At 40.5% G+C, this 1,123,200-nt stretch overlaps 8 protein-coding genes, 3 non-coding genes and 1 pseudogene across 13 annotated transcripts; 8 read left to right on the forward strand and 4 right to left on the reverse strand.

Moving 5' to 3' along the window:
• The first annotated feature begins 43,808 nt into the window (after window positions 1-43,808).
• Window positions 43,809-69,432, forward strand: TSPAN3 (tetraspanin 3). Of its 2 annotated transcripts, XM_065871385.1 has the most exons (7): window positions 43,809-44,158; window positions 57,647-57,838; window positions 58,088-58,162; window positions 59,698-59,799; window positions 61,182-61,334; window positions 61,599-61,682; window positions 68,529-69,432. In XM_065871385.1, exons 1-7 carry the CDS (start codon window positions 44,096-44,098, stop codon window positions 68,619-68,621), a joined length of 762 nt encoding a protein of 253 aa, XP_065727457.1. In that variant the 5' UTR covers window positions 43,809-44,095; the 3' UTR covers window positions 68,622-69,432. The 2 variants fall into 2 exon arrangements, with proteins under 2 accessions (XP_065727457.1, XP_065727458.1); XM_065871386.1 differs by lacking the exon at window positions 58,088-58,162 and having other exon boundaries at window positions 44,096-44,158; window positions 68,529-68,621.
• Window positions 69,433-84,115: 14,683 nt separating this feature from the next.
• Window positions 84,116-125,188, reverse strand: PSTPIP1 (proline-serine-threonine phosphatase interacting protein 1). Its single transcript, XM_065871140.1, has 15 exons — window positions 124,758-125,188; window positions 104,338-104,438; window positions 103,914-103,988; window positions 96,339-96,373; window positions 95,992-96,098; window positions 93,601-93,663; window positions 92,865-92,963; window positions 91,870-91,915; window positions 90,769-90,848; window positions 90,044-90,142; window positions 88,866-88,962; window positions 88,235-88,325; window positions 85,722-85,777; window positions 85,393-85,526; window positions 84,116-84,419 (listed from the first exon to the last, which is right to left on the reverse strand). Exons 1-15 carry the CDS (start codon window positions 124,788-124,790, stop codon window positions 84,288-84,290), a joined length of 1,248 nt encoding a protein of 415 aa, XP_065727212.1. The 5' UTR covers window positions 124,791-125,188; the 3' UTR covers window positions 84,116-84,287.
• A 41,345-nt stretch (window positions 125,189-166,533) lies between these two features.
• On the reverse strand, window positions 166,534-183,008 carry RCN2 (reticulocalbin 2). The gene is made up of 7 exons (XM_065871642.1): window positions 182,642-183,008; window positions 182,156-182,261; window positions 179,401-179,597; window positions 172,249-172,362; window positions 168,854-168,950; window positions 167,887-168,029; window positions 166,534-167,366 (listed from the first exon to the last, which is right to left on the reverse strand). Exons 1-7 carry the CDS (start codon window positions 182,807-182,809, stop codon window positions 167,214-167,216), a joined length of 978 nt encoding a protein of 325 aa, XP_065727714.1. The 5' UTR covers window positions 182,810-183,008; the 3' UTR covers window positions 166,534-167,213.
• A 60,717-nt stretch (window positions 183,009-243,725) lies between these two features.
• Window positions 243,726-710,962, forward strand: SCAPER (S-phase cyclin A associated protein in the ER). 2 transcript variants are annotated; one of them, XM_065871326.1, is made up of 31 exons: window positions 243,726-243,793; window positions 265,640-265,757; window positions 268,287-268,357; window positions 278,961-279,158; window positions 327,440-327,540; window positions 331,772-331,888; window positions 342,224-342,384; window positions 359,284-359,546; window positions 362,347-362,580; window positions 373,600-373,770; window positions 374,482-374,557; window positions 374,752-374,869; window positions 375,144-375,255; window positions 378,546-378,686; window positions 393,882-394,037; window positions 399,221-399,363; window positions 405,283-405,364; window positions 407,397-407,549; window positions 408,331-408,438; window positions 438,575-438,711; window positions 480,654-480,719; window positions 489,893-490,019; window positions 557,080-557,195; window positions 581,086-581,209; window positions 628,693-628,925; window positions 641,184-641,339; window positions 667,646-667,883; window positions 672,996-673,145; window positions 706,230-706,421; window positions 708,520-708,571; window positions 710,859-710,962. In XM_065871326.1, exons 1-31 carry the CDS (start codon window positions 243,788-243,790, stop codon window positions 710,960-710,962), a joined length of 4,224 nt encoding a protein of 1,407 aa, XP_065727398.1. In that variant the 5' UTR covers window positions 243,726-243,787. The 2 variants fall into 2 exon arrangements, with proteins under 2 accessions (XP_065727398.1, XP_065727400.1); XM_065871328.1 differs by lacking the exon at window positions 243,726-243,793 and having other exon boundaries at window positions 265,646-265,757; window positions 362,347-362,562.
• Window positions 249,357-249,429, forward strand: TRNAG-UCC (transfer RNA glycine (anticodon UCC)). The gene has a single exon. It is a non-coding gene; the product is annotated as a tRNA-Gly (tRNA).
• On the forward strand, window positions 635,698-635,770 carry TRNAG-GCC (transfer RNA glycine (anticodon GCC)). Its single transcript has one exon. It is a non-coding gene; the product is annotated as a tRNA-Gly (tRNA).
• LOC136119507 (U6 spliceosomal RNA) lies at window positions 659,501-659,602 on the forward strand. The gene has a single exon (XR_010655501.1). It is a non-coding gene; the product is annotated as a U6 spliceosomal RNA (small nuclear RNA).
• A 6,294-nt stretch (window positions 710,963-717,256) lies between the features above and the next one.
• Window positions 717,257-723,060, reverse strand: ISL2 (ISL LIM homeobox 2). The gene is made up of 6 exons (XM_065872383.1): window positions 722,927-723,060; window positions 721,891-722,080; window positions 721,343-721,605; window positions 719,241-719,524; window positions 718,462-718,629; window positions 717,257-718,064 (listed from the first exon to the last, which is right to left on the reverse strand). Exons 1-6 carry the CDS (start codon window positions 722,982-722,984, stop codon window positions 717,948-717,950), a joined length of 1,080 nt encoding a protein of 359 aa, XP_065728455.1. The 5' UTR covers window positions 722,985-723,060; the 3' UTR covers window positions 717,257-717,947.
• Window positions 723,061-748,605: 25,545 nt separating this feature from the next.
• On the forward strand, window positions 748,606-833,705 carry ETFA (electron transfer flavoprotein subunit alpha). Its single transcript, XM_065871291.1, has 12 exons — window positions 748,606-748,768; window positions 762,316-762,462; window positions 764,703-764,784; window positions 764,878-764,960; window positions 769,755-769,854; window positions 770,948-771,058; window positions 771,702-771,803; window positions 772,976-773,044; window positions 778,610-778,692; window positions 815,874-815,939; window positions 822,678-822,758; window positions 833,405-833,705. The coding sequence occupies exons 1-12, from the start codon at window positions 748,730-748,732 to the stop codon at window positions 833,441-833,443; spliced, it is 1,002 nt and encodes a 333-aa protein (XP_065727363.1). The 5' UTR covers window positions 748,606-748,729; the 3' UTR covers window positions 833,444-833,705.
• A 9,852-nt stretch (window positions 833,706-843,557) lies between these two features.
• TMEM266 (transmembrane protein 266) lies at window positions 843,558-935,970 on the reverse strand. The gene is made up of 10 exons (XM_065872155.1): window positions 935,957-935,970; window positions 933,298-933,486; window positions 917,072-917,226; window positions 914,070-914,143; window positions 896,396-896,452; window positions 894,837-894,975; window positions 892,854-892,969; window positions 879,084-879,273; window positions 846,170-846,232; window positions 843,558-844,801 (listed from the first exon to the last, which is right to left on the reverse strand). The coding sequence occupies exons 1-10, from the start codon at window positions 935,968-935,970 to the stop codon at window positions 844,200-844,202; spliced, it is 1,599 nt and encodes a 532-aa protein (XP_065728227.1). The 3' UTR covers window positions 843,558-844,199.
• A 91,726-nt stretch (window positions 935,971-1,027,696) lies between these two features.
• On the forward strand, window positions 1,027,697-1,028,248 carry LOC136119385 (surfeit locus protein 1 pseudogene; annotated as a pseudogene).
• An 11,882-nt stretch (window positions 1,028,249-1,040,130) lies between these two features.
• On the forward strand, window positions 1,040,131-1,104,984 carry NRG4 (neuregulin 4). Its single transcript, XM_065871748.1, has 4 exons — window positions 1,040,131-1,040,140; window positions 1,042,053-1,042,146; window positions 1,096,566-1,096,715; window positions 1,104,897-1,104,984. Exons 1-4 carry the CDS (start codon window positions 1,040,131-1,040,133, stop codon window positions 1,104,982-1,104,984), a joined length of 342 nt encoding a protein of 113 aa, XP_065727820.1.
• Window positions 1,104,985-1,123,200: the final 18,216 nt, after the last annotated feature.

Below are 1,123,200 nucleotides of genomic sequence, written 5' to 3' on the forward strand. Positions count from 1 at the left end.
CCAGTGCCTCAGCAGGGTGGAGTGCAGTTCAGATCTTATAAATAGCTGGCAGGACACAAGGAGATGATTTTCCTGCATGTGCAATTCTCTAGGGGACATCAGGGGAACAGAGTTTAAAGTACTGTTCTTTGATTACTGTCAGAGCTGTCAACGTTGGCAGCCAGGGCTGCCAGTGCCCAGATCACAGTTTTCCCTCGAGCAGTAATTGGCCAGCTTCCTTCTGTCAGTAGCCCGCGTTAACTAGTCTACCAAATGCTGTAGACAACAGCCCTGCGCGAAACGGCTGTCAGTGGAGCTGTGACGTCTCCTTAGAGGGCATGGCGTGGCTGGCTGTTAGGATGGCCAGAAGGCAGGGGAAGGGGAGAAGGCCGCTGATGGGACTGCTGACCTCCTCCCCAGAATGCCGGCCTTTTCTAGAGAGACCGCCTCCCAGTGCCCAGGCACATTGCTCCTTGTGACCCTCTGAAATGGCTCTGGAGGACAGCTCCCAGGGAACTTGGATTGCTGAGGTGGGTGGCTGAGAGCTGTTCACCGCACGTGGGGTCTGTGCTCCTCCTCTATGGATATATGTGCAATTTGGGTATGTATTTTTTTTTCGCTGTATATACAATGTTTATGTTGCAACTTCACCTGAAGCAATATCTCCAGAAACCCTCCCCTTCTTCCCTTGGCACATATTTGAGCTGAGTGACGAGTGTTCCTTCCACCGAGGTGTGTGCGTGTATGTGTGTGTGTGTGTGTGTGTGTGTGTGTTTTATTCCAAACTGTGAGTATCTGTTCTGTTTACTTCAACCGTGAAATCCCAAGAGTCACTCAGACAGTGTGAGAGTGTGTACACGTATGTACCCGTGTGTGTGCACATGCATGCTGGAAGTAGAGGCCAGGCCTCTGGGGGAGCAACCTGTGGCAGGGTTGATAGACGCGTTCTCTGCACTGGTTGGTGAGACAGCCCTGGGCCCCTCATCTACCGGTGCAGAGTTTGTTAAAGCCAAGCCTGATTGTGCAGTATTACTTAGATAGCACGTTAGTGGCCTTTTGGTAATTTCTAAACTTTTAACATTATTAACAACCTTTCATGTGATTCACCTATATCAAAGAGGATCAAGAAAGGAGAAGAATGTATTTTATTGTGCTCTTCTTTGTTTCTTTTTCTTTTTTTTTTTTTTTTTTAGAGAATGGGACATGTGAGGCTCCCTATGGAACATGTGCCTGTCCTCCTGGCCAGCAGTACAGGACTTCCAGGGAAGAGAGCTGGTTGGCCCACAAAGAGTCTTGTCTCTGCCCCTAGGAATGGCCACAAGGTGGGCATGCCGCTGCAGGCCAGCAGTCCACTCTCTCTCTCGGTGTCCTGTGACATGGCCACACCTTGCCTAGCAGGCTGGTGTTCGGTTCACCTTAGCATAGCCCATGTGCACATAACTCCCTGCCCAATTATACACTGAAGTGGCAGTGCACAGACCACTGACCCTGTCAGCCAGCACGTTCCCTTAGCAGCCCCCCTCCGTGGTTTTCATACTGAGACACTTTCTCAATGTCACTCTCGTGGTGCCTTGCCCATGCAAATTTGAATGTTGACTATTTAATGAGGTTTCATATTTAATGAAGAATCTTTCCTGGTCCCTCTATTTGTTCTCTAGGTATCCTCCCTCCCCCACCACACACACTTTTTTTCTCTGTTTCTGTTTTGCCTTGGACCCAGTCTTCTTCATTTTAACTCTATAGTGTTATAATCATGGACACCCTCCACTACCGTTATCTCATAGCACTGGCAAACCGAGCACCTCTTCACATCAGATGTGTTTAGTACTGTTTTCATATTCAGATTTGTTAAGGGCAAAAGAGTAACGCCAACTAGTCAGAGAAGGGACTCAGGCTTCCCTGAGACAGGTGGCTAGATTAACAGCTCTCTGAGTGAGGGCCAGGGAATGTAAGGTGGGGAGGGAAGAAGGTGTTACAGGTTAGAGCAGAATAGGCAAAATAACCCTATTTCTAGGCAAGAAGTATTTACATCAGGTGGTCCTCCGAATAGTTTTCCAAATATTGTGAAATTCAGTCAATCTCATATTATCACAAATATTTTACATTTCCATTTTAATTGTAGTGGGAACTTCGAATACATTCATCAACTGGAAAGAAATCCTGCCCTCAGACACAGACAGACATACATACCTATTTTTATATATATATATATGAGTTTTGGATTGTGACTAGTATAGCACTTTGTTTTCTCAAGTAATGTCAAGTTATTGTCTTCAATACGGATTGGATTTTTTCTCTTCTATTGAAGTTTATACTATAGATTCTTCCATTTATATTGAGAATTTGAACAATTAAGCCGCTATTGGAACTTTTCCTTAAGCCACATGAGCAAGAATAATCTCTCGTACACATTTGGGTACTAGAGAAACAGGACAATGGCTGGAGTAGCCAAGACCAAGACTGAATGTACAGCAGAGTGCCTTGTTAGCATGATAACCTCGTCTGGGAAGGAAGGGAATTAGATGTTCCACAGGAAGGACGGGGGCTGTGAGAGGGCTCTTTTGCTAGCCTGAGGAGAGCCCCTTTGGTGTACTAGTGTGATGTCCAGAAGCTAATTCGTCAAGAATAACAGCAGGATGGGGAAAAGAGCAGTCGCAACATGTGGAATCAACAACAAAAGAATCGGGAAGGACGTCCGCCAACCCCTAGGCTAAGTCTGAATTGGAAGCCAGGAATATGGCAGTGGGTTTCAAGTTTTGCCCTCGGAAGATAAACCGGGTGAGATATATGGGGGGGCACAAGCACCCACACTCCCTAGCCTACTGATGTTGAGGGGCTAAAAGTAAAACCTATTTGTTAGGATTTCAAGACTCTGAGTAACCTTTCATTGTCCGTGGGCGACAGTTGTGCTTCCAAACTCAGAATAAGTTTGTGAACTTAGAAAACTCTAAGCCAAGAGATCTGAACCTCTAGAAATATTAATGATATTTCTGGGAGTTAAACTACCTAAAATTGTATTTTAAAGTTTCCAGCATTGTAAAATTTTCCATGAAAGACCTTTGGGGCCTACTAAATGGTAGGACGTAGAAGGATTGCACTCAGCTTCCCAAATTTGAATTAAGAATACTTTGGTGCTGGGAAGTAACCTGACTTGGTTTTGCTGATAACCTGAAACTAGGATTTTTCCCTAGATGTTACCAGCAGTGATCTGAAAAAATACAGGCTAGTTCCAGAAATTGGGATGGACTTATTATTCTGCACTATATTCCAAATGATTCTAGATGTATAAATGAAGTATGCATACTTTGGGGTGGGGGGGAGGAACTTGACTCCCTGGGTTAACTCTGACATGTTTTTTATTCCCCTCACTAGTTGATAAGGATTAAAGATTCTGGTTCAGCCTAATGTGTAAACAGGATGGCTGCCCACGAAACCGGGTTATTAGTTTTACCTCATTGAAGCTCATATTCTCAAAGGCCCTAAGTGCTGTGCTGAGACGAATCCAAGTGCCGCCCTTGCTGAAGTGGGCACTGCAGCCCAGCTGTCCACGCTGATGGCAGCGCTGAAAGTGGGGATTCCGTTGGACCAAAAATGATGCCATAAGGGAAGCCACAAGAGGTGCAGTGCAAGATCCTAGGTAGAGATTATGCCAAAGAAATCAAGCCTTTTTGTCCCGATGCTTCTTAGATGATGAGGTTGAGTTATGACAGATGCCATGGGAGGAGAATTCACATACATTCCACATCCAGGTATTCAGCTGATAAAATAATGCATCCTCAAATAAGCACCTATTTTTTTAAAACAAGTCCATTTTGTGTATTAGGGAAAAAAAGGTGATGATGATGATGATGACGACGAAGAAGAAAACCTTGCGCAGATTATAAAGTTCCCCAGTATTTAAGGAGAAGGAACTGTTTCCTCTCTCGTTGACATGGTTGTGACTACTGCCCAAACTTCAGTTTGGGAACATCATATCCACGTAATACTGAGAGCTGAGGAATTTTTTAAAAGAGATATGGTAGTTTCCATAGGTTTGTTTAAAGAACTCTTGGGAAATTTCTTAACAAATTATAATATTTTTTTATAAACCTTCCTACTGAGGTGTTTATCACTCACCATCACCACCATTTAATATTTATAAGTGCCCATAATGTACAAGGTGCTATACAGCTGTTAAACACCCCCCTCTCTGCAGCTGTTTGAAATTAGAGTAGGTTTTTGCGTCAGCCACTGCTAGAAGCTTTCCCCACCTGGGCTGGCGGCAGGGGCTTGCATCCAGACATCCCATCGCATGTTTCCCACTCCAGAGAGCCTCCGCGTTTATTCCAGCTTCTCACCTTTACCCATCCATTTGCTTCCATGTTTGTTGTTGTTTTTTTTTTTAATCCAGAAAGTTTCAGGGAATCCAAAGAGGTCGGACGTTTTCTAACCTAGCAGAAGTACAGAGTCATATATTTTGCTACAAATATATTATGGAAAATCCACTTTGCCCGTGTAGTGTGTGGAAAGTATGTGTGTGTCCGCACTCATGATAACTTGAATGTTGAACCAGTCCTATGGCTTCAGGGTAGCGTTTTTGAAAGATAAACCACACTGCTTCAGGAAACTTGCTCCAAATACTACTTGGTTATCCCTTCCCTTAGCAGATGTGTGAACACACTGGGATGGGATTTTTCTGTTGATGATATGCCGGGCATTTTGGCGTGAGATGAGGGCAGAAGCCAGATGTTGTCCTTCTCAGTGATTTGAATCATGGCAGCCCTCATTCCACTCTCTCTTTCATTCCCCGTGGCTCTGCCCATGCTCTCTTTTTGAAAATCTTTTTTCTTTTGCTCTTTCCTGGAGCTTCACCTCTACTTAACATGTTTTGGAGTTGTATAAACCTACCAATGAAAGGTCCCCTCTGTCACCAGGTGGCGCCGCCCTTTGGTTTGCTGTGGTACTTTGCTGTGTTCTCTGTGGCATCATGTTACTGTGTAAATAAATTCATTTTCATATACACTAAAAACCAGACGAGCGCTTGTCCTTTCAGCAGCTCTCCCACACTGACGTGCTGCGGGGGAGGGGGAGTTTGGTTGCAGACATGGTTACATCTTAAATCCCAGGATGCATGCCCTCTTGAATGGTCCTCCCTGCTGACCTGGACTATGTTTCGATTCGTTCCCTCCCTAAACTGAGAAAACTAGGCATGGAAGGGAACGAGAAGGCCTTCAGCTTTCCCCCAGAGCTCAGAGGGCTGCGGGTTTGCTGTGTGAGATCGCCCCCTGGTGACCAGTCACCATATAGACTTCCCGGGTTTGTACTATTACACGTTTGAGAGGTTTGGTTAGCAGGCTGTGGCTGAGCCTCTGAGTGGCCATCTGAGAGCTCTGCAGACAATATGAGCAAGGCAGGGCCTTGTACAATATCATCTGCTACAGAATCCACATCGTTTGCCTGTTCCTAAAGGTACACGGTCACACACAGTGTCCTCACAAAGGCAGACAAGCCAATGTGCAGAGACAGTTCAGGAGCCGAGAGTGGAGGCCACCGGGCTCAGGCAGGACGAGTCGGCAGTGGGCGGTGGCAGTGACAGCTGGCACGTTATTGGAGTAGAATGAGTGAAAGTGCAAACATGAGCTCTAAACCCCAGACAGTGGGCACTGTCTCCAGCCCAGTGTTTCTGCTTCTCTCCACTAGCAAGCACTCTGGACTTTTCAGACATGGTATTTAAGGGATATTCCAGAAAACTGATGGCCATACTCAAGTTTTATGTTGCTGAGGAGGCAACACCCATATTCATGTGGGCCTCAGAGCTCTCTCTGTTGCCTGGGCCTAGGAGGAAGGGTCAGCAACAAAACTGAGAGACGACCCCCAGGGACACGGGCTCTGCTTGCTGCAGAGGAGCCGGGGAGCTAGCCTTCCTCGTTGTGAGCACAGCACGCTGGCTTCTGGAGGAAGAGAACCAAAGACAAAGACAGACAGCTGGAGCTGTTCCAGGGATGGAGCACACTAGGCTTGGGTTACTGTCTACTGCTCTGCTGGTGAGTGGCCAACCGGGGCCCCTGAAAAGATACAAGCTTGGACGGTGGGACCAGTTCAGGGCTGCCCAAGCCTGACTCCAAGTGAGGTGGAACACAGTCATCAATGGGATCACTTTGTCCTTGGGTATAGCTGGAGACAGATCCTATTTCCCCTCCATCACCTTGCACAGCATGGGATCCATTCCTAGGAATTCCGTTAGTGGGCCCTCAGGAAGACCACTCTTCCCTTTTGATTCTGGGTTGTCCAGAGGTGATGGGCCACTGACATTTGAGTAGGGCCTTTGGCTTCCTACATGCCTGAGAACTGGCTTCTTTCAACGCAGGCCACAAAGAATCTTGAGTTCTTTCCTACCTGGAATTAACTGGTACGAGAAGCTCTCCGGGTGCCTGGCACTGAGTGTACACCCTCTGCTCCGGGAGCTCTTGCTGCTTTCCAAGGCCTAGCAAATTATGCTTCCTTTTACGTGAGCCTGTGCTCTACAAGGGGAAGAACTTCATTAGTGCCTCAGGAGCCAAGAACTGCAGTTGGCGGATCACAGGTTGCCAGTAAGAGCAGGTCGAGGTAATTAACAGCTGAAACTTAAAAATTGGATTGCATACGGGGGTGGGGGTGGGGGTGGTGAGTAGGGAGTTGGCTGCCAAGGTCTGGTTCTCTCAAACTTGCAGACCTCTGAGTGGAAACAGGCTGCCTGGGTAGAACCCCCGATCTCCTGGAGATAACATAACTGTCTGTACACACATATCCCAACCAACTATTCCCTTACCCTCTGGAAGGTACATGGAAGCAACCAAAAGGCTGAGCCTTCCTTACTGGTCACCAGTCCCAGTTTGAGAATCCAAGCAGAGCTACTGGGTGCTGGGGAATGTGCTCGGTGAGGGGGACCCGGGGGCCCCAGGAGTAGAGGGGCTCCGAATCTCTTTCGGGGAGCAGAGCTGTCAGCTCTCTGAGTCCATCACCTCCACCACCCATCACTCAGCAGCCTACACCTGGGCTGGAGTCTTGGAACCAGGGGTCGGAGGTCAGGCAGAGTGAAAACCTGCAAGGCCGTGGCTCCTTATCAGCTCTTCCTCTCCCCACAAGCGCCTTTCCTCCCTGTGCCTCCCTCCACCACACACCCAGGGCACATCCGAAAACACCCTAACCCTGCTGCCACGGCCATCCCAGGCCAGGCCACTCAGACCCCTCCCCGATGCTGAGGACAGAGCCCCACTGTGGGTGTCAGGCTCTGCAGGCCTCTTTCCCTCAGGCTCTGAGTGGCTCAGCATCCCCCACTGACTTACCTCTGCCTCCTGACCCTGGGCCTCCTGCAGGTCAGGGCAGCCAGCCTTTCCCCCACGCTCTGTGGCCTGGGCACTGCTCAGAGAGGCCCTGGGCTGCCGCCGGTGGGAGCGTCAACACTACCAAAGGTGAGAGTGTGCTTCATCCCCACAACCTTCCAAGGAGATGGCTCCATTCTGCCCATTTTCACTCAACTAATCAGACTCAGGGTATGAACCCAGATCTGTGTGCCTTCTTGTCAGTGCTGTTTCCTAGGAGCGCAAAGGAGAGCAAGGGAGAGCTTCTTAGGGTTGAACTAGCTTCATTTTATCTTCACAACAACCCTATGAGGTAGGTTCTAGAATTATCCGCATTTTACCCATGAGAAGACAAGCCAGAGAGGTTTTGTTTGCCCCAATCCCTAGTGAGGGAACTAGCATTTGTCCTCAAGACGGTCCGGCTCCTCCTCCCAGCTTCCCAGAGCTCATGGCCTTCCTCCCTCACCCCTTGCTGTTGCCCCAGAATCATCAGTGGCTTCCTGGTGCCCAGAGAAGACAACCCAATTGCAGAGCCCGAGTCCCGCCACCCGGTCATGCTTACTGCTGACCAGACCCCCAGGCCCTGCTTCGGCTGGCCTCCTTGCTGCTCGTCAAACACACCTGGAGATTCCCCTGCCCGCAGGGTTCTTGTCCTTTTTCCTCCCCATTCTTCAGGGCCCCATTCAGCCAAGAAGCTGTTGGGGTGACTCCAACTGGAAGTGTTCCCTCAGCTATCTGCAATCGCCAACTTGCGCCTCAGACTCAGCTCTCGGCCTGGTGTGTGTCCTGCCTCCTGCCTCCGCTCTCTCCTCCCATCTGTCTCCTCAAGAGGCTGAGCGAGACTCGCAGGAGGGGCAGGGGCAGAACTGCGGCCCACGGGTCCTGGGCCGGGCTTCCCCACTGCCCATCCTCACTCCAGCCCTCTGACCCCCATTCTACACATGAGGAGATTGAAACTCAGAGTGAGTGAGAAACTTGTCCAAATAAAGACGCAGACGTAGAGAATGGACTTAAGGACACAGGGAGGGGGAAGGGGAAGCTGGGACGAAGTGAGAGAGTGGCATGGACATATATACACTATCAAGTGTAAAATAGATAGCTAGTGGGAAGCAGCTACATAGCACAGGGAGATCAGCTCGGTGCTCTGTGACCACCTAGAGGGGTGGGATAGGGAGGGTGGGAGGGAGATGCAAGAGGGAGGAGATATAGGGATGTATGTATATGTATGGCTGATTCACTTTGTTATACAGCAGAAACTAACACATCATTGTAAAGCAATTATACTCCAATAAAGATGTTAAAAAAAAAAAAAAAAAGAAAAACTTGTCCAAGGCTCCACAGCTGGTAAGTAGTAGGGCTGAGATTCAAGCCCAGTCTGGCTCACTCAGAAGCCAGTTCTCTTCCCCACCACGTCACAAGTCTGCTAGCCTGTTTCTATGCCAATGTATAATTCTGGGTCCTAGGGTCATTCACTCCAACCGTGACAGACTGGGGCAGCCTAGGAAGGCTTCCTGAAGCAAGCAGAGTGGGGATGGGGAAGGGGGCAAATCCAGAAAGGGCCTGCCAGGCTGAGCAGTCAGATCCTGGCTCCTGTAAGGAGCTGGCCAGGAACGGGGTGTCTGCTGAGGAGAGGGAGGTACTGGCCGCCTGTGGAAACTTCCCACTCAAGATGCCCCAGAGCAGACTTGCCTCCCCCACCCCCAACTCTGCAGGTGGAGAGGGGCAAAGTTTGCCAAGCAAGTAAACCCCAGTTTCACCCACCCAGCAGGTGCCTACCATGGGGGCCTCCTAGGACTGCTTCTGGGACAAAAGAAGGCAACTGAGTGACCATCAGCCACCATAGAGGTAACTGGCCACTTTGGCAACTTTCTTTTCCTGTGTGTAGGGGGTGGGGGTGGGAAGCAAAGGGGTGGACGGGAATCTACCTTCCATTCCTCCACCCACTCCATTCCCCCCATGCCGTGGTGATCTAGATGGTAAAATGCTCAACCCCTTGCCCCTTTTTTGTGCAAATATACACAAAACATACACATACACCTGTACAACGTGTACAATATTCTTCAAATTGCTTTCCTCACTTAACTCACTTAAGGGCTGACCCAGTGGACATCACGATCATGGCACTTTTCAAAAGACAGCTTCTCTCACTAAAAATGACAGTACTATATAACATACATATATGTAAATTTCTTCTTCTTCTTATCATTTCTGCTTCTCTGGGCATCTAGTCACATTCTTGTAGGGATGGGTAAACAAAGAAATACGAGAAACTACAAAACTCTCCCAAGAATTATAATGGAAGATGCGCAGATAGAGAGATGAGCCCCCAGGTTGGGTAGAAAGACCATGTATCTCCTCAAATATTTCAATGAAATTTGAATCTTAAACCTCAGTGGGTTGTTGTTGCTGTTTTGACCTTTACGGAATGGCTCTCAGAGGCACTTGGAAGAATGAATAGGTGAAAGAAACCCAGGAATTATTGAAATTGAGAGGCTATTTAAGTATATGAAAAAGCTATGATCAATAAAACAGTGTGATACAGATACAAGAAAAAAAAGGTCAGTGTAATGGAATAGGTAACTTAAAAACAAAGCTTATTATCTACAAAAATGCAATATAAGATCAGTAAGATATTACCATATGGAAGGGAAAGAAAGTCTTATCCAATAAGATGTGCTGGTACAATCAGTTAGCTATTTGGAAAATAATCTGCACTCTGTAAACTCAAATAAATCCAAGCAGATCAAACAAGGAGCTACATGGCACAAAGGAAAGAAAAGAGAAAAGAAACCCTAAGAACTAGGAAGAAAGCTAAGTCAATACCTGTTTTATCTGCTGTTGATAAAGGATTTTCTAACTTATAAAGCAACAGAAGGCACCTGAAAGGAAAAGATCAATAGGTTTGACTACATAAAGATGATAAACCTTCGTCCACTGAAAACATTAGAAACAAAATTGAAAAGTAAATAACCAGCCAGGAAAACCATTTCAACAAATATAATGGACATAGGGTTAAAATCCTGTTATAAAAAGCTTATACACATCATTAAGAACATAAAATGCCAATAGAGAGATGAGAACAGACAAGTCATAAAAGAATCCAAACACTTAAACTTTCTAGAAATAAGAGAAATGAAAAACTAAGAGGGCATACCTAAAAACCATTTTAATAGCTTTTTCTGATTATAAAAGTGATGTCTGTTTACAGTAGAAAATCGAAAATAAAGTTGACCCACCAGAAGCTGGTCACCGTCCAGAAGTGACCATCACTAACATTTGCTATATATCCCGCAAGTGTTGTTTCCTCCGCCTTTTTCTTTTTTAGTTAGGATCCTGTTGTTGGCCTCCCATTTTCTGCCTATCAAGTTAACAGAGCTCTTTTTAAAGCTTATACTCAATGCTGGTGACTGTATAAAGTTCAGACAATTTAGGTGCAATTGAATTGGATGAGAAGGGGCTTAATTCATACTGTCCTTTTTCTGAGGCCACAGCTGAGCAGGGGTGTCGGGCAAGGTGTGACGCCAGGAGACAGGGTGGATGTAGAGATTTCAGTCTCCAAGATCAGAGCACCAGAGTCTCCAGGGGGCTTTTCAAAAGGACAGACTCTGGGACCTCACCCAAGTCCAATGACAGAGGCCTCCCTCCGCCCCCACCCCCACCCCCACCGAGTCCCACAGTTATTCTGAGCTTGCCGGGGGCCTCTCTGACCTGAGTCTGGCTGCCCAGGTTTGGATCCAGGGTTCACCTCTAACTAACCGTGGTCCTCAGGCACACTTTGAGCCTTGGTTTCAATGGAGAGTTCTAACTTGCAGGGTTGTTGTGAGGATTAAAGGACGTAGTCCAACAAATGTGTTTAGCCCTCTGCCTGGCGATAGTATGTGCTCAGATATTGTTAGCTCCAAAGGATGAGCTCCAAGTATTTGCTTTCTGTTTTTATAACTAAGGACCCATCAAGGGATTTTTGCTGAACAAAGGCACTATGAATTCAAATCTCTGCCTCATGAGAGTCAGAAAACTGCTTGCAGCTTTCAAATGGCAGTTTCTCCAGCTTTGCAAATATCTCCTGGCTAAGTTTCAGAAAGCCCTGCTAACAGTCCTTTCTCTAAACACCTCCTACCTGCCCAAGGTGACACAGGCAGAAAGGGGCTCAGGCTCCTGAATCCAAGCCTGCCCCTTAATTCCTTACCTTACCCAAGCTTGATCCTATAAGGGGAAGGGGGTACCAGGCACAGTGATGAGCTGGCAGGAGGGAAGGGGGCTGAAGCAGGAAGTGGGGGTGAGGGTGAAGGCAGCTGTGGGCAGCTCCTCTGGCTCTGGGCCTGACTCTTCACTAGAGGGTTGCTGTCCAGAAGCATCCCCTCTCTCTTGACGAGGGGCTCAGCCAAGCCCTCCCCGGCCCCGTCTGCCCTGTCCTCCCCTTTCCACAGAGCCACGTCAGGGCTGTCATTTCAGCTCCCTCATGAATGACACTGGTCCCTGGCATAATAAATGCTCCAGTCGAATGTACTTTATTTTGGGGAAAGTCATTAAACCGCTTTTGTGGAGACATTTTAATTGAACTAGATTATTTTCTGATTGTAATAAATGTTAATTAATTGAGTGGGCCTGGTGTCCTTGCATCTAGCTGGCTTCCCTTGGTTTAATCAGGGGGATAGTGCAGACTTACTTCCTTTTGTCATAAGTCAGAGGTTTAAATTTATCTTTTGTGCTAATAAAGTGATCAGGCGGGTGCAAGGAGCAGATTATTTCTTATGTCTGAAGTTCAGCAGCCTGCTTCATTCACAAGCCCCTGCTTGGCATCAGCAGGGCATGACCCAGTTCTCTTGTCTTGGCTTAATGAGGTTTATCCATTGCTTGGGGGAAAAGAAAGAAATATTAAGTTCTGAAAACATCCTTGCGTTTCCCAAGAATGCTAGTCACCAGATTCCAGGGGGATGAAGTTGCTGGTTCCCGTGGGCACAGCTGACCAGAGAAGTAGGTGGTCTGCGAGGCATGGAGACCCCCCAAACTTTTTGTCCACCCCTAGAGTAGGCAGGCAGACCTGGGAAGTTCCAGAAACTCAGAACAACCCAGAGACCCTGGCAGCTTCCTCATTATAGAGATGCTGAAACGGCAGCCCAGAGAGGGAAAGGGCATGACCAAGGCCACACAGTGTGGCCCTGATCTAGTGACGTCTATAGCTCATGGAGTCTTTGACTAATAACAAATTCATTTTGGGTCAGCTAAAACTGACACGAGCCAGACCCTGGATTAGGGGTGAGGGTGGAGATAGGTCCAAAGGAGCTTGCACAATGGTAACGATTATGTAAACTGGGTGACAACAGAGGGGTCCACACAACATAAAAGGCAGCATAAAAGACCAGGCATATTCCCTCAGACTTGTTGGGGAGGAAGGGTGGTCTGGAAGCCTTCAGGATGAGGCGTGTCAGCACTAGATTTTGAAGGATAAAAGGGAGTTCAGCAGGTGGACAAAATGGGGAGAAGGGCATTCCAGACAGAGGAATGTCTGCAAGTGCAAAGCCAAGTTTATTCTGGCATGTTCTGGCAAACACGTGAGAGTCACAGGAGGCTCTCAGAAGCTCAGATTTGCACTGGAGGAAAATCCCTCTAGCTGCTGCAGTAGAGGAGGGTCCAGAGGGGGAACCTATGGGCAGGGAGAACCTGCCTGTAAGGTGAGGGAAGCTGGGAGCCCCTCAGCTCAGCTCATTGCCATAGAGATGGAAGAGCAGGGCCAGGTCCTGAAATATTTAGGAAGTAGGGTCAACGTTTCCTGGCTTGGTCAGGTGTCCCGAGGAAACCCTGGGAGGGAGCAGGTGACACCTTCCCTTTTGGACAAGCTCCTTGGCAACTTGGAGCCAAGTTGTTGTTGAATGGTGGTTGTTCTTCCTCTGAATGGTTCTGCGAGGTGCTAAGACTTGCAATAGCAGCAATAGCTCACCTCTAGCAGCTTTCTTCAGCCAGATACCATTACATGTGCTTTGCCTGCATGATGCATTCCATCTTCAGTATAACCCTGTGAGGTGGATCCTGTTCTTACCCTATTTCACCAGTGAGAAAGCCTGGGCACGGAGAGGGGCGATGACTTGCCCAAGGTCACTAAGCTTCGCAAGTGGGAGAGCAAGCAGCAGCTCCCCAGGCTGAGCCAGACCCACCCCAAATAAATGTGCTCCACGTTCAAATGGGGCCTTATTGACTCTTTATCCCAAATTATCCCTAATAGATGACAAGTGTCTAGGTTTTCCTTTGAGGAATCGAAAGACCTTCCCAGCGCCAAACAAGCACCAGGGCCGACCTGGGCATCTTGTTTCCTCCCCCATCCATGCCCAGGCCCTTCTTGCTGGTGGGGGGAGTTGAGCCAGGCTGCACTTCCCTCTTGAAGGCCCCACAGTATAGCAAGAAGGGCCTGGGTTCAAACACGCTTCGCCCTGTGTGACCCTGGACAAGTCCCGTCCTCTCCAAGCCTCATCGACTCACCACGCCAGCATCAGCCCCAGCCCCCAGGGCTGGCGTGGGGTCCCCAGGGTCCTGGCACATGGTAGTTGGTGACTGGTGTGATTATGGCTGCCTCAGCCTTGCTCTTGGCCCCCTTCAGGCTGAGGGGGTCTGAGGACCATCTTCCGAAAGGTGTCCTCACAGAGGCAGCCTCTAACACCAGAAATTGGACCCCAGGCCTGCCACCTAGGAATCAAGCTCACTGTTAGTGGACCCTCTTTTCAGTAGGTCCCCACCCTTCAGCAAACCCTTTGGTCGGTGCTTTGCCAGGAGACCCAGCAGTACACCCCTTCCCCATGCACTCACCACGCTGTCTCTGCCTGTCAGGATTCCATTCAACCTTCAAGGTCTCTATCTGCCTACATCCTCCCCAATCCCATGGGACCTCTCCCCACCTGCTCTCTGCCCCATTCTGGCCCATCTGCCACTGGGTACTTGTCCGATGCTGGCAAGCTCCCAGGGCGGACCCATGCCTCTAAATCGCCCCCAGGGCCTGTCAGAGCTGTTCCTGTGGAGTGCCAGCTCAGGGTTGTGGATGGATGGAGACAGGATAGAATTTGCCAGGGTGAAATTCTCCTGTCCACCCTCCCCATCACACGCACACGTGTGCACACACATACGCTGTCTGGCCCACCTTCCCATTTTGTGGCTATGCTGGCCTTCTCTCTAGCTCTGTCCCATCTGGCTCTGGGCCTCTCCCTACTGTGTCGTGCGCCTCATTGGGCTGCTCCAGATGCTTACCTGGTAAGCCCTGGTAAGGAGTCCCACTCCACCCTTCTCACTGGGACATAACCTGACTTTGGGACAGGGCCTGGCCTGAGGCAAGGTGCCACCATACACCACTGTGGCCCTGGGAAAATAAGAGGAACATGACTTGGGAGCTAGTCATCTACAGGCTCCAGGAAACTCCCACAAAATCCGGGGAGAAAGCAAACCTAGATCCTTCCCAGTGAGGCCAGGAAAGGGGGCCCTGAAAGCAAGATTAGGAAGCTTTTCCCTCTCTCTCCCCACTTCCTAGAGAGCAAAGCAGCAGAGTCCGCGGGCTCCCAGTTGATGGCTTTCCTGTCACCACCCCCCCCTTCACCTGCAGGATAGACCAGCTGTTGGTGTCAGATTAATGACCACAATTAAAAGCAAAATGCCCTTGCTGTGGCCCACTGTCCTCCCACACCTGTGAGTCTGGAGGCTGAGCTCTAAGCCCTGGGAATGGAAGATTTGTAATGAAATCAGACAGGCCTCTTAACCGCTGATGGTATCAGGGCCCAGGGGAGATGCAGACTTATTTCCTAATCTCCCGTGGAGCATCTGTCAGCCCCACCACACAGCAATGTCATTCCCGTGAGTAGCAAGGACCTTTCATGGGGCTGGCTGTCCACTGCCTGCCAGGCCGCCTCCCCGGTCTCTCCTCCAGCCCCTTCTTTTCGCCTGGGCTCAGGCTGAATGGACATTCACACACACACACCCTGGTTCATTCATAAATTACCTGTTCTGCCCCATTTGCATTGACAGAAGAGAAAAATAAGAACATCTCTATAGCAGTGTTCGAAAACGGCAAAGGTACCATTGACAAATTAGTCATTCTGCAGGATTTCTAGAAGCTGAGAAGCAGATGAGAACAAGCAAAATGAGAAGCCCACTGGAGCAGCATAGCCCATGACCCACTAAGAGAAGTCTGGGGACCAGTTTTTCCACCAGAGCCCTGAGAGCCTCCTGAGTCTGGGCGGAAGGGCTGAGCAAAGGGGTGGGAGGGGGCCTCTGGAGCTGGACCCAGCCCAGCCTTTGTCTCCAGGCTTTGCCGGATTAGGACTGTGTGCTGAGTCAGTGAGGGCTCTGGAAGGCCTGCACAGGACAGAGGGGATAGGACCCCACAACCACCACAGAGGGAAGCATAAGTGGGTCTTGGTAGCAGTGGTAGCTCCTGCCATGCCAGAAATTTCTCTACTGCTATTGACTATTACAGCCTAATCCCCTTGTGGACACCCTGAGGCCCCACTAGCAGAAGCTGTAGGACTGGGTGGGTGGGGAGCAGGTGGCATGGCCTGGACTCCCCAGAGCAGGGCACAGAGACCTGCCCCTCCCCAGCCCCAGCCTCTTGGTGCAGGCAGCACTCTAAGAGACCTGGGACACTAGGCACAAGGAATCCTGTGGCTCGTGCCCGACACAGCCATTTGCTCCCAGTTCCTACACTTAGGAGGGAACACTTTCTGCCCACACCCCTCCAGCAAGGCTCAGATTAGGCCGGGAAACACTGTGTGCCACACCCCGCTCTTGACATTCGTAATATGTCTTAGCTTATCAAAGGTTCCGAGAGATCTTGCAGTCACTTGCATTGTCTAATTGACATTCAGTGCAGTTACCACGTTCAGTGAATTTTGACAAAAGATTACACCCGTATAACCCACATTTGTATCAAGATTTTGAACATTTTCATCACCCCAGAAAGTCCCCTCACATCCCTTGCCCATCACCCCTACCCCCACCCCCAAGTCAACTGCTTTATAACGATAGATTCGTTTTGCCTATTCTAAAGCTTCACGTATATGGATTCTTATACAGCGTGTGCTCTTCTGTGTCTGGCTTCTTTCACTCAATATAGTATCTGTACAGTCCACCCATGTTGCTGCATGTGTCTGTGGTTCATTACTTTTAACGGTTGAGGAGTATTCCACTGTAAGATACATATTTATTACAATGTGTTTATCTCTTTTCCTGTTGGTAAATAGAGTTTTCCAGTTTTTGCTTGAACAAAGTTGCTATAAATACTTCTCCGTACTACACTTTTTGTGAACAAGTTTCACCTTTTTCCTGGATCGTTACACCCAGAAATGGAATTTACAGGTGTATGCAAACTGCCAAACTAGTTTCCAGAGTACCAGTTTACACTCTCCCCCCAGAAACGTGTGAGAGTTTCTGAGGCTCCATAGCCTCACCATTATTTAGTGTTATTTCTTCAGTAACTTTAAAAAATATTTTGTTTAACTCATCATTTCTCACACTTGCAGAACTTTTTTCTTATGATCTCTTTTAATATCCCACGGAACCGGTGTGCAGCAGATTTGAGTAAGGCTCTAGACCTGCATTTATAAATAGGAGAAATCGAAACATTAGCTAGAGAGATTGGTTCAAGATGGCAGAGTCGTAGGACGTGCTCTCACTCCCTCTTGCGAGAGCACCGGAATCACAGCTAACTGCTGAACAACCATCAACAGGAAGACACTGGAACTCACCAAAAAAGATACCCCATATCCAAAGACAAAGGAGAAGCCACAATGAGACGGTAGGAGGGGCGCAATCACAACAAAAGCAAATCCCATAACTGCTGCGTGGGTGACTCACAAACTGCAGAACACATACCACAGAAGTCCACCCACTGAACTGAAGGTTCTGAGCCCCACGTCAGGCTTCCCAACCTGGAGGTCCGGCAACGGGAGGAGGAATTTCGAGAGAATCAGACTTTGAAGGCTAGTGGGACTGGATTGCAGGACTTTGACAGAACTGGGGGAAACAGAGACTCCACTCCTGGAGGGCACACACAAAGTAGTGTGCGCGTCGGGACCCAGGGTAAGAAGCAGTGACCCCATAGGACACTGAACCAGACCTACCTGCTGGTGTTGGAGGGTCTCCCGCAGAGGCAGGGGGTGGCTGTGGCTCACTGTGAGGACAAGGACACTGGCAGCAGAAGTTCTGGGAAGTACTCCTTGGCGTGAGCCCTCCCAGAGTCTGCCATTAGCCCCACCAAAATGCCTGGGTAGGCTCCAGTGTTGGGTCGTCTCAGGCCAAACAACCAACAGGGAGGGAACCCAGCCCCACCCATCAGCAGACAATCGAATTAAAGTTTTACTGAGCTCTGCCCAACAGAGCAACACCCAGCTCTACCCACCACCAGTCCCTCCCATCAGGAAACTTGCACAAACCTCTTAGACAGCCTCATCCACCAGAGGGCAGACAGCAGAAACAAGAAGAACAACAATCCCGTAGCCTGTGGAACAAAAACCACATTCACAGAAAGACAGACAAGATGAAAAGGCAGAGAGCTATGTACCAGATGAAGGAACAAGATAAAACCCCAGAAAAACAACTAAATGAAGTGGAGATAGGCAACCTTCCAGAAAAAGAATTCAGAATAATGGTAGTGAATATGATCCAGGACCTCGGAAAAAGAATAGAGGCAAAGATCAAGAGATGCAAGAAATGTTTAGCAAAGACCTAGAAGAATTAAAGAACATACACCTAGAAGAATTAAAGAACAAACAAACAGAGATGAACAATGCAATAACTGAAATGAAAAAATACACTAGAAGGAATCAGTAGCAGAATAACTGAGGCAGAAGAACGGATAAGTGACCTGGAAGACAGAATGGTGGAATTCACTGGTGCAAAACAGAATAAAGAAAAAAGAATGAAAAGAAATGAAGACAGCCTAAGACACCTCTGGGACAACATTAAACTCAACAACATTCTCATCATAGGGGTCCCAGAAGGAGAAGAGAGAGAGAAAGGACCCAAGAAAATATTTGAAGAGATTATAGTCAAAAATTTCCCTAACATGGGAAAGGAAATAGCCACCCAAGTCCAGGAAGCACAGAGAGTCCCAGGCAGAATAAACCTAAGGAGAAACACACCGAGACACATAGTAATCAAATTGGCAAAAATTAAAGACAAAGAAAAATCATTGAAAGCAACAAGGGAAAAATGACAAATAACATACAAGGAAACTCCTATAAGGTTAAGAGTTGATTTCTCAGCAGAAACTCTACCAGAAGGGAGTGGCATGATATATTTAAAGTGATGAAAGGGAAGAACCTACAACCAAGATTACTCTACCCGGCAAGGATCTCATTCAGATTCCATGGAGAAATCAAAAGTTTTACAGACAAGCAAAAGCTAAGAGAATTCAGCACCACCAAACCAGCTGTACAACAAATGCTGAAGGAACTTCTCTAAGTGGAAAACACAAGAGAAGAAAAGGACCTACAAAAACAAACCCATAACAATTAAGAAAATGGTAATAGGAACATACATATCAATAATTACCTTAAACATGAATGGATTAAATGCTCCAACCAAAAGACACAGGCTCACTGAATGGATACAAAAACAAGACCCATATATATGCTGTCTACAAGAGACCCACTTCAGACCTAGGGACACATACAGACTGAACGTGAGGGAATGGAAAAGATATTCCATGCAAATGGAAATCACAAGAAAGCTGGAGTAGCAATACTCATATCAGATAAAACAGACTTTAAAATAAAGACTGTTACAAGAGACAAAGAAAGTCTCTGCATAATGATCAAGGGATCAATCCAAGAAGAAGATATAACAATTATAAATATATATGCACCCAACATAGGAGCACCTCAATACATAAGGCAACTGCTAACAGCTATAAAAGAGGAAATCGACAGTAACACAATAATAGTGATGGACTTTAACACGTCACTTACACCAGTGGACAAATCATCCAGACAGAAAATAAGGAAACAGAAGCTTTAAGTGACACAATAGACGAGACAGATTTAATTGATATTTATAGGACATTCCACCCAAAAACAGCAGATTACACTTTCTACTCAAGTGTGCACAGAACATTCTCCAGGATAGATCACATCTTGGGTCACAAATCAAGCCTCAGTAAATTTAAGGAAATTGAAATCGTATCAAGCATCTTTTCTGACCACAACGCTATGAGATTAGAAATCAGTTACAGGGAAAAAAAATGTAAAAAACACAAACACATGGAAGCTAAACAATACATTACTAAATAACCAAGAGATCACTGAAGAAATCAAAGAGGAAACCAAAAAATACCTAGAGACAAATGACAATGAAAACACGACGATCCAAAACCTATGGGATGCAGCAAAAGCAGTTCTAAGAGGGAAGTTTATAGCAATACAAGCACCCCTCAAGAAACAACAAAAATCTCAAATAAACAATCTAAACTTACACCTAAAAGAACTAAAGAAAAAAGAACAAACAAAACTCAAAGTTAGTAGAAGGAAAGAAATCATAAAGATCAGAGCAGAAATAAATGAAATAGAAACAATAGCACAGATCAATAAAATTAAAAGCTGGTTCTTTGAGAAGATAAACAAAATTGATAAAACATTAGCCAGACTCATCAAGAAAAAGAGGGAAAGGACTCAAATCAATAAAATTAGAAATGGAAAGGGAGAAGTTACAACAGACATCGCAGAAATACAAAGCATCCTAAGAAACTACTACAAGCAACTCTATGCCAATAAAATGGACAACCTGGAAGAAGTAGACAAATTCGTAGAAAGGTATTACCTTCCAAGACTGAACCAGGAAGAAACAGAAAATATGAACAGACCAATCACAAGTAATGAAATTGAAACGGATTAAAAATCTTCCAGTAAAAAAAAGTGCAAGACCAGATGGCTTCATAGGTGAATTCTATCAAACATTTAGAGAAGAGCTAACACTCATCCTTCTGAAACTCTTCCAAAAAATTGCAGAGGAAGGAACACTCCTAAACTCATCCTATGAGACCACCATCACCCTGATACCAAAACCAGACAAAGATACTACAAAAAAATGAAAATTACAGACCGATATCACTGATGAATATAGATGCAGAAATCCTCAACAAAATACTAGCAAACAGAATCCAACAACACATTAAAAGGATCATACACCATGATCAAGTGGGATTTATCCCAGGGATGCAAGGATTCTTCAATATATGCAAATCAATCAGTGTGATACACCATATTAACAAATTGAAGAATAAAAATCATATGATCATCTCAATAAATGCAGAAAAAGGTTTTGACAAAATTCAACACCCATTTATGATAAGAACTCTCCAGAAAGTGGGCATAGAGGGAAACTACCTCAACACAATAAAGGCCATATACAACAAACCCACAGCAAACATCATTCTCAATTGTGAAAAACTGAAAGCATTTCCTCTAAGATCAGGAACGAGACAAGGATGTCCACTCTCACCACTATTATTCAACATGGTTTCGGAAGTCCTAGCCATGGCAATCAGAGAAGAAAAAGAAGTAAAAGGCATCCTAATTGGAAAAGAAGAAGTAAAACTGTCACTGTTTGCAGATGGCATGATACTATACATAGAAAATCCTAAAGATGCCAACAGAAATCTACTTGAGCTAATCAATGAATTTGGTAAAGTTGCAGGATACAAAATTAATGCACAGAAATCTCTTGCATTCCTATACACTAATGATGAAAAATCTGAAAGAGATATTAAGGAAACACTCCCATTTACCACTGCAACAAAAAGAATAAAATACCTAGGAATAAACCTACCAAGGGAGACAAAAGACCTGTATGCAGAAATCTATAAGACACTGATGAAAGAAATTAAATATGATATAAACAGATCAAAAGATATACCATGTTCTTGGATTGGAAGTATCAATATCGTGAAAATGACTATACTATCCAAAGCAATCTACAGATTCAGTGCAATCCCTATCAAATTACCACTGGCATTTTTTACAGAACTAGAACAAAAAGTCTTAAAATTAGTATGGAAACACAAAAGACCCCAAATAGCCAAAGCAGTCTTGAGGGAAAAAAACGGAGCTGGAGGAATCTGACTCCCTGACTTCAAACTATACTACAAAGCTATAGTAATCAAGACAATATGGTACTGGCACAAAAACAAATATAGATCAATGGAACAGGATAGAAAGCCCAGAGATAAACCCACGCACCTATGGTCAACTAATCTATGACAAAGGAGGCAAGGATATACAATGGAGAAAAGACAGCCTCTTCAAAAAGTGGTGCTGGAAAAACTGGGCAGCTACATGTAAAAGAATGAAATTAGAACACTCCCTAACACCATACACAAAAATTAACTCAAAATGGATTAAAGACCTAAATGTAAGGCCCGACACTATAAAACTCTTAGAGGAAAACATAGGAATAGCACCCTTTGACATAAATCACAGCAAGATCTTTTGTGATCCACCTCCTAAAGTAATGGAAATTAAAACGAAAATAAACTAATGGGACCTAATGAAACTTACTTTTGCAAAGCAATGGAAACTACAAACGAGACGAAAAGACAACACTCAGAATGGGAGAAAATATTTGCAAATGAAGCAACTGACAAAGGAATAATCTCCAAAATATATAAACAGCTCATGCAGCTCAATATGAAAAAAAAACAACCCAATCCAAAAATGGGCAGAAGACCTAAATAGGCATTTCTCCAAAGAAGACATACAGATGGCCAAGAAGCACATGGAAAGCTGCTCAACATCACTAATTATTAGAGAAATGCAAATCAAAAGTACAATGAGGTATCACCTCATACTAGTTAGAATGGGCATCATCAGAAAATCTACAAACAACAAATGCTGGAGAGTGTGTGGAGAAAAGCAAACCCTCTTACACTGTTGGTGGGAATGTAAATTGATACAGGCACTATGGAGGTTCCTTAAAAAACTGAAAATAGAATTATCATATGACCCAGCAATCCCACTACTGGGCATATACCCTGAGAAAACCATAATTCAAAAAGAGTTATGTACCCCAATGTTCATTGCAACACTATTTACAATAGCCAGGTCATGGAAGCAACCTAAATACCCATCGACAGATGAATGGATAAAGAAGATGTGGTACATATATACAATGGAATATTACTCAGACATAAAAAGGAACGAAATTGGGTCATTTGTAGAGACGTGGATGGATCTAGAGACTGTCATACAGAGTGAAGTTAGTCAGAAAGTGAAAAACGAATATCGTATATTAACGCATATATGTGGAACCTAGAAAAATTGTACAGATGAACTGGTTTGCAGGACACAGATGTAGAGAACAAACATATGGACCCCAAGGGGGGAAAGTGGCAGGGAGGGTGGTGGTGTGATGAATTGGGAGATTGAGTTTGACATATATACACTAAGATGTATAAAATGGATAACTAATAAGAACCTGCTATACAAAAAATAAATAAAATTCAAAAAAAAATTAGCTACAATAAATCAGAATGAGAGGAGAGAGAAGAGAAGCTCAAAAGAGGGGACAAAGGCAAGAACTGAGAACAGGCCTCCAGTGGAAATGTTTGAGTTCAGTAAATAAGAGGTAACTTTGGAAAAATTCTGAGCTGCATTGTTTGAGAGATTTGAAGGATGTCACATAGATAAAACTGGAGCAGGCTGCTATGAAGGAGAAAGAGAATTTGGAAATTACTAGCATGACTGCCAAAATGAAGGTCAGTTAAGAAGCATCCAAAAGGATAATGCTGAAAATGCAAAAGGTGACGTGGAGAGAGAACAAAGAGCTCAAGAAAGTTAGAGGAAAATCTCCTAAAGTAAGGGAAGACTTGAATTAACATTTTGAAAAAGTACAGTACATCTCAGAGAAAACTTGATAAAGAACAAACAAGACCAACAGCATTTGGTCTTGGCATGTCAGCAGATTAAAGAAAAAATTAAGACCTCAAAAAAAGGACAGAAATAATAGGAGAATTTAGTTTAAGGTAAAGATGGTACTTTAAGTCAGCAGGGGGAAATACCATTCAATAAAGGGTTTTGTTATAACTCACCATGTATCTAGAAGAAAAAAAAAAGATGGCTTTCCATGTTACTTCTTATTCTAAAACAAATTCCAGATGGATCTTAATTGTAAAAATGAAATTATAAAAATAATAGAAGAAAACGTGGATATTAGATAAGGTGCTGTAATGGGTAAATTCCAAAAATATCAGTGGCTTAGCACAATAGTTTAGTTTTTGCTCATGTGGAGTCCAACTGAAGGGAGTAGAGTGAGGTGGGGATTTTGCTGCCCACAGTTTTCTCAAGACCCAGGCTGAAAGAAGCACTGTCACCTTCAACAAGTGAGCTCCAACGTTGCTCTGAGCATTGACATCCATCCGTCAAAGAATGAGAGGATTATGCATGAGAAAGCACACACATCCAAAACAAGAAAGACAGTGGGAATAACCTTTGAAACGGAGGGAATTTCAAAATTATAAAAGGTTTCTCTGCATAACTGTGCAAATAAGTTTGAAAACTCTAGTTGAAATATTGATTTTCCAGGATTTTCCATTATTTATCAAAACTGACCCCAGAAGAGATAGAAAGTCTAAATAGATAAATCTGAATAAAAGAAATAGAGAAAGTTGTTAAAGAGCTAATCCCTAAAAAAGATTTCAGAGGGGAGTTCTACAAAGTTGAAGGAACAGACATTCTCAAAGCTCATTAAATTATTCCAGGGAACAGAAAAAATAAGGACATGAAGAGATAGAGAGGGATTACCCAGCAAATGACTGTGGAAGCTCATGTTGCCTGGTAACAAGCTGAATGTCCACTGAAGGCTACCCTTAGCTCAGCAGCCACAGTTCAGTTTTTCACCATGCCACCAGATGCCAGCAGTTAGTATTCCTGGACAGCTCTCTGAGAAGCTGACATCTAAACTTTGTCTGGACATCTGGGCTCCTCGGTTATGAAAATCTTTCTTAAGCCAGTTTAAGCTGGGTATCTATCTCTTATAAAAGACTTGTCTTATTCAGTGGATAAATAAAGATAAGCACTAATAATATGGGTATGATATGGAAGTTAAAAACCACAAGAGGAAAAACAAGGAACAGACAATGCTTTGTCAACCCAACAAAATTCAGAAAAGGGAAATATTGAGAAAGAATAATAAACAGAAAACATGAAATTAAATGTCAGGAAGACCAAACATTTCATTGTTACAGTATACCTGTGACTTATAGTTAAATCTCTTTATTGGGCACGCACACACATATTCTTATACACACTCACACACACAAATCTAGTTACACACCAATCAGTCACAAAATACTCACTTAAAACAAAATGACGAAGATTAACATTAAAGGTCTGGCAAAGATATCCCCGGAAAAAGCTGACAAAAAGAAAGCAATGTAGGGTATGCTCATATCAGACAAAAGAGAATTCAAGACAAGATGCATTAAGCAAGATAAAGAACATAATTTTTTTCAAATAAAAGATATAGTCTGCCAAGAAGATATGAAATACACAGTGACTTCAACCAAACCATAGGCATAGTGGAAGGATTTATCATAACCCAGAATCAAATTTAGTAAAGAGAAGATTTTGAATATCAAATTTTACAAGCTTCATGTGTAGCCCAAAAGCAAACTATCTGTTTTATTTTTAGATCCTCATGGAACAGTAACAAAAATTGACTGCATACCAGGCCACAAAGATCTCAGAAACCAAAAAGTAAAAATCAGATGGGCCACATTCCCTGCTCATAACATAATAAATCTAGAAGTTCACAACAAAAAGAGAAGGTTTTCATCTCAAGTGTAACTACTTGGAAATTTTCAAACGTTCCTCTAAATAGCTCAAGTTAAATTGAAAAATAAAAATTCTGATTGCAAAATGCATGAAATTGTTAACAATGAGAGTATTTTATACCAAAACCTAGATAATCTGACTGAAAGTTTCCTCAGAGCAGTGTCATAGTCTTAAGCTCTTTTGTGTAAAGTCAATAACTCATTCATGCATTCCACAAAGATATTTCGAGTGTCTCTTATAGGCCAGCACTGCTCTGGTGCTGAGGATAGAGCAATGACCAAAAGAGAGAAAGTTTCTCTTTGTGGAGCTTACATCCAAGTGGATAATTGTAAGAATTATTTTTTAAAATATCCTGAGTATTCAATTCGAGAAGCTGGAAAGGAACAATAAAATATTCTCAGGAAAGTAAGAGAGAGGAGTAAAGAAAATGTAAAAAATTTATGACAGAAAAGTAAAACAGAATTGATAAAGTTAAGATCTGATCAGACTGCCAAGTCGACTAAGAAAAAGGAGAGAAATCATAGATACATATCGTTAGAAATGGCAAAGGGAATGATACAGCTGCGGGTACAGAAGAGATTATACAGATTTTAGGCAAATGATATGTGTAACACAATGTCAAACATTTTTTGAAAACTTAGGTAAAATAGAAAGCTATTATGGATAAAATGGAAAAATTACTAGAAATATGTAAATTACCTAAGTTGACTCAGTAAGTGGTGGAAAACTGAAGTGGTCCAATAACTACAGAAAAAATTGTAAAGATTGTTCAATTTCTACCCACCAAAACACAAAACTACATAAATGATTTCAAAGTAAAATCTGACAAAGTTTCGAGGCACTGATATTCTTATTTAACCTATGTAGGACATAAAGATGGAAAGAGACTCTTTTGCAAAGCTGGCGTACTGAAATCTGATACACAAAATAAACCATGGAATTATACTTACATGGAAAGAAGTCTGAATTTCTAGTGGGACTTGGTTGGTTATTTTGACTTCCCAGAGTTTGGCTCTTCCAATAGCCTTCCAATGTTAAAGTAGAGTTGGTTTCTGTTGTTCGCAAACAAAACCTCTGCCTGGTACAGAAATATAAATATCGGCAAAGAATAGTCCACACGGCTATTTGCAGATGACGTGCTTGCCTTCCTAGAAATACCTAGAGAATCAACAGGGAAAAAATAGACAAAAAAGAAAAAACAATACATGAAATAATTTACTGTGGTGACCAGATACAAAACTGCTTTCCTATTTATTAACTTTATTCTCCAAGGAAATGTAATTTTTAAAATCCCATTTTCAATGTAAAATAAAACCAGACCCAGAAGACCCAGAAGACCCAGACTTCAGACAATCTTGTCCTGAAGGTGTTGAAGAGCCAGAGAAGATGTGAGAGCAGTGAGGCCCGGGTTAGGAAGCGGAATACAGAGTGTGCGAGAGGGTGGGCGCTCCCAGGGCCAGGTCCTGTTCCTCCTGGGAGGTGCCTGTTACTGCTGCCTGCTGTGCCCGGGGCTGGGGCTGGGGCTGGCTCAGATGCAGGGCACCAGCTGCAGGGTGCAGCGTGCAAGGTCCAAGGTGGCTGGAGAGAACGGTGGGGGGGGCCGTTCTGGAGGGGTCTGTTGGGGGTGGGAGTCAGTGCAGCCCTTCAGGCAGCAGCAGATCCAAGTTCTGTGGGGCCCTGAGTTTATACAACTGGAGGCCTTCCAAAAGGAAAAATAATAAAAAATTATAAATACAAAATCAGGTACAAGCGTGACTAGCACTTAGAATGAGAAAAGAAAGCAAAACAAAAGATCATTCAGTGTTTCCTCTTGTGTGTTAGCCAATCTGTTATTTTATTGTTAATCGTTTAGGAAAGTTTCTTTCAGCTTCACAGCTTGTTGGTAAAGTTGTAAATTTTTAGGATTGTTTTCAAATTGGGGGAAACTTCTATCCCACTTTTATAAGTGAACTGTAAGATTTCAGGGTAAGGACCAGTCTTAAAAACTCTGAACTGACGGCTCGTTAACCAGAGCAATTCAGATGCATTCTTAAATTGCTACTACATTGCTTTGAGCTACATGATTGTGTAATAAAATGACTCTTACGCTACATACACTGTACTTATTGATGAGTATGTGCAGGCGTTTTGTCACTGCAGTCCTTGTTTCTCCAGGCCGTCTTGCTGTGTTGGGCAATTTTGTGTGCCATTTCATCTGGAACTGCCAGACCTCATCAGGACATGATGCGTTAGTTACACCAAAATGTGATTCCACATATTGGGATGCATAAAACATGCAGCTTCACACACAGAAATACCTCCTGTTAGTAGGACTGCTATAGTGCTGAAGCCCTACAAACAATGGACTTCTGATATATTTTATTTTGCATGAATCCCATTAAAGAGAAGCAAAATGTGTGGTGCATTTATAATTGTATACGTGGCATTACTGAGTATATTTTTTGAGAGGAGGGAATTTCCATTTTGACTGGGCATCCATGAGAAATAAATCGACGTTCTGATGATGGAAGAATTTTCCACAGACTAGCTTCTGGCTCTATACACTTCACACTTTGTTTCTCCTCCACAGCCTGCCAGTGCTGGGCATTGACACGTTCATATTTCAACATGGCCTCTGGCCTGCACCTTCATGTCATGATAATGGGTGAGTCTGCGTGGTGGGTATTGGTGGGTAGAAGTATTATTGCCAGAATGGCTAGCAATACACAGAAGTGAGTATACCCAGAAGTGACTATAAACTACATAAATATATCCACTAAGTCAAATAAATGTACCTTCAACTCAACCTCCCCTTAGTCAGATCCCAAAAATGCCCACAACCATCCAACATGAGTGGAAATCTGACAGAAACCTCAGAGTGGAAGAGACAGTGGTCTTAACTGAAACATTTTACTTCTATAAGTTTTACAGAAACATTATGACCGTGTAAATACATTGCTGGCCCCCTCCCAGGGCCTTGGAGGAGGCCTGTGTAAGTGAGCTTAATTAACATCACAGAATAGTTTCCATCGGGAACTGGGGAGCCAGGGAACAGTCCCATTAATCATTCCTCTCACCAAAAATCACACCACAGTCCACACAACACCCTCAGGCTCACCATTGCATCCATCCTCACTATAACCTGTCAGGCAGGCACTATCATTCCCAGGCCACAGATGGAAAACGGAAGCCCAGAGAGAAAGGACCCTTGGTCACGGTCACACAGGTGGCAAGTGTTAGAGCCCAGCTCTTGTGTCCCAGTCCAGGGCTCAGTCACTGCACCCATCCTATACTGTCTCACGTGCCCCCCACAGTCATCCTGACAGAGGGACAAGGAAGGGGTTATACCTCAGTTTTATAGAGGTGGTAGCCTTTATAATCACCCCTCATACCTACACTCACAGGACAGTTGACAAGGCACTTTCATGCACATGAGTTTATTTAACTCACAGCAATCTGCAGAGTGTTATCCCCATTTTCTGGTAGAGGAAACTGAGGTTCATGGAGGTCACATGGCCTGATGAAGGCCCAATAGCAAGGCTATGGGAGTAGAGGCCCTGGAAACCAGGTCTCCCCACCCCTAGTTCAATGTTCTTTTCACTGCACTTTGCTGCTTTCCCCTTTTGAGACCGAAGGGATCTAGTCCAATCCCCTTGTCCCACAAATGAGAAACTGAAGCTCAGAGAGAAGAAGGGATTTGCCCAGGTCACACAGGAAGTGGGGACAGACTCCTAACCTGTCAGGTTTGTCTCTCTGCCTCTCTTCTCCAGGCACCCTAGAGCCATCATCTGCTCATCCATGTCTAGGGGAGCCCAGTTCCGGTTGGCTCTTTGCCCTAACATCTGAGTAACTTGTCCAGCAATAGCCTGTACCACGCAAGCCTATCATTGTGCTCCTGCCCAAACCCCTGTTCTTTGAAACTGTCTCTAACCACAGCTTCAAATGAACAGGGAGAAGAGGCTTCGCTCTGGTGCTGAGGCATGAGTAGGTGGGGAGTCTAAGTGGTGGAGAAGAAGCCCAGACAGATGCAACTGCAGAGCCCCTTGGTAGAAAGGCAGAAGCATGAGTAAGAGACGAGCCACTGTCCTGTAAGTTCCCCAATCCCACGATTCCTAAGCACTACGTGGGTCCAGGTTATTTTTCCGTGTGATACGTTAGCACACTTCCCCCATTGAGTCTCATGAGTAGGTTTTTGTACCATGCAATTTAGACGTTATAGAATGAATTAATTTTTTTTAAACAGGTTTAATGGGTAATACATTCATATGGTTCACAAATCAAAACAAAGCAGAAAGGGATACATTGGGAAGTTGTGCTTCCACCCCTGTCCCCATATACCCTATTCCTTAGTCCCTAGAGGTAACCACTTTTATAATTTCTGGTATACCTTTTCCAGTTTTCTTTATGCAGATATAAGCAATTGTGAATATATATTTCTTATTCCACAACCCTCTTCCTTACACAAAGGTAACATACTATATATATTGTTCTGTATCTTGCTTTTTTCACTTAACAGTCCTGGCAATCATTGCATATCATAAAGTGATACAATTTCTTTTTACAACCAAAGTCCGTAGTTTAGATTAGGGTTCATTTTTTGTGCCGTACATTCTGTGGGTTTTGACAAATATATAATGGCATGTATCCACCATTGTAGTATCGTATAGAGTAGCTTCACTGCCCTGAAAACCCTCTGTGCTCAAGGTGTCATAGTAGATGCAGAGCCAGGATTTCAATCCAAGATATTTGACCCCAAGGCCGTGCTCCTTCCACTGGTTGAAGCAGCCTTCTCTCCGCTCTGGTGGTAGAAAGGAGCAGCTTTCACACTTGTTCCTGTCTCTCTTCTACCCTCAGTGAAACAGACTGGAGGTGTTAACAGAGAGGGACCCTGATGGATGGAAGAGGGCAATTAGCCTGCACAGTGTGAGGCATGGGAGGCAATACTTGTCATTTGTCTGCGCGCACACCGGGGCACAGCTAGCAGGGGCAGTAGGTCTTATGGAAGTAAATGGGGCTGTCCTTGCCTTTTCAGTGCACCAGCATCTTCATATGTGTGGCAGCCTTAATACCACCAGAATCACATCTGATAGGAGCTCCTAGCCCAGCAGGAGCCACACTGTTCAACCTACAGACCATTACTGAATTCCTCCCAGGGGCATGGGATAAAGAAATGCATAAGAAACAGTCCTTTTTCAAAAGGAGCTCATAGCACAGTCTATCACAAGCCAATGTGGCAAGTGGTTTGATAGCAGAATGCATGGGGGGAGGGGGGTTGTCAGAATTCAGGGAAGAGGATTTAACCCAGCTTCAGGGGGTAGATCAGGAAGCCTTTCTGGAAGTGAAGTCTGAGCTGAATCTTGAAGGATGAGCAGTCCTTCAAGGTAAAAGGGGATGAGAGTGGGCATTCCAGGCCACATGCGTAACATATTCAAAGGCCAGGAGGGGAGCGAGGGCAAGGCAGTTTTTGAAAACTGAAAGTAGCTCAGTGTGTCCTGAGTCTCAGCCAGGGGCTCTGTTACAAAGGATCATTTAGCCAAGCTGGGAGTTTGGTCTCTATTCAGTAGACAGTGAGAATTATTAAAATCCTTTAAGTGAGGGTAAGGCATGGTCAGAGTTGCATTTTAGAAAGATTCTCCTGTGAGATGTCTTGTTCTAAACGGTGTCTGGAGAGCAGCCCCCATTACAGCCTTCTGCACTTCTTACCTGAAAAACACAAAAATGAAAAACAATTTTGAAAATCAAAACTGACAGACAATCAATTACTAGAATCTGAAAGGCAAAACAATTTTGCTTGTCCGTGCTTCAACTAGGAAACAGAACAATCCATTCACGTAAATAAAGCTAGAAATACACTTAATTTTCCTGTCGTCCAGAGACCCAAACTATCTAACAACTAGAAAATTGTGCAACTGCCCCTGTGCTGTAAATGGGCTGCTTTTTGAGATAGCCAGCCCAGTGTTCTGAAATTCCTGTCCTTCTTGCATCTACCTTTCTGCAACTAAATGAGGTCTCAATCCCAAAATAACAAAAGGAGAGAAAGTAGGAAAGCCTGGGGCTGGCACTTAGCATACTGAAGGTGAAGAATCTCAAGGTAAAGCACTGAGGTGGGAGCAGGTACGGAAGGGGAAGAACTGGTAATGATCCATGAGGTAGGGCACAGTTTTTCACAGGCTCCAATTGATCCAGAATGGCAGAGACCAGACAATGGGAACAGAAGAGGACCCCCACCCCCATCTCTCTACGGAGCAAGAAGCTAGGAAGAAAAAAAAACAAAACACAGAAAACTAAGCCCAAACAAAGTAGAAGGAAGGAAATAATAATAACAAAAATGAATGAAATAGGAAAATAAACAATAGAGAAAAACAATTAATTTATTAGTTAAATTTAGCAGTGTTGCTGGAAACACTGTCTATATACAAAAGTCAGCAGTACTTCTATTAACCTGCCACAATTTCTGAAATTCAAAAATGAGACCATTTATAATGACATCAAAAAAGCAATATATATTGCTATATATAAATATATAAATATATTTATTCCTATATATAAATATATAGGAAAAAGTCTAATGAAAAGTGTACAAGATGATACACAACATTACTGAGAGAAATGAATGAAGACCTAAATAAAGGAAGGGAGGGAGATACCATGTTCATGGATTGGAAGGCCCAAGAATATTCACAGAAGCACCACTCTAAATAACCTAAAGACTGGAAACAACCCAAATGTTCTTCAACAATAGAATGTGTCAGTTCATCATAATATAATAATACAATTGAATGTATTCAGCAATGAGAATGAAGACACTACTACTACATACAGCAACATGGATGAATTCCATAAACATAACATGGAGTGAAGGAAGCTAAACTCAGAAGAGTACATACCATATGATTTCATTTATAAAAAGCTTAAAAACAGACAAAACTTATCTATGGTGTAGAAGTCAGGATAGTAGAGGATAATGACCAAGAGGGGCTGTGAGAGAAGATTTCTGATGCTGGTCATCCTGTTTCTTGACCTGGGTGGTGGTTTCACAAATGTGTTCACTCTGTTGCAATCAAGCTGTGCACTTACGGTTTGTGCATTTTTCTGAATGTAATGTTTTCATTCAGTAAAAGTTTTAATAAAAAATGGATAATTTAAGAAATGGAAACTTGTGATATAAAGAACTTATAAGGCTTCTCAAATGCCGTGAGCCAGTTGAATTCTGTCATATATGGACCCTGCCACTCAGTAGTAGAGCTGAGTACTATTTTTTCACTTACTCAATTCTCTCCAAATAATCAGTGGTCTATGAAATTTGTATTATTCTTATCACCCACCTCACCCTCATTTTGAAGAGAGTTGCAAAATCTGAAAGTATTAGCAAGCATCATTCCTTATTTTGCAGATGAGGAAACAGGCCAGAGAGTTTAAAGTAACTTCTCCAAGGTCACCAAACAACCGAGGGGTAAGAACCAAGAGTCAGCCTGAGCAGTTCGGTCCCAGGATGCATGTTCCTTGTCACTTCACTGAATCAGCCTGTCAGCTGTTTCTCTTCTGTCCCACTCCTCTCCCAGTTCCTGGAGAAGTGTTTCTCAAGCTCCATAATTCATTCCACAATTCATGTGGTATCTTTGCCATGTTTGATGACACTGAAAACAATAATGATTCCTATTGTGTTTCAGCACTTGCCCATAATGGACAAGTTTTTAAGAGCTTGGAACACTGTGCCAGGAAAATAGCTGAACAAAAAGGCTTCTGTATTTTTGTCAGTAGAAGCAGAGTTGTGAAGGGAAGCATAATATGCGTGTTCACTGCCAAGAAACTTGCATAATGATCTTCTGCATCTTTAAAGCCCTGAATCCATTAAGGCTTTTTAATTCGTATTGAGTAATACACCACGTGAATGGCAGATATTATCCACATCTATCTCCTGGCTCCTCTTCATATCATCTTTTATGTAGGAACTGTTAAAGTTTCTCAGTTAGCTATGCATAAACAGTTGGAATCATCAGTGTATTCTTGGTTAGGTAAAGTGTAAAAATATAGAGAAAATTTTTTAGGAAATACACAAAATTATTAACAGCAATTATCTCTGGTTGTAGCTTTTTTTTTCTTGTATTCTCAAAATTTCTACAATGAATATATATCATCTTTGAAATAATACAACAATTTAAAATTAGCTTAGAATATATAAATTTTTATTTAATTAAATAATTGCAATTATGTCAAAATATGTATGTGGTAAAAGACTGGAAGAAAGTGTTAATAGTTTTTGTTCTGGATGTAGAGCAATGAGTTTCTGTCTTCCTCCTACTTTATGGAATTTTCCACTTTTTTCTGTAATGATCGTCGTATCAGTCAAGATTCTTGATGATAAACAATAGAAATTGACTCCAACTAGCCTGAGTAGAAAAGGATTTATTGTAAAAATATTAGGTAGTTCCCAGCATCTTTAGGAATGCTGGAAGCCAAGGAAAGCTTAGCAGGAGACAGCCCAGCCAAGGTCAAACCAAGGTTAATGGTTTGGTTAGAAGACTGCCACTGGCACTGCCACCAAAGCACTCATAGCCACCCCTACTGCTGGACTCCCAATGCCCCCTCTAACTGTCCTTGTGTCTTTGTGTCACTCTCTCAAGGTTCAGATTTCTAAGCAGGATCATCTGATTCGGCATCAATCATGTGCCCATGTTCTAGCTGCCTGAGTGCAGGCAGAAGAGGTTTCTAGCTCTTAGCTGGGCTTCCCACGAGATTCATACAATGGGGATCCTTCCAAATAGGTAGGATGTTCAAATGTGGGATAGCTATAAAAGACAAATATCTACTACAAGCAGGTATTATTACTCTCTATCATTTGTATCTATGGTTTTATTCCCCAGTGTCCCAAATCGGGCTGCAGAGCTGGTCTAATAAAGACACTCACTAATCGCTCTAAGCAGACATTGCTTTTATTTTATTTTATTATTTTTTAAACATCTTTATTGGAGTATAATTGCTTTACAATGGTGTGTTAGTTTCTGCTTTATAACAAAGTGAATCAGCTATACATATACATATATCCCCATATACCCTCCCTATCCCACCCCTCTAGGTGGTCACAAAGCACTGAGCTGATCTCCCTGTGAGACATTACTTTTATAATGGAAAAAATAAATAAGTCTTTTTCTTTTTTGGTAAAACATAGCCCCTTTGTGTCAGACAATGTGGATCAGAGTGCATTTTACTTCACACAATATAGATTAAGAAACATGGTTTATTGGGGAAAGTTATAAGCCAGGGGTCAGTAAGAGAAGGCATGCATGTTTCATCCTCCCCTCGCCCCCCAAATAGACGTGCCAGTCAGGTACAGCAGGACACACAGTAGGTCTGCATTTCTGGGGATGAACCTCACCCCCTCATTTTCTCTTTTTCTAGGTGCAGCTTTGCCAGGGGATAACACCAGCCTGCTTGAGCATTAGGCAGTTGGAATTTAGGGTGCCAGGAGTTAGAAGGCTGATTTTCCAAAAGGAAGGATTCTCTTATTGGGTGGAAGCAGTCAGTGAGGGAAAGTGGGACTCATGAGGTCCAGGACTTGACCTGGGTTAAGTTGTTAGGTGTGTTGTTCATTGATCTAAGGAACACAGGCAGAGGAGGGGCAGGGAAACAATGAGTTCAGTTAGGGACATGCCATGTCCAGAGTACACATGAGTCACCACCAGACAAAGTCAGGGGCCCCATCATTCACTCTCATAGCAGCCTGCGCCTTTGTTTATATTGCTTATCCCCATTGCAATAAGTCAATAATGGCATGATTAGTGTTGAATCTCTCTTCTGGATTGCGAGCTCCCTGATGCCTTGGCCCGGATCTAACCATTTCACTGCTGTATCCCCAGCACCTGGCATAGGATCAGGCACAGAGCGGGAAACCAATAAATATGTGCTGAATGAATTAATGAATCTACCTGGAGCCATGCAGCAGGCAGTTGGATACGTGTATAGGAAACTGACAGAAAGAGCTGGGATGGAGCTCTAGATTCAGCAGAGTTATGCACTTAGGTGGTAACTGAATCCAAGGCACTGGGTGAGATGGCCCAGGTGGAGTGAGAAAATCCAAGAGCCTAAGCCACAGTCCTGGGAAACACCATCATCCAAGGGGGCCAAGGAAGAAGAGCAGCCAGAGAGGAAGGTGGAGAACTAAGAGAGGGGGGTGTTCTGGAAGCTACAGGAAGAGAGAGGATTAAGCAGAGAGAAGTCAGCAGAGTCAAACACCGATGAGAGGCCTTGTGAGATGAAAAACACCAATGCTTACCAAGCACTTGGGTGCCAGACGCTGTTCTGACAGCTCTATGTGTAATAACTCACTTAATTCTCTCAACGGCCAGGTGAGGTAGGGGCTATCATCATGATCCCTTCCCGAAGACGAGGGTATTGAGGCACAGAGAGGTCACCCAGTTCGTAAGTAGTTTGAACCCAGGCTCTCTGTTCTCTGAGTCTGTGCTCTTCACTGTTATACGTGCTGCCTCAGAGCAGGGGTAACAGATGGGTCATTGGTAACATTGGCAGGAGCAATTTCAGTAGCACTACGGGGTGAAACCACAAGGCAGTAAGTAAAAACAAAATTAAAAAAGTGAGTTGGAAGCAAGAGAGTCAGGATCAGAAGGCCAGCTCTTAACTACAAAGAGTGGTCCAGCTGCATCACCTGGGAGCCCATTAGACATGCAGCACCTTGGTCCCACCCCCATCTTCTGAAACAGCCCCTACATTTAACAAGCTCCTCAGGTGATCCACATGCACGGTGAAGTCTGAAAAGAGCTGATCTTTCAGAGCTAGATGAGCTATCAGGAACTTTGGATGAGAGAAGAAAGAGAGAAAGAAAACTGCAGTATTAACTAAAAGCTTTTTCTTTTTAGGATGGAGAGACTGGAGCATGTTTGTAAACTTAGAACAGTGGTTTGCAACCCTGGCAGCACATTAGAAGCACGTGGGGTGCTGAAACCCATGCCCAGAAGAATGTCTTGTGACCCAGCTGATTCTAATATTGAGGGGGGATATGGTAGGAAGACCCACCCAAGGGGTCATAGTAAGGAAGGACAGGATGGAGGTGCAGGTGCCAGGGAATTCAGGCCTCCTCAGATAAATGGGAAGGGATGAGGCTGAAGAAATGCAAAGGAGATGCTTTGGGGAAGGAGGAACAGCGTCACAGTAAAGCAGAGAGAGAGAAATTTGTAGAGGTGGGGACCAGCAAGGAGACAGACACTCACAAGGAATCACATCTGAGAGCTGTGATTAATTGGTTGATTGATTTCTTAAATTTTAACTGGGATATGGTGTGGCAAGAAAGGTACTTTAAAAACGTAAATCAGGGGATTTTCCTGGTGGCGCAGTGCTTAAGAATCCACTTGCCGGACTCCGGAAGAGCTCACGCCAAGGAGTACTTTCTAGAACTTCTGCTGCCAGTGTCCTTGTCCCTGTGGTGAGCCACAGCCACCCCCCACCTCTGCAGGAGACCCTCCAACACTAGCAGCTGTGTGGTTGACAGGGTCTTGGTGCTCCAGCTGGGTGTCAGCCCTGAGCCTCTGAGGTGGGAGAGCCGAGTTCAGGACATGGTCCACCAGAGACCTCCCAGCTCCATGTGATATCAAATGGCGAAAGCTCTCCCAGAGATCTCCATCTCAACACTAAGATCCAGCTCCACTCAATGACCAGCAAGCTCCAGTACTAGATACCCCAGGCCAAACAACTACCAAGACAGGAACACAACCCCACCCACTAGAAGAGAGGCTGCCTAAAATCATAATAAGTTCACAGACACCCCAAAACACACCACCAGATGCGGTACTGCCCACCAGAAAGACAAGATCCAACCTCATCCACCAGAACACAGTCACCAGTCTCCTCCACAGGAAGCCTACACAAACCATTGAACCAACCTTACCAACTGGGGGCAGACACCAAAAACAACAGGAACTACGGACTTGCAGCCTGCAAAAAGGAGACCCCAAACAGTAAGTTAAGCAAAATGAGAAGACAGAGAAATACACAGCAGATGAAGGAGGAAGGTAAAAACTCACCAGACCAAACAGATGAAGAGGAAATAGGCAGTCTACCTGAAAAAGAATTCAGAATAATGATAGTAAAGATGATCCAAAATCTTGGAAATAGAATGGAGAATACAAGAAACGTTTAACAAGGACCTGGAAAAACTAAAGCGCAAACAAACAATGATGAACAACACAATAAATGAAATTGAAAATTCTCTAAAAGGGATCAATAGCCAAATAACTGAAGCAGGAGAACGGATAGGTGACCTGGAAGATAAAATAGTGGAAATAACGAGTGCAGAGCAGATTAAAGAAAAAACAAAGAAAAGAATTGAGCATAGTCTCAGAGACCTCTGGGACAACATTAAACACACCAACATTTGAATTACAGGGGTCCCAGAAGAAGAAGAGAAAAAGAAACGGACTGAGAAAATATTTGAAGAGATTAGAGTTGAAAACTTCCCTGATATGGGAAGGGAAATAGTCAATCAAGTCCAGGAAGTACAGACAGTCCCATACAGGATAAATCCAAGGAGAAACACACCAAGACACATACTAATCAAAACTATCAAAAATTAAACACAAAGAAAGAATATGAAAAGCAGTAAGAGAAAAACAACAAATAACATACAAGGGAATCAACATACGATTAAGAGCTGTTCTTTCAGCAGAAACTCTGCAAGCCAGAAGGGAGTGGCAGGACATATTTAAAGTGATGAAAGGGAAAAACCTACAACGAAGATTACTCAACCCAGCAAGGATCTCATTCAGATTCGACTGAGAAATTCAAACCTTTACAGACAGGCAAAAGCTAAGAGAATTCAGCACCACCAAACCAGCTTTATAACAAATGCTAAAGGAACTTTTCTAGGCAGGAAACACCAGAGAAGAAAAAGATCTACAGCAACAAACCCAAAACAATTAAGAAAATGGTAATAGGAACATACATATCAATAACTACCTTAAATGTAAATGGATTAAATGCTCCAAACAAAAGACATAGACTGGCTGAATGGATACAAAAACAAGACCCGTTATTATGCTGTCTACAAGAGACCCACTTCAGACCTAGGGACACATACAGACTGAAAGTGAGGCGATGGAAAAAGATATTCCATGCAAATGGAAATCAAAAGAAAACTGGAGCAGCAATTCTCATATCAGACAAAATAGATTTTAAAATAAAGACTATTACAAGAGACAAAGAAGGACACTCCATAATGATCAAGGGATCAATCCAAGAAGAAAATGTAACGATTGAAATATTTATGCACCCCAAATAGGAGCACCTCAACACATAAGGCAAATGCTAACAGCCATAAAAGGGGAAATCGACAGTAACACAATCATAGTAGGGGACTTTAACACCCCACTTTCACTGATGGACAGATCATCCAAAATGAAAATAAATAAGGAAACACTAGCTTTAAATGATACATTAAACACGATGGACTTAATTGATATTTATAGGACATTCCATCCCAAAACAACAGAATACACTTTCTTCTCACGTGCTCATGGAACATTCTCCAGGATAGATCATATCTTGGGTCACAAATCAAGCCCTGGTAAATTTAAGAAAATTGAAAGAGTATCAAGTATCTTTTCTGACCACAACACTATGAGACTAGATAACAATTACAGAAAAAAAATCTGTAAAAACTACAAATACATGGAGGCTAAACAATACACTACTAAATAACCAAGGGATCACTGAATAAATCAAAGAGGAAACCAAAAAATACCTAGAAACAAATGATAATGAAAACACGATGACCCAAAACCTTAGGATGCAGCAAAAGCAGTTCTAAGAGGGAAGTTTATAGCAATACAATCCTACCTCAAGACACAAGAAAAATCTCAAATAAACAACCTAACCTTACACCTAAAGCAATTAGAGAAAGAAGAACAAAAAAACCCCAAAGTTAGCAGAAGGAAAGAAATCATAAAGATCAGATCAGAAATAAATGAAAAAGAAATGAAGGCAATGATAGCAAAGATCAATAAAACTAAAAGCTGGTTCTTTGAGAAGATAAACAAAATTGATAAATCATTAGCCAGACTCATCAAGAAAAAAAGGGAGAAGACTGAAATCCGTAGACTTAGAAATGAAAAAGGAGAAGTAACAATTGACACTGCAGAAATACAAAGGATCATGAGAGATTCCTACAAGCAACTCTATGGCAATAAAATGGACAACCTGGAAGAAATGGACAAATTCTTAGAAAAGTACAACCTTCCAAGACTGAACCAGGAAGAAACAGAAAGTATAAACAGACGATCACAAGCACTGAAATTGAAACGGTGATTGATTAAAAGTCTTCCATCAAACAAAAGCCCAGGACCAGATGGCTTCATAGGTGAATTCTATCAAACATTTAGAGAAGAGCTAACACCTATCCTTCTCAAACTCTTCCAAAATACAGCAGAGGGACGAACACTCCCCAACTCATTCTACAAGGCCACCATCACCCTAATACCAAAACCAGACAAAGATGTCACAAAGAAAGAAAACTACAGCCCAATATCACTGATGAACATAGATGCAAAAATCCTCAACAAAATACTAGCAAACAGAATCCAACAGCAGATCAAAAGGATCATACACCATGATCAAGTGGGTTTTACCCCAGGAATGCAAGGATTCTTCAATATACTCAAATCAATCAATGTGATAAACCATATTAACAAATTGAAGGAGAAAAACCATATGATCAACTCAATAGATGTAGGAAAAGCTTTCGACAAAATTCAACACCCATTTATGATAAAAACCTTCCTGAAAGTATGCAAAGAGGCAACGTACCTCCATATAATAAAGGCCATATATGAGAAACCCACAGCCAACATCTATCTCAATGGGGATAAACTGAAACCGTTTCCACTAAGATAAGGAACAAGACAAAGGTGCCCACTCTCACCACTATTATTCAACATAGTTTTGGAAGTTTTAGCCACAGCAATCAGAGATGAAAAAGTAAAAGGAATCCAAATTGGAAAAGAAGAAGTAAAACTGTCACTGTTTGCAGATGATATGATACTATACATAGAGAATCCTAAAGATGCCAACAGAAAACTACTAGAGCTAATCAATGAATCTGGTAAAATAGCAGGACACAAAATTAATGCACAGAAATCTCTTGCATTCCTACACACTAATAATGAAAAATCTGAAAGAGAAATTAAGGAAACACTCCCATTTACCATTGCAACAAAAAGAATAAAATACCTAGGAATAAACTTACCTAAGGAGCCAAAAACCTGTATGCAGAAAACTATAAGACACTGATGAAAAAATTAAAGATGATAAAAACAGATGGAGAGGTATAGCATGTTCTTGGATTGGAAGAATCAATATTGTGAAAATGACTATACTATCCAAAGCAATCTATAGATTCAATGCAATCCCTATCAAACTACCAATGGCATTTTTCATAGAACTAGAACAAAAAATTTCACAATTTGTATGGAAACACAAAAGACCCCAAATAACCAAAGCAATCTTGAGAAAGAAAAACGGAGCTGGAGGAGTCAGGCTCCTAGACTTCAGACTATACTATAAATCTACAGTAATCAAGACAGTATGGTACTGGCACAAAAACAGAAACATAGATCAATAGAACAGGATAGAAAGCCCGGAGATAAACCCACACACATCTGGTCACCTTATCTTTGATAAAGGAGGCAAGAATATACAGTGGAGAAAACACAGCCTCTTCAATAAGTGATGCTCGGAAAACTGGAAAACTACATGTAAAAGAATGAAATTAGAACACTCCCTAACACCATACACAAAAATAAACTCAAAATGGATTAAAGACCTAAATGTAAGGCCTAACACTCTAAAACTCTTAGAGAAAAACATAGGCAGAACACTCTATGACATAAATCACAGCAAGATCATTTTTGACCCACCTCCTAGAGAAATGGAAATAAAACAAAAATAAACAAATGGGACCTAATGAAACTTAAAAGCTTTTGCACAGCAAAAGAAACCAAAAAGAAGACCAAAAGACAACCCTCAGAATGGGAGAAAATATTTGCAAATGAAGCAACTGACAAAGGATTAATCTCCAAAATTTACAAGCAGCTCATGCAGCTCAATATCAAAAAAACAAACAACACAATCCAAAAATGGGCAAAGACCTAAACAGACATTTCTCCAAAGAAGATATACAGGTTGCCAACAAACACATGAAAAGATGCTCAACATCACTAATCATTAGAGAAATTCAAAGCAAAATGAGGTATCACCTCATTTGAGGTGATACAATGAGGTATCACCTCACACTGGTCAAATGGCCATCACCAAAAAATCTACAAACAATAAATGCTGGAGAGGATGTGGAGAACAGGGAACCCTCTTGCACTGTTGGTGGGAATGTAAATGGATACAGCCACTATGGAGAACAGTATGGAGGTTCCTTTAAAAATAGAACTACCATATGATCCAGCAATCCCACTACCAGGCATATACCCTGAGAAAACCATAATTCAAAAAGAGTCATGTACCACAATGTTCACTGCAGCTCTATTTACAAGAGCCAGGACATGGAAGCAACCTAAGCATCTGTCAACAGATGACTGGATCAAGAACATGTGGCACATATATACAATGGAACATTACTCAGCCATAAAAAGAAAGAAAATTGAGTTATTTGAGAAAAACAAATACTGTATGCTAACACATATATATGGAATCCAAAAAAAAAAAAAAAAAGGTTTTGAAGAACCTAGGGACAGGACAGGAATAAAGATGCAGACGTAGAGAATGGACTTGAGGACATGGGGAGGGGAAGGGTAAACTGAGACAAAGTGGCATGGACATATATACGCTATGAAGTGTAAAATAGATAGCTAGTGGGAAGCAGCCGCATAGCACAGGGAGATCAGCTCGGAGCTTTGTGTCCACCTAGAGGGGTGGGAGGGAGACGCAAGAGGGAGGAGATATGGGGATATATGTATACGTATAGTTGATTCACTTTGTTATAAAGCAGAAACTAAAACTAAAAATTAAAAAAAGAATCCACCTGCCAATGCAGGGGACACAGGTTCGAGCCCTGGTCCAGGAAGATCCCACATGCCGCAGAGCAACTAAGCCCTTGTGCCACAACTACTGAGCCTGCACGCTACAGCCTGCAAGCCACAACTACTGAAGCCCGTGTGCCACAACTACTGAAGCCCATGCTCCTAAAGCCCATGATCCACAAGAGAAGCCAGCATAATGAGAAGCCCACACACCGCAATGAAGAGTAGCCCCTGCTCGCCACAACTGGAGAAAGCCCGCGTGCCGCAACAAAGACCCAATGCAACCAAAAAAAAAAAACTTAGATGTTGTTACTGGCCTGCTCAAAGCCTTGCAGTATCTTTCCGCTGCATATGGCTTAGTAGGCCCTTGGTGATCTGCCCTTGCTCACTTCATTCTCTGCTCTCCACTGACCTCCTGCACATCAGGCTCTTTAATGTTCTTTTTCCTACGGGTCATGTTCCTGCTCGGGGCCCTTGTACTTGCTATTCCCACCTTTGGGCTATTCTTCCTCTAAATATTCACATGGCCTGCTCACTCACTTTAGTTGGTTCTCCTCCAACATCTTCTGTTCGGATAACTTCCCTCATCACTCTCTATCCCCTTCCTCTGAATTATTTTCTATCACTACTCAATATCATGTCATAAACCTAACCTGCCTATTTGTTTGAGGTCTACCTCCTTTAACAGAATGTGAGCTCCATGGGGGCAAGGATTGTCTTGCTCACTGTGAAATGCCCACTACCTAGAACAGTGAGGCACAGAGGTGGTGCTTATTAATGAGTGAATAACTGGCTGCTGCTGCTGGTTGGTACAAATCAATAGGAGGCTGAGATGAAAAGGTATTGGTGAGAGTACCTGGGAAAGGTGCTAGCCAGGGAGATTTCAGGAGAATGAGATGATTAAGGACGAGCAAATGGGCATCTTTAAGGGCCAACTGAGGAGGGAGTGCAGGGTTGTAATGGCAGGTAAGACAGTAAACAGGCAGTTTCGTGTGTGGCTGAGAATGTGGTTTTCTGCCCTAGACCACCTAGTCTCTGTGTGGCTCTGGGTAAGTTTGTTAATCTTTCTAAGCCTCAATTCCTCCACCAGTAAAATGAAGCTGATAACCATAATACCTTCACCTAAGGTTGTGATGGAGGTTAATTGAGCAAATGGCCATAAAAAGTCTGGCATGGGGTAAGCTCTCAGTAACTGTTCATTACTATGATCGATGCAAGATTGGGGGAAGAGTGTGAAATGCTGCAATGTGAAAAGATGTTTCTGTAATCTTTCTAAGTCTTGTTCCAAAATGCCCTACCCAGGAATAGACTTCATGTGTTACCTTGCTCCCAACGCACATCTACACGAAAATGTCTCCTCATTGCCAACCCCTCACCAGCCTTTTCTCCTTTCCAATGACTCTTCTGAGAGCTAGTCTAGCGCTTGGCACAATAAGTTCTCCATAAATATTTGTTGATGTTTACTGCACTTCTCCCAGACAATGCTTAGGTGTTACTTTGTCAGGACCGGCCTCCTTAGGGGAGAACGGGCTAGGTAGAAAGACAGCGTTCTTCGGACTCTGAATCACCTGTAAGCCTGGCATAGTAAACGCAGCTCAATAGGAGGGGACTGGGTTTGGTCCTCTGAAACTTCCCTGAGGAGCCGTCTGCATCCAAGGGCGGCCAGAGGCCAAGAAGGACCCTGAGCTTTCGTCTCCTTTAAGAGGCGTGGCTTCGCTGTAGAACCACGGGAGTGATTGGCTGAAGCTGCCTGTCCGGGGGCGGGACTCGGTTGCCGGGGTGTGGCGCGGTGGCCTGGCGGAGACTGCGGCGGCTGCGCGGAGGAGCGAGGTGCTTGCTGGGCTAGGGGTGGGCGACGGCTCCGGGGGCTGCGGTGAACGCTTCGCAGGCCGTGCAGTTCCCACAGGGAAGGCGCCGTCGCCATTGACGCCTCGCTCGGTGAGCGCGTCCCGCTCGCCGAGCAGGGCCTCAGCCGACCGCCGGCACCATGGGCCAGTGCGGCATCACCTCCTCCAAGACCGTGCTGGTGTTTCTCAACCTCATCTTCTGGGTGAGCGTGGCCGGCGGGCGGGAGAGGGCGGGGGGCCGGCGGTGCGGCCCGAAGGAGGCCTCGGCTGAAGCGCCTGTGGGGCCCAGCGGGGACCCAGGCTGGGCCGGGGCTGGCGCTGAGGGAGCCAGGGGCCCTGTGGCGGAGGCGCGAGGGGAGGGGGCCCGGGCCGGCCCCGGGGGCTTCTTCGTTAGGTCCCTCACTGGCCGGGACGAAGGCTCCGGGCGTAGATGGCGGTGAGAGGAGGCCATCGGGGGCTTCTTGCGGCCTCCGCGCTCGGGCCCGGTGCCCCCGCCGACGAGCTCTGTGCCAGGGGCCGGCGCTGAGAGGCCCCCCGGCCTCCCCCCTCCCCGGAGCAGTCTGCTGGACGGAGAGCTCTCATTGCAGATTCTTTCAGGACACCAGGCTCGAAATAGGATATTCCCCAAAGGGTCGGGCTCTGCTTTCTTTGTCGGGGCCCGGAGCCCTGGCAGCTCCAGTGGCAGCCCCGAGGCGTGCGAGCAAACGGTGCAGAAGTGCGGGGACACTACCGACTCAGGGGTGAGGGATTTTGCCTTAGAGCTTTTTGTGTATGGAGAACTGGTTGACTGGTTACCAGCCCAGAAAATGGAACGGTTTCAATTTGAGAAGCCAAATAATCCTGTAACCAGAAAATTAGTCTGTTTGTTTGGTCCTGGGGATGGGTAGCCTGAGATTATAAACCTTGGTTAAATATGACTCGGATGTCACAAGATCTTGAAAGCGATGAGTTAGTTCACTTTCAATAAAGGGTGGCTTACACATTTTTTGGACACGCCCTCAAAGAAAGGGCTGTTTATAGCCCCTTCATCTTACTTCAGGTCCTTATCTCGCCAAGGACTTTTGTAATAACCTGTGTTACTCCTGTCAGTCTCTCCACCCTCTAGTTCATCTGGACCTTGCACCCGGATAAATCTTATTAAGCATTTCTTCCCTCACATCACTTTATTTCATTTAAAAAATAAACACCCGCCCACACCCCAAAAGCTTCAGCAGTAGATTAAGGTTCAACCTCCTCTTGGTATTGCAATTAAAGTCCTCAGTCACCTTTCCTTCCTCACCATTGACCATGTTCTTAAACACTTGCTGTCCTGGACACACTTCCCTGTCCCCAGTCCCCAGGACACTTCTTGAACATTCCCACTTCCCATACTTTTGTATGTCCCCATTCAACTCTTTCCTACAAACATACCTAAATTAGGAGGAATCCTTTCCTTCTTACAACACATTCCCCCCTCCCCCAACAAAGGAGGAAACTTTTCATATCCTGACTGCTCTAGCATAAAAGGATAATTACATATAATAAGGCACTTACTACACACATGTATTGCCGTAGAGTCTTTCAGGATATTTATGGTGTGATGGAAAGAATCCTGACTGGTAGGGCCGATAGTACTGTTCAGAATCACCCACATGTCATTGATGTTTCCATGATTTCTTCTTTTCCAATTAGAGCAGTGTTTCTTATACTTTAGTTTGACTTACAAGCCTTTTTAAAAGCTAAAAGAGTTTCCAGGGCTCTCCAGATGAGAAACACTATTAGATAAGAAGATTCTTAGGTATAGACTTAGCTTTGTAGCCTTTACAGTTCCTTGTGATTTTTATGGGCATAACAGTTTGATTTTGGAGAAGAGTCTGTGTACTGTCAGGTGAGTTCTAGGCTATTCAAGCGCAGGGACTGGAATTGCTAATGAAACAAAATATTCGAAATGCAGGAGCCATTTTCTTTAAATAATTAAATTTTCATTTAAAATAGCAGTTAATTCAAAGGTTCATTAATCTTTGGAAACTATGTAAGTATAGGTACTATTGGCACTTAGTGAAGAAGGTTATGATGAACTTCAGTTGTGCTTTTCATAGTGGCTTCCTGCCAAGACTGAAGTTAAACTGTGTGGTAAAAACACTCTTTATCTAGGTTAGTAGGATAATAAAACATTTGTGAGCTGTGATGAGGAAGTTAAGCAGACATGCAGGGAAAAAAACTGTGGCGTACAGCAGGATTAGTGCAACATAACTAAGGAGGAAACAATATTAGATATGTCTCATGCCGGAGTATTAGTTTAAGGACCAGCTGTTGGAGTCTGACGCTGTTGGTAATCATAGCTAATATTTGAGTGCTTTTCAAACCCAGGCACTGTGCTAAGCACTTTACATGGAGTATCCTCATAACAACTCCTTCTGGCAGGGAATATCGTGCTGCTTTTACAGATGAGGACATTAAAGTTTACTTAAAGGGGCACACGCAAGCTGGGGCAGAGCCAGCCTTCACACCCGGGTTGTCCTGTGCTCTAGAGCCGGTGGTGGTAGAGCAAAGTGGAATTTCAAAAGATTTGGAAAGGGGAAGGAACTCTTTAGGCTGTGTTAGACTCACTTGCTCTAAAACACTGATTTTAACCTTGTTTAGAACCTGCCCCAGCATTTAAACTACACTATTTAACTTGTCAGTTTAAAAAATTAGGTCATTATGAGGAAGTACATAAAACAGATGTTAACCTGTTCTTCCTGGGAATTTCTAATGCATTCTTCAGTTCTAATAAGTATATTCTTATATAGTGGCCCCTTCCTCCTTTTAATGCCTTAATCTATAAGTGGAAGAATAAGCATTCCCTACACAGAGCATCTGTAAAGTTTATCTAGGTTCCCTTGGGCAACTTCAGCAAAGTTGCCCAGGCTCTGTTGCACTGGCTCTTCACTATCGGATGGTAATGACTGATTGTTGATAAGTGTTAAAGTTTAATTGCTTTGTCAACATCTTTAAACTACACCTCTCTATATCATGATATCCTGGTTCCATTGGCAGCTTGTTCAAAGAGCTGTGATGTGCAAATAGATATGTACTTGAAATACTTAGGATCGGTATTAAATGATCTGACAGCCAAAGCTGTTAATGTCGACTTGGTGTAGATTATTTTGAACAGTGCAGTCTAAGGAAGTTACTATGGAAAGGCTCAGACAAAGGGGAAACAGTGGGTTCTAAAGTCCTGAAGGTTGTCTTAGTGGAAATTGAGAGTGCCTCACCAGATTCCAAAATATTAGGGCCTATAGCATGAAAGGTAATTTTGGACTAGTGAAGGGATGTACAACTTGGATCTCTTTGTCTTTTATGGAGTGGCATAGCTTTAAATGTAAGCGTATTAGTTCTAGACCCATGATAATTTTTGGGAGACAGGAGTGTTTGAGTTACATGACTAAATTTTGAAGGCTCTTGGAACAGTCATTAACCTCTTCTCTAAACTGCACTTTTGCACCAAGGTCAGACAAGGGTCTTAATTCAGTGGGTCATTTGATCTGACCCAGGGGGCCTCATCTAAAACAAGTTTAAATCAGTACTTTATAATTTCAGGTTTTTATTCTGGCAAGTTAATTGAGTACTTAATGAAGACCCATGTTATAGAAATTACTTTTACTTTTTCTACCCTGTGAGAAAAACCAATTGGCTAGTATTTATTTTGCTCATATGTGTCTTAGGCATTATAGGGAGTACAAGAGAAAGCTTTGTCCATGCTTGCAGAATTTATAGTCTGGCACATCTGCTTAGGGTGTTGTTTTTCATCAGTATGAAAGGCCATAGTAACACTAACACAGCTGTGGAGTGGGAAATACCACAAGGTTAAACACCTTTTAAACGCTTTTGGAAACAACTTTGGAATGTGGCACCTTCACTAATCATCATTCACTCATATGAAATACCCTTTACATACAAATCATATTTAAAAGCCTTATATAAGCATTAAAATTTACCTTATCTTAAAAAAGTTTCATATTACCCTTCCCTCTGTGAATACATATAATTAAGGAAAATTGCTTTGTTAAACAAATACAAATGTTTAAATACCTACTTTGTGCTTATATTACTGATAGAATGGTGGAAAAATGAATATCTCTGTTCTTACAGAACTTTTTTTTTTGGTGGAGCAAGGCAATTAAAAATAAGCAAGGAGGGCTTCCCTGGTGGCGCAGTGGTTGAGAGTCTGCCTGCCAATGCAGGGGACACCGGTTCATGCCCCGGTCCGGGAAGATCCCACATGCCGCAGAGCGGCTAGGCCCGTGAGCCATGGCCACTGAGCCTGCGCATCCGGAACCTGTGCTCCGCAGCGGGAGAGGCCACAACAGTGAGAGGCCTGCGTACCGCAAAAAAAAAAAAAAAAGCAAGGGAAATATATCAGATAGTGATGTGTTATGCAGAGACTTAGAACAGGGTGATGTGATAAGAGTGATTGGATGGCTGCTTTAGGTTGGCAAAGAAGTCTTCTCCAAGGAGGTGAAATTTAATCTGGAATATGTGAAGGAACAGATTTTGGGGTTATTTGGAGGAGATGGGGGACATGTAAGACAAGGAACAGCCTACAGGCTCTAAGGCAAGAATATACTTGGTGTGTTCAAATTACCAAAAGAAAGCTTAACTATACTTTCATGCTTTTGTTTAAAAGATAAAAATTTATAATGAAATATTTCAAGGAAGACTTCTTCTTCACAAATCTCCATATACATATTTTGTCTTTTCTAGCACATCTTGCACATTTGAGTTGATAATATGATACTTTTAAACCGGAACCTTCATCAAACATCCTGGAATTTGTTTCTCCACCTCCTGTATTCCTATCATCATGAATGACTGCTCTGACAAAGAATATGTCATTGGAACACACCTTCAGCTAACATTTCTTTTTTCATAGTTATTTTTCAATTCACTAGAAGAAAAGCAAGTTATGGTGTATATTAGGAGACCGGTTTCTTAACTTTGACAGTTAAGAAAATGAATGCTTCCAGTCTTCCTACATTCTCAGTCAGCTGTCCACCATACCGAGAGCCTTGTGGCTCTGAGTAATCATTAACTGGAAGAGCGCATCGCATTGGGAACTTAGGAAAGCTCTCTTTAGTTGGCAGTTTAAGGAAGAGGTTGTTTAGTAGCTCTTTAGGATATTTATCATGCTTTGAAATATTTTAATGAATTTTATTCCATAAGATCCAACTTAGCTTAGGATTTTTGCAGAAATTTTATTCCATAAAATTTATACTTGCATCAAACAAGTATATTCTAAGAATCATTCACTCAGTAAATACTTGTTGAATATCTGTGCTTTACATGTTTCTGAGAAATGCAAAAAGGTACAGTTCCTGCTCTCTGACAGCTTATAGGAAGAGGGGTCAGACAGGCAAAATCATTTAATATTCTATTGAATTTAATTTCTAGCTGCTCCTCCCCCTCCTCCTTCCCCTTATACTCACGGAGAGTCTCAAGTCTTCCTTTAAAAATATCGTCTCTTTCCACCTTGCCCCTCCTTAATAGTTTTGTAGAGTCAGTAGATGAGAACAATTATTTGCATTGATGTATTTGTTCTTGATTTACTAAAAGGGAATCTGTAGTAAATGCTGACATACTGTATTTTACATTGTTGCTGCTACTGATTAAACACATAACCCAAGCAAGGACAAACTCTACTATTATAAAGCTTAAGGACCTCAGGCTGCAGTAGTAATAACTGACTCTTTTTACAGTTAGAGTAGGGTGTGAAGACAGAGGGTCTCAAAGAAAAATGCATGTTTAAATTACGTGCTTCTCAGATGACCCCTGGAGCCCTGCAATCTGAAAATATTTAATTTCCATGCTGTTAAAATAATTTGGCTGTGGCAGTTGCGGATCTCCAATTTCATTGCAACCTAAACATTTGGGGTCTTTCAACTCGTGGATATAAATTGGATTAAATAGAACAACTTTGTTAAGCTAGATGAACAGTGATTATAAAAAGCAAATACAGAAACAGTGAAAATAGGACAAAATTGAGGAACATGACCTTTGGAATATCATCTGAGTAATATTGGTTTAAAGGATTAAAATACTTTTTCTTTAAGAATAATGGCAATAATGATGGTGATATTGATAATGATGGCAGAAGTGGCTTACTGTCAAAATTTTACCCCTCCAAGTAGGGTTTGTTTGTTTGTTTTTCACTTGTCTCCTTAATAGGTAACATTTATGGGGGGGAAAAAAGGATGTGTACTGAAAGGATCAGAATTGTGTTAGATAGTCAGAAAACATCTAAAGATGAGTCAAAGCCAGGCAGACCCAAGAAAAGTGATAAACAGGGAAGATTTGCAGAAGTGCCTAAAATATTTGGGATTGAAGAGATACCTGTTTTATGTTGCTGGTTAAGGACAGATCTAAGAATTCGTTTGTGAAAGAACAACAAAGTCTCAATTTCAGATATAATTTTAAATATTTACTTTTATGATTATGCAAATAATATATTTGCCTTTTAAAGAAGACACTAAAAAGTATTTTAAGCTAACGTTACCATAATTCCACCACTCAGAGACAACCAGTATTAACATTTTGGTGGGTTTTTTTCCTTTTTTTTTTAATGTCTGCATGTAAGTGTGTTTTTCCCCTAACACACCACAAACATATTAGTAAATTATGCTTTAACATATTTAAGGGCTATAATGCAAATATACCTCTGGATGCTAGGGTTTTTTCTTTTGTTTTCGCTATTATAATTTTGTTATAATATTATAACATTTTGATGAACATACCTTATACAAATCTTTGTTTTCATCTGACTTATTTTCTTAAGAATAGACTCCTAGAAGTGCAGTTAGTAGGTACAAAAGTATAAATGCTGAGGCTAATAATGTGTTGCCAGATAGCTCTCCAGAAAGATTATTCTATATTATTCTATACTTCTGTGGGCTCTTCTCTCTGTACCCTTACATATCTTTGAATACTGCTTGCCTTTATTATTGACCAATTTGTTAGGTTGAAAATGATATATTTTAATAGCTTCAGAAATTCTTGGTTAGAGTAGCTTTAATCTCTGAAAGAGGATTTGAAATCTTTTTTTTTTTTTTTTTGCGGTACGCGGGCCTCTCACTGTTGTGGCCTCTCCCGCTGCGGAGCACAGGCTCTGGATGCGCAGGCTCAGCGGCCATGGCTTACGGGCCTAGCCGCTCTGCGGCATGTGGGATCTTCCCGGACCGGGGCACGAACCCGTGTGCCCTGCATCGGCAGGTGGACTCTCAACCACTGCGCCACCAGGGAAGCCCGGATTTGAAATCTTTGGGATAGTTTTTTTTCTTGAGTGATAAGAGAGTAAATGAAATATGTAGGTATTGGACTTGGTAAGAGTAATTATATTTAATGATATGAAGTATTTCGTCAGAGTAAGTCAGAATTGAAACAAATAGGTTTGACTAGAGAATATTATGGTAAGTAGAATGCTGAAAGATTTGAGGTGATTTTAAGACACTTGTAATGGCACAAGGAGGGATGGAGTTTGGAAAAGCTTTCAGAAATGCACTGCATAGAATTACCAATGGGTTCTTTGTAGGAGAGAAGCGAGGTACATGAAAAACTAATATGACCGTACAGGAGACTCTGAATTAAATGTTAAAAGATAGGTACATAAGATGGATTTCTGCTGCTGTTTTTCCCCTCTTTACTTTTTGAAATCTGCATTCTTACGAAGTCTAGAATACATGGTGGTTTTTGCCAGGTCTTTCTTCCAACATTCCAGTCGCTTCTGCTTTACCAGTTGATTGTTGGAGGCAAAAATCACACTGAAGGAGTAGTTCTTGCAGGCAACAAGAACTTGTGAGACACTGTGCTTTTTAGCTGAATGACTTCAGACGGTCCCCTCATCTTTACACTGTCCTGATTCTTTCCCTTCTACAAATGAATCCATGACTACTGTATACCACTGCAAGAAAATCACTCCTGTTCTTCTTTGCTTTATCTTCACCCATATGCTCTGTGGGATGTGGGATGCACCTTCCCATTTCTAAATTTCCATATAGATGCACTTTTCACAACAGGGGTGTTTTACCTCCTGGCTTGTAACAAGGCTGTTTTGTTTTTAATGTTCCCTGATTCCAGTGGCAAGTTTCACTGTGGTTGATGTGCTCCCTTTCATTTCATATTCCTTCTTCCTTAGAAAAGTAAAGAATTTAGGAGTTTTGTGGATTTTAGCATTTCATCATCTTTCACAGAGGATTTCAAAAGTACAAAAACAAAACAATTAGTTTGTAAAACCAAAACACTGGTTTCTAAACTGTAGAAAAATCAATCTTACATAACATTGAAATTTCTAATTTTAAAGGGGCTTCACATTTGTATGTATTGAATATATAGTGGAAGGGTAAAAGGATAAAGTGAAGTGTCATACTTCTGGAACTCATACTTCTAAAGTTTTCTGACAGGTAGCTTTATTTCTGGAGGAACAGCTTAGGGTTGTGCAAAAGCACTGGCTTTCCTAAAGTTTTAAAATTTTGTGACTTAATTTAGAACATGAGTTTATTAAAAGGTAAAGAAGAATGGTTTTCAAAAAATTCTTTTTTCCATAGTTTCAGCTCTCAGCCTTTCCGTTAAATTTCCCTTCACTCATTTGTAAAAAGGATGAGTATTTTTAGTATACTGTCCTGGCACAAATCCTCCTTATAGGCTCAGATTTTCTCAGCGATGACTAATGCAGTTCAGCTGCTTCCAAGTTCTACATTTCATTCTCTCTTCTGCTGCACCTCCTCTTCCCCCCCTGCAGCTGGTTTGTTGGCAAAGCCCAGATCCTCTGATACATCTCAATCCCAGCATTACCCTTCAGAAGGATTTAACCCTGCTTACCTTTTAGGCTTTCTAATAGCCACAACTCCTATATCAAAAATCTGCATGACTATAAAGTCCCTAGTTAGGAATTACTTATAACCTTCTTCCATTTACCGTATAAACTCTACCTATGTTTTTCATACTGATGGTTGGATGTCATTAAAGCAGTTGTTTATTGCTGTTTTTAGGTCTTCAGCTGTTGTAGGGACACCTTCTCTATATTTTCAGAGTAACTGATGTCATTTCATAGATTGTTTACTATACAACTTACATTAAGCACTATATATACATGTTGTTAAAAGAAGAAATTTTTGAAGTTACCTTCAATTTAGGAGACAGTCTCTGTCAGTAATTTGATTGATATAGTTTCATATCAGCAATCAGTGCAGTTTCTGCTTTGGTGTGTGCAACTGCTAAGTTGCTTCCCACTGTATGTTGTCAAAACAGAAGCGTTATGTTTTCAACTCTGCTGTGTGATTTGGATGTTGACTAGTTTGCAGCCTGGGAAAAGAAACTGCTTTCAAGTCTATTAGAAAAGAACAGGCGGCTTTACAAATGGCATTTCCTCCTAGCCTTCCATTGCATTCCTTATCTGTATGGGTGGAGGATGTCTGCACTGGAAGCATTTCACTTGGCCCACTCCCAGGCAGCACCAAGTGTGAGCCTTCTAGGGATCTCTTTAGGTTGAGAACTCATCATTTCATGTTTAAAATGCAGATGGTGCTTCACTTTCCCATGCTTCAGATTAATTGTTGAGCACATATATCTTCCAGTTTTATCCTGTTTTTATTCTTTTTTTTTTTTTTTTTTGTGGTACGCGGGCCTCTCACTTTCGTGGCCTCTCCCGTTGCGGAGCACAGGCTCTGGATGCGCAGGCTCAGCGGCCATGGCTCACGGGCCCAGCCGCTCCACGGCATGTGGGATCTTCCCAGACCAGGGCACGAACCCGTGTCCCCTGCATCGGCAGGCGGACTCTCAACCACTGTGCCATCAGGGAAGCCCTATTCAAATTTATGTAGTCTTAAATTTCATTTACTAGCAGCTCAAAGATGGAATTCATTTTAATTTAAGCCATTTAAGAAATGAAGATTGCCTATTAGAGTAAGAAAAGCTAAGAGTCCAAAGGATAGAGAGATGACTAGTGAAGACAAACTGGACAGTATTTGATTGCTTCATATTTAGTATTCTTCTAATTCTGTTTGGGGACTAAAAGTATTTACTGTAACAAAATGTGTGTGTGTATACACGTGTGTGTTTGTATATCACACATATGTAGTCAAGAAAAAGTAATGTTTGGTAAGAGTGTTAAGTATTCCATGTACTTCGGTAGTTAATGCACCCAGACTATTAAGCTGTTTCTCCTCTCTCCCCTCTCCTATGCCTTCCATCATCCCATAATAATATGTCACCAAAGTAAGTATGTCAGTGAACTGAGGGCCTTTGAACAGGTACAGCTGCTGTAGGTGAAGCATTTATAAACTAATGTATTCCAGGTGTCATGGCCATCAGGAATTAATAGTAAGCTGGATTAAGTTGCCAAATCTTGTTTGAATGGTGGACTAAAAACTATAAGCATTAGACTGAAGAGAAACAAAGCAAATTCAAACCAAAGCTTTATGATTGAGATAGGAGGGCAATTTCAAGGGACTGGATGAAATGAAGTGTACTCAATGAATTTTGACGAATACCTTCTATGTGCCAGGCACCGTTCTAGGTGCTGGATGGTGGTACAGGGCTGAAAGACTGACAGGCAAAGTTTGTGCCCCAATGGCATGCTGAGACATATATAGTTATAATTACAACAGTTGTAATAAATGCTCTGTTAGAGCTGTGTAGGGGGTGGTATGTGACCAAGTGCACCTAATCCAACCTGAAATGGTCGAGAATGGCTTCCAAAAGGAAGAGGTGATATTTAAACTGCGTTTTAATGGGTGACAGGGAGTTCCCAGGCAGATGAAGAGAGGGCATTCCAAAGAGAACAGCAGAAGTAAAGAAGCAAGAAGATATGTGGTACATTTGGAAATAACAGCTTTCTGTTGTTCAGGGTACATGAGAGGTAATGGAGTCTGAGCCTGAAAAGCAGGGAGGAACAGCTTAGTTTATCAGGGGCCTTATTTGCCTCATCTTGATTTTAAACATGCTAATGCCTTGATCTGTTTTGTATGTTTACAAAAATAACTGATCATATGAAGAACATATTATTAAGGGACAGGGAGGGTCAGCAAGTAAGGTTTAGGGTGAACAATGGTAAGGCCCACATTAAGACAGAAGCACTGCAGAGGGTTGAAGAGAAGTTACGGTATTCAGGTAGTGTTTGGAAAGTAAATCTGAAGGAGTTTGGTGATTGATGGGATGTAGAGGTAGGACAAAGAAAGAAAATAGAGTAACTCTCAGGCATTTGACTAGAAAAAAATAACTGTCTGGTGCCATTTGCTCTGAAATACAGAATATGAGGGAAGGTTTAATGGAGTGGGCAGGAAGGCAGAGAGGGTTTGAGGTAAGTTGAGGGCAAGGTGTCTGTGGGGCTTCCAGATGGGGATGTGTAGTCCTGAGATGATGGCTTAGGTAGAGAGCTGCAGTGGCTGGTGAAGCCATGGCTAATATAGCCCAAGGAGAGCCTACAAAATGAGAACTATTTAAATAGGGCCAAAGGTAGAACCCTGGAGATCACTAACATTTGTCTGGTAAAGAAGAGTCCATGAAGAGAATGAGAGAGCAAGCAGTGAGAGAAATAGGAAGAAAGCCAGCAGTGGGGCCTCTTGAAAGCCAGAGGAGAGTTTTAAAAGAATATGGTTTTTTGGACTTCCCTGGTGGCGCAGTGGTTAAGAATCCACCTGCCAATGCAGGGGACATGGGTTCGAGCCCTGGTCTGGGAAGATCCCACGTGCCGTGGAGCAGCTAAGCCCATGCGCCACAACTACTGAGCCTGCGCTCTAGAGCCTGCAAGCCACAACCACTGAGCCCGCGAGCCGCAACTACTGAAGCCCACGCACCTAGAGCCCGTGCTCCGCGACAAGAGAAGCCACCGCAATGAGAAGCCTGTGCACCGCAATGAAGAGTAGCCCCCGCTCGCTGCAACTAGAGAAAGCCCGCGTGCAGCAACAAAGACCCAATGCAGCCAAAAATAAATAAAATAAATAAAAAATTTTAAAAAGCTTTAAAAAAAAGATTATGGTTTTTTAAATTGCCTCCATTACTCTAGTCTTGTCTTCTCTTTTTAAAAGTTCATTATTATTTTTTTTAAAAATCAACTTACTTTCTCAACTTTCCATAAATGGGGTCTTTTTCTTCCAGATATGAATGATTCTGTTGGCCTGGTATATGAAAATATACTGATGACGCCCAAGCTTACAGGGTCCCACAGACTTAAGAAATAAACTGAGGGCTTCCCCCGTGGCACAGTGGTTGAGAGTCCGCCTGCCGATGCGGGGGTCACGGGTTCGAGCCCTGGTCCGGGGGGATCCCACATGCCACGGAGCATCTAAGCCTGAGCGCCACAGCTGCTGAGCCTGCACTCTGGAGCCCGCACCCTGGAGCCCGCACCACAACTACTGAGCCCGCGTGCCTGGGACTGGTGCTCCGCAACAAGAGAAGCCACCGCGATGAGACTGTGCGCCGCAACGAAGAGTGGCCCTCTGCTCGCTGCAGCTAGAGGAAAGCCCGTGCACAGCAACGAAGACCCAATGCAGCCAAAAATAAATGAATAAACTTATTTTAAAAAAAACAACTGAGTTTCCAGGTTGAGAGGAGTTAACAATATTTCCAGTATCATTGTGGAGGCTCTTTTCTAGTTTGAAGATTAATGATTTATGTGTTAAAATTTTGAAGAATGGTGAAATAATTCTTTTCACGTGAATGTCTCAGAGTGCTCTGTAAATGATAATTCATTAAACCAAATGTTTTAACACTTAAACTCACACTGTATTTGCTCATTCACATAAAAACAAGCAGCATTGGGCTGTCAGTATTGTGCTGGTACACAATGATAGCAAAATTGACAACGATAAGAGGAAAATGTATGTAAAACTCTGTAACTGGAGCATTGTGTCGAGCAGCAGCTGTTCCATGACTTTCTGCATTGTTTGCCTTTAGGTGCTCTAAAACCTTGTTACTCAAAAGTGTAGTTCAAGAATCAGCAGCATCAGCATCACCTGGGAGCTTGTTGGAAATGCAGAATCTCAGGCCCCACCCCCAGACCTACTGAATCAGTCTGCAGTTTAATAAGATCTTCAGGTGATTCCTATTCATGTAGTTTGAGAAACACGATTCTAAAGAATAAATAGACCTAAAGGGTTTGTACAGTTCTTTAGTAACGTAGCCCTCTAGCTATGAAAATGGTAAATTTCATAGCCTCAACTAGGACAGCAAATGTTTTAGATATGGGTATCATGGTTATTAGTTGCTATTGTATTTTCTTTCCCCAAATCATTAGATGGAGATTATAAATGCAGATTCTGGAGTCAGATCGCCTGGGTTCAAATCCTGCCTTTGCCACTTGTACCCGATTTCCCCATTTGCTGGGGGCAGTCCCCACCTTCACACTGACCCTTATTGGACATGTAATTGAGCTACAGAAGCGCTTTGGGACGTGTGTGTGTTTTCATTCTTGTCATCAGTCTTACTTACTGGATTCATGGTTTCTTGGTCCTAGATGAACCAGCAGTTATTGAAAAGTAGATGGAGCTTGGAAAACTTTACAACTTTAGTAACGAAATGCTCTTACTAATGAATAATTTTCAGCTTCACAGAAAAAACGTCTACAAAGATTTAAAAGTGGTGGAAAATCTCATTGAGTTATAACATGCTAAGAAATAGTGGGGATTTTTACCAGCAGGGGTTGGAGAATTTTACCAGCGCTCTGACCTTGTTTTCTACAGGGAGCAGCTGGCATTTTATGCTATGTGGGAGCCTATGTCTTCATCACTTATGACGACTATGACCACTTCTTTGAAGATGTGTACACTCTCATCCCTGCTGTGGTGATCATAGCTGTAGGAGCCCTGCTCTTCATTATTGGGCTAATTGGCTGCTGTGCCACAATCCGGGAAAGCCGCTGTGGACTTGCCACGGTAAGTTAGCTCTTCACTAATCGCATGTGTCGTCATAGTATGTGGGAATATTCATTTGTGTTACTTGCTTGAATTGAGCATGAAACTCCATTTTCTATTTGACTCTCTTTATAATTGGAACAGAATTAGCACTTGTCTTAAACTTCCAGCAGTTATCTCAGATAATTGCTTTTTATCAAGAGAGTATTTAGAGTTATTTTTTCATTTGTATTTAATTTTTAACAATGTTTCCTTACATTTTCCTTACAGTTTGTCATCATCCTACTCTTGGTTTTTGTCACAGAAGTTGTTGTAGTGGTTTTGGGATATGTTTACAGAGCAAAGGTATGTTGTCTACTGGAATGTATATGTTTTAAAAGGTGGCTTAAGTGTTTCAAGTGAAATAGAACAAACTCATTTTGAGAGTAAACATTTTCTTTTGCCTGACTTCACTTTAGCCACTGCTTTGAAAATGTAAGGATAATTAGAAATTATATGTCAGGACTTCTAGTCTCATTTAATATAGCAAAGTGTTAATTCTACTACTGTCCTAGTTTGTAGGTAGTTTTCTTTAAATGACCATAGGATGATCTGCAAATGAATAGTTGGTCAGCTGAGAACTTGATTCAAATTTCCTCAGCCTATAGATTCCCTATATAGATTCCCAGATTTCTGTTTAGAAGAACTAAACTGAGGATTTCATTTTCCATTGCCTCTTTTTTAAAAAAATGCGTTGGTTCTGGACATAGAAAAAGGTGATTGGGAGTTGTAATCCTGCAATTTGTTCCTGAGGAAAAAGGGGTCCTACCAACTCAAACACTAAGGCAACTGTTGCCAGCCACTCCCTTCTTGCCCCTCTTTCCTCTTTTCTGGTCATTCTTCTTTTCTTTCCCCTTTCCTTTCTATTTTTCCTGCTTTTGCTTTCCATCTACAGTACCATTTAAGGCTAAACAGGCTGCTTTAAATTAATTTGGGGATAACTGTAGAGCTGTTATAAAGGCGTAGTAGGGTTATTCTCATAGTAGGGTTATTCTCTTATGATTTTGAGTCAATGGCATGATATGCCAATTTAATATTCAACCATTGCTACATAAGGTACCAGAGAGCTATGCCAAAAAAAGAATGCAGTGGATTATGCCCCTACCTATGATCTGGTTATCAATTTTATAGTCTTACCACATCACTGATAAAATTACCAAATAGGTCTAATCATCTTAGAAGGGTAAGGAGAATCTGGTACAAGCAAACTTTATTAAATGACACTTTAGTTGCCACTTGGCAATACATCATGGAGAGTTTATTTCCTGTCTTCTCATTCACATACATTGAACTGCAGCTCTTCATAAGGTGCCGCTTTTAAGGACTGATTTTTTTTTTTAACCTGCTGATTACTTTTACATATTTGCCCAAGTCTAATTAAACGTTAAATAAGTAAAATGGAAATAATGTTGGTATTTGTCCCAAAAGTATCTTGTGGGGGCTTTTTAAGTTGTTTAATTTTTACCTCCTTTAGGAAAGGAAAATGAGTAGGTCTTCTGAGAACCCACTGAAAACTTATTTGAAAAAGAAGGTGGTCTGTTTATAAGTTAGGACACCTATCTCAAGGCTCAACTGCTTTCTCCCTCTTGAATAAATTGGTAGCCTGCCATCTTGCACACAATCTTCTCTGTGATTGCTTTTAATCTGTGTGATATAATATGTCTGAAGGTTTACCTGAATCTACATGAAGGCAGGAAGGGAGAAAACTTTTTTCTTACAAGAAATTCATGGAAATATCTTGCCACTTTGCACACATGCCATTAGGGCATTTTAGCTGGAGCCTTGACTAATGTTACTTTTATCAGTATTTTTGAGGGACTGAATTCTTTGTTTTAATTCAGGTGGAAAATGAGGTTGATCGCAGCATTCAGAAAGTATATAAGACCTACAATGGAACCAACCCTGATGCTGCTAGCCGGGCTATTGATTATGTACAGAGACAGGTGAGTTCTTCTGAGGCTAATTTGTTTTTGAGGACCAATCACCGTTGAGCAAACATTAAACTTAACTCTGTTACTGTGTAAATTAGCAGTATACATGTACAGCTATGGTTAGCTTTGTGATGAGTCCAATAACCTTTTCTTTTTCAAATGCAGCTACACATGAGTTGTTAAACTAAATGATCAATGCTATTTTTTTAAAATATAAATTTATTTTTTGGCTGCCTTGGGTCTTTGTTTCTGTGCATGGGCTTTCTCTAGTTGCAGCGAGCAGGGGCTACTCTTCCTTGAGGAGCACGGCTTCTCATTGAGGTGGCTTCTCTTATTGCAGAGCACGGGCTCTAGGCACTTGGGCTTCAGTAGTTGTGGCACGTGGGCTCAGTAGTTGTGGCTCACAGGCTCAGTAGTTGTGGCTCGCAGGCTTTAGAGCGCAGGCTCAGTAGTTGTGGCGCACAGGCTTAGTTGCTCCACGGCATGTGGGATCTTCCTGGACCAGGGCTCAAACCCATGTCCCCTGCATTGGCAAGCGGATTCTTAACCTCTGCGCCACCAGTGAAGTCCAAGTCCGATAATCTTACCTTCACCCTTGGAAAGTTTTTTTCCCCACCATTACCTAGTCACAGCCAGATAAGAAGCATCTGATTTTCCCGTAAAAATAATTAGCTAAAGAGGTGATAATGGAAGAGCGGTACGTGTCACAGGAAAGTTCAGCATCCAGATGGACTTTAGAGGAGGTGAGAAGTCTTTATATACCTTGAGAAAGCAAGACCAGAAAGGATAACAGACAAAACCATTAAAAAAAAATTATTGTAGACAATTTGAAACATACCTGAAGGTAGAGAGAATCGTATAGTAGATCTTTGTATCCATAAACCCACCTCAAAATTGTCAGCTTTTTGTCAATCTTGTTTCATCTATTACTCCCACATATCGTTTGCCAGATTAACTTAAAGTAAGTCCCAGACATTTCAGACAAAATATTTTAAATACTTTGTCATTGGAAATAATATTTAACTCAGGATTAGATGTTTAACAGGCAAAGTGTAAAGATTTTTCTTAGCTGTAAACTACCCCTTGTGGGCAATATGATTTCTCAAATGGAGGTTCTAGAGCCACTATTTAATTACATGTGGCTATTTAAATTAAAATTAAAAATTCAGTTCCTTAGTCACACTAGCCACATTTTAATTGCTCAATAGCCCCATGTGGCTGGGTGCTACCATACTGAGCATACAGACACAGAACATTTCTATCATTGCAGAAAGTTCTGTTGGACATCACTGGTCTAAAAGTAGCTTAAAGCTCTTCAGTGCATGGAACTCTAAAGTTCAGCACAGGGGTATGTGTTCTGTGACAAGTAATATCTCTGTTCTCTTCTCTGTTAGCTGCATTGTTGTGGAATTCACAACTATTCAGACTGGGAAAATACAGACTGGTTCAAAGAAACCAAAAACCAGAGTGTCCCTCTTAGCTGTTGCAGAGAGACCGCCAGCAGCTGTAATGGCAGTCTGGCCCACCCCTCTGACCTCTATGCCGAGGTAAGTTCAGTTTCTTGGCCAACACTTGAATCTAGCCTGGTAGCTTTTTTTCTTGGTGAATTATCTCTACCTGGAACTTCTTTTCTACCTTCTTTTACTTGTCTTTAATGCCATTTAATTTTAATATAAATTATTTTCAAATGCATTATCTTTTTTCCCTCTTTTAGTTTCTGTCATTTCCATTTCTGCCAGTGAGTAGTAATATGTGACCTTGCAGCTTTCGCTTTTTAAAAAGACTAATGAGGATGACTTTGGGTGTTTTAGGGGTGTGAGGCTCTAGTTGTGAAGAAGCTACAAGAAATCATGATGCACGTTATCTGGGCAGCACTGGCATTTGCAGCTATTCAGGTAAGCACAGCTAGCCAAGGAGTTTTCAGAGTGCACCGATTCTCTGGTGGCAGCCCTGAATGGTTTTAATCACTAAGTACAGTTAAGCTTTGTGCATATAGATAACTTGGAAGTGATTGAGGTACCAGACACCAGTTTCCAGCATCTTCCATTTCCTGTCTCTAGACATAGACCCAGAATGGTCCCAGAAACCAGAGATCTGGATGGGGGAACCATGTGCGAGGGGACTCCTTATCTTATTTTCTTGACTTGATTAGTGAGTGACCTGTTCAAAATACAAACTGTTGTCATAATGTATTCTTGGGAGGTACTTCAGTAGAACTTCACAGAATTAAAAAAAATCAAACTGCTGTATTTCAGCTTGGAAGTGGAAAGTTCTATTTTAATCTTTTTAAAATTTCTCCTTCCATTTCTTGCTTTTCTGTCGTCAAGGGTTTTATATGTTCATATACATAAATCAAGACTAGTGGCACTACACTAGTCTCTTACAGTAACGGGAGCAATTTTATCACTTTACAGCAAAGACCTTTAATTAAAAACTGAGATTCTAACCTCCCTTGTATTTGTGGACTTAGTTTTTTTAGAAGGACTGTCATCAAGAAGTCTGTTATACCACTTGGCATATTTGGAAATGTACCATGTCTTTCTGGTAGCTGAGGGGACTTGTCCCAGCTCCTACCAGTGAAAACAGTCTTTTTCCCCCTTAATAAGAGCTTGTACAAAGTAGCTGGTAATTGTTTTAATTACCTGTCACTTTATCAAAGAAAAAAACCCATACACATCCTTTATCCCTCATACCCACATAAAAAACAAGTAAGAAAGATGGCTATTTTTCTGCCCAGTATAATCTACATTCCTAGTTTCTTGGGTATATACATTATATCTTAGAGATTCTGTTAGAGGATATTACAACTATTTGAAAATCCTTTGCATCAGATCTAGTTCTCAGAGTGTTCTTTAGTGTTCTTTTAGTATGTTCTTGAAACATGCTTCAGGTCTAGAGAATCTACTTGAAGAAAGTTTTGATATCATTTAATTGTTAGAAAAACCAACATAATTGCTAGTTTATATGTAAGTTGCTTGGCTTGTCTGCTCTCTGTATATTTGAACAGAAACTAGTGTATTGAACAGGAAGTGCCTTATAAAATGGCAAAAGGGTGAATGTTTACTTTGCTGATAACTCAGAGCTCTGAAATGATTCATTGAAAAGCCGAGCTCTATTTGCTATGGTCTCTGCCCTTCTAAGCATTTACTTTTTGGCTCAGCATAGCAGTAATCTGTTGATCAGCAAGGGTGTACTTCATATTTTCTTTGTGTAAACACATTCATTTAGCTAAAAATAATGAAACGTGAGGGAGGTCTCTTTTCCCAAGTGAAATCCTGATCTGTGCATTTTTAATGATTTTATGTGTGGTAATAAAGCTGCATGTATTAGCATGCAGCAAAAAAACTTTAGAACTGTATGGTGCTTTTGATCATGAAATGTGCAACATGTATATAGAAGACTGATGAAATCAACACTTTAGATATGTCCCTCGTCTAGTTAAGCTTATTAACCAGTCAGATATTTCTTCATTAAATATTTTTTAATGGGGGCTAATAAATATTCTAACTGGTCTTTTAAGTATGCCTTCTCATATGCATTTTATACTTAAATCACCCTGACTTAAATAATGGCTGATGAAGCTTTGATGTTTTCAGTTCAGCAAAACTAAGTCAGGGATTCAGAGCTTTTACAGCCTCAAAACCGAGTGGTTTTGAAAATTTAAAAACTGGTTTTAAAGGGAAAAACATCCATTTGAAATAAAAGAATTTTCTACTTTTTTTTTTAAGAGTACCTATAAATGTTTAAACTTTTGATATTCAAAATCTGATGTAGATTGGTGCCATGTGTGTGGAAAACCTGAATGAAGGCAGAAACAACTCAAAGAGCAGGGAGACTTTATGCTTGTATACTTATCCTGATAGAGAAAGAGCTAGAAGGATGCTTGGAGATTCTGCAGTCCCTGGTTTTAAAGGCCATGAAAATGAGGGAGAGCAAGGATAGCATGACTTACGACCATCACTAAAGCTTGAACCCCGTCTCCATGTGTACTCTGCCTCCAATTACAAATTGAAGAATTAAGATTCTCAGAAGATTAAATTCCTAAATTCTGTTAATGAAATCTGACAGCAAATTGACACTTAAACTGGTTAGAATACACAATGTAATAGCATTGAAAAATGATTAGCACTTTTCTTCAGGTTCTAAAGTGGGGAAGCTCTAAGAGCTATCACAGAAAATTCAATTTTAAATAATGGGAAAAATTGATTGATTTTTGGTAGTGTTGTGAGTATCAAAAATATTTAAGCGTTGTCTCCTTTGATTTTGAGTGTGATTTGTGGTACTATTAAACTACATTTCATTGATGTTCTAAGGCATAAAGGTGAATTTAAGAAGAAATTTTCCCATAAACTTAATTTACCAGTAAAAGCCTCTTGTTTGAGTGTTGGTCATCTGTGGGCCAGTCTAGCCCACCACCTCTTTTTGTGTGAGCCCCACACATTTTATGTATTGTCCATGACTGCTTTTGTGTTATGGTGACAGAGTTGAATAGTTGCAGCAGAGACCAGTTTTGTCTCTTGGTTCACAAAGCCTAAGATATTTACTGTATTGCCCTTTATGAAACATCTGCCCACCCTTGTTCTAGTCTTGTTAAGTGGTCTAGGTTTGGGTAGGACCAAAATTACCAAGAAAGAAAAACCTGAAAACTATAAGAGAATGAGATTTTTAAAATTTTGCTATACCCATTATACTGTTAGTTTCTTAATGAGCAAGGTATTTCACTTCTTTGAGAGTAGCCAGCCTCTTAAATGAACAAATGATCAGCTATAAATTTTATATTTCAACAGTCTGGTGATAATAATAAAATCTAGATTTTGATTTGGCAAACTCTTAAGTTTCAGCTGTGTATAAGGCTCACTGCAAAGGCAGTATGGGGAAAATGGGAATTGTCAGTCTTTGGAGTCTCACAATGTTGGCATGTCCTTAAGATGGAATGATGGAAAGCAAAATTTCACAGAGAACTGGTTCCCAAGGCCTTTTTTCTGGTCTGTATGCCAAGTGTGAAGGAGGTTGAGACTGTCATTTCCTTCCTGCCTCTTCTGACTTCTATTTTAATTCATTAAAATGAGTTAAAATACATAAATGAGTAGCACTTCAGATTGGGCCCCCAGATAGTTAAAATTGAGTGGCTTGATTCTGACAGTCATTTTAAAAAAGTATTTCAAGTAATTCTTCCTTAAAAACTTAAAACCAAAGCTTGGGAAGCTAATTCTTGAGTGGCTAAGATTTTTTTTTTTAATTTTGGGGAAATTAATCTTAATCGTTAACTTCTTGAAAATTTCTTAATTGAAAAACCCATTTGATAAAATTTTCTTCAAAGATACAAATTTAGTAAGAGGTAAGCCTCCCTCTCAAGTCTTGACCCCAGCTCTCGAGTCCCCCCTTGCAGAGGCAACCACTGTTCCCAGTTTCCTGTATATCCTTCCAGAAGTAGTTTGTGGTTAGACAAGCACATAAATATTTTTTATGCAAATAGAAGCTTATAGGATGCCATCTTCTACCTTTCTTTCTTAAGATAATTGTATGCAACCTCCAGTTTTGAGAAACAATGCAGACAGAATCCTGTATGCCTTGCTCAGTTTCCTTTAGTGGTTAACATTTTGCAAAACTATTACGTATCACAACCAGGATATTGGCCTTGATACAATCCACTGATTTTTTTTAGATTTCTCATTTCTATGTGTGTATTCAATTCTGTACAACTTTATGACCTGTTTGGTTCTTGTATCCATCACCATAGTCAAAATACTGAACAGTTGCAACACTACAAATGTCTGCCTGATAACTCTTATAATTGCACCCACCTCTGTCCTATGCCCCCTCCCCCATACCCTGGTAACCACTAATCTGTCCTCCATATCTAAAATTTTATTTTATCATTTCAAAAGTATCATAAAAGGTACAAAAGGTTACATATAATATATGATATGTAACCTTTTGTACCTTCTTAAAAACAAATTAATATGCTACTGTGGCAATATAGTATTCCATTTTTTGGACATACTTCATAATTTAATCTGCATTAATGGGCACTTATGGAAGTGTTGCTATTACAGAAATGCAAGTAGTGAATTTCCTCTGTATATATGGGCAAAGTCTGTAGCAAAAAATTTGTAGTCATGAAATTGAGGGGTCAGAGAATATGGATGACTTTTTGATAGGTATTTCTAAATTTTCCTCAGAAAAGAGTGTTTTCAGTGTGCAGTTCTAATTACCTTATATAAAATACCTACTTCCCCATAATGCCACCTACCTAGTGTATCATAGAGCATTTTAGTCCTTGGCAGTTTTTTTAATCACCACTTGCCTATGTATTTACTAATCATTTTTTGCAGTTACTGGGTGTTATATTTGGACTAAGTGTAGATTAGTTCTCATGATGTGACTACTACAGGGGAAAGTTTCGTTGCAAGAAATCACACTGGAGCTAAAATATTTGTGTGATATTTTAAAGTCTGTTTTTGGAAAATTTCAATAATTGATGAGATTTTAGTATAACAAAGCTTTGGAAATGGACCTGTAATACCTAGTGATGAGGTTTGCACTATAAGAAGTTATTGTGTAGTGCTTAATGTTTTTTTTTTAAATTGTAGTATTTAATGTTCCTAAACAGACTCATTTCCAAGCATGAGTAGGGTTTTATCAAATTTATTTAATTGTTTTTAAATCAGTGCAAGTTGATTTAATTGAAATTAAAGTCAGGAAAAAAAGGATACTTATTTCAGACCCCATTTTGAGAATGCTGACTGCTTCGGTAGAAGTTAACCAACTGAAAGGAATGTGAGGAAGTGGGGATGGGAAGAGATCTTTTCCCCAAGCTAATCAGTAACTTCAGAGCTTAGCATTTTTATTGCTCAATTTAACATTGCCTGGGAACATAATTGTGTTTGATCTTATAGCTGTTCTAAGAATGTTTTGCTGTACAGTGAATGGAAATGTATTTCTTTAGGAATTAGATACTAAACATGTCTAGAATTGGCTTAAGATATTTAGTAAACTTTCAACAATATCCACTTTTAAAATGTCTTTAAGGTGCTTTGCGCTAGTAAGCACTCAGCAAATATTGATATAATGAAACTGATGAATTCAAGCAGCAAGTATATATCCTGAATGGGTAGAATAGAGGCTAATAAATAAGGGCAGAAATTGGAGAGTATGACTTTATCATGGAGAAGTCAGTTTGAGGACATCCTTTTTCTCTGTACATGTGTCTCATTAGTAATCTTCCACTTCAGACTTTGAGAGTCTTGTTTATGGATCAGGTACACTTTGTTGAAATTAGATTGACCCCATATGTACAGAGGGCCCTGCCTTTTAAAAATCAAATAACTGAGACCTTTCACTGTCTATGAAAAGTTAGAGCAGCAAATTAATTTATTTAGCTCTTTAGTACCTGTTTATATTTTGTAAGAAGCCAGGTCAAAAATTCTAGAATCGTTTCTTTTTTTTTTTTTCCTTTTTGCGGTACGCGGGCCTCTCACTGTTGTGGCCTCTCCCGTTGCGGAGCACAGGCTCCGGACACGCAGGCTCAGCGGCCATGGCTCATGGGCCTAGCCACTCCGCGGCATGTGGGATCTTCCCGGACCGGGGCACGAACCCGCGTCCCCTGCATCGGCAGGCGGACTCTCAACCACTGCGCCACCAGGGAAGCCCTAGGATCGTTTCTTTTTAATCCAGCTTAATCCTCTCGCTTATCCAAAATAACATGGTACTACTATTCCAGTTTGCTACCACAGAAGGATTAGGCCTTATTAAAATAAAATGATGAAGGAAAAGTGACCTTTAAAAAGTAATATGTATATAATACCACAGAGCCAAATGTAGATTTCAAAAATAGTAAATAATTGTGGAACAAAAACCTTTGAACTATACTTTTTAGTATCAGGATTGGTTTTCCCCCATAGGGCTTTTGGGCTACTCATTTATTGGGCTTTTCACTTTGTGGTTTGTTATAAAGTTTATTTCCCTCAAATCCAGATGCTTAAAAACACCACCATGAGGGCTTCCCTGGTGGCGCAGTAGTTGAGAGTCCGCCTGCCGATGCAGGGGACACGGGTTTGTGCCCCGGTCCGGGAAGATCCCACATGCCGCGGAGCCGCTGGGCCCATAAGCCATGGCCGCTGAGCCTGTGCGTCCAGAGCCTGTGCTCTGCAACGGGAGAGGCCACAGCAGTGAGAGGCCCGTGTACCGCAAAAAAAAAACCCAAAAAAACCCACCACCATTAAATTTGCTCACCATACATAGTCTTGATCATTCCGCTCCCTAGACCTTTGCTGTTCAGTATTGTAGCCACTAGCCACATATGTCTAAATTTAAATTAATTTTAATAAAATAAAAATTGCAACGCCTTAGTTGCGCTAGTTACATTTCAAGTGCTCAGTAGCCACACGTGGCTAGTGGCTGCCATATTTGACAGCTCAGTATAGACTGTTTGCATCACTGCAGAAAGTTCTTTCATACAGCACTGCTCTAGATTGAGATGGGAATGGCACTAGGAGAGACTTGATTCTCTGCTGGCTTCACAAATTGTTCTTAGGTGTGAAGCAGGGAAACTAAAACTTGGTACTTAGATCCTAAAAAGATAATGTATTCATTTGAAATTGCTTCCGTTACTGTTAGTGCTTTTTTGATGATTTGAGATCTTTGAACTTAGAAACAGTTCCATTGCCAACAAAGAAATACGCACTTGCTGTAAGAGGGTTTTCAGCCTTTTTTTTTCCATTGTTGTTTTCTTCCCACAGCTGCTGGGCATGCTGTGTGCCTGCATCGTATTGTGCAGAAGGAGTAGAGATCCTGCTTATGAGCTGCTCATCACCGGTGGAACCTATGCATAGTAGAAAACTCAAACCTGAGCTTTTTCAGTCTTGTTCTGATTTGGAAGGTGAATTGAGCAGGTCCACTGCTATTGGCCTCCTGAGTTCATTTAGTTAAAGCACACGTACACAGGTGTCGGACAGAGCAGTTTGGCTCTTCACGTGTCCACCTTCTTACCTACCCACCTGTGAGTTTCTTTTCCCCTGTTCTAGCTGACTCTCCATGTCCGTAAGTGTTTAAGTACGGTGGTAAATGTTCTAATCTCAGAACCATTTGCGAGTTGCGTAGTGTGGTAGAATTAAAGGCAGACATGAGCCTGCTTCTGTTACCTCCAAGCAGTAATGGGACTGCTGCTGAAGTATCACCGGGTCCTTTCAGTCTTCACAATGGAGAACTCTTGGCCAAAGGTTTTTGCGGGGAGGGGGAGACAGTCAGCTGTCTGGTTAAAGTTAATACCAGATGGTGCCCCTCATCAGTGTCCTTTTAAAAAATATATACTATAGTTCAGTAAGATAGCAACTGTACAAAATGGCTAAAATAGATTTTAGAATCATACAGCGTGTATCTTGGTTCATCTTCAAAATCAGACTGATCTTTGAAACTAGCGGTTTTTAATCAAAGCTGGCTTTATAGGAGGAGTGTAATGTATGCACTACTGTTTTAAAACAATGAGTGTGTGCGTGTGTTTTTTTGTATGATTGAGCCCATTCATTGTAAGTCTAAACTCGTTAGAAATAATGTACCCATGTAGACTAGCAAAATAGTATGTAGATGTGATCTCAGTTGTAAATAGAAAAATCTAATTCAATAAACTCTGTATCACCCCCTCAACATGTAGGTTTTAATTATTTGGAGATACTTCAATTGCAGAGCAGCAGTGTGTTTTAAATGTTGGTGCTATCTGCAGTTCATTATGCTTTGCATGTGTTTTAATTATATCTGTTGCTAAATTCTAAAGGCCTTGATATTCAAAAAACTACAGATGCTTTTCAGTCCAGTATATCCCACAAATATGGAGCACCTACTGTGTGCATGGCATTGGGGATACAGTGATGGTGCTGTCCTCTTCAAGGAGTGTGGAATGCTAGTATCAGAGACACACACAGAAGCAGATAATTTCCATACAGTGCAGTGATTGTAGTGGTAAAAGAATGGGAGCCCAGAGGAGGTGCCTGGAGAGGTCAGAGGCAACTTCCTGGAGGAGAGGCCCAAGCCCAGAGGCTGAATAGGCTTTGTAGGAGAGGGTATACAGGAATGTGAAATGGGATGGAAAGTGCAGGGAGCTACAAGTAACTCATTGTGCCTGGGGCTTAAAATAAAACGAAAAGAAGTTAAATTGGCAAAGCCCAGGTCCTCTAGGGTCTTATATGACATCCTGTGGAAGTCAGATTTTACTTGAAGGTAGAAGCAGCCATGTGTGAACGTGGTAGTGGTGCAGGCGGACCTGTCATAGGCGTCCCTGTAGCTGTGGAGATGGGCTAAAGGGGCCATGCGAGGCCTCAGTGAGGTGGATGTAGTAGTTTAGGAGAGAGCTCGAAGGCTCTTTGGAGTGGCGCCCTGTTGGTGGAGATGGTGTGGGGCGTGGACTCAGGAGGAATTAGGAGTCACGCAGAATGGCAGGATTTGATCATTGATTGGCCATGGGGCAGAGAGAAAGGGGAGGAAGGAAGGAATCTAGGATGAGTCCCACGTTTCTGGCTCAGTCAACTGGGGAAGCAGAATTGTTGCAGAGATATGGAGCCAGTAAGGACCACATCTAGGGACATGAGTTCATGTTCAGTTTTGGATCCATCAGTTTTGAGATGCCTAAATATTGTACAAATCTGTCCTGCCTGAAAATGGAGATGATGTGAGAAAGGAGAGGAGTAAAAACTAACTTCTGTTCACAAAGTGGAAGTTAACCAAAACATGCCTGATTTTAGAGAACTGTAGGAGATTTGCTGTGTTCTCTTGACCCGTCGCATCTCTTGTTCCTACCCATTGCACGTTGGGCAAGAATGTTTTGCTTGTCTTTGTGGCCTTTGACTACCACCTTCCCCATTCCCCAGTCCTGTCTCTCCCCAGCCTTGCTTCCAGTTTTCCATATGTAGCATTCTATGGCTACCCTATCACAGGTTGGAGCTGAGGCGAGCAATAGCTGGACTGTGATCGTTGGTTGCCCTCAGCTCTTTCTGCGTTGACCTACCTAGCTGAGCCTCCACGGTAGGAAAATGCTTTGGGAAAATATGCCAATTGGTAACCCACTCCTTGAACTTCCCAAGAGGCTAATTCCACACCGCTGTCCTTCACTCATTCCCTGGCTTGCCTGATGAGAGAGAGCAGCATCCTCTCCTGTGCTCTGTCAGCGGGACCCAGATCGACCATGCTAACAGTGCAACCAGAAAGACAAGGGGAGATGGTAGCTCTGGGGCCATTTAAACCATTCTAATTCCTGCCAGCTTTAAATTGTGCTTAATACCTGTCATAGTCATGGAAATGCCTTTTTCCTTTGGAACCTCTGGATGGGTGATCTCTCCATGTTGACCAGGGCCATACAAATTCACCTTCTACCTGCTTCAGGGTCTTCAGGGTCTCTGCCATACCACATGGTGCTGAGACTAGGAGTTTGTGTTACCCTGAGACCCTAATCCCCAGGGCTATTCTCTAGAGCAGGGGTCCCCAACCCCTGGGCCACGGACCAGTAGCGGTCCATGGCCTGTTAGGAACCAGGCCGCACAGCAGGAGGTGTGCCGCAGGCAAGTGAACGAAGCTTCATCTGTATTTACAGACGCTCCCCATCGCTCGCATTACCGCCTGAGCTCCACCTCTTGTCCGATCAGCGCGGCGTTAGATTCTCATAGGAGCGCGAACCCTCCTGTGAGCTGTACATGCGAGGGATCTAGGCTGCGTGCTCCTTATGAGCATCTAATGCCTGATGATCTGAGATGGAGCTGAGACGGTGATGCTAGCGGCTGCAAGTACAGGTTATCATTAGCGGAGAGGTTTGACTGCACAGAGACCATCATAAATTAATTGCCTGCAGACTTATGTCAAAACCCTATCAGTGAGTGGCAAGTGAAAACAAGCTCAGGGCTCCCGCTGATTCTGCATTTTGGTGAGCTGTATAATTATTTCATTATATATTACAATGCAATAATAATAGAAATAAAGTGTACAGTAAATGGAATGCGCTTGAATCATCCTGAAACCATTCCCCTCCGCCCCCGGTCCATGGAAAAATTATCTTCCACAAAAGTGGTCCCTGGTGCCACAAAGGTTGGGGACTGCTGCTCTGGAGGGCAAAAGAGCCACTTTTTATGTCTGAATTTAATGAGTGAGCTCCCCCACTGCACCAGTATTTCCCACCCTTGTCTGCACATTGGAATCACCCAGGGAACTTGGAGAATACAGATGCCTGGGTCCCAGAGCTTCGGAAGTGGCTTGGGGTGTCCAGAGTGCAGTGAAGGCTGAGAACTACTGCTGTAACCTGTTGCCTTTTTTTTAAAGTTAATTTTATTTGGAAATGCGGAGTTACAAAAGAGTTGCAGGAATAAGAATTGTACATACGAGGCCCAAATATCCTTTACTTAGATCCACTGAGTGACATTTACCCCATTTGATTTGTCATTTGTATTCTTGCATATGCTCTCTCTCTGCGCATGCATCATGGCCCTTTAACTCTAATACTTCAGCGGGTATTCCCTAAGAATAAAGATACTCTGTAACAACCCCAATACAGTTATCAAATTCAGTACATTTAACACTGATAAAATAGTTTAAAATACGATTCATATTCTAATTGATCTCATAATGTCCTTTGTAGAAGCTCACCCCCACCCAGTTCTAGATCTGGTCTAAGATCAAGTATTATAGGTAGTTGTCATGTCTCTTTGGTCTCCTTTAATCTGGAGCATTTCCATAGTTTTGTCACTTATGATATTGACATTTTGGAAGAATACAGTTTCTCCTTTTAAATGATGCCGCTCATTTTGGGTTTATCCGATGTTTCCTCTTGATTAGATTAGATTGAGTTTTGCATTCCAGGTGGCTGGAACACTATGTCATATGTCCTCTCAGGAAGCACAATGTCATCTGCCCCTCAGTGGTGATCTTAATTTTGATCACCTGGTGTATCATTCAGAGTCCAGTGAGGGGGAAAAAGTAAATAGGAAAACTTTAACATAAATAATTGTTAACTGAGTAAGAGGTAGTTAATGACTAAAAGGGAAAGAAGAGAGCTCTAGAGCGTCTGAATAGAAAACAGCTACCACACCGAAGATCAAGGGACGAGAAGACAAGGAAGGAACTTAGAACCTCAGAGGAGGGCCCTGTAAGCCTGACCAACAGGAACATGCTGCCTGCCCTGTGCTGCAGAATCAACTCCCTGGAGGTGCCTGTCGAGACATGAGAGCAAAGAACAATCGCTGTGGAGGATGCTGCTGGGATCGAGGCCAGACTGAAACACTAATGGTCTCTTCCAGCCCTGCTTTCCCCTTCAGAGGCCCCTGTTGGCCAGCTGGTGAAGAGAAATGTAGTTTGCAGAGTCCCAGCTTCAGTGTGGCAAGGAAGGGAAAGGAAGGCAAGTTTGGAGCTAAGAGGCAACAAATTCATACCTAGCACACCTGGACAGGATGTTTTCCACTTTCTCCATGGTATAGTTATTGTTTTTCCCCTTCCAACTCAAGCAACCTCTGGAGGTATAAGACCATGTAAATATTCCACTCCTCACCAAACTTCTGCCTAGATTTAGCAAATATTGCTGACTCTGGCCTGATTCAATCTTTCCTATGATGATTGTTGTTTTAGATTCCATCTTAAAATGATGATTGTGAAATACTTTTTTCCAATTCAGCACTCCTTCCTCATTTACCAGTCTGCCCTCCCTCTCTCTTCCCCAATTATTTATTTTTATATATCTTATTTATATTCATTGTGAACTGATGGATTCTCCTTTTTTCAATGGTCTGTAATTCATTATTGTCCTTTTGTTTTTTTGTTTTGTTTTTGGTTCTTAAATAGTTCCAGATGTAACCAGTGGGAGCCCCTTTAAGTTGTCTCCTACATCCCAACATTTTTTTTAACACTTCTATTACTTCTGACATAATGAGATGTTCCAGATTCATCTTGTACCCACCTCCCCTCAGCCCTGGAATCGTTGTTTCTCCAAGGAGCCCTGGTCCCTGGCTCTAGCTGTACTCATCACTACAGGGGTGTCTTTGCTTCTCATTCTATCAGAGTTATCTTACTGCCTTTTAAAAGTTGTTCCTAATTTTTTAAACAAAAGTAATAGTGCTTTAAAAAATGTAAACCATACAGACACCTATAAGGAAAATGTGCCCACAGGTAAGCAAGTTTAGCAGTGATATGTACCCTTCTAAACTGTTTCTCTACATATACAAAAATAGACTTGGGGGGCTTCCCTGGTGGTGCAGTGGTTGAGAGTCCGCCTACCGATGCAGGGGACACGGGTTCGTGCCCCGGTCCAGGAAGATCCCACATGCCGTGGAGCAGCTGGGCCCGTGAGCCATGGCCGCTGGGCCTACGCGTCCGGAGCCTGTGCTCTGCAACGGGAGAGGCCACAACAGTGAGAGGCCCGCGTACCACAAAAAAAAAAGCAAAAAAACCAGACTTGGTCATGGTTTGTGGTTTTGCTTTTTGCTATTATATGAATTCTATTCTATAGGTGCTCTTTTTTTCTTCTCAGCAAAATGTGTACTCTTACCTGTATCAGTCTGTAGAATTTGTTCTTGCGTTTTGTTAGCTGCATAGATATAGTAATAGTATGATTAACCAATGTACAGTGGACAGGCACTCGTTGATTCCAGCCTCACTGCAGTGAACACCTTCGTACACATGCTGTCAGGCATTTAGAATGTTTTTTTGATTTTAAAAAACTTTATTGAGGTGAAATTCACACAGCATAAAGTTAACATTTTAAAGTGAACAACTAAGTGGCGTTTAGTACGTTCACAGTATTGTGTGGCCACCCCCTCTATCTAGTTCCGAAGCATTTTCATTACCCTGTGTTCTACATCTTTGTGTGGACTCAAGGATAGATTCTTAGTAGTGGTTTACTTTGTACTTTTAGATACATCCAGTTACCCTCAGAAAAGTTATACCAGTTTATATTCCCACTAGCAGTATATGAAATTCTGCATTTTCCTACAGCCTTGTTGATACTTTGGGTATTGGAAGATTGTATGTTTCTAGAAATTTGTCTATTTCTTCTAGGTTGTCCAGTTTGTTGTCATATAACTATTCATAGTAGTCTCTTACGATTTTTTGTATCTCTGTGATTTTGGGGGTTATTTATCCTTTTTCATTTCTTACTTTGTTTGAGTCCTCTCTCTTATTTTCTTGATGAGCCTGACTAAAGGTTTTTCAATTATGTTTATCTTTTCAAAAAAAACGGCTCTTGGTTTCGTTGATCATTTCTGATGTTCGTTTGTTACGTTTTGGTCTCTATTTTATTTATTTCCTCTCTGATCTTTTTTTTTTTTTTTTTTTTTTTTTTTACAGTTTGCTTTATTTATTTATTTATGGCAGTGTTGGGTCTACGTTTCTGTGTGAGGGCTTTCTCTAGTTGTGGCAAGCGGGGGCCACTCTTCATCGCGGTGCGCGGGCTTCTCACTATCGCGGCCTCTCTTGTTGCAGAGCACAGGCTCCAGACGCGCAGGCTCAGTAATTGTGGCTCACGGGCCCAGTTGCTCCGCGGCATGTGGGATCTTCCCAGACCAGGGCTCGAACCCGTGTCCCCTGCATTGGCAGGCAGATTCTCAACCACTGCGCCACCAGGGAAGCCCCCTCTCTGATCTTTATTAGGCCCTTCCTGCTGCCGACTTTGGGCTTTCTTTATTCTTTTTCTAATTTATTTGGATGGTTGGTTAGGTTAGAAACAAGGTTTTTCTTGTTTCTTGAGGAAGGCCTGTATCATTATTAACTTCCCTCTTAGAACTGCTTTTGCTGCATCCCATGGATTTTGGAAAGTGGTGTTTCCATTTTCATTTGTCTCAAAGCATTTTCTGATTGTCTCTTTGATTTCTTCTTTGACCCATTGTATTTTTAATAGTGTGTTGCTTAGTCTCCATGTGTTTGTGCTTTTCCTGTTTTTCTTCCCGTAATTGATTTCTAGTTTCAGGCTGTTATGGTTGGAAAAAAATGCTTGATGTAATTTCTATCCTCTTAAATTTGTTGAGACTTGTTTTGTGATCTATCCTGGAAAACATTCCATGTGTACTTGAAAAGAATGTGTATTCTGCTTTTTTTGGATGTAGGGTCCTGTAGCTATCTATTAAGTCCAACTGGTCTAGTGTGTTACAACCACTCTTTCCTTACTGATTTTCTGTGTGGATGATCTCTCCGTTGATGTAAGTGGGGTCTTAAAGTCCCCTACTATTATTGTATTATTGTCAATTTCTCCTTTTATGTCTGTTAATATTTGCTTTATGTATTTAGGTGCTCCTGTAATAGGTGCATATATGTTAATGAGTGTTATATCCTCTTGTATTGATCCCTTTATCATTATATAGAGTCCTTCTTTGTCTTTTGTTACAGACTTTGTTTTAAAGTCTGTTTTGTCTGATATGAGTATTGCTACCTCTGCTTTCTTGTCATTTCCATTTGCATGAAATATCTTTTTCCATTTCCTCACTTACAGTCTTTGTGTGTCTTTAGCTCTGAAGGGAGTCTCTTATAAGCAGGATATAGTTGAGTTTTGTATTTTCGTCCAGTCAGCCACTCTGTATTTTGATTGGAGCATTTAGTCCATTGACATTTAAAGTGATTATTGGTAGGTATGTACTTACTGCCATTTTATTACTTGTTTTTGTAGCTCTTCTGTGTTCTTTTAGTCTCTTCCCTTGTGATTTGATGACTTTCTTTACTGGTATGCTTGTGTGCCTTTCTCTCTAGTTTTTGTGTGTCTATTTTAGGGTTTTGATTTGTGGTTACCATGGGGTTTATATATGCTGATCTGTAACTATATCTGCCTATTTCAAACAGGTAGTCATTTACATTCAAACACATTCCAAAAGGTGTATATTTTCTACTCCCCTTCTCCATATTTTGTTTTTGATGTCCTATTTTGCACCTTCATGTTTATCCCTTTACTGATTGTTGTAGTTATAGTTGTTTTTACAGTTTTTTTGTTTGTTTTTTAATCTTCCTACTAGCTTATTTAAGTGGTTGATCCTCAGCCTTTACTATATATTTGCTTTTACTAGTGGGATTTCTCCTTTCCTGTAGATACTTCTTGTTGTAGCCTCTTCCTTTACACTTAGGGAAGACCATTTAACATTTCTTTTAGGGTTGGTTTAGTATTGATGAATTCTTAGTTTCTGCTTGTCTGACGAGTTCTTTCTCTCTCCTTCAATTCTAAATGATTATTTTGCTGGGTATGTGAGGTTGCAGATTTTTCCCTTTTTCGGCGCCTTTTTTTTTGCGGTACACGGGCGTCTCACTGCTGTGGCCTCTCCCGTTGCAGAGCACAGGCTCTGGACGCACAGGCTCAGCGGCCATGGCTCACGGGCCTAGCTGCTCCACGGCATGTGGGATCTTCCCGGACCGGGGCACGAACCCGTGTCCCCTGCATCGGCAGGCGGACTCTCAACCACTGCGCCACCAGGGAAGCCCTTTTTCGGCGCTTTGAATATTTAATCCCGTCTGGTCTGCAAGCTTTCTATAGAAAAATCAGCTGATAGCCTTATGGGGGTTCCCTTGTATATGACTCTTTATTTTTCTCTTGTTGCCTTTAGAATTTTCTCTTTAACTTTTGCCATTTTAATCATGATATGTTTTGGTGTGGGTTTGTTTGGGTTCATCTTGTTTGGGACCCTATGGGCTTCCTATATCTGGTTATCTGTTTCCTTCTTCAGGTTTGGAAAGTTTTCATACATAATTTCATCAAATACCTTTTTGACCTTTATCTTTCTCTCTTCTTCAGCGACCCCTGTAACATGAATGTCGGTATGATTGATATTGTCTCAGAGATGCCTTAAACTGTTCTCATTTTTTACTGTTTTTTGGTTTTTTTTGCTGTTCTGATTGGGTGATTTCCATTATTCTCTCTTGCAGATCACTTTCACATTCTTCTGTATCACCTAACCTGCTGCTAATTCCTTCTAGTGTGTTATTCATTTCTGTTATTGCATTCTTCAGTACTGACTGGTTCTTTTTTATATTTTCTAGTTCCTTGTTAAAATTCCCACTGTGTGTATGTATTCTTTTTGCTAATTCAGTTAGCATTCTTATTACTAATGCTTTGAACTCTTTATCTGGTAAATTGTTTATTTCTGTTTCATTAGTTATTTTTTGCAGAGGTTTTCGCTTGCTCTTCCAGTTGAAACAAACTCCTCTGTCTTCTCATTTTAACTTTCTCTGTCTCTGTGAAATTAGGTGAAACAGTTACCTACTGCAGTCTTGAAAAGGGGTATCCTTGTGTGGGAGCAACCCTATACAGTCTGCACATGCCCAGTGGCTTTGGTGGGGAAGCTAGATCTGACGTGAACACAAGTCACATCTTTCTCCAGGGCATGCTGGCAGCTGTCACCTTGGTAGAAGGTGGGACTGCAGAGAGAGGGGCTAGGGCCAGAGCCAGGTGTGAGAGGTGATGTGCCTTATTCTCAATGGCTGTCACCATGCTATTAGGGGCAGGTTGGGTCTCAAGTTGCTGGAGCAGAAGTTCTGAGGGTCAGGTCCGAGCTAGCTCTGTTCCCTTTAAAGTGTGTGCCCTCTGATGCCATCGCTGGCACACTCACCCCAGAGCGGAGCAGTGCTGGCGCAGGCTGTGGCAGTTTGGCCACAGTCAGGGATCTAGACTGCTTCTGACGTGCTGCCTGTGTAAGCAACAGTAATGGCTGCCTCTCCCCTGTTCAGATGCTGCTCCACATCTGAGCCTCCTCTGTCTCTTCACTCAGCCGCTGCCATGCTCACCCTGGTGTGCAGCTGCACCTTAGAGCAAGTGGGGCGTGTGTGGGCACTCGGTGTGGGTCGGGCCTGGGCTGTGGAGGTCTGGCCATAGTCAGCAGACAGCTTCTGAATGGGCTGCCTGTGTAAGCGCCAGTCATGGCTGCCCCTGCCCTACTTAGACACTGCTCTGGGTCTGGGCTACCTTTGTGCCTCACAGACGAGCTTTCCTCTTGGCCAAGACAGCCCTTGCCCCAGTGTGGAGCTGCTTTTTGGAACAAGTGAGGCCAGAGCTGTTGCTCGGCTCAGGCTGGGTGCATGCCAGCGCAGTGGTGGGAAACTGGTCAGAGACCTATGTAGTTTCAATCTGCCCTGTTTCAAGAGTAAGCAAGTCTGTGCTTGTTCCTCATGAGTCGAGTCCAGGCTTCCCCCAGCCCTTCTGTTAGTGCCATCGGCCCTCCAGCCAACCAAGGGATCTCATCTTCCTGGGGCACCCAATATGTGGCTGGAACCGCTCACTCCACAGGAAGGATCTCTGCCCGTGTAATCTCCGTGCTTGTTTGAGTCCCCTCCCGAGGGCACAGGTCCCAACCTGATCACTTCTCTTACCTTCCTGCCTGATTCTTTGTGCATCTTTCTTACAGCCTTGGTTGCACAGGAGTCTTTCTGCCAGTCTCCAGTTAATTTTCAGTGAGCATTGTTCCACATGTAGATGTATTTGTGATGTGTTCACTGGGGGAGGTGAGTCCCCCATCCTACTCCACCATCTTGATCTGTTTTTGACACTTTGGATATTATCAGCCTTTACCTTTTCTTCCCATCCAGTAGATGAAAATATGTATGTCTTTGACTCTTAGCTAGGACTCTTAAAGCTGTTTCAGCCATTTGTATCTCCTGGATTTCCAGTTTGTATCATCTGCCCAGTTTGATAGGTTTTTTTTGGGGTTTTTTTTTGCAGTACGTGGGCCTCTCACTGTTGTGGCCTCTCCCGTTGCGGAGCACAGGCTCCGGACGCACAGGCTCAGCGGCCATGGCTCACGGGCCCAGCCGCTCCGCGGCATGTGGGATCTTCCCGGACCGGGGCATGAACCCGTGTCCCCTGCATCGGCAGGCGGACTCTCAACCACTGCGCCACCAGGGAAGTCCTGATAGGTTGTTTTTGTTTTTCTTATAGATTTGAACAGAGTTAAGTTTACTTGGGAAACTTTTCTGTGAAACTCAATGTCTGTTGCTACTGTGAATGGGGTAATGTTGCTGATACATTTGCTAATTGGTTACTGTTGGTGCGAAGGAGCCCCTACTTTTTGGATACTTGATCTTATATGCAGCATCCTTGCAGTTCTTGAAAATAATTTGCATGTTCTGTGTGGTTCTTTATTGCAGTGTCCCTGAGATTTCCTGAGGGTACTGTGCAGTACCTTGCAGAAATTTTCTGTGTTTACCTACTGAATACCTTTTTGGGCAGGGCTGAGTACATGGCTAGTCGTGGGGGAAATTAACTCATACACAGGTCCTGGTCTCTTGAGTTTATCCACTGAAAGTAAAATAGATACAGAATTTATAATAGGATAGAAAAGAGACTTGTTTATGTTTGTATCCCCAGCACCATAGTGGGACACTCAGTGTCTGAAATGTCACTATGGTGCCATAAGAAGATGGTTTTCAAACTTTCTTTTTTCAGCTGAAGAGCCCATTAGCTAGAAAAGTTCTCAATGTTCGAAATATTTATGCTCAAGCTCAGCTGGCAGAGAATTGGATTCAGTTCGTCTAAGGTGAGACCAAAGCATCAACATTTAAAAAAAACTTGTTAGGTGATTCCATTGAGCAGCCAGGGATGAGAACCACTGCTGGTCCAATAGGTAAACTCTACAAGTAGAGCTTGAAATGGAGTGGGAGCGCTGCTTCTCCTCCCTTTGGCCCCTGCTAGGGCTTTGTAGAGCACAGTTTGAAAGCCACATCCCTGTGGTCTTGAGAATCGTGTGAGGGTGCTGAGGATGGGGTGCCCACCTGCTGGTGGTGACCTTGTTCTGGGCCTGTGCTGCTGCTTCACGTGCCAGGATGGGAAATAGGCAGATATTCTGGTTCAGCCAGACGGAGCCTAACAGCTACCCCTGTGCTGAGGTTGCCAGGCCTGAGAATAGCTGTGGGAAGGTGGTTGGAGTTAAGTGTTAGACCCCAGTGGTGCATGTGTCCAGTTCGGTCAAATAGTGCATTGCTTCTCCTTTCCTCCTTGTCACCTTTGGGAAGGAATTACCGACATAACCAACACTCTCCAGAGGGCACGTTAAGTGAGGATGCTATACCAAGCGCAAAGCTACTGTTGATTATAGCCAAGATTTGGAGGTGGTGGACTTTTTTATTAAAAATGATCATCTCATGCTTTTAATTAGCGCTTATATCTAATTTTGAACTTTACAAGGATAGCAACTTACACAGGGGCTTATTGCACCCATCTTACTGATGATGATACTGAGGTCCAGAGAAGTTGTACCTTGCCTAAGACCACACAAGGAAGCATGAGCGTGGATTCAGACCCTGATAGTCTGACTTCAGAGGCCATGCTTTTCCTCCTGCTCCATTCTGGCTTTGAGCAGCCCTCTGTCAAGAAGTGGGCCGCAGTTATTTATACACCCAATTACACACACACCAGCAACCTCTTTATCTGTCACCATCTCCTCTGCTGGGAAGGCTGTCTGTCCAGCTGAGGTTGTGACCTGGTGCACAGAGATTGGAGAAGGCTGCAGAGGCAATGAATCTGACTTAGATTCATTCGTGGGTTTCTTTTTTCCTGGTATAAATTGTGACCCCAGAGTTGCCTTTGTCAATTTTATTCTCTGGCTGCCTAAATGACCGGAGTGCAGGCTCTGTTATCTAACACTCATTACCCATCACCCTCCAGGACTGTAGACACTGCGGCACCTATCAGAGATGATGATAAATATCTAGGCCAAAGGTTTTTTAAAAAATCTTTGCAGTTGAATGGAATGCTCAATCAAGATGACAAGGTATTTTCAAGGAATAAATAAAGCACTGATAACCTAACTTTCTCCTCTTTTCTTTCCTCTTGGCTGCCCATATATGATCTGATGCCAGTGGTCAGTCTACTTGGCTGTCCTGCCTCTTCTGGGCCTTTGCGCAGACTTTGTCCCTGCTGCTACTCCTCCTCCACCTTCTAGTCCACCTGGGAAGGGGAATCGCTTCTCATCTCCTTCCTTTCCACTCTTTCCATTCCTGGCTCACATCCTGTAAGTTACCAAGTCCTGTTGATCTATTTCCCTCATTCTTCCAGAATTGCTCTCCAGCCCAGTTGCCACTTCCTGGAGAAGCCACCATCATCTCTGTGTTGGACGGCCTGCACCTGGTCTCCCGGTCCTACTCGTGCCCTACTCACTGTCTGCCTTGTATCAGAGGGGCAATAGTGTCTCTGTACTACTTCTGGGGTGAGTGAGCTCTTTGACAGCACCCCCTTATCTTAGTACCCACCCCCCCATTTTCAAATACAGTGTCAGTCACACAGAAGTCATCAAAATACCTTGCTTGATTGAATTACTTCTGACAGCTCTCATATCTGGCTGTCCTGGGCAACGTTTCTGGCCCAGGCAAGCATTTGTGTAAGCAGGGCTTTAGTCACTGACTTCTCTCTCTCTCCTTCAGGGAGCATAAAAGCAAGCGCAAGTTTACATTTTTCTTTCCAAACATCCCTATTTATAAACCTCAGCTGTGTCAGGGACAGGTATGGTCATTTGGTCAGTTCACTTGTACAATATGCTTTATAAAAGACAATTTATTTACATTTCAGGAAGGATTTAAGCCTCAGTCTGATTTTTTTCAGAGGCCCAAAGCCCTTTCCCACCCTCTGGCGGAAGCAGTGGTGGGGTGGCATCTAGCGGAGGGTAGTTGGAGCTGTGCTTCCAGGACCCTACCCTGCACCCAGGGGCTGCCCTGTGCCTTTTCACCTCTGCCTGGTCCCAGCATGAATAACACTGGGTGGAAACAACCCTTTCATGCTTTGTAGACTTTCGAGGTGTTCTCACACCTGAGTCTGAGGTCAGAGGCCACAGTCTGGCCATTCCCTCTCCTTGACCAGGTGTCATGTTTGCTTAATCAAACCCACTTTTTTGCTTAAGTGATGAAGATAAGGGCATAAAGATGGACGTCTGCAATAAACAGAGGAACAGCCCTCTTTACCAGCCCCTCCTGGTCATCTTCCTAGGGCAGAGCTTGGTCAAAGGCCTCATTTTTGCTACTGTGGCATCTGATGTTTGCCTGAGCACGTGGAATGTTCCTCCGTATGGCTGCCAGGTGGATGGCTGGCCAGGCAGAGCCAGGACCCGTGGGAAGCCACAGGTCCACGGCAGGCTTCCGTGGGTGCCATGAGCTCCCAGTCACAGAGATGTTGAAGCTGACAGGAGTGCCTGGTGCCCAGTCGTGCAGGACGTCAGATTAGATTCCCCCAGAGTCTCTTCTAGTTCTAAATCCTGGAGAATTTAGTGATGCCCCTCGCTCCCTTCTCTGTCCCTGCCATCACAGGCAGGCAGGAGCAGAAAGGAACCCCCCTCTTTCCTTTCCTGGAACAACTTCCCCTTTTCCTTGGCTTATCTTGGTCACTTGTTCCCAGAAGCCTCAGGACTGCTCGGCACATCAGGACGTTTCCTGTACTGCCACCAGCTTTCTGGTCTATCTGTTCCCCTCCACCAGGTCAAGGGCCCCTTGAGTAAAGCCAGTGTCTGAGGCATTCCTCCTCTTGAGCTCACAGGGGGTGGGCCACAAAGGTTAACGAACGAGCAAGCGAAGTGATGAAGTCCCAGGGAAGGTGGTCTACGGGGACAGTAACAGGCTCACTCAAGGTGTGCCCAGTGGAGGAGGCCCCCCCGCATGTCTGGCCCTGAGTCGGCTGGCCTGCTGTGCTGGCAGAGTGTTGGGGCTCCCACAGGCAAGCGCTGGGGAGGCCTAGGACTGCGGTGCGGCCGGTTCCCACTGGCTCTCCCCCCCCGCAGTCACTCCCCAGGCCCTTGGCATGGCTGGAGCAGGGCCGTGGCAGGCCTTGGGCAGCAGTAGAAGTTACGTTTCTGGGGCCAAAAAGACAAAGGCTGGAGAGCACCAAGAGCGGAAGAAAAGCTTGGCCACCTCTGTGCCCAGGTCAGCCCGCATAGACTCCAGGCCTGCCTAAGCAACAATGCCACAGCCCCTCCGCCTCGGCAGACCTGTCACCTGTTTCCTGCCTGGAACTAAGCTTGGCTCATCCCCAGAACGTTCCAGGTGTCCCTCCTCCCTGTGCTCACACACCTGCCCTGTCCTGCTGCTCTTGCCTTCCCTGTGTTCTGTCTGCTGCTGCCCTGGTCTAGTGCCTCTGCCCCAGGAAGCCTGGTCTCCCCATCCCAGCTGTCCCGAGCGTCTCCTTGCCCCTACCCCATCCTCCCTGACCGCTGTGGCCTTCTCCCATTGCCCGCTGTGAACGTGTCTCCCTGGCAGTTCCCCGGGACCCAGGGCTGGGGTACCTCCCCATCCCCAGCAGACCAGGGACAGACCTGAGCTGGGGCCTCAGTGACAACACTGCAGGTGGGGAGCTCTGCTCTCCTGGGCTTCTCCCCTCCTTTGCCTCCTCCGAATTGAGCACTTGGACACGGGTGCAAGGAGGAAAAAGAGCGCTCCTTTATTCCCTGTGGGAAGGACTGCTCGGGAGCAGCCGGTACCTTTCCTGAGGGTAGGTTCTGTCTTGAGGCCCCTGCGAGGCCAGGGCAGCGGTGGGGGCACTGCTGGCCCCATGGACAGGACAGGTCCAGGCGGGGGCTACTGCCCCTTCCTTAAAGCTTCTCCAGGTAGGAGCCAGGAACAAAGCCACGCTGCCCATTCCGTTGCACTGTCCACCAGCCATCCTCCCCTTCCTGGATGACCTCCAGGATGTCCCCTGCAGAGATGTTCAGCTCATCGGAATTCTGGGCAAGAGAATGAAAACGCATCAGGCTGAAGGGGGCCTGCTGGGAGGGCCTCTGGTCAGGCGTTCCCCCAACCCCAGGCGGTAAATGCCAGCCTGTTTCCCAGATGGGCTGTCAGCTGAGACATGCTGGCCTCCTGGGGCTGCAAGACAAGGCCACTCTGGGCTAAGGCAGCCCTGGAGACATAGGGTGTGGGGTGCCTCGTGGGGCTCAGCCTCTTGTTCCCTCTGGTTTGTCATTGTGGGCCTCCCACACAACCTGGGGCTTCTTCCCCCGCTTTACCTCCCTGCCAATCCCTTCTTCCCCTCCCTGCTTCAGACGCTGCAACCCAGCAAGTCAGGTGTGTTTGCCACACCCGCACCTCTGCTAGCCCTTGTCATACAGGCACACCATCATTCTCCTGGGCTGTCTCCCTGTCCAGGGAACCAGGCTTCGGGAGTCAGTGCAGCCCGCCGAGCCCCAAGGAGATGCTTGGCCTCAGTCCCAGTGGATCTGGAGTCCAGCTCTGTACTCCCTCACCTCAAACTGGGAGCAGATTAGACTCTTTGGGGATCTGGGCACAGCTGCCCTGTGGCTCCTTTACTCATCCTCCACTTGTGGGCTTCAGAAAATCAACCCTGGCACAGCTGAGGGCCTCGTTCCGACCATGGCTTGTTCTGGGCGCCCGTGGTCACGGAGAACAAGGCCCTCACCCGTGGGTGCAGAGCCTGATCCTCAGACCGCTTCCTCAGATAGCTGCAGCTCTGCCAGCTGCTGCACACGCGCACACCTGCCTGTACACCGCGTGTGCTTGTGACCAAGGCCCTCGTGCCGTTCATCATCTTTCACTCAGCACGTCCGCACTGGGCCCCGCCCAAGGGCCAGGTGCTGTTCTAAGGGCACCCACCCCAGCCCACTCAGTGCATGTGCCTATGTGCGAGCACACCCTTGGGCATGCTGGTGCCCTCCCAAGGAGGGGAGGGCGGGGCCTCACCTGGGCTGTGTAGTCATAGAGCGCCCTGTAATCCTGGGCTGGCAGGGTGTGGGGTCCTGGCACCTCCTGCACAGCGATGGCGGCATAGACACCCTCATTCCGATCAGAGGTGGGAGTCAGGGTCTCTGTGGAGGCTGAGAGCAGGGTGAGGCCTGGCACCCGCCCCTTACAAAGAACAGTGGTCCCTGGAGGCCCCCCTGACGTGCAGCTTCCCCAGACTTGGCCCAGCCTCTTCCCAACCCCCAACCTCCCAGCTGTTGGAAGGCCCATCTGTGCTAAGTAGGCATCCTCCCCTTCACCCCAGGTTGACAGTTGTCACCCCCAATTACCCGCAGAAGTTGCTGACGATGTTGTTTTGGGACTTCCATGCAGCAGCCCAGAGAACCTGGGGACAGGGAGGAAAGCAGGTGAGTCGGGGTGGGATGGGGGGAGTAGACGAGGCAGGGAGCCCACAGGGCTCCAGGGCTGGGGTTGCCCCTAGCCTCCAGGCACAGATGTGATTTATGGGGTGCCTCTCACCATGAGGGCTCCCTAAAGAGTGGTCCAGTGGCTCTTGCCCAGCCGCACTCTCCCAGTCCCTCACCCTGTAGACATCTTCTCAGTACCTGCTCCCTGCAGGGCCTAACTGGGGGCTCTAAGACCTCTGTGCTCCAGGGCCCAGGCCCTACACCCACCAGGCCCCTGCTCCAGCCTCCCCTATGGGCAAAGGAGCTGCCCCCTAGAGCTTGGCCCACTCACACCTCGCTAGGACCTTCACCAGCCTGGGCAGCCCAGCCGCTCCCTGACCACACAAAGTGAGGTCCAGGAGGCAGTGCTGGGCTAATTCACCCCTTACCTTGTGCCTGGCTCAGACCTGGACTGAGCTGGAGTCATGGAAGTTTGTTGAATAAAAGAGAGAAAAAAAAGGCAAGAATCAAGAGGCAGAGGCAGACACTGGGGTACCTAGTAAGGAACCAGATGTGGGTGCCCCGAAGCAGACAGTGCTAAGGGCTAAATGAGTAGAGGCTGATGCTACTTCCCCCGCTCAGGAAAGGCTTCCTGGCCTGGTGGGGTCAAGCCAAGTCTGCAAAGACTCAACTTTATCAGGTAGAGACTGGAGTGCAAGGCATTGCTGGTGAATGGGAGAGGAGTGCAAAGGTGCAGATTGTACCGACAGAGGAATTTGGGAAGTGGAGTGGACCAGTTTGGGGTGTACAGGAGATAAGACTGAAATAGGGACCAGGCCAGACCCGCCAGGGGTCTTGAGTGCCCAGTAAGGGGCTGGGCCCGTAGGAGGCTGTTCTGTAGTGCCAGGTGGGACACAGAGACCTTTCCCAGGGTGGGAGAATCCGGGACCCCCCGCCCCCTTGCAGGGTTTGTGGAGCTGAGGGCCCAGGATGGAAACACATGGACAGGCATGCGTGGACTTGGCATACGTGGGAAGGCCTGATGCTAACTTGGGCCCTGCAGACTTAGTGCCTGTGGCACTCCTGCCCCTGCCAGGTAGGGTTAACCCAGCAGGGCTGGGGCTGGAGGAGCAGCTCGTCGAGGCTGTGTGTGCCAGGGCTGTCTGCGCTTTTGACTCCGTTCCTCTGTCCACTCACTTCCTAGCCAGTGGCCCCTGCCCCTCCCCAGCCCTGCCTGGCTTCTGGTCCCCACACGGTGGTCCCTGCCTGTCCCCTGCAACAGCCAGGCATCTGCCTGTGCGACCTCTTTCCCTCTTTATCTTTCATCCTCATCAGACCCCTTTCTGTCCTTTCTTGATACTGCCCCAGCTGAGCTCTTCTGTCCCGTTGTTTAAGTGACCACGTGTGTTGGGATCTGGGTCCTCACTGGGAGTGCAGGGAGGTCTGAGTCCCCTAAGATTTTGGAATGATAGCGAGGGTAGGAATGCCCTCCTCCTGGGGTTCTTACTTTCTCAGGGTTCCCAGAGGAGCATGCCATGGTGCCCACAAGCCTCTGCCTCCCAGGACCCTTCCTGCAGGGCGGCTCCAGAGGCCTCAGAAATGAGCTGTCCTCAGAGGACTGGGAGCCTGTCACCTCCACCCCACCCGCCTCTCAAAGGCAGGGCCTTCTCTGCAGTGGGTTGGAGGGAGGGAGGAGGTCACAGAGGCCTGGGGATGGGGGTGGGGCGCAGGCACCATGTGAAGCCCATGGATGCTCCTAGATGTGTACAGATGGGGAACTCAGGGAACTGGCTCCTGGGCAGGGGGGCTCCCTGAGCAGGCCATGGCGCTCCCAGTGGGCTGTCACCGTCGTCACCCAAGGCCTGAACCAAGAGGGTCCTTAGGTCTGAGTCTGCCCCCAACACGCATAGGCCCCGGGCCTAGAGGAGGTGTGTGACTTGTGCAAGTGACACGCTGGGGCCTGACACCAGGACCCTGGCACCTACCACAGCCAGGCCAGGGAAGGGGCCCTGGAAAAACCTGGAGAATTCTCCAAGAGTACTGGCTGTAGGGCCTTCTCCTATGCCCTGATCCCATGCCAGTGGGAGAGGGTTGCCACTGCAGCCTGACCGTCCAAGGCTCCAACCAGGCTAGCAGCAGAGCCCAAGCGGTCAGCCAGCCTGGGGTCTCCCTGGAGCTCTGAGCATAGTCGCTAGTGAATAAGGGAGCTGTGATTCTTTAATGCCTAGGTCCCCTCGGGCTGAGGGTGTCATGAGATTAGATTGAGCCTGTCTTGTCCCCGAAGAGTGCCCAGCACCTAAACCCTGGCACCAGGCACATAATAGATGCCCAATAAATACATGTGGAAGAGTCAGTTGCAGGAGGAGAGGCTGGCCTCCCTCCCTGGCAGCCCCCGTTCCCCACCCCTGGCCCCACCCTCCGTATCCCGTCCGGCTGGCACCCAGCAGGCGGCTCACCTCTTTATCATGCCACAGGACGGCTGAACACCAGGGCTGCTGGACAACGGGGCCACCTCCCGATCATAGTAGTTCTGGTAGGGCACCGGAGCTGCAGGCAGCAAGCGCATGAGGCCGAGGGTGGCAAGGGCAGGGCAGGCAGGACCTGTGCCACTCGGCACCCCATCCTCTCCCCATCCGGAGACCCAGACTGGGGCCCCACCTTACCATCCTTGCCCTGACCACCTTGGTGCTTGAGGACAGGGCCTGCTCCCTTCCTAGAGATATCTCACTGTGGGTACCACCAAGACCAAATAGTCTAGACTCAAGATTTAGTGGTACCAAGCAGGCTGGAGCAGGTGCTCTGGAGAGGCTTCCTGCCTCTGCCCCTATCCTCATCTCCCCCTCCAGTGTCAGTGTTCTTAAGCTCTGTTCATCCTCTATCTTGGATGAGGTGGCAGGCTAAGGACCCAACCAGGGGACTGCACTGTCCCTGACCCCTTCCCCGGGCCTGGCCAAGGCTTCTCCACCCAGAAAGGAGCTGTGAGCCACCCCAGTTCTGTCCTGGCAGTTGAGGCTCAGAGAACCTGGGCCAGGCCTAGGGAAGGCGGGCCTGGACCCAGAGGCTGTGCTGCCCGTACGTGGGCCTCACCTGGGGGCTCAGTGCCCGTGCTCTTGGCCTGGATGAAGCTGTCTATGTCGGCATCCACACTGCAGCCTTCTAGCGTCACTCGCACCTCTTCGTAAAGCTGGGGGCAGGGAAAAGCAGAGGCTGAGGGGCCAGGCCTCACCTCCATGCCCACATTGTCAAGCCTGCCCCCACTTCGGGTCTGAACTCTGACCAGGGGCCTTGAGGTGTAACTGCCCCAGGCCTGCCTGAGGGGTTAGAGCCCTGGCTGACAGCTTCTCCTGTTTCCAGAACACCTACTGTGCACAAGTTGCTTTGCAAGGGATTTACCCCACTCCTGTTCTCTGAGGTAGACACTGCTTCCTCATTTTACAGATGAGGAAATTCAGAGGAGAGTGACTTGCCCAAGGTCACAAAGCAGGAATTCAGTGTGCTGGGCTTTGGATCCGGTATGAGAGGATTCAGAGCCCACACTCCTTCCTCCGCTACAAGTAGGTCACCAGGTGGGCTCAAGTCATTTGGGGAGAAAACCCCCAAAACTCCTCACCCCATAGGCAGAAGGGGTTAGGCAAGTAACAACAGCGGGCATCAGGGAGTCAGGGCTGCCATGAGAGAGGGAACTTATGGCTCTAGGACTGCAAGGCCCCTGGCAAGGGAGGTGGCGGCCCCTCTCTGCTGAGGAGGACCCACCCAGCCCACCGGGCATGTAGAGCTCAGTAAGGGGGAACCAGGACACCCTGGAGATGTCTAGAGACAGAAGAGGGACTGGACCTTGGCTCCTGCAAGCGCCAGGCCTGGAGCAGGGCAACCGAGGGTCCCCCAGCCTCTCTGCAAACCTCTGAGGTGCTGTGTCCACCTCCCTTCTGCATCCCAGCAGAGGGAGCATGTGCTCTGTGGCTCCGATAGCAGAGCCAAGGCCTTGGAGCAGGGGTGAGCAGAGAGGGCAGATGCCAGAGTAACCACAAAGCCCAGTCTGCAGGCAGAGAGGCTGTGGCCCTTTGTGGTACTGAGCTCCCTGTACTCGGGGCCTGGGGCAGCGGCTCAGCACTGAGGTCGGAGACCCCTGAGGCCAGGGCTCGGACCACAGAGGACTAGGTATTTGCTGACAGGCTCAGGTGGACCTGGGTGCGCCATTGCTAGGAGGCTGCCCTCTCCTCACGCCCCCCTCCCACTCCCTACCCCTCCCTGCCCTCAGCCCCTACCTCATCATCCTTGACGCACTGCATGGAGAGCTGGTTGCAGTGCACCCACAGAGCATTGCGGAGGATGGTCAGCCGGTCAAACTCTTGCAGCTGAAAGGCCTGGGGGAGAAGCAGGGGCGGGGGGTGGGGGCTGCTGCAGGGCTGGGCCAGGCCAGGCCCCACTCAGCTCAGCTGGGGCTGACCAGCCAGACCCCTTCTGCTGAAGCCAAGCCGAAAGGAAAGACTCTTCCTGGGCATCCCCACCCCCACCTCTGTGCCAGCTCCTGAGGCTTCTGGGGAGGGAAGTTGAACTGCCTGTGGGCTTCCTGCCCCGTCCTTCCTCCAGGCGTGGGGGAGTGTAACCCTGGGGAGTGTCTTAAGAGGAGCCCTGGACCCTGAATCCTGAGGCCTGTCTCCCAGGCCCTGCTCATCAGCAGAGCCCAGGGAAGCTATGGGTTTTGTCTGAGCCTCAGTTTCGGCTTCAGCCAAAAGGGGTGAAGGATGCCTGCCTGCAAAAGGGGACCCAGAGCACAAAGCCAGGCGGTGAGCTCCCCAGGGGCAGGGACTCAGCACAGGGCCTGTGGAGTGAGTGGATGAGTGAATGAATGAAGGAATGATGCCTTTCCCGCAGCACTGCCTCTTCCCCCCCCCCCCCCCCCCCCCCCCCCGTGAAGCGGCGGGAGCGGGGACGGGCGTCCCTCCCATTTCGTGGCTCGGGAGCAGCCTCCACGCCGGGAGTGTCTCACCTCACAGGTGGCCCGGTGCTCCTGCTCCCACTCGCCCCGCACCTTCTCCAGCTGCTCGATGTTCTGCCTATACACGCGCTCTGGAAGCACAGGCAGTCCTTGGGGAGGCCAGCGGCCTAGACACCCCCCACAGGCCACCCCTTTGCTCCTGCAGTGCCCCTGCCCAGAGTGCCCTCCCCCTCCTTAGAGAGACCTGCCCTGGCTGCTGGTGCTACATCTGAACGCTCCTAAGGGCCACTCACTGTGGTACTGCCCTTAGGGTGACTCTCAGCTCCCCCTGTGGTCCAGCTGCCTGGGGCTGGAGCAGAGCCTCATACACCCAAAGTCAGAATCTGGGCCTCTCACCATCCCCAGGTCCCACCGTCTCACTTTCCAGATGGGAAACAGGCTCAGAGAGGGCAGCCCTGGAGGAGGGGTGAAGGGGAGCATTGGGAGCTATCGGGCCGGGAAGCCAGCAAGCTTGGACCATGACCTCTGTGCCCCCAGCCAAGGGAGCAGCTGGGTCCTGGGAAAGGCAGTGCTAGCAGGAGGGAGAGCCTTCCCAGGGAAAGGGAGCAACGGTAAGCTCTCTGTCCTAGGAGTTGTGTCAGCAGAGATAGGGGTGTTGGGGTCTTCTGGCATCAGGAGAAGGATAGAGGAGACAGAAGCCCAGAGAAGGCTCTGATGGGTTTCAGTGTATGTAAGAGAGAGAGAGGTGTGTGCGATGAGTGGGCCTGTCTCCCTTGATTGTGGCTGTGAAAGTCCTGGGCCCTGGAGCCAGATGGCTTGCGTTCAAATACAGTTACTACCACTTATTGGCTGTGTGACCTTGGGCAAGTTAATTAACCTCTCTGTGCCACAGTTTCCTTGTCTGTTAAAAAAAAGGGGATAGTAATAATGACCACCTTGCAGGATTGTTGTGAGTGTTAGTTAAAACATGCAAAGCACCAAGAACAGTCTTGGCAAATGTGAGAAAACGAATGGTTTCGTTTTACTTGCGTAAGTATGGAAATGAGAGTGATGAGCGTGACTGTGTCCCCAGGGTGAAGGAAGTGTGCTGTGGGGGAAGGGATGTCCAAGCCACCCTACCCCCTAAGCTGAGGAGGTGGGCTAGCCACGTACCTGCCTCCATGGCTGAGTCCTTGCACTGCTTGGCTTTGTTCTGGCTCTGAAGAGACAGAGGGAAAGCAGCATTGAAGCCCCGCCCCCGGGAACCCCCCAGCCCAGCCCTTGGGCTCCGAGTTTCCCTGGGCAACCCTGAAGGGACTCTGTCACCCCCTCTCTGGCCACACAGGGGGACACTCAGGAGCCAACTGTGGGCAAGTTCTATCATTAACTCCAGCCTCACCCTACAAGGGCCCACAGCCTGGTTCCAGTAAAAAAGGAATAAAACAAAAACCTGCACTTCATGCAGGTTCATGTGAAAACTAGATGTTGAGACCTAGAGGGAGAAATGTAGACCAGGGGCCGGGCCCTGGGGCCCCACGCCCACTGCTGAACCCACTGGCTGAGGCTGGGGCTCTGTCCCTGACTTGCTGCCACCAACTCACCTGCAGGCCCCTGCCCTCTCTGGGCCTCAGCTTTCCTGTCTGTGCAATGCGCAAAATGTGTTCTTGAGCCCTGGCATCTCTGACACTCCCACCCTGGCCAAGAGGCCAGAGCAGTCAAGAGCTTGGGTTCTGGACGACCTGGGTTTGGGTCCTTTCTCTGTTTCTGCCTGGCCCTCAGACCTTGAACAAGTCACTTACCATCTCTGGGCCTGTTTCCTCTCTGTGACATGCGCCTACTGAGCCCTTCTCCAAAGGGTTGTGTGAGGGTTAGCATCTGCTCTCATTGCCCTGTGAGCTCTGGGCCTGGGCTGCAGTGGGCCTGCTCTGAGGAATGGGTCCTTGGGTGCAGCCTGGAGATGGCAAAGGGGATCAAGCTGACTGTCTATCTAGACCCTGAGATTCTAGGAAACCCATTTCACAGACAGAGGGATGATGGTTCAGAGCGAGGTGAGCAGCCAGGATATCCCAGATGCAGACCTTGCCTTGGAGTGTCTGTGGCACCCCTTCCCTCCCTCCCCACCCTGCCCCAGCCCTGTGACACCACATGGCCTCAGGGGCTCCACGCACCTTCTCCACCTGCTTCTGCTGACCGTTGGTGCTAATGCGCTCGAAGGCCTGCTCGGCATCGTCTGCATCTCGGCACTTCTGCTCATATGTCTTCTTGGACTGGGGGGTGTGTGTGGAGGGGCGTGACTTGGGGGCCCCAGTGAGGCTCCTGAGCCCAACCTCCCTTCTCCCTGTTGGGGGCTGCGGGTGGGTTGGGGGCCTCCTCACCAGGGACAAGGATTTGGGGATCCAGAATGGAGATGGAGAAGTGAGTCTTGTTCCCAGGCCCCTTCCCAGTGGGGACAATGTAGCCCTGCCCACAGCCCCAGCCTCTTCACAGGTGTGGTCACATCAAACCGCCAGCAGGGCCCTTAAAATGCCATGCATCATCACGATGCCAGCCTCTGCACACGTGGTGGAGCTATTTTTCTCCTTACTCAGTGAACTAGGAGACACAGCTCAGGGGTCCCTTCTCCCTCCGCCCCTGGAGTCCCCAGCTGACAGCCTGGATGACCCTGTAGACCGCTGTCCGGGACTGGCTGCTTGCCCATCAGTCAGGAGCCCCCCAAGGTCAGGCCGTGGGCCAATCTGCATGGCACCCTGGGAGCGAGTGCAACACCAAGAACCCAACAGGCCACTGTGCCTGTTGCTGGATGGAGGCCTGAGGCAAGCCCTGTCCCAGGTGCCCAGTCCAGGGCTCCTGGGATCCACACCCTGACCCCTGCCACCCCTCCAGGCCTAAGACCCTTGCACTCACCTCCATGGCCTTCTTGTGGAGCAACAGCTTGCTCTTCTGGACACGGTCCATGATGGCCTCATACTGCGGGGGACATGAGGCTCTGAGCTTGGGGCCGTGGCCTCAGGACACTCCCTTAGGCCCAGAGGACGGGGTGTCCTTGGGATGAGGCCCAGCATTTCTTCCTGGCTCTGAAGCGGGTGGTGACAAGATGCCCTCCCTCTCCCGCAGCCTGCTCTTTCACAACTACTGCTCAGAACAGAAAGCTAGAGGAGCCCGGGGCATGGACACACATGGTGTGTCCTCTCCCTGCAGACCCCAGCCAGGACTTGGTCTCTAGCCCGGGAATACCCAACCTACCTACGTGCACATACACGCATGCTGTCCTTCACTCACAAGCCTCTGTACCCACTCAAAGCCATCATACCCCGTGTACACACGCTGGCACACACACGCACACAGAGTTACACACACACACACACACACAAGTAAACGTTAATAGGCCCCCACACTCCCCCTTGCATATACACAAGGCCTTCACAGAGCAACCGCAGACACCGCTCACAAGTACACATACGTACACTCTCCCGTGTCCGCCACACACAGCCATGGGCCCTGTGTACACACCCCAGACTTGGTCATGGTCACCCGCTGGTGCACACGGGGCCCCCGCACCTCCACCTCGCCTCCCAGGCTCCTTGTACAGACGGAGAGGATGGAACTCGGCCTGGACAGAGATTGGCTCTAAGGATAATGGGAAATCAAACACCTCTCGTGTTGGGGCTGGAGCCGGTTCGTGCCTGGGGTCTCAGTGGGGCCGGTGCCAGCGGGGAGACCTCGAGAAGCCACCTGGTCACACACACACACACACACTGAAACACATGCCCATGTTCACAGGTGTGCAGAGGTGTCCTCTCGTTCTCCTGGGTGCACACCCACGTCCATACATGCACACGTGTGCACACACACCCAGGCAGCCCTCCCCGCACACTACACCACGGCTGTCCTTCGCTTGTGGGAGCCCTGATCACACCCTGGAACTGTCCCTCTGTCCAGAACAGCTTTTTCAGACATCACAGCCCCACTGGCCACAGGAAAGCTCAAAACGGCCATCCTGGGGCCTCGCTGTCACAGTAGATGCTCTGCAAGCAAGTCCCAGCTCAGAGGGGTCGCCTGCTGCAGCTCCTTAAGGCTGGGCCAACTTCTGGGACTGGCTTGGAGGACCCATCGTCTGCTCAGGAACCCAAATTTAGAATCGTGAAAGCCTGAGGCCCCAGCTGGCCAGATGGGCAGACAGGGAGTACAGCCACACTAAATTTCTGTGGCCAGAGCTACTAATCGGAGTCAGCACCCTGCATGTGAAGACTGCAAGGGGCCTAGTTCTGGGCTGGGTCCCCCAAAGCTTGGCAGGTGGATGTAAGTGTGCCATCCCACAAGAGGGAAACAGGCACAGAGAGGGTAAGTGGCTTGGCCGGGACACCCAGTCCCAGCCTGGCCCCAGCCATGAACTGTTGCCTTCTGTCCCTTCACAGCTCAGTTGTGTGGAATTTTCCATTTTCAGTTCTTTGGACAGTTTACAATAATGCTTCCTCTCCAAGCAAGAAGTGCTCCTGTGCCCTGGCCTCTCCCACCCTGTCCAAGGCGCCACGCTCATCACTAAGGCCCTGAGAGGCTGATCATGTGTCCGTACCTGCCTTCCCAGAGGGCCACGTGCTCAGCCAGTCAGAGAGTCTCAGACTTGGGAGGGGGCCCTGGGACACAGGGGTCACCAAGCCCACCTCCCATCCAACCTCTGCAGCTTCCCTGACAAGTAGCCTCCAGCCTCTGTTTGTATACCTCCCATGATGGGGACCTCACTTCCTCTCCATGCAATCCCTCCATCTAGGGACAGCCACACCCTACAGATGGGTGAACAGTACCTTTGGATGCTGAGGTAGGCTCGGCAGCCCCCACTCCCCACAAGCTCTGTCTGTTCCCCTCAGCCTCAGGCAGCCCTGCAGAGTGGCTGCAGTGACTGACTCCCAAGTCTTCCTTTCTCCCAGGTAAACAGCCCTGATCCTTGGGCTCAGGACCAGTTTCTGGTGACTCGCCAACTTAGGTTGCCTCCTTTGGATACCCCCAAGCTGTCATGGACCCTCTATAGCCTGTTGTAGTAGGATGATCAAAAAGACCAAGGTCTTTCCCTCTTCCTGGCCTGAGACAGTGCAGGGGGAAGACCCCCAGTGGGGCTTTCAGGCCCGAGAGCTGGGCCCTGGTCCCAGTACCAGGCGTCTGTCCACAGCCCCCTCTCCTCCTTCAAATCGCCATCACCCGCAAGCCTGGGGTGCTGCCCATCGGGAGAGCCCGTCCCCTACTGCCTCCACAGCGACAACAGCCACCACCCACTCGAGGCCCATCCCCGCGGCCCCTTACCTTCCTCCTCTGCTCCTTCTGCCTCTCACGAAACTCCTCCAGGCTCCGCAACTCCTCACGCAGGGCCAGGGCCAGCTGGATGTGGGCGCTGCCCACGTTCTCCATTTCTGGGGGTGGAGTAAGGACAGTGGTCCCCGGTGTCAGACCTGGTGGGCCCCAGCCACTCACATATTTGCCCCTGCCTGGGCCAGCCCACCCCCACCCCACAGCTCATCTCTGTCACCCCCAAGTCCTCCACCAGCCTCAACTCCCGGCCAGCATCCATCCATCCCCAACGGTGGGGGATCTGGTGTTCCCAGAAGGTCCTGTCACCCTGCAGCCTGGAGTGGGGAGCAGGTGGGACTTACGCTGCTTCAGAGAGTCAAAGGAGGCCCTCAGGGAGCTGCAAAACAGAAAGACCAGGGTCAGCAGGAGGACAGTGCCGGGGAACCTGAAGTCCTGGCTGGGCCCGGGGACTTTTATTTTGGTCGGAGGGCCCTGGCTTACTCACACACACTGACCTAGATCCCAGGGACCCTCTAGCCAGACTGTGACCATCGCTCAGAAATCAAACCTCCCACTGTGACAGAATGCTCTTGGCTTCTGCACATCTTCAGGGCCCTGCCTCGAAGCAGGAGAGGGTGGGGTTCAGACCTGGCAGGTGACCTGAGGACATTTTGGAGGGGGCTGTGGGGGAAGAGGGGGACAAGCAGGGCAGAGGTGATGGAGGGGAGAGATGTAGGGGCCTTCGGACAGGATGAATAGGAGGTACAGGTGAGGACAGTGAGAAACTGAGGGGCTCCCAGGTCCCTGGCTAGGTGGCTGGGTAGATGGTGGTGACACCTCTGAGAGGGGCCAAGGAGGGAAAATGGGGAGTTATTTTAGGGTGCACTAAGCTTGGGGTGCCTGAGAAAACCCAGTAGGAGGAGTTAGGAGGCACCAGGTGTCCAGTCTGAAGCAGACATGCAGACACTGCCCACTCCAGAGAGGGCACCAAGGAGAAAGGAAAGGGAAGGGGCTGGCTGAGCATAGGAGGTGTGAGGGGGTTATGCCCAAGGGTAGGGTTGCCAGATGGAGCAAATAAAAATACAGGCCACCCAGTTAAGTTCAAATTTCAGATAAACAACAAATAGTTTTTGAATGTCAACATGCCCCATGTAATATTTGGAACACACTTAAATTTTAAAAATATTTGTTGTCTATCTGAAATTTAACGGGGCATTCTATATTTTATCTGGCAGTCCTGCCAGGGGGCTGTTTCCCAGAGCTACCAACGGAGTTGAGATCTGAGCAAAGATGTCGGAGCCCACTCAGGGCCCAGCCTTGTCTGCTGCTTAGAGCAGGACTGACGGTAAAGTGCCTCGCCCCAGCCCATCAGCTCTCAGGGGCAGGGGCCTCTCAGAGGAGTGAGCTCCCCCTCCTGGCAGAGGAGGGAGGTGACTTGGAATCCCAGGCCAGGAACCTGGGTAGGGGCTTCCTGCTCTGGACTCCCAGGTGCGTTAGAAGCAGACCCTGGAGCCAGACGGCCTGAGTTCAATCCAGGCTCTGCCACTGACTCTTTGTATGACCTTGGGCAAGTTACGTAGCCTCTCTGTGCCTCACTTTCCCCTTCTGTAAAATGGGGATAATAGCACAAACAGAATGGTTATGAGGATTAAATGAATGTATATGTATAAAGCACCTCTGAGCTGGTGCAAAGAAGATGCTTTACAAGGGTTGCTGTTGTGCCACCCTCCCCTGAGCCCACTACTGCACACCCTGACCTGGGGGTCCCCCAGGCCTCTTAACCTGACCTGAGCTGTAGCTCCAAAGTGCCCCACCTAAGGGCTTACTGCATGCCCCCTCTTATCAGAAACCCCCACTGGATTTGCCTTCAGGTAGGGGGTCCCCTTGAGGCAGCCCCATAGATTGGGCACCTTTCACCCCCACTCCCTGCAGCCCTGTGGGTACTAAGACTCCAAGTGCACAGAGACGGTGTGTGGAGGTTGCAGATTGGCCCTGAAGTGAGGCTTGTCTATCTCAAGGGTAAAATTCTCTGCCTGTGTTTATGGCCCCTTAACTCCCCCCTCACCAGGACGCCTGAGGAGCCACAGTCAGTGGAGGCCGATAGGGGAACTGAGGCCCGAGTGTGGCCAGGCTTGCTGGGGTCACTCACACACAGGCAGCGGCGAGGATCCAGCCTCTCTGCGGAGCAGCGCTCCCGCCCACTGGTGGCCATATGGCCACATGACACCCAGTGAGACAGCCCTGCCCGCCCGCCTGCATTTCCCCTCAATCCTTGCAAGGCAGGCTTCACAGGGGGGGCTCCCTCCTCCCATGGGGACAGTTAGGGAAACTGAGGCCATGGAGGAGCAGCAGACCAGCAGCAGCAGCATCACCTGGGAGTTTGTTAGAAACGCAGATTTCAGGCTCCACCCCAGTCCTCCTGAAGCGGAAGCTTGGAAGAGGGGCCCAGCACACTGTGTTTTAACAAATCTCCAGGTGCTGCTGATGTACGTTCAAATGCTGGCCTAAATTATGTAATCCTCACACCTCTGCCAGGCAGGGAGGGTACCATCATTATCCGCATTTTACGGATGAGAAAAACAAGGGTCAGAGAGGTAAAGAAACCGACCATGGCCACACAAGTGGAGAGAGCTGGAGCCTTCTGCTTCTTACCAGAGGAAGGAAGGGGTGATTGCCATGGTGACCCCACCTGCCCTGGCGGGGGGTGGAGAGGTCAGGACTCTTTGACAGAACTGACACCTTGCCAGCAGTTACACCTCCTTCTCACACACTCATCTCCTGCCTCAGTCTCCCCGTCCATGGTTAGAGCCTCTCTAGGTCCAGTATGGCCACTTCTCCATGCCCCATCATGACCCACAGCATGACCACACCCTGCCCAGACCCCTCCCACAGGCTGGGGCTTGCACACCCACTGCTCGGTCCTCACCTCCTTTTAGACTTCACGTCTCACAGACACTTCAAACTCAGAGTGTCCGAAACTGGACTCATCGCCCTACAAACCTGCTCCTCCTGCAGGGCTCCCTTCTCAGCAAAGGCACCACTGTCTACCAGGTTATGCACACCAGAAACTTACGAGCCGCCCTTGACTCCACCCTCCTCCCCCTCTGTTACCTTCTTTTTCACTTCCCAAATCTCCTATGTGTCCACCTCTCACTGCCACCACCCCGAGCCCCTGCCCCATCACCTCCAACCCTCCAGCTTCACTTCTCACCTGTTATCCCTGTTCTTTGGCCACCTACCAGTTCCTTCTATATCCCATGTTCCTTCTTGCGCAGGGCCTTTGCACATGCTAATGCCCTATGTGCAGCATCTTTGCCTGGCTTCCTCTTCTGTCCCTTCGGAGCACTTGTTCCTATTGTCATCTTGGGTTGATACCTTGAGTGTCTGTCACAGCACTGAACTGTGAGGCCACTGAACAGCGGCAATGCCTGGTTCTCCTCCCCATTGTCCCTAGGATTACAGCCCAGAGCGATAACTTCCAAGGCCTTTCTCAACTCCAAACCACTCAGGGAAACCATGACCCAGATTTCCCAGAGCTCTCCTCTACCGTGTCTCCATCACATGTCAAGGATGGGGACCCCTGGCAAGCCTCTGACCTCTGTTATCAGTCACCAGTGTCCTCGTGTGTAACTCATCCCATTGCCCCTTTCAACCCTGCTCTCAGGACACTCAGCCTGGAATTCTGTTCCAAACAGTCTGAATTTCCAGTGTAAATGTCTCCTTCTGTACTTCTGTACCACCATGGGACACGCATCATCTCGTGGTCCCTGCTTTGCCATCCCACCCCCTGCGCACCAGCCAGCCAGGAGGCCCCTGCCTCCCAGCTCACAGGAGATGGGCCTCTTGCTCCCCTTGCTGGAGGCTGGGCCTGAGTGAGCTGACCCCAGAGGAGCCCTGATGGGAACAGGGCCCGCCTCTCTCCCTCCAATATCCTCAGTGATACCTTCATGCTCTGAGCTCAGAGGAAGAGAGATCATGAAAAAAATCCCTCTCTTTTGACAGGAAAACACAGCGTTTTAGGCTGTGACAAGTGGGGGTGAAGCAGGGACGAGAGGGTGTGAGGACTCAGGTGGGGGCCGTCCTTGCTCGCGGCTACTGTGAAGGGGCTCGCAGGAAGCTGCCCCCAGCCCTGCCTCAATTCCCCTTTATTTCCTGAACCCCTGCCCCATGCAGCTTCTGCAGCTTGTGACACTCGGCACCCTACGTGGCGCAGGATGAACAAGAGGTGGGGGGAGGTGACAGCTTTCTGGGGGAGGTGGTATTTCAGCTAGACCTCGCAGGGGAGAAATGAAGGCAACAGCCAGAGCAAAGGCCCCAAGGTTGGAAGGAGAGTCAAGGTGAACTTTCTGTAAGGGCTGGATGTGTGGTTTAGATGTTATGGGTAAGCCCCCTGCACCCACCTAGTGCTTCTTTAAGATGCATTTGAAAGGGCTTGTGGGGATCCCTCGAGTTGGGGACCAGGTCTTATTTGTGTGTCCTCCATTGCCACTGCCCAGCAGATGCTTGCTGAGTCAATGTGTGAAGGAGGAGAATGCTAAAAATCACTTGAAGGTGGGAGTAACCTTGTTTTAATATATGTGGCTGAGTCTCCGGCCTTCTGACCAGTCTGAGGTCAGGGGATGACACAGAAATGCTCTATTTCAGGCAGCAGGGGTGGGGAGGCTGGCCTGCTTCACCCTCTCAGCTCTCGCTGGGCTATTTCTGGGGTCACTTCACCCCTTGGCTTTTGTCCTCCTCGTTCACCGCATCCAGCCTATGCACCCCCAGCCCTCCGCCCACCCTCCCAGGGGCTGAGAATAAGCATCGCATGGGACACAGGGGCCTTGGCCATGGGGAGGCAGAGGGCTCCCCCTGACCAGGAGACAGGCCCTGCAGGATGAGCTACCAGTCCCCACATGGAGTGGCCAGGCCAGCTTTGCCAGGTGCCAACCCCATAAGTCTCCACGGCGACAAGGAAGCGACCCATGTTGTCATGGTTGCCACTCACCCTACCCAGAAAGAGCCCTCCCTCCACGTTGGTGTGGGATGGGGCAACCTGGTCTAAGTCAAGACCCTGACAGGCAGGCAAGGCCAGAGTGTCTGGGAGAGCTTCCTGGAGGAGGTGGGGCATGAGAGGGCCCTTGGAGTGATGTTCTGATGCAAAGGACTGGGGACGAGAGTGAAGTTACCCTCAATGTGCTAGACCCCGGCTTCAGAACAGTGAGGCCCTTTATTTTAAAAATTCTGAATCCCTCCCAACTCAGCCTAGGGCACGGCACATAGTAGGTGCTCCAAACATGCTTGGCTGGATGATGGATGCTTGGCCCACGGTTAAAGAAAGGAATGACTTAATGGTGTCACCAACCCTAGTACATGCCTTGTGGATCAACAGCAATAATTGTGAAGTACCTACTGTGCATAGTCTGGGAGCTGCAAGGGGCACAGCCCTACGGGAAGCAGCAGGTGAGCCGGGATGGTCTGCCTCCTGCCTCCTGACTCTCTGGTTCTGAACGTGCCCTGAGCTTTGCAACCTCCAGCCTTTGTCCGTGCCGGTCCTCTGTCAGGAAAGTGCCTTCCCTTCCTCTCCACCTCTCCCAGGAGGTGCCCTCTGCTCTGCCCTGCTCCTCTGGCCACCCCAGCTCGATGGGGAACTCGGGGCAATGCTGGTATGCATGCACTGCTCCCAGCCTGCTCTGGAACCCGTGTGGCTGTGCAGCGGTGCCCCTGTGGGTTTTGTTCCTGCCTCTCCTTCCACTGGTTAGGCTGAGCCTTAGGGCCTGGCCCTCCCAGCCCAGGCACCAGCTCCTCCTTGGTAGGCAGCAAGGTGGACCCTGACTCTCCTCCCTTCCCTGGCCTGGGGCCCCACCCTGGTGCTCCCACCTTGGATGGAAGCTGTGTCTCTAAGGATAGGGCCAGGGCCAGGGAGGGGCTGGGCCTCAGAGGAAATGGTCTGGGCTGGCCAGGCAGGCTCCTTAGCGTTAAACTAAACCGGGTGACCCCAATTTATCTTACTTATAGAGGGGCCCATGAGATCGTAAAGACCCCTGCTGTTTATTGAGCATCGCTGTGGCTTGGCGCTCTCTGCTTGACATTGTGACTGTCCAGAGCAACTCTTGGGAGTGATTGTCCCCTTTCACAGCTGAGGACCCAGGGCTCAGAGAGGGGGAGTGACCATCCCAGGGTCACACAGCATATAGGGTAGGGCAGACCTTGACCCACTCGGCCTCCTATAACCACGCAGGGAATCAGTGCTGCCCACAGCCTCGCCCTGGCCACTTCTGTGCACCTCTCCACCCTTCCCACTGCTCACCTGGCTCCATTCCCACTTTATTCTCTTCATTGGTGGCTTCTCCTTCCCTATTTTAAGTCCCCTGTGACTCACAGCCCCCTGAGTGTGCTTCACGCAGTCCATCTCCAGCCTGACCTCCCACCGTGACCCTGCCTGGAGCACTTCCCCCAGGAGGTCTCCTCTCTTGTTGGGAAAGTTCTCCTTTTCCAGCAGGCCTGGGAGGGCAGGAGGTGGGCAGGGACTCCCCCTGGGTCACGCTCCCTTGATTCCACCCCCTGCCTGGAAGACAAAGAAGGTCCCCACAGACTTCCATTCGTTCCTCACCATGTCCTGAGCCCTCCTCTGCACTGGTATTCATCCTCGGCCCTGCCATCTTTATCTGCTCGACAGCCCACTGGAGTGGACAGATGAGAACCCAATTCAGAGAGGTTAAGTGACTTGCTCCCAGTCACACAGCTCACAAAGGTCAAGTGGGGACTGGGGCTCCTGCGTTCGTACTCCTGAAGCTGCCGTTCACACTCTGTGGTCCAGCACAGGACCCTTGGGCCTTGAGCATTCAACTCCCCTGGCTCACACCACTCTTCAACCTTCCTCTAGCCCTCCCTAAGTTTTCCCCGACTCCAGGTTGGAAGCAGGGACCAGCCAGGGTTGCCTATGTCTTTAGGAGACTTAAAGCGTGTTGTTTATTCAGACACTCAAACAAGGGGACCCGGTTCTGGGCTTTGCAGCTGACGGGGTCCAGGGCCACTTTCCTTGGGCAGAGTCAGACGCTCACAGGCCTGACCCCTGTGGGAGCAGGGGCAGGGGGCAGGGGTTGCTATGGCAGCCGTAGGCTGAGTGAGGTCTTGCGGCTCTGGGGTAGGAGGAGAAGGACTCATCAGAGCCCTACCAGGACTTGGAGTCCAGGGTCCTGTCTGCTCCTCAGCCTGGCTCGGTCCTCATGCAGTAGGGAGAGTCCACACGTCCCGAGGCAGCCCCTCCACTCCACTGTTAGAAAGTTCTCCTTAGCTGCCCTCAAATCATCATTCTGTCTCCATCTGCGTCCCCGCCTGACAGTCCGCACACAGAGGCCCAGGCCCCAGGGCCAGAGAGGCCCAGCGGCTTCACAGCAGCAAGTGCCCTTACTACCTTCCCTCCCAGCCAGGCCTGAGCCAGCCCTGGACTCACATATTCCTCTGAGGAAGGTTGTACTGTCATCTGCTCACCGATGAGGAAATGGAGGCACAGAGTGTCAGTGACCCCCCCCCCACCAAGGTCCCAGGGCTAACGGGTGAGGAACTGGCACCCCCACCTGTGGCCACACAGTCCCTCCTGGAAGCCTGAGCCGATGCTGCGGGGTCTCGGGCAGCCAGTGGGGTCCTGTCACCTCCCCTCAGGGCTCTCAGGACTTAGATGGAGGCCGCCCAGAGGGTGCGGGCTGTGTGCAGGCACCTGAGGACAGATGACCTCACCCCCTGCCCAGGGCCTCCTTGGTGCTCAGACTGCTGGCTTTCTTCCCACACACAGAACCTGACCTCACTCAGAATGCCTGACTCCCAAGAGAGATGCCCTCCAGGCACCCTGCCCTGGGAGCCATCCAGACCCTCCCCGGCCCTCCCCAGTCCACCCCACACGGGGAGGCCCTAAACCCTGTGGAAAGTGCCTGGCGAAGCAGGAGGGGCCCTCTTACTTGATCTCTGTCTGGCCGCCTGCCTTCCGGGCGATCTGCACCAGGTCCTTCCCATACCGTTCCTCTGCCTGGGCCCTGCAATGACAACCCATGGGCGCTGCGTCTCCTCCACTTCCGCCGCCCGCGGCTCAGAGTCCGCCGGCGGTGGCAGGAGGACCTGACGGTCCACCCGCTCAGCCTCTGGGGGTCAGCTGGCCGGCGGGCTCCTCCTTGAGAAGGATAAGCCTCCAGCCCTTCGTCTAAATAAGTGTTGGCTAAATTCAAGGACATCTGGAGGAACATTAGATTATTTGCCCACTTGGGGGAGGCCCAGGCCGGGACAAACAGGAGAGTCGCGCTCCTGACTTCTTACAGCGGGGCGTGGGGTGGGGCGCAGCCAGGATGGGGGCTCGGCCACTTCCCAGGGGCTGGGGGAGGGGCTCACCTCTGCCTCAGCAGCTCCTCCACGTCCTTGCAGGTCCTCCTGCCGTCCAGCAGCCGCTGCAGCAGCACCTCGTAGCCCGTGTGGGCCGTGAAGTCCCTGCACTGGAGCACAGGACAGAGGGACGTGTGAGGGCCGCAGCCGGGCTGCGTGGGTCGGGGGAATGCAGACTGCAGCCTGGCGAGGACCCTGCTGACCTCCTCCAGCCTGGCCTCCCCGTCTGCCCTAGCCAAGAACGAGCTCTTGGGACTCAGGACCTGGCTTTGAGACAGGCTGGGACCTGGGCCCCTTTGCTGCAGTGCTGCAGTGCTGGCACCTGGACACACCTCTCCTCAAGCTACAAAATACAAAGAAATTATGTGGGACTAAAAATAACGGCGTGCATGTGCATTTGGGGCAAATTCTGGACCAAAAGATACAAAAGACCAAGAAAACCTCAACTGCCACTTCTGAAGAGCCGGGGGAGCAAAAGCTCCTTGCACACAATACCAGCTAAGGGGTGGGCAAACCACCTAAGCTACCCCTCCAGCCCGACCCCTGGACACACCCCTACCCTCACCCCGTATAAAGAACAAGTTCTCCCCCCTTGAGCGAGCGGGCAAACAAGGGAACGTGTTGTTTGTTCTCGCTCCCCGGTGCTGCGGCAGGGGCCCCAATAAAACCTTGCCTGAATTTCTTGTCTGGCCTCTGATCAATTTCTATTTATTAAGGAAGCCAAGAACGCTGGTTGGTAACAGCTTCACACAGGCACACAGTAGGTCCCCCATCTGTGGAGGTACCAGGTGTAGGTGAGCCCCTTGTGGATCAGAGCTCACAGTCAGGACACAGCAACTCTAATCTAAGACAGCCATGGGAAGGGTCCCAACCAAGGCTCCATGATGACAGCCTTTATGGGGTGCCCCACACTGCTCACTCCTGTCACCTTCTCAATTACCCTCTTATCTCAGGGGTCCAAGTAAGAAAACTGAGGCACAGATGGGTGAAGTGCACCCAGGGGGACACAGATTGAAAGCAGCAGGTGTGGCATTGAACCCAGGCTGTCTTATTCGGGTCCGTGCCCTTCACCCCCCTGCACTCTACAGCCTCTGCAGAGACAAGAGCAACTTCTGTTCCCTGATCATCCACTGTGTACCGGATGCCATGCCGGGCTCCTGCACCCATCTGCTGAGGTGGGCCTTGAGGGTCAGGGCTAGGGCACATCCTAGCACACACTTAGGACACACCTAGTAGCCCAGGACACCCAGCACTCCCTAGGTCCGCCTCTTAGCCGGGATGGTGGGGAGAGGGCCATCTTGGAGAATTCACAGGACACAGCTGCCTCTCTGCCAGCCGTCCTGCTGTTGATCTGACTCTCACCCCTGGAGTGGGTTCTGAGCTGCTGGTGTAGGAAGCTGGGGGCGGGAGGTAGTACTTGAGGAGAGGGTGTTTTTCTTCAAGGTCTAAGGAGAATCAGACGTGGTAGAGAAGGGCAGAGATGCCACAGATTGCTCCAGATGGCCCCGTGCCAGGCCCAGCCCACCTTCAGCAAACTCAGAATAATGGAATCTGCAGGCCTGTAGGATGGTTAGGATCCCAAGCTCACACCCTCCTCCTTAAGCAGCACTAGAAATGCCTGAGACCCAGGTTCAGCTGCCCACTGGGTGACAAGCAGCGGGCCTGGGCCTTGGCTGACTACTCAGAACCCCAGCAGGAGGGAGTCAACCCCCCAACTCCTGCAGGCCTGTCCACCACAATGTCCAGGCTAGTGTGCACCAGGCTTCCATGGGCCACTTGCCTACTAACCAGGCAGCAGACCACGGCTTCCTGCCCCTCAGCCTCTGTCCTCCCTCCGGACCCCCAGGACTAAAGCCTGTGGCAGCCAGCGAGGAAAATGGATCTGCCCTCCCCCCTAAGGGGGTCACTCTGAGCTGGACACCAGTATTCAGGGCCAAATTCCATAGACCACCAGAACTGGGAAGCATCTTGTCCAGTGCCCCTCAGTCCTTGGGGAAACTGAGGCCCAGAGAAGGGAAGGACCTGCCTGAGGTCCTACTGGCAGAGGCAGGACAAGGATTTGGACTTGCAGGGCACCTGCTGTTACTCCCCGATGCCTCTGGGAGGGGGGCCTGAGCAGGGAGACGCTGACCAAGCCCAGCCCTGCAGCGGACACTCTGCTCTTCCCTCCCAGCCCCATGCCCAGTTCCCACTCCCCAGGGAAACCCCACTGTCCTTCCTGAGACCCCCAGAGTGGAAAGAGAAGCAAAAGCAAACCTACATTGGCCATTCTGGAGGAGGTAGCAGGCAGAGGGGTCCTGCAGACTGGGTCCTCAGGAGCTCAAGTCCCCAAAGCACTCCAGGCTTGAGAGTCTGGTCCAGCCCCTGCTCAGAGTGCGCTGGTGCCGGCAGGGGCTTTGGCCAAGTGAGCCACCGTCACAAGTGACTAGATTGTTCCAAGGAAGTGCCTGAGTCCCTGGGGCCTGCTCCCTGCCAGCCTGTACCCCTCCTCCACCCCACCACTGCCTCTCCCTCCAGGGCTTCTGACTCATGGTTCAGAGCTGGGCACAGCTGGGCTCAGGAAGCCGCTGAGCAAATGAACTAACCAATCATTCAATCAGTTAATCAATCAGCCCTGCAGGCTTACTGTCTAAGGCCCAGCACCAGAGTCACCTCCTCCAGGGGGCGCATCCTGGCCTTTCCTCCCTGCACCTACCCAGCTCCATCCTCTAGGCATCCAGGGCTCCCTTTCAGGGCCCTTGCTGACAGGCTCAGGCTGCCATTTCCACAGTGCAGAAGCTACCAGAAGGCAGGGCCTCCCATCTCCTTCTGTCTACCTGCAGCCTCTGTCACCTGAGACCTGCCTGTGGCCTTGCTCTCTGTGAAATTGCTATTTATTGAGTCCACTTACCACACACCATACCAAGAATATCACAGCTGTTTTCTTATTGAAAACACCACACACCCAGGGAGGTAAGGATGGTGATAAGGAGGAAAAGAGGGGAAGTGACTGCCCAAGTCCCTCAGCTGGTAAAGATCAGAATCTGGGATGTGAACCCAGGTCAGCTTGTCCCCAAACTCACATACCGACATCAGTCATTCAGTAGACAGTCCAGCAGCTCTTTTACATTTTGAAACATCAAAAAATGATTAAAGGGGCTTCCCTGGTGGCCCAGTGGTTGAGAGTCCGCCTGCCGATGCAGGGGACACGGGTTCGTGCCCCGGTCCGGGAAGATCCCACATGCCACGGAGCGGCTGGGCCCGTGAGCCATGGCCGCTGAGCCTGCGCGTCCGGAGCCTGTGCTCCGCAACGGGAGAGGCCACAACAGTAAGAGGCCCGCGTAGCGCAAAAAAAAAAAAAAACTTTTGAAAATGATTTCCCAAATTCTCTCTGCTTCAAACCAAAGCTGTGTTTCGGTCTGTCATTCAGTTACCATGGATTCACAGAGGCCAGCTCTGTGCCAGGCTGGGTCAGAGGAACGCTGCCCTGGAGAAGGGCCGTGCCGGCTCTGCAGATAAGCTGCTGAGAGCCGGCAAGCAGCCAGAGGCCCCGCCCTCACCGTGTGGCACTAGGGCGATCCACCCCAGGGGAGGGTGCCAGGTGGCAGGCAGGTGCGGTCCCCTCTTTTGGGAGACCTCCCTCAAGCCAGATGTGGGACCCCAGGCCTTGCCACCCTCACTGTGTGGCCATTCTGGACCTCCTTTTCCCCATAGAGGGGTCAGATCGGGGCTGCAGGAGGAGGTGCTCAGGACAGCTCTGGCAGGAGGAAGCATGGTCCTACCTCAGCCTGAAGGCAGCATGTGGGAGGCCTGGGTGCTGGGTTGTGCTCAGGGACAGCCCACCTGCTCCCTTCTCTGGGTGGCTCTGGCTGTGAGCCACTGTCCAGGCCCACCAGCTGACCCCGGCCCTGCCATGCCCCCACTGGGTGGGTAGAGAGCTAGCCTTTGTACACACTGCCACTTCCTCCTTTTTATACCCGTACAATTCTTGGTGGCTGCATGGGCTAGGCCACAGAGACCAGGGTGCCAAGCAAGCCACTTCCCTTCTTGGGACCTGGTTTCCTCATGGAGGAAGTGAGGGCAGAGGCCAACCTCTCCTAGCCCTGACAGCCCACCCTCTAGGGCACAGCCCTATCAGGGCAGATTGGCCGCCCAGTCAGGGAGGGGGCCCGGGCCTGGCCTGAGAGATTGGACAGAGTTCAGCAGACCAGATACAGGTTCACACCCCACCCTGTGGTCCTGGTCATTCTCAGCCTCTACTTCCCTCCCTGTAAAGAGAAGCCTAATTGTTCCCACCACCTAGGTTTGATCTGAGAAGCCAGTGAAATAATGTACACAGGTGAGAATAGTAAAAGCAAGGTCCGTGGTTGCCCTGAGCCAGGATTACCCCCATCTTACAGATGAGAAAAATGGAACCCAGAAAGGTTACCTAATCTGCTCAGGGGCCCTGAAGGGCACAGCAGGGATTTGAACCCAGCTCCCCCAGACCAGATCTTGGTTCATTCCCTCACCCCTCTGCAAAGCCCCAGGCTCAGGGGCTGTTCAGCAAGTGGTAGCTCCCCATATGCCCTACCCTGTCCCTGCCTGCCTCTCACCACGCCTCCCCGCCCCCCCACCAGATAGAACCCAGATGTGCCAGGCTGGAAAAAACAAGTTATCTCCCTACCACACACCCTCCCCCACCAGAGGGTCCATTTAAAAGGCTGCAGAAGCCTTTTCAAATGTTCCCTTATGTGGAATTCCAGAATATAAAGTCCCTCAGAGGACAGCGAAACCTCTAACCTTAGAGGGAGAGGCCTGGGTTTTGGTACCAGGTCTGATCTGCCAGGAAGAAGCTGGGTAGTCTTAGTAAAGTCCCTTGCCTTCTCTGGGGCCTCCTGACTGTGAAACAGGTTTAGGGACAGGAAGTGGCCTTTAATTGCCCTTCCAGTAGGGAGGCTGCTGTCTGTCTGCTGGCTTTTGGAAGCCATGGCAACCATGGCTGCATCTTACCTAGAGAAGTCTGAAGTCCGGGGTGGGCTGGAGCTGCCTGAGGGGAGTGAGGCCTGGGGAGGGAGCAGTTGGGAACTGGCACCATGTGTTTCCTGGGAACCAAGTGGAGGCCGGGAAGGTGGCTGGGAAGAGCTGCCGGTAGTAAGCGAGGGAAGAGTCCCCGAAAGAAGCTGCCTGGAGTGGACGGTGGGGAGCAGCTGGGAGGGGTCAGACATGGACAGCTGCAGGGGACAGAGCCCGCCGAGGCAGCCAGGAGAGGAAGAGCTGACCTGTGTGCGTTTGCTACCCGCCGCACCAGCTACAGCAGCACCAGGGAAATAAGGGGTGAAGTACCCCTTTAGAGCTTCCAAGCCCGCGCCCCACGCCATCTGTGAAGACACAGAAGCAGCAGGCAGTGGAGGTGGCAGAACACGGCGAGTGCAGAGACGGACCCGTTCTCTGTCCCCCGGCATCGGCTTCCAATCACAGGCCAAGTGGGGAGACTGGGAAACTTTCAAGTGAACAAGAGTGAGATTTTGATATGTGGTGGAACTGGAGGGAGTTAGACCTGAAAAGGACTAGAAACGCTCTAACACGTGCCCAGGGTAGAGGAAGGGAGAGCTACCAGTGGCTTTGGAAGGTGGAAGGAAAAACATTAAGTTTCCTGCTTGCACCCTAACCAAGTTCAGAAACCTTCTGTAAAATGCTAGCCATGCTTGTCAAAAACCTTTCTAATAACTGATGTGCTCTTGGGTTGCTAGGCGCTCTCTCTCTATATATATATATGTATATATATATATTTTTTTTTTTTTTTGACTGCTCTGCACGGCATGCAGAACTTCCCCAATTGAACCCACACCCCCTGCAGTGGAAGCGTGGAATCTTAACCACTGGACCACCAGGGTAGCCCTATATATTTTTTCTAACATTTTTCTTTCTTTCTTTTTTTAAAAAAATCACCTTTTACTAGTGAAGAGGAGACAGAACAGGGAGACTGGACTTACTCCCTTCATCTCAGGAAGCCCCAGAAGCCAAGGGCTGCGATTTTGAACACAGTTACAGGCCTCATGGTGCCCAGGCTGCTTTGCCCTCTCCTTTTACCGCAGTTTAACAGTTCTCTGCGGCCAAGGTGCCTACCATGGCTGGTTTATTAACAACTAGTCCACTGTTGCTTGTCTGCTGTGGGCTGAGAGACCAAACCACTGGGATTGTCAGCACACCTGAGGTAGTAAGCACTGAACTCTGGAGAAGGCAGCCCCCTGGAGGCAGAATGTGGGTCTGTTTGCCCACTGGGTCCTGGTGCCCTGGTCTGCACGGCAACACTCAGCAAATACACTGGACAACGGCTGAGGAAGCGTCTGAGGGAGGCCCTCGAGCTGACGTGGGTTTATGACAGCTCCTGAGCTGCCCCATGGAGAACACCAGACCATTTGTTTGCAATTCAATGACTCGTTATCCAGCACCTTTAAAGAAGCCAGACAGACTTGTCCCCTCTACTTTGTACAATGTATTATTATCCCTGTTGTACAGATAAGGAAACTGAGGCTCAGAGAGGATAAGCCAATGAATAGCAACTGGGCTCTTTCCACTGCCTCACAGCTGGTACCCCGCATCTCCACCATTATTGGCTGCTAAACTGAGGAAAAGCAAAGGACCAGACACCCATGTATGGCTTGGTTGGATGGATGGATGGATGGATGGATGGATGGATGAATGGATGGGTCAGAGACTTAAGTGAGCAAGCCGGTTTCTTACCCAGAGTACCCCAGGAGGAGGGTTGGGTAAAGAGAAGTTCCCTAGTCTCAGCCCTTGAGGAGCCATTGGGGAATGTGGTCATTTGCAGAGCTTTGTGGGGCCATCAGGAGCAGAGGGCGTGTCCGTGGTTGGTGCCCCCAGAGAGGCCAACTCCAAGAGCCCAGGTGGCCCCAAATGTGCAATACAGGTGAGCCGCTCTGATGCATGGAGAATGCCCCATCGCCGGCTCTATGATCAGGTTAGGGATTCCGCAGAGAGGACTCGAGCCTCAGGTGATGTGCTGGACTAGGTGTTCTGGGTCTAGGTGTCCCCTGACTCAAAGACTGGAGGAGTCCATTCATAAGCAGACAAATAGGGGGGTGATTTACAGCTTTTCTAAGATGGCCCAGGATAGGTGGCAAAGGGAGAGAGCCAAGAAAGCTTCCTTTTAAGGAACAAAAGCACATTGAGTGTGGTTAGATGAGCTACTCTGGGTTCAGCTGGGTTGACGGGGGCTTGGGATTAGAAATGAGTTTCCAGAGGGCTCTAGCTCTCCACTGAGCCCCAGTCTGAGGCCTGCCCTGGGCCTTAGAGGGCCCCTTACTCAAGCAACCCTGCTGGATGGGCCCCTGAGACATCCAGGCCCTTGACCTGGGGCTCAGCTGGGCCCCAAGATTTGGGGAATCTGGAGGCGGGGTGCTGATGGTTACCTGCGGCCTTCAGGGGGCCCCGTTGGAGCCCTGTGAATGTTCAGGAGCTCTCAGGAATCCCACGGAGCCGGGTGTGGGGGCCAGGGGAACAACACAAGCAACAGAAGGGGACCAACTGTGCATACCTGGGGCCTCTTATCTCAGTAATACCGACCCGGGGAGAATGCAAGGATGAGAGAGGTTATGTAACTTGTCCAGGCTCAAACAGCAATTGTGTGGGTGTGTGTGGCTTCCGACTTTGTTCTTTTAAATAGGCCTCTTCCAGTGTGAAGCAGGAAGGGCCTCCTCTACTGCACTGCCCTCCCCCATTCTGTGATGTACTTCTCACTTCCCCTCTGCTCTTAAAAGCCCAGCTCGATCCCCCACTTCTCTCTCCTGCTTTATGAAACCAAAACGTGTAGTAGTTAGCACAAGAGGTGGGGCAGGGAGTGAACACGAGTTGGGGCAGAGGCCTGGAGGTGGGGATGAGCCTCTCGGGTTTAGGAGACCGGAAGCTTGATGCTCAGAGCTGTGAGTGGCTACAAGCCCAGCAGAAAGCAGCAGTGAGGGGTCTGAGGGGCTGGAGCAGGTGTCTGAAGAGGTAGCCTGAGGCCAGCTGAGGTGGAGCCCTGAGTCAGGCAGACCAAGTGGTGGGGCCCTCCCTGGAGGTAACGAGGATCCAGGGCCAGGTTCCAAATTCAGGGGAAGGGAACAGGATGGACGGGATGTGGATGGGTAGAGGCCAGTGTTCTCCATGCCTCTAATTCCCAGAGAAGCCTGCAATGTCAGGACTGTGCCCTTACTGCCCCACGTCACAGATGAGCAACGGAGGCTCAGCAAGGTGAGTGACTTGCCCAGGTCACACAGCTCCTCTGTAGTGCCCCCCACTCAAGTTGATTAGGCGGGGGGTTTGTAGGATCCAGCAGTGGCCAGGGCTGAGGGCAGGTAGGGAACATGCTGAGCCCCGGAGGAGACTCTGACCTGTCAGCAAGGGCAGGCACTGACCATCCCCTGCGCGTGGCCAGCTGCACAGGGCTCCTTGCTGCACGGCCTCCAGCTTGTGAGTAACCGGCCAGGGACTGGGGACCGGCGTCTGTAGCCCAGGCGCTGTCTCTGCACGTCTCCTTCTGCAATTATCACCCCTCCCACACCTCCTACACCTGCCAGAGGATGGCCCACAGGGAACACCTCGACAAGAGAAAGTCCAGGGAGGGGGTGTGGGAAGACCCCAGGCACTGCGTCCTCGTCCTGGCCAGTCCCATGCGCACAAGTTGAGCGAGTTACTTAAGCTCCTGTGCACAGATTCCCTCCTCTGTAAAATGAGTGTGAACACACTGTCCACTTTCCCTGGGACTCTGAGGACTAAATGATATAATATATGTAGGAGCCCAACAAAGGGCACCCTGAAACTTAAGGAGCTCCTGGAAAATGGTGGCCATGGTGATTAGTACATATCAAGTAAAAGTAAAAACCAAGAAAGGAAATAAAAAAGGAGAGCTGGGTTTGAATCCTAGCTGGTTGGAATCCAATCGACTGCTTGCTTCCGATCTCTCAGCCTTAATTTTTTCACCCGTATAGTGGAACGCACACTGGACTCCAAGCCCTCACTGGGCTGACGTGGGGTGTCTTGCTTGGTAGCTGTGAATTGCTTCAGGGTGAGGACTGACAGCCTCCTCTGGGCTTGAGACTTGCTCAAGAGACAGAGATGGGCCCCTGGGGTGCAGGAGACCCCCACTCCTCACACCTTTCCCCAAAGGCAGGAACAGACACCCACAGCCCCTGGATTAGGTCCCTCAGCCTCCTCTGCTGGCCTTGGTAGGTTCTGGGCCTCAGAGCTGACCCTGGGCTCTGGCTCCAACGCCTTCCAAGCCCAGGGGCTTCCTGGGCTCCTCTACCTGCCGAGGGTCTATATGCGGGGCTTCTTGCCCTAGGCCATTAACATTCATTTCACCACGTCTATCTTTTAACCACGGTAATGGATTTAATACAGACAAGGAGCCAGAGGCTGAGAGAGTGGAGGGACTCACCAGGGCCACACCGTGAATGCAGCGGAATCCAAGCAGTGCATCGGGTTCTAAAGGCAGTGTGAGAGACAAAGACGGCGCCTTCCAAGCAAGGGTTCTGTGTTGGAGACTGGGAAATTGCTTCACCCTGCCCAACACAGCCAGTGTGCATCCGGCATTGCGCCGCACTGTGGGAAAATACATCTCTAAGTGGAGCAAGATGCCACCTCCAGGGTTCTGGGGCCCTGGGGCTGCCTGAGGGAAGCCTGTGCTCTCTGGAACCATTCACTGCTTACCTTTCCCACTCAGCCCCTCACTTGCACCCGTACGTTGGTAGGACTCAAACCAAGACCTTTGGACCCTGGAATGCAAACTCCTCCCCTCAATGAATCTGCAGTCCCTCTAAGGTTGGGGGTGATCTGAGGACTAAAATAAAATTCCAGCAGCCTCATGGCAGCTCCCGCCCTGACCCAAGACCGAGTCTCAGCTGCTGGTCTTCCCCTGGCCCTGGAATTAGCCACACTCTTCCTTTGGTTCCAGTGTCAATTTCCATCCTCTTCTGGGTCAGACTGAGAACAACTGCAGACACCAACACAGCACCTACTACGGTGCTGCTCTACGCTGTGCAGACCCCCACAGCCCAAGCTGTTAGTGTTCACGACAGCTCCAGAGACACGGATCCAGACTTCTCTGCTGATCCCCTGCCTACCACCTCAACCCTGCTTGCATGGACTGACCCCAGCTGATCTCCTGGACCTTCCTACCACCTGCAGTCTGGGGGCCCCAGGCCTGGAAGAGTGGGCTCAGAGCTGGTCCAAATGAAGGGAAAACATTCAAGAGGTGACAAAGAAGAGGACCCCTTCTGCTTCAGTGGCTGCCATCTGGGCAGTTGGGGGTAGAAGTCCTGGTTTTCAAAGACCCCTCAGGTCTAGGCAGGCCCAGGCCAGGGTGGACATCAATTCCCTCAGGGCCGTCTCATGATCCACTGAAGAAGTCGGTGACCCCAGCCTGTGGGACAATCCTCCTTGAAGAGTGAGAGCTGGTGGGGCCTCAAGGAAGCTCAGAAGTCATGGGCCTTCTCAGGGGGCCAGAGGTAGGGCAACTGTAAGGAGGAGCCCACCATCCCCAGGGGATTCTCTCTAAGGATGGTGTCTCTCCAAGTATGTCCAGGTTTGGGAGAGTTATAGGGGGTTTGTCATAGACTGGTGGCCAGTCCAGGTTGGCAACCTCAGGAAGGCTCAAACCTCAGTTTCCTCACCTATAAAAACATCTCTAGTGTGGAGAAAAAGGAACTCTCCTACACTGCTGGTGGGAATGTAAATTGGTGCAGCCACTATGGAGAACAGTATGGAGGTTCCTTAAAAAACTAAAAACAGAACTACCATTATGACCCAGCAATCCCACTTCTGGGCATATATTCAGAGAAAACCGTAATTCATAAAGAACACGCACCCCAATGTTCATAGCAGCACTGTTTACAATAGTCAGGATGTGGAAGCAACCTAAATGTCCATCGACAGATGAATGGATAAAGAAGGTATGATACATATATATAATGGAATACTATTCAGCCATAAAAAAGAATGAAATAATGCCATTTGCAGCAACATGGATGGACCTAGAGATTATCATACTAAGTGAAGTAAGCCAGACAGAGAAAGACAAATATCATATGATACCGCTTATATGTGGAATATAAAAAAATATATACAAATGAACTTATTTACAAAACAGAAATAGATCTGCAGACATAGAAAACAAACTTATGGTTACCAAAGGGGAAAAGGGGGGAAGGGATAAATTAGGAGTTCGGGATTATCAGATAGATGTACATTACTATATATAAAATAGATAACCAACAAGGATCTACCATATAGCACAGGGAACTACACTCAATATTTTGTATAACCTATAATGGAAAAGAATCTGAAAAAGAATATATCAATATATAATATGTATAACTGAATCACTTTGCTGTATACTTGAAACTAATACAACATTGTAAATCAACTATATTTTAAAAAATTAAAAATAAATTAAAAAAATAAAAACACCTCAACTCAGGACCTCAATAGCTGATAATTTTGAAAAAAAAAGAAAAAGAACAAAGTTGGAAGACTCACAATTCCTGATTTCAAAACTTACTACAAAGCTACAGTAATTAATATAGTGTGGTACTGCCATAAGGACAGACATACAGACCAATGGAATGGAACAGAGAGCAAGAAATAAGCACTCACATATATGGTCAACTGATTTTCAACAAGGGTGGCAAGACCATTCAATGTGGAAAAGACAGTCTTTTCAACAAATAGTGCTGGAGAAACTGGATATGCACGTGCAAAAGAATGGAATTGGACTCCTAACACCATATACAAAAACTAACTCTTAAAACTGAACAACAAAAAGATAAACAACCCAATTCAAAAGTAGGCAAAGGACTTGAATAAACATTTCTCTAAAGAAGATATACAGATGGCCAATAAATATAAAAAAATATGCTCAACATCATTGGTCACTAGGGAAATACAAATCAAAACACCAATGAGGGACTTCCCTGGCAGTCCAGTGGTTAAGGCTCAGAGCTTCCACTGCAAGGGGCACGGTTCAATCCCTGGAAGGGGAACTAAGATCCCGCATGCAGCGTGGCACGGCCATATAAATAAATTTTTAAAAAATAAAATAAAAAGGCAAAGTTTAAAAAAAAACACCAAAGAGATACCACTTCATACCTACTAGGATGGCTATGATTGGGGAAAAAACACACAGAAAATAACAAGTGTTGGTGAAGATGTGGAGAAATCAGAACCCTGTGCATTGTTTTGTTTTGGGTTTTTTTTTTTTGTCTGTTTGTTTGAAACCTTCGTGCATTGCTGATGGGAATGTAAATGGAGCAGCTGCTGGGGAAAATAATTTAGCAGTTACTCAACATGTTAAACATAGGATTACCATATGATCCAGCAACTCCACTCCTAGGTATATACCCAAGAGAATTGAAAGCAGGGATTCAAACCAGTATTAGTACACCTGTGTTCACAGCGGCATTATTCACAATATTCAAAGTGAGGGAACAACCCAAGTGCCCAATAACAGATAAATGGATAAACAAAATGAGGTATATACGTAGAATGGAATATTTTTCAGCCATAAAAAGGAATGAAATTCTGACACATGCTAAAATATGGATGAACCTTAAAGACATTATGCTAAATGAAATAGGACAAATACTGTCTGATTCTACTTATATGTGGTCCCTAGCACGGCAAATTCATAGAGACAGAAAGCAGAGTAGGAGGTGAGAAGAGGGATATAGGGAGTAATTATTTAAGGGGTACAGAATTTCTGTTTGAAACTTGAAAAAGTTCTGGAAATAGATAGTGGTGATGGTGGTACAACATTGTGAATGTACTAATGCCACTCAACTGCTCACTCAAAAATGGTTAAGATGGTAAATTTTACGTTACGTATACTGACCACAAAAAAAGTAATTGTATAAGGTTAAAAGAAAAACAACCCTCTACCCTCTACTCATTCACAAGTGAGTCACGTAAATGGTAAAAGCATCACGTAAATGGTTACGTGATGCGGTCACGTAAATGGTAAAAGCCAGATATATGCTCATCGTCAGCAACAGCGATGCATCCAGAACACCAAAGTTATCTACATCAATGGTTCTCAGCCTTGGTTGCACTTTGGAAACTGGAGAACTTTGAAAAATACTGCTCCTCCACCCCGAAATTTGCATGCAATTGACCTGTGGCAGTGCCTGGGCATTGGTATTTTTGATCCCTGTCACATTTCTGATCTTATCTCCAACTTCTCTCTACCTCTGTCGCTCTGCCCCAGCCACACAGGCCTCCTTGTCCCTTGAAGAGGTCAAGCATTCTCCTGACTCAGCCCATCACCCCCTTTTCCTCTCCAGTATAGCTCAGCTTCCGCTTTTCCATTTCTGCAGTTGGGAAGCCCTGATCCCATCTGGCTGCCCCATCCCCACCCAGGCTGCTAGTCTCTGGAGCACCAGCAGACACTTCCTGTTGCCCAATAGCGGGTGGCCTGTCAACACCAGCAGAAGAGGATGTCACTCACCCGCCTCCTCTGTCACTCATTGCTCAGGGTACCAGGTCTCGGCAAACCACCACACACTCTCACTGACGCCAAGGGCTTTCTGAACTGGCCTGGGAAGGTAGCAGTCAGGCCTAGCCCAGCAGCCCCAAAGTCCAACGGGGTGGTATCCCCAGGCCCACATCCCCTCTATAAGCCTCAGTCTTCTCTATAAAGCAGGAATAAGAATACCAACCTCATGGGGCTATTGCATCTTGTCACCTGAAGCCATAGGAGTGACTCTCTAATGGTGGAATTTAATATGCAACGGTGAACGGAGTTGGGGGGGCATCCTGAGACTGGGAGGATCCACATATGAGGCTCACCCTGTAGGTGCCTATCCAATTATAAGTGGGGATCCCTTGGGATCTGTTACTGGTCTGCTAACTCCTGATGCTGAGCAGAAGAATGTGGTCCCCTGAGCCTCTCCATCTTCAAAGCCTTTATCTTAGGTGAGAATCACTCCGACATCCTACAGATGAGGTAACTGAAGTTCAGAGAGGGGAAAGGATTCTCCAGGTTCCCCTCAGCGAGTGAGGGTGGAAGCTTCACAGAGGCCTATTCCCCATTCTGAGACTGGAAGACAGGGAGTGACTGAGCCCATGAGGGAGGGACCTTCCGGAGCTAGCACAGCAGGGAGCCCTAGCATGGGCAGCCCCCAGGGCACAGGGCACAGGGCACAGGGCACACCACTCTCTCTAGCTGGACGTGAGGCAGTTTCAGTTTCCACAAGTTCCCTCCATCATGTGGTTTGCAGCGTCAGCCAGGCTCTAGGCGAGGTGGGCGGGCATCCTACCCACAGCCTGCCGCCTCCAAGCCTCTGCATGAGTGGAAACATCCATCCCTGGAGAGGGTGCAAAAAGGAAGAAAGCATCTTTGCCTTCACTCAAGGTTGGTCAAGACCTTTCACAAGCCGGCAAGGGCCTTCCCTTCCTACCAGTCACCCTGCACAGTCCTCTGGGCCAGAAAACCATCTTGCAAACCCACTGTGCCCTCTCCCCCTTCCACACCTCTGCCTGCTCCATTCCTTCCACCTGGAGCACCCTCTGCCCTCCTGCCACCTCCCAAATCCTCACCAACCCTTCCAAACCCAAGCAAGGCTCTCCCTCTCCATCCCAGGAGCTGGCAACCCCGGCTGGGGGGAGGTGCCAGGAGCAGCTAGGAAAAGTCCATGAGTTCCTGGGAATTGGATCAAAAAGAGGGTCTGGAGAAGCAGATCTTGTTTTCCACCAATAATAAAATCAAACGTGTGGGTTATGTTCTTGGCCCAGGACACCGCCTCCAGGAAATCCTACAGGAGAGCATCTGCAGGTATCGCAACGGCAGGGCAAACACAACCACAGACCTCTGCAGTTACCTATTGCCATTAGACAGCCAGCCGTGTCCTGTGGAGTGGGCGCTGAAGAACCAAGTTCTCAGGTCCCAGCGGGCACACGCGCCACGGAGTGTGCACAGAGTACGTGGAAGAGTTCATGCTATTGAGCTACAAATGTCGCCTAAAAACACCATCTTGGCCTTGAAAACAGGAATTGCTTAGCTGTGTTTTTAAATATTTTCCTTTTAATGAAATGCGTAATCCGTGATCACTTGCAGAAAATTATGGAGAGAAAAATCACATTACTTCCAAAACCATGGAAACCAGTGTTAACCTATAGGGAGCCGCCCTTATATCCAACAGGAGTTACAATTGAACCAAGAACTGGTCAATCTCCTTGGAGTCAGGGGCAGAACGGGACGGGGTCCGACAGAGCTAGGTAGGTGCCCCTGCTTTGTCCTGGACATATGACCATGAACTAGGCCCTTGACCTGCCCATGCCTCCGTTCTGCAGACAGGAGGACTTTGGCAAGTCTTTCCCTGCAGGGTGGGTTTGGGGACACACATGGAATGACTGTCGCAGTGCTTGGCACCTAATAGGCACTGTTGCCGCTCCTCTGGGGAGGATTTAAGTAGCTGGGACTCAGAGAAAAATATCTTCACAGAACAGGAAATAAGCATTCTCTTTTTCATTTTTAGTTGTGTAATTTAATTTTTCAATAGGTAATACATTTGCATGGTTCAAAAATTAAAAACTATAAAAAGATACATAGTGACAACGCTCACTGCCACCCAGCCCTGTAACCCATCAATCGCTTTTCTCTGACTCCCCGCAAGGTCATCAATTTAATTAGTTCTCTGTGTGTCTTTCCAGAGACTCTCGTTGTTAATACAAGCCTGTGCCGACATAAATGCTTATTTCCCCCATTTTTCACAACAGGTTGCATGCAAGACACACCGCTTGGCTCTATGCTTTTTACACAGAGCGCCATGCCTTGAAGAGCTTTGCAACCAGCACAGAAAGAGAGTCCATCCTCACCCCTTCTGACAGCCATGGCCAGGGAGACATTGGGAAGGCAGTAGGTGGCGGCAAAGGAAGGACAGCCAGGGGCCTCCCTCTCCCACCTCCTGCCTCTACAATCCCCTGTTTCTTGGGAAGACCCCCTCCTCAGCCACTGGCCCCCTCAGCCTTCAAGGCCACAGGGCCCTGCCCTGCTGCAAGTCCACCCACAAAGCCTGAGCGGCCTTAGGTTCCCAGCAGAGCCCCTCCAGGCCCAGTCTTCCCAGCCCCTTCCAGGTCCCTCTGGTCCCTCTTTCCTGGATGAAAAGGCTCCTGCCCAGCCAGAGGACTATGAAGGGTCCCAAAGTGACGGCTAGTGCCAAATGCTAGAGAACCGGGCCCACTCTCTCACCCAGGAATGCCTCCTCTTCTGGGAAGCTACCCAAAGACATAGTCCTCAAGTGCAAAACCTTGATACACAAAGATCTACCCAGTACATCACTGTCCAGAATAATAAATAATTGGTAGTAACCTAAATGTCCAACAATAGGGGATTGGATAAATAAATCACAGCATGTCCACCAAATCCACAAGCCGGAGGACCATGCAGTCATTAACAATGGTGTTTTGAAGATGAGGAAATCATACCCAGGCCCACACACATTCAAAACAGAATTATGCTGAAAAGAGGGTCGTCCCCACCTCAGTCTCCCCCTCTGTGGGGAACCTCAGAGTCTCAGAACTGGGAAGGAGAAGAGGCAACAGTAGCTGATCAGACACACGGGGCCTGAGTCCCCTCTCCCCACCCTCACCCGGTGCATCCTGGGTGAGTCATTCCCCCACCCAAGGATGTGGTACCTCCTTCTGTCCTCTGTTGGGGAGCTCAGCTCCTCCCAGCTTGGCACAGAGGTTTCCAGATGAAGCTGGAGCCCAGCCTCAAAGGGGAGAGATGTGATCTCAGGTCAGAGGGAAAAGTTCAGGCCTGTTCTCTCTGTCCCGAAAGCCGGGCGGCAGGGAGGGAAAGGGCAGGGAGTGAGAGGTAGTATATGCGACCCTTACTTTTCCTTTTAACAACCCCAAGTGGGACAGGATGTGGATCTTAATAAAACCTGGTCCAGACGTAGATTTTCCCTCTTGAAGCAATATCCAGTGACTTCTTTGCAAAGGCAGTTGGACATATAGGTCTGGGAGGCAATGAGGGGGTAGGAGGGGAAAGCTCAGCTCGGAGCACCCCTCTGGGTATGCCCCGTGCCCGGCCGTGTTATCAGAGAAGCTCAGTCTCCAGCACTGGATTCTGGCCTCCTTGAGGGCAAGACAGTCTCATTCATCTGATTGGACGTGGGGGTGGGAGGCCCAGCTTAGGCTACCTGGTAGTGAACCCTTCTCAACAGACATTTGTAGAACATAACTAAAGTAAAATGAAGGAGAAGATAGGTTCAGGAAGGCATTAGGACCGTGGATGCATTTACCGTTCATTCACTTATTCTATAAACATTGACTGAACACATACCCCACTCGCCAGCCCTATACTGAGGAGGCAGACAGGTGTTTCTTGCAATACAGTTTGGCAAGGAAAGCTGTGTGTACTGGGGAAGGGGGGTGGTATCCCCGCATTCTGGGGGCTTCTGTGCCGCTCGGTGCTGAGTCAGGTTATATGAGCTCGAAGTCCCCCTCAGCTCGAGCACCTGGTATTCTCATCCTCAGCCTTGTCTCACCAACAACCCCTGCTCTGAGGCTCAGCCACAAACTTCCTGCAAAGCCGTGATGTTCTTTATCACTGTGCGTGTATAACAGACATCAAATGATCCCTTCCCTCCCGCTGTGGCTAGGCCCGCCCCTGCCTCACTCCCACAGCAGCCTGCCTCTGAATGTTCTGCTGAAGATAGACGCAGGCTATAAATAAACACCGTGTGGCCACACTGGCAATAGTTGCAAATATCGGTGTACTGAGGGACGGGACTGGTCTGTTCCCATGCTGAATGTTCCCACCACTTCTGCCTTTTATAATTTTTTTGTCTCCTCTTGCTATCAGGCTACCAGCTATCTGTGAAACCATCTCTAACAGTTCAGGCGCACCAGTATTTAACCAAATGTAGATCCCTACTATTTGCTGTATCTATAGGTTAAAAGACCACACGACCAAGCTTGTTATAACTGTGGGTAAAATCAGAGTTCATGGGCCCTAACCACTATAGGGCGTCTCGTATGAGTAAAGTGTATAAGCTTCAATGCAAGCTCTTAGCTCCTCAGAAAACACTTCTGTTTCCCTCCTCACAACGGAGCTGGTGCGCCTTGGACTGGGGTGGGGGAAATCCAGGGGGAGGGGCAGGCAGGCCCCTGTCCCTAACACCCCCATGGCAGTTAGATCATTAAGTCTTTTCCATTTAACAGATTTGTCTGTAAATTGGGCTTTAAAAGACTTCTATGGACCTCATCTGATCTTACTTCTCTGGGAGGTGAGAAGGACAGTTTTTCTCCCTCTTCCACCAACGTGGCCCAAAGATCCAGTGATGGGCCCTGTTGCTAGAAGAGCAATGGAGCACCTGGGTGAGAGTCCACACACTGGGGCCAACCTGTCCGGTTTCATCCCAGCTACATGACCTTGGGCAAATGACTTAGGCTCTCTGTGCCTCAGCCTTCTCTTGTGAATAATAGGGATAACAATAGCATCTACCTCCTTGGTTTAAATGGGTGAATAGATACATAGTCCTGAGAACGGGCGGCTGGCACACCTTTAAGGCTCAGTAACTGTTAGCTGTCTTCGTGGGCTGGGTGGGGCTGAGCTCCCGTGAGAGGTGTTAGAATTCAGAGCCCTGGGGGCAGTGGTGCTGCCACCGACCTTCTGGGGCATCTGCCCAGGCTCAGTGTGAGAGGCTCCCACTGGCCACTTCTCCCGTTCTGCTCCAGCCTTCCCTAGGGAAGCTGCATCCTCACCCCAGGCCCAGGAAGCGAGCAGTGGCGGAGAGGGGGCACCTGTAGGCCGTGAAGCCCGCAGCAGCTCAGAGGTGGGGAGAGCACAGAGCGTGGGTGGGATACCGCTCAGGAAGCTGCCACAGGTGGGCTGCTGCCACCATACCCGGCTCTCCCTCATGTACCATCCCCCGCTGCCCAGATCCTGCCTTAGGGCTATTCCTTGGCCCAGCTCTGTCCTAGGGAAGGTGGACCCAGGGGCTCTGGGCTGGGACAGATGTCCTGGAGCTAAAATATAGTCAAGATGTCCTGGCCTGCCTTGGGCTACTAAGCACCTGGATTTTCAGGCCCTGTTCTTTCCCCAGACTTTGCACTCCAAGTCAGAGCAGTGATGTAGTGACCCACTGTCCGGCCTGTCACCCCACCCCTGCAGCCCCTCGCCCCTTGCCCCTTGCACGGGCCCCATTTGCCAGCCTGGTGCTTGGAATGGGCCGAGCCAGGTCTGCCTCCCTTGGTTTCTCTGGGCCGGTCCCAGCCCCTCTTTGTAGATATGGGGAAACGGAGGCCCAGAGAGGCATCCCTCTGCCCACTGTGCATTCAGTGCCGGCGGGAAGCAGGCCACTCACACGCTGGCCACGGGCCCCAAGCAGAGCGTAGTCTGGAAGGCAAGGAAGACCTGGCTCGTTAGCTTTCGTCCTCCTGGCCGGAGGCCCCAGGAAAGAGCCCAGGGAGGCCAGGCTGTTGACTGAGGCCGTGCGAAGTGAGCAAAGAGCCAGGTGTCCTCTGCAGGGCTGGAGGGGTTCCCTCAGGACAGCCACGTTCCCCAGCGCTAACCAGAGAGGTCTCAGCTTTTTCCTGTGAGCCACTGGGAACAGCCAGAGCTTGGGGAGCAGAGGGAGAGGTTGAGAGACAGCTGGAAAAAAGCTGAAGGGATCTGGGGTCCAAACTGGGCTTGCGGGCTGTGTGGCCTGGGCCAAGCATTTCACCCCCACGAGCCAGCTGGGTGCTGGAATTTCACAAGGAAAAGGCTTGATTTACATGTGCACTGGATTTAAGAAAGCCAGCAAGGAATTGCCCAGCCCTGTTGCCTCTTCAAAGGACCCCTGAGGTCTGCGAGGAAGAGGGGTTGGGTGAGGGGAAGAGAATTCCCATTTGGCGCTCCAGCAAGGCGTGGGGGAGTTTGTTACCTCACCTTGTTTTAACCCTCCCATCCAGTTGGTGCGTTTATTAATATCTCTCTCTACTATATAGATGGGGGAAAATGGAACTCAGATAGGTTAAATGACTTGTCCAGCCTCTAAATAGCAGAGCCAACATCCAAAGTCAAGTTTTTCTGGTCCCCAAACCTGACCCCCTCCCTCCTTTGCCTCACAAGACCTCCTCGAGCTCCCACCTATATATCAGACACTCCTAAAAAGTTCCTGCTGTGGGGAGAGGGTCACTCAGGGGAAAAACCAGCCCTGGGAGCACAGAGACTATCCCCCACTCACTGTGTTGAAGTTTGCAGAGAAATCAGTACCCCAGACTGAGGATCCCCTTCATCTTCTGACTCAGAAGCAGCCCAAGTCACCTCCACGATGATAAAGACCAAAAATCAACCACTATTTTTATGAGAAATCCCCCTCTTGGAGCCGCATCCCCACCCACCACCCCCGGGGAAACTTCAGCCGGACTGGCCTCCCCAGGGCCCACACCACTGGCTCAAGCCGGCAGCCGTCTTCACTCACCCAAAAGGCATCTTTGAACTGAAGCTGGGGCATCTTCCTCAGCCGACTGCCACGGCAAAGCTCCCTCTCCTGCCACAGACAGGGCTGAACGAGGGCCAGGAGGCAGGCGCACCGTCCCCGTCCTGGCAGCGCTGGCCCAGGGCCCCCCTTCCAGGCCGGCGCCGTCTGCAGTGCCTCAGAAGGCAGCTGTAAGCCAGAGACTGCTGGAGGGAGGAAAAGGGCTCAACCTGTTTTGTTTGGGGCTAGAATCAGCAGCAAAATGAGGAAGGGCTGGTGCCCAGTGATGGGAGGGCGGGTCCCAGTGTCCGGCCCGGCCCCTCACCAGCCCCGTGGAGACGGAGGACACAGCCCAGGCTTCAGGACTGAGAGCAGGGATGCCAGCCCCGGGCTGTAGGGAGGCAGGGGTCAGTGGGAGACGCAGCCCGGGGCCTGTGCAGGTAGGTTTGTGCAACCTCCCCCAGGGCAGGCTCCAGGGCTGTCGCCCCACAGGAAGTGGAGCTGCCGTGCTCCCCTGTGCAGCCCCGCCTGCCATCTGCCACCCAGCTACTTGCCTCCACTTGCCTCCTTCCGATGCCCTAGCTGGGCCATTCTCAGAGGCCATAAACTTAGGGAGCCTGAGGCCCACTGAAGCTGTGGGTAAGGAGGAGGGCAGGATCCCAGGTGCTGTCACCTACCACCGCAAGCCTCACCCCAGACTGGGTCCAGAGACACTAGACTCTCCACGCCTCACCAGCAAACCAAGAACATCATCAAACCCTGGGTGAACGTTGCCCCAATCCACATCCTGAACTCAAGGAGCTCACGGTCTGGGCGCAGACAGAGCTTTGTGCTGGGGGGAGCCGTAAAAGCACAGAAGTGGGGTGAGCAGGTAACTAGCCAAGGGGTAACAGCCTACGGATACTGCCTTCCCTCCAAGTCCCCAGGTTAGGCACTCTCTGGGGCAGGAAGCCCCCCTCTGAAGATGGAGTCTTCAGGCTGGAAGAATGTGGTTGGACCGAGAGACACAGGATTACAAAGGCATAAACGTGGGAGTTTAAAAAGCCAGGTTGAGGCCCCAGTTTCTGTTCTGTCTGAGCCTTACCCTTCAGAGGGACCTTAATCCACCCTCCAACTCTCTGAGCCTCAGTTTCCCCATCTGTCACCCCCAGTCTTTGGAAAAGACACAAAGTAATGTTGAGAACATTACTGGAGTTTCTGGTTTTGATGGGGCAGGTGCTGGGGGCTCTGTCTGGTATCAACTTGGGAAGAGCCCTGCGCTGGAGCTCCAGATACTGCCCTGGGGAGCCAGGGCCTGCCCACTCAGCAGAAGACATCAGCAGGGGGGCCGGAGCCCAGGGTGGGTTGGCAAGAAGGGATGAATCAGGCTCGTCCACAAATCACCACCCTTGGCGATGCCTCCCTTACCATTGACTGGTGGTGATTAGATGGATGAGAGCTGCCGCAGGAGAGAACTAAGAGCCCAAGTGCCAGTTAAGTAAGCCCAGGGTTAGAGGTGGGGCACACCCACACTTCTGCAATAACCACCCAAGAGAGAACACGTCAGGGAGAGCTGCAGGGCAGTGGGGCTACCGTGGTAGCCCCCTACCTCCAGAATCCTTGGGGTCAAGCTAATAAACATCTCCAGCATTGAAGGCACCCCAGTCAGGCTGTCTGCTGCTTGCAGCTGAAGACAGCTAATGTAAATATAACTCTGAACCCCGAAGGCCAAGTGCTGAGGTTGTTCCTCATCCCAATGGTATCACCACCTCTGATAGCACCGACTCAGCCTCCCTGGCCTTGGTTTTTCCATCTACCAAATGGGGTGACGCTTCTAGTTCTGGAGGCGGACTAGAAACTTTCTGTCGACAGACGGCTCTTACCCTCTTATCAGCAGGAAACTTCATAGCCAGGCTCTCTCCCCTGCCTCTCCAGGGGCTCCTCCCATCACCCCTCACAAATTTCTGCTCCAAACAGGCCTCTTCCCTCTCCCCAAAGGTACCCTCTCTACTCCTACCTCCACAGCTTTGGCCCTCTGCTCCCCAGCCTCATGCCTTCCTTCATCTTCCTTCCCTGGGCCAATCCTCCCATCCCCCAAGGTCCATCTCAAGGCTCCCACACATGAGGCCTTCCTTTCCCAGCTGCTCTGGTCCAGTCAGGGCAGCCCCAGACGGATGGCCATGCTGGTTGTGGGGTGAAGCAACTGGGGAAGGAAGTAACAGGAGACACCAATCTAAAGTACCCTGCTGCAGAGAGGTTTTCTCCCTCCCCACACCTCACCTTTTGCGGCTCCCAAGTTTGGGCCACCAGGACAGCCAGCTCGGCTTTGGAGCACTTGCTGAAGCTTTTTACATGGACAACCTCACTTAGTCCTCACCCCATCCTGTGGGGCACACATTATCATCATCCTCACTTCAGGAGCAAACTAAAGAGTTTATGCAACTTGCCCAAGGCCAGTAAGTAAAGCGCTAGGCTTCAGACCCAGGTCTGCCTGACGCCAAAGCCCATGTCTTAACCTTCACAGGTGTCTGTAATCAACAGCCCTCTCGTAACAATGGGTTTCATCCTTCCTTTCTCCAATTCTGCCTCCAGAACCTGTCACCCTGATCCGTAGCAGGAAAAGCTGAGTCCAGGGAGGCTGCTGGGGCTGGTGGTGACATTGGGTGAGAGTCCAGCCCTGGCACGTGATCTTCCAGGTTCACTTTGTCATTTGCACCCATTGAGGACGGCTTGGCCGCAAGGAACATAAAACCAGAGGGTCTGACATGGAGGACATGTGTTATCACCCACACAAGGGGTTTGGAGGCAGCATGGCCTCCAGGTGAAGTGCATTAGAGCCCCAGCTCAGTTTCTCTGTGATTCTCCTCATTGACTGTCTCCCTCCTCCATCTGCAACGGCTCTGGTCTACAACTCGACACAGCCACAGAGGAAGAAACGGGACCCCTCTCCTTGTCTCATTTTCTCCAAAGTCCTCCCCACCCAGTCTCCCGGGAGACCTCCCCATGTGTCTCACTGGCCAGAATGAGACTGAGTCACATGCCCATATACCACCATCACTGGCCTCAGGAAGGGGATGTCTTGATTGGGGTATTGGGAGCCAACCACCGTGACCACTACAGCCTTCTCCCAATCAGGTCCATGAACACTGCTAGGTACCAACTCCTGGCAGGCCCTGCTGGGACTGGGGCTCAGAGAGGACACAGACCTGGTCTCTGCCCTGGAGGACCCACAGACAAGTTCTAGAAAGATGTCTCCAGAGGGGAAGTGGTTGGGAGGGGGTGAGACAAGAAGAGGGTGTTGTTGTAACTCTGAGAGAGGGATGAGGCCTAGATGGGCAGGCAGGGAGGAGGGGATGGATTGGTGGGACATCAGGGAGGTGGAAGAGGGGGACGGAGTCATCTGAGCTCCCCTCAGAAAAGGGAGCTGCCCTCAGGACTCCCTTCATCACCAGCTCCCCCAGGGAGGGGGATCCAGTCCTGAAAATCACTATCACAATTGCCTCAAAACACAATTTGCCTTAAGGTCTGGGCAGCTGTGCTTGAGGCAAGCTTTGCTCCTTTTTTTTAAAGGGGGAGTCCCCCTGTGCAGGCAGAGCCCCATCCTGTTTTGCATGACATTTGAACACATCTACTTGAAGAATTTAAGAGGTAGTAGGTCTGAGGATTGAGAATAAAATGCAAACTCAGTTATTACAACATTGATTGCCACAGCAAGCCCTCTGGCGGGGTTCGGCTCCTGAAGCCACTTCATCCATCCTTTTGAGCCAAAGAAACAACAAAAACAATAATACTAGCCAGCACCAAGGGACTATTACTGCCTGCAGGGCCTGCATGTATTTTACATGCTTGATCTCATTGAATGCTCTCTACCAGGACCAGCCATGTAATTTGCAGCATCAATGTAAAATGAAAGTATGGGGCCTATTATTAAAAAGGTAAGGGAAAAATTGCCATTCAAGGCCCTAAAATATAAGTCTTTTCCTTTCCCATGTTCTCTCAACCTGTCCTGGTGCTTCACTTGCTATTTAATGTTACACTCCCTTGCGCATAGGAATACGTGAAGGACAAGCACCCTCCATCTCTTGACTCACTTCTGTAGGAGACCCAAGCTGCTGGGTTTTCCATCCTGCCAGTTACCAGACTGCATTCCCCAGCGGCGGTGGGGGTGGGGGGGCAGAGAAGTCAAGGCGGAGGGTGATCCCCAAGAATATTGCAAACTCATGCCAGGATGCCCTAGGTACCCGGAGCAGAAGTGAGCAGGAGAACCAATGTCCCGAGTCACCTGCTGAATGCGCCATGGTGCTGCCAGCACGGCACAGGGACGACCACTGCAGTGCCCCGTCCTGAGATGCCACCAGTCAACCCTGAGCCTCCCCACACCTGCACCAGGTTCCTGCTGGGGGCAGAGGGTGGCAGTGGTTGCTAGGCAGGAGTGGGGAGGGGAAAGCTGAGAACCCATCAGGGGTGGTAGTAGGAGACAGGACCACGCATGAGCCGAGGCTCCGAGCCCTGAATCCATGCTTCATTGTCCCATCAGACTTCACTTAAAAATACAAATCCAAAGATAATATTATTAGGAATTTCAAGATGCACATCCCTGTAGCCAACCCTGCTCACTACTGTCAGTTCTCCACACAGCAGGGTGACATTTTCAGACCCAAATCTAATCATCACCTTCCCGTTGTCACCTTGCTATGATTTCCCATTGCTCTTAGAATAATGGTCATTGTCCTTACATGGCCTGCATGATCTGGCCCCAGGCTACCCTTCAACCTCATCTCATACAGGAAGAATCTTAAAGCAATAGCTTGGAGCCTTCTGGAAAGGGGAAGGGGCTGTAGAAACAGAGCATTTCAAAGCTCCTTGGTGACATCAGGAATCCGGAAGGCCCTTAACACGAATTTCATTTGGAAACAGCATCACCACTGGTCCAAGGGACAATTTGTTTTGGCCCTTTCATTGCTAACATGCTGTCTTGATAATATCTGCCATTCTGTAGGCAGGCCAGGTGACACATGTATCTCCTTCCTTCCTGGAGGAACAGAGTGCACTGCCATGATGCTGGCATGGCTGTGGCGTACCCTCCCACCCCACCTACCCCATGGTTGAACTGGAATGTTCATGTACCCAGCTACTGTGGTCCACTGTTCCTGGGGGAAATGCCTGTAGGGTCCCTCCAGGGGGCCAGGTCCACTGGGCTGGGGCTCCCACTCTCGACTGCAGCTACCCTGGCCCAGAATAGAACAAGCTCCGCTGCAGGGCACCCACCAGCATTTACTGAGCCTTCTTGTCTGGAGACCTGGAAACAAACAAGGCAGGGCTTCTGCCTGTCTCGGCGGGGAGGCAGCCCAGGTGGGGAAATGTGCCGAACGGCAGGACAGCAGTGGGTGCAAGGAGAGAGGGGCTCTGCCTGGGAAGTTCTACCTCAGGAGGGGAGCTGGGGCCTGATTAACCAGAACAAGCTCACTGGTGAAACCAGGCAACAGGGAGTTCCAGGACGACAGCGGTAAGCCTGCTGGGGTCTCACTGCCCAGGGCCCTGTGCTAAGCACGTCACATGCCTGAGGTCTCACCTAATCCAACAGATAAGGAAACTGAGGCTCAGAGAGTTCAGTTAACTTGTCTGAGTTCCATCCTAAGCGGAGCCTTTCCTTCCTAGAGTGTGGGGCTGGGGGTGAGGGGCCAGGGCAGGGTCTGGAGCAGAAGCATGATGAGGAGGAAGGGGAGAGAAGGGAAGTCAGTAGCAGAGGAGGAAGTATGGGGACAAGGGGCCATGCAGGATGGGGGCCAGGGCTCCCAGAAAGTATGTCTGCCGCCTGGAGACATCCTGGCCCCAGATCTTCGGAGGGGACTGAGGGTGTGGCTCTTGGCCCTCAGGATGTGATACAGATTCTGTTTTTCAGTTTGCCCCAGGAAAGCAGTTGCAAAAAATAAAGCTTCTTCCCGCTCACACAGCTTTTCTGAGTTGACAAGGTGCTTTCAGATTTACTAATGTGCAGCAACCAGGGTGTGACTCTGAGTTTCCAATCATCATTGGTCTTCAGAAGCTGGGTGTTGTTGGCCAGGATCCTTAAAAGGCATCAAAGAAGTGCAAAGTGGCCAGTGGGCAGCCAGCAGAGTAATCAGGACCCCCTGCCCAGCCCGGTAGACATGGGGGAAGGGCTCCTTCAGTGAGGGCTGAGAACCACCACCGCTCACTGGTCAGAGGGTGGAGGACTGCAGTGGTGGAAGGGCCCGCAGAGACGATCTGGAGGTTCTCAAATGGAGGAAGGGTACCTATCAGAAGCCCTGTGGGACTTTGTTAGAAAACATAAGGCCAGGCTCCAACTTAGAGCGCCTGACTGGGTCGGGGACACGGACTCCACCTAGTTTCTAGTCACAGTCCGTGAGTCAGACATACACGCTCGGATGGGAACTCCTTCTATCCTCTTACTGCTTCATTTTACAGATGGGGAAACTGAGGCCCAGTGGGACAGAACAACTGACCTGATTCTAACAGGGAAGGCATGGTATAACCACCTCCCACGCCAACACCTGCCCCCGTCCTTTCCAGCCTGCTTTGTTTTGTGTTTTCCATCATAGCTCTTTTCTGTCTCAAAACAGAGCATCAAAACAGTTTTTCGGCATCCTCTCCTCTCCTCAGTTGGGCTGGTCTTAATTTAGTCAGAAAATGCCTTGTTCACAGTAAGGCAAGGCTTGATTGTGGCCCAGCTGGTGTTCAATTATCACTGAGAACCTGGGATTCAGAGGTAGGAGACCTGGACTTCAGTCTTGGCTGGGCCAGAAAATCACTAAGTTGAGAGATGGGGAAGGAAGCACGGATGCAGGCAAACGAGACAGCATGGGCCAAAGTGCGGAAACAGGAGGGTTCCAGGCATGTCCAGCCGGGGCGGGGAGGGGGGAGCAGGGAGAGCACTAGACTGGGAGTCCGAAGAGCGGGGTTTGAATCCCGGCTCCAGCCTCACCTCACCGAGACTGAGTTCCTCATCTGGAACACAGGGATGATAAGTCTATGTATTTAATAGGGTTGCTCTAAAATTTAAATAAGATGTTTCTAACGTGCCTAGCCCAGTGCTTGAGAACATGAAAAGGCATCTAGCTCAGATCCCGCGCAGAGCGGGCTTTCAGCCCACAGTGATGCTGCACCCACAGACCTGACCTGGCATTGTTGCTGCTGAGGCCCTGTCCTCTCAGGATCGACTGGAAAAGCCTCATTCCCAGGACTTCAAACAGCAGAACAAAGCCGAGGAGTGACTGGTAGCCTGAGCGTCATGGACGGCGTGACAGTAGACTCTCACCAGACGGTGAGACCCCACATTCCTGGGGTGCAGGTGCCCATCTCCCTAGTTTCCTCCTAAGCCCTGTCCTCACCAGCACTCTGCTATGGTCATCAGTAAAAGGCACATTTTCTCATGTTTTGGTTTGGCTTTTAAAATTTTTACATTTTTATTTTGATATAATTTTAAAAGTAAAGAGTACAAAGAACTCTTGTCCTCTTTCCCCAGATTCAGCAGATCATTTAAATTTTACCCAATCGCTTTATTATGATGTCTCTCTATATACTTACATATGCATATTAATTAACTATATATGCTTAATAATAGAGTATGTATTATCTGAGTAAGCTGGAGACATGGAACTCTTCACCCCTAAATTCTTTAGTGTATATTTCCCGAGAAAAAGGACATTCTCTTACATAACCACAGCACAATTTAACATTGACACAATGCTCTTGTCTAGTCTGCACTTCTCATTCAAATTTAATTCCATCAATTGTAATGTCCCTTAAGTCTATTTTTTCCCTCCTGGTCTCCTTCAATCTCTGACGGTTCCTCTATTTTCCCTTGCCATTCATGACATTGACACTTCGGAAAGCAGCAGGCTGGTCATTTTGTAGAATGTCTCAACATTTTGGGACTTCCCTGCTGGCACAGTGGTTAAGAATCTGCCTGCCACTGCAGGGGACAGGGGTTCGAGCCCTGGTCCGCGAAGTTCCCATATGCCGCAGAGCAACTAAGCCTGTGTGCCACAACTACTGAGCCTGCGCTCTAGATCCTGTGAGCCACAACTGCTGAGCCTTTGTGCTACAACTACTGAAGCCCGCGCACCTAGAGCCCATTCTCTGCAACAAGAGAAGCCACTGCAGTGAGAGGAGCCCACGCACCACAACGAAGAGTAGCCCCCACTCGCTGCAACTAGAGAAAGCCTGTGCACAGCAATGAAGACCCAACATGGTCAAAAATAAATAAGTAAATAAATTAATTTAAAAAAAAGGAATGTCTCAGCATTTGGATTTGTGTCTGGTTCTTCCCTCATGATTAGATTCAGATCATGCTCTTTTGGTAGGAACGCCACATAAGTGCTTCTGTGCTCTTCTCAGTGCATCATATCAGGAGGCACATGATGTCAGCTGGTCCCATTGTTGGTGATGTTAACTTTGGTCACTCGATTTCAGTGGTGTCTACCAGTTTTCTTCACCATAGAGTTACTGTTTTCCCCTTTGTGATTAATAAGTATCTTATAGGAAAATTCTTTGAGGCTATGTAAATACATGTATCCTGTTCCTCATCACATCTTCACCCACTAGCTTTTTTGGGGGTTTTTTTTGCGGTACGTGGGCTTCTCACTGCTGTGGCCTCTCCCGTTGCGGAGCACGGGCTCCGGACATGCAGGCTCAGCGGCCATGGCTCACGGGCCCAGCCACCCCGCGGCAATGTGGTTTCTTCCCGGACCGGGGCACGAACACGCGTCCCCTGCATCGGCAGGCGGACTCTCAACCACTGTGCCACCAGGGAAGCCCCACACCCACTGGTTTTGACATTCATTGATGTCACCCAACTCCACCCTTCCATCTATGTGTATTAGTTGACATCCTACTGAACAGAAGAATGTTCCCTTTTCCTCATTTATTTATTCATTTACTTATATTAATGAGGACTCGAGAATTTCTCTTTCGATGGGTTATAATCTGTTGTTATTGTTATTTATTTTGATGCTCAAACTGTCCCAGATTGGCCAGTGTGAGCCCCTTTAGGGTGGCTTGTGTTTCCTTTCGATGTGGCACTATTAGTTTTTGAGCACTTCCTTACTTTCTGGCATGAGATTTTTCAGACTCATCTTATATATTACCTGTCCCCAGCTCTGGAATCAAGCTTTCTCCAAGGATCCTGGTTCCTTCCAAGGGTGAGTCCAAAGTTTTTGCTCTTAACTCATTGCTCTTTACCTCTTGTCTCCCAGAAATGGTTGGAATAGATTTTAAGGAGAGAGTCAGAATTTTGTATGAGCAGGTGAGCCAAGAATTTTTAGGTCATTACTGATCTGAGCCCCGAGGAGTGCACATGGTTTGATGGAGCCTAGAGAAACATGAGTTCTTTTATCATCTTCATCTTCATCATCACTATTAATAAAAATAAAAAATTCCATTCATTCAGTGATGCTCTGTGCCAGGCTGGGAAGAGGCAGGGCCAGCTCATGCAGGCGTTACATGCCATGTTGAGGGTTTGGACTTCAAACTAAGAGCACTAGGGGGCCGCTGAAGACCTTGGAGCCAGAGGGTTCCATCTCCCTTCTTCTTGTGAAGGTCACGTCTCTTTCTAGGGCTGCCTCCTCACTCCCTGATGTCAAGAACTTGTGGACAAATCACACAGAGAGGGGAAAAGGAGAGAAATGGAAGAATGATCTGACACACTTTCCCAGCAGAAAGCGTGTTACGAGGCCCAGGAGCTAGTGCAGGGGGAGGGCAGGAAGTGGTGAGATAAGACAACCGGACATTTCAAAACTTCCAGGCCAGAAAATCAGGAACCAGCATGCTCAGAGGATGTGACTCTCCTGACAGGGACTCCCTTAGTACAAAGACAATGATGTGTTATTTGATTTTGTTTTCCTCCTTCCACACTTTTCAAAGCATCTAGACAAGGCACAGGTTTGTATCCTCTAAAATTTCTCTCCCACAGGGCTGCCATGTACAGTTGAGCAGGTGGTTCACTGCCCAAGCTGTGAAAGACATGAAGCTGTGCTGCCCAGATCCCCCTTCAAAGAGTGAAGGGAGGGAGAGTGCTCAGCACACAACCTCCTGTCGATTCCTTCCAAGCTCATCGCAGCTGCAGGGGGCCGCCTTACCTGAGATCACAGCTGTCCTGGGGCAGCTCAAATCTGGTGACTGATGGAGACAAGAGGATAGAGGCCCCTCCATTTAGGTCTGATGCTGGACAACTCAGATGACCTGGTGCTGGGTTTGCTGAGACTTGATTGAGCCTAGAACACAGGTTGACTTTTCTCTGCCCAGTCCTGCTTTCTCCCCCTTCCTTTCATAGTTGTGGGTCTCTAGTACACACCACGTGCTCCAAACTCTGCCTCAGTGTCTGCTCTTGCACAACTCAACCTGCAACACAGAGTATCAAGTCAAGGGGATGAGTGAGGGCTGAAAACCAGAGCTGGTTTCTCTAGCCAAGCAGTATGAACATGGGACTTTACCCACCAAAGCAGGCGTTTTCTAATTCTCCTCGAGCCTGACTTGGGGCTGCCCTGTCCACTCTGCTCTGGCTGTGGTCACTCTCTCTAAGCAAGCCCTTTCCCTCTGACCTCTGCCCTTCCCCTTTCCAATAATCCTTCAGAAAAGTCTTCCCACTGATCCAAGAGACCCAGGGAAGTTCTGTCTCCTGTCTGAAGCAGAAAAACTGTTTGGTAGGTATTTACACTTACTCAGAGGACCAGATGGGAAGTCATTCATCTCTTCAGGGCATTGCTAGGCCAGAGGATGTCAGAGACAGAAGGACACCAGAGACTTCTGCAGATGGGTGCGTCAGTGCCCGGCAAGGGTCAGGTTCTTGTCCAGGGGCACTCAGTGAGCTAGTCATAGAATCAGGTGCTGGGCAGCCTGTCAGAGCCCCCTGGTGCCCACCCCTGCCCTTGGGCCAGCCTCTGGGGACCTGGTTGGTACCTGGATTCACCTTACATCCTGGCATTGAACCAGCCCTTCCCTTTGGCTCTCATCACCTTGGTCCTGCCTTTTCCTGTGGCCCCTGAGACCTCTACCCCTCCCTCCTCCCTCTCCTTCCCAGCTCCCCTCCTCAATCAGCCTGGAAATCACTTCCTCCCTCTGTTTTGCCCCCAGAGCCCTTTGTTCACTTTCTCTAGACTCCGGTCTTGGCCTTTGCCTTCTGCCCTGCTGCCTGCAGTGCTCCTGGGGGCCCTGGCCTGGTCAGTGTAGGGGCACCTGGGCCTGGGCCAGCGGAGGCTGGAGCTGAGGCCTCACCCTGCAGCCTCAGCTTCCAGAGGGCATGACTTCACCCCAGGCCCGACCAGGAGGCTGTCATTCCACAGCAGTAACCAGTTACTGTGCTCCTACTGTGTGCCAGGCACTGAGCTGTGTGCTTCACATCCACCATCTCTCATCTGCAGAAAACTGGTCAAGGATAGTGTTATCACACCTGTCGTGGGAGAACCGACGTGGCCAGGGCTATGGGATGAGTAAGTGAAGGGGCTGGGACTGGAACCTCCAAGTCTGTATGATTCAAACCCCCACCCCAACCTATCTTCCTACGAGAATCCCCTACCTCCATACAGACTTAAGTCTAAACAGTGCCACAGTTGCTCTAGGGTGCACCCGAAAGACCGACTCAGAAAGACATTTTGCAGTAGGTATCAAGGAATTACTGAGGGATTTAAAAAATTTGATATACCATGTCCAGGAATTCCATGACTAGAAATCTACCCCAAGGAAATAACAAGAAACATGGGAAACAATTTATGTACAAAGATGCTTGTAACAGTACTATTTATCATAGGAAAAAAAAACAGCCCAAAACAATCTACATGCCCAAGCCTAATTAAATTAGGGCATTGATCTACTGAAAATACACCGCAGCCATTGAAAATATTTATAAAGAGTTCAATTGGGGTTTCCCTGGTGGTGCAGTGGTTAAGAATCCACCTGCCAGGGCAGGGAACATGGGTTCGAGCCCTGGTCTGGGAAGCTCCCACATGCTGCGGAGCAACTAAGCCCGTGCGCCACAACTACTGAACCCGCTCTCTGCAACAACAGAAGCCACCACAATGAGAAGCCCGTGCACCGCAAAGAAGAGTAGCCCCCACTCGATGCAACTAGAGAAAGCCCGCGCACAGCAATGAAGACCCAACGCAGCCAAAAATAAATAAATAAAATAAATAAATTAAAAAAAATAAAGAGTTCAATAATCACAGGGAGGAAATATTTATAACATAATGCCAAATGAAAATAGCAGGTTATAAAATTATACAGCTCGATCTCAACCACGAAAATGTGCTCTGCAATTAAAATGAGAAAAAAAGGAAGCGTGAGTCTTCCGCAGCTCCACTACCTCGGTATCCCCTGCCTTGTGCACATAACTCCCATAGCAATCCCACTCTCATTGTGTCTCCTTGCTTTGTCTCTCTCCCCACTGGAACGTGAGCATTTTGGGTGGGGAGCATCTGGGTCTTCGTCCTCCCTGATGGAGCAGCAGCCAGGACAGAATCTGTTCCTGAGTGCACAGTCAATCCATATCTGCGGAATGAATGAGCAAATGAAGGAAAGGAAGTGGTGGGAAAGGTGTCCCAGGCCCTAAGCCGCTCACTTCCTCAGAATCAGTCTCCTGACTTGCAGAATCTTAGACCTGCCACCGCCTGTCCTGGGTCCAAAGCCGACCTGGTTCTCTCCTAAAGCCTTTGGCAGCCTTGTCACCTGAGAAACGGGGAGATATTTGCCCAGAGCAGTGCAGGATGTCCAGGAGGGAGCATCCCCATCACCCTGGGGAATGGAGCCAGATGCCTGAGCTGCCACTGGGAATGGGCACCTTATACACATCATTCCCTCCAATCCTCATAGCTCTACAACATTAGAATTGTAAGCCCCCATTAACATTTATGGAACCTGAGACTCAGGGTTGTAATTTGCTCCAGCTCTTACAGGAGTAAGTGGCAGAGCTAAGATTCAATTGTCTCTGTCTCTAAAATCCACACCAGGACTGTAAAAGTGACCTCAGCGAGTCCTTTCTCCAGTGTGAACCTCGGCTTCCCCTCTGGACAGATAGCCCATGATGATAAAACGCCCCGACTCAAACCCCCGCTTCCTTTGCACACCCCAACCCAGGTCACTGGAGGCAGTCTGGAGCCTTGAGGACCATAGGACTGCAAGCAGGCCAAGTGAGGTCATGCCCACTGACCCTTCACAGGCAGTCTGGGGCTGGAGAAGAGCTCCTGCCTGCCCCCCTCCCAGGATACTGGCAGAGAGCCCTGGAGCATCCATGCCTCAGAAAGACACACGTGCACCAAGTCGCTGGTCATTTCCCCTGCCGTAACCCCCGGGACTGGCATCTGAGGGTCCTGGGAGGGGCCTCCTGCTGTCTTTGCTCAACTCAGCTCTTATGGCTAAAGGGCTCCAAGAAACACAATCATCTCCCTCCACCCTCAATACACACCCTGCCTACGGGAGAAACCATTGTAATAACAGCCGACACCTGCATAGTCTCCCACCCACCCCAGCCTAGTAAGGTGGTCAGGACAGGGTGGTAGTTCCATTTTACAGATGGGCATCTTGAGGCCCAGAGAAGGACAGTAGCTCTCCTCAAGCCACACTAGGAAGTGGCAGAGCTGGGACTAAGCTCTAGCCTCTCAAGCCAGTGTTTTTAGTGCTTTCCTGCCAGAGCCTGTGTTTGTCCCATTCAACCAACACACATTTATTAACCCCTGTCACAGGAGCTGCAAAATGGGTGAGACCCTTGAAGGGTCTCTGCCCTTGAAGGATTTGCAGTTGAGTGGAGCAGGGGAAGAAGGATGTCTCATGCAGGAGGTTAATACGAGAGGGTTAAAGAGATCACAACACAAGGGATGAGGTGTCAGAGCTGTGGGTCGGTGAAGCTGCCCGGAATGTCAGGAGCAGAGCGAGACTCCTGGAATACCTGTTGAAGGAAAGGTGGACAGACTGAAGGAGTGAATTGTCAATATTAACAATGGAGAGGGGAGGGCAGGGATGGCAGACATCACCTGAGCCAAGGAGTAGCAGTAGGAATAGCACACACAGTTTGACACACATGCAGGGTATGCATCTGAAAGAAAGGAGAAACAAAGTTGAAAAAGTTCAGTATGGCCACATTTTGAACCACTGTAAATGCCAGGCCAAGAAGTTTCAAAGATCTTCTGTAGATAAAGGTTGCCGTTTTAAAACATGCTTTTGGACCATTCATTTGGCAACAAGACAGTGAACAATCAGGCTAACGATGGCAGCTCTGGTGGATAAGGGTGAGGGGTAAGGCTGGAGGCAGAGAGGCAGGGGAGGAGTCTGGAGAGACCTGAGGAGGCTGGCCCAGGTCTGGGATGGGATGGATGTGGGAGAAAGGCGTGTGGGCCTGGCTCTGACACTGCCTTCCTCTGCTCCTAACAGCTGGGGTTCCCTGCTGGCCAGCCTCAGCCTCATGCCACCACAGGGGTCAGTCTTGACTCAGGAAAGGAGGATAAGAAGGTATCCAGCAGTAGGTCTCATCAGCTCTGGCTGGTAGTCAGTTTCTTATCTGGATGAAACACAGTAACACGCAGTGGGCACTCAGCCCATGGTGGTAACCCTAGACTCTGAGGTGCACTTTCCAGACCCCATAGATGTCACTTTCTCTGAATGTGGGACTGCCCTGCCCACAGCCTGCCAGAGCTGGAGTTAAATGGCCCTGAATCCCAGGTCAAGCTGCCTATAGCCACAATGCTAGGGGCCACCTGCCTGCCGGGCCATACCACGCCCTAGACTGGAGTAATAGAAAGGGGGAGGAAGATTTGAAGCCAGACAAACTGGGGCGTGAATTCAGCTCTGTCCCTGACCAGCTCTGTGTTCTTGGCAAGTTACTCAAACTCTCTGAGCCTCATTTTCTTCATTTATAGAAATGAGCCAACAATACTCACAAAACAGGATGTTAAAAATGGGGCTTTGCTGCTCTCTCAGAGTTTTGGCTGATGTCCAAAGGTGAAGATGAGAAAAGACATTAGGAAACTACCTGTGTTTGCAGGACTTGCCAAAAGGGGGCTCCAAACAGACCCTGCACTGCTGCCCACTACCTGCCTCCAGCTTCTTATAGAGTTGAGGGCAGAGAGAAGGCTGGTGAAGATGATTTTGAAGAGAGTTTTGGGGAATGCTGATGTTTCTTTTCCTCTTCCCTCCTGCAGATTCAGATAATCAAAAGTAGCATTAGGGCTTCGTCAACAGATCTCTCTCTCCCTCCCTCACCAATTCTCAGCTCTGCTTTCCTTGGGGTTGGCTCTATTCTCAGGCAGGCTCTTTCTATGTGGCCACCCATGGCTGTTCAAGGCTTATATCCTTGTTTAGCATCCTCCGACGAAAAGAGACAGCTTCTTATCCAATGGTCCAGCCAAAGTTTCCAGCCTGACTCTCCTTTGACTGATTTGGGTCATGGGTCCATCTCTGAACCAATCACTGTGGCCAGTGTGGGATGGGTTGCCCTGATTGGCCAGATCTGGGTCACATGTCCTCTCCAGGAGCCCTTGTGGATCAAGAGTAGAGAAGGGAACTGAGAGGGCTGTATAAGAAGAGGGAAAGGGATCCTGGGCAGGGGAAAACCTCCATAATCACTGCTTCAGCCTCTGTGCCTCCTTTCCTGATCAGCACATGAGGCCAGGTGAGGTCATGCCCACTGTCCTGGCCGACCTCGAAGGCCTTGAGTTCTAAAGTAGCTCCCTCCTCCCCATTATTCTCCATCTCAACACCCTCCCAACTTCCCTCTGGACAGATAGCTCATGATGATAAAACGCCCCAACTCAAACCCCCCTTTCCTTTGCACACCCCACCCCAGGCCACTGGAGGCAGTCTGGAGCCTTGAGGACCATAGGACTGCAAGCATTGTTCGCACTGCTATTTAGAATTATGTATTTGCTTACTTACTGTTTGACTTCTCTGCTCTCCAGTGTCAGATCCAGATCACTGGAACCACACAGCTCTTGTTCACAGCAGTATCCTGCAACTAGCCCAGTGCCTGACACATAAGAGATGCTTAGAGAATAGTTGTGGCACAAATGGTTGTTACCCTCATAGCGAGTGCCCTTTCTCCGGGCAGGGACCATGCTTATTCCCTATGAGTCTGCCACCCACTCCCACCCTAGGCTGCCCCAGAAGGGCTCACACCCCATGGGCTCCTACTCACTTCCCCACTCTCCCACCCCAATCTCACTGGCCTTGCCCCAGGCTGTCCTTAACTGAAAGTCATGCCCATGGGACAAGGGTCCAGAGGGCCAAGAAAAGTCCTCCCCTACACTGTCTTCCTACTATTTGCTGTGTGCCTGTTGTACACAGAATTTGTGGTTGTGTCCTCCTGGAGAAGGCCATCCTTGGGTCCTGCCGGGGAAGGTCCCTGCTCTCCTGCTAGGGAGGAGAGGAGGCAGGATATGGAACTGCAGGACAGGGCAGTGTGTAGGGAGGGCTCAGCCTCTTTCGGTCTGCATTTGGAAGCGTCTGGATGAATAGGAGGGTCTCCTGGAGCAAGGAGGAAAAGGCAGTGCTAGTTGTCAGGTTTCTGCCTGAGCCAATTTCCCTTCATTCTCCCCAAGGCTTTGTCTGAGAGGTCTTTACCATCAATGTGAGGCACCACTGAGCTGTCACCTGAGAGCTGCCCTTGGTTCTGGCTCAGAACCTCTAATGTTAGAGAAACAGCGCCCCCCGAAGGCTGGCAGGGTCGGGCAGTGCAAATCAGCAAGAGCCCATAGGCCCCATCTTAGGGCTGGAAGAGCTTCTTGCTGGAGTCAATCTGGGTGTTTCTGAATTTTGTTTAGTGCCAGAAGCCTGAGCTTCTTGGACTATGGCTTCAGTCCAATAGTTGGAGAAGCTGCTCCCCAAAGGCTCGCCCGGGGGCAGGGGCAGGTGCAGGGGTGCCTACTGATCCCAGGGTATTCCTGCTCAAGTCTTCTGCCTGCTCGGGCCTGGCCCCAGTCACTTCCCAGCCTTGGGGTGAGGGCTGGCTGTCCCCCTACCCTGAGCTGTGCAGGAGGGGCCAGCTCAGCGTTCAGGGCTTGCCAGCAAATTCTTTGGCGATGTTGGGCCTCTCACCTGGACCCCGGGATGTCTTCTCCTGGCGCAGAGGAGGGCAGTAAGGCTGCTCCTCAAATCCAGCTTTCCCACCTCAAATCCTGCAGTTTTAGGAGTTAAGCCCAGTGCTACAGGGAGGATGCGAGGCGTGGTGGCTCTTCAGACTTCCAAAACATCTCTTCCAGGCACAAGAAAGGGGTTTTGGCACTTGCTGTGCTAATAGGTTTCCAGACTAAAGCCTCCATCTCAGTCCTATGACCCAGAAATTCTGTTCCTGTGCCCATGATGGATGAGGGAGGGGCAGCCTGAGAGTCCACCGGCGGGGGAGTGGATGAGTAAAACGTGGCCCAGGAGCTGCGGGCACACTCAGCAACGTGGATGCATCTTAAAATCAGAGTGCTTAGTGAAAAAAGTGGGAAACCAGATGAGACTTTATAACAGAATGCAATTTCCATACATTAATAATACAGGCATAGGTGCGTGCTTATTTTTAGCATTGTACCCTTGCCTCTGGTGTGAGTAAAGTAAACACGACTATCTAATACCAGTGTGTAAAAGATTTCAAAGACTTTGCTTAGTTTTAGGATACTAGGGGAACATATTTTCATCCAAAATCTGGACGCTAACATTGTAAGCCAGCACAACAGTATAACATTCCTCCTATGTTAATTTTTTTTTTAATTTTGCAATTTTCCATACTTCACATAGTTGAAAGGTATTTCAGTGGTTACTCTCAATAAGTCAGTACTATTTCAAACGTACCAAAATACTATAAACTGACTTTGGCATAATATACCTAAATGGAAATGGAAATGTATGTGTTATTCACAATGTATTTTTGTGCCCCCAATTATTTTTCATTTTCACATCACCTGGGCCCTGAATTTGGAATAACATGCTTATTCTACATTTGCGTAAAGTCCTGATAAGGTATTAGTGCTTCTAATTTCCCCTTACATTTAAGAAAAATAAATTATTTTCCAAGTTAGAAAATATATACTCACACAAAATACATGCAAGGACACATGCAAATAATAAGATGTGCATTAAGCCCATTAGTGTGCTTACCTATAGAGGAGAGGGGGATGGGAGGGAACTACGGGATAAGAGGGAATTCATTAATTTAAAATCAAGGAAGGGGCCTTGCTCAAAGATGATAATGGACCATGAGGCTAAGTAACTCAACCTTCCTGTCCATACCTAAGGGCGAAACAAAGGAAAAACCCTGCAAAGTTCCTGTCTCCAGGTTCCAGGCCAAGTTCATCTGCTTCAGCTCTGGGGCCCAAGGTCTTCCAAGAGTTTGAGTCAAAAGCACAGCGGCGGGCTTTCGTGGTGGCGCAGTGGTGGAGAGTCCGCCTGCCGATGCAGGGGACACGGGTTCGTGCCCCGGTACGGGAAGATCCCACATGTCGCGGAGTGGCTGGGCCCACGAGCCATGGCCGCTGAGCCTGCGCGTCTGGAGCCTTGTGCTCCGCAACGGGAGGGGCCACAACAGTGAGAGGCCCGCGTACCGGAAAAAAAAAAAAAAAAAAAAAAGCACAGTGGCCTGTGGTTTATCACCCACCCATCCAGAAAATTCCTAGAAGCTTGTGGTCAAGGCTCAAGAAATTTCACCCTAAAAAAGACTGTGAGACTGAGAAACGTGCCCCCTAGAGGCCAGAAATGTGGTCAGAGGTCTATTTGAGTTGAACCAAAATTTCAGGAGAACGGAGCCTAGGCAGTCTGTCCTGGCCTACCTCGAAGTCCTTGACTGCCCAACAGCTCTAGCTCCCAGCAGTGGTCAGGCTGCCGTGGCTGTGAGGGCAGGAACTGGCCCGGCAGAGCACTAGTCAACCCGAAGCCTGCTGTGCTTTGGCCCTGTACATCCAGCTCCCACATCAGCCAGGATTCCAAGGACACAAGCCTCAAGAGCGCTGCCTTGCTTAAAGAGCCCTGAAGAAGTACTGACCTTTTATGTCTGTGATACATTCTGTATCACATCCTTCCATGGTATAGGAGCCCTCAGCAAAATTATAAAGACAAACTTGGGTGGAAATCTGTACCGTTTCTAAAGTCCTGTGCTCATTCTTCAGCCCTTCCATGCAGGGGTCAGGGGCTCCCTGGCTGCCCCGGCCCTCCCTGTGGGAAAAGCTGATGAACTTGTTCTCAGTAAGGTATAAGGATCCGAAAGGTTTCCCTTCCTAGAACAAGTTGCATGCTGCTTTAAGAGCCTGGCATGTACTGTGAAAGGAAAATTAAAATGGAGTCGGTATTGCTAATTCTCTAAAATGGAGCCAGGAGGCACTGAGTGAGTGTGATTTATGCACACCTCAGCCCAGACGGAATCTGGCCTTTGATCACTTATGTCTCAACTCAGGCATCCAGAACATCTGCCCAATGTTCCAGACACTCAAGATATCATATGGACCCTTACCCCAAATAACTCGTGACAGCCTATCCCTTTAGGAGAAATATTTCCTTTCCTGTATCAGAGCCAATCATAATTCCTGCCAGACAAGTTTAACAACCTTACGGTCTTCGCCTTTATAAACCCCTGACTCTTTTTCTTCCCTGGAACACTCTTTCCCTTCTACCCAAATCTGTGTATCCTAAATTACAATTCTCTTGGTGTGCAGGCTTCTCATCGCGGTGGCTTCACTTGTTGCGGAGTACGGGCTCTAGGCGCGCAGGCTTCAGTAGTTGTGGCACGTGGGCTCAGTAGTTGTGGCACAAAAGCTTTGTTGCTCCGCGGCATGTGGGATCTTCCTGGACGAGGGCTCGAACCCGTGTCCCCTGTATTAGGCAGGCGGATTCTTAACCACTGCACCACCAGGGAAGCCCCAAAATTGCAATTCTTAAGACCCACATAAAGCTCTTTGTTCTTTACAGCCTGGATGCTGATTACTGTTTGACAGTATTGCTGCTAATGCCAAGGGAACAAGTACTGAGGGTGGGACTTCAGGCAGCTGAAAAGCAAAGATTGTTCAAATGAGCCTGAGAGACAACCACCTGACCAGCCATACCAACAACTCTTAGGGGGCAACTTCCCCTGCTGTTTGGTCTTGGAAAGTATGCCAGTTTCATCTTGGAGGCATGATATGAATTCAGTTTCAATAAGCACTGTGACTTTCTCGAAGGTAAGATGTGTATAATTGATCTTGTATTTTTCCCAAACCAAAATAATTGTATTATTATAATGTTACTCCAAACTGTCAGGTTTTTAATCCTAAAGGATAAATCAGTCCCTTTAAGATGTCTTCTAGGACACCCTCTCCAACCATAGGCCTTGATTTCTCTGTGGCTTCTCATCTTGCTGTGGGGTTAGGGCTGGGGGCCAAGGAAATTATCCTCTTTCCATCATCCTTTAGGTGAAAGTCATGTATTTAAATTGGGATTTTGAAAACTCCAAGGGCCTTCGAATTTTGCTTCATCTGAGATAAAATTCCCATCCTCCCACCAGCCATTGCTGGTGTCACCCTGGGGACTCGTGGACCCTGAGCCCCACTATGGCCCTCCCTCAACCATACCCTTTTCCACAGCATAAGAAGTCAACAGAACCAAGGAGATGTAACCACACAGAGCTGTGTCTCCTTTCTAGAACAAATTTCAGATCCCTGAGACTCTGGAATAGCATGCCCACATGGCCCCAAATCTTTCAAGGGCTTCTTCCTCACAATTCTGTCCCCCTAAGTGTAAACTGAACTGTTGGTGTGTGCAGCCCTAGGCCCAAAGGATGGCCAAGGGGCAGCTTTGGCAGAGGATGTGGACAGAGCTTGGACATGTGACCCGGGATGTATACACACATGTACACAATGTTCTTTACAACGTGAGACAAAGCTGGGGGCGGGGGGTGGGAGAAAAAAGGGACTCCTTTTCCAGATTCTGTGTTCCAGCACAGAATTCAAGAATTTTTAACTCAAACCTGGTGTTCCAGATCTGTAGGCAAATATATTTTCCAGGGTAAGAGGATAAAACATATTTTACTTAGCAATTTGTTAGCTTGATTTATAACTTTTGTTATTTAGATGTCCCATGGCATGTGACTTACATTTGTACTCTTATCTTGAACCCTGCAAATATTGGGGGCAGGCCTAACCAGGCCTTCTCTTGTGAGGTTGATGTACAATCAGCCGTTCTCTTGTTCTATTGGGTTGGCCAAAAAGTTCGTTCGGGTTTTTCTGTCAGATGTTATGGAATATGAGGCGTGGGAGTAGAGAAGGAGATGCAAAAGGGTCTTGAGAAGAGGGTAGAGGAAAATCAACGCCTCTAAATATTCCCTCCAGTCCATCTTTCACAGGTTGCTGCAGGGATCATTCTTTTCGGCTTCATTGCTTTGTATTTATGTTTTTAAACATTTGATTGTGGAAAATCTCAAACGTATCCAAAAGTAGAATAGAAGAATGAACTCTCATGTCCCCATCACCCACCTGAGTCATTGTCAACTGATGGCTAAACTTGTTCCTTCTCCATCCCCACCCACATCCTGCCCCTCCTCTATTATTCCGAAGCAAATCTCAGATATCGCATTTTATATGTAACTATTTCTGTGTATATTTCTAAAAGATAAGGATTGTTGGAGAAAAACATAACCACCATAACATCACACCTAAAAACAATTAATAATGTTAATGTCATCAAATATCCAGCCAGCTTTCAAATTTCCAACTGTTTTTAAATGGCACAAAATTTTTATTTTATTTTTTTAGTTTGTTTGAATCTTGATCTAAATAAATAAGTCCTGTACACAGTAATTGGTGACATGTTTCTTAAGTTTTTTTCTTTTTATTAATTTTTATTGGAGTATGGTTGCTTTACAATGTTGTGTTAACCTCCACTGCCCAACAAAATGAATCAGCCATAGGCATACAGATATCTCCTCCCTTTTGGACTTCCCTCCCATTTAGGTTACCACAGTGTATTAGGTAGAATTCCCTGTGCTATACAGCAACGTTCCCATCAGTTGTCTATTTTATACATAGTGTCAATAATGTATATGTGTCAGTTCCAGTCTTCCAATTCCTCTCACCCCACCCCTTTCCCCCTTGTATCCATACATTTGTTGTCTACCTTAAGTTTCTTTTAAATATCAGTTTCCTCCTCTATTTTTTCCTTGCAATTTATTTGCAAGGAAACTAGATCATTTATCCTATAGAGGTTTCCACAATATAGATTTTACTGATTGCATCTCCATGGTGTCTTTTAATATTTTCTTCTGTCCCATGTATTTCCTGTAAATTGCTACTTGAATCTAGATTTAGGTTGAAAGTTTTGGCAAGAATACTTCACAGGAGCCATGTGATATCTGCTTGTCTTTGTTTGTGATATTAGCAGATATTGCTGATCCAGTGTCACTACCCATTAATTAATTAGGAGTTGCCAAATGGTGATATTCCAATTCTATAATTCCTTCTTCGTTTATGAACTGAATTACTTCTATAAAGAGAAACTTCCCCTCATCTACTATTTGGTTACCCAGTAGTACAGCCTGTATAGGAAAGACAGATAAATGCTCAAAGATAATTATATGTCTTTATTAATTTTCAAAATAATGAATTTGCTCATGACCATACTCCAAAAGTGACCAATTAAATTTGTTTTAGTATCATTATGAACTCATGGAATTAAACATATTTGATGTATTCAATCCATTGAAGTTTTGCCGTTATTGATGCTAAAAGTGTCCACCTTTGGCCAGAAGGAGCCTCTTCAAGTTGACTTCTGAGTCCTTCTGACACTATCCTAGCCGCTTTGAGGACTTCCTTCCCATCTGGTATGATAGGTTCCTCATGTTCATTTCCTATCCCAGCCCTGGAATTAACATTTCTTCATGGAGCTCTAGTCTTTTGTCGGGAAATGGAATTTCAAGACTAAGATCTGGGCACCGAGGGTGTTCACTGCTATAGGATTGATTACTATTCCTAGGTCTTTTCAGAGATCAGAGCTAGGGAATAATGTTTTCTGTTAGTCTTAAAGATAAAACATATAAGTTCGTACTGATACTTTCAACTCAAATTCCTTAAGTCATATCTCTCTATAGGTGTACAGTCAAATTACTGTGTTTGGAACAGTTCCCCTGTGTGCTTACCCCACTAACCATATGCACACTTATGCTCATTTGTTCCATTTTACTTTTAGGAATTCTTTCTTTCTTTTTATTTTATTTTTTTTGCGGTACGCAGGCCTCTCACTGTTGTGGCTTCTCCCATTGCGGAGCACAGGCTCCGGACGCGCAGGCTCAGCGGCCATGGCTCTCGGGCCTAGCCGCTCCGCAGCATGTGGGATCTTCCCGGACCGGGGCACAAACCCGCGTCCCCTGCATCGGCAGGCGGACTCTCAACCACTGTGCCACCAGGGAAGCCCTATAATTTTGTTTTTTACATGAAATTTTTACTTGGTTCCAAAGTCAAATACACAAGCCAAGCTTTATTCAAAGAAGTCCAGCTTTTCTCCCCATCTCCTCCACACTGTACTCTCCCTCCCCCTATAGGTAACCACTTTTCATTGGTTTATCCATTGCTTGTCTGTTTTAAATATAAGTAGATACATTTGTATGTTTATATATTTGTATCCCTGCCTTTCTTCTTTTTTTTTTTTTTTTTTTTTTGGCGGCTCCGGACACGCAGGCTCAGCGTCCATGGCTCACGGGCCCAGCCGCTCCGCGGCATGTGGGATCTTCCCAGACCGGGACACGAACCCGTGTCCCCTGCATCAGCAGGCGGACTCTCAACCACTGCGCCACCAGGGAAGCCCTCCCTGCCTTTCTTAGATAAATACTATACACACATTCCTTTTTGGTTTTTTTAATTTTCTCTGTTTTATTTACTTTTATTTTATTTATTTATTTTGGCCGGGCCGTGTGGCATGCAGGATCTGAGTTCCCCGACAAGGGATCGAGTCTGTGACCCCTGCATTGGGAACACAGAGTCTTAACCACTGGACCACCGGGGAAGTCCCACACATTCCTTTTTTACTCAGAAATATATCATAAGTGGAGATATCCCTCATTCCCTTCTACAGCTGCCTAGTACTTCTTTATTCGACCAGCCTTTTGATAGACAAGTGGGCTGTTTCCCATTACAAAGTCCTGCAATTAATTGATTTTTGCATTTTGGTCTGAGGTCATTTGGATGCGAATCCTAGACATTATCTTTTCACAGAGAAATCTTTCTAAAGTACAGATGTGGTCAGGACTCTCCTCTGCTTAGAATCCATCAATGGTTCCTCCTCACTCTTAAGATAAAGTCCAAATTCCCTAGCTCAGCAGACAGTGCCCTACCAGATCCTACCTTGCCCAGCTCACCAAGCCACCTGCTGCTGCTCTCTCCCTAGCACCTCTCATGCCCCTCTCCACCCAGGAGGACAGGTCCATACGTCTGTAACCAAGCAAGAAGGCCTTGTGCGTCCACAGCGCAGAAAGTCAAACTCCTGACAGTGTGTGTTAGCGGCAAAGTGAGGGTTTATTGCAGGGCGCCAAGCGAGGGAGTGGGAGACACGCCTCAGATTCACTCCCACTCGGTCTTTGAGTTAGAGGGTTTTTTAAGGGGAAGAACACAGAAGCTGGGGTTAATCACGGTCTTGTGACATTTCTTAATCGTAGTTTCAGGAGTCAGGACGTCTCTGGTTTACTATCTCTGGCCAGGTGGTCCATGGCTTGGGGGTCTGTTAGCTCATCTCGTCCTGGAGAAACAACCTGAGTTTGTAGGTTAACGATGTTATCAACAACAGCAGTTTTAGTCATCTGACTCTGGTTGATTAGTGTTCAGTTAGCACAGGATTGAGGTCAGAAGGAGCAAGAAAGGGAATAATTTTAGACAGAGAGGTTAATCAAACTCAGCAGGGGAACTCGGTTTTAGGGGTCTTGGTTTCACTACCCCTGACTTCATGCTGCTTACACATTCTCTATTGTCTGCTTAGAAGGCTTTTTGTTCTTCTTTTATTCACCTTCTTTTATTCAGCCTGTGTAAACCAGTTGCTATCAGTACATGGATGCCTGAACTGTGATTTTTCCCATGTTTATCCCCTCACCTCATGGTTCCTTCAGAGCTGGAGCTGACAATATGCCCAACGCCAAGCAGAAGCCCAGCAGCTCTATGTGTTTAGTAAATGTTTGCTGAGTGAATGAACAATTGTCTTTCCTTTCAAATAAACAGAATCAGCTTCAGGTCACAGTCATGCCTCTCGTCAACCAGAGAAGAAGCTGAACTATAATGAAATCTCCTTGGTGTTTTCTTTTTGTTATTCTTCTGAAGGAGAAAATTTCTGCCAATTAGGTGTTTATAAGAGAGGCCAAAGCTATCATCACTGTGGAAAAAAAAAAAAAAAAAAAAAAAAGGACGTTATAATCCAGAAGCTCAAGTAGTCCAAGAATTTTATGACAAAAAATCTGGTTCTGTTGGAAAAAAACAGACTCAGAGCCAACAATGTTGGGCAGAGAAGGGAAGGCCCTGGCTGACAGCCCTCCCTACCACGGGTCCGGGGTCCATCTCACATTTGGTCCCTTCAGAGTTCAGGAAGGCCCCCTCTTCACTTCTGAGACCCCCACCAGGGCAGGCCCAGACAGCATCTGGGCCACTTTCAAGGTGGGTCTCTCACAGCTTGGAAAACCCATTCCATTTAGGTCTACCTGTTGGCTCAGGCTTTAGTCTGCCTGCCTTTTTTCCTGTCTGCACTGAAGGTGGCTAAAGACAGGCGTGTCCTGCTCGGGGCCTCTGCCCTCGCATGCCACTAGGAATCAAGCCTCAGCATGCCAAGTCCTCACTGTGCACCATCCCTGGGGAGGGGCGTGTGAGGCGTGTGGCTGCATGCACTCTTAGGTTTGTCTCACCTTCTGTAACCATTGCTATTTTGGTGACACACATCCAAGGAAGCTCGTGGGCAGCTCAAGAGAAGCCTGGGGAGAAGAGAGAGAAGTTCTGGTTTGAAAAGAGGTCAAAGAACCACAGAATCAGAGGAGCTCATATTGCAAGGGATTTTGATACTCACCTAGGACGTTCCAAAGAGGATGTGTCCCAGGGATCACAAAAGAGGCCCCTGTTTAATCTGTTTTATAAATTTAAGTACCAAGGGGTACTATCTCACTTGAAGAAAGAGTTCTGATTTTTTTTAAATCTGCAAAATATTGACCCTCGTGCAGCTTCTTGCCTGATACAAGAATTTCCTTTATTATGGCGTCTCTGTTACAGGGTCACCTAGACTTACGTGCTCCCGGAGCCAGGGGGCTCCCTATCGCCCCTAAGATGCCATCCCATTGTCGGGCAGCTCTAATGATCAAAAGGATCCCCGCACACCTCTCCGTGGTTCTCTGCATTGGTCCTGTTCCTGGTCAACTTCCCCAGGTCCAAGCTGTGGCCTGTTGAAGGCGGAACTCACCTCCTCCCCGCTCTCCGCACCTCACTTCTCCCTATTAAATGTCCTAGGGTCCTTGGTCTGCTCCTTTGATATTTAACAGATCATTACCTGCCATAAAGGGATTCTCTTGTCAGAAGTAAAAATGTTTTATGGCTATCACTTCAATTTGCTGTGCTACTGATTCAAAATAGCAGCTGTGTGTCCCTTTAATGGGTTTTATTTTTTTTCCCAGTTGTTGAGTGCTCTCCCTTTTCAAAGGTGTGAAGATTCAAAGCAGACGCTGGCAGGTCTGAGATTTCCTCGCCAGGCGTTTGTTTCACAGCACTCGCCCCCCTCTCCCCCTCCTGTCATGGAGGCTGTGGCTGTCAGAGAGTAGCTGCAGCCCTTACAACGAGGCGAATTCAGATGCACAGAAATACAAAGCCGACTTTCTAAACTATTGTTAGCAAAGCAATTTGAGGACCACACCAATAGAACAGCAGGCCAGATACATGGTTCTCACACTTGACCCCTAGAATTACCTGCAAAGTAGGAGGCTGGGCTGTCATCAGGGCAAAGAGGTGTTAGAGTCTGGGGAATTTGTTTTGTTGGTTTTTAAAATATTTAACACCACCTGAGCATCAAAGACTGACAACAGACTGTGAAATCTCCTAGTCCCAAAGAGAGCGGGCAATTAAGTTTAAAGGGCAGAAGCTGTCAATTGGTGGCCAATATATATATAAAAGGAACCTTCATCTCTGGCATCTCACCTTGCAGCCTTATCAAAGGTTTGCCCTTCTGTTGCTTCGAAAGTCACTTTATTGAGATTTTGAAATGCCAGGGTTTTCAAACCTGCAGCAGCAGCTATCTGAACTTAAAGGAGTTTAATCAGGTGTGTATTTCCTGTTTTAACTTCTGAGAGAAACTGCTACAGTACTCACTGAGGTTTGACAAGAACTGTTTCACAACAGTGGGTTCCAGAGCTTTCCTTCATGTTGTATTTTGGCCACGCTTGCTTCATCTCTCTATTATTACCTAGCAAGGAAAGAATTTCCTTTTTTTTTTTTTCTAGTCTAATCATTCCCCATGAGAAAAACAGTCTGCTTCTCTGTTGAATAATAGGCCCCAAAGCCTGTTAATAAAAATCAAAGTCTGTTTAGAAATTAATGGTAGGTAAGAATCACATCATTCATGTTAATCGTATTTCTGCTACCTGATAGAGCATAAAAAGTAGATTCTCTTTCTGAGTTTGCTTTGAAGGAGTTGGTTCTGTCTCCAAAACATCTCTACCATCTGTTGCAACCACAGTTGTCTTCCCTAGGGCTCGTTATTGCTTCCTAGATGAGTCAAACCCCTCTTACATGATCTCCCCACTTCCACTCCCCTTCCCTTCTCATCTTGCTAATGATCACTCTCCACACACTCCCCCAAACACAGATCCTCTCCTAGGGCCCACAGATCAGCTCCACACACCTCTTGGGGGAGTGGAGGAAGTGCACCAGGGCAGCACCCTGAGCTACCTTCAAGGTGCGTTTCCTGTACCTGACCTGCCTTTCCAGCTCCACCTTGCCCAGTCTCACGGTTCAGCTCTTGCCTCAGACGCGTTGCTTATTAAGTCGTGCAACCAGGAGCTCATTCATTCGTTGGCACACACTACACCCTGATTTTGATCTTGGGCAACAGGTTAATAATAACAATAAGAACAGCCAATATTTACTGAGGACTCTTTGTATGCCAGGCACTGTGCTAAGTCCTTTCAGGTAAGAACTCATTTGATTCACACATGACTCTACTAGGTAAATACAGCAACTCATCAACTCCATTTAACAGTCATGAGACAGAGACTCAGAGAAGTTAAGCAACTTGCCCAAGTTCAGGTTTCATGGTTCATTCATTCATTCATTCCTTCATTCATTCAAATAGTTTTTGGAGCACCTATTATGTTCCAGGCATTGTCCTCGATGCTCAGAAAACATGAGAGAAGAAAACAAAGAACTCTGCCCTCATGGAGCTTACATTCTGGTGGAGGGAAATGGACACGAGAACAGACATTATAAGTAAATTATATAGTGTGTTCGAAGGTGATGAGTACTATGGGAACAAAAGAGGAGCAGAACTTAGGGAATGACGAGTCAGTATGTGGGCGGCAGGTTACGGTATTAAATAGGGTGGTCAGGGTGGCTGCATTAAGCAGGTGACTTTTTACCAAGACCTGAAGGAAATAAAAGGAGTTACCCTATGCTATCTGGGGGAAGAGCATCCTTGTGAGAGGGAAGAGCAAGTGCAAAAGTCCTGAGACTGGAACGTGCCAAGTGCCTGGTGTGTTTAGGAATTGTAATGGTGTCCAATGTGGAGGGAGAGGAGTGAATAAAGGAAAAAGGCAGGGGATGAGGTCAGAAAGATACGTGAGAAGCCAGATCGTGTAGAATCCTGTAGCTATTTGGTTTTTACTCTGAGTAAAATGGTAAAGTGGTGGGGTGGGCGGGACCAAGTCTATTCTCTGGTCGCCTAGTAGGAAAGAGATTATGGAGAAGGGGAGTCAAAGATGGAAGCAAGGAATAAGAGGCAATTACATGAATCCAGGCAGTAGTAGTGGAGGGGTGACAAGTGTCTGGACTCTAAAAGTTTTGGGCTTTGGAGAGTGATTTAGAGAACTAAGTGCCTAACCCCGCCTTCCTCTAATTCTACTCTGCCTCCTTGCAGGTACACAGGAGTCTCTTTAAATTATCACAGATTCATTTGAAATCACACACCCCAAATAGGAAATAGTTCATTTAACTTCATTTAATACTAGCATTACAGTTTCTAAAAATAACTTTCACCTTTTAAATTTCCTACAGACACTTTTTGAAAGTTAAATCCATCATCTCCACTTTTAAATTCCTCTCATAAAAAGGCTGTGTTTCTTCCTGTCTGTTTAAATCATATTCCACACTGAAATTGGTTATGTAACTTAGGAATGAAAACAATGTCATGCCTTACTTTTCGTATGTCTCCTGGGAGATTGCTACAGGAGGTGGAGTGGGGAATCAGTAAAGTCATAACCATAAAGCAATTTAATCTACTTTTTCTTAATTAAATGGGAAATATAAAATTCTTTTCAGTAAATGTATTAAATATAAAACACACTCCATTTCCAACTGGTTGCTAGGTAAAGCAGCAAAGACAAAGCGTCAGAGCTGGAAGGAAATATAAAGATCGACTCCTCTGATCTCTTCCATAGCCCTCTGATGAGAAACCAGACCTGGGAAGGAAGAGAGCTGCCTGGATTGCACTGAGGTTAAGTGGCTGAAGCTCAGGTCCACCTTCAGACACCAGCCTAGTGCTTTACCCATACACAGTCTTTTCTGTGTCAGAAAAGACACAGCAAACAAAATTATGGGCTTTCAAACCTAGACTCTTAAAGCAATATGCACAGCAACTAGACCAGTGTTTCTAAGTGGGGCGATTTTGCCCTTGGGGGACTTCTGGCAACGTCTGGAGACGTTTTTTTTTTTTTTTTATCTGTTACAACTGAAGTGAGGGTGCTACTGGCATCTCACAAGTAGAGGCCAAGGATGCTGCTAAATATCCTACCGTGTACAGCCCTTCCTTGTCCCCAACAAAGGATAATTCAGTCCCCAAAGTCAACAGTGCCAAGATGAAGAAACCCTGAACTAGAACCAGTTTGTCAACACTCAGCTGCATTTTAGAATCACCTGGGTGTCCGCAGACCAATGAATCAGAATCTCTAGGAGAGGGGGTCGAGCATCAGTGTTTTTGGAAAGCTCTCCAGGTGATCATAATGTACCCAAAGTTTGAAAATCACTGGTTCAACCCCTACAAATTGGAAAATGAATCACACCACCAACCGAAGAAGATATTTAGCCCTTACTATGTGTCCACCAGAAACTGGAGGAGATATAAAGCACTTCACAGCACAGTCCTTGCCTTAGGGGGCTCACAGTCTGGATGAAGAACAGACCAGGAATCACTCATTTGTTGTGGGTTATTTAGGTGACGAATGAAGATCCACTCCTTCGGGATCTTCATTCCCAAAGAATGAAGAGGAGGAAGGGCTTTAGCAAAGAGAAGGCAGCAAAGAGCCGTGAGAAATCAGAGGGCTCCTGAGTTGTCACCAAAGGTGAGTTTATTGGTGGGACTACTTCACTCATTTTGCATCTTTGTATACATTTACTTCTATGATCAGAAAAAGCCTTATTTTTTTCAGTCTGCTAGAATTGGGTTAACCTTTTAAGGTATGTTACTTTACCCTCCAAATTATAATTATACATGATTTAATAATATTAAATATAATGTATGTGCGTTACTAAGCCCCGAGAGACTGCTTTATTGCTTTTTAAAAAAAATTATACATGCAATTCGGTGTAACTGATACATTAAGAATATAATTGTCCCCTTACAGTTATTGGGTTAATTAAACCCATCTTTCCCATTGGGAATTGTGTCCCTTAAGGATATCTTGTTCAGATTCTTTAACTTGCCTGTCATTTTTGTGGTTACAACTCCTTCACTTCACAGTATAGGACACAGTATCTAAGACATAGTCTTTTTCATTTTTAAACTAGTGTCTATTCAAAACCTGTTTCCCCCCCTCCCTACAGGCACTGGTGGCTATAGGCAGTGGTTTTCAACTCTAAACAGACCCAACACTCCTTGTAATAACAATTATGTGGTTAATAGCTGCTTTACTATGTTGAAATAGAATTCATATGTAGTATAACTTATCTACATATAAAATTTTTTAAAATCAATATATATTGATCGTCCCTTCTCCCCCCATGTATTCTCCATGCTCTTATGGCCTGCTCTGGGCCCAGAGAGGCAACCTCCACAGACTGTATCCACCAGGGGCTCCTGTTGCATTAGGCCAATAGGAGGCACTGATACAAAGGCCACAGCAAAAGGAGAGAGGTGAGGGTATTTATTCCCTGCCCCACTGAGGTACCAACAGTGTTGACATATCTCTGTAGACATATAGTCACAGCTCATGTGTGTGTGGGGTGAACTAGCCTGCTAAGGCTGCCATAACCACAGGCTGTGTGGCTTCAACAACAGACATTTATTTTCTCACAGTTCTGGAGGCTGGAAGTCCAAGGTCAAGGTGCCTACAGGGTTGATTTTTGGTAAGGCCTTTCTCCTTAGCTTGAAGACAGCTACCTTCTCTGTGACTTCACATGGCCTTTCTTCTGTCCCTGGTGTCTCCCTCTCTTCTTATATGGACCCCAATCCTATTGGATTAGCGTCCCACCCTTTCATCTTTAAAGGTCCTGTCTCCAAATGCAGTCACATCCTGAGGTACTGGGGGTTTAGGACTTCAGAGTATGAATTTGGGAAGGGTATTATCTCAACATGTAAATACTTGGGAATGACTGTCCCCAGAAGACATCTTGAAGTACTGCTGTCAGCTCTTTGCACCATGAATGGGCTTGGATGGATCATGGATATGGATACCGGGGTTTTTATCAGAGACTAAAATACCGCTAGTGGCCGTGTCATTTGGGACCTGGTTTTCTGCAATGGTGAACAACTCCTGGAAAAGTTCTAAATAAAAGGAAGCCCAACTTTCCTTTGATTTACATAGTAGTTGAATTTCTGGAAATGCAGTGTACATTAAAACCATGTAAAAACTACTTTGTTTAAAATGGAGTTTGCTTCTAGGCTCAGATGATCATATGCAGGTCTTTTACCTACATGAATGTCCACTGGGACATTCTAAAACCATGTGGGACAAAGGACACTTATTTCTTGTGCAGGACTGTCCCAAAAATGGCAGGGCACCTAGGACCCCTGACCCTGCCCTTCAAATGCTCCCAAAGTGCCCCCAGGGTGTGCCCCCCAAGCACAAAATTCCAGGGGATTGCAAGTGGGGTGGGGTAGTTGTGGCCTCTGCTGCCCTCTGCTCCTTTCTGGCGTTGGAGTCTGGGAGGAGAGGTGGGATGGCAGGGGGTGGGGAGAGATCACTGTCTGTAGTGAGGATTCTCTCCTCTCTCAGGTGGTTATCATGATTCTGTGGCTCGCAGTGACCGATCAGGCAAGTCTTCTGTGGAACTCATGTGAGTTTGATGTTTTCTTTTTTAAATGATCTTTTTGAGATATAATTCACATACCAGAAAATTAAAGCGTACAACTCAACAATTTTTAGAGAGTTCTGCAACTGTCACCGCAATCTAATTTTAGAACATTTTCATCACCCCCAAATAAATCAGGGACTCAATAGCAGTCGTTATTCATACTGTACCCCCAGCCCCAGGCAACCACTAATCTACTTTCTGTCTCTGAAGATTTTGGAATCATACAATATGTGGTCTTTTGTGACTGGCTTCTTTCACTTAGCAGATTATATACAGGTTTATCCATGTTGTAGTTTGTTATCAGTACTTCATTCCCTTCTATAGCCAGATAATATTCCATTATATGAATATACCACCTTTTATTTATCCATTCATCAGTTGATGCACATTTGGATTGATTCCATGCTTTTGACTATTATGAGTAATGCTGCTGTGAACATATTATACAAGTTTTTGTGTGTATGTATGTTTTCATTTCCTCTGGGTATAGACCTAGGAGTGGAATTGCTGGGACATACATATTTCTATGTTTAACCTTTTAAGGAAATGCTAGACTGTTTTCCAAAGCAGCTCCATAATTTTACATTCCCACCAGCAGTGTATAAGGGTTTTAATTTCTCCACTTCTGCACAAATGCTTGTTATTATCTGCCTTTTTGATTATATACATACTGAGTAGGTGCGACGTGATATTTCACCGTGGCTAATGATTAGTGATGTTGAGCATCTTTTCAAGTGCTTGTTGGCCATTTGTATATATTCTCTGGATAAATGTTTATTCAGAAAATTTGTCCATGTTTTAACTGGATAATTTATTTTTATAAGTAGTTTTATAAGTAGTTTTTATAAGTAGTTTTTTATAAGTAGTTTCTCAGGTATGATTCACAAGTATTTTCTCTTATTCTGTGGGTTGTCTTTTCACTTTCTTGATGGTGCCTTTGAAGCACAAAAGTTTTAAATTTTGATGCAATTCAGTTTATCTATTTTTTCTTTTGTTACTCATGCTTTGGTGTCATATCTAAGAAGGCTTCGCCCAAACCAAGGTCACAAAGATTTACTCATACAATTTCTTCTAAGAGTTTTATAGTTTCAGCTCTTACACTTAGGCCTATGATCCATTTTGAGTTAATTTTTGTATATGGCTTGAAGAAGGGGTCCAACTTCATTCTTTTGCATGTGGCTATCCAGTTGTCCCAGCACCATTTGTTGAAGAGACTATTCTTTCCCCACTGAATTGTCTTGGCACCCTTGTCTGTCAACATGGTTTTATTTCTGGACTCTCAATTCTACTCACTGATCTATAAGCCTATACTTATGTCAGTGCCACACTACTTGATTACTATACCCATATGGGTTCTAAAATGGACCTTCCAAGGGCCTCCCCCATTTCATACTTCCCCTGATATGGGAGATCCAGCTCCTTTTCAACCTCTCTCATTCGCTCCATTGCAGACACCACAGGGATTTACCCCATATCCTCTTACTGCTGGCCCACAAAGCAAACAGTCCTCACAGATGAGATAACGAGCCCATTTTCAAGGACTTCTCAACTCATGAAAAGCTCAAGTATTCATATATGCCAAAAGATGGATGTGCAGGCTCCTTCAACACTGAGATATGGATTTGGGAGTCTCAGAAAAGTTCTCCAAGTTATGGGGGTAGTGGAAATAGTCTGGGCAAAGTGTGTAAAGAGAGAAAGCCATGGATAAAACCCCAGGTGGTGGATGAAAAGCCAATAAAAGAGTCTGAGAAGTAGTGATCAAACAGGAAGGAGAAAAATTAGAAAAGCATGGCATCATGAAAACCAAAAGAAAAAAAGCATTTTTCAGGAGGCTGCAATCAGGAGACATATGCTCAAGAAACCTTATGTAAACTCCATAGTTGAGCTTCTGTTTGGACTGTGTTGCCATAGGAATGCCAACCCAGGTGAGCAAGCAGGAAAGGGGATCCAGTTTCTCTAGTTGGAGCCAGCAATGGTTTGGATTCAAGGTTTCTGTCATCAAAACTAGATGTTTACTCTCCTGTGATCCTGTTTGCCTAGGATACTATCCTATCCCTATCATTGGTGAACTCTATTCTCTCACGCAGTTTTGAATAGAGTCACTGTACACCAAAGTGTTTCTGGTCCCTTTCTCTTCTGCCAACCTGTTCAGTTATAATGTAAACTTCATGTGATACAAATACAATTGAAAGAGAAAATATTTTTTCTGTTTTAAAAGCTCTCAAGAGGGTAGGGACAGAAACCAACAGGTAAGATAATATTGATGGGTATGGAAATTTACAAGGCAGGTTAGTAGTGGGAAGGAAGGGATTGAGAGCACAAGATGTCATCAGAATACTGAGTATCTGGAGGAGGATGGGATGGGGGTTAGGACTCAGAAAGGCAGAGACAAACTCTGGTGGCCCTACACTTTTGCTACACGTGCCTATTCTAGATCATTTTATCGCCAGAACCAAAATGATCTTCTCAAAGTCAACCTGACAATCTCATACACTTGGTGGCATTACCCACTAAACTCTGAAGTGACCCACCTGGTTTCCTGCCATTACCTCCTAATTAAATCCATCTGCAGAACCAACAGTTGCTGAATGGTGTACAATCAATCTTATTGTTAGAAGGTATTTTAGGGAGAGGGCTAATTCTTAAATTTTGATGTATTCTTGAAACTCTTCTTAAGTTTGAAATTATAACTTTGACTTAGATTCACCAACTGTTTATATTTTGCCCCATTTGCAGCCTTATTCTCTCTGTTTCCCCTCCCTCCTCCTCCCTATGCATGAACACAGACCTTTTTTCTTTTCTGAACTATTTGAAAGTAAGTTGCAGACATCATACTCCTTGCTCTTCTAAAAATACTTTGCCAAGGACAAGGACATTCTCATAAATACCCACTGTTCAACTGTCAAAATAAGGACATTTATCATTGATACAATATTAACCACAGAACATTTTCAAATGTCAGGATTGCTCCATTAACAACATTAATACCTATTTTTCCTTTCTTCAGGATCCAGTCCAGGATCACATGCTGTATCTAGCTGTCATAGTTTTTTAGTCTCTTTTAAACTAGAAGAGCTCTTTGGCCTTTTTTGTCTTTCTTGACCTTGTCATTTTTGAAGAACATAGGTCAACTATTTTGTGGAATGTCCCTCACTTTGTTTCTGTGAGTTTCCTGTGGTTAGATTCAGACTATGTAGTGTTGACCCTTGAACAACGAGGGGGGTTAGGGGTGCCAACTCTCTGCACAGTGGAAAATCTGAGTATAATTTTCACACGGCCCTGTCTGTCAGCGGTTCCTCTGCACCCCCGGATTCAACCAACAGCGGATCATGTAGTACTGTAGTGTTCACTACTGGGAAAAAAGTCCATGTGTAAGTGGACCCCCGCAGTTCAAGTCCATGTTGTTCAAGGGTCAGCTGTATTTTTTCAGGAATACCACAAAAGTGATGGTGTGTCCTTCTCAATGACCATATCAGAAACACAATGTTGGTTTGTTCCAGTATTGGTGATGTTAACTTGGACTACTTGGTTAAGGTGGTGTCCACCAGGTTTCTCAGCTATAGTTACTATCTTTTTCTTTATAATGAAAAAGTAGGGCTTCCCTGGTGGCGCGGTGGTTGAGAGTCTGCCTGCTAATGCAGGGGATGAGGGTTTGAGCCCTGCTCTGGGAGGATCCCACATGCAGCGGAGCAACTGGGCCTGTGAGCCACAACTACTGAGCCTGCGTGTCTGGAGCCTGTGCCCCACAACAGGGGGGGCCACGGCAGTAAGAGGCCCGCGCACAGCGATGAAGAGTGGCCCCCGCTTGCCAAAACTGGAGGAAGCCCTTGCACAGAAACGAACACAGCCAAAAATAAAAATAATTAAAAGAAACCTCAACATTAAAAAAAAAAAAAAGTAATTTGTGTGAAGATACTTTGAAACTGTAAATATAATGTTCCTCATCAAACTTTCACCTACTAGTTTTGGCATCCCTTGATGATTTTCTAACTCCAGCATTGTTTTACAAGTTGGCATTCTACTGTATGGAAGAGCGTTCCCTTCTCCCCCATTTATTTTTTAATTCATTACTTTATTTCACCATGGACTCATAGATTTTTATTTTATTCGAATGTTATAATCTATTATCATGATTTATTTTGATGCTTAAATTATACCATATTTGGCCAGTGGGAACCCCTATAAGCTGAGTCCAGCATCATTTTGATATGTCCCCCTCATTCTTCTTTCAAGGAATTTTAAGAATTCCAGTTTAGTCATTTAGTTGACTCAACTGGCCTCTGGTTTGCTCAGACCTCATGGCTAAGTCTAAGAAATAAAATGCAAATGAGATATAACTAGCAGTAGGACTTTTCTCACAATCTGCACATTGCATTTATTTTTAAAGCATTTAAGATTGCATTATATACTTTGCATTATTTTATGCTACTAGCTTATAGTCACATTAAAAATCCAGCTCTTTCAGTATAAATTAACAGTAAAGCTTCTTAGTCATCATGGCGACTGAAATCCTGCTCCAAACTAACTTAAATGCTAGACAAAATACAATCCAAAACATTTAAGAATATAAATCAGAGTATAAGAGCAAGAAAGAGAAATCTCCAGGTACTAGAACAAAGAAGGAATAAAAACAAAGGAATGAACAAGGGCACGATGGTTCACAGGGGAATCACATACGGCACCTGAATATGGGCCTTAACCACTGGGGCTGAGGTCTTAATGTCAAAGAAAAGGAAAGGAGATGATGCTTCTACAGTGGGGAGCTGGCCAGGACCATGAAGGAGGCTCTCTTTGAAATGAAGACTAGAAAAACTGACTCACGGGTCTAAAAAGGAACAAGGAAGTACAGTATCTGCCAATCGTGGGTAAATAAGGTCACTGATGAGAAATCAGACACCAAAACTGTGCCCATGCAGATATATGGAGTCCAAATTCACACTACTGTGAGGTTCAGAAACTTCAGGCTAAGAAATTTAACACAGAAACCTGTCTAGAACTGATAAAACCCACAGGACCTAACAAATGACATGTCTACAACCTTGGACACACGAGACTCTATGCAAACAGCTCTCACTAAATGTGAAGTCAGTCAAAACTTGCAAACCATGAGGGGGAGTCAGTGAACTGACAAGTGGGAGTACACCTGGAACTAACAGAATAATCTCAAAGATACTTAAACAAATATATTTAAACATCCAAAGAATTTTTTTTTAAAGAGAGACCACAAGGCAAGAACAGGCTGAGACATTTAAAAAATTAGTCATTGAAACAAACTGATATTATGTCAGCTTCCTCTCATCTTGTGTCACTAGTAACTTCATTCAGTAAATATCTACTATGTGCTAATCACATACTGGCACTGGAAACACAATGATAAAGATACAGCTGCAGTCCTCAAGAAACTTACATTCCATTCTTTTAACTTTAAGGGAGGATAACACATTGATTTCCAGATAAACTGTTATATTTTTTCTCTTTGTCATACAGGAAATTTTATAAATAAATGTTTATCATGTCTTTAAATTGAGTAGGAAAGTGGCATTAATACAAATCACCCTCATCTCTTTTCTAAGCTCGCAGTATTTGCTGTTTTGCTTTGGTGGGTTGTTTGGGATTTAGGAGCTTTGCTGCGGTGCTGGGGTTTAAAAAGTGGAAGGGCCGCGGGCTTCCCTGGTGGCGCAGTGGTTGAGAGTCCGCCTGCCGATGCAGGGGACGCGGGTTCGTGCCCCGGTCTGGGAAAATCCCACATGCCACGGAACGGCTGGGCCCGTGCATGAGCCATGGCCGCTGAGCCTGCACGTCCGGAGCCTGTGCTCCGCAACGGGAGAGGCCACAACAGTGAGAGGCCCGCGTACCGCAAAAAAAAAAAAAAAAAAGGAAGGGTTGAAGGAGCACAGGTGGAAGACTAATTGCTATATGCCGGTGACGTGAAATACCTGTAAACAGCTTAGTCACAGCTCAGCCTCAGCTTAGCCCAGCTTCCCTTTCCTTACCACCACGAAGGCAAGTCTACAATTAAATATAATCAAGTTTTTTTATTACAGAGTACTCTTACAAAATCAATCACTTGTATGAGGTCATTTGTTGTTAGAACAACAAAACATCAATTCAGGCAGGCCAGCAGCTGGCACAAAAAACACCTTTGTTCATGCTTTTAGTGTATCCTTGTAGTGAGATGGTCTCTTTACCTGTGTTACCAATCACTGCTAATGGTACTACACAGCAAAAGAATGATGCTTTACGTTCATTGGATCCTGGCCTCAGAAGAAAAGAAAAATAGAACAAAACAGAACTAGGATGATTTTTTTCGTCTAGGGTACATAAAACCAAGACTAAAGGCTATGTGATTTTTAAACAATCTCTTTAACCATTTTTAAAGTTTTATAAATTCAAGTGGTTTACTTTCGACAGCTCATGAACTAATTTTAGTTAATTTGAAATAGATATGGCGAACTCTAGGTATTTCACCATACTTGTTTTCCTCTGTACTTGAATTGTCTTTTTTTCCAAATCAAATTGAGACATTTTAGTAGCTGTTCTGGTGGCTCTTAAGTAGTTGAGCTACTCACTGATATCAGTTGTAAAAAATTTCATAGCAGCCAGGAAATCTGGCCAAATATTAGACAAAAACTCAATGTTGAAATGAAGCACACTAGTTGTTATACTTGTTTCAAAAATTTGACTCTTACTGGCTTTCCCAAATCATTTTCCAAAGGTGAAAAGATCTTATGGAAGTTTAGGTAGTAATTTCTCACTTAAAAGGAAATATGGTAACACAAAAACCTAGAGGAACAATGGTGTACATTCAAAACTGCAAAGTAACCTTAAAAGGCTATATATTGTATAATTCTAACTATACGATGTTCTGGAAAAGGCAAAACTAAGGAGACAGTAAGTTTAGTGTTTGCCAGGGGTTTGGTGCAGGAGGAATGAATAAAGGCAGAGCACAGAGGATTTTAGGGCAGTGAAACTACTCTGTATAAAGGTGGATTTGTCATTATACATTTGTCCAAACCCACAGAATGTACCAGGCCAAGAGTGAATCCTAATGTAAACTGTGACCTTTGGGTGATAATAATGTGTCAATGTAGGCTCATCAATTGTAACAAATATACCACTCCGGTGCAGGATTTTGATAGTGGAGGGGGTTGTACATATGCAAAGAGCAGAGTGTATGGGAAATAACTACCTTTTTGCTCAATTTTGCTGTGAATCTAAGACTGCTCGAAAAATAAATTCTGTTCAAAAAAAAACAAAACTGCAAAGGAAAGAACAAATAAGTAAGGCAAACATGACATCATGGCTTTTACTATGAATATACTGGCTTCCTTTAAGTTCATACCACAAACTAGAAAGTCATTTTCTGTCCTGTATATTTGCCCAATCAGAGCCACATATGAACTGATTTGTGCAAATACTGCCAACTTTTCCATTTTGAAGTAGTACCTGAAGTCAAACAATGGAAGTAATTAAGTCCTTCAGCCAGAATCAGCTTATTCAAAAAGCCTCATTCTATCTTTACTCTCATTCCATAAGAATAAATTCAAATTATCCTAATTCTATTAAATTATTTTTATTTTATTTTATTTTTTTGCACGGTATGCGGGCCTCTCACTGTTGTGGCCTCTCCCGTTGCGGAGCACAGGCTCAGCGGCCATGGCTCACGGGCCTAGCCGCTCCACATGTGAGATCTTCCCAGACCGGGGCACGAACCCGTGTCCCCTGCATCAGCAGGCAGACTCCCAACCACTGCGCCACCAGGGAAGCCCTAAAGTTTTATTTTTAAAGAGGCTTATTTAAAAGTTAAATCCAAATAAAGGCCTTAAAAATAAACTTTTCTATTTTGAATTAGCAGAAGATATAGAAACTCCGTTCAAGTAGATGATGATTCTTCTCCATATGCTTATAAAAGCCAATTGTTTAATACTAAATCTTCACTCAGTAAGGATAGGCTGGGCTCTGCTGTAGTTTAAAAAACAAAAAACCAAAACACACACACCAAAATCTTAGTAGCTTAACATAATAAAAGTCTATTTTTTGATCATGCAAAGTCCACTGATGGTCCAACTGACCTCCATGTGGTCACTCAGAAATCAAGACTACTTTGATCTTGTGGCTTCACCATTTCAAGTGAGGCATCCTCTACAATGCCATGGCAAAGGTTTGTCACTGGCCTGGTCTGGGAGTGACACATACTACTTCTACTCACATTTAACTAGTCAGAACTAGCCCTTGCTCACCCACATGGGGGCTGGAAAGTGTAATTTTCTTTATGCCAGGAACCGAAGGAGTACAGATATTTGTGACCGCTAATAATGTCACCAAAATTCTTATATCTGCATGAAATCAAGACAATGTAGAATGCTAACTCTTAACTCATTAAGATTAAAAATAAAAGCCATATCCAATGATCTAACAATTCTGGTATAGATTTTGGAGAATCTAGTGAGAAAAACAAATGGTTAGCATGCTAATCAAACTGGTTATTCCAAATATCCCAACTTCAATAAGTCTGACAAGTAGCAGATGAGTGATAATAGTATATCTTTAATTCTTAAAAGGCTAGACAGGTATTGTGTAAGTTAAAATGAAAACCATATACTTTAGATACCAGGGTAAGCAAGCTATCACTAAAGTGTGAGAGGTTACAACTTGCATTCGCGACTCACATCAGCAGAGGTGGGAGCAGTAGAAAGGTAAGCTGATGCAGTTAATTCTATTAGAAAAGGGCTTCAGATTTTCTCTAATAACTCATAAAGACTGGCTGATCCCTCCAGTGCTGTGTGTGCTATAAAGGAGACAACTTTAGATTGGGAAAAGATTAACAGAATGCATAGCTGACCTCTTCACCCACAAATAAAAGTAATTTAAGAAAACAGAAAAACTATCTGTGAGTCAAAGCTATGAAAAAATGAATTTCTCACCTTCTCACTTTTCTTACTCCCCACAAAGGTAACAAGTTGACTTCCTGAATAAGGTTAAAACTGACCATTTAGGTGTGGACAAATGCTTATCAAGTATGATTTTAATTTCAGTATGACTGATCTTGAGCTCTACTGCTGATAACTAACCAGCTCTCTACTGGTGATTTCAACCTGTGTAGTTCTTATGATTATTTCTAGCCCCAAAGAGCAAGACCACATTTGCCACAACAGCAACTGAAATGTGTCAGGTGCACATTCAATTATAATATGATTCTTTTATCTGGAAAAAAAAAAAAGGCAAAATAAGAATATGCAGCAAGAATATAATTTAACAGAGTTTTGAGAACATTCACTTCCCAAATAAAATACAGGAATGGATGAGGTGAAGTAATGTATAATACAACAAAACTTTTGCTAAATTCAAGGTTTACGTGAAAGGTTAAAGAAAAACAAACACACATATAAAAAGATAGGACATTTCATTTTTAATCAGTCAAAAAAAAGAAAAGAGTTCTGGACAATGTCAAATTCCACACACCATAATGCTATAGTTACACATTAAATATAATTACTATCTATACATATGCAAAAATATAAAGTTCTATTTCATACAATAAAACCTTTTATAGAAACCATTTTAAAATTAAGCAGAACTTCTCAACATTAACATGTGAGGCATAAGTCCTTCTAAGGTTCCTTTAAAGGTTTTAAAACAAAAATGCTAAAACTAAACACAATGTCCTTCTGTCAGTTCCCAAATTAAATCTACTTAAAACAAAAACTGATAGCTCAGTCATATACTACTTAAATAACATTGTTCAGCCACCTCTAGAATTCTCCATTTTTTCAAGTATGGAAACAGAACTCAAATATTCCATAATACAGTACTAAACAAATGGAATATTTAGGAAAGACTATGTTGTCATATGGCACAATATTGTTTCATTTCTTCAATATGTTTTGAAATAAATATCAGGTTTTTGTTTTACGTTTCTTCTAAAAGGCCAAAATTTTAGTGTACATTAATCTTGACTGTGGTAAGACGTAAGAATGTAAAATATAACATCAACATTTTATCACAAAAGTAAAGCTGGTAACAAACTATAAAAGGAGCCAGTACTCTACTCAGATATACCCAGGGATTAAAGCTCATCGTGATAGAAATATTCATCCTGAAGCTGTCTGCCATAATCTGTGGCTTCGCTGGTAAGAAACAAGTCCTGGTTCTCCAGAATCTCTGCTTCAGACAGCTTTCTGTCACTATTCAAATCCACTTCATCAATTAGATGAAGAGCCTTTAAAATAAAACAAAACAAAAAGGTGTCAAGTGTAATAAGCGTTTTCAGCAAGATGTTCACATTTTAATGTGATGTGATTTGTCAAAACCATTCAGGTATGCCAAGTACTCATTATTGTCTAAGTATCTAAAAATATTAACCATTGTGACCAGGTCTGTCTACGGAGTCTCTCATTACCTCCTTCCTTAATTTCTGCTGGGTTCTGCCTCCTCCCAACTCAAATCCAATTCAGGATATCTCAAAGTAAAGCAAAATTAATATAACTCATTTTGAGCCCCTATAGGTAAATACAAATTTTTATTATTCTATTGTGCTATCAGATTAATACATGATACAATCTTAACTTCTTTGTCCCCTTGAAAATCTAAAACAGATCATAGATTTAAATCAATAAATAGCAATGCATTATTCCTAAATAAATAACTCCACTACTTCTTTCTTTGGCTTAAGATTTTGAGTTTCCTTTACTACCAGTACCACCAATTTGGGGATGAGAGAGTAATTCTGTAACACTTACCTCTTCTTGTGCAATGCCTTGATTGTTGGGTACTACCCAAGACAACAGCTCCTGGGGATCAAGCCTGCCGTCAGCATCTTTGTCATAATCATTCAGGAATCTATCTTTCTCAACGAGTATCCACTCTGGATCTTCATTTGCTGCTTTAATATATTAAAAAAAACCCCAAGAACATAAACATGCATATGCAAGAATATCACATGTATCCAATAAGAAGTTTGGTATACCCCTAGAATAAAGGAAATGAATTTAAAGCTCACCAAATAAAGGAGGCCCAAAGAAACAGAGGTACTTAACTGAAAAGTCCTGAAATAAGTATAAACTCTATAGTAATTTTCAAAAGTGATACTCAGAGTTTTAAAATTGTTGCTTATTATCACAAACTAGTAATTTTGGTAACTGTTGCTACTTGTTCGGATACAGTTTTCCCAAGTTTGAGCTAGGCAATGTTTTTACGTACATCATGTGACAAAAGCTTCCTGCGTGCTCTTACAAAGCAATGCCATGTGTAATTTTAAAGTGACATTCACAATAAGTGATGCTTTAAAGCAACAATTCTGAAAAGACAGCTGCTTTCAGAAAAAGCTGCATTTAAAAACTCCTCAAATTTCAAACACACAGTAAGCCACCTTCCAGTCTTACTCCAGTATTTATAGGATTCTATATTTTCTTCTCTTTCAAGATCTACATGCAAGGGTACAGAAGTCTATTTAAAAATATCAACCTTTACTTCCTCACCCATTTGGATTAATGATTACATTGTATTTGTTTGAAAAGGAATAAAAATGCTTGGATCTAGATGTGGAACTAAAAGTGAGTAAAAATGGCATTCTCAGATAAGCTTTAAGTTCCTTTGTTTCCCTTGTATTTTACTGAACTTGGCAGAACAAGGAGGAATCAGGCCTAGTTCTTCTTCCATTTTCCTCTGTCTTCCCCACCCCCTTCCACACATCCCCAAGCTACTTACTTGGGTCCCGCCTGTAGTCACCAAGAAATTCTTCCAAACTGACAAATCCATCACCATTTTTGTCATGTTCTTCTAAAGCCTCTTGAATGACAAATTCCTATTGCATGTCCGTTCACACACACACACAAAAAAAAAAAATTAGTCACAAAAGTTTCAATCCCACCACCATCTGAATCAATGCTACTACAGAACTTATTTAGGAATAATTATTTTGGTTGTCCATACTTGCAAGACAATCTTTCTAAACACTGGAATTTAGAAGCAGGAATAAAACCCCAAATGTTAAGTGGCTTAAAATTCAACATCCTTAAGTTTCTATTATTGAGCACTCCACTTCACCCTCCTGAACAGCCTCGGCACCAAACTCACACTCCTATTTTCTGCACATTACCCTCCTTCTGAAGAATGACGTATCTTACTACCTTTGTGTTCTTTAATTCCACTTTCCCTCAAATCTATTAACAACCCCAAAAGAACCGTTGTCTCAGATGTCTTTGAATAGAGCTGCTGTTCTACCCCCAGACCTGAAATGGGGCAGTCCCCTATAAAACCTCAACTTCCCTGCTTCTTCTTCTACCAATCTACCCTATCCACACCAGATTGCCCCCAAATCTGTTCCTCACGCTTACCAAGGCTTCTTACCAACCACTCCCCTCTGACCCAGAGACCACACCCTTTCTCGTTATACTTGACCCAAGATGACCCATTTAATGGCCAGCTGCTTCAGTACTTCTCTTATTATATTCCTATATCCCCTTGTACCCTCTTCTTATTATGCCAATCCCCATCTAGTACATCAGACTCACTTCACTTTCTCCTTTATTCCAGAATCAGAGAAAGATACAAAAATAGAAACTAGTCCTTGTAAATTAATTTGCGATTTTGGTGGGGTATCACTGCAGCTTGGAAGTCTATCTCTGCCTCACTTTCCCTAACATACACTCTACAGCTGTTTTTTGAAACCTCCATTTTCCTTGGGCCTCACCCTAACTCTCTCCGATACACTCTTGACAAAGACCCTCCTGTTTTTCTAAACATGGTACAGGTCTTCTGAAATGCTTCCTTGTTTCCCAGCATTGCATCCTCACCTTTAATTACCTCTATATATGCCTTTTCCTCTCATCATTTTAGGCCTTTGATCTCAGCAGTTAAAGCTCTCTCCCCCTCTTCTCTAGGGTGAAGCCCTCAACTGTCTTCCTAGATCCCATACTACCCCATTTCCTGAGTGCTTTCTTTCACTCTTAACTCCAGCCTCTCCCAAGGCTCCAATCTCTTTTCCACTAGCTCCTTCTTCTATGCCTTTAAAAACATTCAAGTCCCCAATGACTATGCTGCATTCTTTAGCCACCATCCTGGGTTTTCTTTTCCTCTCATAGGTTATACCTTACTGTTCTTGTTTCCTCATTACCTACTGACACCCAAATACCTTTCAATCTGGATTCTAGCATCACAACTATAATGAAATGTATTCTCAAAAGTCTACCATTCTAGTCAAACCCAGGGGCTTTATCTACATCTGTATGAAATAACACTGCAATACAAGTTGTTGGCGTTTTTTAAAATCAAATATTACAGATTTTACATATAGAAACCAGGGGATCTTAACCTGGATATCCAAAGATTGGTTTTAGAGAGAGGATCTGAGAATCTCTTGAAATTATAATCCAATACTTCACGTGTATGAGCATGGACATACATAGGATTTTTCTGGGACACAGTATATAGTTTGCATCATATTTTTTAAGGAGTCTGTGACCCAGTAAAAGAATCACTGATCAAAATGATTATTCCTCCATTCAAGTAATCCTCTTGGGAAACAATAGTTTGCATCATATTTTTTAAGAAGTCTGTGACCCAGTGAAAGAATCACTGATCAAAATGATTATTCCTCCATTCAAGTAATCCTCTTGGGAAACAATAGACTTATTACAATAATGTTGCCTTGGTTAAAATAATTTTTGGAACTACGTGAATGAAAATATCTTTAAATTCCAAATTTTAATCCAAAGTAGAATCACTTAGTTGATCTTGTACTCCTGCCTTTTCCTATATCAAACATATCCTTAAAGGGAAAAAGGGATATGCAAAAACAATTAAGGTAAATAGGAATTAATGAAGCTGCTCTGAATGAGACACCAATTTATGGTCACACACCTTATATGCTGCCATCAAGGCCAACTCAGCACAAAGAACATACTTCCCCATACTGACACACCCCATTCTGCAATGGGCTTTCATTGTTACGCCAGCCCCAAACCTCACAGTCATCTCTGACTCTTGCCCCCCTCCCTTCCCGTGCTTAGTCAGTCAACATTCCTGTCTATGCTTTCTTCAAAATGTTGGTCAAGTCTAATTCATTCCATTGCCACCTTGTATTCCGGGGCCATAACATATAATGCCTAAATTATTTCATTGCTTTCATTGGTCATTTCCCTCCTCAGTCTTCAACTGTTCCTTATTCCTCAATCAAGATCCAACATCCTCTGCCTACCATGCTAGGGCTCAATTTTTGGCCCTAATTAAACAAATTGTGCCAATGTTCTTAAACTAGGTCATGAAAAACATATCTGCAGCCTGGCTAACAAGGTAGCAGCATCTGACCATGACCCATTAAACAAAAAGCTACATCTCCCCTCCCTGAAATGTCCAGGGAACTAAGCCACACGGCTGGAGGCTGATGCCAGGCAACAGACCTCAATATAAATGTTTAGCCTATTTTTTAAAAGCCATGTCTTATATTAATCTTTACCCTCCAATACGATAGTTTCTGTTCTCAAGAAGCTTATCAAGTCATAGGAGGGACTTAATCAGTGTTAAATTAAACCTGGAGTCCAACAAAATTTTGAAGAGCTGGTACTTCTTTTAAGCACTAAAGGGATGAGAGGACTCATTATGCCTGAAGTTGCAAAAACATCATTAGTCATTAGCAGCTGTACTCCCTACCCTACCCCCCCACACCCTATGAAAGGGGATCCAAATGTGATACATCTTCCCAGACCAAAAGTTTTCACAAGTGATGCTGTAAACTAAATGGGAAGTTCTAGTGTTACTAATACTGAAACACCAGAGGAAAGTCGGAAAACTACAAAAAGACAAGGAAGGCACTGAAGATAATGTGGTTATGAAACAGAAACTAGCCAGGGAAAGACTGATGCTCATATATGTTACAGAGATTACAGAAAACTCATTCCTTACCTTCTTCCTCCCAATGAGCACACCCCACCCCACCCCACCAGAAAACCTCCTTCTTCCCACTCCTTATCTTAAGCAGGGAAAACTAGATCTTCCTGTCTCTCAAAATTCTGTTGGCCATACAATTCATTTTAATTACTTTGTAAAAGCAAGTTTTAAAGTTTTGGTCATTCAATAGTCATCTTGAAATGTTTCTTCCTTACCGTCATGTAATCAACTTCTTCAGGATGCTCAAAAGCAATAAATTCTTCAAGATTCAAACCAGGACCTGAATCCTGGTTAGCTTTTTCAAATCTCTTCTTGTCCTTTAAATGAAGCTTTGAAAATTAAATATTGAACACGTTTAAAGGTCTCATCCATACCATAACATCATTAAAAATACTTCGAAAAATACAACTATGTGAAATCTAAAGTACATTTACACCCATTATCATATTTTATCTTCACGTCATTCCTCTGAAGGTAAGTTGGGCAAATAACAAACATTTGTTAGAAGCAGTACAGAGACACAGGCTCTAGAGTCAGAGAAACTCAGATCTGAATTCCAGCAATGCCACTCACTAGCTTATTACTTAGGGCAAACTGCTTAACCTCTCTGGTCTCCTCACCTATACAACTGGGATAATCTGACACCAAAAGCAAAACTAAACAAGTGGGACTACATCAAACTAAAAGGCTTCTGCACAGCAAAAGAAACCATCAATAAAATGAAAGCTACTGAATGGGAGAAAATATTTGCAAATCATATATATGATAAGAGGCTGATATCCGAAATATATAAAAAACTTGTACAACTCAATAGAAAAAAACCCAAACAGTCCAACTAAAAAAATGGGCAGATCTGAATAGACATTTTCCAAATACATACAGATGGCCAACAGGTAAATGAAAAGATGCTCAACATCATAAATCAGGGAAATGCAAATGAAAACCACAATGAGATATCACACCTGGTTGTTACAAAAAAGACAAGAAATAACAGGTGTTGGTAAGGATATGGAGAAAAGAGAACTCTGGTGCACTGTTGGTGGGAATGTAAATTGATGCAGCTACTACGGAAAACAGTTATAGAGATTCCTCAAAAAATTAAAAATGGAACTACCATCTGATCCAGGAATTCCACTTCTGGGTATTCATCCAAAGAAGATGAAAACACTAACTCAAAAAGATATATGCGCCTCTATGTTCACTGCAGCATTATTTACAATAGCCAATATATAGTATGTCCAATCACGTAAATTAGTTTACATGACGGGCATACACTGTCACGTGCGTGCATCCTCTACAAGTGGTTGTGCTTTTGTGTACTTTATTGTACAATACTGTATACAGTACAGTAGTACAGTATCTTTATTTCAAGCCCAGGATGTCCGGAAGCAAGTGTAAAAGCAGTGGTAATGTAGCTGGTACTGCTAAGAAGCACCAAGTGATAACAATAGAAACAAAAGTGAAAATAATTGAGAGAGTGGAACGAGGCGAAAAGATGGAATTGGAGGCCCAGAGAAAGGATGAAGAGAGACAAAAAGAAGAAGTAACTAAAGAACTGAAGAGATTCACGATACAGGAAATGGCAAGGGGATTTTCTTTATTTGAGGAGGCACTGTTACTTTTCGAGGCACAGGACCCAAACGTAGAATGGTACACGAAGGTTGCAGTAGCCGTTCAGAATGCAACCCAGTGCTACCGTGTCATCTGTGACAAGAAAGAAAGAGCTACTACCCAGATATCACTGGATCGTTTTTTCAAGACGGCAGATAGAATTGAATCCAGAAAGCAACCAGAACCTGTGGCATCAGCGTCAGGCGTGAGTGAAATTGCAGCTTGCCCTCCATCTCCTATTGCTGACGATCCTTCAGCTCTACCGTCTCCCACCTCCTCTCCCTCCTCCAGTCAGTAACTCTTCTTGCCTGTTCACTGGATGCCAGCCCCTGTATGCCAGCTGTTGTACTGTACCACTGTACTTTTCAAGGTACTGTGCTGTAAGATTAAAAATGTTCTCTTGTTTGTGTTTATGTATTATTTGTGTGAAAAGTATTATAAACCTATTACAGTACAGTACTATAGAGCCGATTGTGTTAGGTGGGTACCCAGGCTAACTTTGTTGGACTTAACGAACAAAACAAATCAGACTTACAAATGGAACTCATTTGAATGTAGGGGACTTATTATTCAGCCATAAAAAAGAATAAAATCTTGCCATTTGAGACAATATGGATGTACCTTGAGGGCATTATGCTAAGTGAAATAAGTCAGAGAAAGACAAATACTGTATGATCTCTTATATGTGGAATCTAAAACCAAACAAACAAAAAACTCCCCCCAAACCAAGCTCAAGATACAGAGAACAGACTGGTGGTTGCCAGAGGTGGGGAGGTGGGGAGATGACAGAAATGGGTGAACTGTTTTTTTTTTTAGTTTAAATAAATTGAACAATTTATAATAAATAAGAAAAAAAATCTCTGTTAAGCAACTGAGATGAGAATTCCTATCAAGCAATTAGAAACCTTAAGTATTAGGTATTAAACAAATGTCACATATTACTATTATTGATAGAAAAACTGAGATTAAAATAAAATGATTTATTGAAAGGGATGTCAGGAAAACAGCTAAAATATGTTGAACTTGGATCCTCCCTGTTCTTTCTACAGTACTACACACTATCTTCTTTAACAATCTCAATAATTTTTTAAATGTCCCCAAAGCAATAAATTTAGACTATGTATTAATTCTTGGTATGTCTATTTCTAACTATTTCTGGTCTTCAAAATGACTTTTCAAAAACAGGTTAACAGGTTTCAAAAAATAGTCCTTTAATGAGAATACTTTTGATAAATGTACATAATATTTGGAAGTCTACTCTTTGTAGGCTCTTTACAGTGCTAATTCTGTATGTCCAGATAAAACACATCAAAAGCTGAAAAGGGCCTATCTTGAGGTCGAGGTTAAATAATCATACCCTTTTCTACTTTCTCACACCCATCTTCCTTTTTTTCCCCCAAGTACACTCTGATAGGAAATCAAGACGTAGCAGCTATTAGGGACAAGGCTGCTTTTAATGAATTTCTCAAAGGTAATTCTGTGATTAAGAGCCTTGGAAGCCAATAGTGGCATATTGCTAATCCTGCATAAATTCTATTTTGAGAATTTCTGGGAATAACTTTCTATAAACTTAAGTGTATTAAACTGCACATTTTTGAAAAAGTACAATTTCAAATATTTTAGAAGCTCTTAACTTACGTGATTCACTGTTGAAAAGAAATACTCTTTTCGGTTTTTTGGAATACTAGAGGTTAGGTAGCAGTCATTTACTGAAACACTAGTTCTTTTACGATGATTGATTTACAGTGGAGAGGCTCATTTCTTTCCCCAAAGAATTTGTCTTTTAAACATCCCGATTCCACTAGCCAGTTATATCCACCCAGTCACGACAGGGGGAAAACACTGTTTCCAAATAGCTCTTTTAACTTAACATTTCATAATTTTAAATAATTAGACCAAATAATTTACATTATGTGCAGGTTTAACATGGGGAAAAGTAGAAAAATAAGAACTTGAGGTACTTTGTTGAGTCAATCAAGTACTTTTTGAATAAATCACTATTCAAAATACTAAGTGCTTAGACTTCCTTATGAAAGAACCCTTCAATTCAGAGCAAGAGGTCCATGTTTCAGCAGACGGAGCGGAATTTGGCCAAATTTGCCTATGGAAAGAAAGGATCTCTTTCAACAGCTAAGATTTCTTTAAAAAAAAGGTATTTTCTGGTTTACATTTCTCAGTTTTAAAAATAAAATGAAATAATGTGATTTTTAAAAGTTTTAGTCATTTGAGGAACACAATTTAAGAGACTCATATTAAAGAAGCCAATACACTGAAAGACGTTTTTCAAAGTGGCAAATTTCTAAAAGAGAACAAAAGACTATCAGTTTCATAAAAGCTCAACACTTTTCTCTTCTGTATAAAGACCTTGTGTTTTAGTCGAGAGTAGGAAGTACTATACACAGTAGTAAAAAGATAGAAACTACCATACTCGTTTATTTTATAATGTAAAAGAAACTTGTGAAGAACAAAACTGCCATCTTTTGGTAGACTAAAAATTTTACATGAGGAAGTATGTAACCTGTGATACCAGAAAAAAAGTCTAGGTCTTATTCTGATTAACCACATGCAAGATAATATCTTATATAAATAAATGTTGCTTATACATGCACATTCAGCAGCTGGCTTTAGAAGTTAGAGCAATTGAGCTTCTGCCAGGTTGGTCCTCAAACTTTAATTATCCTGCTTAAAAGTGCTGACTATACTTGTTCATCAGATCATAAAGAAATGCTTTTTCAGACATTTCACAGCCTGAGAGGGTCATTATTCCAGGCTATCTCTATTCTCTATATGAAACATCAAAAATAAGATAAAATTCAGGTATCAAGTTGATTTTTGTTTATTATTAGGCTTCCATATAGAAACATTTTATTTTATTTAGATATCCAATTACTTTTTGATTATTTTATGGTATAATGTTTAGTTTGTTACTTCGATTAAGACCGATTCATTCTTCATCCTTGATTTTTTATTTTGAATAATAATGCAGCTGTGTCTGGGCTCATCTTTACACCCCACATCCACTTTTAGTGGGTTATATCTATATATATCAAAATCTAATAAAGTATTATAAATAGAGCTTCATGCAGAGACATATTCCTGTGTTGTCAAAGAATAACCATTAGGACTCCCATTGAGAAGTGTTCATTTTAGGGATCCATAAATTCCTCTAGGCTATTAAGGTCCATCTAATTCATTCTTTAAAAGTAGAGTCTTATAATCAACATGTACTGAGTACCTGGCTGGGAAACATAGCATTAGAACTAGACATCTTTTAAAAGAAAAACTGTTCATAAATACTTTATATTAACAAGTCATGTACCTCTTCAAAGTGAAGATTTTCTCCTCAACATCATGTATTATTTCATCCCACACCCCCAACCCCCAAAAGAATACAGATTTTAAAAACCACACACGTTTCTTATTTTTGATGGGATGATAATTGAATCTTTTGAGTGAAAAAAAAAAAAAAAGGACAGAATATAATTCTAGTAAATTTTAAAATACTGTATTTAACTTCTGTATTATTCTCTGGAAGGGAAGTCATAATATCATACCATGGTCTGGTTTTAGAAAAGTCTTGGAATGCGAATGATGCTTTTAAGATGAGTTAATTCCTATAGTAAAGAAGAATAACTAGTAGACAAATCCCAGATCTCATTATTATCATTTGTTTTCTTTTTAGCACTAAGTAGTGAAAAGACTGATTTGCACTCTTTTCAGTCTGCTGTAAGATGAAGACCCAAATAAGGAGAAAAAAAGGAGCAAAGACATTTTTCCCCTATATATTAAATCCTAACTAATCTAAAGCTGATATAGTTAACAAATGCTTAAACAACTTTCAAAAGCTGATTGTATATAAATATTAAAGATAAACATGTGAATCACACCTGCTTTCTTCAACAGTATTCTTTCAAATCAACTCAGAAGAGTTTTCCAGTCCAACTGCTACTCTCAATATTTATTACCGTTTCTCCATACTATTATCATTCCCATTTTTAGATATGAGGAAACCGAGGCATAAGGAGGTCTGACTTAACCTAAAGCTGCACCACTGTTAAGTGGTCTGCCTGAATGTGAAGCCAAGCAGACTGGTTCCAAAGCTGGAGCTCTTAACCTCCACACCAGTGGTATATGCATAGCATATGCATAATCATTAGCAGAGAAACAACCAATTTTGAGTTAGTGATGGCCTACAGAGTCCAAGTGGACAATATGATTCTAAAATACATAGCATATACACTGATAAAATATGGCCATGGTAAAAACTAAAAGGTAGATACTAATAATGGGATAGGTAAGTTAAGGAATAGAGGAGCCTCAAATGTTTTCCAAGCACCCTTGATTAATATTTTGGGACACAACATTTGCAACAAGGTGTTTGGTTTTATTTTTTCCACATACAAAAAACTCTTTTAAAAAAAGTCTTTGCGGCTCCCCTGGTGGCGCAGTGGTTGAGAGTCCGCCTACCGATGCAGGGACCACGGGTTCGTGCCCCAGTCTGGGAAGATCCCACATGCCGCGGAGCGGCTTGGCCCATGAGCCATAGCCACTGAGCCTGCGCGTCCGGAGCCTGTGCTCCGCAACGGGAGAGGCCACAACAGTGAGAGGCCCACGTACCGCAAAAAAAAAGTCTTTAAAATTACCTCTGAAGTACAACAGTATCTGAAATAGTAATTTCTCAAGCTTATAGTAATTTGTCTTAAAAAGTTCCTAGTAATTACTAAGTAAAAAGTCTTTAAAAGTTCCTAGTGATTCCTAAATATTGTCTTCCTCAACTCTGCTTAAGAAATATATTTCAACAAATTAAACAATGAGACACAACAGAACTCATAGTGATACTGAATCTTCAAAAATAAGTTATTTTAAATGGTGCAGCCACTATAGAAGACAGTATTGTAGTTCCTCAGAAAATTAAAAATAGAATTACCATATGATCTAGCAATTCCACTTCCGGATATATACCCAAAAGAATTAAAGGCAGGGTCACAAAGACATATTTGTACACCCACGTTCACAGCAACATTACTCACAACAGCCAAAAAGCTGAAGCAACTCAACTGTCCATTGATTGATGAATGGATAAACAAAATGTGATATATACATATAATGGAATATTATTGTCTTTAAAAGGAAATTCCAACACATACTACAACATGGACGAACCTTGAGAACGTTAAGTTAAATAAGCTAGTCACACACACACACAAATGTTATGATTCCACTTATACGAGGTACCCTGAATAGTTGAATTCAGAGACAGAAAGTCGAGTGGTGGTTGCCTAACAATGTGAATGTACTAAACAATACTGACCTGCACACTTAAAAGTAGTTAAAATGTAAATTTTGTTATGTGTACCTTACCACAATTTAAAAAAATTTTAGTTATTTTATATAAAACTACGTGCTTAAAAATGGGAATAGGCCTCTACAGTCTTCTTAATATAATAATAAAACCAATTGTTCAATAACAAAAAAAGTAAAATATTGAGATACATATTCAAAATACACTAAAAAAAGCAACCCTGGAAATGAGGACAAATGATGCAGCTGAGAAATACAGATGCAAGGATAACTGAAGTAGTCCAGAATAAGAGTCCTAAATCTGGCTAGAAAGGAAACCATCAAAATGACCACTGAAGTGAAACAGGTGATTGCCTAGAGAACAAAGCAATCAATGACCTCAGGCCTCTTGTGCTCACTCATGCAGGAAGGTAAAGTGAACTGATAGGATCAAAAGCTTGTGCACTTGTACTCACCTGCCTAAAAGACTCCTCTTCTGTATCATCCAGAGCAGTGTTCTCATCAAAGTCGATTACGCGATCATACATCTGAATATTGTATTCATCCCACGACACAATACCATCACTGTTTTTATCATATTCAACAAACTGTTGTTTCGCTTCTTGCATAGCATAATGTTTAAAAGACATTTGAATCCATGAACTGAGTTCACCTATGAGAATTTCCCAGAACACAATGTGATAGTAATTCTGATACTTAAAACGAGTGAGAATTTCTAAACATTCTTTAAAAGAAGAAAAAAATCTTTAATGCATATAAATAGTGAGTGAGAACTGGCCTAGTTGTATTCATAGAAATAGGAGTAGGAGGTGGGGAGAGCGGTTTGGAGTCTTAAGAATGTTATAATATGTGATCTACACAGAATGTAAGCTCTTTGAGTACAGAGAGTTTTGGTATGTTTTGGTATGTTTTGGAGGTACTCCAAATGCCTAGAAAGCACCTGGCTCAACAAGTATTTATTAAATAAACTACCAATTGGCCAAAATAGCACTTGACTTTTAAAACATATTATCCAAAAAATTGTAGATAACTTTTGCTAATTATCACAGATATCTCAGGAAGCACAAATATTTGAATAACTGCCCATTTATTTTAATATGTATTGGAAAAAATAGTGTTCTTCATTTATGAAATATAAAGTGTTCCTTTAAAATACATTTTACATTAACTTGAATCAAGACTATATTAAGGAAATAATAGATAAGTAAATAGGGCCTAAATTGTGAAAAATGTACTCAAGTGACTGAAGTTTGAGAAATATTGTTACAGTACATTCCCTTTAACTATGTCATAAAGCATCTGGAGGAAATTTTAAAAAGTTATGGGTAGCAATTATGATTTATGCCCTTCTTATAATAGCTGTCTGTCTTAACTGGGTACCTGAAGACATAGGGGAAAAGTTTCTAAATCGCAAATGTCCACTTTCAGATCAACTTTTAAAAATCTATCATAGGAATATTTACTATACTGCGTTATAGAAAAAAGGGGAGGGGAAGAAAAACATGAATATTTGCAAGGAAGCAAGAGTACCCATTTGGTTTAAAGATAATACACCATTTGGTTTAAAGAGTGGTACTCCTCTATTGGTTTGGGGGAGGTCAGGTGAATAGAAAAGTAAAGACATGTTGTCTCTCCTGAAACTCTAAATCAGGGCAGAATAATTATGGCAACCATGTACTGAACAATTATTATATATCAAGTCCTCTATATACTTTGTCTCTAATCTTCAAAACAAGGCAATTATAATAATTGTTTCACAGTTCAGGAAATTGAGGTTAGGAATTGAGGACTCATGGCTAGTAAGTAGCAGAGTCTAGATTCAAACCTATGTTTGGCTTCAAAGCCCAAACTGAACTTAGCTGTCTCTCAAGAACCTGAGTCCAGTCCTGGCCCTTAAAGTGCAAATAAGCAAAATTCCCTGAACAGTCCTCAAGTGGAATGATCATCATGGCTTAACAGAATACAGAACGAAACAGGTCAGAAACAGGGGTCCATACTTCAGCTCTGCCGTAAGGAATAAGTTTACCCTCTCTAGGTTTTGTTTTCTCATCTATAAAATGAAGATTTGGACTAAATTCCTTTTAATTTTAACTTTTTTAAAAGCTTACTATTAAATATTTGAACACATGTAGGCCCTTACAGATAAATAGCACCAAGTCTTCCAAATCAACTTGTTTTATGTGCTCTCTAGTGTAACAAAAGATGGACCTATTCTTATTGGATAATTAGTCTAAAGGTTCTGTTGTTTGTTTTAAGTACAAGGAACAAAACCTTAATATTCCTGAGGGCACCAATGTGAATACTTCATTGACAACACATCTTTAATTTACTAATCAGCTTATAATTCTCTCTCCAGCAACTTCATTCTTCAGATGCTGAACAGCATTTAAATAAGAGTTATAAGAAAACAGCTCCTGAATTTTTGTTGAGGTTGGTCGAAAGTTGATCGGGTTCATCACATGAATTAAGCAATGAGGTGAGGCAGATGCAGAGCAATTTATTTGGAATATTCTTTTAAGAATCTGTGCATTTCATTTCTGACTCTAGAATCTACCTAAGAGCACTCACTTGGTTTTTGCTTCTTTGTTTTTTTAAGTGAAGGATATTAAAGACTGAATTAAGTGCAGGAGATATGGGTTCTAATCCTGGCTTTGCCACTCCTTGGAGCAAGGCACTTAATGCCTCTGGGCTTCAGCTTCTTACAAAAAGAGGTGGACATAATGATTCTAAGGCCTCTATCAGTTATAATAATTTGTGATAAACATAATTCACATGCAACAGGTCCTTTTCTACTTGCTTATAAAAAGAAGCAAGTTGTTAAGATTCTAATGAAGCATATATCAAAAGAGCTATAAACAACTTAATGCCTTAAGGTTTTTAGCATGTTTCTCGAAAGTGAATCATGTTGATATTGATAAAAAGTCATGTGAGGAGCAGGGCGTTTGCTCTAGGTATGACTTGCCCATACCATGTAGGGTCAGTGATGTTTATATATTACTGGAGAAAGCACTGAGTGTTAATTGGTATCCTATGTCTAAAGATTTCCAAGTATAAAACCTACTCACCATGTCCTTTTTTCCCTCTCACACAGTACCTGTAATTGATTGGAACACTAGCAATCTACACTCAACAGACACCCTGCTTAAATGTTTGTATTTCTGTCTCCTACAAAGGGCTGTCTCCATTGTTAGTTGTGTAGGACGTCCTTACTTTCGGTGAGAAAGCCATCTGAGTCCAAGTCAATTTTCTTTATGATTGACTGCAGTCTTTTGTGTTGCTCTTCGGGGGTGAGTTTAACATATTCATCGACTTCTTCCTTTGGGGGGTAAGCGATATACAGGGGGTGGTCAAGCATTACTATCAGGAGGGCAAAATGGTGGAGAAAAATAGAGCTACCCTTGCCGAGGGCTTTTGGGGTGACCCACACCTGCTCTCCAAGGCCCCTGCCCCCTACACAACCTCACTGATTCTGCCTCTCGTAGGGAGGGTAGAAGGGATCCGGCTCCTCGGCCGCGCTATTTTCTCAGCCTTACAGCCCCCGGGGTCCACGGGAGAGTGAGCTGCGCCCCGCCCGGGCCCCATTGTCAGGCTGCCCCGGCCAGGCCTCGCCCGGCCGCCCCCTTTGTCCCGGGACAAAGCCCGCGGCAGCCGCGCTGCGAGGCCCGGCCCTCCCAGCCCCCGGCCTGGCCGCCTCACCTTGCCGCCCAGCAGCGCCTCGCGGTCGTAGTCGGCGCGGTGTTCTCCCTGTGGGTAGTGCAACTCCTCGGCCTCCCCGGCGCCGGCTGCCGCGGCGCACAGCAGGAGCAGCCCCAGCGTGGCGGGCCTCGGGCCCAGCCGCATCGCGCTGGCCAGCCGCGGACACATAGAGAGGTGAGGAGGGAGGCGGGAGGGGGCTCAGGCCGGCTGCGGCGCTCAGCGGGCGGCCGCAGAGAGGCGGCGCGCGGTACGTGGGGAGGGTGGAACCGAACGCGAACAGGTCCGTGGCCTCCGTTCCTCGGGTGATCCCTGTCTGAAGCCGGAGCGACAACTGCGGTGATGCATCAGGCAAGGCCGAGGCCTATATAGCCCCGGCGGAGGGGCGGGGCGCCAGGCCGCGCCGATGATTGGACCGCACGGCGCTGGGGCCGGGCCGCAGCGATGTGGCGGTCTGCTGCGGGCCCAGAGGCTACAGGAGCCTGGCGGTCGGGGCCGGGAGGGGAGACCCCCGGAGAAGCCTTTCCTTGCGCCACGACGCCCTCTAAAAGACACGCCCCCACCCCAACCCCTCCCTGTCTCTTTCCGTCAGCCTCGTTCCTACCAGAAGCCCCCTGTCCACTCCGTGTGTCCGACCCGGTTTCCATCAATAAGAAAGGCTGGAGATTTGGGTGAAAATAATACAGTACCTAGGAAAATCTTTGTTTTTGCCAGTCTTTAATGTATCAGTACTTATTTATTTGACCAGAGAAGGACGAACGAACCCAAGTACTTAAGCCAGATGTTTGTATGTGATGCTCAATTTCGCGACTTACAAGTTCTGTGAACTTCGCCAAGTTACTTGGCCTTTGAAAACCTGTTTGCTCATTTATAAAATGATCATAGTAATAAGACTACCTTAAAGGGTTATTATGAAGATTAAATTAAAATAATACGCGTTTAGAACAGTACCTGGCACATATGGTAAAGTGTTCAAGAAATGTAAGCTTGCATCATGCTGCTAGAAAAGCAAAAGATGGTTGCGCAGAAGGAATAGTTTAGTGAGTACCTAGGAAATCCTTTGCAGATAGAATGCATGTGCACGTGGTTTTTATTCCATGTCTACCTACAGTTCTATGTGATTTCTGCACCTCATCCCAAACACAGTAAACTCAAAGTAATTTGTAGGCTGCAGCTTGAGCCCTTTTCTTTCATTGATTGGTCCACTTAAGATCAGGCCTTTTCACACAGAAGAAAAGGCTCTCTGGGTCCTCTCACTTCTCACAGTCTCTGTTTGGATTGGGTGCAAGAATTCTGCTCCAGACTGAAAAACTGAATGGGCACAGATTGGACAAATTTCCTGGGTCAGGCTGGAATTTTATTTTTTTAATCAGAGACCATTGAAAAGTTTAGAGAACAAAGAGTAAGTTCAGTGGGATCTTTCCAGTGTTATAAAGATCAGCACAGAATAAAGTTTTAAGTTTCAGAGTGTAAATATAGGCAACACTTTAGGGTTGATTTCTCTAAAACAAACAATTAAAAAACAAAAAAGAAAAGAAAAACTTTTATCATTTTTTTTTTTTTTTTTGCGGTATGCGGGCCTCTCACTGTTGTGGCCTCTCCCGTTGCAGAGCACAGGCTCCGGACGAGCAGGCTCAGCGGCCATGGCTCACAGGCCCAGCCGCTCCACGGCATGTGGTATCTTCCCGGACTGGGGCACGAACCCGTGTCCCCTGCATCGGCAGGCGGACTCTCAACCACTGCGCCACCAGGGAAGCCCAAGAAAAACTTTTAACACTTTTATTACATTTTAATTTTAACTTTAGTTCTGGGCTTTGAGGTAGTCTGTGAAAAAAGAAGGACTAATGTCACAACTCAGTTTTGCACGTATTGTTCTCCAATAAGCACAAGGTAAAATTTGACCAGCTCCTGATGTGATTCCAATTACAAAGGGTAGGATACAAGATATTATGGAAGTTCTTCTGAACTCAGGATCTCCCCAGATAGAGGCTTTGGGGCAAAGGAGATCTAATGATATCTAAAGAGGTGCTGTTGGAGTGAACAGTATAAATGTCTGAGCATCAGAATGTCTGGGTCCTGTCTTCCCTCAGCATCTAAACAGGCTCCTTTCCTTCCTTGGGCCTATTTTTTTTTCACCTGTTGGAAAATGATTGTGTTAGTTCAGAAAATCTTAATTTGAGATCTTTGGCTGCTAGGTGGGTCCTAAGTGGTGTGATAATCTCAAAATCCCATGCAAAATTTTGTGCATAGTACATTTTTGGGGAGGAGGTCTATAGTTTCACGTTCATCAAAGTCTCAAAAAGACCCACGTGGCAACCCTTCTAGAAGCCTCTAAGCAGCTCTTCATCTCTTAAAATCCACAATTTTATTATCTTGGCAGTTAGGATTGTTAGGAAGCAGATGATAGTAAAGACCTATGCTTAAGAAAGGCAAGACTGATCCACTGTCACTACTTGTAATTAATCCATTTTATTTAGAGAAAAATAAGTATCTACAACAAGCAGCCTGTCAATAAAAAAGGCATTATGAGAATACAGAGATCAACTTTCTTGACCTATAAAAGCCAGAGCATGTAGTAAATACGTTTTCATGTAGATTTTTGAGGTGTAATTTACATACAATAAAGTGCACAAATCTTACATGTACAGCTCAACGAATTTATACATATATAAACCTGTGAAGACTGTACACCAAAAGTCTCCCTCCTGCTCCCCAAATATTACCTCTGCCAAACATAGTTACTATTCTGACATCTTTCATCATAGCTAAGTTTTGCCTGTTCTTGAACTTTATGTAGATGGTGTCATACAGGATTTAGAACTACTAATCAGGGGACTTCCCTGGTGGTGCAGTGGTTAAGACTCCGCCTGCCAACGTGGGGGACATGGGTTCAATCCCTGGTCCAGGAAGATCCCACATGCCACGGAGCAACTAAGCCCGTGCACCACAACTACTGAGCCCGCGTGCCCTAGAACCCAGGTGCCGCAACTACTGAGCCCGAGTGCTGCAACTACTGAAGTCCGCATACCTAGAGCCCATGCTCTGCAGCGAGAAGCCACCACAATGAGAAGCCCATGCACCGCAACAAAGAGAAAGCCCGCGCACAGCAACAAAGACCCAACACAGCCAGAAAAAATAATAACGATAAAAAATAAATAAAATAAAAATTAAATAGAAACAAAACAAAACAAAAACCTACGAATCATATACCCTTCAGGCCTACGAATCATATACCCTTCTGCCCTGCTGGGAAGCAGTATGGAAAGAGCATAGACAATTTTGGAATCAGACACACAGAACTTGAATCAGTCTCCATAGCTCACCCACTTTGTAACATTGAACAGATGACTTAATCTTTTAAAAATTCTGTTAAAAATGTAATAATAAAAACCTGTCTGATAAGTCTTATGAGAGTAGTATATTAAATACTCTATGTAAGGTGTCTGGCTCATAGAAGGGGCTCAAATTTTTAAATTTTTCTTTCTTTCCCCCTAGAAAATTTCCACTCCACCTTCCAGACCCAGCACAAGTGTTTCCTAAAGGAAGCCTTTTCTAACTCCCTACCAAGCAAAATTGTTGGTCTCTCAAGTCTCTTTGTTCCATTATTGTGCTTTGTATGTTCCTCTGCTACAGCATTTAGTACAGTCTGCTGTAGCTATTTGTTGATATTACTACAAGAATTTGAGAGTCTTGAGGTCAGGAACTGTGTGTTTTCACCTGTATTTCATCAGTGCCCCTACTAATAAGAGGAACTCAATAAACTTTTGTGGAATGAATGAATTCTGCTCTGTTGGCATTCTTTTAAAAGTATGTACTACAGATAGCAGGGTTAGCTTTGAAACTATTAAAAGAGGGAATTTGTAGATTTTGAGTTTTTTAAAACGTGCGTTACAATGAATAGTGGCTTAAGAAACAAAGCAATACTTACTGAATATATTGGTATGGACACTGTGTTATAGGCCCATTTCCATGAGAATGAATGAGATTTGGCACAATACACAACTTATGTGGAAAGGCCAACAAACTGAATGAATTTGTAGCTTTTCCAAAGTCGGAAAACACAAGACAAAGGAATAGACTACAGGGCAGTGAATGAAGGAACAACTTAGACTGAATGATCACACAATTAGAGGGATTTTGTTGGTTGTTTAATCTTTTATTAGTCTTTTGAGAAGAGAAGGAGATATGAAAATTCCAGGGTTATAGTGGGGTCTTAGAAGATGACAGAAAATATGTAGGTGGGTGGGTGTGTCATAATACCTAGAAAATATACTCCAATACTAAGGAGTATCCAAAAGTGTGTAGGGGGCTTCTCTGGTGGTACAGTGTTTGAGAGTCCACCTGCTGATGCAGGGGACGCAGGTTCGTGCCCTGATCCGGGAAGATCCCACATGCCGCGGAGCGGCTGGGCCCGTGAGCCATGGCTGCTGAGCCCGCGCATCCAGAGCCTGCGCTCTGCAACGGGAGAGGCCACAACAGTGAGAGGCCCGCGTACTGCAAAAACAAACAACAAAAATGTGTGTAGGTAGTCATAAAATTGTAATAACCTATTAGAAATAATTCCAACAAATTCAGTTTGTTTCTTACTGAATGAGATTTCCCTAAATTAAACATGGATCTGTCCCAGTGATCAAATAATCAAATGTAATGATAGCTCCATCCTCAAACAGAAGCCATCCTCTACAACCGGCAATTCACATTTATGACCCTAAGGCAGTTACACCCATCTCTGGCCCTAAAGGCAGCCCAAGTGGACAGATAATAGTCAGAGTGCCTTCCCTGACTTGCTCCCTATACCCATTGGGTGACCATACATCTTGGTTGACCTGGAATAATTATTAATCATGTCCCCATCCCAGAATGGGGTGATAAATTATAACATCACCTTACCTTTGGGCCTCACATGCAAACTGTCCAGCCCCCTCCCAGCCCCCCTCCCCAAGTCCCAGGCTTTATTAAGCTTCAGAACCCTTTCCCACACTCTTTTCCCCAGGTTCTCAACAATAGGTCCTTGAAGTCTTAGTCAAACACATTAGCAGTAAAAACAAAGTATACAAAGAAGGAAGGGATGAAATTTAGTTAAAGAAGGTAGTGAAAGAAGGAGTAAAAACTGGAGTAACATTGTGTACTAATAAGGAATTTCTTACAAATTATAATGAAATTGATTTTCTTTTGGCATTACTAAACTAGCTCTGAAGAAAATTTTGTGAGAGGAAATCCAAAACTGATACGAGCAGAGTGACTTCTTTGAAAGACACCACTTCCTGAACCTATACGTTTTGGAGTGTTTGTGGGAACCAGACGCAGGATTGCTTTATAGTCACACCAGGCCTTCAAGGCTTACATGTTGTTAGATCCAACTGACAAAGAGAAAACGTTCCTACAATTCCAGCTCCATCACAAGACAGTGTTCAGGAACTTAGTGCTTCGAGTTTTTTGATTCAGGTCTGTGGGCTTTTGAGGTTGGTCGCTGTTAAAAAAAAAAAAAAAAAAAAAGATTTGTCCTACAATGTAAGTGCAGAAACAAAGGAGTTACACGAGTAATGCATGCTTACTTATTTACTTTAGCAAAATGAGTATATAAGCAAAAAGAAAAGAAATGATCATAAATCCCATTCTTATAAATGACTGCTATAAACATTGGTGTTGAACTTCACAGTTTTTCTGTATGCATTATGTACACTTTTAAAGGCAGATATGCCTTATGCAAAAAATAGGATTAAAAAGGAAGCTACTACTATCACTGAAATAGCTCAAGAAAGCAGAGGAGCATAGCCCAGAATGACCTACAAGGTCTGGGGAGCCCTTAAAACTCCTCAGCAAGTATTCACATTCCATCTCAGGGTTTCTTTGTGTCAATTCACTTTTGCCTGATTTGCTTTTCCTTGTCTTCTATCTCCCTGGTTGTGTGTCTCCATCTCCCACCACAAGTGTGCTTTACCAGATCCATCTCATCTCTGGGAACATGTAATCTATTTTGGAATTGAGAGTAACAAGCTAGACCTTTGAGTCTCCTCCAAAGTATGACTCCTGGTATCTACGCTCACTTTTTTTTTTTTTTTTTTTTTTTTAATGCGGTACGCGGGCCTCTCACTGTTGTGGCCTCTCCCATTGCGGAGCACAGGCTCCGGACACACAGGCTCAGCAGTCATGGCTCACGGGCCCAGCCACTCCGCGGCATGTGGGATCTTCCTGGACCGGGGCACGAACCCGTGTCCCCTGCATCGGCAGGCGGACTCTCAACCACTGCGCAACCAGGGAAGCCCTACGCTCACTTTTTACTCATAATACCCAAATGAGATATGTCTCACATGCCCTGGCTAAACAAACTCCCACCTGGTACTCAATAGGAGAGTAGAATTAAAACACAAATCTGCAGGGAGGAAAGACGGACATGACTGTATCTGTTATTTATTCTATTAGAGAGGCTGGATCTCAGATTCCTGTTGCTCAGGAACTTCTGAAGAGTTCCCACCCATGTGCACTGGGGGAAAAAAAATCTGTATTCTGAAGTCATTGATTGCAGTTTTCTATATATGTCAATTAGGTAACATCTGCTCATTGTGTGGTGTGAATCTTTTATATCTATACTGATATTTTGTCCACTTGTTTTATCAGTTACTGAGGGATATGTTTCATAATCTCCTACTATGGTTGTATATTTCTCTACTTTTGGTTTTCTCAATTTTTGTTATGCATATTTTGAGGCTATGTCATTAAGAACATACAAATTTATATTTTCCTGGTGGACTGATACTTTAACATTATGAAATGTTATCTTTACCTTTAATAAAGCCTTTCATCATAAGGTTGTTAGTATAACGACATCAGGGTTCTTTTGATTACTGGTTGCAAGTATACATTTTTCTATTCTATTCATTCACTTTCAGCCTCATTGTATTTTTATACTTAAGGTGTATTTCTTGAACTCAGCCTATAGTTGAAGTTTTACATTAAGTCTTAAAATCTTTGCCTTTCTAATAGGAGTATTTATTCTATTTATATTTGATAGAGTATTTGATAGACTGAGAGATTTGGGTTTAAACCAACTATCTTCCTGTTTGTTTTCTACCTGTCCAATACATTCTATGTTCCTTTTTCTCTCTTTTCTTTCCTTTTCAAAATAAAATTTAAATTAAAAATTTTTTTATTATTCTATTTTTTTCGTCTATTAACTTGCTAGTTGTACATTCTTTTACTGTCTTTTAGTGTTATAAAAGAGATTATAATATGCATCCTTGACTTAATGGAAATTTCTCTAATATAAATTAGTACTTTTCCCAATTCTTGAACAATGCAAGGATTTTAGAACCCTTTAATTACAATTTACTACCCACTGCATACCTTACTGCTATTGTTGTCAGGTATTATAATTCTTTCTACATGTTAAACTCTATAAGGTATTGTTATTATTATTATTTCATAAGTCAATATTTATTCAGAGTCATATTTATCCTAGCAATTCTAGTAGGAGAGTCATGGTGAAGACCGCTTGGGTTCTAGAGCAGAGTCATGACATCTGTAGCAGAGAATTTTATTGAAGCATAGAGTGAAACTCTATTTTAACCTTGAAAAGCATCTAAAATTATGCTATTGTGCCTTGGTAAGGAATGAACATCTGACTATGATGACATTTTGTGAGGATGGGTCTCTATCCTTCTTTACCTTAAACCAGCAATCGTTGTGTGGTACTGTGTCCCCAGTCAGTACAATACATGGGTCTGAGAATCAAAGAGTGGAAGTTGGAGTGACTCCACTCACCATCGCTCTCAGAAAACTGTTTGAAGAATTTGTTCTTCCTAGCCCCACAATTTTTAGGTCCTGTAGATCCTAGTTTCCAGAAAGAGGACTCTTCCACCAGGGAACAAAGAATCCTACTTAACTTAATACTCTGACTGCCACCTTGCCACTTTGGGGTCTTTGTGCCAGTGAAAAGGAGCTACCACCTTGTGGGGGGAAACTGACTTTGATATCATGAGGAGGTGGGGCTACTGCTACATAATGGAGCAGGCAGAAACATTTGAAACTTTGGTGATCCACTAAGGAGTCTCTTGATATTCCATGGCCAGTTTTAACTGTAAATGGAAAAATTCAGCAACCACGACCTATTAATGGCATGGTAATCAGGAGCTCAGGATCCCCAGAGATGAGGATCTAGGTCATCCACTAGGCAAACCATATAGACCAGCACAAACACTACCTGAGGATGAGGGAAATCTAGATTGGGCAGTAGAGGTGAGAGATGATAAGTATCAATGATAGCCTAGGGTCTAACTGCAGCAACAGGGGCTATAGCTCATCTCACAAACCCTCCTGCCTTATGTTTTGCCAGAAATTATAACTGACCAGAATCCTGGAGAAGCTGTGATAGAATGGAGTGAAACTAATGTGAAAAACACATGGATCTGAATGGTGCAAGAGGTGGGCCTTGGCAGACATTGTTGATGCTCTACCCAGACCTTGTGAGATTCCTTTAACTACTTTAGTTTTTGTGTTCAGTGCCCAGCTGCCATATACTTGGGGTAAAGGGTCATACCTGCAACGTTCTCTGGAAGATTTCCCTTGTATGTTTGAAGCCTCTGGGGCTGGAGATTCCTGGGAGTTATACCAACTTCCCATTTCTTGGACCATGACTAATGTCTAGATGGGGTAGGGGTACAAAAATTCCACTCCCTTGCTTCAAGGCAAAAAGGGCTTTGCAGTACACTTTATACTCCATAGCTTCTTGTAGGATGAGACTGAAGATAGATTTCACCTGAAACTTCATTCTTGCATAGTTCCTTTCCCATCCTGCTTCCTTCCCTCCCTTACCTGTCTGTTCTGAGTACATTCTCAATAAATTACATGCAAAAAAATATCCATCTCAGGTTGTTTCTAGGGAATCTTACCAAAGACTTCTCCCAAAGAAACTACCTGCACCCAATTTCTTCTCTAAAATAAGAAGGAAATCATTCATTCAATGAATTTTAATAGCTGAGAAGACCACATAACCCTAAGTTATAATAGGGGAACTTCAACTATTATAAAAATCATTAAAATGGAATCACAGATTATCTTGGTATACATAACTATACTTTGTACTTTTAATGGATTTTAATAGACTTTGACTCACTTTCTGTATGGAAGATCAGGTGTGTTTGCAGAAATGTCACTAACAATGACATGAAAAACTTCAAGATGTGAAATTAGTTTCAATGGTGTAAATTTCAGTGAGAAGAAATTTCATTTAACACAAGGGAGAACTTGTAGCTATTAGGGCAGCCTCAGGTTGGGTTGAATTTCGTGTCATCTTAGATTTCCAAACACAAGCTGAACAATCACTTGGTGAAAACAGAATAAAGTGCTCTTCAGGCATCAGAAGCATTAAACTGGTAGCTAGTTGATGCAGGTGATTATAGTTATCATCTATATTCAGGAACTTAACTATGATATTTTGAACCCTCTTTTTGTTGGAGATTCAACTGAGAAATTATTATTTCCAATAATTTACTTTTTCTATACGTTTTCTATTCTTTTTGTTTTGCTTTCTAGTAACCAGTATTAAGTTCATCATTTGTTATATATACATTTCTCTTTAACCAAATCTCATTTTTATGGTAAAAACTGTTGTTCAAATATATAACCAACACTAGCCTATGGGATCCTTCAATGAGTTGTGCTGGGCAGTGACCGTGACTGAAGGTGTGGACTGAAAACCATGGGCTTTCTATACCTGTAGATGGTTGAAAGCCAAATTTAAATTCCATTTGTTGAATTTAGGCACTTTTTGAAACAATAGCCTTTCTCTTATGTGAAAATTAGGGCATTGATTGGAAAGTAGGATGCCTAGAATTGAAGTAGGATATATGGGAGTGTTTGGATGACTGCTCTCTGATGGCATCATTCAACATCCCTGCTCACCATGCCTCAGACCATACCACCATCCATAGCCTTAAATGTCGTATACACCATCATGGTATCCCATATAACATTGCTTCTGACTAAGAAAACTTTCTTTATGGTGAAAGAGTTAAGGCGATGAACTGATGTCTATGGAATTCACTGGTCTTATCATTTATTCCATCACCTGGAAATAGAAATATAGAGAAATGTAGAGAGGTAGGATGGTCTACTGAAAACTCAGTTAAAATGCTAGTAGGGAGATTTTGCGAGGTTACGGTGCTATTCTACAAGATGTGCTATATGTTCTAAGTCAGCTACCAAGATATGGTCCTATTTTTTTTTCCACTGCAAAAGTATAGTCTCCAAGATGGAAGTGGAAAGTGTACCTTTCGCACGTAATGCAAACTGGAAAATGTTTTGTTTTCTACCCCTATGATTCTAGAGTGCTGGTGTAGAGGTGTTGGTAAGCATGAGAGGAATGCTTCTACCAGGGGACACACCATGGTTCCACTGATTGGAAATTAAGACTACCACCTGGATGCCTAAAGCTCTTCACGTCACCAGGAATACAGGCCAAAAAAGGTGCCAGCTGGGATGACTGATTCTCACTATCAAGAGGAGATAGTGTCACCGATAAACACAGAGGCTTAAAGGACTATGGCTGGGACTCACAGATCTCCTGGGGTTGACTCTTAGTACTGCCATGTCTGCTGGTAAAGTTAATGGAGGGCTCCAACAGTCTTATAAGACCATCAAGGGCTCAGATCCCTTGGGAATGAGGGTTCGGGTTCTTCAACCCAAGTAATGAAGCCTGACTAGTTGCAGCTGGTGGCTCTGGGCAGGAGAACATAAAATGTGTGGTAGGGGATGGAAGTTAGAAATATCAATTATAGCCCTGTGACTTCTTTTTTTTAATTTTTATTTTATTTTATTTTTATTGGAGTATAATTGTTTTACAATGTTGTGTTCGTTTCTGCTGTACAACAAAGTGAATCAGCTATATGTATACATATATCGCCTTCCTCTTGGACCTCCTGCCCATCACTGCCACCCCCCAGCCCACCATTCTGCTCATCTAGGTCATCACAGAGCACTGAGCTGAGCTCCCTGTGCTGTACAGCAGGTTCCCACTAGCTATCTATTTTACAGGGTAGTGTATTTACGCCAAACCTAAGCTCCCAATTCATCCCCCCACCCCCGTGTCCACACATCCATTCTCTACATCTGCGTCTCTATTCCTGCCCTTGAAATAGGTTTGTGAGTTCTTGCAGAAATAAAGATGATAGGATCTGCCTCATTTTCTCACTTGTTCTGCCATGCATATATTTAAACTAATTTTTCTTTTCTTTTCTATCCGTTTCTTCCAGGGCATGCTGACAGTGGTTAGCTTTATAATATTGTTCATGGGTTACAGAATTCTGAGACAGGATCATGATGGAACCAGAAGAGGACTGAACATCATACAGAGATTCTATATAAGCTGGATTCAGCCACCAGTAAGATTCCAAGTTATCATCCCTTTAGGGAGAAAGTGAGCACATTTTGATTTTATAAGGAACAGCTGCATTATGTTAACTGGCAGTATTTTTTCTTCTGGAGGATTAAGTATGGGAAGAAGGGTTTATGTTAATATTTGGCATGGGTAGCAAAGAAGTGCACTCTAGTGAATGTTGTCACTTTTTTTCAATCGAGTGTTTGCTTTCCTTTGGATGATTGCAGAGTTTCCCACCTTAAAGTCTGTCTCTCACTCTAGAAGCTGAAAATGGCATATACTCACTTTCTCACCTTCCTTAAAGTTAGTGTGTGGGTACATTATCTAGGATCCACCACTAACTGGAAACAATCTCCCAAAACTATATCAGAAGTAAGCCACAGGAAGACTGCGAGGGACTCTTCGACAGCTACAACATTATAGAAAGATCAAGTTCTTTGAGCAGTAGTGGTGCTCTCACTGACAAATTCTGGGGTGTGAATTTTGGGTATTGTTCCTGGCTGCGTAGCCCTGAGCCTGAGATATTTCTAGCCCTCCTGGCAATTCAACATCACTTTTTTGGTTTACAAAGTTTAATTTTTATATAAATTCATACTTAGCAACACAACATTGCAAGAATAGTTAAGGAATCATATACCCTTGAGAAAGGAAGAGAGGGATACAGAGAGGGAGAGAGGGGATGAGAGGAGCTGGGGGGGAGAATATTAAAGCAAGTGAGGCAAAGTGTAAACAACTGGTAAATTTAAATAAAGGGAATATGGGAGTTCCTTAACTATTCTTGCAACACACACACACATACACACACACACCTTTTTTCTGAGTCATTTGAGAGTAAGTTGCAAATATCATAGTTCTGTATTCGTAAATACTTCAGTGTATATTTTGTAAGAACATGGATATTCTCTTACATAGCACCATACAATTATCTAAATCAGAAAATGTAACATTGATATAAAACTATTATCTAATCCATACTTCATATTCAAATTCCTATATCACTTAAACAAATTTCTTTACTGCTTAAGTGAGTCGGTGTTAGCTTCTGTGAGCTCTAATTAATTTGCAGTCTCAGAAATCACTTCCTCCAGCATATGTTCCTGGACCCCAACTTTGGGTTAGGCAACTCTCTTATGTACCCTGATAATACAGGGTACTTTACCTACCAGTGTATTTCTAACACTCTATCCCTGATTGTGTTGGCCTCTCCAACCTGAATCAAGCCACTTAAAAGGCAGGTATGTCTCTTTTTCACTGGTCTTTCTTCACTGACTAGAACTGTTTCTGACATATAGTAGATACTCATGAATATTTGTTGAACAACTAGATCTGCACACTTTAGCGGCAATTAAGATGAAATATGTTCTAAGTTGTATTTGTCATTTTCCCTCTTTCAGTTGACAGCTGTATCTGTCAAGGTTCAATGCAAAGTAGAAACCACTCTAGGTATTTTTTACAGGAAGAGATTTATTGCAGGAAATTGATGCATATAAGGTTTAGGAGAGAAAGATCTAGGCTGGACTACTAGAAATTATTCCCAGAAAAATACAGAATGGACCGTCACCAACACTCCAAGGTCATCATTTGAATTATTCAAGACATACCCCTCCATAGTTTTGATCCAGGGGTCAGGAAACTGTAATCAAGAAGCTGCTGCTATTGGCACCGTGGATGATTGCACTGTCTCTCAGCACTCAGAAAGATGGAAAATGGCTACTAGAATCCCACTACAGAAAAAAATTCACATTTTCCCAAGTTTTCTTGACAGTGTAAGGGGTAAAAAGATGGCTTTAGACTTTATCTCACTTCTGCCTTATATTTCATGAGGTCATCCCATTATCAGAAATCAATTCACATTCAGAAACCCTGTTGCAAAGGAGTCAGGAATATGTACTTTTCAGCTACCCAGTCCCTGTAATGCATCCTATGGAGACTGAGTTAATTCCCAGTATGTACCACACTGGCATCCCCATTCATGAGGTTGCTGAAGCTAGACACAGGTATGTAATCCTCAACTCCTCCCTGACACCAAGATTCTCCCCTTGGATGGAGGTGGTAGCACCTCTTCACCATGAGATTAAATTTAGAGGGTTAAATTTAGTACTCCCGGGGAATGGAATGAAGTATGCCTTGGTTGACTGCTTCAGAATCACTTACCCTCTGAGCAGTTTTCTGCCTGAGAAAATGGCAGTCACGTGACCAACTTGGATGTTCCTCCCTCTGGAGGTGGCAGTAACATGCTAACTCATTTTCCAGGTACCCCTGTGACTTCTGGGGTCAATGTGGTGGAAGAAAAGTGGAGAAAACAAAGCCCAGAGAGATGAGGAGATGTGTGCAACATCATGGAAAGAGCATGAACTTTATTTTCACATGGCTTTAGATTTGAATCCAGATCGTGCCTCTTACTAAATGTAATACCAGGAGCAAGTTCCTTAGTCTCTCTATATCTTGGTTTCCTCATCTTTAAAATACCTATCTCATAGGATGGTCATGAGGATTAAATTAGATAACACATGTTAAGTGCAGGTACCTAAAAGTACACAAAGAAATGTTGGTTCTTGGGACTTCCCTGGTGGTCCAGTGGTAAAGAATCTGCCTTCCAATGCAGGGGACACGGGTTAGATCCCTGGTTGGGGAATTAAGATCCCACATACCACGGGGCAACTAAGCCCGCATGCCGCAACTACTGAGCTCGCGCCTCAACGAGAGAGTCCGTGAGCCACAAACTACAGAGCCCACACACTCTGGAGCCTGCACACCACAACTAGAGAAGAGAAAACCTGAACGCCACAACTAGAGAGAAGCCCACCCACTCCAACGAAGATCCCACGTGCCGCAACTAAGACCCGACACAGCCAAAAAAAAAAAAAAGAAACCTATAAAAAGAAACTCTAATAAAAAAAGCAAGACTATATGATAACATGATATAATTATCATAATGATAATGCTAATTCAAAAAAAGAATATAAAATTAAAAAAAAAAGAAAGGGCTTCCCTGGTGGCGCAGTGGCTAAGAATCTGCCTGCCAGTGTAGGGGACATGGGTTCCAGCCCTGGTCTGGGAAGATCCCACATGCTGCGGAGACTAAACCTGTGCGCCACAACTACTGAGCCCACGTGCCACAACTACTGAAGCCTGCGCACCTAGAGCCAGTGCTCCATAACAAGAGAAGCCACGGCAATGAGAAGCCCGCTTGCTGCAGGCAGAGAAAGCCTGCGCGCAGCAAGCAAGACCCAACGCAGCCAAAAATAAATAAATAAATTTATTTTTTAAAAAAAGAAATGTTGGTTCTTTTACTAGTTTCCTATGGCTGCTGTAATAAATTATGATAAACTTAGTGGTTTGAAACAACAAATTTAATTTAAAATTAATCTCTTACAGTTCTGGACATCAGAAATCCAACATCAGTTTCACTGGGCCAAAATCAAGGCATTGGCAGGGTTACACTCTTCCTGGAAGCTCTAGGGGAGAATCAGATTACTTGCCTTTTCCACCTTCTAGAGTTGCCTTCTTTGGCTGTTGGGCTCTTCCTCCACGTTTGAAGCCGGCAGTACAGTATCTTGCTCCAGTCCTCACATAGCTAGGTCAAATCACACTCTCCTCTTACTTGTGATTTACAGTTAAGGTCTACTTGCATAATCTAGGATAATCTCTAAATCTTAAAATCCTTAACTTAATCATATCTGCAAATTCTGTTATCATATAAGGTAACATTCACAGACCCAGAGACCTGGATAACTTTGGGAGCTGTTATTCACCCGACCACAGTTCCTTTTATCACCAACCCTTACTATCTTTTTAAAGAACCCATTTGGTGTCTTGAGCAGTGTGTCCAACAGAAATATAATGTGATGCATATGTGTAAAATTTTCTAATATCCACATTAAAAATGAGTAAAATGAAACAGGTGAAATTAACTTTAATGAATTTTTAAACCAACATGCCCCCAAATACTATCATTTCAACATGCAGTTAGTATAAAAATTATTAATGCAATATATTACCTCCTTTCTTAAAATACTGTAAAAATCCAGTATACAATTTACACTTACTGCAAATCTCATTCAGACTAACCACATATCAATTGCTCTATGGCCACATGTGGCTAGTGGCTACTGTATTGGATAGTGCAGATCTGGAGGGCTGTAAAATTAAAAGGGCCCAGGGTGGGTTGGACCGTATAGTCTTCACATCAAACCCATGTTTCAGCAGCTATAGCCTACACCTCATTCTGCTTATATCCACTACCAAGTTGATGACAACTGCCTCAAATCCTTGTCAGTGTGCCAAGGCTGCCACCAGTGTGTTATAAACACCCCATAAAACCAGACTGAGCATGGGATTAACCTCAGGTTATGTGTCAGTTAGGATACAGTCAAGAAAACATAATCTACCCTACGTTTTAAAAGAAGAGGGATTTTTAATTTTGGAAATTATACCAGTTGATGGAAGAGCTGAGAAATTCAACAATAGATAGTGAGACAAACCACAGATTGGCAACATTACACAGCTGCTACCACTTGTAATGACGGAAGGAGACTAGAAGGAGGTGGTGTTGTCTGAAATTGGCACCACCCAAGAGTTAGACCATGGCAAGGATTTTGGACCATGAATGAAGGGACCGTTTGGTGAGAGCTGGAGATATGGAGAAAACATAGCTACTATTGGAGATGTTGCCTGAGGAGGGAGGAGTAAGAGAGGGAAATACCCTGATTCTCCCTTCCTTCCACTCTCCAGTGTTCTGCCAGGGCCTCCCATTGGCCTAATCTATCTGGAAGCCCTTTGTCGAGGGATGCTAGGAAATGTAGTTCTCTGAGAGTTAGAGTGGAGCAGGGGAAGATCAGGGAACAGACCAAGAGCAAACAGGCAAACAAAGTGTCACAGTCCACGCCTTTTGCTATTCATAATATTTACCACCTATATTACAACTTCATCCTTCTTTCTAGCAGGATGCAACTGTGGTTCACAAAAATGAAGATGCCCTCGTCATCTCTTCAGCATGGGTGAGGCAAGTCATCATTGCTCTTTTTAAGTCCAAGATCTCTAGGGAATTCACAGTCTTCCCCAGTAAACCATGGCTTCTCATGGTCTGGTGACATATGAACCAATTGGCAAAGTTAAATATCATTGACCTTTGTACAAAATAGCCTAGGAAAGGGAAAAAAGAAATAATCGGTAAATATTAATATATACATAACAAAAATATGCATAGCTGTTAATCATCTCTATAACCGGTCATAGGGCAGAGTTGATATTTATTACTTCCTTCTGTCACTATTTATTCCATGCTTCCCTTGTCCTTAGTCAATGATTTGGCTGGTGGTGGCTCTTTGCCTGGGTAGTGAGCCAAACCTTCATTCCTGAAGGATCCAAATCCTCAGTGGTCTTGCCTTTATTGGGTTCTTCCTTTAATCGTTTCTACTAGAGATGGAAAAACAAGGGATTCCCCAATGATTCCTTCTGGGTACCAGAATCCTCTCTGCCCTCATTGTGTGGCAGCAACTTAAATCGCCCTTGTTAGTTGGGACTGACCACTCCAACCAGTATTGTAACCTCTCCTCTGGCTATTGGTTTAGTGGCATGAGGACCCCAAAACAGTCAGGTATCAGTTTCAATTTCTCACTCAATTGGACCATTATTGTGTCCCCTCATGAAAGCACGCCTCCCTTGGGGCTGTAGCAGATGAGGTGGATGCCTCTGTCCATATCCCCTTGGTCCACCTGAGTCACCTGCAGCTGCAATAGAGGCTCCCTGCACAACGACAGCTTCCCCCCTTCTCTAGTCTCTTCCTGTGAGTTTTTTCTCACACTCTGCCAAAGGAAAACAGCCCAGAAATGCAAGGGAGTTAATGTCCTTTAATTGGAGTTGGTGGGTATATGCCTTGCCTTCCTGTCCTCCAAAAGGACAATTCTGAAGCTTGTTCCATACTGTTTTTCAGAGGGATTTTGGTGAGATTGAGCTTCAGTTGCCCACAGTAATCACCTGCTCATCATCACACACCTTACTGGCTTTTTCTCCTTTCTCTGTCTCACTTTCCTCCCTTCACTACTTGTGCTTATTGGAATCATCTTCCAGGTAAACTGCCTGCACCCAAGACCCTGTCTTAGGGCAAGAACCCAAACTAAGACAGGAACCAAGACCTCTAAACCAGTGGAATCTATGGCTGGGGAGAAGGGAAACTAAATTTTGTCAGAGGGTTATTAGGTGTAATAGCTTCTAGTACCTGGGTATTTTGGCTGTAAGAGAAACAGCACCATCTGTTGGTCACTGGCTCAAAACATAAACTCCATCCTGTTAAGATAGCACTGGACCTCACAGGGTGTGTTCCACAAGTAGTGCTGTAAGTATGAGTTCAGTAGGTTATTCCATCAATCTACCAGATTAGATGTTCTCAGATGATGGGGTATGTGTAATATTAGTGAAATACAAGAGTCTGAGACAATTTCTCTTGTTTTCAAATGAGATCCTTGGTGAGAAGCAATCTTGTATAGGACATCATGATAATGAGTCATGGAATCAGGACATTCCATAAGTCCACAAATGGTGTTGCTGGCAGAACCATTTTGGATAGGGAAAGAAGTATCTATTTCAGTGAGAACAAATTTCTGCCCCATTATGATGGAAGAGGTCCAATATAATCGGCATGCCCCCAGTGCACTGAGGAATGGTGCGATAGCAAGGGTTCAATGTTGGCTTCTGCTCTTGGCAGTCTGAGCTTTCTGCCTGGGAGAGGGAAGTCCATGTTGTTGAGCCATTATGCCTGCTGCCCTGGCTACTAGTACACAAGCCCAGTGAACAAGGACTCAGTGGCTGAATAATGAAGCTGCCCAACATCCACAAGATGGGTCACCTCCCTGATTATTAAGAGCTTTCTCTCTTTTCAAAACTTAATTAATTGAAGTATAGTTGATTTACAATATTGTGTTAGTTTCAGGTGTACAACAAAGTGATTCAGTTACATATATATATATACATTTTTCAGGTTCTTTTGCATTGTATGTTATTACAAGATATTGTATATAGTTTCCTGTGCTATACAGTAAATCCTTGTTGTTTATGGTATATCTACAAAGTAGTTTGTATCTGTATATTGTAGTTTGTATCTGCTAATCTCAAGCTCCTAATGTATCCTGCACCCCTCCCTTTCCCCTTTGGTAGCCATGTTTCATTTTCTATGTCTGTATTTCTGTTTTGTAAATAAATTCATTTGTATTATTTTTTATATTCCACATATAAGTGATATCATATGATATTTGTCTTTCTCTGCGTGACTTACTTCACTTAGCATGATAATCTCTAGGTCCATCCATGTTGCTGCAAATGGCAATATTTCATTCTTTTTTTTTTTTTTTTTGCGGTATGCGGGCCTCTCACTGTTGTGGCCTCTCCCGTTGCGGAGCACAGGCTCCGGACGCGCAGGCTCAGCGGCCATGGCTCACGGGCCCAGCCGCTCCACGGCACGTGGGATCTTCCGGGACCGGTGCACGAACCCGCATCCCCTGCATCGGCAGGCGGACTCTCAACCACTGCGCCAACAGGGAAGTCCTTCATTCTTTTTTATGGCGGAATAATATTCCATTGTATATACATACACCACATCTTCTTTATCCATTCATCTGTTGATGGACACTTAGGTTGCTTCCATGTCTTGGCTACTGTAAATAGTGCTGCTATGAACATTGGGGTGCATGTATTTCGAATTATAGTTTTGTCTGGATGTATGCCCAGGAGTGGAATTGCTGGATAATACGGCAACTCTATTTTTAGCTTTTTTGAGGAGCCTCCTTACTGTTTTCCATAATGGCTACACCAACTTACGTTCCCACCAACAGTGTAGGAGGGTTCCCTTCTCTACACACCCTCTCCAGCATTTGTTATTTGTAGACTTTTTAACCTGAATTTTTAAAAGTGAATTTTAAATAGATTCTTGACCTTGATCTTGACGTTTTGGGCTTGATAATTCTTGGTTGTGGGGAGGTGTCCTGTGCATTTCAAGTTGTTTAGCAGTGGCCTCTACCCACTAGATGTCAATAGCCACTAACTCCCTTACCTCCAGCTGTGACAACCAAAAACATCTCCAGATATTGCCTGCCAAATGTTCAGTAGGGGACAAAATTGCCTCTGGTTGAGAACCACTGCTATACAGGGATATCGCAATATTCCCTTCATGGAATTTTTGTGTCTCTGGCATTCTTATGTCTTACTAAGAATATTTGCTACTTCCTCTTCACCAAGCTAATCAACATGATATTATCAATGTAGTGGATCAGAGTGATGTTTTATGGGATGTCCAGATGATCAAGGTCCTTGTGGACTATACTGTGACAGAATTTGAGAGCTGACATGGCCCTGAAGTAAAACTGTAAAGGTCAGTCACTGTTCCTGACATGAAAATTTGTTGCTTCTGATTTTCTTTGCTAATTGATTTGAGGGAAAAATGATTTGCCAGATCAACAACTGCATGCTACGTGGGCAGGATTATGTTGATTTGCCCCAGCAAAAATGCCATATCTGGATCAGAAGCTTCAAGTGAAGATACTGTCTCGTTTTTTTTTATTTTCATTTGACAAATATTTATTGAGGCACCTATCACACATTCAACACTGTTCTAGGTACTAAGAATATATTTGTGAACAATCATGTATTTATATTTATCTATTAACAAGGGTTAGAAATCTCCTGAGTAGAAGCTTGAATAATCCCAATCACTGTCTAGTTTTGCCACTGTCAAACACAGGAATTAAACAGAGGTGAGAAGAGAGTCATCACTTCTGCATCTATCAAATCTTAGATGGTGGCACCGATCCCTGCAGTTCCCACAGGTCTGTGGTATTGCTTTTGGCTTACCATTTTGTTAGGGAAGGGCAGTTCCAGGGGCTACTTGGCTCTGCCTACCAAAATAGTCCTCTCTGCAAGTTACAGGGAGCTAGTGCAGGAGATCTGCCAGTTGCCAAATATGTCTAGTCTAAATATACATTTAGGACCTGGTGAAATTACCTCAGCATGGGTCTACAGAACCCGCTGAGCCCTCTGTGTGATGGACTTGGATATAAATTTAATTTATTATCTGATTACCCAAAGCCCTCAATCTATCCGGGGGCCCCCAAGGATTAGCATAAATTCAGATCAGTGTCTAATAATCCTTCAAAGTCTGGGTATGTCCCTTCCCTCAGTGCATGCTCATTCTATTAATAGCCACAGGTCCTTTGGGGAGAGGCTTGGAGAAATATTTATGGTATACAGTTGTGACAATGTCACAGTGTCCTTCCTCAAGAGAGCCCAGTTTCTCCTTCAATCACTGGGCCCTGGGTATGTGCCGTAACTGGGAACTAAATGAGAGGCTATGACTTCCTTTTGTGGCTACTCAAGTCGGGTTTCTGTGTGCTAGAACTTTAGTTTTCCCAGTTGTGTCTATCAAGTAATACTTTAGTAGGTTACCCATCTATTTCATCCCTAGGGACCCTGTCATCAAGCTGGTACCCCCACAGACCCCTGAGGGCATTGCAGGGCTTTCAAGGATGCCCATGTTTCTCTCACTAATGTTTTCTCAGCGCGTTAGTGCCCTCTGTGCCCTTCCAGGAAGAATAGGAGGAGGGTGAGCAGGTTACACATAACACATTCACTCTAATATTCCCATCACCTTGACTCTTTCATATGTGACACTGTGGCTTGACCTTTTTGTACAAGACTCTTTACATTTCTTTCTCCCCATTATGTGAGTGAAGTTCTGGCATCTCAGCTTCATTGAATGTAGGCCACTACTGAATCTTACTTTCAGTCAACCAAATCAGGCAAGCTGTTAGAAAGGCTCAGTTTAGCACATTAAAAGAAGAAGGATACCTGTGTTTAAATTTAACCTGACTCATCATTTTATTCTATCTTTTCTCATATAATACCAGTAGAATCTACTCGGGTATAGTTTTCCAGGTTATCGGTAATGTAAATATAAAAGACACTGTAATTGTTTGGGTGTATGAGTTTATTTATTTTCTGGAATATACCTTACAATTCTCTCCTGGGTCCCTGGATTTAAGTTTATTTTTTATTTATTAATTTTTTTATTAAAGATTTTTTTAATGTGGACCATTTTTAAAGTCTTTATTGAATTTGTTACAATATTGCTTCTGTTTTGGGTTTTTGGCCGGGAGGCATGTGGGATCTTAGCTCCCTGACCAGGGATTGAACCCATGCCCCCTGCATTGGAAGGCAAAGTCTTAACCACCGGACCACCAGGGAAGTCCCCGGATTTAACTTTAGAATTGGGTTTGGAGGTAATGGGGCGGGGGGCTAGGATTTAAGGGAGACTAGATATCTCTTTGCAAGGCAACTGCTGCATGTAGAATCTTTAAAAAAGGAAAAGTCAGTTTCCTTATAAAGGAGAGGGGGCACAGGGATATTTAGGGGGCTAGTTGGAAGTCACCTCAAATGTCCCCATCCTAAGTCACAGGGCCCTGCTAATTTCCAACTGATGTCCTAACTTTAAGGCAGTGACTTAGAAAGGCTGTGAGTTCAATGTCATTATACTCTAGCAACTTGGACAAATAAATTTGTTCTGATCCTCAGCCATGGTCTGTCCTTAAGTCATAAGAAATAAGAGATTCTCTACTACACTGTACAAGCTTTCTGGTTCTCTGATCACACCCTGAGCTGAGAGTTTAACGTCCTGAATTTAACATTTTTGTTCTCTAAGCTGCCTAATGCTTGTGTCTAGTGCTTGTCAGCCTACTCTGTAGTCCTTGTAATTATCATTACAGTAGCTCCAAATTTTCTAATTTCCTTACCTTCATCTGGCACTTTATTTCAAGCAACCACAGATACTAATTCAAGCAATTACAGTACAATTGTCTGCCATGGATTACTAGAATTTTATTTTCCACTCGTTGGAGGTGATAACAGCATTCAAATCAAACAGGTGAGCAAATTAATCTGCTGGTGAACAATGGAAAGATGTGATGTTATCAGAACCTCAAAGCCAAGGCTGTCAGGCAGAATCTAGAGCCATGGCAAGAGGTTCCCAGTTGGAGCTGGAGCCATGGACAAGATGTATTAACCATTGGAGATGGTGCCTGAGGGAGAGCAAGTGAGGGGAAATCTCTTGGCTTCACCTCTCCTACTGCCAAAAACAGAAAGAAGCAGAGAAGCCAGGGAATCCACCTGAGAGAAGCAAGAGAGACTGGTTTCGAAGGCCTCCACATTTCAATTCCAGTCTTACAGTAAACTCTACTTTTTACTGGGTTCTTGTTCCTAGTTTTCAAGGGGATCTAACTATCAGACTTTGAACAAAGTGTTTTGGAAGCCCAGTGGGGAGAGCAACCAAGCTTGCTGCAGCAGTGCAGGAAAGGATATCTGAGGTCCCAGAGGTGAGTGGGAGTCTGCCAGGTGGCAAAGAAGAGCAGGCGCATTCTGGAGGGAGTAGTGTGTCAGAAGTCAAGAGGTGGGAAAGGACAGGGCAGCTGAAGGAAAGGGGACAGTTACATAATAGTACCAACCTCATATATATATGTTGCGAGGCTAGATGAGAAAATAAACACTATAGCTGATATAATTTGAGCTCTAACTATAGACTAAGCTATTCTAAGTGCTTTCTAAAAATTGATTCATTTAATACTCACAAAAACCCATTGAGGTACATCTTACTGCTATATTTTACAGATGAGGAAAATGAAGTTTAGAGAGTTTAGTAATTTTTTCAAGGTCACACAATTACATGATCTGACCCCAAAGTCAGAGTCTTAACTGCTATGGGATACCACAATTCTATAGTTTTATTGTATGTGATTTCTTTACATGGGTTAAATTTAGTCCATGCAAAGTGCTTCAGTGTAATGCCTGCCACATGGTAAACGCTCAATAAAAGATAAATAACTCTATCTATTTTTATAGCATAATGATTCAAAGAGGAGCTTTGGAGTCAAACAGACCTGGGTTCAAATCCTGTCTCTGCCCCTTTCTAGCTGTTTGCTCTAGGAAAAGTAAGCCTAGGGACTTTGTTGATTTGTAAAGTGGGATAGATTACCTAATTCTCAGGGTTGCTGTCAGACAAAATGAGACCATATATAAATATTGCCTTGCACATAGAAAATACTCAGGGAAAGATAGATATTACTGTTATTCCAGTAGTAAGGAACAAATTGGACAAAGGTCCAGGATGGGGAGAGAAAGAGAGGAAGAAGTGAATTCCAGGGTCTCAACGTATTTTATTCTGTCTGGAGTATAGGGTGGTTGAGGGAATGGCCTGGAAATGAGCCTGGAGAGGTCAACAGGCCTGATCTTCATGGCCTGGTAGGCCATGTCAAGGAGGCTGGAGGGATAGTAGAGGCACTCACACAGCACATAGGACAGGTGTATCCTTTAGCACAGGCTAGGTTATGCTGCAGTAACAAATGTCCACACACATCTGAGTGGCTTACAAAGAAAAATGCTACAAGTCCTTTGGGGATCAGCTGTGGTTCTGTTCCATGTCATCTTCACTCTGGAACCCAGGCTGATGGAACAACTTCTCTCTGAAACAGATTGCTAGTCTTGTGGCATACAAAAAGGAGACATGGTGAACCCACCAGCTGGTGCTTAAAGCTTCTGCTTGGAGTTGATCCTTCTTCTCAAATTTTATTGGCCAAAGCAAGTCACATGGTCAAACCTGCCACCAGTGGGGCTAAAGAAGGGGCATTTCATGGAGGGGCACCAGAGTATTTGTCAGAACAATAATAGGAACAGATTTTGTGCATAAAATAATGAGTGGGAACCCAATTTAAAAATAGGCAAAGGATTTGAATAGACATTTCTCTACAGACGTGCACAAATGGCCAATAAGCACATGAAAAGGTGCTGAACATCATTAGTCATTAGGGAAATACAAATCACAATCACAGTGAAATACCACTTCACACCTACTAGGTTGGCTGTAATAAAAAAGACAGGCAATTCAAGTGTTGGAGAGGATATCAAGAAATTGGAAACTTCGTATACTGCTGGTGGGAATGTAAAATGATACAGCTGGTTTTATAAATAGTCTGGCAGTTTTCCAAAAAGTTAAACATAGAGTTACCATATGACCCATCAATTCCACTCCTAGGTATTTATCCAAGAGAAATGAAAACATATGTCTACACAGAACTTGTACACAAATGTTCATAGCAGCATTATTCATAATAGCCCCCAAATGGAGGTAACCTAAATGTCCATCAACTGATGAATGGATAAATAATATGAGGTATATCCATACAATGGAATATTATTCAGCCATAAAAGGATTGACGTATTGATACATGTTATAATGTGGTTGTAGCTTGAAAAACATGCTAAGTGAAAGAAGCCAGTCACAAAATACCACATATTGCATGATTCCTTTTGCATAGAATGTCCAGAATAGGCAAATCTATATATGGAAAAAATAGATTAGTGGTTGTTTATGGCTGAGAGGAAGTGGGCAAGTGACTTTTAATGAGCATTGGGTTCGTTTTTGGGGTGATGAAAATGTCCTAAAATTGATTATAGTGACGGTTGCACAACTCTGTGAATGTACTAAACACCATTGAACACTTTGAGTGAACTGTGTAATAAATAAAATATCTCAAGCTGTTTTATATGTATATAAGAAAGATGAGTGATTTTTGTTTTTGTCTTCTTGATTTCGAGAGGTTCAAGTGGAGATGACCAGGTAGTTAACCATGTGGCTCTGGAGCTCAAAGCAGAAATCAGGGCTGGAGATATATATTGGGAAATATAGGGGACAAAGATACTAACTGAATTTGAAAAGAAGCAATCACCAGACAGAGTGTGTCCAGCTGGAAAAGAGAGGGCCTACACCTATCCCTGAGGGATACCAACATTTAAGGGGTGAGAGAAATAACAGGAGACTTCAAAAGAGGTGGAGAGGGAGTGGTTAGAGATGGAGAAGTGAGATCAAGAGAGTAAAAGTGGAAGGCAAAAAAAGAGTGTTTCCAAATGTAAGGAGTGTCAACTGATTCAGAGAAATTAAGTTAGGTCATGATGATAACGCCCATAGGATCTGCAGTAGGGAGATCCCTAGTGACTTTGAAGAGTGGTTTTCATAAGGTGGTGGGGCAGAAACCGGAGGGCAGTAACATGAGTATTTATTTATTTGGCTGTGCTGGGTCTTCATTGCTGCATGCGGGCTTTCTCTAGTTACAGAGAGTGGGACTACTCTTTGTTGTGGTGAGCAGGCTTCTCATTGCGGTGGCTTCTCTTGTTGTGGAGCACAGGCTCTTTTATTTCTTATTTCTTTTATCTCTTTTATTTCTTAAGTCCAAGCATCTAGAATAGCATCTGACATATAGTAGGTACTCAAAAAACACTTGTTAAATAAATGAACGAAAGAGCAAGTTTTCTAAGAAGGCAAGAGGGAAGAGGAGCCAGAACAGCCAACAATATGGTTCCTGCCCTCACAGTACTTACAGTCTAGTTGTGAAGTAGACTCCATTGGATTCCATAACTTCCTGCTCATTGTGGGAAGCAAAGGAGAGGTAAAGGTAAAGAGAGTTTCTCAGATGTATGAAAAGTGATGGGGGAATATTCATGTGATAATTATGGTCTGCGTTGTTCAGAGCTCTAATTTAACACCGTTAAATTGTTAGGTCTTTGTACTTTGAGCCTTTCAAGCTTGGCGCCCAAGAGAAGCTGAATAAAGCTTTGCGGCAGAGAATAAACTGTGTTCAGCTTAGGGCTGCTGCTTTTCTGAAGCGCTTTCAGTCACAGATTTTTGAGGCGTACTTCTAGGTCCTTTATCTATGGGACAGACTGTGGTGATAAGGGAGGCAGGGGGAAGGGGCTGATTCCGAAAGACAGAGAGAGAACCGTGCGGCCAAAAGCGCGTGCAATCGCATAGCCTAGGAGGTGGAATAGCCAGCCACCTACAAGCAGCCGTGACCGGGCCACGAAGGGCGCCCACGCCCTGCCTCCCGCTTCGGCGGCCCATAGGCGGGAACCGGGCTGCGCTTGCGCGCGGACTGCCGAAGAGGGGAGCGGGGAGAGGCGCGGCTGCCGCTGGAAGTCACGTGGTGCAGCGGCCAGCCGCCCCGCCCCTGTGCAGCCGCCCCGCCCCCGCCCCGCCCCTTTCCCGGCGGGACGCTCGGAGCCGCGCTGAACTGCGCAGGGCGGTCAGGGGTGAGTGTCCGCGAGGGGCGCGCGTTGCACAGAGCTGGGCGGGCCTGGGCTGGGGTGCGGGCCGGCGGAATGCTTAGCGGGGGCCAAGGGGACAAAATGGCGGCGGGGTACGCCCTTTCACCCCCTCCCCTCACCTGGGAGTGGAAGCGGAGAAGGGCAGGGAACACTGCTGGGGGAGGGGAGCCGCGGCTACTCGGGAGGGCCTTGGGGTCCTCTGAGGAGGCCTGGGGGCGGGGGTGGGCAGGCTTTGGGCCTGCCCTGTGGACTCATCTCGGGGTGTGAGCGACAGGGGACTGCGCGCACCCCGCGGGCCGAGAGGTGGACAGGGGGGCTGCGTTACTCCTCAGAGGGGCGGCCCGGTCCGAGGTTTCTGGAATATCTAAACTGCGAAGGGCTAGCGGAGGAGCCGCCCTCCCAGCCTTTCATTTGACAGGTGATCGTCATCATCTCATTCTCAGCGAGGTTTACCACGCTTTCCCTGCACAGTGACTCGGGTATTAGCTCTCCCCGGGAAGTAGGGCGGGAAAGGTCTCTCCATCTTACAAATGGGTAAACTGAGGTCTGCAGGGGTAAAGAGTTTAACCAGGGCCTGGCACCTGGGTGTAGTAGAACCCAGCCTTCTGCCTGTTTTAGCGCTCTTTTCCCAGCACTTTATTCCCGCCTACCCTCCCCTACCAGTGAGGGACGGAGTGAGGGACGGGATTGTTTGAAAGCAGGCAGAAAACTGGTCCTCCAGGCAGCACCTGCTGCTGTCAAGTGGCTCTCGCTGAGGTGGGGCCTGCCCGCCTGAGAGCAGCTTCCTGTCGTTTGTGAACTATATTCCTCATTCTGTTTGTGCTAAGTTATTCTAACATGAAAATAGCTGTTCAGTATAGTCATCTTACTGAGTAGATAGTAGTTCCTTATGTGTATTATGGTTTGTTACAGTTTACATATTGATTTCACCAACATTAATTTCATTCTCATAAACAATCCGAGGTGGAAGGATGGGTTAAGCGTTACGACCATTTTACCAGTGGGGAAACTGAGGTCATTACTTGCTCCAAATCACCCACTGGTGAATGGTTCATCTGGAATTAAGTTTTCAGACCTGAGGTTGGTATTCTGACCAGTGTCCCTGTCTGGTTTATATTGATGCTCTGGCCCTTGTTATTTTTTTTTTTTCCTCCGGGTAACTATGACTTTTCCTCAAAATGTAGTGGTGCAGATTGATTTATGCTGCATATTGAAATGATCTGAATAATATCGACTAAGGAATTAATATTTTAATTAATCAAAGAATTTTTAATATGATTTGGAAAGGTGTCTTTGTGGGAGGAAGTGTGGTATCATGGCCTTGAAGGCAAACTGATCTGAGTTTGAATCCCAGCTCTCCTACTTGTTCTTGGACAGATTAATTTTTCTGAGTCTTGGTTTCCTCATCTATAAAGTATGGATATTATTATCCACCTCATAAATTTGTTGATAGCAAGTAAATGAGGTGTCTGTAAAGCGTTTAGAACTGCTCCTGGCCCGTAGTAAGCACTCAGCAAATGCATGCTCCTTTCCTTCTTTCTCTCCACTCCACTGAGCTGCCATTCTTTGTTCTCTAAAATTCTCTAAACCCTGGTGGTTTAGGTCAGTCTACCTGGTGGATTATGCATGGAAGCATAATCAGTGTTGCTATATGAATGCAGTTATGAATAATTTGTTGATTGGTCTCCAAAGGATCTAGTGTTTTAAACATAGACTTCAAAAATATTTGTCCTTACAGCTTCATAGATATTTAAGAATCACTAAAATGTTGATTTGATATTGACTTTATTAATTCCTTCATTTAACCACTTTAATGTTTTAAGGATAAGATTAAGGGACTTGAGAGTCTGTCTTTTCTTTCACCTTCATACCCAACCACAACCCAACCTAGTTTAAAGGAGAAGCAAAAATTCTTTGGGAATCACATGGGAACATTCTTTAAACACCTAGAAAGTGATGGTGGTATTTAGTGGGAAGTTAAATAGAATTTTCTTTAATGGTGCAATCTAATATCCATTGTGAAATTGGCATTTCTGAAATTGTAGAAGTGAAAACGGCAGATGGCATGTATAACAAAATAAGTCACTAATAGAAATCTGTTTCCAGTTTTATGCTGGGATGGTAACCTTTTTCACAAGCGTGTTTGGCTTTGGCAGTAAGTCTTATGGAATATAAGCAAAAGATCTACAGTCCATTGGTGGAGACAACCTTAAAAAAATATTAGAAGGAAATGATTTATAGGCAGACTTTCCCCTCTGTGACGTGAAACACTAAAGATTTCATGAAGCTTTGCTAAAATAATTACTACTTTTTAATGATAACTTTAAAAAATATATATGTTTATTTATTTATTTGTGGCTTCATTGGGTCTTCGTTGCTGTGCATGGGCTTTCTCTAGTTGCAGTGAGCGGAGGCTACTCATCGTTGCGGTGCCTCTCATTGTGTTGGCTTCTCTTGTTGCGGAGCATGGGCTCTAGGTGCCTGGGCTTCAGTAGTTGTGGCGCGTGGGCTCAGTAGTTGTGGCTCATGGGCTCTAGAGTGCAGGCTCAGTAGTTGTGGTGTACGGGCTTAGTTGCTCCGCAGCATGTGGAATCTTCCCGGACCAGGGCTGGAACCTGTGTCCCCTGCATTGGCAGGTGGATTCTTAACCACTGTGCCACCAGGGAAGTCCCCTAACTTCTTAAAGCACTAAGTTTATTATATATTTAATATTATATATTTTGTGAAATGGAGAGAATAGAAAAATTAATTTCTATATACCAGTTTATTTCAGCAGTTACCTATGCACGGACAGTCTTGTCCCATAAAAGCTATCACTCCCCATTGTTTTGAAGCAAATCTCAGACATCATATTTCATTTGTAAAGATTTCTGTATGTGTCCAGCCAGCTTTTAATATACTATTGGAAAGAGAAGTAATTTTGATATTTTCAAAGAGGCATGCCAGGTTCATGGGAGAAAATAAATGCCTTTTACTTGATGTTTTCATGGTAGTAAATATAGGTGTGATCAGAATTGAAAACCTCATTAAACAACTTGGACTTATAAAATGTCTGTGTTGCTCTTCAAAATACTACTTATTTTACTGTAATACGCTTACTTTCCATTAGGAAACATGTGAAAAATTACTGATAGTTTTGGAGTATGTGGACATCAGCATTGTTTAAGTACCAGTCTTAGAAAGGTAAATACTAAGATTTTCTTATATTTCAGAAAAAGCAAAAACATGGGTGATAGATTTTATGAACATTGGAGAGGAACTGATTGAAATCCCGATTTTTCTAGAATTTATTGACAAGCATGATACAATTCATAGATGTACTGTCCTGACTTCAGTTAATTGGGCCTATAATTTTTAGAATAGTGCTACTAGCAGGCTTCTCACTATTTTGGGCCTGCCATTTGATTCTTGCCTTTTCAGAGCCTGGTGACCGAACTTAGAGAAGAGAGAAGCCTTTCCTGGCACTTGAGCCAGTCTTCACATTTTTATCTCTAGGACTCTCAGGTGTCTCTACATTCTGGGACTGCAGGGCAGGGTAGGACAAGTGAGACCTCAGTTCATCACAGGCAGCAGCTTGTTCAGAAACGTTGGGGCCAGTTAGTCCTAGTGTTCATTCCCTGTTTACTGACTTATTTTGTTTTTTGTGCTCTATTTTCTACGTGGCCATTGTTTTGCCATAGCCTGGGTTCTCAAATTTAATTTGAGTAGCACTGCCAATATATTGCCATATCCATTTTTTTATATTAGCTGATTTTTCATTTAGGTTAGTGTTATAAATTTTCTTTTAAAATTTAAGTAGAAATGTAGTTCTTTTTATAGAAAAATGTTTTGTAGATAATAGTATGGGTGGTAGTTATGGCAAATGTCATGAAACAAGTAACTGATTGAAATTTTGGAAATTGTAAGTTCTATTTTTAGAGAACAGCTTTATTGAGATATTTAACATACCATTAAATTCAATCATTAAAGTGTACACTTCAGTGGTTTTTAGTGTATTCATGGAATCGTGCAACCATCACCACAATCAATTTTAGAACATTTCAGTATCCCACTATGAAGCCCCATAACTATTAGCATTCATTCCCTATTCCTGACTTCCCTCCCCACTTTTCCATCCTACTCCCTACCTCTGCCCCAGGCAACTACTAATCTACTTTCTTTCTCTATGAATTTGCTTATTTTGGCAAATAGAATCATGGAGTATGCAGATTTTTATGTCTGACTTTTTCCATTTAACGTAACATTTACAAGGTTCATCTATGTTGTAGCATGTATCAGCACCTTATTCCTTTTTTTAAAATATAAGTTTTAGGTGTACAGCATTATAAGTTACCATCTGTATACACTATGAAGTGACCACCACCATAATTATAGTTACCATCTATCACCATGTAGTTGCCCCCTCCTTCGTCCACTTCCCCCCCACCCCCCACCAATCCCCTACCCCTCTGGTAACTACTAATTTGTTCTCTGTATCTGTGAGTTCGTCATTGTTTTATTTTGTTTGGGTTTTTTTTCATTCCACATATGAATGAAATCATACAGTTTTTTCTCTTTCTCCTTCTAACATATTTCACCTATCATAATACCTTCATGGTCCATCCATGTTGTTGAGAATTGTAGGATTTCATTCTTTTCTGTTACTGAATAATATTCCATTGTATATGTATATCACATCTTTATCCACTCATCCATCGATGGAGACTTAGGTGGTTTCCTTACCTTGGCTATTGTGAATAATGCTACAGTGAACGTAGAGGTGCATGTATCTTTTTAAAATAGTGTTTTCTTGTTCTCCCAATAAATACCTGGAGGTGGAATAGCTGGGTCAAATGATAGTTTTATTCTTAATTTTTTGAGGAATCTCCATAGTGTTTTCCGTAGTGGCTGCACCAATTTACAGTCCCACCAATAGTGTATAAGAGTTGTCCTTCCTCGGCATCCTCTCCAACATTTGTTATTTCTTGCTTTTTTTGATAATGGCCATTCCAACAGGCATGAGGGGATATCTCATTGTGGTTTTGATTTGCATTTCCCTGATAGTTAGTGATGTTGGACATTTTTTTTCATGTGCCTGTTGGCTATCTGTATTTCTTTTCTGGAAAAATGTCTATTCAGATCCTTTGCCCATTTTTAAATTGAGTTTTTTCTGTTGTTGTTGAGTTGTGTGAGTTCTTTATATGTTTTGGATATTAACCCCTTATCAGATGTATCATTTGCAAATATCTTCTCCCATTTGGTAGGTTGCCTTTTTGTTTTATTGATGGTTTCCTTTGCTGTGGATAAACTTTTCAGTTTGATGTAGTCCCATTTGTTTATTTTTGCTTTTGTTTTCCTTGCCTTTGGAGTCAGATCCACAAAAACATCTAAAGACTGATCAGTGAGGTTACTGCCTATGTTTTCTTCTAAGAGTTTTATGGTTTCAGATCTTACATTCAAGCCTTTAATCTGTTTTGAGTTAATTTTTGTGTATGGTGTAAGATGGTGGTCTAGTTTCATTTTCTTGTGTGTGACTGTCCAGTTTCCCAACCACCATTTATTAAAGAGACAATCATTTGCTCCTTTGGTGTAAATCAATTGTCCATATATGAGTGGGTTTATTTCTGGACTGTGAATTCTGTTCCACTGATCTATGTCTCTGTTTCTGTGGCAATACCACACTGTTTTGATTGCTGTAGCTTTGTAGTATAGTTTGAAATCAGGGAGCATGATACCTCTAGCCTTCTTCTTCTTTCTCAGGATTTTTTTGGCTATTCAGGATTGTTTGTGGTTCCATACAAATTTTGGAAGTGTTTGTTTTAGTTCTGTAAATTTTGCCATTTGAATTTTGATAGGGATTGCATTGAATCTGTAGATCACATTGGGTCATTTGGACATTTTAACAATATTAATGCTTCCAATCCAAGAGCATAGAGCATCTTTCCATTTATTTGTGTCTTTTTCATTTTCTTTCACCAGTGTCTTATATAGTTTTCAGTTTACAGGTCTTTCATCTCCTTGGTTAAATTTATTCCTAGGTATTTTATTCTTTTTGATGCAGTTATACATGGGAATGTTTTCTTAATTTCTCTTTCTGATAGTTTATTATTGTGTAGAAATACCACAGATTTCTGTGTATTGATTTTGTATCCTGCAACTTTACTGAATTCATTTATTGGTCTTAACAGTTTATGGTGACATCTTCAGGGTTTTCTATGTATAGTATCATGCCATCTACAAATAGTGACAGTTTTACTTCTTCCTTTCCATTTTGGATGCCTTTTATTTCTTTTTCTTGCCTAATTGCTGTGGCTAGGATTTCCAATACCATGTTGAATAAGAGTGGTGAAGGTGGGCATTCTTGTCTTGTTCCTGTTCTTAGATGAAAAGTTTTCAACTTTTCACTGTTCAGTATGTTAGCTGTGGGTTTGTTGTATGTAGCCTTTATTATGTTGAGGTATGTTTGCTCTGTACCCACTTTGTAGAGAGTTTTTATTATAAGGAGATGTTGACTTTTGTCAAATGCTTTTCTGCATCTATCAAAATGATCATGTGGTATTTATCCTTCCTTTTGTTATTGTGATGTATCACATTTATTGATTTGTGAATTTTGAACCATCCTTGCGACCATGGAATAAGTCCCACTTGATTGTGGTGTACTTGGTGTATGATCCTTTTACTGTATTGTTGGACACCGTTTGCTGATGTTTTGTTGAGGATTTTTTAATCTGTGTTTATCAAAGATACTGACCTGTAAATTTTTTTTGTTTTTTTGGTCACATCCTTGTCTGGTTTTAGTATCAAGGTAATGCTGGCTTCGTAAAATGTGTTTAGAAGGTTTTCCTCCTCCTCAGTTTTTTGAAAGAGTTTGAAAAGGATAGGTGTTAAATTTTCTTTGACTGTTTTGTAGAATTCACCAGTGGTGCCATTTGGTCATGGACTTTTGTTTATTGGAAGGTTTTTTATTTCTGTGTCAGACTCCTTAATAGAAATCTGTCTATTCAGATTTTCTTTTTTTCATGATTGTCTTGAAAGATTATATATTTCTGGGAATTTATCCATTTCTTCTAGGTTGTCAAATTTGTTGGTGTATAATTATTTATAATAGTCTCTTTTGATCCTTTGTATTTCTGAGGTATCAATTTTAACATCTCCTCTTTCATTTATGATTTAATTTGAGTCCTCCTCCTTTTTTTCTTGGTTAGTCCAGCTAAAAGTTTGTTGAATTTGTTTATCTTTTCAAAGAACCAGTACTTAGTTTCATTGATCTTTCCTGTTTTTTTTTTGTTTTATTTTCTATTTTATTTGTTTTCTTCCTATCTTTATTATTTCCTTCTACTAATTTGGGGCTTCATTTGTTCTTCTTTTTGTAGTTCCTTTAGGTGTTAGGTTAGATTGTTTATTTGGGATTTTTCTTGTTCCTTAAGGTAGGCCTGTATTGCTATGAACTTCCCTTAGAACTGCTTTTGCTTCATCCCACTGAATTAGGTATATCACATTTCTGTTTTCATTTGTCTCTGGGTATTAAATTCTCCTTTGATTTCTTCAGTGACCCATTGGTTGTTAAGTAACATGTTGTTTTACTGTCCATGTTTCTGTGATTTTTCCCATTTTTTTTCCTTGCTATTGATTTCTAGTTTCATACTATTTGGTTGCAGAAGATACTTGACATGATTTCAGTCTTCTTGACTTTATTGAGACTTGTTTTGTGACCTAACATGTGATCTGTCTTGGAGAATGTTCCATGTGCACTTGAGAAGAATGTGTAATCAGTTGCTTTTGATGGAATGTACTCTATTTATCTATTAAATCTACTTAGTATAATTTGTTGTTTAAACCTGATGTTTCCTTATTGATTTTCTGTCTGGATGATCTATCTATTGATGTAAGTGGGGTGTTAAATTCCCCTACTATTATTGTATTGCTTTCCATTTCTCCCTTTAAGTCTGTTAATATTTGCCTTATATATTTTGGTTCTCCCCTGTTAGGTGCATGTACATTTAGAAATGTTATACAGTCTTGCTGGATTGACCCCTTTATCCTTATATAATGTCTTTGTCTTTTAATACCATCTTTGTTTTAAAGTTTGTCTGTTATGAGTATAGCTATTCCAGCTTTCTTTTCATTTCTATTTCCATGGAATATCTTTTTCCATCCTCTTACTTTCAGTCTGTGTGTGTTCTTTCTTCTGAAGTGAGTCTCTTGTAGACAGCATATAGATTTTTTTTTTAAAATCCCTTCAGCCACTCTGTGTCTTTGGATTTGTGAATTTAGTCCATTTACATTTAAAGTAATTATTGATGGGTACTTATTGCCATTTTGTTAACTGTTTACTGGATGTTATTGTAGTTCCTCCCTGTTGCTTATTTTCTTTCTCTCTTCCCTTGTGTGTTGGTGGTTTTCTTTAGAGTTATATTTAGATTCCTTTCTCATTTTCTTTTGTGTATTTACTATAAGTTTTTTCGTTGCTGTTACTCTGAAGTTCACATACAATATCCTACTTACTTTGTAATTAGTGCTATGTATTGGCTTGGTAGCAACTTAAATTTGAACAAATTCCAAAGGTTTATCTTTTTACTACCCCCAACATTTTATACTTTGATGACACATTTTACATTTTATTTTGTGTATCTCTTAACTAATTGCAGTTATAGTTGATTTTATTACTTTTTGTCTTTTAATTTTCATGCTTGCTTTCTGAGTGATTGATCCACTACCTTTGTTACTTATTTACCTTTTCCAGTGTGATGTTTCCTTCCATAAATTTTCTTATTAATTAGTGTCATTTCTTTTCAGCTTAAAGAAGTCCCTTTAATATTTCTTTTAGAGCCAGTATAGTGATGATGAGTTCTTTTAGCTTTTGCTTCTCTGGGAATCTCTTGATGTCTTACTGAATTCTGAATGACAACCTTGCTGGGTAGAGCATTCTTGATTGGAAGTTTTTTCTCTTTACTTTGAATATGTTATGCCATTCCCTTCTGGTCTGTGAAGTTTCTGCTGAAAAATCTGCTGATAGCCTTTTGGGGTTTTCACTTCTATGTAACAAGTTGTTATTCTCTTGCTGGTTTTAGGATTTTCTCTTCACCTTTAACTTTCAGCATTTTAATCATAATGTGTCTTGTTATGTATGTCTTTTGATTCACCTTATTTGGAACTCTTGGGGCTTCCTGGTCCTGGATGTCTGTTTCCTTCCCTAGATTAGGGAATTTCTGAGCCACTATTTAAATAATTTTTTTTGGCCCTTTCTCTGTCTCTTCTTCTTCTGGGACCCCTATAATGTGAATATTATGCTGCTTAATGTTGTCCGAAAGGTCCCTTATCGTATCTTCACTTTTTAAAATTCTTTCTTCACTTTGCTGCTATGTCTGGGTGAATTCCATTCTTTAGTCTTCCAGCTTGATGATTGGTTCTACCTCATCAAGTCTGCTGTTGAACCCCTGTAGTGTATTTTTCAGTTCAGTTATAATTTCTGTTTGGTACTTTCTTATGTCTTCTATCTTTTTGTTGAAGGTCTCACTGTGTTTTTCCATTCTTCCAAGTTCGGTGAGCATTTTATTACTATTATTATTACTATTTTTTGCTGCATTGGGTCTTTGTTGCTGCACACGGGCTGTCTCTAGTGCAGTGAGCGGGGGCTACTCTTTGTTGTGGTGGCTCCTCTTGTTGCAGAGCACAGGCTCTAGGTGCATGGGCTTCATTAGTTGTGGCACGTGGGCTCAGTAGTTGTGGTGCATGGGCTTAGTTGCTCCATGGCATGTGGGATCTTCCTTGACCAGGGCTTGAACCTGTGCCACCTGCATTGGCAAGTGGATTCTTAACCACTGCGCCACCAAGGAAGTCCCTGGTGAGCATTTTTATGACATTACTTTTAACTCTTTATCAAGTAGATTGTTTATCTCTCTATGATTTAGTTCTTTTCTTGAGGTTTTTTCCCTTGGTTTTTCAGTTGGAACATATTTCTCTATTTCCTCATTTTGCCTAAGTCTCTGTGTTTGCTTCTGTGTATTAGCTGTATCAGCTGTTTCCCAATCCTGAAGGAGTGGTCTTATTTAGATGTCCTGTGGGGCTCAGAAGTGTAATTCTGCCTGGCCACCAGAGCCAGGTGTTCCTAGGTGGACTGCATGGGCCTCCTATTGTGGCAGGGCCACAGTGACTGTGGGGCACTGGTGGGCAGGGCTATCACTCAGCTGGCTATGAGGCCTGGCTTAGGCACAGGGGTAGGCAGAACTCTAAGTGGGGCATGGCCACTGGCACTAACAGGTTACATGGAGAATTTCAAATGCATGCCCGCCAGTGCTGACATTAGCAAGGTAGCCTGACATCACAAAAATGGCTCCCACTGACACTTCCTAACTCACTTTGTGAGGCCAATATCACTTTGATACCAAACACAGTAAATTACAGGCCAATATCTTTGATGAACATTTCAATACAAGCAAAAATCTGCAACAAAGTATTGTTGAGTCAGCAAAAAGTATTCAGACTGAATTCAACAGTACATTGAAAGGATCATTTACCATAATCAAGTGGGATTTATTCAACATTTATAAATCAGTAAATGTGATATACCACATTAGCAAAATGAAGGCCCCAAATCATATGATTATCTCAATAGATGCAGAAAAAACATTTGACAAGATTTAATGCTAATTTATAATAAAAACTCTCAACATAGGAGGGACATACCTCAACATAATAAAGGCCATATATAAAACAAACCTTCAGATAACATCATACTTAATGGTGAAAAATTTAAAGCTATCTCTCTAAAATTGGGGCAAGACAAGCATGCCAACTCTTGCCACTCTTATTCAGCATAGTATTGGAAGTCCTAGCCAGAGCACTTAGGCAAGAAAGAGAAGTAGAAGTCATCCAAATTGGAAAGAAGTAAATTCACCACTATTTGCAGATGACATGATTTTATAAATAGAAAACTCTTAAAGACTCCACCAAAAAGCTATTAGAAATAATAAATAACAGGGGAATTCTCTGGTGGTCCATTTGTTGGCGCTTCATGCTTCCACTGTGGGGGTCACAGGTTTGATCCCTGGTTGGGGAACTAAGATTTTGCATGCTGCATGGCCAAAAAAGAAAGAAGAAAGAAAGAAAGAAAGAATAAATACAGTAAAGTTGCAGGGTACAAAATCAAAATACAAAAATTTGTTGTGTTTCTATCTGCTAGCAATGAGCTAGCAGGAAGAGAAATTAGGAAAAGAATCCTATTTAAATTACAACAAAAAGAAAAAAATATGTAGGAATAAACTTAACTACGGATTTGAAAGACCTTTACACTCAAAAGTGGAAGACATTGTTGAAAGAAATTGAAGAAGACATAAATAAATAGATATTCCGTGCTTATGGATTGGAAGAAGTAATATTGTTAAAATGTCCATATTACCTAATGCAATCTGCAGATTCAGTGCAATACCTATCAACATTCCAAGGACAATTTTCAGAGAAATAGAGCCAAAAATTATAAAATTTACGTAATATTAAAATTTACATGGAACCACAAGATACTGAATAGCCAAGGCAATCCTGAGAAAAAAGAACAAAGCTGGAGGTATCACACTCCCTAATTTCAAACTATATTACAAAGCTATAGTAAGCAAAACAGAATGGTATTGGCAGAAAAATAGATAAACTGGTCAGTGGAAGAGATTTGCGAGGCCAGAAATAAACCCACTCATATATGGAGAATTGATTTATGACAAAGGAGCATAGAACATACAATGAAGAAAGGCTGACTTCTTCAACAAATGGTGCTAGGAAAACTTGACAGCCATGTGCAAAAAAATGAAACTCTAGCTCACATCATACGCAAAAATCATTAGCTCACACCATACACAAAAATTAACTCAAAATGGATTAATGATTTGAATGTAAGACCTGAAACCGTAAAACTCCGGAAGAAAACACAGGCAGTATGCTCTTTGACATTGGTCTTAGCAATATCTTTCTAGATTTGTCTCTTCAGGCAAGGGAAACAAAAGCAAAACTAAACAAATGGGACTACATCAAACTGAAAAGATTATGTGCAGCAAAGGAAACAGTCAGCAAAACAAAGACAGCCTACTAAGGGGGAGAAGATACTTGCAAATGATGTATCTGATAAGGGGTTAGTATCCAAAATATATAAAGAATTCATACAACTTAATAACAAAAAGCAACAACCCAATTAAAAAATGGGCAGAGGATCTGAATAGACATTTTTCCAATGAAGACATACAGATGGCAATAGGCACATGAAGAGGTGTTCAACATCATTAATAGGGAGATGCAAATCTAAACTATAACAAGATACCCCTCATGCCTGTTAGAATAACTATTCAGAAAGCCAAGAAATAACAAATGTTGGTGAGGATGTGGAAAAAAGGGAACCCTTATGCACTGTTGGTGGGACTGTAAATTGGTGCAGCCACTGTGGAAGACATTATGGATATTCTTCAAAAAATTAGGAATAGATCTACCATATGATCCAGCTATCCCACTTCCTGGTATTTATCTAAAGAATATGAAAACACTAATCTGAAAAGATAGCTGTATCCCTATGTTCATCACAGAATTATTTGTTTTAAAATAATTTTTAAACATTTTATTTATTTATTTATTTATTGGATGCATTGGGTCTTTGTTGCTGCACGCAGGCTTTCTGTAGTTGCGGTGAGCGGGGGCTCCTCTTCCGTTGCAGTGCACGGGCTTCTCATTGCGGTAGCTTCTCCTATAGTGGAGCACAGGCTCTAGGTGTGTGGGCTTCAGTAGTTGTAGCACACGGGCTCAGTAGTTGTGGCTTGTGGGCTCTAGAGTGCAGGCTCAGTAGTTGTGGTGCACAGGCTTAGTTGATCCATGGCATGTGGGATCTTCCTGGACCAGGGCTCGAACCCAAGCCCCCTGCATTGGCAGGTGGGTTCTTAACCACTGTGCCACCAGGGAAGTCCCTGCAACATTATTTATAATCACTAAGATATGGAAACAACCTAAGTGCCCATCAACAGATGAATGGTTACAGATGTGATACATATATATATGGATATGGATATGGATTTGTATACACACACACACAATGGGATACTACTCAGCCACAAAAAGATGAAATCTTGCCATTTACAACCACATGGATGGAACTTGAGTGTATTATGCTAAGTGAAATAAACCACATGGAGAAAGACAAATACTGTAAAATTTCACTTACGTGGAATATAAAAACAAACAAAAAATAAGTGAACAAACCAAATCAAAAGAAACGTGGATAAAGAGAACAGAATAGTGGTTACCAGAGGGGAAGGGACAGAAAGGAGTAGGGTAAAATGCATAAAGGAGATTAACTGTGTGTTGACACATGGAATCTAAATTTTTGGTGGTGAGCACACTGTAGGGTATACAAAAGTAGAAATATAATGTTGTATACACAAAATTATATAATGTTATGAACCAGGTTACCTCAAAAAATAAATCTTAAAAAAAAGTCTCCTGTCAGTGTCTCAGTCCCTGGGGAATGTTCTAATTGGATTCTGCCTCTCTGGCAGATGCTTCAAGATAGTAAGTGGGTCCTCATTACTTAGGGTCCACGCTTTTTAATCAGGTGTTTTTACGCTGATTCTTGGGTTAAGTCTACCTATGAGCCCTTTAAGAGTGGGTTGTCCATACTCTGAAGTTCTATAGGTTTCCTGGGCATATTTTCTATTGGTATTTGAAGACAGTTTGGGGGGCTCATCTCTCCTGTGAAGGGTCTACAGGTTGGAGTGCTTGATGTGGAGCTCACATCCCTCACTTTTCAGGCAAAGATCCATACCTTTGTGGTCCCTCCCGATTGTGAATTGACACAGCTGGTGGGTGGGTTTTCCTTGGTGAAACTATCTCTGCCTCTCTGATCCTCTGCCTCTCCTATCTGTCTTGATGTTGTCCTTTTACCTTTTGTTGTGGAGGTTCTGTTTACCCAGTTTTCATGTCCCTTTCCAAGGAAATTATTCCATATGTAGTTTTAGATTCATTGTGTCTGTAGGAGGAGGTGAGTTCAGGATCTTCCTGCAGCACCATGTGAATGCTCCCGAACCTTTTTTTTTTTTTTTAAATAAAACTTTTTTCTTAGAGCGGTGTTAGAATTGCAGCAAAATTATGAGACACATATAGAGACTTCCCATGTACTCCCTGTCTCCACTCATGCATAGCCTCCCCATTATCAACATCCCCTGCCAGAGTGGTACATTGGTTACAATTGATGAACCTACATTGACAAATGATTGTCACCGAAAGTCCATAGTTTACATTACTGTTTAGTCTTGGTGTTTTACATTTTATGGGTTAGGACGAATGTATAATGGCATGTGTCCACCATAATAGTATCATACAGAGTACTTTCACTGACATAAAAATTCTCTGTGCTCTACCTATTCATTCCTCCTTCCCCTTGAATCCCTGGCAACCATTGATGTTTTTCTTGTCTTGGTAATTTTGACTTTTCCAGGAACTTCATTTCTTTTATGGATGTACCACATTTTATTTATTCATTCATCAGTTGATAGTCATTTGGGTTGTTGCACTTTTTGAATTCTATGGACAATGCTGCTATGAATATCTGTGTATAAGCATTTTTTTGTGGGGCTATATTTTCATTTCTCTTGGGTATGTTTCTAGGAGTGGAATTGCTGGGTTATACTGTAACTCTGTATTTAACCTTTTTAGGAACTGCCAGAATGTTTACAAAACCAGCTGCACTATATTGCATTCACAATCCACAGTGTATGGTGGTTCCAGTTTTTTCACATCCTCTATAACACTGGTTTTGTCTGTCTTTTGGATTATAGTCATTCTGGTAGTTGTGAAGAGGTATCTCATTGTAGTTGTGAGGTTGTGATTTGTATTTCACTAATGACTAATGATGTTTAACATCTTTTGATGTTCTTATTAGCCATTTATTTATCTTTTTGGGAGAAATGAGAACATGGCCTTTCTAACCTGATGTAATAGTGACATTTAACCTGACGTGGCTCTTGGTGTCACTCATGTGCTTGCTCACTCTATTGGTTTTTTTTTATTCAAGTGGATTGCTCCCCAGAAATCCACTGTATTTAAATACTCTACGTGACACACACATCCCTTATTTATGTTTATTAATCTACACATTATAGTTTACCCAAGTAAGTTAAATTAGGTCGCATTTGCTTATTTTTCCTTTTGTTTCCTTTGCCTTAGGAGGCAGATCCAAAAAAATACTGCTGCAGTTTATATCAAAGAGTGTTCTGCCTGCACTTTCTTGTAGTTTTATGGTTTCCAGTCTTACACTTAGGTCTTTAATCCATTTTGAGTTTATTTTTATATTTTGAGTGAGAAAATGTTCTAATTTCATTCTTTTACATGTAGCCGTCCAGTTTTCCCAGCAGCAGTTATTGAAGAGACTGGCTTTTTTCTATTATATATTCCTGCCTCCTTTGTTGTAGATTAATTGACTGCAAGTGCACGGGTTTATTTCTGGGCTCCCTATTCTCTTCAATTGATATATGTGTCTGTTTTTGTGTCAGTGGCATATTGTTTTGATTTCTGTAGCTTTGTAGTATAGTCTGAAGTCAGGGAGTGTGAGTTCAGATTTGTTCTTTTTTCTAAACATTGCCTTGGCTATTTAGTTTCCTTTGTGATTCCAAATGATTTTTAGGATTTTTTGTTCTAGTTTTGTGCAAAAATGTCATGGGTATTTTGATAGAGATTGCATTAAATATGTAGATTGCTTTGGGTTATATGGGCATATTAACAATAAACTCTTCCAGTCCATAAACATGGGTTATCTTTCCATCTCTCTGTATCATCTTCAGTTTCCTTCATCAGTATTTTATAGTTTTCAGAGTATAGGTCTTTCATCTCCTGGATTAAGTTTATTTCTAGATATTTTATTCTTTTTGATGTGATTTTAAATGTTTTTTTTCTTTCCCTGATAGTTTATTATTAGTGTGTAGAACAACAACATATTTCTGTATATTAGCCTTGTATCCTGAATCTTTACTGAATTCACTTCTTAGTTCTAATGGTTTTTTGGTTGGGACTTTAGGGTTTTCTATATATAGCATCATGTCATTTGCAAATAGGGACAGTTTTACTTCTTTTCTTCCAATCTGGATGCGTTTCGTTTCTTTTTTTTTGTCCAATTGCTGTGGCTAGGATTTACAATACTTTGTTAAATAGAAGTGGTGGAGGTGGGAATCCTTGTTCCTGAGTTTAGAGGAAAAACTTTCAACTTTTCATCATTGAGTATGGTGTTAACTGTGAATTTGTCATAAATAGCGTTTATTATGTTCAGATATGTTCCTTCTAAACCAGCTTTGATGAAAGTTTTTGTCATAAATCGATGTTGAATTTTGTCAGATACTTTTTCTGCATCTATGATTGTGATTTTTATTGTTCCTTTTGTTAATGTTGCATATTACATTGATTTGCAGATATCGAACTGTCCTTGTATCCTTGGAATAAATCTTGCTTGATCATGTGTATGATTCTTTTTATATATTGTTGAAATCAGTTTGCTAATATTTTGTTGAGCATTTTTGCATCTATATTCATCAGAGATATTGACCCATAATTTTATTTTTTTGGAGTATCTGTGTCTCTTTTTGTTATCAGCATAATGGTGGCATTGTAGGATGAATTTGGGAGTGTTTCCTCCTCTTCAACTTTTTGGAATAGTTTGAGAAGGATAGGTATTAGCCCTTCTTCATATGTTTTGTAGAATTTCTCTATGAAGCTGTGAGTTCCTGAACTTTTGTTTGCTGTCAGTTTTTTTTATTATTAATTCAGTTTCACTGCTAGTTATCAGTCTGTTCAGATTATCTATTTCTTGTTGATTCCATCTTGGACGTTTGTATGTTTCTAGAAATTTATCCATTTCTTCTGTATTGTCCAATTTGTTACCATATAACTGCTTGTAGTATTCTGATTTTTTGTATCTCTGTGATATTAGTTGTAATTTCTCCTGTTTAATTTCTTATTTTGTTTATTTGGGTCTGCTCTCTTTTTTTCTTGATGAGCCTGGTTAATGGCTTTAAATTTTGTTTGTCATTTCAGAAAACCAGGTCTTGGTTTTATTGATCCTTTTTATTGTTTTTTTGGTCTCTGTTTTATTTGTTTCCTCTCTGATCTTTATTATTTCCTTCCTTCTGCTCACTTTTGGCTTTTTTGTTCTTCTTTTTCTAATTCCTATAGATGGTAGGTTAGGATTTTTATTTGAGATTTTTCTTGTTCCCTGACATAGGTCTGTATTGCTATAAACTTCCCTCTTAGGTCTGCTTTTGCTGCATCCCATAGACTTTGGAGAGTTGTGTTTTTATTTTCATCTATCTGAAGGTAATTTTTGATTTCCTCTTTGATTTTTTCATTGATCTATTTTTTTTAGTAGTCTGTTTGGTCCCCTTGTGGTTTTTTTTTTCTCATTTTTCTTCCTGTAATTAATTCTAGTTTCATACTATTATGGTTGGAATATTGCTTGATGTAAATTTAAAAAAATAAATTATATTTATTTTTGGCTGCATTGGGTCTTCATTGCTGCATGTGGGCTTTCTTTAGTTGTGGCAAGTGGGGGCTACTCTTCGTTGCGGTGCGTGTGACTCTCACTGCAGTAGCTTCTCTTGTCGCGGAGCACAGGCTCTAGGCATGCGGGCTTCAGTAGTTGCAGAGCTGCACTGGAGCAAGAGGGGCTGGAGCGGGCACTCAGTGTGGATTGGGGCATGCGCTGGGGCTGTCCAAGCCTTACAGTCACAGTCCAGACCACTCCCAATCTGCTGCCTCTGGGAGTGCCAGTAATGGCTGCCCTTGCCCCATTCAGATGCAGAGCTGGGTCCAAGTTGGCGCCATCCCCCACAACTGCACACTTTCCTTGGCAGCGGCAGCCTTCACCCTAGTCGGGAGCTGTGTGGCGGAGCAAGGTAGGCCAGGGCGTGCACTGGGGTGGTTGTGGAAACCAGCTAGAGTCCCAGGCAGTCTCAGCCTGCTTCCTCTGCCTTGTTTTGGGAGCAAGCAAGCATGTGCATGCTCTTAATGAGTGGAGTTCACGTTTCTCACAGTCCCCCTGCCAGTCCCACTTGTCTTCAAACCAGTGAAGGGGATTTGTCTTTCTGGTGTTGGACTCTGGGCCTGGAGTGCCCAATATGTGGTTCAAACCCCTCTATTTCCAAAGAGGATCTCCAAAACCAAGTAATTCCCCTACTTCTGTGTCCCCTCCTTCAGGTGTGGGTTCCAACCTGATCACTACTCTTCCCTTCTTTCCTGACTCTGTGTGGATCTTTCTTTACAGCCTTGGTTATGTAAGAGTCTTTATGCCAGTCTCCAGTCTGTTTTCTGTGAGAATTGGTGTGTTTCTTTCTTTTTTTTTTAATATGTTCTTGGGGGGAGGTGAGCTCAGCATCCTCCTATCCTGCTGTCTTGATCTCCTCCCCTGCATACATTTCAATTTATATCATTATAATCTTTTAAGGTTGTAATTGTACTCCAGTTGTATTTCAGAAAAATCTGGAAAATAGCAAAGAACAAACATAGGCAGACGCTTAACCACTGCGCCATGAGGGAAGTCCTGCGTTACATAGATTTTTAAGTGTCAGTTTTGGGATATGTATTTGGGTCTGACTTCAGAGACCCATTCTTTACTTCACATTGCTTCTTGTCTATTTCAAATCTGTTTTCCAGTGCATATAGATCATATAGTACATAAGTTTTGTGTCTGCCTTAAAAAAGTTATTGGTATCTAGCCTACAACTGTCTTTACTGAAAAGCTCAGTAATTGATTCTGGAATTACCAAAAGAAAAAGAGGTAATTCTGCTTAATCAACAAGCCAGCCTACTTCCTTCCTTCCTTTCCTTCAAAATCTTTGTTGAGTGACTACCATTTTTTAGATAGAATCTTAAGTAGAGGAAAGAGAAGATCACTGAGATGCTGATCATGTCCTTCAGGATCCTAAAATATAGTAGAGGAGGAAATTCTCATCCAAGGAAAATGGGGAAAAGAGTATAACACTAATTGAGCATCTACTATGTGCTGGATTTTATGTATTACTTAAAAAACTATTGGGGTACTTGTTATGTAACAGATATTTTCTTAACTGGTGGAAACTCTAGTATGCTACCATTTAACTCTAAAAAGTAGATATTATTCTCTTTACAAAAGAGAAAACTGAAGTTCTGAGGGATTAATGAGTTGTCCAAGGTTATGTAACTAGTAGCTATAGTAATCTGCTAAATTGAGATTCAGTTCCGTATCAGTGTGTAGTCTTTCCCACTGTGCCATACTGATTTCAGTAGAAGTGTTTCTCATCTAATCCTCCTAACAACCTTATAAATTAAGGATAGCCTTTATTTTTTCCCCTTAAGCTGTGTGCCCTTTTCTTTAATCAATTTTACTGGTATAATTTACAAACAAAAAGTATAACCACTTTTTAAGTGGGCAGTTAAATGAGTATTGACACATTTATATATAATTGGGAACCACTACCACAATCCATCTTCCCAGAAAGCTGCCTTGTACTTCTCCCCAGTCCTTCCCTTCCAACTGAGGCAATCCTCTTTTGATATTTTCACCTAGGATTAGTTTTGCATGTTCTAAAACTTGATATAAATGATATACAGTATTCTTTTGTGTTCAGGTTCTTTTTCTGAACATAATGTCTGTGATATCCATTTTATTGCATATATCAATAGTTCATTCCTTTGTATTGCTTTCTATTCTGTTATACATTTATGCCACAATTGGATTATCTCTTTTCTTTTTGATATTTCGGTTGTTTCCAGTTTGGAGATATTATGAATAAAGCTGCTTTCAACATTTGTATATAGGTCTTTGTGTGGAAAAAATTCTCTTGGGTAAACAACCCAGCCTTAATTTTTATAGGTGGGAATACCGATACTCAAAAGGGTTGAATGACTTCTCAAGGTCACATGACCAGTGATTTGGTTGACTCCTGTGCCTATATACTCTTTTTCCACTGTATCACACTTTCCCCCACTTTTTAGAGGTAATGATTACAGATGAAGTGACCTGGGAATTCAGATGAAGATCTCTGTCAGCTGGGGATATCAAAATGGGTTTCATGAAGATGACTTTTGAGTTGGCCTTGAAGAATTGATAGGCTTTGAATACATATAGGGTGAGAAGAAACGAATATTGTGAGCAAAGATTGTTTTTTTTTTTCACACACACACACTGTATTTTATTTTTACAAGAGATAAATAGACTGACACCAAGCATTATAAATGGATGACCACAACAGAAGCAGCAAGGATTGCAATTACCAAACACGAAACACACTCATACTATGTCATAATATTGACATTCAGTCCAGTAATCCTCCACTGTAACAGCTCCTTTACTTCGCAGTGAAAATTGATTTGTATATTTTTTGCCTCTGAGTCCTTGTGGGATTTTTTTTTTAATTCAAACAGAAAGTCACAACAATTATAATCATCCTCATCAGTTCACTCAGTCCCATGTAATTAATTTTTTTTCATCTTGATCTTTTGTTAGCACTTTTATGAGTTCATCAGTTTTCCATTAGAGTTCTGAAAATGCTTATTCATTCAGTTCAGCACTATAGTCAGTTACCAGAAACCTGTACTTGTCGAAGTCTTTTCCATGAATTCCTTGAAGATGAAACCCTTTTATAGGAGCATATTTGCAAAAGCATCAGAGTACACCCAGAACTGTCTGTAAATGACAAAAGACTTAAAAATGACCACAGTTAAAGATTTGATGAAAGTTCATAATAATGCAATTGACAAGGAAATTTAGTTATTTCTGAGATATACATTTTAAAGTAATAACTAGTATTATTACTTATAACATTATACCAGAACATATAAGAGTTTTAGAAATTTCATGTAGTATCTGAAACATTTATATTAACATATTTCCATACAAATAACCCAAAGAAAGTTCTGTATTAGTTGTTTTTTTGTTTGTTTGCTTATACTGCAGGTTCTATTAGTCATCAATTTTATACACATCAGTGTATACATGTCCATCCCAATCGCCCAATTCAGCACACCCCCACCCCCACCCCACCATGGTTTTGCGCCCCTTAGTGTCCATACGTCTGTTCTCTACATCTGTGTCTCAACTTCTGCCTTGCAAACCGGTTCATCTGTACCATTTTTCTAGGTTCCACATACATGCATTAATATACGATATTTGTTTTTCTCTTTCTGACTTACTTCACTCTGTATGACAGTCTCTAGATCCGTCCACATCTCAACAAATGACTCAGTTTCGTTCCTCTTTATGGCTGAGTAATATTCCATTGTATATATGTACCACAACTTCGTTATCCATTCGTCTGTCGATGGGCATTTAGGTTGCTTCCATGACCTGGCTATTGTAAATAGTGCTGCAATGAACATTGGGGTGCATGTGTCGTTTTGAATTATGGTTTTCTCAGGGTATATACCCAGTAGTGGGATTGCTGTGTTATATGGTAATTCTATTTTTAGTTTTTTAAGGAACCTCCATACTGTTCTCCATAGTGGCTGTATCAATTTACATTCCTACCAGCAGTGCAAGAGGGTTCCCTTTTCTCCGCACTCTCTCCAGCATTTGTTGTTTGTAGATTTACTGATGATGTCCATTCTAACTGGTGTGAGGTGATACCTCATTGTAGTTTTGATTTGCATTTCTCTAATAATTAGTGATGTGGGGCAGCTTTTCATGTGCTTCCTGGGAAACTGTATGTCTTCTTTGGAGAAGTGTCTGTTTAGGTCTTCTGCCCATTTTTGGATTCGGTTGTTTGTTTCTTTAATATTGAGCTGTATGAACTGTTTATATATTTTGGAGATTAATCCTTTGTCCGTTGATTCGTTTGCAAATATTTTCTCCCATTCTGAGGGTTGTCTTTTTGTCTTGTTTATGGCTTCCTTTGCTGTGCAAAAGCTTTGAAGTTTTATTAGGTCTGATTTGTTTATTTTTGTTTTTATTTCTATTACTCTAGGAGATAGATCAAAAAAGATCTTGCTGTGATTTATGTCAAAGAGTGTTCTTCCTATGTTTTCCTCTAAGAGTTTTATACTGTCCGGTCTTACATTTAGGTCTCGAATCCAATTTGAGTTTATTTTTGTGTATGGTGTTAGGGAGTGTTCTAATTTTATGCTTTTACAAGTACCTGTCCAGTTTTCCAAGCACCACTCATTGAAGAAACTGTCTTTTCTCCATTGTATATCTTTGCCTCCTTTGTCATAGATTAGTTGACCATAGGTGTGTGGGTTTATCTCTGGGCTTTCTATCTTGTTCCATTGATCTATGCATCTGTTTTTGTGCCAGTACCATATTGTCTTGATTACTGTAGCTTTGTAGTATAGTCTGAAGTCAGGGAGTCTGATTCCTCCAGCTCCGTTTCTTTCCCTCAAGACTCCTTTGGCTATTTGGGGTCTTCTGTGTCTCCGTACAAATTTTAAGATGATTTGTTCTAGTTCCGTAGAAAATGCCATTGGTAATTTGACAGGGATTGTATTGAATCTGTAGATTGCTTTGGGTAGTATAGTCATTTTCACAATATTGATTCTTCCAATCGAAGAACATGGTATATCTTTCCATCTGTTGGTATCATCTTTAATTTCTTTCATCAGTGTCTTATAGTTTTCTGCATACAGGTCTTTTGTCTCCCTTGGTAGGTTTATTTCTAGGTATTGTATTCTTTTGTTGCAGTGGTAAGTGGGAGTGTTTCCATAATATCTCTTTCAGATTTTTCATCATTGGTGTATAGGAAATGCAAGAGATTTCTGTGCATTAATTTTGTATCCTGCAACTTTACCAAATTCATTGATTAGCTCTAGTAGTTTTCTAGTGGCATTTTAAGGAATTTCTATGTATCGTATCATGTCATCTGCAAACCGTGACAGTTTTACTTCTTCTTTTCCAATTTGTATTCCTTTTATTTCTTTTTCTTCTCTGATTTCCATGGCTAGGACTTCCAAAAATATGTTGAATAATAGTGGTGAGAGTGGACATCCTTGTCTCCTTCCTGATCTTAGAGGAAACGCTTTCAGTTTTTCACCATTGAGAATGATGTTTGCTGTGGGTTTGTCATATATGGCCTTTATTATGTTGAGGTAGGTTCCCTCTATGCCCACTTTCTGGAGAGTTTTTATCATAAATGGGTGTTGAATTTTGTCAAAACCTTTTTCTGCATCTATTGAGATGGTCATATGGTTTTTATTCTTTGATTTGTCAATACGGTATATCACATTGATTGATTTGCGTATATTGAAGAATCCTTGCATCCCTGGGATAAATCCCACTTGGTCATGGTGTATGATCCTTTTTATGTGTTGTTGGAGTCTGTTTGCTAGTATTTTGTTGAGGATTTTTGCATCTATATTCATCAGTGATATTGGTCTGTAATTTCCTTTTTTTGTAGTATCTTTGTCTGGTTTTGGTATCAGGGTGATGGTGGCCTCATAGAATGAGTTTGGGAGTGTTCCTTCCTCTGCAATTTTTTGGAAGAGTTTGAGAAGGATGGGTGTTAGCTCTTCTCTAAATGTATGATAGAATTCACCTGTGAAGCCATCTGGTCCTGGACTTTTGTTTGTTGGAAGATTTTTAATCCCAGTTTCAATTTCATTACTTGTGATTGGTCTGTTCATATTTTCTGTTTCTTCCTGGTTTAGTCTTGGAAGTTTATACGTTTCTAAGAATTTGTCCATTTCTTCTAGGTTGTCCATTTTATTGGCATAGAGTTGCTTGTAGTAGTCTCTTAGGATGCTTTGTATTTCTGCAGTGTCTGTTGTAACTTCTCCGTTTTCATTACTAACTTTATTGATTTAAGTCTTCGTTTTTCTCTTGCTGAGTCTGGCTAATGGTTTATCAATTTTGTTTATCTTTTCAAAGAACCAGCTTTCAGTTTTATTGATCTTTGCTATTGTTTTCTTTGTTTCTATTTCATTTATTTCTGCTCTGATCTTTCTGATTTCTTTCCTTCTGCTAACTTTGGGTTTTCTTCATTCTTCTTTCTCTGGTTCCTTTGGGTGTAACGTTAGATTGTTTACTTGAGATTTTTCTTGTTTCTTGAGGTAGGCTCGTATAGCTATAAACTTCCCTCTTAGAACTGCTTTTGCTGCGTCCCGTAGGTTTTGGATCATCATGTTTTCATTGTCATTTGTCTCTAGGTATTTTTTGATTTTGTCTTTGATTTCTTCAGTGATCTCTTGGTCATTTAGTAACGTATTGTTTAACCTCCATGTGTTTGTGTTTTTTACGTTTTTTCCCCTGTAATTCATTTCTGATCTCATAGCGTTGTGGTCAGAAAAGGTGCTTGATATGATTTCAAATTTTTTAAATTTATTGAGTCTTGATTTGTGACCCAAGATGTGATCTCTCCTGGAGAGTGTTCCATGCGCACTTCAGAAGAAAGTGTAATCTGTTGTTTTTGGATGAATGTCTTTTAAATATCAATTAAATCTATCTGGTCTTTTGTGTCATTTAAAGCTTCTGTTTTCTTATTTATTTTCATTTTGGATGATTTGTCCATTGGTGTAAGTGAGGTGTTAAAGTCTCCCACTATTATTATGTTACTGTTGATTTCCTCTTTTAGAGCTGTTAACAGTTGCCTTATGTTTGAGGTGCTCCTATGTTGGGTGCATATATATTTATAATTGTTATATTTTCTTCTTGGATTGATCCCTTGATCATTATGTAGTGTCCTTCCTTGTCTGTTGTAACATTCTTTATTTTAAGGTCTATTTTTTCTGATACGAGTGTTGCTACTCCAGCTTTCTTTTGATTTCCATTTGCATGGAATATCTTCTTCCATCTCCTCACTTTCAGCCTGTATGTGTCCCTAGATCTGAAGTGGGTCTCTTGTAGACAGCGCATATATATGGGTCTTGTTTTTGTATCCATTCAGCAAACCTGTGTGTTTTGGTTGGAGCATTTAATCCATTCATGTTTAAGGTAATTATTGATATGTATGTTCCTATGACCATATTCTTAATTGTTTTGGGTTTATTTTTGTAGGTCCTTTTCTTCTCTTGTACTTCCCACTTAGAGACGTTCCTTTAGCATTTGTTGTAGAGCTGGTTTGGTGGTACTGAAATCTCTTAGCTTTTGCTTGTCTGTAAAGCTTTTGATTTCTCCATCGAATCTGAATGAGATCCTTGCTGGGTAGTGTAATCTTGGTTGTAGGTTCTTTCCTTTCATCACATTAAGTATATCATGCCATTCTCTTCTGGCTTGTAGAGTTTCTGCTGAGCAGTCAGCTGTTAACCTTATGGGAGTTTCCTTGTATGTTATTTGTTGTTTTTCCCTTGCTGCTTTCAGTAATTTTTCTTTGTCTTTAATTTTTGCCAATGTGATTACTATGTGTCTCAGTGTGTTTCTCCTTGGGTTTGTCCTGTATGAGACTCTCTGCGCTTCCTGGACTTGGGTGGCTATTTTCTTTCCCATGTTAGGGAAGTTTTCGACTATAATCTCTTCAAATATTTTCTCGGGTCCTTTTTCTCTATCTTCTCCTTCTGGGATCCCTATAATGCAAATGTTGTTGTGTTTAATGTTGTCCCAGAGGTGTCTTAGGCTGTCTTCATTTCTGTTCATTGTTTTTTCTTTATTCTGTTCCACAGCAGTGAATTCCACCATTCTGTCTTCCAGGTCACTTATCCGTTCTTCTGCCTCAGTTATTCTGCTATTGATTCCTTCTAGTGTATTTTTCATTTCCGTTATTGTATTGTTCATCTCTGTTTCTTTTTTAATTCTTCTAGGTCTTTTTTAAACATTCCTTGCATCTTCTCGATCTTTGCCTCCATTCTTTTTCCAAGGTCCTGGATCATCTTCACTATCGTTATTCTGAATTCTTTTTCTGGAAGGTTGCCTATCTCCACTTCATTTAGTTGTTTTTCTGGGGTTTTATCTTGTTCCTTCATCTGGTATATAGCCCTCTGCCTTTTCATCTTTTCTGTCTTTCTGTGAATGTGGTTTTTGTTCCACAGGCTGCAGGATTGTTCTTCTTGCTTCTGCTGTCTGCCCTCTGATCGCAAAGATTCTTTAGTACAGGCTTCATTCAATAGTAAATAAGTGTTTAATTAATGCCTATTCAATGCTAGGCTCTGTTCTGTATTCTGAGGCTATAGCAATAACAAAATCAGATGAGAAAGGGGGTGGAGTCAAGATGGCAGTGTGGGAGGACGCAGAGTTCACGTCTCCCAACAACTAGGGCACCTGTTGGATGCTGGTGGGGGACCTTGATGCCCAAGGAAATGGGAGGAGCCCCCAAGAAACTGGCTTGGATGTGGGGGGAAGTGAGAGGGGGAGGAGAAGTGGAGGCCGGACAGGACCACGGCCCCTGAGGGGTGGCTGGCAGAGGGGAGGGGTTCCCTCGCCTGGGGGACCCTTGGGGCTCATGGATCAATGGGTAGCACGCTTAGCATTTCCCCTTCCCAATCAGGCCCCAGGAAGCCTGCTGGGCTCCCAGACCAGGTTTTCTGCTCTCTGTGGTGCCGTCCGGGCTGCCTGGATCCTAGGGGCATAGGAGGTAGGTGAAGGGAGAAGAGGAGAGGTGGATGGGGAGGACCCCTCCAGGATCACAGGATCAGGGGAGGCGTGCCGGGTGTTTCCCCCACCACTTGGGCCCTTGGAAGCCTGCTGGTTTCTGGGCCTGGTGCTCTGCCTTCTGAGGACCCCTCCGGCTGTGGGGGGCCTAGGGGCATAGTAGGGAGGGAAGAGTGAGAAAGGGGAGCAGAGGCGGACCGGGGGGGACCCTCCGGGACTGGGGTATCAGGGGAAGTGCCGCGGGCATATTCCCTGCCCACTCAGCTCGGGAAACCTGTTGGGCTTCTGGGCCTGGTCCCCTGCCTTCTGGGGCCACCTCTGGCTGTGTGGGTCCTAGTGGTATAAGATGGGGTGTGGGGAGAAAAAGAGAGGCCAGTGGGGAGGGACCCTCCAGGATTGGAGGATCGGAGGGGAACGTGTGTAGCATTTCCCCTGCCCACTCGTGCCCAGGGAGCCCGCTGGGGTTCCGGACCTGGTCCTCTGCCCTCCAAGGCCCGAGGCACTCCTGGGCCCCTCCTGCTGTGATGAGCCTAAGCCCCCCTGCCCCCGGTGCCTTTTCCAGCCCTGTGAGTCTGAAGCATAGGCCCCGCCCAGTGCCTAAACCCTGCCCCTGCCTTAGCCCCGCCCCAAACAGCCAAGGCCTTTTCTGGCTTTTTTTTCCTTCCTTTTTTTTGCTGCTGTTCCAGTGTACCTTCCGGTTGTTGTTTCATCTATATTTTTGTTTTAAAATTTTTTTCTAACACATCTGTTAGTTTTCTAATCTTATTGTATTTTTTACTCTTTGTTATTGTTCTCCTTTTTTTCTTTTTGCTGCCCTGCGCAGCTTGCGGGATCTTGGTTCATGAGCTGAGGGTCGAGCCTGAGCTCCTGCAGTGGGAGCCCTGTGTCCAAACCACTGGAGTAACAGAGAACCAGAGAACCTCTGGTCCCAAGGAATATTCGTTGGAGTGAGGTTTTCGGAGGTCCTCATCTTGGCACCAAGACCCAGATCTACACAACAGCCTACAAACTCCAGTGCTGGAAGCCTCAGGCCAAACAACCAGTAAGACAGGAAGACAATCCCACGCATCAAAAAAAAAAAAAAAAAAGACAAAAAAATATGTTACAGATGAAGGAGCAAGGTAAAAGCCTACAAGACCAAATAAATGAAGAGGAAATTGGCAACCTACCTGAAAAAGAATTCAGAGTAATGATAGTAAAGATAATCCAGAATCTCAGAAATAGAATGGAGGCACAGAGCGAGAAAATAAAAGAAATGTTTAACAAAGATGTAGAAAAAATAAAGAACAAACAGAGATGGACAACACAATAACTGAAATGAAAAATTCACTAGAAGGAATCAATAATAGAATAACTGGGGCAGAAGAATGAATAAGTGAGCTGGAAGACAGAATGGTGGAAATAATTGCTGAGGAGCAGAATAAAGAAAAAAGAATGAAGCGAATTGAAGAAAATCTTAGAGACCTCTGGGACAACACTAAATGCACCAACATTCAAATTATAGGGTTCCCAGGAAAAGGAAAGAAAAATAAATGCTCTGAGAAAATATTTGGAGAGATTATTGTGGAAAAGTTACCTAAAATGGGAAAGGAAATAATCACCCAAGTCCAGAAAGCACAGAGAGTCCCATACAGGATAAACCCTAGGAGAAACCCACCGAGATGCATATTAATCAAACTAACAAAAATTGAGTTCAAAGGAAAAATATTAAAAACAGCAAGGGAAAATCAAAATATAACATACAAAGGAATCCCCATAAGGTTAACAGCTGATTTTTCAGGAGAAACTCTGCAGGCCAGAAGGGAGTGGCAGATCTACTTAAAATGATGAAAGAGAAAAACCTACAACCAAGATTACCTAGCAAGGATCTCATTCAGATTTGATGGAGAAATCAAAAACTTTATAGACAAGCAAAAGCTAAGAGAAATCAGCACCACCAAACCAGCTTTACAACAAATGCTAAAAGAACTTCTCTAGGCGGGAAACACAAGAGAAGAAAAAAGACCCACAAAAACAAACCTAAAACAATTAAGAAAATGGTAATAGGAACATACGTATAGATAATAACCTTGAATGTAAATAGATTAAATGCTCCAACCAAAAGACACAGACTGGCTGAATGGATACAAAAATAAGACCCATATATATGCTGTGTACAGGAGACCCACTTCAGACTTAGGGACACATCCAGACTGAGGTGAAGGGATGGAAAAAGATATTCCATTCAAATGGAAGTCAAAGAAAGCTGGAGTAGCAATACTCGTATCAGATAAAATAGACCTTAAAATAAAGGCTGTTACAAGAGATAAGGAAGGACACTACATAATAATCAAGGGATCAATCCAAGAAAAAGATATAACAATTATAAATATGCACCAAACATAGGAGCATATCAATACATAAGAAATGCTAACAGCCATAGAAGGGGAATTCAACAGTAACAATAATGGTAGGGGACTTTAACACCTCACTTACACCAATGGACAGATCATCCAAACAGAAAATAAATAAGGAAACACAAGCTTTAAATGACACAGTAGACCACATAGATTTAATTGATATTTATAGGACATTCTATTTGAAAGTGGCAGAATACATGTTCTTCTCAAGTGCACACAGAAGATTCTACAGGATAGATCACAACTTGGGTCACAAATCAAGCCTCAGAAAATTTAAGAAAATTGAAATTGTATCAAGCATCTCTTCTGACTACAATATGAGATTAGAAATCAATTACAGGAAAAAAAGGTGTAAAATACACAAATACATGGAGGCTAAACAGTGCACTACTAAATAACCAAGAGATCACTGAAGAAATCAAAGAGGAAATCAAAAAATACCTAGAAACAAATGACAATGAGAATATGATGACCCAAAACCTATGGGATGCAGCAAAAGCTGTTCTAAGAGGGAAGTATATAGCAATACAATCCTACCTCAAGAAACAAGAAAAATCTCAAATAAACAACCTAATATTACACCTTAAACAATTAGAGAAAGAAGAACAAAGAAAACCCAAAGTCAGTAGGAGGAAAGAAATCATAAAGATCAGAGCAGAAATAAGTAGAAAAAAAGAAAACAGTAGCAAAGATCAGTAAAACTAAAAGTTGATGGTTTCAGAAGATAAACAAAATTGATAAAACTTTAGCAAGACTCATCAAGAAAAAAAGGGAGAGGACTCAAATCAATAAAATTAGAAATGAAAAAGGAGAAATCACAACTGACACTGCAGAAATGTAAAGGGTTAGAAGAGACTACCACAAACAACTATATGCCAATAAAATGGACAACCACAAAGAAATGGACAGGGCTTCCCTGGTGGCGCAGTGGTTGAGAGTCCGCCTGCCGATGCAGGGGACACGGGTTCGTGCCCCGGTCCGGGAAGATCCCACATGCAGCGGAGCGGCTGGGCCCGTGAGCCGTGGCCGCTGAGCCTGCGCGTCCGGAGCCTGTGCTCCGCAACGGGAGAGGCCACAACGGTGAGAGGCCCGCGTACCGCAAAAAAAAAAAAAAAAGAAATGGACAAATTCTTGGAAAGGTACAATTTTCCAAGACTGAACCAGGAAGAATTAGAAGATATAGACAGATGTATTACAAGTAATGAAATAGAAACTGTAATTGAAAATCTTCCAATAAGCAAAAGCCCAGAACCAGATGGCTTCACAGGCAAATTCTATCTAACATTTAGAGAATAGCTAACACCAAGCCTCAAACTTTTCCAAAAAACAGCAGAGGGAGGAACACTCCCAAAATTTGTTCTATGAGGCCACCATCACCCTGATACCAACACCAGGCAAAGATATCACAAAAAAATAAAATTACAGACCAATATCACTGATGAACATAGATGCAGAAATCCTCAACAAAATACTAGCAAACAGAATCCAGTAGCATGTCAAAAGGATCATGCACCATGATCAAGTGGGATTTATCCCAGGGATGCAAGGATTCTTCAGTATACACAAATCAATCCATGTGATACACCATATTAACAAATGAAGGAATAAAAACCATATGATCATCTCAATAGATGCAGAAAAAGCTTTTGACAAAATTCAACACTCATTTATCATAAAAACACTCCAGAAAATGGGCATAGAGAGAACCTACCTCAACATAATAAAGGCCATGACAAAACCACAGCAAACATCATTCTCAATGGTGAAAAACTGAAAGCATTTCCACTAAGATCAGGAACAAGACATGGATGTCCACTCGCCACTCTTATTCAACATAGTTTGGAAGTCCTAGCCACAGCAATCAGAGCAGAAAAAGAAATAAAAGGAATACAAATCGGAAAAGAAGAAGTAAAGCTGTCACTGTTTGCAGATGACATGATACTATACATAGAAAATTCTAAAGTTGCCACCAGAAAACTACTAGAGCTGATCAATGAATTTGGTAAGGTTGCAGGATACAAAATTAATGCACAGGAATCTCTTGCATTCCTATACACTAATAACAAAAAATCAGAAAGATAAATTAAGGAAACAATTCCATTTACCATCGCAACAAAAAGAGTAAAATACCTAGGAATAAACCTACCTAAGGAGGCAAAAGACTTGTACTCAGAAAACTATAAAACACTGATGAAAGAAATCAAAGTTGACATAAAAAGGTGGAGAAATATACCACTTTCTTGGATTGGAAGAATCAATATTGTGAAAATGACTATACTACCCAAAGCAATCTACATATTCAGTGCAATCCCTATCAAACTACCAATGACATTCTTCACAGAATTAGAAAAATTTTTTTTTACAATTTGTATGGAAACACAAAAGACCCTGAATAGCCAAAGCAATTTTGAGAAAGAAAAATGGAGCTGGTGGAATCAGGCTCCCTGTCTTCAAATTATACTACACAGCTACAGTAATCAAGACAGTATGGTACTGGCTCAAAAACAGAAATATAGATCAATGGTACAGGATAGAAAGCCCAGGGATAAACCCACGCACATATGGTCACCTAATTTATGACAAAGGAGGCAAGAACATACAATGGAGAAAAGACAGCCTCTTCCATAACTGGTGCTGGGAAAACTGGACAGCTACATGTAGAAGAATGAAATTAGGATGCTTCCTAGCACCATACACAAAAATAAGCTCAAAATGGATTAAAGACCTAAATGTAAGATTGGACACTGTAAAACTCTTAGAGGAAAACATAGGAAGAACACTCTTTGACATAAATCGTAGCAAGATCTTTTTTGATCCACCTCCTAGAGAAATGGAAATAAAAACAAAAATAAACAAATGTGACCTAATGAAACTTCAAAGCTTTTGCACAGCAAAGGAAACCATAAACAAGACGAAAAGGCAACCCTCAGAATGGGAGAAAATATTTGCAAACGGATCAACGGACAAAGGATTAATCTCCAAAATATATAGACAGCTCATGCAGCTCAATATTAAAGAAACAAACAACCGAATCCAAAAATGGGCAGAAGACCTAAACAGACGTTTCTCCAAAGAAGACATACAGATGGCCAAGAGGCACATGAAAAGATGATCAGTATCACTAATTATTAGAGAAATGCAAATCAAAACTACAGTGAGGTATCATATCACACTGTTCAGAATGGCCATTATCAAAAAATCTACAAACAATAAATGCTGGAGAGGGTGTGGAGGAAAGGGAACCCTTTTGCTATGTTCGTGGGAATGTAAATTGATACAGCCACGATGGAGAACAGTATGGAGGTTCCTTAAAAAACTAAAAATAGAACTACCATACGACCCAGCAATCCCACTGTGGGGCATATACCCTGAGAAAACCATAATTCAGTAGGACACATGTACCCCAATATTCATTGCAGCACTGTTTACATTAGCCAGGTCATGGAAGCAACCTAAATGTCCAACAGATGAATGGATAAAGAAGATGTGGTACATATATACAGTGGAATATTACTCAGCCAGCCATAAAAAGGAACGAAATTGGGTCATTTTTGGAGATGTGGATGGACCTAGAGTCTGTCATATAGAGTGAAATAAGCCAGAAAGAGAAAAACAAATACTGTATATTAATGCATATTTGTGGAATCTAGAAAAATGGTACAGATGAACCTATTTGCAGCACAGGAGTAGAGATGTAGACATAGAGAATGGACATGTGGACACAGGGAGGGGAAGGGGAGGGTAGGACAATTTGGGAGATTAGGTTTGACATAAGTACACTACCATATGTAAAATAGAGCTAGTGCGAACCTGCTGTATAACACAGGGAGCTTAGCTTGGTGCTCTGTGATGACGTAGATGCGTTTGATGGGGGTGGGGTGGGAGGGAGATCTAATAGGAAAAAAAAAAAAAAAGAACATAATGGAGTTTACATTCTTGTGGGGAAAGAGGGACAGTCCACCAAGTAAGTAAATAATATAAAGTAATGAGTGCTCTAGAGAAGAAGTGGGATAGGGAGTGCCAGTGGCGGGAGTCAGGATAAACAGGTTGCAGTTTTTAAAAGAGCGTGTCAGAAGGCCTCACTGAGAAAGTGACATGTGGGCAAAGATGGAGTTAATCTTGAGTGTTCCAGATGGGGACTTTAAATTGTAAAGCCCTGAGGCGGTAGTGTGTCTGGCATGTTGGGGAACTTAAGGAGGCCAGTGTGGTTGAAGTGGAATGAACACCAGAGAAGAGAGGAGTAGGAGGTATGGTCAGGGACTTATGGGGAGTTAGAAGGTTTAGGGTGTGGTAGGCCACTGTGAGGACTTTGACTTTTACTCTGAGTGAGATGTAGAGGCATTGGAGAAGTTGTGAACAGAAGTAGTATATTTTTAAAAGTATAACATTTTTACTGGGATATAATCCATGTACCCTACAACTCACCCATTTAAAAAGTGGTTCTTAGTATATTCACAGAGTTGTACAACCGTCACCATATTGAATTTTAGAACATTTTCATCATCCCAAAAAGAAACCCTGTATTCATTAGCAGTAACTCATCATCCTCCAACTCTCTAGCCCTAGGCAAGCAGTAATCTGTTTTTCTGACTGTCTTGATTTGCCCATTTTGGACATTACATATAAGTGGAATTATGTAATATGTGGTCTTTTATGACTGGCTTCTTTCACTTAGCATCTTGTTTTCAAGATTCCTTTATGTTGTAGCATGTACCAGTACTTTATACTATTTTATGGCCAAATAAGATTTCATTGCAGGGATATAGTACATTTTATTTATCCAACAGTTTTTGGACATTTGGGTTTTTTCCACTTTTTGGCTATTAGGAATAATGTTGCTGTGAATACTTGTATGTAAGTTATTGTGTGAACATATGTTTTCATTTGAAGTGCTGCGTTTTAAAAGGAGCAGATTCACTTGACGAAGATAAAGGACCTAGGCTGTCATCCCAGAAGGTTGGGTTCCAACTGTTGCTTGCTTTTCTTTGTTCAGTAGCTTTTGTTATGGCGTTAAGCCATTTTTTCTCACAATTTCTCTGTCCTCTTGTTTTTTACCTAGTTTCCTAGCTTTGGATTTCTTTGAATAAAGGGTTGACCAATATTAACTAGGTTTCCTGAAAAGTAGGATCTGTTGTATGTAGAGAATTAGATGTTCTGTAATTGAGATATTATGATAAAATCTCAGTTTTTGCAAATTCCTAAGGAGAGGTTACACAGTGTTTTGTATACTGAGTTGGGGTTCATTAGTGGGTCATAAATCAATTCAGTGAAAGCAGTATTTAAAAAATGAAATAGAATAGAATAGGAAATAATCAGAGTGCCTCTCTCACAATAGGGATAAATATTACTTCATGAAACTTTGTTTCAGTTAATCATGTATGTATGAACTGAGTCATGATATAAAGTGTGTGTGTGTTTAGTAAAAAAAAAGCTTGAAGCCTTTGGATTGGAATGTCATGGGCTATTTTTGTAATTAATACTCTTTCTCTTCCATTTAATTTTTTTTGGAGATATTGAGGTATTATTCAGCATAGAGTGTTTAAAACATGCTATAGTATATCTAAACGGAATATAAAGGGGTGATGTTTTTGTTGTTTAATGTAATGAGAAACTTGCGGGGATGAGATTTTTATCTTTTATGAATAAATATGATTTTATGACAATGTTATGACTAAGAGTATGTACTATGTATTTTTTATTATAGGAGTCACACCCCATGGATTTGTGTGGTAAATGAACTTCTTGGCATAGAAGGGAATTAAAAAATGATGGTAAGTGATCAAGCTACCTTAAGCATTAACCTTAGTTTTTTTAGCCTCCTTCTACCTCCCTTCCTTCCTTCTATTTTTAATTCATTCTCTTTTTTGATGTAATATTTGTTACCTTCAAGACACTCTATGGAACACATTTGTTATAAAGCACAACAATAAAGTAACTGACTGTGAATGGACTGTTCAACTTGAGAGCCATAGACTCTCACTCCTAACATTTGTACAACCTAGGGCAAGAATAGAAATGGAAGTCAGCTTTTTTTTTTTTTTAACAATATGTCTTAATCTTAAAAAGTTATAAATCAGTTTATGTCAGCAGCCTGACTTACTTTCCTACCCAGGGCCCAGCCAGCTCTTAAAGGAGCAATATACTCCCTGGGGTTGGCAGGGTGGAAGTTGGGCCAGGGTGGTCTCCAAATCTTAGATGGGGACTGATGTGGTGAAAGTCCCTGGAGAGTCTGGGCAGATGGGTTCTCCTTCCCCATATTCTACTTTTCTAACTCAAGATTTAAGGCAGTTCTAAGTATCTTCTTAAACTATCCCACTCAAACCCAGGAGGAGGAGGGAAAGCAGTTTCTGGGGGAATCCAGGCTGCCTAGACACCTCCTTGGGAGATTGGGGGTGGCCATTCTTAAGTAAAATTAGATGTTTTTACCTTGGTTTCTCAGCACAGAGGCTGTGCTTTGCCTCCTTCCTTCTCTTCATTGTCTTCTCTTAGGATGGGGAGGTCTCAGTTCAGTTTGTGAATCTCTCTCTCTTAATTCCTGTACCCTCAATTAGTTACTTATTATCTTTGGGTTTTGATATTTTTGATGTTTTGGTATTTTGTTAGGTGTAATCTCCTAAAGTGTAGGGCTCAGGGCAGGAGCCTCCTCTTTTGGGTATAAAGGCGGGGCTGTTTCTACCTATATTCTCCTTTCCTATCTCATCCTGCCCCATTCTACACTCCAGTTTCTTTTATATCTTAAAGACATAAAAAAAGCTCTGAGTTTAAAATTTTTTAAATCTGTCATTTGGGATTGTTTTCTTGCTGCCTTTAATATTCTGAGAAATTCTTATAGTGAGGAATTTGAGCTTATAATAAGCTCTGTTTTTGTTTGTCTAAGGTATCTTTTTTTTCCTGCCCTAATTTTGAAAGATGGTCTGCTGAGTATAGAAGTCTAGATTGACTAATTTTTCTCTCAGTATGCTGAAAAAATTATTCCACTGTTTTCAACCTCTTTTTGATTTTTGATATTTCTTTTTCTTTTTGATTTTACTTTGTTTTAATATTATATGCAATGTTTACCTGGTTCACAATTCTTATTAAACAGTATTCATTTAGAGAAGTATGACTTTTCTTCTTCCTCTTCTTCCCTTCGTGGGCAATCTTTTCTTTTCTTTTCTATGTTTTAAATTGTGGTAAAATGCAGAAAATTTACCATCTCACCCATTTTTAAAAATTTATTTATTTGTTTTGGCTGCATTGGGTCTTCGTTGCTGCTCGTGGGCTTTCTCTAGTTGCGGCGAGCGGGGGCTACTCTGCGTTGTGGTGCGTAGGCATCTCTTGTTGTGGAGCACGGGCTCTAGGCACATGGGCTTCAGTAGTTGTGGCTTGTGGGCTTCAGTAGTTGTGGCTGGCAGGCTCTAGAGCACAGGCTCAGTAGTTGTGGTGCATGGGCTTAGTTGCTCTGCGGCATGTAGGATCTTCCTGGCCCAGGGCTTGAACCCGTGTCCCCTGCATTGGCAGGCAGATCCTTAACCACTGTGCCACCAGGGAAGCCCCTCGACCATTTTTAAGTGTTCAGTTCAGTGGTATTAAGTACATTCATATAGTTGTGCAACCATCACCACTGTCCATCTTCAGAACTCTTTTCATCTTGCAAAACTGAAACTCTATACCTATTAAACAATAACTCCCTATTTCTTTCCTCCCCCAGCCCCTAGCAGCCACCATTTTACTTTCTCTCTCTATGATTATGGCTACTCTAGGTACCTCATATAAGTGGAATCATACAGTATTTGTCTTTTTGTGACTAGTTTATTTCACTTAGCATACTATCCTAAGGTAGTAGCATATGTCAGAATTTACTTTTTAAGACTGAGTAATATTCCATTGTATGTATATACTACATTCTGCTTATCCATTCATTTGTCTACGGACAGGGTTGCTCCCACATTTTAACTATTGTGAAAATGCTGCTGTGAACATGGATGTATAAATATTTCTTTGAGACCCTAGTTTTAATTCTTTTTGCTATATACCCAAAGTAGAATTCCTGGATCATATCAGATTTTTTGAGGAACCTCCATACTGTTTTCCACAGCAGTTATACCATTTTACATTCCGATCAGTAGTGAGCAAGGGTTCCAGTTTCTTCACATCCTTGTTATTATTATTATTTTTTTTGGTAGTAGCTATCCTAATGGGTCTCGTGGGTAATCATTTTGACTAGTTTTTGGTTTATCCTTTATTGCTTATATTTTCAAAAAGAAGAAAAATATATAAGTATGTATATAATTTATATATATTTATCATTCTCTTTCTCAAATTCAAAGATACCGTATTCTAATACTTTTTTCCCTCACTTAACAATATATCCTAGATCATTAGAGATCTTCATTCCTTATTACAGCTGCATAGTATTTCCTTTTGATCTGTGTTGTTTTTAAACTGCTTAATGGGAAAGGTATAGTAAAGCACTGCTTATTGTGACTCTGAAGAATGTGGCCAAAACCCTGAAAGTAAATGAAATATGCCTGTGATCATCCATAACAGATAATTCACATACAGAAAATATATTCACTGTACTTGTAGAATTCTTGAGTTTCTTATTCAGAAACATAGTAGTACATTTCCCAGAATTCTAACAGATAGGAATTGACAGCTGATAGCCTGATAGGGAAGAAGACAAAATAATTAAGAATTAAGTTTTTGTTTTCTGCAAAATCAGTAGGAAGTAAAGAGCCCAAAAAGTCTAAAAACACTTTGGCCTGGGTGCATTTATTTTAAGACAGTCATCCACTGCCCTTCTATAGCTCCTGAAGGCTATATATTACAATATCATACAAAAGTTGGTGTTTATAGTGATAGCCTGAAAGTTTCAAGAAAAGAGGAAGTTGCTTCAGTAGTCTCTGTTTCAGAAGTCAGGGAACTGTGATTCAGAGATTTTCATCCGAAATGGTAAAATCGAAAAGAATTTGTGCTTAGCAGGGCAGAACTTTACTTGTGGATTTATGTTGAGCACCTTATTTCCCAATGATGTTGTTCATTTATTCATGATATATTTATTTTGTCAATTATTTATTGATGATTTCTTTTTTTTAAAACATCTTTATTGGAGTATAATTGCTTTACAGTGGTGTGTTAGTTTCTGCTTTATAACAAAGTGAATCAGTTATACATACACATGTCCCCATATTTCTTCCCTCTTGTGTCTCCCTCCCTCCCACCCTCTCTATCCCACTCCTCTAGGTGGTCACAAAGCACCGAGCTGATCTCCCTATGCTATGCGGCTGCTTCCCACTAGCTATCTATGACGATTTCTTTATCATTCCAATTATTCATCATTCATGATGTATTTATGTGCTGGGCACTGTGCTAGCACACACTAGCTAGAGTGATGAACAAAATCCAGTCCTCCAGAAGCTTACAGTCTAATGGGGAGCATAGATGGTAAACACATAATTATATAATTTAAAATTTAATTGTGAGATGTGCTACAAAGGTGTACAAGTTGATTCGAGTATATAAAAGGGGTCCTGGCCAAGTCTGGGAGTTGAAGATACCTCATTCTGAGAAAGTACCATTAAGTTGGGGCTTGAAAGATCATTAGGCCTTGGCTGGGCTAAGAGGAACACTGTCTTAGTTAGGATGCTTTCAGTAGCAAGTAGAGATAAGACTTGATCTGTTGGCTCAACAGTTTCACCAAGGATTTGATTGCTTTTCTTCCCTTGGTTCTGCCTTCTGTTTTGTTGCCATAATCTTAAGGTTTGCTCCCTTTAAGGTCTCCAGTTGGTTAGTGACAGTTTTCAGAACTTTGTATTCCCTCATGTATGGCCAGTAGGAAAATGAGTCTTTTCTCCAATATTTCAGGAGAAGATCTGAAGTCCACTGTGTATTGATCACCTTACGTTACATGCTTACACCAGAATCACTTGTTATGCCTGGAGGAGTGGAATATGCTGATTGGCTTAGGCAAGGTCATGGGTTGCCTGGAGTTAGGGATGAAGTCTACTTCTCTAGAACCACATGAGACCCCAACAAAATTGAACTATTAGGAAAGATGTAGGGAGTGAATGCTGGGGAGGAAGCCAATAAATGTACATTGTAGAATGGCAGAACATTCTAAATAGCAGAGAGAATTCTATATAAATGCCTTGAATTAGGAGGGAGCTTGGTGGCTGTAGGGAACTGAATAGAAGTCAGTGGGGTTGGAGCATGACAGACAAGAAGAGTAATGGAGGGACTTCCCTGCCGCCACAGTGGTTAAGAATCCACCACAACTACTGAGCCTGCGCTCTAGAGCCTGTGAGCCACAGCTGCTGAACCCGTGCTCCACAACTACTGAAGTCCATTTGCCCTAGGGCCCGTGTGCCACAACTGCTGAGCACCGTGTGCTGCAACTACTGAAGCCCACACACCTAGAGTCCATGCTGTGCAACAAGTCAATGAGAAGCCTGTGCACCTCAACAAAGAGCAGCCCCCACTTGCCACAACTAGAGAAAGCCCATGCGCAGCAACAAAGACCCAATGCAGCCAAAAATAAAATTAAAAAAATAAATAAATAAAATAAAATTTCTGAGACTCAATTTATCGAAAAGAAAAGAAAAGAAAAGAGTAATGGAAGATGAGGCTAGAGAGATAAACAGAGGCTGGTTTGTGCTTTGGTAGATAATGCCAGATTTCCAAAGTGGTTGTACCAGTTTAGCTTCCTGTCAGCAGTGTAAGCAGTTGCCCCAACCCCTCACCACCATACAGTATAGTCATTTATTTAAAAAAAAAAAATTTAGTATTTCCGGTGCCTGCTTTTGAGTACCTTTTTGTATGGTAATTGGTTATTTATGTATCTTTTGTGAAGTGCCTATTTTCCTGTTGGGTTGTCTTTCCTTTTCTAATTGATTTAAGGAGTTCTCTATCTATCCTGGGTACAAGACCTTTGTTTCTTTTATGCATATATCTTCTTTGTGGCTTGCTTTTTCATTCTTTTAATGATGTCTTTTTAGTAGAAGCTGTTCTTAATTTCAGTGAAGTTCAGTTTATTAGTTTTTTCCTTTATGATTAGTGCTTTTTGTGTCCCGATTAAGACTTTTTTCTTTACCTGAAGTTCATGAAAATATCATCCTTTATTATCATTATTTTTAGCACCTTTTATTTTGCTATAATTTCAAATTTAAGAAAGGTTGCAAGAGGAGTACAAGGAATTCTCATATATTCTTTAACTAACTTTACCAATTGCTAATTTTGTCTCTTTTCTCATATTCTCTTTCTCTTTTTCTATATGTATGTGTGTATATAAAACATACAGATGTGTATAAATGTATATATACACAATATGTGTATCTAAAATTACACATAGGGAGTTCCCTGGTGGTCCAGTGGTTAGGACTCTGCACTTCCACTGCAGGGGCCCTAGGTTCGATCCCTGGTTGGGGAAGTAGGATCCCATATGCTATGCAGCACAGCCAGAAAAAAAATGATCATGTAAACATACAAACACATATACATATGTACCTATAGACATGTACATGTATTTGCACACACATATATTTGCACAAACATGCATATAGTATATACATGTTATGTGCATAAATATATTACTCTTCCATGAACCATTTGAAAATATTTTGATCTCGAGGAGACAGCACTGAGTGGTCCTGAAGAGAGATCCTAGTTCCCTGCTCAGAAAGTGAACCTGGGTAGCCTGGGTGAAAACCAGGAATCCTAACCACTTGACCACCAGGGACTAGAGGCTAGAAGCAAAGTTGCCCTGGCTCTTGCCCCTCACTGAAAAATAAATTTCTCAAGGAGGCAAAAACTGTAAAAACAGGAACAAAGTTTATTACTAGAGACACAGCACAAGTGGGAGAGCACAGAGAAACAGTTTATTTAAGACAGAAGCAAGACAGAGATACACACCTGAAGAGAAAGGGTGTGGGTGTCCTTCCTATTGAGGAGGAGTGCACCAGAGAGGTGATTCAAATCACTTACATAGGGCACTTCTTCCTGGTCTTTGTTTACCTTTGGCCAATTATCTCATTTCTTTCCCACAGGGGACCTGTCCTAGGGCCCACCCTGAAATGTGTGTGCATCTTTTTGCCAAGATGGATTCCAGTGTAGAGGCCTCTGGAGAGGTTGTCACCACCTGTTATGGGGTGGCGCCCCCTCCCCTTTTGACCCCAGAGGAGCCTTTCTGCACACGTGTAGTTGGAGAGGTCTCCTAGTCCTCAAAAATGAGAAATATGTGGTCTCTTTATCTTTTATCCAAGCAAGACTCACCTCTTCCTTGCTCCTGCCATTATCTTTCTCTTGGAGTATCTGTCCACAGGGGACAGATTCCAGCTGCTCAGCCTGGGGCCCACCTATCTCCTGCCTCAATTTGAAGCTAGCATACTCCTTTATCCCTAGATATTCAGTGTATGTTTCCTAAGAACAAGGACATTCTCTTACATGACCACAATTCAATTATCAAAATCTAGAGGTTTAACATTCATATAATACTATTATATAAGCCACAATGTAGTCAAAGTTTGTCATTATGTCAATAATATCTCTTATAGCTATTTTTTTTCTTGATCCATTTAGTTATCATGTCTCTTTGGTCTCCTTTAACCTGGAATAATTCCTCAGACTTTCTTTGCCTCTTCTTTTTGACTTTGCCATTTTCGAAGAGTACAGGACAGTTATTTTGAAGAACATCACTCGATTCGGGTCATGTTTCCTTATTATTAGAGTCAGATTTTGTATTTTTGGCAGAATATCACATGAATGATGATGTATCCTTGTCAGTATATCACATCATGAAGCATATGATGTCAGTTTGTCCTGCTATTGGTCATGTTGACTCTGATCACTTGGTTAATATAGGGTATTGTCAGGTTCTTCTATTTAAAGTTTGCTTTCTCTTTAGAAATTAATTTGTCAAGAGATACTTTGATGCTATGTAAATACCCTGCAACTCATCAAACTGTCTACCCATTAGTTTTAGCATCCACTGATGATAATAAATATTAATTAAATTAGATAATAAATATTTGCTTTCTTCCCAATTATCTGTGTGCCTGTCTGTCTTTCAGGCTTTCTGGATTTTTTATTTATTTACTGTTATAATCTATTACTACCATTTATTTTGATGCTCAGATTGTCCCTGATTTAGCTGGTGGAAACTCCTTCAAACTGGCTCTTGTGTCTTTTCATATGCTCCTATTATTCTTTGAGTCCTTCTATACTTTCTAGTGTAACAAGCTGTTCCAGGTTCACCTTATATTTTCCCTCTCATTCTTTTTCTCACCTTATTACATGGGCTAGGAACTTCAGTACAGTGATTCATGGAAGTGGTGATGGTAGGCATCCTTGTCTCTTTCAAGATTTTATCATTAAATACGCTGTTTGCTATAGTTTGTGAAGAATTTTTATCATGGATGATTGTCCAGTTTTATCACATGCTTTTTTCATCTGCTGAAGTGAGCATCAAACTTTTCTCCTTTATTTTGTTAATATGGCAAATTACATTCATTGATTTTAAAATGTTAAATCAGCCTTGCTTCCTGAAATAAAATCAACTTGATTGTGATGTTTTACCTGGATTCAGTTTGCAAGTGTGAGTGTGTATGTATGTATATGTAATTTTCACATTGTTACTTTTGAAAGAATTTGAATGGGTAATTTACTTCTCTTGTCCTCTTAGGTTCTCATATCCTAAATGCGTCACGTGGGACTCTATGAGTTGAGATTTGGTCCTTCTTTTTTATTCTCTGGAAGAATTTAGTGCAATTTTTCCTTCAGTGATTAAGAGAATTCACCAGTGAAACCTATCTGAGCCTGGATTATCTTTTGTGGAACTTCTTCAGTAAATATTTCTTTAGTATTTAAAATTTAAAAATTTCTTTAATAAATACTCAGATTTTCCCGTTTCCTTTTATGCCAAGTTTGGTTGTGTTTTTCAAGGATTTTGTGCATTTCATCAACATTTTCAAATTTATTGATACTATTTATAACATCCTTTTATGTTTTTGACTTCTGGAGATTCTAGAATCTGTAGTGATGTTCCTTTTTTATTCTTGATATTGGTTATTTTTGCCTTCTTTTTTCTTTTGTTTGATGAGCCTTGCTAAGAGGTATATATGTTTCTTGGTAAACATTCTGAGCACTTTCTTAGATTATATACTGAAGAGTCAAACATAAAAACTTTAAGGCTGATGTGTATGCTTTTTATTGAAACATTTAGTTTTTTTTTTTAACATCTTCATTAGAGTATAATTGCTTTACAATGGTGTGTCAGTTTCTGTTTTATAACAAAGTGAATCAGTTATACATATACATATGTCACCATATCTCTTCCCTCTTGCATCCCCCTCCCTCCCACCCTTCCTATCCCACCCCTCTAGGTAGTCACAAAGCACTGAGCTGATCTCTCTGTGCTATGTGGCTGCTTCCCACTAGCTATCTATTTTACGTTTGGCAGTGTATATATGTCCGTGCCACTCTCTCACTTTGTCCCAGCTTACCCTTCCCCCTCCCCATATCCTCAAGTCCATTCTCTAGTAGGTCTGCATCTTTTTTCCCATCTTGCCCCTAGGTTCTTTTGACCATTTTTTGTTCCTTTTTTTTTTTTTTTTAGATTCCATATATATGTGTTAGCATACGGTATATGTTTTTCTCTTTCTGACTTACTTCACTCTGTACGACAGTCTCTAGGTCCATCCACCTCACTATGAATAACTCAGTTTCGTCCCTTTTTATGGCTGAGTAATATTCCATTGTATATATGTGCCACATCTTCTTTATCCATTCATCCGATGATGGACACTTAGGTTGCTTCCATGTCCTGGCTATTGTAAATAGAGCTGCAATGAACATTTTGGTCCATGACTCTTTTTGAATTTAGGTTTTCTCAGAGTATATGCCCAGTAGTGGGATTGCTGGGTCGTATGGTAGTTCTATTTGTAGTTTTTTAAGGAACCTCCATACTGTTCTTCATAGTGGCTGTATCAGTTTACATTCTCACCAACAGTGCAAGAGGGTTCCCTTTTCTCCACACCCTCTCTAGCATTTATCGTTTGTAGATTTTTTGATGATGGCCATTCTGACTGGTGTGAGATATCTCATTGTAGTTTTGATTTGCATTTCTCTAATGATTAATGATGTGGAGCATTCTTTCATGTGTTTGTTGGCAATCTGTATATCTTCTTTGGAGCAATGTCTGTTTAGGTCCTCTGCCCATTTTTGGATTGGGTGAAACATTTAGTTTTTGAACAAGCCTCTGTAAAATCTCCCTATGGCACTAGGTGGCACACTGTGACTTTGGATGAAAATACATATATTTTGTTTAAGTCTCTTGGAAGAAAAGAACCTGTGTGAAAATACTGTTTGAAATAGACATCTATAATGTTTTGAAGTATCTCAGACTCATTTATTGCATTTCAAACCCTGATGCTTTAATTAAAATGTTTAAAATTGCATTAAGTTACTACTGACATTTTATAAGAATAGGATTATTAAAATTGATTATAATAAATGAGTTTTTACTGAAAAGAGTCCATTCAGCATATACTGCAGAAGGCACTTGTGCTTTAAACTGAAAAATGGTTTTCAGTCATGTGTTGTAAGATGAGTGTTATAATGTTTTTCCTTATGAAGTATTGGAATTAAGAATGAAGACAGTGTTAAGCTGGTGGCTTTTTCTTTGAATATGTGTGTGTGTACTAAGTATAAAAGAACTAACTACAAAATTTGTGGTAGAACTGAAATGTTTATAGAAGAAGACAATATTAGGTTTCCAATTTTCTGGTCTAGCAGTACTACAGTGTTGCTATCTTGTGGTCATTTTAGTTCCGAGAAACTCATTACTTTATGAAGACTCTTGAGTTATAAAGTAAAGTATAGTGGATTTTATGATCTGATATATATATATATATGTATATCTATATAATTTTCTGTGATTGCATAAGAGAATTATCTGAAAAAGAGATGAAAAGTAGACCACCTATTTAAATGTATTCATCTGGCCTGAAAGGAATAGTGATACATTTTGGTTAAAACAATGCTTAGGTAACCTAAATGATAGATGCCAGTCTAAGTTATATAATCATTGGGAGATGTCTTTAAGCAAAAGGAGATTTTATGATGTTACACTGATTGGAAAGTATGGGAATAGAAAAGAGATCATTCAAGTATTTTGCACAGAATGGAGCTGGAACATTGGTCACAGACTAATGAGTCTCAGCGAAAGCTTATGAGTCAGGTGAGTAGATGCCATGTGGATATCCAGGGTAAGGTCAGAGGAATGAAGGAATGTGGAGGCAGGTATTTATTTTAAAAATATAAAAAGTCAAGTTTTGGAGAGGGAAATTTGGGTTAACTTCATAGCACAGAGTATTGGAGTGGAAGAGAGCAGTCTTTGTTTGCCTAATAGTTTGAGCTGGTTGGTTCATTCCTGTACACTGAAACTCAGTTCCTGTCACTCGCAGCTTTAGCTTCTTTGGTTATTCCATTTCCCTACATATGCAATTTCACTTCCTATGGATCATTCCCATCAGCATAAAAACATACTATCATCCATCTTAAAAACCTTCTCTGTTCATTTTTGCTTTCTTCTTTCTCTTTTCGCCTGTATTACAGAACTCAAAAAAAGTTATTTATACTTGCTGTCTCCATTTTCTCACTCAACATTCTCTTGAACTCTCTTGAGTCAAGGTTTTGACCCTACTATTCTACTGAATAGGTAGTAATAAGTTATTCATGTATTTATTATAAATTATTACTTTTATCACTTCCTGGGCAATTCAAAGCTGTCAGTCTTACTGTATCATTGCTTCTTTAAAGGTGAGCTGTTTTTCCCTCCTCTGTATGCTTTTAAGTTTTTCTCTATGTTTCAGGCTATCATCAGTTTTTCTGTGGTTGGTTGAGGCATGGTTTTCTTTGTATTTATATTTATCATGCTTGGAGTTTGTAGAGCTTCTGGAATAATTGAGCTTATATCTGTTGTCACCTTTATTTATTTATTTTTTACATCTTTATTGGAGTATAATTGCTTTAAAATGGTGTGTTAGTTTCTGCTTTATAACAAAGTGAATCAGTTATACATATACATATGTTCCCATATCTCTTCCCTCTTGCGTCTCCCTCCCTCCCACCCTGCCTATCCCACCCCTCTAGGAGGTTACAGAGCACTGAGCTGATCTCCCTGTGCTATGTGGCTGCTTCCCACTAGCTATCTATTTTACGTTTGGTAGTGTATATGTCCATGCCACTCTCTCACTTTGTCACAACTTACCCTTTGCCCTCCCCATATCCTCAAGTCCATTCTCTAGTAGGTCTGTGTCTTTATTCCTGTCTTACCCCTAGGTTCTTCATGACAATTTTTTCTTCTTAGATTCCATGTATATGTGTTAGCATACGGTATTTGTCCTTCTCTTTCTGACTTACTTCACTCTGTATGACAGACTCTAGGTGCATCCACCTCACTACAAATAACTCAATTTCATTTCTTTTTATGGCTGAGTAATATTCCATTGTATATATGTGCCACATATTCTTTTTCCATTTCATATGTCGATGGACACTTAGATTGCTTCCATGTCCTGGCTATTGTAAATAGAGCTGCAATGAACATTTTGGTACCTGACTCTTTTTGAATTATGGTTTTCTCAGGGTATATGCCCAGTAGTGGGATTGCTGGGTCATATGGTAGTTCTATTTGTAGTTTTTTAGGGAACCTCCATACTGTTCTCCATAGTGGCTGTACCAATTCACATTCCCACCAGCAGTGCAAGAGTGTTCCCTTTCCTCCACACCCTCTCTACCATTTATTGTTTCTAGATTTTTTGATGATGGCCATTCTGACCCATGTGAGATGATATCTCATTGTAGTTTTGATTTGCATTTCTCTAATGATTAATGACATGGAGCATTCTTTCATGTGTTTGTTGGCAATCTGTATATCTTCTTCGGAGAAATGTCTATTTAGGTCTGTGCCCATTTTTGGATTGGGTTGTTTGTTTTTTTGTTATTGAGCTGCATGAGCTGCTTATAAATTTTGGAGATTAATCCTTTGTCAGTTGCTTCATTTGCAAATATTTTCCATTCTGAGGGTTGTCTTTTGGTCTTGTTTATGGTTTCCTTTGCTGTGCAAAAGCTTTGAAGTTTCATTAGGTCCCATTTGTTTATTTTTGTTTTTATTTCCATTTCTCTAGGAGGTGGGTCAAAAAGGATCTTGCTGTGATTTATGTCATAGAGTGTTCTGGCTGTGTTTTCCTCTAAGAGTTTGATAGTTTCTGGCCTTACATTTAAGTCTTTAATCCATTTTTGAGCTTATTTTTGTGTATGGTGTTAGGGAGTGATCTAATCTAATACTTTTACATGTATCTGTCTAGTTTTCCCAGCACCACTTATTAAAGAGTCTGTCCTTTCTCCACTGTACGTTCCAGCCTCCTTTATCAAAGACAAGGTGACCATATGTGTGTGGGTTTATCTCTGGGCTTTGTATCCTGTTCCATTGATCTATATTTCTGTTTTTGTGCCAGTACCATACTGTCTTGATTATTGTAACTTTGTAGTATAGGCTGAAGTCTGGGAGCCTGATTCCTCCAGCTCCATTTTTCGTTCTGAAGATTGCTTTGGCTATTCGGGGTCTTTTGTGTTTCCATACAAATTGTGAGATTTTTTGTTCTATTTCTGTGAAAAATGCCAGTGGTAGTTTGATAGGGATTGCATGGAATCTGTAGATTGCTTTGGGTAATAGAGTCATTTTCACAATGTTGATTCTTCCAATCCAAGAACATGGTATATCTCTCCATCTATTTGTATCGTCTTTAATTTCTTTCATCAGTGTCTTATAATTTTCTGCATACAGCTCTTTTGTCTCCTTAGGTAGGTTTATTCCTAGATATTTTATTCTTTTTGTTGCAATGGTAAATGGTAGTGTTTTCTTAATTTCACTTTGAGATTTTTCATCATTAGTGTATAACAATGCCAGAGATTTCTGTGCATTAATTTTGTATCCTGCTACTTTACCAAATACATTGATTAGCTCCAGTAGTTTTCTGGTAGCATCTTTAGGATTCTCTATGTATAGTATCATGTCATCTGCAAATACTGACAGCTTTACTTCTTCTTTTCCGATTTGGATTCCTTTTATTTCCTTTTCTTCTCTGATTGATGTGGCTAAAACTTCCAAAACTATGTTGAATAGGAGTGGTGAGAGTGGGCAACCTTGTCTTGTTCCTGATCTTAGTGGAAGTGCTTTCAGTTTTTCACCATTGAGGACGATGTTGGCTGTGGGTTTGTCATATATGGCCTTTATTATGTTGAGGAAAGTTCCCTCTATGCCTACTTTCTGCAGGGTTTTTATCATAAATGCGTGTTGAATTTTGTCGAAAGCTTTCTCTGCATCTATTGAGATGAGCATATGGTTTTTCTTCTTCAATTTGTTAATATGGTGTATCACGTTGATTGATATGCATATATTGAAGAATCCTTGCATTCCTGGAATAAACCCCACTTGATCATGGTGTATGATCCTTTTAATGTGCTGTTGGATTCTGTTTGCTAATATTTTGTTGAGGTTTTTTGCATCTATATTCGTCAGTGATATTGGCCTGTAGTTTTTTCTTTGTGACATCCTTGTCTGGTTTTGGTATCAGGGTGGTGGTGGCCTCGTAGAATGAGTTTGGGAGTGTTCCCCCCTCTGCTATATTTTGGAAGAGTTCGAGAAGGATAGGTGTTAGCTCTTCTCTAAACGTTTGATAGAATTCACCTGTGAAGCCATCTGGTCCTGGGCTTTTGTTTGTTGGAAGATTTTTAATCACCCTTTCAATTTCAGTGCTTGTGATTGGTCTGTTCATATTTTCTATTTCCTCCTGATTCAGTCTTGGCAGGTTGTGCATTTCTGAGAATTTGTCCATTTCTTCCAGGTTGTCCATTTTATTGGCATAGAGTTGCTTGTAGTAATCTCTCATGATCTTTTGTATTTCTGCAGTGTCAGTTGTTACTGCTTCTTTTTCATTTCTAATTCTGTTGATTTGAGTCTTCTTGCTTTTTTACTTGATAGTCTGGCTAATGGTTTATCAAGTTTGTTTATCTTCTCGAAGAACCAGCTTTTAGTTTTATTGATCTTTGCTATCGTTTCCTTCATTTCTTTTTCATTTATTTCTGATCTGATCTTTATGATTTCTTTCCTTCTGCTAACTTTGGGTTTTTTTGTTCTCCTTTCTCTAATTGCTTTAGGTACAAGGTTAGGTTGTTTGTTTGGGGTGTTTCCTGTTTCTTAAGGTAGGATTGTATTGCTATAGACTTCCATCTTAGAACTTCTTTTGCTGCATCCCATAGGTTTTGGGTTGTTGTATCTCCACTGTCACTTGTTTCTAGGTATTTTTTGATTTCCTCTTTGTTTTCTTCAGTGATCACTTCGTTATTAAGTAGTGCATTGTTTAGCCTCCATGTGTTTGTATTTTTTACAGATGTTTTCCTGTAATTGATATCTAGTCTCATAGCATTGTGGTTGGAAAAGATACTTGATACAATTTCAATTTTCTTGAATTTACCAAGGCTTGATTTGTGACCCAAGATATGATCTATCCTGGAGAATGTTCCATGAGCACTTGAGAAAAATGTATATTCTGTTGTTTTTGGATGGAATGTCCTATAAATATCAGTGAAGTCCATCTTGTTTAATGTATCATTTAAAGCTTATGTTTCCTTATTTATTTTCATTTTGGATGATCTGTCTATTGGTGAAAGTGGGGTGTTAAAGTCCCATTCTATGATTGTGTTACTGTCGATTTCCCCTTTTATGGCTGTTAGTATTTGCCTTATGTATTGAGGTGCTCCTATGTTGGGTGCATAAATCTTTACAATTGTTATATCTTCTTCTTGGATCAATCCCTTGATAATTATGTAGTGTCCTTCTTTGTCTCTTGTAATAGTCTTTATTTTGAAGTCTATTTTGTCTGATATGAGAATTGCTACTCCAGCTTTCTTTTGGTTTCCATTTGCATGGAATCTTTTTCCATCCCCTCACTTTCAGTCTGTATGTGTCCCTAGGTCTGAAGTGGGTCTCTTGTAGACAGCATATATACGGGTCTTGTTTTTGTATCCATTCAGCCAGTCTGTGTCTTTTGGTGGGAGCATTTAATCCATTTACATTTAAGGTAATTATCGATATGTATGTTCCTATTCCCATTTTCTTAATTGTTTTGCGTTTGTTATTGTATCTCTTTTCCTCCTCTTGTGTTTCTTGCCTAGAGAAGTTCCTTTAGCATTTGCTGTAAAGCTGCTTTGGTGGTGCTGAACTCTCTCAGCTTTTGCTTGTCTGTAAAGCTTTTAATTTCTCCATCAAATCTGAATGAGATCCTTGCTGGGTAGAGTAATCTTGCTTGTAGGTTTTTCTCCTTCATCACTTTAAATATGTCTTGCCAGTCTCTCCTGGCTTTCAGAGTTTCTGCTGAAAGATCAGCTGTTAACCTTATGGGGATTCCCTTGTGTGTTATTTGTTGTTTTTCCCTTGCTGCTTTTAATATGTTTTCTTTGTATTTAATTTTTGACAGTTTGATTAATCTGTTTCTTGGCATGTTTCTCCTTGGATTTATCCTGTATGGGACTCTCTCTGCTTCCTGGAGTTGATTAACTATTTCCTTTCCCATATTTGGGAAGTTTTCAAGTATAATCTCTTCAAATATTTCCTCAGTCCGTTTCTTTTTCTCTTCTTCTTCTGGGACCCCTATAATTCGAATGTTGGTGTGTTTAATGTTGTCCCAGAGGTCTCTGAGACTGTCCTCAGTTCTTTTCATTCTTTTTTCTTTATTCTGCTCTGCAGTAGTTATTTCCACTATTTTGTCTTCCAGGTCACTTATCCGTTCTTCTGCCTCAGTTATTCTGCTATTGATCCCTTGTAGAGTATTTTTAATTTCATTTATTGTGTTGTTCATAGTTACTTGTTTCCTCTTTAGTTCTTCTAGGTCCTTGTTAAATGTTTCTTGCATTTTCTCTATTGTATTTTGAAGATTTTGGATCATCTTTACTATCATTACTCTGAATTCTTTTTCAGGTAGACTGCCTATTTCCTCTTCATTTGTTAGGTGTGGTGGGTTTTTATCTTGCTCCTTCATCTGCTGTGTGTTTTTCTGTCTTCTCATTTTGCTTATCTTACTGTGTTTGGTGTCTCCTTTTTGCAGGCTGCAGGTTTGTAGTTCTCGTTTTTGGTGTCTGTCCCCAGTGGCTAAGGTTGGTTCAGTGGGTTGCGTAGGCTTCCTGGTGGAGGGGATTAGTTCCTGGGTTCTGGTGGATGAGGCTTGATCTTGTCTTTCTGGTGGGCAGGTCCACGTGTGGTGGTGTGTTTTGGGGTGTCTGTGGCCTTATTATGATTTTAGGCAGCCTCTCTGCTAATGGGTGGGGTTGTGTTCCTGTCTTGCTAGTTGTTTGCCATAGGGTGTCCAGCACTGTAGCTTGCTGGTTTTTGAGTGAAGCTGGGTGCTGGTGTTGAGATGGAGATCTCTGGGAGATTTCCGCCGTTTGGTATTATGTGGAGCTGGGGGGTCTCTATGGACCAGTGTCCTGAAGTTGGCTCTCCTACCTCAGAGGCACAGCACTGACTCCTGACTGCAGCACCAGGAGCCTTTCATCCACATGGCTCAGAATAAAAGGGAGAAAAAGTACAAAGAAAGAAAGAAAGAGGATAAAATAAAATAAAATAAAGTTATTAAAAAATAGTAAGAAAAAATATTTTAAAAAAGTAAAAAAAAAAACAAAAACCGACGGATAGAATCCTAGGACAAATGGTGACAGCAAAGCTATACAGACAGAATCTCACACAGATGCATATACATACACACTCACAAAAGGAGGAAAAGGGGAAAAAATAATAAATCTTGCTCGCAAAGTCCACCTTCTCAATTTGGTACGATCCTCGTCTATTCAGGTATTCCACAGATGCAGGGTACATCAAGTTGATTGTGGAGCTTTAATCCTCTGCCTCTGAGGCTGCTGGGAGAAATTTCCTTTTCCCTTCTTTGTTCGCACAGCTCCTGGGGTTCAGCTTTGGATTTGGCCCCGCCTCTGCATGTAGGTCTCCAGAGGGCGTCTGTTCTTCACTCAGACAGGACGGGGTTAAAGGAGCAGCTGATTGAGGTGCTCTGGCTCACTCAGGCCAGGGCGAGGGAGGGGCATAGAGTGCGGGGCGAGCCTGCGGCGGCAGAGGCCTTCAGGATGTTGCACCAGCCTGAGGCGCGCCGTGCGTTCTCCCTGGGAAGTTGTCCCTGGATCCCGGGACCCTGGCAGTGGCGGACTGCACAGGCTCCCTGGAGGGGAGGTGTGGATACTGACCTGTGTTTGCACACAGGCTTCTTGGTTAAGCAGCAGCAGCCTTAGCATCTCATGCCCGTCTCTGGGGTCCGCGCTGTTAGCCGCGGCTCGTGCCCGTCTCTGGAGCTCCTTTAAGCAGTGCTCTTAATCTCTTCTCACGCACCAGGAAACAAAGAGGGAAGAAAAAGTCTCTTGCCTCTTCGGCAGGTCCAGACTTTTCCCCGGACTCCCTCCCGGCTAGCCGTGGTGCACTAACCCCTTCAGGCTGTGTTCACGCCGCCAGTCCTCTCCCTGCGATGCGAGGTAAGCCCGAGCCACAGCTCCCAGCCCCTGCCCGTCCCGGCGGGTGAGCAGACAAGCCTCTCAGGCTGGTGAGTGCTGGTCGGCAGCGATTCTTTGTGCGGAATCTCTCCGCTTTGCCCTCTGCACCCCTGTCTCTGCGCTCTTCTCTGCCACCCGGAGTCTCCGCCCGCGAAGAGGCTTCCTAGTGTGTGGAAACCTTTCCTCCTTCATGGCTCCCTCCCACTGGTGTAGGTACCGTCCCTATTTTTTTTCTTTTTTCTTTTGCCCTACCCAGGTACGTGGGGAGTTTCTTGCCTTTTGGGAGGTCTAAGGTCTTCTGCCAGTGTTCAGTAGGTGTTCTGTAGGAGTTGTTCCACATGTAGGTGTATTTCTGATGTCTGTGGGGAGGAAGGTGATCTCCAAGTCTTACTCTTCCACCATCTTCCCCCTCTCTCTGTTGTCAACTTTATATTATCAAAGACCTTAGTGGAACAGTTGGTGAAATTTAAATAATTACTCTAATTTAGATAATAATTTGGATCAATGATAATTTCTTAATTTGATAGTTGTAGTATATTTATATAGGGGAGTGTCTTTGGATATATGAAATACACATTGGAGTACTTAAGGGCAAAAGATATGATGATTGCAGTTTATTCTCAGATGTTTTAGGAAAAAAAATGTATGAGGATATTTTGAGGATTCTTTGTGCTAATTTTTAACTTTTCCAAAATTTGAATTTATTTCAAACTGAACAGTAATATGTATTTCCCACAGAGCAACACCCATTTGTTTACATGTTGTGTATGGCTGCTGTCACACAAAATGGCATGATTGAGTAGTTGTCATAAGAGACTGTATGGCCTGCAAAGCCTAAAATAATAATTGTTTATTGTCTGGCCCATTGTAGGGGAAGTTCGTGGACCCCTGCCCTAGAGTGTAGTGACTTTTTTCTTCTCTCAAAGTCATACTAATTAATACGTTCTTTTGTTTGAGAAACATGTGTTGCCTTTCTTTCACATACTCCCCAAATAAGCCAGCAATTAAAATTTACCAGTACGTGAGGGGAACCCAGAAACTAAAGAGTAACATATTACAGGTATATAATGTAACCACACTGAAGGGTTGAGGATGAGACGAACTAATTTAAGTAATTTTGGAAAACAAAATTTAGTACTTTGGACACTGTAAGGCTAAAGACGGAACTGTATAGAAATATAATCTTGTTAGTAAGTGTGTTTCTCCCAGAGATATGGGTTAGCAGTTATGAAACTACTTTATTTTATTTTATTTATTTATTTTTTATTACTTTTGGCTGCATGGCGTGGCTAGTGGGATCTTACTTCTCTGAGCAGGGATCAAACCTGGGCCCTCGTCAGTGAAAGCGCAGAGTCCTAACCACTGGACAGCCAGGGAATTCCCCCCCCCTTTTTTTTGAAACTACTTTATGTATATATTAGAATTGAACAGGTAAGTAAATATATTTTAGATGATGAGAGCTGGGTTTCTTACTGTTGGAGAAAGAAATTACAAATAAGGAAAGGGGAAGGCTAAAATGAACCTATGATGTAGGATTGAAATCAGAGGTATTGGGACTTCCCTGTTGGTCCAGTGGGTAAGAATCTGAGCTCCCAGTGCGGTGGGCCTGGGCTTGATCCCTGGTCAGGGAACTAGATCCCGCATGCATGCCACAACTAAGAGTCTGCATGCTGCAACTAAGAAGCCCGCATGCTGCAACTAAGAATTCCTTATGCCGCAGCTAAAAGTCTGCATGCCTCAACTAAGAAGCCCACTTGCTGCGACTAAAAAGCCTGCATGCCGCAACTAAGGATCCCGCATGCTGCAAGGAAGATCCCGTGTGTTGCAACTAAGACCCTGTGCAGCCAAAATAAATAAATAAATATTTAAAAAAAGAAATCAGAGGTATCATAGGTATTAATATAAACTCACAGTTTTCAATATCTCTATACAGATAGATACAGAAATACAGATGTGTTTATTGTGGATTAGTGTGCATACATATAGTTCCTGTTACCTGTCATGATACTATGGGTTGACTAGGTGGTTTTTCTGCCCTGGGGTGCCTGGGGTGCTGGGATGGCAGCATTCATCCGGGGGCTTGACTGGACTGGAATGTCCAAGATGGCTCAGTGGATGTTGTCTGTCAGCTGGGAGTTCAGCTGGGCCTGTCCATCAGTGCTGACTTTACGTGGTCTCTCTACTGGTGGCTTTGGCTTCTCATGGCATGGATGGCTGGGTTTCAAGAGTGAATATCCCAAGAAGGATCATTCCAAGAGACCCAGGTAGAGACTACAAAGCTTCTTATGACCTATTTTCAGAAATTACGCAGTGTCACTTCCACCTCATTGTATAGGTCAAAAAGCAGGTCACAGAGCCAGGTTCAAGGGGAGGGGATTACACAAGGGCATGAACACCAGCAGGAGTGGTTTATTGAGGGGAAGGGGGGCATCTGGAGATTAGATACCATACTGATTAATTCATACATTAGTTTTTGCTTTTATGTGTTTGGTTCACTCATTTGGATTGTTAATTCTTTGAGGACACGTATATTACCTTATATTTTTGTATTCTTCTTGGTGTTTTACACAGTGCTTGGCACATAGTAATTGTCCAGTAAATTTGTTGTTGACTAAGGATTCCAGGGATGCTAAGAGTTTAGACTGGCAAGAACTAGAAGAGAAGATGAACTCGCTCATTAGTTGGACTAGGATTTTGGGCTGGGCCAGGAGTGAATTCTTTTCAGAAAGAGGTATATTTCCCACATGGAGTTAAGGGTTGGGCAAGGAGGCTGTATCCTTGTGCTCATAGGGATGCTTTAGAGCCGTTTTCTTTTCATAGATTCTTGACTTATAAAAATGGGCTATTTTCTGGTTCTGAAGAACCTAGGGGCAGAACAGGAATAAAGATGCAGACGTAGAGAGTTGACTTGAGGCCACGGGGAGGGGGAAGGGTAAGCTGGGACGAAGTGAGAGAGAGGCATGGACTTATATATACTACCAAATGTAAAATAGATAGCTAGTGGGAAGCAGCCGCATAGCACAGCGAGATCAGCTCAATGCTTTGTGACCACCTAGCGGGGTGGGATAGGGAGGGTGGGAGGGAGACGCAAGAGGGAGGAGATATGGGGATATATGTATAGGTATAGCTGATTCACTTTGTTATAAAGCAGAAACTAACACACCATTGTAAAACAATTATACTCTAATAAAGATGTTACAAAAGAATAAAGTAAAAAAAAAGTAAAAAAGTAAAAATATAGAGAAGCAAAAGAAGACAGTAAAGGCATCCATGATCTTATTACAACAGAAAAAAAAAGTGGGCTATTTTCATATAGCATTCATTAGTGGGAAGGTAATTTCCTTTACATTACTGGATCTGGCTTCCATTGGCCCAGGGTTTTGTTGGGGCTGAACCTGTAGGCTAGTGTTGCTTTCAGATGTGTGGAACTAGAGAAAGCAAGAATACACACATGCACACACACACCACTTACATGTATACATACACACATTGTGTGCAGTAGGGCAGAGTTTAAAATTTTGCAACTTAAATATGTTAGTTTACAGGAATTATTATTTAGATCCCAATAACTTGGAGATAAAATTATGCAGTGGAAATTTACAGCTGAGTGAAAATTTACTTTAGCATTATCTGTAGGGAAAAAAATAGGAGTCTTGAAAACATTTTTTGTTGCCGAGAGCTTTCAGAGGGAATATGTACCCTCTTTAACCTGTGATACATATGGGGGAGTGGTGCTGAAATGGGTACACAGCAGTGTTTGTGCTCCTTAGGACAGTTTTTCAAACCTTAGGTTGAATTCATTCTTGAAATGATTTATTTATTTTTAAAGTTGTAAAATTCAGTCTTTTTAGAAGTAAAAAAGATCTGGGACTTACTCTTATTTCTGTCTAAGCACCTTTCCGATCCCAAATTAGTTTTAAGTGTTTCCTTTCTGAGAAAATAATAGAAATGATGAATTTGTCTGCCAGATGTATTTTTTATGTTGACTAATTTAATAAACTAATATATGTTCTCTTTTCTGTGCATAGGCTTCATTCCAGCGCTCCAATAGTCATGACAAAGTAAGGAGAATAGTTGCAGAGGAGGGTCGTACAGCAAGAAACCTAATAGCTTGGAGTGTTCCACTAGAAAGCAAAGATGATGATGGTATGTATTAAAAAAAAAGTTTCATTTTTGTTGTAAATTAGAAGAATGTATTTAGTCTTGAACAGTAGACAGACTGAAGACTGTTTATAATTAGAAGTCTTGGGCAAATTAGTATGTATTAAATAAATAATTTTTAATTGATTTTTTATCTTACCTAATACACAAATGAAAATGATACTGTTAGTTTCACTGTTTCACATAGGAATGAAATTGGGTGTGTTATTATGACTGGCAGATTAGTTTTTTTTTAAAGTTTAGGAGATAAAGATTTTTTTCTATCCTCAAGTCCATTCTTTACGTCTCCGTCTGTCTTTATTCCTGTCCTGCCCCTAGGTTCTTCAGAACCACTTTTCTTTCTTTTTTAGATTCTATATATATGTGTTAGCATGTGGTATTTGTTTTTCTCTTTCTGACTTATTTCACTCTGTATGACAGACTCTAGGTCCATCCACCTCACTCATTTGTCAGTCTTATTAGGTATTTTTAGAGAGCAGTTCTTTTGGATCACAAAAACTATTAAATAGAGGTGGAAATTAAATTTTTCTTTTTAAATCTAGCTCCTTACTGGCTAAAATTGTCATATGGAGCTTACTATTACTTCATTTCTTTTATAGAAAATATATATCAACATTATTTAGTACAAAAGTGGCAAGAAACCTAGAAATATCTCATGGTTGCTCTATGTTATAAATACTGTTTTATGAAATTTTCTCATTTTTCATGGGTTATTCAGAACACAATGTAGTCTGAAGGTGTTATTATTAAAATTGCTTCTACTCAAAAAACATAAAAGGAAAGAAAATATAATAATGAATCCTATATCTGTATATATCCTGATATTGCACATAAGTACATAAAAAATTGGCCAGTACTATTTTTTTTAAAAAATTCGTTTAATTAATTTGGCCGCATTGGGTCTTCGCCTCTGTGCGAGGGCCCTCTCCGGGTGCAGCGAGCAGGGGCCACTCTTCATCGCGGTGCGCGGGCCTCTCACCGCCACGGCCTCTCCGGTTGCGGAGCACAGGCTCCAGACGCGCAGGCTCAGCAGTTGTGGCTCACGGGCCCAGTTACTCCACGGCATGTGGGATCCTCCCAGACCAGGGCTCGAACCCGTGTCCCCTGCATTGGCAGGCAGACTCCCAACCACTGCGCCACCCGGGAAGCCCGGCCAGTACTGTTTTAAAGCTTCATTTATGCTTATTGCAAACTAATGGATATAAGAGCACAAAGAATTAGAACGTTCTGAATATCTATAATAATGATGACAAAGGAAAAATGTTAACTTCATAATTTTTAAGGATTATTTTATATTGTTAAAACGTTGCCACTTACAGAAAAATCTTTTATTTTGCTTTTTAAAAAATACCAACTCGTTCTTGTTTTATGGCGGTCATCTATACTCAGATGTTTCTGAGGATGATAATTCAATTTTTAAAAGTTTTCTTCTGTTCTTTGTTTTATTCCTGTCTCCTCTGGTACTTGTTCTAAGCTGATTATTCTCCTGGATATCCTAAGAAGCCTCTGATACATTGTTCTCTATGATGAAAGGATGAATAAAAGGCTGTGTAGGGGGTAGGGAGTTCTCTGCCTCCACCCCTGGTAGAACAGTGAGGGAGGCCCTCTGATGTGCAGATAAATTGATAGTAGGTGTTATGGTTCATTTCATTTGTACTGCTTCAGGGGTCTTGGCCCAAAATTATTTTGCAAAAAGGGAAACGAGTCTGTTGTACATTACAGGATTTTACTCCTGTTTTGGAATAGCTCTCAAGAATAGAGTGATTATAAAACAGTAGTTAGTGTCTTTCTTATAAAAAAGAGCAAGTGAGAAAGCTGTATCTGCTGCAGAAATACAAAGAACTGAAAATGTCCCTTTTCAAAATGAAACTATATATTCCATAAATCAGGTAAATTAAAACAGAAAATACTGAGTTTTTATATGGTAAAAAAAATGTATTCTTGGGCTTCCCTGGTGGCGCAGTGGTTGAGAGTCTGCCTGCTGATGCAGGGGACACAGGTTCGTGCCCTGATCCGGGAGGATCTCACATGCCGCAGAGCGGCTGGGCCCGTGAGCCATGGCCGCTGAGCCTGCGTGTCCGGAGCCTGTGCGCTGCAGCGGGAGAGGCCACAGCAGTGAGAGGCCCGCGTACTGCAAAAACAAACAAACAAACAAAACATGTATCCTTAATTTTATTGTCAAACTAAAATTTGAATTCAAAGAACTATTTTCAAAGGAGCTATATATAAGCTGAAGAGTGTCACTAACCTGATTTTGTTTTTAAATTATCAGACTATCTGACTTCTTGAAGAAGTTGATTTTCTTCCTATTCTGAGAAAGCCATTCAATAAAAGCAGTCTCTGGGACCTTGGAAATTTGTTTTTTATGACATCTGTAGTTCATGTTGGCCATGTATAGATTGTTCTATGGTCTCTGGAAGGAGATTATGTGTTAGTATGCCTGGGTAATTTGCATAGTTCAGTTTTATATTATCTATTTGTTGATCTATATATTTATCTATTTTTGCCTTGAAGGAAAATCTAAATGTCAAACTGGTGGAAAATCAAAGAGGACAATTCAGGGCACTCATAAAATGACAAAACAGGTACAGCATATACAACTGTTTACTTTTTTGTGATTAATTTCAATTATAAAATCTAATTTTTCAGGATTTGAATATTGCATATTTTATCTTCATATAAAAATTTAATGTAACATCCTTTAACAAATGTGTATGTAGTATTATGTGCCTAACTTGTACTAAATACTTTACAGATATTAATTTGTTTCTTATAACAACCCTTTGATGTAGGCATTATTCTTCACTTACAAATGAGAAAACTGAGGTAGAGAGAGGTTATGTAACTTACTAGTAAGTGACACAGCCAAGATTTGAACCCATGCCATCAGTTTCTACAGTTTATGCTCTTAACTCCTCTGCTGCACATTCCGTATTTGTGATTCTTCTATGATTTACTTTCTAGGTATAATGAAGTCTTTTGGATATAGGATAATAAAGATGTATTGAATCTAAAATTTTTCAGATTGTTCTACTAAAATTTTAGAGAACACAAGCCTACCTTATTTTTAAAAGTGTATTGGCGGGTTTCCCTGGTGGCACAGTGGTTGAGAGTCCGCCTGCCGATGCAGGGGACGCGGGTTCGTGCCCCGGCCTGGGAAGATCCCATATGCCGTGGAGCGGCTGGGCCCGTGAGCCATGGCCGCTGAGCCTGTGCGTCCGGAGCCTGTGCTCCGCAACAGGAGAGGCCACAGCAGTGAGAGGCCCGCGCACCGCACAAAAAAAAAAGCAAGAAAAGTGTTTTGGCATATTTATAGTTAGCTCTGTAATCTGTAGTTATTTTCTCTGAACTTTTTATATATATTATTTTAGTTTGCTGTTATTAAATATACCAATATGTATTATGTAAACCCCAAACTACACATAAGGAAAACATGGACTTCTAATCAAGGTGGCATTGTGGGTTCATAAAATATTCCCTAGTCCTCTCATACAAGAGGCATCAATGATAAAATATTTTTTAAAAATTAAAGAGACAAAGGATTTTCAAAAATAAAATAAAAATCTCTGTGGATCAGAAATAAAACAAACACATATATTCACAGATAAGTGGAGTTGGGGACACACTTACTGGACAAGTCCTATATAAGGGAGGCTGAAACACCCTGATTGTGGTGGGAAAACAGATCCAGGCTCATGGCATAAAACTTTAGGCTTGTGCAGTGTTCTGCACTAGGAGACAAAGAACACTACAATCTGCCTGGGGTTGTGGCCTGTGATAATTGACATCTGAAGCAATAAAAGAGAGTCGCCCTCTGGTTCATGACTGGGTCTGCTATATTCTTGAAGGGTGAGAGCTTTAAGTCCCCAGTAAAAGGCCTCTGGAAGGGGACCATGGTGGGCCAGATGATGGTAACCATAAAACTAGTACACATGTAGTTAGGGTGAGCGAAGTGAAAAACTAAAATAAAAGAAACTTAAATGCAAAATAAGTTTGCAAAACAAAATATCAAGGCACATGAGGAAAATAATATCGTAAGATATAAACAACACATTCCACAAATGAGAGAATTTACTCCTGAGGTAATGAAAAATGGTCATTTTTCTAAAGAGGACTTTCAAATAAACAAGTTTAAATTCCTCAAAGGAAAGATTAAATATAACACAAAAAGGAAAATTCTGAAGTAAAAGATGGATATGAATTTTGAACATTTATAGATAAAAGTGAACATCCTACAAATGAAAATGGTGTCCGTGAAATTTTAATTTTCGTACCTGCAATTAGTAAGAATAAATGATATATTGGACAGAGAGATTAGTTAAAGGGAGAATTTGTGAGTTGGAAGGCACTAACTACTTAAGAGGATTTAGAACGTAGCTCAGAGAACTAAAGAGATGGAAAATTGGAAAGAGAATTTGATTGAGAAATTCTAACATATGCCTTCTAGGACTTTTGAAATAGAGAATAAATAGTGGGCATGCAATATTTGGAAATATGATGTTTAAAATTTTCCTTACTTTGAGTTCTCAAGAGATTCAGAGCATAACTGTAGAGCTGAGCAGGATAAATAAAAATAGATTTATACCTAGATACATTCTAGAGAACCTGCAAAATGTTAAGGATAAAACTCTTAAAATACCAGGAAGTAAACAAAAGCACAGAGGAATAACAATAATCTTGTAATGAACAAAAGAACAGTGGACCGATACCTACAGAGTTATAAGGCGAAATAACTTTTAACCCAGAAGTCTGTGCCCATTCAAATGATCATTCAAGTGCAAGAGTGAAATAAAGCCATTTTTAGATGTACAAAGGCTAAGGGTTTGCCACCTACAGATGCTTAATGAAGGGACTATTAAAGACATACTTCAGCAAGAAGAAAAGGTAACCTGGAGGAGGGAGCTTGATAGCCGTAAAATATTTTAGTAAATCTCATTAACTATTGATGGTTTTCAAAAACACTCACACAATTAAATTTAGAAAGGTGGAGCTATAATCTTAAACAGTGTTAACACAGAAGACCATAGGGAGTTTGGAAGGGAGTTAACGTGATAAAATCCTTGTCTTATTTAGGAAGAAGTCTTTGTTTAAGGCTAGCTACTAAAGGACTAAAACAAGCGGGCACAATTTCCAAATAAACAGAGGAAAAGAGAAAGTGAATAAACCAAAGCTTTTCAACTAAATAGAAGGAAAGAGAAAGAAAAAAAGAAGAAAAATCATAGTAAGTGAAAAGCATGAAAGATAATGGTAGATACTAAGTATAAATATTTCAGCAAACATAATATCAATACATGTAAACTGATTAAATTCAGTTCTTAAAAGTCAGATGATTGAATTAAACCTCTCATTTTAGATTGAGCTGTATACTGCTTATAAGAGACATATTTAAAACTTCAAGGAAAGTTTAAAACAAAGAAAGAGAAAAAAATCCAGGCAAAATACTTGATATTCTAGATGTGCTCTAAAGCTAGAATAGCAATATTCATATCAAACCAGATGGACTTCAACATGAAAAGCATTGATTACAGAAAGATAGAACTTATATAATGGTGAAAAGAATAATCATCCAAAAAGTATAAAAGTACAAAGCTTTTAGGTACCTAACAGCATGGACTTGAAATATTTAAAGCCCAAACTAACAGAATTACAAGGAGAAAAGTGTATTCATGATCATAGTGGTAAATATTCATATCCCTTACTCAGAAACTGATCAAGCAGGAATAAATAGCAAGAATATAGAATTAAGATGCAATTATGATTGATCTCATAAATACATATACATATATGTATGTATATGTATGCACGTATATGTGTGTATTTATTGGCACTCAAATAGTGTACACAAAGCACATGCAAAAATTGATCACATCCTAGGTTATAAAGAAGTCCCAGTAAATACAAGTCAGACAAGAATATAGAAGTCAGACACAGCATGTTCTCTGACTGTAATGCAATTAAATTACAAATAAAATATAAGGATATTTTCATGTAATATAAAAAAAATTATTGATGGGCTAAAGACCAAATGAGAAAACAAAAAAATTAAGATTATCTGGAAGGATATTTTTATGACCTTGAATTAGAAGAGGCTTTCCTAGACAAGACAAAAAGCATAACTGATGGATATGTTATATCAAAATTAAATTTATATACTAAAAAACTCACTTAAACAAAGTTAAAGGTGAGATTGACTGGGAGAAGATACCATTCATCAAAGACTTCATAAAGAGCTAAAATTCATCAGAAAAAGGACAAATAACCCAATAAAAAATGGGGGAAACCTGAATAGCCTGTAAACCTGTGAAAAAACGCTCAGTTTCAGTAGTAATCAGGGAAATGCCTCTGGATTACTTGTGAAATCCTACAACTTTGCCCTCTAGAAGTAGGTTTACCATTAGCAAAACTTTCTTTGTTCCTCTCTTCCCTGCACATTCCCTTTACCTTCTTGTTTTAGGTAAATTCCAACTCACGTGTGGGAATACTGCTTCCTCCACAGTTGTTTTAAGTAGTAGTTGTTTTCTTCCCCCACAGCGCTCCTACCTGTGATCCTAGAGGTGGGTTAGGTTTCCTGCTTGCTCCTTACTGGCATTTCAGGCAGTTCTCCCTCCCATCTCCTAAAACTCCTCAGATTTGAAGGACATGCCATCAGACTATACCACCTGCTCCCTCTTCTTGTTGCAGCACTTACAGATTTCCAGGTCACTTCTTATTCCTTGAAGATATAATTTTCAGGCTCACTGCATGCTCTACACCATTACTGCTGTCCTCTCAATTTCTTGCATATCTTTCCTCCAGTAGTTTTGTCTTCTACTCATTCCGATGGTCAGACTCTTGCCTTGTTCTCACTAACAACTACTCTCCCTCCAGGATCTCAATCTCAACCATCCAATCTTCTACCTGCCATCTCTCCTCCTGCCTTATTCTCTGTGATCATGTGACTCTAACAATTCTTCAACCCCATGCAATCTATAATTTACTGATCCTACCACCCTTTCATTATCCCATATCCTCCATATGACCACACTTTCCTGGATATCCACCTGAGATTCTATGGTTTGTCTGTCATAATTGCCTTCTTGCCTACTCTCCCAACTGTCTGGCTACCCTGCCCCTTGATAGAACACGCTTGACAGAGTTGTCCTCATTACAGCCACTTTTCTGCCTATTCTGCTCTGTGCCCCATGCATTTGAAAGTGGCAGGAGAAAAGTATCAGTTATGTTGAAAGGCTCTTTTGACACTTATGACCGCTAACCTCATATGGATAGTACTGTCCCAAAGTCCTATTGCATGTCCCTACTTATTCATTTCAGTACAGATCCCATGGGCATTAAAAGGACAATAAAATAATACCATGAACAACTCTTTGCCACAGGTTTGATAACTAGGATGAAATGGACTGATAGCTTGAAAGACATAATCTGTTAAAACTCACTCAAGATGAAATAGACACTCCGAATAGGCCTAAATGTATTAAAGAAATTAAATCAATAATTAATAACCTTTCAAAACAGAAAGTACCAGGCCCAGGTGGATTCACTGTTGAATTCTACCAAGCATTTAAGGAAGAAATTATACCAATTCTTTACAATCCATTTTAGAGGGTAGAAGCAGAGGGAATGCTTCCTAACTCATTTTATGAGGCCAGCATTATTCTAACACCAAAACCAGACAAAGACATTACAAGAAAACTGCAGACCAGTGACTCTCACAAACATAGATACAAAAATCCTCAACAAAATATTAGCAAATCATATCCCACAATAAAAAGAATGATACACCATGAGCAAGTGGGATTTATCCCAGAGGTGCAAGGTTGGTTCATAATTTAAAATAAATCAATGGAATTCATCACAGCAACAGGATAAAAAAGACAAAACCTAGTTTTATATCAATGATGCAGAAAAAAACTTTGACCAAATTCTACACCTAGAAAAGATGATAAAAATCTTTTACTAAACTAAGAATAGAGGGGGAACTTATTCAACTTAATTAAAAAAAAATACAAAACCCTACAGCTAACATGATACTTAATGGGAGAAACTAGAAGCTTTCCCATTAAGATCAGTTAGGAGGTAAGGATGTCCCCTTTCACCATTGCTTTTCAACATCATAATGGAAGTTCTAGCTAATGCAATAAGACAAGAAAAGGAAATAAAAGGTATACAGATTGAGAAGGAAGAAATAAAACTGTCTTTGTTCATAGATGACATGATCATCTATGTAAGAAATCTGAAAGAATCAACCAAAAAAACTCCTATAACTAATAATTGATTACAGAAGGTTGCAAGATACAAGATTAACATAAAAAAGTCAGTTGCTTTCCTGTGTACCAGCAATGAATAAGTGGTATTTAAAATTAAAAACACAATACCATTGGGACTTCCTTGGTGGTCCAGTGGTAAAGAAGCTGCCTTACAATGCAGGGTTTGATCCCTGGTCAGGGAACTAAGATCCCACATGCTACAGGGCAACTAACTAAGCCTGCACGCCACAACTAGTGAGCTCATGCACCTCAACGAGAGAGCTCACATGCTGCAAACTACAGGGTCAACGTGCCCTGGAGCCCACGCACCACAACTAGAGAGAGAAAATCCGCATACCGCAACTGGAGAGAAGCCCGCATACCACAATGAAGAGCCCGCGTGCCGCAGTGAAAGATCCCACATGCCTCAACGAAGACCCGACACAGCCAAAAATAAATAAAATAAATAAATAATAAAATAAATCTTAAAAAACCCCAAACCACAATACCATTTATATCAGCACTCCCCAAAATTAAATAGGTAGGTATAAACATAACAGAATATGTATAAGATCTATATGAGGAAAACTATAAAACTCTGATGAGTGAACTCAAAGAGCTAAATAAATGGAGAGACATTCCATGTTGACGAATAGGAAGACTCAATATGGTCAAGATGTCATTTCTTCCCAGGTTGAAGAATATATTCAATAAATCCCAGCAAATTATTTTGTAGATATCAATAAACTTATTCTAAAGTTTATATGGAGGGGCAAAAGACCCAGAATAGGCAACAAAATATTGAAGGAGAAGAACAAAGTTGGAGGACTGACACTAACCAACTTCAAGACTTACTATAAAGCTACAGTAATCAAGGCAGTGTGATATTGGCAAAAGAAAAGACAAGTAGATATATGGAACAGAATAGAAAGCCCAGAAATGTACCCACGTAATTAGTCAACTGATCTTTGACAAAGGAGCAAAGGCAATACAATGGAGCAAAGGTAGTCTTTTCAACAAATGGTGCTGGAACATCCATACGACAAAAAAAAAAAAAATGAATCCAGACACAGACCTCACATTCTTCACAAAAATTAACTCAAAATAGACTATTGACCATAAATGCAGAAGTATAAAACTCCTAGACAATAACATAGGAGAAAACCTAAATGACCTTGAATATGGTGATGACTTTTTAGGTACAGTATCAAAGGCATGATCTCTGAAAGAAATCAATGATAAGCTGGATTTCATTAAAATTAGAAACTTCTGTTCTGCAAAAGACAATGTCAAGAGAATGAGAAGACAAGTCACAGACTTGGGAGAAAATATTTGGAAAAAGATATCTGGTAAAAGACTGTTATCCAAAATATACAAAGGACTTTTTTTTAAACATGTTTCAATCATTGAAACAACCTGATTGAAAAATGAGATGAAGACCTTAACAGACACCTCACCAAAGAGAATGTACAGATGGCAGATAAGCATATGAAAAGGTGTGCCACATCATATGTCATCAGGGAAATGCAAATTAAAACAATGAGCTACCACCACACACCTATTAGAATGACCAAAATTGGGAACACTGATAACTCCAAATGCTGGTGAGGATGAAGAGCCACAGAAACTCTTACTCAATGTTGGTGGGAATTCAGAGTGGAAATTCAGCCACTTTGGAAGACAGTTTGGCAGTTTCTTAACACAAGTAAACATACTCTTACCTTGTGATCAGCAGTCATGCCCTTGGTATATATGTAGATGAGTTGAAAACTTATGTCTAAACAAAAACATGCACATGGATGTTTATAGCAGCCTTTTTCATAATTGCCAAACCTGGAAGCCACCGAGATATCCAGTAGGTGAATGGATAAATAAACTGTGGTACATTCAGCTCTAAAAAGAAATGAGCTATCAGGCCATGAAAAGACATGGAGGAAATTAATTGCATATTATTAAGTAAAAGAAGCCAATCTGAAAAGGCTGCGTACTGTATGATTCCAACCTTAGGACATTCTAGAAAAGACTAAATATGGAGACAGTAAAAAGACAAGTTGTTGTCAGAGGTTTAGGTCCATAGGTTTCTTCAGATTCTCAGGGGAGTTGACGAGAGTTCTAAGAGAGGTGAGTCAGAAATCTCAATTTCCTCCTTCCCCTTTCCCTCTCCTTTCTTTCTTTTTTCCTCTTTTTCTCTCAGAAGTGATTGATTAAAATAGTATAACATTTATTATATTGAATTTTATTTAAAACATGAGATTCAGTTGTGTCTAGCTTTTTCCAGAAGTTTAGGTTGCTTTGTCTTCTGTTGAATGTCTTGGAAACAGGCACAGTAAGTCATAACAATGGGATAGTTACCTGATTTTGAATCTTGGCTTTGTCTCTTACTTAATGTGAGACCTTGGGTTTATCATTTAATTTAGCTAAATCTCAGTTTTCTCCTCTATAAAATGGAACAAGTAATAGTAACTGTGATATAAAATTGCTTCAAAGATTAAATGAAGTATAACTGTATGGAAAGCACTTAGCACAGTGTCTGGCACATAGCAAGTATGACATGAATATTAGATGCCACTGCAATTGTTATTATCACTGCTGTTATTTTTATCAGTGGTAGGTAAGAGCGCTGTATTTTGAAACTGTATACAAACTTATCAGCCTCTACAATTTGATATGCTTCTTCTACCTTTCTTCACAAATTTGGCAATTTTGCCATTAGTTTATTCACATTTTTCTGTGAGCATATTTCTTCACCTCTTTGTCTTTCCCACTATAATTATACCTAACATTATATGGGTACTACTGTGTGCTAGGTGCTATGTGAAATGCTTTATGAACATTGGAGCAGAAGTTGGAAGACTAGGTTCTGGTCCCAGTTCTGTCACTCAGCCTTTTGACTTGGTCAAGAAATTGAATCTTACTGATATTGTCATCTACAAAATAGGAATAATAATATTTCAATATTTGTCCTGTCTTTATAGTTTGCTATGATGATTAAATGATATGTTTTCAAAAGCCCTTCATAAAATGTAAATAAATGTGCAAAATATAAAGTATTACTATTTTTGTCAAGCTTAAATGTCAAATTTGTATAGTACATTGCCCTTCAGATGGAATTACCTAGCTGTAGTTTCTGCCTTTCTGGAGTCTTTCTTAGTAAAAGCCTCACATAGAGCAATCACGGAGAATAGAAACATCTTAACCTAAAAGCAGTTTTGCCTATTCTACATTTTAAGAAAGGTTGGTTAAAGTATTTGAATCATATACATATGGATGCATGATAGGGTAAATACATAAATGGGTGAAGATGAGTTAAATTATTTTTGAGAATTTTATAAGATTAGGATCTGAATTCACAGGAAACTACTAGTGTTTTGCTGATCACTCTAAGAAGTTTGTGAAGGAAGTATAATTCAGGAAAATTCAAGTTAATTTTAACTTTGGGTGGTATATAGGAAGAGAAATGAGGTGGTCTGGAATATTCGGTAAAGGGTTGTTAGCACAGGGCCTTGGGGTGCAGTGTAATGGGAAGTCAGCGGTGTAATTGCAGAGCTCTAACTGGAAGATAGTCTCCTGTGGCTATGTGATCTTGGACAAATCAGCCTCTAAATCTCAATTTTCTAAGCTGTAAAGTAGAGCTAATAATACATACTTTAAAATTTGTGTGAGGGGGTATTTGCCATCATGATTTATCATTTACTATTAGATTTGGAAAGTGCTTGGAGAGCCGTTGAAGCAAAGGTTTTGTGGGTTGTTGATGATTACTTTAAATTTTATTGCTTGAGTGTTGAGAATTTGGGCCTGGACTAAGGCTGTCAGATAAAATATTTACCAATTTTTATTGCTGAGTCTGACAGCCTTAGTCTGGATGGGGGACTGTGGAAGGAGGATGAGCAGCTCCATCTCAGCCTCTTAAGTGTGCATGTCTTTGTGCGTATATATGTTTTGTTTGCTTGACTTTTGATAGTGAAGATTCTATATAAACCGAAGATTGGCTATAAAAGATTTTTGAAGTATAGGAATCACTGTTACATTGAAGGCCAAAGCCTAAAATAAAACAGGAGAGTATTAGCTTCTATTTTGGATATTCTTCACTCTGGGGCTCTTCTATGAAAAGGAAAAACAAACAAGCTAACAGGAATGACATACACACATACAAAACAACCCAAAGAAACTTGAGATTGTTTGTTGTTGTAACTGTAGTACAAGGTTAGTATTTATTTATTTATCAGTTTAAGTAGCCACAGAGAGATAAGCAACTCCTTTGTACTTCTAGTGAGAAGTTCAGGTCTTTATGTAAACTGCACACTCCTGTTTGTGGGGGAATGATTCTTTGGTACAGTCTATAAAAGTATAGAATATAATCTTGTATTTTCAAAGTCTGCCTGTGCAGCTGAGGAAACATTGGGTCATAGAATACTATAGTTACTTTATTTGGTGAGTCTGCTCTGTAGCTGATGCTTGGTTTTATTAATCAGTGTTCTTTTCTAGTAAATTATTTTGTATTTATATATTTTTACTTTTAGTGGAAAAAGGTTTAAGGTAAAATTAAGTAACTGAATATAAGTATAGGATATGTCATTTCTAAATGAAAAGAATATATACAGGCAATTTCAAAATGTTGAAATTAGTATCTGTTATTTGTTACTGTATGTAAATGTGCCATACACATATTTTAGTAAATCAGGAGCCACTTTAATGCTCCTTTTTGGCTGAGTCTGTTCACCATTAAAATCATCCTAATCTTCAATGAAACATGTAATTGACCTTACAAACCTGCAGCTTTTATTTAAGTTGAGAAGTTTTGTTTTGATGAATTCAGTGTGATATAAGCTAAAAAGAAGAATGTCATGTTTTTAAGTATTTATGTTGAAAAATTTGATTTATACAAAAATCCAGTTCCTGGAGGCTTTTAAAAAATATTTTTTCATGTTTTGTTTTATTTCATCAGAACACTACAGTAGACTGTAAAATAACGTCATCTACAACTGGAGATAAACACTTTGATAAAAGTCCCACTAAAACAAGGCACCCTCGGAAAATTGATCTAAGAGCTCGATACTGGGCATTCCTTTTTGACAATCTTCGCCGGGCTGTAGATGAAATCTATGTAACTTGTGAATCAGATCAGAGTGTGGTGGAATGTAAGGTAAGCTTTGCTTTGAGGCTTTGTAATCCATTTGAAGTCAGATTCTCCAATTTTTACTACATCTGACTTGATAATTTGCCTCAGTATGCAGTACTTTAATAATAACTGTAGTCTCCATGCTATACGCTAGATCTGCTTAACTTATTCATCTTATAACTGAAAGTCTGTACCCTTTGACCAACATCTCCCCATTTCCCCTATCACTTGCAACCACTGTTCTACTCTGCTTCTGTGAGTGTGTCAGGTTTTTCTTTGTTTTGATTTTTCAAGAGTACCCTTGTTGTTGTTGTTTGCATTACCTACTTATGTACTTTTATATTCTGTGCAAGATTTGGTAGAAAGTTGTCTTGATACATAGTCCTAGGCAAGAAATTAAGGGATAGGTACACATATACACAATTTATTAAAAAATCTCTTATCTGTGTTCTCCATTGGTACTGTAGGTGGCATTAGTGAGATTTTCACATTCTTTGGTTTCCTGTTTAATGTCTTTAATTGGGCATTGCTTCTTTTCTGTTGAGATACTTATCACTCTTCTAATTCACTGTGATCAGGGAAAAGTGAGATTGATGGCTAACCATAAACAATCCTGGGTGGGATTAGGATGTCATTGTAAGGTGTGTTTTCTAATTTTAGATAACCTTGTATTTGTAATAGTATATTAAATAGACACATAGCATAATATGGCTCTAAAAATTCACTAGAAAGTCTGGCCTTTCAGTATATACAAACTATATACTGTATTAGTTTATACTAAATAAAATTATTTTGAGAAAAACCAGAATGATACATCATCATAGAAATATTACAGAGGTAGCTTCTGTTTCTACAGTGAACATGGTTGAAAATCCTGGAATTCATTGTTTAACCTTTGAAATGTCCGAAGGGTCAAAGCAAAGTTACATGTTGACACAACAGCTATGTTTCCTCTAAAACTGGAAACAGCCAAAATGTTTTAAACTAGCCTAAAAATATGACTCTTCAGAAACAGTTTACAGAATGAACAGTGATTGAAATCACCCAAATTTATGCTTTGGTTGTCACAATTAATATTGTTACTATCAGCATGTAAAACTTTTCATGTTTTAAGAAAAATATTTTTAAGGAAAATCATATCATTGGGGTGGAATGAATCAGCATGTTGTGGTAGAAAACACCATTGGATTTAATTTTGGGTTATAGTTTCTTATATAAAATGAGCATGTGGGCCTAGATAATCTTTAGGTCATCCCTAGAGATCAATAAGATCAGCAGATTCTTTGATTTTGTGATTAAAAATAACAAAAGGTTGACTGAAGAAATCAAATTTGTCAAATGTGTACTTCTTTATAGAAGTGAGTTGGACCAATTGCAGCCATGTCTCTGTGATGAGCAGAAACTCTTGCACCTATCTCTGATACTGTATTCAGGGAAGCTGGACTTGCCATAAGACAGTGTAGCTTTTTTTTAAAAAAAAATTATTATATATATGCAATGGAATATTACTCAGCCATCAAAAAGAATGAAATAATGACATTTGCAGCAACATTGGTGGACCTAGAGATTATCATCTCTAGTGAAAGAGAAAGACACATACCATATGATATCACTTATATGTGGAATCTAAAATATGATACAAATCAACATATCTATGAAACAAAGACAGTGTAGCTTTTATTTTCAGTCCTGTCAAAGCTTTGTGAAAGTTTAACAGTAATAGAAATTGGTTGTGCAAGTTGTAGATTACGAGAATGGAGAAGATTAAAAAAAATTTTTTTTTAATTTTTAACTTTTTATTATGAGAATTTTCAAATACAAAGTAGAATAATGCAATATAGGGACTTCCCTGCTGGCACCGTGGTTAAGAATCCGCCTGCCAATCCAGGGGACATGGGTTCGATCCCTGGTCCAGGAAGATCCCACATGCCGCAGAGCAGCTAAGCCTGTGCACCACAACTACTGAGCCTGTGCTCTAGAGCCTGTGAGCCACAACTACTGAGCCCATGTACCACAGCTACTGAAGCCCGTGTGCTTAGAGCCTGTGCTCCGCAACAAGAGAAGCCACCACAATGAGAAGCCCACGGACCAAAAGGAAGAGTAGCCCCTGCTCACCGCAACTAGAGAAAGCCCACATGCAGCAATGAAGATCCAACACAGCCAAAAATAAATTAATAAATAAATATATTTTTTTTAATTAAAAAAGAAAGAAAGAATGGAGAAGATTTTGACAGAGGAGTAGAAATGTGTTCTCTATTCTTTGTACTGTGTTAAGATGCTCAAAGGTTTATGCTGAGAAATAAAATCTGGGAGCTTAAAAGTTAATTTCATACCCAACTCTGCTCCTCTCCCCATCTAGGACTTACAGGTGGTGATGTAAAAATATACAGTTTAATATTTGCTTTATCATGTGCTGGGTATATAATAACTGGAGTTCTATTTATGTTTTGTTCTATTCTCATTTTAAAAGCACTTCTATCCATTATCTCATTTGATTAGTACCATTGTAAGATGTATAACCCTCATTTTATAGATCCTCATTGTATAGGTGCATTCAGCCTTTATTTTGTAGATTTACTGACAATATTTATCCTTCTTTGTGATTTTTGTGCAACGCCTTTGTTAAGTAACCACAGTTCAATTCTTTGTCTCATATGTAAAGTGCAGTTAATAACTCCTGTATTATGTAATTCATATGATAAGTACAGCATGAAAAAGTATCTTAACTGTATCAACCAGGATTGCTGACCAGAGCCAGTCTCTTTAATCAAGAGGCTAAAATTCTCATTTTTTTCGTTTAAAGGCATGCCTGTTATGCCATCAGCTACTTCACTGCATGACTTGCTAAGAACTGACTTTTCCAGCAAAGCTGTAATCTGACCATCACCACTGCATTTCCCCTTCTTCCATATAAAGTGGGCTAGGGGGAGATTGCCTTTTGGGGAGTGCACAGTTAATGAAGTTTGATGTGGTGCATGAATCGCTTGTGAAGTTTGTGTGTATGGCTGCAGGAAACTGGCATCTTGTTCTCTGGTTGGATCTTTGCCGTGCTGATTTTGGTGCCTGTGGAATATGTTGAGAGATTTTGGGGAAAAGCATACTGGGAACATATTGTACTTTCCATTCCCTTTTTTCCATTTCAACCTGGGGGAACTGGATGTGTGGCTCTGGAATATTGGGGGCATCCTTGAATATAGAGAGTGGTACCTACATCTCCCTTAGAAGTTTCATAGCATAATAAGCTTGCTGGAGTAGCTCATGCCAGCTGGGCTTGAAGGGACTTTAGGGTAGTATGCTTTCTTTGGAAGGAGATAGGATGGGACTTGTCATTGACCAAGTAAAGAGGAACCTCAGTGCATCTCACGATTTATGTGAGGGTAGAATTGTGTACATTAGTGAAGATGTTGGAGTAATAGGGGCTTCCTGTGGGGACACTTGGTTAGGTAAAATATACCAACCTCTGTTGGAGTTGAGGCAGATACTGCTTGGGCAGAGGGAGCCAGGGTGAACCTGACCACTGCCTAGAGAACCATGAATGTTCCCTGTGCAGAAATTACCATGTACTGCAGAGATCAGTAGAGACCACTGACTTCAAATTGATTCAGAGAAAGATGAGGGGTGCATCTCTGCCTGGCAGCACTTGATTCTTTTGGTGGTCAGTATCACCCTAGTCCCTGGAGAAGGACTGGCTGATGACTGTAGTAGATCCATCACTAATAACTGGTGAGATCTATAATAAGTAGGATATTGCCGTGTTCCCACAGCTGCCACTTATGGCAAGGACATAAGTTTGTGAAGGTAGGAGAGTTTGAAGGGGTACAGAGGAGGACGAGAGGAGAGACACAGTGAGGACAAGCTGTGTTCTTCCCCACCACAAGCATCTGCTAAAGCATGTAATTCTCACTTGTGCTAGGCAGGTTGTCTGTAGATGGGATTTAAAAACCAAGCTTTGATAATTGAATGTGACTGAAAAACTGTGGAATTTCACTGAGCATACTCAGCAGGTTTAGGATTCAACTGAATAGTTAGTTATATGGGGGAAAAAATAAAAGTATTCTATGTTTATATCTCAATAGTTGAGACTTCTCAATTCAACAAGTAAGGATCAAAATGAGATGTGAGAAAGTGCTTAGAAAGGTATGACACACAATAAAAAGAAAATAAATTTTATAATTAGATGAAAGGAGAAGTCACAGATGGAGAAAGAGGAATATATAGGTCCAGGACAGAGAAAGAATCATCATAGAAGTAGGAAGGAGATAGGAGAATAGGAATGTCCCAAAAGCCATGGAAGAAGTAGGAGAGGTGCATAGGTTAAGAATGACTGCAGTTGAGAGAAAGCTTGTTCAACTTGGCATTCAAGAGGGATAAGAACAGATGAGATCAAGGTGGAAATTTGTGATAAGAATTTGAAATTCCATTTGATGGGTTCTTTGCTCTCTTTATTTTGAAAAGTAGGAGGAGTGGGGTTGGAAGTTTGAAGAGAGTGGAAAGGTCTGAAATAACTGTGATGGAGATGAAAGGGCTGACATACAGAAACCGATTGCCCAGCAGCCTTGAAGGTCACAGTTGAGATTGGAAATTCTTCTCTTTCCTGTATCTTTAGTTTTCCTTATTAGATTATTTTCCCATCAGCATACAACATGCTTATTTCTCTTCCATTCTGAACTACAAAAATAAGAACAACAAGAAGAAACCCCCAAACCCTTTCTCTACTTTACTTATCCTTTTATCTACTCTCCCAGTCCCCATTTTCCTCCTCCCCTTCTTAGCCAAGTTTCTTAGAAGAACTTTCTACATTTGCTGCCTTCATTTCCTTTTCTCCTGGATACTCATTAGTCTACTCCAACCTGGTGTCACATCCTATCAGAGCTCCTGTTAAGTTCTTATTAAAGTCACTCAGTATTACTAAGTCCAGTGGCTGTATTTCAGTCCCTTCCATGATCTCTGAGTAGCATTTCATGCTGTTGACCACTCCCCTCTTCTTACAGCACTCCCTTCTTTGGCTTTTATGGAACAACCTCTGCTAGTTTTCTTCCTCCTTTGTTGGCTGCTGCTTCTGCCTGCTCTTGGCTTTTTCTTTTCCACCTGACCTTTAGCTTTTGAGAAGTTATTAAGGCTCCTTTTAGACCATCTTTCTCCCTCTTCAGTTTTCTCCATGCCATGGCTTAATTTACTATTCATTTTCTGATGATTCTTAAATTTATATGTCTAGCCTATATCTTTCGTCTGATTTTCAGACTTGTATATCCAACTTGCCTAGTTGGCATCTCCACTTGTATGTTTCACAAGCGTGTCAAACTGACGTATATAAAACCAAGTTCATGGTAGCTTCCTTTGCCCCAAACCTGGAGATGTATTTCTCTTCCCCCCTCCTCCCTTCACCTCACACCAGCCACTGTCCAATGAATTGGCCTCTTTCAGATTACTTACTAAATCTTTCTGATCTGTCCACTTCTCTCATTCTCCACTGCTACCATTCTAGTCCAAGCCACCAGTAAAAAATGCCTGGATTACAACTGAAACCTTGTAACAGGATTCCCTGCATCCTTCCAATCCATTCTCTACATTATAGGCAAAATGATACTTAAAAACCACAAAAATAAACTCTACTTTTATTTTTATTTTATTTTTGCGGTATGCGGGCCTCTCACTGTTGTGGCCTCTCTGGTTGCGGAGCACAGGCTCCGGACGCGCAGGCTCAGTGGCCATGGCTCACGGCCCAGCCGCTCCGCGGCATGTGGGATCTTCGCGGCCCGGGGCACGAACCCGTGTCCCCTGCATCGGCAGGCGGACTCTCAACCACTGTGCCACCAGGGAAGACCCAGCTCTAATTTTTTTGATGATAGCTCCTCAAAAGTTTCCCTTTGCTCTGAGCATTAAAATCTTCAGCATGACCTTAAAATCATGAGTGACTTGATCGGTGCTAACCTCATTTCACACCACTTTTCTCTCTTCCCTTCTGCTTCATTTAAACCAGCTTCTTTCAGTTAGTCAAACATGCCATGTGCTCACTAGTCTTCAGACATTTCCACATTCTGATTTTTCTGCCAGAACACTAATCCCTCATTCTCCTTGCCCAGCACCTCCTCACCTCCCCCATCCCTTTTACCTAATTTCTATTCTTAATTTAGGTTTCTGTTTAAGTGTCACTTCCTCAGGGGGAGCCTATCCAGGTATTTCAGACTAAACCAGGTTCCCCTATAATATACAGTCGTCCCTCAGTATCTGCTGGGGATTGGTTCCAGGACATCTTCTCCCCCAACCCCTGCCCTGTGGATACCAATATCCATGGATGCTCAAGCCCCTTATATAAAATGACATAGTACATTCAGCCCTGGGTATCCATGGGTTCTGCCTGGGCACGTATGGACCGACTGTACTCTTAATACTTTCCCTAGAAGCACTTATCACAATTGAAATTACATAATTGTTTATTTTGTTGTTTTTATATCTGTCTCCCTTATTAGACAGTAAGCTCCATGAGGACAGAAACCATACTGTTTTGTTTACCCCTCCGTCATCAGTTCTTGGAACTGGCGTTGAAACATAGTAAATGCTCTGTAAATAGATGTCAAAAGGCTGTGTGAAGCAATGAGACTACGTAGAGTTTGGGGGTGAAGACACTGGTTTACACAGTGATGTGATTCCTCTCTCTCCTGAGTTATACTTAGCATTCAGTTGCTTGCTAAAAATGCACAAAGATGGTGGGTAGATGAATTAATCATGGGTAGGTATTTTTTAGGCAGATGCAGTGTAATTTCATTGGAGTAAAGGATTGAAGAGGGTAAGAGAGTAGTTGGAGTAGTGGACCATGGAACCTAAGCTGGATGGGGAAGGAAATGACTATTGCAGAAGCCTGATAGGTGTGGAGAAAGTAAAGAAGCTAAGTGTTTGCAAATATCCTTTGGACATGGTAGGAATAGGTAAGGTGGATTCTCTCTAGATAGAAATTGATGTTTATATTTTTAAAGTTACTATTTACATACTCCAACTTATTACTTGTTTAAATCTTCTTGAACTGTCAGACATAGATATTTTAGTCTCCCACTACTATTGCAGTTTCTTCAATATTTCCTTGAATGTCTGAGATTTTTTTTTAAGTTGCAAAATTTATAGAATTTATAGATTTATAGAATCATCCCATCTAGGCACACAAGTGTAAAAGTCTAGAAGTGCAAAAGAAGTTTTTGCAGCAAAACAGTAGGCTGGAGGGCCTTGGATTGTAGGAGAGAGAAGGGTGGAGAGTGAAGTGGTTAGAGGAGTGTCCTCAGAGGCTTTGACCTGGAGACGGGGAGCCATGTTAGATCAGTTGTGGGGAGCATCAAGGATGGGCGGGCTCTGGGAGAAGACCTCCTCTCAGGCTGTGCATTGCCAATTTGGGGCATTGCCACAACGAAGTATACTCAGCAGTGAGCACCAGAGGGAGGCCTTGAGTTTGAGTCCCTAGGAAAACATCTTCATTTAATGCCATTGTTTCTATTGGAAAATCAGATTTAACTTAAGGCAAAACTTTTAGGTAATAACCTGCTGTAGGAATAAGTATTACATGCATGTTTACTTTATCATAATCTACTTTCAATTAATATCAGACTGTTTCATGAGGAGTGTAAGGACATTACAACAGCATAATTCCATTGACCTACTCCACCTTTTATGTTCTCATTGCTTATATTTTACTACTCTATACACTGAAAGCGCCTCAATTTCTTAATTTTTGCTGTAAAAATTGATGGTCTTTTACAGAAATTTGAAAAGAAAATATATAAAATAAAGGTACTAAGATTTTTTAAGCCATTTTGCTGCCTTATTAGTTGGATAAAGGATCATATGAGTTGTATTTTCATTGTGAATTTAACATTTGTGAATTCTGTTTTGTGTGATGTTAATATTATAATCTCTCTATCTATTTTTGGTTTGTTTGATTTGCCTATTGCCCTTTAGCTCGGGTATTGCAGTTTGTTACAAAGAACATGAGATTCTGCACAGGGAGAGTAGGCTAAGAGTTCACCTGTGCATTTATGGACTAGGCTTTGGTTACCTTACCATTGTTTTACATTAATAACTATCTTTCAAAAATTTACTTTTTACTTTTTATTTATTCAGTATATGTATAAATTGTGAAGTGATCACCACAATAACTCTAGCTGACATTCATCACTACACATAGTTACAATTTTTTTTCTTTCTGGTGATAAGTTTTAAGATCTACTCTCTTAGCAGCTTTTAAATATACATTATTATTAACTATAGTCACCATGCTGTACATTACATTTCCTGGACTTCATTATTTTGTAACTGAAAGTTTGTACCTTTTGACCATACTAACCCATTTCACCCACCTCCCACCCCATTAATAGCTATCTTTTCCTCTATCTGTATCTGGTCTTATTCTAGTTATGTATTCTTTGCTGTTTTTCATTCATTGTACGCTTACAGTAAAAATTTGCTATCTTTATTGATTAAAGAATAATTACTCCTATGTATATAACATTTCCTGAGACATTATTTTATGATTCAGTGTTTAAGTTGTAGAGGTAGATGAATTGTTATTTTTTAGTGTATTTAACATGACACTTCATTGATGATATCTTCGTTGATAAGTCTTTGTTCCTTGTATTTGGTTCTCATTTATTATAATCAATAGAGAATAGATTATTTTTCTTTGGGGTATTTGGGATAACTTAATAACTTGATCCCACAATCACCATGTTGTAACTATTACTGGGGTTAGTCAAACCTGACTTATCTGGGCTAAGTTCCTAGTAATGGTAACCTAGTTCTTAGGAGTAGCCATCAAACCATATTATACTTTCATTTTAAAAGATTTCTTCCTGATTTCTTTATTTCTGTTACTGACCACCACTCTCCCAGCCACGTATGCTTTCTTCTTTGTCAGCTTCAAAGTTCCTATTCATTCATTTTTTGCATTTTTTTCCCATTCACACATCCCCTCCCTGTTTCCTAGTGTCAATACATTGCCTTTTAAAGATCCTTATTACTCTCTGGTGAACATTTTTCTTGTCCTTTTGGGTATGTCCCCGTCTTGTTTTTTTTGTTGTTTTTTCTGCTTTTGTAGTGCTTTTTACCAATGACATTAATCTTTCATTTTGTCTTATTTTTATTTTAACATCTTTATTGGAGTATAATTGCTTTAAAATGGTGTGTTAGCTTCTGCTTTATAACAAAGTGAATCAGCTCTACATGTATATACATCCCCATATCTCCTCCCTCTTGCGTCTCCCTCCCACACTCCCTATCCCACCCTCCCTATCTCACCCCTCTAGGTGGTCACAAAGCACTGAACTGATCTCCCTGTGCAAAGCAGCTGCTTCCCACTAGCTATCTATTTTACATTTGGTAGTGTATATATGTTAGTGCTACTCTCTCACTTGGTCCCAGTTTACCCTTCCCCCTCCCCGTGTCCTCAAGTCCATTCTCTGTGTCTGCGTCTTTATTCCTGTCCTGCCCCTAGGTTCTTCAGAACCACTTTTTAAAAAAAATTCCATATATATGTGTTAGCATACAGTATTTGTTTTTCTCTTTCTGACTTACTTCACTTGGTATGACAGTCTCAAAGTCCATCCACCTCGCTACAGATAACTCAGTTTCATTTTATTTTATGTCTGAGTAATATTCCATTGTCTATATGTGCCACATCTTCTGTATCCATTCATCTGGTGATTGACACTTAGGTTAGGTTGCTTCCATGTCCTGGCTATTGTAAATAGAGCTGCAGTGAACACTGTGGTACATGACTATTTTAAAATTGTGGTTTGCTAAGGGTATATGCCCAGTAGTGGGATTGCTGAGTCGTATGGTAGTTCTGTTTTTAGTTTTCTGAGGAACCTCCATACTGTTCTCCATAGTGGCTGTATCAGTTTACATTCCCACCAACAGTGCAAGAGGGTTCCCTTTTCTCCACACCCTCTCTAGCATTTATTGTTTGTAGATTTTGTGATGATGGCCATTCTGACTGGTGTGAGGTGATACCTCCTTGTAGTTTTGATTTGCATTTCTCTAATGATTAGTGATGTTGAGCATCCTTTCATGTGTTTGTTGACAATCTGTATATGTTCTTTGGAGAAATGTCTATTTAGGTCTCTGCCCAATTTTGGATTGGGTTGTTTGTTTTTTTCATATTGAGCCACATGAGCTGCTTGTATATTTTGGAGATTAATCCTTTGTCAGTTGCTTCGTTTGCAAATATTTTCTCCCATTCTGAGGGTTGTCTTTTCATCTTGTTTATGGTTTCCTTTGTTTTGCAAAAGCTTTTAAGTTTCATTAGGTCCCATTTGTTTATTTTTGGTTTTATTTACATTTCTCTAAGAGGTGGGTCAAAAAGGATCTTGTTATCATTTATGTCATATAGTGTTCTGCCTATGTTTTCCTCTAAGAGTTTTATAGTGTCTGGCCATACATTTAGGTCTTTAATCCATTTTGAGTTTATTTTTGTATACGGTGTTAGGGAGTGTTCTAATTTCATGCCTGTACATGTAGCTGTCCAGTTTTCCCAGCAGCACTTACTGAAGCAGCTGTGTTTTCTCCGTTGTATATTCTTGCCTCCTTTCTCAAAGAGAAGGTGACCATATGTGCATGGGTTTATCTCTAGGCTTTCTAATCTGTTCCGTTGATCTATATTTCTATTTTTGTGCCATACCATACTGTCTTGATTACTGTAGCTTGTAGTGTAGTGTGAAGTCAGGGAGCCTGATTCCTTCAGCTCCGTTTTTCTTTGTCAAGATTGCTTTAGCTATACGGGATCTTTTGTGTTTCCATGCAAATTGTGAAACTTTTTGTTCTAGTTCTGTGAAAAATGCCAGTGGTAGTCTGATAGGGATTGCATTGAATCTGTAGATTGCTTTGGGTAGTAGAGTCATTTTCACAATGTTAATTCTTCCATTCTGAGAACGTGGTATATCTCTCCATCTGTTTGTATCGTCTTTAATTTCTTTCATCAGTGTCTTATAGTTTTCTGCATACAGGTCTTTTGTCTCCTTAGGTAGGTTTATTCCTAGGTATTTTGTTCCTTTTGTTGCAGTAGTAAATGGGAGTGTTTCCTTAATTTCCATTTCACATTTTTTATCTTAGTGTACAGGAATGCAAGAGATTTCTGTGTATTAATTTTGTATCCTGCTGTTTTACCAAATTCATTGATTAGCTCTAGTAGTTTTCTGGTAGCACCTTTAGGATTCTCTATGTATAGTATCATGTCATCTGCAAACACTGAGAGTTTTATTTCTTTTCCGATTTGGATTCCTTTTATTTCTTTTTCTTCTCTGATTGCTGTGGCTAAAACTTCCAAACTATGTTGAATGTTAGCGGTGAGAGTGGGCAGCCTTTTCTTGTTCCTGATCTTAGAGGAAATGGTTTCAGTTTTTCACTGTTGACAGCGATGTTGGCTGTGGGTTTGTCATATATGGTCTTTATTATGTTGAGGTAGGTTCCCTCTATGCCTACTTTCTGGAAAGTTTTTATCATAAGTGGGTGTTAAATTTTGTTGAAAGCTTTCTCTGCATCTATTGAAATGATCATATGGTTTTTCTCCTTCAATTTGTTAATATGGTGTATCACATTGATTGATTTGCATGTATTAAAGAATCCTTGTATTCCTGGGATAAACCTTACTTGATCATAGTGTATGAGTCTTTTAATGTGCTGTTGGATTCTGTTTGCTAGTATTTTGTTGAGGATTTTTGCATCTATGTTCATCAGTGACGGCCCTTAACCTGTAGTTTCCTTTTTTTGTGAATCGTTGTCTGGTTTTGGTATCAGTGTGTTGGTGGCCTTGTAGAATGAGTTTGGTAGTGTTCCTCCCTCTGCTATATTTTGGAAGCGTTTGAGAAGGATAGGTGTTAGCTCTTCTCTAAATGTTTGATAGAATCACCTGTGAGGCCATCTGGTCCTGGGCTTTTGCTTTTTGGAAGATTTTTAATCAGAGTTTCAATTTCATTGTTTGTGATTAGTCTGTTTATATTTTCTATTTCTTCCTGGTTCAGTCTCTGAAAGTTGTGCTTTTCTAAGAATTTGTCCATTTCTTCCAGGTTGTCCGTTTTAGTGGCAATCGGTTGTGGCAATCGGTTAGTGGCAATCTCTCATGATCCTTTGTACTTTTGCACTGTCAGTTGTTACTTCTCCTTTTTCATTTCTAATTCTGTTGATTTAGGTCTTCTCCCTTTTTTTCTTGATGAGTCTGTCTAGTGGTTTATCAATTTTGTTTATCTTCTCAAAGTACCAGCTGTTAGTTTTATTGATCTTTGCTATTGTTTCCTTCATTTCTTTTTAATTTATTTCTGATCTTTATGATTTCTTTCATTCTGCTAACTTTGGGTTTTTTTGTTCTTTCTCCAATTGCTTTAGGTGTAAGTTTAGGTTGTTTATTTGAGATTTTGTCTCTTGAGGTAGGTTTGTATCGCTATAAACTTCCCTCTTAGAACTGCTTTTGTTGCCTACCATAGGTTTTGGATTGTTGTGTTTTCATTGTTGTTTGTTTCTAGGTATTTTTTGATTTCCTCTTTGATTTCTTCAATGAGCTCTTGGTTATTTAGTAGTGTATTATTTAGCCTCCATGTGTTTGTATTTTTTTCAGTTTTCTTTCTGTAGTTGATATCTAGTCTCATAGCATTGTGGTCGGAAAAGATACTTGATACGCTTTCAATTTTCTTAAATTTACCAAGGCTTGATTTGTGACCCAAGATATCTATCCTGGAGAGTGTTCCATGAGCACTTAAGAAGAAAGTGTATTCTGTTGGCTTTGGCTGTGAATATCTGTGAATATCAATTAAGTCTGTCTTGTTTAATGTGTCATTTAAAACTTGTGTTTCCTTATTTATTTTCATTTTGGATGATCTGTCCATTGGTGAAAGTGGGATTTTAAAGTCCCCTACTATGATTGTGTTACTGTCGATTTCCCTTTTTATGGTTGTTAGCATTTGCCTTATGTATTGAGGTGCTCTTACATTGGGTGCATAAATATTTACAGTTATTATATCTTCTTGGATTCATCCCTTGATCATTATGTAGTATCCTTCTTTGTTTCTTTTAATAGTCTTTATTTTAATGTCTGTTTTGTCTGATATGAGAATTGCTACTCCAGCTTTCTTTTGGTTTCCATTTTCATGGAATATCTTTTTCCATCCCCTCACTTTCAGTCTGTATGTGTCCCTAGGTCTGAAGTGGGTCTCTTGCAGACAGCATATATACAGGTCTTGTTTTCATATCCATTCAGCTGGTCTGTGTCCTTTGCTTGGAGCATTGAATCCATTTACATTTAAGATAATTATCAATATGTATGTTCCTATTACCATTTTCTTAATTGTTTTGCGTTTGTTATTGTATCTCTTTTCCTCCTCTTGTGTTTCTCACCTAGAGAGGTCCTTTAGCATTTGTTGTAAAGCTGGTTTGGTGATGCTGAATTCTCTCAACTTTTGCTTGTCTGTAAATGTTTTAATTTCTCTGTCAAATCTGAATGAGATCTTTGCTGGGTAGAGTAATCTTGGTTGTAGGTTTTTCCCTTTCATCACTTTAAATATGTTTTGCCACTCCCTTCTGGATTGCAGAATTTCTGCTGAAAGATCAGCTGTTAACCTTATTGGGATTCCCTTGTATGTTGTTTGTTGCTTTTATCTTGCTGCTTTTAATATTATTTCTTTGTATTTAATTTTTGATAGTTTGATTAATATGTGTCCTGGCGTGTTTCTCCTTGATTTATCCTGTATGGGACTCTCTGTGCTTCCTGGACTTGATTGACTATTTATTTTCCCATATTAGGGAAATTTTCAACTATAATCTCGTCAAATATTTTCTCAGTCCCTTTCTTTTTCTCTTCTTTTTCTGGGACCTCTATAATTCAAATGTTGGTGTGTTTAATGCTGTCCCAGAGGTCTCTGAGACTGCCCTCAATTGTTTTCCTTCTTTTTTTGGCTCTGCAGTAGTTATTTCTACTATTTTATCTTCCAGGTCACTTATCCGTTCTTCTGCCTCAGTCATTAGGCTATTGCTTCCTTCTAGAGAATTTTAAATTTCATTGTTGTTCATCATCGTGTGTTTGCTCTTTAGTTCTTCTAGGTCCTTGTTAAACATTTCTTGTATTTTCTCCATATTATTTCCAAGATTTTGGATCATCTTTACTATCATTACTCTGAATTATTTTATAGGTAGACTGCCTATTTCCTCTTCATTTCTTTGGTCTGGTGGGTTTTTACCTTGCTCCTTCATCCGCTGTATATAAATATAAATATAAATAAATAAATATATATATATATATATGTAGTACACATACAGACATGGCATATCTTCTTTATCCATTCCTCTGTTGATGGGCACTTAGGTTTTTTCCATATCTTGGCAACAGTAAATAGTCCTGTGATGAATATAGGGGTGCATATTGTCTTTTCAAATTAGTGTTTTCTTGTTCTTTGGATAAATACCCGGAAGTGGGATAGCTGGATCATGTGGTAATTCTGTTCCTAATTTTTTGAGGAATTTCCATACTGTTTTCCATAGTGGCTGTACCTGTTTACATCCACTGTCAGTGCATGAGTTTCCCCTTTCTCCACATCCTCTCCAATACTTGTTATTTCTTGCCTTTTTAGTAATTGCTTTTCTAACAGACATAAGGGGATATTTCACTGTGGTTTTCATTTGCCTTTCCCTGATAATTAGTGATGTTGAACAAAACCCCAGTTTTGTTCTTCTTTCTCAAGATTATTTGGCTATTCATGGTCTTTTGTGTTCCCATAAAATTTTAGGAGTGTTTTTCCCAGTTCTGTGAAAAATGCTATTGGTGTTTTGATAGTGATCGCATTGAATGTGTATATTGCTTTGGGTAGTATAGGTATTGTAGTAATATTAATTCTTCCAGTCTATGAGGACTGTATATCTCTACATTTATTTGTGTTGTGTTTAATTTCTTTCATCAATAATAATAATTCTTAAAACTCTTATAGATTTCAGAGTACAGATCTTTCACCTTGTTGCTTAAATTTATTCCAAGGTATTTTATTCTTTTTGATGCAATTCTAAGCGGATTTTTTTCTTAATTTCTCTATGTGATAATTTATTATTAGTGTATAGATATACAACAGATTCCTGTATATTAATTTTGTATCCTACAACTTTACTAAATTCATTTATTTATTTCTAATAGTTTTTTGATGGAGTCTCCCACAGTTTCCTGTATATATTATGTCATCTGCAAATAGTGACAGTTTTTCTTCTTTCCTTTGCTATAAACTTCCTTCTTAGTACTGCTTTTGCTGCATCCTGTAGATTTTGGTATGTCATATTTTTATTTTCATTTGCCTTCAGGTAATTTTTAATTTCTCCTTTGATTTCTTTATTGACCCAATAGTTATTCCATAGCATGTTGTTCAGTCTCCACATATATGTGATTTTTCCAGATTTCTTCTTGAATTTGATTTCTAGTTTCATACCATCGTGATTGGAGAAGATGCTTGATATGATTGCAGTCTTCTTAAATTTGTTGAGACTTATTTTGTGTCCCAAAATATGGTCTACCCTTGAGAAAGTTCCATGTGGACTTGAGAAGAATGTGATTTCTCCTGCATTTGGATGGAATATTCTGTACAAATCTATAAAATCCATCTTGTCAAAATTTCATTTAAGGCTGCTGTTTCCTTGTTGACTTTCTGTGTGGATGATCTATCCATTGACGTAAGTGGGGTGTTAAAGTCCCCTACTATTACTGTTGCTGTCAATTTCTACCTTTAGGTTTGTTAATCATTGTTTTATATATTTTGGTGCACCTATGTCAGGTGCATAAATGTTAATAACTTACGTGTTCTTATGAAGTATCCTCTTTATCATTATTACTATCCATTTTTGTCTCTTACCTTTTTTACCTTGAAGTGTATTTTGTGTGATAGCAGAATGTCTACACCAGCTTTCTTTGGGATGCCATTTGCTTGGAATATCCTCTTTCATCCCTTCACTTATGTTTATCTTTAGAGTTGAGGTGTGTCTTCTGGAAGCAGCATACAGTTGGGTTTTGTTTTTTAACCTGTCTCGCCACTCTGTATCTTTTGATTTGTGGATTCAGTCCATTTGCATGTAAGGTGATTATTGATAGATGAGGACTTAGTACTGCCATTTTATCTTTTGTTTCCTGGTTCCTCTGTATCTCCACTGTTGCTTATTCCTAGTATTAGTGTCTTCTAGTTTGGTCTCTTGCCCGCTTAGGTAGGTATTTTTTTTTTTTTTTGGTGCAATTGTACATGGGTTGTTTCCTTAATTTCTCATGGGTTATTTCTCTTAATTTACACAACAGTGCATTTCTGTACACTAACAATGTTAGTGTATAGAAATGCAACTGATTTCCATATATTAATTTTGTGTCCTGCAACTTTACCAAATTTATTCATGAGCTCAAGTATGTTTTTGGTGGCATTTTTAGGATTTTCTGTGTAAAGTGTCATGTCATCTGCAAATGGTGACAGTTTTACTTTTTCCTTTCCAACTTGGATTCCTCTTATCTTATTTCTTCTCTGATTTCTGTGGCTAGGACTTCCAATACTATGTTGAATAAACGTGGCAAGAGTGGACCTCCTTGTCTTGTTTCTGATCTTAGAGGAAATGATTTCAGCTTTTCACTGTTGAGTATGGTGTTAAACTGTGGACTTGTCATATATGACCTTTATTATGTTGAGGTATGTTTCCTCTATGCCCACTTTCTGGAGAGTTTTTTTTCATAAATGGATGCTGAATTTTATCAAAAGCTTTCTCTGCAGCCTTTGAGATGATCATATGGTTTTTATTCTTCAATTAGATTTGTTAATATGGTGTATCACATTGATTTGCAGATATTGAAAAATCCTTGTATCCCTGGGATAAATCCCATTTGATCATGGTGTATGGTTCTTTTAATGTATTGTTGGATTTGGTTTGCTAATATTTTGTTGAGGATTTTTGCATACATGTTCATCAGTGATATTAGCCTGTGATTTTCATTTTTTGTCATATCTTTGTCTGGTTTTGGTATCAGGGTGATGCTGGTCTCATAGAATGAGTTGAGGAGTGTTTTTTCCTTTGTAATTTTTGGGAATAGTTTGAAAAGGGTAGGTGTTCCCTTTCCTCTAAATATTTGGTAGAATTCACCTGTGGAGCCATCTTGTCCTGGGCTTTGGTTTGTTGGGAATTTTTGTTTTAATTGATTGTTTCCTTACTGGTAATTGGTCTGTTCATATTTTCTAGTTCTTCCTCATTCAGTCTTGGGAAATTGTACATTTCTAAGAATTTGTCCATCCCTTCTAGGTTGTCCATTTTACTGATATATAGTTGTTTGTAGAGTCTCTTATGATCCTTTGTATTTCTCTGGTGTCCATGGCAACTTCTCCTTTTTCATCTCTGATTTTATTCTCCTTTGTCTTTTTTTTTTTGCATGTATGATGCAGCATGTGGGATCTTAGTTCCCTGACCAGTGATTGAACCCATGTCCCCTGCATTGGAAGGATGAAGTCTTAATCACTGGCCTGCCGGGGAAGTCCCCTCTGATTTTATTGATTTGGGCCCCCTATCTTTTTTCCTTGATAAGTCTGGCTAAAGGTTTATCAATTTTGTATATCTTTTCAAAGAACCAGCTTTTAGTTTCATTGATCTTTTCTTCTTTTTTTTTTCAGTCTCATTTATTTCTGTTCTGATCTTTATGATTTCTTATCTTCTATTAACTTTGGGTTTTGTTTGTTTTTCTTTTTCTGGCTCCTTTTGGTGTAAGTTTAGGTTGTTTGAGATTTTTCTTGTTTCCTGAGCTAAGCTTGTATAAATATAAATGTCTTTAGAACTGCTTTTGTAGTCCATAGACTTTTGATCATTTTTTTTTCATTTTAATTTGTCTCCAGGCATTTTTTGATTTCCTCTTTGATTTCTTCAGTGATCCGTTGGTTGTTTAGTTGCATATTGTTCAGCTTCCATAGATTTGTGTCTTTTACATTTTTTTTCTTGCAGTGATTTGTAGTCTCACAGTGTTGTGGTCAGAAAAGATGCTTGATATGATTTCAGTTTTCTTAAATTTATTGAGGCTTATTTTGTGGCCTAGCATGTGATCTGTCCTGGAGAATGTTCCATGTGCACTTGAAAAGAATGTTTATTCTGCTGCTTTCAGATGGAATGTGCTGTAGATATCTTTTAAGTCCATCTGGTCTATGTGTCATTTAAGTCTAGTGTTTCCTTATTGGTGTTTTGGCCTTGATGGTCTGTCCATTGAGGTAAGTGGGGATGTAAGTAGCCTTATGGGAGTTTTCTTATGTGTAAGTTTTTATTTTTCCCTTGATGCTTTTAATAGTCTCTTTATTTTTAATTTTTGCCATTTTAATTACAATTTGTCTTGGTGTGTTCCTGTTTGGGTAGTCTTGTGTGGGATTCTCTATGCTTTCTGGACTTGAATGTGTGTTTCCTTTCTCAGGTTAGGGAAGTTTTCAGCAATTATGTCTTTAATTATGCTCTCAGTGCCTTTCTCTCTCTCTCCTCCTTCTGGGATCCCAATAATGTGAATATTAATGTGCTTGATGTTGTTGCAGAGGTCTCTTAAACTTTCCACATTTCTTTTCATTCCTCTTTCTTTCTTTCTTTTTTTGTTTGGCATCAGTGATTTCCACTACTCTGTCTTCCAGCTCTCTATTCATTCCTCTGTATCATTTAATCTACTGTTGATTCCTTCTAGTGTGTTTTTCATTTCAGTCATTATATTCTTCATCTGTTTGGTTTTTCTTTATATTTTCTAGCTCTTTGTTTAAAGCTTCTAACTTCTTGCTTTTTGTGTCCATTCTTCTCCTGAGTTCTTTGGGTTTCTTTATGATCACTACCCTGAACTTCTTCTCAGGTAGATTGCCTGTCTCCACTTCAGTTAGCTCTTCTTCTGGGCTTCTGTCTTGTTCCTTCGTTTGGATCATGTTCCTTCGTTGCCTCATTTTGCCTAAGTTGCTCTTTTTATTTTTATGTATCTGGTAGGTTGGTTATGTTTTTTGACCTCAGAGAAGTGGCCTTCTGTAGGAGATGTCCTGTGCACCTCAACAGCACACTCCTCTCTCATCACCAGAGCTATATGCTCTGGGGTTCCCCTTATGAGGGCTGTGTGGGTCTTTTTATTATGGCAGGCTGACTATGTGGATGGTATGGTAGGCTTGGTTGGCCCCCAGCCCAGTTGGTTGCCAGGCTCTGCTTGTGTGAAAGCTAACAGCTGCTGGTTGGCAGGACCTGGTCACAAGGCAGCTGACTCTGGGACCCTGGGGGTCCCCAGGGACTAGTGCTGGCTTACTGGTGGTGTAGTCAGGGTCCAGGAGACCCCTGGGCTATTGTCCACCTAGTGGTGGGTGAAGGAGGTCATGGGGCTAGTGCTGGCCTACTGGTGGGCAGAGCCATGTTCCAGGGTCTCGTTGTAAGTCCCAAGGGTCTCAGAGCTGGTGTCATGTTGCTGGTGGGTGGGGCCTGTTCCTGACACAGTTGGCTGTGGGGGCTGGGGTTTCATGAAGCTTGTGTTGGCCTACTAGTTGGTGGGGCCAGGGCTCAGTCAGTCTCAGGGCAGGATCTGATATGCTAGTAGATGGGCTGTTTCACAGACTGTGCTGTTATGCTTTTCTTGTGGTTGGTGTCTGCCCCCTGTTGGGTAAGGGTGGTTTCCACAGTCTCTGTCTGGAGGGCCTTTGGGGTCCTGGGGTCCATTGCTTGTGCAGTGATGTTTGGGATTGGTCCTGGACCCTCTGGAGGGCAGTGGCTTGTCCAGGGGCAGCTGTGGGCTCAGGGGGTCTTAAGGTAACTTGTCTGTCTCTGGGTGTGGTTTTGTCCCACCCAGTTAGTGTTTAGCCTGAGGTGTCCCAGCACTAGCACCTACAGACTGTTGGGCAAGATGGGGCTGGGTCCTGGGGCTAATAAGCTAGAGGGGGGATTCCCAAATGGTACTTGTCAACACCAGTGCCAACGTAGTTAAGTGAGTTTCCAGAAATGGCTGCTGCCAGTGTTTGTGTCCCCAGGGTGAACTGCAGTTGGTGCCTCCTTCTCTGGGAGACTCTCTAAGATCAGCAGTTAGGTCTGACCCAGGCTCCTATCATACTATTTCTGCCCTGGGTCCTGGAGCAAGATTTTGTACACACCCTTTAAGAGTGAAGTCACAATTTCCCCCAGTCCATGAGGTCTCCTGAAACTGCACTCTGCTGACCTTTAAAGCCAGATTCTCTGATGGCTCATCTTTCTGGTGCAGGGCCCCTGAGCTGGGGAGCCTGTTGTGGGGCTGGACCTCTCACTGTTTTGGGAGAGCCTGTGCAATTGTAATTATTCTTACATTTGTAGGTCACCCACCCAGGGGTATGGGACTTGAGTATATCATGACTCCACCCCTCCTACCTGACTTGTGTTTTTTTCTTTATATCTTTAGTTGTAGAAGATCTTTTCTGGTAGGTTCTGGTCTTTTTCATTGATGGTTGTTCTGCAAATAGTTGTGATTTTGGTGGGCTTGTGAGAGGAGGTCATCTCAGGATCTTTCAGTGCTGCCATCCTTTCACCTGAATCTCCCCTCAGCTTTTGTTTGTCTGGGGAAGTCTTTGTTTCTCCTTCATATCTGAACGATGATTTTGCTGGATAGAGTATTTTTGGGTGACAGTTTTTATCTTTCATATTTTGAGAATGTCATTTCACACCCTCCTGGCCTGTAGAGTTTCTGCTAAGAAATCTGCTGGTGGCCTAATGGGGCTTCCTTTATAGGTTACTGTCTTTTTTTTCTCTGGGTGTCTTTAAAATTCTTTCTTTGTCATTGGCTTTTTTTTCTTATTTATTTATTGATTGATTGGTTGCTGCATTGGGTCTTCATTGCTGTGCCTGGGCTTTCTCTAGTTGCAGTTAGCAGGGGCTTCTCTTGTGGTGGAGCACGGGCACTAGTCACGCAGGCTTCAGTAGTTGTGGCACGTGGGCGCAGTATTTGTGGCTTGTGGGCTCTAGAGCACAGACTCAGTAGTTGTGGCATACAGGCTTAGTTGCTCTGCAGCATGTGGGATCTTTCTGGACCAGGCTCAAACCCCTGTCCCCTGCACTGGCAGGTGGATTCCTAAGCACTGCGCCACCAGGGCAGTCCTGTCATTGGTTTTGGCAATTTTAATACGTCTTGGAGAAGGCCTTTTTTGCATTGAGGTAATTAGGTGTCCTCTTAGCTTCATGAACTTGTATATCTAGTTCTTTCCCCAGGTTTGTTAAGTTCTTAGCTATTATTCTTTAAATAAATGCTCTGCCCTCTTCTCCCTTTTCTTCTTCTGGGGTGTGCATTACCCTAATGTTACCCTTCCTAAAAGAGTTGGATAACTCTTGTAGAATTTCCTCATTAAAAAAAAATCCTATTTCTCTTTCCTCTTCTGCTTGTATCATTTCTAGATTTTTTTCTTTGAGCTCTCTAATTTTCTCTTCCATGTGGTCTGCTCTATTTCCAGTACTTTCTAATGCATTCTTCATCTTGTATTATCGAGTTCTTCAGCTCCAGAATTTCTATTTGGTTCATTTTTAGAGTTTTAGTCTCTTTGGTAAAGTATTCCTTTTGCTCATTAATTTTATTTCTGAGCTCACTGAACTGCCTTTCTGAGTTTTCTTGTAGCTCTTTGAGTTTCTTCATGACAGCTGTTTTCTCTATCAATTAAATCACAGTATTGCTTTTTCTTTTTTTCCTTTTTTTATTGAAATATAGTTGATGTACAGTATTATATGTTACAGGCATACAATATAGTGAGTCACAATTTTTAAAGGTTATACTCCCTTTTATAGTTATTATAAAATATTTTCTATATTCCCTAGGTTGTACATTATATCCTTGTAGCTTATTTTATACATAATGGTTTGTACCTCCTAATTGCCTACCCCTATATTGCCCCTCCACCCTTCCCTCTCCCCAGTGTTAACCGCTAGTTTATTCTCTATATCTAAGTCTGTTTCTTTTTTGTTATATTCACTACTTTGTTGTAGTTTCTAGATTCCACATATAAGTGATATCATACAGTATTTGTCTTTCTCTGTCTGACTTATTTCACTTAGCATAATACCCTCCAAGTCCATCCATGTTGTTGCAAATGGCAATATTACATTCTTTTTTATGGCTGAGTAGTATTCCATTGTGTGTGTGTGTGTGTGTGTGTGGTGTATGTGTATATACAGCATCTTCTTTACCTGTTCACCTGTTGATGGACACTTAGGTTGCTTTCACATCTTGGCAATTGTAAATAATGCTGCTGTGCACACTGGAGTGCATGTATCTTTTTGAATTAGTGTTTACATTTTTTTTCGGACATCTACACGGGAGTGGAACTGCTGGGTCTTATGGTATTTCTATTTTTAGTTTTTTTGAGAAACCTCCATACCGTTTTCCACAGAGGCTGCACCAGTTTACATTCCCACCAACAGTGTACAAGGGTTCACATTTTTCCATGTGTTTGCTAACATTTGTTGTGTTCTTTTTGATGATAGTCATTCTGACATGTGTGAGGTGATATCTTGTTGTTTTGATTTGCATTTCCTTGATTATTAGTGATGTTGAGTATCTTTACATCTGTGTATTGACCACTTGTAAATCCTCTTTTGAGCAATGTCTATTCAAGTCCTTTGCCCGTTTTTGAATTGTTTTTTTTTGTTGTTGTTAAGTTTTAGGAGTTCTCTATATAGTCTGGATATATAGGCTATATAGAGGGATACATATAATCCCTTACTAGATACATGATTTATAAATATTTTCTCCTGTTCCTTGAATTTCCTTTTTACTTTGTGGGTCATGTTTTTTTTTTTTCATTTCTTTGTTAAATATATTCTTCATAGTACAATGAGAGTAATTTTGTTATCAGAAAATCATTTTTATCATTGAATTTTGAAATGTTTAGAAGAGAAATTGAGCTTAACTAAATTGTCTCCTTCAAAGTCATATTCATTTGTTCATTGTTCATTGTTCATTTCTTTGAATATCTTTTCTTAACATCTTTATTGGAGTATAATTGCTTTAAAATGATGTGTTAGTTTCTGCTTTACAATGGAGTGTTAGTTTCTGCTTTATAACAAAGTGAATCAGTTATACATATACATATGTTCCCATATCTCTTCCCTCTTGCGTCTCCCTCCATCCCACCCTCCCTATCCCACCCCTCTAGGTGGTCACAAACCACCTAGCTGATCTCCCTGTGCTATGCAGCTGCTTCCCACTAGCTATCTATTTTAAGTTTGATATATATGTCCATGCCACTCTCTCACTTTGTCACAGCTTACCCTTCTCTCTCCCCATATCCTCAAGTCCATGCTCTAGTAGGTCTGTGTCTTTATTCCCATCTTACCCGTAGGTACTTGATGACTTTTTTTTTTCTTAGATTCCATATATATGTGTTAGCATACAGTGTTTATTTTTCTCTTTCTGACTTCACTCTGTATGACAGACTCTAGGTCCATCCACCTCACTGCAAATAACTCAGTTTCGTTTCTTTTTATGACGAGTAATATTCCATTGTATATATGTGCCACATCTTCTTTATCCATTCATCTGTTGATGGACACTTAGGTTGCTTCCATCTCCTGGCTATTGTAAATAGAGCTGCAATGAACCTTTTGGTACACGACTCTTTTTGAATTATGGTTTTCTCAGGGTATATGCCCAGTAGTGGGATTGCTGGGTCGTGTGGTAGTTCTATTTCTAGTTTTTTAAGGAACCTCCATACTGTTCTCCATAGTGGCTGTATCAATTTACATTCCCACCAACAGTGCAAGAGTGCTCCCTTTTCTCCACACCCTCTCCAGCATTAAATGTTTCTAGATTTTTTGATGATGGCCACTCTGACCAGTGTGAGATGATATCTCATTGTAGTTTTGATTCGCATTTCTCTAACGATTAATGATTTGGAGCATTCTTTCATGTGTTTGTTGGCAATCTGTATATCTTCTTTGGAGAAATGGCTATTTAGGGCTTCTGTCCATTTTTGGATTGGGTTGTTTGTTTTTTGTTATTGAGCTGCATGAGCTGCTTGAAAAATTTGGAGATGAATCCTCTGTCAGTTGCTTCATTTGCAAATATTTTCTCCCATTCTGAGGATTGTCTTTTGGTCTTGTTTATGGTTTCCTTTGCTGTGCAAAAGCTTTTAAGTTTCATTAGGTCCCATTTGTTTATTTTTGTTTTTATTTCCATTTCTCTAGGAGATGGGTCAAAAAGGATCTTGCTGTGGTTTATGTCATGGAGTGTTCTGCTTGTGTTTTCCTCTAAGAGTTTTATAGTGTCTGGCCTTACATTTAGGTCTTTAATCTATTTTGAGTTTATTTTTGTATATGGTGTTAGGGAGTGTTCTAATTTCATTCTTTTACATGTAGCTGTCCAGTTTTCCCAGCACCACTTATTGAAGAGGCTGTCTTTTCTCCATTGTATATTCTTGCCTCCTTTATCAAAAATAAGGTGACCATATGTGCGTGGGTTTATCTCTGGGCTCTCTGTCCAGTTCCATTGATCTATATTTCTGTTTTTGTGCCAGTGCTATACTGTCTTGATTACTGTAGCTTTGTAGTATAGTCTGAAGTAAGGGAGCCTTTTTCCTTCAGCTCTGTTTTTCTTTCTCAAGATTGCTTTGGCTATTCAGGGTCTTTTGTGTTTCCATACAAATTGTGAATTTTTTACTCTAGTTCTGTGAAAAATGCCATTGGTAGTTTGATAGGAATTGCATTGAATCTTAGGTTACTTTGGGTAGTATAGTTATTTTCACAATATTGATTCTTCCAACCCAAGAACATGGTATATTTCTCCATCTTTTTTTTTTTTTTTGCAGTACGTGGGCCTCTCCCATTGCGGAGCACAGGCTCCGGACGCGCAAGCTCAGTGGCCATGGCTCACGGGCCTAGCCGCTTTGCAGCATGTGGGATCTTCCCGGACTGGGGCATGAACCTGTGTCCCCTGCGTCGGCAGGTGGACTCTCAACCACTGCACCACCAGGGAAGCCCTCTCCGTCTTTTTATGTCATCTTTGATTCCTTTCATTAGTGTTTTATAGTTTTATGAGTACACGTCTTCTGCCTTCTTAGGCAGGTTTATTCCTAGGAATTTTATTCTTTTTGTTGCCGTGGTGAATGGGATTGTTTCCTTAATTTCTGTTTTTAATTTTTTGCTGTTAGTGTGTAGGAATGCCAGAGATTTTTGTGCATTAATTTTGTATCCTGCAACCTTACCAAATTCACTATTTAGTTCTAGTAGTTTCCTGGTTGCATCTTTAGGATTTTCTATGTATAGTCTCATGTCATCTGCAGACAGTGACTGTTTTACTTCTTCTTTTCCAGTATGTATTCCTTTTATTTCTTTTTCTTCTCTGCTGTGGCTAGGAGTTCCAGAAATATGTTGAATAAGAGTGACTAGAGTGGACATCCTTGTTTTCTTCCTGATCTTAGTGGAATGCTTTCACTTTTCACCAGTGAGTGTGGTGCTTGCTGTGTGTTTGTCGTATGTGGCCTTTATTTTGCTGAGGTAGGTTCCCTCTTTATCCATTTTTCTGGGGAGTTTTTATCATAAATGAGCGTTGAATTTTGTCAAAAGCTTTCTCTCCATCTATTGAGATGATCATATGCTTTTTATTCCTTAATTTGTTAATCTAGTGTATCACATTTATTGATTTGTGTATACTGAAGAATCCTTGCATCCCTGGGAGAAATCCCACTTGATCATGGTGCACAATCCTTTTAATATGTTGTTTGATTCTGTTTGCTAGTATATTGTTCAGGATTTTTGAATCTATGTTCATCAGTGATATTGGTCTATAATTTTTTTTGTGTGATATCTTTTTCTGGTTTTGGTATCAGGGTGATGCTGGCTTCGTAGAATGAATTTGGGAGTGTTCCTCCCTCTGCAATTTTTTGGAAGAGTTTGAGTAGGATCGGTGTTGGCTCTTCTTTAAATATTTGGTAGAATTCACCTGTGAAGGCATCTGGTCCTGGACTTTTGTTTGTTGGAAGATTTTTAATTACAGTTTCAATTGCATTACTTGTGATAGGTCTGTTTATATTTTCTAATTCTTCTTGGTTCATTCTTCGAAAATTGTACCTTTCCGAGAATTTGTCCATTTTTTCATGGTTGTTCAGTTTATTGGCATATAGTTGTTTGTAGTAGTCTCTTATAATTCTTTCTATTTCTGTGGTGTCAGTTGTGATTTCTCCTTTTTCATTTCTAATTTTATTGATTTGGGTACTCTTCTTTTTTTCTTGATGAGTCTGGCTAAGGGTTTATCAATTTTGTTTATCTTCTCAAAGAACCAGCTTTTAGTTTTACTGATCTTTGCTATTGTTTTCTTTGTTTCTATTTTATTTATTTCTGCTCTGATGTTTATGATTTCTTTCCTGCTACTGACTTTGGGTTTTCTTTGTTTTTCTTTCTTTAGTTGATTTAGGTGTAGGGTTAGATTGTTTATTTGAGATTTTTCTTGTTTCTTGAGGTGAGATTGAATTTTTATAAACTTCCCTCTTAGAGCTGCTTTTGCTGTGTTCCATAGGTTTTCTGTTGTGTTTTCATTTTCGTTTGTTTCTATGTATTTTTTAATTTCTTCTGTGATTTCTTCAGTGATCTCTTGGTTATTTAGTAGCTCACTGTTTAGCCTCCATGTATTTGTCGTTTTTACAGTTTTTCTTTTTTACTGTTTTTTTCCTGCAGTTGAATTCTACTGTTAATTTTGCATGATGGAAATTTACCAGGTAATGACTGCAATATAGAACACATTTCTTCTTGATGTCCAGATCACAAGGTGTAGCAGCAAAGGTTATATTTCTGTCATGTTATTCCTCAGGATTTTAAAAAATATTTGAGATTTGTTTGCTGGGAGAGAGTCAGTTTATGTCTTCAGAAGAAGTTTTGCTCTTCTATGCATGGTGACTTAGTGGAGGTTAAAATTTTAGAAAAATGTTATGTTATTTTTCTCTTAGGATGTGGGTTGCAATATTACAATATATGTGGCTTGAGGGAGAAAAGTCTTTTCTCCCTTTCAGGTTCATGAGTAGCACTTATGAGTTTTGAATATGTGTTAACATTAGTTTTTACATATGCTGATATTCATAGAAGGAGAGATACAGGCTGCAGGATTCTGGTAGAGTTTTTACATTTGATATTTGTGCTGTCCCTTGAAAGGAAAGTAGTCGATTTCATGGAATAATAGTTATTTTAGTGTTTTCTCTACTCTAGTTGCATGACTTCGGAAAAATCACCAAACCTTTTCCTACCTTTGTGTTCGTAAATGAAGAGTTTGGCTAGATGACACCTGAGGACCTTCAGCCTGAATGTGAACATTTAGTTTGGTATTGGGAGAATATTCCAGGCATAAGAAATTCATTAAGTAGTTGTTTAGAGGTAACCATGAAAGTATCAGTGGGAATTTGAACTTGAGTATTGTTGATTTTGTGTATTATAACAATTTTATTTGAGTATCTTTGCTCATTTTTAGTTGCAATAGGTCTCTCAGTTTTCATAGTGGGAAATTACATAAGAGAAAAGCATCTATTCAAGCCAGCTTGCAAATGAGTTGAGATAAAAATTAGCCACTGCAGCAAAATATTTTTTTATCACTACCGAGGCAACTGCAAATTTTATTTATCCAAAAGGATCCTAGTAAGGATTAAATTATAGGAGAATGGTTTCCATCAGCAGATTTTCATTTACAGGCTTTCATTTGTTGAACATATAATGTATTCTTTTTCCAGGTTGCTTATACTGAAAATTAAGGCAAGATATTTGAAAGAAGTGAATGATAAAGGAATGAACCTGACTGTGAATGTTGAAATTAGTCAGTTTTGTTAGTGGTTTACTTGCCATTTTGCTTTCAGATGATTTCCCTTTTGAACTATTTATTTCATTAGTAGTTTTTAAAAGTTAGATTAGCTGTTTTTAAAAAATAATGCTTTTTAAAACTTGTTACACTTTTTGTAAAGCTCTTTCTTTCATAACATTCCCTTTATCACTGACTTCTCATGTGATGGTTATTTCCACTTCTTCATCATCACTGAGGTACACCACTGTGCTCATTCCTGCAGCTGAATTGGAGGGTTGTATTGATGTCCTGGGCCCAAGGGTCTGCACTAGTATTGTGTGTCAGGAGGACAAAGGGATGGCGCCAACCATCCTGCCCTGTGTGCCAGTAACTAGAATTAGTTACAAACCAATCGAATCCGTTGCAGCCAATTGGTAAACTAATTGGTAATTTTAGCTGTACATCTATATGTAGTTATCTGAATGCCTATAACATTACTTTCAGAGCCACTTTTGTTCTGTTTCATCTTGCTTGACAAAATGGCCTTCATAGCTGTAAGGAGGAAGATGTGCATCAGTGACTGTGAGGCTGCTCCAGCTGCTTGTCTTGTTTGTATTCCCTTGTTCGTAAAACATGACTCGGATTACAGCTGCACGGTACCACTCTGATCATTTCTGATAACGTTGAGCTAAACATTCCTTAAAATAGGTTGTTTAAGCCACCAAATGTACTTTCTCTGTGCCAACTTGTGTTAGAAGTATAGCTGCTTATATTCTTACCTTTTAGAGGGTTTTTTCTTTTTCTTTTTTTTTTTTTTTTTTAGCAAAAAGGGAAATCAGTAGAAAACTTCTAAAATAAATTATCCTGAATTAAAACTTTCTGTGCCCTAAATAAATAGGTCATTTAAGTTAAAGAATTTGAATCTGTTAGTAGAATTGAGAAAAGGAAGCCGACTAAATTAAAAAATTTTTCCTTTTCCTGATTGTAAGAAGACTTTTATTACCAGTGATTTGGCACTAAAGATTACCTTTGAAAGAAAATAAACAATACTTCTTTGTTCAGAAGAATCTTTTAAAGTAGAATATAACTTTTATGACTGAAGTGAGGTTGGTACTATATTTCATTTATGAATAATTAGGCGTATATAAGTGAAAAGCGTTTTTGAGGTCTTTGAGGGTCACTGACACTAAAACATCAGTCTAAGATTTTGTTATAGAAAAGTAATGTATTTATAAAACCTAAGCATTTTTATAGCTGGTTAGCATTTTCTGATAGTCATCTTCTGGGAGTATTGGAAAGTTGGCTTTTATAGTAAAGTGAGAGTGGTATGTCTTTAGTCTTTATAGTAAGATGAGAATGGTGTGATACTGGTGAAGTGAATACACTTTGAAGTTCTTTGTCTTATGCATTTAAATGACAACTTTGGCCAATTAAGCAATATCTACACATAGTTACACTTGAAATCAGTTCCTGTTTCTGAGTAACGGAGTAGATCTTAGTGGCCTGTGCTTTTAACTCTTGTGTAAAATTTTCATTGTCATTCATATGCAAAACTAGTCTGTGCTAAGAAAAAGTCTTTGCGAGATGTGTAGAATGTAGTGTCCCAGTAATGTTATTTTGGATTATCTAAAGAAGAAAATCAGAGACTTCCCTGGTGGCCACAGGGGTTAAGAATCCACCTGCCAATGCAGGGGACACGGGTTCAATCCCTGGTCCAGGAAGATCTGACATGCCACAGAGCAACTAAACCCTTGCACCACAACTACTGAGCCTGCACTCTAGCACCTGTGAGCCACAGCTACCGAGCCCACGTGCCACAACTACTGAAGCTGCACACCTACAGCCCATGCTCCACAACAAGAGAAGCCACCTCACTGAGAAACCTGCGTACCACAATGAAGAGTAGCCGCCACTCACCACAGCTAGAGAAAATCCCGTGCTCAGCAACGAAGACCCAACGCAGCCAAAAATAAATAAATAAATAAATAAATTAATAAAAAAATAAAGAAGAAAATTAGAGTGCAGCAATGGTTATTATCATGAGTATGTACAGTGGCGCACAGATGATCTGTTTATACTAGACAAGCTGATTTAGAAATGATTCCCTGTGAAATCCAGTCAATTTAAAATTTATTTTGCCATTGGAAGCTCACTGCCAGTGCAAATGCTGTATTTGATAAACAGAATGCAAGTAGTCCATCATATTATTGAAAACTGGTTTTAAATCATGCATAATTGCCTGTGATATATTTAGCTTTGAGTCAGTCGCATAAGAAATGCTGGTAAAATTCTAAACATTTACTTTTCCAAATTTATTTGTTTTTAAACTGATGATTTCACATATATGGTAGTAGAATTTAAGACTGAGTATTTAGAAGAGACTATTATTATTTTTTTGAATTTTCACATCAGAAACTTTCAGTTTAGTAGTAAATGTAAAAAATGTTAATAAAGAACACTGGAAGAAACATGCCCTTGATAATGGATTTTGCTAGTAATTTTTTTCGTTCCTATCTTTTCTTCCTTTTATTTTTCTTGCTGCTGGTGTAGGAAGTCTTGGAGATATGACTTAGCAGAAAGAGCAGTGGGCCAGGTGTCAGTAGGGTTTGGGTTCTGTGCCATCACATCCAGATCACTAAACGTCAGTGTTATCTTGAAAATGAAGTGGCTGACTACAGACAGTGTGACTTCATTACTCATCAGATAATTCTGTGGGATTTGCTCGTTATTTAATATATTTTGCAGCTAATAGTTTTACTTATTAATCCAATTTTTTAGAATAAAATTATCTTACAAAATTTTTTTTATTTAATTTATTTTTTATATCTTTATTAGAGTATAATTGCTTTACAATGTTGTGTTAGTTTCTGCTCTATAATAAAATGAATCAGCTATATGTATACATATATCCCCATATCCCCTCCCTGTTGCGCCTCCCTCCCACCATCCCCGTCCCACCTAAGTTGTCACATAGTACCAAGCTGATTTCCCTGTGCTATGCAGCTGCTTCGCACTAGCTATCTATTTTACATTTGGTAGTGTATGTATGTCATTGCTACTCTCTCACTTTGTCCCACCTTACCCTTCCCACCCTGCCCCCTTGTCCTCAGGTCCTAGAGTAAAACTTTCTAAAGATTGGAGAGGATAGAAATTTGCTTTAAGAGGGATTGTAAATTATAATTCATTCTGTCAGAAAGTACCACTGATAAATGTTACATTGGGTATCTGAGGGAATAATCTGTTTAATTCACTCAGCCTAAAGAGCAGCATTTGCAGGCATGCTATCAGTGTTTTAAAGCATAGAATACATCTCTCCTGTGGTTTGAGTTTCATAGATTCAGTATTTTGGCACATAGTGGGTTCCTAACAAATTTGCATTTGGTGAGTAAATCATAGAATCTTAGAACTGTAAGTAAAGTTGTCTAGTCCACATACCGATTACAGAGTTACCCTTGACCGTATTCCCCCGGGTAACTAATTCTCTTTTGAGACAGCTCTGCCAGGTAAAAATCTGTAATTTTCACCAAGCATTCTTTGTTCTATAAATTATATTCATACGGAAATAATATAATCCCTTTATGTCAAGCTCTCATACATGTGAAGGTATCTATCATACCATCCCTTTAGTCTTTTAAAATCTAGTCATCCAGTTCTTACTATAGTTCCTACTATGATGTGATGTTAAAGTCTTCCTTATTATCACACTTGTTTTATTGTGTTCTGCTTTATCTATCTAGCCTCCTTAAATTGTGCTTACAATGGCTTATCAGTCAGGCTCTTGGTAGCTAGCAACAAAAATAGACTCTAGCAGATTGAAGTAGAAAAAATAATTTATTGGGAGGATATTGGATAGTTCACAGATTTGTCACTAGAACTGATGAATCAGGGTTAGAAAATAGGCAGAAACCAAGGGAGGTTTTGCAGAGAAACATCTGGCTAGGTTGTATTGCTGTTTTTTAATAACACCATTGCCTCTTCATCGTTGCCTTACTAGTTTGAGATTCAAAGTCCCAGGCAAGTGAATCTGATTGGTTAAGTCCCAATCATATTTCTGAGCCTTACTGCCAAGTAGTAGGAAGGAGGAGGAGGATCTTCTCCTTTTACATCTGTGCAAGAACCCAATTCCCCAAACTGGAAAGGGAGTGAAAATTCTGGTTAGCAATAAAAAATGTTTAATACAAATGGAAATCCCACAGAGGAAATGGTCTCATTTTACCTTGTGCTGGTGAGACTCACAGCCTTTTCATAGTTGCTGTTATCCTTGTATTATTGAAGTGTGAGGCCTTATTCACTTTTTCCTCTCACTCAGCAAACTATTTACTCAACTTGAGTTTAGTGTCAAATAAAATTCCAGTCTTTTTATATGTGTCATGTGTTGTTAAGACCAACCTCCCCCCAATCTTTTACTTGTACAGTTAGTTACTGGATCAAAGGGTAGAATCAGAAATTTATCATTTAAAAATCTCATCTTTTTAGATTTGCCAAGTTATTGTAGCCTGTCAAGATCAGTGCCGCCCAATAGAAATATAATGTGAGCCACATATGTACTTTTAATCTTTCTATTTGTTACATTAAAAAGGCAAAAAGAAACATTAATATTTTAAATTTAACCCAATACATCAAAATTATTTCAACATGTAATCAGTATGACCATTATTACTATTTTTTAGTATGAACATTAAGGTATTTTACATTCCTTTTCTTTTGGTCCAAGTGTAAGTTCAGATGAGCTACTTTTCATGTACTTAATAGCCGCATGTGGCAAGTGATTACCATATTGAACAGTGCAGATTTATATATTTTTCGAATTCTGTTGTCTACCATAGATTTATTTCATCTGTAAATTAGATGAGCATACCCTGTATTGCTTTATGAAAATCACTGGTAAAAATGTTTGGGTAGAGGGGCTTTCACTTCTACTAGAGATAGAATAGAAAATTCAGGTCAACTCTCTCTGAGGATTGGAAGTGCTAGGTGATAAATAACAAATCTACAGACAGCTTAGGAGAGGGAAGAATTCTTAAGCAGGGGAGAATTATAGGGGCATGATCCAGGAAAAGATAGAAATCCTTAGTGGGAAGCCTCAGCAAAACACTTCTGAATAATCCATTGGTCAAAGAAGAAGTTACAATAGAAATTAGAAAATATTTTGAACTGAATGATAACAAAAACAATATATGTGAGATGGAGCCTAAGTCCTGCTTAAAGGAAACTTTATAGTGCTAAAATGCATATAATTGAAATGAAATAAAGGCTAAAAGCCAATGATCTTAGTATCCAGCTCAAGAAGTTAGGGGAAAAAAGTAAACTATACATATATGTGTGTGGGTTTATAAAAAATATATATATATTTCTATTGTCTACTGGGAGCACCTTGAAGCGTTGACACACCAGTACCAGTGAGCACATTAAACACCTAATCGTGGTCAAGATACCATTCTCCAATAAGAGGAACTAGAGCTTCTTAGAGGAATGGCTGGTTCCAGAGCAGGGGCAGGGAAAATACAAGATGAGCCTGAAAATTCTTTTTGTGACAGAAAGCTAGGGAATGCTCTGATATAATGGGGACATGTCAGAAATACATAGGAGCCAGCATGAAGGACTTCCGATTGTCCAAATCTGGGACAATTTGAGCATCAAAACAAATATAGTAATGGATCATTCAATAATGTAGGAATTGATGAATCCATCCTGTTATGAATAACTAAATGAATAAATAGGCAAATGAGGGAGAAGGGACAGCACCTTTCCTACAATAGGATGCTAAGTAGAGGGAATGATGGAATTAGAAAATCATCATTTAGCAACTATTATAATAATTTATTCAGGCAAGAATCACCAATGGATCTTAAATTAGTGGGTGAAATTTTGTTGAAGAACAGGATATTTATATAGTCACAAAATAGCTCTCTATAAAATATTAATTACAAAGAAAAATAGGAAGTTTAGGTGGGGGAGTTGGTAGGTACCACTTAATCAAATCATCAAGGTTATTATCACCAGTAATAGGACATATACATAGCAGGTGTCCTTTTATTTATTTATTTTTGGCTGCATTGGGCCTTCGTTGCTGTGCGTGGGTTTTCTCTAGTTGCGGCGAATGGGGGCTACTCTTTGTTGTGATGTGCAGGCTTCTCATTGTGGTGGCTTCTCTTGTTGTGGAGCACAGGCTCTAGGGACGTGGGCTTCAGTAGTTGTGGCTCGCGGGTTCTAGAGCGCAGGCTCAGTAGTTGTGGCGTATGGGCTTAGTTGCTCTGTGGCATGTGGAATCTTCCTGGACCAGGGCTTGAACCCGTGCCCCCTGCATCGGCAGTCAGATTCTTAACCACTGCGCCACCAGGGAAGCCCCAGGTACCTTTTTAAATAAGGCACTAAGACCACAACATCAGAAATGTGATATTCCTGATAATTTAATTTGACCTGAAATTGATTGACATATTATGAAATAACTGGCCTGTATCCTTTATAAATATGAGGTCATGAAAGACTGAGGAAGAACTGTAGCAGAACTAAGCGGTCAGGACAATTAAATGCAATGCCTGATCCTCGACTGGATCCTGGATTAGATTATTTTTTTCTCTAACGTACAGTAGGGGGGCAGTTGGTAAAATGTGAGTGGTTTGAAGGACCCACACTTCCTGAATTCAAAACTTACTTCAAAGTTATAATAAAGCAGTAAGTTACCAGAACAATGATAGACATATAGATCAATGCAATAACACTGAGAGCCTAGAAATAAATCCACACATCTGTGGCCACTGTTTTTTTGACAGGGGTGCCAAGACTATTTCATGGGGAAAGAATAGTGTTTTCAACACATGGTGCTGGTGTCCATGTGTTGAAAACTAGACATCCACACGCAAATAATGAATTTGGATACCTACCTCACACCATGTGCAAAAAATTAACTGAAAATGGAACAAAGACCTAACTGTAAGAGATAAAACTATAAAACTATTTGAAGAAAACATAGGTGGAAATCTTTGTAACCTTGGACTGGGCAATAGTTTCTTAGACATGATACCCAAAGCACAAATAATTAAATTAAAAATATGTAAATTGAACTTCAACAGAAGTAAAAACTTATGTGTGTTATAGGCCACTATTAAGCCAACACTATTAAGTCAAAAGACAACTCACAGAATGAGAGAAAATATTTTCAAACCATATGTCTGATAACAGTCTAATATACAGAATATATGAAGAACTCCTACAGTCCAACAATAAAAGGGACAACTGACCCAGTTAAAAAATAGGCAAAGAATTTAAATAGGAGAGACCTTCAAGATGTCGGAAGAGTGAGACGCGGAGATCACCTTCCTCCCCACAGATACATCAGAAATACATCTACATGTGGAGCAACTCCTACAGAACACCTACTGAATGCTGGCAGAAGACCTCAGACTTCCCAAAAGGCAAGAAACTCCCCACATACCTGGGTAGGGCAAAAGAAGAAAAAAACAGGCAAAAGAATAGGAATGGGACCTGCACCACTGGGAGGGAGCTGCAAAGGAGGAAAAGTTTCCACACACTAAGAAGCCCCTTGAGAGATGGGGGCTGGTGGGGGGAAGCTTTGGAGCCATGGAGGAGAGCACAGCAACAGCAGTGCAGAGGGCAAAGTGGAGAGTTTCGCGCACAGAAGATCGGTGCAGACCAGCACTCACCAGCCTGAGAGGCTTGTCTGCTCACCCTCCGGGACGGGTAGGGGCTGGGAGATGAGGCTCTGGCTTCTTCAGAGGTCAGAGGTCAGATACCAGGGAGAGGACTGGGGTTGGCTGCGTGAACACAGCCTGAAGGGGCCTAGTGCACCACAGCTAGCCAGAGGGAGTCCGGGAAAAAGTCTGGACCTGGCTAAGAGGCAAGAGACCATTGTTTCAGGGTGCGCAAGGAGAGGGGATTCAGAGCACTGCCTAAACGAGCTCCAGAGACAGGCGTGAGCCGCAGCTATTAGCAGGGACACCAGAGGTGGGCATGAAATGCTAAGGCTGCTGCTGCAGCCACCAAGAAGCCTGTGTGCAAGCACAGGTCACTGTGCATACCTCCCCTCAGGAGAGCCTGTGCAGCCCGGCACTGCCAGGGTCTCATGATCCAGGGACAGCTTCCCTGGGAGAACACATGACGTGCCTCAGGCTGGTGCAACTTTACATTGGCCTCTGCTGCTGCAGGCTCGCCCCGTATTCCATAACCCTCCCTCCACCCTGGCCTGGGTGAGCCAGAGCCCCCTAATCAGCTGCTACTTTAACCCCATTCTGTCTGAGCGAAGAACAGACGGCCTCAGGCAACCTGCACGCAGAGGCGGGGCCACATCCAAAGCTGAACCCCAGGAGCTGTGTGAACAAAGAAGAGAAAGGGAAGTCTCTCCCAGTGGTCTCAGGAGTAGATTAAATCTCCACAACCTACTTGATGTACCCTGCATCTGTGTAATGCCTGACTAGACAACGAATCATCCCAAAATTGAGGTGGTGGATTTTGGGAGCAGCGATATATATATATTTTTTCCTTTTTCTCTTTTTCTGAATGTGTATGTGTATGCTTCTTTGTGTGATTTTATCTGTATAGCTTTGCTCTTACCATTTGTCCTAGGGTTCTGTCTGTCTGTTTTTTTTTTGTTTTTTTTTTAAGTATAGTTTTTAGAACTTGTTATTATTGGTGGATTTGTTTTCCAGTTTGGTTGCTCTCTTCTACCCGTTTTTTTGTTTTCTTTTTTTTCTTCTTAATTTAAAAAATTTTTAATAATTATATTTTAATAACTATTTTATTCTATTTTATTTTTTTCTTTCTTTCTTTCTTTTGCTCTCCATGTTCTTCTGAGCTGTGTGGCTGACAGGGTCTTGGTGCTCCAGCCGGGTGTCAGGCCTGTGCCTCTGGGAGGCACAGGTGGGAGGTGGGAGAGCCAAGTTCAGGATATTGGTCCACCAGAGACCTCCTGGCTCCATGTAATATCAAATGGTGAAAGTTCTCCCAGAGATCTCCATCTCAACGCTAAGACCCAGCTCCACTCAACGACCAGCAAGCTACAGTGCTGGACACCCTATGCCAAACGAGTAGCAGGACAGGAACACACCACCACCCATTATCAGAGAGGCTGCCTAAAATCATAATAAAGTCATAGACACCCCCAACACACCACTGGATGCAGTCTTCCTCAACATAAAGACAAGATCCAGCCTCATGCACCAGAACACAGGCACTACTCCCCTCCACCAGGAAGCCTACACAACCCATTGAACCAACCTTACCCACTGGGGTTAGACACCAAAAACAACTGGAACTACAAACCTGCAGCCAGAAAAAGGGGACCCCAAACACAGTAAGTTAAGCAAGATGACAAGACAGAGAAATACACAGCAGATGAAGGAGCAAGGTAAAAACCCACCAGACCAAAGAAATGAAGAGGAAATAGGCAGTCTACTTGAAAAAGAATTCAGAGTAATGATAGTAAATATGATCCAAAATCCTGGAAATAGAGTGGAGAAAATATGAGAAACGTTTAATAAGGACCTAGAAGAACTAAAGAGCAAACAAACAATGATGAACAACACAATAAATGAAATTAAAAATTCTCTAGAAGGAATCAATAGCAGAAAAGCTGAGGCAGAAGAACAGAGAAGTGACCTGGAAGATAAAATAGTGGAAATAACTACCACAAAGCAGAATAAAGAAAAAAGAATGAAAAGAATTGAGGGCAGTCTCAGAGACCTCTGGGACAAAATTAAATGCACCAACATTCGAATTATAGGGGTCCCAGAGGAAGAAAAGAAGAAGAAAGGGACTGAGAAAATATTTGAGGAGATTATAGTTAAAAACTTCCATAACATGGGAAAGGAAATAGTTAATCAAGTCCAGGAAATGCAGAGAGTCCCATACAGGATAAATCCAAGGAGAACAGGCCAGGACACATATTAATCAAGCTATCAAAAATTAAAAACATGGAAAAATATTAAAAGCAGCAAGGGAAAAACAACAAATAACATACAAGGGAATCCCCATAAGGTTAACAGTTGATCTTTCAGCAGAAACTCTGCAAGCCAGAAGGGAGTGGCAGGACATATTTAGAGTGATGAAAGGAAAAAACCTACAAACAAGGTTACTCTAAGCAGCCAGGATCTCATTCAGATTTGATGGAGAAACTAAAACCTTTAAAGACAGCAAAAGTTAGGGGATTTCAGCACCACCTAACCAGCTTTACAGCAAATGCTAAAGGATCTTCTCTAGGCAGGAAACACAAGAGAAGGAAAAAACCTAGAATAACAAACCCAAAACAATTAAGAAAATGGTAATAGAAACATACATATTGATAATTACCTTAAATGTAAATGGAATATGTGCTTCAACCAAAAGACATAGACTAGCTGAATGGATACAAAAACAAGACCTATATATATGCTGTCTACAAGAGACCCACTTCAGACCTAGGGACACATACAAACTGAAGGTGAGGGGATGGAATAAGTTATTCCATGCAAATGGAAATCAAAAGAAAGCTGGAGCAGCAATTCTCATATCAGACAAAATAGACTTTAAGACTATTACCAGAGATGACGATGGACACTGCATAATGATCAAGGGATCGATCCAAGAAGAAGATATAACAATTGTAAATATTTATACATGCAACGAAGGAGCACCTCAATACATAAGGCAAATGCTAACAGCCATAAAAGAAGAAATTGACAGTAACACAGTTATAGTAGGGGACTTTAACACCTCACTTTCACTGATGGATAGATCATCCAAAATGAACATAAATAAGGAAACACAAGCTTTAAATGATACATTAAACAAGATGGACTTAATTGATATTTATAGGACATTCCATCCAAAAACAACAGAATACACTTTCTTGTCACGTGCTCATGGAACATTCTCCAGGATCATATCCTAGGTCACAAATCAAGCTTTGGTAAATTTAAGAAATTAGAAATCATTATCAAGTACCTTTTCTGACCACAACACTATGAGACTAGAAATCAATTACTGGAAAAATTCTGTAAAAAAATACAAACACATGGAGGCTAAACAATACTTAATAACCAAGAGATCACTGAAGAAATCAAAGAGGAAATCAAAAAATACCTAGAGACAAATGACAATGAAAACACGACAACCCAAAACCTATGGGATGCAGCAAAAGCAGTTCTAAGAGGGAAGTTTATAGCACATCAATCCTACCTCAAGAAACATCTCAAATAAACAATCTAACCTTACACCTAAAGCACTTAGAGAAAGAAGAACAAAAAAACCTCAAAGTTAGCAGAAGGAAAGAATCATAAAGATCAGATCAGAAATAAATGCAAAAGACATGAAGGAAATAGTAGCAAAGATCAGGAAAACTAAAAGCTGGTTCTTTGAGAAGATAAACAAAATTGATAAACCATTAGCCAGTCTCATCAACAAAAAGAGGAGAAGATTCAAATCAATAGAATTAGAAATGAAAAAGAAGTAACAAGTGACACTGCAGAAATACAAAGGATCATGAGAGATTACTACAAGCAACTATGTGCCAATAAAATGGACAACCTGGAAGAAATGAACCAATTGTTAGAAAAGCACAACCTTCCGAGACTGAACCAGGAAGAAAAAGAAAATATAAACAGACCAATCACAAGCACTGAAATTGAGACTGTGATTAAAAATCTTCCAACAAACAAAAGCGCAGGACCAGATGGCTTCACAGGTGAATTCTATCAGACATTTAGAGAAGAGCTAACACCTCTCCTTCTCAAACTGTTCCATAATTTACCAGAAGGGGGAACACTCCCAAACTCATTCTATGAGACCACCATCGCCCTGATACCAAAACCAGACAAAGATGTCACAAAGAAAGAAAACTACAGGCCAATATCACTGATGAACATAGATGCAAAAATCCTAAACAAAATATTAGCCAACAGGGCTTCCCTGGTGGCGCAGTGGTTGAGAGTCCGCCTGCCGGTGCAGGGGACACGGGTTCATGCCCTGTTGCGGGAAGATCCCACATGCCATGAAGTGGCTGGGCCCGTGAGCCATGGCCGCTGAGCCTGCGTGTCCGGAGCCTGTGCTCCACAACGGGAGAGGCCACAACAGTGAGAGGCCCGCGTACCACAAAAAGAAAAAAAAAGAAAATACTAGCAAACAGAATCCAATAGCACATTAAAAGGATCATACACCATGATGAAGTGGGATGTATCCTGGGAATGCAGATTTTTCAATATACGCAAATCAATCAATGTGATACACCATATTAACAAACTGAAGAATAAAAACTATATGATAAACTCAAGTCATGTAGAAAAAGCTTTCGACAAAATTCAACACCCGTTTACGAGAAAAATCCTCCAGAAAGTGGGTATAGAGGGAACTTACCTCAACATAAAAAAGGCCATATATGACCGACCCACAGCCAACATCGTTCTCAATGGTGAAAAACTGAAACGATTTCCAGTAAGATCAGGAACAAGACAGATTGCCCACTCTCACCAAGATTATTCACCATAGTTTTGGAAGTTTTAGCCACAGCAATCAAAGAAGAAAAAGAAATAAAAGGAATCCAAATAGGAAAAGAAGAAGTAAAGCTGTCAATGTTTGAAGATTACATGATACTATGCATAGAGTATCCTGAAGACTCTACCAGAAAACTATTAGAACTAATCAATGAATTTGGTAAAGTAGCAGGATACAAAATTAATAGCCAGAAATCTCTTGCATTCCTATACACTAATGATGAACAATCTGAAAGAGAAATTAAGGAAATACTCTCATTTACCACTGAAACAAAAAGAACACAATACCTAGGAATAAACCTACCTAAAGAGACAAAAGACCTTTATTGCAGAAAACTATTAAGACACTGATGAAAGAAGTTAAAGCCGGTACCAACAGATGGAGAGATATAGCATGTTCTTGGACTGGAAGAATCAACATTGTGAAAATGACTATGCTACCCAAAGCAATCTACAGATTTAATGCATTCCCTATCAAACTACCAATGGCATTTTTCACAGAAATAGAACAAAACTCACAATTCGTATGGAAACACAAAAGACCCTGAATAGCCAAAGCAATCTTGAGAAAGAAAAACGGAGCTGGAGGAATCAGGCTCCTGGACTTGAGACTATACTACAAATCTGTAGTAATCAAGATAGTATGGTACTGGCATAGAAACAGAAATATAGATCAGTAGAACAGGCTGGAAAGCCCAGAGGTAAACCCACTCACATATGGTCACTTTATTTTCAATAAAGGAGGCAAGAATATACAATGGAAAAAAGACAGCCTCCTCAATAAGTGGTGCTTGGAAAACTGGACAGCTACGTGTAAAAGAATGAAATTAGAACACTCCCTAGCACCATACACAAAAATAAACTCAAAATGGATTAACGACCTAAATGTAAGGCCAGACAGTGTAAAACTCTCAGAGGAAAACATAGGCAGAACACTCTATGACATAAATCACAGCAAGATCCTTTTTGACCCACCTTCTAGAGAAATGGAAATAAAAACAAAAATAAACAAATGAGACCTAATGAAACTTAAAAGCTTTAGCACAGCAAAGGAAAACATAAACAGGATGAAAAGGCAGTCCTCAGAATTGGAGAAAATATTTGCAAAGGAAGCAACTCTCAAAGGATTAATCTCCAGATTTTACAAGCAGCTCATGCAGCTCAATATCAAAAAAAAACAACCCAATCCAAAAATGGCTAGAAGACCTAAATAGACATTTCTCCAAAGAAGATATACAGATTGTCAACAAACAGATGAAAGGATTCTCGACATCACTAATCATTAGAGAAATGCAAATCAAAACTACAATGAGATATCACCTCATACCAGTCAGAATGGCCATCCTCAAAAGATCTAGAATCAATAAATGCTGGAGAGGGTGTGGAGAAAAGGGAACCCTCTTGCACTGGTGGTGGGAATGTAAATTGATACAGCCACTATGGAGAACAGTATGGAGGTTCCTTAAAAAACTAAAAATAGAACTACCATGTGACCCAGCAATCCCATTACTGAGCATATACCCTGAGAAAACCGTAATTCAAAAAGAGTCATGTACCACAGTGTTCACTGCAGCTCTATTTACAACAGCCAGGACATGGAAGCAACCTAAGTGTCCATTGACAGATGAATGGATAAAGAAGATGTGGCACATACATACAATGGAATATTACTCAGCCATAAAAAGAAGCCAAATTGAGTTATTTGTAGTGAGGTGGATGGACGTAGAGTCTGTCATACAGAGTGAAGTAAGTTAGAAAGAGAAAAACAAATACCATATGCTAACACATATATATGGAATCTAAAAAAAAATTGGTTATGAAGAACCTAGGGGCAGGACAGGAGTAAAGGCGCAGATGTAGAGAATGGACTTGAGGACATGGGGAAGGGGAAGTGTAAGCTGGGACGAAGTCAGAGAGTGGCATGGACATGTATACACTACCAAATGTAAAATAGATAGCTAGTGGGAAACAGCCGCATAGCACAGGGAGATTAGCTCAGTACTTTGTGGCCACCTAGGGGGTGGGATAGGGAGCGTGGGAGGGAGGCGCAAGAGGGAAGGCATATGGGGATATATGCATATGTATAGCTGATTCACTCTGTTATAAAGCAGAAGCTAACACACCATTGTAATGCAATTATATTCCCATAAATATGTAAAAAAAAAGAATTTGAATAAACATTTCTCCAAAGAAGATATACAAATGTCCAATAAGCACATGAATATATGCTCAACGTTTTTAGTCATCAGGGAATTTCAAATAACAACAATAATACCACTTTATCCTCTTTTTGTTGACTAGTATCAAGAAGTTAGAAAATAGCAAATCTCGGCAAGGATATGAAGAATATAAAACCCTCTCATATTGCTGATAACAATGTAAAATGGTACAGCTGTTGTGGAAAAAAGTTTGGTCATTAATATTAAATGTTAAACTTCGAGTTACCATATGGCCCTGTAAATCCACTTCCAGTTATACACCCAAGAGAATTTGAAGCATGTGTTCACATAAAAACTTGTACATGAATGTACATAGCAGCATTATTCATAATAGGCAAAAAGTGGAAACAACCTGAATATCCATGAGCTGACAAGTGAATAAGCAAGTGTGTTTATTCATGCAATTATTTAGTTATAAAAAGGAATGAAGTACGGATACATGCTACCCGGTGGAAAAACGTTGAAAACATTATACTAAGTAAAAGAAGCCAGCCTCAAAAGACCACATATTGTATGATGCTGTTTATATGAAATGTCCAGAACAGGCCAATCCATAGAGACAGAAAGTTGATTAGTGGTTTCCAAGCCTGGAGAGAGGGGAGCAAAGGGAGTGACTGCTTATGGTTTCTTTTGGGGGTGATGAAAATGTTCTGGAATTAGATAGTTGCACAACTCTTTGCATGTATGTTGCACAACTCTGAATTGTATAATTCAAAATGGTGAGTTTTATGGTGTATGAATTATATCTCAATTTTTTAAATTGAGGAAAAAGTGCCAGTATTATGCAAATTCTTCTAGAACCTAGAAAAATAGAGAATTCTTTCCAGCATAACTTTGATAACGAAAGCACTTATGAGAAAGGAAAATACAGGCCACTCTGGAGTACAGAGTGCACAAGTCCTAAACCATATAACGATGTATCAAATCTGGTTATTTGAAAATTAGACACTACATCACAATCAAGTCAGATTCCTTCCAGTCCTGCAGTGTTCCTTTAACATTTGAATATGAAATTAATGTTATTTACCAAATTAGATGAGTGAAGATGAAAAATCATATTGTCTCAGTAGATTTAGGAAAAATATTTGATGAAGTTCAGCACCCATTCATGATAAAACTAGCAAACTGGGAATAAAAGGGAACATCCTTACTGATATAAGGGATCTTCCAAAAATTCTAGAGTAAACATCGTACTTAATGGTGAAATGTTGAGAGCTTTCCTTCTGCAGTTGTGAATGAGACAAGAAAGGCTGCTAACCTTATTTCTGTTCAACCTTGTACTTAAGATTTTAGCCAGCAGAGGAATACAAGAATAAGACATAAAAGGTATAAGGCTTAGGGAGAAAAATAAATATGTCATTATTCACAGATTTTATATATATATATATATATGTATGTATGTATATATGTATATTTATGAAATCCAGAAGAATCTAAAGATTCGCTATTAGAAGTATTGAGTGAGTTAAAGTTGCTGGATACAAGTTCAAAATAAAAAAATCAACAGTAACTGAAAAAGAAAAACTTTAAAACAACTTCCATTTATTCTTAGGGTTAAATCTAACAGAAGATGTGTAAGACCTCTACACAGAAAAGTGTAATACGTTACTGAGACACATTGAGTAAGATAAATATATGGAGCTATAGATCTGTTCATAGACTAGAAAAACAATGTTATAAAAATGTTGGTTTTCTTCCAGGTCATCTATAAAATCAATGCAAATGCAATGAAAATTCTGATTTTTTTCCCCTGAGAAATTGACACGCTGATTCTAAAATCTATATGGAAATGCAAAAGCCTGGAATTAGCCTAGACAACTTTGAAGTCAAAGATACAGTTGGGGAATTTACTGAGTTTTGAGATTTACTTTAGAGCTGTAGCAACGTATGATAGTTTGGTACTGGTATAAGAATAGATAAACAGACCAGTGTAACAGAGGAGAGATTCTAGAAATAGACCCATGCTCTAAAAGATAATTTTGGAGAATATCTTCCTGACCTTGTGGTAGGAAAAGATTGCTGCATCAGTCTTTAGGTGAAAGGCTCATAAATGAGACTACCTTAAATTAGGAATTTCTGTTCATCAAAAATTCCATTCCATTAGGAGGGTGAAAAGGCAAGTATATATGTGCTGCACATATAATCAACAAAAGACACATATCCAAAAAATGTGAAGAACTTCTACACATCAAAAAGAGAAAGACAGTTGACACTCTAGAAAAATGGGAAGTGTCTTGAATAGGCACTTCACAAAAAGAGGATGGCCAGGAAGCATATGAAAAAGTGCTGAGAATCATTAGTAATCAGAGAAATACATACGAAAACCCAAATGAAACCATTACACCCCCATCAACCAGAATGGCTCAGGTTAAAAACAAAGAAGACCCCAAATGGACAATACCAAGTGTAGGTGAGGGTGTGCAGCAAGTAGAGTTCACATAGACTGCTGGCGGGAGTGGCAACCACTTTGGAAAACAGTTTGGTATTATATACTAAAGTGGAACATTGGGACTTCCCTGGTGGTCCAGTGGTAACGAATCCGCCTTACAATGCAGGGGACGCGGGTTTAGTCCCTGGTCAGGGAACTAAGATCCCACATGTCACGGGGCAGCTAAGCCTATGTGTCACAACTGCTTTGCTCACGTGCCTCAACTAGAAAGCCTGCGTGCCACAAACTACAGAGCCCATGCACACTGAAACCCGCGCGCCACAACTACAGAGGCTACGTGCCCTGGAGCCTGTGTGCCACAACCAGAGAAGAGGAAACCCACACACCACAGCTAGAGAGAAGCCCGTGTGCTGCAATGAAAGACCCCGCATGCCTCAATGAAGATCCCGCGTGCTGCAACTAAGACACGAAGCAGCCAAAAAAAAATAAAATAAACTTAAAACAATAAATAAAGTGGAACACATGCTTAATCTGTGACTCCACAATTACACTCTTGGTCATACACTCAACAGAAATATATACACATATGCATAGGACATGTACATGAATAACAGCATATAATTTATAATATCCCAAATTTGGAAATCACTTAAATCTTCAACATTAGATTGGGTAAATATTGGATAAATAAATATTAAAATGAATACCAACCAGTAAACTGGATAAATAAATTTGGGGTTGGCTAAAAAGTGCCTTCGGTTTTGTTTTTTTTAAAGATTTTTTTGCATGAGGACCATTTTTAAAGTCTGTATTGAATTTGTTACAATATTGCTTCTGTTTTTATGTTTTGGTTTTCTGGTTGCAAGGCATGTGGGATCTTAGCTCCCTGACCAGGGAGTGAACCTGCACCCCCTGCATTAGAAGGCGATGTCTTAACCACTGGACCACCAGGGAAGTCCCATCTTCGGTTTTTAAGTAAAAATAAAAGACAAATTTTTCATTTTCACCAAGAACTTTATTGAAAAATGTATTCACCCTTTTGTTCCACTACCTTCTGCCATTTTTCAGACAACTTCATAATTCCATCTTCCCCAAACTATTTTTATCTTTTTGAACAAAGAGCGTTTCCAGGTGCTTTTTACAGTCTTCTAGGGAATTGAAATTTTTTCCATTAAGAGAATTTTGTAAAGACGAAATAAATGGAAATCTGAAGATGCAGTGGGCAGTGTCTGGTGAATACAGTGGATGAATCAGAACTTCCCACACAAGCTGTAACAGTTTTTGCCTGGTCATCAAAGAAACATGCGGTCTTGCATTATCCTGATGGAAGATTATGTGTTTTCTGTTGACTGATTGCGGACGCTTTTCGTCGAGTGCTGCTTTCAGTTGGTCTAATTGGGAGCAGTACTTGTTGGAATTAATTGTTTGGTTTTCCGGAAGGAGGATAATAGGGGACTCCCTTCTAATTCCACCATATACACAACATCACCTTCTATGGTTGAAGACCAGCCTTTGGTGTGGTTGGTGGTGGTTCATTTCACTTGTCCCACGATCTCTTCCGTTCCACATTATTGTACAGTATCCACTTTTCATCTATTTTAAAAACGGAATGTTTTCATTACATTTAAGTAGAGAATCGCATGTGGAAATATGGTCAAGAGGGTTTTTTTTGCTTAAGTTATGTGGAACCCAAACATCAAAGCGGTTAACATAACCAAGCTGCTGCAAATGATTTTTGGCACTCGATTTGGATATTTTGAGTATGTTGGCTATCTCCCACGTGGTATAACTGATTGTTCTCAACGAATGTCTCGATTTGATTGCTATCAATTTCAACTGGTCTACCCGACCATGGGGCATCATCCAGTGAGAAATCTCCAGCACGAAACTTCACAAACCACTTTTGACACGTTTCATCAGCCACTTTTGACACGTTTCATCAGCCACTTTTGACACGTTTCATCAGCCAACTTCTCCATACACAGCAGAGATCTTTTTTTGTGTTTCAGCTGCGTTTTTACCTTTCTTAAAATAATAAAACATAAAATACCGAAAATGTTGCTTTTTTTCTTCCATCTTCAGTATTGAAATGGCTACACAAAAATTCACCAGTTTTGACGTGTTTTTTTAAATGCACACTGATATGACAGCTGTCACATACAGCCTAACAAAATTGTTTTGAATGAAGTTAAAGACAACTAAGTGCTACTAGAGCCATCTTATGGAAAAAACCAAACGAACCTTTTGGCTAACCCAATATTAATACATTAGAATACTGTTTAGTAGTGACCTTGGACAGTGTCAGTAAATGAATCGCAGGTACACTCTGCAATATGAATGAATGTGGTAAACGTACAAAAGAAGCCACAGAATCAGTCATACATACATATATCCATGCTTTTTTAGATTTCCTTCCCATTTAGGTCACCACAGAGCATTGAGTAGAGTTCCCTGTGCTATACAGTAGTTTCTCATTATTTATCTATTTTATACATAGTAGTGTATATATGTCAGTCCCAATCTCCCAATTCATTCCAACCCTCCTTCCCCCCTTGGTATCCGTAGGTTTGTTCTTTACATCTGTGACTCTATTTCTGCTTTGCAAATAAGTTCATCTCTACCATTTTTCTAGATTCCACATATATGCATTAATATACAATACTTTTCTCTTTCTGACTTACTTCACTCTGTATGACAATCTCTAGGTCCATCCACGTCTCTGCAAATGGCATTATTTTGTTCGTCTTTATGGCTGAGTAATATTCCATTGTATATATATACCACATCTTCTTTATTTATTCCTCTGTTGATGGCCATTTAGGTTGCTTCCGTGTCCTGGCTGTTGTAAATAGTGCTGCAGTGAACATCAGGGTGCGTGTATCCTTTCGAATTATGTTTTTTTCTGGATACATGCCTAGGATTGGGATTACTGGGTCATATGGTAGCTCTATTTTTAGTTTTAAGGAGCCTCCATACTGTTCTCCATAGTGGCTGTATCAATTTACATTCCCACCAACAGTGCAGGAGGCTTCCCTTTTCTCCACAACCTCTCCAGCATTTATTGTTTGTAGAATTTGTAATGATGGCCATTCTGACTGGTGTGAAGTGGTACCTCATTGTAGTTTTGATTTGCATTTCTCCAATAGTGATGTTGAGCATCTTTTCATGTGTACATTTATGTTTTGTGCACTTTTCTGTTTATTAAATTTAACAATAAAAAAAGGTTAAAAGAATGGTCAGTTGAGAAAGTCTTGAAGGAATATCAGTACCATTTCTTGGTCTTTAGACTGTCAGCTTCACCTAATTTCTTACCAAAGAGTGAGAATGAAAATAAAACAGCCCCCCCTCAAAAAAATATCCGTAGGTTTTGCTGCTTCCTCAATCAGTATATATAGTGTAAAAAATATTAATTCCTAAGTCCTTTTACTCTAAAATTTTTTCTTGAAACTCTTTAGTTTCAGAATGGAATCTAATGTTTGTTTGTTTTGAATTAGGAGGTGCTAATGATGCTGGATAATTATGTAAGAGATTTCAAAGCGTTGATTGACTGGATTCAACTTCAGGAAAAGCTAGAGAAGACAGATGCTCAAAGCAGGTAATGAATTCTGGTCTTTATATTTATAACAGACAGCAGATTCAAAAACAATTATTAAAATTGACAGCGAACTTGATCTCAGCTTAATTTGAAACTTGTAAAAATCTTAAAGTTGGGAGCTGCATTTCTTAAGTTAAGTAACAAGTATTTATCGGGTACCTACTAGTACAATGCACTTTTATCTGGTACAGAAATTTAATTGCCTAATATGATACATTTACTCCTTTCATGAATTTTCAGTCTAAAGGTTGAATAAAATAGAACTTACTACTATGAAAAACTATTATAGATGTTCAGTGAAAGACAGGGTCGTATTTCTTTTGGGGGATAGATCAGGAAAGATTTCATGGAAAATACAGAAGTGTTTAAAGAAAGTGATGGATTTTAACAAAGTGGTTGGCCTTTCAGATGAAGGAAATAAGGATAGCTATAGAAGTGCAGAGTGTGTGAAATGACAGCATGTAGGGAAAGGTATAGTATTTCTTAATGTAGTAGGCACTGAGGAAAATTGATGAGATGAGGGGAATAATGAGAGATTAGAGGTATTTTAGAAACCTTCATTTGGAATCAGCACACAACATCTGAGTGCTATGTGTCAGGCTCTGGGACTATTGTGGTGAAGAAAACAGACATAGTCCCCGCCCTCATGAAGTGCACAGTGCATTGACAGTAAACACTTACTAGTGTACAAAGTGTCATCCAAAAGAAATGTAGTATACTTTGGGAGTATAAGAAAATGCACCATCATGCAGTTTGTTAAGTCCAGGAGGGCTTCCCCAAGGAGGAGGAGGTTACATTTAAGTGGGGCAGAAATATCAAGAAGCAGTTAGCTTGACAAGGAGAGAAGAAAAGTGTAATTCCAGGTAGAGGTGATGGTGTATGATATCCTGGAGGTGGAAGAGAGCACAGTGTAGTCAAGAATTTAAAGTTTAGCAGGGCTGGAGTGAAGAGAGCAGGGGAAAAGTGGCATGAGAGGAGCCTAGAGAGGTAGGGTGAGACGAGATTATGTAGGACTCTGTAGACATGATAAAAACCTTAGACTTTATTTTGAGCCGTAAAGGTTCTTAAGTAAGGAAACCACATACCAGGCTTGTGTTTTTATAAGATCTTTCTGGCTGTAGTGTGGGAAGGTTGAGATTCATCAGTATAGTTTATAGATGATGGCTACTCAGACTAGAGTAAAGGCACTAGGGAGAGTTGAGAGATATTCCAGAGATAGGTAATCCAACTGGATTTAGTATCATTTTGGTTATGTGCAAAGGCAAAAGAACAATTTACTATTTCGTTTAGACTTAAAAGTGAAACCTGAGCCCTTGTGAAATGGGTCAGTTCACATGGAGCTACAGTGATGCCTTTTTACCCAGAGAAAACAGGCCTAGGCTGCCTCTTTCCCTTAGATTTAACCTTGGTTCAGTCTCAGTGAGTGGAACCGTCCTATAGAGAACGTATCTTTTATCCCATCCTAGTGTATCAGCCCCAGGGGGAAATCAAGAGAGTGAAGGAATCCCAAGAGACAAATCCCAGGAAGTCTTGATTCCCAGGAAACCAAATTCAAGGAAGCCATGATATGTTGAGCCTTTTAATATTTTTTTCTCACAATGAAAATTTTTTACTCTGTCCCTGGGTGGATCAAGCCTAGTTGTCTTTGTAACAAGCAGTTTCGTCTTTACGCCTTGGTAATAGGTGATTAGATTGGGCAGGGGTGGGGGGTACATTCCTTCACTGGGTTGAACCAAGTTAAGAGATCATCACGCTGATTTGTGATTGGTGACTATATTGCCCTTGTAAAGATAAGCAGAGGAAAGCAATTTCAAAGAAAATGGAATAGATGTACAGAGAGAGGCAGAAATGAGAGAAATCATGTGGTCTTTGAGAGTTTAAGAGTGTTGCTTTAAAGCCTGCCTCTTCCAGGTGGCTAATCATGAGCCACCTTGAGGATGTCCTTGACATTTTACAGTTTGTATCCTTACAATAAGTCTTTATTACTTTTTTCTTTTTTATTTAATTTGATGGAGTTCCTGTTCCTTATATCCAAAAAGGGTTTGTAATATAACCATTAGTGCATTAAAAAAGCTAACTAGATTTTTAAATTTTCTTGCTTGCAAACTCTAAGCTAACAGTGGCTATGTTGAAGATTGTATTGAGAAAGCTTGTGAGGCCATGTCCAACAGCTATTCATGTCCTACAAAAATATACTTGAGGCAACTATTTATTTATTTATTTATTTATTTATTTATTTATGGCTGCATTGCGTATTTATTTATGGCTGTGTTGGGTCTTTGTTGCTGTGTGCGGGCTTTCTCTAGTTGCGGCGAGCGTGGGCTACTCTTCATTGCGGTGCGCGGGCTTCTCACTGCGGTGGCTTCTCTTGTTGCAGAGCACAGGCTCTAGCCGCATGGGCTTCAGTAGTTGCGGCACGTGGGCTTCAGTAGTTGTGGCTTGTGGGCTCTGGAGTGCTGGCTCAGTAGTTGTGGTGCACGGGCTTCTTTGCTCCACAGCATGTGGGATCTTCCTGGACCAGGGCTCAAACACGTGTCCCCTACATTGGCAGGTGGATTCTTAACCACTGTGCCACCAGGGAAGCCCTGAGGCGACTCTTTTAACTTACGCACTTATCAGCATTTCTCCTTTTTGCCTCCTGAGGCAGCTCCCAGATATAGAAAGCAACCTTAAATTTCCTGTAGATGGCATTATCCATCTTTCATTCCTCAAATCATGCATCAAAATTTATTTCACCCAGACTTGAAATGTAAATGTAAAAACTGATGTTGTACATGCTTAGAAAAGAAAGTATAAATATTTATATATTTTTATTGTGGGTAAGGACTTTGTGAGACAAAGGCAAAAAGCACAAAGGAAAATATCGATAGGCTTGATTTAACAGGAAGAAAATATGCCTTTGTACATAAAAAAATAATTACAAGTGAAACAGTTATGTCATGTATGTGACAAGATTTGTAGCCATAATAGTAATAATAATAGTAGTAGTAGTAAATGATTGCAAATCAATTAGAAAATGATGCAAGTATCAGTGGATAAAATGGGCAGTAGATACCAATGTACAAATCCCAAAAGATGAAGTTTAAATGGCTGGTGAAAAAGTTCAGCCTCACTTGTAATGATAGTAAGTGTATTATAATTTAAAAAACAAAAGCAAATACCATTTTGCCAGTGAATGTTTTTTTTCAACTAAACATCTTTATTGACGTCCTTGTAGGAAAAAGAACTCATCAAAGACTGAAACTCTAGCACGGGAGTCAGCAGACTTTTTCTGTAAAGTGCCAGATAGTAAATACTTTAGGCTTTGCAAGCAATATTGTCTCTTTCACAAGCCAACGAAAAATTTAAGACAAGATACCAACTACTGGCAACGTTAAAGTAAAATGGGTACTTTTCATCTGGTGGAAGTGTAATTTGTTACAACCTTTCTGAAAGGCAATTTAGCAATAAGTTATCAAAAGCTTTGACTTTATTTGGATAATCATCTATCTGAATTTTCTTGTTTTCTAACAATAAATTTTACTTTTTAATGGGAAAAAAATCACAATCACTAGATTAAATGGAAAGTAAGAGGCAAGGAGATTTGGGGAGTTATGGAGGTCTGATTGAGGGCATAAGGATAAAGAAGATGTTGCTTCAGAAAAAACATTTTAGTAGAGATTGTGCATCCTATCAGCTGATTGGTTGTGGGGCCAGTGAAGAAGGAGGAATAGTTAGCTTTTATAACAAAGAGCAGTGAAATGTCTATGATGTCACTCTCACAGGTGATTAAGAGGTAGAGGACGAAGACTTCATATTTTCCTGTGTATTCTACATTTTAACCCTCACCACTGTATTTCTGTCTTGATCTCGGTTCTGCACACTTAGCTCTCCAAGGATATTAGACACAAGCAGCCAGAATTAGTACCATTGCCTTTTTAATGTGTTTTTAGCTGGGTGTATGGAAGCTTTTAAAATATAAGTAGTTTATATCCTGTCTTTGTAACCCCATAGCCCTTTTTTAGATAATTACAGTTATGCTGCTGTGCTGTAGTGGGTGGAAAATCCTGGACCATGCATCATCTGGGGTTACTTACTGGTAATGTGGTAACTTTCTGGAAAACAATGTGCTAGGGAAAAATTGTGACCTGCTTATGTTTTCATGCACTAACAACCAAGAGAAAAGATTAGATTACCCCTCCCCCTGCCACCCCTTTTCTCTGTTAATCTGCTGTATGTCTTGAATTGGCAGACCAACTTCATTGGCATGGGAAGTAAAGAAGATGTCCCCAGGACGTCATGTGATTCCAAGTCCGTCAACAGATAGAATAAGTGTAACGTCAAATGCTCGAAGAAGCTTAAATTTTGGGTGAGATGAACTCAGAAAAGCCTACTGAGGCTTGCATTACAGTAAATAATTTTTTTGTGGGTAATATAGTATTATAAAACTGGTATTTCACTATAAATATATCCATGTATATGTTTTTGTTTATGTTTGAAATTGTTTGAATAAAAAGTTAAAAAAATCCAGGAGAGTAAAGTTTAAGTTTCAGGAAATGTTATATATTCAAACATAATTAGGATCCAAAAATTAAAACTCATAAACATATTTCATGCTAAATGATTTGTAACATCAACTGGCAATTTCTTTCACAACAAATGATCTAAATATATCATAAACTGTGTTATCCATATTATCATATGGATTACATCTTTATACATTATAATCTCATCAACACAGTTTTATAATTATTGTTTTATGCAGTTGACTTTTTTTTTTTTTTTTTTTTTGCGGTATGCGGGCCTCTCACTGTTGTGGCCTCTCCCGCTGCGGAGCACAGGCTCCGGACACGCAGGCTCAGTGGCCATGGCTCACGGGCCCAGACGCTCTGCAGCATGTGGGGCCTTCCCAGACCGGGGCATGAACCCGCATCCCCTGCATCGGCAGGCGGACTCTCAACCACTGCGCCACCAGGGAAGCCCTGCAGTTGACTTTTATATCACATACGAGAAGAAAAGGGTTCCAAGAAAAAATAAGTTTGTATTGTCTTTTGAATTTACCTATGTAGTTACTTTTAGTGGTCCTCTTTATTTCTTCATGTGGATTCAAGTTACTGTCTAGTGTCCTATCATTTCAACCAGAAGAACTCCCTTTAATATATCTTATTGGGCAGGTCTGCTAGTGACATTTTTTCTCAGTTTTTGTTTATCTGAGAATATCTTATTCTTCAGGTTTTGAAGGATAGTTTTGCTGTGCATAGAATTCTTGGTTGAGAGTCTTTTTCTTTTAGCACTTTGACTATGTCCTCTCACTACCTTCTGGCTTCCGTGGCTTCTGGTGAGATATAAACTGTTATTCTTATTGGGAATCCTTTCATGAGATGCCTCAGTTTTCTCTTGCTGCTCTCAGAATTCTCTCTTTGTCTTTGGTTTTTGTTGAGCTTTTTGGATTTGTAGATGAATGTTTTTCATCAAATTTGGGAAGCTTTTGTCCATTATTTCTGCAGATATTCCTTCTGTCCCTTTCTCTCCTCTGGGAATCCCACTATACCTGTGCTGGTAATCATGATGGTGTTCCACAGGTCTTTGAGACTCTGTTCAAATGCCTGCATTCTTTTTCTTTGTGTTTCTTGGGTTAGATAGTCTCACTTTACCTGTCTTCAAATTTGCTGTTTTTTTATTTTGCAAGCTCAGTTATGCTGTTGAGCCCCTCTGGTGAACTTTTCATTTCCATTATTGTACTTTTCAACTCCAGAACATCTATGTAGTTTTTTTTATATTTAATCTCTCTTTATTGATATTCTGTATTTGATGAAATGTTATCATACTTTATTTTTAGATGTGGTTGCCTTTTGTTCTTAGATATTATTTGAACATATTTATAATAGCTCATGTAAAGTCTTTGTCTAGCAAGTCCAAAGTTCAGGCTTCCTTGAGGACCTCTTTCAGTTACTGTTCTTTTTGTGTGTCTGTGAGTAAGCCATACCTTCCTGTTTCTTTGCATATCTTATGTTTTTTTTTGTTGTTGTTAAAAACTGGACATTTTAAATCATATAATGCAACAGCTCTGGGGATCAGATTGCTACCCTTTCCAGGATTTGTTGTTGTGGCTGTTTAGTGGTGGTGGTTTTATTGCTATTTGTTTGTTTAGTGACTTCCTTGAACTAATTTTATGAAGTCTATGTTCTTTGTCATGTGTAGTCACTAAAGTCTCTGCTCAGTTATCTTAGTTGTCAGCTAATGATTTGACAGAGGTTTCCTTAAATGCCTTGAATCAGTAAATCACCTTGAACCAGTAAATCTCCTAGCCCTTGTCTGGTCTTACATGTGATCACTATGTCTTCCGGTGCTCTGGAGTTTACAATCCTGCCTTTACTGTCAGTTCCTGCTTCCTCAGAGCCAGGTCAGTCAGAGGTGAGAGATTAGGGAAGCCCTGAGGCAACTCTTTTAATTTAAGCACTTATCAGCATTTCTCCTTTTTGCCTCCTGAGGCAGCTTCTCCAACTTTTCCTTTTAAGTTAGCCCCTGTTTGCCCAAAATGCTATTCACAGCTCTGTCATCTATGATATTGTTCATCACAGTCATCACTGTTGTTTTCCTTAAATTTCCCTGGCAAAATTTGTTTTTAAAGACGAAAATTTGTTTGGACTTTAGTTCTTTAGAGTGAGTCTTAACATTTGATGTGTAGTGTGAGGATTGGTGAGTAGTTTACTTGGTCAGTTATCTTTCTTCTGTTAAAACTTACCCTTTATTCATGGCTTCTTACTGCTCCCTTCACTGCCCACCCCACCCCACCCCACCGTGTCACAGTCATTTTTATCTCTTGTTACTGCTGAACCTTGCATATACTTATATTATTAGATTTTCAATGTGTTAAAAATATTTTTTAACATCTTTATTGGAGTATAATTGCTTTACAATGGTGTGTTAGCTTCTGCTGTATAACAAGGTGAATCAACTATATGTACACATATATCCCCATATCCCCTCCCTATTGCGTCTCCCTCCCATCCTCCCTATCCCACCCCTCTAAGTGGTCACAAAGCACCAAGCTGATCTCTCTGTGCTATGCAGCTTCTTCCCACTAGCTATTTTACATTTGGTGGTGTATATATGTCAATGCTTCTCTCTCACTTCATCCCAACTTACCCTTCCCACTCCCCATGTACTCAAGTCCATTCTCTACATCTGTGTTTTTATTCCTATCCTGCCCCTAGGTTCATCAGACCTTTTTTTTTTTTTAGATTCTGTATTTATGCATTAGCATATGGTATTTGTTTTTCTCTTTCTTATTTCACTCTGTATGACAGAATCTAGGTCCATCCACCACTACAAATCAATTTCTTTTTCTTTTTATGGCTGAGTAATATTCCAGTGTATATATGTGCCACATATTCTTTTTCCATTTCATATGTCGATGGACACTTAGGTTGCTTCCATGTCCTGGCTATTGTACATAGAGCTGCAGTGAACATTGTGGTACATGACTGTTTTTGAATTATGGTTTTCTCAGCATATATGCCCAGTAGTGGAATTGCTGGGTCGTATGGTAGTTCTATTTTTAGTTTTTTAAGGAACCTCCATACTCTTCTCCATAGTGGCTGTATCAATTTACATCCCCACCAACAGTGCAGGAGGGTTCCCTTTTCTCCACACCCTCTCCAGCATTTATTGTTTGTAGATTTCTTGAAGATGGCCATTCTGACTGGTGTGAGGTGATACCTCATTGTAGTTTTGATTTGCATTTCTCGAATGATTAGTGATGTTGAGCATCCTTTCATCTGTTTGTTGACAATCTGTATATCTTCCTTGGAGAAATGTCTATTTAGGTCTTCTGACCATTTTTGGATTGTGTTGTTTGTTTTTCTGATATTAAGCTGCATGAGCTGCTTGTATATTTTGGAGATTAATCCTTTGTCAGTTGCTTCATTTGCAAATATTTTCTCCCATTCTGAGGGTTGTCTTTTCGTCTTATTTATGGTTTCCTTTGCTGTGCAAAAGCTTTTAAGTTTCATTAGGTCCCATTTGTTTATTTTTGTTTTTATTTCCATTTCTCTAGAAGGTGGGTCAAAAAGGATCTTGCTTTGATTTATGTCATAGAGTGTTCTGCCTATGTTTTCTTCTGAGAGTTTTATGGAGTCTGGCCTTATATTTAAGTCTTTAATCCATTTTGAGTTTATTTTTGTGTATGGTGTTAGGAAGTGTTCTAATTTCATTCTTTTACATGTACCTGTCCAGTTTTCCCAGCACCACTTATTGAAGAGGCTGTCTTTTCTCCATTGTATATTTTTGCCTCCGTTCTCAAAGATAAGGTGACCATATGTGCGTGGATTTATCTTTGGGGTTTCTATCCTTTTCCATTGATCTGTGTTTCTATTTTTGTGCCAGTACCATACTGTCTTGATTACTGTAGCTTTGTAGTATAGTCTGAAGTCAGGGAGCCTTATTCCTCCAGCTCTGTTTTTCCTTCTCAAGATTGCTTTGGTTATTTGGGGCCTTTTGTGCTTCCATACAAGTTGTGAAATTTTTTGTTCTAGTTCTGTGAAAAATGCCAGTGGTAGTTTGATAGGAATTGCACTGAATCTGTAGATTGCTTTGGGTAGTATAGTCATTTTCACAATGTTGATTTTTCCAGTCCAAGAACATGCTATATCTCTCTATCTGTTTGTATTGTCTTTAATTTCTTTCATCAGTGTCTTATAGTTTTCCACATACTGGTGTTTTGTGTCCTTAGGTAGGTTTATTCCTAGGTATTTTATTCTTTTCATTGAAATGGTAAATGGGAGTGTTTCCTTAATTCCTCTTTCAGATTTTTCATCTTAGTGTATAGGAATGCAAAAGATTTGTGTGCATTAATTTTTATCCTGCTACTTTACCAAATTCATTGATTAGCTCTAGTAGTTTTCTGGTGAATCTTTAGGATTCTCTATGTACAGTATCATGTCATCTGCAAACAGTGACAGTTTTACTTTTTCTTTTTGGATTTGGATTCCTTCTATTTCTTTTTTGTCTCTGATTGCTGTGGCTAAAACTTCCAAAACTGTGTTGAACAATCTTGGTGAGAGTCAGCAACCTTGTTTTGTTCCTGGTCTTAGAGGAAATGGTTTCAGAGTTTCACTATTGAGAGCCATGTTGCTGTGGGTTTGTCATATATGGCCTTTATTATGTTGAGATAGGTTCCCTCTGTGCCTATTTTCTGGAGCATATTTATCATAAGTGGGTGTTCAATTTCGTTGAAAGCTTTTTCTGCCTCTGTTGAGATGGTCATATGGTTTTTATCCTTCAATTTATTATTATGGTGTATCACATCGATTGATTTGCATATATTGAAGAATCCTTGCATTCCTGGGATAAACTCTACTTGATCATGGTATATGATCCTTTTAATGTGCTGTTGGATTCTGTTTGCTAGTATTTTGTTGAGGATTTTTGTGTCTATGTTCATCAGTGATGTTGGCCTGTAGTTTTCTTTTTTTGTGATATCTTTGTCTGGTTTTGGTATCAGTGTGTTGGTGGCCTTGTAGAATGAGTTTGGGAGTGTTCCTCCCTCTGCTATATTTTGGAAGAGTTTGAGAAGGATAGGTGTTATTAGCTCTTTTCTAAATGAATCCTCTAGAATTCGCCTATGAAGCCATCTGGTCTTGGGCTTTTGTTTATTGCAAGATTTTTAATCACAGTTTCAATTTCATTGTTTGTGATTGGTCTGTTTATATTTTCTATTTCTTCCTGGTTCAGTCTCGGACGGTTGTGCTTTTCTAAGAATTTGTCCTTTTCTTTCAGGTTGTCTGTTTTAGTGGCATATAGTTGCTTGTAGTAATCTCATGATTTTTTGTATTTCTGAAGTGTCAGTTGTTACTTCTGTTTTTTCATTTCTAATTCTGTTGATTTGAGTCTTCTTCTGTATTTTCTTGATGAGTCTGGCTAATGGTTTATCAGTTTTGTTTATCTTCTCAAAGTACCAGCTTTTAGTTTTATTGATCTTTCTGTTGTTTCCTTTATTTCTTTTTCATTTATTTCTGATCTGATCCTTATGATTTCTTTCCTTCTGCTAACTTTGCGGGTTTTTTGTTCTTCTTTCTCTAATTGCTTTAGATGTAAGGTTATGTTGTTTATTTGAGATGTTTCTTGTTTCTTGAGGTAGGATTGTATTGCTATAAAGTTCCCTCTTAGAACTGCTTTTGCTCCCTCCCCTAGGTTTAGGGTCATTGTGTTTTCATTGTCGTTTGTTTCTAGGTATTTTTTGATTTACTCTTTGATTTCTTCAGTGATCTCTTGGTTATTTAGTAGTGTACTGTTTAGCTTCCATGTGTTTGTAATTTTTACAGTTTTTTTTCCCTGTAATTGATTTCTAGTCACATAGCATTGTGGTCAGAAAAGATACTTGATACGGTTTCAATTTTCTTAAATTTACCAAGTCTTGATTTGTGACCCAAGATATGATTTATCCTAGAGAGTGTTCCTTGAGCACTTAAGAAGAAAGTGTATTCTTTTGTTTTTGGATGGAATGTCCTACAAATATAGATTAAGTCCATCTTGTTTAATATGTCATTTAAAGCTTTTGTTTCCTTAAATATTTTCATTTTGGATGATCTGTGCATTGGTGGAAGAGGGATGTTATAGTCCCCTACTATCATTGTGTTATTGTCGATTTCCCCTTTTATGGCTGTTAGCATTTGCCTTATGTATTGAGGTGCTCCTGTGTTGGGTGCACAAATACTTACAATTGTTATATCTTCTTCGATTTATCCCTTAATCATTATGTAGTGGCCTTTTTTGTCTCTTGTAATAGTCTTTATTTTAAAGTCTATTTTGTCTTATATGAGGATTGCTACTCCAACTTTCTTTTCATTTCCATTTTCATGGAATATCTCTGTCCACTCCCTCACTTTCAGTCTGTATGTATCCCTAGGTCTGAAGTGGGTCCCTTGTATATAGCATATATACGTTTCTTGTATTTGTATCCATTCAGCCAGTCTATATCTTTTGGTTGGAGCATTTAATCCATTTACATTTAAGGTAGTTATCGATATGTATGTTCCTATTACCATGTTCTTTTTATTTTAACATCTTTATTGGAGTATAGCTGCTTTACAATGGTGTGTCAGTTTCTGCTTTATAACAAAGTGAATCAGCTATACATATATATATCCCCATATCTCTTCCCTCTTGCATCTCCCTCCCTCCCACCCTCCCTATCCCACCCCTGTAGGTGGTCACAAACCACCTAGCTGATCTCCCTGTGCTATGGGGCTACTTCCCACTAGCTATCTGTTTTACGTTTGGTAGTGTATATAATGTCCATGCCACTCTCTCACTTTGTCACAGCTTACCCTTCCCCCTTCCCATATCCTCAAGTCCATGCTCTAGTAGTTCTGTGTCTTTATTCCCGTCTTACCCCTAGGTTCTTCATGACTTTTTTTTTCTTAGATTCCATATATATGTGTTAACATACAGTATTTGTTTTACTCTTTGTGACTTACTTCACTCTGTATGACAGACTCTAGGTCCATCCACCTTACTACAAATAACTCAATTTCATTTCTTTTTATGGCTGAGTAATATTCCATTGTATATATGTGCCACATCTTCTTTATCCATTCATCTGTTAATGGATACTTAGGTTGCTTCCATGTCCTGGCTATTGTAAATACAGCTGCAATGAACATTTTGGTACACGACTCTTTGAATTATGGTTTTCTCAGATTATATGCCCAGTAGTTGGATTGCTGCTTCATATGGTAGTTCTATCATGTTCTTAATTGTTGTGGGTTTGTTATTGTAGGTCTTTTCCTTCTCTTGTGTTTCCTGCCTAGAGAAGTTCCTTTAGCATTTGTTGTAAAGCTGATTTGGTGGTGCTGAATTCTCTTAACTTTTGCTTGTCTGTAAAGGTTTTAATTTCTCTGTTGAATCTGAATGAGATCCTTGCTGGGGAGAGTAATCTTGGTTGTGAGTTTTTCCTTGTCATCACTTTAAATATGTCCTGCCACTCTCTTCTTGGTTGCAGAGTTTCTGCTGAAAGATCAGGTGTTAACCTTATGGGGATTCTCTTGTATGTTATTTGTTGCTTTTCCCTTGCTGCTTTTAATATTTTTTCTTTGTATTTAATTTGTGATAGCTTGAATTATTTGTGTCTTTGCGTGTTTCTCCTTGGATTTATCCTGTATAGGAATCTCTGTGCTTCGTTTACTTTATTGACTATTTCCTTTCCCATATTAGTGAAGTTTTCAGCCATAATCTCTTCAACTATTTTCTCAGTCCCTTTCTTTTTCTCTTCTTCTTCTGGGACCCCTATAATTTGAATGTTGGTGCATTCAGTGTTGTCCCAGAGGTCTCTGAGACTGTCCTCAATTCTTTTCATTCTTTTTTCTTCTGATCTGTGGTAGTTATTTCCACTATTTTACTTTCTACGCACTTATCCATTCTTCTGCCTCAGTTGTACTGCTATTGCTTCCTTCTGGAGAATTTTAAATTTCATTTATTGTGTTGTTCATCATTGTTCATTTGCTCTTTAGTTCTTCTAGGTCCTTGTTAAACATTTCTTCTGTTTTTTCTATTCTGTTTCCAAGATTTTGGATCATCTTTACTATCATTACTCTGAATTCTTTTTCAGGTAGACTGCCTAATTCCTCTTCATTTGTTTGGTGTGGTGGGTTTTTACTTTGCTCCTTCATCTGCTGTGTATTTCTCTGTCTTCTCATTTTGCTTAACTTACTGTGTTTCGGGTCTCCTTTTTGCGGGCTGCATGTTCGTAGTTCCTGTTGTGTTCCGTTTCTGCCCTCAGTGGGTGAGGTTGGTTTAGTGACTTGTATAGGCTTCCTGGCAGAGGGGATTGGTGCCTGTGTTCTGGTGGGTGGGGCTGGATCTTGTCTTTCTGGTGGGTAGGGCCGCATGTGGTTGTGTGCTTTGGGGTGTCTGTGAACTTAGTATGATTTTAGGCAGCCTCTCTGCTAATGGATAGGGTTGTGTTCCTGTCTTGCTAGTTGTTTGGCATGGGACATCCAGCACTGGAATTTGCTGGCCGTTGGGTGCATGTGGGTCTTAGCATTGAGACGGAGATGTCTGTGAGAGCTCTCGCCAATTGATATTATGTGGGGCCGGGAGGTCTCTGATGGTCCAGTGTTCTGTATTTGGCTCTCCCACCTCAGAGGCTCAGGCAGGAGCACCAAGACCCTGTCAGCCACACAGCTGGATCCACATCACAAGAGCAAGGAATAGAAAGGGCTCCCTCAGGACTAAAAGCCTCACTGTGGACCTCCTTGCTGGGTCTCTGCAACACATAATCCCATGTGTCATAAGCTGATGGCAGGTCCAAAGCATTGCTCTCCTGTGACTGGCTACTGGAGTGGCTTGCTGATTTGCCTTATCCACCCCACGACAGCAGCTACCTCAAACCCTCAGTGTGTTAAAATTTTTAATGTTTGTTTATTCTTTGTACTTATATTATGACCTTCTTTAAGGCAAGATGTTTGTCATATCTTCTCTATCACAAGCATCTGGCATTGTATCAATACTTGGCCCTTACTAAGAGCTCATAAAGTGTTATTCAGTAGAACCAATTTTTTGCTTTCATATGAGATTATTAGATAATATTGCCTTAGGTGAAGGTTGATGGACTTTGGAACCTTATAATATTTGGACCTTAGTGGAGTGGGGGAAAGACATATAAGCAAATAAAACCAAATGTTTTTATATTCTATCACCAGTTTAAGGGAAATTTCCCTGTAATGCAGTCCATTAGTCTGTGGTTCAGAGTATTGTATAGTACATGGTTTATTTTAACCTGGAAGTCTTTAATGCATGCATAGTAAAGGTTCTCATACTGATCTCCATGTATTATGTCATTGGATTAATTGAGACTCTTTATTATCATTGTAAAACATGTTTAAGCATGCTGAAAGATTGTGGCTTATAGGCTTACTTTAGTATATATGCGCAATTCTGTTCTTCCTGGTTGAGTTAAATGCTTTAGACTATGCAGTTAGTTACCAAACTTGTTTATTCAAGTTGTCTATATATTAACTCATAACTTAAATATTAAGTAAACCACTAAAATGTGAGTGTAAAAGAGTCATTGTTTCTGTGAAAACTAAGATAAGTTTTTGGAAAGCTTTCATAAAGTGAACTGTTAACGTTTTGCTGTCAGATGAGTGGATAGGACAACTGTGAAAGATTGGGGAAATTATTATTAAAATTGAGGAGGATTGTGTACTAAGATTATTTAATAGGTGTCACTAAAGTATCACTCCATTTTAAAGAAAACAAAATTGGACATTGTCAATGAGGCATCATGTATGAAATAATATACACAAAAAAAGCCTGTTTTAATAATGCCTACATCGATAAATTGGCAAATTAATGCACATTTATATTAAAAGTTATGAGTTTTAAATGAAAATAAAATTTTAAATAAAAAATATATGAATTTTTTTAAGATTCCCCATTTAACTGAAATTTTCTTTTAAACCAATCTGGTGAGAGCTTTTTTGTTATATTTGTTCCCATATAATATGGTATATTAATGAGGTATTAGAAGAAGATAAATTTATGAGTATATTTGCCTTAAATTGCTGTGGTGGTATGTTATTCTATATATGTGGATACACGCACACACACACATAATGCATTTAAAATTTAAATATATTAACTATATATTTAAAATTTTAACTTATATTTGATTTATTAAATGCTGTCATTTTCTCCATAGGGGTTCACCTGGCACAGTGGCTGCTCCGCGTCTGGCTCCCACAGGTGTCAGTTGGGCTGACAAGGTAAAGGCTCATCATACAGGCTCTACTGCTTCTTCGGATGTAGCACCTGCCCAGTCTTGCCCACCAATGACAGTGCAGAAGCCTTCCCGCAAAAATGGCAAGTGACTTTGAATCAACCTTTGTATGTATTAGACAAGTAGATTTATGTGAAGATATTTATTTTATTCGAATTTGGTGCTAATAACATTATATATTTATCTTTGTGCATCATTTATATGATGTTAATTTGCCTCAGTTAAAATCATAAAATCATCTTAAAAACTGTATGAAAACTTTTGGAGGTCATTCTAGTCTCAGGTTTGCCCTGTGTATACTTTAAGGAGAATGATATCTTTTGTCAGTTCATTTATAAGTAGAAAAGAAATAAAGTAGTTCATCTTCTAGGTAGTATACACTTTAAAATGTCATGTCAGTACTTCATTTCATTAATATTTAAATGTTGTTTGGGTACTAAAATAATATCATGTGTTTATCTTTACTCACATATCTGTTTTCCATACCATCAGAATAATAAAGGGGCAAAAATAAATAGAAGGGCTGTAATTCTGAAGACTCATCTGAATTGATTCCATAGGAGTTTCCTTCATAAATCCAGAGTGGATTTTTATACATCTTTAGAGGCTTGGATTTTAGAGTGATAGTTAGTAAGTAATAATGAGTTTGTCTTATTAGTTAAGGAACAACTTGAGAATACTGCTTTCTTTTCTATTCAATGAAGGATCACTTTGGAGTTTTTTGGTTCATAAAGAAATGTTTTATTGGATATAACAAAGGTATTGCCACCTTTGCATTATTGATATTGTTGTTGCGCTGTTTTTCCATTTTGGTCTCAGTAAGTGCGATTGGCTTATTTCAGATATATACCTTACTTTTATGGAATATATTGCCCTTGCTTTCTCTATTGAGAAAGTAGAAAATTGAGAGTTGGTATGTTCTTAGGAAAAGGTAGGAAAATGTGGAATCATGAAGTTTAGTGTCTGTGTCTTGAAAGTCTGAGAGAAATGTGTTAAAAAATCAAAACTGCAAAAGAATTTAAAGGAATTATAGTCTTAGCATGTATCATGGTTTTGTTTAAAGCAGTACTCTCAGATTATTTATGAGTGTGACCCGTTTGGTTGAAGTGAAATGATAGATCTTCATTATGACTAGGCTTAAAAATACTCGTTAATATACCAAGGAATTTTGTTTTTGACCACTTTGGTGTTCAGTTGTGGGGTTTTGATGCACTGTTTTGCACAGTGAATTATGGTGTATATCTTAAGTAATTTATAATTACAGTAGGTATAGTACTCAAGTTTGTAATGATATGCTATAAAATTGATTTTTGTTAAAGATGATAGAGTGAGCACATGCAGTTACTTTGCTTTTTCCCCAGACTCAACTAAAATGATATGAAAGGACTTAAGGAAAAAGAGACAGGAGAAGAGATGATATGAACAAATTTTTGAAAGTTGGAAAATAGCAAGACCAGTTGTGACATTTGAGTAAGCTAGCTGAATCCTCAGCTCAGAGGGTGGGCAAAACTGTCAAGCAATCCAATTTGATCCACATAATTTCCAAAAGGATCAGTAATTGGTGGGAGCAGGTATCTCTGGAAGTGAGGGTATAGGTAGGGTTTATAAGAAGAATCTCGAATCCTCCCCACTTCCCCATAACTCTGACTAGTAGGATGAGAGTAGATGTATCTCTCTCACCCTACAGAACATTGGAGGTTTAGTTTCTAGAGAAGGTACAAAAGATGGTATTTGACCTGAGAGATACCAGACACATTGGAAGGTGGGGGTACTGTATTGCAAACAACGAGACTAAGTAGAAGACTATGGATAAAGATAATGTTGAGATGCCTCAATCTCGCTTCCACTTCAAGCCCTCTTCTACTTGAACTGCCAGGTTTCCAGATCAAGAGAACCCACACCTGAGGAACACATCCAAATCTGATACAGATCATGAGATATTGGTCTTCAAGGCTGATTCTCTAATTGATGAATGTCTGGGAGTCTTGGAAGACTTAGGCGATCTGAAGCCAGATAGTGGACTGTGGTAGATTGTCTGCAAAGATGGGTGTGAACAGTTTCTCTCATCCCTGTGCATGCATGCCACTTCCACCGTCAAGTGGTAGATTCTGTTTTCCCTCGCCTTAAATCTTTGGTTGGTCCTGTGACTTGATATAATCAATAGAATGTATCTAGAGCGAGGTTTGGTAAATTCCCAACCTAGCTGGTAAGAGGGCTTGCAGCTTCAATTTTCTCCTTGTTGGAAGCCAGCTACCATGTAAAGAAGCCCAAGATAGGCTGCTGAATAATGAGAGACCATGTGAAGAGAAAGTGGCCAGGAGAAGAACTTAGTCTCAGCCAGTAACTAGTATGAAAGATTTGGGCATGTGGTGAAGCTATCATGAATTCTCTGGTCTCAGTTGAATCACCCTTGCTGACACCATATGGAGATGAGATGAACCCCCTCCTACACCTCCCCCCACCAAACTGAGCACTCTTCAGATTCCTGAGTCAAAGAATTGCATGGAAATAACATAGTATTTTAAGATGCTAAGTTTTAGGCTTATTATATAAAAATAGATACTGGACTATCCACTATTTGAATAATATGGATTATAGAAAGATAAAGGAAAAGGAAGAAGTCATGAAATAATTAAAGGAAATTTTGTTTAACAGAAAGATAATAAGTTTTTAACCAAAAGGGCCCATTAAGTGCCCACTATAATGGATGAAACTGCAGTGACATCAGAACATGTTGGGAGGGGCTTCCCTAGTGGCTCAGTGGTTGAGAGTCTGCTTGCCAATGCAAGGGACACGGGTTCGTACCCCGGTCCAGGAAGATCCCACATGCTGCGGAGCGGCTGGGTCCATGAACCATGGCTGCTGAGCCTGTGCATCCGGAGCCTGTGCTCCTCAACGGGAGAGGCCACAACAGTGAGAGGCCCGCGTATCGCAAAAAAAAAAAAAAAAAAAAAAGTTGGGAAATTTATGAGTACTACAGATGATGAGAGGCTCTAAAAAATTAGAGAAAAGAATCAGTTTATATACAAATGACCAAGAATCAGGATGACACCTGCTTTTGCAGAATTATCACTAGAAGCCACAAGAAAATTGAGCTATGTCTTCAAAATTCTGGAGGAAAATAATTTCTAAGCTAAAATCCTATGTCCAGCCAAATTATCCATGAGATGTGAGAGTAGATTAAAGACATTTTCAGACATTCTAGGTCTCAAAAGATTTTTAACTTTATGGACACTGTCACTACCAGAGGGAGCCAGTACAGAGAAGAGGCAAAGGTAATAATTCTGTGGTGGTGATCCCAGGATGATTGCTGTGTAAATGTCTAGATAGCAGCCAGTCCAGATTTTTTTATGGTCACAGTGCCCTGGAAGGGAGGAATCCAGGAAGATAAATAAAATTCTTAAAACAACTAATGTGTTTACCCACACTGAGAAGAGATTTAAAATTTAGGAGAGTTGGGATTGAATTAATTCTAAGTCAGTAGAAAATACTGAGGCTATATCATGGAGAGAAAAGAGAGAGAGAGAGGAGAATGCAGAGAAGAGCATAAGAGGCACACCTGTAAGTGGAGTCTGAAGGGATGGAATGAATGGTACAAAAGCAACCTTTGAGGAGGTAATCACTGAAGATTTCCCCAAACTGTCAAAAGATACTGTCTTATATTCAAGAACCACTATAAACTCCAAGTAGGAAAAATATAAAACAAATCTCACCTAGATGCAATATAATAAAAATATTAAAAATCAAAGAAAGAGAAAATCTTTGCAAGTAGTCACAGCTTTAAAAAAAAAATAAAGACTTTTTTTTTTTTTTTCACCCTTTATTTTATTTTATTTTATTTTTTTTTATTTTTATTTTTTTTTTGTTTTTTGTTTTTTTTTTTTTTAAACATCTTTATTGGGGTATAATTGCTTTACAATGGTGTGTTAGTTTCTGCTTTACAACAAAGTGAATCAGCTATACATATACATATGTTCCCATATGTCTTCCCTCTTGTGTCTCCCTCCCTCCCACTCTCCCCATCCCACCCTTCCAGGCTGTCACAAAGCACCGAGCTAATATCCCTGTGCCTTGCGGCTGCTTCCCCCCAGCTATCTACCTTACTACGTTTGTTAGTGTGTATATGTCCATGACTCTCTCTCGCCCTGTCAAAACTCACCCTTCCCCCTCCCCATATCCTTAAGTCCGTTCTCCAGTAGGTCTGCGTCTTTATTCCTATCTTACCCCTAGGTTCTTCATGACATTTTTTTCCCTTAAATTCCATATATATGTGTTAGCATACGGTATTTGTCTTTTTCTTTCTGACTTACTTCACTCTGTATGACAGATTCTAGGTCTATCCATCTCATTACAAATAGCTCAATTTCATTTCTTTTTAAGGCTGAGTAATATTCCATTGTGTATATGTGCCACATCTTCTTTATCCATTCATCCGATGATGGGCGCTTAGGTTGTTTCCATGTCCTGGCTATTGTAAATAGAGCTGCAATGAACATTTTGGTACATGACTCTCTTTGAATTTTGGTTTTCTCAGGGTATATGCCAAGTAGTGGGATTGCTGGGTCATATGGTAATTCTATTTGTAGTAAAAAAAAAGACTTTTAAAATGAGCAAGAGTCAACTTATAGCTGATGAAAGCCAGATGGCAGTGGAATGACATCTTTAAGGTGCTGAAAGAAAATAACTGGAGAGAGAATTCTGCATCCAGCAAAAAATAACCTTCAAAAATGAAGGTGAAATAAAGGTAGTTCTAGATGAATAAAAATTGAGAGAATTTGTAGTCAGACCTACACTAAAAAAACCCACAGAGTTCTTCAGATGGCAGGAAAATGATTCCAGATAGCATCCCAGAAATGCATGAAGGAATGAAAAAAACTAGAAGGAATAAACATGCAGATAACCTTAAATGTGTATTGACTGTGTGAAACAATGTCTTGTGGAGCTTGACATATATGTAGAATGAAAATTTATGACAGTAACCCAAAAGATGAGAGAGGAATAAATGGAGTTTATATTTTCTAGGTTCTAACATTGTCTAAGAAGTTACAGAAGTGCTCGTTTGCATTAGACATAAGTCAACACTGTGTTATAAATTCAGGAAAACCACAAAGAAGAATAAACAAATGTTCAACTAATACTCTTTTTGATCAATCCAAAAGAAAGCAAGAGAAGAGGAAAAAAAGAAACATAAAACACATAAGACAAATCAAAAAAAGAATTATAATGTAATAGAAGTAAATGTATCAATCCCTACATTAAATGTAAATGGTCTAAATATTAAATTTTAAAAATGAAGATTATAACACTTTTAAAAATAGGGGCTTCCCTGGTGGCGCAGTGGTTGAGAGTCCGCCTGCTGATGCAGGGGACACGGGTTCGTGCCCCGGTCCGGGAAGATCCCACATGCTGCGGAGCGGCTGGGCCCGTGAGCCATGGCCACTGAGCCTGCGCATCCGGAGCCTGTGCTCCGCAATGGGAGAGGCCACAACAGTGAGAGTCCCGCGTACCACACACACACAAAAAAAAGCCCAATTGTATTCTGCTTATAAGAGATACACCTTCAATATTAAGATGTAGAAAAGTCAAAAGAAAAAGGCAGGGCAAGATATTCTATACATACCCCATTCAAATCAAAGCTAGTATTGTTACCAGATGAAATAAGAGTAGCCAAGCAACATTTTAGAGATTTTAAAAATTATTAAAGGGTCATTTCAACAGAGAGATAAAGTAACTCTAAATTTATATGCACATAACATATCTTTAAAACATATAAAGCAAACCCGGACAGGACTGAAAGGAAAAACTGAAAAAAAGTCTGTATTTACACTGGGAGATTTTACCATAACTGTCTCAAATGATAGTACCTGTAGATAAAGATCAGTAAAGATCAAAAATATCTAAACAACCTGATTAATGAACTTGACATAATTGATATGTCTAACAACTAATGCTTTTTTTTTCCATTTTTTTCCCTTTTGATACTTCAATCTGGAAACTTTTTACTGATATGTCTTCTAGTCATTCTACTCATCCTCTGTTCTCTATGTCTAATCCATATTTTCTTGAACATCTTAATAATAGCTATTTAAAAAATTTGTGTCTGAAAAGTAAAATGTTTGAACCATCTGTGAGTTTGTTAGTTTAAAAAACAGTTTTGGGGCAGTTTAGAGTTATTTTACTCTTTTTGATTAGGATGCCTCATATTTAATTGAATGTTTAACATTGTATACTAAAAGTTATAGAGACTTCTTCTAAAAATATGTAGTTTTTTATGGCAGTAAGGTAGAGAACAAGCAGAACACCTTAATCCTGTCAAGGTTTGGCTTGAGGTTTTATTAAAGTTGATGTGTTTTAGTTTTTTCTTGTTCCTTTTGGAGTCTCAATTGAAAACCTGGGGTGCTTGCCAAGACCACTTCATTCCTGAGTTCCAACTTTTGTTTCCTCAGCACCATACAGTTGCTACAATATCTGCTTAGTTCATTAGCATCCCAGCTGCTATTTTCTGCTGGGTGTCTTGGAATCTTGCCCTGTATATGCAAAGCTTAGCAGTTGTCAGACTTCTTAGGGGAAGATTGAATGCAGATTCTTTTGGCTTACTTTCCTGCAGTTTCCCCCTCTCCAAGATTTTTTCCCCTGAAGCCCCAGTTGCTTTAGACTCATCGAACTCCAATATCTGTCTTAGCTAGATAGGACTGCTGGTTTCTGCTAGAACTCACTTTCCTACACTGTGAATTCCAGCAGTCTTCAGGGAAAATTCTAGGGTGAATGTGGATCTCATGTTGTTGTCCCTATTCTCAGGAATTGTAGTTCCTCGAGTCTTGCCTATACTGGTTGCTTTCCAATGCCTTTAAACAATTCATTTATATATTTCATCTAGCTCTTGTAGTTCTCTTTGGCAGGAATAAGATTAATTTTAATACAGGCTACTTTGTCATGGCTGTAAGTCCAAATACATATTCAAGCACACATGGAATATTTACCAAAATTGACACAGTAAACAAGTTTCAACAACTTTCAGATGATTGAACTTATTCTGCCTGTCTTAACACAGTGGAATGAAGTTAGAAATTAATTACAAAAATGTAGCTGTACAATTTTCAGATTTTTGGAATTTTGGAATATATATCTGAATAATCCATGAGTCAGGGAAGAAATCACACTGAAAATTAGAAAATGTCAGTTGAATAAAAATGAACATTTGAAATCTTTGGGATTAGGGTAAAGCTATGCTTTGAGGAAATTTTCTAGCTTCAATTACACCAATTAGAAAGGAGGAAAACCTAAAATCCATACTCTGTCCATCTCAAGAAGTTAGAAAAGAACAAGCTAGACCCAGGGAATATGGAAGGAAAAATACAGGTGAGAATAGAGAAAAATTAACAAAGCCAAAATGTAGTTCTTCAAATAGACCATTAAAATTAACAGACTTCTAGTAATACCAAGAAAAAAAGGAGACAAGGCCTAGCACCAGGAATGAAACAGGGGCATTGGCACAGATCCCCAAAATATTAAAAAGAAATTATGAGCAATATTATACACTAAATTTAGAAATTTAGAAGAAATTAACAAATAACTTGAAAAACATAACAGAAGTTGCATATCAAGAATTAGAAAAACTTGAAGGAATGTAAAAAAATGTGAGTTAATAATGAAACATTTTTTCACAAAGAAAATTCCAGGTCAAAATGTCTTCACCTGTGAATTCTTCCAAACATTTTAGGTAAAGATACATTCAATCTTAAACTCTTCCTCAGAATAAAAGAGAGATCATTTTATAACCTTAATATCAAAACCTAAAAAGCATATTATAATAAAACATTTTCTCTTGAACATTGAACAACATATTAGTGAATTAAATACAGCGATAAATAAAAATGATAACAAATCACAGTCAGGTTGGGATTATTCCAGGGCTTTTTTTTTTTCTTTTTCTTTTTTCCTTTAATATCTTTACTGGAGTATAATTGCTTTACAATGTTGTGTTACTTTCTGTTGTATCACTATATGCATACGTATATCCCCATATACCCTCCCTTTTGCGTCTCATTCCCACCCTTCATATCCCACCCCTCTAGGTGGTTGCAAAACACCGAGCTGATCTCCCTGTCCTATGCAGCTGCTTCCCACTAGCTATATTACATTTGATAGTGTATTAATGTCAGTGTTACTCTCTCACTTAGTCTCAGCTTACCTTTCCCTTCCCCGTGTCCTCAAGTCCATTCTCTATGTCTGTGTTTTCATTCCTGTCCTGCCCCTAGGTTCATCAGAACCATTTTCTTTCTTTTCCTTTAAATTCCATATATATGAGTAAGCATATGGTATTTCTTTTTCCCTTCCTGACTTACTTCACTCTGTATGACCGACTCTAGGTCCATCCACCTCACTACAAATAACTCAGTTTCATTTCTTTTTATGGCTGAGTAACATTCCATTGTATATATGTGCCACATCTTCTTTATCCATTCATCTGTCGATGGACACTTAGGTTGCTTCCTTGTTCTGGCTGTTGTAAATAGTGCTGCAGTGAACATTGTGGTACATGACACTTTTTTTTTTTTTTTCGGTACGCGGGCCTCTCACTGTTGTGGCCTCTCCCGTTGCGGAGCACAGACTCCAGACGCGCAGGCTCAGTGGCCATGGCTCACGGGCCCAGCCGCTCCGCAGCATGTGGGATCTTCCCGGACCGGGGCACGAACCCATGTCCCCTGCATTGGCAGGCGGACTCTCAACCACTGCGCCACCAGGGAAGCCCATGACTCTTTTTGAATTATGGTTTTCTCAGGATATATGCCCAGTAGTGGGATTGCGGGGTCATATGGTAGTTCTATTTTTAGATTTTTAAGGAACCTCCATATTGTTCTCCATAGTGGCTGTATCAATTTACATTCCCACCAACAGTGCAAGAGGGTTCCCTTTTCTCCACACCCTCTCCAGCATTTATTGTTTGTAGATTTTTTGATGATGGCCATTCTGACTGGTGTGAGGTGATACCTCACTGGAGTTTTAATTTGCATTTTTCTAATGATTACTGATGTTGAGCATCCTTTCATCTGTTTGTTGGCAATCTGTATATCTTCTTTGGAGAAATGTCTATTTAGGTCTCCTACCCATTTTTGGATTGGGTTGTTTGTTTTTTTGATATTGAGCTGCATGAGCTGCTTGTATATTTTGGAGATTAATCCTTTGTCAGTTGCTTCATTTGTAAATATTTTCTCCCATTATGAGGGTTGGCTTTTCATCTTGTTTATGTTTTCCTTTGCTGTGCAAAAAAGCTTTTAAGTATCCTGAGGTTACATTTGTTTATTTTTGTTTTTATTTCCATTTCTCTAGAGGGTGGGTCAAAAGGGATCTACTGTGATTTATGTCATACAGTGTTCTGCCTATGTTTTCCTCTAAGAGTTTTATAGAGTCTGGCCTTACATTTAGATCTTTAATCTATTTTGAGTTTATTTTTGTGTATGGTGTTAGCGAGTATTCTAATTTCATTCTTTTACATGTACCTGTCCAGTTTTCCCATCACCACTTATTGAAGAGGCAGTCTTTCCTACATTGTATACTCTTGCCTCCTTTCTCAAAGATAAGGTGACCATATGTGCGTGGGTTTATCTCTGAGCTTTCTGTCCAGTTCCATTGATCTATATTTCTCTTTTTGTGCCAGTGCCATACTGTCTTGATTACTGTAGCTTTGTAGTATAGTCTGAAGTCAGGGAGTCTGATTCCTCCAGCTCCATTTTTCTTTCTCAAGATTGCTTTAACTGCTCAGGGTCTTTTGTGTTTCCATACAAATCGTGAAATTTTTCGTTCTAGTTCTGTGAAAAATGCCAGTGGAAGTTTGATAGGGATTGCATTGAATCTGTAGATTGATTTGGGTACTAGAATCATTTTCACAATGTTGATTCTTCCAATCCAAGAACATGGTACATCTCTCCATCTATTTGTATCATCTTCAATTTCTTTCATCAGTGTCTTATAATTTTCTGCACACAGATCTTTTGTCTCCTTAGGTAGGTTTATTCCTAGATATTTTATTCTTTTCGTTGCCATGGTAAATGGGAGTGTTCTCTTAATTTCACTTTCAGATTTTTCAGCATTAGTGTATAGAAATGCCAGAGATTTCTGTGCATTAATTTTGTATCCTGCAACTTTACCAAATTCATTGATTAGCTCTAGTAGTTTTCTGGTAGCATCATTAGGGTTCTCTATGTATAGCATCATGTCATCTGCAAACAGTGACAGCTTTACTTCTTCTTTTCTGTTTTGGATTCCTTTTATTCCTTTTGCTTCTCTGATTGCTGTGGCTAAAACTTCCAAAACTATGTTAAATTAATAGTGGTGAGAGTGGGCAACCTTGTCTTGTTCCTGATCATAGTGGAAATGCTTTCAGATTTTCCCCATTGAGGACGAAGTTGGCTGTGGGTTTGTCATATATGTCCTTTATTATGTTGAGGAAAGTTCCCTCTATGCCTACTTTCTGGAGGGTTTTTATCATAAATGGGTGTTGAATTTTGTCGAAAGCTTTTTCTGCATCTGTTGAGATGATCATATCGTTTTTCGCCTTCAGTTTGTTAATATGCTGTATCACATTCAGGGATTTGCGTATATTGAAGGATCCTTGCATTCCTGGGATAAACCCCACTTGATCATGGTGTATGATCCTTTTAATATGCTGTTGGATTCTGTTTGCTAGTATTTTGTTCAGGATTTTTGCATTTATGTTCAACAGAGATATTGACCTGTAGTTTTCTTTCCTTGTGACATCTTTGTCTGGTTTTGGTGTCAGGGTGATGGTGGCCTCATTGAATGAGTTGGGGAGTGTTCCTCCCTCTGCTATATTTTGGAAGAGTTTGAGAAGGAGATGTGTTAGCTCTTCCCTAAATGTTTGATAGAATTTGCCTGTGAATCCATCTGGTCCTGGGCTTTTGTTTGTTGGAAGATTTTTTTTTTTTTTTTTTGTGGTACGCAGAGCTCTCACCATTGCGGCCTCTCCTGTTGTGGAGCACAGGCTCCGGACGCGCAGGCTCAGCAGCCATTGTTCACGGGCCCAGCCGCTCCGCGGCATGTGGGATCTTCCCGGACGGGGGCATGAACCCGTGTCCCCTGCATCGACAGGCGGACTCTCAACCACTGTGCCATCACGGAAGCCTTCTGTTGGAAGATTTTTAATCACAGTTTCAATTTCAGTGCTTGTGATTGGACTGTTCATATTTTCTATTTCTTCCTTGTTCAGTCTTGGCAGGTTGTGCATTTCTAAGAATTTGTCCCTTTCTTCCAGTTTGTCCGTTTTATTGGCATAGAGTTGCTTGTAGTAATCTCTCATGATCCTTTTTATTTCTGCCGTGTCAATTGTTACTTCTCCTTTTTCATTTCTATTTATTTGAGTCTTTTGTTCTTTTTCTTGATGACTCTGGCTAATGGTTTATCAATTTTGTTTATCATCTCAAAGACCCAGCTTGTAGTTTCATTGATCTTTGCTATTGTTTCCTTCATTTCTTCTTCATTTATTTCTGATCTGATCTTTATGATTTCTTCCCTTCTGCTAACTTTGGGGGTTTTTTGTTTCTTCCTCTAATTGCTTTAGGTGTAAGGTTAGGTTGTTCATTTGAGATGTTTCCTGTTTCTTAAGGTAGGACTGTATTGCTGTAAACTTCCCTCTTAGAACTGCTTTTGCTGCATCCCCAAGGTTTTGGGTCCTTGTGTTTTCATTGTCATTTGTTTCTAGGTATTTTTTGATTTCCTCTTTGATTTCTTCAGTGATCTATTGGTTATTAAGTAGTGTATTGTGTAGCCTCCATGTGTTGGTATTTTTTACAGATCTTTTCCTGTAATTGACATCTAGTCTCATAGCGTTGTGGTTGGAAAAGATACTTGATACTCTTTCAATTTTCTTAAATTTACCAAGGCTTGATTTGTGACCCAAGACATGATCTATCCTGGAGAAATTCCATGAGCACTTGAGAAGAAAGTGTCTTGTGTTGGTTTTTGGATGGAGTGTCCTATAAATATCAATTAAGTCCATCTTGTTTAATGTTTCATTTAAAACTTGTGTTTCCTTATTTATTTTCATTTTGGATGATCTCTCCATTGGTGAAAGTGGTGTGTTAAAGTCCTCTAGTATAATTGTGTTGCTGTCAGTTTCCCCTTTTATGGCTGATATTATTTGCCTTATGTATTGCGGTGCTCCTATGTTGGGTGCATAAATATTTACCATTATTATATCTTCTTCTTGGATCAATCCCTTGATAATGATGTGGTGTCCTTCTTTGTCTCTTGTAATAGTCTATTTGAAAGTGTATTTTGTCTGATATGAGAATTGCTACTCCAGCTTTCTTTTGATTTCCATTTGCATGGAATATCTTTGTCTATCCCCTCACTTTCAGTCTATGTGTTCGTGGTTTTGAAGTGGGTCTCTTGTAGGCAGCATATATATGGGTCTTGCTTTTCTATGCATTCAGTCAGTCTGTGTCTTTTGGTTGGAGCATTTAATGCATTTACATTTAAGGTAGTTATTGATATGTATGTCCCTTTTACCATTTTGTTAATTGTTTTGGGTTTGTTTTTGTAGGTCTTTTCCTTCTCTTGTGTTTCCTGCCTAGAGAAGTTCCTTTAGCATTTGTTGTAAAGCTGGTTTGGTGGTGCTGAATTCTGTTAGCTTTTGCTTGTCTGTAAAGGTTTTAATTTCTCCATCGAATCTGAATGGCATCTTTGCTGGGTAGAGTAATCTTGGTTGTAGGTTTTTCCCTTTCATCACTTTAAATATGTCCTGCCACTGTCTTCTGGCTTGCAGAGTTTCTGCTGAAAGATCAGCTGTTAACCTTCTGGTTATTCCCTTGTATGTTATTTGTAGTTTTTCCCTTGCTGCTTTTAATATCTTTCTTTGTATTTAATTTTTGATAGTTTGATTAATATGTGTCTTGGCATGTTTCTTCTTGGATTTATCCTGTATGGGACTCTCTGCACTTTCTGGACTTGTTTAACTATTTCCTTTTCCATATTAGGGAAGTTTTCAACTATAGTCTCTTCAAATATTTTCTCAGTCCGTTTCTTTTTCTCTTCTTCTTCTGGGACCCATATAGTTCGAATCTTGGTGCATTTAATGTTGTCCCAGAGGTCTCTGAGACTGTCCTCAGTTGTTTTCATTCTTTTTGCCTTATTCTGCTGCTTATTATTTGCACTATTTTATCTTCCAGGTTACTTATCCATTCTTCTGCCTCAGTTTTTTGGCTATTGATTCCTTCTAGAGAATTTTTAATTTCATTTATTGTGTTGTTCATCATTTTTTATTTGGTCTTCAGTTCTTCTAGGTCCTTGTTAAAGTTTTCTTGTATTTTCTCCATTTTGTTTCCAAGATTTTGGATTGTCTTTGCTATCATTATTCTGAATTCTTTTTCAGGTAGACTGCCTATTTCCTCTTTAATTGTTTGGTCTGGTGTGTTTTTACCTTGCTCCTTCATCTGCTGTGTATTTCTCTGTCTTCTCACTTTGCTTAACTTACTGTGTTTGGGGTCTCCTTTTAACAGGGTGCAAGTGCATAGTTCCCGTTGTTTTTGTTTTCTGCCCCCAGTGGGTTGTGTAGGCTTCCTGGTGGAGGGGTCTGGTGCCTGTTTTCTGGTGGATGAGGCTGGATCTTGTCTTTCTGGTGTGCAGGACCACGTCCTGTGGTGTGTTTTGGAGCGTCTGTGACCTTATCATGATTGGAGGCAGCCTCTCTGCTAATGCATGGGGTTGTGTTCCTGTCTTGCTAGTCATTTGGCATAGGGTGTCAAGCACTGTAGCTTGCTTGTCTTTGAGTGGAGCTGGGTTTAAGAGTTGAGATGGAGATCTCTGGGATTTCTTTCGCCATTTGATATAACGTGGAGCCGGGAGGTCTCTGGTGGACCAATGTCTTAGACTCGGCTCTCCCACCTCAGAGGCACAGGCCTGACACCTGGTCAGAGTGCCAAGACCCTGTCAGCTACACGACACAGAAGAAAAGGGAGAAAAAAAGAAAGAAAGACAGAAAAAATAAAATAAAATAACGTTATTAAAATCAAAAATGAAAAATAATTATTAAAAAGTAATAAAAGAAATAAAAAGACAGAAAGAAGAGAGCAACCAAACTGAAAAACAAATCCACCAATGATAACCAGCACTAAAAAATGTACTTAAAAAAAAAAAAGACAGACCGAACCCTAGGACAAATGGTAAAAGCAAAGCTATACAGACAAAATCATACAAAGAAGCGTACACGTACACACTCACAAAAAAAGGAAAAGATTATATATATATATATATATATATATATATATATATATATATGTATGTATAAGGGAGCAACGAAATCAATAAACACTTCTACTAATGTTAATAAACTGTAAATACTAAAGTAAGATAAACATATAACCAGAAACAAATTATTTGCAGAAAGCAAATCCCAAGTCTACAGTTCTCCCAAAGTCTGCCGCCTCAATTTTGGGATGATTTGTTGTCTACTCAGGCATTCTACAAGTGCAGGGTACATCAAGTTGATTGTGGAGATTTAATGCGCAGCTCCTGAGGCTGCTGGGAGAAATTTCCCTTTTTCTTCTTGTTCGTACCGCTCCTGAGGTTCAGCTTTGGATTTGGCCCTGCCTCTGCGTGTAGGTCACCTGAGGGCATCTTCTCCATTCAGACAGGACAGGGTTAAAGTAGCAGCTGATTAGGTGACTCTGGCTCACTCAGGCTGGGGGGAGGGAGGTGTATGGTATGCGGCTTGAGCCTGCGGTGGCAGAGGCCACTGTGACGTTGCAGCAGCCTGAGGCATGCCGTGTGTTCTCCTGGGTATGCTGTTCCGGTATCATGGGACCCGGGCAGTGGTGGGCTGCGCGGGCTCTCCTGAGGGGAGGTGTGGATAGTGACCTGTGCTTGCACAGAGGCTTCTTGGTGGCTGCAGCAGCAGCCTTAGTGTTTCGTGCCCTTCTCTGGTGTCCGTGCTGATAGCCATGGCTCGTGCCCATCTCTGGAGCTCGTTTAGGCAGTGCTCTGAATCCCTTCTCCTCGTGCACTCTGAAACAATGGTCTTTTGCCTCTTAGGCAGTTCCAGACATTTTCCCGGACTCCCTCCCAGCTAGCTGACTAGGTCAGTGTCTACCAGTTCTGACTTTCACTACCTCGTTAAGTCTCACTGCTGCTTGGTGGGTGTGGAAGTTCAGCTCCCACTGACACTAGGTGTGAGGGAAAGTGGAGTGCTGAGTAAGTACGGTTCCTACTGCTTTGTTTAGTGTTATTAATGCCAATTGGAGGTAAGAGCTCAGCTCACATTTTGCTGACATTTGCTGACATTGTTTTGGTGAGGGAATTGGACCACCATCTGCTTCTGCCAGGTGGGCAACGGAAGTTCAGCTCTCTGCTTACCCCTATTGAAACTATGGGGTGGAAGTTTTCCACTGACGTTTGGCTAGAATAGAAGGAATATTGCCAAAATGGTTGTCTGTTTTCTTAGGCCATCCTTTTCTCTGTCCTTTGGCTTGGCAAAACAAGTTTTGCTGTTGCCTGTTTTGTCTATGTCAGTTGGTCCTTCTGGATTGGAGGCTTTTTATAGCATCCTGTCAGCAATAAACAAAAACAGAACTCACTGCTGTGCTGCTTTTCAATTCCCAGGGTCACTAGGCAGTCCACCTACTACTTTCTATCTTTTAAAATCGTCCTGTGCTTATTTTGTATGTTTTTTTCCAGAGTTCTTAATTGTAAGTAGGAGGACGTGGAAATGAAGGTGAGGCTACTCCATCTTGGCCAGAACTGGAAGTCTTCATACTAATTTTGATAGATTACAATTAGCCTATAAAATTTTAAAAATTGTGGCTATCACTGTATACATATATATCTCAGGTTGTGAAATTTTGAAACATTTTGGTAGAAGCTTATTTATTTTAGGCTAGTTTGCTCTGTGACTTTGGATACAGGCCTTCATTTTCTTATGTGTATGGTGAAATACTGGACTAGATCATTGAGGGTTCATTCATTTAACACTATAATCTTATGATCATTAAAATAGTTTTTTACCTTTTTTTCCTACGTCAGTGTATACTGTTAGTACTGAGACAGGGGAAAAAGAACGTGGATTTTGGACCAAGGCCTACGTTTGGATTCTAAAAGAAGGGGAGGTGGTTTTTACATATTCATTGGGTATGGACATCAGAACCAATTTGCCTAGACTTACATCTTGGCTTTACCTTTACTAAGTGTGTGACCTTGGGTAAATTTCTCAACCTCTCTTTGTCTCAGTTTCCTCACTGGTAATATGGGAATGATAGTACTGATCTTAGAGGGTTGTTGTGAACCCTCTAAGAGGGTTTATTTAAAAGAGTTACATCTAAGGCACTTAGAACGGTTCTAGCACATAGTATATACAGTATAAATGTTATTACTTTCTGACTATGGGGACTTAGGTCAGTCTTTTTTGTTTTTTAAGGATTTATTTATTTTATTTTTGGCTGCATTGGGCCTTAGTTGCAGCACACCGTATCTTCATTGAGGCATGTGGGATCTTTCGTTGTGGCACATGGGTTTCTCTCTAGTTGTGGCACACAGGCTCCAGGGTGCATGGGCTCTGTAGTTTGCGGCATGCAGGCTCTCTAGTTGAGGTGTGTGAACTCAGTAGTTGTTGTGCTCTGGCTTAGTTGCCCCTTGGCATGTGGGATCAGGGATCGAACCCATGTCCCCTGCATTATAAGGCGAATTCTTTACCACTGGACCACCAGGGAAGTCCCAGGGTCTTAGGTCAGTCTTAATCTCAGTTTTATCATTTGTAAGATAGGGATAATTATACCTACCCCACAGTGTGGTTGTAGGAACTAGAGAATACACACACACACTTGTGCACAATACACCTTGCATAGTAATTAGTGTCATGTTTATATTTTAGTTATATTTAATGGGAATTAGGTTGGAAAATGTTATTTTGTAGGTTTTTGAAAACGTTTATCATCAAAGAAATCTTGATTTATTTTCTTCCCTCAATTGCGTAGAACGGAAAGATGCTGAAGGATGGGAAACTGTTCAGAGAGGAAGGCCTGTTCGTTCACGATCAACAGCAGTGATGCCAAAAGTTTCATTACCAACAGAAGCATTAAGATCAAAGGATGACAGTGATAAAGAAAATGTACGTCTTCTACCTGACCAAAGTATTCAGAAAGGTGAATTTGTTGGAGGTGGACCTTCTAATACTGTAGAATCTCGGCTCAAAGACTCATTACACTCATGTGATCATCCTCTCGCAGAGAGAACCCAGGTAGTACATTCTGAAAATCCTTTTATTGCTTTTTTATAAAGGATATATATACGTATGTTGGAATGTCTTAATTTTTCTACTTCATTTTTTACTTTTATTGTGAAAAATTTCAGATCTACAGAAAAGTTGCAAGAACAGAATAATGAACTCTCCTGTACCCTTTTCATAGATTCACAGATTAACATTTTGCCACATTCTTTTCTCTCTCTATTTACATATCACATACTCATATTGTATGCTAAACATTTGAGAATAATGTGCAAATATCATAACCATTCACCTTTAAATGCTATAGCATATATCTCTAAAGAACAAAGAAACTCTTTTACATAACCACACTATAATTATAAAATTCGGGGAATTTGACATTTATATAATATTGTTATTGAATTTATAGTCTGTATTCAAAAATTTCCAGTTGTCCCAATAATTTCTTCATAGAATGTTTTTCCATGATGCATGATCCAATCTAGAGTCACACATTGTATTTGGCTTTGTTTCTTTAATGTCTTTCACCAGGGACAGTTACTCAGCCTGTCTTTGTCTTTCATGACATTAATATTTTTGAAGTATACATTGTGGGTTTTTTGTACAGTGTTCTTCAGTTTGTTTATTCATTATTCACTTTAGCTTATACATTTTTGAGAGAAATAAAGTGATTGTTCTTAGCCTCACATTTAAAGGCATATCATATCAATTTACCCAAGTTTGTTAACTTTGATTACTGGTTAAAATGGTGTCCTCCTGCTTCATTTGTAGTGTTATTTTAAATGGTGATGAAAGTAGAATAACTTTTCACTTGCTCTACTTTTACTTCCTACAATTCGAGTATAGAGTGATTTATATTTAAATAATTCTTTAAAGTTAATATTCCCAGTACTCTTCTGTCAGTCCATTTGAAGTTTATTTTACTTACTCGGTTAAGCAAGGCATTTTTTTTAAAAAACAGGACTTTAAAATAATTTTTATTTTATTATTATTATTATTTTTGGGCCACCCTGTATGGCATGTGGGATCTTAGTTCCGAGACCAGGGATTGAACCTGCACCCCCTGCATTGGAAGCATGAAGTCTTAACCACTGGACCGCCAGGGAAGTCCCAGCAATGCATTTTTAAAAGATATTTGTTTACAAAAAAATTTTATGTTCAGTTAGTATAATTTTATGTAAAATGTCCAATGAAATATAAGAGAGATTCTTAGATAAGGTACAGGGACTAAGTAAAAAAGTTGTAAAATAGTTGTCATATTTCTCAGTCCAGAATAGTATCTGCCTTTTAAAATTCTCTCCTTTTACTTGTAGGATATTTATTTTTATTAGAAACTGTACTCAACTTCCGTGGGTTTTTTCCTTAATGATAATAATGACTCTTAATCGTACATTGTTCCTGATGTTTTATAACTCTTTAATGTATGTATGTTTTGTGCCCACATGAGATTGAAAGCTCCTTGTGGGCATTATCTTATGTTGCCTTTTAATTTCCCACAATATGGAGCAGAGTCAAAGATACGTAGGAAGTAATCAGTACATAGTTGTTGGGTGAAACTTTAAGAAACTTTTAAATGTAGGTAAATTTGATGATGAAATCACTTTCTATATCACTTAACTAACATCTGGCATTCTTGGTACATGTATTATATTTTAACTATAAAAGTTAACAGTGTAAAAATTATGCTGATTTTGTGTAATGAATAAACTTATGTGATTTTTTGAGGTTTTAGAAATAGTCTATACATAGAACTTTTGAGTAATTATTGTTAAATTATTTCAGTATAAAAGTTCACTGCTTGTGGTGGCCAAGCTAATATTAATAATTGTTTTCTCCACTGTCATTCTGAAAATGGAATTAGCATTTTTATATATTTTTCAACATTATAGTTTAGCTTTGATTTTGTTATTTAAGTTGATATTGATTTTTTAATAAACAGGGTTGACTATATTGTGAAGATCAATAATGCTAATGTAAATATTACTGAGAAGATTATAAACCATGGTGACTGATGTATGGATAATGTTGATAGCAGTATAAACATTGTGATGCAATTTGAATAATGCTTATGCTAAAATGAACACTTTGGGACACTTTAAAGTTCTAACCAATAGTAGGATTTTTGAAGTAGTTTATATGACTTGGCCAAGTTTAATATTTATATAAATACTATATCAAACTAGGGTTTTTATGGCCACTGTACTGTTTATCTAATGTTTATTTAAGTAGTGATGTGAGTAAGTTTTAAAGTCGCAATTTTAGATTTTAGTTCTTCTCCTTGGAGTTCGTTACTCTGAGTATAGCTGGAAAACATAGCACCATTCTTTCTGTACTCTGTTAGAAAGTGAAAATAAAGGCTTGTTCCTATTAACTAAACTAGAAAGTTTTAAAAAAATGGGTATGTATTTGACTTTAGCATAAATTGTATTTGTTTAAGTGGTTTTTATGTTTCTCTTGGTTATGTGTTAAATATTTCTAAAGGGGAATGGAGAGCCTATTGAAGTCTAAAGAATATGAATTGCATAATGAAACTGCATGCTGACATATCCTCTACTTTTTATGGTGTATTTCTCTTTTATATCTGAGATTTGGTATTATGTGCTATGTGGTGTCCTAAACATAGTAGATGTGCAAATAAAATTTGTGGCTGCTTAATGGTTTCTCTTCTTATACTTGAAACATACCAAAAAATGACTGAGTCATCTGTCAGTCACCTGCTGCTTTACAGTTGATAGGTTAAGCAGAATCAGGTTTTCTAGAGTGAAATAAGTTGATTATTATCTCTGATTCAATCTGTAATATGTTTCGTTAGTTCACAGTGAGTACACTGGATGATGTCAAGAACTCTGGCAGTAGTTTCTTACAAGACAATTCTGTGCAAACTTCTGAAATACCTGCCGTTCACATTGATATAGAGTGTGTTTCAGTTACTCAGCAAGCTGACACACCTTTGCAAGCAAGTGAAGACAAATTTTCAGAAGAGAAAGAAAGAATAGAAAGTGAAATGGATCCTTCAGATATTTCAAATGTGAGTGCTGCTAACTTGGTAAGAACAACTTATCGGAATTCTGAGTAAATATATTAAAGAGACATAAAACCCAATAATAAAAATTTGTAATGTATATTTCTGTACACTTTACAAGCACTTTTTAACATAACATTTTATATATGTTATTTCACTTTAACATTTTATTCTTATAGCAATCTTTTGATATAGTTAAGTTTCTTCTTATTTTGTAGAGGAAGGAAATGAGACTGTGAGAATTAAATAACTTGTTCAAAATCATTCACGTGGTGTGTGATTTGATCACATGTTCTTTAGCATTAAGAAACTATCATAATAATGTTTTCTATGCAACATCTACCACTCTGATAGATGGGAAATTGTGCTTAATGAACTTAGCTTTTAGAATTCTCTTAACAGAGTACTTTAGACAGTTATTATCTCTTGCTTGGAGTTGGTCTTTAAGATGAAATTTATTTATCATCCCTATGGCAGAATCTTTAAAAATGCATTGACTTAAAATTACTTACATAGGTTTATGTTTTTGGATGACTATTTAATTCTGCTCATGTCTTTCTCCTTCCCATTTTAGTATTAAGATACTTGGCCTGAGTATAATTCAGATTAGGTCATGTTGGGTTTGTTTAAAAAGTAATTTTCAAAAGGAATAGGCACATATAAAAAGTTGTTGAGAAAAAATTCAAATTTAGTTCGTTTTTTTTTTGGCAATTGACAAGGAAATTTAGTTTTTCTGAGATATACATTTTAAAGTAATAACTAGAATTATGACTTATAACATTATACCAGAACATATAAGATTTTTAGAAATTTCACATAATGTCTGAAACATTTATATTAACATATTTCCATACAAATAACCCAAAGAAAGTTTAGTATTAGGTTTTGTTTGTTTCTTTCTTTATACTGCAGGTTCTTATTAGTCATCAGTTTTATACACATCAGTGTAAACATGTCGATCCCAATCGTCCATTTCAGCACACCACCATCTGTACCCCACTGCGGATTTCCCCCTTGGTGTCCATTTGTTTGTTCTCTACATCTGTGTCTCAACTTCTGCCTTGCAAACTGGTTCATCTGTACCATTTTTCTAGGTTCCACATAAATGCGTTAATATACGATATTTGTTTAGCTCTTTCTGACTTACTTCACTCTGTATGACAGTCTCTAGGTCCATCCGCGTCTCAACAAATGACCCAATTTCGTTCCTTTTTATGGCTGAGTAATATTCCATTGCATATATATACCACAACTTCTTTATCCATTCATCTGTCGATGGGCATTTAGGTTGCTTCCATGACCTGGCCATTGTAAATAGTGCTGCAATGAACATTGGGGTGCATGTGTCTTTTTGAATTATGGTTTTCTCAGGGTATATGCCCGGTAACTCTATTTTTAGTTTTTTAAGGAACCTCCATACTGTTCTCCATAGTGGCTGTATCAATTTACATTCCCACCAACAGTGCAAGAGGGTTCCCTTTCCTCCACACCCTCTCCAGCATCTGTTGTTTGTAGATTTTCTGATGATGCGCATTCTAACTGGTGTGAGGTGATACCTCATTGTAGTTTTGATTTGCATTTCTCTAATAATTAGTGATGTTGAGCAGCTTTTCATGTGCCTCTTGGCCATCTGTATGTCTTCTTTGGAGGAATGTCTATTTAGGTATTCTGCCCATTTTTGGATTGGGTTGTTTGTTTCTTTAATATTGAGCTGCATGAGCTGTCTATATATTTTGGAGATTAATCCTTTGTCCGTTGATTCATTTGCAAATATTTTCTCCCATTCTGAGGGTTGTCTTTTTGTCTTGTTTATGGCTTCCTTTGCTGTGCAAAAGCTTTGAAGTTTTATTAGGTCCGATTTGTTTATTTTTGTTTTTATTTCCATTGCTCTAGGAGGTGGATCAAAAAAGATCTTGCTGTGGTTTATGTCAAAGAGTGTTCTTCCTATGTTTTCCTCTAAGAGTTTTATAGTGTCTGGTCTTACATTTAGGTCTCGAATCCAATTTGAGTTTATTTTTCTGTATGGTGTTAGGGAGTGTTCTAATTTCATTCTTTTACAGGTACCTGTCCAGTTTTCCCAGCACCACTTATTGAAGAGACTGTCTTTACTCCATTATATATCTTTGCCTCCTTAGTCATAGATAAGTTGACCATAGGTGTGTGGGTTTGTCTCTGGGCTTTCTATCTTGTTCCATTGATCTGTGCTTCTGTTTTTGTTCCAGTACCATATTGTCTTGGTTACTGTAGCTTTGTAGTATAGTCTGAAGTCAGAGAGTCTGATTCCTCCAGCTCCGTTTTTTTCCCACAAGACTGCTTTGGCTATTCGGGGTCTTTTGTGTCGCCGTACAAATTTTAAGATGATTTGTTCTAGTTCCGTAGAAAATGCCATTGGTAACTTGATAGGTATTGCATTGAATCTGTAGATTGCTTTGGGTAGTATAGTCATTTTCACAATGTTGATTCTTCCAATCCAAGAACATTGTATATCTCTCCATCTGTTGGTATCATATTTAATTTTTTTCTTCAGTGTCTTATAGTTTTCTGCATACAGGTCTTTTGTCTCCCTAGGTAGGTTTATTCCTAGGTATTTTATTCTTTTTGTTGCAATGGTAAGTGGGAGTGTTTCTGTAATTTCTCTTACAAATTTTTCATCATTAGTGTATAGGAAATGCAAGAGATTTCTGTGCATTAATTTTGTTCTGCAACTTTACCAAATTCATTGATTAGCTCTTGTAGTTTTCTAGTGGCAGTCTTAGGATTCTCTATGTATATTATCCTGTCATCTGCAAACAGTGACAGTTTAACTTCTTTTCCAATTTGTATTCCTTTTATTTCTTTTTCTTCTCTGATTGCTGTGGCTAGGACTTCCAAAAGTATGTTGAATAATAGTGGTGAGAATGGACATCCTTGTCTCATTCCTGATCTTAGAGGAAATGCTTTCAGTTTTTCACCATTGAGAATGATGTTTGCTGTGGGTTTGCCATATATGGCCTTTATTATGTTGAGGTAGGTTCCCTCTATGCCCACTTTCTGGAGAGTTTTTATCATAAATGGTGTTGAATTTTTTCAAAAGCCTTTTCTTCATCTATTGAGATGATCATATCGTTTTTATTCTTCAATTTGTTAATATGGTGTATCACATTGATTGATTTGCATATAGTGAAGAATCCTTGCATCCCAGGGATAAATCCCACTTGGTCATGGTGTATGATCCTTTCAATGTGTTGTTGGATTCTGTTTGCTAGTATTTTGTTGAGGTTTTTTGCATCTATATTCATCAGTGATATTGGTCTGTAATTTTCTTTTTTTGTTGTATCTTTGTCTGGTTTTGGCATCAGGGTGATGGTGGCCTCATAGAATGAGTTTGGGAGTGTTCCTCCCTCTGCAGTTTTTTGGAAGAGTTTGAGAAGGGTGGGTGTTAGCTCTTCTCTAAATGTTTGATAGAATTCAGCTCTGAAGCTATGTGGTTCTGGACTTTTGTTTGTTGGGAGATTTTTTTTTTTTTTTGCGGTACATGGGCCTCTCACTGTTGCGTTCTCTCCAGTTGTTGAGCCCAGGCTCCAGATGCGCAGGCTCAGCAGCCATGGCTCACAGGCCCTGCTGCTCCGCGGCATGAGGGATCTTCCGGGCCCGGGGCACGAACCCGTGTCCCCTGCATCGGCAGGTGGACTCTCAACCACTGCACCACCAGGGAAGCTCTGTTGGAAGATTTTTAATCACAGTTTCAACTTTATTACTTGTGATTGGCCTGTTCGTATTTTCTGTTTCTTCTTGGTTCAGTCTTGGAAGGTTATACCTTTCTAGGAATTTGTCCATTTCTTCCAGGTTGTCCATTTTATTGGCATAGAGTTGCTTGTAGTAGTCTCTTAGGGTGTTTTGTATTTCTACGGTGTCTGTTGTAACTTCTTTTTCATTTCTAATTTTATTCATTTGAGTCCTCTCCCTCTTTTTCTTCATGAGTCTGGCTAATGGTTTATCAATTTTGTCTTCTCAAAGAACCAGCTTTTAGTTTTATTGATCTTTGCTATTGTTTTCTTTGTTTCTATTTCCTTTATTTCTGCTCTGATATTTATGATTTCTTTCCTTCTGCTAACTTTGGGTTTTGTTTGTTATTCTTTTTTTTTTTTTGTGGTACATGGGCCTCTCACTGTTGTGGCCTCTTCCACTGTGGAGCACAGGCTCCGGACGTGCAGGCCCAGCGGCCATGGCTCACGGGCCCAGCCACTCTGCGGCATGTGGGATCCTCCTGGACCTGGGCACGAACCCGTGTCCCCTGCATCGGCAGGCAGACTCTCAACCACTGCGCCACCAGGGAAGCCCTTGTTTGTTATTCTTTCTCTAGTTCCTTTAGGTGTAAGTTTAGATTGTTTACTTGAGATTTTTTTTTTGTTTCTTGAGGTAGGCTTGTATAGCTATGAACTTCCCTGTTAGAACTGCTTTTGCTGCATCCCATAAGTTTTGGATCGTCGTGTTTTTGTTGTCATTTGTCTCTAGGGATTTTTTGATTTCCTCTTTGATTTCTTCAGTGGTTTCTTGGTTGTTTAGTAACGTATTGTTTAGCCTCCATGTGTTTGTGTTTTTTACGTTTTTTCCCCTGTAATTCATTTCTGGTCTCATAGCGTTGTGGTCAGAAAAGATGCTTGATATGATTTCAATTTTCTTAAATTTACTGAGGCTTGATTTGTGACCCAAGATGTGATCTATCCCGGAGAATGTGCACACTTGAGAAGAAAGTGTATTGTGTTGTTTTTGGATGGAATGTCCTGTAAATATCAATTAAATCTATCTCATCTATTGTGTCATTTAAAGCTTCTGTTTCCTTATTTATTTCCTTTTGGATGATCTGTCCATTGGTGTAAGTGAGGTTTTAAAGTCCCCCACTATTATTGTGTTACTGTCGATTTCCTCTTTTATAGCTGTTAGCAGTTGCCTTATGTATTGAGGTGCTCCTATGTTGGGTGAATATATAATTATAATTGTTATATATTCTTCTTGGATTGATCCCTTGATTATTATGTAGTGTCCTTCCTTGTCTCATGTAACATTCTTTATTGTAAAGTCTATTGTATCTGATATGAGCATAGCTACTCCAGCTTTCTCTTGATTTCCATTTGCATGGAATATCTTTGTCCATCCCCTCACTTTCAGTCTGTATGTGTCCCTTCGTCTGAAGTGGGTCTCTTGTAGACAGCATATATATGGGTCTTGTTTTTGTATCCATTCAGCAAGCCTGTGTCTTTTGGTTGGAGCATTTAATCCATTCACATTTAAGGTAATTATTGATATGTATGTTCCTATGACCATTTTCTTAATTGTTTTGTGTTTGTTTTTGTAGATCCTTTTCTTCTGTTGTGTTTCCCACTTAGAAAAGTTCCTTTAGCATTTGTTGTAGAGCTGGTTTGGTGGTGCTGAATTCTCATAGATTTTGCTTGTCTGTAAAGCTTTTGATTTCTCCATTGAATCTGAATGAGGTCCTTACCTGGTAGAGTAATCTTGGTTGTAAGTTCTTCCCTTTCATCACTTTAAGTATTTCATGCCACTCCCTTCTGTCTTGTAGAGTTTCTGCTGAGAAATCAGCTGTTAGCCTTATGGGAGTTCCCTTGTATGTTTTTTTTTCATTTTTCCCTTGCTGCTTTCAATAATTTTTCTTTGTCTTTAATTTTTGCCAATTTGATTACTATGTGTCTCAGCGTGTTTCTCCTTGGGTTTACCCTGCATGGGACTCACTTCGCTTCCTGGACTTGGGTCGCTATTTCCTTTCCCACATTAGAGAAGTTTTTGACTATAATCTTTTCAAATATTTTCTCTGGTCCTTTCTCTTCTCCTTCTGGGACCCCTATAATGCAAGTGTTGTTGCGTTTAATGTTGTCTCAGAGGTCTCTTAGGCTGTCTTCATTTCTTTTCATTCTTTTTTTCTTTATTCTTTTCCACAGCAGTGAATTCCAACATTCTGTCTTCCAGGTCACTTATCCGTTCTTCTGCGTCAGTTATTCTGCTATTGATTCCTTCTAGTGTATTTTTCATTTCAGTTATTGTATTGTTCATCTCTGTTTGTTTGTTCTTTAATTCTTCTAGGTCTTTGCTAAGCATTTCTTGCATCTTCTCAATCTTTGCTTCCATTCTTTTTCCGAGGTCCTGGATCATCTTCACTATCATTATTCTGAATTCTTTTTCTGGAAGGTTGCCTATCTCCACTTAATTTAGTTGTTTTTCTGGGGTTTTATCTTGTTCCTTCATCTGGTACATAGCCCTCTGCCTTTTCATCTTGTCTATCTTTCTGTGAATGTGGTTTTTGTTCCCAGGCTGCAGATTTGTAGTTCTTCTTACTTCTGCTGTCTGCCTTCTGGTGGATGAGGCTATCTAAGAGGCTTGTGTAAGTTTCCTGATGGGAGGGACTGTTGGTGGGTAGAGCTGACTGTTGCTCTGGTGTGCAGAACTCAGTAAAACTTTAATCCACTTGACTGCTGATGGGTGGGGCTTGGTTCCCTCCCTGTGGTTGTTTTGCCTGAGGCAACCAAACACTTGAGCCTACCTGGGCTCTTTGGTGGGGCTATTAACAGACTCTGGGAGGTCTCTAGCCAAGGAGTACTTCCCAGAACTTTTGCTGCCAGTGTCCTTGTCCCCTCGGTAAGCCACGGTGTCCCCCTCCCCCCGCCTCTGCAGGAGACCCTCCAACACAAGCAGATAGGTCTGATTCAGTCTCCCCTGGGCTCATTGCTCCTTCCCCTGGGTCCCGATGCGCACACTACTTTGTGTGTGCCCTCCAATAGTGGAGTCTCTGTTTCCCCCAGTCCTGTAGAAGTCCTACAGTCAATTCCCACTAGGCTTCAAAGTTTGATTGTCTAGGAATTCCTGCTCCGGTTGCTGGACCCTCAGGTTGGGAAGCCTGATGTTGGGCTCAGGACCTTCACTCCAATGTGTGGACTTCTGTGGTATAAGTGTTCTCCAGTCTGTGAGTCACCCACCCAGCAGTTATGGGATTTGATTTTACTGTGATTGTGCCCCTCCTACCTTCTCATTGTGGCTTCTCCTTTGTCTTTGTATGTGGGGTATCTTTTTTGGTGAGTTCCAGTGTCTTCCTGTGGATGATTGTCCAGCAGCTAGTTGTTATTTTGGTGTTCTTGCAAGGGGGGGTGAGAGCATGTCCCTTTACTCCGCCATCTTGGTTCCTCCTCCTACACTCCAAATTTAGTTTTTAATTGGCCACTGTATACTATAATTTCTTTTTAAACTTAATGCCTCATCATGTTGAAAGATGATACCAGCAGATGATATTAGGCCAAATTATACATCTTAGAGAGAGAACAAGATTAGATAGAGTTGAAATTTGATATGGATTGTTTAAGGGAAAAATAAGAGTTACAGTAATAAGAAAAACAAATATTTAGATTCCATTATAAAGGAATAAAGGGCAACTTTTTTTTAACTTAGGTTTTTTAGTGCGAATGTTTTAAAGGTTAACTAATTTACAGTCATGTAAATAGTGGGTTTAATGTATCGGTAGAAATTGGTCATATTTATATTTTTGTTTTCATAGCTAGCTATCATATTAAATTATTTATTTTGCAAATGGATTCAATGAGAATCAAATTTCAAAAGAGGAAAAAGATCCTATAGTTAAATAAGCATAAAATAATTATTTAAAAATTCTTCTCTCATCATTTTTATTTTGATCACGTAGGTAAAATAAGCTTATGGTAGAGTATTAAAAACCCTTGGTTATTTTGAGAATGACATTTACATACTTGAAGGAAAATAAGTTCTGCTTTACATATGAATATTATCATATCCTTAGAGGTCTTAGAGGAATTTTAACTAAACTAATATTTTGAGAAAATTTTATGTTTTTAATTTGTCTTGGCACAGATACTTCTGTGGGTTGCTCTAGATAAGCATGTCATTGTTTAGGTTCTAAATAGAGGGTTATAGAGAATTGCTGCAGTGTTGAGAAAATTGTTTTCTTTTTTCCCCTTAATATAGTATTGTCACATACATGGTTCAACTAAAAAAATCTGTAGTTCTCTTATTAAACAGAAACCTAAGCAAAAAATGACTGTAAGAATTTATAATAATAAAATTTATTTATTAAACATAAAGGACCCTTTATGTTTAAGGTCCTCTTTTGCCACCATTGTAAAAATGTGCTGATGTAAATCCTAGCTACCATGGATTTATTATTTTAGATTTACTGAAATTACAAATTTTAATGAAAATTTAGAAATTTAAAAAATGATTATGCAGGTATGTATTTGAATTTCACAGTGTGAAAATAGTAGAAGTTGGATATGGATAATTTAATCATTATTTCATCCATAAGCTCTGTTACTCTGTTAAAATCTCTTCAGGTCTTAAGAGGTGAAATAGAAATGTTCTCTGGAGAAGATAAAATTGAGAAGGAAATAGGCTTATGTGAGAATTTACTTTCTGCAAAGTTAAATATATTTAACTTTAATAGTTTTTTTAAATCATTGTTAGGTATGATATTTGTGTGGCACCTTAACAAGTTAGTTTCTGTAATATTCTAGCGTTTACAGAGAAAAAGCTTATGATGCAAAGAAATAGTCTGTCATCTAAACTCTCTCACCCCATTCTCTTCCCCAGGGACAATCTTGTATGTTTTGAGGGGGCAGAGTATCGACAGGGGAAATGAAGTGGGGAGGGGAAGCTTTAAAAAGGATACCCATGTCTAGGCTCCACTCCAGACCAATTCAGTAATAAGCTGAAGCTCAAGCACTTGCATTTTTAATACCTTTATTGAGGTGTTATTGATTTTCAGTAAACTTCACATATTTAAGATATACACATTGATATATTTTGACATGTGTTTATACCTGTGAAATCATCACTATAATCAAGATAATGAAAGTATGGATTGCCTCCAAAAGTTTTCACTTTCTCTTTTGTAATCCCTCCTTTCTGCTCTTCCCTGTTTCCCCTTCCCAAGGTTATCACTATTCTGCTGTTACTACATATTAATTAGCATTTTAAGAAATTTCTGTATATGGAATAATGTAATCTTTGTTTAGCTTCTTTCACTCAGCATAATTATTTTGAGATTCATCCATGTAGTTGTGTATATTAATAGTTCCTTCTTCTTTTATTGTCTTTAGGAGTACTCTTTTGTATGCATGTAACTCAGTATGTTCATCCATTCAATTGTTGACAGATGTTTGAGTTGTTGCCAGTTTCTCTATTATGAATAAAGGCACCATAAACGTTTGTCTTTGTTTTGAACATATGTTTTCATTTCTCTTGGGAAAATATCTAGGTCAGTTTTGTTGATAATATTGTTCAGGTTTCCTTTGCCAATTTTCTGTACTTGTTCTGTTAGTTGAGAGAGGGGTATTGAAATCTCTGCATATATCTGTGGGGCTACTTTTTTTAAGCCAGCTTTATTGAGATATAATTTACATAACATACAGTTTATCCATTTAGAGTGTACAGTGCAGTGTTTTTTAGTATATTCACAGAGTTGTGCAGACATCACCATAATTAGTTTTAGAACACTTCCATCACTACAAAAAGAAACCCAGTGCCCAGTAGCAGTCCTCCCTTTCACCCCACCCTCCCAGCTCTATACAACCACTAATCTGTCTTTTGTCTCTATAGATTTGCCTGTTCTGGACATTTCATAGAAGTGGAATACAATATGTGGTCTTTGTGAATGGTTTCTTTCACTAGGCATATTGTTTTCAAGGTTCATTTGTGTTTTAGCCTGTATCAGTATTTCATTCCTTTTTATGCCCAAATAATATTCCACTGATTGAAAAATGTGGAATATACCACATTTTATCCATTCATCAGTTGATGGACATTTAGGTTTTCTCCACTTTTTGGAATTTATGAATAATGCTGCTTTAAATATTTGTGTACAAGTTTTTGTGTGAACATATGGTTTCGTTTCTCCTGAGTATACATCTAGGAATGGGATTGTTGGGTCGTATGGTAACTTTACATTTAACCTTTGTGAGAAACTATCAGACTGTTTTCCAAAGTAGCTGCATCATTTTACATTCCCATCAAGTTTATTTTGTTTTGTAATTCTATCAGTTTTTGCTTCTTTCATTTTGAAGATCTATTATTATGTTCATAAACCTTTAGGATTGTTTTGTCTTCTTAGTGAATTAACAGTTTATCATTATGAAATGACCTTCTTTATCCCTTGTCATATTTTTTGCTCTGAAATCTACTGTGTCTGATATTAGTACTTCAACTTTCTTTTGGTTAGTGTTAGTATGGTAGCTCTTTTATTTGTAATCTGTTTATATTCTCATATTTAAATTAGGTTTCGTATGGGCAGCATGTGGTTTGGGGTCTTGCTTTTATCCAATTTGAGTCTCTATTTCTGTGTAATGTGATTATTGATATGGTTCCTTTAAATCTATCATCTTATTGTTTTTCTCTTTGACTCATCTGTTCTTCATCCCCTTTTTCCTTTTTCTCCCATCTTTTTGATTAATTTTCTTTTATAATTTATCTTCTTTGTTGGCTTAGTAGCCATAAATATTTGTTATTTCACTGTTTGCTTTAGGGTTTATAGTATGCATATTTAGCTTTTTATAGGGATTTATTAATTAATAATTCTGATGCATATATTTGTATTACATAATTCTAATGCATAATTTTAAGTAAGGTATATATGTTCAGAAAGTGTCATCACCAGTACGGCATAATTTTTTTTTTATATTCCCTTTAAAGTATAATGTTTTTCTTTGGTTTTTCAAATATTTGACCTGTAAATGTTTTGAATTTTGGTGCTCAAATGAAATTCACAGTTTATTATTAATAACAATAACTATTATTTATACAACTTCACAGTTTGTCATACACAGCAGTTTAGTAAAAAGGTCTCATGGATTATTGTATCATTTTATGGAATATAAAATAGTCTTTTGCTTTTAAGAAATTTCCGAGTCATATAACTGGACCCCAAGTTTTATAATTCTAGATCAATGCTATTTTTATATATACTATTTATGATTAGAACATAAAGAAATACTTACTTAACTTTCCAGTCAACTGATTTTGTTTTTAACTTTATAGTCTATGGCAGAAGTTCTTGCTAAAAAGGAAGAGCTAGCAGATCGTCTAGAAAAGGCCAATGAAGAAGCCATTGCTAGTGCTATTGCTGAAGAGGAACAGTTAACTAGAGAAATTGAAGCTGAAGAAAACAATGATATCAATATTGAAACTGACAACGACAGTGATTTTTCTGTGAGCTTTTAGAATTTTTATTCTCTGGGTGATTGAGACTTATACAATAAACAGTAGCAAGTCTTTTTTTAAGCACTTTACCATTACTAAGTGTTTTTATATATAATGCAATTGACAAGTTGGAAGTTGTTTTCTCATTTTACAAATCAAGAAAATGAATCTCAGAGTAAGTAAATACGTAACATTTCTCAGATTATAATTGTACAGATTGAAGAAGAGTCGAAGATATATTTTTCCTTCTGCTAATAAAAAGCAAATGATACATTGCCTTGCTATCACTAGGCGCTCAGGATATATATGTTGATGAGAGGGATTTCTTAAAGAATAAAAGTAATCATGAATGTTTGCTATGTTATCCTATTAAATTTTAATGCCCAACAAATACTTTTTAGCTTTTCTGATGTATGGTCTAAATATGTCAGAATTTATGTAGTAATAGTTTAAACCCAATAGTTTTCTTTTAAAATTACTTGGCTTGTCTCTGCTGTTAATGGCACATAGGTTAGTCTTCCTCTTAAAATGTATAGGCTGTGGTATTTTTAACTTGGTAATTATTGTGACTGTAAGAGGTATGTAACTTTTTTCTGGTTTTGGACTGTTTGCTAAATGAAATATACGAGCAATAGGTAGAAAAATTTCATATATAATTCATTTTATAAGGTTATAATTGGTTCAAATATTTGTTACTCAATTTTTCTTATTACATTTTAGGCCAGCATGGGCAGTGGAAGTGTATCTTTCTGTGGTATGTCTATGGATTGGAACGATGTACTTGCAGATTATGAAGGTATTACATGTTTGTATGTTTGTGTGTGTGTGTTGTATGTATAGGTAGAGGGATATAAAATAGATTATCTTATTACTTGGGGTTTTTGTGTAAAATTAATAAGAGTGGGATGCCTTTTAAAAGTCTGTTCTCAAATGTTGGTTTTATAGAATTATGTGGTTAAGCAATAGCGGTTTTCTTTTTTCTGAAAACAGCTCGTGAGTCTTGGCGCCAGAATACATCCTGGGGGGATATTGTAGAGGAGGAACCTGCTAGACCTCCAGGACATGGAATTCACATGCATGAAAAACTTTCCTCACCATCTCGTAAAAGGTCTGGCCTTTGAAAATTAATTTGAAATGTTTCACAGGAAGGGAACTAGATGTTCTTGACTATTAAATGGAGTTACTACATAATATTTTAAGGTACATTATTCAAGACATTTCCAGATCCATTGAAAAGTGACAATGTTTCTGTGAACTTTTAGGCCAAAGTTAGTTTTGTATATTTTTTATATTTATTTTAAGAACTTTGAAGACTAAAGAAGATATTATTGACTTTATCATGTAAACATTTGTGTCTCTTGTCCATTTGTTTGTATTAATAGAACAATTGCAGAATCTAAGAAGAAACATGAAGAAAAACAAATGAAAGCACAGCAGCTAAGGGAAAAGTTACGTGAAGAGAAAACATTAAAGCTTCAGAAATTGTTAGAAAGGGTGAGTTTTTAATTTTTAGGGAAGTATGATTGCCTTAAATTGATGGGCTTATTTTCAACTTGACTTCTTCTGGTTCGAGAGAAGCTAAAAGAACAATAAAAATATATTTACTAGGAAACAAAAGCATTTCTATCTACTGAGTTACAGAAAGCTACCTGTTAAAGAAAGAAAATAGAATTTGTCATTCTTAAAAAAGCTGGTAAATTGATGTTTTGCTGAGTTCGCATGGATTTTAAAGCTGCGCTTTGTCTTTTGCCATTTTCAGTGGGGGTTTCCTTGGGAAGTCTTGTGCAAAGTGTTCAATGAACTGGTAGGACAGTTTTGAGCTTGAGATGGTCAGATTTGAATAAGTAGGGCACTAATTAGATTTATGGAAGAGATTCTTGGAGTATTTAGAGCAGTGTAACTTCTGATCAGTGTGGTGTAGTGGAAAGAACATGGGCTCTGGAGATGGCCAATCAGGTGAAATCCTGGTTTGAACCACATAATAGGATATGATGCCCTGGGCAAATTACATAACAATACTGCCTTTTAATTTCTTTATCCATAAAATGACAATTATCATTGTTAACCAGTTGTGATGATGAAAGTGGCAAGTAAAACAGTACCATGGTGCTCGGGTGGCTGTTGCTCAGCATATGGTCATTCTTATTGTTAGTAACACATGGCAGACATGAGTACTGTATTAGTTATGTGTGCTGTGTAACAAAGGGCCTCAAGACTTAGCAGCTTAAAACAACACACATTTTCACTTAAAACAACTGCTCAAAGTTTCTTGGGCATGGAAACCAGGAGTGGCTTGTGTTGTTATTTCTTTGTTCAGAGTCTCTCCTGAGGTTGCAGTCAAGCTGTTGTCTGGGGCAGCTGTCATTTGGAGCTGAAGGATCCACTTCCAAACTCTCATATGGTTATTGGCAGGCCTGGATTCCTCTTTAGCAGTTGGTTATGGACCTCAGTATCTTGCCATGTGGGTCTTTCCATAGCCTGATGTTCTTATAACATGGCTGCTACCTTTCCCACAGAGTAATCTGAGAGAAGACGAGAAAGATAGAGAATGAACAAGTGAGCTGCCAAAATGGAAGCTGCACTGTCTTTTATAACCTAATCTTGGAAGTGATATACCATCACTTTTGCTGAATTGTATTGGTCACGAACCTGGTACAGTGTTGGAGGGAAATACACAAGGGTCTGAATACCAGATGGCTGGGATCATTTGGAGCCATCTTGAAGTCTGTGAACTACATATACCTAGCATAGCATGACAGAAGATAGGTAACCTTTATAGTATAGGTGAACTCCTTTGTTACCTTCTGGTCCTAGAAAGGAGGACTAATATGCCTTGGTTAAAAATATTTGCATTACTTATGTTTGTTTTAAAATTGGGAAAAACAATTGGACCAAATAATTTGAATGTAAAAATGAGGTGGCATAAGATTCTCCTTAGTACAGTGGAAAAGTTGGCTGGGAAAGGAAGAAAATCTGTAATTTTTCTCTTTACCTGAATCTCAAGAATTTAATTATTTCAATCAAGATTTTAATCATTTAGATTGAATAGATCAAATATGAAAAACAGTCTCCATGTCATGGGGCTCTATAAGAGTTAATATATTACTTCATTTTAAGCTTTAGGAAAATGTTCTAACACAATTATAATTTCCCTTCTTATTGTATTTTTAATACAAATAAAATTATATACTTTATTTTCTCACTATATAATATAATCTCCAGATACTCATGCAAACAAAATAGTAAATTTTTTTTTTTTTTTGCGGTACGCGGGCCTCTCACTGTTGTGGCCTCTCTTGTTGCGGAGCACAGACTCCGGACGCGCAGACTCAACCACTGTGCCACCAGGGAAGCCCCAAAATAGTAAATTCTTGAAATTGTACAAGACGTTAGAGGTTCTCTGGTTTAATTTTCCCATCAATGTAGGTATCCCTTCAATTATTAAATGATAAATCCCACCTTCCATTTATATAATGAGTTATTGTTTCAACCCTATTCTATACATATATGGTCTCATCTGATCACCACAATACCTCTGTGAGGCACACAGAGTTGAACAGATCCTGAACCCCATTTTTTAAAAAATTTATTTTATTTTATTTATTTAGTTTTGGCTGCCTTGGGTCTTCGTTGCAGTGCACGGGCTTCTCACTGCGATGTCCTCTCTTGTTGTGGAGCACAGGCTCCAGGCACGCAGGCTTCAGTAGTTGTGGTGTGCGGGCTCAGTAGCTGTGGCTCGCGGGCTTAGTTGCTCCGTGGCATGTGGGATTTTCCCAGACCAGGGATCGAACCCATGTCTCCTGCATTGGCAGGTGGATTCTTAGCCGCTGCGCCACAAGGGAAGTCCCCCTGAACCCCATTTTATAGATGTGAAAACGGAATCTAGGAGAGCCTAAGGGCTGTTTCCAATGTCACATGACCAATAATTTGCAGAGCTAGTTACCAATATCACATGACCAATAATTTGTAGAGCTAGAGCTTTAAGGACCTGTTCCTAGCTCCTAATCCAGTACTGTTTCTGCATCATACTTTTTTAGGTGGTTAAATACATTATTATATAGATGAAATTCAACTGAAATGTTAGTTTTCTTCCCATTCATGTTGAGCCAACATTGATTTTCTATAATTTATTCTTATTGCAGGTGCAGGTTCTGATTTCTTGGAGCACAGGACAAGTCTTTTACTTCTATTTGATATTGTTTTAAGGAAGTAAAGGGAGCTAACGTAATTATTCTTCTATAGTCAAAACTCTCTGTTCCTTCAGAGAATGTTTCTTATGCAAATATTTATTTTTCAGACTTCTCACCTTTTTTTCAATTTCTAGGATAAAATTATCTGTCTTGAATTTGGGTTATAGAGCCATTAATGTTTATAAGGATAAGACATATACACTATTTTCATTTTAAGTGTGCTTATAGTGCAGTATAATAATAACAGCAAGTATTTCTCTTGAGCAACGTCTAATGTACTGTTCTAAGAGTTTATGTATATTCACTCAATCTTGAAAACCTATGAGTTAGGTACTACTACTATTATCTTTATAGATAAGGAAACTGAGACATAGGCTAAAAAAGTTGCCCAGTTTATATATCTAGCAAGTGACCATGGTAGATTATGAACTCATCAGTCTGGCTCCATGGGCTGTGTTCGTAATCATTAGTCATGATCCTTTAGGTCTTTCCGCATTCTTGACTTTATAATTCCTAAGCTGTTTATCTGTTTGCACTTCTTGTCAAGTGACTATGTATGCTGAAATTAATGATGTGATAATTCATTGCATATAGGAGAAAGATGTCCGGAAGTGGAAAGAAGAGTTACTAGACCAACGACGTAGGATGATGGAAGAGAAATTACTTCATGCTGAATTTAAACGAGAGGTGCAGTTACAAGCAATTGTTAAAAAAGCACAAGAGGAAGAAGCTAAGGTATAACTTAGGTGCTTTGAACATTGAATTAGTTACTTGAGTACTTTTTCAGTTGTTACACGAGAAGCTAATGTTTATCAAATGTTTATCCTGTGCCAGAATAACAGCATTTTTACATGCTCATTTGATACTTATTATGTGCAGTATCTTATTCTTACAATAATCATGTGAGATATGTATTACTTTTTACAGGTTTATTGAGGTATAATTCACAGACAATAAATAACACATATGTGAGGCATCAGTTTGTTGAGTTTTGACATATATATTCCTGAAACCATCAGTACAATGAAAATAATAAAAAATTCCATCACCCTCAAAAGTTTCTTATACCTCTTTGTAGTTCATTCCTTCCTCCAACTCTGTTACCACGCAATTGCTGATCTGCTTTTTGTCACTATGGATGTTAGCATTTTCCAGAATTTTATATGAATGGAATCATAGAGTATGTACTCTTTCCCCTGGCATCTTTCATTCAACATAGTTATTTTGAATTTTATCCATGCTGTTGTGTATCATTTCCTTTTCATTGCTGAGAAGTATACCATTGTGTAGAAATACCATAGTTTGTTAATCCAGTCACTTGTTGATGGACATTTGTTTTCATTCCAGTTTTTGGCTGTTATAGATATAGCTGCTGTGTAAATTCGTGTACAAATCTTTGTGCAGATGTGTGATTTCATTTTCTCTGGTAAATACCTGATATTGGCAGAGTCTTATGATAGGTTTAACTTTTAAAGAAACACTTTATATACTGTTACCAGCAGTGGATGAGAGTTCTAGTTAGCCACATTCTCACCAACACTTGACATGGTTCCATACTGTAATTCTAACCATTCCATATTAGTCTTTATGTATAGTGTCATGTGGTTTTAATTTGCTTTTTGAACATCTTTTCATGTGTGTATTTCCTATCTGTAGCTCTTACTTGGTACAGTGTTCAAATATCTTTGTTCATTTTTTAAAGTTAGATTGTTTTGTTATTAGTCAAACAGTTCTCTTTTTCAGCTTTTTTGAGATATAGTTGACAAATAAAATAGATATTTACATGGTGCTTTGATATACATATACATTGTGAAAGGATTTCCCTCATCCAGTTAATTAACATATCCATCACCTCACATATTTATCTTTTGTGTGTGTGTGTGTGTGTGTGAACATTTGAGTTCTACCCTCTTAGCGTATTTCAATTATATCAATACAATACAGTGTTATCAACTATAGCTACCATGTTATACATTAGATGCTTAGATTTCATTCATCTTATAATTAAAAGTTTGTCCCCTTTCACCAATCTCTCCCTATTTCTATCTGCCTCCCCCCGGCCTGTGGCAACTACTTTTCTGTTCGCTCTTTCTTTGAGTTTTTTGAATTGAAGTATAGTTGATTTACAATACTGTGTTAGTTTCAGGTGTACAGCATAGTGATTCAGTATTTTTACAGATTATACTCCGTTAAAATTATTACATGATAATGGCTGTAATTCCCTGTAATAGCAATATATCCTTATTGCTTATCTATTTTATACATAGTAGTTTGTATGTCTTAATTCTGTACCCCTAATTTGCCCCTCCCTTCTTCCCTCTTACCTTTGGTTACCACTGGTCTGTTTGTTTTCTATATCTGAGTCTGTTTCTCTTTTGCATATATATTCATTTGTATTATTTTTTAGATTCCAATTATAAGTGATATCATACAGTTTCTGTCTTTCTCTGACTTACTTTACTAAGCATAACGTTCTCTAGGTCCATCCATGTTGCTGCAAATGGCAGAATTTTGTTCTTTTTTATGGTTGAGTAATAGTCCATTGTATATATATATATATATATATCACATCTTTTTTATCCATTCATCTGTTGATGGGCATTTCAGTTGGTTGCATATCTGGACAGAAAATCAATAAGGCAATGATGGTCTTAAATGATGCAATAGACTAGTTGAACTTAATAGATATCTATAGGACATTATATTCAAAAACAGCAAAATAAACATTCTTTTCATGTGTACATGGAATGTTCTCCAGGATAGATCACATACTAGACCACAAAACAAGTCTCAACAGATTTAAGAGGATAGAAATTATGTCAAGCATTTTTTCCAACCACAATGATATGAACCTAGAAATCAACTACAGAAAGAAAAATCTGTTTCGATGAGTTTCACTTTTTCTTTTATATTCCAAATATAAGTGATACCATGCAGTATTTTTCTTTCTTTCTCTGCCTTATTTCACTTAGCATAATACCCTCCAGTTTCACCCATGTTGTGGCAAATAGCAGAATTTCTTAGAGGACTTTGTATATTTTAGATATTAATATCTATGTTTTGCAAATATTTTCTCTCAGTCTACGGATTGCCTTTTCATTTTCTTAAAAGTGTCTTTTGAAGTTTAAAAAATTGGAAAGGTCCAATATAGACTTTTTTTTCCCTATACTTTATGTTTTTCTGTACCCTATTTAAAAAAGTTACATAAACTTAAAGTCACTAAGATTTTTCCTTAAGTTTTATCTAGAAGTTTTAAATTTTACAGTGAGGTCTATGTTCCATTTTGAGTTAAGTTTTTTATATGGTGTGAGGTAGGGTTGAGGTTCATTTTTTTCATATGGTTATATAATGTTCCAGTGTCAGTTGTTAAAGAGACTATCTTTTGTATAATGAATTGCCTTAGACCCTTGTTGAAAAGCAATTGGCTATATATGTGTGGGTCTATTTCTGATTTTCTATTCTGTTACATTTATCTTTATAAATAAAACTTTATCTTCATTACTGTACCTTTATAATAAGTCATAACCAAGTATAAATCCTTAAGTTTTATTTTCTTCTAAAACTACTTTTGCTCTTTTAGGTTCTTTGCATTTCCATGTAATTTATAGGATCACCTTATGAATTTCTACTCCTCCCGCCCAAAAGAGGCCTGCCTGTATTTTGATTAGAATTGCATTGAATATATACATTAATCTGGGGGAGACTTGTCATCCTAATGATATTGAGTATTCTGAACCATATGTCTGATGGCATATATCTCCATTTATTTTGGTTTGTATATATTTTATGAAATTTATCTGCAGTTCATATTTTTAATGCTCTTGTCAATAGTATCTTATTTTAAATTTGTTTCTAATTGTTTGCTGCTAACTTATAGAAACACATTTGATTTTAGTGTATTACCTTATATGCTACAACCCTGCTAAACCTACTAGTTCTAGTTTTATTACTTCTTTTCCTGTATGTTTTTCATTTTTAAATCTCCCTTTATTGCATTAACCAGTACTAGCACAATGTTGATTAATGATGAGAACCAATATCATTGCCGTGCTCCTAATTTTAGGAAGAAAGCGTTCAGTCTTTCACCATTAAGTGTGATATTAGCTGTAGATCTTTCATAGATGTTCTTTATCAGATTGAGAAACTTCCTTTCTATTCCTAGTTACTAAAATTTTTTACAATGGACTTTGAATTTGGTTACCTGCTTTTTCTGCATTTATTGAGATGATATTATGTGTTTTTTTAAGATCTTAAAATGGTGAATTTCAGTATTTGATTGTCGGATACCAAAGTAACTGCAATTCTGGGATAAACCTCACATGGTCATGATATAATATCAGTTTTATATTTTGGTGTGCTTCGTTTGCTAAAATTTTAAGAATTTTTGCATCAATGTTTGTGAGGGATTTTGATCTTTTTTTTTCTTATAATGTCTTTGGCTGCTTTTGGTAACAGAATATGCTGGCCTCCTAAAGTGACTTGGGAAGGTTTCCATCCTCTTCAGTTTTCTAAAGTAGTTTATGTGGAACTGGTACAATTTCCTCCTTAAATTTTTTGTGGAATTTACCAATGAAGCCGTCTGGGCCTGGGGTTTTCTTTGTGGATGAGTTTTTAAAATAAAAATTCCATTTTTTTATATACATAGGGCTATTCATAGTATCTATTTCTCTTGTGTAATTTGTGTCTTTCTAGGAATCTGTCCATTTCCTTAATGACTAACAATATTGAGCATATATTTATGTGCTTATTGGCTATTTGTATATCTTCCTTAGAAAAAAGTCTATTCAAAGTCCATTGCTCATTTTTTTAAATTGGGCTGTTTGTCTTTTTGTTGTTCAGCTGTAAGAGTTCTTTGTATATTCTCAATACTAGTCCTTTATCAGATATATGATTTGCAGATATTTTCTCACACTGTGTAGGTTACCTTTTCACTTTGTTGATAACGTTCTTTGCACAAAAGTTTTTAATGTTGATGAAGTCCAATTTATCCATCTTTTGTTTTATTTTTTGTACTTTTTGTGCTAAGAAATTATTGCAAAATTCAAAGTCATGAAGATTTACCTCCATGTTTTCTTCTAAGAGTTTTATGGTTTTAGCTTTTATATTTAGGTCATAGATACATTTTCAATTAATTTTTATATACAGAATGAGGTAGGGGGTCTGCCTTTATTCTTTTGCAGGTGGATATCATTTGTCCAAGCACTGCTTCTTGAAGACACTATTCTTTCCCCAGTGAATGGTCTTGGCACACTTGCTGGAAATCAATTAGCCATAGGTGTACAGGTTTATTTCTCTTCTCTCAGTTCTATTCCACTGGTCTATACATCTATCCTTATGCTGGTATCACACTGTTTTGATTACCGTAGCACTTCAGTAAGCTTTGAAATCAGAAACTATAGTCCTCCAACTTAGTTCTTTTTCAATGTTATCTTAGCTATTTGGGGCAACTTGCAGTTAGGATGAGGATAAGCTTTCCATTTCCATAAAAAAGTCCATTGGAGTTTTGTTAGGATTGCATTGAATTTTTACCGTGCTTTGGAGAGTATTGCCATCTTAATAATATTAGATCTTCTAATCCATGAACACAGGATATCTTTCCATTTATTTAAATCTTCCTTAATTTCTTTATGGAGTGTTTTCTAATTTTCAGCACACAAGGCTTTCACCTTCTTGTTTAAATTAATTCCTAAGTATTGATTGTACTCTTTTGGAGGTGACTGTAAATGGAATTGTTTTCTTAATTTCATTTTCAGATTGTTTACTGCTAGTGTATAGAAATACAATTGATTTTTATATATTTATCTTATCTCCTGAAACCTTGCTTGAACTTGCTCATTAGTTGTAATAGCTTTTTAGTGGATTCCTTAAGATTTTCTATATTCAAGATCATACCATCTGCAACTAGAGATAGTTTTACTTCTTCTTTACCAATCTGGATGGCTTTGATTTTTTTGTTGTTGTTGTTGCTTATTGCCCAGGATACAACCTGCAATACAATACTGAATAGAAGTGGTAGGAGTGGACATCCTTGTCTTGTTCCTGATCTTTGGAGTGGGAGGCATTTAGTCTTTCATCATCAAGTATGATGTTAGGTATGGGGTTTTCATAGATACACTTCAAAGATTGAGGAAGTTCCTTTTTACTTCTAGTTTGTTGAGTGTTTTTATCATGAAGGGGTATTGGATTTTGTCAAATCCTTTTTCTCCATCTATTGCAAGAATAATGTGGTTTTGTCCTTTGTTCTTTTGATATTTGCTGTGTTACATTAATTGAATTTCATATATTTTATATATTTGTCTAATTTTTTAGTTGTTTAAGGTGGGAGGGTGCATCTGGACCCTCTTACTCCATCATAGCTGGAAGTGGAAATTCTGAACTATGTATTATTTTTATATTTTAGAGGAGCAGTCTGAAGGCAGATTGTTGATGGTCACACAGTCAGAATTAAAATCCTGATATTTGTGGTTCCAAAGCCTATGCTTTTACCACTGTTCTTATTATTGGTTTAGTATTTTCATTTTGTGGTCTTTTTTTTATATGACTTGTATGAATTTTGATCTGTCTAATTGCCTAATATATTTACTTTCATTATAATCTCATTAAACCAAAGTGGCTCCTATAAACATATTAACCCAAACTATAGTTTAAATAATTTCCGTCAAGATAAGTGGTTGACTGCTGGTTGTTTTTACATAAAGATATCAGCTCCATTTTCAGTTTTAAAAATTCTTAATAATCCAGGTTCACTGAGTTAACAGTCTGTACTAAGATTTTTGCTAATATGAAATTCTCCTTTAAAACCCTGCTACCAACTGCTGCCCTGTTGGTTCTCTTAATTTTCATTGCTTTCTCTTCGATAATCTCTGAAACTCTCTTTTGAAATGTATTATATCTACAAAGAAAAGAAAAATAGACAATCTAGTTTTTTCTTGTTCTCATTCATTTAAATATTTTATGAATGAATTGTTCTTAGTATAATTACATAAATATCTTAAAAGTTTGTGTGAAACATTGCTGATTACTTTCATCCCCAGACATTTTAATCTATGAGACAAAACCTCCTCCTACCTTTGGTTTTATCACATGCCAATATTTCCCAGTCTTGCCTGATTATAACAGTAATATGAGTTGTTAAAAAGACAGATTTCCAAACTTTGCAGGTTTTTTTCAGTAATGCTAGAGTGGCCCCTGAGGAGCTTTATTTTTTTATAAGCCCCCCAGGTGATTTTTATGATCAGGAAATTTGGTTCCACATATATCAAACAGTTGCTCCTTCTTCAAAAGTAATTTTTCATCATAATAGTGAGGACTGAAGTCTCTGGAGTTAGATAAATTTGGATTCAGGTCCTGACTCTACCACGTAGTAGCTGAATGGTCTTGGGTGTTATTTCAGCCTCTCAGCCTATTTGTTGATCTGTAAAATAGGAATAATCTTACCTATATCTCAAAGAATTGCTGAAAGGATTAAATTAGGTTGTGCGTATTGTGAAGCAGTTAATGCCATCCTTGGTATGCTGTAAATACTCTGTAAAATATTACAATTTCATAGAATGCCACATCCTATTTGTGTTCCACTTCCTAACTTTTCCTTAAGTCCCTAATGCATTTCTGTTGTTTTATTACTAATCCAGAAGTTCTAATAATCCAGTGATTTAAAATATACTTAAGTTCCACTAGAACTTAAGAATATGTCCTTGAGATATACCAAATATATTTATTTCAGTCCTGTGTAAGATATTTTTTCCACATATTCTTTTTTGTGAGTTCTTGGCATAAATTAACAGTCTTTTCAAATGTCTTAGTTCTTTCTTGGATACACAGATGATTGAAAATAAGTCATCTACTATTTAGTTGATAGTGATTATTATTATAGGCAGAGTTACTCAGCACCCGATTTTATCATTTATTTAATAGTATAAAAGTGGCTTTTATTTTCAGTTTCTTAATGGTCTCATTGATAGCTTTTCAGATGCAATGTGTCTACTCATAATTACAGGGTTTTGGGGGTTTTTTTTGAGGAAAAGACATCTTTTTCCTTATTTATGGCAGTAGCCTTTTCCTTGTGCTGTGTCCTCTTGCCTGCTTTTAAAATTTGCTTCATCAGTTATCTTCTTGTGCCTGCTCCTTTGCTTTCTTCCTCTAGACTGACTACTTCCACCTGTTCTATAGATTACCTACTCTTTCCTTTTGGAAATCACTAGATTCCTAGAAAGAGCTGTCTGTGCTCATTTCCACTACCTCATCACTCCTGTCTTCTTGAATTCCTTATGACACCATTTTTCCTCTATGCTATACTGTACTTTCCTTTCAGAATGTTACTCTGTTATCACTATGTTTAAAAGCCTTTTCTGGATCTGTTCATTATCAACACTGTTATGTATTTTTTTCTAGAACACTTTCTTCTGCGCTATCTTGGTTTTCCTTCTGCTTTCCTAACCAATGCTTTACTATCTTCCCTTTTTCTTTTGCTGCTTAAATGTTACTGCCTTCAGTCCACTTCACTTATTCCTTTCCTTGAATATCACAATCATTCTCATTGCTTCAGCTATCCTCTCTGTAGTGACTCCTAGATCTGCATTTAACCCCACTCTCTCAATGAAGCTCTAGACTCAGTTACCTATTGCTTGATGATTGTATCCAGTGAAACTCATCAGCTCACCACCCCTGTATCCCAAATCATTTGCCTTTCCTGAAATTCATATTTCAGATGAATGGTATCACTAGTCTCTCATTAATCTAGACTTGGAAAGCTTGTGATCATTTATCAATATTTGCAGTTGTTATTCTTGCCTTTTGTCCCTACTCCCTTCAAATTAATCTTTCTTAAGGGCATTATTGTATTACCTCTCAACTTAAAAATCTTTAGGGACTTTCTCTTGTCTTTAAGTTTTAGTGTAAATGCATTAGTCTAGCTTTCTTTAATACTGTTTTATATGTAGAATAGTGGCCATATTGTTATGAAAATGGTTTATTCTCATTTTAAAGAATTCGAGCAATATGTAGCAAAGGAAACTCAAAATCCCACCCTCAGAAATAGCTACCATTGACATTATAAATACTCTTCCAGAAATCTCTTTAGAATAATGTTCAGATTGAATGAATAGATAACTTTATAAAATAGAATTATACTATTAGGCTTCCCTGGTGGCGCAGTGGTTGAGAGTCTGCCTGCCAATGCAGGGGACACGGGTTTGAGTCCTGGTCTGGGAAGATCCCCCATGCCGCAGAGCAGCTAGGCCCGTGGGCCACAACTGCTGAGCCTGCGGGTCTGGAGCCTGTGCTCCACAACAAGAGAGGCTGCGACAGTGAAGGGCCTGCACACCACGATGAAGAATGGCCCCCGCTTGCTGCAACTAGAGAAAGCCCTCACACAGAAACGAAGACCCAACACAGCCAAAAAAATAAATAAGTTAATTAATTAATTAAAAAAAAGAATTATACTATCCATGGTACTTCTTAATAAGAAGTATTCATTTCTATTTTAGTTCCATTTTAAGAGAAGGAAGTGACGTGGAAGTAAAATGGAGGGACTTATTGAATTTGTAATAAATGTTTCTTTATCACAAGATCTCCTCCCAACAATTTTCATAGTTTCATTATTTTTACATTGTTAAGGTTTATAACATTTACATTTTGCTCTGAAACTATAAATTCCACAGTTTAGTTTTCCTTCTATGTATGAATGGATGCACAACTTGCGTAATCCTCCATTCATGAGTTCTTTGTTTTGACCTGGTTGGCTGGATTTTATTAACAAGTAATTTTTTCAGGAAGAGGTTATTGTGCTCTATTCCTTGAGTTCTTAGGTATCAAAGGCCTGTGGCATTTCTGAGTACATCTTGGCTAGAGATCAGATTCATGGTTCAGAATATCTTTCCTTCGAAGTTTTGTAGGCATTATTCCATGTTTTTCTAGCATTAACTAATTCTGTGGAGAAGCCTGAGGCCAGACAGATTTTTTCTCCCTCTTTCTCATAGATGACTTGCATTTACTGCCTGGAAGCTTAAAAAATTTGTGCTTGTTCCTTAATGTTTTGTGATTTAATAAGGATATTCTTGGTGTTGATCTTCTGAATAAATTCTTCATGAAATAAAGTGGGCTTTCTCAATTTTCAGTATTTCTTTTTTTCAGGGAAAATTTTCTGTATTATATATTGGAATATTTTGTCTTTCTTAACTTTACAGATATTATTCTTACATTAGGTCATCTTAACTTGTTCTCCATGTTTAAAAATTATTACTTACACATAAATTTTCATTTTAAAGTCCATATTAACTGTGATTATAACAAGCCTTTCCTCTGTTAGTGATTTGACTTTTTACCATCTTTGCTCTGTTTCATGCTTTTTCTAATTTAATTAATTCTGTGATTGTGTTACTTTGGCCTAAGTTTCCTTAACTCTCTAGTCTTTCTTTATTTTATCATGTCATTTTATCATCTGTTTTGCACCTTTAAATTCAGGTTCGTGTTGACTTCTTTTTACATTACAAAGTTTGCCTAGGAGATATTCTGCTGTTTCTTTGGTTATGTTTTCTTCCAGTTAATTTCCATGAAACGTCTTATTTATTTTTTTACTTACTTACAGTTTGATTGAGATATCATTGACATATAAAAATTGTATATATTAAGGTGTACAACTTGATTTTTTTTTGTTTTTTCGGTACGCGGGCCTCTCGCTGTTGTGGCCTCTCCTGTTGTGGAGCACAGGCTCCAGACGTGCAGGCTCAGCGGCCATGGCTCATAGGCCTAGCCGCTCTGTGGCGTATGGGATCTTCCCTGACCAGGGCACGAACCCGTGTCCCCTGCATCGGCAGGCGGACCCTCAACCACTGTGCCACCAGGGAAGCCCACAGCTTGATATTTTGATATACATATACATTGTGGGATGATCACTACAATCCAACTAATTAAAATATCTGTTACCTCTACTTAGTTACTGTGTGTGTGTGCGCGCACACATGCTAAGAAGATTTCAGATCTATCTTCTTAGCAAATTTCAAGTATATAGTACAGTACTATTAACTATTATCACCATGCTGTACATTACGTCTCCAAACATATTCAACTAGCATAACTAAAATTTTGTAGCACTTGACAAACATCACAGATTGTATTTTTTATGCTGCTTTTGCGCATTCTTCCCTCTGAATTTTATTTTATTTATTTTGTCTGGAGCATTAGGTCTCATTTCTTTTTCTTTCATCTTGATTATGTTTAACATGTGACCCTTGATACATTATGATTAATTTTCCTTGAGCATACCTGTTTGTCTTATACTTTCAGTATACCTTGAGAAATGATTATATTGTTAATTTACTTATGAAAGTAGTTACATGGGATGGAGATTGGGAAATCTTTGCTAGAACTGTATTCAAACTTTCTTGTTTCAGTTTGTAACATATCTAGTGATAGGTTTTATTTCATCCAACATGGATTCCTGGAGTCTATACTTCTTTCAGAGAGAGTAAGCTTCAGAGTTTGTTTACTTCCCAATTTCACTCTACCTTTTTCACTGTGGCATGTCTTCCTTCTGGCTTTCAAGAATGAGAAATTTGACCCCAACAGACATTTTCCAATTTTTTATCATTAACTGTACTTTACTCATAAAAACTTTACTCTCCTTTACCATTGATCTATATTTCTGTTTTTGTGCCAGTACCATACTGCCTTGATTACTGTAGCTTTGTGGTATAGTTTGAAGTCAGGGAGCCTGATTCCTCCAACTCCATTTTTCTTTCTCAAGATTGCTTTGGATATTTGGTGTCTTCCACGTTTCCATATGAATTGTAAAATTTTTTGTTCTAATTCTTTGAAGAATGCCAGTGGTAGTTTGATAGGGATTGCATTGAATCTGTACATTACCTTGGGTAGTATATTCATTTTCACAATATTGATTCTTCCAGTCCAAGAACATGGTATATTCCTCCATCTGTTTATGTCATCTGTGATTCCTTTCATCAGTGTTTTATAGTTTTATGAGTACAAGTCTTTCGCCTCCTCAGGCACATTTATTCCTGGGTATTTTATTCTTTTTGTTGCAGTGGTAAATGGGAGTGTTTCATAAATTGCTCTTTCTGATTTTTCGTTGTTGCTGTATAGGAATGCCAGAGATTTCTGTGCATTAATTTTGTATCCTGCAACCTCATTAAATTCATTGATTAGTTCTAGTAGTTTTCTGGTGGCATCTTTAGGATTTTCTATTTACGGTGTCATGTCATTGGCAAACAGTGACAGTTTTACTTCTTCTTTTCCAATTTGTATTCCTTTTATTTCTTTTTCTTCTCTGATTGCTGTGGCTAGGACTTCCAAAACTATGATGAATAAGAGTGGTAAGAGTGGACATCCTTGTCTTGTTCCTGATCTTAGTGGAAATGATTTCAGTTTTTCACCATTGAGTATGATGCTTGCTGTGGTTTTGTCATGAACGGCCTTTATTATGTTGAGGTAGGTTCTCTCTATGCCCATTTTCTGGAGAGTTTTTATCATAAATGGGTGTTGAATTTTGTCAAAAGCTTTTTCTGCATCTATTGAGATGATCATATGGTTTTTATTCCTTAATTTGTTAATCTGATGTATCACATTCATTGATTTGCATATATTGAAGAATCCTTGCATCCCTGGAATAAATCCCACTTGATCATGGTGTATGATTCTTTTAATGTGCTGTTGGATTCTGTTTGCTAGTATTTTGTTGGGGATTCTGCATCTATGTTCATCAGTGACATTGGTTTGTAATTTTATTTTTTTGTGATACCTTTTTCTGGTTTTGGTGATGGTGGCTTCATAGAATGAATTTGGGAGTGTTTCTCCCTCTGCAATATTTTGGAAGAGTTTGAGAAGAATGGGTGTTAGCTCTTCTCTAAATGTTTGATAGAAGTCGCCTGTGAAGCCATCTGGTCCTGGACTTTTGTTTCTTGGAAGATTTTTTCTTTTTGCGGTACACAGGCCTCTCACTGTTGTGGCCTCTCTCGTTGCGGAGCAGAGGCTCCGGATGTGCAGGCTCAGCGGCCATGGCTCACTGTCCCAGCCGCTTCGCGGCATGTGGAATCTTCCCGGACCAAGCATAAACCCGTGTCCCCTGCATCGGCAGGCGGACTTGCACCCACACCGCCACCAGGGAAGCCCTTGGAAGATTTTTAATTATGGCTTCAATTTCATTACTTGTGTTGGGTCTGTTTATATTTTCTAATTCTTCCTGGTTCAGTCTTGAAAAGTTTTACCTTTCCAACAATTTATCCATTTTCTTGTGATTGTCCATTTTATTAGCCTATAGTTGTTTGTAGTAGTATCTTATAATCCTTTGTGTTTCTGCAGTGTCAGTTGTGATTTCTCCTTTTTCATTTCTAATTTTATTGATTTGAGTCCTCTCCCTTTTTTTCTTGATGAGTCTGGCTAAGGGTTTATCAATTTTGTTTATCTTCTCAAAGAACCAGCTTTTAGTTTTATTGATCTTTGCTATTGTTTTCTTTGTTTTTATTTCATTTAATTATGTTGGTGGGAGTGTAAATTGATATAACCACTATGGAAAATGGTGTGGAGGTGTCTTAAAAAAACTAATAATAGAACTACCATATGACCCAGCAATTCCACTACTGAGCATATACCCTGAGAAAACCATAATTCAAAAAGAGTCATGTACCACAGTGTTCATTGCAGTACTATTTACTATAGCCAGGACATGGAACCAACCTAAATGTCCATCGACAGATGAATGGATAAAGAAGACGTGACACATATGATAGAGTATCACTCAGCCATAAAAAAAATGAAATCGAGTTATTTGTAGTGAGGTGGACCTAGAGTCATACAGAGTGAAGTCAGTCAGAAAGAGAAAAACAAATACTGTATGCTAACACATATATATGGAATCCAAAAAAAAAAAAATGGTACTGATGAACCTAGTTGCAGGGCAGGAATAAAGAGGTAGACATAGAGAATAGACTTGAGGACATAGGGTGGGAGGGCAAAGCTGGGGCAAAGTGAGAGTAGCATCAGCATATATACACGACTGAATGTAAAACAGTTGGCTGGTGGGAAGCAGCAGCATAGCACAGGGAGATCGGCTTGGTGTTTTGTGATGATCTAGGGGGGTGGGATAGGGAGGATGGGATGGAGGCTCAAGAGGAAGGGGATATGGGGACATGTGTATGTGTATGACTGATTCACTTCGTGGTGCAACAGAAACTAACACAGTATTGTGAAGCAATTATACTCCAATAAAGATCTATTAAAAAATGTACTCTCTAGCAAAACTTTACTGTTCAGACTCAATATATGTGAAGTTGAGGATGAGGTATATAGTTTAATATCTTGTACCTAATTGTCACTTATTTGGTGTATGTTGAAGAAAAATGATTTGTTTGTTTACTTTGTTTTGTCATCTCAAACTCATTAGAATAATGTACATACCTATTAAAACTTAATGTAACTTGTATAATGTCAAATCACAATGATATTAAGTAACTATAAAATGGTTTCTATAAAAATCTTAATTTGTCTCTTAAAAACATTTCAGTGGAGGCCTAAATAGACATTTCTCCAAGGAAGACAATATAAATGGCTAACAGGCACATGAAAAGTTGCTCACCATCACTAATTATTAGAGAAATGTAAGTCAAAACTACAATGAGGTACCATCCTACACTGGTCATAATGGCCATCATTAAAAAGTCTACAAATAACAAATGCTGGAGAGGGTGTGGAAGGAAGGGAACCCTCCTACAAAATTGGTGACCATGTAAATTGGTACAGCCACTATGGGGAACAGTATGGAGGTTCCTCAGAAAACTAAAAATAGAGTTGCCATATGATATAGCAATTCCACTCCTGGACATATATCTGGACAGAACTATAATTCAAAAAGATACATGCACCCCTATGTTCATAGCAGCACTATTTACAGTATCCAAGACATGGAAACAACCTAAATGTCTGTTGACAGATGAATGGATAAAGAAGATCTAAATATATACAATGGGATATTACTCAGCCATAAAAAGAATGAAATAATACCATTTGCATCTATGTGGATGGACCTAGAGATTATCACATTAAGTGAAGTAAGAAAGAGATGACAAATACCATATGATATCATTATTCGTAGAATCTAAGCTATGGCACAAATGAACTTATCTATGAAACAGAAACAGACTCACAGACATAGAGAACAGACTTGTGGTCGCCAAGGGGGAGGGTTGGATTGGGAATTTGGGACTAGCAGATGCAAACTATTGATATTATATATAGAATGGATAAACAACAAGGTCATATTGTATGGCACAGGGAATTATATTCAATATCCTGTAATAAACTATAATGGAAAAGAATATATGTATAACTGAATCACTTTGCTGTACACCGAAACTAACATAACATTGTAAATCAACTATGCTTCAATAAAAAAATATATTTCCATGGCAGACCTTTACTCTAAATCAGGGGTCCCCAACCCCCGGGCTGCGGACCGTTAGCAGTCCTGTGGTCTGTTAGGAACCAGACCACACAGCAGGAGGTGAGTGGCGGCCAACCAAGCGGCTTCATCTGCTGCTCCACATCACTTCCGTTACCACCTGAACAGCGCTTGCATTACCGCCTGTACCATCACTTGCATTAATGCCTGAACCATCCTCCCACCACCTCCGTCTGTGGAAAAACTGTCTTCCACGAAACCAGTCCGTGGTGCCAAAAAGGTTGGGGACCACTTCTCTAAATCACTTCTTACTGCGGCCTATGGGTTTGTTATGTACACTGGATTATTATCCATTTGGGGGATAAGTATTGAAAGAAAAGACTATAAGTCGTTCATTTTTTGGTCTATGCCTTAAAACTGGTTTGTATTATTATATAAAGACTGTTAAGTTTCTTATTTTTGTGATGTGCCTTAGAATTAACCTGATTTGAAACTCACTTTCTCCGTTTTTTTTATTGCAGGTAAACGAAATTGCCTTTATAAATACCCTCGAAGCCCAGAACAAACGCCATGATGTTTTATCAAAATTGAAGGAATATGAGCAGAGGCTTAATGAGTTACAGGAAGAGCGTCAGCGAAGACAGGAAGAAAAGCAAGCACGTGATGAAGCTGTTCAGGTAGAATTTTATTCAGCAAGCATTTATTGAGCACCAGCCATTTCCTAGGCTCTGACTCAGGTGCTGAGGATATAAAAAGGAGTAAGACCAAGTCTGTGTTCCCAAGGATGCATGGTTTAGTGTAGCACGGTTTGGAAACGGGAAGTCTGATTGCCAAGGCAGTGTGTACTCCTTCAGAAAGGGTTATCAGTGTTTTTGTCAATTTGAATCTCTAGTCTCAACCAGATGAAGGACTAAATTGCTCTGGACAGATTATTATCTATTCTTTTCTAATTGGGTTGGGCAAGAATATGTTCCTTTCGTCCCTTACAAATGGATTGTGTTTGAACCAATGTATATAGCCTTAATAACTGGGCAATCTTTATGCTTATGACAAGGAGCACCTGTCATATATTGGGCAGTGTCATCAGGTACTTTAACCTCTGTAGCATACCCTAAGTTAGCTACCATTTTCAGGATGGGAAGAAGACTTAACACATAAACTTTAGTGATGGTTTTAAACTATTTAAATCTTCCTCAAGATCAAATATGGATGCAGACATACTTAATCTATTATGACTAATATTTATTTGTTTATTCATTCAGTCATTTATTGAATTACTACTATAATCTGTGTGCTGTGCTTTGCTCAAGGACATGAAAAAGATATATCCTTGATCTCAATGGGAAGACATATATGTAAACAAATCTTAACCCGTAGGATTAGTGTAATAGTAAAGACGTTTTTGGAAGCACAAAGGAGAACCTGTTACTCAAATTGAGAGTGGCAAAGACGTGAGAACATCAGCAAAAGCTTCCTGGAGGAGGCGGTGCCTCAACTAAGTTTTGAAAACTGAGACAGTCGTAAATGGTGCAAAGTAGGCATTCTATGCAGGAGATGAGTGAGTATGGCATGTAGAGTTAGGGACCTGACCATGAAGAGCTTTGTTGTTATGTTAAAAGCTAGGGATGTTGTTGATGTTTCATGCTTCTTCATGTCACTGGTAATTTTAGGAAATTAAAATATCATTACAGTTTTCAAGTTTATTGGTTACTTTATGCTCTTTTTGTACACTAGCAAGCAGTCCCATATTCACCCCAATCTCTATTTGATTTGAGTTCAAGGTCTCATTTTAATCTGAGTGTCAAGCTAACTTATGTTTAAAAATACAGGATACTACTTTTAGAGAAACTTCACCTTTTCCTCTCAAAGGAGCAGTAAAAAATTCATTTTTATCATTTAAAAGTTAATTACTCATTAACTAACATTCTTAAATGAGTAAATGAAATAGGATATTTGAATTTTTAATTTGAGCCATCCCTTCAGCTTTATTGCTCTTTCTTTTTCTGCATCAAACCAATTTATAAAAATAATTATTTTTTTATATGCCAATAAAGATGTTAAAAAAATTATTATTATTTTGAAAATTGTGTGTTACTTTTGAGCAACCATTAGGCATTAATAATTCAGAAACAAATGAGATATGATCTTTACCTTTATGGCAAATAATACAACATAGTGTGAAAGTGTAATAGAAACCTGTACTGTATAGGTTACAGTGGTATCACAGAGTAGGGAATAATTAGCTCTCTTGGTGGGAGGGGAATGTCAGGGAAAGTTCAGTGGAAGAGGTAACTTCTTAACTGGATTTTGGGGGGAAATATATGAGTAATATTGTATATTTTTGAGTAGACATCTTTAGTTACTTTTTCTGCATTTATTTTGCAGATTTGAAATATAACAGTTATCTTCTGTTTAAAAATGACGACTCTTATTTTATAATTTGGAACATTTATTAAGGCGTAAAGGAAAGCAGTTATTTTCTGAAAGTAGTAAGGAATCTTCTGAACTCACTAACACGTAAAATTTTTTTGACTACTCAGACTAATTTTTATCTTTAAAAATGTAGAAATTTCCTATGGATTTAATTTTCAGTGAAAAATTTAAAATGTATGTACATAAGATACATAAGAGATAACTGATACTAGAAAAATTCATTGGTAATATATAACATATATATAAAATTAAAAAAATTTAAAAATATGTAGTCATTACTATATGTGCAAGGAGATAATGCCAAACATTCTGTAAATACAATAATAGTAAGATACTGACTTAATAAAGAATTCAGAGGCCCTCCATCTGCTTTACTTTTATTCTTGAAACATTCACATAAATGTTAAATTGTTAAAGGCAATTGTGATTCTTGTTTTTTGTAAGTGAAATACTAAGTTAATGCTGCCGTCATATATTCTCAATTTCCCTTTTTTGCCATATAAATTATTGATGGATTAGTTTTAAGCCCAGTTTTCTTAGATATTCTGCCTTGTCCTCTTGCCCTAATCTTCTGATTTGTAGGCGTAAAGGGTGGGGTTGCAAAATCCTTTCTTAGGCTGCCATAAACACATCGTCGACTGTGAAACAAAGTACATGGGAGTCTGAGAGGTTTCAGAAGGGTTGAGAGTTAGATATCTTTACAGTTCATTTGCTGTAGGTTTATGCTTTTTATTTGTGAGTATATAGATTTATAATGAATATTATAAAGTTATGCTTCATTTGTTTAATAGATATTTATCGAACTCCTTCCCTGTACAAGATGCTTTTGTGGGGTACAAAGTTTCCTATCTTTAGGAAACTTAAATTTTAGAAAGGAAAACACTAGGTGAATTTACTAATTTTACTCATTAGGTATACAGCTACTAATTTTCTCTTCCACTTATTAAAAACAGAAATTAGAAGATTGGATATTTTTTGAAGTCCAGTTATTTCTATTAGTACAATGTTGGAGTATTTCTTATATCCGTAAAAACAGTCAGCAAGTTGACATCATATTTTTGCGTACAACGTAGCTACATTGCACATACACATAAAGTAATCGTTTGTATATAATATTAATAAATTTCATTTATAAGACCAACTTATAATTTTTAAAAGTATATCCCTCAAGATTTTGGTTTTGTAAAATATGAAATGAAAAGTTCTGGTTTAATTCTTTATATTTAATGCTTTAACCTTTTGCATTTTAGTGTGAAAGTTGTGTTTTCAGACATAATGCAGATTTTTAAAAAATAAATTTGAGTTTAAGGGAAAACTCTTTTGTTCGTGTTTTTTGTTTTTAAATATTTATTTATTTAGGCTGCACTAGGTCTTAGTTGGGGCACATGGGATCTTTGTTGCGGCATGTGGGATCTTTAGTTTCTGCATGTGGAGTTCTTAGCTGTGGCATGTGGACTCATAGTTGCAGCATGTAAACTCTTAGTTGAGGCATGCATGAGGGAATAGTTCCCCAGCCAGGGATCGAACCCAGACCCCCTGCATTGGGAGTGTGGAGTCTTAGCCAATGGACCACCAGGGAAGTCCCTGTTCATGTTTTTTATTGGAGAAAATTTTCTGTACAAGGTTTGATTGTTTTTTACTCTTGAGTTTTTCAGAGAGTATATAACTAAAAAAGTTTCTACATATTATATTTAGTAATGAGAAATAGCTATAACCAGTTCATGAATAGTATGTTAGAAAGTAAAGACTATATTTAAAATCTAATTGTCCACCTGAAACAGTCTGCGATCTGTCAGATGTGCTCTCATGAATTCAGTGCATTCCCTCTAGTTCTCAGGCCCCCTGCCAAAAAAAATGAAAGAAAAGAAATAGGGACACTTTTGTGTTACTACTTTAAAAAGGTTTTCTTCCCCTGGGTAGATACAGCTTGTTGTAGATATAAAGTTACCATTGTGAGCTTATTAGTAACTTAGTTAACTATTAAGAATATTAGCATCTCTCCCCAGTGTTATCTAAACAGAAACTGCTTTAGCATTTCTTTTCTGCTCTCATTTACCGAACACTTTACTATGTACTAAACACTTTGCTAAGTGTTTACCTGTGTTAATAATTTCGATCTGACAGCAAACTGGGTCTCTTTAAGGTAGAATGACTTGCCCAAGGCTATGTAAGTAGTGGTTACTAGAGCCTAGATCAGTGCAGTGTGTTCCATTTATCATAAAGACTAGGGACCAGGAAGATGTTGTGTGAGCTCCCTGGGGGATGGGGATGAATTGAAAGAAATATATCAATACATCTAGTAATATGGTGAAAATTAGCTAAGTACTCCTAGTAGGCAAAAATACACAGGAAGCATATCACAGTATTTTAATGAAGTATCTTCTCCATTAATGATGATGATGATGATAATTATTGAGAATTTAGTATATGCCAACTCCTGTGTAAGTGCTTTTCATGTATTATCTCATGTGTTCTTCACAATATCCTAAGAAATAAGCACTATTGTTACTTGTCTTCCAGAAAACTAAGTCACATATATAATATAACTAGACCAGGGTCACCCAGCTGGTAAATAATGTAATCAGGAAACAAAATCAGGGAATCTAATACAGTGTCCACTCTCTTACCCACTATGCTATATTATAATGCCTCTTTCTCCCTGCCACAAGCTTTTCTTCACTTAAGTCCTATATGGAAGTTTAGTTCAGAAATAAAATCTATTAATTATGCTTTCTTCATCATGTTCTGTTATTTCTATAACCATGTCCAAACACAAGGCTTTAGAAATGATTAACCATAAAATATGTATCAGGTTCTAATAAGATAGTATCTGCTTAAAATAGCATTTATTCTTTTTTTAATAAATTTATTTTATTTTATTTATTTTTAGCTGTGTTGGGTCTTCATTGCTGCGCGCGGGCTTTCTCTAGTTGTGGCGAGTGGGGGCTACTCTTCGTTGTGGTGCGCAGGCTTCTCATTGCGGTGGCTTCTCTTGTTGTGGAGCATGGGCTCTAGGCGTGTGGGCGTCAGTAGTTGCAGCACGCTGGCTCAGTAGTTGTGGCTCCGGGCTCTAGAGTGCAGACTCAGTAGTTGTGGCGCACGGGCTTAGTTGCTCCGTGGCATGTGGGATCTTCCCGGACTAGGGCTCGAACCCATGTCCCCTGCATTGGCAGGAGGATTCTTAACCACTGCGCCACCAGGGAAGCCCAGCATTTATTCTTCTAATTATTTGTAACACTGGTAAATGACATATGAAAACCAGATAGTATTGGTATTTGATTTTATTTAAATTCTGAGAAGCATGCCTAATGACAAGCCAGGGATCTATTTGGCTTGAATATATAAGTATATGTCAAAGCTGTGTCACCTATAATCATTTTCATCTTACACATAATTCTAACATCTTTTAAAATATTTCTGACATTAGGAACGTAAGAGAGCTCTAGAAGCAGAACGGCAGGCCCGTGTAGAAGAATTGTTAATGAAGAGGAAAGAACAAGAAGCCCGAATTGAGCAACAGAGGCAAGAAAAGGAAAAAGCCCGGGAAGATGCTGCCCGGGAAAGAGCTAGGTACTTCATTTGCTATCTTGATTTTGATCCTGATGAACATTTGCAGTGAGTGCATATTCAAATCAAGTCTTGAAGCTATTTGCTGTCATGTAGAATTTTCAGAAAGTGTTACATATACAGAAATGTTATACTGAATTTTGATTTCCAGGAATTAAGACATCCTACTCAAAATGGAAAACTTTTGAAAATTTCTGTTGGATGGGAAACTTGATATTTCAAGATATTTTCAGTTGTAAGAAATAGAATTTGATTCTGGCTAACTTAAGCAAAGTACATTTTAAGTAAAATATTGGGAGTGAAAGTGATAGGTGGTTAGATGACCAGGCTGGGACATGGTGAAGTATCAGAGACTAGGTCCCAGGAGCCACGGCAGTGGTCTTTTGATGGAAACGGTCTGGTCAACATGTTGTCGCCCTGATTATGTTAAATGACACTCAGCAATCCCTACATTTTAAAATCACTTGTTTAAGATTCAAAGACCCAGGAAAAAGCATTTAATTGGCCAAATTGATTTGTGCTTTTTGATCTTGTTTGTGAAATCCTTTTATACCCTGTGTCATAAGATATTCTTCAAAATGTTATAGTTTTTCAGTTTGACACACATTTAGGTTTTAATTCCTTTTAAGATACCTTTTATGTATGGTATGAATCAAAAATATAAATTTATTTATTTGCATATAAATATCCATTTATCACAGCCCCATTTGTTGAAGAGGGTAGCTTTTAAGAGACTATCCTTGCTGCCTGTTCACGGTCAGTTAATCATAGATGTAAGGGTTTATTTCTGGACTCTGTCCTGTTCTTTTGATATCTACATGTCTGTTCTTACTCCAGCACCACACTGTTTTAACTACTGTAGCTTTATAGCAAGTTTTGAAATCAATTAATGTGGGTTCTCTAATGTTGTTGTTCTCTTTCAGAATTGCTTTCCAAATAATTTTTTAGGGTAGGCTTGCCAGTTTCTAAAAAAAGAAAGCTTGCAAGCATTTTTATAGTAATGCCTTGAATCTATAAGTCATTGTGGGAAGAATTGCCATCTTTACAATATTGTATATGATCCATGAATATGGTATGTGTCTCTATCTGCTTTAATTTCTCTCAACAATATTTTTTAGTTTTTAGAAAATAGGTCTTGCATTTCTTTTCTTAAATATTTTCCTAAGTACTCTTTTTGAAGCCATAGTGAATGGAGTTATTTTATTTCATTTTTGTTAGTATTTTTGCTAATATGTAGAAATACAATCAATTTTTTATATATTTTATTTTATAATTTTTTATGATCTTGCACAACTTTCCTATGCGTATTTTCCTATTAGTGTTTTCTTTTTTGCTGTTGTTGTTCCTTAGGATATTTTACATAAAGGCTCATGTCCTCTGCAAATTGAGATTGTTTTACTTCTTGCTTTCTAATACAGATGTCTTTAATTTCTTTTTCTTGCCTTATTACACTGACTAGATCCTACAATATAACATTAATAGAAGTTGTGACATTGTATATCCTTATTCTGTTCTTGATCTTGGGGGAAAACATTCAGTCTTTCGCTATTACGTATGATGTAGTTGTAGGTTTCTCATAAATCCTCATTATCAGGTTGAAGAAGTTCTCTTCTATTTCTAGTTTATTGAGAGTTTTTAGCATGCATGTACTTTGAATTTGGTTAAATAAATGCTTCTTAGGGGGCATTCACTGAAATGATCATGTAGCTTTCATTTTTTATTAATATGGTTTATTACATTAATTAATTTTTGGATATTAAACCAACTTTACATTCCTGGGTTAATTCGCACTTGGTCATAGTGTAAAATCATTTTTATGTGTTGTTGAATTCTTATTAAGGATGTATTCATAAGGAATATTGGTGTGTAATTTTCTTGTTATGTCTTTGGCTTTCATGTCATGGCAATCCTAGCCTCAGAGAATGTGATGGGAAGTGTTTTTTCCTCCACTATTTACAGAAACTCTTTGTGTAGGATTGTTACTTTTTCTTGCTAAATGTTCAATATGCTAGTGAAGCCATCTGGGCTTGGAGTTATCTTTTGGGGAAGACTAAATTACCAAATAAATTTTTCTTAACATGTTATCAATCTATTGAGATTTTTCTGTTTCTTATTGAGTCAGCTTCGGTAATTTGTGTTTTTCTGTGAATTTGTCCTTTTCATCTAAGTTGTGTATTTTTATAAAGTTGTTAATAGCTCCTTATAAGGATTTTAATTTTAACATGATCTATAGTGATGTTCCTCTTTCATTCCTTATTTGCTAATTTATGTCTCTCCTCTCTGTCTCTGTCTTTCTGTCTCTCTGTCTCTTGGTAGTCTAGCTAAAGGTTTGTACATTTTGTTGATCTTTCCAAAAAACCAGCTTTTGGTTTCTTTGAATATCTACATTATGTTTCTGTTTTCTGTTACATTGATTTCTACTTTGATATTTATCATTTCTTTCCTTCTGCTTATTTTGGATTTGATTAGCTTTGCTTTTCCTACTTTTATAAAGTCAAAACTTAGTTGATTAATTTTAGATATTTCTGCATTTCTAATAAAAGCATTTGAATTACCAGTTTTCTTCTTAGCACTTCTTTAATTTCATCTCATCAGTTTTGATACATTGTATTTTTATTTTCATTCAATTCAAGATTTTTTCTAATATTTCTTATGATTTCTGATTCCTGAGTTATTCAGAAGTATGTTATTTAGTTTCCAAATATTTGGAATGTCTCCCGTTTTTCTGTTTTCTAATTAAATATTTTGTGGTTGAAGAATGTTTTCTGTATGATTTCAGTCCTTTTAAATTTATTGAACTTATTACTTTATGGTCTTGAATGTAGACTATCCTAGGGAATGTTCTGTGTGCTCTTGGAAAATACGTGTATTCTGCTGTTTTGGATGAGTGTTCTCTAAATGTCAGTTAAATAAAGTTAGTTGATAGTGTTTAGTCTTCTGTATACTTACTGATTTTCTGTCTAGTTGTATTAATTCTTGAGATAGAGTTATTGAAATCTCCAAAAGTAATTGTTGAATTGTCTATTTTTCTTTTCAGTTTTGACAGTTTTTTGCTTCATGTATTTTGGTGCCTTAGTATTAAAGGCATGTAATTTATACTTATTATAACTCCTTGAAGTATTGACCCTTTTATCATTATGAAATATCCCTCGTTGGGTTTTTTAAAAAATATTTCTTGTCTTAAAGTCAATTTTTCTTCTGTTTTAAATATTGCCATGTTTATTGTTTACATGATATGTCTTTTTCTGTCTAAAGGGAAACATTTTTTTGTGTCTTTGTATCTAAAGTGTGTCACTTATATATAGTTGAGGTTTCTTTTTATATATCTGGCCTTCTATTTTCTGCCTTTTGATTGTTTAGTCCATTCTTATTTAATGTAATTTATTGATATGACTGAATTTAATGTCTGCCATTTTGATATTTGTTTTCTGTATGTCTCAAGTTTTTTTTCTCCTTTACTGTCTTCTTTTTTGTTAAACCAGTACATTTTAAAAATTATTGATTTATTTAGTTTTGGCTGTGTTGGGTCTTCATTGCTGTGCATGGGCTTTCTCTAGTTGCCGCCAGCGGAGGCCACTCTTCGTTGCGGTGCCTGGCCTTCTCATTGCAGTGGCTTCTCTTGTTGCGGAGCCCAGGCTCTAGGCACCCAGGCTTTGGTAGTTGTGGTGCACAGGCTTAGTTGCTCTGTGGCATGTGGGATCTTCCCAGACCAGGGCTCAAACGTGTGTCCCCTGCATTGGCAGGGGGATTCTTAACCACTGTGCCACCAGGGAAGTCCCTCAACCAGTACTTTTTAGGGCATCATTTACATTTTTCTCTTGATTTTAAAAACCGTATTACTTTAGTTATTTGCTTAGTGTTTCCTTTCTTTATTACAGTATTCATCTTGACTTATCACAAACTACTTCACGTTAAAATTAACTTAATTTTGGTAAAATAGAACAACTTTGTTCCAATATAGCACTATGTCTTTTTCTTCTTGTATTGTCATATATATTACATCTATATATGTCATAAACTCAACAATACAGTGTTACGATTTTTTAAATGCAGTCCCACATTTTTCAAAGGAATTAGAATAGAGAAAATGTATTTGTAGATTCCTTTATATTTATCCTCATATTTATCATTTCCTGTGTATTTCATTTCTTTCTGTGGATTCAAGTTACCCTCTGGCATATCTTTTTAGCTAGATGGACTTCCTTCAGTATTTCTTGTAAGGCAGGTTTGCTTTCATTGAATTATCTTGGTGTTTGCTTATCTGGGAATATTTTTATTTTGGCTTCCTTTTGAATGGTAGTTTTGATGGATATAGAATTCTTGGTTTTTCTTTCAGTACTTTGAATCTTCTTACTTTTGTTGTTTCTCATGAAAAGTCGGCCATTAATCATACTGTTTTTCCTCTGTATATGGTGAGTTGTTGGGGTTTTTTTCCTGTTTTCAAAATTTTCTTTTTGACTTTGTTTTTCACCAGTAGGTTGGTTCTCTTCATGATTATCCTACTCTGTACATTAATGCTTTTCATAAAATTTGGAAAGTGGCCACTATTTCTTCAGTTATTTAATTGTCATTTCTCTTCAGTTTCTTCTGAGTTGTAACAGTTTCTCAGTCTTTCCATGGTTTTGATGACCTTGACAGTTCTGAGTAGTGGTTAGGTATTTTGTAGACTTTTCCTCTCAAGATTTGTCTGATGATTTTCTCATGGTTAGACTGAGGTTATGGGTTTTGGGAGGAAGAGCACAGGGGTGAATGTGAATTACCATTTTTTAAATGTCTAAGGTTCATACTGTCACCTTGACTTATCACTGATTTTGTTAACCTTGATCACCTGGCTAAGGTAGTATTTGTCAGATTTCTCCACTGTATAGTTTAAAAATTTCCCTATGCTGTCCTCCTTGGAAGCAAGCCTATGCTGAAGAGATGGGGAGTTATTCTCTACCTCCTTGAGACACAAATTCATACATAAATTATTTGCAGTTCTTCTGTACAGGATATTTGTTCTCCCATTTATTTATTAAATTCCTTTGTTATGTCAACAGGGACTCGTTTATATTTGTATTATACTATGGGTTACAAACCAGTATTATGGTATTTATTTTGTTGCTCAAATTGTTTCACCTTTGGACATTGGAAGCTTTTTTGTTTGACCCCTGCTTGTCTTTGACATACTTCATCATTTTGTTTTTTTGAGTACTTCCTTACTTCCTGGCACTGCAAGATGCTTCAAATTCATCTTATATTTTCCCTGCTCCATCCCTAGAAAGCCATTTGTTTAAGGACTCCTAGTTCCTTTAGTTGGAAAGTTCTTAAAAAACGTTTTCTCTTTCTCTGTTGAGATTCTCTATCTGTTGAATCATTGTCACAATATTTTTGCTTAGGTTGGCATACTTTCTTTTAATTCTTATAATGTATTTATAATACCAAATAAATCTAGCATATGGCCTCATTCAGAGAGTTTCATTTGACTGCATTTTTCTTAAACATGGTCATACTTCTTTGTATGTCTTATAATTTGTTTGTGATTGGTTCCTCTCGTATTCTCTTTGTCTTTGTGAATTTTTACCTTTTCTATTCCTTTCATATTGTTTTATAGGTTTTTGGAAGGGAAAAGAGATAAATATATATTTTCAATATGCCATATTTAAATGACAGCCCAGAGCTAGTATTTAAACCCATTCTTGGGTCCAGAAACCTACTTTTATAAATAATAATTTATTATTTATAAAAGTTGCTTTTATTTGTTGCTTCCCAAATGTTTAATGAGCAATAATATATCTGAGACTTAATAGGCATTCAGAAAAAAATAATTTAAAAAACTCTCTAGAATATATACGCCTATGTGTCCTAATTGTATTTTTTTAACCTCATGAAATTTGTTACTCCAAGTAGTTGAGTTTATAATTTTTAAATATCTTCTTATAGAGACAGGGAAGAACGATTGGCAGCACTCACAGCTGCTCAACAAGAAGCTATGGAAGAGCTACAGAAAAAAATTCAGCTCAAGGTAGGAATATTATATATTTTAATTTGAAATTTTAGAGCTATTTTAATGTAGCATGAGATTAAAATTTTATCGATTTAATTACTTGTATAATAACTGAATTAGGGGCTTCCCTGGTGGCGCAGTGGTTGAGAGTCCGCCTGCCGATGCAGGGGACACGGGTTCGTGCCCCGGTCTGGGAAGATCCCACATGCCGTGGAGCGGCTGGGCCCGTGAGCCATGGCCGCTGAGCCTGCGCGTCTGGAGCCTGTGCTCCACAACGGGAGAGGCCACAACAGTGAGAGGCCCGCGTACCGCAAAAAAAACCCCAAAAAACTGAATTAGGGCTTCCCTGGTGGCGCAGTGGTTAAGAATCCACCTGCCAATGTAGGGGACATGGGTTCAAGCCCTGGTCCGGGAAGATCCCACATGCCACGGAGCAACTAAGCCCGTGCGCCACAACTACTAAGCCTGCTCTTTAGAGCCCGGAGCCACAACTACTGAAGCCCGTGCACCTGGAGCCTGTGCTCCGCAACAAGAGAAGCCACTGCAATGAGAAGCACACGCACTGCAACAAAGATTAACCCCCACTCGCCACAACTAGAGAAAGCCCACGTGCAGCAACAAAGACCCAATGCAGCCAAAAATAAATCAATAAAATAAATTTATTAAAAAAAGAAAAGAATCAGTCATATTTCTTTTTAAAAAACTGAATTAATTTGAATTCCTAATATCAGTATTTGGAGAATAAGACATATGGTTTTGGCTATGATCAATTCCAACTCAACTATCTGAAAACTGAAATTATTTTAGTAAGATAAAGCAATTGACAGAAATAATGTAAAGGAATTTTAGCATTTCTTGATTTTAGTACCTAATTTGTTAATGACTTGAAGACATTACTACTAGCTTTCTTATATTCATAGACTTTAAATTATTTAGAAATAAACTAAAAGATTATTTCAATGTTTATGAATTGCACAGTTGTTGCTTGGGAGATTATGATAAGCTGATATTTTCTAGAAAATCTTTACCATTAGTAGTTTCTAGCAGTATGAATATTTTACCTTGTGTCACAATTATTTACATGTTGGGTTTTCACAGGGGTAGTAAATTCCAGGGAGTAGAGAACCCTATTTTACTACTTGCATAGCTCTAGAACTTTATCATGTATTTAAATTTAATGCAGCAAATATTTATTGAGTCTTGTGCTAGGCATGGGGATACAGAGATGAGTAAGACATGGTTCTCAGTTTCAAGAACTCAATCTAGTGTGAGATTCAGATGCTAAGCAGATAATTTCCATATGGATAGAGTGCTATGGAGTGCTATGAAAGTACAGAGGAGGATACTAAGCTAACATGAAGAATTTCAGAAGTCAGGGAAATAATTTTAGAGAATAATTTGTGAGCTGAATCTTGAAAGAAAGACAAATTGAATAGGTAGATGGGTGGGATGGCATCCAGCCGTATGAAATGGTATGAGCACAAAGTCAGAAGTCTGAAATAGTGTTTTTTAGTTGGTTTATTTTTTGTTTTCTGGGAAGTCACTGGAGTCGATGTGGGTAAAGGTCTGTGTCATGATGGGCCTTGTCTGCTGTGAGGATGAGCTTGGTCTTTACCTGTGGGGCAACATTTCCCATAGTGTGTTCCAGGAAGTGCTTCTCAAAAGTATGTTGTCGTCAAATAAGTGTGTAAAATGTTGCTTAGTGTAAGCTAGGTTTATTGAGTCATAATGCACAATGACAAGCTGGAGTAAGTAAGTAGCTTTAACTTAATATTTTCCAAGTTTATTTGACCATAGAACCTCTTCCACAAAATATCAATACTTATTAATAACCCACAGTGTAATTCCATGAAGTACACTTTAGGAAATGTTACTGTGCATGTAGGAGATATTAAAGGGCTTTATTTAGATTCTTGTCCTCAGTGTCCAAGTTAATACTGAATTAAGACATTTTGTTATATTAGAAAGTTTAATGGAAATATTACTTTTTCAAGTTCTCAGTATAACTTGAATAAATTTCTGTATTCTCACACTTCGACTTCATTTACAGCATGATGAAAGCATTAGAAGGCACATGGAACAGATTGAGCAAAGAAAAGAAAAAGCTGCTGAGTTAAGCAGTGGACGACATGCAAATACTGATTATGCCCCCAAATTGACCCCTTATGAAAGAAAGAAGCAGTGTTCTCTCTGCAATGTCCCGGTAGGTTGTCAGTATCAGTATTGTTACGATACGTTATAATTTATTTACTAAAGTTTATTAAACTATGGAAATATATTCTCCCACTCTTTTAAAAGTCATACTAAGGCATCTGCTGACTACCATGGATTTCTTTTATGATTTTTATGCAAAGTAAGTAGTACAAAAATAGTATCAGCAGTTAGGAGTAGTAGTGCAAAGAACCAAAGCATGCAGTTGCTGCTAAAATGGATGTATACCTGCTTAATGATAGCCCAAGTCAATATTTTTGGGTATTATGACCACAGAAGAAAAGGAACATTTTCAGTGCTGAAACTTGATACTTAGAAGAAATGATACTCTGTTAAGGTTGGCTTTGATGACATGCCTTTTTGACCATGTGTCTTCTGGATCAGAGGTCCCCAACCTTTCTGGCACCAGGGACCAGATTTCGTGGAAGACAGTTTTTCCATGGATAGGGGAGGGGGGATGGTTCAGGTGGTAACGGAAGCGACGGGGATCGGCAGATGAAGCCGCTCACTCGCTGGCCGGTCACCTGCTGCCTTTCACCTCCTGCTCTGCGGCCCAGTTCCTAAGAGGTCCAGTAACGGTCCGCGAACCCGGGGTTGGGCACCCCTGTTCTAGAGGATTCTCAGAATTGTATTCTAAAGAAAATATTTTTAAGACTAATATGTAAATGCTAGAGTGATCGCAACTTGCATATAGTATACTGGATAGAATGTGTAATATTTAAAGTAAGATATAATTATATGTTCATTACATTGCTTTGATTTTATGCTTTTAGATCTCTTCAGAGGTGTATCTTTTTAGCCACATTAAAGGAAAAAAACACCAGCAAGCTGTGAGAGAAAATAGCAGCATCCAAGGGCGTGAACTTTCAGATGAGGAAGTGGTAAGCTTTAATTTTGTTCATTTATTGAGTACCTTCTATGTTCTTTTCTATTATGAAGAAATCCATGTTCATATGTATTTCTGTGATTATTTAAAACTATATTTAATATTTAATTACTACAATATAGTATACAAATGTCCTTATTTTAGTATATATATTAAAAGAAACATAGAAATAAGAATTTAATACTGTTTATATAATTTCAGTGCAAAAAAAGGTTTATGGTATTTTAATAATTTAAAAATATTAATAATTAAAATTTTTTAATAATTTTATTTAGTGATGTTCTGTGTTTCTTGGAAAACAGTTAACAATATAAAAATCATATAAATTGATAATTTTGTATCAGTACAATACTTAGAAATTTTTGGAAATGCATTATTTATCTACCTATAATTGCTATTTACATGGAATTTAGATTTGTATAAGTAGTTTTATATATGTTTTTCATTCGACTGTTATTGAGATATGTATGACATTACTAATCTCTGAATTTGTTGGTTCTATTTTTAATAGAAAATTTCTAAACATACCCAAAGATGAGAAATTCATGTTTGTCAAGCATCTTTTAAGATGTCCAGGAAAGGTTATTGTGGTTCTTTGAGAGCCGTACTTGTGTGTATGTGTACATGTGTGTTTAACTCTTTTTTGAAGTAGAGCATATATTAATAGAATACACAAATTTAAAGTATATAGCTTGATGAATTTTTACATTTGTTCCACTCATATCAGCACATAAATAATTTCTTGAACCCCAGAAGGCTCCCTCATGCCCCATCTCAGTCGTGCCCCCAAAAGGTAACTGTTCTCTGACTACTAGCACAATCAGTTAGTCTTGCCTGTTCTTGAACTTCATATAAATGATATCATACAGTATGTACTTTTTGTACCTGGCTTCTTTCACCCATCCTTAAGTCTGTGAGATTGATCCCTAATGTTTATATGAAGCTATAGTTCATTCTTTTTCTTGGGTTTTTGTCAGTGCTCTCCAGGCAAAGACCATCAAGAACACATCTACAGTTGAATAAAATTAGGTTTATTGACTTGTTAAAAGAAGGGAAAATGCACACTATGGGAAGTTGTAGTTTCTCAATAATGTGTTAGAAAGGACTTATTATAGGATTTGGATCTTTGCTAGGTGACCTGGAGGTGGGGGGGAGTGTTCAAGGACATGGGACTTTGCTCTGGAATGGATGCTGTCAGGAAGCAGGGGTAATTCTGTGGATGGTTCTTAATAAATCTTACCTAGGTAGGAGGAACAAAGCTGCTGTTTTCTCCTAAGTTTCTGGATATGACCAGTGTTTGAGGGGAAATTGCACATGGTTAATTTGGCTCACTTCTTTATGATTCCTCCTTTTAAGGATTTTTGCCCCTCAAGTTCCAACTGTTTTGACAGCTCTAAACCAAATTCTGTCTCCTCAGCTTAGTTAGACTGCCACTTTCACCTTGCACTGTTCTCTCATGCCAAAAATTGGCATAAGCCCTTAGGGAAAAATCCAGAGTGAATGTGGAGCTCGCCTCATGTGCTTCCCTCCTTTTAGGGATCATGGTCTCTCAAGTTCTGGCTGTGTTGGCTGTTCTTTAATGCCTTTAATTAGATGTTTTGTATATTTTGTGCAACTTTTGGAGTTGGAAGATTAGTCCAGTATAAGCCAGTCACTGTGGCTGAAATTGGAAGTCTTTAAATGTTTAACTTCTGTAATATCCATTGTTTGACATAATGCTTGACACATAGTATGGTATTTAATAAGAACTCATTTAGTTGAGTTGAACTGAAAGGTTATACAGAATGGCTTTAGGTACCATTAATAAAGGTGAAATAAAAAATGGAACTAATCATCTATTTAGTTTACCTGAAATAATTTTTTTGCCTTTTAATCAAATCACATGGGTATTTTAAGAGAGAGTAATATGGATTTTTTTTTTTACTTGAATCATTCATGTGATTATCCCCATTCTCTACTTAAGTTTACTGTTTAGAGCTAGAGTCAAGTTTATGTGTGTTCCACTATGAAAAAAAATTCTCAGTTGCTTCATTAATTAGAATTTAATTATTCCCATTATAAAGGAAATTCTTCCACTTACAAAAATTGTTTGTAACTAAGTTCTCTTAATAAAAAAAACTAAATATATTATTCAATTTACAAAAAAATATTTTAAATTTTTGTGGAGCACTGCTATTATGTAAACTGGAATCCAAATTTTATGTGTTTTTATCTCAATGAGAGAAGTAGAGAAGGAAAGAATATTTAATTCATGTACTTTGGAAGAAAAATGTTTAATATTATCTAACTTTTTTAGCTACTAAAGCATAGTTTGATGTTTAGCTGCTGTGGTTTGAGATTTGATCGATGTATTCATTTTGTGTACTGTTTCAGTATAAAAGTATTAAATTTTCTTTAAGTTCTCAATTCATGTAGTTATTCTTGGTTATAGCCCACTTTTCCTGAAAACAAGTGTGCAATGTAGTTGTGTAATACAGAAAGGCAATTTTATATTTACACACACACGTCATTTTAATCAGCAAAGGTATCTATAGTAAACATACTTGTTCTACTTAAAGTTATTACTTGTCATCTGTGATGTCTTTATATTATATACACTTTATCTGTGACCCTTCTTCTTTGACATATAAGATTTTATTTATACCACCTCTGACCTAATAAAATTGGACCTTTGACCTTATGCACTTGACATATCAGATAACTTACTCTTGATCTCTGACACATTTTGTTTCAAGCCTGTTAAACATAATAGGTAGCTGCCCAGCAAGAAAGGTTTAATGTTTTGTGTTTTTATTGTAATTTGACCAGGAAATTTTTATGTTTCTTGAGACTTCACAAAAAGAGCTGTTACATGTTTGATTTTTTTTCTCTTTCATCATCTTAGAATGCAAACGATAAAAGTACGTGATTTTTAAAGGTCAAAAGAAACTGGTGCTAGTTTAAATACATTCCAAAATTTAATTTTTCAGCACATTACTAGAGAAATAGTAAAGTATTAGTTATAATTAAAACTCTGATCTCTTTTGTGATCCTGTTTTCACACTCTATGAGGAAGCTGATAGTGATTTTTGTGGGACTTGCATAAAGTACATTTAAACCCATATAGAAAATGAAATTAAAAAGGTTTAAAAAATTTTTTTAAGTTATCCATTTCTGTGTTTGTGAGACTTCTTGGCTCTAAAAGCATATACATTATATCTGTTTGTCAACCATGTTATTTAAATATAGAGAAAATAATAGTTTATTTTCATTTAACTCATGGAAAGTATGAAAACAACTTTTATGAAGAATCTTAAGTTATAATTTATTGAATTATTGGTTGTGTGAATCACACACAACCAAGTGTGATTTTACAAATCCCAAATTAGTATTTCTGCTTGGAAAATTATGCTAATTAGGTGATTGAAGGAAAAAATGAAAATTTTAATTAGTAAAAATATAAAGATATCACTGTATTTAATGGGATATAAGCCAATCTCTTTGGCTAGAGTGTGCCTGGCATTGATGTGGAAGAAGTAGTAAAGGGCTTCCCTGATGGTGCAGTGGTTAAGAATCCACCTGCCAATACAGGGGACACGGGTTTGAGCTCTGGTCTGGGAAGATCCCACTTGCCGCGGAGCAGCTAAGCCCGTGTGCCACAACTACTGAGCCTGCACTCTAGAGCTCGCAAGCCACAACTACTGAAGCCCCCGCGCCTAGAGCCCGTGCTCCTCAACAAGAGAAGCCACCACAATGAGAAGCCCGCGCACCACAAGGGAGAGTAGCCCCCGCTCACCGCAACTACAGAAAGCCCGCACACAGCAGCGAAGACCCAACGCAGCCAAAAATAAATTAATTAATTAAAAAAAAAAAAAGAGGTCGTAGATGTCTCCCAGAATTGATGGCAGTCTGAGAAATAACAGATAACTCCGTAATTCCTAATAGATTCATTTTCTTTTTACTTTGGTTATTACGTTTGTAGAAGCACAAGTATTTACTCTCTTTTTATAATCATGTTATGAAAATATCTTCTTTGCCTTTCAACAGAAAATCAAGTCAAATTAGAAAACTAGAACTCATTTAGAATGGATCTTCATTTCCCCCCAATACTTCAATAAGTACATTTTATGTTAGTTTGAGAAATGATGTAAAAACATCTTACCCTTTCTTATAAGACATAGTTTCCATTGCCTTCATTTTCTGTTTAATAGGATGGGAAAATTTTTATAGTTGTGTGTGTATATAATTCACACACACATATAGCTGATTGTTAATGTGTATATTTCTTCTCACTTTTGGAATTCTTATGGTGGTAAATTCACTCACATTGTACCTGGGATTTGCAGAGAATATGTAGCTATCTATCTATAGCCGATTTAGTCTTCTTCGTTGGTTCAAGGAAGAAATTTTTTTTTTTTTTAAGGAAGAAATTTTAAGTAGGCAACCAGTTTATTTTAAACCTTAGTTTGATCCGGTAATTTACTTAGTTTCCATAGTTAGTACCCAGCCTCTTTTATAACAATCCTTGGTCCCCATCCTCTTGCTTATTTCCTTAAGGTGGCATCTTTGCGTATCGAAGTAAGAGTATGGCATATGTAACCCCATGTTAGGAGGAAAAGTTGGGATCGTACTACATCGTATCTTCTGTCTTTTCTGATTTCCAGTGTGAGTTGCTTGTTTACCTGTTCACTTAGTTTACTTAGGGCCACTGATCTGGAAGGGTGGCTAGTGAACTCTTGATCTATTCTTTCTACTTGGAGCATCAGCCATTTATTTACCTCCTCCTGATCAGGCCACCCCTCAGTTCTCTCTGTTTTCATATCTCTGAGACTTTACCATAACCTGCATTCTGGCCCCTGGCATCCTACTGGCTTCTATCACATGAGAAGTAAGGGCATTTGGGGAAAGCTAAACCACACAGCACGGCCATATTAATGGACCATACCCTATTTGGTGCCAGGGACACCTAGAGAGACAGTTTCTTTTGAGAATCAAAATAATACTTTTGTCATTACTCTGATTTAGCTAACACACCTATCTCCCTTGGGACATATTTTTTTTCCTCCTTTCATCTCCAATTTTTTTTGGCTAGAAAGAAGTAAAATTTACTTTAACCTCTCTTTCCTCCTTATTCTAACCAAGTAACTAAGCCTTAAGGTTGCAAAAGGGAACTTTCTCCATACTTTGAAGTAAATGCTATAGGAATCCTCCAGGCTTGATTATTGACATGCTAAAGGGCAAAGTAAATAAATTTATTAAACCTCAGGATATTAGCTTGGCTTATAAAACTCTTGTCTTGCTGCATATATCTGTTCTGCATATCTAAAGTTGATTATAAGGTGCTTTTTTTCTTTTATTTATTTTGGAACAAATTCTAATCACCTGTTTAGCTGGGTTGAAATGGGCAAAGGCCATGTGCTAAGAAAGGTAAAATGGATAATCACATTAATAATTTTGAAATACTACTCCAGTGATACCTGTTTCTCATGCTTCTTCTAATGTTAAGTGTTGTGCTTTCACTGCTAATAATCACTGTCTCAGTATTTCTTCCACTGATCTTTGCTTTTAAACAGTTGCTCTATTATAAAATGCATTTTTAAATAGGTAACAAATAACTGCAGTTTAGAAACTTAAACTATGTAGTTTTGGATAAAATTTCATTCTGTGACTCTTAGCTCTCAAAACACTGTTAACCTGTACAAATGTGAAAAGCCATTTCAACCATATTTTCCTGCCTGAGTCCTTGGTGCGTGTATACTGTAATACATGCTACTTTTCTTTTGCATCATGGTAGTTGCCTAAATTTCATAGTTTACTTAAACTAATTAAGATTATTTTTTCCTTTTGGCATCTGCTTAGTTGAAGTTTAGAATGGAGTTTTCTAGATGATATATTAAGTGTTAAAGGTTATACTTTTTTAAAATATAAATTATTTATTTATTTATTCATTTTTGGCTGTGTTGGGTCTTTGTTGCTGCACGTGGGCTTTCTCTAGTTGCGGTGAGCAGGCGTTATTATTCGTTGCGGTGCGTGGGCTTCTCATTGCGGTGGCTTCTCTGTGGAGCATGGGCTCTAGGCATGCGGGCTTCAGTAGTTGTGACACATGGGCGCAGTAGTTGTGGCTTGTTGGTTCTAGAGCGCAGGCTCAGTAGTTGTGGCACACAGGCTTAGTTGCTACGCGGCATGTGGGATCTTCCCGGACCAGGGCTGGAACCCGTGTCCCCTACATTGGCAGGTGGATTTCTAACCACTGCACCACCAGGGAGGTCCCTATAATATGTTTTTGGCAGTTATTTGCAACAGGTATCCATTGCCTTTAAGAAATTAATTACATACCTAAACGCTATTGTTTTATAAAAGACAACTCTTAAACTCCTTAAACTCTTAATCCAGATCATGGTAGCTAGGAATGACTAGAACCGTGGCTAGTTCTATACATTCACAGAGTATAGGCTGATACTTTCCCATCTGGCTCTTAAGTGTCAATTACAAGGAGCTGCAGAATTGTGTCCATGGGTGATGTTAAAAGATCGGAGCAACTGTGATCACCATTTCTCAGCTGCTGTCTTTCAGTTGGATGATGGAGGATCTGAAACAGGGTTACAGTGAGACAAATTTATACAGCTCAAGCTGCTTCTACTTGAATATGCTGTAAAAATTTTATAATATGTATTTCTTTATATAGAAATTTTATGCCTGCATAATCTTGAAATCCATAGTGTGATGATTTCATGTGGGAGGGATAAAGGAAATGAAAGATTTATTGATAGTTTATGAGAGGGAACATTGCTGCCCTAATGAGGATAGATGACAAATTTAGCATTTTACGTGCCTAATTTAGATAATTCTTCTAATTTTCCTTAATAAATAAGTGATTATAAATGCTTTTACTTTAATTAATACTTTATTAGGTTCTTTATCTGAAATTCAGTGGCCAGTGTTTTAGTTCCAAAGTAGATATTCATAGAGGAGCAGGGAACACCTATCTCTGATCAAACTTACTGAGTTTTAGTAATAATTATTCTGTCACTTTGGCTTCTCTTGCAGTTGGCAGAGTAGGCACATCTGTTGTGTTAGGAAAATCACAAAGCTATAAAGCAGAATTCTCACAGTCCCGTAGTTTGGTCCTCTCTCTGAAAAAGATTTTTTTTAGATTATGAAGTATCTTAGCGTAAAGAATTTTTAAAAGAATAGATACATGTATATGTATAACTGAATCACTTTGCTGTACATGTGAAATTAACACAACATTGTTAATCAACTATACTCCAATATAAAATAAAAATAAAGTGGCCTAGTTTAAAATTACATTGAAGAAATTTTTATAAAGTGAAAAAATTTTAGATATATAATTATGTTATGTGAAAATTTCAGTCATATAAATTTAATATTTCATTCCTTGTAGATAATTTATATATATTATTTGATGCAAAGATAAAACATATTACCTTTTCTCCCATATTTCACTAGCATTGCTGAATTTTCTTTTTAGATATTAAAATTTTACACCAAAAAAAGAAGAAAGTAATGTAGTAAACCCCATATTCCTGTCACCTGGATAATTAGGTGATAGCACTTCTTTTTTTTCTTTACATTTGGAAGGATAGGGGAATACATGAGGTACACAGTGTGGGTGGGAGGACCGGGTTCCAGGAGTAGAGCTTAAGTCCTTGTTTCACAATGAAAAGTCAGTAGATAATCCTAAAATTGAAAAATGAAGAAGTAGCAACACAAAATATATTAAGGAGTATAGAGAAAAAAAGATAAAATAACCAGCTAAAATCATTGCGTCTGGATTGAGGAAAAAAGTGGGGAAACCAGTAGGAAACTACTTTCCTTGAACTATTGACTGTGTAAATTATGTGTATGGGTAACTTTGATAAAAGCAAAAGCATTTTAAAAAATTAAAAAAGAAATAGAACAATGGAGATGTGTCCCTGTTGCTCCGGAGTCTTCTGTGTTCCCTTTTTTGCTCTTTCTTGGTTCAAGGTTAAAATTAGATAAATGAATGCATCTGCAACCATAAAAGACCATTATGGTGAAGTTGGGTATTTTGGCTAGTTACATCCTTAGTTCTTTATTCTTTTAAATTGTTGCAATATCCTTTGATGCCATTATAAAAGACAAAATACTAGATTCCATTTTGACCACTTTGATGAGATTTGCTCAGATAGGTGCATGTATTCTTAATTTCAAGTTGGCTTTTTAGCTTTTTGGCATTGTAGAACAAGTGAATTACAGCATGTACAATTGACTCTTGCCAGGGTTTCATCTGTGTTAACCATGCTATAGGATTTGGGGTACAGAGTGACCTTAGATTTATGCTGATAACTAGTTCAGTAACTTGGCATTTTAAGCTGAATGAAATTAAGACTTTTTTTACCCTGTTTATTTTCTGATTTGGAGTTTTAACAATTTACAAGTTTTTATAAATGGCTCTCATCAAAGTAAGGAAGTTCCCTAGTTTTGTAAGGTCTTAAAAAATAAGTAGGTATTAATTTTTATTGAAATTTTTTTCTGGATCTTATGGAAAGTTCACTTTTTCCTATATTTTATTTTATTTATTATTTTGGCCACACTGCACACCTTGTGGGATCTTAGGTCGCCCACCAGAGATCAAACCCGGGCCCTCGGCAGTGAAAGCGCAGAGTCTTAACCACTGGACCACCAGGGAATTCCCTCCCTTAATTTTTTTTTGTTTTTTTTGCGGTACGCGGGCCTCTCACTGCTGTGGCCTCTCCCGTTGCGGAGCACAGGCTCCGGACGCGCAGGCTCAGCGGCCATGGCTCACGGGCCCAGCCGCTCCGTGGCATGTGGGATCTTCCCGGACCGGGGCACGAACCCGTGTCGCCTAGCATCGGCAGGCGGACTCTCAACCACTGTGCCACCAGGGAAGCCATCCCTTAATTTTTTTAATGTGATATATTACATTAATGACTTTTCTGTTATTAAACTTATTTGGTCTTGATTTAAAGATATGTAGTTGAGGGGCTTCCCTGGTGGCGCAGTGGTTGAGCGTCCGCCTGCCAATGCAGGGGACACGGGTTCGTGCCCTGGTCCGGGAAGATCCCACATGCCACGGAGCGGCTGGGCCCGTGAGCCATGGCCGCTGAGCCTGCGCGTCCGGAGCCTGTGCTCCGCAACGGGAGAGGCCACAGCAGTGAGAGGCCCACATACCGAAAAAACTAAAAAGATATGTAGTTGAATTTGTTTTGCAAATATTTTAGTTAGATTTTCATAATTTTCCTTTCTCAAGATTATATTAGCTTCATAATATAAGCTAACAAGTTTTTCCTTTCTTTTTAAACTCCTGGGATAGGTTGCATAAAATAGAAATAATCTTTTCTTTGAAGGTTTTGTTTAATGTGTCTATAAAATTATATGTTCTTAGTATATGTTTTTTCTGAAAAATTATTTTCTGTTTTTTATTTGTGGTAAAATACACGAGTTAAAATTTATCATCCTATCCATTTTTAAGTGTACAGTTCAGTGGCATTAAGTACATTCACATCGTATGCCATCACCAACATCCAGCCACAGAAATCTTTTCATTGTGCAAAACTGAAACTCTTTACCCTTTAAACAATAACTCCACATTCTCCCTCCCCCCAGGCCTTGGCAATCACCATTCCTTCTGTCTCAGGATTTGACTACCACACACACCTCACACAGATGGAATCCTATAGTATTTGTTTTTTTGTGACTGGCTTATTTCACTCAGCGTAAGATTCAACCATGTTGTAGCATATGTCAGAATTTCCTTCCTTTTTAGGGCAGAGCAATATTCCATTGTATGTATATACCACATCTTGTTTATCCATTTATGTGTTGATAGACACTTGGTTTGCTTCCACCATTTGGCTACGGCAAATAATGCTGCTATGGACATGTACAAATATCTGTTTGAATGCTTGCTTTCAATTATTTATATGTATACCCAGAAGTAGATTTCTGGATCGTACTGTGATTGTATTTTTAATTTTTTGAGGACACTAAACTTTTTTTCACAGTAGCTGTGCAGTTTTACTTTCCCATAAACTGCTCAAGGGTACCAATTTCTCCACATCCTTGCCAACATTGTTATTTTATGTTTTTTTGGTAGTAGCTATCCTAATGAGTTGGTCAGATTTTAAATTAGCAATTATTTATTTGAGTGTATTTTGATTTTCTATGATTTACTACATCTATTTTGGTAAATTTTCATTTACTAGGAAATTATATGTTTTCTTTAAGTTTTCAATGGTCTTGGCAAAACATTTTTGATAGTATTCTTTGTGATTTTTAAAGGAATCTTTAACGGTGTCTCCTTTCTCATTTCTGACATTTAAAATTTGTGCCTATATTTTTTAAAAAATATTTATTTATTTATTTATTTGGCTGCATTGGGTCTTAGTTGCGGCATGAGTATGCGGGATCGTTACAGTATGCGGGATCGTTTTAGTTGCGACAGGCGGGATCTTTTAGTTGCGACAGGCGGGATCTTTTAGTTGTGGCATGTGAGATCTCGTTCCCTGAACAGGGATCGAACCCAGGCCCCCTGCATTGGGAGCATGGAGTCTTAGCCACTAGACTACCAGGGAAGTCCTGTGCCTATATTTTTTTTCTTGATCTTTCTTGTCATGAGTTTTTCTATTTTATTCGTATTTCTAAAGATTTGGTTTTTAGTTTGTTGATCCTATCGCTTCTTTGTTTTTTACTCAGTAAATGTCATTTCTTGGTTTTATTATTTCCTTTTTACTTCTTTCTCTGAGTTTATTTTTGCCAGTCTTTTTCTAACTCCTTAAGGTGAATGCTTGGCTCATTAATTTTTAGCCTTTTTTCCTAAAGATATTAATCTTTAAGGCCTTTTTTGATACAATATATTTTCATTATTACTCACTTCTAAATATTTTCTAATTTCCTTCAGAATTTTTTCTTTTATCCATTGGTTGTTTAGAACATTGACTTGAAATTTCCAAACATAAGAGTTTTGTCTGTTGATTTCTACATTAATTACAGTAAGATCAGAGAATGTAGTCTTTGAAATCCTTTGAAATCTGAAGTAGCATAGCACAGGGTAAGATTTTGTAAATGTTCTGTGCCTGAAGAGAAATTGTATTTTCTAGTTACCTATTCTATCAAGCATATTCGTCATGATATTACAATATTCTATATCTATATTGATTTTTGTCTACTTTCAATTACTGATTGAGGAGATTAAAGTCTCTCACTATGATCATAAATTTATTTTTTCTTGTTCCATCCATTTTTGCTTCATATATTTTGAGGCTAGGTTACTAAGAGCATACAAGTTTACAATTGTATATATTTCAATGTATTCAGCCTTTTACTATATGAAATGGCTCTGTAGCATGAGTAATGCTATAGGTGAATAGTTTTCCTTTTTTTCTGCAGGTGCTTTCTGGTTTTAACATCAAGTTCATAATAGATTCACAAAATAAATTGGCTTTTTTTTCTACTGCTGAAGAATTTTCTTAAAGTCTTATTTTGTTTGACAGTAGTATACATATACTAGATTTCATTTATTTAGTATATGCATGGTGTATCTTTTTCTACTTTAAAATATTTTGGTGAAATTCATTATGTAGCAGAAGAGTACATAAGATGTATATATACTGTTTGTAGAATAATAATAGAACAACTGTCTTTGTGCCTACTACTCAGGTTAGTAAGAATCTCCCAGTAGGAAATTTTGTTTGTTTGTATGTGCTTTTGTTTATGAAAGATATTTTCACTGGGTAGACATTTGCAATTTTACATTTATTTTCTCCAAAAATTGAGTAGATATCATTTGCTGTCTTCTTGCTTCTACTCCTCATAGGGTCAGTTTGTTCTTCTTTATTCTTTTTCAGAATTTCCTTAGCTATTCCTCTGCTTTTCAATTTCTACATAACCTTTGCAATTAACTTGTAAGCTAAGAAAATCCTGTTGGTATTTTGATTGAGACTGCATTGAGATAAGTGTGGACATCTTTTAAATATTCTTTCTTTCCATCCAGCCACATGTTTGTCTACTCATATATTGTATTTGTATGTATGTGTCATTCAGTAAAGTGTATAGTTTTCTTAATTTAAGTCTTAAGCATTTCTTGCTGGGCTTGGTTCTCAATAATTAGTGGGTTTTACAAGTATTTTGTATTTCAGTTTTTATTTTCTTTTAAACAAAGAGGTAGTTCCAAGGTTATAGATTAGAGTGGTGGCAATGCCTTTTGCTTTATTTTATGAATATGAGTGTTTGTGTGTATTTAAAAGTGTGAAATGATTCATGGATTTGACTGTCAGATATTTTGCATAGGGGCCAGGCTAATCTTCTGTGCATTGCTTTAATTTAAAATATGTAATGCCAAAATGAGCACTATTCTTTGTTTTCAATTTCAATTTTTATTTCATTATGGTCATAGGTTATGCCTTATATAGGTTCTACTTTGGGAAATTTAATGATTTTCTTTATAGCTTCATACATTGTAAAATTTTAAGAAGAATATGTTTTTTTCTCTTTGGGTATGTATAATATATGTTAGATCAAATTTGTTCATTGTTATGTGAATATTCTTACTTTTTTACACCTATTTTTGTGCTCATTAATATCCTTTTCTCAAAAATGAAGACTGCCAATATGCTATTATTATTTATTTTTGCCTCCTTGTATTCTTAAAATCAGTTTTTGCAATATATATCACAAAGTTTAATAATTATTGTGGTCATAACTATTTACACATTTTTCATCTTACTGATGAATTATACCTTTTAAGAATATGAAACATTCCTCTTTCTTATTTAATGCCTCTCTCCTAGAATTTTTTTTTTTTGTATTGTTATGGCAAACCTAGTTTGGTTAGGTTTTTGATATGTACTTTTATATTCTTCCTCTTTCCTCCTCTTCCCTTCATAGTTTTATTTTTGCATCTAGATCTGTTACTAAAAAATATACTTTTATTTTAGTTGTTTTCTGCTCTATAAAAAGTTACCATGCTGTATGTGCTCTTTTTGAGCTTAGCTCTTTTCCACTCAGTATTATAGTGCCTAGATTCATACAAATTGGGAATTTCCTGCTGTTTTTAAAGCACTTTGAGGTATAAATGTTATACATTAAACTGCACTTACTTTAAAGTTTATGATTTAATAAGTTTTGTCATAGTCATACACCCGTGAAACCATCACCAAGATCAAGATAGTGAACATAATTGTCACCTCAAAAAGTTTCATCATCTGCTATATCCTTGCTGGTTTTCTGCCTACTTTTGTTCTATCAATTTTTGAGAGAGGGATATGGAAATCTTTTATTTTAACTGTTAGTTTTTCTATTTCTTTTGGCAATTCAACCAGTTTTTGCTTCATGTTGTTCAAAGCCTTGTTATTAGATTCATAAATGCTAATCATTGTTATGTCCTCTTGACTAATTGACCCCTTTTTATTGTCAAATGACCTTCTTTATTCCTAATAATATTCTTTGCTATGTTGTCTAATATTAACATAACCACTCCAGCTTTCTTTTATCTAGTGTTAGAGTGGTATATCCTTTTTTATCCTTTTATTTTTAACCTATGTATTTATTTTTTCGCATGCATCCTTTTCTTAAACATTTAAAGGTCAATAGACTTAAAGGGAATGTTTATTCTGGTACTGTTGACTATGATGTGAAGCTGCTAACTCTCTCAAGCCCTTGTCACCCAGGGCTTGTGAAAGCCACTCACAAATGGGGAGTTCCAGCTCTGTCTATGAGCATTATTGTCTCTTTGATTCTGTATTGAAAGGGTGATGTTATTTGTGATCTATGGTAATATTGTTACTGGGATATTATTGAAACGATTTCTGAGGATGAAGTCTGATACTAATCTAAGTTGCTATATTTGAAATCTGAGAATTCTGCAAATATATTTTTCATTATAAGCCGTGGTTCAATACTACTGAACCATTCCCTGTTGTAGTATTGAGCTCAGACCTCTTTCCATCTTCACAGCATGATAAATTATAAGCTTGTTGAACTCTGGGCTTTTCTTTGAGTCATCTGTTAAACCTCAGATTAGATCAGAAAGGAATATCAGTATCTGAAAAAGAAGTCTTTACCTCATTTATCATCTCCACCAATCAGAAAACTGATGGAGTATTTGTAATTGTCACTGAGTGGCAGGGGGACAGATGGTGGACTATCATTCTATCAGAAGATGGCCTTTTCTCTTTTACATGGTGTCTGTTTCACAGTATTTCATTAGTTTCATTTTTCTCATCCGTCACTTCAAACAATATAATACATAGATTGTAGTAGATAAGAACATAAGTGTATCCTATACCTGTAGACAGGGACCTTGGCAGAGTTGAATCTTTTGTATAATTAAAATAGCCTATCGAGTTTTAAAAATTGTCATTGTCACATGTGTTTAATTTTTCAAAATGATGCTGTCACAAAGGGCATTATTTTGATAAAAGGCATTACATTTCAGATTTTCTTAAATTTACTGTTTGACTAAATTTAAAATTTTATTTAAATATAATGGAACTCTCAAATTTTTTTTTTTAAGCATTTCTTCAGCACCTGCTTGTGCACTCTGCACTAGTCCAGGGACCAGGGAAATACAGATAAATAATGTCACTTGAGCCTATCTCTTAATTTTATGCTATCTCTGATAAATTTCATAGTTTCATGAATCTCTAAACACTCATTTGAATATAAATGAACTAGTTTATGTATATGGTGTTTTCACTTCTGAATAGTGCTTGGATGATAATAGTCTGTAGATATGGCTAATGCCATCCAAACAATCAGTAATTACAAATCAGCTTTACTGGGGGATAATCTGCTGGAATAGTTTTATGAAAGAGTGATATCAGTCAAAATAATAGTTTAGATTCTTTTGGTCTTATTCTGAGTAAAACTCTGACTCTTTGACTTAAGCTGTTAGCATAAGCCCTTGGCACTTAGTATTGAATTAAATGTTAATAAGTTAAATGTTAATGAGCTAACCTGTTACTTATTATTTTCAATATACTATGTCTGTGAGGTCAGTATTCAAAATATGTGGTAAAGTACTGTCTAAAAATGCCATGTTGTTTGTGGTTGAGTATTTCTTTATTTATTCCCTTCTTTCATCTGCTTCTTCCTCTTTTTCTCCTGATTTTCCTTCTTCTTCCCTTCCCAAACACCTTCATCTCTCCACTCTTCCACCTCTTCTTCACCCCTCTATTTTCTTACCATCATCATCCAGAGAAACAAGAAAAACAAGTTCCAACCCTCCAGGCCTTCTCACCCTTTCCCAGTTTTTGTAGAAGACAGTGAGAAAATATTGTAAAATGCCTCCTATTTATCTTACTTCTTGTTGTGCCAGGCAGGCTTCAAAGAGCAGAATGCCTCATAATATTTTTAAGAATTTAAGAGAAAACATTATTTGGTTCTGGAGTTGATTCATATCATTGGATTTTAGATTACAAAGTTTAGAAAGTAAAGGATGAGGTTGAGAGAAAAATGTTGTTTTCCAAGCAAAATGTGAATACCCTTGCATTAATTTCTCATCTGTTTAGATTAGTAACTTGGCATCCACCCTGCTCTTGAAAGTAAACTTTTGGCTCTAGAGGAATATGCCTCTTGAACATGACGTTTGATTTTCAAGTAAACATACATTTGTATTACTGTAATGAAATTCTGGTCCTTTTTATTCAAAGAAGACATATTTAAACGCTTTTTGATCAAAGAAGAATAACATCCTTAAAAATTCTCAGTTCTGTATTATAATATTTTTAAATAATGGGAAACAAATTATTTTCTTTGATGTAGCACAGTTTTTGAAATGTATTTATTGTGTGGTAACCCTTGAGAGACCTATAATAATTATAGTTTAATAAAATCCTATATTGTGTCATTTATATTTTCCTGCTAATCAACTATTATTAGAGCTTTGACATTCTTTCCCAAAGATCATGAACCTATCTATGGCTTAATTTTTTCCTGTCTCTTAAAAAAAATAAAGAACTATGAGAACCTTTAGGAAGAGTCTGATAGAATATCGAGGTCATAAACTTCAATATGAATTATTTCGTTGAATATAGTAAATTATGTTGGAAAGGCCAGGGTTTGGTCTAGTATGCCGTAAAAGGTAATTAAAAGAATAAGGGTATAAACTTTGATGAGATCATCTGTATAGGTATTCGTTTCCTTATATGTTGTACTGGTATTTCTTATTGCAGCAATGTTGTTTTTATATAAAAAGTCACAACTGTGACTTTAAAACTAGACTTAAATTTGTCTGTGTGTATATGTGTACACAGTGAGCCATCATTAATTAGCTTTTGGGCTTGATACATTCATTTCCAGAATGTTAGAAAATGGGGGACTTTACAATTTACTGTCTAATCCCTTTTCTTTTTTTCCTACTGAGGAAACTGAGGCCCAGAGAAGTCACTTAGCCATGAGTTGTAGAATTTATCCTGGTATAGCTATCTTGACTCACAGTTCAGTGCTATTTCGACTGCATTGATTTGCTTTTCTATTCCTAAGGAAAAACAGTCTCCCCTCTTAATGGATATTTAGAATTAACAGTGTCAAATACTGAGAATAGCCAATGAAGACTCATTTCTGACTTGTTAGTAGCAGATAAGTACTTGCACTGAGGATTGTATTGTATACAGTAGGAGCTGTATTTTTTAAGTTTTTATAGGAAAGAAGGAGATCCAGGGGCCTTTGGATGATTTTTGGTCCTGATTGATTCATATTTTGGAAATGAGTCGTAGATACTGTGTCTCAAAGAGTATACTTTGCTTTTCCTCGTGCCTGTTCCATAATAATTAGGATTGTGGATAGATACAGAAAGATGAGTGTATTTTTACGTAGTTATACTTATTCTTCTGCAGCACAAGTGAGCCTATAGCAACTGTAACCTAATACAAACCAATCTTCTTTTCTTTAAATAGCTTGCCTTTTCCTTGCATTTCCTTATTAGCATTAATTTCACAATAATTAAAATATTAATATATATCAATTGTGGAAAATTTGAGAAAAATATAGTTTGCCTGCTGTTAACATTTTGATCTAATTTTCAGCTCTTTACATATGAATATATGAATCTTACACACTTATTTATATATAAGCTGCATTGCAAGGATTGAATCCTGAATTTTTTTTATTTTTAAGAATATAAGCTATGTGGTTTAATTGTATACATTGGTCTTAAGATTTTTGGTCTTATTACTTGCATATGTGATCTGTTTCACACTCTTTAAAACAGAAAATCATTGAGTAACAATCAGATTTCAAAAAGTCTTCCAAGTACAGCCAGACATTGTCTACGTGATACGCTACATATGACAACATAGAATGTACAATTATATTAACACAGACTTCTTTTCCAAGGGGTCAGTATTTTCAAACATCTAATAGGTCTCACGCACAAGGTAATGGAAACAGCAATATCGGTGTCTCTCAATCACATTAAGTTCATCAGACGTATTAAAAGGGTAGCCATTTTTAATTGAGAATTTTTATATATATTATATATATGCTTTTTTAACATTTTTTTCTACATTATCTCTGTTTTAGATAAATACAGAGCTTAGGAAATAATACTTAAATGAGAACACCTTGGACAAATCCTAAGGCTCTATCCTACAAGCGTTCCATTCAGGAAGATCTCAGTACTTCTCCACTTTCTTGTAAAAATTTACAAACTGATTCATAACCAGACCATTTTGGAAAAAGAAGAACAAAGTTGGAGATGTTATGCTACCTGATTATAAGGCTTATTATAAAAGTTATATCAATCAAGATGGTGTAGTATTAGTATCTAGATTGGAAAATAGACAAGTGGAACAGAATACAATTTACAAGCTGATTCATAACCAAAACAACTTTGGAAAAAGAACAAAGTTGGAGATTTTATGCTACCTGATTATAAGGCTTATTATAAAAGTTATAGCAATCAGAATGGTGTAGTATTAGTATCTAGATTGGAAAATAGACAAGTGGAACAGAGTAGATAAAAGGATCTACACCTGCATATTTAAATAACTGATTTTTTCTTTTTGTACAGCAGGTTCTTATTAGTCATCAATTTTATACACATCAATGTATACAAGTCAATCCCAATCGCCCAGTTCAGCACATCACCATCCCCACCCCACCGCTTTCCCAGCTTGTTGTCCATATGTTTGTTCTCTACATCTGTGTCTCAATTTCTGCCCTGCAAACCAGTTCATCTGCACCATTTTTCTAGGTTCCACATAAATGCATTAATATACGATATTTGTTTTTTTTTTTTCTGACTTACTTCACTCTGTATGACAGTCTCTAGATCCATCCACGTCTCAACAAATGACCCAATTTCGTTCCTTTTTATGGCTGAGTAATATTCCGTTGTATATATGTACCACAACTTCGTTATCCATTCGTCTGTCGATGGGCATTTAAGTTGCTTCCATGACCTGGCTATTGTAAATAGTGCTGCAATGAACATTGGGGTGCATGTATCTTTTTGAATTATGGTTTTCTCTTGGTATATGCCCAGTAGTGGGATTACTGGATCATATGGTAATTCTATTTTTAGTTCTTTAAGGAACCTCCATACTGATCTCCATAGTGGCTGTATCAATTAACATTGCCACCAACAGTGCAAGAGGGTTCCCTTTTCTCCACACCCTCTCCGGCATTTGTTGTTTGTAGATTTTCTGATGATGCCCATTCTAACTGGTGTGAGGTGATACCTCATTGTAGTTTTGATTTGCATTTCTCTAATAATTAGTAATGTTGAGCTGCTTTTCATGTGCTTCTTGGCCATCTGTATGCCTTCTTTGGAGAAATATCTATTTAGGTATTCTGCCCATTTTTGGATTGGGTTGTTTGTTTCTTTATTATTGAGCTGCATGAGCTATTTATATATTTTGGAGATTAATCCTTTGCCCGTTGATTCGTTTGCAAATATTTTCTCCCATTCTGAGGGTTGTCTTTTCATCTTGTTTATGGTTTCCTTTGCTGTGCAAAAGCTTTGAAGTTTCATTAGGTCCCATTTGTTTATTTTTGTTTTTATTTCCATTACTCTAGGAGGTGGATCAAAAAAGCTCTTGCTGTGATTTATGTCAGAGTGTTCTCCCTATGTTTTCCTCTAAGAGTTTTATAGTGTCCAGTATTATATTTATGTCTCTAATCCATTTTGAGTTTATTTTTGTGTATGGTGTTAGGGAGTGTTCTGATTTCATTCTTTTACATGTAGCTGTCCAGTTTTCCCAGCACCACTTATTGAAGAGACTGTCTTTTCTCCATTGTATATCCTTGCCTCCTTTGTCATAGATTAGTTGACCATAGGTGTGTGGGTTTACCTCTGGGCTTTCTATCTTGTTCCATTGATCTATGTTTCTGTTTTTGTGCCAGTACCATATTGTCTTGATTACTGTAGCTTTATAGTATAGTCTGAAGTCAGGGAGCCTGATTCCTCCAGCTCTGTTGTTTTCCCTCAAGACTGCTTTGGCTGTTCGGGGTCTTTTGTGTCTCCATACAAATTTTAAGATTTTTTGTTCTAGCTCCGTAAAAAATGCCATTGGTAATTTGATAGGGATTGCATTGAATCTGTAGATTGCTTTGGGTAGTATAGTCATTTTCACAATGTTGATTCTTCCAATCCAAGAACATTGTCTATCTCTCCATCTGTTGGTATCATCTTTAATTTTTTTCTTCAGTGTCTTATAGTTTTCTGCATACAGGTCTTTTGTCTCCCTAGGTAGGTTTATTCCTAGGTATTTTATTCTTTTTGTTGCAGTGGTAAATGGGAGTGTTTCCTTAATTTCTCTTTCAGATTTTTCATCATTAGTGTATAGGAATGCAAGAGACTTCTGTGCATTTATTTTGTATCCTGCAACTTTACCAAATTCATTGATTAGCTGTAGTTGTTTTCTGGTGGCATTTTTAGGATTCTCTCTGTATAGTATCATGTCATCTGCAGACAGTGACGGTTTTACTTCTTCGTTTCCAATTTGTATTCCTTTTATTTCTTTTTCTTCTCTGATTGCTGTGGCTAGGACTTCCAAAACTATGTTGAATAATAGTGGCAAGAGTGGACATCCTTGTCTTGTTCCTGACTTTAGAGGAAATGCTTTCAGTTTTTCACCATTGAGAATGATGTTTGCTGTGGGTTTGTCGTATATGGCCTTTATTATGTTGAGGTAGGTTCCCTCTGTGCCCACGTTCTGGAGAGTTTTTAATCACAAATTGGTGTTGAATTTTGTCAAAATCTTTTTCTGCATCTATTGAGATGATCATATCGTTTTTATTCTTCAATGTGTTAATATGGTGTATCACATTGATTGATTTGCGTATATTGAAGAATTCTTGCATCCCTGGGATAAATCCCACTTGGTCATGGTGTATGATCCTTTTAATGTGTTGTTGGATTCTGTTTGCTAGTATTTTGTTGAGGATTTTTGCATCTACTGAATTTTTATTTACCATTATACAATGAATGTTTTTAATATCATTACTGTTGTTTGAAACTGATCAAATCTGTATAGGATCATATTAATTCATGTACCATAATTTATGTAATCAATTCCCTACTGCTGATATTTTGTTGTAGCTCTCACTGCAGTGTGAATATATTTATAGAGTAGTATTGTTACAGAAGTAAATTACTTACAGTTTCTTTGTTTTTTTAACTGAACATTTATTAATTATTAAGTAGACTGGGCTGTTGTGAAACTATTTGGTTGTTCATATAGAATGGAGGCGGGAATATCAATCTCTGAAAACCTCTATTTTTGGATAGCCAGAACTATAGAAAACTTGAAGCATGCAACATTTCAGGTAAAAGGAGATGAGACTGCTGTATTTTTCTTACCTTAGGCAGTTCTTTGGTGTTTTAAGAAAGAATGTCATTAAGGATTATTTTCTGCAGGATATTGTCTCCTTCTGTCCTTACAATAGATTTCAAACTTGGAGTACACACTTTCAGCACTTGAATAGTGCACAAACATGTAAATTTCATTTTAAGTCCAGTTCTTAGATGCTTGAGAGATAGGAATATTGTGATTTCATTTACTCCTTTTGGAAAGACAAACATAGAATTTTAAGATGCATGTGTACAAATTATTTCTTGTTACAAGATTTTCTAAACTGATTATTGTGGAGAATTTAAAACATTTATAATAGTAGTCAGAATAATACGACAAGCCTCCATGTAATCATCACTCAGCTGTAACAATGATAAACTTATCCTGTCTTATTGACGTTCCATTCACTTTCCACAAATACTCTTTTGAAGTCAATTCCAGATTTCATCTCATAAGAGCTATTTTAAAATGATTTACCTTCTACTTATACATGCTTATTATAAATGAAAGAATTAAAAATCTATCACAATCATCTAGTGACAACTTTTAGTACTTTTCCACCTTTTTTTTTTAATAGGTCTTTATTGGAGTATAATTGCTTCACAATACTTTGTTAATTTCTGTTGCACAACAGAGCAAATCAGCCATATACATACACATGTCCCCACATCCCCTCCCTCTTGAGCCTCCCTCCCATTGCCTTATTTTCTTATAGTCATTCTATGCACATACGTATACACATATAAAAATGCAAAGATATATATAATTATTATAAAATTTTGTACATAATTGCATTAATTAGGGAAAAGACTAATCTGCTGTAATAGTGACAAAAATACAGTGATTTTAAGAACATAGAAGTTTATTTCTCACAATAAAGTCCTGAGGTAAGCAATCCCAAGTTGTCAGTCCTGAGGTAAGCAGTCCCAAGGCTTTATGCCATGTTGTTTTTCAGAGATCCATCTTCTGTCTCTATTATCCCCTAAGATATGCCCTCCCTTCAGAGTCAGAGCTGTGTTATAGGCCCTTCTGTGTTCCAGTTTGCAGAAGGGGAAGAAAGTGAATGGTCTTCAAACACTGAACATGCATTCATAGACCATTGATGAGAATTCAGTCACATGGCTACCACTAGCTATAAGAGGGACTGGGAAATTCAGTTCCTAGCTGAAGAATTGTGTGACTTGCTAAAGCTTTGTTACTGTGCAGCCTGCTGCAATGCAGTATGTTCCTCTGTAGTCTCTATTGCCTGCTCATGGGCAGGCGGATATAGAGGCTTTAACCTCTAAAAAAGGTTTAACCCATTTGGAAAAACTGTATTTGGTGCTGAGTTCTTTCATCAGGATGAACTTAATGTCTGATTGTCTTTCTTTTTGTGATGTTGACATATTAGCTGTTGATGCTCTTGGGTTTTGATTAATGGATACTTAAATCCATTAATTCATGGATATGGGGATATTCTAATTATACATTTCATTTGCATTTATTATTTGGAATACATTTATAAGGAGATGCTTTCCCTCATCTACTATTTGGTTATCAAGTGGCAGGTTAAAATTTTGATTATTTACCTGTTTTCAGTATAATGAGTTGGTTTCCTATTATCCTTCAACTGTGTCCACAATTAGTTTTAAAATGTATATATCATTATAAACTCTGTAATTAAACACTTGTGATGGGTTTCAGTCATTGGAAAATTTCCTTTTTTTAAAGCTCAAATTATGCTATCTTTTGGTCAGTGGGAGCCTCTTAAAGTTTGCTCTCAAGTTCTTTTGACATGAGCCTAGTTGAATTTGTTAGTTACCTTGCTACTTGGTATGGCAAGACATTTAGTTTATGATTAACTATTTCATTAAGAAGCCCTAATTACTTTTACTGAGAAAGGGTATTTTAAGAGCAGAAGAAGGGATGGTCATTGCTACTGGGTGGATCACTGTGAACAGAATTACAGAATAAAGAAATAAAATATATGTGATATGTGTGTGAGTATGTTACATACAAGTTCATATATGTGTGTGCATATATGTTTATTATTTATTAAATGACGATGGACTCATGAACTCTTACAATTCAAATTCAGGACTACATGGGTTTTATTTAACCTTCTCCATATTGTATCTGTATCTCTTTTCTTCCATACCAAGCATTCAGGATATAAAGGACACAGGGAATGATAGAATTATAATACCCATAATCTCCTTTACTTCATCCCACATTACATACACAGCAGTCTTAGAATGACATTACTAATAATCCTACCACCAATGTTAATTACTGAGAACAGTTTAAAATTCTTTTCATGTTTTCCCCATTCTCCTCATCTTTTTTTATTAGTAATGCTGTGAAAAGCCTGACATATAGCCATTATATAACTATATTTCTTTAACTTTTAATCACTAGTGTAGTCTTAGTTCTGTAAGTGTACGTGTAATGTTTACCACGAGTCTTATGTCTGCGTCTCTCTAGTCTTGGTTTTCTGAGGCTTGTTCTGTAGTAGATTCTTCAGGAACGTCTTATGAGAATAATATTCTCTGAGGTTTTTTTAAATGTTGATAACAGTTTATCTGTGCTTTTCATACTTGAAAGTTGGTTTTGCTGGATATAAAATCCTTAGCTCACATTTCTTTCTTTAAAAAATACTAAATACATTACAGTAGTCCCCTCTCATCCTTGGAGGATATGTTCCAAGACCCTAGTGGATGCCTAAAACCATGGATAGTACCAAATACTATATATACAGTTAATCCTTGAACAACACGGGTTTGAGCTATGCGAGTCCACTTATACATGGATTATTTTCAATAAAATGATCTGTGGTTGGTTGAATCTGCGAACATGGAAGGCCAACTGTAAGATTACATGCAGATTTTTGACTGTGTGGGAATTAGCATCACTAACCCCCATATTTTTCAAGGGTCAGCTGTATTGTTTTTTTCTATACATAAATACCTGTGATAAAGTTTAATTTATAAATTAGGCAAGTAAGAGAATATCTGAATTGCCAGTATCACTACTCCTGTGCTTTGGGACCATTATTAAGTAAAATAGTGTTACTTAAACACAAGCACTGCCGTACCACAATCCATCTGATAACCTAGATGGCTACTAAGTGACTAACGGGTAGGTGCAGCATGGAAACACTGGACAAAGGAAGATTTACATCCAGGCCATGTAGCAGATTGGTGTGAGACTTCATCACACTACTCAGAACAATACACAATTTTAAACTTATGAATTGTTTATTTCTGGAATTTTCCATTTAATATTTTCAGACCCTGGTGACCACAGGTAACTGAAACCACAGAAAGTGAAACCGAGGATAAGGGGGTACTATTGTACTTCATTTTCTTCTGGCATAAAATATTGCTGTCAAAAGGGCTGATGATAATCTAATTTTTTTCATAAATTATATTTTTAGAAATTGTAATACAATATGTCTTGGTATTAGCCACTCTGGGTCAATATTTTCAGATATGTGGTGTACTCTTTCAATATTTAATTATATTCTTTTTCAGGAAAGTTTTCTTGAATTATAGCTTTTAATATTTGATTTGTTCCCTTGGTTTGATTTTCTTTTTCAGGCACTCCTGTTCAGTTTGCTGCATCTTTCCCTATCTTCTGTATTTCCACTTACTCTCAAATAATTTTTATTTCTTTTGCTTTAAGTATTTTTCCACCTTTTATCTTTTAGTTGTCTGAGGCATTATTTGTTGTGTTTATTCATCTTTTGTCATCTGTTTTATCTTCATTTCTTAAATGATTTATTTTCTTTTGCAGTCTTCATTGAGTTCTGTGACCTAAATGCTGAGGTGCTTAGGATGGCGATTTGTGTTAGAACATTTTCTGTATTTGTTTTAGTTTATTTTGAAATAGAAGGTTGCATTTTTATCTTTTCTGTGGATTTTTTTGGTGTGTTTTCATTGTTGTAGTGTTGCTATTCTACTTATTTTCTTTTTCTTTTAATAAGTTTGACATTTGACCTTGATACTTTTGTATTGCTTATTTATATGTGGAACTGGTTTTATAAGACTTTTTTAATGAGTTGTGACTCAGGGTACCTATTCTAACTTCTTAGAGCTCCCTCTTCTATTATTTTTGTGAAAAATATAGTGACTTGCTTTCTAAAATTTCTTGATTCTGTTTCCCTGCTCTGCTTTTATCGAGGCTTTTCCCCCCTTTGTCTCAATTATCCCTAGTTGGCTTAATTAAGTTCCTTTTTTAACAGTTTCTCCTTGGCTCAGTTTCAAGAGTTCATAGGGCCTAGCCTTCACCACACTGTTCAGACCTTCTTAATGCAGGCACCTTTTACTCACCTGCCATTTGAGTGGGAAACCCCTCTCAGTTTTAGATGCTGTTCGCAAATTGGCCTATTGAACTCTCCAGTGAAAAACAGTTCCTTTTAGAGTTCTGTTCTCAAGTTCATTATTCACTCTTGTTGTTTCCCTCTGATTTCTCCTTCAAAGGCACTGAAACACAGCTGACCTATTGGTAGTTTGTCCTCACCCTCTTTATTTGGAGGCTGTGGGGATACCTTGTCACTTACTTTGTTGTAAATATTTTCTGTGGGTTTTGTTTTTGCTATCTAATCTTTCTTTCTGATTTATATGATGATTCCGAGAGGATCTTAAACATTGCTACCACTGCCTTCATTTTCTCAGAATTCTCCTAAGTGTTTTAATGACTAATACTTCATCGTAGAAATATACCATAATTTTCTCAACCACTTCTCAGTGTGAAAAACCTTCTTTGTACATTCTCTCCATCTTCAGAAACCATCTCAAAACCTTCTTCCTGTATAGTCTTCATGGTTTTAATGGAAAAATAACTACTAATCATCCTGTGTCACATCCAACAATGCATTTCTTTTATCAAAAGGCGGTCTCTTTCTTACAAAAAGTGAAAACATAATGCAAACCACCTGAAGCAAATCTATAAAACCTTGAAATGTATCTATAGAAAGCCAGACAAAAGACACATTTTAAGTCACAGAAGACAAAATACAAACAAATTGTTAAGCATACTAATATCACTTTTTCAGCTAACAAATTGACATATTTACAAAAAAAAAAAGACAAAAGAAAACAGAAACACTAGATACTAGCAAATCACTTGTGGGGACTTAATTCTCATTTTGGTTGTTTCGGAATACATATGAGAAGCCTTAAAAATATGTGTAATCTGTAACCCAGGAATTTCAGTTCTATGATTTGATCATAAAGGAATAATATACTCTGTGTTTAAAATTTTAACTATAGGAGTATTTATTGCCCTGGTATTTATTATATTGAATAAATAAAATAAATCCAAATATCTAACAAAAAAGCATTTAGTAAAATTAGGTGTACTGCTATAATCAGTAGATTATGTTCTAGAACAGTATTTAATGGTATGAATATATTTGCAATATTAAATTTAAAAAGCAGATTATAAAATATAAAAGGTATGCTCATTTTAATAAAAATATATATGAATAAAAATGTCTGGATGATATACTCAAATAATTATTTTTAGGTGTTAAGATTATAGGAGATTTTTATTTCTTAGTTTTATTCATATTTTCTATAATTAACATGTTGATTTTATATTAAGAAAAAAGTTAAACAAAAATATATATTCTCATTTGTTTTTAGTTTTGAGGTTTTTAAAAAATTAACATAAATTTGAGGGCATGATGTGTGTTGTATGTGTGAATGTGTATGTTAATGTAATGTCTTTTTAAAAGATGCAATTTTTTTGTTCTGGATAGAATCCAAATTTTTCTATATAATGTCTGCATTTTCATAATAAGGATCCTATTAATACTTAATGGATTCTATTAGATATGTAAATAACATTTATGTACAACTGAAAATAGTATAATTGAACTTTTCACAAAATTGAAGATGTCATTTGGAAGATTTCCTTTCCTTAATGCAGTGATAGAAATTAGATGTCAGAGACTCAGCCCACATGAGCAGTGTAGCGGGAGGGAATGTGGAGTAGTAAAAAAGGTTGGTCTTGTGAAGTCAGCCAGTTGTGGTTTTGAACTTGAGTTTTGTGATCATGGACATAATATTGAACCTCTTTGAGCCTTTGTTAAATATCTGTAAAATGTAAACATATTGCCACCTGTTCTATGGGGTTGTGAAGATTTTAGGAAATAATGTATGCACTTTGGCCCTTTGCTGGTCACAGTAAGTATTTAATAAATGATTAAATAAAGAAAATAATTGCTTCTGCATTTGAGAGAATATTTTCTGCCTTTGGTTGTGGTGTTTCTGTTTTGCTTTTTTGGTAGGTTTATGAATTGAAAAGTTTCTTTTTATCAGTTGTACAACACAGTGATTCAATATTTACATAGATTATACTCCACTTACAGTTATATATTATATAACATATATATTTATATCCCCTGTGCTGTACACTACATCCTTTTATTTATTTCATAACTAGTAGCTTGTACCTCTTAATCCCCTTCCATTGTCTTGTCCCTCCCCATCCCTCGCCCCAGTGGTAACCACTAGTTTGTTCTCTGTGACTGTGAGTCTGTTTCTGTTTTGTTATATCCATTTGTTTTATTTTTTGGATTCCACATATAAGAGAGAACATAAAAGATTTGTCTTTCTCTGACTTCACTAAGCATAAAATTTTCATAATGAGCACAACTCTATGACTCAAACTCATTTTCCAGCCATATATGTAAGGTACTAGTCAAGAATACAGACTCCATAATCATACTGTCTGGGTTTAAACTTAGGCTCTAGCACTACTACCTCCAAAGCTGCTTAGTCATGATCTTGACCTTTAAACTTCAGAAAAGTTATTTGATTATGTGTTTGTTTCCTCATAGTTAAGATGGGAATAATAACAATATATACCTTTTAGTATAAAGGACTAAATGATCGTATGTAAAGTACTTACCTCAATATATGTTGTAGAATAAACCCTCATAAATACTATTTTTGTCTTTTTTTAATTGAGATATAATTGGCAGAACATTTGTGTTAGTTTTAGGTGTACAACATAATGTTTGATATATATAGTGTATGAAATGTAAACTTACTTACCATATAAGTTTAGTTAAAGTCTATCACCACACATAGTTAACATTTTTTTTTTCTTGTGATGAGAACTTTCAGGATCTATTCTCTTAGCAACTTTCAAATATACAATACAGTATTGTTAACTATAGTCACTATGTTGTACATTACATTCCCATGATTTATTTATCTTATAACTGGAAGTTTGTACATTTTGACCACCTTCATTCATTTGACCACAAATACTATTTTAGATCTTATTACCTCATGCTCTTCTCATCATTCATTTAACATTTACTTATTGAGTGCCTACCGTATGCCAGGCACAGTACCAGACACTGAAACATCACTGAGCAAAACGAAGTCAGTGCCCTCATGAAACTTATATTCTAGTGCAGGAGATTGCAAATGAATATTGATGTTAGGCACTAATATTAGACAAGTCCTATGAAGAAAAATAAACAAAATAAGAAGATGGCAAATAATAGAAGGTGTTACTTAAGATTGGGTGTTCATTTTACCTGAGACTATGCAAGTACTTGGAGAAGAATATTCTTGGCTAAGGAAACAAGAGTCCTGACGCAGTACCATTCCTGATGAATGTGGGGAACAACAGCATCCACTCCACTGTGGATAGAAAGGAGTGAACAAAGGAGAGAGTAGTGTAAGATGAGGTGAGAGAGGTTGATGATGTGGGGGCTTAGTAGGCCATGGTAAGGACTTTGGATTTGACCCTAAATGTGATGAGAACTCAAGATTTTGATAAGAGGAATGATATGATGTGATTTATATTTTTAAAAGTCGCTGATTTTGTAAAGGAAAGATTTGGAGATCATAGAAGCTGCAAGAACATTTAAGAGGCTATTGCGATAATATGGATGAGAGCTGATGATGCCTTAGACTAGGTGATGGTGGTGGGGAGAAGTGGTTGGATTGGGATTAATATGGGTATATTTGAAAGTAGAGCTGATAGGAGTTACTAGTGTATTAGATGTGAGCAATTGTACAAATAGTGGGACCATTTACTGAACACTCTAAGAGCAATTTATATTGGGAGCGTAAGAGTTTTGTTGTAGAATATTATTTTGGAAATGCTTATGGTGGAAATACTCTACTTAAGTGGAGATTTTCAGGAGACAGTTTGATATAGGAATGGAGTTCAGGGGAGAGGTCTGGACTAGGGATAAAAATTTGGGAATTGCCTGTGTGAATAATGTTTCAAGTCACTGCACTTGATGGATAAGTTTGAATAGAGAAGAGGGAGGATCTGAAGATAGGTCTGAGATGTTTAACATTTACCAGTCAAGAAGAGGAAAAGGATCTAGCAAGGAAAACGTAGAAGGTACAGCTGGAGTTAGGAGGACAATGTGATGTCTAGTGACCTAGTGAAGAAAGAGTGTCAGGGAGGAAGAAGTGATCTACAGTGCTAATGGTGTTGGAAATTTAAGGAGAGGGTCTAAAATAATTTCTAGGAAGGAGAATGTGGGTAGACTAAGGTTGCTTGATTGCCTGGCAATACTGGAGCCCATTTGAGGTGTAATGTCATAAATTTAAAGTTAGAGTAGTCAACATGGTTTGTAATTATAGCCATATTAATCTGCTCAGTTATGGGTACAGAGTAGGGAAGGAGTTGGATTTAGGGTTAGGATTTTTCCATGCAAGTATGAAAGAAGAACAGAGGGGCAAGCGAGTTGTGTACATGCAAGGGAGTGATTACAGTGATGAGCCGTAAAATCCAAGATGGCTAAGGAGGGCACTGGGGCCAACTTCTGCTGCCCGTAACCACCTTCCACTTTCTCATCTCTGCCTGTTTTCTGAGATGCCCTTTTCCTTTCTCCTTCCTGCTGCCTTTACCAACTACCAGCCCAAACAAATACACACATCCCCAATATCCATATGTTCAAATTCAATCAAGGGATAGCAGACGTGGTGCTTCCTTCTTAAAATCTTTGCTCTTTACCCTGAGTGAACAGTGATCTTGTTTCCCCTTTTGAGCTCCTATAGCACTCTTAACTCTCAAGCTTGGTATTATACATTTGTGTACATATTTTACCTCTCCTACTGCAGTGTAGGCTTGCAAGGCACAGGGATATGTCGCTGTATCCTTAGCATTTAGCGCAATTGATGTGCAGCAAAGGTTTGGTGAGTCAATGAAAATCTCAAGTAAAACAGTTTCTTCAGTTTTTCCCCAAGCAATTTTTGAAACCAGTATTTCATAGAGATTACTTTTACTTTCATCTATATATTCTTTCATACTCACTGTAGTCTGTATCAATGCTATGTTATTTCTTAATCATCATCATCATCACCATTATTTCATTTATTTATCTTGCAGGAGCACCTTTCCTTAAAGAAGTATATTATTGACATTGTGGTTGAAAGCGCAGCTCCACCAGAGCCTTTGAAAGATGGAGAAGAGCGGCAAAAAAACAAAAAAAAAGCCAAAAAGATAAAAGCCCGGATGAACTTCAGGTACTAAAAATATCCTTAAAAACAAAGAAAAACTCTTAGTGATGTATCTTTTTTAATGTAAATCCAAGGAAGACCCTGTCTCCCCGCCAAAAAAGTTTAAACTTGTTTGCTTCAAGAAAGCCTTGAAAATAACACTGATGAGCCTAATTTATAGCCACTTTCTTTGATTAAGAAAGAAAACTGCATATCGATCTGAAGCCCTTGCTTTTACCTGTTAAGAGCTCTTCTTATAATTGGATGCCAAAGCCCTGCCAAACTTGTGCCTCCTTCAGCATACAACAGTATGTTTAAGTATGTGTAAACCAAGCCTATTTTTCTTTCCAACTATTGATTTTTAAATGAAGTATCAAAGAAAATCAATAGCAATCAACAAATAGAAGTCTGCTGGCTATAGTGTCAAATACCATGACTAGGTTTAATCAATTTGGTAGCCTGTCACAACAAGAAAAAGTTCAAGAAATATCTTGAGATGGAAAGTGAGTTGTCAGATCTGTAGTTTATCATCTGCCTCCAAAGTGATATCTGAGGATCAGACAGCTGTGTAGAATATCATTACCTCACAAGCTTTGAGCATCATCTGATGACTGATGAGTCTTGTTTGAGGACACAAATGTAGTTCCTCCTTAGAAGATAGTTCTTTGCTATTTGAAGGAAGGTAGTCTGAATATGTTGTTATACCTTTATTCCCAAATGGTTTGAAAGATAGAGAAGCTTCACCCATGGGATTACAGAAATACAGGTCTAGAATAATGGTGAACAGGGGTTATCTCTCTATAGTTTCCAATTTCAGATTGTAATTTAAAAAGGTGTCGATTTCATCTTATAGCATCAGTGAAAACTTGAGAGTACTCATTCAGGCAAAGAATAGAAAAGGCTTTTTTCATTATATTTTTTGAAGTTCCTCCAAGTTTCTAAAAATAGTTTTGCAGTATATACTTCAGGGTATTACTGACCTTCATTTCTAGTTTGTGCTAAGAACTTGCTGAGGTCCTGAAATGCTGTAGAGTCCATTCTTTGGACCTCTCTTTTTTTTCCCTCTGTGTACACATTCCCTTGGCTAGTTGACCCAGTTCTGTGGCTTTAAATATTCTCCATTTGCTGATGACTACCAATTTTATATATCTTCAGTTTTACTCAAACTTAGTATGTCCAAACAACAAGCTCCTGCTTTCTTCTCTGCAACACCCCTCCCGAAAAAAAAACCCATTCTTGTCCCATAGTCTTCCCTATCGTAATGACCAGGTGCTCTGTTCTAGTTGTGTATGCCAAAACCCTTGAAGTTGTCCTTGACCTTTTTCTTTCTCCCACACTACTCATCCAATCTAACTGCAAATAATGTTAGCTTTGCTTTAAAATACATTCAGAATTTGACTGTCTTTCTCTAGCATTACTACTTCCTCCTTCAACCAAGTCTCCATCCTATCTCACCTGGATTATTGCTGTACTCCTCTGACTAGTTTCTTTGTTTCTATCCTTGGCTCCTTACTGTCTATTCCAAACACGCTAGCCAAAGTGAACCTGTTAAAATGTCAGATCACGTCACTTCTCTTCTCAAAACCTCAGGGCTTTTAAACTTCAGTACTTCAGTTTTCCTCTTACTGGATGGCTCTTCCTACTTTTATCTATAGGGCTTAGCTCCCTTACCTCCTTCAGGTCTTTGCTCAAATGTCACCTTTTCAGTGAGGTCCTTCAGGGAAGTATAGTATAGTTTTTTATATATATATATATATATATATATATATATATATATATATATATGTATACACACACACATATATTAATATAATATATATAGTAATATATACTATATATAGTAATAATGCTAGTTTATTAAAGAAAATCTTTAAGTTATAGGAAAAACACTATAATTCTGATACTAATATTTTGGCATATATATCCTTTTTATGCATACTTATCTGTATCTATAGACTTTTCTTTTCATTGCAGTATGATTTATTTAAGTGAAAGTAGAGATCTCTAATGTACAGATTGTTTAGTTTTGCCAAATCTAGATACTCACGTAAGCCATACTCCTGTCAAAGTTTAGAACACTTCCATTACTCCACAGAGTGTCTTTGTGTCTCTTTTCCAGTCAGTCTTCCACCACTCCTGGTGCTTGGTAACCACTGATCTGCTTTCTATCATTATAGATTAGTTTTTCCTGTTCTAGAAATGCATACAAATGAAATCAGATTCCTCTGTGGCTGGCTTCTTTTACTAAGTACAGTTGCTCCTTGAACAATGAGAGGGTTAGGGGCACTGACTCTCCATACAGTCAAAAAATCCACGTATAACTTATTGGTCCTCCGTATCTGCAGTTCCTCTGTATCCATGTTTCCACAGCCATGGGTTCAACCAACCGGGGATTGTGTAGTACTATAGTATTTACTATTGGAAACAATCCATGTATAAGTAGACCCACATAGTTAAAAGCCATGTTGTTCAAGGGTCAACTGTATACTGTTTCTCAGACTTATCTGTGTTGTGGCATGTATATAGTTTGTTCTTTTTCATTGCTGAACATATCCATTGTGTGCATGTCCCACAAATTTTTATCTGTTCATATGTTGATAGACATTTGGGTTTCCAATTTTTGGCATTTGTAAATTAAGCTCCTATCAAGTTTTTGGGTGTATACACATTTTAATTTCTCTTGGGTAAATACTTAAAAGTATAATACTACACTGTTTTCCACAGTGGTTGTACTGTTTTACACTCCCATCAGCAAACTGTGGGAGTTCCAGTTGCTCAACAATTTGTCAGTACTTGGTATTGTGAGTTTTGAAAATTTTAACCTAATTACAGTGTGAACATAGTGGTATCTCATTGTGATTCTAATTTGCATTTTCCTAGTGACTAATGATATGTATTGAGTATCTTTACATGTGCTTTTTAACCATTCATATCTTCCTTTATGATGTGTCTGTTGAAGGTTTTTGCACATGTTAAAAGTTGTCACTTTATTTTTGACTTGTTTATATATTCTAGCTACACGTTCTTTGTCAGATATGTGTCTTGTGAATTTTTTTCTGAATCTGGAGCTTGCCTATACATTTTGTTAATGATAGCTTTTAATAAGCAAAAGTTTTTTAATTGTGATGAAGTCTATTTTATCAGTATGTTCTTTTTTTAACATCTTTATTGGAGTATAATTGCTTTACAATGGTGTGTTAGTTTCTGTTTTATAAAAAAGTGAATCAGTTATACATATCTGATTTGTTCCCATATCTCTTCCCTCTTGCGTCTCCCTCCCTCCCACCCTCCCTATCCCACCCCTCCAGGCAGTCACAAAACACCGAGTTAATCTCCCTGTGCTATGTGGCTGCTTCCCACTAGCTATCTACCTTACATTTGGTGATGTATATGTCCATGCCTCTCTCTCGCTTTGTCACAGCTTACCCTTCCCCCTCCACATATCCTCAAGTCCATTGTCTAGTAGGTCTGTGTCTTTATTCCTGTCGTACCCCTAGGTTCTTCATGACATTTTTTTCCCCTAAAATTCCATATATATGTGTTAGCATACAGTACTTGTCTTTCTTTTTCTGACTTACTTCACTCTGTATGACAGACTCTAGGTCTATCCACCTCATTACAAATAGCTCAATTTTGTTTCTTTTTAAGGCTGAGTAATATTCCATTGTATATATGTGCCACATCTTCTTTATCCATTCATCCGATGATGGAAACTTAGGTTGTTTCCATCTCCAGGCTATTGTAAATAGAGCTGCAATGAACATTTTGGTACATGACTCTATTTGAATTATGGTTTTCTCAGGGTATATGCCCAGTAGTGGGATTGCTGGGTTATATGGTAGTTCTATTTGCAGTTTTTTAAGGAACCTCCATACTGTTCTCCATAGTGGCTGTACCAATTCACATTCCCACCAGCACTGCAAGAGTATTCCCTTTTCTCCACACCCTCTCCAGCATTTATTGTTTCTAGATTTTTTGATGATGGCCATTCTGACTGGTGTGAGATGATATCTCATTGTAGTTTTGATTTGCATTTCTCTAATGATTAATGATGTTGAGCATTCTTTCATGTGTTTGTTGGCAGTCTGTATAACTTCTTTGGAGAAATGTCTGTTTAGGTCTTCTGCCCATTTTTGGAATGGGTTGTTTGTTTTTTTGTTATTGAGCTGCATGAGCTGCTTGTAAATTTTGGAGATTAATCCTTTGTCAGTTGCTTCATTTGCAAATATTTTCTCCCATTCTGAGGGTAGTCTTTTGGTCTTGTTAATGGTTTCCTTTGCTGTGCAAAAGCTTTGAAGTTTCATTAGGTCCCATTTGTTTATTTTTGTTTTTATTTCCATTTCTCTAGGAGGTGGGTCAAAAAGGATCTTTCTGTGATTTATGTAATAGAGTGTTTTACCTATGTTTTCCTCTAAGAGTTTGATAGTTTCTGGCCTTACATTTAGGTCTTTAATCCATTTTCAGCTTATTTTTGTGTATGGTGTTAGGGAGTGATCTAATCTCATACTTTTACATGTACCTGTCCAGTTTTCCCAGCACCACTTATTGAAGAGGCTGTCCTTTCTCCACTGTACATTCCTGCCTCCTTTATCAAAGATAAGGTGACCATATGTGCGTGGGTTTATCTCTGGGCTTTCTATCCTGTTCCATTGATCTATCTTTCTGTTTTAGTGCCAGTACCTTACAGTCTTGATTACTGTAGCTTTGTAGTATAGTCTGAAGTCAGGGAGCCTGATTCCTCCAGCTCCATTTTTCGTTCTCAAGATTGCTTTGGCTATTCGGGGTCTTTTGTGTTTCCATACAAATTGTGAAATTTTTTGTTCTATTTCTGTGAAAAATGCCAGTGGTAGTTTGATAGGGATTGCATTGAATCTGTAGATTGCTTTGGGTAGTAGAGTCATTTTCACAATGTTGATTCTTCCAATCCAAGAACATGGTCTATCTCTCCATCTATTTGTATCATCTTTAATTTCTTTCATCAGTGTCTTATAATTTTCTGCATACAGTTCTTTTGTCTCCTTAGGTAGGTATATTCCTAGATATTTTATTCTTTTTGTTGCAGTGGTAAGTGGGAGTGTTTTCTTAATTTCACTTTGAGATTTTTCATCATTAGTATATAACAATGCCAGAGATTTCTGTGTATTAATTTTGTACCCTGCTACTTTACCAAATTCATTGATTAGCTCTAGTAGTTTTCTGGTAGCATCTTTAGGATTCTCTATGTATAGTATCATTTCATCTGCAAACAGTGACAGCTTTATTTCTTTTCAATTTGGATTCCTTTTATTTCCTTTTCTTTTCTGATTGCTGAAGCTAAAACTTCCAAAACTATGTTGAATAAGAGTGGTGAGAGTGGGCAACCGTGTCTTGTTCCTGATCTTAGTGGAAATGCTTTCAGTTTTTCACCATTGAGGACGATGTTGGCTGTGGGTTTGTCACATATGGCTTTTATGGCTTCTGAGGCTGCGGAGAAGCCATATATGACAATCTCAGAAGGAGAGATTTCCCTTTCTCTTCTTTGTTCTCACAGCTGCCAGGGGCTCAGCTTTGGATTTGGCCCCGCCTCTGCGTGTAGGTCACTGGAGGGCGTCTGTTCTTCTCTCAGACAGGACAGGGTTAAAGGAGCAGCTGCTTCGGGTACTTTGGCTCACTCAGGCTGGGGGGACAGAGGGGCACGGAGTGAGGGGTGAGCCTGTGGTGGCAGAGGCTGGTGTGACGTTGCACCAGCCTGAGGCGCGCCGTGCGTTCTCCCAGACAAGTTGTCCCTGGATCCCGGGACCCTGGCCGTGGAGGGCTGCACAGGCTCCCCGGAAGGGGGGTGTGGATAGTGACCTGTACTCGCACACAGGCTTCTCTGTGGCGGCAGCAGCAGCCTTAACGTCTCATGCCCGTCTCTGGGGTCCGTGCTTTTAGCTGCGGCTCATGCCCGTCTCTGGAGCTCCTTTAAGCAGTGCTCTTAATCCCCTCTCCTCGCACACCAGTAAACAAAGAGGGAAGAAAAAGTCCCTTGCCTCTTCAGCAGGTCCAGACTTTTCTCCGGACTCCCTCTTGGCTAGCGGTGGTGCACTAACTCCCTGCAGGCTGTGTTCACGCCGCCAACCCCAGTCCTCTCCCTGCGCTCCGACCCGAAGCCCCGAAGCCCGAGCCTCAGCTCCCAGCCCCACCCGCCCCGGAGGGTGAGCCAGACAAGCCTCTCGGGCTGGTGAGTGCCGGTCAGCACCAATCCTCTGTGCAGGGATCTCTCCACTTTGCTTTCCGCACCCCTGTTGCTGTGCTCTCCTCCGCAGCTCTGAAGCTTTCCGCTCTGCCACCCACAGTCTCCGCCTGCGAAGGGGCTTCCTAGTGTGTGGTAACCTTTCCTCCTTCACAGCTCCCTCCCACTGGTGCGGGTCCCGTCCCTATCCTTTTGTCTCTGTTTTTTCTTTTTTCTTTTGCCCTACCCAGGTATGTGGGGAGTTTCTTGCCTTTTGGGAGGTCTGAGGTCTTCTGCCAGCATTCAGTAGGTGTTCTGTAGTAGTTGTTCCACGTGTAGATGTATTTCTAGTGTATCTGTGGGGAGGAAGGTGATCTCCACGTCTTACTCTTCCGCCATCTTCCCCTCGTCCCCCAATCAATATGTTCTTTTTTGTTCTTATGCTTTCTGGGTTCTAAGAGGTTTTTGTCTGACCAGAGGTTAAAAAAGCCTCCATATTTTTTTTCTAGAAGCCTTGTAATTTTAGCTTTGGCATTTAAAGTTATGATCCATCTCAAATAAATTAGTGAGTATGATAGGAAGCATTGGTCCAAGTTTATTTTTCCATATAGATGCTACCAACAAGGGCTTAATTTCTAAAATATACAAACAGCTCTTACAGCTCAATAAGAAAAAAACAACTCAATCGAAAAATAGGCAGAAGACCTAAATATACGTTTCTCCAAAGAAGAAATACATATGGCTAATACACACATGAAAAGATGCTCTACATCGCTAATTATTAGAGAAATGCAAATCAAAACTACAGTGAGGTTATCACCTCACACTGGTCAGAATGGCCATCATCACTGATCATGCAGGAGGCTGTGCATGTTGAGGATATTGATCATGCAGGAAGCTATGCATGTTCAGGGCAGTAGGTGTATAGGAAATCTCTGTAACTTTCAATTTTATTGTGATCCTAAATCTGCTCTAAAAACTAGTTTAAAAAAAATTCCTGGTATGGTAGAAGATGGCGGAAGAGTAAGACGCGGAGATCGCCTTCCTCCCCACGGATACACCAGAAATACATCTACACATGGAACAACCCCTACAGAACACCTACTGAAGGCTGGCAGAAGACCTCAGACCTCCCAAAAGGCAAGAAACTCCCCACGTACCTGGGTAGGGCAAAAGAAAAAAAGAAAAAACAGAGACAAAAGAATAAGGACGGCACCTGCACCAGTGGGAGGGAGCTGTGAAGGAGGAAAAGTTTCCACACACTAGGAAGCCCCTCTGCGGGCGGAGACTGCGGGAGGTGGAGGGGGGAGCTTCGGGACCGCGGAGTAGTGCACAGCGACGGGTGCGGAGGGCAAAGCGGGGAGATTCCCGCACAGAGGATCGGTGCCGACCGGCACTCACCAGCCCGAGAGGCTTGTCTGCTCACCCGCCGGGGCGGGCGGGGCTGCGAGCTGAGGCTCCGGTTTCGGTTTTGGACGGAGCGCAGGGAGAGGACTGGGGTTGGCAGCTTGAACATAGCCTGAAGGGGTTAGTGCACCACGACTAGCTGGGAGGGCGTTCGGGGAAAAGCCTGCACCAGCCGAAGAGGCAAGAGACTTTTTCTTCCCTCTTTGTTTCCTGGTGCGCGAGGAGAGGGGTTTAAGAGCGCTGCTTAAAGGAGCTCCAGAGACGGGCGCGAGCCGCGGCTAAAACCGCGGACCCCAGAGACGGGCGGGAGACGCTAAGGCTGCTGCTGCCGCCACCAAGGGGCCTGTGTGCGTGCACAGGTCACTCTCCACACCCCTCTTCCGCGGAGCCTGTGCAGCCCGCCACTGCCAAGTTCCCGGGATGCAGGGACAACTTCCCCGGGACAATGCACGGCGCGCCTCAGGCTGGTGCAACGTCACGCCGGCCTCTGCCGCAACGTCACGTCGCCTCTGCCGCCGCAGGCCCGCCCCGCACGCAGTGCCCCTACTACCCCACCCCCCACCCCCGGCCTGAGTGAGCCGGAGGCCCCCGAATCAGCGGCGCCTTTAACCCCGTCCTGTCTGAGCAAAAAACAGACGCCCTCCAGCGACCTACACGCAGAGGCAGGGCCAAATCCAAAGTTGAGCTCCTGTGAGCTGTGAGAACAAAGAAGAGAAGGGGAAATCTCTCCCAGCAGCCTCAGAAGCAGCGGATTAAAGCTCCACAATCAACTTGATATACCCTGCATCTGTGGAATACCTGAATAGACAAGGAATGATCCCAAATTGAAAAGGTGGAATTTAGGAGCGAGATCTATGATTTTTTTCCCTTTTCCTCTTTTTGTGAATGTATACATGTATGCTTCTGTGTGAGATCTTGTCTGTATACTCTAGCTTCCACCATTTGTCCTAGGGCTCTATCCGTCCATGGTTTTTTTATAAAATTTTTTTCTTAATAATTAATTTTAATTGTAATAACTTTATTATACTTTACATTCGTTCTTTCTTTCTTTCTTTCGTTCCTCCCTTCCCTCCTTTAGACAACGAATCACCCCAAATTGAGGAGGTGGACTCTGAGAGCAAGATTTATGATTTTTCCCCCTTTACCTCTTTTTGTGAAGGTGTATGTGTATGCTTCTGTGTAAGATTTTCTCTGTATAGCTTTGCTTCCAACATTTGTCATAAGGTTCTATCCGTCCCTTTTTTTTTCTAAATATTTTTTAATTCAATAACTATATTATACTTTATTTTATTTTTACTGTATCTTCTTTCTGTCTTTTTTCCTTCTTTCCCTCCTTCCTTCCTTCCTCCCTCTCTCCCTCCCTCCCTCCTTTCTTTCCTTCTTTGCTTCTTTCTTCCTTCCTTCCTTTCCTCCTTTCCTTCTCTCTTTCCTCATACTTCTACTAATTCTCTCTACTTTTTTTCCCTTTCATTCTGAGCCGTGTGGATGAAAGGCTCTTGGTGCTCCAGCCAGGAGTCAGGGCTCTGCCTCTGAGGTAGGAGAGCCAACTTCAGGACACTGGTCCACAAGAGACCTCCCAGCTCCACATAATATTAAACGGCGGAAATCTCCCAGAGACCTCCATCTTAACACCAGCACCCAGCTTCACTCAACGACCAGCAAGCCACAGTGCTGGACAACCTATGCCAAACAACTAGCAAAACAGGAACACAACCCCACCCATTAGCAGAGAGGCTGCCTAAAATCATAATAAGGCCACAGACACCCCAAAACACACCACCAGACGTGAACCTGCCCACTAGAGAGACAAGATCCAGCCTCATCCAGCACAACACAGGCACTAGTCCCCTCCACCAGGAAGCCTACACAACCCACTGAAACAACCTTAGCCACTGGAGACAGACATCAAAAACAACGGGAACTACGAACGTGCAGCCTGCAAAAAGGAGACCCCAAACACAGTAAGATAAGAAAAATGAGAAGACAGAAAAACACACAGCCGATGAAGGAGCAAGATAAAAATGCACCAGACCTAACAAATGAAGAGGAAATAGGCAGTCTACCTGAAAAAGAATTCAGAATAATGATAGTAAGGATGATCCGAAATCTTGGAAGTAGAATGGACAAAATGCAAGAAACAGATAACAAGGACCTAGAAGAACTAAAGATGAAACAAGCAACGATGAACAATGCAATAAATGAAATTAAAAGTACTCTAGATGGGATCAATAGCAGAATAACTGAGGCAGAAGAACGGATAAGTGACCTGGAAGATAAAGTAGTGGAAATAACTACTGCAGAGCAGAATAAAGAAAAAGGAATGAAAAGAACTGAGGACAGTCTCAGAGAGCTCTGGGACAACATTAAACGCACCAACATACGAATTATAGGGGTTCCAGAAGAAGAAGAAAAAAGAAAGGGACTGAGAAAATATTTGAAGAGATTATAGTTGAAAACTTCCCTAATATGGGAAAGGAAATAGTTAATCAAGTCCAGGAAGCACAGAGAGTCCCATACAGGATAAATCCAAGGAGAAATATGCCAAGACACATATTAATCAAACTGTCAAAAATTAAATACAAAGAAAGCATATTAAAAGCAGCAAGGGAAAAACAACAAATAACACACAAGGGAATCCCCATAAGGTTAACAGCTGATCTCTCAGCAGAAACCCTACAAGCCAGAAGGGAGTGGCAGGACATACTGAAAGTGATGAAGGAGAAAAACCTGCAACGAAGACTACTCTACCCAGCAAGGATCTCATTCAGATTTGATGGAGAAATTAAAAGCTTTACAGACAAGCAAAAGCTGAGAGAGTTCAGCACCACCAAACCAGCTTTACAACAAATGCTAAAGGAACTTCTCTAGACACGAAACACAAGAGAAGGAAAAGACCTATAATAACGAACCCAAAACAATATAGAAAATGGGAATAGGAACATACATATCGATAATTACCTTAAATGTAAATGGACTAAATGCTCCCACCAAAAGACACAGATTGGCTGAATGGATACAAAAACAAGACCCTTATATATGCTGTCTACAAGAGACCCACTTCAGACCTAGAGACACATACAGACTGAAAGTAAGGGGATGGAAAAAGATATTCCATGCAAATGGAAACCAAAAGAAAGCTGGAGTAGCAATTCTCATATCAGACAAAATAGACTTTAAAATAAGGACTATTAAAAGAGACAAAGAAGGACACTACATAATGATCAAGGGATCGATCCAAGAAGAAGATATAACAATTGTAAAGATTTATGCACCCAACATAGGAGCACCTCAATACATAAGGCAAATACTAACAGCCATAAAAGGGGAGATCGACAGTAACACATTCATAGTAGGAGACGTTAACACCCCACTTTCACCCATGGACAGATCATCCAAAATGAAAATAAATAAGGAAACACAAGCTTTAAATGATACATTAAACAAGATGGACTTAATTGATATTTATAGGACACTCCATCCAAAAACAACAGAATACACATTTTTCTCAAGTGCTCATGGAACATTCTCCAGGATAGATCATATCTTGGGTCACAAATCAAGCCTTGGTAAATTTAAGAAAACTGAAATTGTATCAAGTATCTTTTCTGACCACAACGCCATGAGACTAGATATCAATTACAGGAAAAGATCTGTAAAAAATACAAATACATGGAGGCTAAACAATACACTACTTAATAATGAAGTGATCACTGAAGAAATCAAAGAGGAAATAAAAAAATACCTAGAAACAAATGACAATGGAGACACAACGACCCAAAACCTATGGGATGCAGCAAAAGCAGTTCTAAGGGGGAAGTTTATAGCAATACAAGCCCACCTTAAGAAGCAGGAAACATCTCGAATAAACAACCTAACCTTGCACCTCAAGCAATTAGAGAAAGAAGAACAAAAAAACCCCAGAGCTAGCAGAAGGAAAGAAATCATAAAAATCAGACCAGAAATAAATGAAAAAGAAATGAAGGAGACGATAGCAAAGATCAATAAAACTAAAAGCTGGTTCTTTGAGAAGATAAACAAAATAGATAAACCGCTAGCCAGACTCATCAAGAAAAAAAGGGAGAAGACTCAAATCAATAGAATTAGAAATGAAAAAGGAGAAGTAACAACTGACACTGCAGAAATAAAAAAAATCATGAGAGATTACTACAAGCAACTCTATGCCAATAAAATGGACAATCTGGAAGAAATGGACAGATTGTTAGAAATGCACAACCTGCCAAGACTGAATCAGGAAGAAATAGAAAATATGAACAGACCGATCACAAGCACTGAAATTGAAACTGTGATTAAAAATCTTCCAACCAACAAAAGCCCAGGACCAGATGGCTTCACAGGTGAATTCTATCAAACGTTTAGAGAAGAGCTAACACCTATCCTTCTCGAACTCTTCCAAAATATAGCAGAGGGAGGAACACTCCCAAATTCCTTCTACGAGGCCACCATCACCTTGATACCAAAACCAGACAAGGATGTCACAAAGAAAGAAAACTACAGGCCAATATCACTGATGAACATAGATGCAAAAATCCTCAGCAAAATACTAGCAAACAGAATCCAGCAGCACATTAAAAGGATCATACACCATGATCAAGTGCAAGGATTCTTCAATATACGCAAATCAATCAATGTGATAAACCATATTAACAAATTGAAGGAGAAAAACCATATGATCATCTCAATAGATGCAGAGAAAGCTTTCGACAAAATTCAACACCCATTTACGATAAAAACCCTCCAGAAAGTAGGCATAGAGGGAACTTTCCTCAACATAATAAAGGCCATATATGACAAGCCCACAGCAAACATCATCCTCAATGGTGAAAAACTGAAAGCATTTCCACTAAGATCAGGAACAAGACAAGGTTGCCCACTCTCACCACTCTTATTCAACATAGTTTTGGAAGTTTTAGCCACAGCAATCAGAGAAGAAAAGGAAATAAAAGGAATCCAAATCGGAAAAGAAGAAGTAAAGCTGTCACTGTTTGCAGATGAAATGATACTATACATAGAGAATTGTAAAGATGCTACTGGAAAACTACTAGAGCTAATCAATGAATTGGGTAAAGTAGCAGGGTACAAAATTAATACACAGAAATCTCTGGCATTCCTATATACTAATGATGAAAAATCTGAAAGTGAAATCAAGAAAACACTCCCATTTACCGTTGCAACAAAAAGAATAAAATATCTAGGAATAAACCTACCTAAGGAGACAAAAGACCTGTATGCAGAAAATTATAAGACACTGATGAAAGAAATTAAAGATGATACAAATAGATGGAGAGTTATACCATGTTCTTGGATGGGAAGAATCAACATTGTGAAAATGACTCTACTACCCAAAGCAATCTACAGATTCAATGGAATCCCTATCAAACTACCACTGGCATTTTTCACAGAACTAGAACAAAAAATTTTGCAATTTGTATGGAAACACAAAAGACCCCGAATAGCCAAAGCAATCTTGAGAACAAAAAATGGAGCTGGAGGAATCAGGCTCCCTGACTTCAGACTATACTGCAAAGCTACAGTAATGAAGACAGTATGTTACTGGCACAAAAACAGAAAGATAGATCAATGGAACAGGATAGAAAGCCCAGAGATAAACCCACGCACATATGGACACCTTATCTTTGATAAAGTAGGCAGGAATGTACAATGGAGAAAGGACAGCCTCTTCAATAAATGGTGCTGGGAAAACTGGACAGGTACATGTAAAAGTATGAGATTAGATCACTCCCTAACACCATACACAAAAATAAGCTGAAAATGGATTAAAGACCTAAATGTAAGGCCAGAAACTATCAAACTCTTAGAGGAAAACATAGGCAGAACACTCTATGACATAAATCACAGCAAGATCCTTTCTGACCCACCTCCTAGAGTAATGGAAATAAAAACAAAAATAAACAAATGGGACCTAATGAAACTTCAAAGCTTTTGCACAGCAAAGGAAACCATAATCAAGACCAAAAGACAACCCTCAGAATGGGAGAAAATATTTGCAAATGAAGCAACTGACAAGGAATTAATCTCCAAAATTTTCAAGCAGCTCATGCAGCTCAATAACAAAAAAGCGAACAACCCAATCCAAAAATGGACAGAAGATCTAAATAGACATTTCTCCAAAGAAGATATACAGAATGCCAACAAACACATGAAAGAATGCTCAACATCATTAATCATTAGAGAAATGCAAATCAAAACTACAATGAGATATCATCTCACACCAGTCAGAATGGCCATCATCAAAAAATCTAGAAACAATAAATGCCGGAGAGGGTGTGGAGAAAAGGGAACACTTTTGCACTGCTGGTGGGAATGTGAATTGGTTCAACCATTATGGAGAACAGTATGGAGGTTCCTTAAAAAACTACAAATAGAATTACCATATGACCCAGCAATCCCACTACTGGGCATATACCCTGAGAAAACCGAAATTCAAAAAGAGTCATGTACCAAAATATTCATTGCAGCTCTATTTACAGTAGCCCAGAGATGGAAACAACCTAAGCGCCCATCATCAGATGAATGGATAAAGAAGATGTGGCACATATATACAATGGAATATTACTCAGCCTTAAAAAGAAATGAATTTGAGCTATTTGTAATGAGATGGATAGACCTAGAGTCTGTCATACAGAGTGAAGTAAGTCAGAAAGAAAAAGACAAATACCGTATGTTAACACATATATATGGAATTTTAGGGGAAAAAAATGTCATGAAGAACCTAGGGGTAAGACAAGACTAAAGACGCAGACCTACTGGAGAACGGACATGAGGATATTGCGAGGGGGAAGGGTGAGCTTTGACAGGGCGAGAGAGAGTCATGGACATATACACACTAACAAACGTAGTAAGGTAGATAGCTAGGGGGAAGCAGCCGCAAGCCACAGGGATATTAGCTCGGTGCTTTGTGACAGCCTGGAGGGGTGGGATAGGGAGAGTGGGAGGGAGGGAGACGCAAGAGGGAAGACATATGGGAACATATGTATAACTGATTCACTTTGTTATAAAGCAGAAACTAACACACCATTGTAAAGCAATTATACCCCAATAAAGATGTTTAAAAAAAAAATTCACATATTTTATTAAGCCTGTATGGATTGTAGTGACATACACTTTTTCATTCCTAAAAGTTGTAATTGGTGTTTTTTCTTTGGTCGCTCTGTCCAGGAATTTATCAGTTTTATTAATCTTTTCAAGAATGAACTTTTGCAGTCATTGAATTTTCTTTACTTTTTTGTTTTCTATTTTATTGATTTATGTACTTTATTATTTTTACCTGTCTTTACTCTATATTTATTTTGCCTTTTCTCCTAAATTCCTAAGGTGGAAGCTTAGATTACTGACTTGCAACCTCTCTTCTTTTCTAATATTTGAAATTACACCTATAAAATTTCCTCTAAGCCCTGCTTAAACTGTATTCCAGTATTTTCGATGTTGTGTCTTAATTTTCATTCAGTTCAAAATATTTTTCAATTTCACTGACCCATTGGCTACTTAGAAATGTATTGCTTACTTTCCAAATAATTGGCAACTTTTCATGTATCTTTTTGCCTTTTTTTCCCTGTGGTCAGAGATGCTACTGCACACAATTTCAATTCCTTTAAATTTATTGAGACCTTTATCTTCAGCATCTGGTCTGTCTTGGTCAATGCTGCATGTTTACTTGAAAAGCGTGTATATTTTGCTTGTGGTAAGTGCATTTTCTGTATTGTCACTTAGGTGTGTTTCGTTGATAGTGTTGTTAAAATCTGTATTTTATCTCTGGTATTGTCCATTTCATCTTGTATCAGTTACATAAAAAAGAATATTAACATTTCTAAATATAAATGTGGATTTATCTATTTCTTATGTTAGTTTTTTCCAGTTTTGCTTCAAATTTTGAAGCTTTATTGCTAGATATATACAAATTTAGTATTATTTTATCTTCTTGACAAATTGATCACATTACCATTATAAAGTGTCCTTCTTTATATCTGGTACTATCCCTTATGCTGAAGTCCACTTTTTCTGTCCCTTATGCTGAAGTCCACTTTTGCTAATAATTACCATTTCCACTTATTATTTACATGATAAATTTTTCCAAGTGTTTTAGTTTTAAACATAACCAGTGTCTTTTTATATATTTTGAGCATCTCCTATAATTTTCATATGATTTAATCTTCCCTTTTTATCCAGTGTAACAGTGTCTATTTTTTGCAGTTTTTAATCAATTTACATTTAATGAAATTACTGCTGGGGTTGTTTTAAGTCTGCCATCTCACTGTTGTCTATTCATCTGTAAATATTTATGCATCCAACATAGGAGCACCTATATTAAATATATAAAGCAAATATTAATAGATGTAAAAAGCAGATTGATAGCAATACATTAATAGCATATGACTTCAGTACCCCAATTTGGCAATGGATAGATCATCAAAACAGAAAATCAGTAAGGGGGCACTGGCCTTAAACAACACATTAGACCAGATAGACTTAACAGATATGTATAGCCATTCCATCCCAAGACTGCAGAATTTACATTCTTCTCAAGTGCACATGGAACATTCTCTAGGATGGGTCACATGCTAGGGCACAAAACAAGTCTCATTGAATTTAAGAAGATTGAAATAATTTAAAACATTTTCTGACCACCATGGTATGAAACTGGAAATCAACTACAAGAAGAAACCTGAAAAAAAACCCACACACATGGAGACTAAACAACATGAAACTAACTATTCAATGGGTCAACAACGAAATCAAAGAGAAAGTCAAAAAAATATCAGTCCCTTGAGATAAATGAAAATGTATAAACAACCTTTGAAAACCTATGGGTTGCATCAAAAGTAGTTCTAACAGGGAATTTATAGAGATACCTAGCTCAAGAAAAATCTCCAATAAATAATCTAACTTTACACCTAAAGCAGCTAGAAAGAGAAGAAGAAATGAGGGCCAAAGTTAGTAGAAAGAAGGAAATAATACAGATCAGAGCAGATTTATTCCTAGGTATTTTATTATTTTTGTTGCAGTGGTAAATGGGAGTGTTTTCTTAATTTCTCTTTCAGATTTTTCATCATTAGTGTATAGGAATGCAATAGATTTCTGTGCACGAATTTTGTATCCTGCTACTACCAGATTCATTGATTAGCTCTAGTAGTTTTCTGGTAGCATCTTTAGGATTCTCTGTGTGTAGTATCATGTCATCTGCAAACAGTGACAGATTTAATTCTTCTTTTCTGATTTGGAATCCTTTTATTTCTTCTCTGATTGCTGTGGCTAAAACTTCCAAAACGATGTTGAATAATAGTGGTGAGAGTGGGCAGCCTTGTCTTGTTCCTGATCTTAGTGGAAATGGTTTTTTACCATTGAGAAAGATGTTGGCTGTGGGTTTGTCATATATGGCTTTTATTATGTTGAGTTCCCTCCATGCCCACTTTCTGGAGGGTTTTTTTTTTATCATAAATGGGTGTTGAATTTTGTTGAAAGCTTTTTCTGCATCTGTTGAGGTGATCATATGGTTTTTCTCCTTTAGTTTGTTAATATGGTTTATCACATTGATTGATTTGCATATATTGAAGAATCCTTGCATTCCCGGGATAAACCCCACTTGATCATGGTATATGATCCTTTTAATGTGCTTTTGGATTCTGTTTGTTAGTATTTTGTTGAGGATTTTTGCATCTACCTTCATCAGTGATATTGGCCTGTAGTTTTCTTTTTCTGTGACATCTTTGCCTGGTTTTGGTATCAGGATGTTGGTGGCCTCTACTATGGAGAACAGTATGGAGGTTCCTTAAAAAGCTAAAAATAGAACTACCATATGACCCAGAATCCCACTACCATATGACCCAGAATCCCACTACCGGGCATATACCCTGAGATAACCATAATTCCCAAAGAGTCATGTGTCACAGTGTTCATTGCAGCTCTATTTACAATAGCCGGAACATGGAAGCAATGTAAGTGTCCATCGACAGATGAATGGATAAAGAAGATGTGGCACTTATATACAATGGAATATTACTCAACCATAAAAAGAAATGAAATTGAGTTATTTGTAGTGAGGTGAATGGACCTAGAGTCTGTCATACAGAGTGAAGTAAGTCAGAAAGAGAAAAATACCATATGCTAACACATATCTATGGAATCTAAAACAAAAAATGAAAATGGTTCTGAAGAACCTAGGGGCAGGACAGGAATAAAGATGCAGACGCAGAGAATGGACTTGAGGACATGGGGAGGGGGAAGGGTAAGCTGGGATGAAGTGAGAGTGTGGCATGGACATATATACACTACCAAATGTAAAATAGATAGCTAGTGGGAAGGAGCTGCATAGCACAGGGAGATCAGCTCAGTGCTTTGTGTCCACCTAGAGGGGTGGGGTAGGGAGGATGGGAGGGAGATGCAAGAGGGAGGAGGTACGGGGATATATGTATACATATAGCTGATTCACTTTGTTATACAGCAGCAACTAACACAACATTGTAAAGCAATTATACTCCAATAAAGATGTAAAAAAAAAAAACAGATCAGAACAGAAATAAATGTAATAGAGGTGAAAAATACAATAGAAAAGATCAGTGAAACTAAGGGCTGGTTCTTTGCAAAGATAAACAAAATTGCCAAACCTTTAGCCAGACTCTTCAAGAAAAAGAGAGGACACAAAAAATACAATCAGAAATGAAAGAGAGGCTACTGCAAACAATTATATATGAACAATTGTGCAATTTAGAAGAAATGGATAAACTCCTATATATAAAATTCCTAAATATACCATCTTCCATCACTGAATCAGGAAGAAATAGAATATCTGAATAGACCAATCACTAGTAATGAAAGTGTATCAGTAATTAAAAAAAAAAAAAACTTTCAGCATACAGAAGTCCAGGACCAGACAGCTTCACAGATGAATTCTACCAAATATTTAAAGAAGAGTAAATACCTGTTCTTCTCAAACTGTTCCAAAAAACTGAAGAGGAAGGAAGGCTTCCAAACTCATTCTATGAGGCCAGTATCACCTAGTGCTAAAACCAGAAAAAGACTCTACAAAATAAGAAAATTAGAGGCCAATATCCTTGATAAACATAGAGGCAGAAATCTTCAGCAAAATATTAGCAAACCAAATTCAGCAATATAAAGGATCATATAACATAATCAAGTGGGATTTATTCCACAGATGCGAGGATTGTTTAGCACCTGCAAATCAATCAGTGTGATACAAAACATTAACAAAATGGAGGATAAAAACCATATAATAACCACAATAGATGGAGAAAAAGCATTTGACAAAATTTAACATACATTTATGATCAAAACTCTCAACAAAGTGGTCATAGGGAGAATGTACCTCAACATAATAAAGGCTATATATGACATATTTACAAGTGACATCATTTTCAATAGTAAAAAGGTGAAAGCTTTTCCTCTAAGATCAGGAGCAAGACAAAGATACCCACTCTCTGGTATTTAACATATTATTAGAACTCCTAGCCATAGCAGTCAGACAAGAAAAAGAAATAAAAGGCATCCGAATTGGAAAGGAAGAAGTAAAACTGTCACTATTTGCAGATGACATGATACTATGAATTGGAAACCATAAACACTTCATCAAAAATCTGTTAGACCTAATAAATGAATTCAGTGAAGTTGCAGGATACAAAATTAATACACAGAAATCCGTTGCATTTGTATACACTAATAATAAACTATCAATCAGAAAGAGAAATTAAGACAATCCCGGGCTTCCCTGGTGGCACAGTGGTTGAGAGTTTGCCTGCTGATGCAGGGGACATGGGTTCGTGCCCTGGTCTGGGAAGATCCCACATGCCATGGAGCAGCTGGGCCCGTGAGCCATGGCTGTTGAGCCTGCGCGTCCAGAGCCTGTGCTCCGCAAGGGGAGAGGCCACAACAGTGAGAGGCCCACATACCACAAAAACAAAAAAGAAGACAATCCCATTTGCAGGTGTATCAAGAAGAATAAACTATCTGGGGATAAATTTAAGCAAGAAGATAAAAACTGGTCATCATTGATGAAAGAATTTAAAGATAATATAAATAAATGTAAAGTTATACTGTGTTCATGGATTGAAAGATTAATATTGTTAAAATAGCCATAGTACCCAAAACAATATGCAGAGCCAATGTAATCCCTATCAAACTACCAATAGCATATTCCATATAACTGGAACAAATTATCCTAAAATTTGTATGGAACCACAAAAGACCCTGAATAGCCAAAGCAATCTTTTTTTTTTTTTTTTTTTAAAGTCCCCATTGGAGTACAGTTGCTTTACAATGGTGTGCTAGTTTCTGCTCTACAACAAAGTGAATCAACTATACAAACACATACATCCCCACATCTCCTCCCCCTCGTGTCTCCCTCCCACCCTTCCCATCCCTCCCCTCTAGGTGGTCACAAAGCTCTGAGCTGATCTCCCTGTGCTATGCAGCTGCTTCCCACTAGCTATCTATTCTACATTTGGTAGTATGTATAAGTCCATGCCACTCTCTCACTTCGTCCCAGCTTACCCTTCCCCCTCCTTAAGTCCATTCTCTACATCTGTGTCTTTATTCCTGTCCTGCCCCTAGGTTCTTCAGAACCTTTTTTTGTTTTTTGGATTCCATATATATGTGTTAGCATATGGTATTTGTTTTTCTCTTTCTGACTTACTTCACTCTCTGTATGACAGACTCTAGGGCCATCCACCTCACTACAAATAACTCAATTTCGTTTCTTTTTATGGCTGAGTAATATTCCTTTGTATTTATGTGCCACATCTTCTTTATCCATTCATCTGTCAATAGACACTTGCCAAAGCAATCTTGAGAAGGAAGAAAATATCTACAGGTATCATACTTCCTGACTTCAAACTACAGTTGTCCATCAGTATGTGCAGGAGATTGGTTTCAGGACCCCCTGTGGATACCAAACTATGTGAGTGGTCAAGTCCCCCATATAAAAATGGAATACTATTTGCATATAACCTATATACATCATCCCATGTACTTTATTTTTTTATTTTTTTATTTTTTTAAAAATCTTTATTGGGGTATAATTGCTTTACAATGGTGTGTTAGTTTCTGCTTTATAACAAAGTGAATCAGCTATACATATACATATGTTCCCATATGTCTTCCCTCTTGCGTCTCCCTCCCTCCCACTCTCCCCATCCCACCCCTCCAGGCTATCACAAAGCACCGAGCTAATATCCCTGTGCCTTGCGGCTACTTCCCCCCAGCTATCTACCTTACTACGTTTGTTAGTGTGTATATGTCCATGACTCTCACTCGCCCTGTCAAAACTCACCCTTCCCCCTCCCCATATCCCCAAGTCCGTTCTCCAGTAGGTCTGCATCTTTATTCCTGTCTTACCCCTAGGTTCTTCATGACATTTTTTCTCCTTAAATTCCATATATATGTGTTAGCATACGGTATTTGTCTTTTTCTTTCTGACTTACTTCACTCTGTATGACAGACTCTAGGTCTATCCATCTCATTACAAATAGCTCAATTTCATTTCTTTTTAAGGCTGAGTAATATTCCATTGTGTATATGTGCCACATCTTCTTTATCCATTCATCCGATGATGGGCGCTTAGGTTGTTTCCATCTCCGGGCTATTGTAAATAGAGCTGCCATGAACATTTTGGTACATGACTCTTTTTGAATTTTGGTTTTCTCAGGGTATATGCCCAGTAGTGGGATTGCTGGGTCATATGGTAATTCTATTTGTAGTTTTTTAAGGAACCTTCATACTGTTCTCCATAGTGGCTGAACCATTTCACATTCCCACCAGCAGTGCAAGAGTGTCCCTTTTTCTCCACACCCTCTCCAGCATTTATTGTTTATAGATTTTTTGATGATGGCCATTCTGACTGGTGTGAGATGATATCTCATTGTAGTTTTGATTTGCATTTCTCTAATGATTAATGATGTTGAGCATTCTTTCATGTGTTTGTTGGCATTCTGTATATCTTCTTTGGAGAAATGTCTATTTAGATCTTCTGCCCATTTTTGGATGGGGTTGTTTGTTTTTTTGTTATTGAGCTGCATGAGCTGCTTGTAAATTTTGGAGATTAATCCTTTGTCAGTTGCTTCATTTGCAAATGTTTTCTCCCATTCTGAGGGTTGTCTTTTGGTCTTGGTTATGGTTTCCTTTGCTGTGCAAAAGCTTTGAAGTTTCATTAGGTCCCATTTGTTTATTTTTGTTTTTATTTCCATTACTCTAGGAGGTGGGTCAGAAAGGATCTTGCTGTGATTTATGTCATAGAGTGTTCTGCCTATGTTTTCCTCTAAGAGTTTGATAGTTTCTGGCCTTACATTTAGGTCGTTAATCCATTTTGAGCTTATTTTTGTGTATGGTGTTAGGGAGTGATCTAATCTCATACTTTTACATGTACCTGTCCAGTTTTCCCAGCACCATTTATTGAAGAGGCTGTCCTTTCTCCACTGTACATTCCTGCCTCCTTTATCAAAGATAAGGTGTCCATATGTGCGTGGGTTTATCTCTGGGCTTTCTATCCTGTTCCACTGATCTATCTTTCTGTTTTTGTGCCAGTAACATACTGTCTTCATTACTGTAGCTTTGCAGTATAGTCTGAAGTCAGGGAGCCTGATTCCTCCAGCTCCTTTTTTCGTTCTCAAGATTGCTTTGGCTATTCGGGGTCTTTTGTGTTTCCATACAAATTGCAAAATTTTTTGTTCTAGTTCTGTGAAAAATGCCAGTGGTAGTTTGATAGGGATTGCATTGAATCTGTAGATTGCTTTGGGTAGTAGAGTCATTTTCACAATGTTGATTCTTCCCATCCAAGAACATGGTCTATCTCTCCATCTATTTGTATCATCTTTAATTTCTTTCATCAGTGTCTTATAATTTTCTGCATACAGGTCTTTCGTCTCCTTAGGTAGGTTTATTCCTAGATATTTTATTCTTTTTGTTGCAATGGTAAATGGGAGTGTTTTCTTGATTTCACTTTCAGATTTTTCATCATTAGTATATAGGAATGCCAGAGATTTCTGTGCATTAATTTTGTATCCTGCTACTTTACCAAATTCATTGATTAGCTCTAGTAGTTTTCTGGTAGCATCTTTAGGATTCTCTATGTATAGTATCATGTCATCAGCAAACAGTGACAGCTTTACTTCTTCTTTTCCGATTTGGATTCCTTTTATTTCCTTTTCTTCTCTGATTGCTGTGGCTAAAACTTCCAAAACTATGTTGAATAAGAGTGGTGAGAGTGGGCAACCTTGTCTTGTTCCTGATCTTAGTGGAAATGCTTTCAGTTTTTCACCATTGAGGATGATGTTTGCTGTGGGCTTGTCATATATGGCCTTTATTATGTTGAGGAAAGTTCCCTCTATGCCTACTTTCTGGAGGGTTTTTATCGTAAATGGGTGTTGAATTTTGTCGAAAGCTTTCTCTGCATCTATTGAGATGATCATATGGTTTTTCTCCTTCAATTTGTTAATATGGTTTATCACATTGATTGATTTGCGTATATTGAAGAATCCTTGCATTCCTGGAATAAACCCCACTTGATCATGGTGTATGATCCTTTTAATGTGCTGTTGGATTCTGTTTGCTAGTATTTTGTTGAGGATTTTTGCATCTATGTTCATCAGTGATATTGGCCTGTAGTTTTCTTTCTTTGTGACATCCTTGTCTGGTTTTGGTATCAAGGTGATGGTGGCCTTGTAGAAGGAATTTGGGAGTGTTCCTCCCTCTGCTATATTTTGGAAGAGTTCGAGTAGGATAGGTGTTAGCTCTTCTCTAAACGTTTGATAGAATTCACCTGTGAAGCCATCTGGTCCTGGGCTTTTGTTGGTTGGAAGATTTTTAATCACAGTTTCAATTTCAGTGCTTGTGATCGGTCTGTTCATATTTTCTATTTCTTCCTGATTCAGTCTTGGCAGGTTGTGCATTTCTAACAATCTGTCCATTTCTTCCAGATTGTCCATTTTATTGGCATAGAGTTGCTTGTAGTAATCTCTCATGATTTTTTTTATTTCTGCAGTGTCAGTTGTTACTTCTCCTTTTTCATTTCTAATTCTATTGATTTGAGTCTTCTCCCTTTTTTTCTTGATGAGTCTGGCTAGCGGTTTATCTATTTTGTTTATCTTCTCAAAGAACCAGCTTTTAGTTTTATTGATCTTTGCTATCGTCTCCTTCATTTCTTTTTCATTTATTTCTGGTCTGATTTTTATGATTTCTTTCCTTCTGCTAGCTCTGGGGTTTTTTTGTTCTTCTTTCTCTAATTGCTTGAGGTGCAAGGTTAGGTTGTTTATTCGAGATGTTTCCTGCTTCTTAAGGTGGGCTTGTATTGCTATAAACTTCCCCCTTAGAACTGCTTTTGCTGCATCCCATAGGTTTTGGGTCGTTGTGTCTCCATTGTCATTTGTTTCTAGGTATTTTTTTATTTCCTCTTTGATTTCTTCAGTGATCACTTCATTATTAAGTAGTGTATTGTTTAGCCTCCATGTATTTGTATTTTTTACAGATCTTTTCCTGTAATTGATATCTAGTCTCATGGCGTTGTGGTCAGAAAAGATACTTGATACAATTTCAGTTTTCTTAAATTTACCAAGGCTTGATTTGTGACCCAAGATATGATCTATCCTGGAGAATGTTCCATGAGCACTTGAGAAAAATGTGTATTCTGTTGTTTTTGGATGGAGTGTCCTATAAATATCAATTAAGTCCATCTTGTTTAATGTATCATTTAAAGCTTGTGTTTCCTTATTTATTTTCATTTTGGATGATCTGTCCATGGGTGAAAGTGGGGTGTTAAAGTCCCCTACTATGAATGTGTTACTGTCGATCTCCCCTTTTATGGCTGTTAGTATTTGCCTTATGTATTGAGGTGCTCCTATGTTGGGTGCATAAATATTTACAATTGTTATATCTTCTTCTTGGATCGATCCCTTGATCATTATGTAGTGTCCTTCTTTGTCCCTTTTAATAGTCCTTATTTTAAAGTCTATTTTGTCTGATATGAGAATTGCTACTCCAGCTTTCTTTTGGTTTCCATTTGCATGGAATATCTTTTTCCATCCCCTTACTTTCAGTCTGTATGTGTCTCTAGGTCTGAAGTGGGTCTCTTGTAGACAGCATATATAAGGGTCTTGTTTTTGTATCCATTCAGCCAATCTGTGTCTTTTGGTGGGAGCATTTAGTCCATTTACATTTAAGGTAATTATCGATATGTATGTTCCTATTTCCATTTTCTATATTGTTTTGGGTTCGCTACTATAGGTCGTTTCCTTCTCTTGTGTTTCGTGTCTAGAGAAGTTCCTTTAGCATTTGTTGTAAAGCTGGTTTGGTGGTGCTGAACTCTCTCAGCTTTTGCTTGTCTGTAAAGGTTTTAATTTCTCCATCAAATGTGAATGAGATCCTTGCTGGGTAGAGTAGTCTTGGTTGCAGGCTTTTCTTCTTCATCACTTTCAGTATGTCCTGCCACTCCCTTCTGGCTTGTAGGGTTTCTGCTGAGAGATCAGCTGTTAACCTTATGGGGATTCCCTTGTGTGTTATTTGTTGTTTTTCCCTTGCTGCTTTTAATATGCTTTCTTTGTATTTAATTTTTGACAGTTTGATTAATATGTGTCTTGGCGTGTTTCTCCTTGTATTTATCCTGTATGGGACTCTCTGTGCTTCCTGGACTTGATTAACTATTTCCTTTCCCATATTAGGGAAGTTTTCAACTATAATCTCTTCAAATATTTTCTCAGTCCCTTTCTTTCTTTCTTCTTCTTCTGGAACCCCTATAATTCGAATGTTGGTGCGTTTCATGTTGTCCCAGAGGTCTCTGAGACTGTCCTCAGTTCTTTTCATTCTTTTTTCTTTATTCTGCTCTGCAGTAGTTATTTCCACTACTTTATCTTCCAGGTCACTTATCCGTTCTTCTGCCTCAGTTATTCTGCTATTGATCCCATCTAGAGTACTTTTAATTTCATTTATTGCATTGTTCATCGTTGCTTGTTTCATCTTTAGTTCTTCTAGGTCCTTGTTATCTGTTTCTTGCATTTTGTCCATTCTACTTCCAAGATTTCGGATCATCCTTACTATCATTATTCTGAATTCTTTTTCAGGTAGACTGCCTATTTCCTCTTCATTTGTTAGGTCTGGTGCATTTTTATCTTGCTCCTTCATCGGCTGTGTGTTTTTCTGTCTTCTCATTTTTCTTATCTTACTGTGTTTGGGGTCTCCTTTTTGCAGGCTGCACGTTCGTAGTTCCCGTTGTTTTTGATGTCTGTCTCCAGTGGCTAAGGTTGTTTCAGTGGGTTGTGTAGGCTTCCTGGTGGAGGGGACTAGTGCCTGTGTTGTGCTGGATGAGGCTGGATCTTGTCTCTCTAGTGGGCAGGTTCACGTCTGGTGGTGTGTTTTGGGGTGTCTGTGGCCTTATTATGATTTTAGGCAGCCTCTCTGCTAATGGGTGGGGTTGTGTTCCTGTTTTGCTAGTTGTTTGGCATAGGTTGTCCAGCACTGTGGCTTGCTGGTCGTTGAGTGAAGCTGGGTGCTGGTGTTAAGATGGAGGTCTCTGGGAGATTTCCGCCGTTTAATATTATGTGGAGCTGGGAGGTCTCTTGTGGACCAGTGTCCTGAAGTTGGCTCTCCTACCTCAGAGGCAGAGCCCTGACTCCTGGCTGGAGCACCAAGAGCCTTTCATCCACACGGCTCAGAATGAAAGGGAAAAAAAGTAGAGAGAATTAGTAGAAGTATGAGGAAAGAGAGAAGGAAAGGAGGAAAGGAAGGAAGGAAGAAAGAAGCAAAGAAGGAAAGAAAGGAGGGAGGGAGGGAGGGAGGAAGGAAGGAAGGAGGGAAAGAAGGAAAAAAGTCAGAAAGATGATACAGTAAAAATAAAATAAAGTTTAATATATTTATTGAATTAAAAAATATTTAGAAAAAAAAAAGGGACGGATAGAACCTTAGGACAAATGTTGGAAGCAAAGCTATACAGAGAAAATCTTTCACAGAAGAATACACATACACCTTCACAAAAAGAGGTAAAGGGGGAAAAATCATAAATCCTGCTCCCAGAGACCACCTCCTCAATTTGGGGTGATTCGTTGTCTAAAGGAGGGAAGGAAGGAAAGAAAGAAAGAAAGAACGAAGGTAAAGTATAATAAAGTTATCACAATTAAACTTAATTATTAAGAAAAAGAATTAAAAAAAAAAATCATGGACGGATAGAGCCCTAGGACAAATGGTGGAAGCAAGAGTATACAGAGAAGAGCTCACACAGAAGCATACACGTACACATTCACAAAAAGAGGAAAAGGGGAAAAAAAATCATAGATCTCGCTCCTAAATTCCACCTCTTCAATTTGGGATCATTCCTTGTCTATTCAGGTATTCCACAGATGCAGGGTATATCAAGTTGATTGTGGAGCTTTAATCCGCTACTTCTGTGGCTGCTGGGAGAGATTTCCCTTTCTCTTCTTTGTTCTCACAGCTCACAGGAGTTCAGCTTTGGATTTGGCCCTGCCTCTGCGTGTAGGTCGCTGGAGGGCGTCTGTTTTTTCGCTCAGACAGGACGGGGTTAAAGGAGCCGCTGATTCGGGGCCTCCGGCTCACTCAGGCCGGGGGTTGGGGGATGGGGGAAGGAGGGGCACTGCATGTGGGGCGGGCCTGCGGCGGCAGAGGCAGCGTGACGTTGCGGCAGAGGCCGGCGTGACGTTGCACCAGCCTGAGGCGCGCCGTGCATTGTCCCGGGGAAGTTGTCCCTGGATCCCGGGAACCTGGCAGTGGCGGGCTGCACAGGCTCCGCGGAAGAGGGGTGTGGAGAGTGACCTGTGCTCGCACACAGGCCCCTTGGTGGCAGCAGCAGCAGCCTTAGCGTCTCCCGCCCGTCTCTGGGGTCCGCGGTTTTAGCCGCGGCTCGCGCCCGTCTCTGGGGTTCGCGCTTTTAGCCGCGTCTCGCGCCCGTCTCTGGGGTCCGCGGTTTTAGCCGCGGCTCGCGCCCGTCTCTGGAGCTCCTTTAAGCAGCGCTCTTAAACCCCTCTCCTCGCGCACCAGGAAACAAAGAGGGAAGAAAAAGTCTCTTGCCTCTTCGGCAGGTGCAGACTTTTCCCCGAACTCCCTCCCGGCTAGTCGTGGTGCACTAACCCCTTCAGGCTATGTTCAAGCCGCCAACCCCAGTCCTCTCCCTGAGCTGCGTCCAAAACCAAAACCCGAGCCTCAGCTCGCAGCCCCGCCCGCCCCGGCGGGTGAGCAGACAAGCCTCTCGGGTTGGTGAGTGCTGGTCGGCACCGATCGTCTGTGCAGGAATCTCCCCGCTTTGCCCTCCGCACCCGTCGCTGTGCACCACTCCGCGGTCCCGAAACTCCCCCCTCCACCTCCCGCAGTCTCCGCCCGCGGAGGGGCTTCCTAGTGTGTGGAAACATTTCCTCCTTCACAGCTCCCTCCCACTGGTGCAGGTGCCGTCCTTATTCTTTTGTCTCTGTTTTTTCTTTTGCCCTACCCAGGTACGTGGGGAGTTTCTTGCCTTTTGGGAGGTCTGAGGTCTTCTGCCAGCCTTCAGTAGGAGTTCTGTAGGAGTTGTTCCACGTGTGGATGTATTTCTGGTGTATCCGTGGGGAGGAAGGCGATCTCCGCGTCTTACTCTTCCGCCATCTTCAAGGTCCCCCCATTTGTAGTTTTTAAGGAACCTCCATACTCCCCATGTACTTTAGATCATCTCTAACTTACTTATAATACCTAATACAATTTAAATGCTCTGTAAATAGTTGTAAATGCTTTGTAAATAGTTGCTGACACACAGCGAATTTAAGCTTTTTGGAACTTTCTAATATTTTCAGTCTAATATTGTCTAATATTTTTTTCTAATATTTTCAGTCTGTGGTTGGTTGAATCCATGGAGGTTGAACCTATAGACAGAGGGCCAAGTGCATACTATAAAGCAATAGTCATCAAAACAGTATGGTACTGGCACAAGAACAGACATATAGATCAATGGAAATAGAATAGAGAGCCCATGAATAAGCCCATGCACCAGAAGCAAACCAAAAAGACTATCCCCCTTGGTCTTGAACATAATTCTGTGAGTTCTAGCCAAAGCAATAATACATAATTTATAAAACAAAGGGTCTAAAAATGAAAAAAAAAATTATGAAAAATAACTTTTCTAAAACAAGCAAAAAATTTAGTAAGGAGAGTTATGTTAATTTTCTTAATGTCTGGCTTAAAAAATAGAGGTGGATTCTCAAATTTGCTTCTGTGTTGTAATATCACATGCCATATAGTCTCACCTCCATTGTATGCTTGTAAGAGAATGAGAATGAATGAGTTTTTACCTTGTACCTCTGAAAGATTCTCTATGATGTGGAAGTTTTTACCTTGTACCTCTGAAAGATTCTCTATGATGTGAAAGTATCACATCATACTCTAAAATCTATTGGCCTAGTATCTAAGAGATAACTCAATAAATAATAAGTTTCATGCTGTTTTGTTAATATAGATCAAATCATGAAACAGGACAATGATTTTCAAACTGTAGTCTTTGACCCCTTACATCCGAATCACTTGGTATCCTATTTAAAAGATAGGTTCTTGGGCTTCAGCCAGTTGATTCTGATTAACTTGGTTTTAGGTGAAGAATCTACATTTTAGCAAGCTCGCAACTACTTCTAATCTACCTAACAATTTTTAAAATTTATTTATTTATTTGTATTTTGGCTGTGTTGGGTCTTCGTTGCTGCATGTAGGCTTTCTCTAGTTGGCGGCGAGCGGGGGCTACTCTTCATTGCAGCGTGCAGGCTTCTCATTGTGGAACCTACAAAAGTCAAAATCATATAAATAGAGATTAGAACAGTGATGACCAGGGGCTCAGGGGTGGGGGAAATGGGGAGATATTGGTCAAAGGGAACAAACGTCCACTTATGAGATGAACAAGTTTTGGGAATCTAATGTGCAGGCTGGTGACTATAGTTAACAATGCTATATTTTAATACTTGAAAGTTGCTAAGGAAGTAGATCACCACACACACAATGGTAATTATGTGAGGTGATGGAGGTGTTAATTTTATTTTGGTAATCATTTCACAGTATATATGTGTATCAAATCATCACTTGGTACACCTTAAACTTACACGATGCTGTATGTTGATCGTATCTCAGTAAACTTGGGGGAAAAAAGGAAATAGGGGCACAGAGATGATGTGGCTGAGCACATAGCAAGTAGGTTTCAGCTCTCCAAGTGATATCCCAGAGGAACTGGTAGACAGTGTCCACATTCGTAAGCCTGTTAAATGCCTATTTATTCTTTTCAGTTGAAGTTTATTTTTGTAAAAGTAATAATTTCCTCCTATTTCTTGCCTTCTGCATTAATCTGTGCAGGTATTAAGCTGTACTGCTCCCTGCTAGCAGTATCCTAACTCGTGAAAATGTCTCGATAATGGACTGTGCAAATCCAAATTTATAAAATGCAGTTGATGTATCAGAGAATATAAAGTTGAATAAGTAGCAAAGGGTCAAATTATGGAGAGCCTTGAATGCTAGTTAGAAGATTGACTATATCTTTGGGGAAAGAACTACCATAGATTGCCAAGGGAATAACATCAGGAAATTAATGACTTGGGAAGATTTGTCACCTGTGCTATACAGGTAGGATTAGAAGGTTGAGAGCTTGAGTGCATAGGAGATTATTTTACTAACTCAGGCATGAAGTGATAGGGCTGACATTACAGTGTATAGTACAATAAATGTAAAGAAAGCAATCAAGAAATGTTTTAATCTAAGATTAGTGATTTGATAATAATATTGAGAAAAGAAAATGAAGAATAGAAAATAATTTTGAAATATTAGTCCAAAGTACTATTGAAAAATATAGGTAAGTGGATGTACAATGTTAAGAATGATTTTGGTTTTAAAGATATAGAGAACAAGGTGAAGGTTGAGCTTCCAAGTGAAGAGCTTCAGGAGTTTGAAATTTGGACTATAAGTTAAAATTATATATTTAGCATTCATTATTATAATATTAAAATTGCAATAGTAACAATAGATAATTGTTAAATGGAAGTGAAAGGAGATGAGGGCATGAAAAAGGCGTTGATAGTTGTGAAATATATTTCACAGGCATTGAGATTTGAAAGGCATTGAGATGTGAAATATAGTCAGAAAGTTCAAGGAGAATGAATACAGAGAAAAAGCCATTGTGTTTGGTAATACTGGAGATCATTGATGACTTTCAAGGAAGCATTTTTAATGGAGTAGCATGTTTATATAATAAGCATAATTCTGTATTCGTTTTACCATTGCTGCCATTCTGTTCCTTGAATATTCCCTAGTGTATTGGCACTTGATGTTCCCTCTAGCCAGCCTGAAATTCCCCGAGATTTCCCTGTGACTGGCTCTTTCACTTGATTCAGGTTTCTGCTTAAAGACTTACTTCTCAGAGGCCTTCCTTCATTGTGCTCTATAAATCCTTCACCTCCTTGACACATACATATAATCAGCCACTGTATATTAATTACTCTATTCTCTTTATAGGATATCTTATTCTCAGATATTACCTTATTTATTTTTTAAGATTTTTATTTACTCTCCTCACTGTAAACTCTTAGTAAGAATAGTTACCATGTCATTCTTTTTATATACTGTGTGTTTAATGCTCAGAGTAATTTTTTTGTTATTGAAGTGTAGTTGATTTACAATATTGTGTTAGTTTCAGGTGTACAGCATATTGATTTGTCTTTGGGTTTTTTTCTGCAGACTATATTCCATTATAGATTATTATAGATATTGGGTATAATTCCCTGTGCTATATAGTAAGTTCCTGTTAATTATCTATTTTATGTATAGTAGTTTGTATCTGTTAATCAAACACTCCTAATTTGTCTCTCACTCCCACTTTCCTGTCCTCTTTGGTGAGCATAGTTTGTTTTCTGTGTCTGTGAGTCTGTTTTGTATATAGATTTATTTGTATTGTTTTTTAGATACCTCATATAAGTGATATCATATAGTATTTGTCTTTCTCTGTTTGACTTATTTCACTAAGCATATTCTTTAGGTCCATTCATGTTGCTGCTAATGGCAATGTTTTGTTCTTTTTTGTGGCTGAGTAATTTTCCATTGCATATGTGTGTGTCTATATATATATATATATATCACATATTCTTAAGCCAGTCGTCCACTGACGGGCACTTGAGTAGCTTCCATGTCTTGGCTTTTCTAAATAGTGCTGCTGTGAACATTGCGGTGCATGTACCTTTTCGACTTACAGTTTTTGTTTTTTCTGTATATATACCCAGGAGTAGGATTGCTGGATCATATGGTATCTCCATTTTTTGTTTTATAAGGAACCTCCATACTGTTTTCCATAGTGGCTGCACCACTTTACATTCCCACCAGCGGTATTCTCCATAACCTCTCCAGCATTTACTTATTGTAGACTTTTTGATATTAGCCATTCTGACCAGTGTGAGGTGATACCTCATTGTGGTTGTGATTTACATTTCTCTAATAATTAGCAATGTTGAGCATCTTTTCATGTGCCTGTTTGCCATTTGTATGTCTTTGGAAAAATGTCTATTTAGGTCATCTGCCTATTTTTTGATTGGGTTGTGTGTTTTTTTGATATGGAGTTGTATGAGCTGATTGTATATTTTGGATATTAACCCCTTGTCAGTCACATCATTTGCAAGTATTTTCTCCCATTCAGTAGGTTGTCTTTTCATTTTGTTGATATGCAAACGCTTTTGAGTTTGATTAGGTCCCATTTGTTTGTTTTTGCTTTTATTTCTTTTGCCTTGCTAGACTGACCAATAATGAATGGGCAATGGATCTGAGTAGACATTTCTTTAACAAGGTATACAAATGGCCAGTATGACCATGAAAAGATGCTCAACATCATTAGTCATCAGGGAAGTCAAATCCATAGTGAGATTCCACTTCACACCAACTAGGATGGCTATATTCAATAGACAGTAACAAGGATGTGAAGAAATTAGGATCTTTATACCTTATTGTTGGGAATATAAAATGGTCTGTCTACTTTGGAAAACAGTTTGTTAGTTCCCCAAAAGTTAAACACAGAATTACTGTATGACCTAGTAACTCCATGCCTAGATTTATACCCAAGAGAATTGAAAACATGATCAAATAAAACTTGTACAGGTATGTTCATAGCATCATTATTCATAAGAGCCAAAAGTGGAAACAACCCAAATGTTCATCAACTGTTGAATAGGTAAGCAAAATTTGATATATCCATACAATGAAATAGTATTTAGGAATGAATACTGACATGTGCTGCAATGTGGATGAAACTTGAAAACACTATGGTAAGTGAAAGAAGCCAGTCAGGAAAAGGTCATGTATCTTATGATTCCATTTATATGAAATGTACAGGATAAAAAATTTTATAGAGGTAAAAAGCAGATTAGTGTTGCTTGGGGATGTGAGCAGGAGGAGAGAAACTGGGATTGAGTACTAAAGTTTACTGGATTTTATTCAGGGAAAATAAAAATCTTCTAAAGTTAGAATGTGATGATTGGCTATACAACCCTATGAATATATTTAAAAACATTGAATTACACATTTAAATGGGTGAATTATATGGTATTTGAATTATATCTCAAAGTTGGTTTAAAAAATAAAACGGCAGAAATAATGCTAAACACATCAATTATAATGTAAATATGAATTAAGGTCTTTTATTTAAAATTTTAAAAATCCTGAATGATGTGAATAAAAAGGTAGGGTAGGGAACTCCAAGAGTCCATATTGCCATAAAAATAATGAATCAACTGCCAAAAACTGTCAGAATCAACTTTTTTTGAACTCAGGAAATGATCAAAGGCTTACTGCTACTGGGGGAAAAGGCAATTAAGAAAAATCAGATGAACCTCGTTAAGAGAGGGAAGAGAGTGGCCAACATGGCAGAGTAGAAGGACCCCAAGCTTACCCCCTCTCATGAGCACACCAGAATCACAACTATCTGTAAGAACAAACATCATTGAAAAAGACTGAAACCTACCAGAAAAGATCCTCTACAACTAAAGATATAAGGATGGAACCACAACTAGACCCATGGGAGGGGCAGACTTGAAATATAATAAAATTCCATATCTCTCATGTGGGTGACCCACAAACTGGAGAATAATTATATTTGCAGAGGTTCTCTCACAGGAGTGAGAGTTCTGAGCCCCATATTAGGCCCCCCAGCCCAGGGATCCAGCACCAGGGAGAGGAGCCCCCAGAGCATTTGTCTTTGAAAGCCAGCGGGGCTTGATTGCAGGAGCTTCACAGGATTGGGGGAAATAGAGACTTTACTCTTAAAGAGCACACACAAAATCTCACTCATACCAGGACCAAGGGCAAAAGCAGTAATTTGATGGAAGCCTGGGCCAGACCTACCTGCTAGTCTTAGAGGGTTTCCTGTGGAGGTAGGGGGTGGCAGTGGCCCCCTGGGGACAGAGACACTGGTGGCGGACACAGTGGGGAGCATTCATCTGCAAGAACTCTCCTGGAATCTGACATTTTGGCATCAAGACCTGGTCCCACCCAATAGCCTGTAGACTCAAGTGCTAAACAACACACCTCAGGCCAAACAACAAACTGGGTGGGGATGTGTCCATCTACAAGCAGGCTGCCTAAAGACTCTCTGAGCCCACAGCCACCTCTAGACATGCCCCTAGCATGGTCCTGTCTATCAGAGGACCAAGATCCAGCTCTACCCACCAAGGGGGCAGGCATTGGCCCCTCCTGCCAGGAACCCTACCCAAACCTTTAGACCAGCCTCATCCACCAGGGGGCAGACACCAGAAGCAAGAAAACTACAGTCCCACAGCCTGCAGACCGAGTCCAGAAATCCAGACCAGACACTACCCTGGGACCAGCTGGCCCCTGGCTCTTGGGTGATGAGAGGGGTGTGCACTGCTGGGATGCATAGAACATCTCCTACATTGAGCCACTTCTCCAAGGTTGAGAAACTTAACAAACCTACCACATACAGGAAAATACAAGTAGCAGTTTAGACAAAATGAGGCAACAGAGAAATATGTTTCAGATGAAGGAATGAGATAAAACCCCAGAAGAAGAACTAAGTGATGTGGAGATAGGCAGTCGACCCTAGAAGGAGTTCAGAGTAGTGATCATAAAGGTGATCAAAGAACTTGGGAAGAGAATGGATGCACAGAGCAAGAAATTAGAAGTTTTTAACAAAGAATTAAAAAATATAAAGAACAACCAAACAAAATTGAAGAATACAATAACTGAAATGAAAAATACACTAGAAGAAATCAATAGTAGACTAAACGAGGCAGAAGAACAGATCAGTGAGCTGAAGATAGAGTAGTGGAAATCACTGCCACTGAACAGAAAAAAGAATGAAAAGAAATGAGGACAGTTTAAGAGATCTCTGGGACATCAAGCACGCTAATATTCACGTTATAGGGATTCCAGAAGGATAAGAGAGTGAGAAAGGGCCTAAGAAAATATTTGAAGAGGTAATAGCTGAAAACTTCCCTAATCTGGGAAAGGGAATAGTTACCCAAGTCCAGGAAGCACAGAGAGTTCCATATAGGATTAACCCACAGAGGAATAACCCATGATACAACCTAAATGTCCATTGACAAATGAGTGAATAAAGAAGATGTGGTGTATATATAATGGAATACTACTCAGCCTTAAGAAAGAATGAAATAATGCCATTTGCAGCAACATGAATGGACCTAGAGTTTATCATACTAAGTGACACAAGTCAGAGAAAGACAAATGATATCACTTATATGTAGAATCTAAAAAATGATACAAATGATACAAACTTATTTATGAAACAGAAATGGATTCACAGACATAGAAAAGAAACGTATGGTTTCCCAAAGGGGATAGTGGGTATCCCAAAGGGGATAGTGGGGGATGGGGGATAGATTAGGAGTTTGGGATTAACATATACACACTACTATATATTATAAAATAGATAAACAAGAAGGATCTACTGTATAGCACAGGGAACTATACTCAATATCTTGTAATAACCTATAATGGAAAAGAATCTGAAAAAAATCTATATATATATATCACTGAATCACTTTGCTGTACACTTGAAACTAACACAACATTGTAAATTAACTATATTTCAGTTTAAAAAAAGAGGCTGGTGGTATTTTAACTTACCCTGATCATGTCTCAACTTCCCAGCATCCCTGTTACAGGTACTTAGTAATGGAGGGAGCAGAACAAACCTTGTACTCAAAGAACTGTAGTTGTTTTAACCTGACTGATGGTTCTCTGAAAGGTTAGTTCTAAGAATTTGTCTTTCTTTTACCTAACTCAGGATTCTCCCAGAGCTGAGGAGGCTACCTGGGGGTGATTGTCAAAAACAATTTAAAGGCAAATGTATTAGTTGGTGGTGCCCAGTGCAAGGGTATATAATTAGTGTGAATAATTAATCAAAAAATTTGCAGGGAAAGACTGAGGATTGAGATGCCTTGGGGAACAAGGGCTTTGAAAACCTCCCACATACTCTGAGAAATCTAGAAGGCCATATGCATGCCCAGGGATGGGTACATGATCAGAAAAGACCCAAGAAGGTCCTGACCATTAGTCTTTTATGCAAGCAGGAAGTGAGGGCTAAGATAGAGTTTTAATCTGCCTGACTGAGTCTTGTTGGCTTGCCCCTACACACACACAGAGCCCATCTTCCAAGACTAGATTAGGACTTTTGATGTTATTGTTTGTGGTGTTTAAAGAAATCTCTTGGATCACTAATTGATTGCTAAAGTAATAGAACAGAGACTTTAGGGGCCATAATGACAAAGAATATAAACTTTAGAAACTTAGTTCAGAAAACTCACTAAACAAATGTACAACAAGTACATCAAGTAGCAAAAACAAAACCTGAGAGGAAGGAGAATCTGATTTCCAGAGTTGCCACATTATAATATTTAAAATGTCTTGTTTTCAAGAAACAGTTGCAAGGCATGCAAAAAAAAAGAAAATTGGCCCATACACTGGGAAAAAAAAAATTACTAGAAAGTGTCCCTGGGGAAGCCCAGACATTGGCCTTACTAGACAAAGATTAAAAAAAAATTTTTTTTTTTTTTTGCGGTACACGGGCCTCTCACTGTTGTGGCCTCTCCCGTTGCGGAGCACAGGCTCCGGACACACAGGCTCAGCAGCCATGGCTCACGGGCCCAGCCACTCCACGGCATGTGGGATCTTCCCGGACCGAGGCACGAACCCGTGTCCCCTGCATCAGCAGGTGGACTCTCAACCACTGCATCACGAGGGAAGCCCTAAAAATTTTTAAAATATACTCAGAGAACTAAAGGAAAACATGTGAATGATATGTAACCAACTGGATAATGTTAATAATGAGATAAAAATTTTAAAAGAATAGAAATTTTGTAGCTAAAGAGTACAGTAATTGAAGTGAAAAAAAATTACTTGAAGAGTTCAGCAGCTTATTTGAGCAGATAGAAGAAAGAATCAGTGAACTTGAAGATTCTCAATTGAGATTATCCACTCCACGGAAGAGAAAGAATAAAGAATGGGGAAAAATTTGAATACAGTCTCAAAAACTTGTGGGACACCATCCAGCATACCAACGTATACATAAGGGGAGTCCCAGAGAAGAGTACAGAGAGAAAAGGGCAGAGAACATTTGAAGAAATGATGGCTGAAAGTTTTCCAAATTTAATGAAGGATATGATCTGCAGATACAGGAAGTTCAACAAACTCGTAAGTAGGAGAAATGCAGGGATCCACGTTATGACACGTTATAATCAAACATTGGAAGATAAAGACAGAGAATCTTGAAAACATCAAAAGAGAAGCAATTCTTCATGTGTAAAACATCCTCAATATAATAACAGTTTATTTCTCATCAGAAACTATAGAGGTCAGAAGGCAGTAGGATAAACATATTCAGTTTCCTGGTAGAAAAACACAAAAGCAGAACAAATTGTCAACCAAGAATTCTATATCTGGCAAAACTTCAAAAATGAAGGAGAAATTAATACATTCCATGATAAACAAAAGCTGAGAGATTGTCACTAGTAGACCTGTACTTCAAGAAGCTCTAACGGAAATCTTTAGTCTGCAATAAAAACACAGTAGACAGTAACTTGAATCCACACAAAGAAATAAAGAACACTGTAGAAGTAACTATATATGTATAAATCAGTGTAAATGTAGTATTTTTGTATCTCCTCATTTTTCCTATTTGATTTAAAAGAGAACTACACAAAACAATAATTTATAAACCTATGTTGATGGACACACAATGTATAAAGAAATGACATTATAATAGCATAAAGGAGGTAAATGCTATATAGGAACATTTTTGTATACTACTGAAACTAAGTTGGTATTAATTCTAACTAGATTGTTATGAATTAAGATGTTAATTATAATTCAGGACAACTGTTAAGAAAACAATAGATAAATAAGTATATACATATGCTTGAAGAAATGAGAAGGGAATGAAAGTGGTACACTAGAAAATATTTAGCACAAAATAAAGCAGTAATGAAGGAATTGGGAGACCAAAGAGATATACAGAAAATGAAAAATGGCAGAAGTAAATCTGTCCTTATCAGTAATCACATTAAATATAGATGCATTAAAGACTCCAGTAAAAGAAACAAATTGGCAGAATGAATTTTTAAAAATCATTCAACTATATGCTGTCTACAAGGGACTCACTTCAAATATAAGAACCCAAGTGGTTTAATGTGAAAGGATAGAAATATTTCATGCAAAGAGTACCCTCTGCAAGATAATATAGCTGAAGTAACTATATTGCTATCATGCGACATAGACTTTAAGACCAAAATTGTACAATAAAGAGAAGGATATTATGTAGTGATGAAAGGATGAATCCATCAAAAATACGTAACAATTACAAACATATATGCACTTGAGAAAGTCACAAACTATATGAAGGAAAAACTGACAGAATTGAGGGGAGAAATAGACAGTTCACCAGTAATAGTTGGATACTTCATACCCCACTTTTAATAATGGATAGGACAACCAGTCTGGGGATCAACAAGGAAATAAAAGTCTTGAACAATGTCAACTAACTAAACCTAACAGATGAATAGAGAACATTCTACCCCACAACAGCAGAATACATATTCTGCTCGAGTGTACATGAAATACTCTTCAGCACTGATAATACATTAGACCACAAAACAAGATTCCATAAATTTTAAAGTATTGAAACCATCCAAGATATCTTCTCTAACCACAAAGAAATGAAGTTAGAAGTCAAAAGGAAATATAAGAACTTCACAGTTATAAAGAAATTAAGCAAGATACTCTTTGAGGATTAAAGCAACTGAAACTCTCATTCTTTGCTGGTAGAAGTACAAATTGGAATGACCTGTTTGGTAAACATTTTTGAATTTTAAGGTTAAGCACATGCTTATCAGATTGCTCAGCAACCCCATTCCTGGGTATTTATCCAAAAGAAATTAAGACATCTGCCCATGCAGTGACTTGTCTACAAATGTTTAGAGTAGGTGGTAGCTCCAGATTGGAAAGAAGTAAAATATCCAACTGGAAGTGGATAAATTGTGGTGTCCAAACAATAGAATACTGCAAAGCAGTGAAAAGGAATTAACTAATAATATATTTGATTATGAAAGAATCTCGAGATTTATTCTAAATGAATTAATCCAGACACAAGAAAGTATGTATGATTGTAGTAATTTGATATTCAGAAATCTATACTGGGAAAAAGTAGATGGATTATTCCTAGGAACAAGAAGGTGGGGGCAGGGGGAAGAGAATTATTACCGAAAAACATGAGAAAATTTTGTGGGGTGGTGGAAATGCTTTATATCATGATTGTGGTTTCACTTATGTTGGTAGGCACAACTGTGAAAACTCATCAAGTTATACACTTAAAATTTAAAGTTTTTATTGTTTGTAAATTATACCTCAATAAAGCTGACCCAAAAATGAAAAAAAGAATTATAAAGACAAAAAAATTAACACTTCGGAACCAAGGGGTGGGAGTGGGCCAGAAAACATTATTTGAAGTAAGAGTTTTTAGGAGTAAGACAAAATGGAAATACAAACTGTTTGAAATTTGTGACAATGAGAACATGAAACTTACGGAGTATGGTCAAAACTTTACTCAGAATGAAATTTTAGCCTTAAATTATTTTATCAGTTGAAGTAGTAGTAGTCTAAACAACTCAAGGGTTAGAACAATATTCATATCTTCTTCATGGGAAATAGGATAGATGTATTTATTTTTATTTAACAGATATACATATGGCACTTACAATGTACTATATCTTTATAAAGATAAAAATGGAAATTAAATAGAAGTTGATAAGATCTAATTCTTGGAGAATATTGGTAAACTCTGAAAAGCTAACAAAAAATAAAACGGAGTAAATAAATATCCCACATTATGACTAAGAAAGAGTACAACCATGATGACAAGGAGACTAAAAGTGAGGGAATGCAGTATACAACACAACACTAATAAATTTAAAATATTAATAAAGTGGGTCATTAGCTTAAAGAGTAAGTAGTTAGAATTTAATAATAATAGAGTTTCTGAAATAATTCTTTTCAGCCTTATCTCTCATTATTCCCACATTTTAATCTTTTGCTCCAGCAAAAGGGGTCTGTACACTGTTCCCTAAGCAAAACCTGTGTTTTTCCCATGTCTAGCATTATTTGCTCACTTCTCTACCCTATTAATGGCATTTTCTTTTCATGTTTTCAGATGCTACCTATCTTTCAAAAAGGTACACTTTTCATTTCCTTGAGGAAACTCCCCCTAGCATCTTAGGTGGAAATGAGCACTTGGGACAGTACCCACCAGTCACTTACTCAGCTTTGTAGAACTATGTATCTTTTAATGCTGTATCTTCCTCCTCCTTATGGAGAATAAATACATTGAATATTCCCTATATATATATATATGTATGTATGTATGTATGTATATATATATATATATATATACCCCATCCCTGATATATATATATATATAACTCTCATTATCCCCCCATACTCTAGTTTATACAGAGTAGGGGCTCTGGAAATAACTATTTAATTGATTGCTAAAAGTGAATCAAGGTGAGATTCAAGTTAGGAAAAAGTGGTTAACTACCATTCCAGGTAAAGTTAGGATTCCTTTGGGTAGTATTTTTCTAGTTAGGTGTGCATGAATGGGAGAATGTATTCAGTTTTTTCCACTTGAAGGCTCAGATAAAATATATGTCTTGATATAACTGGCATCTTCCTAAGCCTCAATTTCTTTTTTGTAAAATGAGGACAGTATATATATTGAGTTTGTAAGACTGTATGAGACAATGAATGTGTAGCTCCTTGGCACAGCTCTTGGAACATATTCAATCCTGCAAAATTGTTACTTTCCCCACCTTTCATATGAGGTCACAATTACTTGCAACTACAATGTGGTTATTTCCCCATTTTGATATGCCTTAATATTTTGGCTGAAGCAATGAGCACACGTAGGTTGAAACAATACATAATTTAATGTTTAATTCTAATTTAGTTATTTCTTCATTCCCAAGCATAACCTATGCTAGATTGCTTTTTTCTCATTGGGTATGTTGTAATTTGCATCTTTCAGGTTTTTTATGAAACAGTTTTTATTTTTTCACCTATCATTGCTGTATGGATTGGTGTACATTGTGACTAATTCTTTCATAGGTCACTGGACTAATATTTGAGACTAGAAATAGAACCCTTTGGGTGAATGGTTAATATTTAAATTAGTATTTTTCTGTTTTTCCTCTGAAAAGGGAAATTGACAAATTAAGTCATTGTTAATGGATTGCTGTAGTGACGTCTGCTTAGTTTGGTGACCTGTTGATGGCTGTTGCCTACAGTTACAGGCAAGGTGGAGCTTAGTTGGACAATGGCAGAAGAGTGTTATCTCAGATTTTTGCAGACTTTTGGTATTTAGTCAGTATAAATAACAAAAGCAGAACAAAACAGATCTTTGAGTATCTGGTCAAGTCATTTCCACTGCCTTTTAAAATTATTTCTAGAGTTAAGTGACTATTCTTTACCTGTATTTAATCTTGCATTATATGCCTCCTGAGGCACCTCAACCACCTTGTAGAAACTTAGTATGGTTTTAAATTTAATTATCATGATTTTAACATTTCTGAAAAATAGCACCATTCTGTACCCTAAACTCAGAAGTGTTTTTATGAATCTCTTTTATATCCTGTGAGGAAATATGTATTTTAAGTCTTTTTTGATAGATTTATAGTATTTTAAAGATGCAATCTCAGAAATCTAAGTGTGAAAATTAGTGTAGTAATGTTCCTAGTACTGGGAGAGGAAAAACAGCCAAAGTTTTATTTTGTTATAAAAATTAGCAGCAAAATAGCTAACAATGATAAAACTCTTTTCTCCTTAGGGCCAAGGAATACGAGAGTTTATTGGAAACAAAAAATTCTGGCTCAGACTCACCCTATAAAGCAAAGTGAGTATTTTATCCTACATTTTAGTTCTTTGTCTTTTCAGTCTTTGCCTGTAACAAAAGCTTATCTGAACCATCATTGTATGCCTGTGGTCATGGACTTTGTATCTGATGCCTAGAATTTTATTCTGCTAACACAGTGGTATCCAACTGGGGATGGTTTTGCGAGAGGATGTTTGTCTGTGCCTAGGGATATGTGATAATATTTTAGTTATCACAGCTTGGAAAACTGGTGCAGCTGCCATCAAGCATGCAGAAGCCAGGGGATACTGTTAAACATTCTTCAGTGCACAAGATAGGCCTCCACAGCAAAGTATTACCGCATCCAAAACATCAGTAGTGCTGAGGTAAAGAAACCCTATTCTAACAAAACAAGTTCTGGCAAGGCTGTACGGGTTCTTACTCTGAGGAGATCTCATTCAATATCGTTGCAAGGGCCACTTGACAGATGAGGATTTAGACTCCGCCATTGGGTGTAAGTGTAATTACTAAGTGTAATAGCTAAGTAAACAAAAACATCATCATTTTGCTTCTCTCAAATAGACTGCCAGTAGAGGTGCAGTGAGAGAAAGGTACTTATATAATACTACTGATAGGGGTACAGACTGGTGTAGTCTTATTGAAAGGCAATGTGAACCCGGAGCTTAGGTTGTCCACTTTTTTGTTTACGGTTAAGATATCTTTTATTCATTATGTATATGATTAAGTTCTAGCACTTGAAGTAGTACTTTATTTTTTTAATTTATAGTTGATTTACAATGTTGTGTTAGTTTCTGGTATACAACAAAATGATCCAGTATATATATTTTTTCCAATTCTTTTCCATTATAGTTTATTACAAGATATTGAATATAGTTCCCTGTGCTATACAGTAGGACCTTGTTGTTTATATATTTTATATATAGTAGTTTGTATCTGCTAGTCCCAAACTCCTAATTTATCCACCAAATAGTTTTGTATTGTCATGTGAATAATACAAATTAATGGAATAGATTTTTTAAAACAGTTTAGAAATAGATCCAAAATTTGAGGAAATTTAATATATGATGTGGTATAGTGTTTGCAAAGATGGCCAGAAGTTGAGCCATTCCTGGAGGCATGTCCCTTTGCAATATAACTTTGCCACCTCTCCATCAAGGAGTGGACTCTATTTTCCTTACTCTTGAATTTGTTCTGGCCTTTTGACTTGTTCTCATCCACAGTCTACTGCAGAAGCAATATGTGACTCCTGAGCCTTGGCTCCAGAAGTCTTGAGGCTTCTGCTCACAACTTTGCTTTCTTGCTCCCCTGTGACTGCCATATAAGGAAGCTTTGGTCAGCCTCCTTGAGGATGACAGATCACTTGGTCATAGTGTATAATCCTTTTAATATGCTGTTTAATTTGTTTTGCTTGTTTCATTGAGGGTTTTTGCATCAGTGTTCATAGAGGATATCAGGCCTTATCAAGCCTCTGCTTGTGTCACATTTGTTTATGTCCCATTGGCCAAGGCAAGTCATTTTTCCAAGTCCGTAGTCACTGTCTGAGGTGACTATGTACGTCATGGCTGGCAAGATATACTTCAAGGGGGACCTTTAATGTAACAATCTACTATACAACTTTCTCTGGATTCTCCTCTTACTTGACTAGATGCTCTTTTTCGGTATCTTTTGCCTGGTTGTTTCTTGTCTCTTTGACCACTGACATTAACATGCCTTTGTCCTGAGAGTTCAAATAGAGAATTACTCCCTTGGTAATCTCATTTAGTTTCATGACTTTAAACACCTAGTATCTGGATGGACTTTAAATTTATGTCTCCAATACAGACCTGTCCCCAGAACTCCAGAACACTATATCCAGCTTCCTATTTAGCATTTCCACTTGAATGTCTCTGTTCACTTGGATGTCTCAAGTGAACATGTGCAAAATTAAACTCCTGAAATTTGCTCCCATACCTTACCCCTCATATTTTTGCTCATCCTTAATTTAAGGATGGCAAGCCCATCCTTAAATTAAGACATCTAAAATCTTTAGAGTCATCCTTTTTCTCACACTCTTCCAGTCCATCAAAAAATTCTATTGGCTCTATCTGTAAAACATATTCAGAATCTGACAACTATTCATTACCTCCATAGTAACTAGTGTAGTCTAACCTACCAGTGTCTCTCATCTGAATTATTGTAGCAGCTTCCTAATTAGTTCTACGCTGCTCTGCCCTTGTTTACTACAGTCTCTTCGCCACAGGGCAACCAGGATATTCTTTTAAATTATAAGTCTAGAAAAATGGCAGTAGCAATAGAAGCATAATTTTTCGATATCTTCAGATTTTAATATAGAAACCAGATAACTAATAAAGAAAACCCAAAACCCATGGAAGCATTTACAAAAAACACTACATTGCCAGATATCTACATGAAATCTGAAATGCAAGTGGATGGGAACAAATAGCCACAAGACCTGCATGGTAATGACATCAGTGTGAAAGAAAGCAAAGAGAAGCAACTGGGATAACAGATGTAAGGAAAGGATAACCCCGAAATAGCTAACAGGTTTTCACTGGAAGGTTCAGGGAACCAATTTGAGAGAAGCATCTGAACCTCATTCTTAAGTAGGTTTCTCAAGAAGGGCTGATGTGAACAATGTTGCCTTAGTTCTTACTCTTTCTTATCAATAATTTTATGCCCTCAAAAATCAGTTTTGCTGGGCTTCCCTGGTGGCGCAGTGGTTGAGAGTCCACGTGCCGATGCAGGGGACACAGGTTCATGCCCCGGTCCAGGAAGATCCCACATGCCGCGGAGCAGCTGGGCCCGTGAGCCATGGCCGCTGAGCCTGCGCGTCCGGAGCCTGTGCTCCACAACGGGAGAGGCCACAACAGTGAGAGGCCCGCGTACTGTAAAAAAAAAAAAAAAAAAAAAAAAAATCAGTTTTGTCAGTTACAAAATCCTTGACCCACATTTTCTTTTCTTGAGGATCTTAAATACTAAGAGAGAATGAACCTTAGACAATCAAAATTATTAGACATCAACATAAAGACTAGGGATGAATAGTAAAGTTATAGTTTCTTATAGAACTAAGAATAACTGATGGCCAGAAGAAAAAGAATATTATGTAATAACTGTATCTCAGTTGTTTTTATAGTATAACTATAAGAAAAATATTGGGGAGAATGAGGAAAACATATTCTAAAAAATTAACCATTCTCCAGTTATATTGGTGATGGTATTATTGATAATGTTATTCTGAGTCTATGTGCATAATAATAAGGATAAAGTAAAGAAGATTATGGAGACTAGCATTCTTTCATCCCCTGTATTACTGAGAAACTGAATTCTCAGTCTGGATGAAAGGAGATAGATGTAATACATTAGAGATCAGGTAATAACCCTGTAGGACTGAATTTGAAATATATGAATTTATGAGATATTTTATCTTTTAAAAAGTGTTCTGCATATTTGTGTGTATACGTATTTGTGTATATACATATATAGATACACATGTATTATGTATGTGTGTGTACACACATTCACTTATTTCCTAGCTGTGTCGATTGAAGGGGCCTAGAAACAATGACCAATGCAGTAGCAGTGAGCATATCTCACTAAAGGGAGCAAGAACTTCTTGGAAAAATGTCTAATGCTAGATCTGAATGCTCTGTCATACTAGATGGCAAGGAATCTCTCAAAGACTGCTAGTGTTTTATCAAAAGACTCAGGCGCTGACTTGAAAAGTTTACTAATAGACAAAAATAGGACAATTTGAGCATCAAAAAGGATAATTATTGTAACTGATTGAAATTGGTAACCAAATAGCAGATGAAAAGAAATGTCTCCTTATAAAATTTTTCTAGCTAATAAATGAAAATGACTCTTCCTCCAGTTTCCCCTCCCTTTCCAGAAAAATTCAGTCCTAAAGCCACTAGAGGAGAGAGCACCAAGCTCTCTCTGCACTGACTGGATGGCTGGAGGCAGCAGTGGCACAATGGTGGGTGTCAGAGTAGGCTAAGGAGGGGCGCCAGGTATGGAGGTTCAGAGCCCAAGCAGAGCGCAGGGAGCTTCCATGTGGGGTAGGACACCATGGCCTGGTGTGGGGAATCAGAGCCAGATGAGGAGCGTAATCCATGGAATGTCATCCTGGCACAGTCTGTCAGGGGAGTCTTGCAAAGGGTGTGAAACCCAAGCAAGCTGAGAATGGCAGAAGAGCCCAGAGTAGGGAGTTGGAGGCCAAGCAGGAAGATAACAGTATGCATAAAGAAAGATGCATGATACGTTAGGTGGATTGTTCACATAAGTAAATATATTAAGGATGAGAGAAGAGAGTTAAAAATAGACCCAGGGAGAACAGAAAATCCTATGGTGGTGAATTGGAATTGTAGGTATCGGTTTTAACTCCTATTTTCCATTATATATATAAGTAGAAATAAATATAGATGTAAAGTGTAGGGATACACACACACACACACACACACACACACACACACACACGTGACCCTTGAACAGTGAGGGTGGGGGCTGGGGCGCCAGCCCTCCGAGCAGTCAGAAATCTGCCTGTAACTTTTACGGTCGGCCTTCCCCTCCAAAGTTCTGTGTTCACGGATTCAACCAACCCTGAATCCTGTAGGACATACATAGTGAAAAAAATCTGCGTATAGATGGACCTGCACAGTTCAAAGCCCTGTTGCTCAAGCGTCAACTCTGTGTATATATAATTATATATATAGTTCTATGTGTTTTTTGGTTTTTTTTTTGCGATACGCCGGCCTCTCACTGTTGTGGCCTCTCCCGTTGCGGAGCACAGGCTCCGGACATGCAGGCTCAGCGGCCATGGCTCACGGGCCCAGCCGCTGTGCAGCATGTGGGATCCTTCCGGACCGGGGCACGAACCCGTGTCCCCTGCATCGGCAGGTGGACTCTCAACCACTGCGCCCAGTTATATGTATTTTTTATATTCATTTATATAATAATATACACACATTTTCTAGATCTTTCCACTAAGAATGAGGGCCTGGGAGCAGCAACACCCTGATAGCATTGAGCACATCTAGTATACCCATGTAAGTATGAAGGTGAGGTAGTTCCCTGAAAGGGATAGATGGGTTCTTTTTCCACAGGAAAGGATGCTGGCTGGCAACAATGAATGATGATCAATGTAGGAGGCAATATATGCACACTGATTTTTTCATCTTAATATGGGGATTTCTTAGGCTGTTACAGTTAGAAATACAGGCTTAAGCATATTATTTACAAATGGAAGGGGAACCAGTAGCCTTAAATTTAGACTATGTACCTTTCAAATAGAGGAGGTGAAAGAAAAAAGAAGTTAATATGTTTATGTCTTCCTGTCCATCACACCGAAGAACGTTAGTTCCTAACGTGGGCCCATTCCCCTTTCTTACACTTTTATAAATCTTCCCAATGATCCTAATGAACCTCCCCAAATTGTGATAAAAGTTAGGGATCCTTACATTTCACATTTGCCAGTGACAGGTTGAACTTAGAGTTGTTAGAATTTGTTCAAGTTTTGAGAAGAAAGTATATGACCTTAAAAAATTCTCCATAAAGCCATTTACCTGACAGATACTTCTCATGTTCTAGGCTAGGAGTTATGAATCCTTCACTTTTTCTTTTCATGCTAGAAAAAATTAACATGCCAGAAGTAACTCAAATAGCAATTTCTGTATTAATAAATCTGCACCCTCTAAACAGCTCCTATTCTTGCCCTGTAGGGAAAATACAGCTTTCAGGGCTTGAGTCCTGTGACATTCTATCATTATTTATAGTATGAATCAAAATCTAATGTTTTTCTTGAGAGGGGCTGTATTATTTGTGGTACTTCTTTGGAGGCAGGGAATAAAACAGGTTTAGCTCATGTTACCTAAGCATCCCCTTGATTTGGCATTCTTCCTTGAAAGATAGGTTCATATGAATCCCAGATTTGATTTACCTCAGGGTGAAATACAAGCCTCTTGTATTCTGTGAATTAAAATGGCCCTTGTGCCTCCCTAAATACCCCTGGTTTTCAGTGGAATGTGAGCATTCTTGGTAAGAATAGTGCTAGATTCATATGCATCCATTGCTATGGCTGGATATTCAGTTACATGGTGTGCAGGCTTTATTCAGCCAAAAGCTGAAGTGGCTACTTATCTGTCACACAATGAAGTTTGCTGCCAATATTCATCCACATGATAAGGTCAGTAACTTTAATCGGATGGGACTCTAGCCCATATTCGATTAGGAAGAAAAGAAGTATGTTGCTCTTACTCTATTTTTGTATTTTTTATATTCCCTTTTTCCTTTTGTTAGGTTGAGACTTTCTGTCAATGAATAGTAACAAGAGTTGGTCATTTATTGCATGTCTACTTTAGTGAATGGTGTTAGGTACATTACATTAATTATCTCTAATCTTCAGAAGCTCTGAAAGAAAAAAAAAAAAAAAATATATATATATATATATATATATATATAAAATCTCCACTTTCAAGTTGAAGAAACTGAGATTGAAAGTAGATAAATAACCTCCCCAGGGTTTACATATGTGGTATGTTCTGGAGCCAGAGTTTAAGCATAGGTATTTCTGATTTTAGAGTTTGTATTTATTCCTTGACTTATCAAAGTAAACTTCATATGGATAGCTTAGGTTTAAACTGGAGTTCATCAGGGCCTTTTTGAGCTGCAATTACTGTTGTATTCTTTGAGGAGTTCAATTTTTTTACATAAATACATTTCTAGATGAAATTATATTCTAAGATCTTATTCATTTGTGAATGAAATTTCCTTATTTGAATTGACTAATATGGTGTGGAGACAAAGCATGAAATTTGAAGATTAAAGGCCTAGGTTTCTAGTCCCAATAATACATTTACCAGTCGTGAAGCCTTGGGAAAGTCACCTAATTTGCCTGAGCCTTGGCGTCTTCATTTTTCAAACAGGGATGGACAGTGTTTTTCAGAGGACTAAAAATGATCATGTACATGAAAGCATTTTGTAACATATGAGGTTATGGATACTATTAATATTAATGTAAAGAAGAAATTTCTTCTTAGACCATTCATCATTAAATATCTATTGAGGGTACTTATCTAGAGGTGCTACGGATAAGATGGTGAATGGGTCGACAAGAACCCTGTCTCGGGATAGTGGCGCAGTGGTTAAGAATCCACGTGCCAATGCAGGGGACACAGGTTCGATTCCTGGTCCAGGAAGATCCCACATGCCACGGAGCAACTAAGCCTGTGCACAACTACTGAGCCTGTGCTCTAGAGCCCAGGAGTCACAACTACTGAAGCCCTTGCGCCTAGAGCCTGTGCTGCACAACAAAGAGAATCCCCCACGATGGGAAGCCCGCGCACCACAACAAAGAGTATAGCCCCCGCTCGCTGCAACTAGAGAAAGCCCGTGTGCAGCAACGAAGACCCAATGCAGCCAAAAATAAATTAATAATAAAAAAAGAAAAGAACCCTGTCTCATGAAGTTAATACTGTGCTTCTGCACTGTCCAGTATGATAGCTTCCAGCCACATACGGCTTTTTAAATTACTAAAATTAAATAAAACTTAAAATTTAGTTCCTCAGTCACACTAACTATATTTCAAGTGCACAATAGGTACATTTGGCTAGCAGCCACCATGTTGGACAGTACAGATATGGAACATTCCCATCATTACCAAAAGTTCTGTTGTAAATTTCTGCATGGGAGAGACTTGTAATAAGTGATTTGAAGGAATAGTCAAATCAGAGGAAGCAATGTTTGGCCTAAAAACTTAGGGATAAGTAGAAATTTTCTAGATAATGTGGAAGTGGGGGAAGCATTTCAAAGGAATGAATGAATAGCATTTGCAAAGACACTGAAGCAGGAAGAGCGGGATTTAGATCCAGGAAGACCTCATGCATACAGAGCCTGTGTGGCAAGACCAGCCCTACATGGGAGGAATCAGTCTTCCTTGATTGTAATAGGAGAAATAAGGGAGAGTATGGGTGAAGTGCTGATACCCTTGTAGATTTTGTGGCAGAAAGATTTTCTGGTTCCAGTAGCTTCTATTTTCTCTAAAAAATGTAAGATCTTCTTATGTGAAAGCAATGGGGAGAAAGGAATGGGTGGAGTTGTGAGGATATTGAGCAATATATGAAGCAAGTCTTTGTAGGAGAGTGAGCAGACTAGACAAACGTGTATTAGTAAGATTCTGAATCTGTAGTCATACCAGTCTTTTGCATGGTATGACTATTTCTCAGTATCAGAAATGGAAAAGGCAGGCAGATGTTCACTAATCCAGCTAAATAAATTAATGTATGCAAGGCACTGAGAGGGATGCCCGGCCCACTAAACAAACATTAGTGATTGTTACCATGGCTGGGGGTTAGCTGTAGGAGTAACAGAACAACAGAAAGGGAATGTAGCACATGTTTACAAGAAAGTGATTATAATGATGGCCTATGGAATCAATCATAGATAAAAATGGAAGTAAGGCAACAGGGAGATGATGCATAGGGGAAAGTGGAGAGATCTGGGAAAGTCACTGGTGAGTATCTGTTGGTAGGATACTCAAGCAAGTAAGTTGAAAGGAGAGGAAGATTGATCAAAGAGTAAGTATGTGAAACAGAAGAAGTAAGGGCTTCAAAGAAATATTACATACGTTCCCCTTACTAAAGAATCTTATGATCTAGGAAATATGTGTTATTCTTGGTGAAAAGGAAATAATTGCTCTATTGTCTAAATGACATCAGCAGTGGCAGGAAATCCCCAAATTGCCTGTAAATTGGAAAATGGAGAGTTTGATATTCTGAGAGTTTACAGTGCTTATAACATGGTATCCAAGGCTACCTTGAAGACTTAAATCAAAATATGAAAACCTGCTCAGGGTCTTATACTCATTTTCTCTGCCATCATACTCTCACCTTTCCCCATCTCCAATTCTGTTCTAGTTTAAGGGTCACGTGGAAACTGATGGCAGCAATTGCTCCAGGTAATCCTGTGAATGGACAGTACTGTCCTCTAGATCTATTTTGTGTCACAAGGACTAGATTGGTGTTTGTGAACATAGGATAACACCAGCCTTAGGAGTGGTTTGTTTTTCCTCCCCTTAGGTGCTCTATGAAGCAGTTTCTAATACAATAATGAAAGCAACTTTTGTTTAAAAATATTTAGGAAAATGAAATATTATAGTCTAATACATTCATGTCATTCTTCTCTTTCATTTTGTATCCAAGGCTTCAGCGATTAGCCAAAGATCTTCTAAAACAACTACAAGTACAAGACAGTGGCTCATGGGCAAACAATAAGGTTTCTGCTTTAGATCGTACCCTTGGTGAGGTCGCTAGAATATTGGAAAAAGAGGTATGTAACTAATCTCTGGCCTCTGGCCTTAATCTTTATGTTTCTTTCTTATTATGATGGGCCCTGGGGCTATAAGGCAGACTCTCAGTATATGTGTTTCTTCGGTGTTTCCGAAAGCTGGTCAACCATTGGTGGATATTTTTTCTTTTTGTTCTTAAGGATATCGAAGTTGTTTTTAGTTGTTTTAATTGAAGTCCTCTATGGCAAAAATATATTCTTTAGGTCATGGTTTTCTCAGTCATATTTCCTCCCACACAAACAACATGAAATTATTTTAAATGAAATCAGAGTAATAAAGATACACAGTTTTATGGCAGAAAATATAAAACTTTGAATTATAAAGCTCATATATCACAGATTTTCACAAAATACCAACTTCCTTCCTGTTTCCAATGGAAGATTTGGTAGTTTTCTTTAATGACTTAGAGTTAGTAAATGTTTCAGTGACAGTTTTAAAAATCCTTAATGATTTTTAAAGTATTTATTATTCACTATAGAAAAATTTAAATGTACAAAGAAGAAACAAAACTCCCTGTAATACCCACTATTGACATTTTATTGTATTTTTTCTAATCCTTTTACTGTACATTTTTTACATTATTTTATCTAACTCATTTTATCATAAATTATTTCTCATATATTTTAAAATTCTTTTTTACTGAATGAACATATCACAATTTACACAATTTATATCACTTAGGTGGTTTCTAATTTTTCTACTTAAGGTAATGACTATCTTTGTTTATTAGCTGCATTTTTTTGTTTTCTGGGTTTAAAATGTATTATATAATATTTTATATATACAAAAGAATGTAGTGATAAAAATTACATAAATAAGTGAACAGCTGCAATCTCATGACCAACCTAAGAACTAGCTTGATCTCAGTACATTTATGGTTCCCACTGTGTTCCTTCCTCACCCTATCCCCTTGCCTCTGCTCCCTCTGAGGGAAATACTGTACAGAATTAAAGGGGTATCCTTTCTTTGTTTTTTAAAAATAGTGTTATTGCTTTATCACATAAATATATATTTAAATAATATATTATTTAGTTTTATTTGTGTTTAACCTTTATAAAATATCACACTGCAGACTTAACGTGATTTTTTTCAATCAAAATTATGGGTCTAAGTTTTATTTAAGCTTGTAAATGTAGCTGTTTTCCATTTATTTTGTCTGTTGTATAGTGAGTACTACATTGTGTTAGTAGTACATTTTTTTATATTGTTCTCCTGACAGTAGATGTTCATTTTTGGGATTGGATGTGTGTGTGTGGCGGGGGGAGAGGTAGAGAGAGAAGGGGCAATTCTGCTCAAACAATTCGTGTATCAGAGCAAGTGAACAAGAATTTCTCTAAAGCAGGGAGCCTCAGACTTTAGTCTGCATCAGAATCACCTAGAGGACTTGTTAAAACACCTTGGATTTCTGATTCAGTGGGTCTGGAGTGGGTCCCAAGAATTTGTATTTCTAATATGTTCCCAAGTGACACTGATGCTGCTGGTCCAGGGACTATACTTTGAGAATCAGTGCTCTACTCTAGGGGATATGCTTCATGGGTGGAATTACCAGGTTTTCAGTCATATGAATGATCAGCTTTACAAGATAGTGCTCAGGTGCATTTTGGCATCAGAAAATACAACCCTCTATAGGAACTGAGAGCAGCATATTCACTGTGATATCATGGCAGAGCCACATAGAGTCAGTTCTTTTGTATAACATGTCCCTTTCAGAGTATGAGAGAGTTCAAAAGCTGTTAGTTGTCCAACATGTACTAGATGGAGTGTTTGGAGGTTTTATATACCTTGGAAAAATCTCTAATTATTTTAAAATTAGCAGGTACTGATTTTTTTTTATAAAGGGTACTTATACTTTGAACTAAAAGGCATTTGCTTGAAGATACCACCATGTATACCATATCTCATGAATACTGTTTCAGACTGAAGTAATCACAAAATTTTTGAGGAAAAAGTAAAATGATCTGTATAAGAAAGGTATTCAGTATGGTATTTCAGTATGAAAATCTAAGTAAAGTTATTTCATTCACAAAGGGGCAATTTACTGGAATACCACTGATCCCTTATAATTTGAGGGAGAAAAATGTTGTCTGGCTCCCAGCCTAAATGATCTGTGTCAGGAACGTTGCTGCAAAGCTGTCCTCAGAGTATACACTGCAGGACCACCTAAGAGTCTAAACTTACCTACAATAAGATCCTTTTGCAACTTTTATAACTAAAATCCTTTTTACCTAGCCAAGACAGACTAACTTTATGTGAACTTCTGTTCATAGAGTTATACGGACATTTCAGTGTAATTCAGCTGATGGTATTTATGATTTCAGTCTAGGAATTATAAATAACCATTCCTTTTTGTTTGGAAAACTGCCTGGAGTAACAAAATCATTAACACCAAAGCCAAGTACCCAGCGAAGGATTTGAAGACAGACTAGAAGTGATGGGGGTGGGGGTGGGGGACTGGTAGAACTTGGGCAAGCACTCACTGAGGAATGGTGAGAGATTAATCTTGAGGTCTTTGTCCTCTAATTTAGACCTCAACACACTGATTCCTTCTGTTACTGCTTTGACACAGTTTCCTTAGGTAATTTTTCTGAAGTTCTGAGAAATGTTTTTAGGGCTAACAGGTTAAATGTGTGATGCACAAATATGCTCTTGTCACAAAAGAGATTTGGAAACTGAGGAGACCTGGGTTTTGGAATACTTACTGTGTGTCTCACGTCCCTTCTGGCTTTTTGGGTTCTCTGATTCTGTTCAGAAATAAAATGTTTGTAAGCTTTCTTGCATGTATTATGCTTTTTAACAAACCGCAGCCACTTCTGTAAGGAATATGGTGATCTAGGGGACTTGCACCAACTCTACCATCAAAAACATCTAAAAATTCTGGAAAAAATTTAAAAGTAATTTTCTTAAAAGCATCAAAGAGCTAAGGAGAAATAAAGAGTTATCAGGCCAAAGAAAAAGCAAGAGTTTAGACAGTTGTGCTTATAACTGAATGCCCCAAGAGTATTTGCCAGGCTGGCAAATGTGAATTACGATTTTGCAGGCCTCATGGGGTAGGGAGACAAAAGTAAAAGCCTAAGGGCTACCTAAGGTATGAAGTCTAATAGGATATTTTCCCTTCACCAAAACCACCATAGCCTGCTCCCCGACATAATGGTGAACCCTCTCACCTGACCTCAGAGACTGCAAAGAAAGTGTCTCGGTATAGTGCAGAAGTTATAACCATAATCCAGCCCTGGAGTAGATTTGCAGTCCAAGTTCACATTACCTGTATTATATCAAATGGTGAATTGAGTTTAAAATAGTCCCAGATTGGTTAGTAGCATCCCTAGAAACCTGGCAGAAGGAAATGCGAGTCCTAATTGGAAGAAGACACCTTTATCCTAGGCCTCAGGTAATTTCTGTCAAGTAATTTTATAAGAACGAGTAGTTGCAGTCAAAAAACAAGCACAAAAGTGGATAAGTCATTATGAGTAAGAGCAAGCAGAAACTGGAACTGCAAGGCTTTGTAAATACCAGTCACAGATCATAAAACTGTTCTTTTACGTGTTAAGGAAACAAAAGATAAGCTTGAAAATATTTAGTTATAGACCTAACAGCAATGACAGAGGAGGTAACTCAGGATAGTCCTCTCACTGATGACAATGAATAAAGCTAGACAAAATACAAACTGGAACTGAACTGCTAATAAAGTAGTGAAGAATTACTGGTCCAAGATCTGGGAACATGGCAGGCATTTTGGGGCTGGATACAATTGGTGATCCAAAAGGGACGGATGAGAAGCTGAGTAGTACTTTTGATATTATTGCAGAACTGGTGGGGAAAAACTGTTGGAGTCTAGGACTGTAAGTCATAGGACAGTGGCCAAAAACCCATGTTTTGGGTTGGGACCTTAAAGGACTGAACTGTAAACAGGAAGTATGCCAGTCGTTGCACAGACAGCAGATAAACGGCAAATCATCTGGGTAGCTGGGAAAATCCCATCATTGGAAAAAGCAGTAAAGTGATCTTGAATTGCTAATACCCCCAGGTACCTAACAAAAGCAAATGGATAGTCTACTCTGGAGGAAGATAATAATCAACCTAAGTCTCAAATTATTTCCACAAAATAATTTTCAAATATACTGTCTGACATAGAAAGATAATTAGGCGTATAAAAGGCCAGACAACATGGATAAAAATCAATAGAAACAGGCCAGTAGGGGCTCTAGAACTATGCTTATTATGTTCAATGATATAAGTATTAATTATTTTTTAAAGGTACAGCACATTTGAAAGAAAATAGAAGTTTTGGAACTGAATATTTTAGTAATTAAAATCAAGAAAACTGTAGGTGAGATAACAGCAGAATAAACCAGCTGGACAGGGAATTAGTATACTGTAAGGTAGGTCATAAGAAAGAATGCAGACTGAAACATGGAGAGAAGATGACATGGAAAATACAGAGAAGAGTGTAAGAGGCATATAATATATAGTGAAAATGCCTAATGTATGTATAGTTATTCAGAAGGAGAGTAGAGGAGTAGAAACATTATTTGAAGTCATCATCATTTAGAACTTTCTAAAAGTTCTAAATCAACCCACAGATTCATGAAGCCAAATGAAGCTCAAGCCAGATAAATAAAAAGAAATACACACCTACAGACATCATAGTGAAATTGGAGAAAATCATATTACAAGCCGATCTCATTCATGAACTTGGATTCAGATTTCCTAAACAAAATTTTGGCAAACCGAATCATGCAGTGTATTAAAAGAGTAATATATAACAACAAAGTTGGATTCATTCAGGATATTCAAGTTCGGTTTAATGTTGGAAAATCAATCATAGCTTATATTAATAGAAGAAAAAAGAATAAAAAATGATCATCTCGAAAGATGCAGTAAAAACAATTGGTAAATTCAGCAGCCAAACAATTCATGATGGTAAACCAGGAATAGAATGGAATTTCCTTAATCTGACAAATCGTATCTCCAAAAAAAAAAAACACATAGCTAACATCATAAGCTAATAAATAAGTTTAACAAGGCCACTAGATACAAGGAGAGTATAAAAAAATCAATTGTATTTATGATATCATCAAAATATTATATAGGAATAAATCTATCATGTTCATGGATTAGATTATTCCTATCTCTTGCTTAAAGCTGCAGTAATTAAGAAAGTGTGTTGTTGGAGCAAAGATGGAGAAAAAGAAAAATGGAACACAATTAAAAACATAAATAGTCCTATTCAAATGTGTATGCTTGTTTATGTATGTATGGAAAAAGGCACTGTAAAGCATTAGGGGAAAGTATGGTCTATTTTGTGAATTATGCTATAATGATTAAATATCCTTATTTTTAAAAAATGAAACTTGATCTTACCTCACATCATAAACAAAAAATTAATTCCAGATTGACCTAAATGTAAAAAGAAAAAAAAGCCTTTCGGAAATAAGAGAAGAATATCTTCTTGACTTTGCGGTTTTGCCTGGACAAAAAAAGACATTAACCATAAAGGGAAGTGTTGATAAATTTGCATTAAAATAGGAACTTCTATTCATCAAAAGACACCAGAAAAAAGAGTAGAAAGACAAGAGAACAGAATGGGAGAAGATCTTTATATGTACAACCCATGAAGAAGGGTATCCAGAGTATATAAGGAATTCCTACAAATTAATGAGGGAAAAAGAAAAAACCTACCAACAACCCAGTAGGAAAATGATCAAGAGAATAGGCATTCCAAAAGGAGGAATTTACTCCCAATGCAGGGGACACAGGTTTGATCCCTGGTCGGGGAACTAAGATCCCACATGCCGCACAGTGCGGCGGAAAAAAACCAAAACAAAACAAAACCAAAAGGAGAAACTTAATTAGCCAATAAATAGATGCAAAGATAGTCAATCTCTTTATTAATCAGGAAAATCCAAATAAAAAATGCAGTGTGGTACTGTGATTCACCTATCACAATGGCAAAAATTAAACACTGAAAATACCAAGTATCAGCAAAGATCTAGAGCAATGGGAATGCTCATACACTGTTTGTGATAATATAAGTTGGTACTACAAGTTTATTTTTTTTAATTTTTATTGGAGTATAGTTGACTTACAATGTTGTGTTAGTTTCTGCTGTACAGCAAAGTGAATCAGTTATACATATGCATATATCTACTCTTTTTTAGAGTCTTTTCCCATATAGTTCATTATAGTATTGAGTAGTTTCCCTGTGCTATACAGTAGGTTCTTATTAGTTATCTATTTTATCAATATATATAGTAGTGTGTATATGTCAATCCCAATCTCCCAATTTATCCACTTTCCCCTTTGGTAACCATAAGTTTGTTTTTTATATCTGTGACTCTGTTTCTGTTTTGTAGATAAGTTTATTTGTACCATTTTTTTAGACTCCACATGTAAGCGATATCATATGATATTTGTCTCTGTCTGACTTACTTCACTCAGTATGACAATCTCTAGGTCCATCCATGTTGCTGAAAATGGCATTATTTTGTTCTTTTTATGGCTGAGTAATATTCCATCGTATATATGTACCACATCTTCTTTATCCATTCATCCGTTGATGGACATTTAAGTTGCTTCCATGTCCTGGCTATTGTAAGTAGTGCTGCAGTGAACCTTGGGGTGTACATATCTTTTTGAATTATGGTTTTCTCTGATGTATGCCCAGGATCAATTAAAGTTGAAGGCATGCATATCATATTTTACTTCTAGGTTTATACCCTAGAGAAATTAATGCATATATGCACCAGGAGACACGTACACAAATGTTCAATAGAAGCATTGTTTATAATTACCAAATATGGAAGATAACCCAAGTATCCATCAACAGCTGAATATATTAATTATGGTATGTTCATGTAATGGAATATTGTTCAACAGTAAAAATGAATGGGGAGACACAAGAGGGAGGAGATATGGGGATATATGCATATGTATAGCTGATTCACTTTGTTATAAAGCAGAAACTAACACACCACTGTAAAGCAATTATGCTCCAATAAGGATGTTTAAAAAAAAATGAATGAACTACAGTTATGGGTAACAACATGGGTGTATCTCACAATGTGTAGTCACAAGTCGCCAAAATATATTTATATACTGTTACATTTCCAGTTACATAAACTTTAAGGATAGACAAAGGTAACATTATTCTTTTAGACTGTACACATAGGTGGTAAAACTATAAAGAAGATACGGAAAATATTTCTCGTCAAAATCAGGATAATGATTATCCAAAGAGGAGGGTGAATGGCATGATCAGGAAGATTTACCTAAGTGGCTTCTTGAGTGCTTCTAGTCTTCTTTTTTCTTGACCAGATGGTGATGTTATGTTCAAATTATAATTATTCTTTAAAATTGTACTAAATGTTTTCTTTTTTTTCTGTCTTAATGTATGTTTATCTTTCACAATATAATTAAAGTTCAAGTTAAAATAAATTGCTCCAAAGACACTTCTGTTGCAGAAATGTTTAATTACTTCAAATAAGAGTTTCTAAAACATTCTCATATATGCAAAGGCACTTTCATCATACTTGCCATTGTATTAAATTTGTTCTAAGTAAATGTGATTTGTATTTTTATTGACTTTCTCATTACTCTGCCATAATGAACATTACATTTAAGTTTGGATAGTAACAGCATCCCACAAGCTTTCTGTGGTTTATCAGTAACATGAGACATTTGTATGCTGTTACTATAAGTAAACACTTCAAGCAAATGGATTGGACGTGGATTTTGTCCAGTTGCCTTTCCTGACTTTTTTAGAATCCTGCCAAATTTAAATAGGGATTCAGCTGTGAATCTCTTGAACCTGAATAAGTAAACCACGTAGCTGACAGCATTCATAATTTAACTGAATTGAGATGTCAAATCACAATTGACTTTGTCATACCTATAGCAAACCCCATGGTGTTTTTGAAATTTATCTTGCAAAATTCCACCAACAAAAAACTGTGGAAGGTAGAAAGGTAGAAACCCTTCCTCACCCCACTCCCCTTTTTTCTGCTTTTTGTGGCTATTTTACACATGCCTAGAGAAGATAAACCACTAATCCCTAAGAGCTTTTTCAACCTAATTGTGTTCAGAAAATTGTGTCCAGGTCCTGGTAGACACTGTCTATCCTCCAAACCTCATGGCTGCACTAGGTTTTACTTCTCTTATTTTCAGCTGGAACTCTTCAGTTTGAGAGGAACTGGAAAACATTCAGTTGTAAGATCGTCTTATTTTGATCCCCTCACTGTGTTCTCAATTTATGTAGTTGTTTCCTCGTAGCAGCTGACAAGTAACAGTATAGCTTGTATGACACCCATATTTTGTCAGAAGGTGACAAGTGTATCGTATGGCCCAAAGTAAAATGAAAATGTTTCTGATACCTTCTTCAACTAGCTTGCGTTAGACAATTAATATAAGGAAAATGGAATTAATTGTTATTTTAAGAATCATACAGAAATTTAATATGTATATGGTTTGTATTTTTTTAAAAGAAACAGTGAAGGAAAAGAAAGGAGGAAGTGTTTGTGTATTTTGTTTTAGATGTGGTTATATAGGTGTGCCCAATTGCCAAAAGTCATCAAACCAAATACTTAAATCTGTGCATTTTATGTAAACTATGTCTCAGTAAAAAAAAAAAAAAAAAAAAAAATTAGATAATCATGATTACAAAATAGTTTATATTATTTTCCAGATGCTGAGGCTTGCCTTTATAAAAACACACTATTTTAGTCATCTCGTGTGAGATCACTTATCGTGGCTTCTTTTTGAAGACTGCTCTTTTAAAAGCAAATAAATTTGTTATAAAAACTCAGTGATGAATATTTGTACTGCTAGCTTATAGTAACGTTTTTTTACACAACTTGTGATATTTTCTGATTAGGCACATTAACTCTTTGTAAACTCTTTTTAAATTCTTTTTTAAAAACCTCGTCTTAAATAAAACAACCTCTTATGTAATACAACACACAGAAATTTATGTAAAACACACTTGCACAGAAAAATGAATAATTATAACAGCAAGAAACCCCAGTAACTACTTGTTGAGAAATAGAACATTGCCAGCATCTCGAACCCTGCAACCTACCTACATTTATTTTGCCAATCATGCATTTCTCTTAATATTTGGATAAATTATTACTTTGACTTTTTGGAAACCACTTTTTAAAATTTTTCTGTATGGTTTTATTCCCTAAGGATCCATTCCTAAATAATATATGTTAGTTTAAACATGTCTAGTTTTGAACTTTATATAAATGGAATGCTACTCTCTGTACTTTTGTGTCTTGGCTTCTATCAAGTTTATGTATTTAAGAATTTATGTTGTGTAGAGGGTTTTTTCCATTGCTGTATGTACTGTGTCATTATATAAATTTGCCACAGTAGCACTTATCCATTTCACCATTGATGGAAATTTGGGTTGTTTTTATAAAAAATGTGCTTCTAAACATGTATTCTTGTACTCATGTGCAAGAATTTCCCTAGGGAGTGGAATTCCTGGGTTATAGGGTATGTGTACATTTAACTTTTCTTGATAATGCTGTATTGTTTTCCAAATAAGTTGTACCAAGCCACTCTACTGATAGCAGAGTATAAAAGTCCTGTTTCTTTCTCCTTTTCTAACACTTGATGTTATCAGACTTTTTAATTTTTGCCAATCTTGTGGGTATGTAGTAGTAGCTTGCTGTAGTTTAATGTGCATCTCTATTGGCAGGTAGGTTTGGACACCTATTCATATTGCTTGGCCATTTGAATTCTTCTCTTGTGACATGCCTGTTCAAATCTTTTGCTCACTTTTGTGCTGATTTGTAGGAATTCTTTCTACGTTCTGAATACCAGTTCTAGGTTGTTGAAGTGTATTAAAGATACCTATTTCTATTACTCAGCTGTCTTTTTACTCTCTTTTGGTTCTTTTGATGAACAGTTCTTTTTTTTAAAACTGAAGTATAGTTTATATACAATATTATATAAGTTACAAGTGTACAATATAGTGATTCATAATTTTTAAAGGTTATACTCAATTTATAGTTATTATAAAATATTGGCTATATTCCCTGTGTTGTACAATATATACTTGTAGCTTATTTTATACATAATAGCATGTACCTCTTAATCTACTACCACAATATGGTAGTGTCCCCCCATACTTCTCCCCACCGGTAACCACTGGTTTGTTCTCTATATCTGTGAGTCTGTTTCTTTTTTGTTTTATTCACTAGCTTGTTGTATTTTCTAGATTCCACATATAAGTGGTATCATATAGTATTTCTTAATTTTAGTGTGCAAAGAGTTATCAGTATTCTATGGTTAATAGTTTTTCCTCTTTATAAACTATTGTCCCATTCCTGAGTCAAGAAGTCTTTTTCTATATTTTATTCTTGAAGTTTTATAGTTTTGCCTTTACTTTTAGTTTATTATCTGCCTGGAATTAATTTTTCTGCTTATTGTAAGGTTTAATTTCATTTTTTTTTCCATCTGGGTGCTTAATTTTTTGAGCACCATTTATTGAAAAGACTAGTTTCCCCTACTGTTTTTTGGTGCCTCATCTGTCGTAAATCAAAGTTTTGTAGATATGTGAGTTTCTTCTAGCTTCTCTGTTTTAATTTATTCTCTCCCCAGTTGTCTCTGATACACTCTTAAAACTATCCATGAGATTCTTAATTTTAACCACAGTATTTAATTTTCTATGTCTAGAAAGCCTGTTTGCTCTTTTTCACACCTGCTATGACCTTTTTTTATAATTGCATGTTCTTTGCAGATATTTTCAAGCTTATTTTTTATTTATACACAGAAAACATTTTACAATCGATGTCTAATAACCTTAATATCTCACATCTTTCAGTGTGTGTTTTTACACGTTCTTTCTTGTGATGTCTTGTTTCCTTTTTAACCTGTTAATTTTTCATTACATGCTGATAATTGTAATTGTTGAGAACTTTTGCATCTATACTCATAGGGGGTACTAGTCTAGAATTTCTTCTGATATCTTTGTCTAGCTGTATTATCAGGATGATACAGGCCTCATAGAATGAGATAAGTGTTCTCTCTACTTCTGTGTTTTGGAATAATTTGAGAAGGATTGGTATTAATTCTTTAAATGTTTGGTAGAATTGACCAGTGAAACCATCTGGTTCGGGGCTTTTCTTCGTTGAGAGGTTTTTGATTACTGATTCAGTCTCTGCTTGTTAACAAATATATTCCAGTTTTCTATTCCTTCTTAACTCAGTTTTAGTAGTTTGCATGTTTCTAGGAATTTGTCCATTTCATCTAGGTTATCTAACTTGCTGGCATATAATTGATCATAGTATGCTGTCATAATCCTTTTTATTTCTGTAAGGTCAATAGTAACATCCCCACTTTCATTTCTGATTTTAGTCATTTGAATCTTCTCTTTTTTCTTTAGTCTAGCTAAAGGTTTGTCAATGTTTTTGATCTTTTCAAAGAACCAACTTTGATTTCATTGATTTTTCTCTTTTGCTTTTCTGTTCTCTATTTTGTTTATCACCACTCTAATCTTTATTTCTTTTAGTTTTGGGTTAGCTTTGAGCTTAGTTTGGTCTTCTTCTACTTCCTTAAAGTGTAAAGTTAAGTTATTGATTTGAGATCTTTGTTCTTTTTAAAGCAGATATTTACATCTGTAAATTTTCCTCTGAGCACTGCTTTCAGTGAATCCCATAAGTTTTGTTATATTGTGTTTTAATTTTCACTTATTTCAAAGTATTTTCTAATTTCCCTTGTGATTTCTTCTTTGACCCATTGGTTGTGCAAGAATGTATTGTTTAATTTCCACATATTTGTGAGTTTTCCAGACTTTCTTCTGTTACTGATTTCTAATTTCATTCTTTTGTGGTTAGAGAAGATACTTTGTATAATTTCAGTCTTTTAAAATTTATTTACGTGTGTTTTGTGGTCATTGTATTTGAACAATTTTTAAGAATAATTGAAAACCTAATATGATGGTGCCTTCCTCTGGAAATATTTTCATTTATTTTTGGTAGGTGCTAAGAGTACTAATGTTTCTGGAACCATGTTAATTCAAGTTCAAGGTCTAAGGTTCCCCAGGCCACTTGGGTGTCCTAAACATGCTGCAAGTATGTGGATTGGCAGGCTGACTTCCATTTCAGGCTTATCATGAGGATGAAACTTTTCAGTCTTTTTTGGAATGGTTTAATTTGTGTCATTTTGTAACTGTTTCTCATGGATCAGCAAAAGCAGCTTTGAGGGCTGTGCTTCTGTCTCTTGGTTTTTACCTTCTCCTGGATTTTTGACTTGCAGTCCTCTCTCTGGTAGCTTTAATTTGTTTAGAATAATAAAAATGTTTTATTCAGCTTTTTTGGTTGTTTTCAGCAGGAGAGCTTATCTTAATTGCTTAGTTTCCCATTTTTGAATGAGGTACCTTCTAGTATCATTTTAAATCATACTTTTAAAATAAATTACAGACTGGAAGGATATTAATGTCTATAACAGCAGCATTTTGAGAAATGGCTGTTAGAGTTGTTAGCTAGTTGTGTAACTGAGGATCAACCTGTTTCATATCAAACCATGTTGCAAATCTTGGAAAACAGCTGTGTGTCATCTTCTACTTAGAAAAGTATCACACGTAGAGGATTTAGTTTAAAAAGAGAATGTCTGTCTGTGCTGACTGAACAGTGCAGGTCCTCATTCAGAAAAGTATTCAGTTCATTGACCAGAACTATAGAACATTAGAGTTATTTATAACTGAATCCCAGCTACACACTTTTTGGCGGTTATTTTTCATTTCTTCTTAGAAGTAGAGAGATTATGGTGTGCTTAAAGAGAGCTAAGCATGAGAAAGCAAAAACAAGTTCACTACTCATCTAGCTAGGTGAATGCCGATATACTGTTGTTAATCACCTTTCCCTAGAACATTGCTAAGGGGGGGCTTCTCAAAGCTATTAGATACAAAAGTACACTTCCCTGGAGTGTCAGTTTTATGCAAATATTAGCGACAAAAAAAAAATCATTAAAAAATTTTTTACACTCAGGTTTTTGTGAAAAAGACTATTTTAGTATTATCTCTTGAATAAATACTTTGTGACAAATAATTGATAAATTTTAACCAAAGCATGTCATTTATTGTATTAGGCAAGAAATGTCATGAAAATGATGTTTGAGAACCAGAAGTAGGACCATGAATTATTTAATCTTCATTTACATTGCTAAAAATGACAGTGCTACTGATAATATTAAGAACAAATTGTTAGATTTATTTCTTCACTAATAAAGTTCTTGTTGAGTACATTGTTGTTATGATTTAAAATAAATAAGTAAATAGACAATGCTGTATAAGAGGTCCTTTCAGCCCAGCACATGACATGAGTGATTTTACCTGTCAGTAAGATGTGCTTTTTGAAGTTTCTTCCCATAGCAGCCTGACGGTATTCCATCATGCTACCTCTCTGGCAATATTCTACTCTTGGGCTCACCTTAGTGATTGATTGCTGGATGCAGTGAGTAAACACTTACTGTTTTTAACCACATTTATATAAGTCTGGGTTCTCGGAAATAGTGACACTAAAAAATGAGAAATTGCCTCTATAAGGACCTTGATGCTAGCTGTCTTCAGTTCAGCTCATTTTTTTTTACATTAATAGACTCCATGGCAAATACCTTGTGTATGAAGTAAGGCAAGTAGAAAACGATTTTCCTCCTCAATAGTATGTCATATAAAACTATTTTCTGGTTAAAATAAACACAGATGATATCATGGAAAGGAATGCAACATTTTTTTTATTTTTGAAACAAGATACTCATGAAGATGCTTCTTGCTGTTACTAGGAAATTCAGTTTTTTTCTGACATTAGAGATACTTAAATGGACATTTGGAGAAACTCTGCCTTAGAATAAATTAAATCATCTATGTTGTCCTCTATTCCATTCTCAGGAACTATGAAGAAATAGAGGATTGTTGAAAGTTGCACGTGATGTTGGTCAAAATTGCACCATCAATGGGCAGATATTAAGGAAGCAGATGAGAGCAATGTTAAAATCATGGGCCTAGAACCTGCTACCTATTTATTGTATGAACCTGGACAAATTAATTAATCTATCTGGGCTTCAGTCTTTCCTATCAGTAAAGTGTATGATGTTGACACGTCCCAAAGGATTGTGTGACTATTAAATGAAATAATTTATGTGAAACTCATGGCAATAATTAGGCAGTCGGCAGATGTTGATACAATATAATGCAGCTATTAAGACCACAGGCTTTGTAGTTATGTGCCTGAATTCAAATTCCTGATCAGCCATGCAGTAGCTCTGTGAGATTAGCCAGATTATTAACCTTTGTAGGAAACTTCACTTTTCTTTTTTTTTAATTAATCTTTTTTAAAATATATCTATTTTTTATTATTTATTTGGTTGCACCAGGTCTTAGTTTTTGCAGGTGGGCTCCTTAGTTGCAGCTCGCCGGCTCCTTAGTTGCAGCATGCAGGCTCCTTAGTTGTGGCATGCGAACTCTTAGTTGCAGCGTGCATGTGGGATCTAGTTCCCTGAGCAGGGATCGAACCCTGGCCCCTGCATTGGGAGCGTGGAGTCTTAACCACTGTGCCACCAGGGAAGTACCAGAAACTTCACTTTTCTCCTTTGAAAAATATGGGTAGGACTGCATATCTAATTCTTTCTGTTGTGAGAATTAAAATTTAGTAGCAACATAATCAATTATTATTTATTACAGAAATGAAAGGATTGATATAACATCTAAAAATAAATTAATATAAACCATCATTTTAAAATTAAAGGGGAAAAACAGTATTAGTAGAAACAGAAAAGGCATAAATTAAAATTCAACACTTACTCCTAATTTTTAACAATTTTAAAGATTTAATTTTAAGAAGAAGAGGCTAGTTTAGGGTGGTTACCAAAAACCTGCAAAAAACATCATATTTAATAATGAAACATTGATTCACTGTCCTCAAGGTCCTGGACGATATATTTTCTTGTTCAATATAACAAGAAATAGCAGTGCTGATTACTGGCTGATATACACTAGTACAGCCAAATGGATTGTTTAAAGCCATTGCTTCATTTTGATTGGTTGATATCTGTGAAGTATGTTGCTAACATATCTGAACATCATGCCTGGATAAAAGATAAGCAGTAAAGAAATAAAGTTGTATATATTTGCTGATAAGGTGCTTGTCTATGTTGAGAATCCAGGAAAATTCACAAATTCTTAAAACCAAAAAGACAATAAAGATTGCTGGTTACAGGATCCATTTACCAAATTAAGTTGTGTTCTTAGACACCAGTGACCAAAAACTACAAATGTAAAAAAGAAAAGCTTTAATCTCATTCTTAATAACAACAGAAACTATTATATGCCTAGGAATAACCTTTTTTAAAAAAATAAGACTTTTAGGGATAAAATTATGAGATTCTATGGAAAGAGTATTTCAACAAATGGAAATACTTGATGTTTGTGATTGTGAAGACTTATAAAGTGTCAATTCTCTACAAATTAAAACATAAATTCAGTTAAAACTGCAATTAACTTTTTCATGGAATATTACAAGATAATTCTAAAAGTCTTTAGAAAAATAAAGTTGAGAATAACTAAACCAATTTTAAATAAGAAATAAATGAGAGTTGGTGATATCATCAACATAGTGGGTTAAATATTTCCTATAGTCTTCCCCCTGCCCAAGAACACCAATTTAGACCCAGGGGAAGTTCCATCACACTGTTGGAGCAAAAAACTTTGAGATTGGATACACTGAAGAGGATAAGAGGATGTGTCACCTCTACCCCAAGGAGGCACAGCACAGTGCCATGAGACACCTTTTAGGCCTGTGATTTCTCCCAAGGAGGGATTGTGAGAGCATATTAGAGTTAGTCTTCCCCAGCTGGGCAGGACGCTGCCAAAGAGACCCACTTCTTTTTAGCCCCATCCTCAATACTGAGGTGTGCTGTGTGACTAGGAGTTTGGGTGTGACTGGGAGAACAGCAGCTAGTGCTCTTGGAGAACATCAAAGGGTCATGGATCCTATGAACCACATTGTGGACTCCATCAGGAAGCTCGCCCATGAGATGCTGAAGTCACCTTGCCCTAGAATCCCCTCAGCTGGTCCACAAGTACCCCAGCACCTCATCTACACAAACCTACACCCCCTGGCCAGCTCCCAGTGCATGCCTCTAACAGCAGCAAGAAGAAACCTCTGCCGGTGGCTAACGAGCAACACAGAAAGCTGGCCCAACTCTGGGGAATTGAGAGAAATCACCCAAATGTGAACATTCAGCACCACCCTAGGGAAAGCAAAAGGGAGGCTGTCAGCACATGGCCTGGCTTTGCAGGATCAAGAGAAGGCGTATAATCTTAACATTCCCCCAGAAGAGGAGCAAGAAGTATGGAGCAAGTGTATTCATAGTTCTGAGAAAACTTAGAATCCCTAACAGGGCTGACCAAATTAATTTTTCTACTGAAGCCAGTCAGTAAAGAGGAGGTGATGGCTCCTTTAACCAAGAAGATAGCAATGCAAGACATGAATGAAATATGATGCCATCAAAGGAACACAGTTTTCCATCAACTGACCCCAAAGAAATGGAGATGTAAGATTTACCTGAGAAAGAATGAAAAAGAGTGAAGAAAAACTAACAAGAACCACGGTCTACCATTAAGAAAAAGTCTGCATTATTGGAGTCCAATTAGGAGAAGGGAGGGAAGGAAAGGGTCTCTTGAGAAAGTTTACTTAAAGAAATAATGCCTGAGAACTTCACAGATATGGGAATGTGGGAAGAGTTTTAGACATCCAAATTCATGAAACTCATAGGTGCCCCCAAAATTGCAATCCCAAATGATCTTCAAGACACATTATAATAAAATTGTCTAAAGTCAAAGACAAAGGGAATTTTTAAAGCAGCTAGAGAAACAAAATTCTTCACATACAATGGGCCCCTCCCCAATAAGGCTATCAGTGCATTTCTTAGCAGAAACCATGTGGGCCAGGAGAGAGTAGGATGATATTTTCAAAGTGCTGAAAGAAAAAACTGCCAACCAAGAATATGTTAGCCAGCAAAGCTATCCTTCAGAAATGAAGGTGAGATAAAAACTTTCCCAGATAAACAAAAGCTGATGGAATTCATCACATTAGCTCTGCCTTATAAGAAGTGCTAAAAGGAGTTTTTTAAGCTGAAATGAAATGATGCTAATTAGTAGCATGAAAATATAAAACTGGTAAAGTTAAGGTCAAATTTGAAATACTCAAATAATGTAATGTGGTGTGTTAGTCACTTAACTCTTGTATAAAGGTTCAAGGACAAGAGTATCAGAAGTAACTATAGCTACAATAGTTTGTTAATTATTACACAATATAAAAAGAGGCAGCAAGTTGCAACATCAAAAAATAAAATGGGGGGAGGGATTAAAAAGGTAGACTTTTGTATGCAATCAAAATTACCAGTTTATAAGACACTGTTATAAGTTGTTTTATATAAGCCTCATGGTAACCAAGAAACAAAACCCCCAAAGTAGTACATACCAAAAGAGGAAGAAAGGATAAGGGAACTACAAAGTAGCCAGAAGACCGTAAGATGGCGTTAGCAAGTCCTTACCCATCAATGATTATGTTAAATGTAAACTGATTAAATTCTCCAATCAAAATGTATAGAGTGGCTGAATGGATTTTATAAAAGACCTCAGTATGTGGTGGCCACAAGTGACTCACTTCAGCCTTTAACAACACACATAGACTGAAAGTGAAGGCATGGAAAAAGACATTCCATGCAAATGGAAACCAAAGGACAGCAGGGGTAGCTACATTATTTCAGACAAAATAGACTTTAAGTCAAAAATTATAATGAGAAAAAGAAGGTAATTATATAATAATAAAATTATGAGTCAAATAATCAAGAGGCTATAAAAATTGTAAATGTATATACATCGAACATCAGAGCCCCTAAATATATAAAGTACTAACAAATCTGAAGGGAGGTATAGACAACAATACAAGGGAACTTTAATATCCCACTTTCAATAATGGATAGATCATTCAGACAGAAAATCAATAGGGAAACATTGGACTTAAACTATACTTTAGACCAAATGGACTAATAGACACAGAACATTTCATCCAACAGTAGCAGAATACATATTCTCAAGTGCATAGGGAGCATTAACCAGGATAGATCATATGTTATGTCACAAAACAAATCTTAGCAAATTTAAGAAAACTGAAATCATACCAAGTATCTTTTCAGCTGCAGTGGTATGAAACTAGATATTAAGAACAGGAGGAAAACTGGAAAATACACAAATATGTGGAAATTAAACATCACACTCCTAAACAACCAATATCAAAAATGAAATTTTAGGGCCACCCTGGTGGCGCAGTGGTTGAGAGTCCGCCTGCCGATGCAGGGGACGTGGGATCGTGCCCCCGTCTGGGAGGATCCCATGTGCCGCAGAGCGGCTGGGCCTGTGAGCCATGGCCGCTGAGCCTGCGCGTCCGGAGCCTGTGCTCCGCAATGGGAGGGGCCACAGCAGTGAGAGGCCCTCGTACCTCAGTTAACAAGGGTTGGCAAGGATGTGGAAAATAGAGAACCTTGTACACTGTTGATGGGAATATAAATCGGGATACCCATTATGGAAAGCAGTGTGGAGGTTCCTAAAAAAATTAAAAATAAAACTACCCATATCATCTCATAATCCCACTTGTGGGTATATAGTCAAATGAAATGAAACCGCTATCTTAAAGAGATATCTGCATTCCCATGTTCATTGCAGTATTATTCACAATAGCCAAGACATGGAAACAACCTAAATATCCATCAGCAGATTAATGGATAAAGAAAATGTGGTGTGTACATATGCAATGCATATTATTTGGGCATGGGAAAGAAGGAAATCTCCCATTTGTAACAACATGGATAGAGGGCATGCTGTGTGAAATAAGTCAGAGAGAGAATGACAAATACTATATGATCTCATGTATGTAGAATCTAAAAAATCGAACTTATAGAACCAGAAAATAGAATGGTGGTTGCCAGCGTCTGGGGGGTAAGGTAAATGGGAAGCTGTTGGTCAAAGAGTATAAGCTTCTAGTTATAAGATGAATAAGTTCTGGGATCTAATGTATAGTGTGGTGGCTGAGGTTAACAATACTGTATTATATAGTTTAAAGTTACTAAGAGATAGATCTTAAAGGTCCTCAACCCCCCCCCCACACACAATGATAAATATGTGAGATAATGAAGGTGTTAATTAACCTTATTATGGTAATCATTTCATAAAATATATGTACATTAAATCAACACATTATTTGATTAAACTTGATACCTTAAACTTGTACAGTGTTATGTGTCAATTATATCTCAATAAAACTGAACGATAAATTTTGAAAAGATAGTCACTGGGAAAAAAAAACAAAGAATTAAACGAGACTTTTTTTAAGCTGTAGTAAATATGTGATGTTGGTGCAAATAGACAAATATATTTGTGGAAAATATTAGCCCAGAAACTGTTTTACATATATAGGGTGTGTGTGTGTGTGTGTGTGTGTGTGTGTGTGTGTGTGTGTGTGCGCGCATATATATATATACCTATATATATAATACACACATGTACACATATACATGTATATATAGAGAGAATCTTGGTATTTGACGTAAGTTGCATATTCAATAGTGGAGAAAGAATGAACCCTTCAGTAAATGGGACTGGGACAATTATTTTTCCATACTAATCAATCAATGAATGGATGTATGTGTAAGTGAATAAGTGATGGAATAAGACCCCTATCTCACAAACTTGAAAATTAATTCCAGGATAAGTTAAAGCCCTATATGTAAAAAGCAGAACTTTTATAATTTAGAAGAAATATAGTATATCTTTATGATATTAGTTATAACATAATTTAAGATCTCAAAAGCATATATAATTAAGGTAACATGACTGACAACATTAAAATTAAAAATGTCTTCAAATAATAACTCAAAGTTATATGCTATGAATGAAAAGAAGATATTTGCAACACATATAACCAGAAATTGGACTAGAAAAATATATTAAAGTTATCCTACAAATCAGTAGGAAAAAGTGAACCCATGAGGAAATTGAGTGGAGTCATAAAAAAAGAGAAATCCAGATGGCCACTAAATATTTGGAAAGATGTTCAACCTCATTAATAGATTTCTATAAATTTAAACAAGGCACCATTTCACTCCCAGTCTGGTGAAAACTGAAAATGGAAAATACTAAGTGTTTGAAAGCATATGGTGAAAGGAATCCCTCATATACTGCTGGTAGAGCAGTTTGGCAAGATCTGGTAAAGTAGAAGCTTGCATGCCCTGCTTGACCCCCAAAATTCTATTTCTAGTTTTATACTTTGGAGAAACTCTTATACCTGGGTGCAATGAGATCTATACAAGGATGTGTGTTCTATCCTCATTTTAATAGCAAAAGCCTAAAAATAACCTAAATGTCATCAGTGGGGGAATGGCACTAGGAGAATGAATGAATTGCAGGTTTGTCGTATAATAGAATACTATGAAGCAGTTTATTGATTCATTTATTTAAGAAACATTAATGAACTTTCAACTGTGTACTAAACACTTTGGATACTGAGGATATGATGGTAAGCAACACAAAGTCTTGTAAGTCATCACTTAAGTTGTGGCGGTTAAGATGAATGGAGGCAAAGAGTACGTTCACTTTGTGAAGTCATCAAGCTTTATACTTATAATTTATGCACTTTTCTATATGTATACTTAAGTAAAACATTTACTTTTAAAAATGTAAATGCAGTGTTGACCAAAAAAGGGAAATTGTAAGAGTCTACATACAGTATGCTTCCGTTTAGGTAACATTTTAAAATTCTCAAAGAAATGTTATGTTGCTAGAGAGGGAGGGAGGAAGGGAGAGAGAGAGAGAGAGAGAAAGGGTTACATAAAAGTGTAAAAGCACTAATAGGAGGTATATATACCAATTCGAGATAGTCATTACCTTTGAGAAAGTTAGGAGGGGAAGGTAACCCTATTCTGTTTCTTTTTTAAAAATTAAGGCAATTTGAAAAAATAACATTTGTTAAATGTAGACAATGAGCCCATAGATTTTAGTTATATTATTCTCTATATTTTTGTGTATATTTGAAATATTTTATAATATTTCATTATTCTGAAAATATGTAAATTGAGGGAAGGAATCAAGTATTTATCCTGGCTTTTTTATGTAGATAGTATCTTAGGGTAACCAAGTAATCGATATTAATAAATTAATAAAGAATGTTGAACATAGAAAATCACTAGTTTTGTAAATCCTCTAATGAAATGAATCTAGATAATAACCACCAGTAGATACTAAAAACAATTAGGTGTATAGTTAACTGGTCCTCTATGTATAGGGGGACCTTAAGGAGACATAATTCACATACCATACGATTAACTTATTTAAGACATACAATTCAATGCTCTTTGATATATTCACAGAGATGTGCAGCTACCACCACAGTCGGTTTCAGAACTTTTCCATCACCCTCAAAAGAAACCCTGTACGCATTAGCAATCACTCCCCATTTTCCCCTACCCTTTCCATCCTAGGCAACCACTAATCTACTTTCTGTTTATATAAATTTGCCTATTCTGGAAATTGCATATAAATGGAATCATACAATATGTGGACTTTTGTGACTGGCTTCTTGGAGTTAGCATAATATTGTTAAGGCTCATCCATATTGTAGCATGTATTAGTACAACATTCTGTCCTCTTTTTATTGCCAAATAATATTGCATTGTATGGATGTACCACATTTAATTTTTTTTTTCCACATTTAATTTTGTTGATAGACATTTGAGTTGTTTTTACTCTGGGGCTATTATAAATAATGTTGCTATAAACATTCATGTACAAGTTTTTGTGTGGCCATATAATTTCATTTCTTTGGGGTATGTGTCTAGGAGTAGAATTGCTTAGTTGTATAGTATATTCTAGATTTAACTTTTTGAGAAACTGGCAAACTTTTCCAAATTGGCACCATTTCACGTTCCCACTAGCAACATATGAAGATTTCAGTTTCTCCACATCCTTGTTAATTTCTGCCAATAAATAGATAGATACACAGGCAGACAGACAGACAGATATAGATATAGATATCCTAGTGGGTGAGAAGTGGTATCTTGTTGTGATTTAAATTTGCATTTCCCTGATAAGTAATAATATTGAACATCTGTTTGTGTATATTGGCTGTTTGTATATCTTCTTTGAAGAAATGTCTATTCAAATCCTTTGCCCATTTTTAAGCTGGGTTATTTATTATGGTTGAATTGTAAGTGTCCTTTATATATTCTAGTTATGTCTCTTATCAGTACTATGACTTACAAGTAATTTCTCCCTTTCTTTGGGTTGTCTTTTTACTTTATTAATGGTGTCCTTTGAAGCATAAAAATTTTAATTTTTATTAAGTCCAGTTTATTTTTTATTCTTTTGGTTTTGGATTTGGTGTCTTATTGCAAAATCATGATATTGAGGTCTTAGTTTTCATGGTATTATGGAAGTCCCTACCTTATGAGTACAAGCCTTCCCAAAATAGAAATCAGAAAACTATTTTTCCAGCCTCCCTTACAGCTTGGCATGGGCCTATGATCTAAGTTCTTCCAGTTAGAAGCACCCATGCCAAATTTTGCATCCGAGTCTAAGGAGGTAAGGAAGAAAGGCACTACAAAGAATCCATTCCAGTAAGGGTAGCAGCAGATACATCCAGTTCTCAGATTTCAACAATGACAGGATTTAGAAGTAGTACATTTCTTCTGTCCACAGTGCAAAGTACGGTGCTGTGCCCAGCAGTTGTAAGCACAGTGTCTGCACTGAAAATCTCCCTCTTACCATTAGTAATTCATTTCTGAAGTGAATCCATTATGTGTGAGAATGCTAACTGCAAGTCTGTTTCCCATTATTTTAAATGAGAAAAAAAAAACACATTACATTTTAAACTCCAGTTTCCTAAACTGTACTAAAACACGGTAAAATGTATATGTAAGTAATAGACACATTACAATGTAAAGTGTCTAAAGCATCATAACAATTAATATGATTGTTAATATTTTGCTTTGCATGCAGTAGCATATTACATACTCCCTTTGTTGTCTGTCAGTGCATTTTTTTGAAATATCTACACGGAATCCTGACGTTTATGAGTTCTATTTGGAGTGTAATTCAACTTGCATATCATTGTATTTAAAATGTACTGAGTTCAGAGTACATATAAGTTTTCTGTGTGTATTTCAACTGAAAAGCTTTGTAATGAGAGATAAGTGCATTCCATCAAGTTTGGGTATTAAAAACCAAGAGGCTTTGTACCAGGAAAATGTTATCCACAAAAACACTCTTCAGAGGTATGCCTGTTTTTATTGAGCACCTGTAATATGCCAGGTACTGTACAAGGGATGTGATTCTTGTCTACAGGCCCATATTTTAAATAAAACATGGTCGTGTTTCCTAACCCTGTCCCAGATACCCTAAAAGTGATATAGAGGGTAAAAGAAGCAAAATTCTTTCTTTTTTCTTTAACCAGATAAGCTGTACCTCCTCCTCTCACTTTATGGAAAATTGTAAAACATCTCATCAGATGAGTTATGGATTCCATTCTTAGCTCTGTTTGGGTATAACCCTAGGCAAGTCACTTCCCTTCCCTAGGTGACAATTTCTTCATAATATGAAAAGTAGATTGAATTAGAAGATCTCTAGGGTTCTGTCCAGCTCTAAAATTGTGTGTTTTGCTTCAAACACATATATGTAAATCATATAAGCAGAAAATATTCAAATGAGTGAAACAGTTTTAAAACTTCCCCCTTCTAGAATATTCAGAATTTCCCTAAATAGCTTTTATCCTGTAATCGCTCTCAGAAAAACCCAGGTGTTCCCCTTGTTTAGAAATTATGTACCGATCTTAACAGGGTAGGAAGACAGTGGTCAAAAATTGTTTTTATATCTATTTATTTTGTTAATTTAAAATGTTACCAGCAAGTATTAAGAAAAAGCACATGAACCACAAAACTGATTATTAACTTTTCATCATGTATGTTTCTAGGTGAATGTCTGTAATAAGAAAAGGGCAGTGAGAAGATAAATTTCACAGTGTTAATAGGCAAGTCCTCTTTGGAGTATTTTTTTCTTTTTCCAAGCATTACTCTGCCACTAGTGAAGTCTCATTATTTCTAAGTGTCCTAATCAATAAGGTCATGAAAGATTGATTTCAGGAGCTGTCACTGTGTTTATGACAAGAAACATATAGAGTCATTTATAGGAGTGGGCAGTAATTCTCCTGTTAACTAGTAAGTCAGGGAATCAGTAAGCCCATCTTACATGTCTTTAGGTGGTGAGGAGAATCTCAGTGGTGTCCATCACTGACAGAGGAGGAGGCTAATATTGGTAATTGAATTTCTGTAAAGAGAACAAAAATATACCATCATGTGTGGGGAAGGGGAGAAGGAACAAATCCATACAAGTCTCCAATATGTATGAGTTGGTTGCATTGATTTTCCTCTACTGATGGTACGGGATGGATACAGAATTGTCCTCAGAAAATAAAAAGTTGATTACAACAGCTCTTTTCCACTTAAAACTTTCAGAAGCAAACTACCAATGTTTCAAATAAAAATATATGTATTTTAATATAATTTTAAAATAAAACATTTTAGTTTTATTCTAGTAAAGTAATGTGTGTTGGTAGAAAATGTGTAACACTTAAACATTTTCTTAGTATTTCTTATGAACATGATTTTAAGAACCACACGGTTTTCTATCATATGAGTACTATAATTTATTTGGTTAATCATCTGTTTGGGAGACCTTTAGGTTTACGATAATGTATGTTGACTGTTAAAAACAAAATTAAGCAGTACAGAAATACATATATGGAAAAGCGAAAGCCCCTTCATTTTTCTCTCCTAGTCCCTCATCTCAGACATAGCAGCTGTTAAGGAGTTTGGAAAATATCCTTCCATATTTTTGTCTGTTAATATTCTTATGCATATACATACATATATACTTTTTCTAATTAAAAAAATCAAGCTATATGTATTGTTAGTCCTTTCTTTTCAGTTAGTAGCATATTATGAATATTATTCCATATGAGCACATGATCTACCTAATTCTTACCTTTTTAATTAGCTGGGCTTATTTTTCAATTGAAAAAATGGCAATACATGGCTTAAAAAAATTTAAACCATCCAAAAGGGAATTCAATGAAAAGCAACCTTCTCTTTTACTTACCCTGGAAATTCTTTTTAAAGACTGCATAGTATTCCATGGAATAGTTGTGCCATTAACTTATTTAACTGTTTCCCTATTGATGGACTTTTGTTTGGCTTTTTGGGGGAATTTTGCTTTTTCAAATAGTGCGTCAATGTACATCTCTGTACCTGTGCCGTCGTGGACTTGGGCTTATTTTCCAGGATAGATTTACTAGGTATGGAATTGAAATTCTGATTTTAAAAAAGCCAATTATATATACTTAATACATGTTAAAAAGTAGTAACCTTCTTAGCCAGTATAATTGAGATCAATTGTAGTTGATCAGTTAAGCCCAAAGGTCAAACCAAGGAACTCATGATAAATGATACCTAAGTACTTTAAATATTTTGTTTCAACATATAAAACATTTCAGTTTATGTTCATTCACCAGTCTTCTGGTGTAGAAGCAAGGCTTTTCTTTGTGAATAGATCTCTTCTTTGGAATTCCATTCCATTATTCTTACATGAGTATTATTACCTATAATACAATAGCTACAGATTTCATATTCAGGTTTTTTAAAGTGTAAAACCATCTGAGTTCATCCTAGTCCTCTAGATTTTTACGTTTTTCCCCCAGTCCTTTCACTTATCTCACTTAGACCTAATTTGCTGGCAGTTTTGTATAGCAGCTGTTATTATCGAATCTTTCTGAAGCATTCAACTTAGTTTTCACAGAAATGTTTTTTTCCTAATATGTCATTAATTTTCTCGACATTTAGTTAAATTACATAATATGGTGAAGAGTCAATTAACATAAACTTCTTTGGGAACAGATGGAACCTACGCTGTGTGTGATAACACTCAGAGGCAATATGTTCACTGGGATGTAGGCATCAGTCAGCATGTTTTACAGGAGAAGTGGAGAGTGTCCCATAAACGATCATTCTGGCCAAGTGGAGAGCAGCTGAAAGAATTTTGTACTATACTAATTCACAAGCCTACCTATGGTTTGCAAGGGTCCATTTCCACTCATCCTTGCAAACACCAGGTATTATTAATCCAAAAGGCATCTTAAAGCTGGAAAATGTTTCTCAGTGAACAACAAGAAGAACAAAACCCTAGCACTTATTGAGCATCTACTGTCAACGCTTTCCTATGTTGTCTCATTAACTCATTATAGTAACATTATAGTATAGTAATGTTATCTGATGTTATCCCTATTTTTAAAGTAAAGTCACTGAGACAGAGAGATTAACTAACCTGGCCAGGGTAACACAGTAAGTGGCAGAGCTGAGATTGAAAAATACTTTTAAGCCTTTTTATTTGACATAATACGTTTACTGCATGAATGGGATATTCAGTATTTCAATGTCTTATATTTCATATAAGAAGTTAAAACATTCTGGCAAAATATAGAAGTAGTCCTTGTAGAAATATGAAATTTTTAGTATATTTTCCTTTCATGAAATATTCTTTCAGAATGGTTTATAAAATTTTTTCACTAAGTATATATTGAGCCTACAAGGCACTTTCCTGGTTTTACAAATTATAGGAAGAAAGTCATAGAATGTTAGAACTTAAGTCACCTTAAGAGTTATTTAGCCAACTCTCTCATTCTTTTGTTTGTGGAATATGTGAATGAAGTGTGCTGATGCTTTAAGTCTGTAAAGGCCATATCAATACAGATTAAAATTGGAATTTCCTACACTCTTAATGGAAGAAGATAACGTGGTCATGGCATGGGCATGGTAAACCAATCAGTCTATAATCCTAAATGTGAAACTCATTTCTACAGGACCTACTGAGTGTGTCTGCTCTAGCATGTTTTCATTGTATAAATTAAGACCTGTATTTCTCTTTACATTGAGTTTTACCTTTTGTTATAGTTAACATCCAAATGTAAATAAGAGAGACAGACACACACCAAGTTGCTAAGCCACAGTTTCTGAAAAATGTTTTGTTTGATAACCTCTTGAATTTACCTTGAATTCTCACATACTACATCCCCGTGATTATGTTTTTGGCATTTCAATTCCAAAAGAAGAAAAGCTAATCTTGATTTTTGCCCTATGATCTTAAATTTTCTTCAGAAGGGAAAATATTAGTAAGTGGCAAATAAAAGAAAAATGACCTACAGATCTTGCAGAGTACTTGCGTTAAGTATTTCTGCAGGACATATTTCTAGAAGTAGAAGTATAAATTGCACATTGCATCCAGCATTTTGTGAGAAGCTCTTGGGGTAAAGTCCTAAAGCACGTAAACTGATGTTCAGCTGAGCAGCGAGGAAGAGGACTGTAGTCCCTTCTCCACTGGGAATCCTAGCCAACCCAAGAAAGGGACAACAGCAGGAAAAGGAACTGTAGCAGTGATAACAGTGAGCTTGGAGTGCCCATGGTAGATCCCTGTTTTTCTGATTAGAAATCTCTACGGCAAAATAAAGCGTTGGAAATTCCACTGTTAGAAAACCAGCTGATGTGTTATATCCTCTGGAAGACTTCCCTACCAGGCTGCCCTTTCTGTACCTGTACACACACACACACACACACACACACACACACACACACACACACACACCTGCCTGTCATCACTCCAGATTAGCTACCCTTTCTTTTATTTATTTATTTATTATTATTTTTTAACATCTTTATTGGAGTATAATTGCTTTACAATGGTGTGTTAGTTTCTGCTTTATAACAAAGTGAATCAGTTATACATATACATATGTTCCCATATCTCTTCCCTCTTGTGTCTCCCTCCCTCCCACCCTCCCTATCCCACCCCTCCAGGCGATCACAAAGCACCGAGCTGATCTCCCTGTGCTATGCGGCTGCTTCCCACTAGCTATCTACCTTACATTTGGTAGTGTATATATGTCCATGCCTCTCTCTCGCTTTGTCACACCATACCCTTCCCCCTCCCCATATCCTGAAGTCCATTCTCTAGTAGGTCTAGTAGGACACAGTCTTTATTCCTGTCTTACCCCTAGGTTCTTCATGACAGTTTTGTTTTTCTTAAATTCCATATATATGTGTTAGCATACGGTATTTGTCTCTCTCTTTCTGAATTACTTCACTCTGTATGACAGACTCTAGGTCTATCCACCTCACTACAAATAGCTCAGTTTCATTTCTTTTTATGGCTGAGTAATTATTCCATTGTGTATATGTGCCACATCTTCTTTATCCATTCATCCGATTATGGACACTTAGGTTGTTTCCATCTCCGGGCTATTGTAAATAGAGCTGCAATGAACATTTTGGTACCCTTTCTTTATAATCTCATCCATTCATGTTTACCTCTCATAGGACTATCATTAATATATTGTATTGGTTTCAACTCTGTTCCTCAGAATTATTTAGGAATTTTTTTTAAGTAAATTCAGATAACTGGGCGATTTTCTCTTCTTTTTTGTTATGTTTGAAATTTTTTATCATAAAAATTAAAAAGAAAATGATGCTTTGGGTCCACCACAGATTTATTAAATAAAAATCTCTACCAGTAATTCTGAGATACAGCTAGGGTGGAGAATCATTGCTATACCAGAATAGCTCACTTGCTTGTTTGTCTTCTTATAAGACTGTAGAGTCCTTGAGGATCCTTTTGTCTCTGAGTCCCTAGGACCTAGCCCAATGTCTGACATATTACTAGACGATCAATAAAGATTTACTGAAGAAACAAGAAAATTAAAGAATGGATGAGATTATTCTGTTAACTAGGAAGAGGGTAAAGAGTAAGCTAGTGGAGTTTGTATACATAATGTTTTTAATAAGAAGGTCTAAGATATACCATCCAATTTCTTTGAGGTTAGAATGAGAAATGAGCCAAAATGTACAACTTCATAGACTATGAAAACTTTCTTGCCTATAAAGATTACTAAGCTATTTCAATAAATAGGTAATTTATGAAGGGTGTAGACTTCCTTTCATAAGATGGTAGCTAGGCATTTTGTCCTGTACACTGGGAATTTAGGCTAAAGCCATCCATGATGTGTAGTTCTAGACTTTGGGGCCAGGACAAAGTTGGTGGAAAATTTTAGAATTAAACAGTCACAGGGTGAACCAAACCAAGACTGTAACGTTTTTACTTGAGGCTATTCTAATGTAGGTCTTAGGTATAAAAATGGTGCTGAGCATCTTGACTGATGTAAAAGGCAAAGACAGGGAAGAAACAGAAGAAAAAGCAGCAAAGTTTTACCTGGGAGGAACAGAAGCAGATGGAAACTGGCACGCAGATCGATCAAGAAATAGGTTAGTACTAGGCTGTGACTCCAAAGTATTGCTGAGCTGCTGTTTCTCTGGTATTGGGTGTGTTCAGGGGGCAGGTAGGTAGTTGAGAAGAAACTGTAGAGGACTTAACATATGACTGATATTCTATAAAACACAAGACTGAGCTAACCAGTGGGAAGAACTACACTAGGTAAACAAATTCATGTGCTTTTGTCTTTGATTTTATAATTACATGATTTACAAAATGAATCTAGTGGTTTTGATTTAAAATATAATGGTACAGGATGAATAAAGCTATGTCAGTTTTTATTTTAGCTGATTGATCAAGGTAAAATATACAGATTCTTTTTTCATTTTCATAGTAGGAATATCTCCCTTCTCTAATCTTGAAAAGAGGTCTTTGAAGTGCATTTTACATATTCTAAATATTGGCTGAATGACTAAAGAAGATTAATCTTAATAAATTCACTAGAATAAATTGACTTTAATTTGCCATATAGTGCAGTATGAATTGCCTTATATAAAACGTAGGAAATAATTTAGTTGATATTTATTGTGAACTTTAAGAAGCCAAGTCCTTGATTTTGGACTCTCACTTAATATATTTGTTACCATGTCTTGAAGTGACTGCCATTCCATTTTATAAACACTTTTTTACATATCTAGAAATTAAAAATTTTAATATGTCTATCCTTCATGTTGAAAGTCATCATTAAGGTCTAAGTATATGTAGCCCAGGAATACAGATACAGGAATTGTAAACATTTACAGGCTGTCATAAAAATTCAGTCAGTGATATTCTAACCTTATAACTTATAAATATAAATATTTAATTTAACCTTATAATATATCATAATAAAATAGTAGAATTTGGTATGCAATGCCACCTTAATTAAAAGGTAAGTTGAAGTTTTCCAGAGCACTGGGCTGGACTTGCATAACTTTTCAGGAAGGCCGTTCAAAGAAGTAATAACAATTATCCCCCGTAGAATTGAATAAATGAAAGAATGGATTCATTAAGTTTTTTAGAAAATTACTTATAAATTTTATTCCATACTATTCCACTTAAAGTCATTGAAAAAACAGAAATTAAGGCTAATAGATTTTAAAATTCAGCTCCAATTAAAAACTGTCCTTTAAAGAGAAAATTTCACCTTTTTTCTACTGGTTAAAAACTGTGCTTTAGAGTAAAAGAAAAATTTACCCTTTTTCTACTAGTTTCTAATTCTTTTGTCTCTCGTATTACTTATTCTTGCCTCAACTAAGTTGCGACAATACCTTTTGGTGCATATTTTCTCAAGACTGATGACAACACTTACGACCTCCCAAAGCTGCTCCCTTGGTGACCACTAATGGTTTATCTAGTGTCAAACAAGATCTTTGTTTTCTTGATTTTAGATAAATTTGCAGCCCACTGCTTCACCAGTCACGAAGTCAGTTGTTTACATTTCAACAAAATGTTTGTCGTAACTTTCAAATACAGAGGAACTATAGACAGACGGTGTTTATCACGTTGTAGAGACTGTCAGAAATGGTTGGCCTCAACATAACTGAGTCGAGCTCAGTGTTTACATTTTCATCTACAAACTGTCAGGCCTGCTCACTATAGTGACCAACTGCAGCACAAGAAGATGAATAGCACAGAATTTTTATACTAGTTGCCATGTATTGCTCTGAATTAGTCTTTTTTAAAAAAATGTGTTTTACAGATGATGGCTAAAGGATGAGAAGAAGCCATTCCAGTATTAGAAATTATATTACTATTTTAGTTAATGACCCTCTTCCAAAAGTGAAATGTGGAAACTCACATGTAGAATGTGTTTCCTGTGGTGATATTTTTTCCGATCATCTCCAAGTTAGGTCAGAAAAACGTGCTGACAAGTAGACAGAGGAGGAGTTTTTAGAAAGGAGGAGTAGCCCTTTGCTTGCACTGTAGTCATGTCAACTATTAACAGCCAATTAAAGCCTGTTTCTCAATTTCAGGTATTTACTTAATCTTTTATTGAGCAAAGGTTTGGGGAGTATATAAATAAATTGAATGCTGCTTAAGATCTGTCCAGAGATCATATGTATGTGTATAAATATTGACATACTGAATTTTAAAAAAAAATTTTTTTTGGCTGTGTTAGGTCTTCGTTGCTGCGTGTGGGCTTTCTCTAGTTGTGGCGAGTGGGGGCTACTCTTTGTTGTGGTGCATGGGCTTCTCACTGTGGTAGCTTCTCTTGTTGCGGAGCGTGGGCTCTAGGCACACGGGCTTCAGTAGTTGTGGCACGTGGTCTCAGTAGTTGTGTCTCACGGGCTTAATTGCTCTGCGGCATGTGGGATCTTCCCAGACCAGGGATCAAACCCATGTCCCCTGAATTGGCAAGTGATTTCTCAACCACTGCGCCACCAAGGAAGTCCGTGACATACTGAATTTTTAACAGTACATTTAATTCCCAACGGCCTCCATACTGCTTCCTCCTCTGAAACAGCTACTCCCTGAAGCCAACCCCTACTTGTTCTTCAAAACTAATTTCAGTAATCACCTTTAGGAGCCTTATCTCAGTCCATTGTTTGATTTTAAATTCCTTACCAAGTTTTGTCATAGCTGCATAATACAATTTGTCATTTCTACCTCATAATATGATTACTGATTTTCTTGTTTGTCTCCCCTACTAAAACTGGAAGCTTCTAAAAGGTAAGGGCTGTTTTATTTAACCATGTGTCACTAGTGTAAAGCAGAGTGTTTGGCATTTAGTAGGTGCTAAATAAATGTTGAATTATTTAATTTAGGACATCATATTTCTGCTCTAGAATGCTAGCATTCATGGCCTCCCTCACTGGTTCTTCATTCCCACTTCTCCAAGGGCATCAGCCATTGTTAATCAGAACAGTATCCTCTGTATTGTGCTTACACCATCTTTTCCTTTCTGCATTTCCTTGCTTCTGTAATAGGCCCCCATTTCCTCTGTTTATCTGTGCCTACTGTTTTCTTCAAGATCACATTCAAGATACACTTCCTTTAGAAAACCTATGATTAACTCAGTCCTTGAGGCTTTCAAGAGTACAGTGAGCAGTATAGGCCCTCAGGATACTTAATGAAAAAATAAATTAGTAATAGATAAATTGATGAGTGGAAGTCAACATTAGACTACAAACTTAAAAGAGAAAAATATGTTAAACAAAAAGGAAATTAATGATAGGAAAAATAATCTCAATGGAGCTTGAATGTTAGTCATATAGTCATCTTACTGCCAGTGTAGTCATCTTTGTGACAAGGGAGAACAGTGCCAGAGAAATGATAAGCCTCAGCTTCTTGCTCCAGACGTGTCATTACCTGGTTGTATGTGCTTGGGAATGACAAAACCTTTTAGCCTCAGTTTCCTCGTCAATGAAACAGTGGTTTTGAGGGTTCTTCGAGCTCTCCAATCTTGGACTCTTACAGATACATGAAAGTAGCAAACTGGTTTTTGGGTGGAACTATTTAGAAGGCAGATTGAAATTTAATTAGCGTTGTCTCTGGAACCATACTGTGGAAGCTACTTTCTGCTGAAGGAGTTGTATAGTCATGGCAAGGGGAGTTTTAAGTTATTATGTGGCTAAAGAAGAAAAGTGTTGTAGGATTTCAAGACAATGGTTACATCATTCAAAGAGAATTTAAATGTAATTTTTCCTCTGACTGCCTCAAAGCACAATTATAGAAAGGTAGAATATGAATTAGAAAGTTTTTGGCCAGTATAATCAGAAGGTGGTAGAATCTCAGAATAGATGTACCGTCTCTCCAATCCCACAATAATAGTAATAATGCTTATATTTGCAGATGGCATCATGGTTTCCAAAGAATCTTTCACATTTCATTCCTTATATGAGAAGATCCTCTTACAGAAGTTAGAACAAAGCTGATGGCCACTAAGAGTTGGAATGAGGATAAGGAAACTAAGGGTACCTAGTGGGGGGTGGCAAGTGGGAGAAAGCTTATGTTCTATCTACTCCATCTTAGAGAAGACGTTTATTCTTGCTGGGGGATGCTTTTGATTATCTGTGTTCTCTACCATGCCCTGATGCCAAAGGGACAAGGAATCTGCTGAGGAAAAGAGCATGGACACAACCCAGTCATCCAATTCATTGACTTTACCAAAGATTGGTAGATAGGCCACTAGCTCTCTGTGGGATCCTGAAGGCTTCCTTTACTCAGAGCCAAAAGATACTGGGAACGTAGAAAAAAAATATCTCTGGACAGTATGATTCAATAGGTGCAGACTAATAATTAACACTTATTTTGTGCCAGGTACTCATCCTAAATTTTTAACATAAACTTAACACATGTTATCCTCACAGCAGTCCTGTTGCTTTTATTATCCCCATTTTACAAATGAGGAAACGGAGGCACTTTTCCAACGTCCCACAGCAGATAAGTAGGGAACCAGGGGTTGAAAACAAATCAGTTGCAGCCTGAGTCCAAGCTATTAATCACTACAGTGTACTGAGCAAAGCAAGTTGATATTTATCTTGCTGCTTCTTACTTGCTTGAGCATGCATCTGGATATGACTGTCCCTTAACTCCTTTGTCCAGAGAGCTTCACACATTCTCATAAGCCACAACTACAAGAGCCGTATTTCAGTCTCAGATATCTTTTTGGAGGGAGTATATTTCCAGCCCAGTCAGGAAAGCAGGCACCTCATCCCAAGTGGTTTGATCTTCTGATTTCCTCTACCAACTTCAGTAGATTCTCCTAGCGAGTTTTACTTAAGGGTCTCTATGCCCTCAACTTTTGCTAAAGTGTTCAAGAAATACCAGTATTCCTGAAGGCTAACATATTTATAGTCATTTTTTTAAATTCTGAGATTTACAGACTTCAACCCTAAATTTTTGTTACAGTCATCTAAATCACTGCTTTTATCTATATAGTTCAGAACTGATTCATAAATATGTTCTTTGTGGTTTGGGTTAAATATATATACACACATAACTTTAAAGTTCTTTGATTACAAGAAATGTGTCTTCTCGATGTTTTCTTCCATCATTAACATACCTCTCTGCCTCTCTCTCTCTTCATTCCTTCCTTTTCACTTTTTCCTTCCCAGTGATGTAGGTTGGTCTGTGAACAATGGTACATAATTAGCATACGATGGTGATGATTTCCAGATACATAGCATGTTCACAGGAAACAGATGCTCTCTAGTTCCCCCAGTGCACACTCAGAAACCATGTGCAGGTACATATACTCACTTTTTTATTTGGAAAAAACGTAAAAAGAACAAGATCCTCATGAGTAAGTTTGACTATGAAGGGTTTGATAAATTTGCCATAGTGTCTTTGGAACAGATTTTTCTAGACAGTGGTTGCCTCGTACATGATACCTTTAAATTTTTCTCATCCTCAGACCACATTTAGATAATTTGGGTTTGAAAGGTTCAGGACATGGTTTACAAGGAGGCAATGCCTACTCTTCTTTCAAAAGAGTACAGTGACCAAAAAGTAAACAGGATGCCTGAGAGCAGGATTCACCTGGTCATTGAAAACCAAGGAGTCACATGGTCATTGAAACACAGAGATAAGTTATAACATGTAGATAATTTAGTTGATGGATGCAGACTTTATTGTGACGTATCCTGCCTTTCATTTTGGAAGGATACTTCCTCTCTCTCCTAAAAGGCATTGGATGTTTATTATGCAATATGTTCTTAGGAGAGCATGTTCCTTCATTCCTGAAAACTATGTTTAAAAACAGATCCTTGGGAAGTACATCATTCTTTCAATAAATATAAATGCCTAATGTTTGTGTCACACTCTGCACACAAGGTGCTTCAGTCTAATAGCTGACTACAGAAAAGCAAAGAGGCAGTTAAAATACCATATAATAAGTTGTACAATAATAGGTCTCCTTGCTTCCATCCTTGCTGCTTTCAGTCTGCTCCCTACACAGCATCCAGAATAATTCTTAAGTCGGATCACATCACTTCCCTACCCAGTGCCTGCCAGTGGCTTCCCAATGTATTTGAAGCAAAAGTTAAGGTACTTACAACGGCCTAGAAAGCTGTAGATTTGCCCCACTCTTTACATATCTGATTTCATCTCTTACTACTCTTCCCCCTCACTGACTCTGCTCTAGCCTCATGGGCCTTGCTATTCTTCACACATGTCAGTCTTCTTCTCCCATAGGCCCTTTGCACTTACTCTTCTCGCTGCCTGAAAAATCTCTTCCTCCAGATAGCTGCATGGCTTATTCCTCACCTCTTTCAGGTCTTTATTCAGACATCATCTTCTCAGGAAGCCTTCTCTTACCATCCTTTAAAAATTGTAACCCTCTTTCCCTCCACGGCCCCCAGCCCTTCATCTCTACTTTATTTTTTTCTGTAGTCCTTATCACCATCTAACATACTCATTTATGTTGTTGATGACTTTCTACCCCAACTAAAATAAAACTTTCATGAAAGTAGGGATTTCTGTCTGTGCTTAATAAATACTTGTTGAGTAAATGAGTAAATACTAGGTGCTATGAGAGCACATAATCCAGTAATTGATATCAGAGGAGACCTTACAACAAAGCTAAGACTTGAAAGATGAGTAAGAGGTTTTTAACAGAGTGTTTCAGGCAGAGAGAACAGCACTTGCAAAGACCCAGAGAAGCACACAAGAGTGTGTGGTACTTTGGTCATTTATCATAACTGGGACATAGCAAGGATGGGGAGTGGTAAGCAGTGAAACTGGAGAGATAATCAGGGACCAGTGAAGGATCAGATAAAGACAGTGGGAGCCACTGAAGGATTTCAAACAGGGAGCGAAGTCAGTAGCTTTGCTATTTCTTTTGGAACTATCCTTCAGGGTGCAGTGTGGTGAGTAGATTGCAGGAGGCCAAGCTTGCAGCAGTAAAGCGTTTTAGAAGCCTATTTTGGATATTTAAGTGAGATGGTGGCAGACTAAGTTGACAAATGTAGGGATGAGAAATAGATGCATTTGAAAAGTATTTAAGGGATATTCAATCAGCATTGGCTGTGAGGAGTATGGGGAAGGAAGAAGCTTCACATAAAGTGGATGATGGTGCCTTTTAGTACCAGGTTTATAAGAAAAAACAGAACAGATTCCATTTTCAATATGTTCATGTGCTCATGGGACATCCACATAGTGATATCTAGTATAAAGTTAACTCTAAAAACAAGGGGCTTAGAAGAAGCACCTAGGCTAGAGATAGAGATTTAGGATCATCAGCCTGGATACAGTGAAGAGAACAGTAGAAATGGATAAAAATCTATAGAGTAATGAACGGATAGAGTGGAGGAGAGAAACCTGAAAAATAATAATATTTACTGCAGAGTTTGGCAAACTAAGGCCCATGGACCAAAGCTGGCCCACTGGCAGTTTTTTAATGGCCCACAAACTACGAATGCTCTTTACATTTATTAGTGATTATATTTTACATAATAGCCTTCATTTTGCCTGCAAAACTTAAAATATTACTATCTGGCCCATAAAGAAAACTTTACTAACCCCTGATTGAAGCAAAGGAAGACAAGCCTTCAAAGATGAAGGTAAATGTTAGTGAGAGTGATAGGGAAAATCAGAAGGGGAAAAACAGGGTTTTAAGATAGCTAGGGAAACTTTGGATCATGTTGGCATAGGAAGTTTATATACTGGCACCTCTCTTCTGCTTCAAATACATAACAATAATAAAAGATATTTTAAAAGAAAACTAAGGGGACATAGCCAGGTCAAAAGCAAAACTGGGATTCCTGTGGACCAGGATGGAATGAATAGAAACACAAAGTATTAACAAAAGGGCAGAAGTCACCATTCCATACTACTCTCAGACCAGAGACACTATGGCGACCAGGATTGGGCTCCTGTGGACTGAAAGGGGGTAACTGTCCCATACAAAGTCATGTTCACAGCCCAAGGACAAAGCTTGGGCTAGGGACTTTTCCACTCATGAAAGCAGGTTGAATAAAAAATGCTGCTGACTACTGCTTAGTGCATCAGCTTGCAGGAAGTTTCAGGCCTAGGAAGGAAGAGAACACACAGCCTCACAACCAAGAATTAAACCAAGCCACCTGCCTGCTCAGTAACCAAATCTACAGTATCTCCAGGATCGTTGCTGGAGCTCCAACCTCTGAATTGCCATTTAAGTGACCTTGAGCCCTGGCTGCCCAGGGGAAGCAACTATGAAACTAGATAAGGGAGAATAAAGGAGTAGAGAGAATAAAACAAAACACCTCTGCTCAGAATGTGCCTACAAGTCAAAATTACAGACATGAATAAATAAAATGTTAGAAAGAATAGCCAAACAATTTCTTAAATGGAGCAAGAATTTATAACATAAAATTGATTTTATAGAATTCTCTGAAAGAGATTTTTAAAGAAATATATTTAGTATGCTGAAGGAGATAAATGAAAGCACCCATTTAAAATCAGTAGGAAAGCATGAAAAAATAGGCAGAAGTGAAATAATAGGTAATATGAGAAAAAGCTAAAAGAAATGTAGGAAACAAGAATACAGCTCTTGAAATAAAGAATAAACTCAACAGGATAAAATATAAACTGAAAGTAGACAGGGAAAGAATTAATCAGTAGCTTGGGAGATGGTATTAAAGAATATCCCCCAAACACAGAAGAAAAACAGATAAAAAGAATGAAAGAATGATTAAGAGTCATGAATGTATACTGAGGGGATTCCGTAGTATCTATTTGGAGTTCTGGAGGGAAAGAATGGTGAGAAAAGTGGAGTTACTATTTCACACTCAAACCTGAGAATTTTCAAGAATGGAAGAAAAGCATGCATTCACATTATAGTGAGACTGAAGAAGATCAAAGAGAAGAAGAATACAGATTATCTTAAAAGTACAGTTAGACTGAAACTTCTTGTCAGCTATGAGAGGTACCAAAAGGCAAGAGAACAGTATCTTCAAAATGTGTAATATCAACCAAGAATTTTATGCCCAGTGAAACATGACTCAGGAATAAAGGCAAAATGAAGACATTTTCAAACATTTGAAGACAAAGAAATCGAAGAAGTACAGGCCTTCACTAAAAGAGCAATTAAAAGATATGCCAGCAAGAAGAAAATGAGTTCAGAGAGAAGGCATGGGATACGTAAAAATGGTGAGCCTAGAAATTGTAAAAACGCATCAGTTTGCTTCATTAACCATTGACAATGTTAAAAAAAAAAAAAACTTTTTATTTACACAAAAAGGAAAAGGAAGAAGAACTTAACCCTTTAGTTGGTGATAACAAGATATGAGGAGGGTATATAATTGGGAGTTAAAATATGCAAAGGACTTTATGACAGAAATGGTAAAGTAAGAGTAGAGTGAATATTTTCAATAAATTACTACGCTTATGAATCAAAATTACTACATAGGAATAATGTCATAATTATAAGTTTAGATTCTAGAACAAGGTTTCAAAATCAGGTAAATCATAGATGAGGCCAGTGATTTCATAAGGCAAAGATAAAACTACTTGACCTAGCCTTGAAAACCATTAACAGGGTAAACTTCTAATTAAATTTAATTAAAATAGGCATCTGTTAAGGGATACCTATATTTTTTTAAGTATGCATAGAAAATCCAACTTTACCAAAAACTAAATTCTACCTTACAGTCATGTATTAACATAGTCAGTATTAATGTGGACCAGTAATTATGTTTAATTTTTCATAACTTAAGGGTCCTATGATGGACTATTTGAGTAGTTCAGGTCTCAGAAGATCTTCCCTTCATGTAAGCCTATAGTTGGCAGAAGCATTCATGTTTATTCCTGAGATATTTCAATATTAGGTTGCAGTTCTTGTTTCATTCCAAAGATAACACTCTCATCTATTGTTAAGTCTCTGAATGAATGATAAAAGACTCCAGAAATTGTTAACCATTGTCTTAAATATCCCAAAAATTACAGAATGAACATTTCTCAGCAGAATGTGGGACTGTCCTCATTTCCTATCTCAGTATCATAAAAATAACATGGAGGCAAGAATAATTATGCAGTAAGATGTAAATAAGTGAATATATTTTAAAATATTCACTTAGATATATGGTGGTCTTGTTTCTAATGGAATCATCCATAAAAGCCTAGTAATCCAAGTGAAAATATCTCCCAAAGGAGTAATGATCTCTCTCTTCTTTGAACTCTAAAAACACTTTGCATCTGTCTTAGGACAAGTACCAATTTTTGCCCTGGCTTGTAGCTGCTTGTTCTTTTATCGCTTCGAACACTAGTCTTCTCAAGATCTCCTACCGTGGCTGTCTGTATTCCACAAGGTAGATGAGCACAGTCTATACACACAGTGCACAAATATTTGTGCACATACAGTTGTTTCATATATCTGAGTTTTGTGGAGTTTTTTTTTTTTAACTCTAACAACAAAGCATTCTATAGGAGTATGTTACCGCATGTTGTCTTGCAAAGCTATGAAAATTTTACAGATTTTCTGGTAAAGTAAGTAAAGTTTCTGTTTGAATAATCAGGCCATTAACATTAGAAAGATTTGTGTAAAGCTAATTGTGTTGATGTTTTAAAGGAACTTCAAACCGTATTTGAAATATGGAAGAGTCTTATTTAAGTCCTGACAGTCATTTCAGTCTCATGTGAGTCAGGAATTGATGGCATGTGTGAGGTAACTAAGGTGGGAGAGGTTAAGTGAATTTATCCTGATCACACACAATTGGGATTTTTGATAGTTGATTTATGCACTTCTTTTTTTTACTAAGACACTGAAGTGGAATGTATATCATCCTGTCCAGCATACATGATAACATGCTATAATTGTTATTTTTCATATATAAAGCACGTACTTTCTTTTTAAAATACAAGCAGCAATTTCTCCTCTTTCTGTGTTCTCACAGCCCTCTGATTATACTTGTTATAGCGTTTACCATGGAATTACAGTGAGTTGTTTGTTTTCCTTACACAGTACTTCCCACCTCAGTACTGTCATTAGATGGATACCCCCAAATTAATAAGGAAGCACAAGCCTTAAATGACACAAAAATGTTTATTGAATGAATGAATGAGATCCTGACAGTAGTTTAATTCCCATGGAATTCAGGTCCTTAAGGTTGTTTATATTATCATGTTTTCTGAAGCACAGAAATTCTGAATCTCTTTGTTGATTATTAGTTGGTTCTATCAGATTCCCATAAAGGGTAATCAGTGACTGTCCTGGAAACCTATAACTCAGAACTTCTGGCTTCTGTGCGAGAGAGAGAAACATGTCAGTCCATATCAGAACCTAGAATCAGAGACTTTTGTCTGATTCTAAGTTTTTCTCATTTTTGTGCAAATGTATGTCTGATCTATTACTTAAGACTTTCTTCAGTCCTGTCAACTGAATCTGAATCTTTTATAAAGTAGAAAATATTTTCATAAGTTTTCATACGTGTTGTTCTAATTTGAATTTTATGTACTATGTTTACTTAAGGCAATGTGCCACTTTTAGTAAAGACGTTAATACTGCGTGAGAACTACGCTAATCGGTCTATTCTGAAATTGCTGTAAATGTTTCAAACCCAATATTTCAATAAATTGTGTGGTTTTTAGTAAAACCATTTTGTTAACATTTTAAACTGCTTTATGTTATTAACATTTTAAACTGCTTTAGACATAATATACAATTCACCCATTTAACAATATAATTTACTGTTTTTGTATATTCACAGTTGAATATAATCAATTTTAGAATATTTTCATCACCCTAAAAAGAAACTCTGCACCCTTTAATCATCACTCTCTAATCTCCCTCATCCCCCTTAGCATTTTGTTAACATTTACACTTGAAATATTTATTTCCTACCCTGTCTTAGTATAATGATCAAAGGTTCACATTGTGTGTGTGTGTGTGTGTGTGTGTTTCAACCATCTCTGTAGAGTCCAGGTTTTCACATCTTACTGCAAGCTATTTGTCTAAATGAGCTCCAAATTTAGTAACTTGAATATTATCGTTTTACCTTTCCTTTCAAGTATAAAACTTAAAAATTAGTATACTATTTGAGGAGCAACTATTGCTTTATTGACAGAATTAAAATCATCAATATTTTAATTGACTCACTACCAGTGAATCAGTTACTATACAGTGATTAAAGAGATATCTCCCCACCAAACTGAAATTGGAATAAGTCATAGTGGGTGAATGTATCTCTTATAGTTTGGATTATGTGTATTCAATTCAGACTTCTTGGTCCAAATTGTTCTTTATCATAGATTTAGACAATTATAAGAAAATTAAAGTCAGTCACAAAGCATTTTGGATTTTTCAGAATAGAAAACCCCATGTGGGTGACAAGTTACGTTATACACTACTTATTCTACTTTGATTAATAGAAAAGTTATGTAAATCACTTGTCAGAAACACATGAAATGATCTTTTTATCTGTATCATTTACACTAAGTTCTTGCTGTCACAGAGCATTTTCTGAATTAAAATCTCTGCAACAAGCAGTAAAATGCATAATGTACTTATGAATAATACATTAAAAACCTTATAGTCAAGATCAGTGATAAACAAATTGGTAACCTGGTGTCTGGGGACACATTAGACTGCTGACTCCGTTTGATAGAGGACGTTTTGGACTTGTCTACTATCTTTGTATCAAGTGCCATAGAAACAAATTTAATAAATTTCTTATCTAATTCAAATGAGGATTTAGGTAAATTCGTGATGAGTCTATGCAGCTTCTCTGATATTTTTGTATATGCTTTGTGTACCCTTTGTATACAGTTTGCATAACTTGTATCACGTATGTATTTTTGCAATGCCTAATTGTAACATTAGGAATAGGAATGGATTACTAAAGTACAACTATGAAGGGTTGACTTACTTTTCTTATCACTTTGATTTATTAACTAATAAAATTACTTTTATCGTTTGGTTTACTTAAAGCAATAAATTTAATTTTGAGTAAAGCATTTACCAGTAAGAATTGAGTAGTACTTTATGATCTTTCACTGAGTTTTTAATCCTTATGTATTTGTGAATAGAAACTAATTATACCAGACTAGAATGCTAGACTATAAACTCCATAAAGGGATGGACATGTCTGTTTTATCTGTCCCCAGAACCTAATATAAGAACATAATGGTTGCTTGATAAATGTTTGTTGAATAAATGAATGAGAATGTCAAGCAACAGTGGGCAGTAAGAAAGTATTACCCAGTCAGGAAAATAGTGACTACTTTAGGTATTTCAAAAAGAAGAGTATTTAAAACAAAGATTTCATTATAAAAATTATTGGACAGGTTGGAGGAGCAAAAAGAGGAGGCTGATGGTACCCAGAGAGTTATAACTGCAGGAAGCTATTCCTCTCCACCCCCGCACCACCCAGAGCTGGAATAGTAAAAGATGGGAATGTAGGATTGCCTGGAACCTGTAAATCCACACCGATCACTGGCAGTGCTGTAGCTCATCTACCTTTGAAAAAGTAATATTTCTGATTAGTTATAATATATGCATTGTATGTATATATTGTACAGTGCAACTTTAAATTCTGGTGTAATGTTCATTGGACACAGCAATGTGTATAGAATGTGATTCTCTTGTGCTGCTTGTGCATTTTGGTATTTCATATGTTTAGGGATTGCAATCTTTTGATTGATTCCTTTGTAGGCTGGGAAGTGTTTTATTAGTATAAAAAGCTTGCATTTATTCAAGTACCTACTCAGTAGTTAAATGCCAGGCACTGTGTTAAATATTAGGATTATAAAAATTAATTTTTAAAGTGCAAGTTGTAATATATAAGTAAATTTACCTGACAACACTCACATCTTCATGTAAATATGTTCAGACCATATATGTAAGGTGTTTACGCTTGTATAGAAATTTTTAACTTAACAGTTTTGACCTGCCTGTTTACTTTGAAATAGCCCTAGTTCTTCCTATCGAGTTATGTTGTTCTTTAAAAAAGGGGAGGTAGCATAACTGCATATCTGACACAGTCTACTGACTGTTAGGCAGTGCCACTCAGAGGCCACCTGAAATATGGTAAGTGTATTTCTCAGCAGATTAGAGAAAAGATGCTTTGTCAGAAATAGGTTAATTTAATAAAATGCACTTTCTGAGAAGACAAAATCATGTCTGTGGGTGGCTAATAGCTTACAAAGCTTAAATATACACTGCTTCTGAGCTTATGGATATACTGACTAGGGCTTGGAAAACATGAGCACAAGATCATTCAGAAGTCTTTCACTGACGTTCTGGTCTCCTCTTTGAACTATTCCGTGTTCAAACTGTTCCACACTCTGTTCTTTGGTACAGATTATAGGGGCCTATGATGTAGCCCCCCCTGCTGCTATGAACATAGAAGAGATGCCAAACCAATATCTACAAAACCTTCAGAGAACAATGGCACCTATATGGTGATGCCATAGGAATCCTTTTCAGTTCAAATTAAGGAGAAAGAAAAGTAGGCTTTTTTTTTCAGAGTCATGGCAACCAATATATGACGTTCATTGGGAGAAATATTACCTTTCCTAGAAAAAGCAGTGTATCTTCCCGTTTCTTCCTTCCCCTTCTCCTTCATATTTTACTCCTTTATCTTTTCTATGAAATTAATATTATTGAACAGAGATGGCTGATTAATGACAAATGCAGTAAAAAAATCTGTCTAATTTTCAGTCCTATGTACAAATACCCAATTCAAGCCACTGTTCCATTTACCAAGTTTGTATATTAAAAGGTTAAAACCGTTTTTAAACGTGTTTTTCACTTGGCATTATGAAAAGGAGGCATGAGACCTGTCTCTCTCCTGCCTTGCATGAACCCTGTGTCCTGTGACTGCCACATACTCATTTAGCATGTAGACATGACCTTGAAAATCATTAGATTCTTTTTATCCCTAGTATACTTAAGTGAATTCTAAGCTTTTTCATGGAGGAGAGTCTGATCCTGTGCCAGACCAGTTTGTATCCTTTTTGCCTTATACATAGAAGATGATTGGTAAATTGACTCTTCTTTCTCCCACATCCAATCAGCAGCCAAGGCTGTTGCTTTTACTTGTAAATATAGCTTTTAGCCAGCCATCCTACTTCTCTATTTGAATTGTCACTGATGGTGTTGGGTCCCTAATCATTTCTACTATTTGAGTTGTTTTTTGTCTTAACCCTCTCCAGTCTGTCCTCCATATAGCTTCCAGAGCGTGCTTTCAAAAGTGAAAATCTGGCTGTGTCACTCTGCTTTAAAACCTTTTGGAAGCTCTCTGTTGCGTTAGAATAAGATTTAGACTCTCTTTCTTTGAGTATGAGGTCCCCTGCAAAATTTGTTCCCTTCCTACCCCTCTGTCATCATCTCTCAACATTTCCCCCATCACTTCACACTCGTAACCATTTTCAGTGGCTTATTGCCCCTTGAGTGGGCCTTGTACCCTTTTATCTGCATACACCTCATCCCCTAGAACACCTCCCTCTCTCCCGCTCAGTGCATTTGCCTCCCTCCACCCCACTCACCCACCCACACACACACATCCACCCTCACCCCATAATCAAATACTTTTACCTGGATGGCTTCTTTTGAGGCTCAACTCTGGTGTCACCTCCTCTAGGAAGTATTCCCTGTCATTCTTCTGATCTTCACCCAAGCAGGTTAGGTACCTACTACGTAAGCCCAGGGTGTACCCTGTACCTCCATCATATCACACTATGGACTTAGCACACTATGTTGCATTAACCTGCTTTTTAATTTTCTTTCTCAGTAGAATATGAGGTCTTTGAAGGCAGGTCCTGATCCTCTGTGCGTCTGTATTTCTGCCATTTAACAAACACCATGCACACAGTTGGCACGCAATAAATGTTTGTTCAAATAAATTGAATGGCTTTTTGGCTTGTCTTCTAGTCCATTCCTTGCCTTAAGGCAAGCAAATGCCTAAACATTCAAGATAGATGTTTGTCTGGGCCAAATAGCTTACTTTACAGAAGTAGCCAACTTGGCAGAATTGGTAATACTAGGAAAGAGTTCTGGGAATTACCTCACAAAGTCAGTCTATTCAGAGGGAAAAATTGGTGTTATCTCAAAGAGTTGCAGCAGTGACTCTGTTTTATTGTGTTTGCTGTCATTTACATATCCCAAGTTTATTATACTTATATCAAGGACCAAAGGAAGCTGGAAAATATTTTTATCTTAAAAAGCCTATACATAATTTACCTCATTAATTTCTTTTTTTAATTGAATTTTTAAAAATTGATTGATTTTGGCTGCGCTGGGTCTTCATTGCGGTGCGTGGGCTCTTTGTTGCAGTGTCCAGGCTTCTCTAGTTGCGAGTTTCTCTAGTTGCAGCTTGCAGGTTCTAGAGCGTGCGGGCTCAGTAGTTGCGGCGCGCGAGCTTAGTCGCGGTATGTGGGATCTTAGTTCCCCAACCAGGGATCGAACCTGGGCCCCATGCATTGGGAGCATGGAGTCTTAACCACTGGACCACGAGGAAAGTCCTCTGCATCATTAATTTCTTGAATACAAAATCCAAAGTACAGACATTAGTTATCCTTAAATTTGATTTTTTGCTATCTGTCGATTTGGTCTTCTGAAGCACCAACTACAGTTCCTTATATATTCTGGGTACTACATAGATTATTTGCTGAATTGATATAACATGCTTGTTCATCTATGTACAAGTTGTGACAATAAGTTGTAAAATATGCCGTAAAAATATAGTAAGATTATAGAGCGCATAACATTTGCCAAACTACCCAAAATGGCCACCTTAAAATATTCTATGGTGCATCTTTGCCTGATCTAATGTGTTCAACTTATATAACGGAATTAGATCATTTTCAGGTTCCTTCTTAATCTAAAATTTTTAGTTTCTATAATTATTTTCTGCCTCTTACCATTTACTCCTAGCTACTTGAATAATAGCTCGTTTTCAAAGCCTTATTCTCAAGAACAATATAGAGCCATCCCTTATGTAGAAATGTATAGTTTATTATGTCTATAATGCTATCTTCCTGTCTAGGGAAACTTCCCAGCACTAACTCTATATTATTGTACTCACTCACAGACATTTTAGTTCAACGAAACAATTTTGTTTTTCAGTGCATAGTATGCAGAGAGACAGAATAGTGTGATGGTTAAAGCTCAGATTCTAGAATCAGATATACCTGGATTTGAGTCCTAGACCAGCCCTTACTAGTTACATAATCTTAAAGAAGTTACTTATCTTCCCTGAACTTTAGTTTCTCCAAGTAAATGGGGATGATAATTGTATCCACCTCATGCTGTTGTATTATATGAGACGGTGCTTGCAAAGCAGCACTTAAGAGAGTACCTGGCCTTGTGTGCACACGCTTAACAAATGTTAGTGAATTTTTTATGTGCCAAGCACATGGGAAATAGCACTAATTCAGACAGATACCGGCCCTGCCCTTATAGGCAGTTAAACAGTTAATTACAGTAAAGAGTGATGACTTTTTGAGGAAATGATTGAGGAAATACAGAGTTGTTTGTGGAAGTCATAGGAAGACTAAATACAACCTAGAGGTCAGAGAATGCCCTTTTGAGGAACTAATATTGAAGCTGAGGCTGATGAGGTGAGAAGGTAGACTCAGCTAAGATAAAGGTATTTATGAGAGAAATCATACTTTAGTGAAATTTTGAGGTATCAGAAAGATTCTAGGATATGTCCTCTCAAGAACATTAAGGGTCTACTCTTACAGGTATTAGTACTGAATGAACTAGAAGTGAAATGTGAAGTCTAGAAAAAGCAAGAACCCTCAGCAGTTAGGAACTAATATTTATTTGATGACATTATACTAGGTACTTAACTAAAGAAGCAGGGACAATATAAAGAAGATGATGATGATTCTAATGTTTATATAGGTCAGTTTATTTAATTCTCTTAATAACCTTTTGAAGTGGGAATTATGTGCCCTCATTTGTAAGAACACTGAGGCATCAAGAGGATAAGGAACTTGCCTGATGTTATGCCCAGTAAGTGAACGAGTTGGGATTCAACCCGTGGCAGAATTAATCCATAGGCCATGCTAACAGCTTCTAAACAGTAAATAAGACGTAGTTTGTATCTAATTCACATACCATAAAATTCACCCCTTTAAAGTATACAGGTCAGTGGGTTTTAGTTTATTAACAAGGTTGTGCAATCATCGCCACTATCTTAATTCCATAACATCATCACCCCAAAAAAGAAACCCCATACCCATTAGTAGTTACACCCCATTTTCTCCTCCCCCAACCCCTGGCAACCATTAATCTACTTCTATCTTTACAGATTTGCTGATAGAATTAATTTTTTTGTATTGACTTATATTGTGAGACCTTGTTAAACTCACTTATTATTTTTAGAGCTTTTTTGTATGTTCCTCTGGATTTTCTGCATGTATGTTCAAGTTGTCTGAGAAACTGAATATACAAATAGACAATAGCCAGCCCATATATAACAATAGAACAATGACCAGCAACCAGTTTAGGAAGCCAATCTACTACCTCTGAAGCAATCAACCCAGAATGATCAGAAATTGATCAGTGACTGCCAGCTTCACTGTTTTCTGATCCTGCTTCTAACTCAAGACCCACCAGGAAAAGATGAGTATGCTACTCAAGTCATCACATAAGATGCCCACTCCTAGTTAACCTACCTCTAGCTTCCCCATGCCAATAGCCTCCAAACAGTGCATACTTGAAGCCTTCTCTTTTTTTCATTATAAAGCTTACCCATCCCTCCGCCAAATGTAACTGTTGGTGGCTGACTATCTGCTATAGCAAACTCTAAACAAATAACATCTGTTCTTTAAAATAAAATTAAAAAAAGACACCATTTGTGCCATAACGAACAAAATCTAAAACATCATTTCTGCCTGTCTTTCTCAAATCCCTACCTCTCACTGTCCCTGCTGAAAAGGCCTCCTAGTGTTGTATGCCTTTTAATGTTTACACATGGATGTCCTCAGAAGTGTGGACTCTTTTTAGGATCTTTACATTTCTTTTCCATAAGATAACTTTACTTCCCCATAATGGGAGGATATGGACTTGCATTCTGACTTAAAACTAAAACCTTTTTCAGACTTCAGACTAAATGCTGTGTAAATATAAATTGATCACCAAATTTCTCTTCAAATGAACTTCATTATTCCTTGTAAAGAGAAAGAGATTCATATATGCCTTTTTATAAAGAAATAAGATTCTGTAATGGTCTGGTGTTGTCCAGACTTAATGAGTCTTCTGAGTTTTGTTTGCCTTGAATAAGCAGACTTTTAAACATTTTAGTTCACCTTTAGTAAAGGTCTTATCTTATTCTCACTAGCTAAAAGTGGTAGCACAGAGCATCTCTAATTCAGTTACAGTTCAGTCGGGCAGCATTAACTCTTCAGTAAACATTTGATCATATTTGATTTAGCAAAATCAGGAAGAATGACCAGATATTCTGCCTTTCACACTGTTGTCTGTATAAGAAGGTCTTGTTTGCAGCGTCTTAATGGGGAACAAAAGCTCTGCATGGTTACGCATTTTTCATCCACCATCAAAGTATAAATTAGCACAATCATCTTGAAGTCCAAAATCTGAAAGGCTGCTCATTTTTGCCTTCTTCCTTGCCATACTTTGTATCAGATAGTCTCTTAAGTAACAGATTTAGTGTGGATTTTGTCTCCTCTGTTTTCCCTGTATACTTTAGATGCTAGAGAACAGGAGGGGCTAAACCGGAGTGCAGACTCCAGATAATCCATCTGAGAAAACATTGCCTATCACTAGTTATTTCCCCCCTTTCATTTCCTCCGGACTAAATTAAGCAGACCCAGTGCTTCCTAGCAGGATCATTTCGAAAATCAACTGTAACTTATTTTCCTAGTGCCCCATCACAAGGTTTTTAACCTAGCTGCTTCTTGGAAAAAAATCTTGCAGTAAATATCCTATCATGGGCACAAGTGGGAAAGGCATACTCTGAAGACTTTGAAGCAGTATCATGCTACAGTTGGAAGGCTTTACTGGATTTCACTGACATCCAGGAAGGAAAGGGTTTTGAAAGCCTGCCATAGGCCAAAAAAGTACTGAAGGCCAATTGGGCCTGGAGCTGCAGGGGGAGACCATCCTGGGCCACCTGGAGTCTCTTCTAACCCTGGTCCCACATTCCCTCCCTCCTCACCCAAGGCTTGCTTCCCTCCTGCTGTGTGCACATTTCTTCCCATTTCCTGACAGTCTCAAGAACTGCACCACCAGTTAAAAGAACTACTCATATTTCAGTCCCTTAGAATCTAGTTAGCTCTCATTTCCTTTTTTATTTACTTGTGATAGTCAAACTTGGCATTCCTTTGCGTTCTCTGAGTCTGGATTACTTCAAGTTTTTTGAATTTTTTTAGTTGCTAGTGAATGCTAATATAAGAGCTCAGAATCCCCCCTCTAATGCTAAGAGTAACTTCACCTTGTCTTCACAATAACATTGAGCTAAATGCAATGTGGTATTCTAGATGTGATCTTGGAACAGGAAAAGGTCATCAGTAGAAAAACTAGGGGAAATCCAAATAAGGCCATAGCTTAATTAATAGTATAGTTTTAATTTAATCTCTTAGTTTTGAGAAATGTACCATGGTTTTGTATGATGTTAATATGAGAGAAGGCTCAATTAAAGCATATAGGAATTCTCTACTGTACTTGTAACTCTTCAATCTAAAATTATTTCAAAATAAAATATTCTTTGAAATTTTAAAATAATATCAAGTCCAAGATTTTACAAAATTGGGATATTGAGTGATAAGTGTGCCAAAAGTCACGTACATTCCTATAGCCACACACTAGATTTCCCCCACAGCTTTCTTGGTATAGACCCATTATACCCTTGGAAGTCAGATAAACCTAGGCTCAATCCCTGGCTCCACCACTTGCTAGCTGTAAAAATTTAAGCAAGTAACTGACTCCTCTAAGACTATTTTTCTTTAATGGGATGATGATGAGGTACCAGTTTTGAGGGCTTAGATAAGATAACAGCCTAGGGCCTGCCACATAGTAATTCCTTGAATTGTCACTTTCAGCCCTCCAGGATGGCACTTGGAGAAAATTGCTCTCCCCATCCCTTCTTAAGGACATAAAAGGGTCTGGGTCATTACTTCCTTTGAGAATAAGGGGGAAAAAAAAAAAAAAGAATGCCGAGATGACTAAGGCAGGACATAAGCAAAGATGACTGGCAAAGGCCTTGCAGTTGGCCTTCACATTCCTGGCCTCTCCTCTCTGGGCTTGTCCCCTTCAGGCAGGCCTAACACCAGGGCCTGCCTTGCCTTATCAGCCACAGTTTCTAGCTTACCTGTATCCTTGCCTTGACTTTCCCAGGCACATGAGTGTTTCTAAGCCTTTTCTTTCTCATTAAGGATTGATGGCTTTTCTTTCCTCTTAAGAGAATTTCTGATGTGAGAGCCCAGAAATTAGACTGTACTTTTGTATTCAACAGCTATTTATTGAATACCTACTTTTTGCTGGACCTATAGAAACGTAATCCCAGCTGTCAAAGAGCTCACAGTCTACCTTGTGATTAAATAAATAGATAATCAATATGATCTAGTTTACAATTAAATAATAGAAAAATCAGTCAAGAAGTGCCAGTGTCACAATGGAGCAAGAACAGAGTGCTCTAGGACCACTCCTCTCCATTTCCTTGCATCTCAGTGGACAAGAGCCTCGAGCTCTGTGGTCCAGCTCCCTGGGAGCTGCTGGACCTAAAGGAGTTTGTCCTTGTTACTGGTCCTTGTCCGTATCGCTCCCTTGCCCAAAACAGATTCTCCTTGGTCTCATGGTCCTGAGTTTCTTTTGCCTCCCAACTTTAAAGCACCCAGGAGAGTTAAGATGCAGCAACAAGGGAAACGGAACTGCTGTGGTAAGACTCCTCAAGTTCTGCGGTAAAGCAGCGGGTAGCCTGGAAGTTAGGAATGGTGGGAGAATAAAGGAGTTGCACGAGGAACTTCATGTGTAGGTCCTTGACTTTGAATCCTTTTTTTGTCTTTTAGTTTGATAACATGATAACTCAGAAAACTGTTCACATTGACACCCATTATATCCTGAAGAACTAGTCCTCTGTGTGCATACAACTCTTTGTACATCCCCTTATTATAGTGCTTATCTCACAGTGTTGCATTTGTCTATGTTAAGTCTGTCTCTCACTGTAGCTATGAGTGCTGGGTCTGGCCCAGTGCCTGCCACTTGGCAGCTTTGTGGAGCGTGAAGATGAGGGAAGATCAAAATGACTTTATTGTGAGTTTTGTTGGATTGCAGTAATAAACTCTATACACTAATCTTTGGTCATCTGTCTCATAACAGCTTAAAGAGAAGGAATGAGAGCACTCAGGTCTGTGTCCTGCTTTCATCCTTCAGTTCCTGCACCACCCCCTCTCACTCACCCTGCCCTCATCTCACTTAGTCCAAACAGGTCAAACATGGCACAATTCAGCTCCCTCAGGGAGAGCCTTCCAAAGGGTCCATGTTCTGATTAGCATCACAAAGGAATTCTTCCTCTCATCTTGAGAAAGCTTTTCCAGCCTCTCTCAGCCCCACTTACCTTATTACCTAACCCTTCAAACTGTGGGTTATGATTTTACTCTTTTTGGCACCACAGTCCCACAAATTTACAATTTCCTTGTGATATTCTTGACTCCAGAAACTGATTCTTTCAAGTGTGAGTGTCTACGGCTGAAAGACTGAGCCAAACCTTTATGTAGATTATGGGAATGTGAAGAAGCGGACATTAGAAGGCTTAGAAGAGAAAAACCATGTAACAGAAGAAGGAATGTCTGTTCATTATACTTGCTTCTTTTAAGCTGACCATAACAGGTGAAGATAGTAGTTGAGTAGAGATGATGTCATTTAAGCGGTAGGAAAGTTTTCATTATGGGAAAAACAGCTGTAAAAAAATTCACTCTAGAATCTTCTCATCTCTATAAATGGGGCTACTGAGTTCTAAATTTATGAACTTGCCAAAACCTACTTGTATTATCTCTAAACAGGTCTTAAGGTGTCACCAGATGCTCCAAACAAATCTAGCCTAGCCTATCCTGCTAATGAACATGCAAACAGTTTTCCCCATCTGCCACCTCTGTCTAAAAGGCTAGGAAGGCCTTCCTCTCTGATCACAAAGAATGTAATTACTGTCTATAGAGAAGTCAAGTACAAAGGCCATCAGCCTTTTCAGGCCACCAAAGATTAACAGCTGCCTCTCCTTTAATTGGGAGAGGTAATAACAGTTACTCTAGTTAATAATTGAATGGATTCCTAGGCCATGTAATTCAGATTGAAGCTGTCATTTTTTGCTGGCCTTTAGCTAAGCTGGGTTATTATAATGGAGCCTCTAATCCTATTAGTCAGTTGTCAGTCTCACAGTGGGAGAGAGCAAAGGAAGGGAGAGCTATTAAGGTGTTATGTCTGGTACACAAGTAAAGCCACATATTTCCTCTTCAGAGGTATTTTTTTCTTGCTCAAATCAGAATGATAAAGCTATTTATGAAAGTTCTAATTTCATAATTTCTGTCTGAACGCAGAGTATTTGGAAAAGGGGTAACAGAAAAAAGGAAAAATATCTAGTTCACCTTTCTAGATGAGGTATTTTCAATCAGCTAGCAAACTTTGCTTGGTAACTGCAGTATGTGCATCCTGTGCTTGACCACGATTGAGAACATGCAGGGGTAGGAGAGCTTAGGCTTCACAGTGTAGCACATGAACACAAAAAGCTCTGGGATAAAGTCAAGAGTGATAAGGGCCATAAGAGAAATACAGTTAAATACAAAGACCTTTTGACTTTTGTTGAGGGGATCAGGAAAGACTTTATGAGTGATTTGATCTGAGTCCTAAAGGATTGAGAGATAGCATTTGAACATTACAAATTGAGAAGGGGGCAGGTTGGATGAAGAGTATAGTTATGGTTAAGCATTTTTAGCATACTTGCTTTTTTCTAGATACTGAGAGGGATACGAACAAGTATATGACCATGTATTTGAGGAGCATCCAGCCTCACTGTGGCATCCAGGAATATAAAGAGAGCAGTGTATAGGAAGTACCACGTGATTGGCACAAGAAGCTAGTGTGGTGGGAAATGAGAGGAGGAGGAAATGAGAGGCTCTCTACATCCTTTAAGTCTACCTGGATTACTGTGTGAAAGTGATCTTCATTTGCATAAAGAGTATTTAATGCCACACGCTTAAGAAGGTGTTTTTTCCCCCCTTGATTTTAACATTTGGGCAACTCATCATTGAGCCAGTTTGAGTTTCCCTTTCTGTCCCCCTGAGGTGAAAAAGGCATAGGCTATCAGAGGATTGTCTCATCTACCTTTATGTACAGAGACAGGGAAGAGCTGTTCATCTGCACTGTGTTAGGAAATAGGATCCAGTGGGAGGTGTTTCTCCTTGTTATGCTCACGGGCCCCTATAATTGTGTTAAACTGTCATATCTCACAGGACATTTTTGCTGTTTGAGAGAGATCTTTTCATTTGTTCATCCTTTTGTTCAGTCACTCATCCATCAAGTATTTACCATTTCTGTTCTGTGTCATCACTGGGGCTGCAGAGATGAGTCAGCTGCCACTCTTGAGGAGCTTGCAAACAGAGAGAAATGGGGCCCTGAGGTGGGGCAGAGATGATGGCATGAATAGGAGTTGATGTGGGGCATGAAGAAGAAGTTAGGAGGATACTGAACAGTGTTCCCACTTGGCCATGCTCTGTGGAAGAGAATCCAAAAATGGCTTGTTGGATCTGTAATACAGAAGTGCACATGACCAAAACCATCCTTGATTTCTCTGGGGAGAAATTTGTGAGTTTTTTTATTTCACAGTTGGTTTTGCTTTTTTTGCTTCAGTTCCTTGAAAAGGTGCAATTGATAAATTAAAACTTCAATTTTCAATAATACTTTAATAAAAATTTGACTTTGAATGGCCTATCTTCCTGAAATTGGCTTTTTTTTTCCTGCTTAATGTCTGTTAGAGCCCATGTTTTAAGTTTTTCAAGAGGTCATATCCATGTTGTTGGCACTGCATGAAAGGCTTTGAGTTTATTTTGTTTTGTTTTTAAGGCATAGATGTGTACATTAAGATGGTCTGCTTTCACTCAGTCCTTTTCCCCTACACTTTTGCAATGTTGACCCAGTTCTCTCTTGTTGTGGAAAGGTCTATGAGAACAGCAGTGGTGCTGTTTTGTTTCTCTGTGGACAGATTGCATCAATTGGTGCATCTGCTTGGCTTAGGGTATGACATAACTTTGAGTTGAGAAATATCAAAATACAAAGGCTTTACATTGAAACGGAGTACAAGTGGAGAATTTAGTTTCTTGGTGGCTATTAAGGAGGCTCAAGGTGAACATGTGTTTCAGTCTCGAAAAACTGAATTTTGTTCTCTGGTCATGAAGCTCAATCCCAATGAAAAACTATTCCACTAGGCACATGCAGTAACAGGAATTGTATCCTGGGATCATACCAGAGCAATTGACTATCTGTGTTTTCACAGTTAAAATACCTTTGTGCGCCTTCTTTTCCAAAACTGTTGATGAAGCATTTTCTGAACAACCGTTGAAGCATTTTCTGAGTACATTCCCCTCTGCTAAGTGTTGGGGATATGGTGATGAAGAAGACATGGTCCCTGGCTGCAGGAAGTTCTGAGTTTAGTGGGGATACAAAGATGAAAAGCTAGAGGATCATCCCTTCTAGGAAGATCAGTATATGCCAAAGCACAGAGGCATGAAACAGCATGGGCCACATGGGGAATCTGGTTGAGAGAGAGGCAGGAGCATGGCAGGGAAGGAAGCTTTTAGAGAGGGATCAAATTCTGAAGAATTGTGCTAAAGAGTTTGGGCCTCATTCTGTAGACAGTGAGGAAGCAGTCATTCAAATGTTTCACCCACAGAGTGGCATGATCACATTTACTCTTGAGAATATTATCTTCATTGCATATAAAGGCATCCAGAGCAGGGCTACTCAAAAGAGAGTCCACAGGCCAGTGCCAGGCTACTGTCACTAGAAGATGGTGAGATAAGTACACAAATCAAGAGTAATTTTATGTCTTTCATCTAATATTTTAAAATGTGGGCTCAAACTTAGTATACCTTTTTTCCCTCATTTGTTTAGTATTTAATTTGTATTATATTTCACAAAACTATTGGTCACAATGGAGTGAAAATATTAAAAACAAAGAAACAAACAAAAACACCTGACTTTTATCTTAGAGTGTCTGGGAAGCACTGCTCTAGAGAATGGTGTGCTTTGAAGTAAGCTAGGATCCAGAGATACTAGTTAGGAGGTTGCTGCAGTGCCTCAAGCAACAGACCATGAAAGCCTGAACTGACATGGTAAGAATATAGACATGGATAGAAAAGGCAAAAGTTAAGGGCCACAACAGGGGATGAGTAATCAGAACTTGGAGGCTGAATCAGTGTGAAAGCTGAGGAAGAAGAAAGAGTCTAGAAGGGCAAATGTTCTTTTAAGAGTCTGCTGAAAGTTGGACCCTGTTTTACAGAGATGTTTCACGTATTTTTAATGTGGTTATTTTTTCATATTATTAAATATTTTATCTATAATTCCTATTTGAGTATAGAAGAAAGGATATGTACATATGTGTTTGCTTCCCTATCTTGACTCAGAGCCCCTCTGCCGTTTCCCCTGGGCTAAAGATGCTTCTGTGATACCCTAGGCCTGGCTCTGGTAAAACTGCTGGTAGGATAACCAATCACTACCAAATTAAATATTCATACGTACTACATGATCTCATTTATATGAAATTCTACCGTGGACAAAACTAACCTATGGTACCATAAATCAAATCAGTGGTTGCATCAGGGAGGAGGGATTGACTGTGAAAGGGGCATGAGGGGACTTTCTAGGGTAATGGAAATGTTCAGGTCTTGATAGGTGCTCATCAAATTTAACTGAATGGTATCCTTAAGATCTGAGCTCTTCACCCTATTGTAAAGTATACCTCAAATTAAAAAAAAAAAAGCCAATGAACAAAATGTGTTCAACCCCATCATTATCAGGGAAAGACAAATAAAATCCTCAATTAAATGTGAGTATACAGGGACTTCCCTGGTGGTCCCGTGGTTAAGAATTGGCCTGCCAGTGTAGGGGACATGGGTTCAATCCGTAGTCCGGGAAGATCTCACATACCATGCAGTAAAGTAAGCCCATGTGCCACAACTACTGAGCCCGTCCTTTAGAGCCTGCGAGCTGCAACTACTGAGCCCGTGTGCCACAACTACTGAAGCCCACATGCCCTAGAGCCCGCACGCTGCAACTGCTGAGCCCACACTCTGCAACTACTGAAGCCCGTGCACTCTAGGGCCCGTGGGCCACAACTACTGAGCCCATGTGCTACAGCTACTGAAGCCCATGTGCCTAGAGCCCGTGCTCTGCCACAAGAGAAGCCACCACAGTGAGAAGCCCGTGCATCACAACGAAGAGTAGCCCCAGGGCTTGAACCCATGTCCCCTGCATTGGCAGGCGGATCCTTAACCACTGCACCACCACGGAAGCCTCACTGCATCCCCACCGCAACTAGAGAAACCCGCATACAGCAACAAAGACTCAGCACAGCCAAAAAAAAAAAAAGGCGAGTATACACCCATTAGAATCACTAACGTTTAAAAAAAAAAACTTCATAAAGGCAAGTTTTGGTGTCATTGTAGAGTAACTGAAATCATCACAGCACTGCAATGTGTACAAAAATTGTTCTGAATATTTTAGAAAGCTGTTTGACTATAACTAATAACACAACTTATGCATACTCTGTGACCCAGCAGTTCTGCTTTTAAGCATATACTCAACTGCATGTCACATGTGCCCAAATACATATACAAAAATGCTGAAAGCAGCATTGTCCAGAGTTTCGAAGTGGAAACAACCCAAATGTCAATCAGCGATTAAACATTTAAATAAGTTGAGGTATGTAATCAGACAAAGGAATACCATACAGCAAGGAAAATGAATCGAATACTGCTACAGGCAACAATATGGATGAATTTAGGGGAAAAAACAAGCAAGAAAAGTTAGATATTATAGAATATATAAAGTGTGATTCTATTTTTATAGAATTGAAAAGAAAACAAAAGGATTCTGTGATTTTAGAAGTCAGGAGAGCCTTTACATTGGGGAAAGACGGAGAAATAATGAGTAGGATGGGCAACAGGGGTATTATGGCATGTTATAGAGCTTTATTTTTTAATTTTGGAGTTATTACAATGTGTTTTCAATTTGCCATAGCTCATCCAGCTATATAGTTATGATTAGTGCAGTTTTATCTGCGTATGCTGTGTACTAATACAAAGTTGTTACTATTTTCTAATTATATTGACATCCTAGCATAAGAAGAAAGAATGGTAACAGCATTATGGTTTTAAATAAATTACTGAGCACCTAGTTTTCAATTTTCTGATGGTTAGTTTTATTGCAAGGAAACATTTTTTCATTAATAACAACATAAATTATTAATTTTTAATCTTAAAAGTGTGAGGTCTTGTCTAGGATTCATGATGAACTTCTTATAGTCTCAGACTGTATTTTATTGTGCACAAAGAATGAGTAAATGAATGATTAAGATATTATACTACCAAACTCCAGACATGTACTGGAGCCAATAATTGATAGTCCACATCAAGCAGGCAGAGCACTGTGCTTTGAACATCAGAAGAATCAGGAAAACATGTTTGACAGAGCCTGTGAATAACTCATATATCTCCCCCAAGTACCCCCCAATAAAAAAGCCCCTCAGTATTCCAAAGACATTTGAAGGCTTAATGAACTGTAGAATACTATTAAAAGAAATATAAGGGGGTATTGTAATAGAGGGGTTGAATATTAGTTTCCTAGGGCTGCCATAACAAAGTACCACAGACTGAGTGGCTTAAATAGCACAAGTTTCTTTTCTCAGAGTTCTGGAGGCTGAAGTCCAGGGTGGAAGTGTTAGGAGGTTTGGTTTTTTTCTGAGGCGTCTCTCCTTGGTTTGTAATTGGACACCTTCTTGCTGTGTACAGCCTTTTTCTCTGTGCATGTGCATTCCTGGTTTCTCTTGTTCTCTTATAAGGACAACAGTCATATTAGATTAAGGCCTCACCCTAACAGCCTCATTTTAACTTAATCACCTCTTTAAATTTCTTATCCTCAAATACAGTTACATTCTGAGGTACTAGGGGTTGGTACTTCAAAATAAGAATTCAGTGGAGGGTGGGGACACAATTCAGCCTATAGCAGGTTGCTATCCTGTATTTCACATATTTGATGCAGTGATTCTGTGTATGCTTAAAAACTCTTGCCGTCCCCATGCCAGAGGAATGCAAAGAGCTTATATATCCTTCCCACAAGAATGGTATACAAATCAGAAGTTGTATAGAAAAATCATAGGTTGAGTTCTAAAATGGTTACTTAATATTCCCCCTAAAATAGGTGAAGTGGCTTTTTTAATTTTTATTTATTTATTTTTAGCTATTATCATTATCACAGACTTTTTTTTTTTTTTACATCTTTTTTGGAGTATAATTGCTTTACAATGGTGTGTTAGTTTCTGCTGTATAACAAAGTGAATCAGCTCTATGTATACATACATCCCCATATCCCCTCCCTCTTGCATCTCCCTCCAACCCTCCCTATCCCACCCCTGTAGGTGGTCACAAAACACTGAGCTGATCTCCCGGTACTATGTGGCTGCTTTCCACTAGCTATTCTAAATTTGGTAGTGTATATATGTCCATGCCACTCTCTCACTTGGTCCCAGCTTACCCTTCCCCCTCCGCATGTCCTCAAGTCCATTGCCTTTATTCCTGTCCTGCCCCTAGGTTCTTCAGAACTTTTTTTTTGTTTTTTAGATTCCATCTATACGTGTTAGCATACGGTATTTGTTTTTCTCTTTCTGACTTACTTCACTCTGTATGACAGACTCTAGGTCCATCCCCCTCACTACAAATAACTCAATTTCGTTTCTTTTTATGGCTGAATAATATTCCATTGTATATATGTGCCACATCTTCTTTACCCATTCATCTGTTGATGGATGCTGCCATGTCCTGTGAATAGAGCTGCAATGAACATTGTGGTACATGACTCTTTTATTATTTTATTTTTATTTTTTTTATTATTATTTTTTTTTGCGGTACGCGGGCCTCTCACTGTTGTGGCCTCTCCTGTTGCGGAGGAGGAATCAGGTTCCCAGACTTCAGACTATACTACAAAGCTACATGCAGGCTCAGTGGCCATGGCTGGGACATGGGAACTAATGAAACTTAAAAGCTTTTGCACAGCAAAGGAAAACATAGACAAGATGACATGCAGGCTCAGTGGCCATGGCTCACGGGCCCAGCTGCTCCGTGGCATGTGGGATCTTCCCAGATTGGGGCACGAACCCATGTTCCCTGCATCGGCAGGCGGACTCTCAACCACTGCACCACCAGGGAAGCCCTACATGACTCTTTTTGAATTATGGTTTTCTCAGGGTATATGTCCACTAGTGAGATTGCTGGGTCGCATGGTAGTTCTATTTTTAGTTTTTTGAGGAACCTCCATACTGTTCTCCATAGTGGCTGTATCAATTTACATTCCCACCAGCAGTGCAAGAGGGTTCCCTTTTCTCCACACTCTCTCTAGCATTAATTTTCTGTAGATTTTTTGATGATGGCCATTCTGACTGGTGTGAGGTGATACTTCATTGGAGTTTTGATTTGCATTTCTCTAATGATTAGGGAGGTTGAGCATCCTTTCATGTGTTTGTTGGCAATCTGTATATCTTCTTTGGAGAAATGTCGATTTAGGTCTCCTACCCATTTTTGGATTGGGTTGTTTGTTTTTTTGATACTGAGCTGCATGAACTGCCTGTAAATTTTGGAGGTTAATCCTTTGTTAGCTGCTTCATTTGGAAATACTTTCTCCCGTTCTGAGGGTTGTCTTTTCATCTTGTCTGTGTTTTCCTTTGCTGTGCAAAAGCTTTTACGTTTCATTAGTTCCCATTTGTTTATTTTGGTTTTTATTTCCATTTCTCTAGGAGGTGGGTCAAAAAGGATCTTGCTGTGATTTATGTCATAGAGTGTTCTGCCTATGTTTTCCTCTAAGAGTTTGATAGTGTCTGGCCTTCCACTTAGGTCTTTAATCCGTTTGGAGTTTATTTTGGTGTATCGTTTTAGAAAGTGTTCTAATTTCATTCTTTTACATGTAGCTGTCCAGTTTTCCCAGCACCACTTATTGAAGAGGCTGTCTTTTCTCCATTGTATATTCTTGCCTCTTTTATCACAGATAAGGTGACCATATGTGTGTGGGTTTATCTCTGGGCTTTCTATCCTGTTCCATTGATCTATTTCTGTTTTTGTGCCAGTACCATACAGTCTTGATTACTGTAGCTTTGTAGTATAGTCTGAAGTCTGGGAAGCTGATTCCTCCAGCTCCATTTTCTTTCTCAAGATTGCTTTGGCTATTTGGGATCTTTTGTGTTTCCATACGAATTGTGAAATTTTTTGTTCTAGTTCTGTGAAAAATGCCAGTGGTAGTTTGATAGGGATTGCATTGAATCTGTAGATTGCTTTGGGTAGTACAGTCATTTTTACAATATTGATTTTTCCAATCCCAGAACACGGTATATCTCTCCATCTGTTTGTATCATCTTTAATTTCTTTCATCAGTGTCTTATAGTTTTCTGCATACAGGTGTTTTGTCTCCTTAGGTAGGTTTATTCCCAGGTATTTTATTCTTCTTCTTGCTTTGGTAAATGGAAGTGTTTCCTTAATTTCTCTTTCAGATTTCCCATCAATAGTGTATAGGAATGCAAGAGATTGCTGTGCATTAATTGTGTATCCTGCTACTACCAAATTTATTGATTAACACTAGTCGTTTTCTGGTAGCATCTTTAGGATTCTCTATGTATAGTCTCATGTCATCTGCAAACAGTGACAGCTTTACTTCTTCTCTTCCAGTTGGGATTCCTTTTATTTCTTTTTCTTCTCTGATTGCTGTGGCTAAAACTTCCAAAAGTATGTTGAATAATAGTGGTAAGAGTGGACAACCTTGTCTTGTTCCTAATCTTAGAGGAAATGGTTTCAGTTTTTCATCACTGAGAATGATGTTGGCTGTGGGTTTGTCATATATGGCCTTTATTATGTTGAGGTAAGTTCCCTCTATGCCTACTCTCTGGAGGGTTTTTATCATAAATGAGTGTTGAATTTTGTCGAAAGCTTTTTCTGCATCTGTTGAGGTGATCATATAGTTTTTCTCCTTCAATTTGTTAATATGGTTTATCACATTGATTGATTTGTGTATATTGAAGAATCCTTGCATTCCTGGTATAAACCCCACTTGATCATGGTGTATGATCCTTTTAATGTGCTGCTGGGTTCTGTTGGCTAGTATTTTGTTGAGGATTTTTGCAGCTATGTTCATCAGTGATATTGGCCTGTAGTTTTCTTTCTTTGTGACATCTTTGTCTGGTTTTAGTATCAGGGTGATGGTGGCCTCGTAGAATGAGTTTGGGAGTACTCCTCTCTCTACTATGAGTTTGAGGAGGATAGGTGTTAGCTCTTCTCTAAATGTTTGATAGAAGTCACCTCTGAAGCCATCTTGTCACGGGCTTCTGTTTGTTTGAAGATTTTAAATCACAGTTTCAATTTCAGTGCTTGTGATTGGTCTGTTTATATTTTCTATTTCTTCCTGGTTCAGTCTTGGAAGATTGTGCTTTTCTAAGAATTTGTCCATTTCTTCCAGGTTGTCCATTTCGTAGTTGCTTGTAGTAATCGCTCATGATCCTTTGTATTTCTGCAGTGTCAGTTGTTACTTCTCCTTTTTCTTTTCTAATCCTGTTGATTTGAGTCTTCTCCCTTTTTTTTTTTTTTTTGTTGAGTCTGGCTAATAGTTTATCAATTTTGTTTATCTTCTCAAAGAACCAGCTTTTTGTTTTATTGATCTTTGCTATTGTTTCCTTCATTTCTTTTTAACTTATTTCTGATCTGATCTTTATGATTTATTTCCTTCTGCTATCTTTGGGGTTTTCTCTTCTTCTTTCTCTAATTTCTTTAGGTGTCTGGATAGGTTGTTTATTTGAGATGTTTCTTCTTTCTTGAGGTAGGATTGTATTGCTATAAACTTCCCTCTTAGAACTGCTTTTGCTGCATCCCATAGGTTTTGGGACGTCGTTTTTTCATTGTCATATATTTTTAGGTATTTTTTGATTTCTTCTTTGATTTCTTCAGTGATCTCTTGGTTATTTAGTAGTGTATTATTTAGCCTCCATGTGTTTGTATTTTTTACCATTTTTTTCCTGTAATTAATATCTAGTCTCATAGCATTATGGTTGGAAAAGATGCTTGATAAGATTTCAGTTTTCTTAAATTTACCTAGGCTTGATTTGTGACCCAAGATATGATCTCTCGTGGAGAATGTTCCATGAGCACTTCAGAAGAAAGTGGATTCTGTTATTTTTGGAAGGAATGTCCTATAAATATCAATTAAGTCCATGTTGTTTAATGTATCATTTAAAGCTTGTGTTTCCTTATTTATTTTCATTTTGGATGATCTGTCCATTGGTGAAAGTGGGGTGTTAAAGTTCCCTACTATGAATGTGTTACTGTCGATTTCCCCTTTCCTCGCTGTTAGCATTTGCCTTGTGTATTGAGGTGCTCCTATGTTGGGTGCATAAATATTTACAATTGTTATATCCTCTTCTTGGATTGATCCCTTGATCATTATGTAGTGTCATTCTTTGTCTCTTGTAGTAGTCTTTATTTTAAAGTCTGTTTTGTCTGATATGAGAATTGCTACTCCAGCTTTCTTTCGGTTTCCATTTACATGGAATACCTTTGTCCATCCTCTCACTTTCAGTCTGTATGTGTCCCTGGGTCTGAAGTGGGTCTCTTATAGACAGCATATATACTGGTCTTGTTTTTGTATCCATTCAGCCAGTCTATGTCTTTTGGTTGGAGCATTTAATCCATTTACATTTAATGTAGTTATCAATATGTATGTTCCTATTACCATTTTCTTAATTGTTTTGGGTTTCTTATTGTAGGTCTTTTCCTTCTCTTGTTTTTCTTGCCTAGAGAAGTTCCTTTAGCAGTTGTTGTAAAGGTGGTTTGGTGGTGCTGAATTCTCTTAGTTTTTGCTTGTCTGTAAAGGTTTTAATTTCTCCATCGAATCTGAATGAGATCCTGGCTGGGTAGAGTAATCTTGGTTGTAATTCTTTCCCTTTCATCACTGTAAATATGTCCTGCCACTGCCTTCTGGTTTGTAGAGTCTCTGCTGAAAGATCAGCTGTTAACCTTATGGGGATTCCCTTGTATGTTGTTTGTTGCTTTTCCCTTGCTGCTTTTAATATTTTTTCTTTGTATTTAATTTTTGACAGTTTGATTAATATGTGTCTTGGCATGTTTTTCCTTGGATTTATCCTGTATGGGCCTCTCTGCGCTTCCTGGACTTGATTGACTATTTCCTTTCCCATATTATGGAAATTTTCAACTATAATCTCTTCGGTATTTTCTCGGTCCCTTTTTTTCTTCTCTTCTTCTTCTGGGACCCCTATAATTCCAATGTTGGTGCATTTAATGTTGTCCCAGAGGTCTCTGAGACTGTCCTCAATTCTTTTTATTCTTTTTTCCTTATTCTGCTCTGGGTAGTTATTTCCACTGTTTTATCTTCCAGGTCACTTATCCGTTCTTCTGCCTCAGTCAGCTATTGCTTCCTTCTAGAGAATTTTTAATTTCATTTATTGTGTTGTTCATCGTTGTTTGTTTGCTCTTTAGTTCTTCTAGGTCCTTGTTAAACGTTTCTTGTATTTTCTCCATTCTATTTCCAAGATTTTGGATCATCTTTACTATCATTACTCTGAATTCTTTTTCAGCTAGACTGCCTATATCCTCTTCATTTTTTTGGTCTGGTGGGCTTTTACCTTGCTCCTTCATCTGCTGTGTATTTCTCTGTCTTCTCCTTTTGGTTAACTTACTGTGTTTGGGGTCTCCTTTTCGCAGTCTGCAGGTCCATAGTTCCCGTTGTTTTTGGTGTCTGCCCCCAGTGGGTAAGGTTGGTTCAGTGGGTTGTGTAGGCTTCCTGGTGGAGTGAATTGGTGCCTGTGTTCTGGTGGATGAGGCTGGGTCTTGTCTTTCTGGTGGGCAGGGCCATGTCTGGTGGTGTGTTTTGGGGTGTCTGTGACCTTATTATGATATTAGGCAGCCTCTCTGCTAATGAGTGGGGTTGTGTTTCTGTTTTGCTAGTTGTTTGGCATACGGTGGCCAGCACTGTAGCTTGCTGGTCTTTGAGTGGAGCTGGGTCTTCGCGTTGAGATGGAGATCTCTGGGAGAGCTTTCACTGTTTGATATTACATGGTGTCAGGAGGTCTCTGGTGGAACAATGTCCTGAACTGGGCTCTCCCACCTCTGAGGCTCAGGCCTGACACCCGGCCAGAGAACCAAGACCTGGTCACTCACACAGCTCAGAAGAAAATGGAGAAAGCGAGGGAGGGAGGGAGGGAGGGAGGGAGGAAAATAAAGTTATTAAAAGAAAAAGTAAAATAAAATTATTAAAAATTAAAAAGTAATTAAGAAAAAAAAAAAAGAGGAAAGCAACCAAACCAAAAACAAATCCACCAATTATAACAAGCGCTAAAAACCACACTAAAAAAAAAAAAAAAAGAAACCGACAGGCTGAACCCTAGGACAAATGGTAAAAGCAAAGTTATATGGACAAAATCATGCAAAGCGTACACATACACACTCACAAAAAGAGAAAACGGAAAAAATATATATATATATTATATATATTATATATATAAAATATATATATAATATATATTATATATATTATATTATATATATATTATATATATATATATATATAAAGGAAGAGAGCAACCAAATCAATAAACAAATCTGTGATAATAAACTCTAAATACTAAACTAAGATAAACATAAAACCAGAAACAAATTAGATGCAGAAAGCCAACTCCAAGTCCACAGTTGCTCCCAAAGTCCACCTCCTCAAATTTGGGATGATTCGTTGTCTATTCAGGTATTCCAGAGATGCAGGGTACATCAAGTTTATTGTGGAGATTTAATCCACTGCTCCTGAGGCTGCTGGGAGAAGTTTCCCTTTCTCTCCTTTGTTCTCACAGCTCCTGGGGTTCAGCTTTGGATTTGGCCTCGCCTCTGTGTGTAGGTCGCTGGAGGGCGTCTGTTCTTCACTCAGACAGGACGGGGTTAAAGTAGTAGCTGATTAGGGGGCTCTGGCTCACTCAGGCCAGTTGGAGGGAGTGGTACAGAATTCAGGGCGAGCCTGCGGCGGCAGAGGCCAGCATGACGTTACACCCACCTGAGGCGCGCCGTGCGTTCTCCCGGGGAAGTTGTCCCTGGATCACGGGACCCTGGCAGTGGCAGGCTGCACAGGCTCCCGTGAGAGGAGGTGTGGATAGTGACCTGTGATTGCACACAGGCTTCTTGGTGGCTGCAGCAGCAGCCTTAGCGTTTCATGCCCGTCTCTGGTGTCCGCGCTGATAGCCGTGGCTTGCACCCATCTCTGGAGCTCAGTTAGGCAGTGATCTGAATCCCCTGTCCTCGTGCACCCTGAAACAATGGTCTCTTGCCTATTAGGCAGCTCTAGACTTTTTCCCAGACTCCCTCCCAGCTAGCTGTGGCGCACTAGGCCCCTTCAGGCTGTGTTCACGCAGCCAACCCCAGTCCTCTCCCCGGGATCCGACCTCTGAAGAAGCCTGAGCCTCAGCTCCCAGCCCCCACCTGCCTTGGCGGGTGAGCAGACAAGCCTGTCAGGCTGTTGAGTGCTGGTGGGCACCGATCCTCTGTGCGGGAATCTCTCTGCTTTGCCCTCTGCACCCCTGTTGCTGCGATCTCCTCCGTGGCTCAGAAGCTTCCCCCCCGCCAACCCCCATCTCTGCCAGTGAAGGGGCTTCCTAGTGTGTGGAAACCTTTCCTCCTTCACAGCTCCCTCCCTGAGGTTCAGATCCTGTCCCTATTCTTTTGTCTCTGTTTTTTCTTTTTTCTTTTGCCCTACCCAAGTACGTGGGGAGTTTCTTGCCTTTTGGGAAGTCTAAGGTCTTCTGCCAGCGTTCAGTAGGTGTTCTGTAGTAGTTGTTCCACATGTAGATGTATTTCTGATGTATTTGTGGGGAGGAGAGTGGTCTCCACATCTCACTCCTCCACCATCTTAAAGGTCTCCCCTTTTTTAAAAAAGGTACATCTAACTGGTTAGTTATTAGATTATCTTGTATTACTGAAGAAAAAAGTTCTAGCAAAGGAAATCTTTGTGGAAGTCAGTTTGTCTTGTTAAGTGGTAATTAATATTACAAAATAATCCAGTTTTTAAAAGTGTTGCTAAAAACTTCTGTATGAAATGATTTTTTCCTATGCTTGGAGTGCTTCATCCCTTTCCCTTTTCTTTTGCCTGTCTCAAAACCTCAACTTTCTCAGAAAAGCCTGTGCTGAGCCCTTTCCCCAATATACAGTTGATTCCCCCACAGTTCTCATAGAGCACCTTTCCTTTTTCTTCAGAGGACTTATTGTAATTCAAATTGTTTTATTTATATTTATTTGATTAATGTTGGTCTCATTCACTAAATTTTAAGCTTCATGGGGGACAGCAACTATGATTTTTTGTTCACCACTTTTGGCCTATAGTTCCTAGCACTGAGTAAGCATTCAATAAGTGTTTGTAGAATAATTGAACCAACAGAATATTTCACACTACAACTAAATATTTCATTTGGTTATAATTTTATGCCTGGGAAATGGGGTTAATTTCTTTTTGTATTTCTGTTTAGAATGTGGCAGATCAGATTGCATTTCAAGTTGCTGGTGGATTAACAGCCCTTGAACACATTCTTCAAGTAGTGGTCCCAGTCACAAATGTGAACACAGTTTCACGAATTCCTCCTAAGTAAGTATAGTTTTTTAATCTGTCTTTCACGTTTCACTTGTGAGTCATTTCTGCCCTATGGTTTCCATATGGGGGACCACAGGAAAATTGTATGTTTATTCAGGCTTGAATAGCAAAAGCTTACACTCCCCATTAGGGAGAAAAACAGAGGTGCTCGACTTCATTTACAAAACTCAAATTGAGCTTAAAAAGCCTTATGAAGGAAATTTCTTTGGTCTGTGACCTTTTCTAATCCTAAATCAAGAAGAACTGATGAACTTGTGAGAAGTTCTAACTGCTTACAAAATTTGAACAGAAATGAGTAGTAATAGCAGCTAACTTTTTGTATTGCATACAAAAAAGGAGGTAAGTACATTGACAAAGACCTGAGCTGTGAAATTTGAAGAAGTCCCTAACGTACAGGAAGAGCAGTCTGAGGCCAAGACTGCCATAGTCTGGAGTCCCAGCCAAATAGTTGGGAAGTGGATTGCAGTTTGGTCTTTTAACTGCAAATTGCTCTGTCGTAAGGATCATGTGCATCCTTTAGACCCAAGATCTACTTTCTTATTCTTTTACATCACCCTTTGGTCCCTGGCCATCTAGGATGTAGTAGCAGACAGCATTATTTCAGAAGTATTGTATTCCTGAGTTGTAACATGCACAATTTTTGGATTGTGGAGACTCTTATTTACAGGGTTTAAATGAGAAGTTTTGATAAAAGTTCAGTTATATCACTGAGAAACTTTTAAATATTTAATCAGCTCTATAAAAGTGAGTGCTTCATTTGTGTGCTGGATACAACAGAAAAAAAAATTCCAACAGTATGTTATCTTTCTTCCTGAGAGACATTTGGTAAAATAGAAATAGCGCCAGCTTTGGAGTCAAACAAACCTGAATTCCAGTTTTACCTCTGCTGGTTACTAGTTGGGAGAATTGGGACAAGTGCCTTAATCTTGTTGCATCTGTTTCCTCATTTGGTCAAACAGGGGTAATCATATTCACCTCACAGTGTGGGGATCAGTTGAAGTAATAATGTATGTGAGAGTTCTTTGTAAACCTTAAAGTGTTATATAAATATTAGGTGACAGTTTTTAAAGTAGTAATCTTGCCTGGTTCAAGACAGTGTTATCTATTTGACGTGAGAGATTTCTAAGTACAGACTTTGATACTGAGTTAGTTTGGGTTGTTTTGCTCTACTGACAAAGTAGAGATTAATGAAAGAAGGTATAGGTGTCCTTTAAAGTCAGAATATCTTTCTTTGGAGCAGAAAACCGTACATGGGGCAGTTATAGCACACAAATAGATGTTCTAACCCAGAAGAGTTGCTACTCCTTATCAAAGTAGACTTTATTGACAGTGTGTTGCTTGGCATGTTGTCAGCCCTCAATGTATATTAATTGTCAGAGAGAGAGAGAGGAAGGAAAGAATGAAATACAATAAAATGTTTGAGGTAAGAAAGGAAATGACATTTGGTTCTTTGGGACAGTGCTTTTCGTAACTGTTAATAATTCATATTGTTCATCTTAACTGCACCTATAGTTTTTGTTTTGTTTCTTTTTTGGTTTCATTGTTGTTGTTTTGTTTGTTTTCTGGTAGGTTGCAACACGCATGACCCTGAGCTCCCTTAATAGTAACCTAGATGAAATGCCTATTTCCCCAAAGCTACCTTTGTCATTGTGGCAGAGGGCATGTTCTGGTGCTTATTTGTGCCTCTTGTTTAGGGAACAGAAGAGGTTTCCATAGTTCCCAAAAAGACCTAAGTAAGAATTAGCACACCTGCTTTGGAAGGGAGCCATGGAATCCTGAAAGTCCAGATCAATGCTTCTCAGCTGGCCACAGTGCCAGGATTGAGAGTTTGTTTCTTCATCTCATCTTAGGCCAATAAGTTTGTGTTTTCAGCCAGGTACTGCTTACTGAGTGAGGCCAGCACTCAGGGCTGTGGGCATCTAGCATGGACTCTAAGATTCTCCTGTCCGTCCTTAGCACAGCTCAAGATCATGACTCTACTTTCTAAACTAGCCTCACTTCTCCGGGCTAATGAATTAGGGTTATGCTGCTTACTTGGAGACAGGCAAGAAAAATGCCACAACTACATTAGATTTAAATGTAGACTCAAAGCACACTGGTGGGCCTGAGTCAGTGACTTTTTCATATTCCTTCTAACTGCTCTCTGGCCTTGGGACTTCCTTTGCTCTCAACTTGCCCAGATCCTCCCCTTCTATCCCTGTTGAGCTCCCAGCCCTCATCATCATGAAACTTCTGCCACCTTAGCGCATTTTGTTTTCTGCTTCCTGTGGCCTTTCATGGCTCTTACCTAGAGAGACTTTTGTTTTTTGTTTTTTTTAACTATCCTACAGTAGTTCATTTTTCTTAGCAATAAACAGGAAAAGATTTGAGAAGTTGCAGCCACTGTCTAGTAACATTTATCATGTGGATCACCTATGACTGCAAGCCTAATGCTTCACTGCCCCTGCAGCCCCAGAGCTCTGTGAGTGGAAAAATCAACTCCCTGATCCTCTTTCCTCACCAATTTGCCCATCTTCCTTTTTACTACACATGGTACCTCAGCAGTTGTCCTATAATTATTGCTAGGTAACTCCCTCTGAGTGAATATTTTGCTTCCAGCAGAATTTTTTAGTGTGAAATTGAGAATTATACCCACTTACGAAAATTTAAATTTTTGAAACCTTTCTGAATCTTCACTGGGTTGTTTTTCTTTTTTTTAGAAACAGAGAAAGCCCATAAACCTGCTTGAATCCTTTTCAAATTATCATTGGTTAGGTCCCATTTGTTTATTTTTGTTTTTATTTCCATTATTCTCAGAGATGGCTCCAAAAAGACATTGCTGCAATTTATGTCAAACAATGTTCTGCCTATGTTTTCCTCTAGGAGTTTTATAGTATCCAGTCTTACATTTAGGTCTTTAACCCATTTTGAGTTTATTTTTGTGTATGGTGTTAGAGAATGTTCTAATTTCATTATTTTACATGTAGCTGTCCAGTTTTCCCAGTACCGCTTATTGAAGCGACTGTCTTTTCTCCATTGGCTATTCTTGCCTCCTTTGTTGTAGATTAATTGACCATAGGTGCATTGGTTTATTTCTGGGCTTTCTATCCTGTTCCATTGATCTACATGTCTGTTTCTGTGCCAGTACCATACTATTCTGATTACTGTAACTTTGTATTATAGTCTGAAGTCAAGGAGCCTGATTCCTCCAGCTCCGTTTTTCTTTCTCAAGATTGCTTTGGCTATTCAGAGTCTTTCGTGTTTCCATACAAATTGTAAAATTTTTTGTTCTAATTCTGTGAAAAATGCCATTGGTAGTTTGATAGGGATTGCATTGAATCTGTAGACTGCATTGAGTAGTATACTCATTTTAACAATATTGATTCTTCCAATCCAAGAACATGGTATATCTTTCCACCTGTTTGTGTCGTCTTCAGTTTCTTTCATCAGTGTCTTATAGTTTTCAGAGTACAGGTCTGTTGCCTCCTTTGGTAGATTTATTCCTAGGTATTTTATTCTTTTTGATGCAATGGTAAATGGAATTGTTTTCGTAATTCTTCTCTTTGATCTTTCACTGTTAGTGTATAGAAATGCAACAGATTTCTGTGTATTAATTTTGTGTCCTGCAACTTTACCAGATTCATTGATGAGCTCTAGTAGTTTTCTGGTAGCGTCTTTAGGATTTTCTATGTATAGTGTGTCATCTGCAGACACTGACAGTTTTACTTCTTCTGTTCCAACATGGATTCCTTTTATTTCTTTTTCTTCTCTGATTGCTGTGGCTAGGACTTCCAAAACTATGTTGAATAAAAGTGGTCAGAGTGGACATCCTTGTCTTATTCCTGATCTTAGAGAAAATGCTTTCAGCTTTTCACCATTGAGTATGATATTAACTGTGGGTTTGTCATGTACAGTGGAATATTACTCAGCCATGAAAAAGAATGAAATAATGCCATTCGCAACAACATGGATGGACCTAGAGATTATCCTACTAAGTGAAATAAGCCAGGCAAAGACAGTTATCATATGATATCACTTATATGTGGAATCAAAAAAAAAAGGTACAAATGAACTTATTTACAAAACAGAAATAGGCCCACAGACATAGAAAACAAACTTATGGTTCCCAAAGGGGAAAGGGGTAGAGGAGGTATAAATCAGGAGATTGGGATTAACATATACACACTACTATGTATAAAATAGATAACCAATAGGGGCCTAATGTATAGCACAGGGGACTATGCTCAATATTTCATAATAACCTATAAAGGAAAAGAATCTGAAAAAGAAGATATAGATAGATAGATAGAGCTATAGATTTATAGATATATAGATAAGACTGAACCATCGTGCTGTACACCTACAACTAACACAATATTGTAAATCAACTATACTTCAATTAATATATATATATATATATATATATATCAGTTATTACTGAAAGGATATGGGGATATGATATTCTAAAATCAACCTTTTTAACAAATGTGCTCCAGTAAAATTGTTTTCAGTGCCAGGAAAGATCACCATGAAACAAGGCAATTTTCTTTCTTTTTTTTTTTTTTTGAATTTTTATTGGAGTATAGTTGCTTTACAATGTTGTGTTAGCTTCTACTGTACAGCAAAGTGAATCAGTTATACGTATACATATATCCCCTCTTTTTTAACAAGGCAATTTTCATTTCATGTTGTATCTACTTTTGGAATGACTCATGTTATTCTGCCTCCTAATTTTACTTGGAGAAAACACGTACAAAACAATGAATGACATATTCTAACCTTTTCTTTGGTTTAGGCTAATAACAGTTGTTTTACATAGCTTTTTTTTAAATCAAAGTATAGTTTATTTACAGTGTTGTGTTAATTTCTGCTGTACAGCAAGGTGATGCATTTATACATATGTACATTTTTTATATTATTTTTCATTATGGTTTATCACAGGATATTGAATATAGTTCCCTGTGCTATTAGGACCTTGTTATTTATACATTCTATATATACTAGCTTGCCTCTTAACATAGCTTTTAATATTTGAAAATAAATGATAGTTTGTCATTTTCTTTGGGCTAAAGGAATGCCCCATGTTATGTAAATAAGAAGATGGATCTGCTGTGACCTAAACTTTGTGTTGTGTTTTTGTAGTATATTTACATAGTGGCAATGATAACAGAAGTGAGAGTTGACACTTGCTGGCATTCCACATCTCCAAGCCCTTTTCAGGCAGCAGTAAATGTTCATATTTCATAAAGAAGCCAGCCAACCTTTTGGAACACCAAAAATGATACTGGGCTGTCTTTCCCAGGTTGCCTTTTACTTATCTGGTATTTCTAGTTCTTGACAGGTACTCATGGACAAAAAAGGGGCCAAATAGTTAAGCTATTCTACTTAACTATTTTATTCTCTAAGCTGCTCTAGGTTGTTCTGTAGCAGAACTAACCAGCCCCTCTTTCTTCTCCATCAGCCTTGCTTCTCTTCCTCCATTGTCCCTCTGGACACAATTTTTTAATATGTAAGTAGTCTTATCAACATGGAGCAGTGCAGACCACATAGTATCATGGAAAACAGACAGGCTCTGCAGTCAGATCTGAGCTTAAATCTCTGCTTTCCATTTGGTAGCTATGGGATCATGGGCTAAATTACTTGTTATAACAGAGCCTCAATTAAATGGTAACCCTATCATGTAGGGTAGGGCTTGTTGACTGCTAAAATTGTGTGTATTTATTAAGTGCTCTGCACAAAGAAAACACTTAGTTAATATCAATGGGGGTTTTTTGGTAGTTGTTATTGTCTTGACTCCACTTACCCTACTTAATTATTGAACTTTAAATCCCTAAGTCTGTGTCACTTTGGGTTCTAAGAATCTATGATCTATTAATTTTACTTGGTCATTTGTTTTTTTCACCCTAAGTCCAAACTTCATCCTGGTTAATTTTGGCCCAGCCTGTCAAGATCCTTTTTGGATCTTGATTTGGCATCTAATTTAGTTTCTTTTCCTTTAACTTTGTGCCACTCCTGAAGTTGATCTGTAAAAGATATGTATCTTCATCTAACTCATTGAAGAAATATCAAACAGTTTAGAGAATAGTCCAGTTTAGCACTTTTTAATGTTGCCAAGTACTCCATTCGTTGTGTTATCTTCTCCTCAGAGATACTGTAATTCCTTGGGATCAGAGACCATAGTAAATACATTACTTATAAATCATATGATATCTTAGTAAGTATCATTTGAATACATGAATGAATTCATTTTCTGAGACACAGAAGTAAAGCAGTAAAAGAGCACACTGCTTCAAATACTTGACTCTGTGGACTTAAAATATGATCACATCTCAATCTTAGCCAAATAAGGCCCTACTGATTTTGACCACTCTGTTAGCTAGACTTAAGGCAATATGTTTTTATTCCATCTTTAAACTTCTGTGAATTTGTATATCTTATATCTATAACTTCTTTCCTCAAAAGGTCAAAGGGAATGCTACAACTATATTCTTGGTTGTTGTCCTTATCACAGTTTTAGAATCAGAGTACACGGGTTTATGTAAGATTACCCCTGTTTTAATCTATGATGAAAAATAAATTCTTCCTGCTGCTGTGGCCTTTATAAAGTATACCTCTCTATTCACATCAAACAAATTAAGTTGCTTTTTTGCTTCTTTAGAGTATATACATTTATCTATCTAGTAAATCAGTCTCAGGTAGAACAATAGTCACTGAATACAGTAAAAATAAACAAGTTCAGGATGATGTGAGGTAGAGCCTTGCTTACTAGGAAGATCACAAATTTATTCTCCAAAGTAAAATCACATAAACTTATGCAATTTATCTACTTGGCAGTATTGCGTTTGCTTGATCCTTTGAAGTTGGTGGAGAGGCAGAACTTAACATTTATTGAGAGCATCCTCAGTGACAGTCCCTGTGTCAGATGCTTTGCGTGGCTTCCCTTGTTCACTCCTCACAGTTGCCGGAAGCCATGTACGTGACCGCTGCCAGAATGAGGGTCAGGAGCAACAATGTTTGGGGCATGACTGCAACCTGAAAGAGAGCCATGATACTCTTTTTTCAAAGAGTGTTTCTTCTTTCCAAATGGCAGAGTGTTTGGAATTACTCTCCCATGATTATTGAGGTTTCATCCCTAAAGGTGTCTGTTCCTTTTTCTTGGTCTAGTGATACTCACAGGGTAGCGACTGATGCAGTTCATTTCATAGTGGAAAAGGGATATCCCGTTGTATACCAGAAGCAGGTACCTGACGTAGGGCTTCTGATCCTGATACCCAGGGAAACTGTTCTCTAGGGATTCCTTTCTTGGGATCAGTTGTATGTACATATGGACATGGGAATGGGATTGCCACATCTAGAAACCATTTGAAATAGACCTTGTCCTTAGGGAACTTACAGGGAAATGAGGTGGGTTAAACTCTAAATATCATTAGTACTAGCCTGCTGTGTTACCTTTGTGGAGTAGCCAGCCTGGTGGTATATGTAAGCTCTTCATAAAAGGAACGTTTTGTTACGTATCTAATGTCTGCAAACTTAGTTTCCTCAGATGCCTGGCCTCGTGTGCCTGGCCTATAGCTTGCTTCTTATTCTGGTCTCTTGACTCACGTGTCTGTTCTCTTTGGAGCTCATCTACTGTTAAATCTTTGCCTTTCTCTTCAGTTTGTAACACAATCCAGACTCCGTTAACCCGTTTTCACCATGAGCTTCCTTCCCTACTACCCTTTATCTCTTCTTGGCTTGTCATATTCACTTCATATTCGCCTCAACTCCATTCCTATTCGTTGTTCCCTTTTTCTGAGTGTTATAAATACTACATGTTCTAGGCATTGCAGCTGTGCCTCTTCTAAGCAGCTATATTTTATGCCATAGGGTGTTTCCCCCAATGGCTGTAGCTGGTTAAACCAAGAATGGACATTTGACTCAAAAGCAGCTAATCTATAGACCAGCCAGCAGTATCAGGCTTAAAACGCAGCCCCCAAAATTAAACTGGTCTAGTCAAGTTTCTCTCTCAGGGATTTGCAGTTGGAAAATTATAAAACTCCAACCTATTTTGTGTGTGTGTGTGTGTGTGTGTGTGTGTGTGTTTGAATTTGAAAAATCATGTAGAATAACTTCTGGGATGGTCATTACAGGGCTGTGTTCACTCCAAGTTTAGCAGGACTAATGAAGGCCAGTTGGGGGGAAAGGAGGAGACCAAAACTGCTTCATAAGAGAAAAGGGGGCTGGAAATGAGAGTAGGCCCAGTCCACAGAGCTGGCATTGTTCCTGCCCTCCTGAAGTGTGGTAGTTCATTTTCTCCTGGATTCACGTGAAAGTTCCCAACAGCCTTACAGTAAACGCCTCTTTTTACTTGACATATTTTGAGTAAATTTCTGTCCCTTCCAACCTAGAGCCTGATACTTTTAAATACAAATATTAAAGATTTTTTAAAACTCTAGATTGGGTTGAAAATATGGGACTATGGTATAGAACCTTCCTTGCAACCTCATAGAATTGTTTTTCTAAATTCTTTCATACCAAGAAAGAATGAATGAATGCCCACGTTTTAAAGTAGAAATAGAGAAAGCACGTTTTACAAGTTCTCTAGGGTATAGTTCTTTATGAACATTAAATGTTTCTACAAGCTGGGACTGGCAGAACTTTCCTTTTTTCTCCTAACCCCAGTTTGGAGAATCTGTATAGAAAATTATATACATTAAACATTCTGTCCCTGGATGCTAAGGTAAGCACACTTCAAGTAACATACTCTAGAGTGCAGAGCTTATTTCAGGATCACAGATTAGAAAATGTATTGTGTATTGTTCTTTAATAACAATACATAAGTTCTGCAAGAACAAGTAACAGTACTACTCATGTTCTTTATAGCCCTCAAGTGTTAACTTTCTTGGTTGGCCCTTGGGTCACAGATTGATTACCTCATTATTAACTTTATAATTAGAACTTAGTTTGAATCCCAGTAACACTGTCTTATTTTTACAAAAACTAGAAGTATATTTTCTTAGACTCTATTTTCTCAGACTTGATCATAATGGACCATAGGCCAACTTTTTAATAAAAAATGTTTGTTCATGATGAACTTAATCAGTGTACCAGTTATCTTCTGAAATTAGAACCAGTTGCCTGTTTTGAAGCTGAGGTTAAGATGTTTTGAATGTGAGGAGATTTCAAGAGCAGTCACCACCCCCCAACCCCCCACTCAAGTCCTGACAGCATGATGCAGCTCAGAATGTTAATCCTATACTACAAGGTAAAGCTTTATTCTATTTTTAAGAACTGAATAATATGCCTTTATTTTAAGATTTAACGGTGCAGTTTCAGCTGCTAGGAGAAAGATATAGCATTGGTAAAAGACAAATGATTTTTTTGTTAAGTCATTTTTATAGTACTTAAGGAAGAAAAACGTTGACTTATTTCAGTTCAAGCTTTTTTTGGACTTGCAATTTTGTTCTTCTCAGGGAAACCACACAATATCTCCATATTATTAAACATCTATCCCAAAGCATGAGATAGTCAAGTACCTGATGCAGGTTTCAGGGCGTTGCATCATCCTATTCCTCTCTCTCTCTCTTTCCCAATAAGAAATGCAAAACTTTATTCTAGATGGGGTTGTTGTTTTACCAAAATTGCACTGGTAGATGCTGGATTCATGTTTTCTGATAAAATTTGCAATTTTGAAACTTTTTTCTTAGCCCAGTCTACATTAAGGCATTTTCTTTCCATGTAGAAAGTTCTCAGGTAATATTTTGTTGGTTGAACAGTTTTGGTTACGTGTCTACTTAAGAAAATCTTTAACTTGAACTGTCACTGGTAAATAACTCCTGGGATGTTACTCACAACTTATTTGAGGCTCTAACTTGCTTGCTATTTCCTTTACACTAATGCCTTCTCCAGGGAATCATTTTCATCAAGCCTAGCTATTGTTTCAGAGTTCAGGTTATTGCCTTACTGAAAATAAAAATTCATATAAATAGTTCTCAGCATTGACATTTGAGTTAATGTAAATACAAATCTCTCTCAGTTTTTCAAATTTATGCATTCCAGCAAAGATGGTTGTAAAGCTAATTTCTATTAAGTGAATCCTGTTTTCTTATTAATTTCCTTCTAAAATCAGCAGTGTATTTCTGTGAGGAAAGTGTCAATACACTAAACAATTGATGGAGAGTTTGTGGCCAAGTCCTTTGGTGTTCTAGACAGTGTAACACAGCAGTCCTACTGAAATACTCTGTAGCACTTTCAGAATTATGAACTATGTAGCAATTTGCTAACTTTGTAACCTCTTTTCTTTTGTTACTGTCTGGGACTTAGATTCTTGAGAAACACCTAAATAGGATGAAGATTATAATATCACATTTTACAGATATGTACACAGTCTAACACATAATGTATTTTAGGCTAAAATCTACTTCTATAAACATATTCACTTTCCCACTTGATTAGTTCTAGAACTGAAGCCAGGAATATCTGTATTTAGAATTAGAGAAAAGGGAATATAATGCACTAATGGATTAAACTCAGCTGGGATTTAGAGTCAGAGCATTAGAGTTCAAATACCAGCTTTGCCAGTATTTAATGTGAGACCTGTCTCTTAAGACCTTATTGTGCTGTAGTATTTTTCATCTGGGAAATGGGGGAAAGATTTCTATCTCACAGGGTTGTTGTGAAGGTGAAGTGCTAATATGTAGGAAAGGGCTTTGTGAATTGTCACACTCTAGCATGGGATACCAGTGGCACTGGGTCAGAATGTGGGATTGCCCTGCACACTGCAAGGTGTGTAATAGCCCATTAAATACCTCTGCCCTCAGTCATTGTGACAACCAAATATGTTATTATACCTTTACACACATACCTAGGAGGTTTGTACAATTCTGATTGAGAGTTGTGTGCTGAGCAGTAGACTTGTGGAAATAAAACATTGTCCATACCCTCAGTGGGCTCATTCATTAAGAGGTGAGCTAAACAGGGGACGAGGTAATTTAGTGTGATGTGCTAAGAATAACTATAGAAGTATGCACCAAGTACAGAGATAACATGAAGGGTGGAGTAATTAACTGCCATAGGAGGACACAGAATCTTTCCTGTAGGATATGCCATCTAAATTGGGTTTTAAAATATAGATTCAGAGTTTGCCAAATTAACAAATCCTACTAGGCAGAGAGCACAGCATGCGCAAGATCGTGGAGGCCTGAAATAATAGGATGTGCTTGGGAAGCTGTACACATTTTGATATTCTTAGGACACAAATGTTCTAATAAGAGGAAAAGATATTAGAACACTGTCAGTACAATATCAAAAATAATTAAGTCTGATGGAATTGGACAAAATGACTAATTCAGGGAAAAGTAAAAGGTATTTATTCCTTATTTATTTCATATTTTGGCAAGAAAAGTTTATATCTATTTCATTCACTCATCTTTCTATTAGTGCTGCCACTACCTTAATTTAAGCCCATATTGCTTATGCTATTTTAACCAAAGAGGAATTCAGTCATTTAATATATTCTTTTATTGCCATGTACGTAGTACTTTGTTTAGTATTGTGGGTAAAAGATGAGTGAGAGAGAGAACCTTTACAAAGAAGCTGTTTTGAATCCCTGCAAAACACTTGACATTGTCAGAAATACAAGAGTAATAAAACTGTTTTATAAATATATTACATTTATTTAACAGAGTTTTTGGCTTGTCTTCACCAATTTATTACATTATATAAATGAAGAAACTAAGGCTTAAAAAGACTGAATGATTTACCATCAGTTATCACACTGGCAGCTAGGACTGTGCATTCTATTCTGGTACTCTTCCTTCTCTACCTTATTGCCTACATGGTATCAGTCTTCAGGTATTTGTTAAATTTCTTCTGAGATATGTGAGATTTTTATCTTCAAAGAGCTTACATCACAACGGGAAAGATAAGACTAATCAGTAAGTTACTCTACACCACACAACAACAAAAAATAATTGAATTATTGAAGGTGTATGCAGAAAGTGTGATTTAATTTGTTTGAGTCTATAAGGGTCCTCAGTGGATCTCTTACAAAGCTGGTATTTACAAGGTAATAATGGCTATACTTTTGTTTCTGATATGTGAATATTTAACTTTTAAAAATTTAATAAAAATTGAATATTTCTTTGATACCTTATAAAAATTACTATCATCATTCCTGTGAGTAGCTTAGGGTTTTTTTTTGTTGCTGTTATTTAGTTTATTTGTTTAGTTTTTTACTTTTGGTGGAGGTGGTATTGTTTGGTTGATTGGTTTAAGGTTTTTAAACCAATTATTTTAGTGGCTTATTGGTGTGGGTACAGAAAATGCTTGTGGAATGATTTTTCCCTCCTAACAGGTTAGGAGCCAAAGAGGGACAACAGGAATGATCTAACAGAAATTGGGAAAGATGAACCAAAACCACTTGTAACTATCTATATGTATGAGACAAAATGTTCAGAGAAGATCTAGCAATGAAGTCTAAAAAAGCAGTGCAACGTTTCTGTGTTACCTTAAACACCCTTCTCATGACTTAAATCAGGTGGCAAATATGGAGGAAATTTATCATAAGACTTATTTCCCATCAGTAACAGATGTGGGTACTATAGAGGTGGAAACCATGCGCCACCCCATGTATCTGCTACATTATAGCCCCTCATTAAGTGTTAATAAAATGGTATTTGCCAGTGTGGGTGAAATTTAGGATACAATCCATTGTTAATAAGCAATTCCTTATTTCTAGGCAGGATTATTGTAATATAATTCTAAATGTCTATTTTTAGATCAAGGTTTACTAGAAGTGAATAACTTTCCCCAAGACAATAAAAGTAAAAACATTGTTTTGCAAGCTAATTAGCCATAGTGATTGATAAATACTCATCTCCAATTGACATATTGAGGCATTTTGTTTATGCCTCGGAAGGCTGAACACAAATGGTTACAGTTGACAGCTGTTGTACCACTAATAAGATTAAAGTAAAGAAATTAGTTGTGTCGACTTTAATCTGCTGTTTAACATTGCAAACCACCTGGGGTCTTCTCCAGAGCCAACATGTTTGATTGTGACTTTAAAATTATATAACCAGATCCTACATAAGAACATATCTAAAGATTTGCTAATCATAACTGTCTTGTTATTAGACAAGACAGAGTTTAACACTAGACTTTAAAATTAATGTTTTAATTTGATGCTCATCCTACATTTTTAAATATATTTTTGTAATCTTTGAAATATAACACCTCAGTGGGAGATTAATTTTAGGAAATGCAGAAAGTCTAATTAGGTTGTGCTTAAAATATATATGGTTTCACATTTAAAATTAGAATATGTCTCTGTGGAATAATTAAATTACCTATCTAATTGTCCCAAATTCACCAATTAAAAAAAGAACCCTTGAAATAACATATCCACTTGAAAGTTTCTTACTCCCGCTCTGAGGCATCATTATACTTAGGAAAATCATTTAATTAAAAAATTACTCTCAGTGTTATTAAAATGTTACATTGTAGAATATGATATGCAATGTAATAATCATTTGTGATTGTTACATTGAATTTTGATGCAAACTGAAGTGTAGGATGCACCTAACTTACATACCCATAGTGAAGATCGGTTGGTCGGCAGCATTATTAGCATCTCTTCAAGACCCCTTGAGCTGTCTTGATTTGCAATTCCTGGATGTTGGCCCCCCTGCTATCCCTGCCCACCCTAAGTGTTCTAGCGTCAGAATGGAGGGAGTCAGAGGTAGAGAAGGCAGTGTGGATTTACACTAGTCATCACTGTGCCAGTGGGAAAAGTTTTCCTCTTTGTCCGCAGCTCACACGGATCCAAATGTCCAAATGTCCACTGCAAAAATACCTCCAAATTCTGTCACAAGTCCACATTCTTTGTGGTCACAAAAATATCAAAACTGAATCATCTCTTCCTTGTTAAATTTTCTGCATCATTCTTCTGTCCTCAGATTTCTTGCTGAGAAGACATTTTCTTATTAACCAAGACTTGCTTATTCAATATCTTCAAATTTTATCAATAAAATAATAACACTTAAAAAGATTTCCATATATGCAAGACCACATATAGAACTTTTTGCAAATACATTTTCCATGTTAAATACTATTGCTTTGCTTTTATTCAGTGTATTTTATTCTAATCAGTACTATATGTCTAAAATCTATTTGGTACAACAGACCAAGTGAACATTATTAAAATGAGACTGCCTTAGAAAATGTTCCCCCTTGCCTCAGTAAATAACTTTATAAGCATAATCAAATAGCACTCTCTGTTAATACTACATGTTAGCATTCCATGTTGTTTTATAATTTTAAATTCACTGGTTCAGTAATATACACTAGAGTCTTTCTACTTTCTGTAGAGAAGAACTAAGAGATCTGATACTAAAAGATTTGCAAATGAAAGCTGATTTTATTTGTTTTAAAAATTTTAAAATCATGAACTTTCCACATGTTTTCCAAGCTGGGTAGTGTTCTTTCTCTACCTTTTTTGGTTGAGGAAGAGAGTATTACATTCATTCGCTCTGTTGTCAGTGTTTATTTTTTAGTTCCTGGTATGTATAGACCAGGAAGTGTTTTATGTGCTTTGGATACATTACAGAATAAAAGGTAATAAATGTGCAAAAGATTTGAATAGATACTTCACCGAAGAAGACACACAGATGGCAAGTAAGTGTGTGAAAAGATGCTCTACCTCATTAAGAAATACAAATTCAAACCACAAGAAGAGACTTCATCATACCTACTAAAATTTCATAAAAAAGAAAACTGATACTCCCAAGTGCCAGTGAGCATACAGAGCAATTGTAACTCTCTTACTTACACTACTAGTGGGAAATGCACAATGGAACAGCCACTTTGGAAAACAGTGTGTAAGTCTCTCATAAAATTAAATATATCCTTACTATATGGCCCAGCAGTCCCACTCCTAGTTACCCCAGAGAAATAAGACAAAATATGTACAAAAACCTATAAATGAATGTTTATAGCAGCTTTATTCATAATTGCCCCAAACTTGAAACAACCCAAATATTCTTCAACTGGTAAATGAATAAGCAATTCATAAGCATGGAAAGTATCTATGCAATTAAATACTATTCCGAAATAAAAAGGAACAGACTATCTGTGCATGCAGCAACACGGATGAATCTCAGATGCATTGTACTAAGTGAAAGAAGCCAGAGTCAAAAGGCTGCATATGGAATGATTTGATTTCTATGACTGAAAAAGGCAAAACTACAGAATTAGAACACAGATATGTGATAGTCAGGGGTTAGGAGAGGAGATGACTAGAAAGTAACCATCCAGGGGAATTTGGGAGATGATGGCTCTATATCTTTATTGTGGTTGTGGTTTCACTGCTGAATGCATTTGTCAAAACTCTGTGCACTAAAAAGGGTAAATGGTAACTGTGTATAAATTGTACTTCAAATTTTAAAATTACAGATTGAAAGTGCAAAAGAGCACATGATATATAAATGAAAGAAAATTCATTTATCATTAGACTTTTCAATATCAGTGTTTTATTTCGGAAGAAAATGAAGTAACATTTTTAATATACTCAAGAAGAGAATATACGTGCCAAGGAGTTTATATTCAGCAAAATTGACCTTCCCTTATAAAAGGCACAGACACTTATCAATATGCAAGAACTCAGGGAATATTGTTCCCACAAGACCTTGCTAAGGAGTCTAATAGAGAACAAGCTTCAGACAAGTAATGAATATAGATACATTGACATGTGGACTGATAGTGAACATTAAATATATAATTATGGCACTAAAACTAAAGAAGATTAAGAGGAAGAGTGTAGTATGAGATGATTGTATGTTCTGACGGTGTAGCTAGTACAGCCTCTTTGGAGGTGAGGAATAGGTATGGCATATGCCAAAATATTTTTAACTGTTTTCAGTAATCATAATTAGTGTACTATCAATTTTGTTATTCTCAAACTGCTGTGTGTTATAATGTAGCATAAAGCAAATAAGTAATTATGGATATTCTAACTCTGTCATCCTTGCTGCTCTTAAGGACCAGGATTCTCAGTGTCAAAGAGAGGAAAGAGAGCTGTTATATGTTGATAGAAGAGTTTGAAGAAAAAAATCCCGTAGTCCTGAGTTTGAATCTGAAATAGCAATATGAATTTACGAGATACTTGATCTTTAACTGGGGGATGGGGTTCACACCCCTAGTCATTCTAATGAGTGTTTAAAAAAGAATAGTGGGAAATGTGGTTGATTAATGTGTTAGCATGTTCCACAGTTGTACACTCTTGTATATTCTCCTTGAAACAAGGAAGACAGTTGTCCCTTCATTTAGACATCTCTGTGCTCAGCCAGCTCTGTGATGCATACTATGAGGGCCCCAAAAAGGATGAATCAGGCAAGGACCTTGCTTAGAACCAACTTAAAGTAGTTGTATAATAGAATAGAGTTTTCAGTGCTTTGACACTAGTCTCAGTTTTTAGCCTCCAGAATTGGCACATGCAGCTTTCAGGTGGGCCAGTCCTGCAGGGCCAGGCCTACATCACAGGCCCCGTTCTGTGAGGGGCCACTCACTTGGTGGGTCCAGTTAGGGTGTTAGAATTCTTAACTGCAGCTGCATCTCCCTAGTCTCAAATAATTCTTTTTAATAATATCTTAAAAATTTCTTTTAGTTTGGAGCTTTATAAAGACAAAGCATAACTTGAGAATGGCAAAGCATATAAGCTATATACCATTTGTTAAATGCTTAATGCAAACAAAATGTACGTGGTAAATTATAATATGTTTGAGAGCTCTAGTTTTAATATTCATTTCTCCCTTCCCTAGGAAACTGGTATTACTCCAGGGCTGTGTGTTCTGGTTCAGTCCAGATCATCTTCTTTCCGTAAACTATATCATTTGCTGTGTTTTGTGATGTTCTGTCTCTTTCCTACACTTATCCACATCAAGCCCATCCTTTTCTTACATGAGGGCTGGAACAGTAACTGATGAAAATTCCAAGTTTCTCTTTGCAGCTGTATTGGTGTGACTCTTATCACTTGCTGTGCCTACTTAGCACAGAATTTTGCTCTGCAGGAACTTAAAGCCTTCACTCACCTCCATGCGTATAAGCTATATGCCATTTATTAAATGCTCAATGCAAGCCAAAGGCAAATTATAATTTATAATATAAGGCCTCTGGTTTTAAACTGCCAATGACAGTTGTTTTTAAATGTCTGCTTTCTTGACACTGGTGTGAGATAGTGGATTTTGGTGAACAGTGTTTCCTGAAAAGTCTTAATCACTAGAAACTGCATAAGGATATAAACTTACATACTTCCTTAGTTATATTATCAAGTCCTCTTAGGCTGCAACCACCTGGGGCTTTTCTATTTAACTATTTCATAACATCTTAGATACTAATCTTAATGTCGGAGGTGTACTACACTTGTATTCTATTAGTGTTCTTTTGGGGTATAAATAGGTTCCTGTATTTATTGCTAAAATACCCAGCTTTATGACGCCTTTTCTGTCCTCTGTTTTTCAGAGGAAACATTTGCAGTGAGAAGACTTACTGACATAAGATTCACTCATGTATTCATGATTATTTGGAGCAGAAAGCCTTTATCTAAACCCAACCACAGTGTACTTTTGACAGAAAGGACAGTAAGATTTTACTGTCTTCTCAGAAGATACTTTTAAAATCTGGGGCTTTCTGTTTGATGTTAAAAAGTGCTTCCAGTCATTTGAGTTTTAAATTACAAGGAAAGCTGCTTGGGCAGACCACCCAAGCTGGGTTCAAAGAAGTGATCTTTCTAAGACAGGTGCTCTTCAAATAGAGGTTGTTTTTCAAACAAGTTCTACTAAGTGGACAAGTTTTTCCTGACCCTGAGATTTTTGGTTACTGCCCCCCCCACCCCGCTTTTTTCTCATCAGAAAGTAGTTTCTTTGTGGAAGTTCCTTTGGAGAGTTTTGTGAGCATAAGATTATACAGATGCATATTCCATACTTTACTAGTAAATGCAGTTTCTTTAAAGCACAGAGGGCTTTAGGACAAAATCCCCTACCATGTGCTGTTTGCTTTTTCATGTATATGTTTATTTATGCCTTACAATATTCCACAAAAAATTTTAGACAAGTTGTAGGGATTTAATTGAATAAGACACAAAAAAGATTAGAAATCAAGAACATAAAATTTATAGATCAAAACCAAAGGGAAAAGAGGATACAATTATAGAACTATAATTCCACGTGTCATTCTAAATATAGTACCCTCATTTTTTTTAAGCCTTGAGGGATCTATAGTTACATATGTTAGTCCCACTATAAAGCTGCAATACACAAAACAATGTGATATTGGCACAATGGTGAACAATATTAGCAGCTAGACTAGGAAACCAGGGAATATATCCTATATATATAGTTATAGTTAAGGTGGCATTTCAAACCAGTAGAGAAAAGGTGAATTATTGAGTAATCTCTGGGGCGGGGGGTGGAATTTAGGCTTCTGCCTCATGCCACACCCCAAAATAAATTTTAAATGATTTGATAGTAAATTATAAAACCATAAAATTACCACACACAGTGATGATTAAAGAAAAATAAATACAAATGGCTAGACACAGACATGTAGTTACCTCATCTTATAGTGAAGAATAACCTTTTAAAGGATAAAAGGAAAGGAAGAAAAAAATAAATCACAAAGAAAGAATTATTTGACTGCCTAAAATTGTTTAGCTTCAGTACGTAAAAAATGCCTTCAAAATAACAAGCAAAATTAATGGCAGCAGGTAAACTGGAAAATATATTAACAACATGTATTAACCCTTTTTTATATTTATATTGAGAGAATCCTTATAAATCACTAAGAAAAAGATAAAAACCTGCAATAAAAATTTTAAAATAGAGGATAAGAATAATTAACAAAAAGATAAGTGGCTACTCACCTTATACCTTATCCCACAATCAATTTCATAGCTTGCATTTAAATGTAAAAATCTATGAAAATGCCAGAAGTAAATTTAAAAGAATGTTTTTATAATATTGAAGTGGGAAGGTCCTTCTAAGTTTCACGTAATACCCAGGTGTACTAAAGGGAATGTTTGACAGATTTTATCAAATAAAAATGAAAGCATTCTTTATGACAAAAAACAAAAAATTTAGATAAGCAACAGACTGGAAAAGTTATTTGCTACATATGATGATAAAAGGTTAATATCTTTATTATTGGTAAAGAGCCTTATAAATAAATAAGAAAAAGAGAGACCCCCCCCCAATAGAAAAATGGGTAAAAGGTTCACAGTGATAATTCAAGAAAATATAAATATACATTGGCAATAAGCACATGAAAAAGTCTTTGATCACACTAGTAATAAAAGAAATGCAACCTTTAAAAATTCCATTTTTAGGGCTTCCCTGGTGGCACAGTGGTTGAGAATCCGCCTGCTGATGCAGGGGACACGGGTTCATGCCCCGGTCTGGGAAGATCCCACATGCTGCGGAGCAGCTGGGCCCGTGAGCCATGGCCACTGAGCCTGCACGTCCAGAGCCTGTGCTCCGCAACGGGAGAGGCTGCAACAGTGAGAGGCCCGCGTACAGCAAAAAAAAATTCCATTTTTAGCTGTCAGATCAGTAACAGTTGTTTATAATGAAATTATCTGGTGTTGGTAAAAACATGGAGAAACTCTTTTTCTGGGAGTATAAATTGGTTTAAAATATTTTTTTCTGGCAGGCAATTTGAATTTTGCAGTGTCTCAAAAATCTTAAATGTTCATATCCTTTGACTCAAATTATCATTGCTGAAAATTCATCCTAAGGAAGCAGAAGGATTTGTTCAGTACAGCTATTGTGAACATGAGTTGTGCTATTGAGCACATCCTATGTTTGTGGAGCTCCCAAGCATATAATGTGGCCCTCCCACTATAGAGCATGAGAATGCCAGGTATTTGCTTCCCAGTATTCTTTGTGTCTAGTATATAAACTTGTGGCCTAGGCTTCACAACCCAACATACCCACTCCAGACTTTTACTCTGAGGCTAATGAAGTAAGAAGCAAGGATATCCCAAACTCTATTCTTTTGACAATTGGAGGCAGCTGCATCTGGTGTCCAAAATCATAGTGTGAGTTCAAGCTGTGGCATATGGTGCCCAGTGTTTTTTTTAGCAGATCAATTTCATGGTATGTAATTTGGATATTGGTCCGGGCAGGGTAACTTCTATGCCTGTGTTTTCTAAATCCTATGATATACCCAATAGCCTGTCGTCAGTTAATTTCCTTAATATTTAAGTCAACCAGAGCTTACTTCCTGTGGCATATAACTAAGAACTCTGAATATTAAAACTGTTGTTTATAACGTTGAAAATTGGGCACAATAGTAAGGGATTGATTGAAGTAAAATTTTATATCCATTGGACGACACTGTTACATCTTTTAAAATCTATAATATTTCTCAATGTGAGTATTTTAATCAGAAAAGGAATTTAAAATAAGAAATTGGATGTTTACAAAACTGTTGGAAAAAGTTGTAGACCTTTTGTTGTTGACTCCAAAACAATACCAGACATATCCACTGGGGGCACTGCTCCCTTTGAGGCCAAGCACAAGTTAGGAAGGAAATAAGCTAATGCCACACACAACTTTCTCTCACAACCGGGAAACCACAGAATGGGTACTTAAGGCTGCAGATCAGAGGTTAGGAAATCAAATCAAGTAGTACAAGTTATCCCACTGGTTCTTGACACACAGAATTCGGGAAATGGAACCTGAATACTACTGCAGGAAAACCTCACTTTTGCAAACCTTGCTTGATAAGGACAACAACCAATGGCGTGGGAAGATGGCCTTGGCTCACTTCACCCTCCAAATCTTGTATGATACCATTTGTGTGGGAGGGAACAACTCTTGCATATGCACAGGCTACTTCTGGAAGGATATGTAGACTAGTAACCATGGTGATTTCTAAGGTAGGGAACTGAGTGGCTGAGGGAAATAAGTAAGAGGGAGATACTTTTCACCATGCTTTTTTGTGTGTGTTGTACTAAGGTCATCATTCCTATTCAAAAAGTTACCAAGTTAAATTTTATTTGTATTGAAGCTCAGTAGTTTTTACTGTACTCCAAGGGAACACACCTGTAGGTGTCCCCAGGCCTCTGAGGAACCCTTCAAGGCTCTTTGAGAGGAGAACAAAGTAGGGTCCTGGGTCCCCCACTACTGCTTCAGTCAGAAGAGGTCTGATGTTATCTGTTCTTTGGTTTAAGCTTCTGAAAAAGATTTTGTTAGCTTTTAAGCTTCTGAGTAAGAAAGCGTTCTGCTTTTTCTTAAAAAATTGAAGACCAGTGTTATAGAAGAATTTTTTTTAAGGTTTTTTTTGATGTGGACCATTTTTAAAGTCTTTATTCAATTTGTTACAATACTGCTTCTGTTTTATGTTTTGGTTTTTTGGCCCCAAGGCATGTGGGATCTTAGCTCCCCGTCCAGGGATCGAACGCTCACCCCCCGCATTGGAAGGCAAAGTCTTAACCACTGGACCGCCAGGGAAGTCCCTACAGAAGAATATTAAATGTCATGGAGAAATATTCATTGTACACATATTAACTAAGTGAATATTTGTAAGAAGAGAAGACTGGAAGTACAAATACCAGTCATCTCTTGATAGTTTTTTACTGTTTATTTGTGCTTCTCTTTCCCAAAGTTATGACAGTTATCTAAAATTATTTTTATAATCACAAATACATGTTATTTTTTAAATTAAAAAGAAAAGCCCTCTTGAAAAATCTAAATATGTTACCTATTAACTGAAATAATGCTGATTTGCATTTGTGGAGAATTTGTTAGGTAGTGCCTCCAACCAATGTGTCCTAAATGAGTTACATGTAGGCCACGTTTTCCTGTACAATCCTCAGGGATTAAGTCAGACCAGAGCTGAGCCTCCTCCTGGCTCCCTTCAACTTAGAGTCCTTTCGTTGTTTGTTTGTTTGTTTGTTTTGCGGTACGTGGGCCTCTCACCGCCGTGGCCCCTCCCACCGCGGAGCACAGGCTCCAGATGCGCAGGCCCAGCGGCCACGGCTCAGGTGCCCAGCCGCTCCACGGCACGTGGGATCCTCCCGGACCAAGGCACAAACCCGTGTCCCCTGCATCAGCAGGCGGACTCCCAACCACTGCGCTACCAAGGAAGCCCCCTTTCGTTGTTTATGCCAGTATGCCGTGAAAAAATTTGGGACACACTGTGCTTTATTATCCTGGAAATAATAGCTTCTATAGCACACTTTGGATTTTTTAATGTTTTATTTGTGCATTATTCTTAACAAGAATAATAAGATTAATAACCCTAACGAAGTCTATCATTATTAAGTATTTAAGCATGTGCCAGGCACTGTCCTAAGTATAATATTTTACATCTGTTACTTCATTTAATTCTCATGATAACCATGTGAGGCTTAGGTATTATTATCTCAGTTTTATACGTAAGAAAATGGATGCTAAGATATTAAATGAGTAACTTGCTAAAACCTCAAATGGCACAACTGGGTTTCTAACCTAGTGTCTTATTCCAGTACCTCTACTCTTAACCAATGTATTCTAATTCTCAGTTTTCAGGAACCTATCAATTATGTGAAGCAAGATACAACTATGTCAGACAAACAGATGATTACAAGTACAAGAGGGGCTGTCTTCACCATCTTTCTCTTACTAGAGCATCAGCTCCATGAGGACAGAGAGCTTGTCTGTCTTGTCCACCTAACACAGCGCCTGGAAAATCATAGGCACTTAGATATTTGTTGAATGAATGAATACTCACTTGTTGGTTCTTAGACCTGTACTTTTCAACTCTAGCTATACATCAGAATTGTTCATAGAACTTTTGAAACATGCAGATGTCTAGAGCCCTCCCATTCCCCAACTAGCATCTCCAGGGGAGGAACTCAGGCAAGTATATATCTTTGAAGATATACAGGTGATGCTAGTGCATCACCTATTCCAGAACAGTGGTCCTCTGACTTGAAGATGCATCAGAATTACCTGTGAAATTTGTTAAAACACAAATTGCTGGACTCTACCCCCGAAGTTTCTAGTATTTAGTAATCTGGGGTGGAACCTGAGAATTTGCATTTCTAAAAGTTCCCACGTGATATTGATGTTACTGGTCCATGGTTCACACTTTAAGAATTGTTGTTCTAGAGGATTGGTTGTAAGGGACTAAATCAAAACACTTATACATAGGACTTAAGCAGGAGATTTAGTCAGACAGGCAGGAATCAACATTGATCACTCAGGCAATGCAGGTTAATCACAGTTTTCAAAGCACTCAGAAGAATACCCATTGAGTGTTGCTCCAAATGTTTCTTTGAACAGTGGCATATAATTTTTTAATCCTTAAGAAAAAAAAAAACATTTCTTTGATGGGTTTGACCTTAGACTGTTTTACTCTCTAGGTCCTCCCCTGCTCAATCTCTGAGCAGGTGTGGTGCTCACTCCCCAGAACTCTGCAGTTCTTGTCTCACAGGGAAAGCCTCTAGTTTCTCATCATGTGTGCTCCCTTCTTCCATCATCTACCCTTGTCAACCAGGAGATCTAGCAACAGGAGCTTTGGCAGACCTTTTTTTCTGGGTATTATTCAAAGAATTCTAGATCCCAAAATTCCTGGGTAATATCTAATCTTAGATTATTGAGACCTTGTCAGTAGACTGGTAAGTACATTTCCATTGCCTGCTGCTGCAACTAAGAAATTAATAAGAGGCAAGAATTAGTTACTAATGAACACTGGGCTGTGGATAAAAATTACAAGCTTTTATATCTAGCTGATGGACCTTGTACCTAGTAATATTTGGCTTGTTTTTTTCTTTAGAGTGACTTCTATCCCATGCCTGTTGCTTTTATACCATTCATTTTATGTATTTTAAATTCTTTAGAGAAGAGCTGCACGAGTTTTATAAGTGGTGTTTTTCTCCTTCTGTTAGGTCTCTCTGCAATGCAATCAATGTTTACAACCTCACCTGCAATAACTGTTCAGAAAACTGCACTGATGTTCTGTTTAGTAACAAGATTACCTTCTTAATGGACCTCCTCATACACCAGTTGACGGTATGTAATATTATTGCTTTGAGTTAGAAGCAACTAAGATTTGAGAAATATCCCCTGTGGAGAAAACTAAAAGCTTATTTACTCTCCAGATTGGGGGGGAAAAAAAAAGTGAAGATGATTGGGAGAGTAAAATAGGAACAGGCAGAAAAACCTCTTAATTTGAAAATCTTATATTGCATTCTCCTAATTTCTAGTATTTGATGGGTAATATACTTGTAGCACTTGCTGATATCATAAATTTACATGGTCAGACTAGGGGTTTGGAATCAGTTAAGCTCAAAGGCAAACCTCTGAGGCCGTAAGAATGAGTGCTGTAGAAGGGAAGACAGCTGGGAAAGTCTCAAAACCTATCTTACCAGCTCAGTTAAAAGGGTCAGTTTAAAAAGGACTTTTTGATGACCATTGATATATTTTTTTGAAGCAAGAAACTCCTCTGTCAGAAAGGGGCAAACCTGTTATACTTTTGAAATGGGAACAAGCAGCCAATTGTAGCCTTAAATTTTACTTCGGTTCACAGATGTTGAAAGAGGTAAGCTCAGCATAATATCCAAAGGTTTAGGCCTGTCAACTGCAGTCTCCAGAACACAGCCCTGGGGCCAGAATTTTCTTGGTCAAGTTTCTGAGCTCCTGAGGTATTGGCACAAAATCGCTCTCAAGCTGCAAGTTTATAACACAGGAGATTTATTTTTCAGAACCGATCTACTTTTACTCAGCACGTATTTCTAATAGCTCATCCTAAACTGTGTGCCTTTTGCTCTCTTTCCTTCTCCATCTGGTTAATTTCTACACATTCTGCAGACCTTTACTGAGACATAATAGTACCTTCTTTATGAAACCTTCCCCAACCTGACTCTTTCCCCAAGTCCAGGTTAGGTGTTCTTCTTATATGCTCCTCTGCATTATGTCATTCATAGAATTAACCACATTGAATTGTAATTAACTGTTTACTTGTCCATTTCCCCAGCTAGCCATAAAATCAAGGAGGACAGGAGGTAATTTATCACTTTCTCTGAGATCCTAACACAGGGCCTGACACAGTAGCTTCAGTATGTCTTTGATGAATATATAAGTAAATAAATGGAACCCCATATGTTTCAAGCTGAAAATCAGAAAGGAAATGATGAGGCCCTTACACGTAGGTATACTGACAATGAGAAGGGACTGCAGTGAGAGAGAACAAAAAACACAGACCTAGAACTGTTACACAGTGCAATAATGGCTATTTATAGTGATGACACTGAGTCATCACTTGAGGGCTAAGTTATATGTGGTTTTATCTATAAAAGAAGGCATTGTAATACGGGTTACACATTTAGCAAAATTCTATCAGAAATAGTTGAAAGGCAGGGGCAAGGAGAAAAGACTTAGCATTTGTGGTATAGCCTTATTATATTCCAGGTATTTTAATATATATTGCTTCATTTAACTTTTAAAACAGAAAGTCAGTATTATTATATCATTTTACAGATGAGGAAACTTGAGTCCCAGAGAGGTTGGTTTGCCCAGGGCTACATAGATAGTAAGTCACGGAGTCAAGAGTCCAACCTAGGTCTGTCAAACCCAAATTAAGGGACATTCTACACAAAAATTGACATGTACTTTTTAAAAGTGTCAGTGTCATGAAAGAAAAGGAAAGTTTGGAGAACTGTCACAGACTGGAGGAAACTAAGGAGATCTGACAGTTAGATGTAATGTGGGATCCTAGACCAGAAAAAGGACGTTAGTGAGAAAACTGAACGTTCAAATAAGGTCTATAGAATAGTTAATTTTATTGGCTCACTTCTTGCTTTCGGTAATTATACTATGGTTTTGTAAGGTGGTAACAGTAGGGGTACTGGCTGAAGGGAACTCTACTATTCTTGCGTCATATCCTGTTTTTAAGTCTTCTTGCATATTCTTTCACATTTAAAAGCCATTCTCTTTTGTTACTTGTCCTGTACAAAGTATATAATTTATATTCTTCCATTACCAATTTAAAATTATTTCAAAATAAGAAGCAGAAACTATAAAACCAAACCCCATGCTCTCCCACTGTTGCATGCTGCATCATCTGGAAGAATTTACTCTGTGAAACCTATTCTATATTGCTAATGGAAGAAGATATGTAAATGTACTTTGAACAGAACAAGTAACAAAAGAGACATTTGAAATGTGAAGGAATGAGCAAGAAGACTTATAGACAAGATCTTCCATCCTAGCTGTTCATTCTTTTCTGATCGAAACCTTTTCTTATTGTATGAGGTAGTTTGTTTATTCTCTCACTTAATAATTGTAAGCGCCTACTATTTCCAGTTCCAGAGAAGCATAAGACATGATCCCAATCATCCAGGAAATTCCTGGCTAGGAGTGGGAATAGACATGTAAATTGCATATAAAAATGGTGTGTTGGAAACCTGTACAGAGTATAATGGAGCACAGAGGAGGGAGCTCAGTAGCCTCTGCCCGAGACATCACAAAGGAGGGACATTTGAGCTAGACCTTAGCTTCTCATAATAGCTTTCAATTACTAAGTGCCTACTATGTGCCAGGAGCTTGTAAAAGTAGCTTGATCCTCTCCCTGTATTTTGAAATCCCCAGTTTTCTTTGAATAATATTCCCTTACTTGTGACCTCAAGGTTTCTTGACACTCAGAAAGCTTTTAATCTCCCAACCAGTGGATTTCACCACATTCTATGTTTATTTTGTTCGGTTTAGAACTGGGATCCTGGGACATTAGTTTGTCAAACACATTTTATCCCCCCTATATGTGGCACTTTCTGGTTTCTGCTGTTCCTTTTGGCTTTTCATTCTCTAGCTGTCAATTCTAATACCGCTGTGATAGAGTATGTGATAGTTTGGAGAGGAGGGTATGTTTTCTAAGTTGGGGAAGTAGAGGGTGGTGGTGGCTAGTGATGGTGATTTTTATTTTTCTGGAAATCACTTGAGTGCATTTCCATTTTTCTTGCTGACTTGTTTTGATATACATGTAACTGAAATATGGATCACTAACTTGTTAGTACCCTTTAAGTAAAGGATAGAAAATAGTCATCAACACATTTTCCAGAAGGATTAGAAAGAAGCATAAAAGAAGCTAATTAATTGAGATCTGGTGGAATTTATATGACACCTGATTATAGGGCACTTCAGCCTTTCTGGTTCTTCAGCAAACTGAGATGGTTTAGAAGACTTTATTTTCCCCCAGTCCAGCTGTTTGGAGTTTGTTTTAGCACTCTTGTATTTCATCTCAATTATGTGCAAAGCATTGTACAGATTCCAGGGTTACAGAGGTGAATTGGACACAGTTCCTTCCCTCTAGAAGCCCACAGTTGAAGAAGGAACAACTTACATACATTAACATTAAAGAAAAGCTATGAGAAGTTCTGTAACATAATCAGAGCTACAGAGTAGCCCACACAGCCTAAAAGAGTGCCTGGCACGTAAGAGGTACCTGTTAAATATTTGATGAATGAATGAATGAGTTCTAATTGGAGCATTGGAGAGGCTTTCGGGAAGAAATTGTATTTGCCCATGCCTTGAGGAAGGATGGAAATTCTACAATTCTGGATTATGATTTTTACAAAAGCTAAATTAGCATATGTGGCATTGTAAAAGTATGTGCTTTTTCTTGCAGCGTAGATTCAAAGTAGGATTTTTAAGATAAGGTCTTGAGGAATTTATTTGGAGCCCTGTAAAAACAGTACATTTAGACAGGCATGATCTAGGATGAAGGCTAACAGAGATGTATTATCTTCCAAAAAGTATGAAAACTTTAAAATATGTTAAAGCAGATTTCATTCAATAAGTAATTGTTAAGAATCTTCTCTGTACCTAAATCATTTCAGTGCATAGAAAAGTAGGCCTCTACCTTCAAAATGTCTCCTTGAGGAGACCAGACATGCACATTAGAAGGCAATAAAAAGACCAGTGAAAAAGAGCAAACTGACAAAATAGGAAGTCCCAGTTCTCATTCCCCACAGAGATACTTAACAACTATATACAGACCAAAATACCATTGTGAGAACTCTGGTAAACAGTTAAGATATTGCAGTACCCCAGATGATCTCAAAGCCAAGATGTGGGTAAGAAGAACTGTTTTGCTTTACTCATGATCGCCCCTCTCTCAAGTTGGCACAGCTCCATCCTGGAAGATAATACCCCAGGCCATGGGTTCTCCCCTCTAGGAGGGAGGGGAGTTGAGTGTGAGTCCTGCATTCTGGCCTTTTGGAGGGCTGCCAGGGCACTTGTATCTGTCTCGCCTGACTTATGGCACTGACAGGAAACTGGCATACTTTGGATGCCTGGCAGCCCCTGAGAACAAGAGAGAGCAAGGCAGCTTGCTTCTGAGAACCAGAGAACTTGCAGTGCTGCAGGCAGACACCAGAGGGAGCAAGAGGTTATAATCTCCTGAAACAGAAACCAGCAAGCCTTTCTAATTGAGGAATTGCTCACGCAGGCCCAGAGAAGTCCTATCCCCTACAAAAGTGTCAGAGAATGCCTGATTCCCTAGTCAAGGTGATTGGTGTCTTCCCCTTTACAAAGCCAGTATGTACAGTCTAAAAGTCATGCCTGTTTTTTCAAATGTGCAGATCCCAACACAAAGTTACAAGACACACAAAGAAAAAGGGAAACATGGCCCCTACAAAGAACAAGATAAATCTCAGGTATATGAATTACCTGACAAAAATTCAAAATAATCATCATAAGGATGTTCTATGAACTCAAGAAAATGATATATGAACAAAATGAAAATAACAAAGAGGTAGAAAATATAAAAAGAACCAAAGAGAAGTTTTGGAGCTGAAGAATACAATGATTGAACTGAAAAAATTAGAGGAATTCAAGATCAGCATTGATCAAACAGAAGAAAGAATTATCGAACTAAAAGATAGGTCATTTGAAATTATCCAGTCAGGAATAAAAAGAAAAAAGAATGAAAAAAGCCTAAGGGACTTATGCTGTACTGTAAAGTAGGCCAATGTATGTATTATGGTAGTCCCAAAAGGAGAGAGAAAGAGAGAATGGGGCAGAAAGCTTATTTAAATAAATAATGGCCTAAAATTTCCCAATCTAGTGAAGGAAAGGGAATCCGAATTCAAGAATTCCAAAAGATCCTAACTTTGATGAACCCAAAGAATCTCACAGAGACACATCATAATCAGCTTATCAAAAGTCAAAGACAGAATTTCGAATGCAGCAAAAGGAAAATAACTTGTCACATGCAAGGGAACTCTCATAAAACAATCAGTGGATTTCTCACCAAGAACACCACAGGCCAGAAGGGAGTGGGAGGTTATAATCAAAATGCTGAAAGAAAAAAAGGCCAACCAAGAACACTATATCCAGCAAAACTATCCTTCAAAAATGAAGGAAAAATAAAAACTTTCCCAGATAAATAAAAGCTAAGGGAATTCATCACCACTACTGGACCTGCTTTATAAGAAATTCTAAAATGAGTACTTCAATTGGGAACAAAAAGACACTAAATAGCAACATGAAAGCATATGAAAGTATAAAGCTTACTGGTAAATGTAAATATATAGACAAATACTGAATGCTGTAATACTGTAATGGGAGGGTGGTTAAATCACTATTAATTCTGTTATAGAAATTAAAAGACAAAAGTGTAGAAATAACTATAACTATAAAAGTATGTTAATGGATACATGATATAAAATGTGTATTTTGTGACATCAGTAACATAAAATATTGGGGGAGAGAAGTCAAAGTGTAGCATATTTGTATGTGATTGATGTTGTTATCAGGTTGAAATAGATTATTATAACTATGAGACGTTTTATGTAAACCCAGTGGCAACCACAAAGAAAATACCTATAGAAGATACTCAAAAGAAAATGAGAAAGGAATCAAAGCATGTTACTACAAAAAAAAAAAAAAATCAACAATGCAAAGCAAGACAGCAGGAGAGGAATGAGGGACAAAATAACTACAAGACAGAAAATAATTAACAAAACGGCAATAGTAGTTCCTTCTCTATCAATAATTACTTTAAATGTAAATAGATTAAACTCTCCAGTAAAAAGACATACAGTGAAAAAAAAAAAAAGACATACAGTGGCTGAATGGATCAAACTCATTTGTCAACAACAGACTCACTTTAAATTTAAGGACACGCGTAAGCTGAAAGTGAAAGAAGTGACAGAGATAATCCATGCAAATTGTAACCAAACAAGAGCAGAGGTGGCCATACCTATATCAGACAAAATAGACTTGAAGTCAAAAACTCTCAGAAGAGATAAAGAATGACATCATATAGTAATAAAAGGTCAACTTTTCAGGAAGGTATAACAATTGTAAATATATATGCATATGCACCCATCAGAGCACTCAAATATTTAAGAAGCAACCATTGAAAAGAACTGAAGGAAGAAGATGACAGTAACACAGTAAAAGTAAGGGATTTCAATACCCCACTTTCAATAATGGATAAACATCTAGAAAGAAAATCATTAAGTAAACAGAGGATTTGAACAACACTATAGGCTGAACGGACCTAATACACATATACAAAATATTCCACCCACCAGCAGCAGAATACACATTTTTCTCAAGCACACATGGAACATTCTTCAGGACATGTCAGGTCACAAAACACGTCAAAAAATTTAAGATGACTGATACCATACCAAGTATATTTTCTGACCACAATGGATTGAAAATAGAAATTAATAGCAGAAGGAAAACTGGAAAATTTACAAATATGTGGAAATTAAACAAATTCATGAAAAAACCAGTGAATCAAAGACTGAAATTAAAAGAGAAATTATATAGTATCTTGGAGACAAAATATAACATACAAAAACTTATGAGATGCTTAAAGGCAGTGCTAAGAGGGAAGTTCATAGCAATAAATGCCTGCATTAAAAAGGAAGAAAGATCTCAAACAAACAACTTTATACCTCAAGAAACTAGAAAAAGAAAAACTAAGCCCAGAGTTAGCAGAGGGAAGGAAATAATTCAGATTAAAGCAAACTGACATAAAAACAGACACATAGACCAGTGGAACAGAATAGAGAGCTCAGAAGTAAACCCACAAATATACAGTCAACTAAGATTTGACAAGCCATCAAAAATACACAAAGGAAAAGGTGGTCTCTTCAATAAATGCTGTTGGGTAATCTTCAGTAAATGCTGTTGGGAAAGGGTGGATATCCACATGCAAAAGAATGAGATTGGACCCTTATCTTACACAACAGGTCCCCAACCCCTGGAACCAGGCCACACAGCAGGAGGTGAGTGGCGGGCAAGAGAGAAAAGCTTCATCTGCCACTCCCCATCGCTTGCATTACCATCTGAGCCATCACACACACACTGCCCCTGCGCCCCAGTCCTTGGAAAAACTGTCTTCCACAAAACTGTTCCCTGGTACCAAAAAGGTGGGGACCATACACAAAAATTACACAATACACAAAAATTAACTCCAGATGGACTTAAAACTTTAATGTAAGACCTGAAACCATAATCTCGTAAAAGAAAACATGAAGAGAAAGCTCCTTGACATTGGTCCTGGCAAGGATTTTTTGGGGGGGATATGATGCCAAAAGTACAACAAAAGCAAAAATAAGTGGCACTACATCAAACTAAACGGCTTCTGTACAGCAAATGAAACAATCAGCAAAATGAAAAGGCAAACTTCAGAGTGGGAGAAAATATTTGAAACATATATATCTGATGAAGGGTTAATATCCAAAATACATAATATCCAAAAATCAAAAACACAGAACGTAACAAGTATTGGCAAGAATTTGGAGAAATTGGAACCCTTGTGCACTGCTGGTGGAAATGTAAAATGGTACAGCTGCTTTGGAAAACAGTAACAGCAGTTCCTCAAGAAATTAAAAATAGAACTACCATATGGGATTACTTCTTGGTATTTACCCAAAAAGAACTGAAATTAGAATCTCAAATAGATACTTGCACTCTCATGTTCACTGTAGCATTATTTTATTTTTTCACTGTAGCATTACTCATAGTAACTAAGACGTGGAGATAACCTAAATGTCCATTGACAAATGAGTAGATAAAGAAAATGTACGTACATACACCGGAATATTGGTTCACCATAAAAATGAAGGAAATCCTGCCGTATGCTACAACATGGATGAACCTTATGAAATAAGCCAGTCACAGAGCGGCAAATACTGCATGACTTCACTTATGTGAGATATCTAAAGTAGTCAGACTCATTAAACTGAAAGTCAAATGGTGATTTCCAGGAGCTGGGGTGAGGGGAAGTGAGAAGTTACTGTTCAGTGGGTATTGAGTTTCAGTCATGCAAGATGAAAAAGTTCTAGAGATCTGTTTTACAACCATGTGCATATAGTTAATTAGACTGTAATGTATACTTAAAATTGTTAGATGGTAAATTTATGTTACGTGTTTATTACCATAAAAAAAGACCAGTACAGGTACTACTGAGTGCTGTGAAAATAGATTGATAGACTTTTAATGTTGAACAAATTCTAAATAGTCCATATTACAGATTAGTAAATTGAGATGTGGCAAAGAGATCATACAACTACCTAGTGATAGAACCGTGACCTGGATGCTAGTCTCCTGAGTCCCTGACCAGGACATCCCTTCGTATAACCTAAATTGACGTGTCCTCACCTTATTGAGTTGACAAATGAGATAAAGTAACATTCTTGTGACTTTAATTTTATACATGTTTAATATTGTCACCTGGGTAAGATACACTGAAGAAGCATTTAATTAAAAGGTTTATAATTTCTTGATGTTTCATTGCACTTTAAAAGGCATTACATATTTTATTAGCATTCTTATTTTTAATTCATAGTAACCTGTTCCTCATGGAATATTTAAAGAATACTCTTATAAATTGTGTGTATATATTTTCTGGAGCCAAGGAAACTGTTAATTGAAAAGTGATGTACAAACCTTAAATAATTGATATGGTACTGTTGGATCAAAGAGACTGTTGGTGAGCACTTCAGAAGGAGACAAGAAAGCCCTGTGTACAAACAAAGAAAATATAAGTGCAACCTTACAGCAAGGGGATCGTTTTTCACTGAGTCGTGTGCAGAGCCATGCAGGTACCTATTTCATTTTCATTACAGTAACAAAGGCCTGGAATTGGCCATTCACCACATTGTTTTCTTTGTACCAAGGAGCCAGAACATGAACTTAATAGTTAATTACAGGGAGCAGAAATCCTTCAACTCTACTGGTAATATCGCTCTTCCTGATGCCACTTGCGTCTTGTTTCTCCTTTCCTCACTATGTGGCACTTGCTCAGCATGTCAAGGACACCCTACCCTTTTCTTCATCAATAATGTGAACTCTGTGTCTAGTAGGCTATATAGCTTATTGATACAGAGTATATCAGAAACAGAGAGGAGACCTTCATAGTATCTAGTCTAGTCCAGTCCTCCTTGTTTTACAAATGAGGACAATAGAACTCAAAAAAGGAGAAGGATGGGAGATGTATAGGGTGGGTATTTGCCAAAAGTCTCACAGCCTGTTACCAATAGAACTGAGATTCAAATTCAGGTCTCCAAAATCCCAACCTAACCTTCTTTCTACTGTATTACATGACACACCGCTAATGTAAGTTTGGTGAGAACAGTTAAAGGATATTGTAACTGATGTAGAACTTTACCCTCAAAGCTACATTCAAAATTGACCTAGTGAAAGAATATGGGTCAGATTATAACTCTAATTGCCCTTCTACTGCAGTCATATGAAATAGTATCATCATCATTATTATTACTGTCACCTAGAATCATTAGTTGACCGCTTGAGGGAGAAATTGACACATCCAGCATCATAGTGGAGATTTTATCACACTGCTTTCAAATGGTAGGTAAAGCAGACAGAATTGTTAAATATGTACACAGCTGAATAAAACAATTCACAGACTTGGTTTAATGCACATAGATAGAACCGTATGGCAATGTTAGAGAATATACATTTTTTATAAGCTCACATGGGAAATTTACAAGAATTGACTATGCACTAGGCCATAAAGCAAGTCTTAACATATTTGAAAGAATCAGTATCATATAGATAATCCAGCACTGCTTCAGATATTATTGAATAAGCTCCTACCAGACTGACCCTCCTGCAGATGACAAGTATAATCTCTGGGTAAAGTATGAAAAAAACCTACCTGAAGGTACTAGAGACCAATCAAAAGCAGACAAATTCTGATTGGAATAGATACTTGGAAGAAGGGAACAGCATTGAGTGAGTTTCCTGGTTTTATGGCTTTTAGCCTGAGGGCAGACCACAGTTGGTACCACATGGGATGACTAGAACTACTGTAGAAAATCTGCAATTCTTCTGGCCTAAAGAACCAGAAGACAGAATCTGGGGCAAAGACAACCGCTAGAATGTAAGGCTGACATTCAAAAAGGAGAGAGCCAGAAAGGAGGATTCCCTAAATTATTTATAAATATCTGAATGACCCTGGTACCATATATGTGTGGGACAGACTCCAAGTGCCTCAGCTAAAGACAAACTGAACTGAGATTTCAGCTGCTATCCAAGAATAGAGTTTTCCAGTTGAGTCCAGAAAAGTCATATGCCTGCTTTTTTAAAAGAATCAAACTGAAAAATACAGTAACTGAATTTAAAAATGAATTAATGAGAGAGAATGATGAAAAATAGAAAAATCACATTAGACAAACACCACAGTAATTATTATTGCAGGAGAGAATCATCAACGGATGCAAAAATTAGTGAGTAAAAGTATGACGAGAAACAGGATATTTTCGAAGTTTCAAAATAACTCCACACGAGATACTTTGAATTACAAAGAAGGAAAATAGAAACTTTACAATAAAGAAATTTGGCAGATATTACCTTAACTATGTGATCAAAGCTAACATCACCAGAAATAGAACATATCAACATCATTTACCCTCTAATATTATATACTTAGAAGCTCACATCATCATTTCTGTGGTACTCTTGCCAAAAATGCCATCTAAATGTGAGAAAATATCAGACAAAATCGAAATTGAGGACAGTCTACAAGATAGCTTATGAAATGCAAAGACTGAAAAACTCATAGAGACTAGAGAGATGTGACAATTAAATTCAGTGTGGGATTCTGGATTGGATCCTGAAGCCGAAAAAAAGGACGTTAGTGAGAAAACTGGCAAAATTCTAGTGAGGTCTGTAGATTAGTTCATTGTTTTGTATCAGTGTTAATTTTCTGGTTTTGGTAATTGTGCTATAGTTATATGTAGGGTGTTAACACTAGGGAAGGCTGAGAGAAGTGTAAAATTATTTACAAAATAAGTATGCGTTTTTAAAAAACAATTCACTAGTGGGCTTAACAGCAGAATGGAGGTAACAGAAGAAATATTATTGAACTTAAAGTTATATGAATAGGAATTAACCAGTCTGAAGAATGTGTGTGGTGGAGGGAATGGGGAACGAAAACAAAGAAAAAGAACAGAGCCTTAGGGACTTGTGGGACAATATCAAACAGTGTAATATATATTGGATATCCAGAAGAAGAACAGAGAATGAAGCATTAAAATATTTTGGAAAGAATAATGTCTAAATTTTTTCCAAATTTGGTAAAAGTCATAAATATATAGATTCAATCCGAAGTTCAACAAACCTCCAAAAGGATAAATACAAAGATAATCATGCCTAAGTAAATCATAGCCAAACTGATAAAAACCAAGTATAATAAAAAGAGAAAATGTTGAAAGTTGTCACACTGCATACAGGCAAATAATGATCCAGATAGTGTCTGACATCTGTCTCATCAGAGGCCAGAAGACAGTGAGCATCTTCAAAATGCTAGAAGAAGAAAAAATTCAATCCAGAATTTCTATATCCAGCAAAAACAATCCTTCAAGAATAAAGGTGAAATAAATACAGTTGACATTTTAAAATATATGCCTAAGACAATTAGTTGACAACAGATTTGCAGTACTAGAAATGCTAAAGTTCTTCAGACTGAAGGAAAATGATACCCAATGAAAATTGCTATCTTTAGGAAGGAAAGAATGAAGAACACTGGAAATGAAGATTTGTTTCCTCTTTGTTTCTTTAACAAAATTTTAAAGTGTATGTTATGGTTTAAACCAAAAATTTTAGCACTGTCTTATAAGGTTATAACATGTTTAGGTGTACTGCATATGATAACTACAGTATAAAGGATGGGGAGGACAGAAAACCTATAAGGTTACAAAGTTTCTGAATTTTATACAAAGTGGTACGATCTTAACTCTAAGTAAACTATGAAAAGTTAATATTGTGTATTATAATCCCTTAGAGCAGCTACTAGCAAAATATCTTAGAAGCTAATATGTAAATTAAAATGGAATTCTGTAATATATCTCAATATTCCAAAACACAGTGAGACAGACAGAAAACAATGAAACAGCAGACCTAACCCAAATATATCAATAATTATACTAAACAGAATGTGCAAAACTTTCCTTGAAAAAGTTACAAGGCATAAATTGTCAAAAAGGGTAAAAACCAAGACTCAACCAAATGCTATATATATGAGATGTACTTAAATATAAAAACACAGACCTATATAAATATGAGTTGAAAACAAAACAAAACAAAAAGCTAGAATAGCTACATTCATATCAAACGAAGAGGAGTTTAATATATAACAGTATTAGAAGATATAAAGAGCAACATTGCAAATTGATAAAAGGTTAACCAATAGGAAAATATACCAATTATAAATGTATATGTACTTAATAACAGCAGGAAGCAAATATTAACAAAGAGAAAAATAAATAATTCCATTCTCATAGACGGATATTCAGCACCTTCCTTCAGCAACTGATAAAATAACTTGACTAAAAAAAAAGTCAGTAAAAATATAGATGATACCACCTAGATCGAATTGATACTTATACATCACTACACCCAGCAACTGCAGAATATGCACATTCTTTTCTAGCATACATAGTGTGTTCAAGATTGACTATATGCTGGGCCATAAAACAATCGTAGTAAATTTAAAGAAACTGAAAGTATATTCTCTGACCACAATGGAATAAAATTAGAAATCAATAATATACCTACAAAATCACAAGGGAAATTAGAAAATAATTTGAATTGATGATAATGAAAATATAGCATATCCCCAAAAAGCAATACTTATGGGGAAGTTTGTAGGGTTTTTTTTGTGTGTGTGGGGGGGGGTTTTTTGCGGTACGCGGGCCTCTCACTGCTGTGGCCTCTCCCGACACGGAGCACAGGCTCTGGACGTGCAGGCTCAGTGGCCATGGCTCACGGGCCCAGCCGCTCCGCGGCATGTGGGATCCTCCCGGACCGGGGCACGAACCCGTGTCCCCTGCATCGGCAGGAGGACCCTCAACCACTGCGCCACCAGGGAAGCCCTGTAGTTTTTAATAGAAGTATTCTGCAACCAATTTGCTCTGAATGTAATGCAATTAAGATAGAAATTGATAACAAAAAGATAAATATCCATATACATTTAGAAATTTAGAGACTTAAACTCAGGAGTCATACAGTAAGTCACAAATTTTTGAACTTAGGAAAATAATGAAAATACTACATATCAAAATTTGGGGGGATGCAATAAAGCAAATCTGTAAAATATATATATTTAAATGCTTATATTTGGAAAGAATAAAGTGTATGGATAAGTAGTTGAGTATTTAACTTAAGAATCTTAGAAAAAGAACAGCCAAATTAACCTAGAGAGAAAACAAGGGAAATTATAATAGGTAGTTAGCAAACAAACATTGGAGAATATCAACAAAGCAAAAATTAGTTATTCATAAAATCTAATATAGTAGGCAAGCCTCTGCCAAACTTGATCACGAAAAAAAAGAAGAGACACAAATAATATAAGGAATATAAAGAATTAACTGCAGCTTGAAGAATTAAAAAGAGAATACTTCAAACAACTTTATACCAGTGCATTTAAAATTTTAAATTAACAAATTCCTAGAAAATTATAACTCAACAAACCAACTTAAGAAATAGAAAGCCTGAAAAGTTCTCTAACCATTAAAGAAATTGAATTGGTTATTCAGTCTTTCCACAAAGAAATCACAGGCCTAGATGATCTTATACCCAACTTCTATCAAACATTCAAGGAAGAGATCATTTCAATTTCAAACTTTTCCGGAAAGAGAAAAAGTGGAACTTCTTCCCAATTCATTCTTTGAGGCCAGTACAACCTTGTTAACAAAACCAAACAAGAAAAAAAAAAAAATGCAGGCCAGTTTCTCTCATGAACCAAAGCAAAAATTCTAAAAATATTAGTAAATTAAATTCACTGATTAATTTTTTCAAATATTATTTTTATAAAGTGTGAAAACAAGGGAAACTAAAAATTATGTTCTTTAGGGACACATACATATGTGATAAAAAAAACTTTATTAAGCAAGGAAATGACAAACACAAAATTCATGATAGTGGTTACTTAAGTAGAGAAGCATGGAGTGGGATAGCAGAAGAGCCAAAAGAGTTTAAATCTGTTGGTATTGTTCTAGTTAAGTTATTAAATTTTTAATGGACTAAAGCCACAATCTTAGTCTTCTTGGAATTTACAGTCTTGTGGATAGTTCAGTTCAAGCAAGCAAACAGACACATGCGATATAATATTTTAAGGGTTATGATGAGTCAAGACAGGGTGCTGAGATATTCAAGAGTCGGGGGAAGTTCCTAGAGGAGCTATCTAAACTGAGCACTGATTGATAAGTAATTTAATCATTATCTAAGGAACTGAGAAAAAAATATCAACCTTAGTAAGCTTACAGCCCAAATAAAGGCAGAGGGAAAAGGAGTGAGTGCTAAGCGGTGAGAGCTCCAGCCGGACTTAAGCCAGGTTCAGTTTAAGATGGATACTGAGTTAACAGTGAAATGACATGGCCTTAGCTTTTACCCTACAGAAGCTTGCTTATTTCTCAGGTTTCAAATGTAAGGAAAGAATACATTTATTGTACTTCTACATTTTTTAAAATAATGGCCTGTGTTTTAAATAGATACAAATGGTAATTGATCTGTCAGTTTAAGCTGGAAGACCTATATCTCAAATCCTGTTCCAAATATCACTCTGCCTTTTTTTAAGCAGTGAAAGGGAAATATTTACTTTTTTATGAAATACTCATGCTGTACCCATTTCTTTAAAAAAAATGAATATGTGATGAGGAATAGGATATATACCTAGTTTCAAAGTACATTCCTACCAAGTTGTTATTAATTACAAAATAAAAGTGACTTTGTAGTGGGAAAACCTGGTACACACCACCTTAGGTGATCAAAGTGAACATTATCAGTAGTACAACAAATCAAAATTGTCTGTCACCTGATAGGCTGCAATGAGAAGAATACAGTATCACTACTGTGATATTCCTGCCAAAGATGCCTAATCTGAATCTAATCGTGAGGAAACATCAGACATACCCAAATTGTGGGACATTCTTCAAAATAACCTGTAATCTTCAAAAGTCTCAAAATCATGAAAGTTCAAGGAGTCACTGAGGAATTTTCTAGATGGGTAGGAACAAGACATGATAACTAGGTACAGCATGACTCTGAACTATACTTGCAACTTTTCTGAAGTTTGATATTTTATACACATACAAACACAGACATACATATATATAGATTTTAAAGCAGTACAGAAATAAAAGTTCTAGACTTCCGGAATTTGGGAAGAGTTATGTGGTTTCCATCAGCTACATGCATTCACCTCAGTAACTGAAATACTTGGTAATTTAAATACCAGGACTTATTTCTTAGGGCTTAAATATGGCCTTGAACTTAAAAAGATTTCTTTATTGGAAAAATGATTGTTTTTATGAAAGGAAAGCGAAGGTTTCATTGTAGACTGTATATCTATAGCTGTATAGTTGAAACATGTTTTAAAATACCTTTAGAGGAATTTTAAAAACAACTATTTAACCCATGTTTTGAAAATTCCTTAAAGGGAGTGCAGCTATTCAATGTACATTTTGAACACGCTATGTTGTCATTTAACATAGAGATTCAGGAAAATGGGTGATCCCAGTACTCAGACTGGAACCTGTAGTACCTAGCTGCAGGGAGAAAACTACTGCAAATGGAAAGCACAAAGGCCATCATCAACAATTGCAAGGGAATAGTTCTATTTCTTTATGTCTAACAGACTTCATAGCTTTTGTTTGGGAGGAAGAAGAGAGACTAGGAAGAGAAGCCTGAAATAAGCCTAGCAAGGGTGAGAATCATACACATGCACATTTGTACACATACTCAGAAAGCAGAAAGATGGAAGAAAATGGAAGAGACTAAAAGGAATACAAGAGTGGGACCCAAGAAGAGAAGGAAACAGACAAGAGGAGGGCTCAGGAGGGCAATATAGAATGGAGAGAAAAAGAGACTACTAGTGGGTCAGTTGTGGAGGATAGGCAGAAATTAGAAGGGTGAATATAGATGAACTCTGTTTAGGCCTTTTCCAGCACCCTATAATAATTCAGTCTCTCTTCTTGCCCTTCTGAAGCTTACATCCCAACATCTTCGTGTTTGTACTTAGACATAGCAGGGCATCAAGCAGAAGGCCTTCTGGCGTTTCTAGTGAATGAAAGAGAACAGTAATACCAGACATTAAAATGGTCATACACACAGCTAAGTTCCTGTTTCTATGCCCTATCCCAGTCCTCTTGGGGTTTTATGAGATACTGGAAATAGACTAAAAGCATTCTTTATGGTGGGCCTCTGCTCTTGCTCAGTTCATTCTCACCTATGAAAGCAGTCTGTGTAGAGAGGAAAAGCAGCAATATTAGGTCTCATTAACACCTCTGACCGCAGCAAATGAGAGTCTTAATGTAGACCACATTTCAGTATGTAGTTTTGTTCCTTAAAAGATAACTTGCTTGGCTTCGCTGGTGGCGCAGTGGTTGAGAGTCCACCTGCTGATGCAGGGGACACGGGTTCGTGCCCCGGTCCGGAAAGATCCCACATGCCGCAGAGTGGCTGGGCCCATAAGCCATGGCCGTTGAGCCTGCGCACCCGGAGCCTGCGCTCTGCAACGGGAGAGGCCACAACAGTGAGAGGCCCGCGTACCGCAAAAAAAATTAAAAATAACTTGCTTTCTCTTGAATCTTGACAATATAATTTAACAAATCCTGTTGTTTTAAAAAGTGTGGTTTAAGTTTTGCAGTTTCTTACAAACATATACTAGCCCTACATCCCATCCATGTCACTCCTTGTTGTTTACCCAAGAAAAATGAAAACATTTCTTCACAAAAATGACTTGTACAAGAATGACCTTAGGGCTTCCCTGGTGGCGCAGTGGTTGAGAGTCCACCTGCTGATGCAGGAGACACGGGTTCGTGCCCCGGTCCGGGAAGATCCCACATGCCGCGGAGCAGCTGGGCCCGTGAGCCATGGCCACTGAGCCTGCGCGTCCGGAGCCTGTGCTCCGCAACGGGAGAGGCTGCAACAGTGAGAGGCCCGCGTAACACACACACACACACACACACACACTAAAAAAAAGGAATGACCTTAGCAACCTTATTCATAAATAACTAAAATCCCTAAACAACACACATATCCACCCACAGGTGATATGGTAAACTGTGGTATATCCATACAATGGAATAATATTTAGCAGTAGAAAGGAATGGACTGATGATACACTCAACAGCATGGATGAATTATTCAGAATTCAGGGAAGCATTATTCAAAGTAAAAAAAAAAAAAAAGCCAGATTCAAAGTCCACCTACTATATGATTCCAGTTATTTGAAATTCTAGAAAATGCAAAATAATCTATGATACACAAAGCAGATCAGTGGTTGCCTAGAGCCCTGGGGGTGGAGGAGAACATTGACTTCAAAGGAGCACAAGGGAACTTTTCGGGGTGTTGAAGATGTTCTCTACCTTGATGGTTCTTATAGAGATGCATATTTGTCAAAACTTACTGACTTACCAACATCAGATATTACAATGTAGATATATTCTGTATATTAAAATACTTGCCCATCTGCTAAACTGAAATGGAATCTCACTAGTGTTTTAGATAAATTTAGATAATTTAGTAAGATTGCATATCTTTGCCTATATTTATTGGTCATTTGTATATCTTCACATCCTTTATCCATCTTAATTGAGTTGTCTTCTTAAATTCTGTTCACACATTAAATTTTTTATTTATTATCTTTATATATTTTTATTCCTGTTTTATAGATTTGTTGCTAACATTTTCTCCTAGCATCTGGTGTCTCCTTTTCCTTTAAATTTTGCTTATACTGTCTTTTTTGGTATAGAAGTTACTCATTCTATGTAATCAAATACATTAATATTTTCCTTTAAGGATATTGGATGTCATGGTATGCTTGGGCAAACACTCTTCCCCAAATGTTTAAAAAGCAAAACTTTAAAATTTTCTCAGAAAAAAAACTTGTTGCAAGTTACACTTAAAATAGGTGCAGTTTACAATAAAATTTATTTTTGAAACGTGCTTTTGCAGATGTAGCAAAATGCTATCAGTTTGTGAATCTAGGTAGAGTATAGTTCATTGTTTAATATTCTTTTGCTTTTCTAACAGCTTAACGTTTTTCAAAACAAAAAATTGGGGGAAATGTGCTTTTGTTATATGCAGAAGGGCCTTTGGCTTTTGGCATTGTAAGATGAGTGAAATTTAATTTTTTGCCCTAGATTTAGAAAGGGAAAAATATTGTCTAAAAGGCAGCAATGTAAAGACACTGATTAGATTATTGAAGGGCTACACCATCTTCTTATGCTTTTATATCGATTCTCTCTCTTTTTTTTCTTGAAATGAATAACATAGAAGGAATGGTTATTGATTTTCTTTCCTCCCATTTTAAGTGTACATAATTTATTCCATCTGTGTGCCGTCTTTAGGCAAGAATATGTTATACTAGGCATCACAAGGAATGCAGAGACAATATGGTGTGGAGCTTGCTCTCAAGAGCATTATCGTCTAGCATGAAGGTCAACAAACTAGGACATACAGGCCAAACAATCACCTGTTTGTAAATAAAGTTTTATTGGAATAGAGCCACACTCGTTTGTTACATATGGCTGTTTCCTCCCTATAATGGTGGAGTTTAGTAGTTGTGATGGAGACGGTATGACTGCAAAGCATAAAATACTTACTATCTAGCCCTTTATAGAAAAAGTTTGCCATCCTCTGGTCTAGTAAAATAAGACATGAATGCCAAAGCAAAGAGTGCCATAAGCAAAGTAAAGATTGGGTGTCCTGAGAGGTCAGAGGAAGGAGCGATTCCTTCCTAACAGGAAGGTTGGAGAAGGCTTCATTGAGGAAGTATTGTTGGAAGCTGAACCTAAGTAGGAATTAGGCAGGTGGGAACAGAGTGGTAAGTGGTTGGAGCAGGAAGCATGGAAGGAAAACTGCATATGCTCTTGAAAATCACCAGGTAGAGAGAAAAGAATGTCTAATTTAGCAACCTTTGACCCGCTTGTCAACAAATCATAAAATATCAAGAACTGTAAAGAACTTGAAGGATTCTCTCATACAACCCTTTCAAGTTTCAGGTGAGGCCACAGACTTAAAAAGGTTAAATAACTCATGCAAGGTCACAAAGTTAGTGGGGGAGCTATACTAAAACCCATTGCTTTTGCTTCCACACCTTGTGTTGTGCACATTGAGGCATGTAAACCAACATTTACCAAATTGAACTGACCTGCCTTCCTGAAGTACCTTTCTAGGACAAGAAGTCTCATCTAAGGTGTGGGAATGCAGATCAGACTGTCTAAAAGACTTTTTTCAAATCATATGTACTCTCCCTTCCTTTGAGGTTTACTGTGTGCAGTGCGAAATGTCAGGGGGGGATTTGTTTCCCAAGCGAAAGTTGTGAAAGAGGAAGACCAAAACCTTTTTTTAAATTGTGCATTTCACATACAGTTTGATAGATATTTCATAGGTATTTTTAGAAGAACAAAAAAATGACATAATTTTGAAAACTACTTATTGTTGCCTATAATTAACTTGGGAAAATGTGGCTTCTATGTTACATCAGATTACCCATCCTGAGACTAGCACTTTTGTATTTTTCTCTGTTTCATTCCTGCATTTGTTTTTGACCAAGTTGCCAAAGATTAAGCTATCATTTGTAAAATGCCAGCATCATCAGCTTTATTGTATTGCTGTCATTAGGCATCCTTGTATTTTCAGTAGGAAAGAAATGACAGCTCATTGGCTTCTGCTCATACTTACCACCCCTGTGTGTCACATCCAGGCATCTTAAAGAGCTGTCTGCATCCACTTTTTTCTCTTCCACACTACACATTCACTTTCTACCCACTGTAGTTTGGCTTTTTCTCCCGCCATTTCACTCAAAGTGCTTTCACCAAGATCACCAGTGACTTCCGCATTAAAAATCTCCCCTCCTTTGGTTCGTGTAAAATCTCCCTCTGGACTTTCCTCATAGAGGACCATTTTGCAAATGTTGATGTTTCCCAGGATTTCCTTTTGAGTTTTTCTCCTCCTCTTCCTCAAGCTGTACAGTCTTCTTGGACAGTTTTATGTTTATGACTTCAACTGTTGTCCACACATTGACGATCCCAAATCAGCATCTCCATACCCAGTACCTGAAACTTAGCATGCCCCAAACTGGGCCTGTCCTCCCCGCTTACCTCCCCCCTACCCTGATAAATAACACTACCGTCTATGTCAGAAACCTAGGAAATGTTTTAAAACCATACCTCCCTTTGCTCCTCTTCCTCCCCATTCACCAGATATGCAGTTAATCAGCTTATTCTACAATCCCCATCGTCTCTCATTTGTAGCAATATAATAGGCTTCTTCCCTGCCTTTAGTTTTAATCCCTTCCGTAACACAACATTATGACAAGAGTCCTATTTCTAAAATGAATCCTTGATTGGCTTACCCACCACCTTCAGGGTTAAGAGCCAAAATCCTTAATGAAGCATACCAGGCCTGTGTGATCTGACAGTCTCATTTCCTGCTGCTCTAGCTACACCCATCAACCCGTAGCTCCCTAGATGTCCGCACTCTCTCAGGCCTTCATTCATGTTGTGTCCTTTTGTGTACTGTACTGCCCCACACCACCGAGACCCCTGCAAGCTAAGTTCTTCTCTTCCTGTAAGACTCAGCCCGGGAGTTACCTCCTCCACACTGTTCCTTGTGCCAGTCCTCACAGTGACATGAGTTTACTTCTAGGGTTGTACTTATTACATGGAATTCTAATTACAGTTTACTTACCTATGAACTTTTGAGAGCAGGACTGTGTCTTTATCTTTACCCATTGAGCTTATCACAGAGCTTAGGATGTAGTATTGGAAAAATGATAAATGAATGAAACAGTGTTGTAAGCTAATGTACTTTAGAGAATTATACATCGTTTCAAATATAGTTGAAATGAGAATGATATACATTTCCTTTTTCATATGAATTTGTCTACTTCATGATCTACATATAACTATTTATTTAAAGGGATTCCTCCACAACTTAATCTCCTTCCTATAAAATAGATAGCATGGCTCAGTGATTATCCATAACACCTCTCGCCTCACAACTTCTGTTTAAACCTATCTAAAGAGATTAAACCAAAATTCAGCTCCCATTTCTATATGTGAAAAATGTAAAAATACCTATGAGAGAATAGTCTGTACATGTATTTCCCTAAAGTTCTACCTTTAAAACTTTCATTCAAAGGTGTTTTGCAGCTTTTACGGAATATGAAACTTATGTTTTGGGTAGCTGTTACAGTGGAAAACAGTGTATAAATGATTCATTAGCTTTGGATGAAGCCTGAAATTTCATTTACCTAATCATGGTCACTTGTCAAAGTACTCTGAAAAGTGGTAATAAAAATTCCCTCACACTTGTTTAGTGCTTTCTAATTTTCAAGCACTTTCACACGTCATCTTGATTAATCCTCACTACAGTATAGTAAAGTAGTTTTAAGGCCCAGGCTTAGCAATGAGACTGCCTGGATTGAAATCCTGACTCTGCCATAATATAACCTTTCTAAACCCTAGCTTTCTTGTCTGAAAATGGAGTAGCAATGCTGCTGTTTGGCAATATTGTGTGGGTTAAGTGTAATGAACCAGGTGAAGCTGTTAGCATTGGTATCTCACATTGTTAAGTGCTCACTAAGTATAAGCTATTACTGTCCCTACTCCCTCTTTCACTACTTCTGTTACCACTGTAAGAAAAATCCCTGCACAGTGGCAGTGGCTGTTACTTTCTGGAAGAATCAGAGGCCTTAAGAAGGGGTTAAGCACTCATGCATTGCCCTTCTACCATGGTGGTTTCAGAGAAGGCTGGGTGGGAAACTGAGATTTTAATCTTCACCTAGCAGTAGTGAGCCCCCCTCCTCCCACCAGGGTAAGCACAGACCATGCTGAGAGCTTGAATTTTCACCCCACCCAGAGGTAGTGAGACTCCACTCTCTCTCTCGCTAGAGTGGCATCAGAAAGGGCCAAGTAGGATGCCAGGACTTACCACCTTCCTCTAGTAACAAATCTTATCACCCTTACCACCTGCCTGAGGTAACAAGCCCCACCACCTTCCTGTGGAGGCCATGTGGGGAGCAGTAACATCTACTTCTCCCTCTCCAAACCAGCAAGCCAGTGTGGTATGAGTGGAAAACTAAGTGAGGAGCCTGAACTCCTACCCTCACCCAACAGCGATGGGGCACCCTCCCCCGCCAAGGGTGTCAGTAAAGGCCAAGCAGGAAACCTGCACTTCTGTCCCCACCTGACAGTAACAAGGTGGCATACCCTACCCCATACCAGCACGGTGTCAGAGAAGGCCTTTTACAATGCAAGATTTAAATAAGAACCAGAGTCTTGAAATACCCAAGACATCAAAGATATAATTTAAAACATCAGTCATCATACCAAGAGCCAGAAAAACCTATACCTGATGGAGAAGAGAGAGCCAACATACGTTGTGATTATCTCACAGGATTTTAAAGCAGCCATCATAAAAACGCTTCAACATGCAATTACAAAGATGCTTAAACAAATGAAAAATAAAAAGCCTCAGCAAAGAAATAGAAGATATACAGATGAACCAAATGAAAATGTTAGAACTTAAAGCTATAATAACCAAAACCTTAAAGTGTAGGGAATGTGTTCAACAACAGAACAGGGAGGAAAGAGGAAAGAATCAATGAATTTTCAGATGGAACAATCGAAATTACCCAATCTGAACAACAGAGAAGACAGACTGAAAAAAAAATTAACAGAGCTTCAGGGGCCTGATGGGGCTATAACAAAAGATCAGATATTCATGTTATCAAACTCACAGAAGGAGAGGATAGGGAAGACAGGACTAAAAAAGTATTTGAAGAAATAATGGCTGAAATTGTCCTAAATTTGGCAAAAGACATAAATGTATAGGTTCGAAAAGCTGAAAAGGCCACAAACAGGATAAACAAAAAATAAAATGGTGGACTTAGGTCCTAACTTATCATTAAATATAAATAGTCTACTTTATTTGTAATAGCCAAAAATGGAAACAACCAAAGTGTCCTTTAATAGGGAATGGTTAAACTTTAGTACATCCATACCATAGAATACTATTAAGCAATTAAAAGTCATGAACTACTGATACACTCAACAGCTTGGTAGATCTCAAGGGTACTATGCTGAGTGAAAAAAGCTAGTTTCAAAAGGTCATATACTAAATGATTCCATTTATATAACATTCTGAAAATGATAAAATTTTATATAAAGATGGAAAGTGAATTAGCGGTTGCCAGCAGTGAAGAATAGATGAGGAGGATGTATGTGTGACCATAAAGGGATGTTTTTGTGGTAATGAAGTAGTTCTGTATCTCGACTGTGGTGGCAGTTACACTAGTTTTCATAGGTGATAAAATGGCATAGAACTAACTATAACACACATTGTACCAATGTCCATTTCCTGGGTTTGATATCATACTACAGTTATTGATATAAAAATGTAATCATTGGAGGAAACTGGGAAGTGTACATAGAACCACTCTACACTTTTATTTGCAGTTTCCAATTAACCTGTAATTATTTTAAATTAAAGAGTTAAAAAAACTCATGCCAGCTCACCCAGCCTGAACATATTTCTTCATGCTTCATAATCCAACAGTCTTTCAACATCCTGCCTTGCTGTTCTGTGCTGCCTTCAAATCATCTTAGGGCCTAATTAAATATTTAGGCATGCGTAGCCCAACATCCCATTTATGATGCTTATTTATTTTCCTCGTTGTACCTCACTCCTTTCACTCCTGACACTTTTGTCACAGCAAGTGAAATATTCTTTTCTGTTCTGTGTGAATTTTATTTAGGCTGTGTCGGTCTCTTGCCATTTACTAGGCTGTATTCCAGAAAGTCCTTTAAATGTCCACTAGAAATTAAATGACTTCAAGTGTGACTCCAGAAATCACACTTCTGGATATGTATCCAAATAAAATAAATATCTCAAAGAGATACCTGCACTCTTATGTTTATTGCAGCCTTATTCATAATAGCTAAGATATGGAATCAACCTAAGTGTCCATTGGCAGATGAATAGATAAAGAAAATGTGGTAGATAGATAGGTATAATGAAATATTATTCAGCCTTAAAAAAGAAGGAAATCCTGGGACTTCCCTGGTGATCTAGTGTTTATGCCTCCATGCTCCCAATGCAGGGGGCCCGGGTTCGATCTCCGGTTGGGGAACTAAGATCCTGCATGCTGCTCAGCGTGACCAAAAAAAAAAAAGAAGGAAATCCTATCATTTGTGACAACATGGATGAACTCAGAGGATGTGATGATGCTAAGTGAAATAAACCAAGCATACAAAGACAAATACTACATAATCCATTTATATGTGGAATCTTAAAAAGTCAAACTCATAGAAGCAGAGAGTAGAATGGTGGTTATCAGGGACTGGGGCCTGGGGGAGATTGGGATATGTTGGTCAAAGGGTACAAAGTTATAGTTATGTAGGATAAATAAGTCTAGAGAGTTAATGTACAATATATAACTATAGTTAATAATACTGTATTGAATACTGGAAATATGCTAAGAGATTTCAGGTGTTCTCATCACAAAAAAAAAATGGTAGCTATGTGAGTAGATGATATGTTAACCAACTTGACTGTGGTAATTTCACTCTGTATATCAATTCATCATGCTGTATATCTTTAAAATATATATTTCTGGGATTAACACATTTACAATATAGTAAGCCAACTGATGTAAGAATCAGTAATTACAGTACAACATCAGAGTCAGACGAGAGATACATACATAGCACCTTGTTGGAATAGGGAAAGGAGAAAATAATATAAATGTTCTTCCTTTAAAATTGTTCCAGACCAATTGCCTTTGACCCTAAAATTCTCAACAAATCCCTTGGAAGGAGGCCATCTTGGATATAGTTCTACTCTACTTGCTATTATTTTCCAACATATTGTGACCAAGAGGGAAGTTATTCAGACTAGAATTATATATCTTAACTCTGTGATTACATTTTCATTTCTACATTATCTTAAATTCTATTTCTGTGTAATGAAGTATGTGGATGCAGATAAAAATAATGGAGATAAAATAAGAAAATGCTTGATTCTTAAAACTGGATCAAGAGGACTTTAAATCAAAAAGGTTACAAGAAAAAAAGACAGATATTATATATTTTTGGAAAGTTTCAATATGGCAAGATATAACAGTTATAACCATTTATATACCTAATATCAAAATATGTGAAGCAAAAACTGACAAAATTGAAGTGAGAAATAGATAGTTCTACAATAATAGTTGGAGACTTCAGTACCCCAGTCACAATAATGGATAGAACAACCAAACACAAGATAAGTAAGGAAATAGAGGACTTAACACATTAAACCAAGTAGCTGTAACAGATATATACAGAACACTCTACCTAACAACAACAGAATACACATTCTTCTCAAGTGCACATGGGGCGTTGTCCAGGATAGACCATACGTTAGGCCACAAAAAAGTCTCAATAGGTTAAAAAAGACAGATATTATATCTCCTCTGAACACAGTGGGATGAAGTTAGAAATCAGTAACAAAAGGAAAACTGGAAAATCCACAAATTTGTGGAAATTAAACAGTACACTTTTAAACAACCAGTGGATCAAAGAAGAAATCACAAGGGAAATTAGAAAATACTTAGAGATGAATGAAATTGAAAAAAAAAAGGAAAACTTAAGGGAACCAGCAAAAGTGGTGCTGAGGGGAAATTTTACAGCTATAAATGCTTATATTAAAAAATAAGAAAGATCTCAAGTCAACAACCTACTTTACAACTTAAGGAACTGGAAAAACAAGAACAAACTAAACCCAAAGAAGATAATATAGACTAGAGCAGGAAAAAACTAAATAAAGAATGGAAAAGCAATACAGAAAATAATGAAGCCAAAAGTAGTTTTTTTCAAAAAAGATCAACAAAATTAACAAACATTTGGTTAGATGGACAAAGAAAAAAAAGGGGAAGACTGAAATTACTAAAATCAGAAATGAAAGTGAGGACATTATACTACCAATTCTATGGCAATAAAAAGGATTATAAGAGATTAGAGTGAACAGTTGTTCACCAACAAATTGGATAAGCTAGACAAAGTGGACAAATTCCTAGAGGCACAGAACCTACCAAGACTAAATCATGGAGAAGAAAATATGAATAACCTATAACCAAGGAGATATAATCTGCAATTTAAAATCTTCCAATAGAGAAAAGCCCTGTACCTGATAGGTTCATGGGCAAATTCTACCAAACATTTAGAGAACTAATATCTATATTTCTCAAACTTTTCAAAAAAATAAAATGAAGAGAAGGGAACACTTCCTAACTCATTCTATGAGGCCAGCATTACCTTGATATGAAAGCCAGACAAGACACTACAAAAAAATAAAAATACAGACCAATATCCCTTATGAACATTGATGTAAAAGTCCTCAAGAAAATACTACCAAACCAAATTCAGCAGCATATTAAAGGGATTATATACCATGACCAAGTGGGATTTATTCCTGGAATGCAAGGATGTTTCAACATACAAAAATAAATTAGTCTAATACACCACATTAACAGAATGAAGGAAAGAAACACACATGATAATCTCAATTGATACAGAAAAGCATTTGACAAAATACAAAATACCGTTTCATGATTAAAAAAAAACACTCTATAGACTAGAAACAAGGAAAGTATCTTCACAAATACCATATGCTAACGCATATATATGGAATCTAAGAAAAAAAATGAATCTTCACATAATAAAATTCATATATGAAAACCTACAGCAAACATCATACTCAGTGGTGAAGGGCTGAAAGCTTTTCCTTTAAGATCAGGAGCAGGCAAGAATGTCCACTTTCACTACTTCGATTCAACATAGTACTGGAAGTTTTAGCCAGAGCAGTTAGGCAAGAAGTAGAAATAAAAGTCATCCAAATTGGGAAGGAAGAAATAATCTCAGTTTTTATCTGTTATGATCTTATATGTAGAAAACCCTAAAGATTCCACACAAAAGAAAAAACTGTTAGAACTAGTAAATGAATCCAGCAAAGTAGTAGGATACAAAGTCAACAAACAAGAATTAGTTGCATTTCTATACACAGTGAACAATCTATAAAGAAAATTACCAAAACAATTCAATTTACCATAGCATCAAGTAAAATAAAATATTTAGGAATTAGCTTAACTGAGGAAGTGAAAGACTTGTACAAGGGAAACTACTACTATTGCTGAAAGATTCTAGAGAAGACATATGTAAGTCGTAACACATTCTGTGTTCACGGATTACAAGACTTAATATTGTTAAGGTGTCAATATTAGCCAAAGCAATCTGTGCGTACCATACAATTTGTATCAAAATCCCAATGATGTATTTGTGGGGAAAAAAACCCGTTCCAGAATTCATATGGCAAATCAAGAGACCCTCAAATAACCAAAACAACGTTGAAAAAGAAGAACAAAACTGGAGGACTGACACTTCCTGATTTCAAACTTAGCTACAAACCTACAGTAATCAAATGGTGTAGTACCAGCATAAAAACAGACATATATACTAATGGAATAAAATAGAAAGCCCCAAAATAAACCCTCATATGTATGGTCAAGTGACTTTTGTTGATGTTGCCAAGACCATTCAATGGTGAAGGGACAGTCTTTTCAACAAATGGTACTGGGGAAACTAAATACCACATGCAAAAGAGTGGGACCCTTACCTAACCCCATATACAAAAATTAAGACAAAATGGATCAAGGACCTAAATATAAGAGCTAAAACAATAAAATTCTTGGAAGAAAGTATAGGGCAAAAGCTTCATGACATTGGATTTGGCAGTGATTTCTTGTGTATGACACTAAAAGTACAGGTAACAAAAGAAAATAGACAAATTGGACTGAGTGAAAATTTTTTTTAATTTGTGCATCAAAAGACACTGTGAACATAGTAAAGAAGCAACCTTCAGATTAGGATAAAATATTTGCAAATCCTATATCTGATAAGGGATTAATGTCCAGAATATATAGGGAACTCCTAAAACTCAACAACAACAACAACAACAAAATAAAACCCAATTAAAATATGGTCAAAAGACCTGAATAGACATTTCTCCAAAGAAAATATTTGAACGGCCAATAAGCACATGAAAAGATACTCAACATCACTTATCATTAGGGAAATACAAATCAAAACTACAATGAGATGCTACCTTACACTCATTAGGATGGCCATTGTCAAAAAGATCAGAAAACAAATGATTTGGTGAGGATATGGAGAAATTGGAACCATTGTGTACTGTTGGTGGGAATGTAAAATGGTACAACCATTGTAGAAAGTATTTTCTTTTAAGGAACTTATTCTTGAAAGAACTAAAAATAAAATTACCATATGATCCAGTAATTTCACTTCTGAGTATATACCCTAAAGATTTGAAATCAGAGTCTTAAAAAGGTATTTATACACCCATGTTCAAAACAGCATTATTCACAATAGATAAAATGTGGAAGCAACCTAAATGTTCATCAGTGAATAAGTGGATAAGTGAAGTGTAGTATATCCATACAATGGAATATTATTCAGTCTTTTAGAAGGAAATTTTGTCACATGCTACAATGTGGATGAGCCTTGAGGATATTATGCTAAGTGAAAGAAACCAGTCACGTAAAGACAAAATACTGTGTGATTCCACTTCTATGAGGTGCTTAGAGTAGTCAAAATTATAAAGACAGAAAGTTGAATGTTGGTTGCCAGGAGCTCTGGGAAGGAGAGAATGGGGAGTTGTTTAATGGGTGTAGAGTTTCGGTTTTATAAGATGAAAAGAGTTATGGGGATGGATGGTGGTGATGGTTGCACAACAATGTGAATGTATTTATTACCACTGAATTGTGCACTTAATAATGGTGAGGATGATAGGACTTTGCTGGTGGTCCAGTGGTTAAGACTCCGTGCTCCCAATGCAGGGGGCCCGGGTTCAATTGCTGGTCAGGGAACTAGATCCCACATGCCACAATGAAGATCCCACATGCCACAACTAAGACCCGGTGCAGCCAAATAAATAATTTTTTTTAAATGGTGAAGTTGGTGACTTTTATGTTATGTGTATTTTACCACAATAAAAAAAAAAGACATAAAAATGGGTAAGAGGGAAGATGCTTCTTGAAAAGTATCTCATATACCTTAGAAGGCATATAGCCCGGGCTCTGGAATCAAACTACCTGGATACAAATTCTCACTCCATAATTAGCTAATTTTTAATTTTGAACAAATTTCTTCACTTCTCTAAAACTCAATTTTCTTACCTATAATATGGGGATAAACAATAGTACCATTTTCAAAGAATTGTTTAGTCTTTTAAAAAATATCTATTAAGGGCTTCCCTGGTGGCGCAGTGGTTGAGAGTCCGCCTGCCGATGGAGGAGACACGGGTTCATGCCCCGGTCCGGGAAGATCCCACATGCCGCGGAGCGGCTGGGCCCGTGAGCCATGGCCGCTGAGCCTGTGCGTCTGGAGCCTGTGCTCCGCAACGGGAGAGGCCACAACAGTGAGAGGCCCGCGTACCACAAAAAAAAAAAAAAAACTATTAAGCACCTATAGTATATAAGGAACTGAACATTAGGTATTATGAATAGAACAGTGAATGAAATACATTTGTCCTAATCTTTATAGAGCTTCTATTTTACCAGGTATGAGGAATAGTCATTATGCAATTAATTATGTGACTACTATTGTGTTACATGCTAAATGAATATTTACAAGGTACTAGGAAAGCGTAAATGGGGACTGACCAAGCTAGGAGGGTCAAGAAAGGCCTCCATGAAGAAGTGATATTTAAACTAAATCCTGAAGGATTAGGTTTACTTATTAGCTAGGCAAAAAGGCAGGTGAGGGAATGATCTAGGCAGAGAGAATAGCTCCTAAGAGAGCTCTGAGGTGGAAAAGAGGTTGTGTAATTCAGGGAACCAAAGGAAGGCCCCTGAGGCTGGACCCTAGTGAGCAAGAAGTGAAGGGAGTCAATTTGGGCAAGTGAGGTAGATTTAGGGGCTGGAGCATGCTGGACTTTGTAGGTTCAGTTAAGTTTGTGACTTTAATCATACATACACATTCCTGAAGGGTATCAGATATGATCAGATATACATATGGATATCTAAAATGGATTGTTTTGGGGGGGGGCAAATATGGATTCAGAGAGACCAATTAGATTATCAGAGTAGTCTGGAAGAGAGATTATTGGTGACTTAGACTATTAGGATGGCCATCGAAATAGGGGAGTCAAGAAATATTCACCTTGGTAATGGATATGTAGGGTAAGGAGGATGAGACCAAGGTTTCTGGATTTTGTACTTAGATGGATGGTAGTGCCATTATTTGCGATAGGAAAAATGAGAAGAGTACCAGGTTTATTAGAGAAGAGCCCCTTGTACTTAAGGATGATTTTTTTTTTTTTTTTGGTCGATAGGATTTTGAATGGCAGCTTTGAGCAAAAGAGACATTATTTGCTGCAAAATGCCAAATGATTTATTTAGGAATTCCACACTTATGTGATAGGAAACCCAGTGTTTTGCCTTCACAGATATTTACCATCTGTGAAGGTGTGGATGTGCGCACATGTGTGTGCGCACACACACACGTATATATACCTCTCCCATTCACACCCTGCCAGCCCCCAACCCATAAACTACAGTGGTTTGCATTTGACAAATGGCATGGTTTGAGTTTCCAAAAGAGAATGAAAGCTATTTCAATAAGATGTGCCCCAGCATGGGTTCCATGGTTGGCTATCTGCATTCAGAGCCTTTGGGCTTAAGCCTTGTATCAGTAGGAATCTGGCTATGAGAGGCATAGAATGCAGGCATATCAAATTTGCACAAAACTAGGAAGGATAGGCTGTTTTTAGAGTGATAGAAATAGGACTGATAAAGATCTCAGTGGACTGGCATTTAGGTTGAAAAAAATCAGCTACAGGATGCAGGGTGTGGTGGTAACCTAGCTTTTCTGTTGCATCAGTGAAAAAGACTCAAGATTGGAGGAAAGACCTATAGGTTTTAGATGACTATGAACTTAGTATGTCTGGAGTGAAACATGACTTCTGAAAAAAACTGATGTCATATCATATAGTTGAATGGTGTCTAGAACAAGAGAATGACAGTCCCTCTGCAGAATAGAGAGTAGCCTGATGGGTAAAGAGAATGTAAATCATGCAAAATAAGAAATAAATGGAGAAACTGGGACTCAATATACATGAGAACTGTTTTTAAATTTCTCAATGGTTCTCCTAGGGACAGGGGAACAAACCTGTTCTGATTGCATAGAGGAATAAGAAGACCAATGACCAGTGGGTCAGTGGAGATTGATAGGGCTAGGAGCAGGGACAGACATTGACATAAACATAATAAATAATTAGAACTGTCTAAAATTGGAAAGGTCTGCCTTGGCGAATGGTTGGTGGAGACCCTGTGGCTGAGGGTGTCAGACCCATATTGAGAAATCCCTACATTATCTGGGAGGATGAACCAGTTAATGATCTAATCATGGAGCTTTCCACTCTGAGAATCTCTGATTTTCTGTACTTCAGGTTCCTCCCTCTACTATTTTATGATGATGCTTATAGTGGTGCTGTCATTTTTTACCTCAACTTTCATTGCTTAACTATTTTCTCATTGACATCAGTATGCCTGATTCCATCTCCTTTTTCATTGTTTTTTGTTCGTTGGTTTTTTGGTTTTGTTTTTGTCTGTTTTGTTCCCTGGTCCTTGCTTGTATTCCAGATAGATGGCTTTACTTGAATAACTTCATGATCATAAATAAATTAGGCCTACAGAATCAAAGAATCTGAGAATAAAAAGAGGCCTTAGAGAGTAATCATTGCAACCTCCTACTAAGAAAGATACAGTGATGTTGGGATAAGTCACTAAACGTGGAATCAGATGTCTTGAATTTGAGAAGCTGCTTCATCATTTACTGACTTCACAATCTTGTGCGTGTTGTTTTACCTTTCTGAGCCTCTGTTTTCTCAGTTGCAAAATAGGGATAATAATAGATATATTAGAGGGTTGCTGTAAACACTTAATGAGTTAAATGCTTATAAAGGTACCTCTCTCACCATCTTACTTCCAATAGACTCAATAAATATTAAAGCCAAATGCCGTTATTTTATGCATAAAGAATTGGAGACACATAGATCATGTTGGTAATAATGGCTAAGCTAGAATGAGACCCTGGCTTACTAGCTCCCAGCACAGTAACGTCAGCATACCAATACTGCTTTGTAAATGCCTCTAGAACCTACTCATTCTTTCATTCCACAAATATTTAGAAGCACCAAGTAGGTAGTTGGCACTGGAATTACAGAGACAAATAGCTTACAGTCTAGTAGAAAAGACAGATAACAGACGTTTAAAATTCATTGCAGTTAGTACTGCAATAAAGCAGAGTGTGCCCAGGGTGTTTGGGGACTTTAGTGAGACACATAACTTAAACTGGCAGGTGGGGAAAATAGAAGACATATCCCATAGACTGCAGCAACTGAACTAGGAATAAGAGGTGAAGAAGAAGTAGGATATTGCATAGAGAAGGGGATAACATGCAAAATTCCTTTCTTCCTTTTACTCACTTTACAAATTCATCCAGGGTGACTACATACTGTACATTTTTGTTTTTTAAGTGCTGGGGGGGTTATGTTTTTATTCATTTTCTTTCCATTTATTTTTTATTTTTTAATTTTTTTATACATCAGGTTCTTATTAGTTATCCATTTTATACACATCAGTGTATACATGTCAATCACAATCTCCCAATTCATCACACCACCACCCCCACCTCCCCACTGCTTTCCCCCTTGGTGTCCATACATTTTTTCTCTGCATCTGTGTCTCAACTTCTGCCCTTCAAACCAGTTCATCTGTACCATTTTTCTAGGTTCCACATATATATGTTAATATACGATATTTGTTTTTCTCTTTCTGACTTACTTCACTCTGTATGACAGTCTCTAGATCCATACATGTCTCTACAAATTACCCAATTTTGTTCCTTTTTATAGCTGAGTAATATTCCATTGTATATATGTACCACATCTTCTTTCTCCATTCATCTGTCAATGGGCATTTAGGTTGCTTCCATGACCTGGCTATTGTAAATAATGCTGCAATGAACATTGGGGTGCATGTGTCTTTTTGAATTATGGTTTTCTCTGGGTATATGCCCAGCAGTGGGATTGCTGGGTCATATGGTAATTCTATTTTTAGTTTTTTAAGGAACCTCCATACTGTTCTCCATAGTGGCTGTATCAATTTACATTCCCACCAACAGTACAAGAGGGTTCCCTTTTCTCCACACCTCTATGGCATTTGTTGTTTGTAGATTTTCTGATGATGCCCATTCTAACTGGTTTGAGGTGATACCTCATTGTAGTTTCGATTTGGAATTCTCTAATAATTAGTGATGTTGAGCAGCTTTTCATGTGCTTCTTGGCCATCTGTATGTCTTTGGAGAAATGTCTATTTAAGTCTTCTGCCCATTTTTGGATTGGGTTGTTTGTTTTTTTAATATTGAGCTGTATGAGCTGTTTATATATTTTGGAGATTGATCCTTTGCCCGTTGATGCGTTTGCAAATATTTTCTCCTGTTCTGAGGGCTGTCTTTTCGTCTTGTTTGTAGTTTTCTTTGCTGTGCAAAAACTTTGAAGTTTCACTAGGTCCCATTTGTTTATTTTTGTTTTTATTTCCATTACTCTAGGAAGTGGATCAAAAAAGATCTTGCTGTGATTTATGTCAAAGAGTGTTCTTCCTGTGTTTTCCTCTAAGAGTTCTATAGTGTCCAGTCTTACATTTAGGTCTCTAATCCATTTTGAGTTTATTTTTGTGTATGGTGTTAGGGAGTGTTCTAATTTCATTCTTTTACATGTAGCTGTCCAGTTCTCCCAGCACCACTTATTGAAGAGACTGTCTTTTCTCCATTGTATATCCTTGCCTCCATTGTTATAGATTAGTTGACCATAGGTGCATGGGTTTATCTCTGGGCTCTCTATCCTGTTCCATTGATCTGTATTTCTGTTTTTGTGCCAGTATCATATTGTCTTGATTACTGTAGCTTTGTAGTATAGTTTGAAGTCAGGGAGCCTGATTCCTCCAGCTCCGTTTTTTTCCATCAAGACTGCTTTGGCTGTTCAGGGTCTTTTGTGTCTCCAGACAAATTTTAAGATTTTTTGTTCTAGTTCTGTAAAAAATGCCTTTGGTAATTTGATAGGGATTGCATTGACTCTGTAGATTGCTTTGAGTAGTATAGTCATTTTCACAATATTGATTCTTCCAATCCAAGAACATGGTATATCTCTCCATCTGTTTGTGTCATCTTTAAGTTCTTTCATCAGTGTCTTACAGTTTTCTGCATACAGGTCTTTTGTCTCCCTAGGTAGGTTTATTCCTAGGTATTCTATTCTTTGTGTTGCAATGGTAAATGAGAGTGTTTCCTCAATTTCTCTTTCAGATTTTTCATCATTAGTGTATAGGAAAGCAAGAGATTTCTGTGCATTAATTTTGTATCCTGCAACTTTACCAAATTCATTGATTAGCTCTAGTCGTTTTCTGGTGGCATCTTTAGGATTCTCTATGTATAGTATCATGTCATCTGCAAGCAGTGACAGTTTTACTTCTTTTTCAATTTGTATTCCTTTTATTTCTTTTTCTTCTCTGATTGCTGTGGCTAAGACTTCCAAAACTGTGTTGAATAATAGTGGTGAGAGTGGACATCCTTCTCTTTTGCCTGATCTTAGAGGAAATGCTTTCAGTTTTTCACCATTGAGAATGATGTTTGCTGTGGTTTTGTCATATATGGCCTTTATTATGTTGCAGTAGGTTCCCTCTATGCCCACTTGCTGGATAGTTTTTATCATACATCGGTGTTGAATTTTGTCAGAAGCTTTTTCTGCACCTATTGAGATGATCATATGGTTTTTATTCTTCAGTTTGTTAATATGGTGTATCACATTGATTGATTTGCGTATACTGAAGAATCCTTGCATCCCTGGGTTAAATCCCACTTGATCATGGTGTGTGATCCTTTTAATGTGTTGTTGAATTCTGTTTGCTAGTATTTTGTTGAGGATTTTTGCATCTATATTCATCAGTGATATTGGTCTGTAATTCTTTCTTTTTTTTTTTGTAGTATCTTTGTCTGGTTTTGGTATCAGGGTAATGGTGGCCTCAGAGAATGAGTTTGGGAGTGTTCCTGCCTCTGTAATTTTTTGGAAGAGTTTGAGAAGGATAGGTGTTAGCTCTTCTCTAAATGTTTGATAGAATTCACCTGTGAAGCCATCTGGTCCTGGAATTTTGTTTGTTGGAAGATTTTTAATCACAGTTTCAATTTCATTACTTGTGATTGGTTTGTTTGTATTTTCTATTTCTTCCTGGTTCAGACTTGGAAGGTTATATACCTTTCCAGGAATTTGTTCATTTCTTCCAGGTTGTCCATTTTATTGGCATAGAGTTGCTTGTAGTAGTCTCTTAGGATGCTTTGTATTTCTGCGGTGTCTGTTGTAATTTCTCCTTTTTCATTTCTAATTTTAATGATTTGAGTCCTCTCTTTTTCTCAATGAGTCTGGCTAATGGTTTATCAATTTTGTTTATCTTCTCAAAGAACCAGCTTTTAGTTTTATTGATCTTTGCTATTGTTTTCTTTGTTTCTATTTCATTTATTTCTGCTCTGATCTTTATGATTTCTTTCCTTCTACTAACTTTGGGTTTTGTTTGTTCTTCTTTCTCTAGTTCTTTTAGGTATACAGTTAGATTGTTTATTTGAGATGTTTGTTGTTTCTTGAGGTAGGATTGTATTGCTATAAGCTTCCCTCTTAAAACTGCTTTTGCTGTATCCCATAAGTTTTGGATTGTCATGTTTTCATTGTCATTTGTCTCTAGGTATTTTTTGATTTCTTCTTTGATTTCTTCAGTGATCTCTTGGTTATTTAGTAACGTATTGTTTAGCCTCCACGTGTCTGTGTTTTTTACGTTTTCTTCCCTGTAATTGATTTCTAATCTCATAGCGTTGTGGTCAGAAAGGATGCTTGATATGACTTCAATTTTCTTAAATTTGCTGAGGCTTGATTTGTGATCCAAGATATGATCAATCCTGGAGAATGTTCTGTGCACACTTGAGAAGAAAGTGTAATCTGCTGTTTTTGGATGGAATGTCCTATAAATATCAATTAAATCTATCTGGTCTGTTGTGTCATTTAAAACTTGTGTTTCCTGATTAATATTCATTTTGGATGATCTGTCCATTGGTGTAAGTGAGGTGTTAAAGTCCCACACTATTATTGTGTTACTGTCAATTTCCTCTTTTATAGCTGTTAGCAGTTGCCTTATGTATTGAGGTGCTCCTATGTTGGGTTCATACATATTTATAATTGTTATATCTTCTTCTTGGATTGATCCCTTGATCATTATGTAGTGTCCTTCCTTGTCTCATGTAACATTCTTTATTTTAAAGTCTATTTTATCTGATATGAGTATTGCTACTCCAGCTTTCTTTTGATTTCCATTTGCATAGAATATGTTTTTCCATCCCCTCACTTTCAGTGTGTATGTGTCCCTAGGTCTGAAGTGGGTCTCTTATAGACAGCATATAAATGGTTCTTGTTTTTGTATCCATTCAGCGAGCCTGTGTCTTTTGCTTGGAGCATTTAATCCATTCATGTTTAAGGTAATTATCAATATGTATGTTCCTATCACCATTTTCTTAATTGTTTTGGGTTTGGTTTTGTAGGTCCTTTTGTTCTCTTGTGTTTCCCACTTAGTGAAGTTCCATTAGCATTTGTTGTAGAGCTGGTTTGGTGGTGCTGAATTCTCTTAGCTTCTGCTTGTCTGTAAAGCTTTTGATTTCTCCATCAAATCTGAATGAGATGCTTGCCAGGTAGAGTAATCTTGGTTGTAATTCTTCCCTTTCATCACTTTAAATATTTCATGCCACTCCCTTCTGGCTTGTAGAGTTTCTGCTGAGAAATCAGCTGTTAACCTTATGGGAGTTCCCTTGTATGTTATTTGTCGTTTTTCCCTTGCTGCTTTCAATAATTTTTCTTTGGCTTTAATTTTTGCCAATTTGTTTACTATGTGTCTTAGCATGTTTCTCCTTGGGTTTATCCTGTATGGGACTCTCTGCACTTCCTGGACTTGGGTGGCTATTTCCTTTCCAATGTTAGGGAAGTTTTTGACTATAATCTCTTCAAATATTTTCTTTGGTCCTTTCTCTCTCTCTTCTCCTTCTGGGACCCCTATGATGAGAATGTTGTTGAGTTTAATGTTGTCCCAGAGGTGTCTTAGGCTGTCTTCATTTCTTTTCATTCTTTTTCCTTTATTTTGTTCCGCAGCAGTGAATTCCACCATTCTGTCTTCCAGGTCACTTATCCATTCTTCTGCCTCAGTTATTCTGCTATTGATTCCTTCTAGTGTATTTTTCATTTCAGTTATTGTATTGTTCATCTCTGTTTGTTTCTTCTTTAAACATTTCTTGCATCTTCTCCATCTTTGCCTCCATTCTTATTCCGAGGTCCTGAATCATCTTCACTATTATTCTGAATTTTTTTTCTGGAAGGTTGCCTATCTCCACTTCATTTAGTTGTTTTTCTGGGATTTTTATCTTGTTCCTTCATCTGGTGCATAGCCCTCTGCCTTTTCATCTTGTCTGTCTTTCTGTGAATGTCATGTTTTTATTCTTTCTTTCCTTTCTTTCTTTGGCTGCATCAGGTCTCAGTTGTGGCATTCACAATCCTCGTTGAGTCATGCGGGATGTTTCGTTGCAGTGCACGTGATTCTCTCTAGTTGTGGTGTGCAGGCTTTTCTCTCTCTAATTGTGCTGCACAGGCTCCAGGGTGCATGGGCTCTGTAGTTTGCAGCACTCGGGCTCTCTTGTTGAGGCGCACAAGCTCAGTAGTTGTGGCACATGGGCTAAGTTGCCACACGGCATGTGGGATCCTAGTTCCCTGACCAGGGATCAAACCCACGTCCCCTGCAGTTGAAAGGCAGATTTTTTACCACTGGACCACCAGAGAAGTCCCTTAAGTGCTGGTTTTATTATTAACTTAGAACTTCTGAATATGTTACAATAATTGGGTTTTTAAAATTGAAAATCAGTATCTAGGTGCATTAAACAAGATATTTTTTTTAACACCTCCTACATAGCCAGTGTTGTTTTAGGCACCAGAATCAGAGAATTGAACAAAACAAAATCTTGCCCTCATGGAGCTTATATTCTAGCTTGGAGAGAGAGGAAATACATACTAGTTTAGACCATTGCAATGGGAGAAAAATAAAGCTGAGCAAACAGGAAAGGGAAGTGGGTTTGGGGGAGAAGAATGTAACTTTTAAAGAGATAGTCTGGAAAAGCTTATGGATAAGATGGCATTTGAATAGAGACCTAGAGGAAGAGGGGGAATGAATCATGAGGATACCTGGGAGAAGTGTATTTAGGCAGAGGAAATAGCACAGCAAGAGCAAGAGCCATACAGACAAAAGTGTAATACATGAATTCAGAGAGGTAATTGGGGAAGTAGATCAGGAAGGGCCTCTTTGGCCATTATGCGGTTTTGGACTTTAGCTTTGCAAGAGATAAGAAGCCAGGGATTCTTTTGAGCAGAAAAATAATATAATTCAACATTAGTAACAAAGAAATTTCCAAGCATCAAGACCACTAAGGCATGCACTATAGAGCTTTCTGAAATTATATTATTTAGGATTTTGGAAAATGTATAAACAGAGTCTGAAAGGCATAAATATATTAAAAAGGGTAATAATATTTGGGATAAAATGCAACATTCTCTTTAATATTGTCTTGATGTTGTTTGTGAAAGTTAAAAAAGATAATGTTGAAAACTATTAGCCATTCATATGTAATTTCTTTTCATGCTTTCAAGCCAAGTAAATCATCAGGGTAAATATCATTCATGAGTTCTATTTTTATACATAATACAACATGAGCATAGATGTTTTATAAAATGTCAATGGTGAAATGACTGTTGTAGTCTGAAGACAGTTTAGCTAAGGAAATAAAATGGTGCCAGCAATGTGGAAACCTGTGTCTGATGCTGGAGCCCTTCCACATTTTTTTGCCTTTTTTTCCCCTATTCTCTGACATTGACTTGACAGGAGCTTTCTAAACAATCTCCTGTTGGTTCTCAGTGAGTTTAGTTCATATTCTGACCATTGTGAACACACTCTACAACTTAAAAATACTTAAGCCCAACTTCACAATACTGAAAATTAGTTGGATAGAATTACCACTGATTACCAAGTTAATTTTCTCTCTCATGGAATCATGTTACAGATGGATAGATTTATACTACTAATAAAAGCATCTTTCTGGATTGCAAAAAAGAATGTAGAAAGTTTTCACAACTACTTTGGTGGTGGGAGGTAGTGGGGGAAAGAAAGAGTGTGAGCTCGTCTTTTAAAAGTGATAATGACTTTTAATTTAATTTTGCTAAAACACTTTGCCTCAGAGCTTAGCCCTATAGATATTGGGTTTCTCCTTGGAGTAGGTTTAGAGAAGTAGCACAGTACTTATTCTAGCCCTGATGGTTTCTTCATTCTCAGGAAAGTCTCTTTCTCCTCTAGACCATTATTTCCTCAAATATAAAATGAAAAAAATTGATGCTAAGTTTCTTTCTTGATCTAAAACTATATGAAATATCTGCAAATTTTGAGAAAGCCAAATATTTTTTGAGAGGAAGGAGAAATTTTATAAATAAGAGTATTATATGAAATTACTTATAGTCTGCTGCTACTATAAGAGTAAGTTAATAACCACACCAGTGTATTCTAAAGAAATATACTAAAGGAAATACCTTGCATCCATTGAAGAGAAATTGTGGTTTTTAGATTTCTGCCTCAGGAGTGACAGATTCAGAAGAGACAAAAGCTACATAGCTCTGTTTTTTCCCAGGCCAGGCCTGGTACGTACCAGCAGGTGGTAGTTACAAGCACTGCTGCATGCTGGGAAGGCAACCTTCCCCTGCCCTCCACAGACCACCCACCCTAGGATGGAATGTGTTCCAGACTCAGGTAAGCCAGGTGTGCAATAGACAGCGGATGGGGGGGAAGGGAGGATGTTGCTTGCACACCTTTCCTGAAGGACAGGCCCCTCAACTTGCAGCGTGCCCTTGGCCCAGCAGCTGTGTTAGAAGGAAGTGCAAACTCAAGTGTTAGTCTATAAGCGTATATCAGAACTCTAGGTGTGCATTTCATCTACTAAGTGTCCCAAAAGAGCAGGCTGTTAACGAGTTACTTTACCTCTGGCAAGTAACAGTGATACCCAACTAGACAAAAGACAACAGTGCAGAGTACTGCTCTGAATAGAATATCCTTTACAGTGTAGATACCTTCTCCTTAAAGTTTCTCTTTATCAAATCTCATTCTTGAAGACTAGAAAGAACCTTTTGTCTAACTGAAGATAAACCCCTTCATACTTTAATTCAGTCAATTTTGAAATTCTTTCTTAGCTGAAACATCAGTTTCCTATTTAAAACATTGTGGTAAAAGGATTTTAAACCAGCAAAAGAAAAATTTGTATAGAAGGGTGAGGAGAATTTCTGTGACTGTTTGAATAAAATAATGTCCTTATGAGACAAAGACTTCACCAAAGGTTACAAGCAAAAGAAAACTCTATTCTCAGTAGTGAAAGGATCAATATTAAATAAGGAGATTAGAGAGAAAAAAACAAATTTGGGGCAAAAATATGATGAGGTGAGGGGCTTAGACTGTTGGAAAATAGGAAACCACAGTGAGAAAATAAAAGACTGTTCAGTACAGTGAGGGACTTTAGACTGAGGTCTGAGGTCCCAGGGTTCACCATGGCAAGCTTGGCTCCTGCAAGCCACAAGTGTTCTTCATATAATTGCCAGATGGTTAGAGAATTTTTTCAATTTCTGTTTACTTTATTAAAAATTGCCAAAATGGTGTTTCTAAAATTAAGCAGAAAGCCCCAATGAAATAGAAAAATCAAAAGTTGTCAGTTGTGGACAGAGAAAATAAGAAAAGTGTAAAAATATATCTGATTTATTTTACATTGAGCTTATTTTGGGGGGGGCTGATGAAGAAGTAACATTTGGTCCTTGAACCACATTTATGGTTTCTGAATAATAAGTTTAGTATATTTTACCCATAATTATTCCAACAACCTTTAAGTAAAATATTTTCATGCCCTTTGGTCAAGAATAAAGTTCAAATTAATTAAGAGCTTTTTTTTTTTTTTTTTTTTTTGTGGTACGCGGGCCTTTCACTGTTGTGGCCTCTCCCGTTGCGGAGCACAGGCTCCGGACGCACAGGCTCAGCGGCCACGGCCCACGGGCCCAGCCGCTCCATGGCATGTGGGATCCTCCTGGACCGGGACATAAACCCGTGTCCCCCGCATTGGCAGGCGGACTCTCAACCACTGCGCCACCAGGAAAGCCCTAATTAAGAGCTTTTAATGGAAGAGACATCAGAAAAGCAATGTTTGGCCCATGATCAGTTTTCACCTCCCTCCAATTGAGACAGTTGCTCCAGAATCCTCAGTAGAAGAGATGGCCAGTGGGAAGAAGTCAGTGTGGGGTAAGAGAAAGCACATGGGCTTCAGAGTCTGATAAACTCAAGTTCAAGTCCCAGCTCTTCTATTACCTAGCTGTGAAACTTGGACATGTTGCTTGGTATCTCCGAACCTTGATATGTTAATCTGCAAAAATTAAATGTAATGGTATAAAGAAAATGCTTAAGTATCTGGCATAGAAGAAAAACTTAATAAATGTTAGTGTTCATCCTTTTTTCTTTGCCCCCCCGCAAATAAGTGAGGCTCATAATTTAGCTTTTTTTTTTTTTTTGATATCTTAAGGTTGTCATTTTGAGCATAAACAGTTATACTGATTTGTAGTAAATAATAATTTCAGTGCAAATAAAGATGAGTGAGTCCAGTAAAAATAACATGTCTCACATTGCAGTGCCTTTAGCATTTTTATATCTGTTTTTTATTGTGCTTCCAGAATTAGTGTTACATTTTGCTACTGCCTACCTCTAAAATGACTACCACTTCTCTCTTTTGTATTGTTCTTTCTGTTCTACTATAAACCAGTAAACCACAGCTTTCTACACTTATTTGTAAAATCAAAGTATACAGGGTCTAAATGACCCTTAGAATAAGCGGAGCATCACTTTATTCCTTTGACCATGGATGTAGTAGATGTTCAAATGTTAGATGAGCAGGTGATGAAATAAATGACACTAATTTGGGTATCTCAGAAGTCTTTAATGTCTTTGTGATTCTCAACTATATTCTTAAAAGATGCAATTATTGGATAAAATACTTCTAGAGAAGTGAAAGATTGCTAAATGCACATGTATAGTGTTTTATTTGAAATACTTAATATCAGTACAAGGTTTTTGAAAAGAAAGGAATATGAAAATCTGTGATGTATGAAGAACCCTGACATTACCCAGAAATGTGTTTCTCATATTCTTTCTGTCGTTTGTAAAAGAAAAAGAAACTTGTGTCTTTAGGTGATTTATTGGGTTAATTTTTAAATATGGCCAATTGAACACACAAGTTACATTCTCTCTCTCTGAAGGCCCCCACTAATATTATAGTAAATAGATAAACAGATAAAGTTCTAACCCCTCAAAGACAAAGAGAATGGGAAGGAAAGTAAAGCAAGTATGTTTTAATCTGGAAAGCAGATGATTGAAAAACAGTTGCCTAAAAGCTAAAACCTCAATTAGCAGGAGGTCTTCCTACCGGAAGAAAACCTGTGCCACATAACCCCAGAAGCCTCAAAAATTAGAGTTCCCAAGTATCTCAGAAAATGAGGGTACAAGTAGGGCTGGAAAGAGGAGGATTGGTTGAAAGTCTAAATAAGAGGCAGTTCAGATGCCCTAGATCCCATCTGCTACATGTACAGCCAAGTGAATGCCCCTCCCCAAACACTGGCAGAAGACAAGATGTTGAACCAAAGTTACTCAGGACATGGGGGCACCAGGTACAGCCATACAGAAATCATACAAAAACAAAATGGTTAAGTGAAAATCTGTTCCTTAAACACTGAGACACTCAGCCCCTTCTTCTATGAACCTCTGAGAAAATGAGCAGGCCATGTCATATACTCTAGGCTTAGAGGGCATAGGATTCCATTCTTGTGACACTAACTGTCCCAGAAGAATAGACCTATAAATATTGACAGTTGGGATTCCCCAGCAGGGTCTCTGCTTAGTCATCCAAATTGGGGCCCCTCATGCTGACTTTGTATCTAGCTTGTGATTAGATCTAGATTGTGAAACACTGAAATCCATCTATGCATTAATCTTAAGTATGAACAGAAATCTCCAGATTACCACATATTTAAGGAAAGCCTACAACCTGAAATACAAAGAAAGAACTCAGAGGAAACAAAGACCATGCAGGAAACAAAAGAATATCTTTAAAAATTAGAATTTCACAGAGGTGAGAAAATATTGCAGCCATGAAGCAAAAACAAAGTACTGTAAAAACAAAACAGGGAGCCCAAAAGAACTCCTGAAAATTAAAAATACAATTGATGAAATGAAAAATTCAGCAGAAGGACTGGAAAATAAAGTTAAGGAAATTGCCTAAGAAGTAGGACAAAGTAAAAAGATATGAAAAGCAGAAGAAAAAAATACAAGAAAATTCAAGACCCAGTTCAGGACCAAAATCCAACAGAGAAGATAAATGAGAGGAAATTAGCAAAGAAGTAATACAAGAGATATCTTCAGAAGTGAAACACATGACTTTCAGATTGAAAAGACCACTGAGTTTTTGAACAAAAAATGAAGGAAGACCTATACCACGACAGAAGAAATCAGGGGTAAGAAGTGCCTAAAAGTTTCCAGAGTGGACAAAATAGGACATGTACAAAAACGTTAGGAATTAATTGGACTTATGAAGAACAGTACTTAAAGTAGGAAACAATGGGGCAGTCCTTAAAAACTCTGAAAGAGGGACTGCCCTGGTGGCGCAGTGGTTAAGGATCTGCCTGCCAATGCAGCGTTTGAGCCCTGGTCCGGGAAGATCCCACATGCCACAGAGCAACTAAGCCTGTGTGCCACAACTACTGAGCCTGCACTCCCACGAGCCACAACTACTGATCCTGCACACCTAGAGCCCATGCTCCACAGCAAGAGAAGCCACCGCAGTGAGAAGCCCACGCACCACAACGAAGAGTAGCCCCCACTCGCCGCAACTAGAGAAAGCCCACGCACAGCAATGAAGACCCAACGCAACCAAAAATAAATGAATAAATAAATAAATTTATTTAAAACAAAAAACTCTGAAAGAAAATTAGTTCCAACCAATATTAGTTCCAACCAAGAATTCTATATCCATCCAAACTATCAGTCAAGTATAAGGATGAAATAAATATACTTTCAGACATACAAGGTCTCAAAATTTTTCTTCCCATGCACCCTTTCTTTGGAAGTTGTTTGGAATCCAAGAAATAAAGGAATCTAACTCGGGGTTGGGGGGTGGAGGTGGAAGGAATTCTTAGGATGAAGATGAAGGGCATCTCAAAATGAGAGCTGTGTAGCATGCCTAGAGAGCAACCAGTCCAGATTACAGCAGGAGGATGGCGGTTTCAGGACAATTGTCTCCATTGGAGGGAGAAAAAGAATCAACAATCCCTGATGTGTTTGAACTTGAGAGGAAATTCCATTTTAACCAGAAAGATTGACAATGAACTAGTGATACATACATAAGAAATTCAACATCTGAGTGAAACCAAAAATTTGTACAAGAAAGTAAATGTAATCATTTACTAAATAGCTTGACTGTGAATAATATTTGTATAGTCATACTGGAAGAAACAATATTTTGCTGTCGGTAGTGCTGTGGACCAGATGTTCTGATTCTCCCACTCTTACCAAGTACATAGTAGAATGACATTTCTTGTCTTCCTTGTGGTTGAATTGGACTATGTGATTCGTTTTGGCCAATAAGTTGTTAGCAAAAATGATGTGTCATTTCCAGGCAGCTCATTTAATGTTGACACAAGACCCTCCAGAGATATTTTTTGCTCTCTGCCACTGTGACCTACAGTCCTTTGTACTGTTCAATACACTAGCCACTATTTAAATTAAAATTAACTAAAATTAAAAATTCAGTCCCATGTCACACTAACTACATTCGAAGTACTCGTTATCCACATGTGACAAGTGCAGATGTAGAACAGTATAGATTGAAACATTTCAATCATTTTAGAAAGTTCTGTTGGGCATTGTTGCTCTAAATGATGGTTGCTTTGTCACCTAGACTCTGAAGTAAGGACAACAGGAGCCCCAGCCAGTCTCAGATGAACATGTCATTTGAATGAAAAATAAAGCTTTATTGTTTGAAACCACTGAAATTTTTGAGGAATTTTTCACTGCAGCATAACCTAGCTTATCCTGACTTATACAGAAATCCTTGATTCAAACTCAGCTCCTAATACCACCTTTTGTATTGGGATAGGCTAGATTATGCTAGTCACAGCTTGAAGAAGCTCTGTGACTGTTTTATAGAGTTTCAAAGGGAACTTCCATCAGCACATACTGCAGAAAGATTCTACTGTAATTACTTTGGCTTAGGAATTGCTCAGTGGTTAGAGATGGTCAACAGTCTTAAACAAGGCTATTCTCAGAAAAGTAACTTTCATGGAATGTCTAAATGAACAACTATAAACAATGGAGAGAATATTTGCTTGTGTTTGTGAAGATCTTCCTTTTGAATCCTAGTGATCATTTATTCCTCTATCTTTTGATAGAACTGGTGCAGGTAAAGAATGAGAATGAGGCAAAGACTAGTTGTTACTAAGTAAGTGCATTTGTGAAGTTATTAGTAATAATTTACCAAGTGATTTCCCATTCATCATCTTATTTGAACTTCATGGTAGTCCTAGCAGGTAGACAGATACAGAACCCAAAGCTTGGAAATGTGAAGTATTTACATACAGTCATGTGACATGCTGGAGGAGGAACTGGAACTTAAATGCAGTGCTGTCTGATTCCAAGTCCAAACTTCCTTTCTCCCCACCTTTAGCTTCTTGTTTCTGCCCCTTTCTTGGTAGTGAGGCCTTCAGGAACCCTCTTCTCTGTGGGAAGAGTGAACCCTTATGTAGCCAGTATCACATGCCAAGGCACAGAGCTCCCAGCCTGATAATTATGTATCTAGCCACTGTACTTCTACAAGAGCTGTACTTCTCTGCAAGAGCTGATGTTCACACACAGTAGTATTTACTCCTGGTAATAGTAGGAATCACAGTAAGAGTAGCAGTTATAGTAGCAGATGACACTTCTGTAGGACTTACCTATGTGCCAAACATTGTTCTAAGAATTTACATATGTTGATTCATTAGATACTAAGATTATCCTCATTTAACAGTTGAGGAAACTGAGACACAGAAAGGTTAAGGAACATGTCTAAGATCACATATAGCTGCAAGGCCAGAACCCAAGCCCAGGTTCTGACTCCTTGTCCAGCTTTTAACAGGCATATTACTTCCTGTAAACCATAAATAAACAGAGCTCAGTATGACCCTATGTATTAGGCAAAAAACTATTTTACCATTTTGTAATAAGAAATGCAAATTTTTTCCTAAGAGAGGAATTTAGATTAGATATTTTAAAAATTCACTTTAACAAGAAACAGTGCTGTCAGTTTACCAACTGGTTTGTTTTCTGAGTTTATACAAATTTGTAATATACTTTATTCAATTGAATAACTAATATTTATTGAGTGCTTATTATGCACCTAGGCACGAGCTAAGCATTTTATGTTATTAGCTCATTTAATCCTCACAAGAACCCTATGTTATAGGTAATGTCATTATCCATGTTTTATAAATGAGAAAATTGAAGCTTGGAAGTAACAACCTACCCAAGGTCACCCAGCTAGCGGGCGCAAAGCTGAGATTTGAACTCGACAATCTGACCTTAGAACCAATACTCAAACATTCAGATGGCACCTCTATAATTTCAAAATTATTTATGATTCCAGAAATTTTCCATATCATCTCTGTTCATTTTTGGTGGTTTTATTGAAACACAATTACTGTATTTTTTTTCTATCTAGGTTTATGTTCCAGATGAAAATAATGCTATTTTGGGAAGAAATACAAATAAGCAAGTTTTCGAAGGCTTGACAACTGGACTTCTCAAAGTCAGTGCTGTGGTTTTTGGCTGCCTGATTGCCAATCGACCAGATGGAAACAGCCAGCCAATTACACCAAAAATATCAACACAGGAAATGAAAAGCAAACCCTCACAAGGTGATGCTTTTAACAGTCGAGTTCAGGACCTCATCAGGTAAATTTCTAGATTTCTTAAAACTATCTTTTTTGTTAAAAAAAATATATTAAAATAATTTAAGTCTCAGGGCCCAATGTGATGGCAATCTTTCTCACACCATCCACAAACTCCTAATACAAAATATACCACATTTTGTAGAGAGAAGGAAAATCCTATTAATGAAAAGCATTACAGTTACAGCTCATTTGTCTTTCTTGATATTTAGATATTTGATATTAGAATAGGTAGTGTCCAAGCTTTTTATAACTTTTTTTGCTGTCAACTCCTTCCAACTCAAAGAATTTCTAAGAATTTCCCTATCTCAGGTCATCTCTGGTTATAAATTTGGTTCAGATTTAAAACAGTAATAATAGCTATCATTTGTGGAGCACCCATTATGTGTAAGGTACTGTAGTAGAGGCTTTACAGCCCTATAAGTGTAGGATTTCTAATACAGACTTTGTAGGTAAGGAAATTGCTCAGTGAGGTTAAGTGCTTTGCCCAAGGTTATGTACTGAATAACTTTAAAAGTTAAGTAGGAGAGTTGAGACTGGAACTCAGGTCTAGCTGTACTCCCAACAGCTGTATGTTTTCCACTACACAAATGTGGCAATTCCTAACACCTGTTCAAGGTCAACCCTGCTTCCTTCCAAGGTCACCTTCTCTCCTGGGAAATTTATTCCTACTTTGACATCTGAATTCTTTTTCCCTCATGAATCTGGAATCAGGTAGGACATTTAATTTCCCAACAGGGTTCCATCTGGTGTTAATCAATTACCTGTCCCACCTATCAGAAACTCCTCTGTGATCTGCACTGATCTCTGACTTCCAAAACCCATGCAATTTGTTACTCTCTGAAGCTTATAGTAGGTTCATAGGAGAAAGAGAATGCCCTCTTCTGCATTTGCTTCTTTCACAGTTCATAAATTTTACACTGGTCTCTTGTAGTGCTTTCTTGAAAACAGTTGTTTCATTCAGTATCTTTCTTACCCTTGATTACTTTGTTAACTTGTCCCTTCCATCTGCCTGCCCTCTTTCCCCAGGCATATTTATTGCTAGAGAGTACTAGGCCCTTTGGGTCCACAACCATTTATCATACAGCACTTTGACCCTCCCTGGCCTTTCTCTCAGTTGCTTGATCCCATTCAATTTCCCCGTGTCCTTCTGGTCATTGTAGAACCTTGCCCTCTTTGCTGATGAATGCCATTCAGCCCCAGCATTCTCCCTTGGGCTACTCTGTGATGCAGCAACTCTGCATTCTTGTCATCCAGACAGCTTAGCCACATGCCTCAGCTGTGATGAGGCAGAAGGTCCAGCCAAGTGCTTCAATGCAATTCTGGTGGGCCTTCCGGGAGAAAGTACCTACATTTTTACATATATTATTATAGTTACCAGATCCTTTGTAAAAAGAAGAGGGTTATTGGGGAAAAAAAATAACAGTGGTAATCTGCCAAACCAAATAACTCATGTAGCTTAAAAAGGGTGATTGACAATTATAGTACTTCAGTACAAAACCATGGCACTCTTTATCTAACTTGAACCACTTTTGTTGAATATTGTTTTCTTGTAGATAATGCATTGTAGGCTGGCTTGATGATCCCTATATGTAGAACCACAAACCTTATCTCAGATCTTCTTAATGAAGCAAACAGAACATGTTTAACTACTTTCATGCTTTCTTTCTCACCTTCTCAAATATGAAGTGACAGGAAATCTCACACCACTCCCTGCTACAACCTGTGCATTTTTTGTCAGTTTATATCTCTAGCATTGTAAAGTTGTGAGGAAAGTGTTCCAACACAGTCTTTGGCACTATTCTCTGACCTGTACCCCTAAGGTAGAGCTGGAACAGGGCACATCACCCTGACATATGTCCCTGTTCTCTCCTTATCTGGCATAGAAGAGGCAAGAGGGTGTCTAACCAAGATGAGGTAATAGCAGTGTTTATTCTCATTATTTTACATAGCTTAGTGAAGTTTCTAGATCTAAGGGATCCTCAAATATTTATCACCGCAAAATATGATCACTTGTACTCACTTTGTGCCAGACACTTCACAAGGTCCTGGGATAAAAAAAAAAACAAATTTTATAAAATCCTTTAACAGAATATCCAAATAATATCTTTCGGCTATCAAACATCAAAATTCTTTTTTCTATAAGATGCAAATATTGTCTGTATCAAATGTTTAGCATAGTTCTAGGAAAGCAGTATTGTGTGTAGGGTAGAAGCAGATTGCAATTTGAAAAAACACTGGTTTGAAATTTGCTCAGGAAATGCATCAACCCTGAAGCTCTGCAATTCTGTTTTTTCCCAGCTTTACTGAGATATGGGTGACATATAACGTTGTGTAAGTTTAAGTTGTACAACGTGATGATTTGATACACATATATATTGCAAAATGATTGCCACAGTAACGTTCATTAACACCTCCCATCAGCTTACATAATTACCGTGTGTGTGTGTGTGTGTGTGTGTGTGTTTTGAAACATTTAAGAGCCACTCTCTTAGCAACTTTCAAGTATGTAATACAGCATTGTTATTTTTAGTCACCATGTTGTACGTTACATCCCCAGAACTTATTCATCTTATAAATGGAAGTTTGTACCCTTTGACCAACATCTCCCCCTTTCCCTGAACCTCCACCCCAGCCTCTGGCAACCACCATTCTACTCTCTGTTTCTGTGAGTTCAGCTCTTTTAGTTTCCACATGTAAGTGAGAACATACAGGATTTATCCTTTACTGTCTGACTTATTTCACTTAGCATAATGCCTTATATGGCCACCCATATTGTCACAAATTGCAGGATTTCCTTATTTTTTATGGCTGAATAATATTTTGTGTGTGTGTGTGTGTGTGTGTGTGTGTGTGTGTGTGTGTATTTACCACTTTTCTTTATCCATTCATCTGTTGATGGACACTTTGTTTCCATGTCTTGGCTATTCTGGATAATGCTGCAGTGAACATGGGAATGCAAGTGTCTCTTCAAGATAATGATTCACTTCCTTCAGATATATACCCAGAAGTGGAATTGATAGATCATATGGTGGTTCTGTTTTTAATCTTTTGAAGAACCGCCATACTGTTTTTCACAGTGGCTTTACAAATATACTTTCCCCACCAACAGTGTACAAAGGTTCACTTTTCTCTCCACATCCTTGCCAATGTTATCTCTTGGTTTGGGGGGCTTTTTAGTTTTGTGTTTTTGTTTTTGATAATAGCCATTCTAACAGATGTGAGGTGGTATCTCGTTGTGGTTTTAATTTGCATATCCCTGGTGATTAGTGATGTTGAACAGCTTTTCCTATACCTATTGGCCATTTGTATATGTTCTTTGGAAAACTATCTATTCAGGTCCTTTGCCCATCTTTTAATTGGATTATTTGTGGTTTTACCATTGAATTGTAGGAATTCCTTATTTTTTCGAATATTAACCCCTTATCCAGTATATGGTTTGCAAATATTTTCTCCTGTTCTGCAGGTCGCCTTTTCATTTTTTTGATCGTTTCTTTTGATGTGCAGAAGTTTTTAAGTTCGAAGTAATCCCACTTGTTTATTTTGCTTCAGTTGCTTGTGCTTTTGGTGTCATATCCAAAAAAATATTGCCAAGACCAGTGTCAAGTTTTTTCCTCTATGCTTTCTTCTAGGAGTTTCATGGTTTCAGGTCTTACATTTAAATCTTTCATACATTTTGAGTTCTTTTTTTGGAATGGTGTAAGATAGGGGTCCAGTTTCATTCTTCTGCATGTAGTTATCTGATTTTCCCAGCACCGTTTATTGAAGAGAGTATCCTTTCCCCAGTGAGTATTCTTGGCTCCTTTGTCAAATATTCATAGACCAGATATGCATGGGTTTATTTCTGGGCTCTCAATTCTGTTCCATTGGTCTACATGTCTCTTTTTATGCCAGTACCATACTATTTAGATTGCTGTAGCTTTGTAATATAGATTGAAATCAGGAAATGTAATACCTCCAGCTTTGTTGTTCTTTCACAGGATTCCTTTGGCTATTCATGGTCTTTTGCTGAAGCACAATTCTTTTCATCACGTTCAATTAGAAATTTATATCTGTCTCTCGAAACAGGGAAATCAAACTTTGCAACCTAGAGGCAAATAGATAGTCCAAGTCACTGATACCAGCCTTTTGGAATCAAAAATTAGTAAACATAAGGCATCTATTCAAGGAGAAGTCATAAAACTGTACTTTAGCTAAGCACTTTCCTAGCTGCTAGGATGTACTACAGGCACCTCAGGCTCCAAAAGCTCAAAACTGGACACCTTATCTTTCCACCCAAAGGAGATACTTTTCCTGTCTTCTGTCCTTATCTGTTGCACCAGTATCCCATTCCGTTACTTAAGCCAGCATTCTGAGCATTGTCAAAAACTCTTCACAATCCTTTACCAAACCAATATCCAATTAAGTCTTTAGTACCTATTGATTCTACCTTGTAAATATCTCAGATTTACCTTTGCTCCATTGCTACTTCTTTAAGAGTGCAGTCTCTCTTGTAATAGCAGATAGCTTGCCTCTGCCTCTCTCCCCATTCTCCTTTTTAAAATAACTTGTTTCCTAATTATAAAATTAATATGTGCTCAGTGAGAAAAACGATTTGAAAAACACAGAAAAGCACAATGGATTTTGTTGAATACACAAAAATTATCTTTAATCCCACCACCCAAAGATAATCATTGGTTTTGTTTTGGTTTTGGTACATATATATGTGGTTATTTTATGAAAAACAAATTGTAATATTTATACACATTGTTTGGTCATACTTTTTTTAAGTGCTTTTTTCCAAATCAACAGAAACTTGCAAATGAATTTTTACTGGCTTTCCAAGTATTTAATTATGTAGCCATGATTTGCTTTAGGTAACCTATTATTACTTACATAGGTTTATTCCAGTATTTTACTCTTACAGATAATACTGTAAAGAACATCTTTCCCTACAATTGATTATTGTCTTCTATTAAACATTGAGAAGTATAATTTGGGGGTCAAAGAATATGCATTAAGGATTTTGATCCATATTGCCAAATTGTCCTACATAAAGATTACATATGAGTACGTCCTTGTACCCTCAGCCTAGACACTGTTGGGTATCATCATTCTTTCAAGTCGTAGCCAAACTGAGAGGCGAAAATATTTCATCTTTTGTATTAGTAGTTATATTGAACATTTTTTAATGTTCACTGGCCATTTTAATTATTTTGTGAGTTGCCTGTTCATGTACTTTGCCCATTTTTCTATCGGAGGTATTGACTTTTTTAATTGTAAAAGCTCTTCATGTATTAAAATCATTAGGCACATGCATAGAGGGGCAACCATACGAAAGATAGCAAGAGGGCAGCCATCTGGAAGCCAAAAAGAGAGGCCTCAGAAGAATCCAACCCTGCTGGCACCTTGATCTTGGATTTTCTTGGCTTCCAGAACTTTGCTGAGATATGGATGGAATGTGCTAAAGAACAGCCAACCGTCTTGTACTATGGAATGGACTCCAGTGCTGTAGATGATGCTCCTATTTGTCAGGATCAGTGTTGATTCCCTGTGATAATCCTCTGTTTACAAGGTCTTAGTTCATTACTTTTGATCAGATTCTGTCATCAAACAGATGGCCTCACAAGAAAGCCAGATAGTAACTATCCATAGACAAGAAACCATTGTGAAAACTCAGAATGCAGGAGGTAGATGAGACTGAAGCATCTCCCCCTAGACCTCAGAGATCAAGAAGTACCACATTAGAAGGGTAAGAGGAGCAGCTACACTCTGACCACAACAGCCCTCCCACAGGCCAGCACAACACTGCATGAGCCCCCATACCCCCACAAGCCTGTGGTTTCTCCAGTGGGAAGAGGGAGCCCAAATGGACATCCAGCTCTCCCAGCATTGTGGGACGCTTCCACTTGGGTCTCACCTCACCGGGATTGCTGGGGGAATCTGCAGAGCTTGACCACTGGTGATCAAGTAGAAAGGTGTGGAGGGGCTGACAGCAGTCAGCACTCAGATCTTGGTGGACTGTATTGCTGCTTGCAGTGGTGCCCAAGAAGAGATCCCAGGCAGCAGCTCTGCCCATCTGTGGAACTGAGCCTGTAGCCCCATCTGGCCACGGAGCTCAGTTGGCAGTTCTGCTGATTAGGGTCCCCAGTCCCCAGACTGTACTGGCTGTAGAGCTTGTTTTACCACACAACCGGGGAAGGAAAGCAAATTATCATCCTTGCCCTCTAGCTCAGCATCGCCTTTATTCTGACCATCTAGGAAGGCCAACTGGGGAAGCCAGGCAGCCACAAAACCAAGCCAACAGAACTACCCAACTGTTGAGCTTAGCCTCTGACCCCACATAACCAGGAAGACTGAACAGTAACCCTGGGCAGTCTTAGAGCCCAGCTATTGTCCCACTCAACTACAGAGCATAGCCTGCATCCTCACCCCACAATGGAGCCCAAAGACTCTCCCAACCACAGAGACAGTTTCTTTACCCACCCAACTATGAGATATAAATGGAGGCCCCTCCCAACCAGAGAGGCCAGCCAGTGACCTTGCTCAACATCAGAGCACAGCAAGCAGCCAACCTGATCAAGAAGCCCAGCCTGTGGCACAGCCTTTCAGAATATTGAAGGAAAAAACTGTCAACCAAGAATGCTGTACCCAACAATGCTGTCCTTCAAGAATGAAGGAAAAATAAAGACTTTGCCAAACAAACAAAAGCTGAAGAAGTTCATCACCACTAGACCTGCTTTACAAGAAATACTAAAGGGCATTCTTCAAGTTTAAAGAAAAGGATGATAGGGACTTCCCTGGTGGTCCAGTGGTTAAGACTCTGTACTGCCAATGCAGGGGGCCCGGATTCAATCCCTGGTCAGGGAACTAGGTCCTGCATGCCACAACTAAAGATCCCGCATGCTGCAACTAAAGATCCCACATGCCGCAATGAAGATCCTGCTCGTGGCAATGAAGATCCCGCGTGCCTCAACTCAGACCCAGCGCAGCCAAATAAATAAATAATTTTTTTTTAAAGAAAAGGATGATAAGTAATAACATAAAAACATATGGATAGGCTTCCCTGGTGGCATAGTGGTTAAGAATCTGCCTGCCAGTGCAGGGGACACGGGTTCAAGCCCTGGTCCAGGGAGATCCCACATGCCATGGAGCAACTAAGCCTGTGAGCCACAACTACTGAGCCTGTGCTCCAGAGCCCGTGAGCCACAACTACTGAGCCTGAGAGCCACAACTACTGAAGCCGGCGCACCTAGAGCCCGTGCTCCGCAACAGGAGAAGCTACTGCAATGATAAGCCTGCTCGCCGCAACCAGAGAAAGCCCACGCGCAGCAACTAGAGAAAGCCCACATGCAGCAACGGAGACCCAATGCAGCCAAAAATAAAATAAATCAATTTTTAAAAAGACGAAAAAAACATATGGATGTGTAATACTCACTGGTAATGGTAAACATATAGTCAAAATTCGATCCTCTGGTATTGTAATGGTGGTGCATAATTCACTTACAAGTCTAGTTTGAAAGTTAAAAATCAAACATAATAGGGCTTCCCTGGTGGCGCAGTGGTTGGGAGTCTGCCTGCCGATGCAGGGGACACGGTTTCGTGACCTGGTCTGGGATGATCCCACATGCCACAGAGCGGCTGAGCCTGTGAGCCATGGCCACTGAGCCTGCGTGTCCGGAGCCTGTGCTCCGCAACGGGAGAGGCCACAACAGTGAGAGGCCTGCGTACCGCAAAAAAAAAAAAAAAATCAAACATAATAGATATAAACATAACCACAGTAATTTGTTATTGAATGAACACTATAAAAATACATAAATTATAACACGAATAACCTAAAATATGAGGAGGGAGAAATAAAAGTACAGTTGACTCTCGAACAACACAGGTTTAAAATGTGCAGGTCCACTTACATGCAGGTTTTTTTCAATAAATACTACAGTGCTACACAATCTGTGGTTGGTTGAATCTGTAGATGCAGAACCGAGGGTATGGAGGGCCAATGATGGGACTTGAGCATCTGCGGATTTTGGTATCTATAGTGGGTCCTGGAACCAATTCCCCACAAATACTGAGGGACAATTGTATAAAGTTTCTGTATGCTATCAAACTTTTTATCAACTTAAAATAGGTTGTAATATATATGTTTTATTTAAGCCTATACAAACCTGTAGTAGATACATATAGTGTAAAGAAGTCAAAGCATACTGCCGCAAGAAGTCATCAAATCACAAAAGAAAACAGCAGGAGAGGAAGCAAGGATCAAAGGATCTAAAAACCAGAAAATAATTAGTGAAATGACAATAGTAAGTCCTTACCAATCAGTAATTATCAATACGTTAAGTGTAAATGGATTAAATTCTCCAATCAAAAGACATAGAGTGGCTGAAGGGATAAAAAACAGTATCCAACAATATGATGCCTATAAGAGACTCATTTTAGCTTTAAAGACACACATAGACTGAGAGCAAAGGGGTGGAAGATACTTTAATGAAATGGTAAGCAAAAGAAAGCAGGAGTAGCTATATTTATATCAGACAAAATAGATATTAAGCTAAAAATGGTTAAAAGAAACAAAGAAGGTCATTATATGATAGAGAGGTCAATCCACCAAGGATATGACAGTGCTGTGGTAAATATTTATGCACCCAACATCAGAGCACCTAAATATATAAAACTGATACTAAAAGAACTAAAAGGAGAACAAAACAACAATAGCATAATATGTCAGGACTTTAATACCCCACTCCCAACAATAGATAGATCTTCCAGACAGAGAATCAGTAAGGAAACAGCAGATTTCAACAACACTATAGGCCAAAAGGACCTAACAGACATATATAGAACACTCCATCCAACAGCAGCAGAATACATATTGTTCTCAAATACGCATGGAACAATTGCTAAGATGAATCCTATGTTACGGCACAAAACAAGTCTCAACAATTCGAGAACACATAACTTATATCAAGTATCTTTTCCAATCATAGTGGTGTGAAACTGGAAAACAGTAACATTTTACAGTATATACATATGTCAAATCATCACATTGTACACCTTAAACTTACATGATGTATATATCAACTATATCTCAATAAACATGGGGGAAAATACATTAGCCCTTCATCTTACACGTTTCAAATGCTTTTTCTGTTTGTCATTATTGCCTTTTAAAATATTTACGTTTTCTGTTATTTTATGATGAAGTATATCAACATACACCTAACAAAATTATCAATACCTGTGTACCAACTTGACAACATTTTTCAGTAACCAATAACATTTTTCCATATTGTCTTAGATCTTTTTTCTTATTGGTAAGAAACCAAATGTAGATACAGCTAACTCCCCATCTCCATCCCTTTCCTCTTACTCTCACTCAAGATGTAAATCACTATGTTAGAGTGTGTGTATATAGTTCCTATGCATTTTTATAAAATTTTTATATACATGTGTGTAATATATATGTATATATGTAAATATATACAAATATATATAAATATATTTGTGTATATAAAATTTATATGTATATATATAATAAATATCCATAAACAATATATTCTGCTTTCTATTTTTTGTATTATTTAAAATTTACATAAATGCTATCATACTATTTTGTCAGTTTCTATGTTCACATAACATGGGGTTGAGCTCTGTGTTGATGCATATAAATCTGATAAATTTATTTTAACTGCTCTACAGATTCTATTAAATGAATAAATTCCCAGTTCATCCATTTTCTATTTGAGGGCAATAGTTTCTATTTTTTCACTATTTCAAGCAATGATACAATGAATATCCTTGTAGAAACCTTCTTTTGCACCTATATGGGAGTTTCTCAAGCTTATATGCCTACAGTAGGAATTTATGAATGTTATGATAAATGCATGTCCAACTTTACCAAGTAACACCAAATTGTTCTCCAAAGTGATTTTACAGATTTCACTTTCCATCAGTAAAGGATAGGAATTCCATTTCCTCATATCCTTATCAGTGTTTTATATTAACTCACTGATTTTTGTCAGTCTGATATTTGTGGAATGGTATTTTGTGTTGTCTTCATTTTCATTGTATTTATGATTAGTAAGTTTGCATGCATCTATTTTTAAAATACTGCTATTATTACTACTAGTAACAATAAAACTAACAATAAAATGTATCAACTTCTTTGCATGTATTAGCTTATCAGTCACTTATTACAAGAACCTTATACTAACATTCTATTACATTAAAAAGGAAACAGACTAAGAGGGGCAAGGTAATTTGCCCAAGGTCATCCAGTAACTTGCAGGGCTAGGGTTCAGTATGTCAATATGTCATTTTCCTTCATTATAAGATAATTGGGTTAGTGGTCATCATTTCATACTTCCCAATTTTAAAACTGTAGGATAGTGGTCCCCAACCTTTTTGGCACCAGGGATCCGTTTTATGGAAGACAGTTTTTCCACGGACTTGGGAGGGGGCGGTTTTGGGATGATTCAAGCACATTACATTTATTGTGCACTTTATTTCTATTATTATTACATTGTAATATATAATGAAGTAATTATACAGCTCACCATAATGCAGCATCAGTGGGAGCCCTGAGCTTGTTTTCACTTGCCACTCACTGATAGGGTTTTGATATGTGTCTGCAGGCAATTAATTTATTATAGTCTCTGTGCAGTCAAACCTCTCTGCTAATGATAATCTGTATTTGCAGCCACTCCCCAGCACTAGCATCTAGTGCTTCTTCAGCTCCAGATCATCAAGCATTAGATTCTCATAAGGAGTGGGCAACCTAGATCCCTCGCATGCGCAGTTCACAGTAGGGTTCGCGCTCCTATGAGAATCTAACGTCGCCGCTGATCTGACAGGAGGTGGAGCTCAGGCGGTAATGCGAGCGATGGGGAGCAGCTGTAAATAAAGATAAAGCTGTGACAAAGTGAAAGAGTGGCGTGGACATATATACACTACCAAACGTAAAATAGATAGCTAGTGGGAAGCAGCCGCAGAGCTCAGGGAGATCAGCTCGGTGCTCTGTGACCACCTAGAGGGGTGGGATAGGGAGGGTGGGAGGGAGGGAGACTCAAGAGGGAAGAGATATGGGAACATATGTATATGTATAACTGATTCACTTTGTTATAAAGCAGAAACTAACACACCATTATAAAGCAATTATACTCCAATAAAGATGTAAAAAAATAAATAAAATAAATAAAGATAAAGCTTTGCTAGCTCACTGGCCGCTCACCTCCTGCTGTGTGGCCTGGTTCCTAACAGGCCACGGATGCTCAGTAACCAGATAAATGCATTTCCAAATGTAAAAGGAGAAAGGGAACATTATTTTATACCTTTTAAATAGTAAACTTAGAAGAGGCTCCAAACATGAATTATTCATCAGCTTTCCTTCCTTTTACAAAAAACTGTATTAGTAAATGAATAGTGATAGGGATTTTAGTGCACTTACAAGCAGAAGCATCAATTCCTTTGCACATATTGCTGAAAGTTTGTATGTGTTGATTTTCAGAACTGCTGTATTCAGAGTCCTGCGCTCTTCATACATGTAAATGCAGTAGCACTGAATTGGTATAAAATGTCTAAGCTAAGGCTGATTTATCTACAAGGTCATTTATAGTCTTCAGATATTTTCAATTATTTCTGCTTTGTAGACTAATAAAAGAACTACTGTTGTTGGTCCAGGTTAATAAACGACTCTGGAAAACTGTTTAATAGACTGAAAAGATGAAAATGACTTCATAAGTGTTACTGTCAACTCTCAGGACTGCTACTTTTCATAACAGAGAGCAATTAGATTCTCACTGTTATACTTCTAATGGTGATAGGGTTTTTAAAAAAGTAGAGAATCTAAAGTGGCATTAGAAGTTTAGGTTGTAACAGGAGTGTCTGGGTAGCATTATCTTATTTTCTGAATCCCTGAATTCTGGTGAACTTAGCTTCCTAGTACTTTAGGAAGTACTGCTTTTCAAGAGGACAGAGATCATTATAAATCATTTCAATTATTGTCAGACTCTCTAGACCGGTGAGAATGATCAGATGATCACTTTCCTGAAAAAATAACATCAGAATAACCAAAAGAGAAAAGAGAACCATTTACAGAAATAGCTGATTATTCAGGACTAAATCTTAGGAAATTGTTATTTAAGACGCTGTACCCAAACGTGTGTCTGTTGTGTTTGCTTGCTTGAAGGGTCTAAGCCTGTGTTTGTGAAGATTTATCTTTGAAGGTGAAGATGTTGCCAGACTATGCAGATTGCTAACACACATTTCTCCCCACATCTAGCTACGTGGTGAACATTGGTCTGATCGACAAGCTTTGTGGCTGCTTCCTCTCGGTGCAAGGCCCAGTGGATGAGAATCCCAAAACAGCCACATTTCTGCAGCATGCCGCAGGGCTCTTACACGGAATGTGCACGCTGTGCTTTGCTGTCACCGGAAGGTAAGGCCTCTACTTGATGTCAGTCTGGAGTCAACTTTTGAAACATCTCTTGGATTTTGCTCATTTTGGAGTCATTTCATAGGGATGTACATGGTCATCTTGGGCTCTTTTCCTCTTTGTGCTACCTCTGTCCTTATTGGCTTCCCATATTGAGACTTGTCTAATATGTCTCATTTTCCCTGGCTACATGCTCCTGTCAGAGCCTTTTTTTCTTGTTGGTGTCATAAACTTAACTATAATTTCTACAAGAGACCTTAGAAGTCATCCATTTCCTCTTCCACTTAGGTCCAGAGGAATCAAGTGATTCTCCTTGAGTCAGCAAGTCAGTGACAAAGCCTAGACCAAATCAAGTCAGGCCTTCAGCACAACACGGCACAGCTTCACAGTGCCCTGACCATCACATGCTTTCAGTTATAGCCTCCTAAGTTCTTTATTTTCCCCTTTGTCCTTCCAAGGTATCTCCATGAATAAGAGAAAGGAGCCATCCAAAAACAGTAGCCCCCTGACGTCACACATGACCTATGGGCATCATTTTAGCCAGTGTGCCAGGGACTACGACTGGCCTGCTTGGCTCTGTAAACCCCCTCACCCCACCCTGTGGACTGTCCTCAAAAACAGTAATTCTCTAAGAGAGACAGAGTAAACCGCCTCATGTTCTTTTCTCTCCCCTCCTACCAAGTAAAAATCATTTGCAATAGTGACTCAGTGTTTCCGATAGAAATATGACATATCCCTCAGGCATATTAAGGATGTTCAGTAAAACAATTTTCTTACAATTAAATTCTAAACAGCACTGCATACAAATTATATATATATATATATATATATATATATATATATATATATATATATATATATCAGGGATTTGTCAAGAAGAAAACTAATGATTTGAAACTAATAAAGTCTAGCTACTTAAAGAAATCTTATCCAGCCGTATTCAATGTACACACAATGCTAATGTCTGTATTCAGAATATTTTAAAAGAGAATTTGTTTTCTGAAATGAACTTCCTCAACATTTGCTAGTCTGTTATGCATAGGACCCCGACACCCACCTATTCTTCCTTATTCTTGCCTAGTCCCTCTACCCTGAGTCACATTTCTAGGAAGATTAAGACTGTCTGAGTATCAAGGAAGCCAAGCACGACCTGTAGTCAGTGTTCCACTTAGTCTGTTCCCTCTAGAAATGTAGCCAAAGCCTACCTTCCAGGGATTTGATGAGAACTCAGGAAGTGGCTATGTGTAGGTCTGTGACTTAAGTAAGCTCGGGTGGTCCCACATTGCCCAGAGGCTGGCAGCAGTAACAGGGCTCCATCCAGGGCACTGGCACCTGCCAGATTGGAGGCTGCCATGCTGCCCAGCTAGCTCCTGTGCAGTAGCCAGGCCACTCCCTGGGAGGTATCCTCTCACCCAGGAGACCCTTCCAACACTCACTCTTCTGTATACACACCATTATAAACCTGCCAGCGTTTCAAGTCTTTGTCACCTATACTCTTTCCTTGAATCCAGATGAATATCACACATAAACATTTCCATATGTGGTTGTTGTATAGTTTGTGGGCTTCAGCTTTCACTTACACATGGATTCAGTCACTTGAAATCTGTGGAACTTGAAAGAAGTTTAAAGGTCATTAATAGCCACTCATTTTTATAGGGAAAGCAACTGAGCCAAACTAACTTGAATTAGGACCCAAGATTCCTCCCTTGGTGTCCCGTCCTACACACTTGACTTTTTATTATTCAAAATATGGGAGCATACGTTTTGTTTCTTTGAAAATTTTCTCAATTACCTATGTGGAAAACAGGATCCTCTTCTCTTTAACACACACAGTCATGTCCTTGTCTAGTAGACATTGACTGAACACCTGCCTTGGGCCAGACACCAAGCTAAGTACTAAGGTTACTGCCCTCAGGGAGCCCAGAGTCTGGTGTGGAGTCAGACTTGCAAATTAATAGCTAAAACATAATAGCTGCAACAGAAGAGAATGTGCCCAGAGAAGGAAGTAAAGCACTTCCAAAGGAGGTCAAGAAGGGCTTCAATGGCCTAAATCTTAAAGGATCCAGGAAGACAAGTGGAGTAAAGAATTCATTCGGGAGAAGGGGCATAATATGGGCACTGCATGATATAGTAGATGTTATTGGTGCCTGTGGCCTATCAGGAGGTCACCTACAAGTGGCTTCCTGTATTTCTCTGCCTGAGGATATTCACTGAACAAGTAGCTGTTCGCTAGAAGTGCCAGGGAGTTAACACCCCCAGGAGTGACTCTCCAACAATACATTGGTGGGTAATATCCCAGCTCCGCTAACCCTTAGTGGGACGATCCTGAGGTATGTTCTGTACGGTTTCTCAAAGGGACCCAGTGGTAACCTGTTCATTAACACATACTTGATTAGCTTTTCTCCCTACCCTCTTTTCCTTCTCTACTTCCTCACAGATAAACTACTAACACCCATATCTTTGTTTCAGGGACTGCTTTGAGGGCAACCCAAACCAAGAGTTATGGATATATAAGACATTGTCTCATGTTCAGTTTGATGTAGTTTACAACAGGGTGACTGTGAAGAGTGGCAGGAGATGAGGTATTCAGTGCGCTCCATACATGTTCACATTTCTGTGATAGGATGATCACTCCTGAAAACTATAGAAATGACTGGAATGGCATGAGCCTAGAGACAGAAGGAATAGTAAAAAGACTCTTGAAATGTTGAGGGCCTGTGGAGACAGAAGAAATAGAGAGGAGCAGATACATTGAGGACACAGAATAAATGTAAGGGAATAAATGTAAGGGAAATGGCATCCTTTCGATGTAAAAGGAAGTGAGGAGTCTGCAATGACTCCCAAGTTTCTGACTTGAAATTTTTGAGTGGTAGATGGTATAGTCTCCAAATTAGGGGATATACGTGGTTTTCCATGATTCTAGACATGCCCAAGGATTATCCAGGCAGACCAAAGTGTGAGTGTGTATATATGAAGTTTATATATAAAACATTATTCTATACGTATATACATGCACTCATAAAATGAAGTATAATTATTTCTATGTACATATACAACTGGATTTTAAATAAATCAATGATTAACCCTTAGTGGTTTTTAAGAATTCTTCATCTATTTTTTTACCCAATATAATTTCCTTCTCCAACCTCAGTTACTCTGCAAATTTCTATTGGTAGGCCTTGCTGCAAAAGCAGATTCGGGTGGTTTCCTGGCTTAATTTACCTAGGAAATTCTTAGCAGTATCAGTGTAAGCTGCTTCTCTGAGAGACAAGAAGAATGACCCCTGTCTGCTGTTCTTCCTCTCATCCTTCAATCTTCCAGCATTTCCTGAATACTGCCAAGCTACAGGAATACAGGGAGTTTTTCCTACATCTTCTGATTTGTTTACCTCTAATATTTACAGCCCATTTTGTGCTACAATACTTCCCATTTCTTTGAAATTATATTTTTAAACTATAATGACCTGTTGAAAGCACTTTGTTGGATGTGTTAAATAGTCTCAGCACAAGGTCAAAGCCGTGTGTGGGGAGAAAGGTAGCTTGGTTGTTGTTATACTAGAGGAATTCACATAATTCCTGTTGGGGCTGCCAAGGGAAGCCAGCCAGAGCCTGAGCGCCGAGGAAGGCTTGTCCTCAAAGCCCTTCTGTGACCAACAGGAGTAAAAGACAAAGGGGGCCCAGAGAGACCTTCAAAAACTGCCTCTTGTGAACTGGCAGGCCCTGAGATAATTATGTACACTAATTGATAGCACAGGGCTTTGAGTAAACACTTTGCAGTCTGCCGGTGGCCGGCCTTTGTGATGGTGATTATAGCAGGTCTGCCTTTGCACTGCCCTGCTATTGTGCCCTTAATCTTCTAATTTTTACCTAGGTTTTCTGAAAGACAATTTGGGTGTCAGTATTTACACTGTTAATCTCTGCTTCAGCATGGGGGAGAAAAGTACTCACATGATTTTTGTACCAGCCTTGGTTTTGAACAGTAAACTTGCATTTCTTTAAGTAAAAATCGAAATTGTGATCTTCTGGTGAAAGGATTGATTTTTATATTAGGATTACTCTACAATTTTAATATGTGAATTGTTCACAAGCTATAATTCTTAATCACTTCAACAAAATTCAACAATGTGTAATAGGACTTTCAGAAATGACTGTTTGGCCTTAAGTGTTACCAGTTTTCCATTCTTGGGCCTGCAAGAAATAAGGAAAAAAGGATAGTTTTCAAATCTCAGGGCAGTGACTCAACTGCCATAATTGGCTAAGGCTCGAGTCCCCCTTAAGGTGCTGGCTCCTTAGCCAAACTAATAGGATCCGAACCGTAATGAGTGATTATAAATTGTAACCAACATAAAACCTTTCAGTTAATCAGCAATCATTTCTAGATGCATAACTATGCAAAGTACTATAGCAAGAGTGCCAAGAAGTAGTGGATCCAAAGTGAAAGAGTTTACAGTCCTTATGACTGCACAGAAGAAAAACAGGAGCTTGTAAAACTTAGTTAATTCTGATTGGTTGGAAAACACTATTCTGAATGCTAGAATATTTTTACACAAAGAGAAATTTGTTATTATGTGTATTTGTGGTTTTTATTTTCACATCTGTAAACTACACTAACAAAATGAGTTCTAGCCAAGGTCTCTGGAAACCTGTGTCATAAAAAGATAAGAATGATTTGTAATTTAGCCCATTAATTTTGTGGATATAAATGGGTGCTTCTTAAGTGTTTAAGGTGCTTGAAAACCATTTGTTCAAGCAAAGGTAAACTTTAACTCTGCCTGCCTGAATTATTCATTCATTCATTAGACAAATATTTATACAGTGCTTGCTCTGTGCCAGGCCCTGTGCTAGGCTTGGGAGAAAACAAAAATGACTAAGATGTTGATCGAGTCCTCAAGGACCTTGTAAGCTAGTAAAGAAGAGGTATATACAAATATCCATGCTATAAGGCAGAGAGTGATACAGAGGATAGAAGATAACACACAAAAAGCACTTAGTATGCTGCCTGGCACATAGTAAATGCTTAATAAATATTGGATTATCACATCATCATTGATGGACTTCAGAGGAGGGAGAGATCACTCTTAGTTGTAGGAATTAGCTGTTTTCTAGAGCAACTAAAATTTAATCTAGGCCTTGGAAGATAAAAAGGGTTGGAACATTTAGAGTTGAGAAAAACATAGACAAAGAAAATAGCATACGCAAAGACATCAAAGCAGAAAAAAACATGAAGAATGAACAGAGTACTTAATTTGGCTGGATTTTGAGATGTATGTATTGGTGATTTTAGTGCCTACCAGACTGTTACGATGTTCAAATGAGGTAATAAATATAAAAATACTGTGTGATATATAAAACAGTCTGCTGAATGTGGTGGTGGCAGTGGTGTCATTAAAAGCCTTTGATCAGGGCAATGACATGCTAAAAACCATATTTGGGAGTTATCATGTGAAAGTGTATGAGAGAGGCTGTAGAAAGTGGGAAAGACCATTAACAGCATCTGGGCAAGAGACAAAAGGAATGGAAAAGAAGAATCTTTTTTTTTTTTTTTTTTTTTTTTTTTTTTTTTGCGGTACGCGGGCCTCTCACTGTTGTGGCCTCTCCCGCTGTGGAGCACAGGCTCCGGACGCACAGGCTCAGCGGCCATGGCTCACCGGCCCAGCGGCTCCGTGGCATGTGGGATCCTCCCGGACCGGGGCACGAACCCGCGTCCCCTGCATCGGCAGGCGGACTGTCAACCACTGCACCACCAGGGAAGCCCGAAGAATCTTTTTAAATCCTCTCATAGTCTCTCTTTTTATGTATGGTATCACTGGTCTCTCGGGCATCAGGCTCCAGATGTCATCTCTCTCTCATCCATCTTCCTTGTACCCCAGATCTAATGTGCTGTCATGTTCCATTGACTGGAAGGAACCTTAAAGTCACCTTAATCCCGTCTTCTGTTCAGATTTGTAGCTCTTCAATAACTTCTTTCAGTTTACATTTGAGTATCTTCATTGACAGGGAACTTATTATTTACCAGGGGAGTCTATTCTGTCATTGATCAGTTTTAATGCTTTAAAAGCGTCTCCTTATACCAAGCTGTAATCCGTCTCCCTAATACTACCTACTAGTACTAGTCCTATTTGCTCCTTGGCAACATATAGATTATTCTAACCCCACTCTTCTCCCTACACTTCTCCCGTCTCACCAAACCACATATTCTCCTTTGCTTTCATTCTTGTTCCAGTTACTATGGTTGTGTAACAAATTACCCCAAAACTTAGTGGCATAAAATGACAATCTGTTAATCTCACAGATTCTGAATGTCAGGAATTCTATCAAGATACAGGGAGAATGGCTCATCTTTGTTCCACAGTCTCTAGGCCTCAGTTGGAAGACTTGAAGGCTGGAGGTTGGAATCATCTGTGTGCTTGTTCACACGTGACTGTAGTTCATGCTACCTGTTTGTTAGGGACCTTTCCATGTGGTCCCTCTGCACAGGCTAATTTGGGCTGCACAGCATGGTGGAGGTTCAAAGGAGGAGCATCCTGACAAGTGAGAGAGCTAGGTGAAAACCATGTCACCTTTTATGACCTAGCCTCAGGAGTCATGCAGTATCCCCTCCACTGAATTCTGTTCAGCAAGGCAGCCACAGAGTCCCATTCAGCTTCAAAGGGAGGAGAAGTAGACTCCCATCTCTTCATGGGCAATATAAAGGTTCTGGAAGAGCGTATTGTACCAGAAATATTGCTATGTTTATGTTTGAAAAATAGAGTCTTCCACGTTCCAACCTACCGTAGAGATAAATGTGTTCCCAGTATCCTGTTCTCATCTGTATTCTTTCCTCTCTGCAGTCTCATACTTGGTATTATCGTTTCTCTTGGCATCTTTAGCCACTGTCCTCCGACAAAAGGCTTGCTGGTGTTGGGAGATGGGGAATGAAGTGAACATAATAAGACTAAACAAGTGTAACTAAGGGAAATAACATTTGTTGAACACTGTTTATGTGCCCCAGGCTAAGGGCTCCTCATGAGTTATCTCCCAGCAATCCTCACACTGTCCTAGGGAGCATAACAGCCTCTAGACTGATAAGGAAGAGTGATTGTCCGAATCCTTCAGGTCTGGAAAGTGAGAAGAATACAGGAACAGGAACCTCTGGGCTGTCTCTATATTCACAATTGGGCAAATGCTAGTACAGAGATTTCTGAAAGATCTATCCCAGCTGGTAATGAAGTCATAGTTGACTTGTAGGGACAAAAAGATGATCGCTTCATTGCTGCAATTCAAACTGTGTGTCTACTGTGTGCTAGGCACTATGCCAGAGAAAGGGAGCTGCCTGGGCCTTAGCCCACAGGGCCAGCATTTACGGGGCAGGCTTCACTGACTTACTACTCCCAGAGGGGAGAGGATGTGATGAAGGTAGTCTGCCAATACGTATGCAGGCTCACCACACTTAGGATAGCAGAATATATCTGGTGTACACTTGCAGTTGAACTCCCACTGGCTCTAGGACTTTGGGGGTCAGGATCTCAAGAGGAAAATCCTTTTGTACTGTTGTATTGAAGAGCCCAGGTTTGGGAGTCAGAAAAATGTGAATGTAGTTCCTGCTCTCCTAGCTCTGTGACCAGTGACAGATTCTTTAGCTTCTCATTGCCTGTTTCCTCACATTATAAACATGAATTTGACAATTCTTCTTCACAGAGTTGGTCAGGGTAGGGGCAAATGGGGGCTAACATGTCTGTCACCCTGACCTTCTGTCCAAGGTGCTTTTTTATATATATTTATTACACCCCACCCTGTTCCAAAAAGATTTGAGATGGCTTATAGAAGTATATATGTCTTCTTATTTTTAAAAAACAGATGAAAAAATTAGAATAAAAGAAAATAGGTAAGGAAAAGTAAATGAAGCCAGAAGCAAGTAAAGTTAAGGCATAAACCATATTCATAAACAAGCCCCTGGTAGACATTTCCTCTTGGAATTCCTACTGGCAGTTTCTACCAGGAACTTATATTTAATATGTCAGATTCTAAGCTCATTGGCTTTCGTCCAAAGTTGGCTTTTCCTCCTGATTACCTTATTCTGCTCATGACTGTAGTATAGTATGAACAGATTTTAAGACCTCAAACTTTTACTATCTTTGACTTCTGTTTTTCAGAATCCAATCCAGTCCTATGCAATTAAATCAAAAAGATGCTTGCCACAAAAATATGAGGTGGCTCCTGTTATTTATACCTATGACTTGATATTTGTCTACTTCTAATTCACTAGTTCCTTTGTCCTGTGTATATGTTTTGTGGCTTCAAATGAAAAGGTTTCCCTAAGGAGAGAGACTAAGTATCCTAGCAGCTCCCCTTCAGGCACCTAGCACCAGGCTAGAAACAAAATAAGAAGTCGGTAAATAGCTATGACTGGCAGCATTAGCAAATACTGGTGTGCACCATCGACCTATGCCAGGGCCCCATTTCCTGGGCTTACTCTTAGCATAGGAAGAAGAGGTGCCTATGTCTCACGTTCTTCCTCCCCTAAGGTAAGAAGGAGACTCCAAGGCCTTCATGCCTTTGGCATACCTTTCTGAGACCAGTTCTCTCTCTCTTCCTTCCATTGCTTTAGCATATCTTTATTAGTTACTGTTTACTGAGCACTTGATATGTGCCAGACACTTGTCGAGGTATTAGGGATCCAGTGGTGAACAAAATACTCGCTCTATGGAGCTCACAGTCTAACAGGAGAAAAAGATGATAAACCAGTAAATGAATAAGATAATTTTAGCTAGTGATAGTGATATGAGAAAATAAAGCAGGGTAATATAGCAGAGTGATTTGAGTGAGTGGTCAGGGAAGGCCTCTCTGGGAAGATGACACTGAGCTAAGAAGGAGCCAACTCTGTAAAGACTGGAGGGAAGAGTATTCTAGTTGAGCAGAATAGGAAGTTGATGACTCCCAAATATCTGAAGTGGGTGTGTACCAGAAACATAGAAAGCAGTGTGCTGGAATGTGATGGGCAGGAAAGTGCTAGGAGATGAAGGGCCAAGAGATCAGGACAGAGAGAGTGGAAGTTTGGGTTTTATTCTAAGTGTGATAGGAAGCCACTGGAGGATTTTAAGCAGGAGAGCAGCATGATCTGATTACTTAAAAAGTAATGAATTTTTACTCTGTGTAGAATGGATTATAGGGGCAAGAGTGGAAGCAGGAAAGATTAATTAGGAGGGTACCGCATCACGCAGCCCAGATATGACAGTTTTTTCCTCCCAGTTACTCACCCAGAAGAAGTAATTGCTTTCATTTGGCAACACAACAGAGCCTCTGGCAGAGGTCCTTCAGCCTAACTGCCAAATACTAAAGATAAGAGAAGCCCAAAATATCAGCTGAACTAGCCAAAATCAGCACAGGACCCTTTTGTGTTTTACAGTGATAATGAGAAAACTGAAGATAGAGAGGTCAGAAATGTCCCATCTGAGAAGCATTCTTGGACAACAGTCCTAGTCTGTAGTTCCAAGATCTAGGACCATATACTCTTGTCAGTCATCCAGAGCCGCCATATTCTCACCTTTTGGACTCCTCCCTGCCCTTTCTCCATTCACCTTTGGTTGTCCCCAGACTGTCTTTATCTTCCACTTTCTTGGTCCTCCTCCCAGACCTCTGCCAGAGACCACAGTTTCTTCTTAGGGGCCTCACCCTTTACCTTCCATTCTCATTGGTGTCCTCTTGGTCTTCTTCTTTCTCCAGCATGTTCTAGGTTGTTGATCTCCAACAACAAGAATGTCTCTCTGTTTTCATCATCTATCACTTCTCTTCCCAGAAAGGTTTCCTTCTCAAAAGTTCCTCTTTGAATTCAACTGAAACTAATAACCAGGTACTTTGGAAATCCTCCCAAGTAATCAGCCAGCCTCACCCTACCTAATATTCTCACTATTTAATTTCTCCTCTATTTTTCCTCTTCTCTAACCAAATGTCCAGACTATCTTATAGTGCTTACACATGAATCTTTTCCACCTTGAGTTTTCTCTTGCTCTCATATCTCTACTAAGTCATCCTCATTCCCTTCAACAGGGCTCCAAATTAGATCTGCATTAAACAAGCTATTTTCTCCCTCTACTGTATATATAAAATATAGGTGTGTGTGTGTGTGTGTGTGTGTGTGTGTGTGTATGTGTGTCTGTGGAGGAGACTATAATTTTTGAAGTAGATTCACACCTGTTATAACACCCCAGAACTGAACAGAATCTTAGACATCATCCTGTCCATTGCCCAGCTGAGTTTTGAGTGCCCTCTGTCACTTCAGTGAATGTATTCCTCCACTGATTGCAGAATAGTTAAGAATGTAATACCTCACCAACAGCCCATTTAACTTTTGGGTGTTCTGATTGTTAGAAAATTTTCTGTAAGTTTATCTAATATCTGCTTTCGGGTAGCATCTCTCCTCTGGTGTCATAAGTAACAGTGTAATACCTCTTCAGTTTGAAGATAACCTTTATATCCTCCAGTTCTGAAATAAATTTCCCAGTACTTTCAAATGTACCTCAGGTGACATTGTTTCCACATAGTTTTACCACACAATTAACTTTCCTTGAGAACTTTCTGATACATCAGTGTCCTGAATGTAGTGCCATACCCAGTGCTAGAACCAGTACTTCCAGAGTAGTTGTTCATTGCAGTGGATCAGGATAAACCTTTCTGGTTGTGTACGTTTTACTCCTCTTAGCTCAGTCAAAATTGAATTATATTCATGGGTAATCAAGCAAGACTGTTTCTTCATTTGAATGGATAGGAAGCTAATTTGCTAAGTCTTTTCCCCCTACTTATCATTGAAAGCTATATTCCAGTCCCCTGTCACTTACCTTCTTCCCATCCTAAACCTATGCAGTTAGTTTTTAAATCTAAAAATAGGATTTAATAGTCATTTCTATAAATTTCATCCTTTTTTAGTCCTCATTTATTTTTAATTAAACTTTTTTATTTTTTACTTCCTCCTCCTTGAAACTATCTTCACTTTGCTTCTAGGACACCACACTTCCCTGCTTTTCCTCATACCCCACTGGTTTCATTTTTCAGTTTCCTTTGATGATTTATTCTCATCTCCCCAACTTCTACACTTTGGAGTATCCCAAGGCTCAATTCTCAGACTATTCTATGTTCACTCACTAGATGAGCTGGCTTTAAATACCATCTGTGTGTTGATGACTCCCAAATATCTCAAGCCCAGATCACTCCTCTGAACTCAGACTTGTATATTTATTCATTTATTCAACAGATGTCTACTGAGTGGCTACTCTATGTCAGATACTGTTCTAAGCCCTGGAGACAGACAAAATCCCCTACCCTTGGGAAGCTCATTTTATCCAACTTCTGATCCAGTATCTTCACTTAGGTGTCTAATAGGCATCTTGAATTTAACAAGTTTAAAGCTGAACTCCTCATTTTCCTCCCCAGACATGCTCTATCCACTGTCTTTCCCATTTCTGTAAATGGCAGCCACATTCTTTTAATTACTCAGGCAAAAAAAAAACCACTGAGCTATTTTTTACTCCTCTTTTTCTCACCCCACATTCATTCTATCAGGAAATCCTATTGGTTTTCCCTTCTGAGTATTTTTCAGAATCCAGCCACTTCTTACCACATCCATGACTACCATCCTGGTTCATCCACCATGATCTCTCACTTGGATGATTGAAACAGTCTCTTAATTGGCCTCTCTGCTTCTGTCTTGGCTCTTCTAACAACTTTTCAACCAATTATCTATAGTGATTATTTTTAAACCAAAGTCATGTTATATAACCCCTCTGCTCAAAACCTTACAATGGCTTTCCATCTCATTCAGTAAAACCCTTATAATGTCCTTACAATGCTCTACAAGACCCTACCTGATCGTCTTCCTGTTTCCTCTCTGACCTCATCCCCCATTGTTCCTCCACTTTGCTTAACCAGCTGTAGCCACCCTGGCCTTCTTGCTGTTTCTTGAATATGTCATGCATGCTCCTGGCTCCAAGCCTTGGGACTTGCTGTTCCTCTGCCTAAAAACACCCTTGCCTCAGGTATCCACATGGCTTCTTTCCTCACTTTCTGTAGAATTCTGCTTAAATAGCACTTTAGAAAGGGTTTCCCCAACCACCCTATATAAAATAGCATCACACACACACACAAACACACACACCCCTGCATCTTCATTCCCTACCCATATCCCCTGCTCTTCTACAGTACTTAGCACACCTGACATACTATATATTACATGTGATACTTGTTTATTTGTTCATTGTATCTCGTACACTAAAATGTAAGTTTTATTAGAAAGAGAACATGGATTTTACTGCTGAATCCCAGTGCCTAGAAAAGTGCTTGCACAGAGTAGGTCCTTGGTAAATATTTGTTGAATAAATGAATCATGAATGAATAGGCCCATGTGACAGAATAATGCCCCTCCTGAACATTCTACCCCAAAGCAAAATACACATTCTTCTCAAGTGTATATGGGATATTTTCCAGGATAGAATACCATATTAGGCCACTAATTAAGTCTCAGTCGATTTTAAAAGGTAGACATCATACAGAATATCTTCTCTGACCATAATGGGATGAAGTAAGAAATCAATAATCGAAGTAAAACTAGAAAATTCACAGATTTGCAGAAATTAAACAAAACACTCTTAAACATTACATAATGATCAGGGATCAATCCAAGAAGAAGATATAACAATTGTAAATATATATGCACACAAGATAGATGCATCTAAAAACATAGAGCAAATATTAACAGACGTAAAGGGAGAAATTGTCAGTAACACAATAATAGTAGGGGACTTTAACACCCCATTTATATCAATTGACAAATCATCCAGACAGAAAATCAATAAGGAAGCACTGGCCTTAAATTACACATTAGACCAAATGGACTTAATAGATATATAAAGAAGATTCCATCCAAAAGCAGCAGAATACATATTCTTTTAAAGTGCACATGGAGCATTATCCAGGATAGATCACATCCTAGGCCACAAAACAATCTCAGTAAATTTAAGAAAATTGAAATCATATCAAGCATCATTTCCAACCACAACGCTGTGAGACTAGAAATCAACTACAAGAAAAAACTGCAAAAATTACACAGGTGAGGCTAGACAATGTGCTACTAAACAACAAATGGATCACTAAAGAAATCAAAGAAGAAATTTTAAAATACCTGGAAACAAATGAAAACAAAAACACAGCAATCCAAAATCTATGGGACACAGCAAAAGCAGTTCTAAGAGGGAAGTTTATAGTGATACAAGCTTACCTCAGGAAACAAGAAAAATCTCAAACAAACAACCTATCCATACACCTAAAGGAACTACAAAAAGAACAAACAAAACCCAAAATTAGTAGAAAGAAAGAAATCACAAAGATAACAACAAATAAATGAAACAGGGTGTAAAAAAAAAAATGGAAAAAATCAGTGATACCAAGAGCTGGTTCTTTGAAGATAAACAAAATTGATAAACCTTTAGCCAGATACATCAAGGAAAAACAAAAAAACAGAGCACAAATCGATAAAATCAGAAATGAAAACAGACGTTACAGCCAGCACCACAGAAATATAAAAGATCATAAGAGATTACTACAAACAACTACATGCCAATAAACTGGACAGAAGAAATGGACAAACTCCTAGATATGTACTGACTGAACCAGGAAGAACTAGAAAATATGAACAGATCAATTACCAGTAATGAAATTGAATCAGGAATTTTAAAACCTCCCAAAAAACAAAAGTCCAGGACCAGACGGCTTCACAGGTGAATTCTACCAAACATTTAGAGAAGAGTTAACATCTATGCTTCTCAAACTTCCAGAAAGTTACAGAGGAAGGAATGCTTCTGAACTCATTCTACAAGGCCCACATCACCCTGATACCAAAACCAGACAAATATATCACAAGAAAAAGGAAATACAGGCCAGTAACACTGATGAACATAGATGCAAAAATCCTCAAAATATTAGCAAACCAAATCCAACAATACATTAAAAAGATCATAAACCATGTTCAAGTGGAAATTATCCAGGGAAGCACAGATGGTTCAGTATCCACAAATCAATCAGTGTGATACACCTCATTAACAAATTGAGGAATAAAAATCATATGATCATCTCAATAGATGCAGAAAAAACTTTTGACAAAATTCAACATCGATTTATAATAAAAACTCTCAGGTACAGAGGGAACATACCTCAAAATAAGGAATGACCATATATGACAAACTCATAGTTAATTACATACTCAACAGTGAAAAGCTGAAAGCATTTCCTCTAAGACCAGGAACAAGACAAGGATGCCCAGTCTCACCACTTTTATTTTTATTTTATTTATTTATTTTTTTTTGCGGTACACGGGCCTCTCACTGTTGTGGCCTCTCCCATTGCGGAGCACAGGCTCCGGACACACAGGCTCAGTGGCCATGGCTCACGGGCCCAGCCACTCCGCAGCATGTGGGATCTTCCCAGACCGGGGCATGAACCCATGTCCCTTGTATCGGCAGGCAGACTCTCAACCACTGTGCCACCAGGGAAGCCCCTCACCACTTTTATTCAACATAGTATTGGAAGTCCTAGGCACAGCAATCAGACAAGAAAAAGAAATGAAATGAATCCAGATTGGTAAGGAAGAAGTAAAACTGTCACTGTCTTCAGATGATATGATACTATACATAGAAAATCTGAAAGACACCACCAAAAAACTACTACAGCTTATCAATGAATTCAGTCAAGTTTCAGGACACAAAATTAATATACAGAAATATGTTGCATTTCTATACACAAACTGTCAGAGAAATTAAGGAACAATCCAATTTACAATCACATCAAAAAATAAAAGAAAATAAAATACCTAAGAATAAATCTAACTAAGGAGGTAAAAGACCTATACTCAGAAAACTCTAAGAAACTGATGAAAGAAATTAAAGATGACGTAAACAGATGAAAAGATATATACCATGTTCATGGATTTTAAGGCTTAATATTGTTAAAATGACCATACTACCCAAGGCAATCTACAGATTCAATGTAATCCCTATCAAAATGCCAATGGCATTTTTGACAGAGCTAGAACAAATAATTTTAAAATTTGTATGGAAACGCAAAAGACCCCAAATAGCCAAAACAATCTTGATAAAGAACAGAGCTAGAGGTATTACGCTCCCTGACTTCAGACCATGCTACCAAGTTGCAGTAATCAAAACAGTATGGTACTGGCACAAAAACAGACACATAGCTCACAGAACAGAATAGGGAGCCCAGAAATCAACCCACACACTTATGGTTTCTGTGACAAAGGAGACAAGAATATACAAGGGAGAAAAGACAGTCTCTTCAATAAATGGTGCTGGGGAAACTGGACAGTTACATGTAAAAGAATGAAATTAGAGCATTTTCTCACATGATATGCAAAAGTAAACTCAAAGTGGATTAAAGACCCAAATGTAAAACTGGAAACCATCAAACTCCTAGAAGAAAACAAGTAGAATACTCTTTGACATAAATCCAGTATTTTGAGGGATCTGACTCCTAAGGCAAAGGAAACAAAAAGAAAAGTAAACAAATAGGACCTAATTAAACTTAAAAGCTTTTTCACAGCAAAGGAAACCATTGACAAAGTGAAAAGACAACCTACTGAATGGGAGAAAATATTTACAAATGATGCAACCGACAAGGAGTTAATATCCAAAATATATAAACAGCTCATACAACTCAATATCAAAAAAAAGAAGCAAACAACACTATTAAAAAATGGGCAGAAGACCCAAAAAGACATTTCTCTAAAGAAGACATACAGATGGCCAGTAGGCACATGAAAAGATGCTCATCATCACTAATTATTAGAGAAATGCAAATCAAAACTACAATGGGGTACAACCTCACACCAGTCAGAATGGCCATCATTAAAGAGTCTACAAATAATAAATGCTAGAGAGGGTGTGGAGAAAAGGGAACCCTCTTACACTATTGATGGGAATGTAAATTGGTACAATCACTGTGGAAAACAGTATGGAGGTTCCTCAAAAAACTAAAAATAGAGTTGCTGTATGATCCAGCAATCCCACTCCAGGGAATATACCCAGACGAAAATATAATTCGAAAAGATACATGCACCCCTATGTTCATAGCAGCACTGTTTACAATAGCCAAGACATGGAAACAACCTAAATGTCCATCGACAGATGAATGGATAAAGAAGATGTGGTATATATATATCCAAGGGAATATTATCAGCCATAAAAAAAGAATGAAATAATGCCATTTACAGCAACGTGGATGGACCTTAGAGGTTGTCATGCTAAGTGAAGTAAGTCAGAAAGAGAAACAAATACCATATGATATGACTTATATGTGGAATCTAAAATACGACACAAATGAACATATCTACAAAACAAAAACAAACTTAACAGATAAAGAGAACAGATTTGTGGTTGCCAGGGGGAGGCAGGATGGGGAAGGGAAGTTAGCTGGGAGTTTGGGATTAGCAGATACAAACTACTATATATAGGATGGGTAAACAACAAGGTCCTAGCACAGGGAACTATATTCAATATCCTGTGATAAACCATAATGGAAAAGAATATATATATACATATATATATGTGTGTATATATATATATATATATGTATATATAGCTGAATCACTTTGTTGTACAGCAGAAATTAAACACGGCATTGTAAATCAACTATACTTCAATAAAATTCTAAAAACCACGAGATAACACCTCACACCTGTCAGAATGACTATCATCAAAAAGACCACAAATAACAAATGTTGGCAAGGATATGGAGAAAAGGAAACCCTTGTACACTGTTGGTATAATATAAATAGGTGTAGCCACTCTGGAGAACAGTATGGAGGTTCCTCAAAAAACTAACATTAGAACTACCATATGATGCAGTAATTCTACTCCTGGGTGGATATCCAAAGAAAATGAAATCACTAATTTGAAAAGATACATGCACCCAGTGTTTATAGCCACATTATTTACAGTAGCCAAGATATGGAAGTAACCTAAGTGTCCATCAACAGATGAATGGAAAAAGGAGATGCATACACACATACACACAATGGAATACTACTTGGCCATAAAAGGAATAAAATTTTGCCATTTGCATCAACATGACTGGACCTGGAGATATTATGCTTAGTGAAATAAATGACACAGAGAAAGACAAATGCTGTGTGTTATCACTTGTATGTGGAATCTAAAAAAATAAAACAAACTAATGAATATAACAAAACAGAAACAGACTCACAGATATAGAGAACAAACTAGTGATTACCAGTGTAGAGAGGGAAGTGGGGAAGAGCAACGTAGAGGTAGGGGATTAAGAGGTACAAACTACTATCTATAAAATAAACTACAAGGATATATCGTTACAGCACAGGGAATATAGCCAATATTTTATAATAACTTTAAATGGAGTATAATCTATAAAAATTTCAATCACTACATTGTACACTCGAAACTAATATAATTGTAAGTCAGCTCTACCTCACTAAAAAATAAAATAAATTAAAAACTCATGGGACAGTAAAAGCACTGTCAAGGGGAAAGTGTATAGCTATAAGTATTTACAATAAAGCAACTAGAAATATCTCAAATCAGAAAATTAACTAGGGACTTCCCTGGTGGTGCAGTGGTTAAGAATCTGCCTACCAATGCAGGGGTCATGGGTTGGAGCCCTGATCCAGGAAGATCCCACATGCTGCGGAGCAGTTAAGCCTGTGCGCCACAACTACTGAGCCTGTGCTCTAGAGCCCACGAACCACAACTACTGAACCCCACATGCCTAGAGCTCATGCTCCACAACAAGAGAAGCCACCGCAATGAGAAGCCCATGCACTGCGATGAAGAGTAGACCCCGCTAGCCACAACTAGAGAAAGCCTGTGTGCAGCAACGAAGACCCAACACAGCCAAAAATTAATTAATTAAAAAAAAAACTATACAACTTAAGGAACTAGAAAAAAAGAACAGACTAAACCCAAGCCTAGCAAAAGGAAGGAAATAATTAAGATTATGGCGGAGATCAATTAAGTTGAGAATAAAATAACAATAGAGATAATCAGTGAAATCAAAAGCTGGTTCTTTGAGAAGATCAATAGAATTGACAAACCTTCAGCTAGAAAACAAGAGTGAGAACTCTGAAATTACTAAAATCAGAAATGAAAATGGGGTGCTCACTTTGACAGTGCATATACTAAAATTAGATTGATGCAAAGATTAGCATGGTCCCTGCACAAAGATGACACTCAGATTCTTGAAGTGTTTTGTTTTTTTATAGTTGTAGTACAGTATTGTATATTGAAATTATAAAGGAGTAGATTTTAAGCATTCTACCAAAAAAAAAGTTAACTATATGAGGTAATGGATGTTTTAACTTGATGATAGGAATAATTTTACAATGTATATCAAATCATCATGTTTTACACACATTGAATGTTACAATTTTATTTGTCAGTTATACTTCGGTAAAGTTGGGTGGCGGGGGGAGAAATGAAAATGGGACATTGCTACCAATTCTACAGAAATAAAAAGGACTATACGAGAGTACTATTAACAACGTATGCCAACAAATTGAATAATTTAGATGAAATGGACAAATTCCTAGAAACACAATACCTACCAAGACTAAATCACAAAGAAATAGAAAATCTGAAGAGACCTGTAACTAATAAGGGGACTGAAGCAGTAATCAGAAGTCTCCAAAGGAAAGCCCTGGACCTGATGGCTTCAGTGGTGAATTGTACCCAACATTTAAAGAACTAACACTAGTCTTTCTCAAACTTCTCCAAAAAATTGAAGAGGAGAGAATACTTTCTAACATGAAGCCAGCATTATCCTGATTCCGAAGCCAGACAAAGACACCACAAGAGAGAAAATTCCAGACAGATATTCCTTACGAACATTGATTTAAAGATCCTCAACAAAACACTACCAAACCAAGCTCAGCAGCATGTTTAAAGGATTATACACCATGACCAAGTGGGATTTGTTCCTGGAGTGCAAGAATGGTTCCGCATAGGAACATCAATCAATTTAATAGACCACATTAACAGAATGAAGGGGGAAAAAAACACGATCATCTCAATTTATACAGAAAAGCATCTGATAAATTTCAACACCCTTTCATGATAAAAACACTCAACAAATTAGGAATAGAAAGAAACTACCTTCACATAATAAAAGCCATATGTGAAAAGCCCACAAGGAACATCATACTCAAGGATGAAAGAAGGAAAACTTTTCCTCTAACATCAGGACAAGGCAAGGATGCCCACTTCTGCCACTTCTACTCAACATAGTACTGGAAGTTGTAGCCAAAGCAATTAGGTGAGGAAAAGAAAAAAAAAAGGCATCTCAATTGGAAGGGAAGGAGTAAAATTTTCTCTGTTTGCAAATGATATTATATGTAGAAACTACTAATGATTCCACACAAAAAAGCTGTTAAAACTAATGAATTCAATAAAGTTGAATACAAAGTCAACTCACAAACATTAGTTGCATTTATATACACTATATACTATGAACAATCTGGAAAGGAAATTATGAAAATTCCATTTATAATAGCATCAAAAAGAATAAAATACTTAGGAATTAAACAAGAAGATGAAAGACTTATACAGTGAAAAGTATAAAACATTGCCAAAAGAAATCAAAGAAGGCATAAATTAGAAACACATCCCATGTCCATGGATTATAAAACAATATTGTTAAGATGTCATTACTATGCAAAGCAATCTATAAATCTGTACATTCCTTGCACTCCCTATCTAAATCCCAAAGTCTTTTTTTTTTTGGCAGAAATAGTAAATCCCATCTTAAAATTCATATGGAATCTCAAGGGACCCCAAATAACCAAAACAATCTTGAAAGAGAAGAACAAAGGGGGAGGACTCACACTTCTGTTTTCAAAATTTACTATAAAGCTACAGTAATCAAAACAGTGTGGTACTGGCATAAAGACAGACATATATAACAATGGAATAGAATAGAGAGCACAGACTTAAACTCTTGTATTTATAGCCAAATGATTTTTGACAGGGGCGCCAAGACCATTGAATGGGAAAGGACAGTCTCTTCAACAAATGATGCTGGAGAAACTGGATATCCATAAGCAAAAGAGTGAAGCTGGACACTTATCTAACACCATAACTTAAGATGGATCAGAGACGTAAATGTAAGACCTAAAACAATTAAACTCCTAGAAGAAAACACAGGGCAAAAGCTTCCTGACATTGGATTTAGCAATGATTTCTTTGGATGTGACACCAGAGGCACAGGCAATAAAAGAAAAAGTAGACAAATGGGACTGCATGAAAAGTTTTTTGATTTGTGCATCAAAATATAATATCAACAGAGTAAAGAAACAACCCAGAGAATGGGAGATACTATTTGCAAGTCATATATCTGATAAGGGGTTAATATCCAGGAACTATGGAAAACTCCTAAAACTCAACAACAAAATAACCCAATTAAAAAATGGGCAAAGGACTTGAATTCCAAAGAAGAAATACAAATTGGTCAATAAGCACGTGAAAAGATGCTCAATGTCATTGATAGGGAAATGCAAATCAAAACTACAATGAGATATCACCTCACACCCATTAGGATGGCTACTATTTAAAAAAAAAAAGAAAATGTCAAGGTTTGGTGAGGATATGGAGAAATTAGAACCCTTGTGCATTGTTAGTGGGAATGTAAAATGGTATAGCTGCTGTGGAAAATGTTATGGCAATTCCTCAAAAAATTAAAAATAGAATTATTATATGATTGAGAAATGCTACCTCTGATATATATCCAAAAGAATTGAAAACGGTTTTGTAGACATGTTTATACACCCATGTTCATGGCAGCATTATTCACAGTAGCTAAAACGGAAGCAACCCAAGTGTCCATCAGCGGATGATGGATAAACAAAATGTGGTATACACATATAATGGAATATTATTCAGCCTTGAAAAGGTAGGAAGTTCTGCCATATGCTACAACATGAATGAAACTTGAGGACATTATGCTAAGTGAAATAAGCCAGTCACAAAAAGACAAATACTATATGATGATTCCACATATATGACATACTTAGAGTAGTCAGAATCATGGAGACAGAAAGTAGAATAGTGGTTGCCAGGGGGAGGAAGGAATAGGGAGTTATTGTTTAATGAGTATAGAGTTTCAGTTTTACATGATGAAAGAATTATGGAGGGCTTCCCTGGTGGCGCAATGGTTGAGAGTCCGCCTGCCGATGCAGGGGACACAGGTTCGTGCCCCGGTCCAGGAAGATCCCACATGCCGTGGTTCAGCGGCTGGGCCCATGAACCATGGCAACTGAGCCTGCGCGTCCGGAGCCTCTCCCGTGCTCCGCAACACGAGAGGCCACGACAGTGAGAGGCCCGCGTACTGCAAAAAAAAAAAAGACTTACAGAGATGGTTGGTAGTGATGGTTGTACAACATTATGAACGAATTTAATACCATTGAATTGTAAACTTGAAAACAGGTAAGATGGTAAATTTTATGTGTATTTTACCACAATAAAAAAAATTAAGGGTGGGGGGAGATAATGCCCTGCCAAAGATATCTGTATCCTAATCCTCAGAACCTATAAATGTGTTGCCTAACATGGCAAAAGGAATTTTGCAGAAATGGTTAAGGATCTTGAAATGGAGAGAGTAGCCTGGATTATCCAGGTGGGCCCAGTGTAATCTCAAAGGGAAGCAGGAAAGTCAGTGTTAGAGAGGGATTTGAAGGTGCTATGCTGCTGGCTTTGAAGATGGAAGAAGGGGCCAGGAGCCAAGGAACAACCATACTCTAGAAGTTGTAAAAGGCAAGGAAATAAATTCTCCCCTTCAGCCTCCAGAAGGAACCCAGCTCTGGTAACACCTTGATTTTAGCTTAGTGAGACATTTTGGATTTCTGACCCCCAGAACTTTAAGAGAATAAATTTGTGTTGTTTTGAACAACTAGCTTGTGATCATTTATTCCAGCAGCAATAGGAAGCTGATGCACATGCCTGCCACTATTAGACTGTAACATTCTATAGGACAGGGGTCTGGTCTTCCTTGATTTTGTAATACATCACAGGTCACTGTTGCTGGAGCACAGGTACTTTGGCTTTTTCAATAGAGAATATATGACAGATAATCATGTCCCTTTTGCTCACCACAAAGCCTGATAAATGATGATGTTACTAGATGAAGGTCAGCTTTCTAAGACTGTCCCAGTACATAAGAGCCCACAGCTGGAATAACTCTGTAAGAAATAATTCACTTCTCCTTGAACAGTGAAGTTCACATTCATCATTGGGAGGGACAGTGACTTAACTCCGTCCACTCCCAGCACTATGCAGACCTTTGTGTGGAGTGTTCTGGATTCAGAGGCTAAAATGGGAGGTTCTGATAAGATGCCTCTGGGATTCCAGATCTAAAGGAGGGAACAAAGCCAAAATCCAAGAAGCTAGGAGAGCAGTCTAGAAGATACCAGCACTGAAGGGGATCAGGGTGGATGTTACCGAATCAGAAATCTGCGACCAGGGATACAAGAGCAAACAAGCCAGGAACAAATGGGGAAAGGGGGTTATCGTGTCTGCAACTGTCACAGCTGCTTTTTTGGGCCAAATAAGGCCTGTTACATAAGTGGTTTAAAATACCAAAGATGGAACAGACGGTAGTTGATTCATGCCCACACAAATTATTGCTTTTTTTTTTGCCCAGCTATACTCTCCTTTAAGGCAAAGTAGGGTTTTCAAGAGCTGTGAAGGTATATTGATGGCCCAGTTATAGTTTTTCCTGATTGAATCTCACAATTAATGAACAGAAATGAATATGCCACTAAGATCTCTAATCCTAGAGACCAAACAAAAACACTTTAAAATCCAGTAAAATTGAGAAGATTTTAGAGTGTAATATACAAAATTTCAGATCTGATTTTTCATATCTTCAGTGTGTTTTTAAAAGAAAACTTTATGGGCTTCCCTGGGGGTGCAGTGGTTAAGAATCCGCCTGCCAATGCAGGGGACACGGGTTCGAGCCCTGGTCTGGGGAGATCCCACATGCCGCGGAGCAACTAAGCCCGTGCGCCACAACTACTGAGCCTGCGCTCTAGAGCCCACGAACCACAGCTACTGAGCCTGTGTGCCACAACTACTGAAGCCCGCGCACCTAGAGCCCACGCTCTGCAGCAAGAAGCCACCGGAATGAGAAGCCCACACACCGCAACAAAGGGTAGCCCCCGCTTGCCACAACTAGAGAAAGCCCATGCGCAGCAACAAAGACCCAACGCAGCCAAAAATAAATTTATTTAAAAAAAGAAAACTTTTTATAACCTGTGCCTGATATGAATAAGGCCTTTTACTTTTTTATTATAAACATTTAGGCTTAAAGTGATTATAGCTGACATTTAAGACCAACAGGAGCCAGTTGCCTGTTCAAGGACAAATTATCCGTATTTCAGACTAAATCAAAAGTAAACATTTTCTAAAGTCCCTTCATGTCTACATTAGTCCTGTGGAAGCCAAATGCAGCAGACAAGCTCTCTCCCCTCCCTTCCACCCTGTATATTCTGTAGGCTAACTTTAAAATTGTCTTTTCCACAAAGCAATATTAATATACATTTTGAACCATTTCCACATCTGAGTTCTTGAATGCTAATTTAATTGATTTTTCTGAATCAACATTTTTATTTCATCAGAAGAATATTGCAAAAGATCCTGAGTTATGTTATTTTATAGTTTGGTATTTTCCTAAATAGGGTGGGGTGGAGAGAAGAGAAACTATTATGATGATCTTCACTTGCTGGGGTTTTTTTAATTTATTTTTTTAAAGAAGTAATAGCAGTGAATTCATGTCATTTCATAAATGCTTGCAAAGATTAACTGTTACAAAGTTTTCTAAATAATAAAGCTATATTCCTGAATATCTGCATTTGAATATGCTGATAATCAGTTTAAAAGCAACACAGGCAGTAAAGGGGAGGTGACCATTCTGAATCACAAAGAAAAAATGTTGTCACCAGCAGTGATGTCACTCAACCCCAAGGTTCTGAAAGCCTATTAGAAATTAGCTTTAGGGAGAAATGTCTTCTGACTTGTCATTGGTTCTAAAAGGCAGTCATTGTTAAACAAACACAGACCCCTTTTTGGAATCTATATAATAAACTCAGACACATTAATCTCTACTCACGTCTTTAGTCGGGGTCTGCCCCTAACTCTCGTGGCTATAATGGAAGGAAGGAAGGAAGGGCAAACTGAAATGACATTAGCTAACAGTTTGTGTAAAGGTTCAGATGTGCCTATAAGCAAATAAATATAATTTCTTAACTTTTTGTTTTTACTGAGTCCCATAAGACAGAAAGTGTCTCTCCGTGATGATCAGGATTACATTACAACCTCTGTGTACTTTGTTTAACAGTCTTCAGTTAACCCCGAGATTTGATTTAAGAAAAGGCATAGAGACGAAAGAAGAGGTCACCTCCTGTTTGGCCTGGATGTTTTGGTCTTTGGACAAAGCCCTGCCTTTAAAGAGTCAACAGTTCTTGGTAGTACCCCTGCCTTTGCCACTGACAAATGTTTATGACCTAAAACATCTCACTGAATCTCTGAGGGTCTCGGTTGCGTCATGTGTGAAGTGAGGAGAACAACACCTTCTCTACCAACTATGAAGAACTACAGATGAGGTGGGGTGGAAGATGTGAATGTACTTAGCAGGTCCTGCCATGCAAATGAGATGATAGTATTTCATAAGACCTGCTTTCTTAAGAAGAAAACAAGTATAAGTGTCATCCCACATTCTTAGACTATCAGAAATAGTGCACATTCAGGAAACAAAAGCTTACCACGGTTACGAATAAAACTATACTTTGATGAAACTAACAAATTAGAATGAATAATATAATCCCTTAAAAAAGTCATAGATTAGAAAACTAGGCAAGATACTAGAAACTTGCCAGCCAGCACTTTCGAATTCATATTTACTTAGTGGCATCTCTTCAGTGCTTCTGGGCAAATTTATGAGATAAGCATAGATCTTCAATGCCTCTCTCCCATTCTAGATTCCAGCTGAAAGGAACCATAACGACAACAACAGAAAAAGGAAAGGGAGGGACCTATATTAGTGTTAAAAATAGGGAAGGGCATCATCCTGTGGCAGAAACGTAAAGACACTTCTGCTCAGCTCTGTGCAGATCATACCAGGTTAAAGGGAGACGCTGAGCAGGGACTTGTAACTTCCCTTCCTGAGAAAAAGCTGTGTCCCATGAAGAAAGGTGACTGACCCACTTGGAACAGCCCAGAGACCTGAGGATTTGTGCAGTGGTTAGAACAAATGGCTGCAGCAGCTACAGACCTTACATTTCAGATTCAAACCTGTGGAGAAAAAGTGAGGGCTTCTTTCCAGGCATTTCAGCCCAAGAATCTCCCTCCATGTTCCCCTTACCTTAGGCCTACATACCCTTGAGCCAGAGTGAATAGGAAGGGGGCCCCACCTGAAGCATGTTGGCTGTGGGAAGGGGAGAGAAACCTGGGTATGGTTTCTAGGGGCAAAAAGGGTGAATGAATGCTTAGCAGCCACATTTACTAAAATTGTAGGCTCTTGATCACTAGACACTTCACGTATACCTGAGTTCCAGAGTGAGGTGGATTTAGCAAACCCTTCCTTTCCTATTGATTTGAGGAATTCATTTGCCACTGCCATTGCTTCTTGCTCATCCATACTGCCTGCCACAATTGCTAAGCTAACTTCAAGGTGATTTGTACAAAGCTAATCCAGCACTAGCTTGTTCTTGAGAGCCTGGCCCCTACAACCTGTCCTGCCAATACTCCTTGATGATGGAACTGTGCCTTCAAAAGCGGTTGAAGTGTCTCCCTGTCACGGTATACCAACACACGACTGGGTTTTTGAGGCCTCGTACTTTCCCAGTAACTGCCTCCCCTGAGAAGATTCCCTTGTGTATCCAGAAAGTAAGCCATGGTGTTTTGAGTTCTGAGTCCCAACAGCTCTCATGGACTCTGTCCAGTTCCACCAGGCCTGGAATCTAAACAAAGTGAGGCTATCTAGGCTGCGAAGGGTGGAAGCAGCCTCAGCCTGGCTGCAGAGTACTCAGTTGCCACTGCTACAGCAGCCCGGTCTCCCAGCTGGAGAAAAGGGCGGGCCGCAGTGCACTTGGCTGGGGGGAGGGCTGCATTTACTCCCTGAGGTTTCTTGTTACCTTACTACACCACTCACATGGTTTGCTTTTAACGGTCTGCTTGTCATGTTCCATTTGACCTATAAAAATGCCAGCATCCTTTAAGTAGGTTTCTGTTAAAAAGTTGAATGTTTCTTTATCAGGTCACACAGCATATTTGACAATAATCGCCAGGATCCCACGGGACTGACAGCTGCTCTTCAGGCCACAGACCTGGCTGGAGTTCTGCATATGCTCTACTGTGTCCTCTTCCATGGCACAATCTCGGACCCCGGCACTTCTAGTCCCAAGGAGAGTTACGCTCAGAACACAGTCCAAGTGGCCATTCAGAGTTTACGTTTCTTCAACAGCTTTGCAGCTCTTGACCTGCCTGCTTTTCAGGTACCAGGAATTGGTTAACCAGCCAAGAGTTAATAATTTTGTGTAGATATGATGAGAGGTTCTTTTCCTGGATTGGGGCATAAGGAATAAGCTACAATACAGGGAATAATAATACGTACTATTTATTAAGCTACTGTATTCTAGGAACTGGATTAGGTGCTTTGCATATGCTTTCTTATTTGTTCTCATGACTACCCTACAGAATATTATTATACCCATTTTACAGGTGGGAAAGCTGACAGTTAAGTAATTTCCCAGGGTTACACATGGCTGAGCCAGGACTGGTACCCATGGCCCCAAGCCTATGCCATTCTGCTACTTATAAATCTTCTGTCTTGATTTCTTTAGAAAAGGCATTATCATACCATAAACATTTAAATATTAAGGAAAGTAATGGTTTCTTATATAAACACAACCAAAATTAGATAAATTGTTTTGATTGATATGACTGTCTATGAATGATTTAACTGAGTTGTATCCAACGTAAAGTGCAAACCCCTATAAATACTAAGTTTTTATAGCTAAAGAAAAATTGCTTTATGTTATAACACCAGACTGTCAGCTTAGAAACAGATTGTTTTTCATGTAGGAAATTTAATTTTCAAAAACACTGAACCTTTGGAACAGAGCAAGCCCCAAGGAGTAGACTTTCTCTTTCAGTTTATTAACTGTCAAGTGATTTCATTAAAAAGGGAACAAACTTGGCAGATAATGAACCCATAATTTAGATGAATTGCTTTGCTCAAAGGGAAAAAGGTTATAGAGATACAAATGTATGAAAATTGTGGTCTTTGGCCATCGCAAGATGGAAGAAACACTTCTGTTTTGTAGCTGGTGACAAATGTGCAGTTCTTGTCTTCCTGTCATTCTCTTCACAACTGGAAATTAGTAAGTCGTATCATTGGATTCAGTATCTTTCAACTTTGTAGAGTTAGTTTATCCATCATAAGAACAGAAATCTCTTCCTTAGGATTAATGCTTTTCAGTTTTCAAAGCACTTGAACTAGCCTTAGGTGGTAGCTACACAATATGTAAAGCTCTGAGAGTTTACAGCCACACCTAGAACAAGAGGTACCTGCTCCAGAGAATGCCAATGGTTCTTGCCTCTGGGTTGAACGTAACATTTGTGTTTTATGAAGACCCAACCCCATTGTGTTCTGTCTGGAAACAGCTTAGAAATCAAGATATGCTAATTTTATGCCCTCAGAATATGGAGACCAGCAGGCTACCCATCAGCTAGGTCCAACTAGAGTGATTTCTTTTGTTACCAGGGATTATGAAAAGCAAATACCTAAAACTGTTCCTGAGCTCCTGGTTTATGGGTCTTCTGACCAGGATTTATACTGCTTCAGGGGTCACCATATCATACACAAGCATTTACATTAAGTCAGCCATTTATTCCATCAGTCACTCTGAGTGTCAGGGAGCCCCAGGTCCCTGCCCTACCCCCAGCCCTCCATGAACTCACAGCCTGTGCAGCCTTACTCAAAAGAACCACTGAACTCCAACCAGCCCTGCTCCCTCATGACCTTTAGGCACAATGGCCAATAATGTTAGAAAAGTCAAAAATCTATTTCTGGAGCCCTTCATGCCCAACTAAGATGAAACCACGACTTATTCCTCTGCAGCTCCTTGCCATAGCAAGCCCAGAATATATTCCCTACCTGAGCCGCTTTTGCCACAACCCCAGGAGAAACACCAAGGTGACTCGAGAGTTCGAGCCATTCTTAGAGTGAGATGCCCACCTCCCCAGGGGAACGTCCTTTTGCGGCTGGTTCCTAACACTTCTTTTGCTTCTTTCTTCTCTGTCCTTCCTGTTACTCCATATTTCTCTTAATTCTTTCCTGCTTTTTCTTCTTTTCCTTTTCTCTGTTCTGACTCTCCTGTCTTATTTTAGTCAATTTTGCCATCACTGCTTCTCATCCTCTCCCCAGACATTGTTCCCAGGTACCTTTTTCCCCTTAACCAGTGCATGGACCAGAAAAGCCTTCAGGGACCTTCTTCCTGGCTGCCATCCTTTTGGTGCCCAAAGTCAAGCACATGTTTTTCTCTTATGCTTCATCAGTGTGTGCAGGGACCCAGATACCTAGAATTTCTAGCATCAGGTCCTTTAATACATCTACCAATGATTACCTTACTGTTCCAGTTACTTTTATACATTTGAAAAACAAACAAACTTAGTGGGGTAAACAACAACCGTTATGATCAGAGATTCTGTGAATCCAGATTTCAGGCAGGACTTTTCACAGTGGAGGTGGCTTGTCACTACTCCACGATGTAGGGCTTCAGCTGAGGGACTTGAATGACTGGGGTTAGGGGGTATGGAGAAGAGGGGCAAATTGACTCAAATAGCTGGGAGCTCAAATTATCTGCAGGCTCCTTCACTTTCATGTTTTATGCCTGGGATTGATTACTCAAAGACTAGGTTCATCAAGGACTATTGGCCAGAGACTCTACATATGGCTTCTCTATGTGACTTGGGCTTCTCAAAACATCGTGGTGTCTGGGTTCTCAGTAGGAGTTTCCTGAGAGGAAGCTTCTGGAAAACAACTACTCCAAGAGAACCAACGGAAGCTGCATGGCTTTTTTATGACCTGGCCTCAGAAGTCATATGATTACATATCAGCCATCCTCTATTGGTTAAATCAGTCATAAACCTTCCAGATTCAAGAGGAGAAGACATAGGCCCCATCTCTCAATGGGAGGACTGTCAAAGATTTATAGTCATTTTTTTTAACTAACCACACTACACTCTGTTGAGCAAGCTAAAGCAAAGCATCTGATCATCATTGCTGTAGATAGACATCTGATCAATCGTGCAATGCTCAAGTAAATAGCATACAAATACACAATATTTGCATTGTAAAGCAATGGGTGAGTTTAGGAGAAAAGTATTATTTTTATGATAGATATGGTCAGAGAAACTCATATTCTAGCTCATTAAAACAACTTACTTGTCAAAAGTGAGATTTCAGGAGCTATGTTTATAAAGCACAGGAAAAGAGATTTTAGGTACAGTATGGGTCTGAGCTCAGAAAAAATCTGGGAGACAATTTATGAATTGCCTGAGAGGATTGAAGAAGCTGAAGAAGAAAATTGAAATGAGATAAATGGTCTGACCCTCTGAAGAGTTAGACAAGACAGTGTAAGACATGTTGACGGTTTGAGTCCCAGTGCATTGCAAGAATGCATCTCTGTAGAGCTGCTATGGAGAAGCACCCTCATCAAGACCACTGGGTCTCGAGTCAAGACTGACCTGACTTTAAGCCATCATACTACCAAGTTGTATGACCTTAGACAAGTCATTTGAATCCTTAAGACTGAGTTTCTCATTTGTAAAATAGAGATTAAAAACACTTACATCACAAGTCTGAGGTTTAAATGAGATTACATAAAGGCACTGTGCTGGCTAGCACATAGTAGGCCCTCAGGAAATGTGGACTGACTCATATTCTGAAGGTGAAGAATTTACCCAAACCATCTTGCAGATGTTGAATCAAAAGGTTAGGTTTCGAATGCAACATTCCCAGTGCTTCTGCACCCTTCTTTGAAGCCATAAACCTATGTGATTGTTTTGGTGTGAGAACTCATCGCATAGTAGCAACAAAAGGTTATCCATTAGAATATTTTCTTAACTGGTTCCATTTCATTATATACTAATAAGGCCGTCAAAATATTTTTCTCCCTTCAGCAAAGAGTCTGATTTCACTCTGAATTCATATTGGCACAGATGGCCTTGAGATCCCGGATATTGTATAGTGCATATACTTTGACAGTTTTTACAATTGAAGGTGGTCTCAAGAAACAAATCAATGTACTGACTTGGCAATTAATTCTGGCTAAAAAGGAAATATAGTTTCCTTGAAAAATTGGTTTAATTTTTATATTCAAACTTACATGCCCCTTGACCTGCTCTTATCAGTGAAGGTTAAACAGAGGGCACTGGGTCACAGCAAGCTGGACACAACTAATTAAATAAGAGCTGAGGTGAGAAAGTGTCACTACTTGATTTAAAGGAGCAGGGCCCTCCTGAAGTCTCTTTGGGGCTTGAAAAACATTTTGTCTCAGTGCAATGAAACAGAGACAGAAGGCACTCTTAAAATTTAGTAGTAATTTTGTTTCAACAGTATTTATTAAAAAGACTGTGCCTCCCCGGCTGTTAGGCAGAGTGGATTCATTGAAACTTCCAAGCTGCAAAGTATCTGACCTGGTTCAAGCCAGCCAAGACCTCAAATCAAGAGATGAGTTTAAAACACTGCCTTTTCCCACAGGCTGGCAGTGGTGCTTCATTCCAGTGTGGGCTGCGAGTGCATTCTGTGGGCCTCGCCTCTCCCCTTTGCCCTCCTGTCGCTCTGTCTGTTTGACATGTTTATTAAATAGACGCTTCAGGCTGCACAGACAGACTCAGGCTCTCCTCCCGTGTCGCCCACCACCAACAGCCCTTTGACTGTCTCAAGAAAGGATCCCAGAAGCCTCATAGCTGAGGGGGCTTCATGGTTTGTTTTTTGTGCTCTTTTGCGGGGGCAGGGGGAGGTTGTTGGGTTTTTTTACGTTACTTTGGGAGCACAAGAGCTATTTGAATAACTAATTGTTATTTATATTTATTTTCTATTTGAACATAAGTAAATAATTAGTCATATTTTTATCCCTGCATACAAGAAAATATTTTCTCCTTCAGAAAAAAAAAAAAAGTATTGGAAGTTAGCTAAATGGTAGATTTACAGGTGAATTTTAGTATTATTATATTTTCCCAAATTTTCTACAGTGAGACTGTGCAATGAGAAAAAAAAATACCTCGTTAAAAATGGGATAAATACTCATGCTTTAGGTGAATAGTGTCTTGATCCACGTAGTACAGGCATTTGGTCTGCTATGCTTTATTTTCTGTCTTTTTTTTTTTTTTTTTTTTTTTCAGTTTAAACGTTGCATTTATTATGGTCGTTTATTGGAACAGGAATCCCTGAACTGAACTGTTAAGCACAGTGCTCTAGAAATTTCATATGCTTTTCTGGCATCATGGCAGAAGGTGCACAGGGCCCAGGTGTGTTTTGTGATTTGCAGCCCTGGCTGTCCCTGGGCTGGGGAGTTCTAACTGCTCCTTGTCTTTGTTAGTCTATTGTAGGGGCAGAGGGCTTGTCCCTTGCATTCCGGCACATCGCCAGCTCCCTACTGGGCCACTGCAGCCACGTCTCCTGTGAAAGCCTCCTTCATGAGGTCATCGTCTGTGTGGGCTACTTCACTGTCAACCACCCAGATAACCAGGTAAGAGGCACAGGAAAGTTCCTCAGACTGCTTCCCCAGCACTGAGAGTGTGAGGTATTGGAGTGAGAAAAGGCAGGCTAGCCTGCTGGAACCCATCTGTCCTGTGTGAGGCCCTTTAACCAGGCTCCAGGGATATGCCTCTGACTTCTCTCCAAAGAGATTTGATCAGCACTAGACCAGTACTAGGACTTCCTCTTAAAGCTATAACAATAAGATATTTTTAATAAAATGTTCTTCTTAAGCCACACAGAAGCATCTACTCCCTTACCACATAGATCCTGATGCTTTATTCATATTTTTTTGTTGTTGTTTTAATGAAATAGCTTACATCTTTCAACTTGGGTCACTTTGCAAATATTATAGCATTAGTCTGGTGCTTTATGAAACTGCTCTTGGTCTTTGGCTTCTGCCTAGGTGCTTAAGAGGGTGCCAGATGGTGTTGGAGGGGAGCCTGAGAAGGCAGGGCTTGGGCCTTACCCCCTTGAATCACCCAGAGTAGTTTTGCTTTTAACTATTTTGATTATTCGGTTTCTAAGCAAGATTTCATTTGTAAATAGGGTTCTGTTGCTTTAAAAAGTTGGGAAATCTGTGTTACAGATTTTATTTTAAAAATAACAATAATAAAGCACTTTATCTTTTTTTAACTTTTTATTTTATATTGGAGTATAGTCGATTAACAATGTTATGATAGTTTCAGGTATACAGCAAAGTGTTATACATGTACAGGTATCTATTCTTTTTCAAATTCGTTTCCCATTTAGGTTGTTATCTTTATTTTTAAAAACAGAGTCATGGCATAAGTAACATATCAAATTGTAATTCCTGACTACCTCATTTATCTAAAGCCTCATATTCAGCAACCTTAATTATGTGGATTATAGCTGAGAAAAGGCCTATGAACAGCCCTTAACCCTCACTCTAAGCTTACTGATTTTTATTTTAGGCAACTCTCTAATAAGTGTGCTTGCTAGGTTTATTAGCCTGCAGTAAACTAGACCAGGGCGGAAGAAGGAAGGAGATAGCTGTAGTGCTAGAGCCAAATACAAGGTGAGAACCTACACACCAAGAGCTGCAACTGCCTATCTGATAAGGAGAAAGAGGACAGAAAACAAGACAAGCACAAGACCTCAGAAATTGTAGCCATCTGGGACTTCCCCGGCTGTCCAGCGGTTAAGACTCTGCGCTTCCACTGCAGGGGGCGTTGGTTTGATCGCTGGTCAGGGAACTAAGATCCTGCGTGCCGCATGGCACAGCAAAAAAGAAAAGAAAAAAAAAATTGTAGCTATCTGGTTTCAAAGGGACACTAAGCCCTGTATTTGATTTCCCTGGATGATTGTCGATGCCCCCCGTGCGGACCCTGAGTGAACATGGAGGCAAAATGTATGTTCTGTGCATTCCCTTTAAGAAGGCTGAGGAATATGAAGTCCATTCTAGAAAGATTTCCATGATTAAAATGTAGAAAATGTGGACCCTTGCCAGAAGAAGCGTCATACGTAGAAAAATTCCCCTTTCGCAGACCTCGTTGCCAGAAGGGCAGATCTTTCTCGCCTCCCGCCACAGGATCACTCACGCAGTGCTCTCTCAGGTACTGATGCTTTGTCGTTTCCGCGGACTAAGCGCAGCAGGTTCACGAGTCTCTTACAAGCTACTCAAGGAAGGAAAGTTGAGCGAAATCTCCTGTGTGGTTTTCTTCTCTTCATGTGTATCCATTTGACCTACTAAACTGCATTTCGTTTCCCTCTAAAAGTTTGTTTTTATTTTTCTGATTACAAAAGTGTTTCTTACTCATCATGAAAAAGATAGGCAAGTGTAAAGAAGGAGGAGGAGTCACAGTTATCCCTGATCTCACTGTTGAGATAGTCACGGTTACCATTTTGGCAGGTTCCTTACAGTCTCTTTTCTGTGAATATTTTTGCCAGTTAATATTACTGAGATAAAATTAACATGTAACACTGTCTTATTTTTAAGTGTGTACAGTGTGAAGACTTGATATATTTATATGTTGCAAAATGATTAGCACAGTAAATTTAGTTAGCCATCACCTCACATAGTTAAAATTTTTTTCCTTGTGATGAGAACTTTTAAGATCTACTCTCAGCAGCTTTCAAATATACAATACAGTATTGTTAACTTCAGTCACCATGCTGTACATTACATCACCAGAACTTACTCACCTTATAACTGGAAGTTTGTACCTTTTGACCACCTTCACTCACTTCACCCACTCCTTAGCCCTCTATGAATATTTTTACATAGCTGAGGTCATATGGTATATACACTCCTATCCTGCTTTGTACACTTAACATTATATCATAATCCTTCTTTGTGAATACAGTTTTTAATGTCTGCGTGGCTTTATCTTGTGTAGACAGCCCATGGTTTACCTCACAATTTCCTGTTAAGTCGTTTACCATTTATCATGACACTATCTACTGCACTTATAAAGAGGTAAGTAATTTGTGTGTGTGATAATATTTTGCTGTGCAGTTCTACAGCAAAAAGTTCAGTTTCTTCAGCACACCCATGTTTAGGGATGGTTGAAGCTCTTTGCTTAAACCAACTCTGTTGTGATGAATTTACTGAACTCAGAACTGTGTAGGATTTCAGAGAGATTTTCTGCTGTTGCCGGACCACAGACTAATCCTCTCCTATAGATAAAACACACACTCTAAGTATCTCTGGGCTCACCAGAGTCAATGAGAAATGGGGTCGGGGGAACTGGTATTTGGAAATGGCATGTTAGAACTGAGGTGGACCTGATGGCAAAGTAAAGACTGGGCATGTTGGGACAGGAAGAAAGCAGATTAAATGGGCAGAGAGAGCAGCAAGCAATCCAAGGAGGAGACAGAGACCCTATGGCTTCTCAGTTGGGGAAGAAGCTGTGGGGTTTAGAGGTAATTGTTGAGAGGAAGAAATTAGAAAAGTAAAAAAGGCCAGACCTCCTTTCTCGACACCTTGCCTCCCAGAAGGATTGAATCCTAACTGGACATCCACTTCTGATTTGGTGGAAGGTAGAAGTCAGTTCAGTCCTCGGGCAATTGCTGAAATGCAACAATCTGTGAAAAGAAAGAATATGACAAAAAGTAGAGAAGAAATCAAAAATTGATAGAAATGATAGTAATTGTCAAACACTGAGACATTGCACCTTATGGAGATGCTTTTCTAAAGCATAACCTCTGGTATTTGTAGAATTCTTTATACTGCTTGCCCCATCTGTGGCCTCTTGGACCTCATTAGCACTTCATTGAGGCTGTAAGGCAGAGGAATTACTCCCGCCTCACAGACAGGTGAAGAATCTGGACTCAGAGAGGTGAAATGAGCCCCTGAAATGACATAAAGAATTGCTAAAATACCAGGACTAGAACGCAGGTCTTGCAAACCCCAGCTCAGTGTTCTTTTCATTTCACATTGCTTAAGAAAATTAGATGTATCACCGGCCCGTTCTACCAGTGATCTCTGAAGTATTTCTTGGGCAGGGGTGGAGGGTTTAGAAGATGATGCCCATTTATCTAGACAGTACACTGAGAAGCTGCCATTCTGCAACTCTGAATGCTTCTGGGACATATCTGTGTGCCTCACGTGGGGAAGACACGTAAAGATCCTGGGAAAGTGTAAATGAGTGTGTTTTATGAGCACAAAGTGGACCATAATCTAACAAATAGAAGGCCTGGGTTCTAACCTCAGCTCTGCCACTAGCGGATCTTAGATAAATAATTTTCCCTCTTGAGGCTTGAGCATTTTTTTTTTTAACATCTTTATTGGGGTATAATTGCTTTACAGTGGTGTGTTAGTTTCTGCTTTATAACAGTGAATCAGTTATACATATACATATGTTCCCATATCTCTTCCCTCTTGAGTCTCCCTCCCTCCCACCCTCCCTATCCCACCCCTCCAGGCGGTCACAAAGCACCGAGCTGATATCCCTGTGCTATTCGGCTGCTTCCTACTAGCTATCTACCTTAACGTTTGGTAGTGTATATATGTCCATGCCTCTCTCTCGCTTTGTCACAGCTCACCCTTCCCCTTCCCCATATCCTCAAGTCCGTTCTCCGGTGGGTCTGTGTCTTTATTCCTGTCTTACCCCTAGGTTCTTCATGACATTTTTTTTTTTCTTAAATTCCATATATATGTGTTAGCATATGGTATTTGTCTTTCTCTTTCTGACTTCACTCTGTATGGCAGACTCTAGGTCTATCCACCTCGTTACAAATAGCTCAATTTCATTTCTTTTTATGGCTGAGTAATATTCCATTGTATATATGTGCCACATCTTCTTTATCCATTCATCTGATGATGGGCACTTAGGTTGTTTCCATCTCCGGGCTATTATAAATAGAGCTGCAATGAACAGTTTGGTACATGACTCTTTTTTGACCATACAAAGAGGTATTGGGTTGGCCAAAAAGTTCCTTCGGTTTTAAGGTAAAACTAAGACACATTTTTCATTTTCACCAGGAACTTTATGGAACAATGTATTCACTGTTTTGTTCCACTACCTTCTGCCATTTTTCAGGCAGCTTCATAATTCCATCTTCCCAAAACTTTTAATCTTTTTGAGCAAAGAACTGTTCAAGGTGCTTTATACAGTCTTCCAGGAAATTGAAATTTTTTCCATTAAGAGAATTTTGTAAAGACCGAAATAAATGGAAATCCGAAGGTGCAATGTCTGGTGAATAAGGTGGATGAATCAGAATTTCACAGCCAAGCTGTAACAGTTTTTGCCTGGTCATCAAAGAAACATGCAGTCTTGCGTTATCCTGATAGAAGATTATGCGTTTTCTGTAGACTAATTCCGGATGCTTTTCGTCAAGTACTGCTTTCAGTTGGTCTAATTGGGAGCAGTACTTGTTGGAATTAATCGTTCAGTGTTCCAGAAGGAGCTCATAATAGAGGACTCCCTTCCAATCCCACCATATACACAACATCACCTTCTTTGGATGAAGACCAGCCTTCGGTGTGGTTGGTGGTGGTTCATTTCACTTGCCCCATGATCTCTTCCGTTCCACATTATTGTACAGTGTCAACTTTTCATCACCCATCACAATTTGTTTTAAAAATGGAATGTTTTCGTTATGTTTAAGTAGAGAATCACATGTGGAAATATGGTCAAGAAGGGTTTTTTCCCATAACTTATGTGGAACCCAAACATCAAAGCAATGAACATAACTAAGCTGGTGCAAATGATTTTCAACATTTGATTTGGATATTTTGAGTATGTTGGCTATCTCCTGTGTGGTTGATTGTTCTCAGTTAATGTCTCGATTTGATCGCTATCAACTTCGACTGGTCTACCCGACTGTGGAGCATCGTCCAGCGAGAAATCTCCAGCACGAAACTTCACAGACCACTTTTGACACGTTTGATCAGTCACAGCACATTCTCCATACACTGCACAAATATTTTTTGTGTGTTTCAGTTGCATTTTTACCTTTCTTGAAATAATAAAACATAATATGCCGAAAATGTTGCTTTTTTCCTTCCATCTTCAATATTAAAATGGCTACACAAAAATCCACCAATGTTGATAATTATTTTAAAATGCACTCTGATATGACAGCTGTCACAGTACAATCTAACAAAATTGTTTCGAATAAAGTTAAAGACAACTAAGCACTACTAGAGCCATCTTATGGCAAAAAACAAACAAACCTTTTTGGCCAACCCAATAGCTTGGTTCTGGAAATGGATAGTGGTGATGGTTGCACAATACTGTGACTGTACTTAATGCCGTTGAGAATGGTAGGCTTAAAAATGGTTAAAATGGTAAGTTATATGTTATCCATATTTTACCACCAAAAAAATGTTGTGGTTTTTTTGTTGTTTGTTTGTTTGTTTTATAAATTTATTCATTTATTTATTTTTGGCCGTGTTGGGTCTTTGTTGCGGTGTGTGGGCTTCTCATTGCGGTGGCTTCTCTTGTTGTGGAGCACGGGCTCTAGGCGCATGGGCTTCAGTAGTTGCAGCACACGGGCCCAGTAGTTGTGGCTCACGGGCTTAGTTGCTCCATGGCATGTGGGATCTTCCCGGACCAGGGCTCGAACCCATGTCCCCTGCATTGGCAGGTGGATTCCCAACCACTGCGCCACCAGGGAAGCCCTTTTTTTTTTTTTGAATGATGATCTAGGATGACCTAGGATTGTCCTAGACCATCTCTCCTTTGAGCTCCGTGAGTCTGTGATATTTTAATGGCTGAGATTAGAACCACAGACCAGCATTCTGATTTTATGGAGACATATTGTGGTTTTTTAGATCCTCCTTGCCCTACTCCAGATTCTTTCAGTACCAGATAGCGTCATGAGCTGCTTGCCCACTCCATGGCAGCTCATCCTTAAAAGCTGAATATACCTTGGTTCTCCTATCTTAATACAGGGGGTCCACTGGCAGACACTCACAAGCAGAGACTTACAGGTGAGATGTTAGTGTCCTTGCTGTGTGATGCCGTCTCTAGCCACAGTAGTTTCACCTGCACCAAACAGCCATGCTCACCATCCATGGCTGGACTCCATGCCCATCAGGCTGCATGGCAAGGGAAGGGTAGGGGAAATAGCCTCAAGCTTACTTAATGAAACTGCTCATATCCCAGTAGAACTGGGGAGTTTTCTATAACTAAAAAGTTGATTGTTTATTTTCATTCTAAATCCCCTTTCTGCTCCCTCCAAAACCCAGTAATTTGCCAAGTGAGCATTTGCTGAGGGATATGGAAGTGCAGTTTTAAGCTCTCATTCCAGTTTCAATCACAGTTTCATGGAGCCTTCATCCTGGAAGGGCCCTGAGATACCTAGTCCGGCTCCCTCATACTGTAGATGGAGAAACTGAGGCTCAGAGAAGGAAAAGGAATTGCCAAGCAAGAACTGGCAGAGCCCAACCTCCTGATTGGCAGTCCAGTTAGTGCCTTTTCCACCTCACTTCTGTTCTTGTGAAAGTGAATTTATTTAACCTCATGCCACTTACTTTAAATCAGAGAAATTTCAGAGGAGAAATTATGATGCTCAATTCATTTCATCTTTCCGTATCATTAAGCAGAAGTCATGTTAATTTTCAGTGCCTGTTTGTCCACAGAGGATCCTTTATTTCCAGCTTGTGTCTTTATAAGACAGGAGATCCTGAACTCCTGCTGCAGCCTAAGGCTCTTTTATTAGGAAACTGCTTTGCATAAAGGATTGGCACTTTTTATTTGCCACCATTTAGTCTATTAACTGGAAGGACTGAGCCCCATGATACTAAAGATGACTTTAGAAGAGAAACCTGGATAATAAAAGTAATGCCCCATCCTCGATAGAACCAATCATCCGTTTCCTATAGGGCTGCAGTTTCTAATTAAAATGTTCTTTTTAATCAAAAGCTTCCTTGTCTTTTATGGTACTTTCATGACTCTACGTTCCTTCCCATTTAATTATTATAATGAACATAATTAGTATGGGCTGTCAGACCTTCACTTTATTTACATTTTATATTGGATAATTAAATGTGGTCTGATAATTAAATTAACTTGAATGACAGATGATTTGACTGCCTACATATTACTGTATTGGGAATAAGCACCTTTGCATATTCATTGTAGTTAGTGACTGACTTTTTCATTTGGAAAGACCCCATAGATTCCAGCGATCAGAGCCAGAGTCTCCTGTGATAGTTGAAAGTAGGAAGGATCCCGTTGGCCCACCCTCCCCCCATCAGCTTCTCTGTAGAGAGTCATGCAGATCATGTAATCATCTGCTCGGCACTGCACCAAAGGTTCCCTAATGTGTCTGGGGGAGATCAGAACCTGCGAGTAAGCTGGACACTGAAGCTCTTGAAACTAGATTCTGCCTGAGCTGTGTGACATGCGTTTTCCAAGTCTTTTGTAGTTTGATGGCTTAATAAGACAATCCAAATGTTAATTGACTAAATGGTCCTAAAATGTATCCGTTGTACTCACCTCAGATGTTTCCCTGAAAACAAAAACAGGGCAGTTTCCCAGTTGTATACCATCTACAAGCGAGGGACACAGAGTTGTGTTTTAAGAGTGGTGGTTTTCCAGAGCTCCGTTGTAGCCTTTAGAACTTTCAGAGGTGGCCTAATTCCTGCTCACACATTCTTACTTTACTCTTTGTTTTTCTCAAAGGCAGATGGTCCTAGGTCACATGCATTTGGTAAACTCCCCCAGCCCCATCCAAGTCCAAGAATGGACTCTGCTGTGGTGGGCTCAAAGTGGAAACTCCAGCATTCAAGGCCTTTCTGTTCTCCCAGTGTTGGCAGCTTATTCTCTAGCTGTCACACAAACGTCACCTTTCTGTACTTTCTTTGTGCGACAGATACAGTTCCTTTCACAAAATAAAAATGTATCATGTCTAAGGCAGAGCCGAAGAACCTCAACAATATAACCATTTTGGAGTTACTCTCAATATTACAGCACCAAAGAAAAATATGGGGCTTTTCCCAAAAGTAGAATAATAAATTTCCTAATTAAAAATAACTTCTGGGGCTTCCCTGGTGGCGCAGTGGTTGAGAGTCCGCCTGCCAATGCAGGGGACGCGGGTTCGTGCCCCGGTCCGAGAGGATCCCACGTGCCGCGGAGTGGCTAGGCCCGTGAGCCATGGCTGCTGAGCCTGCGCGTCCGGAACCTGTGCTCCGCAACAGGAGAGGCCACAACAGTGAGGGGCCCGCGTACCGCAAAAATAATAATAACTTCTGCCTAAAGATTTTTTTTTTAATTATTGATTTATTTCTTTTTGGCTGCATTGGGTCTTCATTGCTGCATGCTGGCTTTCTCTAGTTGCGGCGAGGAGGGGCTACTCTTCGTTGTGGTGCATGGGCTTCTCATTGCGGTGGCTTCTCTTGTTACAGAGCATGGGCTCTAAGCACACGGGCTTCAGCAGTTGTGGCACGTGGGCTCAGTAGTTGTGGCTTGTGGGCTCTAGAGCACAGGCTTGGTAGTTGTGGCTCATAGGCTTAGCTGCTCCGCAGCATGTGGGATCTTCCCGGACCAGGGATCGAACCTGTGTCCCCTGCATTGGCAGGTGGATTCTTAACCACTGCGCCACCAGAGAAGTCCCTGGCCTAAAGATTTATTCTAAGACTTCTAGTGAGTGACCTGGCTGATATTAGAATGGAGAAATTTGCCAGTTAGCAATTTTGGCTGCTTGTATTAAAAGTCACCAATGTCACAGAATCCAAATAAAAGATGCCTTTTACTTCCCTCATCTCTTTGGTATCCTCATCTCTCTTTTCCAACACAAGGGTAGTTTGAAGTACCATGAGCTCGTACCAAGTACCTTTTAACTCCAAAAACCACCTGAGAAGTTATAAGGAACTCCCTCCTTGACCCGGTGGCTGCATTGCCAGGGAATCAGCTGGAGTAAATGGCAACCTCCGCAAGGGAGCCTCCACTGAGCTCTCAGATGGAAGCCTTCACCACCCAAGACTAACACTGGCCAGGTATACTTGTAGCACTTAACTGAGAAAGGAACATTCTTCTCCCCCTTTGTACAGGATTGTGTCCTAATTCGTGGCTCACTATATTCCCATGGGTCCCCCTGCTTGTGGTTGATACAGCGATAGTTAAGGTGGCACCTGAATGGATTCCCGTCTTGAGTCAGTCAGCAGTTGAGGTTTTGAACTTGATCTCTGATAGTACTAAAAGTCAGATGTCACACCTCCATGACGTAGAGCATAGGCTCTGAAGTCAGCTGGCTTTGAAATCCGTGTTCTGTTTTTTCCTAGCACTGTGACCTTGGTTTGGTCAAGTTACTGAGCTGTGAGCTTCGGTTTCCTCATCTGTGAAATGGAGGACATAATACCACTACTTCTCACATTGTTGTGTGAACTAAGTGAGACAATAAAGGCCCTGACTCATAGTGAATGCTCAAGAAAGGCAGCTGTTGCTATCCCTGATGGCCCTGTTACCATCATCTTTATGGCACTAAACAATACACCTGATTCAGCAGTAGGCTGAATTCATAATTCTGGCATAGTGATCGGAAAAAAACACAATTGTACAGGTAAACTATCCTTCCTTCACCAGTCTTCTCAGTTTCTCATTTTGGGGGAACTCAGATTCAGAACACTCCAGTAAAATAACTGTCAGGAAATCGAACATTGAAACTTTGAAATTGAAAGCTAACCATAGTTTCATCTCCACTCTCCTATAAAAAGTTGGGAACCCACTAAGCGCCTTCAGCAGTGGAAGTGAGACCAAGAGCATGAGTAGGGTCATTGTGAGGGGTTAGTTTAGCCGCAAGATGCCATGAAGTTAATCATCTCCTTCTGAGCTCCATCCCAAGACTGAACAGAGCAGCAGGAGATGCACAAGGGGAAGCCAAGCAATAAGCTGTCAGCACCCTGTTCCCCAGGTGCCCAAACCCTGATCCTGTGAACAAGGTCCAGAGCTGAACCCTACTGCCAGGTCAGGTGTGTGCACAATCCTGTCATCCTTTGCTCACTTGGAAATCTTCTAATGGGGTGGAAAATGAGGCCGGAAGGAATATTTTGTCAAAGTTTAACTCATGACCAGTGGTGAATCTAATTTTTTCTGGTCCTGCCTTGGTGTTTGGTCACAGAGGGACCTTTTTAATAAATCACTGAGATAGACTATAAAGACTTAATCTGTAATCACAGAGAAAACACCTCTCCTGAGATAGGAGATCCTCATCAGTCACAAAAAGCCCAGCACCAAGGAACAAATACTAGTGCAGCAGTCAGGACAGCTGGGTCCTTTCATAGCTGTACAGCTGTGTGACGCTGGGCAAGTCACTGCCCTTCTCTGGGCTTTACCCAGAGTTAGGCTGGGTACTCCCAAGGGCCCTTCCAGCTCTGATGGAGGACAAATATATAATTCTAAGGTGAAGTGGGAAGTCATGTCCAGACCAACATAAGTACTTGAATTTAATAATCTTCATTTCTAATTGCAGTAATCACAAGTACTCCACTATAGCCATGCTGGTCTCCTTGCTCTTCTACAAACACACCTCTCATGTCAAACCTTTGTTCTTGCTGTTTTCTACCCAGGAATCTTTTCCCTCAGAAATCAGCATGGTTTGGGAGGTGGGGGTGTTTCAAAGGTTTTTTTCTCAGATGTCATGTTATCATGACCACAGTATCTAAAATAGTGTATCAGACCCATGGTTACTGTTTCCCCTTTACCTTGCTCTATTTTTATTCATATACTTATTACCCGCCCTTGACACTTACTTATTTTGCCTGTCTCCCCGCTCCCACCCCATCCTGCTAGAATGTTAGTATCTTGAGAACAGCGCCTTTGTCTGCAGTGCCTACAGCAGTGCCTGGCACAGAGTAATTACTTAATATTTGTTGAATGAATTATTGGATGTTGAGATAATACATCTCTTCTTAGGCATAATACTGCAGGAAAGGATAAAATGGCCCCAGATTTTGAAGGATACAGCACTTCTGTTTTAGTGACCAAACCTCCTGAACTGACTTTCAGCTAAAAATTTAAGAGCCATTTCTTTGGCACTATAAGTTATCTTTGAATTTATTCTAAAAGAAACTTCTTAGTTTTGCTTTTGCTGGAGCCAGTAGTTCTGAGATCCAAATGAAACCACTGTGCTTAAGGTTTGGCAAATCCTGCATTTGAGAAAACAGCGGTGTGTGAGAGAAAGCTTTGGAGGCAGACTTAGGTTCACGTCCTAGCCCCTCCTCTCACTTGAGTGATGAACTTGGGCAGGTTACCCTGAGTGTCGCTTTCCCCAGCTGTAACATAGAGCCAAGAAGTCCTAACTCACAGGATTGTTGGGAAGGTTAAATGTCATCCTTATTACGTAAGCCCCAAGTTTGACTCTCAGCTGTGAGAGTGGATGTCTTTGGGGTATTGGCTTATCAAGTTGGTGGCATTGTCACAGCAAATCTACACTGACTTGTTATGATTTGGTTAAAAAAAAAAAAAAAAAGGCTTTTTGGCAGGTATGCCTCACTCTGAAAGCACACACTGGGAAAATCTATACTTAAAGACCCCCAAATCACCATATCATTCATTTAATAGCAAGTTTCCTGGGGGGATTTTTAAATATTTTTCTTAAATCTCTTCATGTGTATGTAATTCCTTTGGCATTATGCACCTTTGGTCTGCCATCAGATAATGCACACCTCGTCAGAGACCCTAGTGTGCAGGAGTTCTGTCATGGTAGCCATGGGCTGGTCTCTGCTTTAAGGAGTTGGTAGTATGTTTCTATAGCATGATGAGAGGAATGTGGGCTCTGGAGCCAGGTGACCTATGGTCACAACTATACCACTTACTAGCTCTGTGATCCTGGTCAAACCCCTTACATTCCTGGTGCCAGTTTCCTCACCTATAAAGTGGGGATAACATTGATAACACCTCATAGGGTTGTGTAGATTAAATTTCATCATGGGCGTAGTGCTAGCACATTCCCTGGCTGGGAGCAAGTGTTGACTATGATGTTATTGAAATTATCGTTGTCAGCCTCCACATTCCCTGCTCCTAATGGGAAAATCCCTGGAGTATCCACTCAGTCAGCTCTGACACTTGATATCACCTTAGCTAGGGCATCTCTGCCGTCAAAGCGTGTATCCTCGTCTGTTGAGAAACTGAAGAGAACTCTGTGTGTCTCCATGGACCCAAAAGATGTAGAAGCACCAGTCGGTCCCCCTGTAGGGGTCTCTGGGCTGCCACTCACCATGCCGCTCCAGCACAGCTGCAAAGAGAGGTTGGGAGGGTCAGTCTGCTCTGGCCAGCTGCCAGCTCCCCTTCCCAAGGGGCATGTGTAGTTCATCTGGATGTACCTGACAGGTGATAAACATATGCTTGTCTGGAATGCAATGAAGGAGAATCTTTACTCACCATTTTGGGCTGCAGAAATAGGAGGAAGGGAGACCTCACACCCGAATAATTCTCTTCTATATGGGCAACTGCTAAACTGAAAACACACCACAGAGGTAACTCAGAGGTACACTGAGATTGTGTTAGGAAAAGAAACTGGAAAATGCCTCACATGAATCAACGTGAACATTTAATGGGCCTTAATTGGAACCTTATCCTACTGTACTTAGAGCAGAGAGATGAAAGTAAAAGAAATCTGAGAGACCATTTATTTCACTTGAGAAAGCAGTAAACTGAAACTACAAAAAGATTTGACTACTATTATATTTTTATGATTAAATAAAATTGTCATAGACTGGTGCTAGTGAGTCCATAAATGCTCCATGGAATGCATCCATGCTCTCTGGCTGCTGTTAGGATGTGACCAGAAAATCTATCAGGCTGTGCTCTGCATTTATTAACCCTGCTGTTGTTCTTACACCACCCAAAGGCTCCATGGTGAGGAAGGTTTGACCCAAGTTCTCCTCACAGGAAAGTTCCAGAGCCCACTTGGAATATTTGTATTTTAGGGCATTATTAAATACTGTCCATCTACCTACCCACCTCCCAACCCCCACACACACATGTCCTGTTAGTCTGTAATGGACATAATCTTGCCAGTATTCGTGTGTTTGTGTGTGTGTGATTATAAGTTCTCTTTTCTTAAAGAAGCTGGATTAGAAAATCAGAATAGTTGAGAATGTGGAGATAGCATATTTTATGTGAAGACTTTTCATTCATTCCTAAGAAAAATATATTCTAAACTATTTTTTTACCATACTTAAATGTAATATCTGTGCAGGTATAGTCAGCAAAAGGTGCTTATGTGTGTGAATGCTCATAGCACAGGATTATATTATTTCTGCAAGTTCACAGACCTTCAGAGATCATCTAGTCCAACTCCCCTCATTGCCAGACAAGAGAAGGACTTGCTCAAGTCCCTGGAGCCAGGCCTCCTGGCACATTATCTAGGACTTTTTGTGACCAACCTTCTCTCTTCTCCCCTCCCCCCACCTTGTGGTAGATGGGACACAGATAATGCAAATAAAAAATCCAAAATAAAGTAGTCCCTCAAATGTATGACGGTACAGTGAGTCTGTATCATTTCCAAGGTTTGTGCTCTTTAGACGAGGTTCTTTCTCAAACATAAATTAAAACAGAAAAAGCACGTATGGGTATAGTCCCTGACAAATTATAGAATCTCTGACTTTTAGGGTTAGCCAAGTTTTTAAGAGAATCTAGCCTACACTTCTTGTGCCACAAGATGTGTTTGAAGGGGATTTAGAACATGCTTCATTTAAAAGGTAACTCTTCTCACAAAATAGACAACATGAAGGAAGTAAAAAGAAGCTCTAACATGGAACAGAAGGCTAGAGGTGACTTATTCTTGGGGAAATGCTACGTATCATGAATTTTCTGTCCATATGAGCATTCATCACTCATTCCTTCTCTCATTTATCAGCTTTTGCTAAATGCCCACCCCATCTCAAACCAAGTGCTGGGAGATAAAGAAATGAATACAACCCAGATCTTGTCCTTGTGGAACCCACAGCCTAGGAGCAGTGCTGTCAGTGCTGAGACTCATTCCTTCCTTCCACGGACGTTTAACGAGTGCCTGCAATGGTCCAGGCACTGTTCTAGACACCCAGGAGACAGAGAAAAACAAAACAGACTAAGTCCCTGCTCTCAAGTTGCTGACATTCTAAGAGAAAAGGGAGAGACAGACAGTAAACAAACCTGGATCGGTGCTAGAGCTTCCTCTTAGAAGTATTTCACAGTGGAGCTGGTGCTTGAGCTGATATCTGACAGTGGAATAAATACTTACCAGGTAGCAAGGTAAGAAAGACATTCTAGGCACAGGAAAGACCATGAGCAAAGATACTGAGATGTAAAATAGCCTGGGAAAGTTTAGAGAACTGCAAACTGTCCATTCTGGCTGGAGCTTAGGAGGTAGTGGAAGGAATAAGAGCTAAGAGTGAAGAAGCAGGCCAGGCCCAGGTCACGAAGAGACCTACGTGTGGGGCTGAGAATTGGGGATTTATCCTCTAGGAGATGATGAGGAGAGCAGCAGGATGATATGTTCAGCCTGCGTCTGAAAGTCACTCCAGTATGTGGAGGTCATCAGGACTTCCACACTGGAGCCCCAGGACTGGGACCTGATGCCCCTGGTTCTGAAGCATCATTCTCGCCTGCAGGAGCAGAGTGGCGTTTGAGGGGGAGGCCTGCCCAGAAGCCTCCTTTGCACCCCTCTGCTGGTGGTACTCAGCACATAGCCTGTCACCCATAGGAAGCAGGGAATACAGCTCAGGGGCCTGCTCACCCAGTTTCCCTGGAGGGACACTGCAGGACAGCCACTCACCCTTTACTACATGAAGAAAGCCCTCGTTTCTGTAGGATCACCTGGTTTCCAAAGCCTCTGAGAGGCCAAGCCCCCAACTACTGGCTTTAGCCTCTCCTCGTGCCCCTGGCTGCTTTCCTCCCTCCTTCCCTTCTTCCCCCTCTTTCCTTCCTCCTTGACCCTCTGCTGGCACTAGACAGCAGTGAATTCCTGGGACCACCAGCAAGAAGGCTAGTGCTTAAAGGGCCTGCCTCCCACACAGTCTGCTAAGGTCTCTGCATTTAATCTCAGCCTAGAAATCTATCTTATGGCAGAAGCAAGCTTGGGAAGAGAGAAGTTTGTTTGCAGTGCTAGCCAAGGGAATCTTTGTGTTTCTCTGCTCTGAATTTGATTTGATTATGTATGTGGACAGACTCTTAAAACTTTTCTCATGTGGTATTTAAATAAAGCCACTTCAACACCCTCCCTACTCTACCCCCAGGGCATGAGATTAGAGAAACAAGGTGTGTGTGTGTGTTTGGGGCATGCCATTTCTTTATATGATTCATAGAGGTCACTGGCTTCAAGGCCCCTCCTGTCATATTGTTCCTCTCCTGGGCCTGGGCTTCAGGTGTGATGAGACTTGTCAAAAGCAATGTGGATAGAGAGGCTTGTGCACTGGCCTGGCCACTGCGGCTGCTACCTCTTCACTTCAGCATTGTAGCAGGACCAGTTTTGCGGGAAGGAATGCAACAACTACTTTGTTTCTGCTCTGCTAGAAAAATATTCTTTGTTCCAATGATTTACAGACTCTTTTGGCTGTCTCTTATAATGAATTTAGATGTCTAGACACCTATTTTTGCCCCTTTGTTGAGGACACCTTGTCTCTGACAAGAAATGGAAAAAAGCAAAACAGGAATTCCTCAGCGTAAAGAATTTGCCTTGGTGAGATTTAACTATTTGTATACATTTCTGTCTGACCCGTATTCCACTCACCCTACCACCCTGGCCGACGGAGGTGGTTTGGCCTTAGGCTTGACTGATCAGCTCACAAATCTTGCTGAAAGACGCTACCCCTGCCCCACCTAGCCCTACTCTCCGCACCTTTGTGCCAAGAGGCTGTTGGAGTGGACAGGGTGCTGGCTGAGGTACTCAGTCAGCTGTTCTTGTAGGTCCAAAGACAGTGTCTCTGAGGACCTTGAAGGATCTGGGAAGAGGAGGCCCAGGGCTCTGGTGCAGAAGGTATAGGCCCCTAGAGTCAGGTTTGGAAACCAAAGCTCAGTCCTCATTCATTCATTCCCCAGATGGTTATTGAGCACCTATAATTTGTCAGGCACTGTGCTAGGCACTATGCCAGATGCTGGGGACACAGCAGTGAATAAAAGGGGCATAACCCCTGTTCCCATGGAGCTTATAGTCTTAAGAGTGTTGAAAACTGGAGATTCACATCTGCCTGTCTGTCTTTGCCTAAACAACTGCTCGTGCATCTGGAGCCAGGCAGGCCATATGTGTGTTTCTGTCTTCTGAGGAAAAAAAAAAAAAAAACATAAAAATAAAACAAAATGGAAAACTTTCTCCTAAATAAGAGGGAAACTCAGGATCATTCTTAGATCTTAGCAAAATCAGCAGGATTCACAGAGTATAAGTAGGTAAGACAGAACATGACCATTTTCTGTTTTGTTTCCTTGAGTTAGGTGAGTTCTAGAGAGAGAGAGATTTTACTGTAGTACACCATGGCTGTGTCTAAGATGCTTGGAGGGATGGATGGATGGATGGATGGATGGATAGATGGATCTGGAGAAGGGCAAGAAACTGTCACAGAACCTTTTTCTAGTTTATTTCTATTATTTAGTGTCATGGTTTTGGTATGGTCAGGGAATGAGCTGCTCCCATATAAGTGAATTTTGCAGAAGACCAAACCTACCTTTAAAACATGATGTTTATTTAACATTAACTCCATTCTCTAGTAGGTCTGTGTCAATGGACTTGAGGATTCGTGGAGGAGGAAGGGTAGGCTGGGATAAAGTGAGAGAGTGACATGGATATATATACACCACCAAACTAGTAAAATAGATAGCTAGTGGGAAGCAGGCGCATAACACAGGGAGATCAGCTCGGTGCTTTGTGACCACCTAGAAGGGTGGGATAGGGAGGGTGGGAGGGAGGGAGACGCAAGAGGGAAGAGATATGGGGACATATGTATAACTGATTCACTTTGTTATAAAGCAGAAACTAACTCACCATTGTAAAGCAATTATACTCCAATAAAGATGTTAAAAAAAGAACAAACATTAACTACTTGTGTTCATTTTTTTAAATATTACAGTCTCCTGTCTTCTAAAACTTAAATTATACTTAATATATATTTTTTGATGCCTTAAGAAATGAATACCTACTATAATATCAGGTACAGGAGAATTATCATGTATGTGAAGCAAATTTTTATTTTTACTTCTTTTTTTAACATCTTTATTGGAGTATAATTGCTTTACAATGGTGTGTTAGTTTCTGCTTTACAACAAAATGAATCGGTTATATATATATATACATATGTCCCCATATCTCTTCCCTCTTGCCTCTCCCTCCCTCCCACCCTCCCTATCCCACCCCTCCAGGCGGTCACAAAGCACCGAGCTGATATCCCTGTGCTATGCAGCTGCTTCCCACTAGCTATCTACCTTACGTTTGGTAGTGTATATATGTCCATGCCTCTCTCTCGCGTTCTCACAGCTTACCCTTCCCCCTCACCATATCCTCAAGTCCATTCTCTAGTACGACTGTCTTTATTCCTGTCTTACCCCTATGTTCTTCATGACATTTTGTTTTCTTAAATTCCATATATATGTGTTAGCACATGGTATTTGTCTCTCTCTTTTTGACTTACTTCACTCTGTATGACAGACTCTAGGTCTATCCACCTCATTACAAATAGCTCAATTTCGTTTCTTTCTATGGTTGAGTAATATTCCATTGTATATATGTGCCACATCTTCTTTATCCATTCATCTGATGATGGACACTTCGGTTGTTTCCATCAACGGGCTATTGTAAATACAGCTGCAATGAACATTTTGATACATGACTCTTTTTGAATTATGGTTTTCTCAGGGTATATGCCCAGTAGTGGCATTACTGGGTCATATGGTAGTTCTATTTGTAGTTTTTCAAGGAACCTCCATACTGTTCTCCACAGTGGCTGTATCAATTTACATTCCCACCAACAGTGCAAGAGGGTTCCCTTTTCTCCACACCCTCTCCAGCATTTATTGTTTCTAGATTTTTTGATGATGGCCATTCTGACTGGTATGAGATGATATCTCATTGTAGTTTTGATTTGCATTTCTCTCATGATTAGTGATGTTGAGCATTCTTTCATGTGTTTGTTGGCAGTCTGTATATCTTCTTTGGAGAAATGTCTGTTTAGGTCTTCTTACCATTTTTGAATTCGGTTGTTTGTTTTTTTGTTATTAAGCTGCATGAGCTGCTTATAAATTTTGGAGATTAATCCTTTGTCAGTTGCTTCATTTGCAAATATTTTCTCCCATTCTGAGGGTTGTCTTTTGGTCTTGTTTATGGTTTCCTTTGCTGTGCAAAAGCTTTTTAAGTTTCATTAGGTCCCATTTGTTTATTTTTGTTTTTATTTCCATTACTCTAGGAGGTGGGTCAAAAAGGATCTTGCTGTGATTTATGTCATAGAGTGTTCAGCCTATGTTTTCCTCTAAGAGTTTTATAGTGTCTGGCCTTACATTTCGGTCTTTAATCCATTTTGAGCTTATTTTTATGTATGGTGTTAGGGAGCAATCTAATTTCATACTTTTACATGTACCTGTCCAGTTTTCCCAGCACCACTTATCGAAGAGGCTGTCCTTTCTCCACTGTACATTCCTGCCTCCTTTATCAAAGATAAGGTGACCACATGTGCGTGGGTTTATCTCTGGACTTTCTATCCTGTTCCATTGATCTTTCTGTTTTAGTGCCAGTACCATACTGTCTTGATTACTGTAGCTTTATAGTATAGTGTGAAGTCAGGGAGCCTGATTCCTCCAGCTCCGTTTTTCGTTCTCAAGACTGCTTTGCCTATTCGGGGCCTTTTGTGTTTCCATACAGATTGTGAAATTTATTGTTCTAGTTCTGTGAAAAATGCCAGTGGTAGTTTGATAGGGATTGTGTTGAATCTATAAATTGCTTTGGGTACTAGAGTCATTTTCACAATATTGATTCTTCCAATCCAAGAACATGGTATATCTCTCCATCTCTTTGTATCGTCTTTAATTTCTTTCATCAGTGTCTTATACTTTTCTGCATACGGGTCTTTTGTCTCCTTAGGTAGGTTTATTCCTAGATATTTTATTCTTTTTGTTGCAGTGGTAAATGGGAGTGTTTTCTTGATTTCACTTTCAGATTTTTCATCATTAGTGTATAGGAATGCGAGAGATTTCTGTGCATTAATTTTGTATCCTGCTACTTTACCAAATTCATTGATTAGCTCTAGTAGTTTTCTGGTAGCATCTTTAGGGTTCTCTATGTATAGTATCATGTCATCTGCCAACAGTGACAGCTTTACTTCTTCTTTTCCAATTTGGATTCCTTTTATTTCCTTTTCTTCTCTGATTGCTGTGGCTAAAACTTCCAAAACTGTGTTGAATAATAGTGGTGAGAGTGGGCAACCTTTTCTTGTTCCTGATCTTAGTGGAAATGCTTTCAGTTTTTCACCATTGAGGATGATGTTGGCTGTGGGCTTGTCATATATGGCCTTTATTATGTTGAGGAAAGTTCCCTCTCTGCCTACTTTCTGCAGGGTTTTTATCATAAATGGGTGTTGAATTTTGTCAAAAGCTTTCTCTGCATCTATTGAGATTATCATATGGTTTTTCTCCTTCAGTGTGTTAATATGGTGTATCACATTGATTTATTTGCATATATTGAAGAATCCTTGCATTCCTGGAATAAACCCCACTTGATCACGTTGTATGATCCGTTTAATATGCTGTTGGATTCTGTTTGCTAGTATTTTGTTGAGGATTTTTGCATCCATGTTCATCAGTGATATTGGCCTGTAGTTTTCTTTCTTTGTGACATCCTTGTGTGGTTTTGGTATCAGGGTGATGGTGGCCTCGTAGAATGAGTTTGGGAGTGTTCCTCCCTCTGCTATATTTTGGAAGAGTTTGAGAAGGATAGGTGTTAGCTCTTCTCTAAATGTTTGATAGAATTCGCCTGTAAAGTCGTCTGGTCCTGGGCTTTTGTTTGTTGGAAGATTTTTAATCACAGTTTCGATTTCAGTGCTTGTGATTGGTCTGTTCATATTTTCTGTTTCTTCCTGATTCAGCCTTGGCATGTTGTGCATTTCTAAGAATTTGTCCATTTCTTCCAGGTTGTCCAATTTATTGGCATAGAGTTGCTTGTAGTAATCTCTCATGATCTTCTATATTTCTGCAGTGTCAGTTGTTACTTCTCCTTTTTCATTTCTAATTTTATTGAGTCTTCTTGCTTTTTTTCTTGATGAGTCTGGCTAATGGTTTATCACTTTTGTTTATCTTCTCAAAGAACCAGCTTTTAGTTTTATTGATCTTTGCTATCGTTTCCTTCATTTCTTTTTCATTTATTTCTGATCTGATTTTTATGATTTCTTTCCTTCTGCTAACTTTGGGGTTTTTTTGTTCTTCTTTCTCTAATTGCTTTAGGTGCAAGGTTAGGTTGTTTATTCGAGATGTTTCCTGTTTTTTAAGGTAGGATTGTATTGCTATAAACTTCCCTCTTAGAACTGCTTTTCCTGCATCCCATAGATTTTGGGTTGTCGTGTCTCCATTGTCATTTGTTTCTAGGTATTTTTAAATTTCCTCTTTGATTTCTTCAGTGATCACTTCGTTATTAAGTAGTGTATTGTTTAGCCTCCATGTGTTTGTATTTTTTACAGATCTTTTCCTGTAATTGATATCTAGTCTCATGGCGTTGTGGTCGGAAAAGATACTTGATACAATTTCGATTTTCTTAAATTTACCAAGGCTTGATTTGTGACCCAAGATATGCTCTATCCTGGAGAATGTTCCATGAGTACTAGAGAAAAACGTGTATTCTGTTGTTTTTGGATGGAATGTTCTATAAATATCAATTAAGTCCATCCTGTTTAATGTATCATTTAAAGCTTGTGTTTCCTTATTTATTTTCATTTTGGATGATCTGTCCATTGGTGAAAGTGGGGCATTAAAGTCCCCTACTATGAATGTGTTATGTCGTTTTCCCCTTTTATGGCTGTTAGTATTTGCCTTATGTATTGAGGTGCTCCTATGTTGGGTGCATAAATATTTACAATTGTTATATCTTCTTGGATTGATCCCTTGATTATTATGTAGTGTCCTTCTTTGTCTCTTCTAATAGTCTTTATTTTAAAGTCTATTTTGTCTGTTACAAGAATTGCTACTCCAGCTTTCTTTTGGTTTCCATTTGCATGAAATATCTTTTTCCATCCCCTTACTTTCAGTCTGTATGTGTCTCTAGGTCTGAAGTGGATCTCTTGTAGACAGCAAATATATGGGTCTTGTTTTTGTATCCATTCAGCCAATCTGTGTCTTTTGGTGGGAGCATTTAGTCCATTTACATTTAAGGTAATTATCGATATGTATGTTCCTATTCCCATTTTCTATATTGTTTTGGGTTCGTTATTGTAGGTCTTTTCCTTCTCTTGTGTTTCCTGGCTAGAGAAGTTCCTTTAGCATTTGTTGTAAAACTGGTTTGGTGGTGCTGAATTCTCTCAGCTTTTGCTTGTCTGTAAAGGTTTTAATTTCTCCATCAAATCTGAATGAGATCCTTGCTGGGTAGAGTAATCTTGGTTTCAGGTTTTTCTCCTTCATCACTTTAAATATATTCTGCCAGTCCCTTCTGGCTTGCAGAGATTCTGCTGAAAGATCAGCTGTTAACCTTATGGGGATTCCTTTGTGTGTTATTTGTTGTTTTTCCCTTGCTGCTTTTAATATGCTTTCTTTGTATTTAATTTTTGACAGTTTGATTAATATGTGTCTTGGCGTATTTCTCCTTGGATTTATCCTGTATGGGACTCTCTGTGCTTCCTGGACTTGATTAACTATTTCCTTTCCCATATTAGGGACGTTTTCAACTATAATCTCTTCAAATGTTTTCTCAGTCCCTTTCTTTTTCTCTTCTTCTTCTGGAACCCCTATAATTCGAACGTTGGTGTGTTTAATGTTGTCCCAGAGGTCTCTGAGACTGTCCTCAGTTCTTTTCATTCTTTTTTCTTTATTCTGCTCTGCAGTAGTTATTTCCACTATTTTATCTTCCAGGTCACTTATCCGTTCTTCTGCCTCAATTATTCTGCTATTGATCCCATCTAGAGTTTTTTTCATTTCATTTATTGTGTTGTTCATCATTGTTTGTTTCAGCTTTAGTTCTTATAGGTCCTTGTTAAATGTTTCTTGCATTTTGTCTATTCTATTTCCAAGATTTTGAATCATCTTTACTATTATTATTCTGAATTCTTTTTCAGGTAGACTGCCTATTTTCTCTTCATTTGTTAGGTCTGGTGGGTTTTTATCTTGCTCCTTCATCTGCTGTGTGTTTTTGTGTCTTTTTATTTTGCTTATCTTACTGTGTTTGGGGTCTCCTTTTTGCAGGCTGCACTTTTGTAGTTCCCGTTGTTTTTGGTGTCTGTCCCCAGTGGCTAAGGTTGGTTCATTGGGTTGTGTAGGCTTCCTGGTGGAGGGGACTAGTGCCTGTGTTCTGGTGGATGAGGCTGGATCTTGTCTTTCTGGTGGGCAGGGCCACGTCTGGTGGTGTGTTTTGGGGTATCTGTGGACTTTTGATTTTAGGCAGCCTCTCTGCTAATGGGTAGGGTTGTGTTCCTGTCTTGCTAGTTGTTTGGCATAGGATGTTCAGCACTGTGGCTTGCTGGCCATTGAGTGAAGCTGGGTGCTGGTGTTGAGATGGAGATCTCTGGGAAATTTTCGCCGTTTGATATTATGTGGAGCTGGGAGGTCTCTTGTGGACCAGTGTCCTGACGTTGGCTCTCCCACCTCAGAGGCACAGCACTGACTCCTGGCTGCAGCACCAAGAGCCTTTCATCCACACGGCTCAGAATAAAAGGGAGAAAAAGTAGAAAGAAACACTTAGTAGAAGTAGAAAGAAAGAAAGAAAGGAGGGAGGAAAGGAGGGAGGGAGGGAGGAAGGAAGAAAGGATGGAAGGAAGAAAAAAAGAAAGAAAGAAGATAAAGTAAAATAAAGTAAGATAAAACAATAAAGTTATTAAAATAAAAAAAATTATTATTAAGAGAAAAAAAACAATGGACGGATAGAGCCCTAGGACAAATGGTGGAAGCAAAGCTATACAGACAAAATCTCACATAGAAGCATACACATACACACTCACAAAAAGAGGAAAAGGGGAAAAAATCATAAATCTTGCTCTCAAAGTCCACCTCCTCAATTTGTGATGATCCGTTGTCTAAAGGAGGGAAGGAAGGAAAGAAAGAACGAAGATAAAGTAAAATAAAATAATTAAAATAAAAAGTAATTATTAAGAAAAATTTTTTTGAAAAACGGACAGATAGAACCCTCGGACAAATGGTGGAAGCAAAGCTATACAGACAAAATCTCACACAGAAGCATACACATACGCACTCACAAAAAAGAGGAAAAGGGGAAAGAAACATAAATCTTGCTCTCAAAGTCCATCTCCTTAATTTGGGATGATTCTTTGTCTCTTCATGTATTCCACAGATGCAGCGTACATCAGATTGATTGTGGAGCTTTAATCCACTGTTTCTGAGGCTGCTGGGAGAGATTTCCCTTTCTCTTCTTTGTTCTCACAGCTCACAGGGGCTCAGCTTTGGATTTGGCCCCGCCTCTGCATGTAGGTCGCCGGAGGGCATCTGTTCTTTGCTCAGACAGGATGGGGTTAAAGGAGCAGCTGTTTTGGGAACCCTGGCTCACTCAGGCTGGGGGGAGGGAGGGGTACGGAGTGCGGGGTGACCATGCGGCGGCAGAGGCCATCATGACGTTGCACCAGCCTGAGGCACGCCGTGCATTCTCCCGGGGAAGTTGTCCCTGGATCCCGGGACCCTGGCAGTGGCTGGCTGCACAGGCTCCCCTGAAGGAGGGTGTGGATAGTGACCTGTGCTCGGACACAGGCTTCTTGGTGGCTGCAGCAGCAGCCTTAGCATCTCATGCTCGTCGCTGGGGTCCGCGCTTTTAGCCGCGGCTCGCGCCCGTCTCTGGAGCTCCTTTAAGCAGCGTTCTTAATCCCCTCTCCTCGCGCACCAGGAAACAAAGAGGGAACCTTGCCTCTTCGGCAGGTCCAGACTTTTCCCCGGACTCCCTCCCGGCCAGCCGTGGCGCACTAACCCCCTGCAGGCTGTGTTCACGCCGCCAACCCCAGTCCTCTCCCTGCCTCTGACCGAAGCCCGAGCCTCAGCTCCCAGCCCCGCCCACCCCAGCGCGGGAGCAGACAAGCCTCTCGGGCTGGTGAGTGCTGGTCGGCACCGATCCTCTATTCGGGTATCTCTCCGCTTTGACCCCCACATCCGTGTTACTGTGCTCTCCACTGCGGCACCAAAGCTTCCGCCTCCGCCACCCGCAGTCTCCGCCCGCAAAGGGGCTTCCTAGTGTGTGGAAACCTTTCCTCCTTCACAGCTCCCACCCACTGGTGCAGGTCCCGTCCCTATCCTTTTGTCTCTGTTTATTCTTTTTCCTTTTGCCCTACCCAGGTACGTGGGGGGTTTCTTGCCTTTTGGGAGGTCTGAAGTCTTCTGCCAGCGTTCAGTAGGTGTTCTGTAGGAGTTATTCCACGTGTAGATGTATTTCTGGTGTATCTGTGGGGCGGAAGGTGATCTACGCATCTTACTCTTCCGCCATCTTCCCGGAAGCCTCTCTGTGAAGCAAATTTTTAAAGTGTAGAGTACTAAGAAAAGGTAATGGGTTATAATATGATATTTTACTACAGTACATTAATGCACTCAAGACCAACTATTTATATACTAAATGGTTCCAGGCAACTTTTTGAATTCTTATTTATTCTTGAAATAATTTTAATTCTCACCCGTCACTTATTCGTGTCAGCAGATGCTTCTTCCTGTTGTCAGTTTATCTATCTCCAGCAGTCTCCTAATTTGCTGATTCCAATCCACTTTGTTAGACTTGCTTCTGAAATGTGAATTGGTAGACTGAGTTGGAGCTTGCAGAACTTTGCTGTGAATAATTGACATCAGTTTTGTAGAAAGACTGGGCACTCTATGAGGGCAAGGGTGTGTCTGACTCATTCACTACCCCTCTCCCCGAGCCTAACACAGCACTTGGCCAGAGTAGATGCTCAGTAGATTTTTGATGAATGAATTGATTTGTCTGCTCAGCGGTCTGCCTGCTCACTGCCTGGTTCTTGGCTGCGTTCCAGGTGGTCACAGTTGGAGGACGGGGGCCTTCTGGGTGAGGAGAATCAGTCTGTTTTCCATTTACATAACATGATAGAGTCTCCATAGGCCTTCCTAGCCACTCTCCTTGGGATCTTTGAAGTGAATACAGCAGTTGTCATTTCACAGGTGTGAAATCTGCAAACTCTCCCCAGGCCGACTGCATTTCTTGACCAGACTTAGAACTACTCAATAGCCTACCTCCACTTCCCTTTTCTTCTTCTTTAAATTTAACTGTTGGGAAAAACTATTCAGGTCATACCAAGGATTAACATTATAAATATATTATAGATGATAGCAGTTGTTTCAAAAATGTAAGACCAGATTTGCAGGCACTCAAAACCCAGAAGGCAGCTGACTACATAACCATCACAAGAGGGCCCTCGTTTCGGAGTCACATGTTCCAACAGTTCACTCCTGAGAATCTAGCCCCATTGCCAACCGTTCCTCTCTTTCAAGTTCTTAGGTCTGATCATTTGAGACAAGCCCTTAGCACAGCACAGCCCATAGCAGAGAACTGGTTATTTGATAGCTAGCCAAACAGAATATAGGGTTTTGAAGAAAGGCCTTTTGTGTTGGTTTAATCTGTATATGTCAGTTGGTTTAGTCTGTTTAGAATGACAGTATGTCATCCTCATCTTCATCTGGGCTGGCAAAGTTGTGTGAGAAGCTGGCTGGCAGCCAGTCATTGGAATGAGCTCAGGTGACAGAGAGCCCCTCTGCCTAGTAAGGGGCAGCATCATGAGTGTCTGATAGACCTGGACAGGCCTGAGAGGTGAGAGAAAAGCCAGCAGTCAGTCGTAAGAGTTTTCCAGGCCCAGCTCCATAAGTGACTGGCTGGCGGACCTGCGACAAGTCTTTCAAACTTTCTGAGCATTCGATCTCTTCTTATAAAAGAGTATAGTCATCCCTGTCTGCCCACCTCACAGGGTGTTTAGAGACTCAGACAATGTAGGGAAAGGGGCTTTATAGACTGTTGAGTAATGTCTCCGCCAGTGACAGGCTTTCTGTTGTGTTGGGTGTTGCTGAGGTTCTGGCAACGTGATATCCTAGAAGATTTTGGATTCTTTCACATCAAGTGAGAGACCAGTGTCACCCACCACCCACAAAGGAGGAGGATTTTTTCCAGACCTCTCTTTATAACCAGGCCAGGGAGCCCTGAGTTTGTGCCTAGGATGCTGAGGATCTCAAGCCCAACTTCCTTCTAGAATAGGAGACAGAGCATCACAAAATCCATTCTTTAGGGATGTCTTAGTTCGGGCTGCAATAACAAAGTTCCATAGACTGGGTAGCTTATAAACAATAGAAATTTGTTTCTCACAGTTCTGGAAGCTGGAAGTCCAAGGTCAGGGTGCCAGCCTGTTCAGGTTCTGAGGAGGGCCCTCTTCCAGGTTACAGACTACCAACTTCTCATCGTATCCTCACATGGCAGAAAGAGGACTAGAGAGCCCTCTGGGGTCTCTTTTATAAGGGTATTAATCCCATTCATGAGGGCTCCACCCTCATGATCTAATCACCTCCCAAAGGCCCCCACCTCCTGATGCCATCACATGAGGGTTAGGATTTCAACATAAGAATTGGTGTGGGCTTCCCTTGTGGTGCAGTGGTTGAGAGTCTGCCTGTCGATGCAGGGGACACGGGTTCGTGCCCCGGTCCGGGAAGATCCCACATGCCGCGGAGCGGCTGCGCCCGTGAGCCATGGCCACTGAGCCTGCGCATCCAGAGCCTGTTGCTCTGCAACAGGAGAGGCCACAACAGTGAGAGGCCCGCGTACCGCAAAAAAAAAAAAAAAAAAAAAAAAAAGAATTGGAGTGGGGGGGATGCAAACATTCAGTCTATGACAAGGGACTAGCTATGCAGACTTAAGGCAACATGATGTGGAGACCATTGAGGCCCCTGAGTGAGAAAACGGCATCTATACCTCATGAGAAGAGATTGTGGTATGATTCTCCCCCAAGGTAAGGCACAGAAGAATTTGTTAAGTAGGGACCCTCTGTCACTTTGATTCATTCATTCCAGTAACTTTGATGTGCCTAGCCCTGTAACAGAGCAATGGAGGACAGAAGAGTAAAAGATACAGTTCCTGCCCTTCTGGAACTAGGAATTAAGCTACACACACTTAAATATGTAATAGCTGCTGCCTTGTCTTTGGGTTGAAAAGGAGAGGCATTCTCAGGCTGTGCTACCTGGGAAGACTTCCTGGGCTTAAGGATTTCCTCAAGCGCTTGGAGGGAAGCTCCTCCTGGGTCTGAATCAGGAGGCCACAACACCAGCCTATTAGCTTTGGCCCTTCCTGCTCTGTCTTCAGATTGACAAGTCTAGCACAACAGGCTCAAAACACACACACACAGAGTAAGCTAAGACTGTTTCTCTGTACCACTACCTGCATTTCTTGGATCGTACTTATGCTAGGATTTTCTTTTCAGAGCCTTCAGAATGCACTTCCTACCCCACCACCACGAGATCCTAGCTGCATCCCCAGCACTGTTTGCATAGCTGTCTCCTGTGCAGACAGGGCCAGGGAGAGGCCGCCACAATGGCTTTCCAGGTGGCATGAAGCTTGCTGATGAGTCCCAGCCAGAGCAGGGCCTGCTGCTGCCAGATGCCCTGTTCTAATGAGCAGCCCTTATGGAGAGATGGGGGTGGGATGATGGAAAGCATTCATTAGGGCTAACGCTGGGAGGGGACTTCTGGTCCTGCAAGTGTAGGGAAGCCATATCCGGCAGGAGAAGACTCAGAGCAGCAGAGCTGGTGAGCTAACCAAACGCTCATAACTAACATTGTTTTTTATTAATGCATTGTGGTCACGGACACTGTCTCATTTGATCCTCATGTAAACCCTGAAGGCTGCCATCTACCTCTATTTTATTGAAAGAACACTGAGGCTCAAACTGGTTAACTGATCAGAGCCAGGCCTAGAGCCCAGGGCTACCTAACACCAAGCACCTTTGAGCCTGCAGATTCATGGCTTATGCCCACTGAGAGACAACTGACCCAGTCACTTCTAAAATCCACCTGGTTAGTGAGGGTAGCCTGCTAATGAAACTTTATTCTGGCCAGGGGTGATGAGGAATCAGACCTGAGCTATGGATTGAATTGTATCCCCCCAAAATTCATATGTGACTGTACTTGGAGATAGGGCTTTTAAGAGTTAATTAAGGTTAAACGAGGTCATGAGGGTGGGGTCCTAATGTGATAGGATTGGTGGCCTTATAAGAAGAGGAAGAGAGAGATCTCTCTTTCCATGTGCACTCACTAAGGAAAGGCCACATGAGGACACACTGAGGCGTCAAGTCTGCAAACCAGGAAGAGAGCGCTCACCAGAACCCAACCATGCTGCACTCTGATCTCAGACTTCCAGGCTCCTGAACTGTTCAAAAATAAATTTCTGTCATTTAAGACACCTAGTCTATAGTATTTTGTAATGGCAGCCTGGGCAGACAAAGACAGGCTGGTTATTGAACCTAGGCGTTTCTTCTCTCCACCTAAAATTCCTCCACCTACAATTCTCGGTGCTCAAATCTGATCTAGCCTTGAAGGTCCAGCCCACCCTCTTAGTGCAGCCTTTCTCGCCTAAGGAAGGAGGTGAGGGGTCCCCTAGTACCTTATCCTTCCCTCTCTGATGACCCAGGCTCCTTTGCATCATTTTCTACTGTGGACATACTTCATCTCCCTGAGAGCTAAACCTTGATTCCTGTCCATGTCCCCGACAGCATTTGGCACACAGGCGGCACTCAGCAAACGTCCTCTGAATTTAGAGCTCTCTTCTGGCTCTCTCACTCAGTGTACCCAGATTATGCTTCACTTGGTAGGAAGTACAAAGACTGGAGCCAGAAGGCTTAGTGGGTAGTCAGGGATCAACAGATGAAAGAATCAACGTGTCCACTTGTCTACTCCAGATTCCTTTTATTTTTATTTTTTTTCCCAGATGCCTTTTTAATGCCAGCACTCAGATTCTCTTGGCCCTCTTTCCACAGGCTATAGCACACGTTGGCAGCATGCAACTTTCCTATTTCTAAAGCCCCTTCTTCCCAGAATTGTTGATAGTTCCAAAAAGAAAAGGAAGTGAGGGTCTCTCTCCCACTTCCTCTCTTACCCTCTCCCTACTCCCTCTCCCAACCCCTTGCCAATGATACCAAAGAAAAAGGTGGTGAATGCCAGGGCATTTGGGTAAAAGGTGTCTTTCTTCAGTGACTGAGGAATTAGGCCCACTGGCCTTTGCTTAGAAGACCAAAGGAGAATTCTCTCCAGAGAATGATTGATAGAGACTGAATCCAAGAAGGCCTCAAAGTGCTAAGAACATAAGAGAGATCTTATGTTCTACTACAGTCAAGTAGTTTCTGTGACTTGTCTTAAATTCAAAATGCAGGAATCTAATTTTCAGTGAGAAAGAGTGTATTAAAGACCCAGAACCCTTGGTCGTGTTCTCTTTCTTTATTTGTATGCTGGCGACACAGGTTAAGTTCACTTCGTGAAAAATCAAGCTATTAATGGGTGTGTGTGTTATACTTCAATGAAAAGTATACTTTTTAAAAAATTAAAACCCAAAGCAACTGAGCTATTGCTTAGGTCACACAACTAGTTGGTGACTAGAGTGAAGGCAGGAACTCAGATCTCCTAGTTCTTCTTAAGTTAGTACCTATTTTAGAATCACACCTAAGAGCAAGAGGCAAATTCAGTTTCAGTCTCTTTTGATCTGAATGTTGCTAGAAATTCCCTTGGTTTCCTTGGAGCCCTACTCTGCATCTGAAAATGGACATCATGTTTGAGAGGAGGTTTCTCATTACTACTGAGGCCACACCAGCTCCCTACCTACGGTCTCTGATGACTGTGGCCACCAAAGAAATCTACAGGCAGGTCACATCCTTCCCTTGGTGCAGTACTCTGGAAAGGGGCTCTGTGAAAAGCTTCTTTATATTTGTGTTGGCCTGTGTGTCCTGAAAGGAAGGGCAGGTGGCCTGGCCAGATTCAGGCTAGTACCGCCTTAGGCCTGATTGGCAACCCTTTATCTGGACAAAGGTGACAGACCAGCAGTTATTGATTTAGTTGCAGCTCCATGAGGAAGGCATATAGAGAGACATATTTACATCATATTGTATGTCTGAGATTTCTCTTATGTACGTTTCTTTCATTCAGCAAGAACTTCATGTCCCGTGATGACACTCTATTGACTTTCTACTGATTTTGGAAAGCTTAAGTAGTCCAAGGTGACATTTGACCTACCCCCTAAGGCCTGGGAGTGAGTGGATGAAATAAAACTGAATGATGCCTTCATCCCCTAATCTGTCAAAAGCCCCTCAGGAAACTCTCTCCTGGTACCCAAGGCCCTGAGCATTGAGGTCAGGCTGTTTGCATCCCAGCCTTGCTTCCCTGCCCCTACAGGAAGTGTAGCCTAATTCAGATGACTGTTTAGCTGTGCTCATGACATCAAACCGCCATTGCTCTGTGCCAAGAGCCCACCTGAATTATCCAGGAGTCTCGCCAGCTGAGTCTCAGTGCTACAGGTTGGCCACTTCCGGGGTCTCCTAATCCTGTCTCCCCACAATGTCTGAAGTGTGATTTGAGGGACAGTGACAACTACATGTCCTACTCTGGCTCACAGTCAAGCCAAGGGGTGTGGCTCTCACGGACTGGACCCCTTACCTATAATCTGGTTGAGTCCTGTCATAGTAAGTCCTGTGGGTAGAACTCCTTACCCCACAGTAACCAAACTGCCTGCCTCCATTTGTGTCTTCTGCAGTCTCAGGACTTAAAGCTAGTGGCCTCTGGCAGGTCATCTCACTACACTGCTGGTGACCTCTGTAAACTCACTTTTTAAACAGGCAACTGATAGCCAGCCCTGTTCCCAGAGGGGACTGACCCCCAAGGGGCTCTGCCTCACCCCAGCGAGAGTCAGGAGTCCAGGTGGAATAAGTTATGGTTAAGCTCTCATGTTCTGGGCTAATTTACCAGGAACCAGGAGTTGTCATCTTTGAGTTAACATTGTGCCTGTGCTAGCCAGACTGTCCAGTTTAATGTCTTTTCAATCGGTGAGTCTTCCAATAATAGCATTTTAACAGTGAAGTTCCAAAGAAAAAACTTGTTCTTAATTTTTGTCCAAAGGGAGAAAAGAGACTTCTAATAATGGTGTCATTATAAATTCTAAAGTGATGATCATTTGGCTGTGCTACAAAATGTGTGGCTAATAATTAAAATAAAGATTTAAGCAAATGCTTTATCAATAAAGTGGATGATAGGGCATCTCTTTCTCAGCCAGTGTCAGAAATGGCAGCATATAGCCATGTGCTGAATTGTCACACTGCAAGTCTTTAAAATTCCTGCTGGATTGGAAGGTATTAACAAGTCCCTATCAACCTTCTCTAAAGGTTTTTGATGTCATTTTAGCTATTGAACTAAAATATGTGAACTATTACTTTGTTGATTTTCTTCTTAAACCAAACTGCATTATCCTCTGAGAGTGTGTTCTTAAAGTATTGTTAAAAGTACTTTGAAAACTTGTAAATCCCTGTAATTTATGTTTCTCCTGCCTCTGCTGTTTCATTCTGTCCTTCTGGTTTTAATTTGAATGCAGTCCTGTCTGGGTGTGTACCTGTAAAACTGTGTTTTTCCAAGTACAATTTACGGTCTTGACCTTAGATTTTACAGTGTTCCTAACCTTCCGTGAGCTTCCTCCTATACCAAGAAGTGGGCTTTGGGTCACCCAGCTCTTTTATATTAGAACAGTCTAATCAAGGTTACTTGAAACAGATCTGATTTTGACATTTCTTAGTTTATCATGTAGGCCTAGGGAGTAAGTTAGGAGGGCTTCCCTGCAAGCCCATTAATTGCATTGCCCCATTTCTTAAAATGTACACAGTTGTAAACCTAGACTGCTTCAAGACAACAGTCTCATTTATCTAAACAATTCTCCTTTTAGACTCAGTGGCACTGATGGAAACATAGATAAGCTGTATGGATCGGAGGAAGGAACTTTTGGAGCCTGTGTTTGCTGAAACTGTTCGATTCCCTTTACAATCCGCTTTTCTTTCCAAGGGTTTGTCTGCATACAGAATAGATCTATCTGTGTTCAATATATTCCGTGAGCTAGGTTAGTGGGCAGGACTATAGGAAAGGGTATCTTTCTTGTGAGTGAGCTCTTTGCAGGTTTTAAGGAATATGGCTGTTTTGCTTTAAGGGGAAGAGTGAAGGGTGGGGCACTCTGTTAAAGCAGTGTGTATCCCAAACCCATTTCACAGACACCCTCTCTCCATGATAAATGCGTGATTCCTCGTGGATTATAAGAATTTTTAAATGGGTGCAGAACTTTTGGAATCTTTTCCCTTAAGTTAGGAAATGAGATTTCTTTCTTTTCTGCTCCTTTCAAATATCACTTAAGTTAAGCTCTGGTAAGGAGTTTAGGAGTCTTTTTCTTTCCTCCTTACACTTATTCAGCATGTTCTCCATGGTTCTTACTGGCACTACTGGCCGGGGAAGGGGGACACAGGGCAGGCAGCCCGGGGCTTTTTGGCAGCTGACCTGGGGTTCCTGCTCTGTTTCAGGTCATCGTGCAGTCCGGCCGCCACCCCACGGTGCTGCAGAAGCTTTGCCAGTTGCCCTTCCAGTATTTCAGTGACCCACGGCTGATCAAAGTGCTGTTCCCTTCACTTATCGCTGCTTGTTACAACAATCTTCAGAACAAGATCATTCTGGAGCAGGAGATGAGCTGTGTTCTACTGGCCACGTTCATTCAGGTACCTTCTGTGTTATGCCTAATTCTCTGGCTCTGTGTGTAAGCTAATGCAATTGAAAAGTCAAAGCGAACCAGCTGTTTATTCTTGCCATCCACGCTACCTTTTAAAAATTTCACATATTTCTGTGCTTGAAATTAATTTCTAAAATATCATGATAGTAAAACTGGGGTTTGGGTGTTGTATCATTTCTACTTGGAGGATTTCAAGAAAAGGGTATTTTTCCAGTTAATGAAATGGTAAGCCTGCACTAAGGAAATGTTTTATAAAAGACTTCTTTAAGGCTTTAACTGTTAATTCATCTTGCTTTTTGTCTATTTATAGGGAAAAGGTTATGATTGCTGAAGAAAGATCAATTAAAATGTCAGTTTATTTGTAAATTTTTAAATAAATATTTAAAGTAAATTTTTAAATAAATAAATACACACAGCCTGTGTGTGTATAATAAAAATCTGTTACGTTGCTTTTTCTTAAATCTAAAACTTTTAAGTATGGCCTTATATTTTTCTGATCCAGTTAAATTCTGTAGGACTGGAATCAGAATCTTCCATTTTCCTTCAAATGTTCCACCCTAAAACCAATCTGTTTTTGTTCCATGATGCACATGTGATTAATAGACAGTGTTTTCTGTTCATAATAATGAAACAGAAAGCAGAGCTCTGTATTGTTATTGTTCCTTATTCTGGCTAATATACAAATATCACTTTTGAAAGGGTGTAACTGTGCCCAGCTGGCTGGGATGGCTAAAGAGTCCCCCAAGCCTTCTTCACCTTAGATGGCAATCGGTGGCTTACATTTCTTAAACTATCCTCTATTAGATGATCAGTTAATAAACATACTAGATCAATTGTTTAGAAATGTTTTATTTTCGGCTTAATTGTTCTGTTTGAGTCTGGATTCCAATTTCTGAAAATTTTTTCAAAGATATTCAGATCTATAGGTAGGGTACAGATTTTTCAAAGAACATCTTGTGATTAATAATTAAAATCTTAATGAATTTTCATATTAACATTTAGGATTCTTCAGATATTCTTACAGCCTTAGGATTAAATTTAAACAGAAAATATGTTACAGAGAATTTTAAGACTGTGATCTTAAAATTCATTCTTTCTTTCATTCACTAATTTTTTAGTGCCCTCGGTGTGCTGGGCACTGCTCTAGGCACTGGAAATACAGCAGCAAATAACACAGATACAAATTCCCTCCTTTAAGGGTCTTTCATTAGAATGGGGGGAGTCAAAACAAAAAACAAATAAATAAGTAAAATAAATAGCATGTCAGATGGTACTAAGTGCTGTGGAGAAAAGTAAGGCAAGAAAGGGGGACAGGGACTGCCAGGGAGGTGATATGCAGTTTTTCATGGCATGAGCAGAGAGGCCTCAACCAGGACAGTGATTGTTGAACCAAGAGAGTGATTGTTGAGCAAAGACAATTTTGCATCTGTGCCAACTTAGTCCCTTACATTTTCAACTGCTTGGAAAACAATTTATAAAACTATAAATGGTATAAGAATCTGAAGTAAGGATCATATATATTATTTTCATCTGGTGTTGATCTCGGAGTACTTCTAATTCAACTCTCCTCCATTACAGTTAACACACAATTAAATGTAATTTAATGTAAATGTAACACATTTAACATACATTTTATTTTAGCACACAGATTTTATAAATACTACAGAAATTTCTTATAATGCTTATTTGGGATAGCACTTTAGATTGCTGGAGTTAAATCAAGTTTGGTTTTTTTCTATAAATAACTGTGCTCAAGGGAATGAAAATACATTGGATTTTAGTTTATAAAATGGTTCTTCAAGGTCCCCTGTGTTAGATGATTAATAGTTACTAGAAAATTATATTTAAAATAAGAGCTAGTAGTTTGTCCTAGGTTCCTGAAACTTTACATATTATAGATGACATTTTTCATGTTCCATCTAAGAGTAAAATTACTAGACTTTAAGATTTAGCTGCAGAATGGATGTTAAAAGATGTTAAAAAAAAATAGTTGCCTCAGAATCCAGAAGCATTTTTAAAGCCACGCTCAGCAAAATTCTCTGTCCAAAGCATTGGTATTAAAAAAACACTTTTCTCGTTTCACACAGGATTTTGCACAGACTCCGGGTCAGGCAGATACCCAGTCTTATCAGCCCAAAGGTACGTCTCTATTGAAATTAAATGTCATGTGTTTGTTAGCTGGACATTTCTCACTCAACCCTCTGAAACTGTTAGAGAAATCAGTTTATTACATCACCTAAAATATTTGAGATTCGGATACCAAATATATTTCAGGGAATAAAGAAATTGATTTTGTCATCAAGCATGAGTACATCAGAATATACAGAGAAATCTATGGAAGTAAAAGAAAACCACAAAACGTCTTTATGTAATTTATACTCACCTCATGCAAGGTATAATAAATGGCGAATAATTACTAAAGAGCTACTTTGCAATACAAGAGACAATCAGATCATTAATATTGGCCTACATTATCACATAAATGCTGAAATCACATACATTTGGTTCCATGTTCAGAATAAAATCGTCATTGGTAGTAGCCCATACATCCCCCTAAATTCAAGTACTTGAATTTTTTATTGAAAATAAAAGTGTAAAATTGTTCTACATGATGAAAAAGCCATAAGATGAGCACAGCACATTTCAGGGGCCAAAAGATTTACAAGGTTTTTTTTCCCTATAGCATTCCTGCTGAGGTGAGTCCTGTGATCAGAGCTGAGATGTAGAATTTTAAAGTGCATATTTACTTTTTGAAATATTCTGCTACCCACACTGTAATTGAGAAGTACAAGTTGCTCTTTGTCTGGCTCTCGTGACAGCATCTCTGATTAATGAGACCTTAATCCAGATTTTCCCCAATTCTTCCATTAGTTTGATAGTCTTTAAAGTGGCCAGAGGTCTACTCCCAGCAAAACCCTATGGGGCACCCATTCAGTAGCCTTTCCTTGGGAGAAGGGGAGGGCACCCTGGGGTGTGTGTGTCTGTCTGTCTGTCTCACACACACACATTATTTATAGTGGGCAGGTGTTGAAAAGTACGTAAAAGAGAATATAACTAAAACTGTAACAATATGAAAAAATGTCATGTTTTATTGATTCAGGCACTCAGAGAAGTAAATAGAAAGCTATGCCCCTTTTTAGAAATTCAAGTCAACATCATAGTTGGTACCATTTGTCTAAGCCTGCATGAGTGTGCAAGTTCACTTCTGCCCTGACTCAGTGACAGCATTTTTTTTAAGCTGTTGGAGGCTAGAGAGAAATCAGCATAATTTGTTACTATACCTTATAAAACAATGTTTTAAATTTTGAATTTATGAAAATGCCTAGAAAAATCTTCTAATGTATTTTTTAATTTATTTTTTAATTGTACAGCAATTTTTTTGCCAGTAAGAAGTATAGACATTCTTTTTTCTTCCTCTTTCTCCTGACGTAAGGATGAGTCACAATTTGCTGCCTATCTGGCAGGCGAAGTCCCAGGGGCTGACTCTGTCTGCTTGGTTTCAACCTTCTTTCCTTTTCCAAGGGACCATCTTCTCTGGCTTTCATGCTTTCCCCAATGTGGATTTACTATGGGTTAATCCACAAACCAACAAATAGGGAACTGTTCTCTGCTTTGCTTAGAAAAAGTCATCACTCTACTGGTGACAGCTCATAATATGCTTACTTGATTTTAAAAAATGATGATGCCACACTAAGTTGCCAGTTTGCACCTTGGACATCTGTTCCCCTTTTGCTTAGATTAAATCCCCCCAAAATGTTTCAAGATGTTTCAAGATGTTGAGTTCATTGCCCAGGTGAACCTCTAAGTTCTAAGTGTAAAGCAGCTCCTGGCAGCACCACATTCTTATTGCTGAGGAAGAATTCTGTTTTTCAAATACTCGCTGCTAGATGACTGGCTGGCCAGGAGATCGTTTGTTTCAAGAGCCAGTAAGGCTCCTGACAAGGTCCCTCTGCTTTGTTAGGTGACTGAGTGCCAGACTGGAGCATTTTTAAAGTTATGTTTAAACTAAAATCATGTTTTAGATTAAATAGACTATTTTAGAAAATAACGGTAAAGTTTACATACAGATTTAGCCTTTCAAGGCTAACTTAAGGATGGAATACATGACTGTCACTTTATGTTGTTTACCATACTTATTTACTTATTTTCTTACTCCAGAGTCCAAAAACAATGTTTTTCACAATGTTTTACATAGGGGTTAATGTCTGAATAGGTTAGAAGCATGAAATAGATTGTGATTAAAATATATATTATATATTTTATACTATAATAGATATAGATCAGTTACCTTTACTTAAATTTGCATCATGATTTACTTGAAGAGTAAGTCTCCATTTTGTACTCAGATATCAAAATAATTTTCATTTCTTACATTTTGAAGAATTTAACTCTTTTTAATTTTACTCTTCTTTTTTTTCTCTCTCAGGAAAATGCCTTGGTTCCCAAGACTATCTTGAGCTGGCTAACAGATTTCCTCAGCAGGCCTGGGAAGAAGCTCGACAGTTTTTCTTAAAAAAAGAGAAAAAATAAATGTTTTGGTTGGTTGTATATTTGAGTACCCTCATTAATATTTTAAACTGATCAAACATTCTAACTGTTCCTCAAGAAGTTCATTTTCACATGTTTATACTCTGTAGATATGGTATATACTTTGCACTATTTATAAAGACTGTAGATACTTTAATGTTCTTTCTAATTCTGCAAGTTGAGTTTATTTCATTTATGCACAATATTTTGGAGTTTGGTAACTTACATCCTATGATAATATATACTTTGCATTTGTAATGTGGGTAAAATTAGACATAAAATTAGCAAGTCTGTTTTGTTCTTGTAATAAAATAACTTATTCTGTTTGCAATGATGACTTTTCTTGTTAAAGCAATACAAATCTGAAAGAAAAACGTTAATTCCAACTCCGGAAGTATCTTAATTAAAGACTTACTAAAAGTTAACCTGCTCTAAATTTCCCTTTTATAGGTTTGAGTAAAAGGTGTTTATAACAGTTTTATATTCTAATTACATAATATGTTTTGGGGGCTATTTGAAATGAATTTAAAGCATTATATTCGTTGGTCTGCTTAAACTTTCCTAGCGGCCAATACTGAGAGTCTCCTATAGAAATAGCATCGCTGAACTGAAATTCTCCAGAATAAAAATTAGGGATCCAAAAAGATCAACCATAGTGAATCACCCTAAAGTATTTTCTCAAATAACTGCAATGAAAACCGAAGTAAAAATAAAACAGACGGTCACAAGGGCTTTGAATTGAAGTTTTCAACTCCTGTGCACGGAGGAGTGTCTGCCAGGAGATGTTGACCTTTTCATATCTTGTTCTCATCGGTTCTCCACCTTAAGCCAACGGTCAGTGCTAAGCCGGTCACTGAGTGACATTGGTAATAATTTCTGTCAGATAAGGATCAAACATTACCAAGAAGAAAGATCTGGTCGGGGGGGAAAAAATGGTTTTAATAGTATCAGATTCAAGACTGGAGGCGGAGGGGACTGGAAAATACAGAAGTTTCATCGGATTGTTGAAAGCAAATTTAGCTACCTAATGTTCAGGACCCTTCTTTTTGGAGCCTCACAAGGCTGCCGAGTTTTGTATATGCTGTTTTTACTCCTTTGCAAACAGAAAATAAAGAGATCCAATTTCAAACGAAAAAAAAGAAAAAGCGAACGCATCCCAGTGCGCTCTGTACTTCCGCCGCCCGGGACCCGGCGTCTTCCGCGCTCGGGCTGCGGGGCCGAAGCCCGGCTGGGCTCGGGGCGGGGACGGCGGCTCCGAGGCCAGTGGGACCGACTCTCGGGAAGTCCCTGCCGCCTCGGCGGAGCCCGCTCCCAGGGCTCGGCGGCGACTCGGCCCGGGGCGCCCGACCCAGGACCCCGGACCCTCCCCGCGGCGCGCTCCGAAACACCTCGAGCCGCGGCCGGGCTGAGCGCCGCGCCCCCGGGAGGCCGAGGGGCTGGGCCCTGGCGCCCGCGCCCTCCTCCAGGACGGCGGCCCGGGCTTCGCTGCCCGAGGGCCGGGGAGCCAGGTGTCGGCGGCCGGCTCCTTGCTCGACCCGCCGTCGCCCGGGGCGCCCCAACCAGGGGAGGAGTTCCCAAATCCCGCTTGCCCCGCGGGTCTTGGGGCGTGGACGCAGAATCCTTGTAGCTGAAAGGAATAATCAAATATTTATCAGATTTCCTGCAAGACGCTTCACAGAATATACTTCTTATCTGGTCGGAAATTTGCCAAAAAGCCATAAATAATTGAGACAGCTGTGATTAACCTTCCAGAAACCATACCAGAATTCGCAATTAAACATTTAATTGAATGGTCTCATTTGGCCCCCTCGTCCGGGAGGGGAGAGGGTTTGTTTGAGACAAACCCCGGCTCCACCCGGCTGGGGAGCCTGCGAGGATCGGGCCTGGCGCTCCTCTGTGACTCCCGACCCGCGCGGTTTCTGCAGGTCTCAAGTTCCCTCCTTTATTGTGCGCTCCGCAGGGCCAGAGTGATTTAAGCTCTAACTCCCTTGGGTTTTACTACTTCTAAACTCTCCGGGGGTGGGGAGAGAACAGTGCGCAGGTGAGCACAGGCACATCTTGTTCCAATTTGCGGAGACAAGTGCCACCAACTGGCTTTCTCCTGGGGCGGGGGCCACGTCCCGCGTCTCCCGAGGCTCAGGGGCCACAGGTGGACCCGCTGGGCCGAAGCGAAAAGTCTCTGCTGGGTCCAGCCTGTAAACCTGACGACGCGACAGGGCCCAGTCGGAGCAAAGGTAACAATTCTGCCCAGGCTTTAGAGCTCAGAATTTGAGCCAAATAGGTAAAAGCCGCCCGAGGTCCGGGGGCAGCGACATTTGAACGCCCAACGCCGCTGCCCAACCGAATTTCCCGCTCTAGGCGGCAGCTCGCTTTCCCGGAGCTCTACAGGGCTCGTCACACCGGACGCCCAGCAGGAAGCCGCTTTCTGCCGAGTTCCGGAGCCTCTCCCTCCCTACAGGCAATTGGAGGCGCTGTGACCCTCGAACCCTGAATCTAGGTCCGGACCTCGCCTCCTCTACCATCTTTCCTTCCTTCCCCAGGAAGAAAAGCACGTGGGCCATTTTTTCCAGAGCTCCTTGCCAAGCTTTCTGAATTCTTGGGTCTCAATAATCTGGGAAGGGATTACTCCTTCCTCACCATTCCTCTTCTTCCACGTCCCTCTCCCTGCTCCCACGCCCCGAACGAACACTGGGGTCTCCTGCCTTAAACACTGAAACTACTGCCTTGAATATCCTGTTTCCCACTGAGGAATCGCTCAGGCTTCCTGAACTCCTGCCCCTCCGCTCACCCCCTGACCCACTCTCTCACGAGCCCTTGACCTTATGGACCAGGCAGTGCCCCGATCCAAAACATGGCCTCGCCTAGCACTCCAGCCTTTCTGGCATGATTTCTGCCGGGCGCCAAACTTGCTTTATAAATTGAACCACTCCCCCTACACCACTCCACATCTGGATCCCAATGGAGTATTTCTCTGTGCCCTTTGTCTCTCCCATTACTGCTCTCAGCCTAGCTCCATTTATCTGCATCTTCCATGCACAGTCTCCATCAACAAGGTGCTAGTCTGTAATTGGTCACACAATCCTCGTTATTGCACTGAATCCCAGTATCCTGAAGAAAGTTTACCTTTACATCAATCAGACCCATATTTAAAAGCCTCTAATCTTCCCTACATCAGCTTAATAAACTCTCTGAATTTCCTGCTTTTATCACAAGTCCATTGGGAACTCCTCTGCAAATCGTTTATTATTCATTCATTGTTTCCCCTCTCCAGCGTGCTGCTAGTCAACTAATTCTCTTGCTCTCTTTGGTGAATACTTGTATGGGAAAAGACAGCTAGCTAAATGTGTGGCAATTTATGCCCTCCCCCAGACAGCAGCGGCAGAATCTCACATTTTTTAGAGAACAGTCTTAGACAACGTCACATTTAAACCCAGTATTTGCAGCTCTGACAAAACTAAGCTTTAAGCTATTTCATATTCAAAACTGAAAGGCTGATTTCTGTTCCACAACCCATTAAAAATTAAAGTTCGTCGGGAATACTGCCACAGGGACTCTGAATTTCCCAGAATTGTGCAGCCTTTCAATATGTATTAAATTTTGTGGTGTAATAGCCATAAACTTTTCCATCTCTGGGAATCCCTTTCTGCCTCCATTACATAGAGCTATCCAAATTATTAGATAAATCCATTGAGAAAATCGTATTCTAAGGTGAATCTAGTTAAATAACTTACTCCCATTTCCCATCTATGGCCTCTTTGATTGAACTGACTTTTTTTACTACACAGCTGGGTATCTCACTTTAAAAGTTCAGTAAGCATAAAATACAACACTTGTAATTGTTACAGGTAGTTTAATTTACAAGGAAATCCCTACTGTATTACAGAAGATGTTTAAAGATGACCTGGGAACAAGTAAAACATATTTATTAATGTAACTAACTAACCATAGATCTGACACCTCACCAGGGACCGCTGTAATAAGGCTTCAGAGTTAACCCCTTTCCTTGGAAACCCACAAGGAAAACGATGTGCCCCTTTGGGTGGCTAGCAACAAACTACAGGAGAACAGCTTGTGATGTTTCATACAGCAATACACATAGATACAGGTATCCTAATACACAGTAACCACCGTGATCTGCATAATATCCCAATATTCAAAAACAGACACACTCATATAAATATCAAAAAGAGGAATTAGATTTTTGATCTATGGATGGCAAGGGAGGAGGTGACTGTAATTAGATAGGCAGATGTTTCCATTTGTAGCATTAAAACACTGCAGTGTGTTCAAAGCAAAAATTCAGAGCTAATTAACAACCATTAATGAATTTTTTAAAATTCAAGAACCTGTTATTTCCTTTTTAAAAATGACAAAACCCAGTACTCTGGATAAATCAAAAGTTTTCAAAAGTAAGATTTCTTGTAAGTTTAGCCCCCTAATCCAATGGCCAGCCAGAAGGTAAAGGGAAATATCTATAGTTCTGTTTGGGAGGGAATGATCTAAGTTAAGGGAATGAACCCTCAAAGAATCTAACCCTGATTATTAAAACACTTTCTGGGCACTTGAGAGTAAAGCTGGTCCTCATTAACCCTACATATCTCTCCCCTTATCTCTAAGTCTGCAGCACCATTTCCTAAATTCTGAAGAGGGGAAGATTCTCTTTAATTTTTGTGCTAGCATCACCTTGACTTTCAGGAAGTAAAATATAAATGTGGCCCGATCTTCCCACCTCCTCAATTGCCAGCCAGTCTTCCAGCCTCCCATCTCTAATGAGGGGGAAAGGGAGAAACCTGCTGATGGAATTCTGCCATCAGTTCAGCTGAAACATCTACAGCAGCCTCTGGCATCCAATCGGCGCATGGCTTTTCAACAGAAAGCATCGATTCCTCTATCTAGCAACCACAGATGCCCCCTCGGACACATTTTTCCTTACCAGAAGCTACCTGAGCTAAGATTGCAACTATCCCCTACTCAGTAAGGGCATTGCCCTCTTTCAAAACAATGCCTGGACAAAGAAGGAGCTACTTAAGGGTCTTTTAACTTGGAGGGACAAGGAAACCCAATGCCAGAGATTGTTCAAGAGTAGTGGAATCACTGGCAGGCTGGCAGCTTTCTGAGTCCACCAAAAGAGGACTGGTCTGGGAAAAGAATTACCCCAGGCTGCCAAAGGGTTAAATATTTGCGAAGGGTAAAACCTGAGCCTCCCGGTTTTTTGTGCTTGCCCGGGGGCCTGCTGGAGATTCAGTATCTCTTGGTTATTTCCTGCGATCACTAAAGCCAGTTTTCAAGAAAACAAGTCACAGGGGTTTGAAATGTCACACCAAGTGACCTGGGCACGGCATATCCAGGGGCCATTCCCAGCTCCCTCCCACCCGGGCCATCCCCCGCCCCCTGCATTTCGGGTCTGGAAAGAAAATAAACCAAGGACACGCCAGACTGGTTCTGGGTGGACTTATTTTCCCTGGCAGCCTCGATCCTAGCGGGGGCTTGTTGTGGCTCCTTCAGTGTATCGCTTGCAGGTGATGCCAAATGCAGATAAGGAGCCGCCGCACGGCCTTCTCCTCTGTCTAGACGGGGGAATTAATAAATGCAGCGGGATTGATCACGTCGCGCATCCACTCTGGGGACAGCGCCGAGGACGAGCCATCAAGGCCCCCCTGTTCGCCCCGGGGCGCGCGGGCTGGCCTCGCTGCTCGGCGGCAGGGCCCGGGTGGCAGGCGGGTGAGGCGCCCGGGGGTGGGGGTTCGGGCTTCCAGACCCGCGGAAAAAGAAACGCAGGCGGGGGGCCGAGTGCACCCGGCCGAAAGTGGAGCGAGGGTCGAGGGGGACTTGAGGGACGCCAGGCTGGGTCCAGCTGCAGGAGCTGAGGCCAGGTTGAGACGGAAACGCTGGCCCTAGCCAGCCAAACGGCCGCCATCGGAACATCGCAGGTTTCCCGGCCCAAACGGGGTCACCCCACCGCCCCGCGGGCTTCTGCCGCGAAACGCTAAGAGTGGAGAGCCAACAGGGAGCGCGCAGGCTTCCGGGAGGTCCTGGGCTCTCACATGCTTCTCTGGGCCTCGCTGGGCCGCACGGGGCGCACGGAGCACAGGGACCCAGCCCCGCCCCCCGCGCGGCGCCCAATCCCCGCCGGGCCCGCCCCTGTCTGCGCGGGAGCACGCGGGCCAGTGGCGCGCGAGGCGCGGGCACCAGCGGTGGGCCCTGCGCGGAGCCTCATCTTCGTTGAAACAAGCCCCAACCCCAACCTGCCTTCGTCCAGCCCTCCCGCTGCACCAACAGCACACAGGAGCAGCATCGATCGGGTTATTATCTTTTTTTATTAAGATCAAAATATTCGTCCCACTATGAACTGGCTGTCCTCACAATAAATAACAATAACTTACGTTTTGTTCGGCAAAGGCTCACACACTCTGTCCTCCGTCGACCGATAATTTAAAACATTTTCAAGGAAAGTCTCGTTTCTACTTTTTTCCGGCAATCATGCGCTTTGGGGGATTGAGTGCCTGTTCCTTTGGATTGCCCCGTCCTCTTCCCCGCTAGAGCCGGGTCGAGGCCACCTGGGAGCGCGGGGCCGGGCGGCGGCAGGTGCCTGCATCCGCGTGGGCGAGCTCGGGGCTGGGCCGGCGCGGGACCTGACCTGCGCGTTCTCCACGCACGAGTGGGTACGTGGGCGGGGGGGGCGCGGCAATAGAGCGGCGGCGGCCACGCCGAGCGAGGGAGAAGAGATGGCAGAGCTAACGTTAGTAAACCCAAATTCTGGTTTTGTAAAAAGAAAAGTCCTCGGAGCAGGGCTTTCCAGTCTGGTGAAAGCAGGTTGCGTCCCGGCGCTTTTGGCTATCCCGACCGCTTCTCTCAGTCCTCTCTCTTTAAATAGCAATAATAATAATTACAAAGGCGAGAGAGTTTTCGGAGCTGGAATGGCCTGAGCATGGGTAAGTCTCATGCAGGGAGCATGCGAGGTCCGCGGGCTGGCGGGGAAGGGTCCCCCTCACGTTTCCACGGGACTCGGCACCATGCTGTTGGGGGTGTCCGGGAGCTGCGAGGACAGGGAGGTCACGTCGCTGCCGGAGGAGTTGCCTAGGGAGCCAGACTCAGAGAAGGAGACCTGGGGCAGCGGAGACACCGGGAAGGATCGGGTGAAGAAGCGCCCGAGCTGGTTTTCCCGGGCCACCTACTCCCAAAGGTGTCCCTTGGGGACAAGCCACCGGCTGGGAGCAGGCCCTTGGATAAGTCGGCCAGGTCCCCAAGCGCACGCAGGGGTATTAGGGCGGGGCTGCGGGTTGGGTAATCCCTCGACCTCCCCTGCCAGCGCTTTAATCCAGGGAGACCTGGTTTAGAGCGAATTAATGAGCCGGGTGCGGTTGCAGCTACCCACCTCCCCCCAACCCCCAAGCCCCTCATCCCCTGAGAAACCCCCACCCCTTCCCACCTTGGCTAAGTGGCTAAATCCACCCCACCTCCCCCGGAGTCCTGAGTTCCGGGCGGGTAGAGCAGGGCCTCACCAGCTGCTGGAAGGCGGGTTGGTCCAGGTCACTCTGGAGGGCGAACTCGCTGAGCGCTTTCCATGGCGGCTGGTATGTCTGCACCTCAACTGCACTGCCCTGCACGGCGCTCTCGTGACGGATGGGGCTGCCCGCCACCAGGGGCGTCCCGGTCAGTCCCTGCAGGCTCTGCGGGACAAGCAGAAGAGAGGGTGGAAGATGCTCGAATTAGGTCTTGTGTTTCCCGACATCTTTGAGACTGGGGCCCCAGGCACTGGCACGTGATTTGGAGCCTGAAACGGTTTAGGGGAGGCATACCCTTGTCCGCAGCCGAGTGAGCCCGCCTTATCCAGTGCAAATTCCTCGGGCCCAAAACCAGCCACCATAGGCCAGCCTCGGTGCTGGAAGCCAACATGGCAAGGGAACGAACGTGAGGCCTGCGTTCCCATCCCTCTCCAGGTTTGCAGAGGAAAAGTGTTCAAACCGAGTCATGCTGAGAGAAGGACACAACCCGCCCCGACTTGCTGGCTCTGGCAAACATGCCACCTTGAGCTCCGAACTACGCCCCAGACCCCAACTCTGGTCTGCCGCTGGAACTGGGGAAGACCTGACCTCGGATACAGTAATTAAGAAGCCTTCAACCCCAAGGTAAGCCTTGCTCTGAAAGCACCAACACACGCTATTGGGGAGCCCAGTTCCCCCTGGATCTCCCAAGAGCCGGCCCAGAAATGGGCACGCAGATGCCGCAGGGCGAACCCGAGGCTCCACCCGATCCGATCCTCCAGCTCCCAGTCTCTCACCGTCTTGTCATTGTGCTGCTGCTGCTGCAGCTGCTTCATGAGGATGGATTTCTTCTTGTCCTTGCACCGTTTGTTCTGGAACCAGACGCGTATGACCCGCGGGCTCAGGCCGGTCATCTCCACCAGCTGCTCCTTCATGAGCGCGTCGGGCCGCGGGTTAGCGGCGTAGCACGTCCGCAGAGTGTGCAGCTGCTTCTCGTTGAGCACGGTCCGCACGCGGGTTGTCTTCTCGGTCTGTTTGTGCACGTGCGGACGCAGCGAGGGCTGCCGGCCCGATCCCGGGTCTGCAAGGGAGCGAGAGATGAGAGAGTGACCGCCACTCACTCTCCCTGCGCCCGGCCCCGCGGCGGCCGAGTCCTCCGGGGCCCGATTTCGTTTCTCGTTTATTCCGTTTAATTGTTCGTCTTCTCTCCCTTTCCGTCTGTTCGCCCTACCCGGAAAAAGGTGTGCATTTTCGTCCCTTCCCTAGTTCCTCCACAGGGCTCCCCGCAGCGATCTCGCCAGCGCGCAAGCGGGGCGTGGGAGTTCCGAGCTAGGCCTGTGCGGGACGGGAGTGGCCGACCCCCGCTGTGCTTCCTCCACTTACCAGACCCTAGGAATGCCCGCGTGGGTTCCGCGGGACGAGGGAAGCTCTCCGGAAGAAGTCGGAGTTTCAGAGGAAGAGGAAGGAGGCGCGCCCGGGACGCTGGACGGGGAAAGGGTAAGGGGACCCACGCGGACCCCAAGCGCCGCGCTGCCTCGTAATTGGGGGGCTTGTCTCCCGCTCCCGGGTGGCCCCCAAGAGCCCTTCTCCCTGATTCAGAGGCCTCTCGGACAGGGCCAGGCCGTGTGTCGCGAAGGCCTGCCCTGGGGCGCGAGTGGGCCTCCAGGGCCTGGAACGGTTCCTTTCTGCCCGCCCTCGGGCCTCGGCCCGCCGGGTCTCCGCCCTCAAGGCTCCAGGTTCCCTGGCCCAGTGGCCGCCCTCCCGGCCCGAGCGCAGCCGCTGGCACTTTCCTCACTCGGCCTTGGGTTCTCTCAACCCCAGGTTAAGTAGAATCGGGTATTTAGGGCCGGATTCCCGCGGCCCGCAACCCGCAGCAAACAAAAGGGAGCCCCTCCGACACCCGAGACCAGGGTGCCCTCAACACTGGCTTCATCCTGTTTCGCACTCCCATCTGAACCAGGTTTGGATACAAGTCTCACTGTTTCAATTTATATCCTCTTCTGGGCATATCTAGATCTGGATAAATATTTACAAACAGCCCATCTAGCCCAATTTTCTCATTCTATACGGGAATGAAGGGAGGACCAGAGGAAGTGGGAGCACTTCAAGCACACAGCACCCAGAGGCTCAGCCTGGTCTAGAGATTGGTGCTTCAGGTCTGTGGCTACTTGCTGGTAACTGCTCAGCCAGAGTCACTGTTCCTACCCGGTAACCACACACTTAGAACCCAACTCTGGGCATCTCCTGATTAGGACCCAGAGCATCCCCTGAGGTGTATGATCCCTGAGTCCACTGTACGTCCACTCCTTCCCCACCGAGAAACGTTTGGCTAAGTTGTTCATCAAACTGGGCCTCAAAAGACAAATGCAGACACTAGCTCTTTGCTGAGTGGTTAGCCTTCAGAGCTGTCCTTACGGGTGGGCTTCTGGCTGGCTGAACCCACCTCTAGGCTGGGAACTGTATTCCTTACACACATACCCCCAGGCAAACCTATCTTTTCTCTCTGACAACACACGTACTGCTTGAAATTCCGAGTACAAGTTCCACAGACAAAGTCACCACTTCAGATTCCCCGGGATCATTCACCTGCCTGCTCCTACTACTGTGTTCCACATATTCCTGATCACGGAGAACACAATTCCCCACTATTCTGCACACTCATACACACAATCCCGGCTCACATTTACCCACATGCAATTTTTCCCCGTCACACGAACACACACTCAGCCGCGTTCCTAACACAGGGTTCTGAACTCACCCAGAAAACCCCACACTGCAGGCAAACGGAAATACACCCAAGTGACAACTTTTCGTCCGATCACAACCACCCCCCATACGAACACACACCCATGCACTCACTCCCGAGCCGGCGGCGCAGTACCGGGCGCAAGCGGCTTACCTGGCAGATGCAGGCCGCGGGCGCCGGGGAGGGGGCCGGGGCTACGCGGGCTACCGGCTGCAGCGCGCTCGAGCAGAAGGCCGTGGTCGGCGCGGCAGAGCAGCTCGTGCTCCCGCAGCGAGAACTCGTCGCCGGGCAGCAGCTGGCGGCTGCACACGGAACAGCGGAAACACTCGATGTGGTACACGCTGTCCCGCGCCCGCATCACCAGATCGCTGCTGCTGAAGCCCACCTGGCACTTGGCGCACTTGATGCCGAAGAGCCTGCGGGCCCAAGGCACGGGCGGTGGTGTCAGCACGGGGCCTGCGGCCGGCCTCGCCTGCCGGGCTGCTACCCACCCCGGGCACGCGCGCCCAGGACGCTTTGTGGCCCAGAGGGAGGCTGCGGGGACCAGCCCTCGGGGGGTTCCCAGGCCAGGAGGTGTGCGGCGGCACGCGTTCGGGGTTGGGGGCCGTGTTCTGCCCGCGCCGGGGCGCGCGGGCGGCCCGCCATCCTCGAGCCCCGGCCCCAGTGGGCGGTGGCGCCGCCCGGGCTCTCGCGGGCCTCACCTGACGTAGTCCCGCTTGCAGTAGGTCTTCCCGTCTCTCACGAAGCACGTGCACGTCTCGTCCAGGTACTGGCTGCACTCGGCGCACTTGAGGCAGGCGGCGTGCCACTCGAGGTCGGGCGACACCCGCAGGATAAACTGGTCGTGGATCTGACTCCCGCAGCCCACGCACATGGCCGTCCCGGGCTTCTCTGCCGGGGAAGGGCGCGGGGCCCGCGTCAGGCCTGGCTGCCCGGACCCCGGCCGAGGCCGCTCCAGCCCCAACCCAACCCGCTGGCGCTCTCGCTCTCTTTCAAGAATTGCGACCACAAGAAAAAGGAAATGGGCTTTCCATAGGTCCAGACAATTGGAAACGAAAAAACAAAATCTTCTGAATTTGAGAAGGCTTTCTGTCTTCCCCCATCCCCCTCCCCGATTTTTTTCGCTATTACATTCACTTGGACACAGGCGTTTTATCGATATATCTTGTAACTAAAATATAACAAGTCAGTGAGAAGAAAGCGTAAATAGACATTTAAACCCTGCGGACGCCACGCTATCAATACTGGACGGTGATGTTCCGGCATTGCCGTCCGCACACTCCCTCTCACAGCGACTCCCTCCTATCCCAAAACAGACACATCAGCTTTCGGCGGAGTCTCCGCTCATCCTCTGACCTTTCTTAGTTTAAATATCCCAGATCAAGCTAGAGAAATCTTCCTTATTGGAAAGGCCGAAAGACAAGCAAGCAAGCAAACAAACAAAAAAGCCCACATCCCTAAATCAAACCTATTGCCTTAGCGCGAAACAGAAGCAGATTTCACAGCCTGAGGTCAGCCTAGCAGGCTTGAGAAAGAGTGTTTAATTATAAACTAAAACAACAGGATTCCAACGGATAAGCGGTCCTGCAGGAAAATGCATTCGTTTTCTTTTTTTTCTCTCCCAGTGTCCTGTCAAATAGAAGCCACTTGTAGAATCCACTAAACATTCTTCTGCGTTAGAAATATTGCATATTAAGCACACACACTAACAACGCACACACACACAGGAAGACTTACTCTTGGAATGATCCCCCATAGTACCCAGAAAAGGATAATGAAAAATAATATCCACCATGCAGAAAAGAGATGTGCGCAAAGCGTGCGGCCAGGGGCAGAAAGACGAAGGTCGCGCGCCCAGCCTCGGCTCTTTTGCTAACTAACTCCTCCTGCCCCGCGGAGTTGAAGGAGCGATTCCGCACCGGCCCGCACGCAGCATGACGTCAGCACGCATTCGCCCGTGGCCGGAGCTGGGGGCGGGACCTGTGGCGTCACGAAGCTTCCCCAGAACCGCTGGGGATGCAGGGGAGGTGTTGGGGACCTGGGGGCTGATGGGCGGGGTAGATTGGGTGGAAGGCGGGGGTGACGGAGGATTGGCTGGGAGGAAATGGGCTAACCCTGATTGGCCCAGAGTGAACAATGGAGCGCAGCCCCCCGCCCCTGAAATGTACAAGGATCCTCACTCTGGAGCTGGGTCGGGCTATCCCGGCTGGACCTTGTGTCACCGCTGAGCTGTCTCTGCTGCCGCCGCAGCTCTGAACTTCCTCTTGGACTTGCGGTGCGGTCTCCCCAGGCGCGCTCGAGCAGGGTGATGGATACCTGGGGGAGTGAAGTGGGGCCTGTCCTTTAGATGCTCCCTTGTTTCATTAAAAAAAAAAAAATCCACTCTCTTAGGACGAGAGCTGGGGGGAAGGGTGGTCTGTTTGGACAAGACCTTCAACCGTCCAGCCGGTCACCGTTCTCCTCTCAGGCGCCTTTGTTCTCAGGGTCCAAGCTAGAGAGAGAGGTTAAGGGTTTGGATAAACTCTGTTTAGACTTCCCCACCCGTCCGCCTGTGGAAAACTTCTCCCAGTTGGAGCGTTAGGTGGGTAACGCCAGAACGTAGAATCCGAAGACGATCACCGGATCCAGATTCGAGCCTTGACTTGCATTTGGGGCGGGAGTGTAATTTGACACGGACTCCCCCATTCTTTCCCCACTCGAATAGCACAGCTCCTTCTAGGAACAAGGCTGGGGTCGAATGTGTGTCTCACTTCCAGAATAAATGATATTTATAAACTCTTCTGTTTTATTTCACAAACCAACTGCAACGCAAATAATCAGAAACAAATGTGGCGCGCGGGGTAATTTACTATCTGTGTAGCGGCTTGTCGTTCCTTAGAAAACCCGCGACTTCTGAGCAGAGTCCAGGCATTTTTCTTTCAAAGAAATCTCTGTGGGTTTTGTTTGAAAGGGTTCAAGAACTGGCCCATGAATTATAAATAACATTTATCCAACCATGGTGGCTGTCGTTGTTTTCCCATTAAAAGGTGTACCAAGAACTTGGTGCGCGATGGGACGCAGGTGGGCGCCTGGGAATAAAATGTCTCCACGGGAACCCCAGATCCCGGCCCAAGTCGGCCTGAGGGCGCGGTCGAGCTCGGCGGCCCTTCTGCTAAAAACCTAGGGCTGGTTGGCCTCGCACTCTGGGCTGCTCGCCGGGAAATGGGTGCAGCCAAGCGCGAAAGGAGAGGCTTTGCGCAGAGCTGGGGCTAGGCCCTCAGCGCACACTGAACTCACTACTGGATGACGGCCCGCCACCCAGCGCTGTGCTGAGCGCTTCACGTGGTGGCCCCGTCGGTCTTGAAGGCTTTTAACCACTGCCACTACCTTTGGAACGCCTGGTCTTTCTCACCCGTCTGGTTCTTCAGTACAGTTTACCAGCCGCTGTGCCAACAGGCCATTTCTTGCGTCTTTGGCCACTAGTGCCCCAAACAGCGCTCGCCCTGAGTGTGTGTGGAGCATGTCGGGGTGGGGACAATGCTGCATGTCTATGAAAATAAACGGGGTTGAGGAGCGAGGGGACGGGTATGGGTGGGTATGTCTGCGCCAGGCCACTCTGTGACCTCAGGCATTTTATTTTACTTCTCTGACCCTCGGTTTACTCATCTGTAAAATGAGGGATAAAAATAATATCTACCTCTACTATTGTAAGGATTAAAGCATTCTCTGGAAAAGGCTTAGAACAATATCTGGAGCATAATAAGTGCAATACATGGTAACTATGATAATCACAATTATGGCTGTATCTTTGTGTTGGGAGCCTCTATGTATGCTGTGCCTTTCCTGCGTGCAGTGCCTGCGTGCCTCTGGGCGTGGAGGGGAGGTCTACGTATATCTGTGCATGTGTCATCTGATGATTTCTTTGGGCATTTCCATGTGTGCTTGTTCTGTGTGTATCTCCTGTGGGGATGGAGGATCAGAAACTGTGGACTGAGTGCAGAATTTGTGTACAAATGATGTCTGTGTATCTGGGTGCCGTCTCAGAATGGGGAGGAGGTTTGTGGTAGGCGTGCTTTCCTAGTGAACTAGGAGGTGCTCCTGGCCGGCTGGCCTCTCTCTCCAGCCACTCTGGGCCTGGCCAGACTGTCAGCACCCAACTAGGAGCAAGCAAATCAATTAACTCAATGGCACAGGCGGCCAGGAGGGGGAGGCTCTGTGTTGGAATCCTAGGTCCAGACTTTTAACACTCTCCTGCCAAGAGGAGAAATTCCTCCTTACCAGAAAAAAGCCAATTCTTTGAGACCCTATTAGGGAGGAGGGGGGAGGTGGTGATTTCTCCTGAGATGTCAGGTAGCTGGGTCAAGAACTAATATTTCTTTAGTCTCCATCATGTGCAAAGCCCCTGTTATTAGCCTATTAGGTCTTTACCGCAATGTTATGAAGTGGGTAGTATTAGACTCATTTAGTCCGTGAGGAAACTGAGGCTTAGGGAGGTGACGTGATTGCTTCTGGTCACAGGGTTAGTCAGAGCTGGCATTCAAAGCAGGTCTGCCTGGCTCCATCTCCCTTGCTTCTTTCACTGTGCGGTTGAAGACCCACATGGGTGTGGTTCCATCACTCACCAGCTTCACTTGTCTGGAGCTGTAAAACCACGGACCGGTTTCAGGATCCCTCCGTGTGGGTCTCCTGAGTCACAGCCATCCTTGGGAGACCAGCACTGGAGTGAGAGCAGTGGAAATCCTCTTCCTCCGGCACAGCCACAAGGCACCATTGATCTGGCCCTGCCCTGGTTCTCTGCTTCCTGGCTGCTCCCAGTGTCCCCTTCTCCATGTCCCAGGCTACAGCACACGGGAGATCTGGGAGCTTCCTTTCCTGGGCTTTAGATCACTCTCTGTCCTTACTGGGAATAGCAGCTTGAGCTCCATAGCTCTGTATTATCCCATAAAACTAGTCCCAGGGGCTTCCCTTGTGGCGCAGTGGTTGAGAGTCCGCCTGCCGATGCAGGGGACACGGGTTCGTGCCCCGGTCTGGGAGGATCCCACGTGCCGCGGAGCGGCTGGGCCCGTGAGCCATGGCCGCTGAGCCTGCGCGTCCGGAGCCTGTGCTCCAGAACAGGAGAGGCCCCAACAGTGAGAGGCCCATGTACCGCAAAAAAAACAAAAAAACAAAAAAAACAAAAAACTAGCCCCGGCTATGACCCTCTTCCTGAGAAGACTGCAGAAGCACAAAGAAGTCTCTCTGGATTCCTTCTCCCCAAACCTCCCCCCACCCCATCTCTGTTGCCTTAAACTCTACTCACAATTCCCCTGAAAGATAGGCTTACTGTGCAGAAATCCTTGAGAAATCACAGAACAGGTGGTCATTCACGATACACGGATAGCAGCTCCTACCCTGGGAACAAGTCCTGAAAGAAAGAGCAGGAAAGCACTAGGCATGGGGCCAGGGCCTAGGACAGATCAAAGAGCAGGCCAGGTCACCTAAAGCAAACCAGGCTTTATTATTTTACTGTTTTGCTTAGTCAATCCTCCGTTCTTCCTGCCTTCTAGAACTCTAGAACGAAAACGCTGGAAGACCCTTAGGAGACTTTCTCTTTCAGACCCTTGTTTGACAGAGAAAAATCTGCAGCCCAGAGAGGTGGTCATCCTCCCCCAGCCTGCCCGTCCTCAAGCTCAGAGCCCCCAGACACCTCCTACAGGCCCACATGTGCGCACACGCGCTCCATTTCCTTCCCCACTAACCGCCTTGCTGTTCTTACCCACTCAGGAGAGCTTTACCTGCCAGGAGATGTTTTATCTCCTATTTGTCATGGAAATGCATATGTGGGAAGGAATGTGGGGCTTAACCTATATCTCCAGTATCATCATCATCGTCATGGCTAACATATAGGACTCTCACTTGGGGCCACCTTCACACACATGACTGCCTATATGCTCACAACAATTTCAGGAAGGAGTTACTATTGTTAAAATTATCCTCATTTCACAGATAAGGACACTGAGGCTTGGAGACGTTAAGTAATTTGTCCCAGGTTACATAGCTGGTGGAGCCAGGCTCTCTGCCTCCGGAGCTTGCTGGTGGAATCATTACACTGTCTTGCATCTGGATCACTCACAAAGGGCATGTCACAGGCATAGTGCCCACCCAACACAAAGGAAGCTGTTGCCAGTGATGGGAGCATTAATCCCACCGTGAGTGTCAGAGAGGAAACTGAGGGCCAATGACCTGTCATCTAGCATATAAGTGACAGAAATGGAGCTGGAAGCCAAGTCCCCTGACCCAGACCAGGGGTCTTCCTGCTGGAGTCCTTTAGGATGGGATTCTGTTACTGCCCACCTGAGGACCAGGCCTCCTCCTCTGCCTCCTGCCTCCATCCCCCTCCCACCCCACGACCTTGGCCTCTACTCATCTCCAAAGGCAGTTGGAGACATTGTACAGAATTGGCCAGAAAGGGTCTCAGCATCCCCATCATCACCGCCATAGGCTTCTGAGGGTTCGACTTTGGGGGAGTTGGGGACCATGTTTCAGAGACAGCAACTAAGGCCCAGGAAGAGAAAGAAACTTGGCAAATCAGATTCAGACTCCAGGCCTCCAATATCCAAGCCCGTCCTCTCTCCCCAGGCTCTCTTGCCTGACCCACACCAACTTCCTTTGAGCAAACAGGTATCCAGTGACACTGCAGGGTCCCTCTCCCTCTTTCCTGAGCCCCTTTCTCCCTCCCTAACATTCACTGAGCACTTGCTGCAGTCCAGGCCCTGGGCTAAGCAATCGTAGAAGGTCTCATTTAAAGCTCCCAACAACCCACAGGGCAGGATGGGCTACAGAATTTGCAGATACCTGTGCAAAATGAAATGCGGGGCCCCTCGCTCAAAAATTAGTAACAATTTCAAGACGGCAATGGCAGAGCATGAAACCAAGCATGGGGCCCCATGGACTGTACCGGTTGCATCCCATGAAGCCAACTCTGCCTCTGAGGCATTGAGGCAGGTCAGGTCCTCTTACCATCTTCCAGCAGCTCAGAAATGAATAAATTAATAACCTTCACGAGTTAATACAACTAGTAAGAGCTGGGACTGAGACTCAAGCCCACTAGTTATGAACTTGTGCTACTTGAGTCTATCCAGATGGGAATGAACTTGTCTGTTTGTTTGTTACTTTGTTTATAGTGGACATGTGCCAGGGTCATTCTGTATTAAGAAACCCACAGTCTCTAGCACTCTTTTCCTTGCGGGATCAATATGGTCATTACAGAAGGATGAGAAAAATTAACCCTTTAATAAAAAAACAACACGTGGGAGCCTTTGTTTCTTTCCAAAGCACACCCTGGTAGCCACAGGGATAAACCGCCATGCCCAGATCTCAGGAAGGTTGGGGGGGGGGGGTGGGTAATAGGAAGGGGCTGTGCTGATGCCTTTTGGGACAGTTGCATTTTCCCCATCTTTCCAGAAGGGGGAGCCCCAGCTGGCTCAGTGTGGCCTGGGAGTGGTTCTGAGCAGCCTGACCCAGGGCACTGGCATTCCTGGCTGCTTCTGCCAGCCTGCAGACTCACAGGGCCTACCTTCTAGGGTTCGGTTTTTTTCTATCACTATCCCTCCCCTTGCCGAGATCTGGATACTGGGCAAAATGAGAAAGAAAGGGAAGGAAGGAAAGAGGGAGAGACTGAGCTCCAAAAGGAATAGATTAACCAAACCAGGATTGGGTGGTTTTGCAGAGAGGCCAGTCTCTTGCCAAATGGGCCAGGCTTGGGGCTGGGGCCCTGGTTGGACAAGGTGCCTTCACTGAAACAAGGCAGCCCGGTAGAGAGAAGAGAAAGATGGTGGTAGGTGACACAGAGTCTCTCCTTGATCAGACTTTAGCCAGCCTCCTCTAAGCGCTTTCTCAACTAGACCTCTGTCTTAGCCTATGAAGATTTGAGCAAAACACTAGCATAGTTTATAACGTCTCAATGCCACATCCCTAGGATGACCCCAGCCCCGCTTAAAGTGCTTACCTGAAAAAAGCTCAAGGTTGCAAAAGAATTTACTTTTTGTTCCATCCAAAACCTTAAGATAGGGCCAGTGTCTCCCAGCCTCTGTGGGAGGGTAGGAGCCTACCTCGGATAAGCAGCAGTTAGCAAACCCCGATGGATTTCTCACAGACCAACCCCTGATTCCTGCCTTTTATAATTTATCACTTTGCTGACTCTTCTGAGCCCCCACTCATCCCCCTCCCTGTTCCCTCATTCTCCCTTTACAATTCCCATCACCTCCGTACAAGTCGAAGTTGAGTTCGGTTCATGCGGGACTCTTCTCCCTGTTGCAATAGATATTACTAATTAAAATGTGTCCTTGCCACTTTACCTAGTGTCCAGCTTTGTTCACCTTTGGCTTAGGGTCAGCAATGGGACGAGGGCTACCACAGAGCTGAGAACCAGAGCTGCAACAGGAACACCAAGGAGGGAGCCCAGAACGGGATGACTGGAAAGGCTTCTTGGAGCCCACGGCAAATCATCTGAGCCCTGTAGGGTGAGTATGATTCTTCCAGGCAGAAAAGGAGCAGGAAGGTCTGCTTGGAAGAGGGAACAGTCTCGAAGACAGAGGGAGGAGATGAGTGAGTTGAGTGCATTTTGGGGAAAATGTGAGCAGCTGAGAGAGGCCGGAATGAATCAGGGCAGTGGCACAGGTAAAGCCCAGGAGAGACAGGGAAGACCCCTGGAGCCACCCAAGGCAAGTCCGTGGGGCTGGACTCCCACAGAGGAGTCAGCGTGAGCGAAAGACTGAAAGGGAAGCTCGTGTCAGACAGTGGGAAGCCTCAGACTTCCACTGAGGAGTATGAGGGACTCTCTTGGCAAAGGAGAACCTCCAGGATCCTGTTGTTGTACTGAAGAGATTCAGACGGGAAAATGGCAAGAACATAGCTGTGCTGCGGGAAAATTAACACGTGGGTAAGTCAAGCGAGGCAAGAGGTAACAAGATCGTGAGTTAGGAGTGGGGGCGGGGCACGAAGGGAGAAACCCTCTGGCAGGCTCCTCTCTCCACCTAGAAACCTAGAAAAGGCAGGAGAGAGGCTGGTCTGAGGGAGGGGTGGCTGGTGATCAGTTGCTCGCAACAATCTCCATGGGGTGAAGGGAAGAAGGAGGGAAAGAATACCACTCACTTGTAACTTACTTGTTGAAGATACTGAAAAATACGTCTGGTTTGAGATACAGACACCAACATTGTGGGGAACAATCCTGCTTTGTGAGTTGTATCCTTCTGGGGTGGGAGTGACTTCGGGCTTTCTCTGCCATGCTCCAGCACCTGCGGGTCTGAGAACGTGGGCGCGATGTTAGAATTGCCCGAACTCATGTGGTCCTAGCATTTCCCTTGAGCGGTATTTCTTTTCTTTTCTTTTCCTTTTTAAATAAATTTATTTATTTTATCTTTGGCTGCGTTGGGTCTTCGTTGCTGCGCGCAGGCTTTCTCTAGTTGTGGCGACCAGGGGCTGCTCTTCGTTTTGGTGCACGGGCTTCTCACTGCGGTGGCTTCTCTTGTTGCAGAGCACGGGCTCTAGGCATGCGGGCTTCAGTAGTTGTGGTGCTCAGGCTCAATAGTTGTGGCTCGTGGGCTCTAGAGCACAGGCTCAGTAGTTGTGGCGTGCGGGCTTAGTTGCTCCGCAGCATGTGGGATCTTCCTGGACCAGGGCTCGAACCCATGTGCCTTGCGTTGGCAGGTGGATTCTTAACCACTGCGCCACCAGGGAAGTCCCTTGAGCGGTATTTCTAGATGCAAATGAGAGGAACAATCAGCTATCAGAGTTCAGTTTGACCTTCCAGCAGGAAAATGGAATATTGTAAAAGGTCCTCCATCCTGCACAAATGTGTGCATGTGTGTGGGTTTAGGTTTTCAGACTTTTGGGGCCAGTTACGGCTCCTTTACCAATCTTAGATGCTTGCTTTTATGATACTAAAAGAAACAGAAAAGGAAGTATCATATATCTCAAACGTGAGGATGCCTCTTCAGAAAGTTGTTGTCCAGATCTTTTAAAGGTTCTGAAGGATGTCTTATTCTTTCCAACACACATTTGTAAGAAGCTAAATGTGTGTGTGTGTTTCTTGTAACAAAGACCACAGACTTGTGTCCTGTTTTGTGTATTCATCACCTGGAAACAAAATAGGAATCGTAAATAACACCAAGTGCTTGGCTCTATTTGAAGCCTATGAAGTGACAGTTTTTCAAAAGAATCTACAGAGGAGCCTCTTTCACTGGAAAACATCTTCTGGAGGCTAGAGTTACCAGCAAATTCCAAAAATAGGTAATAAATGAGATACTAGAAACTGGGTTGTCACCTCTTGTCCAGTGGGATTATCCAATGTCTAATCATGGACGGATTGTGATGAATGTGATTGCAGATGGGGCATTAAGCCGATTCAGGAGGGAATCCAGGCAGATTTTCATCTGCGCCGAATGTGTAATTGGTTTGGAGGCAGCAGAAAAGCAGCTTGTACCAGATTTTGCCGCATCACTGTGATGAGGTCTATTTTGATCAGCTTGAGTTATGGACAATATAAATTATTTATAGCCACTTTAGACATGCCTTATGCTTGTAAAGACCTTCAGAACAAAATAATAACACTCCTTTTGCTGTTGTAGGAATCTCATTCAGCTGAATCCTGGTGCCCACAGCTTACAAAAAGCAAGGAAGAGAAGAGATTAAAGTCTGGTAAGTTCAGCACCAAGTACTCACTAAACGTTACAGGGGGCAAGAGGTTGAGCCAGGCCAGTGCAGGAGGCAGACTCTGATGCACACTGAATGGTCCAGGCCCTAAAGCGATCCGCTCTAGGGAAGATGGACCCAGATTCAGGAAGGCACAGGCAACCACAGGAGACAGTATGTGATGAGGCTCACACAAGCTGAGCATGAAGGAGAATCCCCCACGAGCTGGACAGCGTTTGTGAAGGAGGTGGGATTTGAGCAGGGTCTTTAAGGGTGAGAAAGCTTCAGGCGTGGCCTGTGGGTGAGGAGGGAGGTTGCGGGAGCAAAAGCTGGAGGCAGGCCTGCACTGGATGGGGAAGCAAGGCCTGGCGGGGCTGGGGGTGGGAGGCGGTGGGGTGGGGGTGAGGTGCTGTCATTTACTGAGCAGCCACTGTGTGCTGGGAACTGGTGGATACTCTACATACCTCACTCAGTCTTCATGTATCGGCAGGGTGCTTTTGGCTAAAGAAGGCCCAGGTGAAAGGGACATAAACAGAAAATGAGCTGGCTCAAAGAACAAGCACAGAGGCAGGGTAGACCCCAGAGTTACACGACCCAGGGGTTCAAAGATGTCATCAGCAGTGTCTTTCTGTTTCTCGGCTCTACTGTCCACAGACTCAGCTTCATTCTGAGAGTGGTTCTTATGGTCACACAACGGCTGCCAAGATATACACATGCCTCCTTGTCTGTGACCAATTGGAGAAGCTGGCTTCCTGGGGCTCTCACCAAAGAGCAAGAGAGCGTCTTTTCAGAATCCCCTGGGAAGCCTCTTTCCTGTTTCACTGGCCCAACTTGGCTTAGATTTGTCCATTCCTGAACCAATTACTGGCAAGGAATTTGGGATTCCCTTATGGCTTAGACAAACTTGTAAATCCCACATAGCCAACTGATTCTCACAGAATTCTTTCATTGATTTTTGCCAAACTCTTACTAATTTATGGTTGCATAAGTAAGTAAAAAAATATATTTTCCTGTAATCTAGCAATAAACAGTTATTAAAATATACTAGAGTTAGTATATTTTAAATGAAAATATTTAAAACCCTGTCATTAATTCGACAAGAAATATGTCAAGTGTACTTGAATAAACCTATCTTGATGAGGGCCATGAAGAATGCACAGAATGCCAAACATGTTCTGGTATGGAATTATGGGGTGTCATTTCTCCCCCAAATAATCTATATGTGTATAAATCTATAAATGTATTTTGGTATGCTACAGATACTATTAAATTGCCAATGGAATTTGACAAAATAATTCGAAAGATAAAATGAAAGAAGAAATGTGTGAGAATAGCGAGGAAAATTTATAAAAGAACTGAAATGAAGGGTGATTTTTCCCACTGGATACTCAAATGCATTATAAAGTTCAAATAATGAAAACAGTTTGATACTAAAGCAGAACATGATGGACTTAATGTAACAGATTGAAAAGGCCAAAATTAGACTTCTGATTTTATATGAATTCAATTGGAAAGCAAATGATTATTCAGTAGGTATTATTGGTACATTTGAAAGTAATTAAAGTTGGACTTTTCTGCACCACCGTTTATTAAAACCCTCTTTAGATGGATTAAAGATTTAAATGTAATGAAAAAACACAAAAGTACTAGACAAAAATGTATGTGACTCTTCCTATAACCTTGGGATGAGGGTGGGCTTTCCAAGTGCACAACAAAGATAGATTCCAGATGGGAAAGACCAATGGATTTGACCACATAAAAATGCAATGGCTGATTATTATTTATGACAGACAAAGGGGTTGATACCTTTAAAACAAATATATTAAGAACTCAAATAAGAAAATGATGAATGCTAACAGAAAAATGAGCTAGAAAGAAGAAAAAAACATGATTAAAAACACGTGGAAAAACTGTAGTCTTGTTAGTTATATTAGCACACAACTCAGTGGCGTAAGACAACACCCGTCTATTATTTCAGGGTTTCTGTAACTCAGAAGTCTGGGCATGGCTTATCTGGGTTCTCTGCTCTGGGAGGGCCTTACAGGGCTGAAATCAAGGTGATGGCCAGGCTACATTCTCATATGGAGGTTTGACTAGGCAAGGACAAACTTTCGAGCTCCCAGATTGGTGATGAAATTCACTTACTTTCAGCTTCATTTCATGACAGTTTGCTTCTTCAAAGCCAGCCACAGAGAGAGTTTCTGCTGCTTTGAGTCTGTCCCTAACTTCAGTGATCCCTTTAAAGGGCTCGCTCAATTAGGTAGGGCCCACCTAGGATAATCTCCCTTTTGATTAACTGAAAATCAGGTGATTAGGGATTTTAATTACATCTACAAAATCCTTCACTTTTGCCAGAGTCTCTGGGGGTTACCACCACATTCGTAACTAAAGCATCAGAAATTGCCATTTTGGGTCTCTCACATTGGCAAAGATTTAAAAAAACAAAACCCCGATAATTCCCAATGGTGGCGAAGTGTGGGAAAACTGGCCTTCTCACAGCCTGTTGGAGGGAGTGTCCAGGGTACAACATTCTGAAAAGACACAACAATCTGAGATGCAGTTTGGCAAATTTCGTCAAAGCCTTAAAATGCTGTAATCACTTTGACCCAGCAAATCCTCTGCTAGAAATTATTCTATGGAAGTACTTACGGATAATGTACATAAAGATTTACTCATGAGGTTGTACAGGGCAGCTTTATTTATAATACCAGAAACTTGGGGGAAAAAAGGAAAATGAACAAAAGTAAAAGACTGGTTAAATAAATTGTGGTAAATCCATATAATGGAAGTGCACTAAATCATACGGTTTTGGAGTTTGGGCTCCAGAGCCAGGCACCCCTGGTCAGAAAGCCTTTACTACTTAGCAGCTCTGTGAAATGGGGGGTGTATCTTATCCTCTCTGAGCCTCAGTTACAAAGAGGGAATAATAATAGTATCCACTTTATGGGGTTGTTGTGAGGATTAAGTGGCTCATACATGTAAATGCTTACCACAGCAGCTAGACCAAGTCAGCACTTCATAATTGTGGAGGGGGCTTCCCCGGTGGTGCAATGGTTAAGAAACCGCCTGCCAATGCAGGGGACACGGGTTCGAGCCCTAGGTCCGGGAAGATCCCACATGCTGCGGAGCAACTAAGCCCGTGCGCCACAACTACTGAGGCCCGCACGCCTAGAGCCCGTGCTCCTCAACAAGAGAAGCCACTGCAGTGAGAAGCCTGTGCACCGCAACGAAGAGTAGCCCCCGCTCGCCACAACTAGAGAAAGCCCGCGCACAGCAACAAAGACCCAACGCAGGCAAAAATAAATAATATAAATAAATTTATTTTTTTAAAAATTGTGGAGGAGGAGGAGGATGGAATATTATGAAATTACCAAACAGCTTATACAAAATAACTCCATTTTTGTTAAAAAGTTAAGTGAAAAACTCAGAAAATGGAATAGAAGGGCATCTTTCAGACTAAGTTTATTTCCTCTTGAGAAGTGGGGCTATAGAGGATTTCTGTTTTCTTCTTTGTGAGTTTTTACATTTACCAATTGTCCTGCACTATATACTTATGACTTTAGAAAAATAGCCTAATTGATATTGTTTTTAAAGAAAGGAAAAGTGAGCCCCAAAGGATCAGGGAAGACCCCAAGAGTGAGGTGGGGATTGAACTGTTCTTGTATGTTGGTGGTTCTCAGACTTCTGGAATTCAGGAACCAAGGAAAAAACAATGGGGACATCACACAGGACTGCCACTATTCCATGATGCCAAGTGAGGCACTAAAAAAAACCCCAAAAAACCCACTATCTCCTACCATAATTTCATATAAGAGGTAACATAGTAACACCAAAAAAGAAAGCCTAGTCTCAGAATCAATAGTCCTTCCCATCGAGCTTTGTGAAAAACTCATTATATTATTCTGGTTTTTCTCATTTGGCTGCAAAATGCCAAAAACTTCTTCTTGGGTTGAAGATTAGGAACCACTGGGGTAGAGTCTTGGCAACGAGGAGGGTGCACCAAGGCAGCAGGCACCTGGCAGCAAAGCCGGGAGGCAGGAATGAACCCGAAACATGGGGACTGTGAAAGGTCTAGCCCCTGCTTGGCCCCAGTGCTCTCATTATAGTTTCATGGTGTGTATGCTTCAGTGTGGAGACACCCGGGGACCACGTGATCATTTAGTTCTTAGGGACTCCCTAACGGAGTTTGCCTGAAAATCCCTTTTTTAAGCACTGCAAACACAGCTGTGAATAAGACAGATATAATCCTTGCTCTTTCTCGTGGAGGCAGGGACTCTAGGACGAGTGTTTTTCATTAAATCTGTGAGCTCAGAGATGGTATCAATCTCTTCTCCGGCATCCTCCATGGGCCTGGCAGAGGACAGCAGGCTCCGCGAAGAGCTACTGAACCACAAAGTTTTCAGTGACCTGAAACGGCCGGTCAAGGGCATTAGAGGGAATGACAGCCATCCAGTGGGACTTGAATTGGTATCTCTCAGACACCTGGGAGCTCTTCTGCATCAGCAAAAGTTCCAGTGTCCGTTTCTGTCTATGGGTATATTAGAAAGGTATGCATGTTTTATTAAAGTTGGAATAAGACTTCAATATTCATGTATAAATCTCAAGCTTCTCTTCAGTATTATGAAGGCTGGTGAGATGCAAGGCTAATCTGATAATGGAAGCAAATTCCTTTGCCATTAATCCCGTGAGTCATACATGCCTCCTCTAAGAACCTGAAATATGAATATTTTAGCGCAGGTAAAATATCAAGGGAGTAAAACCTCACTAATTAGGGTAAACTGGGAGGTCAGAGTGCCTTCTAGAAGATGTTAAACTCAAGGTCACCTTATTATATAGTACATACATTATCTATATATACACGTTATGTTAAACATCAACAAAATTGACAGTGGATGAGTCATTGCCAAATAGCGGTCCCACCTCAGTTGCTTTTACACAGAGATAAGGAGCCCAGGACTTTAGAACCTTATTAGCGTGCCTATAGATGCAGCCAATGTCTGAAAAGATAGTTTTGGAAAATAACCTTGTTTGCTGGGCTGTGGATACCATCAGTTTGCCTAGTACGCCTTTTTCTCACAGACAATTATAATGGCTGTCTTTACTTCCGCAGGATCCTTAACAGAAATTCTCAGGCTCTAAACAAAATTGCAGTCATCCAACTTGTAATAGTCACTCTTAGGGAGAGTTTCCCTACTTTCCCTAGCGGGAATTACCTCGATCATGGCTATACCTCTGATTAGCAAGATCTCCTTTTGTGAAGTTTTTGTTTGTTTCTTTCTTTTTCTTGAGGGAAAAACACATTTCTTGAGCACTTACTATGGGTCTCTTGAGTGAGAGTCGTGGGGGGCGAGGACAATGTCTATTTTATATCTCCTGAGCCTAGAAGGGCTGTTGAATTCGTGGTGTTCAGGTATGCCTTCTGGGTACTCTATCTATAGGTGGTACCCAGCCTCCACCATGGCCTCCAGTGATCCCTGCCTCCTGTTCTAGTCACCCTGGCACAGTCCTCTGCCATAGTGTAACAGGGTTGGTTAGTGTGACCAGTAGAATATGGCAGTCATGATGGTATGTCACCATCGAGTTTAGGTTATAAAAGACTGCAGCTTATGTTTTGGTATCTCTGTCTCCATCTTAATCTCTGATCACTGCCTTTGGGAGAAGCCATATGGATAGGTCCCCACGGTGAGGAACTGAAGCCTCCTGCCAACAGCCACATGAGTGAGCTTAGAGGCAAATCCTCTGATCCCATTTAAGTCTGCTGAGACTGCATCCCTGGCCAATAGTTGGAATGCAATCTTGTGAGAGATTCTAAGCTAGAACCACCCGGCTAAAGCACTCAATTTCTAGTACTCTGAAACTGTGTGAGATAAAAAACATTGTTTCAAGCTGCTAAATTTGGAGGTAATTTGTTACACAGCAATAGATAACTAATAACTAATTGATAATAATAAATAACATAAAATCCCACACATTTCTCAACAAAACTCTATGAAAGAGGCATTAACAGCACTCTTTACCAATGAAGACACAAAGGATCCGTGAAATTAAAGAATTTGTCTAAGACACCTCAGCTAAAAGTGGGAAAAAATGGATACAAATCCAGGCAAGACACGCGCTATCTCTCAGAGAACAAAAAGCCGTATTTCTCTTGCCCGAATAATCTTACCCTGAAAGTCTGTCACTTTGTTATCATTTGCGATTTCAACATCTGGTAATAATAAGAGCAGTGATTATTAAAAATATACCAAAAGAAGCAGTTTGCATAACCTATAAATGTTTGAGGTTTCACGGTCATGACTTTCAAATAGAGAAATGACAACGCATGGGAAGGAACAGATACGTTGAAAGGAGAATCTGAAAGTGGCACAGTTAAAATAATTTGCAGGTAATTTTAGCACCAAGAAAGAAGTCCCGTTGCCAGACACTGCTAAAAAGGGCGGTCCATTTCCATGTGCTGTATTTAGAAAGGCAGAATGTCATTGCAGAATAATTGTTTGTTGGGAACACGGGTTAGCCTTGAAACTGTGAAGCAGGTTTTAAGAACACAGGCCCGGGCTTCCCTGGTGGCGCAGTGGTTGAGAGTCTGCCTGCCGATGCAGGAGACACGGGTTCGGGTTCGTGCCTCGGTCCGGAAAAATCCCACATGCCACGGAGCGGCTGGGCCCATGAGTCATGGCCGCTGAGCCTGCGCGTCCGGAACCTGTGCTCCACAACGGGAGAGGCCACAACACTGAGAGGCCCCGCGTACAGCAAAAAAAAAAAAAAAAAAAAAGAATATGAAGGTTTTTTTTTTTTTTAATCTAAATTTATTTATTTTTGGCTGCGTTGGGTCTTCGTTGCTGCGTGCAGGTTTTCTCTAGCTGCGGCGAGCGGGGGCTACTCTTCCTTGTGGTGCACAGGCTTCTCATTACGGTGGCTTCTCTTGCTGCGGAGCACGGGCTCTAGGCGCACGGGCTTCAGTAGTTCTGGCACGTGGGCTCAGTAGTTGTGGTTTGCGGGCTTTAAAGCGCAGGCTCAGTAGTTGTGGCGCACAGGCTTAGTTGCTCTGCGACATGTGGGATCTTCCCAGGCCAGGGCTCGAACCTGTGTCCCCTGCATGCAGGCAGATTCTTAACCACTACGCCACTAGGGAAGTCCTGAAGTTTCTTTTGGAAGTGATGAAAATCTTCTAAAATTGACTGTGGCTTGTATGCTAAAAATAATTTATTTATATACATGAAATGGGTGAATTGTATGGCACATAATTATATCTCAATAAAGGTGTTGTTAAAATTAAACAAAAAGAGCAAATGCCAGAAAGATGAGGAAGAGGGAGAGATGGCCTGGAGAGGCAGGCCAGGCGGTCTGAGAAGGCTTCATAGCAAGTAAGCTCATCTGTTCATTCATTTGTTCATTCACAAAGTATGTACTGAGTCCTGACACGCCCCAGATATTGTTCTAGGGGCAAGGGATACAACAGGGAATAGAACAAAGCCCTTGCTCCGAAAAATAAAACATAATTAGAAGATGGAGAAAATGGAGATGGAACTACCTGGTGGTGGTCAGAAAAAGTCTCTCCCAGGAGGCAGTACTTAAGCTGAGACCTGAATGAAAAGTGGGAGCAAACTGAGCAGAAGGTCTAAAGGAAAGGCATTCCAAACAGAGGGAACAGCACGTGCAAAGTCCTCAAGGCAGGAGTATGCTCATGTGTTTGAGGAAGAGTAGAGAGACAGAGTACCTGAAATGGAAGGAGAGAGAGGAAATAAATAGGAGAGCCAAGCAGGGGCCAGATCAGGGAGGGATTTGCAGCCATGGCAAGAGCTTTGGAGTTTCTCCCCAGCACGATGGAAGGGTTTGAACGGGGTGGTGTAATGTGATTTACGTTTTAAGAGGATCACTAATTGTTCTGAGTATAGTCTGTGAAGGCAAGAGCAGAGACTCAGAGGCTAGTTAGGAGGCTGCTTCAATAACCCCAGGGAGAGATGACAGTGGCTAGACTAGAGTGGGAGCAGAAGGCTAGAGCCACCAGGATTTGCTGGTGGATTGAATGTAGGATGTGGGTCAGATTACAAAATGAAATGTTTCAGTTTATGTTTGCATCAATATCCTGATTGTAAATTGTATCAGCAGAGGGTTCAGTCTGGTGACCTGCTGTATGTGTGTGTGGATGTGTTTTAATCAACTTTACTGAGGTGAAATTCACATATAATGAAATTCACCAATTTTAAATATACAGTTTGTTGAGTTTTGATAAATGTACATAACCGTTGATATATATACCACAATCATGATACAGAACACTTTCATCTCCATAGAAAGTTTCCTCATGCGCGTTTGCCGTCAATCTCCACCCTCCATTCCAGCTCCTGGAAACCACTGATCAGCTTTTTGTCCCTTCAGTTTTGCCTTTTACAGACTGTCATATAAATGGAATCGTATGTCTTTTGTGTTTGGCTTCTGTCACTTAGCATGCTTTTGATATTCATTCATGTTGTGTGTATCAGTAGTATGTACCCTTTTTATTGTTTTACAATGGAATACAATGGATCATGCTTAGCTTGGGCTGCCATAACAAAATGCCACAGATGAGGGGCTCAAACAACAGAAATATATTTTCTCACAGTTCTGGAAGTCCAAGATCAGGGTGCCAGCATGGTAGGGTTCTGGTAATCCCGGCTTGCAGACACTGCCTTCTCTCTCTGTCCTCAAATGTGGGAGAGAGGAAGGGTGCAGTAATCCCATCACTGGGTCCCCACCCTCATGACCTCCTCTGAACCTTATTATCTCCCAAAGTCCCCATCTTCAAATACTACCACATTGGGGGGTAGGGCTTCAATACATAAATTTGGAGGGAATACAGTTCAGTCCATAGCACAATGGACTACAATAGACCACGATTTGTTAATTCATTCACCAGTTAATAGGCATTTGGGTCATTTCCAGTTTGGGGCTATGATAATAAGCTGTTGTAAACATTCGAGTACAATTTCAATCTAGGCCCTGAGCTAAAAATCACAATAAAACCTTATCACTGCTAAACCGTCAAACTGCTATGTAGTAGCACAAGTTCAGCTTCTCTTTCTGAGCAAAAAAATCACAGAACTGATAAGAGTCCATGAGAGTGAATGAATTTCACTGCTGACACTGAGACAATGAAAAATGATAGATTCAAAATATTTTCAAGGAAATAGCTGCTGACAAATAACACAATGAATAACTACAGGCTTTACACACCTTACATTTTCACAAGTTTTTAAATTTGTCTAAGCCTTTTTCTGCTTCACACATATTTTTGCCACCATTGGCTTAGCGGATTCCACTTCAGGTTGTACTGATTTGTGTTTTCTCACCTTCTTAGGGACTAGTTCTCACCTTCTTAGGGACTATTCACGGAGGGCAATTCGACAGTAACTTCAAACTTAGCATTGACTCCTTGAATAAACAAGACTAACCAGGCATTATTGGTAACATCTGTTAACTCATCAAAAGCCACAGAAAACTACTTGAAATAATTTACCTTGATTTTTAATTGATTATTGATGTTGCTTTTCATGTCCTCATTTCCTCTACCCCCCCCCCAAATCTAATCATAGTAAACAAGTTAATTTTCTCTGGACACATTTTGTCAGCTGCTGCAATCAAGCCCAATTTAATTGAATCACCATCAGTAAAAAGGCTTTCCTTGTTTGGCTAACAAATGAGCCAATCAGAAATTTACTTTGGTTGCAGCTTTGTTTTCAGTCTTTACATTTGTGAAGAAATTCTGATGTAATGAGCTATTCAGTTTCAAAGATCACAGATGATACATTCCAGTTTTAATTTTCTAATTTTTCTGATGGTTGTTCTCCTACGGGTTGACAATAATGGTCAGCGTTTAGTCTGTGAATGTTGATAGATACTGTATTGTTTTAGGATGGCAATGGTGTTATTGCATAATAATCACAGTGCTTTTCCACTTATTCAATAACAGAATAATTCACATTCCATGGCATTGTTGTTCAGGCCTACATATCTTCCCAGCTTCTCCTTCTGCCCCATTCTGCTTCTCTCATCCTTTACAGAGGTGTGAATCTTAAGGGCATCCCCCCAATAGTCATCAGATACTTTAAACTTGTCTCAGAGCCAGCTTCCAATAGAAACAGGAGTATGGGAGCGGTCTGAGAAAGCAGGTGATGAGATAGGGATTTGGAGCTGTATTACTCTTTGCTAGACCAGCACTGAGGACCCCCTCACTGCCGGTAGCTGGAGTACAGATAGCCCTTCACATAAAGTGGTGGTTCAATTGTTACAGCTTTCACTGGTGGTGAATTGGGATGATTTGCCTGTGGAAGGGAATATGCTAGGCATTTGAGAGGTACAGGGTAAATAGTAACTACAAGACAATGGCATTGGGTGGCAATTGCTAAGCTCCACTGATGCCCTAGAGAAAAATATAAAAGACTAGGAGTGATTAACGAGCAATTGAAAACCATGTGTAAAAGTCAGAGGGCCTCCTTGGCAGCATACAATGAAGCGACATTTAAGGATCTAAAGGAATCCCGTCATTTTTCCATTCAGTTCATCAGTATTGTCCCTGCAGAAACCAGACTAAACCTAGAGGATGACAGTGGACTAGCTCAAACTCACCCAAGTACGAGCCCTATTGCAGCCACCACACCAGTTTGGGTATCTTGGCTAGAGCAAATGAACACAGCCTCAGGTACGTTTTATGTGGATATTGATTTGGTGAATAAGTCCTTTCCTATCCCTATGAGGAAAGTGGATCAGACACAGTATGCCTTCATATGGAACATCAACATTATACATTTACAGTTTTGCTCCAGAGCTATGTTAACTTTCAACTTCTGTAGTAAGACAGACTGAAGAGATCAAGACCATTCAGACATCCTGCAAAACATCACATCCTGATCTGTTACAACAAAGACATCATATTAACTCAGTCAGATGGACAAAAAGGTGGCTAGCACATTAGAAGCCTTGGTCTGACACATGTACTCCAGAGGGTGGGAGATAAATTCTATAAGGGCGCAGGGGCCGATAGCATCAGTAAGATGTTTAGGGGTCCAGAGTCAGGGGAATGCCACACAACCCATCCAAAGAAAGAGGTAAATTATTGTACCTCCTACCATGAATAAGGGAGCATAACGCCTGGCAGTCCGCTTTGGGTTCTTGGCATGGTATATTTCACACCTGGACATATTGCTCTGGCCCATAAACCAGGTGACACAAAAGGCTGTCAGCTTTAATGCAGCTCAGGGCAGAAAAAGGTTATACAGCAGGTCCAGGCTCTAGTCCCAGCAGTCCTGCTATTAGGCCATTTATGTTTCCATAGCTGGTATTAGTGCTATCAGTTGTAGAAGAGATGCTGTGTGAAGTTTATGGCAACCTCCACTGGGAATCGCAAAATAGGCCCTTGCCCCTGGAGCAAGGCCATGCCACCTACAGCAGAGGTTTATGTGCCTTTTGCAAAAAGGAAGCTGGTGTAACCACACCAAGTCACCATATGTCAGAAACCACCCATCCTAAGCTGGGTTCTATCAAACCCACCAAGTCATAATATCAGGTAGGCAGCAGCAGTCTGTCCTAGGATGGAAATGGTACATCTGGAATTGAGCACAAGTAGGACCAGAGAGCAGAGCGAGTTGCCTGAGCAGGCAGCCAGACCCCATGTTATAGCAGCACCCATCCTCAGTTCACACTTACTGCTCTGTGTAGGATCCCTCACAACCAGCAGACAAGAGGAAGAAAATCCTGTATATGGTTTATGGAGAGTTGGTTCAGTATGTGAGTTCAAACTGAAAATGGATGTCAGTTGCATTGTAGCCCCACTCTGGGGTGACCTTGAAAGTAGTGGTGAAGGAAACTCTTCTTAGTGGGCTGAGCTTCAGGAGGTGCACCTGGTCATCCACATTGTGTGGACAGAGAGGTGCCCCAAGGTTAGAATATATAGGAGCTCAGGGGTGGTGATGAATGGCCTACATGGCTTAGTAGGGGCCTGGAAGAAGAAAGATTGGAGGATTAGGCTCAAAGAGGTCTGGGATAGAGACACAAGGATGGATGGGTGTGTGGACGTTGGCACCAAGTATGAAAGTATTTGTATCACATGTTAACACCCACCAGCAAGCATTCACCATGAAAGAGGCACTAAGTAACCAAGAAGACAAAACATCACTTGGCCAGATGACCTCATCCAGCCTCTGCTGTCAGCTACCCAGTGCTGGCACTAAGGGTACATGAATGAAGCGGCCACAGTGACAGCAAGAGAAGCTAGTATGAACCTAGTAGCACGGGCTCCCACTTAAGAAGGCTGTTCTAGCTACTGCTGCTGCTGAATGAGCCAGGAATATGGTACCATTCCTCCAGGACACCAACTGGCCATGTGGTGACATGTTGAACTACATTGAACCCCTTCCACCCTGGAAGAACCATGATTCATCCAGATAGGAATTAACACATATTCAGGGTACTGTTTACCTTTCCTGCCCCCAAGACCTTAGCCAGCACCACTATCTGAGGGCTTATCGAGTATTTGATTCACCAGCACGGGATCCTACATAACATCATGTCAAACCCGGGACCTAATTTATTGCAGTGGAGGTGCAGGAATGAGTCTGTGATCACAGGAGTCACTGATCCAGTCACACACTCTACCACCCCAAAGCTGCTGGCCTGATAGGGCATCAGAATGACCTCCTGAAGGCCCACTTGAAGCACCAGCTTGGAGGCAATACTTTATGAGGATGGGGTTCATCCTCCAGGATGCCATGTGCATCTTGAATCAAAGACCTTTATATGGTGCTGTGTCCCCAGCAGGAAGGACACATGGATCCAGGAACCAAAGGGTGGAAGCAGGAGGGGCCTACTTTACCATCACTCTCAGTGAGCACTTGAGGAGATTGGGCTTCCAGACCTCACAGCTCTGGGCTCTGCAGGGTTAGAGGTCTTTGACTCCAAACTGGGACTCTTCCACCAAAGGACACGGTAAGAGTCCCACTGAAGTATTTAGCTACAGATGCCACCTGGGCATTTTGGGCACCTTGTATGCAGGGACGAAGAGGAGACATCATCTTGGCCAAGAGTGATCCACTTGGGTGCTTCTCAGTACTCTCTTGCCCACTTGTGACGATAAATGGACAAGTACAACAACCCTGGCCTAAGAAGGGCCTGGTGGTCAAGGGCTCAGATCAGCAGATAAACCACTGAGCCCAGAGGAGGTGCCAGCTGATGGTAAGGGGAGCTTAGCATGGCTGACGAGGAAGGAGTGTGGCCCCCCAAGAGAGCTGCAGCAGCTGGGGCTGTAGTTCATCCCACTAACTCTCCTCTTTTAAGTTTTCACCAGGAATCCTGGAGAAACTGCTCCTGAAACTGGCCTGTGAAGAGGAAAGAGGTGAGGTGAGCTGTTTTTCCAAAGAGACTGGAGTAAGTCTTCAGGGCTTGACTGTGGCAACTCCTTTCTCCCTCTCCCCACCCTCTCTTACTCCCTTTTCTCTTTGGACAAACATTTCTACAAACACTCACTAAACATGAACCAGATAATAAAAATCACGGGGTCTTGCCATCAGAGCAGCTCATAACTGAGGGGGAAAAACAGACACCCAAGTATCTACAGGGAAATCCCTCTAAGTTAGACGTTTTCGTACACACATTTCAGTGGTTGTTGACCTGCATGTGAAATATAGAACTCCCCACCACTCCCCGGCGAAGTCCCAAGGGGCGTCCCCTCTGTGCTCATGCGCAGGTCTGGTCAGTTATCATAGACCTGGGCAGTTTTCTGCCTCATCCTCGGCTCTGTCTCGGCTCTGCCAGGAACCACCCTGTCTCCGTTGGCATCGCGCCTCTGCTGGGCACAGCTGCTGCTGATTCACCGGAGGCTGGGTGGTGCCAAAGCTGCCCAGTGGGAGATGGAGGTGGGGAGGGGGTGGGGAAGCTCCTCTCCTCTTTTGTGTTCTGCTTTGTCATGGGTGGGGAGGCAGGGGAAGAGGTGGCTTTGTGGACCACTTTTTTACATCGTTTTTAGTAAAATACCCCTTTCAGTTTTTACTTAAAGCACACTTCCCTCTTCTTTCCACTTCCATAGGACTATGAGTCCAACTGGGAAACTGGGTTGGGAGGCAAACACAGTGATATACGGAATACTAAACGGCCCCTCCCACATGCAGACTCACTGAGGGGGTCCCGAGCCCCAGCCCACCACGTGGGCGCAGACATAGTCTAAGTGGATGTAACGTATGCTCAATTTATGGTCACAGAACCAGGAGAGTGAAGAAGAGGAAAGGGTTCGTTCATCCTAGAGGGGCGGGGAAAGCCTCACAGAAGAAATGTCATGCGCTGAGTGTTAAATGTGGAGCAGAGGCCTGCTGAGTGGGGAAGGGAATTCCAGACAGAGGCAAGAGCAAAAGCCAAGCACAGGGCCCTTCGAGTGTTTGTTGGCTCAGAGTTCTTGCTCCAGGGAATTTACATTTCCGTGCAGGGAGATTAGCAAGAAACACAAATGAATAGAAATGTGCATCCTGTCAGGTGGTGATAAATGCCAAGAAGGAAAGTCAAAGGAGCCGACTGAGAGTGCGGAAGGAGGGGGGCTCTTTTACGTAGGGTGGCCAAGGTCGAGCTTTCTGAAAATGTGGCTTTTGAACAGAGACCTGAATGAAGTGAGAAAAAGAGGCACGTGGGTCCCCAGGGGAGAGCATTTCAGGCAGAGGGAACAACGGGAGTGCAAAGGCCAGAGATGGGAGCTGCCTGGTGTGTACAAGGAGCTGCGAGGTCTGTTGGGGTATAGTGACAGAGCGGGCAGTGGCAGAAGAGGGCTTTGAGCAGAGGACACAACCAGTCTGCTGTTTGGAGAGGAAACTTCAGGAGGCACAGGTATAAACAGAAAGACCAGTCAGGAGGTTCCTTCCGTGATCCAGGGGAGGGATGATAAGGGCCTGAGGGGAGGTGGTAGTGGTGGAGGAATGAAGACATGTTGGTGGAAGTTGTTGGATTCTGGACATCTTTTGAAGGTAGAGCCAGTGGGATTTGTTGGTAGACTCGACAAGGATCGAAAGGTAGATGGTTACAAAATTGGGAAGTGAGACAATTTCTGAGTGTATCACTCCCCTGCTTAAAGTCCAGACTCTTTAGCAAGTCACTCATTGATTTGTGGATCCATCCAACAAACACTGATTGAATGCCTCCTGTGAGCCAGGCACTGTGCAAGGTGTGAAGACACATTAATAAAAAAAGTAGGATAGACTCTGCCTTTACGGGTCTTACAGTCAGATGGGTGAGACAGACGAGTAACCAGGCCGTTACAACCAATGTGGCAATTGCCGCTATATACAGGTGAAGTACAGGCAGAAATAGGGGCATGTGGAGGAGAGGTCTAATTCAGAGTTACTGGGGGGAGGAAAGTCCAAGCTGAAATGTCAAGAATGAATAAGTATTAAACAGTTGAAGGAGTAAAGGGGAGAGGGAGGGGGAAGAGAGTGGGGAGGCAGAAGGAATAGGGCGTTGGAGGATGTGGAGGAAATTCTGTATGGCCATGGGAGATGGAAAGGGGGTAAAAGAGGAAGGAAGAGATCAGCTCCCACAGGGCTTCTACATCACGTTAAGGGGTTTGCATTTTATCCTAAAATCAGTGGGCAGCCATTGAAGTGTATTATTCAACAGGGGAGTAACATCACCAGTTTGCTCTTTTGAAAGAGCCCTTTGGTTGCAGTGGGAAATGGATTGAAGACTGGAAACTGGGAGAAGAGTAAAGAAGCAACTGCAGCAGTGCAAACACAGAGCGTGGTAGAGAGTCCTGGATGGATTTGAGAGCTGTTCTGGGAGTGGAATCGCTAGAATTTAGTGACTCATAGGATAGGGAAGAAAGGAAGAAACAAGTCAAGTATGACCCCCAGGTTTTTGGCTTGAGCAGCTGGGTGGAGGTGGAAAGCATTCCCTGAGAAAGGGCATACAGGAGGAGAATAAAGTCTGGAAGGGAACGCCCAGTCAGTTGTGGATATGTGGGTCTGAGGTGTTGAGGAACATCCTGAGGAGATGCCCAGTAGGCAGGTGGATAAGCTGATCCAAGGGTCAGAAGAGATTTGGCAGTCAAGAGCACTGAAGCCAGGGTGTGTGGGTGGGCCTGTCCCGGGATAGGAAGAGTGGGGAGAGAAGAGGGCTAGGGTGGGGCCGCATGTTACTCCCTCATTCAAGACCTTTCCCAATCTGCGTCCTTCTACAGGCAGCACACAGCATCCTGCCCTTGTCCTTGGACCTTCCTGTCATGTTCCTTCCCTGTTTGTGCTCCAGAGGTTCCTCCTTCTAGAACCCAGCTCAAATATCACCAATTCCAGGAATCCCTCCTCCCATAATAGTAATGATAGGTTTACTCGTATGTTTCCTCCAGAGTTTGGTGAGGTCAACATTTTATGCATACTTTTATTATATTCCCCTGACCTGGAAAATGTATTTAGCACATTGCAGGGGTTAACATTGATATCCGTGAGCAAATGAACAGGCAGAAGAATGATTATAGAGTGAGAGAGGTGAACTTCGTCTAGAGGTCTGGGAAGCCAGGACAGTGACGTCATCAGCTCAGTGGGAAAGTTCAGTCTAACAAGCGTTGCACACTGGGGCTGGCAGACAGTCTGGGCTACGGTCAGCGGCAGTTTTACCGCCTTGCCCGTGCCTTTCTTTAGCCTGGCTTCCCCCTACGTCTCCTAGTTAAAAGCCTCACCTTTGCCCCACTCCAAAGTCCAGCCCCTAACTTTCCGCCGGCCCCATTGGCTGCGCGACCGCCCAATGGGCAGGCAGAAACCGCGGGCTTGCTCTCCTCGCCTGGGAGTCCGCTCTCGTTCCCGAGTCTCGCGAGCGTTACGGTGACTCGCGGAGGCGGTGCAGTTGGGTACGTTCAAGGCTAGTGTGAAGCGAACGGGTGCAGTGACCATGTTCCGAGCGGTGGTTCCTGGGCAGTTCCGGCGGGCGGTGAGTCCGGGCGGGAAGGGTCGAGCCCGGTGACGGTCCAGCCTCGATCTGCTGTCCCTGTGAAGGTCTGAGCGAAGGTCACCGCCACCCCCGGACCTGACTGGCCCTCGCGCTGGCAGGCCCAGCCCGGCCTGGGGCTCGGGCTCAAAGTTCTGGGGCCTGCCCTTGCCTCCTTTCGGGCCGCCAGGTGGGGGTCGAGGTCAGAGGTCAGAGTACTGAACCTGCGCTCCCGCTGCCACTCCTCTTCCCCGTCTTCTTCCCAGCCCCTCTCCCAGCCTCCAGCACTGACAGGCCGCAAGTTTCTCCACCTTTGACGGGGAGCGAGCAGCTGAGTCCCCGGGGAATCTTTACCCGAGGGAGGAAAATGTCGCCGCCGGCATGTCCTCTTGGAAAAAGTTTAAAACCTGAATTCAGCTTGGAAGGTGACGTTTCTGGAAGAATTAAACATTTTCCTTGGATGCATTGCGGCTCTTCGAATCCACTCACTGTCAAGTGCTGGGGCGAGCGAGGGGCAATGTGGTTTTGGAAACTTGCTCTGCTCTCTGGCTAATGGGGCAGTGCTGCGTTTAGGTGATTGTGCTGACAGCTGTAGCCAATTTTGAAAGGCAGGCGTCTTTTTACTGCAAGCTGACCTGCTTTTAAACCAGCAGATTGCTGGTTAAATAGCTAGGGAACGATATTGGTAGCGGTAAGTTTTTGATGCTTTCATTAGTTACAAATCATGAGTTTACCACATTTTGCTATTGTGAGAAAGACTGATAGAAAATATGTGTTTGTCCTAATGCTATGGGACAGTAGTATTTGGAGATTGACAATTACGAGTCAAGTAAAAATTTCTATTGTAGATTCTGTAGATACTCTGATGGTTAAGTGACAAGATTGCTAAACTTGGGTCAGAAACTTTCCTGACATTTTGTACTTTTTCTACAATTTTTCCTGTGCATGCATGTTTTCATACCCACCGCTGGGATTTTCTCCCTGAAACATAGTTGGCAGTATTTCTAGATATCTGTAGGCCCTTTTCTTATGTATTCTTGTTCCCTTAAAAAAAAAAAATCCCAACCCTGCCCCCCCCCCAGTACACTCAAAGTTCAAACCCACATCCTTCAGGTCAGTGTTCAGTCTTCCCCAGAAATTTTCCTCAGATGACTCAGACATAAACAAGTTAAAGTCATGGATTTGGGAAAGTTCCAGGTATCAGAGCCAGATTCTTACCTATACAGTAATTGGAAGGTAGTTATGTGGACAGGATAGAAGTCTGGCATAAGTGAAGTAGTTGTGGAGGGGGAATTTAGGACTCAGTTATTTTGTAGCACTAACAGAAAAAAATGGAATGACTAGCTTAAGTCATTATAAACACTGCCAACATACATAGGCAGTATTTCCAAATCTTTGCTGTGGTTTGCCAAAGACTTTGACCTTGACTTTATTTTCAGAGTTTGAAGTCATGCTGAGTAGCTCCTCTAAAGTCATTAAGAACATTTGAGAGATTTGAATTTCAAGGGTATAGGAAAACAGCGGGAACACTTGTAAAATGGATACATAAATACACATACATATTTAACTTTAAAAATTTAGAAATTTCAAGCTTACAGAAAAGTTGCAAGAATAGTACAAAGAATTCTCAAAACGCTTTGCTGAGTTTCACCGAAACGCTTTGCTGAGTTTCACCGGCTATTAACAGTTTGGCACATTTGCTTTCTTTCCTCATATATACATATTACTTTTCTGATATAATATGTATGTTGCAGACATGCTCTATACTCCTAAATAATTCAGTATATGTTCTATGAACAAGGAGGTTCATCTTTCATTATCACAGTTTAATTGGCAAAATCAGCAAGTTTAACAATGATACAATACTATTATCTGATCTGTAGATATTACTCAAGTATTACCAATTGTTACTCATTTGTAGCAGTATTTTTTTATTGTTGTTTTTTAGTTGAAGTATAGTTGATTTACAGTGTGTTAATTTGTGCAGTCCAGCAAAGTGATTCATTTATATATGTGTGTGTACACATTCTTTTTTATATTCTTTTCCATTATGGTTTATCTCAGGATACTGAATACAGTTCCCTGTGCTGTACAATAGGACCTTGTTGTTTATCCATTCTCTATGTAATAGTTTGCATCTGTAGCAGTATTTCTTATTCTGGTCTAGGACACTCTGGGATCATGCCTTGCGTTTAGTTCTCATGTCTCTTCAGTGTTTGTTAGAAAACTCCTCAGCCTTTCTTTGGCTTTGATGGCATTGGCATTTTTGAAGAGTACAGGCCTTCTATTTTGTTGACTGTCCCCCGATTTAGGTTTGTCTGGTGTTTCCTCCGATTAGTTTCAGGTTATGTACTGGCAGGAGTATCACAGAAGTGGTATTGTGTTCTCAGTGCATCATATTAGGAGGCTCATAATGTTGGTTTATCCCATTATTGGTGATGTTAATTACTTGGCTAAAGTGTTCAGCAGGTTTCTCCACTATCAAATTACTACTCATCTGTTCCTGATTTTTAACTAATTTGTGGAGAGATACATTGAAACTATGTAACTCTTCTGTTTCTCATCAGACTTTCACCCATTAGCCATATCTGTTGATGATTCTTGCCTGAGAAATGAGTACTGTGATGTAAAATAGCGATTTTTCTAATTTCATCATTCCTTCTACTTTTTAAAAAATTAATCAATTTTATTTTATTTTTGGCTGCGTTGGGTCTTCGTTGCTGCACGTGGTCTTTCTCTAGTTGTGGCGAGCAGGGGCTGCTCTTCGTTTTCATGAGCGGGCTTCTCATTGCGGTGGCTTCTCTTGTTGCAGAGCTTGGGCTCTAGGCATGCGGGCTTCAGTAGTTGTGGCACGTGGGCTCAGTAGTTGTGGCTCGTGGGCTCTATAGCGCAGGCTCAGTAGTTGTGGCGCACGGGCTTAGTGGCTCCACGGCATGTGGGATCTTCCCAGACAAGGGCTCAAACCTGTGTCCCCTGGCAGGCGGATTCTTAACCACTGCGCCACCAGAGAAGTCCATTCCTTCTACTTTTATTAGCTTTGTATAATTATAAGAAAGAACATTTTCTTCTTGCTTATTGATGTATTTATTTATGGACTCATGGATCCTTACTTCATTCAGTAGGTTACTTCATCCATTACTACTCTTAAATGTTTTGGTGCTCAAGTTGTCCCAGATTTCTAAAGTGTAAGTCCCTCAGTCTGGCTCCTGTTTACTTATATTTATGATACCGTAAAGTCAAAATGAGTTATCTGAATCCCCACTCTTGCAATTTAAATAAATTGTTCTGTAGCTAACCATGAGTAAATTCAGGAAGATATGTTTCTACAAAACCACATTTTTAATAATAGATTTATCTATTAAAAGATTAAAAAGATTAAACTGTTAACATCATAATGTGAATATAGCTAACACTATTAAACTGTACATTTAAAAATGATTAAGATGGTAAATTTATTGCAACTAGTGAAAAAAAGATACCTTAAACTGTTAGAATGTCTAACACTATTAAACTGTACATTTAAAAATGGTTAAGACGGTAAATTTATTGCAACTAGTGAAAATAAAAGAGATACCTTAAACTGTTAGAATGTAAGCCAAATGACTCGCATTTGGTATCTAAATTCCATTTTCATTTTGATTTATCTGTGGCCTTGAGCAAAGTCTCTTGGTGAGGGGGGGGTGGTCCTCAATGTTATCTGTTAATGAAAGTGTTTTCCATCTACAGTAAAGAGCTGGGGAACACAGTAAGAGGAAAATAGGTAGTTAACGTTCTTGCAGGGTTATTGATTTGAATTATTAGTATTATTTTACTCATTTGCATTTGAAATTGATTTGTTGACTAAGATACCAAAGAGATGTTTTACATGGAGAGTGAAGCAACACTTTTCAAGGTTATTTGAGTCTTCCTGTTACTATATTCATTGCCAGACAGGAGGCGTATCTACCTTGATTCAGAAGCTATGAAACTGGTATGAAGGAACATGACATTTTTCAGAGTCCCCGGTCTATCATTGATGAATGAGATTGAACTCTGTAATTCACATGCAATTTTTAATTTCTTTTGAAAGAAGAAAGCCAAGTTTGATGTGGTACTAAAACATTTATTGCATAAGGGGAATTCCGTAAAATTATGCTTCCTGCCAACATGTCTACTTAAGGGTCTTGTCTGTTTTTAAAGTGAAGTAAATTGACTGTTTTTAATAATATAATCAATGTCATATGACATTTCTAGTCATGATTAAAAGCTATCATATTTTATTACTAAGGAGGTTAAAGTACAGAAATGTAATATACATTTTTAAATTACAAAATACATGTTAAAATAGGGATGGGTAACTTTAATTATATATTTATCTTTTTCGGTAGAAGTTGGAAAGATTTTATAGTTTGTTCCTGCTTCTTAATTTTTGAGTTAAGCAAAACGACCCCCACCCCCTTACCATTACCCCACTTAGTTTTCAAAAGTGGGGGAGGTAGATTAAACTTATTCTTACTACTTTAGGTTTTGAGTGGGTTTGTACAGTAGGGAGTTAGAGTCCAACTTTTTTTTCCTTCTAACACCTGTGGTAGTTTACTACCTGAACATACAGTTAAAGGCACAGCAGGAGCACCTGAGCAGTGAATCTCCTTTGTTGCTCCTGAAAACACTGAAAAGCAAAAACAGTGTCAAAACTGTTAAGGTTGAATAAGAGAAGGACCAAAATGTGTTCACTGGACTTAGCTATCCCAGGTTGTTGGTGACTTTGAAGAGACTGGATTCAGTGTTGTAGTGGAAGTGAAAGCTGGTTTGCTGTGAGTAAAGGAGAAAGAGTGAGGTGAGGCAGCAGAGTTTATGCTTAAGGACGTTGTTTTCAAGAAGTCTGGCTCTGAAAGGGTGGAGAGAGGATGATGACCCCTTTAATCCTATCTTCAAGAATGCTGTCTCATTAAGGCCAGTCAACTTAACAAGGGTATGTGGCAGGTATGCAGAAGAAAACTTCACATTTTACTGATGGGAACTAAGTCTAGTTAGTAGTCTAGATAAGTTCTGTAAAAGTATGATGGGGTATTTCTTTAGTGATTTAGCAAGTTTGCGTACTGTTCTTGGTAGATACACATATTAACTGCTTAGATAATTAAGTTATCAATGAGAGAAAAACGGTTGCTTTTTTAGATTTTGATCATTTAGGGGGAAACTTTTCAGTTAGTCGCTAAACATTCATTGAATGCCCACTATGTGTCACGCTCAAAGATAGATACTGAGTTCACAGTGGAGGATGAGACAGACCTAATCCCTGCCCACATGGTACAAACAGACTGGGAGAGACAAATATTGAACACATTATTTTAAGTGTGATCATTGTGACGGAAAGGTGTATAGGGTGTTTGGGGAATATGTAATTGGGGAGAGGATTAATCTAGTTAGGGGGCTAGAGAAACCTGTGAAATTACTTTGTAAACTAAGGTGCTTTACCACTGTTGTTATTGGCTGATGAAGTAATAGTAAGGGTGAAGGATTTTCTTTAGATAAGAAGGCCACTTCATTCTTGAGTTTTGGCTATCTTAAATCACCTGTTTACCATTGTTTTAATTCTGTACATATTGTATGTGTTCTTATTTGATCATATCTTGCTTTTTTTTAAAACATGGCGTTATTTCCAGGGTTGAATTAGAAATAAAAGAATGCGTCAGTCGTGTTAGTTTGATTATTCTTAAAAAAACCCCAAAAAACCACCCAAAGTCTGTGGCCCCCTTGCTTCAGTTCTGGACAACTCTGAAGGGCCATCCTAGTTCCAGGGTTCCTTGTGAGATCAGCCGAGAGCTTTGTAGTGACTGCACTGCAAATATTGCAGTTCAGCTTCTTCCACTGCCTGGTTCTATTTCCTTGATGCCTCCTGAGTGTCGTTCTCAAGAGTACTCCCCAATGAACTTCTTGCACACCCACACACACAAAAGGAAGATCTAAGTGTAAGGTGGCAACAAACATTTATAATCCTTAAGCATTCACTGTATGTAATTAAATAACTTCTTACCTGTGAATCTGGAATGGTCCTAGCTATGTTCATTCTCAGGAGAATCAAGAAAACAGTTATTTGCATCATTTTCTGTGGTTCAAATGAATAACCTTGAGGAGTAACTAATCTAGAGTCTTAAAATTGTTTTTTTATAGCTCAGTGTATAAAGTAGAAGTTTAAAAGGATGTTTTTAAAGCAACAGAAGATTTTTTAAAAATAGACTTTATTTTTTGGAGCAGTTTTAGGTTCATAGCAAAATTGAGCAGAAAGTACAGAGCATTCCCATATTACCCCTTCTTCCCTCCCTCACTATCAACGTCCTGCACCAGAGTGGTACATTTGTTACAATTGAAAAACCTACAGTGACACATCATTATCATCCAAAATCCATAGTTTACGTTAGTGTTCACTCTTGGTGTTATACATTCTGTGGGTTTTGACAAATGTACGGTGATAAGTATCCACTGTTATAGTATACAAAATAGTTTAATTGCCCTAAAATCCTCTGTGCTCTTCCCTTTCCCTGCCAACCTCTGGCAACTACTGATCTTTTTCCTGTCTCCATAGCTCTTCCTTTCCAGCATGTCACATTGTTCAAACCGTATAGTATGTAGCATTTTCAGACTGTCTTCTTTCACTTAGTAATATGCATTTACAGTTCCTCCATGCCTTTTCACGGTCTGATGGCTCTTTTTTTTATTTTAAAGCATTGACTAGTACTCCATTTGCTGAGTGGTACCACAGTTTATCCGTTCACCTACTGAAGGACTTTTTTTTTTTTTAATTAAATAGGTTGCACTGGACCTTAGTTGTGGCTGATAGGCTCCTTCGTTGTGGCTCGAGGGCTCCTTAGTTGTGGCATGCGAACTTTTAGTTGCGGCATGCATGTGGGATCTAGTTCCCTGACTAGGGATCAGACTTGTGCCCCCGTGTTGGGAGTGCGGAGTCTTAACCACTGTGCCACCAGGGAAGTCCCCTGAAGGACGTTTTGATTGCTACTAAGTTTTGGCAATTACGAATAAAGCTTTCATAGATATCCGTGTGCAGGTTTTTCTGTGGACATAAGTTTTGTTTTGGCCACACCACACAGCATGTGGGATCTTAGTTCCCTGACCAGGGATGGAACCCATCCCCTTACAGTGGAAGTCCAGAAGAGTCTTAACTGCTGGACCACCAGGGAAGTCCCATTGTGTGGGTGTAAGTTTTCAGCTCATTTGGGTAAATACCAAAGAGTGTGACTGCTGGATTGTATGGCAAGAGTATGTTTAGTTTTGTGAGAAAACGCCAAACTGTCTTCCAAAGTGGCTGTACCATTTTGAATTTACACCAGAGTTCCTATTACTTCATATCCTCACCAACATTTGGTGTTGTCAGTGTTTTGGATTTTCACCATTCTAATAGATGTGTAGTGGTATCTCATTCTTGTTTTAATTTGCAGTTCCCTAATGACATATGATGTAGAGCATCTTTACGTGTGCTTATTTACCGTCTGTATATTTTCTTTGGTGAGGTGTCTATTCAGAACTTTTGCCCATATTTAAATCAGTTTGTTTCTTATTGTTGAGTTTTAAGAGTTCTTTGTGTGTTTTAGATAACAGTCCTTTATCAGATATTTTTTTTGCAAATATTTTCTCCCAATCTGTGGCTTGTTATCCTTTTGATGAAGAAGTTTTTAGAAGCAATTTTCAACTCATTTATTAGACATCTACTCTGTGCTAGACATTGAAGTAGAAGCTGGGGCTGTAGCGGTAAGAAGACCAGACATGACCTCTGTACTCAAAATCAAGAAGGGAAGACAAAGTAATCAGGTGCGTGTAGTCAAGTGCTGTAATGAAGTCGATTCAGGGTACTGTGTTGGTGCTAGGAAAGTTAACCAGTTGGAGGAGATCCAGGAAGCTTTCATGCTAACTTTTATTGAGCATTTATTATGTTCCAGGAACTATCCCAAGAGCTTTATTTTACAATTACTAATTTAATCCTTCCCAACAACTCTGAGATTATTACTGTTGTTATCATCATCTACATTTTATGATCTGGGAACTGAGGCACAAAGAAGTAATGATGGAGGTGGGATTTAAACCCAGGCAGGAATTCCCTGGCTGTCCAGCGGATCAGACTCTGCACTTTCACTGCCCGGACCCAGGATTGATCATTGGTTGGGGAACTAAGATCCTGCAGGCTGCACAGTGCAGCCAGAAAATTTAAAAACAAAAACAAAAAACAAGAACAGGCAGGGGAGCTCTAGCGCCTGTACTCTTTACCACAGCACTGTACTAAAGTTTCTTGGAGGGGTTGGCATTTAAGCAGAAAATCTAAGGGTGATTGGAAGCTAATCCGGTAATAGAGGAAGAGGTCCTTAAGTCAGAGGGAACAATGTGAGGACAGGCTAAAGGTCAGAAAGAGCAGGGCAAGTTCAAGTATCCGAAAGTAAGTTATAAATAGAGCAAAAGATATATGGCTAGGGAGGTAGATCAGGCCATAGAATAAATGCCTGGTAAGCCAATCTAAGGAGTCTAGTTTACCATATCCTAAGGAGGCAGGAAGCAGTTGACTTGTTTGAGCAGGAGAATAACGTTGGATTTTTATAATTTAAAGATCACTGAGAGAAATGGATTGGAGGGGAGCAAAGTTGGTTTGGGAGTCAGTTAGAGTAATAAGAGAGGGTTAATGGCCTGCACTAGGTAGTGGAATTAAAGATGGAGAGAAGTGAGTGGAGTTAGGAGATACTATATTTAGAAGGAAGAATTGTTACAGCTTTAGTGGTTGATTGGCTGTGAGAGTTGAGGAAAAAACCCAGATATGACTCTCAGATCATGGTTTGGGCAACTTGTTAGGGGATGGTGCATCCCCTGAAGAACTCCAGAGAAGCAGTATGGGAGGGGACTGGAGGATCAAGGGAAAGATGAGTTAAGATTTGGATTTGCTGAGTTGATGAGTGATTGATGAGTCAAGTTAAGCAATTGGAGATGCAGGTGTAACCTAATTATATAGGTCTAGCACTTAGGAGAGAGATTTGATACCTCTATCTCTGTCTGTATATCTGTCATTTTTATATAGATGATAAATTATAAATTAAGCAATGGAAGTAAGAATGGACTAGTCAGTAATTTCAAACATTTTGAGAGAAGAAGTAAGCATGAAAAGTATTTGTTGGTAATTTTGGTGAGTGCAGAAGCCAGGATACAAGTACAGTAGTTGAGGTGTGTATGAGAGATGAGGAATTAGCTGGAGTGAAAGGTGGGATAATGGATTTTAAATTTTGGGTTTCATTAAAATTGGGAGAGCTTCAAACATGTTTTAAAGTTGACGGGAAGGAGCCCAGGAAAAGGGAGAGGTGGGAGAGGTTGGAAATGTTACTGAGAGGTGATTACAGAATGAAGTGTTTGACTAGATTTGAGAGGATGGAATCCAGAGTCCAGACGAAGGGATCAGATCTAGGAGGAAGGACCTGCAGCAGCTTCTACTGTGATAGAGCAGGGGTGGGAATTTCTGTGTTGGATATCAGGAAGGGGAAGCAGTTCTCTTCTGATGGCTTCAGTTTTCATTGCAAAGTAAGAAGTGAGGCTTTCTTCTGAGAGTAAGGAGCAGACTATGTTGGCAGTTTGAAAAATGTCAGAAGGGGATATTGGAAATAGTTGCTGTGGAGAGTGAGTGAGAGTGCCAACAAGGATGTCATAGTAACATTGCCAGGCAGAGGGCCCAGATAAGGTTGATGACCAAGAATATATGGTGGCACTGGTCTGCATGAATTAATTTTAATTTAAGTAGCAGTGTTTTGAAGAGATTGAGATTCTTTTCTGAGCAGCTATCTTACTGATTTCAATAGTTACCTTCAGATGTTTAAGATTTGGCTCCTTTTTTCCCCATAAAAGAGAGGGCCCTAAAGTCTACAGATGCAATGAATGGGTCATAAGATAATGAAATGACTTTCATTTAAAAACCTTTTCAGTAATGGGACCTGTATTTTTTTTTTTTGCGGTACGCGGGCCTCTCACTATTGTGGCCTGTCCCGTTGCGGAGCACAGGCTCCGGATGCGCAGGCTCAGCGGCCGTGGCTCATGGGCCCAGCCGCTCTGCGGCATGTGGGATCTTCCCGGACCGGGGTACAAACCTGTGTCCCCTGCATCGGCAGGCGGACTCTCAACCACTGTGCCACCAGGGAAGCCCGGGACCTGTATTTTTTGTATCTTTTGTGATATTCTATACCACTTCTATTTAAAATAGGATTTTAGGGTTACAGAATTTTTAGAGCTGGAAAAGAGGCCTTTGATATCATCTTTTTGTTTCTTTTTGACCAGTGCTATTTTTTTTTTAAACAAGAGAATATTTGCTAAGTGAAACATTACAGGAATGACCCATATATAAAACAGCTAAAAATGATGGTGCTTTGATGAGAGCTGGTAATTAAAAACCCCAAATCTGGAGTCCAACTACCTGGACTTTAACCTGGCTCTGTTTCTTAGCTATGTAGCCACTAAGCTCCAATTCCCTCATCTGTAAACTCAGGATAATAATGGTACCTACATCATAGAGGTTTCTTGAATTTTAAATACAATTTTATCTTAGTACAGGGCTCTATAATATTAGTTTGGTTAATTTGGTTAAAGCAAAGCTGGGGACCATTCTGGCAGCCCTACCTGCCTGGTTCTCACTTTATTCTATGCGGTCGTTCCTGAGGTGCCTCCCTGGATGGAGTATAGTCTGGAAACCATTGATCTAGTTTGTCTCCTTCAATTTGAAGATGAAGAAACTGGGCTCTGGAGTGAGGAATAACATTTTAAAGGTCACAGACCAGTTTTTTCTGCCGTAGGCTACACATAGCTGTTATTGCTGAATTAAGCTACATAACCATGTTTAGATGCTGCAGCTTCTCTTTAGGTGGTATCTGAGAAATAGAAGATGGAACATTGAATTAGAAGAAAGTGTAGTATTAAAAAAACTATAAAGGAGTCAATTGATAAAGTAATATGGAGTGCCTTACGATATATGTAGTACTTAGTAAAGATTGATCAGATAGACGGACTGAGTAGTTTCTTATGTATATTCTTTTGTTGTTTATTCTTATAAATTTAATTTTGAATAGTCTTTTCGAAAGAATATGCAGTGATCCCTTGGAAGTTCTAAAAGGCTTGACAATTCCTTAGGACACTACCTAATTTATCTTATGTTAGAACTATAATTTATAGCAAATATGGGCCTTTTGCCACCAAATCTTGGATTTATTCTTTAAATGGTGATGAAAAGCTCATAATTTTTATGGCAAATGATGTGTGAAGCATAATCAAAAATATGGTGTCTGATATATATTGGTAATAAATAGTTTGTTACTGGCAATTCTTGTGAAATGTGATTTAAATCATAAATTATGCCATTGGGTCCTAATTACAAAGTTCTTTACAAGATATTGTGCTCTTCTGATTAAAAAAGAAGTACCATATAATTCTACAGATGTATATTGGAAACAATATTGTTCTAGACTATGGGGATACAAAAGTGAACAGGCATGGTGTTTGTCTTCTAAGAACTTTCATGCCATCCCAGGAATTGTGAATTGTTGTGAATTGCTACAACTTTTCTGGAGAACAGTTTGCATCAATCTGTATTAAAAGCCTTGAAAATGTGTCTATCTCTTGATCTAACACTCCTAGGAATTTGTCATAAGAAGAGAATCTTAAGAAGTGCATAAAGATTTCTAACCTTAACCATAAAGAATTTCACCTCTCGTGAGAAGGCAATTTTTTTTTATCGTAAAGAAGGAAAAGTTATACAAACAGCGACTTGATTTGGCAAAAACAAAAATCTCATTTTCTCCCCTTTTCTTGCTCCCTTTGAGTGAACAGAAAGGGAGGGAAAAAGACAAGAAATGCTATCCATTGATACACAATGCAGCAATTTCTTCCTCTGGCATATTCTTCAGTGCTGTCCTCTTCCTCTTTCCATCCTCATTCTGTGGCTCTGGAAGCATTTCTGCCCCTGAAGGCTTGCCTTGGAGTCTCTGGCCCCCAGCTCTGGGATTAGGTTCATCAAGGATAGAGGGGCTTTAGGGGGTTGAGGAGAAGGAAGGGGTTGCAGTGGTAGAAGTAGGAGGCTTAGAGGAAGAAGGGCCTATTTTGTTGAAGGTTGCACAGAATCTGACTTAGTCATCCGTGGAAGCAGAGCAGGTAGAGTAACTTGGCTAAGTTTCAGCCAAAAAGGTCTTACTGGACTAAAAGGAACTCTTATCTGTTGAGGATAAGTGCAGAGCTTTGGCTATGAGGTTGCTCGTCTCTGCATTGTTTATAATAATAAAAAATTACTAATAACCCAAATGATTATGGAAACTAGTTGAACTGATATGCTCATATATTAATAAAAAGGTGAAGAATATAGCAATTGATACACACAATAGAGTAAACAAAAAAATATGTATTTTGTCAATTTAGTTGTGCAACCAGCATTATAGTCCTGTATGTACCTGGCTTCCCTTCATTCATACCCTCTTTGTAAATTTTAAGCTCTGGGTACATTTTATACTCTGCTTTGTTCACTCCAACTCCAGATCTGAAGATTATTGCTGAATTTAAAGCCACAGAACCATGACATTTGATCATCAGTGCCCCTTTTTCTCATTTCTCATTGCCGTTTTCCACAAGGATAGTTCCCAAATTTTTCTCCTTTCCTCGTGCCTGTGGTATGCTTCCTTATCCTTTCACATGATAGGAATACCTAAACTTCCTTCCATTCTTCCTCTTGATTCTCTGCTTCATGATCGGCAGCTGCCAACATTTTGGCTCTCTTCATTAATTGAAAACTTATAATTGTATGTGAACAAGTCTTATAATTGTATGTGAACAAGTCTTAATTTCTCTTGAAAACTTTGAGTGCAGGGACCATTCTTGTTCATCTTTGTGTTTCTGGTGTTTGAAATTATTTCAGATGACCATGAACTATTGGTGGTCTCTTGATAGTCCACAGTAGCTATGGATGGTTATTAGTTGGTTCCAAGATACTGTCCAAAAGCTTCTTTTTTGAAGTTGGAAGCATATTTGAACAATTGAAACTTTAGCAAAATTGCTGTGTAGTATTGTATTTTAAAGGCAGATTTACATTATCAGTTATTTTGGTATTCATTTTGCCTGAAGCAACAGAACTTTAGTAATTGATTTCATAATCGTTATTTCTAGATACACTGTACTGTTTAGCAGTGTTGCTGCAAGTGAACGTAATTGGTAGTAGTTGATTCCTAGTTTGATAGTTAATGTGTTCTAAGGATTTTAAATTTAGATACATTTATCAGTTTGTTATTGAACATGGATTAGTGGGAAAGTTGCTTGGAAATAATAAAATTTTTTTTCTAACAGTAGAATACTAATTTGTATTCTCTGTTTTTATTAGGTAAGACTATCAGTAATAGAGTGATAGACACAGCCCAAATTTTTGCTCCCGAGCAAGTATTTTATAAATACACTTATAAAACTGAATATTGCATACAGTTTTCTTTAAAGCACACATGCTTACCAATTAGAGTAAAAATAAAGTTTGTATTACAACATTCTTTTTTTCTTTCTCTTTTTAGGCCTCATTGCTACGATTTCAGAGTACTCTGGTAATAGCTGAGCATGCAAATGATACCCTAGCACCCATTACATTAAATACCATCACTGCAGCCAATCGTCTTGGAGGTGAAGTGTCCTGTTTAGTAGCTGGAACCAAATGTGACAAGGTGAGAAATTTTTAAGGTCAACCATAGCAAATATAATCTCCATCAAGAGACAGGGAAAGATGGAGACAGAGAATTATGCTGAGGACTGTAACCCAAACTGGTCTCTGATCCTCATTAAATGCTGAATGTCACAACCGTTACTACGTGTGAAAAAAGGAACTAAAAGGTTTGCTCACCAGGCATTTTATCTTTTGAAATGAGGTAGAATACTTAATTTAGTTCCACTGGCACCATCATGTACCATCAGGTACCAAGTAGAGTGATAATATTTGAGTCCCCTTAGAGGTTAATAGCTGATCCCTTTTTTGTATTGATGAATATGCTTGCTAATTGCTTTTAATTCCTGTAAGTGGAAAATCTGGAAAAAGTATCATGCGTGTTAATTTTTAATTGGTGTAAGAATTCAAATGTAAGTGTTATGCTTTCTAAACTATAGCTGCTACTAAAAGGTGTTCTTCATTTTGGTTGTTGTTGAAATAAGACAGTGACAGCATTGTAAACTAACCCCCTGGAAAGGAGCTCTAATGTGGTATGCAGAGTCTGTACCTCTGGGCTGTAGTGTAGTTGAAATTGCGCTTCAATTAAGCTTACCCAGCTTGAGCCGCCCGTTCCCTCTCACTATACAGGAGTTGCCAGTTGTATAGCTGGGGGCTTGGACCTCAGAGGAAGAAATCCCTAATAGAGCATGTTTCTTTTTAGAGGATTTAATTTATTTTTTATTAAATGGCATTGTTGCAGAGCATGTGATATAATGCAGGTTCAGAATGTTAGTGTTGCTTCTGTCCATATTCTTATGTGAAATTGGTATCTTAAAAGAATGTATTCAAGCAGGTTTGCGGTTATGTGGATTTCTTTACCAAAATCCTGCTAACACTTGTTGAATCTTATATAGTTATTAACCACAGTGTATGATGATATAGCTAAGCTATCTTTTTGGTTGCCCTACTTTCAGATATACTAGTTCTGGATTTGATTATTTATTTTGCTGTGATTTTAAATAATTATTCTAATATGACTTAAAAATATTTGATGCTATTTTATTTACATTATTTTGAGAAAGATCAAAACAAATCATCTTTTCTTCAGTTACAATTTTATTGTCGTGTCACATTTTAATCTTAAAGAAAAACAATCAGTACCTGTATATAGAGACTCTGTTAATAGCCTAGGCGTATTTCAGTTTTATATTGTTTTCTGTAGCTATCATAAACAGCAAGTGACTCTTCTGTGTAGTGCCTGAAGTTTTTGCTGGTTTTTGTTTTTTTTTTTTAAGAAAGATGGTTTTGATAGTACAAGATTGTCTTTCAGTGAACACTTGATTCAGAAGAGGTGCTTTTGCACTGCATTCTTTCTTCAGTGAATATTGTTACAATCTTACCCTCCATCAAGGGAGGGGACAGGAGGCCCAGCATTTTATGCCTACACCTCAGTGAATCAGCATGGAGGTAAACAAGAAGACAGTAGACCATAATATGATTACCATGTTTCTCCTAAAGCAGAAACTAGTTATGCTGTAATTAAAGAGATTTAAAAGAAGGAATTCTAATTGCCTTCTGTATACAGGAAGTCTGAGTGGTCAAAAAGCTTTCCCAGAACCCCATCCTGATTCTAAACAGAAGAAATGAGGATTTCAAATACAAAATATTTTGCTTCATCATAGATAAATATATGTCAGTGAGTAGGAACTCAGTGGTTCACAGGGGACTGTTATATAAGATTTTCTTTATTGCCCAGATTCACTCACTAATTTTAAAATCAGCAGAAATTATTATTGCCAGATAAAGTGCAGTAGTCTGTATACCAATGTGGTTAACTCCTGTTCTTTAGCTCTAGGAACCCTGAGTCTGAAGTGTATTGGCTGTGTTGTTATTGTGAAAGAATCTAACTGTTGCTTCATTTCCACCATTTCTAAAATGATGAATTTACATTTGCACTGAGTGAAAGGAAAGAGCACAATGTACAACAAAATTTGAGTAGACAGCTGTGTTGATTTTGGTTTATCAATTAGTACTTCTCTTTTTCAAGGCAGGAATTTTTGTTTAAGGTCAGTGGACAGTAAGATCAATTGGCTTAAGATTTTCTTTGTTAAATAATTTTTTAAATTCCCAAATAGTCCTTTTTCCCATAAGAACAGTTTTTACAGTTGGCCATTAAGATTTTATGCTCTGTTGATTATTGTAGTGGTGGATCTATCAGTATCTTTCTGTTAGATGGATAATTGAAAACTCTTTTATTCATAGGTGGCACAAGATCTCTGCAAAGTAACAGGTGTAGCAAAAGTTCTGGTGGCTCAGCATGATGTGTACAAAGGCCTCCTTCCAGGTGAGTTTTTCCAGTAGAAATAAATAAGTTTATGAATTTATGAAATAAATAAAATACTATGAAATGTGTTTATCAAATGTGTTTAATTCTCAGAGGAACTGACACCATTGATTTTGGCAACTCAGAAGCAGTTTAATTACACACACATCTGCGCTGGAGCATCTGCCTTTGGAAAGGTGAGAAGACTGAGACTGTGGAATCTGATGTCACTACTTGGAAGCATTAGATTTCATTGTGCTGAAAATGTACAACAGACTTTGTTTAGATAGCTAATCCTGGCTTTCAGAATTAATGTGATAGTTTTGCTAAAATGTATTCTTTCAAGATTTTGTTATAATTTCTGTGAAAATGCTATCTCCAGGCTTTCCATTTTGTCACAGAGACAATTCTGTTCTTTCAAGATTTCGTCATAATTTATTAGAATGCCTCTTCCAGATTTTCAGATTTTGTTATGGAGAAAACCCTATTTAAAAAAAAATCATTTTTCTTTAAAAACAATGTTGAACTTTCTTATTGTGTGAATGTCATTTGTATTAGTAACCCATCATAAGAGATGGCTTTGTTTGGGTGACTGATGGATATTTAGAAAGGCCAAATTTATCTACTTGGGGGATTTGGGAAGGGCTGTGTGGTGGCTGAAGACATCCTTAGGGTAGAGAAAGGTGTAATCTGATCATGTGCATTGTGATATGTCTGAAGAAAGAATGTGCTATGAGATGGGTCGTGGTCTGCATGAAGTTTAAAAAAAAGGGAGGGGGAATGTAGGGGGAGCCCAAGAGAAGGAATTTGTCAGTGGGTCTTTCTTGCTCTCCCCGTGACCATGGGTTTTATTCTAGCTCCCTTTTCTTTTATCCCATTCTTAATAAGCTGCAGCTTGTAGCTTTTATTTTTACCTTTAAAGATGGTAAATTAAGTTGTACACAAATACATTCTTATTATAAAAGATGCATACAGTAAAGCAGTATGCAGAGCAAGGTATCACAATTCTCCTTTCTTATTCCCAGCTCTCTTCCCTCTTCCAAAGTACTGGTGTTAACAGTTGTACATTCTTTTAAGCCTTTTCCTGTGGATTTTCAAATTATAATAAATGTACTTTTTTTTACTTCTAGAATGTGATAGTATAGCATGAATTGTTTTGTGACTGGTGGTTTTCACTTAAGAGTATATCTTGAAAATATTTGCTCATAATGTGTCTATCTCATTTTTTAAATGGCTGCATAATATTTCATAGTTAGCCAAGGATGGACAGTTAGGTTGTTTCTAATTTTTTGTATTTATAAACTTTGCTGTGAAGAAACGTCCTTGTATATACCTTTGTATACATGGGCTGGTATTTATTTAGAACAGAGTTCTAGAAGTGAAATAGCTGGGTCAAGACTACGTGCTTTTAAAATTTTGATGTATATTGCTAAATTGCTCTCATGAAAGGATGCCTCAGTTTGCACTCCACCAGTTGCATAGCTTGCCAACACTTGCTATTGTACATTTTAACATTTCCCCCCAATCTGATGTGTGAAAAATTATATCTTTAACAATTTTGCATTTCTCTGATTGATAGTGAGATCAAATATTTTTTCATATAGTTATCAGTCATTTAAATTTCTTCTTTGAATTGTCTTGATTTGACTTTTTTTCCTTTACATTCACAATTGTAATTGATTTTTAAATTTGAGTTTGGGGAATAAGATATAAGCTCTTTCATCAGCTAACCATGTCTAGTGGTAATAGCAGTGAGTTCCCAATAGATTGATCTCTTTTCTTGCAAAATGAATAGTGTTTGTGAATATTTATATGTAGTGCAATATTGCTTCTAGACGTGAATCACTGCAAACATGTAGGGCTCTTGCACTGTCACCCATGTGAATTGCTCTAGTTTGTTTTTAAGCTCAGAATTATCACTTTGAATTCATTAAATTTTTTCTTTTAAGATTAGTAGAATTTCTAGGCAATAACAGAATTTGTAATCTACAATGTAAATACATGAGTTTAATGAATAATTATTCTTTTACTAGTAACAGTGTGACAACAATTAGGTTGTCACATTGCAGACTATCGTTAAGTTTTCCCATTTTTGTGTGGGGTTTGGTAATTGCTAAGTAAGATGGTTCTATATATATGATATATGACTTTGGGCTAGTCATTTACCTTCCTGAAATCTTGTTTTCTGATATGTAAAATGATGCGGTTTGGCCAAGTGATGTCTATGATCTACCAACTAGAAATGTTAAAATGGAATGGGTTTTTTCTATGGCAGGTTTCACTTCCCTTGGAAATGATTAAGTCAGAGCTTGACATCCAGCTCCTGTACTTTGGATTGTTGTACATGAGCATTGAACTAAAAGATCTTTATGGACCATTCTATCTCTGAGAGTTTGGTTCTGTGTTGGGTGATTTAAACAATTTCGTGAGTCTGAGTTTCTGTGATGACAGTTTACCTAAAAGATTGTTAAACCAAGACGGGGTGTTTGTTGTATCTGATTAGCTAGATTTTAATACTCTAGCCTTGATTGCTATGTTGTGACATATGGGAGTTTTGAGAACAAAGGTCACATAATAGTAGCTGTTGCTGCAGCCTCTGAATGGATTTGGAATGAGGAAGAGTCCATCAGATTAAGCTAAACAACTGGCTGTATAACAGTTCTTCACCAATTGTGTTTTCAAGATACCACACCTTTGTACTGGTATGCTAGAGTTTAAAAATCTGTCATCTTTTTGTGCATCAAAAGAAAACTGTGTTAGTTATTGCCTCTCCTTCCCTGAAACCATGTGGTTGAGCCTGTTGGATAGTGTAGAAATAGATCTGTTTACCATCCATCCTCTCAGGACATTCAGACAGAAGATCAGACCTGGAAAAACATGTGCCTTTAAGTACTGTGGTAAATTTTTTTTCAAGAAGTGCTAAAATGAAACAAGGGATAACAGAAGTACAAAATATATTAAATTTCAAGTTTAGAAAGTTCTAAAACTTTAAAAAGAAGCACAGTCTCCATATCATAAAATTTGTAAGAGAATCTGCTCAGCCAGGTAACAATATTCCAGCAGTATTTCCTGAACAATTTAAAGAAGGTGGCTCAGGAAAAAGAGTTACTTACTGAAGTAAGCTTTAAATGCTGACAAATTTGGTTTGTTTTTAAAAGCACGTGTCTTCTAAACCTCTTATTTATCAAGTTAGAGCTATGTTTAATGGAATTTTAATTATTTTCCCAAGCCCTTTATTTCCTATGAAATCTTAATTTTTTCTAATTGTGGATTTATAAACTACAGTACTTTTCAGTAGCTCTTTTATCATGGTTGAAAGGGGATTACTATATAACATAGGTAGCAATAGATTGAAAATTAGAAAATCTTTATAGATTTTCAGATGCAACAGGAGGAAATTTGATTCAGGCTTTTAACACTTGTTAGCATCGATTTATGTAGAACTGCTTATTAGATACGGGGCAGAGACACAAGAAGCAGAAGACACACAACCTCTGTTCTCAGGGTGCTTTATAAATTTAGTTGAGGGTCATATAGTATGTACATTAAAAAGTATTTTAGGGCTTCCCTGGTGGCGCAGTGGTTGAGAGTCCGCCTGCCGATGCAGGGGACGCGGGTTCGTGCCCCGGTCTGGGAAGATCCCACGTGCCGCGGAGCGGCTGGGCCCGTGAGCCATGGCCGCTGAGCCTGCGCGTCCGGAGCCTGTCCTCCGCAACGGGAGAGGCCACAACAGTGAGAGGCCCGCGTAACGCATAAAAAAAAAAAAAAAAAAAAAAAAAGTATTTTAAAACAAAATACACGTTAGTGCCAATTAAATAGTTTAATTGTACATGCGTGCAAGAGGATGAAGAATAAAGGAGTGATTAGAGGATAATCCTGAGAGAATTCTTAGAGGAACAGAGAGAGTTTGGGGATGGAGTGAGGAGAGGAACTTGAGTACTGTCATAATGAAAGTTTGCCTGCTAGAGGTAGTATCATGTACTGAGTTTAGGAGATGCCATGGAGTAAGCTCTCTGTACAAAGTAGTGTACAATTCACCTTTTCTATTTATGTGATCAAAGCAACACTTCACTTTTAAAATTACACTTAGTTGGTGTCATCATCTAAGAGAACCTCTGAGTCTAGAAAGCATGGATATTCATTCTTCACTAACTGATTCTGTTTTAGAGCCTGAGAGTCAGAGAAATTTAGAGTAGAAGCATAGAGATTCTCTTCCTCTCTTTGTGAGGTGAAGTAACTAAGGCCTGGGAATATTGTGGCTTGCCCAATGGTCCCTGCTAGTGGGAGCAAAGTTACCACATGTATCTATTCCAAAGATGTTATATGCATATACAAGGAAAAGCACGTACATTAATTTTTGTTGAGATATATATGTGTGTGTGTGTGTATATATATATATATATAGAGAGAGAGAGAGAGAGGCATTGTGCTTTACTTTTCTCATTTTTTAAAATTATATGGATGAACTATAATTTATAAACCTATCCCCTATTGATGGACACTTAGGTTAGTTTTGGTCTTTTTAAATGCAACATCACTTTTAAAAAGGTGAAAATGTCTGCTTTGAAATTTTTTGTTTCATGTACATTAAATAAACATATACAAGTATGTTCTTTCTCAGTATTTGAGAATTTTACTACTACTCTAAATATTTTTCTATATTATCTAAATTCAGTAGTCTATAACTCACACTTCATAAATGATGATCATTAAAGCAAATATCGTATCTCATAATTCAGCATACTGAGTTAAGGTAATTTATTGCTATAAAACTCTTAATGTAGTTAGAGTAATCATCGACTCTTACTTATGCTCAAAGACTATCCAAAAAGTTGTGCTTGAAATTGTGGTATGTCTAAAGATGCATGTGAGATACAAAGTATTCAAATTAAAATTTCTACAGAATTTCCATTTAGAGAATGTTATTGCTTATACTTTATAGCCATCCATCAGCATGTATGTGTGTAACTCACTACTTATTTTGCTTTTAGAACCTTTTGCCCAGAATAGCAGCCAAACTTGATGTTGCCCCTATTTCTGACATCATTGCAATCAAATCACCTGACACATTTGTGAGAACCATTTATGCAGGTGAGTACCCAAGGAAAGTAATTAATCAGTATGTTAAATTTTTGAAAACTTTAAAAGCAGAGATTGATCTTGAAGGTTGGATTTTGAAATATGGACCATCTTAAAGATTTCTGAGGAAAATCTTAGTCTTAGAATTGCTGCTGGACCATGACATGACATTCTCTCTGGTAAATCTGGAACACACTTCTTTCCTTCCTGATCATTCAGTGTACAGAGTGAGATTTTTCCAGTGATCAATAAAAATTAGATTTACTATTTAGTATATTTTGTAAGTGGCACCTGGAAAAGAAAATTTTCTATTTTTTTTAAGTAGTATTTTCTTTTTTTTTTTAACATCTTTATTGTAAAGTAGTATTTTCAGTCTTCTTTGCTGCTTCTACTTCATTTCCATCTGCATTACGATATTCATTTTGGTATCTCTTTAGTTGATCTTTTGGTAAGCATGCTGGTCTCTAGTGGGGCTGGAGAAGGCAGTGAACTCTTTGTTCTTTCTGATCGAAGTTGTGTGTTTCAGTATAAACGGGCAATTCTCAAATCAGATCTTTCATCGTTAGTAGTGTTTAAAGGAAAATATTTGGTCATAGTTTAGGTCACTCTTAACGTGATTGCTGATCCATAAGAAATGTTTCAAATCCTTTAAAAGTCTTGATGCATCACACTTCCTGTCCTTTATGCCTGATCATGTTTTCACTTATTTTCCTCCCTTAGCAAGGCATAGTAGCTTCGTTCTTATTAAGTTGTTGCAGCTCATGTTGTTGAGTTACTGATTATGTTGTTTTTGGAGAAGGAAGCTTTTGTTTATATTCCTTTTAGGAAGAGTGTACCTGATTAGTGTGACTGCCTTTTCCAGTTTGTTTCTTCCACGCAGGTCAGCACTTGTTCTATTTTTAAAGACATCCAAGGTTATACAGAGAGCCACTGATATGTTTCTTCAGTGTGTAGTCCTTTATCCTATACTTAGTAAAGGCAGAAAACAAGTAACTGGTCTACAGTTCTTACTTCTCTTTGTGAAGTAAATTCTGAACCTCAAATGAATGTTTGGGAGGTTTTTTGCCTTTCTTGGTGGTTTCTTAAAAATAAATGTTTATTACAGGAAATGCTTTATGTACAGTGAAGTGTGATGAGAAAGTGAAGGTGTTTTCTGTCCGAGGAACATCTTTTGAAGCTGCAGCAACAAGTGGAGGTAGTGCCAGCTCAGAAAAGGGTGAGTGTTCCTTTAAATTTGTTTGTATTTATTTCAGTTTTTTAGTTTTTAGCGCAGAGATTATATTAGAATAAGAGAAGGCTTCTAGTTAAATTTCTAATGCAGAGTGTTTGAGAGCTCAATCTAAATATTATTCCCAAGTTTATACAAAAATAAGAAATATTTATATCATTTTTGGTCCTCAGATATTTGCTTTGGTGTACATCAAAAGGGTAGGAGAGAGGGGGGTGCATTAAGATTAATCCGTTATGTTGATGTAAAGATTTTTTACTCCCCTCTCACTGTTGCCTGTTATAATAGAGATTCAATATAATGGAATAATGTAATAATAGTAAACTTATGGAAGGTGTTATACTTTAACATATGCAGTATCTTGTTGAACCCCATAGAGAGAGGCTTATTCCAGTTTTATAGCTAGACTCAGAGAGTTAAATGACTTCTCAATGAGCTAATGAGGTGAAGGCTGGAATCTAGTTGTCTTTCATAAAATCAGAGAGAATGAAATTAGTGGCATAAAAAATTCACAGTAACTAACAAAGTTAAATTTCCTGGAATTCTTTGTGTATTTCTCTTAAAAACTTATTTTTTACTGTAGAACTTGAATTCATGCTCTGTGTTTTGTTATATGTATCAATATATGCAGCGTCAAGTGCTTCCCCAGTGGGGATATCAGAATGGCTTGACCAGAAATTAACAAAAAGCGATCGACCAGAGCTAACAGGTGCCAAAGTGGTGGTATCTGGTGGTAAGTGGAATATTGTAATTTATTAATTTTAAAAAATGATGTAAACTTAAAATACTTTGCTTTTATTAGTACTCATTTTAGAGGAGCACAGGTGTTTTTTCAAATGTAAGAAGTAGGTAAGTTGCGAATATTAGTCCCATTTTACAGATTAGGAAAATGAAATCATGAGTTTAATACACAGTTTGGACTTTCTGTTGCAAATCTATGTCATTGGCACCAGGGGGAGCATGGTACAAATCTCTCAACTCCATAGCTTTGTCTTTTTGACTGACTTCTGTGTTATTCAGAAGAGTATGGTTGACTTCTGAAATCACAGAAAGAACTGGTTGGAATCTCAGGGCTGTGTTGTGTGATTCCCACCCTTCACTCTTCTTTGAAAGACCTCCAGTGCAGTCCAGGTCTCTATGGATAACTCATTGAAAGTTTTTTCACATTTAGTATCAAAGCTGTTAATATTGCACAAGACTTGCTTCTTTTTGTATGTCATGTTTCTTACTTAAAAAAAAAAAGACCAAGAAACAAACAAAAAGGCCCACATTTTATAGCCTGCTGGCTTTTAAAAAAATAACTGCTGTGATTTAAAAATCTTCCCAAACTAAACATCAAATGAAATAATTAAGCTTCCGTACAGCCTCCTATTGCAAGTAGCATTGAGAGGAAATAATTTAATATTTCAAAAAAGGTATATCTGACTAGTTTATTCACTTATTTTTTTAAGAAATGTTTATAGGGTATATGTTCTCTGCCAGGCCCATTGCAAAGTGCTGAAGAAACAGAGGAAAAGGCAGATTGTTCTTGCTGTTAAGGGGTTGAAAGTCTAGTGGAATGACTTCCATGAAAATAATAACTTCTTTCAGTTGTTCAGCTAAGTATTGCTAAATATAGCAGTGACCAAGATAGGTAAGGATCTTGTATTGAAAGAGTTTTTCTTCTAGTGGGGAAGACTGATTTTAAAGACTGATTATACCATTAGTTAACCAATTAGTTAATTACAGTAGTGTTGAATGCTTTATAGGAGAAGTACAGGAGTATCATGGGAGAACTCAGGAAAGGCTTTATAGAGGAGATGGCAGTTGTGTAATATGAAGATTCACTCATGTATACGAAGTTCAAAATTTTTATGGAATGGAGTTTATATTTGCTCAATTTTTTTTTTCATCTTTTTAAATGAGGTCGGGGTTTGAAGAGTGGAGAGAACTTTAAATTGTTGTACGATTTGGCAGATCAACTACATGCTGCAGGTAAAGTTACTTTCCTTAGTAGAAAAATGTTCCCATTTCGTTGGAAATATTTTTTCTTCATTATTTCTTTTGTATATAAGTCATTCAAAGCTGCAGATTTTTTGCTTTCTCTGGTTTTCAGCTTTTCTCTCTGAAACAGTTTTTCTTGTCTTCAAGTACATGGTGTAGTGTTCAGTGAAGAGAGGTTGTCTATGTTCTTTTTTATTATTTATATGACACACTTAACATTTGCCCCATTTTAGTAGTTTTTTCCATTAAAAAAAAATTAAATGTCAGCTTCATCGCCTACTTCAGATTCAGGAATGCCTTATTTTTCCCTTTATTGGTGGTCTAACATAAATCTCTCATACAAGTAGAAACTAACATTTAACATTATTTTTTAAATTTATAGGGAAGAGACATCTTGTTATTAAAAGTATATTGAGGATGGAATGATGTGTTTTGAAAAATCAGAAAACTAAAAATATTTTAGTTTTTAATTATACAACCATTACATGAATATGTTCTTCTTTTTATAAAAATATCTGTTTTGTTCTCCCCCTTTTGAGAGTTTTGTGTATAACTTTCTAAGCTTTTCCTGTGCTTTTATATTACCTAATATGTGTACCCATAGAAACAGTTATGGTTTTGTCTGAATAAAGACAGGATATCGACTCTTTATAATCAGATGGTGGTATTTGACTGAGGATATTTCATTCATTCATTCATTCACTGAACAAATATTTATCAAGTGTCCGCCATTTGGCAGGGACTATTTTAGGAGCTAAGCAAAAGCAATGAACAAAATAAGCGAAATTATTCTCTCACAGCTCTAGAGGCCACAGGTGTGTTGACATCAAGGTGTTGGCAGAGCCACACTCCCTCTGGGGGTGAATCTGTTTGTTTCCAGTTACCAGAGGCTGCCTTGGCATCCCTGGGCTTATGGCCGCATCACTCCAGTTTCTGCCTCTGTCCTCATATTACTTTCTTCTCTCTGTATCTGTTTCATATCTCCTTCTGTGTCCTTCTTACAAGGATACTGTGATGACATTTAGAACCTACCTAGATAATTCAGGATAAGTGCCTTCTCCCAAGATCCTTAATTTTTTATCCTATCTGCTGTCATACAGGTAATATTCACAGGTTCTGGGTATTAGAAAGTGACTATATCTTTGGAGAGGCCATTTTTCTGCCTACTACAGACAGTAAGCACAATAAATTAGTAAATAATATAGTGTGTTAGAGGGTAGTAAATGCTATGAAGATAATAGAACAGGAAAAGGAGAAGGAGGAGGATTGGAGGGGGAGGATTGCAGGTTTAAATAAGCTGGTCAGAGTATGCCTTAATGAGGAGACATCCGAATAAAGGTTTGAAGAAGGTAAGGAAGCAAGCCATGAGGAAATCTGAGAGAGAGTGTTTCAGGTAGAGGGACCAGTAAAGTGCAAAGGGCTTTTTGCTAAGGCAGGAAGGTGTCTGGCCTCCATGATGAATAACAAGCAGGCCAGTGTGGCTGGAATGAAAAGTGCAGAAAGGGAGAGTGGTAAGAGATAAGATTGGAAGTAATAGACCAGATCACATAGGGCTTGTAGGCCTTCGTAAGGAGATTGGTTTTCTCTGAGTAAAATGGGGAACGATTGAGCAAAAGAGTTGCATGATCTGACACATATTAAAAGCATCAGTCTGGCTACAGTTTTGAGAATAGACTATAGGGTGATAAGTCCAGTAACAGGGAGATCAATTAGAAGACTGTTTCAGTCATTCAGTGAGAGATGCTCATGGTTTGGACCAGGTTAGTAGCTGTAGATGTGGGGAGAAAGAGTTTTGGGATATATATTTGAAGGTAGAACCATTGGGATTTCCTGATAGACTGAATATAGATTATGAGGAAAAGTTTTTATCTGGCAGCTGGTAGGATGGAGTTGCCATTAGCTGAGATGGGGAATACCCCAGGTGGCACAGTTTCCAAGGATAGACCAGCAGTTCAGTTTTGGGCATGCATTCAGGCCACCATATGTGCAGGTTCTGCATCCATGGATTCAGCCAACCATGGATCAAAAATATTCAGGGCGGGGGCTTCCCTGGTGGCGCAGTGGTTAAGAGTCCGCCTGCCGATGCAGGGGACATGGGTTCGTGCTCTGGTTCGGGAGGATCCCACATGCCGCGGAGCGGCTGGGCCCGTGAGCCATGGCCGCTGAGCCTGCGCGTCCAGAGCCTGTGCTCCACAATGGGAGAGGCCACAACAGTGAGAGGCCCACGTACCGCAAAAAAAAAAAAAAATATTCGGGGGGGAAGAAATTCCAGAAAGTTCCAAAAACAATATGAATTTGCCTTGCACTGGTAGCTGTTTATATAACATTTACATTGTATTTATAATTATTTACATAGCATTTACATTATTCAGTATTATAAGTAATTTAGAGATGATTTAAAGTATAGGCATTGCACTTCGCAGATATTACATTTTTTACAAATTGAAGGTTTGTGGCAACCCTGCTTTGAGCAAGCCTATTGGTGCCATTTTCCCAACAGCATTTGATCACTTAATGTCTCTTGTGTCACATTTTGGTAATTCTCGCAATATTTCAAACCTTTTCATTACTGTTATATTTGTTATGATATGTGATCAGTGACCTTTGATGTTACTATTGCAAAAAGACTGTGACTTGCTGAAGGCTCAGATGATGATTAACATTTTTTAGCAATAAAGTATTTGTAAATTAAGGTACGTACATTATTTTGTTAGACATAATGCTATTGTACATTTAATAGACTACAGTATAGTATAAACATAACCTTTATATGCAAAAAAATCCATGTAACTTGCTTTACTGTGGTGGTTTGGAACCGAACCAGCGATATCTCTGAGGTATGCCTGTATACGTAGGTTATATGCAAATATATGCCATTTTATTGTACATAAGGGATTTGAGCATCCTTGGATTTCAGTACCCTTGTGGGGCGGGGTTCCTGAAACCAGTCCCCTGTGGATACTGAGGAATGACTGTACTAAGTTTTGAGATGTCTAATAATAGACATCCTAATAGAGATGTCAATTAAGCAATCGGTATAGGAATGTGGAGTTCAGAAGTTTGGGCTGGAGATAGAAATTTGGAAATCAGTTGCGTTTATTTGGCATTTGAAGCCATGAGACCAGATGAACTCACCAAGGGAACTAACTGAGTGTAGATATAGAAGAGGTCCCAGGACTAAGCCTTAGACTCTGCAAGATTAAGAGGTAGGGGAGAAGGGGAGAACGAAGACCAAAAGGAATGGGTAAGTAAGGCAGGAAAATCAGGATAGAGAGTATGATGTTTTGGAATCCAAATGAAGTGTTTCAGTAAGGGAAAGAGTGATGACCTATGTCAAATGCTGCAAGGACGGAAGGTCAAGGAAGGTGAGGACTGAAAGGTGACTAATTGATTCAGACACTTAGAAGTCATTCGTGACTTTGAGCAGTTTTAGTAATGGGGGTGGTGGGTAGTGGGGGCGAAAACCTGATTGGAGTGGGTTTAAAAGAATGGTCCTAGGTAGTAGTTACCTGGTTGTATTCACTTATGATCAGCCATTGAGCAGTAGCACATTTGTGATTTGTGTGCTTTTCTGTATGTGTGTTATATCTTAATAAAAAAGTTTTTAGAAATAGAATGGGAGGCCTGGCATTGGAGACAGTGAATGCAAACAACTCTTTAGAGGCTTTTAACTATATGGGAGAGCAGAGAAATAGCCAGTAGCTAGAGGGGGAGTGGGACGAACAGAGGGACTTTTCAAAGATTGGACAAATAATAGCATACTTACATGCTGATAGGAATGCTTCAGTTAAGAGGGAGAGATTAATCATACACGAGATAGACAGGAGAGTTACTGGAGGGATGTTCTTGAGTAGATGAGAGAGAATATGAACACAGCTGCAGGTTGATGGGTGAATGTGTTAGTTGGGGCACGTGGAAATTCTCTTCTGATTGTTTCAACTTTTTCAGTGAAATAGGCAGAATCTTAAAGAGTATTGGAAGTTTGAAGAGAGAAGGAAAGATATGAAATTATATCGATAGTTTAAGAAAGATGGAGAGAATTAAGGCCTATTTATTTAAAGTAAAACCCAGTTAACATGGCTGAGTATTGGTGTTTTTCTCCAGCCATGCAGAACTATAGTAGGACAGGTATGGAAAAGGTGGAAAGATTGCTTAATCAGTAACCAGAGATGGAGGATTTCCACTTGAGTGTGATGGTATAAGAGGAGGGCAAAGAAATTAAAGACATATGCAAAGGAGTGATTAGAGTCACTGATCATAGAAATTAAGCTGGGTAAAGAAAGAAGAGAGAACATGAGGGGAGAGAGGGACAATGAATAGAATTGTGGATCCCAGTGTGGTCAGAGGGTTGTTGGAGTAGGGTACTAAAAATAGTCAGCTAGAAAGGGGAGGTCACAGAGAGACTTTGGAAATCAAGATTATTGAGGGAGGTTGCTAATGGGCTGGTTGGGGATTTGACCATGGGCAGAGTGAAGGACAAGATGACTGGAGGAGAGTTGCTCAAGGAACTGAGAAGCCAGGGTGTCAAAGTCTTCAAGAATTAAGACTAGTATTGGAGAAAGTGACAAAGACCCAGAAGCTAAAAATCATTGAGGAATGAAGGGGATTGACCTGCTGGTTGATAGATGACACAGCAATATATGGGTGACATGATCTGATGACATGAGATTCGAAGCTGAAGGGTTTTAAGGAGGGAGGAGGGGAAACTTTCTGAGAGTGGCATGAAGGCCTGGTGTACCACCTCTAGGCCCAGTGGTATGAAGATGGTGGCAGACAAAGCGACATCTGCTGGAGAGGGCTGCAGGGGAATCCTTGTCCTCAGGGAACATTTAGACAGATAGGTAGAAGATACAGAGACTTGTGGTTTGCTGGTATCAAGCTGTGAATTCCAGAAATCATAGTGTAAGGTTTCAGGAATTGGGGAGCAGTGGGAGAAGGGTGCAGATTGGGGAGCTGAAGGGCATTGTGGGGATCAGTGTATGGGTTATGAAGGATAACCTTTGAGTCTGGGGCTTGTTGCAGTGACTAATGTAAGTGAAGGGCAGAATGTGATCAGTCCTGACTGACTCATGATAGGTAGTGGAGGTGAATCTGTGAGTGTTAAGAGGTAGTGAGGAGTATTCACTAGGGCTCCCCCTTTTTGTCCTCTCTAGATGGAGATGAAGAGGACCTGAGGCTCATTGTTGACCCCTGCTGGGAGTGGGGTACCTTTTCTCCAAGTACAGGGCCCCTTTTGACTCCTGCTGAATGAGGATAGAAGGCTAGTTAAATTCTCATTTTTATTTTTAGATAGAAAATACTGGTTAAGCCTTTATCTTGTGTTGTATGTAACTCTTTTCTTTATCTGGTCCTAGGGGTAAAGATATTATAATACCTTTCTTTAAAAGCTGTGAAGTTACGGTGTAAAGGAGCATTATATAATGACGTCCCAAACAGGTTATAATGTATGTTTTATGTATGTACTATATCAATCTTTTTTTTTTTTACTGTTATCAGTGAATATTCCAACTAGTTGAATAATAGAGCTTAAAAAAATGACAAATATTTTTTCCTTAGTTGGTGCGTCTCGTGCTGCTGTTGATGCTGGCTTTGTTCCCAATGACTTGCAAGTTGGACAGACAGGAAAAATAGTAGCACCGGTAAGTATCGCAATAAAATATGCCATGCAGAATTCTATGGGGATAAGAACTGTATATATTTGTGGAACAATCATACCTGTGATTGGTGCCCTATTCAATGTACCTAAGCAGTTAGCCATTACCATGGTGAATGTGTCCTTCTCACAGGTCTGTGGATTTCTTGGCCTCAGTAAAACACAGAGCAGTTCTTAAATCCAGCATTGTTTTTCACATTTTTTAAAGCAGTGGAATAGTTTGTCAAATTTATGTCACAACACTAAATATAAAATTGATAGAAGCAGCGTTTTATTATTAAATGGATTTTACAAGTTCACGTTAACATTTATTTACCATAAAGCCTATATATTATAAAAATCTATCAGTAAAACTGATGAATCTATATTAATGAACACAGAATCTCAAAATTGGGAGCTGTGAGTGACAACTGGGGTCTTATATCTTCCTGAACACCTAGTTTATTTCTGTATTATGTCTAGTTGCATGAAATTCAGAAAATTCTTATCCATATGGGTAAGTGATACTAGACTATTCAGTTAAAACTATCCAAAACTTACAAAAGGAATACTTTGGTTTCAAAGTTGAATCGCTAACAATATCTAATGATTGTTCACATTTCTTAGATGATTCAGGTTTGCAGTGAATACAATTCTCAGCCAGTTTAAGTCTTTATTGTATGGAGGAAAATGAATTTTTTTATATATTTCAAAAATTTTTAATGTATTTCAAAATTTTTTTAATGTATTTCAAAACAGGATATTAAGTCATATCCGTTTTAAAAAGTCTCATATCTCAGTGCCCTGTTCCATCAGAGGTTCATTCAAAGTTTCAAAATAGGCAAAAAATTTGTCTTGCTTTTGAAGTTTGTTTTGAAGAGTGTTCAGTCTTTTGCCCATTTTAAAATTGGGTTCTTTGTCTTTTTATTGCTTCTTTATTCACTTTCTTTTGAAGAGCAGAAATTTTTAATTTTTATAAGATCTAATGTATTGATGGTTGTTAATACTTTTTGTGTTATTCAGCTTATTTGAAGTCAGATAAGATCTCAGAATGTAAAATAGTTACTAAATAAACAAAGTCACAAAACCATGTGACCTATTTGCTTGTGATACTGCATTAGTGAGGCTGTGAGAGCATTTATTGAGCAAGTAAGCTCAGGCCTTCCCTAGCATTTAATGAGGTGTAGCACATAGGTATTTTTTTGGTAGAAATCTTGTTTGTGCTAGTTTACATGAATAGATCATCTTTAGGCTTGAATTTATTTACAAAAGATCAGACCCACAACCTTCCTAATCAATAATACTTCTACAAGGAAGTATGGTGAGAGACAAACTTTTATTTACATTGACTTTTCAGTAACAACACACTTGTTATTAAGTAGGATAGCAGAATGACAGGGAATGACCAGTGGCATCCTTACCTGTATTGTAAATAAATGTCATACAGTCAGCTTTCTTCAACATTACTGTCATGAATATAGGATTATTGAAAATTTTTCATAAGGAATTTAAATACATTAAAGGCTTTGAAGACTTTCTTTAACATAAATCATGTAAGCCCCTGAGATTCTGATTCATTAACTCTGAGTTAGAGTTTGACATGTATATATATGTGTACATATTTATTTGTGTGTGTGTGTGTGGTTTTCTTTAAGGCTTTAAAGCCTTTTTGAGATGATCTCAAGTTTACAGAAAACTTTCAAGGACAGAGTAAAAGCCTTTATTTTTGTGGACTATTTGAGAGTAAGTTGCTGAGATGATTCTCCATCATCTCCAAATATGTAGGACATTGTCCTGTAAAGCCACAATACAACTTTTAAAATTAGGAGATTAACATCAATTTACATTAATACTATCTAATCATCAGACCTTGTTCAGGTTTTGCCAGTTGTCCCAATAATGTCCTATATAGCAAAAGGATGTATTTCATACTGTCAGATGGTACACAATTTCATTGTGTCGTATTAGATTTTCACTTTGACCATTTGGTTAAATTTTTCATAAGGAATTTAAATATATTAAAGGCTTTGATATCTGTCAAACTTCTCCACTGTAAAGTTATTTTTCCCTTTGTGAGGAGGTACTTTGAAATGATGTGAATATTCCAGTTCTCCTCACTTTCAGTTTATTTATATTTATTTATAAATGAATGTTAAATAAATATTCATTTCTTTATAATAGGACTTATGGTTCCTGTTTTATTCAATGGGTGAAAATCCGTTGTTATTATTTTAATTGATGTAAAAATTGTTCCACATTTGGCCAGTGAGTACCCCTTCAAGGTGGCTTCTGTATCTTCTTGACATGTTCCCATAATTCTTTGAGGCCTTTCTTACTTACGGGAAGAATAAGATGTTCCAGGCTTTTTGTACCTTTCCTATCCCAGCCCTGGCATCAGTCTTTTCTCCAGGGAATCCTGGCTCCTTTTAGAGAAGAATAGTATGAAGCTGACATCTGGATATTAATTGTGCTCGTTGCTATTCCCAGGACCCCTCAGTGAAAAAAGCTAGGGAATGTGTGTAGGTATGTATATATGTATGCAGATATACACACATATGTATTCACATACAAACATTTATATGTATTTCACTATCAGTCTATCTACATTGAAAACCATGAGTTCACAGTGACATCACCAATTCCAGTCCAAGGTCAATTCTGACTCTCCCTTTCCCTGTTTGTAATGCCTTTCATTGGCAGTAAAAAACCTGGACCCTGCCAATACGCTAACCTGCACAAATGCTCTCCTTGCCCCACTCAGGCTCCCACACCCTGCACTGAACATTCAGCCCTCCTATATAGATAACCCTACCTACCTTGCTTGGACTCTGACACCCCTCTGGATCATTTCTTCCCAAAGTAGTTGTACAGTTTTATATTTCCACCAACTATGTATCTGGGTTCTACTTGCTCCTCATTTTCACCAACATTTGGTATTTTAGCTGTTCAGGTGCTTGTGTAGTGGTGTACTTTATTGTGGTTTTAATTTGCATTTTCCTGATATCTGTGATGATGAACACTGTTGTGTTATTGGCCACTCAGATGTCTTCCTTACAAAGTATTTGTTCAGATGTATGGCACCTTTTTTATTGAATTGCTTGTCTTTTTGTTATTGAGTTGTAGAAGTTTTAAAAAAAATCTATTCCAGATATGTTACTTGTCATATATGTTTTGCAAATATTTTCTCCCAATCTGTGGCTTGCCTATTTATTTTAATGGTATCAAGATGAGGAACTTCCCTTCTGTTCCCGATTTGCTGAGAGTTGTTATCATGAATGGTTGTTGAATTTTGTCAAATATTTCTCTGCATCTGTTGAAATGATCATGTTTTTTTTTCCTTTTTTCTGTTAATTTGGTGAATTACATTGGTTGATTTTTGAATGTTAAACCACCTTGAGTTACTGCGGTAAACCCTACTTGATCATGATATGTTATCCTTTTAATACATTGCTGGTTTTGATTGATAATATTTTTTTAAAGATTTTTAGGCCTGTCTTTATCAAAATAATCTGTAATTTCCCCCCACCCAATATCTTTGTCTAATTTTGGTATTGGCATTATGCTGGCTTCATAAAATGAGTTGAAAGATATTCCCTCCTGCTATATTTTCTGAAGGAAAAATCTGTGTAAGATTGGTTTGTGTGTGTGTGGGCTGCTTGTACTTTTTGGCTCTTATGAATAATGCAGATAGGAACATTCATGTACAGGTTTTTGTGTGGACATGTGTTTTCATTTCTCTTGGATATGTACCGAGGAGTGAAATTGCTTTTCATGGTAACTTTATGTTTAACCTTTGAGGAACTGCCAGACTGTTTTGCAGAGCAGCTACACCAATGAACCAACTCTTAGCTTTGTTAATTTTTTTCATTGTTTTCTTTTTATTGATTTTTGCTCTTAATTTTCTTCCTTCTAATTACTTTGGGTTTACCTTGCTCTTAAGGTAGAACTTTACTTCATTAATTTTGTATTTTGTTTGTTTTTAAATGTAAATATTAAAGATACAAATTTCCCTCTAAATAGTACTTTAGATGCATCCCACAAATTTTGATATATTTTCATCATTCGTTAAAAAAATTTTCTAATTTAGAAAATTAAGAATGTTTAATTTCTATATATTTGTGATTTTTTTTCCTAGATAGCTTTCTATTACTGATTTCAAATTTAATTTTGGTGAGCATCTCTTTAATATTTCAGTATTAGAATTCATTGAGTCTTATTTTATGGCCTAACAAATGCTCTATCTTGGTGAATATACCTTGTGCACTTGAAAAGAATGTTTATCCTGCCATTAGCCACTACAAGAATAAAGATTAGTGAAGTTGAAGATATGGCAGCAAAAACTGTCCAAAATGAAACACAGAAAATTTTGAAAACACAGGAGAAAAATGGACAGAGCCTTGGTGAGCTATGGGACAACTTTAGGAGGCCTAATATATGTGTAATTGGATCAGGAAAACTATTGTAAGAAATAATGACCATAGAATGTCCAAATTTGATGAAAACTATAAATCCACAGAACTCAGAAGCTCAACAAACGCCAAGAACAGGAAACAGGAATGAAACTACAAGGCGTATAATAGTCAAATTGTTTACAGAATGATAAAAAGAAAAAAATTTTTTTCAAAAAGGAAGTCATTTTATTTTTAGTACATTTGCTTTGGAGGGAGAGCCAACTAATTGGAAAGAGTCCATAATTTAACCAACATCAGATCTCCTTGCTGCATTCCCTATTGAAACTTTTTTCTTTTTCAAATTCTTTTCCCATTTAGGTTATTAGCAGAGTACTGAGCAGGGTTTCCTGTGCTATACAGCAGGTCCTTTTTGGTTATCTGTTTTAAATATAGCAGTGTGTACATGTTAGTCCCAAACTCCCAGTCTGTTCATACCCCCCACCCTTTTACCCTGGTAACCATAAGTTGGTTCTCTAAGTCTGTGAGTCTGTTTCTGTTTTATAAATAAGTACATTTGTATCATTTTTTTCTTAGATTCTGCATATAAGCGATATCATATGATATTTGTCTTTCTCTGACTTACTTCACTTAGTATGATGATCTCCAGGTTCATCCATGTTGCTGCAAATGGCATTATTTCATTCTTTTTAATGGCTGAGTAATATTCCATTGTATATATGTACCACATCTTCTTTATCCATTCACCTGTCGATGGACATTTAGGTTGCTTCCATGACCTGGCTATTGTAAATAGTGCTGCATTGCACATTGGGGTGCATGTATCTTTTTGAATAATGGTTTTCTCCGGGTATATGCCCAGGAGTGGGATTGCTAAATCATATGGTAGCTCTATTTTTAGTTTTTTAAAGAATCTTCATACTGTTCTCCGTAGTGACTGTACCAGTTTATATTCCCACCAACAGTGTGGGAGGGTTCCCTTTTCTCTACACCCTCTCTGACATTTGTTGTTTGTAGAATTTTTGTTGATGGCCATTATGACTGGTATGAGGTGATACCTCATTGTAGTTTTGATGTGCATTTCCCTAATAATTAGCAGTGTTGAGCATCTTTTCATGTGCCTCTTGGCCATCTGTATGTCAGAAATGTTTCCAGATTCACTGACTTTGCAGTTTTCTCCAGTTAATGATCAGCAAACACCTTTTATTACTTTAAATGAGAACAAAACGAAGACCTAAAATCTCATGATCAAGAATTGTTTTCTGACGGACAAGCAGAATTGTTTGGTCTATTTTTATGGTTGATATAATTGTATTCAAAACTCATAAACAATGTACATCCACTTCAATACTGATAAAAATAAATTCTTAAAAGCAGTGAGAGAAAAGTGTAAATGAACTCAATATTCCAGTCAAAAAGCAGAGATTACCAGATGTATAAAAAGCAAGACTCAGCTATATGCTACCTAAAAGAAATACATTTTAGATAGAAAAAAATACACCATACAACTAGTGAGCATAAGAAATCTGGTTTGTCTTTTTTAATATCAGATAAAGCAAACTTCAAGACAATGGGTACTGCCAAACATAAAGAGGCCATTATGTAATGATAAAAGGATCAGTTTATCAGAAACAACTATCATGAATGTGTAACTGCCCAATAACAGAATTTCAAAATACATCAGGCAAAATCTGACAGAACTAAAGTGAGGAATAAACAAATCCATAATTATAGTTGGAGGGTTTAATACCTTCTTCCAGTAATTGATAGAATAACTAGATGGAAAATTTCAGTAAGGACATAAAAAATCTAGACCAGGGGACAGCAAGCTATCTGTAAATCACATAGGAAGTATTTTTGGTTTAATTGGCCATAGTCTCTGTTGTAACTACTTAACTCTTCTGTTGTAGAGCAGAAGCAGCCATAGACTTGTAAGTAAGTGAATGAGTTGTATTCCATTATAACTTTATGTACAAAAACAGATGGGTCCAGATTTGGCCTGTTGACATAGAACACTATGCCACATTATTTTTCTCTACTTTTATTCTAGGACTCCAGTTGCACATATTTTAGATATCTTTATATTCTTCTGTAGGTTACTTAAGTTCTATTCATTCTTTTTCATGTTTTTTTTCCCCTCTGTTCTTCAGATTGAATAATTTTATTGGTCTGTCTTCAAGGTTACTGACTCTTTTATAATTTCTAATATACTATTAAACCCATCTAGGAAATTTCTGATTTTGTATTTATTAGTTCTAAATTTTCATTTGGTTCTTTTTATAGTTTCATTTCTCTGCTGAGATTTCTTATCTGTGCAGTCATTACAGGTATCTTCCTTTACATCCTTGACCATACTTGTAATAGCTGCTTTTAAATCCTTGTGTACTAATTCCAAGTTCTGGGTTATTTCAGGATTGATGTCCTTTGATTGTATTTTCACACTTTCTTGTTTCATTATGTGTGTAGTACAATGGTTCTCAATTTTTTTGTCTTAGGGCTCCTTTTAAAATTTATTTAGGGCTCTCAGAGCTTTTGTTTATTTGGGTTATATCTATTGATATTTCTTATATTAGAAATTCAAACTGAGAAAATTTTTAAATATTTATTCTTTTGAAAATAACAACAGTAAAGCCATTTCTTTTCATATAAATAACATTTTAGTGAAAATAACTGTCTTCCAAAACAAATTTAATGAAAATAATGGTATTTTTTGACTTGATATCTGGCTTAGTAGAAAACTGCTAGATTCTCGTTTCAGCTAATTGTGTGTTGTTTTATATTGGTTTGATTGAAGTATATGAAGAAAATCCAGCATCACACAGATATATAGAAAGAAAGGAGTATTTTAATAGCCTTTTCATAAAATTGTAGATATTCTTCTTTTACACTACATCAGAACTTGACAAGGAGTAAATTCTTAAAGGGTATTGGCAGTATGGAATCTGAAACATATCAATGAACTTTTCGTACCCTTACATTAAAATCTGTTGGTCTGTATTGTACTTCGAATGGATCTTTCACTATCCTGTAACATTTAGAAAATAACCTTTAGTGAGTTTTGTAGATCTTTCAAATGTTGACACATTTTATCAATATCAAAACATTACCTTCATCAGTATCACCACTCATCTCCTTAGGAGTCTTTACAGTTCATATTCATGGATACAAGTTTTTAAAAAATTCTAATTATCAACTTAATTCACACATTTTGTCCATGGCAACAAAAACTTTGTTTTCTAGGAATTGATAAGCTCACCTCATTCATTTTCAATAAAATGTCTGCCAAAACTCCAAATATCTATCAGTTGTTCTTTGAAGTGGAAATGGTGATCCATGAAAATGTGGGTGGTTTACTCAAACCATCACACGAGCCATTTTCCTCAAGACAATCATTGTGCTTTTGTATGCAATGGAAGTACTTTGCATACTTCGTGATTTGTCACACAGAATACTAAAAAGATGTGTACTCAAAGGTCAAGATTTAATAAAACTAATAATTTTTACTACTTCATCAAGGGCATTGTTAAGTGAAACCAGGTTTGCTTTTTCTTTTTTTTTTAAACTGTATGTGGCCATGAAGAATGCAGTGACAACTAGTACAGTTTGGTGCAACTGTCTTGCATAAGGCTAAGGCAGCAGTTTTACCCTCTGTTATTTTTACATCATCAGTGCAAAAGTCAATACAGATTTTCTAGGATAAACCATGAGATCCAAAAATGTTACTTAATACTTTGAGTTTTTCAGTACCACTTTTGTTTGTTGCCAAGCATTCACATAAAGGAATTCTTCAGTATTTAGTTGTTATTGATACTGGACAAATACAATTAAAACACAAAACCCAACTATATAGATTTGTCTGTTTGTTAGGCAAAAGTACAATTTTGCAGATGATTTATTAACTTAATATTCATGTTTACAGTTAAATCTTTTATTCAGCAAGTTCCTGTATCATTGGAATGTGGCAGTGCCATAGTTTCTTTCACTGATTTTTCATCTAGCAGGCATTTAGCAAGGTCACCTTTATTAGTCTTTTAGCAACTGTGCTTGTCTAGCCAATGAAATATGATAACCCATATGATGCTTCAGTGACTTTTTCCTTCCTGGTTTGAAAAGCTAAACAGTTTTTTACTTTTAAACTCATCACATCTGTGTTAAAAATAAAACATTCAATTAATTTTTCTCTAAATGGAATTATTTTCAAAATGGCCATCATTTCTGTTGCAAAAGACACAGTAACATAAATTATTAACATCTCTGAAGCCAAGAGAAAGATAACTTTCATCATATTTTCACTTATTTTTAATTTTACACAATATTTTTTAGAATACATTCCTCTTTTCCATAAGTTAGAGATCTCTGGTATCAGTTTCATCTTTATCAGCATCTTTTGACGTAGATGTTGGAGCTGTGGGTTGGGAAAGTGAGTCTTCTGTATTTTAGTATAAATATTAGCAAAATCTAAAATTATAGTTTTAGAAAATTTTAAAATATGTAAAAATTTACAAAACATTTTTTATTGCCATATAAGGTAACAAAATGTACTTCTTGTGTTTCCTTGTAGGCACAGGGAAATCTTTGGGATTCCAAATATCAATTTATTGGATGATAATGAGGTTATAGAAATTACAACTATAAGAGCACAAGCTACTGTACTGAGAAAATACTGAGTTAATCTCTCTAAACATACATATTTATACTTAAAACCTACTGCTTTAAACATTTTTAGGTAACACAGAAATACAGATGCATACCTTCTGGTAGTTATCAGAGAGATGATTTCCTCAAACAGTCATGTAACCACTGGAGAACTGCATTGTAGCATTGTGATAGAATGAGAGAGAAAAGGACAAATAACATTTTAGTATTACTATGAAAATACTTTTGACCTTGCAGACCCCTGAAAGGGTCTTGGGGCTTACAGGAATATGCAGGTCACATTTTAAGAATCACTGGCCTAGTACTTTGGGATCATATTATGCACATTGAATAATATGTTTAGAGATTATGGATTCTGTTATATCTCTATTGAGAATATTCGTTTTTGTTTTCACAGGCAATTAATTTGACTGCACTCAAACCTCAAATCCTCTTCTCTTTTGGCCTAGCCAGCTGGCTTAGAGGCTACCTGACACATGTCCAGTGTGTGTCCGGGGGTGGTCAGCCAGAGTTTTGAGCAGAATATGTATGCAGAGTTTGTGGTTGTCCCTCTGGAATATTTTCCTCACCTTCCAGCTAATGTTGCAGCTATAAATACTGTCTTGTTTGTTCCCTCCACTAATAAGACTGCAGGTTTCTATCTAAAGTGGCTGCTTTCTGAGGGGCTTTTATTCCCCTTGTGGGAGATCTGCATATGTCCCAAGGGAAGAAGTAGAGGTGTACAGTGGGCTGTTTTCATTGTGCTTCCCTCCCCAACAGAATTCTGGCTTCTCAAGTGTCCACTATCTTGGTTGATCTCCAACGTATTTAAACAGTTGCTGCCTTTATTTTCACCAGGTTTCACAGTTTTTCTCTGCAAGAGGGGGGTTAGTCTGATACAAACTATTCTCAGGGCCATAAGCAGGAGTCCTGAGGCTTAGAATTGAGCACATTACTTCATGTGTGCTCTGACTAGTACAGAGTTGGATTATTATCTTCCTGAATAATATTTTAATTAGTGCTACTTAATATTGCATTAGATTCTTGGCAGCCAGATCCTACTGTTGGCATTTGAAGACATCCAAAATCTCTCTTCTCCTTCCTCCATATTTTATTGTCTGCTGTTAAAACCGTGTCTAGTAATAATGCAATGTTTAGTAATAATGCAATATTTCTTAGTGTTTAAAGCTGAACAGAGTACTTTCAGTTATCTTTATTAAATTTGGGTCTGTGTTGTCCTACCACCAAAACCTCCTGAATCTTTTAAAGCTTGATTTTTTTCATTCATATTCCTTTTAACTTTATATTATTTGAAGATCCTATGTTGTATTTTGTTGCCATTTTGTTACAGCTGTGGAAAGCATCATCATAGTTCTCTCTGATGATGAATAGTAAGAAGTTCCTTATTTCACATAAGGGGACACTTAAAGGCAAATTTTGTTATTTCACAAAATAATTTTACTTTTATTATCAATTTTTTAAGAAAATATCTGATACCTCAGAGATTCTATGAATTTAGTTATACTTTTAAATACATTTTTATATTATCATTCATAGTAGTTGACACGTACATATGGAAGATTACTGAACATTTATTTATATGGAACAATCTGGTATGTTTATGGATTCATGCTCCATGCAAGAATTCAGACCCAGTTATGGGGATCCACTAGTCTGTAGCTTACTGTTGCAACAAAGACTTCTATTCCTTTCTTTTTTTAATTAACTTTTTATTTGGAAATAATTTCAAACTTATAAAAATTTGAAAATCAAAAATAATACAGTGTATGTGTACACATATGTACACAGTTTTTTTCTGAACTATTTGACAGTAAGATCATGACCTGTGAATACTTCAGTGTGTATTTCCAAAGAGTAGAAATAGTCTCTTACACAAATGAATATGAAAACAACCATAGAAAATCTATGGAATGCAGCAAAAGCAGTTGTTAGAGGGAAGTTCATAGTGATACAGGCCTGCCTCAAAAAACCAAGAAAAATCTCAAGTAAACAACCTAACCTACCACCTAAAGGAATTAGAAAAAGAAGTACAAACAAAACCTAAAATTGGCAGAAGGAAGCAAAGAATTAAGATCAGGGAGGAAATAAATAAAATAGAGATTTAAAAAATGATAGGAAAAAATCAACAAAACCAAGAGCTCGTTCTTTGAAAGGGTGAACAAAATTGACAAACCTCTGTCCAGGCTCACCAAGAAGAAAAGAGAGAGATCCCAAATAAACAAAATAAGAAATGAAAAAGGAGAAATCTCAGCCAATACCACAGAAGTACAAAAAACTGTAGGAGAATACTATGAACAATTATGTACCAAGAAATTTGACAACCTAGAAGAAGTGGACAACTTTCTAGAAACATACAGCCCACCCAAAATTGAATCAAAAATAAATAGATAATTTGAACAGACCAATCACTAGAAATGAAATAGAATCTGTAATAAAAAAAAAACTTCCTACAAACAAAAGTCCAGGACCAGATGGCTTCACAGGCACATTCTACCAAACATACAAAGAAGAACTTACACTGATTCTTCTCAAACTCTTCCAAAAGATTGAAAAGGAGGGAACACTCCCAAAGACATTGTATGAAGCCACCATCACTCTGATACCAAAACCAAAGACACCACCAAGAAAGAAAATTACAGGCCATATCTTTGAAGAATATAGATGAAAAATTTCTCAACAAAATATTAGCAAACTGAATCCAACAACATATAAAGAAGATCATATACCGCAACCAAGTGGATTCATCCCAGGTTCACAAGGATGGTTCAAGATATGCAAGTCAATGTAATATACCACATTAACAAAAGAAAAGTAAAAAGCCACATGATTATCTCAGTAGATGCAGAAAAAGCATTTGACAAAATTCAACATCCATTCATGATAAAAACTGTTACCAAAGTGGGAATAGAGGGAACATATCTCAACATAATAAATGCCATTTATGACAAACCCACAGCCAGTATAATACTCAAGGGTGAAAAGTTGAATGCCTTCCCACTAAAATCTGGAACAGGACAGGGATGCCCACTCTCACCACTTCTCTTCAACATAATAGTGGAAGTCTTAGCCATAGCAGTCAGACAAGAAAAAGAAATAAAAGGTATCCAAATTGGAAGGGAAGAGCTAATATTGTCACTATATGCAGATGACATACTGTATATAGAAAACCCTAAGGACTCTACACAAAAACTATTAGATCTAATAAATGAATTCAGCAAAGTAGCAGGATACAAGATTAACATTCAGAAGTTGGTTGCATTCCTTTACACTAACAATGAAATACTAGGAAGGGAATGTAAAAAATATATATACCTTTTAAAATTGCACCTGAAAAAATAAAATACCTAGGAATAACCTGATCAAGGAGGTGAAAGACTTATATGCTGAGGACTATAAAACATTAATAGAGGAAATAAAAGAGTATTCAAAGAAATGGAAAGATACCACATGCTCTTGGATTGGAAGAATTAATATTGTTAAAATGGCAATACTACCCACAGCAATCTACAGATTTAATGTGATCCCTATCAAATTACCCATGACATTTTTCACAGAACTAGAACAAATAATTCAAAATTTTGCATGGAACCATAAAAGACCCAGAATTTCTAGAGCAATCCTGAGGAAGAAAAACAAAGCAGGAGGCATAACTCTCCCAGACTTCAGACAGTACTACAAAGCTACAGAAATCAAAACGGGCATACGGATCAATGGAACAGAATAGAAAGCCCAGAAATAAACTCACACACCTACGGTCAATTAATCTTCAACAAAGGAGGCAAGAATATAAAATGGGAAAAAAACAGCCTCTTCAGCAAATTGGTGCTGGAAAAGAACAGCTGCATGTAAATCAATGAAGTTAGAACAGCCTCACACCATGCACAGAAATAAACTCAAAATGGCTTAAAGACAAACGTAAAACATGACACCATAAAACTCCTAGAAGAAAGCATAGGCAAAACATTCTCTAACATAAATCATACCAAAGTTTTCTTAGGTCCATCTCCCAAGGCAATAGAAATAAAAACAAAAACAAAGGGCACCTAATCAAACTTACAAGCTTTTACACAGCAAAGGAAACCATAAAAAACAAAAAAGCCCCAAAAGGCAACCCTCAGAATGGGAGAAAATATTTGCAAATTAAGCAAATATTAAGCCCAAAAGGGCTTAATCTCCAAAATATACAAAGAGCTCATACAACTCCATAACAAAAAACCAAACAACCCAATTGAAAATGGGCAGAAGACCTTAATAGACGTTTTTCCAAAGAAGACTTACAGATGACCAGTAGGCACATGAAAAGATGCTCAACATCACTGATTAATAGAGAAATGCAAATCAAAACTACAGTGAGGTACCACCTTACACCGGTCAGAATGGCCATCATTAAAAAGTCTATAAATAACAAATGCTGGAGAGGGTGTGCAGAAAAGGGAACCTTCCTACACTGTTGGTGGGAATGTTAGTTGGTACAGCCACTATGGAGAACAGTTTGGGGGTTCCTCAGGAAACTAAAAATAGAATTACCATATAATTCAGCAATCCCATTCCTGGGAATATACCCAGACAAAACTATTATTTGAAAAGATACATCCACCCGTATGTTCATAGCAGCACTGTTCACAATAGCCAAAACATGGAAACAACTAAATGTCCATTGACAGATGAATGGATAAAGAAGATGTGGTACATATATACAATGGACTACTGCTCAGCCATAAAAAAGAATGAAATGCCATTTGCAGCAACATGGATGCAATTAGAGATTATCATACTAAGTGAAGTAAGTCAGAATGAGAAAGACAAACACCATATATTACTTATATGTGGAATCAAAAATGTGGCACAAATGAACCTATCTGCAAAATAGAAATAGACTCATAGACATAGAGAACAGACTTGTGGTTGCCAAGGGGAAGTGGGGGAGGGAGAGGGATGGACTGGGAGTTTCAGGTTGGTAGATGCAAACAATTACATTTAGAATAGCTAAACAACAAGGTCCTAATGTATAGCACAGGGAACTATACTCAAAATCCTGTGATAAACCATAATGGAAAAAATATTTTAATAAATGTGTACATGTGTATAACTGAGTTACTTTGCTGTATAGCAGAGATTGGCACAGCATTGTAAATCAACATACTTCAATAAAAGAAAAAAAAAGAAATAGTCTCTTACATAGCCAAAGTACAGTTTACATTCCATATCTGGATTTTGTCAGTTGATATTCCAATTCCAGTTTTCCATATTCTAATGGAATATTCCTATTTTATTAGCCTGTTGATGTTCATGATAATATATTTCCCCTCTCAGTACAGCATCTAGTTTAGGGCCAAGTATTGCATTTAGTTGTCATATCTCTTTAGTCTTTGGTTGTGTTAAGGGGTGGTTCTCAGTTCTTATTTAACCTTATCTTAGGCAGGTCCTCTGCACCTGGGCCTCAGAGATAGGGATTTCTTAGTGTTCCTGCTCTGACTTTCCACTCCCATACCTGTCACAGCCAAACTCTGCCTTGTATCTCTTGGGGTGAGGTGGGGGGGTGGCTAGATAGCAATTTGAGTGGTCTTGAGAAAATTCAGGTGGAGGGTAAACAAAGGTTGGAGATATGTGTTGAAACTAGGAGAGAGATTTTAAAGAAAATAAATTCTGTATGTCCTTGTCCATTTGTTAGACCCGGGCTGCCAATTTGGCACTAGGTTTTCTAGAAGCCAGTTCATATTGGGAAACAAGATCAGTGTCTTCATTTACATTGTCCCTAAGGTAAAAACAAGCTAATTGCACATGGGAAGCATAATTTGGCCTGGTATCAAGATCAGAGAAATACATTTATCCCTTGAGCCCTTATACAGAGGACACTATTGACTAACATCCTCAACAATATCTTTATTATAAATAGGACAGTGGTTTCATAGGGCAGGTTTTTTTTTAAAAAATAGTATTTTTCGGTGTCAGCCAATTGCCTCATATTTAAGTGTGCTACTGTAAGGAGTCAAAATTATTTGCTTTTGGGCCTGTAGGTCTGGCTAGGATAAAATTTCATAGTGGTTTCGTTGTAGAGCCCTTCTTCATATGAAATCTTATCAGAAAGCTCCATACATAACATAAGAAAAAGTGGGATTGAATTGGGGCCATGTATCTGGAGTGCTACTAACTCAGCTCCCTCCCTTTCTCAGTATTCTGAGAGATTTCCTATGGCACCTTTGCAGAGTGATTAGAGCCCTGAGCACGTTTTGAAAATCACTTGTCCAGAAAAAATTGGTGGATTGTATAGCCTCAGACAGTTTTCCACAAGTATATCTGCCTGAACTGAATTTTGATTTGTTAGTATATATCAACTACATTATTTTATATTGTACCAATTTTTTAAACCCCTTATTTAATATCATTTCCCTTATTCTTGGACATTGACCTTTCCTTCTGCTTCACAAGTCAACTTATTGTCCTCTCTATGAAAGCAAAAAACAATACAAAACAAAAACCAAGGTTACCTATATGTATCAGAGAAAGAGGTGGCCCTTTTCTTATTTAATACTAATATGTCTACCTGTCGTTGGATCCCATCACTTCTTACCTCCTTTGAGATGGTATTTCATTAATTACCCCCATACTTTGGGTCCAGGGCACCTCTCTACTGGCTGCTATTTATTTATTTATTTTAGTTTTATTTATTTGGCTGCCTTTGGGTCTTCATTGCTGCATGCGGACTTTGTCTAGTTGTGGCTAGCAGGGGCTACTCTAAGTTGTGGTGCGCGGGCTTCTCATTGCAGTGGCTTCTCTTGTTGCAGAGCACGGGCTCTAGGCACACAGGCTTCAGTAGTTGTGGCTTGCAGGTTATAGAGCGCAGGCTCAGGAGTTGTGGCGCACAGGCTTAGTTGCTCCGTGGCATGTGAGATCTTCCCAGACCAGGGATCGAACCCGTGTCCCCTGCATTGGCAGGCAGATTGTTAACCACTGCGTCACCAGGGAAGTCCCTGGCTGCTATTTTATAACCTTAAAAAAAGAAAATTATTCATCTACCCACCCAGCAGCTCTTTTTCCCTGCTAGCTACCACCCTGTTTATCTCTCTTGCTAGGCTAAGCTTGAAAAATTAGCTTATGTTTACTAAATTCACTTTGTTTCCCATTCTTTTCTTTTTATTTAAAAAATATATATGTAAATATATATTTATATATAAAATAATACAGTAAACACCTACGTTTTTACCACCAAATTTAAAAAGCAGTATTACAATTGAAAACCCCTGTAACTCTTTGTTCAATGCATATCCTTCCCTCCTCTCAAACGTAACCATTACCCTAAATTTGATGATTATTTTTTCAATGCATTTCATTTTTACTTTTACTGTCTATCGACAGATCCCTAAACAGTATATAGCTGAACTTTTCAACTTGAGTGCCGTGGATGATTTACAAGTTTGCCAAGATGTTGATCCTCTCAGTCTTTGGAAGAGTAAATATTATGACTAGCCTTGTTCATTTAGCCTAGTGTACCATACAAATATTACTATATTCTGTGTGCCATGATATAAATAAGTTGGGAAGCACTGATACATACTACTGTTTTGTATATTTTTAAAACTTTATGTTAATAATAACATGCTGTTTTTTTGTTAACATCCATCACCATATATCGTTATAGAATTTTTTTTCTTCTGATGAGTACTTTTAGGATTTACTCTTGTAGCAACTTTCAAATGTGCAGTACAATATCATTAACTATAGTCACCATGCTGTGCATTACATCTCCATGACTCATTTATTTTATAACTGGAAGTTGGTGCCTTTTTGACTCCCTTCGCTCATTTTGCCCACCCTCTGACCCTTCCTCCCGACCCACAGCAACCACCAATCTGTTCTCCATATCAATGAGCTTAGAGTTGGTTTGTTTGTTTTTTTAGATTCCACATTAAGTGAGATCATATGGTGTTTGTCTTTCTCTTATTTCATTTATCATAATGCCCTCAAGGTGGCAAGATTTCATTCTTTTTTATGGCAGAATAGTATTCCATTGTATATATATACACACCATATTTTCTTTTTCTTTTTCTTTTTTTTTTTTTTTCCTGCGGTACGCGGGCCTCTCACTGTTGTGGCCTCTCCCGTTGCGGAGCACAGGCTCCGGATGTGCAGGCTCAGCGGCCATGGCTCACGGGCCCAGCCACTCCGCGGCATGTGGGATCTTCCTGGACCAGGGCACGAACCTGTGTCCCCTGCATTAGCAGGCGGACTCTCAACCACTGGGCCACCAGGGAAGCCCCGCACCATATTTTCTTTATCCATTTATCCATTGGTGGATACTTAGGTTGTTGCCATATCTTGGCTGTTGTAAATAATGCTGCAATAAATATCTTTTCAAGTTAGTGTTTTTGTGTTCTTTGAATAAAAATCCAAAAGTGGAATTGCTGGATCATATGGTAGTTCTCTTTTTAATTTTGTTCTCCATAGTGGCTGTGCCAATTTACATTCCTATCAACAGTGCACAAGGGCTCCGTTTTCTCCACACGCTAGCCAGCTGTCGTCTCTTGGGTTTTTGTTTGTTTTGTTTTGTTTTTCATAGCAGCCATTTCTAACAGTGTGAGGTGCTATCTCATTGTGATTTTGATTTGCAGTTCTCTGATGATTAGCAACATTAAGTATCTTTTCATGTACCTGTTGGCCATCTTCTGTGTGGCTTCCTTGGGAAGAATGTCTGTTCATAACCTCAGCCCATTTTTTAAATTGGATTCTGTTTTGTTTATTCTTTGCTATTGAGGTGTGTGAGGTGTTTACATGTTTTGGATATTAACTCCTTATTGGATATATGATTTGCACATATTTTCTTCCATTCAGTACGTAGCCTTTTCATTTTGTTGATGGTTTCCTTTGCTGCTCAGAAGCCTTTTAGGTTGATATAGCCCAACTTGTTTATTTTTGCTTTGATTGCCTTTGGTGTGAAATCCAAAATACCATCACCAAGACTAATGTCAAGGAGCTTACCACCTACGTTTTCTAAGCGTTTTATGGTTTCAGGTCTTATTCGAGTCCTTAATCCATTTTGATTTGATTTTTGTGTATGGTTTAAGATAGTGGTCCAGTTTCATTCTTTTGCCTGTGGCTGTCCAGTCTTCCCAGCACCATTTATTGAAGAGATTGTCCTTTCCCCATTGTACATTCTTGGCTCCTTTGTCATAAATTAATTGACCATATGTGAATGGGTTTATTTCTGGGTTCTCTGTTCTATTCCATTGATCTATATGTCTGTTTTATGTCAGTACCATACTGTTTTGATTACTATAGCTTTGTAATATAGTTTTAAATTATATTACAAATTTCTGATATGGTACCTCCAGCTTTTTTATTCTTTTTCAAGATTACTTTAGCTATTCAAGGTATATTTTGGTTCCATACACATTTTAGGATTGTTCTAATTCTGTGAAAAATGCCATTGGAATTTTCATAGGGATTGCATTTAATCTGTACACTGCTTTGGGTAGTATGGATGTTTTAACAATATTAATTCTTCTAATCCATGAGCACAGAATATCTTTCCATTTATTTGTGTCTTCTTTAATTTCTTTCATCAGGGTCATAGTTTTTAGTATACAGGTCTTTCACCTCCTTAGTTAAATGTATTCCCAGTTATTTTATTCTTTTTGATGCAGTTGTAAATAGGACAGTTTTCTTAATTTTTCTTTCTGATAGTTTGTTGTTAGTGTGTAGAAACACAACAGATTTCTATATATTGATTTTGTGTCTTCCAAGTTAATTCATTTATTAGTGCTAACAGTTTTTTGGTGGAGTCTTTAGGGTTTTCTCTTTTTAATTTTCAGACATTATTTTATTTTTATTTTTTAACATCTTTATTGGATTATAATTACTTTAACGTGTTATGTTAGTTTCTGCTGTATAACAAAGTGAATCAGCAATAGGTCTACATATATCCCCATATCCCATCCCTCTTGCGCCTCCCTCCCACCCTCCTTATCCAACACCCATAGGTGGTCACAAAACACCAAGCTGATCTCCCTGTGCTGTGTGGCTGCTTTCCACTAGCTATCTGTTTTATATTAGGTAGTGTATATATGTCAGTGCTACTCTCTCACTTCGTCCCAGCTTACCCTTACCCTTCCCTGTCTCCTCAAGTCCATTCTCTACGTCTGTGTCTTTATTCCTGACCTGCCCTTCGTTCATCAGAATCTTTTTTTTTTTTTTAGATTCCATATATACGTGTTAGCATACAGTATTTGTTTTTCTCTTTCTCACTTACTTCACTCTGTATGACAGACTCTAGATTCATCCATCTCACTACAAATAACTCAAATTTGTTTCTTTTTATGGCTGAGTAACATTCCATTATATATGTGCCACATCTTTGTTATTCATCTGTCAGTGGACACTTAGGTTGCTTCCATGTCCTGGCTATTGTAAATAGAGCTGCAATGATCATTGTGGTACATGACTCTTTTTGAATTATCGTTTTCTCAGGGTATATGCCCAGTAGTGGGATTGCTGGCTTGTATGGTAGTTCTGCTTTAGTTTTGCAAGGAACCTGCATACTGTTCTCCATAGAGCTGTATCAATTTACATTCCCACCAACAGTGGAAGAGGGTTCCCTTTTCTCCACACCCTCTCCAGCTTTTATGTTTGTAGACTTTTTGATGATGGCCATTCTGACCTGTATGAGGTGATACCTCATTGAAGTTTTGATTTGCATTTCTCTAATGATTAGTGATGTTGAGCATCTTTTAATGTGTTTGTTGACAATCTGTATATCTTCTTTGGAGAACTATCTATTTAGGTCTGCCCATTTTTGGATTGGGTTGTTTGTTTTTTTGATATTGAGCTGCATGAGCTGCTTGTATATTTTGGAGATTAATCCTTTGTCAGTTGCTTTGTTTGCACATATTTTCTCCCATCCCGAGGACTGTCTTTTCTTCTTGTTTATGGTTTCCTTTGCTGTGCAAAAAGCTTTTAAGTTTCATTAGGTCCCATTTGTTTATTTTTGTTTCCATTTCCATTTCTCTAGGAGGTGGGTCAAAAAGGATCTTGCTGTGATATATGTCATAGAGTGTTCTGCCTGTGTTTTCCTCTATGAGCTTTATACTGTCTGGCCTTACATTTAGGTCTTTAATCCGTTTTGAGTTTATTTTGGTGTGTCGTTTTAGGAAGTGTTCTAATTTCATTCTTTTACATGTAGCTGTCCAGTTTTCCCAGCACCACTTATCGAAGAGGCTGTCTTTTCTCCATTGTATATTCTTGCCTCCTTTATCAAAGATAAGGTGAACATATGTGCGTGGGTTTATCTCTGGGCTTTCTATCCTGTTCTGTTGATCTATATTTCTGTTTTTGTGCCAGTACCATACTGTCTTGATTACTGTAGCTTTATAGTATTCTCTGAAGTCCAGGAGCCTGATTCCTCCAGCTGTGTTTTTCTTTCTCAAGATTGCTTTGGCTATTCAGGGTCTTTTGTGTTTCCATACAAATTGTGAAATTTTTTGTTCTAGTTCTGTGGAAAATGCCATTGGTAATTTGATAGGGATTACCTTGAATCTGTAGATTACTTTGAGTAGTAGAGTCATTTTGACAATGTTGATTCTTCCAATCCAAGAACGTGGTATATGTCTCCATCTGTTTGTATCATCTTTACTTTCTTTTATCAGTGTCTTATAGTTTTCTGCATACAGGTCTTTTGTCTCCTTAGGTAGGTTTATTCCTAGGTACTTTATTCTTTTGTTGCAGTGGTAAATGGGAGTGTTTCCTTAATTTCTGTTTCAGATTTTTCGTTGTTAGTGTGTAGGAATGCAAGAGATTTCTGTGCATTGATTTTGTATCCTGCAACTCTACCAAATTCATTGATTAGCTCTAGTAGTTTTCTGGTAGTATCTTTAGGATTCTCTATGTATAGTATCATGTCATCTGCAAAGAGTGACAGTTTTACTTCTTCTTTTCTGATTTGGATTCCTCTTATGTCTTTTTCTGCTCTGATTGCTGGGGCTGAAACTTCCAAAACTATGTTGAATAATAGTGGTGAGAGTGGACAACCTTGTCTTGTTCCTGATCTTAGAGGAAATGTTTCAGTTTTTCACCATTGAGAGTGATCTTGGCTGTGGGTTTGTCATATATGGCCTTTATTATGTTGTGGCAGGTTTCCTCTATACTTTCTGGAGAATTTTTATCTTAAATGGTGTTGAATTTTGTTGAAAGCTTTTTCTGCATTTGTTGAGATGATCATATCGTTTTTCTCCTTCAGTTTGTTAATATGGTTTATCACATTGATTGATTATTGTACACTGAAGAATCCTTGCATTCCTGGGATAAACCTCACTTGATTGTGGTGTATGATCCTTGTAATGTGCTGCTGGATTCTGTTTGCTAGTAATTTGTTGAGGATTTTTGTATTTATTTTCATCAGTAATATCGGCCTGTAGTTTTCTTTCTTTGTGACATCTTTGTCTGGTTTTGGTATCAGGGTGATAGTGGCCTCGTAGAATGAGTTTGGGAGTGTTCCTCCCTCTGCTATATTTTGGAAGAGTTTGAGAAGGATAGGTGTTAGCTCTTCTCTAAATGTTTGATAGAATTTGCCTGTGAAGCCATCTGGTCCTGGGCTTTTGTTTCTTGGAAGATTTTTAATCACAGTCTCAATTTCAGTGCTTGTGATTGTGCTGTTTATATTTTCTATTTCTTCCTGGTTCAGTCTTGGAAGATTGTGCTTTTCTAAGAATTTGTCCATTTCTTTCAGGTTGTCCATCTTATTGGCATATAGTTGCTTGTAGTAATCTCTCATGATCCTTTGTATTTCTGCATTGTCAGTTGTTACTTCTCCTTTTTCATTTCTAGTAATGTTGATTTGAGTCTTCTCCCTTTTTTTCTTGTTGAGTCTGGCTAATGTTTTATCAATTTTGTTTATCTTCTCAAAGAACCAACTTTTAGTTTTATTGATCTTTGCTATTGTTTGCTTCATTTCTTTTTCATTTATTTCTGATCTAATTTTTATGATTTCTTTCCTTCTGCTAATTTTGGTTTTTTTTTTTTTCCTTCTTTCTCTAATTGCTTTAGGTGTAAGGTTAGTTTGTTTATTTGAGATGTTTCTTGTTTCTTGAGGTAGGATTGTATTGCTATAAACTTCCCTCTTAGAACTGCTTTTGCTGCATCCCATAGGTATTGGGTCGTCGTGTTTTCATTGTCATTTGTTTCTAGGTATTTTTTAATTTCCTCTTTGATTTCTTCAGTGATCTCTTGGTTATTTAGTAGCATTATTATTTAGCTTTCTTTCAATTTCCGTTTGCATGGAACATCTTTTTCCATCCCCTCACTTTCAGTCTGTATGTGTCTCTAGGTCTGAAGTGGGTTTCTTGTAGACAGGTTGTGTACGGGTCTTGTCTGTGTATCCATTCAGCCAGTCTATATCTTTTAGTTGGAGCATTTAATCCATTTACACTTAAGTTAATTATCCATATGTTTGTTCCTATTACCATTTTCTTAATTGTTACGGGTTTGTTATTGTAGGTCTTTTCCATCTCTTGTATATCTAGAGAAGTTCCCTTAGCATTTGTTGTAAAGCTGGTTTGGTGGTACTGAATTCTGTTAACTTTTGCTTGTCTGTAAAGGTTTTAATTTCTCCATCGAATCTTAATGAAATCCTTGCTTGGTAGAGTAATCTTGGTTGTAGGTTTTTCTCTTATCACTTTAAATACCTCCTGCCACTCCCTTCTGGCTTGAAGAGTTTCTGCTGAAAAATCAGCTGTTAACCGTTTGGGGATTCCATTGTATGTTATTTGTTACTTTTCCTTGCTGCTTTTAATTTTTTTTCTTTGTACTTAATTTTTGATCGTTTGATTAATACGTGTCTCAGTATGTTTCTCTTTGGGTTTATCCTGTATGATACTCTCTGTGCTTCCTTGACTTGTTTGACTATTTCCTTTCCCATGTTAGGGAAGTTTTCCACTATAATCTCTTCAAATATTTTCTCAGTCCCTTTCTGTTTCTCTTCTTCTTCTGGGACCTCTATAATTTGAATATTGGTGTGTTTAATGTTGTCCTGGAGGTCTCTGAGACTGTCCTCAATTCTTTTCATTCTTTTTTCTTTATTCTGCTCCCTGGCAGTTATTTCCACCCTTTTATCTTTCAGCTCACTTATCCGTTCTTCTGCCTCAGTTATGCTGTTATTGATTCCTTCTAGAATATTTTTAATTTCAGTAATTGTGTTGTTCATCATTGTTTGTTTGCTCTTTAGTTTTTCTAGATCCTTGTTAAATGTTTCTTTTATTTTCTCCATTCTGTTTCCGAGATTTTGGATCATCTTTACTATCATTACTCTGAATTCTTTTTCAGGTAGGTTGCCTATTTTGTCTTCATTTATTTGGTCTTGTAGGTTTTTACCTTACTCCTTCGTCTATAACATATTTTTTTGTCATTTCATTTTTTTTTTGATGGGTGTTGCTGTATTCCCGTCTCACTGGTTGTTTGGCCTGAGATGTCCAGTACTGGAGTTTGCAGGCAGTTGGGTGGAGCCAGGTCTTGGTGCTGAGATGAGGACCTCCAGGAGGCCTCACACAGATTAATATTCCCTGAGGTCTGAGGTTCTCTGTTAGTCCAGCAGTTTGGACTCAGGGCTCCCACCACAGGAGCTTGGGCAATACCTCCGGCCTGGGAGCCAAGATCCCGGAAGCCAGTCACTGGGGGTTCCTCCTGTCCCGTTAGGTGTCCATGGTCCCCCTCCGGTGCCTGATAGGTGCCCTTGAAATCACATAGAATGATGAGAATCTATTCAGGTCGATCTCTAGGATGGAAAGGAGCCCATTCATGAACATCTCTGGAAAAGACCTCTCAATATCCCGAGAGATCTGCTCAATGTACGTACCATCGGGGTGGGGACTCGAGGGCCTTGCCGGCAGTGGGAAATGATGCCACAGCTTGGGCCACTGAGGGGCAACCCGGAGCACTGCAGGGGCACCACTGAGGGCAGGGCGAGATGCTCTCACACACTGAGAGGGGTGCATGGCAGTGGCAGGCCACCCCCGCCCTTACCCCACTGTGGGGAGGGCCTGTCATGAGACATGCAGCAAGGCTAGAGTGCCCATGGCATGAGAGGCAGTGGTGGAAGACCAAAGGCAGGCCGGGGTCCACACCCCTGCCTTCCATGCACCACTGCCGGGTGGGCAGGAGAGCTAGGGTTTTCTGTATATAATATCATGTCATCTGCAAGTAGAGACAGTTTTACTTCTTCCTTTCCAAGGAATGCCTTTGGATGCCTTTTATTTCTTTTTCTTGCCTAATTGCTGTGGTGAGGACTTTTAATACTATATCAAATGAGATTGGTGAGAGTGGGCGTCCTTGTCTTACTCCTAATCTTAGAGGAAAAACTTCCAGCTTTTCACTGTTGAGTATGATGTTACGTGTGGGGTTGTCATATATGGCCTTTATTATGTTAAGGTATATTCCCTCTATACCCACTTTGTTTACTGTATGTGTTCTTTATCCTGTTTTTAGTCAGTTTTGTTTGTCAGATTCATTCATTTAATCCAGGTAGCATTTTTTCATTTGTGTTTCATTGATTTATGGTATTCTAGTATATAAATATATCATAACTCCACCATTTTCCTATTAATGGATGTTTATTTAGGTAGTCTATAAATTCTTGCTATTACAAGTAATGTTGCTGTAAAGATTCTTAAATGTCTCCTTGCATGTTAGTATTTCCCTCGAGAAGTATGCCTAAGAGTCGAATAGCTTAGTTACCAGTAAATGTCTAGCTTTACCAGATATTGACAAATTATTTTCCAAAGTGGTTATTTACACTTAACAACAGTTTATAAAATTTACCTTTATTCTCATCATCTCTGTATTTTGGTATTTTCTCTTTTTTAAGGTTTTGCAGTTCTAGAGATAGATGATAGTTCCAAAGATAGGTAGTGGTGATTGTTGCAGAGCAAGGCAAACATATTTAATGCTACAGAACTACACTTAACAATGATTAAAATGGTAACTTCTTTGTTAGTTATGTTTTACTACGATTTTTAAAAAGTTTTGCTAGTCTTATGGGCATGAAATCTCACTGTGTTTTTTAATTTGCTTTTCCCTGATTATTAGTGGGGGATCTTTTCATATGCTAAATGTCCATTCATGGTTTTTTTCCCTCTCTGAGTTTCATGTTTATATCTTTTTTGCCCATTTTGCTATAGAATTGTCTGTCTTCTTATCAATTTCTGGAAGTTCTTTTGTATATTCTAGATACTAATCTTTTGTTATGTGTGTTACATTTCCTCTCAGTTATGGCTGTCTTTTCCATTCTTTAAATCATATTTTTTGATAAACAGAAGCTTATAATTTTAACGTTGTTGAACAGTTTTTCTTTTTTGATATGTGCTTTTTGTGTCTTATTTAAGGAATCTTTCCTAAGACAGGGTCTTAACAATATTAATCAGTATTTGTTTTCTTTAAAGTTTTGCTTTTCCCATTTTGGTTTATAATCTGCTTAATTTGATTTTTTGTTTGGTGTGAAGTAACTATTTAATTTTTCCTCATGTAGCTAATCATTTATTACACATTTCCTTTCTCCCCCACTGATCTACAGTGTTACCTCTTACATATCAAGTTTACATATATGCATAAGTCTATTTCTGTGTTCCCTGTTCTGTTCTATCTATCAGTTGTTTATCATTGTACCAATACTGCACCTAAAGCTTTATAATAAAGTTATCTAGCTGGGCAATACCCCTCTCCCTCATTCTTCTCCAAAACCGTCTTAGCCATTTTTGGCTCTCTGCTGTTCGCCACAGTTTTAGAATTAATTTGTCAAGCTCCACAGTTGGAGTTTTGATTGATAAACATCTCTACCTCTTATTTTCAAGGGAATTCTAGTGTTTCACCACTAGGTATGATGTTAAAGTAGTTTCCTACAATAGACAGTGTCATATAATGGTTAAAAATGTTAACAGTCCAGACTTTGTAGCCAGATTGTCTGAATTCAGTTCTCAGTATTACCACTTGCTTGCTCTGTGACCTTGGACAGATCACTTAGCTTCTCTGTGCCACCGTTTTTTCAGCTGTATAATGGTGATAGTAACAGTCTGTATACTTCATATGGTAGTTCTAAAGATTTAATGAGTTAGTATATGTAAAACACTTAAAACTGTGCCTGGCATATAGTATAAGTACTGTGAATTAGCTATTTTTATAATTACTATTATAAATCCTTGTTAGATGAAAGTTTGTTTGTTTTGAAATCATGAAGAGGTATTGAATTCTTTAACGAATACCTGATAGTTCGTTAGGACATTAATTAACATGTGTTGAGCTTAACAGAGTGTCAGATTTATGCTCTGACTAGAATTTAATGAATATGGCTTTTTAAGCCTTGTCATAGTTAGTGGTAGTTCCCATTTAACTTTTTTTCTGGATTGCCTTTTAGAAGCCCTGTTGATGACTTTATGTTCCTAATCATCCAAACATACAAGCATCTTGCAGTCATTAAAGAATCTGTTACCTAATGCCAGGAAAATGTGTTTTTACACTTAGTGGAAGTAGATTACTTTGTATTTTACTAACAGATTAGTGGTTCATTTATAATTCTAAGACAAGGTGAATAGTTACTAGATGAAGAAGCAGTTTTGGGGAGAATTTAGCAAGACAAGAAATTTTGTTTTGGGGTTCTCTTGAAAAAATTCACTAATGTTGAAAAATCTGTGTATGAATAAATTTTATGGAGTTATTTGTACACAGCTGGGACTGAATTTATGGACTGCTTTTCTGACTTGCTAAAAAGCTAAAGATTGACAACCCCTTTCATACTGTATTATCCAGCTTGGCTTTTAACTCCAAGAGAACAGTGTTCACAAATTGATGCTCTGTTCCTTTGGGGTTGGTGTAGAAGCATTAAATTGTACTAAAATATTCATATGTGAATGCATTTAGCTGAAAGCAATTGATGTTCTATTCCCAAGAGGACAAAGAGAAATGCTGTATGGACCTGTAGTCCAGAAACACCCTAAGCATGCTTCTTAAAGGTAATTACATGGCCTGGATGATTGAAGCTCTTACAGTGAAGCTTAAAATGACAAAGGAGAAGTTGTAGAACTAATGAACTGTGATTTGGATGTATAAATAGTTTGGTTGTGCAATAGTTAAAAACTTCTTTGCTAAAAGTTAGTTGTAATTGTATCTTTGGGTTCTAATTATATCTTTGCTTTATTTTCTTAGCTAATTTTTATTAGACTGATTTCTCTAAACATTTATTACAGAGGACAAATATCAGCCAGGTTTTTTATCCATTACTACTTTATATATAAAGTTAAATTTTTTAAGTTTTGGAGAGACAATTGAATTTTTTAATGTATATATTAGAACTTTAAAAAAAGATTCCACTGATATAATTGACATGTAGGTGGTCAATCTCATTTAACAGCTGGCACGAAAATCAGTAAGAGTAGACAGCAAATATTTGTTGTAGTTGTCGTGGTGTGGCAACTTGAATAAAACTATTCTAAATTTCTATTCTTATTCTAACTGTATTTTTGGTTCTTTCATATAAAAGCTAATTTTTTTCTCATGTGTAGTTTCTGATAAGATAAACTTGCACATTCATGTCAGAGAACATAAGACACTGTACTAAAAGGAAATGTTTATTTAATGATGGTTGATCAGTTAGAGTATGTAATTCAATCCTTGTGCTTACTTTAGGGCCAAAGACATGAGTACTTGGATCTTGTATAAAACATTTTAATAACTTATTTTAATATAATTATATATTAATATTAACTAAACTTAGTCTGAAAAGGAATTTGGGAAATGGTATTTGGGGCAGGGGAATATCTTCCATTTCCTTAAAGTGAGATTACTTAGAAGGTCTCCAGTAAGGTTGGAAGAATAGTAAATTTATTATTGTGTTATAGGCACTCCCCTTGTCTACATTACTAGCTCTGCTCAAATTCTTATAACTTTAAAATGTGCTTCAAGGAGTCTTTGTGTAACTTGGGCTGAACTTCATAGAGAACTCCAGTTGCTTTTTAAAAAAACAAAACAAAACATTTTAGAACAGTTTTAGATTTACAGAAAAATTGCAAAAATAGTACAGATAATTCCCATCAATCTTTTACCTGGTTTCACCTATTGTTATTTTTTTAATGTTATGTTGAACTATTTGCTTTTGATAGTTGTTGAAACCATAGGATTCTAGAATTAAGTGTTTTGAAGATGGATAATTATGTAAAGGATTCTGTCAAGGAAATTACTTTTTGATGATTTTATTGTGGTAAAATCTAACAAAATTTACCATACCATTTTAAAATGTACAATTCAGAGGCATTAATTACATTCAGAATGTTGTGCAACCATAACCACTGTCTGTCTATTCCCGAAAGTTTTCATGGCCCCAAACAGAAGCTCTATACCCATGAAGCAGTAGCTCCCCATTCCCTCCCACCCCAGTCCCTGGTAATGCCTAATCTACTTAATGTGTCTATGATTTTGCCTATGCTAGATATTTCATAAAAGTGGAATCATACAATATTTGTCCTTTTGTGACTGTCTTCTTTTAGCATGTTTTCAGATTTAATCCATGTAACGTGTGTCAGAACTTCATTCCTTTTTGTGGCTGAAAAATATTTCAGTAATAGTCCATGAACATTTTTTTTTTTTTTTTTTTGCGGTACGTGGGCCTCTCACTGTTGTGGCCTCTCCCATTGCGGAGCACAGGCTCCGGACGCGCAGGCTTAGCGGCCATGGCTCACGGGCCCAGCCGTTCTGTGGCATGTGGGATCTTCCCGGACCGGGGCACGAACCCGTGTCCCCTGCATCGGCAGGCGGACTCTCAACCACTGCGCCACCAGGGAAGCCCCCATGAACATTTTGTTTATCCATTTATCTGTTGATAGATACTTGCGTTGTTTTGTTTTCACCTTTTGGTTATTGTGAATAATGCTGCTATGAACATTCACATACAGATATCTATTTGAGTCCCTGTTTTAAATTCTTTTGGGTGGTATACCTAGGTGTGGGATTGCTGGGTCACATGGTAATTCTCTGTTTAGCTTTTTGAAGAAGCTCCAAACTGTGTTCCTCTGGTTACTTTGTACCTTTCATAAGCTCCTTGGCACAGAAGTTATCTTAATAATTTTAGATTAAATAATCATCAAGAAAGGCTGTGCACAAACAATGGCCTTCTTAGTAATTTTGGGAAAGAGGTAGCTTGGTGAGTGAAAAGAATAGTACTTGGAAGTCAGGTTCAATTGCCAGCTTTGGTTTTGGGGGCCTCTGTTTTGTCATTGATTAAATGAAAAGGTTATGCCTAAATTCGTAGAGGTTCCTTACTACTCCAAAATTCTTTATAGGTATATGTATAATTTAGCATGATCTAACTAACCATGTCAGTTAAAAAACCTTACTGATAAAAAATTTTATAGTCAAAACTTTTATTTGATCTGCTAAAATGCAAAGTTTGTAATAGACTGATTGTATATCTAAATATTTTGATGTCATACACCCAAATATTTCATTGTAATTTAATCATCTGAATAATTTTATATAATAACTTTATATAATATGCTTTGCTTTCTATCATTCTAGGTATACTTGAAGAATATCTCCCCACTGTAGAAATTCTGTGAATTAGTATAGAAGCTAATTACATAAATGCTACTTTGCATTTAATTGCAAAGTAGTTAAATATTAAAAATTTATTGTCAAAATATTCTCTTAAGAAAAATTTAAGGTTAAGAAGCCTGCCTTTTACTAGGTGTATATAACTTTGAACAACTCAGCAGGCGTGCCTGAGCCTGTGCTTTCTGTTCTGTAAAATGAGAAGAATTTCCACCCCTTAGAGTTGTCATAGTTAAGTGAGTTAATGTATATAAAGTAGAATATGGTTACTGGCAATATCATAGACAGTTCATGTAGTTGTGATGATTACTATGCCATCTTGAATCCTGATAAAACCTGAGTTAGTCCTAGTATAGGAGCATTGTTTGATGGATGGGACATACCTTCAGCTTCAAACCAAGAGTATGGGTAAAGTTCTCTATTCATGTAAAATTCAGTTTAGCCATAATCCTGCCTGAGAATTTCATAATATAGGCAGAGAGCTGTTTGAGAAAAGAGCCACAGATAGTTGTGCTTTGCGTTTTGGGGCCTCTTCCAAAAAGAGAAGAGACTTAAACACAATTTGGCAAACAGAGGAAATAGTTTGGCCTTTTAAATGAGTAGCAGGATGAAATATAGCAATATTAATGCACAGGAGACTAGCCCTAATTAGAAAACATAGTTCAGTTAATCTGCTTCTCAAAGAGACGTTCATTATTTGTTATGATGAATTCCATTTAACTCCTAACCTGGCATTTGTCCTGTGTACGTGTTGTGTTTTAGCTGTAACAGTTGCTGTTTAAGTTTATGCCTCTGTAGTCTTCTGAGTAAACAAGGTTGAGAGAGTATGTGCCATTCTGTAAACTTGTCCTGTCTGAGGTAGTCATAGGGTATTGTTTTTGAGCACGTAACATTGGATTGCTGAACTCTAGTGAGAACTACTTATATGACGTCTTTAAAATTTTTTATCTTTGAATAAATGTAGTTTTTTACATTCCTTCCCCAACTCTATTTAGAAAGGGAGACTTGGTAGGAAAGATATTTTAAACCTGATTTTTAAAGAGATGAAGTAATATTGGCCTGGTTTTTCTACTTGGAAAGCTCCAGATTTAACTACTCCTCTCATAGCCATATTTCATATAAACAAAAAAGTAAATGTTTAAATCTTTCCTTTCTACTTTGTTTAAAGTAAAGCAGATCTGAAGTTGCTGCAGCAGAATACTGTTCCAATTCTAGAAAAAAAGTGTAATTTCAACTTGATATATGTATTTTTTGTATGACCAATTTGATATGTCTTGGTATCTGTATGAAGATTGTGTTAGAATTTTGTAAAGAAACTCACCTCAACTTCCTAGGCCGGCTAGCACTGTCTAGAAGGTTGGGCAGAAATTCAAACTTTACAGCTAGTACTAAATGCAAAACAGAAACTAACAAATATCAATAAAAAGAAATTTCCTCAGTACATTATCCCAGAAGAATTGTATCAAGTTAAGTAACAACTTGCCTTGAGATAGTAATTGTTACTATTGCAATAGTAAACTCCTTAAGTAGTTTAAAGTGGAATTTATATGGTAGTTGGTTGTCTAATGCCTTCTAGTTTAAAGATTTAGTGATCATTCAGTAATAATAGCATTAATGTCTAATATCTTGAGCACATCACATGCATTCTGTTATTTAATAATCACAGCAATCCTTATTAGCTGCAGGTATTTATCTCCATTTTACACGAGGAGATTGAGCCTTTGAGAGGTTAAGTAACCTACCTGAGAACACAGATGTTAAGTGGAAGAACCAGGATCTGAACCCATCTGTCTCTGATCTTATTATATTTGTTATGGTGATCTGTGAAGAGTCACCTTCAATGTTACTACTATGGCTTGCTGAAGGCTCAGATGATGGTTAGCATTTTTTTAGCGATACAGTATTTTTAAATTTAGATAGGTATGTTGGTTTTTTAGACATAAAGTTATTGCACAATTAATAGGCTACAGTAGAGTGTAAACATACTTTTATATACATTAGGAAACAAACTTCTTGTGACTCGCTTTATTGGGATACTCGCTTTATTGCAGTAGTCTAGAACACGCAAAATCTCCACGGTATGCCTGTACCCTTTTTTAAGAATTGTGAGCTTCTCAGGATAGATTTTTCAGGTTTTTCTAAAATTTTAAGAAAAAATATCTTACTAGAGAACAAAATTTGATAATTAGTTTCAGAATATAAATTTACTGTTTTTAAACCAGTCATTTTCATCTGCTTTTGGTTTTCCTATGATGGTCTACTGTACCTGAAAATTGATGGATTTTTGTCATCTATTTGTGTCTCTATTGGCTGCTCCCTTGTTTAAATCTTGCTGTCTCATGTCTCTTACGCTCATCTTCAGCTTCGTCATTCTGCTGACTTTCCTTTTTGGTTCTCTCACAGAGTTTGAACAACCATAAATATTCTTGTTCTGAGATAATACAAGCAAAGCTGACACAAGAGACTAATGTCATTCTATCCTGAGGTCTACTATCAAACTATGCTCTACAGTACCTCTTAGAGCTTACAAGAAGGCTCTTCTTTAGCTTGTTTTTGTTTGTTTGCTTGTTTTTGATTTTTTTGTCCATGCCTCATGGCTTGTGGGATCTTAGTTTCCTGACCAGTGATCAAACCCAGGCCCTCAGCAGTGGGCCCTGGACCTCCAGGGAATTCCCTTCTTTAGCTTGCTCTTAAATCATCTTGGATCTGTGCTGTCCAGCATGGTAACCACTAAGCTACATGTGGCTCTTGGGCCCTTGAAATGTGGCTAGTCTTAATTGAGATTATATTATTTAAATTGGTTTCACCTATTTCATTTTACTTTATTTAATGAGGCTAATAGAAAATTTTAAATTATGTAGCTCACATCATATTGTATATCTCTTGGATTTAATAACGTTAGGCAAAAATCACAGTGAGGAAATAAGAAAGTTTTCTCCTTAGCTTTTGCACCAGAATCCTCTAGAGAGCAGGACTCAGAAATAAATACCTCTTGGAATTCCAGATTTCCTGCACAAGGTTTGGGTAAAGCAGGAGAATGATGTTAGCACATACTTTCTGAAGAAAGCAGCCCAAACCCAAATCATCCACCAGGGAATACTCTGACCATGTCGATTCCACAGGTTGGTTAGACTTCTGTAAAAGTGTTAAGATTTCATTCCAGTCTTTCTGTTCTCAGACATACAGATTTATCATCAGGCTAGGATCAATAAAACTTCTTCTAAAAGCTTATTTTGTTTGAAGGACTAAGGGAACAGGAACAGATGGATATAAAAGTGGACTCCTGTTTGGCAGAGGATAGAAATGACTACAGAGGACTGTCATCCTGCGAACTGCTTCCTGCTTGTAAAGGCCTTTCCACTTCTCGGTGGCAGAAACAGAAAGTAAGGGTTGCATAAGAGACCAGAGCTCTATCACACCCTGATTTTTTCCTGTAATGAATTACAGATTTTTATTATCTTACCTTAACCTACATTGTTAGACTGTGAGCTTCATGAGAACACAGGACAAAGAATTAGTTGTCTTTATATTGCCTGTAACGTATAACTGTACCAAGAACAGTAAAACCATGTTATGGCATCCTTAAGACAGTGACAGTGTTTGTACCACAGGGGGTTCTTGCTGCCCTGCACTTCTACTAGTCCATACAACTCTTCTGTATGAATTAGGAAAAAAATACCCCTTTCTCAAGTTACTTTACTGCCATCTGTTGGAAAATTATTGTAATAAAATGCAGATCTTTAACGACTATGATATGAATGATACCTCCCTTCAGAGTTGTTCAGTATACAGCCTGCTCAGCTGTACATGGTAGCCCTGGGACCACCCCAGGAGTCCACTGGTCACCCAGTGGGCTGAGAAAATCAATGTTTGAGCAAATCTCAATTCATGAGTGGCACACCAGTGTCTTGGGAAACAACCAGATACTTATGCTAAGAACTGAAGCCTTACAGTAACCCTATGAAGTGAGGATTCTTAGAATCCCAGTTTTTCAGATGAGCAAGCTGAGGCATAGAGAGGTTAAATAATTGGCCCACGGTTTCATGTCTGTTAGGTGGCTGAACTGGCATTTAAACGTAGCAGTGAGATTCCAGAGCCTAGGTTCTAAACAACAATAACATGCTCCTCTTGCAAACCTCTGTTAACCACACTGGATGTAGAAGTTTCCAAGCCCCATTCTTGTTTTTATCTGAGCCCACTCTAGAGTAGTTTAGACATCTGCCCGTAAGTTCTTTGGATGAGTCTACAGCTGTAGTCTTTTTTAGGCTTTGGCAAAGGAAGAGAGATTTGTTTTCTTCTGCCAGAATTTGTTTGTATTGAAGAAGGTGCTGTCCCTTCTTTATATTTCAGAATACCTCTGGTTCTCTTACTGCTCTGTGGCTTTATTTCTTCCCACCAGTCTCCATCCTTGAATTGCAGGATGATCCACCCAGACTGCTACCAGCTGTGTAGTTTGTCCTAGTCTCTCACTCTTCAAGATTTCCCTCCCTTTGTAAAGGCTACTAGGATTTTATCTCCAGGACTACCCCTCCTTCCTTTTGTGTCTGTTCCTTTCTTTAATCCCACCTCTTCTTGAAACCTTAATTGCTGTTCTCCCCTCCAACATCACCTCTCATTTTCTCTCCAAATTATCTTACTATCTGATTGAGAAAGAAAGTGCCTCAAGGCAGGCATTGCCTTGTTATGTTGTGAAGCAGTGTCTAAAGTGCTCCATAAATTAGCATCTGTGGAGAGTTTTGTACATACTAATTATTATTATTGAAATACAGAAATGCTTTCTGAACCATGAGGAAGCATCCTATGACACTAGTCTAATTGCCTGTACATGTTTTTTAAAAAAGAAGAAAAAAGCCTCTCTTCCTGCCTTAGAGAGCTATCAGATCTCAGAACAGCAGCCAAAATCTCAGGACTCGTTCAGGGCTGTTGTTTCAAAGCTTTTATATTTATTAAGAGAACCATGTTTGCAAGATAGTATAAAATAAGGTCCTGTTGCTCATGTGGACCTATTTGGGCAATTTATGCTGGTCAGAAAGGAGGGAATGACCCTGGAACCACTTGCCTTTGGTTTCCTTTGCCCCAGAATCTGTTATTTCCTTAGTGACATTTATGGATAAAGCCAACAGTATTCATTTCTCAGGGGGTTTAAAGTAAATTTCATTTATATCATATTTATGTTGATGTGTAGTGCCAGAGTGAATCAGCATTTTTTATTAGCATTTTATAATGCAAATGGAGCAGCTTTTAAAACTGGCTGAATTTTCTTTTTTTTAAAATAAATTTATTTATTTTATTTTTGGCTGTGTTGGGTCTTCATTTCTGTGGGAGGGCTTTCTCTAGTTGCGGCGAGCGGGGGCCACTCTTCATCGCGGTGCACGGGCCTCTTGTTGCGGAGCACAGGCTCCAGAGGCGCAGGCTCAGTAGTTGTGGCTCACGGGCCCAGTTGCTCTGCGGCATGTGGGATCTTCCCAGACCAGGGCTCGAACCCATGTCCCCTGCAGTGGCAGGCGGATTCTCAACCACTGCACCACCAGGGAAGCCCAAACTGGCTGAATTTTAATGAAGACATGTATGTCAGAAAGACTCATTTACAGAACTATTGACCCTTCCCAATACTTGCTTTGAGAATACTTAAAAGAGTGGTTAGCGAGACAGTGTCTGTCTAAATATCTTACTTTAAAAATCTTTACATTAGAACTTTTTGGCCTGGTTTTCCTGAATGTAGGATTTAGTAAGTATATTTTGATTAATAATTTAATGAATGTTCTTTCTTGAAAGAAATGCTAGTCAGAATAAACTGAAATGGTGCTAAAATTATCAATTGAAGTTACCTGTAAAATCTTCAATGGAAAATAGTGGTGCTTGTTTATTACTCATGTGAGTGTCCATGTCTGGTAAGACAGTATAATGACAGGGCCTTATTGTATTGTCCAGCTGTGTATGGTCATAATTGACACATTGGATTATGTTTAAGATAGAATCATGGAGCATGGGATTGCTTTTTATCCTCACCCATACATTTTACTTTCTGCAGTATACCCTCCACCCTAAGACACAGTCTCTTTAGGCCAAATTGCTCTTATCTTCAGGCTTTTGATGGTTAACTATAGAGCAAGTTGAATCAGAAAACAAGCCCAGCTCATTTTAGATTTTTAGATGATTAACTCACAATGGGGGCTAGGTTGTGTCCTTTCCGGGGTACACAGTGTATCTCACTGCTCTAGAAGCAATGGACACTTTATGCCTTTAAAGATGAGACCCAGAGATATGCTGTCAGTGTGCTGTGTCGAGTTACAGGTTTCAAGCTGCACAAGAACTGAGGATCATCTGTTTTACTGGGCCTCAGCTCTAGCTATACATTAGAGCATCGTGGGGAGCTTTTTAAGAAAGGTCCAATGCTCATAAATAAGATTATGAGCAGTACAGAAAACAAAGTGGGACCACCTGACACTGTCACTGACTTCGAAGTATCTGCCCTGTAATAAAACTGAGTGTGACAGAGCCACCTTCAATGCCTTCCATGTTATTCATATTGAGGAGAAACTTTACTGTCATTTGTGACAAAACTGTAGTGTTATTTTGGTTACATGGTAGGTGCACCCCCTACCCAAGCCAGGACTTGTTAGTTCAGTTTATGTGTGGGAAAAGCTTTTCAGTTGAAGCTTTAATTATCCCTACTAGACAGAATAGAGCAGCTAAGCTCTTTTAATTAAGCACTTATTAAGTCAGTTTTCCATGATAATAGTGAATTTTACTTGTCAAACATGGATACTTTAAAAATTTTAGATAAAGGGACAGAGAGCATCAGTAAGTCATCATTCCCTTTGTAATTAGTGGGGGCAGAGGGGTAGGAAGAGATGCAAATATCATCAACATTTACTTAGAAACTACAGTGCGGTGACCCACTTATTAGACATTAGAAATACAAAGGTTCATTCTATGCCTTTGAGAAATTTGTTATTTTTTAGTTAAGGAGATTGTGTGTGTGTGCATGACTCTTGAGACTGATTTGTATTTTTGGTTTTTCTAAATATGAAGCTTAATAAATATACCCTAATTACCACTTCCACAAATATCCGTGAGAAGGCAAACAATTAAGTCAAAATATATTTTAATACGTGTAAGTGTATGTGTCTATATGTTAATATACAATGTGTGTGTATTGTGAATGGTTACATACAGAGTGATGAGTTCAAGTGTGGTTATCCAAATGAGTAGCATAGACAAAAAAGTGCTACCTCACAGGAAATTGTGAGATTAAGTGAAACAGTTGATGTAAAATGCTTAGCACAGTGGTTGACACATAGTTAATGCTCAGTAACTCTCATTATCCATGTATTTATTATTATACCACCACTACTACAGGAATTCAGAGGAAAATGAGGACTATGGGTTAGGGAGATCAGAGAAGGAGGAAAGCATAATTTAAGTAATACATATTGCATCTATTCTATTTAAAATACTTTTGGTGTAAGACTCAGGTTGCTAATAGCAAATACTTTGGAAGGTATAATATAAATACATACTAATGATATGGTCTCTTTTGTTTCAGGAACTTTATATTGCTGTAGGAATATCTGGAGCCATCCAACATTTAGCTGGGATGAAAGACAGCAAGGTAACTACACAACAATAAAGATGCTAAGAGGAAAAGTTTTCATATTTTAAAACTTGGGTTTGACTGGTATGTTTCCATGTAGTTATAGTGTGTATAGTAGAACCATTCACATGAACACAAATCTAGGAACTGAAAGATAAATAAGCTACTGTACCCTGCCTGAAGATGTACCATTGGTAGGAGAGGCAGTGCTATGTCATGGAAAGAGGTGTGAACCTGAATCCCAGCTCCACTGCCAACTTACCACGTGACATGTCCTATTGGTACCTCAGTTCTGTGTCTGCCAAATGCAGGTGTTGGGTGCTGATCTCTAAGATCCCTTTCAGCTCTGACAATCTATGGATAGAAAATGTGGGGTGAAAACAACTTGATGAGGTTCTGACTTATCTAGTGTATGAGGTTCTGATGCCTGGTTCTCTCTCTGCTTCACCCTAGTCCCCTAACGTTTCCACCCTCATACCACAGCAAGGCCCCTCTTCTTGGGTTGCTACTAAACTGCGACTGACATGTTTTGGATTGGAGTGTCTCAAAACCTCAGTAATTGTCAAAAATACAGAGTATAGAGGAAACACTTGATTTTAACTTGCTACTTGGACTCTATGTGTGATGACTCTGTGAACATATATTTCAGAATATGACACATTAATTCATGCATAACAATGCACAGTTTGAATTATGAACTTAGTCTTTCATGAAGTCAGAGATGCCTCTGACACTCCTGCTTTTATCCATTCAGATGGAAGTTTGATATAAAAGGTAATAAAACTTTTAATAGGTTTAACTTCTAACTTGAAAAGATGCATGCACTACCTCCTTGTAACCTCTAAATGAATTGGCCCCAAATCAGTCAGATTTCACAGTTGGATGGCAGGTTTCTTTACTGAGCTCTGAAAACAGCAGTGCCAATGGGGAAAATGTTATTGCTGCATTAGAGGAAAAAAACCACTCCAACACCAGCAACCTTAAAAAATATTTTTAGCTGGGCCAGTTCAGACATATCTAGAATTCTGCTTCTCTAAAATAAAAGACTCTACCTGCCTAGATGATCTTGGTGAAAGTTCTCATTACATGCCAACAGGGCTGGATTGGGAGAACTGGACTAGATAGTCAAAGCAAAAAGAATAATTGAAATAAGGAGACCAGTGTTGGGGAACAATCCATAAGAATAAACTTGAGCCAAGAATTTGTCTCTCCATGCCATCAACAAATATTTATTAAACATGTGTACTTTGTACTAGATGCTGGAGATGCTCAAATGAAAAAGACATAGTCCCTGCCATCACTGTCTTGTGTGGGAGACACAGCAGTCTTAGGTTGTAATTTTGGTTAAGCTCTAAAATGGAATATTAAGTGATTGGTTTAAATCTGATAGTTGCATTACATATAAGCTGTAGTTGTAGTTAGCATTGTGGTCTAGTTGAAAGAATATGATATTTGATGGAACTGTATACATATTAATATGGTTGAATACAATCTGTGCTTTAAAAGGTCTGTAAGGAAGAAGAACATGCATTTATAGGGACATATTAAAAGAGCTCTAAGGTGCAAGTAAGATTTTATCATAGTTATTTACAGTTGATAATTCAGGAATATTCTTTTAGTAATCTGAAAAACTGTGAACAGCCCAAATCTTTTTTCTTGAATACTATAGTGGTTCCTTTCCCACAGTTACGTGCTCTTTCTTTAAAAATAACTTTTATATAGTGGGATGAAAAAGCTTTCAGATGATTAAACTGTCAGACATTTGACTAGGTGGCCTCCAGGAAAATCATTAACCATCGTTAACTTAATCTCTGCTAGTAGCTGTGAAGCGGGCTACATATTCCCAGAAGAGAAACACCTCGATGCAAATCAATGCCTGTGATTCAGAATGTTTGTCCTTGTGACTTTGGATTTGAGGCTCATATTGAAACCCTCGTTTATCGTCTCTGACCATACTTTAATATATATGGCATGTTTCTCTGGATCACTAGTTACCTGGACTACAGTGTGCGCCAGTTTCAGATATTCTGGAATATTCCGCCTCAGGGCCCCTCTAGGGGAATTACACATAATGTCATGTAGCCTATATTTTAAGTCAGACTATATCAAAATACTTTAAAAAGGTGTTCCAGCTGTTTTCGTGAGATGGTGTAATAGGCAGGGAAGTACTTAATTTTTCTTCTAGAGATTCACATTATTATGATCTTTTTATTAAAATAACAGCATGTTAGAGTCAAAACTCTAATTTCACTTTAATTGCAATGGTGTTAGAAGCATCTGTGGGGAATACCAAACTATTTGTAAGTTATAAATAAGTCTGTTGTTAATCAAATAATTGTGTAAACATAACACCTTTTTTAGTGACTATTTCTCCTTAATCTGTTACTGATCTGTCATTATAACCTTTTACACTTAAAAATTTTATAGGGGATAAGAAGAACTTGTGGTAGTTTTTGTAGGCGATGTCGTAATTTACTTGCTTTATTACATTTATTTATATTTGCTGCATACATAAAGACTTAAACTTTTTTGTTTTAAAGTTCATCTTAACAGGCTGACTAGATAGTTAACTTTTGTATTCTCACATAGACCCAGAATAGTAATTTTAAAATACTAAATTGAATGCAATACATGGAGGATAAATAGTGAGCTACAAAGCCTATTAGGATTAGGATATGGATTAGGAATTAGGATATGGATTTGTTACTTTTTTAAAGTTGAAATCTAACATTTATAGTCACAAGTTTAAATATATATACTTGTTAATAGGAGATAGAAAATACTAATCATTTTATAAGTGAAATAAGCTGAGGATTGACTCTAATATGTATCTCATGATGATTTTATAAAGTAGACTTCTAAGTGTCTTATTGAATAAAGCACTCCAAATATAAAATAAGTTAATTAATTTTTCATCCATGGTTTTCATTCAATATATCTAAAATTTTTCGATGAACTGCCAAACTTTCCAGTTATATTTGGTTTGTTTGGTTTAAGTCAGATTATTGAGGTATAATTTATATACAGAAAATTCAAATTTTTTAGTACACTGCACTTAATATTTTTTGCATGGTAAAATACACAAAAAATTTACCATCTTAACCATTTTTAAGTGTAAAATTAGATGTGTACCCACTGTCAGTGGTATTAAATACATTCATAATGTTGTGCACCCATCACCACTATCCAACTCCAGAACTCTTTTCGTCTTGTAAAACTGAAACTCCATACCCATTAAACAGTAACGTCCCAGTCTCCCCCAACACTCTCCAGATCCTGGCGACCACAGTTCTATTTTTTTTGTCTCTATGATTTTGACTATTCTAAGTACATCTTTTAAGTAGGATCATCATTTGGTATTTCTCTTTCTCTGACTGGCTTATTTCACTTAGCATAATGTCCTCAAGGTTAATCCATGCAGCATGTGTCAGAATTTCCTTCATTTTAGGCTAATAATATTCCATTGTATGTATGCACCACATTTTGCTTATCCATTCGTCCATCTATGGATACTCGGGTTGCTTCCAAGTTTTAGCCTTTGTGTGTAAGGGTGCTATGAACATGGGTGTACAAATATGTTTTCAAGGCCCTGTTTTTAATTCTTTTGGGTATGCATCCAGAAGTGGAATTGCTGGATCATATGGTAATTCTCTTTTTAATTTTTTGAGGGACCACCATAATGTTTTCCACAGCAACTGTACCATTTTACATTCCCACCAACAATGCACACGGGTTCCAATTTTTTCACACCCTTGTCAGCACTTTTCTGTTTTTTTGATAGTAGCCGTCCTGATGGATCTGAGGTAGTATCTTATTGTAGTTTTGGCTTGCATTTCCCTAATGATCAGTGATGTTGAGCATTTTTTCATGTGCTTATTGGCCATTTGTATATCTTCTTTGGAGAAGTGGCTATGGAAGTCATTCACCCAATTTTTGAATCGTGTAGTTTGGTTTTTTTGTTGTTGAGTTTAGTAGGTTTTTGAATATATTCTGTATATTAATCCTTTATCATGGGACTTCCTTGGTGACGCAGTGGTTAAGCATCTGCCTGCCAATGCAGGGGACACGGGTTTGAGCCCTGGTCTGGGAAGCTCCCACAGGCCACGGAGCAACTAAGCCCATGTGCCACAACTACTGAGCCTGCGCTCTAGAGCCCGTGAGCCACAACTACTGAAGCCTGTGCGCCTAGAGCCCATGCTCTGCAAGAGAAGCCACTGCAATGAGAAGCCCGTGCTCCACAACAAAGAGTAGCCCCTGCTCGCCACAACTAGAGAAAGCCCACATGCAGAAATGAAGACCCAACACAGCCAAAAACAAATTAATTAATTTTTAAAAATCCGTTATCAGATATATGATTTGAAATATTTTCTCCCATTCTCTGGGTTACCTTTTTACTCTGTTGATAGTGCCTTTGGATCCACAAAATTTTTTAATTTCCATGAAGTTCAATTTGTCTGTTTTTTTATTGCGTATACCTTTGATGTCATATCCAAGAAATCATTGCCAAAACCAACATCATGCAGCTTTTGCCCTATGTTTTTCATCTTAGAGTTTTGTAGTTTTAGGTCTAATGTTTAAATCTTTGATCTGCTTTGAGTTAGTTTCTGTATATAGTGTTAGGTAAGGGGCAAACTTCATTTATTTGTATGTGGATATCCAGTTTTCCCAACACCATTTTTGAAAAGGCTGTCTTTTCCCCATTGAATGATCTTGACACCCTTGTCAAAAATCATTTGACCATATATGTGAGGGTTTATTCCTGGGCTCCCTCTTCTATTTCATTGGTCCTATTTAGGGTCCCTTGAGAGTCCATATGAATTCTAGGATGAGTTTTTCAATTTCTGCAAAAGTCACTGGAGGGACAGTTTTGATGGATATAGGATTATTGGTCAACAGTTTTTTTCTTTTAGCACTTTGAATATATCAGCTCACTACCTTCTGGCCTCCAAAGTTTGTGATGGAAAATCTGCTGATAGTCTTATTGAGGATTCCTTGTGTGTAGCAAATCAATTCTCTCTTTCTGTTTTCAAGATTCTCTTTTTATCTTCAGCTTTTGAAAGTGTGATTTTGTGTCTTGGTGTGGATCTCTGAATTCGTCTTACTTGAAGTTTTTTGAGTTTCTTGGCTGTTTCTATTCATATCTCTAATCAAATTATTTCTTTAAATATTCAGCCATTATTTCTTTAAATACTCTCTCTGCCCTCTTCTCTCTCTTATCTTTCTGGGACTCCCACCATAGGTATTTTGGTCCTCTTAATGGTGATCCACAGGTGCCTTAGGCTCTGTTCACTTTTCTTAAATCTTTTTTCTTTCTGTTCTTCAAGCTTGTTAATTTCCATCATCCTGTCTTCAAATTTGCTGATTCATTCTCCTGCATGCTCAAGTCTGCCTTTGGGTCCCTCTAGTGAATTTTTCATTTCAGTTTTTGTACTTTTCAGTTCCAGAATGTCTTTTTGGTTTCTTTTTGGGTTTTCTCTTTATCACTATTTCCATTTTGTTCACACATTGTTTTCTTGACCTTCTCCTCATCTTCCTTTAGTTCTTTTAGCATCTGTAAGATGACTGTTTTAAAGTCTTTGTCTAGTAGATCTGCCATCAGGTCTTTTTCAGGAACAGTTTCTGTTGATTTTTTATTTTCCTTTGAATAGGCCATACTTTTTTGTTTCTTTGTATGCCTTGTGATTTTTTTTGTTGAAAGCTGGATGCTTGAATCTAATAATGTGGTATCTCTGGAAATCAGGTTCTCCTTTTTCCCCAGGTTTGCTGGGTTTTTGGTTATTGTTTTTGCTTATTATTGTTCTTGTTTTTTTGATTGTTGTAGGCTGTCTCTGTGCCAAGTATTTACCTGAGGTATAAACTTACTGTCTTCTTGGGTCTTTTCAGAGCCTGTGCCTTTCCCTGGGCATGTGTGGTCACTTTGTAGTTTTCTCCTGATATGCATTTGCTTTTCAATGTCCTAGGCTTTAATGTCTGGCTCCCAAAAGGGGAAAAAGAGAAAAATGAAGAGCACTGATCCTTTAAATCTCCTGGAAATAACTTTGACGGGAGGGGGAAGGCATGAACAATGTTGGTTAAGGTACAACAGCAGTAGCCACTGTCCTCTTTGCACCTTTGTGATCAGAAGCAGCATTCCATGATCAAAGCACAGATCCTCAATATTTGGAGAACAGGGTCCTTTTTGCCCACTCTGGCTCCTGTAAGCTGTGTGAAAGTTGCCCCAGGAACATGTGCACAGCTACCTGCCACTAGGGCTGGGAATTGGGGGGTGGGTAGCAACTGTTTTGCTAAGAGCTACAGTTTACCATGCAAGTCTTCCCCTGGAAGTTGCAAACCTTTAATAGATTCCAAAGTTCCAAAATGGTTACATTAGAAAGATTCTGCCAGTTCAGTTGTAGTGTACGTAAGGAGACAGATTCCCAGTGCTTCCTAGTTGGCTGTCTTCCGAGAATCTGCTCCTCTGATTTGTTACTTACCTAAAACATTTATTTTTATAAGTAAAAAAATAACTTTAAAAAATAATGATTTAAAGCCTTTTTAGTACTGCAGTGGGCTAGTGGTGGGGGTGGGAGATAATCTTGTTATGTTCCAATCCAGAAATTTCTAAACTTACAATATTGGCATACATTAATCAAACTAATCTTATATAGTAGACATTTTTAAGAATACAAATTTGTTGTTAGGGAAGTTAGAACAGAACCATCAATCTGTGTGGTATGTTTTCTTATAAAGGCCAAACTCTTTCTTTTTGTTTCACAGACAATTGTGGCTATTAACAAAGACCCAGAAGCTCCAATTTTTCAAGTGGCAGATTATGGAATAGTTGCAGATTTATTTAAGGTAAGTTGGCCTTGAGAGTGATGGCTGTTATCTAGGTTGTCATCCAACAACCTCCAGGAGTTGGTCAGGAGGAAGCTATTATAGGAAAACATTGTGTGTTTGTGTATCTGTGTCTGTCTGTGTATGTATATATTAATATACGCAGTTTTGAACTACTTAAAGTGAAGAGTTGTTCTGCTTAATATATGATGTTTATATAGAGCATTATAACTTTCCCTTTAAGAAGTCCATATTATCTTTCAAATATCCACATGGCTCTTGGCATCTCATATGCCAAGTTAGTATACAGTGTGAAATGACTCAAGTAATTATAACCTAGAACCATATTTGGCAGGTACCTTAAAGAAATTCACATCATAACCCCTCATTCAGAGATTTACTAGTGATGCTGTAGCTTTTCATGGGATGAGTGGGCACTCAAGTCGACTTTATCTACTCAGCAAGTATGCTCTGCTTGCTCAGTTTGAGAGTCACAGGCCTTCCTAACAGTGACAGCTGTAGAGAAGGACACTTATTTCCCACTCCTCGCACTCTTCGTTTCTTTGAGTGTTCATTCTACCCTGCTACCACCCCTGTATTTGCCCTCTCCGTGAGAGAATTACTTTAGTGTTATTGTTGAGCACCTGATATTCATTTGGCCACACTTAAAGGTAATAGCTTATGCATAGCCTGGCCTCTTTTTGTCCCTCAGGGCCTGTCTACTGGCTTCCAGGTCACCTTGTGCAGAAATCACTCATGCAGGAATTGAGGCTCTGAAAGTAGCATCCAACCCTGGGTTTACTGGAGTGAGGAACCCCTTGCATAGAAGTATAATGAGCTACTGTGGGCCTTAATGGAGAGGCTGCAACCTGAGAACAGAGCCAGGGGTGGTCTCCCCAGCAAGAGGGTTGGCCCATTACCATGGCTTCTCCAGCACTGTTTATGATCCAGATGAACTAATGAGTACACTTTGAGAGCACATCTGTATTTTGAAGTGTGTGTTCATGCTCAGTGAAAGATGGGCCCTTCAAATGCTCAGAATTATTCAGTAATGGTCCAGACTTCATGGAGAGACTAGAATTGGGGCTATTGTCCTGGGTCAGCATAGGGCAGCTTTCCCCATGGAACCTCCCCCCTCCCAAAAGAGCCTTATATTGCATGGGAAAAATACACCCCCTCTTCTGTGATCCTGGGGTTCTGTATCTGAAATTTAGGGTTTAGGTAGGTTACCTGCTCCTGTGACCTGGCCCAACTATGTAAGAACAAACAGTAGTGGCAGTCATTTGACCAAGATATCCCAGTGGGAGGAAAAGTTAGTATGAAAAAGATAAATGTTTTTGTATTTCTGTATAATAATACCTTTGTTCAAGTAGAAAGCATTTAGTTCCAGTGAGATACAGATAAAGGAATAAAGACCTTTTAATTTAAAAATGAAAGCAAACACTTTCTGAACCTTAACCATGTATCACGTTGATATGTTTGCAGACAGGCATCTACTGTAGTTAGCTTTTACTTTTCCTCGAGAATATTTGAGTAAATCTATAAGTAATTTTGTTTATTTTAAGTTATATTATTCTGTCTGCTTGTGTACGGTGTATTGCTACTGACATGTGGGGCTTACTGGATAAAAGAATGAAGAGTTAGACAGTCGGAAATTTGTGATGTTCATACTGTGTGGGGCACCATTGCATCTATCATTGCTACAGAGATGCTCCTGCCTCAAGGCAGGATATCATTGCTATCTTTGTAGCAATGATAGATGCAGTGGTGTCCCACACATTATGCATTAACATGAGAGAGTGTATGTATCTATATTGTATGTGTGTGTGTGTTTGTGCGCATGTACATGATCAAAGAGATATCTCATTGAGAGTCCTAGGACAGTAAAAGTGGAAAGGGACCTCAAAGATCATCCAGTCAGCTGATTTCCAACCTGAGATTCTCAAGCTATTTTTGGTGTTTTAAGAAGCGCACTTCTAAAAATTTTTTTTAAAGATTTTTTATTGAGATAACATAGTTTTATAACATTATATAAGTTTCAGTAATTAAATAAGTTTACATAAGTTTCATATTTCTACTTCTGTATACCCTACAGCATGCTGACCACCAAAAATTTAGTTTCCACCTATTACCATACCATTGATCCCCTTTACTCATTGCACCCTCCCCCAAGCCCCTTCCCCTCTGGTAACCACTATTCTGTTCTCTGATTTTATGTGTTTGTTTTTATTTGGTGTGTTCATTTACTTTGTTTTGGTGGGGGGGGGGTATATTCCACATGAGTGAAATTGTCTTTCTCCCTCTGATTTATTTCTTTAGCATAATACCGTCAAGGTCCATCCATGTTGTCATAAATGGCAAGATTTCATCTTTTTTATGGATGAGTAGTATCCCATTGTATATGTATACACCACATCTTCTTTATCCATTCACTGTTTGATGGCCACTTAGGTTGTTTCCCTATCTTGGCTGTTGTAAATATACTGCAGTGAACTCAGGAGTCCCCATATATCTTTTCTTTTCTTTTTTTAAAATTTTAAAAAACTTTTTGTTTTATATTGGAGTATAGCCGATTAACAATGTTGTGATAGTTTCAGGTGCACAGCAAAGCAACTCAGCCATACATATACATGTATCCATTCTCCCCCAAAGTTCCCTCCCATCCAGGCTGCCACATAACATTGAGCAGAGTTCCCTGTGCAGTGCAGTAGGTCCTTGTATATGGGTCATTTTAAATACCCGTACATCTTTTCAAGTTAGTGTTTTTGTATTCTTCAGATAAATACCCAGGAGTGGGATAGCTGGTTCATGTGGTAGTTCTATTCTTAATTTTGGGGGGAATCTCCATACTTTTTTCCATAGTAGCTGCACCAATTTACATTCCCACCAGCAGTGCAGGAGGGTTCCCTTTTCTCCACTTCTTCACCAACACTTGTTATTTCTTGCCTTTTTGATAATAGTCATTCTAACAGAAATGAGGTTTTGATTTGCAAGTCCCTAATAATTAGTGATGTTGAACATCTTTTCATGTGCCTGTTGGCCATCCATATGTCGTCTTTGGAAAAATGTCTATTCAGCTCCTCTGCCCATTTTTTAATCAGGGTGTTTATTTTGTTGTTGTTGAGGTGTATGAACTCTTTACATATTTTGGATATTAATCCCTTATTGGATATATGATTTGCAGATATCTTCTCTTGTTTCATAGGTTGTCTTTCCATTTTATCAATGATTTCCTTTGTCATGCAGAAGCTTTTTAGTTTGCCATTTGTTTATTTTTTGCTTTTGTTTGCCTTGCCTGAGGAGACATATCTGGAAAGATGTTGCTAAGACTAATATCAAAGAGCATACTGCCTATGTTTTCTTCTGGGAGTACTATGGTTTCAGGTCTTACATTCAAGTCTTTGATCCATTTTGAATTGATTTTTGTGTGGGGCATGGTCTATTTTCATTTTTTTGCCTGTGGCTGTCCAGTTTTCCCAGCACCATTTATTGAAGAGACTATTCTTTCTCCATTGTATGTTCTTTGTTCCTTCATTGTAAATTAATTTTCTATATATGTGTGGGTTTATTTCTGGGCTCTCTATTCTCTTCCACTGATCTGTGTATCTGTTTTTGTGCCAATACCATGCTGTTTTGATTACTATGGCTTTGTTATATAGTTTGAAATCAGAACATGGGATACCTCCAGCTTTGTTCTTTTTCCTCAGGATTGCTTTGGTTTTGGGGGGGCTTTCATGTTCCATGTAAACTTTAGAATTTTTTGTTCTATTTCTGTGAAAAATGTCCTTGGGATTTTGATAGGGATTGCATTGAATCTGTAGATTGCTTTGGGCAGTATCAACATTTTAACAGTGTTAATTCTTCCAGTCTGTGAGCATGGAATATCTTTTCATTTATTTATGTCTTCTTCAGTTTCTTTCAGCAATGTCTTACAGTTTTCATTGTACAGGTATTTCACTTCCTTGGTTAAATATAGTACTGGGTATTTTATACTTTTTGTTGTGATTGTAAACAGGATTGTTGTCTTAATTTCTCTCTGCTAGTTCATTGGCAGTATGTAGAAACGCAGCAGATTTTTGTATGTTGATTTTGTACCCTGAAGCTTTGCTGTATTCATTTATTACTTCTAATAGTTTTCTGGTGGAATCTTTAGGGTTTTCTATATATCAAATTATGTCATCCACAAATAGTGACATTTTTACTTCTTCCTTTCCAATTTGGATGCCTTTTATTTCTTTTTCTTGCCTACTTGCTCTGGCTAGGACTTCCAGTACTATGTTGAATAAGAGTGATGAGAGTGGGCATCGTTGTCTTGTTCCTGATTTTAGAGGGATAACTTGGTTTTTCACCACTGAGTGTGATGTTAGTGGGTTTGATACATATGACCTTTATTATGTTGAAGTACATTCTTTCTGCACCCACTTTATTGAGAGATTTTACCATAAATGGATGTTGAATCTTGTCAAGTGCTTTTTCTGCATCTGTTGAGATGATCATATGGTTTTTGTCCTTCATTTTGTTAATGTTGTGTGTCACGTTAATTGATTTGCAGTTGTTGAACCATCCTTGCATTCCTGGAATAAATCTCACTTGATCATGGTGTGTTATCCTTCTAACGTATTGTTGTATTTGGTTTGCTAATACTTTGTTGAGGATTTTTTCATCTATATTCATCAGAGAGATTGGTCTGTAATTTTCTTTTTTTGTGTTTTCTGTGTCTGGGTTTGGTATCAGGATGATGTTGGCCTCATAAAATGAGTTAGGAAACGTTCCCTCTTCAGTTTTTTGGAATAGTTTGAGAAGGGTGGGTATTAAATCTTCTTTGAATATTTAGTAGAATTCACCTGTGAGGCCATCTGGTTCTGAACTTTTGTTTTCTGGGGAGCTTTTTATTACTGTTTCAGTCTCTGTACTAGTGACTGGTCTATTCACATTCTCTATTTTTCATGATTTAGTCTTGAAAAGTAGTATGATTCTAAGAATTTGTCCATTTCTTCTAGGCTGTCCAGTTTGTTAGCATATAGCTGTTCATAATATTCTCTTATAATCCTTTGTATTTCTGTGGTACCCATTGTTATTTCTCTCTTTTGTTGATTTTATTTATCAGAGCCTTCTTTTTTTCTTGGTGAGTGTAGCTAATAGTTTGTCAATTTTGTTTATCTTTTCAAAGAATCAGCTCTTAGTTTCACTGATTCTCTATCATATTTTAGTCTCTTTCATTTATTTCTGCTCTGATCTTTATTATTTCCTTCCTTCTACTGGCTTTGGGCTTTGTTTGTTCTTTTTCTGGTTCCTTTAGGTGTGAGGGTAGATTGTTTACTTGAGATTTTTCTTGTTTCTTGAAGTAGGCCTGCGTTGCTATAAGCTTCCCTCTCAGTACTGCTTTTGCTCCATCCCATAGATTTGGGTATGTCATATTTTCATTTTCTTTTGTCTTCAGGTAATTTTTTATTTCTTCTTTGATTTCCTCATTGGCCCAACAGTTGTTCAGTAGCATGTTGTTCATTCTCCACATTTTTATGATTTTTTTCTAGCTTTCTTCTTGTAGTTGATTTCTAGATTCATACCATTATGATCAGAAAAGATGCTTGAAATGATTTCAGTCTTCTTAAATGTATTGAGAGTTGTTTTGTGTTCCAACATATGGTCTATCCTTGAGAAAACTCCATGTGCACTTAAGAAGAATGTGTATTCTGCTGCATTTGGATGGCCTGTTCTGTACAAATCTATCAAATCAGATCTGACTTTTCATTTAAGGCTGCTCTTTCCTTATTGACTTTCTGTCTGAATTATCTATTGGTTGATGTAAGTAGGATCTCCTATTACTGTGTTGCTGTCAATTTCTCCCTGTAGGTCTGTTAATGGTTGTTTTATATATTTTGATGCTCCTCTGTTAGGTGCATATATGTTAATAAGTTGTGTCTTCTTATGAACTGTCCCTTTTTCATTATACATTGTCCAATTTGTCTCTTGTTAATTTTTTTGTCTTGAAGTCTTTTTGTCTGATATGAGTGTAGCTACACTTTCTTTTGGCTGCCATTTGCCTGGAGTGTCATCTTCCATCCCTTAGGAAGTCCACATTTGACTATAGGGAGACTATTTGGAGTAAGACATAATTTTTATTTGCCTTTAGCTAGAATTATGGTAGTGTCTATCTCATGCTGCTCAGAAGTTCTGAAGTACCGTTATATGCCTTTGATTAATACAAAGTGAGAAAGTTAATCAGTCCTTAAAAATGCAGTTTGGGGAAAAACTAGTAAAGAAGATACTAAAAATTCTGCTTGAGTTGCAGCCTCCCATTTATTACTATATGAGTAACATGCAGGCTGTGTTCTTCTTAAGTTGTCTGTGTCCCAGAGAGATGTGATTTGGGGAAGCTGCTCAGCAAGTTATTGGCACAACTAAGCCAGGCTCCTGATTCTGTTCGTTTTCTCATCACTCTGCCTTTCCAGCTCATCAGGTACCACAGCTGGGTGGTTCACCGCTACTCCTGTACCTTAGATAAGTTGCAGTAAATAGAACCACATCTTCGACAGACTAGCAGCCAAGACAGAACTAGATAGAAATCAGATTGTTTTCTAAGTTGAAATCAGAATGATTCCAGATGAATATTATAGTAATTCTGACAGAAGAAGAGACAGGGTGGCTCAGTGAATATACTTCTCACTGGAGCCACCCTCTCTTTAAAAATCAAATATTTAAAGGTATAACAACTTGAAAAATACAAGTATGCAAATGATGAATGAAAATTATCTATTTGGGATTATGATCTTAAAATAACATCATAAATCAAATAATAGCTGTATAAAAATGGCTTTTTTAGATCAAATTTTTGTTTAAAAATTTCAAACTGTATCACACATAACAAGTGTATATAGCTATTAGACTAATAATTCTCTAAGGGATACTGTGTCCACCAAATTTCATCATGTCTGGAGTAAAAATGTATATGCATAACATTTTATTTTCTTATATTCATCCTTTCAATTTACCCTTCAACAATCATATGAGTTAGGACAAGGTTTTTTTTTTTTTCTTCATATGACAGAAATAACATGGTATGGTAATTATGAGCTTTGTTTCATATTCTGTCTTGGGCACATTCTAATTAAATTATCTTAGCCAAGTTATTTAATCTCTCTGAATATAAGCTTTCTCATAGATACTATAAATATTATACTACCTTGTAATGAGAATTAAATGAGATTATACTGCACCTAGTATAGTCTGTGTTAAATATTAGCCTACCTGTTTGTATTTCCTATCATACATTTACAGAGTAGGTGCTTAATAAATGGTAAATATCATAATCAGAGTTAGAGTGATAGGGCAGAGGGCACCACCTGACTGGTAGTGGGGTCTTTGTTTTTTTCTTAATATAATAGCTTTACTGAGATGTAATTCATATACTGTAAAATTTACACTTTTAAAGTGTACAGTTCAGTGGGGTTTTTTTTTTTTTAGTATATTCACAGAGTTATGCAGCCATCACTACTGTCTAATTCTGGAACATCTTCATCACACTGAGCGGAAACCCCATACCCATTAGCAGCCACTCCCTATTCACATTCTCCCCAGCCCCTGGCAACAACTAATCTACTTACTGTCTCTGTAGATTTGCCAGTCTTAGATATAGAATCATGTAATATATGGTCTTTTGTGGCTGGATTCTTAGCATAATGTTTTAAAGGTTCATCATGCTCTAGCATGTATCAGCACTTTATTCCTTTTTATTGCCAAGTAATAGCCATCATATGGATGTGCCACAATCTGTTTATCCGTTCATCAGCTGATAGACTTTTGAGTTGTTTCCATGTTTTGTCTGTTGTAAATAATGCTGCCATGAGCATTCATGTATGAGTTTTTGTGCACTGATTCGTCTTGTTTGGATATATATCTAGGAATGGAATTGCTGGTTTACTTTATAACTCTATGTTTAACATTTTGAAGAACTGTCAGACTGTTTTACAAAGTGGCTGCCTCATTTTACATTCCTACCAAATAATATACAAGGGCCCCAGTTTCTCCATACACTGGCTGACACTTGTTATTGTCTTTTATTATAGCCATCCTAATAATGGTTGTGAAGTGGTATCTCATTGTGGTTTTGATTTGCATTTTTCTGATGACCAGTGATACTGAGCATTTTTCATGTGTGCTTTTTGGCCATTTGTATATCTTCTTTAGAGAAATGTTTATTCAAGTCCTTTGTCCATTTTTTAATTGAATTGTTTGTCTTTTTGTTGTTGAGTTGTAAGATTTCTTCATATATTCTGGATGTTAAACCCTTGTCAGACATATGATTTCTAAATATTTTCTCCCATTTTGTAGGTTGTCTTTTCACTTTCTTGATAATGTCCTTTGATGACAAAAGGTTTAATTTTGATAAAGGCCAGTTCATCTATTTTTTTCTTTTGTTGCTTATGTTTTGGATGTCATATCTAAGAATCTGTTGTCATGATCCAAGAGTCTTATGGGTTTCGCTCTTATAATTAGGTTGTGGATCCATGTTGAATTAATTTTTGTATATGGTGTGAGGTGAAGGTCCAATCCAACATCATTCTTTTGTATGTGTGGATATCCAGTTGTCCATCTCCATTGGAGAGACTATTGTGTTCCCATTGATTAGACTTGGCATATCTCCTGTCTTTTTAAACCTTTTTCACCTCTTCCCAGCATAGTCATTCACTGGAGTCATTCTAATCCCTTTACTGTCTCTGGAACCTGCAGTGTTTATCTGTTTGCCTCCTTATTTTTTTGCTCAGTATCTTTTTCTTCTCCATGGTAATGTCCTGATTTTTCTTAGTCTGCACCAGTCTCAACTTTCCTCAGGACTCCTGAATTTGGAGCTTTTAGTGCCGTTCTTCTCATCCTCTTACATTACAGTGGAAGATGAGCACATTTCTAATTGGGTTGTTCATAGGCCTCTGGCTCTTCTCTCCAAATAGTGAGTGGAGCTCCTCACGGCCAGGAATCAGGCCTGAACTTCTTTATCTCCCATAGTGCTTATCCTGAGGAAATACTAGGTAAATGAGTGAAATATAGTTGTGCTGTGACTTACATCAGTAGATTATCGTATTTTAAACATAAATTCACTCTCATTTGGTCTTACTGAATAGGGAACTGCCTGTGCAGTATCTAAAATAAATAAAAATAAGAATCCAGATCTTTCAGTGTGCTAAGACCATCAGATACGCAGTCAACTGAGTTGACGTGTTCTTTTTCCTAACTAAGGCATTGTGTGGTATGCTTGGAAAGTCTGAGGTTGATCTAATGAAAAGGATGTAGAGGATGGAGAGAGAAAGACCCTTCGACTCTTTTTGGGGAGCGTGGCAGGTGGACATTCTGTAAGGTTTTTAAAAACTGTGTTCTAAACCAAATTAATGTTTTATTTAAAAGAAGTTGAGCTCTAGCCTATTTTTCATGAAACACGTAGGTCCCACATGAAGCTCATTTAGCATGTCATCTGTATGACTGGCATAAGCTCATGGTCTCTCCACCGAGAAAAGCTGGAAGAAGTGGTGCCAGCACTTAATGCTGCCCCTGAGCTAATGCCTCCTGGCTCCATGGTAAACATGGGCCTTTTAATAGTCTGGAGACAAAGTGACATTCGGAAGGAACAACATGTCAACAATTTCCTTAATAAATTTTGTACGAACACATTATTTCCACCTAATGGAAATGTAGCTCTCTTAAATAATTGAGAGGCTGTATTCATCAGTGGCAAGTTCAGCTGGGATCTTTGTGAGCTAGGGCAGTCGACAGCCCCTCGGAAGACTGAGTATAATTGATATTTTACATGAGTGGCTCAGCTAGTTTTCAGGTGGGCTCTCTGTGACATTCCCCTGCAGTCCCCACATGTAGCCCTCCTCTGTTGTCCAGGCTGTTACAAAGCAGCTCCACACCAAAAGCTCCAGTTGCAGCCACTAAACTGCCAAGACCAAGGGTTAGTAATTAATCCTTTTTAAGGTGGGAGCCAACTCGGTCAGTTTCCCTCACTGTGGTTTCTTACTGTGTCTGCTGACCAGCCACTGCATCAGCACAAGGCCTTGATTTTCATAAAGAGTGATGATGGGTAATGTTCAGCATGCAGCTCATTTTTATGTGCCAGAAGATAGTAACATACGCTGAGGAACAACAGCCACAGTGTTTGTTAAATGAATGATGAATGAATGAATGAACAATGAGAAAACAAGTACTAGAGGAGGTTGACAGGAGTCATGACTAAGCAAGAGACTCTGGTGTGGACTTTGAAGGAAGGGCAGGAATGCAGTGCGGGAAGGAAGAATGCTAGAAAACACGAAGGTAAAAACTATACACTATTCTCAGCACAGAGAAAAGTTGGACTTCCTATTTTCTGTGGTGCCTTTCTGAGGTTTGGGGTTGTGTCAGAAAGGCTCCTAGGCCATGAGTGGGCTTTGGCCCTGCCAGCCGTGTGTCCCAGGTGACCTTTCCCTCCCAAGGTTTATATATAGTTTCCCCACGGATGGGAAGAGAGGCTGTGGGTGAACCGGGAGTTCCTGGGTGGGGGAGAGAAGGGGGCACTTTGTACCTCTGTAGTGATTCACATTGTTTCTTTTGGTCTCTTTTTACTTCTTAAGGAGCTGTGACCATATCACAATGAAGACTCAAGTTGCTTAATAACATTTTTTTTTTTTAATTTGCAGGTTGTTCCTGAAATGACAGAACTATTGAAGAAAAAATGAGCCATGACCATGTCTTAAGAAGGAAAATTGTATCAAAGTATATTCAGCTGAAATAGAAATTCATGGCTAACGTAACAATCATTGGAAAGCGTGGAGAGCTACATTTTGTAATTTGAGGGAAAATTCTAACAGGCGCCAGAATGCTTTTTTATGGGGTTATTTTTATGTTTCTTTTTAATTATTTGTGGTTCCACACAGTTATTTTTTGAAATTTTCTAGTTCTGTAATAAAATATATAATAAAGCCTTTTCACAGCTTTAAAACTATTACCAGAAATATGCCTATCTTTGTAAAGGAAGAGAGAAAATTGAAAAAAAGGAGTGAAAGTTAATTTATTATTTTATCTTTGCCTGTGTTGTTCATGGAAGGCTCTGTGTTTTAGGCAAAATTGTAAACATGAATGTTGCCAGCAGCCTAATCAACACAATCTAGTAACAGATAAGGGAACTAGAACGGCAAATTGAGAGTTAAAAAAGCATGGCCACAAAGCATGGATATTATCTTAAATATATTCCAGTCTTCCGAAAATCATAGCTAATGTGACAAAAGCAGACCTGACTTAAACCTGAACCTGCTGAATATATTTAGTTGGCTGAAGTTAATTTAATTTTCCATTTCATTTTAACGTTTTGTCAGCTGATAGGACTTTGTGTCTATAAAGGAGAGGGAAGTGGAGAAGGAGGGGCTACTTTGAGACAGTATGGCCTCTTACGCTAACAGATAGTTTGATATTATTGTAAATGTTTAAAGTCCTGCTCAGAGAATGCTCTGGCTTTTCTTTTGCCCTCCTGGTGGCTTCCTTTGGGCTGTCTTAGAAAGCAGCCAGGTATGTGAGTTGGCCACATGTGTGATGAGCACTGGCACTCTCCCTCTGCTGCCCTAGGGTATGGCTGAGGTTGAGAGTGTCGCAAGAGGCCAGAAGCTGGTGTGCATGCAGCCCACAGAACAGAGGCTGGAGAGGCTTTGGCCAAGCCTGCAGGAAGGCGTGGTCAGGTATCTGGGGTCATAGAAAGGCCAGGAGTCAGTAGGCAAGTTGAATGAAGAGAACTGCCACCCTGAAGCCAATCTGCAGAAGGTATAGTAGTTGACAAGGAAAATGGCAGGGAAGAGATGGGAAGTGACTAGTGATACATAAGGGGAAGGAGCAGAGGGGCCAGCCAGTCCCTTTGTGTGGCCAGCCTGGGACTGACTAGTTGAACCCTTTTTGATGTGTCATAATCATTTGCTGTGAAACACTGGCATTTCTGCCTTCTTTTAATGAGATGAGAGGAGCATCAAAGTGATGTTCTGCTAGAACTGTAGAATCCTAGAATGCAGAGCTGAATGATCATCAGGTTCACACCTCTTGGACAGATAGGGATACTGAGGCACAGAGAAGAAGTGAAGGAGGTAAAGTGACTTGTCCAAGGCCACACAGTTTGAATCACCCTTGCAAAAGTAGTTCTCACATCTTTTTGCTGTCTTTGGGGCTCTTCTGAAGAAAGCTAACCTTGCTCATTGCCTTCTCCTTTTACTCCTCATCCCTATTGGACACTGTAACTGGGGGAGAGGAGAGACAGCAAAGGTGATGGCTGCAGAGGTACCCCCAGTATATATAGGGTGTGCTGGCTCACGGAGGACCATCCCAGCTGGTATCTCTGTGTGGCTCCTAGCCCCAGGATTGAACTGGTTGGTCTTTCTCCCTTTTGGCTCCCTCCTATCATGACTGCCCTGCCCCCGCTCTAAGCAGCTGTTCACTTAATTTACTGGGTACAACTCATCACCATCATAATAGCATTAAATATGGTGCTTACTATATGTCAGGCACCATTCTAACACTTGAAATATATTAAACCCCTTAAGTCCTCACAATACCCTGTAAGATAGATGCTATTATTATCATCCCTGTTTTACAGATGAGGAAGCTGAGGCACAAAGAGGTTATATAACTTGCCCAAATTCAGACAGCTTATAAATGAGAGCCAGGATTTGAAACCAGGAAGTTTGGCTTCAGAGCAGTGGCTTCACCAGTATGTGACCTGCCTCACTTCGGCTCAAGGAACAGGGAGTCGCTGCACAGTAACCTCAGGTAAAGGGCACTCAGTGCTTGGTGCTGGGTGGGCAGGGCACACCCTCAGGATCCTAGTTGAGGAGAAGAGTCAGTGTTCTGGGCTTGTCTTTCCAGCAGGAATTCGTTCAACTCAGAAGCCCCTCTAAGTGCCCACTTAAAGTTTACCTTAAAAAGGCAGTTGTGTGAGATGGGGGCAAATTGTTAAAACCACCATATATGCCAGAAGATGCAATTTGACGTGCCCTTTTTTTCCTTACGTTTTGTTGGAAACCAAGCTGTCAGTTCCAAATGACTGCCCCTGCATCTGGCTTGAGGACCCAGAGCAGTAGCTCTGGAAGCAGTGTGGGGAAAGGTGTTAGGAGTAGCTTTCTGTTCTCCCTAGTTTTTTGAGGTCTTTGGTTAACCTCATACGGCCCCTGGGAATTTGGTTAATTAGGCAGAACCCGGAGTCCCTGAGAGAGCAAAAGTACGCATGTAGAAGGGCAGCCCTGTGAGGGCAGAGCTGAGTAGGTCCTTGAGGCCATTTAGATCAAGCGAACAACTCCTTACTCTATGGACTGAGGCCCAGTGAGGGCCCTGGTCTCAGCTTTCCAGTAGTTGAGAAAGTACAGAACCCAGCTTTGCCCCTGGTCCCACGGTCTCTCAGCAGTACTATGGGGCATATTCCCTGGTTCATCCGCCAGCTGTGCTGTGTGGGATGCTGGAGCAAACACCTGGAAGTCTGGCCCAGCCACTGTCCTGAAGCTTGTGGTCCTGACAGGGAGAACAGCTTCCTCCTGGGCTCTGAGAATACAAGCTGTCCCTGCCCTCAAGATTTGCAGCTACCAGGGAAGATGAGACCCAAGTGATTAGAAAAGCAGATAGCATGTAGTCAACGCATACAGGGAGAGCTCCCTCAGTGGGCCAGCTGTGGTTATTCCTTGGGCGTGGAGGCATTAATATTAGCATGTGGGGCAGAAGTAGAACAGATAAGGGCTCACGTGGATGCTTGAGGCAGTGACGGTTGGGAAACACAGGGTGTCAGGAAAGGGGTTGATGGTGGTAGGTAGTTAAGGCCAGATTGCAGAGGACATTGACTGATAGGCTGAGGAGTTTGTCCTTTTTCCTTATTGGTCAGTGATTCTCAAACTTTGCCCTCAAGGAATACTGCCATTTCAGGAGCTGGGCTGGGGATGGTACTGTGAACGGGCTTTTCCTGATTTACAGGAAAAAAAAATAGAATTTCCCAATCTAAGTCTTTCTTGCATACGTTTTTCTAAAACTTTGGTTGCTGCTATGTCGTCTTAATATAAGTAGATTCCAAAGTGAATGAACAGGTAGCAAATAGATATTAACTAAGGAGGTCAGCAGCCACTGACCCTCCACAGCTTTTGTTTAGTGGACATGTGTTGAATTCTTAAAAATGCTCTCTGCTGGTTGTTCTGTTCCTTGTTTGTATGTTAGAATTAAACATGTCAGTATATCCAGAATGTTCCACAAATAGCTGCATATGATGTCTTGAGGCCCTGCCACCTGAACAGGTCTTAAGAAGCACCCTCCGGGCAACAGGGAGATATTGACATATATAGAGGAAGGCCTGTAACCTGATCTGGAGGAATAACATAACCTAGAGGAATAAAATAACCTGGCAGTGTGTACAGGATGGATGGAGGGAGGAGGAGAAGATGGAAGTGATTAGGAGGCTGTTGCAGGAATCCTCCGGCCTTATGTCCCGGATGGGTTTGGCTGAAAGCTCTTTGGGTACAGAATGGGCCCCCTGAGACTGTGGAAATGGGTCCGGTGCTGTGGGCGAGGCTGGCAGAGACTGGGACTCTTCCTCCCAGGACAGAGTGGGAGCCATGCTGCCGGCAGAGCCTGGGTGTGTCTGTACTGGGCTGGGGGGCTTTGAATGAAACCTCAGCCATAAGTGCTCTCTTTGCTGTCTTTCTGAAAGGGATAGTCAGCTTGGTTGCATTTCACACTGTCTCTCACGGGGGTAAGAGGGGTTTTTGTTTTGGTCCACATAAAAGTGTGCTTAAGAGGCTGGGAAACGCGGAGAACACTATTGATTGTAACAGATGGATTTGGTTAGCTGTTGCTGAACTAAAGGAGACTTGACTGATAACCTGCAAAAAAAAAGCCCATATAGGGTGATATAATGCCACAATTCGTATAGCCCTAGGGTTTTAAAAATATTTTGTGGGAAACCCAAATGAAGAAGAGTTGCTGATAATCCTTGGTTTATAAAAGCACTTTCATGTAAGTTACTCCAAGAGGTGGAAAAGGTAGGAAACGGTGAAGAAGTCAGGGTCTCAGGAGAGGTGATTTGCCCCAAGGCACAAAGCAGATGGTAGAGGTAGAACACAAACCAGAATTTCGGCAAATGTTACTTGTTAAGAACCTACTAGGTGCATTGTATATCCTTCTCTAATACTATGATCCCCAAAGGGGGTATCATTAACCCCTACTTTCTGGCTGAAGAAATGGGCTGAGAGGTAACCGAGCAGAGGCAGTAATTGAGATGTGGAACCTAAGCTGACTCCAGGTTTGGAGGGCTTGGCCTTTGCACCGTGCCAGGCTCTCCCCCAGCATCTAACAGCTTCTCCAGGACTTATCCTCTGGCTTGCACTGCCTCAAAACAGCAAGCTCGTCATTAGAAACATGGACGTGTGATGGAATTAGGAATTTATTGGGAAGGAAGCTGGCATTTACCTTCTTTGGTGCCCGACTGGTGAGCAGTCAGGCCATGGTGAGGTTTTACTTGTCTGGGCTTCACCTTCTTTGCCTCCCACAACTGGTCACGTGGTTAAAGGCAGTTTACTGCTGCCTTTTTGTGGACTCAAGTCCAGCTTGGAGGGCTGTTTCCCTTCCCAGCGTGGGGCCTGCACGGGGAACATTGGGGTCTGGGACCTGGGGACCACAGGAAGGGCTGAGCACTGAGTGGGCTGGTCACCAGGACCCTTGGATTCTTGTCCTTGTTCTGATATGGTCTCAGAGGTACCCTGGCCACATTCCTTCTCCTTTTAGCCTTCATTTTCCTCATCTGTAAAACGGCAAATTGCACTTGGTAATCTTCCAAGATATCTTCAAGCTTTGACCTGTGTGAATGTGTTGGCAGATATCAAGCAGCTTAGGTAAATGGAGACAGATGCTGTGCTGAGGGCTTTACAGACATTATATTTCATTTAAGCTTCATAACCCCACAAGGTATAGTAGTATTCTCCATTCTCCAGTTGAGAAAACTGAAGCCTACAGAGCTTAAAACATTTGCCAAAGGATTCATAGCTAGTGAGTGGTGACCTTGGGCCAAAGTTTACTCTCAACCACATGCCATATCCTGAGTCCCTCTTTGGGAACACAGAGGATGTACCTAATCCAGCCTGACTGGGGCAGGCTGAAGTGGAGGGGAGCAAGATGAGACAGCTAAGCCGAGTTCAGAAGGACCAGTCAGAATCAACCCATAAAGAAATGTATCCCAGGCAAAAGGCCCAGTGTGAACAAGGCACGGAAGCACCAAGAACGTGACACACTCTGGACCCCAATCCCTCAGTCCCCTTTTAACCTGATTCCTCCATTCTAAAACGTTCCTTGCTGAGGGAAGTAGGGGGTCTTTGTACTAGAATCTGGATCTAGTTTGCACACTGGCTATCTTTTGTGGCACTTAGCAAACCCAGGTCCAAGAACCCCATGCCTCTTCTTTATGCAGTGGAGGTGGAGGTGAGCCTACCTAGATGTGAGGCTAATTGATGTTGGGGAGGCTCCTAGAGCGCTTGGTGAAAGGTGCCCTGTAAATCTCAGACACTGAAGAATTCTGCCACATTCATCACAGTGTTTAATGTCCTGATTGATCTCCAGGGTAGTCAATTTCATTTGCTTGTTTCAGGATGAATAGGCAGCCTGCTCCCCTATGCTATATAGCCTGGGGCTCTGCATAAAATTATGCCAGCCCTGTCTCTTTAGTAGCTTGCAATAAATTTAGCAGCAAATGTTCCATCATTTTCTTTGGATAATTAAATTAACTATTCACCAGGAGACAATACTAAACTTCTCAGAGCTGGAGCAAAAAAAAAAAAAATTCCAGAGTAGATATGAATTCATCACTCAGTTTATGCCATGGAAATGTATGTTTTTGGCTTGTACTGGAAAAGGGAGAGGAAAGCAGATAAGGTGGCTCCTGTCTGGGGAACAACAGTGCTGTAACTTGGGGTGACTCCAGGGCATTATTTACAGGGGAACCAGTGGGGATACAGTGCCTGAACTGGCTATTGGGGCTGGGGGGTAGGGCACACGTCCTCTCAGCACGCATCTACCACCCTCTCTCCACATCAGACTATCAGTGGCAGCAAATGAAATAGCTGAGCATCTCCTGGGCAGCCTTCCCCAGAAGTGCTGAACGTGGGTAGGCAGTGAAACACCCCAGGCATCCATTATTAATAAGGATGGTTTCTGTTTGTGTCTCCCTCGAAACATTCTCAAAGGGCTTTCCCTTCCATTATGTCATTAGCTATCCCAGCAACCCTCACGGGGATGGGGGCGGAGGGGACGAGAGTTATTATTCCTGCTGTACAGGGTGAGGAAGCAGGTCCAAGGATTCGCTTGGAGCCATGTAGCAAACCAGAAACAGAGCTGGGCTGAGAATCCAGGGCTTTGGCACACCCTGGATGCACCACAGCATCTGAGATGGAGGGTGGAGGTGGAGTGATCCAGACTTCTCTCCTGCCCTGAGATGTCCTTTCAAAACCTGGGGTTAACTCCCAGAGTTGTTGGGTATCCTTGTTAAGCAACTCTGTGCAAGTCTCCTATTGACTTGTTAGTAAGATACTTGGTTTTTAAGAAGGCTTCCTTGGACCTCATCTTATCTGAGGCTCTCCCCAGCTCACAGAGTGTATGGCCCCACCTTTAGTCTCTTTAGAGATGAGAAAATTACACCAGAGAGGAATGGAGGCAGCACCAGTCAGGAGCTTGGAGTCAGAAAGGTGTTCCTGAGCTGAGAGTCACTGATGGAATAAACAGCCACCACGCCGAAGAGAATTCCTGGCCACCAGCCTCTAATTGTCCAGGGTCTGTGAAAAACCCCAGTCTGTGTGACTCGATCTGAAAAACCAAGGTTTGGGCTGGAGGACTTGCCCAGGGCTGACTGGAGAGGAGCCAGTTGTGTCATTCAGGGAAGGTCTTACAGCTCCCCAGTCCTGGGTGGACTTAGAGCCAGGCCTGCAGGTCTCTGGCCAAGCTGCCTTGGGGGCTGGCCACCAGTACTGGTGGCTCTCAGCCTTGCCTTCGCTGCCAGGTTTGGCAGGTCAGGGTGGCACCCTGGCCACAGGATTGGCTCCTCTCCAGCTTCGTGGCAGGGCGGAGCCAGGAGGCTGGCCCTGTGGGAGGAGCCACAGGGCTCTGCAGAGAGGGTGGGCGGGTCCCTCCAGCCTGAGGGGCCACGTAGGCTGATTTCTCTCTCTGGCTCTCCTGATGACACCTGGTTTATTTCCCCACAGTTCGTTTCACCATATCCAGCATGGCATCTAACCTAGACAGACCTGGGTTTGAATCCTGCCAGTAGTTTAGCTGTATGCCCTTGGGCAAGTCATTTAATTAATCATTCTGTGTCTGTTTTCTCCTCTGTAAAGCAGGGAAAACAGCACCCAGTTTGCAAGGCTGTGATCAAGACCCATCACAGACCCAAAGAGCACCCATCACAACAGGAAATGAATAAATGGGAGCCATTACTGTTATCACCCTCTTGTTGGCTTATAGGAGACAGCAGCTGTTACCAGACCCTCCTGTCTCCTGGGAGATTACCAGAGTGGGCTCTCTGAATGGGCTGACGAGCAAGGGGAGCTATTTCCCAGAGCTGCAAACCTCCCAGGGAGTGCTCAGGCTCCATCTCCACCGGTCCCCAGCTGCCCGCCAGCCGTAACTCTGGGCTGTGGCACCCGGGGGAACCGTGAAAGCCAAAGCTTTTACTCTCCACCTCCTGCGTTTCAGGCTGTGAGAGACTGCCCTGCGCCTGTCCTCAGGTGAGTGGCTTCCTCTGTCTGTGTGCACCCTCTAACTCGGTGACTGTAGACTCTGTTCTCAGAGAGGTGGGACCACCTCTTGGCATCTCTGTCCCCAGTCTTCATCTGCTTGTGCAGCAGTTCTAACACTGCTACTGCCTGTTCAAGCAGGAAGGCAACAGTGAACGCTCAGGCAGAATTTCACCTCACAGCAATTTGTAAATACCCTAAGAAACCAGCTTTTAAAAGTGGAGGTCTTCTAGGTGGGGAAACTGAGGCAGAGAGCAGGGGCCACTTGCCTAGCATCTTACCCCATTGCTTTCCTCCCTGTCCTGTGGTTTTCTCTGCAGTAGAAGTCCACAGCAGAGGCGGTGCCCGCTAGGAGCTGGGTTTCAGCTCTGGCACAGGACAGGCTCATTTACCTGTTTGGGTAGCCAGCACTAGCCCATGAGCTGGGGTGACGGGAAGTCAGCAAAGAAGGCTTCACAGCTTAGCAAGTTGGGCCTGGCCGAGGAGGGTAGCTGTTTCTAGTCCAGCAGATGCAGACCACTAATAACAGACCCTGCTGACTCCTGCCCTAGAGATTATAAATCAGGTAATGCCCTCCAGCCCATCATGTGACAAAACCTAAGAGTGACCACTTTACTTCCAAAGGCTCTAAAACTTGGGAGTCCTAGCACCTAGCACACTGCCAGGCAGATTTGGGCTCCAGTTTCAGTGCCTCTCTTATTAGTGTTTGACCTCAGAGAAGTTTCTTAAACCTCTCAGCCTTGGGTGCTACACCTGTAAGATGGGCCGTGTTACCATCTCACAGGGTCATCAGAAGGTTACAGGAGCCCAAGTGTGTAGAGGCCTTACAGAGTGCTCAGTAATGGAAGCTGTAACTATGCTGCTGGTGACTGGAATGCCTCAGATTACACCCCAAAACGGCTTGGTTGGACACTGCCCCCTTTAATATCTTTTTTGACAAGTGCTGATCTCCCCACAAATCATGAAGGTGTTCTTTGTCTGCATGTAGTAATTTCCCTCCTTTTTTTCCAATCCAGCCGTCTTTCCTGAGTGACTCTGTGCCCAAGCCTGTGGCCTTACGCAGGGCTCTAGGGTTTTAATGGGACTCGGGCCTGATCCCTGATCTTGAGGACCAAGGGGATGCAAGCGGGGATGCAGATGCTGAGCAAGCCAGGGGATCACTGACTGCACTGTCAGGGTGAGTCCAAGGGGCCACAGGAGCTGGGAGGACACCCTGACCTACTAGTGAGACACATGAGTAGTGAGAACAACCTGCACACACACGGAGGGGAGAAAGAGCAGGTTGGGAGGGGTGGCCAGGGGGCAGGCAAGTGAGCTCATTTAGGAGTTGTGACCCCACCAAGAAACTCAGTTGAGGCAATGGGAGCCCTTGAAATGAAAAAAATTACCTTCCCTTTTTCTTCTGGACATAGAAAATGAAACATAGTGGTCATAAAAATCCCTTGGAGGCTTTTCAGCAAGGGAGACAGTGACCAGGCTCAGCAGCCCGGGTGGGGACACACTGATTGGAGGCGGGTGGAGCCAGAGCTGGGCCTGGGCCTTAGCAAGGCTGTGATGATGGGGTCTGGGGCAGGTGACTTGGAGTGCAGAATGGCCAGCGTTCCTTGACTGCTTGTGGGGGATGAGAAGGGAGCCAACATTCATTCACGTTCATGGCTGGGTGGATGGTGGTGCCCTGGCTGGGAACCCGGGAGGAGGCGCAGGCTGCGGGCAAGTTATCATGCTCAGCTTTGGACCTGCCAAGTTCAAGATCCCTGAGGGATGGAGCCCTGGGTCAGTGAGCTGCGTCTGGGAGTTGTCAGCAAGGAACACAGTATTCTGAGCTCCATTTTGGTGGGGAGATGAGGGAAGGGAAGGTACTAGTTGACAGTCACACAGGCAGGCAGTGTGAGCGCTTTCCTCCCGGGGTCCAGGGCTCCTTCCACTCTATAACGGCCTCGGGGACACCAGAGAGGGGTTGGGGCTCCCTGGGTTGGTTTTCAAGGCCAACTCGAACCCAAACAAGCTACGCTGGGGTCCTCACTTGGAATAGCAACCAAAGGAACACCTCTGCCAACTGGAAGTCTCAGTGCAGGTGGTTTTTATTATTAAAGCCAAGATTGGAAAATGGCTGTCCCCCCACCCCCCTGACCCTCCCACCCACCTTCAGATCCATCCCTTTATGTCCTGTGAAGGTGAAAACTAGATTTGTCTTGAAAAGACTCAGAAATGCTCATGCCTAAATGAGAGAATGAGGACAAATGAAATAGGCTCAGATGGTGGTCTGTTTGTGATTGTGTTGGCTCCACCCAGGATTCCTGGAAAAGACGGCTTGGGGTTGGGGCTGGATAGCCCCTGCTCACAGTGCTGTTCCCGGGGGTCCGGGGTGGGCATCAGGAACAAAGGCAACGGAAGAGGCTGAGCTGGCCCCCGCACTCTGCCCTGCTGAAGCTGGGCCACAGGCTGGTTTTTGTAAAAGTGGTTTAAAAAAACCCCAGCCACGAGCACCACCCTCCCCTGAGCAGGGTGAGAGGAGGCGCCAGCTCTGGGCTTTGAGGTCTGAGGCGTGTGGCCTCCTGGCCTGGCGTCACCTCCCTGGAGGCAGGCAGCACCCTGAGGGAGGCCAGGAGGGCTCCTGGGCCCCTTGTGTGGCCCCGGTAGCCTCCAGGGCCCTGGGAGAGCGTGAGATGGCTGGCTGCCCCGCTCCCTCCCAGCCTGCCCGGAGGCTCTAGGCTTCAGGGACCCTGTGCAACTTTTGCTCTTTGGATTCCAAAGATCTGAACTTCTCCTCCAGCACAGGTGCAGCAGGCTGGAAATGGATGACAGGCTTGATCTGAAAGACAGTGAAGCCCTCCTGGTTCTTCTGGTTGAACAGACTTACCCTGTGCTCCGGCTCGGGGCTGGTTTGGGCCAAGCCCGCTGTGCTGGGCCGGGCAAGGGAGGCTGGGTCCAAGGCCCTCCGGGATGGGCAGGGGTCCTCTGACAGGGAGGACAACAGGTCCTGGACTGTGGCCTCTGCCGTCTCCTGCTGAGGTGGTGGCGGCAGTGGCGGCAGTGGCAAGGGGGAGGGGCTAGGCTCAGAGGATGGCTCCTCGCGGGCGGTGCTGCAGTCCATGGAGGAGCCCAGCGTCTGGCTGCTGTCACTCTGTGCCTGGGTGACGGAGCCGTGAGTGGAGCGGGAGGCGCTCTCAGAGGTGGCGCTGGCGCAGGTACCATCGCTGCCAAGCTTCAGGGGCACATCGACAGAAAAGAGGTCAGAGGAGATGGGCTGGTGGATGTCTATGGCCGCCGTGGTGACCACGCACACAGCTGGCTCTGGGGCACCGCTGTCTGCAAGGAAGGAGGGGATGTGGGTCACACTCCGCCCTTGCCACACCTCTGCGTGCCCTGATGGGGGCGGGTCTAGGAAAGGGGCTGGATGGTGGGCAGTGAGTGTGAGTGGGCTTTGCTGGGAGAGGTCTTGGCAGGCGGTCCAGTTCTCCAATATTCACTGACTGCCCTGAGGGAGGATTATGCCTCCCCATCTTGCTGAACTCAAGTGCGGACACGTGACGTGACTTGGCCAATCATCTGTGAGAACTGACCAGTGGCATTTCCCAGAGAAGCTATGTAAACCAGACGTGCTTTGCTCTGGCAGTCAACACTGTTCTGGAAGGGGTGACAGGTGTTCTGCCTGCTGGGTGCTAGAGTAAAGATGACAGCCTGGGCACAGAGCCCCTGGCCAGTGTGCCATGGGCCTTTGTTGATTTATTTAAACCACACAGATGTGGGGTGATTGCCCCTGTGGCATAACCTAGCCCATCCTAACTCAGAAAGCATGGTGTGCCACGACAAGGAATTTGAATTTCATGGTCAGAGGGGGTCCAGTGTGATTGATAGTGACATGACCAGAGCTGTGCCTTCAGAAGACTGATTAATCTCTATATGATGCATTGTAGGGGGAGGGTAGAGACACCTCAAAATGTCTTTTCTCTAAGTGAGAAGTATCAAGGGGCTGAATCATAGTGGGTGTAGTGTGGTCAAGGTTTCTCTCTAAAGTGGTGGGGAGAGTGTACTGGGAGATGGTGGTCTTTGAGATCAGCAGGTTAGATAAGGCTTTGGAAGAGGAGACAGAAGAGGGAGTCTAGCCTTACAACGGAGTTTACCAGGATTTAAGGGCTGTGAAACCCAAACTACAAGATTCAAGACATTGGCTAAGGAGAAACAAGACGTTGAAGGACTGAGTATTATTTTTAAACTCAACCTTTTCCATAAGTGAAGACCTCTAGGTCCCCTAAAGTGCAAGAATGAAACATAAATCAAGCAAGGACATGCCCAATGCCTGTGGCTTCTCGAGCCCAACTACGCTGCTATCTCACCCCCATCATGCTCATCCTGAAAGGTTCTCAGGTTGGGAACCTGAGAACTGAGCTGAGCTCACTTAGACGTCTAGATTCCAGCCCCCTTCCATTCCAGGGTCGCCCACGCAGCTCTCTTTGGCGATCCCAGAGCATTCCCACCCCGGCACCCACAGCTCTAGTGCTAGAGTTTGCTGGGAGCCTTGAACCCTGCCTGCAGCTATGGTTCACAGGTGCTGGGAGATGGACAGCCAGGTCGAGTTGTCCCTAGCCTGGATGTTAGGGGTTGCCAGGGTCACCTCTGGCACAGGGCCACACAGAAGTTCTGGTACATGCAGAACAGCCGCCGACACACACTTACCACTGCTGGGCCCATTGTAGTACTGGCTGATGTAGCTGTTCATGTCATCTTTCACTGCAGCTTCTATGGAGGTGGGGACAGAGAAGGGTGAGTGTGATGGTAAGCCAGAGAGTCCAAGAGGCAGGGGCTGTGGCCGGTTCTCGCTCCTCCCCCAGTATTCCTGCCCCTACCCCCCATTACCACGAGGGGAGGCAGGCACTTGTCTCCCACAAGCTCTCTGACGCTTTGATCCTCCGTGGGGGACTGCATGTCTCATCTGCCCCAGGGCTGGGCTGGACTGGGTATCAGGGAGCATCTCCAGCTTGCTGTGTGATATGTACAGGCCCTTTCCTTCTCTGTCCTCAGTTTCCCCCTCTCTGAGATAAGGGGTGTGGAAATAGTTCCTCAGGGCCTTCCCTGCCTGGATGTCCTGAGTCTCTGAATCCATCTGAGGTTCTCAGGGTCACCGGGAATGCTGTCCTCAGTGCAAAAGCCTCAAAGCCCCATTTGCAGCCACACACAGCCAGATGCTGATCATCGGCGACAGCCCCCTCGGTCTTCCACGCTGTACAGGAAAGGACATGGGCGCTGGGCATGCCCACCCCCTGCACTGTTCCCAGCACATGGTAAGTGCTCACTAAACAGTTATTGAATGAATAACAAATGAGAAGGTGTAAAGCTGTCCAGGTCAAGAGAGATGGTAAGGGAACAGGGTCTCAAAGAAATGTTGGTTCATTTTCCTGAAGGGGTGGGGAAGGAATGGAGAGAGGAGAGGTGAGAACTTCACAGAGAGGCCTGCCCATAGGAGGAAAAGCAGATGACAGGAGACCCCAAAAGCCATCCTAAGGAGCTTAGCTTTGCAAGTACAGTGAGGAGCCACCGGAAAGTGTGAACATGGTCAGGTGTGAGTCACTCCCAAGGTTGTGGGGAGAGTGGCTGGGAAGGTGTCAGACTTTAAGACAGGAGAACAGAGACCACAGTGCCCAGGTGAGGAAGACAGGCCCTGAGGGAGGCTGGGTGGTGCCTGATGGGGCAGAAGGGAAGGACTTGGGGTCCACACCCCAAGAAGCCATGGTCTGCAGGTGATTGGACCTGACGCTTTCTGTGGCCACCTTCCTGGGCACACCTGAGATGGCTGCAGAAGCCAGTCTGCCCTGACACTGGGAGACTAGGTGGCAGCACACACAGCAACCTGGCTCTTAAAAGCTTTTTTGGCCTCTTTTGATCGTTAAATGCCTGTGGTCATTTCATTTTTTTTTTTTAATGAAAAAAGGTGTGTTTTTCACTAATGTCTGAGCTGAGGGAGGGGCCCCAGGCTGGCTCCAGGCCCTGCTTCAGGATCAACCAGCAACACTCCCTCAGAATCAGACAGCAGCACTCTTCTCCATGGTCCTTCATAATTTATGTTGTAAATGCTGTCTAGCCCTGCAGGCCACCCTGGGTAGTGGGAGGTGGGAGGTTCTGGTCTCTTATCTTGGTTTTATCCTGAGGCCATGGCAGCAGGCACCTGTGATGGGGCTGTGGAGGGCCATGTGACATGGGCAGGACAATGAACTCAGCTAAAGTATCCACAGACCCATGAATCCCAAAGGGGCCACTCTCAGGAGGTGGCCTGGAGTGAATGAGAAAAACCCAGAGCCTGGGCTCTTGCGCCCACCATGGGAACCAGGGCACGTCACAGCCCCTCTCTGGGCCTCAGTTTCTTTACCTGTACCACGAGGGGGCCACCGGGGCTCTTAGAGATTGCAACAGCTGGCTCCCAACCCCTCTGCCAGCCCTGAAGTTCCAAGAGGTGGAGTCAGAGCAGAGTGGGAAGGGACCGGAGGCATCTGAGCTGTGTCCCGAACCCCCAGTGCAGGAATCACCTCAACATCTGCCTGACGGGGGGCTCTCCCCACCAGGGCCTGTGCACCTCAGGGAAGGGGACTCCTACCTCTTTGGTGAGCAGCTCTAATAATCAGGGTCATATCACTGATGAACATAGATGCAAAAATCCTCAACAAAATACTAGCAAACAGAATCCAACAGCACATTAAATGGATCATACACCATGATCAAGTGGGGTTTATTCCAGAAATGCAAGGATTCTTCAATATACGCAAATCAGTCAACGCGATACACCATATTAACAAACTGAAGGAGAAAAAGCATATGATCATCTCAATAGATGCAGAGAAAGCTTTCGACAAAATTCAACAACCATTTATAATAAAAACCCTGCAGAACGTAGGCATAGAGGGAACTTTCCTCAACATAATAAAGACCATATATGACAAACCCACAGCCAACATCGTCCTCAATGGTGAAAAACTGAAAGCATTTCCACTAAGATCAGGAACGAGACAAGGTTGCCCACTCTCACCACTCTTATTCAACATCGTTTTGGAAGTTTTAGCCACAGCAGTCAGAGAAGAAAAGAAAATAAAAGGAATCCAAATCGGAAAAGAAGACGTAAAGCTGTCACTGTTTGCAGATGACATGATACTATACATAGAGAATCCTAAAGATGCTACCAGAAAACTGCTAGAGCTAATCAATGAATCCGGTAAAGTAGCAGGATACAAAATTAATGCACAGAAATCTCTGGCATTCCTATACACTAATGATGAAACTTCTGAAAGTGAAATCAAGAAAACACTCCCATTTACCATTGCAACAAAAAGAATAAAATATCTAGGAATAAACCTACCTAAGGAGACAAAAGACCTGTATGCAGAAAATTATAAGACACTGATGAAAGAAATTAAAGACAATACAGGTTCTTTGAGAAGATAAACAAAATAGATAAACCACTAGCCAGACTCATCAAGAAAAAAAGGGAGAAGACTCAAATCAACAGAATTAGAAATGAAAAAGGAGAAGTTACAACTGACACTGCAGAAATAAAAAAAATCATGAGAGATTACTACAAGCAACTCTATGCCAATAAAATGGACAATCTGGAAGAAATGGACAAATTCTTAGAAATGCACAACCTGCCAAGACTGAATCAGGAAGAAATAGAAAATATGAACAGACCAATCACAAGCACTGAAATTGAAACTGTGATTAAAAACCTTCCAACAAACAAAAGCCCAGGACCAGATGGCTTCACAGGTGAATTCTATCAAACGTTTAGAGAAGAGCTAACACCTATCCTTCTCAAACTCTTCCAAAATATAGCAGAGGGAGGAACACTCCCAAATTCCTTCTACGAAGCCACCATCACCTTGATACCAAAACCAGACAAGGATGTCACAAAGAAAGAAAACTACAGGCCAATATCACTGATGAACATAGATGCAAAAATCCTCAACAAAATACTAGCAAACAGAATCCAACAGCACATTAAATGGATCATACACCATGATCAAGTGGGGTTTATTCCAGAAATGCAAGGATTCTTCAATATACGCAAATCAGTCAACGCGATACACCATATTAACAAACTGAAGGAGAAAAAGCATATGATCATCTCAATAGATGCAGAGAAAGCTTTCGACAAAATTCAACAACCATTTATAATAAAAACCCTGCAGAACGTAGGCATAGAGGGAACTTTCCTCAACATAATAAAGACCATATATGACAAACCCACAGCCAACATCGTCCTCAATGGTGAAAAACTGAAAGCATTTCCACTAAGATCAGGAACGAGACAAGGTTGCCCACTCTCACCACTCTTATTCAACATCGTTTTGGAAGTTTTAGCCACAGCAGTCAGAGAAGAAAAGAAAATAAAAGGAATCCAAATCGGAAAAGAAGACGTAAAGCTGTCACTGTTTGCAGATGACATGATACTATACATAGAGAATCCTAAAGATGCTACCAGAAAACTGCTAGAGCTAATCAATGAATCCGGTAAAGTAGCAGGATACAAAATTAATGCACAGAAATCTCTGGCATTCCTATACACTAATGATGAAACTTCTGAAAGTGAAATCAAGAAAACACTCCCATTTACCATTGCAACAAAAAGAATAAAATATCTAGGAATAAACCTACCTAAGGAGACAAAAGACCTGTATGCAGAAAATTATAAGACACTGATGAAAGAAATTAAAGACAATACAGGTTCTTTGAGAAGATAAACAAAATAGATAAACCACTAGCCAGACTCATCAAGAAAAAAAGGGAGAAGACTCAAATCAACAGAATTAGAAATGAAAAAGGAGAAGTTACAACTGACACTGCAGAAATAAAAAAAATCATGAGAGATTACTACAAGCAACTCTATGCCAATAAAATGGACAATCTGGAAGAAATGGACAAATTCTTAGAAATGCACAACCTGCCAAGACTGAATCAGGAAGAAATAGAAAATATGAACAGACCAATCACAAGCACTGAAATTGAAACTGTGATTAAAAACCTTCCAACAAACAAAAGCCCAGGACCAGATGGCTTCACAGGTGAATTCTATCAAACGTTTAGAGAAGAGCTAACACCTATCCTTCTCAAACTCTTCCAAAATATAGCAGAGGGAGGAACACTCCCAAATTCCTTCTACGAAGCCACCATCACCTTGATACCAAAACCAGACAAGGATGTCACAAAGAAAGAAAACTACAGGCCAATATCACTGATGAACATAGATGCAAAAATCCTCAACAAAATACTAGCAAACAGAATCCAACAGCACATTAAAAGGATCATACACCATGATCAAGTGGGGTTTATTCCAGGAATGCAAGGATTCTTCAATATACGCAAATCTATCAATGTGATAAACCATATTAACAAATTGAAGGAGAGAAACCATATGATCATCTCAATAGATGCAGAGAAAGCTTTCGACAAAATTCAACACCCATTTATGATAAAAACCCTCCAGAAAGTAGGCATAGAGGGAACTTTCCTAAACATAATAAAAGCCATATATGACAAGCCCACAGCAAACATCATCCTCAATGGTGAAAAACTGAAAGCATTTCCACTAAGATCAGGAACAAGACAAGGTTGCCCACTCTCACCACTCTTATTCAACATAGTTTTGGAAGTTTTAGCCACAGCAATCAGAGAAGAAAAGGAAATAAAAGGAATCCAAATCGGAAAAGAAGAAGTAAAGCTGTCACTGTTTGCAGATGACATGATACTATACATAGAGAATCCTAAAGATGCTACCAGAAAACTACTAGAGCTAATCAATGAATTTGGTAAAGTAGCAGGATACAAAATTAATGCACAGAAATCTCTGGCATTCCTATATACTAATGATGAAAAATCTGAAAGTGAAATCAAGAAAACACTCCCATTTACCATTGCAACAAAAAGAATAAAATATCTAGGAATAAACCTACCTAAGGATACGAAAGACCTGTATGCAGAAAATTATAAGACACTGATGAAAGAAATTAAAGATGATACAAATAGATGGAGAGATATACCATGTTCTTGGATGGGAAGAATCAACATTGTGAAAATGACTCTACTACCCAAAGCAATCTACAGATTCAATGCAATCCCTATCAAACTACCACTGGCATTTTTCACAGAACTAGAACAAAAAATTTCGCAATTTGTATGGAAACACAAAAGACCCCGAATAGCCAAAGCAATCTTTAGAACGAAAAAAGGAGCTGGAGGAATAAGGCTCCCTGACTTCAGACTATATTACAAAGCAACAGTAATCAAGACAGTATGGTACTGGCACAAAAACAGAAAGATAGATCAGTGGAACAGGATAGAAAGCCCAGAGATAAACCCACGCACATATGGACACCTTATCTTTGATAAAGGAGGCAGGAATGTACAGTGGAGAAAGGACAGCCTCTTCAATAAATGGTGCTGGGAAAACTGGACAGGTACATGTAAAAGTATGAGATTAGATCACTCCCTAACACCATACACAAAAATAAGCTCAAAATGGATTAAAGACCTAAATGTAAGGCCAGAAACTATCAAACTCTTAGAAGAAAACATAGGAAGAACACTCTATGACATAAATCACAGCAAGATCCTTTCTGACCCACCTCCTAGAGTAATGGAAATAAAAACAAAAATAAACAAATGGGACCTAATGAAACTTCAAAGCTTTTGCACAGCAAAGGAAACCATAACCAAGACCAAAAGACAACCCTCAGAATGGGAGAAAACATTTGCAAATGAAGCAACTGACAAAGGATTAATCTCCAAAATTTACAAGCAGCTCATGCAGCTCAATAACAAAAAAACAAACAACCCCATCCAAAAATGGGCAGAAGACCTAAATAGACATTTCTCCAAAGAAGATATACAGAATGCCAACAAACACATGAAAGAATGCTCAACATCATTAATCATTAGAGAAATGCAAATCAAAACTACAATGAGATATCATCTCACACCAGTCAGAATGGCCATCATCAAAAAATCTAGAAACAATAAATGCTGGAGAGGGTGTGGAGAAAAGGGGACACTCTTGCACTGCTGGTGGGAATGTGAATTGGTTCAGCCACTGTGGAGAACAGTATGGAGGTTCCTTAAAAAACTACAAATAGAATTACCATATGACCCAGCAATCCCACTACTTGGCATATACCCTGAGAAAACCAAAATTCAAAGAGAGTCATGTACCAAAATGTTCATTGCAGCTCTATTTACAATAGCCAGGACATGGAAACAACCTAAGCGCCCATCATCGGATGAATGGATAAAGAAGATGTGGCACATATACACAATGGAATATTACTCAGCCTTAAAAAGAAATGAAATTGAGCTATTTGTAATGAGATGGATAGACCTAGAATCTGTCATACAGAGTGAAGTAAGTCAGAAAGAAAAAGACAAATACCGTATGCTAACACATATATATGGAATTTAAGGGAAAAAAATGTCATGAAGAACCTAGGGGTAAGATAGGAATAAAGACGCAGACCTACTGGAGAACGGACTTGAGGATATGGGGAGGGGGAAGGGTGAGTTTTGACAGGGCGAGAGAGAGTCATGGACATATACACACTAACAAACGTAGTAAGGTAGATAGCTGGGGGGAAGCAGCCGCAAGGCACAGGGATATTAGCTCGGTGCTTTGTGACAGCCTGGAAGGGTGGGATGGGGAGAGTGGGAGGGAGGGAGACGCAAGAGGGAAGACATGTGGGAACATATGTATATGTATAGCTGATTCACTTTGTTGTAAAGCAGAAACTAACACACCATTGTAAAGCAATTATACCCCAATAAAGATGTTAAAAAATAAAAAAAAATAAAAAAAAAAAAAATAAAAATAAAAAAAAAAAAAATAAATAAAGACAATACAAATAGATGGAGAGATATACCATGTTCTTGGACTGGAGGAATCAACAAGTAGTAGATTGCTACTACTCAAAGCAATCTACAGATTCAATGCAATCCCTATCAAACTACCACTGGCATTTTTCACAGAACTAGAACAAAAAAATTAACAATTTGTATGGAAACACAAAAGACCCTGAATAGCCAAAGCAATCTTGAGAACGAAAAATGGAGCAAGAGGAATCAGGCTCCCTGACTTCAGACTATACTACAAAGCTACAGTAATCAAGACAGTATGGTACTGGCACAAAAACAGAAAGATCAATAGAACAGGATAGAAAGTCCAGAGATAAACCCACACACATGTGGTCACCTTATCTTTGATAAAGGAGGCAGGAATGTACAGTGGAGAAAGGACAGCCTCTTCAATAAGTGGTGCTGGGAAAACTGGACAGGTACATGTAAAAGTATGAAATTAGATCACTCCCTAACACCATACACAAAAATAAGCTCAAAATGGATTAAAGACCTAAATGTAAGGCCAGAAACTATCAAACTCTTGGAGGAAAACATAGGCAGGACACTCTATGACATAAATCACAGTAAGATCCTTTTTGACCCACCTCCTAGAGAAATGGAAATAAAAACAAAAATAAACAAATGGGACCTAATGAAACTTAAAAGCTTTTGCACAGCAAAGGAAACCGTAAACAAGACCAAAAGACAACCCTCAGAATGGGAGAAAATATTTGCAAATGAAGCAACTGACAAAGGATTAATCTCCAAAATTTATAAGCAGCTCATGCAGCTTAAAAACAAAAAAACAAATAACCCATTCCAAAAATGGGCAGAAGACCTAAATAGATATTTCTTTAAAGAAGATATACGGACTGCCAACAAACACATGAAAGAATGCTCAACATCACTAATCATTAGAGAAATGCAAATCAAAACTACAATGAGATATCACCTCACACCAGTCAGAATGGCCATCATCAAAAAATCTAGAAACAATAAATGCTGGAGAGGGTGTGGAGAAAAGGGAACCCTCTTGCACTGTTGATGGGAATGTAAATTGATACAGCCACTGTGGAGAACAGTATGGAGGTTCCTTAAAAAACTACAAATAGAACTACCATATGACCCAGCAATCCCACTACTGGGCATATACCCTGAGAAAACCATAATTCATAAAGAGTCGTGTACCAAAATGTTCATTGCAGCTCGATTTACAATAGCCCAGAGATGGAAACAACCTAAGTGTCCATCATCGGATGAATGGATAAAGAAGATGTGGCACATATATACAATGGAATATTACTCAGCCATAAAAAGAAACGAAACTGAACTAATTGTAATGAGGTGGGTAGACCTAGAGTCTGTCATACAGAGTGAAGTAAGTCAGAAAGAGAGAGACAAATACCGTATGCTAACACATATATATATGGAATTTAAGAAAAAAAATGTCATGAAGAGCCTAGGGGTAAGACAGGAATAAAGACACAGACCTAGTAGAGAATGGACTTGAGGATATGGGCAGGGGGAAGGGTAAGCTGTGAGAAAGTGAGAGAGAGGCATGGACATATATACACTACCAAATGTAAGGTAGATAGCTAGTGGGAAGCAGCCTCAAAGCACAGGGAGATCAGCTCGGTGCTTTGTGATCGCCTGGAGGGGTGGGATAGGGAGGGTGGGATGGATGGAGACGCAAGAGGGAAGAGATATGGGCACATATGTATATATATAACTGATTCATTTTGTTGTAAAGCAAAAACTAACTCACCATTGTAAAGTAATTATACTCCAATAAAGATGTTAAAAAAATAATAATAATCAGGTTCATCTGTGCTCAACACAGTCAGTGTGCCTGACCCTCTAGCTCCAAGGAACACAGTCAGGGCCTCCTAGGGATGTCCACTCCTTGGTCAGGCAGCCAGTCTCTGTCTCCTCAGGAAGAGCCTGCTATGTGAAGCCTTGCAGATCCTGCCCCCACAGGTACCAAGGCTAAGCCCATTTCTACTCACAGTATGTATGACAGAACTTCCAGCACTTAAAAAGCCCTCACATCCCTCCTGAGAATTCTCTTCTGAGAAACCCCTGTCCATTTTTCACCCCTCCCCAGTTTTCCAGCCTCTCCACTCTGAAGCTTTCACTGTGGGCTCTAGATGAGACCAAGATGGGGGGAGGAGTAGGGAGGAGGGAGCTAGCGTTTACTGTGCCCTTCAATGTTCCAGACTGCAGGTTCGGCACTTCACACACCAACCTCCTTTAATCCTCACTGCTGTCCTGCAAGGCTGGGATTGTTCAACAGATGGGTCCTTCCCAAGATCCGGTGTGATCATTCCCCTAATGCAGCCTAACCTCCTCCAAGTGGGTTTAGCAACCACCCTACTCTGCTGACTCACGAGCTCGTGGCCAACATCAATGCCCAGGTCTTCTCTGCAGGAGCTGGGGTCAGGCCAGCCAGGCCTTTGCCATTCTGTAGCTGTGTAACCCCCCTCCGCCAGAGGACTTCATGTTTATCATCTCAGGCAAATGTCAGCTTGCTGGTTTCAGCCCAGAGCCTGCTGAAAGCATTCTGAATCTTGATTCAGTCTACTAAGGTATTCTCTCTCTCTCTCCTGTCTCAGTGTTGACTATTTGAGGATGCTGACATCTTCATCCAAGCCATTTATAAAAATAACGTAGGCCAGGTGACCTTCAGCCCAGATATCTCTCCTGAGCTTTTGACCTGTCTGGCCAACTGGACAGCTTCACCTGGATGACCTCCAGCTACCTCTGACTCAACATGTCCAAAATAGAACTCAGTTTCTCCCTCCACCTCCATCTTGGTGAATGGTTCCCTTGCCCACCCAGGCTGGGACCCTGGTCACTTCTCCATGCTTCTTCTCCATCCTTACCAACAATGCAACTGCTGCTGAATCTGACCAGTTGAGGGACCCCAGATACCCTCTGCTATGGCCCATAGTCCAGCCTTAGGTCAGACCTCTTGCTTTCCCCTTTGGACTTTCGTCATGCCTGCGGGATTAATGAATGGGATTGCTCACTCCATGCACATGCCTGACACAGAACCAGGCAGCCACTGCAGGCCTGTCCAGTCTGTATTTGCTTGTTCTGCTCCAAACATGTTCCCACACAGGGGCCTCAGAGTGAACTATTAGACAAGTCAGAGCAAGGCCTGCCCAGGCTTCCCTAGCAGTGCTAATGCTGCCCGCCCACCCCCACCCCCGCCCACGCGTCTCTGCTTCAGGTAGGCCCCCTTCTCCACAACTGACCACTTGGGCTGGAGTTCTGTCCCTATCCACACAGGGGCCCAAGAGCCTTAGAGGGCAGGGGCCACATTTTACTCAGAGTCTCCCCAGCACTTAGCATGGGGCTTGGCGTATACCAGCGGCCAATAAATAGGATGACTGAACAGTGACTATGGCTGGGTCAGGGGCATGCAAGACCTCCCAGGACTATTCCCCTCAGCCTCTGAGATGCTCTTTGCATCCTGCAGCACACAGCCTTGCTCTCAGTCCCTGGTACTTCCTGCCCAGAGACTAGTGACTACTGGGTGTCTGGGAGCTTGAGGGGGAGGGAAGAAAGGCCGGCACAGATGCTTGTGGCCAGGAAGAGGCCATCAGTCAGCCTCAACATGGGGCTACCCACCTTCCATTTAAGAATAATCCCCTGCCCCACAGTTTGTTTTGATTTGGCACCAAGGAGCCCTAGGGCCATGTAGGAACTGCCTCACAGGGAGACTGGGTTGGCTGACCCTGGAGGGGTAGGAAAGAAGGGTTGGTACAAACACAGGCTCCAGGACAAAAGAGCCCAGGTGCCAACCTCAACTGTGCAGACATTTGCTGTGTGGTCTTAGGCAAATCCCTAGCCACTCTGAGCTTCAGCTTCCTCATCTGTAAAATGGGAATAAGAAATATCTACATGCAGGTGAGCTGTATGTTTCACTGAGATAATGAAGGTCAAGTCTAACCTGAGGCTGTTTCTCACCTCCCTGAAAGCCCGGCCCATGGTGCTCCCTGCCAGCCCCAAAATCTTGGGTCGTTTCTGTGGCAGCTGCTCTCAGCTGCCCAGCACCTTTCTTCCTAGGGTGTGAACATTCTGCGAAGCCATCCTGACTAATCCTCCTAAAGCCGGTCAGGTGCTGTGGTGGCAATGCTCATTATGTGGGGTTTGCTCCTTGGGCAGGGCCCCAACCTGCCCAGCGAGGCAGAGGTGGAGCAAAAGGGTGGTGAGTCAGCTGGGCCTCCCATAGGCGACAGGACTGGCCAGCCTGGGGGTGGGGGTCAGGACTGCACACCCACACGTCCTGTGTAGATCCAGGCTCCAAAGCCCAGAGGGAAGCCCTGATTGCTGGTCAGGACTCCCACTCCCAAACTCCAACTTGCTGCTCCACAGCTCAGCAAGCCTCACTGAGCAGGGACACTACTATTCACTGAGCACCTGCTATGTACCAGGCTGAGGGCAGAGTGTACGACTGAATGTTCAGTTCCTCTCAGTGAAGATGTGCTTCCACTACTATTCTCATTTTGGAAAAATTAGGGTTGAGACACAAGACCAGCTGCATAACTTGTGGGGCCCCTTGTTTAAAAATCATTAAGGTTAGGACTTCCTGGTGGCACAGTGGTTAAGAATCCACCTGGCAATGCAGGGGACACGGGTTCAATCCCTGGCCCGGGAAGATCCCACATGCCACGGAGCAACTAAGCCCATGCGCCACAACTACTGAAGCCTGCGTAACTTGAGCCCGTGCTCTGCAACAGGAGAAGCCACCGCAATGAGAAGCCCGCACACCGCAACCAAGAGTAGCCACCGCTTGCTGCAACTAGAGAAAGCCTGTGTGCAGCAACAAAGACCTAATGCAGGCAAAAATAAATAAATAAAATAAATAAACTTATTTTTTTTTTAAAAAAGCATTAAAGGGCTTCCCTGGTGGCGCAGTGGTTGAGAGTCCGCCTGCTGATGTAGGGGACGCGGGTTCATGCCCCGATCCAGGAAGATCCCACATGCTGCGGAGTGGCTGGGCCCATGAGCCATGGCCGCTGAGCCTGTGCATCTGGAGCCTATGCTCCGCAACAGGAGAGGCCACAACAGTGAGAGGCCCCCGTACCGCAAAAAAAATAAAAAGGAGTCCTTTCAGGCAGACACCTCACAGAGTGGGGTGGATAAAAAAAAAAAAAAAAAAAAAAAAAAGCATTAAGGCTCAGAAATAAACCTACCCATGTATGGTCAACTAATTTACAAACAAGGAGCTAAGAATACACAATGAGCAAAGGACAGAATCTTCAATAAGTGGTCCTGGGGAAACTGGACCACTCTCTTACACCATAAACAAAAATTTACTCAAAATGGATTAAGATTTGAATGTAAGGTACCCTCATCCACCAGAGGGAAGACAGCAGAAGCAAGAAGAACTACAATCCTGCAGCCTGTGGAATGAAAACCACATTCACAGAAAGACACACAAAATGAAAAGGCAAAGGAATATGCACCAGATGAAGGAACAAGATAAAATCCCAGAAAAACAATGAAATGAAGTGGAAATAGGCAACATTCCAGAAAAAGAATTCAGAATAATGACAGTGAAGATGATCCAGGACCTCAGAAAAAGAATGGAGGCAAAGATCGAGAAAATGCAAGAAATGTTTAAAAAAGACCTAGAAGAATTAAAGAACAAACACCTAGAAAAATTAAAGAACAAACAAACAGAGATGAAGAACACAATAACTGAAATGAAAAATACACTAGAAGGAATCAATAGCAGAATAACTGAGGTAGAAGAACAGATAAGTGAACAGGAAGACAGAATGGTGCAATTCACTGCTGCAGAACAGAATAAAGAATGAAAAGAAATGAAGAGAGCCTAAGAGACCTCTGGGACAACATTAAATGCACCAACATTCACATTATAGGGGTCCCAGAAGGAGAAGAGAGAGAAGAAGGACCTGAGAAAATATTTGAAGAGACTACAGTTGAAAACTTCCCTAACATGGGAAAGGAAACAGCCACCCAAGTCCAGGAAGCACAGAGAGTCCCAGGCATGATAAACCCAAGGAGAAACATGCCAAGACACATAGTAATCAAATTGACAAAAACTAAAGACAAAGAAAAATTATTAAAAGCAACAAGGGAAATACGACACATAACATAAAAGGGAACTCCCATAAGGTTAACAGCTGATTTCTCAGCAGAAACTCTACAAGCCAGAAGGGAGTGGCATGACATATCTAAAGTGATGAAAGGGAAGAACCTAAAACCAAGATTACTCTACCTGGCAAGGATCTCATTCAGATTTGACAGAGAAATCAAAGACTTTACAGACAAGTGAAAGCTAAGAGAATTCATCACCACCAAACCAGCTCTACAACAAATGCTAAAGGAACTTCTCTAAGAGGGAAACACAAGAGAAGAAAAGGACCTACAAAAACAAACCCAAAACATTTAAGAAAATGGTCATAGGAACATACATATCGATAATTAACTTAAATGTAAATGGATTAAATGCTCCAACCAAAAGATGCAGGCTCACTGAATGGATACAAAAACAAGACCCATATATATATGCTGTATACAAGAGACCCACTTCAGACCTAGGGACGCATACAAACTGAAAGTAAGGGGATGGAAAAAGATATTCCATGCAAATGGAAATCAAAAGAAAGCTGGAGAGGCAATACTCATATCAGATAAAATAGACTTTAAAGAATGTTACAAGAGGGGCTTCCCTGGTGGCACAGTGGTTAAGAATCTGCCTGCCAATGTAGAGGACACTGGTTCAAGTCCTGGTCCGGGAAGATCCCACATGCCGGGCAGCAACTAAGCCCGTGTGCCACAACTAGTGAGCCTGCGCTCTGGAGTCCATGAGCCACAGTTACTGAGCCTGCATGCCACAACTTCTGAAGCCCACGCACCTAGAGCCTGTGCTCCGCAACAAGAGAAGCCACCACAATGAGAAGCCTGCGCACCACAACAAAGAGTAGCCCACACTCGCCACAACTAGAGAAAGCCTGCATGCAGCCACGAAGACCAAATGCAGCCAAAAATAAATTAATTAATTAAAAAAGAATGTTACAAGAGACGAGGAAGGACACTACATAATGATCAAGGGATCACTCCAAGAGGATATAGAAATTATATATGCACCCAACATAGGAGCACCTCAATACATAAGGCAAATGCTAACAGCCATGAAAGAGGAAATCAACAGTAACACAATAATAGTGGGAGACTTTAACATCTCACTTATACCAATGGACAGATCATCCAGACAGAAAATTAATAAGGAAACACAAGCTTTAAATGACGCAATAGACCAGATAGATTTAATTGATATTTATAGGACATTCCATCCGAAAACAGCAGAATACACTTTCTTCAGTGCACATGGAACATTCTCCAGAATAGATCACATCTTGGGTCACAAATCAAGCCTCAGTAAATTTAAGAAAATTGAAATCATATGAAGCATCTTTTCTGACCACAACGCCATGAGATTAGAAATAAACTACAGGGAAATAAACGTAAAAAACACAAACACATGTAACACATGCTAAACAATATGCTAAACAATATGTAACTAAATAACCAAGAGATCACTGAAGAAATCAAAGAGGAAATCAAAAAATACCGATAGACAAATGACAATGAAAACATGATGATCTAAAACCTATGGGATGCAGCAAAAGCAGTTCTAAGAGGGAAGTTTATAGCAGTACAATCCTACCTCAAGAAACAAGAAAAATCTCAAATAAACAATCTAATCGTACACCTAAAGGAACTAGAGAAAGAAGAACAAACAAAACCCAAAGTTAGCAGAAGGAAAGAAATCATAAAGATCAGAGCAGAAATAAATGAAATAGAAACAAAGAAAACAATAGCAAAAGATCAATAAAACTAAAAGCTGGTTCTTTGAGAAGATAAACAAAATTGATAAACCTTTAGCCAGACTCGTCAAGAAAAAGAGGGAGAGGACTCAAATCAATAAAATTAGAAATGAAAAAGGAGAAGCTACAATGGATACCACAGAAATACAAAACATCCTAGGAGACTACTACAAGGAACGCTATGCCAATAAAATGGACAACCTGGAAGAAATGGACAAATTCTTAGAAAGGTATAACCTTCCAAGACTGAACCAGGAAGAAATACAAAATATGAAGAGACCAATCACAAGTAATGAAATTGAAACTGTGATTAAAAATCTTCCAACAAACAAAAGCCCAGGACCAGATGGCTTCACAGGTGAATTCTATCAAACATTTAGAGAAGAGCTAACACGCATCCTTCTCAAACTCTTCCAAAAACTTGCAGAGGAAGGAACACTCCCAAAACTCATTCTACAAAGCTACCATCACCCTGATACCAAAACCAGAGAAAGATACTACAAAAAAAGAAAATTACATACCAATATCACTAATGAATATACATGCAAAAATCCTCAACAAAAAACTAGCAAATAGAATCCAACAACACATTGAAAGGATCATACACCATGATCAAGTGGGATTTATCCCAGGGATGCAAGGATTCTTCAGTATACACAAATCAATCAGTGTGATACACCATATTAACAAACTGAAGAATTAAAACCATATGATCATCTCAATAAATTCAGTAAAAGCTTTTGACAAAATTCAACACCGATGTATGATAAAAACTCTCCAGAAAGTGGGTATACAGGGAACCTACCTCAACATAATAAAGGTCATATATAACAAACCCACAGCAAACATCATTCTCAATGGTGAAAAACTGAAAGCATTTCCTCTAAGATCAAGAACAAGACAAGGATGTCCACTCTCACCACTAGTATTCAACATAGTTTTGGAAGTTCTAGCCACAGCAGAGAAGAAAAAGAAATAAAAAGAATACAAATTGCAAAAGAAGTAAAATTGTCACTGTTTGCAGATGACATGATACTATGCATAGATAATCCTAAGGGTGGCATCAGAAAACTACTAGAGCTAATCAATAAATTTGGTAAAGTTGCAGGATACAAAATTAATACACAGAAATCTCTTGCATTCCTATACACTAACAACGAAAGATCAGAAAGAAAAATTAAGGAAACACTCCCATTTACCATTGCAATGAAAAGAATAAAATATCTAGGAATAAACCTACCTAAGGAGGTAAAGGACCTATACTCAGAAAACTATAAGACACTGATGAAAGAAATCAAAGATGATTGATATGGAGAGACATACCATGTTCTTGGATTGGAAGAATCAATATTGTGAAAATGACTACACTACGCAAAGCAATTTACAGACTCAATGCAATCTCTATCAAATTACCAATGGCATTTTTTACTGAACTAGAACAAAAAAAACCCTTAAAATTTGTATGGAGACACAAAAGACCCCAAATAGCCAAAGCAATATTGAAGAAAAAAAACAGAGCTGGAGGAATCAGACTCCCTGACTTCAGACTATACTATAAGGATACAGTAATCAAGACAATATGGTACTGGCAAAAAACAGAAATATAGATCAATGGAACAGGATAGAAACCCCAGAGATAAACCCACGCACCTATGGTCAACTAATCTATGACAAAGGAGGCAAGGATATACAATGGAGAAAAGACAGTCTATTCGATAAGTGGTGCTGGGAAAACTGGACAGCTACATGTAAAAGAATGAAATTAGAACACTCCCTAACACCATACACAAAAATAAACTCCAAATGGATTGAAGACCTAAATGTAAGACTGGACACTATAAAACTCTTAGAGGAAAAGATAGGAAGAACACTCTTTGACATAAATCACAGCAAGATCTTTTTTGACCCACCTCCTAGAGTAATGGAAATAAAAACAAAAATAAATAAATGGGACCTAATGAAATTTAAAAGCTTTTGCACAGCAAAGGAAACTATAAACAAGATGAAAAGGCAGCCCTCAGAATGGGAGAACATATTTGCAAATGAATCAATGGACAAAGGATTAATCTCCAAAATATATAAACAGCTCATGCAGCTCAGTATTAAAAAAACAAACAACCCAATCAAAAATGGGCAGAAGACCTAAATAGATATTTCTCCAAAGAAGACATACAGATGGCCAAGAGGCACATGAAAAGCTGCTCAAACATCACTAATTATTAGAGAAATGCAAATCAAAACTACAATGAGGTATCACCTCACACCGGTTAGAATGGACATCATCAGAAAATCTACAAACAACAAATGCTGGAGAGGGTGTGAAGAAAAGGGAACCCTCTTGCACTGTTGGTGGGAATGTAAATTGATACAGCCATTATGGAGAACAGTATGGAGGTTCCTTAAAAACTAAAAATAGAATTACCATATGACCCAGCAATCCCACTACTGGGCATATATACACAGAGAAGACCATAATTCAAAAAGACACATGCACCCCAACGTTCACTGCAGCACTATTTACAATAGCCAGGTCATGGAAGCAACCTAAATGCCCATCAACAGACGAACAGATAAAGAAGAAGTGGTACATATATAAAATGGAATGTTACTCAGCCATATAAAGGAAAGAAATTGGGTCAATTGTAGAGATGTGGATGGACTTAGAGACTGTCATACAGTGTGAAGTAAGTCAGAAAGAGAAAAACAAATATTGTATATTAACGCATACATGTGGAATCCAAAAAAATGGTACAGATGAACCAGTCCGCAAGACAGAAATAAAGACACAGATGTACAGAACAAATGTATGGACACCAAGTGGGGGAAAGCAGGGAGAGAGGGTGGTGGTGGGATGAACTGGGAGATTGGGATTGACACATATACACTAATATGTATAAAATAGATAACTAATAAGAACCTGCTGTATAAAACTTAAAATCAAATAAGAGTCAAAAAAAAAAAAAGACTTGAATGTAAAACCTGAAACCATAAAACTCCTAGAAGAAAATATAGGCAGTAGGTAAACTCCTTGACATTGGTCTTGGCAATGCGTTTTTGGATTTGACACTAAAAGCAAAAAGAACTGGGACTATACCAAATTAAAAAGTTTCTGCACAGGAAAGGAAACCATCAACAAAATGAAAGGCAACTTACCGAATGGGAGAAAATATTCGCAAATCATATCTGATAAGAGTTAATATCCAATATATATAAAGAACTCATACAACTCAATAGCAAAAAAACAAACAATCCAATTAAAAAATGAATCTGAATAGACATATTCCCAAAGAAGACATACAATAGGGCAAAGGTACATGAAAAGGTGCTCAACTTTACTAATCATCAGGGAAATGTAAATCAGAACCACAGAGAGATATCACCTCACACTTGTAGAATGGCTATTATCAAAAGGACAAGAGATAAGTGTTGGAGAGAAGATAGATAAAAGGGAACCCAAGTACACTGTTAGTGGGAATCTACATTGGTGTAGCCACTGTGGAAAACAGTATGGAGGCGCCTCAAAAAACTAAGAACTACCATATGATCCAGCAATTCTATTCCTTGGTATGTATCTGAAGAAAACAAAAACACTAATTTGAAAAGATACATGCACCCCAATGTACATAGCAGCATTATTTATAACAGCCAAGATATGGAAACAACCTAAGTGTCCATCAATAGATGAATGCGTAAAGAAGATGTGATATATACATATACATACATACACACACATATACATACAATGGAATGTTATTCATCCGTAAAAAAGAATGAAATCTTGCCATTTGCAACAACCTGTATGGACCAGAGGGCATTATGCTTAAGTGAAATAAGTCAGACAAAGACAAGGTATGATCTCACTTTTATGTGGAATCTAAAAACAAAACAGGAGAACCTTCAAGATGGCGGAGGAGTATGACGTGGAGATCACCTTCCTCCCCACAAATACATCAAAAATACATCTACATGTGGAACAACTCCTACAGAATACCTACTGAATTCTGGCAGAAGACCTCAGACTTCCCAAAAGGCAAGATACTCCCCACGTACCTGGGTAGGGCAAAAGGAAAAACAGTGACAAAAAAATAGGGATGGGACCTGCACCTCGGCGAGGGAGCTGTAAAGGAGGAAAAGTTTCCACGCATTAGGAAGCCCCTTCACTGGTGGAAATGGGGGGTAGGCAGGGGGAAGCTTCAGAGCCACAGAGGAGAGCACAGCAAGAGGGGTGCAGAGAGCAAAGCAGAGAGATTCCTGCACAGAGGATTGCTGCCGACCAGCACTCACCAGGCTGAGAGGCTTGTCTGCTCACTCACCGGGGTGGGTGAGGGCTGGGAGCTGAGGCTTAGGCTTCAGATGTCAGATCCCAGGGAATGGACTGGAGTTGGCTGCATGAACACAGCCTGAAGGGGGCTAGTGCGCCACAGCTAGCCCAGAGGGAGTCTGGGAAAAAGTCTGGAACTCCCTAACAGTCAAGAGACCATTGTTTTGGGGTGTTCGAGGAGAGGAGATTCAGAGCACCGCCTAAATGAGCTTGAGAGATGGTCACGAGCCACGGCTATCAGTGTGGACACCAGAGGCGGGCATGAAACGCTAAGGCTGCTGCTGTAGCCACCAAGAATCCTGTGTGCAAGCACAGGTCCCTATCCACATCTCCCCTCCCGGGAGCCAGTGCAGCCCACCACTGCCAGGGTCCTGTGATCCAGGGACAACTTCTCCGGAAGAACACGTGGCATGCCCCAGGCTGTTGCAATGTCACGCCGGCCTCTGCGGCCACAGGCTCACCTTGCATTCCGTACCCCTCCCTCCGCCCGGCCTGAGTAAGCCAGAGCCCCCTAATCAGCCATTCCTTTAACCCCCTCCTGTCTGGGCGAAGAACAGATGCCAGAGGGCGACCTACATGCAGAGGCGGGGCCAAATCCAAAGCTGAACCCCAGGAGCTGTGCGAACAAAGAAGAAAAAGGGAAATTTCTCCTAGCAGCCTCAGGAGCAGCAGACTAAATCTCCACTATCAACTTGATGTACCCTGCATCTGTGGAATACCTGAATACACAACGAATCATCCCAAAATTGAGGCAGTGGACTTTGGGAGCAACTGTAGACTTAGGATTTGCTGTATGTGACAGACTAGTAACTGATTTTTATGTTTATCTTAGTATAGTTTTTAGCACTTGTTATCACTGGTGGATTTGTTTACTGGTTTGGTTGCTCCCTTTTTTTATTACTTTTTATATTTTTTTATTTTAATAACTTTATTTTAATTTTAAAATTCTTCTTTCATTTTTTTCTCCCCTCTCTTCTGAGCCATGTGGCTGACAGGGTCTTGGTGCTCCAGCCGGGTGTCAGGACTGAGCCTCTGAGGTGGGAGAGCCAAGTTCAGGACATTGGATCACCAGAGACCTCCCGGCCCCACGTTATATCAATCAGTGAGAGCTCTCCCATATATCTCCATCTCAATGCTAAGATCCAGCTCCACTCAGTGACCAGCGAGCTCCAGTGCTGGACACCCCATGCCAAACAAATGGCAAGACAGGAACAAAACCCCACCCATTAGCGGAGAGGCTGCCTAAAATCATAATAAGTTCACAGATGCCCCAAAACACACCACCGGATGTGGCCCTGCCCACCAGAAAGACAAGATCCAGCCTCATCCACCAGAACACAGGCACCAGTCCCCTCCAACAGGAAGCCTACACAACCCACTGGACAAACCTTACCCACTGGGGGCAGACACCAAAAACAACAGGAACTACAAACTTGCAGCCTTCAAAAAGGAGACCCCAAACACAGTAAGTTAAGCAAAATGAGAAGATAGAGAAATAAGCAGCAGATGAAGGAGCAAAGTAAAAACCCACCAGACCAAACAAATGAAGAGGAAATAGGCAGTCTACCTGAAAAAGAATTCAGAGTAATGATAGTAAAGATGATCCAAAATCTTGGAAACAGAATGGAGAAAATACAAGAAACATTCAACAAGGACCTAGAAGAACTAAAGAGCAAAAAAGCAATGATGAACAACACAATAAATGAAATTAAAAATTCTCTAGAATGAATCAATAGCAGAATAATGGAGGCAGAAGAACGGATAAGTGAACTGGAAGATAAAATAGTGGAAATAACTACTGCAGAGCAGAATAAAGAATGAAAAGGATTGTGGGCAGTCTCAGAGACCTCTGGGACAACATTAAACACACCAACATTCGAATTATATGGGTCCCAGAAGAAGAAGAGAAAAAAGAAAAGGATTGAGAAAATACTTGAAGAGATTATAGTTGAAAACTTCCCTAATATGGGAAAGGAAATAGTCAATCAAGTCCAGGAAGCACAGAGAGTCCCATACAGGATAAATCCAAGGAGAAACATGCCAAGACACATAGTAATCAAACTATCAAAAATTAAACACAAAGAAAAAATATTAAAAGCAGCAAGGGAAAAACAACAAATAACATACAAGGGAATCCCCATAAGATTAACAGCCGATCTTTCAGCAGAAACTCTGCAAGCCAGAAGGCAGCGGCAGGACATATTTAAAGTGATGAAAGGGAAGAACCTAAAACCAAGATTACTCTACACAGCAAGGATCTCATTCAGATTTGATGGAGAAATTAAAACCTTTACACACAAGCAAAAGCTAAGAGAATTCAGCACCACCAAACCAGCTTTACAACAAATGCTCAAGGAACTTCTCTAGCCAGGAAACACAAGAGAAGGAAAAGACCTACAAAAACAAACCCAAAACAATTAAGAAAATGGTAATAGGAATATACATATTGATAACTACCTTAAATGTAAATGGATTAAATGCTCCAACCAAAAGACATAGACTGGCTGAATGGATACAAAAACAAGACCCATATATATGCTGTCTACAAGAGACCCACATCAGACTTAGAGACACATACAAACTGAAGTGAGGGGATGGAAAAAGATATTCCATGCAAATGGAAATCAAAAGAAAGCTCCAGTAGCAATTCTCATATCAGACAAAATAGACATTAAAATAAAGACTATTACAAGAGACAAAGAAGGACACTACATAATGATCAAAGGATCAATCCAAGAAGAAGATATAACAATTGTAAATATTTATGCACCCAACATAGGAGCCCCTCAATTCATAAGGCAAATGCTAACAGCCATAAAAGGGGAAATCGACAGTAACACAATCACAGTGGGGGACTTTAACACCCCACTTTAACCACTGGACAGATCATCCAAAATGAAAATAAATAAGGAAACACAAGCTTTGAATGACACATTAAACAAGGTGGACTTAATTGATATTTATAGGACATTCCATCCAAAAACAAGAGAATACAATTTCTTCTCAAGTGCTCAAGGAACATTCTTCCAGGATAGATCATGTCTTGGGTCACAAGTCAAGCCTCGGTAAATTTAAGAAAATTGAAATCGTATCAAGTATCCTTTCTGACCACAACACTATGAGACTAGATATCAATTACAGGAAAAATTCGGCAAAAAATACAAACACATGGAAGCTAAATAATACGCTACTAAATAACCAAGAGATCACTGAAGAAATCAAAGAGGAAATCAAAAAATACTTAGAAACAAATGACAATGAAAACACGACGACCCAAAACATATGGGGTGCAGCAAAAGCAGTTCTAAGAGGCAAGTTTATAGCAATACAATCCTACCTCAAGAAACAAGAAAAATCTCAAATAAAGAACCTAATCTTACACCTAAAGCAATTAGAGAAAGAAGAACAAAAAACCCCCACAAAGTTAGCAGAAGGAAGAAATCATAAAAATCAGATCAGAAATAAATGAAAAAGAAATGAAGGAAATGATACCAAAGATCAATAAAACTAAAAGCTGGTTCTTTGAGGAGATAAATAAAATTGATAAAAGATTAGCAACAGTCATCAAGAAAAAAAGGCAGAAGACTCAAATCAACAGTATTAGAAATGAAAAAGGAGATGTAACAACTGACAGTGCAGAAATACAAAGGATCATGAGAGATTACTACCAGCAACTATATGCCAATAAAATGGACAAGCTGGAAGAAATGGATAAATTCTTAGAAAAGCAAAACCTTCTGAGACTGAACCAGGAAGAAATAGAAAATATAAACAGACCAATCACAAGCAATGAAATTGAAACTGTGATTAAAAATATTCCAACAGGTGCTTCCCTAGTGGCGCAGTGGTTGAGAGTCCGCCTGCTGATGCGGGGGACACGGGTTCATGCCCCAGTCCAGGAAGATCCCACATGCCACGGAGTGGCTGGGCCCATGAGCCATGGGCGCTGAGCCTGCGCATCCGGAGCCTGTGCTCTGCAATGGGAGAGGCCACAACAGTGAGAGGCCTGCGTACCGAAAAAAAAAAAAAAATCTTCAAACAAACAAAAGCCCAGGACCAGATGGCTTCACAAGCTATCAAACAATCCTATCAAACATTTAGAGAAGAGCTAACACCTATCATTCTCAAACTCTTCCAAAATATAGCAGAGGGAAGAACACTCTCAAACGCATTCTACAAGGCCACCATCACCCTGATACCAAAACCAGACAGAGATGTCACGAAAAAAGAAAACTACAGGCTATATCACTGATGAACATAGATGCAAAAATCCTCAACAAAATACTAGCGAACAGAATCCAACAGCACGTTAAAAGGATCATACACCATGATCAAGTGGGGTTTATTCCAGGAATGCAAGGATTCCTCAATATACGCAAATCAATCAATGTCATACACCATACTAACAAACTGAAGGATAGAAACCATATGATAATCTCAATAAATGCAGAAAAATCTTTTGACAAAATTCAACACCAATTTATGATAAAAACCCACCAGAAAGCAGGCAAAGAGGGAATGTACCTCAACATAATAAAGGCCATATATGAAAACCCCACAGCCAACATCGTTCCCAATGGTGAAAAACTGAAACCACTTCCACTAAGATCAGGAACAAGACAAGGTTGCCCACCCTCACCACTGTTATTCAACATAGTTTTGGAAGTTTTAGCCACAGCAATCAGAGAAGAAAAAGACATAAGAGGAATCCAATTCAGAAAAGAAGTAAAACTGTCACTGTTTGCAGATGACATGATACTATACATAGAGAATCCCAAAGATGCTACCAGAAAACTACTAGAGCTAATCAATGAATTTGGTAGAGTAGCAGGATCCAAAATTAATGCACAGAAATCTCTTGCATTCCTATACACTAATGATGAAAAATCTGAAAGAGAAATTAAGGAAACACTCCCATTTACCACTGCAACAAAAAGAATAAAGTATCTAGGAATAAACCTACCTAGGGAGACAAAAGACCTGTATGCCGAAAACTTTAAGACACTGACAAAAGATATTAAAGGTGAGACAAACAGATGGAGAGATATACAATGTTCTTGGATTGGAAGAATCAACATTGTGAAAATGACTATACTACCCAAAGCAATCTACAGATTCAATGCAACCCCTGTGAAACTACCAATGGCATTTTCCAGAGAACTAGAACGAAAAATTTCACAATTTATATGGAAACACAAAAGACCCTGAATAGCCAAAGCAATCTTGAGAAAGAAAAACAGAGCTGGAGGAATCAGGATCCTGGACTTCAGACTGTACTACAAAGCTACAGTAACCAAGAAAGTATGGTACTGGCACAAAAACAGAAATATAGATCAATGGAACAGGATAGAAAGCCCAGAGATAAACCCATGCACATATGGTCACCTTATCTTTGATAAAGGAGGCAAGAATATACAATGGAGAAAAGACAGCCTCTTCAATAAGTGGTGCTGGAAAAACTGGGAAAGCTACATGTAAAAGAATGAAATTAGAATATTCCCTCACACCGTATACAAAAATAAACTCAAAATGGATTAAAGATCTAAATATAAGGTCAGACACTATAAAACTCTTAGAGGAAAACATAGGCAGAACACTCTATGACATAAATCACAGCAAGATCCTTTTTGACCCACCTCCTAGAGAAATGGAAATAAAAACAAAAATAAATAAATGGGACCTAATGAAACGTCAAAGCTTTTGCACAGCAAAAGAAACCATATACACGACCAAAAGACAACCCTCAGAATGGGAGAAAATATTTGCAAATGAAGCAACTGACAAAGGATTAATCTCCAAAATTTATAAGCAGCTCATGCAGCTCAATAACAAAAAACAACCAGCCCAATCCAAAAATGGGCAGAAGACCTAAATAGACATTTCTCCAAAGAAGATATACAGACTGCCAACAAACACATGAAAGAATGCTCCACATCATTAATCATTAGAGAAATGCAAATCAAAACTACAATGAGATATCATCTCACACCAGTCAGAATGGCCATCATCAAAAAATCTAGAAACAATAAATGCTGGAGAGGGTGTGGAGAAAAGGGAACACTCTTGCACTGCTGGTGGGAATGTGAATTGGTACATCCAGTATGGAGAACAGTATGGAGGTTCCTTAAAAAAACTACAAATAGAACTACCATATGACCCAGCAATCCCACTACTGGGCATATACCCTGAGAAAACCATAATTCACAAATAGTCATGTACCAAAATGTTCATTGCAGCTCGATTTACAATAGCCAGGACATGGAAGCAACCTAAGTGTCCATCATCGGATGAATGGATAAAGAAGATATGGCACATATATACAATGGAATATTACTCAGCCAGAAAAAGAAACGAAATTGAGCTGTTTGTAATGAGGTGGATGGTCCTAGAATCTGTCATACAGAGTGAAGTAAGTCAGAAAGAGAAAGACAAATACCGTATGCTAACACATATATATGGAATTTAAGGGAAAAAAATGTCATGAAGAACCTAGGGGTAAGACAGGAATAAAGACACAGACCTACTAGAGAATGGACTTGAGGATATGGGGAGGGGGAAGGGTAAGCTGTGACAAAGTGAGAGAGTGGCATGGACATATATACACTACCAAACGTAAAATAGCTAGCTAGTGGGAAGAAGCTGCATAGCACAGGGAGATCAGTTCGGTGCTTTGTGACCACCTAGAGGGGTGGGATAGGGAGGGTGGGAGGGAGACATAAGAGGGAGGGGATATGTAGATATATCTATACATATAACTGGTTCACTTTGTTATAAAGCAGAAACTAACACACCATTGTAAAGCAATTTTACTCTAATAAAGATGTTAAAAAATAAAATAGAAAATAAAAACAGAACAAAACTAAAAAGAAACAGATACAGAGGACTGATTGGTGGTTCCCAGAGGCAGGGGCTGGGGTGTGGGTGAAATGGGTGGGTGAAAGAGGTCAAAAGGTACAAACTTCTGGTTATAAAATAAATGTCATGGGGATATGATACAGCCTGGTCACTATAGTTAATATTGTATTTTATGTTTGAAAGTTGCTAAGAGAATAAATCTTAAAAGTTCTCATGACAAGAAATAAAATTCTGTAACTATGTATAGTGATGGATGTTAACTAGGGTTATTGTGACTCTGCAGTATATACAAATATCGAATTATTACCTAGTATACCTGAAACTAATGTCAATTATATATGTCAATTATACCTCACTGAAAGAAAAAAAGCATTAAGAATTTCAAGAGTGACAGCAGAGCATCGAACCAAATGTGAGGCCCTTGGTGACTGTATGGGTCACCCCACCATAAAGCCAGACCTGCTCAGAGAGTTTAAGTAACTTGTTCAAGGCCAAGTTGAGATTCAAACCCAGCCCTGAGTCTTAAACCCACGTCCTTCCCTCAGTACCACCCACACCAGCTCTGCCCTGTCAGCTGCCTCGCTGCCCAGTTCTAGTTCTATAGCTCTGGGGCTCCCCGGGGTCCCCAGGGGCCCCCATCAGGCACACACATCAGAGGCCAGTGATGGCAGAAACCCCGGCTTGCCTCCATTGGCACACAGGCCCCTCCTCTCCCAAGGTTAAACACTGGTGCCAGCTCTGCGGGCCTGGTGCACCTCTGGGGGGGTTTCTCTGAGCACTGGTGCAGCACGGGGGGACGCCGAGGCTCACTGTGATATATGGTGAAAGCTGCGGCACTCCCACCAGGGGCTGTAATTCAGAAGTTATGGGTGAGCTTCAAGACTAATAAATTTGGGAGGGAAGTATTAATGACTACACAGGGGCACTGTGAACTTGGCAGGCCCCAAAGCCTGCAACTTTGCCACCTGGGTTTTAAAAATGATTTGTGCTGGAGCAAGTTTAAACAGAAGCTGGTCGGCATTAGTCTGACTGTGACCTGCTGGCAACTGTTGAGACTGCAGGAGCCACTTCTGCCCGGGCTGAGGATGGCACTCCCGCCCTCCTGGGCTGCCATCCCCCCCTGGAGCAAGGCCCTTGCCCAAGGGTCCTGAGACTTATCGCTGTTGTCTGCAGGTTAATCCCCAGATGGTCTGTGTACTAGTGTGATATGGTGAGCTTCAGGGCCCTCGCTGGCCTGAAGGTCATGGTGAGCAATGAACGTTGACCTTTCTCCGTCTCCAGCGTGGCCCAGACCGCCGCTAGCTTGTCTAGCCGTAATTTCTAATGACGTGGAAATCCCTCCCTGGACACAGCTCCTGGTCAAAGAGAGATCAGCTGGGGTGCCCTGTCTCCCTGGCCCATCTGAGGCTGTGAATCATGCATGCCACTTGCTAGCCCCCCAGGCTTCTGCCCTCTGCCTCAGAGGCACTGCCTTTTCTATTGACAGCTCTGGGGGTTGGTCATCAAGTGGCAGACCAGGAATGCGCTATGCTCTACGGAGTGGGCTGGGGCAGGCAGGTGTGCATCTAGAGAGCTGGGAGGTAGGGGGTGTCACAGAGGAGATAAAGGAGAGCAGGGGTGGGATTCTAGGACTAGATGGGAAGGGCATTTGCAACTGCTCCCAGGGGTGCACGTTTGCCACCTCTATGGGAGGCCTGAGTGCCTCATTCAGGCACGCCTTAGTTTCCGGGAGGGTCAGCACAGACCCCATAACACCCTAGCTGGCACATGCAGCCAGTCACTTTCTCCCTTCTTATTCTGTGTCCCTCCACTTCCTCCTGGAAGTTGCCCACTATGGGGACTGCAGAGAGAGGAGGAACAGGGTAGAGAGGGAGGCACTCAAAGCTTCACAGCACTAGAATGTGTGGGATTATTTTAAAGGCTGTGTTTGTTTGCAGACTCTCTGACCCCCGATCTTGACTCCCTGTGAATCCCAATGTGGCATCAGGTGTCCAGGGTCTGGAGGTCATTGGCTGGGGGATAGCAACGGCCATGCTGTTATCTCAAGAGCTCAGTCTCCTGATGAGAGAGACAGAGAGGTGCTGCAGAATGTGTGGCTGTACTGGAGGCGCTCAGCTGAGCTCAGGTGTTTCGTGGGCTCAGCTGGAGACAGAACAGCACCGGGCAGGCTCAAGCATCAGGTGAGCAGCTGCCATGGGCAGGGCAAGGAGGCTGACCACTAGGGAGAGCAAGGAAGCGGCTGCTCCCGCCCCCTCTGCTCCATCAGGAGGAAGGTCCTGTGATGGACCAGGAGACTGTAAACCTGCTCTTTGCATCCTTGGAAAGCAAGACAAAGTGGGCAACAGCTGCCACTGACTTCCAGGAGAACTTTCAAAAAGAAGATTCTTATATTCTTGTTATATTATATTCTTTTATTCTGGATTCCATAAGCACCAGCATGGGGAGCTGAAAGCCAGGAGTGGGGTTTTTGGAGTGGGCTATTGCCAGATGCCCCCGAGCTCCAAGAGAAAACCCAGGATTGCAGGACCCAAGGGAAACAAGTGATGTCCACAAGCCTTATTTTGTTCTTCGATCAGTTATGGGCTTGCAGATTACATTCCATGCAACAGACTTTAAGGGGAGCCTGCTGAGGGCCAGGCGCAGTGGGCCCCGAAGATAAAGTGTGGGAGCGACTTGGCATACTTGGGGCCTAGTGAGAGATCGTATAAGGTCTCAGGAGAAGGGCGTGGTGACTGGGAGCTCACTCTGGGACGGGTTTTAAGGATGTTTAAAGAAGTTTGGCAGGCAGGCCTGTCCTGCCAGTGAACAACATGTGGAAAGGCTCAGAGACTTACTTCTGCGCAGAACTTCCCAAACGCAAAGATGTTTCACTCAGCTAGAGTGCAAGTGAAGACAGAGTGCAGACTGGAAGGAAATGAGATGGCGGGGGTCGGGGGAGTGGCCAGCCTGGGACAAGACCATCAAGGGTCTTATATGCCACCTGTTAGGAGTGGAATCATTGCGTCCTACCCCCCAAAGTCATATGTTGAAATCCTAACCCCCAGTACCTCAGACTGTGATTTCCTAATTTGGAAATGTGATTGTTGCATATATAATTAGTTAAGATGAGGCTGGACTTCCCTGGTGGCAGAGTGGTTAAGAATCCGCCTGCTGGGCTTCCCTGGTGGCGCAGTGGTTGAGAATCTGCCTGCCGATGCAGGGGACACGGGTTCGAGCCCTGTTCTGGGAAGATCCCACATGCCGTGGAGCAACTAGGCCCGTGAGCCACAACTACTGAGCCTGCATGTCTGGAGCCTGTGCTCTGCAACAAGAGAGGCTGCGACAGTGAGAGGCCCACGCACCACGATGAAGAGCGGCCCCCACTCACTGCAACTAGAGAAAGCCCTCGCACAGAAATGAAGACGCAACACAGCCAAAAATAAATTAATTAATTAATTAATTTTTTAAAAAAAGAATCCACCTGCCAATGCAGGAGACACGGGTTCGAGCCCTGGTCCGGGAAGATCCCACATGCTGCGGAGCAACTAAGCCCGTGCGCTACAACTACTGAGCCTGCGCTCTAGAGCCCACGAGCCACAATTACTGAAGCCCGCACGCCTAGAGCCCATGCTCCGCAACAAGAGAAGCCACTGCAATGAGAAGCCCATGCACCACAAGGAAGAGTAGCCCCTGCTCACCACAACTAGAGAAAGCCCGTGCGCAGCAACGAAGACCCAATGCAGCCAAAAATAAATAAATGTATTAAAAAAAAAAAAAAAAGATGAGATCATACTGGAGTAGGATGGGCCCCAGACCCAACATGACTAAGGTCCTTATGAAAAGGGAAATTTGGACACAGACACACACTGAGGGAGAACACCATGTGAAGAGAAGGCAGAGGTCAGAGTGATGCTTCTACAAGCTAAGGAATGCCAAGGATTAGCAGCAAAGCACCAGAAGCTGGGGGAGAGGCCTGAAACTGATGCTCCCTCACAGCCCTCAGAAGGAACCAACCCTACCAAGACCTTAATCTCAGACTTCCAGCCTCCAGAACTGTGAGACAGTAAACTTCTGTTGTTAAAGCCACCCAGTTTGCAGTACTTTGTTTCGGCAGCCCTAGGAGATACCAGCCAAGGTGTTAACTCAGGGAGCGACATGAAGGATTTATGAAAGATGACTGTGTGTGTGTAGGGGGGGACAAAGGACTGAAGAGGGCACCTATGGGGGCAAAGCTGAGGTCAGGGAGCCAGCCGAGGTCCAGAGATAAGGAAGGCTGAACAATGCACATGGAAAAGGGGAATGTTTCACGATATATGTAGGCAGTAAAACCGGAAGGAACTGGTGACGAGTCAGGATCTACAAAGTCCTAGAAACCCGGAGTAAAGGCAGGAATCAAACAAGCTACAGCTGAACACAAATGAATGTCAAAATGCACACAGGGGGTACAGAAAGTGCGCTGCCCAAGGATGGGCCGCAGGGACACGGGGCTCGACAGAGCCATGTGGGCCTGGGTCACCTGTGAGCTCAGGCCAGGCAGCCATCACAAGGCTCAGGAGTTTTCTGGCCTTGTCACAGGGGTCTTGGGTCCAGAAAAAAGGCAGGGGTGGCCCCTCGACACTCTGCCCTGGTCTTGCAGCTCCCCAAGAACTGCGTGACTGAAACACTGGGACGCTCAGGGGGCGGCAGGACAGCAAGAACTTGGAGAGCTTGTCCCCTGAGGACTGGTTGTGGGAATGCAGGTGACAGTCTCTGGAGGAGAAAACACTCAGAGGCCAGTCTCTGAAAGGATATCTCAGCTGGGAGGGCACCCACCAGGCCTATATATTAAAGCTTCGTCCATGTGGGAGAGGTGGGTGCCGGGGGGCGGACCTCAGCACAGCCTGAGGAAGAATTTTCTAACAGGCAGAGCCATCTGATGTTGGGTTGGCATGGGCTTCTCTGGGAGGTTCAGGGTACCTATTCTTAGAGGAAGGTAAAACTCTTGGCAGGTGTAATAGATGGGATTAACGTATCAGCTGAAGAGCTGGACTCAGAATTCCCTCCTACCCCCCAAATTCTACAGTTCTAAGGTTGGAAGGTCTCTCAAAAGATCCTAATAGCAATCACCCCACTCCCCAAAACCTGTTCACAGTGCCTTACAGCCTACAGAGCTTTCTCACATCCATCAGTTCCCCAGACTTCCTGTAAGGCAGACAGAGCTGGAGTGATGAGTCCACTTTGCAGAAGGGAACACGGAAGCCCCAAGTCACAGAGCCGGGGAGTGGCAGAGTCTGGAGCTCTGGCTTCCTGCTGCCCAACCTGCCCAGCCCTGCTGGCTGCCGCTGCCCTGGCAAGGAGCACACAGCACGCCAAGGCAAAGCGGGCCCCAGATCAAGCTGGAGTTTAGGATCCCACAGCCTCGGTTCCAAGCCCAGCACCTCCATTTCTTTTGTGTGACCCCATGAAATTCTCTCGACCCCTTTGGGTCTGAGTTTCCTCCTCCGTATGAGAGAAAGGAGGTGTGAGGATGAAATGAAATCACACTGTAAAAAGCTTCTCTTGGAGGGGTTTGATGAATCTTAGTTCCCTTACCTTTAGGTAAAAAATGGGGACCCAAAAATGTATTCTGAATTATTAGGGGACATGGATACTTTAAAAAAATATCTTGGTAAAGTGAAGAAATCCCTTAACCATCATTTTAGTGATAACATTTTCAGGTGCAAGTTGGGGCAGGGAGGACTCAGACATGAGCGTTCATGTTCAGGCTCCCAGGATTCCCCCGGGGCTCCAGCAAGACCACAGATCTCCCCCGCTGTGCCCCCTGAGCCGAGGCTGATTCCTGGCCTGAGCCCATGAGAACACAGTCTCTCCAAACCTCCCAAAGGCCCAAACCTGACATGGCTGCATCACCAGGTGAGGGTACTTTCACCCCCAATCACGAAATAATACCACCTGACATTTGCAGGACTACTTTGCAATTCTGGAAGCCACTTTCACCTGCTTCCTGGAGCCTCACAACAACCCTGTGGGGAAAGCTCAGCATTGCTCCCATTTGACAGCTGGTAAAACCAAGACCCAGAAAGGTTAATTCCCCTCTACAAGGTGACACAGCTGGTCTTCTACAGAGTATTCTGCCCTAGGGTACGGCCGGCACTCCCATTCCCACCATCATCACCTGCCCATCAATTTACTACCATCCCCGAAGCATAGGTTCTGGGGTGTTCTGGGCCCCAGGCCTGAACTTACTATCTGGGCCTTAGTGGGCTGGGCAGTCCAGTAGGAAAGCCCTAGGCATCTGGCCGGAAGCCTAGCTCTGCCATTTATTACTGAGGCACCTTTGGACAACTTTTCTGGGTCGCAGTTCCTTCATCCATAAAGTAGGAAAGTCAAGCCTCCTGCAGGCGGTTACCGCGAGGACTGGGGAAATAGTGCACGCAAAGCAGCCAGTGGCCCACAGGCATGAAATGAGTACACGCCACTGAGATCATGTAGAGGTCGGGTCAAGGGAGCTTACCTGAACGCTTTCTCCGAGGCTCAGAAAGGTAGTCCCGGGGGCACTGATCTGAGGGTCACCACCACCGCCACCGCCACAATCGTGGGCCGAGATGGGGGCACGGTCCTGCCAGGAGGCGTGCTCCAACTCCGGGAAGCTGTGCACAGAGCCCTAGGGCAGGGGTGGGGACGGGGCTCCCCACGACGGGACTGGGGAGGCCGCGGGCGGGCTCACCTTGCACGGGCTGCAGCTCCTCCACGACGCTCTCATCCGCGGTCTCCTCGGCCCACGTACCGGCCTCCACCACCTTGTAGCGGCTGCGCGGCTGGCTGAGCACGTGAGGGGCCTGCAGCGCCGCCTCGCGCTCGGCCGCCAGGTCTAAGTCCTGCTGCGCCAGGTGCGCCCGCAGCTGCCGGATCTCAAACTGCAAGAAAGAGCGGGGCGGTGGGTGGTGGGATGCGCAGGGGCGGGGTGGGGGGGGGGGGGTGTTGTGGGAGGAATGGGCTGAGCATCCCAAGGCTGGAGGGGGCGTTCCTTACAAATCTCCCAACGACACTAGTCGCAAGAGTCTCTGACGTTTCTGGAGCCTTTTCCGAGTAATAAAAAACACGTTCCTGTGTCTCACCTCGGATACTGTGTAGTCTGGCCCCATAGTGAAGACAAGATGGCCGTGAGAGGAAACACAGCCGTGGTTTGCGGGAAGAGCATCGGAGGAAGAGGAGTCAGGGAACGGGATTCGTTCTGGTTACTTGCCTAAACGTGCCACCCAAGAGCCTTATTCTGGTGTCCCACACTGATGATTAGTGGAAGACGGGAAACCCCGCAATATTCAGGGTCAGTGTAACTAGCCGGTGGGAGCCCATTGTGGCTTACTGGACTGCGCCTGACCCATCTGTCTTCCAGCAACGCCCATATCCCCTCTTCTAGGAGGTGTTCCGAGGGCTGGCCAGACTAGACTGGACTCTAGTTCCCACCCTGCGGCGTACTGCCATGTGTTCTTATCTGTAAAACAGGGGTTATCACCCCACAGAGCTCTCTGAGGACTTGAGGGCTTCATAAAGGCTTTGTAAAAAGCTGCACACATTTTTATTTTGGTTTCATTTTTTGTTGTTGTTGGGGAAGGTTGCCTAGAGAGGCTTCCAGATGCCCCTTGAGTTTGTGGCTGAGACGGCTGTTCGCACTCTGGGGCCTCCCTGGGCCATCTGGGTGAAGGCAAAGTTTGGGTCTGACACTGAAGGGCCTGGCCATGGGCTCAGGAGGAAGGAGATCTTTCACTGCCACCTAGTGTTCCAAACACACATTGCATCGCTTTTGCATAACCCCACAACTTCCAGTCAAACCCCCAAAGGCCTGAAGCAGGGAGGCGGGTAGAGGAGTCCCAGGGAGTCCCCGGGCCTGGGCTCCCTACCTAGGAGATTACCTACTTGCCCATGATCCCAATCTCCAGCCTGGCCCGTCCCTGCAACGTCAGATCAAACCTCCAACTGCCTACCTGACAGCAACACAGAATTGGGGCACAGGTGTCACAAACTCAACCTAGTCTAAACAGGACTCTTCGCTCTATCCCCACACCTGCTCCTTAGGTGTTTTCATCTCATTTTAGCTGTATCCCCAAAAATGCAATCTCCTCCCTTGCTTCCGCACTTTCCCTTATCCTTGCCATCCAATCTGCCCTCAAGTCCAGCTCCCTAAGTGCTACCACAAGCCTGCCCACCTCCCTCCACCTCCACTGACAGCTCTCACCTGGATGACTGCAGCCCTACGGCCCTCTACCGTCCATTCGCCAACAGGGGTCAGAGGGATTCTCGTAAACCTAGATCAGATCATGTCACCCCTTGTCCATAGACCTCGGGTGGGAGAAAACCCAAACTTTTACCCTTGGCTTACATAACAGGTGCATGTTCTGGCTCTGCTTACCTGGTTCACTTCACCACATTCTTTCTCCCTTTACCTCCTGCTGTGACACAGGCCTTCTCGTCATTCCTTAAACACACTAAGTGTGTGTTGGTCTCAGGTCCCTTTCCCAGGGACCTCTGGTCCCATATCACACGGCTGGCTCCCCCTCTTGGAGGCCTTCCCCGACCCCTGACCTAAGGCAGCCACCCAGGTACTCCATCACATCACTCTGTTTGAATTCTCTACAGTGCACTTAGCACCTTCTGATATTTTTGTTTATTTTAGTGTTTTATTATTTCTCTTTTGACAAAAGTGAAACACACAGTTGAAGCATTCACTAACACTAGGGTGGCCAGGCATCGGGGAAACTTCTCAATGTCAGTGTTCACAAATTTTGTCTCTGGGAACACTCAGGTTTTCCCAGAGTTCATCAGCCTCCTGCCTGAGGACACACCTCTGGCTGCCTCTGTGCTGGGAGCAGGGCAGAAAAATGGAGCAGAGGGTCCAGCCCTTAGATGAAAGGACTTTCACCCAATCCTCATTTTCAGCCCTGAACCTCTCCCCAGGCCTCTGCCTCACCCAGTGCCCACCTGCAGAGCCCTCTGGTTCAATTTCTCCAGGGGACGAACCTCTTGCCTCTTGTATGATGGGGGAGTGTGCAGAACTTGGGAGGGGATGTGGAGGGATCAAATATTATGTGTACAGACTTCTAGCCAACCCCTCTCCCCTGTGGTCAGCTTCACATTCACCCCGTTCCTCCCAAACTCTAAAGGGTACTGAGGGGGGAATTAGCCCATTTCCCTCACTATCCGCCTCTTTAGACACTTTAGGTATAGATTCTCCACTCTGCTAAATCGCTCCCCATTTCCCTAAATCCACTGAAATCTGTATCCTCTTTGTCCTGATGGACAGGACTTAAAGAGAGTTTCTGAATTCTTATGTGTTTATGATTTTTTTCTTTACTATCATCTCGGTGGAGTTTGGGGAAGGAGATCAGATAAACACGTGTGGTCGGTCAGTTCAGCTGCAGTAGTGTGCTGGTATAGAAAAAAAGAGGCCTGATTTATAGTACATGCTAATCTCTGGTATAAATACTCCCACCGTGGCCAATTGCAAACTACCAACATGATGTCACGCAGAATTGTGAAGAAATGTGAACAGCTGGCTCTCACGAGTCAGTGGGAGCTCCAGCACACCACTGCCACCCTCACCGCTCTGTGAGAGCAGGGATATAGAATATAATCTATATAAGAATAGAATATAGAATATAATCTCTGTAAGAACAGGGATCTTGCCTGTTTTGTTGCTTGGTACACGGAAGGCACTCGGTAAATACTGCTGAATGAATCAATAAATCAATGTGTGAAACTAGTCAGCTTTGCCCAGCTTTTTTCTGCGGTTTCAGGCTGAGCCCTAACTCCAGCCACAAACTGGGCCCCAACCTTAACCCAAAGCTGAGGTAAAGCCTGAGCCCCAACACTGAGCCCCAAGCTTGGTCACACATTGAGTCCTGACCCAAGTCACATACTAAGACCACATCCTGATCACACACTGGGCCCTAACTCTGGTCTCAGACTAGGCTCAGACCTGGATCTCAACAACCCAGTACTCGAATGGGGCCACTGGTCTCAGAAAGTGAGAAAGCGAGACTAGCTTATTACAGAGTGGCCTTCTGTGCAGGGGGAGAGGGCTCGAGCCACCCTTCTCGCAGCAAGGTCTCAGATGTCACGTAGGGCCCATTAGGCAACCCTCCTTAGCTCTGCTGGGGCTGGGAGCCCCTCCTGCCCAGGCTGATCTGAACTTCCCATGGGCATACCCAGCCCACTTTCTCCAAGGCCGCTCATCAGGGCCGGCAGCCCTAGCTAATGGCCTCCTAGGCCACTCTGAACAGATGCATTATTGATAACTTGTAATTGATACAGAGCTGCCCATGAGTGTCCCACTGGAATTCAGGCCAGACGCCAGAGGCCATGGCTTGCCCAAGCCCACATGTGCAGACATAGGCATGTACACTGAAATAAGTTTTAGGCTAGAAATATGAACCCGAGTGTATGGTAGTTCCCCCATTCACTCCTTTATTCATTTATTCACTAAGAAGTCAGGTAAAGCATGGTGAGGGAAACGTTAAAATTCTGTTATGTGTATCGGAATGAAACTGCCTCTCCCAGCTTCATAGTGAGTCCTGGGTGGCCCCAGCGACAGGCACTGTCTGTGGCACTGCAGGGAACAAATGTCCCAGGAGAGTTCTAAGGGCTAGCTCTGGGTGACATTTGTGGCAGAAGAGGCACGGTGTGTCCGGGAGACAGAGACCGGGAGGTAAGAGGTGTTGGGGGAGGTCAGCAGGGGTCACACCAGGCAGAGCCTTGTAGCCATGGTAAGACATTTTAAGGACTTCAGCCCTTATTTAAAGAGAAACAATATACCACTGAAATCTTCTGAACAGAAGGGTGGAGGGGCGGAGGTGGAGGAGTGGGGATTCAGCTGAGCATCTTGAGAGGGCTGTGCTGACAGCTGAGCGGGGAATGAACTGGATGGGGGTAAGCCAGGGCGGACATGGGAAGACCAGCTGGGAGGCTGCTGCAGCAGTGCAGGCCAGGGATGACCAGAATTTGGACTAGGGTAGAGACAGTGGAGATGAAGATGGAGACTATTTAGGAGGTAGAAGTGTCAGCATGGGCATGGATTGGAATGCGGGTGAGGGAGGAGGCAACCTGCTTTGGGGACATATTTTTACAAGCTTCACACCCAGAGGACATGCGGTGGCTGAATGCTCTGATCCCTCACCCTGAGAAGGAATGGCTGACTCCTTACGGAGACACTGCAGATGGGTTAAATGGCTCTCAGCTCTGGTCACTGGCTGTGACAGCCCAGGGGACTGTCTGGATGTTCTAGCTGGGACCCTCAGAGCCTGGTTCCTGATTCCCATATGCTGAACATGGCCACATGTGCTTCTCCAGTTGATGAAGGGTTGTCAAGGGGTCCTAGGAGAGCAGGGCCTCTTTAGTCAGATGGGTGAACTGAAGCCCCGTGATGGGCAGGAGGCTTTTGTGCTGGGGGACAGTGTGGGGTAAAGGCTAGGACCACATGGTGCATCAGAGCAAAGTTGGGCCCAGAACCCATACCTCTGGCTTCCAGCCCCCCAGACCCTGTGTCAGGGAACTTGAAGCCTTAAGGGAGAGATGGAAGTGACCCAGCTCAAACAGAATATGGGGGAGCTTGATGGTAACGGGGGCCAGGAAAGAGCAGGAAGGCCCCCACGTGGGGAAAAAGCCAGGGTTGGAGGAGGAGCCTCAACTCTCGGCCCATCACCCCTCCCTCACTCTGACTTTGGTAAGTCTCCTTTCCTCTTTGGGCCTCAGTTTCACTGTGTGTTCAGTAAGGCTAACGGAGCAGCTGAATTCTGGTCTATAACAAGCTCTGGGACTCTAACTGGGAGGGAACAAACTGCAAGGGCCAGTTAATTCTTGGTGCCGTCTTCAGGGCCATCCCCTGCTCCTACGGAAATGCCTCACTGTCAGACAGCCAACTCTTTAGAGAAAGATAACATAACCCAGAACCTCTAAAATGCATCAACAATGTGTAGCGTACAATAAGAATTACTATTCATGCAAACAAGCAGGAAAAAGGGATCGATTATCAAATCATAAAGCAGTTAGAGAAAAATGTGGGAAAAGATGGACAAAATAGTTGTAGCATTTCAGTGGAGAAACAGAACCTAGAAAAAGAATCAAATGAAACTTTTAGGACCTTAATAGACAATATTTGAAATTGAGCACTCAGTTGGATGGGTTTAACAGCAGACTGGACACAGTAGAAGACAGGGATGTTGAACTTGAAGATAGGTCTATAGAAAAATACTAAAAGTTACAGCCAGGGATTTTCCTGGTGGTGCAGTGGTTAAGAATCTGCCTGCCGATGCCAAGGACACGGGATCGATCCCTGGTCCGGGAATATCCCACATGCTGAGGAGCAACTAAGCCTGTGCACCACAACTACTGAGCCTGCGCTCTAGAGCCCGTGCGCCTAGAGCCCGTGCTCTGCAACAAGAGAAGCCACTGCGACAAGAAGCCCGCACAACGCAACGAAGAGTAGCCCCAGCTCACTGCAACTAGAGAAAGCCCATGCACAGCAACGAAAACCCAACACACCCAAAAGTAAAAATAAATTAATAAATTTATAAAAAAAAAAGTTACAGCCAGAAGAAGAAAAAAGAGAGAGAATGGGGGAACAAAATAGGGTATAAGGAAAAAGTGAGGGATGATCAGAAGGTCTAACATACGTAATTAGAGCTCCAGAAGGAGACTGATAGGATGGGACAGAAGCAATAAATAAATGACGGCCAAAAACTTTGCAAATCTAATGAAAACACCAACCCACAAATCCGAACCCTAAGGAGGATAAATACAAAAATCCCACACCTAGAAACCCTGTAGTCAAACTGCTAAACACAGATAAGGAGAAACACCCATAGCGCTGAGGCTCTCCAGGTTCACGTGAGCCTGGGCCTCTGGGACAGAAAGTGCATGGTGGCTTTGAGGATAAAATGAAGCAAATTTTCCACTGGCAAACTGGTCCAGTGGGGAAAAAAAGACCATCCTATGACTTGGGAAGAAGGAAAGTGCAGTCACAGCCCTTCTTAATGCACATTATTAGCTAAGTATTTCTAATCAGATAACCTGACCAGATCTGCTGGGATCCACAGGGAAGCCCTCAGCGTGCATTACTGGAGTGAGTCAGGCCCCTTCCGTTGGGCTGGGCTTTTAATGCATGCCCAGGCGGGGCCAGACCCCGGTGGGGTGGGGGGTGGGGGGCGGCAGGGCAGGCACACCCAGCCCATCTCTGCCTTTAATGGTCTGGTTTGTGAAGTACAACTGACAGGGCCTTGGCCTGATCGATGCACACTTTGGCCAGAAGCTCGATGGTATCTAATGCAATAGCAATAATTTTCTTCCATCCTATTAGCGCTGTCTGCACAGACTGCCCTGCCTTCAAACCCATCTGCTATTGGGATGGCATCCAATGTTTATTTCCATTAGTTTCGCCATTGTTGGTAACAATAAAACTCAGGAGACAGTTGCAAACTAATGATTTAGGAGCAGGGTGAAGCTGAATTCGACCTTGGCCCCTTTCCATCCACTGTGAAGATGACTGGTAGTTGGCCATAAATTTAAATTATGGCAAAAGGATAACATAAATTATTCCTCTGATGGCTAATTTTATCAGCTAAATAGGCTTGTCATTAAAGCTATCGGCTGTTTTACAAATCACTGCCCATGTTTAAAAAAAAAAAAAATTCACTTCCCACAGTGTGGATCTTGAATAATCCGGGTAACAAAGACTACTGTGCTGAGCTGGGGGCTTGTGGCCTCTGCAAGAAAAGAGGGGACTCTCTGGAACGAGTCAGCCTCTAGCGACACCCCCAGAGCCAGGAGAGAACCCCTTTCCTGCTGCTCGTGACCTGCTGAAGGGGCTGCTGGCCCTCGAAGGACAGTGGAGTGGACACCGCCCCCCACCTGCCTCCAGCGGGAATGCCTCTCGCTTAGGGTCCAGGTTATCGTCCTGTTTCTTCAGGAAACAGGCCAGGGAGACTTGCATCATCCAGGAAGGATTAATCATTGTGATGGTACCTCCTGCTAGTGGGAAGCGGGGAATGGAGGTAGAAACATCGTTAAGCCTATTAGGTGACTGTGCAGGTGACTGTTTTCTCCTTGGGCACTCAGACTACTTTTGTCAGCATCTGGTGCCTCAGGTGTGACCGTGTAACTGAGTCCTCCCACGAAATGGGGGCAGAAACAATGTCACCGCTTTCAGGCCCAGCCAGTAAACATCTGTGCACAATTCTCTACCCTCCCTTTCTTCATCCCCTGGCTGAAGGGAGAAAACTCCAAACACTTAGAATAAGAAGGAGCCATGGGGCTTCCCTGGTGGCGCAGTGGTTGAGAGTCCGCCTGCCGATGCAGGGGACACGGGTTCGTGCCCCGGTCTGGGAGGATCCCACATGCCGCGGAGCGGCTGGGCCCGTGAGCCATGGCCGCTGAGCCTGCGCGTCCGGAGCCTGTCCTCCGCAACGGGAGAGGCCACAACAGTGAGAGGCCCGCGTAACGCATAAAAAAAAAAAAAAAAAAAAAAAAAGAAGGAGCCATGACACGGGAAGAGCCTGGAGGCCAGAGTGACTGTGTGGAACAGTGTCCCTTAACCCCCTCCCCAAAGTAATTGCATTGGGCTGAGGTGTGGGTGACAAACACGCTCCTCTTGTGTTCGGCCACTGAGATGTCTGGATTTGTTTAATGGAGCAGCTTGTGTTACTCATTCTAACAGTGACTTGTACGGATGCCCTATTTCTGGTGGAGGAAAATGGACACTGAACTCTGAGTTCCACCCCAGCCCTTCCTTCCATGACAAACAGTGAGACACTGGGCAGGCAGCAGCCTCTCTCACACTCAGCCTTTCCATCTATAAAAGGATTAATAATACCCAGCCTGCCAACTTTGACCATCAAAGTCAAAATGAGCTAAAACACGTGGCAGCACATTTGTAAATGGTCACCATTATATAAATGATTTAGTAGTATTTTTGTTCTCTCTCTTTTTTAACATTTACTGAGAGACTCCAGTGGGCCAGACTTTATATATTCCTTGAATTAATCTGATATTCACAGCATCCTTGTGACATAAGCCTTGTTTCCTCCATTTTTCCAATGAGGATCCTGAGGTCCAGGGGTTAAGAGGGTTATTGGTGGAGCTGAGGTTAGAATCCCACTTGCTGATTCCCACGGTAAGAGGATGCTCTCCACCCTCCCAGCTGCCCCCGCACAGGACTCTTCTTTCAGAGACCACCGCCTGCCCCAGGTCTAAGGCTGACCTAAGGGGCTCACAGAGTTCCACTGGCCTCCTTGCTGGGCCTCAAGTCACCCTAGACTGAGCCCCATCTCCCTGGGTCTTTTGCCAGTGGTCTCAGGGTGGATGGTGCTGAGGAAGAAGAACTTAACTGGTCCCACAGGGCCCAGCAGGGAAGAGAAACAAACTTCGACCATGAACTGAGTTGGATCATATTATTTTGGACCAAAAGTTGTTGCAAGGCTTATAAAGCAAAGAGCAAGTACAATGGGGACTTCAGAATATGTTTTGGAATCAGAGCAAGGTCCTGGGCAGGGATGTACTAAAACCTCAGAAGTGGTTTCTTAAGACAAGTTGGAAGAATATATCACTGCATTGATTTAACCACTGCATCTAAAATAGCTTTGATTTCTGAAGCAGCCAGTACAAAGAAAGAGACAAAAAGTTCATACCATCTCTCTGAAGGGCAGGAACTAGCACCCCACCTCTGGAATCCATCTGTGTACCAGAGAGATGAGTGCCTAAGAAAATTCTGGCTGGACGGGCAGAGAACAAAATCCAGATACAGAGCAAAATAAAAGTGAAAGGGCCTTCCAGTCGAAGGACTGTTGAATGCAGGGGTCTGAGGCGACCTGCTTCCACCACAGAAATGAGCCATCTGGACGAAGGCTGCAGAAGGTCAGCCAGGGCTTGGGAAAGGTGAGACTGACCAACAGTGTCCCCCTCCCTCCCCCCGCCCCAACCCTGGCCCCTCTGGGCTCCTCTTTCCAGTAGGAATCTGCTAAGGATGAGGTAAGCCAGTAGTCAGGAGAGATGAGGGAACGAGGGAAGCACTGAATCCTGTCTCCCTGTGAAGACCAGAAGGCCAGTGTGATCCGGGGGGAGGAAAGGATTAGAATGAGCTGTAAGAGACCCCTGTTCCATCCTAATCTCCTAACTGGCCTCAGATTCCTCCAACTGCCAAATCCAGGGGCCCCTCATCTATAACACAAGGGAGTTCTGGGGCACCTTGGGCGTGGCCTGTGGTAAGAATGAGATGCCATGTGGCACAGCAGATAAAATGTGCGAGATATTCATGCAAGAAGCTGGCAAAGCATGTCACCCAAGAGTCTCCACAGGGTCACAGTAAGAAGAAATTTAAGCTTTCTAAAAAAGCTAAGATGAATTTAAAAAGAGTCGCTTTACAGCGGAGAGACCTGACGAACACTACGTCAGCATCAACATCCACGGTGATGTCATAGCGACAGTATGTACCTTTGATACGATGGGATGAGAATGGCACGGGACCTCTGTCTCCCTCCCCAAAACCCAGAACTCCAATCTAATCACGAGAAGAGCATCAGTCAAATCCCAACAGAGAGACATCCTATAAAATACCTGACCAGAGCTCCTCGAGACTGTCAAGGCCATCACAAACAAGGCAAGTCCGAGGAACTTGTATAGCCAAGAGGAGCCCATGTCATGATGGTGATGACTCATGTCATGTGGTGTTCTGGATGGGATCCTGGAACAGATCAAGGACATTCGATAAAAACTAAGGAAATCTGAACAATGTGTGGGCCTTGATAATAACACATCAATATTGGTTCATTAACTGTAACAAATGTATGATACTAATGTAAGATGTTCATAATGGGGGAAAGGGGTACAGGGTATATGGGAACTCTGTACTATCATCACAGTTTTCCTATAAATCTAAAACTGTTCTAAAAAATAAAGTTTATTTTTAAAAAGAGCTAAGATGAGTGAAGTGTTGGCAAACAGTTTTACAAATACATGCCAGGGAGAGAGCAAGGTGAACGCAAAGTGAGTGTTTTGTTTAAACTGAGATTCTACACACTTCATTGGAATTTTGGGTAAGTTTCAATTTCTTAGGTAGCATATACAAATTCAGTTTGGAAATTGCTTCATTAAGCCCTAAGAAGTCCTGCTGGGAGAGAAAGAGAGCGCAAGAGTTTGTGACAAAGATGAACAGAATGACCTGGAATGGGGTTGGGGGTGGGGTGGGAGTGAGGGCAGCAGCAAGAGACTCTTTGGAAATGCTACTGAGACAGCTGAGGGCAGCCAGGTTTGTGCCTGCAAGAGAAGAGTTGTCCTCAGGCAGTGGTTTAAAGACACCCTGGTGCACAGTCTAATCAATGTTTTCACCGAGCCCTGAGAAGTGACATGGGTATAAAAATGCCATAGAACATGAGCCTCAGCAAGGTGGGCTGGGGAAGAACACCTTTCACAGATAGGACACCTGGATCTACTCCTGGCTCTAAAAGCCCTCTCTTAGCTCTGTGCTCTTGGGCAAGTCACCACTTCTCAATTTTCTTGTCTGTAAAATGGGTGTATGTGGAGAAATGGGTGGTTAGTTCCCACAGAGTCACCATTTATCACGTGCCAGGCTTTAGGCTAAGCAATCACACAGCCATCCTTCAAGGATTGTATTATTATCCCCATTTTTCAGATTAGGAAAACCAAGGTCCACAGAGGTCCCCTTGGTGCCCAAAGCCACAAGTAGCCAAGCTGGCTTTGCACTCAGGTCTGTCCCTAACATCCTAACCATTCCAGGCACTATGCTCTCAAAGGGCCTAGGCATCCCTGACATTCCACGAGCCAGCATTCACATTTCTTTAAGGGCATTTTTTGCTCAGTCAAGTCCCAAGCCTGGTCTTAAAATCCAGCTGAAAATGAGGTGTCTATTTGCTCCACCCTGTGGAGCGGGCACGGGTCTGGGAGAGCAGCGTTCGTGGTTTCTCTGCAGAACCCAGTGACCCAGCGTGTGGCTCTGGCCAGCCCCTCCCGCCTCCCTGGCAGCCTGCTGGGATTCCAGCCCATCTGGCCCTTTTTTGCTGTCTTAACTAAGATGACAGGCTTCAGGTGTTTTTTAAATTAAAATGGTTTGTTTCTGTTTATCTCTTTTCCAGATGTCACTACGTAGAAGGAATCTGTCTTTATTTATTGGCTCTTTCCTGTGCAGAATCCAAGGGAGTCTCCCTCTGGCCCAGATCCCTGGGAAGGAGGCCACATATAGAGGGTGACGTGAACCGGGACGGCAGGAATGTGGGGTCCCCGGGGGCTCAGGACGGGGTCACAGTGGAAACCAGGAGGGGTGGCCTGCCATCAGCCACGCAGCACGTGGGCTGTTAACGTGGCCATGCGTTTATGGAGGGCTGCTGCGGCGCTGTGTCTGTGTCTTTCACGTGGCCAAATGCAACGAAGCAGAGCATTCATTTTCCTATTAGACAGCAGACTGAGAGCTACCTGACCACGCTCTGGCCGGGTCCTAGATGACACTTGAGCTGTCCTCTCCCTGACCCCTCCACCTCCCTCTGCCCCAAGCCCAGGCCGCGTTCCCCTTGGTGGTTCTACTGCCTCTACCGGGCTTCCCGTCTCCACTCCTGCCTCTCCCATCCGTCCTTCAAAGGCTTCCAGAAAGATGCACCAAAAGCTCAAATCTGAGCAAATCCCCCCGGCCCTGCTTCTAACACTCCAGGCTTCTCCCCTCACAGCTGGATGAAGCCCGAACTCCCTGGTCAGCCCTGCAGCCCTCCCCAAGCCTGCCTCCTAATCCCCCCACTCCCCGCCTCTGCTCACACCCTGAACAGCCTTGATTCCCCCAGCACAATGCCCACTCTCGTGCCTCACCTGTCCCCTCTACCTGGCGCCCTTCTCCAGGGGTCCGTGGCTCAATGTCAGCGCCTCTGGAAACCCGTCCACCCCACCGCCCCCAGAGCCCCCGACGTGTCCCTGCTGAAGCATGCATTACACGGGACTGCTGCTATCATGGGCCTGCTAAATGCCCCGAGTCACCCAGAGCCTCCTGAGGGCAGGGGCCTGTCCTGTGCACACTCCTGGTGGACCAGATGCACGGGTAAGCACGAAGCTGATGCCAGCTGCTTCGGGACTGGAGTATCATTCTTCTTCCTAGCCTAGCACTCCGTGTAGACGGCCCCACTCCCGGGACTCCATGGACAAGGTGCCCCTGGGGACTGTGTCCCCTGATGGCCCCTCTTGTCACTCATAAGCGTTTTGTGCTGAAGTGAAAGGTCGTGGTGTTCCCCAAGTAGATAAAGAGATAAATGTTCCCGGACAGACTTTCCAAGGGGATGACTTGGCAGACGCGACCTGCATGTTCCTGTGGGGTAATTCCACACACTCCCCACCCGCTCCAGCGCCTCCTCCAGCCACGAGAGCCTGGGGCTGGGGAGCCAGGAGACCCACACGAATGGGGTGCTGGGCTGGGGACAAACACGAGTTGGACGAAGCCTGCCCTAGGGGAGCATCCAGCTTAGAGGGAGAAGCAGCTCCGGGTGCGAACGAGCACGGCCCGCGGCAGTGAGTGCCCAGGACCCTTGGAGGCCGACAGCGAGGGCTTCGGGGCTGGGGCCCATCCTTCCACACACGTTCCCACCACCCCCACCACCTTGCGAGCTAGTCGCTCTGTGGCATTCCCACCCTGCACGGCTGGTACCAGAACATTCCCTGCACTTGAGGCTATGTTTCTACAGCGCTTTGCAGCCTTGCTGCAGGGCCCTGCTGTCCTCCGACCTCCTGAGCACCCCAGTCCCCTCCCCTAAACTCCTATAGAAGGGGCTGTCTGTCCCACTCACATGGGAGCGGTCCCCTCATCTTAGGGAGGAAAGAACTGAGGGCAAAGAAGTGTGTGACTTGGTTGTAGTCCTGGGGGAGGGAGCAGAGGACTGGGGGGCTGGACATTGAGAGAAGCCTCTGGATTCCCAGACAGACCCTCTCCGAGCCTCAGTTGCCCGTCCCCCTGGCTCTGCCCAGCACAGCCTTGGAGGGCCCGTCCCTGTCTCTGAGTCTTTGCCAGGGTTCCTAGAGGGCAGAGGGCGCTGCTGAAGCCTCTCTAGTGTGTCTGGGGGTCCTGGGTGGCAACTGGCCCACAGCGGTGCCCAGCAACCTCAGTACACAGAATCCGACCCCTGCTTCAGAGACCGCCGTGCCCAGAAGACCCTGATAACTGAGGGGATGACTCAGCCGGTTCAGGTTGGAGAGCTGACTGGTCACCACAGAGAGGTGAAAAGAAGCCTGGCCTTAGAGCCAGGGCGGAGTCCGGGCCTGGCTGGGCTGGGCTGGGCATGAGTGACCTTAGAGACGCATCTCCCCACTCTGGGCCTCAGGTTCCCATGTGTCTGTGAAGGGGCTGGAGGAGGTCGCTGACTGCAGGGCACCTGCAGCTCTGGCACCCTAGGGGACTTTAGAAAGCACTAGGGTCCTCAGCCCTGGACGGAACTGGGCAGAACTGAGAGTGGCCACGCGTTACCCCTTGCTCCTGACAGATCTGCGTCAGTCTCTCCAGCTGCTCATCCTGGATGGCCTTGGCCTTCTCGTACTGCTGGATGACCATCTCCATCTCCACCTTCACAGGCAGGACGTAGGCTGGAAAACAGAGACAGCCCCGTGAACAGCTTGGCAGCGGCAGGGCTTGGTGGGGGAGGGGCTGGTCCCAGCATCCAGCCAGCAGCAGGCTCAGGCCCAGGTGTGGTTCCTGGAAGAACTGGGGCGGGGGCGGTGGTGTCAGGTACCCAACAGCACCCAGAAACTATAAGAGGGCTAGAACCCTAACCCATCACGACTAAGATACCGTTTTTTTTTTTTTTTTTCCTTTTCCATAGTGATAGAAGAACCCTTAATTTTGGCTGTGTGCACAGCTGCCTGGTATGAGGACTATGTTTTCCAGTCTCCTTTGTAGCTGTGAGAAGCCATGAGACTACATCCTGGACGACAGGATGCAGGTGCAGGTGTTGTGCAACGGCTTCCAGAAGCCTTCCTTAAAAGGCACCTGGAGTTGAGGAGGAAGTGGAAATATTAGAACCCTCCCACATTGCTGGTGGGAATGTAAAATGGGGCAGCTGCTCTGGAAAACAGGAGCTCTTCAAAATGAATATTGAATAACAAGGAGTGACCATATGGCCCAGTAATTCCATACCCAGGAATCTAAGAGAAATGAAAACATATGTCCATACAAAAACTTGTACATGAGTGTCCACAGCAGCCCAAAGCGGAAACAGACTAAATGTCCATCAACTGACAAATGGATAAATAAAATGTGGTATATCTATACAATAGAATACTATTTGACAAGAAAAAGGAACAAAGTACTGATGCATACTACAACATGGATCAACCTTGAAAACATTCTGTTAAGTGAAAGACGCCAAACACAACAGACCACATAAATGATTCCGCTTATATGAAATGTCCAGAAGAGGCAAATCTATTCAGACAGAAAGTAGATTAGTGGTTGCTTAAGGCTGGAGGGGAATGGGGAGTGACTGCTAATTAATGGGTATGGGTTTCTTTCTGAAGTGATAAAAATGCTCCCAACTTAGATTTTGGTGATGTTTGCACAATTCTATGAATATACTAAAAAGCATTCAATTGTGTACTTGAAATGTGTGTTTTACGGTGTGTGAACTATATCTCAATAAAGATGTGTAAAACGAAAAGGCAGCTGGGGCTTTCCTTTTGCTTCTTTATCTTCTTCCTCCCTTCCTTCTTCCTATTGGCTGAAAGGAGGATGTGATGGCAGGCACTGAAGCAGCCATCTTGAACCATGAGGGTGACTTTGGAAAGTAGGCTATGTGCGGCAAAGCAACAATACAAGAGGAACCTGGAATCATGACTTCAGAAGCTCCTTATCGGCCCTGGACTGCCTACCTTACTGGCCCAGGCTTTCATGTGGGAGAAATAAGCTTCTGTTTTTGTCTTAGTCACTGCTATTCTGAGTCTCTGTTACTCACAGTTGATCCTACTTATAAAAGACATACATTGAGACCCAGAGAGAGAGCCTGGACTCTGGATTACGGGGCCCCATGAGCTCCCGGCCAGTGGCAGCCCCTCAGGGACAGAGCCAAGAGCAGAGCCCGTGCAGATGGGGGAAGCTGAACAGCTTCACAGCTGTTCACAGCTTCAGGGGTCCTGGGCTTCACTGCTGACTCAGAGCTGGTTTCCTGTGTGACCCTCATCCCTCTTGGCTTCAGTTTCCCCATCTGTGAAATGAGAGGAATGGACTAGATGATCTCCCAGTGCCTTTCCTGTGTGGGCCTTACAAAGCTGGACCTGATCACATCTCAGTTTGATGAGGACTCTGGATCAGGGGCTCCCTGGCAAGATGTCAAACCCCACAGTGTTCACAGGATGGGACATGGGGCTGGGGACCAGGGAGCGGGTACCCCGATAAGGGGATGAGAGACCCCAGAGACCATCTTTCCTGCCTCGAACTCACCCCTTCCGGGCCACTCACCGTCAATGACCCTCTTCACCCGCCAGATCCGGAGCACAATGATGAGGCTGATGGCATCCCAGGGGCTCCTGGGCCCATTAGCCACAGTGGACGCCACCATCGGGGCCAAGGACAGGATGATCACAGCCCCATCAAACACCTGTGAGAGGAGGTGGATTTCAGTGCCCTGGGCCAACTTCCTGAATGTCCTGGGACCAGAGACCAGGTCAGGCAAAGCAGCTGGTGCTGGCCAGGGATTCCCCTGCACCCCCCTCAGAAGTTCACCCCCATCCCTGGCTGCCTCTCGTGACCCTCCTTAGTCTTTAGGGACCTCCCACCCCAGACGTGCCCCTGAGCACTCTCTCTCCTCCAAGTGACCACAGCCCATCGCCAGCCTTGGTTCAGACGGCCTTGGGCTGTTCCAAGCTTCTTTTGCAAGCATGTCTCCAGCATCTTGTCCCTTCTCGGGATGGGGCTTGCATGCCGTGTCGCGGGTTTCCTGCGCTGGCCTCAATGAATCCCTCACTGGCAGTGGAGGCTGAAGGCAGGCCCCTTCCCCCTGGGAAGCAATGGCCTAGAGCCCACGTCTCATCTGCATCTGGTGCTGGTGCTGGGTCTCTAACCCTGCGTGCAGGCAAAGCTCGGAGAGAAGGGGACCCAGCCTGCGCTTCAGCTCTGGGCCTTGACCTTCCATCTGCCTGTTCCAGCCTGGCCTGGTCTGAGACTTCCACAGGCCAGGCCCCTATGTCTGCTCCCAGCATTTGGCCCAAAGAGGCTAAAAAGTGTGTGTGGTGGGGAATGGGGTGGTGAGGAAGGAGTGGGCAGCAGACACTGACAGCCTTGCCTTGTCCTGTGAGCACCAAACTCTGGGGGTCAGCCAGCCTCCCCCACACCTCATCTCCACCCACCACACGCCACCTGCTTTTATACAAAACAAAGCAACCGGTTTGCTCTGCAGAAACCCAGGCTGAGAAACACTTTTATGGTTCCCCCACTCAGCTATCTGATCATGGGGCCATTTTAGAGTGGATTTGTTTTAAAACACATTTCAAAAGCTTTCCAAAATGATTCAAGAATAACTTTTTATGGCATGGACATATAGACACCACCAAATGTAAAACCGATAGCTAGTGGAAAGCAGCCGCATAGCACAGGGAGATCAGCTCCGTGGTTCGTGACCACCTAGAGGGGTGGGATAGGGAGGGTGGGAGGGAGACACAAGAAGGAGGGGATATGGGGATATATGTATATGTGTAGCTGATTCACTTTGTTATACAGCAGAAACTAACACACCATTGTAAAGCAATTATACTCCAATAAAGATGTTAAAAAAAAAAGAATAACTTTTTAAATTTTGCAGAAAGTCAAGGAGATTTTTTAGACCATTCCTTTGCTGGAAACTTTCTCAGTTCACCCCCCTCCCCACCCACCCAAAGGCACAGCTGAACAGACTCCTGTGTCCAGTGTTGGAAGGAGATGGCCTTTGTTGATGTCTCCCACCCTGGGATGGATGGGACAGTGACATTTCCTGGCTTCCAGGATGGTTGGCTTGGGGGGTACAGATGGACATTGGTCTTTACCTCTATTTTGTTTTCAATGTAATCCCAGATCCCGAGCACCACTATCCGAAGAACAGTCTGAGAGGAAGTGAGAAAAGAGGTTATGGTTATTGTTCTCCCTCCCCCCTCCTCCCGGCGGAGAGGATTCCAGAGCTCGGAATCAAGGGCTCTGCTTCCTGTTCAATAATGGGAGAAGTCTTCACCATCCCCTAAGCGTTTCTCAGCCCACGCGCTCTCTCCACCCCCGCTTTGAGTGCCCTAGCTCAGGTCTGCGTCACCGCTTGTGCCAGCCCCTGGCTAAGCACCTTCAGTGCTCCCATTACAGACACATACACTCTGAATCCTTGGAATGATACGCAGGACCCTGCCTCCTTCTCCAGTCATCTGCTGCACTCCTGTCATGTCACAAACCACTTGCAAATCAACAAACATGCAAGCTCTTTCTCCTTTGCCTTGTCTTTGCATGTGGCTTTGAGTCCCCCATTGACATCCCCCCCACCCCCAATCTCTCTTCTCTCCTTATACAATAATTGGAATTTCAGCATGGCCACCCAGATAAAGACTACATTTCCCAGCCTTCCTTGCATCTGTAGTGGCCATGTGACCAAATTCTGGCCAATGGCTTATAAGGAGAGAAGCTCTGTGTACCACCTCCTGGTTGCGACCTTTAAGGGATTAGGCTCGTCCTCCTATTTCCCTCTTCCCAAAGACTAGAATGTGGGTGTGTAGGTGTGGTGGGGAGGTGTCTTCAGTTAGGGAGGGCTGGCAACAAGCATGCTGGGCCCCCACCAGCCCCAAGCCACCACGTAAGCCTTAACTGCTGACCCCACCTTGTTTAATTAAGTCCATGTGTTTTTGGTTTTCTTGTTATAGCATCTTGGCCTGTGTGCTAACCAGCAGGGCCTTTTCCCTTTCCTCTTCTTGGAAAGGCCTTCTCCTTCTGGCCACGGCTCAAACGTCACCTCCATGAAGCTTTTCTACCCTCCCCAGGCTCGGAGCCTCTTTCCTGGGTGTTCCTATAGGCCGTGGAACATCAATCACCGCCCTCCCTCCCTTGGACTTTATCTTACTTTGTGGTGACTATCTGCCTGATCCCCCAATTCAGGCTCAAGAGACACTGTCTGATTTCTCTCCTTTACCCCTAATCCCTGGCATAGAGTGACACTGAGTGATTACAAGTTGGGAATGAATGAACAAATGCATGCATGTCTGATTCCTTAAAGCCCTCAGGAACTCACTCCAATGCCTCCGCCTTCTGTGGCGGTTTCCTCACCAAGAGTACATCTTTCTCCAAAGAAGATACTTAAAAGCTGGTCTCATATGACCCTGGTACAATTGTCACAGGCCCTTCCTTGAACCAAGATGAGAAGTTCACAGTAATTCACACCAGGTGAGGTCCCTGCTCCCACATGCCTATAGTACGAGGCCAGCCATCTGAATGTGGCAAAGCTGTAGAAAGCCTAGGGATCTCTACCCACACTTAAGCCACAAAAAGGCTTGGCTGCTAAAATTTACCTCTTCCCCATAAAGGACTAGCCTGAAGAGATGAGAAGGAGGGATGCTGGTGGCGGCCAGCTCTGTCACCATGTCTGAGAACACACAGGGACATGTGGCAGCCTGATGCCCATTCCACGTGGCTTCCCAATCTCTCGCTTAACTGCACCACAGCTTCGAGTGGGTGCAGAGAGATCTGGGTTGGAGTCCTATATCTTGAGGTCACAGCTCAGTAATCAGCTGGCGGTGTGGCCTTGGGCAAGTCAAATAACCTCTCTGGGCCTCAGTTTCCCCTTCTGCTAGAGAGATGAGTTAGAAGATACAAATCTTCCAATTCATTATGAGACTAACATTTGCCATCTGGTACATATCAGTAGGTTGCAGATCCTGGGCCAACCCTCCTCACACATGATTCTCATTTTACTGAAGGGGAAGCTGAAGCTCAGAGAGGTTAAGGAAGCTGCCCAAGGTCACTCAGGCATTGGGAGGGGAGTCGGCCTTTGGACCCGGAGGTGTTTGACTCCGTGTAGTGTACTCAAGCTGCATAAGAACGCCAGATACTGTCCTAGTTTCTTTTGCTGCTGTTCACTCCCTCGAACTGTGCTGACTTTGAAACTCAGTATTTGTCTCCTCTGAAATGATACACCAGCCACATCCACCTCAACATCCCAATTCCGGGGCTCCCACGGCAAAAAGTCCAGGCTAGCACAGAGAGGAACAGGGCCTGGTCCGGATGTGACACCCCCTTCTCCCCGCCGGGCTGCTGCTTCGTCTTTGGAAATTGTGGTCAAATATACATAACATGAATTATACCACTTTAACCATTTCTAAAAGTGAACTGCGGCATTACACACATTCACAGTGCTGTGTAACCGTCACCACCATCCACCTCCAGAACTTTTTCATCACCCCAAACTGAAACTCTGTGCCCATGAACCATCAGCTCCCCCTTCCCACAGCCCCTGGCAACCACCATCTACTTTCCATCTCTATGAATTTGACTCCTCTAGGTTACCTCATTTAAAAGGAATCATCCTGCTTTATAAACAAAGCAGCATTTACTAAAAAGTCAGTGTGGGTATGAGGAAGGGAGCTGGCCAGGCTGAAACTCAGCCAGGAATCCCAGAGAGGGGAGGAGCAGACAGCAGACAGCACCGGCGGGGTGGAGGAAGGGATGGAGGTTGCATGGGCTTATGGGTCAAGGTGGTACCAGGTAGGCAAGTGGAACAGCGGGAGTACTGGCCACCTATTTGCCTTCCCTCCTTGCTGGCCCATCCACAGGGGACCCACCCTGTGAGGGAGACTTTCCTTCCTAGCCCAGCCCATGGAAACAGAACAGCCAAAAGGCAGTTGTGGAGATGGCTTGGGAAACAGCTCCTGGGCCAGCCTCCTGCTGTAGATGGGAAACGGCCTGGAACTGGCTGTTCCGAGTCAGGGTCAAAGGCGGAATGAGAACCCAGCTCTGAAACACTCCACCCAGGGGTTTCTCCCCTGCAGCATCCTTTGCTGTCCATGGAGGCAGGGACCTGGCCATGCTGCCCTGCCGCGTCACGGCCCCCAGCACGGGTCTCACCCAGACTGACTAACCCATTGTTGGCCTGTGTGTCTCAATGGGCAGGCAAGGACCCCCTGCTTTAGCAACATCTGGGGATTTTGTTTAAAATGGAGATTCCTGGGCTCTCATGAAGATCCAGGATGTCAGGATCTCTGGGTGCAGGGCCCAGAAATACACCTTTTTTTTTTTTTTAACAAACTCCCCTGGAGTACCCAACAGAACGGCAGGGATGTGTAAGGTGACAATGCCCTGGGTAAACCCAGGGAGACCACATGCCCAGATGCAAGAAGGAGAAAGAGAGTTAGATCAGGAGTCAAAGGTCAGGTCCCCCTTTTGGGCTCTGACTATCCCTCACTAACCATGGGACATCGGCCGAAGCCCTCAGTCAGCCTGCAGGAAGGCAGAACTAGTGACCCCGTGCTGCCTGCCTCAGCTAGCCAGCTGCTACAAAGCTCCGTTGGAAAGAGCTTTGTTAACAGAACTGCAGGAGGACGCTAAGGAGGGGTTATTTTTATCACCCACCCCCACCCCGGGGCCCGCGGCCTTGAAATCCTGCCCCTAAGATTTGCAAAGGGCTTTGAGGGGGGTGGGACTGAGGGACCTGGACCCTCAGCTCCAGCTGCCTCTGTCCCACCTGGGACTAAGGGTTTTCAGCCTCCTTCATTCCAGTCTCACCTTCCAGAGATGAGGATGCTCTGACAATCAAGATAGGCCAGAGTCTTGGCAAAGTCTCCAGGATGGCACCATTTATTATTTACTGTAATCCAAGCTCTTGTGCCATTTTACAGATGCACAAACTGAGGCTGAGAGGGGCAGGTAAACCTTCTGGTCTCCAGGCCCCTCTTCCTTCCCACCCCAGAGGTCTCATCTTTTCCCTCGGCAAGCCCCGCTCTCAGGAGGGACTCCCCTCGTTTCCCCCAAGGGAAGGGGCTCAGGCCTCAGGCAGCACGAGGGGAGGATGGGAAGTCCTGACCCTCTGCATCTGCTCCAGGCCCTGCCTTGCTCAGGTGGCAGCAAGGACTCCTGGCCTCCTGCCGCCTGAGGCCTGAGCCCCTCCCCTTAGGGGAATCGGCCTCTTTCCCTGGGATGAGGCCTGATGAGTTTCCTAGGGTTTAGGAACCCTGGAAGATGCAGGCAGAAACACCTGCTAGTCTATCAGACGCCTTTGAGGAAATTTTTCAAAGGCACCCCTTCCCCAAGCAGAGGGAGATCCCCTGGCTCACTGCCTGGTGAGCAGAGTGGGGGCTGGCACCCTTGCTCCCTGCAGAGCCATCCCCAAAGCCGGGCCCACCAGCCGGGGAAAAGGGAGCAGCACACATCTCGCCCTGAGCTTGTGCCCCTGCAAGGCTGCAGCCGGTGGCGTTGGGGAGCGGGGTGCTGCACGGCCTAGGGGAACAGCCTGGCCTGAGGAAGACACACGATGGGCAGCAGGCCGCTGGGGCCTGACCCCTGGTACTTCTTCAAGAAGCAGATGTACCCTTGGGCAAGTTTTTGCTGCCAAGACGGCTACAGGCTCCCTCCTCTGCAAGCCCCCGGTTAAACTAGAGCAGCAAAAGGAAGACATGGAGTCCGGGATCCAGCTACAAGGAGAACTTAGGAAATGTGAGGAACGTTTGTGGGGGCTAAAAGCAGTCTTGAACTGGTTTGCAAAAGAAAGGTTTGCTGGATGACATGCACAGGTTGAGGGGTGATTGCAGGCAGCACAAGGGTGCCCCCTGGGGTTAGGCGTTGATAAAACAGGAGCAGAGCCAGCAGCCACCCCTTCCCTCCTTCACCCTCAAGTCTTCCAAATCTGTGCGGAAGAGGATGGTGAATGGGGACTGCCTCCTCCCTAGGGGTCTAAAGATGACCCCCTTCCGAGAGGCAGCAGCTGATATCTCCAGGGACCTGGGCTCCCAGGCACACTGGCTGCACTGTCTCCCGCCATGCTGGGTTCATTTTGGCAGGAGGTTCCCGGCTACCTTAAAAGAATGGGTTCAAGACCCACAGGGTAGAGCACAGTGGTGACAACATGACCAAACAGCAGTGAGTTAAGCACTGACATGCCCTGGCTGGGTGCTCACTGTGCAGGGGGCACCGTGCTAGGCTTGGGTGACGAAGAGAGAAACTGGAACCCACATGATGTGCAAGGTTTGTCCCAGAACTCCCTCTGGGCGTATGAACATCTCCACTTCCTCCATCCTGAAACATCCCTCACTGACCCCATGTCTCCCTCAAGCCACTGCCGTCTTCCTCTTCTCCCAAGTTTCTGAAGCGGTGCCTCCACTAAACCCACTGCAGTCTGATGCCAGCACCCAACATTCCAGGAAAACTGCTCGCCCCTGGTTACCAATGACCCCTCAGCAGCTTCAGGTGTGCTGCCGGCTTCCTTGTTCTAGAAGGCCTCCTTTTGTTTCCAGGATCCCACACCCTCTGGGTTCTCCTCCCACCTCCTTGGCTATACCTTCTCAGTCAGCTTTCCATCCCAAAATTGTTTCCTGGGGCTCCATTTCTTCTCCTCTCACGCTCCCTTATCCCTGGACAATTGCACCCTTGGCTTCAACTCGCACCCGACACCCTGAAGCCCCACCCAGTCCACGACTCCAGCTGAGACCTCCTCCTGCAGCAGTTCCCAGGCTTAGCACAGGGCATCCCCACCCCCTCTTAGGAGGCCAGCATCCCCCGGAAGTCGTGCTCACCCTCACTCTCGCTCGCACGTGCCCCCTCCCCCAGGATGGCCGGTCCCCAAGTCCTGCAGAGTTTAGCTCCTTCAACTCTGTCCAGCTTGTCCCTTCCTCCGTCCCACTTCCACTGCTCTGGGTCAAACCTTTAACCTCTTACAGCTAAATGGCACCTCCTAAATAGTCTCTAAATTCCAGTCTCCCCCCACCTCCAACCCCTGCTTCTTACCAGCTGCCAGAGGGATTTCTCTAAAAGTCCAACTTCATCACCCGCTTCTCCTGCCTGGAGCCTCCTCCCCACTGCCTTCAAAACAAGACCCCCACTCCTGAGCAAGACATGGAGGGTATTTCATGACCTGGCCCGGTCCCCAGGACATCTCTCACCATTCCCTGCTGTAGTCAACAACCAGGCATGCTGTGGTCGCTCACGCTGTCCCTTGTCTGCTCTGTGACTGCTGCCTGAAGGTCCTCTATCCCCACCATGCACCTAGCACCTCACACATCCGCAAGCAGCCTGCTTCCCCCCTGAGGTCTCCTACTGACTGCAGCAGGAGACTTAAGCTCCATTTCCGGTTCTCTCATTACACGCGTCCCCTTGGCGGCTTCCCAGTAGACTGCAAACACCTGAGCTGGGCCTGCACCTTGATAATCAGGGCAGAATCCTCACGCCCAGTACCACCTACAGCACCTGGCAAGGAGGCACTCAAAAATGTGGGCTAAATGAATAAATTAACAAGAGCTTCCATTTATCAAGTCCTTCCTCTGTGCCAGGCTCTGTATTAGGAGCTAGGAGGTTAATTTTACGTGTCAACTTGGCTGGGCCGCAGGGTGCCCAGATATCTGGCCAGACCTCATTTGGGGTGTGTCTGGGAGGGTGTTTCGGATGAGATTAGCATTTGAACTGGAAGAATGAGTAAAAGCTGATTGCCCTCCCCAACAAGAACGGGCCTCATCCTATCCAATCCACCTGATAAAGACAAAAGGCAGATGGAGGAAGGATTTGCTCTCTCTGCTTGACTGTCTTTGAATTGGGACATCGCAGACTCTGACGTGCACTGAGATGCATATCCTCAGTTCTCCTGGGCCTCCAGCTTTTGCCCCCTACAGATCTGGGGCACTTCTTGACCTCCATCACCACGTGAACCAAGAAGTTGTAAATCTCTTTTATTACATAAATATACACATCTAGGTTCTATTTGTTGGTTTTGTTTCCCTGGAAAACCTAGACTAATAGAGGAACTTTATACACATTATTTCATTTCTCACAAAATCCCTCTAAGATGGATATTTTTAACCTCCTCTTACAGATGAGGGAGGCTGATGCTCAGAGAAGCAAAGTGACTTCCCCAGGACCAGACAGCTGGCAGGAGGCTGAACCAGGAGGCTCAGAGCCCGGGCCTGACCTTCCCTCTATGCCACTGGCCCACACGAATGAACTGCCACCTGGGTGGGAGGACCTGCCACGACAGCCAGAAACAGCCAGAAGTGGTGCCAGGCGAGGGCGGAAGGGAGAACTCTGGGCAGGAGAGGAGCAGGGGGTGGCGTCACACGGGCTCAAGGGTCACTGCTCTTAAACCCAAGCTGAGTCACACTGAGATGGGGTGAGTCTTCAGGGCTGTTGCTGTTTATAACAGCAGAAAACGGGGAGAAATCCTACAAGTCCAAGATGAGGGTTAAACCAGGGACATCGTAAAATGGCTGCAGCCATTGTATGGCAGGGGATTGCCAAAAATGTTAGGATTTGACAAAGCTGGGTGGTGGGAACACATGTGTGCATTAAATGATTCACTATGTTTTTGATGTGTTTCAACTATTTGCTAATTAAAAAAAAACAAACAAAACACTAGGTAGAATCCCCCTAAGCACGTGGTTGTAAAAGTATGTACATGAAAAGACATTTACAAAATATTCATAGGGCTTCCCTGGTGGCGCAGTGGTTGAGAGTCTGCCTGCCGATGCAGGGGACACGGGTTCGTGCCCCGGTCCGGAAAGATCCCACATGCCGCGGAGCGGCTGGGCCCGTGAGCCATGGCCGCTGAGCCTGCGCGTCCGTAGCCTGTGCTCCGCAACGGGAGAGGCCACAACAGTGAGAGGCCCGCGTACCGCAAAAAAAAAAAAAAAAAAAAAAAAAAAATTCATAGACAAAAAGTGGGTTCCAGAATATCAGGTCCACTATAACCCCGTTTTTCTTAAGGAAAAAGTGTGTACATACACACTTGGGCACTGAAAAAGGCTCACTGGGCGTAAACCAAGTTAATAGTGGTTGTCTGTGGGCGATTTGTTTCTTCTCATTTTGTCTTGTCTGTATTTTCTTAATTTTCTACAATGGGCAGAATTATCTTTGTAAACATGAGGATTGTTGTTATACATCAGGGTGATGAGATGGAGCCTTGTGCTCATCCAGAGGAGTCACCAGGGACCCAGACTTTGGGCTGTCTGTGTGGTGGCCTCTCAGCTCCTTCTGAATGTCACCCTGACAGCCCGGCATGAGGTCTTGGTCTGTGTCTGAGGCCAAGGGTCACTGAGAATGTGCTTCTTCCCTACGAGGTCCCTCCTCCAGGAGGCAGAAGTATTAGCCCAGCTCTCCCCACTTGCACGGATCAGCTGTTGCTGAGAATGTGGTGTTACGTGGAATGTTCTGGACCTGGGATTATTTCTAGAATCTCAGAGCTGGAGGGAGGACCTTAAAGGTTATGTTGCATGGCCCGACCACCTTCCAATGATGTTTCATCCCTTGTCTGGTAGCCCAATGAGCTGGTCATCTAGCCTGAGCTTGCAGACCTCCACCAACGGTGAGCTTGACATTGTCTAAAGCAGTACATTCCAACTTGTTTAGAAAATTCATCTCTATATCCAACTTTCATGCTCCCTAAGATCATTGTCAAGGTCATGGCAAATGAAGAAATGAAAACAAGATTTTGAAAAAGAATTTCTCACATGTTTAATTTATTCACGCCTTCATTGGTGGGTGTCAGATGCCCAGCCCTACGCCAGGTGATGGGGGAGACAGAAGACTATACAGGCACACCTTGGAGATATTGCAGGTTCAGTTCCAGACCACCTCAATAAAGCAAATATTGAGTATGGTAGCTCCTCAAAAAACTAAAAATAGAGTTGCCATATGATCAAGCAATCCCACTCCTGGCCATGTATCCAGACAAAACTATAATGCGAAAAGATACATGCACCCCTATGTTCATAGCAGTACTATTCACAACAGCCAAGACATGGAAGCAACCTAAATGTCCATCAACAGATGAATGGATGAAGAAGATGTGGTACATGTATACAGGGGAATATTACTCGGCCATAAAAAGGAATGAAATAATGCCATTTTCAGCAACATGGATGGACCTAGAGATTATCATACTAAGCGAAGTCAGAAAGAGAAAGACTACTACCATATGATATCACTTATATGTGGAATCTAAAATACAACACAAATGAACATATCTAGGAAACAGAAACAGATTCACAGACATAGAGAACAGACTTGTGGTTGCCAAGGGGGAGATGGGTGGGGGAGGGAAGGATTGGGAGTTTGGGATTAGCAGATGCAAACTATTATATAGGATGGATTAACAACAAGGTCCTATTGTATAGCACAGGGAACTACATTCAATATCCTATGATAGGGGACTTCCCTGGTGGTGCAATGGTTGAGAATCCGCCTGCCAATGCAGGGGACACGGGTTCGAGCCCTGGTCTGGGAAGATCCCACATGCCGGGGAGCAACTAAGTCCGTGCACCACAACTACTAAGCCTGCACTCCAGAGCCCGTGGGCCACAACTACTGAGCCCGCGTGCCTAGAGCCTGTGCTCCACAACAAGAGAAGCCACTGCAACGAGAAGCCCGTGCACCGCAACGAAGAGTAGGCCCCACTCGCCGCAACTAGAGAAAACCCATGCACAGCAACAAAGACCCAACACAGCCAAAAATAAATAGACAAATAAATAAATAAATTTATTTTTTAAAATCCTATGATTGGGGCTTCCCTGGTGGTGCAGTGGTTGAGAGTCTGCCTGCCGATGCAGGGGACACGGGTTCGTGCCCCGGTCCGGGAAGATCCCACATGCCGTGGAGCGGCTGGGCCCGTGAGCCATGGCCGCTGAACTCGCGCATCCGGAGCCTGTGCTCCGCAATGGGAGAAGTCACAACAGTGAGAGGCCCACGAACCGCAAAAAAAAAAAAAAAAAAGAAAAGAAAAAATTCCTATGATAAACCATAATGGAAAAGAATATAAAAAAGTATATATATGTATTAACACAACACTGTAAATCAACCATACTTCTAAAAATTTTAAAAGCGAATATTGCAATAAAGCAAGTCACAGGAATTTTTTGATTTCCCAGTGCATATAAAAGTTATGTTTACACTACACTGTAGTCTATTAAGTGTGCAACAGCATTATGTCTAAAGAAATAACGTATATACCTTGGTTAAAACATAGTTATTGCTAAAAAATGCTAATAACCATCTGAGTCTTGAGCAAGTTGTAATCTTTTCGCTGTGGAGGATCTTGCCTCGATGTTGATGGCTGCTGACTGATCAGGGTGGTGTTTGCTGAAGGTTGGGTGACTGTGGAGATTTCTTAAAATAAGATAACAAGAAGTTTGCTGCTTGGATTGACTCTTCCTTTCACGAATGATTTCTCTGCGGCAGGCAATGTTCTCTGATTGCATTTTACCATAGTAGAACTTCTTTCAAAACTGGAGTCAATCCTCTCAAACCCTGCTGCTGCTCCATCAACTAAGTTTATGCAACATTCTAAACCCTTTGTTGTCGTTTCGGCAATCTTCACCAGCAGTAGATTCCATCTCAGGAAACCACTTTCTTTGCCCACCCATAAGAAGCAAGTCCTCACCTATGAAAGTTTCATCATGAGACTGCAGTAATTCAGTCACATCTTCAGGCTCCACTTCTAAGTCTAGCTCTCTTGCTACTTCTACCACATCTGCAGTTATTTCTTCCACTGAAGTCTGGAACCCCTCAGAGTCATCCATGAGGGTTTGCATCAACCTCTTCCAAACTCCCATTAATGCTGCTTTTCTGACTTCTTCCCATGAATCATGAATGTTCCCAATGGCATCCAGAGTAGTGAATCCTTTCCAGAAGGTTTTCAATTTATTTTGCCCAAATCCATCAGAGAAATCACTAACTGTAGCAGCTAGAGCCTTACAAAATGTATTTCTTAAAGAATAAGACCAAAAAGTCAAAATTACTCCTTGATCCATGGGCTGCAGAATAGATGTTAGCAGGCATGAAAACAACATGAATCTCCTTGTACCTCTCCATCAGGGCTCCTGGGTGACCAGGCACATTGCCAGTGAGCAGTAATATGTGGAAAGAAAGTAGGTATCAACAGTGGGCTTACAATATTCAGTAAACCATACTGTAAAGAGATGTGCTGGCATCCAGGCTTTGTTGTTCCATTTTACAGCACAGGCAGAGTAGACTTAGCATGACTCTTAAGGGCCCTAGGATTTCCAGAATGGTAAATGAGGATTGGCTTCAGCTTAAAGTCACCAGCTGCCTAAGTCCCTAACAAGAGAGTCAGCCTGTCCTTTGAAGCCAGCACTGACTTTTCCTCTCTTGCTATGAAAGTTCTAGATGGCATCTTCTTCCAGTAGAAGCCTGTTTCGTCTACATTGAAAGTCCTCTGTTTGGTGTAGCCACCTTCATTCATGATCTTAACTAGATCTTCTGGATAACTCGCTGCAGCTTCTACATCAGCACTTGCTGCTTCACCAGGTACTTTTACGTAATGGAGATGGCATCTTCCCATCAACCTCATGAACCAAACTCTGCTAGCTTCCAACTTTTCTTCTGCAGCTTCCTCACCTCTCTCAGCCTTCACAGAATTAGGGCCTTGCTTTGGAGTAGGCTTTGACTTAAGGGAATGTTGTGGCTGGTTTGATCTTCTATCCAGACCACTACAACTTTCTCCATAGCAGCAGTAAAGCTATTTCCCTTTCTCAGCCTTCGTGTGTTCACTGGAGTAGCACTTAATTTCCTTCAAGAAAGTTTCCTTTGCATTCGCAACTTGGCTAACTGTTTGATGCAGGAGGACTAGTTTCTGGCCTGTCTCTGCTTCTGACATGACTTCCTCACTAAGCTTCACCATTTCTAGCTTTTGATTTAAAGTGAGAGATGTGTGACTCTTCTTTTCACTTGAACACTTAGAGGCCGTTACAGAGTTACTAACTGGCCTGATTTCAATACTGTGTCTCAGTGAATAGAGAGGCTGAGGGAAGGGAGAGAGACTGGGGAACAGCTGGTGGGTGGAGCAGTCAGAACACACAAAACATTCATCGATTAAGTTCGCCGTCTTACAAAGGATTCATCTCCAAAATTTACAAGCAGCTCATGCAGCTCAATATCAAGAAAACAAACAACCCAATTCAAAAATGGGCAGAAGACCTAAATAGACATTTCTCCAAAGAAGACATACAGATGGCCAACAAACACATGAAAGGATGCTCAACATCACTAATCATTAGAGAAATGCAAATCAAAACTACAATGAGGTATCACCTCACACCAGTCAGAATGGCCATCATAAAAAAATCTACAAACAGTAAATGCTGGTGAGGGTGTGGAGAAAAGGGAACCTTCTTGCACTGTTGGTGGGAATGTAAATTGATACAGCCACTATGGAGAACAGTATGGAGGTTCCTTAAAAAACTAAAAATAGAGTTGCCATATGATCCAGTGATCCCACTCCTGGATATATATCTGGAGAAAAACATGGTCTGAAAGGATACAGCACCACAAAGATCTTTGCAGCACTGTTTACAATAGCCAAGACATGGAAGCAACCTAAATTCCATCGACAGAGGAATGGATAAAGAAGATGTGGTACATATATACAATGGACTATTACTCAGCCATTAAAAAGAATGAAATAATGCCATTTTGCAGCAACACGGATGGACCTAGAAATTGTCATACTGAGTAAAGTAACTGAGATAGAGAAAGAGAAATATCATATGATATCGCTTATATGATACAAGTGAACTTATTTACAAAACAGAAACAGACTCACAGACTTAGAGAACGGAATTTATGGTTACCGGGGGGAAGGGATAGTTAGGAAGTTTGGGATTGACATGTACAAACTGCTATGTTTAAAATGCATAACCAACAAGGACCTACTGTATAGCACGGGGAACTCTGCTCAATATTATGTAACAACCTAAATGGGAAAAGAATTTGAAAAAGAATAGATACATGTATATGTATACCTGAATCACTTTGCTGTACACCTGAAACTACCACAACATTGTTAATCAACTATACTCCAACATAAAATAAAAAATAAATTAAAAAAAAAAGAAGCACAACCCTCTTGCCTTCCATCTGATGACTGAGGCTCACCAGGGCCCCCATGGGAGGAGGGAGCAGGCAGGAGAGGGACCCCTCACAGATCCAGAATCTTGGGGTGGCTGCTGATGTGCACAGATGAGGGAGGCCCTGGCTCAGTGTAGTTTGGCAACGGCCCTCGCTTGGCACACAGCACAGGTAACCCAGCAGGCCAGACTCCCTCGAGACCCAGTGCAGCCGAGGACAACTTTAAGAGGCAGTGCCGGGGAGAACGAGGTGGCCCTAATAGCTGATGTTAAAGGAAACCTTGATCAACTGACAGGTGGATACACAAAATGTGGTCTATCCATACAATGGAATAGTATCGAGACATAAAAAGGAACAAGGCACTGACGCATGCTACAACGTGGATGAACTTGAAACCGTGCTGCATGAAAGGGCCAGACACAAAAGGACATACATCGGGCTTCCCTGGTGGCGCAGTGGTTGAGAGTCCGCCTGCCGATGCAGGGGACACGGGTTCGTGCCCCGGTCCGGGAGGATCCCACATGCCGCGGAGCGGCTGGGCACGTGAGCCATGGCCGCTGAGCCTGCGCGTCCGGAGCCTGTGCTCCGCAACGGGAGAGGCCACAGCAGTGAGAGGCCCGCGTACCGCAAAAAAAAAAAGTCATACATCATACAATTCCGCTTATATGAAATATGCAGAAGAGTTAAGTTCATAGAAACAGAAAGCAGATTAGTGGTTGGCGGTGGCTGGGGAAAAGGGGGGATGGGGGAGTGGCCACTTAATGGGGACAGGGTCTCCTTTGGGGGTGATGAAAATGCTTTGGAACTAGGAAGGGGTGATGGTCACACAACACTGTGTGTGTGCTAAATGCCACTGAAACTTTAAAATGTTTTGTTATGTAAATTTCACCTCAATTGAATCCTAATGATAATAAATAGGAGGAGGAGGAAGAGGACCGGCAGCTGCAGCCACTGCCTTGAGGCTCCTGTCTAGAAGGCCAGCCGTGGGTTGGCTTTCTCCTCTCCCAGGAAGAGCAGGGCCTCTCTGCATCTCCACCCCAATTAGGGGATGGGGCCGACACCCCATGACCTGTACTAAGGCCCAGCCTGGCCGGGCCCCAAGGCCTCATGCGGTCTCAGGAAGAGAAGCTGCTGGCCTCCCTGGTGGCAAGTGGTTGCTGGGCCTGGTCTCAGCCAAGGGCAGGGGGGCACTTTGGAAACACCGTTAGCACAATTCTCCATCTGGATTCCGAAGGCTCTGCCCCATCTCGGTGCTGCAGGGCCCCATGGAAGTGGGATGACCCTGCCTGACCTAGCACGGCAGGACCCAGAAGCCTCCCAGGCACCCATTTTCACTTCGGGCCCCTGTAGGGCACCCACACAGCCTGACTGGGTGCGGGGCGCCTGCTCTCACCTGCCTCACTGGTGAATAGCTCGGCCTATTTGAATAGATGTCCTCACACTGAGGCCAAACCAGCGCTGCACTTCTCTTCTGTGGGCCTAGCTCTGTCCTCCGGGGCATCTTCCCTGGAGCCGCCCTCAGAGCTCTGAGATGGGCAAGGATGGGCTGGCCCACTGCACACCCACCCCGAGGCCTGCATCTGTCCCACCTGCAGGCCTGGCAGGTTTCTGCTCCTCCTATAGGCCTCAGTTTCCTAACTCACAAAGTGTCCCGCCCAATTCAGGGGCTGTCCTAAAGCTCAGTTGAGACAAGGGGTGGAATATCGCTCAGCACAAGGTGAAAGGCTGCCTGGCATCAGGAGTCCTTTGGGTTGGACTTTCTTGGAATTTGCCTGTGACACCACACCCATGTTAAGTCATCTGGCTCGGACTGACTCCCACCCTTGGCCTGCAGCCATTTCCCAGAAGAAGAAAGGCCAGCCCCGAAGGGGTGGCATTCGCTTCTCCCTAGGTGAGGCGGCATGCCAGTTGTGCTGGGTTTGTAGTCAGAGGTATTCCAGGGCTGGGCTTTTTCTTTCTCAGTTGCTGGCCCAGGCCCTTCCCCCAGATACTTGGTCTGCTCCCCACCTGCCGGCACTAGGGCCATGGGGAGGATGCAGTGGTGACAGACCAGACGAAGAGTCCAGAGCCTTGGGCCGCTTTTGGTGGGAACTGGCTGTGTGACCCTGGGCTGCCGTCCTCGTCCATGTGGTTTTAAAGGGACATTGCTGGCATTTTCAGCAGGCAAATAACGCAGGGCCTGCTCTGTGGCTGAGGGATGTTTGGCTGCCCTGGCCCTTCCCACTAGAAAGAGGGAGTCATTGTGCCCCAGTCATTGTGCCCCAGTCATTGTGAGAAGCACAGACACCTTCCCACATTTCCAGCCCTCCGGGGAGCAGGGGGAGGGGGCCTCTATGGGACTGTTCTAACCTCTTCAGATGCTAGGTTCTCCTGGGAGCTCCGTGGAAACCCCGGCTTGCTAGCTGGGCTGCCTCCTCACGAGATCACTGGGTACCAGCCCCTCTGCTCGCGCTGGGCTGGGTGTACTGGGGGAGGCAGGTCTCCCTGGTTACTTTCCTGTTACGCCTCTGTCACCTCTCTGTTACTCCTCTGTTACCCCTCTGTTACTCCTGTTACCCCGTTACTCCTCTGTTACTCCTCTGTTACTCCCACCTTACAGTTCCACCCCCACCCTCACCATCTCTAACCAGGTCCAAGGTCACAGTCATCCTCCGCCAGCCCCCAGCTCTCCCTGCTGAGCCTGTGGGAAGCCCAGCCTCTTCCGTGGCTTGGGGGTGGGGGGCGGAGGGGGGATCTGAGGCCGCGATTCCTCTGCACTGGCGCTTGTCTGTTTCAGGTGGCTCGTCTTCGGCAGTGACAGGAAGGGAATGCCAAATTAACACTGGGTAATAAATTCTGCAAAGCCAATAAAACCAAAGCAGAGGGATAGATGGAAGAACCGCAGCAACTGATTAAACATTTTTGTTGGCAGTCACAGACACATGGCACATTTTCCAAGGTTTGCATCAAGGAGACATCTGGCCATGGCCCATGTGTGCATGGGAGGGAATCCCAGTGAGTGGAGACAAAGGGGGCCAGGAGGGCAGGACCCTCCAAGGGGCAGCAGGCGGGGGAGCAGGCACTATTCGGGGGTCTGAGGTGCCTCCAGGGCAATGACCTCGGTGAGCTGTTAGGGACGCTTCCCAGGAAGGGCAGTGTTGGAGTCCTCGCCTGCCAACCCCGTGGGCTGCGGGAGCCGAGGCCTGGGAAAGAATGTTCCATGCTTGGAATGCCTGCTGATCAGCCCCACCACACCCCACACCCAGACTCAGGATTCTGGATTCAAGGCCTGAGGCCCAGGCCTCCCCTGAGTCTGAGAGAGAAAGTGCGTGCCATTAGATGGGGTCAGAGCCGGCCCAGGAGGACCCTGGGGTGCCTAACTCCTTGGGCTCCCTGATCACAGTACAAAAACCTTTTCCTCCGTACCTCCACCCACAGCATTGCTCTCCCGGAGCATCCTTCCTCCTTCAAGGCCCCGCTGGGCTCTGGGACTCAGAGCCCCCTCTGCCTCTGAGACCCTTGCTGGTGTAAGCTGCGTGCGTGTGTGTGTGCGTGCGTGCACACCCGCACACGTGCAGGCATACATGCCACCCCAGCAGGCTCTGTACCGTATTCCTTTCTTTCCGCCCACGGTTGCTGACCATGCTGAAAGGCCCCACTGGGGCTCTGCATGGGCTAATTTGGACCTCAGTCGTGGGGCTGAGGGCACACACAGGGAGTGGGCCAGTGGCCAGCTGACTTGGGCCTGTCTTCTGTTAGGAGGAACAGGATTTCCACACAAAACTCTCCAGTCCTTCAAAGACCCACCACCGCACATAGGATGAAGCCCAGTCTTCTCGGCTTCCCCTGAAGACCCTGCCGGGAGCAGCCCCAAGTCAATGCCCCTGAAACACAGGCCAGGGGGTCACTGTGAGAGGCTGGGAGCTGCTCAGAGGATGCGTCACTCACCCCCATGTCAAGGTGGGGGAACTGTTCCCACACATTTCAGACCCACTCAGGGCTATCAGCTCCCACCAAAACCCAGGGTCCACGAGCTTCCAGGTGCTTTTTCCCTCTTACCTCACACATAGAGATACGGACTCGGGCTTCATCAGCTGGCTCTAGCAACGGCGCAGGGCACCCATGCTCCCTCATCCCAGACACGTGCTCCTTTGCTCCCACAGAGGGGGCACAGCTCAGTCTAGCCAGACCGTGTACCCACTGAAGCACTGGGTCCAGTCCACTGCCCAGCCCTGTGACTCCGCCCTCTCTGCCCCCTGGGCCTCGGCCCCGAGGAGCAAGTCACCTATGTACCCAGGACCATGGCCACAGCGTCCTAATTAGTCTCCCCACCTCCAGCCCCCTGGGCTTCAGCCCGGCCTCCGCCTTCTCCTTACCAGTCACACGAACTATTTGCTCTCCTTCAACTATGTCTCACTCAGTCTCACCTTCACAGATGTCACCATCTACCCTCACCTGGACGACACCTGCTCACCGTCTGGGTCACCCGCTGAGGCCCAGCACAGAACTCAGCTCCCTGCATCGTGTCTCCCTCTTTGCAGCCTCAAGGTCTGGCAGAGGGTCTGTCACTAGAAAGTGTTTAGAGAATAAAGCTTGGTCTCCCCGGGCCAGGAGTTGCCCTAAAGAGATGGTCACAGGGCCCAAGTCTCGACCTACCTCTGAGAAGAACACTGAGAGAATGACCAGACTGATCCAGTGTATCACGCCAGCAAACTGGAACGCACTGGAAACTGCAAAAGCACAATAACAGGGGCCAATTTTAGGAGCAAGGAATTAGGTGCAACTGTAGAGGGGGCCTCACAGCACGGAGGCAGGCCTCCAGGAGCCCGGAGCATGAGTATTTAGAACTGGATGCATTCGGGCCAGAGAACACCAGGCAGCTTTAAGGGGTGTCTGTGATGGAGGTGGTGGGAGGCTGGTGGGCCGGTGATGCTGTTCTTCCCTCCATCCAACGGGCTGCCTCTCGGAGCTCCAGCTCAGTCCCATCAGCCGCCGTGGGCTTTGTGCCCAGAAAGAAGCCTTCCAGGGGAGCCTTCCAGAGGGAGCAGGAAGACATCTCAGACCTGGGTGGGCAGCTTCAGTCAGATCTAGTTGAGCTTCCAGAAATCCCCACAATTCACCCCCAAAGCACTGTGCACTGTGAGTGGGGCTTAAGGCAAGCTTACTCTTCTCATTCTGAAAATTCTGAGTGGCTGAGATGGCGGCGTCAGCCAGGGTCTTCTGGGGGAGAAGGCAGGAGCCGGGACTGGCGAGGACACCAGTGGTGGGGCAGGGTGTCAGCCTCCCGAAAGTGGCAGAGCGAGCAGCTGGGGGCTGCCACGCCTCCGGACGCCAGAGTATGAGCGGGGAGAGCTATCGGCCACTGAAAGCTCCCACCCCACCTTCCACCAGGCAATTCTTGGCATTAAGACAGCACCTCTGGGAGGCCCTTTCACAATACAGGGGCTGTGACCAGCCTCTGAGCTGTAGCGGAGCATAGTTTATCAGGGAGTGAGGCCAAAAGTAGGGTGCTGGGGCCCAGGACAAGGTCAGGTGGGCTCTGATGGAGAGTGGGTGGGAGGGGATGCCCCCTCAGAGGGCCAGCCTAAAAGAGATACTGGTAGAACGTCCCCAGACAGTGGGGCAGGACTAAAACAAGGTGCAGGAATGCAGCTGGCAGCACACTTCCCTCTGGTCAGCACGCAGCTCAGATCCCCTGGGGGACAAGGAAAGATGCCCAGAGCTATCAGTGGGGTGGGCTGGCCAAAAGAGAGGAACCCACAGCCTCCCCCAAAGCTCTGACATCGGCAAGCCCTGGGGGTGGGTGGAAACAAGGTCCTGGAGCATGTCCTGGGGGTAGGAGGCTTCAAAGACAGGTTCCAAGTGGGAGACTTTGGGGTTCCTGGCTTTGGACCAATAGGAGCCTCAGAAGGCAAGTCCTGCCACACTGTGGATTCTTTCCGTCCTGGGTCACATGAATAGGAGTGGGAACCGGGAGGCTGAGGCCTGTGTGACTCTGAAAAGACCTCCAGATGATTCTGGAAGCATAAAATCTCTCCCCATTATTTCTCAAATGAATTCCTGTGCCTTTTTTTATGGTTTGCTTTAGAAGAGCAATAAATCTCTGATTGTGCATTTTATGGAATTTAAGATGCCTTTTATGAGCTGCTAGTGGATCTCCCACCAAAATCAATCTCCTGGATGCTTAGTTTTAAGCAAAATTCCAGTGTCAGCCGTGTTCTCAGTTCTACTCAATGCCTGAGTGGCCAGGAGCCCCAAGTATAACCCAGGAAAGAATGACTCTGTTATGGTCAGACCTCATAAAAAGCAGACATACCAATGAGTAGGAGGGAAAGTATACAACATGGTTTAATTGAAGACAGGTTGACTGTAAAATCAGTGCTAGTCACTTTCTGCTGGAAGATACTTTGATTGGAACCAAGGGGCCACCAGCTGTACAAAAGCCAACGAGGCTTATCAGACAAAAGCAATTCTGCACTCCCCGCCATCCTCTCTCAGAGAGTAGGTAAGGCTAATAGGACTTGGAACCCTGAATAGGACGGACCCTGAATACAGAGACTCCAGTAAAGGGTCTGGGGGCATTTGAGAATAAGTCTAAGATGACTGAATGGGTCCGGGGGCGGCCAGATCTACAGTCCTGGAAGTTGGCCAATGGCAGGAAAGGAAATCTCTCGGGTTGGGGGCGGTCAACAATTTCATTTCTTTTTTTAATTTGCACTTGAATGAGCCGTCTTCTGACTGGGGGACCTCTGGGGAACCAGGAGCTCTACCAGAAACCACTCACTCAGCCAAAGCCAAGAGTCAAGACCCTTGGCCCCCTGCTGGTGCACCAAACAGGGGTCTACAGGGTGGGAGGCAGGAAGAGGGCCCTCTGCTCTGACAGACGTGCTGCCAAGGGACACCTGGAAGGACAGAAGAGGTGGCAGACAAGCTATCTGCTGCCATGTGCGTCAGGCTCCCGTGAACATGAAACTAGGACGAACACCAAGAGGACCAGGTTGGGAAAGAAAACTGGCCTGATGGCTTGAAGTCCCAGCTCTAATATCTCTCAACTAGGGAAAGTCTAACTTCTCCCAAGTTTAATTCCCAAATCCATAAAAAGGGAAAATACCAGTCTTGCCTGTCTCATAGGGTCGCTGCTAGGGTCAAATACATGGAGAAGTGCTTTCAAAATGATCACGTTATAGATAAATAACACTGCCAACTTACAGATGGATAAAAATACAAGGAATCATAGCGTCATTGTGGCTGCTGTCATTATTAGTTACTACAAGGTGAGACGCCTCCACACATGGGAACTCTCTTTAAGCTACAGCAAATTCCAACCTGGAAAATTCCAAATGGGAACAATAAAAAAAAAAGGTGCACACAGGGGTCCCCAACATTTTGGATCTCATCAGTTTCTGATCATGGAATGCTGGGGAAGGGGAGTGAAGAGGCCACATTGGGCGGAGCAGGGCAAAGCGATGCTGGGGGTGGCGGGGAGAGAAGCTGCCAGATGCTTTCCTCCCAGTGGTCATACCCATGAGCCATGGGGCCGGGGTGGGCAGTGCCGTCAGGCTGGGGGCAGATCACACTGCTAGTTGGGGACCCCTGATGGATGCACATGGAATATTGACATCATATGTATTTACATATGTATCTCTCTTGCTACTCACACTGGAGAAGCTTTATATCTATTAGAAGTTCCAGAGTCAGGAGAATCACCACCAATATTACACAGGCTACCAGGAAACTGTTGACACTTGCACTGAGCAAAAATACCTGCCACACGGCTGCTCTCTTCCCACAGCACGGCTTCAGCCAGGTAGACCTGCGGGGACAAAAGTGGGGGAGGAGGCACTGAGAAGGGGTGACGTCCCCACCACAGCCCTGCTCTCAACACATCCCCGGCTCTGTGCTTCCTGATGAAACACAGCTTTCTTCAAGGGACCACTAGGTAGAATGATGAAGACCGGAAACATCTCATTAAGAGATGGAGCTCGGTATACAGGCTGACCCGGGCAGCTCACAGCATCTCCCTGTGCTTCAGTCTCCTCATCTTTAAAATGGGTACAAAACCACATCTCGTAGGCTTCTTGTAAAGATGGAAGACCACAAAGGTTAGTGGAGAGCCTGGCTATGTGGTAAGTGCTGCATGAATTATTATTATTACACTTATTATATTATACTTCCGCATAAGTCTCAGAACCTAGCACAGGCTCTGCGTTTAGGATACCCTCAGCCCACCTCTAATAAATGCTCAATGAATTCGTAAGTGAATTTTCTGTTTTTTCAGCTATACAAGGAAAGATTTGAACTGATCCCTGTTTCTCAAAGTAGATTGTAAGGAATGCTAGTTCCACAGAAAGTTAATGATTGTTACTCAATAAAAAGTTACTAGGGTTGGATAAGTTTTAGAAAATTTGGGTCAAAGTTAAGTGGATAGGGCTTCCCTGGTGGCTCAGTGGTTAAGAATCTGCCTGCCAATGTAAGGCACACAGGTTTGAGTCCTGGGCCGGGAAGATCCCACATGCCACGGAGCAACTAAGCCCATGTGCCACAACTACTGAGCGTGCGCTCTAGAGCCCGTGAGCCACAACTACGGAGCCCGCGAGCCACAACTACTGAAGCCCATGCGCCTAGAGCCCACGCTCCACAACAAGAGAAGCCACCTCAATGAGAAACCCGTGCATCACAATGAAGAGTAGCCCCCACTCGCCACAACTAGAGAAAGCCCGTGCACTGGAACGAAGACCCAGTGCAGGCAAAAATAAATAAAAATTTTTTAAAATTATAAAAAAAAGTTAAGTGGATATTTTTCTCTGCAGGACCTTTTAGTGCCATTAATATGCTATCATGTATCACTGTGCTCCAAAAGGGATTACAGTATCAGTTTTTCCCAAACTCACTGGCCCACGCACCCTTTTGTCATGTAGCACCTGGAGGGACTAGTGTTCTATGGACCATCTTTTGGGAAACCTTTGACTAGATGATCGCGAACGTTCACACATAGACATGAGGCCACCAACAATGAAATCTTTCCTGAGTAGGTTTGGAAGTGGAGAGAAGACACAGAATCTCAGAGCTGGTGGGCCCCTTAGGGCATTTGATCCCCTCCCTTCAGGAACACAAGATCCTGGTGAAAAGGGGGTGCCTCTAAGGGGGCATGGGGATGGTGAAGTCAAACCTCACTGCCTTGGTGGGTTGTTTACAAGCTGGACCTGCCTGCCTGCCTTGATGAGGAAGAATTAGGTGCCCTAGAACACCAGAGACAGCACTGGCTGGGGAGTCCTCACTTCTGGCTTGGCCTTCAGCCTCCCGGGGCCATGTCAAAGGCACTCCGGACGTCAGCCTCCCCATCTGTAAAACTCCTTAGCCTCCAGGGTTATTGACAGTTAAATGAGAAAATGTATCTGACCTGTAAAGCACCATGTAGTTGATGGTGATGGTGATGATGATGATAAATTATCTGATGGCCCAAAGATTCGGCCGTCACCCACTGTCCTTCCTGTCCAGAGGGAGCAATTGGCTGGAGCCTGCTGCAAAGCGGCCGGTACCCATCCCTGAAGATCCCGAGGGTGTCTCTGGAAAGGGGAGCTCTGCCTTGAGGTGCTCCCTTCTCCTCGAAGGAATAATGTAGGTGCTTCAGGGAGATTTCTTCCCCATGGTCCATCAAGGGAAAGCTTGAAGGAGGCCCCAGCTGTTGGAAAGTGGGACAAAGCTCATGGCTCTTCAAGGAAATTTGGCTTTCAGGTGACGGGGGAAGAGGAGGGAGGCATTTTTGGACAAGCAGAGGATGATTGATGGGACACCCTCGCCCATGGCCAAGAGCATGGGGTGAGAAGCGAGGAGAGCTGCCAGGCAGAAGAGAGGGTTCTCACTGAGGACAAGCAGAAGACTGGGGGACAGAGGTGAGCGGAGGCCAGACAGAAGGCCATCAATGAAGGCCTGCTTCACGCGCTGCAGATGGGTTTCAAAGTCCCCCGTGGAACCACTTCTCTCCACCTTCCTGCAGGTTCACGAGGGCCACCCAAAAGCAACAGGCTACAGGGTAAACCCCAGACTGATACCATGTGGAGCTCAGTAGGGTTGCCAGAGAAAATACGGGACAAGCAGTTATATCTCAGGGTTATATCTCAGGTAAACAATCTATCAACGATTTTCTAGTATAAGTATGTCCCAAATGTTGTATAGGATATACTTACACTAAAAAAATTTATTCATTGTTTATCTGAAACTCAAATTTAAATGGGTGTCCTCTATTCTTGTTTGCTAAACTGACAGCCCTAAATTCAGAGCAGAGGGGTCTTGAGGGGGCCTGGTGAGGGTGGCTGGGATTTGGTCAGAGGAATGCATGGGATCCCTGGGATACAGATTAGAAGACAGTGTCAGGAAAGGAAAGACCACGTGAAGGACACCTGTGGGAGGACTGAGCGTGTCTGTCCAGGAGACCAGGAAAGAAGGACCAGAGTGGTCAGGGACAGCCGCGCCCTACCTGGCACAGAGAATCCTGGAGGCTCCACCCACAGGTGCTATCAGCTGTGTATGCTTTTGCCTATGAAAGACCCTTTGAATTGTAAGGTACCTTTGGCCATCATTACTTGGCTGACCTCCTCTCCTCCTGATGCATCCCGAGAGTGTCACCCCTCCTTTTCCCATAGTGTGACATCCCCGTCCCCTTCCGCTGGCCCTATTTTAATCTTTCGCACCTCTCACCCCAGTTCTCGCCCAGCCTCCAGCTGCCTCGGCACTCCCTCTGGAAGTTTCCTGCGGCCTCCTACCCTCCTGCCCTCCTCCCCGGTTCCCAAAGGAGACCCAGCTCCAATTCCACATCCTCTCTAAAACCCAGTCCAATCGTCTGTGGCCCCTACACTGATGCCATTTCACTGTCACCTGAAATCGGAGGCAAGCACCCTCCGCAGTGATAATGAAAAGGGCAGCTGCCAAAGCCGTCTGCCTGGGCTGGTGCCAGGCTGAGCAACCAGGGGAAGACTCGCCTGCACGTCCAGTGTGAGAAGCGGAGCACCTGATCTCATCTGTGTCTTGTGCACCCCAGAAGCGTGGGGTGCATCCCTCAGAGACCGGGCCTTCTACCCTGAGCGGAAGGTCCCATGGGGAGAAAGGGATGAAACAAACCATTTGTTTCTTCAAGTGGCAGGCTTTCCCTCTAAAAAGGAGACTCCACACTTGACCTGCCTCTCCATGGGAACGAAAAGTCATTTTATGTTGCAGCTTCAAATGTTAAGATGTTGCTTTTGGGACTTCCCTGGCGGTCCAGTGGCTAAGACTTCACGCTCCCAATGCAGGGGGCCTGGGTTCGATCCCTGGTTGGGGAACTAAGATCCCGCGTGCTGCAAGGCGCAGCCAGAAAAAAGAAGAAAAGATGTTGCTTTTCATTTTCTTGTTTGATCAGAAAAACTTCCTAAGCAGACCCAGGTTTGGTTATTGGGAAGCAGTCGGTGCAATAGTCCAAAGCTGGCAATGCAAGCCTTGCCCTGGCACCACGGCGCTCCTCGGCCTCGGGAAGCAGCCAGGGAGGGGCCAGGAAGGTGGCAGCACTCAGAAACCAGGCAGGGAGGGGAAGGTCTGGAAGTCAAGTGAACGCCAGACACCCCATGTACTAGTCAGGCACTGTGTTCAACACAGGCCACGGCTCTAGGGCAGCTGACATTCCAGTGGGTGAGGGTCAAACAACAAACATAACGAATTAGGAAACGAGATGGTGTCCTACAGGGTGGTAGGTACTGTGGGAGAAAAGGGGGGCATGAAGGGTGACATTTTAAACTAGGTGGTCAGGGTAGGCCTCACCCAGAAGGGCTTCCCCTTCAGGGCTGGGGGCAGCTGACCTAACCCCACCCCGAGCAGGTGTTGCAGGTGTTCCCACAGCCCAGGGGGCAACCAACGCAGTTCCCAAAAAAGCCCAAGGCAGCTGCAAAGTGGAGCCCATACTCACTGCCCTGGTCCTGTGCTTCCACTGCCGCACCAGCCCAGTGGTTCCCCCCACCTCTGCTCTGCCTTCCACTACAAACCCCTCAACCATGCCCGTCTGGGGGTGACTTCCTGAAACCCCCTTTGTGCACAAGTTCAAGGGGTGCTATTTGCACACAGTCTATGTGAACCCCAGGACAATACACACAGGGGAGGGCTCAACTGAAGCGGATGGAGGGAGACCACCCATCCAAGAAAGGATGGTGTCCAGGGATACAGTAGCGGCTGAGGAGTGGCGGCAGGGGGGCTGCAATCTGTTTCCAGGTCAGTGGTTCTCAACCCTGGCTGATCCGAGGACCACTAACAGAGCTTTTAAAAATCCCAGTGCCTGGGCCACACACCAGACCACGCAAACCACACACTATGGGGTGGGACCCAGGCCTTAGCATGTTTTGATCTCCTTAGGTGATTCCCACATGCAGCTGAGCTTGAGAACCACTGTCCTTGGTCCTTGACGCTCAGTGGGCTCCGTAGACCAGCAGCATCAGCATCACGTGGACCTTGTCAGAAATGCGGACTCTTGGGCCTTCCCATACCCACTGCAAAGTGTCTGCATCTCAGTGAGATCCTGGGTGATTTAGGTGACAACCACTGCTTTGGATTTAAAAAGAGGTAACGGGTAGCTCAGGAGGTGGGCAGGGCATGGCAAAGGGAGTCTGGGTGCAGGAGAGATGAAGCAGTGAAGGCAAGCAGGTCCCCAGCCAGCCCTTGGGGCCGAGGTGCAGGACCCAACACTGAGGGAATGGGGAAGCAGGTAGGCTCCCTGGGGAGCAGAAAGTAGCACTGAGACTGAGTGTATGTGTTTGGGGGCATCGAGGGCTTCTTAGCCCAGACCTGAGGCTGAAGCCAGAGTCCAAGCAGGCTCTGGGCTTCCAGCTCCTTGAAGAGCAGGACCATGGACCCCAAGACTCCAGAAAAGAGGCTTGGATGAAGCAGAAGACTTTCTGGCTGCCCCAGTGTTTGGAAGTCCCAGCTACTAATAACATTTCCTCTGAAATTCAAATGACTCAGATATTCCTAGGAGACTGGGTTTTAGTAGAAAAGTAGAATCTTTCCAGCTTCAAAATATCCCTGAGTGATTAAATAATGACTCAAGGAGTTTAATGGGTCAAAAGGGAAATCAGCATTGACTCTTTAATTAGAAAAGACACCTTCCTCCATCTCTTGAGCGTTCAGCCCATCAAAGCCCTAGAGCTGGTTTTCAGGGTGGCATTATCCCCAGGATCACCACCAGAGGGCAGGCGTCTCTCAATTTCCTATCGGTGCAGTGGCAGCGAGGGGACAGCTCCAGGAGGCCGGCTTCGGCTGCCAAAGTCTGTAAATACCAACCAGATGGCATCTCCTGGCAGGCAGGTGACTGTTCTACTGTGTGGGTGCACCCGTCACTCCTGCGGCCTCAGAGAAACCCTGGAGAGGGAGGAGAGGCCGAGTACCCTTACTTCTTCTGCTTTCTATACTTAGGTGTCTTCATAAAAGTTGGAGAGGATAACTTTTAGAATATTAAAATGAACTCTGGCAAGTTTCTGATGAATCCTTTAATGAGGTCAAGCCACGAGAGTGGCCCAGAAGGAGGCGGCTCCAGGTCACTGCTCCATCAGGCAGCATTCCCAAGCCTGGCACTGAAACAGCCCCGTTCTGAAAGGTAGAGCAGAATTGCTCTGTGCAGTGCCAGGATGGCAGGGGCTGTGTTTGCTCCTGGGGGGGGGGGTCTGGCTTCTCCCACCCTGGCAATCCACAGTGTGGCTGCCAGGCTGGCGTGGCTGGGAGGATGCACGATGGGGGGAAGGGGCGGTGGCGAGGTATGGGGGTTGTGGAGACCCCCAAGTTGCTTGCAAAGTCCACAGGCAGGGGACAGTCATGATGTCCCTGGAGGAGGCAGAAGATCACAGAAGAGCTTATTTCCCAGTAGGTGGCCAGACCAGATGGCCTGCCAGTCCTACTCAATGGAGATTTCCATCCATCAAGTCCCCAAAGAAAGGGCGTGTAGTTGAAGCCTTAATGAAGTCTGGGGTGCTGAGCCTCCCCAACCTGTCTCAACTATGACCTTGGGAGGCACTGCTAGATCAGAGCCTCAGAACCCTTCTGCGTTGCAGAGCTCTCCAGGGCATGAAAACCGTGGCCCCATACCTGAACAGTGCACAAAACCACAATACTGTGCATAACATTCCAAGGGGTGCACGGACCCCTTGATTCTCACTGATAGGTCTTCTAAGGATACCTGGGATCCGAGTTCAAACCCCGGGACCGGGCAGTTGAGACCCGTCCAGGCCCTGAGATGCTCCAATTCTGTGATGCTAAACACCTGCTGCCTGGAGCCACAGACCTGGTGGTGTTTTTGTCAGCAGAACATCCTATGGCCCCACTTGATTTTTCTTTACTGTATTTATTCCCGAGGATTAAAATACTGTCAGAGAAAGCCACGAAGCTGACTTAAATCCATCTTCTGGCACTGACCTGGGTTTTATTTTTATTGATTTAGCAAACACTTATAAGGCACTTACTATGTATGTATGCTATTCCGAGCACTTTACAAATGTTAACTCATCTAGTAGTTTTAAAAGACAATTCCTTCTATTTTTTTCTCTGTTGACAAACAATGGGGAAAGCCAGACCCTTCCAACTGTCTAGGTTTTGGTGGTAACTGTAGCCCCACCGCTGCCTGAACTCTGAGTGCGATCTTTGATCCCCAGTTTCCTAAGCTCCCAAATGGGAATAAGGACTATCTTACTGCAGAATTGTTGTTCTAAAATACTAAAAATAACATACATAAAGCCCATAACACAACGCTTACGACACGGCTACCATTCGTATGTACTATGATGATTTAGGCTTGTGAGCATCAGAAAAGGGACTAATCATCTAGATATGGGCAGTTTCGACATCCGTTCCATTCTGCACGTAGTCATTACACGCTCAACAAGTGCCAGGCACTGTAGAGTGCCCAGGGCCTTCATCCGCATGGAGCCCGCAGCCTGATAAGGGAATTCAGACTATGCAATGAGCTCTTTGCCCCAGTACCCTGAAAAGCTAAACACAAAAAGGGAGAGGAAAAGGCAGGAGAAGGAAATGAGCTCACATGTGCAGAACTTCTTCAGAGAGACAAAGACCCACCCATGAGAACCATCAACCCAACACCCACAGGGACACCCTTGGACTTCTTTCTCACTCTCGCAGGGAGAACCAGAAGAGCAGGAAAAGCACTGTCAAGCATCCCCTTTGTTCCTGTACCCAATTCTAAGAGGCAAGCCACAGCAGCACAAAACACCCAGAAATGCGAGCACACAACACACTGCAGTCGCAAGGACTCTCAGGTTGGAGGTCAGAGGTGACTCTCCCAGCCCTTGGGGGAACTGAAGAAATTGAAGTTCCCATACGAGCAGCTTCCGTTCTGCAATCAGAGCTAAAGGTTAGCCCCACTGCCTTGGGGCGGAGGGAGGGAGGAGGGCTGTGTGCAGCTGGGGTCACGGGAGTCTGACATGTTCCTGTTCCAGAATCTCAGATTTCTTGCACCCTGGGAAATGCAAGCGCTGGGAGAGACAGCAGGGTGTGGTGGCACGAGCCCAGCCCAGGAGCTGTCACCCGCTTGGCGAGCCACCAACCCCCTCTGGGAACACAATAGCTAATACGCACCATCGGCTGGCCGCCCCTACTTGGGGGAACCCAGGGCATTGCCCACACATCTCTGAAGGGCTTCCATGGGGTTCAAGCCTACTCAAGGGAGGGAGTGGGGCCCTGCTGGACCAAGGGGCTACAAGACCCTCTCCCACCTCGAGTCCTCAATTCTGGGAACTGGCCAGAAGCCTGAGAGTCTCCTTCACGCTATGCTTTGTAGGCAGGGCTGCCCGAATGAGGTCAGCTTCCTACCCTGGTGGGAACCAGTGGGCTACGGCTTTCAGGCACACCCCACGCCCACTTCTCTGTCCAGCTCTCTCTGGTTCTGAGATGTGGCTTGGCAAATCCCGGGATGGCCAGCTCCCTCTTCTTCTCTTTGGCTAAAGTTCAGATCTCAAGGGCCTCCGCAGATGACTGGAGACCCCCAAATCCCATAAAGTCAGCTCACTTTCCTTGGGCGACCTGGCCTTGGCTTCAAGTCCCCCACCCCATTCCACGCAGCGCTCACGCACCCACGCGAAGGTGGTCAGAGGTGCTCTGCCGCCACCTAGTGCTCTCCAGAGGCTGTACACCCTGCCCTGTGAGTAGGTGGGGACAAGAGGTTTATTTCGCTAAGAAATAATGTATCTGTGGACTTACTGTCTTCTTAATCAATATAAAATCTTTGCAGTTCTTGGACTACAGGAAATAGGCTCACCTGTGCTTACCAGAAAATACTTTTTGATCTGAATCAAACCTTTATTTCCTGTTTGGGACATCAAGAACCCTCATGGAAGCCTAAGCCTACAAAAAATATAAAGAGTCGTGGGTCACAGGGTCAGCTTGGGTCCAGGGACAGCTGGTGTGCCAGAGGAAGAGGCAGAATTTTATTAGAGACAAATCTCCTTGGCATCAAGCAAATGGAATAAGGAAGCTCTTTTTAACTTTTTTTCTTCCTTGAGGGAAAAATGAATCAAAGACTTCACAAGCCACGTGATGCAGAACTTCTGGACTTTGCACTTGCAAAGTGCAAAGGTCATGGCAGGGATGGAAATGCCTTTTAACCCTGAACCCCAAAAAGCCTTCCCTTCTTCTAAAAGGATGCTAAGATTGTACTAAGCGAAGTGGGCATGTTCTGAGGCAAATCTGATTTATTTCTTTTAGGATGACTTTGTGGAGGGGGTGTGGAATTAGCAGGGATGCTCAAAGGTGGGCCAGCCACAGACCATGGCCTTGAGTTGTGGGGAGTGAGAAGCCTGGTCCCTTCCTGTGGTTCTTCCTGGATGCCACACAGGTCTAGAGCCAGCCCCCAACTCTCCCCAAATGGAAGTGGCCTTCCGCTTCTCTTCTAATCCTTATCTTAACCCAGCCTCACTCATCCACTCACTCGCTCAAGTCATTCCTTCATTTAATCAACACTCCTCACGTTCCAGGCTCAAAGGATCTGATCTCTGCCCTGAGGGAGCACTTGGTCCAGTACCAGAGTAGAGTTCAGTGTCATAAGTGCTGAGATAGAAGAAGGTCAAGGGCTATGGGTGCACCAAGGTGAGGCTCTGGCCTGGGTGGGGTGGGAGACAGAAGACTTTCTGGAGGGGATGGTCCTTGGGCTGGACAGTATGGGAAAAGAGAAGGGAATTGGGGGTTATGGCTCAGGGGGTACCTCCCCTCCTCCCTCTTTGCCTCCAGCCTTTTTTGCTGGCATATCTAAAATTATTTCAGTCCTTATTTAAAGATGTTGCTATATTGGACCCTGTCATCTTTTCCTAGCCTGACATCTCAAAACCATTAGGTTTTCTTTCTCTGATTGTTAAGTTCCAGCAGAAATGTGCCATTGGCATCATCTCCAGGCAATAACATCCCTTTCTGTCTACCCAGCCTTCCTCTAAGCTTCTCCCATCTGGGGGTCTGGCCCTGACCAATCAGGTCAGACCTCTTAGAACCCTAAAATGTAAATAATTACAAAAGGCTGAATATCTTTCATTTCTTACTTTGTTTTTATATTTTGACAAAGACTATCATACCTACTCTTCCATGTCCCTCTCTGTACCCTATTTCCACTAAAAAGATGGGTAGCACTATCTCTCGATGTGGCCCACAGAGTGTCCTCTATAAAAGGGGGTGATGACCCTTGCCTTCACCGCCTTCCTCACACATATATTGTCACCATCATTTTTCCTATCGGCTGTGAGCTTCCCGAGGGTGGAGGTTCTGCGCTTCTCCGAATTTTCTGCCTGCTGTGGCCTCTTGTCTAGCCCAGACCCTGCAAACCAACCAGGCCTTCAATGTAGTGTAGCTGGTTGAGAAAGAGTAGAACTCCCAGTCTGTGCCATGAGTTAGCTTCCTGCAAACCCAGTGTCCCTCTTCCAAAGGTGGACAGTTGGTTCACTGAGAAGCAGTTCTGTGTCTAACTTTCCCACTGTTGAATGGGGTGATGTCCAAAGGCAACCAGGCAGAAGGGGCTCTGGTTACATGGAAACACAAAGCGTTGTCCCCTGGGATAGTGGACACAATTCAAACTGTATCTGAGCGAAATAATCGAGCCAACCAAGTTACTGAAGAAACAGTCTGAGAAGGCAGACATGCTTCTAGATCTTTTCCAAATCAAACACTGACTAGAAAGGAAAAAGGGAAGTTCTAATTCTGGATCAAAAGCTATGAATGGAGGCTTGGCTTTCTTAGAGACTGTGGTGTATTGCGGGCAATTCTCCAATATCCATCCCACCCTTGACCCATGGGGTAAACAGCAGTGTGTTTTGGGAAATGACACAGTTCAAGGGGTGGCCCTGACTGGGCTGTGGATTCCCATACCCCTTACCATGTGACCCAATTCTAGCCAATGGGACATGAGGAGAGAGCAACTAAAGGATTCTGGGAAAGTTCTTTGCTGCTCTTAAAAGAGAATGATGGGTAGCCATTCTCTGTTGCCAGACATGTATGAAGAAGGATGTGGCCAGATTACCAAGGGTAGCCCTCAAAAAATAAGGGGAACCTTACAGCATCAGGATGAAGCTAACACTGTTGACAGCAGAGTGGACCGATAGAAGGAATCTGGTCCTTGTTGCTACTGTTGAGGGTCTGGACCAACCTCAAAGCTGCCCTAGCTCTGGGCTCCATGGGCCATGGGCTGATGAAAACCCTCATTGTCTGAGTCTGAGATAGGCTTCCTGTGGTATGCAGTCCAAAGCACCTGGCTGACAGGGTTACCAATCCTTTGTGAGAAGGATGATGCAGTGGAGAGATATTAGGGCAGTAGAAAGGTACAGGACTTGGAGATGACAGAACATGAGGACGAAGGAGAAGGAATTAAGCTGCTCTCTCAGGGTACCGATGTAGTGGGGCGTTGTGGCTGGCTCAGCTGGGGCTCAGAAGTGCTCAAGAACGTCCTCTGTTCCCCTTCCCCCTCCTCTCTCTGTTCACATCTGCAGACATTCATGGAGATCCGTGTTTTACCACTATTGCAGGAGGAGGAGCATGGCTGGGGGGAAGATGCAAGGAGGGAAAGGATGATAATGATGATGATGATGGTGATGATGATGGTGATGGTGATGGTGTAGCTGGCATGATGTGTCAGTGCAGCCCCTTGGATTGAACCGGAGACCTGGGTGTAGAGAAGTGAAGGCCAGAAGCAAATAGGACTGGAGCAGTGGCCATAAGCAGAGACACTTCTGGGCTCACTGATAGCTTGGTACAGAATCTGGGGGGAGGGGAGGCTTTTCTTGCCCACCTTGCATGGGCATCCTGTGGCCTTGTGGCTTCTGAAAGGCCCTGAACTGGGCACTAGTGTTCCCACAGTGGACACTGTCAGTGTCAGCGGCTTCAATGGGCAGTGGAACATGGACAAGAGGGAGCCAGAGCAGGGGAGGAAGAAGGATGCAAGTTCCAGTGGTGACTATGCCTGACCAACTGGCTTCACGGATCTTTGGTGTCTTGGAAGCCACTGGCTCCTGTTGAGGCATGAAGGAGGCTGAGGGTCATTGTAAATGAGCCAACATGCACATGTGACTCCCTCTGGTAATGCGTTGGGGAGGCCAGCCAGGTAAGTCTAGATCCACTGACTGGGGCTAGACAGAATACGTTTTAGGAAAAGACAGTTCAGTTTGGGGCCTTGTTGGGTTTGAGATGGTCAGAAGTCCTGGTTGGGCAGATAATGGTTCCTCAGGCGGGATTTAAGTGCTGTCACCAAAAAGACTATTTTTAGCAATGACTTGGGTGGAGACAAGAACATTTGCTCAATATTTGCTCAAATATGCAGCCAACTCAGAGGTAGAAGAACAGATAATTCCACAGACACTTGTTAGGATTCTAGGTGTGTCTGGGATCCTGTGGAGATGTCCAGGAAGTAGTTGGATGTGAGCCAGAAGTTTGAGAGAGAGAGAGAGAGAGAGCGAGCAGCTGTGCTAGAGACTCAGCTTTGAAAGTTACAAGCTGAAGAATGTGAATTTTGGTTATGGGGGTGGATGCAATTACCCAGTGGGTAGAATTAGTAGAGCTAAACTGGCCAAAGACAGAAAATGAAGAACCCCAACATCTAAGGACAAAGCAGAGAAAGAACAAGTTTTAAAAGACCTAGAATGGACAGCCAGAGGGGTAGGAAGAAAATCCAGACAGTGTGATAGAGCAGAGGACACACAAGACTGTGTTTCAAGGGCGGGGAGTGGATGACGTTTTCAAATGCTGGACAGAGGACAGTGTAAGGACCCTAGCAACACGGAGGCCGTTGATGACCTTGAGGAGAGCAGTTTCCACGGTGTGGATGGGGCTAAAGCTGGACTGCAGCAGGCTGAGGAATGAATGGGAGAGAGCAAAGGGGGCATGGCTAGTGCAGATGAGGCTTTTAAGAAGTTTGGCTGCAAAGAGGAAGAGAGAGATAGTGGCAGCTAACGGGGGCATGGAGTCAAGGGGGGATGTGAGAGACCTTGTGTGTGTGACGAGTCAGTGTGAGGATGCAACTGATGCAGCACAGTTCATGAGAAGGTGTGAGGGGAGAGGAATCAGAACTCAGAGGTGAGGTTGGCCCTAGAAGGGAGGAAGCGAGGGACTGAGGGGTGGGGTGAAGCTCATCTGTGACTGCTTCTACTTTCTTAGAGAAGGAGGAGAGGAGGTCATCTGCTGGGGGCAAGAGAAGGCTTGGGGGAAATGGAAACAATCTGAAATGGCCACCTGGGGACCAGGAGTGAAAGCTAACCAGGACCACAGAGAACTGTCAGGCAAAACTGAGAAGCAAGTTGAGACTGGAGGCCTTGAGTCTGGGAGGTGCTTTTATAGACTGAATGTTTGTGTCCTCCCCCCCCCACCCCCCCAGTTCGTATGTTGAAGCCCTAAGCACTGGACCCACCCCACCCTGACGTGATGGTATTTGGAGGTGGGGCTTCTGGGAGGTAATTAGGTTTAGATGAGGTCAGGGTGGGGCCTCTAATGACTAATGATGGGATTAGTGCCCTTATAAGAAGAGGAAGAGACCAGAGCTCACTCTTTCTCTCCACTCATGCACAATGAGGAATGGCCATGTGAGAACACAGCGAGAAAGCAGCTGTCTGCAGCCCAAAGAGAGAGCTCTCACCAGCCACTGACTCTGTTGGCACTTCAGTCTTGGACTTCACACTTCCAGAACTGTGAGAAAATACATACCTGTTGTTTAAGCCACCCAGTCTGTGGTCCTTTGCTATGGCAGCCCCACCAGACCAAGACAGCACCAATCTGCACAGTTGTCGGACTTTCCTACCTGAGCCCTCAGCAGTCTGTGTGTAGAAGCAAAGAGGGTAGACAACAGATAGCTCTGCAATTTAAGATCTGCTAGGCAGGTCCACGAGAAGGACAAAGCACTGTTAGGAAAGTCAAGGAGCTTGAGACAGATGAAACTCTTCCACCTGTGCCTAGGGGTTTACCTACATCTCAGTGACTGCACGCCAAAAAGTTAAGGGCCTTTGACGGTATAGCCTAACAGCGGTATCATGTACAATGCATGCTAACCATAGTCACAACTGTGATGTTGTAAAGGGACAGGTGACAAACGGAAGCCCAGTAGTGCCAGCCTGGATCAGGAGCCAGGGCTCTATTTTGTCTCTGTCACTGTGTGACCTTGGGCAAGTTCCTTCCACTCTCTGGACTCTGCTATCCTATTAGAATATTTAGAATATATACTTTCTAAGGATTTTTCCAGCTCTAAAATTCTCAGATTCTGGGAAACTTAAAAGCACTGAAATACCACTGAGCTCAAAAGAAGTAAATGGTGGGGTGGCTGGGCACTATCTTGCTGGGGTCCCTGAGGTCCCTTCATTTCCTACAGAAAAGATTCATTCCTATATATAACACTTCCCTTAGTAGGAAGAGGTGTATTTGACAAGACTTACACCAAAGCTTTTCGAAGACCTACCAGAACTGTAAATCGTGTTGTTTTGCATCATTTCAGAAAAGGCCAGGTTGGAAATTTGGGGAAAACCCCAGGAAATGCAGCAAAAGCCAAGAAGCTTGTGAAGAGAGGCTTTTTCCCCCCTTCACAGTGTGCTTTTGTTCTGCTTCCTTGTCACCTGGCTTGTGTCCTGTGCCTGCTCTTCCTTCCTCCAGGAAGCCCTCTAGCTGCCAATGGAGCCCGCTGCCCGAGAACTCCAGCAGCGAAGCAAATCTCCTCACCCGGCTGCTTCCTATTTACCCAACAGGAGCAGCTTTCCAGGGCACACCTGGAGACTCAAACCAAATCAAGAGCCTCTCTGCCTTGCAGGCATCCCATTTGTATTCTCCCTGCTCAGAAGAAATCTTGCAAGGGCCTGATTCAGAAGCAAATGGAATGACAAAGCAGAGACTCTGCCTTCTCCAGTTCAGGCTAAGGAGTGGTGCCCCCAAAGCCTGGACCACCTGTGGTGCGTATGCCTACAGGGTGCAGGTGTGGATAGGGTCTGGAACTAGATCCTCCAAGGTCTTCCCGCTTCTTTCCTTGCCTTCCGACTATAAACTTGAAAAGAGCCTAAAGGTGGCGCTGGTGGGGCGGGAAATGAGTCCATGAGAATGGCTGGGGCAGGATACCAGGCTGCACTACCAATTTTGACCTCCAGAGGGCAGTGGCACAGTAGCCAGGTGCTCAAGGAAGGCTTGACCGCCAACATCTCTGGCGGAGCCAAGGACCTGGAGACCTGGAGAAGCTGGTCGGATGGTGCTGCCCACGCTCAGAATGCTGCCACCCTCTGCCAGGCCACCCTGAACTATTTCCAACCCGTTTGCCTACCCTTGTTTCCAATGCCTTGCTGACTCTAAGCACAGTACTTGGAAAAAATTATATTTTCAGAGAAAGCCACTGGAGTGAAGTTTTTGCAAAAGGTGTATGGTTTCACAATTGTTAGGCGATTTAACTTAGGAAGGCGGGGAGGCCCTTCAAAAACACTTACAGGGAATCCAAGCTCTGAAAATTTAATTGTAGCTAAGGCTTCTCACTTGCTTCTAAAATAACCTGGCAACCCTTCGTTTTTATATTCAAAGCTGTCAGCATGTTCCAAAATATTTAACGGTGGCATCTGAGGAAGGAGAGTGGCCCAGAACTGGCTCCCAAGCTCCTGGCCAATGTTTAAAAGTCTATATCTAAGAGCAACAGGGTGGGGCTGGGGAAAGTCTGACCTGCCCTGTGACCCCAGGACCTCTTCTTGCCCTTGTCCAGCCTTCAGCTTCCCCCACGTGAATGGAGGGTGTCACTGCTGTGTCTCCCCTGTCCAGATTGAACAAAGGCATCCAATCTGATTGACCAGTTAAGTAGGAGTAGGTAGGGGCCACTCCTTTGAACCAGGGGCCAGCATATGCTATTTGTTCTCACTGGAAAAAGCAGCAGACCTTTTTAAGGTCTGCAAAGCTCCTGGCTGAATGGTGCTAAATTCCCTCCCACCCTTAGCATGTTACCGCACACATGCTTTCTTCCCCATCTCGTCCCTGGTGAAAGAAGACTTGATAAAAAGAAAGTATATTCTAAATCCATTCTTTATAGGCACTGAGACCTTGGGTGAGTCACACTAAATCCTGTTGGTCTCTTGATTCCCAGGTATCCAGATTGAGTACTGGATGGGCTATTATGCAGTGTGACAGCCTTTAATTTTATAATTCCCCGAGTTCCAAGCAAATGTCGCTTAATAGGTTGTCTAGCAGCGACAGATACTTTCTGTGCCCACAGCCTTTTTCTGAGGAAACAATATCTGAGGAGAAGAGCCGGGGTGGCCTGACGTGAACTTCTGGTCTCTTACTATTCAGCACCTCTCACCTCTGGGCTGCCTCGCTGTAGGTACCCATGGAAACCCAGGGAGTTATGCAAGAGACGTCTTAGCTACTCAACAGTACCAACACCTACCCTTCTTTTTGGTAATCTTCATCCAGATTTGACAGGAGCTGCGAGCCCACCGTGGAGAGGTCAACCGCAGCCAGGGGCAAGTCCCGATAGGCAAAGTTCACCAGCTGCATGGGAGCAATGCTCTTGGTTTCTTCGTCTACTTGTTGGGAGATGATCTCAACTTCGGAAGTTCCTCCTTCTGTGGCAGGCCTGAGTTGGGGATGGCAACAGGGCAGAGTCATCCCTCAAAAACAAAATGATTTTTCCATTCCCCAAGGCAAAGAGGGAGAATGCACCAGAATCTGTGCTGGAGGAGGGCAGGGGAAGTGTGAGGTCACCATTCTTCCCCGCTGGCCAACCCAGGGACTGGACTGAGGTCCTACCAGCCGCATCTCCCTCACGAGCTGGGGAAAAGTGAAAGCATGCTCAGATTTTAAAATATGAGGTTTGGGGGGCAGAGTCCTTCATCAAAGGGAGGTAAAGACCCAGATGGAAACTCTGCCAACCAGCAAAGCCAGGACTTAGACTTTTAGGCTTCTCAATAACTAGACTTTATGTTGGAGTAATACATTCTTTTAAATTGTCTTCCGTGTTTCTTTGTAAAGGTCCTCGGGAATGTTTCTACCATCTGTACCACAATAGAGAAGAGAGGTGTTTGTTCACAACTGGATGTACTGCTGGTGCTTGGGGAGCCGACCTGGAGGCCTGTAGGGACCAAGTGAGCCTTGGGGCAGTGAGGACAGGAGGGGCCAGCTGTTCTGGGTGCCACTCCCTTCCTACTTAAACTGGTCCTACTACAGCTCCCTTTATAAGGTTGACAGTAGGAAATGGGGGTCACTTGAACAAATGTCTGAGGGGTTTTGGGTCTCCTACTAGGTTACCATCAGGCTCACCTAGGGCACTGCAAGTAACCCACAACTCCATTGGCATTACAGGGCATCTCAACCAGAGGCAGGACTACCTCCCAACCCACCAGGGGTATTTGACAATTGGTGGAGGCATTTGTGGCTGTCACATTACCAAAGGAGGTCACTAACGACATAACTAAGAAAGGGGACATTACACATCCTGCAGTGTGTTCAGTAACTAAGAACTCTTCTTCCCAAACACCAACAGCTACACCGTGAGGAGGTGGTGGGCTGGATCATTTTCCTTTAACTTCCTGGGCTGCCATCTTTGGTTCCCCCAACACATCCTTGACCCTATTTCATCTGTAGAATCTGAGGGGCTGGGTCTTGTGCCTCTGGACAAACAGTGGAGAGGAGTAAAAATTAAACATTTGAGGGAACACTGAGAGCCCAGTTGTAATGCAGCCCAGTCTGCGATAAACTGTTCAGGGGCTCTGGTGTCGATTCCAATGCTGACTTCTGCGGACCTCCTCTGGGGCCTCAGTTTCTCCAGCTGAAGCATGAAGAGGTGGAATAGAGGCTCTATTCTTTCTCTGTGATCTGACATGGATGTGAGAAATATGGAGCAGGTGGGAGGGGCTCTGGAGTGATAAGTTCCTACACTTGGCTGGACAGTACTACATTCTAAATTTTTCCAACCACCATTGAAAGCTTACCAATAATACACAGTGGCAGTTATCCAGAAAGTTTGGAACTGAAACTGCCTACTTCTCTTTTGCTTGAATCATCCCAGATAATTGAGAAAAAAGTGGGATTTTTCCTTGAACACCACAGATTGGCTGCCTAAATTACCTGAATTCACCAAGTAATTTCCAATGCCCCACTTCTCTTTTGTAGGCTTTATTTAAACCTTAGCTCTTTGCTACCTGTCAAGCACAGATAATAGTACTCATCATGGTGTGGCATTTACAGAATGACTCAAGATCTTCAGACAGAACAGTCACAGGATGTGAAGCTTCTGTGTTTCTCAACAATTGAAATGAAAGTGTGGGTGTTCATGGGGGGAATCCTGGCTCTTCCAGATGTTTCCCAAAAAGTAGATGCTAGGTCGAATTTGTTCTTTTGGAAACTGTGGACTGCCAAACTGAACAAGTAGAGCTTTCTGATCAATGAGATGTTCATGGAGGGCTGGGGTGAGTTTCTGAAACTAACAGGATGTGGCTCTGAGAAGCATGGAATAAGCTACTCCTGCCTTCCTGCCCTCTGTTCCCCTCTTGCCAATGATCATGGTGGCCCAGCACCATCTCTGGCCATGGATCATCTCAGCAGGAGGAGACAAGGCCTCCTTTAGGGGGAGTGAAGGTCTCACAGTTATAGCCTGAGTACTGGGACTACTCCCTGGTCTTGAATATGAAGAACAGTATGGTGGACAACACGTATCAGTGGCTCTGCTCTGCACCCCTCACTTTGCCACGTGACTTTGGAGCTTCCCATCAAAGGGAAGAGTATATTTCTCCACCCTTAATGCTGTGTTCAGTCATGAGACTTGTTTCGGCCAATCTGATATTAGCAATCCCACTGGATTAGCAATGGGATTACAATCCCAGTTTTGGATTGCAGAATTCCTCTGCCTATTTGAACTAAAAGATGAGATGACATGAATAAGGTAACTCTGAGAAAAAGTAGATTTTAACACATTAACGTCAGGCTCAAGGACAAAACCACCTGGAGCCCCTCCATCTCTACAGGGCTGGGGAAGGAGCTATTGGCTGTACCCCCAAACCTGTGTGCCAACTCAGTATCCACAGAGAGCCGATCCCAATGCTACTTACTGCGGACTGGTCATGTTGAAAGATGCAACCAGAGCCATGGGTTTTTTGGGTGTCTAGTGGGGCTCAGCTGTCTTGAAGCCTGATGTCAGCATGTCCAAGTGTGGGTTCTATAAGGCATACAAATGTGGTGCCCTGAAAACAAATAATTGAATAGTAGGAATTGATTACACTCAGATGTCAAACCAAAGTCCTCCTAAGCTCATCTAAAAATGGAAGCCCTTAGAACATTCTTCCATATGGACTTTCCTTCAAAGTAATAGTGAACAGATTCCTACCATTACCTACAGCGGATAGCAATAGGCATAATTTTACTCTTTTTTAGAGATGAAAAAACAGGCCCAGAGTGATAAAGTAACTTTTCTGTGTCACAGAGAGATGACAGAGAGCCAGGTTGGACCACAGCTCTTTCTACTAAATAGACAAGGAAAAACCAGGGTAACTTTATATTTCAGCTTTAGGAATCTCAAAAATCAGGTTTGTCTCAAAAATCTCGTTTTCCGGGCTTCCCTGGTGGCGCAGTGGTTAAGAATCCCCCTTCCAATGCAGGGGGCACGGGTTCGAGCCCTGGTCCGGGAAGATCCCACATGCCGCGGAGCAACGAAGCCCATGAGCCACAACTACTGAGCCTGCACTCTAGAGCCTGCGAGCCACAACTACTGAGCCCACGCGCTGCATCTACCGAAGCCCGCGCGCTCTAGAGCCCGTGCTCCGCAACGAGAGAAGCCACCGCAATGAGAAGCCCACGTACTGCAATGAAGAGTAGCCCCCGCTTGCGGCAACTAGAGAAAGCCGCGCGCAGCTATGAAGACCCAACACAGCCAAAGATAATAAATAAATAAAAATAAATAAATTAATTTTTTTAAAAAATCTCATTTTCCCAGAAATTTCTTTCTCCTGAGATTTCCCTCTCCTCTGGTAGTTCTGTCTCTCCACTCTTCCAGGTGTTCCTCTCTTCTTCCCAATTGGGTCTCTCCAGGAGACAGGCAGCACACCCTAGAGCCAGCCTGCCTGTGGTCATGAGTGAGGAGATAGATGGGCCCCTGGGCTGGACAGCTGGTGTCTGTCAAGTGGAGTAAAATGGAAGCTTTTTTCTCACCCAGACGCTTCAAGGACAAAGCTAGTGGCAGACGCTGAGCTCTGCTGAAGTAAAGAGATAAGATGACCACTCCTGAGGTCAAGGAAAAGTTCCCTGTCTGCGCATGCGCAGGAAGGCTCCTTGGGGGTCAAAAAGGGAGGGGGCGCCACCCCATAATAAGTATGGACATACCCCCACAGGCCTCTGCGGTGGGATCCATCCTAGCAAAAAGTTGTGCAAAAAGTTGGGGAGGGTCCCAGGGCCAGTCAGGTGTGAGAAAAGAAACAAGATAATTGGCCAAATGTAAACAAAGACCAGAAGGACTGCCCTATATAAGTGATTTCAATCCCCTCTTTACTGCCTCCTCATTCAGGATGCCTGCACTCCTCTCTGGGTGTGTATTTCTGCCTTGCTTCTGACTTCGATAAATAAACTGTTTCTGGGCTTCCCTGGAGGCGCAGTGGTTGAGAGACCGCCTGCCGATGCAGGGGACACGGGTTCATGCCCCGGTCCGGGAGGATCCCACATGCTGCGGAGCGGCTGGGCCTGTGAGCCATGGCCGCTGAGCCTGCGCGTCCGGAGCCTGTGCTCCGCAACGGGAGAGGCCACAACAATGAGAGGCCCGCATACCGCAAAACAAAACAAAACAAAACAAAAAAATAAATAAACTGTTTCTCTCTGTGCTCTCCCATGCCGTTGTGCTGTGCCTCTTATAATAAACTCTGTATCTGTTTTGCAGTTTTTGCCTCCTTGAAACATTTTTGCTTTCAAAGGAGGTAAGAACCAGGGAACTTTGCTTCTAGCCTCTAGCCCCTGGTGGACTAGCCGCTAGGTTCAATCCCTGGGCAGGGAAATAAGATCTGCTTCAAGATTGCTGTCCCAAAAATAGTCAGAGGCTGGCTCCCACTCACTAGCCCTCTGTCCTCAGTTTGTCCACCTATAAAATGGGAATAATAATAGAACTAAGTAAATGAGTTAATGCGTGTAGAACACCTAGAATAGTGCCTGGCATGTAGTGTTGGCTTTTATCGACATAGTTACTGTTTTATAAATTTAAATTGCACGATCTGTTGAAAGCATTTGGATGGCCGAGTGTAAGATTTCCTCTTAAAATCCAGACTAGGTAAATAGAGTATACTTTTCTATAAATGGATGCTGTGGTACCACCTAGAAGTCTTCTGGGAGACAGTAACAATCAGGCAGAATGTACAAAGACAAGGAGACAGACCCATGTTCTGGGTGATTTTGAACAAGTTACAAGGGAGGTTACTCCAAGGGGCGGTCCTTTTGTAAGTTATATTCTAATTGCAAACTGCTTTTCCTATAAGACATCAACCCAGGATGAACACCCTCTCCCAATCCTGAAGCTCAGGAGGGACGAAGGGATAGAATTGTTACATCACGCAGAAGTAAAAGGTGCTCCTGGAGTAAGCAGTGATGGTAAATTTACAAAGTGGAGAAGTGTCTCTAACTTCTGTGTAATTAAGAAAAGTGAGAGGCTTCCCTGGTGGCGCAGTGGTTAAGAATCTGCCTGCCAATGCAGGGGACACGGGTTTGAGCCCTGGTCCGGGAAGATTCCACAGGCCGCGCGGCAACTAAGCCTGTGTGCCACAACTGCTGAGCCTGTGCTCTAGAACCCATGCTCTGCAAGAAGAGAAGCCACCGCAGTGAGAAGCCCGCGCACCGCAATGAAGAGTAGCCCCTGCTCGCCACAACTAGAGAAAGCCCGCGTGCAGCAATGAAGACCCAACGCAGCCAAAAATATAAATAAATAAATAAATTTATTTAAAAAGAAAAAGAAAAGTGAGAGCTCAAGTTAAAGGAAACTGAGGAAATCCTGGGAAAGTCTGAACTTTGAGCAACCGGAAATAAGAGAGATGGAGAGCTTTCTAAAATCATAAGGGCTTTAATACAGGGGACCACCGTTTTCACACCAGATGTTTCTGGGGCAAAAACAATAGCAACAACAACATGGAACCAAGAGGCAGGGATGACAGCAAAGAGAATTTGGACAGACATTTTATAGCCACACCTTGCCAGTGGTTTCACTTTACCTTATACTTTTGTAAAGAGGGTCTACATGTAAAAGCCAGAACTCTCCTATAGTATTTGTAGTATTAACTGCATAGTAAATTTATAACGTTCTCCATTCCATAACACAGATTTAGTCAGTTTCAATCGTTTCTGTTCTCTCTACAAAGCCTCAAGCTAACCAACTCCTCCCACTGGTAGGAATGGTCGTGTGGACTGTCCATCCTCCACTAACAATGAAGTCGGGATGGAGGTGTCCACAAATAGGAGACCAGGTGAGCAATACTCCCTTCTGGAATGGTGCTTTAACGAGCTGTAGTCCCAGGGTGGGCACTTTACACGCTCCACAAGGTATTAGCTCTGTGGAGAATATACTAGGAAGGTCTCTGCTTCCATGGACCTTCCAGTCCAGCTGGGCAGGCAAGTGTGAAAAATAAAAAAACTCCAAAATTTTGGGGTACCCTTAGCAGTGAAGAACAAGTAAAACTTGATAAATCTATATTTATTAAAAAATAAACATCAACTCCTATACTAATATGTTATGGCTAATATAAACTATATATAAAAAATAGAAATGAAAGTGTTTTAATTTGACTTTTTAGGAAGGAAAATTTCAAATATAGAGAGTTGTAGGGAACTGTACAGGGAAATTCTAGTTAGTCATCATCCACGTCAACAGTTAACAGCTCAGGGACAGGCTTCTCTGTATCCTGCCCTTTCCCCACCTCTCATGATTATTTTGAAAGAAATCTCCGACGTCATTTCATTCATCTGTAAATGTTTCAATACGTAGCTCTAAGAATAAGATTCCTTTTAAAAGATGTAACCACAAAACTATCATCACTACTAAATCAACAATATTTTCTTCATATTATCAAATATCCAGGAATTGTTCACATTTCCTTGTTTTTCCTGTAATTTTTAAAGGTTTGTTGAATCAGGAGCCAAACAAGGTCCACACATTATGATTGGTTAATATGACTCTTCAGTCTCATTTAATCTGTAGGTTTCCCCCTGTGTCTTATGTTTTCCGTGCAATTTGTTGGAAAAACTAGATCATTTGTCTTAGAAAGTTTCCCACAGTCTGGATTATGGTGATTGTATCCCTTCATTTTCATTTAACATGTTCCTCTGTCCTCTATATTTCCTGTAAATTTTAGTCTATAGACTTTAATCAGATTCAGGTGGAACTTTTTTTGCAAGACTATAGGCAGTGTCATGACTTCCATTCAGAGACACAGAATGTCTTCTTTTTTCTCTGTTTGTGACATAACAGCCATTGATGGTTGCCTCCTAGATCCATTAATTCATTAGGCCTTGCAAAAGGATCATGCTATGATTTCACCTTTCCTTCTTCATTTATCAGCTTCTATGAAGAAACACTCCCCCTCATCAACTATTTGATTAGCCTAAGGTACAGTTCATATAGAAAAGGAAGGATAAATGCTTAACTTTTCCCACTTTATTTATTGGTTTTCAAAATAATCTTCCGAAGTCAATCAATGAGGTGTTGTTGTTTATTTTCCACAGTGTCACGGATTTAAACACTCACTCAGGGGTAGAGTTGGGGAACAGGCTCGCTGGAAACAGGGACTGCAGTTTCCTGGAAGGAGATGTGGGAGTGGGGAAGAAATGATTGGCATCTCCTGTACAAGGCAGAGATGAGGCAGGAGAGAGGGTTAAGATCATATTTGGATGGGGCTTCCCTGGTGGCGCAATGGTTGAGAGTCCGCCTGACGATGCAGGAGACACGAGTTCGTGCCCCGGTCCGGGAAGATCCCACATGCCGCGGAGCGACTGGGCCCGTGGGCCATGGCCGCTAAGCCTGCGCGTCCGGAGCCTGTGCTCCGCAACGGGAGAGGCCACAGCAGTGAGAGGCCCGTGTACCGCAAAAAAAAAAAAAAAAAGATCATATTTGGATGGACAGCAAGTAGGCTGCTTCAGAAGTTTTGATCCTTAACAAGTAGCACACTTTAGAAGGCAAGATGCCTTAAGATGATGTTCTTTAAAATTAATATTTTCCAAAGGAAAGAACGCCCAAAGCACAAGCCTAGCATGAAGCAGGTGTAGTCTAGCACTCTATAAATGAACATCTGAAGTGCAAACCTGCTGTGTCTCATAAACCCGGTAAAAGCAGAAGAGAAAACCTGTTTTGGATTTACTGGGTCTGGCAGTGGTGGGGAGCAAGGCTGCTGTTTAAACTTTAGTAAAATTCCAGTCCTTTCCACTTGCTGCTCATGAGTCTGTCTACGTAATTTGCCAAGACCATATTTGCTTGTTCCAGCCAGATCTGCAAAGTTCAAGTGGGCATCCTAGGAACCTTAGAGCTGAAGAAGACTTCTAAGATCAAGCAGTCAGTTCCCTTACCTACCAGGTGAGAAAATCCATAATTCAGCTCACCTGTCCCCAGGGTGACCAGGTCTATTCCTCATCTCTTACTAGAGTGACAGCCCCTTGGCATAGGTGACCTGCTTTCATATGCATTCCATTGGTTACCAAACCTGGTTTCACTGTGAATCACCTGGGGGCCTTCTGGGAAATATAAATTCATAGGTTACAATACAGAAATGCTGAATCAGAACTCTGCCGGTGGAGTTTGAGAATCTTTTTAAAGTTCCCCTGGTGTTTCTGACATGCAACCACTCCAGTTGACCCTCAGTATCAGTGGTCTTACACTTTCCATTGCAACTGAATCACCTGGAAGGTTTATGCAGACAGAGATTGATAGCCCTACCCATGAAATTTCTAATTTAGTGTGTCTGGGGTGCAAGCTTGAGAGTCTACATTTTGAAGAAACCCCAGGGGATAATGATTTGCTGATCCACAGACCACACTCTGATCTTGTGATTCGGAAAGTTTGCTTGAGGTAATAAAGAAGGTATTTTTTCCCAACATATTTTGCAGATGAAGTTAACTGGTTACAAAGCTAGTGTGGTGGAATTGTCAGCAAAACCCACCCTGGCCAGGCTGAAGATGACCAGATATATCAGTTAGGAATACTTTTTATTTGCCAGTAACAGAATATCTGGCTAACAGTGACTTAGGCAGTGAAGACTTTTAATTATCTTACATAGCAAGAGGCCTGGAGGCAGTGGCTCAAAGGTATCACCAAGGACCCAAGCTCTTTGCATCTTTCCATTCCCCCATCCCCTGTGTGATGCATTATTCACACTTGTTGCCTTGTGGTTGCAGAATGGTTGCTGCAGCTCCAGCTTGCACATCCTCACACTAGCTCCCAAACAAGAAAAGAATCAAAGGTTTACTCCAATTAAGATGTAAAAAAAAAAAAGAATCAAAGGCTTTCTCCTCACGAAGCTTTGATCTTTTATTCCGTCAGCATCATCTCTCCAAGTCCTCTAGTCAACATCTGATGTCTCTTGTGCAGAGTGCGGTCACATGGCTGCAAAGGAACCGAGGACAACGCACAGCTGGCCAAGGGGGTAAGGAGTGATATGAGAGCCTAGACCAATCATGATTCATCCTTTGGAGCTGTGCATATCGTTTCCATAAACAAATCTCAGTTCTCTTAACAAGCAAGGACAGGAAGGAGCTATTGTGTGTATAACCAATTGTCTGCCAGACCAGGTTTGGACACTCTGCTGAATAAGTTTCCTGGGTCTCCAAACAAGACTGGCCAAGTGTTGGTAACTGGTCGGCAGGAGATGTGAAAGATGTGTTCTTACCAAACCTTGGGGCTCTTTTAGTTAGAGAGCATTGCATGTGTGTGGGGTTCAGTTTTGACATCCTAAAGCTCGCTGTAGAATCTGCTCCTAGGGAGAAGACACTCAGGCACCTTTCACAGACATGATGTTCCATGTCTGTGAGAGGCGGAGAAGGGTGATTCTTATGCTAGAAGAGAAAGGTCGGTGTATAACAACATGAAGTCATCCTTGTTGCTACCCTGACCCATTCACACCTTGCTCCGTTAACAAGAAGTGAAAATGAAGAAAATCAATCATGTCTCCGAGCATTCTCCCACTCTGATCTCCAGTCCACTGCACAATCCTTAGTGGCTAAGCAAGTGGGCAGGGAGCGCACAGTGGCTCTCTTTTCTAGGTGAGGCACAGTCTCCCGTGGACCCCTCTTACTTTCTATTGTTTGCGCCTCTTCACTTACACAGCCTCTCAACTATTACCAGTCTCATAAAGCAGGGGAAACACAAAACGAGATCACACAAAACTAGATCTGAAATTACTCAGGTATTCCGAGAAGAAAATAAAGAGGACTGTTATTCTAATCCTTCCCTTCCTCTCGATATTCTTTTTCCTAACAAACACTCCCCTAAGTTGTCCCTGCTGGGACAAAGGACCTACTGGCTCCTCACCCCTGGCTGGCCTGGGCAGAAAAGGATGCCCCCCCAGCAGGCATTCCTCAACCCCAGCCTGATGTCATTTTCCCTCCAGAATTCTGCAGAGCTCCTGGGGAACTCAAATAGCTGTGATATGGGGAAGCACCAACAATGAGCTAGGGCTGCAAGTGGCTGCCCTGTTACCCCTACGTTTCGCCTTTTCCGTCCCAGTCAAGCAAATCTTAAGCGTAAGATTTAAGATCTTAAGCGTAAACGCCGCAATTTGCAAATCTCTGAAGCAATCTTCACCTGTATGTGATGTTGACTAAACATGTTAAGAACCCAGACATAATTAACTTGGCAATTTAATTCTACATGGCACCAGGCAAGTGACTCTTCTTTGGTAAATGGAGGGACGAAGTCCTCTTTCTTCAACACTTTTTGGACTACATATGGTATGATGCAAAAATGACCCCATTCTCACCCTTCCTGTATTTGTCATTGTTACAGACTGAACGTGTCCCTCAAAACTCATATGTTGAAATCTTAAGCCCCAACGTGATGATATTAGGAGGTAAGGCCTTTGGAAGGTAATTAGCTCATGGGGAACGAGCCCTCCCAAATGGGATTAGTACCTTATAAGAAGAAACACAAGAGAGATGACTTCTTAGCCATGTGAGAATACAACCAGAATACCACTGACTGCAAACCAGAAGAGTCCTCACTAGACACCAGATCTGCCAGCACCTTGACCTTGGACTTCCCAGCCTCCAGAATTCTGAGAAATAAATGTGTGTTGTTGAAGCCCCCCAGCCTAAGGTATTCTGTTACAGCAGCCCAAATGGACGAAGACAAGTCACATAACTTTCCAATGCCGCTTCACCTGTCACTGGGCTTGGCCATATGACTTGCTTTGTCCACGTAGGTTGGAAACTGTGATGCTTCGTTTTACGTGTCACCTTGACGCATAAAGGGATATTTGGTTAAATAGTATTTCTGGGTGTGTCTGCAAGGGTGTTTTGGATGAGATTAAAATTTGAATTGGTAGACTGAGTAAAGTAGGTTGCCCTCCCCAGTATGGGTGGGCCTCATCCAATCTGTCAATGGCCTACAGAGAACAAAAGGCTGAGTGAGAAAGAATTCTCTCTCCGCCTCACTGACTTTGAGCTGGGGCACCAGCCTCTTGTTTTCAGACTCAGGCTCGAATTTACACTATGGGCTTTACTGGGTCTGGACTTCTCAGCTTCCATAATCCTGTGTGCCAGTTCCTTATAATAAATCTCTTTATTCACACACACACACACACACACACACAGATAGACAATACACATATATATCTATCCTATTGCTTCTGTTTCTCTGTAGAACCCTGACAACCGTATCAGCAAACATGAAAAGCATTCATGTGATTGGGACTGCCCTCTCACGTACACATTTCCATGACAGCCTGCATGCCTGGTCACCCCAGCCAAGGACAGCCAACAGCCAGCTGCCCACCTCCCCTCCCCCCCACCCCCAGGCATGTGAGTTGGATCAAGACCAGAAGAGTCACACAGCTGTGCCCAGCCTAAATCGCAGGCTCACAGACCCAGAAGGTGAATAAAACTTTGTTTTTTTTTTAAAAATCATTCTTTAGTCATTTATTAGCACCTGTTGTGTTCTAGGAAGTATACCAAACATTGGGGTTATCAAGATAAAAGAGATGCACTCAAGAAACTAGTGGGCTAGTGATAAAGACAGACGCATAGATAGAAATTAAAATTCAAAGAGGTGAGAAGAATGAAGCATTACAAAGGAGTGTTTTGAAAGCTCTAAACTTCCTTATAAATATTAGGGAGCTAACGACTGCTCACACTGGCAGGAACAATCCTCCTCTTCCTTCAGCCATCTGTTAGGAAAGGTTTGTTTCTTTAAGCCCACCAAGTTTCGGGGGTGGTTTGTTATGTGGTATTATTGTGGCAATAGATCACTGATACATTATAGATAAATGTCCACTGCAACACATAAAATAATACAAAGATGTATATTTTAAAAAAGATAAACCTCTCTCCAGCCTCCATTTTAACCCTCCACTTCTCCCTTGAGGTCTTATGTTAATACCCAGGTGTGGAAACCCTTGCTCAGAATTATGCAAGCATGTACTCACATATATAGGCTAATTTTTGTGGGTACAATATATAATTTTATATAAATTGTTTATCATAAAATTCATGTCTTTAGCGGCACCTGTGTCTTCTTTTTTGCCTGCTTCTCCCTCCCTTAATATACATATTCACAAACACACACCAGTGTTAAGCTTGTGTATATTTTTCCTTACTTTTCTTTGTGCTTACACAATTATGCACAAATAAACATCTCATTGTTTGTTTTATTAAAAATATACATTATTCAAACTTAACTGCTCTTTGCTCTTCACACTCAACAGCGGAAACTATAGAAATCCCCCTCTCCCAAGTCAGGCAGTAAAACTCAAACTCATTCTTTCTTTTATGCTACATAATATTCCATGGTATGAATGCTCCATAATTTAGTTAACAATGTTCCTGTTGATAGGCAGTTTTAGATGGGTTTTTTTTTTGGCCACTGTGAAAAATGCTACAATAAATATCCTTGTATACATTTCATTATGTACTGGTATTTTTATTTGTATGGGATAGATTCCCAGGAGTGAGACTACTGGGCTAAAGAGTATGTATCTTAAATTTTAATGGTTAAAACAAGACTGCTTTGCAAAGGGCTATAGCAATTCACACTCCACAGCAAAGTATGAAAGCTCCCTTTTGAGGGAGCGTCTTAATCATTTGCAAGCTGTAGAGAGTGGCTGTGGACCAAATAAGTCCAAATACTAGCTTAATTATACCCTCTTCTCCACGGGCACTGGAGTGAAAATGGAGGACAGGATGAAACCAAAAATAGCAATAGATATCCTTACACCACAAGAAAAGACATAGTTGACTTAGGAACTACCCTGTCACAGTATTTCTGAGCTGTTTCAGCAACAGTCAAGGCCCGAGGATCCTGTTTCCTTCCTTGTGCCATAAACCCTAACCTTTCCCAACTAAACCAACCACATAACCAGGTCCTGGGTTCCCACCCGTGCCCATCTCCTGCCCACCCCCAGGAGTTACAAGCTGTGATCTATGGAAGCAGATCTGACTTTCCTGGGAATGAGGACAGAAGAGCACCACAGTGGAGGGGGAGACTACAGGAAATTCTGGTGCCACTTTCTAACAGTTTCCAGTAATATTTGGGGCATTAACATATATATTGATATACTTACTTATTAAAAAGAGAGTGACTCTTGCTAAAATTCTCCTTTGATAATGATTTTTATCTAGTTGGTCAGGAACTATATCTAATTTAAGTCTGCTATATTTCCACCCACACTCTCTGCCAGCTTAGAAGTCTAAATGACATGGACCTCCTCAGGCGTACCTGCAGGGGCAGGTCCAATCACAGGAGAGACTAGGACTAACCCCATCCTTGAGGGGCTTTCTCCAACATGGCTGTTCAAGGGGAGGTAGGGGGACTTCCAGGGTGGTCCAGTGGTAAAGAATCCGCCTTACAATGCAGGGGACATGGGTTCAAGCCCTGGTCTGGGAAGATCCCACATGCCGCAGAGCAACTAAGCCCGTGCGCCACAACTATTGAGGCTGTGCCCTAGAGCCCGCGAGCCACAACTACTGAGCCCGTGTGCCGCAACTACTGAAGCCCACGTGCCTAGAGCCCGAGCTCTGCAACAAGAGAAGACATCACAATGAGAAGCCCACACACCGCAACGAAGAGTAGCCCCCGCTCGCTGCAACTAGAGAAAGCCCATGCTCAGCAACGAAGACCCAACAACGAAGACCCAATGCAGCCAAAAATTAATTAATTAATTTAAAGAAAAGGGGGGCGGGAGGTAGGGAGCTGTTAGGAACCAAAGGATGACCTTTGTCCCACTTTCAACAGGACAGGATGTCCTTCCAGTTCAGTGGAGAGAGCCCGGCCACAGCCTCACTCTGAGGGGTGAGGTCAAGGGAGTCTGGCTTCTGGGGCCGTGATTTCCAGAATAAAATTCACAGACGCTAAGTTGGCCCACCTCATCAGTAAGCAAAGACACATAAATTCAAAACATTTTTTCTCCTAATGGACTGGGAAAGATTTATAATCCCTAGTACTGAGGATGGTGTGGGAAAATGGCCATTCATGCACATTGTTGATAGAAGTGTAAATTGTTGCAAATTTGCCGATGGGTAATTTAACAATATTTATCAAAATTATCTTAACGTGCACACTTTTTGGCCCAGTCACTCAGCTGTTAGGGGATACACTTTAGGGAAATAATAAATGCATAACACATATATACATATAGAAGTTCACTGAATTGTTATAATAGCACCATGCCTAGCACATAGTAGGTGCTCCACAAATATGTGTTGATAAGGAATCAATAAAACAATAAATTGAAAGCAATGTAAATGTCTATCAATAGGAGATTGGTTAAATACATTAAGGAACTTCTATATTATGGGATTGTCATACAGCTATTGAAAAGGATGAAGTTGAATGGTTGCCTAGAGCTGAAGATTGGGAAGTACTGACGGCAAAGGGACATGAGGGAACTTTTGGGAATAATGGCAGTATTCTAAACCTTTCTTGTGGTGATGGTTCCAAGTGTGCATTTAAAATGGGTGCTTTTTATTGTTTATAAATAGTTCTTTCACCAATGTGGCTGATATTTTTTTTAAAAATGGATGAAGGTGTACTATTCTCATTAACATGGAAAGTTGTCTGCAATATAACATTAAGTAAAAACGTTACAAAATGACAAGTAGATGATGATTCCACTTACATAATATATAGAGAAAATATGTGTGTGGCAGGGTGTGCAATAGGACTTTTCCTGTTGTCTCAGAGTTTTGCAGATGCCCAAAAGTTGAGGACAAAATGGTAAGTACTCACATTTTCTAAAGAGAGATGTCAGACCATATATTTGGAACATACTAACAGATGGTGAAGCTGGTCCAGTAACTACTACTCCTGACAGCCTGCAGGAGAGAAGGCAAGAGAAACATATGCCAGACTCCCAGGCTGGCTGGGGCATGGGAGGTGGCCAGGTGGGGACAGAGAGCATTGGTGGGAGCAACCTGCCCTTAACCACCAGGCTAAGCAAGGATGTGGCATCAGTCAAGGATCTTAGTAAAAATTAAACTCAATAGTTTAAGCAGAGTATGCATTTTTAAAGGATGCTGAATGCCAGGTGGGTCAGAGAGCCAGGCATCAAAACTCTATGGTCAGGAACAGTGACTGGACCCTGGCACTGCTCCAGCAAAAGAATCGCTGATACCACTGCACCAGACCAACATCCTCTCCTTCTCAGCTTCCAAATCCTAGGTCCCAGCTCCATCTGATTGGCAGAGATAGAACACACAGCTGTATCCTGGCTGCAAGGGAGGCTACCACCTTGCACGGGGGGTGGACTCAATATGGGAATTTCCCCAGATCTAGAAAGGCCACTAAAAGGATGCAAGATGATCATATATATGGCAAGTGCCCTCTACAGTTATAGATTCCAGGGGACACCTTGACAGGACTCCACCCAAGAAGGCCAGAGGGGTTCCAGGGGGACAGTGTCAAAAGGAGGAACTGAAGGTAGCCCTCCGAAGTTAGGCAAGTATCCAGTGGAATAGTGCATGCAAGTCCCCTACTGCCCCCAGAGGGGTTAGAGTGGGCAGAACACAGGAGGTGGGTTTCTAAGGAACTTACAAAAGCATCCCAGGATTAGGCTGAGTGAATTGTGGGGAAGGAGCAGAAGGGCTGATCTGCAGGTCAGGCTGTGTGGACTGGATGGAAGTTTTGATTTACATGGGATATTTTAACACCTGAAAATGGGCCTGTCCTAAATCCTGAAAGTGACTAGAAAAGCTAAGGCATCTTCCCACATTCATGTCAGGTGATGAGAAGAGAGAGACAGCAGAATATGTTGGAAGGACGTATCGCTTGATATGTTCATCTAAAAGGCCCAGATGCTGTATCCAAAATTATTAACAGGTAGGGAGGTAGGGAAGTGGAAATCTTGAGGTGAGGTCTTGTTTCTCAGTGCTTTTTGTTCATGAGCATCTTTTGTTTAAAAAAAAAAAAGGATAATCTAGATATAATGAACCTTGAAAACACTGTGATAGGTAAAAGAAGCCAGATACAAAAGGCCACATATTGTATGAGTCCATTTATATGAAATTTCCAGAACAGATAAATCTCTGGAGACAGAAAGCAGATAAGTGGTTGCCAGGGGCTGAGGAGAGAGGAATAGGGAATGAATGCTTAATGGATCCAGGGCTTCCTTTCGGGGTTATGAAAATGTTCTAGAACTAAATAACAGTAATGGTTGCACAACACTGTGAATGTATTGTCAATAATGGTACATTTCATGTTATGCGTATTCTACCACAATTTTAAAAACTGGGAAAGCAAAACCGAAAACCAACCAAAACAACAACAGAAATCTAGAAATACTGATTGACAAGGAAAGATGTTCACTGTAAAGTAATTTTAAAAAGTAGGCTTTAAGGGCTTCCCTGGTGGCGCAGTGGTTGGGAGTCCGCCTGCCGATGCAGGGGACACGGGTTCGTGCCCCGGTCCGGGAGGATCCCACGTGCCGTGGAGCGGCTGGGCCCGTGAGCCATGGCCGCTGAGCCTGCGCATCCAGAGCCTGTGCTCCGCAGCGGGAGAGGCTACAGCAGTGGGAGGCCTGCGTACCGCAAAAAAATAAAGTAAAATAAAAAATAACTTCTAACTTAAAAAAAAAAAGTAGGCTTTAAAACTATGCTCATATTTGTAAAAAAAAAAAAAAAGCCAATATAGTGTGATTTATATAATGTGATCTGAAAGGATAGAGCCATAATGTTAACAGTAGTTATCTCTGGGTGGTGGGACTACAGGGAACTGTTTACTTTATATGTTTCTATGTTGTCTAATTTTCCTTAATAATGAACTAAATCTACTTTTAAACTAAAAAAGATACATAAGGTAAAAACTGATAAGTGTATACAAGAGATACAGGTAAAGGGATATGGGAATTGAGAGGCTGAAGAGACAGCTTCCAACTTCCTGGGTTCTTGATACTTCCTCAAAGTGGTCTTCTGACAAGTATCCTTACCTCCAGGCTTCTTTTCTCTGACACATCTTATATGCTGCTACCACATGACTCTTCTGAAGCACAGCTGGGGTTTGCTTGGTCTCCGCTGCTTACTGAACATGGTCTCAATTCCTTGGCCTGTGATTCAGAGGCTGCCACCAACTGGCCATAACCTTTGAAGCCATTCTTCATCCTCTTCATGCGCTATGGTCCAGCCACCTTGTGCAGACACCACTTTTCCCAGGACACGGACACATGCACACACATTATCCACCTCCCTGCCTCTGCTTATGGAATTCTCTCTGCATGGAACATGGATTCCCCTATTCCACAGGCCCCAACCATAATACCTGCTCTCCCATCCAATCTTCTACAACCCAGTGTCACTGCTTCCACCTGAAGACAGTGTGGGGGAAGGGCATCTCTCTCCCAACCACTTTAATGGTACCTCACTCAGTGCATGAATCACTTTTCTATCTTGTGTTATAGTGGTTTAGGCTCCTGTACCATCTACTCTAGACTACAAGCTCACTAAGGTCAGGGTTCATATTAGCAAATTAAAAAAAAAAATCTCAAAGCACTTGAAAAGATGCTCAACATTGCTAATTGTTAGAGAAATGCAAATCAAAACTACAGTGAGGTACCACCTCACACTGGTCAGAATGGCCATCATCGAAGTCTACAAACAATAAATGCCAAGAGAATGTGGAGAAAAGGGAACCATCCTACACTGTTGGTGGGAATGTAAATTGATACAACCACTACAGAGAACAGTATGGAGGTTCCTTAAAAAACTAAAAATAGAACTACCATATGACCCAGCAATCCCACTCCTGGGCATATATCCGGAGAAAACCATAATCCGAAAAGATACATGCACCCCAATGTTCACTGCAGCACTATTAACAATAGTCAAGACGTGGAAGCAACCTAAATGTCCATCAACAGAGGAATGGATAAAGAAAATGTGGTACATATATACAATGGAATATTACTCAGCCGCAGAAAAGAATGACATCATGCCATTTGTAGCAACATGGATGGAGATCATCATACTAAGTGAAATAAGTCAGACAAAGACAGATATCATATGATGTCACTTATATGTGGAATCTAAAAAGATGATACAAATGAACTTATTTACAAAATAGAAAGAGACTTACAGACTTTGAAAACAAACTTAAGGTTACCAAAGAGGAAAGAGGGTGGCAAGGATAAATTAGGAGGTTGGGATTAACATATACACACGAACATACATAAAATAGATAAATAACAAGGTCCTACTGTATAGCACAAGGAACTCTACTCAGTATTGTGTGATAAGCTATATGGGAAAAGAATCTGAAAAAGAATGGATATATGTATAACTGAATCACTTTGCTGTATACCTGAAACTAAACCAACACTGTAAATCATCTATACCCCAATATAAAATAAAAATTAAATTAAACCTTTAAAAATAAAAGAAAAATCCCTCAGGCACATTTCTATGTGCCAGATTTAGTTCAGCAGCTTTTCTAAAGGCAGAAAAATAATTCAGGGCCCTTAGATGGCCCCCATGAGTATGCTTTCTGCATTCAAAAAGTATTCCTCAGTAACCCATAAAACTCGAGGACAATTCTCAAACCAAGTCAATGCTTTGATGCAGGCAGCTTTTGGAGGGGCTGTCAGCAGTGAATGTGCAAGATCATCTTTGCACCTAAGGAGAAACATGGATGAGCAATTACCCAGCAACTGATCTCCCCTTGGAATTCAGTAGCACATTTTAAAAAATTTAATAGACTTTATTTTTTAGAGCAGTTTTAAAGTTTACAGAAAAATTGAAGGTACAGAGCATTCCCATGTGACCATCTCCCCACCACCCCATAGCTTCCAATGGTATATCTGTTGCAATTGATGAACCAGTATTGATACTTTATTGTTAGGGTTCAGTCTTTGTGTTGGACACTCTGGGTTTTGACCGATTCAAAATATCATGTGTCCACCATGACAGTACCATACAGAACAGATCCACTGCCCGAAAAATCCCCCCCACCAATATCCGACAACAACTGCTCTTTTTACTGTGTCTATAGTTTTGCCTTTTCCAGAAAGTCATATAGGTGGAATCATACAGTATGTAACCTTTTCAGTGTAACCATATCACTTAGTAAAATGCATTTAAGCTTCCTCCATGTCTTTTTGTGGCCTGATAGCTCATGTGTTTCTATTGCTGATTAAGTTCCATTGTCTGGGTACACCTCAGTTTGTTTATCCATTCACCTATCGAAGGACATCTTAGTTTCTTCCAATTTTTGGCAATAATGAATAAAATTGCCATAAACATTCGTGTGCAGGTTTTTGTGTGAACACAGTTTTCAACTCCTTTGGGTATATACTTAGGAGTGTGCTTGCTGGATCATGTGGTTAAGAGCATGTTTATTTTTGTAAGAAACTGCCAAACTGTCTTTCAAAGTGGCTTCACTATGCTGCATTCCCTGCAGCAATGAATGGGAGTTCTTGTTGCTCTATAGCCTCACCGGTGTTTGGTGGTGTAAGTGTTTTGGGATTTTAACCATTCTAAGAGGTGTGTAGTGGTATCTTGTTTTAATTTGCCATTCCTTCATGACATATGATGTGGAGCATCTTTTCATCTCCTTCTTTGACATCAGCATAGCTTTTTTGGTGAGGTATCTGATGTTCGGATATTTTGTCCACTTTTCAACTGGGTTGTTTATTTTCTTATTACTAGGTTTAAAGAGTTCTTTGTAGACACTGATGAAAGAAATTAAAGATGATACAAATAGATGGAGAGATATACCATGTTCTTGGATTGGAAGAATCAACATTGTGAAAATGACTCTACTACCCAAAGCAATCTACAGATTCAATGCAATCCCTATCAAACTACCAATGGCATTTTTCACAGAACTAGAACAAAAAATTTCACAATTTGTATGGAAACACAAAAGACCCCAAATAACCAAAGCAACCTTGAGAACGAAAAACGGAGCTGGAGGAATCAGGCTCCCTGACTTCAGACTATAATACAAAGCTACAGTAATCAAGACAGTATGGCACTGGCACAAAAACAGAAAGATAGATCAGTGGAACAGGATAGAAAGCCCAGAGATAAACCCACGCACATATGGACACCTCATCTTTGATAAAGGTGGCAGGAATGTACAGTGGAGAAAGGACAGCCTCTTCCATAAGTGGTGCTGGGAAAACTGGACAGGTACATGTAAAAGTATGAGATTAGATCACTCTCTAACACCATACACAAAAATAAGCTCAAAATGGATTGAAGACCTAAATGTAAGGCCAGAAACTATCAAACTCTTAGAGGAAAACATAGACAGAACACTCTATGACATAAATCACAGCAAGATCCTTTTTGACCCACCTCCTAGACAAATGGAAATAAAAACAAAAATAAACAAATGGGACTTAATGAAACTTCAAAGCTTTTGCACAGCAAAGGAAACCATAAACAAGACCAAAAGACAGCCCTCAGAATGGGAGAAAATATTTGCAAATGAAGCAACTGACAAAGGATTAATCTCCAAAATTTACAAGCAGCTCATGCAGCTCAATAACAAAAAAACAAACAACCCAATCCAAAAATGGGCAGAAGACCTAAATAGACATTTCTCCAAAGAAGATATACAGACTGCCAAAAAACATATGAAAGAATGCTCAACATCATTAATCATTAGAGAAATGCAAATCAAAACTACAATGAGATATTATCTCACACCAGTCAGAATGGCCATCATCAAAAAATCTAGAAACAATAAATGCTAGAGAGGGTGTGGAGAAAAGGGAACACCCTTGCACTGCTGGTGGGAATGTGAATTGGTACAGCCACTATGGAGAACAGTATGGAGGTTCCTTAAAAAACTACAAATAGAACTACCATATGACCCAGCAATCCCACTACTGGGCATATATCCTGAGAAAACCATAATTCAAAAAGAGTCATGTACCAAAATGTTCACTGCAGCTCTATTTACAACAGCCCGGAGATGGAAACAACCTAAGTGTCCATCATCGGATGAATGGATAAAGAAGATGTGGCACATATATACAATGGAATATTACTCAGCCATAAAAAGAAACGAAATTGAGCTATTTGTAATGAGGTGGATAGACCTAGAGTCTGTCATACAGAGTGAAGTAAGTCAGAAAGAGAAAGACAAATACCGTATGCTAACACATATATATGGCATTTAAGAAAAAAAAATGTCATGAAGAACCTAGGGGTAAGACAGGAATAAAGACACAGACCTACTAGAGAATGGACTTGAGGATATGGGGAGGGGGAAGGGTAAGCTGTGACAAAGCGAGAGAGAGGCATGGACATATATACACTACCGAACATAAGGTAGATAGCTAGTGGGAAGCAGCCGCATAGCACAGGGAGATCAGCTCGGTGCTTTGTGACCGCCTGGAGGGGTGGGATAGGGAAGGTGGGAGGGAAGACGCAAGAGGGAAGAGATAGGGGAACATATGTATATGTATAAATGATTCACTTTGTTATAAAGCAGAAACTAACATACCATTGTAAAGCAATTATACTCCAATAAAGATTTAAAAAGTGATACAAAGGATCTTATTCACAAAAAAAAAAAGAGTTCTTTGTATAATATGGACACAAGTCCTTTATTAGATGTGTGTTTTACAAATGTTTCCTCCAAGGTTGTGGCTTATCTTTTCATTACATATTTTTTTTACCTTTATGAAAATAAGTACCACAGCACACAGACAGAGAGACTGGGGCCATCTTTGACCTCCAGCATTTATTGGGCAACTCCATTCGGCCCCCCAGGTCTATGGGCTTATGCTTGGTCCTGTGTGTGCCCTGAACAGACCTCGATTCACTGGGGTCAAAAGAAAAACTAATTTTTAAGTCAAATAGAAAAAGCCTGCCATTGCCACTTTTGAAGTGTGCCAGGAAGTGTGTAAATCATCACTAAGCATGTGGAGTCTTTTAATGTTTAACTATTGCTGCTGCATCTTTTTTGATCTTCATTTGTGCATTTATTCAACAAACGTTAGAGCCCCTGGAAAAACTCGGTGCTGGGCCTGGGTCCTTGCTTCCAAAGCAGCCACACTGCCTCTGCCCTGGGCACCACATAATGAGCTGAGCCCGCAGCCTTCCCTCTCTATCCGTGGACTGTGTTCAGAAAGACTCCAAGCCTCTGCACCTCTTCTAACTCCCAAGCTACAAGTTTCCACTTCCATCCTCACCTTGCCCCTCAGGTCTGGTACCTGCTGAGGTCTTTCTAGTTCCAACTTGGGCTCCACCTCACTGTGCCTCTGACCCCAGGAACACCTGGTACCAAGACCCTCCAAGGCACAGGCCCAGGTACATGGGCTTTCACAGCTCATGCAGCCTCTCAGAGGGGACTTCAAGGGAGATACACAGAAGAATAAGATATATCCTTGTTTCTAACAGTCTAATTGGAAGAAAAGGATATTAATACAAAGTAGTCTGTGATAAGTGCCAACAAATTCTGCAGATAGCAAATACAGTTGGTAAGCATAGTTAAAATTTAGAGGAGACTTGACTGTGAGTATAATTAACCCCTCCCCCCTTAGTTTTCTCACCAAAATCCTAGCTTTTCTGAGTGTGGTCCCTAGACCAGTAGCAGCATTGACATCCCGAGAGCTTGTTAGAAATGCAGATTCTCATCTCATTCCAGACCTACTGAATCAGAAATCTGCATCTTAACAAGATTCCCGGGACACTTGGAGGACATTACAGTTTGAAGAGCAGTAGGATGCATGATGTTTAAATTCCCTTTCAGTTCTAAGCTTCTACCATTTGTGACCTTTACTATGACCTGATCAGGAAGGAGGCTGCTAGGAGTCCCCTGGGAGGATGCTGACTGGCTAGGCCTGAAGTGAGCCTCAGGGTGCCTCCCTAACCAGGCTCCAGGGCAGGCATCCAGGCACGGCAGGCAGCTGCTGGCGGCTAGTTAGCGCGACCCTGTTGTAAATTCGTGCTGCCCTCCAGCCAAGGAAACAGCGCAAGTTGTCACGATGGAGCGTGACCCGAGATGAAAGCTGGGGGTGGTGCCCACGTGCAGTGAGCTTTGCCGGTTTATGCGGTTTCACTTGGAGACCTGGAGTCCTGGTCACGGAGCAGGCTCAACTGCTCTGCCCGTCCTTTGGGCTGCTGGGTAGGTGGAGTTAAGAGGAGAGAAGGGAATTGCAAGGAAGATTTATGGCGAGTTCCGAGGCTGTGGAGATGGGGAAGAAAATGCCTGCTAAAATCTGTCCCTGCAAATACAAAGAAAGCTTCAGATATCAAATTCCCATGCTTTTTTGGCGTTGATCATCTGCATGACAGAAGGACACAGAAGAAAAGCAGTGCAGTGGGAACCAGCAATGTGGGTTCTAGCTCCTGACTTCCCTCTTTTTTTTTTTTTTTTTTTTTTTTTTTTTGTGGTACGCGGGCCTCTCACTGTTGTGGGCTCTCCCGTTGCGGAGCACAGGCTCCAGACGCGCACGTTCAGCGGCCATGGCTCACGGGCCCAGCCGCTCCGCGGCATGTGGGATCTTCCCGGACCGGGGCAGGAACCCGTGTCCCCTGCATCAGCAGGCGGACTCTCAACCACTGCGCCACCAGGGAAGCCCCTGACTTCCCTATTTTGATTGATTTGGACAAGTCTCCCCGCATTTCTCAATTTCCACATCTGTAAAGTGAGACCAGATTCGCTCATTCAAGTATTTGAGCTCCTGGGATGAGCCTGACACTGGGGCTAGGTGCTGAGAACACACGTGATATTTATGGAGTTGACATTTGGATCATTTTCTAAAGAAACTTCCAGCTTAAATATTCTATTTTAAGGACAGGATTTGGACCGAGACCTGGGTTCAAATTTGAGCTTTGTGACTTAGCAGCTGGGTACAAGCAACCTCTTAAATCTCAGTTTTCTCATCTAGAAAATGGGATAACAGTTCCTCTTTCATATGGTTGCTGTGAGGGTTGGACAGTAGGTGTGAAGCACTTCACAAGGAGGACTCAATGCAGTCACTTAGTAGGCAGCTACCACCACGTGCCCTGCATGAACTACGTACTCTAGTGTAGCTAGCCCAAACTAAGATGTCCTGTCCATGCAAAATACACACTGGACACTGAAGACCTAGTACGAATAAAATCATTTTTATATTGATTACACGTTGGAATGATAATATTCTAGATATATTGGTTATATAAAATACATTAAAATTAATTTCACCAGTTTCTTTGAACTCTTTGTATGTGCCCCTAGAAAATTTTTAAATTGTGTATGTGGCTTACATTTCTATTGGACAGTGCTGGTCTCAGAGAAACAAAAGCACACGCTGCTGTCCTTGTGCTCTGTTAGCTTGCACTGTGATGGGGAGATGATATTTACATGCGAATCCACACCCAAGAGAACCCCAGTGCGGTGCAGAAGCACAGGATTGTGAAAAAGTAGAAAGGAAGGGGGAATCAGGCGGCCTGGGGTGGCTATGGCAAGCTTTCAGGAGGAGCTCAGGTGAGTATGGTGTGGGTAGGCAGAGGGCACAGACTGTGAGTGAGCTTCTTCAGGGAAGGGCCTATGATTCTCCCACCATGCCTTGCAAACGACTGATGACTGTTTGTTCTTTGCAGGGGCCGAGGGGTGGTGGGCTGAAGGGGAACACAGGAACCATGCAGAGGGAGAGTGAACACAGAGGGCTTGTTTGTGAAGAGGCTGGACCCTCAGAACTGGGGGGCTGTGCACCTGTGAACAAGTAGGAGCGAGGTTGGCTAGACAGGGTGGCAGCTTAGGCCATCTCCGATCTTTCCCGGGTGTCCAGGGCTCATGCTCTCGGGTGTAATCCTTCCCTAGTCACAAGGTGACTGTAATGACAGACCACTGACAAATAGACCAAAACTCGCATGTCTGAGGGAACACTGTCTTGTAATCTAAGCATCTCGGCAGGCCAAGTATTTATTTCAGCACATCCATTCATCTTTCATCCATTCAAACATTTCCTGAGCCCCTATCTGATACCCAGATCCGACAACAGATATGGGAGCCACAGAGGTAACTGAGACACCATCTCTGCCATCCCCTTGAGCAGGGGCTGGCAGACTATGGCCCGTAGGCAAAATCTAGCCCACTGCCTGCTTTAGTAAATAGCATTTTACTGGAACACAGTCACGCCCAATCTTTTCTGTATTGTCTGACTGCTTTTGTGCTACAATTTGTGCAGAATGAATAGTGTGACAGAGATCAAACAGCCCACAAAGCCTAAAATATTCGCTATCTGGCCCTTTGCAGAAAGTGTTTACTGACCCCTGCCTTCGAGCAACACCCATGTAAGCAAATAATGATAATGTGACACTACCAGAGTTCTGGGAGAAGGATGGGCACTGCTGAAAAGAAAGGGAAGGAGGTATCAGAGGGGCTGATGCTCAAGCTGTGACTTGCAGGACCACGGGTTGGCTGGGCAGACAAGGGAGTAGAGAAATGGAAAGGACCCTCCTATGAGAAAGAGCTGCATATGTGAACACACAGAGGTAAAACAGGGCAAATTCTGGAAGTTGGCTCTGGCAGGGCCACAGACCTTTTCTTTATTTTAAAGATAGATTTTATTCATTAAAAATTTTTTTTGTTTATTTATTTTTGGCTGCGTTGGGTCTTGGCTGCTGCGTGCGGGCTTTTCCCTAGTTGCGGCGAGCGGGGGCTACTCTTCCTTGCGGTGCGTGGGCCTCTCGTTGTGGTGGCTTCTCTTGTGGAGCACAGGCTCTACAGCGCAGGCTCAGCAGTTGTGGCACATGGGCTTAGTTGCTCCGCAGCATGTGGGATCTTCCCAGAACAGGGCTCGAACCCGTGTCCCCTGCATTGGCAGGCGGATTCTCAACCACAGCACCACCAGGGAAGCCCAGGACCACAGACTTTAAGCAAGCCCTTGGTGCAGCCTGGCAACCCCACATCCATCCCCTAATCTCACCACTCTCGCGCTTTCCTGGATGACTACTCGATGCCTTCCTCTCTCTCCTCACACCTCCAACGCCTCTGTTCACCCTCAGCTGATGAACTCCTTACTGCCCTGGGGGAACTGAGGCAATCACAAGAGAACCTCCACGTGCTCCCCAGCTTCCCTCTTACCTGCTGCCTTGCCACCAACTCTGCCCTCCCTCCATCCTCCAGATGCATTGTCCATATCTAACCAAAGACCATCCTACCGCTGGGGATTAGATCCTGTCGGCTCTTCCTTACTCAAGGCATGGTTTTCTCAATTGTCTCTTGCATCATCAATTTCTCCTTCTCCATTGGATTAATCTCAAGTGCTTCAAACGTGCTATACTCCTCCTCTCGTCCTGAAAATTTCCCTTAACCTCATAAGCCTCTGCTATCTCTCTGCCCTTCACAGCACATTCGTCTGAAAAGGCGTGTGCATGTGCTGCCTCCGATCCCTCTCTCCTCATTCTCTCTGGAATCTATCTTCCTTCAAGCTTTTGCCTCCCCCTCCTCAAAACTGCTCTCACTGAGGTCACTGATGACCTACTTGTTGTTAAATCTACTGGTCAATTCTTCCAAACAGGCTTTTTTTTCTTTGGCCACACCACATGGCATGTGGGATCTTAGTTCCCCGCCCAGGGACTGAACCTCTGTCCCCTGCAGTGGAAGCGCACAGTCCTAACCACTGGACTGCCAGGGAAGTCCCTCTACGGGTCAATTCTTTTTCTTTTTTCTTTTCTTTTTTTTTTTTTTTTGCGGTACGCGGGCCTCTCACTGTTGTGGCCTCTCCCGTTGCGGAGCACAGGCTCCGGACCGCACAGGCTCACGGGCTAATAAATGCATTTGACCTCTTCTGCAGTACACTTTCTTTACTGGCATCTAGGAATCTATCCTTTCCTGGGTCTTCCTCCTCCTGTACAGGTCACTCTTCCTCACCTTGCCAACAGATAAATGCTCACTTTTCTCCACTTACTCCCCTGGGAATCTCATCCAGACATATACACACTGTCCGACGAGCTTGCTGTGATGATGGAAATGTTCTATACCTGTGCTGTCCAGTATGGTAGCCCCTGCTCACATTTGGCTATTGAGCACTTGAACTGTGGCTACAGTGCTTGAGGGACTGAATTTTAAATGTTAGTTAATTTTAACTTATGTCAAATTTAAAAAGCCATTCGTGGATAGTGGCTACCATACTGGACAGTGCAGGTCTATTTGCTGATGACTCCCAAATACGTCTTTACCCTCAACTGTTCCCCTTAATTCCAGACTCGTGGAACCAACTGCTGACCAGACAACTGCACTTAGATGTGTCACCTGCCTCACCACAGCCTTTCCCGTCTCTGTGAACAACAACCCCATCCTTCCAGTTGCTCAGGCCAAAAAGCCTTGGGGTCATCTCTGACTCCTTCCTTTCATGCCCCACATCCAACCTGTCCGCAAATCTGTCAGTTCTGCCTTCAAGATACATCCCAAAATTTAACACTTCTCACCACCTCTCTACTCTGGTCCACGCCTGCCATCATCTCTCAGCTGGATTACTGCAATAAACAGCTCACCTGTCCCCCTGCTTTCTCCTGCGCCTGTCCTTCACCCAGCAGAAACCCTTTTAAAACCCAAGGCAGATACATCACCCCGCTGCTCACCACCTCCAGTAGCTCCCTACCCTGACTGCCGAGTGCCGGCGCTCAAGGTTCTGTACCCTGCCCCCCGGAGCCCCTGCAACTTCCACCTGTCTCCTCTGTGCTCACCTCTCCAGCCACGCTAGCTTCGTTCTTCAAACGTGTCAAGCACACTCCCCGCTCTGGGCCTCTTCTCTGCCTGGGATGCTCTTCCCTGAGACGTCCCAGGGCTTGTACCCTCACCTCCTTCAGGTCTTTTCTCAAATGCCACCTTATTAGCAAGGTCTTTCTGGACCACCCTAATTCAAATAATACGCTCTGCCCACATTTCCTGTCTCCTCTACCAGCTTTATTCTTTTCACAGCACGTCTCACCATCTGTATAATATACTATATGATTAGTAATTATTTATTAAGTACCTCCCCCACTAGAACATAAGCTCCTTGAGAGCAGGGATTTTGTGTCTCTCTCATTTACCACGGTATCCTCAGCACCCAGAACAACAGGTGCTCAAGAAATATTTATGGAATGAATGAAGTATAAGTGGCAATGAGCACAGGAAGGTGGAGAGGCTTGGGAGGTAGATGGCTCATGAACAGGCTGGGGGACACGACCCTCAGGGACTGGGCATAGATGGAGAGTCACCAAAGGTCGCCAGATCACCTTGCCCCTCTAGCCAGGTGGCTTCTTTATCCTCCCAGCACTGCTCCCAGAACTGCTGACCTCCTGCCAGCCCCCATCTTCATGGAGTAGGAGACACACCCCCGCTTCCAGCCAAGGAACCTGGCTCTTTGTTTACCACGCTAGTAGCTGGAGCGGTTCCCAAGTGCCTCCAAAGGGGGAGGCAGTCTCTGAAGAAGAGCACCTGCTCCTGGCCCCACTCCCACCTCACCTGAAGTGGGCAGCTGGCCAGGGTTGGGGGGTCTACCTGCCTTCGGGCTGCCCTCCCACTGCTCCGGCTGGCTGTCAGAGGGGAGCGGAGTCTGTGTGTGACAAAGGGGTGCAGGGAGGGATGTCTCCTCTATGTGGGTCTGAGGCTAGAATCCCAGCCTTTTCTGGATTCTGACGAGACATGTTGCAATTGGTGTGGCCTGCAATTGCAAAGTGTCAGGGCATTTTCACACTGGAAGAGCCTGTGGACATTACCTAGGCACTAGTCCGACAACCTCACCTCATAGGTAAACAAACCGAGGCCCAGGGTCCTGCCCAAAGTCACTCAGTGAGTTAGTATCTGAGCCAGGACTGGAATCTGGGTCCGCCTCCTGCATCTCTTCACCACATGGTGCTGTCTGGATAACAGTGTCCTTTGGATCCATTTCCCTTGGCCCCTCTTTCAGACCAGGCCTGGTGGTTTCAACAAAATGCTGATTCCTGAGTCTAGCCTGGGCTGTGCCATCACAGCCTGGTAAGGAGCATCCTCCTTTGGGCCTCAACCTCTGTGCCTGTACGTAAGGGTCTGACCCTGATCCTCACATGCTCTGATGGAAATTAGAGGACTACTGTAGTTGTCATGGCAACTCAGAAGTGCTTTTGCGTCAGGTACTTGGCATCCCTCAGTGAGACGGTTTGCTACTGTCACCGACCAGCTATGTTATCCTGGGAAAGTCACTAATTCATCCATTTATCCACCCATCCATCATTCACTGACATCCAAACAGAATCTGTGCCAGCTTAAAATATCACATACAAATCATGACCTCTAAGAGAAAAATAAAAGCTCAAAACCATGTTCAGGTAGAAATAGAGAGAGATTATAGGGGGTTAAAAAAAAAAAAACCCAAGCTAAGCATTGAACATGTATTTTTTTTTTTTTTTTTCGGTACGCGGGCCTCTCACTGTTGTGGCCTCTCCCGTTGCGGAGCACAGGCTCCGGACGCGCAGGCTCAGCGGCCATGGCTCACGGGCGCAGCCACACCGCGGCATGTGGGATCCTCCCGGACCGGGGCACGAACCCACGTCCCCTGCATCGGCAGGCAGACTCTCAACCACTGCGCCACCAGGGAAGCCCTGAACATGTATTGCTTTGGTAATTAGGAAAAAAACCGTTAAGAACCTAAGCTGATACAGCTATTACAATTCAACTGTAGGTTTTCAAGTCCTTTCTGCTCCCTGGCCTTAGTTTCCTCATCTGTAAAATGATGGGGTTAGACGTAATGACCTAAGGTTCATTTCAGCGTTGTCATTTTGTGACTTTGCTCTTATAGAAGAATGAGGCAGAGTGTCCACTCCACACCTCCTTCTCTTCCCACCTCCCTCTTCCCCAGTGGCAGAACAATGACTGACACATAGACATACTTAAGCTACATTTTCCAAGTTCCCCAAATTGAAAGAAATGGACAAGATCTGGTGCTAAAAGAAGCCACTCATCCAGTTCATTCAATATTTACTGAGCATATACCACAGGCAGGGCATGGTGCCAAGGCTATGGTGATCAGTCAGATAAATCTGACAAAGATGCTGTCCTCAAGGCATTTTCAAAGGCAACTGTAGTAAAGTCAGAAGTAGTGGGTTCTAATCAACTATACTCCAATAAAAATTTTTTAAAAACACAAAAATTAATAGAAAAAATAAAGAAGCAGTGGGTTCTAAAGAGGGCAGAGACAGAGACAAAACCCTACAGGAGCTCAGAGGATTGAAAGCCCATTTTTTACTAAAGGAATTAGGGAAGCTTTGGGAGGAAACTTTTACCCTAAAGGAAGGGTAGGAGTTTTTTTTTTTTTTTCGGTATGCGGGCCCCTCACTGTTGTGGTCTCTCCCACTGCGGAGCACAGGTTCTGGACGCGCAGGCCCAGCGACCACGGCTCACGGGCTCAGCCGCTCCGCGGCACGTGGGATCCTCCCGGACCGGCAGGCGGACTCTCAACCACTGCGCCACCAGGGAAGCCCAGGAGTTTTAAATGATGAAACGAATCTATGCACATAGTAATAACAATTCAAATGGTACACAGGTATACAATATGACAGAAAGTAAAAGTTTTCCTCTCAGCCTCCCACCCCCCCGTCCTAACCTGCAGAGGCAACCACCTAAGGTTACTTTTTAAAATATATGTTTCCTGTCTGCTGCATCCATTTGGGTCAGTATCTCCTGTCCCTCCAGGATGTGTGATGAAGTCATTGGCCTGGACACTTCTCTCCGCCTCTCCTGAGGAGACAGGACAGTGGATTGTATGTAGATGTAGGCTCTGGAGCCAGATGGCTGGGGTGCTAATGTCATTGCTTCCATTTTCTAGCTGTGTGACCCTGGGCAGGTTACTTAGCCTCTCTGTACTTCAGTTTTCTTATCTGGAAAATGGATATAAAAATAGCACCTAACTCATAGCTTTGTTATGAATTCAATAACCTATAGTAGGCTTAGGATAGGGACTGGGACATAGTGGAGAGTCAATAAACGTTAGCTATCAAATTACTAATACCCTTCTCCACATTCCAACTTTCAATTAGCTGATTGATTGATTACCAATGCTTCTTTACATGTCAAGGTTTAAATCATTCAGAGTGTGTTTTGGAGCTACATGAATTTTTGCATGCTTTGCAAATTGCTCATAAATTGCATCTAAAACTTGTAGAGCAATAAGCAACATTTATATTTATGATTATATCCACTGCAGAATCAGGTAGTGTGATTAAACCAGGACAGAAAGGGATGTAACACTATTTCTATCGAAGTCTCTGGATGGAAAAAGTTCAAGTATATAGGTTTGTTTTTCTTTTCTTGTACGCCATCAAGCTGCTCAAAATCATTCTATACTTTAGTATGCTTCGCGCTTAGTCCAGACGTCTTCCGCAGGTTTTTCTTTATACTTCTGAAGTTTCTCACTGCCTTTTTTCTTACAGAAAGTATACATATATATGTTTTCTTCATCTTATGGTAAGATCATCAAGATTTCTAATTTTCCTGTTAAATGGTCAATTTTGGACACATTACTCTATGGATCTGCTGCACAGCTGTTATCCTGGCTTGGTTCCATTTTTTTTTTTTTTTTTTTGCGGTACGCGGGCCTCTCACTGCTGTGGCCTCTCCCACTGCGGAGCACAGGCTCCGGATGCGCAGGCCCAGCAGCCATGGCTCACAGGCCCAGTCGCTCCACGGCACGTGGGATCCTCCCGGACCGGGGCACGAACCCACGTCCCCTGCATCGGCAGGTGGACTCCCAACCACTGCGCCACCAGGGAAGCCCGGTTCCATTTTGTTTCCACCTCAGATACCATGTCCTCCTCTTTGCTGAATTCCTTTTATTTATGCTGGAGTTACATCCTCAAGTAATTTTCCTGAGTAAAATTATGTGGAAAGGAGATGTTCTGAGTATTTGCATGCCTGAATGTGACATAATTTTACATTATGCTTTTTCTAATTTTTCTCTTCCTACTTCAACACTGTGGTTGCCACCCCTGCCCTGCAATAAAAATGATCTTGATATGTTAGTCAGGAGCCTCCTAACTACCAAACACAATGGACACCTTTAGTCCTAAAACTTTCTGTGAAATTTGACATTGCTGATGACTGTGTGATTATTAAAACTCTTTATTCTCTTGGTTTTGGGGATTCTTTGTTCTTTCCTTCCTTTCTGCTTTTATTTCCTTTAAAGTTTTTCCTTCTCTTCACAACCCTTCAATGCTGATATTCTCTGATGCTCCATCTCTACCCACTGATGGTCTCCTCTACATGGGCTTTCTGAAAAGGCTCATCTAACACCAGGAGTTCAGCCACCATCTCTGTGTTGAAACAGAGCTCTAACTAAATTCTGCATAATAATTTCAAAATTAGTACGTCTAAGGAGACAAAAGACCTGTATGCAGAAAAGTATAAGACACTGATGAAAAAAATTAAAGATGATACAAACAGATGGAGAGATATACCATGTTCTTGGATTGGAAGAATCAATGTTGTGAAAATGACTATACTATCCAAAGCAATCTACAGATTCAATGCAATCCCTATCAAACTACCACTGGCATTTTTCACAGAGCTCGAACAAAAAATTTCACAATTTGTATGGAAACACAAAAGACCCTGAATAGCCAAAGAAATCTTGAGAAAGAAAAACAGAGCTGGAGGAATCAAGCTCCTGGACTTCAGACTATACTACAAAGCTACAGTAATCAATACAGTATGGTACTGGCACAAAAATAGAAATATAGATCAATGGAACAGGATAGAAAGCCCAGAGATAAACCCACACACATATGGTCACCTTATCTTTGATAAAGGAGGCAAGAATATACAGTGGAGAGAAGACAGTCTCTTCAATAGTGGTGCTGGGAAAACTGGACAGCTATATATAAAAGAATGAAATTAGAACACTCCCTAACACCCTACACAAAAATAAACTCCAAATGGATTAAAGACCTAAATGTAAGGCCAGACACTATAAAACTCTTAGAGGAAAACATAGGCAGAACACTCTATGACATATATCACAGCAAGATCCTTTTTGACCCACCTCCTAGAGAAATGGAAATAAAAACAAAAATAAACAAATGGGACCTAATGAAACTTCAAAGCTTTTGCACAGCAAAGAAAAACATAAACAAGACCAAAAGACAACCCTCAGAATGGGAGAAAACACTTGCAAATGAAGCAACTGACAAAGGATTAATCTCCAAAATTAACAAGCAGCTCATGCAGCTCAATATCAAAAAAACAAACAAGCCAATCCAAAAATGGGCAGAAGACCTAAATAGACATTTCTCCAAAGAACATATACAGACTGCCAACAAGCACATGAAAGGATGCTCAACATCACTAATCATTAGAGAAATGCAAATCAAAACTACAATGAGGTATCACCTCACACCTGTCAGAATGGCCATCATCAAAAAATCTAGAAACAATAAATGCTGGAGAGGGTGTGGAGAAAAGGGAACCCTCTTGCACTGCTGGTGGGAATGTAAATTGATAGAGCCACTATGGAGAACAGTATGGACGTTCCTTAAAAACCTAAAAATAGAACTACCATACAACCCAGCAATCCTGCTATTTCTCAGGGCATATACCCTGAGAAAACCATAATTCAGAGAGTCATGTACCACAACGTTCATTGCAGCTCTATTTACAATAGCCAGGACATGGACGCAACCTAAGTGTTCATCAACAGATGAATGGATAAAGAAGATGTGGCACATATATACAATGGAATATTACTCGGCCATAAAAAGAAACGAAATTGAATTATTTGCAGTGAGGTGGATGGACCTACAGTCTGTCATACAGAGTGAAGTAAGTCAGAAAGAGAAAAACAAATACTGTATGCTAACACACATACATGGAATATAAAAAAGTTTCTGAAGAACCTAAGGGCAGGACAGGAATAACGATGCAGATGTAGAGAATGGACTTGAGGACACAGTGATGGGGAAGGGTAGGCTGGGATGAAGTGAGAGAGTGGCATGGGCATATATACATTCCCAAATGTAAAATAAATAGCTAGTGGGAAGCAGCTGCATAGCACAGGGAGATCAGCTAGGTGCTTTGTGACCACCTAGAGGGGTGGGATAGGGAGGGTGGGAGGGAGACGCAAGAGGAAGGAGATATGGGGATATATGTATATGTATAGCTGATTCACTTTGTTATAAAGCAAAAACTAATACCCCATTGTAAAGCAATTATACTCCAATAAAGATGTTAAAAAAATTAGTATGTCTAAATCTTTTTTTTTGGCTGTGCTGCATAGCTTGTGGGATCTTAGTTCACTGACCAGGGGTCGAACCCGCGCCCTTGGCAGTGAAAGCGCTGAGTCGTAACCACTGGACTGCCAGGGAATTGCCGAGTATGTCTGAATCTTAATCATTAGTTTACCTACATTCAAAGGCTATTTCCATTCTTGTGGTTTTAATTTGGGATCATGGAGTCACCATTGACCCAAATCTCCCTATTTAAGAACTGTGCCGTCATCCTCAACCTCTCCCTCTTTCATATCTCCTAACCAGTTGCCTAATCTATTCAAGTCTATATCAGAAATATCTCTGGAATTTCATCATCTTCCCTATTCTCACTGCTACCTTAATTCGAATCCTCATCATTTCTCACTTGAATTACGGAAACAGCCCCCTAACTGGCCCCTCTGCCCCCAGCCTCCTCACAGTCTCTCTATCCTTCATTCAACTAGTTACCTTCCAAAAATTTTTGTGTGTGTGTGATCATACCTTTCCTCTGTTTAAGACCCCAGCTGGCTCCCTACTGCTTATATATATAGAACAGTATTTAAACTCCTTAGGATTTATGAAATACTTTGCAATTTACCTCTCTACATTTACATTTCCAACCCTCCTCTCACCCTTCACCCCCACATTTTCTACATACACTTCAGCCATAGAAATTTCTGAGGATCCCATCCCTTCCTAGACTTTCCCCTTCACGGCTCTATGCATTCTTATTTACTGTTTCATTCCTAACTTTTTCAGGCTCAGTTGTCCTTCCACATTCCCAGACAACCCTGCTAATAACTTTTTAGCATACAATATTGTTGAGATCTATTTTCCTCTTCCTCTGTGGCTATGCTGTCAACTCCTGGGAAGCCAGGCCTGTGTTACACTTACTGGTATCATCAGCACCCAGCACAGATCTAACCATGAGAAGATGCTTCAATTCGATGTCAAGGGAAGAAAAGAAGGCAAAACCTCAGGGAACGAGTATGTTCAGGAGCAGGAAGGGGAACCATGGAAAGGGTTGCGTGAGGGTAATAAGGACCCCACAGAGTCACAAAGGCCTAGGGGAGAGAATTTCAAGGAGAAGGAGATGGTCAGTGATGTCAAATGCTGCAGGGAGGTTGAAGATGAGGCTGGGAATAGGTCATGGTATCTGGAGACTTGGAGGTCTCTGGCCACCTTCAGGAAAAAGCATTCCAGTAGCACGAGGAAGGAGCTGATGAGATCTGAAGGGCTTAGGAGAGAGGAAGTGGTGTGGAAGCAGTTCTTTTCTGACCTGACTGCTACAGCATTTGACATCAACCCTGCCTATTTATTGAATCACTTTCCCCTTCTTTGGCTTCTATGAGGCACATTTTTACATCCCCTCAGATTCCTTCACGGGCTCCTTGTTCTCTGCTGCCCTTTAAATGTCAAGGTTTCCAAGGTTCTGTTTTTAGATCTTGTCTCTGCTCCCATTCATGATGACTTCAATGATGTCTACCTCTTGGCAACCCCACATCCTTATCTCCAGCCTTGGAATATCCCCAGGCTTCAGACCCATATTTAACTCCACCTGTTGGATATGTAGATGCCCCATGGGCACAGCAAGCTCACATTTCTGGAACTCAACTCATCTCCCACCACCAAAAATCTCCCTCGAAAACTTGCTTCCCAATTTTCACCAACTATACCTACCTACCAAAGGGTACAACCCAAAGTTTTCTTAACTCTTTCCTCTTATCACTTTTTAAGTTTTGTTATTCCTATCACCTTCATTTTACACACTAAAAAAGAACCATCAGAAAGAGAAATCAAGAAAGCAATCCCATTTACAATCACATCAAAAAGAATAAAATGCCTAGGAATAAATATAACTAAGGAGGTAAAAGACCTGTACTCAGAAAAACTATAAGACATTGATGAAAGAAATCAAAGATGACACAAACAAATGGAAAGACATACTGTGCTCGTGGATTGGAAGAATTAATATCGTTAAAATGAACATATCACTCAAGGCAATCTACAGATTCAATGCAATCCCTATCAAAATGCCAATGGCATTTTTTCACAGAACTAGAACAAATAATTCTAAAGTTTGTATAGAAACACAAAAGACCCTGAATAGCCAAAGCAGTCTTAAGAAAGAAGACAGAGCTGGAGGTATCACACTCCCTGATTTCAAACTACAAATCTACAGTAATCAAAACTATATGGTATTGGCATAAAAACAGACACATAGATCAATGGAACAGAATAGAGAGCCCATAAATGAACCCACACTTATATGGTCAATCCATCTACGACAAAGGAGGCAAGAATATTCAATGGGGAAAAGACAGCCTCTTCAATAAATGGTATAAGGAAAACTAGGCAAAACTACATGCAAAAGAATCAGACTGACTACTCTCTTACACCATATACAAGAACAAACTCAAAATGAATTAAAGACTTAAATGTAAGACCTGGGGGACTTCCCTGGCGGTACGGTGGTTAAGACTCTATGCTTCCAGTGCAAGGGGTGAGTGTTCAATCCCTGGTCAGGGAACTAAGATCCCACATACTGTGTGGCAAAAAATAAATAAATAAAAGATCATCATAGAAAAAGACCTGAAACCATAAAACTTCTAGAAGAAAGCATAGGCAATATGCTCTTTGACATCAGTCTTAGCAATACTCCTTTGGATGTCTCCTCAGGCAAGGGAAACAAAAGCAAAAATAATCAAATAGGACTACATCAAACTAAAAAGCTTTTGCACAGTGAAGGAAACTATTAACAAAATGAAAAGGCTGCCTACTGAATGGGAGAAGGTATCTGCAAATGATATAACCGATAAGGGGTTAATATCCAAAATACACAAAGAACTTACACAACCCAACATCTAGAAGACAAAAAACTCGATTAAAAAATGGGCACAGATGGGCTTCCCTGGTGGCGCAGTGGTTGAGAGTCCGCCAGCCGATGCAGGGGACGCAGGTTCGTGCCCTGGTCCGGGAAGATCCCACATGACGAGGAGCGGCTGGGCCCGTGAGCCATGGCCGCTGAGCCTGCGCATCCGGAGCCTGTGCTCCGCAACGGGAGAGGCCACAACAGTGAGAGGCCCATGTACCGCAAACAAACAAAAAAAAAGGGGCAGAGGAGTTGAATAGACATTTTTCCAAAGAAGACATACAGATGGTCAAAAGACACATGAAAAGATGCTCAACATCACTAATCATCATGGAAATGCAAATCAAAACCACAATGAGATATCACCTCACACCTGTCAGAATGGCCATTATCAGAAAGACAAGAGATGACAAGTGTTGGTGAGGATGTGGAAAAAGGGAACCCTTGTGCACTGTTGGTGGTAATGTAAATTGGTGCGGCTACTCTGGAAACCAGTATGGAGGCCTCTTAAAAAACTGAAAATAGAACTACCATACAATCAAGCAATTCCACTCCTGGGTATTTATCCAAAGAAAATGAAAAGATATATGCACCCCTATGTTAATTACAGCATTATTAACAATAGCCAAGATATGGAAGCAATCTAAGTGCCCATCAACAGAAAAATGGATAAAGAAGTGGTGATATACAGATTTATAGATACACACACACATACATACATACATACACACAATGGAGTATTACTTGGCCATAAAAAAGAATGAAATCTTGCCATTTGTGACAACATGGATGGACCTAGAGGTGCTAAGTGAAATAATACAGACAAAGACAATACTGTATGATTTCACTTACATATGGAATTTTAAAAACAAAGTAAATGAACAGCATAACTAAATAACAGAGGCACTGATACAGAGAACTGTGGTTGCTAGAGGGGAGGGGGTTGAGGGGAGAAGAGAAAAATAATCCTATCACCTCAATAATCCAGAAATGTATCCCCTCTTTTTCCAAACCCACAGCTTAAATCCCAGCCCTAAAAATTTTCAGCTGCATTGTTACAATCTCCCCAATTCAGTTCTCAATCCCTCTTCCAGCATTCTCCAACTGCTTCCAAAGAAGTCTTTTTCCTCTAGTACTTAAAAAAATGGATGCATAATTTACACACAATAAAACACACAAATTATAAGTGTAAAGTTTGATGGGTTTAAACAGAATCAACACTCAATCAAGATATACAACATTTCTGTAGTCTCAGAAAGTTCCCTTGTGATTCTTTTCAGTCAAGCCCCTGATACCCAGAGGCAGCTGATATCTTGATTTCTATTACCATAGATTAGTTTTGCCTGTTCTGGAACTGTATATAAATGGAGTCACATGGTATGGATTATCTTGTGTCTGGATTCTTTAGTCAACACAGTGTCTGTGCGAGTCATCTAGGTTATTGCATTTTCACTAGTTTGTTCCTTTATATTGCTGAGTAGTATCCAACTGATGGATATACCACAACTTATTTTTCTATTCATCTGTTGATGAAAAATTGAGTTGTTTCTAGTTTTGGCTCGTATGAAAAAGCTGTCATGAACATTTTTGTGTAAGTCTTTTTTGGACATAATATTTTTCAATTTTAGAGAAGTATGCAGGAGTAGAATTGCCAGTTCACGGGATAGGTGTACGTTAAATTTTATAAGAAACCGCGAAACGGCTTTCCAGTATGGTTCTAGTATTTATAATTCCACCAGCCGTGTCTGAGAGTTCCAGTTGCCAAAACAAGTCTTTTTCAAATGCAAATCTGTCATACTATTTTCCTACTTAAAGATCATCTCTGGCTCTCTCCACACATGTTCACATTCCAAAGGAAATAGGCAAGGCTCTCCATTATCTGTGTCCCAATTGTCCAGCTTCATCTCTTGCTACTTCTCCACATGTTCCCTTCACTCCAGTCATACTAACCCCACTCAGTTCCCTCAACTCATGAAGTTCTTTCACTTCTTTGTTTAAGTCCTTCCCTCTGCTGCATTTGCATAGCGAATGCCTACTCATCTTTTCAGAGCTATGTACTGATTACTTCACACCTGTACCCACACCCCTGTGAGTTAACTGCTGCTATTCTGTGCTCCCTTAACATACAGGATATAACTCCATTAGAATACTCTGCTCAAAGCACTAGGACACATTATTTTCCACTTGCTACCCGACTAGCTCCTGGAAGACACTACTACCACTATTTAATGATGGTCTACCACCAGACAGACACTATACTAGCTGCTATGCATAGAATGAGTAATAACAGTCATGGTCCCTGCTCTCCTAGAGCTTAGGGTAGGGTGGAGAAGAAAGCCAAGTAATCACACTCACAAATGCAGCATTAGAAACTGAGTTAAGTGGTCTGAACACAGGGAGTGATGAGTCTACGAATACGTAAACAAGAATCTGTCCTAAATAGGGTGGGGAGGGGGCATGGAAGGTTTCCCTGAGCAAATAATACTGGAATCTAAAGGAGACACAGGAACTAATCAGGTGAAGTGTGTTGCTCCTTATTGTGGGAGAGAACCTGAGACTGTTCAGCAAACTGAAATTAAGCTGGCGGAGGTTTGAGAACAGAGACTAATGGGCCCCGTGTGAGGGAAAAGAGTTGGGCAAGGGCCAGACCAGAAGCTGCTCACATGTGGCCACCGTCTTGCTCGAGACAGAGCAGCAGCAGACCTGGTAGTATCATCCTCTGCTGACAGCCATGATGGCTGTCCACTGTCCATCACTGTACCCGGCACAGGGTCATGTGAAACAGACATTTGTGAATTAGTCAATTTTAGAAGTGTTCAAGGAGTTTGACAGCTAATGGAAAGAGAGATCACATGTATCCTGGGTGGGCTGCAAAGTTGGGGGAAGAGTATTTTTAAGCAAAGGCACGACTTGGGTTTGTTGAGGGAATACAGCCAACAGAGGTAAAGGGATGAAATATGTAAATACAGTTCTGCCATAGGTGGAAAGGATGGAATCACGAATACAGAGATTTTCAGTTTTGAAAAGGAAGAACAATTCTTCCTTTGAGGTAAGAGAAAAGGGCGGGAAAATGGGGAAAGATCTAGAGAAAAGACACTAACTCTTGGTAGTTATTACAGTCACGTGGTTCACTGGACATTTTCCTGAATCTGCATGGTGCTATCAGACAATCACTTTTTGTCAGCTGTGTCATGGATTCTGCCCATAATCATGGTAGCAGGTTTATGGACTGGTGACTGTGCAACCAGCACAATGCTGGGAGTTTTCACATACATTCGCCATCTCACTAAATTTTCATAATTTTCCGAAGTATATAGTTTTAGGCCCAATTTACAGATAAATTACAATTTACAGAACTTGGGTTCAAGGAGGTTAAAAACCTTTCCTGGATCTACACTGTCAGTGAGTGGATGACCTGGATTTGGAACCCAAGTCCTGTGGCAACTTGGGAGCCACAGAACTTGAGTTCTTGTCCCTTCTCACTGGTTTCAGATGTTTTGCTCCAATACAGCTGTAGCCTAGGCACAGTGCAAGGTGGGACAGGCAGTTTTTGCCTATAGGGTCGGTTTAATTTGCATAATGTGCCCTCCAGGGTCTCATACCAGTGTATGAGGAATAAGAAGATGGTTTGGGAGGCTAGAATGTAACACTTTGGCATAGAACACATTGTCTTCTTACTGAGATGGGAAGGATCAGAAAAAAACCAACACTGGAGTACATCACAGGTTAACCTAACTAAAGATGAGGTCAATAGCTTCTCCACAGAGTCCCATGGAGTCCAAGAGTGCCATGGAGACATGCCGTCATGTGACCTTTTGAGCTCGGGGCACAAATGCCAAGATGGCAATAACTTGGGTAATAACCAGAGTGACTATGGGTGGGGCAGCCCTTAGAAGACAAACCTATCCCAAGAGGAGAAAAAGAGCCTTTGGAAGAATTGCCAGTGTCCATGGAAAGCTACAAAGCTGTGAAGATCCTGCACCAGGAGACAGGTATCCACACCCACAGAGAACAGCAGGCGATGTGGGAACTTGTTCCACCTGTAGAGAGCAGTACTGCTGGAGTGATCTGAATTAGAGGAGGGCAGGAGAGCCAGATGGGCAGGTTCCCCGTTTGGAGAGGTGCCTTTAGGGATATTAACAGGAGACATCATTGTGTATCACTGCTGCCACCAGAGAGGGTGGTCTCTTGATCATTACCAAGCTTCCTTATTATCTATCTTACAGCCCATGCACTTAACAAATTGGTATCTACTTAGTCTGTGCTGTAGTTGACTCACATTTATTTTAGCATAACCTAAGACTCATTCCAGCCCTGGCAGCTTTTCCAACTTGAGGAGCTATATAGTCAGTTGAATAGTGTCCCCACAAAATTCATGTCCACCCAGAACCTCAGAATGTGATCTTATTCAGAAATCAGTCTTTGTAATTAGTTAAGATAAGGTTATATGGAGTAGGGTAAGCCCTAATCCAATGACAGCTTTCCTTATAAGAGACAGAAGAGGAGACAGAGAAGGTCAAGTGAAGACAGATGCAGAGCTTGGAGCGATGAGGCCACAAGCCAAGGAAGACCTGAATCCACCAGAACTGGCAAAGAAGGATTCGCCCCTAGAGCTTCTGGAGGGAATATAGCCCTGTTGACTCCTTGATCTTAGACTTATGGCCTCCAGAACTGTGAGAGAATGAATTTCTGTTCTTTTAAGCCACTCAGTTTGTTGTACTTTGTTACAGCATCCCTAGGAAACAAATACAGGAGCTGAGGTCATTCTCCCTAAAGGGCATGTTAAGGAGCTCTCCAGCCCCTAGCTACACCCCTATATGTGAGTGCCAAGAAAAAATGTCTGCTGAATAAATGCATTTCCCAGATCTTAAATTGAGGGAGAAGCATGATGTCCCTGAGTTAGCATGGAGGGATCAACAATAACACTAGATAGTATCTGGAAGACCCGAAGGCTGTCTATCAAAGAGTCTCATCGTGTGGCTTTAGCTGGCAAATTCAGTAAGTGTCAGGATGCAGCTTCTAGTTTTGTCAATCTCAAGGTTGAGTCAACCTTAGCATGATTAGCTAAATCATGCTAATCAAATTCCCAAGGAATAAAAACAAGGCTGCAAATGTATTGATCTGTATGTGTGTGAGAAAGAGAGAAAGCTTCTCTTTCAGGATCCAAAATGCTCAAGTTCACTGGCAGGGGCCCAGAGTCAGCACACCTGGAAGCTGATCAGTGACTGTAAGTTGTATGGAATGAAAGCAAGGAGGCAGGGCACCACCCAGCAAGCAAAGAGGAAGGGGCTCCATCCAGGCCACAGAGAGGCCCAGTGGCCTTCCCTGTACCACGACAGACCACAAAGTTCAGGCCTGCCTGTCTGCAGCATTCACTGCAAGTTTCTGGTTTTCTGGCTCTTCTTCTCCATGGTCTGGGGCCAACTGCCCCACTTCCATTCACATAGCTGTCCTCTAAACAGGGTGTTAAATGATTATGTTTAAACTTGCTATATTACAGTTATGTCTGGACTTGCCTCCCTAAGATCACAAAGCAGGTAACCTTAACTGAAGTTCTGGGTTCTTCCAAACCCACATTTACAATTTGTTTAATACCATAATAACTAATACCGCCTGCATTAGTTTCCTGTAGCTACTATAACAAACTACAACAAACTTGGTGGTATTTTTTTTTTTTTTTTTTTTGGCGGTACGCGGGCCTCTCACTGTTGTGGCCTCTCCCGTTGCGGAGCACAGGCTCCGGACGCACAGGCTTAGTGGCCACGGCTCATGGGCCCAGCCGCTCCGTGGTATGTGGGATCTTCCCAGACCGGGGCACGAACCCATGTCCCCTGCATCGGCAGGCAGACTCTCAACCACTGTGCCACCAGGGAAGCCCGGTGGTATTCTTTTTAAAGAATAGAAATTTATTCTCTTACAGTTCTTGAGGCCAAAGGTCCACAACCAGTGTGGCAGTGGGGCTGGGCTCCCTCTGAAGGCTCTGGGGGAGAATCTGGTCCTGGCCTCTTTCAGCTTCTGGTCACTCCAGGTGTTCCTTGGCTTGGGTCTCATCACTCCAATCTCTGCCTCTGTGGCCACACTGCCACGTCTTCTTCTCCGTGACTTTCATACTGATAATCCAGAATTACCTCATCTCAAGATCCTTAACTTAATCACATCTTTTTCCAAATAAGGTAACATTTACAGGTTCTGGGGACTTCATGTGAGTATCTTTCACAGTTGGGGGGATTTGGCGCCACCATTCGAGGCTTTTGAACACTGGACCTATCTATCTGTATTCATACATCTTCAGTGTCTCATACATGAATGAGACTGAAGAGCTAAATTAAGGCAATCTTATTTCTAAATTCTAAGGCACCTCACTACTGCTATATACCATCAATATCCCTCTGAAAGGAAATCTAGAATCTTGATATCATAGGCCTCTCAAGCACAGGCCAGTGTGAATGGGTTTCATGGGCTCACGATTCAATGTGAATTATCTCTGACATCTCTTCAGGCCAATCTGTCACTATAAACTGTAATTGCAATTAGCATTAAATTTGACTATGATATCAAATATCTGGCATGATTATCTTTTACTCTACCTCTTCAAATCCTTTCTACCTTTTGAGGCTCAGCTAACCCCTCACCTTCCCAGGGCATGACATTTTCTTACTCTCCACAGCTTCTCACAATCCTGCTTTCCTCTGAGGTCTTCCTACCCTGACCGTGGGAATCACATGTGCCTGGGACTTGATAAACTCTTCCTGAGAGTTTCTTTCTCCAATTAGACTCGATGCATATAATACAGTCTATTGTCGGAATTTTGTTAAATAACGTTGGTTGACGAACGTAAGGGGAACTAGTGTTGGTTAAAGCACAGATCACACCAAAACAAGACTGCTCTCCATTGTGAGGCAGGAAAAAAACACCTGTTTGCTTGGAAGGTCCAAGAGAAGAGAGAATACTTGTTTTGAGTCAACTGATTTAGAAAATTAGATAATTATCTCCTAGAGGATGAGATGTTTAACATTCAGCTAAAAGGTAAAGTTCTTTTACATAAGTGGTAACTGTTAAGACAGGGAATGTGATTTTCTATCATGAAATATGGCATAGATCTTTCAGGAAGGCAAGTTAGAGGACCCAAAGTGTCTTCCTCTCCTCCCAGACAGGATTTGGTGAAGCATCTGTGTAGACAAAATATAGCCCCAATTTCAAAATGTATGTGAATATCTGACAGAAGAACAGTAAGAATCAGAAGCACTAAAAGGAAGGAGAATTGCCTGATTCAGGAGTCCCCCCCGCCGCATCATCGGTTAGACACAGACCCTGGTGACGGGAGCCACATCCCAAGTACGAGCCATGACCTTCATGTTGCTAAATACAACACTCAGTTTCTCAGCCTCATTGGACACAACGGACCACTCCTTCCTTCTTCTTGAAATATTTTGTTCTCTTTTTCTCTGCCCTCATTGGATGTTCCTTCTCAGTTTCCTTCCCTGGGTCCTCCACCTCCTCTCGACCTCTAAATGGTGACGTGCCCCAGGGCTCAGTACTCAAGCCTCATATCTTATCCATCTATCCTCTCTGCCAGGGCCTAGGTGAGCTCATTCAATCTCATGGCTTAAAATGTCATCCACACAGGCTTTCTCCAAAATTTCTATTTCTGGCCCCATTCTTTCCCCTGAACTCCAGACTTGCATATCTGCCTGCCTACTTGAACTTCTTTAGTGAGACATCTAATAGACTGTAAAACTTAACGTGATTGAAACAGAACTCTTCATTTCCCCCCACCTAAAATCTCCTCCTCCTCCGTCTCCACTTCGGGAAATGGCAATTTCATTCAGTTGCTCAAGCCCAGAACCTTGAAGTCAACCTTGACTCCTCTTTCTCTCCCACCCCACATCCAATCCATCAGCAAATCCTACCGGCTCTACCTTCAACATATATCCAGAATCCAACCACTTGCCTCTGCTTCCACTGAGAGCAACCTGATCCATGCCACCATCAACTCTCACCTGAAAGAGCCTCCCCACTGCTCTCCTGTTTCCTCTCCCAACCCCTACCAGTCAAGCTCTAAGGAGCAGCCCAGTGAACCTTCTGAGACTAACTAAGTCATGTTACTCCTCTGCCCTCCACTATCCAAAGACGTCCCAGTTAATTTTAAATGAAGTCCAAGTGCTCACCATGGTCCACAAGGCCCTGCAAGCTCCCTTTCCAGTTTTCATTTCCTACCCCCTTCATCACAGCACTTTGGTTACACAGGCCTCCTTGCTGTCTTCAGCAGGTTGTTAAACTGAACGTATACTACCTAAAAACGTAAGATATAAAGAGAAAATTTGTGACATCAATAACACAGAGTGTGTGTAGGGGGGTGTGGAGCTGCAGAGGAGTTTTTGTGTTTAACAGGTACAGAGTTATGGTTTCATAAGATGAAAAGAGTTCTGGACGTGGATGGTGGTGATGGCTGCACGACAATGTGAATGTACTTAATGATAGGCTCTATTTCGTACAGTAGATCTCCAGAACTTAATGTGAATGTACTTAATGTCACTAAACTGTACATTTAAAAATAGTCAAACTGGGGCTTCCCTGGTGGCTCAGTGGTTGAGAGTCCGCCTGCCGATGCAGGGGACACGGGTTCCTGCCCCGGTCCGGGAAGATCCCACATGCCGCAGAGCACCTAGGCCTGTGAGCCATGGCCGCTGAGCCTGCGCCTCCGGAGCCTGTGCTCCGCAACGGGAGAGGCCACAACAGTGAGAGGCTCACGTACCGCAAAAAAAAAAAAAAAAAAAAATTAGTCAAGCTGGTAAATTCTATGTTATGTGTATTTTACCAAAATAATAATGAAAAGAAAAAGATAATTAATATATATATACATGTATAACAAGTCTGAAAGGATAGGAACAAAGGGGGAATAATAATTATCTTTAGGGTTACATATGATTACATATGATTTTCTTATTGCAGGAAAAGTATTTCTAATTTATGTATTACTTATGTGTGATTTTTATATATTACATATGTAATAAAATACATAAAGAGCTGTGTATAAAACTTATACCTAGTGTGGTGATAATATTTAACTACATACGAACTCTGGAAATAAATACGTGTCACTAGCTATGGGCCCCAAACTTCCTATTGAGTGTCATCAATTTCAATGGACTCATCTCCACAGGAACCAGACAAGAGGCCTTTAATCTAAATACAGGAGCCCTCAGGTTTTCAAACGCAGACTCAGGTGAAAACGTGGATGCTACCTGACACAGGCCAATCATGCTACAGATGAACAAGCTGTTACAAAAACTCTGAATATCTCTACCACGTGTCATTTGATAATGTGGCATCTTTTGACACAGACCAAGCTACAGAGCTGCCTATCGTGTATAATTAAGGGTTTCGGGTGTACTAAGGTTTTCTCCTGCCAAATGCCATTCATCTATGCTTGAGACTTCCAACAAATAGAACCGAAGTACAATTTGAAAAGCAAACTCACTGTGCGAATTATTTTGTCCTGCTGTTTTAAGTCACTGCACAGTTCAGAGGAGTAGAGAAATTATTCTGGGACACATAAACCACAAAGTACAATCCCATCATTTGGGGAGAGGATGCCAAGACCCAGGAGAGTAAAGTGACTGTTCTAGAGCTGCCCTCCTAGCATGTGGAATAGCTGGGGCTGGACTCCAGAAATCCTCATACCTTAGTCCTGTGCTTCTTCTCAAAAGTTGGAATGTTATCTTTGGAAAAGGAGAGTAACAACAGCCTGAATGTGGTTACGACTAGAAACAGCTTTATTTCTCTCCAACCTTTGTCTTCAAACAGACTCTATTCTATAGCTTTCTGGTACACTTTGGAGAACCACCTCATTTCAGCCATTAAGAGTAATTTTCAGGTGTTTCAAAAAAAAAAAAAAAAACTCATCTGGTCTAAATCAAGTTTTCAATCTCACATCCAGCTCAAAGCTCTTCCCCTGATCGTGGCTCAGACTGTGATCATGGCTCACAGCTTGAGGTCTTATGATGGGGAAGGGGGTGAAATCTGCTTTCTCTCCTCCTCCCCTTCTTCCATGGCTCTGGCTTCCCAGGATCACTGGTGGGCCTGGGGTGGGGGAGTTGTCAAGGATTGAAGTCAAGGGACTAAAGTCTCTGCACTTGACTGTTTCTAGATCTCCCTCGGCTGACAGCATTCTCTGGGCTGGTGTCCAAATGCCGAATGTGCCGTGGGATGCAGCTATGGCTTCTGAAAAGGCCTTATGGGAATCTCCAAAAGATCTGAGTCAGGGGCACCAAACTGATGGTGCTCTGGGAGCCCTCTCCCTTGGCTGGGAGGAATCAAGGCTCTCCCTGCTCTCCCACCCCCCACCATTGCACTGTCCCTCACACTCTGCCCAGGGAATCAACTCTCCTTGAATGTCTAGTCTTTTCTTCACACAGGCTATATAGGTAGGTGATGGCAGCCAGAAAAGTTCAACCACCTTTACATAAATCTTGAGTGGTTGTGCCTAGCTGTTCCTCTTTAGAAGGTGGGGATACGTACCACTTAGTATCTTCATAAAAAAAGTCCCAGTCAGTATTCTCTTAGAAGAGTCCTAAGTGTTGTTTGCAAGGTGGGAGGGTAGTTCTTACTTTTGGAAAGGAAGACATTACACAAAGAGGAAGGAGCTGCTGGGAAGGTCCTGGGGAGAGAAAGGAAACTGCCCATGGACTGCTGGGAAAAGGAGGGGCTGCCTCCAAGGACAAATCCCCTCACCTTAGGGAATGTCAAGGACTCTGCGGGGAAGACTCTGAGGGGAGCTGCCTCCCTGGAACCAACCAGATCAGGTGCACGAGGATAAGACAAAACCCCGCCTCTGCCCTTCACCCACTCAGTGGTACAGCCTGAGCCCTTTCCTCTTTCTGGGCTCCAGGGTCCCCATCTATAAAATAGGGGGATGGTGAATATTTGTGGCTACAAAGCATTGGAGTACCCTCTCGTTTTGGAGGAATTCCAAGATGGGATGCAGGCAGACTCCCTCCTGGTCCATCATGGAAGCCCAAGAGGAGGCCATATAGTCTCATTCCCTACCCCTCCCATATACTACAGCATGGAAATGTGACCCAGGCTCAGCTGAGGACTTTGAATCCTTAAGAATGCAAAAGTCTAGCTGTGGTGGAATGAGAAGTCTAGGGGTATGGCATGAATGCTGACTGGAAGTGACCAGCCTAGAAGAGTACAGGAGTGCCCAGTGCCCTTGAGCTGTGCCTGGCCACCTTGCTTATTTGCTGAGGCTGGCTCTCTAGCCCCCTATGATTCTGCAGAAATGCCATGTTCTTCTGTGATAGTTATTTTAACTTGACTCACAAGCCCCATTCAAACTCTTTCTCCCTTGTTTCCCTCTACCCTAGAAGCTAGAAAGCAAAATACTTGAATCCCCAGATGCCTTTGCATTAAGAAGTGGTCATGTGATACAGTTCTGGTTATTAAAATAAAGGAATAAGTCCCTTCCCCCAAATGAAGGCAAAACCTGGAGAGGAGAAAGCTTTTGCACTTCACATTTGTCCCTCTCCTTCCTCCTGCCTGGAATACAGATGAAATGCTTGGAGGTGAAGCAGCTGCTCATGACCACAAGGAACAAAATGCTAAATAGAACCCTAGCCTCTGATGATATCTCTGAGCTGCAAGGCAAGCCTGGACCACCACCTTTAGACTTCTTACACAATAAAAATAAGTTATTTACCTATTCAAGCCACTGTTTTTCAGACCTTCTGTTACTTTCAGATAAGCATATTCCTTCATGATATATTTTCAATAAATAAAAGTTGAGAATGGTTGTATTTACATTTATAAAATATTTTGTAGTTCATAAACTGTTCTGTTGTTTACCACCAGGAACTCCAAGTGGTACCACAAGCTCTCTTCCAGCTCTGATATTCTGTCCTTATAAGAGGGACATTTCTCTTACTAGGCAAACTCACATCACCCACAACTTTTACAATTCAACAAAAAAGAGCAGTTGTCTTGCTCTCAGCTGTTCTTTGAGATGGTACACCACTGAACCAGGTGCCCTACCTCCTTCTGCCTTCTCTGTCCTCTGATTCATTCCCTAAAGCTAAGGGGTCAACCCCCCTACCTGAGACCTCCTAGCCTAATACTACCTCACAGAAGTTCCGACTTGACTAGAGGTCAACTTACAATTTTCAGAGCCAAATAGATTCCTGCTATCCAGGCACAATCTGAGTTGAGTATGATATTTATATTAGTAAAATATTTTGTAGTTCAGAAACTTAAACTGCCTCTTTTTGTACCATCTCACTGATCCTCACAACAATGCTGAGATAAACAGGGCAAGTATAAAGACTGTGATGAGCCACGGGTTCTAGAGATAATGAATAAAAGTGCTATATGACCCAAGGCAGTGGGGAAAGGGGAATAGACATTGGACTAGGAGTCAGGAAACCTAGGTTTTGTGTTCCAGTTCTACCATTAACTAGTAGCTTGACCGTGGGAAAGTCGTTTACCTCTCTGGGTCCAGTTTCCTCATCTGTACAATGAGGATGCTGGATGTATTAGTCAGCTCAGGCTGCCATAACAAAACACCATAGACTGCATGGCTTAAACAACAGAAACTTATTTCCTCAGAGTTCTGGAGACTGAAAAGTCCAAGATCAGGGTGCCAGTATGGTCTAGTTCTGGTGAGAGCTCTCTTCCTGGCTTGCAGACAGCTACCTCCTAAAGATCCTATCTCCACATACAATAACACTGGGGGTTAGGGTTTCAACATATGCATTTTGGGGGTCCCCATCCAGTCCACAGCACTGACACGACACTGGAGTTTCTTCCACCTATTAGCACAAGTCTGGAACATTGAAGATGATCACAATTACCTGTGGAATCAGTAATTCCACCTGACCTTCTTGATTCAAGAAACTGCACAAGGCTTATGTCTCTACTCTCGGGTAGTGAGCATCTTGGGGTCTTCTTGTGTATGTTTTTCCTTTTCAAAGGCAATTAATACACCAAATGTGATCTCTGACCAAAGCAGGTCTCTCCTAAGGTTGGAGCCTTAACGTTTTTCAGAAAGCTGTATGTTTAACTATTACTTTCAGTTTTGGGGTGTGGCATGCAAATTAGCTACTGCATTTAGAAAGAACACAATGGTGACTGTCAGTTGGAGGTGGGTTTCAAATCACAAGTATACAGTTAAATTTTCTAATAGCCATGGAGATCGCTGATCAATTGTTGCCCTTCACCAAAGCCCAAAGTGCCTTGTCATTCCTACTTCGCCCCTGAAGTGCCTGAAAGTGCTGTTTTCAAGCAGGTTTGTGATCAGAAGCAGACTCTGGTGAAGAGAGCCAGCCTACCTTAGGTCAAATATACTTTTCTCCATCGGTAATCAACCGATATTTCACTAGAAGTATTAATGATTTTTGGTTTAATACACTTACTGTCAAAGGCCTAAAATTATGTGGGGCACTTAAATACAAATCCAACAAAAATACTCCAAGGATGATTGAAACAGTCCTAGAATGTGCTGCTGTGTTCAGACCTGAATGGTCTCAATTTCTGTAACTGCTTCATTTGTTTACTTCTTCTTATTTATGATAGAATCTATAACTGCTTATTAACACTAAATTTTCTCTGTGTTAGTAATTTCAAACCCAAATTTACCTTTCATAGCTATTAAAATCTTTATCTTCAATTGCCCCCAACTGTCTAAACTCTGGTATTCTACAAAATGGTAAGATGCTGAGTTTTCTTGATTGATTCTATAGAGCAATGGTTCTCAAATGGGAGATGCTAAATGTTCCCAGGGGGCATTTATCACAACTGGGGAAGGGTGGTAGTGCAACTGGCATCTAATAGGTAGAGGCCAGGGATGCTGCTAAACACCCTACAGTGCACAGGACAGCTCCCCCCAACAAGGAATTATCCGGTCCCAAAAGTGCTGGTCCTTAAAAACCCTGCTATAGAATCTCAAGATGCAAAGAACATGGTCCTTAAGGCTTCCAGGGGAGCACAAATTCTATTGGTTTTATTGGTAGCCCAGCTCTGTGACTGTACACGACCTCAGAGACACAGCAGAAACTGATGGAATATTTGCCATGCCAGCGAAGAACGAAGAACGTCAGGAATGGGATTAATTTTTTTTTTTTTTAAGTAGGCAGCCTTTGATCTTCATTCAACCTCAATGTCCTCTTCACCTGGGTAGTAAGGGGAAAGAAAACAGGACGAGAGCACTGGCTCAGGAGCAGGCCTGTGACAAGGTCTGAAGATTTTCCACTTATACCCTCAGAGCTCACTTTACTTGGGAGTGATGGTGTGAGGACAGAAAAAAGCTCCACACACTATAAAATCCTAACAGCTTCATGGGTTGGTAGGATTTCAAACTCCTTTTAAAAAGCATTAAATTACTCCCTGTGATCCCATTGTTTTAATGATTTCTGTATGTCCCTCCTCATTCCAAAAACGCTGAAGTGGTTAACTCGCCCTGTGGTGTTGACTCAATTTTCCCATATAAAGCTTAAATGGGCTTTAGGACTGATCAATGGAAGTTTCAGTGTAGGAGGAAAAAGGATTTTGGAAGGACCAAGAAAACCTATAATGTTTTGGCAGTCCAAAGATATGAGTTAAATTCCTACTATGTGTAAAGTATAGTGCTAAATGTTGAGGCGTATTTTTTTTTTTAAGTATAAATCACAGCTGGTGTCCTTAAGTAATTTATAATCTGCCTGAGAGGGATAGGCTTGGTGCCCAAGGGAGGATGTCTTTCATTACAAGGCAGTCTGTGCTCAGAGCCTCCAGGCAGGCACAGCCCTCAGCTCTCTTTCCCTCCTCTGGCCAGGGAAGGAGGGGCAGAGCAAAGGCTCGGAAGTGGGCACACACTGGAAAGGGTCAGGGGCAGGAAGCAAACTAACCAGGCGCTAAAGTTACGGTTTTATCTTGCAGCTACAAGAGAGTCTCCAAAGGCATCCAAACAGGAAGTTATACTGATAAAAGGTGACTCTGACTGAGTGCTTACTGTTTTCTAGGCACACTCATTTCATCCTCTTCCTGACAGCCTTATGACATAGCCACTCTTCTTCTTCCCATTTTACTGAGGAGGAAACTGAGGCACAGGGTCGTAAATCACTCCTGCGAAGTCACATAGTTAGCAAGGGCTAGGGCCAGGATTCACCCTTTGGGCAGAGCCCACACGCTTAACTGCTTCTCCAGACTGCCTCTTGATAGAACAGGAAGGATAAGAGCTGAGGAAAGACCAGACACATTAGGAAGAAGCTGCCAGCATTTCAAGGAGTGGAGTCCATGGGGTCAGATGTTGCTGAGCCATCAGGAACGAAATCTGAGAAAGGGCCACTGGATTTGTGATTAGGCAATCAGGCGTGACCTTTAAGAGTTCTGTTTCGTAGAAGGGTGAGGACGGGGTTCCTGGCAGGACATGAAGTGGGGAGTGATACAGTCCTGGGTAGAAACTGATAATGGAAGGACAGGGAGAGATGGGAAAGAATTTTCCAGGCTTTTCTTTTGAGACTATGCTCCCCCCCAAACAATGGAACATTTTCTTTATTTGAGGGATTACAAATATAATTCACCTTGTTCTTTTGTTTTGAAGGGCAAAACTAACAAATTTTAGTAGCCATGGTTAAACGAGAATTAGCAAGTGTCAAAGAAATTTTTTTTAAAAACACTGCGTTAAACTCAGGTAAAACCAAAGATTTAACTGTTTGAAGGAAAATCGTTATGGGAGAAAGGTACTTGACCATACTGTATATGGCATTGGCTGGACATGATGGCAGTTCTGAAACTGGGGTGGGAGACTGAGAGAATCACGGATGAAATAACTTGCTTCGGACTTGTTTCGAACCAAGAGTAGCAGAAAGCATTGCATGCCTTATGGCTTGAGAATGAAATCCAGAGAAGAGCTGCCTGACTGCAGTCTGGACTTCCAAATACCTGGGCTGCAAAAGGCAGAAATACTTATTAAAATTCTTTGCTTTAATGAGCTGTGGGAACTGAGTTATCAGCCCCTGTCCTAGCTACTGAGTAGTTTCCATTACAAATCAAAAGCAGTTTTAGGGAGGCTGCATTTTCTTGGAGGGGAATTCTCTCCTGGCAGATAATTCCGACTGCCTAAGGCAGCAATTAAAGACAGGGAAGAGGAGGAGGAGGAGGAGGGGGAGGTGGAGGGGAGGGGAGGGGGAGGGGAGGGAGGGAGAGGGGGAGGGGAGGGAGGGGGAGGGGGAGGGGAGGGAGGGGGAGGGGAGGGAGGGGGAGGGGAGGGAGGGGAGGGGAGGGAGGGGAGGGGGAGGGCAGGGGGAGGGGGGAAGACACCAACAGGTATTTTTTAAAAAAAAGCAAGCTGCTGATGCTGGTAGTGCAGTGATTAACCTGCCTGTGTGAACGTCCACAGATTCCTTTTCCTTTCTAGTGACTCAGGCCATGGGAAAGTTGGTGGAATCTGGAGCACCATTCTTGGAAGTCTTCAAAATATTTTGCACTCCAAATAGAGGGGAACCCACACAGGTCTCCTCCCCAACCCAGGCCATCTCCGCATGTAGCTTTTGCTGCCTTGTTATACAGCCCAGCCCTCAGGAGACTTTCTTTCCATCTTTACGGGGCTGACTCTACCTGGGAGGTTCCTCTCTTCCTAACCTCGACTCAAGAGTAAGACAACATCTCTCCCAATTCTTCTCTACTTTCCTTGCTGTTCCCCCCACCCCCAAACACATATAAAGCCTTTGCATTTGAGAGGTTTCACTGCTTCACTACCAGAACTGTAAGGGCTACAAAAAACAAAAAGTGTGGGAGGCTGGAAATACTCAAGGATGCCACTGTGACCTGTCAGTTCTTTTCCACAGCACCAGGGTTAGGGGAGTGAACAAAATAGACAAAATCCCTGTGCTCTGGAGTGTTCATTCTCTGTGGGAGATTTATATAGTATATTTAGAAGGGCTATGAATAAAAGCAAAGCAGGGAGGAGGAACAGGAATGCCTGTGGGAGGGCGTGTAGTTTTAAAGGAGTGGTGAGACTTTGAGCAAAGCCAGAAAGAGGTGAGGGCGCAAACCATGCAAGAATCTGCGGGAAGGGCAGTCCAGGAGACGGAAGCACTAGTGCTAAGGCCCTAAGGCGGGAGAACAGTAAGGAGGCCTGTGTGGATGGGCAGAGGCAGAGGAGGATGGGAGGCCAGAGAACGATGGGACACAGCACTCTCCATCCTGCAATCAGAGTGAAAAGAAGGAGAAGGCCCAGATTTGGGGCCACACTGACCTGGGTCTGAATCTCAGCTCTGCTCCTTATGTCATGGACCTTGGGCTCTTCTCTCCTAATCTAGAAACAGTTGACCACAAAGGGTCATTGCAAAGGGTTAAAGGAGATATGGAATGTGAAACTACCTATCCCAGGACTCAGCTAATGCCAGGTTCCTACCCAGCACACATTAGTTCCCTTCCTCTACCTCTAGTTACAGGGCTCCCCTTATCTAGTTCCCATTGTGGCCGTGTCTGAAAGTATACCATTCAAGGGCCTTCTAGAGGTCCAAAGTCAACTACCAAGTGCAAGAAGAGGAACTACAAAATAGTGTGCATCTATGTATAGTATTGCTGGCAAACAGTAACATTTTAGCGTCCACATTCAAAAATCCAGAGAGATCTATACCAAACTATTAATGGTGGTCTCACTAAAGTATAATATCAAAGATTCTAACCATGGACCTCTACCTTCTCTATTTATGTAATGATCAAACATTTTATAATGAATACATATTTGCAAGCAGAAATCACAATATAGACTAGTGTTGGTACAGGAGAAGTGATTTCCTGACTCTTTCCTACAATAGCCTCCATCCTACCTTGCACCCAAGGCCCACTGGTGTGAGCTCACTTTAGGACCTCTTACATCTTCCATATGGGGAAAATGAGCGCATGTAAGTCCAGCAGGAGGTCTTGGGTTCTCTATAGGAGAAGGTCCTACGGTGGGTGTGCCTGGCCAGCATTTGTGAACTCTGACTGGTTCAGTCTGGAAAGGGGATGGCTTAACTTGCAGGTTATGAACTGCTTTCTAAATAAAATTAAAACCCTTGCTATAGCTTCCATCAAGGAGAGAAAAAGAAGACTGGTGAAAATCAAGTATTTCAGAGTAAGCTGTGAACTACTATGATTCAAGATTGTTGACATTGAAAAAAAAATCTCATTTTAGAGACTACTGAGTTAAGAAATACTGTAAGAAAACAAGACATTTCACAACTAAGTAGCCTACAAGGTCAGTCAAGGAAAGACAAATATGCCAGTTCCCAGTGTCTTACTCAACAATGCATTAAAATGTGCATTACAATCAGTCACTGCAATGCATGCTAGTTATATAGCTTGGAAAAATTTTAGTTGCTTCCCCACTTCCAAAAATAAGAAAAAAAAACCCTTGATGAGGGGAATAAAAAAAAATAATGCTTAAGCATCCATAGTTGTTCATATGGCTTTTCCCAGTGTAAACATATGTTTCAAGAAAACAAATATGTAGTCAGAAACATTTTAACATTCCTCAAATTGACCATTGCACCAAAAAAGGGTGCTCAGCTCTGCAGAAAATAAAATCCTGCTTGAACAGAAAAAAGGTAGACTTCTTAGATGCTTTTTAATTATGAGACTTCTGACTGAAGAAGATAATGGTGCTCCCCATAGGAAAACCAATTTGCTCCCCAGAATCAAGCAGTACCTCTCTTTGCTTTCTGCTTTTTTTCCAGTAACATCAGGACTCATCTTGAGTTTATCTGATCATAGACTGGAAATCCCCAGGGCAGAAAGACTCCATCTCAGCATTTCCATAAGCACTGGGGCTGAGCTCTTCCAAAACCGAGTGATTTCCATGAGGCAAAACGGCTATAACAAATTGCTTTACTATCAACAGAATAGAGTATAATGAAAAAAGCAACATCATGGTGTCCTAAAACCAGTCAAGAAAGAAAACAGACCTTACAGAATTTACAAGAGTCTTTTATTTCTGACCTAATATTATTCATCAATTTATCATTAAAGCTGTAATTTCCATGGGATATAATTTTCAAATAACCCCTTCTACTTAGCTGTACTTTTCTCACCACCATCTCAAATATATGACCTGAGCATAAAACTTTGTAGCCCCCCTGAGTGAATTTCCCATTGATGCAACTACAGTGATTTCTAAGTCTGTGAGAACTGTTAGGAATGTGTAGCACAATCCAATACCTGCACTATAATAATGCATTTACAAAAAAGATTAAATTTATATCCATTGTTGACTGTACAAATTCCAAAACTTTCAAATGAAGAGCTGCTACAATCACAGAGACTGGATTATGGTTCACGACTTGTATGGATTCCTTCACCTGGTTAAGGCACTCACACACAAGCATGACAGACAATGTTGTTCTAATGACTGGCAGCGAGACCAGAAGATAGCATGCAGGGCGGCAGGAAGATTGGAGTAGGATGTGATAATGAAAAACGTAATTCATTCTACCTGATGCATATACATTTTACAGATTTAAATCTGAAGGGAAACAACTTTTTGAACTTAATTGCTTGTTTGGGAGAGCTGAATGGAAACATCTTGAACCCGATGTTTATAGGCTCAGTGCCACCTTAAAAAATTCCACACAAACCCATTCTGAAACAACAGTTTCTCATACTGGAGAGCCACAAAGGTTGATGTGAAATCTATGAAATGGAAAATCAGATCCAAGCTTGTGTGCTCATGCATAAGCTTTGATCTTAATGAAAATGTAGATGGAACAGCAGCACCAGGGTTAAAGGCTACTCTCATCCCCCCCCCCCACCCCCCAGCAATCAGATGCACTAGAGTTTGCATCCTTATCCTGTCCCTGGCTGTGTGACCTTGGGCAAGTTAGCTAACCTTTCTAAGTCTTAGTCTCTTTATCTTCAACATGGAGAAAACAGGTTTGTTATGAGGATGAAATGAGATATGTACCAATAGCTTGTAGCTCAGTACCTGGCACATATGAGCATTTAAGAAATGTGTTCTCATGATTAGATGTGGCACTCTGACTACTATATATTTTAGAAGAAATTACAGTCCTGCTGCCATACCCCAACATCTTGTGGTAACCATTTTCATTCTATATTTCTAGCTTTTACTATTTTTTTCACCACAGTATTTCGGGGGGGGGGGAAGAAAGGTAATCAGTTACATACATCCCACTTTTTGAACTGTTTCTTGAAGCAAGGTGAAAAGCTGGGGAAATAGGCAACATATACACTGAAGAGAAATTTACTCTTTAGGGTATGATGTTATATGTGTATGGAATATAAACAAATCATGTAATTTCAACCTATAACCTATGGGGCATCAAATCATAGGTAGGTTTTATTTTAAAAGAGACAAAAGCCAAGCAGTATTAAGGAATATGGAAGGAATCAATATGGGCCTATTGCTATCTCAGTATTAGTGACTGAAACAGGGATTGGTGGGCTAGATTACGGGGGATTTCATGGGGTCTAACTTCCAACAGGTGGCAAGCTTTAGTCATCTTCAGATGCAAAACCTTAATGAGTTTGAGTATGCAAGTCTCAGGGATTCTGTTCAAGGCCTCCTCTCGGCAATCAAGGGAAACAATTTTCTGGTTTTAAGCCACCCTGGCAAGTTAGCAAGCAGGGAACTGTCCGCCGTAGCTTGCACCTGTCCCTAGAACGGGGTTTTGGCCTGACGGTGAAAACCCACCATCCTTTCCTATCAGTCCATCCTGCCGCTGTGGCGCCTCCAGACAAATGGGGGAAGCCCACTAGGAAGTGGTCACGACCAACAAAGCTACAAATCCCCAGGGTGTGGGATTTCCACCTCAATACCACGCCTGAAAACCTAAAATAGGCACCCGCTTGTTATACTGCAATGGGATTCCCCCCAGCAGCAATCCCCAACCCCCAGCTTGCATGTTTTATTAATAAATGCAAGATGGCACACAGAGGCAAAGAATGGGAGGTAAGGCATCTGCAGCTGGACCCGAACCAGGGCAGTTTGCAAAAATAAATAAGAAGCATGTGACAAGAAGCAGATCCCCAGGCTGGAGCTGAAGCCCTAGGCTGCCCCAGGCACCCTCGCCTTGCTACAGCGACCAGAGGGGATGAAGGTCAGTGGTAAGATCCGAGCCCTCCCGGACACGTACCCTGCAAACCCTGACCGGCCCCCACCCCCGCCCCGGCCACAGGACCCGGGAAGAGTGGCAGGGGAAGCCCCGGCCACGGCCGGCTGCGGGGACACATACCTGCTGCCCGGGCTGTGGATTCGCTCGGCTCTGCAGCGGCGCCGACCGCGGCTCGCGCTCCCGGGGCTCCCCTCTCCGCCCCCCCGCCCCCTCGCCCCCTCGCGGCCCGCCGCTGCCTCCGCTCCCTCCTCTCCTCCGCCCACCGCGGTCGGGGGCGCGCGCGGCCACGCGCCGGCGGCTCGCCCGGGCCCGCGCCTGCGCCCTCGCCTCCCGCCGTCGGCGCGCGCGCCCCGGAGGCAGCGGAGCGGCCGCGCGGCTGTCTAGGAAACGGCGGCCTCTGCGGGCCGGGCTGTCGGCGGGAACTGGGCAGGGGGATGGGGGCTGGGGACTCGACCGGCGCCAGGGCCTGAACGGAGCGCGCCGGTTTCGTGGCGTGGGTGAGGGGGTCGCGGGGCCGGGGGAGGGGGGTGCTATGCGTGCGCTTGTGGAGAGAGGAGGGGTTCGCGGAGAGAAGGTCTGAGGTGGAGGCCGGCGGGGCCGGGAAGCAACAAGTGCGGAGGCCGAGGGGGCCCCACCCGGGGAATTTCGTGCAGCCGAGAATAGAAACCTCCTCTGGCCTTGGTGCAGCGCTTTGCGGTTTCCAAAACTCTTTGCTAGTTGTTGGGCACATCCACACACGGCACCCCGTGAGGGAGCAAACGGCGGGCATTCACTGCCCTCTGAGGTTTGAGGCACGGAGAGGAAAACACCTCTTTGTGGCCGAGATCGAACCAGAATCAGAGACCCTTGACCCTTAGGCTGCTGTCTGGGAGAAAATTACCTGTCAGGACCTTCATTTGATGGTTTTAGCTCAGGACACTTATAGGACAGTGTTACTCAGCCTATTTTTTTTCTTTCCATTATCGTCCTCTTAAGAAAAGCCTTTTTAAACGTTTTGTTCACCAGTCCCTTCCTCCCCACCCGCCATGAAATTATAATACCATTCATATCCTGAATAGCTGTTTATGTACCATACGTGTATCTGTGCTTTATACATGAAAAGAGTAAGATTTCGCTCCTTGGAGATAACAACAACCCCGTGGAGAATGAATGCTTGCTTTAGGACCGTGGCTCTTGGTTTTAGCGGGTGGAGCAAGTGGAGTACGTGAGGGCTGTGGATGCACCCATAATACTCTCTGTAGGTTAAAGTCCTCCCATACAACTCTTTCTAATGTCTGTAGGTGCTGCTGTGAGCAGTGGAATACAATCACTTAAGCAGCTTCTGGATTCGGAATAGGTTTTGTTACTCGTCTCAATTCAGGCTAAACTAGCCATATTCCAGTAGGGTCCTGACATTTTTGCTAAAATACTTGAAAAGATTGGAAACCCTCTTTTCTAGAACGCTAAGTTCCAGGATGGGCTCTAGCTCTGCAGACAGCCTTGATTTCCGGTTCTCACACCTCTTCTAGAGTGGGTTTTTTGTTTTGTTTGTTTGTTTTTTGGTTAGGCCTATTTGGTCTCCCAGGAATGTCTTAGTCATTCTTGCCTCTTCCTCCTCCCACCTCAGCTTTTCTAGCTAGAAGAAATCAAAACCCAGGTCACAGAATTGCCACAGGGGCTTGGATCATACTTTTCTTAGACACAGGAATTTCTAGGTAGGGAATGAGTATCGAATTTTGGCAAGTTGGGAAGTAAGTAAAATTCCTTCTTCAAGTCCTCCTTCATCTTTCAATGTTTCTTAACCCAGCTGTAATGGAATTTCAGAGGAACACAAAGCCCTTGGAGGTGATATTTGTAGAAGCTACCTGGGTTGCCAGAGGATTTTTTTCTACATTTAATGTGGACTGGAAAAGAGAAAGTGGGGATGAGTCAAGAAAACTTGGGAGGATGGATGGGATTGTTGGGTGGGTGGGTATAGTTTTCTGACAGGTGGTGGCAAAATTTCAACTACACTTTTAAAAAGTGTTAAAAAAAAAAAACAAAACCTCAGCATAGCTTGTTAAAGTTGTTTTCCACCCCATTCCCCCCCACCCTCACACTTAGTAGAACTCTAAAGACTTGATTAAAACCATTGAAAAGCATCCAGTTACAATGCTAGTTAAAAGAGTAGGACAAGTATTTTGAAACTTGCAGACAGAAAAATTGGAACACCACTTTGGTTTACCTGGAATCTTTGTAGTCTAATACCAGTTTTGGATTCAGGTGCAAGGCTACTTCAAGGGAAATTTTTTCCTACAACAGCTGTCAATGAAGACCCTCTAGAGAGAGAAAACTGGAAATTACAAGCTAACATATTTTATCTGTGTCTTTTAAGTGTGCTGCTTTGGAGTTTTTGTTTGTTTTTGTTTCTTTGTAATCTGAGTTCATGGAAAATGTAGGTACACCATTTTATGTGGTAGTGTGAAGTCAAAAAATCCCCAAACATGTGTAATTTATCAGCTCTATGCTGCTCCCTGGTGGTGTCGTACTTCACATCACCTATCCAAACTAAAATCTTCTGCTTCTTTAATTCTTTAGGATGTTGGAAACCTAAATCAGAGTTGTAGACAAGATGGTATTCTGCTTTCTCCAAACTTCTCCTGCTCTATTTTCAAATACCCTAAGTCCTAATACCCAAAGGAGGATTAGCCCTTGAGACTGATCAATTTGGAGGAACTGTGAAGATCTCTGGCAGGCCTCTTTAGTTTATTCTTAAATGTGTCTGTAAGAATCTCTTGAGGATACTTGATTAAAATCAGATACCGGAGCCTCACCTCAAACCCATTAAAATCTAATTTACGGGAGTGTGGCCTGTTATTTTTATTTTTAAACTGTCCCAGGTGATTCTTATCAATGGGAGAGGTTGGGGAATCCTAGAGCTATAAAGGGAACAGGTGTGGTTTTAGTAGACTGTAGGTGACTAGTGAGAGGGATTTTGTGGGTGAAGGAGCCCCACAGCATAAAAGAAAATAGGACCTATACAGCAGGAGTAGAAGAAATTAACTGTAGTTTTAAGGCTTGTGTGTCACTTTCTTGCCAGATATATCTGCTGCTAATGTGGCTGTAATTGGCACGCTATCCCATACCAAAGTACCTTTTGAGGTAAGTCAGATTTTCTTTCAGTTAAAAAGACTGTCTTTTCAGGAGTACCAGAATCACATAACCAGAAAATTTGTGCATGTATGCAGCTGCAAGATTATGAGAAGGCAGACTGGAGATTATGTTGATCCTATGAATGAAAAAGATTGCTATGAGAGTTAAAATTTGTTCTCTTGAGGTAGCTGCTTGAAAAAGTAGGACATTTGAATCTGATGCCACATGAGTTGTGAAATTTTAAAATATCAAGAGATTTTAAGTTGTTAATGTTTATGTAAATGTTAATATTTTAAAACCTCTTCTGAATGTTGATTTCTGATGCACCCTCACTTATTTGGAACACACAGGGAGAAAGCCAATTTAAGTTAATGAAAAACTTGAAAAATGGAATATATGTGACTCTGATAATTATTTAAAAATTTAAGTATACATAATAACTGCTAACAAAATAGCTTTAAAAATTCTGCTGAGAGGGCTTTAATGAATAAATGTGATTGACTTGTAACTAGCAAAATTCATGTGCTTACATTCTATGTGGATAAAACAAAGCACAGTACCATGCACTGAATAGGTCCTCAATTAACATTCTTTTTAAAAACGTTTTCTCATAAGTAGCTTAAATACGCTTAATGTAGCGAGCCCATCTTCAAGGATAGTACCTCAGTGGCAGATTTCACCTTGAGCGGTGGCATGCCAGGAGTGGGGGCAATGAGAGCATCCCTTGGGGTGTAGGCAACAAAAATTCTCATTGTCTGTAGGGAATTAAACTATAATAAACCCACTAAAAGTCTGTCCAATTTTTATTACCAGCAATTTCTATGTACCAGAAATTCTAAACAGTGTCAATGATAAAATATTTCTCCCTGAAAAATTTCTTATGAGTCTAGGTTCTAAACAATTACTGTAGTTACTGTTAAGTTTTAGTAATGTATATGTAAGCTTCAAATTAGCACATTTTAATTATTGATCCTTTAATAAATATCATATTCTACATAGAAGTTAAATCAGAGAACTCCCAGTTATACAGTTGGCCTTCAATAAACATAGACTCAGCTCTACAGATATTTTTCCAAATAAATTCATAAGAACAGGGTAATTCAAGGCTTCAGGTGCAGTTCATGTGTGCAGCCCCTTTGGTCCATATCTTTGCATTTATATAGTAGATTCTTAAGCAGTGATTGCATAGCGACTATAAGGATGAAGAAACAGACTTGATGACTTCAGTGTTGTCATTCTGTATGACCACTTAGGGTTTTCATTTTGCATGTAACATTTGAGGGAAACAAAGTCTAATATTTTTGGCTTGTAAGTACAAGTTTAGTTAATATGTGAAATTATTCTTCGGAATAATTGAATTAAAAAAATCTTTTACTTTGAAATTTGTTCTTTTTAAATTATTAATGTTTACTTCAAAACTGAAGAAGGAATCAATAGGAGGTGCAATGTTATTACTTAGTACTTCCACAAAACAATATGTAGGTTTAAGTTATTCCTTTTTTCAGAAACATGAATTCCGTTGCATTTTTCCTTTTTTGTACTATAATATTTATTTTATATTTGCATATAAGTGGAGTTGAGTAAAAGAATTTTCACTGTCTGTTTCTTTCCTGGCTATTATTATTTGTTTCATTTCACGGTCATTACTAAAAATAATTTTGTCATGTAGAGGAGGGTGTGTTAGAAAAAAAAATGATCCTTTTGGGTGTCATATTCTGAGTATACCACTGGGCTCAAGTGATCACAAAATAAATGGTATTCAAATTAAGTGAGCTTTATTATGTGTTTAATATCTGGAATTTTGCATGAGGAAACCGTTTGGGGGACACTGTTTATATGGCAAAATGAAATATCAGTGATTGTATATGTATTTTAAAACATAAAAATCATCTAGTATTCCAATTCTAGTCTAATTAGGCTATTTTAAAACCTAGCAAGTACATGTCCATGTGTTTATTGATAGACTCCTAATGATTACTGACATTTGTTAAATGCCTACAATGTGTCAGACATCATTCTGTGAGCTTTATTTGCATTAACTTTTTCATAAGTCCTGTTGGGAAGGTATAGTTGTTATCTCATTTTACAGATGAGAAAACTGAGGCACCGTAGGATTAAGTAATTTGCTCAAGAACACCCAGATAATAAGTGGAGGAACTAAGATTCAAACCTGGACAGTCTGATTCAGAGACCTCAAGTTCAACCCTACTGCCTCACATACACACACAAAGTTGTGGCTCAGTAAGCTTGAGGAATTAAGTGGGAAAAGCATTCTGGATTCCAGGGTTTCACCTCCAATTCATTCTTTAACTTTGAAAAAGGCAATTAAATGAATGTCTCTGATTTGGAGAGGGTTGAACTTGGTACATCTAGAAATTCTCTAAATTTCTTTCTAGCTCTAAATTTTTCTGATTCTATGATTATTTTTATGTAAAGAAGAAAATTTGATTTTTCACTTATCTAACAGACTAAAAATGAACCAGAGGGGAAAAAAAAACTAGCATGATTAAATTTGAAGGTAGATAAACTTTTGATATTTTGTAGTTACAAAATTATACTACTTTTTTTGAAAAAAATTTTATTTATTTATTTTTGGCTGTGTTGGGTCTTCGTTGCTGTGGGTGGGCTTTCTCTAGTTGCAGTGAGCGGAGGCTACTCTTCGTTGCAGTGAGTGGGCTTCTCATTGCAGTGGCTTCTCTTGTTGTGGAGCACAGGCTCTAGGCGTGTGGGCTTCAGTAGTTGTGGCACGTGGGCTCAGTAGTTGTCACGGGCTCCAGAGCACAGGCTCAGTAGTTGTGGCACACGGGCTTAGTTGCTCCACAGCATGTGGGTCTTCCTGGACCAGAGCTTGAACCTGTGTCCCCCTGCATTGGCAGGCGGATTCTTAACCACTGTGCCACCAGGGAAGTCCTATGCTACTATTAAACTTTTCATGTTCATTATTCCTGTGACTACAGAAAGACCATAAACTTCTTCTTTTTAATTGAAATATAACTGCCTTACAATATTGTCTTAGTTTCGTGTGTACAGCACAGTAATTTTTGTTTTTTGCAAATTATATTTCATTATGGATTATTATAAGATATTGGGTATAATTCCCTGTGCTGTATAATAAATTCTTATTGTATCCATTATAATTTATCCCTCACCCTCTCCCCTTTGGTAACCATAAGTTTGTTTTCTATGTCTGAGTCTGTTTCTGTTTTGTATACAGATTCATGTGTATTAGTTTTAGATTCCACATATAAGTGATAGGTAGTATTTATCTTTCTCTGACTTATTTCATGAAGCATAATATTCTCTAGGTCCATCCATGTTGCTGCAAATGGCAATATTCCATTCTTTCTAATGGCATTGTATATATACATATACACACATATGTATATATATTCCACAATTTATTTATCCATTCATCTGTTGATGGACATTTAGGTTGCTTCCATGGCTTGGCTATTATAAATAGTGCTACTTTGAACACTGAGGTGCATGTATCTTTTTGAATTAGAGTTTTCGGTTTTTTTCCTGGATATATACCCAGGAGTGGAATTGCCAGATCATTTGGTAGATCTGTTTTTAGTTTTTTTAAGGACCCTCCATACTGTTTTCCATAGTGGTTGCACCAATTTATATTCCCACCAATGGTGTATTAGTGTTTCCTTTTCTCCACACCCTCTGTAGCATTTATTATTTGTAGACTTATTGATGATAGCCATTCTACTAATGTGAGGTGATACCTCATTGTGGGTTTGATTTGCATTTCTCTAATAATTAGCGATGTTGAGCATCTTTGCATGTGGCTATTGGCCATCTGTATGTCTTCTTTGGAAAACTGTCTGTTTAGGTCTTCTGCCCATTTTTTGATTGAGTTGTTTGTTTTTTTGATATTGAGTTGTGTGAGCTGTTTGTATATTTTGAATATTAACCCCTTGTGGGTTGTATCATTTGCAAATATTTTCTCCCATTCCATAGGTTATCTTTTCATTTTGTTGATGGTTTCCTTTGCTGTGCGAAATCTTTTAAGTTTGATTAGGTCCCATTTGTTTATTTTTGCTTTCATTTCTTTTGCCTTGGGAGACTGATCTATGATTTATATCAAAGAATGTTTCACTTATGTTCCCTTCTAGGAATTTTATGGTGTCATATCTTACATTTAGGTCTGTAAACCATTTTGACTTTACTTTTGTATATGGTGTGAGAGAATGTTCTCATTTCATTGTTTTACATGTAGCTATCAAGCTTTCCCAGCACCATTTGTTGAAGAGGCTGTCTTTTCTCCATTGTATATTCTTGCCTCTTTTGTTGTAGATTAATTGAACATAGGTGAGTGGGATTATTTCTGGACTCTCTGTTCTGTTCCACTGATCTTTGTGTTTGTTTTTGTGCCAATACCATGCTGTTTTGATAGCTGTAGTCTTGTAGTATAGTCTAAAGTTTGGGAGGGTTATACCTCCAGCTTTTGTTCTTTTTTTCTTCAGGATTGCTTTGGCAGTTCTGAATCTTTTGTGGTTCCATATAAGTTTTAGGATTATTTGTTCTAGTTCTGTGAAAAATGTCATGGATATTTTGATAGACATTAAATCTGTAGATTGCTTTGGGAAGTATGGCCATTTTAACAATATTAATTCTTTCAGTCGAAGAGCACAGGCTATCTTTCCATTTCTTTGAATCATCCTCAGCTTTCTTTTCAATGTTTTATAGTTTTCAGCATATGGGTCTAGAAAGACCATAAACTTCTGAGGGATTGATTATGCATTCTGATAATTGGCTTGATATAAAAATTTATATTATTCATATATGCCACTTTTACATACTTAAGGTGTTCTGAGCCTTGACCACCTTCTTCATGCCATATAAAGTAAAGCTCTTTGGGAAAAGGAACTTTTAAAGTGGAAGATAGATCATATTTTATACCACTTTTCCCTTTCTTTCTCATGAAGGTTACCACTTAATTGAAATGACAATCCTTATTAACTCTCTATCCATAATATTGTATGTAAAATTTTTTCTTGGTGGAGACATAACACAAAAAGTAACTTTCATAGAAAAAGAAATAAAATTCCTTGCCATCCCCCAAAAGTCTCTGTTTGAAAGGGTTTTTCTCCTCCCACACAATAATCTTCTAATAAAATTCTATATCCCTCTTAATCCAGCTCCTAGCCTAGTATTTAGAAGTATTAACAATGAATAGTTTTCCTGAGGCTTAAAAAAGGGGAAGCAGGAGAAATTAAAAATATTAAAGTTTCTGTTACTTATTACGAAGTTCTTTGAGAGTATTACTAAGTAAAAGAAAAAGCCCATAAAATTTGTAAACAGATTCTACTCTTCTCTTCCATGTGTTGCTAAAATTGTTATATAAAATATTTTCTGTTTTTATTTTTCTTTATGGTGGCCACAATTTCTATCAAAGCAGAAGAAAAAGAGGTGAACTATAAAGTGAGACCCAGTTTCATCTCTACTCTGCAATCTAGGAGAAAAACTTTCACCTGAGGACAGGTCAGGTAAGTAATTATTTGTTAATTTATTCTTTGTAATGTTTTGGGGCCATTTGTGGAGCCATAATTTGTCAACTATAGCCATAGATCATTGTTTTAATTCAACTAAGAGAAAATAGTGGTAGACTCCACATTATGGAAAGTTCTTTAACTTTTAAATTACAGAAGCTTGGGTCTCCATTCTAAAGTTGGAAAGGTGTGTGTGTATAGAGCCATGTTCAAGTATGTGTTAACTATTCATAAAAACATATTAAAAACAACAAACTTGTAAGCTGGTCTGGTCTTTGTAATTTAAAAATAATATGAATAGAATTAAAGAAGGTTAAGAAAGCCTTGGAGAACAAGAGTCTGGAAAACAGTTCAAGTTGTTGAGTTTAGAAGAGTGAAGGCTAAGGGATGATATTGCTTTTCAAGTAGTTGAGATGCTGACTTACTGAGGATGGTGCCTGTCCTTTTTCCATCTCTATAGAGGAAAAACAGCAGGAGAAATTTAGATAAGAAGAGTCAAAGCTTTTGAAATTCAGGATGTGTAAGATTAGAATGATTTACCTTGGGAAGTTGTAGAATCCTCTTTTTGGAAGGTCTTCTAAGTACACTGATCATCTGCCAAGAATAGCTTATATATCCATCATAAGACCTTCTAATTTTCTGTTGCTACGGTTTATTTTGACAAACATATGGTGATTTATGTCTAAGGCAGTAGCTAACATGATATATTTCTAATGATAGAATATATGAACTAGTAGAACTTGACTTTAGGAGTATTATAGAAAATTATAAAGTTCTTTTATGAGTACAGAAGTAGTCATGTGTTTTATTCAGTTTGTTCCATTGTTGACCATGTGATCACCATTAACACGTTTAATTTTTCTGGTTCGTATAATGCTCTTCAAATACATATGTTACTGTCAACAGAAATTGAATCACCTCTATCAAGACTAGAGAGAAGGATGGGAGGATAAATTTAAAGATGAGTGTGTTCAGATAGGATTGTTGAGAATGGCTCTCTGAAATGTGAGATAAGGTAGAGATTTCAAACAGTGGAGAGTGGGCCACAGTGTGATGATCTGAAAATGGCATTTGGGAGCAAGGAAGAGGCTGTTCCTCACTTCTTCCCATCGATTCAGAGAAAGCAGAAAATAAGGACTAAATAAGTTATATTGGAAAAGGTGCCTTGTGATCTAAGGAGGAACCAGATTTTTATTAAGAGTAAACTGCAGAGGGACTTCCCTGGTGGTGCAGTGGTTAAGACTCCACATACCCAATGCAGGGGGCCCGGGTTCAATCCCTGGTCAGGGAACTAGATCCCACATGCACGCCACAACTAAGAGTTCGAGTCACAACTGAGGAGCATGCCTGCCACAACTAAGGAGCTGGTGAGCTGCAACTAAGGAGTCCTTGAGCTGCAACTAAGGAAGCCATGTGCAGCAACTAAGACCTGGTACAACCAAATAAATAAATAAATAAAATATTTTTAAAAAAGAGTAAACTGCAGAAAAGTGAAAAATAAATTTGGATAAAAGAGTTTTTCCTCAAATAAATGGACTGTCTAGTAGATGGGGGATAGGGCAGAGGGTAAAGAATGACAGAAGTTGAAGAATTGGGTGTGGAATGAGCGTGGTTGGGGGAGTTTGAGAGTGAAGATGTGCCAGTCACATGCAAAAGGGAAAAAAGACTTGTGCTGATGGAGACGAGTAAATAAAACAGAAGGGAAAGAAGTACTTGAGTAGGAGAGAAGAGTAGACATAGGTTAAAGGAAAATCAGGGCCATTTAGGATAATATTTCTTTGTGAGCAAGGAAGTATTAAACTTGACCAGTTAGGGAGGGTGGGAGGGAGACACAAGAGGGAGGGGATATGGGGATATATGTATATGTATAGCTGATTCACTTTGTTAAACAGCAGGAACTAACACACCATTGTAAAGCAGTTATACTCCAATAAAGATGTTTAAAAAAAAACTATGTACAGTAAGGAAAATGGGAATGGATGGTAATTACTCCAGGTCTGAGAAGGGTACACACATGTGAAAAACAACCAGGCTGAGTGACCCCTTATTTCAAGAAAAGTTTTCTGGGGCAGTGTTCAGAGACTTAATTCTGTTTGGATATTGGTTGTAGAGTTTCTAGGCTCCAAGGACATAGGAAACCTCCAGGAAGACCAGGATCAACACTGAGAGGTCAGTGGGGTTGGGAAGTGCTATGATTATTATCTCCTTCACATCTCTGTATAGAGCTGTAGCCTTTTGTAGGAGACATGTGTAATTCAAGACTATTCCTGGCAGCAAAGAATGGGAAGTTTGCTATTGCCATGTGGGCAGTAGCTTAAAAGAGTTTATAAGTCAATTACCAAGCAGCTTTGAAAGAGTGATTCTTTTTTTTTTTTTTTTTTTTTTTTTTTTGCGGTACGTGGGCCTCTCACTGCTGTGGCCTCTCCCGTTGCGGAGCACAGGCTCCGGACACGCAGGCTCAGCGGCCATGGCTCACGGGCCCAGCCGCTCCACGGCATGTGGGATCTCCCCAGACCGGGGCATGAACCCGTGTCCCCTGCATCGGCAGGCGGACTCTCAATCACTGAGCCACCAGGGGAGCCCGAAACTGTGATTCTTGATGAATTATTAACTGGGGGGGATTTTGTGTTATTTCATATTTTGCATATAAAGTGAATCTTTATTATCAAATCATTTTACATTTGCATTAAATGCAACCATATACTATTAGATTTTCCAGTGAAGAATAATGATAGCTAACACCTGTTGAGTGCTTCTTGTGTTCCAGGCACCTTATATATATAAATTCATTTTATTTTCAGACAACTCTTTGAAGTAGGCACTATTATTCTGTCCCTCACTACCTCAAGCCTCACATATGGATGAGGAAAATTGGCACAAAGATTTGTGCCCGATTCTATGGTAGAATGTTCTAATGTGGAACTAGGATTTGCACTCTAGCCTTCTGGCTCCAGAGCCCATGCCCATAACCCCTACACTACTTATCTTTTTATACATAAAAATGGTGATTTGAGGGTTGCTTGGAAACTATTTTACTTTGAATGGTTGGTGACTCGAGTATGTTTATAGGTAGCACAATTTACATCAAAGAAAGTGGCTCTTGTGAGCAGCTACATGGAATGAAAATTGATTAAATGTTTTAAAGAAGTTCATGCCAATACACTCAGTGATGTAAAGGGCTATTGCTTGGGGCAGGCCAGCTGCTTTTATTCAAAAGACCACATTGGGTGGTATAACCTTAGTGAGTTTACTAGGGTCTAACTCTCAGTCTTGTGGTCTTAGAAACCTGATCTGGTCAGTAAGTGTCCCAAAGAGGATTAAATTAGTCTAACGACCTCATCAGCCTAATATGTAAAGCCAGAAAGCAAATTAATTTAAATATTGGGTTGGCCAAAAAGTTCGTTCGGGTTTTTCGGTAACATGGAAAAACCCAAACGACCTTTTTGGCCAACCCAATACAATGAGATAAAATTGTTACAAAAACCGGTTGTACCAGTATGATCAGTGTATTTTCTTCCAGGTGGTGGATATAGATGGGAAACCAAATTGTAAGAGGTTTCTTGGTGAACAGCAGGCACCATGAATATTTCTGGTTTTGGCTTTTCACAGTATTTATCTGTTTTATACATTTCTCAAGGATTTCATCAATAATAGCTGCTATTGGCATGTACTGTCAGTTCTTAAATTATAAATAGCCTCCACCCCTGTGCCCTTCCACCAGGGGCTCTGCTGCCGTAGAAACAGCTGTTGAATAAACATAGGTATTTTAGAGAATCTGTGGGTTCAGAATTGAAGGAAGGGAAGAGTCTGTGAAAAGCAGAGTTACTAAAGGCTGTTAATTTAAGGGATAGACTCCTAAGTAGGATGGGTATGCCTGAGTAGAGATCTCTTTACCTAAAGTGTATTTCTATAGCACTGCCTGAGGAGCTTCCCCCTGCTTCTCTTATATTGCTTGAAATTTCACCAAATAGAGATTGCTTTTCATTTTTCAAGCATTCTCTTAAAACTGTAAATGTCTATGTGTGGAGATATTCTTAGTGACCTTCCTTATACCCATTCCCTATTGCTTACCTTCATTTTGTTAGGGACAGCAGTGTTCCCAGCTTCAAGCAAAAAATCCTGACTAGTTGAAGCCAGTCATGACAATCCCATTCTCCTTTGCCAGTGATCATGAAGGGAAGGCTCCCAAGTTCAGGGATGGCTTTTGCTTTCCTGATAAAGAGAACAGTGGTGGCTGGTACTCTCCTCTTTTCCCCTTCTTTGTGCCTTAAATGCAGACATGAAGCCTGGAGATATAGCAGCCATCTTTGCAACTATGAGATGACAAGTATGAGAGAGAAAAGATGATTCTGACAAGCTGAGGACCATGAAGGAGAAGGATTGAAAGAGTCTGGACATTGTTGAACAGCTCTTCCAATCTTGGACTGCCTACCTCCAGACATTATGGAGAAAAATAAGGAAAGTTGTAACCCTTGTTATACAGTAGCAAAGCATTTGATTAATCTGTACCTGCTGTTCTGTGGAAGGCTGACTATGCAAACTGAGACTGTAGTGTTAGGAGAAATGAAAGGAAGAATTTGGAATATTGTGCTATATTGGTGACTTCTTGTGGCTTTTCAGTAGGATCCTACAGAAGGGAGTGAACTCAAATTAGTGCTCCTCAGCATGAAAGCAGAGAGGGCAGAAGAACATAGCTTTGCTCCAGAGGTATTCTGCCTTTAGCTTGTACTCTAAATTGACAAAAGAGCCCTGTAACTTGGAATTTTGTAGGGATTAAGGGTAGGACCTTCTTACCTAAGACTATTGTTGGAATTGCCTTGTCTGTTATGAGAGCTCAGAGGTCAGCGGCTAAGAGATTAGAATCTCCAGGCTTAAAGATTATTTCTGGAAATGTTTTTTGGGTGTGGTTGCTCACACAAGGAATTGATCTGAAGCAGACAGACCAGAAGCTTGATATGTTTTTGAGGGAACCTGTAGTACAAAGCTGGCGATTCCTTGTGGTTGTCTCTACCTTCCAAGCAATCCTCATCCTTTCCTCCCTGAGTCAAACCAGTGTGAAGTAGGCTACAAAAGCTGTGGATTCCCTGGGAAAGACATCTGCTTCAAAACCTGCCTTAGAAATGGCTACAGAGAACAATGACAAAGCAGATCCTCCTGAGACTTAAAGTAGGCGCTGTCGGATTGACTGGCCAAGGGATTTACTTTATTGCCTGCCCAGGAATCTGTGATTTCTGTCTAGGAAGATATGATATAGATTGTGGAGTGTTGACTACTGTGTACTTCCTCTTATCTCCCTTTCTTAATGGAATTTTTTGGGGGTCTCTCTGTTCTTTCTTTTTCATCGTTGTATATATGGGAGGGGAGTGGTTAAGAGACAGCTTCCCTTTTAGCCATACAAGTGGTCAGATAAGAGTTGTGATATTTGGACTTGATAGAGCAGACAGAAAATCAACCAAAGATCCTGCGTCATGCAGTAATTGGATGAGATAGTGGGGGATGAGTACGTTGAAGAGAGGATGAGTATGTTGTGTTTAACACATGTGTAAGAAGTATGTGTGTGCATATTGAGTTGAGGACTGGCAGACACTGTTGGCTGGCCAATCCATATCCATTTCTTACCTCTGCCATAAAAATTAGCAAAGTTAAATATTTGATTTTCCAGTCTTCTTTACTGCTACAGTAGTCATGTAATACAATTCTAGCCCATAAACCTGCTAGGGGACTTCATTGAAGGCTTTCCCTTTTTCTGATAAAAGGGTCAGACAGTGCTGGGGTTAACTTTTTTCTTGCTTTGACCTTAGATGTGATGCTTGGAGCTGCAGTGACCATCTTGAAAGCATTAGGCAACAAACACGAATATTAAAAGTAAATACACTCAGGATGGTGAAGCAAAAATATTGAAGATATGGATAGCACCATTGATGGGTAAACACCAACCTTAGCAATCACCAGTTCAAGATTTTTTGTCTTGTGAGAGAAGTGAATCCATATTTGTTTATGCTGTTGTGAACTGAATTCTCTGTTACCTGCAATCCAAAGCATTCTAAACTGATGCAGTATAAATGTCTCTTTCCTATACTGCAACCTCAAGGATAGTTTTTATTTGTTGGTTCATTTTTACCATGAAGTCTTATTAGTAAATAGTTATATGAAGTGAGGAAAATATTTTTTTCCAATGGATAATGGAATTTTTAATGGTGTATTCACATAAAAGAACACTATACAGCAGTGAACAATCTACAACTGCATATGGCAATATGGATGAACCTCAGATATATAATACTGAGTGAAAGAAGCAGACATAGGACTTTCCTAGCAGTCCAGTGGTCAAGACTCTGTGCTTCAGATGCAGGGGGTGTGGGTTTGATCCCTGGAGGAAAAGATTTTTTTAAAAAAACTTTGACAATAGCCTGATTCACATATAAATTGCATTATTGATGCGTTACTGTTGACAGGCATCTCCTCCATATGTGGCTTATCTTACATTTTTACTTTTTGGAGTAGAATATTGGCATGGCTCAGCATGCACATTTAATATAATTAGGGAACACCTTTTGGAAATTGGTTTCTCCTGCTGAGGTATACAGCAAGAAAAGCTAAACATTGTTACAACCAAATAGAAGTCTTCAGGAAGAAATTGCTGACTGGAGTAGAACAGGTTCAATGTAAGTCTTGACTTTTGTATAGGACAATCTTTTATTTCTGCATCATTGACTACTAGTAAATGTTTACTACTTCCAAAATGATGTTTTACTCTAGAGCCTTTATATCAGAACATGTACTTTTTCTTCCAGTGTCCTTTTAAATGTTTTTGTTCATCATTTCAGAAAAATTTTTTATTCCAGTTTTTGACTCAACCATATGAGGTTCGTGATTGTACTTTTCTATTTTTGCCTTTCTGAAAATTAATTAGTGGTAATAGCCATGTGTGCCAGCTTTTTATATCAAAAAGAAATGCTTGAACACTAACCAAAGGTAAATATGGAATTAAGGAGAACAGACATATTTATTTGGATGTATTTTATAGAAAAATTACATTTGGCTTCAAGAAAAGCTAGCTTTTTAATTTGTGTTCACATATTGACAAAATGTGATCCAAATCATTTTTTTCACTTCCTAAAAAAGTATTTTAATCTGAAAGTTTCTTTTAAAATACATTAAATTCTAAAAACAAAAGCTTTTATTTATTTATTTTATTATTATTATTATTTTTTGCGATATGCGGTCCTCTCACTGTTGTGGCCTCTCCCGTTGCAGAGCACAGGCTCCAGACACGCAGGCCCAGCGGCCATGGCTCACGGGCCCAGCCGCTCCGTGGCATGTGGGATCTTCCCGGACCGGGACACAAACCCGTGTCCCCTGCATTGGCAGGCAGACTCTCAACCACTGCGCCACCAGGGAAGCCCTAAAAACAAAAGCTTTTAAATTATTTTTAGAATAAGCTGGAAAGGCCTGACACTGAAGATCCTATTATTACCATATCTAAATATACATGAAGTGATTTTGGCGTATTGAGATATATTGGTCTCCACTGTGATTTTCTTGCTTGCTGGTTTCATACATGACATTTTGCTTTCCTTTCCTGATGTACCCTGAGTCAGTCCTGCCAAAAAACTACTAATATTGTAAGACTAGCAAGCTAACATCTAAGTGGGAAATTCTTAAATATATGATAAGGATATTTTTAGCCAACCGATGAAAACTCTTTTTGATCTATTTCTACTAAGATTTGAACACTCTATAGAAAGAGTTTGAAACAGAGTGTAAAGCTTGGGGATTTTCTTGATTTAAATTACTCTTATTTTTAAGCATGTATTATTAGTGGAGTGGTGGCTTTTATGACTACTGTATAAAGTCTGCTGGGTGATTCTCTATCTACTTTTTATGGTTAAGTTTGCTGGCTTAAATCCTATATGATGTACATGTGCCCATCTTCTTTCACTATGAGAAGCAGCCTTGCTAGGTGGATGCCTCCCACTCTGGCCTCATCTTATGCCATTATCTGTTCAAACTTCACAGGTGGTCTTTTAGTACAGGTACCCTAGTTATCTGACTGTTATCTAAGTTCCCACAGTTATGAGATTCCAAAGGGAAGCCAAAGTTATAATAACACTCACTAATGAACAAACCACTTATAAAATTGGTTGTCCCTCATGCATGCATCCTTGTCTAGCTTAGAGGCATTGTTGGCCAGTCTTTTTAAGATTGTTGAATACTCCTATAAAACACAAATACAATACAAGTGATTTTAGGGCAAAATTGTGAATCTTGAAAAGATGTAGGAGAGATGATGAAAATGATGTTGGTGAACTCAAATCACAAATGAAACCAATGACAAATGAAGATTTGGCAGAGTTAGGCCACAACAATTGAAAAATAGAGAAATTGCAATGATGATGATGACTCTCATCTCTTAAAATATTTGGATATCAGGATTAGAGGAGGGCCTTGGGAAAATTGTCAACAATGTCAAAATTTTTACAGCCTTCTTTACAACTGTCCATATGGAAACTAGACATTAGATGAAATCTGTTTATATATAACACAATTTTGTCAGAAAAATTATGCCCAAATCCCCACTTGATTTGTTCCTTCTAAGAATTAGCGCACACTGGTATCGCTTATATGTGGAATCTAAAAACATGGTACAAATGAACCTATTTATAAAACAAATAGTCACAGATGTAGAAAACAAACTTATGGCTACCAAGGGGAAAGGGGGGGGGGTGGGAGGGATAAACTGGGGAATTGGGATTGACATATAAACACAACTATATATAAAATAGATAGCTAATAAGAACCTACTGTATAGCACAGGGAACTCTACTCAATAGTTTGTAATGACCTATATGGGAATAAAATCTAAAATAGAGTGGATATATGTATATGTATAAATGATTCACTTTGCTGTACAGCAGAAACTAGCACAACATTGGAAATCAACTATACTCCAATAAAAATTAATTATGGGGCTTCCCTGGTGGCTCAGTGGTTGAGAGTCCGCCTGCCGATGCAGGGGACACGGGTTCGTGCCCCAGTCCGGGAAGATCCCACGTGCCGTGGAGTGGCTGGGCCCGTGAGCCATGGCCGCTGAGCCTGCGCGCCCAGAGCCTGTGTTCCACAATGGGAGAGGCCACGACAGTGAGAGGCCCGCGTACAGGGAAAAAAAAAAAAATTAATTATGAAAAAAGAATTAGCACATAATTACAATTATAACCCAAATTTGTTAAATAAAAGATGAAATAAACATCAAAATTCTTACCACTATTTTTTTAAATTTAATTTAATTTTTATTTATTTATTTGTGGTTGCATTGGGTCTTCGTTGCTGTGTGCAGGCTCTCCCCAGCTGCGGTGAGCAGGGGCCATTCCCTGCCGCTGTGCGTGGGCCTCTCATTGCGGTGGCCTCTCCTGTCGCGTGGCACCAGCTCCAGGTACGCAGGCTTCAGCATCTGTGGCATGCAGGCTCAGTAGTTGTGGCTCACGGGCTCCAGAGCACAGGCTCAGCAGTTGTGGCACACGAGGTCAGTTGCTCCACACCAGCATAGTTGCTCCATACCAGCTCAGTTGCTCCGTGGCATGTGGGATCCTCCTGGACCAGGGATCGAACCTGTATCCCTTGCGTTGGCAGGCGGATTCTTAACCATTACGCCCACCAGGGAAGTTTCTTACCCCTCTTTTTATACGAAATTTTCATCTCTTTTAAGTAGCCTTTTTTTTTTTTGGCTGTGCCATGAGGTGTTCAGGATCTTAGTTCCCCAGCCAGGAATCGAATTCATGCCCCCTGCATTGGGAGCGTGGAGTCTTAACCACTGGACCACCAGGGAAGTCCCTACGTGGACTAACTTTAAATGGCTTTTTTTTATATAATAGCAATCATCTTCAGAGAAAGAGGATCTCAGATACATTCTGTACCTGGGATTTAAAAGAATTTTATATATCCTATATCTTGGATTTTGAGAATATATTTACATATTCCATTTATAAGTAAATTCATAAGACTAAGTATGTATAGTTTATTTACCATGGCAAATTTTTTAAAATTCTGCCACTTACAAGCTGTACCTTGGGAAAAGCCACTTCACTTCTCTTAGCGTCAGTTTCCTTTGTAAAAAGAAGATAATCCCTACATTGTAAAACTATTGTTAAGTCCTGTATAAGGTATATGAAGCTTTTATTATTTTGTCTGGCATACTGTGAGTGCACAGGAAATGGTAGCCATTATTATTAACTCACATGGATATTAATGTCATTCACATGTGAACATTTTTTTGACTTTGATTTTTTATCCACATTTCTTGTTCATAAAATACTGAGAGGGCATCGAGCAATTCTGTGAAGCCAAAATATCATAGATCTAATTTAGGTTCATTCTTTTTTTTTTCTTAACGTCTCTATTGGAGTATAATTGCTTTACAATGGTGTGTTAGTTTCTGCTTTATAACAAAGTGAATCAGCTATACATATACATACATCCCCATATCTCTTACATCTCCCTCCCTCCCACCCTCCCTATCCCACCCCTCTAGGTGGTCACAAAGCACCGAGCTAATCTCCCTGTGCTATGCGGCTGTTTCCCACTAGCTATCTATTTTACATTTGGTAATGTATATATGTCCATGCCGCTCTCTCACTTCGTCCCAGCTTACCCTTCCCCCTCCCCATGTCCTCAAGTCGATTCTCTAGTAAGTCTGCGTCTTTATTCCCGTCTTGCCCCTAGGTTCTTCATGACCATTTTTTTTTTTTTTAGATTCCATATATATTAGGTTCATTCTTGAGTAATCAGTTGTATTATCTGAATCTGTTTCACATTTGGGGGCTAACAAAGATTTTCTTCTTGACCAGTCTCTAGCCAGGGTCCTCTAAACCCTCTTCTCAACTAAGCCTCATCCTTGAACAGAACAGTAACATACCTTCTAACAGCTGAAGGCCACATCCCTAGAATTACACTCCCTCCCACCCCCAAAGTGCCTGCCTCAGGAAACTCAAGGTTGCCAAAAGAATTTACCCAAAGATAGGGTTCCTATCTCCCACCCTCTATGGGAGTGTAGGAGCCTACCTTAGATAACTGACAGTTAACAAACCCAGATGGGACGCACATGGAAAAACCACCCCACCTTCTTGCTTTTTGTAATTTTTCAGTTCCTCAACTCTGTTAAGCCCCCATTCACCTCCCCTCCCTATTCCCTCATTCTCCCTTTAAAACACCCAGTCAACTTTGTCCAAATCAAAGTTGAATTCAGTTCATGTTACCTTTTCATTTTGTTGATGGTTTCTTTGCTGTACAGAAGTTTTTTAGTTTGATACTCTTTGTTTTGGCTCTTGTTGACTTTGGTTTTGGAATCAGATCCAAAAAATCATTGCCAAGACCATATCAAGGTACTAACTGCCTAAGTTTTCTTCTAGTTTTATGGTTTCAGGTCTTACATTCAAGTCTTTAATCAATTTTGAGTTAATTTTTGTGTATGCTATAAGTTAGTAGTTTCATTCTTTTGCATGAGACTATCCAGTTTTCCCAATACCATTTAGTGAAGAGACTGTCCTTTCCCATTGTATATTATTGCCTTCTTTGTCATAGATTAACTTACCATATAGGCATGGGTTTATTTCTTGGCTGTCTATTCTGTTCCATTGTTGTATGTGTCTGTTTTTATGCCAATACAATACAGTTTTGATTACTATAGCATTGTAATAGAATTTGAAATTGGGGAATGTGATGCCTCCAGCTTTGTTCTTTCTCAGCGTTGCTTTGGCTATTCAGAGTCTTTAGTAGTTCCATACAGATTTTAGGGTGATTGGTTCTATTTCTGTGAAAAATGCCATTGGGGTTTTGATAGGGCTTGTCATATATAGCCTTTATTATGCTGAGAAACGTTTCATCTACATCCATTTTGTTGAGAGTTTTTATCATAAATAGATATTGAATTTACCACCGTGTTCTTAGTTTCTTTACCATAGAGTTCTTCATTTCTTCTTGTGGAATCAGGCTTCAGTCTGGGATCATTTACCTTTAGCCTGAAGAAATTTCTTTGTTGTTTTTTTGTAGAGTAGGTCTATTAGCCACAAATACTCTCAGCTTTCATTTTGAAGTGTCTCTATTTTGTGTCATTCCTTGAAGAATATTTTTCTTAGGTACAAATTTCTGGGATAGAAGAATTTTTGTTTTTTCTTCAGCACTTGAAAGAGGTCCTTATTCTTCTCTTCTGACTTATTTTGTGATGAGAAATTAGCCATTGGTTTTTTTTTTAAATAACATCACCCTATTTCCTGCACCCCCCAGTTCCTGGCAACCATTGTTTCACTTCCTGCCTCCATGAGTTTGACTTTTCCAGATTCCACATACAAGTAAGATGATGCAGTACTTGTCTTTGTGTGTCTGGCTCAGTCTACCCAGTGCTATGTCCTCCAAGTTCATCCACGTTATCACAAATGACAGGATCTCCTTCTTCCCTAAAGCTTAATAACATTCCATTGTTATACACCACACCAGCTCCAACCATTCATTTGTTGATGGACACCTAGATTGACTCCATATCTTGGGTATCATGAATAACGCTGCAGTAAACGTGGGAGTGCAGATATCTCCTCAAGATTTGATATCATTTCCTTTGGATGCATGTCTAGATGGGGGACCACTGGATCACATAGCAGTTCCAATTCCAGTCTTCTGAGGAACCACCATACTGTTTTCCATAATGGCTGTAGCAGTCTACATTCTTATCAACAGTACACAAAGGCTCCTCTCCACATCCTCACCAACACTTGTTATTTTTTGTCTTTTTGATAATAGTAATTCCAACATGTGTGAGGTGATATCTTACTGTGGTTTCAGTCTGCACCTCCCTACTTTTCATTGATGTTGAGCATCATCCCGTATATTCATTGGCCATTTGTATGTCTTCCTTTGAGAAATGTCTATTCAGGTCCTTTGCCCATTTTTAAAATCAGGTCCTTTATTTACAAAATAAGTTATCACTCAGAACTTTAATTCATTGGCCGTGTTAACAGGTTTAAGACATTTCAATTTACTAAAGATAAATAATTCAATCTTTAAATAAAGAACTATAAGGTGTTTGGGAAAAAACAAAAAAAAAACAAAATAAGATCAGGTGATCTATCTTCTTGCTGTGGAGTTGTTTGAGTCTCTCATATATTCTGAATATATTCTGAACTCCTTACCAAATGTATGATTTGCAGACATCCTCTCCTGTGCCATAGGCTGCCTCTTTACTCTGCTGAGTGTCTTTGCCATGCAGAAGATTTTAGTTTGATGCAGTCTCATCTGTTTATTTTTGCTTTTGTTGCCTGTGCTCCTGGGGGTCATTTTCAGAACGTCCCAGACCAATGTCAAGAAACTTTCTTCCTATGCTTTCCTCTAGTAGTTCTACAGTTTTAGGTCCTATGTTTAGGTCTGTAATCCATCCTGAGTTGACATTTGTATGTGGTGTGAAACAACATTCCAACCCCACTCTTCTGCACACAGACATTCAGCCTTCCCAACACCATTTATTGAAAAGACCATCTCATCTCTGTTGTGCACCCCTGTCAAAGATCAACTTACTGTAAATGTGAGAATTTATTTGTGGACTTTGTATCCTATTCCATTGGTCTCTATGTCTGTCCTATGCCAGTACTACGCTGCCTTGATTACCATAGCTTTATAGTATATTTTGAAATCAGACAGTGTGATGCTTCCAGCTTTGTTCTTTCTCAAGATTGCTTTGGCTATTCAGGGTTTTTTTGTGGTTCCATAGGAACTTTAGGATTTTTTTTTTTCCATTTTTTGTGGAAAATGCCATGGAATTTTGATAGAGATTGTTTTGAATCGTGTATCTTTTTTGGGTAATATGGAAATATTCTTCCAATCCATGAAGATGGAACATCTTTCCAATTATTTGTGTCATCTTCAATTTCTTTCATCAGTGTTTATGACTTTCACTGTACATTCACCTCCTTGGTTAAATTTGTTCCTAAGTATTTATTTTTTGTAAATGGGATCGTTTTCTTAATTCCTCTTTAGATAGTTCGTTGTTAGTGTATAGAAATGCAACTGCTTTTTGTATATTGATTTTGTATCTTGCAGCTTTACTGAATTCATTGATTAATTCTATAGTTTTTTTGGTGGCGTCTTCAGGGTGTTCTATATGTGATATCATATATCTGCAAACAGAGAATTTTGTTTCTTCCTTCCTGATTTGGATGCCTTTTATATCTTTTTCTTTCCTAATTGCTCAGACTAGGGCTTTCACTACTATGTTGTCTTGTTCCTGATCTTAGAGAAAAAGCTTTCAGCTTTTCACTGTTGGATATGGTGTTAGCTGTGACCTTGTCATATAAGGCCTTTATTATGTTGAGGTACATTCCATCTATACCTAATTTGTTGAGAGTTTTTAATCATGAAAGGATCTTGAATTTTGTCAAATGCTTTTTCTGTAACTGTTGAAATGATGGTAGGATTTTAATCCGTCCTTTTGAAACTGCACTCCTTCTTGGGTGGGACTCGAACCCACCCGCACCTCAGAGTGGGGCTTGAACACACAATCCCTGGCTTAGGAGGGGACTTGAACCCACTGTCTTTTGATTAGAACTGCTCACTTGGTGTCAATACTTACTGAAGCTCAGGTTCTTTTGTCTCATTACAGAAACAATTCAGCCTGAGGCAAAGAGTGAGTTTACTAGCATAGGACACTGGTGAGAGATACAAGGAGGCCTGCAAGGGAGCAAAGCCCCAAGAACAAAGAGGGATACATTTTTATAATCAAAGAAAAAGTGGGGAGGGGAGAAGACCACCTACTTCCTCATTCTTTGGCAGACATCAAGACTTACATCATTAGTTCCTCCTTCGGCCCTCCATGGTTTAACCGGGACTGTCATGGTGCTATTTAAATCATACATATATTAGCAAAAGGGTGATGACATATACTAAAATATGGTAATTAATGTTAGGTTTCAGTATAATGTCCCCTTTCACCTAATTTATTTCCCCTGTCAACTGTATTTCTGTCTTGGCTACATGTAAAAATGCTACTCTTCAAGGACTATTAACTCTCTGACTTCACAAGATTGAGACCCTGTATCTATTGTCTTGTATTTTAACTGTCAGGGTTAGTGGCTTGAGTGTGTTGGCACTTGGACGCACCTGGTCTTCCTTCAAGGTAGTGTAGATTGTTGCTAGGTTACTGGATTCTTTTCTTGAGTGGTCATTAGCTTACAACAGTCTCCAAACCTCCCTTAACATTCCCTTTCTGTCTTTAATCCCCTAGTGGGATTTCTAAACTGACTCTTTAATTATCCTACTCTATCCCTATCACTTTTGTTAATATAGTGAATCACATTGATTGATTTGCATATGTTGAACAGCTTGCATCCCAGGAATAAATTCCACTTGATCATGGTGTATGGTGACTTTTAATGTGCTGTTGAATTGTTTTGCTAGTGTTTTGTCGAGGATTTTTACATCTATTTCATCAGGGATATTGACCTGTAATTTAAAATTATTTTCTTGATAAATCTCAATAAATGTTAGTCAATTTTTCTAGTCTTTGCAAAGAATCAACTTTTGGCCTTGTTAATTCTCTCAATTGTATGTTTGCTTTCCATTTTATTGTTTTTGCTTTTTATTTCCTTCTTTAAACTTTCTTTGATTTTGTTTTTCTTCTTATTTTTAGTTGGATGTTTAGCTTATCATTTGTAAGCAATTTTTCCCCTTAATATATGCATTTAAGGTTGTAAATTTTCCTCTCAATGTGGCTTCAGTTTCATCCACATGTTTTAATGTACAATATTTGCAAAATTGAGTTAAAATATGTTTTAAATTTCTTCACTGACCCATTTAAAATTTCTAGTTTATTCTCACTGTGGTCAGAGAGCTTACTCTGTATGATTTTAATCATTTAAACGTTTCTGAGACTTGCTTTTCAATAATGATATGTTTTTTATAAATGTCCTGTGTATGCTTAAAAAAAGTATATTTAGCAGTTGTTAGGAGCATTGTTTTGTATATCTTCATTTGATCAAGTTTGTTTATTATGTAGTTCAAACGTATATCGTTGTTCTAACTTTTTACCTAAATGAAATAATCTGCCAGTTACTTTTCCAGCAACAAGAAAAGTGGGTTTATTTGGGATCAGCAGAGAATTTCAGTTTGGGGTCTGCAACCATGGTGAGCTACGTGCAAGTCCCCACACAGCAAAGGAAGGAGAACACTTTTATAGAGGAGAGAAACAAGTTGGAAAGGCTATAGTAAACAAAGAGTCCGTGACTTTTTCATTGGCTGAGTTCCTAAGAGGAGAGGGGAGAAGTCTTCCTGTTTACTCTGTCTCATCTGTTTCGTACTTATTTTCTCTCCTTTGCCTTCTTTGGGATTTTTTTTTTTTTTTCAGTTTTCCCCTCTGCTGGTTTGAACTTAAACAGTTTCTATTCTGCTGGTAGTTACCTTATTAAGTACAACATACATTCTTAACTTAGCAAAGTCTAATGTTATTCAATACTTTTGCTGTCATTCCAGAAAATAAAAGGACATTAGGATACATTTAACTTACTCCTTCCTAACTTTGATGCTTTTGTTTTCAGGTATTTAATGCTACATGCATATTAATTAAACCCAAAGGACATTTCCACTTTTTATATAGTGTTTATTTAGATTTACCACCATATTCACAGCTTTCTTTGCCCTTAATTCCTTCTCACATCTATATCGTTAGCTAGAATCATTTTCCTTTCTTGCATTCATTCTCCAGTACTTTCCATTCATACTTTAATGCAGTTTTTTTAGTGGAACTTTTTTCATGTTTGGTTTATCCAAAAGTGTTTACATTTAAAAAAATAAATCTGCTATGAACATTTGTTTACAAATCTTCTAGTGGACATATGTTTTCATTTCTTTTAGGTAGACTCTTAGGAGGAGGATTGCTGGGTTGTATGATAAGCACATGTTTAAATTTTTAAGGAACTGCCACACTTTTCCAAAGTGGCTGTACCATTTTACATTTCCACCGGTTTTGTATGAGGCTTCCAGTTTCTCTACATCCTTGCCAAAACTGTATTGTCAGTATTTTTTATTATAGCCAAACCATTCTAGTAGGTATGTAGTATTATCTCACTGAGGTTTTTTTTAAAATGTATTTTATTTTTTATTTATTTATTTTTGGTTGCATTGGGTCTTTGTTGCTGCGTGCGGGCTTTCTCTAGTTGCGGCGAGCAGGGGCTACTCTTCGTTGTGGTGCACAGGGTTCTCAATTCAGTGGCTTCTCTTGTTGCAGAGCTCGGGCTCTAGGCATGCGGGCTCAGTAGTTGTGGCTTGTGGGCTCTAGAGCCCAGGCTCAGTAGTTGTGGCACATGGGCTTAGTTGCTCTGCGGCATGTGGGATCTTCCCAGACCAGGGATTGAACCAGTGTTCCCTGCATTCGCAGGCAGATTCTTAACCATTGTGCCACCAGGGAAGTCCTCTCATTGAGGTTTTAATTTCAATTTCCCTAAGTTGAAAAAGTGGTTGCCCATTTTTTGATTGGGTTGTCTTCCTTTTATTTCATTTGTAAGAGTTATTTATATCATCTGGATACAAGTCTCTAATCAGATATATGATTTGTAAATATGTTCTCCCATTCTGTGGCTTGCCTTTTCATTTTCTTAATTTTTTTTAATTGAAAAAGTTTAAAATTTTGATAGTCTACTTTGTCAATTTTTTCTTTTATGAATTGTGCTCTTGCTGTCATATCTAAGAAATCTTTGTCTAACCCAAAGTCACAAAGATTTTCTTCTAGAAGTTTTATAGTTTTAGCTCTTACATTTAGGTCTGTGATATATTTTGAGTTAATTTTTCTGTATGCTTTAAGGTAAAGGTATAAGTCTGTTTTCTGCACGTGGATATTCAAATATCCCAGTACCATTTGTTGAAAAGACTATCTTTTCCTCACTGAATTACCTTGGTTCTTTTGTCAAAATAATATAAGGGTTTATTTTCAGTGCACAGTTCTTGATCTGTAGATTCGACACATTCCCTATCAGTATCCCAACAGCATTTTAAAAATAGCAATTGTCAAGCTAATTCTAGAATTTATATAGAAAGGCAAAGGACTTAGAATAGCCAAAACAGTTTAGAAAAAGAAGAACAAAGCTAGAGGACTTACACTACCTGATTTCAAAATTTGCTGTTGTAGTAATAAGGGAGTATGCTTATTTCCAGGAAGAAAAGAGAAATGCCAACTTTAGGCCACTGTCTTTATTTTTGAATTCTTTTCCATTATGTTTTATTACAAGATAGTGAATATCATTTATGTATTTTATATATAGTAGTTTGTGTCTGCTAATCCCAAACTCTTAATTTACCCCCCCCCAACCTTTCCCCTTGGTAACCATAAGTTTGTTTTCTATGTCTGTGAGTCTGTTTCTGTTCTGTAAATAAGTTCATTTGTATCATTTTTTAGATTCCACATATAAGTGATATCACATGATATTTGTCTTTCTCTGACTTACTTCACTTAGTGTGATAATCTCTAGGTCCATCCATGTTACTGAAAATGACATTGTTTCATTCTTTTTTATGGCTGAATGGTATTCCATTGTGTTTATGTACCACATCTTCTTTATCCATTCATCTGTCATCGGACATTTAGGACATTTACTTATTCCATAAATAGGACATTTATTTATTTCATAAATAGTGCTGCTATGAACACTGGGGTGCATGTATCTTTTCAGATTATGGTTTTCTCTGGTTATATGGCCAGCAGTGGGATTACTGGAACATATGGTAACTCTGTTTTTAGTTTTTGAGGAACCTCCATTCTGTTTTCCATAGTGGCTGCATCAATTTACATTCTTACCAGCAGTGTAGGAGGGTCCCCTGTTCTCCACACCCTCTCCAGCATTTATTATTTGTAGACTTTTTAATGATGGCCATTCTGACTGGTGTTAGGTGATGTCTCATTGTAGTTTTGATTTGCATTTCTCTAATAATTGGCGATGTTGAGCATCTTTTCATGTGCCTTTTGGCCATCTGTATGTCTTCTTTGTAGAAATGTCTGTTTAGGTCTTCTGCACATTTTTTGATTGGGTTGTTTTTTTGATATTGAGTTGATTGAGCTTTTTGTATATTTTGGAAATTAATAGACCACTCTCTTTAAAGCAGAAGTTTCTCTGTTTAATTTCTTGTTATCAGGACTGTAATCTATTTTGGATATTGCAAAGGCATAACCATCATAGGCATTGAAAAATTTCAGAAAGTTTTCTGGTTGTTGGGTTTTTATCTTTTTGAGATAAGACTAGTGGCAGCTAACATTCTTTTCTTGTGTTTGGGAGGTGAACCAGAAGAACCTGTAGAACCTGTAAGAATGAGATTTAAAGGTGTGTCACTGGCCAGTACATTCTTTTGTGCAGTTCCAGTTCATTCCATACAGAATTACTTTTTAGGGTTTATGAAACACACACTTCTATTCAGCTTATGTGTAAGAAGATGAAGTTTGAGGTGTTGATAATTTTTCTGTCTTACTTACATAAATTAAAATGAAATATGGGAAGATTGATATGCTCTTTTAAGAAATTCCCTTGATAATTATTAAAAAGCTTGTCATTTTTTAGTAAAACATAAGAAATTACAAGTCAGTCTAGCAGTCAACTATCAGCAATAAATTCATAACAAAATATTTGTTAAACATCTGCTGTTAATAAAGCAGTAGGCCAGATTTAGCCTAGAGGGGTAAAGATAAATAAGACACTATTCCTCTTTCAGGAAACCTGTAGTCCAGTAAGGAAATAAAGCATCTTCATATAGAGACTAAAGAGAAATCCATGGTAGTAAATTAAGAAAGTTATTGAGTTTCTCCTTTTTATCTTTTCTCTAGGTGATTCATTCTCCATTTTTCTTCCAGTGCATTCCTTAGAGTTTTATTCCCTTCATCAACCTGGTAGTATCCTGTGGATATGTTCTAGTTTCAGTCCTAAAAGATATTATACAGCACAGAGTACCATAGACATTCAAATTGTAGACTAATATGATGGTTCTCAAAGCGCCAAACTAGCAGCATACCATCATCTGGGAACTTGTTCTAAATGCAAAATTTCAGACCCCACACCAGATCTACTGAATTAGAAACTCTGAGGGTCGGGCCTAGCAGTCTATTCTTCCACAGACCTTCCAGATAATTCTGATGCTTGCTGATTTATCCCTTCACCTGTTGACGGACATTTGGGTTTTTCCAGCTTGGGGCTGTTACGAATAATGCTACTGTGAATACTCATGTACACATCACTCTGCAGATGTGCTTTTTACTCCTCTTGGGTAAATATGAGACAGTGGAATTTCTGGGTCATATGGTTGCTTTATTAGTTATCTATTGCTGCAAACAAATACTCAGAGGCTAAAAACAACAAAAATTTATCATCTCACAATTTCTTTAGGTCAGGAATCCAGGAATGACTTAGCCAGAGAGTTCTGGCTCAGGGTCGGTCAAGGTGTCAGTCAGGACTTGTGCTCATCTCAAGGATGACTGGGGGAAAATCCACTTCCAAGCTCACACATGTGGCTATTGTCAGGCCTCATTTCCTTGTCATGTGAGCCTCTTTATCAGGTCTGCCTCATGACATGGCAGCTGGATTCCCCCAGAGGAAAGAAATCTAAAAGAGGGAAAAACAGACATCTAAGACAAAAGCCACCATCTTTATAATCTAGTCTTGAAAGCAGCACGTCATTACTTCTGCCGTATCTGTTCTGTAGAAGTAAGTCAGTAAGTCCAGCCCACCCTGAAGGGGAGAAGGTTATACAAGAGTGTGAGTATCAGGAAGTGGTGTTCATTGGGATGCACCTTAAAGGCTTTCCACCACAATAGATGTCTGCTCAAATTTCTAAGAAATTGTCACACTGTTTCCCAAAGTCTTTATACCACTTTACACTCCCACTAGTGATGATGAGAGTTACAGTTGTTCCACATCCTTGCTGACATCTGATATGGACAGACAGCCTTTTTAATTTTAGGCATTCTAATAGGGATGTAGATTTTTTTTTTTTTTTTTTTGTGGTACGCGGGCCTCTCACTGTTGTGGCCTCTCCCGTTGCGGAGCACAGGCTCCGGACGCGCAGGCCCAGCGGCCATGGCTCATGGACCCAGCCGCTCCGCGGCATGTGGGATCTTCCCGGACCGGGACACGAACCAGCATCCCCTGCATCGGCAGGCAGACTCTCAACCACTGCGCCACCAGGGAAGCCCGGGATGTAGATTTTTATTGGGCTTTTATGTTGCCTTTGGTGATTAATGATGTTGAGCATGTGCTTATTATTTTCATACGTCTTTGGTAAAATGACTTCACATATTTTTTGCCCATCTTTTAATTGAGCTGTCTTATTATTGAGTTGGAAGAGTTCATTTATATATATATATATATAAACATATATAAAAACATAAAATATATAAATATAAAATGCAAATCCTTTGTCAGATACATTTATAGGAAATATCTTCTCCCACTTTGTGGCTTGCCTTTTCATTGTCTTAATGGTGTCTTTCAAAGAGCAAAAGTTTTGGGACTTCCCTGGTTAAAACTCCATGCTCCCAATGCAGGGGGCATGGGTTCGATCCCTGGTCAAAGAACTAAGATCCCGCATGCCACGCAGTGTGGCCAAAAACGAGCAACAACAACAAAGAGCAAAAGGTTTTATTTGCTCAAGTCTAATTTATCCATTTTTTTTCTTTTATGGTTCATACTTTTTATGTTCTAAGAAATCTGCTTTCTCCAAAGTTGCAAAGATTTTTGGAGATTTTCTTTTTATTAGTGTGAACTGATGGAGGATTGGGAACCTCTCAATAATGTTATAGCAAAATACTATAACAACTAACTATTTTCATAATTCATGTATGTGTAACATGTAGAAACTGCTTTGTATGGCTATACATTTGCTGTTGAACTTTTCATGTTTCTCATCAACTAGACTATATGCTTCTTAAGAGTAGAAAATGATTTAACTCTTTTGCGATTCTTTTGTTGTCTGCTACAGAGTAGGGACTCAGTAAGTATTTGTTGGTTTGAATTCTGTATTTTGAATTTAAATAGAAGTGGGATATTTATGTGTAAGAGTTCAAAAGTGGAGCTTATAAGAATGATTAGGGCTGTAAATAAAAATGAGAGTTTTTTCCATAGAGGAGTAATTGAAGCCATGGGAATGGACTAGATCTCCAAAGGAGAGAGTGTACAGAGTTGAACCTTGGAGCATAGCACCTTTAAGCTATAATCAACAAGGATGCTTTATTTGATCTGTTCTTAAGAGGAAGGATGAATTTGGTTCAGTTATTTGCGTTTTTTCTGACATCTCTGCTTGTACTATATTTATGCCATTGAATATTAAAATAATATTTTCAGGGCTTCTCTGGTGGTGCAGTGGTTGAGAGTACGCTTGCCGATGCAGGGGACACGGGTTCATGCCCCGGTCCGGGAGGATCCCACATGCCGTGGAGCGGCTAGGCCCGTGAGCCATGGCCGCTGAGCCTGCGCGTCCAGAGCCTGTGCTCCACAACGGGAGAGGCCACAACAGTGAGAGGCCCGCATACCGCAAAAAAAAAAAAAATTAATAATATTTTCAGTTCAAATAGTAAGAGTAAAATCTTTCAGTAGTCAAAAATTCATCCAGTTCAAGTACTGAATTATGAGGAAGCTTTAATTTGGCCTTAAGGCCAAATTTTAGCAATGTTTTCAACTAATTATATCTAATTGGTAATAGTATTTATTTATTTATTTATTTGTGGCTGCATTGGGTCTTTGTTGCTGCACGCGGGCTTTCTCTAGTTGTGGCGAGCAGGGGCTACTCTTCGTTGCAGTACGGGGGCTTCTCATTGCAGTGGCTTCTCTTGTTGTGGAGCAAGGGCTCTAGGCATGCGGGCTCAGTAGTTGTGGCACACAGGCTTAGTTGCTCCGCGGCATGTGGGATCTTCCTGGACCAGGTCTCGAACCTGTGTCCCCTGCATTGGCAAGTGGATTCTTAACCACTGCGCCACCAGGGAAGTCCCGGTAATGCTATTGAATGCAGAATGCTGCTTTTGCATTGTACATTGTTTTAAGTTACAAGCCCAGCGCTTCTTAATGTACAGTCTGGGTATTTGGATGCTATTCTCTCTCTTTAGATGTTTCATCCTTGAGGTGTTTTGTTTTGTTTTTTGGTTGCATTGGGTTTTTGTTGCTGAGTGAAATTTTTAGAGCAATTTTAGGTTAACAGCAAAATTGAGCAGAAAATACATGGAGTTCCTGTATGTTTCCTGCTTCTATACATGCATAGCCTCCCCAGCTATAAACATCACATTGACACATCATTATTACCCAGAATCCATGGTTTATATTAGGGTCCACTCTTGGTGGTGTACATTCTCTCAGTTTTGACAAATGTATAATGACATGTATCTACCATTATAATATCCTGTAGAATAGTTTCATTGCCCTAAAAATCCTCTGTGCTCTGCCTATTCATCCCTCCCTCCCCTGTAACTGCTGGCAAGTACTGATCTTCATACTGTCTCCATAGTTTTGCCTTTTCCAGAATGTCATATAGTTGGAATCATACATCGTGTAGCCTTTTCAGGTTGGCTTCTTTCACTTAGTAATATGCACTTAGGGATCCTCTATGTCTTTTCATGGCTTGTTATTGCATTTCTTTTTAGCACTGAATAATATTCCATTGTCTGAATGTACCACAGTTTAATTACCTGTTTTTCTACTGAAAGACATCTTGCTTGCTTCAGAGTTTTGACAGTTATAAATAAAGCTACTATAAACATTAATGTACAGGTTTTTGTGTGGACATAAGTTTTCAACTCCTTTGGGTAAATACCAAGGGATGCGTTTACTGGATCTTATGGTAAGAGTTATGTTTAGTTTTGTAAGAAACTGCCAAATTGTCATGCAAGTGGATGCACCCTTTTACCTTCCCAGCAATGAATAAGAGTTCCTGGGACTTCCCTGGTGGTCCAGTGGTTACGACTCCATGCTTCCACTGCATGGAGCACAGGTTCAATCCCTAGTCCGGGAAGTTCTTCTGCATGCCGTACAGTGTGGCAAAAAAAAAAAAAAAAAAAAAAGAGTTACTGACATTCCACTTCCTCACTAGCATTTGGTATTGTCACTGTTTTGGATTTTTGCCCTTCTAATAGGTGTGTAGTTGTATCTCGTTGTTTTAATTTGCAGTTCCCTGATTACATATGATGTTGAGAATCTTTTCTTATGCTTATTTGCCATCTGTATATTTTCTCTGGAGAGATGTCTGTTAAAGCCTTTCGCCCACTTTTCAATTGGTTTGATCATTTTCTTATATGAATTTTAAGAGTTCTATGTATATTTTGGATAACAATCCTCTATCAGGTATGTCTTTTGCAAATGCTTTTTCCCAGTCTGTGGCTTGTGTTCTCATTTTCTTGACAGTGCCTTTTGTAGAGCAGAGTTTTCATTTCCAGCTTTATCAAGGCATTATTGACAAATAAAATTGTAATATACTTAAAGTATACAATGTGATGATTTGATATATGTGTGCATTGTGAAAGGATTTTCAAAATCGAGTTAACACATCCATTACCTCATATCATATTTACATTTTCTTAAAATGAGAACCCTTAAGTTCTACTCTCTTAGCAAATTTAAGTTATACAATACTGTATTATCAACTATAGTTGCTTTGTTATACATTAGATCCTCAGACCTTGTTATCTTACAACTGAAAGTTTATACCCATTTACCACCTTTCCTCATTTCCCCTACCCCCAGCTCCTGGCAACCGTCGTTCTATTCTCTGTTTCTATGAGTCTGAGTTTTTAATTAAAAGAAACTTATTTTTAGACTCTACATATAAGTGATACCATGCAGTATTGGTCTTTCTCTGTCTGGCATATTTTACTTAGCATAATGCCCTCCAGGTTCATCTGTGTTGTTGCTAATGGCAAGATTTCCTTCTTCCTTTTTTTTTTTTAATTGGAGTATAGTTGCTTTACAATATTGTTAGTTTATACTGTACAGCAAAGTGAATCAGCTATACGTATACATATATCCCCTCTTTTTTGGATTTCCTTCTCATTTAGGTCACCACAGAGCACTGAGTAGAGTTCCCTGTGCTATACAGTAGGTTCTCATTAGTTATCTATTTTATACATAGTATCAGTAGTGTATATATGTCAATCCCAATCTCCCAATTCATCACACCACCATCACCTGCCCCACCCCACCCCTGCTTTCCCCCTTGGTATCCATATGTTTGTTCTCTACGTCTGTGTCTTTATTTCTGCTTCATAAATAAGATCATCTATACCAGTTTTTTCAGATTCCATATATATGTGTTAATATACAATATTTGTTTTTCTCTTTCTGACTTACTTCACTCTGTATGACAGTCTCTCAGTCCATCCATGTCTCTACAAATGACCCAATTTCGTTTCCTTTTATAGCTGAGTAATATTCCATTGTATATATGTACCACACCTTCTTTATCCATTCCTCTATTGATGGAATTTAGGTTGCTTCCGTGTCCTGGCTATTGTGAATAGTGCTGCAGTGAACATTGGGGTGCATGTATCTTTTTGAATTATGTTTTTTTCTGAGTATATGCCCAATAGTGGGATTGCTGGGTCATATGGTAGTTCTATTTTTAGTTTTTTAAGGAACCTCCATACTGTTCTCCATAGTGGCTGTATCAGTTTACATTCCCACCAACAGTGCATGAGGGTTCCCTTTTCTTCACACCCTCTCCAACATTTATTGTTTGTAGATTTTTTGATGGTGGCCATTCTGACCACTGTGAGGTGATACCTAACTGTAGTTTTGATTTGCATTTCTCTGATAATTAGTGATGTTGAACATATTTTCATGTGTTTGTTGGCCATCTGTATGTCTCCTTTGGAGAAATGTCTATTTAGGTCTTCTGCCCATTTTTGGATAGGGTTGTTTATTTTTTTGATATTGAGCGCATGAGCTATTTGTATATTTTGGAGATTAGTCCTTTGTCAGTTGCTTCATTTGCAAATATTTTCTCCCATTCTGAGGGTTGTCTTTTTCTCTTATTTATGCTTTCCTTTGATGTGCAAAAGCTTTTTAGTTTAAAAAGCTTTGTTTATTTTTTGTTCTTGTGTTTATTTTTGTTTTCATTACTCTAGGAGGCAGATCCAAAAAAATATTGCTGCGATTTATGTCATAGAATGTCCTGCCTATGTTTTCCTGTAGGAGTTTTATAGTGTCCAGTCTTACATTTAGGTCTTTGATCCACTTTGAGTTTATTTTTGTTATGGTTTTAGAGAATATCATATAATATCACTTATATGAGGAATCTAAAAAAATGATACAGATGAACTTATTTACAAAACAGAAATAGACTCACAGATACAGAAGACATTGTTACCAAAGGGGAAAAGGGGGAGGGATAAATTTGGAATTTGGGATTAACAAATACAGACTACTATATATAAAATAGATAAATAACAGGGACCTGCTATATAGCACAGGGAACTATATTCAGTATCTTTTAATAACCTATAATGGAAAAGAATCTGAAAAAGAACAGATACATATATGTGTAACTGAGTCACTTGGCTGTATACCTGAAACATTGTAAATCAACTATACTTCAATAAAAAAATAAAAGTTAAAAAGATAGTGATTATTACTGATATGCTGAATTCGGTAATAGCTCTAGATTTGAGTAGGAGGTAGAAAGAGCTTTGGAAAGGATGTCTAAGAAAATGAAAGAAGACTACATGTAATACATAGTATGATTAGGAAGCTGAATATCTGAGGGCTGGGGCTGCAGGCCACAAGGCTAGGGCTGTTGCTGTGCAGGGTGGGCACCAGGCCGGTGTCATCAGGAGGAACATTCTTGGGGTTGTCCTGTGCCCAGGTGAGGACTCATCCAGGTATGCCCTATGTACCTAGGAAAAGCTGCCCTGTCCCTGCCCTCCACTTTGCCCAGGAGGGTCGGTGAGTATGGGCATTGCAATATGCTCTGGAACTGCCCCCTGAGCCTCTGAATCAGGCCCTGGTTGCGTACCCGCTCTGGTTAGCACTCTGTCCTCATGAAAGCCCCAGGGCTGGCTCCTCCCGCACTCCTGTATTATACACTTGATTGTAGACATGCAGTAACTTCCTATGCCTCCTTGGGCTAGTGCCGGGCCAACCCAAGACTGAAACCCAGGTGTCTAGGATCCTAAAGGAAAGCATAACTAATCATCACAGTTGGCATGTTCCTCCCAAGTGTTGGCCTAGAGACCCAGTAGGTGTGGCAGCTCTTAAGCCGAAGCAATTGCCACAGAAACAGAAGACGACTCCTTTCTCTAGTGGCTTCTGCTTCTCATTCCTATTGCTATCTTTGGCCCAAGGACATGGCAGGTCCAACGTCAGAAGTGGAAGCTAAAGTTGATCACAGAGCTAGTCTAGAGTGGTGGCCAAGCCCATCTCACTGCCAGCAGACCCAATGGAACTGAAAAATCTGGAGTACAGGCCAGTGAAGGTCAGGAGGCACTTTGACCACTCCACGTTGCTGTCATGATGTTTTGGACCATGGTGAACCCTGCCCAGGAGGCTGGCCTACTGGCTCTCTTTGTTTGGTGGTGCTACCTTTTTACTGTGCTGACCTGGGAATTACCATCCTGCTAAACAGGCAGTTTGTGCCCAAGAAGAAAGTGAATCCTAAAACATGGTGTAAAGGACAGATTGAGGGAGAAGTGGACCTAGTCGTGATGGTGAGGCTGACAGAAACCAGGAAGCCCTTTGTCTCTGAGAATAATTCAGACAGGAACCACTGGCATTACCACAACCTGGAGACCATGTCCAGGCTCCCAGGTGCAGACCCCATTTTCACTGATGCTGACTTCCAGAGCACAGTTCTTAAAAGACCCATTGGAGGGCAAACTAGAGTCACTCTGAGGAATGAGCACCTGCAGTACATCATTCACCTGGTATAGACTGTGCAGCCACGTCATACCTGTGGTTTAAGAAATTCCTACCTTGGACTCCTGGTGTGTGAAGAGATTAGCTGATGAGCCCTGTCCCTGAATAATTAGGAAGTCACGGAGTAAACATTTCAAGAGATTTGGTTTTATGCTGGATCATGTGCTATCGGTATAAATAAATCTCTACACTACAAAAAAAAAAGCAGCTGAATGTTTGGGATGTTATGATAAAGTACATTATTTTTCAGTCGTCTCGCCCGCCCCCCAAAAAGAAGGAAACTGTAAACTCTAAAGCTGTGCAAAAAAAAACAAGATACAAATAAGATGCAAATTCAAATATAGCATGATTTTAATCAACCTAGAGTTTAAGAAAAGACAATTTATTTTATCTTGCTTTTGGGAATATTATCTTATGAATGGCCCAGGTATGGTGACACTGAAACAATAGAAGGAAATGTTATTCTTTCACACTGCATGGATCTGCCGTGAATACTATTTACAGTTATATTGACAGAACTGTAGTTTATTGGTTTTCAAGTTTTACGTCTAGAGGCAAAGTTATGAAAACACTTCATTAAGGTCACAGACGAGAATGTAAATGTTAAAAACCTTCATGATGTAAGAGTCAAGGCATAGCTGCTAAGGCAGAAAGAGGAAGTGGGGAGAGAAAAGGTGGAAGCAAAGTTAGCAGTACAGTTACTTATTTTACATGTTAAGAAGTTAGTCTGTGAATTGACTCAAGTTCATTGATGAGAACAGAAGTATGAGTATATTATTTAAAATTACAGATATAACAAAGAGAAGAAATAGATAATAGTGTAACTTTTCAAACATTCATATTAAAGAGGTAGAGGGTAGTGTAAGAGAGCTGAAGCCTCATCTTTCATCACTGGGAGTTAGATGTTGTCTACAGTGCTAAATCTAGAAATAGAGAGGATAAGCATTTTGAATTATGGAAGAAGAGCTTGCCATTGGTCATATTGGTTCTTCTCTTATTTCTCTGATAATTTCTTAGTGGGCTCCTTCTCCAGCCATTAAATGTTGATATTTTCCAGGGATCAGTCCATGGCCTCTGTCTCACACATGTACACACTCTGAGCTAATGACTTCAGCAGCCACCTGTGGAATTTGAGTCCCAAATCTCTTATCTCTAACCTCATTCTTATCATACATGCAAGATCTGCATTTTCAGGCATTTCCTTCTACATGTCCCAATAACATTTAAAATATACCATGACTCGAGAGAAATCATTATCTTACTCATGACATCTGTTTTGGTATTCCTTTATTTTGTTTTTACCAGCTTTATTAAAGCATAATTTATATACCATAAAGTGCACTTATTTTATATTTTAGGTTTTTTTTTTTTTTTTGGCGGTACGCGGGCCTCTCACTGCTGTGGCCTCTCCCGTCGCGGAGCACAGGCTCCGGACGCGCAGGCCCAGTGGCCACGACCCACGGGCCCAGCCGCTCTGCGGCACGCGGGATCCTCCTGGACCAGGGCACGAACCCGTGCCCCCCGCATTGGCAGGCGGACTCTCAACCACTGCACCACCAGGGAAGCCCTATATTTTAGCTCTATCAAATTTGCGACCACCTCAACAATCCAATTGTAGAATATTTCCATCATTCTAAAAACATCCTTTATGCTCATTTGCATAATTTCCTTTTCCCAGCCCCAGTCCCAAGCAATCATTAATCTATTCCTGTCTCTTCTGATTTGCCTTTTCTAAAGATTTCTTATAAATGGAATCATACAATATGTGGTTTTTATGACTGGCTTCTTTCACTTAGCATGTTTTGTTTTAATTTTTTTTAAACTTAAAGGATATTTTATTGGTTATAAATGTCTAGTTTCAAAATTCTATACCTTTAACACTCCAAATGTTATCCTATTGTCTTCTTTATTTTTTTAACATTCTTATTGGAGTATAATTGCTTTACAATGGTGTGTTAGTTTCTGCTTTATAACAAAGTAAATCAGCTATACGTTTACATATATCCCCATATCTCCTCACTCTTGCATCTCCCTCCCACCCTCCCTATCTCACCCCTCTAGGTGGTCACAAAGCACCGAGCTGATCTCCTTGTGCTATGCGGCTGCTTCCCACTAGCTATCAGTTTTATATTTGGTACTGTATATATGTCCATGCCACTCTCTCACTTCATCCCAGCTTACCCTTCCCCCTCCCCGTGTCCTCAAGTCCATTCTCTACATCTGCGTCTTTATTCCTGTTCTGCCCTGGGTTCTTCAGAACCTTTTTTTTTTTATTTTTAGATTCCATATATTTTTGTTAGCATATGATATTTGTTTTTCTCTTTATGACTTACTTCACTGTGTATGACACACTCTAGGTCCAGCCACCTCACTACAAATAACTCAATTTCATTTCTTTTTATGGCTGAGTAATATTCCATTGTGTATATATATGCCACATCTTCTTTATCCATTCATCTGTTGATGGACACTTAGGTTGCTTCCATGTCCCGGCTATTGTAAATAGAGCTGCAATGAACATTGTGGTACATGACTCTTTTTGAATTATGGTTTTCTCAGGGTATATGCCCAGTAGCAGGATTGCTGGGTCGTATGGTAGTGCTATTTTTAGTTTTTTAAGGAACCTCCATATTGTTCTCCATAGTGGCTGTACCAATTCACATTCCCACCAGCAATGCAAGAGTGTTCCCTTTTCTCCACACCCTCTCCAGCATTTATTGTTTCTAGATTTTTTGATGATGGCCATTCTGACTGGTGTGAGATGGTATCTCATTGTAATTTTGATCTGCATTTCTCTAATGATTAATGATGTTGAGCATTCTTTCATGTGTTTTTTGGCAGTCTGTATATCTTCTTTGGAGAAATGTCTATTTAGGTCTTCTGCCCATTTTTGGATTGGATTATTTGTTTTGTTATTGAGCTTCATGAGCTGCTTATAAATTTTGGAGATTAATCCTTTGTCAGTTGCAAATATTTTCTCCCATTCTGAGGGTTGTCTTTTGGTCTTGTTTATGGTTTCCTTTGCTGTGTGAAAGCTTTGAAGTTTCATTAGGTCCATTTGTTTATTTTTGTTTTTATTTCCATTTCTCTAGGAGGTGGGTCAAAAAGGATCTTGCTGTGATTTATGTCATAGAGTGTTCTGCCTATGTTTGATTCTAAGAGTTTTAGACTGTCTGGCCTTACATTTAGGTCTTTAATCCATTTTGAGTTTATTTTTGTGTATCGTGTTAGGAAGTGTTCTAATTTCATTCTTTTACATGTAGCTGTCCAGTTTTTCCAGCATCATTCATTGAAGAGGCTGTCTTTTCTCCATTGTATGTTCTTGCCTCCTTTGTTGTAAATTAGGTGCCCTTATGTGTGGGGGTTTATCTCTGGGCATTCTATCCTGTACCTTTGATCTATATTTCTGTTTTTGTGCCAGTACCATACTGTCTCGATTAGTGTAGCTTTGTAGAATAGTTGGAACTCCAGGAGCCTGATTCCTCCAGCTCTGTTTTTCTTTCTCAAGATTGCTTTGGCTATTTGGGGTCTTTTGTGTTTCCATACAAATTGTGAAATTTTTTGTTCTAGTTCTGTGAAAAATGCCAGTGGTAGTTTGATAGGGATTGCATTGAATCTGTAGATTGCTTTGGGTAGTATAGTCATTTTCACAATGTTGATTCTTCCAATCCAAGAACATGGTATATCTCTCCATCTGTTTGTATCATCTTTAATTTCTTTCATCAGTGTCTTATAGTTTTCTGCATACAGATCTTTTGTCTCCTTAGGTAGGTTTATTTGTAGATATTTTATTCTTTTTGTTGCAATGGTAAATGGGAGTGTTTCCTTAATTTCTCTTTCAGATTTTTCATCAGTAGTATATAGGAATTCAAGAGACTTCTGTGCATTAATTTTGTATCCAGCTCCTTTACCAGATTCATTGATTAGCTGTAGTAGTTTTCTGGTAGCATCTCTAGGATTCTGTATGTGTAGTATCATGTCATCTACAAACAGTGACAGCTTTACTTCTTTTCTGACTTGGATTCCTTTTATTTCTTTTTCTTCTCTGATTGCTGTGGCTAAAACTTTCAAAACTATGTTGAATAATAGTAGTGAGAGTGGACAACCTTGTCTTGTTCTTGATCTTAGAGGAAATGGTTTCAGTTTTTCACCATTGAGAATGATGTTGGCTGTGTGTTTGTCATATATGGCCTTTATTATGTTGAGGTAAGTTCCCTCTATGCCTACTTTCTAGAGGGTTTTTATCATAAATCGGTGTTGAATTTTGTCGAAAAGCTTTTTCTTCATCTATTGAGATGGTCATATGGTTTTTCTCCTAGAAACAAATGACAATGGAAACACAACGACCCAAAACCTATGGGATGTGGCAAAAGCAGTTCTAAGATGGAAGTTTCTAGCAGTACAATTTTTTTTGATTTCTTCTTTGATTTCTACAGTGATCTCTTGGTTATAAAGTAGTGTATTGTTTAGCCTCCATGTGTTTGTTTTTTGGTTTTTGGGTTTTTTTGCTGTATGCGGGCCTCTCACTGTTGTGGCCTCTCTCGTTGCGGAGCACAGGCTCCAGACACTCAGGCTCAGTGGCCATGGCTCACGGGCCCAGCCTTTCCACAGCATGTGGGATCTTCCCTGACCGGGGCACAAATCCATGTCCCCTGCATTGGCAGGCAGACTCTCAACCACTACGCCATAGGGAAGCCCCATGTGTTTGTATTTTTTACAGATTTTTTCCTGTAATTGGTATCTAGTCTCATAGTGTTGTGGTCAGAAAAGATACTTGATACGATTTCAGTTCTCTTAAATTTACAAAGGCTTGATCTGTGACCCAAGATATGATCTATCCTGGAGAATGTTCCATGAGCAGTTGAGAAGAAAGTGTAATCTGCTCTTTTTGGATGGAATGTCCTGTAAATATCAATTAAGTCCATCTTGTTTAATGTATCTTTTAAAGCTTGTGTTTCCTTATTTATTTTCATTTTGGATGATCTCTCCATTGGTGAAAGTGGGGTGTTAAAGTCCCCTACTATGATTGTGTTACTGTCAATTTCCCCTTTTATGGCTGTTAGCATTTGCCTTATGTATTGAGGTGCTCCTATGTTGGGTGTGTAAATATTTACAATTGTTATATCTTCTTCTTGGTTTGATGTCTTGATCATTATGTAGTGTCCTTCTTTGTCTCTTATAATAGTCTTTATTTTAAAGTCTATTTTGTCTGATATGAGAATTGCTACTGCAGCTTTGCTTTGATTTCCATTTGCATGGGATATCTTTTTCCATCCCCTCACTTTCAGTCTGTTATGTGTCACTAGGTCTGAAGTGGATCTCTTGTAGGCAGCATATATACGGGTCTTGTTTTTGTATCCATTCAGCCAGTCTATGTCTTTTGGTTGCAGCATTTAATCCATTTACATTTAAGGTGGTTATCAATATGTATGTTCCTGTTACCATTTTGTTAATTGTTTTGGGTTTGTCATTTTAGGTCTTTTCCTTCTCTTGTGTTTCCTGCCTAGAGAAGTTCCTTTAGCATTTGTTGTAAAGCTGGTTTGTTGGTGCTGAATTCTTTTAGCTTTTGCTTGTCTGCAAAGGTTTTAATTTTTCTGTTGAATCTGAATGAGCTCCTTGCTGGGTAGAGTAATCTTGGTTGTAGGTTTTTCCCTTTCGTCGCTTTAAATATGTCCTGCCACTCCCTTCTGGCTTGCAGAGTGTCTGCCGAAATATCAGCTGTTAACCTTATGGGGATTCCCTTGTGTGTTATTTTTCCCTTGCTGCTTTTAATATTTTTTCTTTGTATTTAATTTTTGATAGTTTGATTAATATGTATCTTGGCATGTTTGTCCTTGGATTTATCCTGTATGGGACTCTGTGCTTCCTGGACTTGATTGACTATTTCCTTTCCCATATTAGGAAAGTTTTCAACTATAATCTCTTCAAATATTTTCTCAGTCCCTTTCTTTTTCTCTTCTTCTTCTGGGACCCCTATAATTCGAATGTTGGTGCGTTTAATGTTTTCCCAGAGGTCTCTGAGACTTTTCTCAGTTCTTTTCATTCTTTTTTCTTTATTCTGCTCTGTGGTACTTATTGCCACTATTTTATTTTCCAGGTCATTTATCCCTTCTTCTGCCTAAGTTATTCTGCTCTTGATTCCTTCTAGAGAATTTTTAATTTCATTTATTGTGTTGTTCATCATTGTTCATTTGCCGTTTAGTTCTTCTAGGTCCTTGTTAAACGTTTCTTGTATTTTCTCCATTTTATTTCCAAGATTTTGGATCATCTTTACTCTCATTACTCTGAATTCTTTTTCAGGTAGACTGCCTATTTCCTCCTCATTTGTTTGGTGTGGTGGGTTTTTACCTGCTCCTTCATCTGCTGTGTGTTTCTCTGTCTTCTCATTTTGCTTAACTTTCTGAGTTTGGGGTCTCCTTTTTGCAGGCTGCAGGATCATAGTACCCGTTGTTTTTGGTGTCTGCCTACAGTGGCTAAGGTTCGTTCAGTGTGTTGTGTAGGCTTCCTGGTGGAGGGGACTGGTGCCTGTGTTCTGGTGGATGAGGCTGGATCTTGTCTTTCTGGTGGGCAGGACCATGTCCGGTGGTGTGTTTTGTGGTGTCTGTGACCTTATTATGATACTAGGCATCCTCTTTGCTAACGGGTGGGGTTGTGTTTCTGTCTTGCTAGTTGTTTGGCATAGGGTGTCCAGCACTGTAGCTTGCTGGTCATTGAGTGGAGCTGGGTCTTAACATTGAGATGTAGATATCTGGGAGAACTTTCACTGTTTGATATTACATAGAGCCGGCAGGTCTCTTTTAGACCAATGTCCTGAACTGGGCTCTCCCACCTCAGAGGCACAGACCTGATACCCAGCCAGAGCACCAGGACCCTGTCAGCCACACAGCTCAGAAGAAAAGGGGAAAGAAAAGGAAGAAAGAAAAATAAAATAAAATAAGGTTATTAAAAAAATCGTTAAAAGTAAAAAAATTAAAAAGTAATTAAAAAAAAAAAGAAAGAAAGAAGAGAGCAACCAAACCAAAAAACAAATCCACCAATGATAACAAACGCTAAAAACTATACCAAAAAAAAAGGGACAGACAGAAATCTAGGACAAATGGTAAAAGCAAAGCTATACAGACAAAATCACACACAGTCCGCCACCTCAGTTTTGGGATGATTCGTTGTCTATTCAGGTATTCCAGAGATGCAGGGTACAGGAAGTTGATTGTGGAGATTTAATCCCCTGCTCCTGAGGCTGCTGGGAGAAGTTTCCCTTTCTCTCCTTTGTTCTCACAGCTCCTGGGGTTCAGCTTTGGATTTGGCCCTGCCTCTGCGTGTAGGTTGCCTGAGGGCATCTGTTCTTCGCTCAGACAGGATGGGGTTAAAGTAGCAGCTGATTAGGGGGCTCTGGCTCACTCAAGCTGGGGTGGAGGGAGGAGTACGGAATGCGAGGTGAGCCTGCTGCGGCAGAGGCCCGTGTGACATTGCACCAGCCTGAAGCATGCCATGTTCTCCCAGGGAAGTAGTCCCTGGATCACAGGACCCTGGCAGTGGTGGCGTGCAGAGGCTCCCGGGAGGGGAGGTGTGGATAGTGACCTGTGATTGCTCATAGGCTTCTAGGTGGCTGCTGTAGCAGTCTTAGCGTTTCATGCCTGTCTCTGGTGTCCACGCTAATAACCGTGGCTCACACCCATCTCTGAAGCTCGTTTAGGCAGTGCTCTGAATCCCCTCTCCTTGCGCACACTGAAACAATGGTCTCTTGCCTCTTAGGCAGTTCCAGACTTTTTCCCGGACTCCCTCCCGGCTAGCTGTGGCACATTAGCCCCCTTCAGGCTGTGTTCATGCACCCAACCCCAGTCCTCTCCCTGGGATCTGAACTCCGAAGCCGAAGCCTCAGCTCCCAGCCCTGACCCGTCCCAGCAGGTGAGCCAACAAGCCTCTCAGGCTGGTGATTGCTGGTCGGCACCGATCCTCTGTGCGGGAATCTCTCTGCTTTGCCGTCTGCACCCCCGTTGCTGCGCTCTCCTCTGTGGCTCCGAAGCTTCCCCCCCCACCAACCCCCACCTCTGCCAGTGTAGGGGCTTCCTAGTGAGTGGAAACTTTTCCTCCTTCACAGCTCCCTCCCAGAGGTGCAGGTCCCGTCCCTATTCTTTTGTCTCTGTTTTTTCTTTTTTTTTTGCCCTACCCAGGTACGTGGGGAGTTTCTTGCCTTTTGGGAAATCTGAAGTCTTCTGCCAGCGTTCAGTAGGTGTTCTGTAGGAGTTGTTCCACATGTAGATGTATTTCTGATGTATTTGTGGGGAGGAAAGTGATCTCCACATCTTACTCCTCCGCCATCTTGAAGGTCTCCCCCCACTTAGCACGTTTTTGAAGTTAATTCATGTTGTAACATGTACCAATACTTCATTCCTTTTTACTGCTGAGTAGTATTCCATTGTATGGTTGTACCACATTTTGTTTAGCTATTCATCAGTTGATGGACACTTCAGTTGTTTTCTAGCTTGGGGCATTATGTATAATGTTCTAAGCATTACACTCCTATCTTTGTGTGGACCCATATTTCCATATCTCTTGGATACATTTATGGCAAATTTATGTTTAACTTTTTAAGAAACTTTCAGATTATTTTGCAAAGTGACTGTACCATTTTAGTCCTACCAGCAATGTATGAGAGGTCTAGTTTCTCTTTGTTATTGTCTGTCATTTTTACTATAACCATTCTAGTAGGGTGTGAAATGGTATCTCATTGTGGGTTTAATATACATTTCTCTAATGGATACTTGAAAGTTAGCCTTGATTTTTCTTTCTTTTGTACCCTGCTCTCCCATTCTGTGGGTGTACCTATTAAGTATATCTTTAGTTCTCTCCTTTATCCTCATTCCCATTGCTTTATTTCTTCACTATTCTTGATTATTAAAATGTCCTCCAAATAGTTTTCTCTGATACCAGTTCCTCGGCAGGTTGCAATCTATTTTCCACACCACTATCAAAATGAATTTTCTAAAATGTAGATGTGATCGTGCCACTTCTTTGCTAAAAACCTTTCAAAGTATCCCTATTGCCTTTCAGATAGAGTCACTATTTGAACCCTGGTTATTTTACAAGATCTATTCTTACCACTCCTTCCCCCACCATCCTATCCTCTTACAAACTCATGCACACTCCACACACATACTCTGCACACATCCTGACCTGTAATCTACCTGCAGTTATCTGAATACATTAGGATTTTATTTCTTCTGTGCCTTTGAACATGCTGTCACCTCTGTCTAGAATGTTCATCCATCTCTGTTTACAAACTCTTACTCATTCTTCAAGGCTCAGCACAAGTAAAGCTCCCTCTTGGAATCTTTCTCTGATTCTCCTTAATAGTTAAGCTTTGTTTTTGTGTGTGTTATTATAGTGACATAAATAGGTGTCTTTGAGACTATATTTGGTTGAATTGCATGAAATTATCATTTTAAGCCCAATTATCATTTTAAGCCAAAATATGGTTTAAATGTCAGCCTACAACATTTTCGTAGTTACCTGTTTTTGTTCATGTGTCTATCATTTGTTAACAAGAGCAGGCCACTTACAACATATTTGTTGATAGATGCATGAACAAATAAATTATTCTTAAAGACCATGGCTTTTATTTAGAGTGAAAAGTCAACTTGAAAAACATTAGGTCTTCTTTAGAATCATGTAGCCTCAAAGGTTAAGTTTATTTGTATTGTGTGAAAAATTATTAATACCAAATCAACTGCCATGGTATATCTCCTAATAAATACATCTTTAATATCCTGAATGAAGTCACAGATTATTATCTCTCACATACAATTTAGTAGTAATTTTCATGTTAGTGGACAGCATCATAGTTCCATAGTTCAAATCAAATAATAAAGTTTACTGATTTTTCATAAAAATACCATTTTAAAATCGAAACACTGTAAGCTAACAAAATTTTATATATGTGTGTGTGTATATATGTATGTGTGTGTATGTATAAGATTGTAACTATGTAAAAATTGCCTTTGAGTGTGGAAGATAATAGTAATGAAAAGAATTGTTCTCAGAATATGAATTATATGAGATTATTTTAATATTTTCTTAAAAGAGCAAATGTACTCATTTCCATGTTTTACATCACACAAGGAGTCATGTCTGAATTGTGGTTTTAGAAAAGATAACCATCTGAATGGTTGGCATACTTTAGGTAATTACGTGCTGAAGAACCCCGCACTTCATTTTAAGCAAAATTATAGTTTTTGTCAATATTTTAAGTTATTTATGATTTTTAAACCTCATAGCTTCCCTTAATGTATGTATTACAGCTTTGTTATAGTTTGCAGATGGTTATATTGCCATCAGTATTAGTCATGTTCAGTGATTATATTCACTTCATATTGCACATGGCATTGTACACATGCTGTATTATAAATATTACCTTCTTTCAGTTTTATAAGTACTTCAAATCACCGTTTGTATAAATGTTACGCGTTTTGTAAGGAAATTCCTTTTTTTAAAAAACCCCAGGGAATACTTGTCCACTAACTCCATATTCAAATTCCTTTTCTTCACAAAGTTGTACAACACTTTGGAATTATTCAGACACGCAGAGATAAATTAGCAGTCTAAAGAATGTGGTTTACTTTATAACTTAAAGAATTGGACAGTGATTTGAGAGCACAGCTTTTAGTACAACTTCTTTTCTAAATAAAATTCTGCTCCATTTGCAACTCTGAACATGTGGACTGAAAGGGGTGGTTCCCTTGGCTGGAGCCTGACCTCTGTGCACACCTTGGTCTTTGTCTCCACTGCGCCCACACTGCACACTGCAGCCATATAAATCAGATTTTTGACGTGTCATAAAGGGCAAGGCACAGCTGCTGCAGACTGCATTGTTCAAAAACTTTTGAAGCGCTGCATATCCAACAAAATTTATTGTTTGTATGAATGTGAGTTTTTATTGAGGTAAGCCTTGTTTCTTTAGAAAAAGAAACTCATATGATGAGCCAGTGATTATTTCAAATTAAATAGGTTTAACTTCTGTCTTTCTCTCTCTCATTGCTTGTCTGTTTAAGAAAGAGTGACTGGCTTTGAGAGAAGGCCTTGATTATTACACCTGTGTTAATAGGAAGTTGTTGATTGAGATTTCTGTTACAAAGTCTTTCTGCTTAAGTCAGGAGTGAGTCTCTTTTATAAAAAGAAATTGAGAGCATGTAATCATAATGTAAGTATAAATCTGTCATCTTTTCAACTGTATTTTGTAATTCCTTTGTTTCTGTTACAGCAGATAACTTCATATATAGCTACTTTGCTTTGCTAGATGCCAGATATTTTTTAAAAGGCATTTGTATATTGGTAAATGTAGTGCAATCTACAGTAAATTTGAAAGTACTTTTATAAAATTTTTAAAGTTTCTATAGAAATGCAGACCTTTTAAATGCAGTTTTTTCTATAGTGTGTTTTTTGGCCATTTTTAATAAACTGAAAAATAGAAAGTTGTTCTGTTAAAGTCAAATTAGAAATAGGCTTTATGAAAAAGTTGAAAAGTCAATTCAGGTTATTCAGTTTCACTTACTGACTCATATCTTTCATATATAATCTCATATAGTATACTACTAATTTAACAATGTTTATTAAAAGTAAAACATTAGATGTTTCTTCAAAGAGAGATTTAAGAGTACATTATATTATTTAGGCAATGATTTGTATCTGGTGCATTTATACTGCTTGTTGTAGTTTTATCTGTTCAGATTTTTTTATTGATATGTGATAAGTATCTAAAAAAATAGATGCTCTAACCAAAGAATTTTGTCCTAGCCTTTAAATGTCTTAATTATTTTCATCGTTTAAAAGAATATTACTGTTACAATATTTGACATTTTATAATGCTCTCAAAAGAAGATAATTTTTCCTAAATTGTTAATTTTAGGTGCTGTTTTTCAACCCTAAACTTTTGACCAAGAATGAAACTATTTAAAAATTAAGATGCCAACAGGTAATTTCTTGTAAGTTTATACTTTTGTCAATGTGTGTCACATAGAAATAGAACCAAAAAACAAATGTATATTAACACAAGACTATATTTTTCTCCATCTAAAATTGTCCTAGAAATATGGAATACCTTGGTTTTGAAAGACCTTCCTTTATAACATGAAACTATTTTATTTTAGACCTATATTTTATCACTTTTTACAAACTGACAAATTCTGGCTTACTCTAAATCTGATAACAACTTTACAAATAAGTAAATGAAATCAGAATAAAAATAGATTCAGAGATAGTGATTCAGGTTAGATGAGTATTCTTTACTGACAAAATAGCAAGTGCTGAGTCAGGACTGGTTGTAATCTTATTAAAAACAAGGACATTAATTTCAGCCATAGGAAGCATTCTGTGATAAAGTTGACACTCCACCCTCAATGGAGAAACCCTATGTGATGACTTCCATGATTCTAGCATAATGTAATGTCAACTGGGATTTTATTTGTTAGCCAAATTATTCCTGAAGAGTTGTAAGAATTATCTTATTAAAAGTTGTTTGGTTGTAAAGAAGCATGACATTGTGTAAAAAAGAAAAAATCTAAAAGATTAGTTCTGGTTGGTTTACTTTCTTCTTTTCCACTTAAATTCTTTATAGTTCTGTTTTCCTCTTTACATTTTTATACTTTTATAATTGTAATGTGATGGTGAAACAGAATCTTCTCAATTCTAAAGCAAAAGGAAAGTTTTAAAATTTCAAATTCTGATAGTGAAGACATCTGGTTCTACAGCAGTTATATCTTAAGGGTATTGATATCTTAGTGGCAAATAAATGCTAGATAACTTTTTAAAATTAGTATGCTATTTTTTTAAATGCTAAATTGGAATAATGCCATTTTCTTCTTCACAATAGATTCTATGTCACTTTCTGGACAGAACCAATCAGGAACCAACAATGTACGATTTTAAAGCAATGTGATTCCCCCTTCAGGACCAAAAGATAAATCATTCAGCAATTTGCTTTTCTAATCATAAATAGTAGTATACAGTAGTATAATGACTCAATGAATTCTACTATGTTAATTCTAAATTCTTCTGTCTGATGGTTTTGGTGGGATTTTTTTTTTAATGGTGGAGGAGGAGGTAGAGACTGGAAGGAAGGAGAGGTACCAAGAGAGAAAGGGAAGGCAAAGAGAGAAAGAACATAAAGGAAAGGTCAAAGGTAAAGAAGGAAGAAAGGATGGAGAAAGAGGAGGAGAGAAAGGAAGCAAGAGAGAAATAGAAGTTTATTTTCTTAATATTATGAAAATTTTTGCTATTTATCAGATGATGACTTAGGTTTTCAATAGTTACTAGTTATTACCTAAAATTCCCTTGCAAACCAAAACCTAATAAGATTATATTTTTGTTTTTTTGATGTTCAAATTGTCATATGTAGAAATATTTAAAGATGATTTTGGACATCAGAATTTATTTAATAATCTAATTTTTTTCCCACAACAATTTCAGACTTTAATGTATTTGAGACCTTAAAGGAAAGATAGGAATCTAAATATACACTTGGGACAGAAAAACTCTAAGCAAAGCTCCCGAATCTATGTACTAAATAAGAAAAGCCACTATTTATTTTAAGATCATAATGTCCTCCTTTTAATCTATTATAGAGATTCCCTATTTCTGTAATATAGCTTTTAACTCCATCATAATTAATGACCATATCTTCAAGACAGATTAATTTTTTTCCTCAAAGGGATAGAAGTCCCTGCTTATCAAATAAGGAATAAGATTAAGTCCTTCATTTTAAGAAACAATTCTTCATTCTAATTTTTAGAATTACTACTTCAGTATAAGATACTTGGTCCTTTTCCTTATTTTATTAGAAAAACTATAATTTGTTTTTCTCTATTTTATTTATGTATATGTTTTAGATCATGAAGAGCCCTGTGGTCCCAGTCATAGGTCATTTTGCCTGAATGGAGGGATTTGTTATGTGATACCTACTATTCCCAGCCCATTTTGTAGGTGAGTGAAATGGACTGAGGGAGAGGGTGATTTTATTTTTTATCATCTACTAACTTCTTTGAGAAGTGATAAATATTGAACAAAGAGTATAAGATGAAAAAGTGTGAGGAACAATCTTCATATTTATGTAGAACAAAATTATGGTTTTAAAATAAAAACAAAGCAAAGTGGCAAATCACAATCTCAAAAGTGTTTACTTTGAAAATTGGTAGTGGTAGCTTCAAGCCTATTCAGATTTTTTAATCCATTTTAGTGAACTCTATGATTTTAGCAATTTAGGGAAGACAGTCTATACTTATTACTGTCAAAACAGCTATAGAATTCACTAATGTAAGAAAAGCAACATGAGATATTTTGCTTTGATTTAGAATACATGATAACTGTGTTGGTACCAAAACTTCATTTGATATATTAAAAAGAAAATGAAGAGTTAAGTTTTTCTAATGGTAGCAGTAAATTTTAAAAAGAAGGGTATCTTAGCCATTATTGTTTTAAAATAATATTATTCACTTTGGGAGTATCATTATAGCCAGTGATCAATAAAAGACTTGAAAATAGTACTTGTGTAGCTGGCTTCGTGTGAGTTTGGTTGAACAGGATTTAAGGGGGTCATAATAAACCTCTTTTAATATGTGAATGAAAAACATAGCACTACCAATAATGTCCACAGATTTTAGCAGAGCTAAAATCTAAAGATACTTTGTAGCATGTGCATCAATTACTCTGTTTTTGTTACTTAACTGAAATGTGAGAGGTATAGAATCTAGATTTAAGATCTTACTAAAGGATAGGAAAGTAAAATTCACAAGAAAAGTGGAAGATACTGGGATTTAGTGTGGAGGAGGAGAGGCAGAGAAATAACCTTATAATTATCTCAGGATGTTTTTAGAAGTTTTCATGGAGGGAATAGTGAGTGACTGTTTTTAAAAATAGGCATTTTTTCCTCTCAGGTAAAAAAGGAAGGAGATAAAGGAACAAATTAGCAATTATTTCTCACCCACCAGGAGCTTCTACATTATTTTACATTTTTAAATCCATTTACTGAGATATAATTTATGTATGACAAACTATATTCATTTTTATTTATTTATTTATGGCTGCATTGGGTCTTTGTTGCTATGCACTGGCTGTCTCTAGTTCTGGCAAGCGGGGGCTACTCTTCGTTGCAGTGCATGGGCTTCTCATTGCAGTGGCTTCTCTTGTTGCAGAGCACTGGCTCTAGGCGCACGGGCTTCAGTAGTTGTGGCTCGTGGGCTCAGTAGTTGTGGCTCGCGGGCTCTAGAGCACAGGCTCAGTAGTTGCGGCAGACGGGCTTAGTTGCTCTGCGGCATGTGGGATCTTCCTGGACCAGGGCTCGAACCCATGTCCCCTGCATTGGCAGGCGGATTCTTAACCACTGCGCCACCAGGGAAGTCCCTACGTTCATTTTAAGTGCATAATTGATGAATTTTGACAAATGTTTATACCTGTGAAACCACCACCACCACAAAATACAGAACATTTCCATTATCCCCCCAAATTTCTTTACTGACCATATTCTTTATTTACATTTTCATGTTTCATTCTCAGAAAAACCTTAGAGAAAAGGGGGAGAGGAGACCTAAGGAAATAGAAAAATAAAGGGAAAATGAAAAATTAACTGACTTGCCAAAAGTCATACAACTAGGAAAAAATTAAAGAAATGGCCTTTGAGTACAACTCCCAGGGTTCACTTAATCTTATGATATATTCATTCTGGATTCTTTATAAGGGGATATGGCATGTGGCATTCATAGAACAAAACCAAAATGCTTACCAGAAAAAATAAATTTAATAATTAAAAAATAGTAACATTTTGTATCTTGATCCTGGTGTAGCTATATGGGTGAAAAGGCTATCCTTTCTCCGTTGAATTGCCTTTGCATCTTTGTCAAAAATTAATTGACTATATATGTGTGGGTCTACTTCTGGGCTATTCTAAATCACTGATCTGTATTTCTGTCTTTTACCAATAACAAATAGTCTCAATAACTGTAGCTTTATAATAAGTGAAGTCAGGCATTGTGAGTCCTTAACTTTGGTCTTCAGTTCATTGATCTTTAGCCTTCTTTTTAACAGACAGTATTTAATGTTAAAAATTTCCAAATACATTTTAACTCCTTCCTACAAATTTTATAGCCTGTTGTTCAGTACTGAGTTTAAAATTTTTTCCATCATGATTTCTTCTTTAACGTATGGGGTTTTTCTTTTTTTGGTTATCCTTTAAGATTTATATCTAATTTAATTGCATGGTAGTCAGAGTATGTGTTCTCTTAAGCTGTGTACTTAATACTTGTCTGTATACTAAATAAACGTCTGTTATGCTGCAGTGAATAAGTTGAAAGAAAGAGTTCAGAGTACTGAAATTTGGAGAATCATTGTAATGGGAAGAAATCTAGGGTCTTAGTTCAGGCTACTATAGCAAAATATCATAGACTGGGTGGCTTTTAAACAACAGAAATTTATTTCTCACAGTTCTAAAGGCCAGAAGTCTGAGATTAGGGTGCCAGCCTGGTTGGGTTCTGGTGAGTGCCTGCTTCCTGGTTTGCAGATGTACCTGGGTAGAGCTTTTGACTGGCAGATTTATTTTCTGGAAGAGCTAGTAAGGAGCCAGCTATCAGACTGCAGAGACAACATATGACAGAATGAGGAGTACCTTCTTCTAGATGTAAGCAAATTACAAACCACAGGCCAGATCGTTTTTGTATGACCCTCAAGCTAAGAGTATTTTTCTTGCTTTTTAAAGCGTTGTAAAAAACACATGCAAAAATATGGAAGATTATGCCATACATGGCAGGAAGAGAGAGCTTTCTAGAGCCTCTTTGGACTTTCTTTCAAACCAACCTCCTCTCATTTTTCTTACCTACTTTCTTTATTTGGTGATTTAGCACAGTGATTTTTTTTTTTTTAAGCTAATATTTTAAAGTTGAGGAATACGTGACATCAGTTCGTTAGTGTTTGTTGAGATTTGCTCTGGAGCCTGGTTCATGTACAGTATTTTAAATGGTCTGTGTCTCCTAGAGAAGAATGTATATTCTTTAATTGACAGATGTAGGGTTATATATATGTACCTAGGATCAAGCTTCTTATTAATGTGCTGTTCAAATCTTACATATCCTTACTAATTTTCAATCTTCTTGATTTATCAATAACTGAAGAGTTATGTCAAAATTTCTCACTGTTTTTGGATCTTTAATATCACAATTTCTGTTAATTTTTGCTGAAAATATTTTGAGGCAATGTTATTAAGGCTATATTAATTTAGAATGGTTATGTCTTCTGGTGAAGTATCCCTTTTTATCATGATATAGTGACCTTTATCTCTAATGTTTTTTGCCTTAAAATCTATTTATCTGACATTAAGATAGCTGTACTAGCTTTCATTTTTCAGTATTTGACTAATACACTTTTCTCTTCCAATTTTTCAATGTGTGTCTGTAAACACATACAGTTAGTTGAACTTTACCTTTTCTGTCTTTATTGAAATGATTTTTATTTTTCCACCTTACATTCTATTTATTTTCATTGGCATGTCTTGAAATTAATTTAGTTGTGTCTGTCTTTTTTTAATGAAAAGAATAGAAAAAATATTGGAATAAATAGTGCATAATGAGTGTAAGTATTATTTGTGAAACTTGTGCTTCAGGTGTGTGTGTGTGTGCATGTGTTTGGAGTCATGTCTATTATTATTTTTTTGATTCAGTGGCTCAGTATTTTTTTTTAATTGGAGTATAATTGATTTACAATGTTGTCTTACTTTCTGCTGTACAGCACAGTGAATCAGTTATACATACACATATATCCACTTATAGTATTTAGTAGAGTTCCCTGTGTTATACCGTAAGTCCTTATTAGTTATCTGTTTTATGTATAGTAGTGTGTATATGTCAATCCCAATCTCCCAATTTATCCCTCCTCCTCTTTCCCTCCTGGTAACCATAAGATTGTTTTCTACATCTGTGACTCCATTTCTGTTTTGTAAATAAGTTCATTTGTACCAACATCTAATTATTTACAAAGTCCTGGATTAAATGGAATTTATCCTTACTTCTGTATCTCTTTGCTTTTTCCTTAGTATTGTTTCTCTCCTGAGGTATTGCAGTAGCCTTCTTTCTTCTATCCTAGTCTCATTTACAATACTGCTGTAGTTGTCTTTGTCTTTTCTGTTCACAAAATATTTCAAAAGATAGAGTGTATCTCCAAATTTCTTAGCCTGGCATTCAAAGCTTTTCATCATATTGGTCTGTTCTGTTGGCATCCTCTCCCATAACTTCTTCATACATACCTTGAGTTCTAAACATCCTGAACAATGTGCAGGTTCCCAAACATGCTAAGCCTGATTCCATGCTTTGACGTATGTCAGTTCGCCTGCCTGAAATGCCTTTCCTCCCTTGTCTTTGAAGAGAGCTAATTTATCACTTCTTCTGTGGAGCCTTCTTTGTCTTAACCAGGCAGTTTCATGGGCTCTTTCTTTTGTACCCCATAATACCTTGTGCATTTCATGCATACCTTTATTATGCCACTGATTAATATTTTAACTGTTTATTTACTGCCTTCCTCAAAATTATGAATGCCTTGAGGGCAGAGATTTGCCATCTTACTGCTTTTTGTGCCTAGCAAAATACATAAATGAATAAATAAGTAAAATGAAGGAAGGAAAGGAACAAATTATACCTATGTATTGCTGCAAGTAATTACAGAAAACTCAAATTTTAAATTGTTTAGTAAAATGTACTGTGTTATATTAGCCTTACAAGATCAGTATATAATTTTTATGCAGTGATTATGGGTGGGTTTTTTTACACCTTTTTTATGGTTTTCAGTATATTTCATATAAAAAAGAAAAGGAGGCAGTATAAATGGCAGTATAAATATATTTTACATACTGTTTATTAACTGAAGTTGTGAATCTTACTTTATGAAAGTATGATCCTTATTCACCATAACACTTAATTTAAAGGTTTAGGTGAATTCTAGTATTGTTTGAATTATTTTTTATTGTAGTAAAAGATAGATAACATAAAACTTACTATTATGACCATTTTTAAGTGTATAGTTCAGTGACATTAAGTACATTCACATTGTTATGCAGCCATCACCACTATCCATCTCCAGAACTTTTTCATCATCCTACATGGAAATTTGTGCCCATTAAACAATAACCTCCCATTTGCCCTCTTTCCAGCGCTGGTAAGCATTGTTCGAATTTGTAGCTCTATGAATTTGACTATCCTAGGTTCCTTAAATAAGTGGAATCATAACAATACTTAGCTTGTGTGTCTGTCTTATTTTACTTAGCATAATGACTTCAGGGTTCTTCCATTATAGCATAGTGTAGAATTTCCTTCCTTTTTAAAGATTAATGATATTCCATTGTATGTATGTAACATATTTTGTTTATCCACTCATCCATTGGGGGACATCTGGGTTGTTTTTAACCTCTTGGCTATTCTGAATAATGCTGCTATGAACACGGGTATACAAATATCTCCTCAAGACCCTGCCTTCAGTTCTTTTGAGTATATAACCAGGAGTGGGATTGTACGGTAATTCTATGTTTAATTTTTGAGGCACTGCCTTGCTGTTTTCTACAGTGGCTGCACCGTGTTACATTCCTACTAGCAATGCACAAAAGTTCCAATTTCTCCACATCTTTGTGAACACTTGTTATTTTCTGTTTTTCTGATAATAGCCTAATGGATGTGAAGCTGTATCTCATTGTGGCTTATTTTATTTTTCTAATTTTTGGCTGCGTTGGGTCTTCGTTGCTGCGCCCGAGCTGTCTCTAGTTGTGGCGAGCGGGGGCTATGCTTTGTTGCAGTGTGCAGACTTCTCATTGTGGTGGCTTCTCTTGTTGCAGAGCACGGGCTCAAGGCACGTGGGCCTCAGTAGTTGCAGCAGACGGGCTCAATAGTTGTGGCTCGCGGGCTCTAGAGCACAGCCTAAGTAGCTGTGGCACATGGGCTTAGCTGATCCGTGGCATGTGGGATCTTCCCAGACCAGGGCTCAAACCCATGTCCCCTGCATTGGTAGGTGGATTCTTAACCACTGCGCCACCAGGGAAGCCCTCATTGCGGGTTTTTTTTTTTTTACATCTTTATTGGAGTAAAACTGCTTTACAATGGTGTGTTAGTTTCTGCTTTATAACAAAGTGAATCAGTTACACATATACATATGTTCCCATATCTTCCCTCTTGCGTCTCCCTTCCTCCCACCCTCCCTATCGCACCCCTCTAGGTGGTCACAGAGTACTGAGCTGATCTCCCTGTGCTATGCGGCTGCTTCCCACTAGCTATCTATTTTACGTTTCGTAGCGTATATATGTCCATGCCACTCTCTCGCTTTGTCACAGCTTACCCTTCCCCTTCCCCATATCCTCAAGTTCATTCTCTAGTAGGTCTGTGTCTTTATTCCTGTCTTAACCCTAGGTTCTTCATGACACTTTTTTCTTAAATTCCATATATATGTGTTACCATACAGTATTTCTCTTTCTCTTTCTGACTTACTTCACTCTGTATGACAGACTCTAGGTCCATCCACCTCATTACAAATAGCTCAATTTCGTTACTTTTTATGGCTGAGTAATATTCCATTGTTTATATGTGCCACATCTTCTTTATCCATTCATCCGTTGATAGACACTTAGGTTGTTTCCATCTCCACGCTATTGTAAATAGAGCTGCAGTGAACATTTTGGTACATGACTCTTTTTGAATTATGGTTTTCTCAGGGTATATGCCCAGTAGTGGGATTGCTGGGTCATATGATAGTTCTGTTTGTAGTTTTTTAAGGAACCTCCATACTGTTCTCCATAGTGGCTGAACCAATTCACATTCCCACCAGCAGTGCAAGAGTGTTCCCTTTTCTCCACACCCTCTCTAGCATTTATTGTTTCTAGATTTTTTGATGATGGCCATTCTCACTGGTGTGAGATGATATCTCACTGTAGTTTTGATTTGCATTTCTCTAATGATTAATGATGTTGAGCATTCTTTCATGTGTTTGTTGGCAGTCTGTATATCTTCTTTGGAGAAATGTCTATTTAGGTCTTCTGCCCATTTTTGGATTGGGTTGTTTGTTTTTTTGTTGTTAAGCTGCATGAGCTGCTTATAAATTTGGGGGATTAATCCTTTGTCAGTTGCTTCATTTGCAAATATGTTCTCCCATTCTGAGGGCTGTCTTTAGGTCTTGTTTATGGTTTCCTTTGCTGTGCATTTCTGTCATAGAATGTTCTGCCTATGTTTTCCTCTAAGACTTTGATAGTTTCTGGCCTTACATTTAGGTCTTTAATCCATTTTGCACTTATTTTTGTGTATGGTGTTAGGGAGTGATCTAATCTCATACTTTTACATGTACCTGTCCAGTTTTCCCAGCACCACTTATGGAAGAGGCTGTCCTTTCTCCACTGTACATTCCTGCCTCCTTTATCAAAGATAAGGTGACCATATGTGCGTGGGTTTGTCTCTGGGCTTTTTATCCTGTTCCATTGATCTATCTTTCTGTTTTTGTGCCAGTGCCATACTGTCTTGATTACTGTAGCTTTGTAGTATAGACTGAAGTCAGGGAGCCTGAATCCTCCTGCTCCGTTTTCGTTCTCAAGGTTCCTTTGGCTATTCGGGGTCTTTTGTGTTTCCATACAAATTGTGAAATTTTTTGTTCTAGTTCTGTGAAAAATGCCAGTGGTAGTTTGATAGGGATTGCATTGAATCTATAGATTGCTTTGGGTACTAGAGTCATTTTCACAATGTTGATTCTTCCAATCCAAGAACATGGTATATCTCTCCATCTATTTGTATCATCTTTAATTTCTTTCATCAGTGTCTTATAATTTTCTGCAAACAGATCTTTTGTCTCCTTACGTAGGTTTATTCCAGATATTTTATTCTTTTAGTTGCAGTGGTAAATGGGAGTATTTTCTTGATTTCACTTTCAGATTTTTCATCATTAGTGTATAGGAAAGCCAGAGATTTCTGTGCATTAATTTTGTATCCTGCTACTTTACCAAATTCATTGATTAGCTCTAGTAGTTTTCTGGTAGCATCTTTAGGATTCTCTATGTATAGTATCATGTCATCTGCAAACAGTGACAGCTTTACTTCTTCTTTTCCAATTTGGATTCCTTTTATTTCCTTTTCTTCTCTGATTGCTGTGGCTAAGACTTGCAAAACTATGTTGAGTAAGACTGGTGAGAGTGGGCAACTGTGTCTTCTTCCTGATCTTAGTGGAAATGCTTTCAGTTTTTCACCATTGAGGACGATGTTGGCTGTGGGTTTTTCATATATGGCCTTTATTATGTTGAGGAAAGTTCCCTCTATGCCTACACTCTAGAGGGTTTTTATCATAAATGGGTGTTGAATTTTGTCAAAAGCTTTCTCTGCATCTATTGAGATGATCATATGGTTTTTCTCCTTCAATTTGTTAATATGGTGTATCATGTTGATTTATTTGCATATATTGAAGAATCCTTGCATTCCTGGAATAAACCCCACTTGATCATGGTGTATGATCCGTTTAATGTGCTGTTGGATTCTGTTTGCTAGTATTTTGTTGAGGATTTTTGCATCTATGTTCATCAGTGATATTGGCCTGTAGAGTTCTTTCTTTGTGACATCCTTGTCTGGTTTTGGTATCAGGGTGATGGTGGCCTTGTAGAATGAGTTTGGGAGTGTTCCTCCCTCTGCTATATTTTGGAAGAGTTTGAGAAGGATAGGTGTTAGCTCTTCTCTAAATGTTTAATAGAATTCACCTGTGAAGCCATCTGGTCCTGGGCTTTTGTTTGTTGGAAGATTTTTAATCACAGTTTGAATTTCAGTGCTTGTGATCGGTCTGTTCATATTTTCTATTTCTTCCTGATTCAGTCTTGGCAGGTTGTGCATTTCTAAGAATTTTGCCATTTCTTCCAGGTTGTCCATTTTATTGGCATAGAGTTGCTTGTAGTAATCTCTCATGATCTTTTTTATTTCTGCAGTGTCAGTTGTTACTTCTCCTTTTTCATTTCTAATGCTATTGAGTCTTCTCCCTTTTTTTCTTGATGAGTCTGGCTAATGGTTTATCAATTTTGTTTATCTTCTCAAAGAACCAGCTTGTAGTTTTATTGATCTTTGCTATTGTTTCATTCATTTCTTTTTCATTTTTTTCTGATCTGATTTTTATGATTTCTTTCCTTCTGCTAAATATGGGGTTTTTTGGTTCTTCTTTCTCTAATTGCTTTAGGTGCAAGGTTAGGTTGATTATTTGAGATGTTTCCTGTTTCTTAAGGTGGGCTTGTATTGCTATAAACTTCCCTCTTAGAACTGCTTTTGCTGCATCCCATAGGTTTTGGGTCATCGTGTCTCCATTGTCATTTGTTTCTAGGTATTTTTTGATTTCTTCTGTGATCACTTCGTTAAGTAGTGTATTGTTTAGCCTCCATGTGTTTGTACTTTTTACAGATCTTTTCCTGTAATTGATATCTAGTCTCATGGCGTTGTGGTTGGAAAAGATACTTGATACAATTTCAATTTTCTTAAATTTACCAAGGCTTGATATGTTACCCAAGATATGATCTATCCTGGAGAATGTTCCATGAGCACTTGAGAAAAATGTGTATTCTGTTGTTTTTGGATGGAGTGTCCTATAAATATCACTTAAGTCCATCTTGTTTAATGTATCATTTAAAGCTTGTGTTTCCTTATTTATTTTCATTTTGGATGATCTGTCCATTGGTGAAAGTGGGGTGTTAAAGTCCCCTACTATGAATGTGTTACTGTCGATTTCCCCTTTTATGGCTGTTAGTATTTGCCTTATGTATTGAGGGGCTCCTATGTTGGGTGCATAAATATTTACAATTGTTATATCTTCTTTGATGGATCCGTTGATCATTATGTAGTGTCCTTCTTTGTCTCTTATAATAGTCTTTATTTTAAAGTCTATTTTGTCTGATATGAGAATTGCTACTCCAGCTTTCTTTTGGTTTCCATTTGCATGGAATATCTTTTTCCATCCCCTTACTTTCAGTCTGTATGTGTCTCTAGGTCTGAAGTGGGTCTCTTGTAGACATCATCTATATGGGTCTTGTTTTTGTATCCATTCAGCTGATCTGTGTCTTTTGGTGGGAGCATTTAGTCCATTTACATTTAAGGTAATTATCCATATGTATGTATGTTCCTATTCCCATTTTCTTGTTTTGGGTTCGTTATTGTAGGTCTTTTCCTTCTCTTGTGTTTCTTGCCTAGAGAAGTTCCTCTAGCATTTGTTGTAAAGCTGGTTTGGTGGTGCTGAACTCTTTCAGCTTTTGCTTGTCTGTAAATGTTTTAATTTCTCCATCAAATCTGAATGAGATCCTTGCTGGGTAGAGTAATCTTGGTTGCAGGTTTTTCTCCTTCATCACTTTCAGTATGTCCTGCCACTCCCTTCTGGCTTGTAGGGTTTCTGCTGAGAGATCAGCTGTTAACCTTATGGGGATTCCCTTGTGTGTTATTTGTTGTTTTTCCGTTGCTGCTTTTAATATGTTTTCTTTGTATTTAATTTTTGACAGTTTAATATGTGTCTTGATGTATTTCTCCTTGGATTTATCCTGTATGGGACTCTCTGTGCTTCCTGGACTTAACTATTTCCTTTCCCGTATTAGGGAAGTTTTCAACTATAATCTCTTCAAATATTTTCACAGTCCCTTTCTTTTTCTCTTCTTCTTCTGGAACCCCTATAATTCGAATGTTGGTGCATTTAATGTTGTCCCAGATGTCTCTGAGACTGTCCTCAGTTCTTTTCTTTCTTTTTTCTTTATTCTGCTCTGCAGTAGTTATTTCCACTATTTTATCTTCCAGGTCACTTAAGTGACATTAGCGTCTCATGCCCATCACTTAAGTGACCTGGATCAATAGCAATTCTGCTATTGATCCTATCTAGAGTATTTTTAATTTCATTTATTGTGTTGTTCTTCGTTGTTTGTTTCATCTTTAGTTCTTCTAGGTCCTTGTTAAGTGTTTCTTGCATTTTCTCTGTTCTATTTCCAAGGTTTTGGATCATCTTTACTGTCTTTACTATCATTACTCTGAATTCTTTTTCAGGTAGACTGCCTATTTCCTCTTCATTTGTTAGGTCTGGTGGGTTTTTAATCTTGCTCCTTCATCTGCTGTGTGTTTTTCTGTCTTCTCATTTTTCTTATCTTACTGTGTTTGGGGTCTCCTTTTTGCAGGCTACAGGTTCGTAGTTCCCATTGTTTTTGGTGTCTGTCCCCAGTGGCTAATGTTGGTTCAGTGGGTTGTGTAGGCTTCCTGGTGGAGGGGACTAGTGCCTGTGTTCTGGTGGCTGAGGCTGGATCTTGTCTTTCTGGTGGGCAGGTCCACGTCTGGTGATGTGTTTTGGGGTGTCTATGGACTTATTATGATTTTAGGCAGCCTCTCTGCTAATGGTTGGGGTCGTGTTCCTGTCTTGCTAGTTGTTTGGCATAGGGTGTCCAGCACTGTAGCTTGCTGGTTGCTGAGTGAAGTTGGGTGCTGGTGTTGAGATGGAAATCTCTGGGAGATTTTTGCCGTTTGATATTATGTAGAGCTGGGAGGTCTCTTGTGGACCAGTGTCCTGAAGTTGGCTCTCCCACCTCAGAGGCACAGCCCTGACTCCTGGCTGCAGCACCAAGAGCCTTTCATCCACACAGCTCAGAATAAAAGGGAGAAAAAGAAGAAAGAAAGAGAGAGAGAGAGAGAGAGAGGAAGGGAGGGAGGGAGGGAAGGAGAGAGAGAGAGAGAGAGAAAGAAAGGAAGGAAGGAAGAAAGAAAAGGAAAGAAAGAGGGTGGAAGGAAGAAGGGAGGGAGGGAGGAACGAAAGAAGATAAAATAAAAGAAAGTAAGATAAAATAAAATAGTTATTAAAATAAAAAATAATTATTAAGAAAAAAAATTTTTTAAAGAAAAAACAAAACAAAAAAACGGACGGATAGATCCCTAGGACAAATGGTGGAAGCAAAGCTATACAGACAAAATCTCACACAGAAGCATACACATACACACTCACAAAAAGAGGAAAAGGGGAAAAAATAATAAATCTTGCTCTCACAGTCCACCTCCTCAATTTGGGATGATTCGTTGTCTCTTCATGTATTCCACGGATGCAGCGTACATCAAGTTGATTGTGGAGCTTTAATCCACTGTTTCTGAGCCTGCTGGGAGAGATTTCTCTTTCTCTTCTTTGTTCTCACAGCTCCCGGGGCTCAGCTTTGGATTTGGCCCGTCCTCTGCGTGTCATGTAGGTCGCCCGGAGGGTGTCTGTTCTTCGCTCAGACAGGACGGGGTTAAAGGAGCAGCTGTTTCGGGAACCCTGGCTCACTCAGGCTGGGGGGAGGGAGGGGTACGAAGTGCGGGGTGAGCATGCGGCGGCAGAGGCCATCATGACGTTGCACCAGCCTGAGGCGCACCGTGCGTTCTCCCGGGGAAGTTGTCCCTGGATCCCGGGACCCTGGCAGTGGCGGGCTGCACAGGCTCCCCGGAAGGGGGGTGTGGATAGTGACCTGTTCTCATACACAGGCTTCTTGGTGGCGGCAGCAGCAGCCTTAGCGTCTCATGCCCGTCTCTGGGGTCTGCGCTCTTAGACGCGGCTCACACCCGTCTCTGGAGCCCCTTTAAGCAACACTCTTAATCCTCTCTCCTCGCGCACCAGGAAACAAAGAGGGAAGAAAAAGTTTCTTGCCTCTTCGGCAGGTCCAGACTTTTCCCCGGACTCCCTCCCGGCTAGCCGTGGTGCACTAACCCCCTGCAGGCTGTGTTCACGCCGCCGCCAACCCCAGTCCTCTCTCTGCGTTTGACCGAAGCCTGAGCCTCAGCTCCCAGCCCCCACCCGCCCTGGCGGGCGAGCAGACGAGCCTCTCGGGCTGGTGAGTGCCGGTCGGCACCGATCCTCTGTGCGGGAATCTCTCTGTTTTGCCCCCCGCACCCCTGTTGCTGTGCTCTCCTCCGCGGCGCCGAAGCTTCCCCCTCCACCACCCACAGTCTCCGCCCGCGAAGGGGCTTCCTAGTGTGAGGAAACCTTTCCTCCTTCACAGCTCCCTCCCACTGGTGCAGGTCCCGTCCCTATCCTTTTGTCTCTGTTTATTCTTTTTTCTTTGCGCTACCCAGGTACGTGGGGACTTCCTTGCCTTTTGGGAGGTCTGAGGTCTTCTGTCAGCGTTCAGTAGGTGTTCTGTAGGAGTTGTTACACGTGTAGATGTATTTCCGGTGTTATCTGTGGGGAGGAAGGTCTTCTCCGCGTCTTACTCTTCCGCCATCTTCCTCTCGTCTCTCATTGTGGTTTTGATTTGCATTTCCCTAATGATTAGACATGTTGAAATCTTTTCATGTGCTTCTTGGCCATTTGTATATCTTCTTTGGAGAAATGTCTATTTAAGTCCTTTGTCTATTTTTGAATTGGGTTGTTTTTTATTTGTTGTTTTTGAGTTTTAGTTCTCTGTACGTTCTGGGTATTAACACATTACTAGATGTGTGATTTACAAATATTTTCTCCCATCTTATGAATTGCCTTTTACACAGTTGATAGTGTCATTTGACGCATGAAATATTTTAATTTTGATCAAGTCCAATTTGTTGGGTTTTTTCCTTTTGTTGCCTGTGTTATTGGTATCACTTCCAATAAATCTTTGCCAAGTCTATGTCATGAAGCTTTTGCCTTATGTTTTCTTCTAAGAGTTTATGTAGTTTTAGGTCTTATGTTTAGGGCTTTTTGTATTTTTAGTTAATTTTTATATATGGTGTAAGGTAAGGTCTTTTGCCTATGACTATCCAGTTTTCCTAGCACCATTTGTTAAAAAGACTGCTCTTACCCCATTGAATGGTCCTGGCACGCTTGTTGAATGACCGTATATGTGAGGGTTTATTTGGGGGCTCTCTGTTCTATTCCATTGGTCTATATGTTTGTCCTTATGCCAGTATCATACTGTTTTTTTTTTTGCATGGGCCTAGCTGCTCTGCGGCATGTGGGATCTTCCCGGACCGGGTTACGAACCCGCGTCCCCTGCATCGGCAGGCGGACTCTCAACCACTGCGTCACCAGGGAAGCCCTATCATACTGTTTTGATTACTTAGCTTTGTAGTAAGTTTTGAACTTGGGAAGTGTTAGTCGTCTAACTTTGTTCTTCACAATTGTTTTGTCTATGCAGGGTCCCTTGAAATTCCATACGAATTTTAGAATCAGTTTTATTGTTTCTGTGGAAAACATCTATTTGGTTTTTAATCAGATTGTCTCGAGTACTTACATAGGTAGTTATTTTTTAATGTGTCAGACATTTTGTGTGAAAACTGTAGAGATATTTTAAGGTTTTTGATGGTGTTATCTTCTTTTAGAGAGGATTTACATAAGATTCTGACAAGTGGTTAGAGGCACTAGTAATCATAGATTACCTAATCCAATTAATGATTGAGATTGTTCAAAGCAGGGCTTCAGCTGCTGTGTAGAAAGTAGTCTGTCTGGTTTACCATTTTGTCTAATTTAAATTTTGGAAGCAGCTTGTCAACTTCCAAAAAATCCTGCAAGGATTTTAACTGGGATTGAATCTTTAGGTCAAATATGAGAATTGGCCTCAAATAAAGTTGAGGACTTCCAATTCATGAACATGTTATATACCTTGATTTTATGTCTTCTTTTTTTTTTATAACATCTTTATTGAAGTATAATTCTTTACAATGTTGTGATTTTATGTCTTATTAAATTTCTTTCAGCAATATCTATTTTTTAGTCTTGGTGTTATGATCTTGCATATATTTCATTCGTTTTTAAAAATAGATGTTTTAATGTTTTTGGATGGCGTTTTCAATGGCATTAAAAAATCATTTTCCAAATGCTAACTGCTTGTGTATGGAAATAAAATTATTTTTATACTGATTTTATGTGTAATGATCTTGCTGAATTCACATATGAATTATGATAATTGTGTGTCTAAATAGTCCTAAAGAATCTGCAATCTTGTCATCTTTGAAAATGGCAGTTATACTTCTATCAAATCTTTATACCTTTTTTTACTTTGTTGCCTGCTGTATTGTAGGGGCTAGAATCTGTAGTATATTTGTTGAATAGAAGTGGTGAGAGCGCTCATCCTTGTCTTGTTTCTGACCTCAAGGAAAGAAAGCTCAATATTTCATTTTTAATTATATCAACTGTAGGTTTTTTGTTGATATCTTTTAACAGGTTAAGGAAGTTCCCTTCTATTCTTTGCTGAGAGTTTTATCATAAATGTGTTTTATATTTTATTAAATGCTTTTTTCTGTGCCTATCAAAATGGTCATATGATTTTCTTCTTTTATTTGACTAATGTAGTAGATTATATTAATTTTTTACAGCTTGATATGGTATATTTAAGGTATATTTTATACCTGTATTAAAGCATATTTAAAGAATACATATTTAAAATGTACAGTGTGAGTTTTGACATAAGTATGGAGCTATGAAACCACATGCGTAATCAAGATAATGAAAATATCCATAATCTCAAAGTTTCCTAATTGCCCTTTGTAATTCATCTCTTCCTACCATCCCTGTGTTCTCAAGTAAATGCTGATTTGCTTCTTGTCACTATTGATTGATTTTGCAGTGGCTAGAATTTTATATAGTAAATGGAATTATACACTGTGAACTCTTTATAGCGTAATGCTAGCCTCATAGAATGAGTTGGAAAGTTGTTCCCATCTCTTCAGTTTTCTGGAAGAGTTTATGTAGGTTTTGTAATATTTCTTTCTTAAATATTTGGTTGAATTTAAAAATGAAGCCATCTGGGCCTAGAGTTTTACTTGTGGGAAGATTTTTAAATATAAATTCAATGCTTTTAATAGATGTAAAGTTAAAGTTATCTGTTTCTTCTTGAGTAATCTTTGGTAGTTTGTGCCTTTCAAGGAATAATTCCATTTCATTTAAGTAGTTAAATTTATTGGCATAAAGTCATTCTTGATATTCCCTAATTTAGTATGAAAAATTCAAATTGGTAAAAAGCATTTCTATAAAGAATACAGGATTAGAAGATGCAGGGAGCAGCTACTACCTCTAAGCTGAGGGAGAGTACTCAAGAAAGGAAAAAACTTGGGGGATGCTCCATCAATGCTGAGATTCAGATCTTGATGGAGAGAGTTTGGCTATGGCCTATTAGATGGTGGAGAAATTCTCAGGCCAAGGCTATTAAGCAGAAATCACCCGTTGGGTTGCTGGTGAGTCTCACTGGGAGGCTGCTTGCTAGTTTGTGAGCAAGACCTGCTGGGGTGCTGTTGAAACTTTCTGGAGGGTGTGTATAACTGGGTATACCACCAGAAGACTCCAACTGGCCATCACACCATAGGAGCAAGAAAAAAAATCCCTTCTTACGGTGTCCTTCCAGTGCTCTCTACTGACAAGGCCTAACATTATGCCATCTGGCAAAGGAGAAATAGTATACTTTCAAGCCCAAGTTTCACAAAGCTTGGACAAAGTCTAGATTTAGAGGTGAGAGGCAGTAAATTGATAACTGGCATATCCCTCCTTTGGTTACCCAGCTTCTTACATGTACATGTACATGTACATCTTACACTCACTTGAACTTCCACACACCAAGAAATTCTCATACTTTCCCCAAATTAAGAGGCATTCAGTCCCAACAGTAATTGCTTTTATAGCTGGCACTATTAATTACTCCTCAGATTTAGTCATAGTGCAACTGAATATACTGTAATATAAAGACTAATCACTAAGTTTAACCTCTAGTAATGGTAAGATGGAGAATGAAAAGAAAATGGTTAATATCTCCAAATAAATACATACATATAACAAGCAGAAAAGATACATATTACAATCTTTTTTGTAAGTAATTTGTTATGAGACCGTAGGTGATATCTGTGGCTTCCTTCTCCACTACCCATTCCATACTCCACTTGTCTTCAGCCATCGCATCAGTAGATTTCTTACCAAGTGGAGTAACCCAAACCTTCTTTCCTGAGGGATATGAGTCCTCAATATTCCAGCCTTTTTTTTGATTGCTGTAATTTGCCATTAACCTGCACTATTGAGAATTGACATAGAGTATTAAGAGGCAGCCCAGAGAATTCCCTGGGTTCCAGGTATAGTCTTCCTTTTCCCCATTATATACCAATAGCCCAATTTCCTCTTGATAGTTGGGATCAACTGCTGAAGCCAATAGAGTAACCCCCTCTTCTTCCTTTTGGTTCAGTTGCATGTGGAGCCCAAAATGACCATGTGGAAGTCTTACCTTTCAATTCAGTAGACCATTTGTGTATTCCTTGATGGAATTGTTACCCTCTTTGGGTCTAGCATCTCTGAACTTCATAGGCATGAAGTTCAAAATTGTAAGGTGAGAATAAAATTCAGCAAATGGGTTATTAGGTATAATAGTGAGTGAAGCCACTATCAGTTCCACCTCTTGATTCCCAGACCCATGCATTCTAACTGTGGGGGAGACAGCACCGTATACAATGATATCTGTCTGATTCAAAGCACATAACCAAATCCTGTAAAATGGAACCCCATCCTTTCAGCTTTATTTTTCTCCCATTAGTTTTATTTCATTTTTAATTAGGCCAGGTGCTTCTAAGTGATAGCATATGTGGTAAAACCATTTTCATTCCATGGATATGCACTCAGAGCGGCACTTCCTTAGAAATGAGTTCCATGATCAGAAGCAGTGTTATGGAATACTGTGATGGTAGATAAGGCATTCTGTGAGTCCTTGGATGTTTGCGCTGGCAGACCATTATGAACAAGGAAGGCAGATCCATATTTGGACTATGTGTCATTTCCAGTGAGACCAAATCTCTGCCCTCCTCTGTGATGGAAAATGTACCATGTAACCAACCCACCACCAAGTAGCTGACTGTTCCCCCAGAAAATAGTTCCACATCAGGGACTCAGTGTTGGTCTCTTTGTTGTCAGACTTGGCACTCAGTAATAGTATTAGCCAAGTCAGCGTTGGTAAAGGGAAGTCCATGTTGTTGAGCCCATTCATATCCTCCACTCTGCCACTATGGTCACTTTGTTACTGGACCCTTTAAGCAAGCACTAGGACAGCTTGGGAAAGAGGGTGACTGACAGAGCATGTCATTTTGATTTGGAGCACATCACCTTATTATTAAGAGTACCCTCTGCAGTGAAGGCCATTTGATATGCAGTCACATGGGAACCAAATATCTTCACAGTCTGTGCCCATTCTGAAATATCCATCTACCTACTTCTCCACATTTTCTTGTCACCTATCTTCTATTCTTGTTACTTCCTTCCCTGACCATACAGCCAAATTGTTAACAACTGCCCGTGGATCTAAATAGATCTGTAGAGCAACTGCCCGTGGATCCATACTTCTCGCCATCTTTTTAGACAAAGTGGATAGGCAATGTACTGCTCAGAGTTCTGCCCACTGGGAGGATTTTCCTTTATCACTGAATATTAGTCACCCCTGAGTAGGGGTGTAATGCTGTAATTGTCCACTTTCAGCACCAGCATATTGTACAGACCCATTTATAAACTGGGCTTGAATATTTGCTTCCTTTGCTAGTTATTAGGAACTCCTCAGGAGACTATAAGCAAAGATTTGAGAAGAGGTAACACAACAGGAATCAGAGTCTGAACTACTTGTTCATGTAACTTATTGTACCTTATGGATTTGCCTATACTTGGTCTCTTATATGCCATTTCCACGTGACAATGAATTGTTTATGCTCAAACACAGCTAGTTGAGTCAGACAGCACCCAGTTCATGATGGGAAGCTCAGACCATATGGTCATCTGATGTCTCATGGTGGCATCACCCATAGTCTATGTGGCCTACACAGGAGAGCAGCCACGGAGCTCCTCAGAGATACAGGTGCTGCCCTCACTAATGAACTTACCAATGCCTTAGTGACAGGAGTGCCTTCTACGCCTTTTTGGGAGATATAGTGGTGAGGTAGTCATGTAGCTCACACACGATAAATCCACTCCAGCACTCCTAACCCTAAGATTTCATGCTCTCTCATGTACAGCATGCCATAGGAACTCCAGCATTTTATTTTCATTAAATGTAGGCTACTGAGTCCAAGTTTCAGTCAACCAACCAAGCTGTTAGCTCATACAATGGGAAGAAGCTCTAACACATTAAATCCAGAATCTCTAGTAAGTGCACCCATACCAATAAAGTTATCCCTCTTTGGTCTTTTCTTAGAATCTACTCCTGCACATATTCCCCAGGATACACACACACACACACACACACACACACACACACACACACACACACATAATGTAATTCTTCTGGTATATAAGCTTTCTCCTCTTGGGTCATAGTGTATACATTATGTTTGGAGTATGCTGATGTTTGACCCTAGTTACTGGCCTAGTAGAAATAAGGGTTGATTTTGGTGGGTCTTGAGGAGAACGAGTGTCCCCTTGCCAGGCATTTGCCCCATGTAAAGTTATCACAGAGTTCTTTAAACAAAGGAAAGCTCCTTTCCTCAGACACAGGAAGGCCAGCTACTTCTACAATTAAGGGACTAGGGTATTTAAGATTGCCAGTTTCATCTTGCCTACCAGATGTCCCCATTTCAAGTTTTAAGGGCTCATTCTTTATCAGTCAGTGCCCTGTTATTCACATAAGAAGCTTGGAAAGACCATAAACTCAACTAGTATTGTAATTCAATAGCCTGAACAAAGTAAATTTCACATTAGATTTTTCAGCAAAATCAGCTCTGTGGCTATAAGAAATGGATTATTTTAGGGCGGCTATGGGAGCTTTTTAGTTCCCAGACTCGGATTTGAGTTTATCATTTTCTTTCTATAAGTGCTCTAGTGCATTCAAGACAATCTATCCCATACCTTGTCCTATGGTCAACATTACTGCCATAATACTTAAGAGCTCTTAAGTTGCTTTAATTGGTACAATTACAATGAATTGTAATTCATCACAATTAATTGTGATGCTACTGCATGCTATGGATTAATAGCCTCCATTTCCTGTTGTCAGGGAGTTTATTCCTATGCTTAAACCTAAGGGCATGACCAGATCAATCCCAAAATCTTATCCTTGAGGTTCTGTCTCTTGCCATCACACCCAGTACCAATTCTGTTTTAGTTAGGTTCAATCAGGAGACAGGAACCAAAACAGAAACTTGAACAGTAATCTGAGTATTAAATATATAGAGAATTATTAAATATGTAAAAGAAGTTTAGCTTCTAAGAAGGGTATAGTGAAACCTAAAGAATACAGGAATAACAGGTGAAGAGAGCAGCCACTACCTCTAGCCTGAGAGAGCCTACCTAAGGAAGAAACAAACTTAGAGAACACCTTGCCCAATACCCCAGTTGTGGTTCAGATCTTCTTGAAGAGGGTAAGGCAGTGTCTTACTGGATGGGGAAGAAGTTTGCCAAGGTACCTTAGGCCAGTGTTGATGACCTTTCTTCTTTCTTAAATAAACATCTAGTGCTATAATTTCTTCTGAAAGCACTGTTGTTGTTTTTTTCTTTTTTGGCTGCCTCGTTGCTGCACACAGGCTTTCTCTAGTTGTAGAGTGCGAGGGCTGCTGTTCATTACAGCACGTGGGTTTCTCACTGTGGTGACTTCTCTTGTTGCGGAGCATTGACTCTAGGTGCGCAAGCTTCAGTAGTTGCAGCACGTGGGCTCAGTACTTGTGGCACACGGGCTGTAGGGTGCACAGGCTTCAGTAGTTGTGGCACACGGGCTCAGTAGTTGTCTCTTGCAGGCTCTAGAGTGCAGGCTCAGTAGTTGTGGTGCATGGGCTTAGTTGCTTCACAGCATGTGAGATCTTCCCGGACCAGGGATCGAACCCATGTCCCCTGCACTGGCAGGTGGATTCTTAACTACTGTGCCACCAGGGAAGTCAGAAGTCCCCTGAAAACACTGTTTTAGTTCCCATTATTTTTGATAAGTTGTGTTTTCATTTTCATTTAGTTTATTTACTTTCTAATTTCCTTGTGATTTCTTCTTTGACTCATAGTGTGTTGTTTAGTTTCCAAAGACTTGGCGATTTTCTAGACACTTTTGTATTATTGATTTTTAATTTAATGCTACTATGTTCACATTTTATACTTTGTATGATTTGAATTCCTTTAAATTTATTGAGCCTTGTTTTAGGCTCATAATATGTCTAGCATATCTATCATTTACCATGTTCCATGCACACTTGAAAAGTACGTGTATTTCTGATTTTAATGAGTGGAGTGTTTGATAAATGTCAATTAGATCATATTAATTGATAGTGTTCAGGTTTCTATATTTTTGCTGACATTCTATCTGTTCCACTGAAATTCACAACTGTAGTTGTGGATTTTTCTATTTGTTGTTTCTTCTATTGGTTTATGTTTCATGTATTTTGAAGCTTTGCTATTAGGTGCAAAAGCAATTTTGGATTGTTATGTTCTCTTGATGAATCGGCTCCTTGATCCTTAGAAAATGACTCTCTTTATCCCTAGTAATATTCTTTGCTCTATGCCTGCTTTGTCTGATTTTAACATAGACATTCCAGCTTTCTTCCCCTTCGTTTTAGCATGGTATATATTTTTCCATTTTTTAATTTAAAGCCTATTTATGTCTTTATATTTTAAGTGAATTTCCTTTTGACGGCATATAATTGGATTTTTAAAATCCAGTGGATAATCTCTGCCTTTTAACTAGATTGTTTAGACTATTTACATTTAATGTAGTCATTGATACAACTGGGTTTAAATCTGCTATTTTGCTCTTTGTTTTCTACTAGTCCCTTCTGTTCTTTGTTCCCTTTTTCCTCTTTTTCTGCATTCTTTCAGATGGAATGTTTTTGTAATTCCACTTAATTGCCTTTGAATCAGCTACAGTCTCTTTGCTTTTGTTTTTTTTGGTGGTTGTTTTGGGTTTTATAGTACATCTTATCATCATCTACTTTCAATTAACATTATACTGCTTCAATTATAATGTAAAAACCTTTCAATAGTACACTTATATTTCCCCTCTTTGGGCCTTTCTGCTATTATTGCCATATACTTTAAGTCATTATATGTTATAAACCACACAATACATTGTTATTATTTTTGGCATTAACAGGAAATCATCTCTTAAAGAGATTTATAACATATGAAAAAAAAAAACTCTATATCTTTCCTTAACATGATCGTACTTTCTTCCGCCTTTTTGGACATATGGGATAATTTGTAATAGCTGTTTTAATATCCTTGTTCACTTATTCTCTCCTGTGTCACGTCTGGGATTGTTGTGTTGTTTGTATTTATTTAAATAATTTTGAGCTTTTTCCTAGGATGTTGTTTATTTATTTGAAAACAGTATGATCCTTCAGATTTACTTTTTAAACTTGGTGAGATTAGAGAAATTTTTAATCTAGTTAATAATTTACCCCCACTACTGAGCCAATGCCATTCTGAATACACTACCTGATACCTGTGTATTACAAGGTTTCTCTGTTCTGGCTGCCAGGAGCATGAACTGTTCAACCCTGTGTGAATTTCATGAATTTTCCACCTGCTTTTTTCCAGTGTTTTCTTTTTTTTCTCCAACCTTGTTTTCCTTATGTGTGTGCTGATCGGTATTCAGTTGAAGACTTAAGTAGAACCCTCTGAAGATCTGTGGAGTTTTCTCTCTCTGGACAGTTCTCTATATGGTGATGTGCCATGTGAATTTTAGCTTCCTTGGCCTCCTCAGATCCTAAACTCTGTCCCTCAAATCAGGAAGACCCATTTCCACGTGAATACCCCTCCCTGTGCTGTGGCTTGAAACTTTTCTCCAGCCAGTAAACTGTGGTAATCATAGAGTTTACCTCATTTATTACCCTTCTCTCAGGGATCACCATCCTGTGTTGCCTCTTGTCCATTATGTGTAAACATAGTTTTATATTTTTGTCTTTATTTTTTAGTTGCTTAAGGTAAGAGGATAAATGTAGTACCTATTACTCCATCATGGCTGAACAGAAGTCTCTACATTGATTTTCAAATGTTTAACCAATCCTGCATTCCTGCGATAAACCCTGTTTATTTATGTTATTCTTTTTATATATTACTAGACTTGATTTTCAAGTATTTTGTTTAGGATTTGTGCATATGTATTCAAGAGAATATTGGCCTGTAATTTTTTTTCTTCTAATACCCTTTCTGGGTTTTGGTATCAAGGTTATACAAGTCTTATAAATTGAATTTGGTAGTGTTCCCTTTTTCTCTAGTCTCTTGACAGAATTTGTGTAAAATTGGTATTATTTATTCGCTAAATGCTTAGAAGAATTCATAAGTGAGACCATCTGACAATAGCACTTTCTTTGTGAGACAGTTTTGAATTGTATGCTTAGTATCTTTAACAGAAACAAGAAATTCAGCTTTTCTGTTTATTCAAGTGCTAGTTTTGGTAAGTTGTATTTAAGGAATTTTTCCATTTCATAAGATGTCAAATGTGTTGGCATAATGTTGTTTATATTATTCTCTTATTACCTTGTAAACATCTGAAGAGTCTGTAGTGATGTTCACCTTTTAATTTCTGATGTAGAGTTTTGTGTTTTTTTCTTTCTTTCCTAGTGGTTTATTTATTAATTTTTTTCAAAACCAATTTTAAGCTCTGTTGATTTTTCTCAATTGCATTTTTTTTTCTATTTCGTTGATTTTTTTTTCCATTGAAACTTTCCAATTAGAAATTTACTTCAGTCCCCATCCCAAATCACATAACTTCAAGTCAGTTCAGCCCTTAGGCTGAGCCTCATGACCAATTGTTTTTACATAGAAGAAATCAAATGGTGTAGTCAACTTTTTCCATTTAACATTATCTCATAAATGCTTTTTTACATTGAATCGTCTACTTGACAGTGATCACTTTAATGTCATTTTTTAATGAAGTATAGTTGACATACAACATTCCATTTGTTTCAGGTGTACAACATAATGATTCGACATTCATAAGCATGAATCTGGATGTCTGTGTCCTTCCTTCAGTTAGGGAAGTTTCAGCCATTGTTTCTTTGAATAAACATTCTGCCCCTTTTCCTCTCTCTTCTCCTTCTGGGACCCCTACAATGTGATTATTCTACTTGATGTTGTCCCATTGGTCCTTTAAGCTGTCTTCACTTTTTAAAATCTTTTCTCTTCTTGCTGCTCTGGTTTGGTGAGTTCCACTGCCCTGTATTCCAGACCACTGATTATTTCTCCTTCATCTAATCTGCTATTGAACCCCTCTAGTGTATTTTTTAATTCATATTGTATTCTTCAGCTCTGTGACTTCTCTTTGGTACTTTCCTATATTTTCCCTTTCTTTGTTGAAGTTCTCTCTGTGTTTATCCATTCTTCTCCCAAGTTTGGTGAACTCATTGTTGGATGTTATTGCTTGCACAATGCTGAAGTATATAACCTTGTACATAAATCTGCACATGTATGAAGTTATTTATCTGTAAAATAAATTCCTGGAAGTGAGATTTCTGGACTAAAGGTATATACATGTGTGATTTTAATAGGTGTTGCCAAACTGTTCTCTGTGGGGATTATAATACCATTTTGAACTCCCACCAGTAATGTATTTGAGTACTTGTTTCCCTTGCAACAGAGTTGTCAAACTTCTGCATTTTTGCCAATATGATAGATAAAATCATGGTATCTCAGTGTTCTTTTCACTTATATTTTCCTAATTATAAGTAAAGTCAGGCAACTTTCATTGTTTAAATATTAACTATCTTTTTTGATAAGTATTTGTTCACATATTTGCTTATTTTTAAAAATTGTGTTATTGATCCTTTTTATTTCTAGAACTTTTCTTATATTAGGGAGATTAGCCTTTTCTGTGTAATATTAATTTAAAATAATTATTTATAGTTTATTATGTTTCTTTTTACCTAGCCTATGGTGTTTAGTTTTCCATGCAGTAATTTTTTTGTTTGTCTGCAGTCAAAATTTTCAATCTTTGTTTTCTTAAACTTCGAGTTTAAGTCATACTTAGAAAAGCCTTTCCTATACCAAAGTTGTAAAGAATTTTCCCATGCTTGTTTCAGCTTCCTTTTTTTTAATTAAATATTTTTTCTATTTGGAATACATATATGGTATGAGGTATGGATCCAGATTTATCTTCTTCAATATAGCTACCCAGTCCTTCCAATATTTGATTTAAATGTCATAATCCCCATTAGAATGTCATCCTCATGAGGGCAGGAATTTTTATTCATATGTTTACTGCTAGAATAGTGCCTGAAACATAGTAGGTACTCAATAATTATTTATTAAATGCACAAATGCCCCCACTGATTTGAAATGCCAACTTTCTTATATACTAAGTTTCATATGTATTTAAATTCTTACTGGAATTTCTCTCATTTTCCTTTGGTCTGTCCATCTGTTCATGTGCCAGTAGCAACTTCTTTTAATTGATGAATCTTTATAGTGAGATTTAATATATGGTAAGTCTAGTTTTTGTACCACCACACCCCTAACCATCCTTGCTTTTTAATTTTTTCATATGAACTTCAGAATTAATTTGTTTGTCCAAAAAGAAAAACTGTGGACTTTTTGAGGGGGTAATTGCATTAGTTTGATACATTCACATAAGGAAAAATTTTTTATAGTGCTGAGTCTTTTTATCCAAGAACAGTACATATCTTCTTACTTATTCAAATCCTCTTTTGTGTCTTTCAGGGGTGTTTTTAAAACATTTTATATAGGTTTTGCACATTTCTCTAGTTTTTTCCTATAGATTTTATTTTTTGCTACAAATGTAAATCAATTTTTATACATAAACTTAATAAATATCATGTTACTTCTATATTTAAAACTCTTCAGTGACTCTCCATCTCTGTCAAATAAAGATCAGAGGCCTATAAAACCCTAATGATATGGCCACAGTATTTCTCTGCCCTCATATCCTTCTCATGTCCTGTTGTTCAATCTACTTCAGCCACACGGACATCCTTGCTGTTCTCAATGCCAAGAAAATTCCTGATCATAAGATAACGTCCTGGTTTTTCCTTCCATGTGGAATGCTCTCCCCCAGGATATCCTTATGGCTAACTCTCTCACATCCTTCATGTCTTCACTGTCAACTTCTGGATGAAGCCTCCCAGACCACTTTTTAAAAAAATGAAACCTATTCTTCTCCCACTTCCACTCTTTCTTTCTCCAAATCTCTTATCATCTACTAACATGCTATGATTTTTTATTTACTTTTTTTATTATTAGTATCTCCCCAAGCTAGATTATAAATTCCATGGATTTTTTTTTAATTTAAGAATTTTTATTTTATTCAATGATGTTTCCCATGCATCTAGAAGAGGCATAGAGTAAGCACTCAATAATTATCTATTGAATGAGTGAATGCCCAACTACTCTGCTGAATTCTTTTATTGTTCGTAATATTTTTTTCAGTTGATTCTCTTGGCTTTCCCATCATGTATGGTGGAAACTGATAAAGTAGAGTGATCTGATACCCAGCTCAAGCGTTACATTTTCTATGAAGTTTTTCCAAGTAGAATTAACTGTTCTCCATTTGACACCCTGTGGCAGAGCGTGTTAGTGTTCAGTAAATATCTATGGGGTCCTCTACATTTCACAGCCTCACTTATCATTAGGTTGGGTCCACGGGATTGAGTTCTGGGACAGTATGCTTGCTATGGGAAGAGATTCAGGCCACTTTGAAACCTGGCCCCAAACAACCATCTCCTGAAAAACTCTAGCCTGTCTTTTTCCTGCCTCGGTGACCTTGGAGGCCATGTTTTCCAGGTAACAGATTTAAGAGATGGAGAAGTGCTGCCTGTCACTGGGCATTAGACTGTATTGTAAACAAGAAATAAACCACTTTTCTTGTATTAAACCACCAATATTTGAGGGTTTACCTTAAATGGCATCTAGTATTAATTTTACTGACTATTATATGCTCACGTTGTACTCAGACATGTTTCAGACATCTTTATAACTCTCTACTTCACTTAATGATTTATGTATATGCTGCTCCCTAATAGAATATAAGCTTCTTAGAAGAAATGCATCCTCTTATTTGTCTTTGAATTGCATCCATCCAGTATAGGTCCTGGAATATAATAAATGCTAAAAGAAAATGTTTTTTGAGTAAAATGTTGAGGAGGAAAACCAGGATGGAGAAGAATTTGGAAGTCTTATCACAGAAAAATAGGGATATTTAATACCAAGCAAACAAAGCTAAGATATAATAAGACATTCTGTGAGGAAGATCTTTGTAATAGAGTAGATTTGAAAATAAAAGTTATTTGTAATTTTCTACAGAGATGTTACTGAATTGTTTTTTTACCCTTCTTTTTTAGTTTACATATTGCCTTCTCTCATTAAGTTTATAACAAACCAGTGCTTCTGAAAAGATCAGAAACTTTTCTTAATCTCAATAGAGTATTAGAGTGGGAAGGGGCTCATATGGGGGGAGGGCCGTGGAAAAAAGTCTTAAAAATATCAACAAAATAATTTCCTTTGTTTTACACCTGCCTCATCCTTTTTACAAGGCATCTTAACCAATATGTGTTAAATGGAAATTCAAAATGTAGAGTTAATTCTGGCCATCAAGAGGAAATGTGTAATTCTGCTATTTATAGATCTTTATGATGCAATTCTCATAACACATTTCACTGGGAATATTTGAGGTTTGATCTAGGACCTGTTCATTTTCACATTCTGATACCACCATTTTGTCTGATTTCTACCAAGACAGTACAAGCAGATGTAGTAATAATAGATATAATCTTGAGATCTAGCACTATCATTATGTAGATGAATGGTCTAAGCAATTCACTAGTTGCTGTAAAAATAAATTATTATAAACAAGAATTGGGCACTATTTTCCAGTTTTGTGAATGAATCTCTTTTCTGTTACGTCTAAGGGCTAGCTTATGTTAGGGACTATGTCTCATTTCCTGACCTTTTGCCAATGTTCTCTTTTGCCAGCAGTATCTCTTTATTCCACTGTCTTATGTAATCAAGCACATCTGTTAAAAAGCAAAGTTTTTTAATAATATGAAGATTTAAATTTCAAACTCTTGTAATAAAAAAGAAAATGATTGGAACGACTGAGTGAAGTTCGTACCCCTAGGAAATAAATAGCCTCATGAAGTACTGTGTGACCATGGTATTATCATAGTCTGGAGATCTCTCAGCTTCTATGCTTAGGAACCTAATTAAGCATATTGTGATGGGGGTGGGTCTCATCTCTCATGAGCACAAACTAGACTTACAGAGACCAATGTCTAAAATAACTATTCTAATTTATTAATTTATGAGTGGTAGTTTACACAGACTTGAGTTAATGTGAGTCAGATATCCTCTCTGTGTGTGACTGTCATACAAGGGAAGTCAAGTTTATAATTAGAATGTTATTTAGTGAATACAGAGTGGAAACAAGAAAAATTACATAAATTGAACTTGTCACTAGCCTGATGCATTCATTTCCACAAGAGGAATAATCTTACCTAGGACTGTACTTGAAGTCTTCGGGCCATAACTTCTCTGTTAGTGCTTAGATGAGCACTGCTAAGGTTTGCCTCTTGTGCCTTTTTTCCCTTGGTTTCTCTTGCTGACCAACAGCTCCTCAGATTGACAGGCTTTTTCTTTAGATATGTTAATATATATTCAGCCATTCTCCATTTTTTTAAAGGACCTTGGCTTTGTTCAGTTCTGACCCATAGACTTTATAATTTAGCTTTCGTTAAATAACCTTGTTTCCTTCATTTATCAGTAGTGTAGAGCGTCTTACAGTTGTACCCTTGTATTTAATACACAATCTAAATGTAGTTGAGGTATGTTGCAAGTATTACATATTCTTGTATTGTTTATTTTTCTTTAAGTGTCCTTTAGCCCATGACTATCAACAGTATGATTCTTATGGCTAGTACCATTCAAACTGACTAAACATTAAAGTAGAATTTTAATTTATCTGTAAGCCTTTTAACTACCTCTGTATTATTATATTTTTAGTTTTTGCTCCAAGGCTTTGAATGTACAGACTTAACTTTACAGTTAATATAATTATATTAACTTTCATATAATTTTCACTTCATATAAGATGCAGAAATCTTGCAACCGTATTGTTCCATTTACTTCCCTGTTCTTTATGCCATCATTATTGTAGGTATTACATCTACATAAGTCTATAAACTCCATAATACAATGTTATTGTTTTTGGTTTAAATAGTCATTGTATTTTATCTAAATCGATATTTAAGTGACACTTCTTTTTTTAACTGTTTCCAATGCTTATCATTGCTTTCTGTAGATTCAAGTCTCCATCTAGTTATTTCCTCTCAGCCTGGAGACCTTCCCTTTACATTTCTTACTATGCAGGCTTGCTGACCATGAGTTATCTTAATTTTCTCATATCTAAAAATGTCTTTATATTGCCTTCAGTCTTTTTTTTTAACAGCTTTATTGAGATGTAAGTCACATACCATATGATTTGCCCATTTAAAGTAAACAATTCAGTGTTTTTTCATATATTCACAGGGTTATGCAACCAGTTATCGCTGTAATCTAATTTTAGAACATTTTCATCCCCTCCTAAAAGTATACCACAAACATTAGTAATTAATCCCTATTCCCCACCACACAGTTAATCTACTTTCAATCGCTATAAATTTTCCTATCTTGGACATTTAATACAAATGGAATCAGACAATAAGAGTTATTTTGTGAATGGCTTCTTGACTTAGCCTAAGTTATTTTATGTTGTAGAGTTATCTATGTGTAGCATGTCTCAGTACTTTATTTTTATTGCCAAATAATACTGCATTGTGTGGATATACATTTTATTTATCCACTTATTAATGGATATTTGAGGGTTTTCCTACTTTTTGGCTATTTTGAATAATGCTGCTATTATTGCCTTCATATTTAACGCATATTTCTGCAAGATACAGAGTTCTGGGTTCAATTTTTTTCTTTCATCACTTTAAATATTTCCTTCTACTATCTTCTGGTCTCTGTGGCTTCTGATACAAAATCAGCTGTCATTCATATTACTGTTTCCCCATATGTACTGTGTCATTTTCTCTGATGGCTTTCAAGATTTTCTCTCTTTTCCCCCAGCCCTTTAACTGTGATGTGCCTAAGTTTGCTAGGTGTAGGCTGAGTTTCAATTTGCAAATTTGTCTTTCACTGAAGTTGGGAAATTTGGGGCCATCATTTCATTAAATATTCTTTTTTCTGCCCCATTCTCTCTCTTTTCTCCTTTTGGGTTTCCAATTACAAATATGTTGACCTTTTAATACTGTTCCACAGATCATAGGGTTTTTCTTTCTTTTTTAAAAATTTTTTCTGTATTTTAAACAGATAATTTCTACTTATCTGTCTTTAAGTTCACTGACTCTTCTGTTCTTTACAATCTGCTGTTAAGCCCATCCAGTCAGTTTTTTAGTTCAGATATTGTATTTAATAGTTCTAAAATTTCCATTTTAATTTTTTTTCATATTTCCTATTTTTCTGCTGAGCTATCCTATTTCCTCATTGATTACAAGTATATTTTCTTTTATATCCTTGAGCATAAAGCCTTGAGATATAAAATTCTTGTCTGCTAATTCCAACATCTAGGTCATCTTGGGGTCAGACGCCATTGATTTTCTTTCCACTTGAGTGTAGCCATTGTAAAGTATGTATCCTAGTAGGGAAGAAAAATATTTTTCCTCTACCCATCTTAGGTTCATTGGTTGAGGCCTTGCAAATTAGACTGACAAAGACAGGTTAAAAAAGAGAAAAACAGAAGTTTATTAATGCATATATTGTGAAAAACACATGTATTTGGTGATGGGTAACTCAAAGGGTTAGCTTAAATTTGGGGCTTATACAGCATCTGAACAAAGAACCACAAATTTGTAGAGAAGTAACGACGAGAAGGGATTTTAGGCTTTCAAGGGTGGCAACCTGTGGGAAAGTAAATATATGAGGAAAACTTAATGGAAGATAGGGACTAGTTAGTAAGTTTTGCTACATAGATTCCTCTGGTGTCAACCTACAGGTTGATTAGAATCTAGAGTAGTCTGGAGATGAAGAATTGTCCTGCTCTTCCTGGTAGAGAAGAGAAGGACAGATAATTTTTCTTGTGTCTGGTTCTTCTCACTTTCCTTCAGCTGAAAATAATCCTTATTTCAGAGTGGCACATTTTGGGGTGGCATATTCTGCTACCCTTCATTCCTCTTGAGGACTACAAAGTTTTCATAGCCAAGTCCCAGCTGTTTAGATTTGGAGGTCTAGAGATTGCTTTAGGATTTGAACAGGCTTTTGACTTGTGGTTTCTTTGGTAATGCAGTCCACTTAAAAACTTAACTGATGCTGAAAACTCAGCTTCTCTGTACACCGGTGCCGAATCAAATCTTGGAGACAGTTTTGGGTGAAGTAGAAAAGGATAGCTTTATTACTTCGCCAGGCAAAGGGGGACACAGTGGGCTTCTGCCACGAAAAACTATGTGTCCCCCACCTTGGAGAAGATAGAAGTTTAATAGTAATTGTTCAAAGAGGGCGTGATCGGCTCATGGACATTCTTCTGATGGGTTGGTAGTGAGATAAGTAGGAGTCAGCATCATCAACGTTCAGGTCCAACTGGTCTGGGGTCTACATGCTTGTGGGCATCATCTGCTCAGTATCATTACTAGACTCTAGATGTGTCCTTGTTTCCACTCAGTTCCATGTGCGAATAACCATAGCTAGAGACCTAACATGAACAGTTTTTTTAACTTTAAATTTTAGGTCTTTCACTTAATGTCCTCTTAGTTTATCCTTTCCATTCCAACTTTGCCTCTGAGCTGGCTACCAGTGTCTGGCAAAGATATGAACAACAGGCCTGGGGCATGGTCTTAACTCATGCTAAGATTATTCCGTAAGCAACCATCTCCTAAGGTTGCTTCAGTTTTGGTTACAGAATACATTGACATTTAAAAAATTTGATAATAAATTTACATGGTCCAACAATTAAGCAATAATAAAAGATATACAGTATAAATTGTTTTCACCTATTTTCTACTCACAGGTAACTAATATTATGTATTGTTTATCTTTAACATATATTTACACGTGTATAAGCCAAAACCAACGTGAAATCTTATTTTCTATAAATCATTACACTGTTTTCTACTTTGCTTTTTTCATTTCGTAATACATGTTAGAGATCTTTCCATGGCAAAAAGCAACAACTTTATTAAAATTGCATAGTATTATCTTTTATGTATGGTGTATTTAACCCTTTTGATGGACATTTGGGTTGTTTCTCATCTTTTGCTAATGCAAATAGTGCTACAGTGGATAACCTTATATGTATGTAATTTTATAGAGTGCAAGTAAATTCCAAGATTTGACTGGGTCAAGGGTATATGCATTTGTAATATGGGTAGATATTGCCGAATTGCTCCGCATAGGTGTTTGAATTCCTACCAGCTGTGTTTGAGAGTGCCTCATTTCCCAGCAGAGTACGCTGTCTAACTTTGGACTTTCACCAATCTGATAGGCGAGAAATGGTATCTGAGTGCTGCCTTAATTCACATTTATCTGTTTTTTTAAGTTAATATTTTTTGGAGTATAGTTGATTTACAATGTTGTGTTATTTTCTGCTGTACAGCAAAGTGAATCAGTTATACATATATCTACTCTTTTAGATTCTGTTCCCATATAGGTCATTACAGAGTACTGAGTAGAGTTCCCTGTGCTGTACAGTAGGTTATTAGTTATCTGTTTTATATATAGTAGTGTGTATATGTCAATCCCAATCTCCTAATTTATCCCTCCCTTCCTTTCCCCCTTGGTAACCATATGTTTGTTTTCTACATCTGTAACTCTATTTCTGTTTTATAAATAAGTTCACTTGTACCCTTCTTTTAGATTCCACATATAAGCGACATCGTATGATATTTGTCTTTCTCTGTCTGACACATTTATCTTATGGTAGGTGAGGTTGAGCCATTTGTATTCCTTTTTCTGTCAATGTTTTTTTTTTTCTTCTCAGTTTTTCTATTCAGTTGTAGTCTTTTTAGGGTTCATTTTTCAGGGCTTTTTATATAATACGGATTTATAAAAAGATATAGTATCTTTTTGTCTGAGATATGAGTTGTAAAAATTCTTTCACAGTTTCATAAATTTTCACTTATCTGTAAATTTACTCCTAGTGAATTTTGGCCACAAATAAGATTTTTTAAATTTTTACATAGTTAATTTTATCAGTCTTGTATGGTTTTTGGATGTTGACTGATAATTAGGCTTTTCATATTGAAGAAGTGCAGAAAACAGTTAACATAGCAGTCCTGAGACTGCTGTTCTTAGAAGGACCGGTTTGTAAGGTTGACCCATTCTGTTGTCTGGGAACTTGGCTGGTAAACAGTTCCGTATATTTATATATACTTCTTATATGATAAGGGTGTCTCACTGTGCCTAAATTGTTTCTATAAATAGTGTAGTTTATGCTGAATACATGCTTTCCTTTTGAGAGTCTGCAATTCTGGTATGTGTCCTGGGCACTTAGTCTCTGATGAGCTTCCGTGGTAAACAAAACTTCACATACATTGTCACAGTTCATTGCTAGAGGACTTAAGTATGTCCTTTGTGTCTCTGCTAGGAGAGCACTCTTGGAAGCTTTTACCTGATTTCCTCTGGACTTCACCGGATGTGCCTTTTCCCTTTGCATGTTTTGTTTTGTATCCTTTTGCTGTAATAAATCATAGCCAAGAGTACAACTATATGCTGAGTCCTTTGAGTCCTCCTAGCAGATCATCAAACCATAGAATTTACCTATGTTTTCTTCAGGAACTTTATAGTTTCTGTCTTTGGATATTGGGATAACATTTACATTCGTAAATTAACTTAGAACTTGTGCTTCTGAAGTTGAGTCTGTTTTACTTAGAATATCTTTAAAAGTTTTCCTCAAATAGTTTTTACATATTTCTTAAATTTGCTCTTAGTTATTTCATTATTTTGTTTCTCTTGTGACTGAGACCTTTTCTTCCTATCTCTAATTATTGTTTATATGTAACAAAGCTGATGATTTCTATATATTAATTTTCCTCCACTCTCTTATTGAATTATATATTACTATTTGTGGGAGTTTTTGATTCCCTTGGGTTTTCAAGGTATACAATCATAGCATCTATAAATAGTACTTACCTCTTTCTAATTGCTGTGACATTTCTTTCTATATCTTATATAATTACACTGTTAGGACCTTCAGTACAATATTAAATAATAGTGATGGCAATGGTGTCCTTTTTTTGTTTTGACTTTAGTGGGAATGCCTTTAGTATTTCCACCAGTAAACCTGATGCTAACATTTGGTTGTGAGGTAGATAAATTCTATCACGTTGGTAAGTACCCATGTATTTCTATTTTGTTGAATTTTTCTTTTAATTCGAGTTCTTGGATTTCCTTTTGTTTGTTTGTTTCTGTGTCTCTGCTGAGACCTCCCATTTTTCTGCTGAGATTTTCATGCACTCCAAACATGTTTTGCTTTACTTCATTAAAGATAGTCATATTAGTGGCTTAAAAAATTCTAGCCTTTTAAGGACTCTGCACTTCCATTGCCAAGGGTGAGGGTTCAATCCCTTGTCAGGGAACTAAGAGCCCACAAGCCAAGCCGTGCGGCTAAATTAAAAATTAAATAAAATAAAATTCTGGGCTTTGAGTTCCAATATATGATTCATCTTAACTTTGAACTCAGTTCATCTTTTTTTCTCTTGAAAATGTTCTCTTTTTTGGGGGGGGGGGTTGGTTCTTTGTATGCTAGGTAATTTGGGATTGTTTCTTAGACATGAGTGTTAAATTGTGGAGATTCTAAATTCTGTTATTTCTCTCTGATGAGCATGGTTTTCTGTGTTTACTGCAAACGCTGTCTCTTATTTGGTAGCTTCAGTCTCTGTTCTGATACTTTGTTTTTACCTAGGTTGTTTTGAATTTGTTCTGAGCATGCATGGTTCAGGGGTCAGTGTGAGCTAGGTGTAGACAGAATTTGGGGATCGCCTCTCTGGCTTTTTCTCATCTAGGATTCTCCCACTCTTTCAGCATTTGTGGCTTCTTAGCTTCTTTTTTCTGGTTTCCCAGACCAGAAAGAGTTTTTCCATGCAAAGCCCCCACTGCTGCTCTACTCACTACTTAAGCCACACTCAGCCCCAGGCTAAAAGCTGCAGAAATAGGAACTTACACTATCTCATTGCCTCTCTTCCTTCAACAGAGCATGAACTCCCCAATAGACTCTGTATTTGTTCATTCTCTGGGACTTTCAGGTAGTTGCGCTTCATATTTTGTCCAGATCTTCAGAGTTTTCTGCAGGGGCTGGGAGTGGTGGTCATCCTGTAGCATCTTAGCAAGTCATACCCAGAAGTGAAACCTCTCACATTCATCAAATGTCGTTGTTGTCAAGGATGGTTATTGAATTTTATCAAATACCTTTTCAGAGTTTATGAACATGATTGTGTTTTTTGTTTTTAACTTTACTTACATGATGAATTATGTTGTTAGATTTCCTGATTTTGAGCCATTTTTGTGTTCCTGGAATACAACTCACTTATTCTTTTAACGGTCTGCTGATTCTTGTTACTTAAGCTTTATTTAGGATTTTTGCTTTGATATTTGTAAGTGAGATTGGCCTATTGTTTTCTTATTTGTAAAATCATTGTTAGGTTTTGGGATCAATGATTATCCTATTTCATTGAAAGAATTTGAGTATTTTCCTTCTTTTTCCTTCTTTTTTTGTTCTGTAACTGCTTTGGAACAGTTTAGCATTAAAATGATCTAATCTTTAAAGTTTGGTAGAATTCTCTATGAAACTGTCTGGGTCTAGTTTTTTAGGGATAGCTCCTTGACAAATTTGTTGTATGGAGAATGGTCTGTTTGGATTTTCTTCTTTGGAAATCAACCTGTTTAGATTTTGTATTTCATCTGGGGTCATTTTTGGTAAATTATATTTTGTTATACAATTATCCAATTTATCTAGGTTTCCAATGTTATATGTAAAGAATTTATTAAAATAGCCTCTTTTATGATTTTAAAAAGTATTCTTCATCTTTGTGATTATATTTCCTTTATCATGTCTTATGCATTTGTATTTTGGTTATCTATTTTGTATAACAAACCATTCTAAAAATCAGTAACTTAAAAACAACCATTTTATTTGCTCATAATTTCATGGAACACGAATTTGCACTGGTCTTATGTAGGCAGTTCTACTCTACATGGTATCAAAAGGTCACTCATTGGGCTACATTCAGCTTCCAGTAGCATTTCCTCACCATACTTGTAGTCTCTACCAACAGTCTCTGCCCCTGAGGCCTCCACATATTGTTGGTGCAAATCTAATGCCACAGATTTTAGGTTTTTAGTTGCACCAACACCTTATTCTAAGGTTATCTGTTTCTGTGTAACATCCTAAAACTCAGTGGCTTAAAACAATAACCATGTTATAATTTGCACACAATTCTGTGGATTAAGAATTCAAGCAGAGTGATAACTGGGTTTTTCTTCTCCTCTATGTCGTATAGGGCTGTGTTCAGCTAGGGGCTTGTTGGTTTCTGAAACATCCAAAGTGGATTCAAGTCTCTGTCCCAACAGGGTAGTCAAACTTCTCACGTAGAGATCAAGAGGGAATATTCAAATAGATGCAGGCAGATCTCTTTCAAGGTGTAACTTTGAAAATTATGAAGCATTATCTCCTACGTTCTACTTGCCAAAACAAGTCATAGATTCAAGGGGAGGGGAAATAGACTGACACTCAATGAGGAGAGTGACAAAGACTTTATGGCCATCTTTAATCCACCACAATGTGCTTTCTCCCAAAGTTATTTTACTGAGAACTAGCTCATAGATTTATTTATTGTTGGGTTTTTTTTCTGTTTTCTAACCCATTTATTTCTGCCTTTATCTTAAGTTCTTCTATTTCCCTTTTAATTATTTTATCGTTTTTCTTTTTAATCGAGAGGACTTATTAACTTGTTTTCAGTTTTTCTTTCCTATTAATGTAAGTATATAGGACTAATGAACTTTGCTTTGAACACTGCTTTAGCCGTATCCTATAGATTCTAATATTTGTGATTTTCTAGAAATGCTATAATTTTGCTCTTAATTTCCTCTTGACCCAAGGAACTTCCACTTGGAAAGACCTTTTGTTTTCTGCTTTTATTTATCTCCATTTTTTCCCTGCAATATTATCAGGATGGTCTCTGTAATATTTCTCCCTTTTGGAATTTATTAAGGTTCCGTTTTGATTTTTAGTGGTTTAATATTTAGTATTTTGAATTATTCCTTGGATATTTATTTAGAAGGATTATACTATTTTTAAGGCAAAAAGTTTAATGTATCAATCAGGTCATCTTAATTATATTATTTGGTTCTTTATCCTTACATAATTTTTGTCTATTTTATTTGTTATGGGCTGTGAGAAGTAAATTACAGTCTTCTACTACTACTCTTGTTTCTGGCTTTTCCTTTATCTCTTGCAATTTATATTTCATGGTTATTGCTGCTCTGTTATTTTCTGTGAAGATATTAATAACTGTTACGTCTTCATTGTGAGTTAGATCTTTGTATTATGGAAGTACCTTTCTTCATCTGATTTAATGCTTTTTGGCCTGAATTCTACCTTGTCTGATATTAAAATCACGACTCCTGGTTGCCTTTCCCCTATCTCCCACTGTCTCCCTTTCTAAACTACTTTACTCTGGATGTGCCTCGTAAATGCAGCATAGAGTTGAGTTCAGCATCGTGAGCAACATGAGCATCTTTTTCTCTGAAACCCCTTTTCATTTATTGATGCAGCACGTGTTTGGTTTTAATTCAGCCGTGTTATTTTTTGTTCCTGTCACCTTTCCAAATCCTCCCACCCCATTTCTTTAGGTAGCATCTATTAATTCCCTACTATGAACGGTGATGAAGATGAGCGTCCTTTCTCTTCTCCCCGCCTCTCCCTTTAGTTTTAGACAGTGATATTCTTTTTCAGTTTTTTAAAATAACATCTTTATTGGAGTATAATTGCTTTACAATGGTATGTTAGTTTCTGCTTTACGTTTTCAGTTTTTAAAAAAATCTTTAATGTGCTTATACTTCTCTACTACTTGATGTTTCAATGTTAAATACATGCCGTGACTGCCAGCCAACGTATGCTTTAGATCTCAGTCCTCACTTTACCCCATCCTCCTTACTCTCTTCCCAGTTTTTGTAAATGGTACAATTTCTACTTTGTCAGAGTATATGACATTTTCATTTGTTTTGTCACTACTTTCCTTCATCTGTTTTAGTCTTTGTTCTGTAGTTGAATATATTCAGTGCTCCTTGCTCGCACTTTTGCCAGTGCCTCTGCAATCATGTCACGATTAGCTGAAGTTTGTCTCCTAGCTGCCTTCCAGAAGTTGGGCTCACAGGTTCAATATTTCCTCCATGCTCTGCATACTTGCACATTTCTGCCACTGTGTCTCACCGTTCCTGTGCTCCTGGTTCCTTCTCAGGCCACTGCAAACAAGAAACCAGATTCTTGGAAGTCAAAATGAGCCTTTCACCTTCCAGGAAGCAAATGGTACACACGGAGTTCTCCCTCCTTCATAGTCCCTCAAGCTCTTATTTTGTAGCGCCTGCCCCATCTCAGCTTCTTTTGATATTTCTCACAGATATTTTAGAATCTGTGGATTGCATCTTTTCAAAAAGTAGGAGGGAAGAAATGGAGACACTTCTACTCCTTTTAAGGATATTTTCTTGAAGTTGGAAGTTGCACTCATCACTTTTCTCACACTCTATTAGTTGGAACCTAGTCACATGGCTATACCTCAGTTAAAGTGAGATTTAGAAATGCAGTCTTTACTTCATGCAGCCCTGTGCCTAGCTAAGGATTCTGTAATTGGAGAAGAGAAAGGATAAAAGGGTAATGGGGGTAGGGGATATCTAGCTGTTTCTGCCATATTTCCAGTATTATTAAGGAAAAGGAGCATTATTGTCTCAAACACACGTAATTAAATGACAAAGAATAACATATATAACATTGGTAAGGATTAAAGGATAGATGTGTATTTCTCAAGCTAGAATATGAAATTGTCCTTTTTTTCTAACAGTGATCTAAATTGAGAGGAGCCTTAGTTATATAGAAAGTTTTCCTTGAGGATATCTAAATTCTTTAGGTGATTAATTGCTCAACTTCCCTTTAGTGGGAATAAATGTAGCCAATTATTATTACCCAAATCTAGCTAAATGTGTAAAGATCTTGACTGATGTGACTTGATTATTTTCTGTGAATTGTGAGGTCCTCTGTTATATGCAAATAATCCTCCAAGGATTAATGCTTTGGTCATTAGTATTACTTAGTATTAGGAATCAATTTATCAGAACTGAGCGAAGTGTCTCTGATGGATGGAGGGGGCAGAGAGTGGTCTGGAGCATGGGATTTTTTCTGGATATCACTGCAGTAGGATGTCCTAAGTACCTTTTAAGACTCAAGGCTTTGGGAGTGGGTGCCATGTGGCAACAGAAAACTGAAAAGTGAGGTGAAATGATGCCAGAGATAACCTTGAAACAGTTTGCCATTTCGTTTGGAAATACCCCAGATTGTGTCTGACATTCATACTGGGGGTATTCTTCCTCATACTATCTATTGGTTTGCTGTATTTGATTATACTAATTAACATCAGTTAAGAAGTCCCCAAAGAAAACTTTTTTATTTATTTTGAATTTATCCAATATTTTTCAATACACCCCCACTGTTCCTTTCACTAATCTCTATTTTTGCTTTTACTATCCTCTGGAGTCAAGATATTTTGGGAAAGCTGACAGTTTCTTATGTGCCTAGTAAAAAAATCCTTGAAATGCATCTTATCAGTTAATGTTTGTTCTGAAACTAATTTGTTTTACTACTGAACAGTTGGTTCATGTTGTCCAGTTTTAGATTGTGGACTCTTTTAAAGCAAAATTCTTTCTCATATATGTGTTTTGAATGGGTTATAAGATTATCAGATAAAAATAGTAAAAACAGTTAAATTTCAGCTATTTTGATCTTGACAAATAATATTTTCAAAATGGCACCAAGATAGAATTATTTGTTTGTGTGTTCTCACTCTAAACCTACATATTTAGGTTCATTAAAACAGAAAATTGTATTTCCCACATAATACATTGCTTGGAAATATAGAAGTAAGATATGTTTGTGGGTATATATAAATGTATTTTATATGCAGAGAGAGAGAGTTATCCCAACTACAAAAGAAAGGGGGGGGGTGTCAAAATCCATTCAAGTTGGAGATAAGAAAAGAATAATATAAAGAGTTTTGCTGATATAAGCACAGACTAATGCTATTACTGCCTAACTATAGCTATGCTGAGCTGTTCCACTGTTATTCAGGTGTCAGCATTTCTATTATGGACTTATGTTGTCATTATAAGAATTTACTGTAATTTATAGTCCTGAGTAAAAGGATACTATTGTTTTTGAACTTCAAGTGAGAATGTTAATACAATAGGAAGAAAATATAGCACAAGTTTTAGATTTTCAGTCATATCATTAGCTTTTTACTCACTTTTAAAGAAAATGTATGTGTAACTACTTCAAACTTTTTAAAGAAATTTCAGAAAACTTGAGTAATTATTATACATCTTCATAGATTCATATGTATATAGTATATTTTGTAGTTAATCAGATACTCTATATAATCTACTCTGGTTTTACAAATAAATTTCAGAAATCCACATACTAGGCTTTTGTTTAGTGTGTCTAATTTGCATTATTCCTTTTTCCATTTATTTATTCATTTCCTTCTCAGACTTTCTCTGCTAACACCATTCATAAAATTAGGAAAACAACAAACAGTCAGGCCACAGCTCATATTCAAGAGTTTGTTCGATCATTTATTTGTTCATAAACATTTTTGATCACCTTGATATGCCAGGTGCTTTGAAATACATGATCTCATTGGATCATCCCAAGGTCCCTTTTAGAGGGTGTGAGGCCCCAAGTTTGAGTAACTTATTTCAGGCCACTAGCCCTTTCTACTGCTGTACTCCTTCTTACCTTTGTGTACCCAAGACTTCTCTTAGGAACACGTATTCTAATTTCTGCCCAAGAAAAAGGTGGTTGTTAATCAGGGGCCAAGTGTGAAGTAGCAAAATTTTATCTTTTTACCTCTTTTTGTGTCATGATTCTTTTCCTTCTATTATACATTCTTTCCACGTTCTTTCTGTTTTAAAAATTCTTTCTGAAAATTTCCGTACACATGGAGATTTAAATGACAGTGTAGCTTAATGTATTAGTTTTCCCAAAGATATTGGCGTTTTAACTTCATCTGCAGAAAGAGAATTGAGAGAAGCTGAATCTCATGGCACCAATTGCCTAGCTATTAGGAAGTCCTTTACCCATATCTCATCAAAGCTGCCACTACATTTGTTAGGCCCACTCTATAGATGGATTTTACTAATTTATCATTTACTTGTTTGTAAGATAAAAGAAATTACAGTTGATTTATTGCTTGACATTCCTTTTTATATTATTTTTGAGATTATTTTCCTGTTATATTACAGTGTACATGTGGCAGAAATTAACCCGTGGCATTTTTTTTTAACATCTTTATTGGAGTATAATTGCTTTACAATGGTGTGTTAGTTTCTGCTTTATAACAAAGTGAATCAGCTATACGTATACGTATATCCCCATATCTCCTCCCTCTTGCGTCTCCCTCCCACCCTCCCTATCCCACCCCTCTAGGTGGTCACAAAGCACCAGCTGATCTCCCTGTGCTATGTGGCTGCTTCCCACTAGCTATCTATTTTACATTTGGTAGCATAAATAAGTCCATGCCTCTCTCTCACTTCATCCCAGCTTACCCTTCCCCCTCCCTGTGTCCTCAAGTCCATTCTCTACATCTGCGTCTTTATTTTTTATTTATTTATTTTTTAAATTCCATATATATGTGTTAGCATATGGTATTTGTTTTTCTCTTTCTGACTTACTTCATTCTGTATGACAGACTCTAGGTCCATCCATCTCATTACAAATAACTCAATTTCGTTTCGTTTTATGACTGATATTCCATTGTATATATGTGCCACATCTTCTTGATCCAGTCATCTGTTGACGGATGCTTAGGTTGCTTCCATGTCTTGGCTATTGTAAATAGAGCTGCAGCGAACATTGTGGTACATGACTCTTTTTGAATTATGGTTTTCTCGGGGTATATGCCCAGTAGCAGGATTGCTGGGTCGTATGCCATGGCATGTTTTGATTCTGAAAGAAATTACATTTTTCTTTACTTTTACATACTTAGCTGTTAAAAATAGGGTAGTAGAAAAAATTGCAAAAGTATGGTTCTTTTCTAGTAGAAGAGTTTGATCCAGGGTAGTTTGTTTTATCATGACTTTTATCTTACCTTTAATTTTCACATATAATATGTTCCTGAAAACATGTTTGAAGGTCATTGTCTGAAAGTCGAATGATAGTGTGGTGTAAGGTACCCTCAAGGCCTAATGCGTCATAAAATTCCCAGATATGATCATGTAGTTTCTGCTCCCCTCTATCTTTGCAACCTAATTGGAGGGATAAGAACCTTCCCAGGCTCTGTAGCCTTGGGTCAGCCTTCCTGATGTTATAACATCATTTTTTTAAAAAAACGGTGAAGGCCTGACCTCATTCAAATGTAAATGAACACATGAAAGACATTGTTTAGTTCATTAATTAATGAGGGGACCAGTAAGATGTTAAAACCAGTTCAAAGCAACAGATGCATATATAATCAGGAATGCTGAAAGAAGTTTACAAATACATGCAAAACTATTCAATATCTACAGGGCAATAATCAATTGTATTCCACCAGACAAAATTCATTTGAATTTCTATGGAAAAGAATCATTTGTATTACTCTAAGTTTTCTATAATTTACAGAGTTGTAAAACAGCTGGAAGACAATGAAAGATGCAGGCCCCTAAAGAATCAGATCATCCAGAAGGATGGATTGGACAGAACACCCAGTAGTCTTTTTTGCTTTTTTGGTCTGTTTCAAAGTCTTTCATAATTTTTCATAATGGTCTTCCCCCTTGTAGTTATATAATCCCAAAAAATTATTCTATATTGGAAAGTGAAAATCCCTTGTAGTTATATAATCCCAAAAAAATTATTCTTGGTGTAAAAAATGCTAGTGCAATAAGAGCATTAGTTAAATATATAGAATTACTGAATTTTGCAATTCAGTACTGAACATCCATGACAGTTACAAAATTAACTTCTGTTTGAAAGTTTTCATAAAGAATCTTGGAATTGACTTTATAAGCCTCTATTATTTGTTGTTGTGGGGCTAGAAAACCAAACCTAAGAAACTAACTATACCAGATTTCACTTGTAGAGTACCTGTAAATTTGGTGAGTTTCTCTTTTCTCAGAGTCCCCCAAATTTGCTAAAGTTCTTGGCCTGCCAATAAGTGACTTCCTTACCTCCTGAGGGCTTGAACCTGTAAGCCAGGTACCAGGCCATTTTTACTGCTTTGTAGATTTTGGATCCATAAGTAAAGTCAGCTTTTGTTTTGTAAAAGTGGCTTGACTTACCTAATTCAAAGAGAGTCATTCTCAGAAACTATAGTCCATGGGAGGCCTTGGTTGATCAAATGATTTGTCCAGTTTTGTCCTAATGAAAAGAAGAACGGGTTCTTGTTGGACATATGCAAATAACTATATTGCCATGAAGAGTAAGGAGACTCAGTAATAGTTTCTGAATTTGCGAGTCAGGGGATGCTTAATGAGAATCAGATAACATTTCAAAGTATTTTGTTGCATTTTACAGAAGTACTATTTACTAAATTGTTGTGGGTTATGGATAGCTTAAGAAAAAAGAGAAGGGTTTTTTTTTAATATAAGAAAAATAGATCATTACAGTATTAACACTGTCCTAAACAAATAACCACAATAAATTCTCATCAATTCATTCAGTCCTGTGCTCCTTGAGATCTTGGGTTAACAACCTGCTTTCACGAGGCTGTCTGATTTTGAACTATAAAGAATCCTGATTCAGTCCAGTCACCTCAGAAGCTTGTACCCAAGAATCTTTTTTTTAAGTGTCAGAAATTTGCAATCCTGGTACATTCTTTGTCCATGAGGCTCTGGGACTGTCCTTTTTAGTTCAGAATACAAACCCTGCCTTATAGCCTGTAGCAGTGCCTTCTGACACGCATCACGTTAAAACAAAACTACGTAGATGACAGATACGTAATGGCTGTGAGCCAGTTAATAATATCAGGGTGAATAAGGGTAAAATTCTCTGTTGGAAGTATAGTGTACAACTATTTAATAAGAGTTTTGATTGGCATTTGCCCTGAGATTAAAAGCACTATGGACCGGGAATTCCCTCATGGTCCAGTGGTTAGGACTCTGTGCTTCCACTGAAGGGAGCACGGGTTTGATCCCTGGGAAACTAAGATCCTGTACGCTAAACAGCGCGGCCGAAAAAAAAAGAAAGAAAAAATTATGTGCAGGAAAGGCATTGACAGATCTCCAGGAAATTTCATAGATTTTTGTTCATTATTTTACTGTTATAATTATTTCTATCATCTCTGTTTTTAAAAGATAGAAGACAAAGAAAATTTGTGATTTTCTGGTTGTTCTCTGAGAAACCTCAAATACAGTTTGGGGTGACTTTTTATTTTATTTCTTCTATATTTAGGATCCAGTTTTGAGAAGACAAAATCAAAAAAGTTGTCAGAGGAGATTTTGGCACTTGGTTAAGATAGGTGCCTGAGAACTAATATTTAATAACCTCTTTCATCAATCGGACAAAATAAAGTTTATTTTCTAAATTCTGTTCACTACACTTGCCCATATTCTAATTAGAACAAACTGACCTGGTTCTCTTTCAGGGGTTTTACCCGTTGAAGCCATTTTTATAATACTAAGATGTTATTTATAACACACTGTGTGTTCATATTATTATCTTCAAATGAATCAATAAAGTATTTGTAAATTAAATAAAATAATAAAAGTATTTTTGTAAATTTATATTTCACTTTCCAATATAATAAATACCAATAGTTTCTTAACCCATGTAAACAAAAGCTCTCTGGAGTCCTCAGTGAGTCCTAGAGTCCTTTGGACTAGAGACTAAAAAGCCTGAGAACTACTGCAAACTGCTGCTTTCAGACACATCTACCCTTGGAAAACAAAAGTACACACAGAGTTGCGTTTCTCCATCACAGTTGTTCCAAGTATAGTCTCATTACTCATATCTTTCAGCCAAGTAACTATAACTAACTTCTGTTTCACAGAGAACACTGGGGTAGTGGATAATTTAGACCTGTATGGCATACACAGCAATTTAGTAGACCGGCAAAGTCATGAACTCACATATTACAGCTTTCTACTGCCACACACGTCTCTTCTATGACTCCTTAAAGTGGCAAAAATGCATATGTTCATTAACGTGACCAGAGCTGTAACCTTAAGAAGCAAAGTTATATAAACTTGAAATTATACTTCATGATTAATGTTTCAGTATTCTATCTTACTTAAAAATTATCTGTGTCTAATAATATCCATTAATTCAATTTAATATAAATTCAGAGTGGCAGGGACATACATACCTTACCAAATGTAAAATAGCTAGCTAGTGGGAAGCAGCCACATAAAGTAGAAACTAACACACCATTGTAAAGCAATTATACTCCACTAAAGGTGTTTAAAAAAATATATATATAAATTCAAGCTTTTACCTTAGAAATTATCTACTACAAAACATAAATACTACAGAACATAATTATGGTTGAAATAAATGTTTGTCAGAATAATGATTGAATTTAATTGAATACAGTTTTCATTTTTCATAGTTTTTAATAATATGTAGGAGTAATATTAGCTTATTTGATCAGTAAACCTATATAATTTTAGGAAAAGCAAACCCAAGTGGAATAAAATATATGCTTCTGTTATACTTAATACTGATAAAGATATAGCTGTTGTATTAAGCCAAAATTATTAAGCTAGTATTGTTTACCAAAGATTTACTCTTATTAATGTGAACTTGGATTCTTAAAATGTTTCTTAGTTTTAGCAAGAAGAATTTTATTTAAGTTTAATACGTTTAAAGCATTAGAAGTTCAAACAACAAGGTCCTATGTTTCGCACAGGGAATTATTAATATAGTCAATAAACTGTGATTAAACCATAATGGAAAAGAATATGAAAAAGAGTATATATGTATAACTGAGTCACTTTGCTGTACAGCAGAAATTAACACAACACTGTAAATCAACTATACTTCAATAAAATTTTAAAAAATAAAGTATTAGAAGTTTGATTTCCTGTTCTGGGAATTTTAGCAATACTGAATTTATGTAAGAGCTTGTTTATCTCTGTAAGTCAATCAGAACAGAACTTCTTTAATTTAAGAGTCCTTATACTATCATTTTTTAGTATCCTCTGGAGAAAGAAAGAAATTTCATACAGAGTAAGAGGTAAAGGCCTTTCTGAGTTTGACACATAGACACAGAGAGAGCTTATAGCTTCAGATCTAGATCTATAACTTTGGCACAGATCAAGTAAACACAGAAACATAAAATCTCACTGGTCCAAATGTCCAAGAGGTACTCTCCTTCCCAGTGGATATGTAATTTTTAATTGATTTGAGCTAAAAAAATAGAGAAATAAATTTTTAATAAGAGTCTGACAAACCAGTTTCTCTGTCCTTTCACCTGGTTGAGTAGATCTCTATCATCCATTTACAGAGATCATCAAATTGTCAAACTATAAAACCAAACTTCTTACCATTGCTCTTACTAATGGGAAAATAACTTATTAGTAGTAACTAAACCAACGACAAAAAAATAAAACATAAAGTTAGTGGAGAGGGGAAAAAAAGCTAGAGAAACAGAGAACCAGCAAATTTTAAGTCCTATTGCTGAGTGGGATTCACCTCTGGGAGCCAGGAAAAGACATGCCTGGGCTTAAGCTATTAAGGAGGTGCACTTCACTGGCAACTCCATTTAACTAGCTCTGTCAGATGAATCCATCTCAGTGGGCAACCTTCAAACTGGTAAAATAATAAATTTTTATATAAGGGAAAATCATGATTTTCATACAAATATAAAATGAACATGTGTCAAAGACATATTTAACTCATTCTTTAACAAGGGAACCAATAAGACATTACAACTGACTCAAAGATGAATTCAAACAACACATACTTGGGTGTTCCCTGGCTGTCCAGTGGTTAGGACTCTGGGTTTTAACTGCCGAGGGCCCGCATGGCATAGCCATAAACAAAACCAAAAACAACACACACATTTAAGTATAGGTGATCAGCCATGTTGAAATGAAATACTAAATACTTATCAATATCCACAGGGAAATCTCTTGTATTATACTGGACGAAATTTATTTATTGTAGGTTTTCTACAATTTATAGAGTTTGTAAAATAGCTCAAAGACAATGGAAAGCCCCCATAGAATCAGATAACTCAGAAGGGTCGTTAGACAGGGCACCTAACAATCTTTCTTGTCTATTTCAAAGTCTTTCACTGAGAACAATCCAGGCAGAAGCCCTTTCCAGCCCTTGTCCTCTTCGCCAACTTGGGCACAACATCAGAAAGCCCCTAATCTTTCAACCTTACAACTAGAACTTTATAGGTTCGTGGAGCAAGGATGGGGGAAAGGATTTGTCTTCACCTATGTTTGCATCACTAGCTGGACGAGGCCTTTCCTTGCTGCCTCGCTTTCCTCCAGGCTTCTTGTGATCACCGTGAAGCCAATCATTGCACAGTGTGGAGGTGGAGTTTTAAGACATCAGGCAAAGGGGTATCTGTTGGTATAGTTACCCAGAGTGACTTAGTAAGCTCCAGTTCCCTGAGCCTGATCACCAGAATTCTCCCAGAGGGCCACAGGCTCAGACCAGAGCAGGCCCCTGCTGCCTTGACAGAAGCCAAGCTTTGTCCCCTACCCACAACAGTCAGTGTTGGCTAGGTAGAAATCATCATTTGTCAGGTGATAAAATAAAGACTGAATTCTATTTAAGAGAGGCAATTTAGGAGTACCAACTTATAATATATGAAAGGCTTGTTTTATGAAAGTAAAATAATTGAGGTTGAGAATCACAATTGGAAAAATGTAAGAAAATCAACATTTATTGTGCTTCTGCATTTGATAACGTTGCCTCTTTTAATTGTATATTGCGTGTGTGTCTGTCCACAGTTTTGCTGGACCTCAGTGTGCTTTTTACTAAACTCAGTTTCCAAAAGGATCATCTGGGTTTTATGAGTTGTTTTATTAACCACATAAAATTTTAAAGTTTTCTTAAGGTCAGTTGGTTACCATAGGCTAGTTCTTGGCACTCTTTTTAGGTAAGACTTCTGTTTTTTCATCTGTAAATTTAGTAGAAGGTTATGGTTCAAAGAAAAAAAATTCAAAATGCTACTGTGATATTAATCAGAACAAAGTCCTTTTTACTTTGACTTTTGGCACTGTGCAGTATGCTTTATTAAACATCAGGATTTCGACTGATCTTCAGAACACCTTTACAGAAAGGAAATCACAGCCTTGAAGCTGATAATAGAACAGTCGCAAACAGCACGAAACAACTGCTCTATTTAGCTATGCATTTTGTTAACACTTTTCATATTAGTAACCTTACTTCTGATAAAGCTTTTTCATTAGTATTCTCAGCAGAAACAACTGACATATCTTTCTTGAACTCACCATGCTTAGAACAAAAACTTAAAAGAGGATCAATCTTCTTGAAACCATGTTTTTCCAGATCATCTGCTTGTCAAACATAGCAGAATATGGTTTTGAAACAGTGGAAACATAACTGCTCTCTTAGGTCTGCTTGTCTTCCACCAGCATTTGTCTTACTCAATTGTGTCACTTGTTCAAGAGTAGAAACTACTCTTCAGAACTAACTAACTCAGGTTAGCTCATTGCTGTTCTAGGAAGCAGAATGCCAGTGAAAGATAATGAATGTCCTCCTTTAAAGCTCCTTCATTTTCTTCTTATTTGTTGCCTAATAAGTTATATCAGATTATGCATTTGCTTCTGAATTTTGGTTATCCTTTTAGATAGTGTCTTTTCATCCACTATTTCCTTTGAAAGGCCCCTGAAAAATATCCCAGTTTCTCACCAGTAAGATTTCATTTTCAACATAGGAATACCATGCAAAGTGACAACTGTGACTTTTGTTCAGCTCTAATACTTAACTTCTTTTGTCAGGAAGTGAACTGATGCTGGCTTCTCTTTGTCTTATTCCAAGTTGGGGCATGAGATTTTCCCTGCATTAGAAGGTTGTTGAGACCTGAAGCCTGGGAAGGTAAGATGCCAGCATGAATATTGTCCGTTTAGAACTGTGGTTTAATTGAGTGTCTGGTGATTTAAGAGCGTAAGTCTTTCCATTTGTTCCTGGATTTATGGTCTTGATGTCCTTTAAGTTTTACCAAAACATGTGAAAAATGTCTACAATTGGAAGGCCCATTTATAATTTATCATTTATAAATTCTAAATATAGCTTTATATTTACTGAAATTATTACTTAAAAGAAAGGAAGAAATGACATATACCAGTTTTTATGTATAAATAAATCTGTGTATATACAAATATATGTGTATTTTTTACACCAAGAATCATAACAAAATAGAATACAAAAAATATATATGTATTTTCTGCTTGTAGTTTTACTTTTCCTCCCTGATCATTTTTTTAAAACATATATATACCTTATCTGTCAAGAGCAGTTTTGGATTTCCTCCCTGATTTTTTTTTTTTTCTTGAGGAAAGCAAAATAGGGAGAGAATTGAGATAATTATTTTTCTCACATGGAGGAAGACAACATTTAAGAAACATTTTTTAATCACAATTTCCCCCGAGTACTCTGGTGAACCCGGCAGCATTCTATGGGTGTCTCTCCCAAAAAGTCTTAATTGGAAAAGAATAGCCAATGCATGGATTCAGTAATGAAGGTTGTGTTTTAAACTACTGCTGCTCATCATTCGTTTACATGCTTCCTTCATTCACTGTGCTTTAGCTAGTTTCAGTAAGTAAAATATTTCACATTTTCACAGTGATTTACTTAAGCAAAATAATTATAACCCTTCACAATAAAATTATAACAATACCGTACATAATGACAAATATGAATTATTCTCTATGCAGGATGTTTTATCCATTTATATACAGATATAGTCTGTAGTCCATTTCAGCACATGAATTATCTTGTTCATAGTCAATCTTGGAAGAACCTAATGGATTTTGCTTTTTTACTAGACTTAGATTATACTTATACACTTGAAGCGTACTAGTTATTGGTTTTAATTGGTGCTAATATCATATAAATATTAAAACTTTTGCAAGATCGAATATTAGCTAAGTATCTCTAGATACTATTAAGAATCTAATAAATGCTTAGTGAAGTTACATTTATGGCACTAGCTAATAAAAGAGTCAGTCTTCCCTGAATTCTTGGCTTATAAAAATCTAGTAGCAGTTTCATAGGATGTTGGCATGTTTGTGTATTGTTATCTAGCCCTGGAATGCTAAAGGGATTTAAGCCCATGTGGTTGATTTGTGTTTCTTGAACAATCTAATAGTTTTATTTTGTTTTGGTTTTGTTACCATTTTTCATGGGTTTCAGATTGAACTTTGATTACTACAGAGTAGGAATCAAACTTGGAAGTCAATTTTGGCATATGCCATTATTATACTTTTTCTTCCCAGGATAGATTAGCCCAAGTGAAGGGGCATTGATGTTGAATCACTATTTGGTTAGTGGACTCTTATAAAGTTGTTTATTGTTTCTGAAAAATATTTAATAATAATAACACATTTATTGATCTCCGTGCTCTTAACTTTTTCTGGCTGTAATTTTTCTTGAGCATTTTATTAAGTACTTTAATTTCAGTTTCACTTGCATAGTGTGTTTCAGTGTTCAAAGCACTTTTAGACATTATTTGATTCTGACGATAGCCCTATGAAATAGCAAAAGCAGGCATCATTTTGATTTTTACAGTGTCTTAGAGAGTTTGAGTGGCCCGCCCAAGGTCACACAGCCAACAATCATAAGAGTGGGATCAAGAAATCAGTTTTTGCTAGCTCATAGTCCAATACTCTTTCTTGAAGCTAAATGGCACTGTTTGTTTACATGATTAAGAACTTGGTTCTTACAGCTTACCTGGAATGCTGTAGAAGCTAATGAGTTTATTTCATGTCCAGTGTACTAAACATAGCTTCTGGGTTTAAGGACAAGATTGTTGGTGGTATTCAGCCAGAAAACCAGCACATATGACTTGGATTCTGAGTTTTGGAATTTCTCACCTAGTTGAGCATTTGTACCTGTTCCAGCATTCATCTTTCAGTTCCAGGAGAATGTGTGTGACCCTAGTGCTTGGTATTCACCTCATTAGGTGGAACAACTGTTTGCTACTTGGCAGTCTGTGCAGAAGTGATGTCCGGAAATAATTTAGCAAGAAAGTTACATAAAGACTGAAGGCTACTTAGTTCTGCATGAAATGGTGGTACAAATGCCTCACCTTTTTGTTTTGCTTCATCTAGTACTACCATTTAGTTATCTGTCTAAATCTTCTTAATTCACCCTTATTTATCCTTAAAGGAGCTGACTTTGCCTAAAGTTTGATATTTGTGTCATAACTGGGTCATAACATTTTCATAAGTGAGCTTGAGCTTTAAAAGTGGAATCCTTGGGCTTCCCTGGTGGCACAGTGGTTGAGAGTCCGCCTGCCCACGCAGGGGACATGGGTTCGTGCCCGAGTCCGGGAAGATCCCACATGCCGTGGAGCGGCTGGGCCCGTGAGCCATGGCCGCTGAGCCTGCGTGTCCGGAGCCTGTGCTCCACAACGGGAGAGGCCACAGCAGTGAGAGGCCCGCGTACCGCAAAAAAAAAAAAAAAAAAAAGTGGAATCCTTGTACATACTCATCAGTAGGCTGTGTCTACTTTTTTGTATGATAAATACCTGAAATTTTAAAATTAATTTTAGGTTAGCCATTTCTACTTCTTAGATAACAACATAATATTTAGATTTCTTTGCTTTTCTCTAAATTCTGATTTGACTAGTTAAATAATAACAAGAAGTGTTTATTCTTCACTTTGCTTTATTTAAAGATACCATCAGCTTTTGACTTTCCCACAAGAGCATGTGTTTGCTTGGCCCTGCTGTAAGACAACAGAACAACACTGTAGTGTTGATTGTTTTCCTTTATATGCCTTTTTTGTTTGTTTGCTTATAGCCTGATCTGACCACTCAGCTTCTATTTATACCATTCTCTTGACTCTTTCCGGCTCAAAGTAAACACATAGGGTTAGTTACATCAGCTAGTTTGTCATCTTTTTCCTTGAAGTTCAATCTTACCTAAACTTGAACAGCCTTGACAAATGAGTTTATAGCATTTTAAAAAAGAAATCTTCCTTATAAAGAAGAATTATACTGTTTCAATTCAGAATTTATTTCTTTAGAGTTATAGCTATATTCAAATGGAAACTGAACCCCATTTTAATATCATTTCAAAACCTGAGAGTTATTTTTAAATGATGACAGTAACTTTTCCAGTGGCTAAATCTTTTCTTTAAAAACCTTCGGAAGTCATAAATAATTACTACTTACTGAATTCTGGTTTTGAAAAATTTAGAACTTTTTTTTTTTTTTTTACTGTGTGGAATGCCCCTTTCCTTCTTTGGTTATTTTGTGATGACATATGTATTGATTTTTTTGGTAGTCTCTATATTAACTTTCTAGGCCTGTGTGTGTCTGTGTGTCTCTGTGCGTTATTTATTCCCTTTTTTGGAAGTGGGATGTGGGGCTAGAGGAGAAAGAAACAAATTATTTTCATTTAATCTTTTTTCTCCTCATACTTATTTAACTGACTTGATCTTTGGAAAAAATAAGTATTTTTTATTTAGACGTTAGGTAATTGTGTTTTATAAAGTATTTTACTTGCATTTCAGCTTGCCACTCATATTCTGTCCTTTCTTTTCCTTTCTATGTTTCCTCAGCTCCATCTTTACAGTAGTTTGAGAGAATCAAAACTGCTTCTTTGCTCAAACTGACACCCCTCCCCCCTCAGTGGAGGCCGTAACCAATAACACCACTGCCTCACCATGGGTAGGGCTTGAGGTTCATAAAACATCTTTCATATGCTCACTTAAGTAAAATCGATCCCTTGTGCTATAACTTGATATTCTTTTCTCTTATTTATTTGTATACTGCTTTATTAGCCTATTGCGTTAGTTGCCAAGCTTTGTTAGTAATCAGTTCAGCATGTAACTTTCTAGGACTGCATCCTTGTTAGACTGGGGTGGGAGAAAAGAAGATAACATTTGTAAATACTCCCTAAACTGGAAAGAGGTGAGGAGGAAAATTAATTTAGTAGAACAGATATTTCTATTTCGGGTAATACTAGCTTAAAGAATATATATACACACATATATATACACACACTTTTTTTTTACGCAAAATTATTGCTAAGTGTAGTTTACTCCAGCGGTCCCCAACCTTTTTGGCACCAGGGACCAGTTTCATGGAAGACAGTTTTACCACGGAGCCGGTGGGGAAGGGGGATGGTTCAGGCGGTAATGTGAGCGATGGGGAGCAGCAAATGAAGCTTCACTTGCTGGCCCGCTGCAGACCGGTACTGGTCCGTGGCCCGGAGGTTGGGGACCCCTGGTTTACTCTGTAACTTCATGGGTTGCTTTATAAACAAACATTAGTATATATTAAAATACTATTCTTTATTTTAACTGCAACTATGAAATAATGAAATTGATCTGGTGCCAAACTCATTAGTTCATATCAATCTCTAGTTTTATAAACTCTGAACATATTAACAGGGATAAAGGAACTGACTGATACTACCAAAGATTATGGTTCTCTCTATGGTCACATCGTTTTAAAGAGCTGAAAGTAATTGGCTTTAAAATATTTGGCTGGCAAATGAAAATACCACAAAATCTCTAGAAAAGGAAAGTAATAAGGTAAGGAGTAGAACTACCGGATACTAAAGCATATTATAAAGCAACAGTATTGAAGCAATATGGTAGAAGCCCAAGATTAGATGTATAGATCATTGAAGAATAAAGAAATGCTGTTACTTATACAAGTTTGACATACATTAAAGGAGCCACTGTTAAACAGTAGGAAAGGGAATGATTATTTAATAAATGGGGTTGGAATAACTAGTTAGCAATATCAAGGAAAAATATACTTAGAACCACATCTATACCAGAAATAACAAAATAAATTTCAGATAAACTTAAGTGTGGATAATTACATATTGAAAATCTAAAAGATAAAAGGACTGAATATTCTATAATTTCTCTGGAATTTCTAAACAATTTGAAAACTGGAAAAGGAAGATAGCAAAGATTAGACTGCACGTGCTAATTTGTTTTATTATAACTGTAGCTCTGTGAGCATTATAGGAAAGCATGCCTATTCTATGTTCAAAATCTGAAAATTAGTCTTATTTTTTTTTCATACCAGCTGGAAACCTTATGCTTTCTATACTAGTTAATGGAACAGAGAATGCAGTTCTTTATCTAAAATTTTATTCTGTAGATGCATTGAAAATTATACAGGAGCTCGTTGTGAAGAGGTTTTTCTCCCAAGCTCCAGCATCCAAACTAAAAGTGACCTGTTTGCAGCTTTCGTGGCATTGGCTGTTCTTCTAGGAACTCTTATCATTGGAGCCCTCTACTTCCTTTGCAGGTAACCAAAATAAAAACATGGTTTTGAAAAGAAAAAGTAATGCATAAAGTTGTTATCCTACTAAATAATCAATATGCCCTTTAGCTCTAGATTATTTTTCCAGATTGTTTTTCTGTTTAGAGTTATTTCTCTAATAGAGTTACTGTTATTAAATTTTATTATTTATTTATTTTTGTTATTAAATTAATAAGTCATTTTTGAAAGGATCGTAAGCAGTCTCTATTTATTCTTTGTTACTGTCATCATCATTATTTACCTTGACTTTTCTAAACTAGTGAGGTAGATCCACATTCACTAAAGTCATCATGCCAAAAACACCTAAATATTTGGACTAGGTCTATTTAAAATAGATTTTGTGAAAGAAAAGAAACAATTTATGCAACACGCTGTAAATATAAATTTAAGACATAGTTAATATCTAGGATCTGCTCTTTATTTAGTGCCTACTATGTGCTAGACATTTTATGCTGATAAGCATAAAGAATATAATAGTGAAGAAAATAGACATGTTCCCTAACTTCATAGAGATTTAAATCAATTTGGAGAGACAGATGAATTGGCAGGCAATTAATTTGAGAAGACTAGTAACTCATAAGACCAAAGGAAAATTTATTCACATGAAACAACGCTTTGCACTGAAGATTACTTTCATTGATTAGTTTTGGTCTTCAGCTTTTTCTGAATTTTTGTGAAAATAAGTGAATATAGAATTTATTAAATTTAGGAGTTATCTGGTATCATAACTCTCATTATTAATTTTTATTAAATGCACACTGTATGCTATCATAGATATTTGTGCAAATAGAAAATGGAGCTGAGGGTAGTCATAAAAGAGATACAGTTTATATCTCTTTATATTCTAAGAAAAGTAACATATGTAAAATTATATTTCATAAAATCCTCAATTCTGAATTACTTTACACCATGGAGTAAATAAAAATTGGAGATTGTGCTTTTAAAATATGTGGTATTGGTATTACATATTTTATTCTAAAATATATTATTTAGGCAATCTAATATGTTTTATCTCTCATAATTTTAGCATCTTACTACAGATACAAAAATTTAAATACAAGCTCATTGTGTCAGATTATATTTCCCAAAGATAGCCACAACAATATCTCTCATTCCCACATGCTCTTCTGCAGTGTGACCTTGCCACTCCTACATCAAGAGGAAGAGTTTATTTCTTTAAATCTTTGAATCTGGGCAGGCATTCAGACTGCTTTGACCACAGAATATTGTGGAAATGGTGCTGTACTAGTTAAGGGCGTAGCTTTTAAATGGCCTGGCAGCTTCCATCTCCTGTCGCTCATACTTCCGCTGCTCTTTCACATAATCAGCTACCATGTTGTGAGAACAGAGAACCAGCCTCAGCTGATCTCCCAGCCGACAGCCAGTGTCAACTACCACCATTTGAATAAGCCACCTCAGACATCCAGCTCAGTTGAACCTTTAGTTGATCCAGATTTAGCTGCCAGTTGACTGCAACCACAGAGATCCCAAGCAAAAACTGCCCAGCTGTCAACCCACAGAAAACCATGAGAGATAAATTGTTTTAATCCACTAAATTCAGGTTGATTTGTTATACTGTTATAGATAACCAGAACACCCATGTTTGGAATTAGGTGTACTCTTGACTTTAAATCAAGTTTGGAAAAAGAGTGAATAATGATTTATTATTTTATTCTATCCCTCTAAATATTTTGTTGGTCTAATATGCTAAGGAGAAGACCAACTGACTAATTCCCTCATTAATCACTCTAGTGCCAAGTTGGAAATATAGCATTTCATGTGTTATTGATTAGATAATAAATACTTTTGTAGTATCAATCAGGATAGGCTAGGTAATTATCAACCCTAACAGTTTAGTGGCTTAAAAAAATAAGACTATTTCCCATTCATAGCGTATAATTATTATCATTTGGCAGACTGGCTTTTATAATCATAGTCACTTAAAATCTCAAACTGATGGAGCAGCCACCATCCTGAATGCTGTGGGTTGCTCTGCCAATGGGTTTCATATTTGAGTTGAAATGATCTGTCTGGCCATGATTCATTGGCCAGAATGAGCTGCATGGTCCTACTTAATTACAAGGGGTACCAGGAAATGCAATTCTACCATATGCCTATAAGGTAGAGAGCTAGAAATACATGTCCTACATAATGACCAAAGGATTTATTAGGAAATCTAATATTCATTCCACTGGGAATTGTTAAGAGGGAGATTTTTTTTATTCCATAGAGCTTTAACATTGCTGTAATTGTCTAAAAATGAAACTCCTGTGCAAACCCACTGAGTTTGTGCCATGGTATGTTGTACCCCACAGGTGCTTAATGACACAGAGTTTCAGAGGAGACCTTCTAGAACACAGTAACTCTGCAGGCTTGAGCCAGAATTTAGCAATATTGCTAGTATGAACAGGCTAAACAATACCTTTTTGGTAGAAAGTATAGATAAAAGGAAAATGAAAGTACAGTTGACCCTTGAACAACACAGGTTTGAACTGCATGGGTTCACATATATGCAAATTTTTTTCAATAAATACTACAGTACTACATAATCCATGGTTGGTTGAATCCCTGGATGTGCAATCATAGATATGGAGGGCCAACTGTAAAGGGTATATGTGGATTTTCAACTGTGTGGTGCTCAGCACCCCTAACTGCTGCATTGTTCAAGGGTCAACTGTAAATAAGAACAAGAAAGGACAAAAGGAACATCCAATCACAAATATTATCCGGTTTGCATCCTGATGCAGTCTGAATGTCTAGGGAAAAAAAGCTAGGAATGTTGAATAATCCAGGCTGGCGGTGCCCCAGGTGGTTGACAGAAACAAATGCAAATTAATTCTTGAAGAACCCACTTTCATCCTTTACCTTAAAAAGTATCTCACAGTACAACAAGATTACCAAACATATAAGAAAAGAAGCACCATGAGTTAGAACCCACAGAAACAACTGATAGTAAAATCAGATATTCAAAATCTTTATTTTTTGGAAGACTCAGATACGTAATATAAAATACATATATTTAATATATACCAAGAAATAAATGAGAGACTTGTAAATAAGCAAATTTGACAAAGACCAAAACAGAACTGTAATGCATAAAATATAATAATTGTAATTTTTTTAAAAGCCAATACATGTCTTAGTTCAATAAAATGTTTTAACCAAGAATATGTTTTTAATAGCAAACTAGACACAATAAAAGATTTAATGAAGTGAAAGATATAGATAAGAAATTACCCAGAAGGTAATTCTGAGAGGAAAAGAAATGGAAAATGTTATAGAGAGGTCAAGAGAAGTCAAGAAAAAGGGAGACCGGAGAGAAATTACCTAGAAATGTATGATAGAAGAAAGGGGCAAAGGCAGTATTTGAAAAGGTAATGGCTGAGACCTTTGCAGAACTGATGAAAGTCAACCACAGATTCTAGAAGTCCAACAAATTTCAAGCAGGATAAAAATAAGTTTACATATGGGCACAGCCCAGTAAAACTGTAGGATGCTCAAAGAGAGCACTGCAAAAATGTTACAAAAGAATGACAGGGGCTTCCCTGGTGGCGCAGTGGTTGAGAGTCCACCTGCCGATGCAGGGGACACGGGTTCGTGCCCTGGTCCGGGAAGATCCCACATGCCGCGGAGCGGCTGGGCCCATGAGCCATGGCCGCTGGGCCTGCGCGTCCGGAGCCTGTGCTCTGCAATGGGAGAGGCCACAACAGTGAGAGGCCCGCGTACCGCAAAAAAAATAAAAAAAAAATAAAAAAGAATGACAGATTATCTTTAAAAATGCAACAATTTTACTGAAAGCTGGCTGCTCAGTAGGAAAAGCAAAACCAGAAGACAGAGCAAGCAATGATATTTTCAGTATCCACTGAAAATAACCATCAACCCCAAATTTCTGTATCACTGAAAACATCTTTCAGGAATGAGGGTAAAATGAAGATACTTTTATTTATTTATTTTTAAATTTTACTTATTTTTGGCCGCATTGGGTCTTTGTTGCTGCCCCTGGGCTTTCTCTAGTTGTGGTGAGTGGGGGCTATTCTTTGTTGTGGTGCATGGGTTTCTCATTGAGGTGGCTTCTCGTTACAGAGCACAGGCTCTAGACGCATGGGCTTCAGTAGTTGTGGCACAGGGGCCCTAGAGCGTGTGGGCTTCAGCAGTTGCGGTGCATGGGCTCAGTAGTTGCGGCACACAGGCTCTAGGGCACACGGGCTTCAGTAGTTGTGGCACGTGGGCTCAGTAGTTGTGGCTCGCAGGCTCTAGAGCGCAGGCTCAGTAGTTGTGGCGCATGGGCTTAGTTGCTCCATGGCAGGTGGGGTCTTCCCGGACCAGGGATTGAACCCACGTCCCCTGCATTGGAAGGCAGATTCTCAACCATTGGGCCACCAGGAAAAGTCCCAAAGATACTTTTAGATAAGCAAAACTTGTAAGAGTTTGTCCTCTCATATTTTCAAGCAGAAGGAAATTGATTCTGTATGTTATATTGAGATGCAAGAAAGAAGAAAGATCAGAGAAAGTCATTATGTGAATGAATCAAAACAAATATTGTATAGATTTTAATAATAGTACTGTACTATGTCTTTGAAAAGAGGAATTAAAACACATGATGGCAGGACTTCTCTGGTGGCACAGTGATTAAGAATCCGCCTGCCAATGCGGGGGACACTGGTTCAAGCCCTGGTCTGGGAAGATCTCACATGCCGTGGAGCAACTAAGCCCGTGTGCCACAACTACTGAGCCCGCTCTCTATAGCCCACTAGCCACAACTACTGAGCTTGCATGCCACAACTACTGAAGCCCGTGCTCCGTAGAGCCCATGCTCTGCAACAAGAGAAGCCACCATAATGAGAAAGAAGCCCATGCACCGCAACAAAGAGTAGCCCCCACTCGCTGCAACTAGAGAAAGCCCACATGCAGCAACGAAGACCCAACGCAGCCAAAAGTAAATAATTTATTTTAAAAAAGAAACACATGATGGCGATAGCAAATAAGTTGAAAGGATTGTAATTAACATATACTAAAGGTTTTTAAATGGGAGGAGGATAATATATAGGTTAATGTGAGACCTTGATATATTAGGAATGAACATGTCTAGGGTGACAATTGAAGAAAAAAATCAAAACACATAATTTAAAAATTAGAGGAAGGACAAAAAGGAATAAAAAATGATCAATTGATTAAACATAAAGAAAAATAGAGAAAAAAGGATAAATAGAAAGTATGATATAACATGGTAGATTTAAATCTAAATATATCAGTAATTATTTTAAATATAATTGTACTAAAGATTCCAGGTAAAAAACAAAGATTGTCATAATACATCTGTATTTTAAAATCTAAATTCTAGATGCTAAATCCTTCCAGATAAGGATACAAAAAGATTAGGAGTAAAAAGGTCATATAACTATCAGACAAAATAACTGTTATGGTAAAAGATTTAGTTCACTGGGAGGATTTAACAATTTAAAAATGTATGTGCTCTTATAAGCAAAATCTTAAAAAGTATAAATCAAACTTTGAAATACAAAGGAGAAATAAGCAAAACCACCATCACAGTTAAATTTTAATGTATGAGTCTCAGAAATTTATAAGAAAGGAGCTAAAAATCAGTAAGACTTTATAAGATTTTAGCAATGTAATTAACACATTTGATCTAGACTTATTCTAGAACACAGTACAAAATTCTTTACAAACTCATACAGAATATTTATGAATATTATTCTGTGCTGGGCAGTAAAACAGTTTTCAACACATTTCAAAGGTTTGATGTTGTACCACATGCTCAGTCTTTAGTGTGATTAAGAGGAAAGTCGGACAAGAATAACTATCAAAGACCTTCACATTTGGGAATTAAGAAATACATGTCTGTATAATTCATGGATCAAAGAGCTCACAATGGAAATTGGGAAATATTTTGACTGGAACTGTAATGAAAATACTATATAACAAATCTGAGAGATGCAAATAAACCAGCAGAGGAAAACTTATAGCCCTAAATGCTTATATGAGAAAAGAAGAAAGCCTGGAAATAAATAAGCTAAGCATTCATCTCACTAAGTTAGAAAAAGAATAGCAAAATAAATGCCAGGAAACTAGAAGGAAGTAAAAATAAAGAGTAGGAGTTTAAGATAATAAATGTACAATAGGTGTAATAGAGAGGAACAACAAAGACAAAATTTGGTTCTATAAAAAGATTAATAATATTGACAAATCTCTTTCAAAGAAACGGGGGGAAGGCACAAATGAATAATATTAGGAATGAGTAAAGATATAATAACTCAGGTGCCACAGACATTAAAAAGATCAAATAACCTACACATATCCTCCCATATACTTTAAATCATCTCTGAACACCTAATACAATGTAAATGGTAGGTAAATAGTTGTAAATATGATATAAATACTATGTAAATAGTTGTCAGCATTAGGCAAATTCAAGTTTTGCTCTTTGGAGCTTTCTGTATTCTTTTTTTTCTTTTTCAAATATTTTCGGTTTGAGATTGTTTGAATCCATGAATACAGAACCCTCTGATACAGCCAGTCGACTGTACAACAGAAACGGTTTACAGTGCAGTGGGGAAATAACAGACTTTCCAATAAATAGTCTTGGCATTACTGTTTATCCACATGGAAGAATGTAAAGTTGGATCTTTGCCTCAAAGCATACCTCAAAATCAGTACAGGTAGATTAAAGACCTAAATGTGAAATGCAAAATGAAAACTCTCAGAAGAACATTTAAAGAATATCTTTGTGCCCTTGGGGGTAGGGATAGATTTCTGTAACAAGATTCAAGAAGTACAAATTGTAAAACAAATGGCAGATAAATTTGACTAAACTTCTAGTTATCAAAAGACACTATTGAAAAAAAGCCTATCTGCAAAGTGGGAGAAGATGTTTGCAACATGTGAAAATAGATGCATCATGAACTCCTACAAATCAAGAAAATAGTAAACCTGTAGACAAATGGGAAAAATAAAAAAACTTATAAAAGATGAAGAAAATTCCATAAAATAAACATGAAAAGATGCTCAATCTTCTTAGGAAACTGCAAATTCAGCCTGCAATTATCTTGCCCATAAGATTGGCAAAACTTTTTTTAAAAACCCAAACATATAAAATGTGAGATTTTGGAGTTTGAACACTTTTGATTCAGTTTGTAAATGTCTTGTAAAGTTAAAAAATTATATGTGCTGCAACCAAGCAGTTTCACTTCTGAAATTCCTTTAAGCTGAGGGCCTTTTGAAATTTAATAAGTAATTAATGCCATATTTGAATGAGGTCCAAAATGATAACCCACTAATGCTGAACTCCTGGCTAGAATCAGTTGTGTTTCATGAGGAAGAATCAGTATATTTTTACAAAACACTTTCATTTTGCTATGGTAAAAGTGGTTTTGAATTAATTTTTATTAATGTAAGGTAATATTTTAGGCACTGACTTATTGAAAAAAACTGAAAGGAAGTGTACATTCCAAAATCTCATTTAATATTAAAAGTAGTTGTTTTTGTTTTTGTTTTGCGGTACACAGGCCTCTCACTGTTGTGGCCTCTCCCATTGCAGAGCACAGGCTCCGGACGCACAGCCTCAGTGGCCATGGCTCACGGGCCCAGCCGCTCCGCGGCACGTGGCATCTCCCCGAACCGGGGCACGAACCCGTGTCCCCTGCATCAGCAGGCGGACTCTCAACCACTGTGCCACCAGGGAAGCCCCAAAAGTAGTTTTTTAAAACTCTGTCATGACACCTGAATACAATTAGAACCTATATTAATTGACTCGATGACCAAAAAGATTGATGAACTGAAACCTTATAAAAGTGCAAATGAGTTTTTCAATAGTTGACTAAAGCCACCCCATGTCACATAAGGGTCCCAACTAATAATTAAAGCTAGCCACTTGAAGAAGAGCACAAAAACATTACACTAAAATACAACAGTCCTGCTGTCTTAAAGGAGGAAGACTAAGTGGCATCATCAGCGTCTGAGGTCCCCACAGATGACCTACCTGGCCTGGTGGATTTGTTAAATAATGGGGCATGGTTTTAGGGAAGCTCTGGCAGTTTCAGAGAGCTGTGGAAAAGAAAATGTACCTCCACATATTCAACTTTAAACTTTCTTTCCGGTTTTCCACTTACCCATTTTCCATTTGTGTGTTTCTTTCCTCTTTACTGTCAGGAAGGGCCACCTTCAGAGGGCCAGTTCGATCCAGTATGACATCAGCCTGGTAGAGACAAGCAGTACCAGTGTCCACCACAGTGAGTAAATTCAAAATGAAGTGCTTATTTTAAAGCCCTAGATTAGATGGTGGTTGTTACATGGGATTTGGATCTATCCAAAAAATGGTTAACCCAGAAGTTTTTTCTGTGGGTTTTTCATGTGAAGATGAATTTCTTACTAGCTATATGACACAAGTCACCTTTTTACCCCAAAGAAAACCATGTTGTCTCAATATGTGAAATTACGATATTAGCTATAATGTGTTACATAGATTACTGTAAGGGACTGATCTCTCCAGAAGTAATCTGAAGTGGGCTGGTCGACAGGGAGGAGGAGGAGGAGGATTTTTATCTACAAGAATAGGCAAATCTTTGGGAAGCTTGTAGGTCAGTTCATGTTTTAAAAGTATTGTGAGACTTCTGCTTCTGACCAAGATGGAGTAATAGGGCCTGGATTTACCTACTACTTGAAAAATTTTTAAATGGACATTATACATTAAGCAATGGTTTTCAAGACATTGGACGACAGGAAACAAAGGATCGTGATCCCCGAGAGATGGGAAACAGTTGAGATGAGCCAATGATTGCCTCAGATTATTGCCTTGAAGGAGTTTCCAGGCTGTGGCACAGGGGTTTGGGGGGATGGCCCAGGCTGAGCTTGGTTGATTCCCTGAATTGAGAAGATGAAGCTGAGAGTCCAGAAACATCAATGTGGCTATAGTTCACTGAATGGAGTACTGGAAAAGAGAGAGCTGCAAAGAGAGAGAATTTCAGAGATCTTCAGTTCAAGTATTCAGCTGAGTAATAATCAGCACATATATAGTAGGAAAATACTTGAGGTTAGGGTAAGAATTACCTGACAGGATTAGAGGTACCCAGTACTCACACAAGGCTAGGAAAAGTGCCTGTTCCCAATAATAACGCTAAAAATCCTAAATATTCATTGGGTAGTAGGTAGAGTACACAGGAGAGTATTTCCCCAGTAGTGGGGAATAATTAGCCCTAGATTGAGCACTGCTCCAGTCCTGCCTAACAAACCTTAAAAGCAAGAACTGAAAGAATCGACTTGTTTCCAAATAACTGCATCCGGGATCAAAGCTCAATAATACAAAAAAAAAAAAATCCAGTACCCAACAGGTAAAATTCACACATCTAACATCCAATCAAAAATTACAAACCTGTTAGTTTAACATATGAATATCAGTCAATGTGATACACCACGTTAATAGAATGAAAGATAAAAACCACATCATCGGGCTTCCCTGGTGGCGCAGTGGTTGAGAGTCCGCCTGCCGATGCAGGGGATGCAGGTTCGTGCCCCGGTCTGGGAGGATCCCACATGCCGTGGAGCGGCTGGGCCCGTGAGCCATGGCTGCTGAGCCTGTGCGTCCAGAGCCTGTGCTCCGCAACGGGAGAGGCCACAACAGACCCATGTACCGAAAAAAAAAATAAACATCGTCACAGTAGATGCAGAAAAAGCATTTAACAAAGTTTGACATCCATTTATGGTAAAAACTCTCAACAAAATAGGTATAAAAAGATACTTCCTCAACACAATAAAGGCCATTTATGAAAATCCCACAGCTAACATTATTATCAATGGGGAAAAACTGTAAGGTTTTCCTCTAAGATTCAGTATAAGGCAAGGATGCCCATTCTCACAAGTTCTATTTAACATAGTACTGGAAGTACTAGCAAGAGCAATCAGACAAGAAAAGAAAAAAGAGAAAGGAAAAAACATCCTGATATGAAAGGAAGAAGTTAAATTATCTCTGTTTGCAGATGACATGATCATATATGTAGAAAACCCTAAACACTCATTAATAAACTGTTAGAACAAATAAATGAATTCAGTAAAGTTTCAGGATACAAAAATCAGCATATAAAAATCAGTTGCATTTCTCTACACAGTGATCTATACAAAAAGGAAATCAAGAAAACAATCCTATCTTCAGTAGCATCAAAATGAATAAAATACTTAGGAATAAATTTAACCAAGGAGGTGAAAGATCTGTACAATGAAAACCATACAATTCCAATAGCATTTTTCACAGAAATAGAAAAAACAATCTTAAAATGTGTATGAAACCACAAAAGACTCTGAATAGCCAAAGCAATCTTGCAGAAGAGGAGAATTGGAGGCAACATACTTCCTGGTTTCAAATTATATTACAAAGCTACAGTAATCAAGGCAGTATGGTACTGGCATAAAAAGAAATACATAGATAATGGAACAGAATTGAGGAAACCAGAAATGAATCCCATCATGTACAGTCAATGAATTTTTGACAAGGGTGCCAAGAATACACAAAGGATAGTCTTCTCAATAAGTGGTGTTGGGAGAATTGGATATCCACATAGAAAAGAATGAAATTGGACCACTCTAGTGCATCATACACAAATATCAACTCAGAATGAATTAAATACTTACATGCAGAACCTGAACCATAAAACTCCTAGAAGGAAATATAGGAAAAAAGCTCCTTGGCATTTGCAAGGATTTTTTGGATATGACACCAAAAGCTCAGGCAACAAAAGCAAAAATAAACAAGAGGGACTACATCAAACTAAAAATCTTCACACAGCAAAAGAAATAATCAACAAAATGAGAATGCAACCTAAGGAATGGGAGAAAATATTTGCAAACATATATCAGAAAAGGAGTTAAAACCCAAAATAAATGAGGAACTCATACAACTCAGTAGCAAAAAAATCAACCAACCCAATTTCAAAATGGGCCTCTCCAGCATGCTAAGCTCATTCTTTCTTTGAGTTCTCAGAGAAACGTACGTGGAATGCCTTTTTACCGCTATAATTCTAAATATATGAAATATTAAAATAACTGTTTATAAAGCAGTCAAACAGGATTTTAAGTGTAGGATTTCTTATGAGTTAATCGCAAGTTTTATTTTTTTTTAACCTTAAGTTCAAGTAAGATTCCTCTCTTACTGAGGATCAAGTAAGATTCCTCCTCTTCTTACTGAGTGTCATAGGACCAATTACATCTTAATACATAAGCCCATGAAGGAGACAAAAAATTTCCCAGAGTTTCCAGAAATTAGTTTTTTCCTTTGTGTATGTTACCAAAAAGGAGGAGAGGAGCAAAGGACCTGAATGGACATTTTTCCAAAAAAGATATACAAATAGCTAACAAGTATATGAAAGGTATTCACTATCATTAATCATCAGGGAAATGCAAATCAAAACCACAATGAAATATTACCTCATGACTATTATCAAAAAGATAAAAGATAAGTGTTGGCAAGGATGTTGGAAAAAAAGGAAACTTTGTACACTGTTGGTGGGAATGTAAATTGGTTAAGCCATTATAGAAAATGTTATGGGGCTTCCCTGGTGGCACAGTGGTTGAGAGTCTGCCTGCCAATTCAGGGGACACGGGTTCGTGCCCCGGTCCGGGAAGATCCCACATGCCACGGAGCGGCTGGACCTGTGAGCCATGGCCGCTGAGCCCGTGCGTCCGGAGCCTGTGCTCTGCAACGGGAGAGGCCACAACAGTGAGAGGCCCACACACCGCAAAAAAAAAAAAAAAGAAAAGAAAATGTTATGGAGTTTCCTCAAAAAATTAAAAATAGGACTACCATATAATCCAGCAATCCCTCTTCCTCAAACAGATAGCTGTGCTCCCATGGTTATTGTAGCATTATTTACAATAGCCAAGATATGAAAACAACCTGTGTCCATCAATGGATGAACGGATAAAGAAATGGTGGTATATACAACGAAATATTACTCAGCCTTTAAAAAGGAGATCCTGCCGTTTGCAACAACATGAATGGACCTGCAGGACAGTATGCTAGGTGAAATAAGCCAGACAAAGAAAGAAAAATACTTCATGACCTCATTTATATGTTTTTTTAATCTTTTTTTTTTTTTTTTGGCCACACTGCCTGGCATGCAGCATCTTAGTTCCCTGACCAGGGATTGGACCCGCGCCCCCTGCAGTGGAAGTGCAGAGTCCTAACCACTGGACCACCAGGGAAGTCCCACATATGTTTTACCTACAAAAAGTTACACAGAAGCAGAGAGTAGAAAAAGGGTGGTTATGGGGGTAAGGAAGTGGGAGAAGTGGGGAGACGCTGGTCAAAAGGTTGCAAAGTTGCGCTTATGTAGGGATGAATAAATGAAGAAATCTAAAGTAAAACATGATGACTGTAGTTAGTAATGCTATATTGTATACTGGGAATTTGTTAACATGTATATTTGTTACATGTACATGTAAAAAAGTAAAATTGAGTAGTGGAAATCACCCAAGCTGAACAGAAAAAAGAAGAAAAGATTTTTAAATCAGGATAGTTTGAGACCTTTGGGACAACATCAAGAGTACTAACATCCACATTATAGAGGTCTCAGAAATTGAGAAGAGATAGAGAAAGGGGCAGAGAATTTATTTGAAGAAATAATAGTTGAAAACTTCCCTAACCTAGGAAAGGAAACCCATCCAGGTCCAGGAAGCACAGAGAGTCCCAAACAAGATGAACCCAAAGAGGTCCACACCAAGACACATTGTAATTAAAAATGGCAAAAAATTAAAGGTTAAGAGAGAATCTTAAAAGCAGTGAGGGAAAAACAACTAGTGATGTACAAAGGAACTCATAACACTGTCAGCTGACTTCTCAGCAGAAACTTTGCAGGTCAGAAGGGAACAGCACAGTATGTTCAGTGTGAGGAAAGGAAAAAACCTACAACCAAGAATATTCTACCCAGGAAGGAGAGATAAAGAGTTTTTCAGACAAGCCAAAGCTGAGAGTTCAGCACCAGTAAACTGGCTTTACAAGAAATTTTAAAGGGACTTATATAAGCAGAAAAGAAGAAACCACAGCTAGAAATATAAAAATTACAAAAGGAAGAATCTATAAAAACAGACTCATAGATGCAGAGAACAAATGGGTGGTTGCCAGAAAGGAGGGATGGTGGACATAATAGGTGAAGGGCATTAAGAGGTACAAACCTCCAGTTATATAATAAATAAGTCATGGGGATGTAACATACAGCATAAAGAATATGATCAATAATATTATAATAACTTTGTATGGGACAGATGATTACTAGACTTATCATTATTTCATAATGTATGCAGATGTCAAATCGTTATGTAGGACATCTGAAACTAACATAATATTGTACATCAACTATATTTCAATTTAAAAAAAAAGAAAAAAGAAGAAATAAATAGTATAGCTACTGTGGAAAACAGTTTAGCAGTTTCTTAAAGAGTTAAACATAAATTTATCTTAAAATCCAGCATTCCCATCCCTAGATAACAACCCACAATAAATGAAAACATATGTCTACACAAAGACTTGAATGTCCATAGTGGCAATATTCATAATAAACCCAAAGTGGAAATAATCTAAATATTCATCAACTAGATATGGTATGTCCATAAAATGGAATACTATTCAGCCATAAAAAGGGACAAAGTATTGATACACTCCGTAACATGGATAAATCTTTATGCTAAGTGATACCAGCCACAAAAGACCACAAATTGCATGCTTGCATTTATATTAAGGTTAATGCTATAACATATATGAACCTTGAAGATACTGTGCAAGTGGTTGCCTAGGGTTGAGTTTGGAATGGGAAGTGACTGCAAAAAAATTAAACATAGAATCACTGTATGATCCAGCAATTCCACTTCAGGGTATATACATAAGAGAATCCAAGCCAGGAGCTCAAATAGTTATTTGTATACCACTGTTCATAGAAGCATTATTCACAATAGCCAAAAGATTGAAACCACCCAAATGTCCATCAAGGAATGAATTGACTGGACAGCTGCATGTAAATCAGTGAAGTTAGAACACACCTTAATACCATACACAAAAATAAACTCTAAATGGCTTAAAGACTTGAACATAGGACATGACATCATAAAACTCCTAGAAGAGAACATAGGCAAAACATTCTCTGACATAAATTGTACCAAGGTTTTCTTAGGTCAGTCTCCTAAAGCAATAGAAATAAAAGCAAAAATAAACAAATGGGACCTAATCAAACTTATAAGCTTTTACACAGCAAAGGAAACCATAAACAGAACAAAGAGACAACCCACGGAATGGGAGAAATATTTGCAAGTGATGCAACCAACAAGGGCTTAATCTCCAAAATATACAAACAGCTCATACAACTCAACAAAAAACCAAACAGCCCAATCAAAAAATAGGCAGAAGAACTAAACAGACATTTCTCCAAAGAAGACATACAGATGGCCAACAGGTACATGAAAAGATGCTCAATGACTCTAATTATTAGAGAAATGCAAATCAAAACTGCAATGAGGTATCACTTCATACTGGTCAGACTGGCCATCATTAAAAAGTCTACAAATAACAAATGGTGGAGAGGGTGTGGAGAAAAGCAAACCCTCCTACACTGTTGGTGGGAATGTAAACTGGTGCAGCCACTGTGGAAAACAGAGATTCCTCAAAAAGCTAAAACCAGAGTTGCCATATAATCCAGCAATCCCACTCCTGGGCATATATTCAGACAAAACTATAATTCGAAAAGATACATGCACCCCTGTGTTCACAGCAGCACTATTCACGATAGCCAAGACATGGAAACAACCTAACTATCCACTGACAGATGAATGGGTAAAGAAGATGTGGTATATATATACAATGGAATATTACTCAGCCATGAAAAAAGAATGGAATAATGCTGTTTGCAGCAACATGGATGGATCTAGAGATTATCATACTAAGCGAAGTAAGTAGAAAGACAAATATGTGATATCACTTATATGAGGAATCTAAACTATAACACAAATAAACTTATCTATGAAACAGAAACAGACTCAGAGACATAGAGAACAGAATTGTGGTTATCAGGGGGTGGGGTGGGGGAGTGATGGAGTGGGAGTTTGGCGTTAGGAGATGCAACCTGTTATATATAGAATAGATAACAACAAGGTCCTACTGTATAGCATAGGGAACTATATTCAATATCCTGTGATGAACCATAATGGAAAAGAATATTTTTAAAAAGATTGTATATATATGTATAATGGAATCACTTTGCTGTACAGCAGAAATTAACACAACGTTGTACATCAACTATACTTAAAATATTTTTTAAAAAAGGAATGAATTGATAAACCCAAAGTGGTACATAAATACAATGGAATATTATTTAGCCTTAAAAAGGAATCAAATTCTGATTCATGCTACAACATGGATGAACTTTTAAGACAGTATGCTAAGTGAAATAAGCCAAACACAAAAGGTAAGTATTACATGATTTCACTTATTTGAAGTATCTAGAGTAATCAAATTCATAGAGACAGAAAGTAAAATGGTTGTTACCAGGGGCTAAGAGTAAGAGAATGGGGAGTTATTTAATGACTACAGAGTTTCAGTGTGGGATTATGAAAAAGTTTTGGAGATGCATGGCGGTGATGATTGTACAACAGTGTGGAACTGAACTGTACAGTTAAAAATGGTTAAAATGGTAAATCTTATTATGTATATTTCACAATAAAAAGCCAGAAAGAGATGCTGTTATTAAATGATACTGTCACATGATTCATTTTAATATGCTCAAAATTAACTTTTGAGTTACCAAGAGATTGAGATGTGTTCCTCTACTTTGTAATTGAGTGAAATCATGTATTTTAATGGTTTGGTGAGTTTGTCGATTTTTGCTAAATTTGTAATGATATTGTCTGGAACTACATTCATTTGTAAAATGCCTGATGGTAAAGTAACCAGTGAAGAAATTCTCAGAGAACTGAAAATTTATTATTGAGCCTGGTTTTAACTGGGAAGATAAACACAAATAAGGCTAAGTCTGACAAGAAAAAATGTAGGAATGGTTGACTGCACAAGGATCTGTGTTTGTAATTCACCAATAACATTTCTCTTCAAAAGGTTTGCCTCTTAATTTTTTTTTTTCAGAACGTTCAATGGGATGGTAAAAACAATTATTTTTTAGAAAATGTACACACATAAAAAACAAGTCGACCTCTTCCTGTTTATAAAGACATGTTTGTAATAAAATAGAAGCTACCTTGGAGCCTTTCCACACAGAGGTACTCTGGTTTCATTGAGAAAAGAGTTTTGGCACTCAAGTATTAATTTGCTGCTTTCTTTTAATGGAGGCAGAAAATGTCACAACAAAGGGTAAAAATCTAGATAAGGTATTGGGCATAGCTCACAAAATTAGCTGACTGACCACTTATTTTTTCAAGGTCAAACAGTCTATCAGTAACTGCAAGGCCATTACTTTAAGAAAAGCAAAAAGAAATGCCTTTTACCGCATGTGACAAGATCTGTGTCATGAAAATAAAGTTGATCATGCGGACTGGGAATTGCTTGATGCTATTAGCTCGTATTTGTTATGAAAATCACAGCATGATGGTACACTCTATTTTAAATTTTATTAATGACCTGCTTTCACCAGGAAACTCCTCTTGCCACCACACCATAAAGCTTTATTCATTTTATCACTCCATTCTGATAGGTTTGTTCGTGTCACCCTGTGTGCCTGTGGAATATAAACCTCCCTAGGCAATCTTTTCAATTCGTTCATTAAGTAAACCTACAGCCTAAAGTCCTAGCATACATTTAGGTTGTGATTATGTATCCCTATTGCCATAATGCACTAGTTCTGAAAGTACAGCTCTTCAAATGAAAAGAAAGCAGTGTAATACGTAATCATGAACATCAGGTGTCTGTAGGTGCCAGGCACTGTGGTTGATATTTCATATCGGAGAAGGAGAACTCTTTTAAGTCCTAACACCCATTGTGAGGCAGGTGGTATTATTCTCACTCTACAAAAGAGAAAACTGAGGCTTAGAGAGGTTAACATCAAGATCACACATGAGGTGGTAGAACAAGGATTTTAAACCCCAAGTCCAAGTTTTTTGTACTGCACTTATGCTTCCACAGATATGGGTTACAGACTTAGGGCTCATCGGCTATGGAGGGAGTTGTCCCTACATTAAATAGTTCTAGCTAGCCACAGGGTTTTTTTGTTTTGTTTTGGTTTGGTTTTTAGTCCTGATTTTTGTTTTGTTTTTGCTACTTTCTTCTGTTTTCTTGCCATCAGTTATTAATTTTTATTGCCATTAGAATGACTCACTCTAGCAATCTTTTCCCCTTACTCTCTTTATCATTTGTAATCTTTTTAAAAATTCACCAACGGGGCTTCCCTGGTGGCGCAGTGGTTGAGAGTCTGCCTGCCAATGCAGGGGACACGGGTTCATGCCCCAGTCTGGGAAGATCCCACATGCCGCGGAGTGGCTGGGCCCGTGAGCCATGGCCACTGGGCCTGCGCGTCCAGAGCCTGTGCTCCGTAACGGGAGAGGCCTCAACAGTGAGAGGCCCACGTGCTGCAAAAAAAAAAAAAAAAAAAAAAAAAAAATTCACCAGGCTTGTTAGAACTTCAGGTAACAGAAAACAGGCAGTGAGGAAAGGCAGGGACACTTTCCTCTGTGAGATCTGAATGGAGGTGCTGACACAACTCTTCTGTGTTCTGAGGAGCGTTGTGTGGCTTATTTGGATGTTCTAGGCTAGTTCACCTCAACTCTTCATATCACAAACAGAAGGGGTGGATGTATATGTGTGAATAAAATAAAGATGTGTTGGAAGGTGTGCATATAAAGAAAAATTGAGATGGAGAAAACATCTTAATTCTTATTTTCTATAGGTCATGGAGAACATTGAAGAAATATCACAGTGAACCCAAATCACTGCTTTTTTGTTACAAAGGCAGAAAATGTAACACCAAAAGGTAAAAGAAATTAAAACCTTAATCCTTCTTTGTTCTCTAAATAAAAGACTGAAAGTTATCATACCCTGAAACACCGTCTGTCCTATTGCAAGGTATGTGTGTTTCTGTCACGTGTATTATTAGCTCATTTGCAGTAGGTAAATAGGGGAGTAATATCAATCCTATGTGAAAGTTGCATTGGTCAAACATGATTTTTCCCAGTAAGCTAATGTGTTGAAGCATCCAGAGGCAAGCTTTCTCACAGCTAATGAGAAACTTTTAGCAAATATACCAAGACCCTAAGAGAAAAGATGAAAATCCTAATTAAGGGCAAGGAGTGGCTTTAGTGGCCTTCACTGTGTTAAGCTGTCTGGGGAAGTTGCAAGTACAGGTAAGGCATGAAGACATTTCACCCGGTGATTAGAAAAAAAGCATTGATTGATGAAGGTGAAACCACACAACTTGTCTCGGGACTTTAATGACTTACAGGTTCTTAGGTCTCGGTGCAGAAGGAATTCGGTGAGGGACAAAGTGGGAGGTAAGAAGTGGATTTATTAGTATAGGATGCTTGTGAAGGATACAAGTGGGCAGGCAAGAGAGCTCTGCCCCAGGAACTAAGTGGGCTACGTTTTTATAATCAAAGGAAAAGTGGGAAGTGGCAGAAGACCACCTTCTTCCACATTCTTTGAGTAGGCATCACGCTTACATCACTAGCTCCACCTTTGGGTGGGGCAGAGGAGTTTTTGACCCTATTTGGTCAAACGGGGACTGTCATGGTGCTATTCAAATCAGCAGAAGGGTGGTAACATAGACTAAAATATGTTAAATCATCTCAGGTTTCAGTGTGAGGGTCTTCTACTTTGGAATGCCACCTTTCCCCTGCATTCCTGGCCTTGGTACATGCTCAGGTGCACGTCCTAAGGATCATTATCTTGCTGACCTTGACCAGCAGGCTGCAGGCCTTGTTTTTTCACTTAATGGCCTGGGGCATATCTCGGTGCTTTTATTGCATGGTTTCATTGTTAAGCGGACCTGTTTTGTTTCACAGTGTTCTGACTGCTTTCTTGAGTGTTCATTAGCTTACAATGGTTTTCCAAAGTTCCCTTTGTGTCTATAATCCCCTAGTGGGACTTGTAAAACTACCTGTGTTAACTATCCTGCTCTATCCCTATCATTGGCAGCTACCTTTAGATCATATTTTTAATATTGATGAAAATCGTTTCTCTATGAGAAGCAATTGATTTCAAGGATCTATAGCAAGCTCTGGCCAAATGAACAGCCCACCTGTGAACAACTTCCCCTTCAAGCCAGTTCTCCACATCCTTGCCAACACTTGTTTTTGTTTGTTTGTTTTAATAGCCATCCTAATAGGTGTGAAGTGGTATCTCATTGTGGTTTTGATTTGCATTTCCCTAATTAGTGATGTTTAGCATCTTTTCATGTGCTTATTGGTCATCTGTATATCTTCTTTGGATACCTACCTATTCAAGTCCTTTGCTTCTTTTGAACTAGGTTTTCTCTTGTTGCTGTTGTTGCATTTTAGGAGTTCTTCAGATATTCTGGTTATTAATCCCTCAGTCGGTACACACTGACTTTTCCCAACAGTCTAGCCCAGTGTGAGCACTGTGAATTGAATCTGTCACTAGTGCCACTGATCCATTCATTCACTCATTCATTTACCCATCATTCACTGACAACTAATACTTATGAGCTTGAGGCACTAGAGTATACAAAACGAAAAACCCTCATAGAATTTTTAAAGACTATTTTTTAAAAAGGTTACAGATTTATAGAATGATTGAGAAGACACTGCAGAGAGTTCCCATATACTTCCCTCTCCCACACAGTTTTCCCTACTATTAAACATCTGTGTAAAATGTACTAGTGTGCTACATTTGCTAATAAATGAAACAATTATAAATTAAACAAATGAAACAACATTAACAAAAGTCTATAGTTTACATTAAGGCTCCTCTTTTTGTTATAGTTTGATGGATTTTGACAAATGCATCATTTTATGTGTCCACCACTACAGTATCATGTTGAATAGCTTCACCACCCTGAAAATCTCCTGTGCTCCATCTACTCAGCCTTCCCAATCTCACAGTGATAACCACTAATCCCTTTACTAGCTCTATAGTTTTCCAGAATGTCATGTAGTTGGAGTCATACCATATGTAACCTTTTCAGACTGTCTTCTTTCACTTAGCCATATACAAATTAAACTTCCTCTGTGTCTTGTGGCTTGATAACCTTTGTTTTTTCTAAAAATAGCTAGGCTATATGACTTTTGGTGGTTTAAAAAAGTTTTTATGGTAGAAAAACATACATAAGATGTACCATTTTTACATATACAATTCAGTGGCATTAAGTATATTCACACTGGTGCAACCATCACCACCATCCATCTCCAGAACTTTCTCATCATTCCATACTGAACCCTGTACCCATTAAACAATAACTCCCCATTCCTCCACTCAACACCCTGGTAGCCAACATTCTACTTTAAGTATTTGAGTATTCTCAATACTTCATGTGAGTAGAATCATGTATTTGTCCTTTTGTGTGGCTTATTTCACTTACATGTCTGCAGGGTTCATCAGCACTACAGTATGTATCCAGATTTCATTCCTTTATGTGACTGAATAATATTCCACTGTATCTATCTACCACATCTTGCTTATTCATTCATTAATCAGTGAACATGAGTCATTTCACCTTTGGGCTATTGAGATAATGCTTCCACGAACATACATGTGCAAGTATCTGTTCAAGCCCCTGTTTTCTGTTCTTTTGTATAAATACCCAGAAGTGGAACTGCTGAATCAAATGCTAATTCTGTATTTAATTTTTTGAGGAACTGACATACTGTTTTCTGCAGCAGCTATACCACTTTATATTCCTAGCAGCAATGAACAGAAGTTCCAGCTTCTCCACATCCTTGCCAACACTTTTTTTTTTCCCCAATAGCCACCCTAATGGGTATGAAGTGGTATTTCATCATGGTTTTGATTTGCATTGCCCAAATGGTTAGTGATGTTGAGCATTTTTTCACGTGCTTATTGGCCATACTGTATCTTCTTTGGATACCTGACTATTCAAGTCCTTTGCCCAGTTTTGATTTGGGTTGTCTTTTGTTGCTGTTGTTGCATTTTAGTTTTTTATATATTAATGGATATTAATCCCTCATCAGATATGTGATTTGCAAATATTTTCTCCCATTCTGTGGATTGCTTTTTTCACTCCATTTATAGTGTCCTTTGATACATAAATGTTTAATTTTTGATGAAGCCCAGTTTGTTTTTTCTTCTGATGCCTATGACTTTGGTGTCATATCCAAGAAATCACTGCCAAATCCAATGTCCTGAAACTTTTCCCCTGTGTTCTTCTAAGAGTGAGTTTTAAGTCTTAGGTTTAGGTCTTTGATCCATTTGAATTAATTTTTCTATATGGTGTTAGATAAAAATCCAACTTCATTCTTTTGCATGTGGATATCCTATTTTCCCAACACCATTTGTTGGAAACACTGTCCTTTCCCGTTAAATGGTCTTGGTGCACTTCCCCCAAATCATTTAACCATATATGTGAGGATTTCTGGATTCTTTATTCTACTCCACTAGTCTATATGTCTGTTTTTATTCAGTACCACAGTTTTGATTATTGTAGCTTTGCAGTAAAATTTGAAATCAGGAAGTGTGAGCCTTCCATCTTTAATCTTTTTCAAGATTGTTTTGGCTATTTGGGGATCCTAGATATTCTGCTTATTTTTCTATTTTCTGTTAAAAATGTCACTGAGATTTTGAAGTGGATTACATTGAATCTGTAGATCACCTGACATCATACCAGTATTAAGTCTTCCAATCTATGAACACGGGATGTCTTTCCATTTATGTGTCATCTTTAACATCATTCAGCAATGTTTTGTGGTTTTCAGTGTACAAGTCTTTCACCTTCATTAAGTTAATTCCTATGTATATTATTGTTTTTGATGCTATTGTAAAGGGAGTTATCCTAATTTGTTTTGGGTTGTTCGTGTTAGTGTACAGAAAGGCAACTGATTTTGTGTGTTGCTTCTGTATGCTTCAACTTTGCTGATTTGTTTCTAAGTTCTAACAGATTTTGGGGTGCAGGGAACATTAGTGTTTTCTACATATAGGATCATGTATTCTGCAGAGATAATTTTACTTCTTCCTTTCTAATTTCAATCTTTTTCTTGACTAATTACTCTGCCTCAAACTTCCAACACTATGTTGAATAGCAGTAGTAAAAGCTGCATCTTTGTCTTGTTTCTTTCAGTCCTCCTCCATTGAGTATGTTAGCTGTAAGATTTTCATATGTGGTCTTTATTATATTGAGGTAGCTTCCTTCAGTTCCTAGGGGGGTGGTGGGTTTTTTTTTTTAATCAAAAAGAATTTTGTCAAATTCTTTTTCGGCATCAACTGATGGGATCCATGTGTGACCCTCATTCTGCTAATGCAGTGTATTGTATTTGATTGGATTTTCATCTGTTGAACCATCCTTGCATTGCAGCAATAAATCCACTTGTTCAAAATGTATAAAACTTTTAATGTGCTCTTGAATTCAGTTTGCTAATACTTTAAGATGTATGCATCAATATTCATCAGGGGTATTGGTCTTTTTCTTTTCTTGTGTTGTCATTGTCTGGCTTTGGTATCAGAGCAATACTGGCCTTATACAATGGATTAGGAAGTGTTCCCGCCTATTGAATTTTTTTGAAAAGTTGGAGGACTGGAGTTATTTCTTCTTTAAATGTTTGGTTGAATTGAGTAAAGCCAGAGGTTGCAGGATTTTCCTTTGTTGGGAGGTTTTTGATGGCTGATTCAATCAACCTCCCTTCTACCTATAGGTCTACCTATAGGTCTATGTAGATTTTTTATTTCTTCATTAATATATCCATTTCATCTAGGTTATTCAACTTGTTTAAAACTGCTCATAGTACTCTTATCCTTTTTATTTCTGTAGACGCATCAGTAATAACCCTACTCTTATTTCTGTTTTTAGAAGTTGAATCTTCTCTTGTTATTGATCTAGCTAAAGGTTTTTCCACTTTGTTAACCTTTTCAAAGAACTAGCTTTTAGTTCAAAATTTTCTATTGATTTTTTCAGTATTTTGCTTATCTTAGTTCTAATCTTCCTTCTACTAGCTTTGGGTTTAGTCTGTTCTTCTTTTTCTAGTTCCTTAAGTTATAAAGTTAGAATGTTGATTTCAGAATTTTTTTTTTTAACGTAAGCATTTACAGCTAGAATTTTGTCTTATGGGGTGCAATGAAAGCAGTGCTGTTTTGGTATGTTGTGTTTTGCTTAATGTATTTTGAGGATGTTATTAGATGTGTAAATGTTTATAAGTGTTACATTGTTGTATAAAACCTTTTAACATATAATGTACTTTTCTGTCTCTTTAAATCCAAAAAGGTTGTAAGTCTATTTGTCTCATAATAATATACTGTTCCCTTTTGGTTACTATTTGCATGGAATATTTTTGCTCCTTATTTTCTGTGTTAGTGTCTTCTTTTGTGTTTTGTTTTATAGTGAAACATTTAAATTCTTTTTCCTTTTGTGTGTATTCTATAGCTATTTCTTTGTGGTTACCATGGGGATTCCATTTAACATCATGAAGTAATGACACTAATTTGAATTTACAGCAGCTTAACGTCATAGTGCATAAAAACTTTGCTCTTATATAACTTTGCCCTCACTCCCTTTCAACTATTACTGTCACAAGATTACATCTTTAAGCATTGTGTCTAAAAACATAAACCAATTAACTGTATTTTTATATGTTCATTCCTAAATTGTGTGGAAAACAAAGAGTTACAAATCAAAGTTATAATACTAGCTTCTATAATTGTTCATGTATACCTTTACTGGAGAGCTTTACTTCTTCATATGGTTTCCTGTTCCTATCCTTTGTCCTTTCATTTCAACTTGAAGAATTTCCTTTAGCATTTCTTGCAGGGCAGGTCCAGTTGTATCAGTGTCCGGTAATGTTTTAATTTCTCCCTCATTTTTGAAGGAGAGTTTTGCCAGATAGAAGACTTTAGGTTGACAGTTTTTTCGAGAAATCTGATAATCTTATTGAAGATCCCTTTTTTTTTTTTTAAATGTGGTACGCGGGCCTCTCCCGTTGCGGAGCATAGGCTCCAGACACGCAGGCTCAGCGGCCATGGCTCACGGGCCCAGCCGCTCCGCGGCATGTGGGATCTTCCTGGACCGGGGCACGAACCCGTGTCCCCTGCATTGGCAGGTGGACTCTCAACCACTGCGCCACCAGGGAAGCCCTGAAGATCCCTTTTATGTGATGTTTCTTCATTCTTGCTGCTTTCAAGATTCTTTCTCTTTGTATAGCTTAATTATACAGATTTTCCTCCAGTTGCAATGGGGTTGTATCTTGATAAACCCATGGTAAGTTGAAAATATAAGTTGAAAATGCATTTTATATACCTAACCTACTGAACATCATAGCTAAGCCTATCCTATCTTAAATGTGCTGTGAACAATTATGTTAGCCTGTAGCTGGGCAAAATCATCTAATACAAAGCCTATTTTGAAGTGATGTAATTTACTGAATACTGTACTGAAAAACAGAATAGTTGTACGTGTATTAGATGTTTACTCATGATCATGCAGCTGACTGGGAGCTGCAGCTCTCTGCCACTGCTAGGCATCATAAGTGCATATCTTACTGCATACTGCTAGCCTGGGAAAAGATCAAAATTCAAAACTTGAAGTAAGTATGGTTTCTACTGAATGCATATCATCTTTACACCATTGTAAAGCTGAAAAAATCCTAAGTCAAATTGTCCTAGGTCAAGGACCGTCTATAATGTATCTTGGTGTCTCTTTTGACTTTACCCTATTTGGAGTTTGTTGAGCCTCCTGATATGTACATCCATGTCTTGCATCAAATTTGGCAAGCTCTTTTGTCATCATTTCTTCAAATAAACTTTATGTAGCTTTCTCTTTTCCTTCTGGGACTCCTGTTTCTTCTTCCATTTGATGGTATCTTACAAATCCCTTCGATTGTTTACTTTGCTTTCTTAGACACAATTACTTCAACTGTCCTGTCTTCAACTTGCTGATGAGTTCTTTTGCTTGCTCAAATCTGCTGTTCAAGCCCTCCTGTAAAAATTTTGTTATTGTAACTTTCTGCTTCAAAATTTTTTGGTTCCTTTTTATAATTTCTCTCCACTGGTATTCTCATTTTATTCATCACTTTCTTGATTTCCTTTAGTTCTCTGAGCATATTTAAAGGTCTTTTTCTAGTAAGTTCAGTGTGTGGGCCAGGCCAGTTTCTGTTCCATTGAATAGGCCTCGTTTCCCTGTTTCTCTGTACGCCTTACAGATTTTTTGTTGTTGAAAATTGGGCATTTCACTATTACAGTACTGTAATTCTGGATATAACATTCTCTTCTATTCCCAGTGTTTACCAGTTGCTGCTGACTGCTGAACGCTGTTGTTCATTTGTTTTTGAGACTTCTCCAAGGTACTTTAACAAAGACTATCCCTTGTGTGTGATCACTGAAACCTCTGTTCCTATTATCTCATGTTCAGCTGTTTTTAGAGATTTCCTTGAATGCCAGTTCTCCTTTTTGCATTTCAGCTGTGTGCTAAGGCACTCCTGCAGCTCTTAGCTAGGCCTGCTTCTATCCTAGGGATCAGACCAAGATGAACACCTAAGGCTCTCTTAAATCTTTTCTGAGCATGTTTTGCCTGTGCATTCATTTGGCATTCTATATCTTCCCCTGGGTACAACTGCTTTTGAATGCCCGGTTTCTCAAAAATCTCACCCCAGCTTCTCCTCTAGGCCTTACACAGCCTGTTTTATGTCTTCACCCATATCCAGGTGGCTGTGATTCTGCAGTCATCTTGCAGCTTTCACAAGCAGTGCCTATTCTTTCTTGCCTGATTTCCAAGTTATGCAAAACAGTGATGAGCACCTTGAGTCAGTCCTTCTAATCCCCCCCCACAGATTAGAAATGACAAACAGTGATTTGCAAATAGTCTATTCTTCCTCTTCTGGTTTGAGGGAGGGAACTGGAAACCATCCTTCTGTCATTTTAAGAATAAGAGCACCACTGCATGGGAGGCAAGGGTGAGTAAAACAATCACAAAACTTTCCTACCTTTCTGAGGATGGGTTTTCTTCACTGGGCACTGTGTTAGTTGCTGTAAACCTTTGCTTTCCAGAGCACCAACAAATTTGGTTCACATAGTTGCCAGTGTCACTCAGCTCAATTATGTTTGTTCCTATCTGTAATTCTAGTATCCTGACTAGGCCTTGAACAGTTATGTTTTAGATACATGTATGGTGACTGAATTTTGGTTAGATGTGGAGGTATTGTGAATAGGTTAAGAAAATGGTCTCAGTTATCTTCACTGATTTAATTTAAAATTAATGAATATATGTATTTTTTCCAATTTCTTGTAATTATCTTGCCTTTTTTACTGGCTGTGATGTCACTAGAGAACAGTAACTTTTATAAAAACTTTATGAAGTGAAATGCTCCA

The sequence above is a fragment of the Phocoena phocoena genome, chromosome 2 (assembly GCF_963924675.1).
Source record: "Phocoena phocoena chromosome 2, mPhoPho1.1, whole genome shotgun sequence".
Lineage (NCBI taxonomy): Eukaryota > Metazoa > Chordata > Mammalia > Artiodactyla > Phocoenidae > Phocoena > Phocoena phocoena.

Coding starts and splice junctions, on each gene's coding strand:
- PSTPIP1 (XM_065871140.1), bottom strand. CDS start 124,790: ATGCCCCAGCTTCAGTTCAAAGATGCCTTTTGG. Junction 92,964..93,600: donor TCCACAAGAAGGCCATGGAG/GTGAGTGCAAGG, acceptor CACACCCCCCAG/TCCAAGAAGACATATGAGCA. Junction 90,143..90,768: donor AGCACCGGGCCACCTGTGAG/GTGAGACACTCC, acceptor CTTCTCCCCCAG/GCCTTTCAGCTGCAAGAGTT.
- ETFA (XM_065871291.1), top strand. CDS start 748,730: ATGTTCCGAGCGGTGGTTCCTGGGCAGTTCCGGCGGGCG. Junction 773,045..778,609: donor AGATCAACTACATGCTGCAG/GTAAAGTTACTT, acceptor TTTTTTCCTTAG/TTGGTGCGTCTCGTGCTGCT. Junction 778,693..815,873: donor CAGGAAAAATAGTAGCACCG/GTAAGTATCGCA, acceptor CTTTTGTTTCAG/GAACTTTATATTGCTGTAGG.
- TSPAN3 (XM_065871385.1), top strand. CDS start 44,096: ATGGGCCAGTGCGGCATCACCTCCTCCAAGACCGTGCTGGTGTTTCTC. Junction 59,800..61,181: donor TTGATTATGTACAGAGACAG/GTGAGTTCTTCT, acceptor CTTCTCTGTTAG/CTGCATTGTTGTGGAATTCA. Junction 61,683..68,528: donor TGGCATTTGCAGCTATTCAG/GTAAGCACAGCT, acceptor TTCTTCCCACAG/CTGCTGGGCATGCTGTGTGC.
- TMEM266 (XM_065872155.1), bottom strand. Junction 917,227..933,297: donor GAAGATTACCAAAAAGAAGG/GTAGGTGTTGGT, acceptor TTGTCCCCGCAG/GTCTACCTGGCTGAAGCCGT. Junction 892,970..894,836: donor GGTGAAGAGGGTCATTGACG/GTGAGTGGCCCG, acceptor TCTGTTTTCCAG/CCTACGTCCTGCCTGTGAAG.
- SCAPER (XM_065871326.1), top strand. Junction 374,870..375,143: donor TCCTCACCATCTCGTAAAAG/GTCTGGCCTTTG, acceptor TTGTATTAATAG/AACAATTGCAGAATCTAAGA. Junction 581,210..628,692: donor TCCTCATACACCAGTTGACG/GTATGTAATATT, acceptor TTTTCTATCTAG/GTTTATGTTCCAGATGAAAA.
- NRG4 (XM_065871748.1), top strand. Junction 1,042,147..1,096,565: donor ATTCCCAGCCCATTTTGTAG/GTGAGTGAAATG, acceptor TTTATTCTGTAG/ATGCATTGAAAATTATACAG. Junction 1,096,716..1,104,896: donor GCCCTCTACTTCCTTTGCAG/GTAACCAAAATA, acceptor CTTTACTGTCAG/GAAGGGCCACCTTCAGAGGG.
- ISL2 (XM_065872383.1), bottom strand. CDS start 722,984: ATGGTGGATATTATTTTTCATTATCCTTTTCTGGGTACTATGGGGGAT. Junction 718,630..719,240: donor AGCAGCACAATGACAAGACG/GTGAGAGACTGG, acceptor CTTGTCCCGCAG/AGCCTGCAGGGACTGACCGG. Junction 718,065..718,461: donor AACCCGCCTTCCAGCAGCTG/GTGAGGCCCTGC, acceptor CCGCTGCCCCAG/GTCTCCTTCTCTGAGTCTGG.
- RCN2 (XM_065871642.1), bottom strand. CDS start 182,809: ATGTGTCCGCGGCTGGCCAGCGCGATGCGGCTGGGCCCGAGGCCCGCC. Junction 179,598..182,155: donor AGATGGCTTTCTCACCGAAA/GTAAGGACGTCC, acceptor AAATTCTCATAG/GTGAACTCAGTTCATGGATT. Junction 172,363..179,400: donor AAGAGGAGTCTTTTAGGCAG/GTGAGTACAAGT, acceptor TAATTTTCAAAG/CTTCATTTAAAGGACAAGAA.